General features: G+C 48.4%; 2 protein-coding genes and 1 non-coding gene across 7 annotated transcripts; 2 read left to right on the forward strand and 1 right to left on the reverse strand.

Moving 5' to 3' along the window:
* Window positions 1-225507: 225507 nt before the first annotated feature.
* TNFRSF14 (TNF receptor superfamily member 14) lies at window positions 225508-887493 on the forward strand. 5 transcript variants are annotated; one of them, XM_069610212.1, is made up of 9 exons: window positions 225508-225915; window positions 380769-380850; window positions 436000-436125; window positions 455564-455719; window positions 528658-528748; window positions 552295-552458; window positions 613124-613143; window positions 755169-755336; window positions 756122-769327. In XM_069610212.1, exons 1-8 carry the CDS (start codon window positions 225886-225888, stop codon window positions 755298-755300), a joined length of 801 nt encoding a protein of 266 aa, XP_069466313.1. In that variant the 5' UTR covers window positions 225508-225885; the 3' UTR covers window positions 755301-755336; window positions 756122-769327. The 5 variants fall into 5 exon arrangements, with proteins under 5 accessions (XP_069466313.1, XP_069466312.1, XP_069466314.1 ...); XM_069610210.1 differs by lacking the exons at window positions 225508-225915; window positions 756122-769327 and adding exons at window positions 333960-334176; window positions 881308-887493; XM_069610209.1 differs by lacking the exon at window positions 225508-225915 and adding an exon at window positions 333962-334176.
* Window positions 697878-698028, reverse strand: LOC138474861 (5.8S ribosomal RNA). Its single transcript, XR_011269091.1, has one exon. It is a non-coding gene; the product is annotated as a 5.8S ribosomal RNA (ribosomal RNA).
* A 151269-nt stretch (window positions 887494-1038762) lies between the features above and the next one.
* PRXL2B (peroxiredoxin like 2B) lies at window positions 1038763-1140902 on the forward strand. The gene is made up of 7 exons (XM_069610214.1): window positions 1038763-1038959; window positions 1061796-1062000; window positions 1063677-1063728; window positions 1069341-1069404; window positions 1075373-1075448; window positions 1101324-1101445; window positions 1140567-1140902. The coding sequence occupies exons 1-7, from the start codon at window positions 1038897-1038899 to the stop codon at window positions 1140591-1140593; spliced, it is 609 nt and encodes a 202-aa protein (XP_069466315.1). The 5' UTR covers window positions 1038763-1038896; the 3' UTR covers window positions 1140594-1140902.
* Window positions 1140903-1153433: the final 12531 nt, after the last annotated feature.

The raw sequence follows: 1153433 nt of genomic DNA on the forward strand, positions 1-1153433 counted from the left end.
ATGATGCCTTAATGTGCCTTAGAATGGCAGCCTGCATGCAGTGCATGCGAGGGCATGAAAACCATGATGATGCCTTAATGTGCCCTAGAGTAGCAGCCTGTATCCAGTGCAGGCGAGGGCATGAAAAACCTGATGATGCCTTAATGTGCCCTAGAGTGGGAGCCTGTATCCAGAGCATGCGAGGGCATGAAACCCCTGATGATGCCTTAATGTGCCCTAGAGTGTCAGCCTGTATCTAGTGCATGCGAGGGCATGAAACCCCTGATAATGCTTTAAGGTGCCCTAGAGTGGCAGCCTGTATTCAGTGCATGTGAGGGCATGAAACTCCTGATGATGCCTTAATGTGCCCTAGAGTGGCAGCCTGTATCTAGTGCATGCGAGGGCATGAAACCCCTGATAATGCCTTAATGTGCCCTAGAGTGGCAGCCTGTATCCAGAGCATGCGAGGGCATGAAACCCCTGATGATGCCTTAATGTGCCCTAGAGTGGCAGCCTGTATCTAGTGCATGCGAGGGCATGAAACCCCTGATAATGCCTTAATGTTTAATGTTCCCTAGAGTGGCAGCCTGTATCCAGTGCATGCGAGGGGAGGAAAACCCTGATGATGTCTTAATGTGCCCTAGAGTGGCAGCTTGTATCAAGAGCATGCAAGGGCATGAAACCCCTGATGATGCCTTTATGTGCCCTAGAGTGGCAGCCTGTATCCAGTGCATGCGAGGGCAAGAAAACCCTGATGATGCGTTAATGTGCCATAGAGTGGCAGCTTGTATCCAGAGCATGTGAGGGCCTGAAACCCCTGATGATGCCTTTATGTGCCCTAGAGTGGAAGCTTGTATCCAGAGCATGCGAGGGCATGAAAAACCTCATGATGCCTTTATGTGCCCTAGAGTGGCAGCCTGTATCCAGAGCATGCAAGGGCATGCCAGCCGTGATTATGCCTTAATGTGCCCTAGAGTGGCAGCCTGCATGCAGTGCATGCGAGGGCATGAAAACCCTGATGATGCCTTAATGTGCCCGAGAGTGGCAGCCTGTATACAGTGCATGCGAGAGCATGAAACCCCTGATGATGCCTTAATGTGCCCTAGAGTGGAAGCTTGTATCCAGAGCATGCGAGGGCATGGAAAACCTCATGATGCCTTAATGTGCCCTAGAGTGGCAGCCTGTATCCAGTGCATGCGAGGGCATGCCAGCCGTGATTATGCCTTAATGTACCCTAGAGTGGCAGCCTGCATGCAGTGCATGCGAGGGCATGAAAACCCTGATGATGCCTTAATGTGCCCTAGAGTGGCAGCCTGTATACAGTGCATGCGAGGCCATGAAACCCCTGATGATGCCTTAATATGCCCTTGAGGGGAAGCCTGTATCCAGTGCATGCGAGGGCATGAAAGCCCTGATGATGCTTTAATGTGCCCTAGAGTGGCAGTCTGCATGCCGTGCATTCGAGGGCATGAAAACCCTGCTGATGCCTTAATGTTCCCTAGAGTGGCAGCCTGCATCCAGTGCATGCGAGGGCATGAAAACCCTGATGATGCCTTAATGTGCCCTAGAGTGGCAGCCTGTATCCAGTGCATGCGAGGGCATGAAACCACTGATGATGCCTTAATGTGCCCAAGAGTGGCAGCTTGTATCCAGAGCATGCGAGAGCATGAAACCCCTGATGATGCCTTAATGTGCCCTAGAGTGGCAGCCTGTATCCAGTGCATGCGAGGGCATGACAGCCGTGATGATGCCTTAATGTGCCCTAGAGTGGCAGCCTGTGTGCAGTGCATGCGAGGGCATGAAAACCCTGATGATGCCTTAATGTGCCCTAGAGTGGCAGCCTGTATCTAGTGCAGGCGAGGGCATGAAAACCCTGATGATGCCTTAATGTGCCCTACAGTGGCAGCTTGTATCCAAAGCAGGTGAGGGCATGAAACCCCTGATGATGCCTTTAGGTGCCCTTGAGTAGCAGCCTGTATCCAGTGCATGTGAGGGCATGAAACCCCTGATGATGCCTTAATGTTCCCTAGAGTGGCAGCCTTTATCCAGTGCATGCGAGGGCATGACAGCCGTGATGAATGATGCCTTAATGTGCCCTAGAGTGGCAGCCTGTATCCAGTGAATGCAAGAGCATGAAACCCCTGATGATGCCTTAATGTACCCTAGAGTGGCAGCTTGTATCCAGAGCATGCAAGGGCATGAAAAACCTGATGATGCCTTAATGTGCCCTCGAGTGGCAGCCTCTATCCAGAGCATGGGAGGGCATGACAGCCGTGATGATGCCTTAATGTGCCCTAGAGTGGCAGCCTGCGTGCAGTACATGCGAGGGCATGAAAACCCTGATGATGCCTTAATGTGCCCTAGAGTGGCAGCCTGTATCCAGTGCATGCGAGGGCATGAAACCCCTGATGATGCCTTAATGTTCCCTTGAGTAGCAGCCTGTATCCAGTGCATGTGAGGGCATGAAACCCCTGATGATGCCTTAATGTTCCCTAGAGTGGCAGCCTTTATCCAGTGCATGCGAGGGCATGACAGCCGTGATGAATGATGCCTTAATGTGCCCTAGAGTGGCAGCCTGTATCCAGTGAATGCAAGAGCATGAAACCCCTGATGATGCCTTAATGTACCCTAGAGTGGCAGCTTGTATCCAGAGCATGCAAGGGCATGAAAAACCTGATGATGCCTTAATGTGCCCTCGAGTGGCAGCCTGTATCCAGAGCATGGGAGGGCATGACAGCCGTGATGATGCCTTAATGTGCCCTAGAGTGGCAGCCTGCGTGCAGTACATGCGAGGGCATGAAAACCCTGATGATGCCTTAATGTGCCCTAGAGTGGCAGCCTGTATCCAGTGCAGGCGAGGGCATGAAACCCCTGATGATGCCTTAAGGCGCCCTAGAGTGGCAGCCTGTATCCAGTGAATGCGAGGGCATGAAAACCCTGATGATGCCTTAATGTACCCAAGAGTGGAAGCCTGTATCCAGTGCATGGGAGGGCATGAAACCCCTGATGATGCCTTAATGTGCCCTAGAGTGGAAGCCTGTATCCAGTGCATGCGAGGGCATGACAGCCATGATGATGCCTTAAGACGCCCTAGAGTGGCAGCCTGTATCCAGTGAATGCAAGAGCATTACAGCCGTGATGATGCCTTAATGTGCCTTAGAGTGGCAGCCTGCATGCAGTGCATGTGAGGGCATGAAAACCATGATGATGCCTTAATGTTCCCTAGAGTGGCAGCCTGTATCCAGTGCATGCGAGGGGAGGAAAACCCTGATGATGTCTTAATGTGCCCTAGAGTGGCAGATTGTATCAAGAACATGCAAGGGCATGAAACCCCTGATGATGCCTTTATGTGCCCTAGAGTGGCCGCCTGTATCCAGTGCATGCGAGGGCAAGAAAACCCTGATGATGCCTTAATGTGCCATAGAGTGGCAGCTTGTATCCAGAGCATGTGAGGGCCTGAAACCCCTGATGATGCCTTTATGTGCCCTAGAGTGGAAGCTTGTATCCAGAGCATGCGAGGGCATGAAAAACCTCATGATGCCTTAATGTGCCCTAGAGTGGCAGCCTGTATCCAGAGCATGCGAGGGCATGCCAGCCGTGATTATGCCTTAATGTGCCCTAGAGTGGCAGCCTGCATGCAGTGCATGCGAGGGCATGAAAACCCTGATGATGCCTTAATGTGCCCTAGAGTGGCAGCCTGTATACAGTGCATGCGAGAGCATGAAACCCCTGATGATGCCTTAATGTGCCCTAGAGTGGAAGCTTGTATCCAGAGCATGCGAGGGCATGGAAAACCTCATGATGCCTTAATGTACCCTAGAGTGGCAGCCTGCATGCAGTGCATGCGAGGGCATGAAAACCCTGATGATGCCTTAATGTGCCCTAGAGTGGCAGTCTGCATGCAGTGCATTCGAGGGCATGAAAACCCTGCTGATGCCTTAATGTTCCCTAGAGTGGCAGCCTGCATCCAGTGCATGCGAGGACATGAAAACCCTGATGATGCCTCAATGTGCCCTAGAGTGGCAGCCTGTATCCAGTGCATGTGAGGGCATGAAACCACTGATGATGCCTTAATGTGCCCAAGAGTGGCAGCTTGTATCCAGAGCATGCGAGAGCATTAAACCCCTGATGATGCCTTAGTGTGCCCTAGAGTGGCAGCCTGTATCCAGTGCATGCGAGGGCATGACAGCCGTGATGATGCCTTAATGTGCCCTAGAGTGGCAGCCTGTGTGCAGTGCATGCTTGGGCATGAAAACCCTGATGATGCCTTAATGTGCCCTAGAGTGGCAGCCTGTATCTAGTGCAGGCGAGGGCATGAAAACCCTGATGATGCCTTAATGTGCCCTAGAGTGGCAGCTTGTATCCAAAGCAGGTGAGGGCATGAAACCCCTGATGATGCCTTAAGACGCCCTAGAGTGGCAGCCTGTATCCAGTGAATGTGAGGGCATGAAAACCCTGATGATGCCTTAATGTGCCCTAGAGTGGAAGCCAGTATCCAGTGCATACGAGGGCATGAAACCCCTGATGATGCCTTAATGTGCCCTAGAGTGGAAGCCTGTATCCAGTGCATGCGAGGGCATGACAGCCGTGATGATGCCTTAAGACACCCTAAAGTGGCAGCCTGTATCCAGTGAATGCAAGGGCACTACAGCCGTGATGATGCCTTAATGTGCCCTAGAGTGGCAGCCTGCATGCAGTGCATGCGAGGGCATGAAAACCCTGATGATGCCTTAATAGTCCCTAGAGTGGCAGCCTGTATCCAGTGCATGCGAGGGCATGAAAACCATGATGATACCTTAATGCGTTCACTAGAGTGGCAGCCTGTATCCAGTGCATGCGAGGGCAGGAAACCCCTGATGATGTCTTAATGTGCCCTAGAGTGGCAGCTTGTATCAAGAGCATGCAAGGGCATGAAACCCCTGATGATGCCTTTATGTGCCCTAGAGTGGAAGCCTGTATCCAGTGCATGCGAGGGCAAGAAAACCCTGATGATGCCTTAATGTGCCCTAGAGTGGCAGCTTGTATCCAGAGTATGTGAGGACCTGAAACCCCTGAAGAGGCCTTTATGTTCCCTAGAGTGGAAGCTTGTATCCAGTGCATGCGAGGGCATGAAAGCCCTGATGATGCCTTAATGTGCCCTAGAGTTGCAGCCTGCATGCAGTGCATTCGAGGGCATGAAAACCCTGCTGATGCCTTAATGTTCCCTAGAGTGGCAGCCTGCATCCAGTGCATGCGAGGGCATGAAAACCCTGATGATACCTTAATGTGCTCTAGAGTGGCAGCCTGTATCCAGTGCATGCGAGGGCATGAAACCACTGATGATGCCTTAATGTGCCCTAGAGTGGCAGCCTGTATCTAGTGCATGCGAGGGCATCAAAACCTTGATGATGCCTTAATGTGCCATAGAGTGGCAGCCTGTATCCAGTGCATGCGAGGGCATGAAAACCCTGATGATACCTTAATGTGCTCTAGAGTGGCAGCCTGTATCCAGTGCATGTGAGGGCATGAAACCCCTGATGATGCCTTAATGTTCCCTAGAGTGGCAGCCTTTATCCAGTGCATGCGAGGGCATGACAGCTGTGATGTATGATGCCTTAATGTGCCCTAGAGTGGCATCCTGTATCCAGTGAATGCGAGAGCTTTAAACCCCTGATGATGCCTTAATGTACCCTAGAGTGGCAGCTTGTATCCAGAGCATGCGAAGACATGAAACCCCTGATGATGCTTTAAGGTGCCCTAGAGTGGCAGCCTTTATCCAGTGCATGCAAGGGCATGAAACCCCTGATGATGCCTTAATGTGCCCAAGAGTGGCAGCTTGTATCCAGAGCATGCGAGAGCATGAAACCCCTGATGATGCCTTAATGTGCCCTAGAGTGGCAGCCTGTATCCAGTGCATGTGAGGGCATGACAGCCGTGATGATGCCTTAATGTGCCCTAGAGTGGCAGCCTGTGTGCAGTGCATGCGAGGGCATGAAAACCCTGATGATGCCTTAATGTGCCCTAGAGTGGCAGCCTGTATCTAGTGCAGGCGAGGGCATGAAAACCCTGATGATGCCTTAATGTGCCCTACAGTGGCAGCTTGTTTCTAAAGCAGGTGAGGGCATGAAACCCCTGATGATGCCTTAAGGCGCCCTAGAGTGGCAGCCTGCATCCAGTGCATGCGAGGGCATGAAAATCCTGATGATACCTTAATGTGCTCTAGAGTGGCAGCCTGTATCCAGTGCATGCGAGGGCATGACACCCCTGATGATGCCTTAATGTGCCCTTGAGTAGCAGCCTGTATCCAGTGCATGTGAGGGCATGAAACCCCTGATGATACCTTAATGTTCTCTAGAGTGGCAGCCTGTATCCAGTGCATGCGAGGGCATGAAACCCCTGATGATGCCTTAATGTGCCCTTGAGTAGCAGCCTGTATCCAGTGCATGTGAGGGCATGAAACCCCTGATAATGCCTTAATGTTCCCTAGAGTGGCAGCCTTTATCCAGTGCATGCGAGGGCATGACAGCCGTGATGAATGATGCCTTAATGTGCCCTAGAGTGGCAGCCTGTATCCAGTGAATGCGAGAGCATGAAACCCCTGATGATGCCTTAATGTACCCTAGAGTGGCAGCTTGTATCCAGAGCATGCAAGGGCATGAAAAACTTGCTGATGCCTTAATGTGCCCTCGAGTGGCAGCCTGCGTGCAGTGCATGCGAGGGCATGAAAACCCTGATGATGCCTTAATGTGCCCTAGAGTGGCAGCCTGTATCCAGTGCAGGCGAGGGAGTGAAAACCCTGATGATGCCTTAATGTGCCCTACAGTGGCAGCTTGTATCCAAAGCAGGTGAGGGCATGAAACCCCTGATGATGCCTTAAGGCGCCCTAGAGTGGCAGCCTGTATCCAGTGAATGCGAGGGCATGAAAACCCTGATGATGCCTTAATGTACCCAAGAGTGGAAGCCTGTATCCAGTGCATGGGAGGGCATGAAACCCCTGATGATGCCTTAATGTGCCCTAGAGTGGAAGCCTGTATCCAGTGCATGCGAGGGCATGACAGCCATGATGATGCCTTAAGACGCCCTAGAGTGGCAGCCTGTATCCAGTGAATGCAAGAGCATTACAGCCGTGATGATGCCTTAATGTGCCTTAGAGTGGCAGCCTGCATGCAGTGCATGTGAGGGCATGAAAACCATGATGATGCCTTAATGTTCCCTAGAGTGGCAGCCTGTATCCAGTGCATGCGAGGGGAGGAAAACCCTGATGATGTCTTAATGTGCCCTAGAGTGGCAGCTTGTATCAAGAGCATGCAAGGGCATGAAACCCCTGATGATGCCTTTATGTGCCCTAGAGTGGCAGCCTGTATCCAGTGCATGCGAGGGCAAGAAAACCCTGATGATGCCTTAATGTGCCATAGAGTGGCAGCTTGTATCCAGAGCATGTGAGGGCCTGAAACCCCTGATGATGCCTTTATGTGCCCTAGAGTGGAAGCTTGTATCCAGAGCATGCGAGGGCATGAAAAACCTCATGATGCCTTAATGTGCCCTAGAGTGGCAGCCTGTATCCAGAGCATGCGAGGGCATGCCAGCCGTGATTATGCCTTAATGTGCCCTAGAGTGGCAGCCTGCATGCAGTGCATGCGAGGGCATGAAAACCCTGATGATGCCTTAATGTGCCCTAGAGTGGCAGCCTGTATACAGTGCATGCGAGAGCATGAAACCCCTGATGATGCCTTAATGTGCCCTAGAGTGGAAGCTTGTATCCAGAGCATGCGAGGGCATGGAAAACCTCATGATGCCTTAATGTAGCCTAGAGTGGCAGCCTGCATGCAGTGCATGCGAGGGCATGAAAACCCTGATGATGCCTTAATGTGCCCTAGAGTGGCAGCCTGTATACAGTGCATGCGAGGGCATGAAACCCCTGATGATGCCTTAATGTTCCCTTGAGAGGAAGCCTGTATCCAGTGCATGCGAGGGCATGAAAGCCCTGATGATGCTTTAATGTGCCCTAGAGTGGCAGTCTGCATGCAGTGTATTCGAGGGCATGAAAACCCTGCTGATGCCTTAATGTTCCCTAGAGTGGCAGCCTGCATCCAGTGCATGCGAGGGCATGAAAACCCTGATGATGCCTTAATGTGCCCTAGAGTGGCAGCCTGTATCCAGTGCATGCGAGGGCATGAAACCACTGATGATGCCTTAATGTGCCCTAGAGTGGCAGCCTGCATGCAGTGCATGCGAGGGCATGAAAACCCTGATGATGCCTTAATGTGCCCTAGAGTGGCAGTCTGCATGCAGTGCATTCGAGGGCATGAAAACCCTGCTGATGCCTTAATGTTCCCTAGAGTGGCAGCCTGCATCCAGTGCATGCGAGGACATGAAAACCCTGATGATGCCTCAATGTGCCCTAGAGTGGCAGCCTGTATCCAGTGCATGTGAGGGCATGAAACCACTGATGATGCCTTAATGTGCCCAAGAGTGGCAGCTTGTATCCAGAGCATGCGAGAGCATTAAACCCCTGATGATGCCTTAGTGTGCCCTAGAGTGGCAGCCTGTATCCAGTGCATGCGAGGGCATGACAGCCGTGATGATGCCTTAATGTGCCCTAGAGTGGCAGCCTGTGTGCAGTGCATGCTTGGGCATGAAAACCCTGATGATGCCTTAATGTGCCCTAGAGTGGCAGCCTGTATCTAGTGCAGGCGAGGGCATGAAAACCCTGATGATGCCTTAATGTGCCCTAGAGTGGCAGCTTGTATCCAAAGCAGGTGAGGGCATGAAACCCCTGATGATGCCTTAAGACGCCCTAGAGTGGCAGCCTGTATCCAGTGAATGTGAGGGCATGAAAACCCTGATGATGCCTTAATGTGCCCTAGAGTGGAAGCCAGTATCCAGTGCATACGAGGGCATGAAACCCCTGATGATGCCTTAATGTGCCCTAGAGTGGAAGCCTGTATCCAGTGCATGCGAGGGCATGACAGCCGTGATGATGCCTTAAGACACCCTAAAGTGGCAGCCTGTATCCAGTGAATGCAAGGGCACTACAGCCGTGATGATGCCTTAATGTGCCCTAGAGTGGCAGCCTGCATGCAGTGCATGCGAGGGCATGAAAACCCTGATGATGCCTTAATAGTCCCTAGAGTGGCAGCCTGTATCCAGTGCATGCGAGGGCATGAAAACCATGATGATACCTTAATGCGTTCACTAGAGTGGCAGCCTGTATCCAGTGCATGCGAGGGCAGGAAACCCCTGATGATGTCTTAATGTGCCCTAGAGTGGCAGCTTGTATCAAGAGCATGCAAGGGCATGAAACCCCTGATGATGCCTTTATGTGCCCTAGAGTGGAAGCCTGTATCCAGTGCATGCGAGGGCAAGAAAACCCTGATGATGCCTTAATGTGCCCTAGAGTGGCAGCTTGTATCCAGAGTATGTGAGGACCTGAAACCCCTGAAGAGGCCTTTATGTTCCCTAGAGTGGAAGCTTGTATCCAGTGCATGCGAGGGCATGAAAGCCCTGATGATGCCTTAATGTGCCCTAGAGTTGCAGCCTGCATGCAGTGCATTCGAGGGCATGAAAACCCTGCTGATGCCTTAATGTTCCCTAGAGTGGCAGCCTGCATCCAGTGCATGCGAGGGCATGAAAACCCTGATGATACCTTAATGTGCTCTAGAGTGGCAGCCTGTATCCAGTGCATGCGAGGGCATGAAACCACTGATGATGCCTTAATGTGCCCTAGAGTGGCAGCCTGTATCTAGTGCATGCGAGGGCATCAAAACCTTGATGATGCCTTAATGTGCCATAGAGTGGCAGCCTGTATCCAGTGCATGCGAGGGCATGAAAACCCTGATGATACCTTAATGTGCTCTAGAGTGGCAGCCTGTATCCAGTGCATGTGAGGGCATGAAACCCCTGATGATGCCTTAATGTTCCCTAGAGTGGCAGCCTTTATCCAGTGCATGCGAGGGCATGACAGCTGTGATGTATGATGCCTTAATGTGCCCTAGAGTGGCATCCTGTATCCAGTGAATGCGAGAGCTTTAAACCCCTGATGATGCCTTAATGTACCCTAGAGTGGCAGCTTGTATCCAGAGCATGCGAAGACATGAAACCCCTGATGATGCTTTAAGGTGCCCTAGAGTGGCAGCCTTTATCCAGTGCATGCAAGGGCATGAAACCCCTGATGATGCCTTAATGTGCCCAAGAGTGGCAGCTTGTATCCAGAGCATGCGAGAGCATGAAACCCCTGATGATGCCTTAATGTGCCCTAGAGTGGCAGCCTGTATCCAGTGCATGTGAGGGCATGACAGCCGTGATGATGCCTTAATGTGCCCTAGAGTGGCAGCCTGTGTGCAGTGCATGCGAGGGCATGAAAACCCTGATGATGCCTTAATGTGCCCTAGAGTGGCAGCCTGTATCTAGTGCAGGCGAGGGCATGAAAACCCTGATGATGCCTTAATGTGCCCTACAGTGGCAGCTTGTTTCTAAAGCAGGTGAGGGCATGAAACCCCTGATGATGCCTTAAGGCGCCCTAGAGTGGCAGCCTGCATCCAGTGCATGCGAGGGCATGAAAATCCTGATGATACCTTAATGTGCTCTAGAGTGGCAGCCTGTATCCAGTGCATGCGAGGGCATGACACCCCTGATGATGCCTTAATGTGCCCTTGAGTAGCAGCCTGTATCCAGTGCATGTGAGGGCATGAAACCCCTGATGATACCTTAATGTGCTCTAGAGTGGCAGCCTGTATCCAGTGCATGCGAGGGCATGAAACCCCTGATGATGCCTTAATGTGCCCTTGAGTAGCAGCCTGTATCCAGTGCATGTGAGGGCATGAAACCCCTGATAATGCCTTAATGTTCCCTAGAGTGGCAGCCTTTATCCAGTGCATGCGAGGGCATGACAGCCGTGATGAATGATGCCTTAATGTGCCCTAGAGTGGCAGCCTGTATCCAGTGAATGCGAGAGCATGAAACCCCTGATGATGCCTTAATGTACCCTAGAGTGGCAGCTTGTATCCAGAGCATGCAAGGGCATGAAAAACTTGCTGATGCCTTAATGTGCCCTCGAGTGGCAGCCTGCGTGCAGTGCATGCGAGGGCATGAAAACCCTGATGATGCCTTAATGTGCCCTAGAGTGGCAGCCTGTATCCACTGCAGGCGAGGGCATGAAAACCCTGATGATGCCTTAATGTGCCCTACAGTGGCAGCTTGTATCCAAAGCAGGTGAGGGCATGAAACCCCTGATGATGCCTTAAGGCGCCCTAGAGTGGCAGCCTGTATCCAGTGAATGCGAGGGCATGAAAACCCTGATGATGCCTTAATGTACCCAAGAGTGGAAGCCTGTATCCAGTGCATGGGAGGGCATGAAACCCCTGATGATGCCTTAATGTGCCCTAGAGTGGAAGCCTGTATCCAGTGCATGCGAGGGCATGACAGCCATGATGATGCCTTAAGACGCCCTAGAGTGGCAGCCTGTATCCAGTGAATGCAAGAGCATTACAGCCGTGATGATGCCTTAATGTGCCTTAGAGTGGCAGCCTGCATGCAGTGCATGTGAGGGCATGAAAACCATGATGATGCCTTAATGTTCCCTAGAGTGGCAGCCTGTATCCAGTGCATGCGAGGGGAGGAAAACCCTGATGATGTCTTAATGTGCCCTAGAGTGGCAGCTTGTATCAAGAGCATGCAAGGGCATGAAACCCCTGATGATGCCTTTATGTGCCCTAGAGTGGCAGCCTGTATCCAGTGCATGCGAGGGCAAGAAAACCCTGATGATGCCTTAATGTGCCATAGAGTGGCAGCTTGTATCCAGAGCATGTGAGGGCCTGAAACCCCTGATGATGCCTTTATGTGCCCTAGAGTGGAAGCTTGTATCCAGAGCATGCGAGGGCATGAAAAACCTCATGATGCCTTAATGTGCCCTAGAGTGGCAGCCTGTATCCAGAGCATGCGAGGGCATGCCAGCCGTGATTATGCCTTAATGTGCCCTAGAGTGGCAGCCTGCATGCAGTGCATGCGAGGGCATGAAAACCCTGATGATGCCTTAATGTGCCCTAGAGTGGCAGCCTGTATACAGTGCATGCGAGAGCATGAAACCCCTGATGATGCCTTAATGTGCCCTAGAGTGGAAGCTTGTATCCAGAGCATGCGAGGGCATGGAAAACCTCATGATGCCTTAATGTTCCCTAGAGTGGAAGCTTGTATCCAGTGCATGCGAGGGCATGAAAGCCCTGATGATGCCTTAATGTGCCCTAGAGTTGCAGCCTGCATGCAGTGCATTCGAGGGCATGAAAACCCTGCTGATGCCTTAATGTTCCCTAGAGTGGCAGCCTGCATCCAGTGCATGCGAGGGCATGAAAACCCTGATGATACCTTAATGTGCTCTAGAGTGGCAGCCTGTATCCAGTGCATGCGAGGGCATGAAACCACTGATGATGCCTTAATGTGCCCTAGAGTGGCAGCCTGTATCTAGTGCATGCGAGGGCATCAAAACCTTGATGATGCCTTAATGTGCCATAGAGTGGCAGCCTGTATCCAGTGCATGCGAGGGCATGAAAACCCTGATGATACCTTAATGTGCTCTAGAGTGGCAGCCTGTATCCAGTGCATGTGAGGGCATGAAACCCCTGATGATGCCTTAATGTTCCCTAGAGTGGCAGCCTTTATCCAGTGCATGCGAGGGCATGACAGCTGTGATGTATGATGCCTTAATGTGCCCTAGAGTGGCATCCTGTATCCAGTGAATGCGAGAGCTTTAAACCCCTGATGATGCCTTAATGTACCCTAGAGTGGCAGCTTGTATCCAGAGCATGCGAAGACATGAAACCCCTGATGATGCTTTAAGGTGCCCTAGAGTGGCAGCCTTTATCCAGTGCATGCAAGGGCATGAAACCCCTGATGATGCCTTAATGTGCCCAAGAGTGGCAGCTTGTATCCAGAGCATGCGAGAGCATGAAACCCCTGATGATGCCTTAATGTGCCCTAGAGTGGCAGCCTGTATCCAGTGCATGTGAGGGCATGACAGCCGTGATGATGCCTTAATGTGCCCTAGAGTGGCAGCCTGTGTGCAGTGCATGCGAGGGCATGAAAACCCTGATGATGCCTTAATGTGCCCTAGAGTGGCAGCCTGTATCTAGTGCAGGCGAGGGCATGAAAACCCTGATGATGCCTTAATGTGCCCTACAGTGGCAGCTTGTTTCTAAAGCAGGTGAGGGCATGAAACCCCTGATGATGCCTTAAGGCGCCCTAGAGTGGCAGCCTGCATCCAGTGCATGCGAGGGCATGAAAATCCTGATGATACCTTAATGTGCTCTAGAGTGGCAGCCTGTATCCAGTGCATGCGAGGGCATGACACCCCTGATGATGCCTTAATGTGCCCTTGAGTAGCAGCCTGTATCCAGTGCATGTGAGGGCATGAAACCCCTGATGATACCTTAATGTTCTCTAGAGTGGCAGCCTGTATCCAGTGCATGCGAGGGCATGAAACCCCTGATGATGCCTTAATGTGCCCTTGAGTAGCAGCCTGTATCCAGTGCATGTGAGGGCATGAAACCCCTGATAATGCCTTAATGTTCCCTAGAGTGGCAGCCTTTATCCAGTGCATGCGAGGGCATGACAGCCGTGATGAATGATGCCTTAATGTGCCCTAGAGTGGCAGCCTGTATCCAGTGAATGCGAGAGCATGAAACCCCTGATGATGCCTTAATGTACCCTAGAGTGGCAGCTTGTATCCAGAGCATGCAAGGGCATGAAAAACTTGCTGATGCCTTAATGTGCCCTCGAGTGGCAGCCTGCGTGCAGTGCATGCGAGGGCATGAAAACCCTGATGATGCCTTAATGTGCCCTAGAGTGGCAGCCTGTATCCAGTGCAGGCGAGGGAGTGAAAACCCTGATGATGCCTTAATGTGCCCTACAGTGGCAGCTTGTATCCAAAGCAGGTGAGGGCATGAAACCCCTGATGATGCCTTAAGGCGCCCTAGAGTGGCAGCCTGTATCCAGTGAATGCGAGGGCATGAAAACCCTGATGATGCCTTAATGTACCCAAGAGTGGAAGCCTGTATCCAGTGCATGGGAGGGCATGAAACCCCTGATGATGCCTTAATGTGCCCTAGAGTGGAAGCCTGTATCCAGTGCATGCGAGGGCATGACAGCCATGATGATGCCTTAAGACGCCCTAGAGTGGCAGCCTGTATCCAGTGAATGCAAGAGCATTACAGCCGTGATGATGCCTTAATGTGCCTTAGAGTGGCAGCCTGCATGCAGTGCATGTGAGGGCATGAAAACCATGATGATGCCTTAATGTTCCCTAGAGTGGCAGCCTGTATCCAGTGCATGCGAGGGGAGGAAAACCCTGATGATGTCTTAATGTGCCCTAGAGTGGCAGCTTGTATCAAGAGCATGCAAGGGCATGAAACCCCTGATGATGCCTTTATGTGCCCTAGAGTGGCAGCCTGTATCCAGTGCATGCGAGGGCAAGAAAACCCTGATGATGCCTTAATGTGCCATAGAGTGGCAGCTTGTATCCAGAGCATGTGAGGGCCTGAAACCCCTGATGATGCCTTTATGTGCCCTAGAGTGGAAGCTTGTATCCAGAGCATGCGAGGGCATGAAAAACCTCATGATGCCTTAATGTGCCCTAGAGTGGCAGCCTGTATCCAGAGCATGCGAGGGCATGCCAGCCGTGATTATGCCTTAATGTGCCCTAGAGTGGCAGCCTGCATGCAGTGCATGCGAGGGCATGAAAACCCTGATGATGCCTTAATGTGCCCTAGAGTGGCAGCCTGTATACAGTGCATGCGAGAGCATGAAACCCCTGATGATGCCTTAATGTGCCCTAGAGTGGAAGCTTGTATCCAGAGCATGCGAGGGCATGGAAAACCTCATGATGCCTTAATGTAGCCTAGAGTGGCAGCCTGCATGCAGTGCATGCGAGGGCATGAAAACCCTGATGATGCCTTAATGTGCCCTAGAGTGGCAGCCTGTATACAGTGCATGCGAGGGCATGAAACCCCTGATGATGCCTTAATGTTCCCTTGAGAGGAAGCCTGTATCCAGTGCATGCGAGGGCATGAAAGCCCTGATGATGCTTTAATGTGCCCTAGAGTGGCAGTCTGCATGCAGTGTATTCGAGGGCATGAAAACCCTGCTGATGCCTTAATGTTCCCTAGAGTGGCAGCCTGCATCCAGTGCATGCGAGGGCATGAAAACCCTGATGATGCCTTAATGTGCCCTAGAGTGGCAGCCTGTATCCAGTGCAGGCGAGGGAGTGAAAACCCTGATGATGCCTTAATGTGCCCTACAGTGGCAGCTTGTATCCAAAGCAGGTGAGGGCATGAAACCCCTGATGATGCCTTAAGGCGCCCTAGAGTGGCAGCCTGTATCCAGTGAATGCGAGGGCATGAAAACCCTGATGATGCCTTAATGTACCCAAGAGTGGAAGCCTGTATCCAGTGCATGGGAGGGCATGAAACCCCTGATGATGCCTTAATGTGCCCTAGAGTGGAAGCCTGTATCCAGTGCATGCGAGGGCATGACAGCCATGATGATGCCTTAAGACGCCCTAGAGTGGCAGCCTGTATCCAGTGAATGCAAGAGCATTACAGCCGTGATGATGCCTTAATGTGCCTTAGAGTGGCAGCCTGCATGCAGTGCATGTGAGGGCATGAAAACCATGATGATGCCTTAATGTTCCCTAGAGTGGCAGCCTGTATCCAGTGCATGCGAGGGGAGGAAAACCCTGATGATGTCTTAATGTGCCCTAGAGTGGCAGCTTGTATCAAGAGCATGCAAGGGCATGAAACCCCTGATGATGCCTTTATGTGCCCTAGAGTGGCAGCCTGTATCCAGTGCATGCGAGGGCAAGAAAACCCTGATGATGCCTTAATGTGCCATAGAGTGGCAGCTTGTATCCAGAGCATGTGAGGGCCTGAAACCCCTGATGATGCCTTTATGTGCCCTAGAGTGGAAGCTTGTATCCAGAGCATGCGAGGGCATGAAAAACCTCATGATGCCTTAATGTGCCCTAGAGTGGCAGCCTGTATCCAGAGCATGCGAGGGCATGCCAGCCGTGATTATGCCTTAATGTGCCCTAGAGTGGCAGCCTGCATGCAGTGCATGCGAGGGCATGAAAACCCTGATGATGCCTTAATGTGCCCTAGAGTGGCAGCCTGTATACAGTGCATGCGAGAGCATGAAACCCCTGATGATGCCTTAATGTGCCCTAGAGTGGAAGCTTGTATCCAGAGCATGCGAGGGCATGGAAAACCTCATGATGCCTTAATGTAGCCTAGAGTGGCAGCCTGCATGCAGTGCATGCGAGGGCATGAAAACCCTGATGATGCCTTAATGTGCCCTAGAGTGGCAGCCTGTATACAGTGCATGCGAGGGCATGAAACCCCTGATGATGCCTTAATGTTCCCTTGAGAGGAAGCCTGTATCCAGTGCATGCGAGGGCATGAAAGCCCTGATGATGCTTTAATGTGCCCTAGAGTGGCAGTCTGCATGCAGTGTATTCGAGGGCATGAAAACCCTGCTGATGCCTTAATGTTCCCTAGAGTGGCAGCCTGCATCCAGTGCATGCGAGGGCATGAAAACCCTGATGATGCCTTAATGTGCCCTAGAGTGGCAGCCTGTATCCAGTGCATGCGAGGGCATGAAACCACTGATGATGCCTTAATGTGCCCAAGAGTGGCAGCTTGTATCCAGAGCATGCGAGAGCATTAAACCCCTGATGATGCCTTAATGTGCCCTAGAGTGGCAGCCTGTATCCAGTGCATGCGAGGGCATGACAGCCGTGATGATGCCTTAATGTACCCTAGAGTGGCAGCCTGTGTGCAGTGCATGCTTGGGCATGAAAACCCTGATGATGCCTTAATGTGCCCTAGAGTGGCAGCCTGTATCTAGTGCAGGCGAGGGCATGAAAACCCTGATGATGCCTTAATGTGCCCTAGAGTGGCAGCCTGTATACAGTGCATGCGAAGGCATGAAACCCCTGATGATGCCTTAATGTGCCCTTGAGGGGAAGCCTGTATCCAGTGCATGCGAGGGCGTGAAAGCCCTGATGATGCTTTAATGTGCCCTAGAGTGGCAGTCTGCATGCAGTGCATTAGAGGGCATGAAAACCCTGCTGATGCCTTAATGTTCCCTAGAGTGGCAGCCTGCATCCAGTGCATGCGAGGGCATGAAAACCCTGATGATGCCTTAATGTGCCCCAGAGTGGCAGCCTGTATCCAGTGCATGCAAGGGCATGAAACCACTGATGATGCCTTAATGTGCCCAAGAGTGGCAGCTTGTATCCAGAGCATGCGAGAGCATTAAACCCCTGATGATGCCTTAATGTGCCCTAGAGTGGCAGCCTGTATCCAGTGCATGCGAGGGCATGACAGCCGTGATGATGCCTTAATGTGCCCTAGAGTGGCAGCCTGTGTGCAGTGCATGCTTGGGCATGAAAACCCTGATGATGCCTTAATGTGCCCTAGAGTGGCAGCCTGTATCTAGTGCAGGCGAGGGCATGAAAACCCTGATGATGCCTTAATGTGCCCTACAGTGGCAGCTTGTATCCAAAGCAGGTGAGGGCATGAAACCCCTGATGATGCCTTAAGGCGCCCTAGAGTGGCAGCCTGTATCCAGTGCATGCGAGGGCATGACAGCCGTGATGATGCCTTAATGTGCCCTAGAGTGGCAGCCTGTGTGCAGTGCATGCTTGGGCATGAAAACCCTGATGATGCCTTAATGTGCCCTAGAGTGGCAGCCTGTATCTAGTGCAGGCGAGGGCATGAAAACCCTGATGATGCCTTAATGTGCCCTACAGTGGCAGCTTGTATCCAAAGCAGGTGAGGGCATGAAACCCCTGATGATGCCTTAAGGCGCCCTAGAGTGGCAGCCTGTATCCAGTGAATGCGAGGGCATGAAAACCCTGATGATGCCTTAATGTGCCCTAGAGTGGAAGCCTGTATCCAGTGCATGCGAGGGCATGAAACCCCTGATGATGCCTTATTGTGCCCTAGAGTTGAAGCCTGTATCCAGTGCATTCGAGGGCATGAAAACCCTGCTGATGCCTTAATGTTCCCTAGAGTGGCAGCCTGCATCCAGTGCATGCGAGAGCATGAAACCCCTGATGATGCCTTAATGTACCCTAGAGTGGCAGCTTGTATCCAGAGCATGCAAGGGCATGAAAAACTTGATGATGCCTTAATGTGCCCTCGAGTGGCAGCCTGCGTGCAGTGCATGCGAGGGCATGAAAACCCTGATGATGCCTTAATGTGCCCTAGAGTGGCAGCCTGTATCCAGTGCAGGCGAGGGCATGAAAACCCTGATGATGCCTTAATGTGCCCTACAGTGGCAGCTTGTATCCAAAGCAGGTGAGGGCATGAAACCCCTGATGGTGCCTTAAGGCGGCCTAGAGTGGCAGCCTGTATGCAGTGAATGTGAGGGCATGAAAACCCTGATGATGCCTTAATGTACCCTAGAGTGGAAGCCTGTATCCAGTGCATGGGAGGGCATGAAATCCCTGATGATGCCTTAATGTGCCCTAGAGTGTAAGCCTCTATCCAGTGCATGCGAGGGCATGACAGCCATGATGATGCCTTAAGACGCCCTAGAGTGGCAGCCTGTATCCAGTGAATGCAAGGGCATTACAGCAGTGATGATGCCTTAATGTGCCTTAGAGTGGCAGCCTGCATGCAGTGCATGCGAGGGGAGGAAAACCCTGATGATGTCTTAATGTGCCCTAGAGTGGCAGCTTGTATCAAGAGCATGCAAGGGCATGAAACCCCTGATGATGCCTTTATGTGCCCTAGAGTGGCAGCCTGTATCCAGTGCATGCGAGGGCAAGAAAACCCTGATGATGCCTTAATGTGCCCTAGAGTGGCAGCCTGTATACAGTGCATGCGAGAGCATGAAACGCCTGATGATGCCTTAATGTGCCCTAGAGTGGAAGCTTGTATCCAGAGCATGCGAGGGGAGGAAAACCCTGATGATGTCTTAATGTGCCCTAGAGTGGCAGCTTGTATCAAGAGCATGCAAGGGCATGAAACCCCTGATGATGCCTTTATGTGCCCTAGAGTGGCAGCCTGTATCCAGTGCATGCGAGGGCAAGAAAACCCTGATGATGCCTTAATGTGCCATAGAGTGGCAGCTTGTATCCAGAGCATGTGAGGGCCTGAAACCCCTGATGATGCCTTTATGTGCCCTAGAGTGGAAGCTTGTATCCAGAGCATGCGAGGGCATGAAAAACCTCATGATGCCTTTATGTGCCCTAGAGTGGCAGCCTGTATCCAGAGCATGCGAGGGCATGCCAGCCGTGATTATGCCTTAATGTGCCCTAGAGTGGCAGCCTGCATGCAGTGCATGCGAGGGCATGAAAACCCTGATGATGCCTTAATGTGCCCGAGAGTGGCAGCCTGTATACAGTGCATGCGAGAGCATGAAACCCCTGATGATGCCTTAATGTGCCCTAGAGTGGAAGCTTGTATCCAGAGCATGCGAGGGCATGGAAAACCTCATGATGCCTTAATGTTCCCTAGAGTGGCAGCCTGTATCCAGTGCATGCGAGGGCATGCCAGCCGTGATTATACCTTAATGTACCCTAGAGTGGCAGCCTGCATGCAGTGCATGCGAGGGCATGAAAACCCTGATGATGCCTTAATGTGCCCTAGAGTGGCAGCCTGTATACAGTGCATGCGAGGGCATGAAACCCCTGATGATGCCTTAATGTGCCCTTGAGGGGAAGCCTGTATCCAGTGCATGCGAGGGAATGAAAGCCCTGATGATGCTTTAATGTGCCCTAGAGTGGCAGTCTGCATGCAGTGCATTCGAGGGCATGAAAACCCTGCTGATGCCTTAATGTGCCCTAGAGTGGAAGCCTGTATCCAGTGCATGGGAGGGCATGAAATCCCTGATGATGCCTTAATGTGCCCTAGAGTGTAAGCCTGTATCCAGTGCATGCGAGGGCATGACAGCCATGATGATGCCTTAAGACGCCCTAGAGTGGCAGCCTGTATCCAGTGAATGCAAATGCAAAGGCATTACAGCAGTGATGATGCCTTAATGTGCCTTAGAGTGGCAGCCTGCATGCAGTGCATGCGAGGGGAGGAAAACCCTGATGATGTCTTAATGTGCCCTGGAGTGGCAGCTTGTATCAAGAGCATGCAAGGGCATGAAACCCCTGATGATGCCTTTATGTGCCCTAGAGTGGCAGCCTGTATCCAGTGCATGCGAGGGCAAGAAAACCCTGATGATGCCTTAATGTGCCCTAGAGTGGCAGCCTGTATACAGTGCATGCGAGAGCATGAAACGCCTGATGATGCCTTAATGTGCCCTAGAGTGGAAGCTTGTATCCAGAGCATGCGAGGGCATGCCAGCCGTGATTATGCCTTAATGTACCCTAGAGTGGCAGCCTGCATGCAGTGCATGCGAGGGCATGAAAACCCTGATGATGCCTTAATGTGCCCTAGAGTGGCAGCCTGTATACAGTGCATGCGAGAGCATGAAACGCCTGATGATGCCTTAATGTGCCCTTGAGGGGAAGCCTGTATCCAGTGCATGCGAGGGCATGCCAGCCGTGATTATGCCTTAATGTACCCTAGAGTGGCAGCCTGCATGCAGTGCATGCGAGGGCATGAAAACCCTGATGATGCCTTAATATGCCCTAGAGTGGCAGCCTGTATACAGTGCATGCGAGGGCATGAAACCCCTGATGATGCCTTAATGTGCCCTTGAGGGGAAGCCTGTATCCAGTGCATGCGAGGGAATGAAAGCCCTGATGATGCTTTAATGTGCCCTAGAGTGGCAGTCTGCATGGATGCATTCGAGGGCATGAAAACCCTGCTGATGCCTTAATGTTCCCTAGAGTGGCAGCCTGCATCCAGTGCATGCGAGGGCATGAAAACCCTGTTGATGCCTTAATGTGCCCTAGAGTGGCAGCCTGTATCCAGTGCATGCGAGGGCATGAAACCACTGATGATGCCTTAATGTGCCCTAGAGTGGCAGCTTGTATCCAGAGCATGTGAGGGCATGAAAAACCTGATGATGCCTTAATGTGCCCTAGGGTGGCAGCCTGTATCCAGAGCATGAGAGGGCATGAAACCCCTGATGATGCCTTAATGTGCCCAAGAGTGGCAGCTTGTATCCAGAGCATGCGAGGGCATCAAAACCCTGATGATGCCTTAATGTGCCCTAGAGTAGCAGCCTGTATCCAGTGCAGGCGAGGGCATGAAAACCCTGATGATGCCTTAATGTGCCCTAGAGTGGCAGCTTGTATCCAAAGCAGGTGAGGGCATGAAACCCCTGATGATGCCTTAAGACGCCCTAGAGTGGCAGCCTGCATCCAGTGCATGCGAGGGCATGAAAACCCTGTTGATGCCTTAATGTGCCCTAGAGTGGCAGCCTGTATCCAGTGCATGCGAGGGCATGAAACCACTGATGATGCCTTAATGTGCCCTAGAGTGGCAGCTTGGATCCAGAACATGTGAGGGCATGAAAAACCTGATGATGCCTTAATGTGCCCTAGGGTGGCAGCCTGTATCCAGAGCATGCGAGGGCATGAAACCCCTGATGATGCCTTAATGTGCCCTAGAGTGGCAGCCTGTATCTAGTGCATGCAAGGGCATGAAACCCCTGATAATGTTTTAAGGTGCCCTAGAGTGGCAGCCTGTATCCAGTGCATGCAATGGCATGAAACTCCTGATGATGCCTTAATGTGCCCTAGAGTGGCAGCCTGCATGCAGTGCATGCGAGGGCATCAAAACCCTGATGATGCCTTAATGTGCCCTAGAGTAGCAGCCTGTATCCAGTGCAGGCGAGGGCATGAAAACCCTGATGATGCCTTAATGTGCCCTAGAGTGGCAGCTTGTATCCAAAGCAGGTGAGGGCATGAAACCCCTGATGATGCCTTAAGACGCCCTAGAGTGGCAGCCTGTATCCAGTGAATGTGAGGGCATGAAAACCCTGATGATGCCTTAATGTGCCCTAGAGTGGAAGCCAGTATCCAGTGCATACGAGGGCATGAAACCCCTGATGATGCCTTAATGTGCCCTACAGTGGAAGCCTGTATCCAGTGCATGCGAGGGCATGACAGCCGTGATGATGCCTTAAGACACCCTAAAGTGGCAGCCTGTATCCAGTGAATGCGAGGGCACTACAGCCGTGATGATGCCTTAATGTGCCCTAGAGTGGCAGCCTGCATGCAGTGCATGCGAGGGCATGAAAACCCGGATGATGCCTTAATGTTCCCTAGAGTGGCAGCCTGTATCCAGTGCATGCGAGGGCAGGAAACCCCTGATGATGTCTTAATGTGCCTTAGAGTGGCAGCTTGTATCAAGAGCATGCAAGGGCATGAAACCCCTGATGATGCCTTTTTGTGCCCTAGAGTGGAAGCCTGTATCCAGGGCATGCGAGGGCAAGAAAACCCTGATGATGCCTTAATGTGCCCTAGAGTGGCAGCTTGTATCCAGAGCATGTGAGGGCCTGAAACCCCTGAAGAGGCCTTTATGTTCCCTAGAGTGGAAGCTTGTATCCAGTGCATGCGAGGGCATGAAAGCCCTGATGATGCCTTAATTTGCTCTAGAGTGGCAGCCTGCATGCAGTGCATTCGAGGGCATGAAAACCCTGCTGATGCCTTAATGTTCCCTACAGTGGCAGCCTGCATCCAGTGCATGCGAGGGCATGAAAACCCTGATGATACCTTAATGTGCTCTAGAGTGGCAGCCTGTATCCAGTGCATGCGAGGGCATGAAACCACTGATGATGCCTTAATGTGCCCTAGAGTGGCAGCCTGTATCGAGTGCATGCGAGGGCATCAAAGCCTTGATGATGCCTTAATGTGCCATAGAGTGGCAGCCTGTATCCAGTGCATGCGAGGGCATGAAAACCCTGATGATACCTTAATGTGCTCTAGAGTGGCAGCCTGTATCCAGTGCATGCAAGGGCATGAAACCCCTGATGATGCCTTAATGTGCCCAAGAGTGGCAGCCTGTATCCAGAGCATGTGAGAGCATGAAACCCCTGATGATGCCTTAATGTGCCCTAGAGTGGCAGCCTGTATCCAGTGCATGCGAGGGCATGACAGCCGTGATGATGCCTTAATGTGCCCTAGAGTGGCAGCCTGTGTGCAGTGCATGCGAGGGCATGAAAACCCTGATGATGCCTTAATGTGGCCTAGAGTGGCAGCCTGTATCTAGTGCAGGCGAGGGCATGAAAACCCTGATGATGCCTTAATGTGCCCTACAGTGGCAGCTTGTATCCAAAGCAGGTGAGGGCATGAAACCCCTGATGATGCCTTAAGGCGCCCTAGAGTGGCAGCCTGTATCCAGTGAATGCGAGGGCATGAAAACCCTGATGATGCCTTAATGTGCCCTAGAGTGGAAGCCTGTATCCAGTGCATGCGAGGGCATGAAACCCCTGATGATGCCATGATGTGCCCTAGAGTGGAAGGCTGTATCCAGTGCATTCGAGGGCATGAAAACCCTGCTGATGCCTTAACCTTCCCTAGAGTGGCAGCCTGTATCCAGTGCATGTGAGGGCATGAAACCCCTGATGATGCCTTAATGTTCCCTAGAGTGGCAGCCTTTATCCAGTGCATGCAAGGGCATGACAGGCGTGATGTATGATGCCTTAATGTGCCCGAGAGTGGCATCCTGTATCCAGTGAATGCGAGAGCTTTAAACCCCTGATGATGCCTTAATGTACCCTAGAGTGGCAGCTTGTATCCAGAGCATGCGAGGGCATGAAAAACCTGATGATGCCTTAATGTGCCCTCGAGTGGCAGCCTGTATCCAGAGCATGCGAGGGCATGAAACCCCTGATGGTGCCTTAATGTGCCCTAGAGTGACAGCCTGTATCCAGTGCATGCGAAGGCATGAAACCCCTGATGATGCTTTAAGGTGCCCTAGAGTGGCAGCCTTTATCCAGTGCATGCAAGGGCATGAAACCCCTGATGATGCCTTAATGTGCCCAAGAGTGGCAGCTTGTATCCAGAGCATGCGAGAGCATGAAATCCCTGATGATGCCTTAATGTGCCCTAGAGTGGCAGCCTGTATCCAGTGCATGCGAGGGCATGACAGCCGTGATGATGCCTTAATGTGCCCTAGAGTGGCAGCCTGTGTGCAGTGCATGCGAGGGCATGAAAACCCTGATGATGCCTTAATGTGCCCTAGAGTGGAAGCCTGTATCCAGTGCATGCGAGGGCATGAAACCCCTGATGATGCCTTAATGTGCCCTAGAGTGGAAGCCTGTATCCAGTGCATGCGAGGGCATGAAACCCCTGATGATGCCATAATGTGCCCTAGAGTGGAAGGCTGTATCCAGTGCATTCGAGGGCATGAAAACCCTGCTGATGCCTTAACCTTCCCTAGAGTGGCAGCCTGCATCCAGTGCATGCGAGGGCATGAAAATCCTGATGATACCTTAATGTGCTCTAGAGTGGCAGCCTGTATCCAGTGCATGCGAGGGCATGAAACCCCTGATGATGCCTTAATGTGCCCTTGAGAAGCAGCCTGTATCCAGTGCATGTGAGGGCATGAAACCCCTGATGATGCCTTAATGTTCCCTAGAGTGGCAGCCTTTATCCAGTGCATGCGAGGGCATGACAGCCGTGATGAATGATGCCTTAATGTGCCCAAGAGTGGCAGCCTGTATCCAGTGAATGGAGAGCATGAATCCCCTGATGATGCCTTAATCTACCCTAGAGTGGCAGCTTGTATCCAGAGCATGCAAGGGCATGAAAAACTTGATGATGCCTTAATGTGCCCTCGAGTGTCAGCCTGTGTCCAGAGCATGGGAGGGCATGACAGCCATGATGATGCCTTAATGTGCCCTAGAGTGGCAGCCTGCGTGCAGTGCATGCGAGGGCATGAAAACCCTGATGATGCCTTAATGTGCCCTAGAGTGGCAGCCTGTATCCAAAGCAGGTGAGGGCATGAAACCCCTGATGATGCCTTAAGGCGCCCTAGAGTGGCAGCCTGTATCCAGTGAATGCGAGGGCATGAAAACCCTGATGATGCCTTAATGTACCCTAGAGTGGAAGCCTGTATCCAGTGCATGGGAGGGCATGAAACCCCTGATGATGCCTTAATGTGCCCTAGAGTGGAAGCCTGTATCCAGTGTATGTGAGGGCATGACAGCCATGATGATGTCTTAAGACGCCCTAGAGTGGCAGCCTGTATCCCGTGAATGCAAGGGCATTACAGCCGTGATGATGCCTTAATGTGCCTTAGAATGGCAGCCTGCATGCAGTGCATGCGAGGGCATGAAAACCATGATGATGCCTTAATGTTCCCTAGAGTGGCAGCCTGTATCCAGTGCATGCGAGGGGAGGAAAACCCTGATGATGTCTTAATGTGCCCTAGAGTGGCAGCTTGTATCAAGAGCATGCAAGGGCATGAAACCCCTGATGATGCCTTTATGTGCCCTAGAGTGGCAGCCTGTATCCAGTGCATGCGAGGGCAAGAAAACCCTGATGATGCGTTAATGTGCCATAGAGTGGCAGCTTGTATCCAGAGCATGTGAGGGCCTGAAACCCCTGATGATGCCTTTATGTGCCCTAGAGTGGAAGCTTGTATCCAGAGCATGCGAGGGCATGAAAAACCTCATGATGCCTTTATGTGCCCTAGAGTGGCAGCCTGTATCCAGAGCATGCAAGGGCATGCCAGCCGTGATTATGCCTTAATGTGCCCTAGAGTGGCAGCCTGCATGCAGTGCATGCGAGGGCATGAAAACCCTGATGATGCCTTAATGTGCCCGAGAGTGGCAGCCTGTATACAGTGCATGCGAGAGCATGAAACCCCTGATGATGCCTTAATGTGCCCTAGAGTGGAAGCTTGTATCCAGAGCATGCGAGGGCATGGAAAACCTCATGATGCCTTAATGTGCCCTAGAGTGGCAGCCTGTATCCAGTGCATGCGAGGGCATGCCAGCCGTGATTATGCCTTAATGTACCCTAGAGTGGCAGCCTGCATGCAGTGCATGCGAGGGCATGAAAACCCTGATGATGCCTTAATGTGCCCTAGAGTGGCAGCCTGTATACAGTGCATGCGAGGGCATGAAACCACTGATGATGCCTTAATGTGCCCAAGAGTGGCAGCTTGTATCCAGAGCATGCGAGAGCATGAAACCCCTGATGATGCCTTAATGTGCCCTAGAGTGGCAGCCTGTATCCAGTGCATGCGAGGGCATGACAGCCGTGATGATGCCTTAATGTGCCCTAGAGTGGCAGCCTGTGTGCAGTGCATGCGAGGGCATGAAAACCCTGATGATGCCTTAATGTGCCCTAGAGTGGCAGCCTGTATCTAGTGCAGGCGAGGGCATGAAAACCCTGATGATGCCTTAATGTGCCCTACAGTGGCAGCTTGTATCCAAAGCAGGTGAGGGCATGAAACCCCTGATGATGCCTTTAGGTGCCCTTGAGTAGCAGCCTGTATCCAGTGCATGTGAGGGCATGAAACCCCTGATGATGACTTAATGTTCCCTAGAGTGGCAGCCTTTATCCAGTGCATGCGAGGGCATGACAGCCGTGATGAATGATGCCTTAATGTGCCCTAGAGTGGCAGCCTGTATCCAGTGAATGCAAGAGCATGAAACCCCTGATGATGCCTTAATGTACCCTAGAGTGGCAGCTTGTATCCAGAGCATGCAAGGGCATGAAAAACCTGATGATGCCTTAATGTGCCCTCGAGTGGCAGCCTGTATCCAGAGCATGGGAGGGCATGACAGCCGTGATGATGCCTTAATGTGCCCTAGAGTGGCAGCCTGCGTGCAGTACATGCGAGGGCATGAAAACCCTGATGATGCCTTAATGTGCCCTAGAGTGGCAGCCTGTATCCAGTGCATGCGAGGGCATGAAACCCCTGATGATGCGTTAATGTTCCCTTGAGTAGCAGCCTGTATCCAGTGCATGTGAGGGCATGAAACCCCTGATGATGCCTTAATGTTCCCTAGAGTGGCAGCCTTTATCCAGTGCATGCGAGGGCATGACAGCCGTGATGAATGATGCCTTAATGTGCCCTAGAGTGGCAGCCTGTATCCAGTGAATGCAAGAGCATGAAACCCCTGATGATGCCTTAATGTACCCTAGAGTGGCAGCTTGTATCCAGAGCATGCAAGGGCATGAAAAACCTGATGATGCCTTAATGTGCCCTCGAGTGGCAGCCTGTATCCAGAGCATGGGAGGGCATGACAGCCGTGATGATGCCTTAATGTGCCCTAGAGTGGCAGCCTGCGTGCAGTACATGCGAGGGCATGAAAACCCTGATGATGCCTTAATGTGCCCTAGAGTGGCAGCCTGTATCCAGTGCAGGCGAGGGCATGAAACCCCTGATGATGCCTTAAGGCGCCCTAGAGTGGCAGCCTGTATCCAGTGAATGCGAGGGCATGAAAACCCTGATGATGCCTTAATGTACCCAAGAGTGGAAGCCTGTATCCAGTGCATGGGAGGGCATGAAACCCCTGATGATGCCTTAATGTGCCCTAGAGTGGAAGCCTGTATCCAGTGCATGCGAGGGCATGACAGCCATGATGATGCCTTAAGACGCCCTAGAGTGGCAGCCTGTATCCAGTGAATGCAAGAGCATTACAGCCGTGATGATGCCTTAATGTGCCTTAGAGTGGCAGCCTGCATGCAGTGCATGTGAGGGCATGAAAACCATGATGATGCCTTAATGTTCCCTAGAGTGGCAGCCTGTATCCAGTGCATGCGAGGGGAGGAAAACCCTGATGATGCCTTAATATGCCCTAGAGTGGCAGATTGTATCAAGAGCATGCAAGGGCATGAAACCCCTGATGATGCCTTTATGTGCCCTAGAGTGGCAGCCTGTATCCAGTGCATGCGAGGGCAAGAAAACCCTGATGATGCCTTAATGTGCCATAGAGTGGCAGCTTGTATCCAGAGCATGTGAGGGCCTGAAACCCCTGATGATGCCTTTATGTGCCCTAGAGTGGAAGCTTGTATCCAGAGCATGCGAGGGCATGAAAAACCTCATGATGCCTTAATGTGCCCTAGAGTGGCAGCCTGTATCCAGAGCATGCGAGGGCATGCCAGCCGTGATTATGCCTTAATGTGCCCTAGAGTGGCAGCCTGCATGCAGTGCATGCGAGGGCATGAAAACCCTGATGATGCCTTAATGTGCCCTAGAGTGGCAGCCTGTATACAGTGCATGCGAGAGCATGAAACCCCTGATGATACCTTAATGTGCCCTAGAGTGGAAGCTTGTATCCAGAGCATGCGAGGGCATGGAAAACCTCATGATGCCTTAATGTACCCTAGAGTGGCAGCCTGCATGCAGTGCATGCGAGGGCATGAAAACCCTGATGATGCCTTAATGTGCCCTAGAGTGGCAGTCTGCATGCAGTGCATTCGAGGGCATGAAAACCCTGCTGATGCCTTAATGTTCCCTAGAGTGGCAGCCTGCATCCAGTGCATGCGAGGGCATGAAAACCCTGATGATGCCTTAATGTGCCCTAGAGTGGCAGCCTGTATCCAGTGCATGCGAGGGCATGAAACCACTGATGATGCCTTAATGTGCCCAAGAGTGGCAGCTTGTATCCAGAGCATGCGAGAGCATTAAACCCCTGATGATGCCTTAGTGTGCCCTAGAGTGGCAGCCTGTATCCAGTGCATGCGAGGGCATGACAGCCGTGATGATGCCTTAATGTGCCCTAGAGTGGCAGCCTGTGTGCAGTGCATGCTTGGGCATGAAAACCCTGATGATGCCTTAATGTGCCCTAGAGTGGCAGCCTGTATCTAGTGCAGGCGAGGGCATGAAAACCCTGATGATGCCTTAATGTGCCCTACAGTGGCAGCTTGTATCCAAAGCAGGTGAGGGCATGAAACCCCTGATGATGCCTTAAGGCGCCCTAGAGTGGCAGCCTGTATCCAGTGAATGCGAGGGCATGAAAACCCTGATGATGCCTTAATGTGCCCTAGAGTGGAAGCCTGTATCCAGTGCATGCGAGGGCATGAAACCCCTGATGATGCCTTATTGTGCCCTAGAGTGGAAGCCTGTATCCAGTGCATTCGAGGGCATGAAAACCCTGCTGATGCCTTAACGTTCCCTAGAGTGGCAGCCTGCATCCAGTGCATGTGAGGGCATGAAACCCCTGATGATGCCTTAATGTTCCCTAGAGTGGCAGCCATTATCCAGTGCATGCGAGAGCATGAAACCCCTGATGATGCCTTAATGTACCCTAGAGTGGCAGCATGTATCCAGAGCATGCAAGGGCATGAAAAACTTGATGATGCCTTAATGTGCCCTCGAGTGGCAGCCTGCGTGCAGTGCATGCGAGGGCATGAAAACCCTGATGATGCCTTAATGTGCCCTAGAGTGGCAGCCTGTATCCAGTGCAGGCGAGGGCATGAAAACCCTGATGATGCCTTAATGTGCCCTACAGTGGCAGCTTGTATCCAAAGCAGGTGAGGGCATGAAACCCCTGATGATGCCTTAAGGCGCCCTAGAGTGGCAGCCTGTATGCAGTGAATGTGAGGGCATGAAAACCCTGATGATGCCTTAATGTACCCTAGAGTGGAAGCCTGTATCCAGTGCATGGGAGGGCATGAAATCCCTGATGATGCCTTAATGTGCCCTAGAGTGTAAGCCTGTATCCAGTGCATGCGAGGGCATGACAGCCATGATGATGCCTTAAGACGCCCTAGAGTGGCAGCCTGTATCCAGTGAATGCAAGGGCATTACAGCAGTGATGATGCCTTAATGTGCCTTAGAGTGGCAGCCTGCATGCAGTGCATGCGAGGGAAGGAAAACCCTGATGATGTCTTAATGTGCCCTAGAGTGGCAGCTTGTATCAAGAGCATGCAAGGGCATGAAACTCCTGATGATGCCTTTATGTGCCCTAGAGTGGCAGCCTGTATCCAGTGCATGCGAGGGCAAGAAAACCCTGATGATGCCTTAATGTGCCCTAGAGTGGCAGCCTGTATACAGTGCATGCGAGAGCATGAAACGCCTGATGATGCCTTAATGTGCCCTAGAGTGGAAACTTGTATCCAGAGCATGCGAGGGCATGGAAAACCTCATGATGCCTTAATGTGCCCTAGAGTGGCAGCCTGTATCCAGTGCATGCGAGGGCATGCCAGCCGTGATTATGCCTTAATGTACCCTAGAGTGGCAGCCTGCATGCAGTGCATGCGAGGGCATGAAAACCCTGATGATGCCTTAATGTGCCCTAGAGTGGCAGCCTGTATACAGTGCATGCGAGGGCATGAAACCCCTGATGATGCCTTAATGTGCCCTTGAGGGGAAGCCTGTATCCAGTGCATGCGAGGGAATGAAAGCCCTGATGATGCTTTAATGTGCCCTAGAGTGGCAGTCTGCATGCAGTGCATTCGAGGGCATGAAAACCCTGCTGATGCCTTAATGTTCCCTAGAGTGGCAGCCTGCATCCAGTGCATGCGAGGGCATGAAAACCCTGTTGATGCCTTAATGTGCCCTAGAGTGGAAGCCTGTATCCAGTGCATGGGAGGGCATGAAATCCCTGATGATGCCTTAATGTGCCCTAGAGTGTAAGCCTGTATCCAGTGCATGCGAGGGCATGACAGCCATGATGATGCCTTAAGACGCCCTAGAGTGGCAGCCTGTATCCAGTGAATGCAAGGGCATTACAGCAGTGATGATGCCTTAATGTGCCTTAGAGTGGCAGCCTGCATGCAGTGCATGCGAGGGGAGGAAAACCCTGATGATGTCTTAATGTGCCCTAGAGTGGCAGCTTGTATCAAGAGCATGCAAGGGCATGAAACCCCTGATGATGCCTTTATGTGCCCTAGAGTGGCAGCCTGTATCCAGTGCATGCGAGGGCAAGAAAACCCTGATGATGCCTTAATGTGCCCTAGAGTGGCAGCCTGTATACAGTGCATGCGAGAGCATGAAACGCCTGATGATGCCTTAATGTGCCCTAGAGTGGAAGCTTGTATCCAGAGCATGCGAGGGCATGCCAGCCGTGATTATGCCTTAATGTACCCTAGAGTGGCAGCCTGCATGCAGTGCATGCGAGGGCATGAAAACCCTGATGATGCCTTAATGTGCCCTAGAGTGGCAGCCTGTATACAGTGCATGCGAGAGCATGAAACGCCTGATGATGCCTTAATGTGCCCTAGAGTGGAAGCTTGTATCCAGAGCATGCGAGGGCATGGAAAACCTCATGGTGCCTTAATGTGCCCTAGAGTGGCAGCCTGTATCCAGTGCATGCGAGGGCATGCCAGCCGTGATTATGCCTTAATGTACCCTAGAGTGGCAGCCTGCATGCAGTGCATGCGAGGGCATGAAAACCCTGATGATGCCTTAATGTGCCCTAGAGTGGCAGCCTGTATACAGTGCATGCGAGGGCATGAAACCCCTGATGATGCCTTAATGTGCCCTTGAGGGGAAGCCTGTATCCAGTGCATGCGAGGGAATGAAAGCCCTGATGATGCTTTAATGTGCCCTAGAGTGGCAGTCTGCATGCAGTGCATTCGAGGGCATGAAAACCCTGCTGATGCCTTAATGTTCCCTCGAGTGGCAGCCTGCATCCAGTGCATGCGAGGGCATGAAAACCCTGTTGATGCCTTAATGTGCCCTAGAGTGGCAGCCTGTATACAGTGCATGCGAGGGCATGAAACCACTGATGATGCCTTAATGTGCCCTAGAGTGGCAGCTTGTATCCAGAGCATGTGAGGGCATGAAAAACTTGATGATGCCTTAATGTGCCCTAGGGTGGCAGCCTGTATCCAGAGCATGCGAGGGCATGAAACCCCTGATGATGCCTTAATGTGCCCTAGAGTGGCAGCCTGTATCTAGTGCATGCAAGGGCATGAAAACCCTGTTGATGCCTTAATGTGCCCTAGAGTGGAAGCCTGTATCCAGTGCATGGGAGGGCATGAAATCCCTGATGATGCCTTACTGTGCCCTAGAGTGTAAGCCTGTATCCAGTGCATGTGAGGGCATGACAGCCATGATGATGCCTCAATACGCCCTAGAGTGGCAGCCTGTATCCAGTGAATGCAAGGGCATTACAGCAGTGATGATGCCTTAATGTGCCCTTGAGTGGCAGCCTGCATGCAGTACATGCGAGGGGAGGAAAACCCTGATGATGTCTTAATGTGCCCTAGAGTGGCAGCTTGTATCAAGAGCATGCAAGGGCATGAAACCCCTGATGATGCCTTTATGTGCCCTAGAGTGGCAGCCTGTATCCAGTGCATGCGAGGGCAAGAAAACCCTGATGATGCCTTAATGTGCCCTAGAGTGGCAGCCTGTATACAGTGCATGCGAGAGCATGAAACGCCTGATGATGCCTTAATGTGCCCTAGAGTGGAAGCTTGTATCCAGAGCATGCGAGGGCATGCCAGCCGTGATTATGCCTTAATGTACCCTAGAGTGGCAGCCTGCATGCAGTGCATGCGAGGGCATGAAAACCCTGATGATGCCTTAATGTGCCCTAGAGTGGCAGCCTGTATACAGTGCATGCGAGAGCATGAAACGCCTGATGATGCCTTAATGTGCCCTAGAGTGGAAGCTTGTATCCAGAGCATGCGAGGGCATGGAAAACCTCATGATGCCTTAATGTGCCCTAGAGTGGCAGCCTGTATCCAGTGCATGCGAGGGCATGCCAGCCGTGATTATGCCTTAATGTACCCTAGAGTGGCAGCCTGCATGCAGTGCATGCGAGGGCATGAAAACCCTGATGATGCCTTAATGTGCCCTAGAGTGGCAGCCTGTATACAGTGCATGCGAGGGCATGAAACCCCTGATGATGCCTTAATGTGCCCTTGAGGGGAAGCCTGTATCCAGTGCATGCGAGGGAATGAAAGCCCTGATGATGCTTTAATGTGCCCTAGAGTGGCAGTCTGCATGCAGTGCATTCGAGGGTATGAAAACCCTGCTGATGCCTTAATGTTCCCTAGAGTGGCAGCCTGCATCCAGTGCATGCGAGGGCATGAAAACCCTGTTGATGCCTTAATGTGTACAAGAGGGGAGTTGAGGTGGAGATGCGCTGAACACCATATGAATAAGGAGCACTAATTATAAAATTGATGGTTTAATTGTTGTAGAAACAGCCGACACGTGTTTCGACACGCAGGTCGTTTTCAAGGCTGAGTAGTCACATACAACATTTGATTTATCATATTATTCATGACAGAAAAGAGGATACAAAAAATTGTAACAATCACATTGAATTTGAAAAAAGTAAATACAGACCATATCACATAAAGTTAAAAAATAGTAGTGACATATAGCAAAAAAGATAGTGACATATAACAAATATCATAATATTATATGAATAAGAATCATTGGCATACCGTAAACCATGGTTGGAGGGTGGAGTAAACAGAAGCAAACGGTAGTTGAAAATAATGAAACAAAAACAGAAAATATACAGTAAGAAACAAGCTTAAACATTTGAGGAATACATCCTTCCTTAAATGGAAGAACAAAAGAAACACATAAAAAGGGGGATTTCCTTGACCTATGCGCTACAATACCGGAGCCCTCAATCAAGCATGGTGTGCACACTTCACCCATGCAAATAATGAAATTGTGAACTGATCGGCACCAAAAGTTAATGGACACACGTTGAGTAGAAACCAATAGCTAATGCAAAAGATACAAGATCAAAGTAATAAATTGAGCTTACCACAAGAACACAGAGTATATCGAAGAAATCAATAAATGGGAAATCCCTGTGTAGAACAAGCATGAATGTCAGTTGGACAACTCAAAACAAAGGATTGCTGATAATTTTAAGAAAATACAAGATATAACCCAAAATATTCGAGTCTACATACCACAAGAAGCAGCGCGTTATAAGTATTACGCTGGTGTCAAGTCCAAGCCGTGATGGCCGTAACCAATATATAACCTGAAAACCAATCAGTAGAATATCTAAGTACTTCAGCCAGATAGTATGGAATCAAATCACTGACTATTCAGCAGCAAAAGATCAAACTCACTCGTTGGATCGAGCAGTCACAGTTACAGAGGAATTCCCCAGAGCAGTCATCTGTACCAAACATTGGAAAAAGATAAAGAAAAGGCAACCGACGTCACAGCGGTGACGTAGGTTGCGTCGCATGCATCTGGCGTCGCGTGAGTGACGTCAGATGTAAACAAACAGTAAAAGTGAAAATAAAAATAGGACTAAGCCGTCAAGTAGGGATAGTATAGAGAAAACTACTAATATGTGGCCGGTAACCAAATACTAATTAAAAAAGAGAAGGAAATAGTAGAAAAGAAGCAGCAGACGTCACAGCGGTGACGTCCGTTGCGTAGAACGCTGTTAGCGTCGCCCTGATGACGTAAGTATATTCAAACAACCTATTCCAATGGTAGGGCATATCAAATATTTAAATTGAAATGGAAAAACATTTTTTATTAAAACTAAGGGTGCCAGTGCACACGAGCATGATGTAGCGGCTCCGGCAAAGTGCGTCTCCATGTCCTATTCAAAAAAACATACAATCCATTTTGATTCATTAATCAGAATTATTATAGAAATACAGACATCTCGTGGTCTGTGTTGAGACCCCGTGTGGTACAACGAAATAAGCAAATAATTTTCGCCTCCATTTGGCGCAATTTCAGCTCAAGGTTGCCACCCCTTTTCCCCTTATGAGCCTTCATCAGACCAATAAAGCGCAAGTCAGCAATGTCATCTAGCTGATGTTCCAATTGCCAATGAACGGCCAAGGGTGACTTTGGTTCAAGCATTTTAAGGCTAGACAAGTGTTCCCGGATTCGGATACGGAGTTGACGAATGGTGCTACCCACATACAATTTCTCACAGGTACAAATGATAGCATAGACCACATGAGTAGTCTTGCAATTAATAAAATCACGTATTTGAATTTGAGTTCCAAAATGGTCACAAAAGGTTTTGCATTTAGCAACAGCCCAAGGGCATTGGTTACAATTACCACATTTATGAAAACCCCCCGGTTGTTTTAACCACATAGAAGAACTTGGTTGGTTATCAAAAAATGAAGGACTCACAATACTTTTGATCGTAGGTGATCTTGTAAAGGTAAATTTGGGCTTTGGAGTCAAGAATGGTTGTAAATCTTTGTCAAGTCTTAGAATATGCCAATGCTTTGCAACCATTTTATATAGCAATGAAGAATCATTCGTGAATGGAGTGATTAGTGAGATATGTGAGGGATGCTCTTTTGACCTAGTCACATTAGTCAGGAGGTCACGTTGATGAGTTTGGGTGAATTTGGAGTAAGCCTTGTAAATAACTGAACTCTTATACCCTCGATTGAGGAAGCGTTGATTAAGGATATTGCATTCTCTTTTATAGTCACTGGATAGAGTACAATTACGTCTGGCTCTATGAAATTCTCCCGTTGGGATGTTATCAATGATAGCACGTTGGTGATTGCTCTGTGCAGCCAAAATTGAATTCACTTCAGTAGGTTTTCTAAAAGTATTGGTAAGTACAGTGTTTCCTACAACAAAGATATGTAAATCCAAGAAGTCAATTTCACATGAGTTCAAAAGACCAATAAGGCGAATTCCAAACCTATTGGTGTTGGCATGACCTAGAAAAGTAGTGAAAGAGTCTTCAGACCCTTTCCAAATTAGAAAAATATCGTCAATGTAACGACGCCACATCACAATATTTGACACAAATTGCACTTGATTGAGGATATGCGTTTCTTCATAGAAAGACATAAAAAGGTTAGCCAAGGAGGGTGCAAACTTGGCCCCCATGGCAACCCCCCTCACCTGCAGATAGAATTGGTCATTGCACCCTCCTTGGCTAACCTTTTTATGTCTTTCTATGAAGAAACGCATATCCTCAATCAAGTGCAATTTGTGTCAAATATTGTGATGTGGCGTCGTTACATTGACGATATTTTTCTAATTTGGAAAGGGTCTGAAGACTCTTTCACTACTTTTCTAGGTCATGCCAACACCAATAGGTTTGGAATTCGCCTTATTGGTCTTTTGAACTCATGTGAAATTGACTTCTTGGATTTACATATCTTTGTTGTAGGAAACACTGTACTTACCAATACTTTTAGAAAACCTACTGAAGTGAATTCAATTTTGGCTGCACAGAGCAATCACCAACGTGCTATCATTGATAACATCCCAACGGGAGAATTTCATAGAGCCAGACGTAATTGTACTCTATCCAGTGACTATAAAAGAGAATGCAATATCCTTAATCAACGCTTCCTCAATCGAGGGTATAAGAGTTCAGTTATTTACAAGGCTTACTCCAAATTCACCCAAACTCATCAACGTGACCTCCTGACTAATGTGACTAGGTCAAAAGAGCATCCCTCACATATCTCACTAATCACTCCATTCACGAATGATTCTTCATTGCTATATAAAATGGTTGCAAAGCATTGGCATATTCTAAGACTTGACAAAGATTTACAACCATTCTTGACTCCAAAGCCCAAATTTACCTTTACAAGATCACCTACGATCAAAAGTATTGTGAGTCCTTCATTTTTTGATAACCAACCAAGTTCTTCTATGTGGTTAAAACAACCGGGGGGTTTTCATAAATGTGGTAATTGTAACCAATGCCCTTGGGCTGTTGCTAAATGCAAAACCTTTTGTGACCATTTTGGAACTCAAATTCAAATACGTGATTTTATTAATTGCAAGACTACTCATGTGGTCTATGCTATCATTTGTACCTGTGAGAAATTGTATGTGGGTAGCACCATTCGTCAACTCCGTATCCGAATCCGGGAACACTTGTCTAGCCTTAAAATGCTTGAACCAAAGTCACCCTTGGCCGTTCATTGGCAATTGGAACATCAGCTAGATGACATTGCTGACTTGCGCTTTATTGGTCTGATGAAGGCTCATAAGGGGAAAAGGGGTGGCAACCTTGAGCTGAAATTGCGCCAAATGGAGGCGAAAATTATTTGCTTATTTCGTTGTACCACACGGGGTCTCAACACAGACCACGAGATGTCTGTATTTCTATAATAATTCTGATTAATGAATCAAAATGGATTGTATGTTTTTTTGAATAGGACATGGAGACGCACTTTGCCGGAGCCGCTACATCATGCTCGTGTGCACTGGCACCCTTAGTTTTAATAAAAAATGTTTTTCCATTTCAATTTAAATATTTGATATGCCCTACCATTGGAATAGGTTGTTTGAATATACTTACGTCATCAGGGCGACGCTAACAGCGTTCTACGCAACGGACGTCACCGCTGTGACGTCTGCTGCTTCTTTTCTACTATTTCCTTCTCTTTTTTAATTAGTATTTGGTTACCGGCCACATATTAGTAGTTTTCTCTATACTATCCCTACTTGACGGCTTAGTCCTATTTTTATTTTCACTTTTACTGTTTGTTTACATCTGACGTCACTCACGCGACGCCAGATGCATGCGACGCAACCTACGTCACCGCTGTGACGTCGGTTGCCTTTTCTTTATCTTTTTCCAATGTTTGGTACAGATGACTGCTCTGGGGAATTCCTCTGTAACTGTGACTGCTCGATCCAACGAGTGAGTTTGATCTTTTGCTGCTGAATAGTCAGTGATTTGATTCCATACTATCTGGCTGAAGTACTTAGATATTCTACTGATTGGTTTTCAGGTTATATATTGGTTACGGCCATCACGGCTTGGACTTGACACCAGCGTAATACTTATAACGCGCTGCTTCTTGTGGTATGTAGACTCGAATATTTTGGGTTATATCTTGTATTTTCTTAAAATTATCAGCAATCCTTTGTTTTGAGTTGTCCAACTGACATTCATGCTTGTTCTACACAGGGATTTCCCATTTATTGATTTCTTCGATATACTCTGTGTTCTTGTGGTAAGCTCAATTTATTACTTTGATCTTGTATCTTTTGCATTAGCTATTGGTTTCTACTCAACGTGTGTCCATTAACTTTTGGTGCCGATCAGTTCACAATTTCATTATTTGCATGGGTGAAGTGTGCACACCATGCTTGATTGAGGGCTCCGGTATTGTAGCGCATAGGTCAAGGAAATCCCCCTTTTTATGTGTTTCTTTTGTTCTTCCATTTAAGGAAGGATGTATTCCTCAAATGTTTAAGCTTGTTTCTTACTGTATATTTTCTGTTTTTGTTTCATTATTTTCAACTACCGTTTGCTTCTGTTTACTCCACCCTCCAACCATGGTTTACGGTATGCCAATGATTCTTATTCATATAATATTATGATATTTGTTATATGTCACTATCTTTTTTGCTATATGTCACTACTATTTTTTAACTTTATGTGATATGGTCTGTATTTACTTTTTTCAAATTCAATGTGATTGTTACAATTTTTTGTATCCTCTTTTCTGTCATGAATAATATGATAAATCAAATGTTGTATGTGACTACTCAGCCTTGAAAACGACCTGCGTGTCGAAACACGTGTCGGCTGTTTCTACAACAATTAAACCATCAATTTTATAATTAGTGCTCCTTATTCATATGGTGTTCAGCGCATCTCCACCTCAACTCCCCTCTTGTACATATTTTCTGGTACCAGCCAGGGTGGACTGGCTGGCGTAGGTGGTAGTGCAGCTCACACTTCAATTTCTCCAGTATCAACACCAACAGTGAATACTAGCGCACAGACCTCGAATGCGATAATCCACATCTACTTTGATGCCTTAATGTGCCCTAGAGTGGCAGCCTGTATCCAGTGCATGCGAGGGCATGAAACCACTGATGATGCCTTAATGTGCCCTAGAGTGGCAGCTTGTATCCAGAGCATGTGAGGGCATGAAAAACCTGATGATGCCTTAATGTGCCCTAGGGTGGCAGCCTGTATCCAGAGCATGCGAGGGCATGAAACCCCTGATGATGCCTTAATGTGCCCTAGAGTGGCAGCCTGTATCTAGTGCATGCAAGGGCATGAAACCCCTGATAATGCTTTAAGGTACCCTAGAGTGGCAGCCTGTATCCAGTGCATGCAAGGGCATGAAACTCCTGATGATGCCTTAATGTGCCCAAGAGTGGCAGCTTGTATCCAGAGCAGGCGAGGGCATGAAACCCCTGATGATGCCTTAATGTGCCCTAGAGTGCCAGCCTGTATCCATTGCATGCGAGGGCATGACAGCCGTGATGATGCCTTAATGTGCCCTAGAGTGGCAGCCTGCGTGCAGTGCATGCGAGGGCATCAAAACCCTGATGATGCCTTAATGTGCCCTAGAGTAGCCGCCTGTATCCAGTGCAGGCGAGGGCATGAAAAAACCCTGATGATGCCTTAATGTGCCCTAGAGTGGCAGCTTGTATCCAAAGCAGGTGAGGGCATGAAACCCCTGATGATGCCTTAAGACGCCCTAGAGTGGCAGCCTGTATCCAGTGAATGTGAGGGCATGAAAACCCTGATGATGCCTTAATGTGCCCTAGAGTGGAAGCCAGTATCCAGTGCATACGAGGGCATGAAACCCCTGATGATGCCTTAATGTGCCCTACAGTGGAAGCCTGTATCCAGTGCATGCGAGGGCATGACAGCCGTGATGATGCCTTAAGACACCCTAAAGTGGCAGCCTGTATCCAGGGCATGCGAGGGCAAGAAAACCCTGATGATGCCTTAATGTGCCCTAGAGTGGCAGCTTGTATCCAGAGCATGTGAGGGCCTGAAACCCCTGAAGAGGCCTTTATGTTCCCTAGAGTGGAAGCTTGTATCCAGTGCATGCGAGGGCATGAAAACCCTGATGATACCTTAATGTGCTCTAGAGTGGCAGCCTGTATCCAGTGCATGCGAGGGCATGAAACCACTGATGATGCCTTAATGTGCCCTAGAGTGGCAGCCTGTATCGAGTGCATGCGAGGGCATCAAAACCTTGATGATGCCTTAATGTGCCATAGAGTGGCAGCCTGTATCCAGTGCATGCGAGGGCATGAAAACCCTGATGATACCTTAATGTGCTCTAGAGTGGCAGCCTGTATCCAGTGCATGCGAGGGCATGAAACGCCTGATGATGCCTTAATGTGCCCTTGAGTGGCAGCCTGTATCCAGTGCATGTGAGGGCATGAAACCCCTGATGATGCCTTAATGTTCCCTAGAGTGGCAGCCTTTATCCAGTGCATGCAAGGGCATGACAGCCGTGATGTATGATGCCTTAATGTGCCCGAGAGTGGCATCCTGTATCCAGTAAATGCGAGCGCTTTAAACCCCTGATGATGCCTTAATGTACCCTAGAGTGGCAGCTTGTATCCAGAACATGCGGGGGCATGAAAAACCTGATGATGCCTTAATGTGCCCTCGAGTGGCAGCCTGTATCCAGAGCATGCGAGGGCATGAAACCCCTGATGGTGCCTTAATGTGCCCTAGAGTGACAGCCTGTATCCAGTGCATGCAAAGGCATGAAACCCCTGATGATGCTTTAAGGTGCCCTAGAGTGGCAGCCTTTATCCAGTGCATGCAAGGGCATGAAACTCCTGATGATGCCTTAATGTGCCCAAGAGTGGCAGCTTGTATCCAGAGCATGCGAGAGCATGAAACCCCTGATGATGCCTTAATGTGCCCTAGAGTGGCAGCCTGCATCCAGTGCATGCGAGGGCATGACAGCCGTGATGATGCCTTAATGTGCCCTAGAGTGGCAGCCTGTGTGCAGTGCATGCGAGGGCATGAAAACCCTGATGATGCCTTAATGTGCCCTAGAGTGGCAGCCTGTATCTAGTGCAGGCGAGGGCATGAAAACCCTGATGATGCCTTAATGTGCCCTACAGTGGCAGCTTGTATCCAAAGCAGGTGAGGGCATGAAACCCCTGATGATGCCTTAAGGCGCCCTAGAGTGGCAGCCTGTATCCAGTGAATGCGAGGGCATGAAAACCCTGATGATGCCTTAATGTGCCCTAGAGTGGAAGCCTGTATCCAGTGCATGCGAGGGCATGAAACCCCTGATGATGCCCTAATGTGCCCTAGAGTGGAAGGCTGTATCCAGTGCATTCGAGGGCATGAAAACCCTGCTGATGCCTTAACCTTCCCTAGAGTGGCAGCCTGCATCCAGTGCATGCGAGGGCATGAAAATCCTGATGATACCTTAATGTGCTCTAGAGTGGCAGCCTGTATCCAGTGCATGCGAGGGCATGAAACCCCTGATGATGCCTTAATGTGCCCTTGAGAAGCAGCCTGTATCCAGTGCATGTGAGGGCATGAAACCCCTGATGATGCCTTAATGTTCCCTAGAGTGGCAGCCTTTATCCAGTGCATGCGAGGGCATGACAGCCGTGATGAATGATGCCTTAATGTGCCCTAGAGTGGCAGCCTGTATCCAGTGAATGTGAGAGCATGAAACCCCTGATGATGCCTTAATCTACCCTAGAGTGGCAGCTTGTATCCAGAGCATGCAAGGGCATGACAAACTTGATGATGCCTTAATGTGCCCTCTAGTGTCAGCCTGCGTCCAGAGCATGGGAGGGCATGACAGCCGTGATGATGCCTTAATGTGCCCTAGAGTGGCAGCCTGCGTGCAGTGCATGCGAGGGCATGAAAACCCTGATGATGCCTTAATGTGCCCTAGAGTGGCAGCCTGTATCCAGTGCAGGCGAGGGCATGAAAACCCTGATGATGCCTTAATGTGCCCTACAGTGGCAGCTTGTATCCAAAGCAGGTGAGGGCATGAAACCCCTGATGATGCCTTAAGGCGCCCTAGAGTGGCAGCCTGTATCCAGTGAATGCGAGGGCATGAAAACCCTGATGATGCCTTAATGTACCCTAGAGTGGAAGCCTGCATCCAGTGCATGGGAGGGCATGAAACCCCTGATGATGCCTTAATGTGCCCTAGAGTGGAAGCCTGTATCCAGTGTATGTGAGGGCATGACAGCCATGATGATGCCTTAAGACGCCCTAGAGTGGCAGCCTGTATCCAGTGAATGCAAGGGCATTACAGCCGTGATGATGCCTTAATGTGCCTTAGAATGGCAGCCTGCATGCAGTGCATGCGAGGGCATGAAAACCATGATGATGCCTTAATGTTCCCTAGAGTGGCAGCCTGTATCCAGTGCATGCGAGGGGAGGAAAACCCTGATGATGTCTTAATGTGCCCTAGAGTGGCAGCTTGTATCAAGAGCATGCAAGGGCATGAAACCCCTGATGATGCCTTTATGTGCCCTAGAGTGGCAGCCTGTATCCAGTGCATGCGAGGGCAAGAAAACCCTGATGATGCGTTAATGTGCCATAGAGTGGCAGCTTGTATCCAGAGCATGTGAGGGCCTGAAACCCCTGATGATGCCTTTATGTGCCCTAGAGTGGCGCTTGTATCCAGAGCATGCGAGGGCATGAAAAACCTCATGATGCCTTTATGTGCCCTAGAGTGGCAGCCTGTATCCAAAGCATGCGAGGGCATGCCAGCCGTGATTATGCCTTAATGTGCCCTAGAGTGGCAGCCTGCATGCAGTGCATGCGAGGGCATGAAAACCCTGATGATGCCTTAATGTGCCCGAGAGTGGCAGCCTGTATACAGTGCATGCGCGAGCATGAAACCCCTGATGATGCCTTAATGTGCCCTAGAGTGGAAGCTTGTATCCAGAGCATGCAAGGGCATGGAAAACCTCATGATGCCTTAATGTGCCCTAGAGTGGCAGCCTGTATCCAGTGCATGCGAGGGCATGCCAGCCGTGATTATGCCTTAATGTACCCTAGAGTGGCAACCTGCATGCAGTGCATGCGAGGGCATGAAAACCCTGATGATGCCTTAATGTGCCCTAGAGTGGCAGCCTGTATACAGTGCATGCGAGGCCATGAAACCCCTGATGATGCCTTAATGTGCCTTAGAATGGCAGCCTGCATGCAGTGCATGCGAGGGCATGAAAACCATGATGATGCCTTAATGTTCCCTAGAGTGGCAGCCTGTATCCAGTGCATGCGAGGGGAGGAAAACCCTGATGATGTCTTAATGTGCCCTAGAATGGCAGCTTGTATCAAGAGCATGCAAGGGCATGAAACCCCTGATGATGCCTTTATGTGCCCTAGAGTGGCAGCCTGTATCCAGTGCATGCGAGGGCAAGAAAACCCTGATGATGCGTTAATGTGCCATAGAGTGGCAGCTTGTATCCAGAGCATGTGAGGGCCTGAAACCCCTGATGATGCCTTTATGTGCCCTAGAGTGGCGCTTGTATCCAGAGCATGCGAGGGCATGAAAAACCTCATGATGCCTTTATGTGCCCTAGAGTGGCAGCCTGTATCCAGAGCATGCGAGGGCATTCCAGCCGTGATTATGCCTTAATGTGCCCTAGAGTGGCAGCCTGCATGCAGTGCATGCGAGGGCATGAAAACCCTGATGATACCTTAATGTGCCCAAGAGTGGCAGCCTGTATACAGTGCATGGGAGAGCATGAAACCCCTGATGATGCCTTAATGTGCCCTAGAGTGGAAGCTTGTATCCAGAGCATGCAAGGGCATGGAAAACCTCATAATGCCTTAATGTGCCCTAGAGTGGCAGCCTGTATCCAGTGCATGCGAGGGCATGCCAGCCGTGATTATGCCTTAATGTACCCTAGAATGGCAGCCTGCATTCAGTGCATGCGAGGGCATGAAAACCCTGATGACGCCTTAATGTGCCCTAGAGTGGCAGCCTGTATACAGTGCATGCGAGGCCATGAAACCCCTGATGATGCCTTAATGTGCCCTTGAGGGGAAGCCTGTATCCAGTGCATGCGAGGGCATGAAAGCCCTGATGATGCTTTAATGTGCCCTAGAGTGGCAGTCTGCATGCAGTGCATTCGAGGGCATGAAAACCCTGCTGATGCCTTAATGTTCCCTAGAGTGGCATCCTGCATCCAGTGCATGCGAGGGCATGAAAACCCTGATGATGCCTTAATGTGCCCTAGAGTGGCAGCCTGTATCCAGTGCATGCGAGCGCATGAAACCACTGATGATGCCTTAATGTGCCCAAGAGTGGCAGCTTGTATCCAGAGCATGCGAGAGCATGAAACCCCTGATGATGCCTATATGTGCCCTAGAGTGGCAGCCTGTATCCAGTGCATGTGAGGGCATGACAGCCGTGATGATGCCTTAATGTGCCCTAGAGTGGCAGCCTGTGTGCAGTGCATGCGAGGGCATGAAAACCCTGATGATGCCTTAATGTGCCCTAGAGTGGCAGCCTGTATCTAGTGCAGGCGAGGGCATGAAAACCCTGATGATGCCTTAATGTGCCCTACAGTGGCAGCTTGTATCCAAAGCAGGTGAGGGCATGAAACCCCTGATGATGCCTTAAGGTGCCCTAGAGTGGCAGCCTGTATCCAGTGAATGCGAGGGCATGAAAACCCTGATGATGCCTTAATGTGCCCTAGAGTGGAAGCCTGTATCCAGTGCATGCAAGGGCATGAAACCCCTGATGATGCCTTAATGTGCCCTAGAGTGGAAGCCTGTATCCAGTGCATTTGAGGGCATGAAAACCCTGCTGATGCCTTAACGTTCCCTAGAGTGGCAGCCTGCATCCAGTGCATGCGAGGGCATGAAAATCCTGATGATACCTTAACGTGCTCTAGAGTGGCAGCCTGTATCCAGTGCATGCGAGGGCATGAAACCCCTGATGATGCCTTAATGTGCCCTTGAGTAGCAGCCTGTATCCAGTGCATGTGAGGGCATGAAACCCCTGATGATGCCTTAATGTTCCCTAGAGTGGCAGCCTTTATCCAGTGCATACGAGGGCATGACAGCCGTGATGAATGATGCCTTAATGTGCCCTCGAGTGGCAGCCTGTATCCAGAGCATGGGAGGGCATGACAGCCGTGATGATGCCTTAATGTGCCCTAGAGTGGCAGCCTGCGTGCAGTACATGCGAGGGCATGAAAACCCTGATGATGCCTTAATGTGCCCTAGAGTGGCAGCCTGTATCCAGTGCAGGCGAGGGCATGAAAACCCTGATGATGCCTTAATGTGCCCTACAGTGGCAGCTTGTATCCAAAGCAGGTGAGGGCATGAAACCCCTGATGATGCCTTAAGGCGCCCTAGAGTGGCAGCTTGTATCCAGTGAATGGGAGGGCATGAAAACGGTTACCAGACATTTGGTCGAAAAAAATTGGTCGACCAGACAAATGGTCGAACCAATTTGGTCGAAAACCAAATGGTCGAATTATTATTTTTTTTTATTTTCACCCCTTTTTTTTATTTTTTTTGGGGGGTCCCCCCAAATCCCCTTTTTTTCTCTAAAAACCCCTTTTTTTTAAAAACGAAAACTCAAAAAATAAATATATAAATTAAAAAAAAATTCGACCATTTGGTTTTCGACCAAATTGTGTTGACCAAATGTCATTCGACCAGTTTTCAGTCGACCAAATGACTGGACACCCATGAAAACCCTGATGATGCCTTAATGTACCCTAGAGTGGAAGCCTGTATCCAGTGCATGGGAGGGCATGAAACCTCTGATGATGCCTTAATGTGCCCTAGAGTGGAAGCCTGTATCCAGTGCATTTGAGGGCATGAAAATCCTGATGATACCTTAATGTGCTCTAGAGTGGCAGCCTGTATCCAGTGCATGCGAGGGCATGAAACCCCTGATGATGCCTTAATGTGCCCTTGAGTAGCAGCCTGTATCCAGTGCATGTGAGGACATGAAACCCCTGATGATGCCTTAATGTTCCCTAGAGTGGAAGCCTTTATCCAGTGCATGCGAGGGCATGAAACCCCTGATGATGCCTTAATGTACCCTAGAGTGGCAGCTTGTATCCAGAGCATGCAAGGGCATGAAAAACTTGATGATGCCTTAATGTGCCCTCGAGTGGCAGCCTGCGTGCAGTGAATGCGAGGGCATGAAAACCCTGATGATGCCTTAATGTGCCCTAGAGTGGCAGCCTGTATCCAGTGCAGACGAGGGCATGAAACCCCTGATGATGCCTTAATGTGCCCTTGAGTAGCAGCCTATATCCAGTGCATGTGAGGACATGAAACCCCTGATGATGCCTTAATGTTCCCTAGAGTGGCAGCCTTTATCCAGTGCATGTGAGGGCATGAAACCCCTGATGATGCCTTAATGTACCCTAGAGTGGCAGCTTGTATCCAGAGCATGCAAGGGCATGAAAAACTTGATGATGCCTTAATGTGCCCTCGAGTAGCAGCCTGCGTGCAGTGCATGCGAGGGCATGAAAACCCTGATGATGCCTTAATGTGCCCTAGAGTGGCAGCCTGTATCCAGTGCATGCGAGGGCATGCCAGCCGTGATTATGCCTTAATGTACCCTAGAGTGGCAGCCTGCATGCAGTGCATGCGAGGGCATGAAAACCCTGATGATGCCTTAATGTGCCCTAGAGTGGCAGCCTGTATACAGTGCATGCGAGGGCATGAAACCCCTGATGATGCCTTAATGTGCCCTTGAGGGGAAGCCTGTATCCAGTGCATGCGAGGGAATGAAAGCCCTGATGATGCTTTAATGTGCCCTTGATTGGCAGTCTGCATGCATGCATTCGAGGGCATGAAAACCCTGCTGATGCCTTAATGTTCCCTAGAGTGGCAGCCTGCATCCAGTGCATGCGAGGGCATGAAAACCCTGTTGATGCCTTAATGTGCCCTAGAGTGGCAGCCTGTATCCAGTGCATGCGAGGGCATGAAACCACTGATGATGCCTTAATGTGCCCTAGAGTGGCAGCTTGTATCCAGAGCATGTGAGGGCATGAAAAACCTGATGATGCCTTAATGTGCCCTAGGGTGGCAGCCTGTATCCAGAGCATGCGAGGGCATGAAACCCCTGATGATGCCTTAATGTGCCCTAGAGTGGAAGCCTGTATCTAGTGCATGCAAGGGCATGAAACCCCTGATAATGTTTTAAGGTGCCCTAGAGTGGCAGCCTGTATCCAGTGCATGCAATGGCATGAAACTCCTGATGATGCCTTAATGTGCCCAAGAGTGGCAGCTTGTATCCAGAGCATGCGAGGGCATGAAACCCCTGATGATGCCTTAATGTGTCCTAGAGTGCCAGCCTGTATCCATTGCATGCGAGGGCATGACAGCCGTGATGATGCCTTAATGTGCCCTAGAGTGGCAGCCTGCATGCAGTGCATGCGAGGGCATCAAAACCCTGATGATGCCTTAATGTGCCCTAGAGTAGCAGCCTGTATCCAGTGCAGGCGAGGGCATGAAAACCCTGATGATGCCTTAATGTGCCCTAGAGTGGCAGCTTGTATCCAAAGCAGGTGAGGGCATGAAACCCCTGATGATGCCTTAAGACGCCCTAGAGTGGCAGCCTGTATCCAGTGAATGTGAGGGCATGAAAACCCTGATGATGCCTTAATGTGCCCTAGAGTGGAAGCCAGTATCCAGTGCATACGAGGGCATGAAACCCCTGATGATGCCTTAATGTGCCCTACAGTGGAAGCCTGTATCCAGTGCATGCGAGGGCATGACAGCCGTGATGATGCCTTAAGACACCCTAAAGTGGCAGCCTGTATCCAGTGAATGCGAGGGCACTACAGCCGTGATGATGCCTTAATGTGCCCTAGAGTGGCAGTCTGCATGCAGTGCATGCGAGGGCATGAAAACCCGGATGATGCCTTAATGTTCCCTAGAGTGGCAGCCTGTATCCAGTGCATGCGAGGGCAGGAAACCCCTGATGATGTCTTAATGTGCCTTAGAGTGGCAGCTTGTATCAAGAGCATGCAAGGGCATGAAACCCCTGATGATGCCTTTATGTGCCCTAGAGTGGGAGCCTGTATCCAGGGCATGCGAGGGCAAGAAAACCCTGATGATGCCTTAATGTGCCCTAGAGTGGCAGCTTGTATCCAGAGCATGTGAGGGCCTGAAACCCCTGAAGAGGCCTTTATGTTCCCTAGAGTGGAAGCTTGTATCCAGTGCATGCGAGGGCATGAAAGCCCTGATGATGCCTTAATTTGCCCTAGAGTGGCAGCCTGCATGCAGTGCATTCGAGGGCATGAAAACCCTGCTGATGCCTTAATGTTCCCTAGAGTGGCAGCCTGCATCCAGTGCATGCGAGGGCATGAAAACCCTGATGATACCTTAATGTGCTCTAGAGTGGCAGCCTGTATCCAGTGCATGCGAGGGCATGAAACCACTGATGATGCCTTAATGTGCCCTAGAGTGGCAGCCTGTATCGAGTGCATGCGAGGGCATCAAAACCTTGATGATTCCTTAATGTGCCATAGAGTGGCAGCCTGTATCCAGTGCATGCGAGGGCATGAAAACCCTGATGATACCTTAATGTGCTCTAGAGTGGCAGCCTGTATCCAGTGCATGCGAGGGCATGAAACCCCTGATGATGCCTTAGTGTGCCCTTGAGTGGCAGCCTGTATCCAGTGCATGTGAGGGCATGAAACCCCTGATGATGCCTTAATGTTCCCTAGAGTGGCAGCCTTTATCCAGTGCATGCAAGGGCATGACAGCCGTGATGTATGATGCCTTAATGTGCCCGAGAGTGGCATCCTGTATCCAGTGAATGCGAGAGCTTTAAACCCCTGATGATGCCTTAATGTACCCTAGAGTGGCAGCTTGTATCCAGAGCATGCGAGGGCATGAAAAACCTGATGATGCCTTAATGTGCCCTAGGGTGGCAGCCTGTATCCAGAGCATGCGAGGGCATGAAACCCCTGATGATGCCTTAATGTGCCCTAGAGTGGAAGCCTGTATCTAGTGCATGCAAGGGCATGAAACCCCTGATAATGTTTTAAGGTGCCCTAGAGTGGCAGCCTGTATCCAGTGCATGCAATGGCATGAAACTCCTGATGATGCCTTAATGTGCCCAAGAGTGGCAGCTTGTATCCAGAGCATGCGAGGGCATGAAACCCCTGATGATGCCTTAATGTGTCCTAGAGTGCCAGCCTGTATCCATTGCATGCGAGGGCATGACAGCCGTGATGATGCCTTAATGTGCCCTAGAGTGGCAGCCTGCATGCAGTGCATGCGAGGGCATCAAAACCCTGATGATGCCTTAATGTGCCCTAGAGTAGCAGCCTGTATCCAGTGCAGGCGAGGGCATGAAAACCCTGATGATGCCTTAATGTGCCCTAGAGTGGCAGCTTGTATCCAAAGCAGGTGAGGGCATGAAACCCCTGATGATGCCTTAAGACGCCCTAGAGTGGCAGCCTGTATCCAGTGAATGTGAGGGCATGAAAACCCTGATGATGCCTTAATGTGCCCTAGAGTGGAAGCCAGTATCCAGTGCATACGAGGGCATGAAACCCCTGATGATGCCTTAATGTGCCCTACAGTGGAAGCCTGTATCCAGTGCATGCGAGGGCATGACAGCCGTGATGATGCCTTAAGACACCCTAAAGTGGCAGCCTGTATCCAGTGAATGCGAGGGCACTACAGCCGTGATGATGCCTTAATGTGCCCTAGAGTGGCAGTCTGCATGCAGTGCATGCGAGGGCATGAAAACCCGGATGATGCCTTAATGTTCCCTAGAGTGGCAGCCTGTATCCAGTGCATGCGAGGGCAGGAAACCCCTGATGATGTCTTAATGTGCCTTAGAGTGGCAGCTTGTATCAAGAGCATGCAAGGGCATGAAACCCCTGATGATGCCTTTATGTGCCCTAGAGTGGAAGCCTGTATCCAGGGCATGCGAGGGCAAGAAAACCCTGATGATGCCTTAATGTGCCCTAGAGTGGCAGCTTGTATCCAGAGCATGTGAGGGCCTGAAACCCCTGAAGAGGCCTTTATGTTCCCTAGAGTGGAAGCTTGTATCCAGTGCATGCGAGGGCATGAAAGCCCTGATGATGCCTTAATTTGCCCTAGAGTGGCAGCCTGCATGCAGTGCATTCGAGGGCATGAAAACCCTGCTGATGCCTTAATGTTCCCTAGAGTGGCAGCCTGCATCCAGTGCATGCGAGGGCATGAAAACCCTGATGATACCTTAATGTGCTCTAGAGTGGCAGCCTGTATCCAGTGCATGCGAGGGCATGAAACCACTGATGATGCCTTAATGTGCCCTAGAGTGGCAGCCTGTATCGAGTGCATGCGAGGGCATCAAAACCTTGATGATGCCTTAATGTGCCATAGAGTGGCAGCCTGTATCCAGTGCATGCGAGGGCATGAAAACCCTGATGATACCTTAATGTGCTCTAGAGTGGCAGCCTGTATCCAGTGCATGCGAGGGCATGAAACCCCTGATGATGCCTTAATGTGCCCTTGAGTGGCAGCCTGTATCCAGTGCATGTGAGGGCATGAAACCCCTGATGATGCCTTAATGTTCCCTAGAGTGGCAGCCTTTATCCAGTGCATGCAAGGGCATGACAGCCGTGATGTATGATGCCTTAATGTGCCCGAGAGTGGCATCCTGTATCCAGTGAATGCGAGAGCTTTAAACCCCTGATGATGCCTTAATGTACCCTAGAGTGGCAGCTTGTATCCAGAGCATGCGAGGGCATGAAAAACCTGATGATGCCTTAATGTGCCCTAGAGTGACAGCCTGTATCCAGTGCATGCGAAGGCATGAAACCCCTGATGATGCTTTAAGGTGCCCTAGAGTGGCAGCCTTTATCCAGTGCATGCAAGGGCATGAAACCCCTGATGATGCCTTAATGTGCCCAAGAGTGGCAGCTTGTATCCAGAGCATGCGAGAGCATGAAACCCCTGATGATGCCTTAATGTGCCCTAGAGTGGCAGCCTGTATCCAGTGCATGCGAGGGCATGACAGCCGTGATGATGCCTTAATGTGCCCTAGAGTGGCAGCCTGTGTGCAGTGCATGCGAGGGCATGAAAACCCTGATGATGCCTTAATGTGCCCTAGAGTGGCAGCCTGTATCTAGTGCAGGCGAGGGTATGAAAACCCTGATGATGCCTTAATGTGCCCTACAGTGGCAGCTTGTATCCAAAGCAGGTGAGGGCATGAAACCCCTGATGATGCCTTAAGGCGCCCTAGAGTGGCAGCCTGTATCCAGTGAATGCGAGGGCATGAAAACCCTGATGATGCCTTAATGTGCCCTAGAGTGGAAGCCTGTATCCAGTGCATGCGAGGGCATGAAACCCCTGATGATGCCATAATGTGCCCTAGAGTGGAAGGCTGTATCCAGTGCATTCGAGGGCATGAAAACCCTGCTGATGCCTTAACCTTCCCTAGAGTGGCAGCCTGCATCCAGTGCATGCGAGGGCATGAAAATCCTGATGATACCTTAATGTGCTCTAGAGTGGCAGCCTGTATCCAGTGCATGCGAGGGCATGAAACCCCTGATGATGCCTTAATGTGCCCTTGAGAAGCAGCCTGTATCCAGTGCATGTGAGGGCATGAAACCCCTGATGATGCCTTAATGTTCCCTAGAGTGGCAGCCTTTATCCAGTGCATGCGAGGGCATGACAGCCGTGATGAATGATGCCTTAATGTGCCCAAGAGTGGCAGCCTGTATCCAGTGAATGCGAGAGCATGAAACCCCTGATGATGCCTTAATCTACCCTAGAGTGGCAGCTTGTATCCAGAGCATGCAAGGGCATGAAAAACTTGATGATGCCTTAATTTGCCCTCGAGTGTCAGCCTGTGTCCAGAGCATGGGAGGGCATGACAGCCGTGATGATGCCTTAATGTGCCCTAGAGTGGCAGCCTGCGTGCAGTGCATGCGAGGGCATGAAAACCCTGATGATGCCTTAATGTGCCCTAGAGTGGCAGCCTGTATCCAGTGCAGGCGAGGGCATGAAAACCCGATGATGCCTTAATGTGCCCTACAGTGGCAGCTTGTATCCAAAGCAGGTGAGGGCACGAAACCCCTGATGATGCCTTAAGGCGCCCTAGAGTGGCAGCCTGTATCCAGTGAATGCGAGGGCATGAAAACCCTGATGATGCCTTAATGTACCCTAGAGTGGAAGCCTGTATCCAGTGCATGGGAGGGCATGAAACCCCTGATGATGCCTTAATGTGCCCTAGAGTGGAAGCCTGTATCCAGTGTATGTGAGGGCATGACAGCCATGATGATGCCTTAAGATGCCCTAGAGTGGCAGCCTGTATCCCGTGAATGCAAGGGCATTACAGCCGTGATGATGCCTTAATGTGCCTTAGAATGGCAGCCTGCATGCAGTGCATGCGAGGGCATGAAACCCCTGATGATGCCTTAATGTGTCCTAGAGTGCCAGCCTGTATCCATTGCATGCGAGGGCATGACAGCCGTGATGATGCCTTAATGTGCCCTAGAGTGGCAGCCTGCATGCAGTGCATGCGAGGGCATCAAAACCCTGATGATGCCTTAATGTGCCCTAGAGTAGCAGCCTGTATCCAGTGCAGGCGAGGGCATGAAAACCCTGATGATGCCTTAATGTGCCCTAGAGTGGCAGCTTGTATCCAAAGCAGGTGAGGGCATGAAACCCCTGATGATGCCTTAAGACGCCCTAGAGTGGCAGCCTGTATCCAGTGAATGTGAGGGCATGAAAACCCTGATGATGCCTTAATGTGCCCTAGAGTGGAAGCCAGTATCCAGTGCATACGAGGGCATGAAACCCCTGATGATGCCTTAATGTGCCCTACAGTGGAAGCCTGTATCCAGTGCATGCGAGGGCATGACAGCCGTGATGATGCCTTAAGACACCCTAAAGTGGCAGCCTGTATCCAGTGAATGCGAGGGCACTATAGCCGTGATGATGCCTTAATGTGCCCTAGAGTGGCAGTCTGCATGCAGTGCATGCGAGGGCATGAAAACCCGGATGATGCCTTAATGTTCCCTAGAGTGGCAGCCTGTATCCAGTGCATGCGAGGGCAGGAAACCCCTGATGATGTCTTAATGTGCCTTAGAGTGGCAGCTTGTATCAAGAGCATGCAAGGGCATGAAACCCCTGATGATGCCTTTATGTGCCCTAGAGTGGAAGCCTGTATCCAGGGCATGTGAGGGCAAGAAAACCCTGATGATGCCTTAATGTGCCCTAGAGTGGCAGCTTGTATCCAGAGCATGTGAGGGCCTGAAACCCCTGAAGAGGCCTTTATGTTCCCTAGAGTGGAAGCTTGTATCCAGTGCATGCGAGGGCATGAAAGCCCTGATGATGCCTTAATTTGCCCTAGAGTGGCAGCCTGCATGCAGTGCATTCGAGGGCATGAAAACCCTGCTGATGCCTTAATGTTCCCTAGAGTGGCAGCCTGCATCCAGTGCATGCGAGGGCATGAAAACCCTGATGATACCTTAATGTGCTCTAGAGTGGCAGCCTGTATCCAGTGCATGTGAGGGCATGAAACCCCTGATGATGCCTTAATGTTCCCTAGAGTGGCAGCCTTTATCCAGTGCATGCAAGGGCATGACAGCCGTGATGTATGATGCCTTAATGTGCCCGAGAGTGGCATCCTGTATCCAGTGAATGCGAGAGCTTTAAACCCCTGATGATGCCTTAATGTACCCTAGAGTGGCAGCTTGTATCCAGAGCATGCGAGGGCATGAAAAACCTGATGATGCCTTAATGTGCCCTAGAGTGACAGCCTGTATCCAGTGCATGCGAAGGCATGAAACCCCTGATGATGCTTTAAGGTGCCCTAGAGTGGCAGCCTTTATCCAGTGCATGCAAGGGCATGAAACCCCTGATGATGCCTTAATGTGCCCAAGAGTGGCAGCTTGTATCCAGAGCATGCGAGAGCATGAAACCCCTGATGATGCCTTAATGTGCCCTAGAGTGGCAGCCTGTATCCAGTGCATGCGAGGGCATGACAGCCGTGATGATGCCTTAATGTGCCCTAGAGTGGCAGCCTGTGTGCAGTGCATGCGAGGGCATGAAAACCCTGATGATGCCTTAATGTGCCCTAGAGTGGCAGCCTGTATCTAGTGCAGGCGAGGGCATGAAAACCCTGATGATGCCTTAATGTGCCCTACAGTGGCAGCTTGTATCCAAAGCAGGTGAGGGCATGAAACCCCTGATGATGCCTTAAGGCGCCCTAGAGTGGCAGCCTGTATCCAGTGAATGCGAGGGCATGAAAACCCTGATGATGCCTTAATGTGCCCTAGAGTGGAAGCCTGTATCCAGTGCATGCGAGGGCATGAAACCCCTGATGATGCCATAATGTGCCCTAGAGTGGAAGGCTGTATCCAGTGCATTCGAGGGCATGAAAACCCTGCTGATGCCTTAACCTTCCCTAGAGTGGCAGCCTGCATCCAGTGCATGCGAGGGCATGAAAATCCTGATGATACCTTAATGTGCTCTAGAGTGGCAGCCTGTATCCAGTGCATGCGAGGGCATGAAACCCCTGATGATGCCTTAATGTGCCCTTGAGAAGCAGCCTGTATCCAGTGCATGTGAGGGCATTTAACCCCTGATGATGCCTTAATGTTCCCTAGAGTGGCAGCCTTTATCCAGTGCATGCAAGGGCATGACAGCCGTGATGTATGATGCCTTAATGTGCCCGAGAGTGGCATCCTGTATCCAGTGAATGCAAGAGCTTTAAACCCCTGATGATGCCTTAATGTACCCTAGAGTGGCAGCTTGTATCCAGAGCATGCGAGGGCATGAAAAACCTGATGATGCCTTAATGTGCCCTCGAGTGGCAGCCTGTATCCAGAGCATACGAGGGCATGAAACCCCTGATGGTGCCTTAATGTGCCCTAGAGTGACAGCCTGTATCCAGTGCATGCGAAGGCATGAAACCCCTGATGATGCTTTAAGGTGCCCTAGAGTGGCAGCCTTTATCCAGTGCATGCAAGGGCATGAAACCCCTGATGATGCCTTAATGTGCCCAAGAGTGGCAGCTTGTATCCAGAGCATGCGAGAGCATGAAATCCCTGATGATGCCTTAATGTGCCCTAGAGTGGCAGCCTGTATCCAGTGCATGCGAGGGCATGACAGCCGTGATGATGCCTTAATGTGCCCTAGAGTGGCAGCCTGTGTGCAGTGCATGCGAGGGCATGAAAACCCTGATGATGCCTTAATGTGCCCTAGAGTGGCAGCCTCTATCTAGTGCAGGCGAGGGCATGAAAACCCTGATGATGCCTTAATGTGCCCTACAGTGGCAGCTTGTATCCAAAGCAGGTGAGGGCATGAAACCCCTGATGATGCCTTAAGGCGCCCTAGAGTGGCAGCCTGTATCCAGTGAATGCGAGGGCATGAAAACCCTGATGATGCCTTAATGTGCCCTAGAGTGGAAGCCTGTATCCAGTGCATGTGAGGGCATGAAACCCCTGATGATGCCATAATGTGCCCTAGAGTGGAAGGCTGTATCCAGTGCATTCGAGGGCATGAAAACCCTGCTGATGCCTTAACCTTCCCTAGAGTGGCAGCCTGCATCCAGTGCATGCGAGGGCATGAAAATCCTGATGATACCTTAATGTGCTCTAGAGTGGCAGCCTGTATCCAGTGCATGCGAGGGCATGAAACCCCTGATGATGCCTTAATGTGCCCTTGAGAAGCAGCCTGTATCCAGTGCATGTGAGGGCATGAAACCCCTGATGATGCCTTAATGTTCCCTAGAGTGGCAGCCTTTATCCAGTGCATGCGAGGGCATGACAGCCGTGATGAATGATGCCTTAATGTGCCCAAGAGTGGCAGCCTGTATCCAGTGAATGCGAGAGCATGAAACCCCTGATGATGCCTTAATCTACCCTAGAGTGGCAGCTTGTATCCAGAGCATGCAAGGGCATGAAAAACTTGATGATGCCTTAATTTGCCCTCGAGTGTCAGCCTGTGTCCAGAGCATGGGAGGGCATGACAGCCGTGATGATGCCTTAATGTGCCCTAGAGTGGCAGCCTGCGTGCAGTGCATGCGAGGGCATGAAAACCCTGATGATGCCTTAATGTGCCCTAGAGTGGCAGCCTGTATCCAGTGCAGGCGAGGGCATGAAAACCCGATGATGCCTTAATGTGCCCTACAGTGGCAGCTTGTATCCAAAGCAGGTGAGGGCACGAAACCCCTGATGATGCCTTAAGGCGCCCTAGAGTGGCAGCCTGTATCCAGTGAATGCGAGGGCATGAAAACCCTGATGATGCCTTAATGTACCCTAGAGTGGAAGCCTGTATCCAGTGCATGGGAGGGCATGAAACCCCTGATGATGCCTTAATGTGCCCTAGAGTGGAAGCCTGTATCCAGTGTATGTGAGGGCATGACAGCCATGATGATGCCTTAAGACGCCCTAGAGTGGCAGCCTGTATCCCGTGAATGCAAGGGCATTACAGCCGTGATGATGCCTTAATGTGCCTTAGAATGGCAGCCTGCATGCAGTGCATGCGAGGGCATGAAAACCATGATGATGCCTTAATGTTCCCTAGAGTGGCAGCCTGTATCCAGTGCATGCGAGGGGAGGAAAACCCTGATGATGTCTTAATGTGCCATAGAGTGGCAGCTTGTATCCAGAGCATGTGAGGGCCTGAAACCCCTGATGATGCCTTTATGTGCCCTAGAGTGGAAGCTTGTATCCAGAGCATGCGAGGGCATGAAAAACCTCATGATGCCTTTATGTGCCCTAGAGTGGCAGCCTGTATCCAGAGCATGCGAGGGCATGCCAGCCGTGATTATGCCTTAATGTGCCCTAGAGTGGCAGCCTGCATGCAGTGCATGCGAGGGCATGAAAACCCTGATGATGCCTTAATGTGCCCGAGAGTGGCAGCCTGTATACAGTGCATGCAAGAGCATGAAACCCCTGATGATGCCTTAATGTGCCCTAGAGTGGAAGCTTGTATCCAGAGCATGCGAGGGCATGGAAAACCTCATGATGCCTTAATGTGCCCTAGAGTGGCAGCCTGTATCCAGTGCATGCGAGGGCAAGCCAGCCGTGATTATGCCTTAATGTACCCTAGAGTGGCAGCCTGCATGCAGTGCATGCGAGGGCATGAAAACCCTGATGATGCCTTAATGTGCCCTAGAGTGGCAGCCTGTATACAGTGCATGCGAGGCCATGAAACCCCTGATGATGCCTTAATGTGCCCTTGAGGGGAAGCCTGTATCCAGTGCATGCGAGGGCATGAAAGCCCTGATGATGCTTTAATGTGCCCTAGAGTGGCAGTCTGCATGCAGTGCATTCGAGGGCATGAAAACCCTGCTGATGCCTTAATGTTCCCTAGAGTGGCAGCCTGCATCCAGTGCATGCGAGGGCATGAAAACCCTGATGATGCCTTAATGTGCCCTAGAGTGGCAGCCTGTATCCAGTGCATGCGAGGGCATGAAACCACTGATGATGCCTTAATGTGCCCAAGAGTGGCAGCTTGTATCCAGAGCATGCGAGAGCATGAAACCCCTGATGATGCCTTAATGTGCCCTAGAGTGGCAGCCTGTATCCAGTGCATGCGAGGGCATGACAGCCGTGATGATGCCTTAATTTGCCCTAGAGTGGCAGCCTGTGTGCAGTGCATGCAAGGGCATGAAAACCCTGATGATGCCTTAATGTGCCCTAGAGTGGCAGCCTGTATCTAGTGCAGGTGAGGGCATGAAAACCCTGATGATGCCTTAATGTGCCCTACAGTGGCAGCTTGTATCCAAAGCAGGTGAGGGCATGAAACCCCTGATGATGCCTTTAGGTGCCCTAGAGTGGCAGCCTGTATCCAGTGAATGCGAGGGCATGAAAACCCTGATGATGCCTTAATGTGCCCTAGAGTGGAAGCCTGTATCCAGTGCATGCAAGGGCATGAAACCACTGATGATGCCTTAATGTGCCCTAGAGTGGAAGCCTGTATTCAGTGCATTTGAGGGCATGAAAACCCTGCTGATGCCTTAACGTTCCCTAGAGTGGCAGCCTGCATCCAGTGCATGCGAGGGCATGAAAATCCTGATGATACCTTAATGTGCTCTAGGGTGGCAGCCTGTATCCAGTGCATGCGAGGGCATGAAACCCCTGATGATGCCTTAATGTGCCCTTGAGTAGCAGCCTGTATCCAGTGCATGTGAGGGCATGAAACCCCTGATGATGCCTTAATGTTCCCTAGAGTGGCAGCCTTTATCCAGTGCATGCGAGGGCATGACAGCCGTGATGAATGATGCCTTAATGTGCCCTAGAGTGGCAGCCTGTATCCAGTGAATGCAAGAGCATGAAACCCCTGATGATGCCTTAATGTACCCTAGAGTGGCAGCTTGTATCCAGAGCATGCAAGGGCATGAAAAACCTGATGATGCCTTAATGTGCCCTCGAGTGGCAGCCTGTATCCAGAGCATGGGAGGGCATGACAGCCGTGATGATGCCTTAATGTGCCCTAGAGTGGCAGCCTGCGTGCAGTACATGCGAGGGCATGAAAACCCTGATGATGCCTTAATGTGCCCTAGAGTGGCAGCCTGTATCCAGTGCATGCGAGGGCATGAAACCTCTGATGATGCCTTAATGTGCCCTTGAGTAGCAGCCTGTATCCAGTGCATGTGAGGGCATGAAACCCCTGATGATGCCTTAATGTTCCCTAGAGTGGCAGCCTTTATCCAGTGCATGCGAGGGCATGACAGCCGTGATGAATGATGCCTTAATGTGCCCTAGAGTGGCAGCCTGTATCCAGTGAATGCAAGAGCATGAAACCCCTGATGATGCCTTAATGTACCCTAGAGTGGCAGCTTGTATCCAGAGCATGCAAGGGCATGAAAAACCTGATGATGCCTTAATGTGCCCTCGAGTGGCAGCCTGTATCCAGAGCATGGGAGGGCATGACAGCCGTGATGATGCCTTAATGTGCCCTAGAGTGGCAGCCTGCGTGCAGTACATGCGAGGGCATGAAAACCCTGATGATGCCTTAATGTGCCCTAGAGTGGCAGCCTGTATCCAGTGCAGGCGAGGGCATGAAACCCCTGATGATGCCTTAAGGCGCCCTAGAGTGGCAGCCTGTATCCAGTGAATGCGAGGGCATGAAAACCCTGATGATGCCTTAATGTACCCAAGAGTGGAAGCCTGTATCCAGTGCATGGGAGGGCATGAAACCCCTGATGATGCCTTAATGTGCCCTAGAGTGGAAGCCTGTATCCAGTGCATGCGAGGGCACGACAGCCATGATGATGCCTTAAGATGCCCTAGAGTGGCAGCCTGTATCCAGTGAATGCAAGAGCATTACAGCCGTGATGATGCCTTAATGTGCCTTAGAGTGGCAGCCTGCATGCAGTGCATGTGAGGGCATGAAAACCATGATGATGCCTTAATGTTCCCTAGAGTGGCAGCCTGTATCCAGTGCATGCGAGGGGAGGAAAACCCTGATGATGTCTTAATGTGCCCTAGAGTGGCAGCTTGTATCAAGAGCATGCAAGGGCATGAAACCCCTGATGATGCCTTTATGTGCCCTAGAGTGGCATCCTGTATCCAGTGCATGCGAGGGCAAGAAAACCCTGATGATGCCTTAATGTGCCATAGAGTGGCAGCTTGTATCCAGAGCATGTGAGGGCCTGAAACCCCTGATGATGCCTTTATGTGCCCTAGAGTGGAAGCTTGTATCCAGAGCATGCGAGGGCATGAAAAACCTCATGATGCCTTAATGTGCCCTAGAGTGGCAGCCTGTATCCAGAGCATGCGAGGGCATGCCAGCCGTGATTATGCCTTAATGTGCCCTAGAGTGGCAGCCTGCATGCAGTGCATGCGAGGGCATGAAAACCCTGATGATGCCTTAATGTGCCCTAGAGTGGCAGCCTGTATACAGTGCATGCGAGAGCATGAAACCCCTGATGATGCCTTAATGTGCCCTAGAGTGGAAGCTTGTATCCAGAGCATGCGAGGGCATGGAAAACCTCATGATGCCTTAATGTACCCTAGAGTGGCAGCCTGCATGCAGTGCATGCGAGGGCATGAAAACCCTGATGGTGCCTTAATGTGCCCTAGAGTGGCAGTCTGCATGCAGTACATTCGAGGGCATGAAAACCCTGCTGATGCCTTAATGTTCCCTAGAGTGGCAGCCTGCATCCAGTGCAAGCGAGGGCATGAAAACCCTGATGATGCCTTAATGTGCCCTAGAGTGGCAGCCTGTATCCAGTGCATGCGAGGGCATGAAACCACTGATGATGCCTTAATGTGCCCAAGAGTGGCAGCTTGTATCCAGAGCATGTGAGGGCATGAAAAACCTGATGATGCCTTAATGTGCCCTAGGGTGGCAGCCTGTATCCAGTGCATGCGAGGGCATGACAGCCGTGATGATGCCTTAATGTGCCCTAGAGTGGCAGCCTGTGTGCAGTGCATGCTTGGGCATGAAAACCCTGATGATGCCTTAATGTGCCCTAGAGTGGCAGCCTGTATCTAGTGCAGGCGAGGGCATGAAAACCCTGATGATGCCTTAATGTGCCCTACAGTGGCAGCTTGTATCCAAAGCAGGTGAGGGCATGAAACCCCTGATGATGCCTTAAGGCGCCCTAGAGTGGCAGCCTGTATCCAGTGAATGCGAGGGCATGAAAACCCTGATGATGCCTTAATGTGCCCTAGAGTGGAAGCCTGTATCCAGTGCATGCGAGGGCATGAAACCCCTGATGATGCCTTATTGTGCCCTAGAGTGGAAGCCTGTATCTAGTGCATTCGAGGGCATGAAAACCCTGCTGATGCCTTAACGTTCCCTAGAGTGGCAGCCTGCATCCAGTGCATGCGAGGGCATGAAAATCCTGATGATACCTTAATGTGCTCTAGAGTGGCAGCCTGTATCCAGTGCATGTGAGGGCATGAAACCCCTGATGATGCCTTAATGTTCCCTAGAGTGGCAGCCATTATCCAGTGCATGCGAGAGCATGAAACCCCTGATGATGCCTTAATGTATCCTAGAGTGGCAGCTTGTATCCAGAGCATGCAAGGGCATGAAAAACTTGATGATGCCTTAATGTGCCCTCGAGTGGCAGCCTGCGTGCAGTGCATGCGAGGGCATGAAAACCCTGATGATGCCTTAATGTGCCCTAGAGTGGCAGCCTGTATCCAGTGCAGGCGAGGGCATGAAAACCCTGATGATGCCTTAATGTGCCCTACAGTGGCAGCTTGTATCCAAAGCAGGTGAGGGCATGAAACCCCTGATGATGCCTTAAGGCGCCCTAGAGTGGCAGCCTGTATGCAGTGAATGTGAGGGCATGAAAACCCTGATGATGCCTTAATGTACCCTAGAGTGGAAGCCTGTATCCAGTGCATGGGAGGGCATGAAATCCCTGATGATGCCTTAATGTGCCCTAGAGTGTAAGCCTGTATCCAGTGCATGCGAGGGCATGACAGCCATGATGATGCCTTAAGACGCCCTAGAGTGGCAGCCTGTATCCAGTGAATGCAAGGGCATTACAGCAGTGATGATGCCTTAATGTGCCTTAGAGTGGCAGCCTGCATGCAGTGCATGCGAGGGAAGGAAAACCCTGATGATGTCTTAATGTGCCCTAGAGTGGCAGCTTGTATCAAGAGCATGCAAGGGCATGAAACCCCTGATGATGCCTTTATGTGCCCTAGAGTGGCAGCCTGTATCCAGTGCATGCGAGGGCAAGAAAACCCTGATGATGCTTTAATGTGCCCTAGAGTGGCAGCCTGTATACAGTGCATGCGAGAGCATGAAACGCCTGATGATGCCTTAATGTGCCCTAGAGTGGAAGCTTGTATCCAGAGCATGCGAGGGCATGGAAAACCTCATGATGCCTTAATGTGCCCTAGAGTGGCAGCCTGTATCCAGTGCATGCGAGGGCATGCCAGCCGTGATTATGCCTTAATGTACCCTAGAGTGGCAGCCTGCATGCAGTGCATGCGAGGGCATGAAAACCCTGATGATGCCTTAATGTGCCCTAGAGTGGCAGCCTGTATACAGTGCATGCGAGGGCATGAAACCCCTGATGATGCCTTAATGTGCCCTTGAGGGGAAGCCTGTATCCAGTGCATGCGAGGGAATGAAAGCCCTGATGATGCTTTAATGTGCCCTAGAGTGGCAGTCTGCATGCAGTGCATTCGAGGGCATGAAAACCCTGCTGATGCCTTCATGTTCCCTAGAGTGGCAGCCTGCATCCAGTGCATGCGAAGGCATGAAAACCCTGTTGATGCCTTAATGTGCCCTAGAGTGGAAGCCTGTATCCAGTGCATGGGAGGGCATGAAATCCCTGATGATGCCTTAATGTGCCCTAGAGTGTAAGCCTGTATCCAGTGCATGCGAGGGCATGAAAGCCATGATGATGCCTTAAGACGCCCTAGAGTGGCAGCCTGTATCCAGAGAATGCAAGGGCATTACAGCAGTGATGATGCCTTAATGTGCCTTAGAGTGGCAGCCTGCATGCAGTGCATGCGAGGGGAGGAAAACCCTGATGATGTCTTAATGTGCCCTAGAGTGGCAGCTTGTATCAAGAGCATGCAAGGGCATGAAACCCCTGATGATGCCTTTATGTGCCCTAGAGTGGCAGCCTGTATCCAGTGCATGCGAGGGCAAGAAAACCCTGATGATGCCTTAATGTGCCCTAGAGTGGCAGCCTGTATACAGTGCATGCGAGAGCATGAAACGCCTGATGATGCCTTAATGTGCCCTAGAGTGGAAGCTTGTATCCAGAGCATGCGAGGGCATGGAAAACCTCATGATGCCTTAATGTGCCCTAGAGTGGCAGCCTGTATCCAGTGCATGCGAGGGCATGCCAGCCGTGATTATGCCTTAATGTACCCTAGAGTGGCAGCCTGCATGCAGTGCATGCGAGGGCATGAAAACCCTGATGATGCCTTAATGTGCCCTAGAGTGGCAGCCTGTATACAGTGCATGCGAGGGCATGAAACCCCTGATGATGCCTTAATGTGCCCTTGAGGGGAAGCCTGTATCCAGTGCATGCGAGGGAATGAAAGCCCTGATGATGCTTTAATGTGCCCTAGAGTGGCAGTCTGCATGCAGTGCATTCGAGGGCATGAAAACCCTGCTGATGCCTTAATGTTCCCTAGAGTGGCAGCCTGCATCCAGTGCATGCGAGGGCATGAAAACCCTGTTGATGCCTTAATGTGCCCTAGAGTGGCAGCCTGTATCCAGTGCATGCGAGGGCATGAAACCACTGATGATGCCTTAATGTGCCCTAGAGTGGCAGCTTGTATCCAGAGCATGTGAGGGCATGAAAAACCTGATGATGCCTTAATGTGCCCTAGGGTGGCAGCCTGTATCCAGAGCATGCGAGGGCATGAAACCCCTGATGATTCCTTAATGTGCCCTAGAGTGGCAGCCTGTATCTAGTGCATGCAAGGGCATGAAACCCCTGATAATGCTTTAAGGTACCCTAGAGTGGCAGCCTGTATCCAGTGCATGCGAGGGCATGAAAACCCTGTTGATGCCTTAATGTGCCCTAGAGTGGAAGCCTGTATCCAGTGCATGGGAGGGCATGAAATCCCTGATGATGCCTTAATGTGCCCTAGAGTGTAAGCCTGTATCCAGTGCATGCGAGGGCATGACAGCCATGATGATGCCTTAAGACGCCCTAGAGTGGCAGCCTGTATCCAGTGAATGCAAGGGCATTACAGCAGTGATGATGCCTTAATGTGCCTTAGAGTGGCAGCCTGCATGCAGTGCATGCGAGGGGAGGAAAACCCTGATGATGTCTTAATGTGCCCTAGAGTGGCAGCTTGTATCAAGAGCATGCAAGGGCATGAAACCCCTGATGATGCCTTTATGTGCCCTAGAGTGGCAGCCTGTATCCAGTGCATGCGAGGGCAAGAAAACCCTGATGATGCCTTAATGTGCCCTAGAGTGGCAGCCTGTATACAGTGCATGCGAGAGCATGAAACGCCTGATGATGCCTTAATGTGCCCTAGAGTGGAAGCTTGTATCCAGAGCATGCGAGGGCATGCCAGCCGTGATTATGCCTTAATGTACCCTAGAGTGGCAGCCTGCATGCAGTGCATGCGAGGGCATGAAAACCCTGATGATGCCTTAATGTGCCCTAGAGTGGCAGCCTGTATACAGTGCATGCGAGAGCATGAAACGCCTGATGATGCCTTAATGTGCCCTAGAGTGGAAGCTTGTATCCAGAGCATGCGAGGGCATGGAAAACCTCATGATGCCTTAATGTGCCCTAGAGTGGCAGCCTGTATCCAGTGCATGCGAGGGCATGCCAGCCGTGATTATGCCTTAATGTACCCTAGAGTGGCAGCCTGCATGCAGTGCATGCGAGGGCATGAAAACCCTGATGATGCCTTAATGTGCCCTAGAGTGGCAGCCTGTATACAGTGCATGCGAGGGCATGAAACCCCTGATGATGCCTTAATGTGCCCTTGAGGGGAAGCCTGTATCCAGTGCATGCGAGGGAATGAAAGCCCTGATGATGCTTTAATGTGCCCTAGAGTGGCAGTCTGCATGCAGTGCATTCGAGGGCATGAAAACCCTGCTGATGCCTTAATGTTCCCTAGAGTGGCAGCCTGCATCCAGTGCATGCGAGGGCATGAAAACCCTGTTGATGCCTTAATGTGCCCTAGAGTGGCAGCCTGTATCCAGTGCATGCGAGGGCATGAAACCACTGATGATGCCTTAATGTGCCCTAGAGTGGCAGCTTGTATCCAGAGCATGTGAGGGCATGAAAAACCTGATGATGCCTTAATGTGCCCTAGGGTGGCAGCCTGTATCCAGAGCATGCGAGGGCATGAAACCCCTGATGATGCCTTAATGTGCCCTAGAGTGGCAGCCTGTATCTAGTGCATGCAAGGGCATGAAACCCCTGATAATGCTTTAAGGTACCCTAGAGTGGCAGCCTGTATCCAGTGCATGCAAGGGCATGAAACTCCTGATGATGCCTTAATGTGCCCAAGAGTGGCAGCTTGTATCCAGAGCATGCGAGGGCATGAAACCCCTGATGATGCCTTAATGTGCCCTAGAGTGCCAGCCTGTATCCATTGCATGCGAGGGCATGACAGCCGTGATGATGCCTTAATGTGCCCTAGAGTGGCAGCCTGCGTGCAGTGCATGCGAGGGCATCAAAACCCTGATGATGCCTTAATGTGCCCTAGAGTAGCAGCCTGTATCCAGTGCAGGCGAGGGCATGAAAAAACCCTGATGATGCCTTAATGTGCCCTAGAGTGGCAGCTTGTATCCAAAGCAGGTGAGGGCATGAAACCCCTGATGATGCCTTAAGACGCCCTAGAGTGGCAGCCTGTATCCAGTGAATGTGAGGGCATGAAAACCCTGATGATGCCTTAATGTGCCCTAGAGTGGAAGCCAGTATCCAGTGCATACGAGGGCATGAAACCCCTGATGATGCCTTAATGTGCCCTACATTGGAAGCCTGTATCCAGTGCATGCGAGGGCATGACAGCCGTGATGATGCCTTAAGACACCCTAAAGTGGCAGCCTGTATCCAGTGAATGCGAGGGCACTACAGCCGTGATGATGCCTTAATGTGCCCTAGAGTGGCAGCCTGCATGCAGTGCATGCGAGGGCATGAAAACCCGGATGATGCCTTAATGTTCCCTAGAGTGGCAGCCTGTATCCAGTGCATGCAAGGGCAGGAAACCCCTGATGATGTCTTAATGTGCCTTAGAGTGGCAGCTTGTATCAAGAGCATGCAAGGGCATGAAACCCCTGATGATGCCTTTATGTGCCCTAGAGTGGAAGCCTGTATCCAGGGCATGCGAGGGCAAGAAAACCCTGATGATGCCTTAATGTGCCCTAGAGTGGCAGCTTGAATCCAGAGCATGTGAGGGCCTGAAACCCCTGAAGAGGCCTTTATGTTCCCTAGAGTGGAAGCTTGTATCCAATGCATGCGAGGGCATGAAAGCCCTGATGATGCCTTAATTTGCCCTAGAGTGGCAGCCTGCATGCAGTGCATTCGAGGGCATGAAAACCCTGCTGATGCCTTAATGTTCCCTAGAGTGGCAGCCTGCATCCAGTGCATGCGAGGGCATGAAAACCCTGATGATACCTTAATGTGCTCTAGAGTGGCAGCCTGTATCCAGTGCATGCGAGGGCATGAAACCACTGATGATGCCTTAATGTGCCCTAGAGTGGCAGCCTGTATCGAGTGCATGCGAGGGCATCAAAACCTTGATGATGCCTTAATGTGCCATAGAGTGGCAGCCTGTATCCAGTGCATGCGAGGGCATGAAAACCCTGATGATACCTTAATGTGCTCTAGAGTGGCAGCCTGTATCCAGTGCATGCGAGGGCATGAAACGCCTGATGATGCCTTAATGTGCCCTTGAGTGGCAGCCTGTATCCAGTGCATGTGAGGGCATGAAACCCCTGATGATGCCTTAATGTTCCCTAGAGTGGTAGCCTTTATCCAGTGCATGCAAGGGCATGACAGCCGTGATGTATGATGCCTTAATGTGCCCGAGAGTGGCATCCTGTATCCAGTGAATGCGAGAGCTTTAAACCCCTGATGATGCCTTAATGTACCCTAGAGTGGCAGCTTGTATCCAGAGCATGCGGGGGCATGAAAAACCTGATGATGCCTTAATGTGCCCTCGAGTGGCAGCCTGTATCCAGAGCATGCGAGGGCATGAAACCCCTGATGGTGCCTTAATGTGCCCTAGAGTGACAGCCTGTATCCAGTGCATGCGAAGGCATGAAAACCCTGATGATGCTTTAAGGTGCCCTAGAGTGGCAGCCTTTATCCAGTGCATGCAAGGGCATGAAACCCCTGATGATGCCTTAATGTGCCCAAGAGTGGCAGCTTGTATCCAGAGCATGCGAGAGCATGAAACCCCTGATGATGCCTTAATGTGCCCTAGAGTGGCAGCCTGTATCCAGTGCATGGTAGGGCATGACAGCCGTGATGATGCCTTAATGTGCCCTAGAGTGGCAGCCTGTGTGCAGTGCATGCGAGGGCATGAAAACCCTGATGATGCCTTAATGTGCCCTAGAGTGGCAGCCTGTATCTAGTGCAGGCGAGGGCATGAAAACCCTGATGATGCCTTAATGTGCCCTACAGTGGCAGCTTGTATCCAAAGCAGGTGAGGGCATGAAACCCCTGATGATGCCTTAAGGCGCCCTAGAGTGGCAGCCTGTATCCAGTGAATGCGAGGGCATGAAAACCCTGATGATGCCTTAATGTGCCCTAGAGTGGAAGCCTGTATCAGTGCATGCGAGGACATGAAACCCCTGATGATGCCATAATGTGCCCTAGAGTGGAAGGCTGTATCCAGTGCATTCGAGGGCATGAAAACCCTGCTGATGCCTTAACCTTCCCTAGAGTGGCAGCCTGCATCCAGTGCATGCGAGGGCATGAAAATCCTGATGATACCTTAATGTGCTCTAGAGTGGCAGCCTGTATCCAGTGCATGCGAGGGCATGAAACCCCTGATGATGCCTTAATGTGCCCTTGAGAAGCAGCCTGTATCCAGTGCATGTGAGGGCATGAAACCCCTGATGATGCCTTAATGTTCCCTAGAGTGGCAGCCTTTATCCAGTGCATGCGAGGGCATGACAGCCGTGATGAATGATGCCTTAATGTGCCCTAGAGTGGCAGCCTGTATCCAGTGAATGTGAGAGCATGAAACCCCTGATGATGCCTTAATCTACCCTAGAGTGGCAGCTTGTATCCAGAGCATGCAAGGGCATGACAAACTTGATGATGCCTTAATGTGCCCTCGAGTGTCAGCCTGCGTCCAGAGCATGGGAGGGCATGACAGCCGTGATGATGCCTTAATGTGCCCTAGAGTGGCAGCCTGCGTGCAGTGCATGCAAGGGCATGAAAACCCTGATGATGCCTTAATGTGCCCTAGAGTGGCAGCCTGTATCCAGTGCAGGCGAGGGCATGAAAACCCTGATGATGCCTTAATGTGCCCTACAGTGGCAGCTTGTATCCAAAGCAGGTGAGGGCATGAAACCCCTGATGATGCCTTAAGGCGCCCTAGAGTGGCAGCCTGTATCCAGTGAATGCGAGGGCATGAAAACCCTGATGATGCCTTAATGTACCCTAGAGTGGAAGCCTGTATCCAGTGCATGGGAGGGCATGAAACCCCTGATGATGCCTTAATGTGCCCTAGAGTGGAAGCCTGTATCCAGTGTATGTGAGGGCATGACAGCCATGATGATGCCTTAAGACGCCCTAGAGTGGCAGCCTGTATCCAGTGAATGCAAGGGCATTACAGCCGTGATGATGCCTTAATGTGCCTTAGAATGGCAGCCTGCATGCAGTGCATGCGAGGGCATGAAAACCATGATGATGCCTTAATGTTCCCTAGAGTGGCAGCCTGTATCCAGTGCATGCGAGGGGAGGAAAACCCTGATGATGTCTTAATGTGCCCTAGAGTGGCAGCTTGCATCAAGAGCATGCAAGGGCATGAAACCCCTGATGATGCCTTTATGTGCCCTAGAGTGGCAGCCTGTATCCAGTGCATGCGAGGGCAAGAAAACCCTGATGATGCGTTAATGTGCCATAGAGTGGCAGCTTGTATCCAGAGCATGTGAGGGCCTGAAACCCCTGATGATGCCTTTATGTGCCCTAGAGTGGCGCTTGTATCCAGAGCATGCGAGGGCATGAAAAACCTCATGATGCCTTTATGTGCCCTAGAGTGGCAGCCTGTATCCAGAGCATGCGAGGGCATGCCAGCCGTGATTATGCCTTAATGTGCCCTAGAGTGGCAGCCTGCATGCAGTGCATGCGAGGGCATGAAAACCCTGATGATGCCTTAATGTGCCCAAGAGTGGCAGCCTGTATACAGTGCATGCGAGAGCATGAAACCCCTGATGATGCCTTAATGTGCCCTAGAGTGGAAACTTGTATCCAGAGCATGCAAGGGCATGGAAAACCTCATGATGCCTTAATGTGCCCTAGAGTGGCAGCCTGTATCCAGTGCATGCGAGGGCATGCCAGCCGTGATTATGCCTTAATGTACCCTAGAGTGGCAGCCTGCATGCAGTGCATGCGAGGGCATGAAAACCCTGATGATGCCTTAATGTGCCCTAGAGTGGCAGCCTGTATACAGTGCATGCGAGGCCATGAAACCCCTGATGATGCCTTAATGTGCCTTAGAATGGCAGCCTGCATGCAGTGCATGCGAGGGCATGAAAACCATGATGATGCCTTAATGTTCCCTAGAGTGGCAGCCTGTATCCAGTGCATGCGAGGGGAGGAAACCCCTGATGATGCCTTTATGTGCCCTAGAGTGGCAGCCTGTATCCAGTGCATGCGAGGGCAAGAAAACACTGATGATGCGTTAATGTGCCATAGAGTGGCAGCTTGTATCCAGAGCATGTGAGGGCCTGAAACCCCTGATGATGCCTTTATGTGCCCTAGAGTGGCGCTTGTATCCAGAGCATGCGAGGGCATGAAAAACCTCATGATGCCTTTATGTGCCCTAGAGTGGCAGCCTGTATCCAGAGCATGCAAGGGCATGCCAGCCGTGATTATGCCTTAATGTGCCCTAGAGTGGCAGCCTGCATGCAGTGCATGCGAGGGCATGAAAACCCTGATGATGCCTTAATGTGCCCGAGAGTGGCAGCCTGTATACAGTGCATGCGAGAGCATGAAACCCCTGATGATGCCTTAATGTGCCCTAGAGTGGAAGCTTGTATCCAGAGCATGCAAGGGCATGGAAAACCTCATAATGCCTTAATGTGCCCTAGAGTGGCAGCCTGTATCCAGTGCATGCGAGGGCATGCCAGCCGTGATTATGCCTTAATGTACCCTAGAATGGCAGCCTGCATGCAGTGCATGCGAGGGCATGAAAACCCTGATGATGCCTTAATGTGCCCTAGAGTGGCAGCCTGTATACAGTGCATGCGAGGCCATGAAACCCCTGATGATGCCTTAATGTGCCCTTGAGGGGAAGCCTGTATCCAGTGCATGCGAGGGCATGAAAGCCCTGATGATGCTTTAATGTGCCCTAGAGTGGCAGTCTGCATGCAGTGCATTCGAGGGCATGAAAACCCTGCTGATGCCTTAATGTTCCCTAGAGTGGCAGCCTGCATCCAGTGCATGCGAGGGCATGAAAACCCTGATGATGCCTTAATGTGCCCTAGAGTGGCAGCCTGTATCCAGTGCATGCGAGGGCATGAAACCACTGATGATGCCTTAATGTGCCAAGAGTGGCAGCCTGTATCCAGTGCATGTGAGGGCATGACAGCCGTGATGATGCCTTAATGTGCCCTAGAGTGGCAGCCTGTGTGCAGTGCATGCGAGGGCATGAAAACCCTGATGATGCCTTAATGTGCCCTAGAGTGGCAGCCTGTATCTAGTGCAGGCGAGGGCATGAAAACCCTGATGATGCCTTAATGTGCCCTACAGTGGCAGCTTGTATCCAAAGCAGGTGAGGGCATGAAACCCCTGATGATGCCTTAAGGTGCCCTAGAGTGGCAGCCTGTATCCAGTGAATGCGAGGGCATGAAAACCCTGATGATGCCTTAATGTGCCCTAGAGTGGAAGCCTGTATCCAGTGCATGCAAGGGCATGAAACCCCTGATGATGCCTTAATGTGCCCTAGAGTGGAAGCCTGTATCCAGTGCATTTGAGGGCATGAAAACCCTGCTGATGCCTTAACGTTCCCTAGAGTGGCAGGCTGCATCCAGTGCATGCGAGGGCATGAAAATCCTGATGATACCTTAACGTGCTCTAGAGTGGCAGCCTGTATCCAGTGCATGCGAGGGCATGAAACCCCTGATGATGCCTTAATGTGCCCTTGAGTAGCAGCCTGTATCCAGTGCATGTGAGGGCATGAAACCCCTGATGATGCCTTAATGTTCCCTAGAGTGGCAGCCTTTATCCAGTGCATGCGAGGGCATGACAGCCGTGATGAATGATGCCTTAATGTGCCCTAGAGTGGCAGCCTGTATCCAGTGAATGCGAGAGCATGAAACCCCTGATGATGCCTTAATGTACCCTAGAGTGGCAGCTTGTATCCAGAGCATGCAAGGGCATGAAAAACCTGATGATGCCTTAATGTGCCCTCGAGTGGCAGCCTGTATCCAGAGCATGGGAGGGCATGACAGCCGTGATGATGCCTTAATGTGCCCTAGAGTGGCAGCCTGCGTGCAGTACATGCGAGGGCATGAAAACCCTGATGATGCCTTAATGTGCCCTAGAGTGGCAGCCTGTATCCAGTGCAGGCGAGGGCATGAAAACCCTGATGATGCCTTAATGTGCCCTACAGTGGCAGCTTGTATCCAAAGCAGGTGAGGGCATGAAACCCCTGATGATGCCTTAAGGCGCCCTAGAGTGGCAGCTTGTATCCAGTGAATGGGAGGGCATGAAAACGGTTACCAGACATTTGGTCGAAAAAAATTGGTCGAAAACCAAATGGTCGAATTATTATTTTTTTTTATTTTCACCCCTTTTTTTTTATTTTTTTTGGGGGGGGTCCCCCCAAACCCCCTTTTTTTCTCTAAAAACCCCTTTTTTTAAAAAACGAAAACTCAAAAAATAAATATATAAATTAAAAAAAAATTCAACCATTTGGTTTTCGACCAAATTGTGTCGACCAAATGTCATTCGACCAGTTTTCAGTCGACCAAATGACTGGACACCCATGAAAACCCTGATGATGCCTTAATGTACCCTAGAGTGGAAGCCTGTATACAGTGCATGGGAGGGCATGAAACCTCTGATGATGCCTTAATGTGCCCTAGAGTGGAAGCCTGTATCCAGTGCATTTGAGGGCATGAAAATCCTGATGATACCTTAATGTGCTCTAGAGTGGCAGCCTGTATCCAGTGCATGCGAGGGCATGAAACCCCTGATGATGCCTTAATGTGCCCTTGAGTAGCAGCCTGTATCCAGTGCATGTGAGGACATGAAACCCCTGATGATGCCTTAATGTTCCCTAGAGTGGAAGCCTTTATCCAGTGCATGCGAGGGCATGAAACCCCTGATGATGCCTTAATGTACCCTAGAGTGGCAGCTTGTATCCAGAGCATGCAAGGGCATGAAAAACTTGATGATGCCTTAATGTGCCCTCGAGTGGCAGCCTGCGTGCAGTGAATGCGAGGGCATGAAAACCCTGATGATGCCTTAATGTGCCCTAGAGTGGCAGCCTGTATCCAGTGCAGACGAGGGCATGAAACCCCTGATGATGCCTTAATGTGCCCTTGAGTAGCAGCCTGTATCCAGTGCATGTGAGGACATGAAACCCCTGATGATGCCTTAATGTTCCCTAGAGTGGCAGCCTTTATCCAGTGCATGCGAGGGCATGAAACCCCTGATGATGCCTTAATGTACCCTAGAGTGGCAGCTTGTATGCAGAGCATGCAAGGGCATGAAAAACTTGATGATGCCTTAATGTGCCCTCGAGTAGCAGCCTGCGTGCAGTGCATGCGAGGGCATGAAAACCCTGATGATGCCTTAATGTGCCCTAGAGTGGCAGCCTGTATCCAGTGCAGGCGAGGGCATGAAAACCCTGATGATGCCTTATTGTGCCCTACAGTGGCAGCTTGTATCCAAAGCAGGTGAGGGCATGAAACCCCTGATGATGCCTTAAGGCGCCCTAGAGTGGCAGCCTGTATGCAGTGAATGTGAGGGCATGAAAACCCTGATGATGCCTTAATGTGCCCTAGAGTGGCAGCCTGTATCCAGTGAATGCAAGGGCATTACAGCCGTGATGATGCCTTAATGTGCCTTAGAGTGGCAGCCTGCATGCAGTGCATGTGAGGGGAGGAAAACCCTGATGATGTCTTAATGTGCCCTAGAGTGGCAGCTTGTATCAAGAGCATGCAAGGGCATGAAACCCCTGATGATGCCTTTATGTGCCCTAGAGTGGCAGCCTGTATCCAGTGCATGCGAGGGCAAGAAAACCCTGATGATGCCTTAATGTGCCATAGAGTGGCAGCTTGTATCCAGAGCATGTGAGGGCCTGAAACCCCTGATGATGCCTTTATGTGCCCTAGAGTGGAAGCTTGTATCCAGAGCATGCGAGGGCATGAAAAATCTCATGATGCCTTAATGTGCTCTAGAGTGGCAGCCTGTATCCAGAGCATGCGAGGGCATGCCAGCAGTGATTATGCCTTAATGTGCCCTAGAGTGACAGCCTGCATGCAGTGCATGTGAGGGCATGAAAACCCTGATGATGCCTTAATGTGCCCTAGAGGGGCAGCATGTATACAGTGCATGCGAGAGCATGAAACGCCTGATGATGCCTTAATGTGCCCTAGAGTGGAAGCTTGTATCCAGAGCATGCGAGGGCATGGAAAACCTCATGATGCCTTAATGTGCCCTAGAGTGGCAGCCTGTATCCAGTGCATGCGAGGGCATGCCAGCCGTGATTATGCCTTAATGTACCCTAGAGTGGCAGCCTGCATGCAGTGCATGCGAGGGCATGAAAGCCCTGATGATGCTTTAATGTGCCCTAGAGTGGCAGTCTGCATGCAGTGCATTCGAGGGCATGAAAACCCTGCTGATGCCTTAATGTTCCCTAGAGTGGCAGCCTGCATCCAGTGCATGCGAGGGCATGAAAACCCTGTTGATGCCTTAATGTGCCCTAGAGTGGCAGCCTGTATCCAGTGCATGCGAGGGCATGAAACCACTGATGATGCCTTAATGTGCCCTAGAGTGGCAGCTTGTATCCAGAGCATGTGAGGGCATGAAAAACCTGATGATGCCTTAATGTGCCCTAGGGTGGCAGCCTGTATCCAGAGCATGTGAGGGCATGAAACCCCTGATGATGCCTTAATGTGCCCTAGAGTGGCAGCTTGTATCCAGAGCATGTGAGGGCATGAAAAACCTGATGATGCCTTAATGTGCCCTAGGGTGGCAGCCTGTATCTAGTGCAGGCGAGGGCATGAAAACCCTGATGATGCCTTAATGTGCCCTACAGTGGCAGCTTGTATCCAAAGCAGGTGAGGGCATGAAACCCCTGATGATGCCTTAAGGCGCCCTAGAGTGGCAGCCTGTATCCAGTGAATGCGAGGGCATGAAAACCCTGATGATGCCTTAATGTGCCCTAGAGTGGAAGCCTGTATCCAGTGCATGCGAGGGCATGAAACCCCTGATGATGCCTTATTGTGCCCTAGAGTGGAAGCCTGTATCTAGTGCATTCGAGGGCATGAAAACCCTGCTGATGCCTTAACGTTCCCTAGAGTGGCAGCCTGCATCCAGTGCATGCGAGGGCATGAAAATCCTGATGATACCTTAATGTGCTCTAGAGTGGCAGCCTGTATCCAGTGCATGTGAGGGCATGAAACCCCTGATGATGCCTTAATGTTCCCTAGAGTGGCAGCCATTATCCAGTGCATGCGAGAGCATGAAACCCCTGATGATGCCTTAATGTATCCTAGAGTGGCAGCTTGTATCCAGAGCATGCAAGGGCATGAAAAACTTGATGATGCCTTAATGTGCCCTCGAGTGGCAGCCTGCGTGCAGTGCATGCGAGGGCATGAAAACCCTGATGATGCCTTAATGTGCCCTAGAGTGGCAGCCTGTATCCAGTGCAGGCGAGGGCATGAAAACCCTGATGATGCCTTAATGTGCCCTACAGTGGCAGCTTGTATCCAAAGCAGGTGAGGGCATGAAACCCCTGATGATGCCTTAAGGCGCCCTAGAGTGGCAGCCTGTATGCAGTGAATGTGAGGGCATGAAAACCCTGATGATGCCTTAATGTACCCTAGAGTGGAAGCCTGTATCCAGTGCATGGGAGGGCATGAAATCCCTGATGATGCCTTAATGTGCCCTAGAGTGTAAGCCTGTATCCAGTGCATGCGAGGGCATGACAGCCATGATGATGCCTTAAGACGCCCTAGAGTGGCAGCCTGTATCCAGTGAATGCAAGGGCATTACAGCAGTGATGATGCCTTAATGTGCCTTAGAGTGGCAGCCTGCATGCAGTGCATGCGAGGGAAGGAAAACCCTGATGATGTCTTAATGTGCCCTAGAGTGGCAGCTTGTATCAAGAGCATGCAAGGGCATGAAACCCCTGATGATGCCCTTATGTGCCCTAGAGTGGCAGCCTGTATCCAGTGCATGCGAGGGCAAGAAAACCCTGATGATGCTTTAATGTGCCCTAGAGTGGCAGCCTGTATACAGTGCATGCGAGAGCATGAAACGCCTGATGATGCCTTAATGTGCCCTAGAGTGGAAGCTTGTATCCAGAGCATGCGAGGGCATGGAAAACCTCATGATGCCTTAATGTGCCCTAGAGTGGCAGCCTGTATCCAGTGCATGCGAGGGCATGCCAGCCGTGATTATGCCTTAATGTACCCTAGAGTGGCAGCCTGCATGCAGTGCATGCGAGGGCATGAAAACCCTGATGATGCCTTAATGTGCCCTAGAGTGGCAGCCTGTATACAGTGCATGCGAGGGCATGAAACCCCTGATGATGCCTTAATGTGCCCTTGAGGGGAAGCCTGTATCCAGTGCATGCGAGGGAATGAAAGCCCTGATGATGCTTTAATGTGCCCTAGAGTGGCAGTCTGCATGCAGTGCATTCGAGGGCATGAAAACCCTGCTGATGCCTTCATGTTCCCTAGAGTGGCAGCCTGCATCCAGTGCATGCGAAGGCATGAAAACCCTGTTGATGCCTTAATGTGCCCTAGAGTGGAAGCCTGTATCCAGTGCATGGGAGGGCATGAAATCCCTGATGATGCCTTAATGTGCCCTAGAGTGTAAGCCTGTATCCAGTGCATGCGAGGGCATGACAGCCATGATGATGCCTTAAGACGCCCTAGAGTGGCAGCCTGTATCCAGAGAATGCAAGGGCATTACAGCAGTGATGATGCCTTAATGTGCCTTAGAGTGGCAGCCTGCATGCAGTGCATGCGAGGGGAGGAAAACCCTGATGATGTCTTAATGTGCCCTAGAGTGGCAGCTTGTATCAAGAGCATGCAAGGGCATGAAACCCCTGATGATGCCTTTATGTGCCCTAGAGTGGCAGCCTGTATCCAGTGCATGCGAGGGCAAGAAAACCCTGATGATGCCTTAATGTGCCCTAGAGTGGCAGCCTGTATACAGTGCATGCGAGAGCATGAAACGCCTGATGATGCCTTAATGTGCCCTAGAGTGGAAGCTTGTATCCAGAGCATGCGAGGGCATGGAAAACCTCATGATGCCTTAATGTGCCCTAGATTGGCAGCCTGTATCCAGTGCATGCGAGGGCATGCCAGCCGTGATTATGCCTTAATGTACCCTAGAGTGGCAGCCTGCATGCAGTGCATGCGAGGGCATGAAAACCCTGATGATGCCTTAATGTGCCCTAGAGTGGCAGCCTGTATACAGTGCATGCGAGGGCATGAAACCCCTGATGATGCCTTAATGTGCCCTTGAGGGGAAGCCTGTATCCAGTGCATGCGAGGGAATGAAAGCCCTGATGATGCTTTAATGTGCCCTAGAGTGGCAGTCTGCATGCAGTGCATTCGAGGGCATGAAAACCCTGCTGATGCCTTAATGTTCCCTAGAGTGGCAGCCTGCATCCAGTGCATGCGAGGGCATGAAAACCCTGTTGATGCCTTAATGTGCCCTAGAGTGGCAGCCTGTATCCAGTGCATGCGAGGGCATGAAACCACTGATGATGCCTTAATGTGCCCTAGAGTGGCAGCTTGTATCCAGAGCATGTGAGGGCATGAAAAACCTGATGATGCCTTAATGTGCCCTAGGGTGGCAGCCTGTATCCAGAGCATGCGAGGGCATGAAACCCCTGATGATTCCTTAATGTGCCCTAGAGTGGCAGCCTGTATCTAGTGCATGCAAGGGCATGAAACCCCTGATAATGCTTTAAGGTACCCTAGAGTGGCAGCCTGTATCCAGTGCATGCGAGGGCATGAAAACCCTGTTGATGCCTTAATGTGCCCTAGAGTGGAAGCCTGTATCCAGTGCATGGGAGGGCATGAAATCCCTGATGATGCCTTAATGTGCCCTAGAGTGTAAGCCTGTATCCAGTGCATGCGAGGGCATGACAGCCATGATGATGCCTTAAGACGCCCTAGAGTGGCAGCCTGTATCCAGTGAATGCAAGGGCATTACAGCAGTGATGATGCCTTAATGTGCCTTAGAGTGGCAGCCTGCATGCAGTGCATGCGAGGGGAGGAAAACCCTGATGATGTCTTAATGTGCCCTAGAGTGGCAGCTTGTATCAAGAGCATGCAAGGGCATGAAACCCCTGATGATGCCTTTATGTGCCCTAGAGTGGCAGCCTGTATCCAGTGCATGCGAGGGCAAGAAAACCCTGATGATGCCTTAATGTGCCCTAGAGTGGCAGCCTGTATACAGTGCATGCGAGAGCATGAAACGCCTGATGATGCCTTAATGTGCCCTAGAGTGGAAGCTTGTATCCAGAGCATGCGAGGGCATGCCAGCCGTGATTATGCCTTAATGTACCCTAGAGTGGCAGCCTGCATGCAGTGCATGCGAGGGCATGAAAACCCTGATGATGCCTTAATGTGCCCTAGAGTGGCAGCCTGTATACAGTGCATGCGAGAGCATGAAACGCCTGATGATGCCTTAATGTGCCCTAGAGTGGAAGCTTGTATCCAGAGCATGCGAGGGCATGGAAAACCTCATGATGCCTTAATGTGCCCTAGAGTGGCAGCCTGTATCCAGTGCATGCGAGGGCATGCCAGCCGTGATTATGCCTTAATGTACCCTAGAGTGGCAGCCTGCATGCAGTGCATGCGAGGGCATGAAAACCCTGATGATGCCTTAATGTGCCCTAGAGTGGCAGCCTGTATACAGTGCATGCGAGGGCATGAAACCCCTGATGATGCCTTAATGTGCCCTTGAGGGGAAGCCTGTATCCAGTGCATGCGAGGGAATGAAAGCCCTGATGATGCTTTAATGTGCCCTAGAGTGGCAGTCTGCATGCAGTGCATTCGAGGGCATGAAAACCCTGCTGATGCCTTAATGTTCCCTAGAGTGGCAGCCTGCATCCAGTGCATGCGAGGGCATGAAAACCCTGTTGATGCCTTAATGTGCCCTAGAGTGGCAGCCTGTATCCAGTGCATGCGAGGGCATGAAACCACTGATGATGCCTTAATGTGCCCTAGAGTGGCAGCTTGTATCCAGAGCATGTGAGGGCATGAAAAACCTGATGATGCCTTAATGTGCCCTAGGGTGGCAGCCTGTATCCAGAGCATGCGAGGGCATGAAACCCCTGATGATGCCTTAATGTGCCCTAGAGTGGCAGCCTGTATCTAGTGCATGCAAGGGCATGAAACCCCTGATAATGCTTTAAGGTACCCTAGAGTGGCAGCCTGTATCCAGTGCATGCAAGGGCATGAAACTCCTGATGATGCCTTAATGTGCCCAAGAGTGGCAGCTTGTATCCAGAGCATGCGAGGGCATGAAACCCCTGATGATGCCTTAATGTGCCCTAGAGTGCCAGCCTGTATCCATTGCATGCGAGGGCATGACAGCCGTGATGATGCCTTAATGTGCCCTAGAGTGGCAGCCTGCGTGCAGTGCATGCGAGGGCATCAAAACCCTGATGATGCCTTAATGTGCCCTAGAGTAGCAGCCTGTATCCAGTGCAGGCGAGGGCATGAAAAAACCCTGATGATGCCTTAATGTGCCCTAGAGTGGCAGCTTGTATCCAAAGCAGGTGAGGGCATGAAACCCCTGATGATGCCTTAAGACGCCCTAGAGTGGCAGCCTGTATCCAGTGAATGTGAGGGCATGAAAACCCTGATGATGCCTTAATGTGCCCTAGAGTGGAAGCCAGTATCCAGTGCATACGAGGGCATGAAACCCCTGATGATGCCTTAATGTGCCCTACATTGGAAGCCTGTATCCAGTGCATGCGAGGGCATGACAGCCGTGATGATGCCTTAAGACACCCTAAAGTGGCAGCCTGTATCCAGTGAATGCGAGGGCACTACAGCCGTGATGATGCCTTAATGTGCCCTAGAGTGGCAGCCTGCATGCAGTGCATGCGAGGGCATGAAAACCCGGATGATGCCTTAATGTTCCCTAGAGTGGCAGCCTGTATCCAGTGCATGCAAGGGCAGGAAACCCCTGATGATGTCTTAATGTGCCTTAGAGTGGCAGCTTGTATCAAGAGCATGCAAGGGCATGAAACCCCTGATGATGCCTTTATGTGCCCTAGAGTGGAAGCCTGTATCCAGGGCATGCGAGGGCAAGAAAACCCTGATGATGCCTTAATGTGCCCTAGAGTGGCAGCTTGAATCCAGAGCATGTGAGGGCCTGAAACCCCTGAAGAGGCCTTTATGTTCCCTAGAGTGGAAGCTTGTATCCAATGCATGCGAGGGCATGAAAGCCCTGATGATGCCTTAATTTGCCCTAGAGTGGCAGCCTGCATGCAGTGCATTCGAGGGCATGAAAACCCTGCTGATGCCTTAATGTTCCCTAGAGTGGCAGCCTGCATCCAGTGCATGCGAGGGCATGAAAACCCTGATGATACCTTAATGTGCTCTAGAGTGGCAGCCTGTATCCAGTGCATGCGAGGGCATGAAACCACTGATGATGCCTTAATGTGCCCTAGAGTGGCAGCCTGTATCGAGTGCATGCGAGGGCATCAAAACCTTGATGATGCCTTAATGTGCCATAGAGTGGCAGCCTGTATCCAGTGCATGCGAGGGCATGAAAACCCTGATGATACCTTAATGTGCTCTAGAGTGGCAGCCTGTATCCAGTGCATGCGAGGGCATGAAACGCCTGATGATGCCTTAATGTGCCCTTGAGTGGCAGCCTGTATCCAGTGCATGTGAGGGCATGAAACCCCTGATGATGCCTTAATGTTCCCTAGAGTGGTAGCCTTTATCCAGTGCATGCAAGGGCATGACAGCCGTGATGTATGATGCCTTAATGTGCCCGAGAGTGGCATCCTGTATCCAGTGAATGCGAGAGCTTTAAACCCCTGATGATGCCTTAATGTACCCTAGAGTGGCAGCTTGTATCCAGAGCATGCGGGGGCATGAAAAACCTGATGATGCCTTAATGTGCCCTCGAGTGGCAGCCTGTATCCAGAGCATGCGAGGGCATGAAACCCCTGATGGTGCCTTAATGTGCCCTAGAGTGACAGCCTGTATCCAGTGCATGCGAAGGCATGAAAACCCTGATGATGCTTTAAGGTGCCCTAGAGTGGCAGCCTTTATCCAGTGCATGCAAGGGCATGAAACCCCTGATGATGCCTTAATGTGCCCAAGAGTGGCAGCTTGTATCCAGAGCATGCGAGAGCATGAAACCCCTGATGATGCCTTAATGTGCCCTAGAGTGGCAGCCTGTATCCAGTGCATGGGAGGGCATGACAGCCGTGATGATGCCTTAATGTGCCCTAGAGTGGCAGCCTGTGTGCAGTGCATGCGAGGGCATGAAAACCCTGATGATGCCTTAATGTGCCCTAGAGTGGCAGCCTGTATCTAGTGCAGGCGAGGGCATGAAAACCCTGATGATGCCTTAATGTGCCCTACAGTGGCAGCTTGTATCCAAAGCAGGTGAGGGCATGAAACCCCTGATGATGCCTTAAGGCGCCCTAGAGTGGCAGCCTGTATCCAGTGAATGCGAGGGCATGAAAACCCTGATGATGCCTTAATGTGCCCTAGAGTGGAAGCCTGTATCAGTGCATGCGAGGACATGAAACCCCTGATGATGCCATAATGTGCCCTAGAGTGGAAGGCTGTATCCAGTGCATTCGAGGGCATGAAAACCCTGCTGATGCCTTAACCTTCCCTAGAGTGGCAGCCTGCATCCAGTGCATGCGAGGGCATGAAAATCCTGATGATACCTTAATGTGCTCTAGAGTGGCAGCCTGTATCCAGTGCATGCGAGGGCATGAAACCCCTGATGATGCCTTAATGTGCCCTTGAGAAGCAGCCTGTATCCAGTGCATGTGAGGGCATGAAACCCCTGATGATGCCTTAATGTTCCCTAGAGTGGCAGCCTTTATCCAGTGCATGCGAGGGCATGACAGCCGTGATGAATGATGCCTTAATGTGCCCTAGAGTGGCAGCCTGTATCCAGTGAATGTGAGAGCATGAAACCCCTGATGATGCCTTAATCTACCCTAGAGTGGCAGCTTGTATCCAGAGCATGCAAGGGCATGACAAACTTGATGATGCCTTAATGTGCCCTCGAGTGTCAGCCTGCGTCCAGAGCATGGGAGGGCATGACAGCCGTGATGATGCCTTAATGTGCCCTAGAGTGGCAGCCTGCGTGCAGTGCATGCAAGGGCATGAAAACCCTGATGATGCCTTAATGTGCCCTAGAGTGGCAGCCTGTATCCAGTGCAGGCGAGGGCATGAAAACCCTGATGATGCCTTAATGTGCCCTACAGTGGCAGCTTGTATCCAAAGCAGGTGAGGGCATGAAACCCCTGATGATGCCTTAAGGCGCCCTAGAGTGGCAGCCTGTATCCAGTGAATGCGAGGGCATGAAAACCCTGATGATGCCTTAATGTACCCTAGAGTGGAAGCCTGTATCCAGTGCATGGGAGGGCATGAAACCCCTGATGATGCCTTAATGTGCCCTAGAGTGGAAGCCTGTATCCAGTGTATGTGAGGGCATGACAGCCATGATGATGCCTTAAGACGCCCTAGAGTGGCAGCCTGTATCCAGTGAATGCAAGGGCATTACAGCCGTGATGATGCCTTAATGTGCCTTAGAATGGCAGCCTGCATGCAGTGCATGCGAGGGCATGAAAACCATGATGATGCCTTAATGTTCCCTAGAGTGGCAGCCTGTATCCAGTGCATGCGAGGGGAGGAAAACCCTGATGATGTCTTAATGTGCCCTAGAGTGGCAGCTTGCATCAAGAGCATGCAAGGGCATGAAACCCCTGATGATGCCTTTATGTGCCCTAGAGTGGCAGCCTGTATCCAGTGCATGCGAGGGCAAGAAAACCCTGATGATGCGTTAATGTGCCATAGAGTGGCAGCTTGTATCCAGAGCATGTGAGGGCCTGAAACCCCTGATGATGCCTTTATGTGCCCTAGAGTGGCGCTTGTATCCAGAGCATGCGAGGGCATGAAAAACCTCATGATGCCTTTATGTGCCCTAGAGTGGCAGCCTGTATCCAGAGCATGCGAGGGCATGCCAGCCGTGATTATGCCTTAATGTGCCCTAGAGTGGCAGCCTGCATGCAGTGCATGCGAGGGCATGAAAACCCTGATGATGCCTTAATGTGCCCAAGAGTGGCAGCCTGTATACAGTGCATGCGAGAGCATGAAACCCCTGATGATGCCTTAATGTGCCCTAGAGTGGAAACTTGTATCCAGAGCATGCAAGGGCATGGAAAACCTCATGATGCCTTAATGTGCCCTAGAGTGGCAGCCTGTATCCAGTGCATGCGAGGGCATGCCAGCCGTGATTATGCCTTAATGTACCCTAGAGTGGCAGCCTGCATGCAGTGCATGCGAGGGCATGAAAACCCTGATGATGCCTTAATGTGCCCTAGAGTGGCAGCCTGTATACAGTGCATGCGAGGCCATGAAACCCCTGATGATGCCTTAATGTGCCTTAGAATGGCAGCCTGCATGCAGTGCATGCGAGGGCATGAAAACCATGATGATGCCTTAATGTTCCCTAGAGTGGCAGCCTGTATCCAGTGCATGCGAGGGGAGGAAACCCCTGATGATGCCTTTATGTGCCCTAGAGTGGCAGCCTGTATCCAGTGCATGCGAGGGCAAGAAAACCCTGATGATGCGTTAATGTGCCATAGAGTGGCAGCTTGTATCCAGAGCATGTGAGGGCCTGAAACCCCTGATGATGCCTTTATGTGCCCTAGAGTGGCGCTTGTATCCAGAGCATGCGAGGGCATGAAAAACCTCATGATGCCTTTATGTGCCCTAGAGTGGCAGCCTGTATCCAGAGCATGCGAGGGCATGCCAGCCGTGATTATGCCTTAATGTGCCCTAGAGTGGCAGCCTGCATGCAGTGCATGCGAGGGCATGAAAACCCTGATGATGCCTTAATGTGCCCGAGAGTGGCAGCCTGTATACAGTGCATGCGAGAGCATGAAACCCCTGATGATGCCTTAATGTGCCCTAGAGTGGAAGCTTGTATCCAGAGCATGCAAGGGCATGGAAAACCTCATAATGCCTTAATGTGCCCTAGAGTGGCAGCCTGTATCCAGTGCATGCGAGGGCATGCCAGCCGTGATTATGCCTTAATGTACCCTAGAATGGCAGCCTGCATGCAGTGCATGCGAGGGCATGAAAACCCTGATGATGCCTTAATGTGCCCTAGAGTGGCAGCCTGTATACAGTGCATGCGAGGCCATGAAACCCCTGATGATGCCTTAATGTGCCCTTGAGGGGAAGCCTGTATCCAGTGCATGCGAGGGCATGAAAGCCCTGATGATGCTTTAATGTGCCCTAGAGTGGCAGTCTGCATGCAGTGCATTCGAGGGCATGAAAACCCTGCTGATGCCTTAATGTTCCCTAGAGTGGCAGCCTGCATCCAGTGCATGCGAGGGCATGAAAACCCTGATGATGCCTTAATGTGCCCTAGAGTGGCAGCCTGTATCCAGTGCATGCGAGGGCATGAAACCACTGATGATGCCTTAATGTGCCAAGAGTGGCAGCCTGTATCCAGTGCATGTGAGGGCATGACAGCCGTGATGATGCCTTAATGTGCCCTAGAGTGGCAGCCTGTGTGCAGTGCATGCGAGGGCATGAAAACCCTGATGATGCCTTAATGTGCCCTAGAGTGGCAGCCTGTATCTAGTGCAGGCGAGGGCATGAAAACCCTGATGATGCCTTAATGTGCCCTACAGTGGCAGCTTGTATCCAAAGCAGGTGAGGGCATGAAACCCCTGATGATGCCTTAAGGTGCCCTAGAGTGGCAGCCTGTATCCAGTGAATGCGAGGGCATGAAAACCCTGATGATGCCTTAATGTGCCCTAGAGTGGAAGCCTGTATCCAGTGCATGCAAGGGCATGAAACCCCTGATGATGCCTTAATGTGCCCTAGAGTGGAAGCCTGTATCCAGTGCATTTGAGGGCATGAAAACCCTGCTGATGCCTTAACGTTCCCTAGAGTGGCAGGCTGCATCCAGTGCATGCGAGGGCATGAAAATCCTGATGATACCTTAACGTGCTCTAGAGTGGCAGCCTGTATCCAGTGCATGCGAGGGCATGAAACCCCTGATGATGCCTTAATGTGCCCTTGAGTAGCAGCCTGTATCCAGTGCATGTGAGGGCATGAAACCCCTGATGATGCCTTAATGTTCCCTAGAGTGGCAGCCTTTATCCAGTGCATGCGAGGGCATGACAGCCGTGATGAATGATGCCTTAATGTGCCCTAGAGTGGCAGCCTGTATCCAGTGAATGCGAGAGCATGAAACCCCTGATGATGCCTTAATGTACCCTAGAGTGGCAGCTTGTATCCAGAGCATGCAAGGGCATGAAAAACCTGATGATGCCTTAATGTGCCCTCGAGTGGCAGCCTGTATCCAGAGCATGGGAGGGCATGACAGCCGTGATGATGCCTTAATGTGCCCTAGAGTGGCAGCCTGCGTGCAGTACATGCGAGGGCATGAAAACCCTGATGATGCCTTAATGTGCCCTAGAGTGGCAGCCTGTATCCAGTGCAGGCGAGGGCATGAAAACCCTGATGATGCCTTAATGTGCCCTACAGTGGCAGCTTGTATCCAAAGCAGGTGAGGGCATGAAACCCCTGATGATGCCTTAAGGCGCCCTAGAGTGGCAGCTTGTATCCAGTGAATGGGAGGGCATGAAAACGGTTACCAGACATTTGGTCGAAAAAAATTGGTCGAAAACCAAATGGTCGAATTATTATTTTTTTTTTATTTTCACCCCTTTTTTTTTATTTTTTTTGGGGGGGGTCCCCCCAAACCCCCTTTTTTTCTCTAAAAACCCCTTTTTTTTAAAAACGAAAACTCAAAAAATAAATATATAAATTAAAAAAAAATTCAACCATTTGGTTTTCGACCAAATTGTGTCGACCAAATGTCATTCGACCAGTTTTCAGTCGACCAAATGACTGGACACCCATGAAAACCCTGATGATGCCTTAATGTACCCTAGAGTGGAAGCCTGTATACAGTGCATGGGAGGGCATGAAACCTCTGATGATGCCTTAATGTGCCCTAGAGTGGAAGCCTGTATCCAGTGCATTTGAGGGCATGAAAATCCTGATGATACCTTAATGTGCTCTAGAGTGGCAGCCTGTATCCAGTGCATGCGAGGGCATGAAACCCCTGATGATGCCTTAATGTGCCCTTGAGTAGCAGCCTGTATCCAGTGCATGTGAGGACATGAAACCCCTGATGATGCCTTAATGTTCCCTAGAGTGGAAGCCTTTATCCAGTGCATGCGAGGGCATGAAACCCCTGATGATGCCTTAATGTACCCTAGAGTGGCAGCTTGTATCCAGAGCATGCAAGGGCATGAAAAACTTGATGATGCCTTAATGTGCCCTCGAGTGGCAGCCTGCGTGCAGTGAATGCGAGGGCATGAAAACCCTGATGATGCCTTAATGTGCCCTAGAGTGGCAGCCTGTATCCAGTGCAGACGAGGGCATGAAACCCCTGATGATGCCTTAATGTGCCCTTGAGTAGCAGCCTGTATCCAGTGCATGTGAGGACATGAAACCCCTGATGATGCCTTAATGTTCCCTAGAGTGGCAGCCTTTATCCAGTGCATGCGAGGGCATGAAACCCCTGATGATGCCTTAATGTACCCTAGAGTGGCAGCTTGTATGCAGAGCATGCAAGGGCATGAAAAACTTGATGATGCCTTAATGTGCCCTCGAGTAGCAGCCTGCGTGCAGTGCATGCGAGGGCATGAAAACCCTGATGATGCCTTAATGTGCCCTAGAGTGGCAGCCTGTATCCAGTGCAGGCGAGGGCATGAAAACCCTGATGATGCCTTATTGTGCCCTACAGTGGCAGCTTGTATCCAAAGCAGGTGAGGGCATGAAACCCCTGATGATGCCTTAAGGCGCCCTAGAGTGGCAGCCTGTATGCAGTGAATGTGAGGGCATGAAAACCCTGATGATGCCTTAATGTGCCCTAGAGTGGCAGCCTGTATCCAGTGAATGCAAGGGCATTACAGCCGTGATGATGCCTTAATGTGCCTTAGAGTGGCAGCCTGCATGCAGTGCATGTGAGGGGAGGAAAACCCTGATGATGTCTTAATGTGCCCTAGAGTGGCAGCTTGTATCAAGAGCATGCAAGGGCATGAAACCCCTGATGATGCCTTTATGTGCCCTAGAGTGGCAGCCTGTATCCAGTGCATGCGAGGGCAAGAAAACCCTGATGATGCCTTAATGTGCCATAGAGTGGCAGCTTGTATCCAGAGCATGTGAGGGCCTGAAACCCCTGATGATGCCTTTATGTGCCCTAGAGTGGAAGCTTGTATCCAGAGCATGCGAGGGCATGAAAAATCTCATGATGCCTTAATGTGCTCTAGAGTGGCAGCCTGTATCCAGAGCATGCGAGGGCATGCCAGCAGTGATTATGCCTTAATGTGCCCTAGAGTGGCAGCCTGCATGCAGTGCATGTGAGGGCATGAAAACCCTGATGATGCCTTAATGTGCCCTAGAGGGGCAGCATGTATACAGTGCATGCGAGAGCATGAAACGCCTGATGATGCCTTAATGTGCCCTAGAGTGGAAGCTTGTATCCAGAGCATGCGAGGGCATGGAAAACCTCATGATGCCTTAATGTGCCCTAGAGTGGCAGCCTGTATCCAGTGCATGCGAGGGCATGCCAGCCGTGATTATGCCTTAATGTACCCTAGAGTGGCAGCCTGCATGCAGTGCATGCGAGGGCATGAAAGCCCTGATGATGCTTTAATGTGCCCTAGAGTGGCAGTCTGCATGCAGTGCATTCGAGGGCATGAAAACCCTGCTGATGCCTTAATGTTCCCTAGAGTGGCAGCCTGCATCCAGTGCATGCGAGGGCATGAAAACCCTGTTGATGCCTTAATGTGCCCTAGAGTGGCAGCCTGTATCCAGTGCATGCGAGGGCATGAAACCACTGATGATGCCTTAATGTGCCCTAGAGTGGCAGCTTGTATCCAGAGCATGTGAGGGCATGAAAAACCTGATGATGCCTTAATGTGCCCTAGGGTGGCAGCCTGTATCCAGAGCATGTGAGGGCATGAAACCCCTGATGATGCCTTAATGTGCCCTAGAGTGGCAGCCTGTATCTAGTGCATGCGAGGGCATGAAACCCCTGATAATGCTTTAAGGTGCCCTAGAGTGGCAGCCTGTATCCATTGCATGCGAGGGCATGACAGCCGTGATGATGCCTTAATGTGCCCTAGAGTGGCAGCCTGCGTGCAGTGCATGCGAGGGCATCAAAACCCTGATGATGCCTTAATGTGCCCTAGAGTAGCAGCCTGTATCCAATGCAGGCGAGGGCATGAAAACCCTGATGATGCCTTAATGTGCCCTAGAGTGGCAGCTTGTATCCAAAGCAGGTGAGGGCATGAAACCCCTGATGATGCCTTAAGACGCCCTAGAGTGGCAGCCTGTATCCAGTGAATGTGAGGGCATGAAAACCCTGATGATGCCTTAATGTGCCCTAGAGTGCAAGCCAGTATCCAGTGCATACGAGGGCATGAAACCCCTGATGATGCCTTAATGTGCCCTAGAGTGGAAGCCTGTATCCAGTGCATGCGAGGGCATGACAGCCGTGATGATGCCTTAAGACACCCTAAAGTGGCAGCCTGTATCCAGTGAATGCGAGGGCACTACAGCCATGATGATGCCTTAATGTGCCCTAGAGTGGCAGCCTGCATGCAGTGCATGCGAGGGCATGAAACCCCTTATGATGCCTTTATGTGCCCTAGAGTGGAAGCCTGTATCCAGGGCATGCGAGGGCAAGAAAACCCTGATGATGCCTTAATGTGCCCTAGAGTGGCAGCTTGTATCCAGAGCATGTGAGGGCCTGAAACCCCTGAAGAGGCCTTTATGTTCCCTAGAGTGGAAGCTTGTATCCAGTGCATGCGAGGGCATGAAAGCCCTGATGATGCCTTAATTTGCCCTAGAGTGGCAGCCTGCATGCAGTGCATTCGAGGGCATGAAAACCCTGCTGATGCCTTAATGTTCCCTAGAGTGGCAGCCTGCATCCAGTGCATGCGAGGGCATGAAAACCCTGATGATACCTTAATGTGCTCTAGAGTGGCAGCCTGTATCCAGTGCATGCGAGGGCATGAAACCACTGATGATGCCTTAATGTGCCCTAGAGTGGCAGCCTGTATCGAGTGCATGCGAGGGCATCGAAACCTTGATGATGCCTTAATGTGCCATAGAGTGGCAGCCTGTATCCACTGCATGCGAGGGCATGAAAACCCTGATGATACCTTAATCTGCTCTAGAGTGGCAGCCTGTATCCAGTGCATGCGAGGGCATGAAACCCCTGATGATGCCTTACTGTGCCCTTGAGTGGCAGCCTGTATCCAGTGCATGTGAGGGCATGAAACCCCTGATGATGCCTTAATGTTCCCTAGAGTGGCAGCCTTTATCCAGTGCATGCAAGGGCATGACAGCCGTGATGTATGATGCCTTAATGTGCCCGAGAGTGGCATCCTGTATCCAGTGAATGCGAGAGCTTTAAACCCCTGATGATGCCTTAATGTACCCTAGAGTGGCAGCTTGTATCCAGAGCATGCGAGGGCATGAAAAACCTGATGATGCCTTAATGTGCCCTCGAGTGGCAGCCTGTATCCAGTGCATGCGAGGGCATGACAGCCGTGATGATGCCTTAATGTGCCCTAGAGTGGCAGCCTGTGTGCAGTGCATGTGAGGGCATGAAAACCCTGATGATGCCTTAATGTGCCCTAGAGTGGAAGCCTGTATCTAGTGCAGGCGAGGGCATGAAAACCCTGATGATGCCTTAATGTGCCCTACAGTGGCAGCTTGTATCCAAAGCAGGTGAGGGCATGAAACCCCTGATGATGCCTTAAGGCGCCCTAGAGTGGCAGCCTGTATCCAGTGAATGCGAGGGCATGAAAACCCTGATGATGCCTTAATGTGCCCTAGAGTGGAAGCCTGTATCCAGTGCATGCGAGGGCATGAAACCCCTGATGATGCCATAATGTGCCCTAGAGTGGAAGGCTGTATCCAGTGCATTCGAGGGCATGAAAACCCTGCTGATGCCTTAACCTTCCCTAGAGTGGCAGCCTGCATCCAGTGCATGCGAGGGCATGAAAATCCTGATGATACCTTAATGTGCTCTAGAGTGGCAGCCTGTATCCAGTGCATGCGAGGGCATGAAACCCCTGATGATGCCTTAATGTGCCCTTGAGTAGCAGCCTGTATCCAGTGCATGTGAGGGCATGAAACCCCTGATGATGCCTTAATGTTCCCTAGAGTGGCAGCCTTTATCCAGTGCATGCGAGGGCATGACAGCCATGATGAATGACGCCTTAATGTGCCCTAGAGTGGCAGCCTGTATCCAGTGAATGCGAGAGCATGAAACCCCTGATGATGCCTTAATGTACCCTAGAGTGGCAGCTTGTATCCAGAGCATACAAGGGCATGAAGAACTTGATGATGCCTTAATGTGCCCTCGAGTGGCAGCCTGTATCCAGAGCATGGGAGGGCATGACAGCCGTGATGATGCCTTAATGTGCCCTAGAGTGGCAGCCTGCGTGCAGTGCATGCGAGGGCATGAAAACCCTGATGATGCCTTAATGTGCCCTAGAGTGGCAGCCTGTATCCAGTGCAGGCGAGGGCATGAAAACCCTGATGATGCCTTAATGTGCCCTACAGTGGCAGCTTGTATCCAAAGCAGGTGAGGGCATGAAACCCCTGATGATGCCTTAAGGCGCCCTAGAGTGGCAGCATGTATCCAGTGAATGCGAGGGCATGAACACCCTGATGATGCCTTAATGTACAATAGAGTGGAAGCCTGTATCCAGTGCATGGGAGGGCATGAAACCCCTGATGATGCCTTAATGTGCCCTAGAGTGGAAGCCTGTATCCAGTGCATGTGAGGGCATGACAGCCATGATGATGCCTTAAGACGCCCTAGAGTGGCAGCCTGTATCCAGTGAATGCAAGGGCATTACAGCAGTGATGATGCCTTAATGTGCCTTAGAGTGTCAGCCTGCATGCAGTGCATGCGAGGGAAGGAAAACCCTGATGATGTCTTAATGTGCCCTAGAGTGGCAGCTTGTATCAAGAGCATGCAAGGGCATGAAACCCCTGATGATGCCTTTATGTGCCCTAGAGTGGCAGCCTGTATCCAGTGCATGCAAGGGCAAGAAAACCCTGATGATGCGTTAATGTGCCATAGAGTGGCAGCTTGTATCCAGAGCATGTGAGGGCCTGAAACCCCTGATGATGCCTTTATGTGCCCTAGAGTGGCGCTTGTATCCAGAGCATGCGAGGGCATGAAAAACCTCATGATGCCTTTATGTGCCCTAGAGTGGCAGCCTGTATCCAGAGCATGCGAGGGCATGCCAGCCGTGATTATGCCTTAATGTGCCCTAGAGTGGCAGCCTGCATGCAGTGCATGCAAGGGCATGAAAACCCTGATGATGCCTTAATGTGCCCGAGAGTGGCAGCCTGTATACAGTGCATGCGAGAGCATGAAACCCCTGATGATGCCTTAATGTGCCCTAGAGTGGAAGCTTGTATCCAGAGCATGCAAGGGCATGGAAAACCTCATAATGCCTTAATGTGCCCTAGAGTGGCAGCCTGTATCCGGTGCATGCGAGGGCATGCCAGCCGTGATTATGCCTTAATGTACCCTAGAATGGCAGCCTGCATGCAGTGCATGCGAGGGCATGAAAACCCTGATGATGCCTTAATGTGCCCTAGAGTGGCAGCCTGTATCTAGTGCAGGTGAGGGCATGAAAACCCTGATGATGCCTTAATGTGCCCTACAGTGGCAGCTTGTATCCAAAGCAGGTGAGGGCATGAAACCCCTGATGATGCCTTAAGGTGCCCTAGAGTGGCAGCTTGTATCCAGTGAATGCGAGGGCATGAAAACCCTGATGATGCCTTAATGTGCCCTAGAGTGGAAGCCTGTATCCAGTGCATGCAAGGGCATGAAACCCCTGATGATGCCTTAATGTGCCCTAGAGTGGAAGCCTGTATCCAGTGCATTTGAGGGCATGAAAACCCTGCTGATGCCTTAACGTTCCCTAGAGTGGCAGGCTGCATCCAGTGCATGCGAGGGCATGAAAATCCTGATGATACCTTAACATGCTCTAGAGTGGCAGCCTGTATCCAGTGCATGCGAGGGCATGAAACCCCTGATGATGCCTTAATGTGCCCTTGAGTAGCAGCCTGTATCCAGTGCATGTGAGGGCATGAAACCCCTGATGATGCCTTAATGTTCCCTAGAGTGGCAGCCTTTATCCAGTGCATGCGAGGGCATGACAGCCGTGATGAATGATGCCTTAATGTGCCCTAGAGTGGCAGCCTGTATCCAGTGAATGCGAGAGCATGAAACCCCTGATGATGCCTTAATGTACCCTAGAGTGGCAGCTTGTATCCAGAGCATGCAAGGGCATGAAAAACCTGATGATGCCTTAATGTGCCCTCGAGTGGCAGCCTGTATCCAGAGCATGGGAGGGCATGACAGCCGTGATGATGCCTTAATGTGCCCTAGAGTGGCAGCCTGCGTGCAGTACATGCAAGGGCATGAAAACCCTGATGATGCCTTAATGTGCCCTAGAGTGGCAGCCTGTATCCAGTGCAGGCGAGGGCATGAAAACCCTGATGATGCCTTAATGTGCCCTACAGTGGCAGCTTGTATCCAAAGCAGGTGAGGGCATGAAACCCCTGATGATGCCTTAAGGCGCCCTAGAGTGGCAGCTTGTATCCAGTGAATGGGAGGGCATGAAAACGGTTACCAGACATTTGGTCGAAAAAAATTGGTCGACCAGACAAATGGTCGAACCAATTTGGTCGAAAACCAAATGGTCGAATTATTATTTCTTTTTATTTTCACCCCTTTTTTTATTTTTTTGGGGGGGTCCCCCCAAACCCCCTTTTTTTCTCTAAAACCCCCTTTTTTTTAAAAACGAAAACTCAAAAAATAAATATATAAATTAAAACAAAATTCAACCATTTGGTTTTCGACCAAATTGTGTCGACCAAATGTCATTCGACCAGTTTTCAGTCGACCAAATGACTGGACACCCATGAAAACCCTGATGATGCCTTAATGTACCCTAGAGTGGAAGCCTGTATCCAGTGCATGGGAGGGCATGAAACCTCTGATGATGCCTTAATGTGCCCTAGAGTGGAAGCCTGTATCCAGTGCATTTGAGGGCATGAAAATCCTGATGATACCTTAATGTGCTCTAGAGTGGCAGCCTGTATCCAGTGCATGTGAGGACATGAAACCCCTGATGATGCCTTAATGTTCCCTAGAGTGGAAGCCTTTATCCAGTGCATGCGAGGGCATGAAACCCCTGATGATGCCTTAATGTACCCTAGAGTGGCAACTTGTATCCAGAGCATGCAAGGGCATGAAAAACTTGATGTTGCCTTAATGTGCCCTCGAGTGGCAGCCTGCGTGCAGTGAATGCGAGGGCATGAAAACCCTGATGATGCCTTAATGTGCCGTAGAGTGGCAGCCTGTATCCAGTGCAGACGAGGGCATGAAACCCCTGATGATGCCTTAATGTGCCCTTGAGTAGCAGCCTGTATCCAGTGCATGTGAGGACATGAAACCCCTGATGATGCCTTAATGTTCCCTAGAGTGGCAGCCTTTATCCAGTGCATGCGAGGGCATGAAACCCCTGATGATGCCTTAATGTACCCTAGAGTGGCAGCTTGTATCCAGAGCATGCAAGGGCATGAAAAACTTGATGATGCCTTAATGTGCCCTCGAGTAGCAGCCTGCGTGCAGTGCATGCGAGGGCATGAAAACCCTGATGATGCCTTAATGTGCCCTAGAGTGGCAGCCTGTATCCAGTGCAGGCGAGGGCATGAAAACCCTGATGATGCCTTAATGTGCCCTACAGTGGCAGCTTGTATCCAAAGCAGGTGAGGGCATGAAACCCCTGATGATGCCTTAAGGCGCCCTAGAGTGGCAGCCTGTATGCAGTGAATGTGAGGGCATGAAAACCCTGATGATGCCTTAATGTGCCCTAGAGTGGCAGCCTGTATCCAGTGAATGCAAGGGCATTACAGCCGTGATGATGCCTTAATGTGCCTTAGAGTGGCAGCCTGCATGCAGTGCATGCGAGGGGAGGAAAACCCTGATGATGTCTTAATGTGCCCTAGAGTGGCAGCTTGTATCAAGAGCATGCAAGGGCATGAAACCCCTGATGATGCCTTTATGTGCCCTAGAGTGGCAGCCTGTATCCAGTGCATGCGAGGGCAAGAAAACCCTGATGATGCCTTAATGTGCCATAGAGTGGCAGCTTGTATCCAGAGCATGTGAGGGCCTGAAACCCCTGATGATGCCTTTATGTTCCCTAGAGTGGAAGCTTGTATCCAGAGCATGCGAGGGCATGAAAAATCTCATGATGCCTTAATGTGCCCTAGAGTGGCAGCCTGTATCCAGAGCATGCGAGGGCATGCCAGCCGTGATTATGCCTTAATGTGCCCTAGAGTGGCAGCCTGCATGCAGTGCATGCGAGGGCATGAAAACCCTGATGATGCCTTAATGTGCCCTAGAGGGGCAGCCTGTATACAGTGCATGCGAGAGCATGAAACGCCTGATGATGCCTTAATGTGCCCTAGAGTGGAAGCTTGTATCCAGAGCATGCGAGGGCATGGAAAACCTCATGATGCCTTAATGTGCCCTAGAGTGGAAGCCTGTATCCAGTGCATGCGAGGGCATGCCAGCCGTGATTATGCCTTAATGTACCCTAGAGTGGCAGCCTGCATGCAGTGCATGCGAGGGCATGAAAGCCCTGATGATGCTTTAATGTGCCCTAGAGTGGCAGTCTGCATGCAGTGCATTCGAGGGCATGAAAACCCTGCTGATGCCTTAATGTTCCCTAGAGTGGCAGCCTGCATCCAGTGCATGCGAGGGCATGAAAACCCTGTTGATGCCTTAATGTGCCCTAGAGTGGCAGCCTGTATCCAGTGCATGCGAGGGCATGAAACCACTGATGATGCCTTAATGTGCCCTAGAGTGGCAGCTTGTATCCAGAGCATGTGAGGGCATGAAAAACCTGATGATGCCTTAATGTGCCCTAGGGTGGCAGCCTGTATCCAGAGCATGTGAGGGCATGAAACCCCTGATGATGCCTTAATGTGCCCTAGAGTGGCAGCCTGTATCTAGTGCATGCGAGGGCATGAAACCCCTGATAATGCTTTAAGGTGCCCTAGAGTGGCAGCCTTTATCCATTGCATGCGAGGGCATGACAGCCGTGATGATGCCTTAATGTGCCCTAGAGTGGCAGCCTGCGTGCAGTGCATGCGAGGGCATCAAAACCCTGATGATGCCTTAATGTGCCCTAGAGTAGCAGCCTGTATCCAATGCAGGCGAGGGCATGAAAACCCTGATGATGCCTTAATGTGCCCTAGAGTGGCAGCTTGTATCCAAAGCAGGTGAGGGCATGAAACCCCTGATGATGCCTTAAGACGCCCTAGAGTGGCAGCCTGTATCCAGTGAATGTGAGGGCATGAAAACCCCTATGATGCCTTAATGTGCCCTAGAGTGCAAGCCAGTATCCAGTGCATACGAGGGCATGAAACCCCTGATGATGCCTTAATGTGCCCTAGAGTGGAAGCCTGTATCCAGTGCATGCGAGTTAACAAGGGGGGTCCTGGGAGTCCCTCTGCCAGACATTAGTCCTGGTTACGAGAGACTTACCCAGAGTCTTTAGCTCACTATCTTTCACAGAGAAGAAATATCCCAAACATATCAGTCTTTGTCCTGCCCTGGGGCAGTCCAGCACCGAAATGCTAGGCAATTCTCCTCTGAACAAGAGTACCAACAGAAACCCCAGACACGTGTTTCGGTCTGGTTGGACCTCATCAGTAGGGTGGATCTGTGCCTCTCTAAGAATAGTGAGCAAGGGGTCCACGTCTGGATTCCCCTAGTAACTTAGGGTGAGACCCAAAGTTACTTGAATATGCAAATTAACAAGGGGGGTCCTGGGAGTCCCTCTGCCAGACATTAGTCCTGGTTACGAGAGACTTACCCAGAGTCTTTAGCTCACTATCTTTCACAGAGAAGAAATATCCCAAACATATCAGTCTTTGTCCTGCCCTGGGGCAGTCCAGCACCGAAATGCTAGGCAATTCTCCTCTGAACAAGAGTACCAACAGAAACCCCAGACACGTGTTTCGGTCTGGTTGGACCTCATCAGTAGGGTGGATCTGTGCCTCTCTAAGAATAGTGAGCAAGGGGTCCACGTCTGGATTCCCCTAGTAACTTAGGGTGAGACCCAAAGTTACTTGAATATGCAAATTAACAAGGGGGGTCCTGGGAGTCCCTCTGCCAGACATTAGTCCTGGTTACGAGAGACTTACCCAGAGTCTTTAGCTCACTATCTTTCACAGAGAAGAAATATCCCAAACATATCAGTCTTTGTCCTGCCCTGGGGCAGTCCAGCACCGAAATGCTAGGCAATTCTCCTCTGAACAAGAGTACCAACAGAAACCCCAGACATGTGTTTCGGTCTGGTTGGACCTCATCAGTAGGGTGGATCTGTGCCTCTCTAAGAATAGTGAGCAAGGGGTCCACGTCTGGATTCCCCTAGTAACTTAGGGTGAGACCCAAAGTTACTTGAATATGCAAATTAACAAGGGGGGTCCTGGGAGTCCCTCTGCCAGACATTAGTCCTGGTTACGAGAGACTTACCCAGAGTCTTTAGCTCACTATCTTTCACAGAGAAGAAATATCCCAAACATATCAGTCTTTGTCCTGCCCTGGGGCAGTCCAGCACCGAAATGCTAGGCAATTCTCCTCTGAACAAGAGTACCAACAGAAACCCCAGACACGTGTTTCGGTCTGGTTGGACCTCATCAGTAGGGTGGATCTGTGCCTCTCTAAGAATAGTGAGCAAGGGGTCCACGTCTGGATTCCCCTAGTAACTTAGGGTGAGACCCAAAGTTACTTGAATATGCAAATTAACAAGGGGGGTCCTGGGAGTCCCTCTGCCAGACATTAGTCCTGGTTACGAGAGACTTACCCAGAGTCTTTAGCTCACTATCTTTCACAGAGAAGAAATATCCCAAACATATCAGTCTTTGTCCTGCCCTGGGGCAGTCCAGCACCGAAATGCTAGGCAATTCTCCTCTGAACAAGAGTACCAACAGAAACCCCAGACACGTGTTTCGGTCTGGTTGGACCTCATCAGTAGGGTGGATCTGTGCCTCTCTAAGAATAGTGAGCAAGGGGTCCACGTCTGGATTCCCCTAGTAACTTAGGGTGAGACCCAAAGTTACTTGAATATGCAAATTAACAAGGGGGGTCCTGGGAGTCCCTCTGCCAGACATTAGTCCTGGTTACGAGAGACTTACCCAGAGTCTTTAGCTCACTATCTTTCACAGAGAAGAAATATCCCAAACATATCAGTCTTTGTCCTGCCCTGGGGCAGTCCAGCACCGAAATGCTAGGCAATTCTCCTCTGAACAAGAGTACCAACAGAAACCCCAGACACGTGTTTCGGTCTGGTTGGACCTCATGCGAGGGCATGACAGCCGTGATGATGCCTTAAGACACCCTAAAGTGGCAGCCTGTATCCAGTGAATGCGAGGGCACTACAGCCATGATGATGCCTTAATGTGCCCTAGAGTGGCAGCCTGCATGCAGTGCATGCGAGGGCATGAAACCCCTTATGATGCCTTTATGTGCCCTAGAGTGGAAGCCTGTATCCAGGACATGCGAGGGCAAGAAAACCCTGATGATGCCTTAATGTGCCCTAGAGTGGCAGCTTGTATCCAGAGCATGTGAGGGCCTGAAACCCCTGAAGAGGCCTTTATGTTCCCTAGAGTGGAAGCTTGTATCCAGTGCATGCGAGGGCATGGAAGCCCTGATGATGCCTTAATTTGCCCTAGAGTGGCAGCCTGCATGCAGTGCATTCGAGGGCATGAAAACCCTGCTGATGCCTTAATGTTCCCTAGAGTGGCAGCCTGCATCCAGTGCATGCGAGGGCATGAAAACCCTGATGATACCTTAATGTGCTCTAGAGTGGCAGCCTGTATCCAGTGCATGCGAGGGCATGAAACCACTGATGATGCCTTAATGTGCCCTAGAGTGGCAGCCTGTATCGAGTGCATGCGAGGGCATCGAAACCTTGATGATGCCTTAATGTGCCATAGAGTGGCAGCCTGTATCCAGTGCATGCGAGGGCATGAAAACCCTGATGATACCTTAATGTGCTCTAGAGTGGCAGCCTGTATCCAGTGCATGCGAGGGCATGAAACCCCTGATGATGCCTTACTGTGCCCTTGAGTGGCAGCCTGTATCCAGTGCATGTGAGGGCATGAAACCCCTGATGATGCCTTAATGTTCCCTAGAGTGGCAGCCTTTATCCAGTGCATGCAAGGGCATGACAGCCGTGATGTATGATGCCTTAATGTGCCCGAGAGTGGCATCCTGTATCCAGTGAATGCGAGAGCTTTAAACCCCTGATGATGCCTTAATGTACCCTAGAGTGGCAGCTTGTATCCAGAGCATGCGAGGGCATGAAAAACCTGATGATGCCTTAATGTGCCCTCGAGTGGCAGCCTGTATCCAGAGCATGCCAGGGCATGAAACCCCTGATGGTGCCTTAATGTGCCCTAGAGTGACAGCCTGTATCCAGTGCATGCGAAAGCATGAAACCCCTGATGATGCTTTAAGGTGCCCTAGAGTGGCAACCTTTATCCAGTGCATGCAAGGGCATGAAACCCCTGATGATGCCTTAATGTGCCCAAGAGTGGCAGCTTGTATCCAGAGCATGCGAGAGCATGAAACCCCTGATGATGCCTTAATGTGCCCTAGAGTGGCAGCCTGTATCCAGTGCATGCGAGGGCATGACAGCCGTGATGATGCCTTAATGTGCCCTAGAGTGGCAGCCTGTGTGCAGTGCATGTGAGGGCATGAAAACCCTGATGATGCCTTAATGTGCCCTAGAGTGGAAGCCTGTATCTAGTGCAGGCGAGGGCATGAAAACCCTGATGATGCCTTAATGTGCCCTACAGTGGCAGCTTGTATCCAAAGCAGGTGAGGGCATGAAACCCCTGATGATGCCTTAAGGCGCCCTAGAGTGGCAGCCTGTATCCAGTGAATGCGAGGGCATGAAAACCCTGATGATGCCTTAATGTGCCCTAGAGTGGAAGCCTGTATCCAGTGCATGCGAGGGCATGAAACCCCTGATGATGCCATAATGTGCCCTAGAGTGGAAGGCTGTATCCAGTGCATTCGAGGGCATGAAAACCCTGCTGATGCCTTAACCTTCCCTAGAGTGGCAGCCTGCATCCAGTGCATGCGAGGGCATGAAAATCCTGATGATACCTTAATGTGCTCTAGAGTGGCAGCCTGTATCCAGTGCATGCGAGGGCATGAAACCCCTGATGATGCCTTAATGTGCCCTTGAGTAGCAGCCTGTATCCAGTGCATGTGAGGGCATGAAACCCCTGATGATGCCTTAATGTTCCCTAGAGTGGCAGCCTTTATCCAGTGCATGCGAGGGCATGACAGCCATGATGAATGACGCCTTATTGTGCCCTAGAGTGGCAGCCTGTATCCAGTGAATGCGAGAGCATGAAACCCCTGATGATGCCTTAATGTACCCTAGAGTGGCAGCTTGTATCCAGAGCATACAAGGGCATGAAGAACTTGATGATGCCTTAATGTGCCCTCGAGTGGCAGCCTGTATCCAGAGCATGGGAGGGCATGACAGCCGTGATGATGCCTTAATGTGCCCTAGAGTGGCAGCCTGCGTGCAGTGCATGCGAGGGCATGAAAACCCTGATGATGCCATAATGTGCCCTAGAGTGGCAGCCTGTATCCAGTGCAGGCGAGGGCATGAAAACCCTGATGATGCCTTAATGTGCCCTACAGTGGCAGCTTGTATCCAAAGCAGGTGAGGGCATGAAACCCCTGATGATGCCTTAAGGCGCCCTAGAGTGGCAGCCTGTATCCAGTGAATGCGAGGGCATGAACACCCTGATGATGCCTTAATGTACCCTAGAGTGGAAGCCTGTATCCAGTGCATGGGAGGGCATGAAACCCCTGATGATGCCTTAATGTGCCCTAGAGTGGAAGCCTGTATCCAGTGCATGTGAGGGCATGACAGCCATGATGATGCCTTAAGACGCCCTAGAGTGGCAGCCTGTATCCAGTGAATGCAAGGGCATTACAGCAGTGATGATGCCTTAATGTGCCTTAGAGTGGCAGCCTGCATGCAGTGCATGCGAGGGAAGGAAAACCCTGATGATGTCTTAATGTGCCCTAGAGTGGCAGCTTGTATCAAGAGCATGCAAGGGCATGAAACCCCTGATGATGCCTTTATGTGCCCTAGAGTGGCAGCCTGTATCCAGTGCATGCGAGGGCAAGAAAACCCTGATGATGCGTTAATGTGCCATAGAGTGGCAGCTTGTATCCAGAGCATGTGAGGGCCTGAAACCCCTGATGATGCCTTTATGTGCCCTAGAGTGGCGCTTGTATCCAGAGCATGCGAGGGCATGAAAAACCTCATGATGCCTTTATGTGCCCTAGAGTGGCAGCCTGTATCCAGAGCATGCGAGGGCATGCCAGCCGTGATTATGCCTTAATGTGCCCTAGAGTGGCAGCCTGCATGCAGTGCATGCGAGGGCATGAAAACCCTGATGATGCCTTAATGTGCCCGAGAGTGGCAGCCTGTATACAGTGCATGCGAGAGCATGAAACCCCTGATGATGCCTTAATGTGCCCTAGAGTGGAAGCTTGTATCCAGAGCATGCGAGGGCATGCCAGCCGTGATTATGCCTTAATGTACCCTAGAATGGCAGCCTGCATGCAGTGCATGCGAGGGCATGAAAACCCTGCTGATGCCTTAATGTTCCCTAGAGTGGCAGCCTGCATCCAGTGCATGCGAGGGCATGAAAACCCTGAGGATGCCTTAATGTGCCCTAGAGTGGCAGCCTGTATCCAGTGCATGCGAGGGCATGAAACCACTGATGATGCCTTAATGTGCCCAAGAGTGGCAGCTTGTATCCAGAGCATGCGAGAGCATGAAACCCCTGATGATGCCTTAATGTGCCCTAGAGTGGCAGCCTGTATCCAGTGCCTGTGAGGGCATGACAGCCGTGATGATGCCTTAATGTGCCCTAGAGTGGCAGCCTGTGTGCAGTGCATGCGAGGGCATGAAAACCCTGATGATGCCTTAATGTGCCCTACAGTGGCAGCTTGTATCCAAAGCAGGTGAGTGCATGAAACCCCTGATGATGCCTTAAGGTGCCCTAGAGTGGCAGCCTGTATCTAGTGAATGCGAGGGCATGAAAACCCTGATGATGCCTTAATGTGCCCTAGAGTGGAAGCCTGTATCCAGTGCATGCAAGGGCATGAAACCACCGATGATGCCTTAATGTGCCCTAGAGTGGAAGCCTGTATCCAGTGCATTTGAGGGCATGAAAACCCTGCTGATGCCTTAACGTTCCCTAGAGTGGCAGCCTGCATCCAGTGCATGCGAGGGCATGAAAATCCTGATGATACCTTAACGTGCTCTAGAGTGGCAGCCTGTATCCAGTGCATGCGAGGGCATGAAACCCCTGATGATGCCTTAATGTGCCCTTGAGTAGCAGCCTGTATCCAGTGCATGTGAGGGCATGAAACCCCTGATGATGCCTTAATGTTCCCTAGAGTGGCAGCCTTTATCCAGTGCATGTGAGGGCATGACAGCCGTGATGAATGATGCCTTAATGTGCCCTAGTGTCGCAGCCTGTATCCAGTGAATGCGAGAGCATGAAACCCCTGATGATGCCTTAATGTACCCTAGAGTGGCGCTTGTATCCAGAGCATGCAAGGGCATGAAAAACCTGATGATGCCTTAATGTGCCCTCGAGTGGCAGCCTGTATCCAGAGCATGGGAGGGCATGACAGCCGTGATGATGCCTTAATGTGCCCTAGAGTGGCAGCCTGCGTGCAGTACATGCGAGGGCATGAAAACCCTGATGATGCCTTAATGTGCCCTAGAGTGGCAGCCTGTATCCAGTGCAGGCGAGGGCATGAAAACCCTGATGATGCCTTAATGTGCCCTATAGTGGCAGCTTGTATCCAAAGCAGGTGAGGGCATGAAACCCCTGATGATGCCTTAAGGCGCCCTAGAGTGGCAGCTTGTATCCAGTGAATGGGAGGGCATGAAAACGGTTACCAGACATTTGGTCGAAAAAAATTGGTCGACCAGACAAATGGTCGAACCAATTTGGTCGAAAACCAAATGGTCGAATTATTTATTTTTTTTATTTTCACCCCTTTTTTTTATTTTTTTTGGGGGGTCCCCCCAAACCCCCTTTTTTTCTCTAAAAACCCCTTTTTTTTAAAAACGAAAACTCAAAAAATAAATATATAAATAAAAAAAAAATTCGACCATTTGGTTTTCGACCAAATTGTGTCGACCAAATGTCATTCAAACAGTTTTCAGTCGACCAAATGACTGGACACCCATGAAAACCCTGATGATGCCTTAATGTACCCTAGAGTGGAAGCCTGTATCCAGTGCATGGGAGGGCATGAAACCTCTGATGATGCCTTAATGTGCCCTAGAGTGGAAGCCTGTATCCAGTGCATTTGAGGGCATGAAAATCCTGATGATACCTTAATGTGCTCTAGAGTGGCAGCCTGTATCCAGTGCATGCGAGGGCATGAAACCCCTGATGATGCCTTAATGTGCCCTTGAGTAGCAGCCTGTATCCAGTGCATGTGAGGACATGAAACCCCTGATGATGCCTTAATGTTCCCTAGAGTGGAAGCCTTTATCCAGTGCATGCGAGGGCATGAAACCCCTGATGATGCCTTAATGTACCCTAGAGTGGCAGCTTGTATCCAGAGCATGCAAGGGCATGAAAAACTTGATGATGCCTTAATGTGCCCTCGAGTGGCAGCCTGCGTGCAGTGAATGCGAGGGCATGAAAACCCTGATGATGCCTTAATGTGCCCTAGAGTGGCAGCCTGTATCCAGTGCAGACGAGGGCATGAAACCCCTGATGATGCCTTAATGTGCCCTTGAGTAGCAGCCTGTATCCAGTGCATGTGAGGACATGAAACCCCTGATGATGCCTTAATGTTCCCTAGAGTGGCAGCCTTTATCCAGTGCATGCGAGGGCATGAAACCCCTGATGATGCCTTAATGTACCCTAGAGTGGCAGCTTGTATCCAGAGCATTGATGATGCCTTAATGTGCCCTCGAGTAGCAGCCTGCGTGCAGTGCATGCGAGGGCATGAAAACCCTGATGATGCCTTAATGTGCCCTACAGTGGCAGCTTGTATCCAAAGCAGGTGAGGGCATGAAACCCCTGATGATGCCTTAAGGCGCCCTAGAGTGGCAGCCTGTATGCAGTGAATGTGAGGGCATGAAAACCCTGATGATGCCTTAATGTGCCCTAGAGTGGCAGCCTGTATCCAGTGAATGCAAGGGCATTACAGCCGTGATGATGCCTTAATGTGCCTTAGAGTGGCAGCCTGCGTGCAGTGCATGTGAGGGCATGAAAACCCTGATGATGCCATAATGTGCCCTAGAGTGGCAGCCTGTATCCAGTGCAGGCGAGGGCATGAAAACCCTGATGATGCCTTAATGTGCCCTACAGTGGCAGCTTGTATCCAAAGCAGGTGAGGGCATGAAACCCCTGATGATGCCTTAAGGCGCCCTAGAGTGGCAGCCTGTATCCAGTGAATGCGAGGGCATGAACACCCTGATGATGCCTTAATGTACCCTAGAGTGGAAGCCTGTATCCAGTGCATGGGAGGGCATGAAACCCCTGATGATGCCTTAATGTGCCCTAGAGTGGAAGCCTGTATCCAGTGCATGTGAGGGCATGACAGCCATGATGATGCCTTAAGACGCCCTAGAGTGGCAGCCTGTATCCAGTGAATGCAAGGGCATTACAGCAGTGATGATGCCTTAATGTGCCTTAGAGTGGCAGCCTGCATGCAGTGCATGCGAGGGAAGGAAAACCCTGATGATGTCTTAATGTGCCCTAGAGTGGCAGCTTGTATCAAGAGCATGCAAGGGCATGAAACCCCTGATGATGCCTTTATGTGCCCTAGAGTGGCAGCCTGTATCCAGTGCATGCGAGGGCAAGAAAACCCTGATGATGCGTTAATGTGCCATAGAGTGGCAGCTTGTATCCAGAGCATGTGAGGGCCTGAAACCCCTGATGATGCCTTTATGTGCCCTAGAGTGGCGCTTGTATCCAGAGCATGCGAGGGCATGAAAAACCTCATGATGCCTTTATGTGCCCTAGAGTGGCAGCCTGCATGCAGTGCATGCGAGGGCATGAAAACCCTGATGATGCCTTAATGTGCCCGAGAGTGGCAGCCTGTATACAGTGCATGCGAGAGCATGAAACCCCTGATGATGCCTTAATATGCCCTAGAGTGGAAGCTTGTATCCAGAGCATGCGAGGGCATGCCAGCCGTGATTATGCCTTAATGTACCCTAGAATGGCAGCCTGCATGCAGTGCATGCGAGGGCATGAAAACCCTGCTGATGCCTTAATGTTCCCTAGAGTGGCAGCCTGCATCCAGTGCATGCGAGGGCATGAAAACCCTGATGATGCCTTAATGTGCCCTAGAGTGGCAGCCTGTATCCAGTGCATGCGAGGGCATGAAACCACTGATGATGCCTTAATGTGCCCAAGAGTGGCAGCTTGTATCCAGAGCATGCGAGAGCATGAAACCCCTGATGATGCCTTAATGTGCCCTAGAGTGGCAGCCTGTATCCAGTGCCTGTGAGGGCATGACAGCCGTGATGATGCCTTAATGTGCCCTAGAGTGGCAGCCTGTGTGCAGTGCATGCGAGGGCATGAAAACCCTGATGATGCCTTAATGTGCCCTACAGTGGCAGCTTGTATCCAAAGCAGGTGAGGGCATGAAACCCCTGATGATGCCTTAAGGTGCCCTAGAGTGGCAGCCTGTATCTAGTGAATGCGAGGGCATGAAAACCCTGATGATGCCTTAATGTGCCCTAGAGTGGAAGCCTGTATCCAGTGCATGCAAGGGCATGAAACCACCGATGATGCCTTAATGTGCCTTAGAGTGGAAGCCTGTATCCAGTGCATTTGAGGGCATGAAAACCCTGCTGATGCCTTAACGTTCCCTAGAGTGGCAGCCTGCATCCAGTGCATGCGAGGGCATGAAAATCCTGATGATACCTTAACGTGCTCTAGAGTGGCAGCCTGTATCCAGTGCATGCGAGGGCATGAAACCCCTGATGATGCCTTAATGTGCCCTTGAGTAGCAGCCTGTATCCAGTGCATGTGAGGGCATGAAACCCCTGATGATGCCTTAATGTTCCCTAGAGTGGCAGCCTTTATCCAGTGCATGTGAGGGCATGACAGCCGTGATGAATGATGCCTTAATGTGCCCTAGTGTCGCAGCCTGTATCCAGTGAATGCGAGAGCATGAAACCCCTGATGATGCCTTAATGTACCCTAGAGTGGCAGCTTGTATCCAGAGCATGCAAGGGCATGAAAAACCTGATGAAGCCTTAATGTGCCCTCGAGTGGCAGCCTGTATCCAGAGCATGGGAGGGCATGACAGCCGTGATGATGCCTTAATGTGCCCTAGAGTGGCAGCCTGCGTGCAGTACATGCGAGGGCATGAAAACCCTGATGATGCCTTAATGTGCCCTAGAGTGGCAGCCTGTATCCAGTGCAGGCGAGGGCATGAAAACCCTGATGATGCCTTAATGTGCCCTATAGTGGCAGCTTGTATCCAAAGCAGGTGAGGGCATGAAACCCCTGATGATGCCTTAAGGCGCCCTAGAGTGGCAGCTTGTATCCAGTGAATGGGAGGGCATGAAAACGGTTACCAGACATTTGGTCGAAAAAAATTGGTCGACCAGACAAATGGTCGAACCAATTTGGTCGAAAACCAAATGGTCGAATTATTTATTTTTTTTATTTTCACCCCTTTTTTTTATTTTTTTTGGGGGGTCCCCCCAAACCCCCTTTTTTTCTCTAAAAACCCCTTTTTTTTAAAAACGAAAACTCAAAAAATAAATATATAAATAAAAAAAAAATTCGACCATTTGGTTTTCGACCAAATTGTGTCGACCAAATGTCATTCAAACAGTTTTCAGTCGACCAAATGACTGGACACCCATGAAAACCCTGATGATGCCTTAATGTACCCTAGAGTGGAAGCCTGTATCCAGTGCATGGGAGGGCATGAAACCTCTGATGATGCCTTAATGTGCCCTAGAGTGGAAGCCTGTATCCAGTGCATTTGAGGGCATGAAAATCCTGATGATACCTTAATGTGCTCTAGAGTGGCAGCCTGTATCCAGTGCATGCGAGGGCATGAAACCCCTGATGATGCCTTAATGTGCCCTTGAGTAGCAGCCTGTATCCAGTGCATGTGAGGACATGAAACCCCTGATGATGCCTTAATGTTCCCTAGAGTGGAAGCCTTTATCCAGTGCATGCGAGGGCATGAAACCCCTGATGATGCCTTAATGTACCCTAGAGTGGCAGCTTGTATCCAGAGCATGCAAGGGCATGAAAAACTTGATGATGCCTTAATGTGCCCTCGAGTGGCAGCCTGCGTGCAGTGAATGCGAGGGCATGAAAACCCTGATGATGCCTTAATGTGCCCTAGAGTGGCAGCCTGTATCCAGTGCAGACGAGGGCATGAAACCCCTGATGATGCCTTAATGTGCCCTTGAGTAGCAGCCTGTATCCAGTGCATGTGAGGACATGAAACCCCTGATGATGCCTTAATGTTCCCTAGAGTGGCAGCCTTTATCCAGTGCATGCGAGGGCATGAAACCCCTGATGATGCCTTAATGTACCCTAGAGTGGCAGCTTGTATCCAGAGCATTGATGATGCCTTAATGTGCCCTCGAGTAGCAGCCTGCGTGCAGTGCATGCGAGGGCATGAAAACCCTGATGATGCCTTAATGTGCCCTACAGTGGCAGCTTGTATCCAAAGCAGGTGAGGGCATGAAACCCCTGATGATGCCTTAAGGCGCCCTAGAGTGGCAGCCTGTATGCAGTGAATGTGAGGGCATGAAAACCCTGATGATGCCTTAATGTGCCCTAGAGTGGCAGCCTGTATCCAGTGAATGCAAGGGCATTACAGCCGTGATGATGCCTTAATGTGCCTTAGAGTGGCAGCCTGCATGCAGTGCATGCGAGAGGAGGAAAACCCTGATGATGTCTTAATGTGCCCTAGAGTGGCAGCTTGTATCAAGAGCATGCAAGGGCATGAAACCCCTGATGATGCTTTATGTGCCCTAGAGTGGCAGCCTGTATCCAGTGCATGCGAGGGCAAGAAAACCCTGATGATGCCTTAATGTGCCATAGAGTGGCAGCTTGTATCCAGAGCATGTGAGAGCCTGAAACCCCTGATGAGGCCTTTATGTGCCCTAGAGTGGAAGCTTGTATCCAGAGCATGCGAGGGCATGAAAAATCTCATGATGCCTTAATGTGCCCTAGAGTGGCAGCCTGTATCCAGAGCATGCGAGGGCATGCCAGCCGTGATTATGCCTTAATGTGCCCTAGAGTGGCAGCCTGCATGCAGTGCATGCGAGGGCATGAAAACCCTGATGATGCCTTAATGTGCCCTAGAGGGGCAGCCTGTATACAGTGCATGCGAGAGCATGAAACGCCTGATGATGCCTTAATGTGCCCTAGAGTGGAAGCTTGTATCCAGAGCATGCGAGGGCATGGAAAACCTCATGATGCCTTAATGTGCCCTAGAGTGGCAGCCTGTATCCAGTGCATGCGAGGGCATGCCAGCCGTGATTATGCCTTAATGTACCCTAGAGTGGCAGCCTGCATGCAGTGCATGTGAGGGCATGAAAGCCCTGATGATGCTTTAATGTGCCCTAGAGTGGCAGTCTGCATGCAGTGCATTCGAGGGCATGAAAACCCTGCTGATGCCTTAATGTTCCCTAGAGTGGCAGCCTGCATCCAGTGCATGCGAGGGCATGAAAACCCTGTTGATGCCTTAATGTGCCCTAGAGTGGCAGCCTGTATCCAGTGCATGCGAGGGCATGAAACCACTGATGATGCCTTAATGTGCCCTAGAGTGGCAGCTTGTATCCAGAGCATGTGAGGGCATGAAAAACCTGATGATGCCTTAATGTGCCCTAGGGTGGCAGCCTGTATCCAGAGCATGTGAGGGCATGAAACCCCTGATGATGCCTTAATGTGCCCTAGAGTGGCAGCCTGTATCTAGTGCATGCGAGGGCATGAAACCCCTGATAATGCTTTAAGGTGCCCTAGAGTGGCAGCCTGTATCCAGTGCATGCGAGGGCATGAAACTCCTGATGATGCCTTAATGTGCCCAAGAGTGGCAGTTTGTATCCAGAGCATGCGAGGGCATGAAACCCCTGATGATGCCTTAACGTGCCCTAGAGTGCCAGCCTGTATCCAGTGCCTGTGAGGGCATGACAGCCGTGATGATGCCTTAATGTGCCCTAGAGTGGCAGCCTGTGTGCAGTGCATGCGAGGGCATGAAAACCCTGATGATGCCTTAATGTGCCCTACAGTGGCAGCTTGTATCCAAAGCAGGTGAGGGCATGAAACCCCTGATGATGCCTTAAGGTGCCCTAGAGTGGCAGCCTGTATCTAGTGAATGCGAGGGCATGAAAACCCTGATGATGCCTTAATGTGCCCTAGAGTGGAAGCCTGTATCCAGTGCATGCAAGGGCATGAAACCACCGATGATGCCTTAATGTGCCCTAGAGTGGAAGCCTGTATCCAGTGCATTTGAGGGCATGAAAACCCTGCTGATGCCTTAACGTTCCCTAGAGTGGCAGCCTGCATCCAGTGCATGCGAGGGCATGAAAATCCTGATGATACCTTAACGTGCTCTAGAGTGGCAGCCTGTATCCAGTGCATGCGAGGGCATGAAACCCCTGATGATGCCTTAATGTGCCCTTGAGTAGCAGCCTGTATCCAGTGCATGTGAGGGCATGAAACCCCTGATGATGCCTTAATGTTCCCTAGAGTGGCAGCCTTTATCCAGTGCATGTGAGGGCATGACAGCCGTGATGAATGATGCCTTAATGTGCCCTAGAGTCGCAGCCTGTATCCAGTGAATGCGAGAGCATGAAACCCCTGATGATGCCTTAATGTACCCTAGAGTGGCAGCTTGTATCCAGAGCATGCAAGGGCATGAAAAATCTGATGATGCCTTAATGTGCCCTCGAGTGGCAGCCTGTATCCAGAGCATGGGAGGGCATGACAGCCGTGATGATGCCTTAATGTGCCCTAGAGTGGCAGCCTGCGTGCAGTACATGCGAGGGCATGAAAACCCTGATGATGCCTTAATGTGCCCTAGAGTGGCAGCCTGTATCCAGTGCAGGCGAGGGCATGAAAACCCTGATGATGCCTTAATGTGCCCTATAGTGGCAGCTTGTATCCAAAGCAGGTGAGGGCATGAAACCCCTGATGATGCCTTAAGGCGCCCTAGAGTGGCAGCTTGTATCCAGTGAATGGGAGGGCATGAAAACGGTTACCAGACATTTGGTCGAAAAAAATTGGTCGACCAGACAAATGGTCGAACCAATTTGGTCGAAAACCAAATGGTCGAATTATTTATTTTTTTTATTTTCACCCCTTTTTTTTATTTTTTTGGGGGGGTCCCCCCAAACCCCCTTTTTTTCTCTAAAAACCCCTTTTTTTTAAAAACGAAAACTCAAAAAATAAATATATAAATAAAAAAAAAATTCGACCATTTGGTTTTCGACCAAATTGTGTCGACCAAATGTCATTCAAACAGTTTTCAGTCGACCAAATGACTGGACACCCATGAAAACCCTGATGATGCCTTAATGTACCCTAGAGTGGAAGCCTGTATCCAGTGCATGGGAGGGCATGAAACCTCTGATGATGCCTTAATGTGCCCTAGAGTGGAAGCCTGTATCCAGTGCATTTGAGGGCATGAAAATCCTGATGATACCTTAATGTGCTCTAGAGTGGCAGCCTGTATCCAGTGCATGCGAGGGCATGAAACCCCTGATGATGCCTTAATGTGCCCTTGAGTAGCAGCCTGTATCCAGTGCATGTGAGGACATGAAACCCCTGATGATGCCTTAATGTTCCCTAGAGTGGAAGCCTGTATCCAGTGCATGCGAGGGCATGAAACCCCTGATGACGCCTTAATGTACCCTAGAGTGGCAGCTTGTATCCAGAGCATGCAAGGGCATGAAAAACTTGATGATGCCTTAATGTGCCCTCGAGTGGCAGCCTGCGTGCAGTGAATGCGAGGGCATGAAAACCCTGATGATGCCTTAATGTGCCCTAGAGTGGCAGCCTGTATCCAGTGCAGACGAGGGCATGAAACCCCTGATGATGCCTTAATGTGCCCTTGAGTAGCAGCCTGTATCCAGTGCATGTGAGGACATGAAACCCCTGATGATGCCTTAATGTTCCCTAGAGTGGCAGCCTTTATCCAGTGCATGCGAGGGCATGAAACCCCTGATGATGCCTTAATGTACCCTAGAGTGGCAGCTTGTATCCAGAGCATTGATGATGCCTTAATGTGCCCTCGAGTAGCAGCCTGCGTGCAGTGCATGCGAGGGCATGAAAACCCTGATGATGCCTTAATGTGCCCTACAGTGGCAGCTTGTATCCAAAGCAGGTGAGGGCATGAAACCCCTGATGATGCCTTAAGGCGCCCTAGAGTGGCAGCCTGTATGCAGTGAATGTGAGGGCATGAAAACCCTGATGATGCCTTAATGTGCCCTAGAGTGGCAGCCTGTATCCAGTGAATGCAAGGGCATTACAGCCGTGATGATGCCTTAATGTGCCTTAGAGTGGCAGCCTGCATGCAGTGCATGCGAGAGGAGGAAAACCCTGATGATGTCTTAATGTGCCATAGAGTGGCAGCTTGTATCCAGAGCATGTGAGAGCCTGAAACCCCTGATGATGCCTTTATGTGCCCTAGAGTGGAAGCTTGTATCCAGAGCATGCGAGGGCATGAAAAATCTCATGATGCCTTAATGTGCCCTAGAGTGGCAGCCTGTATCCAGAGCATGCGAGGGCATGCCAGCCGTGATTATGCCTTAATGTGCCCTAGAGTGGCAGCCTGCATGCAGTGCATGCGAGGGCATGAAAACCCTGATGATGCCTTAATGTGCCCTAGAGGGGCAGCCTGTATACAGTGCATGCGAGAGCATGAAACGCCTGATGATGCCTTAATGTGCCCTAGAGTGGAAGCTTGTATCCAGAGCATGCGAGGGCATGGAAAACCTCATGATGCCTTAATGTGCCCTAGAGTGGCAGCCTGTATCCAGTGCATGCGAGGGCATGCCAGCCGTGATTATGCCTTAATGTACCCTAGAGTGGCAGCCTGCATGCAGTGCATGCGAGGGCATGAAAGCCCTGATGATGCTTTAATGTGCCCTAGAGTGGCAGTCTGCATGCAGTGCATTCGAGGGCATGAAAACCCTGCTGATGCCTTAATGTTCCCTAGAGTGGCAGCCTGCATCCAGTGCATGCGAGGGCATGAAAACCCTGTTGATGCCTTAATGTGCCCTAGAGTGGCAGCCTGTATCCAGTGCATGCGAGGGCATGAAACCACTGATGATGCCTTAATGTGCCCTAGAGTGGCAGCTTGTATCCAGAGCATGTGAGGGCATGAAAAACCTGATGATGCCTTAATGTGCCCTAGGGTGGCAGCCTGTATCCAGAGCATGTGAGGGCATGAAACCCCTGATGATGCCTTAATGTGCCCTAGAGTGGCAGCCTGTATCTAGTGCATGCGAGGGCATGAAACCCCTGATAATGCTTTAAGGTGCCCTAGAGTGGCAGCCTGTATCCAGTGCATGCGAGGGCATGAAACTCCTGATGATGCCTTAATGTGCCCAAGAGTGGCAGTTTGTATCCAGAGCATGCGAGGGCATGAAACCCCTGATGATGCCTTAACGTGCCCTAGAGTGCCAGCCTGTATCCATTGCATGCGAGGGCATGACAGCCGTGATGATGCCTTAATGTGCCCTAGAGTGGCAGCCTGCGTGCAGTGCATGCGAGGGCATCAAAACCCTGATGATGCCTTAATGTGCCCTAGAGTAGCAGCCTGTATCCAATGCAGGCGAGGGCATGAAAACCCTGATGATGCCTTTATGTGCCCTAGAGTGGCAGCTTGTATCCAAAGCAGGTGAGGGCATGAAACCCCTGATGATGCCTTAAGACGCCCTAGATTGGCAGCCTGTATCCAGTGAATGTGAGGGCATGAAAACCCTGATGATGCCTTAATGTGCCCTAGAGTGCAAGCCAGTATCCAGTGCATACGAGGGCATGAAACCCCTGATGATGCCTTAATGTGCCCTAGAGTGGAAGCCTGTATCCAGTGCATGCGAGGGCATGACAGCCGCGATGATGCCTTAAGACACCCTAAAGTGGCAGCCTGTATCCAGTGAATGCGAGGGCACTACAGCCATGATGATGCCTTAATGTGCCCTAGAGTGGCAGCCTGCATGCAGTGCATGCGAGGGCATGAAACCCCTTATGATGCCTTTATGTGCCCTAGAGTGGAAGCCTGTATCCAGGGCATGCGAGGGCAAGAAAACCCTGATGATGCCTTAATGTGCCCTAGAGTGGCAGCTTGTATCCAGAGCATGTGAGGGCCTGAAACCCCTGAAGAGGCCTTTATGTTCCCTAGAGTGGAAGCTTGTATCCAGTGCATGCGAGGGCATGAAAGCCCTGATGATGCCTTAATTTGCCCTAGAGTGGCAGCCTGCATGCAGTGCATTCGAGGGCATGAAAACCCTGCTGATGCCTTAATGTTCCCTAGAGTGGCAGCCTGCATCCAGTGCATGCGAGGGCATAAAAACCCTGATGATACCTTAATGTGCTCTAGAGTGGCAGCCTGTATCCAGTGCATGCGAGGGCATGAAACCACTGATGATGCCTTAATGTGCCCTAGAGTGGCAGCCTGTATCGAGTGCATGCGAGGGCATCGAAACCTTGATGATGCCTTAATGTGCCATAGAGTGGCAGCCTGTATCCAGTGCATGCGAGGGCATGAAAACCCTGATGATACCTTAATGTGCTCTAGAGTGGCAGCCTGTATCCAGTGCATGCGAGGGCATGAAACCCCTGATGATGCCTTACTGTGCCCTTGAGTGGCAGCCTGTATCCAGTGCATGTGAGGGCATGAAACCCCTGATGATGCCTTAATGTTCCCTAGAGTGGCAGCCTTTATCCAGTGCATGCAAGGGCATGACAGCCGTGATGTATGATGCCTTAATGTGCCCGAGAGTGGCATCCTGTATCCAGTGAATGCGAGAGCTTTAAACCCCTGATGATGCCTTAATGTACCCTAGAGTGGCAGCTTGTATCCAGAGCATGCGAGGGCATGAAAAACCTGATGATGCCTTAATGTGCCCTCGAGTGGCAGCCTGTATCCAGAGCATGCGAGGGCATGAAACCCCTGATGGTGCCTTAATGTGCCCTAGAGTGACAGCCTGTATCCAGTGCATGCGAAGGCATGAAACCCCTGATGATGCTTTAAGGTGCCCTAGAGTGGCAGCCTTTATCCAGTGCATGCAAGGGCATGAAACCCCTGATGATGCCTTAATGTGCCCAAGAGTGGCAGCTTGTATCCAGAGCATGCGAGAGCATGAAACCCCTGATGATGCCTTAATGTGCCCTAGAGTGGCAGCCTGTATCCAGTGCATGCGAGGGCATGACAGCCATGATGATGCCTTAATGTGCCCTAGAGTGGCAGCCTGTGTGCAGTGCATGCGAGGGCATGAAAACCCTGATGATGCCTTAATGTGCCCTACAGTGGCAGCTTGTATCCAAAGCAGGTGAGGGCATGAAACCCCTGATGATGCCTTAAGGCGCCCTAGAGTGGCAGCCTGTATCCAGTGAATGCGAGGGCATGAAAACCCTGATGATGCCTTAATGTGCCCTAGAGTGGAAGCCTGTATCCAGTGCATGCGAGGGCATGAAACCCCTGATGATGCCATAATGTGCCCTAGAGTGGAAGGCTGTATCCAGTGCATTCGAGGGCATGAAAACCCTGCTGATGCCTTAACCTTCCCTAGAGTGGCAGCCTGCATCCAGTGCATGCGAGGGCATGAAAATCCTGATGATACCTTAATGTGCTCTAGAGTGGCAGCCTGTATCCAGTGTATGCGAGGGCATGAAACCCCTGATGATGCCTTAATGTGCCCTTGAGTAGCAGCCTGTATCCAGTGCATGTGAGGGCATGAAACCCCTGATGATGCCTTAATGTTCCCTAGAGTGGCAGCCTTTATCCAGTGCATGCGAGGGCATGACAGCCATGATGAATGACGCCTTAATGTGCCCTAGAGTGGCAGCCTGTATCCAGTGAATGCGAGAGCATGAAACCCCTGATGATGCCTTAATGTACCCTAGAGTGGCAGCTTGTATTCAGAGCATACAAGGGCATGAAGAACTTGATGATGCCTTAATGTGCCCTCGAGTGGCAGCCTGTATCCAGAGCATGGGAGGGCATGACAGCCGTGATGATGCCTTAATGTGCCCTAGAGTGGCAGCCTGCGTGCAGTGCATGCGAGGGCATGAAAACCCTGATGATGCCTTAATGTGCCCTAGAGTGGCAGCCTGTATCCAGTGCAGGCGAGGGCATGAAAACCCTGATGATGCCTTAATGTGCCCTACAGTGGCAGCTTGTATCCAAAGCAGGTGAGGGCATGAAACCCCTGATGATGCCTTAAGGCGCCCTAGAGTGGCAGCCTGTATCCAGTGAATGCGAGGGCATGAACACCCTGATGATGCCTTAATGTACCCTAGAGTGGAAGCCTGTATCCAGTGCATGGGAGGGCATGAAACCCCTGATGATGCCTTAATGTGCCCTAGAGTGGAAGCCTGTATCCAGTGCATGTGAGGGCATGACAGCCATGATGATGCCTTAAGACGCCCTAGAGTGGCAGCCTGTATCCAGTGAATGCAAGGGCATTACAGCCGTGATGATGCCTTAATGTGCCTTAGAATGGCAGCCTGCATGCAGTGCATGCGAGGGCATGAAAACCATGATGATGCCTTAATGTTCCCTAGAGTGGCAGCCTGTATCCAGTGCATGCGTGGGGAGGAAAACCCTGATGATGTCTTAATGTGCCCTAGAGTGGCAGCTTGTATCAAGAGCATGCAAGGGCATGAAACCCCTGATGATGCCTTTATGTGCCCTAGAGTGGCAGCCTGTATATAGTGCATGCGAGGGCAAGAAAACCCTGATGATGCGTTAATGTGCCATAGAGTGGCAGCTTGTATCCAGAGCATGTGAGGGCCTGAAACCCCTGATGATGCCTTTATGTGCCCTAGAGTGGAAGCTTGTATCCAGAGCATGCGAGGGCATGAAAAACCTCATGATGCCTTAATGTCCCCTAGAGTGGCAGTCTGTATCCAGAGCATGCGAGGGCATGCCAGCCGTGATTATGCCTTAATGTGCCCTAGAGTGGCAGCCTGCATGCAGTGCATGCGAGGGCATGAAAACCCTGATGATGCCTTAATGTGCCCGAGAGTGGCAGCCTGTATACAGTGCATGCAAGAGCATGAAACCCCTGATGATGCCTTAATGTGCCCTAGAGTGGAAGCTTGTATCCAGAGCATGCGAGGGCATGAAAGATCTCATGATGCCTTAATGTGCCCTAGAGTGGCAGCCTGTATCCAGAGCATGCGAGGGCATGCCAGCCGTGATTATGCCTTAATGTGCCCTAGAGTGGCAGCCTGCATGCAGTGCATGCGAGGGCATGAAAACCCTGATGATGCCTTAATGTGCCCTAGAGGGGCAGCCTGTATACAGTGCATGCGAGAGCATGAAACGCCTGATGATGCCTTAATGTGCCCTAGAGTGGAAGCTTGTATCCAGAGCATGCAAGGGCATGGAAAACCTCATGATGCCTTAATGTGCCCTAGAGTGGCAGCCTGTATCCAGTGCATGCGAGGGCATGCCAGCCGTGATTATGCCTTAATGTACCCTAGAGTGGCAGCCTGCATGCAGTGCATGCGAGGGCATGAAAGCCCTGATGATGCTTTAATGTGCCCTAGAGTGGCAGTCTGCATGCAGTGCATTCGAGGGCATGAAAACCCTGCTGATGCCTTAATGTTCCCTAGAGTGGCAGCCTGCATCCAGTGCATGCGAGGGCATGAAAACCCTGTTGATGCCTTAATGTGCCCTAGAGTGGCAGCCTGTATCCAGTGCATGCGAGGGCATGAAACCAATGATGATGCCTTAATGTGCCCTAGAGTGGCAGCTTGTATCCAGAGCATGTGAGGGCATGAAAAACCTGATGATGCCTTAATGTGCCCTAGGGTGGCAGCCTGTATCCAGAGCATGTGAGGGCATGAAACCCCTGATGATGCCTTAATGTGCCCTAGAGTGGCAGCCTGTATCTAGTGCATGCGAGGGCATGAAACCCCTGATAATGCTTTAAGGTGCCCTAGAGTGGCAGCCTGTATCCATTGCATGCGAGGGCATGACATCCGTGATGATGCCTTAATGTGCCCTAGAGTGGCAGCCTGCGTGCAGTGCATGCGAGGGCATCAAAACCCTGATGATGCCTTAATGTGCCCTAGAGTAGCAGCCTGTATCCAATGCAGGCGAGGGCATGAAAACCCTGATGATGCCTTAATGTGCCCTAGAGTGGCAGCTTGTATCCAAAGCAGGTGAGGGCATGAAACCCCTGATGATGCCTTAAGACGCCCTAGAGTGGCAGCCTGTATCCAGTGAATGTGAGGGCATGAAAACCCTGATGATGCCTTAATGTGCCCTAGAGTGCAAGCCAGTATCCAGTGCATACGAGGGCATGAAACCCCTGATGATGCCTTAATGTGCCCTAGAGTGGAAGCCTGTATCCAGTGCATGCGAGGGCATGACAGCCGTGATGATGCCTTAAGACACCCTAAAGTGGCAGCCTGTATCCAGTGAATGCGAGGGCACTACAGCCATGATGATGCCTTAATGTGCCCTAGAGTGGCAGCCTGCATGCAGTGCATGCGAGGGCATGAAACCCCTTATGATGCCTTTATGTGCCCTAGAGTGGAAGCCTGTATCCAGGGCATGCGAGGGCAAGAAAACCCTGATGATGCCTTAATGTGCCCTAGAGTGGCAGCTTGTATCCAGAGCATGTGAGGGCCTGAAACCCCTGAAGAGGCCTTTATGTTCCCTAGAGTGGAAGCTTGTATCCAGTGCATGCGAGGGCATGAAAGCCCTGATGATGCCTTAATTTGCCCTAGAGTGGCAGCCTGCATGCAGTGCATTCGAGGGCATGAAAACCCTGCTGATGCCTTAATGTTCCCTAGAGTGGCAGCCTGCATCCAGTGCATGCGAGGGCATGAAAACCCTGATGATACCTTAATGTGCTCTAGAGTGGCAGCCTGTATCCAGTGCATGCGAGGGCATGAAACCACTGATGATGCCTTAATGTGCCCTAGAGTGGCAGCCTGTATCGAGTGCATGCGAGGGCATCGAAACCTTGATGATGCCTTAATGTGCCATAGAGTGGCAGCCTGTATCCAGTGCATGCGAGGGCATGAAAACCCTGATGATACCTTAATGTGCTCTAGAGTGGCAGCCTGTATCCAGTGCATGCGAGGGCATGAAACCCCTGATGATGCCTTACTGTGCCCTTGAGTGGCAGCCTGTATCCAGTGCATGTGAGGGCATGAAACCCCTGATGATGCCTTAATGTTCCCTAGAGTGGCAGCCTTTATCCAGTGCATGCAAGGGCATGACAGCCGTGATGTATGATGCCTTAATGTGCCCGAGAGTGGCATCCTGTATCCAGTGAATGCGAGAGCTTTAAACCCCTGATGATGCCTTAATGTACCCTAGAGTGGCAGCTTGTATCCAGAGCATGCGAGGGCATGAAAAACCTGATGATGCCTTAATGTGCCCTCGAGTGGCAGCCTGTATCCAGAGCATGCAAGGGCATGAAACCCCTGATGGTGCCTTAATGTGCCCTAGAGTGACAGCCTGTATCCAGTGCATGCGAAGGCATGAAACCCCTGATGATGCTTTAAGGTGCCCTAGAGTGGCAGCCTTTATCCAGTGCATGCAAGGGCATGAAACCCCTGATGATGCCTTAATGTGCCCAAGAGTGGCAGCTTGTATCCAGAGCATGCGAGAGCATGAAACCCCTGATGATGCCTTAATGTGCCCTAGAGTGGCAGCCTGTATCCAGTGCATGCGAGGGCATGACAGCCGTGATGATGCCTTAATGTGCCCTAGAGTGGCAGCCTGTGTGCAGTGCATGTGAGGGCATGAAAACCCTGATGATGCCTTAATGTGCCCTAGAGTGGAAGCCTGTATCTAGTGCAGGCGAGGGCATGAAAACCCTGATGATGCCTTAATGTGCCCTACAGTGGCAGCTTGTATCCAAAGCAGGTGAGGGCATGAAACCCCTGATGATGCCTTAAGGCGCCCTAGAGTGGCAGCCTGTATCCAGTGAATGCAAGGGCATGAAAACCCTGATGATGCCTTAATGTGCCCTAGAGTGGAAGCCTGTATCCAGTGCATGCGAGGGCATGAAACCCCTGATGATGCCATAATGTGCCCTAGAGTGGAAGGCTGTATCCAGTGCATTCGAGGGCATGAAAACCCTGCTGATGCCTTAACCTTCCCTAGAGTGGCAGCCTGCATCCAGTGCATGCGAGGGCATGAAAATCCTGATGATACCTTAATGTGCTCTAGAGTGGCAGCCTGTATCCAGTGCATGCGAGGGCATGAAACCCCTGATGATGCCTTAATGTGCCCTTGAGTAGCAGCCTGTATCCAGTGCATGTGAGGGCATGAAACCCCTGATGATGCCTTAATGTTCCCTAGAGTGGCAGCCTTTATCCAGTGCATGCGAGGGCATGACAGCCATGATGAATGACGCCTTAATGTGCCCTAGAGTGGCAGCCTGTATCCAGTGAATGCGAGAGCATGAAACCCCTGATGATGCCTTAATGTACCCTAGAGTGGCAGCTTGTATCCAGAGCATACAAGGGCATGAAGAACTTGATGATGCCTTAATGTGCCCTCGAGTGGCAGCCTGTATCCAGAGCATGGGAGGGCATGACAGCCGTGATGATGCCTTAATGTGCCCTAGAGTGGCAGCCTGCGTGCAGTGCATGCGAGGGCATGAAAACCCTGATGATGCCTTAATGTGCCCTAGAGTGGCAGCCTGTATCCAGTGCAGTCGAGGGCATGAAAACCCTGATGATGCCTTAATGTGCCCTACAGTGGCAGCTTGTATCCAAAGCAGGTGAGGGCATGAAACCCCTGATGATGCCTTAAGGCGCCCTAGAGTGGCAGCCTGTATCCAGTGAATGCGAGGGCATGAACACCCTGATGATGCCTTAATGTACCCTAGAGTGGAAGCCTGTATCCAGTGCATGGGAGGGCATGAAACCCCTGATGATGCCTTAATGTGCCCTAGAGTGGAAGCCTGTATCCAGTGCATGTGAGGGCATGACAGCCATGATGATGCCTTAAGACGCCCTAGAGTGGCAGCCTGTATCCAGTGAATGCAAGGGCATTACAGCAGTGATGATGCCTTAATTTGCCTTAGAGTGGCAGCCTGCATGCAGTGCATGCGAGCGAAGGAAAACCCTGATGATGTCTTAATGTGCCCTAGAGTGGCAGCTTGTATCAAGAGCATGCAAGGGCATGAAACCCCTGATGATGCCTTTATGTGCCCTAGAGTGGCAGCCTGTATCCAGTGCATGCGAGGGCAAGAAAACCCTGATGATGCGTTAATGTGCCATAGAGTGGCAGCTTGTATCCAGAGCATGTGAGGGCCTGAAACCCCTGATGATGCCTTTATGTGCCCTAGAGTGGCGCTTGTATCCAGAGCATGCGAGGGCATGAAAAACCTCATGATGCCTTTATGTGCCCTAGAGTGGCAGCCTGTATCCAGAGCATGCGAGGGCATGCCAGCCGTGATTATGCCTTAATGTGCCCTAGAGTGGCAGCCTGCATGCAGTGCATGCGAGGGCATGAAAACCCTGATGATGCCTTAATGTGCCCGAGAGTGGCAGCCTGTATACAGTGCATGCGAGAGCATGAAACCCCTGATGATGCCTTAATGTGCCCTAGAGTGGAAGCTTGTATCCAGAGCATGCGAGGGCATGCCAGCCGTGATTATGCCTTAATGTACCCTAGAATGGCAGCCTGCATGCAGTGCATGCGAGGGCATGAAAACCCTGCTGATGCCTTAATGTTCCCTAGAGTGGCAGCCTGCATCCAGTGCATGCGAGGGCATGAAAACCCTGATGATGCCTTAATGTGCCCTAGAGTGGCAGCCTGTATCCAGTGCATGCGAGGGCATGAAACCACTGATGATGCCTTAATGTGCCCAAGAGTGGCAGCTTGTATCCAGAGCATGCGAGAGCATGAAACCCCTGATGATGCCTTAATGTGCCCTAGAGTGGCAGCCTGTATCCAGTGCATGTGAGGGCATGACAGCCGTGATGATGCCTTAATGTGCCCTAGAGTGGCAGCCTGTGTGCAGTGCATGCGAGGGCATGAAAACCCTGATGATGCCTTAATGTGCCCTAGAGTGGCAGCCTGTATCTAGTGCAGGCGAGGGCATGAAAACCCTGATGATGCCTTAATGTGCCCTACAGTGGCAGCTTGTATCCAAAGCAGGTGAGGGCATGAAACCCCTGATGATGCCTTAAGGTGCCCTAGAGTGGCAGCCTGTATCCAGTGAATGCGAGGGCATGAAAACCCTGATGATGCCTTAATGTGCCCTAGAGTGGAAGCCTGTATCCAGTGCATGCAAGGGCATGAAACCCCTGATGATGCCTTAATGTGCCCTAGAGTGGAAGCCTGTATCCAGTGCATTTGAGGGCATGAAAACCCTGCTGATGCCTTAACGTTCCCTAGAGTGGCAGCCTGCATCCAGTGCATGCGAGGGCATGAAAATCCTGATGATACCTTAACGTGCTCTAGAGTGGCAGCCTGTATCCAGTGCATGCGAGGGCATGAAACCCCTGATGATGCCTTAATGTGCCCTTGAGTAGCAGCCTGTATCCAGTGCATGTGAGGGCATGAAACCCCTGATGATGCCTTAATGTTCCCTAGAGTGGCAGCCTTTATCCAGTGCATGCGAGGGCATGACAGCCGTGATGAATGATGCCTTAATGTGCCCTAGAGTGGCAGCCTGTATCCAGTGAATGCGAGAGCATGAAACCCCTGATGATGCCTTAATGTACCCTAGAGTGGCAGCTTGTATCCAGAGCATGCAAGGGCATGAAAAACCTGATGATGCCTTAATGTGCCCTCGAGTGGCAGCCTGTATCCAGAGCATGGGAGGGCATGACAGCCGTGATGATGCCTTAATGTGCCCTAGAGTGGCAGCCTGCGTGCAGTACATGCGAGGGCATGAAAACCCTGATGATGCCTTAATGTGCCCTAGAGTGGCAGCCTGTATCCAGTGCAGGCGAGGGCATGAAAACCCTGATGATGCCTTAATGTGCCCTATAGTGGCAGCTTGTATCCAAAGCAGGTGAGGGCATGAAACCCCTGATGATGCCTTAAGGCGCCCTAGAGTGGCAGCTTGTATCCAGTGAATGGGAGGGCATGAAAACGGTTACCAGACATTTGGTCGAAAAAAATTGGTCGACCAGACAAATGGTCGAACCAATTTGGTCGAAAACCAAATGGTCGAATTATTTATTTTTTTTATTTTCACCCCTTTTTTTTATTTTTTTTGGGGGATCCCCCCAAACCCCCTTTTTTTCTCTAAAAACCCCTTTTTTTTAAAAACGAAAACTCAAAAAATAAATATATAAATAAAAAAAAATTCGACCATTTGGTTTTCGACCAAATTGTGTCGACCAAATGTCATTCAAACAGTTTTCAGTCGACCAAATGACTGGACACCCATGAAAACCCTGATGATGCCTTAATGTACCCTAGAGTGGAAGCCTGTATCCAGTGCATTTGAGGGCATGAAAATCCTGATGATACCTTAATGTGCTCTAGAGTGGCAGCCTGTATCCAGTGCATGCGAGGGCATGAAACCCCTGATGATGCCTTAATGTGCCCTTGAGTAGCAGCCTGTATCCAGTGCATGTGAGGAAATGACCCCCTGATGATGCCTTAATGTTCCCTAGAGTGGAAGCCTTTATCCAGTGCATGCGAGGGCATGAAACCCCTGATGATGCCTTAATGTACCCTAGAGTGGCAGCTTGTATCCAGAGCATGCAAGGGCATGAAAAACTTGATGATGCCTTAATGTGCCCTCGAGTGGCAGCCTGCGTGCAGTGAATGCGAGGGCATGAAAACCCTGATGATGCCTTAATGTGCCCTAGAGTGGCAGCCTGTATCCAGTGCAGACGAGGGCATGAAACCCCTGATGATGCCTTAATGTGCCCTTGAGTAGCAGCCTGTATCCAGTGCATGTGAGGACATGAAACCCCTGATGATGCCTTAATGTTCCCTAGAGTGGCAGCCTTTATCCAGTGCATGCGAGGGCATGAAACCCCTGATGATGCCTTAATGTACCCTAGAGTGGCAGCTTGTATCCAGAGCATTGATGATGCCTTAATGTGCCCTCGAGTAGCAGCCTGCGTGCAGTGCATGCGAGGGCATGAAAACCCTGATGATGCCTTAATGTGCCCTAGAGTGGCAGCCTGTATCCAGTGCAGGCGAGGGCATGAAAACCCTGATGATGCCTTAATGTGCCCTACAGTGGCAGCTTGTATCCAAAGCAGGTGAGGGCATGAAACCCCTGATGATGCCTTAAGGCGCCCTAGAGTTGCAGCCTGTATGCAGTGAATGTGAGGGCATGAAAACCCTGATGATGCCTTAATGTGCCCTAGAGTGGCAGCCTGTATCCAGTGAATGCAAGGGCATTACAGCCGTGATGATGCCTTAATGTGCCTTAGAGTGGCAGCCTGCATGCAGTGCATGCGAGAGGAGGAAAACCCTGATGATGTCTTAATGTGCCCTAGAGTGGCAGCTTGTATCAAGAGCATGCAAGGGCATGAAACCCCTGATGATGCCTTTATGTGCCCTAGAGTGGCAGCCTGTATCCAGTGCATGCGAGGGCAAGAAAACCCTGATGATGCCTTAATGTGCCATAGAGTGGCAGCTTGTATCCAGAGCATGTGAGAGCCTGAAACCCCTGATGATGCCTTTATGTGCCCTAGAGTGGAAGCTTGTATCCAGAGCATGCGAGGGTATGAAAAATCTCATGATGCCTTAATGTGCCCTAGAGTGGCAGCCTGTATCCAGAGCATGCGAGGGCATGCCAGCCGTGATTATGCCTTAATGTGCCCTAGAGTGGCAGCCTGCATGCAGTGCATGCGAGGGCATGAAAACCCTGATGATGCCTTAATGTGCCCTAGAGGGGCAGCCTGTATACAGTGCATGCGAGAGCATGAAACGCCTGATGATGCCTTAATGTGCCCTAGAGTGGAAGCTTGTATCCAGAGCATGCGAGGGCATGGAAAACCTCATGATGCCTTAATGTGCCCTAGAGTGGCAGCCTGTATCCAGTGCATGCGAGGGCATGCCAGCCGTGATTATGCCTTAATGTACCCTAGAGTGGCAGTCTGCATGCAGTGCATGCGAGGGCATGAAAGCCCTGATGATGCTTTAATGTGCCCTAGAGTGGCAGTCTGCATGCAGTGCATTCGAGGGCATGAAAACCCTGCTGATGCCTTAATGTTCCCTAGAGTGGCAGCCTGCATCCAGTGCATGCGAGGGCATGAAAACCCTGTTGATGCCTTAATGTGCCCTAGAGTGGCAGCCTGTATCCAGTGCATGCGAGGGCATGAAACCACTGATGATGCCTTAATGTGCCCTAGAGTGGCAGCTTGTATCCAGAGCATGTGAGTGCATGAAAAACCTGATGATGCCTTAATGTGCCCTAGGGTGGCAGCCTGTATCCAGAGCATGTGAGGGCATGAAACCCCTGATGATGCCTTAATGTGCCCTAGAGTGGCAGCCTGTATCTAGTGCATGCGAGGGCATGAAACCCCTGATAATGCTTTAAGGTGCCCTAAAGTGGCAGCCTGTATCCAGTGCATGCGAGGGCATGAAACTCCTGATGATGCCTTAATGTGCCCAAGAGTGGCAGTTTGTATCCAGAGCATACGAGGGCATGAAACCCCTGATGATGCCTTAACGTGCCCTAGAGTGCCAGCCTGTATCCATTGCATGCGAGGGCATGACAGCCGTGATGATGCCTTAATGTGCCCTAGAGTGGCAGCCTGCGTGCAGTGCATGCGAGGGCATCAAAACCCTGATGATGCCTTAATGTGCCCTAGAGTAGCAGCCTGTATCCAATGCAGGCGAGGGCATGAAAACCCTGATGATGCCTTAATGTGCCCTAGAGTGGCAGCTTGTATCCAAAGCAGGTGAGGGCATGAAACCCCTGATGATGCCTTAAGACGCCCTAGAGTGGCAGCCTGTATCCAGTGAATGTGAGGGCATGAAAACCCTGATGATGCCTTAATGTGCCCTAGAGTGCAAGCCAGTATCCAGTGCATACGAGGGCATGAAACCCCTGATGATGCCTTAATGTGCCCTAGAGTGGAAGCCTGTATCCAGTGCATGCGAGGGCATGACAGCCGTGATGATGCCTTAAGACACCCTAAAGTGGCAGCCTGTATCCAGTGAATGCGAGGGCACTACAGCCATGATGATGCCTTAATGTGCCCTAGAGTGGCAGCCTGCATGCAGTGCATGCGAGGGCATGAAACCCCTTATGATGCCTTTATGTGCCCTAGAGTGGAAGCCTGTATCCAGGGCATGCGAGGGCAAGAAAACCCTGATGATGCCTTAATGTGCCCTAGAGTGGCAGCTTGTATCCAGAGCATGTGAGGGCCTGAAACCCCTGAAGAGGCCTTTATGTTCCCTAGAGTGGAAGCTTGTATCCAGTGCATGCGAGGGCATGAAAGCCCTGATGATGCCTTAATTTGCCCTAGAGTGGCAGCCTGCATGCAGTGCATTCGAGGGCATGAAAGCCCTGCTGATGCCTTAATGTTCCCTAGAGTGGCAGCCTGCTTCCAGTGCATGCGAGGGCATAAAAACCCTGATGATACCTTAATGTGCTCTAGAGTGGCAGCCTGTATCCAGTGCATGCGAGGGCATGAAACCACTGATGATGCCTTAATGTGCCCTAGAGTGGCAGCCTGTATCGAGTGCATGCGAGGACATCGAAACCTTGATGATGCCTTAATGTGCCATAGAGTGGCAGCCTGTATCCAGTGCATGCGAGGGCATGAAAACCCTGATGATACCTTAATGTGCTCTAGAGTGGCAGCCTGTATCCAGTGCATGCGAGGGCATGAAACCCCTGATGATGCCTTACTGTGCCCTTGAGTGGCAGCCTGTATCCAGTGCATGTGAGGGCATGAAACCCCTGATGATGCCTTAATGTTCCCTAGAGTGGCAGCCTTTATCCAGTGCATGCAAGGGCATGACAGCCGTGATGTATGATGCCTTAATGTGCCCGAGAGTGGCATCCTGTATCCAGTGAATGCGAGAGCTTTAAACCCCTGATGATGCCTTAATGTACCCTAGAGTGGCAGCTTGTATCCAGAGCATGCGAGGGCATGAAAAACCTGATGATGCCTTAATGTGCCCTCGAGTGGCAGCCTGTATCCAGAGCATGCGAGGGCATGAAACCCCTCATGGTGCCTTAATGTGCCCTAGAGTGACAGCCTGTATCCAGTGCATGCGAAGGCATGAAACCCCTGATGATGCTTTAAGGTGCCCTAGAGTGGCAGCCTTTATCCAGTGCATGCAAGGGCATGAAACCCCTGATGATGCCTTAATGTGCCCAAGAGTGGCAGCTTGTATCCAGAGCATGCGAGAGCATGAAACCCCTGATGATGCCTTAATGTGCCCTAGAGTGGCAGCCTGTATCCAGTGCATGCGAGGGCATGACAGCCATGATGATGCCTTAATGTGCCCTAGAGTGGCAGCCTGTGTGCAGTGCATGCGAGGGCATGAAAACCCTGATGATGCCTTAATGTGCCCTTGAGTGGAAGCCTGTATCTAGTGCAGGCGAGGGCATGAAAACCCTGATGATGCCTTAATGTGCCCTACAGTGGCAGCTTGTATCCAAAGCAGGTGAGGGCATGAAACCCCTGATGATGCCTTAAGGCGCCCTAGAGTGGCAGCCTGTATCCAGTGAATGCGAGGGCATGAAAACCCTGATGATGCCTTAATGTGCCCTAGAGTGGAAGCCTGTATCCAGTGCATGCGAGGGCATGAAACCCCTGATGATGCCATAATGTGCCCTAGAGTGGAAGGCTGTATCCAGTGCATTCGAGGGCATGAAAACCCTGCTGATGCCTTAACCTTCCCTAGAGTGGCAGCCTGCATCCAGTGCATGCGAGGGCATGAAAATCCTGATGATACCTTAATGTGCTCTAGAGTGGCAGCCTGTATCCAGTGTATGCGAGGGCATGAAACCCCTGATGATGCCTTAATGTGCCCTTGAGTAGCAGCCTGTATCCAGTGCATGTGAGGGCATGAAACCCCTGATGATGCCTTAATGTTCCCTAGAGTGGCAGCCTTTATCCAGTGCATGCGAGGGCATGACAGCCATGATGAATGACGCCTTAATGTGCCCTAGAGTGGCAGCCTGTATCCAGTGAATGCGAGAGCATGAAACCCCTGATGATGCCTTAATGTACCCTAGAGTGGCAGCTTGTATCCAGAGCATACAAGGGCATGAAGAACTTGATGATGCCTTAATGTGCCCTCGAGTGGCAGCCTGTATCCAGAGCATGGGAGGGCATGACAGCCGTGATGATGCCTTAATGTGCCCTAGAGTGGCAGCCTGCGTGCAGTGCATGCGAGGGCATGAAAACCCTGATGATGCCTTAATGTGCCCTAGAGTGGCAGCCTGTATCCAGTGCAGGCGAGGGCATGAAAACCCTGATGATGCCTTAATGTGCCCTACAGTGGCAGCTTGTCTCCAAAGCAGGTGAGGGCATGAAACCCCTGATGATGCCTTAAGGCGCCCTAGAGTGGCAGCCTGTATCCAGTGAATGCGAGGGCATGAACACCCTGATGATGCCTTAATGTACCCTAGAGTGGAAGCCTGTATCCAGTGCATGGGAGGGCATGAAACCCCTGATGATGCCTTAATGTGCCCTAGAGTGGAAGCCTGTATCCAGTGCATGTGAGGGCATGACAGCCATGATGATGCCTTAAGACGCCCTAGAGTGGCAGCCTGTATCCATTGAATGCAAGGGCATTACAGCCGTGATGATGCCTTAATGTGCCTTAGAATGGCAGCCTGCATGCAGTGCATGCGAGGGCATGAAAACCATGATGATGCCTTAATGTTCCCTAGAGTGGCAGCCTGTATCCAGTGCATGCGTGGGGAGGAAAACCCTGATGATGTCTTAATGTGCCCTAGAGTGGCAGCTTGTATCAAGAGCATGCAAGGGCATGAAACCCCTGATGATGCCTTTATGTGCCCTAGAGTGGCAGCCTGTATATAGTGCATGCGAGGGCAAGAAAACCCTGATGATGCGTTAATGTGCCATAGAGTGGCAGCTTGTATCCAGAGCATGTGAGGGCCTGAAAGCCCTGATGATGCCTTTATGTGCCCTAGAGTGGAAGCTTGTATCCAGAGCATGCGAGGGCATGAAAAACCTCATGATGCCTTAATGTCCCCTAGAGTGGCAGTCTGTATCCAGAGCATGCGAGGGCATGCCAGCCGTGATTATGCCTTAATGTGCCCTAGAGTGGCAGCCTGCATGCAGTGCATGCGAGGGCATGAAAACCCTGATGATGCCTTAATGTGCCCGAGAGTGGCAGCCTGTATACAGTGCATGCAAGAGCATGAAACCCCTGATGATGCCTTAATGTGCCCTAGAGTGGAAGCTTGTATCCAGAGCATGCGAGGGCATGAAAGATCTCATGATGCCTTAATGTGCCCTAGAGTGGCAGCCTGTATCCAGAGCATGCGAGGGCATGCCAGCCGTGATTATGCCTTAATGTGCCCTAGAGTGGCAGCCTGCATGCAGTGCATGCGAGGGCATGAAAACCCTGATGATGCCTTAATGTGCCCTAGAGGGGCAGCCTGTATACAGTGCATGCGAGAGCATGAAACGCCTGATGATGCCTTAATGTGCCCTAGAGTGGAAGCTTGTATCCAGAGCATGCAAGGGCATGGAAAACCTCATGATGCCTTAATGTGCCCTAGAGTGGCAGCCTGTATCCAGTGCATGCGAGGGCATGCCAGCCGTGATTATGCCTTAATGTACCCTAGAGTGGCAGCCTGCATGCAGTGCATGCGAGGGCATGAAAGCCCTGATGATGCTTTAATGTGCCCTAGAGTGGCAGTCTGCATGCAGTGCATTCGAGGGCATGAAAACCCTGCTGATGCCTTAATGTTCCCTAGAGTGGCAGCCTGCATCCAGTGCATGCGAGGGCATGAAAACCCTGTTGATGCCTTAATGTGCCCTAGAGTGGCAGCCTGTATCCAGTGCATGCGAGGGCATGAAACCACTGATGATGCCTTAATGTGCCCTAGAGTGTCAGCTTGTATCCAGAGCATGTGAGGGCATGAAAAACCTGATGATGCCTTAATGTGCCCTAGGGTGGCAGCCTGTATCCAGAGCATGTGAGGGCATGAAACCCCTGATGATGCCTTAATGTGCCCTAGAGTGGCAGCCTGTATCTAGTGCATGCGAGGGCATGAAACCCCTGATAATGCTTTAAGGTGCCCTAGAGTGGCAGCCTGTATCCATTGCATGCGAGGGCATGACAGCCGTGATGATGCCTTAATGTGCCCTAGAGTGGCAGCCTGCGTGCAGTGCATGCGAGGGCATCAAAACCCTGATGATGCCTTAATGTGCACTAGAGTAGCAGCCTGTATCCAATGCAGCCGAGGGCATGAAAACCCTGATGATGCCTTAATGTGCCCTAGAGTGGCAGCTTGTATCCAAAGCAGGTGAGGGCATGAAACCCCTGATGATGCCTTAAGACGCCCTAGAGTGGCAGCCTGCATCCAGTGCATGCGAGGGCATGAAAACCCTGATGATACCTTAATGTGCTCTAGAGTGGCAGCCTGTATCCAGTGCATGCGAGGGCATGAAACCACTGATGATGCCTTAATGTGCCCTAGAGTGGCAGCCTGTATCGAGTGCATGCGAGGGCATCGAAACCTTGATGATGCCTTAATGTGCCATAGAGTGGCAGCCTGTATCCAGTGCATGCGAGGGCATGAAAACCCTGATGATACCTTAATGTGCTCTAGAGTGGCAGCCTGTATCCAGTGCATGCGAGGGCATGAAACCCCTGATGATGCCTTACTGTGCCCTTGAGTGGCAGCCTGTATCCAGTGCATGTGAGGGCATGAAACCCCTGATGATGCCTTAATGTTCCCTAGAGTGGCAGCCTTTATCCAGTGCATGCAAGGGCATGACAGCCGTGATGTATGATGCCTTAATGTGCCCGAGAGTGGCATCCTGTATCCAGTGAATGCAAGAGCTTTAAACCCCTGATGATGCCTTAATGTACCCTAGAGTGGCAGCTTGTATCCAGAGCATGCGAGGGCATGAAAAACCTGATGATGCCTTAATGTGCCCTCGAGTGGCAGCCTGTATCCAGAGCATGCAAGGGCATGAAACCCCTGATGGTGCCTTAATGTGCCCTAGAGTGACAGCCTGTATCCAGTGCATGCGAAGGCATGAAACCCCTGATGATGCTTTAAGGTGCCCTAGAGTGGCAGCCTTTATCCAGTGCATGCAAGGGCATGAAACCCCTGATGATGCCTTAATGTGCCCAAGAGTGGCAGCTTGTATCCAGAGCATGCGAGAGCATGAAACCCCTGATGATGCCTTAATGTGCCCTAGAGTGGCAGCCTGTATCCAGTGCATGCGAGGGCATGACAGCCGTGATGATGCCTTAATGTGCCCTAGAGTGGCAGCCTGTGTGCAGTGCATTGGAGGGCATGAAAACCCTGATGATGCCTTAATGTGCCCTAGAGTGGAAGCCTGTATCTAGTGCAGGCGAGGGCATGAAAACCCTGATGATGCCTTAATGTGCCCTACAGTGGCAGCTTGTATCCAAAGCAGGTGAGGGCATGAAACCCCTGATGATGCCTTAAGGCGCCCTAGAGTGGCAGCCTGTATCCAGTGAATGCAAGGGCATGAAATCCCTGATGATGCCTTAATGTGCCCTAGAGTGGAAGCCTGTATCCAGTGCATGCGAGGGCATGAAACCCCTGATGATGCCATAATGTGCCCTAGAGTGGAAGGCTGTATCCAGTGCATTCGAGGGCATGAAAACCCTGCTGATGCCTTAACCTTCCCTAGAGTGGCAGCCTGCATCCAGTGCATGCGAGGGCATGAAAATCCTGATGATACCTTAATGTGCTCTAGAGTGGCAGCCTGTATCCAGTGCATGCGAGGGCATGAAACCCCTGATGATGCCTTAATGTGCCCTTGAGTAGCAGCCTGTATCCAGTGCATGTGAGGGCATGAAACCCCTGATGATGCCTTAATGTTCCCTAGAGTGGCAGCCTTTATCCAGTGCATGCGAGGGCATGACAGCCATGATGAATGACGCCTTAATGTGCCCTAGAGTGGCAGCCTGTATCCAGTGAATGCGAGAGCATGAAACCCCTGATGATGCCTTAATGTACCCTAGAGTGGCAGCTTGTATCCAGAGCATACAAGGGCATGAAGAACTTGATGATGCCTTAATGTGCCCTCGAGTGGCAGCCTGTATCCAGAGCATGGGAGGGCATGACAGCCGTGATGATGCCTTAATGTGCCCTAGAGTGGCAGCCTGCGTGCAGTGCATGCGAGGGCATGAAAACCCTGATGATGCCTTAATGTGCCCCAGAGTGGCAGCCTGTATCCAGTGCAGGCGAGGGCATGAAAACCCTGATGATGCCTTAATGTGCCCTACAGTGGCAGCTTGTATCCAAAGCAGGTGAGGGCATGAAACCCCTGATGATGCCTTAAGGCGCCCTAGAGTGGCAGCCTGTATCCAGTGAATGCGAGGGCATGAACACCCTGATGATGCCTTAATGTGCCCTAGAGTGGAAGCCTGTATCCAGTGCATGTGAGGGCATGACAGCCATGATGATGCCTTAAGACGCCCTAGAGTGGCAGCCTGTATCCAGTGAATGCAAGGGCATTACAGCAGTGATGATGCCTTAATGTGCCTTAGAGTGGCAGCCTGCATGCAGTGCATGCGAGCGAAGGAAAACCCTGATGATGTCTTAATGTGCCCTAGAGTGGCAGCTTGTATCAAGAGCATGCAAGGGCATGAAACCCCTGATGATGCCTTTATGTGCCCTAGAGTGGCAGCCTGTATCCAGTGCATGCGAGGGCAAGAAAACCCTGATGATGCGTTAATGTGCCATAGAGTGGCAGCTTGTATCCAGAGCATGTGAGGGCCTGAAACCCCTGATGATGCCTTTATGTGCCCTAGAGTGGTGCTTGTATCCAGAGCATGCGAGGGCATGAAAAACCTCATGATGCCTTTATGTGCCCTAGAGTGGCAGCCTGTATCCAGAGCATGCGAGGGCATGCCAGCCGTGATTATGCCTTAATGTGCCCTAGAGTGGCAGCCTGCATGCAGTGCATGCGAGGGCATGAAAACCCTGATGATGCCTTAATGTGCCCGAGAGTGGCAGCCTGTATACAGTGCATGCGAGAGCATGAAACCCCTGATGATGCCTTAATGTGCCCTAGAGTGGAAGCTTGTATCCAGAGCATGCGAGGGCATGCCAGCCGTGATTATGCCTTAATGTACCCTAGAATGGCAGCCTGCATGCAGTGCATGCGAGGGCATGAAAACCCTGCTGATGCCTTAATGTTCCCTAGAGTGGCAGCCTGCATCCAGTGCATGCGAGGGCATGAAAACCCTGATGATGCCTTAATGTGCCCTAGAGTGGCAGCCTGTATCCAGTGCATGCGAGGGCATGAAACCACTGATGATGCCTTAATGTGCCCAAGAGTGGCAGCTTGTATCCAGAGCATGCGAGAGCATGAAACCCCTGATGATGCCTTAATGTGCCCTAGAGTGGCAGCCTGTATCCAGTGCATGTGAGGGCATGACAGCCGTGATGATGCCTTAATGTGCCCTAGAGTGGCAGCCTGTGTGCAGTGCATGCGAGGGCATGAAAACCCTGATGATGCCTTAATGTGCCCTAGAGTGGCAGCCTGTATCTAGTGCAGGCGAGGGCATGAAAACCCTGATGATGCCTTAATGTGCCCTACAGTGGCAGCTTGTATCCAAAGCAGGTGAGGGCATGAAACCCCTGATGATGCCTTAAGGTGCCCTAGAGTGGCAGCCTGTATCCAGTGAATGCGAGGGCATGAAAACCCTGATGATGCCTTAATGTGCCCTAGAGTGGAAGCCTGTATCCAGTGCATGCAAGGGCATGAAACCCCTGATGATGCCTTAATGTGCCCTAGAGTGGAAGCCTGTATCTAGTGCATTTGAGGGCATGAAAACCCTGCTGATGCCTTAACGTTCCCTAGAGTGGCAGCCTGCATCCAGTGCATGCGAGGGCATGAAAATCCTGATGATACCTTAACGTGCTCTAGAGTGGCAGCCTGTATCCAGTGCATGCGAGGGCATGAAACCCCTGATGATGCCTTAATGTGCCCTTGAGTAGCAGCCTGTATACAGTGCATGTGAGGGCATGAAACCCCTGATGATGCCTTAATGTTCCCTAGAGTGGCAGCCTTTATCCAGTGCATGCGAGGGCATGACAGCCGTGATGAATGATGCCTTAATGTGCCCTAGAGTGGCAGCCTGTATCCAGTGAATGCGAGAGCATGAAACCCCTGATGATGCCTTAATGTACCCTAGAGTGGCAGCTTGTATCCAGAGCATGCAAGGGCATGAAAAACCTGATGATGCCTTAATGTGCCCTCGAGTGGCAGCCTGTATCCAGAGCATGGGAGGGCATGACAGCCGTGATGATGCCTTAATGTGCCCTAGAGTGGCAGCCTGCGTGCAGTACATGCGAGGGCATGAAAACCCTGATGATGCCTTAATGTGCCCTAGAGTGGCAGCCTGTATCCAGTGCAGGCGAGGGCATGAAAACCCTGATGATGCCTTAATGTGCCCTATAGTGGCAGCTTGTATCCAAAGCAGGTGAGGGCATGAAACCCCTGATGATGCCTTAATGTGCCCTTGAGTAGCAGCCTGTATCCAGTGCATGTGAGGGCATGAAACCCCTGATGATGCCTTAATGTTCCCTAGAGTGGCAGCCTTTATCCAGTGCATGCGAGGGCATGACAGCCGTGATGAATGATGCCTTAATGTGCCCTAGAGTGGCAGCCTGTATCCAGTGAATGCGAGAGCATGAAACCCCTGATGATGCCTTAATGTACCCTAGAGTGGCAGCTTGTATCCAGAGCATGCAAGGGCATGAAAAACCTGATGATGCCTTAATGTGCCCTCGAGTGGCAGCCTGTATCCAGAGCATGGGAGGGCATGACAGCCGTGATGATGCCTTAATGTGCCCTAGAGTGGCAGCCTGCGTGCAGTACATGCGAGGGCATGAAAACCCTGATGATGCCTTAATGTGCCCTAGAGTGGCAGCCTGTATCCAGTGCAGGCGAGGGCATGAAAACCCTGATGATGCCTTAATGTGCCCTATAGTGGCAGCTTGTATCCAAAGCAGGTGAGGGCATGAAACCCCTGATGATGCCTTAAGGCGCCCTAGAGTGGCAGCTTGTATCCAGTGAATGGGAGGGCATGAAAACGGTTACCAGACATTTGGTCGAAAAAAATTGGTCGACCAGACAAATGGTCGAACCAATTTGGTCGAAAACCAAATGGTCGAATTATTTATTTTTTTTATTTTCACCCCTTTTTTTTATTTTTTTTGGGGGATCCCCCCAAACCCCCTTTTTTTCTCTAAAAACCCCTTTTTTTTAAAAACGAAAACTCAAAAAATAAATATATAAATAAAAAAAAAATTCGACCATTTGGTTTTCGACCAAATTGTGTCGACCAAATGTCATTCAAACAGTTTTCAGTCGACCAAATGACTGGACACCCATGAAAACCCTGATGATGCCTTAATGTACCCTAGAGTGGAAGCCTGTATCCAGTGCATGGGAGGGCATGAAACCTCTGATGATGCCTTAATGTGCCCTAGAGTGGAAGCCTGTATCCAGTGCATTTGAGGGCATGAAAATCCTGATGATACCTTAATGTGCTCTAGAGTGGCAGCCTGTATCCAGTGCATGCGAGGGCATGAAACCCCTGATGATGCCTTAATGTGCCCTTGAGTAGCAGCCTGTATCCAGTGCATGTGAGGACATGAAACCCCTGATGATGCCTTAATGTTCCCTAGAGTGGAAGCCTTTATCCAGTGCATGCGAGGGCATGAACCCCCTGATGATGCCTTAATGTACCCTAGAGTGGCAGCTTGTATCCAGAGCATGCAAGGGCATGAAAAACTTGATGATGCCTTAATGTGCCCTCGAGTGGCAGCCTGCGTGCAGTGAATGCGAGGGCATGAAAACCCTGATGATGCCTTAATGTGCCCTAGAGTGGCAGCCTGTATCCAGTGCAGACGAGGGCATGAAACCCCTGATGATGCCTTAATGTGCCCTTGAGTAGCAGCCTGTATCCAGTGCATGTGAGGACATGAAACCCCTGATGATGCCTTAATGTTCCCTAGAGTGGCAGCCTTTATCCAGTGCATGCGAGGGCATGAAACCCCTGATGATGCCTTAATGTACCCTAGAGTGGCAGCTTGTATCCAGAGCATTGATGATGCCTTAATGTGCCCTCGAGTAGCAGCCTGCGTGCAGTGCATGCGAGGGCATGAAAACCCTGATGATGCCTTAATGTGCCCTAGAGTGGCAGCCTGTATCCAGTGCAGGCGAGGGCATGAAAACCCTGATGATGCCTTAATGTGCCCTACAGTGGCAGCTTGTATCCAAAGCAGGTGAGGGCATGAAACCCCTGATGATGCCTTAAGGCGCCCTAGAGTGGCAGCCTGTATCCAGTGAATGCAAGGGCATTACAGCCGTGATGATGCCTTAATGTGCCTTAGAGTGGCAGCCTGCATGCAGTGAATGTGAGGGCATGAAAACCCTGATGATGCCTTAATGTGCCCTAGAGTGGCAGCCTGTATCCAGTGAATGCAAGGGCATTACAGCCGTGATGATGCCTTAATGTGCCTTAGAGTGGCAGCCTGCATGCAGTGCATGCGAGAGGAGGAAAACCCTGATGATGTCTTAATGTGCCCTAGAGTGGCAGCTTGTATCAAGAGCATGCAAGGGCATGAAACCCCTGATGATGCCTTTATGTGCCCTAGAGTGGCAGCCTGTATCCAGTGCATGCGAGGGCAAGAAAACCCTGATGATGCCTTAATGTGCCATAGAGTGGCAGCTTGTATCCAGAGCATGTGAGAGCCTGAAACCCCTGATGATGCCTTTATGTGCCCTAGAGTGGAAGCTTGTATCCAGAGCATGCGAGGGTATGAAAAATCTCATGATGCCTTAATGTGCCCTAGAGTGGCAGCCTGTATCCAGAGCATGCGAGGGCATGCCAGCCGTGATTATGCCTTAATGTGCCCTAGAGTGGCAGCCTGCATGCAGTGCATGCGAGGGCATGAAAACCCTGATGATGCCTTAATGTGCCCTAGAGGGGCAGCCTGTATACAGTGCATGCGAGAGCATGAAACGCCTGATGATGCCTTAATGTGCCCTAGAGTGGAAGCTTGTATCCAGAGCATGCGAGGGCATGGAAAACCTCATGATGCCTTAATGTGCCCTAGAGTGGCAGCCTGTATCCAGTGCATGCGAGGGCATGCCAGCCGTGATTATGCCTTAATGTACCCTAGAGTGGCAGTCTGCATGCAGTGCATGCGAGGGCATGAAAGCCCTGATGATGCTTTAATGTGCCCTAGAGTGGCAGTCTGCATGCAGTGCATTCGAGGGCATGAAAACCCTGCTGATGCCTTAATGTTCCCTAGAGTGGCAGCCTGCATCCAGTGCATGCGAGGGCATGAAAACCCTGTTGATGCCTTAATGTGCCCTAGAGTGGCAGCCTGTATCCAGTGCATGCGAGGGCATGAAACCACTGATTATGCCTTAATGTGCCCTAGAGTGGCAGCTTGTATCCAGAGCATGTGAGGGCATGAAAAACCTGATGATGCCTTAATGTGCCCTAGGGTGGCAGCCTGTATCCAGAGCATGTGAGGGCATGAAACCCCTGATGATGCCTTAATGTGCCCTAGAGTGGCAGCCTGTATCTAGTGCATGCGAGGGCATGAAACCCCTGATAATGCTTTAAGGTGCCCTAGAGTGGCAGCTTGTATCCAGTGCATGCGAGGGCATGAAACTCCTGATGATGCCTTAATGTGCCCAAGAGTGGCAGTTTGTATCCAGAGCATGCGAGGGCATGAAACCCCTGATGATGCCTTAACGTGCCCTAGAGTGCCAGCCTGTATCCATTGCATGCGAGGGCATGACAGCCGTGATGATGCCTTAATGTGCCCTAGAGTGGCAGCCTGCGTGCAGTGCATGCGAGGGCATCAAAACCCTGATGATGCCTTAATGTGCCCTAGAGTAGCAGCCTGTATCCAATGCAGGCGAGGGCATGAAAACCCTGATGATGCCTTAATGTGCCCTAGAGTGGCAGCTTGTATCCAAAGCAGGTGAGGGCATGAAACCCCTGATGATGCCTTAAGACGCCCTAGAGTGGCAGCCTGTATCCAGTGAATGTGAGGGCATGAAAACCCTGATGATGCCTTAATGTGCCCTAGAGTGCAAGCCAGTATCCAGTGCATACGAGGGCATGAAACCCCTGATGATGCCTTAATGTGCCCTAGAGTGGAAGCCTGTATCCAGTGCATGCGAGGGCATGACAGCCGTGATGATGCCTTAAGACACCCTAAAGTGGCAGCCTGTATCCAGTGAATGCGAGGGCACTACAGCCATGATGATGCCTTAATGTGCCCTAGAGTGGCAGCCTGCATGCAGTGCATGCGAGGGCATGAAACCCCTTATGATGCCTTTATGTGCCCTAGAGTGGAAGCCTGTATCCAGGGCATGCGAGGGCAAGAAAACCCTGATGATGCCTTAATGTGCCCTAGAGTGGCAGCTTGTATCCAGAGCATGTGAGGGCCTGAAACCCCTGAAGATGCCTTTATGTTCCCTAGAGTGGAAGCTTGTATCCAGTGCATGCGAGGGCATGAAAGCCCTGATGATGCCTTAATTTGCCCTAGAGTGGCAGCCTGCATGCAGTGCATTCGAGGGCATGAAAACCCTGCTGATGCCTTAATGTTCCCTAGAGTGGCAGCCTGCATCCAGTGCATGCGAGGGCATAAAAACCCTGATGATACCTTAATGTGCTCTAGAGTGGCAGCCTGTATCCAGTGCATGCGAGGGCATGAAACCACTGATGATGCCTTAATGTGCCCTAGAGTGGCAGCCTGTATCGAGTGCATGCGAGGGCATCGAAACCTTGATGATGCCTTACTGTGCCCTTGAGTGGCAGCCTGTATCCAGTGCATGTGAGGGCATGAAACCCCTGATGATGCCTTAATGTTCCCTAGAGTGGCAGCCTTTATCCAGTGCATGCAAGGGCATGACAGCCGTGATGTATGATGCCTTAATGTGCCCGAGAGTGGCATCCTGTATCCAGTGAATGCGAGAGCTTTAAACCCCTGATGATGCCTTAATGTACCCTAGAGTGGCAGCTTGTATCCAGAGCATGCGAGGGCATGAAAAACCTGATGATGCCTTAATGTGCCCTCGAGTGGCAGCCTGTATCCAGAGCATGCGAGGGCATGAAACCCCTGATGGTGCCTTAATGTGCCCTAGAGTGACAGCCTGTATCCAGTGCATGCGAAAGCATTAAACCCCTGATGATGCTTTAAGGTGCCCTAGAGTGGCAGCCTTTATCCAGTGCATGCAAGGGCATGAAACCCCTGATGATGCCTTAATGTGCCCAAGAGTGGCAGCTTGTATCCAGAGCATGCGAGAGCATGAAACCCCCGATGATGCCTTAATGTGCCCTAGAGTGGCAGCCTGTATCCAGTGCATGCGAGGGCATGACAGCCATGATGATGCCTTAATGTGCCCTAGAGTGGCAGCCTGTGTGCAGTGCATGTGAGGGCATGAAAACCCTGATGATGCCTTAATGTGCCCTAGAGTGGAAGCCTGTATCTAGTGCAGGCGAGGGCATGAAAACCCTGATGATGCCTTAATGTGCCCTACAGTGGCAGCTTGTATCCAAAGCAGGTGAGGGCATGAAACCCCTGATGATGCCTTAAGGCGCCCTAGAGTGGCAGTCTGTATCCAGTGAATGCGAGGGCATGAAAACCCTGATGATGCCTTAATGTGCCCTAGAGTGGAAGCCTGTATCCAGTGCATGCGAGGGCATGAAACCCCTGATGATGCCATAATGTGCCCTAGAGTGGAAGGCTGTATCCAGTGCATTCGAGGGCATGAAAACCCTGCTGATGCCTTAACCTTCCCTAGAGTGGCAGCCTGCATCCAGTGCATGCGAGGGCATGAAAACCCTGATGATGCCTTAATGTGCCCTAGAGTGGCAGCCTGTATCCAGTGCAGACGAGGGCATGAAACCCCTGATGATGCCTTAATGTGCCCTTGAGTAGCAGCCTGTATCCAGTGCATGTGAGGACATGAAACCCCTGATGATGCCTTAATGTTCCCTAGAGTGGCAGCCTTTATCCAGTGCATGCGAGGGCATGAAACCCCTGATGATGCCTTAATGTACCCTAGAGTGGCAGCTTGTATCCAGAGCATTGATGATGCCTTAATGTGCCCTCGAGTAGCAGCCTGCGTGCAGTGCATGCGAGGGCATGAAAACCCTGATGATGCCTTAATGTGCCCTAGAGTGGCAGCCTGTATCCAGTGCAGGCGAGGGCATGAAAACCCTGATGATGCCTTAATGTGCCCTACAGTGGCAGCTTGTATCCAAAGCAGGTGAGGGCATGAAACCCCTGATGATGCCTTAAGGCGCCCTAGAGTGGCAGCCTGTATGCAGTGAATGTGAGGGCATGAAAACCCTGATGATGCCTTAATGTGCCCTAGAGTGGCAGCCTGTATCCAGTGAATGCAAGGGCATTACAGCCGTGATGATGCCTTAATGTGCCTTAGAGTGGCAGCCTGCATGCAGTGCATGCGAGAGGAGGAAAACCCTGATGATGTCTTAATGTGCCCTAGAGTGGCAGCTTGTATCAAGAGCATGCAAGGGCATGAAACCCCTGATGATGCCTTTATGTGCCCTAGAGTGGCAGCCTGTATCCAGTGCATGCGAGGGCAAGAAAACCCTGATGATGCCTTAATGTGCCATAGAGTGGCAGCTTGTATCCAGAGCATGTGAGAGCCTGAAACCCCTGATGATGCCTTTATGTGCCCTAGAGTGGAAGCTTGTATCCAGAGCATGCGAGGGCATGAAAAATCTCATGATGCCTTAATGTGCCCTAGAGTGGCAGCCTGTATCCAGAGCATGCGAGGGCATGCCAGCCGTGATTATGCCTTAATGTGCCCTAGAGTGGCAGCCTGCATGCAGTGCATGCGAGGGCATGAAAACCCTGATGATGCCTTAATGTGCCCTAGAGGGGCAGCCTGTATACAGTGCATGCGAGAGCATGAAACGCCTGATGATGCCTTAATGTGCCCTAGAGTGGAAGCTTGTATCCAGAGCATGCAAGGGCATGGAAAACCTCATGATGCCTTAATGTGCCCTAGAGTGGCAGCCTGTATCCAGTGCATGCGAGGGCATGCCAGCCGTGATTATGCCTTAATGTACCCTAGAGTGGCAGTCTGCATGCAGTGCATGCGAGGGCATGAAAGCCCTGATGATGCTTTAATGTGCCCTAGAGTGGCAGTCTGCATGCAGTGCATTCGAGGGCATGAAAACCCTGCTGATGCCTTAATGTTCCCTAGAGTGGCAGCCTGCATCCAGTGCATGCGAGGGCATGAAAACCCTGTTGATGCCTTAATGTGCCCTAGAGTGGCAGCCTGTATCCAGTGCATGCGAGGGCATGAAACCACTGATGATGCCTTAATGTGCCCTAGAGTGGCAGCTTGTATCCAGAGCATGTGAGGGCATGAAAAACCTGATGATGCCTTAATGTGCCCTAGGGTGGCAGCCTGTATCCAGAGCATGTGAGGGCATGAAACCCCTGATGATGCCTTAATGTGCCCTAGAGTGGCAGCCTGTATCTAGTGCATGCGAGGGCATGAAACCCCTGATAATGCTTTAAGGTGCCCTAGAGTGGCAGCCTGTATCCAGTGCATGCGAGGGCATGAAACTCCTGATGATGCCTTAATGTGCCCAAGAGTGGCAGTTTGTATCCAGAGCATGCGAGGGCATGAAACCCCTGATGATGCCTTAACGTGCCCTAGAGTGCCAGCCTGTATCCATTGCATGCGAGGGCATGACAGCCGTGATGATGCCTTAATGTGCCCTAGAGTGGCAGCCTGCGTGCAGTGCATGCGAGGGCATCAAAACCCTGATGATGCCTTAATGTGCCCTAGAGTAGCAGCCTGTATCCAATGCAGGCGAGGGCATGAAAACCCTGATGATGCCTTAATGTGCCCTAGAGTGGCAGCTTGTATCCAAAGCAGGTGAGGGCATGAAACCCCTGATGATGCCTTAAGACGCCCTAGAGTGGCAGCCTGTATCCAGTGAATGTGAGGGCATGAAAACCCTGATGATGCCTTAATGTGCCCTAGAGTGCAAGCCAGTATCCAGTGCATACGAGGGCATGAAACCCCTGATGATGCCTTAATGTGCCCTAGAGTGGAAGCCTGTATCCAGTGCATGCGAGGGCATGACAGCCGTGATGATGCCTTAAGACACCCTAAAGTGGCAGCCTGTATCCAGTGAATGCGAGGGCACTACAGCCATGATGATGCCTTAATGTGCCCTAGAGTGGCAGCCTGCATGCAGTGCATGCGAGGGCATGAAACCCCTTATGATGCCTTTATGTGCCCTAGAGTGGAAGCCTGTATCCAGGGCATGCGAGGGCAAGAAAACCCTGATGATGCCTTAATGTGCCCTAGAGTGGCAGCTTGTATCCAGAGCATGTGAGGGCCTGAAACCCCTGAAGAGGCCTTTATGTTCCCTAGAGTGGAAGCTTGTATCCAGTGCATGCGAGGGCATGAAAGCCCTGATGATGCCTTAATTTGCCCTAGAGTGGCAGCCTGCATGCAGTGCATTCGAGGGCATGAAAACCCTGCTGATGCCTTAATGTTCCCTAGAGTGGCAGCCTGCATCCAGTGCATGCGAGGGCATAAAAACCCTGATGATACCTTAATGTGCTCTAGAGTGGCAGCCTGTATCCAGTGCATGCGAGGGCATGAAACCACTGATGATGCCTTAATGTGCCCTAGAGTGGCAGCCTGTATCGAGTGCATGCGAGGGCATCGAAACCTTGATGATGCCTTAATGTGCCATAGAGTGGCAGCCTGTATCCAGTGCATGCGAGGGCATGAAAACCCTGATGATACCTTAATGTGCTCTAGAGTGGCAGCCTGTATCCAGTGCATGCGAGGGCATGAAACCCCTGATGATGCCTTACTGTGCCCTTGAGTGGCAGCCTGTATCCAGTGCATGTGAGGGCATGAAACCCCTGATGATGCCTTAATGTTCCCTAGAGTGGCAGCCTTTATCCAGTGCATGCAAGGGCATGACAGCCATGATGTATGATGCCTTAATGTGCCCGAGAGTGGCATCCTGTATCCAGTGAATGCGAGAGCTTTAAACCCCTGATGATGCCTTAATGTACCCTAGAGTGGCAGCTTGTATCCAGAGCATGCGAGGGCATGAAAAACCTGATGATGCCTTAATGTGCCCTCGAGTGGCAGCCTGTATCCAGAGCATGCGAGGGCATGAAACCCCTGATGGTGCCTTAATGTGCCCTAGAGTGACAGCCTGTATCCAGTGCATGCGAAAGCATTAAACCCCTGATGATGCTTTAAGGTGCCCTAGAGTGGCAGCCTTTATCCAGTGCATGCAAGGGCATTAAACCCCTGATGATGCCTTAATGTGCCCAAGAGTGGCAGCTTGTATCCAGAGCATGCGAGAGCATGAAACCCCTGATGATGCCTTAATGTGCCCTAGAGTGGCAGCCTGTATCCAGTGCATGCGAGGGCATGACAGCCATGATGATGCCTTAATGTGCCCTAGAGTGGCAGCCTGTGTGCAGTGCATGCGAGGGCATGAAAACCCTGATGATGCCTTAATGTGCCCTAGAGTGGAAGCCTGTATCTAGTGCAGGCGAGGGCATGAAAACCCTGATGATGCCTTAATGTGCCCTACAGTGGCAGCTTGTATCCAAAGCAGGTGAGGGCATGAAACCCCTGATGATGCCTTAAGGCGCCCTAGAGTGGCAGCCTGTATCCAGTGAATGCGAGGGCATGAAAACCCTGATGATGCCTTAATGTGCCCTAGAGTGGAAGCCTGTATCCAGTGCATGCGAGGGCATGAAACCCCTGATGATGCCATAATGTGCCCTAGAGTGGAAGGCTGTATCCAGTGCATTCGAGGGCATGAAAACCCTGCTGATGCCTTAACCTTCCCTAGAGTGGCAGCCTGCATCCAGTGCATGCGAGGGCATGAAAATCCTGATGATACCTTAATGTGCTCTAGAGTGGCAGCCTGTATCCAGTGCATGCGAGGGCATGAAACCCCTGATGATGCCTTAATGTGCCCTTGAGTAGCAGCCTGTATCCAGTGCATGTGAGGGCATGAAACCCCTGATGATGCCTTAATGTTCCCTAGAGTGGCAGCCTTTATCCAGTGCATGCAAGGGCATGACAGCCATGATGAATGACGCCTTAATGTGCCCTAGAGTGGCAGCCTGTATCCAGTGAATGCGAGAGCATGAAACCCCTGATGATGCCTTAATGTACCCTAGAGTGGCAGCTTGTATCCAGAGCATACAAGGGCATGAAGAACTTGATGATGCCTTAATGTGCCCTCGAGTGGCAGCCTGTATCCAGAGCATGGGAGGGCATGACAGCCGTGATGATGCCTTAATGTGCCCTAGAGTGGCAGCCTGCGTGCAGTGCATGCGAGGGCATGAAAACCCTGATGATGCCTTAATGTGCCCTAGAGTGGCAGCCTGTATCCAGTGCAGGCGAGGGCATGAAAACCCTGATGATGCCTTAATGTGCCCTACAGTGGCAGCTTGTATCCAAAGCAGGTGAGGGCATGAAACCCCTGATGATGCCTTAAGGCGCCCTAGAGTGGCAGCCTGTATCCAGTGAATGCGAGGGCATGAACACCCTGATGATGCCTTAATGTACCCTAGAGTGGAAGCCTGTATCCAGTGCATGGGAGGGCATGAAACCCCTGATGATGCCTTAATGTGCCCTAGAGTGGAAGCCTGTATCCAGTGCATGTGAGGGCATGACAGCCATGATGATGCCTTAAGACGCCCTAGAGTGGCAGCCTGTATCCAGTGAATGCAAGGGCATTACAGCCGTGATGATGCCTTAATGTGCCTTAGAATGGCAGCCTGCATGCAGTGCATGCGAGGGCATGAAAACCATGATGATGCCTTAATGTTCCCTAGAGTGGCAGCCTGTATCCAGTGCATGCGTGGGGAGGAAAACCCTGATGATGTCTTAATGTGCCCTAGAGTGGCAGCTTGTATCAAGAGCATGCAAGGGCATGAAACCCCTGATGATGCCTTTATGTGCCCTAGAGTGGCAGCCTGTATCCAGTGCATGCGAGGGCAAGAAAACCCTGATGATGCGTTAATGTGCCATAGAGTGGCAGCTTGTATCCAGAGCATGTGAGGGCCTGAAACCCCTGATGATGCCTTTATGTGCCCTAGAGTGGAAGCTTGTATCCAGAGCATGCGAGGGCATGAAAAACCTCATGATGCCTTAATGTCCCCTAGAGTGGCAGTCTGTATCCAGAGCATGCGAGGGCATGCCAGCCGTGATTATGCCTTAATGTGCCCTAGAGTGGCAGCCTGCATGCAGTGCATGCGAGGGCATGAAAACCCTGATGATGCCTTAATGTGCCCTAGAGTGGCAGCCTTTATCCAGTGCATGCAAGGGCATGAAACCCCTGATGATGCCTTAATGTGCCCAAGAGTGGAAGCTTGTATCCAGAGCATGCGAGAGCATGAAACCCCTGATGATGCCTTAATGTGCCCTAGAGTTGCAGCCTGTATCCAGTGCATGCGAGGGCATGACAGCCGTGATGATGCCTTAATGTGCCCTAGAGTGGCAGCCTGTGTGCAGTGCATGTGAGGGCATGAAAACCCTGATGATGCCTTAATGTGCCCTAGAGTGGAAGCCTGTATCTAGTGCAGGCGAGGGCATGAAAACCCTGATGATGCCTTAATGTGCCCTACAGTGGCAGCTTGTATCCAAAGCAGGTGAGGGCATGAAACCCCTGATGATGCCTTAAGGCGCCCTAGAGTGGCAGCCTGTATCCAGTGAATGCGAGGGCATGAAAACCCTGATGATGCCTTAATGTGCCCTAGAGTGGAAGCCTGTATCCAGTGCATGCGAGGGCATGAAACCCCTGATGATGCCATAATGTGCCCTAGAGTGGAAGGCTGTATCCAGTGCATTCGAGGGCATGAAAACCCTGCTGATGCCTTAACCTTCCCTAGAGTGGCAGCCTGCATCCAGTGCATGCGAGGGCATGAAAATCCTGATGATACCTTAATGTGCTCTAGAGTGGCAGCCTGTATCCAGTGCATGCGAGGGCATGAAACCCCTGATGATGCCTTAATGTGCCCTTGAGTAGCAGCCTGTATCCAGTGCATGTGAGGGCATGAAACCCCTGATGATACCTTAATGTTCCCTAGAGTGGCAGCCTTTATCCAGTGCATGCGAGGGCATGACAGCCATGATGAATGACGCCTTAATGTGCCCTAGAGTGGCAGCCTGTATCCAGTGAATGCGAGAGCATGAAATCCCTGATGATGCCTTAATGTACCCTAGAGTGGCAGCTTGTATCCAGAGCATACAAGGGCATGAAGAACTTGATGATGCCTTAATGTGCCCTCGAGTGGCAGCCTGTATCCAGAGCATGGGAGGGCATGACAGCCGTGATGATGCCTTAATGTGCCCTAGAGTGGCAGCCTGCGTGCAGTGCATGCGAGGGCATGAAAACCCTGATGATGCCTTAATGTGCCCTAGAGTGGCAGCCTGTATCCAGTGCAGGCGAGGGCATGAAAACCCTGATGATGCCTTAATGTGCCCTACAGTGGCAGCTTGTATCCAAAGCAGGTGAGGGCATGAAACCCCTGATGATGCCTTAAGGCGCCCTAGAGTGGCAGCCTGTATCCAGTGAATGCGAGGGCATGAACACCCTGATGATGCCTTAATGTACCCTAGAGTGGAAGCCTGTATCCAGTGCATGGGAGGGCATGAAACCCCTGATGATGCCTTAATGTGCCCTAGAGTGGAAGCCTGTATCCAGTGCATGTGAGGGCATGACAGCCATGATGATGCCTTAAGACGCCCTAGAGTGGCAGCCTGTATCCAGTGAATGCAAGGGCATTACAGCAGTGATGATGCCTTAATGTGCCTTAGAGTGGCAGCCTGCATGCAGTGCATGCGAGCGAAGGAAAACCCTGATGATGTCTTAATGTGCCCTAGAGTGGCAGCTTGTATCAAGAGCATGCAAGGGCATGAAACCCCTGATGATGCCTTTATGTGCCCTAGAGTGGCAGCCTGCATGCAGTGCATGCGAGGGCATGAAAACCCTGATGATGCCTTAATGTGCCCGAGAGTGGCAGCCTGTATACAGTGCATGCGAGAGCATGAAACGCCTGATGATGCCTTAATGTGCCCTAGAGTGGAAGCTTGTATCCAGAGCATGCGAGGGCATGCCAGCCGTGATTATGCCTTAATGTGCCCTAGAGTGGCAGCCTGCATGCAGTGCATGCGAGGGCATGAAAACCCTGATGATGCCTTAATGTGCCCGAGAGTGGCAGCCTGTATACAGTGCATGCGAGAGCATGAAACGCCTGATGATGCCTTAATGTGCCCTAGAGTGGAAGCTTGTATCCAGAGCATGCGAGGGCATGGAAAACCTCATGATGCCTTAATGTGCCCTAGAGTGGCAGCCTGTATCCAGTGCATGCGAGGGCATGCCAGCCGTGATTATGCCTTAATGTACCCTAGAGTGGCAGCCTGCATGCAGTGCATGCGAGGGCATGAAAGCCCTGATGATGCTTTAATGTGCCCTAGAGTGGCAGTCTGCATGCAGTGCATTCGAGGGCATGAAAACCCTGCTGATGCCTTAATGTTCCCTAGAGTGGCAGCCTGCATCCAGTGCATGCGAGGGCATGAAAACCCTGTTGATGCCTTAATGTGCCCTAGAGTGGCAGCCTGTATCCAGTGCATGCGAGGGCATGAAACCACTGATGATGCCTTAATGTGCCCTAGAGTGGCAGCTTGTATCCAGAGCATGTGAGGGCATGAAAAACCTGATGATGCCTTAATGTGCCCTAGGGTGGCAGCCTGTATCCAGAGCATGTGAGGGCATGAAACCCCTGATGATGCCTTAATGTGCCCTAGAGTGGCAGCCTGTATCTAGTGCATGCGAGGGCATGAAACCCCTGATAATGCTTTAAGGTGCCCTAGAGTGGCAGCCTGTATCCATTGCATGCGATGGCATGACAGCCGTGATGATGCCTTAATGTGCCCTAGAGTGGCAGCCTGCGTGCAGTGCATGCGAGGGCATCAAAACCCTGATGATGCCTTAATGTGCCCTAGAGTAGCAGCCTGTATCCAATGCAGGCGAGGGCATGAAAACCCTGATGATGCCTTAATGTGCCCTAGAGTGGCAGCTTGTATCCAAAGCAGGTGAGGGCATGAAACCCCTGATGATGCCTTAAGACGCCCTAGAGTGGCAGCCTGTATCCAGTGAATGTGAGGGCATGAAAACCCTGATGATGCCTTAATGTGCCCTAGAGTGCAAGCCAGTATCCAGTGCATACGAGGGCATGAAACCCCTGATGATGCCTTAATGTGCCCTAGAGTGGAAGCCTGTATCCAGTGCATGCGAGGGCATGACAGCCGTGATGATGCCTTAAGACACCCTAAAGTGGCAGCCTGTATCCAGTGAATGCGAGGGCACTACAGCCATGATGATGCCTTAATGTGCCCTAGAGTGGCAGCCTGCATGCAGTGCATGCGAGGGCATGAAACCCCTTATGATGCCTTTATGTGCCCTAGAGTGGAAGCCTGTATCCAGGGCATGCGAGGGCAAGAAAACCCTGATGATGCCTTAATGTGCCCTAGAGTGGCAGCTTGTATCCAGAGCATGTGAGGGCCTGAAACCCCTGAAGAGGCCTTTATGTTCCCTAGAGTGGAAGCTTGTATCCAGTGCATGCGAGGGCATGAAAGCCCTGATGATGCCTTAATTTGCCCTAGAGTGGCAGCCTGCATGCAGTGCATTCGAGGGCATGAAAACCCTGCTGATGCCTTAATGTTCCCTAGAGTGGCAGCCTGCATCCAGTGCATGCGAGGGCATGAAAACCCTGATGATACCTTAATGTGCTCTAGAGTGGCAGCCTGTATCCAGTGCATGCGAGGGCATGAAACCACTGATGATGCCTTAATGTGCCCTAGAGTGGCAGCCTGTATCGAGTGCATGCGAGGGCATCGAAACCTTGATGATGCCTTAATGTGCCATAGAGTGGCAGCCTGTATCCAGTGCATGCGAGGGCATGAAAACCCTGATGATACCTTAATGTGCTCTAGAGTGGCAGCCTGTATCCAGTGCATGCGAGGGCATGAAACCCCTGATGATGCCTTACTGTGCCCTTGAGTGGCAGCCTGTATCCAGTGCATGTGAGGGCATGAAACCCCTGATGATGCCTTAATGTTCCCTAGAGTGGCAGCCTTTATCCAGTGCATGCAAGGGCATGACAGCCGTGATGTATGATGCCTTAATGTGCCCGAGAGTGGCATCCTGTATCCAGTGAATGCGAGAGCTTTAAACCCCTGATGATGCCTTAATGTACCCTAGAGTGGCAGCTTGTATCCAGAGCACGCGAGGGCATGAAAAACCTGATGATGCCTTAATGTGCCCTCGAGTGGCAGCCTGTATCCAGAGCATGCGAGGGCATGAAACCCCTGATGGTGCCTTAATGTGCCCTAGAGTGACAGCCTGTATCCAGTGCATGCGAAGGCATGAAACCCCTGATGATGCCTTAATGTGCCCAAGAGTGGAAGCTTGTATCCAGAGCATGCGAGAGCATGAAACCCCTGATGATGCCTTAATGTGCCCTAGAGTTGCAGCCTGTATCCAGTGCATGCGAGGGCATGACAGCCGTGATGATGCCTTAATGTGCCCTAGAGTGGCAGCCTGTGTGCAGTGCATGTGAGGGCATGAAAACCCTGATGATGCCTTAATGTGCCCTAGAGTGGAAGCCTGTATCTAGTGCAGGCGAGGGCATGAAAACCCTGATGATGCCTTAATGTGCCCTACAGTGGCAGCTTGTATCCAAAGCAGGTGAGGGCATGAAACCCCTGATGATGCCTTAAGGCGCCCTAGAGTGGCAGCCTGTATCCAGTGAATGCGAGGGCATGAAAACCCTGATGATGCCTTAATGTGCCCTAGAGTGGAAGCCTGTATCCAGTGCATGCGAGGGCATGAAACCCCTGATGATGCCATAATGTGCCCTAGAGTGGAAGGCTGTATCCAGTGCATTCGAGGGCATGAAAACCCTGCTGATGCCTTAACCTTCCCTAGAGTGGCAGCCTGCATCCAGTGCATGCGAGGGCATGAAAATCCTGATGATACCTTAATGTGCTCTAGAGTGGCAGCCTGTATCCAGTGCATGCGAGGGCATGAAACCCCTGATGATGCCTTAATGTGCCCTTGAGTAGCAGCCTGTATCCAGTGCATGTGAGGGCATGAAACCCCTGATGATACCTTAATGTTCCCTAGAGTGGCAGCCTTTATCCAGTGCATGCGAGGGCATGACAGCCATGATGAATGACGCCTTAATGTGCCCTAGAGTGGCAGCCTGTATCCAGTGAATGCGAGAGCATGAAATCCCTGATGATGCCTTAATGTACCCTAGAGTGGCAGCTTGTATCCAGAGCATACAAGGGCATGAAGAACTTGATGATGCCTTAATGTGCCCTCGAGTGGCAGCCTGTATCCAGAGCATGGGAGGGCATGACAGCCGTGATGATGCCTTAATGTGCCCTAGAGTGGCAGCCTGCGTGCAGTGCATGCGAGGGCATGAAAACCCTGATGATGCCTTAATGTGCCCTAGAGTGGCAGCCTGTATCCAGTGCAGGCGAGGGCATGAAAACCCTGATGATGCCTTAATGTGCCCTACAGTGGCAGCTTGTATCCAGTGAATGCGAGGGCATGAACACCCTGATGATGCCTTAATGTACCCTAGAGTGGAAGCCTGTATCCAGTGCATGGGAGGGCATGAAACCCCTGATGATGCCTTAATGTGCCCTAGAGTGGAAGCCTGTATCCAGTGCATGTGAGGGCATGACAGCCATGATGATGCCTTAAGACGCCCTAGAGTGGCAGCCTGTATCCAGTGAATGCAAGGGCATTACAGCAGTGATGATGCCTTAATGTGCCTTAGAGTGGCAGCCTGCATGCAGTGCATGCGAGCGAAGGAAAACCCTGATGATGTCTTAATGTGCCCTAGAGTGGCAGCTTGTATCAAGAGCATGCAAGGGCATGAAACCCCTGATGATGCCTTTATGTGCCCTAGAGTGGCAGCCTGTATCCAGTGCATGCGAGGGCAAGAAAACCCTGATGATGCGTTAATGTGCCATAGAGTGGCAGCTTGTATCCAGAGCATGTGAGGGCCTGAAACCCCTGATGATGCCTTTATGTGCCCTAGAGTGGTGCTTGTATCCAGAGCATGCGAGGGCATGAAAAACCTCATGATGCCTTTATGTGCCCTAGAGTGGCAGCCTGTATCCAGAGCATGCGAGGGCATGCCAGCCGTGATTATGCCTTAATGTGCCCTAGAGTGGCAGCCTGCATGCAGTGCATGCGAGGGCATGAAAACCCTGATGATGCCTTAATGTGCCCGAGAGTGGCAGCCTGTATACAGTGCATGCGAAAGCATGAAAACCCTGATGATGCTTTAATGTGCCCTAGAGTGGAAGCTTGTATCCAGAGCATGCAAGGGCATGGAAAACCTCATAATGCCTTAATGTGCCCTAGAGTGGCAGCCTGTATCCAGTGCATGTGAGGGCATGCCAGCCGTGATTATGCCTTAATGTACCCTAGAATGGCAGCCTGCATGCAGTGCATGCGAGGGCATGAAAACCCTGATGATGCCTTAATGTGCCCTAGAGTGGCAGCCTGTATACAGTGCATGCGAGGCCATGAAAACCCTGATGATGCCTTAATGTGCCCTAGAGTGGCAGCCTGTATACAGTGCATGCGAGGGCATGAAAGCCCTGATGATGCTTTAATGTGCCCTAGAGTGGCAGTCTGCATGCAGTGCATTCGAGGGCATGAAAACCCTGCTGATGCCTTAATGTTCCCTAGAGTGGCAGCCTGCATCCAGTGCATGCGAGGGCATGAAAACCCTGATGATGCCTTAATGTGCCCTAGAGTGGCAGCCTGTATCCAGTGCATGCGAGGGCATGAAACCACTAATGATGCCTTAATGTGCCCAAGAGTGGCAGCTTGTATCCAGAGCATGCGAGAGCATGAAACCCCTGATGATGCCTTAATGTGCCCTAGAGTGGCAGCCTGTATCCAGTGCATGTGAGGGCATGACAGCCGTGATGATGCCTTAATGTGCCCTAGAGTGGCAGCCTGTGTGCAGTGCATGCGAGGGCATGAAAACCCTGATGATGCCTTAATGTGCCCTAGAGTGGCAGCCTGTATCTAGTGCAGGCGAGGGCATGAAAACCCTGATGATGCCTTAATGTGCCCTACAGTGGCAGCTTGTATCCAAAGCAGGTGAGGGCATGAAACCCCTGATGATGCCTTAAGGTGCCCTAGAGTGGCAGCCTGTATCCAGTGAATGCGAGGGCATGAAAACCCTGATGATGCCTTAATGTGCCCTAGAGTGGAAGCCTGTATCCAGTGCATGCAAGGGCATGAAACCCCTGATGATGCCTTAATGTGCCCTAGAGTGGAAGCCTGTATCCAGTGCATTTGAGGGCATGAAAACCCTGCTGATGCCTTAACGTTCCCTAGAGTGGCAGCCTGCATCCAGTGCATGCGAGGGCATGAAAATCCTGATGATACCTTAACGTGCTCTAGAGTGGCAGCCTGTATCCAGTGCATGCGAGGGCATGAAACCCCTGATGATGCCTTAATGTGCCCTTGAGTAGCAGCCTGTATCCAGTGCATGTGAGGGCATGAAACCCCTGATGATGCCTTAATGTTCCCTAGAGTGGCAGCCTTTATCCAGTGCATGCGAGGGCATGACAGCCGTGATGAATGATGCCTTAATGTGCCCTAGAGTGGCAGCCTGTATCCAGTGAATGCGAGAGCATGAAACCCCTGATGATGCCTTAATGTACCCTAGAGTGGCAGCTTGTATCCAGAGCATGCAAGGGCATGAAAAACCTGATGATGCCTTAATGTGCCCTCGAGTGGCAGCCTGTATCCAGAGCATGGGAGGGCATGACAGCCGTGATGATGCCTTAATGTGCCCTAGAGTGGCAGCCTGCGTGCAGTACATGCGAGGGCATGAAAACCCTGATGATGCCTTAATGTGCCCTAGAGTGGCAGCCTGTATCCAGTGCAGGCGAGGGCATGAAAACCCTGATGATGCCTTAATGTGCCCTACAGTGGCAGCTTGTATCCAAAGCAGGTGAGGGCATGAAACCCCTGATGATGCCTTAAGGCGCCCTAGAGTGGCAGCTTGTATCCAGTGAATGGGAGGGCATGAAAACGGTTACCAGACATTTGGTCGAAAAAAATTGGTCGACCAGACAAATGGTCGAACCAATTTGGTCGAAAACCAAATGGTCGAATTATTTTTTTTTTTTATTTTCACCCCTTTTTTTAATTTTTTTTGGGGGGTCCCCCCAAACCCCCTTTTTTTCTCTAAAAACCCCTTTTTTTTAAAAAACGAAAACTCAAAAAATAAATATATAAATAAAAAAAAAATTCGACCATTTGGTTTTCGACCAAATTGTGTCAACCAAATGTCATTCGACCAGTTTTCAGTCGACCAAATGACTGGACACCCATGAAAACCCTGATGATGCCTTAATGTACCCTAGAGTGGAAGCCTGTATCCAGTGCATGGGAGGGCATGAAACCTCTGATGATGCCTTAATGTGCCCTAGAGTGGAAGCCTGTATCCAGTGCATTTGAGGGCATGAAAATCCTGATGATACCTTAATGTGCTCTAGAGTGGCAGCCTGTATCCAGTGCATGCGAGGGCATGAAACCCCTGATGATGCCTTAATGTGCCCTTGAGTAGCAGCCTGTATCCAGTGCATGTGAGGACATGAAACCCCTGATGATGCCTTAATGTTCCCTAGAGTGGAAGCCTTTATCCAGTGCAAGCGAGGGCATGAAACCCCTGATGATGCCTTAATGTAGCCTAGAGTGGCAGCTTGTATCCAGAGCATGCAAGGGCATGAAAAACTTGATGATGCCTTAATGTGCCCTCGAGTGGCAACCTGCGTGCAGTGAATGCGAGGGCATGAAAACCCTGATGATGCCTTAATGTGCCCTAGAGTGGCAGCCTGTATCGAGTGCAGACGAGGGCATGAAACCCCTGATGATGCCTTAATGTGCCCTTGAGTAGCAGCCTGTATCCAGTGCATGTGAGGACATGAAACCCCTGATGATGCCTTAATGTTCCCTAGAGTGGCAGCCTTAATCCAGTGCATGCGAGGGCATGAAACCCCTGATGATGCCTTAATGTACCCTAGAGTGGCAGCTTGTATCCAGAGCATTGATGATGCCTTAATGTGCCCTCGAGTAGCAGCCTGCGTGCAGTGCATGCGAGGGCATGAAAACCCTGATGATGCCTTAATGTGCCCTAGAGTGGCAGCCTGTATCCAGTGCAGGCGAGGGCATGAAAACCCTGATGATGCCTTAATGTGCCATAGAGTGGCAGCTTGTATCCAGAGCATGTGAGGGCCTGAAACCCCTGATGATGCCTTTATGTGCCCTAGAGTGGAAGCTTGTATCCAGAGCATGCGAGGGCATGAAAAATCTCATGATGCCTTAATGTGCCCTAGAGTGGCAGCCTGCATCCAGAGCATGCGAGGGCATGCCAGCCGTGATTATGCCTTAATGTGCCCTAGAGTGGCAGCCTGCATGCAGTGCATGCGAGGGCATGAAAACCCTGATGATGCCTTAATGTGCCCTAGAGTGGCAGCCTGCATCCAGAGCATGCGAGGGCATGCCAGCCGTGATTATGCCTTAATGTGCCCTAGAGTGGCAGCCTGCATGCAGTGCATGCGAGGGCCTGAAACCCCTGATGATGCCTTTATGTGCCCTAGAGTGGAAGCTTGTATCCAGAGCATGCGAGGGCATGAAAAATCTCATGATGCCTTAATGTGCCCTAGAGTGGCAGCCTGCATCCAGAGCATGCGAGGGCATGCCAGCCGTGATTATGCCTTAATGTGCCCTAGAGTGGCAGCCTGCATGCAGTGCATGCGAGAGCATGAAACGCCTGATGATGCCTTAATGTGCCCTAGAGTGGAAGCTTGTATCCAAAGCATGCGAGGGCATGGAAAACCTCATGATGCCTTAATGTGCCCTAGAGTGGCAGCCTGTATCCAGTGCATGCGAGGGCATGCCAGCCGTGATTATGCCTTAATGTACCCTAGAGTGGCAGCCTGCATGCAGTGCATGCGAGGGCATGAAAGCCCTGATGATGCTTTAATGTGCCCTAGAGTGGCAGTCTGCATGCAGTGCATTTGAGGGCATGAAAACCCTGCTGATGCCTTAATGTTCCCTAGAGTGGCAGCCTGCATCCAGTGCATGCGAGGGCATGAAAACCCTGTTGATGCCTTAATGTGCCCTAGAGTGGCAGCCTGTATCCAGTACATGCGAGGGCATGAAACCACTGATGATGCCTTAATGTGCCCTAGAGTGGCAGCTTGTATCCAGAGCATGTGAGGGCATGAAAAACCTGATGATGCCTTAATGTGCCCTAGGGTGGCAGCCTGTATCCAGAGCATGTGAGGGCATGAAACCCCTGATGATGCCTTAATGTGCCCTAGAGTGGCAGCCTGTATCTAGTGCATGCGAGGGCATGAAACCCCTGATAATGCTTTAAGGTGCCCTAGAGTGGCAGCCTGTATCCAGTGCATGCGAGGGCATGAAACTCCTGATGATGCCTTAATGTGCCCAAGAGTGGCAGTTTGTATCCAGAGCATGCGAGGGCATGAAACCCCTGATGATGCCTTAACGTGCCCTAGAGTGCCAGCCTGTATCCATTGCATGCGAGGGCATGACAGCCGTGATGATGCCTTAATGTGCCCTAGAGTGGCAGCCTGCGTGCAGTGCATGCAAGGGCATCAAAACCCTGATGATGCCTTAATGTGCCCTAGAGTAGCAGCCTGTATCCAATGCAGGCGAGGGCATGAAAACCCTGATGATGCCTTAATGTGCCCTAGAGTGGCAGCTTGTATCCAAAGCAGGTGAGGGCATGAAACCCCTGATGATGCCTTAAGACGCCCTAGAGTGGCAGCCTGTATCCAGTGAATGTGAGGGCATGAAAACCCTGCTGATGCCTTAATGTGCCCTAGAGTGCAAGCCAGTATCCAGTGCATACGAGGGCATGAAACCCATGATGATGCCTTAATGTGCCCTAGAGTGGAAGCCTGTATCCAGTGAATGCGAGGGCACTACAGCCATAATGATGCCTTAATGTGCCCTAGAGTGGCAGCCTGCATGCAGTGCATGCGAGGGCATGAAACCCCTTATGATGCCTGTATGTGCCCTAGAGTGGAAGCCTGTATCCAGGGCATGCGAGGGCAAGAAAACCCTGATGATGCCTTAATGTGCCCTAGAGTGGCAGCTTGTATCCAGAGCATGTGAGGGCCTGAAACCCCTGAAGAGGCCTTTATGTTCCCTAGAGTGGAAGCTTGTATCCAGTGCATGCGAGGGCATGAAAGCCCTGATGATGCCTTAATTTGCCCTAGAGTGGCAGCCTGCATGCAGTGCATTCGAGGGCATGAAAACCCTGCTGATGCCTTAATGTTCCCTAGAGTGGCAGCCTGCATCCAGTGCATGCGAGGGCATGAAAACCCTGATGATACCTTAATGTGCTCTAGAGTGGCAGCCTGTATCCAGTGCATGCGAGGGCATGAAACCACTGATGATGCCTTAATGTGCCCTAGAGTGGCAGCCTGTATCGAGTGCATGCGAGGGCATCGAAACCTTGATGATGCCTTAATGTGCCATAGAGTGGCAGCCTGTATCCAGTGCATGCGAGGGCATGAAAACCCTGATGATACCTTAATGTGCTCTAGAGTGGCAGCCTGTATCCAGTGCATGCGAGGGCATGAAACCCCTGATGATTCCTTACTGTGCCCTTGAGTGGCAGCCTGTATCCAGTGCATGTGAGGGCATGAAACCCCTGATGATGCCTTAATGTTCCCTAGAGTGGCAGCCTTTATCCAGTGCATGCAAGGGCATGACAGCCGTGATGTATGATGCCTTAATGTGCCCGAGAGTGGCATCCTGTATCCAGTGAATGCGAGAGCTTTAAACCCCTGATGATGCCTTAATGTACCCTAGAGTGGCAGCTTGTATCCAGAGCATGCGAGGGCATGAAAAACCTGATGATGCCTTAATGTGCCCTCGAGTGGCAGCCTGTATCCAGAGCATGCGAGGGCATGAAACCCCTGATGGTGCCTTAATGTGCCCTAGAGTGACAGCCTGTATCCAGTGCATGCGAAGGCATGAAACCCCTGATGATGCTTTAAGGTGCCCTAGAGTGGCAGCCTTTATCCAGTGCATGCAAGGGCATGAAACCCCTGATGATGCCTTAATGTGCCCAAGAGTGGCAGCTTGTATCCAGAGCATGCGAGAGCATGAAACCCCTGATGATGCCTTAATGTGCCCTAGAGTGGCAGCCTGTATCCAGTGCATGCGAGGGCATGACAGCCATGATGATGCCTTAATGTGCCCTAGAGTGGCAGCCTGTGTGCAGTGCATGCGAGGGCATGAAAACCCTGATGATGCCTTAATGTGCCCTAGAGTGGAAGCCTGTATCTAGTGCAGGCGAGGGCATGAAAACCCTGATGATGCCTTAATGTGCCCTACAGTGGCAGCTTGTATCCAAAGCAGGTGAGGGCATGAAACCCCTGATGATGCCTTAAGGCGCCCTAGAGTGGCAGCCTGTATCCAGTGAATGCGAGGGCATGAAAACCCTGATGATGCCTTAATGTGCCCTAGAGTGGAAGCCTGTATCCAGTGCATGCGAGGGCATGAAACCCCTGATGATGCCATAATGTGCCCTAGAGTGGAAGGCTGTATCCAGTGCATTCGAGGGCATGAAAACCCTGCTGATGCCTTAACCTTCCCTAGAGTGGCAGCCTGCATCCAGTGCATGCGAGGGCATGAAAATCCTGATGATACCTTAATGTGCTCTAGAGTGGCAGCCTGTATCCAGTGCATGCGAGGGCATGAAACCCCTGATGATGCCTTAATGTGCCCTTGAGTAGCAGCTTGTATCCAGTGCATGTGAGGGCATGAAACCCCTGATGATGCCTTAATGTTCCCTAGAGTGGCAGCCTTTATCCAGTGCATGCGAGGGCATGACAGCCATGATGAATGACGCCTTAATGTGCCCTAGAGTGGCAGCCTGTATCCAGTGAATGCGAGAGCATGAAACCCCTGATGATGCCTTAATGTACCCTAGAGTGGCAGCTTGTATCCAGAGCATACAAGGGCATGAAGAACTTGATGATGCCTTAATGTGCCCTCGAGTGGCAGCCTGTATCCAGAGCATGGGAGGGCATGACAGCCGTGATGATGCCTTAATGTGCCCTAGAGTGGCAGCCTGCGTGCAGTGCATGCGAGGGCATGAAAACCCTGATGATGCCTTAATGTGCCCTAGAGTGGCAGCCTGTATCCAGTGCAGGCGAGGGCATGAAAACCCTGATGATGCCTTAATGTGCCCTACAGTGGCAGCTTGTATCCAAAGCAGGTGAGGGCATGAAACCCCTGATGATGCCTTAAGGCGCCCTAGAGTGGCAGCCTGTATCCAGTGAATGCGAGGGCATGAACACCCTGATGATGCCTTAATGTACCCTAGAGTGGAAGCCTGTATCCAGTGCATGGGAGGGCATGAAACCCCTGATGATGCCTTAATGTGCCCTAGAGTGGAAGCCTGTATCCAGTGCATGTGAGGGCATGACAGCCATGATGATGCCTTAAGACGCCCTAGAGTGGCAGCCTGTATCCAGTGAATGCAAGGGCATTACAGCCGTGATGATGCCTTAATGTGCCTTAGAATGGCAGCCTGCATGCAGTGCATGCGAGGGCATGAAAACCATGATGATGCCTTAATGTTCCCTAGAGTGGCAGCCTGTATCCAGTGCATGTGTGGGGAGGAAAACCCTGATGATGTCTTAATGTGCCGTAGAGTGGCAGCTTGTATCAAGAGCATGCAAGGGCATGAAACCCCTGATGATGCCTTTATGTGCCCTAGAGTGGCAGCCTGTATCCAGTGCATGCGAGGGCAAGAAAACCCTGATGATGCGTTAATGTGCCATAGAGTGGCAGCTTGTATCCAGAGCATGTGAGGGCCTGAAACCCCTGATGATGCCTTTATGTGCCCTAGAGTGGAAGCTTGTATCCAGAGCATGCGAGGGCATGAAAAACCTCATGATGCCTTAATGTCCCCTAGAGTGGCAGTCTGTATCCAGAGGATGCGAGGGCATGCCAGCCGTGATTATTCCTTAATGTGCCCTAGAGTGGCAGCCTGCATGCAGTGCATGCGAGGGCATGAAAACCCTGATGATGCCTTAATGTGCCCGAGAGTGGCAGCCTGTATACAGTGCATGCAAGAGCATGAAACCCCTGATGATGCCTTAATGTGCCCTAGAGTGGAAGCTTGTATCCAGAGCATGCGAGGGCATGGAAAACCTCATGATGCCTTAATGTGCCCTAGAGTTGCAGCCTGTATCCAGTGCATGCGAGGGCATGCCAGCCGTGATTATGCCTTAATGTACCCTAGAGTGGCAGCCTGCATGCAGTGCATGCGAGGGCATGAAAACCCTGATGATGCCTTAATGTGCCCTAGAGTGGCAGCCTGTATACAGTGCATGCGAGGGCAAGAAACCCCTGATGATGCCTTAATGTGCCCTTGAGGGGAAGCCTGTATCCAGTGCATGCGAGGGCATGAAAGCCCTGATGATGCTTTAATGTGCCCTAGAGTGGCAGTCTGCATGCAGTGCATTCGAGGGCATGAAAACCCTGATGATGCCTTAATGTGCCCTAGAGTGGCAGCCTGTATCCAGTGCATGCGAGGGTATGAAACCACTGATGATGCCTTAATGTGCCCAAGAGTGGCAGCTTGTATCCAGAGCATGCGAGAGCATGAAACCCCTGATGATGCCTTAATGTGCTCTAGAGTGGCAGCCTGTATCCAGTGCATGCGAGGGCATGACAGCCGTGATGATGCCTCAATGTGCCCTAGAGTGGCAGCCTGTGTGCAGTGCATGCGAGGGCATGAAAACCCTGATGATGCCTTAATGTGCCCTAGAGTGGCAGCCTGTATCTAGTGCAGGCGAGGGCATGAAAACCCTGATGATGCCTTAATGTGCCCTACAGTGGCAGCTTGTATCCAAAGCAGGTGAGGGCATGAAACCCCTGATGATGCCTTAAGGCGCCCTACAGTGGCAGCTTGTATCCAGAGCATGCGAGGGCATGAAAAACCTGATGATGCCTTAATGTGCCCTCGAGTGGCAGCCTGTATCCAGAGCATGCGAGGGCATGAAACCCCTGATGGTGCCTTAATGTGCCCTAGAGTGACAGCCTGTATCCAGTGCATGCGAAGGCATGAAACCCCTGATGATGCTTTAAGGTGCCCTAGAGTGGCAGCCTTTATCCAGTGCATGCAAGGGCATGAAACCCCTGATGATGCCTTAATGTGCCCAAGAGTGGCAGCTTGTATCCAGAGCATGCGAGAGCATGAAACCCCTGATGATGCCTTAATGTGCCCTAGAGTGGCAGCCTGTATCCAGTGCATGCGAGGGCATGACAGCCATGATGATGCCTTAATGTGCCCTAGAGTGGCAGCCTGTGTGCAGTGCATGCGAGGGCATGAAAACCCTGATGATGCCTTAATGTGCCCTAGAGTGGAAGCCTGTATCTAGTGCAGGCGAGGGCATGAAAACCCTGATGATGCCTTAATGTGCCCTACAGTGGCAGCTTGTATCCAAAGCAGGTGAGGGCATGAAACCCCTGATGATGCCTTAAGGCGCCCTAGAGTGGCAGCCTGTATCCAGTGAATGCGAGGGCATGAAAACCCTGATGATGCCTTAATGTGCCCTAGAGTGGAAGCCTGTATCCAGTGCATGCGAGGGCATGAAACCCCTGATGATGCCATAATGTGCCCTAGAGTGGAAGGCTGTATCCAGTGCATTCGAGGGCATGAAAACCCTGCTGATGCCTTAACCTTCCCTAGAGTGGCAGCCTGCATCCAGTGCATGCGAGGGCATGAAAATCCTGATGATACCTTAATGTGCTCTAGAGTGGCAGCCTGTATCCAGTGCATGCGAGGGCATGAAACCCCTGATGATGCCTTAATGTGCCCTTGAGTAGCAGCTTGTATCCAGTGCATGTGAGGGCATGAAACCCCTGATGATGCCTTAATGTTCCCTAGAGTGGCAGCCTTTATCCAGTGCATGCGAGGGCATGACAGCCATGATGAATGACGCCTTAATGTGCCCTAGAGTGGCAGCCTGTATCCAGTGAATGCGAGAGCATGAAACCCCTGATGATGCCTTAATGTACCCTAGAGTGGCAGCTTGTATCCAGAGCATACAAGGGCATGAAGAACTTGATGATGCCTTAATGTGCCCTCGAGTGGCAGCCTGTATCCAGAGCATGGGAGGGCATGACAGCCGTGATGATGCCTTAATGTGCCCTAGATTGGCAGCCTGCGTGCAGTGCATGCGAGGGCATGAAAACCCTGATGATGCCTTAATGTGCCCTAGAGTGGCAGCCTGTATCCAGTGCAGGCGAGGGCATGAAAACCCTGATGATGCCTTAATGTGCCCTACAGTGGCAGCTTGTATCCAAAGCAGGTGAGGGCATGAAACCCCTGATGATGCCTTAATGTGCCCTAGAGTGGAAGCCTGTATCCAGTGCATGTGAGGGCATGACAGCCATGATGATGCCTTAAGACGCCCTAGAGTGGCAGCCTGTATCCAGTGAATGCAAGGGCATTACAGCCGTGATGATGCCTTAATGTGCCTTAGAATGGCAGCCTGCATGCAGTGCATGCGAGGGCATGAAAACCATGATGATGCCTTAATGTTCCCTAGAGTGGCAGCCTGTATCCAGTGCATGTGTGGGGAGGAAAACCCTGATGATGTCTTAATGTGCCGTAGAGTGGCAGCTTGTATCAAGAGCATGCGAGGGCATGAAACCCCTGATGATGCCTTTATGTGCCCTAGAGTGGCAGCCTGTATCCAGTGCATGCGAGGGCAAGAAAACCCTGATGATGCGTTAATGTGCCATAGAGTGGCAGCTTGTATCCAGAGCATGTGAGGGCCTGAAACCCCTGATGATGCCTTTATGTGCCCTAGAGTGGAAGCTTGTATCCAGAGCATGCGAGGGCATGAAAAACCTCATGATGCCTTAATGTCCCCTAGAGTGGCAGTCTGTATCCAGAGGATGCGAGGGCATGCCAGCCGTGATTATTCCTTAATGTGCCCTAGAGTGGCAGCCTGCATGCAGTGCATGCGAGGGCATGAAAACCCTGATGATGCCTTAATGTGCCCGAGAGTGGCAGCCTGTATACAGTGCATGCAAGAGCATGAAACCCCTGATGATGCCTTAATGTGCCCTAGAGTGGAAGCTTGTATCCAGAGCATGCGAGGGCATGGAAAACCTCATGATGCCTTAATGTGCCCTAGAGTTGCAGCCTGTATCCAGTGCATGCGAGGGCATGCCAGCCGTGATTATGCCTTAATGTACCCTAGAGTGGCAGCCTGCATGCAGTGCATGCGAGGGCATGAAAACCCTGATGATGCCTTAATGTGCCCTAGAGTGGCAGCCTGTATACAGTGCATGCGAGGGCAAGAAACCCCTGATGATGCCTTAATGTGCCCTTGAGGGGAAGCCTGTATCCAGTGCATGCGAGGGCATGAAAGCCCTGATGATGCTTTAATGTGCCCTAGAGTGGCAGTCTGCATGCAGTGCATTCGAGGGCATGAAAACCCTGATGATGCCTTAATGTGCCCTAGAGTGGCAGCCTGTATCCAGTGCATGCGAGGGTATGAAACCACTGATGATGCCTTAATGTGCCCAAGAGTGGCAGCTTGTATCCAGAGCATGCGAGAGCATGAAACCCCTGATGATGCCTTAATGTGCTCTAGAGTGGCAGCCTGTATCCAGTGCATGCGAGGGCATGACAGCCGTGATGATGCCTCAATGTGCCCTAGAGTGGCAGCCTGTGTGCAGTGCATGCGAGGGCATGAAAACCCTGATGATGCCTTAATGTGCCCTAGAGTGGCAGCCTGTATCTAGTGCAGGCGAGGGCATGAAAACCCTGATGATGCCTTAATGTGCCCTACAGTGGCAGCTTGTATCCAAAGCAGGTGAGGGCATGAAACCCCTGATGATGCCTTAAGGCGCCCTAGAGTGGCAGCCTGTACCCAGTGAATGCGAGGGCATGAAAACCCTGATGATGCCTTAATGTGCCCTAGAGTGGAAGCCTGTATCCAGTGCATGCAAGGGCATGAAACCCCTGATGGTGCCTTAATGTGCCCTAGAGTGGAAGCCTGTATCCAGTGCATTTGAGGGGATGAAAACCCTGCTGATGCCTTAACGTTCCCTAGAGTGGCAGCCTGCATCCAGTGCATGCGAGGGCATGAAAATCCTGATGATACCTTAATGTGCTCTAGAGTGGCAGCCTGTATCCAGTGCATGCGAGGGCATGAAACCCCTGATGATGCCTTAATGTTCCCTAGAGTGGCAGCATTTATCCAGTGCATGCGAGGGCATGACAGCCGTGATGAATGATGCCTTAATGTGCCCTAGAGTGGCAGCCTGTATCCAGTGAATGCGAGAGCATGAAACCCCTGATGATGCCTTAATGTACCCTACAGTGGCAGCTTGTATCCAGAGCATGCAAGGGCATGAAAAACCTGATGATGCCTTAATGTGCCCTCGAGTGGCAGCCTGTATCCAGAGCATGGGAGGGCATGACAGCCGTGATGATGCCTTAATGTGCCCTAGAGTGGCAGCCTGCGTGCAGTACATGCGAGGGCATGAAAACCCTGATGATGCCTTAATGTGCCCTAGAGTGGCAGCCTGTATCCAGTGCAGGCGAGGGCATGAAAACCCTGATGATGCCTTAATGTGCCCTACAGTGGCAGCTTGTATCCAAAGCAGGTGAGGGCATGAAACCCCTGATGATGCCTTAAGGCGCCCTAGAGTGGCAGCTTGTATCCAGTGAATGCGAGGGCATGAAAACCCTGATGATGCCTTAATGTACCCTAGAGTGGAAGCCTGTATCCAGTGCATGGGAGGGCATGAAACCCCTGATGATGCCTTAATGTGCCCTAGAGTGGAAGCCTGTATCCAGTGCATGCGAGGGCATGACAGCCATGATGATGCCTTAAAACGCCCTAGAGTGGCAGCCTGTATCCAGTGAATGCAAGGGCATTACAGATGTGATGATGGCTTAATGTGCCTTAGAGTGGCAGCCTGCATGCAGTGCATGCGAGGGCATGAAAACCATGATGATGCCTTAATGTGCCCTAGAGTGGCAGCTTGTATCAAGAGCATGCAAGGGCATGAAACCCCTGATGATGCCTTTATGTGCCCTAGAGTGGCAGCCTGTATCCAGTGCATGCGAGGGCAAGGAAATCCTGATGATGCTTTAATGTGCCATAGAGTGCCAGCTTGTATCCAGAGCATGTGAGGGCCTGAAACCCCTGATGATGCCTTTATGTGCCCTAGAGTGGAAGCTTGTATCCAGAGCATGCGAGGGCATGAAAAACCTCATGATGCCTTAATGTGCCCTAGAGTGGCAGCCTGTATCCAGAGCATGCGAGGGCATGCCAGCCGTGATTATGCCTTAAAGTGCCCTAGAGTGGCAGCCTGCATGCAGTGCATGCGAGGGCATGAAAACCCTGATGATGCCTTAATGTGCCCTAGAGTGGCAGCCTGTATACAGTGCATGCGAGAGCATGAAACCCCTGATGATGCCTTAATGTGCCCTAGAGTGGAAGCTTGTATCCAGAGCATGCGAGGGCATGGAAAACCTCATGATGCCTTAATGTGCCCTAGAGTGGCAGCCTGTATCCAGTGCATGCGAGGGCGTGCCAGCCGTGATTATGCCTTAATGTACCCTAGAGTGGCAGCCTGCATGCAGTGCATGCGAGGGCATGAAAACCCTGATGATGCCTTAATGTGCCCTAGAGTGGCAGCCTGTATACAGTGCATGCGAGGGCATGAAACCCCTGATGATGCCTTAATGTGCCCTTGAGGGGAAGCCTGTATCCAGTGCATGCGAGGGCATGAAAGCCCTGATGATGCTTTAATGTGCCCTAGAGTGGCAGTCTGCATGCAGTGCATTCGAGGGCATGAAAACCCTGCTGATGCCTTAATGTTCCCTAGAGTGGCAGCCTGCATCCAGTGCATGCGAGGGCATGAAAACCCTGATTATGCCTTAATGTGCCCTAGAGTGGCAGCCTGTATCCAGTGCATGCGAGGGCATGAAACCACTGATGATGCCTTAATGTGCCCTAGAGTGGCAGCTTGTATCCAGAGCATGTGAGGGCATGAAAAACCTGATGATGCCTTAATGTGCCCTAGAGTGGCAGCCTGTATCCAGAGCATACGAGTGCATGAAACCCCTGATGATGCCTTAATGTGCCCTAGAGTGGCAGCCTGTATCTAGTGCATGCAAGGGCATGAAACCCCTGATAATGCTTTAAGGTGCCCTAGAGTGGCAGCCTGTATCCAGTGCATGCGAGGGCATGAAACTCCTGATGATGCCTTAATGTGCCCAAGAGTGGCAGCTTGTATCCAGAGCATGCGAGGGCATGAAACCCCTGATGATGCCTTAATGTGCCCTAGAGTGGCAGCCTGCATGCAGTGCATGCGAGGGCATCAAAACCCTGATGATGCCTTAATGTGCCCTAGAGTAGCAGCCTGTATCCAGTGCAGGCGAGGGCATGAAAACCCTGATGATGCCTTAATGTGCCCTAGAGTGGCAGCTTGTATCCAAAGCAGGTGAGGACATGATACCCCTGATGATGCCTTAATGTGCCCTAGAGTGGAAGCCTGTATCCAGTGCATGCAAGGGCATGACAGCCGTGATGATGCCTTAAGACACCCTAAAGTGGCAGCCTGTATCCAGTGAATGCGAGGGCACTACAGCCGTGGTGATGCATTAATGTGCCCTAGAATGGCAGCCTGCATGCAGTGCATGCAAGGGCATGAAAACCCTGATGATGCCTTAATGTTCCCTAGAGTGGCAGCCTGTATCCAGTGCATGCGAGGGCATGAAAACCATGATGATGCCTTAATGCGTTCACTAGAGTGGCAGCCTGTATCCAGTGCATGCGAGGGCAGGAAACCCCTGATGATGTCTTAATGTGCCCTAGAGTGGCAGCTTGTATCAAGAGCATGCAAGGGCATGAAACCCCTGATGATGCCTTTATGTGCCCTAGAGTGGAAGCCTGTATCCAGTGCATGCGAGGGCAAGAAAACCCTGATGATGCCTTAATGTGCCCTAGAGTGGCAGCTTGTATCCAGAGCATGTGAGGGTCTGAAACCCCTGAAGAGACCTTTATGTTCCCTAGAGTGGAACCTTGTATCCAGTGCATGCGAGGGCATGAAAGCCCTGATGATGCCTTAATGTGCCCTAGAGTGGCAGCCTGCATGCACTGCATTCGAGGACATGAAAACCCTGCTGATGCCTTAATGTTCCCTAGAGTGGCAGCCTGCATCCAGTGCATGCGAGGGCAAGAAAACCCTGATGATACCTTAATGTGCTCTAGAGTGGCAGCCTGTATCCAGTGCATGCGAGGGCATGAAACCACTGATGATGCCTTAATGTGCCCTAGAGTGGCAGCCTGTATCGAGTGCATGCGAGGGCATCAAAACCTTGATGATGCCTTAATGTGCCATACAGTGGCAGCCTGTATCCAGTGCATGCAAGGGCATGAAAACCCTGATGATACCTTAATGTGCTCTAGAGTGGCAGCCTGTATCCAGTGCATGCGAGGGCATGAAACCCCCGATGATGCCTTAATGTGCCCTTGAGTGGCAGCCTGTATCCAGTGCATGTGAGGGCATGAAACCCCTGATGATGCCTTAATGTTCCCTAGAGCGGCAGCCTTTATCCAGTGCATGCGAGGGCATGACAGCCGTGATGTATGATGCCTTAATGTGCCCTAGAGTGGCATCCTGTATCCAGTGAATGCGAGAGCTTTAAACCCCTGATGATGCCTTAATGTACCCTAGAGTGGCAGCTTGTATCCAGAGCATGCGAGGGCATAAAAAACCTGATGATGCCTTAATGTGCCCTCGAGTGGCAGCCTGTATCCAGAGCATGCGAGGGCATGAAACCCCTGATGGTGCCTTAATGTGCCCTAGAGTGGCAGCCTGTATCCAGTGCATGCGAAGGCATGAAACCCCTGATGATGCTTTAAGGTGCCCTAGAGTGGCAGCCTTTATCCAGTGCATGCAAGGGCATGAAACCCCTGATGATGCCTTAATGTGCCCAAGAGTGGCAGCTTGTATCCAGAGCATGCGAGAGCATGAAACCCCTGATGATGCCTTAATGTGCCCTAGAGTGGCAGCCTGTATCCAGTGCATGTGAGGGCATGACAGCTGTGATGATGCCTTAATGTGCCCTACAGTGGCAGCCTGTGTGCAGTGCATGCGAGGGCATGAAAACCCTGATGATGCCTTAATGTGCCCTAGAATGGCAGCCTGTATCTAGTGCAGGCGGGGGCATGAAAACCCTGATGATGCCTTAATGTGCCCTACAGTGGCAGCTTGTATCCAAAGCAGGTGAGGGCATGAAACCCCTGATGATGCCTTAAGGCGCCCTAGAGTGGCAGCCTTTATCCAGTGAATGCGAGGGCATGAAAACCCTGATGATGCCTTAATGTGCCCTAGAGTGGAAGCCTGTATCCAGTGCATGCGAGGGCATGAAACCCCTGATGATGCCTTAGTGTGCTGTAGAGTGGAAGCCTGTATCCAGTGCATTCGAGGGCATGAAAACACTGCTGATGCCTTAACGTTCCCTAGAGTGGCAGCCTGCATCCAGTGCATGCGAGGGCATGAAAATCCTGATGATACCTTAATGTGCTCTAGAGTGGCAGCCTGTATCCAGTGCATGTGAGGGCATGAAACCCCTGATGATGCCTTAATGTGCCCTTGAGTAGCAGCCTGTATCCAGTGCATGTGAGGGCATGAAACCCCTGATGATGCCTTAATGTTCCCTAGAGTGGCAGCCTTTATCCAGTGCATGCGAGGGCATGACAGCCGTGATGAATGATGCCTTAATGTGCCCTAGAGTGGCAGCCTGTATCCAGTGAATGCGAGAGCATGAAACCCCTGATGATGCCTTAATGTACCCTAGAGTGGCAGCTTGCATCCAGAGCATGCAAGGGCATGAAAAACTTGATGATGCCTTAATGTGCCCTCGAGTGGCAGCCTGTATCCAGAGCATGGGAGGGCATGACAGCCGTGATGATGCCTTAATGTGCCCTAGAGTGGCAGCCTGCGTGCAGTGCATGCGAGGGCATGAAAACCCTGATGATGCCTTAATGTGCCCTAGAGTGGCAGCCTGTATCCAGTGCAGGCGAGGGCATGAAAACCCTGATGATGCCTTAATGTGCCCTACAGTGGCAGCTTGTATCCAAAGCAGATGAGGGCATGAAACCCCTGATGATGCCTTAAGGCGCCCTAGAGTGGCAGCCTGTATCCAGTGAATGCGAGGGCATGAAAACCCTGATGATGCCTTAATGTACCCTAGAGTGGAAGCCTGTATCCAGTGCATGGGAGGGCATGAAACCCCTGATGATGCCTTAATGTGCCCTAGAGTGGCAGCCTGTATCCAGTGCATGCGAGGGCATGAAAACCCTGATGATGCCTTAATGTGCCCTAGAGTGGCAGCCTGTATCCAGTGTATGCGAGGGCATGAAAACCCTGATGATGCCTTAATGTGCCCTAGAGTCGCATCCTGTATCCAGTGCATGTGAGGGCATGAAAACCCTGATGATGCCTTAATGTGCCCTAGAGTGGCAGCCTGTATCCAGTGCATGCGTGGGCATTAAACCCCTGATGATGCCTTAATGTGCCCTAGAGTGGCAGCCTTTATCCAGTGCATGCAAGGGCATGAAACCCCTGATGATGCCTTAATGTTCCCTAGAATGGCAGCCTTTATCCAGTGCATGTGAGGGCATGACAGCCGTGATGATGCCTTAATGTACCCTAAAGTGGCAGCCTGTATCCAGTGAATGCGAGAGCATGAAACCCCTGATGATGCCTTAATGTGCCCTAGAGTGGCAGCTTGTATCCAGAGAATGTGAGGGCATGAAACCCCTGATGATACCTTAATGTGCCCTAGAGGGGAAGCCTGTATCCAGTGCATGCGAGGGCATGAAACCCCTGATGATGCCTTAATGTGCCCTAGAGTGGCAGCCTGTATCCAGTGCATGCAAGGACATGAAACCCTTGATGATGCCTTAAAATGCCCTAGAGTGGCAGCCTGTATCCAGTGAATGGGAGGGCATGAAAACCCTGATGATGCCTTAATGTGCCCTAGAGTGGCAGCTTGTATCCAGAGCATGCAAAGGCATGAAACCCCTAATGATGCCTTAAGGCGCCCTAGAGTGGCAGCCTGTATCCAGTGAATGTGAAGGCATGAAACCCCTGATGATGCCTTAATGTGCCCTAGAGTGGAAGCCTGTATCCAGTGCATGCAAGGGCATGAAACCCCTGATGATGCCTTAATGTGCCCTAGAGTGGAAACCTGTGTCCAGTGCATGCGAGGGCATGACAGCCGTGATGATGCCTAAAGATGCCCTAGAGGACAGTGCATGCAAGGGCATGAAAACCCTGATGATGCCTTAATGTGCCCTAGAGTGGCAGCCTGTATCCAGTGCATGCGAGGGCATGAAAACTCTGCTGATGCCTTAATGTGCCCTAGAGTGGCAGCTTGTATACAGAGCATGCGAGGGCATGAAACCCCTGATGATGCCTTAAGGCGCCCTAGAGTGGCAGCCTCTATCCGGTGAATGCGAGGGCATGAAAACCCTGATGATGCCTTAATGTACCCTAGAGTGGAAGCCTGTATCCAGTGCATGGGAGGGCATGAAACCCCTGATGATGCCTTAATGTGCCCTAGAGTGGCAGCCTGTATCCAGTGCATGCGAGGGCATGAAAACCCTGATGATGCCTTAATGTGCCCTAGAGTGGCAGCCTGTATCCAGTGTATGCGAGGGCATGAAAACCCTGATGATGCCTTAATGTGCCCTAGAGTCGCATCCTGTATCCAGTGCATGTGAGGGCATGAAAACCCTGATGATGCCTTAATGTGCCCTAGAGTGGCAGCCTGTATCCAGTGCATGCGTGGGCATTAAACCCCTGATGATGCCTTAATGTGCCCTAGAGTGGCAGCCTTTATCCAGTGCATGCAAGGGCATGAAACCCCTGATGATGCCTTAATGTTCCCTAGAGTGGCAGCCTTTATCCAGTGCATGTGAGGGCATGACAGCCGTGATGATGCCTTAATGTACCCTAAAGTGGCAGCCTGTATCCAGTGAATGCGAGAGCATGAAACCCCTGATGATGCCTTAATGTGCCCTAGAGTGGCAGCTTGTATCCAGAGAATGTGAGGGCATGAAACCCCTGATGATACCTTAATGTGCCCTAGAGGGGAAGCCTGTATCCAGTGCATGCGAGGGCATGAAACCCCTGATGATGCCTTAATGTGCCCTAGAGTGGCAGCCTGTATCCAGTGCATGCAAGGACATGAAACCCTTGATGATGCCTTAAAATGCCCTAGAGTGGCAGCCTGTATCCAGTGAATGGGAGGGCATGAAAACCCTGATGATGCCTTAATGTGCCCTAGAGTGGCAGCTTGTATCCAGAGCATGCAAAGGCATGAAACCCCTAATGATGCCTTAAGGCGCCCTAGAGTGGCAGCCTGTATCCAGTGAATGTGAAGGCATGAAACCCCTGATGATGCCTTAATGTGCCCTAGAGTGGAAGCCTGTATCCAGTGCATGCAAGGGCATGAAACCCCTGATGATGCCTTAATGTGCCCTAGAGTGGAAACCTGTGTCCAGTGCATGCGAGGGCATGACAGCCGTGATGATGCCTAAAGATGCCCTAGAGGACAGTGCATGCAAGGGCATGAAAACCCTGATGATGCCTTAATGTGCCCTAGAGTGGCAGCCTGTATCCAGTGCATGCGAGGGCATGAAAACTCTGCTGATGCCTTAATGTGCCCTAGAGTGGCAGCTTGTATACAGAGCATGCGAGGGCATGAAACCCCTGATGATGCCTTAAGGCGCCCTAGAGTGGCAGCCTCTATCCGGTGAATGCGAGGGCATGAAAACCCTGATGATGCCTTAATGTGCCCTAGAGTGGCAGCCTATATCCAGTGCATGCGAGGGCATGAAACCCCTTATGATGCCTTAATGTGCCCTAGAGTGGAAGCCTGTATCCAATGCATGTGAGGGCATGAAAACTCTGATGATGCCTTTATGTTCCCTAGAGTGGCAGCCTTTATCCCATGCATGCGAGGGCATGAAACCCCTGATGATGCCTTAAGGCGCCCTAGAGTGGCAGCCTGTATCCAGAGCATGCGAGGGCATGAAAACCGTGATGACCCTCTTAACAGAAACGATGCACTGCGTATTGTGTAGGCATAGGCTTCAGTTTCCGCCTTATAATTTTTATTGGCCAAACAATTCTAAGAGGTTCGAAACTGCACACCTGCATTGTATTTCTCTTCAATTCATCAAGCAGAGATGTTAAAAAAAACATTGACAGTCTTTTCCAGTACAATCGTTAAAAATAAAAAAAGGCGCCATGTGTCTCAGGAAGGGATGGTAATAGCACCTGTCATTACAGGTCTTAGAAGCTGTAGGAGTCTGGCATGAAGCGCTTTATAATAACACACTACAAAGTCAAATGGGGATGGGCTACCAGAGGCATGATTATCTCGGATTCCAATGCTGTCCCTTATTCTTATAATCGACTCAAGCCACACTTCTTTCCTAATATACTTGCAGGTGGAAATTGCATGATGTGTGCTGCCTCCAACCAACTCTTTGGAAATCACAGGCCACGTGTTCTGTTGGCTCCCTATTAAGCTTTAAATGCCAATTGCATATCATAACATAACACAACAGTTATCCCCCCGAACTGTTCCTGTCTGCACCCTTCTGGTTGGGAATGGAAGTGTTTGGTGAAATGCACGAGTGGATGCCCAAATATTGGTAGGTCCTGAGCTTTCTGAATGGATGGTCTTGTCGAATGACGATGTTCGAGGACTGTCTTTAGGACCCTGAAGACTGGACATTGCAGCGGCTGTCTGTACCAATTCGGCCATTGGCATGAATTTGAATGGTTATGAAACAGCCCAGTTGGTTTTAAGTGTAACGTGTCTATAGCAAAAGGCATTGGACATCAATCAACTGAGTGACTGAATGAAACCCCTTTACAGGGAGTGTTGTAAGCTTTTATGGTTTATTTGCGGCATCTCTTGCATATTACAGAGAATTAGGTATCGGAGGTATAATTTTTAAGTCGATTGTAACCTTTTAAAATTGAGCATAAATGTGTTATTTTTTTTGTCTATTTTGCTTAATTTGAGAGCCTGCTTGCCCACATTTGACGAGAAGACGACTTTGGTCTGATCTGCCGGGCGCAACGGCCCCAGAAAGCAGAGTTGTCACGGAAGCACTGGCACCGGTAGCAACGGTGCGGCTGCTTCTGAGTCTCCATTCCCTTGGAGTCAGACTCCACGGGAATGGGGACTAACATTTTCCACTACCAGATATCCCAGGCCGCCGGCACCAAGATATCAGGCGGTGGGAACAGTGTTTCAGTCCGGCGGCACAGCACTGGCAGGTTACCGCCAGACTTGTAATGAGGCCCAAAAGATAGATACTTGTTCGCACAGTCACTAGTATTAGAGTGGCTGATATTTTAGGATGGGGAAACAGAATACTGTGAAAAATGTTTGCACATTCCATCGTGACGATCTCTCCAAAATGCAGAGGCTTGCCACAAATCAAACAAAAATACAGACAATGAATGTGTGCACAGGAACAGCGTCCAGGCCTTTCAAATGAAGGGTGCCTCCTGCCTGAGGGGAGCCGTAACAACTGCCCCATATTCCAGTCAGCAGTATAATAACACAGAAATATATTCCTTTATATGTGGTATGGTATGGTATTGCTTATTTGTAAAGCGCCTATACACAAAGCAAGTGTTTCAAAGCGCTCAAGGAGGGAGGGAACAAGGGGAGAAAAACAACAGTCATTCAGAGCCCTTGAATTTCTGAACTATACAAGTCTGCACAGGCAGAGTGCATGCAACAAGTGCATATAATAAAATTAACAGTGTAGATAACAGCAAATAGGTCTAACAAAGATTCTGCAGTTTTTCCAAGTGCATTGAGGCGTACACTGCAAGGAGGGGGAGACAGGGAAAAACACAGATAGACGATCTTCAAGGAAAGTAAATTCAGATCGTACAAGTGCGCAGATAGGTGTAGGAGAGGGGAAGAGGGGCAAGTGCGCAGGGGGATCAGGGGGAGACCAGGTGCACCTAGTCAGTCAGAAGCGGGGGTAAGTGCTGAGAGATGCCACTGCCATGGGTCATTGACTGAGTGCAGAACGCGGATGTGAGTGCAAGGCCCGGAAGCAAGTGCCGGAGACTGGCGAGTGTGCCTGGGACCTGTGGTACTCTGAGGTGCACCAGACAGCCAGTCAGCAAGCTGACACAGGAAGAGAGAGAGAGGATGGAGCAGAGAGAAAGGTTAGCAGGGCAGAGGGAGAGAGAAGGTGGAAGAGAAGAGGAATGTCTTAAGGAGTTTCCGGAACTTACGAAGTTCAGGCACAAGACGTAGTGCAGCAGGGAGGCTATTCCAGAGGGAGGCCCCTGCAGAGGATAAAGATCTCCCTCCAAATCCCTACTTGGAGAACAGGCTCACTCACAGAAGTTTGGAGGTAGATGAGCAGAGGGCTCAGGAATGACAGTATTTAGCTAGGAATCTTTGCAGATAGGTAGGTCCCAGGCCCCAGAAAGCCTTGTGGACAATTCAGAGGGTCTTGAACTTGATCCTTGCAGCCACAGAGAGCCAGTGGACGGATTTCAGTGCCGGAGAGATGCAGTCCCTGGGCTTGAAGCCAAGGATAAGACTTGCAGTTCTATTCTGGATGAGTTGCAGAGGGCGCAGAGCAGAGGCCGGGAGGTTGAGAAAGAGGCAATTGCAGTAGTCCAGCCTTGAGAGAACCAGGGCTCTGGAGACAGTGAGCCGCTGGGGGAAAGTGAGAAAAAGAAGAGTACCTCTGAGAAGGTGCAGTTGGTAGTTGCACTTTTTGGAGATGTCTGAGATGTGAGAGGAGAAGGAGAGAGTGTAGTCGAAGATGACCCAAAGGTTTTTTGCCTCGCAGGTGGGTGCCGGGGCAGGGCCAAGGGAGGCTGGCCAGAGTGAGAGTGAGAAAGCAGGAGCAGGAGTCCCAATACGAACGATCTCAGTCTTACTGACGTTGAGGCATTGGTCATTTGCAGCACACTGACAGATCAGCAAGGAATATTGAGGCTTAGTATCACCAAAAATTGAATCCGCCAGTCACAAAGTCAAAGTTATGAATATACCTTTATTCTGTACAGATTCAAATATCAAAGCAGATAGCTATCTGGCTCCCAAGAGCCTCGCAGTGTGTACCAGCAGACACTGTGAGGGGAGTGAGTACTGGTCATCACAAAGTATGCAGTATTTATACACAGTCCTGGTCATAGCCCAGCCCTTCTCCAAACCAATAAGTTACAAATTTGGGTTCGTGCCCAGTTCACAAAACAAATATAACAATATTAGTATACATGTTTGACATGTTGTCCTATCCTTGAAGATTCAATGGTGATGTTGGTTCTCCAGCTTAGGTTGATCCTAGTTTCAAGAAACTAATTCAATAGCTTATTGCTAAGGCACATAGTTTTAGTTTGTCTACCATTCAGTTCTGATGTTGTATATGACTGATGCTATTGATGCAGACAACACTTTGAATTGAAGTTCACTGTGGCCTCAAGGTTTCTTTAAACATACTCACAAACTTTGTTGTATTCAGCTGTGTATGTCTTTCCTTATTTCTTGAGCTTTAGGATAAGTCCTGTTTCAATAGATGCACAAAGGATTTTTTCCAAAACTCACAGCATTAGTTACTTTGCATTGTATGTCACTGTTTGAGGGAGGATAAGTCTGTAGACATAGATAACACTTTGAATCAGAGTTCATTTTGACTACAAGGTTCCTTTGCACAGAACAAATAGTCTGCTCTTGGCAGCTCTAGTGTTTACATAGGCTCAAAGGTCAGTCTGCTCTGGCAGCTGAAAATATGGTTAATCATTTCTGAACAGAGAGCAAGAGTCAGAATCAAAATGGTAGATGTTTTCCAAAATGGCGGCAAAGTCAATTCTGTCTAGGGGCCTCATTACGACCCAGGCGGTAAATTACCGCCTGGGCCGTGACTTTACCACCATGGCGTAAACTCCGTTTACGCCATGGTGGTTGGCGGATTTACCGCCCCATTCCAACCTTGGCGGGGCGGTAAATCCCCATTTTCCCATTTACCCTTCCCCATTCCCATTTTGCCCCATAGGGCATAATGGGAGTGGGGAAGGCGTTAATTACGCCACCGTAAATTACGGTGGCGTAATTAACTCCATGGTCCCTTAGCGCCCTGGATTTTAACACCTGCTAAAAGCAGGTGTTAAAACCTCCATGGCGCTAAGGGACCTCGTACTCAGGCGGTAAGGGTCGGCGCTGTTTACGCCGCCGTAAAACCCTTACCGTCTGAGTCGTAATGAGGCCCTAGATCTAGTTAAGCATAGGTTTTTAATACAAATGCGAAATGGCTTAGGCCAATGTTTATAATCAGGCAGTATTTATGCGAATATGGTTTAACAAACCCTCCTTTTGGCCTAAGCCAAGAGCATAATTCAAACATTCTGACCATACGATAACCATGTATCATAATAAGAACACTCTGAGTTTCTGGATTCAAAAACATCAATTGCCATTAACTTTTTAATAGTTATTTCCTGCATTACTAAGGCATTGGTCGCTTTTTCAGGCATTTGTACCTTAGGTCCTAGTGTACCTACTGCTTGTGCACAACATCCTCCTATCATGGAACACATGACAGGGAGGCATTGTAAACAACAACAGAACAGGAGAATACCAAGAATCACCATTAAGACTGCAAAGATCTTCCAACCCCATGATCGTAACAAGTCCCAGAACCAAGTACTGAGATTCCAGTTTCCCTCTGGGACATGTACTTCAGTACTCCAGGTATGTAGATTTCAAATTGCCTTGAATATGGTAGGGGAGGAGTCGGGTACAAAAACACAGCATGCAGATCCTACCATTTTGCATACCCCACCACGCTCAGCTAGAATGACGTCTAACACCATTCTATTTTGAAGGGCTACTAACCTAATCGCCTTTTTCTCTAGCATCATGTTGTACAAAATATTGGTGGTCCTAATGATGGTTTTCTCCAGTACCCTTGCTAGTCTTCTAATATCCTCTGAATTCATTACGTGTCCCTAAAATGGCACAAAGGATTTTGCTACATCACACAAGACTTGTGAAGGAGTATCTACATTCTTATCCCACCTTGGACGAGCACTAGAGACTTCAGAAGTGCTAGCCACATATACCTCTGGTAACAAGATACCCAAATAACAAATACCATGCCAATCTCTAGGTAACCAAGGATAAGGTTTGTCGCCACAGACAAAGTAAACAGGGTCTCCTACAAACAAAGGTCTGTCCTCACTGGTTAGATTTGCGATATTGGTACAACCCTCGAATGTACCCATTGGCTGAGAACCATCCCTTTTTAGGCATCCCTTTTAATAGTATAGGAAGCAGGCCTGGCATCCTGGTTGCCTACAGGAGCCATCTTGAAAGAAATCAGTGATTGAAAAGGTCTAGAGAGTCTATCAGAAGGCATAATAGAAGCAACATTGAGTTTGCTCCTATTTGCAAAGAGGGAACATCCCAAGGTGTTAGGACTCGTTTTTCGAACTCATTCAGATTAGTCCCATCAAAGTTCCCAGAAATACTGTCATTCCAATGACCAAAGAATAGTGCCCTTAGTGAGGCGCAGCATGCAGTAGTCAAAGGAAGTGGATGAATATACCAGCCCAACCCTTTTCCCTGTGATGTGGCAAATGTGAACACACCCAGCAATTTGTTCTGTTTAGAATCACATGGGTCGCATTCATGATTAGTATGAGAGTGTTATTGTGATACCCCTGTCTATGTTGCGAGTCCCTAGGAGGAAGAGTGTGCAGGTGCATGAAAGGTGAAGACACATTGGGAACAATTTCAGTAGGTAACAAAGTCTCAAGTGGACACACCCCTTCCAAATACCACAACCCAAGCAAGAATACAATTGTCAGACAAATTAGCACTGTAATCAGAAAACAATGGGTCCTCAGAGGCCATGTTCTCTGACGAACAGATTCTCTGTCAGCCACAAGACCGGTAGCTTGTTCCGCACAAGTAGATTTAGGAAAGGACATTGTTTCTCAGAGTCCGTTTAGAAGCCTCTCTGTCATGCTCTTTTAGTTCATCCGTCGGTGGCCCCTGACCATGTGGCCAATCTTGCTTGAAGGAAGCTTTGCCAGTCCCTGCCTCTTATTTATGTTTCAGCGGAAGAGTGACAAGGGGCTGGCTCAACAATGATTCCTTGTGGGCACAGCTGATGCTGTGCTGTAAGTCTGGTGCCTCGGACGCAGATTGTACCTCCAGACTCCAAGTACGGCATGATCTGTGAACAGAGGAAGTGATGAAGCAGAAGCAAGATTGCTCACTGGTGCAGAAAGATCCGAAGAAGAACTTGAAGGCAAAGGGGCAGTCTCCCCAGGCCCCACGGGCTCAGGAAGGATTTGCAGGACACCCTCGTTGTTGGTCAGAACAGATTTGTGATGAGGAACAGAGCGAACAATCTCTTCTCTTCTCCTTCATTGTGAGGCAGAGGAAAAGGTATCTTCTGGATGTGCATTGCGTGAATCCAGTGTCTCTTTCTGTCTACTCGTACAGCGGTCTGTGTGGCCAATAGAACTTGGACCAGTCCTTTCCAGCGCAGTGCGAGACAGGATGCTTTTTCAAAGGCCTTCACAACCACCCAGTCGCCGGGTTGAAGTCAGTGAGCTGGCCCCTCATATTTTACTGGGAGGGCTTCTCGCACCTGTTGGTAAATCAAATACAAGTTTTGAGTTAACTGGTCACAGTACTCAGAAAGGAGCAAATGCTCCACATCCTTTGTCCGCTTAGGCTTGGGTATGTTCCAAATATTGGCTGGTCTCCCCATGATTATTTCATAGGGAGAGAGTCCAGTTTTTGTTTGCAGGGTCATCCTCATGGACAATAGAGCTATGGGTAAGACATCTGGCCATTTCAAATTGCTACTGGTGCAAATCTCCATCTTGTTCTTTAATATACCATTATGGCATTCTACAAGTCTGGCACTCTGAGCGTGTCTGGCCGAATGGAACCGTTTATTGATCTGTAATCCCGCACATATTTGCAGGATAACAGCAATGATAAAATGTGGACAATTGTCAGTCCAAATGACCCTCGGCAAACCAAACCTAGGAAAATATTCCTTCAGCATGGTTTTCACCATCGTTATTGCTGTGGCATCTTTTACAGGGAAAGCTTCAACCCATTTGCTAAAGGCATAAATGACTACCAGGACATATTTGTAATTCTGGCAATGCTCCATTTCAATGAAGTCGAAATTTATGACTTCAAAAGGCACAGAGGGGGGACCAAAACTACCCCTACGTGTCGATGTACCCTTTCCTACCTTATGCTGTAAGCATACCATGCAATTTTGGACCAAACGCTCAGCAGTTTTTGAGATATTTGCATTTACGCAGTCAGGTTCTAACAGTTTACAAATTTTTCTAGCACATATTTGAGTTGGCCCATGAGCCATCGTAACCATAGCAGTGACATAAGCATCGGGTAGCATCCATCTTTGTTGTGCATTATCTATCCAACAACCTTCACCGTCTAAACTTGCTAAACACTCAGCCCATTTTTTAAGATCTTCTGGAATGGCATCAGCCTGAATGTCTTTTTTACAATCAATTCCTTTGTCTATTATACAAGTGTTAGTGACTTCTCTTGTTATATACATTTCGGAATACAAATCAGTGGCAGTCTGTTTGGCTATCCTGTCAGAAAAAGCGTTTCCTCTCCCCACATCATCTGTTACTTTCTGGTGTGCTGCGCACTTCATTATTGCTAACTGAGTAGGAAGCACAAGTGCTGAGAGTAGCCAAACTATCAAAGTGCCATGTTGTATCTTAGTTCCATGTGAGGTCAAGAAACCTATTTCTGCCAATAATCTACCGAAGTTGTGAACCACCCCAAAGGCATACTGACTGTCTGTAAATATATACACACTAAGCCCTTCAGAAAGTTCACAAGCTCGAGTCAATGCAATAATCTCTGCAGCCTGCGCAGAGTTATGCAGAATTCTTTTGGTTTCCACAATAGTGCTTAATGTAGTGATGGCATAAGCAGCAGTGGATGTACCATCTGGAAATTTGAAGCAGGAGCCATCGCAAAACAGCTCCCCTTGTGGATCTTTTAATGGTGTATCATTTAAATCAATTCTACCTTTATTCTCTTGTTCTGTGGTATAGAGGCAGTCATGTGACATCTTGTCACTGGAAGCAATTTCTTGTGGAAGAGGCAATAGTTCGGCTGGATTTAATGCGCAACATCTCTTAATTTGGATATGCGGTGCAAATGGAATCAGCTTGTATCTAGTTAATCAATCTGATGTGAGATGTTGCGTTTGCATTCTGTTTAATAGAACGTCTATAGAGTGAGGTACCATCACGGTTAGGGGGTGACCCAGAACCATACCCTCACTTTGTTTTACAGGTGCAGCGACAGCAGCAACAGCTCTCAAACATCTCTGCAAAGTGCATGCAACAGGGTCAAGCATGGAGGAAAAATAACCGCATGGCCTATTCTTCCCTCCATGCTCCTGCGTCAACACAACCAAAGCGCATCCATCACATTCATGCACATACAACACAAAGGCCTTCTCATAATTTAGTGTGCCCAAAACCGGTGCTGAACACAACGCAGCCTTGAGCAGATCAAAAGCTTTCTGGCAATCCAAGTTCCACAGTAAAGGCAAAGAAATGCCCTTCTTTGTCAATGCCAACATTGGTTTTATCATGAATGAGAAATTGGGGATCCACTGCCTACAGTACGAAGCCACACCTATCAAAGCTCTGACTTCCTTCTGTGTATTTGGGACAGACATGCTAGAGATGCTTTGTATCCTTTCAGGTGTCAGTCTTTTTCCCTCCTTCGACAGGAGGTAGCCTAAATAGGTGACCTCCTGTTGACAATACTGAAACTTTTTTAGTGAAGCCTTATGCCCATGTTCTGCTAGATGATTAAGCAACAACATGGTGCCCTCCTTGCAAGAAACTTCAGAATTCACAGCTAAACGTAGATCGTCCACATACTGTAACAATGTGCAAGTAGAAGGTAACTCAAGTGTATCCAGCTGTTCCTTTAATGCTCTACTATAGATGCTTGGACTCTCAGTGTATCCTCGTGGCACACGAGTAAATGTAAACGAGTGTCCTCCTAAGGTGAACGCAAACAAATATCTACTGTCAACATGTACAGGAATACTGAAAAAAGCATTCTTAAAATCCACAACGCTAAAATGAGTAGCTGAAGCTGGAATCATTGTCAATATTGTAGTCATATCAGGTACAATCGGAAACTATGGGGCAACAACCTTGTTAATGACACGCAAGTCAATAATAAAATGAAAAGGAATCACATTATCCCCTTTCTTATACACAGGCAAAATCGGACTATTACCCACACTCCCTGCAATTTCCTCAATCACACCAATGTGTACAAGTTCAGAGACAAAACTCTTCAAAGCCTGCTCACCTTCAACCGAAACCTTATATTGCGAATACGTGGTAGTTTAACACCTGGTTTCAACACAATTTTAACTGGTTCAATTTGCTAAAATTGTCATTAACTGGCCATGTACATGTCAGAACCTTATCTAATTTAGATGGTAAAGGTCTAGACAAAAACTATGAGACAGAAGTTTGTTGAGGCGAAATTGTTAAATGCACTCAATCCGGAGAACAGTAAATTACATCATAAAATTCTTTCAACCAATTTAACCCCAACACATTTTCACCACAATCTGCCATCAAAAGAAATGGACACAAATCAGTAAATGACCCCAGTGCAAAACGTACCGACTGATAGACCAGACTAACCACTGGTGTACCAGAAAACCGTACAGAAATGTTGTTCTGCCCTGACAGAGGAATATCTGGAACTCGTGAATGATCTATGGAACACTTCTGTGCTCCTGTATCTATCAAAAATAGATGCTTCCTATTCCCCACCTGCATCTCAACATAGGGCCCTTTCTGATCGACAGGAATAGGTATTGGTTCCAGACTCTGCTTCTGGCTATCCTAACGCAACAGTATGTCATCAAATGCGAGCTCCTCAGAAAAATAAACAGTTGAAGGATTATCAAAAATGTTCCCACTTGCTGAATGTTGCTGAATATACTGCGAAGATAACTGTTGGTTCTGATTGAACGGACTTCTGCCAGGACCCCCATCCCAGGATGGCCCCTCGATCGTCTAATCATGGCACCATATGTGCTATTTGACCTCTTCTGAAGGATTGGGCATTGTGCTCGCCAATGACCTTCCTGTCTACAATATGCACATTGGTTCATGTGTACAGGACCCAGTTGGGCATTACTCTGTGGTGTAAATTGACCTCTAAACAGCGTATTCCTACCTCTGGCCCCTCTAACAATCTGTTGCAGTAGTACTTTAGTTTTCAAGTCTCCCTTCTTCTTTTCTATCCTCTCTTTTTCAGCATCGACTCTATTTTCATAATACTCAGCCATGTGCAATACTTCGGACTGCGATTTAGCTTGCCAGGCGCTTTGAGAAGTCATAATTTGTGATTGGATATCAGGCAACAATCCACACACAAATTTGTCTACAAACAGCCTTTTTCCAGACTCAGTACTTAAGTCCTGACCGCTAAAATCTGAAAACACTTGTTCGAATCGATTAAAAAATTCGGTCGTGCCCTCAGATTTCCCATGGGTGCAAGCTGTAAGCTTGTCCCAAACTATTCTTTTCTCTGGAACCAAAATGTTCAATTTAGTTACTATTCTGCCTGCCAATGTCAATATCACCTTTAGTGGTTTCTCACCAGCCTTCCTTTCTCCATCTATCCGTACCAAGTTAACCCATGTATCAGCCATCCCTGCCTGATCATCTACAGTTCTAATCTGTTTCCATAAATCAGCAGGCAAGATCACAGGGAACATCAAATCTATATCACCCAGTGTGAAAACTGATGTATGCAAGACAGATTCAATTTCTTTATAAAATCCTGTTGGATTCTTCTTAATATCTGGAATTCTTTGTCTAGTGGTATTCACTTCCTGTCTAGAAAATGGTACATGCACAAACTGTGAGACAAAGTGTGCTTCAATAGTAGTGGCTGGTGTGCCTGCCACGGCATCAGCTGGAATTTCTACTTTGGGAACAAATGTCGGAGGAACCTCCCTCTTCGGCAATTGTAAAGTAGGCAATTCTGAATGTTTATTAAGCAACAAAGTGAAATCTAGCAACAAAGTAGTTAAAGCAGTATCGGGCGAAAAATGCTCTCTTATAAATGACCATCAAATCTGCGGGACAACAAACCTTTCTCTTCATAAACTCATCTTGTAGATACTCTACCATCACCTGTAACACTTTCCTTTGCATAGCCAAAGCATACTGACTGAACGTGTCATGCACTTCAATGGGAGAAATTGAAACATCCAAAATCCATCTAGGAGCGTCTCTTGTGCAAATGCGCATTTCTTCACTCACTGGTTTCAATTAAGGAGGAAACTGCTTCTGCACATATGAGGCTTCCAATCTATTACTATCCAATTCATCTTTCTGTATCCGATCTAGCTCCCTTTTAAACTCAAATACCTTCTCAACATGCTCATGTACTTTCTCTGCCGTGTCTCTTGAGTGGGCAAGGACATTCAAATCCTGCAACCCCTGTGGGACATTCATGTCCGTCAAATCACTCCAAATATCAGCTAAATGCATTTCCATCCACTTTATCAAAATAGCCTGTTCGGTAATACTTTCTTGAACAGAAATCGCAACTAAAACAGCTGATTCTTCACCTTCTTCTATATATTTCTTAGCCCATGCATACAATTATCTTTTTCTAGCTCTGGATACTGCGCTACGAGTCATTATTCTTGAATCAGCACCCACTCCTTCAATCATTGCAAGTGGAGCAGAACCACTTGGAAAAGGAAATTGAGGTAAATCCTGTTCAATAGGTAGTGGAGACATGACCGCTGTCGGTGGAGACAGAATTAAGGGAACGGTAACTATTGGTGAGGGTGGAGGTGCAGAAGGGGGGACAACAATAGGAAGAGAAGCAACGACTGGAGGAGGAGCAACAACGGGAGGAACAGGAATAACAGGAATAACAACAGGAGGAGGTGCAACAGCAGGCAGAGGTAAAACAAAAGGGAGAGTCACATAGGGAGGTGGTGCAGTACCAACAGTCCTGCGCTCATTTAAAAGCTTATCGATTAGTTTGTCTGAGGCATGAAGTCCTGAGACAGATTTCTGTACCCCAAGTTGAAAAGCCCTATCCATACTTCGAATAGATTCCGACTGGTTCTGTTGATCATACAATAATGCTTTCTCCGAGTTAGACATATGACTACGTGCATGTTTCTCTTTATTTTTAAGTTGCTGCATAGCTTCCTTTCTCTAATTCTTAATTACATCAAATGCTGCAGGCCTGGCCTTTTTCTTTAACAATACAGACTCTAAATAATCTGTACGGGCAATTTCAAAACTACCATGAACTCGCCACTGAAATTCGGAAGCAGGTCTAGTTTGTCTGTGCCAAATATTGTTGAATAATATACTACCAATGCTGTACTTACAGTAAATAGTGCATGCCGGCGACCCCTTCACTGGTGCCGGTCGGCCATATTCCAAAGATTGTCTGTCTCCGCGGAATAAATAAACACCTGGAACAGGCAGACAATTTACCAGGCATATCAGATCACTGATGTTACCTGGTGTTGTTTGTACTTGCAAGAACAAATCTGCAAACAAACATCAGGATTCTTAGGAATCGGGGCACGACTCACCTGACTACAAAGACTGAGGAAGTCCGATCGGATTACAAAGGATCGACATGGCTGGAGATTCTGGCAAAAATACCTGCCTCGATATGGGGACCCTCGTCAAGATGTCCTCTCGAACCACTTGCTCACCATTCAGGGATCAGATTGTGCAGTACTGTCGAGGTGTTGCGTCTCATACAAAAAGGGGCCCCTTTCTCATGCTCTGATCCCGGTCCGGTCACTGCATCCTTGATTAGCGAGGTGACATCAATCTTGAGGGTCCCTATTCGGGCGCCATCTGATAGATCAGCAAGGAATATCAAGGCTTAGTACCACCAAAGATTGAATCTGCCAGTCACAAAGTCAAAGTTATGAATATAACTTTATTCTGTACAGATTCAAATATCAAAGCAGATAGCTATCTGGCTCCCAAGAGCCTCGCAGTGTGTACCAGCAGACACTGTGAGGGGAGTGAGTACTGGTCATCACAAAGTATGCAGTATTTATACACAGTCCTGGTCATAGCCCAGTCCTTCTCCAAACTAATAAGTTACAAATGTGGGTTTGTGGCCAGTTCACATAACAAATATAACAATATTAGTATATACTTTTGACATGTTGTCCTATCCTTGAAGATTCAATGGTGATGTTGGTTCTCCAGCTTAGGTTGATCCTAGTTTCAAGAAACTAATTCAATAGCTTATTGCTAAGGCACATGGTTTTGGTTTGACTACCATTCAGTTCTGATGCGTGTATATGGCTGATGCTATTGATGCAGACAACACTTTGAATTGAAGTTCACTGTGGCTCCAAGGTTCCTTAAACATACTGGCAAACTTTGTTGTATTCAGCTGTGTAGATCTTTCCTTGTTTCTTGTGTTTTAGGATAAGTTCTGTTCCAAGAGATGCAGAAAGGATTTTTTCCAAAACTCACAACATTAGTTACTTTGCATTGTATGTCACTGTTTGAGGGAGGATGAGTCTGTAGAGATAGATAACACTTTGAATGAGAGTTCATTCGGACTACAAGGTCTCTTTGCACAGAACAAATAGTCTGCTCTTGGCAGCTCTACTGTTGACATAGGCTCAAAGGTCAGTCTGCTCTGGCAGCTGAAAACATGGTTAATCATTTCTGAACAGAGAGCAAGAGTCAGAATCAAAATGGCAGATGTTTCCAAAATGGCGGTGAAGTCAATTCTGTCTAGATCCAGTTAAGCACAGGTTTTTAATACAAATGCGAAATGGCTCAGTCCAATGTTTAGAATCAGGCACTATTTATGCGAATATGATTTAACAACCCAATGACTGAATTGCAGACAGACAGTCATATATGAGCGAGGTAGAGGAGGTGGCTGAGGGTAGCCTGAAGGAGAGTTGCGTGTCATCCGCGTGACACTGGAAGTTAGAGATAAAAGTGGCAATCACACGAGCCAGGGCAGCCATGTAGACATTGAAGAACCAGGGGGATAGGTTAGAACCCGGGGGAACGCCACAGGTTGAAAGAGTGATAGTAGAGACAAATGACCCAAGTTCCACCTGGGAAGGGCAGTCAGAAAGGAAGGAGATTAACCACACCAGAGCCTGACCTGTGATTCCCAGGGTGTCACGGAGATGTACGATCAGGATATTGTGGTTTACCGTGTTAAAGGCAGAGGAGAGGTCAAGAAGAACGAGGACAGAGGGAGTGTCAGTGTCAAGATTTGAGAGCAAGTCTTCACAGGTATTCAAAAGAGCAGTTTCCATGCCTGTGGGTGCTCTAAAGCCAGACTGATGGTCGTGGAAGCAACCAGCAGATTCAGTGTGGAGGCTGAGCTAAGAGATGGCCATCTTCTCCAGGAGTTTGCCCAGGAAAGGGGTGATAGAGATAGGGCGGTAGTTTGCCAGAATGGAGGGGTCAGCAGAGGGTTTCTTGAGCAGAGGGTGCACAAGGGAGTGCTTAAGAGAAGTTGGGAACACTCTGGTGGCAAAAGAGATATTTCAGAGATCAGCCAAGGCTGGAGCAAGAGAATCAATGTTGTTCTTAATGGTTTTGGAGGGGCACGGGTCTACCTGTTTGGATGAAGCCTTCATAGACCGGACTTGTCTGGTGACCTCATCAGGTGTAACGGGAGTGACAGAAAAGAGAGGTCGAGGGGCCATGGGTGGCTCCAGGGGTGTTGGCCTATGATGTGGTGTGGAGGTGAGAGAGAGAGAGGGATGTCTTGGGTTTTTTGCGGTGAAAGGTCCTGGGTGGGTGAGACAGAAGAGGAGGCTGCTTCAGGATTGGCCAGTTCCTTACAGACTTTGAAAAGTTCAGCCGCATATTACTTAAGTTCTGGGGTTACAGTGTGCGCTTTGCAGCACTCGTCCTACAAGCTGCATTTGCTGGAGCCTGTCCAGTCGTCACTTCCATAGAAGGGTAATCATCTCCTTGACTTTCAACACTGGAACCTCCACATCAGCCACTTTCTTATAAACAAATTCATAGCTATTCAGCAGGCATTCAGTGTTTCAGGTCCCTGCTCTGGCTCGTGATAATTGGTGGTTATTAACCTTAATTTTATCTCCATTATAATGCATGCCCTGCTTGAAGCAAGGGATGTCGGGGAGGCAACCATCATGTTGAAATGCACCCCCACACATCTTCAGCCAGGCTGGTGTGTGCACACCTAGCGATGTGTTAGGTCAGGTGCCAACATTCGACTGGTCTCTCAGAATCCAACACAATTCACCACTTGTGTACGGTATGCCACATTTTGGCACTAGCATTTTGGCACCAGCCATTTTGGTGCACCACTTTGGCTGCAGACCCCCTGTCAGTACGGCCAGAGTGGCGCGAAAGCCAATTCGGCACCAGTGACTTGGTACGAGGGTCGTTTAGACGTGGCTGATATTGCAGCCTATGTGTAAACAGCCCTCATGCCAAATCCCAAAAGTAGTAGGTCATGCGCATTCTTCTGAATATATTGCAAAGTGGGTGCTCGTAATATGTAAGCTAAAGAGAGGTTACAAGTTTGTAACAAACTTGATAAAATAAAAAAAATTCAAAAAGAGAAGTTACACATCTCTGCAACCGCAAATAGGAATTTCAGAACGAACTTTCAGGTAGCAGAGGGAAAGCTAACCGGGCACCTCCTCTGCACAATTAAAAGTAAATATGCATTGCAATTGAACTCTTCCTGCTGATGTCTATGCTTTGGCCGCATTCAGGCCCGTTTCTTGGCCCGGACGAGGTGGGTGACTGCCCATGGCGCAATCGCCCCGGGGGCACAATAGCCCACACTGTTGAGGGCTCGACTTGCCATGGGGGCGCATTCGCCGTGGGGCAAGCTAAATTGCCTTGGGCTGTGCGCGATTGCTCGAGTAGAGGCAGCGGGTGCTGGCGCTGCCTCTGATGTGCCCCGGCACCTAACTGAGCACATCAGCTACTGGAGCAATCGCGCACAAACGACCTCCAATTGACATCCCCAGCCTTTCAGCCTTCCTCCTTTCAATACCCGCTGCGGCGCCAGGACCCTTGCTGCTAAATTTCATAAACCTGGACAGAGGGAACAGGTGAGCGGGGGGCCCTAATCCCAATTAGGGGCCGCTCGCGGCTGATCCCCGCCGCCACCCTGAGGGGATGCTGACCGGCGTCTCCCAGGTCCCTCCAAAATAAGGGATTATGAATTAAGTACAGCCTCTGGCTGCCAGGGTCCAGAAAATATTCCTGGTGAAGATGTCCATACCTTCAATGGACAGGTGAACCCCGTCACTGCAGAACATGGCCTGGTTGTGTACCGAGATCCCATGTTTAATAAATTTGAGGCCTGAGAAAAGGCAGAAATTGGCCACAGCTTTGTTCAGTTTGCGTCTAGAAATCTCCATGGCTTTGTTGCACTCTGCCCCATGCCAATGTTGGCGAGGGATGATTTCTGACATCATCACTTCTGTTCAAAGTCTTAGCATGTGTGCCAGGGATCTGAGGGAGGTGCAGATTTCGGCCAGGAGAAGCTTCCTGCCCAGCTGAGGCAAGTCATTGCCCCCGAGGTGGATGATGAGAAAATTGGGGGAAGATGAGCACGCCCCCAGTAGGCCAGCCAATTTGTCGTGTAGGTCTCCCCAGCGCATCCCCGGCTTGCCCCACCAGTAGGTGATGGTGTCCTGGAAATGCATGCCGTCCTGGGTTTCCTCCAGCCACCTGCTGGCCCTGGTAATGAAAGAGTGACCCACGATCCAAGCCGTCTGGGACGGGGGGTAGCCTGTGGTTAGAAGAAAAATGGGGGGGGAGGGGGGGAACGGAGGATACTATTAGATCAAGTCTTTCCTGATGTATCTTTTGTAAGCCCCCGATCTCCAACCCCCAATCCCTTTTATGGCTTTCTCTTGCAGCCCCCCCATCCAGGCTGAAGTGGCTGCTCCTATCCTGAAGGAGTGGGATCCAAACTCAGTAGGATTCCATCCTATAGCTATTATAGTCTTCTTGAGGACAGACCTCACCTGGAATCTACTGAGGGCAGACCCATTTTTGTGTGTGAATAATTGCCCCCCCCCGACTGGGGCGCTTGTTCATGAATGCCCTGGTGGTGCAAATGGGGCAATATTCTGTTTCCTCAATGCAGTACAGGTTGATGATCCTCCCTTTTCCTAACTGGTCAGTTTTGGACCTACACAGTTTCACAGCCATGGAATCCTTCCCCAGGTGGATGTCGCCTATATCCAGCCCTTCCTCTGATCCTGTGTTTTTGGAGGCTATCTCGCTGATCCTGAACGCCCCAAAGTAGTTTAGTGTGAAGGCGGCTCTAAATAGTCTCGTAGGCATTGTTGCATACTGCAGGGAGGGTGTCTAGCAGAATTTTTAATTTATCAAAATTGAGGGGGCGCCTGGTGTCTGTCTTGACCCCTTCCATTTTGGACCAACCCTTGAGAGCATATCTGGTTAGTGCGCCGTGGGTGGGGTCGGGTGCCCCCGCTAATCTAGTGTAATATGAAACTGCTGCCAGATGGGATGAAGCCCATGCCTTCTTTTTGCTTTGTTTGAAAGCCCACTCCATAAAGTCATTGACATGGCACTCCTGTATATCCCTGATGTTGGTGACTTTTGTGATCCTTCCAAAATCACTCAAGCACTTATTGTACATTTTGGCAGTTTTCTGTGCCAGCGCCTTTTTGGCCAGTTCCCCTAAGACACCTTTAGGCTCACCTGTAGGAGTGTGGTGCCGGGAAAGGCAACCCCTTTTGTCCGGGCCCGGGGGTGAGGGTAGAGCTGGGCGCGGGCATCTCAGGGAAGAGCTGTGACCGGCTGGCTGGCGGGGGCTGCCTTGGGTGTGTCCATGATGGCCCAAACCTCTTCTGGAACTGCTGTCCTCCTGGCTTCTGCCTGTGGGTTTAGTGCCTTGAAAGTGGAGAACTGAAAACGGGACAGAGCGTCAGCGGCCTTATTATCTTTGCCTGCAATGTGCCGCCTAATTATTACAATGTTATTTTCCAGGGTGACTTTTGTCATTTCTCTCAACACTTTTAGCACCAGAGGGCAGGAGGCAGCACCCTTGTTTAAAATGTGTACAACCGCCATGTTGTCTGACCATGTGACCAGTTCTGTGTTGGCTAACAGGTCCCCCCATAGGTAGAGTGCCAGGCATATGGGGAATATCTCTAGCAATGTGATGTTCCTGGTCCAGCCCCTCTGCTGCCAGCAGGGCGGCCAGTGGCCGGCGCACCACTTGTTACCAAAACATACCCCAAAGCCTCTGCTGCCAGCCGCATCCGTGAACAGGGACCTTTTGTCTGCCCCATTCATGGGTTTGCGCCATATCACTTGGCCACTGAAGTTGTTAAGAAATGCTTCCCACATGGCCAGGTCTTGTGTTATCTCCTTGCCCAATCTGATGTGGTGGTGTGGCTTTGTAACCCCCCTCATTTTTAGTTCCAGGCTCCTGTGAAAAACCCGGCCTTGGGGCATTATTCTGGTGGCAAAGTTCAGCTTCCCAGCAAGGGACTGTATTTCACGCAGCGTTGCCTTGTCCCTGCCTGTCATCTGCCTTATTGTCTGAAGAAGGTCCTCTATTTTGTCCCTGGGCAGGCGGCACTCCCCCATGGAAGAGTCAATCTCTATTCCTAGAAATGACAGGGTGGTGGTGGGTCCTACAGTTTTCTCGGGTGCCAGAGGAACCCCTAATTCCTGCATGGTTTCACTGAATGTTTTTAGGGATGAGCTGCATAGGAGAGACCCTGCTGGGCCAGTGAAGAAGAAATCATCCAAATAGTGTACCGTTCTGGCTCTGGGCATGGCCTTTTGGAACGCCCACTGTAGGAAAGAACTGAACTGTTCAAAATAGGCACACGCAATGGCGCAGCCCATGGGAAGGCATTTGTCGAAATAGAATTTATTGTCAAAATGGAAACACAGCCACTGGTAGGTGCTCTTGTGCACGGGCAGCAGCCTGAAAGCTGACTTAATGTCCGCTTTTGCCATGAGAGCGTGTCTACCTGACAGTTTTACTAGGTCGACAGCATCTTGCACGCAGCTGTAAGAGACAGCGGCCTCCGTGGCAGGGATGCCGTCATTGAAAGAGCTACCGGGTGGGTGTGATAAATGATGGATCATCCTGAACTCCCCCGGCTCTTTTTTGGGCACAATGCCCAGGGGGGAGCATAAAAACTCAGTGAAGGGGGGGTGCTGGAAGGGGCCCTCAATCCTCCCTAGTTGTAGCTCTTTATCAATTTTTTCACTTATTATGGTAGCTAGGGATTAGGCAGATTGTAGGTTCTTGGGTATGGTGGGAGATCCCTGGCCCTTGAATGGGATCCGGAAGCCATCTTTGAAACCCTGAGCCAGGGATGCTCTAGCTGCTGGGTCAGGGTAGTTCTCTAACATTTTTAGCAGTTGGTCAATTTTTATTGGTGAGGCCCCTAATCTATAGCTAGTGCATGTTTTTGCCCTCAGTGACTTTTGGGCTGGGCCTGGAAGGAGAGGCTTTTGTGCAATTGTTTCTGCTGTGGCCACCACTGCATGTGCTGCATTGGTGCTTGTATCTGCACTCGGTGCCCTTGTTACATGACCCTCTGTTGAAGTACCAGCAGGACCCCGGAATGCTTCCTTTGGCCCCCCGTTGCTGCGGTTGCCAGACTGCCCCTGATTATGCCCTGTTTTTTGCCCCCCTGGGGGCATTCTTCGAAAGGGGGGTTTGTTTTTGTTAGTATTTATACTGTCTTGTTAAGGCCTGCGCTGGTTATGTTGCCTGTTTCTACCCCTTCTATTATACTGATGCTCATAGTCCTTGCTGCTTTGGGCGCTCTTAGCTGAGTTTTCTTTTAATACATGAAAAAGATACAATTTAGGGTCTTCCTCCTCCCAGCCCAGGTCAGGGAATCTCTGCATCTCCTTCCTGAACTCTCTATCATAGTTCAGCCAAGACTCCCCCCCAAAGGTATTGTGAATCTCCAAAATTCTGTGGTGGTAGGCAATCAGTGCAGTGCCCTCTTCTGGGAATTTTTCTAGAATTATTGTGGATAGTATTTGGAAAGAGGCCTCCCAATTCTGAATATTCTTCTCCAGTGTGGGCCTCTTCGCTCTCTCTTTTTCTTCCTCTTTCTTATCCCTTTTTGAAATGCCAAAACCTAATTCTTCATATTCCAATAGGCAGAAAATGTCAATAAATTGCTTTTTCCAGATCTTTCTCTTAATTTTCCGCTCAATGTGCCATGCAATGGTCTTTTTTAGCCTTCTATTTACACTTTTGCCGGCAGTGCGCCTCCCATATTTAGTCATATGAGGGGTTGGAGACGGTACATCATTGCTAGGCCCAACCCATGCTTTAAGGTGGCCCTGGTCATCCTCGCCCCCAGATTCCGACTCTGTGTCTGTGCTGTCACTCTCGCTGCTGGAGCTGCTCGAGTCGTCCCTGTGCCTCCTCTTTTTCCCAGCACCCGCACCCTTATGCCATTTTAAAAATTGTTCAAGCATAGGCCCCAAATCATTGCTTTTCACAGTACCTGATTTTGCTTTCCTTTTGGTGCCTGGGTGGGTGTCTGAAGAGGCGGGCATGCTGCGGACGTCAAGGCGCTGCTTCTTCCTAGCTGGCTGCTCCCTTTCTGCTGGCTCCTCATCGCCGTCGACCTCCTCTTCCAGGGCGCCTGCGTCATCCTCATTGAGGCCGGTGGATGCGAGCTCTGCCATTCTTTCCTGCACCACGTCCATGCCATGGACGGCTTCCGCTGCTTTGGCCCATTCCAGGAGTAATGTTTCGCAGGTCTGCCGAAATGTGCGCCTGGGAATTCCGTCTGTCCTCTGTCCAGCTGTTAAAGCCGGTGATCTGTGTAGTCCCACTTCCCAAGCTGAAGACACAGAAATGCACAGCCGCCGCAAAATTTTGCTCTGCTCCTTCGCTGCACGTTGCTTGTGACCTTTGACTCGGTCAGGTTTGGAATGCTGTGGCCTGTCTGTGTCAGCCCACAGTCCCCTGCTGTATCCCCCAGAAGGTATTTTTACTTTATCTTCGCCGTCGTGACACGATGTCAGATTAGGACAGGTCTCATACAGCAATTGTCCAGCTGCACCTTGTCCTATGTATGTGCAGCGTTGATTTCCTCGCAAAACACTGGCAGCAGCCCCCCCAGTTGAAAACAATCACCTGGCTGTAGCTGGGCTCTTCCCTCGAAGTAATTCGCTCTGAGTGCAACAGTGTAGCGCAGCGTTGGTTTCTTTAAAAAGATCCCACTTCGATGGGAGGTGCAGGAGGGGCTGGGGAGCTTGCAGCCTTCTCTCATAGGAAAGCACAGCAGCAGTGTGCCTCTCTGTCTTGTTGGAGCCTGCGGGGCTGGGGAGGCCCACTCACCGACGGGCCTTCACTGCTGGAAATATGTCGATGTCCGCTTTTTCTGCGCAGCCAGGAAAAAATTGTCAGCTGGACCCAGCAAACGGTGCTCCTTCTTGTCCTGGTGCTCTGTGCAGACCTGCAGCCGTCCTGCTGCTGTTTGTGGCTGACGGGGAGGAAGCATGAGAAGGGCCACCTTGCCACCGCCAGATAAAGGCAAAATTCGGCCTGGGGGCAAGGCGGCCCTTTCTTTGAACTTCAAAAGGCCCCCGCTCAGCATCCGCAGGATGGGAAGGGGGGGGCCTTTGAAGTATGGAGGGCAAGGTGACAGGGGGCAGCGACTACCGGTTGTCACCTGCCCCTCTCACCTCACCCTCCTGTCTTGGAGACGCGCTGTCTGGGTTCCCATTGTTAGGGGACCCAGCAGCCCAACCCCACCATGTGCATGCTAAGTGGGGCAGCGCCAAACAGGCGCTGCCCCACCGGACTTCGCACAAATCCCCCACCTCCCAGCTTACGTCCCCGGGCCTCCCATCCGGGTGGGCCCGGGTGTATTAGCAGCAGGGGTCAACATCAGACTCGGCCCTACAGCGGGTGAAGTGAAGAAACAATAAGCCACTGGGAAGTTAACTCCTTTTTCAATCATGTTAGGAGTTAACTTCCCTGTGTGCAATCGGCAGCGCTGAGCACTGCTGCAAAGTTTCATTGCTCGGCGCCACAGCCTATGGACTAGAAACTGCCCTTTACCCAGGCTTGCATCCCAATTAGTGAGCTCATAAATTAAATGCTTTTATTCAGTTCTGGTATTTGTTGAAATTGTGACATTAAAGCGCCCTGCCGCATATTTTTCTGGGGTAAACAAAATAAAGGGCAATCTCGCCACATCTGATTTCTCTGACTTTCTTTTTTTTCTTGCACTGGCGACATGTTGGCCATGCGCCACCCCGACTCACAGATTCTGCACTGCTGCACCCTGCACGACCCCGGAGTGTACCTCGTGATCCACAGGGCTATTCAGAGTTGCTTTCACAGTAGAGGCAGTGCACCTCTGTTAAATATAGGTGCAAACCTGCAGAAAGGCATTTTCATATTTCTAAAGAAAAACAAATACTAAAAATCTGCGTGGAGAAACAATCCAGGAATCTGTGGTAACGGCAGCGACACTGGGCATTATTAGACACATATTGATGAAACAAGCTAATTGAAAAAGCACGCATTGGTCCCGATTCTATTAAACCTGTATTGGTCATATGCAAGATTACACCCGCAAATGTGTTGAGAAGCATGGCACTCACATTTGCTAAACTGGCATGCACAGTGGGTGAACATACATGAATAACCCATGAGAATTAAGAGGAAGTGACGTAAAATGGGAAATAAGCACGTACACTAAGGAAAAACGGATACAAGTGGTGTGTTCCCACAAAAACCTTGAGCATGCTGCCACTCACAACAGGATTGCATGAGCCAGCCTATCAAAGGGAAAAGTGCACACAAACAGCACAGTGTCTAGGTGATGGAAGGTTGTCAGCAGGCCCGTTTCTTGGCCCCGGTGAACCGGACAGCTGCCTGGGGCGCAGTTGCCCTTGGAGGTGCTTTTGCCCTGGGAGGCGAAATTTCACTGTTGGGGGCGATTGCCCGTGGGTGAGTAGAGGGCAGCAGGTGTTGCCTCTCTGACCTACCCAATGTTACGTGAGGCTCTCTAAACACAGGCCACCATTTTGTTGTAGTGTTGCACCAAAATCGTTCATGATGGTTTTCGTAATCCGACACCTGTTTCATTTGTATAGCAATGATTAATTGACGTTGGGTAGGAGTTACTTAACCATGGAGTGTAGTTAGGGAGTGGCACATGTCATGCGCGGGAGGGGGGGCACATTTTTGTGTTTCGCCCTGGGCACCAAATGGACTAGAAACTGCCCTGGCAGTATTTACAAATATTAAACCAAGGGTGCCGCATGGAGTCCAGGAAAGCTCTTCATTGCAGTAATGCTCGAGGGTTTGGTGCGCTGCTATACATGTAAAAAATGTATAAATAATAAATACATTGCAGGGAACCCAGACACCTTTGCAAATTAATGAGCACTCTCTGTTGGGGGTCGCCTGCCATGGTCATCCGGCAGGCGCCCCTGGGCGCTATCTCTGCTAGCGCCGTGCAGGCCCACGATGTGTGGGGGTGGAGACTTGCCCTGGACATCCGGCATGGCCCCGGGTGCCATGGGCCTCGGCACCCTGGCGTGGGGTCACAGCCTGCCAGGCCTCTGACTGAGTGGACCTCGGCTGCCATCCTGGCATGCGGATCCCTCAGTGTCTGGGCGTGCAGGCCTGTGCCTCCACGTGTAGGCCTGGGGCCTACATTGATAATGAGACACGGACTCAGTCGTTCTTCTTTGGGAGTCTGCAGCCGCTCTGTCTCACGTGCCTGCAGGGGCTCCTTTTATTAGCTTGGGCCATGACACAGTCATGGCCCATCTTAAAGGAGCCATACACGTGAGGAAAGCACATCCCCCTTAAAGGGGCAACACACACAAAGGAGGGTCCCACCTAACACTCCTCCTTTTTCATAACGAACAAAACAAACAATATCGAAACATACAGGCTTCCCACCTGTTACAAAATGATAACATTCTTGTCGGTTTTTGAACTGGTGGGGTAGGCAAATAATAAAATATGCCACAGCCACATACTTTGCTTACTCAAACAATTAAAGACCTAACACCTAGTAGTTACAGACTTAACACATATTAGCCCATTTCTAAATACACTCAACAGGTGACAGTCGTGGCAGGTGGGCTGCCAGAGGGACACAGGCCACTCTACCACAGTTTGTAAAACCCTTTATTCACCTGGGGCTCTGAACGGTAACATGCAAACAAACGCCGTGGTTGGCGGCTGGTATTACATGCACCCCTCGCGACTGTGGGATCACAGCCTCACCTTATTGTTCTTTACTGAGACCACTTAAAGCATGTAGTTACTATGCAGGTCCACAGCATTAAAACACAAGATTACTGAGTCCTCTTTAAACAATTGCGGGGGAGCAGGAGACCAGTCCATTTCCCATCAACGTCCGTTCAGGAGTCCCTTCCCGAGTTCAGGTCCACTGATGGTATAGGTCGCAGCCGGCAAAACCGCACCTGGCAGGTACCAGGGGCCACATCGGCACAGTCACTTGATGTTCCGAGCAGGGTAGCGAGATGCAGGTCGCCTCCAGACTGCTCCTGATGTTGTCGACAAGGCACGGTGTAGTCGGTCGGGCCCAGGGTGAAAGGATATCCCTCACCCCTTTTCCTCATGATACTCCCCCCCCCAGTCAAGAGTGTTTCTTTCCTCCTTTCCTCCCGGGGCACATAAGGGCGCACAAGCACTCATGATGAGCTGCAACCCATATCCTGCCCGTGGCCCCGTCTCCGGGTGTTGTTCTGGGCAGACGTTGGCTTGATCTTACGACGGCCAGGCATGTTGAACGACACCAGTGTCAGCAGTCCAGGAACTTTCTCCGGTGTCGAGGCCACCTATGAGCAGGCAGGGTCGTTGCAGTAGTAGGGAGTCAGGGACACCAGTGGGGCCAACTGGATGACGCTGGTATCAGAGTGATGGGCCATCGGCTGCCTGGTTCTCTCCATGGCAAGGGGAGGCTGTCCCAAGACTCCACGGCAGTGTGGGGTGCCTCCTGTCCATTGCATGAGGGTCCTCGCATGCACTATACGTGCATGATCCTCGGCCTGATGATGCGGGTGATATGGGCTCACAGGGTGTTGAGGCCACCTTCACTGCGGACAGGTTGATTCATGCCGCGGGGTGTCCCGTTTTCCTAATGGTGCTGGGCAGGAAAGCATTTACCTATGTTCTTGTTAGCCATCCTTGTCGACGCTGGCACAATGCACTGGTTCTTGTACAGCTGGCCATGGCAGAGTGGATTGGCGTCTGAGGTGCACAGTGGGGTCTCGCCTCTCTGGCCATCCAGCAGCGCCGAGCGCCTGTTCCCCGGTGCTGCGGGTCCCCACCCCGTTGCGTCCTGCGCGCGCAGCTTTCCAAGCTTGATAATGCTGGCAAGATGTACAGTACACAGAGCGCCAGATGCTTAGATGCTCCTGGCCTGGAACCCTTAGGAGCACAGGGTGGCAGATCCACTTTATGGCGCTGTCGGAATCGTCTGTTCTGGTGACATGTGGCTGCCTTCAGTGCTTAGGGTCCGACTTCTCGGCGCTGATGATCTGGCTCATTACCCTCTCCAAGCTACCATGGACGACGTTTCAGTAGGAGTGGCAGTGCTCCTTCCGCACTGCCACACAGGCTCGGGGGACGCAGGAGGGATGCATGACTCTGTGTCGATGTGGGGCACCAGGTAGTAAAGCTGCCTCTATTCTCACTCTACTGTCCAGCCCAGAGTCCTGCACGGGAGCCTCACTTTTCTTTGGTCCCGGTCAGAGTCACTCTTTTGATGTCACCCCTGAAACTCCCCACCCACCTTTTCCAGAAACGTTACACTGGCCAAAACCCTTGGCTCCGTCACCGCATTGCAAGCCAGCCACCTCCATTCTTGTCAAGAGCTGGTGCTGCTACCGCTTGGCGGGAGGTACCATGCAGGTGGTGCAGCCCCTTTCCTCCAGATGATGGCAACGGGCCCGACACCACACAGGTCAGGGATTTGTGCGCGGTTTTCCCGCCAGCACAGCAGATGGACGAGTCGCCCTCTCCCATGATGGAAGTACTGCCACACTCACCGCAATCATCCCTGTTGCCATTAGAGCTTTGCATGCGGCCTTCAGCAGCGATGTGTAGGTGAGCAGATTTCTGCTTCCATGGTCTTGCGACTGCCTCGCATTCCAAGCCCAGATTTCACTGTGTGCAGCAGGAAGATGATTGCGCAGTCGTTTGCGGGAGGTGTTTTCTTTTGTTGTGGCACAGCGCTGCCGGACGGGACAAGGGCTGGATCCTCCCCCGGCCGCACGAGCACCCTCCTCGTAAAGGGCCGCGGCCGGGGAGGATCCACGGCAACAGCCACCACCTTTTCTCTTTGCCTCTCGCCTGGACAACACTGCTCTCCTCCATCTTCGTGGCGAACACGCCACATGGGTGCCTCGGTGCAGTGCTGACTGCCGGGCACTTCCCTCTTCCTGGGGGAAGGGCGGCATTCCTCCCTCCCCCGCGGTGACGACCCGCGTGGGGAAGGGAAAACGCACGCGGTCTGACGGCGGCCCCGCACCGCGGATGCCATGAAGACTCACCGTCCGCCTGTCAGCCCAGAATCATTACTGGGCTCAACCAATCCCCGCACCCCGAAGAGGGGCGCCAGTTTTTATTTATTTTATTTATTTTTTATTTTTTTTGGGCTGGCACCCCCACAGCATAGTGAACGCCGCAGGCTGGATCCTCCCCCGGCCGCACGAGCACCCTCCACGCAGAGGGCCGCGGTCGGGGAGGACCCACCATACAGGGGCGGGGCCAGGACGGCCTCCCTCTTCGCGGCAGACGCCGCTCCTTATCTTCTTCATGGGGGCGGGCCATCACGGCCTCCACCTTCTCACGGCAGATGCCACCGGGGGATAATTCGCAACATGTCCCACCCCAACGGGTGATGTTCATCCCCTCCCCCTGCACAAACGAACATCGCAGGAGACCGGGGTGCCACCATGCCTCGATCCCGGCCGCAGGAGCACCCCCGCAACTGAGGGCCGCGGCCGGGGCGAATCACGCCATGGCTCATCTCACCTTCATCTTCTTTGCGGCGGAACACCGCCGGGTGTGTGTCTCACCTCGGGGCAGCCCGGCCCTACACCGCCCAGTGCCACGGCGGTGAGGCGCAGGCCACGCAAGACCGCGGTGGGGCTGGAAACTCTTCTCCCCCCACCACTTCCTAGCAGCAGGGGGGGCAACGCGGGCTCATGGTCCTCGTCGCCATTGTTGGGGGTCGCCTCCCATGGTCATCCGGCAGGCGCCCCTGGGCGCTATCTCTGCTAGCGCCATGCAGGCCCACGATGTGTGGGGATGGGGGCCTGCCCTGGACATCCGGTATGGCCCCGGGTGCCATGGGCCTCGGCACCCTGGCGTGGGGTCACAGCCTGCCAGGCCTCTGACTGAGTGGACCTCGGCTGCCATCCTGGCATGCGGGTCCCTCAGTGTCTGGGCGTGCAGGCCTGTGCCTCCACGTGTAGGCCTGGGGCCTACATTGATAATGAGACACGGACTTAGTCGTTCCTCTTTGGGAGTCTGCAGCCGCTCTGTCTCACGTGCATGCAGGGGCTCCTTTTATTAGCTTGGGCCATGACACAGTCATGGCCCATCTTAAAGGGGCCATACACGTGAGGAAAGCACATCCCCCTTAAAGGGGCAACACACACAAACGAGGGTCCCACACTCTCTAAGGATGCACTTCACAGCACTGGGTCATTCATCATCAAAAGCCGGACTTTCATCATGTAAAAACATCAACCTGTGTTATTCCAAGTACAGCAAAGACACACGTGATACAGAACGCGCACACGCAACCCCAAAGGATTCTTTCTGAAATCGCTTTATTGTGAGAGGATTCTGGCAATCCAGTGAATCAAAGTTACCCACCCTCCTATCCCTGTCTATTTACACAGGTTGCCAAATGTAGCTGATCCCACACTTTCCAGGCTTAAACATTCCACCATCATAATCCACGTTTTCTCTACCCCGCCGTTAACATCCGCAACATATTACACGTTTACCATGAACAAAACCCGGAAGCAGGGGTGCCGAGTACGGGGGGCTCCGGGGCCCGAGCCCCCCCACCGGCAAAATCAAGTCGGGGCTGAGCCTCCCCCACCCCCGGCCGGAGAGAAGTGATGCAGCATCGATGGCCCTTTCCATCGATACTGCATCACTTCTCTCCGGCCGGGTATAATCGCGAAAATGTGCGATTATTAAGCCCTCCCCTCTAAGACTCATTGGTGTATGTGGTCCTGGAGGGGAGGGTTTAGCGCGCAGCGGTATTCAAACTATGGGGGGCGCCCCTCTGGTGGGCCGCAGCCTCATGCCCAGGGGGGGCGCGCATCCACAGTTTGAAAAAAAAAGAAGAAAAAAAAAAAGGATAAATGACCAAAGGGTCGGGCTGTTGCTTCGTTAACAAGTAGCAGCCCGATCCAAGGCCCCTGCCACACATGCTTAGTGCGACAGGGGCTGGGCCTTTGTGAGGCCTGGGGCTCCATTAGGAGCCTATTTATGAAGACAAAAGAAAAAAGCTCACACCTTCTTTTCCCTTGATGATGGTCATCTCAGCAAAAGAATGTGTGTGCTTTTTTTTGTCTTCATGAATAGGCTCCTAATAGAGCCTGAGGCCCCACAAAGGCCTGGCCTCTGTCACACTATGGGTGGTGGCAGCAGGGTTGGATTGGCCCCTGGCCGGGCCGAAATCGTCCCTGGGGAGTAAAGGCCGGTTTCAGGCCATGCTTGGGCCGGTTTGAAAAATAAAAATCGGATAAATTCATTTTTTTGAATTTTTTTTCTCCATTTTTTATTCTTCAAAAACCTTTTATCATTCTTGGGTCGATATAAGTACCAACACAGGTTGGGTGATATTGTATGCATATCTGTTCTATAAAAAGAGCTTAAGGGTAAGTGCTATATAATACCATATTATCATGTGGCCTTGGACGTCTGCTTGGAGTCACAGTATTTTGACAATATGGATCTATACACACAGATATTAATGATACGTATGGTGATCCATTCTTGTATGAAATGTATATCACCTTAGTGAAATCATAACCATATTTTTCGTAGTGTAGTGTACTTAGGAACAATTCTATTTGATGCCACTTCTTATTTTGTCAAGGGTTAAAGGTTGTGTTTCATCGCTTCCCGGGTTGTCACTTTGGTGTGTTTTACAAATGAAGCACTTGGTATACACATGCAGTTGCAATTAAATGTTTATTAAAAAAGTATGCCCTCAAGAGTATACTATCACAGAGAAACGGGGATCCCCAAGCCAGTTCAACTACCCACTCCCAGGTGTGCTACTGAACAGGTAGATGTAAGTCGAGAGCCAACCAACGTCTTTCTCCTATCTGTGCTACTGTACCATACAAATTAGGGGGAATCGCTCTCCTGCAGCCTCTCTCCCAGTCATCGATTCTTGATGATTTACTGGTGCAGTCACAAAAAAAAGATTTTTTTGGGGGTTCATTTTGTTTAGAAAAGTAGTGCATTGCTAAAACCCCCTGGCTGCCAGTTCATTGTCCTTGGAGCATCCTAGGCTCCCTACCCTCTGAGAGCCACCAACCTTGGGTGCTGTTTCATAACAAATGAAAGACGCAGACAGAACAATAACTGTGTGAGTCAACTGAGAGATGAATGCACTCATGTTCCATTCAGAGAGAGGCTTTGAAAATGTAGCTCTGACAAATCAGAGAATCAGGGGGGCAAAGAAGCACTGCACATCTCTGCTCCCTCTTCATGGGTTTACTGTTGCCACCGGAAAGGTTGCCAGCAGCTAACCTGCCATCCTGTCCCAACTCCATGCCTCGTGTGCTATTCCCTGGTCAACCAAACCCTGTGAACTCATAGGCCGCATAAGACCCACAGAAGTATTTTTACCGCCCGTCCTGAACGTTTCTTGCACTAGTGCTATTAACGGGTGCAGCTCCAAGGTATAATATTAACAACCAGTGTTTGTGGTTAAAGGGCCGGCATAAAGTCTCTATTTCAGAGCCAGAGTCAAATGATAAGGTGCTTGTGGCAGTATGGAGTTCCAGGCCTCTGCTTGGACGCCGGGTTCTGCAACCTTTAGCTCTGCAGATGTGTTGGACAACAATGCTCATCAGCCCCAGCCAGCATAGTCAATGGTGATGGATCATAGGAGTTGTAGTCCAAAACATCTGGAGATCCACATGTTTAAGACCCCTGGCTTTAAGGAACAGGAAGTAAAATAATCCATGAAAGTAACAGGAGTATGACGTTCCTGGATCTACATGGGTAGAATAAAATTAAACTAGAAGAACAGCCTGGGGGCATCAAGTTTATGTAGGATGGAATGGTGGGGGTCTGAGTCACCTGAGGAGACAGGGGTATTTTACAGGTCTGAAACCTGGTAATCCACTTTACAATAAAAGACAACATGGAGAGAGGTGATGTCTCTGTGTGGCCTGTAAATCTGCTGAGATACCACCAAACTGTACTACCAGTACTGCCACTTGGTCTGGCGGTATTACTGCCGGATTACAAGTGGTGGTAGGCAGTGTTAGTCCCCATTAATTGGAGTCCATAGGACTCCATGGTGGATTTCAGCGGTATTACCCCCATAATCCCAAAATTCTCTGTATTTTTATGCAAAGCTGCATTTTATTTTTATAAGGTTATTTTACTCACTGAATGCTGATCAAGTGTTTTAAGTCTGGACTTTATTAACTGGGTGCTTGTAATTGCAGCACAAGCACTCTTTACAATCTAAACTAGAGGTGTGTTTACAATGTTGATTGTTCCAAAATACATCTGCTAGTGTGCTGCTTTGGGTCAGGTGGCCCCCTTTAAGCTGTACACAATGATACATTGGTCCTCATTATAAGTCAGGCGTTAAGGGGTTAACTAAGCCGTAAAGAGCGTCGGCGCCGTTAAACCCTTAACGTCTGATTCACACTTTAACGCCTGCTTTTTGCAGGCATTAAAGTCCAAGGCGCTAAGCGACCTTGGTGCTAATTACGGCACCGTAATTTACAGTGTCGTAATTAGCGCCTTCCCCATCCCCATTATGCCCTATGGGGCAAAAATGGGAATGGGGAAGGGCAATTGGTGAATGGGGAATTACCGCCTCACTCACCTTGGAATGGGGCGGTAATTCCGCCATCCACCATGGCGGAATCCGGCAAGCACCATGGTCCACCGCCTGACTTGTAATGAGGGGGTTTGTCTGGTTGCCATACTATGTGATTTGTGTATTTTATAAAGGAAACTAAGACCAGAAGAACTCACCACCCCGGAAGCTCCCAATCCCACCTTTGGGGGCATTCCTGTGGACATGGGAACACAGGGGAAAGAATGAATAAAAAAGTATTTGCCTTCAAGTGGAAGCTAGACCTTTGCAATAGAACAGTTGGAGCTGGGCAAGCCACCTAGCAACATTAAGGTCCAGCTTTGATGAATACTTCCCTGAAGTAAATGCTGGCATTAATGACTGGGTGATGCAGACTTTTCTGGCAGAGGAGGTGGTGTATCATCCATTTGATGCCAAGGAAGAGCTGATTGAGGTTCAGTCGGACACTACTCTGCAATCTGAATTTGGGAACATTGCAGTGGGTGAATTTTGACTGAAGGTAATCCTGGAGTATCCTACATTTGCATGGTCTGCTATACAGTCACTCTTACCCTTTGAGTCTTACTACTTGTGCGAAATAGGCTTTTCAGCATTGGCTTTTTTACTGACTCCTTCATTTTTTGAATAACGGGTGTTTGAAATCAATGTTGAAAACCCGGAAAGTGGGAGTTTTTAAAACATGGAGACAACCATGGCTACAACATTTAGACGCAAGTGCTTCCATCAGTCCCAAACATCACCTGGGTGCAGGGTGAGCCTGGGTAACTGCTTTTTAACATTGTACACTACTTTACCAGAATTTCTGGTAAACTACAATGTTAAAAGCAGTTAACAATCTCCCCCCCCCAAGTCTGAAACCACACTTGATTGCATTATACTTCAGCCAGGATTGCATTATACTTCAGCCAGGAATGCATTATACTTCAGCAGCACATCTGATGTGTCCACTGAAAGGTTTAAGATTAAGCTACATACCTAACTCTATCTGGTTACCCAGAGGTAACATCTTAGCAAATTTCACTTGTGGCTGGCCAATCTACAGCAGCACTATTGTAAGTTTGAATTGTTGATGTTTTACTGAACTATTGCACCACACACGTCTTGCTTGGTAGTTTTTAATCGGGAAACGTCTTTACTTCTGGTTTCCCTTGAATTGGGAACTTTATTTTTTGGTGGTGGTACCTTCTGTTTAGCAAGCATTTCATTCTCCCATCCTAGTTGTGTTGCTGGACTATTATAGAGCGGTGGAGTAGGGGTAGTGATGTCTTACTGGAATGCAACTCGAAGGCTTAAATCTCCTTCTTTCTTGACTTTAGTATATTCAGTGCATGCTAGCCAATGTTTCCACTGTTCTGCGCTGCGCGCGCCAACACCCACCACCCCGCGCGCCGTTGAACCGAGTTGGCGACTTCATGCAACTTTGCGGTCACATAACTGCCAGTGATGTCACTTCCTGTATTTGCCCCCCCCACCCCCTCCCCTGGGAAATTCATAATCAGCTCCCCTGCTCGGAAGTAATTCTGTGTGGTGGCGGATGGTCTTTTACGCCGGATTCCTGCAAAGCTGCCCTGCTGCTGAAGAGAACACACACAAATGTGAGCAGATTTGGAAAAGAAGATGAATTCATGAAACTCGAGAATTATAAAGGGAAACAAATACAGTGCGCGTGTGCGCAGCAGTTAAGGCTGAACGATGTCCGTCCTGGTCAGCGGTGGAAATGGAAAAAATGTGGTGGGGGGGGTCCCACAAGACCCGGGTGGGGGAGGAGTTGGGGAAGAGGGGGCGTGGTCTAGAGGGGGTGGGGTTGGTAGTGGCCAGCCGATCAGATAAATACTTTAAAAAAAAAAGAAAAAAAAGCACCCACAAAGGCAACATTGCCTTTTACCACAGGGCTTTAAGTGGGACGGGCCTGCTGGGGCTCAGCCCCGGCAGGCTCCGAAATTTCAATTTGAGGCGGGGCCCTGTGGGGCCCACTGATCTCCCCTGCCAGCCCCGGCCACTACACGAAAAGGATTTTTTTCTGAAGCCTCAAGCTCTCGCTCGTGTGCGAAAGCTTCAGGCTCCAGAAAAAAATGCCTTTCTGCCATAATGGCGGCGCCGCACCTGCGAGGCATCCCTTTAAGCAGGAGATGCCCGTGGGCCGGTGCCACCATTGTGGAGAGAAACGTGAGGCCACTGGAAGCTGAGGCCGTTTTCCTGAAGACTCTGCGAGTTTCAGTCTTCAGGAAAACAGCCTCAGCTTCCAGCGGCCTCACCCTTTCAGCCAAAATGGTGACGCTGCCCCTCCCCAGCTGCCGAGGGGAAGCGTCGCCATTAAGGCTGAATAGGTGAGGCACTGTTACTTGCCAGGCAAGCCTATAGAAAGTAAATGCAGAGATCAGCACCCTCTCCCCCATAGGAGAGGGTGTTGATCAATACAAAAGGATACCAGTTGCCCATTGAGCCGGGGCTCTTCAGGGGGGCGTGGCCTAACGGGCCAGCAGGACGCCTGCAGTTAGGCCAGGCCCCCTTGATGAGCCCTGGCTCATTTTGTTGTGCCAAAAAAAGAAGAAAAACAAACGCCCGCGAGGGCAGCGTTGCCTTTTACGCGGCTCTGGCGTGTAAAGCACAATGCTCGCTACATGTACAACTGATTCCTTTCAGTTGTACATGTAGTGAGCATTGTGCATTACACATCAGTGCCAAAGCCGCCGTAAACGGCAATGCTGCCGTCGCGGACGCTTTTTTTTTCTTTCTTTTTTCCTGCGCGGTTCATGGGCTTGGGTGGCTGACTCTGGCCGGATCCCGAGATCCGGCTACACATCTGGTGCCGGATCTCGGATCCGCCGAGAGCCGGCCCAATGACCAGCACTGGTCCTGGTTTAAGCAGAGCACTATGAATATTGAAGTGCTGAATCGATCTTTGCCTATCGGTTATTGAAAATACTGCCGCAAGCAGTTTATAGTTAGGGCGTGTGTATATATATATATATATATATATATATATATGTATACACATATATATGTATATATGTATATAGATAGATATGTATATATATATATATATATATATATATATATATATATATATATATATATATATATATATATATATATATATATATACATGAAGTTCAATTGGCAGGAGAATGTGCTTGCCTTGCAACGCTACAGAATGCAGTGCTAGTCTGTTCAGCGCAAGCGCCTGGAAATGTGAAAGGGGTTCACGAAATAAATTAAGCATAGCTCTCAACTCACACGCTTTTGGCGGGTGTCACCCACCTTGTAAAGGGCTGTATCACCCGCCAAGCCTCCTGCACGCCCACTCATTCCAATGGGCGTCTCACCCGCCAAAAACAAAATCGGGTGATGTCACCCGCCTTTGCAGCACAAATGGTTGAGAGCTATGAATTAAGTAATGAAATTTAGATTTAAAGAGCACCTTTGTTCGAAGGGTACGCTTTCCTGTGGGGAAACATTGCCTGTTGGAAAGCAGAAAAGCAGACAAAGAAGGGCTTTGAAACGCAGCGTCGAGGAACAGAGCTAGAGCCCCCGTCTCAGACTGATCTGCTCTTGTAACAAGCTTTCATGATGTTAAGTGTTTATGTGAAAAAGTCATACTCGCGCCTAAAGATCACTGAGCCCTGGGCCAACAGGGTGTGCCGAAAGGGGACCTGCTGCAAAAAAGCAGCGCCAGAACATCCAGCGCCTGAAAGGTCGCACGTAAACGTCCTGCTCGCTTGTATATGGGATGGGTATTGGCTGCCACCTCGTGGAAAGCTACCATAATCACTGGCCAAGAATCAATATAAAATGGACCTCGTTTATATAGGGCACAGTATTTCGTAGCACAACTTGAACAAGTATTACAGTTGAAAGTGGAATATTTGATTTATTTTTTTCAAAAAGGTCTAAAAAGTGCCGACAAAGTAAACCAGTGACGCAAAGTTTCAATTGATTTAATGTCTGTAGCACAACACTGCCTGTTATTTATTTATTTATTGTTTGCTTGTTAGGCGCTTATACAGCAAGTAAAATACTGTTTCAAAGCACCCACAGGGCGAGGGGGAGGGAACAAGGGTGTGCAATACATTACAAAACACAATATTTAATAAGAACAGTAGAAGGAAAGAAGGACAAAGCTACTATGCCTTGTGAGTATTCAGAATGTGCACGTGCAGCAAGGAAGAGGGCAGAGTGCGTAAGTGTGGGGAGTCCGGGCTCATGGGTGAGCCATAGATGAAGTGCTAGGGTTGTTGAGTGCTATGTGGGTGGGGGCCACGTGAGGAGTAAGTGCCAAGGCAAGTGCTGAGGGTAAACAGAAGCTGGGCCGATTGGGTGTGGGAAGTCACGGGGCCTGAGGATGCACAAGGGCCCCAGACACCAATCACAGCAACTATGGGATTAGCAGAGAAGGGAAGGAGGGGGTGAAGAGGAAAATCTTGAGGAGCTTTCAGAATTTAAGAAAGTCCTGCTCAAGGCACAGAGGCAGGAGGAGGCTGTTCCATAGGACAGAGCCACCTGAGGAAAGCGATCGACCACCAACCCTCTGTTTAGCAAAATGCTTTACACACAAAGACTTGGTGCCAGAGAAACGTAGTGGTTCTAGAGAGAGAGTATTTAGTAAGATAAAGTTGAAGATAGTTTGGTCCCTGGGCCTAGACAGCCTTGTGGACGATGCAGAGGGATTTGAATTTAATCCATGCACCAACCGGGAGCCAATGAAGACTTTTTAGGGCAGGAGAGATGCAGTCCCTGGGCTTAAGTTCAAGGATAAGTCTTGCTGCCCTATTCTGGATTAGCTGGAGGGGTCGCAAAGTGGAAGAAGGTAGATTCAGGAGGAGGCTATTGTAATAGTCAGGCCTAGAAAGAACCAGGGCTCGGGTAACATTGAGCCTCTGGGGAAAAGTCAGAAAAGGGAGAAATCCTTTGAGAAGGAAGAGCTGAAAGTGGGACGTCCTGGCAATGTCATGAGTGTGAGGGAGGAAGGAGAGGGGGGATGGCTCCAAGGTTTCTGGCTTCAGAAGAAGGAGCAGTGGGAGAGCCCAAGGAGGGAGGCCAGAGTGAAGGGAAGAAGGAAGGAGCAGGGGTCTTGATGGGAAGGATCTCCGTTTTAGAGGCATTGAGGCAGAGATTGTTGGAGGTGCACCAGGACTGGATGGCAGATAGGCAGTCGGGATGATGGGGGGTGCAAGAGGGTCAGCAGGAAGTTGGAAAAAGAGCAGTGTGTCGTCTCTGTAATGCTGGACGTTGGAGGAGATGAGGCATGCAAGCAGAGCAAGGTAGATGTTAAAGAGCCAGGGGGAGAGGATAGAACCCTAGGGGACAACACAGGCGGAGAAGGAACTAGGAGAGGAGAAGGTGGCCAGGATGACTTGGGAAGAGCGGTCATTAAGGAAGGATGTCAGCCAGTCCAGTGCCCCTTCTGAAATACCAAGGGTATCGTGGAGCCTTTGTATGAGGATGGTATGGTTGACTGTGTCAAAGGCAGAGGAGAGATCGAGAGAGGATGAGGACAGCAGGGACGTTAGAGTCCAGAGATGCAAGGAGTTCTTCATGGGTGTTCAGAAGAGCAGCTTCCGTGCCTCTGGATGCTCGGGAACCAGATTGATGGTCCTGGAGATGATCAACAAGTTTGGTGTGTGAGTTGAGTTGGGGAAATGTCATAGGCGCCGGGGCGGAGAAGTCTTACTGTGTTCACGAGTGAATCTCCCTGTGCTGAGGCTGAACGAGCTTTGAACTCACAATGGACTGTAGTCATTTCAGTGCCAATCCAGACTGTTGTCTTCTGGAGTAGACGTACCAGCGTCTGAATGAAATTGTGTTTTCGCTCTGTTGCTTTCCGGCTCCTGTGATGAAGCACTGCACTTCGGTATGAAAGATATTGCAGGAAATCGGTTGTTCCTGTTATGGGCTCTGGGGAGACTGGACCAAACTCTAGGGCCTGCAGACCAAGGACACACAGGAGTCAGTTGGACGGTAGAACAACTGGGAAGCGGGAAGTCGCTCCCGGCCTTTATTAGCAACTTTCACGTGATCAAAGCCATTCCTGTGGTTAACACGTGACTGCAATCACCCCATAGTGGCGTGCCTAAGTCACAACATCCCATGCCAAGGGTAGAAACACAAAGCATTAACACAACTTTCCATAACACAACAAGACCACTTCACAGTTTATTTTTGCTGCTAGCCTTGGCCACTCACACTCTTGCACTGGCAGGCATGGGCCTTCTTCGCCTTTTTCTTCAGCCTTCTCCATGCTGCCGCTCCGGCATCGACCACTAGTGGTCTTGGCACCTGCTCCATCAGGAAGAAAAAACAAAAAGGGCGCCTGGCTAGGCCATGATATGCCCAGGTGGGTACATCGTAGTATTTCACAAATAATCAGGGTGAGAGATCACATATAAGATTTTTTGTTGCGTTATTGCACACTCATGTATTGAATGACAAATAAATGGAACTGTTGGGATTACCAAAACATGGACCCTTGATTATTTATTTCGCATGACAATTTCTTAGTATTTATACATTTTTACAAGACAAACCCAAAAATCAAACGGACAGCTCTTTCACTTTGACAATGTGGTAGTACCACTGTGTACCATCCTCTTAGATGCAAAGGATTTAACTCAAAACAATGCACATTTTCTATCGTGCATGATACAGTATTTACAAACGAGCATGTGCTTTCCAGGGTATGATGCAACTCTGGAGTACCAAACAAAACACAATGTGACTTAAATGACAAGAGGTTGTAACAGGACGGTCGACACTATAATGTTTTGGCCAACTGTAGCTATTACTTGAACCTTTTAGTGAGGGTGGCCTTCTTCAAGATGGGGGTTCGTCTTGTAAAAATGTATAAATACTAAGAAATTGTCTTGTGAAATAAATAACCAAGGGTCCAAGTTTTGGTAACCCCAACAGTTCCATTTATTTGTCATTCAATACATGAGTGTGCAATAACGCAACAAAAAACCATAGATGTGATCTCTTACCCTGATTATTTGTGAAATACTCCATCAGGAAGAATACTTCTTCCTCATCATACTTGACGAGGACTGCAATGTTGGCCTCCCCCTGTGGACCCCTTCTCCATCCTCTTCAGGCCAGTCAGCATCTTCTGCGATGACTGCCATGTGGGCAGCCACTTCAGCACGCCTGCTTTTCCATGGCTCAGGCACACTGGTCACAGCGATTGATGTCCAGGGGGCCTTGCAGAAATTGGCATAGTGTCCTGCCTTGTGGCACCTGCCACACTACCATCCTACTGCTGAGCACTGCCATATGCTCGGCAACACGCCGCCACAAAACCCACACATTCTCTGGTTTGCCTCTTCCTTGCCTGTCTTCGGCATGACCCCACTCCCGGCCCCTATCACCGGAGCAACTTTCTTGTTCTGGTGTTGGATAGCATCTACCTCTGCCACTTGCATTCCTTCATGGCCTCCTACATCTGGGTCGATCGCGTCTCGGCAAGCCCTTGAGCTCATACTAGATCCTGGATCCTCGCAAGAGGAATTCCTGGCTCTTTCAGGATCTGGGTGCGCAGCATGTTGGACCAGCACTTTTGAATTACCTTGCTCGCAACTTCCGCTCTTCATCGAATAAATGCGCACATCACTGCTAACTGGCACATCCTGGTGTAGAATCTGTCAATGGGCCACTGCGTAGACTCATGGGCCCCTGAGCAGCCTGTTAGAACTGAAACCTTTTGTTATCAATGTTAACCATTGGTGCAAAGTAGTTAGACAGTGTGTAAACAAATGCACTTGAGGGGGGTGTCTGTACTCCTGCTCTCTATGTGGTAGAGAAGAGGCACAGAGGACCCCAGCCAAAATTCTCTATTATTGGTATACGTGGCGAGCAATCAAGGCCTAGCATCTCGGGAGGTCATGCAGGATGGTTCTTAAGTACAGTGTAGTCCCCAAGCACCCACAAAGGAATGTCCAAAGACTGTATTAGGTAAAACACACCATTTATGTAAATAAGTTTCAATATTATATACACTATCACGATAATACAATTTGTGCTCTGACAATTCTAAAATGGTAAATATATGCAGTTCTAGGTGGTACCACGATTACTCTAATTCCATTAAAATGCATCAACTGTACTCAGTTCAAAATAGCATACAAATCAACACAGTAAAACGATATCAACCATAGACTTTGGAGGAAGATAAGTTCGTTAGACAATCGGTAAAATACTGGGCCCCTACCGCAAGGCACAGTTCTGTATGAGGATACCCCCACCTGTACAACTTGTAAATGAAGATGCACTACAAGCCCAGTCCATATTGTCTATTAGAGTCTTATCTTCTTCTATAGTTCTGCAACCCAAATGTACCTTGTGTTGGAGATTTCTTTGTCGGGCCCTTATTGAGTGCACTCCCTTTCAAGTAGGAGCCCCGGGTCATCAAACTTCCGAGATGAAGAAAGGGTGAACGTTGCCATTGGGGCAATCGGCTTCGGTCCTTACGGTGCTTGTAGACGAGTGATCGAAAACATCCTGCAACAGGGGAGGCGTGCGGTGCACCTTGACGACGATGGTTTGCTGCTGCAAAGAGTTAGTGAAGAACTTTGGCCCAGCAAGGGCGTCAGGTCATCGGAGTCTGGCGTCGGTGAATGGGACGTGACAACAGCTGGCTTCAGTAGCTTCTTCGGCATCCCTGAGGTCTTTGGGTGGTGGGAAACACACCGGCGGATTCTCCTGAGTTGTCGGCTGCCTTGACTTTCTCCGGCAGGATGAAAGCGGTCGACGATGATGAACAAGGGAGTCCTTGGATCAAATGTTCTTAGGCAAACGGGAGCACAGCGGCTCTGGTCTGCGACAGTGGTCATCGACTGTGGATGGCTGTCTGGTCCTTTTCTTTGTTCTCCTCGGTGGTCCCCTTCTCCGGTCGGCAGCCTTTCGTAGGTCTGTCTACCAGGGAGATTTGGCAAAGATCAGCAGGTACACAATAGTCCCTCATGGCTCGGGGAGAGGTCTCCCTACCAGGTCCTCCCTTGGATCAGTTCTTGAAGACACAGCAGCTTTCAGGTTACGCAGAAGGGACCAGCGGTTCACCTTCTTCTTCCGTCTCGGCTTAGAGAGTAAGCATCAAGTATCAACTTCAGCTTCTGAACGATTTCTAGCAGTGAGAAGCCCCCAGATATACTGTTGATCTCCCATTCACTCTGCTGGGTCACACTCAGGCAACCAATCACCCACAAGGGCATTCAGGCAGTCAGTCAGCCAATCAGGCGCACAGTGCATTCAGGCCATTCTTCTCCATCCAGACACTCACAACACAGAATGTGGATTCAGACAAGTACTCTGCCATTCAGCACTACACACTGCATTCATACCAGTTTCGGGCAGGGCTGTCTCAGTCATTGTGTCAAACACCAGATACTAGACACCCATAACACAGAATGCGTATTCGTCACACACTCCATTCACCCAGGTCCCACCACACAGGCGTTCCCACAACATACAGTCGTTGGGAAGGCTCCATCCAGTCTGGTCGGCACTTCCCCTCAACATCATATATGGAACTTCCACCCAACCGCCAGTCAGGGGCAAGGGACAGAGTCAGGGCTTCCCGGGACTTCGGGAAAATCAAGGTAACAGGTGATGGATGGCAAGAGGCCACAGGGCCATTTTGTCTCCATCAGGAATTCACTGATTCCAATGACAGGGCCTGGGCATCCCAAAATGGAGTATACGCAGGGCACATGTCAATTCAGCACAGAGCTGCCACCAGCCCCTACCCTGCTCTGTGGGCTACACACGGGTGCCCAAAAACATACACTAGGAGTACAGGGTCGTACTCACACCCATGGGTGCCATAAGGGTATCCCAAGGGTCTGTTCACCAAACCAAATACAGGAAGAGCCGCACCGCCAGGAGTCCCACATGAACTCCTGTGCAGAAAACAAGACAGAACATACATGATAAAGCAATAAAGGACAAGGATTCAGAGGCACTGTCCCTCTGATGCATTTCCAGCATCACACAGCGCCCTCCCTGCATCTCGATAGGACCCATCACCAGGAGGTAGCACCCTGTACAGCTTTTGAATCTCACTCCTGGCATAAAACAGCAGGAGTGTTGTCTTTTTGGCATCCTCAGTCACTTCAGCCACTTCAAAAAACAAGTCCAGCCTCTCCAGACAGTGTCCCCAACTTGGGCCCAGGATCACTGGGTTCCCTTTTACGTCGAACTCTGGCACCGGGTGGCTATGGAACAATGTGCCTAGGGGATGTACTGTACGCCTCGGATATTGCGAGGTCCTGGGGTCATGAGTTCAGCTTCTCGGGAATCGGTGCCTCTGCCATTGCTGGGAAACGGGGAACCCTGATGCATAATGGGCCCCTGCTGCACCTAGTTCCTTCGAACTTGTCCTCCACTGCGACCCCACCTTACGAGTACCCTTATGACTGAGGGCCGCGGCAGGTGAGCCAACACGGACAGTTATGTTTACAGGGTTGGCTGGGGGACAGTAGTGTGCCCTTCTGGCACAGGGTCCCCTTTTACCCAGGAGCCCCCTTGTGGTCATTCCCTACTCTTGCTGCTGGAGCACCCTTAGTCTGAGAGCCGCGGCAGAGGGCCAAGGTGTTTGGTGCAGTTCCTTTCCTGCTACTCGACAATATCCAGCACCACACCCTGTATCCCTGGTGGCCTAGCCTCACGGGTACCCCTTTTGAGGGCTGTGGCAAAGCCAAACTGTCTGGGGTTAGTAGCACAGCCTGTACCTTCAGTTGCTCCCTGCATCCCTGAGACAGAATCTCTATCTTCTCCTGAGGCGGGAGTCCCTCACACACTGGTGCTCCCCCCTACTCCGCCGGGACACTCCCCCAGGCAGGAGTCAATTCTTTAAATATAAGTGTATTCACCTACCTCTACTGCCCCATGCAGGCATCCAAAAGCCCCGTGCCTCAGGAGCAATACGCAACCGGCAGGTTGCTGTGGTAGTGGTTGACGAGTCTTATGCGACCGCGCAGTCTGACACTGAGGTGGAAAGAGGCGTCTGATCACTGGTGGCTTCCGTTAAATCCTCCTATTCATAATTTTTTTTTTCCGGTTCCACTTTTGCTCCTGCCCCCCTGTGCTCTGGTACCGCCGTCAGCAATATGTGCCCCTCCTGAGCTCTCGTCAGGTGTACAGTGGTGGGTGGCAGGCCGTGTAGACTGCCGACTGCAAGAGCTGTACTGCTCTCGTGTGACACCTCTTCACACAGACCCCACTAATGCACCAAGGCGACTGGTCGTGTAGCTGGATGTACCTGTTTCACGAACCCCACAACAGGGGCCAGACACAAAGCGGATAGGGGAGAATGGTACAAATGTGTTGCCAGTTGTTATGGACTCCGGGGAGACTGGCCCTAACTCTAGTGCCTGCAGACCAGTGACACAAAGGATATAGTTGGAGGGTAGAATAACTGGCGAGTGGGAAGCTGCTTGGCGCCTTTATTAACAACTTTCACATGATCACAGCCGTCCCTGTGTGTTTTGTTGTTTGTTTGTTTGTTTATTTTATTTATATAGCGCTCCAGACCCAGGAGTAAACGGGCGCTTAAGGAAAGGTTACACATATACAATATATATATAGAGTTTGCACTTATACATTTTAGAGTTAATATACAATATATACAGTCAGAGGTAGTTAGCGCGTACAATTAAGCATTAGAATGGTATGTACAGTATATACAGTAGTCAGGGTCTTAGACCCGCTTGGGATTGGTTTTATCCAATAGCCAGCCAATGGCTAGTTTCCTGAACTGTTGGAAGGATTCGGTAGATTTGATATTCAATGGTAAGGTATTCCAGAGTTGAGGGGCGAGGACCATGAAGCTTGAGCCGCCGGCTCTTTTAAAGGAGAATCTGGGTACCATGAGGCAGAGAGTGTTTTGGGTGGATCTAGTGATTCTAGTATTTGGCTTCAAAGTGAAAAGTGAATTTATTAGTGAGATAGGGGGGTAGGTGGTTTAGGGCTTTGAAAGTGAGGCAAATCATTTTTAAGTCAATTTTTTGTTGAATTGAGAGCCATTTGCAAGAGATTCTGATGGGGGAGATGTGCTCTCTCCTAGGAATGTTTAGTGCTGCTTGCAGCGCGTCATTTTGGAGAACCTGAAGTTTATTGGTTATGCCTTGGTTGGAGCCTAGGTACATGCTATTGCAATAGTCAAGCTGGGATTGTATAAGAGCCCTAGCCAGTGTGAGGCAGCTGTTTGTGGATAAAAAGGGTCTGTAGGCTCTAATTAGTTTCCCAGTGTAGGCGGTTGTTGAGGCGGTCATGTGGACTTGTTTAGCAAGGTTAGTGTTGGCATCAAGGTAGAATCCTAGGGTTTTCACATGTTTATCGATGGGGATGGTGTTACCATCGATGATGATGTTGGGGTAGTCAGGGCTGAGTTTCTGTAGGTTGTGGGGTGATCCGACTAGGAGGAGCTCTGTCTTCTCATCATTCAGGCAGAGGCCGTGTGTGGCCATCCATACCTGAATGATGGAGAAGATTTTGTTAACCCTGGTGACGTCAACATTGTAGTTGCCAGAGATGGCGGGGAGTATCTGGGTGTCACCTGCATAGTTGGTGTAGGTGACACCCAGATGGTCCAGCTTGTCAAAGAGAGGTTTTGTAAAGATACTGTAAAGGGTGGGGGAGACACAAGATCCTTGTGGGACACCGCAAGTGATGGGAATGGGTCTGCTGCAGCTGCAGGTGAAACGACCCTCATGGTTCTGTTGGCTAAGAAGGATTGTATCCACATGACGGCTGAAGAGAAGTGGGCAGCGGATGAGAGGTGATTGCAGAGTATTTTATGGTTGACTAAGTCGAAGGCTGCTGAGAGGTCTAGAAGGAGCAGGATGGCCGCTTTACCTTTGTCTTTGATGTCATCGATCTGACTTTTGAGGTCAACAAGGGCAGTTTCTGTTCCATGTTGAGGTCAAAAGCCAGACTGACGCAGCCCTAACAATTGATTGGACTCTTGGTAATCCTGAATTTGCAAGTAGGCGACTCTATCAAGGATTTTTAGCAGGAAGGGGACCATAGTGATAGGCGTGTAATTAGTGGGAATGGCTGGGTCTAAGGATTGTTTTTTTAGGAGAGAGAGAACCCATGACTGTTTCAGGTTGTTAGGTATAGAGTTAGTAGAGAAGGATAGGTTTATACGTTTGGAGATGAAGGGGGATAGGTCTCTCGCTGCATCTTTGATGATTTGGGCAAGGCAGCTGTCCCCTTTGCAATTAGAAGATTTGAGGGATGCTATAATTTTTTGGACTTCTGGTATAGTAACCTTTTTGAAAGTAAAGCCAGAGGTCATATTGGTAGGGGTGGAAATGCTAGGGGTGGAGGAGTTACTGTTGGAGAGTTGTAGTCGTTTGGCCTCAATTTTAGTTTGTAGGCCTGTGATTTTGTTGGCGAGGGCATTTTGGATGCTAGTGCACCAAGGTTTGTCTTTCACACAGGTGTCTGTGGGTGGGTTGGGGTTTTCTAATTCCCTGAGAATGGTGAAGAGTTCTTTAGCAGAGGAGCCTGCCTTGTCTATTCTCATATTGTAATCTTCCTTCTTAGTACGGATTATCTCTTTTTTGTAATGGGAGGATATGGTCATGAGATTGGTTTTATTTTCAGCTGATGGGGTTGTTTTCCACATGGTTTCCATTTTGGCTTTCTCTTTTCTGAGATTTTTGAGTCCAGGAGTGTACCAAGAATTCAGGTGCGCTCTAGGTTTGCCTTTGCGTAACTTAAGTGGGGCCACAGCGTCAATGGCGTTAGTCATAGCGTCATTGTAGGTACTGACTAGGAGGTTAAGGTCAGCTGTGACTGGAAGTGAGTTTAGGACGGGGAGAACCAGTGGTATGAGAGTGTCTGCCGTAATGTTGCGCTTGTTTCTGATTAGGCATGCTGGTGCGTGGGTGCACTGTTTGGGATTGGGGTTATTAGTGCTGATGTCAAATGGTATGAGGAGATGGTCCGTCCATAAAAGAGGTTGGGGGGCTTTGCAATTGATGTTGCAATTGTGGGCTACGACCCAATCAATGATTCTGCCTTTCTGATGGGTGGGTAGTGTGTTGACTTGAGTATAGTCATGCTCCGATAGGGCACTAGCGAGAGAAGAGGCAGGAATGGCGTTGGGGTCATGGTAACCTAGATTGAAGTCTCCTAGAATGATATTTTGTGAAAGGGGTTTGGAGTTTTCGGCTATTAGAGAGGTGATGTCTTCCTCGAAGGTGCCTGTGCGACCTGGGAGTCTGTATATTAGTTGCAGGGTGATTGTGCTCTTAGGGGTGGTTTGTATTTTGATGGTAAGATGCTCACATGATTCTAATGGAGGGGAGGTGATAGATCTGAGGTCGAGTGAGGATTTGAAGATGAATGCAACATCTCCTCCTCGAGCGTTGGTTCTATCCGCTCTAAGGATAGAGTAGTTATTGGGAACAGCAAGGGTAAGGTAGGGTCCTGCTGCCTCATGTAACCATGTTTCAGTGGTGGCAAGGAAGTCAAGATCTGCTGAGAGGATAATATCAGCGATTTCAGTGGGATGAGCCACAAGGGATCTGACATTGAGTAGGGTTCCTTTTAGAGATGCAGTGTTAGTGCTATTCTTATTAATATCCTTAATCAAGGGTATTACAGGCGACTTTGTAGGTGTGGTGTGCAGTTTCGAGGCAAGACTGTTATTGCGGGTAGAAAGATCGGGGGCTGGCTGTCGGCCTGTGTCCTGGTGGTTTGGGCTGGTTGGTGTTGGTATCAGTGTAGTTATTATCAAAGGTGCTGGGAATGTTAAGTGGGTTGTTAACTGGAATGTTAACTGATGTGGCGCTGAGTTTAGCAATGTGATGTCTGTGGACAGTATGGGGGAAAGGTGGTAGGGTAGGCAGAAAAGGTGTGGGACAGAGGATAGGGTGGTGCCTTGGGCAGCCAAGTTTGGCAAGTCTGTTGCTAAGTAATATGTAGCTGTTTCCGCTGCATGGTGTATTGTTGTTCAGGACACAAAAGGGAACATGATGAAGATGAGCCAGGGGAGCATAATTGTGAGTACAAGGTGGTCTGGGCTGTTGAGCTAAGGAAGGTTAGGGCGCTGTGGACTGGGTGCTGGCAGGTTGGCACAGTGGGCCTCATAGGTTGAATCAACTTAGCTATCACAATGCAGGAATAGGCTAGTTCAACTTTGTTACCTCAACGCAAGAATAGGCTAACTCAACTTTGTTATCACAGTGCAAGAGTAGACTGAGCCAATTGGTAGGTGTACTGCAAGAATCAGATGTTTTTACTGGTGCTATGCAGAAGCCAGAGCCATTGAGTGTAATATACACCACGCAGACGAGGTAACTAGCAAAGTTAAATTGATATAAATTGTATGTTCACATTACCCGGCAGTTTGCGGGCGGAGAGTGTCAGGGATAGTTAGCGCAGAACGCAAGTTAAATGGTAGTCTAGGGAGGGTTCGGAACGCCGGCAGCAGGGGAAGGGTAGTGGTATAGAGATGAGTAGCACGCTTACCCTGTAGGTTGGAGGTAAAGCATTGAAGATGCAGGGGTCGTGGCCTCGGCTCGACGGCTTAGACAGGCTCGAGACAAGCACTGTGCCTTTGTGGTGTGCCTTAGTAGGTGGGCCGGCTCAAAACCTGCCGGCTAGTGATTGGCTTCAAGTATGGATGGCAAGCCAATCACAGTGTGTGCAGTGCTGTGGGGCCGGGTAGGTGGCTGTGGAGATGGCAGTCGGCCATCTTGGAAAGTGGAAGTCCTCGTGGCTTCCAATGGAGAATGGGTGCACTCCAGTGCAGAGTGTAGGCGAATCCTGAGTAAATGGGGCAGCAGGGCAATGCCAGGAACGGGCGGATATGATATTAATTATATCGCCGTGGATTCAATAAAAACGCATTCGTGCTGCAGATTTCTACGGTGCAGCTGGTGGAGGAATATGGCCTATCTTACATCAGGCAGGGCCTCACGGGCATCGGTCCTCGTGCCTACTGCTCCTGCAGTGGAAGGAGGGAGCTCCTGCTCCTCCAGGCTACGGGATCAGCTGGACTTCTGGAGGCTCGAGACGTGTATGTGTGTGACGTGCTGTGATCACTACAACATTAACACGTGATTGCACTCACCCAGTCGGTGACCAGACGAAGGCACAACAGTTGGCAGACGTTTATGACAATGCATAACGAACAGACTTAACCATACAGGTACTTAATAAATGTGCCACCCTGTAGATTATATTTATGAGCTCTACAAATTTAGGGTAAATCTGCAGTACATTATTAAGGATAGAACACACTATAGTAGGCAAGAAAAGACTAGTAGCAGTGGTCGAAATTAGAGGGCAACAAGTTCTGCTGTTTTTTACAAATCGCCTTTAAAGTTCTGGGACTGTTCTCTTTACAGTCGAATAATCCCTCTTACATGAATGTGCTTGGCTTTTTAGGTGAACCACTCCACTTTGGCGCCTGCTGAGCTGGTAAGGAGTAATAAAAACCTTACATATTAGATCTATTTATAATATTTGGGTGTCATTGTCATAATATCCGCCAGGATCACCCAGAGCCAGCACATAGTAAGATGGACAGATCAAATTAAATGATGGTGTCACATGTCTCGCTTGGATTTGCTCTTTTGGAAAACTGGTTACAGTGGCAGTAGTTTTCTTTCCACTTTAAATGTTGTAAATTAAGAGTGTGGAACTCTAGTCCAACAATATTCAGTATCATAGTGTCACATCAGGGTTGACAGTGAAAGAAAGAACTAAGGGCCTGATTCGTGGAAGTGTTTTATAATGGTGCAATCCCATAGGAAAATGTTCTGTAAATCAGGCCCTAAATGTCTATCTCCTGCACACCTTTTAAAAAATGCATAGAACTTTTGCAGGGAGAATATCGTAATGGAATTTACACCCTTCAACTAGCCCAAAATGTGGCTGTGCATCTTCAATAAACACCTGCTGTTCCAACCCGGCCTCATGTGCCACTCTACTGGGCCTCCATTTTATTTTTTCATTTATCTGATGCCCTGGACTGCGCTGAACAGTCCCTCCCCATCCGAGCCCCAAAACTTCCCTCCCCTCTCTGGGCCTGATTCAGAGGTTCGTGTAAAAATAGAAATGTGTTGTTCCAAGCCGGAACAAAACATTTCTCGAATGCACCATATTCTGACAGGGAAAGAATGTGGTGCAGGGACATGAAAGCCTCAGCTTTTGCATGAGCCCGATATACGGCTTGACAACAGCCTTAGCAACCATGAGGAATGCAGAGCAGCCACATGGAGGGAGCACTGTTTTAGCATGTCAATAAAAGGAGTTCAAATACGACACCTCAGAGGTGCCATTAACCTTCACTGCACACTTTTTCCCTTTATAAACATAGCACTTCTTAGACTGCAGCAACACTTTTCTAGTTTAATGATAATTTAAGAAACCTTTCGTAAATTGGAAAAGTGGCAGTCTTTGCAACAATTTGCATCACATTTTCATCAAAAGCCTCTCCCTTGGGTTCTACTCAAACACAGTCTGTCACAAAAGGAATGAATTGCCATTTGCAACTGTGGGCCACTTTTTCATTGGTGCCCGACACAATTATATGCCACAGTCCCACCCTGGGCGTACCAACAGATTCGTATTCACGCTAACTCTAAAGTGCTGCCTGAGTTTGTCACATCAGACTGTGCATTTCAATACACCATAATGCTTTTCGGATCCTTCTTGCTAGCCTCTGTTTTTAAATTGCTCATCACCTGCCTTTTAGCAGGAACCAGGAACACAATGTTTCCCAGGTGATAGTTTATGGTGCTTCTGAGGAGGCACGCATTAGGATCTAGTTCTCAGGAAGACACAACCCGGCAGCATGACGCTCTATGCTGAGAACGGCAAGTACCTGAAAGACAAAGTCAAATAATTAGGCAAAAAAAATGTCATCGAAAGTATGCTGCTCAAAATGACACTGAGGCAAGCTAGTCAGGACTAGACCAGCTATGCTCCTTTATAGGGTTATCAGAGTACTGTGACACATTGTGTAAGGGTTGGCCACTAGGACTGAGCCACCATCCAAGCAGCTTCTCCCTTTAAACTGAACTTTCAGAATACCTCGGGCAGCCACACGTTTCAACCGAATCACCAAACCAGAGTTTATGGGCTGGGTGCTGCGAGGATGCAGAGATGTGATACTGCTGAACCCCTGGTCGCTTCTGCACGCCCGCCCCTCCAGTCACTTACGGATGCAACAGTGGAAGTGGGCCCAGATTCGAGATCTGCATAATTTAGAAGAAATATTAATTTCAGTGGGCTGTTTTGTTTAGCATGCTCAGGTGGAGCAGGCCAGATCATTGAACTAAAATATGGTATTTCATACTTTTAACTGGATGGCTAACTATTGCCCTCAACGATTGGATCAGGACACAAAGTGTGAGGCATCAAAACAAACATTCTGAGTTTTACCGCGGTGCGTTCACGAAGCATAACAAAAGAAACTGTGCGAATTGGGCACCTGCTTCTAGTCATTGTTTGACACCACCATGCAGCTTGTTGTTGCGTGTGATTTGACAAACGATCAGAAGTGCAACAAAACGAATGAACTGTTTTTGCATGTCCAACAAGTAAACATTTTAGAAATGAACTAAGCAGTATGAAAAAGAATGGGGTTTGTTTTGTGATTCGATTTCATTGCCATGAAATATTAAATGGCTAGGAGGAGTAGAGGGGGCTGTGAGCCCCAATGCATCTATTGCAGTGCAAATCCATGTAACATTCATAAGGCCTAATAGGAATTGTGACAGGCACATTAATAAATGTTACTGCGTCAAAGTGAGCACCAGCAGATTTACAACATTTTAAATAATACATGTTTCTATTACCCTACTAAATGGTATTGAGTGTATGGGCTGCATGCAATGAACGAGATGGTCCTGACAGAATCTGAACATATGCATGTTTTCTTTTTTGGTACAGAACAGTAATGCATGAAACGTAACCGCTGGATATGAATGTGGCGTGGCCCCTTTAAGGGCAAGCACGCGACGGAGTGACGTTCACTCCGTCGCGTGCCATATAAATAAAGGGGCGTCGCCCGGCGGCAGCAGAGCCACCGGGGAGCCCACACGAACAGCATCGGTCTCCGTGTGTCTCTGTGTGCACGGGGGTGTGGGGGCTCACGGGGGCGGCGGGATCGCCCGCTAACAATGGCGACGAAGTCGGATCGATCCCTGGGACAGGTGGCAACGTTTTCGAGATGCGCAGATGATCGCGTGTGAGCGCATCCGTGAATGTTGGCCGCGGAGAGGGGAGAGACACGCGTGGCCGGCGGCCATTTTGACTACAAGGCCTCGGAAACTCACGGCTTCATAACGAAGCATCTGTGAGAGATCCGGACCCAATTTTTGGAGATTCCAGTGGCGGACAGTCACTGCTTGCAACACGTGCTGGTGGAAATGCAAGTCATTTGCATTTTCACTGTTTTTCATCGAGTTTAAGGGTGGAGCTACCTGGAGGCCTACTGGATGCACACTGGGGCCTACCCTGCTCGATTTTTGGATTCTTCAATCCTACACCGGCTGAAGTCTGGAACCTGGTGGTCCTACATTTGCCTGGAAAACCCTCGAACCTGGACATCATCTGAATCACCTGAGGGGCTGGGGTCCTCATCAAGGTACTGGTTGTGTTTGGTGTCCAAGTTGCGGCCCCATCACGGGGTGCCTGTGCGCTTTACACCATGGATCAAGGTGCAGCGGCCGCCGTGGCCCAACAGCAGGCTGCTGCTCCAGCCCAACCCCCGCCTGCCCTTCCACCAAGACCATTGCAGAGACCTCCCGGTACCCTACAGCCAATGCCAGAGTTTGATGTCTCGGGCACGCCATCAAGCCTGGGACAGAGGTGGAAGATGTGGATGGACAGGCTGGAAATGTACTTCAGGGCCACGATGGAGACGAGTGACGACAGTAAGTTGGCCACTCTCCTGTATTCTGCAGGCCCTGCTGTGCACGAGATCTTCTTGTCCTTGCAACCAGCGGATGGGTCTTTTGGTGCCGCCAAAACTGCGCTCCACAATCACTTCCTGCCCATGGCCAATGTGGATTACGAACGGTTTCTAATGGGCAACACCAGACAGAAAGATGACGAGACTTTGGATGTGTTTTATGGGCGGCTGCGCAGGCTGGCGGCACCTTGTGCTTGGAATGACCCTGATGATATGATTCGCAACCACCTCATTCAAGGCTGTTCCTCTGGTAAGCTGAGGCGTCAAATCCTGCGCGAGCCTGGTATAACACTACCCCGCATCCTAGAACTGGGGAGGTGCCACGAGGTGTCGGAGCTGCGGGCATCAAGGATGGAAGCGGGTGTGCGCCCTGGTACGGTGGAAGAGGTATGCGCAGTCGGAAGAGGTCGCGGATCAAGACGCCCCATGAATACTCAAAGTCCACGGCCCCAAGTGGCGCAGTCCTCGTGCCTAAAATGTGGCTATGACCTCCCGCACCCAGCAGACTGTCCAGCAGCGGGAGTGAAGTGTGGACGATGTGGGGGCACAGACCATTTTGCAAGAGTGTGCAGATCGACGGTCCCGAAAATGGTCCCCAGGGGACCTTTCCGGGCTGGCTCTTTCCGCCCCCAGAGAACATCCAACGTTGCCCAGGTGGACCAGGCCGACGATGGCCCCCCTCAAGAAGGTGAGGAGGAAGAAGAAGATGAAGAGAATGTTTTCTTCGTGTCATGCGTAAGAATGCTGAAATCGCACTCCAAGAGACAGCCGAGATGCGACGTACTGGTCAATGGGGATTCAGTACCCATGTTGGTGGACACGGGGGCGTCCGTGAACGTGATGGCCAGGCAACACTATGATGCAATGCAGGCACCACCACCGCTGGCGGCACCGAGAGCGCGCATTTTCACATTTGGAGGCAACCATCCAATCCCACTGGATGGTGTGTTTGTGGCTGACACTCAATATGGCAACTCAGGCATTCGGGCAAGGTTTTACGTCACGCCGGTGAGCACCAACACGCTCCTCTGCTGCGCAGCTGCTGAAGCTTTGGGGATTGTGACATTCGCATACAACGTATATCTTGACGACATCCAGGAGCTCCTGGAGAAGCACACATCCCTCTTTGAAGGCATTGGACAGTTAGTGGGGGAACCAGTCCGCTTGCACATTGATGAGTCCATACAACCGGTGGCTCTGAAGCACCGGCGCATACCGTTTCACCTCAGGGATCTGGTAGACCAGGAATTGGACAACCTTGTTCAGCTGGACATAATTGAGAAGGTGGAAGGCCCCACTCCTTGGGTCTCACCCATTGTCGTCGCACGGAAGCCCAAACAACCAGATGCAGTAAGGATTTGTGTCGACATGCGCCTGCCCAACAAGGCGATCAAAAGAGAGAGACACCTAACCCCCACCATGGACGACATCATTGCAGAATTACAGGGGGCGAGATTCTTCTCCAAGCTGGACTTGAGGGCAGGATATCATCAGGTGGTTCTGCACCCTGAGTCCCGATACATCACCACCTTCACCACCCATCGGGGCCTGTATCGGTATAAGAGGCTGAGTTTTGGAGTGTCCTCTGCAGCGGAAGTTTTTCAAAACATCATAAGAGGGGCATTAGCAGATCTGGATGGGGTCATCAACATCAGTGACGACATCTTAGTACACTCCAAGTCAGAGGCAGAACACATGGCCCGCCTTGCAAAGACATTTGAGCGCCTCCGTCTCTTGGGACTCACCTTACACAAAGAGAAATGCGAATTCCTCAGGACAACAATCGAGTTCTTTGGGTTCGTGTTTAAAGCGGATGGGGTGTCACCCGACCCCCGTAAGGTGAAGGACATTAGAGAGGCCCGCCCACCTGAAAACGTCGCTGAGGTGAGGAGCTTTTTGGGCATGGTCACTTATTGTGGCCGCTTCATCAGGAATCTAGCGTCCCGCTCTGAGCCTCTAAGATCTTTAACCAAGAAAGACTCCGTGTGGCAGTGGGGGCCCCTCGAGCAGGCGGCATTTGATGACATCCGGGGTGCCCTAGCGGCAGAAGACACCATGGCGTTCTTTGACCCTAGCCTGCAGACGGAAATAGTCGTGGACACCAGTCCCTATGGTCTGGGGGCGGTCCTCACTCAAGTGGGGCGCGAGCAGGAAGTTCGGCCAATAGCCTATGCGAGCAAGGCACTCTCGGACACTGAACAACGCTACTCGCAAATCGAGAGGGAGGCCCTGGCGGTGTTGTGGGGTTGCAGGCATTTTCGCCTATACATTCTAGGGCGTCCTGTGACTGTCATCACTGACCACAAACCACTGCTACCCATCATGGCAGGCTCCTCCTCCAGACCACCAGTAAGGATAGAGCGCTGGATGCTTGCCCTGCTTGAATACGGCGTGTCGCTGGTGTATCGGCCTGGTGTAAGCAACGCTGCAGACTATCTGTCACGTCACCCATGTGGGGATGCCTGGGCGTCTGTGTCCGCGGAGGAGGCTGATGAACACGTTCGTCTCGTCGTTGAGTCTGCCACCCCCAACTCCATGCAGGTGGAGGAGCTGGAGCTGGCGTCGAATGATGACGAGTGCTTCGCCATTCTAAGACTGGCCATGCAACAAGGTGCGTGGAAGACGGTGCTTGAAGCGCTTGACCGTCGAACATGCGATGCCAGGGTGGCACTGGAACAGCTCTGGAAGGTGCGGGAAGAACTTGCATTCTCGGAATCGGGACTCCTGCTGAGAGGCGACAGAATAGTGGTGCCACAGACGAAGATCCCACAGATAATCGCTCTCGCCCACCAGGGCCATCAAGGGGCGCCCAAAACAAAGGCTCGGCTTCGCCAGAAGGTGTGGTTCCCGGAGCTAGAGCGGAGGGTAGAAGAGTTTGTGGCCTCGTGTCGGTGGTGTCAGGCCGCATCCCCAGCCCAGCGGGACCCATCCATTGAGACAATGCCTAGGGGAACCAAGCCATGGGAAGTAGTGCATGCTGACTTCGGCTCTACATCTAGAGGGACGCACTTCCTAGTGATGGTCGACGAGTGGTCGTGATACCCGGAGGTGGAATTTGTGGAGTCGCTGGCGTTTGGTGACGTGGTGATCGCCGTGGAAAAGATCTTCGCCACCCATGGCCTTCCATCGGTTGTGTGCACTGACAATGGCGCACCGTATCAGGGTGAGAGCTTTGCTGAACTCTTAAAGAACTATGGCATTCAGCACAGGAAGGTCACACCCCTCTGGCCCAGGGCAAACGGGGAGGCCGAGCGCATGATGCGCACCCTTAACAAGGTGTTCCGGATCGCCCAAGGCAAGGGTGAATGTCTGCAGAGGGCCCTGTATGTATTCCTACGGGGATACAGAACCACTCCCCATTCATCGACGGGAGTAGCACCGGCGGAGGCCCTCTTCCAGAGGTGCCCTCGGGATGTCGTACCTGAGGTAGGGGCCCGAGAGCCCGCCATCATTGACAATGAGCAGGTGGAGGAAGATCGGCTGGCAAGAACTCGGGCGGAGAACATGAGAAGAGGTCTGAAGCCACCCAACATTGCCCCAGGGGATGAGGTATTAGTGAGGAACCGTCATCCGCAGGGCAAGCTCTCCCTCACATACGAGCCCGCCCCCCTGGATGTTGTAGCGGTGAAGGGGTCTATGGTGACTGCATCAGATGGGACATCGTCTGTGACCAGAAATGCCAGTTTCTTTAGGAGACTGGGTGACCCGGGAGCGAATCGAGTAGAGGCTGGCGAAGAACTACCCGACGATAGTGGAGGAGATGTCCCCACCATGGACTCGCCTGTTCGAGAACAGGGCGTGGGAAACCTGCCCACCTGAGTGACTATGTGACGGACTGATCTGGGGTCATGTTGGCGATGGGTCGCCGGACTGTGTGAAGGCACCGCTGGGGATCCAGGGTGGTTGCCAATAAATGGGGGATTCCTAATGTGTGTGCTGTAAAGTAGTGATTAGTCAGTTTTGTGTGCTGTAGAACGTAGAACAATTGTATCCTCCTTTGTGTTTGTTGTTATGGAAAAGGAGGAGTGTGGCGTGGCCCCTTTAAGGGCAAGCACGCGACGGAGTGACGTTCACTCCGTCGCGTGCCATATAAATAAAGGGGCGTCGCCCGGCGGCAGCAGAGCCACCGGGGAGCCCACACGAACAGCATCGGTCTCCGTGTGTCTCTGTGTGCACGGGGGTGTGGGGGCTCACGGGGGCGGCGGGATCGCCCGCTAACAATGAACACCCTGAAGCCTGCTTTTTCTCACCTGACATCAGTACTTCACGCACACTTACGTTCCTTAATAATAAGCTGATAAAGAGCTCTCAGGTCATTTTCTGTGAGTCCTGGTGTTTGTAGTTCATTTCATTTTGCTGCACATATGTTAATCAAGGTCTACGTAAGACATCCCTGGCCAATCCTAGGAACGGAGCTGTTGGAGGGCGGGCTACCAAGCTGTACTTTCACATTTTTCATTTTTACGCTGTTTATATGGCTGTAGCCATCTGTGGGTGGGCGGGATATCCAAGTGAACGTGGCTTCGAAGATTGCCGAACACTGCCTCACTCATGCTGCCATGGGGATGCAGGATACCATACAACACCGGCAGTGAGGAGTCCGGTCTGTTCTGCGATTTCCAGTGCCTGCTTGTGTCAGAAATCTGGGCCCTAGTGCAGAGGCGTTGCTAGGCGGGGCTAAGGGGGCTATAGCCCCTGGTCTTTTGGTTGTAGCCCTGGATAAAATCTCAGGAGCTAAAACCAAAAGACTAGCTAGACCCGAGTCCCGACGATTCAGACATTGGCGTAGCCCCGGCCTTTTCCAGACCTAGCAACACCCCCTGCCCTAGTGTTTGTGCCTGGATGGGAGTGTCGAGGAGCTAGAAAATGCTGCTTGGTTGTGAGCTTCTGTTCCACTGACAATTTTCTTTCATGGAAATACAGCAGTTTGTTACTCTCTGCGAAAGGAGGATAGCACCGGGGCAACGTGTTGGTCTCGGGCAAGACCCCACAGAGCAACAGCGGTTCAAATCCCGGATCCGCGCTTAGAGACTGGACTCTTATTGGTATTAAGCGCGTTATAAAAAAATAAATAAAAAACCCGAAACCGAGTGATCAAAATAAAAAAGGGCGTGTCTCGGGTAAATTAGAGGAACTGGGTGTGAAGATGTGGATGAGCCTACAACATGCTCCGTCTCGCCGATCGGTGATCTCTCTCAAATAAGGAACGGACGCATGGAGACTCGATCAAACACGTCTTTATTGAGTTACCACTTCTCAGGAACTGCCTGAGCTTAAACACATCTCGCCCCGTGTTCCTCTCCACGTGACACAGGAGTTAGTGACGACATCACACCGGGTAAGGGCAGCTGACGTGTAAACACGAGTTTTAAAGAAGCACTTTGTGAATTTGACACACTACAAGCTTATGATTCCGACTCATTTTGCTCCCAAGTTTAACATCTGTGCGCGTTTGCAAGCATCACGGATCTGTCCATTCTCTCGCACCCAAAGCGCTCAACAAATGGTTGTCCCCTTTTTTTTTTTTTTAACAAAGCCTTCCTGTGCTAGGGAGGTAGGGGGGGTGGGGCGGAGCGCACACAGCACAGTGACCCCATGAGCGCTCTTCTGGCTCCACCCCACCCCCTACCTATATCACAGCAGGAGCCAAGGTAGACCCTCTGCGAACCTGGGGGCTCGCCTCGGTCATCAAAGAGGCAATCCTCCAGGTTCGCCAGGGTCTGTAGACCCTGTGACAGAGCTGAAAGCGCACTGTGTACACAGAGCAGAATCCATTTGGAAAACGCAATGATCACCAAGCCACCAGCTTCCCGGCTCGGTGATCATTGTCTTTCGCAAATGAATTCTGATATTTGTAGACAGTCCATGCATGCTCTGCTCAGAAAGATGGCTTTGAAAAGTACACAAACAAGGTTTGGTTCCTAGACTTTTCGAGCCATGAAAGAAAGTGCACCATTTTCCAAATATTATTTCGAACATTTCCTTTAATCGGAGTTCAACTGCAAGCTCACCCCCTCTGAACTCCACCCCCAACCCATCCCTCGTGGGATTCCACTTCAAATGTTTTCCATTTCCGCCAATGATAACACCGGAAGTTGTGTGTGCAAAGTCCCGTGTCTCTTTTACTTTCGCTTTTCTTTCGTGGGGCTTGTCCGTCTCCGGTAGTCTCCGGCGTAATTAAACAACAATGCAGCACACGGTACTGTAGTTTTGTCAATGCCCGAGGGCAACTCACAAAGGTAACCCGGGGCAATCGCTGCTGGCCGCACCCAGAGAAGAACAGCCGAATCACCGAAGAAAGCTGGCACGGATCCAAATGTCCATCTGCCTTATTGACGACTACATGCTGCGTTTCGAAAAAATAATTGAAATATTCCGAACTAAGTCTGCTTCGCAAATAGTTGAAGTCCGGCCTCCGAATAAACTATCTAAACAGGGCCGTGACTCTTGGCTGAATAATGCACCACTGCTGTTACATCATTCTACTGGTGAGTAATAAAAACAATTGTATACCCTCCTCCCCTTTGACCCGCCTAGTATTCACGGAGTTGTAGTAGCTCGTGGATTTTTTTTATATATTGCGGCAAAATGCAAGGGGAGAATTGGGCCTGAATAAGCTCCTGCAATAACTGTCCTGCTGGAGTGTACACACGAGACGCAGGGTGACTATTTTGCTAGAGGAAATGAGCACCATACCATGTTTGCATCACGTGCAAAGAAGGAATGAACGTTTGAATTACTAGTACAGCCATGATTGATAAATTCGTAGTCATTCTTATGTTCCCAAAATGCACTTTGTTTTTATGCAAAGCAGCCAGCATCCTATACTCAGGGTGCATCACACACAACACACTTGGCTCTGCCCCAACCCCACCACTTGCAATACGGCCCAAGTCCTGTCAACACCTCCAAGCCCTTCTACTTATGTAACTCTTTTCCATGCCTTTCTTCTGTTAGTTCCACCCCTCCCCTCGAGGTATAACCGCCCCTCTTCCCAAAAAGCACCAGTTTTTTCTGCTCCTACCGGAACTACGTGTCAAGCCTCCTCATTGTGCAGGGCTCAGTGGGTCCATTGTTGGTGTTCCTTGTATTTTTGGTCCTCCTGTAGTGCTTTGGGAGAGCAGTAGACTTGAGGGCACCTGCTGGGTCTCCTGCGGGGCGTCAGGACCCAGCAGATGAGAGTTCAAGATGGCAGGCAAGCTGGGGGAGGCCCAGTGTGCTCGACTCACTGTCCTGGCCCCGAGGTAAGTGAAACCTGCAGTGGGGCATGCAGGCTTGACTTCTCCTGAAGGCCTAGAGGACTCCAGGAAGTCTCTCCTAGTGCATGATCCAGGGTCAGATACGAGCAAAATGTGCAGGGATGCAACGGTTGCAGGGCAACTGTCATGTCCACGTGCATGCATGTGCTCGCCAAGCTCTTGTTAGGCATACTTTTTTGGAACACGTGTGAGGTTGCTGAGCTATTGCTGGGTGGCAGCAGCGAACACGTAGCGTTGGCGCGCACATGCCCAGAGTAGATGCTTTGCGGTTCCTAGACAATGGCATACACGCCTATCCACAGTTACGAATGTGGCGTGTGGTAGTTTCCAGGCAACAGGCTGTATAAAAAAGGTTCAAACCTCTGGGACAATGGGACAGTGTTCGGATAAGACCAAGCACCTGGAGGTATACCCTCCTCTCGGTCCCTAGCTACTTGTTGCAAGAGCACTCCAGTCTTCAGGTCCACCTTTTTCTTTTCTAGCCTCTCCTTCTAATTACTCACCCTGTTCTCATAATACTGAGTAATATGTAACTTTTCAGACAGGGTTTTGGTTTGCCAAGCACTTTCCGACGCTGTGATCTGACACTGAATTTCAGGCAAAAGCATGTCTACATATTTATCAACAAATAATCTTTTCCGCTGTTCAGTACTCCAAATCCTGTCCACTCTAATCAGAAAATATCCATTAAAGATTTCAGTTGCTTCCTCAGTTTTCCGTTGCAAGCAGGCAACTAATTAATATTTTTCTCGGGTACCAATATTTTAAGTTTTGTAAGAATGTGTTTAGGTAGTGCAAGTATTGTCTGCGATGATCTCTCTGCCCCCTTCCTTTCCTTGTCCGTGTTCATGAGATCGGCCCATGTACCACCCAGCCCTTCACAATCGTATATGTTTCTGATCTGTTTCCATAAATCGGGAGGTAAAATAACAGAAAATAATAATTCTGTCTTTTAAGATAAATATTGAAGAAAGCAAAGTTGATTGCATTTCTTTATAGAAGCCTGTAGGATTCTTCCTAATATCAAGGATGGATTGTTTAAGGCAATTTATCTCCGACCTGGAGAAAGGGACATATACAAATTGCTCGAGATAACTCTCCTCAGTAATAACTGCTGGATCGCCGCATTCGCTCCTCGTGCCTGTTTATGTGGTATGTGAATAGGGGGTACTTCCCTCAAATATCATATCATATCATTGGTAACTGTAAGGTCAGGTTATCAAGTCTGTTATTTAAAAGTACAGCCAAATCAAGAGATAGTGAAGTGGATGTAATTTTCTGCAAAGGTGTGTGTATATATATTGAGCAACATAATTTCCTTTTAAGACACTCATCCTGCAAGTATTTCACCATTATCTGTAACACTTTTTTTCTGAATTGATGGGGAATATTGGGCAAAAGTGTCATGATCTCTTTAGGGGAGGGAGAGACATCTGAAATCCCCTGAGAGCATCCCTGATGATAATGCACATTTCTTCGTTATCTCTAATGTGTATGGTTTGGTGTAGTACCAGCATCTCTATCTAGTTTAGATTGGTGTAGCTGGTCCAGTTCTCGTTTAAAGGAAAATAATTTCAACATGTGTTTGTCTATTTTTAGTGGTATATCCCGGGTACAGGCCAGATAATTGAAATCTTGTAAATTCTGTGGGGCAGCGGTGTCGGTAAAATCGCCCCAAATCTGCACCAGGTATTGTCCCATTTGTTCTAGCAGAACTTTCTGTTCAGGAATGCTTTCATGATCACTTGGAGAGCTTGAAGCGGCTGTTTCATTGCCCTTCCGTATATATATATTTCTGCATTCTGCACATTTTCAATGCTATTTTTCACTCAGTGGATACTGCACTACGAGTCACAGCTCTCTGGTTACTGAGGGAACTGTGATATTCAAGTAGAGGAGTGTTGGAAGTGATAGGGGATGTTGGTGATGAGGTTTAAGGTGCTTCTGGTGTGGAAGGGGGTAGGGGCCAAGAGTTAGGGCTTGTGTCGAGAGTTAGCGACTGTGGTTGGGCTGGCAGAGGCGTGGCAGAACATAGAGAGGGGGTGGTGCTGGTGCTGTAGGAGGAGCTTGTCTCTCACTTAGCAGTTTGTCCATTAACTTATCAGACATGCACAAGTCCCTTGACAGGTATATTTCATTTACATTTAGCTGGAAGTTCCTGTCCATGGCCCTAATACCCCCTTCGTGTTTCTGCTGGTCATGCGCTAAAGCCTTTTCTGCTTGGGTAATATGTCTGCAAGCATATTTTTCCCTACTTTTGAGGCGTTGAGTGGCTTCTTTGCGCCAATGCAGAATCAAATCAAAAGTGGCAGGCCTAGCTTTTTTATTTAATAATACTGACTCCAAATGCTGTATTCTTGCTAGTTCAAAAGAACCATTTTGTGGCAAATTTGTTACATGTCTGGTCTGTTGTGCCAAACACTGTTAAAAACAATTGCTCCTAACCCGTATTTAATATACTGTCATGATGCCTACCCCCGGAGCACCAGGCCAGGCCCAGCACCCCCGGGAGCAGGCATCATGCCCCCGGGTAAAAGCCCAGCGGCCCCTTATAGGGGCTCTTTGGACTCTGTCCTGGCACCGTTGACGCCAGGCTCATGTTGGACATCAGTCCTGGCGCCACAGGCGACAGGCTCATAAAGGAAGGTGTTTTGTGCACTTACCTGATGCAGACCATGCTGCAAGATTCAGGCCTCCCTGAGACCCGAAAGGGACTATTTTTTCATTGGGACTATTTTGCCACTCGTACGTGGCCAGGGAAGGATACTTACCTGGAACTACTTTGGGGGCTATTTAAGCCACGCCCAGACAGTAGCTCACGCTTCGCATTGTTCTGCATCCAAGCAGCTGAACGCTTACCGTGTCTGCTCCTGCATCTGGTATCCAGCCACGCCCGCCTCGATCCTGGAACACCTGTAAGGAAAGAAGAGAAGAGAAAGGTGAAAACCAAGAATTTTATCAAACTTCTTACCTGCATCCGGAACCTTCACGCCAGCGTTCCTGAGAAAAGACTTTCATTTAAAAGCACTGCGTTGCTCGCTGCAGCGCCGCGCTTCACTCACCTGTCCTCGGGAGTTCTTCTGGCTCCACCGCGACTGTCTGCACCGGTCGCCACATCTCTGCGCCTAGAGGAGAGAAGAAGAGACAAAAGGTGAGCAGAAGGAACATATGAGGAAAGCCTAATTTTCCGCCATAACACTTACCGGTCTTCTGTTGGTGGACCATTCCTCATTTCGGGTCGGCGCCGCTTCGTTGGCAGGTACCGCACCCCGGTCCCTATGGGGAAAGGACAAAAGACATTACTGGAGGAATATAAAGACATTAAGAGGGATCGCCCCCATCGCTAACTCACCTGAGTTTACCATCGGCAATTCAATCCCTCAACGCATCGCCTTCATTCTGCACCTGAAATAAAGGACAGATCACAGGTTAGGAAGGCAACAGAAAAAGGAGGCTCAACACTTGAACTTATGTAATCTTCATACTTACGGCGTTCCGCTCGGAAAAGTCAAGTGGATTTTGCCAGCGCCATTCTGAAAACCAGTGAAGTAACTGGACAAACACGCGCCCCTGCACCAGAAGCAGGATGGAGAGTTCATCCTTTCAAACCATAAGGTGAGCTTCAACCGGGGATTTCGGAGGAAGTTAGAGAAGAACGAAGGGGGGAAGGGGGGAGCAAGCACACTATTCTGCAGACTGTTAATCCTCTTTCTCATCTGCAGAAGGATATTCCTACGGGCCAGACAAGCAAGATTTAAGGGTCCTGTTCAGTCGGTGTTCCGAGTTCTGCGCATCACGCTCGAAGAGGCCACAGCAACCCAGACTAGACCAGCGCCTCCGTGGGAGTCAGGTGAGCGTTACAGAACGCAAAGCCCTCCCACAAATTCCCACCCAGGCGCTATGGAAACTTCCGAGACTGATCAGTTGGCCCAAGTACTGGGGGAATTACGGGCCGAAGTACACGCCGCTCGTCAAGAGACTAATGCTCTCAGGAGGGAAGTGATTGTTTCAAAGGAAAGAACTGGTGACCTGGCTAGACAGTTTTTGCAAGGTCAAGCTGAACACACTCCTCTACCCGGTTCCGGGGGGAACCCCGCTCCTGTGGTTACCAGTAACCCTGTGCAGATTAATCTACCTGGAAACATGCCGCTGGCCCCACCCGAACGCTTTGCTGGGGACCCCAAACAATTCGCTGTATTCATGAATCAGTGTCGTTTGCACTTCCTATGCAGACCTGGGGCCTTCCCTAATGACCAGACCAAGGTAGCCTTTGTATTGTCATATCTCAGCAGCTGTGCTGCCGATAGGTCAGTTCCACTGGTTACTCAAGATGACCCGATTCTCCGTGATTTTCAAGGATTTCAAGCAAGCATGGAAAGGTTATTTGCTCGACACTCTCAGGGGCAGGCTCTGGATGACGAACTCCTATCCCAGCGACAGGGCAATCAGGACCTCCTATCCTACATTGCAACCTTTAATAGACTAATTGTGGAAACTGGGTGGCCAGAGGATAAAAGAATCACGTTATTTTATCGAGGTCTACGCGGAGAACTTAAAGATGTCCTAGCCCAAGTTGTAAATCCGCCCCAAGAATGCACAGAATAAATAGACTTAGTGGTCCAATTGGATCACAGACTTCAAAACAGAAAAGCAGATTGGTCCAAGTTTGAGACCCGGGTGTTGGTCAAGACCCACGCTAACCCCAAGGGTGCTGATGTCTCTGAGCCTATGCAAATCGGAGGGGTTAAAGGACCTTTAACTCAAAAAGAACGTGAAAGAAGACGGCAGATGCAATTATGTCTTTATTGTGGGTCCTCTGGACACTTTCTACGAGATTGCCCGGCAAAACCGCCCAAGAAGGTGGTAGGAGCCGCTGATAAAAACCATGAAGACTCTGTTTCGGGAAACGACCATGCCCGACAAGCGTAGGGGTCCGCTTGCCGAGCTTGAAAACTAACTCTCAGACCTCGCATTTCATTGTGCCAATGGTCCTCGTAGATCTGGAACAGCCTAAGCGGTTGCATGCAATAAAGGCATACATCGATAGTGGGGCTATAGGAAATTATGTGGATCGTGAATTGGTCTCTAGGATTAACCTCCCTGTGCGTCCTAAAACCAGCAAAGATGTCATCACCACAGTCGATGGAACCGAAATTGCCTCTGGACCGGTAACACATTCCACTGCTGAGGTGACACTTATAGGTCCGGACGGCCATCGGGAGGCAGTTGTGTTTGATGTAATCAAGGCTCCACAGTTTCAGGTTATTCTCGGAATCCCTTGGTTAGAGACACATAATCCTCAAATTGATTGGCGAGCAAAGAGAATAACCTTCCCGGCTTGTGCACAAACCTGCTACCCAGAAAATATGAAGATTAGTCTAGCGTCTGTAACCTCTGTCTCCATGCAACTACCTCCGGAATACCAAGACTTTCAGGACGTCTTCCAAAAGGAACAGGCAACACGTTACCTCCCCACAGATCGTACGATTGCCAAATCGATCTGGTGCCCGGTGCACAACCCCCTTGTAGCAGGATTTATGCCCTTATTGAACCTGAGAATCTGCATTTGGGACAATATTTAGATCAATACCTAGCCAATGGTTTCATTCGCCCGTCAAAGTCTCCGGCATCCTCGGCTTTGTTCTTCGTGCCCAAAAAAGAAGGCGACCTTAGAACTTGTATCGACTACCGCGCATTGAACCAGATAACTGTTAAAAACCGTTACCCTCTGCCTCTGATCCCTGAACTCCTTGACCAGGTGAAGGACGCTTGCGTATACACCAGGTTAGATCTCCGGGGGGCTTATCATCTGGTGCGAGTAAAAGAAGGCGACGACTGGAAAACGGCCTTCCGTACAAAATATGGATTATTCGAATACCAGGTGATGCCTTTCGGGTTGTGCAACGCGCCTGCTGCCTTCCAATTCTTCATGAACGATGTCCTTCGGGAACTCATCGATGTTTGTGTTGTCGTATATATCGATGACATTCTTGTGTACTCCTCTTCGGAATCTGATCACAGAAAGCATGTCAGGGCCGTCCTTGAGAAATTGCGCCAGCACAAACTGTTTGCAAAGCTGGAAAAGTGCGTTTTCCATACCACCGAGGTTGAGTTTCTTGGATTCATCCTGACACCTAACGGGGTCCGAATGGACTCACGAAAAGTGGATGCCATCCTCAAATGGCCATCACCTAGTTCGGTGAAAGGTGTCCAAAGCATGCTTGGTTTTGCTAATTTTTATCGCAGATTTATCCCGGAATTTTCACGTGTGGTACAACCCATCACTGCACTCTTGCGAAAAAATAAACGCTTCGAATGGACCGAGGAAGCCAAACAGGCCTTTCAGGAATTGAAAGCTAAATTCACGTCCGCACCTATTTTGAAGCACCCGCGTCCCGATCTCCCTTATATAGTCGAAACCGACGCGTCCAGCTTAGCCATGGGAGCTGTCCTGTCTCAGAGAGACCTTGAAACCAACCAACTGCACCCCGTAGCATTTTGGTCCAGAAAGTTCTCGCCACCTGAAGTAAATTATGCAATCACCGACAAGGAATTATTAGCCATTAAGTCCGCCTTTAAGGCGTGGCGGCATTATCTTCTTGGCGCCAGGTATACCATCACCGTGATCACTGATCACCGAAACTTACAATATTTAAAAACTGCCAAGGCTCAATCGTCAAGTCAGCTCTGCTGGGCTTTGTTCTTTACTGAGTTCGATTTTGTAATCACTTACCGCCCCGGCTGTAAGAATGGCAAAGCGGACGCGCTATCTCGAATAGGAATGGGAGAAATAGACACAAACTCAGAACCTGTGCCGATAATTCCCGCACAAAGAATTTTGGGGATAACCTCTTTACAAACCCTTGTAGACATTCAAGCACGGGTAAAACAACTCCTGGACTCTACAGCCTTGCAGGATTGGATCCAAAGGGGGTCTTACTTTTCGGTCAAAGATGGCCTACCTTACTTCCAAGGACGCTTATTTCTGCCAGAAAAGGAATTGCAAGAACTGGTTATTTCCCGTCATCATGATACCCTGATGGAAGGACATCCTGGCATTGCCAAAACTGAGGAAAAAATTAAACGACAATTCTGGTGGCCTTCCTGGCGAAAGGATATTAAATCTTTCTTGATGTCCTGTGGAGTTTGCGCCCAAAACAAAGGCCAAAAGACAAAACCCGCCGGTCTTCTTCAGCCTTTAGACATTCCACCAGCACCTTGGCACACCTTGTCACTAGATTTTATCACGGACCTGCCCCCTTGTAATGGATACAATACAATTCTGGTTGTGGTGGATTTATTTTCCAAGATGGCCCATTTTATTCCGTTGAAAGGATTACCTTCAGCTTCTGTCCTAGCCAAGGAATTCCTCGAAAATAACATCCGTTTGCATGGATTCCCTTCCATACTAGTCTCCGACCGGGGAAGCCAGTTTATTTCTCATTTTTGGAGAAAGTGTTGTCAACTGGCACAAATCGACGTAAGACTCTCAACCAGCCACCACCCACAGACCGATGGTCAGACAGAGAGAACGAACCAGACCCTTGAACAATACCTACGATGTATGTTGCACCAATCGGAGGGTAATTGGAAGGATATTTTATGGGTGGCCGAATATGCATACAATAACTCGGTACACTCTGGAACTGGACAAAGCCTCTTTTATACCCTATATGGACATCACCCTCGTACTTCAGACCTGGACTCGCCTCTGAGCCTTGAAATGCCCGCAGTGGACCATTTGCATTCCACGATAACTCAAGCCTTCAAGGATGCAACTGCACATTTGCAACAAGCGAAAGGGAAATACAAAAAGAATGCGGATCTGCATCGGAGTGAGGCGCCTCCATACCAAATAGGGGATCAAGTATGGTTGGCTACCAAACACTTATTGCTCAAGGGACCTCAAACTTTTAATCCAAGGTATTTGGGCCCTTACTCGATCAAAGCTATAATTAACCCAGTGGCAGTCAAGCTCGATCTACCAGCTAAAATGCGGATTCACCCCGTTTTTCATGTGTCACTTTTGAAACCAGTGCAACCAGGAACCAGATTGATAAAGCCACCAGAACCAATCCAGATAGATGGGGAGCCTGAATTCGAGGTGAAGAACATTTTGGATTCTAAGATCTCAAAATCAAAACTTTTCTATCTAATTGATTGGAAAGGGTACGGGCCTCAGGAAAGGTCTTGGGAACCCAGCGACCATGTAAATGCACCTCGGCTGGTAAAAAGGTTCCATCAGAATTTCCCAAACAAACCGAAACCTCCAGAGGGAACAACCTTGGGGGGGGGGAGTGCTGTCATGATGCCTACCCCCGGAGCACCAGGCCAGGCCCAGCACCCCTGGGAGCAGGCATCATGCCCCCGGGTAAAAGCCCAGCAGCCCCTTATAGGGGCTCTTTGGACTCTGTCCTGGTGCAGTTGGCGCCAGGCTCATGTTGGACATCAGTCCTGGCGCCATAGGTGCCAGGCTCATAAAGGAAGGTGTTTTGTGCTCTTACCTAATGCAGACCATGCTGCAAGATTCAGGCCTCCCTGAGACCTGAAAGGGACTATTTTTTCATTGGGACTATTTTGCCACTCGTGCGTGGCCAGGGAAGGATACTTACCTGGAACTACTTTGGGGGCTATTTAAGCCACGCCCAGACAGTAGCTCACGCTTCTCGTTGTTCTGCATCCAAGCAGCTGAACGCTCACCGTGTCTGCTCCTGCATCTGGTCTCCAAGCACGCCCGCCTCGATCCTGGAACACCTGTAAGGAAAGAAGAGAAGAGAAAGGTGAAAACCAAGAATTTTATCAAACTTCTTACCTGCATCCGGAACCTTCACGCCAGCGTTCCTGAGAAAAGACTTTCATTTAAAAGTACTGCGTTGCTCGCTGCAGCGCCGCGCTTCACTCACCTGTCCTCGGGAGTTCTTCTGGCTCCACCGCGACTGTCTGCACCGGTCACCACATCTCTGCGCCTAGGGGAGAGAAGAAGAGACAAAAGGTGAGCAGAAGGAACATTTGAGGAAAGCCTAATTTTCGCCATAACACTTACCGGCCTTCTGTTGGTGGACCATTCCTCATTTCGGGTCAGCGCCGCTTCGTTGGCAGGTACCGCAGCCCGGCCCCTATGGGGAAAGGACAAAAGACATTACTGGAGGAATATAAAGACATTAAGAGGGATCGCCCCCATCGCTAACTCACCTGAGTTTACCATCGGCAATTCAATCCCTCAACGCATCGCCTTCATTCTGCACCTCAAATAAAGGACAGATCACAGGTTAGGAAGGCAACAGAAAAGGAGGCTCAACACTTGAACTTATAGATCTTCATACTTACTGCGTTCCGCTCGGAAAAGTGAAGTGGATTTTGCCAGCGCCATTCTGAAAACCAGTGACGTAACTGGACAAACACACGCCCCTGCACCAGAAGCAGGATGGAGAGTTCATCCTTTCAAACCATAAGGTGAGCTTCAACCGGGGATTTCGGAGGAAGTTAGAGAAGAACGAAGGGGGAAAGAGGGGAGAAAGCACACTATTCTGCAGACTGTTAATCCCCTTTCTCATCTGTAGAAGGATATTCCTATGGGCCAGACCAGCAAGATTTGAGGGTCCTGTTCAGTCAGTGTTCCGAGTTCTGCGCATCACGCTCAAAGAGGCCACAGCAACCCAGACTAGACCAGCACCTCCGTGGGAGTCAGGTGAGCGTTACATATACATTTCATTGGCTGGGAAACCCTCAGGTGGGGCAGGCTGACCATATTCTAACCCAGTGAGTTGTTTTTTATTGCAGCAAAGTTCTGCCCAACACGTGCGCATCTTACTAAAACCAAGAATTTCTTAACTCAGTCTCTCACCTGGCAAATATTTTTGTGTACAACCAGTTTGGAACAAACTCAACTAATTCCAATCAAAAGCAATCCCCCATCAAACTAACTCTGTGGCTGGTAGTCTTCAAAAGAGCGAAAACAAAGTTGCAGCTATGGTTCGGGACTCTTGCTAGAATGATCACTGGCCGTAGAGATGGACGCGGATCACGAGTAGCAGCTGCGAGAAACTTTGTCTCAGATTAGCAGGATTCACTGGTACTCACTAGTCCCAACATCCGTTCACTCTGTCCTCGAAAGTGATGGATCATCCTCGAAAGGGCCCCACGTCCCGGCACAAATTGTAAGACCAAAAACTGGTAAATGCAAATAGGATAAGACCAACAGTCACAGGTAAAATATATTTCGCTTCAAGCGGACCCAGGTTCATCTACAACAAAGTACAGTCGTAGTGATGTTTTGCACCAAGATCCCTTCGCCTTTTATACACATTGACTTTGAGGTTGTCATTTCCCAGATAGTTTATGGTTTCCTGCAACTTGTAGAATTTTCTGCAAAAACATACATAAACATACATTTCTCATCAGTGTCTTATTTGCATAGTTTAATCTTTTCAGATTTCAAGCTGTTTCAAGCGTCAGGACACATTCCCACTCATCTAATCTATGTTTGTCTGACCAAAGGTCACTGTGCATCTGTAGTTTATTTAGGATACCCCTTTCCTGGTATGCACAGAACTGCTCCTGCGTTGTTAATCATTGGCACATATATCTTGAGACCCACGCGTTTAGCATTGAGAGACAAGGAAGGCATATATTATCTCCTCTCTCACTTGGGCCTAGCTGTTCAAGGTCCAAGGCTGAACAAACCGCAAGCCAAGTATTTATGTGCAACAACAGGGCTCTCTGCATTCTTATGCCGTAAACATATTTCTTGTAAACTGAGAAAATAGGAGACTCAAAATGGAGTCTGTGGACAAAATGGAGGGTTTAGGCTAACTTAAAATGGATGTAGTTTCACAGAGTCTTCTTTTTGCACCGCTGTTAGCAGGGGAAGAAGTCCAAGGTGGATGACAAGCTCCTCCTTTTACAAAACAATAACAAATGAATATTAATAAGGCAAGAGAACAACTATGATTCCCTCCCCACCCTCTTCTCCTTCCACGCTCACCCACACTGCCCTCTTCCTCTTCTTCCAGCTCATCTTCCACCTCATAAAGGGAGGATCTACAGGAGAGGTTAGGGGCAGATTTGGAACACATTGCCTTGCCACAATTCCTGGCAAAGTTGTGCCTGCCTCAAAGAGATGTTGTCAGGCTAGCAGTCTCTGCTGGGGTGGATATCTTGGCCAACCTTGCAGGTCTGCAGCACACAACCTTTCTGGTGTTTCATAGGAGCCACTGTCTCTGGCTGTGCATCGAGGATTGGGAATCAGAGGGTAACCGGAAGTCTTCAGCACAAAGACGCTTGTACGTAGGCCAGAGACGGTTTGGCAATGATTGAAAACCTGAGTCCTTAAGAGTTTCAAAGCAGGTACACATGCTGACAATTTTAGAAGAAATCTGCCTCTAGCTCCAAAGGTTTATTATCCTAAAGAAAACAATTCTTACCTATTTATAAAGGTGACCATAGCAAACCTCACTTAGAGGCCCTTTCAGGAAGACCATCTCCCTGCCTTATTGGCCGTAGTCCTGACAATTTGTCAGCCAGTGGGAGGCATACTGGCTCCCTTTTCAAGGATATGGGACCAATTGTTCTCTCAGCCTGCAACACGGTGCATTTGGGGTGCAGAATACAATTCTTCTCTCCCCCCCCCCTCCAGGGATGAGGTCGCTATCTCCCATCAGACATCCACATGAACAGGGCCATCGCTTTCGGGCCGACAAGAACTGCTACACAAGGATACATTAGTAAGAGTGCATCAGACACTGAAGAATGGGCTTTACTCTGGAATCTACCAGGTGCCCAAAACCAGGACACAACAAGTTGATTATAGACCTGAAGTACTGGAAAACCCTTGTGAGGAACAGGACGTTCAAGATGGAGAGTCTTCAAAAGATCTTTTCTGGCATTCCTCGAGGGGACTGGTTCTGTAGATGGGTCTCCAGGATGACTACTATGTCATCCCTATTCTCTGGAGCCACCTGCGCTTCATGATAGTTGCAGTACGGGGGAAATACGTTACCAATTCCGATGTGTGCCTTTTTGCCTAATTTCTTCATGAAACTGTTGCCCCTCTGGTAGAGACCCTACATCAAGAGGTTCCTTACTCGGACAACGAGATGGTCAGGGCCAAGGGTAGGAAGACAGTCCGTCTACCCCTATGGAAGGTTGCCAGTCTCTAACTACCTGTGGATTCTGATCTGCACTTGGTTCCCTCACAGTCTCCTCAGCTCATCGGAGCACAATTCGGTTTTAAGGAAAGAAAGTGAATTTACCTCTGGATAGGACCTGAGGCTGCTACATTCTCCACAGCAACTGGGTAATGCTCTCTGATGCTCCACGGTGAAATGGCTGCATCAGAAGAGTAAAGCTTCCAAAATCCCAGTCACAGATTCTATCCAGAAGAATCCGCACTGGGGGTCTTCCCTATCACATACGCAAACGTAAGTGGTCTTGTCTACTATTGTACTACAAATGCCAGTGCCCGAGGCTGGACGGTTGACGCTTCTGGAGATTCTCCTATGATTGGAAGTGATTTGCGGCCTTGGGCAGGGCATGGGTGTCCTTTAAGAACATGATTCGGAACCAAGCGATAGTGGTACGAATGGACGGTACTATGGCTCTGCCAATGAATTGTTTGAGGTCCAGCTTGCTGTGGGACTTGGCAATATCCATTAAGCACGTATCCTTTATGCAGGTGGTCCATATCAGGAGTGCTACTGTACAAACCTAGACAGCCTCAGAAGGGTCTTTCCGGCGGCAGAGGATTTGACACTCCAACAGCCAATCTTTTTGGGGAAATCTATAGAAAATTCAGGGGTCCCTGGATATACATGGTTGCCCCGCCCCCCCACCCCCCAAGAAGGCTATAATTTCCAAATTGTGTTCCTTATCTGGATACACGGGGCATAGGGAGTAGATGCTCTGTTGATAGATGGCCGAGACTAGAGTCTCTGCATTTCCTCCTAGTTCCATTATCTCACAAGTGCTTAGGGATAACAGGGAGTGCCAAGTCACACCGATGTCAGTGATGCCTTCCTGGCCTAGGTGAGGAGGATTTGGTTATTGATGCAGCTGTTGCTGCATTTGACACCCCACTGCAGGACAACTCAATTATCCTATCTCCTATTCAATAGGGGCGGTCTGGAAGGTGAAAGGAGGGGATTGCAAAAACACAGCCTATATCTTTAAGGTTGCAGAGGTGGTCCAGAAGGCTTGTAGATCCTCTACGCTTGGACATATGACCGTCAATGGGCCATCTTTGTGGCATATCTTCTGGCCCTGGAGTGTGGGATCCCTGTCTTTCTAAAGTTCCGGTTTAACAGGGTTTGGAGGGCCTCTATGCGCCCCTCCTTTCGTGCACAATGGCCTGCATTCCATGCATCCAAGGAACATTGATCCCCCACTGCCCAGAGTCAGGGCTGGTGTTAAGACTCCTTAGATGTATTTCAGCCTGAAGTCCTGAAATGGTATTGGGTGGAATTAACTCTTGTTCTGAGCCTGTTGCAGAAACCTCCCTTAGAGGCCCATAGCATCAATTGACCTGAAATGTCTACCAATAAAAGCCACATTGATAGACACCGTTACCTCAGCCTGGTGCTGTCTACCATTTATCTAGGTCCGCAAGGTGGCCATAATTCTGCGAGGGGACAGTTCCTTTGTCCTCAAGGTTTGCTCAAAGTTTCATAGATCACACAAAATAAATTGTGTTAACATCCTTCTATCTAGAGCCTCACGCTCCTGTGGATGAGGACTGCGTCTGTCTTGATGTTAAAGTGGTGGTTTTGGTGTCTTGACCTCTCTAAGGCTATTCGGACACCAGACAACACACTGGTTACTCTTGACGTTGAAGGAAGTGGTCAGGAGGTATCCGCAACCACCTTTGCAGATGATTGGAATGATTAAAATGATTGCTTGTAAACAAGTGGAGTGATTCCTGGGGGATCAGTTCAGGAGAGATACAGGGGTGCAGAGGGTCTCCTCCTGGGCTAATGCGCAGGTTATGTCCCAGCCAGACATTTGGGATGCTACAAGGGCCAATCCCGACATATTGATTAGGCATTATCGAATGCACGAGAAAGCTCCCAGATCTACTTCCTTTGGGGTGGGAGGGTTCCATTCTGTGTCATTATCTGTTGGCATGCTACACTTGATGATGGGCTGATTGAGCATTCTATTTGATGTCTGGTAGGTTTTTTAGTCATTGCCCTCTTCGTCATGGCCTTGGCTTTAGAGGGACGTGGAGGTAATGGTTGGATTGCGTACCAGTAATCTTCATTACCCTAGTCCTATCCTTCCTCGTCCCATTATGGATGTCCAACCTCGGGGTGGGGGTGGGGGGGGGGTGGAAGGGTCTTACGACAGTGCTTGGAGAGTTGAAACTGGTGCCTCAAGGAAAGAGGGGTGGTTATAGCTCCAGCGGAGGGGGAAGTCAACAGAGGAAAGGCTTGGAAAAGGGTTCCTGGAAGAAGCTGGAGCCTCTTGAATGTAAGTACTGGGACGTGGAATAGTAGAATTGGGAGTAATGAAGATAAGCGGTAAGTAATCCAACCAGTACTCTGTCTAAACAGTTGTATACCGACCGTGAGGGCGAGGCCAGGGGGCAGCTCCATAGTGCAGATAACCTGCACATTTTAGAACAGTCCAGGACTTCTCAGCTCTACTACATTGTCGGGAGGGCCCTGATCAGAGCACGAGTACCAACCATTCATTCTCTGGCATCTTGGTCAGCAATGTTTTCACACTTGTCTTTGTTTCTTGCAATGGGACATTAAATGCAACCAAGACACCCCACCCCCCAGTTCACTACCAAATCATCCTCCTGCTACCAAGACAATTAAGTGGAGTAGCACAAGGCTCATTTTAAAGATTCATTTATATCCATAATGTCTGCTAGCTTGATATGCAAACTTTTAAGTGTATGAAAGTCTTATCATTTTTCCCAAATACACAAACAAGGAAGGCAGTGTGCTTTTTGGAATGCAAGAACTCATTTACTCTCTCAAGTAGGTTAAATAAACGGGCACTTATCTAGCCGTTTATTAACTCAAATGTTACACAATACAAACAAAAATTATAGAAAAGGTTACATCACCATTTGGCAAATATGCGCTCCACTTCATGTCTGCCATGAAGTTGACTGGACAGCTTCCCAAACCCAGTTTAGCAAACAGAAAACCTGCACATGGGAACGGACCGGACAGTATATGGCTGCCTTCTCTCAGCCCAGCAGAAGTGATTGTGTCTCTCTCTGCCAACCTCATTCAGTGTCCATCAATCTAATGCAGGACAGTAATTTTCCAGAGCTACCAACTGCCAATAGCATTTCACAGTTACCCGGCCGGTTTATGCTGTAAACACCCTCTGTTTCTAATGGCTGCCGAAAGAAATGCTTTCTGCTCCTTGCAGAATGCAAAACAAACCTTGACTGGCCTGAATAAAAACAATATTTTTTTCTACTGTTTTAGAAAGTGTAGACGATGTTACACTTTCACTGAGGCTTGGAGTCAAATGTCAACTGCTGCACCCATCATGCATTTCACACAGACTCCATGTTTGAGTCAATGAGATTATATTTTTTAATGCATTACATTCCACCCTTGGACATTTGACTTCCATAGCCCAGTGGCACTAAATTTGGCTTTTGAAATTTGCAAAGCATTATAGCTAAGCTAGAAATACATTGCAAAACAACAAAATAGAATACAAATCATCCAGATAATAAAGATGCAAGCAAAGGCATAACCTAGGGTTTTACCAATATTTGGCATCCATGAAAACAGCCAATCCCACCAGTTCCCAGAATGATAAGAAATAACCTCCTTTTGTTAAATCATTCAATTTCTTGATGTGGTTTTGCACAGACTGGGAATGGTCACTCATGTTAAAGCAACAAAGTCCTTCAAAAGTATTGCACTCTGAATTATGTTTCAATAATAAGTAATCAATAGCAGCTATACTCTGCAAAACTGATTTTCTCATGAATTGCTTTTAGATAGCAAAGTTTTCGAAGGCTTGAGAGATATGATTCAACCCTTTCACTACTAAACATGCTAACTTAATTAGGGATTTACAGCCCCCGGCAGCTTATCCCCAGACTCCCACCAAAGAGTAATCAAGAGCTAATACTTCATATTTAGACAATAACTTTACATTTGAATCGCAATCCGGGTGTAGCCCTACAGATTCAAACATTGATATCTTTACTCTAGGTATCGCTGGCTGCAAAGGAAACGAGGTTGGTAAACGTGTAACTTCACATGGACCTCCAGAGATGTTAGCAGGAATGTAGGTAAAAGTAGTATTCCCACACAAGAATAACCATCCTCCGGAAAGTTTAACATGGTTCAAATGACTAGCAACCGCAATTGTATGATTATTATAAGTCATGGTGTTGGTCCCGTTGGTACATGTGCACATAGTTGTTCTTCAAGCACAGTCCGGTGGATTTCTTTATTTATATTCAATTGTTGACACTTGCCAACCTCCTCTGGCTGACAAGTCATAAGAAAGCAAGTATATCGTTTAGCAATACGATAGTTATAGAATTTAGTTAGGTTTCTCCATTTGTTGTTGGTTTCCTGCCAGAACTTGAAATATTCATAAACCCAAAATGACTGATGGACATCATTAACCTCCACTGAAGAGTCGTTATGTATCACACTAAACATTTGTCTCAAAGTTGAAGAAGGCACCGCTACCAGACAGGTTGTCAGTAGGTCCATTCCATTATGTGATTTTGATAAACAAAAGTAATTAATATTTAAAATTTCCCGGGTCAGTTAAATCCAGATATTTTCTGTTTGACCATTGTGTATTTGATTTATCCTCAATCGAATCAGTTTCTTCGTACCTGCTTTGACGGGTATGTCGGCATCAAGTAACTCAGAAACATCATTCCTCATCCTCAGACTCCCTGTGAATGTTTGCGCAAATATGGCATTTTGCTTTTGCATGGTGTCGTTTGACTCATCCAAAGGGAGTCCATTTAAAATTACTCACACCAGCCAGACACAGAATCTGTAAAGCACACCCAGAAAAAGCGTATCCGTGTTGATAATCATTCTCGTAAGTATAATTTTCCAGCAGGAACATAGTCCCATTTTCCTTGCCAGGCTGCATTACTAACACCACTCTGTCTCTGTCTGATGCTATGACATCTGCGGGTACAGGTCAGCCACTGGGCTTCTCCACACACGTTTTCACCCGGTACCATGCGGGCTGATGACCCAAATCCACGCCCCACCCCTGAGTAGTTAACACTGTAGGGGGCTCTCCCTTTTTGATCACGGACAGTTGAACAGGCATGACAATCAATTGGGCTATCCTGTCTTCTACATGGATAGGCAATATCTGATCTCCACTGTTCATTAAAATGATTTTGATAGTCAGCATATATCACTCCTCCCATTACTTGGATGCCCTTCAATGCCAATCCAGATCTAGGGGCAATCAATCCCATGTGTTCTGAGGGAATTTGTACTTCATCCCAGTCTCAATTACTATTATACCTCTGGGTTTTAATATGATTTCTCTCTGAGCATGCAAATCTACTCCTGCAGATTCTGGAGTTGCTTGGTAAGGAGCTAAGGTACCTGGCGTAAACTCCTAATACAACAAGCTTTCTGTTTCTGAATTAGGTTGCATCTGCACAGTAGGCATCAATAAAAGCGTCAAAGGAGTCTCACACTCCGCCACTGGCCGATTATTCAACACTTTGAACGCATCAAACATGCTCATGCTAACCTACCAGGCTCCCATTCCCTGACTTAAGCAATTGCTCTTTCAACAGCCCATTAATTCTCTCAATCAGGACCACCCCTTGTGGATGGTATGGGACATGGTAGAGCCAATCAAAATTGGTCTCTTGACAATACTCCTGAATTAGCTTGCCTTTGAAATGCATGCATGTCATTGTCCCTCTGAATTTACAAGGGCACTCCAGAATGCAATATTATCTGGTCTAACAACTTAATGGTGTTCAATTGTGTGGCCCTCTTGCATGGCAGCACCATCAAATATCCAGAAAAAGTATCCACCATGGTGCATGCATATTGGCAGCCTTTACTGATTGGCATGGGACCGATATAATCGATCTGCCAGATTTGACCTGGTAACTTGCCTCTTCACAAAGTGCCCTGGACAATATGAGGGAAGGGTCTGTGCTGTTGATGTTGACACACAGGACATTGCAAAATAACTGTCTTCACTACTTTTTAAGGGGTATTGATCCCTTGAGTGTGTGCCCACCTGCGAGTAGCTTTTTCTCCAAAGTGCTCACTTTTCTAGTGAGCCCACTTGGCCAGACCATCCAAATCATCCTCCTGGGCCTCTGCGTTCACAGATGAAATCTTGGTGTGTTCATCTGCAACAGAATAGAGTCGGTAGTACAGTGTGCATCCACATGATACACTGTTACTTCATGTTGTGATAGCATTTCCCAGATATCTTGCAAACATTCCTTTTCCTACAACTCTTTTGAATGTATTTTCCACCCATTCTTCTGCCATGTTGGCAGCCACATAGCTAGCCCATTGGCCACTGACTACAAAATTGTGTACAAATGGCTTTGACCAGGTGTTTCATGTTTCAAGGCTTTAAGGAATGCATACTGACTGCTCTTCCCTTTCCCTGAGATTGTTAAGATCTTTTCTGTCTTGTCATTGTATGACACTGCTTTCCAGTAGCAGTTCCTACATAGCGAGCAGAGCCATCGGTAAACCAGGAATGCTCTGTATGCTCCACTGTCAGATCTCCATAAGGTACTCCCCATTTCACTGGAGACTCATGTACTTCAGTCACTTCCTGTGGTATGTAATCTACCGGTGGTATATTAGCCACTTGCTCATGTAATTCCACAACCCACCCTTTCCTGATTTGGCTCTGTCTTGAATGTGCCATTTCCATGTGATTTACACTGGCCTCTTGAGCATGTCCTATTCTGTGTGTCCTAGGAGAACTCAACACCCATTGCATAATTTGTATCTTGGGTCTAATCAGTACAGCATGACTGACTGTCAATTGTTCTGTATCAGTACGAGCCCAATAACATGCTAGCAATTGCTTCTCAAATGGAGTGTACTTATCACCTGCCTCAGGTAACTTGCGACTCCAAAATCCCAAAGGGACTCGCTTATTGTCTTGCTTCTTCCATAGACTCCAGTTAGCATAATTTTCTTGTACAGCTACATTTGGCTCCACTTCCCCTGACTTCAAAGGCCACAAATCAAGCACACGCTGCACTGTGTCCTTTGCCAAATCAAATGCTCTCTGCTGCTCTTCGCCCCACTGAAATTCATATTTCTTTCGTGTCACTTTCTAAAGTGGGGCCAAAATGTGCCCTAAATGTGGTATATGCTGTCTCCAAAACCCAAAAAGCCCTATAAACTATTGAGCCTGTTTCTTGTTCATTGGAGTGGTAAATTCAAGTATCTTTTGTTTGGCTTTTGGCACTATCTCTGGGTGCCCATTCTGCCATTGAATTCCCCAAAAATATCAGTCTCGGCTGGCCCCTGAATCTTGTTAGGGTTAATTTCCCAGTCTTCCTTTTTCAATCCATCAATAATTGCTTCAATTGATTTTGCACACTGCGCTCATATTTACCCTGAATCAGAATATCATCAATGTAATGTGAGATCTGTATGTCAGGCTTACATGTTATCTTATCTAAGTGTTCTGCCACCAACCAGTGAAAAAAGGGTGGGACTATGCAAGTACCCCATAGGCAATCTTGTGAAGGTGTACTGATGCCCACCCCAAGAAAATGAGAACTGCTCATGGCACTCTTCAGCAATAGCCACAGAGAAAAAAGCATTTGCCAAATCTAGTACAGAGTACCAGGTTCCTTTAAACTTCTGTATGTTCTCAATCAAGGTAATAGTATCTGGCACTGCAGGAACTAAAGGCGGAGTGTGTTTATTTAACTCTATAGTCCACAGTAATCCTTGAGCTTCCAACCCCTTTTTTAAGAGGCCAGATGGGATTTTTCCAAGCAGTAGAGACTGGCCTCAATACTCCTGCCTACACATATACTTTAATGGTGTCTGAAATGTCCTTATGCCCCCCGGGAATGCGGTATTCGTTTCAATGACGCAAGTTTCGTGGCCAATGGCACGTGCACCGGAGGGATCTTCACTTTGCCTACAGTAACAGGTGTACAAGTGAATGCATTCACTCCAAATTGATAAGTTTTACCTCCTATCCCTAGAGTCAACCCTTAAAAATGTAAAATCCAATAATGTATTCAGGTATCGGGACAATCAACACTTGATATTTCTGTTTTTTCAAATTGCCTTTCCAACTTTCGAAATTGCGAATCAATGAGCAGGAGTTAAACCAGCTCCTGGGTGTCGGGCGTCATCCAGTAGGCAGGAGCTACAACAGGAGAACCTCGAGTTACCAGAGATGCTACGTTAACTTCTTGTCCATTTTGTATGAACCCTTGTATTTAAATGTGTATTAGATGTGATCCAATTCATTTTTATTAACAGTCTCAAATACTCAATGTTAATGTCACATTTACATGTTTGGAAGGCACCAGGTGGCCCTAGGAGCTAAAAGTAGTGCCTTAGCTGTTGGCGTCAAGCTAACCAGCCTCTACTATGCTAAAAGCAGGAGCTACATAGCTCCCAGCTGCCCTCAATTTCAAACCCTGCCTATCTTCATTTCCACTCCTGATTGTACTACTAGTGTCTCTTTTCCACCCAGTCCAGTAATGGTAAAGTGTCGACCTTTAAACCTTGAAGGATTTCCATGAATCAATGAGGCCTCCGCCCGCTATCAATCAAAGGTCGGACCTCTTGTGTGTTTCCAGACCTCCAAAATATCTTTACATTAACATGAGGTTGTCTGTCAATTTGTATGCGAGCCGACACTGCTGGGACTTGGCCATAATCCTATTCAAATTTAGAATGAGTGTACCCAGATTCAGCCTCCAACATTGCACTCACTGTTTTTCTCAACTCAGCATATGTTGGCTGGTATTGGGAAGGAAACCCCATAGATATTTCTCCCTGCTCTACCTCAGGAGGCTCTGAAGGTGAAGTGTCACCTTTCTGCTTAGACACCACCTATCTCCTGACTCGTATATAGCGCTCTTTGCCAGCAAGCCCTCTCTTTTGGTACAACTCATATATTTCTCTGGTTTCAATACCATCAATTTCTTGCCGTGGCACACCATCTTTCAACAATGCCAAAAAAGTCCTTCCTGGACACCCGGGAATGTTTGCTATCTTTTCTCCTGTTCTCCTCTCACTTGCTCGAGGCTTGTCTTCACCTTCACCCAGATCTGACAATTGCCGTTTAGCATCCACACTTCATCAGTGGGTTTGGCTGTCATGCCCACCAGCAAAGTCACGATGACACTGTTATACGTGGGTCAGCCAGTTCTAATAACCATATTTCTGGTTGACATTGACAGTGGCGCCACCCCATATGCACTGGCTCATGGACCGCTTTTTTCATAGCATGTTCTCTGATCTTTTGAACTGCTTTAATGTTTACCACTTCTCAGTGGGCCAATCCGTTGTAATAGGAAGTATCATATTACACCCTTATTCTGCTAGTTGCAACAAAGATACATGAGAGGCCTGCCCATTCGCATCTGGTGATGGCCCAGCTCGCAACACCTCCTGAATATTAATATCCGTGGACAAAGGCAAGAAGCGTGGGGAGTCAGTGGAATCAACTAACGAGCCTCCAGCTCCGCCATCATACCTGCGCAACATCCAAGCCAATAAAGGCTCACCTGAATTCTGCCTCAATCTAGTGATAACTGTCCCCACTTCTTTTGAGTACAATCCTTCAGTGTGTTTAAATCCACAACACCACCCCCTGGATTATGCAGACGCCGGTCCGCTCACTGCCTAGTAACCAGTTCAGCTGTAACCTTCTTCCCATCTTGTTTTAAGTTAGGTTCTGTTTCCACTTCAGAGCACAAATCTGCACTTAGACGTGGAATGCCAAATATCAGCACTCCAAAATGACAGCAGCCACTTTGCACCTGTCAATCCGTCCTCTGCATTTTCTATATTTAAATGTGGCTACCCTAAAAGCTGCCGTCTCTGCAATTTCCTGAAATCTAGAGGCCTTGTCACTCCAAATCTTTAACTGCAAGAAGCTTGTCTGTCAGCTGGTAATTCCCTTTCCAAATGCAAGACTTCTGCCTCTAGCTGCACACACCTGATGCATCTTCCTGTAAGTGTGGAGCAAAATCCAGCTACTCCTCCCTACAGCTTCTGATTCCCTTCCTTTCAACACTGGGGCTTTCTGCAAATAAGACACCATGTCTGCAGGCCCTGCACTGAGCAATGAACCATTCTGTGGCTCTCACAGACCGGATAGCACACGCAAATTCATTCGCTAATAAATCGTATGGGGCAGCAGTCCGACCTGGAATAATTACCTCACTAGAGTCTCTTCCAGCAGAAAGACTGTTATCTCACTTTTTAAACAAGGAATGTGAACCCTAGAGGCTCTTTTACTCAAGGTAACACATCGTACTATGGATGGGACGGAAAATAACCTCTTACACGAAGCGGTAAAACCGACTCAGGAAGTTGGCAAATAACTCTGTTTTATTTTTAATTATCTAAAACAGGGAGTACAACGGACATCAGCGGATGTCACACAGCATGATCTCAATGCAGTTTGTAAAAAATCACATTTTTATACTAATAGTTTGTCATACATGACGTCATACTATGTGGCAAACTAAGAAAACCTATGTGGGATTGTGGTTGGCTCAATGGGAACATCTAAGTATGCTTTCTATATGGGATAGGGTCGTGATTGTGTCCCTATAGTCAGGTGGGCGCTCATGCCCTCCCTAAGTGCAAGTCATCTTCGACAGAAATTAGAAACACAACACTTCATTGGCTCTTAAACTATAAGGCTCTTCATTATACGGCCTTCTACAATTGGATGGCACGCTTGTACCCTTATGGAATATTCGATGCTCTAGCAGCATGTAGGATGGTACCCCAGGTGCTGGTGGGTGAGCCTGACCGTGTCTCCCCACCCAATTAGCCCAACATATCTCATCACTCATGCCGTCTGCCATTCACATTGTCTTTGAACTTGGCCTTGTAGTAGCTCCTCACCTCTGGGAATATAGGGGAGTGCAGGCACTCGCTATCTTCAATCTGGAGCACCATGCTCTTCGTCTATTTTCATCCTCCGCTCACGTGATCAGAGACCGTGAATTTTCTCATATTCTAGCATTTAATAGTCTTCAATGAAGAAACTTGGCACCCATGGTGTTCTCTCCTTGCAACTTAACAAGGGATGCCTCGGCTTCTCAAGTCTGAAGCTGATAACTGGTTCTTGGCTGCTTCAAGTCTTTGACACCAAGCCAGACAGCCTTTTGGTCTTGCTTTGAATTCAAGCCTATTCTTTGCTGCGACACACGCATAACTTTCACCCCATCAACCTTTGTGGAGACTCGCTTACTAAATTGTGTCATAGAATGTCCAGAACTCTACATACATATGTGTTGGCGGCACTGCCTGCAGTCTATATACTACGTATAGCCAGCCTTAAGAATATTTAGTCTACTTGCATTGCAGTGTCTGTACAATTGTAGAATGGCTTGCGTTTTCTTCAATGCTCTTCACACATGCATTCTTCATTCCGCACATGAAAGCTTAATCGATTTCGACATCAGGTTCTATATCGCCTAACATTCTCTTCTCTGGTCGTCCTTCTCAATGCGTCACTCTCATCTTTTGTGACGTCACCAGCTCCTCTCTTTTCACATCTTCATACTTTTTCAGGCACTTCTCCTAAGAGACCATCAGTCTTTCGGGGATACTTCACATAGGGTCTTCTCAACAGATACCTTGTCTCAAAGATTCTTCGTGGTATAGGTACCATTACTGACGTTGCACATGTCACAACTTCCGGTTTCCAACATATAGGCAAAATAGGGGCAGGACTTCCTGTATAGGCATTCGGTTCCTCCTCTACACTACCTCCTCTGGTTGATCCATCAACTACACCTTCACCGGTCTCCAAATCTAGACATCTTTTTTGAAGAAGTGCTTCTTTGGAGTCCGAATTTTCATTACTCCTTTGAAAGATCCTGCTGATTTTACATGTTCGTCGACACTACAGGTCATATGGCCTCATCGGCCATTTGGATTACAGTAGATCCATCGTCCTACATACTTCTTGTGGTTCCTTGGATGCAGGAACCTTGTTTCTTCTGATGCTACAATACTGGCCTTTATGTAGTCTCTGATTTTATCTGTCAATTCCTTGGATTTGAATCCTGATTCAACATCGATCATGATCTTCATTCCTACTGCCTTCTTTGTTACCTTTTTGCATTCTCCAATTATTATTCTTATCATACAGAATCCAAACATGACCAAGATTGCTCAAAGAAACTTAAAGATACTCGCCATCCAATATGGAATCCATGATGGACGTGAACCAGCAGTCATCTGCAATATCGTCTGTCTCCTCGTCCATTTTGTTGTGCAGGTTTGTCAGCAGCGTTATGGCCTCTGTCAAGGTCCCATTCTCGTCATCATCAGAAGGTATGAACGTGCAACATGATGGCCTGATTGTGGTGCAAACTCCTCCTTCCATTGCAGTGATCATATCAAGAACATATTTGTTCTGGAGAGTCATCAGGTTTATGGCTCTCAATTCTTCTCTGATAGCATTAAATCCCTATATGGTAGTATTGATCATCTGCAGGAGCTCCCATCTGGTAATCTGTAGCCACTTAGCATTTGCCATCGTTTGGATCCCAGGCATGAAGATGTGAATATCAAAGCAGTTTTGCTGAAGAACCTGTGCTCATATGAAATAGCATCAACAGCTTCAATTGATTTAGCTGAAAAGTAGTTCTCTCTCCTTGTCTGATTAAGGAACTCGAGTGCTCTTCTTTTCCTTAGATGAGCGTCCGCTTTGAAATTCTCCAATGTTCAAGTCACTTTGAGGAATTACTAACGCTGAAACATGAATAATCACAAAAGAACATGTTCCTCCCCAATCCTTGGGCAACTTCATGTAGGCTCTAGGTCCACAGGCCCAGTATCAATCCATCAAGACAGCCATTCCTGCTCCCATTTTGGAGACATCAACTGTAGTCTTGCAGCCTATATTAGTTCCTACATGTCTCTTTCCTTCTCTTTGGAAGCACAGAGTGGCATTTGTCAATGGGATCACAATCCTGTGCTGATACCACATGTTATGACCCAAATGTGCTGTGCTGTCCAAATAATTATTTATCCCTCATTATCTTCTGCTGCACTGCTTTTGCCCCTTCCAAACAACATGGTTGCTGCCCATGGAAACATTTCTAAAGAATCTTGCTCTGGGGGGAATAACACAGAACCTTGCTCTGGGGGGAATAACACAGAAGGTCTTGCCTCTTTATTGCCTGGCACATCAAGAGTAGTTCCTGGAGCGGGGAGAATCCAAAGGTATTGCTGCCTTGCTTGAACCAGAAAAATAATAAAAAGGTGAATCATGAGAAATAAAAGGACGAAAAGCATGACCGTGAATACATATATGAGAAGCCAACATATGAAACCCCACCACCTGTGCCGTTCTGGGACTTCTTGGCCTTGCTTATTTTCTAAAATCGTACCATGTTCAAGATTTCTCATTGTGCCTGTTTACTACTTTAAGGAAAGAACCTTTTTAATCGGGCAATTCAGCTAGCTGCAAAATCTGCTCAATTATCGCTGTGAGCAGCCTCCTTATTGCAGGGCCATTTTTAGGATCATGCAGAAAATTAGGTATGTTGACATTACGCCCAACAATAGCAGCAAAAGCTCTACGAATGAATACGAAAACGGTAAGAGTCTATGGGCATCATCATTTGTCAAAAATATAGATTCAACCAAACAATTGTGTTGTATAAAAAGAATCAGCCTATTGCTTATGCTTCTAATTTCTTATCAAATATTACAGCTTAAACATAGTCACAATATGTCAACAACTTCCTAAAGTTCATTTTCAAAGAACTCAGTGGCTCAAGAAATAGATGTGCACACCTGTTTATCTATAAGGAGTGTTCGTGAGAGCTATAGTCCAAGTGCAGATCTGCACCTTTTAATCAATCCTTTGGTTTATCATCCTTCTTCTTAGTCCTCGATCGAGTCTGCACCGCTGAAATTCTTCTTCTTGTCTTGCTTCTGAATCTATCGTTAGATGTATCCTTGCTCTTCTGCCTTGGACTTGTACTGCAGAGGGAGTAATGTCTTCTACGAATGGTCCAACAAATCTAGGCTCACGCCACTTTCTGGTGAAGTTTGGATCAGTACTAAATCACCAATGAACAGATTAGGTGCTGATAATAGTTTTGAAACTCCGGCTGCTGAATGGTCATTATCTGTGTGCGGAGACCGACCCCCCCACCCCCTGGCGCTTGAGTTGATCTGAAATGACAGAGATACTAGCGGTCATACATGGTAAGTACTCAATTAATTTCCTAACAGTTATGCAGTATTCTGAGCATCACTTCTGCTCCTCAATGGAGGCGTCAAATGAATTTACATTCGTCTTCCTGTCACTAGTTCGTGGGGTGTGAGGTGATGGTACGAACCAGGCCAATTCCTTAGGGCATATAGTGCTAAGGGCAGGCAATATAGCCATCTGTTCTTCAGTGTCGGTTTCAACTTGGCGACTCTCTCCTTTAGGAGGCCGTTGAGTCTCACATATTCCGTTTGCTTGTGGGTGATGAGCAGAAGAAAACATGTGTTTTTATATTCAAGAGAAGCGTTATTTGTTTAAATACTTCATTAACAAAATGTGGCCCATTATCGGATCTCAGCACTTCACACACTCCCCATCTTGGAAAGACTTCACGTACTAAAACATTTCTGCGCAAGTGGCATCAGGGTGTATTTAAGGACTTGCTTCGAGCCACCTGGAGAAGAGACACACCACCACTATCAAATATCTGTATCCATTACATGCTTGCAGCATGTCGACATAGTCAATATGTAAATGCCGAAAAGGACCATTTGGTCGAGGAATCACTTCTCTAATTGTTCGCAGTGTGTGTATGTCCAGCAGTAAACCTTTGACATGATGCAATTTACTACATAAAATGCAACATATTCAAACAGGTTCGGCACGAACCAGTCTTCTTCAATAGCTGCAGCGAGATTCTCCCTAGTTACATGTCCAGGGTAGTGCAACTGTTCAAGCGCTACCCTCCAATAATGCTACTGGCATCACCGGCTTTCCGGTATTGTCCTGTCGCCACAGTGATTCTGTGGGGGATAAAGAACACCCCCATAATTCTTGCTCTTCCTATGGTGCACTGCCGTGAATTACTGAGCTCTTGAAAAATGAGTTAAACCCTTCTTTTACCACCATAATTTTATACACCTTTTCCTTAACATTTGGAGCATCAAAACTTGAAATCAAGACTTGAAATGTCAGGTAATATGCAACCCTTTTGGCTTCTGCGTCTGCGGCTTCGTCCCTTCAAGAAATAAAATAGGTTTGCTTAGTGTATGTGTTAGGCAAGATTGTATATAGTAACTCTGTGGGAGACTACCTCAGCCTTGTCCTCTTGGCTATTGGGTAACCCAACCTTTGGTATGTAGAGTGACTGAGAAGCCAGACGTATCTCAAGAGGGGTCAATGTGAGCTGTAGGGCTGCAACATAGAGTTTCACAGTGACAGGTATTCAAATAACACTTATACTCAAGGTTTCTTGGTAAAATAATTATTTATTCATTTAACAGTCAGTTTTAAAATAAGCCTTCTTTAGAAGGGAGCAATTGGCAACAATAAAAATATACATCATAAACACACTCCTTCAGTTCAATAAAGTAAGTAGATACCCTTTTGGGATGGCACAAAACATGTCCTACACCCTCAGGTGACTTCAATAGCTAGGACACTGTGGACATTAATTTATCACTTATTACCCTTTGCCTGTAATACTGAAGTGGTAGTAAAAAGGAAAATGTTAGGGAAAGGGACAATGGTTAACAAGTTTCTCAAACAGTTAAGCACATAGGACCCCCCGCCAATGCAATGTAAGTTAACCCTTTCCCAGCTATACAAGTAAGGTATGTATGACTTTTTGGAGGGATAGTTAAAACACAAAGCCAGAGGTTAGAAGAGTCTTCAGGGAGCCAGAACAGTCGAGGTTATTTGAGCAAAGGTTAAGGGAGCTAATGGACTTCTTGAAGGTAAGTAAAAGTCTTACACAATGTTATAGAATGTTTTGTTGAAAAAAGAAATCACAGTTGGGCCACAAGCTGGGAGGCTTGTGAAGGGCAAAGATGCAAGCAACTCTGCAAAGGGCAGCCAATGCAAGTCTCAACTGAGAGCAAGCAAGCTACACAGCTAAGAGGTAAGTCCTATTAGTTCACAGTACCTTAGGTCTGAAGAAATGCTTCCAGCTGGCTTCTGTTGTAGGTCCTGCAGATCCTGTGTTCCTGGGCCTCAGTCGTGGGGACAAGAGGGAGAGCGTCTGGGGACTCCTGCACTACGACCAACCCACCAACCCAAGGGGAGAAGTCATCCTTTGCAGAGCTTCTCTAGTCGAGGAGAATTTGCAGCTTCAACTCTGCAGCAGAGCTTCACCAGGCAAACCAACGGTCCAGGAGTTGAAACAAGCTTCTATTCCAAGTTCTTCGGATTCCTTAGTCCAGTGGTCGACTCTGCCTTCCTTACACAAGACCTCACCTTTTTATGCAAGTTATTCCCATTCATTCGCAGACTTGCTGTCACTCACACAGCAGGTTGGCTGTCCTCCAAGGACAACCAGCCGGCCAGTCGCCTTTGGGTGCATTCTTGTATCCAAGGAGACTAAGCACAGGACGTTTCGGGAACCTCCCTTGCTTCCTGCCCTGCCAGACATGCTGGAGCCAGAGGCGGGCTTCACCAGTGAATCCCACCAAAGACAAAACAAACAAAGGGAACAAACCTGGTTTGGCACGCAGAGTAAATCTCAAAAAGGACCTTTGCAACAAGAAATGGTGAAATAAGACCACCGGGCCATTTTGACAAAATGGGCACCCATGGGTCTGCAGCTGCGAACGCAGCCCGCGGTAAAAACACACAATGGTAGGAAAAAGTAAACCACTGCCACCAACCATTAATTGTAGAAAGGGTAACATAAAAATGTTACATGATAAGATAGACAAAGGGGATACTAAGTAACCCCTCCAGTACCCTATTGTAAGATGGTATGTGCTGGCTCTATAAAGCTACAAATGTAAGTAAAGTCAATTTCATTTTACTACTCTTGGAAACAGTAGTTATCCAAGAGCAGGTATTTAAACCTTAGCAGAGATCCAAAGGATTTCTCTGTGACACTGCACTGAGGGTGCTGTGTGTCACAATGTAAAAAGATGATGCCTATGGAGTTTGTCAGACTCCAAAAACCACAACAAACAGTGTTCAAATTAAATAAAATGCATGAGAGAGTGGGTAAAAAGGTCTCACTCGCTCCAGGATAAAATTAAAAAGTCCTAAAGTCCAGCAAAAGAGCTGGGGGTCTCTAAGGTAGAAGGGAATAAGCACATTTCTGACTGAGAAATCTCCCTAATACTTGTCCCCCCCCAGACTAAGTGACGAGTCACCTAATCCAGTCGGTCATACTTTCTGGAGAGACCATCAGCATTTTGATGATTACACCCTGACCTGTGTTCTATGATGAAATCAAACCCCTGAAGGCTGATTGACCACCTTATCAATTCATCTGCATTAACCATCTCAAGGGTTAGTGGTTTGTTTGAATTACAATAGTAGATCCATACAAGTATGGTCTTAACTTCTTCAAAGACCGCACAATGGCAAAACACTAATGTTCAATAGTTGCCCACCTTGTCTCACGGTCCTTCAGTTTCCTACTGATGAAGCAGATAGGGTGTCCCCTACCTTTCTCATCCAGCTGACTCAAAACTGCACCTATTCCTGTATTTGAAGCATCAGTTTGTACAATAAAGGATTGGTTGTAGTCAGGAGCTCTCAAGACTGGAGCTTGACCAAGGACTTTAAGTCCTTCAAAGGCTTGAGGGCACTCCTCATTCCACCTGACGTTGTTGGGTAATTTGGGTGAGGAGATCACATTCAAGGGAGAAGCTATGGTCCCATAGTTCTCAGTGAAGCTCCTATATGGACATGTGAGTCATAGAAAGGCTCTCACTTGGGTTTGAGTAGTAGTGGTGGCCCAATCTTGTACAGCTTGTACCTTGCTAGGCAATGGCCTTATTTCACCACCTCCTACCTAATGTCCAAGGTAGAACTCTTTACTCTGACCAATTTGACATTTGATAGCCTTTATGGCCAGATGAGCCTGCAAAACATATCCAAGGTGGTCAAGATGTTCTTCCCAAGTGGGGCTGAACACTGCAATGTCATCCAAATATGCCATGCAGAAGTCCTTCATCCTATTCAGGACATTCACCATCCTTTGGCATGTAGCAGATGCATTTTTGAGTCCAAGAAGCATAACCATAAACTGGTAGCGGCCTCCTGTGGTGGAAAATGTAGATATTTCCTTGGCATGGGCTGTCGGAGCTATTTGCCAATAGCCTGATGTTAGGTCAAATGTACTGAGGAACTTGACTGAACCAAGTTTGTCCACTAGCTCATCTGTCCTAGGTAAAGGATGGGCATCAGTTGTGGTTACTGCATTAAGAGCTCTATAATCCAAATAGCATCTCAACTCCTTGGATCCTGCCTTTGGCCTTGTATATGGCTCTGTTACCCCATATCAAGCATCTTCTTGGCCTCTTCCTTTATGTGGGTTCTTACATGGGCTGACATTCTGTAACCCCTGCTTTTGACAGGGAGACAGTCACCAGTGAGGATACCATGCTGGCCCAAAGGGATCAAGCCTGGTGTCAGTGAAAACAGGGAGGCAAACTGATTCAACAGAACGTTGCCTTCCTCCTGTTGTTACAGAGTCAGATCAGAAGAGATATTAACTCCATCTATCTTTCCATCTAAAGGATGTCCCCTGAGGAGGTCAGGTGGAGGCTTGTTCTCCTTCTCCTCTTGATCAGATGCTAAAAGGAAAGCTCCCAGTTCTGGGCTCGAGACATAGGCGGTTAGTGTGAAAGACCCTACAGGTCTCCTTGGGATTACCCAAGTCCACTAAGTAATTGACCTCTCCAAGTTTGCCCACAACCTTGAATGGTCCAATCCATTTGTCCTGCAAGGCCCTCTGCCTTGTAGCTACCATAACTATAACAAGCTAGTTTGGAGTAAACTCCACCATGTTGGCCTTCTGGTCATGCCAATGTTTGACCAGAGCCTGACCTGCTTTCAAGTTATCAGAGGCTACTGTCATCATTTGTGTCATTCTCCTACGGAGACCTAACACATAGTGACTCTCACTGGCTTGAGGGAAGGAGCACTCCCCAACCCCTCCTTAATTAGGGCCAATGGACCTCTAACCGGATGACAATAGAGCAGCTCAAAGGGGCTGAAACCAAACCCTTCCTGGCGGACGTTTCTATAAGCAAAGAGAAGGCATGGCAGTAGAATGTCCCACTTGCTTCTAAGGGGTCCCTCTAAAGCACCAATCATGTTCTTCATAGTTCTATTAAACCTCTCAACCAATCCATTGGTTTGGGGATGGTAGGCTGTTGAGAACTTGTAGGTCACTCCACAGTTTTTCCACATGGTTTGCATGTAGTGGGACATACAAGATGACCACCTTAGGAAAACCAACCCTGGTAAAAATACCAAGGAGGGCCTTAGCCACTGCCTGAGCAGTAACAGTCCTCATAGGTATGGCTTCAGGATACCTGGTAGCATGGTCTACCACAACCAATATAAATCGGTTGCCTGAAGATATGGGAGGGTATAGGGGACCAACAATGTCAATCCCTACCCTCTCAAAAGGAACTCTCACCAATGGGAGAGGCACCAAGGGTGCCATGGTCTTGGCTCCACTCTTGCCAGAAGTCTGACAAGTGTGACAACCTCTAAAGAATTTATCCACATAAGACCCCATTTTAGGCCAGTAGAAATGCAGAAAAATCCTCTCATTGGTCTTCTTAAAACTTAAGTGACCAGCCAGAGGAATCTCCTGGGCTAACTGTAGAAACTGAGGTCTCACCACCTGGTGCACTACAAGTCTTCTGTAGTCTCCTGGGGTAGACTCTCACTGTAGAGGAGGCCATCCTCCCAGTACAACCTGTGCTTCCCTGGCTCTTGCCCAGCCAGCTGGGAAACTGCGTGTTGACGAATACCTTCAAGAGTAGGGCACTCACTTTGACCTCTGCTGAAGTCTGCCCTAGAGGGTCCATCTTCTGCAAGTAAAGTCTGCAGCTCATGATGGTCTTTAGGATCTAGATCTCCAACATAGGGAAGGGCTTCATCCAGCTCTGTTTCACCAGTAGCTGATTCACCACTTTCTGGTTGATCCTCCCACTCAGCCTCAGCTGGTGTAGGGGTCACAGGTGTGACCGTGGACTGTCCTCTCGGGGATGTCCTTGTACTTTGACAGGTTTGGCACCTTTCTTCTTTCCTGAGATCTTGGGTTCCCATTTGTCTTTCTTTGGCATGGAATTAGATGGGTGTCCTTCCTGTGGACTGGGAGTTATAGGTACCTCTGTAACCTCCCACTGAGAGTCATCTAAAGGTGCCTCTCTGGCCAGTCTAGTTTGCTCCTGCTTCCTTTTACTGGGAGGCCTGGGGGTGCTTGATAAGACTCCAAGGGTTTTTAAGTCATTCCCCAACAGGACTGTCTCATGCACCTCATTTTGCACACTGATGGGTATTCTTATTTCACTGGATGAGAGCGGGCAGTATTGGGACCATCTGGTTTGGGCCTCCAGTACGTTTAGTGGAACCTTTGGGTGCCTTGGCAAAATCCCCAGGCTTGAAAAAGCTTTCTTCCACCACTGTTTCTGCTGATCTCCCTCTGGTTTAGCACTAGATGTTTCACTAGACTGACATGGTTACCCATGGTGTTTACCCTACTTATGTTTGTGGCCCTCTTTTGGGTGGTTGGAATTAGAATTCTCCTTTCCATCTTTCTTGTGTGGCAGCAGGGTCCTTGCGAGAGTCCCTGTTTGCAACCCACAAATCAGCAGCCTTTGCTAACTTTTTGGGATCAATATCATTTGAGTCAGCCAAGTGCTGGCTTGGCTCAGGAGAGCAAGCATCAAAAATAGATTCTAAGAAAAACGGATTCCTCATTTCTTCAAAGGTGTTCGCTCTGTAACCCTTAACCCAACCATCTAAGTTTTTCAAACATTCACACAGTCCTGAAAAGGCACCTGATTTAGCATGAAACATGGATCAGCTCTACGGATGTATTAAGAGTCACTTCCACATTTACGTTTGGAGAATTCTCTATTCAAGCAATATGACCCTCGCGGCGGGGGCATTACCGACTCAGGTAATGCCCCAGGGCCCATAGATATAGGCCCGAGCAAAGCAAGCTACAAAACCATTATATTAAAAAAAGACAGTTACAAGTGTTCCCAGCGCGTCCGCTCCCGAAAAAGAAGCAGAAGGTAAGTGGGATTGGGAGGGAGGGGAAGAAAAAAAAAACGTACCTGCGTCCCCGGCGGGGAACGATGGAAGCATCCAGCCGTGTGGAGGCGCGGAGCGGGGATGGCCCCGCTCTGAGTCTCCACACTGCTGGAGGCTGCTATCATCCCCCACCGGGGACGCAGGAGCAAGCAGGAAAGTGGGGTGAGGAGGGAGGGAAGGGAAGAAAAAAAAAAAGAATCTTACCCGAGTCCCCCGCGGGGGGCGAAGGCAGCCTCTCAGCCGTGTGGAGGCTCGGAGCGGGGATGGCCCCGCTTCGAGCCTCCTCATTGGCTGAGGGGCTGCCACGCCCCCCTGCCGAGGACAAAGCAGCTGGAATCCCGGCCGAGAATCGAAGGATTCTCGGCCGGGTAAGGACCCGGCGAGAGCCAATCGTAATGCGTGTTGCATTCTGCTTCGCTCTCGCAGGGTACTAATGACCTTTAACAGAAATCAACAGCAGCTGTGTAAATGCAGCGCTTTCAGCCCATACCTACACATTGTGAAGCACACTGTACTGAAAGAGCGCTTAATCTTACTAAATTGTGCAAGTGCTAAATGTCATATAGCAATCTTTTCTGTTGGTTTACGTTTCAGATTTGTGCAGAATCGCCGAACCTCTCAATCCTGATAAACCTGTTCATTCAGTTTACTTGCACAATCCCTCAAAGTTTGTGTTCCACCAAGTAAACAGGAGAAGCCCTTATTCTGAGAACTACATTTTTCACTGTGAACATGTTTTAAAGGACCACTTATCTTCTCGCTTTGGGCCTCTTTCCATTCTTTATAGTTCAGTAAGAAGCCCCTGGAGCTCCTACTCTTGTATTTCCATTTCCCCACTAAATTTTCCCTTTTTTATTGCTCCTTCCCAGACCCCTGCCATGTATGTACCACCCCTCCATCTTGCCCTAGGCCGCATATGCTTGTACTCCGCTCCCTCCAATATATCATCCACTGCCTGTGCTGGCGCGTCCATTTGCCTCAAAGATGATGTGTGCAAATGTCTGTTCTTTTTGTGCAGACATTGAAGCGTAAGGTAAGTAGACTGTTTTATTTTTTCGTTTACCTGTTTTTTCAATTTTTTGGTTCTGTTTGTTGTATTATGTTTTCTTGGTTTTGTGGTAATGTCTTTTGATTGCAAATGTGTTATAGCATCCTGAAAACTGATTTGTGTTGTGGTCTTCCCACCAAACCGCATTACTCTGTGCTAGTCGTTGGGCTTGTATTTTCATGACTTCAAGCTTGGAATGCACAGAAGCTTATATTTCTCGATGGAAAAAATGTTTTGCCCAGGTAAATGTCTACTTTAGACAGGCTCAGAATCCACCTATTAGAAAACCTAATTAGTGATGCTGTGCTCCAGGACACCATTTCCAGCGCATTATGAGGATCTGTGGTAGGGCAGGGATGAAGGTAGCTTGGGCGGAGCAATCCAAAACGGGCAATGCTATCTTTTGTGATGGCTGAGTATTGTTTCTAATCTTGGAATCCAACTTTTCAAGGTACGTTAAGACTCTAGAAATTATTTGCCTGTGCTTGTAGATAAACATACATTTGGCACCGTAGCTGTAATAATAGCATGGGCGAACACAAAGGAATCGCATATTATCGATGAGAATGGAAAGAACTATCCACTTTGCACAATCTCCACACATGTTCTCCATATTCTTTCGGTGTTTGGAAAATGGCAGTTTTTAATCACCAATCTGTATGCCTGAAATGCTGAATGTGACACGCTTGTGGTGTGCATGGGAATTCCATATAATTTTGTAATTATTTCTGTCATTTCCCACTTGCCGAAAGATTGTGTTCAATTGGCTTTTCATCCCATGTTGGGGATCTTACGGTTTTGCCATTTTACAACAGTAGTGTACAGAGTGCCGGGTATTTTCAAAGTAGCAAAGCAATCATTTGAAATTCTAAAGTGATGTGTTTTTTTCAAAAGTTGGCCACTTTAATGCGCTACACCTCATTTTTAGTCATTGCTGCATGCAGCAATACTGAGGATCGAGGGGTATGCATACATTTATAATGGCCATGTTTCAATGTAGCTGTTGTTCGTGTTGGGGTGTCATGAGCATGTTTTTGGTTTCTTACTATCCGCAGGTGATCAACGCAAGAACCAAGTGGGAACTGAACGAACGTACAGACTACCATTTTTAGTTTATTTTGGAGCATCTTTTTTGATCATTTTTTTTTTTTTGGAGCTAGCTCTTTTTTTTATTTAAAATTTTTGTTTTGAGGTACCTTTTTTTATTTTTATTTTATTTTTTTGATGTATTTTTTTTTCATTTTCATTCCATATTATGAAGCGTGCATCATTCGCTCTTTTGGTTCAGCAAACAATCATTTCTGGTATTGCGCGGCAAAACATTTTCATGTGATCAGATAGGGTCCGAAAAATTTAAATTCAGTGATGACACACAGATTGGGGACCAACGGTGGACTATTTATTGTTTAAACATCAATGCTTTTTGAAACATATTTTATTGAAGTCCGTTTTGTTTCAAGGACTTTTATATTAAACTGTGTGTTTTAAACTGATGATGTGAAAACTGTCAATGGGTTCTTTGGACTAGACCAGGCATGTGCAAACTTTGGCTCTGCAGATGTTTTGGACTACAATTCCCACTGTCTATGGCCAGCATAGTCAATGGTGAGGCATCATGGAATCGCAGTATAAATGCACTGGAGAGAGATAGGTTGCAGACCCCGGGACTAGACTATTCATTAAAAATGTATGGGTGCCCTTCTTTATCACAGGGTGTGTGGATCATCTCCTATCAAAACCTGCGCTCATATTGGAGCAACAGTAAGGTGTAAAAGCAATGCGTTAGCCATTCCATTTTACAGGCATTTTTAGGCAAAGAAGGATCACGAAACTGAATTAACGTTTTCGCCATGCTTTCCTTCTGCGACTTAAAAGTGCAGATGGTTTATAATCTAATGGATTCCTTCGAACTCCCTGTGCATTTAGCACCTGCCGGAAGCTGGCTGATTCCAGAGGAAGTTGCAGGTGGTATTTACATTTTTCTACACACCGGAGAGTAATATGAAAGAGTAAAGGCAATTTTTAATCACTAAGTTTTGTAAATGTGTAAAATTGCATGCAGGGTCCCCAACAGCGTGTAAATGCCAAGTGTGGTTGGTGGTCCCGTGCATGCAAATTGTACTTTTTTACAAAGTTATTCCCATTGTGTTTATTTTTTCGTGAATGGACAGTAAAGGGCATGTAAAAGAGGTTCATTTTAATTGTGTGTTCAGGCTTAATGTGTACTCTGCTGCAGAGATGCCACTACTCAGGAAGCTGGGAATTCACGCGTCATCAACTGTTCTAATTCTCGGAATGTTGAGCACCGACCGCCGTTTTCCAAACCTCAGGCTATATGAGACGGCATGGCTCTCAGTGCTTGTATAGCCTGCAGATTTGCCTGGAACATGTGTCCCTGCGTGCCCCCTTTTACATGTTGCAGTGTCAGTGTTCCAGTGAGTCTGCCTGCTGTGAGGCATCGGCGAAGATGAGAAAACTTACAATGCTCTTGCATACTTGCCAACCCTCCCGATTAAGGCCAGAGAGACTCGATTTTCCTGTCAAAAAAGTTGCTGTTGTTTACTGTCTCTCGCCTAAAATATCCCTAATACCAGTGCAGTTCAATGGGGATATTTAATTCTCCCGATTCTAGTGTTAAAATATCCCTTCCTGGCGATCCAAAAGGTTGGCATGCATGCTCTTGACTGGCTCTGCATTTCCCGCTTCTCTTAAACGGGACTTCCATCACAGTCTGCCTCATTTCCGCCATGCTTGCCTTCCCGCCATTGTTATTCCAGTGTGTACTGAAGGTTCTTCACCTCTTACAATGTCAAACTTTTTTTAACCTCTTAAGGGAACAAGCCTAGATGATCAGTTTCACTTTAATGAAGGAACTCCACCAACAACTAAAACTTTATCCCACTCTACTGACGACAGTAATCCTCATGGCCACAGTACTATGCCTGAAGCTGAACATAACAATTTAGAAATGCATAAATGTGAAACTGCAGTTTGCAATTTATGATAACAGTATAGACCATGACGGGAGTTATGGGCTTGTAGACCTCATCAAAAACCCTTGTTGGGCTATGTCCTTTAGCACGTTCTTCAGGGCCCATAATTCCCAGTAGGGTCCCTGGGCGGGGTGCATAAAGCTTAATTATATGCACTGGAATGCTCAGAGTGTTCTCTTTAGACACTCTACAGGCTGCATGAACCAGTGTAGCCTGCAGAATGGCTTGTATAGCCTGCAGATTGTTCAGAAAGCTGTATTCCATGGCAACTGACATGCAGTGTGGGCATAATTTCCCTGCGACTGCACAAGTCGATTTATATCCTAACAACATCCATATACTGATGCATTATAATGTAGATTACCCCTGCTATCTGCGCAGGGAGTATTAATTCTATTAAAGACTAGGAGGCGAGCATTATGCTTCATCTTCCTTTATTTCTACTCTTCAGCAGTTCAACAAACATGTAAAACAAAATCCTGAAAAGTGCTTTAAAACTAGCAACTTTTTTTTTTTTTTTTTTTTAAACTACAAAATCCATGATCCTCTGTAGTCCATGCTCTCTCCACCAGTCCCAATCCACTTCCTGTGCCTGGACTCCTCCTCTGCTTTTACTCGCTCTGAAAGTCTGTAACTGATCCTTGACAACTGTGCGAAGGCTCTCTTGGACTTTCAACTTAATCGCTGCAAATGCTATGGGCTCCTCACTCTCTCTGCTCTGTCTTCACCCTCAGTTATTCTTCTGCTCCTCTCCTATGACAAAGAGCAACAAAAAATTATGATAGGGTGGTGCCAACGTCTCGTACTGATACATAATAAATCATTGCCATTGTATACCTAGTACCAGACTCGGGTGGGAATTTAATGCTCGCCTCCTAGTCTTTAATAGAATTAATACTCCCTGCGCAGATAGCAGGGGTAATCTACATTCTATGGCAAGACTGGAGGCGAGCATTATGCTTGTTCAAAGCTTCCCCAACACTATATTTGCTAAACTCTCCGCTGGCTTAAAATAAAATTCTTTAAACGTCCTCTCACTTGACCAATCTGCTGCCAGCATTATCTCACTCAAAGGCACTCCTGCTCTCACGGCGGACGAGGCCATGGCCCCCCTCACCGAATGCGCTCCATACGTGCTCACATTCAAACCTGCTGCCTGCATAATCTCTTTGACCCATCTTGCGATGGTAGCCGATGTAACTGCGTGATAGGGCTTCCTGCGCGCTATTAATAACTGAGTAGTATTCGCTGCCCTATGCTCTGCTGTTCTATTCTCGTATTCCTTAATGCATCGTGCCACGCACCATTTGGAATTACTCGGGAAATACGGATAATGTACCGTAGACGTCCCTGTCTTGGTCCTTTTAACTATGGAGAATGTAACTCCCTCTGGCCCGAAGGATCGTCTGTTAACCTCTAGCGCTTTCACGTCCGATACTCTTTTGCAGGAGATCAAGCATAGCAACATCGCTAGCTTTCCTGATAATTGCTTAAGCGAGAGATAATTATTGGTCGGCCAACTCGCTAGAAGACGCAGTACTGTAGACACCTCCCATGTCGTGGTATACTTGGGTTCCGGTGGCGCTTTAAATCTGGCTCCTCTAATGAGCCTCGCCACCGCCGGATGTTCCCCTGCCGGGACGCCCTCTAAAGGCATGTGACCCGCAGAAATTGCCGATCTGTACACTCCTATAGTCCGGAAAGCTCTCCCGCTCTGTAATAGGTTCGCTAGAAAGTTCAAAATCTCCACTACAGGTGCTGAAACGGGATGAACACCTCTGTCCTTGCACCAGCTTGTCCATTTAGCCCAAGCTGAGTCATAGCTCCTCCTAGTGGATGGGGCCCAGGATTCAGCGATAAGCTGCGCAGCCTGCGCCGAAATTCCTGGCAAGGCCCACCGTTTCCGGATATCCTGCACGCGACTAGCGGGAGTGTCCCTCTCACTCTCAGAGGATGACACGACCCAGCTGGGTCCGTGAGAAGTCGCTCCTCGTCGGGGAGGACTCTCGGAACGTCCGACACTAGTTCCCTTAAGGTGGGGAACCACACCTGAGATTTCCATAATGGTGCTACTAATACCAATTCTGCTTTCTCCCTCCGGCATTTCGCCAATACTCTGCTCAACATCGCGAAGGGGGGAAAAGCGTAATGTGGACCTCCTATCCACTCTTGTAGGAACGCGTCTGTCCCCGGCGCTCCCGGATCCAGCCTCCAGCTGAAATAGTCGCTCCTCTGCGTATTGAGCCGGGAAGCAAACAGGTCCACTTGTAATGGTCCCCATCTCGTGTCCAGTCTCTGAAACACTGCTGGATCCAGCCTCCAATCGCTGGAATCCGTCAGGTACCGAGAGTTCCAATCTGCTACTACGTTCAGTGTTCCAGGCAGGTACTCTGCTGTCACCGACGTCCCTGATTGTAGGCAGAAATGCCACAGGTCCTTCGCTAACTCTGCGAGCATCTTGGATCTCGTACCGCCCAAATGGTTGATGTAGCGCACTGCTGATATGTTGTCCATCTTCAGCAGGACACAAGATTTCACTCTCTCTTTCGTAAAGGCTTTGATCGCGAACGATCCTGCCAGGAGCTCTAAGCAATTTATGTGTAGACGAAGCTCCTCTTCGCTCCACTTGCCTCCGGTCTGTAAAGACCCACATCTGGCTCCCCAGCCTTTCCGGCTGGCATCTGATTCTATTATCAAATCCGGTCTGTCTCCGAATATGGCTCGCCCATTCCAAGCGTCCATATTCTTTAACCACCATTCCAGTTCTGTAATCGAGTCCTGATCCAGCGGCACTTGTTGATGGTACCTCAGACCTAGCTGCAGATGCTTTATTTTCAATCTCTGCAGTGCACGGTAGTGCAGTGGCCCCGGAAAAATGGCCTGAATAGATGCTGCTAGCAGCCCAACTATTCTCGCTAATGTCCTGAGAGATACTTGTCGCTTCTCTAAGCATATTCTGATCTCTCTCTTGATGTCTCTCATCTTCCGAGCTGGAAGCTCTAAGGTCGCCTTCTTGGTGTCTAGAATGAATCCCAGGAAGTCTAACCTCTGTGCTGGTATGGTATCTGACTTTTCCTTGTTCACTAGGAATCCTAGTGAGGTCAGAAGGTCCTGCACCCATCTCGTTTGGTATACTAATACCTCCCGGTCTTCTGCAAGCAGCAGGAGATCGTCCAGGTAAATAATAAGCCTTATGCCTTTCTCCCTGATCGCTGCCGATACTGGCTTCATTAGCTTTGTAAATGCCCATGGTGCCGAAGCAAGACCGAATGGCATCGATTTGAATTGCCAGAAACGACTTCGCCAGCGAAAAGCTAGAAATGGTCTGTATTCCTCTAGAACAGGTACTGTGAGGTAAGCGTCCTTTAGATCTAGACGCGTCAACCAATCTCCTTCTCTTAGGGAGTCTCTGAGCTGATGGACGCCTTCCATCTTGAAGTGCCGATATATGATCCAGCCATTCAGCTCCTTGAGCTTTATCACCGGGCGTACTTTCTCCTTCCTGTGCACTAGGAACATATTGCTCACAAACTTCGGGGCTGTCTCGCATTTCTCTATCGCCTGCTTGGCCACTAGCTGCGCTATCTCGCTGTCTAGCTCTGCTTGTTCCGCTTGCGCTAATCTCTGGCTCCGCGGTTCGTATCGCTGCACTGGGGTCTCTATGAAATCTAGATGCAGTCCGCTGACGGTCTGCAGTATCCAGGAATCGCTTGAAAGCTTGCGCCAACTCTCTAAATATCTGCGCGTCCTCCCCCCTACTGGGGGATACATAATCGCTCTCACCTGGCGTAAATCCTTGACCTCTTCCCGATCCTCTGGACCTTCGGCCTCTTGGGAATCTCCCCCTGGATGGGAAAAAGGTGTCTTGATTCCTGTTCTCCCAGTATTGTGCCCTGGTGTTCTGAGGTCTTCTCCCTCCTTGGTAGCGACCGGCAGCTCGACCTCTGTAGCGGCCGGTCCCTCCAAAAACTCTGCTGGGGAATATCTTGCGAATAGACGCTTGAGCCTTCTCCAGTGATGCGAAAGTTCCTACGAACCGGCCCATCTCCTTCCCGAAGGTCTCTCCGAATAGGAGGCCTTGTGCGCCTTCCCCTGCTTCATATGACGATAAGTCGCTCAATTTAGAGTCTATCTTGAGCAATAAGCCCTTCCTTCTCTCTGCTGCGATGGCACAATTTGCGTTTCCAAGCAGGCAGACGGCTCCTTGAGCCCATCCTGCGAGGGCTTCCGGATCCACCTCTTCACCTGTGTCCTTCGCCCTTTCTGCGAGGTCCATGATTTTTGCGAGCGGACCTGCTAAATCTAGTAACTTCTCCTGACAGGACTTCCAGGATCTATCAATCCCCTTCCGGGGGTCTTTACTGGCCTTGGCTACAAAAGTCAGCATTTTTGGGTCGAGCTCCGGTGCTTCCGCCACCTTTCCTGGCAAGTCTGGGCGCGGGCACTCTGCTCGTAGGCGCTGTCTCACTTCCTTGTCTAGTGGCTTGCGTGATCTTGCTGCCATATACTGGGTCACTCGGGGGGATGGTTGCCACTCGGTGGACCTCGGATTATGAATGCTGTCTGGGTCGAACATATCCTCCTCGTTTTCTACGAGGTGTTTCTCCTTCCTCGCTTTCTTGCCCCCACTGGGTCTAGACCAGTCATCTTCTTCTCCTTCCTCATCTCCTAACGAGCCTTGCTCCTCTACTAGCTCTTCCTCCGAGCCCAGGTCTTCTCCCATATTATCTTCCCCTGGAACGGGGGTCGTGAGGTTCGGCACTGCCTGCTTCTGTAGGTACGCTTCTTTAAGCTTAGCAAAAGCGTCAGGCACCTCCGAGGCCTTTTCTATCGCCTCCTCATATGAGCCCCGGGGGTCGTCAGAGGATTTCCTCTTTAGGGCTTGTTTACTCCCCTTCTGCCCTTCATTCGAGGGTTCTGTGGGCGTGCGCTTATCTGCTCTGGTGCTGGTCTTTGGCTGCGAGAGTATGGCCTCTAACGTCTCCAGCCTCTCTTGTAGGGGTCTCACCCCTTCTGCCACTGCATCTATAAGAGAGCTACCCAGCACTTGCTTGAAGCTGGCAGCGAGGTCTTGGGATTGCTCCTCCTCACTCCACTCAAAGTCTGACATGTTCCTTTGTGCTGTGTGCCTAGAATACCTGGTACAGGTGTCTTAGCACGCCCACTCTCTCTTATGATGTTCTTTTTTTTTTTTTTTTTTTTTTTTTTTATATAAGTGGCTGCACCTCTGTCTTTCTTCAGCCTTCCGGCCTTCAATCAACTTTCCACTATCCCACTGCCTCTTGGCAGCGTAGGGCTCCTATGCCCGAGTCTTCCAGCTCTTGCTGTCACGTTCTATGCACGGTGTTGATGTCCGTGTCTCAGCTGATCGAGCTGCGTGCACCGTCTCTCACCCCTTCTTAGATTCTACTAGTCGGGGTCGAGAGGGGAAAAAAGCTCCGCGTCTACGAACGCTGGCGTTGGAAATAATCCTTCGCCGCTTCGCGATGACGCTACGCGCCCTAGCGCGTGTAGGCTCCGCCCACCCGCGGGTGGGGGCTATGTTGTTGGAGCTAGACGCTCCGCGCTTCACGCGCTAGCTCCGCCCACCCGCGGGTGGGGGCTATGCCGATGAGGCGATCCGCTTCGCGCTTTGCGCACTGTTCCGTGCGCGACCTGCCTATGCTCGTGAGGCTGACCGCGCCCCTGAGGTGTCGGGTATACGGCACGGGGCCGTCAGCCTCTCGGCGGACCCTATGTATCAAGGGAATTTTCCTGGGGCTCCGCCGATATCCCCTCGACGACTGCTCTGAGTCAGGGGAAATCTGAAACTTAACGCGCTCGCGCGTAGTATGACATTTGCGGTGAAAAAGAACGCCTCTAGACTAATTATCTCGCGTTCTCCCTGCGAACCACACTCAACATCTCTTTCCATCTACCATTCCTCTCTTCAGTCCACCCATATATCCACAGGCATTCGGAGAGGAAAGGAAATAGTACTTATCTGCTTGAAGAGCAGTAAAAGAAGAGGAGGAGTCCAGGCACAGGAAGTGGATTGGGACTGGTGGAGAGAGCATGGACTACAGAGGATCATGGATTTTGTAGTTTAAAAAAAAAAAAAAAAAAAAGTTGCTAGTTTTAAAGCACTTTTCAGGATTTTGTTTTACATGTTTGTTGAACTGCTGAAGAGTAGAAATAAAGGAAGATGAAGCATAATGCTCGCCTCCAGTCTTGCCATAGAATTATTGTTACAATTTTTATAATTCTAATTGGTTATTTATGACACGCTTAATACCCAGAGGTTTCTAAGCGCGACCCAGGGATCGAACCTGTGTTGCTCCGCATCGTCTTGCTTCCAAGGCGAGCGCGTTGCCCCCGAGCGATCCTCCCGAAACTTTTTTTTCTGTACTTTTATATTTGTCTTCTATATATATTTTTTATGTGTATGATTTTATGGCTGTATATAATGTAGTGTCAAGAGCAACACTGATTGACAGCCCACCCTGGGAGGATAGCACAGCGGCAGCGTGCGCGTCTTGGAAGCAAGACGACACAAAGCAACAGCAGGTTCGATCCCCGGGTCCGCGCTTAAAAACCTCTGAGTGTTTAAGCGCGTTATAAATACGTAACTAAGACTAAGAAAAAAAAAAAAAAACACAATTGCACAACTAAGAAAAACTAACAATTCCTGTAACAGCGCCTCGATGCCTGCGGGCTGTGTGAGCGCTTTATAAATGTAAATAAATAAAAATAAATAAATAAATAAATAATGTGCCAGGTGTTGTGGGCCCAAAAACCTTTTTTAAAGGTACTTGTTGCTTTTGGGCCTTTAACTCAGTCTTTAGGGCACATGGACCAGGTCTATACATTTTAATTATCACTCGATGGACAACAATACACTGATGCCCAGCCAATCAAAATGCGCAGGATATGGTCTTTTACTTAGAGTCTGTCTGCCTTTGCCAGCAGCTGCTGTGTCCCATGCTCTGACCTCCCACACTCGCACTTATTAGTTCCGTGATGCTGGGCCTCTGCTTGGCTCCTCTTCATGGTCTGCTGCATTCACCTGCTTGTCTCGCACACCAACATCGAAAGATGGACTTGAGGGCTGAGGACCATCTTTTGCTCAGCAGCCATCTTGATCTCAGGTAGTGTCTTTATTTTAACATAATTTTTCTCATTTACGCAGGGGATGCACAGGGGAAAAAGGATGCCCAAAAGACAGGATGTTATTAGCCTTATAGACCTCATGAGTGGTCATGATCACTTAATAATGACCTTTCCCCAACTTCTGGGCTTCAGCTTCACTTCAAGTAATTGCTTGGGGCTCATCATTACCCCATCATCATGACGCTACCCTAGGTCAACAAGGCTTAATTATAACCCAATGTTCTAAGCTTCCTGGCTGCCATTGCACAAGTACAAGGGAAAGATGACATTCATCAGTCAGTACCTTTTACCTTTGCATTCAGGGAATATTCTTTTTTCCTTTCCATGTTCATGAATTAGGTTTATTTTTTTGTTTACCACATATTGAATGCACAGTTTCCCCCTCTCGGTATGGTGCCAGTCTGTACACTCCTCATGTTAAGGATTCTAATGGGGCGACACACGCCAGACCAGGACTCTTGTCACTGGCCTGGGCTGCAGCGTACAATTAAAACACTTTTACTGTATTTACTAAGGATTCAGATTGAGGTGGCACTCAACCCGTCTCACACCCCCTGTTACAAATACCACAATGGACCATAAACCAGGCCGGTGGATGGTAAAATAATATTTATTTATTTTGAAATTCACACGAAATCACACACAATTAATATTGGGCAGCAATCACCAGTGGGGTGATAATTACAAGGTAGATTGATGGAATGCCCTTAGACTTTTTCATGTAAGATAAACACTACACACTTGAAAGCAAAATTCACTTTTGAATGGATTTTAAATGGTAACACAGTTAGATTTCCCCTGCGATACTCCCTCAAACCCCTAGTTCTCCAGCATGGGGTCTGGCATGGATTCACATGCTCATGAATATTCCCCGTCGTCAGGCTGGGAATCCTCGGTAAAGAAAAAATCAGTATCAGTTTCGTTTCTGATCTGTCTTTCTTAGTAGTAACCAATCACTGATCTCTGGGTCACACTGCCCCCAGCCAATGACTGCCCTCTCCCCAAACCCCGCCTCTGGCAGCCATCCTCAGATTTTTACCGCACGCTCAAGTGTTGGGAGTCCTCGTGCTTTAGAGTTTTTGCTGCGTTTTCGCGCTTTTTCAGGAGATTTTCTCATTTTTTCGGTTTAATCGAGCCTCAAGCTCCACCGTTTCTACTTCCGATAACGGGGACCCGTTTCGGAATTCTTCTACACCCCTTAAGGGTGAAGTTTTCGTCGAGTTTATACTTCTTGGAGGATTCCGGAAGATCTGCGGCCTACCTCAACGGACATGGCCCAGGACAAGGGAAGCTCGACGCCCGGATCCAAGCTGTTCAGGTGCTGCCCTGGATGCGGATTGCAGAACGTTTTCAAGGAAGACGAGCACTCGCGTTGTCTCTACTGTCTTCATGAGGACAAGACGCACGTGGAGAAGGACTGTGCGTTCTGCAAGAACCTTTCGGAACGGACCAAACAAGATAGTTGTTCCCGCCTCACCGCCTGGCTGGAGAAGGGCACAGCAGGTGAGAAGACGAAGAAAAAGTCTGAGCAGGCTTCTAAGTCCTGTGAGGGCGCCCTGGCGACGGGGGCCCAACAGAAGGCCGAGCACCGCAAGACCACGGGCACCGGGAGTGCCGAAAGGTCGGGCTCTTCGGCTGCCAGGCAGGGCGCTACTTCCCCGGCACGTTCGACCACGAGCCAGCGCTCTGGTTCGGGGAAGAGGAAGTCCGAGAACCCGGGTAAGCCGCTGGAGCGGACCCGGTCGATCTCGAAGGGGGAGCGATACGCAGACCCTCCCCCCAAGGCAAAGGCCCAGGACGCACCTAAGGTGGTGAGGGCTTTGATCCATCCGGCAAAGGCCTCTGTCGAAGTGGTCGCTGCGACCCTGGCGAAGCCGACTGAGACTACGCCAGTGGAAACAGCCTCTGGGCCCAGAGTATCCCTGCCACTGCGGAGGGAGTCCTCTTTCCAGCCCATCGTTAAGACCCCCGTGAAGCCCCTGGCGGAAAAAGAGGGGGGGTCGGTGGCCATGACAGTCTCGGAATCAGCCTCTGAGGAGGAGCTGGTGGAAGCCGAGAAGGGCCTCAATGAGCGGTCCATAGGCCTCAACGAGAGGTTCGAGAAGATTCGATCCCAGGGGACGGTCCCCGGTGACGTGATCGAAGATAGCGACGATGACGACATAGAGGGCCCAGTGGAACGGCCATCCCGTCAGTCGCAGCCATTACCCGAGCCCCAGGATAGCTTGCCGGCCATTTTGTTGGCAATCCAATCCTTATGTACCGAGATAAGGACGAGATTACCACGGACCCCGACGGAGGATCCAGAACCGGCCCCGTCGGGAAGCCCTCCGAACAAGCGGAGGAGAGTCCACCCCGCTCCGCCCTTCGTGCCTGATAGACCTGTGGACCCCTCGTCCTCGCCGGACCCTAGAGAGGATACGGCGACGGACACGGCGACGGGGACGGACGATGACGGCGGCGATGACACAGCAGACATCCCGTCATCACCCCCCTCCCTCCCGGGCTTCCCCAACCAACGAAATTGGCTCTTTCCACGCCATGATAACCAGGGCTTCCGAGCTCTTCCAGCTCTGCCCTGAAGTACAAAAAAAGGAAGGGTTTCTGTACCAACGACGATAGGCCAAGAGGAAGACGGCCCTCGCGGTGCCTTTGCTCGATGACATCTGGAACGAGGGGCTTGCTGTCCTCAAGAACCCTTCCACGGCTCCCGCCAAGAGGGACAGGTACGAGAAGAAGTACAGAGTCCCTGATGCCGCCCCCTTGTGCCTCAGGGCCCAGCCCACGCCGGACTCTGTCGTCTCGGCAGCGGCTAAGAAGAAGGCAGCGGGTGCGGCGGCTTCAACTTCCACTTCCCCGCCGGACAGCGAGGGCAAGAAGTTGGACTCCATGGGACGACGAGTCATCTCGTTGGCGGCGACGACGATTAAGGCGGCCAATGCCTTAGCGATCGTGGCCCGCTACGACAGGGAGCTCTGGTTCAAGATAGCTCCCCTGCTAGACTTCCTACCTGACGACAAGAGGGCAGAGGCCCTAGAAATTCTGCAGGAAGGCGAGGTGGCGTCGGTTCACGCCATAACGGTGGCAACGGACATTGCCGATACCGGATTTTGCCAACTGGGCAACAGAGTTTGCCTCCGACGACGAAGATGGCTCAAGGCGACAGACTTTTGCCAGGACATCCAGACCAGAGTGTTGGACATGCCGTTCGACGGCAACAACCTCTTTGGTAAGGCGGTGGACGAGTCTCTACAGGCCATCAAGACCGACTCGGAGACGGCCCGGGCCTTAGGGGTGCTTCAACAGCGACGGCCCTTTCGGAGCTCCGGAGGCAGACAGGGTGCCTCCAAAGGTTCCAGCGGTGGCTCCTCCACTTACCGCTAGGCGGCCCGCTCCTCTTCCCAGGAGGCCTACAGAGGTCGCGGCAAGCAAGGGGGATCCCGCCGTCGTCGCCAAGGAGGCCAAGGCGGCAAGGCCGCCTCCAAGCAAGACTGACACGGCTGTGTTGTCGGGCCCCACCGAAGCACCCCGTGGGAGGTCGGCTGACGAAGTTCGTCAGCGTGTGGGAGTCAATCTCCACCGACCGTTGGGTGTTGGACACCCTGGCCAATGGGCACTTGCTGGAATTCCTAAAGAAGTGCCCTCGTGGCCAGGAAGGAAAATCACGTCCCTCAACTGCTGTTGGAGATAAGGGCGATGCTCAAGAAAGGTGCCATCGAGCTCGTCCCCAGAAGGCTCCGGGGCTCCGGAGTGTACTCGAGGTACTTCCTCGTCAGGAAGAAGACAGGCGGTTGGCGCCCCATCCTGGACCTGCGTCGCTTAAACAAGTACATCAAGGCGCAGAAATTCAGGATGGTCACCCTCCAGCAGGTGTTGGGACAGCTGGAGGAAGGCGACTTCCTGTCGTCTTTGGACCTGGAGGATGCTTACTTCCACATCCCTATTCTAAAAAAGCACAGGAAGTTCCTCAGGTTCGTGGTTCAGGGACGCCACTACCAATTCAGAGCCCTACCGTTCTGATTAAAGTCGGCACCCAGGGTTTTCACCAAGTGCCTGGCACCAGTGGCGGTGAGGCTGCGCCTGCAGGGGATCCACGTTTACCCCTACCTGGACGACTGGCTAATCCGGGCAAGGACAAGGGAACTCGCCGTCGAACACATGGCGAGGACCGTCGGGTTGCTCACGGAGCTAGGGTTCGCCATCAACTACCCCAAATCCTACTTAGTTCCATCGCAGATAGCACTGTTTCTGGGAGCGAAGCTCGATACAGTGGGGCAATTGGCCTCCCCTTCAGAGGAGAGGACCAATCCCATCCTGGGCAAGGTGCGGCGCCTGCTAGCCACGGACGTGGCCAGGGTGAGGTCCATCAAGTCCCTCCTCGGGATGATGTCCTCATGCATCTATCTTGTACCCCTTTGCAGACTTTGGATGCGTCCGCTACAGGAGTTCCTCGACGCCTGCTGGTTTCAGGCAACGGGCTGTTTTCAGGACAGGATCCCTCTCGACGAGGAGTTCCGTCGGGTGATCTTTTGGTGGGGCATCCGTGCTCACCTCACGACAGGCACGGAATTTCAAATCCCAGCGTTTCAGGAGACGGTGATGACGGACGCCTCTCTGGAGGGTTCGGGGGCCCACACCAGTGACCTCCACACAAGAGGCCTTTGGCTCCCGGAGGAGCGGTCTCGCCACATCAACATTCTGGAGCTCTGAGCAGTGTTCTGGGCTCTCAAGTCGTTCCTTCCGTCCCTCAAAGGCAAGGTGGTGAGGATCTTCACCGACAACACCACCACAATGTTTTATATACGGAAGCAAGGAGGCACCAGATCCCCAGCCCTATCCAAGGAGGCCCAGGATCTTTGGCACTGGGCTGTCGCCCAGGGGATGTTTCTGGTTCCCTTCCACCTGGCAGGAATAAAAAACACCATCGCCGACTCACTCAGCAGGGAGCTGCGCTCGTGCCACGAGTGGGAACTGCGTCAGGATCAAGTGGATCGACTCTTCCAACGATGGGGCAAACCCCAGATCGACCTGTTCGCGACGGCAACGAACTCCAAGTGCCAGAGGTTCGCCAGCAGGTTCCCACAGCCGAGGAGCATGGGTGATGCTTTCTCGTTCCCTTGGGACAGCCTGTTTCTTTACGCGTTCCCTCCCTTGCCGTTGCTGCTCCACCTCATCAGCCAGCTCAAGAAGTCCAGGTGCAGGATGATCCTCGTCACACCGGCGTGGCTGAAGCAGATCTGGTTCCCGGACCTTCTGGACTTGTCAACGTCCCCGCCAGTCAGGCTGCCGGCAGACGCGGATCTTCTCTCCAGAGAAGGAGGCGCCATTCTCCATCACGACCCACAGTTGCTGAACTTGCAGGCCTGGCTCCTGCAGCACTAGAGTTTGGAGGGTACGATATCCCGGCTGATTGCAGAGAGGTTCTTGCAAAGGCCAGGGCGTCCTCAACTCTCAAGTGTTACGGTCATAAATGGAAGAGGTTCTCTGTCTGGTGCCGTGCACAGAAGATATCCCGGCTGATTGCAGAGAGGTTCTTGCAAAGGCCAGGGCGTCCTCAACTCTCAAGTGTTACGGTCATAAATGGAAGAGGTTCTCTGTCTGGTGCCGTGCACAGAAGATTAATCCTCTGCGGATTACGGCCCCTCAAGTGCTGCCGTACCTACTGTCGCTGGCCAAAGCTGGACTGGTTCACGCCTCCATAAAAATACATCTGGCTGCCATCTCCCGATATACCAGGACTACGGGACGGGCGTCCTTGTGGTCTCATCGCCTGTTGAAGGAATTTATGAAGGGACTATTCCGATCATTCCCTCCGGTGAAGGCTCCTGCCCTGGCGTGGGAGCTTAATGTGGTGCTGACCAGGCTCATGGGAGCCCCATTCGAGCCTATGCATTCGGCGCCTTTGAAGTTCCTGTCATGGAAGACAGCGTTTCTCGTGGCCATCACCTCTGCACGACGAGTGGGAGAGATTCAGGCCCTATCTTGCAAGCCTCCATACTTGACTTTTCATGATGCAAGGGTGGTGCTCAGGACGCACCCCTCCTTCATGCCCAAGGTGCCGTCTGAATTCCACCTCAACGAGCCCTTGGTGTTACCAGTTTTCTTCCCGTCGCCTTCGACGCCGGCCGAGAGGACTTTGCACTCGCTGGATGTATCTAGAGCGCTGAAGTTCTACGTGGACCGCACAAAAAGTTTTTGGAAGACGTCACAACTGTTTGTGAACTTTGGGTCTGTGAATCAAGGGAAGGCTTTCTCGAAGACTTCCATTTCCAGATGGCTCTCCGGCTGCATCATGCATTGTCACCGGTTGGCAAACCGACTGCTGCCCGGCCGTCCGAGAGCCCATTCGACCAGAGCGATCGCTGCTACCACAGCGTTCCTGTCTGGCGTGCCCCTGCTGGACATCTGCAGGGCTGCTACGTGGAGGTCGATGCACACCTTCACAAGATTCTACTGCGTCGATCGGGACTCCAGGGAGGAGTCCAGGGTCGGCCAAGCAGTGCTGCGCAACCTGTTCGCTTAAGGTGAGCCTGGTGAGGAGGTAAGAGATGCTTAATGTTGAGTTGTTGTATTGCTTAATGTTGAGCCTGTTGCCACCTCCCGTGGTTGTGCATGTGTATACTGCTATGTATTCTTTTATTCATGAGCATGTGAATCCATGCCAGACCCCATGCTGGAGAAGGAACAAGTTATTTACCTGTAACTGTTGTTCTCCACCATGGGTCTGGCATGGATTCACATGCAAACCCTCCCGCCTACCCCTCTGCGGCTCTTCACTTGGTCATACTGCCACTTGGCGTGCTACCAAATCTGAGGATGGCTGTAAGAGGCGGGGCTTGGGGAGGGGGCAGTCATTGGCTGGGGGCAGTGTGACCCAGAGATCAGTGATTGGTTACTACTAAGAAAGACAGATCAGAAACGAAACTGATACTGATTTTTTCTTTACCGAGGATTCCCTGCCTGACGACGGGGAATATTCATGAGCATGTGAATCCATGCCAGACCCATGCTGGAGAACAACAGTTACAGGTAATTAACTTGTTCTTAATCAAACTTTGCATGGATGGGGAGGTGTAGCAAGGAGTGAGGTACTCTGTGCAGGAATCGGAATTAAAATCCCACCTACCCCCACTGAATAGGAGGCAGAAACCCGGATTTAGCTCCCCCGAAAACTGAGCAGAACGGCCAGCGAAATTACTAAATGTTTATTTCCAGGCGCGGTTGAATGAAAAGAGCACGAATTGGGTAGAACAGTATCAGGACACTAGCACACTATCAATCAATGTCCTAAGCCAGGGGTGCACAACTGATTTTGACAGAGGGCCGAAAGTACCTTACATGAGGGCTATAGTGGGCCAAAAAGTAAATGTGGGCGGGGCGGTAGGCGGGGTGTGGCAGGCGGCTTTTTAAACCCCCAATTTGTACTAAACACATGGAAAAAGAATGTTTTTGAGGGGTAACGATTTTTATTTGCATTTCAAACTTACATTTTGTACTACACATTTTCCATTGTTATAATTTATTTCTATTTAGTTATTGTATCTCGCCTGTTTAGTTAACTTATATATATTTTATTGACCCTAGATTGGACATGCCGTTATTTTGGACTGCTACAGTTTGCTATTTGGGTTGCCCAAGAGGAGTATGGCCTTCTTTGAGTCAGGCTTCCTCAAAAAGCCAAAGATGAACATCTCCTAACTGTGCCTGTTTTAGCTTTATTATTGGGTTCACTCTTGGAGTGCAACACTATGCCCCATGTCCCTCACCTCCAACCAAACACTATGCCCCATGGCCCCCTCACATCCAACCAAACATTATGCCCCATGGCACCCTCAACCAAACACTATGCCCCATGGCCACCTCACCCCCAACCAAACACTATGCCCCATGTCCCTCACCCCCAACCAAACACTATGCCCCATGTCCCTCACCCCCAACCAAACATGCCCCATGGCCCCCTCACCCCCAACCAAACACTATGCCCCATGGCCCCCTCACCCCCAACCAAACATTATGCCCCATGTCCCTCACCCCCAACCAAACGTTATGCCCCAGGGCCCCCTTACTCCCAAGCAAACACTATGCCCCATGGCCCCCTCACTCCCAAGCAAACACTATGCCCCATGGCCCCCTCACTCCCAAGCAAACACTATGCCCCATGGCCCCCTCACACCCAACCAAACACTATGCCCCATGGCACCCTCACCCCCAACCAAACACTATGCCCCATGGCCCCCTCACCCCCAACCAAACACTATGCCCCATCTCCCTCACCCCCAACCAAACACTATGCCCCATGGCCCCCTCACCCCAACCAAACACTATGCCCCATGGCCCCCTCACCCCCAACCAAACATTATGCCCCTCACCCCCAACCAAACGTTATGCCCCAGGGCTCCCTTGCCCCCAACCAAACACTATGCCCCATGGCCCCCTCACCCCCAAGCAAACACTATGCCCAATGGCCCCCTCACCCCCAAGCAAACACTATGCCCCATGGCCCCCTCACTCCCAACCAAACACTATGCCCCATGGCCCCCTCACCCCCAACCAAACACTATGCCCCATGGCACCCTCACCCCCAACCAAACACTATGCCCCATGGCCCCCTCACCCCCAACCAAACACTATGCCCCATCTCCCTCACCCCCAACCAAACACTATGCCCCAGGGCCCCCTTGCCCCAACCAAACACTATGCCCCATGGCCCCCACACCCCCAACCAAACATTATGCCCCATGTCCCTCACCCCCAACCAAACATTATGCCCCAGGTTCCCCTTACCCCCAACCAAACACTATGCCCCATGGCCCCCTCACCCCCAACCAAACATTATGCCCCATGTCCCTCACCCCCAACCAAACGTTATGCCCCAGGGCCCCCTTTCCCCCAACCAAACACTATGCCCCAGGGCCCCCTTACCCCCAACCAAACACTATGCCCCATGGCCCCCTCACCCCCAACCGAACCCCCCACCCCCAACTCAGCACACACACAAACATGCACCCATACAGACCCGAACCCCCCCACCCCCCACAACTCCAAACCCCCACCCCCCAAATCAGCACACACACACAAGCACCCAACCAGACCCGAACCCCCACCCCCAACTCAGCACACTCTCAAACATGCAAACATACAGACCCAAACCCCCACCCCCAAATCAGCACCCATACAGACCCGAACCCCCACCCCCCAACTCCAAACCCCCACCCCCCAAATCAGCACACACACAAGCACCCAACCAGACCAGAACCCCCAACCCCCAACTCAGCACACTCTCAAACATACAGACCCAAACCCCCACCCCCCAACTCAGCACACACACTCTCAAGCATGCAGCCATACAGACCCGAACCCCTACACCCAAATCAGCACACACACAGACCCGAACCCCCCACCCCCAACTCAGCACCCACACAAACATGCACCCATACAGACCCAAACCCCCCCAACTCCAAACCCCCACCCCCCAAATCAGCACACACACACAAGCACCCAACCAGACCCGAACCCCCACCCCCCAACTCGGCACTCTCAAACAGGCAAACATACAGACCCAAACCCCCACCCCCCAACTCAGCACACACACTCTCAAGCATGCAGCCATACAGACCCGAACCCCTACACCCAAATCAGCACACACACAGACCCGAACCCCCCACCCCCAACTCAGCACCCACACAAACATGCACCCATACAGACCCGAACCCCCCACCCCCCAACTCAGCACACAAAAAACATTCAAATCTAAACATTCATACACATCCGACAACTCCCCCACCCCCGCATCTCAACATACACACAAAAAACATTCAAATCCAAACATTCATACACATCTGACACCTCCCCCACCCCCGCATCTCAACATACACACAAAAAATATTAAAATCCAAACATTCATACACATCCGACACACATCCGACACCCCCACACCCTGCATCTCAACATACACACAAAATACATTCAAATCCAAACATTCATACACATCCGACACCCCCCACCCCCGCATCTCAACATACACACAAAATACATTCAAATCCAAACATTCATACACATCCGACACCCCCCCACCCCCGCATCTCAACATACACACAAAAAACATTAAAATCCAAACATTCATACACATCCGACACACATCCGACATCCCCCCACCCCCGCATCTCAACATACACACAAAATACATTCAAATCTAAACATCCGACACACATCCGACACCCCCCCACCCCCGCATCTCAACATACACACAAAATACATTCAAATCCAAACATCCGACACACATCCGACACCCCCCACCCCCGCATCTCAACATACACACAAAAAAGATTAAAATCCAAACATATCATACACACCCGATCCCCCCTCGCAACATACACACACAAACATAAAGCAAAACAGACCCGACACACAAACACAAACAGACCACTTACCGTAGACGTGCTGGAAGGCAGGCAGGTAAGCTGGAACGCTGGAATCGTACTACGGCTGGCGTGGTCCAAGGCTGAAATGCCTTCCGGCATCAAGCCTTATGGACCACGCCAGCCGTAGTGCTGGCCCTCCATTGGTAAAGCACACACGCATTACGTGGCTCGTAGGAGCGAAGTGGTGCGTGTGTGTGCTGAGCCAATGAGGGCCAGTGTTTTGTCCGGCCCGGAAGACAACAAAGACTTTGCTAAAGGAGGGCGGCCGCGGGCCGCCCTCCATTAGGAAATTCTTTGTGCCTCGCGGGCCGGACAAAAGAGCATGGCGGGCCGCAACTGGCCCGCGGGCCGTATGTTGTGCACCCATGTCCTAAGCAGTTCAGAAATCGACTTGGAAATGAAAAACACAATGCATCCAAATCACACTTTGAAAACTTGCATGTTCTTATTTTTACAGGTTAAAATGTCAAAACAGTTTGACTAGGCAGAGTAGGAATGCATTTTCTATGCCCCGGCCCTAAAAACACTACACTGGCTCCCAGTAAAACAACGTATCATCTTCAAAACAATGTGCATAACGCACAGGGCAATCTGCGGACAAGGAGCAGAATTCCTACAAAAGAAAATAACAATCTACAAGCCAACGCGACCGCTCAGGTCAACCAACGAAATCCGACTGGAACAAAAACCTTACATCAAGAAGAAACTCGGAGGCACCGCTTTCTACCACTTAGCCGCGAAAACCTGCAACAACATCCCAAAAGTAATAAGGAACACTAAAGATCACCTTAAATTCAGAAAATTACTAAAAACCTGGCTCTTCAACACCAGAGACTAAAACCGAAACAACAATAAGACAAATGACTCAACAGAAAAAGACATTGACAAGCCCCTAGAACTTACAGAAGTACTCTGAGCACCAGTAGGGCTGACGCTGGACACAGGGGTCCACCTGCGAGACCTAGGGAGACGGAGGCAACAACTCCAGCCAACCCTTACCATCCACCACCACGCCCGTACAGCCACAACTAGATACCACGGGGTTGTGGAACGGACGAGATACCACCAATCACCACACAATCGGAAGTATAGACACTAGCAGGTGCGCTAGTCATGTGGGTGGGGGTGAGGAGCATGCAAAGTTATTAAGGGAGCGGGCGGAGGGGACAGCTAAATCCTCAAACGGCCTTGAATGCAAAAACGGGCACGCACCTCCTGAGGCACAGGGTGCACAAGCATCCCGTCGTGTAAGATTACACAAGCCCAACCGATTCAATCCAGGATAGAGATACCAACTAACCAATACCACTAACAATTTCCTTCTCTGCATACACCTCTCAAACTCCAAACCAAACACAACCACAAACCTCCAGCACAGCAAACCGCTCGAACTTCACTACACTGCAACAACAAAACAAAAAACACACATAGACTCGCACATCAGCACACGACGACTACCGACCCCAGGCCCAGCCGACGGAACCACCGGGCTGAGGCTGCCAACAGCACATCATTGCAATCTTGCACTTTTCCAGCCTCCACCCACTAACCCACCTCTCCCTCCCTCTTTCAGAGCCGCCAGAGCGCATGGGGACCACTCCGGTGGTGATAGTGCGCGGTACAAATGACCTTTAACATTAACATGCCAAAGAATAGATACACATCACAGGAATGATAGGCAAGTGAAAGGGTAACTCTAGATGAATGCCAAGATGAGATTCGTAGTAGGAAATGAAATTTGGTTTGAAAATAAAAGCAGTGGGAAAGGAAAATCGGTTTACAAGGAATGACAAGTTTGACTTAAACTAGATTTTAGTGACTATATTGTTGAAGAAAGACACAGTACACTCAAAGGTTAATTTGCAAGGTTAGCCTTCACGCTGCGTTCAGCTCTAAATGGGAATTAATTAAATTATTCAAAATATGACTAAGGATTTAAGCTAAGAACAGTAAGGAATGGAAAAATTATGCTAACACCTAGAAATCAAGGAACAGAATACACAGAGGATTCGGATAAATTAAACAGTTACTAGTGTACTTTCAGGATTACTTATGGGGTGGAACAAAGGCAAGGTATCAAAATGGGGTACGCTATGTTTTTCTATGGGAATCAGCACTTGAGTTTGGGATTTAGGGCAGCCAACCGTGTTTCTGGACTCAAAGTATCTGGTCATGGCACATCAGTGGGCTCTCCAAGAAGGGGACAGCTGGTAACTGGGGTCGGGTCTCAATACATAGTGAGGTACATCAGCTGGATAAAACAGGTGACAGGGCAGGCAGACAGGCAGCGATGGATAATCCCAATGAGGGTTCTGCCACCTTTCCCCTTTCTCCCTGAATTAGTGGGATTTTGTTAGGGGGTTAGTTCCAAAGGGTGGTTATGCCTGGATAGGAGGGCCTGGATCAACTATCCCTTTCCTGGCAGTGGAGTCTGGAATCTTGCAGGGTGAATCTGGAATGTCTGGATCTCCGGGATGCGCAGAAGCTGGAAAATTCATAAGAGTGTCCTTTTTCTCTCTGAGTCTCCTCCTTTTATAAGGCGGGTGACATTATAGGATTTACCATTGGGGCAGGCCTTTGGCTTGACATGCCTCTTACTGTTACCGCCTTCCTGTCAACCGGTTGGGCTTCAAGGACATGACATCAGTTTTATGCTGTGAGCATAAATTGCCCATGCCCTCCCACAGTCATTTTTGCCAAAAATCACATAAATTGCACATTTTTACAGTTGTTGGCATTTTTGAAAATCACATAGGCAAATGACACATTTCATAAAGAGCATGGCATTCCGAATCCCAAGTCTGTACTTTGTCATTTCGCCCTTTTAATACTCTTTCACACTTTTCAGTGGGAAATATTTCACCTAAAATTCTACAATTTTATATATGTGTACCTATTATCACAGAGCATGTTTGCATTAAATGTTAAAGTTGCACCATGTACACTTTCCCCATGATTTCCATTTTTCTGCCGTTTGCGTTCCCTACATACTAGGGACAACTACTATGTCTTGTTTTAATGAAACAAAAATTGCATTTAAACTGTTCAACTTTATCATTGCTGCGTTGTCCGGTTACAGAAATAAGTCTTAAAGTTGATTAAATAAAATAGTCTTTTGCCCCAGATGGGCCGGCTTTTGCCTTCCAAATAAGGGCATTTCCTTCCAACCCACAGCCAACTGTCGGCTCTAGACCTGTGTTTCAATGGAGTTGCATTTGAAACTCCCCAGTTTGAGTTTGAGGGGAGGTGCTGCTAAAAATTCACACCCATGTGTCCCAGCAATCCATTCTGCTAGACTGTAGCTCAGCCACAGAGTCTGACGAGGGTGCGAGATCCACCACAATTGTCTATTCATATGCCTCCGGGGCTGGTCCACTGGAAGAGATTCAGATCCTGTTCCCAGGAAGCAAATGTCCTTTGAAGACAGGCCAGGAAAAACCTGTTCTGTGGCTTCAGCACAGTAAATGCATTTTTTTTTCTGAACCAGAAACAAATCTGTTGGAATGAAATATTCCATATATGTTTACAAACAAAACCCCCTCACATTTCTAGGCAAGGACAGGGCCTTAATTCAACATTTCACTTTTAAACAGCATTTTCTTGTTTGTCAAAAGCACAATTTACACGTGGGTTAATTCTGCTGGGATGTCCCTTTCAAATGCGGCGTTTCCTGGTATCTTCATTCTGAGCATTTCCATGGCCATAGTTAATTTCTACTACACAGGAATCTGTTCCACACAAGTGTCCTTTGGAACTGACATGCTAAGAGAGAGAGGGCTTCTTATGAGGAATTTAGCTGTGATATTTTGTTGCAAAGTAAAGTGTTTTTCTTTGTATGGCTTGGAGTGAAGTTCTTTCTTATTTCACAGATCTTGCCTGACAAAGCCTGTCCTTCAGTGAGAAATGCCCCCTTTTGCTGCAGCACGGCCTGAATATGAATGGACCTAGCTGGGTCTCACTGGATCAGAACTATGTACTGTTGAACAGATGAAAAAGGGCATCAGGGCGCAGTCATTTTAAAAGGCATAATATTTACTTTTTTAGTGAAAATCTTTGGGCTGGCAGCCTAGCATTGCTGCCTTTGAATTCTTTTCTTTTTGGTGCAAATGAACTTTTCTCTGGAGCCACTGAAGAAAATACTGGCAACAATTCTCGGGGTATTTGGTGTTTCATCTCGCCCCATGTGTGGCTGGTAAGACAGCACAGCCATTATTCTGGTGACTGTAAAACACAGTTTTAAGGCAAGGCGATAGTGCTCAACAGCGCCAACGCAGCCATTCTGCTGGTGACTGCTGAGATGTGGTTTGGTGGTGTAGGGGAGTTCTGCTGGGCGGTCGATATATCCCACACTCATGCTGTGCATTTATCTACTCCTCTGGTTCATCTTACTCCGCCTACAACTGTTATTTTTGCTAATCACTCTGGCTTCCAATTTTGCCTTGCCTATGCCCATTGCGCACTCTTTCTTTCTATCACACTCACTGTCCCCAACCTCCTTGCATCATCTTACTCCATATACCTCCACTCCCTGCATTACGGTGCCTACTCTGCACTTCACAGGGGTTGATGCTGCACATGTTGCAGGGCCGGTGCAAGGATTTTGGCTCCCCTAGGCAAGTGTCAGATTGGTGCCCCTAATTTAGGCACTTGAGCACACACTTTTTATCCTGCACTTAGTTCAAATATTGAAATGTACTTCAAGGCCCACATTAATACTGCCTTACAGAGCAGAACCCTAAAGTTTCCCATGGACATGTGAGAGAAGGCCACAATTGTGTTGCGCCTATAGTCACTTGTGTACAGGTGCCTTATAAATGCCATATCCTATCCAGTCCTCTTTTTGCTTGGAATTCTGGGAATTGTAGTTTTCCTAAATTCCAAGTGGGAAAGAAAATATATGCCAGTAGAAAAAACATTTTTGGCATATAGCCTGGATGTACATGTACGGCACATGTACATGCAGGCGTTATACAGGCAGATGCCAGTATTACCATATACAAACTTTCTCCTGTTGGATTTGACAGTAGAAAATGCCACGTCACTGTAAAAAAGCACATCCAGGCTGGCTGTGCCACGCCAGTTTAGCTACTTGCCCTAGCGATGGTGTGACTACCTGAAGCATCCTGCCTAGACATGTCACTACAAGCACCACCCTGACACAGGCTCAATGAGTACCTGCAACATGCTACCCAGGCATTGTGACATTTATGCTCACTCCTCTACTGGTGGAAGGTATTGAGAAACAGATGATAATTACTGGATTAAGAGGCCCTGGAAAATGAAATCTCAGTGTTGATCACTTGGCACAGAAAAGTAAGGAGCCGCTCAAACTTCCCCACACTGGTTCTTCAACAAGCTTATTCTGGCACGAGCCACTCTGCTGAGATTTGCAATAAGGGTGCAATGAGGACCTTTGTGTCCTGGTAAAGCTGGACACAATGGACTGCTGCTGATATAGCCAACATACTTCAAACGGGCCACATTCAATCGTCTGAGGGTATAGACCATTCACTAGCCCCCTGTGCACCACGTTAGGGTGGCAGCTGCAGTGACTCAGCATGGTAATGTTCCCCATCAATGGCCAAGATGGGAAACAAATTATAATCACCTAAAGCATATGAGGGTATCGAAGGTAAGTAATACTATTATTTTGGAACATGGTTACATATATTCCTGCTTGCCCGGATGGCTATTAACTTAGAAATAACTATCAAATGCGTGTGATAGACGAACATATCCGTTTTTTATTAATTTCATGTTTTCTAATGAAAGAACTGGCAAGCATTGACAAAGCTTTATGATAGCTCAGTAAGCCTACATATTATGAAACAATAATTATAGATAAGGGTGACAAGAAATGTGCTTTGCAGTCATGGAATATTAGGCATATTTTTTCAGAAAGAAAACGCACAAATCTAACATCTCTCGCTCGCGTTATAATTAACATGGTGTTTTCAAGAGAGGTGGCACATAGAGGTTTAGCTTTGAGCTATAGAGCCCATTGAAATGTGTGCCTAATAAATAACTAAACCTAAAGATAAAGTCATTCCCACACTTATCACCTAACAGAGCAATAATTGGGAAATTTGCCCAATATAATGCCATATAATGAAAGGATTGACACCTTGTAACTGTGCCCCACATTGACAAGCCATTCTGCAGATCAATGAGGATGACTGCACACTGCTCAGACAGAGCCACTAGTCTCATTTGCTCAGAATAAATTTGCACAAAGCTGGCATACGTGGTACAGAGAGAATGCATCATCCTACAAATGTTTGCGGCTCCCGGACTCTAATGCATAAAGTTGGCATACTATAGACTGCTTTGGAAAACTGCATTCCATCTGCCTACGTCTCATCTCAGTTAAAAAATCACACGTTCATATAATTCTGGTTAAGTGGGTGACTGCAGTCTGTCTTGTCAAGTGCCTTGCAACATGCCGCCTGGGCACGGCCCCAGTTCTAGGGTTGTTGTGAACGGACACACAGACAAAGGGAGTATTTAGGCTCAGTTATAGATACTGTCAAAAAGGACGGTCTTCACATAAAGCGACCCGGAACAGTGATGCACTCATTATGTTTATTGTGTTCATATAGCACTTTACGCCAAAGCGCTTTACATTATAAAAACAAGGATACAATAAAACCATTAGAAGCAATTACAAAATATGAATCAAACCAGTAATACAGTAAGTAGAACAATTTGCCAGTGAAGATAAATGAGGGAGCAGGGTGGAAAAGAGGGAGGAAGTGGCAAACAGGAAGAGGAATGAGCTGAGGACGAGAGAGGTGGAGAGGGGACTTAAGAGGAACGGAGCAGGGAGAGAGAGGTAAGAAGAGGAGGGTAAGAGGGAGGAGAGGATAAGAGTGTCAGGGAGGGGAGTGGAGAAGAAGAGATTTCAAGGAGACATGAAAGGAGGAATAGGTGGGGATGGAACGGCTAGAGAGAGGAAGGGAGTTCCAGTGGAGGGGGGCAAGAAGCTGAAAGGAGCGAAAACGAAAGGAGGCACACGGGGACGGGGGAAGAGAGAGAAGGGGACGGGGGAAGAGAGAGAAGGAAGAGATCTGCAGATCGGAGCGAGCGGGAGGAAGTGTAGAGTGAAATGAGAGAGGAGAGATATGGGGGAGCAAGATCATGAAGAGATTTAAAGGATAGTTTCGGGACTTTTTTTTATTGTCCCTACGGTTCGGCCATGTGTTTTTAAGCATAACTCGGTACATCGTAGAAAACTTTCCTATGGACCTTACCCGACTTTTCGTCCATTATCGCACTCGAAATCAGCCGCCATTTTCTGATAATCCTATCATTTCCCCCCATCGCTCTGGCTCACCTGCTTTTGCGGCACTAAATCAAATCCCCCGCCCCTGAAACAGACTTTATCAAAACATTCATATTCCCCGCCTCTATCCGTGACGTGACTGTGCTGCGTAGGCAAACGCGCCCAGGCGTCTTCTACGCGACTCCACACAGAACCCGGAAATCAACACAGATTAGCTCACAACACAGCGCGCCACAATTCGGAATATGAAACTGTACTTTTAAATCAAACCGCAAGATTGTAAATTTGGTAAAGTACATTTATTTGACATCAAATGTTTTGAGAATATTCAGCGATTTTCATTTTTATTTGCTCACGTTCCAAAAAGTTCGTTTTGAGGCACGCGATGTTCCTTTGCTGTACACAGGGTCTTAGATCATCTCACAATACAGCGCCACAATTCGGAATATGAAACTGTGGTTTAAAAGCAAACGGCAAGATTGTACATTTGGCAAAGTACATTTATTGGACATCAAATGTTTAGAGAATATTCAGCGATTTGCATTTTTCTTTGCTCTCGATCCAAAATAGTTCGTCTTGAGGCAAGCGATGTTCGTGTGCAGTACACAGGGTGTTGGTTTACGATAAAATAAGCTCTTCGGTCGCACTGATAATCGCATGGCTGTTCCAACAACGAGGCACTAGGCCACCACAACGGTCTGTATGTTGCATCTAGCCATTAGTACCGCGTAAGGGCATACTTGTACTTGGCGATCGTCCCATAAAATGGTCAGGGTGGTAACGTTGTTCACGCGGAGAAGCAACTGGCGGTTAAAAAAGCCATCCGCCGGTGTCTGGTACTCGTGACACATACAATAATGAATGATGTACCTGTTTGAAAAACATAAAAAATGAAATTAGTCTCACCATCAGATCTTTATTAAAATTATTCATTTTATATATTAGGTCGGGAAATTATTTCATAGCTAGGACAGTGCAACTGGGTATTATACGTCAAGGGGGGGCTGTAGGATACTGAGACAGTCCCCCAGTGCAGGGGTTGACAGGGAGGCAGTGCAGGTGGAGAGTGGAAGGGCCCAGGACCGAGGTCGCAGACAGTGGACCAGTTGTAGCAGGGGAGAGGGAGAGAGAAAGCAGAAGCAAAGAGGAAGGTTTTGAGGTGCTTCCGTAAAAGGAGATGGTTCTCCTCAAGATAGTGCGCGGTACAAAACAATATGCCACATAGAACGAACAAGTACAACTTAACCCGTCTTTAAAGCTACTGTATAGTAATTAAATTGCGGTATAAACTCATCTAAAGAGTTACTTACATTATATTTGCATTTTCCATTGTGTCTGTGCGTAGGGCAGCCCCGAAATACCACTCCTTCTATGCCGACGTTATTTCTTCTAATGAACGAACATTAAATGGCTATCGTTTCTGAAATTTTATTCATTATCGTTTCTTACGTTATTGCACCACACCCCCAAAAAGAAGTCTTTCGGGATGGTCCCGGCCTGTCAAGGTCAAATAACAATAGAACCTTATACTGAGTCGTGGGCCATTCCGGCACTCGAGCAAAAAATCAAAGCAGCTGACCTTCACTTTGAACGAGCACACATTCCTAGTTAGCTACATTCAGTGTAAGGCCATCTCACAGGACTTGAAATTTACACTCCATCTTTGCATTTTGTCTGCGTGCATTTGCAGCCCCAGAGAACCATAAATACGGAGACATTCTATATTTTTTGAAAAATGATTTATATTACTGTTTGGTTTAATTTAATGCGCAAATGAACAAGGTTGGATAGACACATTGCATGTACACTGAGCAATCACTTTTATTTACACAATACATAGCTACACATATTCAATGGGCCTGCGACATGAGGAGACTCCAGAGCAAAGTCACAGGTGACACCCGGGTGGTTCGCACAACTGCACGGCGAAGGGAGGGGCAAGGGTGGAGAGACACATTGCATGTACACTGAGCAATCACTTTTATTTACACAATACATAGCTACACATATTCAATGGGCCTGCGACATGAGGAGACTCGAGAGAACAGACAATCAAATTACAATCATTTAAACCGTGATGTGTATTTCTCAATGAGCTCTGCTTTAGGTGGACATGGAACAGAGGCAATGTTGGGTGGCAATGCAGTTGTCCCCTATACAGGTTCGTTCACAACTCCATGTATGTGCCTATCTAGGACATCAACAATAAGTCTCTCAATAAACTCATATTGCATATCCTCAAACACTGGTTTGATCACCCATTGTTTACTTCTTTTAGTGAAGGCCTTATTGTAGCGAAGCGTCCCTAAAGTTCCAGTCGTCCTACTTTGTTGACGGCCAACATTATGGTTATGTGCCAAGACCGCTAGAAGAGTCCGATTTATCATGCCCTCCATGCCAAAATGCAATCGTTTTGGCCTGTACTTTAGGTACATATTGTGGAACACCTCCAAATCTCCTGTGTGGCAGAATTCCGTGAGTCCCCTCAAATCTCTTGTTATAGTTTTATCAAATACAATCTTTTCAATGGCTTTGTGAGTGGGTGATGAAGGAATCAACCACTTCTTCCGTGCCTCCTCTGTGGACAAATGGCCATGTTCACAATTGTGGAAATGTTGGTTTGTGGTCCAGTGGTGAACGTTGATACAGTGTAGCATTACTGACCGCCATTTTTCCAGTAGAATTTCCAACGACCCTCCACATGTTTTTGAGCTCCACCAAAGATGGTTGCTGATTGACTTGGACCACCGGTGAAATACCTTGCATATCTTTTTTTTTACCTGCAGCCGACATTTTTTTATTGATTGTTTTTGCAAGATGCCAAACGTCAAATTGGTGATTTATATTTTTGTACTCTTCTCTCATTGTCTTGGCAATTGAAACGTGTCTGTCTGTGGCTATCAGGTCGATCACCATTCCCCGTGATTGTAGTTCTTGCAATGATGCTACAAAGCCAACTTTCTCCATGGCCACTGAGGATGTGCTTTGTGACACCTGCACGACCACCGAACTCACAATTTTCTTACTTTCCATGTCCTGAAAGTGGTAGGTGCAGTACTTGGCTGAAAATCCTGGGCTGTCGCACTGTCCATCACCGGCTAGCCTGAACCGTTTGCCCGCGAATGTACTATCAATAGACATTTTTTCCATTCTCCAAGCTTCGCTAATGGCTGGAAATAGATAATCGGTTTGGTATTTGTAGAACTGAGTTTTCGCAATGAAATGAATTCCCACAAACTGAAAGAAAGACTCTAACTTTTTAAAACTTGAACCACTAAAAAGTGCAGCCGCTGCACAAAGTAGATTGCCTGCTGGCAGTTGCCCCAGCATGGGTTGTGCAGACCATGAGAAAGGATGATATTTTGTACAGGTGGCATGTATTTTAAGGTTAGTGCCTCGAATTGCACGAGTCACATTAATCAATGGCTCCCCACATACTTCCCCACCAACCGAATGCCCACATTTCATTCGAATAATAATATCAATCAAACAACTATCGAATACAATGAATTTGGCCTCTTTCCTTATACTGTCACTCTACATCCCAGCTGGTTCGGCCTGTAACGTTGAGGACATGTCACTCACATGAAAGGTAGAATCTCTGATATCGTCTTCCGCTATGTTCAGTGATATTGATGGTGTTTCATTGTCGTCCACTTCATTCTCTTCCATTGCAACATCTGTTCCTTCTCCGGCGATGGGTGAATAAAACAATTTCTTCAACTTTCTCGCGGTCTTAGTTTTTGCGGGTGTGGATTCTGTGAATTGATCTCCGACTGCATCCGAACTACCAGGAGGACATTCACTATCGATGGCTGGATGTGGTATAGCTCCGTTGTCAATCACTTCATATTCTTCCCATTGGCACGATGCATCTCCAGTCTCAAGTCCCTGCCAAAAGGTTTGACAAGCAACATCTCTCGTTCGCTTCACTGTCTGTGTAGATCTAGTTCGTACACCCACTCGCAACTAGAGGACAGATTGGAAAAGGGATGTTCAGTTTAAACACAATTTACAGTATTGAACTATTAACAGTGAAAAACAACATAATATAGTGACCAGGACACTAACCTTCTTTTGCTTTCTTTTCTTTGAAACTTTCTTGCCTCGAACTTCAACATCAGGACGCTGTTGCTCCGACTCGTGTGTGCATGTCTCCACTTCCTCTTGCGCTGCAACGACTATATTTTCATGATAAGCACATCCATCACGCACTGACGCTCCATCGTCTCCATGAAACATAGAACTTTCATTAGTATGTATAATAATATTGAAAACACAAAATGTACTTGGGGACCAATACCCACGTACATCTCAATTGCAAAACACGAATGAACGCTTTGTGTAGAACATTCAAACGACAATTATTCACGCATTGTTGATGTAAATAGATGGAACTGTCAAGATCCATACCTCGGGCTCCTCATAGACTTCCATTGGTGATATTATTGAAGATGATGCTTCAGTAACTCCCTGAAACACAGTAATTGCATTAGTATGGTTTTCTATTTTGTTAAAAAGAACATAAACTTTGTGCAGGCGTCAACGGCTCATCTAAATAGACCTGCACAAATGATCAGTTGTCTAAAATAAATAATGGATATGTAAATATGATTCGATTTGCTCGATCGTTGGAAGTGTCACCACCCAGAGATCTGCATCAACTACTAGGGGTGATGTTCTTGTAGAAGAAGCTCCGTCATCTCCCTGAAACATAGTACTTGCGTTAATAAAGAAGGAAGTATAGCGGATGTAATCACGTCATATGATCTCGCTTGATCGAACTGTCAGTATCCATACCTCGAAATGCATAAGAACATCAAGGGACGATGTAACTGCGGTGCACACTTCTGCAAGCTGTTGCGCCGACCCGTAACTGCATGCTTCCCCTTCTTCTTGGAATAATGCTCCATCGACTCCCTGAAACATAGGACTTCCATTAATAATGAACACAATATTGAAAAAAGAAGACACATAGGAGGGCGACGACAGAAGGACATATCAATGGCTAAAAACGAAAGAAACATTGTGTGTAACAATCATGCTACAAGAATGCAAGATCTGATGATCTCCATCGATGGAACTGTCCGGAAACGTACCTCGAGCATCTGAGTGACATCAACGGTTGTCGTCAATACGTTGGACTCCTCAGCATCTCCCTGAAAGACAGTACTTGCATTATTTTGGATAACAATAATTATAACTGAAAACAAAGACTAGAGGACGAGTACAAGGGTGTACCATTAGGTAAAATAATTACACGATAAATTAAAACTATTGATTTACATGCCTAAAACAAGTCAGTGGCAGAATAGCCAAGTAAGATTACCCGATAGGCGCTTGAAGTGGCTGATGACTGCAATAACGACACGGATGGAGAATCTTCCGCCTTCATATTGAGTGGATACATAAATGGGGAAATTATTGTTAGCTAATGCTACACACTACCGCAAGGCCGAGAGATAAATACGTAAACTTGACTCACCAGTGGAGGGATGTGGACGAATAGAGTGGGAATAGCGGTTGAGAGCAATTTTCGCCCTGCTCGCGGTGTGTTCTTCTTTATTAGCAATGATGTGGAGTACATGTCAGAGCTAAAGTGCCTGCTGCAGATGCGGTATCGATCACCCCTCTTGTCCGCAAAGACTTCTAGGACTCTACTTTCAAGCTCAGACGGTGGATATCCGCAATATCGGACCCATTCTCTTATCTGATCTATTGTCTTAGGGAAAACATGCATTATAGTACCTTCAGATTTATTATGGGTCTTCGAAGGGCAACCGCCAATGGAACAGGCAGGCATTGTGGAAAGTTCTGAAAAGTAAAGATCAACAATTCTCTATGAATACCAATGTGTTAAAAAATTAAATGACACATAAAAGGTTCAATGCAAGGTTCGTTTTGGTTCTTGGAACTATACACGTTATTCACATGCGGATAAGTATTTGAATAACTTTAAAAAAATAGAAAAATAATTTGACTAAACTCAGAACATGTGACTAGTTCCTTGCATGTACTGTCTTGAACGAAAAGAAATTGGACGCAAAATGATTATGGTACATGGCCTTACCTTGACGAACAAACAGTTAGATTCCGGGATCAGAGTAGTTTCTTGTCGTAGAACAGGGAGCAGTTCACAGGTTGCCAACTGACGAGTTTCCTCGAAGTGGTCACGGAAGTTCACAGAGACGAAGAGCAGATAACCAGCACCTTCACGGGTTGACTAGCAAAGCGCAAAGAAGTTCTCATTCGAAATATGAAGTGGGTTATAAAGAATTCGAAACAGGGGTGTGTTTGTGAATGAATGACGTGTATATGTCGTGGCATGATGCGGTTTGCAGGGGGCCGTCCAGCGTGAGGGGGGATGCTTGGCAGGAGACACGGGGTCTGGAGGTAGACATGGGAACAACAACCCATGCTCTATAGACCACTTTGAAGTGTACATGGTCTTTGGCACCTCTTGGCCTTTATCGCTCCCTGACAGCTCCACTTGCCAGCACAAGTACCCCGGTGCGAACTGCCTTTGATAGGGCGGGGGGTGGATTGGGGCGGTGGTCGTGCAGACAAGACACAGGAAGACTCGTGAATGGAGACACACTTATGTGGATTGCAGGGGGCCGTCCAGCGTGAGGGGGATGCTTGGCAGGAGACACGGGGTCTGGAGGTAGACATGGGAACAACAACCCATGCTCTATAGACCACTTTGAAGTGTACATGGTCTTTGGCACCTCTTGGCCTTTATCGCTCCCTGACAGCTCCACTTGCCAGCACAAGTACCCCGGTGCGAACTGCCTTTGATAGGGCGGGGGGTGGATTGGGGCGGTGGTCGTGCAGACAAGACACAGGAAGACTCGTGAATGGAGACACACTTATGTGGATTGCAGGGGGCCGTCCAGCGTGAGGGGGATGCTTGGCAGGAGACACGGGGTCTGGAGGTAGACATGGGAACAACAACCCATGCTCTATAGACCACTTTGAAGTGTACATGGTCTTTGGCACCTCTTGGCCTTTATCGCTCCCTGACAGCTCCACTTGCCAGCACAAGTACCCCGGTGCGAACTGCCTTTGATAGGGCGGGGGTTGGATTGGGGCGGTGGTCGTGCAGACAAGACACAGGAAGACTCGTGAATGGAGACACACTTATGTGGATTGCAGGGGGCCGTCCAGCGTGAGGGGGGATGCTTGGCAGGAGACACGGGGTCTGGAGGTAGACATGGGAACAACAACCCATGCTCTATAGACCACTTTGAAGTGTACATGGTCTTTGGCACCTCTTGGCCTTTATCGCTCCCTGACAGCTCCACTTGCCAGCACAAGTACCCCGGTGCGAACTGCCTTTGATAGGGCGGGGGGTGGATTGGGGCGGTGGTCGTGCAGACAAGACTCGTTTGCTGCAGGGCCTCACCAAAGAGAGGCCATCTAACTGCATGCAAGAGGCAGGCTGCAGGATCTAGTACATGGAAGGCAGGGGGGTGAGTTTATAAATACCTCACCGTCCCAGGAGAATATATGGGTGCAGTTCACCCTGGAGACCCTGGATGCCTAGGCTTGATGCCAACCCGCAAAATAACATATGTATGTCTGCTGCATATGGGTTCAACGGTTATGTGGATTGAAGGTGGGCGGCCAGCGTGAGGGAGGATGCTGGCCGGAGACATGTGGTGTGACAAGACAAGGCACAGGAAGACTATTCAATGGAGACACACTAGATTCATTTAAAAAATCAAAACATCCATTGTTAAAATATATGTTGGGTTTTATTTTAGATCTTAATTTCAATTGAACATAAATAATAAACATTACACATTGTAAAGTTCCGGTTGCAGCACATCCAGGGAAAATCCGCGGTATTGTCCACTGTCGCTGGGGAAATGTTGTCTAATGGCAAGTACCGCACAGGCAGGTATTACTCTCCGAACGCGGTGTCCGAGCCTCCCGTGAAGCCACCAAGTGAAGCAACGATAGGCCACCAGCCTGTACCACCTGTGAAAAAGAAAGATGCAAACTGTATTAAAATGACAAAACTTTCTTATCACTGTCGATTCAGGTAAAAAATGTCATTCTGCTTTGAAAAAAATTCTATCTAGAAAATGCACAATATGGAACCAATTTACATGCATTCGAATGATATGTAGATGTAATTTTATATGTGGGAGACGACCATGAAATAGTAGTGGCATCACTGACATCACAACCAGAGTATACTTACTCGTTACTCGGATTACGCGGACGAACAGTGCCGCGAAGTTCGTGCATAAGCACCATCATCATCCTCAACACGGTCCGTGAGAGGCAGGCTTCCCTGAACTCTGGCAGCTCGGTGATGCATTGCGGACTTGGCTCGCCTTCCGAAATGTAGGCCAAGCACCCGGAATTTTCACGGCAGCAGCAGTTCTCCTCCTCAGTTGGCATTAGCTTGCACCGATTGCATGTGCACCAGGTGGAGACGCCGTCCATGCGACATGGTCCAGGCTCTTCATCCGTTGACTGGTCCTCCCAACTGCCGTCCGAATCCCCATCGTTTTCGCGTGCTTGCCTTTCCAGTAGTTCTTCCTCGGTGTACTCGGGCTCGTACATATACGGCATTATTGTAGCCATTGTGTGGTAAAGAAAGTAAAATAATTTACAGAGATGGTACAGGTGTTCACAAGGCCTAGAAGCGGCGAAGGTAGCTGACCAGAGCACAGAAACGAGTCACAGAATACTCAAAGTAAAACAGAGAGAGTAATGGAATCGAAAATCTGCTGCTGTGTGTTGTGAAACGGTGTGTTTATACTTATTGAGGAAAGAGGCGTCCTGCCATTTCCATGGCGACACTTCATTAGCTGAAGCGCAGCGATTGTTGACACAAAACGTGCTTTGGCGTTGGGAAATGGGCGGTACGCGTCTGCTGATGTCAGGCTCAGGGGCGGGGGATTTGATTTAGAGCCGCAAAAGCAGGTGAGCCAGGGCGATGGGGGGAAATGATAGGATTATCAGAAAATGGCGGCTGATTTCGAGTGCGATAATGGAAAGTTTTCTACGATCTACCGAGTTATGCTTAAAAACACATGGCCGAACCGTAGGGACAATAAAAAAAAAGTCCCGGAACTATCCTTTAAAGACAAGACAGAGGAAGTGGAATTTGAGTTTGGAATGAAAGGAAAGCCAGCCAAATAAGAGAGCGAGGAGGAGATGGAGTCGCGAGAAGGGAGAAGTTACTTTTGCTCATTAGATCATCATTCCTGCCACAAAGCTTGAAATAGGGCTCTTTATTAAATAATATAATACACATCTTCAAGCAGTTGAGTAGCGGCATAGAAAGGAATTGCTTCTGCAGACATGATAACTTGGAGGGTTAAGGCAGGATGCTCCTCTGCACCTCTGCCTCCTTTCAAGCCCCCTCCCCCTTAGTTGAATACACCCAGGCAAGACCTGGCTCATAGTTTCATTTTCATTTCCAGATTATGACTTCCAGTATTCCCACCTAAGCCCCCTCTCTGTACCTTTAAATCCTTGTTTTGGGCAGAGCAATCAACCACATAGCAACTGCTTGTGAAAAGTTTATTTAAACGGGAGTGTTATTCAATTTATTAGGTCTCCATGATGTGAGACTGAGCAGAGGACAACCAAAACGAGATGACAAAACTAAGGAACATGGGGGTTGGGCAAAAATTAAAACACAGAGCCTAATTTCCAACTCCCAAGGTAAGTAAATAATTACATAACATCTGTATACAGTACAGCCCTGCTTTTTGATGTATGGTTTCAACTGCAGTGCCACCTCACTGCAATAAATGTAGGACTAAAGGAAAGCATATGAGAGTGGCAGCTCTATGGGATGCACATAACGGGCCCGAGGTAAGTTAAGCTCTGTGTCTGTCTTCCATGCTTAGCCCTGGAAAGGACAGTGCAGCAGGCTGGCTTTCGGGACCTGTGCTGTGGTCAAAGGCAAAGCTGGTGGCAGACGGCATCGCCGTTTCCTGAAAGACAGATGGACACACACACCCCTTGGTGCCAAAAACGCAGGCACAACTGTACTTCTTTGTTTAGCGCCCAGAGCCACAGACTAGAAGTTTCGAAGCGCAGTAAAAATGAAAGACAAGGATACTTTGAGGGCAATGAGCATATGTGGACAGGAAAAGAGATGGAATTGTTACAGTCACAGTGTCCGTGTCACTCCTTCTGATGGGGTTTATTTTTCACTCTTGTATACCTCCTGCCTTTGATTTAGGACTCAGTGAGGGAGGCCTGTGTACCTCCTCCAGGCTCAGCATTCTCTAGGTTGGAGATGGACCCAGCCCATTTAATTTAGCTAGGCAGGGGATGTTGTCACAGTCCAATACAAAGATGCATATTCAGTGTAATTTACCTTTTCACCAATTTTAAAATGTTAATTGCATAGAGAAAAGACTGGACTGAAATAATCTGTGTTAAGCTATAGAGAAAAAGTGCAGCAGGCTGGCTACATTTTGTTGTCGGCTTGCTAAGAGGGAGGAAACGCAGATTGCAGACCATAACATCACATCATCATTTCTACCGTCTTTTCATAAAAAAACAATGTTCTATTATGGAGGAAACGTATAGCTAAACAGATGAGAATTAGGAAAAGCTAATGACACTCCAGTCTTTGCCTGGCTGGCGGCAGCCAGGTGGGGTTTAGGGAAGCCTGAATTCATCCTACAAAGCAAGCTCTAAAGGGAAGTGGTTACACAGAGCTTCTCGAAATTACCAGTGAACAGATAAAATGCTGGGCAGAGTTGGCAGGCATCACAGAGCTGAAGGGGCTAACTGGCTTTAGTAAGACAAAGCAGCAGTTATTCTTATATATTTATCAGAGCAGAGCTTTATTCTATATTTTGGGGACTGAATTTAGCCTTTATTTTTACCCATTTGTCACATGTAGCATTTCTAAAAAAGAAAACATTCTTGTCTTTTCAAAGTCATTTCACAATCCAGAGTGGCCATAATGTATTTTTATTCGTATAGCTCATAATTGTTTTCTGGTCTGTATGGAAACACTGAGCCCTGGTGTGCACTAATTCTGGGACAGCACTTTTGGATACCCTTGCTATTCCCCTAGCCAGGACAAGTTAAACTACATATGCACAAGTGTATGGAAGTGAGAAATGCAGCAGGTGGATTTTAACTATTTTACATGCATTTTACATTCTTGGGTTTAGATGTTTTTTGGTAATTGCCCTTCAAATCCATGGGTGTTTGCTGGAGTTGTTTAGCCCTTTCTATTTAATGGGTTTTCAGTAGTTGGAATAACATAACCTGCCTACTGGTTCGCTATTCCTGGCTGCACTACTGAGCCGTATTTACGGTGTGTGTACACATTAACTGGCCGATTCATGGAATTAATGTGCGCTGAACTTTTCAGCGCAAGCGTGCGAAAGCGTGCGAATCGCAGTGCCAGTGCGAAAATCGCAGCGAAACCCGCGCACAGCGATTCATAGAAGTCCGTGCGCGTGGAAATCCATGGATATGCGCTGAAACCCTGTTCGGCGCACGCTGGTGCACACGCCTTCAAACAGCGTGCGCTAAGCGCACAGCGAAAGCGCACATAGCGCGGCGCACACAACAAAAGTAGGCATAACACGGGGCGTGACACGCGGAATGGGGAACAACGCGGGAAAATGTGGGCGTCACGGGGGAAGTACAGGAGGCAAGTGCGCGGAACGCCCACACGCTCGCCTACAACACGTATTCATGGAATCGAATAGGGCAAACCAGCGCATGGGAAAAGACGCGCACAGGCCTAAACACGTCCGCCACACGAAGGCAGGCGGTAGCGTCCCTGCACATGAAAAAAGTCTGTGCTAACAAAAAGCACGTACATACAGCTATGATGAATGTCCCATACTGTGTCCCTCTAGGACAAATGACGTGCAAAGGGGTACGCGACAAACACAGACACCCGCTGTGTGAAAAATAGCGTGTGCGTGTATTTCGGGGGTGTGCGGGAAGTTTCACACGCGATAGGCCTTGGGCGAGCGGGGTACTTGTATAACTGGGGTTCGCGTGAAGTCTCACACGCGATTGGATCCGGGTATGTTTATTTCTGGGGTTCGTGTGAAGTTTCACATGCGATAGGCCTTGGGCGAGCGGGGTACTTGTATAACTGAGGTTCGCGTGAAGTCTCACACGCGATTGGATCCGGGTACGTTTATTTCTGGGGTTCGCGTGAAGTTTCGCACGCGATTGGCCCTGTGCGAGTGGGGAACGTGTATTTCTGGGGTTTGCGTGAAGTTTCACACGCGATAGGCCTTGGGCGAGCGGGGTACCTGTATAACTGGGGTTCGTGTGAAGTCTCACACTTGATTGGATCCGGGTACATGTATTTCTGGGGTTCGCGTGAAGTTTCACACGCGATTGGCCCTTTGCGAGTGGGGAACGTGTATTTCTGGGGTTCGCATGAAGTTTCACACGCGATAGGCCTTGGGCGAGCGGGGTACTTGTATAACTGGGGTTCGCGTGAAGTCTCACACGCGATTGGATCCGGGTACGTGTATTTTGGTGGTGCGCGGGAAGTTTCACACGCGAAAGGGCCTGTGCGAGTGGGGTACGTGTATTTCTGGGGTACGTGTGGAGTTTCACACGCGATAGGCCCTTTGCGAGTGGGGTACGTGTATAACTGGGGTTCGTGTGGAGTTTCATACGCGATTGGCCCTGTGCGAGTGGGGTACGTGTATTCCTGGGGTTCGCAGGAAGTCTCACACGCGATTTCAGCAGGGTATGTGTATTTCGGGGGTGCCGGGGAGTCCTACACGTGAATTGGCAGTGTGGGTCCTCCCAGGTGTTCCCTCTACACCCTCCACGGCCCCTGCAGGCAGCCCACACCACAGGGGACTACCCTGCACCCCTGGTCATGTCTCGCAGGCAGCCCATCCACCATGGGCATGCCCCCCAGCCAAGCCACATGTCAGCTTGCACTACTGATCACCAAAGCATGACCCCCTGCACCCCCACCCCCCACCAGTGCAGGGCACCTGCCAGCAGGCCCCCACACATGTCCCCCTGCACCCCCACCCCCCAGCAGTGCAGGGCACCTGCCAGTAGGCCCCCACTCATGTCCCACTCATGTCCCCCAGCACCCCCACCCCCCAGCAGTGCAGGGCACCTGCCAGCAGGCCCCCAGTCATGTCCCACTCATGTCCCCCAGCCCCCCCCCACCTCCCAGCAGTCGGGCACGTGCCAGCAGGCCCCCACACATGTCCCCCATCACCCCCACACCCCAGCAGTGCAGGGCACCTGCCAGCAGGCCCCCACACATGTCCCCCAGCCCCCCCAGCAGTGCAGGGCACCTGCCAGTAGGCCCCCACTCATGTCCCACTCATGTACCCCAGCACCCCCAGCCCCCAGCAGTGCAGGGCACCTGCCAGCAGGCCCCCACTCATGTCCCACTCATGTCCCCCAGCACCCCCACCCCCCAGTAGTGAATTTGTTACCGACAAATGAAATAATGCACATAAGAGGCCTCTCTCCATCTAATGACATCGAACAAAGCGAAACAGTACGCCACCTTTTATTTATGTGCCCAGGAACAGACAAATTCAGAACGCCGTATATACTGCATCACTTAAAGAATGCTTACCTGATGGATGAAGCACTTTGGTGGGAGTGTCTAATAGGAGGTTTAAGACCATCTTGGACTATAGCAGCCACGAAAATTCTGGATCAAATCTTCGTATAATCAGCTTCGGAGACTCAGCAGTGTGGTCCCACGTGAAGGCAGGCTCAAGGGCTGACACCTCTTGGTGGCGGGAGGGTCGGTCTACTCTGCCAAGATGGTAGGAAACGATCTCATCTGGCGCCTCTACCCTCGCCCTCATTTTCAATCTTCAAACTTCACACTTCTTCTTCTTCAAGCTCTGACTTCTGTATTGACTCTATGCTTTGACTTTTGGACAAAACACTTTTGTGAAGTTTCTCTTCAGAAAGTTTTTATATTTTTCTTTTCTGTGTTCATCTTCTTGTAAAAATCACTTAGGTGATTATACACTCGTAAATAAAAAAATAAAAAAATGCCGAACTCATGACACAAACCAAAAGTCAACTATGCACATCAACACATGTTCGTCACACACATACACTGGTTGGCATTGCTTGTGTAAACCCACATTTTCACATGCATCAACCCAATGAGCAAATCCCACACATGGAACTAAAACATTAAAATGTATTATGTACATAAAATCAAAAATGAAATGAAAGCATACCAAAATATGAAAAATGAAATGAAAAGCATGTTAAAAAGATGATTGAATGAAAATGATAACCAATCCAAAAACATTAGAAAGAAAAACAGTCCAAAGTCACCCTCCAACAACGCAAATACAAAGGAAATGTAAAATAAAATCTCCATTGCTTCATGTTCGTAATAAAAAAAAAAAAAGAGAAATCAATCCATAGTCCAACTATTTACAATCCATTGTCCGGAAAAAATAAATCCATTGCTCCATGTCCATAATGCAAAAAAAAAAAATGAAAAATTAATACATGATGAAACTATATACAAAAGAAAGGGCCACCCGTCTCGGCGTACCTAGCCCTAAGGAAGAACACCCTAGCCCTGTCGGGGGTGCCTATCCCTGGGTAGTGCGTGGTGTATCAGATCATCCAAAAAGGTGACCGAAAGGGGTCATGAGGGCTCTCATGACCCACCTCTGATCTCTCTTATACCAACAGAGAGACTTTTTTCTAAATAATACTTGCTGTAGCACACTCATCACCATTGAGTGAGCTAAAAACTTTTTCATAAGAGCCAATTTTTGGTCCTCCAGCCCTCCGGCTTTGTTTTACTGCTCTACCCACCAGTGGTTTCTCCAGTTGAACTGTTTTCCCATCCCAACCTCAGTTACCCACGGGCACCATTAAAGTTATACACTTTGGAAGGTATACAAACAGTTGACCTGCCCCGCAGGTTGTACCTACACTCCAGACAGAGCAGCCCTAAGATCTAATCCACATCTTTGTTGAATATTGCTCAACCTTCTGGAGAACACCATTTTTTATTCTTTTTCTTTTTGGACGATCTGTGTCTGCCAACAGACACTACCACCAGTATAGAAGGTTGAGGGACAGTACTCTCCTCTATATCTATTTAGTAGGCGATACACCACGCGCTACCCAGGGATAGGCACCCCCGCCAGGGCTAGGGTGTTCTTCCTTAGGGCTACGTACGCCGAGACGGGTGGCCCTTTCTTTCGTGTTTGAGTGTGAGCACTCCAATCGATCCATTTGTTAGCATACTCATGATGCTCCTTGAATACCTGCCTGCATAGAAAAACCGTTGTTGTTGTGCTACCATACGTTTTCCTTGTTAACGGTTAAAAGGACGATCACGGTTGTACCGTGCACTCTAGCTTTCTAAGCTTTCCCTGTTGTTTTCAAGAAACTATATACAATCCATTGTCCAAGGATGTAAAGGGTCCATGATCCCAACCAAACAAATGAAACCTACCTAACAAACTACCTAAAAATATTACTTTATACAAATTTGTGTGGTTTTGTCCATTGTCCACAAATAAAAGGAAAACGAAAAGGAAACCTAACTCTAAAAACTATTTACAAGGGCAGTGGGCTAGTCCGACGGCTCACTTTTGGATGTCCCAGGCCAGGGCATCATCGAACTCCTGCTCAATGTCCTGGAGGCGGTCCTCTTCCATGGCCCGAGGGTTCGCAGGGACGACGACATGTTCTCCTCCAACTCCCTGCGAATTGCCTCGAGGCACTCGGCCCGCCTCAGGGCCCTCCGCATGGAGTTCTCCGCCCTGACCATCGTGAGCCGTGCCTCTTCTGCCCGCTGCCGCTCCGCATCTGTGGCATGGCCTAACTGCTGCCACACGGAAGACACTCCCAGTCCTGGGTCCTCCTGCCCTCTGGCTGATGCATGCCCCTCCAATGTCGAAGGCCCCGAGCCATGATGGCTCCCACCTTGTTGCTGCTGCTGTGCCTCTGCCTGTGCCCTGGCTCTTGCTGCCTGCACATCCTCCTCCGGCTGGGGTGCAGTTGTTGAGGTGGCCACCCCTGCTGGACGTCCGACTCCCGACTGTGGCAGGGATGTGTCCTCCACCAGCCTGGCCGCAGGGTCAGAGGCAGCTCCACAGGGTACCCAGGTGATACATGGGTGGGAAGATGTCATAGAGGACGACTGGGGCATAGGGGGTTCAGTTGAGGAGGGGGTCGGAACAAGGTCCAGAAAACTGAGGAATCCGGCCCTGGTGAGCTGTCCTAGTAGGTCAATGCGGTCAACGAGCCAATCGAGAAGACGTGCAGTCTCCTCATGAAAAGACTACAGGTCACCTCGCATGGCCCATTGACGCAACGCCACCCAGGACAGGCTCAACCCGGTCCCGGATAGCCACGTCCGCAGGGAGAGGAAGGCCAGTTGTTGTAAGCGGATCCCCTCCCTGAAAACGGGTCTGGACGTAGGCATCCCTGCTGGTGCGGGATGATGCAGTCACAGGATCGGGGACAGGATTACACACAGGCACCTCCGCGGTGGCATGTGCTGCCTCCTGTCCCTGCCCCTGCACTGCACCACTAGCACCAGTGGAATCCCCACCTCCAGAGCCCGTGTCTGTCCCTTGCACGGCCTCCTCCTCCACCAAACCCCCCACCAACCTGGATGACTCCGTGCCATCTTCCTCCATCGCACGCTGTGGGTTCACGGCTGCCCGTTCTGCTGCCGAGGAGTCCAACTCCGACCTCTTCTACCTCTTGGACCTTCCCTCGGCAGCTGCAGCCTGGGACGCGGCACCAGACTCCTCACTCCCGGACAAGATGACAACCTGGGAGGGGAGCCGGGCCTTGCGTCTCCGGCTGGCGGGGCGATCCCTGCCGCTGTGCTCCACAGCACCCTCTACGCCCTCTTCTTCAGTTGACGCTGCAGACAGGGAGAGATAAAACACAGGCATCAGGGCACTGTACAATGGACTGATACACACATGACAGTTGCACATGAGTGGCATTGTTTAACTACAGAAACGGCATCACACTCCACGACACACATGTCATTTTAACTCGCACACATGAACATTTCAACAGCAATATTGCACCAGGCAGCACCATCCATACATATACAACAGCATGAACAGCCAAAGGTCAGCCTGACATCACATGAAACACAAGGAGTGCACTAGAAATGCACACACGCCACCACACCTACATGTATGTCTACATCTCCTCCAACTGTTGCAGTGATGAGATCGCCATACATGTCACATCTGCCATTCATCCTTCTACATATCAGTGCCATGTGCATGCATGTTGCATCACAGTTGCACACTTGTCAGATACACATACATGCACATGTACACAGTGCAGATACATGCAGCTGGAACCAACATCCATGTGTGACACCACAACCTTGACAATTTACATACACAGTCATTCAAACATGTGTGCTCACACATCTGCATTTGGCCTGCATGCTTACCCACACATACTCCATCCATGTGTCTCATACATGAGAGGACTCGCATGTGTCAGCCTCACGGCCCTGTACATACACATCCATACATGGCCCTACAAAACAACATGTGCAACCTGCACACTACTGGCACACCACCACACGCACAGCTTACAATCAGTATGCATGTACACTTACCGCTCGACTCCAGACGGGTCTGCCTCTGAAGGATCTGGGCGTGGAGCGCTGGGCCCACGCGTTCCAGGACCCTCATCTGGATGGTACTCATGCTGCCCCGGCCCCCCTCCAAGAGGTGCCGGGCCCTTATGAGGGTCCTGGACCTCAAGCCCTCCCAGCGCTTCTTGACTTGCTTGATGTTGCGGGTTGCCACCCCCTCCGCATTGATGGCAACCACAAAGTCATCCCAGATCCTATCCCGTCCTTCCTTGTTGGCGAGTGATGTTCCGAAGAGGGCATCATAATGCCCCAGGACATGCTCCACCAGGACACCAACTTCCTTCTGACTGAAGCTGGTGGCCCTCTGCCCCTCTGGCTGGGGGTCACCAGTGGTCTCAGATGGTGTTTGCCCCAAAATGGCGACCCCCGAGGCAGGCGTGGGTGGGCAACTGTGTCCTGGGGCTGGGCTGTGGAGCGATGGTATCCCAGTCGGGAGTCTTCTGTTCCAGCAGGGGTGGACACAGCAACTGGACCCCTTCAGATGGCTGATGTGCAGGCACCAAAAAGCAGGGCACGTGGGCAGCAGGCAGCAGCAGATGGCACGTGGGAGTGTGCTCGGGGTTCTGAGGGGCAGGAAAATGGCCTTCAGGGCAGGAGCGTGGTCTTCCGTGTGTTTTCGCGTGGCCAGCTTGATATGGAGTGATTTGGCACGTGAAAAAAGTGCACGTCAGCGTGTAATTCGAGGAAAGGCCCTTAGCGTGTAAGCACGTCTGTGACATGATGCACGCGGGTGTTTCCCTCATAGCACGTGATGACAGAGCACACGTGGAAAAACTGCACGTCTGAGTGTCATCGCATGTAATTGGAGTAAAGGGCGTGTACACGCATAAGTGATGTGTATGTGTGGGCCGGTTTAAAAGGTACGTGTAGGACGCCATTTTCTTGTACGTGCTTTTCGTGGAGCGAGTGCGTGAAATCTGTACTTCTTGTCGGTTCACATGCGATAGGCCTTGGGCGAACGGGGTACGTGCATTTCTGGGGTGCGCGGGAAGTTTTACACGCGATTGGGCCTGGGCGAGCGGGCTACCACTCACCGTCTGCTTTGCATGTAGAAGAACGTGTAGCCAACACCCACCCTCTGTGAAGCAATAGGGTGTGAACCCCAACGCCTGGAAAACACACGCACCGCACCCCACGGAAAGCACGTACAGAGCAATGGAAATCCACTTGGGATCTTCAAGCCCTGCCAGGGCAACGCCTGTGCGCGATACGTCACAGACGCGCTTACGCGCTAAGGGCCTTTGGTCCAATGAAATCGAGTATGCGTGCTGACACGCTTACGCACTAAGGGCTTTTACTCGAATTACACGCTGACGTGCACTTTTTTCACGTGCCAAATCACTCCGTATCAAGCTGGCCACGCGAAAACACACGGAAGACCACGCTCCTGCCCTGAAGGCCATTTTCCTGCCCCCAGAGCCCCGAGCACGCTCCCACCTGCCATCTGCTGCTGCCTGACTGCCTGCTGCCCACGTGCCCTGCTATTTGGTGCCTGCACATCAGCCATCTGCAGGGGTCCAGTTGCTGTGTCCACCCCTGCTGGAACAGAAGACTCCCGACTGGGATACCATCGCTCCACAGCCCAGCTCCAGGACACAGTTGCCCACCCACGCCTGCCTCGGGGGTCGCCATGTCGGGGCAAACACCATCTGAGACCAATGGTGACCCCAAGTCAGAGGGGCAGAGGGCCACCAACTTCAGTCAGAAGGAAGTTGGTGTCCTGGTGGAGCATGTCCTGGGGTATTATGATGCCCTCTTCGGAACATCATGCGCCAACAAGGAAGGACGGGATAGGATCTGGGACGACTTTGTGGTTGCCATCAACGCGGAGGGGGTGGCAACCCGCAACATCAAGCAAGTCAAGAAGCGCTGGGAGGACTTGAGGTCCAGGACCCTTATAAAGGCCCGGCACCTCGTGGAGGGGGGCCGGGGCAGCATGAGTACCATCCAGATGAGGGTCCTGGAACGCGTAGGCCCAGCGCTCCACGCCCAAATCCTTCAGAGGCAGACCCGTCTGGAGTTGAGCGGTAAGTGGCCAAGCATTGCTGTGTGAGACAGGGCATGTTGCAGGGTGCTGGTTGTCTGATACTTGCCTGTCTGTGTAACATAGGCCATGTACGTATGTGTGTGTGCAGGGACATCATGGTCATGCATGTGAGACCAGTAATGTGTGAACCACATGGTAGGTGCATGTGTTACAATGCAACATGCGGAGCAGCATGCGGAATGCACACATTAATGCATGCATGTCTCTGTTATTGGACATGGATGGGGTGTGAGAGATGGGTGCTGCTGTCATGGACATGTATGGTGTCCATGTCTGTGTGTCTGACTTGCGTGTCTGTGACTTGTAAATGCCATGGATGCATGAACCATGTCTGTGACAATGTTCAGATTCACTGATGCAGCCTACTCATCCTTGTATCCACTGTGTCGAGGGTGTACGAGGCCAGATGGATGAAACTACGGTGAAGTGTGTGCATTTGATAGGCATGACCCATGATGCATGTGAGTTTCAAACCAGCATTGTATGTTTCAAGAGTCCCTTGGACATGTATGCTAATGTTCATAACATGCACCATGCCTGTTACTGCATGTGTTTTGCCTGCACTGACCCATGTGTTGTGGAGGGACATGATGGAAGTGATGTTTGACAGTGCCACTCATCTGCTATTGCTTCCTGTCTAGGGGACCATTGTACAGTACCCTGATGCTTGTGTTCTATGTCTCCCTCTACACAGTGGCAAGTGATCAAGAGGGCGGAGACAGCGCTGTGGAGCAAAGCGGCGGGGATGCCCCCACCGGCCGGCGACGCAAGGCGCAGTCACCCTTCCAGAAATTACCGTCGTCCGGGAATGAGGGGACTGGTGCTGCGTCTGCCACTACGGCTTCAGCGGAAGGGGTGGGTGAGCCCCCACAGGGGCTTGCAACGGCGGAAGACGGTGTGGAGCCATCCAGGTTGGTGGTTTCCACAGAGGAGGAGGAGGCCGCTACTGAGCCGCACATGGGGCCTGGTGGGGGTGGTACCACTGGTGCAAGTGGTGCAGTCCAGGGGCAGGAGGCAGCACAGGTCGCCGTGGAGGGGCCTGTGCATGTCACCGTCCCTGACACTGTGACTGTACCACCATGCACCAGCAGGGATGCCCCATCCCAGGCCCGTCCGCAGGTTGTCCATGTCATCTGACACTCCTCTACCTGCAGACGAGGGGACCCCTGGGCGTATGGAGAAGGTCCTGATTGGTGTCGCGTTGCGCACCTGTGACATTCGTGATGACGTGCGTGCTTCCCGGGGGGAGCACGCACGTCATCACGAAGAGTAGCGTGCCAATGTGGCCCAGTTGGGAGTGTCCATGGTCGGGGGTTTTGTACATGTGTCGGCCACTCTGGCGGCCCTCTCCTCCTCTGTGGAGACTATGCGCCAGTCGTTCTCCATGCCGTCCTCCGGCCCAGATGCCACCAGGGCCCCCTGTGGACTTGCCCTGACCAATGCAGCCAGCTTGGTGGGGATCCCATCCCTGCCACAGTCGGGAGTCAGAAGTCCAGCAGGGGTGGACACCCCAGCAACTGGACCCCAGCAGATGGAGGATGTGCCGGCATCATCGGGCAGGGCACGTGCACGATGGCGTCGGTGGATTCCATCAGCCTGGATGCCGTCGTGCTGGCAGAGGCAGTTGCATCGGAGGCAGCGGCAGGCTCAACGTGGGAGGCATCATGGCTTGGGGCCATCTACATCAGAGGGGCAGGCATCGGCCGGAGGGCAGGAGGACCCTGGAATGGGAGTGTCTTCCGTGTGGCAGCGGTTGGGCCAGCGGATAGGTGCGGAGCGGCGGCGGGCGGAGGAGGCATGGCTCACAATGGTCATGGCGGAGAACTCCATGCGCAGGGCACTGAGGCGGGCTGAGTGCCTCGAGGGAATTCGCAGGCAGTTGGAGGTGGACATGGCGTTATCCCTGCAAGACCTCGGGGCCAGAGAACAGGCACGCCTCCAAGACATTGAACAGGGGTTCGATGATGCCCTGGCCCATGACATCAACAAGTGAGCCGTTGGACTTGCCCGCCACCATTGTATATAGTTCATTAGTGTTAAGTTTCATTTCTTTTTTCTTTCATTTGGGGCGCATGGACTATGCCCCACATTTTTGTATATAGTTAGTAATTGGGTAGGTTTCATTTATGTCGTTGGGCTCATGGACCCTGGATTTGCTATTTGTACATAGTTTTACAGTGGATTTTTCTCCTTCATCTTTTTTTTTTTTTCACCATGGAGCAATGGATATTACGCTTTTCTTTCCCTTTGGATTTGCTTTGTTCGACGGTGACTTTGGACACATTTTCATTTGGATTAATTTGGATTCTCATTTTATTTATTTATCATTTTTTGGGACATGCTGCATTTTGATTATTATTGGCGTTATTGTGTGTTTTGATTTCATTCCCTTCATTTTGACTTGAATACATTTTTGTTTCTTACTTCAATGTGTGGTCTTCTCTCATTGGTTTCATGCATGTCACAATGTGGGTTTTCTCAGTCATGTGTTGCCATTGTGTGGGTCTGACAGACTTGTACTCATGCGCATACTGCTTATTTGTGATCTATCATGTAATGGGGATTTCAATTTGGAGTGGATGTAAAGCTTGGTTGGGTGTTTGGATTAGGGTGGCGTGGGGTGGGATTTGGGTGGCCATAAGAGCCAGGGATCTGGATTGTGATGACGTGTTGGCTGGGGGACATGTGTCGGGGCCTGCTGGCAGGTGCCCTGCACTGCTGGGGGGGTGGGAGTGCTGGGGGACATGTGTCGGGGCCTGCTGGCAGGTGCCTGTCAATGATGGGGTGGTGGGGGGCTGGGGGACATGAGTGGGGGCCTGCTGGCAGGTGCCCCTGCACTGCTGGGGGTTGGGGGTGCTGGGGGACATGTGTCGGGGCCTGCTGGCAGGTGCCCCTCGGTGCTGGGGGACATGTGTCGAGGCTTGCTGGCAGGTGCCCCTCACTGCTGGGGGAGGTGGGGAGCTGGGGGACATGTGTCAGGGCCTGCTGGCAGGTGCCCCTCACTGCTGGGGGCGTGGGGGTGCAAGGGGTCATGTGTGGGACATGTGTTGGGGCCTGCTGGCAGGTGCCCCTCACTGCTGGGCGGTGGGGGTGCAAGGGGACATGTGTGGGACATGAGTGGGGGCCTGCTGGCAGGTGCCCCTCACTGCTGGGAGGGTGTGGGTGCTGGGGGACATGTGTCGGGGCCTGCTGGCAGGTGCCTGTCAATGTTGGGGGGGTGGGGGAACTGGGGGACATGAGTGGGGGCCTGCTGGCTCGTGCCCCTGCACTGCTGGGGGGTGGGGGTGCTAGGGGACATGTGTCGGGGCCTGCTGGCAGGTGCCCCTCACTGCTGGGGGGGTGGGGGTGCTGGGGGACATGTGTCGAGGCATGCTGGCAGGTGCCTGTCAATGATGGGGGGGTGGGGGGGCTGGGGGACATGTGTCGGGGCCTGCTGGCAGGTGCCCCTCACTACTGGGGGGTGGGGGTGCAAGGGGACATGTGTGGGACATGTGTGGGGGCCTGCTGGCAGGTGCCCTGCACTGCTGGGGGGGGGTGCTGGGGGACATGTGTCGGGGCCTGCTGGCAGGTGCCCCTCACTGCTGGGGGCGTGGGGGTGCTGGGGGACATGTGTCGGGGCCTGCTGGCAGGTGCCTGTCAATGATGGGGGATTGGGGGGGCTGGGTAACATGAGTGGGGGCCTGCTGGCAGGTGCCCCTGCACTGCTGGGGGTGGGGGTGCTGGGGGACATGTGTCAGGGCCTGCTGGCAGGTGCCTGTCAATGATGGGCGGGGTGGGGGGGCTGTGGGACATGTCTGGGCCTGCTGGCAGGTGACCCTCACTGCTGGTGGGTGGGGGTGCAAGGGGACATGTGTGGGACATGAGCGGGGGCCTGCTGGCAGGTGCCCTGCACTGCTGGGGGGTGGGGGTGCTGGGGGACATGTGTCGGGGCCTGCTGGCAGGTGCCTGTCAATGATGGTAGATGGGGGGCTGGGGGACATGAGTGGGGTCCTGCTGGCAGGTGCCCCTCACTGCTGGGGGGTGGGGGTGCTGGGAGACATGATTTGGTGATCATCTTGCAACGTGACATGTAGCTTGGCTGGGGGGCATGCTCATGGTGGATGGGCTGCCTGCGGGACATGACCAAGGGTGCAGGGTAGTCCCCTGTGGTGTGGGCCGCCTGCAGGGGCTGTGGAGGGGGTAGAGGGGACACCTTGGAGGACCCACACTGCCAATTCAGGTGTAGAACTCCCCATGCACCCCCAAAATACGTGTTCCCCGCTCTGACAGCAAAATCGCGTGTGAAACTTCATGCACAGCCCAGTAATACACGTACCCTGCTCCAATCGCATGTGAAACTTCCCGCGCACCCCCGAAATACACGTACCCAGGCCAATCGCGTGTAAAACTTCCTGCGCACCCCTGAAATATATGTACCCAGGCCAATCGCGTGTGAAACTTCCCGCGCAGCCCAGTAATACACGTACCCTGCTCCAATCGCGTGTGAAACTTCCCGTGCACCCCTGAAATACACGTACCCAGGTCAATCGCGTGTGAAACATAGCGCGCACCCCTGTAATACACGTACCCAGGCCAATCGCATGTGAAACTTTCCGCGCACCCCTGAAATACACGTACCCAGGACAATCATGTGTGAAACTTCATGCGCACCCCCGTAATACACGTACCCCACTCGCACAGGCCCTTTTGCGTGTGAAACTTCACGCGCACCCCAGTAATACACATTCCCCGCTTGGCGTTTGCTGTTTGGCAGCCCTGTAAACTGGTCCAGGGTTAGCACAACCCTTTGTGCTGAATTGGGAATTTTGATGGCTTTTGGGGGCGTAACTGGCGCTGCTGCAGGGTCGCTGCACCACTCTGCGCCACGGCTGGTTTTGGAGGCTAAAATCCATGAATACGCTGTGCGCGGAAATCGATTTTAGCGCACGCGGCTGGCGCAGACATTCGCACGCGCACACTGTGTGCCAGCCGCGTGCGCCACTTTTGTGCGAAATTTTATGAATTACCCTGTAAATGGTTTTAGGCTTTCAATTCCTTGAAGTGAACAGGAGAAGTAGGATGCTAGTATTATATTATACTACGTTATTGTTACTAGTGGGTACTGATTATTCTTTGATGGTACTAGTTTTGATGCTCATATATTATCACTGCAAGAGAATAAATAAACATGATTACTACGTAAGCGTGAACCTTCTTAGTGTTTCTATTTGAGTATAAATAGAAAATATATTGCAGGTGTAAATGATGTAGTACTAAGGCTGTGTAGGGAATTTATTGATGGCACCTAATGTTAAACATTTACACAAGGATAATAGGATTTGGTGGCTAGATGCTCTGGGTGTAGGCCCACAACAATATTGCTCTCCAAAAGTAACCCTCTAAGGGGCTCAATGGTAGTTGTTCCTTTGCATTTAACAATACAGATCTATCCAGAGCCTTGTGCGCTATCTGCCACATCACTTGCCAAAGCCCCAGTAGAGCATATTGTCTGTCTCTTTGGTGGTGGCTAGGTTCTGGCAAGCAGAATATTATGAAAAACATGACACCACCTCTTCCTGTGCTGCCACCTCTCCACTCCCTTATGTCTCAGCAGCGTCTGTTCCTTCCACTGTCCTCAAGTCTCTAAACGTCTCTAAATGAAAGCCTCCTGCTTGTACAGTACACACATAGTAATTGGAGCTGGGTGTTTTTATTCTGTTGTTCTTCAACCCTTGACTGTGGATTTCAGTGAAGGTCTAACCTGTAGTTTATAATGCAGTAAGGAATGGACTTCTTAGCTGGCCTTAAGGGCTGGACCTAGCTTATAACTGGGCTGATGCCATATTTGATGTCAGTGTGTCCTTGGTGATGCGTATACTGAGCTGAAGGCTTAATTGCTTCCAACATATTTATTATTAAGTGGAAACACACCTGGTAATCTTCTGGATTACTTTGCTTCCAATCTTACGTTGTGTGTTAAGGAAAGTCAGAGGAGACTGACACAAAGACATGTTATTCAACTGCTTCATGTTTATTGAAATAAAGACATGCCTATCCTAACCCTACTTCTAGTGATGGTGGGTCCCTGTTCTACAAAAGGGTGCTCATCAGCATGTCTTGTAAAATAACATTTGTCGTCTGTCCCAATCCTGTTTTGTCCTATTGCCTGCCCTACCACTACACTAAAACACAAATATCAGCCTCTAGAAGTAGTTTACTCCCCTCTTGGCCTGGGCTAACTGGTGCACTACCTGGATCCAATTGTGTCCGAGTTCTTTATTTTCGATGCAGGCTCCTGCCTTGGGTATAGTACAAATAAGTTCTGTGTCTTTCCGTTGATAAAGTTCAAAACCAGTTCTGAGTCCTTGACTCTCTACAAGGGGACTCCTGACTCCTGTCACCAATGTCCTACTCAATTCAAAACATCTAAACTTTATCTCAGCTACTTGTTCTTGTGTGATACACCAAAACTAAAGCTTCTGTTCAACAAAACTCCTCGCTTCAGTCTAGGGGATAACCAGTGTGGAAACCTACCCTCTGTTTCCTCACAGTTCAGGGTTGTTGGTTGTGGGACATTGGCAAGATTTTCCATGGGGTCAGACTCTGCAGACTCCTCTTTCTCTTGGGCTAACGGTCAAGCCCTGGTACCTTGATCCATCCAAAATAAAGAAATGGTAAATCCTCTTCATTGAAAATCCCTGGGAAGGACTCTGCACAATCTGGATCTGTAATTAGATGGCCCTTTTCGCAATGAGTTTGGAGGAGTATATCGCTTGACACTATTTTTGCTTTAGTTATTAGTGGAATCTCCCTGTCCATAGGGGATGGCTAGAGATTCTATGGACATTTTCTAGCCGGTTGTCTTAATTCTCCACATGATAGGCATTTTTTTAAGGTTTCCTTCTTGTAAATCACTTTGGGCTCGGTTTTAGAAATATACCAGCGATGGTAGATTGGTTGTGACTTGTACTACCTTCCTCGCTGATGTTCCTGAGATTTCTTCATGCCCTCAACAGATTTTGGGTTCCATGGGGTCTTTGGGGACCTCACTTAGGAAGGTGTTTAAGATCTCTAGCTCTTCTTGATCTTTCCCGTTTCCTGTGTTGGGCGCCTTTGGGTTTTGATGTGAATCAGGGCTAGGTACAAAAGGTTCGCTGTATCTCCTCATAAGGGGAGGTTGGTATTCTCAGAAGGAGGTTGGACAGTGGGTCTGATGCCTGCTTTTTGGTAACAACCAGGTTTGGGTGCTTCTGATTCCCAAATGGGTTGTTTCCTATTTTTCCTAGTGGGTCTACCTGACTCTGTTAACTCTTTCCCATCTCCATGTGGGACTTGGGAACTAAGAAAGTTGACCCCTGTTCTCCTTCACATTTTTGGCATATAGTTGAATAGCTAGATCATATGAGTCTCTTATATGCACTGACGATTCTAAATCTGGCCTACTCTCCTGATTAATTCTTTCTTTCTCATAAGGGATGGAAAAAAACATTCTGGGTGGAGCTTACCCTGATCTTTCTCCTCCTGCAGAATACCTTGGTTTAAAGTACGTCTCTGGGAGAATTCATAATTCACAAGCCCCAAAGGTCATACCTCTTGATCTTTGTGGCATGGCTGAAGAAATTGAGGAGGATGACTGAAAGGCCTCTTACAGAAGGCGGTAATGGCAAAGTTACTAGCCCAGGCCTTCACCAAGATTTTGCTGGCAGTGGCAAATAAAAGAGTCCTGGGGGAATTTCCAGATGTACATCCAGGCAGAAGATAATTTTCTCTTTGGCTGGGACCCAATACCCTTCGGGATAAAACTGCTTATAAGTATTTCCATTATGTTTTTCTGAGTGGCAAGGATGGCTTAAGGCTTAGGGAGGTGGAATGTTAGGGTGCTTTCCTCGAAGGCAGCTGAACCCCTACCTGGTAAAAGGGTGGAAAACCCAAGCTGGTTAAAGGGTGGACAATCCACAGCCTGACAGCAAGGTCGGGTGGCTTGGTTCCTACGACATGGTTTAACCCTGTATCTAGTTTGAATTCCACTACTGCCACCATTTGTGGTAAATCAGACATCGGGGATGGGCACAGACATGTTTTCAACTGCTTCATGTTTATTAAAGTAAAGAAATGGCATCTTAACACTAATTCTAATGATGGTGGCTCTGTTATACAAAATAACAAAAAGGGTGCTTGCCAGGATGTCTTGCAAAATTACATTCGTCCTCTCTCCCAATCCTGTCTTATTGCCTGCACTATCACTAATATCAAAGAAACATAAATTGGCCTTGAAGTAGTCTAATGGCCTTTTGACTTGGGCTAACTAGTGTGTAACTCCATCCCCCCACCTAATTGTATTCCAAATTCTTTCTTTTCAATGCAGACCCTGGGCACAGTTCAAAACCAAGTTCTGTGCCTTTCCGACAGCAACAATTAAAAAACAAGTTCTGTGTCCTTGACTCTTTATACAATGGGACTCCTGACCCCCTCATCAATCTTCTACTCAATTCACAAAGTTTCAACTTCATCTCGGCTACTTGTTTTTCTTGCTCAGTCACTTGTGCTATACACCAAAACTCAAACCTCCGTTCAATGGGTCTCTTCTTCACACCTCCAGGATATCTCAGTATTCCTTATGCAATTCCTTAGGCATTCATTATGCAAATACAAGAGAGTTTATAAGAGAATTCTATGGATGGAAAGCATTGCGAGGGATGCCTTTACATTCAGAATTATTCCTTTATGGGATACAGGTGTTTTTGGGATGGCTTCCGCGAATACAGGATAAATTGTTATGATTACCCACAGAGTTTTTGTTCAGAGCAGAAGTAACCACGGATGTGGCAGAAGGGGAGATAATGATACATTTGGAAGCGGCAGTGGTGTGAGAGGACAGAGTAGGGTTACACGGGAAAACAAGGAAGGCGTCAAATGGCACACAGCAATAGCGCTGGACACAACACAGTGGATGAGCAACATGACAGATGATGAGCTATTCGAAGACAGTGTTACAGATGATAACATACTTTTCAAAATATCTATTCCATACCAATTGCAAATACAGTGGAGGGAAATATCTCAGATAATACTGTTGGCTAAATAGGTATCATCTTTCTTGCAACAAGATTTTGAAAAGGTACCAAGTGCACTATGGACTAGCAGCCCTTACAATGTATGTCTGCTGAAAGGGATTGGAGCAGTGTGAATAAAATGAAAGGACGGAGCAGTATTACCCTGAGTGTAATAGTATCCCATGTCAAGGGAGGCAGACTAAGGCATTTATGAAACGATTGCTGACTTGATGCGACAGGGTATAATTGTACCATCTGAATCCCCATGCAATGTGCCTTGTACCCAGTGAAAAAAGCAAAAGGAGGCTCTTGGCGATTTATACGAGATTTATGCCCCTTAAATAATATTGTTGAGTTAGAGTTTACAGTTGTGCCCAATCCAGCTACAAGTTTGTGTACAATACCACCTTACGCTACACACTTTATAGTGATTGACTTAAGGAATGCATTGTTTTCCATACCATTGCATGCAGACAGCCAATACCTCACAGCGTTCACTTATCGCAGGATAAGACTGCAATGCACTAGGCTCCCACAGTGTCTTCAAAAAGGTGCCATGGTTGAATTCGGGAAATGTACAGACACCCAGTATTATTATACTGTATGTTGATGATTTACTAGTGTGCAGCACTACAGAGGATGAGTGTAGGATAAACTCTGTAATAGCTAACATTATTGGCTTAGAAAGGATACAAGGTGGACAAGGAAAAATTGCATTACTGCTGGGAAGAAATACTATATTTGGGCCAAATAATATCAAACGAAGGGAGAAAGTTGACACCCGAAAGAGGAGATGCAATTACAAATATGCCTCGTCCAGTGACGGTGAAAGATTTACAGCAGTTCCTGGGGCTATGTAATTATTGCTGCGTGTGAGACTTGGACTACAGCACGTATGCCCGGCCCTTTCAAAGGGATTAAAGGAAGCACAGAAAGACAAGAGCCCCATAATTTGGACAGCAAAATGATCGATGCATTTGAGGAACTGAAGCACGTGATCAGTACAGCTCCTGTGTTGGGAATAGCAGATTACAAGGAGGAATTTTACCTATTCTTGCATTCAAATGGATATGTGATGATGGCTGTCCTTACACAAAAGACTTCAATGGGGCACAAACTACCAGCATATTACAACACGATCCTAGATCCAGTAATGTGAACAAGCACTGGCTGCAACAGCCTTTGCAATAGAGAAATCATCTGCAATAGGGGTGGGATGTGCAGTAACACTTTACGTGGAGCACACACTCCTTGCTGTTCTTGAAAAACTGAAGTCCACACTCACTACACCGCGAGCATCTGGATATGCGCTCACACTGTACAATCCATCAATAAACATTATGTCACACAGGGAATCCTGCAAGATTAATTGTTGAATCAGTGGAGGGAGGACAATGGGTTCATGACTGTTCTACATACACTAGCCAAAAAAAGGATCAGGTATACCCCTGGTCCAACCTAGTGCTCACAGTAAATATGTAATCAGCCGTTCATAATATTCAATCTCTGTAAGTACATTCATATGTATCTCAATAAATCTTCGATTCGTGATCCAATATGGAAACTCTGTCCTTATTTATTTCATCACAAGGAATGATCCACCCAGGAGATCCTCGCTCACTTCTCCACCCCCAGGGTCAGGATCCAAAAACAATGGCCTTTCCCTGGCCACCTGAGAAGAGGATCCAAGGGGACTAGGTGTGAGGATACCCTCCGGTTTCTCACAGGTAATATATACCTTTTCACACTGGACTGCAGGTCCATACAGATGGCAAGTTGGCTGCTAGGTTCCTTGTACTTTCCCTGATGGGAATGTGCTAAATGCTCCAGTCAGACAATGGACCACACTATGCAAATTAGTTATTTTCTGAAGTTACATCCCTGCTTGGCATCAAGCACAGGCTTTGTTCTTCCTGTCATCTCCAGGCAAACAGTGTTGTGGAACGTCATAATGGCCTCTTGAAGGAACGCATCGCAAAATTGCAAAATACGCTAAGAAAAATTGTCTGCACTGCCTTCCCCTGGCTCTTTGCGCCCTATGCAGTCAGCTAGTCTCAGATCACCGCAAACTCCAGTTGAAATAGTGACAGACATGTCCTCATTACTCCTGCCATGCGTGCTCGAGTGGATGCAGGGAGTTCTGCGACTGTGCTAGGTGATGAGATGCACGATTATTTGACTTCCAGAACTAAATGTTTAAAATTAATTTCTCGACAGATAAAGGTGCGGCAGGGTGAGCCAAGAATAAACCAGCAACAACGGCTAGGGAATTGTAGATGTAAATGCTGCGATACGCCCATGCAACTCTTCCCTGGAGATTTAGTGTACGTGAGACACTTCATCCGCAAGTGGCATAAGCCACGATTGGAGGGCCCATATTCTGTCCAGTATGCAAACCCCCACTGTGCGAGGAAGGAAAGCGTGGGTGCATATAGGTGATGTCAAGAGATTCATAGTCACGGCCTGCCGTCCAATGAAGAGAACCAAGAAGAAGAGGTGACCAGACACCAGATGAGGGAGAGAGTGAGAGCAGACCAGTAGCGTGACATGTGCCAGCACTTTTTCTTTAATATCTCAACATGTACAGAAAAAGAAATGCGTGTAGAAATAGTATAATGATTGTCGTGTTTTTCTTTTGTTTTTGTTTATTCTGGTTACCTATAGGATTGCAGTGAAATTGTTTAGTGATAATAGTAGTAATGTAGCTTCTAACATAAGTGGTGGAACGTTGCGAGTCTGGAGAGATGTCATTAGTGAAGAATATCTCCTGAGACAACATTAAGGTTATACTACAAAAATTAACAATCTATGGTATACACACATGATTAAGGTGGGAAAGGAGAAATCTGATAAACTGTTTTGTGTGCTTGCTCCTTCCGTACACCAGATTGTTTGTGGGTGAGGAAATATCAGTAAATAGGGCACATTGCTTACCTCATATTGCATTATGCAAAACAAGGGGACGATTCCAGGTATGTTTGGCTTACTTAAAATGGGTGGCAATAGAGCAATCACTTTATGATGATAACTTCCTTAAAGAAAAGACAACTGTGAATAAAGTGATCAAATATATATTGCTGGGGCCACAAAAGGGCGAAGTAACAGTAAGTAGAATGAAAAGAGATGCCTTTCTGCCTGGACAGACCACAGTTACACATAACAGGAGAAGTGTATACATCTTGGGCTGGGTAGAAGGGATAAAGGAATGTAGATCAGAAGCACTATAGGATTCTTGTGGGCACCTGTAGAACATGCTGATAAGTTTTGCCAAGAAGAATGGAAACAAAATGCCAGACTGCTAACATGTGTGGAGGACGCAGAAGGGCCAGTGCACATAACAAGGATAGAAAATGCATTGCTGCGTTTCAGAAACAATGGCACAGTGCAGATAGGACACAATGTAGGATGTAAGCACATCATGGGTATGCCAGGCATGAAAGTAGGCACAGCAGTACTAATGGACTACTATTGGGCTTGTGATTCACTGGCTTATATGCAGCTCCCACCACATTGGGGAGGTACATGCCCACTGGCAGTGTTATATGCACCCGCACTAGTGGGGCCTCAAAGTGTTGGAGACTACCCTATGGTAAATCGTAAAATGAAGGAGCTAGGGTATGATGCACTACGATGCACAAAAAGGGACATTATGATGACACAATGGACAAGATCCCATCTGAACTCAGGCTGTTTATCAGGATATCCATGTTCTTTTCATCCATTCTTGCCCCCGGCATGAAAATAGCAGCAAATGCCAAGTGGTTGTAGATAACTATATGGGAGTTACTGCTGACCATAGATGCCACTGAGAAAAGGCTCAATGCGATGGAGGAGCTGAGAGCTACTCGATTGATAACAGTCCAAAACGGATATGACCTTGACCTCCTTACTGCCATGGAAGGAGGCGTATGTGCAAAAATTGGCTCAAGCTGTTGCACATGCATAACAGCACACAATGAGCAGAATTGGAGCTTGACAGAACAATTATCCATCCTGCAAAATGTACACAAAAAAATGGTCCAGGAGACTAGTGAAGCTGAAGATGAGGACTGGTTTATGGCTCTGTTCTCATGGGCGCCTACCTGGCTAAGTAATGCATTTAAAATTATAATAGCAGTTTTGGTATTGGTACTAACGGGTCTGTGCGTCTTGCAGATAATATTAGCACAGCGTAGAAAAACTGGGGAAAAGGCTGTAGAGTAGCACATGATGACATTAATATTGGGTAAGGATAACGTGGTACACATGCACACTCAAACAGATGAGCCACATCAAATGCATGCCATCAACAGACCAATTGGACCCCCAGGCACTAGGTCCGAGCCCACTTATGGCCCGTAAAACTACACCCAGTACTGGGTCGATTGTGAAGGAGATGGGGATTGCTGCTTTATGGCATGTGGGCAAGAAGAGTAGGTAGAACAAGTAGGTAGCTTGAGAGAGCCTGGGGGTAAAATATGGAAAATAAGGATGTGGTCAATAGATTGACCAGAGGCGGGGTGTTATGGTGATGAGAGTTGCACCGGGTCTGGCCACGGCCCCACTGGTTCCCAATCAGGAACCAAAATATTAACTGAGAAATGCTTGGTAAACTGTCAGTGAAAAACTAATGGTCATACAGCCGCCATGAAAATAGAATAGGTTGTGCGACACAAGTAAGGTGAAGAAGTAGTGTGCATTCAAAGAAATAGGGACATGTTGCAGAATACCCAGACCGTATCATACAATTAGTATAGGGATGGGAAGGTAGGGATAGGTTGCAACACAAACAGGCAGGGAATGATGAATGGTGGCATGCAAAGGAAACAATAAAAAAAAAATATTGCAAAAAGTGAACAGAATTGCCACCATTACTCAGACCAAACCCTGCAAGGCCTCAATTCTAAAACACTGCATCCTGACATAAAATCGCTTAACACAAGATCCAGGGCCTCATGATGCTCCGACAGCAAGCACCAAGGTTAGTGTGCTGAGGTGAGTTCTGCATTGAAGTTAACACTGTACCAGATATCTTTTCCGAAGGCACTCAGCCTGCAGTTAAGTTAACTAGTTTCAGTTGGTAGCAGAAATAAATACACATACCCTTGAATGCCAGGTGCAAGTAGCTACCACGTCAATTGATCCCATAACTAATTAACACACTGTGCCCCAAGTGACCGCAGAAGTAAAGCACACACATGTTATGATAGAACAAAATCCAATAAATAGATGAAAATAAATTCTGAACAGTGGTCCTCTACCACATGATCGAAACAATGGTCATATATTCCAGGCCCAGCTCTAGCATCTGCTACTCCTTTAGTACATTCAGAAACAGAGACATGTCAATGCCATGAACAAATTGGCAGATAAAGCTCTAGGCTTGGGAACGAGAAGGGGGTAACCTCTTGAAACTGGATCATAGCGGTTTGCCTATTTCCCCTTCTGCACCTCGAATCTTGGCACCACATACGAGTGCTCTAGGTCAGATGAGCAAACAACCGACCAATCCACTATATTTTCTTTATCGACTAATGTAGTAGAATGCCAACCAATGGCAGGATAGATTGAAAATGTATCGTTTTAGAAGGATGAAGCTAGGAGGAGTTTAGTTGTAGAAGAACCAATAGTAAAAGGTTCACTTATAGATAACTATGTGTTCTATTATCCACTAACCAATCGAGAGAGAGAGAGAGAGAGTAGGCATTTTTTATGATGATTACTAACAATGACATCAGTTATATTTTGTTCACATAAAATCTTGTTTGAAGCACTGTTTTGAGATTGTCTTGTAAGCTCTCCCGGCGGCCGTCTGTATTTGAATAAAGCTGGGTTTGCTCGTGCATTTGGAGTTACTCAGGTTATTGAGTTTTTTTAAATCTTATTGGTATATTTGCACCTATCTTCTGTCTTCAACCTAGCTACCATTGCACACTCTTAGCCCCAGGGAGAACATAAGTGAAGCAACCCGAATAGTTTTTTTTATGTACGGGATGGATGTTTTATTATGAGTGGTGAAATCCCCAATAATTTTTCTTTGTTTTTAATCCATTCATCTAGAGCTGCATTCAGTTCCAACTTTAAATTAAAACCTCCCATCATGATAATACCATCATAAATATTTTAGCAGCACATATCCTAAAGAGTAAGCAATTCCTTTTCAAAGATATCTATCATGCTAGGCTCTTTCCCTCTCTGTAACTATCAACTTATACCGTTTGCCGTGTGCTGATTATCAACTACCTGAGTAGCCCTTGGGTTGCTATGATGAGACGGGAATTGGATTGCGGATCCACAAGGTGGTAATGCTCTAAAATCAATTGCAAGTAACCCATGAGCAAGGTTCCCATTTCTCAGGGTTATCTCAATATAATCACATTTACCACTAGTTAAATCTGGTAGTCTTGTTGCACCCACCAGATCTGAGCTAACACCTGATGGGCATCCTTTCCTATGTCTTCACCAATGGTTACTTTTGATTATTAGAAGTTTTGAGACAATAATCATATAGACTACTCTATTATCCCGGAGACTCGCATCTCGCCAAGGAGTGGACATCCTTCCGTTAATCGGCAGTGAATTTACTGGTCCCCACCCAGATTTGTTTGGGACCATTTCCCCATAACCGCACCATTGAGGTTCAATATGCCTGAATTTGGCGTACTCAAAATGGTGTCCAAGCCCCTGGGCAGCTTCATCCCTAATTGTTCACAATTGCCACGCTGCCTTAGGTGGACAGTCGTGTGCTGCCTTCCAAGCAAACATCATTGTACAAAGGCGGAGTGTTGGAACGCATATCTGGATTACGATTGTCAGCATGCTCCCTTTGAGCATGTCAGATACTTCTTTCACTGTGGCATTAAGGGTTTTAAAAATGATCCTGCATGAAGTCGAGGTCTTGCTTAATGGTAGCTGTTTACAATGACTATCATACCTGTAGCATTTGGCACTCCCCTCACGCATAATCCCACCACTGATATAATCCGTTTTAGTAGATTAATGGGAGAAAGATTTGGAAGTCTGCGATCCTGTGGCTCAATTTGACATTTCAGAACTATAAATTGCCCCATAGAACCTTCATCCAAATTGCTAGCATTTAAACTCTGAGGTGGCTGTACCACTTCTAGATCCACCTTGGCATCTTCAGTGGCCAGTTCTGATTAAAATAAAAACATATTCTCACAGGTTTATTTCTGGATGGATTACACAGTGAGTCGCATCCACTACCTGAAGTTCCTGCCCACCTCTTGGCCAAATAGGAAGAGCACTTCATGCATATTGGGAGGTAGAATCTCCTCGGTGATGTGGGGGGGCCCTTAGTAATAGTGCAGACATTTCCGTGGCCATTGTCAGTGGGCCGCTTTTAATTGCTTGATCCTGGTCATTTAAATCTGATAATAAAGTCACAATTTCATCAATTAGAGATTCAGCCTGCGTTATTGGTATCGGAGAAGACTGTTGCTTCTGTTTAGATGGGATAAGGGATGGAGCAAAGGGGGCTTTCCTCTTCGACATGCTGTAATAATACACCTGTGGCCAAATAAAATAGAATTATGGGACAAGGGAGGAGAAAGAAACAGTCTTTTCTGTATTCAAAAACTTGAGACAATGTGTTCTAGAGAAGGAGAATTACTCATGCCACAAGTGGCCTATATGTACCAAGGAACATCCAACTGATTTGTGGGGTTTAGCTCAAGTCTCTCTCCCCACCCTCAGTGCCAAGTCACTGAACATTACCACCGGGATTCAGGCTTCAAGTGGAATTCACAGGCTGTAGACCGTAACTAAGCTGCCAGTGCTTATGTACGAACCTACAGCCTCTGTGAATAAATCGCTCCTAAACCGAGTGGTACAACTCGCTGATACCACCCACTTGAGCACTGCGTCATAAACTCAGTAAGCTGAAGGAACTACCTCAACTCAGAAGTGTCTGAAGAGTAAGAGGAGGATCATTCACTTTCTACGAAAATGTACCTCACACAGTGAATGGTGTCCCTGGAGCTGAATCGTCTCTCCCATCTGATCCCAGTCTCTCAGCCAAACAGCGTAACCTTTGCTCAATGTTCGCAAGGCGCTGATGTGCCTCGAAGCCCTTGTAAGAAAGCCACGGGGCCTGGCGTCCTATGGAGGAACAGCAAGGAGCCTGGTATGTTCAACTAAACAGAGTGACCTTTGCATGCCTGAGTCACTGGAAAACAGCCATGGGGGTGTGACATACCACACGGGAGCCAGGTACGTTCAACTAAACTGCGCAACCTTTTCTTCCGTTTTTTATTAGTAAAGAAACCATACAAGAGAAATTGAAATTTTGGGACTTCACATCTATGCTTGGTCCCTGTACGATTTCACTCTTGACAAAATACTGCTTTACTACAGCCAGGGTACGCAAACTGTCATTAATGTAGAAGGTCTATCTAACTCCCTCAGGGACTTTCTAAGTGATCTAATCAGGAATACCTTGATTGCCCTCTCAATTCCAGTTTCTGGTGACTGTCTTTAATCTCTTATTGTCTCAATATACCACCCTTCTCTCTTTTGCTCTCTCTCACCCTTTCACTCCATATTTCTACCTTCGCTGGGCCTTATTATTTCTCTCATTTCCACCTGATCTTACTCCTCTTCTTACTACTCCAATATCTGTTCTTCTCCCTTCTGCTATCTCTAGCTCCCTCTCTCTCTCTACTTCTTGCCTCCCTATCCTGGTCTACCTCATTTGAACAACCCAACCCAACCCATAACCTTCTCAACCTGTTTAACAATGCAACATCAGACTCGATAAAACTGCCCACAAGCACAATCAATCAACCATGTGACAACTTGGATTCTGACTCACAAGCAGAACATGGAAGCAATGCAGAGCATTCATCTGACATGTCATCTAGAGGCAGAAGACATGATACAGTGCAGCCTGATCAATGCCTGAACCATCTATAAACACATTGAGATTCAGGAATGTCTTCGCGAAGGAGCAAACAACATCCTCTTAGTAACAGAAACCTTCGACTGCAAGCTAATTTCACACAAATCCATCCCCACCAACTTCAAACTCCTCCAAGTTATCCAGACAGGAAAAAGAGTTGGAGGCATCAAAAAGAGCTCTTGAAAATATTGACTTCACACCACATGGAATTTCCAGGCTGTGGAGGACTACTGCTCCACTGTACACTCAACCACCAAACCGATTTTTCTTTCCTACTCATTTACAGAGAACCATCATACGACCCATCGGTTACAGAACATTTTGCAGATGTACTTACTAATCTAGTGACACAATACAAACATCTAGCAGTCCTTTGAGTGTCAAAATCTGGTTTGAGGAGCAAACAGAATCGGCACACAAAAGCTTCTGCTCCTATATGGTCAGCTTTCAAATCAAACAAATGGTCAAGGGAGCGACACACACTGTCGGCCCCACCCTTGTGCAATATTTTGGGAAGCATGCCCAAAAACACCTCTGCACTCATGTCAACATGCCAATTCATCAGCTTGCGACTCACAAATGACTCACAATGACCACTGCCAAGAGAGGCTGGAAAACTCTAAACCTGCAGGAAATCTGATAACTTACAGAAGAGACTAAGCCACCCCAATGATCCACAACTCTTAATGCCGTAAGTCATTTTAACAACAATAGAAAACTGCATAACCAAAGCACTTTTTACCCTCACCCCTCTAAAGCCCCTCACCCTCTCAGAAAAAGAGACTTCAGCAAGATGGTTCACACTCCACCTATGAGCGCTGAAAAAAAGAAATCTTATACTTGAAAAAACATGGGCGAAACACTGCAACCCACAAGACGAAAATGCCTACCAAAGATAGACCTGCCACTACAAAGCAGAAATCCTTAAAGCAAAAAAACGCTATTATTCAAAATAAATCAATAATGCACCTCATCCAGGGAAATAACTTTACTAAAGCATTGAGATGAAAAACCCAGCGAACCCAGCTTCCTGTAGCAAAGTACTTTCAGCTGCCCAATAACGATGTGATATAGCAACCTTTTCAGACTAAACATACAGTAAGACATCAACGCAGACAATAAGGGACGGAATTGGAAGCAACATTCAAACCCCGGTCGATGACATTTATCCTACAACCCCTGTGATGTACAGCTTTAAACCAATATCTGAGTCTGACTTAAACAAATTGGTGAAACTTAGCACTCTGATTGACCCGTGCGCCCAAACATGTACAAATAAATCCTTATAAGGCAAACATAAGCTTTCTACTTTTGCAAACGAATGAGCTGCTAGCTCGAAACACGAATTGAACTAAATGTTTTCAAGACGGCCTATGTCAAACCACTTCTAAGAAAACACAGCTGGAGACCAAGAAGACACTTCCTACTTTCGTCCTCTCAAACATACCATAACCAGCCAGAAGTCTAGAGAGCTATGTATGCAGCCAAAACCTGGAGTATGTAGATTCTAATAACTTACTAGACTAGTTACAAGTTGGTTTTAGAACTGTGTGAGGTGCCAAATCAGCTCTAGTTTCCATTTGGGACAATCTCCAAACGTCAGCGGACAACAACATTACCTCAACACTCATACTCCATGACATCTCAGCAACCTTCGGCACTGTGAACCACAGTACGCTAATTAGAATGCTTGAAGTACATCGATTCCAAAATAGCTCTACAGTGGCTTTGATCTTCCTAATGGACAGAACAGACATCACCTGTCCCGGCACCCGTGAAGTTCAAACCCACCACACATTACCTGTAGAGACCCCAGAGATCAAGCCTCTTGAGACGCCTCAACATCTATATGGCCCCTTTGATGTTAAAACTCTGGATAGCACACAAATCATATACAAAATGACAGACCACAGAAACTCCAGCACCACCGTAAGTAACTGCCTCACAGGAATAAATAAATGGATGAGGGACAACTATCTAAAACCCAACCCAGACAAAACAGAAATAATGATAGGCGCACCTCATGCTGCACCTGAAACATCTCTACCATGGCTTTTGTAAATGGGTAACAACCCCAAACTACCCAAAGAGATGAAAAACCTACGCATATTGACAAAGGACTCCGGCTGGAACCCCAAGTCAATATAACTGTCAAAAAGTGCTTTTCACATCTCTGCTCCATCCAACTGTTTGTGACCTGCCTCTCCTTAGCCCTCAGAGGGCAGGCCATCATCTCCCTGAAAGAAGTGACTATGCCAGCTTCATTTACCTAAGCATGCAGCTTCACAGAAACTTAAAATGGATCCAAAACACAGTAGCAAGGCTCCTACTCAGACTCAACAGGGGGGAGAACACAAATCCGTCTCTCATAGCACTCCACTGGCTATCAATCAAAAAGTATCCTGTTTCAGGCCCTCTTCATTGCCCGCAGAGCACCTGAAGGTCAAGGAGCAAAAATCCTCGAAAACAAAATGTTACTGTACCAACCACCCAGAGATCTTGTAGAAACCAGAAGATTTAAAAGAGAAAAACACAGAGGCTCAGCCTTTTTCACTATGGTAGCCAAACACTGCAACCCTGTACAAAGGGTAATCTGCACCCTAAAGGACCACCTGAAATACATGAAAAGTCTAAACACCTGGCTCTTCCATGCTTAACAGAACAAATGTTTAACCTGCCCCCATCAAGCTGCAAAAACAACACTTCTCTATAGTTTGACTTTCATGTGCAGACACACCCTAAGAGAATATCATACTTGCCCCCAGATCTGCCTAGAACACAACCCACAGCATTTGGGGAAGCTAAAACGACTGGAAGACATCACATCAATGTACTGCAAAAACCATAAGTGGACACCTTCACTGTCTACCAGAATATCTAAACCTCAATACAGGACATCTTCCTGCTCCAGACCAAAACCTCCGACCATAATGCAATTAACAGCAAAAACAACAATTTGAAAGCTCTACGTAAACCCAAAGAATACCCCAAACTTCTGAGTGACCCTCAATTTCTCTCCACCTTACGCATGACACAAAAATGCAAATTAGCCACTTGCATACGGTTTTCCCCATGCTTCAAACGTACATCTCGAACTATAACTGACATGCTCAGCCAGTGACCAAGTCACGTCCCCACACTATAGGCACGGGGATGCCCCTCTCGACACAAAACCTTAGATTCCTCCTACATGTCACACCGAGAAAGCATGCATGCATAGCTTGGTGTACATCCATTCTGCAACCTCAAGCACTACAATCTTGCCTTTTCCTCTTCTCCCAACTAACTAAACTCACCGACTCCCTTCCAGACCCGCCAGTTCTCGCTAAGTACATGCAAATGACAGCACTGCATGGTTGAAGTCCTAATAAAATAACATTATAAAATAATGTTGCCTTTGCAGACTTCTCTAACCTGGAAGCAAGCCCACACTGTTGGATGACTGACTTAAATACTGAGGTAACCCAAAAAGTGTCTCATTGGAATCTCCAATGTGTGGGTGTAAAGCTTTTTGTTCCCGAGCTTGGGGAGATGCTGAAGCAAGCACTGAAGGTCAAAAGATAGGTATCCCTTTGAGACCTCAGCACAATGGGATGGCTCAGTTCATGCCCCCCTTTTCTCTTTCTCCTTCTCCATTCCCAGCTTTCAATTCCTTAGGACGTCCTATTAGAGTTTATGGCTGGGGGGCTCCAACTCTGACAGCATCTAGTTGCTGATCACTCACCACCTCTGTAACATCATCAACTATCATGACTCCCGTAGCTTTATTCTGCTAATTATATCCTGATCAGAATGTCCAGTGTAGGGACAGAATTTACTGTCTTTTGAGTTAACTGGGAAAATTCATCAAGTATCTCTGGATTCTGAATGTTGTCCACCATGGATACCAAATCTAATTTCAGCAGTACCCCCACCCTTCATTTCAGGTTGTATATTCACATACCTCATTCCTAGGGTTGTCGACAAAGTCTGTGATCTTTTGCCAGGAATTCATGTTCTTATTTGTAAAGGCAAGATCTCCCCAGTCTCTGAGAAAGAATGGCACTATGGGTTCTATTGATAATTTCATTTAGAGATGAATCCTGGACATCAAGCGTGTCTACTGTTTAGTGGTGGACATCATTTGCAGGTGGGTATCTATTCAATGGATATTTGTTCTACTGCTCAGGGGACACTCTTTATGACCACCATCAACCCCAAAGAAACCTATTGTCATAGCCCGATTCGGGTAGACCCCTAGGACTTTCTGAGATTGCTGTGATCGGGGGTTGCAGCCGCAAGTGGTCCCCCAGTCCTGAAGAAACTGCGATGGGGCACGTGAGTCAGGGGATCCAGCATTTGAACCATGGGTTTGGGCTGCGTGCCTGCAGGGAATAGTAAAGGCCCCAGGCAGCATGCACGGGCTGCCCGTGGTGAAGTAAGAAGAGTCAACCAAATAGGGCCACTTGTAGGGGACATACCCCAGGGCCAGTCGGGACGACCCAGTGCTGAAAATCCTTCCGGGCCGCATATGCCAGGCAGCCTGGTAGGTGGAGAAGCGAAAGAAGTCCAGATTCCGCACCACCCAGGTGGCCTGTAGATGATGGCAATAGTTGGAGAGGCCAGAAGAGCGAGAGAGCCCACAGACCAGACATTCAAAGGAGGAGTAGGACTGGAGTGGCTGACTTCCTTCCTCTTGGGCCGCCCCTCCCAGGTCCAACTTGGTCCCTTTCTCTCTGCTACCTCTCTCTCTACCTGTGGGCTTCCCCAGGGCTCTATCCTCTCACCCTGGGTTTTCAACCTCTACTTGGCCCCTTTGGCCCACCAGATCTCTACCTTCTCTAACTTTATGCGGATGACACTCTGCTTTCCTTCAGGCTTCCCTCAACCTCCTCTCCCGCTCATTCCTGACTGTCGATGCGCAATTCAGGATTGGTGCACCTCCAACGATCTTTGCCTTAATAACAGTAGGACGGAGATCCATCTCATTGGGACCCCTGCCCCTGCTTTACCTCTCTCACTCTGGCTGTCCGCCTTGGGCCCTCTTCCTTCGCCTTCCTGCGAAGCAAAAAAGCTTGGTGTCGTTTTCGACTCCACTCACTCTTTCTCTCCTCACATCTTGGACATCGCCAAGAAGTCCCACTACCAGCTGCACATCCTCAAAGGGACTCTTCCCTTCCTCAGTTGTCTCCAGAGCACTTGTTCTCTCTAGGCTGGACTACTGCAACTGCATCTTTCTCAATCTGCCTTCCTCTACTCTCCGCCCTCTGCAACTAATCCAGAACAGGACTGCAAGACCTATCCTTGGCCTCAAGCCCAGGGACCGTATCTCTCTCTCACCAGCCATGAAATCGCTCCACGGGCTCCCGGTGGCTGCAAGGATCAAGTTCAAGACCTTTGCGTTGTCCATGAGGCTTTCTGGGGCCGGGATCCGCACTACCGCACTACATCCAACACTCTTCCAAAATACCTTCCTTCTCGAGCCTTCCTCTTCTCCTCTGCTGTCTCTCTCTCCCTCCCCTGCTGACCTACCGGTCTGATGTACCGACTGGTTGCTTGGCTACCCTCAGAATCTCACTGGGTACCAGGCTCTTTCTTGATCAGTCAGCCCTGCACTGCCTCCGGGCCTACCACACACTTAGGGGCTGTAACTGTAACCCTGCAGACCCTTGTTCTTCTTGCACTACCCAGAGCTGCGCTGCCCTTACTCAGAGCATTGCTGCCCTGTTTTCCACTCCCCTCTCCCTTGCACTCCCCCCTCCCTTTCCCCTTGCACTTCCCGTTCTCGCACTTGCACAATCTGAATGACACAAGGCCTAGTAAGATCATTTGCCTTGTCCACCCTCCCTTGTCTTGTCATGCCTAGAAATACTCGTGTACAGGCGCTTTATAAATGACTTATTATAACACATCATACCATGGTGGGTGGGGTGGTGAAGAAATCCCTGGCCCGCCGGAGTGGCCCAGGTAAAGAGAAAGTCCAGGGCTGCTCTGTCATCGCAGCCCGGGTGGAGTCTACAAGGCCTGCCCCCTCGTCTCCTAGACGCAGCAACGAGAGGGGTTGGGGAACGGCCCATGAGTGCACACAGGATCTCGGCTGTGATGGGGGTGCCACCTGATGGCGCTGCGGGACACACAGTGACATGGACTGTTCCCCCAGGGCATCGGGTCGCCCTGAAGATGACAAAAGGGGCCACAGTTGCTGCAACGAGTGTGGGTGCCCCCTCAGGTTACTACAGGGGCCACACTGAAGACATAGATGGGATGCACCTTCTGACAGTGATCAAGGGCAGCCCTCCAGGGTACAGGGCTGTCCAAGAAGATAAGAACTATGTTGTGGGTCTGAGTGTGAGGGCCCGCACCTGGGGGAGGGGGGCACACAGACTATTCAAAGTGCAGGTCACCTGTCCCGATTTAATCATAGACAGAAACCCCGCCCCGCTCATCTCCCAGGTTATCAGGAGACATGACGTCCATAATAAGGACAGACCCGAGAAGGTACTGTGAAGGGGTGGTTTACTGCACCAGTCACTTGTATGTGATATAATGTAATATATGTGATGTATATCATCTGTCTTATTTGTATATTTATGTGTATTTAGTAATGTATATTTACTAGATAGATGTTTTTCAACAGCTCTTTGATTTATATATTTCTAATAGGTTTGGGCTGCTTAATACATCCACGTACTTTTAACCATTGGGGCAAGCAAGTGGGATGAAGGGGCAATAGCCCTGATCATTTTCTGGTAATCTCCATTACACTTACTCCTACTCGTCCTCATCCGTAGTCCTTCCCACGTTGACCTCCTGTGCAGTTAGAAGGCTTTGATGGTATCTTGAGTGTTTGGTAGTCGTGCAGGGAGCTCTTTGTGAAGGGTTGTGGAGTAAGTTTACCTGCCTAAAGAAGAGTTTTATTTTTAAAAAAAAGCTGTTGGAACAACGTGAGTAGTCTAAAGGGGTAGAATGGCCTGAAGTGTTGAAACTTTTGACGAGGGATATACAACCACTTCCTCCTTACTCTTTGCTGCTTGCTAGCAATGACCTAAGTATTGCTTATCGCTCTTTCAAATTTAATATAATTCTGATACTGCTGTAGGGGATTTCCTGCTTCAGATATTTTAGCTTTGTTTATTCATGTTAGTAGAGGGAATTTCCTGTTTCTCTGACTTTGCCCTTGACCATTGATAATGCTGTTGGGAATTTCCAGTGTATGAGATTTTTGCTTTGCACATGCTTTGCACGGTAATGGTTGGGATATTGTTACCATTCTTTTAACTTCCCTGAGCAGCTTCATTTCCAAACATGAGCAGGCACAGTGAGGTTCGGGTCGGAACTCGGGCGTGGTGTGCTGTGCAGTGTGCAGGGCCTCAGGCTGCACCTGCGCTTTAACACCGCACATGCCCTCATGACTGAGGCTCGTGCAAATGCTATTCTCTTCTGGACAGTCGTCTGGATCGTTCCAGCCTGCTCTGCACACTTGCTGCAGCCTAGTGCTGTGGGCCAAGGGTGCCTGCTGAGAGAGACTGTGACAGATGCACACCAGAGGCAGGTGAGGGGTGCCCTATTGTTGTAATTGTGTACATTGCATATAGCTGCCAATACTGATACCCTATTTAATAACAGCCTACGGAGAAACTGAGTGACACGGTCACTCTGACTGTAACAATTCCATCTCTTTTCTTGTTGACATATGCTCATTGGCCATATAGGCTCCTTGTCTTTCATTTTTAATGTGCTTCGAAGCCTCTAGTCTGTGGCCCTTGGCGCTAAATAAACATAAGTACAGTTGTGCCTGCGCTTCTGGTAACAAGGTGTCTGTGTGTCCATCTGTCCTTCAGGAAACAACTATGTCGTCTGCCATCAGCTTTGCCTTTGACCGCAGCACAGGTCCTGACAGCCGGCCTGCTACACTGTGCATTGCAAGGCCAAGCATGGAAGACAGACACAGAGCTCAACTTAACTCGGGCCTGTAATGTGCAGCCCATAAGGCTGTCGCTCTCATATTCTTTCCTTTAGTCCTAAATTTATTGCAGTTTACCAAATGTTTGAGGTGGCACTGCAGTTGAAACCCTACATCAAAAAGCAGGCTGTATTTTACATGGATGTTGTTTACTGTACCTGGGAAGTTGGAAATTAGGCTTTCTGTGTTTTATTTGCCCCACCCCCATCTTCCCTAGTCCTTAGTTTTGCAGTCTCGTCTTAGTTGTCCTCTGCTAGTGCCTTTCTGTCTCTCGTCATGGAGACCTAATAAATTAAATAACACTCCCATTTAAATAAACCTTTTCACAAGGAGTTGCTATGTGGTTCGTTGCTCTGCCCAAAACTAGGATTTAAAGGCACAGAGCGTGGGCTTTGGTGAGAATACTGTAAGTCACACCATGGAAACGAAGCTATGAGCCAGACCTTGCCAGGGTTTATTCAACTAAGGGGTAGGGGGCTTGAAAGGAGGCAGAGGTGCAGAGGAGCATCCTGCCTTAACCCTCCACGTTATTGTGTCTGCTGAAGTAATTGCTTTCTATGCCGCTACTCAAGTGCTTGAAGTCGTGTATTTTATTACATAATATAAAGCCCCTTTTCAAGCTATGTGGCACGAATGATGATCAAATGACTGAAACTAACTTCTCCCTTCTAATGACGGTGTCACGTTCCAGGTCGCTGTATTTGCAGACCGTCCTTCTGTTTGTCAGTATCTATAACTGAGCCTAAAATACTCACTTTTTCTGTGTGTCTGTTTACAACAGCCCTATAAATTGGGACAGCCACAGGTAACATGTTACAAGGCACTTGACAAGACAGGCGACAGTCACCCATTTAACCAGGATTGTATGAATGTGGGACTTTTTAACTAAGATGAGACGTAGGCAGATGGAGTGCAGTTTTGCAACGCAGTATAGCATGCCAGCTTTATGCATTAGAGGCCTGGAGCCGCAAAACATTATGCCCTTTGACAATACATTTGTAGAATGAGACGTTCTCTCTGTACCATGTGTGTCCCCTCTGTGTACAGTTCTTCTGAGCAAACGAGACAAGTGGCTCTGCCTGAGCAGTGTGCACAGTCATCCTCACTGATCTGCAGCATGGTCTCTGAATGGGAGGGGCACAGTAACGAGGTGTCAAGCTTTTTGCTATGTGGCATTATATTAGGTTAATTTCCTTATCATTGCTGTGATAACTGATAAATGTGGGAGTGACTTTATCTTTGGGTTTACTTATTTATTATGCACACATTTCAATGGGCTCTATGGCTCAAAGTAAAACTTCTATGTGCCCTTTGTGTATTCTCTCTTGAAAAGGCCATGTAACATATTTTCTAATGCGAGCGAGAGATGTTAGATTTGTGTGCTTTCTTTCAGCATAGACATATCTTGTTAAGTCATCTAATATTCCATGATGGCAAAACACTTTTTTGTCACCGTTATCTATAATTATTGTACTATAATATGTAGGCTTACTGAGCTATCATAAAGCCTTGAGACTGCTTGCCAATTCTTTCATTAGAAAACATCAAATTAACAAAAAACAGATGTGTTCGCCTATCACATGCATTTGATGGTTCTTTCTAACTTAATAGCCAACCGAGCTAGCAGGAATATGCAACCATGATCAGAAATAATATGACGTACCTTTGATACCCTAATATTCTTTAGGTTATTATGTGTTTCCCAACTTGGCCATTGATGGGGAACATTACCATGCTGAGTCACTGCAGCTGCCCCCTAACCTGTTGTGCGGGATCCTAGTTAAAGGTCTATACCCTCGGATGGTTGAATGTGGCCTGTTTGAAGCATGTGGGCTGTATCAGCAGCAGTCCATAATGCTCAGCTGTACCAGGACACAAAGGTCCTCATTGCACCCTTATTGCTAATCTCAGCCTAGTGGCTCGTGCCAGAATAGGCCTGTTGAAGAAAGTGTGGGGATGTTTGAGCGGCTCCTTACTTTTCTGTGCTATGTGCTCAACACAAAGATTTCTTTTTTCAGTACCTCTTAGTACAGCAACTGTCAGCTGTTTCTCAATACCTTCCACCAGTAGAGGAGCGGGCATAAATTTCACAATGCCTAGGTAGCATTTTGAAGGTAATCATTGAGCCTGTGTCAGGGTGGTGCTGGTAGTCGCGTGTCTGGGCAGGATGCTTCAGGTAGTCACAGCATTGCTAGGGCAAGTTGCTAGACTGGCTTGGTGCAGCCAGCCTGGACATGCTTTCTTACAGTGACATGGCATTTTTTTGACTGTCAAATCTAACAGGGGTACATTCTTATCTGGTAATACGGCATCTGCCTACATATAGCCTGAATGTACGTGTACGGTTGCCGCCAGCATGAAAATGTTTTTTATACTGGCGTATATCGTTCCCCCACTTTGAATTTAGGAAAACTACAAGTCCCGGAATTCCAAGCAAAAACAGGACTGGATGGCTTTCTCTCACATGAGCATGGGAAACGTTAGAGCTCTGCTCTGTAAGGCAGTATTATATGGACGTTGAGGTACAAAATGTCAATATTTGTACCAAGTACAGCATGAAGGATATGTGTTCAAGTGCCTAAGTCGGGGTGCCAATCTGACACTGCCTAGGGTGGCAAAATTCCTTGCACTGGCCCTGGACATATCGTTTGATCCAATGCAAGTCAATTAGCATATAAAATGCGTCTTACTACCGTCTCAAACTCTTACTCAGTGTTCCTGATTACCTCTTTTCTATGGAGGAAATATACAAATCTGTAATGCATTTGTGATTTGTGAACTGCAATGCCACCCTGTATTGCAGAGAAACTTAGATCTCCAGAGTTCCCTATGGGCCTGTCCACCCCTGGATGTGAAGGCAAATTATATAGAATACTTAAAGGAGAGTCAATGTATTTGCAACAAAGCAAAAAGAGACATCTCTATGTCGTAGCACCTGCCCTCTCACTGTCTCTCTGTGACAGTGAGCCTGGGGGATATACAGTACATTGTTGGGTGAAGATGGAAGGAATTTAAATTCTGAATAGGCAGATTACTGCACTTGAGATTTGCTTGCAGGAGAATTGTTCGCAATTTATTTTGCACATTTTTCCGCATATATATGTGGGAGGTGGGTATAGGGATATATTTAATTTGGAGGGATTAAGGGGAGGGGGCTGCAGGGCATCTCCTCCCACATATATATATGCAGCAAAATGACCCTGTGAAAAATATAAAGTTCGACCAATTCTCCAATGAGCAGATAGATTCGACCAAATCACCCCAAACTTGTAAATCCCGCTTAAATGTGAGTCTAGTTTAAAATATGTCCCGTTTGTTTGGAGTTGCAGCACGACATGTAGGATATTATATTCTCACAAACTGCTACCTCATTTAACACTCAGCACGTTAAAAATCACAAAAAGTGTCGAGTTCCGGGTTTAGACTTTCAAGATGCCAGCTGGGTGTACAGAGTACAGGTTTTAATGTAAACGTTGCTATTTCAAGAGCGCCCGTCCATTCACAGTGGTGGCTCTTGTATCCTGCCTACGCTCAAGGAATTACAGGTACCAATGTGGCAGAATAAATGTTCACTTACTGGGATCCCTCTGCTTGTACTTTTATTAAAGTGATTTGTATAATACCCAAAACACATTTTCCTTCCAGATGTTTTATTCTGTGAAGACTTTAGATACACACGCAAATCTATTTCCAAGTAAGCACAAGAGAAAGTGCAAACATTTGCGACAGTGTTAGTGTGAAGTGTTCCTTCACCTGATAATAAGGCTATGATGAGCCTACGGGGAGAAGTGCTGCAAGGTCGGCGCACACAGCACTTTCAAAAGAAAGCATGGAGAGGAGGAGCTTCTTGCTGTAATAGAGGGAAAGGGTCCTGGTGGCCCATGACTTTCCTTGGCATTTCTCAATATTTTTGGCCTTTTACCCTTTAAAAGGCGCATATGCTCATCAGGGGCCATATTATCTAACTTGTGCACCTGTGCTAAAAATAGAGCATTTGCGCTTAGCACAGGTTTGACTTCTTGTTTATTATGGAATAGAGCAAACAGGATTCGCCCCATTCCATATTACATATGAACTTGTGCTCTGGGGCAAAAATCAAATCATTTGAATTTGTAGTGCTTGTTTCATGACATAAGACAATCGTATTTTCCCTGAAACAGTCCCATCTTTCAAATTTGAAGAGTGGAACAACACCTCTTATCATTCTTTATTGCATAAACATAAAAAGGAAAAAAATCCTTTGTATGCTCAATTCTCTTCCTTTGGCTCATACTATAATAAAAGAGGATCCTATCCAGCCCTACAGCTAAGGGGTGTATCAGCCACTTTTACTCCCTAAAAATAGGCAAATACTCCCCAAAAATAAAAATAGGGAGTAAAAATACTCCCAATAAAAAATGGGAAATTGAAACATATGAGCTTGTGCCCCTGTTTTCACCCAAACAGTACCATGGATGTGGCTGGACCAGTAGTTCATGTACTCCCACAGAAAGAAACCACTATAATTATGGAAGAGGTCAAATGTATATTTTTATATGTATGAATAACTTGGTGCAAAAAAGTATTTCTCACAAAAACATTTCTGTTTTACAATTGAACATATGTTTACTTGATTATTAAATACTCCCATTGGAAACGGGACTCATGTTTTTACTCCCTAAAAAATCATTTTACTACCAACTTTCAAAAATAGGGAGTAAAACACTACCACTTCAAAATCTTATCTGGAGCACTGATCCTATCTATATATAGAATAATCGATATGCAGTCTTTATATTGAATATTTTATGCAGAATGATTATATACCCAATATTTTATAACAAAAAAACTTTATGGAGAATGCACTTAGGGGTGGGTTAAATATTGTGGGGAAAGGGTTAGGGTGGGTTTTTAGGGGTGGGAAATGTGGGCTTGGTGGGGACCACCCCCCAAAAAAAGTGCATTCTACATACAATTTTTCGTAAACAAAAGTTTCAATATATAATCATTCTTTATAAAATATTTCGATATAAAGACATGTAACCAGAACAATCTCTGTTTGTGAAATTCCCTTTCAGACTGGCAAAAAATTGCCTGAGCCTAAGGGGAGAAGGCTAATCACCACTATAGTGAGGTAATTCCTCAAATACTGTAGTAGACTTACGGTGCTGAGACTTGACCGAAAAGTGCCATATTGTGCCCGGGCACAGGAATATCCAGATCATAGTCTGTGGAGCAAAAGAATGGATAAGGTTTATGTATCATGTATTGGGACAAACCCTCTGTGCACCGTTGCATATTAGACGCGCAGTACACTTTGTGCTAAGGGCTTTCCCTTAATTGGTAGCACTGGTTCAAAGGTTAGATAATCTGTCCCCGGGTCTGTGTACCCAAAAAATAAAAACATTTAAAAAAGCACGTACATTTCTGTTAGGAGTTTATTCTGTCATATTAAGCAGTATAATTCATGGGGGTTCACTCCCGAGGGTTCAGAGATGTCTTCCTCAAATACTGGTTCAAAGCGCTTTAAGCAAGGATGCCTGCCTGCAATAAGGCATGTTGTCAATAGAAACGTTTAGATGTTTGGATCTATGGCCTCAAGCGTCTGCTCTTAAAGAGGAGTTCATGAGCACTGTGAAAAGTAGCGGCATAAAACTATGCATGGAATGGGTGGTGAAGAAGGACTCCCTCTTTGCATCCTTTGGCTCTCCAGATGTTTTGGACTACAATACGCATCAGCTCTAGCCAGCATTGTCGATGGTGGGGGATCATGGGAGTAGTGCAAAAAAATCTGGAGAGGCACATGTTGCTGACCCCTATACTAGGCAATGCAAATGCAGTCATTTTACTTAGAAAAGAGATGAGAACACTTTGGGGCATATTTGAGCCCCAATAGTGGACATGTCATGAAAGGGAAAAGTCCCAAGAGTTCAAGAGGTTCCTTTTGGAGATTAATTTATTTTTAAAAAATCACTCTATGTCCACAAGCTCACATTCAATGCAAAACCACCAGCAAATATTTGAAAAGTTTCCTCCTTTAACGCTTTCAGAGGTTAGATGATCTTACATTTTTTATCCCAGATTCTTCAATTCCTACTAAGGTCCGGAGAGGTCACTCTGGTTCTTTCTCCAGTAAAGTGACACATAGCTCTTTCAGTCCTCAATGTGGTGTCACCTGGAGTCAATTAGACAAACAAAGGTTGTGCAGTCTTGTCCCTTGACATGTTTCTTCCCTAAAATATGTCAGTGGCAGGCTTCTTTCAAAATTAGAGTTAGGCAATGCACAGTTGCACAAGGCCATGCACAATAGTTTGCTATTCTTCTAAAGTCCAGTTGGTCTCCCCATTTCCTCTGAGTCTATGACAAACTACTTTCTTGATTGAAGAAAAAAGATTGGGAACATCTTATTGAAAGGTTCAATGTTGCAAATGACCAAGCTAATAAGCACACTGTATGATAAAGGCAGAGAAATTCCAATAATAAAGCACATGGTGTTATTTTTTTGCTTCCAAACACTTCAAAATGAAGAAATGTACTTTCTGTGTAATATCCTTCGCTGACAAAGTGGATGGTTGAAATAAATTTGAAGGTTGCCTAACCAATTGTTTGTAATACAGCTCTATAGCTGACATTCCTTCCAGATTAAAACCAAGTTGCAACAATGTTTTTAAAAGTGCTCAAACCATTTGTGACTAACAATCTGTCCAGCGGATAATGGTACTATTTAAAAAAAAAAGATAAATGTACAACAATAATCACAATGTTCATACATTACATATTGAAAGTTACAAATAAAGCATTAAGAGAATACATTCTAAACATGATTACAATACACTTTCACAGATCTAAACGTAATTTATCCTTCTTATACCATATCATTACCAGATACTATTTCCTGCCATTTTTCTTCACTCACGTGATTGTTTTTTTATCATAATTTGGGCATGCACCTAATATCGACTAAACCACATTGCAATAATACACGTTTCATTGTTTCAACTGTGCCCTCAATGGCACAAACTCTGCATGTCCTATCTTTTCATGATATTCAGTCCCTTGCTCCTAGAACCTCTTGTGTATGTAATATGTTGCATTTAAGGCGGATATAATCACATCTTATAAGGGGACTCCGCAATTGCATGATATGTTTTGGAGTCACACTGGGTCTCAGAAATAGCAATATATAGTCACATGATTGAGCTTTAGTATATAAATCAGTTAGGTTCTGTCAATAATCTAGTTCTCTTAGCCTAGGGCCAATTTTTGTGTGTGTTTGATGGGCTATCAGGTAGGGCTAATATGAAACAATGAAACCTTTTTGTTGGAGATTTTCCAAAATAATTATCCTATTACATAACATGCTACTACTTGCACATGAACTACTGAAGCTCTGATAGCATCTACACATGTCAATGTCTCAACTGCGATATCTTAAGAATTAGGTAAAGGTCTAGTAGGAATTAATTATTTTTCTAGTCAAAGTGTTTACCCTGGACACATTTAATCGGATCCTGCATTGCATAGCACTTCAAAGATTAAACACATTTGCACCATGACAAACATGACTACAGTGCCAAAGGAATTATTAATCTCAATTGCCTAGTTGTTAAGGGGGATCTCTGTGTGTCAAAATAACAGAAGAAGCTCAGGCAAATTGCTATGTATTTTATGGTGAACAATACCTCAGTAGTGAGATCCATCAACCACCTTTGAGGGACTACATCCAAAGGCTTGGCCTAAAAGATTTGGAAATCAGGATTCTATGTACAGCAAGATTTCCATCAAAGTAGGATATCACTCAGGATGGTCATACATGATGCAGTTTGAAGAATCCTTTGGGCAAAAGCGCTTGGATGTGGAATCGGGCAGAGCTGGCTTCTTTTCGGAATGCATGTATTCACTTCCAGATAGATTTTTCTTTCCTAACTCATCTATCTACTGAGTTGTTTATTCTGTTGGAGTCTGGATAATAGATGCAACGCTTTATGTTTGGTCAAGCATCAACTTGAGAGGAAATAAATATTTAGGTGATAATGCAGGGTTCTGAGGGCTGGAATGTCTGGCCTGCCCGTCCAAGTTTATAGCCATCTTAGAAGAGCCTTGATACACTCGGGCCTAGGGGCTCTTACCAGCAAGTACGACCCGCAAGATGCAGCATTACCACTCTAACCTAATGTCTGGGTTGCTAATCAGTATTTTCTTTTTTGTGCACGACTTTGTGCAGGCCAAGAGCAGTGCTTTCCCACAAAAAAGAAATATATGGACTCTGGATAATAGCGAAGAGAGCTCTCTTCAGAGTGCCTTTTAGGTTTATGAAGAAGCCAGCAAGGCTGTGGGGCTGAGGGGGCAGCAGGAAAGTGCCATGAATTGGAAGTTATTGGGGGCTTTGAAAGGGCTCTTGTTAGGGCGAGGAATGTGGTGGGAAAGTAAGGTGGCTCTGAGGGGGAAGTGTGAGTACTCCAGTCAGGGAAGCAGGGTGCCTGGAAGTTAGAAGTCTACCAACTCATTTGGACAATGTGCCATAATGGACAGGATTTGCCTGTGATCCGAATGAGCTTATTGGTTGCACCCTCTGTTCCGAGTTCTACTGCTTAGTAGCACCATTTCCTTTTTCATTGGCATGGATGCCAGTGGATGCCACTGGAACATGTAGTTGCTTTTAGAATGGACACTTCACACTTGATTTACGGTTAGCCTCCTATCCTGGCAATTCTTTCCCGAGAAACACCCTATTTTATTTTGTTGTTTATCTCTCACCCTAAATACAGTAGGTGCTTATCGGACTCTACAGTACCTTAACTCTAGACTTGTGAGGAGAGAAAACAAGGTCTGTGGGAACTTCAAGCCAGAAATACCCGACTATTCCAAGATAGGCTTGAGGCAGAGGGGAGAACATCTCTACTGAGACAGGGATTATCACATGTTCTTCGTAACAGAGGATTCCGCTGGGTAGAGCAACCTGTGATGATGGGAGATCCCATTTCTTGATAGAGATACTACAGTGCAAAGTAGGCTACTTTGTCTTTGTTGAATCTCTTTGTGCCTGCTGTGGTTAACCAGTGCTGTTTGCCTGAGAGAAAAACTGGTTTTATTTCACTTCTGTGCCTGTGAGTGTTCGGTTCATCCAACCTTGTGACCGTGTGTATACGAATTTCTCGAGCTTGAACCTAGCTTTCAAGTAGGAAAATACGGTAACAGGAAAATTGGTCAATGGGGGATTGGTGAGGGGGGATAGCTCGGGGGCAATGCGTTTGTCTTGGAAGCAAGACAATGCAGCCAACACAGGTTTGAATCCCGATCCCATGCTTAGAAACCAACCTCTGGTATTAAGCGCATTATAAAAGAACAATTATAATAATGCAAGTGAAAAATAGATGGCAGCACAGTTAAAAAGAGGGTTGTCATGGAGAGAGGGAGGTCAAGGCTATGAGGGGAGTGGGGAATTTGAAATCAATACGTGTAGATGGCAGGATACAATACCACAAGGCTTTTGCCAATTTTCCACACCAGCCAGATATTAGAAGTGAAGGTGAGTGTCTCATGGAGTGTTCCCGCAGCACGATGGACATGCAGGAACACTTTGTATCTTTATTTTTCTCACAAATACCCGATGATTCTACACTGCAAAGAATCTCCAGTTACACACTGTATGTCGGGGAAATATCTGCACCGCTGGAATTTTAAAACATTTAAAACAATAATTGCCAATTATCACTCAATAGCTTTATAAGTCTTCCTTACTGGGGTAAATGGGTCAGCCTGCAGGATGGGGAGAGGATCAATCTAGTATACCAAAATACCCTATTGTACTTCCTTTTTTTTCATGCACACGATTTCTTCAACCAGTGGGATACATTTTTCTCTCATAGTTTCAAAGGTGTATACAATGTTTTAATCATTGTGTTAATGTTTCCAACATCATTATACTATTGCTTTTTTAATGTCCCACAACATGTTTTGGGGTCATTGACCCTTTCTCAAGCGAGCTAAAAGAATACATTACAAATTGCTTAACAAAACAAACCACCTTTGATGAGAACATAGTATTTCAGAGTAGTCAACAAAACGTTGCTTCCAGTGTGTTCAAACCAAAGTCCCACACCTCCTCCCCCTGCCCGGGTGGCACAGAAAAGCGCAATGCTAAACATCAGTGAGCATTATCAACAATGGTCACCAAAATCACAGACCTAGCTAGTAGAATCACCACTATGTTTTCTGGATGATTTAATCAGAGATGTATTAAAGTGTTATGGGACTGTGGGGTTCATTACAAGTTTGGTGGTGTGGGGAAAAAAGTGAAGGTCATTCCGTTTACCTCCATTTTTCCTGCACTGCCAAACTACAAGTTTGCTGGTATTTCCTCTGGCGTTATTACCGGATGGTAATACCTCAAAAAATCAGTGATATTACCATCCGGTAATACTGCCAGAATGTCAAACGCTCCTTCTCGTTTCGTTTGTGGCCCCGCTTCTGACTTAGCGGCAGCCATTGACGGTGCCGCCACGTTTCTCCTAGTGCGCTTGCTGCGCACTAGTCTCTCCGCGTAGCGTTCCAGGGAGGCTTATCATCCACGCCCTCCCTGGCCTGGTCGCTCCGCGTTGCAACTGTTTTGGTTCCTGATCTACGTTCTTTCCGGCTACTCCAAACTTTCTGTTTCACTCTCCCTGGTTCGCGCTTTGCTGCAGATTTCCCTGCTTTCTGCTATTTTTCCTTCTTTGCGTCTCTGCTTATTTTTCTACGTCTGCTCGCTCATTCTCTCTCTCGCTTGCCACCCTGGTTTCCCTCGCCAATTCTTCAGCCTGCTCGCCCAGTCCTGGGCTCCTTTCTCCTAGTTCCCTGGCTTCAGTGCTTCTATTGGCATTTACATCCATTCCGGGCAACAGTCCCAATGGACCCTTCAATTACCTGTTGACTGCATTGTACCCAGCCTGCGGAACCCACTTTCCACTGCCCACTCCAGCTTGGTGTTCCTTGGATACCTTTGTAATTACGCAGTCCACTTGGGGTTTTTTGTGCCCTGCTGGCTTTTTCCCCTAGAAGTCCCTTTTCGGAAGAGGGGCCACAGGTTACGCTGTTACTTACCGTTTCACTGTGGCTTCCTTCCGAGATAAGGACGCTCTCTACAAAAAAAAAGAAGAAAGAAGAAAGATTATTCTGCCAGAAGACCTCAGCTATCTATGCCGTCAGACTCTGGTCCATCTGGTGAGGAGGAGGAGGTCGTGGGAAAGCCAGATCTTTAGACGGGTCAGCCCCAGGGGGCTGACACAGAGTTAATACAGGCAGAAAACCGGGGAACTCCATAAAATAGGGATTTACACTGCCAAACCACCACTGGTGTTCTACAATATGGATTTTCATAAACATGTGCTTGTTGGTGCAGGTGTTGCAATGAGGGTAGCCCCCGCATACTGCACATCATGCTTCTGCACGTGACTTTTTTCACGCCTGTAGACCGTGAATGGTTTGAATGTATTTTGGACAAAAGATGTCTGTCTGAATTCATTTGTCTGCTAAACTGTGAGATCTTTTAGCAATTGGAGGTCTCTTTTGAATATTGTTGGGCACATCCTTTGTGCATGACATGATTTTAAGTTTTGTTAAAATTATCTTTATAAATACTTTTTACAGTGCTAGGCACAGAATTCCATATTCTCTGCACCTGCAAGTCCTACTAAATGTCTGTCTGACAGAGATTTGTAGGTGCAGTGGATCATGTACAGTAATATCCTAGGGCTGGATCACGATCCATAGTAATGGGTTGAACTTTCCAGTCTACACCTCTTCAGACATACTGTGCTGGGTCTGGAACATTAATGTAAAATGTCTGTCTTCTGGCAAGGACAGTGGTGTTTGGACTGTTATTGCATCTGCATTGTAATCAACATTTCTATTAAAATGGCTTCAAGCTTAGCTAAGGCTCATAAGAACATAGAAATCGTTATTGACCTCCTCTCAGCCAATCAGAATGTTTAGAGTGCAGTCAATAACTGCTGGTATTGATTGCATTCTGCTTTTCAGAAGACTACAGAGAAACTGTCATGGCTCGAGTCCCCTGGAAGCTGTGACATCATTGGAAGAACCGCCATTGAATGTTCCCACCATGTTATTCTAAACGTGGGTTATCGTTCTAGGTTATTTCCAATATTGTGCCCTCCCTTCTTTTCATTAGCCATCTGGAACCGCTCCACCCCCACGTTACAACCCTTTCTCCATTCTTCCTAGGGTAAGACACTAGTTCCTTTCTTGTTGCCGCTCTTTTTGAGCGCTTTCTGTCTTTTTCCTCTCCGGACCTTGCTTTGCCCTTTCCTCCCTCTGCCTACACTCCCTTTGGCTTTGATTGCTGCCTTCTTATCCTGCACCAATTTATTGTTTTTCGCCATTCTGCTACTTAGCAGCTTCCTTTCCTATCTTCAGCTCTAACCGAATCCGTTTGTACCACCTTGGAGACCGAATCTTTTGTAGCCAGCTATTTGGACCTAGTGTTTTTTGTATGCCTTAAACAGGCTTTTCCCCCTTTTATTGGGCTGTGCCTGTGGGGTCAGTGTGTCCTTTCTTTATAGCTCCAGGCAGGCATAATGGCATCTAATCGGAACAGACTATGGGCCTCATTACACGGTAGGCGGTGGACCAAGGTGCTAATACCGGCACCGCCTTGGTGGAAAGGGGAATTACCGCCCTATTCCAAGGTTGGCGGGGCGGTAATTCCCCCTTCCACCATTGCCCTTCCCCATTCCCATTTTTGCCCCATAGGGCATAATGGGAATGGGGAAGGTGCTAATTACGGTACCGCAAATTTGCGTTGCTGTAATTAGCACCAAGGTCCCTTAGCGGGTTGGTTTTTAACGCCTGCTAAAAGCAGGTGTTAAAGTACCAACCCGCTAAGTGACCTCGTAGTAAGGCGGTACCGCCTACCGTGTAATGAGGCCCTATATCTCTTCGAGGGACGCCGTTCCGCACGAAAGAAGTCGGCTTCAGTTCTGCATCAAAGGAGTTCCTCCGCCTCATCTTCAGAAGCATCAGTTGAGCAGGAGGGAGGATCATATTTGTGAGAGAAACAACAATGCAATTTCCAGGCAAGATTTTGTTTCTACAAGACACTTCCCGTCTGGGATGAGCTTTTATTTGCTGAAACATGCTTATTAAAACACAAAAGAGAAAGATAAAACCGTGGAAACAGCTTCACTTTCTTTTAGAGAAACCATTTACTTGCACATGACACCTCATGCATGCTCATGTTAAACCGGTTCTTGTTCAAACAAGTTACAATTAACTTTAAGACAACCATGTTATTTAAATCCTACAAAATGAAACCACATTCAACTTACTAAATCCGATTTCTCTATTTACTTTTCTCACACTTACAGCACCATGTTTTACTTCAGCACAAAAACTCCAAAACCTGTATTGCTACTTACACCATGTGCCAATAGCCGTCTAGAACTCCGGAGAGGTCGTTATCGTTTGGGATAAGGACCCTTCCCCAACGTGTGGCCTGAGATAACGACCCCTCTCTGAATCTATGAGACTACATTATTTGTTTTCTTTATCTGACAGAGATGCTTTTGTTTGATTATTGGAGATATTTTTGCTAAAATATTATTTTGTAAGATAATTGTTTTGCCTGTCACTGCTTTTCAATATCCCTAATGCTGGAAGTGTGGCAGTCATGAAAGACAACCAGGACTGTTATATAATGATTTGTAATTTGGTCCCCATACTTCTCTAGTATACCCGTAAATATTTCCCCTCTTGCCTGCGGAAAGATTAGAGGACCACCATCAAGCACAATGTGTGCATCCACCACAGAACTTCCAATGCGTGCCACCATTTGATCGAGAACATTTACCCAATGTATCTCATCCCATTGTCCCATAATCTGGTAACAAGGCTGAAACCAAGAGATGGGTCTTTTTCAAGCATGCGTCTTTGAAAGATTACCCTGTCAGTGTTCATCTTAATTGGATATCCCCTGCCTCATCCCGTTACTTTCCTCTGGCTGCCAAAGTGACCAGTGACTATATTACACAGGTGAGTGAAATCGTGGCTGAAAGCACAGCATTTGTGTCATGTCCTGCAAATCTCTAGGCATCCTGGAAAGATCAATACGCTTGCTTGTCGCTTGATTCTCGTGACTCTGTTGAGGGTGCTGACAGCTATTGCGATCTCAGTACTCACACGATGCGTTAAAATCCGGGAAGCAAACAGGCTTTCATTGATCACACAACACATTTCTCTTATTCTTAATAGTTTTAGGACACACACAGCCTTCTTCATTCATGGGCACATTTCCTAAACCCACCAAAACTAATATGAGCCCCCTTAGCCAGTACTTAGCCAGAATTTACACGTTTTCCAAGCTTGAACTGCGCGAGTCCCAAGCACACCAGAATGAGTAGACGGTAGACCGGAATCTAAACAATGCCATTGCGTCTCTCTGCCAACTAAAAAACCAAATAAATTCCCTTTGTGACTCTACATCACCTATGGTATTGATTAATTAAAAAGATATATATTGCTTTTTTAATGTGTATTGTAGGCGGGAAGATGGTGTCCTCCTCACTCCATATCCATGTGGAATGAGTAAAAATCAAATCCTATAATCCAATGCACTCTGCCATCAAGGACACCTCATAGTCCTCATTTCTGATTGCTCTATGCAAATCTAAACCTAAAAACCAAGAAACTGTATGGCTGCCACATTGCAATGGTTGTTTCATCTTGTTTATACTGTATCCTCAAGCTTCCTTTTCTGCTGCATGGTTATCCCAATCCACGTAGCCGCAAGCTATGCACAATTCAGACGCCTGGTCTGCAAATGCATTCCAGTCACTCATTCGCCTATTGTTCAGGTCACAGAGACAATGGTAAGGGTTACCTGCTTGACGTATGTCAAATGCGGCTTTCTGTCTACACAATGTGGACACTTTGGCAGCCTTTATGCCTGTAGGGTGAGAAGTAGCATCTGCTGTAATAGTTCCCTTACTACCCCCCACCCTTTAAAGTGTGTTGTCTGGCAGTGTTTACTGTTTCTTTCTGGTCCCAAGATGTAGAGGTGATTGTTCAGGCCACGTGCCAGATTCTCTGACGCAGGAAAGCAACATCAGGCATTGGAAATATCCATTGCTTGGCTACTCAAGGACTGCATACACACAGTGACAGAAACACCTGGGGAACTCCTTTTCGTGAACATGATCTAGGCGTGGGTTTCCCGTATTGCGTTGGTCCTTGTTGTTCAAGTACCCTTGGGGTATCTCGTGGCCCAAGGGCTTCAATATTCTGTGGAGACGCAATGCGCTGTTTCATCTGGAGTTCCATATTGGCTGGCCAGATTCTGCTGTTATAGAGGTGCCAGTAGTCACAAGCACATTAACAATAAGATGAAAGAATGTGAATGGGCAGAGGAATGCAGAGTTTTCTAGGACACTGTTTTAGATAAAAGGTGGGACAGTTCAGAAACATATTCAGCCTTTCTGTAATTCTATGAAATGCTAAACTTGTCTGTTGTTGAGAGGAAATTCACTGATGCTCTTGTTTTAGCATACAGTGGGCCTCATTACGAGTTTCGTGGTATCTGGGCTGTAAATCCACCACCAAACTGAATTACTGTTACCGCCACTTGGTCCGGCAGTATTACTTTCTCTTGAAACATTTGTAAACTTTTTGCTATCATGCAAAACGTTTTTTGGGGCAGTCTAATGACAGCGATGTAGGCGAAGGTCGCAGCATTTAACATTGCCAGACTTTTCAGTAGATGGAGGGCATTTAATGTTGTTTTATAGCAAGTGCCCAAGTTCAGGGGAGGGCTGTCAGGTGATGCTTTTGATAGATTATTTTGTATATTTGCTCATATAGTGCTGCATTGCATGTGGTTGGAGAATTTAACGATCAGGCTCTCAATCCACAACAGTCGGCTCCTCTGTGATGTGCCTTTCATTAGGCCATTGCATCTTCTTTGAAGCAGTTTTTGCCATTGTTTACTTGTATGTTTCAGCTGAAAAGACACGCTAAACAAAAGCATTATAATGGAAATCCATTATAAGGCTTTAATTTAGTGTGCCATTTCTTTGTATGTGATAACTTTAAGCTGGAACATGTAACAACAATTTATAGTGAATGTATTAATGCATTATATTAGCAGGAGACATTTCAGCGTGCATGTTACTGGTTTCGGAAGATAATATGATTCTCTGCAGAACGTGTTAAAATAATACTGGTGGATGGGACGTGGGTTTTGACACGTGATGCTTTTTTTTAACCAGCATCTGATCTTTCCCTGTGATTCACAGAATACTTTAAAATTAGTTACCTTTTAAGCATTCACAATAATGAAATACAAACCATTTATTTTCTTAAGCCTGCTCTGAATTTGCATAATGTCATCTTTTTAATTAATGCAAACAGCCTAGTAAAATAGGTTTACTGAAATCAGTTTGGCCTTTTTGCCCTTATTTGTTTGTACCCCCTTATAGCCCCCCCAGTCCTATTTGTGTCCCTTTGTCCCCACCCCCATATTGATATCTAGACACACAACTGATTCCACACAAGACAAGCACACGTACAATAAATACACACAAAGGCCCTCATTACGACCCTGGCGGAAATCGAAAAACGATGGCGGAAATGCAATACCGCCATCGAATAGCGCTCGGTGTGACTATGACCCGTCACCGTAAAGTACGATGCCATTAGCGACACCGTAGTGAACGCCAACGCTAACTGCACCAAGTACGCGCGCGCGCGCCATGCCAAACCGTAATTAGCACCATGGCGCAAGGGTACGCGAATTCCGACCCTAGCGGACATGTACTTAACGCCATCAAGCACGGCGGAAAGTACCATTCCGCCATGGTGAGAAGTACGGCATCGCGAATCAACCGTAAACGGCCCCACTGAGTGCCTGTACACCGCTCCCTGGCCACATAGTACAACTCCCCGTAGGTGCAACGAAGTCACAATGCAACCAGTGAAATGTACAAGTCACCCATGCATGCCAACGAACAAAAGAATCACAAGAGGGGCCAATGGGAGCTGCAGGGCACAGATGGCACGAATACAGAAGCCATTCCAATGGACATGACCACAGTCCCCCACCAAGAAACGCACGCAAACACAGGCACCTGTGACCAGCAATATTCCGAAAATCACATCATTCCACCAATCCACCTGGCTGACCGGCATCTGTTACACAAAACCTAATCCCCCGCCCCTGAGCATGACATCATCCAAACAGTCATATTGGCAGCCCTCACCCCTGACCTCACTGGGCTTCGTAGGCAAACGCGCCCAGCACAGTACCACGCAACTATACTCCGAAGCTGGAACCCAATGCAGATCTCCTCACAATACATCGCTCCCCAAATAGGAATATGCCACATCACTTGCAAAGAAGAACGCTACACGGCCCATATCAGAAAAGAAATTTAATGCACAACAAATTCACCAAGCCCATACAGCCATTAGGCCATGAACTCCAAAACACATTTCACCATTGTGGGCTGCATCCGCAATAAATGACCAGCTACTTCTTGTGTGACGCCCTGTTCCTTCATGGTACACAGGGGCTACATTCTCGTACGAAAAGGCAACATGGAAGCGCCTAGAACCGCAGGGCCGTCCCAATAGGGAGGCACTAGTCCAGCTGAAAGGCCGAAATGTTGCTCCGAGCCACTAGTACTGCGTAAGGGCATGTGGCCCATTGGCGATGGTCCCATAAGATCGTAATGCTGCTCCACTGATTAACACGAAGCAGCAGGTGTCGGGAGTAAAACCCATCTGCAGGAGTGGCATACAGATGGCAGTGGCAAAAGGGGAGGAGATACCTGTCAACCAAAAGAAAAGAAAAAGAATAGAATGGCCATCAGAACTACATTCGAACAACTCACTTCAATGATCACACTAGATCCACAGCCATATGCATGCTAGCCCACTCCAAAGGATCATCACCACCCCAAAACCACTTGCGACTCATAACTATCCATATCGAGGTGAAAACACCATCACAAACGAGTGTACCTGTGCATGCGTCTGTGAAAACAGAATCCATCAGATGGGATTGGTAACGTGCATGGACACAAGTGTCTGAAGGCGCGTCGAGACAGGGAGGGCTCAACAAGGCCAGATAGACGATGGTCCCACTATGGCAGCCCTGCATCACATAGCGCAGGGGAGGCGGACAGATTCCAAGAAGCCCTGTACATGGCAAACACTGTATCAAATCATCTGTCCATGCATCCATTCATCATTCCCTCATCCCGTAATGATAACGCCTGTTTCCATACTCACATAACATGTGAGAATTCCATTGAGTCTGTGCGTTATGCAGCCTGCAAAATCCACTGTGCCCCAGCCCGTAATTCCAGTGTTGTGAAGTAACATGTATTTGGGAACGTCCGGCCTCATCATCCACTTCGCTATTGCGCATCCCAAACTATTCATATCAATCATTGCATCCTCGCCATGGCCCCTGTCCCAAGGACACTGAACAATAGAACGTTATATTTGCAGTCAGACCTGTGGGCATCTCCTCGCCGCTAGCTGAAGACCGAAAGCGCCGCCCTTCGAATTCCTCATTTGCAACATCACGTCGAAAAGGCATCTGTGGCCGCTTGAAATCACAAATTAATCCATCTAGTGCGGCTGTGTGTGAAAATGGCAACTGCCTTCACTCACAAATGGGAGGCCCCGCCCGTCGGTGAACCTCGGTACAGTGATGCATGAGGGTCCACCGTTACTCGAGTACTACGTTCCACTGACCCTTCACAAGTCTGTTCGCGACTGCAAAAAATGCATGTGAAACAATGGGACCATAGCCGAATGAACATATCAACCAATGTTACACGGCCATCGGGTACTAATACATGATTGCAATAGCAAGATGCCATTCCTCGAATTGCAGCGTTGTGTGCGGGACGTGCTCGCCCAAAGGGGAGAGCAGCTTGCACAGGTGGAATGAATCACCACAGGTGGAGGCCATACAGCCTGAAAACACATAAATTGCATGCCCAGTCTCCTCCCACAACCACTCCGAAATGCTACCGGCAGGACTCGCGATGTTGGCCCTGGGGGACCTGATAGCACTGCAAGTACTCCAACTCCAAGAAGAAGACGAACACCAACTACAACCGGCCGCACGGAGGAGACGCAGGAGGAGGAGGAGGGCAAGGCAGGGCCAGCAAGGGCTGCCAGCACAGCCACTACCACCACGCAGGCAGCCCGCAATCCCACGCCTCCGAGCACATCCGTTCAACCTCACTGATGAGCAGATCCACACCCTCTACCGTTTGGACCTGGACACCATAGCCGCCATTGTGGACATGACACAGGCTGACCTTGTCAGCATGATAGATAGCCCAACCGCCATCCCACCCCTACTGAAGGTGGTGTCTGTACTCCACTTCCTGGCCACAGGCACCTACCAGCACACAGTCGGACAGTTGCATGGCATTTCTCAGCCACTGTTCTCACGGACACTATTGCAAGTGCTCGATGCCCTCCTGCAGCACGCAGACGACTACATCTCTCTACCACGCTCGGAGCAGGAAATTACCAACACAAAAGTGGGATTCCATGCACTTGCCGGCATACCGGGTTGCATTGGTGCCATCGACTGCACCCATGTGGAATTGGTCGTCCCACATGCCATGGAGGCCCAGTACCGCAACCGAAAACAATTTCATTCACTGAATGTACAAATGGTGTGTGACTCCAACAGGATCATTACACATTGTTGTGCCCGATTCCCTGGATCAACCCATGATTCTATGGTCTTGAGGAACTCTACAATACCACGCTACATGGAGCGACACGCAGGGAACAGATCCTGGCTACTCGGTGAGTCTCATTTCATGCATGATGATGTGGGGTATGTGATGCGGCAATGACCTGGCAGGAAGGGGGGGGGTGCGTACGTAGCAATGGCATTCCACATAATTCGTTTATCGTCCACATACAGGTGATGCCGGATATCCACTGAAGAGATGGCTCCTCACACCAGTCCGGAACCCACGGGACCAGCATGAGGAGGACTACAACCATGCCCACTCACGTACCCGTGTAGTCATTGAACAGGCATTCGGCCTACTGAAGACTCGTTTCCGGTGCCTCAGCAGGTCTGGCGGGGCACTCCTGTACCGCCATGAGAAGGTTGCAAAGATGGTGATGGCATGTGTCATGCTCCACAACATGTGCGTACGTAGAAATGTGCCCATGCCCCCTGACGCAGAACTGCAAGCACCTGAAGATGGTCATGATGAGGGTGGGGATGTGGCAGCACCTCAAGGAGTCTGCGAGGCACAGGAGGGCCGTGAAATTCGTCAGCATCTCATAGATGCATGCTTCTAGCACTCACGCCTGGTGGCTGATACATGGACACGGGACTCGTGGCACTGTGTGTGTCTGGTACATGCACAATATGGACTGTACGCCTATGATGGCCTAGTACACAAAGATCATTGTCCACACATCTCATTGTTTGATCGTGCATTGTTTATGGCATATGTGATATCATGTTGAACACCCTATCGACCCGCCACCCAAGTGAGCCCAACACACCCCCTCCACCCTCCTACCTCCCCCCCGAACACCAGTGTCCAAAGATGCTCATTGTCAGTGGGCAGTCGCTATTGCAAGCCCCCTCTGCGGGTATCAGGGGCACCCCTGCCTGTGGAGCGCAGGTTCCTCCCAGATCTACGTTGGGGGCTGCCCTGGACGGAACTTGCAACGGATGATGTCTCTGCCTGCTCACGTCCATGCATGTCCCTAAGGGTTTGTGAGAGCTCAGTGAGCACACGGCGCACTGCGGCAAGTTCGGCACATACGTCTTTGGACGTCGCATGCAGTTCCCCCCTCAGGCTCTCAGTGCTTCTCTCCATTTGGACTCTCAGGTTCTCGGTGCTACTCTCCATTTGGACTCTCAGGCTCTCGGTGCTACTCTCCATTTGTGCCCTAAGTGTCTCAGTTGATGTTTCTATGTCTGCCTTAGTGCCCCCACATCCATCGGCATGGTCCTTGAGGAGCGTGGCCAGTTGCTGCTGTTGCACGATTAACTGGTCGAGGGACTGTTGCCTCTGCTGGGCCATGGCCATTTGCGGTGGTGTCACAGAGGGGCTGTTCGCCTCATGTTGCCCTGCCACAGGGCTTGTGGGGGATGGCCAGTCGTCGTCTTGTGGGTGCCCCTGCGTGGCATCCTCATGGTGTACGGGATGGAACAGACAGGGGGATTGGGACAGGTCATGGATGGATCTGACTTCGACATCCCCGTCTTCTGTGTCGGAGCATGCTGCCATTAATGGGGTGTCACCTATGGTGCTGCTGCCACCAGAGGCAGTACCTTCTGTGGCATCCATTGGGGGGACCTGTGGTGGTGCTGTTGTGGGCATGCTGGCTGCTGGGGTGCCTGTTGATGTTCCCTCCTGTATGCTGCCACTTGATATGTGCTGCTGCCGTGTCTTGATGCGTGCAGCTGAGGTGGAGGGTCTTTGGCCGTCGGTCTTGGCCCTCTTTGCAGGTGTGCTGGTAGGGGTGTCCTGGAGCTCGTCGTTTGGATCGGACCCTGTGGTGGAGTAAAGGAGGGCGAGCGTTATTAATGGGTCTGTGGGAATTGGAATGGCAATGTATCACATGCATTGGGGTGGTACCTGAGGGTGATTTGGGTCGGGGCCTTGGAGGTGCTTTCATTTGTGTGTGGAGTGAGGGTGCAGTTGTTTGGCAGCCTGCAGTTAGGGTGTGCCTGCTGCACGTGTAGTGGGTGTTTTTGGGGTTTTTAATTATTTATGTATTTATTGTGGTTTTAAAGTGCGCTATCAGGCCAATGTGTGTGGACGTTCTCCTGGCCATGTGTTGCTGTTGCGCTATGTGGACACATGTGAGTCACATGATTGGACATTGTGGATTTGGCATGGTTTTATTTGGGCCACCTACCTGATTCTCCGGATGTCTGCACTCCTTTCTCCATCCCTCCGACTCCCTCTATACTCTCCATTCCAATGGTGGAGGCACAGATTTCTTCCCAGGGGGTCAACTTGATGGGTGATTCCGACCCTCCCCCGGTGGCTGTGGCAATGTTGCGGTTGGCAGAAAGTATGCTACGGACGCGTATCCGCAGGTCGTCCCACCGCTTCCTGCATTGCTGTGGGTTGCGGGGTGCGGTCCCCACCGCACTTACCCGCTGTGCCACCAGGGCCCATATGGCCTTCTTGTTCGCTAGTGCCGTCCTGGTCATTTGCGTGGAGAAGACGGCGGCGGCATTCTCCTGGAGGGTCTCTGTTAGCACGGTGAGTTCCTCACGGGAGAAGTGGACCTGCCGCTTGCGGTCGCATGCTTTCTTCGCTACTTTTCCCATTTTTCTTGGTTTCACTAGGGTGGATGACGGGTTGGGATGTGTCTCAGGGTGGTGTTTTTAGTGGTTGTGTGTATTTTGTGGTTTTATAGGTGTACGGGGTGTTGTTTCCCGTTCCGGGCCCATGTTTTTACTTCCGTTTCCGTATATTTACGGTCGCCGTACTTTCCGGTTGGCGCTCACTGCGGTGTCCGCTATGATGGGTGGCGGTATTGCACGTAGGGCGCCGTACGGCGGCGGTGTGGGCCGTTTTGGGGTCATTTCCGCCATCGCGGACTTTGCACTTCCGCCATGGCGTGGTGCTCGTGCCCGATGGGTCGGAATGGGCCGCACTTTGCTCCATCGTGCAATGGCGGAAACGCTATTTACGCTGTGGCGGTCCGGTCAGTCACTTTCCGCAAGGGTCGTAATGAGGGCCAAAGACATTTGATAAAAGAACATTAAGGCCATAACTAAAGGTTCAACACATGGCCAGTTTCTGTGAACCCTTGTACAAAAAGTTCTTTGGAACTGAACACAGTTCTGGGGCAGCCTCCCCCAAGCAGATTCCATGACATGACCGCAGGTATGCTGGTTTGTCACATGCAGCAGGAAGTGAACACCACGAGTTAGCAGACGTGTATGCTCTGCTGTGTGGTTCTTTGGCAGACCACCTGTAATTTGGAATCGTTGCAGCAGTGAGTTGTGTTTTAGAAACAGGGATCGGAACTGAATATATTGTTATATGTACAGTCTGGAGAGAGCCACCAGGTCAAATGTCTTGGAGTCCGTAGGAGCTTAATAGCAAGAGCCGGCTAAATAGTTGTCAGGGCTTGTGGGCCCTCATTTCAATATGGTGTTTGGGGGCACCCTTGCCTAAAGTTCGGGGAAAAATACCGAGGCACATGTTGGGTGCTTAAATAGTAACAGAAACAAAAGAATGCAGCGAGGTTGTGAATCGGTTAATTGCTGCAGATTATCACGGAGCAGGGTGTCGGAGAGGAGATGAAACACTAAATGTCTATGGAGAATCTAGTAATCAATCTTTTTTAACAAGGTGCTAATGCAAACGAAACCAGAGCAAAAGGCAACAAGGTGATAACGCTCATAGATGCTGGGCGCCTGCAAAGGGGCCCTCTAATCTGATTGCGCCAAAGCGCACATTGAAAGGCTTGAATTAAGGTGACCGTAGACAGCAAAGTCAGACTGTCATGCGCGGGTTGCAAGGCACACATTTAATGTCAAGAATTAAATAAATATTTTTCTGTGTAGTGAGACTGCCAACATGGAAGCAGCTGCTTGGGGCCAACTGAGGCATGGGCCCATGTCAACTGAAAGGGTAGAAAGGCCCTGGAAGATTTCTTCTAAACCTTCCAGGCATCACCTCTTTTGTTTTGCTATTGTCACCCCGAGTGGGACAGGTATGCCCAGACGTGGTTCCCGTGCCGGGCCTAGAGACCCAATCGACTCCTCACTGATGACGCCCAACAAGGCTGAAACATGTCTGGGGATGCTTGTGGTCTAGTGCAGAAGGGATGTGAGCTAGCAGTTCAGGCTGGACTACCCCTTTGGGGGTGGGACCAAGCCTGATTTGCATATGGTCTTTCCCCTTTTGTAATGGCTTGGCAGGCGAATAACAATGGTCTGGAGGGTTGCCTAGAGCGATACCAGAGGTTAAGATTCATTCTAAACCGTCCAGCCATCACCTCTTTTGTTTTGCTATTGTCACCCCGAGTGGGACAGGTATGCCCAGACGTGGGTCCTGTGCCGGGCCTAGAGACCCAATCGACTCCTCACTGTTTGCTCCAAATGAGGCCGATGTCTGCAGATGTTTGTGGTCTCATGCAGAAGGAATGTGACCAAGCAGTTCGGGCTGGACTGCTTCTTTGGGGGTGGGAGCAAGCCTGATTTGCATATGGTCTTTCCCCTTTTGTACTGGCTTGGCTGGCGAAGAACAATGGTCTGCAGGGTTTCCCAGAGAAATGCCAGAGGTTAAATTTATTCGAAACCTTCCTGCCATCACCTCTTTTGTTTTGCTATTGAAAGGCCCTGACACCATTAATGTTACTGGCTTATTCTGGACACTTTCTGCCTCGTTCAGAGATGGTTATGAGGCTAGACCAGCGATAAAAGGAAAACAGTGCAATATGTAAACTGGCGCTAATTACACAGGGTCAGAATACCACTTTCAGTAATATCCACCAATACATTACGCAAAGTGGTAAATGCATTTCTACCAGATATCTCCAGAACAAAAAAATAGCACACCATAATCCGGGGTAGAAACCACAGGAAATATGAGCTCAGAGCATCATAATCATAAAGAGCTCCTGCAATGCACGATTTGAGTAACCTGTTCTGTTGACACATGCGACTCAAATAACCATTTTATTTTATGTTACTTTGATTAGTGTTTCTTCCTGCAGAGTTCTTACCCTGCCTCTCAAATGTACACATGTCACTTTTGCCATGAATACTGCCAGCGTTACAAATGTGCCACTTATAATTGTGCAGCCATCAGGAAACAAAAGGAATAAAATGTGTTCTGCTGTTGGTATTTTTTAATAACTGTAACTAGCAATTGCCAATGGTGGCATTCATCCATGGTGTTAATGTGACACTGCCAACAGTAGTATATTTTCCCAGTACATCTGCCGTGCCCACCCGGAGAGCAGTAGCAATGGTGGAGTAGTACATTACCACCATCTGACTTTTCCTGAACTGAAAAATAATGAAAACACATTGCTTGACTGATTTACAGGATGACCGACTTGATTTAATAAGCGATTATGAAATGTTAATTCTGTATCCCAGAGAGAATAGTAGTATAAAACCTAAGACCATATTCCAATACAAATGGCAGCATTTAAAATACTGTCTAAATGTGAAATGGAATTTCAGATTCTTCTCAAATAGGAGGTCCAGATTTGTATTCTGATGGAGCACTATTGGAGACTGTTGCAGGGAATTTGGTTAACTAAATAGCAGAGCGCTTTCAGGAGCCACAATGGCAATGAGCACCACTGATTGATTGCCATTAAGAAATAACTGGTTGTGCTGTATTCATACACTTATTTGTTTTGTTTTTTCTGCGTAAACCTTGCTTGAAGGCAATAGAGCATTGTACAAGGTTCATTCACTAGGATCTATTACGTTACATCACCGATGTTTGATGTCAGATAGGACTAGTGAGTGATTTGAGTTAAATTCATGAGCTTTAGGGAGTTGGATCCGGTATTTGAACACTGTTCTGAGTCAAGTGGGAGACTCTGTTGGACTAATCCCTTGGTTCTTCACACAGGGAAAGCAACTTGGATGGTGAAGATTGTTCTCAACATTGTACTGCTCCTCTTGGGGGGTGTTAGATGCACAAGTCATTTTTCTTGCCAACACTTCTGTATTTCCTACAGCAATTCAAAAATATAGAGATGCAGGCCATATAATGTTTTGATTCACATAACAGCCAGTCAAGTGGCACAGCGAGTAGAGCGCTCGCTTTGACATCCGTGGAGAGCCTGCCAACGCAGGTTCGAATCGCAGGTTCGAATCCCGGCAGGGCCAAACTCAGCCTTTCATCCTTCCGAGGTCGATAAATGAGCACCACACACCGTGGGTAATAATAAGCAGCGCAAGTTCGTAGCGCTATATAAATGCCAAATTATTATTATTAAGGCATTTCATACATTGTTTCAGATTTCAGCCGACCGTGCAAAACTGGCACATGAGCCAGCATGGATAATTGAAATTCTAGCTGATATTGTAACCGATTTTGATTAAAATGAGCAGCAGAGTGTGAAAGGAGAGGAGGAAGGAAGAGAAATCTGGGTAGTCAGAGAGGAAGAAGGTGCCAGAGGGGTGGCAGAAGAGGGAAGCAACAGAGGAGCCTGCAAGGGGTAACAAGGGATAGCAGGAGAGGAAAGGAAGTTGATAAGGCGTGGGAAGCGTCTATCAAAAAGGAGGAGATTGGCCTGAGGGCCCTGGATAAAACGGTGCCATTTAGGTAGACATTAATGATGGTTTTAGAGGAGTGGAAGGGGGCCAAGATGGCCTCCCAACTGGTGCCACCATTAATGGGAAAAGAGGAAAAAGGAGAGATAACAGAGACCATATGGGGGGTCCATAGGACTGAGGAGCAGGTGTAAATGGATCTAGGTCACCTGGCCTAAGCCCCGCCCACCTGGTGCCTTCCTGGTTGCCGCTCTTTCCCACCATTTAGCAAGTTGCGCCCACCTGGTGCCTTCCTGCTTGCCGCTCTTTTCCCTACTTAAGGAGCCCTCCAGCCTCTTTTCCTTTGCAGCTGGCTAGCAGGTGTAAGTGGATCTAGGTCACCTGGCCTAAGCACCGGCCACCTTCTTAGCCCTGCCTCTTCCTTCCTGCTCTTAACTCTTAGATCAAGGGTGTCTCTCTCTCTCGTCCAAAGTGAAGGGCAGTCAAAGAAAAGGGCAATTCCTGTTTGGACCTGTTCGGACCAGGAGGATCTGAGCCCCTGCTAAGACAGCAGGTAAGCATGCACCAACATGTGTTTACACCCTCTGTCCCCACAGGCCATCCCCACCTTGTCTGGTCCCCGCGTGTTGTTCCCTTGTACCCCCCCCTTCCTTCACACAGGAGTCTGTCTTGATACATTCTGGTTTCACCGTCACCGACTTGTGGCCAATGCTGGATTTTACTTTTATGGACTTCAGTGATTCACGGTGCGTCACCCTTTCTCAACTCTCATACTGGACTTCCTTTGCATCTTCTTCTCATGGTGGCCCTGAATCATGCTGTTCCCATCTTCATTGTGTATCCTGGCTTGCAACATTATATGTTACTACTGACTTCTACAATTCTATTCGCTCTCCCCTCTTGCTTCTCCACTCTCTTTGACTGCTTACACTCTGTTCTCTCCTCCCCTTTCCCTTTTCACATCTCCTCCCCTCCTTCACTTACTTTCTTCTATGCACTTACTCTATCAGAATTGTCCCTGGACCTAGTATGATAGCAACCTCATCTGTTGCCCCCCTAGCCCTGTATTGAACCCCCCCTCGCTCCAGCACTATCTGAAATGTTGTCAGGCCTAGTACCATAGTCGCTTGTTCTGTTCCTCCCCTCCCTTTCTGCACCCCTCTCCCTCACTTTTAGTTTTCCTCTGGCTCTACCAGAAATGTTATCAGGCCTAGTACGGTAGTCGCCTGTCTGTTTCCATTTCCTTCCCACTCCCCCCTCCCTTCCTTATCTATGTCTTAGCACTTGCACTATCTGAAATGTCGTCAGGCCGAGTACGATAGTTAATTTCACATCCTTACTGTTCATTGCCTGTAAGAATGTCATATTTACCCTTATTCCCTCCCTTGCGTTGAAGCGCTTTGAAACCATTGTGTATAGGCGCTATATAAATAAACTATCATATCATATCATAGGCCTGGAGAGGGAACGACAAAGAGTATGTCAGTAAGGGGCTGTTTGGAGGAAGCACTGGTGTAGGTATCCGCGATAGGGAGTCCTGGGTTGGAGACCAGGATGTCCCTTTTGAGCTTCTTCCTGCCAGACTTAGTGTGAGGGATAGGATAGTTGATATAAACGCAGTTCGAAAAGATAGGTGACACAGAGAGCACCATAGGGGGTGTAGGAGGGAACAGGTTAGTCACATAGGGAGTTGGGTAGACAGGAGGTAGGCACAAGGGGGGGTACGAGAGGGAGGGGAGCACAACAAGGAGCAAGAACTGACCTAAAAATCAGTAGCAATTCAGAACCAACATCTAAGCACAGAGCTTAGCAGGGAACCTAGAAGTAGAGAATACAATGCACTACGGAACCATAGAAAAAGCACAGAGTACAACAGGGAACTTAGAAGTAAGAAACCAGATGTAATACAGAACCAAACCAAGACACAGAGCACCAGGGAACCTAGAAGTAAGAAAGTAGATGTAACACAGAGCCAAATCAAAACACAGAGCTCGACAAGAACCTGGAGGTGAAGAATGCAGACAATGCAATGTATTGACACAGATCATGGAGAACAACACAATATCAGAATCGTAGGGCTCAACACAAAGTCAATACCATCGACAAGAGACAAAGCACAACTGGAGCCTATAGGAAGGAATGAAGTGGAGCAAACATAATGTCGAAAACAGTACACAATAGATCAAAAGAGGGGAGCGAACAAGATGCGGGAACCTTCGATGCGACGGCGCATGCGCGGCTAGAGAAACAAGGGAGCACATGTGGGCCATTGCGAGGGAGCGCCTTGCGCGGGCAGGAAGAGGGGACCTACACTGCGAGGGAGCACACGTGGCAAGAGAAGCAAGGGAGCGCACCTGGCCTAAAGTTGGGAGGGAACGCCTGCAGCCTAAATTGTGAGTGAGCCCACACAGCCTAAGATGCGAGGGAACGTGTGCAGCCTAAGTTGCGAGGGGGCGAACGGAAGATGGGGGGAGGTGAGCACTTTGGGGGTGATGGATGCAGGGGGAGAACATGTATGCAAGAGTCGGGGGGGTTGCGTGGAAAGTAGCTAAACTAACTTTCTACACACCTTCTTACCTTGCGGCCACAGAACATAATGTGAAGTCATCCGCACCTGCAATCTGCGCCTCTTCCCCATCGCCGCTAAACACCTGCGTCGCTCAACACCACGCCCTTGTCTTGCGAGAACTTTCACATCCAAATAAACATATTGACTGACTAAACTATATAGACATGGCAAACATGTCCTATATGGCTGATTTTCTACTTGCATTCAGCTATAGACGGTGTGTTTGCCAGTGTCGTTATAACTTCCATAAAACTGACTTGTGCCGGTCCTATGAAAGTTATAACACCACAGTATTCACTGATCTGATGACATAACAAAACACAAGCTCCCTCTAGCTTAGGAGTGTATGCAAGCATGCTGGAATGGGCTGGTGTTAGATTATTCCTGGATTCCATCGACAGCCAAACCATCGAAAACCATACCATTGACAACCATACCATTGACAAAAAAAGCATCTAAAAAAAAAGAATGAATTTTTTTGTAAGTTTTTTTTTAATGGGGGTTCCCCCAATCCCTCTTTTTCCTTTTTAAAACATTAAAACACATTTTTACTAAACTAAACCCTTTAACATTGAAAAAAAATGCATTCAATCGTTTTTTATGCATTTTTTTCAATGGTATGGTCTGTCGATGCTTTGGATTCGATTCAATGACCGGATACCTATTCCTGCCAGGGCAATGAATGAAACAAACAAATTCACATGGTAAAAACATTGATGCCTACAAGAGCTTAAAAAACAGATCTTTGGAGCACACGAAGTTGCTTATTTTATATTTCAGAATTAATTGTAACAAGCTGTATTTTTGTAGGCGTACCCACAGTTTACACCTAGACAAAAAAGAGTGTATCCCTCCTTAAGGCCCTCAAATAAATTGTTGATAGACGTTCCTCAGATTTGTCTTTCTCACACCATTGGACGATCCTTTACTGTTCAGGCCTGACTCCTATGGAATTCCCTTCTGGTAGATATGCGTCTCACCCCAAAGTCTATTACTCCCTGAAGAAAAGAAGGAAGACATGGCTGTTCTAAGTTATCCATCTTCAGTCTTCAGACGATCTGCCATGCCCTTGACTTTTCTAATTGGACACTCCACTGAAATGCATTGGCAGAAGTGCACTCAGATACCATTTTAAGCTTCTGAGCACCACACAAATGACCAAATAAAACAACTAAGCTACCCACGCACAGCAATTAACACCTCCCCCGAAAGCCATCACACATTACAAATGTACACCTCTACAACCAACTTACATATACAAACACTCCGGCCAATGTATCCTAGTACAAGAGGCTCACGAGCATCTCATTCAGCACTAATGCCTCGGTTACCAGACATTTGGTCGAAAAAAAAAGGTCGACAGGGCAATTGGTCGAAACCATTTGGTGGAAAACCAAATGGTCGAATTTTTTTTTTTTTTTTGTATTTTCACTTTTTTTTTCTTTTTTTGGGGGGGTCCCCCACACCCCCTTTTTTTTCTAAAAAAAACCCTTTTTTTCCCTAAACGAAAACCTAAAAAATATATATATAAATAAAAAAAAAATCGACCATTTGGTTTTCGACCAAATGTCTTTCGACCAAATGTCCGGACACCAATGCCTCTGGGCTCTCCACACAGAACACCTAGAAACCGATCAGCACGCACAGCTCAGGGAACTGCATGCATCAACGCAATAGCAAAACTATCTTGCATTTCCCCATCTCCCCATTGATTAGACCCACCTCCCTTTCTTTGAGATCCGACATAGCGACTGGAGAACATGCAAATGGCAGCAGAGCGGGATATAAATCCCAGTCACAAAAATTATATGTGAATCGTATTGGTATTAATGTGTGCCCCAATCCTTACATGCTAACTCCAAAGAGTAAACATTTACTGTTCAAATAAACACTACTATTCCTGGACCGCCTTGAGGTCATTATAACTCTCTGCAGAGTAGAACAGTCCCTTCTTACATGGAATTTTATATTTTGGAAAACGTGAAGATCCTTAAATGTAAAGTATTATGAATGAAAAAAAAGAGTGCGACTCCTAGATAACAATATAAAATGTCATGTAAGGTCGACAATTACAGAAAAATATAAATGGCTACCTCTTCTGCACTTTTCTATAATATGTAGAAGGAACTCCTCCAAAACATCTCATAGCAGTTACATCTGAAGAGATGAAATGAAAAATAATCCAGCATGACACACTTCTTTTCATCCTTTGCATGTACCTTTGCCATAAATCAACCTACCCGCCCCCACACTCCCAACTCGTCCGTAAGATGTGGTTCCCCACTCTCTCGAACCACCGCTAAGGTCAAGGTGCCACTACTTTTGTTGTTACACTTCTACTCAGTGGTGGATTTGGGACAGATTTAGCTGGCAAAAAAGTATCCCCAGATCTCAAAATCCAAAGCCCTTGTCCCAATGAACACTGCATCTATTCTTTTTGGTGTGTTCTGGGCTGTTTTAATCAGTGCCGCCTGGGACTCAAACCTGGACTTTGTGAAGGTTTGATCACAATGCCTGTAAAATTGCTCATTAGGATTGTACTCTGCAGGAAATATTTAAATACAGCTTTTTAGGTTTAAGTAGTGTGCACCTTTTTATACTTTGCCAGCAACATTATAGGAAACCTTCCTTTCCTGGGATATTTTGCAGGTCCTCAAGATTAATATGAGAGGTAAACATATTTAATTGAGGGTGGTCCGAACAATGGCTGTTCTCTCTCACCACCCTCTGTGCTTTTGAGATCGCACAGTCAATTCTAGGAGCTATTGCATCATGTATCCCCTAGATGTATTTCTTACAAGACTCTAAACCAATAAGCATGCACTGCTTCTTTTAATGAATGCTGTCTGTAAGTTCAATTGAGGACACTGAGTCCAGGTTCCAAGGCAAGCCTGTAGCAACCCAGCTTAACTCCCTTTGCTGCTCTTTTCATCCAGTAGAGCGTTGTGTTGCATCATGCAGTTAAACATTAGCAGATTTCGTACCCACGCAACACCCAGGCTTTAGATTGCATGAACGACAAACGAGACCAAAAGCTCTTTGTGTGGCAAAATTGCGGGGGTTTCTGGGGTTTCGAAAGTGCACGCACTTTTCCTTAACTGAAAACGGATTTCTAAAGCAGGCGCTAGAACTCCGAAGTATTGATCGCTTAATCATCCTCAAACCACTATCATATTAGGTGCGAGTCCAGGGCACCCCCGGCCCCGGGCACCCCCTCGCACCCCCTCACCCCATCCTAAGTATAGATCAGCCCTGTGGGATATTCTGGGGCACAGCAGGCGGCTATCACTCCCATGGTGCCGATGCATCAAAAAGTTACATCCTTTGTAGAACATTCAGAACTTTGGGTAAATCCATTGTCAATTGAGAAGAAAGTGAAACATCTGGTTAAATCTGCATTCAAAGGGTTAAGGAATCGAATACTTACTACCATTGCCGACGTGTCACCCCTTACAGTGTAATGGGAATACAAAACAGCTGGGGCTTTGAACACCAATTAAACTATGTAACTCAGCTGTTTGCACAAGCACTTTGGTCACATTTTGGTTTGACATCCTACCGTTATCAACCTTACTTACTATGTGGGAGCCATCCTTGTCAGATAAGTGCCCCTGTTTTGTTTGTCAGAGAAACGGTTACCCCTTTTTTCTCCGTCCCTTTTACATTGAATTTAGGAGAGCATACTTAAGATCAATGCTTATCAGCGGTAACAGACACAGCATGGCCGACGCCCTCTCATATTGTAAAACATGCAGATGACGCAGCACACGTTTCTCTGGTAGCAAAATGCATTCACAGAGCGTGCTTAAAAAGGAAGGCCTGTTGAGACATCTGTTTGTCATTGGCTGGTATTTACCCTCCTTTCCTGCTCACGAAGTAAAGTCATATTAAGGAATCGACTCTGATATTAGAGTGGCTCTAATTGCTGCATTTACTGTGAGGTGGTTTTTTTAAAATGTATATTTAAATGATGGCTGACATTTTTAGAATATTTTACGTTATTTTTCTCTCATTTTATTGTGCATGCACTATTTATGTTTTTTGATGTGTTACATATGATTATTTTTTGTTGCGTAAATGATATTAGATCGAATAAAGGCATATTGCCGCTGACATTTCAATGTTCCTGAGGATTTGTTTCACATACTTTGAATTACAACCGTATCGTTATAATCATAGAACAACCATGTATTGCCGATTTGACATGCTTTGCTAGTATTTAGTTTGTAAGGACCATGCATCTAAATTGCACCAAAAGTATTGAAGGTGCAAAGGCAGTTTTTGTTAATCCTTCAGGAAGACTGTACTACTTTTGCTCAGAAATAACGCAACGCATCGATTTATGTTAAATACAATATTAAAAGATCAAGGATTGCCCATAATGGGATAGCTACATAGTTGTACAGCGTATGTTGGCTGCCTGTTGATATGATATGATATGGCATTTATAACGCGCCTATACACAAGTGTTTCAAGGCGCGACTAGGCATGGGAGGGGGGAAACAAGGGGGGGACAGACAACGATCTTACTAGGCCAGGTGTCATTCAAATCGTGCAAGTGCAGGGACGGAGGGAGAGGGAAAGTGCGTGGGGGAGGGGGTAAGGGAAAGTGCAGTACATGGATAGTAGAATAAATAAGATAATAAGATAATAAAACGGTCAGATGGTGGCAAGTGCGAGGTAAGTGCAGACATAAGTGCTGAAAGGGGGACTGTAGGGATGCAGAAAAACAGTCCCAGGGGTTGTCAGTGCAGGTGTGCAACTGGCGGGGCCTGGGCCCGAGATCAGAAAGGGTGGCCAGGTAAGCAGTGCAGTTTCAGCCAGGGATTCAGCAGGGGAGAGAGTGAGAGAAAGCAGAGGCAAAGAGGAAGGTTTTGAGGTGCTTCTGGAACCGGATATGGTTCTCCTCAAGTTTCAGAAAGGGAGGAAGTCTGTTCCAGAGGGAGGCCCCTGCTGAAGAGAGAGATCTACCACCAACTTGTTGCATGGAGAAGCGACTGACCCTGAGGGAGTTGGAGGCGGAAGAGCGGAAAGCTCGAGAAGGAAGATATTTTGGAAGAGAGAGTTGAAGGTAATGGGGCCCCAGGCCCCAGAAGGCCTTGTGGACAATGTTGCCCAAGGAAGATGTATTAAAATAGTAGCATTTTGGCTATGGTGAATGACATCTGACATCCTCCAGGCGTCATCCTGGTCTAGACTGACTTCCACTGATGCTCAGACACTCAATTCTGATTCTCCAGCACCCCCACACCACTTGAATTAACCATTTGCCTTATCCCTGAAACCCAGTACCCCTCCTTGTATAGCACTGTGTTTCTAGCCAGCTATATTTCACCTATATAAACCCATTAGATACAACCGTACTTGGATAGATAGAAGGGGTACTGCAATCATTTATCAAATGGAAGTGACAAAATATTCTAGTAAATTGATTACATGTAGGGTTGTGGAATCTAGCATGACTTCTGCTCATAGTTTGAAATCAGGAGCAACCATCAAAATTGATCTGGTGGACCGAAAACAACACTGGAAATGCTTTTGCCGGTGGACCTAATTTTGTACTACTTTTAGGATGAAGAAAGAACGATCACTACTCCATTTAACCTGGAAAATGTATTTCCGTTCTAATTAGCTATCGATTGCAGACACAACCTTAATTGTTGTCTTTAAGCTTGTGCTGATGAAGAAATACCCATGGGGATACTAACGTTTAACTTTGCTCATGGAGGGAGCGGGGTTGAAACCTGTCTGAGAAAAGGTTTTACTACAGAAAGTATATCTAGGCTGGCACAATTATTCAGACATTTGCGGAGAGTTGTGCCAGGAGCCAAAGCTATCGAGGACCACATCGACTCCCTGGCTCCTCCTCTGGCCGACTTCTGCAACCACTCCTTCGCCACTGGAGGCTTCCCATCCCCTCTGAAGCACTCCCTTGTGCACCTTCTTCTTAAGAAACCCTCTGCCGACCCTCCCAGCCCGGCTAACTATCACCCAGCTCAATCTTCACACTGAATCTGTTGGTTGTCTTCATGATCATCAGTCTGGCTTCAGAGCTGCCAGAAGCATGGAAACTGCTCTCCAGAACATCTGTGAAGACCTGCTCTCCAACCTTGATTCCAACACCCCCCTGTGCCCTCATCTTGCTTGATCTCTCCTCTGCCTTTGACACAGTCAACCATGCCACCCTGCTCAACCGTCCCCGTGATAAGCTGGGTATCACCGGTCAGCCCCTGGCGTGGCTGGCTACTTTCCTCTCTGATCGACCCTCCCAGGTCCAACTCGGGTCCTTCCTCTCTATCTCTACCTGTGGTGTTCCCCAGGGGTCTAACCTCTCTCCCTGGCTGTTCAACCAATACCTGGCACTTCTTGCCCACCACATTGCCACTCTCTGCCCCAACGTCCAGTGCTATGCGAATGACAAGCAGCTCATTTTCAGGCTACCTTCAGCCATCTCTTCTCCTTCACTTATCTCCGACTGTCTGCTATCCAGGAGTGGTGTTGCGCCAATGATCTCTGCCTTAATGCCAGTAAGACTGAGATTCTCCTCATCGGCACACCCGCTCCCTCCTTTCCTGCCACTCTGTGGCCGGCCTCTCTTGGCCCTCTTCCTGCTCCCCCTTGCAAAGCTAAAAACCTTCGGGTCATCTTCGACTCCACACTCTCCTTCTCTCCTCACATCTCTGACGTCTCTAAGAAGTCACACTACCAGCTGCACCTCCTCAGAGGTATTCTTCCTTTCCTCTCCTTCCCCCAGAAGCTCACTGTCTCCAGAGCGCTGGTTCTCTCTAGGCTGGACTATTGCAACAGCCTCTTTCTAAATCTGCCTGCTTCTACTCTCCGCCCTCAGCAACTCATCCAGAACAGGACTGCGAGATTTGTCCTTGGCCTCAAGCCCAGGGATCGCATCTCTCCAGGACTGAAATCGCTGCACTTGCTCCCAGTGGCTGCGAGGATTAAGTACAAAACCCTCTGCATCGTCCACAAGTCCTTCTGGCACCTGGGGCCTCAATACCTTCAACTCTCTCTTCCTAAATACCTTCCTTCTCAAGCTCTTCGCTCATCCACCTCCAACTCCCTCAGGGTCAGTCGCTTCACCAAGCAACGAGTTGGTGGTAGATCTCTCTCTTCGGCTGTGGCCTCCCTCTGGAACAGCCTCCCTGCCTCCCTGAAACTTGAGGAGAACCATCTCAGGTTCTGGAAGCACCTTAAATCCTTACTCTTTGCTTCTGCTTTCTCTCCCCTGCTGAATTCCTGGCTGATACTGAGACAGCACTGGTTATCTGGCCACTCCTCTGATCTCGGGCCCAGGCCCTGCCAGTTGCATGCCTGCACTGCCTCCCTGGCAACCCCTGCACCTGGGGGCTGTTTCTGTATCCCTACAGTCCCCCTACCAGCACTTATGTTTGCACTTACCTTGCACTTGCCACCAGCTGGCCGTTTTTTATTTATCTTATTTATTCTATTATCCCGTGTACTGCACTTTTCCCTGCCCCCCCGCACTTTTCCCTTTCCCCCTTCCCATGCACTTGCGCGATCTGAATGACACCTGGCCTAGTAAGATTGTTGTCCATCTTCCTTCTGTTCCCCCTCCCTTGCTTCGTCGCGCCTTGATACACTTGTGTATAGGCATGTTATAAATGCCATATCATCATATAATATCATGACGGTATTACATGAAGGTGAGTTTTAAAAATATACATCCGCCTTCACAAATAGCTGTCTGAAAGGGAATGGGTTAATTGCCTTTTAGTAAGTTCCAGTGCCAGTAAGAACATTTACCAGCACGTTTACCGGACCGGTAAACTACAACATTGCCGGTACAGTGACGGATTTACCTCCAGCAAAAAGCTGGAGTTAAAACTGACCCCTCTGGCAAAAAACCAAGTGTAGAGGTTCCACCATTAAAAAAGAGTAAAAGAAAAATAGCGGCAGTTGTTGCTCTCTTTTCCACCACCAATACATTAAAAAAAGTGTTTTTTCGCTCAGGCACCTACATCCTATTAGCAGGGTTGCATCAGCAGTGCTGTTAACATTCAGTGTTCTGCTACCTCGGCTGATTCCTTAGGGGAGGGAGGATGTTCGTCCCAACCCCCAATCGCTTTTGGATGTGGCAGAGGCCTGGAAGTGGTCACTAGGTGATCGGGGAGGTAACAGGGGGGTGACTGGCATCGCCTGGGGTTATAGTGCAGGGAGGGTTGTGATGAATAAACCTCCGGGGCACCTTTGTTCCAGAGATGAATATCGGTTTCTAAACCATCAATGAACCCCAGACCTCGAGTACACCAGAAGGGATCTGAACAGATTGGAAACACGAGCCAATTATAAACCTCCTTGTCCAATTTTGGTAACGTGGACAGAACGGCAGGCTTATCTCTGCAAGGCCGTTGATCGTTGGTTAGTTTCAAAACAGCGAAAATACAATTATTATCCAATGATAAAAGGGACTGTCCAGTCAAGGTTGTATAAAGATATCTAATTTATTATTATTACAACAGACAGTTTTAGCACACTACATAATACAACCCACCCTGTAAAAAAACACAGAGGACAGGCAGTTTCACGATGAAAAGGTATGCACTCTGGATACTGACAGGAGCGCTGTTGGTTAAGCAATCAGTCGTAACTGTTCAAAATTATCAGGTTTCAGCACCAAGGGAGCAAGGGGTCGTAAATGTCACGAGGGTCCTTCAGGGAAGGACCAGTGGGACAGAAGCACAATGTACCTGGTGCTTGGGGGGTTCTTGATGGTCGACAGAGTCGAGTCGGTTCCAGGACACTTTGCAGCTCTTGTGACATAGTTGAAGATGGGAGACAGCTGCAGGTGTCAGGCGGCAGGGAGTTCGACAAGCAAGGCTGGATGTACGGCTGCAGACTGGCCTACACGGCAGCTCAGGGTCAAGAATCGTTGTCTCTGTGCTGGTTGGCGTATCTGGAATGCTGGTCGAGGCGTCTCGGATGGGTTTAGTGACTGCAGCGTGACAACAGTCAATGGTGCAGCTGGGCGCACTTCGAGGGCTCGACTGCCTCGAAAATGTCCTTAAAAGATGGACGCTGGTTGATGCTTGTCGTGGCAGTCCTCCTAGCCTCTTCGTTGGGTTTGTGTTGTCCTTTGAAGTGGATGGCCCAAAGCTGGGGTAGGGGGCTTTGTCCTTTGTTCAGAGACTCTATTGCACTTACCACCAAGGAAGCTTGCTAGCAGAACCTAGCAGGGCACAGTGTTTGCTGGCTGGGTACCGGTTCTGGAGCTGCTGGACGGGTCTTCTGAGTCTGGTATCTCACTCTGTTTCCTTGGAGATGTTTAGGGGAGGGATCTTGCTTCCCTCATGGCAATCCTGGCCTTCTTTCACTGGCGGAAGCTGTAATGCAGATTGTACTTTCAGCCAGGGTCCAAATAAGTCCTTCTTCTTACTCTTTTCAAAGTCATCGGATGATCTCCCAAAGGAGGAGCTTGGCCCTCTTTTAAAGCCAAATGGGCCCTGGTGATTGGTGCAGGCTAGGCCTACCTTAAGGAATCCGGGTTCCCCATTAACAATCTCTTGTTTTGCTTGAGGTCATTCACCAGAGTGCTTTGCAACAGGAAAGGTAAAGGGGTGAAAACATGTACTACTACATCCCACCCATGTTCCTGTCTGTTGTTGATCAAAGTGTCTCTCTGGTTAATTGAGCTCTTTGTGGTTTCTGATTAAAAGCGGCAGGTCGCCCTTGAAGCGACGGTCAGACCAGACTTATGGTCGCCGCCAGACCACATACTCGTATCTTCCTGAATGGGGCCCCCCTGCAGGGATGATTACTGTAAACAGTTGTCCCAGACATAACATTTCAGTGCCCTTGAAACTAAGAGGCGGGAGCTAACATCAGGTTGACACAGAGGCATATCAAAAGGGTGTTGGGTATCCTGTCCCTTATCAGTCCTGCGACCAGGCCTCTTGGAGACCTACTTCAATTAACTTCTCATCAGTATGCACTGCCACCAGCAGGGCGGACAAAAGGTAGGGCGGATCATGGAGCTTTGTCAGTTAATGAGTGTCATGATCTCTGCTTCCAAAAGGTCAGGGTTTTCCCAACTCCCTTGGAAGCAGATCCATAACCCAGGTTCCGAGTGCCAACCAGTCCCAATAGGGACCTTTTGGACCCAGTCCTGGCGCCAGTGGCACCAGGCTCATAAATATGCCCAGTCCCAGCGCTGGAAGCGCCGGGCTCATAATGCTTGGGTGGACTTACCTGCAGCAGACCATGCTGCTTACTTGCCTGCCAGTTGAGCCTCTGATCCTCTTCTGTTTGGAACTACTTTTCCTGTTGGGTGGGGCAGGAGCCACTCCCTAGGTTCAGAACACTGGAACTCTTCTGGAAAGCAGGAACTCTTTTCTTACCTAGGCGTGGCTGTGGAAGGAGACACCTAAGCACTACAGGATGCTATTTAAACCACACCCGATGGATGAATCTTGCTTTGCGTTATTCTGCATCCTCTGCAGCAGAACGCTCATCGTGTCTTCTGCATCTGATCCTGGGCCTAAGGAAAAAGGCTTACCATCCTGAATCCAGTCTTCAGCAACACCTATAAAGACAAGAAAGAACAGGTTAGCATTACGGTCTTCAGTGACAGCTCTTCACTTACCTGGTCCATCGGCTGTCACCAACGCCTCGCGCTGCATTCCGGCATCTGAAAGACAAAGGCTTACCTACTCTTCGTGCGCTCCGGAGGTCTTCACACTGCATTCCGGCATCTGAAAGACAAAAGCTTACCAACTCTTCGCACGCTCCGGAGGCCTTCGGCGCTGCATCCCGCATCTGAAAGACAAAACAAGGTGCGTTTAAAGAGATTGGGGAACTTTAATACTCACGTGCCATTACTCCTTTCCACATCTAACCGAGTGGGTATTCCGGCACCCTGCAGCCGCTCCGAACTTGTACCTGCAAAATAAAAAGACAGTTAGAGCGCATCGTGAAGCAGGCAACAAGCGCTTACTTACGTGCTTCCAGGCGCTTCTATTCATCACACGGGCTCCATCTTCAACCCACTTCAGCCCGTCATCCGCCATCGCCGGAACCCTGCAAAACAAGAAACATCATTACTAAAGACTTTAAAGACATTAGAATTACTCGAAACTTACCGTTCGTGCAGTAAACGACGGACAGCAGTCCTCTGAAGTCAAGAGGCCTGCTCCCCTTATCCAGTGAGGAAACTGGTTACAGCACCCTGCCCCGAGGCAGATGGAGAGCACGGCGTTCACTTACCTAAGGTGAGAGCGTTAACCTTTGGGGTTCTACAGGAGAAGAGAAAGGGAAGAAGAGAGAGACATTCAATAACCCAGTTCCTTAATCCCATATTTTCTATCTGCAGACATTTTACCCTTCAAGTCAGACATACAGTGCACAGAGGTCCAGCCCAAAGAGCCAGCCGTGTGTTACACATCACCTTTGCAGATACGGTATACGCCCAGTCAAGACCGGCGCCTCTACGGGAATCAGGTGAGCGTTACAATGAGGCTGGCCATGGCAGGAGGAAGGTTTTTGCCTTCCCCCTTCTTACGATGCTTTGATGTGCCCGTGGCTGTCACATTCCAGCTGAACATGGCAGAAGTAGTCTGCCTGTAGGCTTGTCCACCCAGAGTACACGTAACTATGTGTTTGTTGTGCAGCAAGCATAGGAAAATGTGTGCCGATTAGCCCCACTCATTTTCCGGCAGCGGAAAGTGTAAGTCCGTATTCCCGTGGAGTCCCATAGGACTCCATGGGAATGCGGACACGGAAGCTAACGGTGCCAGTGTTTCTGTGAAAATCATGCCTGCAGGGGCCGGTGTTCCGGGAGCACCGGCCCCTGCAGGCATTCTCGTAGTCTGGTGGTTCGGAAAGGGTGCCGGTACGTTGCTGCTTGCACCCTTATTTCCAGACTCCCAGGCTTGTAATGAGGCCCAACGTCGGTAATCAACTCGCTGCACAGATTGGACTAGAACCAGCACACCAACCTCCGGTACAACCAGAAATGGGCGACCTGCAGTAGCAAACACTAAAATACTGTTGGAATCTTGCCCCACTATACATGAATAAATGCACAAACTGCATTCAGAGAAACTAGGGCAATTAAAAGCTGCCATCCACAGGTTACACCCCAATAGAGCTATATTGCGTTAGCTATGGTAGCGCCCACTGGCTCTAACCAATCCCCAATAAAAAGCTCTGATAGCTGGGTGGCTGTGTACAGTTTGTTATATTTGCAACTGATTGTAACACCTTCCATCAAATCTCGGTTATGGGCCTCAGAGGGTAGCAGTAGCAATGCATGCAGGTCTGTCTATTGCCTCAAATAGCTATCAAATGGTGGAGGGCATTGATAAGAGCGTTGGAAAAATTGGTAATTGGATCTACGCTTTTGCCCCAGGATTTAAATATTGTATAACATCATTGTCCTGGTTCTATGTGTGATATGTAGGATTGCACGATAGATTTGCATTAAATACATTGAACATCATTGATTTTTTATTAACCATATCTTGATTTTAAAAATATGTTTAATTATGTGTTATACATTATGTAATAAAATTGAGAATTATTTGTTTACAATCTAATTTGGGTCTAGGTCTATATTTGTTTCAGGGCCCAACTCAGGCCCCTCCACACCCCCCTTGTACGATAATAATCGACACATTCACCAGAGCTTTCCTTTTGTTTGTTAATAGGAGGGTGTACACTTGTTGAGCATAGCGCCTACTAGACTAGTGGTACACAAAAGCTTAGCCCCACCAACTGAAAAAGAGAAGAGACAGCAATTTGGAGACCTTTTGATAGCCATTTACCAGTCCTTGGGCAAAGATCACCTAGATTAAAGGCCAGCAAAAGGACCCAGGAACAATTAGGAAGCAAAAAAGCCAAATAAAGAGGTACACAGTAAGATGTAGATGTTCCTTCCAGGGTAGAAGAGGGATAGAACATCCTGCACTTTTCTCCCTTCAAAAGAGGAAAGAAGTACATAGCTAATGAGCCAACGAATGGGAGAACTTAAGGAGACAGCGATACACCCTCTTTGCATGGAGGTAATAGATGGAGAAGACAATGGGGTAGACTCAGGGAACAATTTAATTTTAGGCCAATTTTAGGCCAACTGATTATGCCTTTAAGAGTATGTAGCAAATGAGAAATCCACAAAAATATAGAACTGGTGACAGTTCATCCCGTCCCCCATAGGGAAAAACACCAGGTTGCCCCAAAACTGAGAGAACAAAGCAGACAACTGAGAAAAATAGATGGCAGCCTTCCAAGTAGACAACGCATTGAAATCGCAGCCACAGGATTATTCCCACAATGAAAGATCCAGATGATAGGATTGAAGTTTTACTGGACTCTAGATCAGATATTTCAATATTTGAGTCAAGTCATAGGGCAATATTGGAACACACTAAGTCCCATAAACATCCCAAAATAACTACACCCACTGGTCAGACCTTAGCAAATAATAAGATATATTTCGTGATTATCAAATTAGGAGGACAGCAAAAAAAGCGAGAGAGGCACTATTTTGGCCCAAGTTTCGCATCCAACATAAAGGACTATTAGCATACCAGGACTGTCTTCCACTCTAATTGAGCAGGCACCTGGAGGTGAATGACTAAGTAATACCTGCATTTTCATCTGAAATATGTAAGGAGGTGGTGCACAAGTATTCAAATGTGAATGGAGAGTATTGGGAGCAGTGCTGTAATATGTAAGGAGGTGGTGCACAAGTATTCAAATGTGAATGGAGAGTATTGGGAGCAGTGCTGTAATATGTAAGGAGGTGGTGCACAAGTATTCAAATGTGAATGGAGAGTATTGGGAGCAGTGCTGTAATATGTAAGGAGGTGGTGCACAAGTATTCAAATGTGAATGGAGAGTATTGGGAGCAGTGCTGTAATATGTAAGGAGGTGGTGCACAAGTATTCAAATGTGAATGGAGAGTATTGGGAGCAGTGCTGTAATATGTAAGGAGGTGGTGCACAAGTATTCAAATGTGAATGGAGAGTATTGGGAGCAGTGCTGTAATATGTAAGGAGGTGGTGCACAAGTATTCAAATGTGAATGGAGAGTATTGGGAGCAGTGCTGTTATTTAAAAATCAGTTTGGTCGTGATTCGGATTATCCTGCTCACACCATCCTCATGCACGAACCCCATCCACCTCAAAGGCACCCCATCCACCTCAAAGGCAATACTCCTTAAAGCCATAGGCACACATTTAAACCATAATGGATCAGGGAGTCCTAACAAAGCAAGCAAGCCCACATAACACTCCCATTTTACCATGAGGGAATCTACATGGCATTCACATATTAGTTTTGGATTACAGAGTAGTGAATGCACACTGTAAAACAAAAGTGGGTCAGAACCAAGCCAGCGCAGGCCTTTTGACTGATATTCAAAGGTGTACATTCAAAACCACCCTTCACCTGGGAAATAGATATTTCGAACAATCTGTGAGTGAGAAAAGCAGGAACTACACCGAAATTTCACAAAAATGGCCTATCAACTCTTTACCTGAATCCCACAAGGGTGCATGCATTTGCAAAGTACATTATAAAGCAAAATACAAAGTATTTCAGCTGATATTCCAGATTGTTGGAACTATATTAAGGACACCTGGAACAGGTAGATGTAATCATACACAGATTAGCCTTGAAAGGATATTTGTTCACTTTGAAGAAGCCAAAGAATTCACACCATGAAGTGGCCTTCCTGAAATGTACACTCACAGATAATGGAAGAGTTTTATCAGTAGTGTTTCATCACATGTGCACAAATATGAGCCCCTAGAACACACAGACAGTTGTGTTAGGATTGCAGAATTACGGAAGAATGTATGTAATAATGTACCATTCGGTAAACCACTGTATGCGTTTATCAATCCCAATTTTAAACCCATAAACTAAACATAATGTGTATGCCTTATTGACACAGACAGGCCAATTATAAGCCAGAGAGACAGAAAAAGACGTGGAGATCACAATAATTTATTTATTTATTTATTACATTTATATAGCGCACAGGCAGCCCAGGGGCATTGTGGCACTGTTACTTGTAAGGAGACTTAGTTACGATGGGTACAGGTTGTGCCTTGGGTTACAGTGAGGCAGTGACCTGTGATCAGCTACCGTAAGGCCAGGATATAATGTGTTCAGTGGCAGCTGTAACCCGCTCAGCCCCAAAACTGACAGAGAGATTCAAGAAGTATGTTCAGGCATTACGCCAACACCTAAAGTTTACCCAAATAACTACTGTATAGCATTGATATGATATGGCATTTATAACGTGCCTATACAAACGTGTTTCAAAAATAACATTGAAAATAACAAGACACTAGTTACAGTTCCTAAAAAAGGGTGGGGAGTCCATTCAGCAAGTCTTCCCTAATAAAGCAGACAAAGAGAAGTGTATTGCTGCCAATCGTGCAGAACTTCCATAAGCCCACTTTGGGATGACATCAGCTATCCAGCTACTTCCTGAGTTGTATTGGTGGTCAGGGCTGAGAATGCATTTTTATTTTGCTAATACAGTCATTTTAGACAGAGAATGCTTTGCAGACATGATTGAAAAAATGTTGCAGGGGTCTGTTCCTCTCGGAATCCCAGAATTGGTAGATTGGGGGAGGTCGGAGGGGGGGAAGAACTCTAGACATGGCATGCAGATTTCCACTTTATATATCTTGTCTGAATTGTACCGACTTGTAGACCACCTGTAGCAGCAGAGAACATACTTTACACTGTTTAGGAAACTAAGAAGGGTAGATGTTGAAGTGCATCTCCTCAAAGAGAAGATAAGAAGCGTAATGATGCTGAGCGTGTCACCCATGAGTCCGGGACGCCTGCAGGCACGTTGCTAGCAAATGAGTTCACCGGAAGGTAAGCAAGGAGCAGTTTAGGGCCCTACATGCTTGGAATGTCCCCAATAAATCGCCGATTTAGCTCCTATTCTTTGGTAAACTTAGACAAACCATGATTTCCCATTCACTCTTACATCATGTGATGCAGTCTATAGAAGCTTTAATAGAAAATAAACTCTGGACCACCATTATTCAGGCAGCCATTGTTCTAAAAAGCACCTAGAACAAATGTATTAGTAGAACAGCTATCCACAATGCATCTGACCCAAAGGTATTCGGTCAGACAGACCAGGTTTCCATATCAAGTCATTTCTACACCTGGTCACAAACACTAACGCATTTTCAACAGACTGGAGCTGATGCAATTCTGCAAGGGTTTCAAACAGCAGATTCCAATGTACACCCAGAACAGAAGATATGCATTAAGAGATAAAAGTCACAGATGCTACAGGAATGATTCAGAGTGACTTGGTCACAGTTGGAAATCATCAGGAAGCATCAGTTAGTCTTTCTGCTATTTCATCCTTTTTGGATAATCTTAGAAATCTTAGAAGCGGACTTACAGATTTATTTTATTTATTGTGCATTTATTAGGTGCTTATACAACAAGAAAATTGCGTTTCCAAGTGCCTACAGGGCAAACAGGGAGGGAACATAGGATAGAAACAATTAATACACTGGAGGATAAAGCCGAACCTGCTGGAGCGGAATGCAGTTTCCCAGCTAGACCAGGTGGCTGCCCTTAACCTATCTGCTAAAAGCCCTTATCCAGGTTATGTGAGGTTCAGCATTTAGCTTGCTTAGCTTAGTGAGGAGATGGTTAATGTCCTCTTCCTCATTGTTCTCTCTGGTTTTGCATGGTGCCCTAAATATATATAGAAGCGCTTTGAAACACATTGTGTGTAGGCGCTATACAAATAAACAATCAATATCTGTACACACACACACACACACACACACACACACACACACACACACACACACACACACACACACACACACACACACACACACACACACACACACACACACACACACACACACACACACACACACACACACACACACACACACACACACACACACACACACACCCCCCCCCCCCCCCCCCCCGCCCCCCCCCCACCCCCCCCCCCCTCCACCACCACCACCACATGTTTTGCCATGAGCTTTATTCTTGAGGGACCTTGCATCATTTATGATCATATTTGTACATACCTTTTCACCGAAGTCAGTTTATACCCTTATATATATACCGTTTGGTTAATGTATGAATATGGACACTGACATATAGGTGCTTTTAATGAACTGTTTTCTGGAGAAAAAAAAGTATCAATATCTTCTATTCATCTTATATATTAATCTAACGGTTTGAAAATTTATGAGTTGTATGTGTTTGTCATTGTTAAGGCTTTTATTATTTTGTCACTATGACGGAATTCAGAAAAAAAGCTAGTACAACTCTATACAAGTGGTTCCTTTTTCCTGAACAATGATCCTTTTTTTCTATTTTGTTCTCAAGGCCTTATTATTGAAACCAGTCCAGATGTGTGGGCAAGCAGAGTATAGCAACAATGGGGAATGCTGCCCTATGTGTGACATCGGTAGGTGGCTATTGTATGCTATCAATTCATTGTATGCATGTCATTGTTGGGTAACATTAGGTCTGTGACATCCTGATGAAGCCTCAGCGACTTGCTAAAGAAGGCAAGCCCAAAATGTAAGTGACAGGAAACTCTGAAATGGGGAGGCCAGACACCGTGTTACTAGTTCAGTTGCTGAAGCCACACATCTGTGGTAAACGAGGGTTGTGTACCGAAGTTCCCTTCCTGACCTGGTTGGTGGGTGGAGGGGTTGTCAAGGGGTCTCTCTGCCGCCATACAGCCATGTGATGCTGGCCCAGGGACAGCGCTGAGAGTATCGGCTGGCTACCCCACCACGTCATATGCAGGAGTCAGGGGCTGGTCGCTTTGCCACATTAGAAATGTGTATCCTTTTAAGGGAACTGAATATTAGGGATGGTCCTGCTGATCCAGAAGCTCCTGCATGCCTTGCTTTCCTCGCATGGATGCAGAAATCACATCCAAAATGCTGGAACAAGCTTTTATGAGCATGCACTGCAGAACCATGGGGAATAGAACAGGACTCTAAGACAGACCGGTTAAGCAGACAAATTGCCAATGCGTGTTCTCTGGACAAATACACCGAAGGAACTTTAGGTTAAGGGACTTCTCCCCAAGGGCGGGTCCAGGATGGGGCAAGCAGATAGGGGACCCCCCATTGGGTGGGATTGACCATGCCAACTGTAAGCCATCCTCATGGACAGGGCCCATCAGCTAATCTAACATCATATGTTAGATGATGCCGGTCAAGTGGCACAGCGAGTAGAGCGCTCGCTTTGACATCCGTGCAGAGGCTGCTAACGCAGGTTCGAATCCCGGCAGGGCCAAACTCAGCCTTTCATCCTTCCGAGGTCGATAAGTGAGCACCACACACCGTGGGTAATAATAAGCAGCGCTCAGATACCTCAGGGTTCGTAGCGCTATATAAATGCCAAATTATTATTATTATTATTTATATAATTTTATTGCATAACAAAGTCACTGGTGGTTGTAGTCTCCTGGTCAATGTTATTGTGCTGCTAGGGGGTCCCGGGAGGTCTGCCAGACTGTGTCTCAAATGGGAACTGTAGCTCGCTAGTTGGTTCTGTACTTGGTTTCCCATTGGATTTAGCCTTAAACCAAGGCCTGGAGCCAGAGGAAGACAGGAGATCTGCATTTTGGTTTGTTTGTGAATGCAGCTAAGTAGGACCATGGCCCAACACTAGGAAGAATTTAAATAACTATTGCAATGGACCTTTTTGAGCCATCTCAAGAGACCCTTTGCCCACTTTGGCGTATGGCCATCCAATTGAGTTACTTCTTTCTATACACATTCTTGACCCTAATTAAATTTCTTTAGCTAGGCCTTTGCCCAGAATACCCTAACAAAGACCTTTTGAGAAACATATTGTACGTTAGGCCTCTGTTTGATGTGTGTATGCTTTGTGACTGTATGCAGTTTTGAGGCGCACAGTGGAGGGCAGGGGTGCAGGGTGTTGGAACCCCAGCCCTCTTCTAGAGCGCATGACTTTGGGACTAATGTCAACCTACTGCACATAGAAAGAAATCCTTGACAGCACAACATCCTCAAACTCTGAAAGCAGCATCAGCTTTCTGGAGCTATAATTGTTTAGCTGGAAAACCATGAATTGGCAACAGTGTATTAGGTACGTGCATTTGGGACCCAAGATGCATCCTTCTTAGGTTTTGAAAGGCTTTACCTTCCACTTGGGGGTGGCTGAGAGATGTTTTGTAGCAAGGTGTGTTTTAGCAGTATCCAGTGGATACAGTTGCTTATTGATTAATGCTTGTTTTCGTTTCGGGGGATACTGGGTCTGTCAAGCAGGGCTTCGGGCTCTCCCAGTTGGATACAGGATCTGTAAGTATTTTCTGTGTTTGCGTTTGTGGCAGGGGTCAACTCTGGGTCTCTTTAAATTCCCAGCAATTTCCATTTAATGGCTAGCACTCTACCTAAGAGAATCATGAGGGCTTTCGTGGTGCTGATCAATGTGACTGTCCCCTGCCTGGAGACAGGGACAGGGTGACGGTGACTTCGGGTAAGCCCCGTCTGGTTGTCTCACCACGTGTCATTAACAGAATAAAGAAACATTCAGAGAATAGGTGTCTGAATCCTGCTTCTGACCTACCACAATTGTAGTCAAACCATATGCTGTGTATTTGTTGATTCAACTTGACTATGTTATCTCTGGCCAGGATGTGTCTCAAATGGGAGACAAGCTCAGGACAACAAATCAAGAGGGATACACAATTGCCTTTCTGACTAAGCAAAACAATTTATATTAGCACATGGATGGTATTGTTGAGCTCCTCTTAGCCAATTAGAATTCTCGGAATGCAGTCAACTACTGATATTGAACGTTCTGGCTTCAGAAGCAGACAGGGAAACAGAAGACAGAATTACTCTGCATTCAAGAAACCACAATATACTTTCCCTGCAAGATTTCTTCCAAGACTTTGGAAGGATCGTTTTTCACTTGGCCTCCAAAATGACAGGCAACATCCAATTTAAAACAAAAAGGTTAAAACATGGAAAAATGCTTTCTTTTTTGTATAGCAGAATTTACTTTTAGACGACAACTACCAGTTGAATTAAATCCATGGACTTAAGGGAAGGCAAAGCAAAGGACTGAAATGTTATGTCCTAAGCAGGATTTCTATTGGGCCCAAGAGCTACAGTACACGTGCTATCTACAATAACTTAACTCTTACTTACCTCCTTAACTGGATAGGATGTTGAAAAGTTCATGTCTAAATTAAGCTACGCCTTTATTATTCTAAGGACACTGGTTAAGATGCCGCCTGTCCAAGTTTGGTCCCCCAGGAATGCCCTTTTCATTTTATTTCGTGAAACTGCCAATCTGTTGAAACCAAAAGTGTTGCACATTTATTTTTTTTATTTTTTTTTGTTTACGTTTTTTTTCTTTATTTACATATAAAATGCACAGTATATATGAGACAGTAAAAAAAAAAGACAGAACCAGTACACTGGTTAAGGCCCATTCATGACCCATTAGTCCTCATTTGAGCTCCACATTACAAGTTTTGCAAGCAATAGCACAGCTTCTTACTGGAGACAAACACAATGGAAGGGTGCTTCTGGGTGATCTGAGGGTTTGGATAAACATGACCAGTAGGCGCCTGTATTTACATTTCAAATTGTTAAGGTGGCCTCGGCTGAACTTAACAGCAAGCTGACTGTGACAAATCAACTTCCGGCCACCAGTCCAGGGGTATATTGGTTTCTAAACCATCAATCAGCCCCACACCTCTAGTACACCAGAAGAAGGGATCTGAACAGATTGGAAACACAAGCAAATTATAAACCGCCGAGTTTGTCAGTGAGCTCATATGTCGAAGAATGAGGTGAGCATCTGTCTTTGTGACAGAATTGAGCCCCCTGTAGTTCACACAAAAGCAAACTTCAGTATTCCCACCACTGGTATTTTTATGGACCAATACTACTGGGCTAGCCCAGGGGCTGTCAAATGGCTCTATCACTCCTAGGGACAGCATAGTGGAAATGTCCTCCTTGATGGTGTCCCTGACCTTATCGGACTACCAGTGAATCCTACTCTTCACTGGCTTACTGTCTCCAGTGTCCACATCCTGGGTGCACCTATCTGCGCGACCTGGTGTCAGTGAAACAGACCCACAAACTGTCCCAGTAACCGGTGACAGTCTGTCCGTTGCTGTTCTAACAGGTCCATTGCAAGGTTGACCCCTTCAACTGACCCATCTGTGGCTTCAGGATGTAGGAGGCCTTGGAGGGGATCGGTCTCCTCCTCAGTCTCTCTGCCAGTCACTAATGACACAACCAAGTCATCCTGGCTATAATGGGGTTTTAGCCGGTTGATGTGAAAGACCCTGCACATCTGTATAGGTCCTTTCATGTCAATGAGATCATTCAACTCACTGCCTTTTTCCAGCACACAGTAAGGCCCAGTCCACTTGTCCTGAAGGGCACTGGGGTTGACAGACTCCATAATCTGCACCCAGTGGCCCAGAGAATAGACTGTCACTGTGGCCTTCTGGTTGTGCCAGTGCTTCATTAGCTCCTGACTGGCCTTCAGGTTTTCTCGTTGACTGTTCCATGTACTTGCCATTCTAGACCGAAGGCCAGGTATATAGTCCACCACATCTCCTGTAGGGGACGAGGGGTTGCCCTCCCAACCCTCTTTCACTAGATTGAGGGTACCATGTATAGGGTGTCCAAACAGAAGTTCAAAGGGGCTAAACCCTACTGCGTTCTGTGGCACCTCCCTGTAGGCAAACAGAAGGCATTGCAGGAGAATATCCAATTTTCTCCTCGGGTGCTCTTCCAAGCCACCTATCTTGCCTTTCAGTATCTTGTTGAACCGCTCAACAAGCGCATTTTTTATTATGTATGTAAGGATGCAGAGAACCAATAGTTGACGCCACACTCTTCTCACATAGCCTTCATATACGCTGATATGAAGTTTGATCCCCTGTCAGAAACGACTTCCTTGGGGAATCCAACATGGGAGAATATCCCAATCAGAGCCTTTGCAACCATGGGGGCTTTGATGCTCCTTAGAGGGACTGCCTCAGGGTACCTTTGGCGTGGTCTACCATCACCAAGATGTATCTGTTCCCTGAGCTGGTTTGAGGATCCAAAGGACACATAATATCCATGCCTATTCTCTCTAAAAGCCGCCCAACCACGCGTAGTGGAATCAAGGGGGGCTTTGTTGCACCACCTGACTTGCCAGAAGCTTGACAATTCGGACAGGACCGGACAAATGCCTCAACCTTTAGGCTGAACTGCAGTCAGTGAAAGTGCACAGACAACCGGTCCGCTGTCTTAGTCACCCCCAAGTGACCCGATGAAGGAATTTGGTGAGCCAAATACAAAAGGAACTTTCTGTGGCACTGGAGAATCACCAACCTTCTGGTGCCCTCGCCCTCAGAGTCTTTTGGCTCACTGTACAGGAGACTATCCTCCCAGTACACTTTGAACAGACCAGAGGCTTTGCCCTTAGCTTGCTCCTTCACCTGCTTCCATGGACCCACCAGAGTGGGACACTCTTTCTGGGCTGTGAAGAAGTCAGTCTGGTCTGGGCCCCCAGCTGATGCAAGGTCCTTCAGATCTGCGCCCACCTGGTCCTCTTCCTCAGGCTCCTGCGCTGCGCCAGGCAACTCTAAAGTCATTGAGTTGACTGCTACCATAGAAGTGTCCTCAGTGGCTACTGGCACTTTGCCCACAGAAGTAGCCGACTCAGCAGTATGTAGATCTGGACTAGTGGCTTCTGGCCACACCGGTCCTTCCAACAAGCCCTCTGAAAGCACTCCAGCCCCTAAGGCTCTGAAAGTGTTCAATCTGGCTATCTCTTTGGCCTCAATGGGGTAGCCACTGCAACTATCTCGGGATCTTGACGATCATTACCCAAAGGACATGGACAGGGATGGAGTCTTTCACTTCTACACAGTTGTCGTTTCACCTCGCCAGCTGAACTCTACTATCTCCATGGGGAACGTACTCTTTCTGTCAAACCCACTGAGGCTACAATCAGGCCCATCAATATATTGACCTGGCTGTGCCCACTGTCGGGTGACAGCAGTGAGGCTAGCCGCAGTGTCTCGGATCACAGGAGTTTTGTGTCCATTGATATACACATGTTCTAAATAGAGTTAAGTATTATTGGGAACTGGGATCTCTTCTGGAGACCTGGTACCGTTCCCACTCAGTGTTACCAATCCACATTCGGCCACTCCTTGGCCTAGTGGGAAGTGCTCCTCTAGGAGACCCACACTAATGATGGCCTCTTCCATGGCCCAGCTCCTTACACACAAAACAACCTTTGGGTTGTGAGAACACAGGTGTCCTAGTGTTACGGGTGCCTGCGCTATTCTTTTCAGTGTGCACATCTGAACTAACGTTTGGGGATTTCCCTTCATTCTTTTGGGGACCTGACTTTGAAGAGGAGTGGGTTGGACCTTTGTCCTTTCCATACTTGTTTACTTTTTTGTCTGAAGATTTCTCTTCTGTTTTGGGTGCGCTCGCCTGAGCCTTTTTCTGGATTGGAGTACTCACAAACCTGTCCGCAGCCTTTGCAAGCTCCATAGGGTCTATGATAGTCTTGTCCACAAGATGCTGGTGTAGGTCAACCTCACAATTCTTCAACACATGCTGACACACAATTTATTTATTTATTTTATTTATTGGTCACTTGTTAGGCGCTTATACAATTAGCAAAACTGTTTCAAAGCATCCACAGGGCAACAAGGTGGGGACAGGGAATCAATGAATTACAACAAAGATAAATAATTGAATTAACAGTAAAACAAATCAGAAGAATAATAGGGAGGGGAGACAAATCTAATATGCCTTGTGAGTGTTCAGAATGTGCAAGTGCAGGGAGGGTGTAAGGGATAGGTGCTGTGGTGCTCATGGAGAAGTGCTCAGGGTGAAGTGCTAAGAGGAGAAAAAAAACATACGTGCAACCTGCAGTGAGGAGGGTGAGCCTAAGCAAGTGCAGTAAGTAGACAGTGACTGGGATGAGAAATGTGGTTGGTCAGGGCCCTGATGATTCATAAGGGCCCTGCACATCAGTCATGCTACTGTATGATTAGCAGGGAAGAGGGGAGGACAAGGAAGAGTTAAAGAGAAAGGTCTTGAGGCTTTTTCAGGAACTTAAGGAGGTCCTGCTCAAGAAGCAGGACAAGAAGGAGGCTATTCCACAGAAGGGAGAAAAGCAATCAACCACCAGCTCTCTGTTTATGTCATGGTCATGAAGTCAGGGGCACAGGCATGCAGGGGTCGCATGCACAGGAGACCTGGGTGGACACTGTTCTGGCGCCTTTGGCGCCAGGCTAATGAACAAAAGTAAACAAGAACATTCCATCCATTAAGCACTTCAGGTGCCTTAACCTTGAACATTCCATCCATTAAGCACTTCAGATGCATTAACCTTTAACATATTCATGGGTGTGGCTGCTAATGGATTCACTGCTATATAAGTTGCCCTGATCCTCAAGACAGACGCTTTGCGTTATTCTGCACTTACCAGCAGCGTAACGCTCACCGGCGCCTGAGGTCAGACCTGCTTACCTTTGAAGACACTGCTTCCTGGACATCCTACTTCCTGCCAGCATACTTACCAACTGGGACAAGCTGTTCTTACCTGTACGTCGCTTCGGCGAACCGAGCATTAATCTTTACACTTTCCGGAATGCCGAAATCTTCATCTTGGCACCTCAGCACGACACGCTCCATCGTCGACAGCAGCGCCTGCAAGGAAAAACCAAAGACAAGGTTAGGCATCGGAAAAACAGTCTGTTCCACTGCCTGCAGTAACCCATTCTTCTCATTCTTCCACACCACAGCAATCAACACAGGTTCAGGTGGTTCTTCCTGGAGCAGTGCCTCTAGCCCCTCCCCAACGCTTCATCGGCGACCCAAACAAGTTTGCTATATTTATGAACCAATGTTGTCTTCATTTCTTGTGCAGACCAGGAGCCTTTCCTAATGACCAAGCCAAAATGGCATTTGTACTCTCGTATTTAGGAGGTAGTGCGGCGGACTGGTCTATACCTAAACCAAGAGGACCCTTTACTCCGGAACTTTGGGAATTTCCAACATGAGATGGAGAAATTGTTTGCCCGTCATACTCGAGGACAAGCTCTGGACAACGAGTTGTTGTCACTCAGACAAGAGAGTCAAGATCTATTAACCTATATAGCAATCTTCAATCGTCTCGTAGTCCAGAGCAACTGGCCAGAGGAGAAGAGGACTACACTCTTTTACCAAGGGTTACTTAGAGAACTTAAGGATGTGCTGGCACAAGTGGTGAATCCCCCTGAGAGGTGTGCGGACTACATAGACCTGACGGTGCAACTCGATCATAGGTTGCAGAATCGGAAAATGGATCGAGCTAGATCAGAGGGACGGTTAGTTTACGTACGACCTTGTGAGAATCAGACTAAACTACATGAACAGTCTGAGCCAATCCAAGTTGTTGGATTATGAAGTCCCCTTACTAAAGCAGAAAGGGAAAAAAGAAGACAACAACAGCTTTGCTTATATTGTGGACAAGCAGGTCACTTCCTCTGTGACTGCCCGGTAAAACCACCCAAGAAAACGGTTGGGGCAACAGACAAAACTGACGAAGAAGAAGAACAGAACTTGGGAAACACCAATGCCCAGCAAGTGTAGGGGTCCGCTTGTCGAGCATGAAAAAGGAATCCGTGCAGACTTCACATCTAGTACTTCCAGTGCTTTTGGTGAATCACAAGCAACCAGCAAAAATACATGCCTTGGAAGCATATATTGATTGTGGAGCTGTGGGTAACTACATTGACCAAGATTTGGCTCTCGAATAGGCCTTCCTCTCTGACAGAAGCAGAAATCAGAAAACGTCACTGCTGTGGATGGTTCTCAGCTATCATCCGGCCTGGTGACACAATACACCGAGAAAGTCAAGCTTCTGTGTCAGGACAGGCATCAAGAGGACATTACACTTGATCTCATCGGTGCTCCTCAGTTCCAGATGATATTGGGAATGCCCTGGCTGAAGACCCACAATCCCAGGATCGACTGGCAGAAACGAGTTCTGACATTTCCTCATGATTGTGCAGACACATGTTACAAAACAGATGACACCAATCTGAAACCGAAGAAAGGAATCGTGTTTGGCCTCATCAGCTCCTAACTGCTTGAATACCAAGATTACCAGGATGTCTTCAAAAAAGAGCAAGCCAACGTTCTGCCCCCGCACAGATCGTACGATTGTCAAATAGACCTTATACCCGGAGCCCAGATCCCTTGCAGCCGAATTTACACTTTGACAGAACTGGAAAACCAGCATCCTAGAACTTATCTGGATCAGTACCTGGCGAACGGTTTCATTCGTCCATCCAAGTCACCTGCCTCCTCGCCCCTTATTCTTCGTGCCTAAAAAGGAGGGGGACTTAAGAACTTTCATCGACTATACAGCCATCAATCAGATCACAGTAAAAATCGATATCCCTTACCACTTATTCCAGAGCTCCTGGATCAAGTGAAAAATGCTAAAATCTACACAAAACTGGATTTAAGAGGAGCGTACCATCTTGTAAGAGTAAAAGAAGGAGACAAGTGGAAAACGGCCTTCCGCATGAAGTACGGCCTCTTTGAATACCAGGTCATGCCCTTCTGGCTATGTAATTCCCCTGCAGCGTTCCAATTCTTTATGAATGATGTACTCCGTCAACTATTGGACTTTTGCGCTCTTGTTTACATTGACGACATTCTTATCTACTCAAATTCCATGGAAGAACATGTAGGCCATGTCCGGGCAGTCTTAGAGAAGCTTCGACAGCACCAATTGTATGCCAAGTTGGAAAAATGTTTTTTCCATGTAACCGAGGCCGAGTTTCTCAGTTTCATGTTCACACCACAAGGCGTACATATGGACACACGAAAGGTGGATGCAATCCTCCAATGGCCCTCACCAACCTCCACGAAAGGAGTTCAAAGCGTATTCAGATTCGCCAACTTTTACCGTTGGTTTATACCTGAGTTTTCACAAATTGTACATCCAATTACCTCCTTGTTAAAGAAAAAAAATCAAAAGTTCCATTGGTCGACAGAAGCTGAAGAAGCCTTCCAGAAGTTGAAACTAGCATTCACTACAGCACCAGTCCTTCGACACCCATGACCAGACCTACCTTACATAGTTGAGACAGATGCTTCAAAAATAGCTATGGGAGCAGTATTGTCACAACGAGACCCTGAAGCAGGACAATTACACCCCGTCGCATTCTGGTCCCGCATATTTTCAGCCCCCGAGTTGAACTATGCAATCACAGAGAAGGAATTACTGGCGATTAAAGCAGCATTCAAGGCCTGGAGACATTACCTTCTTGGGGCGAGACATACGGTCACTGTCATCACGGACCACCGTAACTTGCAATACTTGAAAACCGCCAAAGCACAATCCTTGCGTCAACTTCGTTGGGCCCTTTTTCCCAGAATACGATTTCATTATCACTTATAGGCCTGGAGTACGCAATTGGAAGGCAGACGCTCTATCATGCATTAGTGAAGAAAAAGAGGCTTTTACAGCATCCGACCCCGTGGCCATAATTCCTGAGGAAAGGATTCAAACCAGAATAGCTGCCACCACGTGTGTGGATGACCAAAGAACCAGTTTGAAATCCCCGATGGATCAATCAACACAACAGGAATGGCTGTTAAAAGGTGTAGTGCAGTATAGCATCGAAGACCCTCTACCGTAGTTCCAAAGACTATTATATGTCCAAGACCAAGAACCGCAAAAGCAATTCCTCACAAATTACCACAATTCATTAGTGGAAGGACACCCAGGAATAGCCAAAACTCAGGCTAAGGTAAAACAAAACAACTGGTGGCCAACCTGGTGAAAAGACATTGCCCAATTTATTGAAACTTGCAGAGTCTGTGCACAACACAAGTCTCAGAAACAGAACCCCGCTGGCTTACTACATCCCCTAACAGTACCTCCAGCACCGTAGCATACCTTATCAATGGACTACATCACAGATCTTCCACCCTACAATGGATACAACACCATATTAGTCGTAGTGGATTTATTCTCCAAAAGGGCCCATTTTATCCCTCTGAATGGACTCCCAACTGTGTCAACTCTCGCTTCTGTGTTTCTGGAGCTAATTTTTCGATTGCATGGATTTCTATCAGTATTAGTATTTGATTGCGGAACTCAATTTGTTTCTGCCTTTTGGAGAAGTGTATATAAGCTTCCGTGATCCTCAAGACAGGCGCTTTGCATTATTCTGCACTTACCAGCAGCGTAACGCTCACCGTCGCCTGAGGTCAGACCTGCTTACCTTTGAAGACCCTGCCTCCTGGACATCCTGCTTCCTGCCATCATACTTACCAACTGGGGGAAGCTGTTCTTACCTTACATCTCTTCGGCGAACCGAGCATTCATCTTTACACTTTCCGGAACGCCGAAATTTTCATCTTGGCACCGCAGCACGACACACTCCATCGTCGACAGCAGCGCCTGCAAGGAAAAACAGAAGACAAGGTTATATATCGAAAAAACAGTCCGTTTAAGGTCACGCTTCGCCATACTTCGCTCTTTTCCTTAAACCATCACTTACCTGCTGTCGAACGTTGCGGTAGTATCAACCTTCCATCCGGCTGCGGTCTCACAGCTGCATTGAGGCACATTTCCATCTAAGGGAAGAAAACAGAAGAGAGACATTATTGCGGGCATAAGGAGCAACATATAAAGACATTAAACAGAACAAACAGAATCACAAGAGCTGTGAAGGAACTAGATCCCATTCAACGCGCCCCTGCCAGAAGTATCAGGACGGAGAGCTTACCTTCCATAATTCACAGGTGAGCTTTATAGGCCGGCGTATGCTCACAGAAACCGTACTTTGGGGAGAAGGGTTCGAGAGGTACAACAATCACAGATTGGTGCACTCACACACTCTTATCTCCACGCAGGAGCAGTATCACTACGTGCCACCGCTCACACCTTTTCTACCGAGGGAGAGGCCTGAAGGGGATGATTAAAGTTCAGGGAGGGCTGCAACCGTGCTCCAACGCCTCCGCAGAGACCAGGTGAGCGTAACAGTTTAGCAAACCGCTTCACACGCATGGAGTTGGTGCCAGTGGAACGCAGGTGTCTAGAAGAGGAGTATTTGGTCAGGAAGAGTTGAAGATACAGTGCATCCCGGCCTCAGATAGCATTGTGGATGATACAGAGGCATTTAAATTTAATCCATGCTGAGACCGAGAGCCAGTGAATGCTTTGTAGGGCAGGAGGGATGCAGTGCCTGGGCTTGAGGTCGAGGATACGTCTTGCTGCCCTATTTTGAGTTAGCTGGAGGGGTCGCAGAGTGGACAAAGGAACATTAAGGAAGACGCTGTTACAATACCCTAGCCTGGAGAGAACCAGAGCATGGGTAACACAGAGTCTCTGGGGGAAGGTGAGGAAGGGGAGAGTTCCTTTGAGAAGGAAGAGCTGAAAGTGGGACTCCTTACAATGCCCTGAATGTGAGGGATGAAGGAGAGGGAGGAGTCGAAGATAACTCAGAGATTCCTGGATTCCGAGGCAGGGGCAGGGGGACAGCCCATAGAGGAAGGCCAGGGTGCTTGGAAGAAGTAGGGTGCAGGGATTGCTGGCATTGAGGCAGAAGTCATTAGCAGTGCACCAGGCCTGGATGACAGCGAGGCAGTCGGGGATGAAGGAGGGTGCAAGGGTGCCAGTAGGAAGTTTAAAGAAGCATTTTGTGTCATCAGCGTAGCACTGGAAGTTGGAGGAGAAGGAGGAAATGAGGCATGCCAGCATAGAAAGGTAAATTGTAAAGAGCCAGGGCAAAAGAATGGAGCCCTGGGGGACGTGACAGGTGGAGGAGGAAGTAGGGGAGGAGAAAGGGCCCAGTATGATTTCGGAGGAACAGTCAGTTAGGAAGGAGGTAAGCCAGTCCAGTGCCCGCTTCGAGATACCAAGAGTATCATGGAGCCTTTTTATGAGGATGGAATGGTTCACTGTGTCAAATACAGAAGAGAGATCAAGGAAGAGGAGGACAACAGGAGTGTTGGAGTCAAGGGATTCGAGCAGTGATCAGAAGTGCAGTTTCCGTGTCTCTGGATGCTCGGAATCCAGACTGGTCATCGTGGAGACTGACGACAAGTTTGGCATGAGAGTTGAGTTGGGCAAGGGATAACTTCTTGAGCAGTTTTCCCAAGAAGGGAGTGATGGAAATGGGGCAGTAGTTGGCTGGGCAGGAAGGGTCTGCCAAGGGTTTTTTAAGGAGGGGGAACACAAGGGGGCGCACAAGGGAGTGCTTGAGGGAGGATGAAAAAGAACCAGTAGCAAAGGAGTGGCTGCAGAGCTCAGCAGGGGCAAGAGAGATGTTATCCTTGATGGTTCTGGAAGAGCATGGGGCAATCTGTATCGGCAAGACCTTCATAAATTGACAGCTCTGGTGACTTCTTTGGGGGAGACAGGAGTGAAGGAGGAAAAGGAGGAAGGAGGAGGGTGAGTGGTTGGAGGAGTCAAAGGAGGGAGGGATCGGTTGGAGGGGTGTGTGACAAGGCTGTTCAGTATATCCTGGGTTTTGGAGGTGAACTGTGAGGCGAGTGTATTGCCAATTGTCTGTAAACAATGGATGAGATGGATGACAATGGATGAGAGGCTGGATACAGAGTAGATCTTCCAGAACAACGAAAGGGTACCCCAGATTAACATGATGCAGGAACATTGCGAGGCTCCACGATGGAAAAGTATTTAGTCAGCAAGAAATTAGCTGAACCCAGCAAGAATTGTAATAGCCAAAAAGAGTATCAATCAGCAATGAACAAGGCAAGGTAGAGGAAGGGCACAGGATTGAGCAGAGGGAACAGGACAGAGACCGAGAGCAAGACCAGGCAAAAGAATCAGGGCAGGAGAGCACCACAAAGCAGGTATAAGAACACTGTAGAGTGGTGAGAAACCACGCTTGCCCCTTGGGGGGATGGTTGGCGAGAAACGCTGCTCTTTCTGTCTTCCCCGTCATCTTCCACTTCCCCTTCCGGAAGGTCATTTCCGTTCGGGTACACAGGCCTAGCCTGTCCCCTGGCATCTTTTCCCCAACTGCCCTCGCTTCTATCCAATCAGCAACTCAGGTTTATTAAACTTAGTGCTGTGTGGAAGTCCCTTCTCTTAACATAGGACGCACAGAGATCCTTGCTCATGTCTTTCACAGTCTCTATGTCAATATCTATGATTATTGCAAATACCTAGCAGTGTCTAAACATTGCCTGCAATGGTACTTTTATCGTTGGGTGACTAAGCTGTGTGCACGGCTCCAACCAGATCCAATCGCCTGCCACCAATGTGACAAATCAACTTCCGGGCCATCAATGGTCCAGGGATGAATTTCGGTCTGAACCATCAATCATCCGCACACCTCTAGTACAACGCCTCGCCTAATCAAAAGATTTCACAGAACATTTCTTGACAAGCCAAAACCCCCGGAGAAGCCCGGTTTGGGAGGGGCCTTGAGGGGGGGTACTGTCATGATCTCTGCTTCCAAAAGGTCAGGGTTTTCCCAACTCCCTTGGAAGCAGATCCATAACCCAGGTTCCGAGTGCCAACCAGTCCCAATTGGGACCTTTTGGACCCAGTCCTGGCGCCAGTGGCACCAGGCTCATAAATATGCCCAGTCCCAGCGCTGGAAGCGCCGGGCTCATAATGCTTGGGTGGACTTACCTGCAGCAGACCATGCTGCTTACTTGCCTGCCAGTTGAGCCTCTGAACCTCTTCTGTTTGGAACTACTTTTCCTGTTGGGTGGGGCAGGAGCCACTCCCTAGATTCAGAACACTGGAACTCTTCTGGAAAGCAGGAACTCTTTTCTTACCTAGGTGTGGCTGTGGAAGGAGACACCTAAGCACTACAGGAGGCTATTTAAACCACACCCGATGGATGAATCTTGCTTTGCGTTATTCTGCATCCTCTGCAGCAGAACGCTCATCGTGTCTTCTGCATCTGATCCTGGGCCTAAGGAAAAAGGCTCACCATCCTGAATCCAGTCATCAGCAACACCTATAAAGACAAGAAAGAACAGGTTAGCATTACGGTCTTCAGTGACAGCTCTTCACTTACCTGGTCCATCGGCTGTCACCAACGCCTCGCGCTGCATTCCGGCATCTGAAAGACAAAGGCTTACCTACTCTTCGTGCGCTCCGGAGGTCTTCACACTGCATTCCGGCATCTGAAAGACAAAAGCTTACCAACTCTTCGCACGCTCCGGAGGCCTTCGGCGCTGCATCCCGCACCTGAAAGACAAAACAAGGTGCGTTTAAAGACATTGAGGAACTTTAATACTCACGTGCCATTACTCCTTTCCACATCTAACCCAGTGGGTATTCCGGCACCCTGCAGCCGCTCCGAACTTGTACCTGCAAAATAAAAAGACAGTTAGAGCGCATCGTGAAGCAGGCAACAAGCGCTTACTTACGTGCTTCCAGGCGCTTCTATTCATCACACGGGCTCCATCTTCAACTCACTTCAGCCCATCATCCGCCATCGCCGGAACCCTGCAAAACAAGAGACATCATTACTAAAGACTTTAAAGACATTAGAATTACTCGAAACTTACCGTTCGTGCAGTAAACGACGGACAGCAGTCCTCTGAAGTCAAGAGGCCTGCTCCCCTTATCCAGTGAAGAAACTGGTTACAGCACCCTGCCCCGAGGCAGATGGAGAGCTCAGCGTTCACTTACCTAAGGTGAGAGCGTTAACCTTTGGGGTTCTACAGGAGAAGAGAAAGGGAAGAAGAGAGAGACATTCAATAACCCAGTTCCTTAATCCCATATTTTCTATCTGCAAACATCTTACCCTTCGAGTCAGACATACAGTGCACAGAGGTCCAGCCCAAAGAGCCAGCCGTGTGTTACACATCACCTTTGAAGATACGGTATACGCCCAGTCAAGACCGGCGCCTCTACGGGAATCAGGTGAGCGTTACAGTTTTATAAACATATCTATTATTATTATCACAACAGACAGTTTTAGCAAACTACAAAATACAACCCACCCTGTATAGGAATGCAGAGGACAGATAGTTTCAAAGAAGGAAAATGGATGCACTCTGGATACTGACAGGAGGGTAGTCGGTAAAGTAATTAATCGCAATGGTTCAAGGATTCTTGGTTTCAACACAAAATGACCAGGGGGACAGAACCACAATGTACCTTGTGCTTGTAGAAGTTATTGGTGCGTGACAGTGTAGCGTTGGTTTCAGGGCGCGTTACAGCTTCTGCTGCAGAGTTTAAGATGGGAGACAGCTGCGGGTATCAGGCGGCAGGCGATTCGGCAAGTGAGGCTGGACGGACGGCTGTAGGCCGGCCTACACAGCGGCTCGGGGTCAGGAATCGTCTCAGTGCTGGTTGGCGGGTCTGAAGCACTGGTCGAGGTGTCTCTGACAGAATTAGTGGCTGCTGCGTAACAACAGTCAGCGGTGCAGGCGGTTGCAGCTCGAGGGGCTCGACTGGCTCGAAAATGTCCTTTAAGGCAGACACTGGTTTATGCTTTTCGATGCACTCCTCCTAACTTATTCACTGGGCTTGTGTCGTCCTTTAAGGCGGATGGCCCAAAGCTGAGGAGAGTGTTGCAGGCACCAGCCTTGTCCTGGGTTTGGTTCATAGTCTCTCTGGCACGTCCCACCTAGGAAGCTTGCTTGCAGAGCCTAGCAGGGCACACTGTGTGCTGGCTGGGTACCAGTTCTGGAGCTTCTGGAGAATCCTGTGGATTCAGTATCTGCCTCTGTTCCCTAGGAGATGTTTTGGGGTTGGATCTTGCTTCCCTCTTTGGAAATTCTGCCTTCCTTCACTGGCGGAAGCTGTAAAGCAGACTGTACCTTCAGCCAGGGTCCAAATGAGTTCTTGTTACTCATTGCAAAGTCTTCAGATGATCTTCCCAAAAGAGGGACTCAGCCCTCTTTTAAAGCCAAATGGGCCACAGTGATTGGTGTACGCTAAACCTACCTTAATTCACCAATCCTGGGTCCCCACCAACAATCTCCTGTATGCACGAGGTCCTAACCAGAGTGCTTTGCTACAGAAAAGATAAAGGGGTGAAACCATGTAATACTAAGTCCCACCCATCTTCCTGTCAGTTTTGGATCAAAGGGTTTCTCTAGTTAATGGAGCTCTCTGTGGTTCCTGATTAAAGTGGCAGGTCTCCCTTGGAGCTGCAGCGAGAATAGACTTTCTGTCTCCATCAATCCACATACTCATACCTTCTGAATGGGGTCCACCTGTGGGGGTTGCCTACTGTAAACACATAGTCCCAGTCCTGTCAGGTCCATGCCTTTGATACTGAGAGGCGGGAGGTGGCTTCAGGTTGACACAGTCATATCAAATGTTGTTGGGGTTTTCCTGTCTTTTGTTAGTCCTGCGACAAGGCCTCCAGTGAGCCTGCTTGAATTAACTGTGATTAGTATGCGAAGCTGCCACCAGCAGCTAACAAAAGACAGGGCGGATCCATGGAGCCTTTGCTAGTTAAATAGGCTGGCCATGGCAGGAGGAAGGTTTTTCCTTCCCCCTTCTGAGATGCCTTGATGTACTCTTGGCAGTCATATTCTAACTAAATAGGACAGATGGGACGGCTCCTGTAGGCTGTGTCCACCCACAGTACATGGATCTATGTGTATGTCGTGCAGTGAGCATAGGAATATTTGGGTGGATTAGCCCCACACATTTTCCGGTGGTTGATCTTCCAACATTCCATTTCATTTAAAATGTCAAAAAAGTCCAGGCAAGCACACATCCACTGTGCGGATGGTCGAAATCCTCACATTGACAGAAGGCAGTTTCTATCTACAAGCCATCAAGTTCACATTGTGCCAGCAGTTGCATCCCAAGTAGAACGTTGGGGGGTTGGGAATTACTTTTCTGGAAGAGTTGACTATGCTAGTGAGACAATATTGCTTTGCTGTATTCTGGTGTACAGCACAAGCCAATTAACCTCTCTGCATCAAGGCCAGAGTGGGTGACCGACCAAGGTGTTAAGACCCATAATTGCTCACCAACACCTTCATGCCAAAATCCTCAGGTTGTACAGGGCCAGATATACTGGGAACTGTTTCTCTGACGTATGGGCCACTGGCGCTTATTCACCCGTTTTGCAATGCAGTGCCAACATGTACGTAATTTTGGGGTCACCAGAGATGATAGCTTCACCCCTGGCAACTCCCCAATAACCTCTGGCATAGCCTCTGTAACCCAGGGTTCTGGAATTGCAGAGGCAGTGAGAAACTGAAAGTAAAGCCGACCATAACTTGATACTCCTTTACTTAAGGCAGTTCGCTCCCCCAAAGAGCATAATTGGCTAGGTGTAGATAACTGTAAATGGGTTTTGGGCCTTGTTCTGCTGGGCTTCGCTGGACAGCTCGTGTCTTTTAAAAGTGGCCTACTGATCATGTAACCTGTCACAAAGGAATGTTATCCCCCAACAGTGCCTTTGGCACAGCATCAGATGCAGCTGCTTGCAGGTATGGACTAGATAAATTGTACAGTGTTAAGAACATGGATAGAAAATGTTGAGGAGCTGGGATACTGCGTGAGACCACAGGCAGTGAGTAACAAACATGAGTTTGAATCGCATGGAACATGTGGAATGAGTTGGTATATTTTGCGAGAGCAGAAAGTGTGTATGCCATAAATAAGGTAGTGAGTGAGGAGCTAGGCAAATTGAGTGAGGCGTACGGATAGTGTGCATGGTGAGAAAGATTAGGCGAGGAAAAGGGGAAGTTTGAGAAGAGCAAGATGTTTGTGTGTTGGTGTGAATAGTACAAGGAGAAGGGGCAGTGTGTGCATTCGTGAGGAGTGTGGATGTGTGTGGAGCAGCAACATTGTGGGAGGAGCACAGGCTAAGATCAATAGGGAGATCATAGCACCAATGGGGATGGATCCATAACCTAAATTGGCTCCCTTTCCCCTTGGCTAAGATTGTAGAATGGGCTATGGCTGTGATCCCTGTCTGGAGTAGCTGCTCAGTTTCTATTCTGCAGGTGTTAATTTCCCCCTGTCTGGAAGGGGTGGTGGGGACACTCTACATCTATTGCTGTCCACCCTTTTGCATACATGATTTTATGATGTGTGCGTTTGTGTGGGAGTGTGCATGTGTGTGCACTACAGGGTGGGCTTGTGAGTGTACTACTGGGTGGGTGTGTGCATATGCTTGATATGTGAATGTTTTGTCTGCTCAGTATGCATGCTGCACATACTCTGTACTCGCAATGAATGATATTTGTGTTTTGTATGAATGATCAATAGATATATGGATGACTGCATGATCTACGTGTGGGGCAGTTTCTCTTTGCATACATAGCCTGTATTTGTGCTTTCTGTGAATGATGTATGTATGTAAGTGTTATTTGTATGGGTTATCTCCAGGGGTCTTTTTTGCATTCTGTTTATGTTCTGCTCAAATAAGGAAAGTTATGGGTACTTTGATGAATCGAGGGAATTCGTCCCTTCTCCCTTGGGGGAGCCCCCTTCCCCGTGAGGCTAGAGATGTGAGCCCGCTCTGTAATACGCTCCCTAGGAGTAGAGACAAGTGGACCTCACCGGGATAGGCTCTCTCTTAGAGGACAAGGACTTGCGTGCCTCTGAGGAACTCCCTAACAGAGGTGTACAAAAGAGGCCCTGGAAATTATTTTCAAAGTGGCACCATATTACACATTTTCGGCAAGCCCAACCCTTTTCCAATTGGAAAATTTGGAAATACCACACGAAAGAGACCCAGGGTGCAAAGGCCTACCGGGAAATCTCCAGAGTTCTGTATAGCCCAATCCAGCCCTGCTCCCTAAAGCTGTGCACAACGCGGCCTATATGCAGTGCTCCAGATAGGATTTTGACGTCTTGAGTATTTTCCTCCCATTTTTTTGAATTGGAGAGTAAATCCAATTTCAAGAGAGTAAAAATTAGTTTCATCCTTCGCAAAAAGTGCCTGACATCTATCCAATGTGTGCGTAAAATTCAAACTGTTTGAAAACATTAGTGACAAAGATCTTGTCGACACGTACTACCCAGCTTCATCTTCATTCTACTTGGTCACTAAAATTCTGTTAAGAACTAGTACAGATGCCAGTTAATTACATCATAAAGCAAGTCCATCACTGTACCAGCATCACTTCTCTGCCTCTCGGGCCTACTGTTGCTGCCTGGCACTACCTACTACCTGCTTGACAGCCACTCCATGTTTTTGCTACATCACTCCTTCCTTTGCTACTGTTTTCATGGTTTCTCACTTTCTGATGTTCTGCCTCTCACCCTTGAGTGTTGCTATCCCATGTTTTGAGGTCTGTTGCTCTGTTACCCTGCCTCTGCCATTTCTGTTGTTTACCTCCTGCATTGTTCATTATCGGTTGATACAACTCCAATTCTGCTCTCATGTCGTTACTCTGGCTATATCTGTTTTTTTCATTTTCTCTGTTGGGATTGCTACTCCTTTTGATTATCTTTCTTGCACTGCCTTTTATGTTATTGGCCTGCCTTTCTCTAATCTGGATTTTCTATTTACAGGTCTCCCTGTCCCTGTCTGCTGTTGATCTGTGTTTTCTTATTTTACTGTCTCTATATGTCTCTTTTGCTCTCCTTGTATCCCTCACTCCTATTGTGTCTGTGTGTCCCATTATTTATCTCTGTTTCCCTTCTCACTTTCTTTGATGCTCTCTTATGAAGCTCATCGGTCTCTCTCTTCCTGTTGCTCGAATTCCTGTTTTGGATTGTCTTAATACGTTTTCTCTGCCTCGCCTCCCACCATCCACATTGTTCTCCTGTATTGCTTAGGTTCAGTGTTTCTCTCCTTTTTGTCTATTGATATACCTCCAATACATATTCAAAAAGATGAAAACACCTTTTCCGTTAACAAATCTAGTGCAGCTTTACTATTGTGTGCTCCTTTTTAGATGTCTGTAAACCTTCTTTTGGCCATTAGGCTGGGAATTAGTTATAGGTTTGTCTCACCAGATGCAGCATTTGCTTGAATGCATATGTTTTACCAGCACTGTATAACATTACTAGTATAAGAGCCCAGATGAGATGTGCATTCTGAGCCATTACAAGTGTTGCAGCCTTCATGGGATATGTTTGTTCTGAGAAATTACAGGTATAGCAGTCCTGATGAGATGTGTGTGGTCTGAGCCATTACAAGTATAGCAGCCCTCAAGGGATGTGCTTGTTCTGAGCCATTACAGGTACAGCAGGTACAGGTATAGCTGCGCTAGTGAGGGGTTTGTGTTCTGAGCCATTACAAGGAGGGAATCATCCAAAAAGTCAGAAAATAAAAGACTGTATGGCATATTTGTCTGAATTTTGGCTACACGAAAAGCTTGTATATCTTCACTGTAATTTGAGCAGGGGTTGCGGGGGTGCCCCGACTCAAAGTATTAAAAAAAAGAAAAAAAGAAAAGCGGCGCCGGTTCACATACACGCAAGTGAAGGGAACCAGCGTCGCAGAGGGGTGTTAGGTATCAGGTAATAATGTCGCCGTAAATAATATCGCCGGGAAAATGCTGTGGCGATATTATTTGAGCGAGCATATATATGGGGACAGAGGCAAAAAAAAAGAAAAATAATTCCATGCAATAATGTCGCCACAAAAAACGGCAATTTTTCGGCGATATTTTTGCATGGCGAGATTTTTGTGGCGACATTATTACATGGAACCGGATGTTAGAGACGGCGCACACAAGGGCAAAGTCAGAAATGTTCAGGGGAGAGAAGACTGCATTTCTTTTTCAGAAAAAAATTCTTTTGTCATTTCTCCCTCAAACTTTTCAGCCATGGGTTTTCAACCCAAATCCCATTACATGTATAGCATCCCTGATGAAACGTGTGTGTTCTGAATCACTGAACATCCTTTTGATAAGTTGAAAGCTAATTCCCCTCTGTTACTATTGAATGTTAACTGCATCTTACACAAATACCTCTGATGCAGACACATTAACTGACCTATCAAGAGGATTTGAACTAGCAGGTTACACAATTATCTTTGCAGCAGCATGATTGACCCACTGAGCTACCTTTACCAAACAGGCTGTTGACTTGGAAAGGCACATAGGGCTAGGGCACTGGCATTTCCATGTGAGGCTTAGCTGACATAACTGGCTTGTCAAAAGCCCTCAGCCTGTTTGGACTATCCTACATGAGTCACAAGATGCATTATGAAGCTTTAAAATGTGCTAGATGTTTGCCAGTTAGCTCAGTAATCAGATAAGGGAGAAGCAGATGTTTTGAAAAGCACAAGGCCGAGTAGGAGGGATTTAAGTATATGTCAGCAGTGCCATCTTGTCACACTGTCCGCCAGTGTGCATCACACCAGCTAGGCAGAATGGTGGGAAGGATCTACGTAAAACTACCACAATTTTTTACTGTGAGATCAGAAATCTTGCATGTAAAGGACCATATTTTTAATGCAGGGGGAGAAATCCCCCAACCCGCCTCCCTCCCACTTTATTAAACACCCCCACCGATCACCCCATCAACTATTCTTGGGGGAAATTCTTTGTTTTTCATGCAAGGTTTTCTACCGCACAGTAATGGGATTCAATATTTTGTAGTGATACCTGTGGGAAGAGCTCAGGCACTGTTCTTGCTCCGAAAATGCCAACACATGTTTGTGCTTTGCCATTACAGCAGCTCTGTTAAGAAATTCAGGTACTGTCCCAAAACATTGCATCATACCCACATTTCTTAGCAGCACTGCCATCAGCCCTGCTGTGAATAATTGTAATTGCGCCATGGCATGCGTATAGCAGCTCTGCTGATAAATTTGTCTACTTTGCCTAAATGTGTAGCAGTACTGTTGAGATACCAGTACAATCTGTGCCACTGAAAATATATACAGCACTGCTTCTATCTGCATCCATTAAACCCACATGTGGTGGGTGAGTGGCCAGAAAGGGAGTTAAAGTAAAGCTCAGACCACATGCCCAGCTATTCCATGCTCTCTAAGACAACAAACTATGTTCAAGAGTATAAAGGATTGTAGGGTAAACTGCTTGCGAGTGCATTTGGGCTCGGGATATATGAAATATATGAAACTATTGGTTGGGTATGCTGAAGAACTAGTTGTGCTGGGGCCTACCCTAGACCCAGTAGTAGACAAAGGTTTATGGAATTAAACTAGTATTCTGCGTTTACCAAGCATTTAGGTAGTGTAAACATTAACACCTATCTCAGTTCAAACTTGTATAATCACAAATGGGTATGCCATTACAATTTGCACATTGAATCAATAGAGATAAAGGGATACAATTAGTACATCTTCAAAAGATAAAGTTTAATTTTCATAACCACAGTCCAGCTGACACGTGCTTTCGACCACTGTTCTTTCTCAAGGCTGGTATTAATGCTAAGGTCCATGTTCAAATATGTCATAAACACATGAAAACAATTGTAAAGATTGGCATATACATACCAAGGTAAAGTAAGGTATGCCATTACAATTTGCACATTGAATCAATATGGATAAAGGGATACAATTAGTATATCTTCAAAAGATCAAGTTTAATTTTCATATCCACGGTCCAGCCGACACATGCTTTCGACCACTGTTCTTTCTCAATGCTGGTATTAATGCAAAGGTCCATGTACAAATATGTCATAAACACATGAAAACAATTGCAAAGATTGGTGTATACATACCAAGGTCAGGTAAGGTAGGCAGCAGGAAAAGAAGAACAGACAAGAAACATGGCTGTGGTTACAATTAGGGTACAATTTCAAGTACAAATCCCTGGTTGTGCTCCTTTTCTATAATACAGAGCCTGACTATTTGACAAAAGCATGTCATGCACGATGTGGATTAAGTAAAGCACCCCAAATACTTGTCTTAGATAATTAAAAAAAATCAAAATTGGTTATTGTGCTGGTGCAGCTGTATACACTCTTGTCACATCCATGCAGGTGTCCCACTGACCCTTGTGGTTTTAGGTTGTGTGTTGCTAAATGATCTAATAAATTGGCTAATGGTCAGATTCCTGTGCATTTCGCTAGTCAGTGCCCTCACCCATTGTTTAAAAGGGGTCCGGTGCAAAAGACTCACCAATAATAGTTTAGAAGGATGCTCTGAAATATGAAAGAAGATTATGAAAAAGTTTGGTCATCACCTATATGCGTTAACAACCCTAGCATTCTAGAGTTCCGAAATTCCATCTACAATCACTTACCCAATGTCATGTGCATCTACCATAGTTTTTAGGTTGCACGCATATTCATTGTAATTTTCTTGAATATTTAGCTGTGAACTGTAATGATACATTGTCCAGGGTAAGCCCAGATTGGGTCTACTCGAAATTGACATGTACAAGTATTATAAAGTGGACTTAACCCTGTTTTATCCTGTTAACATGCTGCTAATTCTGCAAGTCTGGTGGGTTTTTTTTGTCACTCCATGTCGACGTAATCACTGTGGGCATCCTAAGAGCAGTCAGCTAATGGTTGCAAGTAATATTGGTATCATAGTATGTAGTATGCACTGTGCCCCCATAAGGAAGGGTTTCTAGTCTGTGATCTGTGAGAAACCAAAGGGTGTCTCACCCGTTACTCCTCTGGGACTTGTCAGCTAGGTGGTCATGACACAGCCATCGCTTTTGGATGCAGTTCCTAGGGTGGACCAGTGCGGGAGGATCACCTGGTTGAGGGGTCTTCAGTGAGTGGGGGTGAGATGACTGATGGTGTGGCCTGGTATTCCCCCCTTTCCCGTATACCTGACCCATCCTATTTTATAGGATTCCCCGATGACCCAACCCACCCCCACCCCAATTTCTACACAAACACTGGGCCGAGGAAGCGGGCAACTGAGAGTAAAGAGTAACCCTTACCTATCTCATTGGACATGTCCCGCTAATCGGGTCAGGCAAAGTCAGGCACTTGAATTTAAGCGCATACATCTGATACCAATTAGCTCTCCTCACACGGATAAAACGCAGAACATAGAGACACACTCTGAGCAAGGTGGAACACGAGCAAGAGCAGAACATCTGGGGTGAAGGCAAACCTACGTGAGTAGAGCGACTGACTGAGGGACGAGAACAAAGGGTAGAGAACCCTAGGAGTTCTCTGTAGGAGGTTGTTGACTCCAAAAGGCCGCAAAAGACATGTGGAGAAGGCCAAATCCCAGACAAGAAGACTGCATTGTGTTTCAAGGACGCCAGTGACCCTCCCGGGTGAACGGCAGAGTTGGCGTGGCGAGGTCAAGCCTGTGGTATTTGCCTTGACTCGTAAATTAAGAGCTGCAAAAGACAAGAAAGAAGCACACACAGCCGGTGAGTTGGCATTTGACATGAAACACCGGTGTGTGTTAAAGAACGATTGAAGTTGCAAGAGTATATTGCACAATTGAAGGCTGCACGCATGGTGATGAGACGCAATGAAAAGCAGACCTTTGAATTCCTGATAGCTGTGAAACCAGCTATACTGGGCAGCGTAGTGGTCTCGCAAAAGGAAGTAGCCTACTTGAAAGGCTCTATGAAAGGTGAAATGTTTTGTTTGATAAAGTGAATGAATTATAAAACGCAAAAAGATCAAAATTTACCCCAGAAAAAGGGGCGGGGGGAGTAAAAAGGTGAAAGTTGAACTTTTGTGCTTATGACATCAAACTACCCAGACCAAGAGACACTGGGGTAAATAACACAAGAGTGTGAAGGGAAAGTCAAAGTGGTCCTACGGAAGTCTATAGTAAAAGTGACACACATTCGAAAGTCTTCGACATCAGGAAAAGGTCTCAGATCGACCAGAAGTGTAATAAGTCAGGGGAAGGGAACCCATGAAGGAAGTCAATTAAGCGTGGGAAAGCGAACCCCTGCAGGTTTTGTGCTTTGAAAGATCCGACCCTTACTGAAGGAGACCTATGTGAACTTTTTGTTTAACTGTTTTTTGAAAGCTGGAAAGAGAAACTTTAATATGGAAGGCCAAGCGGGCCTCGCTCCATGTTTTGAACTGCCTTTGTTTTGAGAACCTGAGCCAGACCGTGTCATCCTTTCTACGTGACCACCTTACTCCATGCTGTCTAACGTGGGGAGGAGAACTGACTCCGCCACACCTATTCCTTATATTCTGGTACTGATTTTCCTTTGCATACATATTCTCCATTACTTGCATTTTGTACAAGAGATAGGGCAGGCTTTAGGTTTTGTTAGTATAGGCCATTTTGATTTGACGGACGCTACTAGGACTATTTTATTTAGCATTTGGTAGTTGAGACTACTCCAATCCTAGCAATAGGGCAACGTAGGAGCTTTTCCAACCCCAGAAACTTTAATAAAGGTTTTACAAATTGTACCTTTTGTGTCAGTGTCATAGTTGTGATACCATACCTCCCCTACAGCTCCTAATATCAGGGCCCATATTGGTGATAATACTATTGACACCTCAGTACACCCATTGGGTAGCTTGTTGGTATTGTGCAAATAGGTGCCATTATATTTGGTACACTGGCACATTTATTATCCCATATTCCCATCAACGTTCTATTAAGTTGATAAACTAGGTTAGTACTTGCTTGATTAGTGACTGGTGTCCCTGCTATGGAACACGCACAGCGTTCCATGTGTTTTCCATTCGCAGGCGCCATGTTGGCAATGATAATAGTAAATAATTTGTGTGACGTCATGCGCATGACGCCACTAATGTAAACAGGAGCATCTCCGCTAGTGTGTATTATCTTGATAAGAATTCTGTGAAGAAATACCGGTCCTGTTAAGTGCGATGTATTCCAGTGAAATTTTTCACTGAATCAATATAGTTGAGGCTCTGATTTATCCTGTTCCTATAGATGGGGGGTTGCCATCAATTGTATTGGGAATAGACCTCCATACCCTTGGCATGTGGACATAGCGGACCAGTGTTTTGGGGCTTACTTGCCCCACCATTTAACTAGAAGCTAGTTAATATTGAATGGGTATATTTTGACTTTAAGAGTCAAAACTATTCAGAAACAGTTGCACTGCTAACAATATTGGCATAACATGTTGGATATTAATTGCCAAACATTAAAAGCACTGTCCAATTACAATTTAATTGCATTATTACTTAAATTGATAATCCTGTTTGCATCCTAGGTATTGAAAAAGCATACTTACTAAATAACAGTGTTCTGTATTGGTATTCAAATGGTCAATCTTGTTACATTGAGGGTGAATCCAAATCTAGAGCGCTCTTCACAAAATTAAACAAAAAGCATTCTCGGTACTGTAAAATCTTCCCGAGCATTTACCAAATAACAGTGTGCTACGTTGATACATGGGTTGGTGATCCTGTTGTTAATCCAGGTATTAGAAATAACAATGGAGTATGATCTCCAGTTAACAATGACTAGTATTTTAAAGTATTAAACCTGTACATAATCCTAGTGCTGGAAACTCTAAACAGCCAAATGATAACAGAAGGATTAGAGAAACACGTTCATCTTGTGCTCCGAGTTCAAACCCTTTGTTGTGCTTCTCATTCTACAAAAGCAATTAGCCTCCATTTGTTTCAAAGTTAATTTCAAATCACCACCCCGTTTGGCACATTTGTCTTTCATTAGACCAATGAATCGGGTGTCATTTTTGTTCTCCATTTGGTTGCATTTTTGCCAGTGGTTGGCCAACTGTAACACAACATGAGTGGATCTACAAGGAATGAAGTCTTTAATAGCTACTTCTCTGTCACCTCTATAGACAAAATTTAGAAATGTCCCCGTGTGCAAACTTGCACCAGCTACAGGTGCCATATTTGTGAAAACATGTAGCAGTTCTCGGCAAGTCACTTCTACTGGAGACTCGATTTTCAGTAGTATTCAGAAATGAAGGACACAACCTGTTTCTAATAGTAGGTGCCCTGGTAAATACAAATGTAGGTTTGGTCTCAATATATTATCGCAAATCTTTATCCATACATTGCAAGTGCCAATGTCTCTGAACCAACTTGTAAAGGGTGTTTGCATCTCTAGAGTATTGAGTAATAATGTCAATACATTTTTTTCGTGTCGATCCTCTCTTGGAGACTGCCCATCATAGCATTGCGATCCATGCCCCTGTTCTTGTTCAGTAATTGTTTGATAATCGTGGGCGGTTACCCTCTCTCATGAAACCTCACTGTTAGTATCTCACACTCATACCCAAACTTACATTCCTCACTGCAATATCTGCATGCTCTATGGAATTCATCTGTTGGTATGTTAATAGCCGTAGATGTTCTGTGACAAATGGTGGCATAGAGTGTGGAATTAACCTCTGTAACTTTTCAAAAAGTAAAAGTTCAATTTTCCCTGCAGAAATATAAATATGGAGATCCAGAAAATATATACTGACCTTGTCACAATGGCCTGTCAGTTCAGTGCCAAAATCGTTGTTATTTAAGTTCTGAACATATTCCCTGAAACATTGTTCTGAGCCATCCCACACAATAATAATATCATTGATGCATCGCCTCCATGTAATAAGATCTTTAGTGTGATCTGTAAGGAGGGCATGGTATCAATAGTAAGACAGACACAAGTGACTTCAGTTCAAGGGTGTTTATTGAATTTCAAAAAAGGTTTGAAAAACGCCCATCTAAGCCTAAATCTACAGGTGGCAGCAAGCTATGACCATCAAATAATAATAATGTAGTCCTCGTAGTGTCTTCTCAAAATAAAAGGGCCTATACAAATAAACCTATTGCCAATCCCTACCTCTAAATACAAATAGTGTGGGAAACAATGTTACGAAAAGAAGGAAGTGTTCACAAAATTATATGTCAGGATTTTCAGGCCATTGGCCTCCCTTCCCCGCGTTTTCAACACAGGTCAAGGCGGTACACTCGAGCTTGGCACAATCTCTGGCTTCTCTAGCATGAGGATACAGTTCAATCATTAATATCAGGGCCTTCCGTGGCCAAGTCTCTTTGCTTTTCAAAATCTCTTCATTCAGAGGCCCTAATGTGACAAACAAAAATACGTTATTTTCCTCTTATAGATACTCAAGTTCTTAGGTGGTTCGCTATTCACCTCGGATCCCCCTCAACCGGGCTTAGATCCTTTCACCACAATATTCGTACATTAGTTATGCATCTATTTCCTTGTGGGACATTCTTTCTCGGGTGACTCACGGTTCACCCCGGATCCACCTCAGTCGGGCTCAGAGCTCAGATACCCCTCGGTTGTTCTCAGATCTCAGCGATTTCATCAACTATCGAACACTTTCGAATGTGCACAGGGTTTTTGGTTGACCCGTTGCAGGACCACTTTGATTTCAGAATTCTTTATCACTCTTCACATTTGCCACCTTTCAACTGGATTCTTAACAGTCTTTAGAATGAGCACCCACGTGGTGCCAGACCAATCTGTCCACGGTATCGTATTGGCTTTCAAAGTACACTCACTCATCTGCTGATTAAATGTGTTTGCGTCGCTTGCCACATACGCTTCGTACACTGTTCTCTTCAGTTGTCAAAACACAATGTTGCTGCATGCAACCTTGGCTTCAACACAGACCTGTCTGGTATCAGTCTCCCCAACTCACCAGCTGTGCTTACTTTACTGGCGCTACTTTGCTGTGGGAGCCAAGGACAGTACCACAGTTGCAAACGATTCTCCCAGCCTTGACTATTGATGCATGAGAGCCCTGGGTGCCTCCAACACACACAGGAGTGTTCTTCAGCCTCGATTCCTGGTCTTACGTTTCCTATTCTCGAAGGTTCAGTCTTTCATTGAAAAGGTCAAGGGCACTTCCCCCCTTGCATTCCTCTTCGGTTTTGCCGTCTTTCGCCTTGTATTAAACTGCCATCTTGGAACCCCTGTTTCCTCGTGTGCTTTGCCTTGCTCAGCGTTTGCTTTTGCGCTCCACTTTATATCCATTTGGGGAAGTGTGATTAGGGTCAGCGTCTGTGTAATGGTCAGTGATTGCCTGACCCTGCCTGACCACTGTATTGGGGCATGCCTGGTATACGGCTTGGGTGTTAGTCCGTTTTCTCTCACAGTGAGCTGTCTGTCAGAAAGTGATTGTGTTGGGTAAGGGGGTAGGAGGGTTGGAGTTCCTAAGTATCCTACCTGGTAGGATGGGGTAAAGGTATTACAGGGAAGGGATACCGCATCTGGTGTCCCACTTCCAATCCCAGAGGACCCCTCACCCAGGTGATCCTCCTGCTCTGGTCCACCCCCAAGAACTGGATCCAAAAAGCGATGGCTGTGTCCTGGGAACCTGGATGACAGATCCCCGAGGACCAGCGGGTGAGACACTGTCAGGTTTCTCACATACCCTTCTCCTATGCGATGTAGCCGCATCTATTTCAAGAGGGAACTGAGAAAAGGAAATCCACATTCCCTTGGTGTTGATATTTTGTAAAATGGGATCCTGAAATCTTACATTTTTGGCAAAAGGTTTTTTGTGTGCCTTTCCTAAATCTTCATATTTCCTCTAAAAAACCTTCCTCTCTGTTGTGGTTGTTGTGGAGGTTAGGGCTGCACCCGATTGTGTAGGTTCCCCTTCTGATTCTGATCTGAGCTTCCCGGTGAAGTATTCGGGGTACTTGGGGCATGGCTAGGAGGCCATGGCGTAAGACGCGCTTCAGACCGTCTCCTGCCGATCCGGAATGATCCTTGGGTGCATCGGCACCGTAATCCTGAACATTCGCCACCAAAGACAGACCAGAGTCGGTGGGAACGCTAGCTGCTTCGAATGACGGCACTCCGCCCGAAATTCAGGAATCAAAGATGGCGGCCGTACGGGCTCTCCGAACAAAGAAACGGAAGGACTGAGGAGGAGGCCTCGCTGGGCATCCTGAGGGACAGCGTCCCTGGTCGGCCACGATGGCTGCTTAGAGGATAATCGTGAAGAGCCCAAGCTGCGCTGCTTATACAGGCGATCATCGGAAACGGGAGTACACGTGCGCTCCATAGAACCGGCAGCGCACAAGTGCCCTGTAGACCTGAAGCAGTCGACATAGGATACTCTCGAGGGGCCCCGAGAGCGGTTGCACATACAGTGGTGGTATCCACCCAGAACTGGAGGGAGGCAGGGGCCAATAGTGGGCCTCCAACATATGGCTGGCCGGCGAGTCTGCGAGACTGCGGGCCTACTCGTTCTATGGCACCACGACAAGGGGCCAGCAGACCTCGCTTTTGACCACGGGAATGCCAGACGGCAGGACGGCGTCCAAACTGCTGAAATCCAAGACGAAGCAGCCTACAATGGAAGATTTCACCAAGTCCCCGCAACAGGCAGAGGGGGCGAGACCTAAAGACAAGAATCCACCAGTGGACATTACTCCTACACGCGTCGACCGGCAGATCCTGGAGGCAATTGCAGACCTTAAGGCATCATGGGAAAGCAAGCTAGAGGCAGCCACTGCTGAGCTTAAGGCAGCGCTGGAGCTCAAAATCGGCGCAGTCCAGGAGGAGGTCGACTTGCTCAGGTTGGACGTGCGGAAAATGGCAGAACGCACAGATGAACTAGAGAAAGAAGTGACCATAAACACGACTGCCCGGACCTCGCATGCTTCGGAAATCCATGTCCTGAGGCAGCAGGTGACCAACCTGGAGAATAGAGCAGAGGAGGCCGAAGGGCGTGCTCGAAGGAACAATGTGCGCATAGTGGGCCTTCCGGAGGGGGAAGAGGGCCCTAACCCGACGGACTATGTTGAGAACATGTTGCTTCAGGAAATAGGGGCTGAGATCTTCACGCAAGTCTTCGCGGTGGAGCGCGCACACAGAGCGCTTATGAGGAAGCCCCCTCCGGGTACCCCCCCGAGGCCGATCATCGCCAAGATTCTAAACTATCGGGACAGGGGGCCTCATCACGACTTTGGCGGTAAACCTTAAATCCGGTGGTCGCGCTATTACCGCCAGATTTAAGGGTCCGCCAAATCAGGACTTAGGCGGATTTCGCCCCAGCTCTTGGCTGGGGGCAAATCTGCTGAAAATTCACGCTATTCCCACCGGCGTGAAATCCACCGGTGGTAAGAGCGCAAATTTTCCCCATTGAGCCCAATGGGGAATGGGGCATTCCCGAATGGGCTCAATGGGGAATGAGGAATTACATTACCGCCGAACTCGTGATCCGGCGCTATTAGCGCCGGGGAGTTCTGCGGTAGGGCTAATACCGCTGGCCGTAATACCCCCGGCATTACCGCCAAAGTCGTGATCGGGCCCAGGGAGAAGATACTGGAATATTTCAGGAAGGGGGGCACTATACAAAGGGCCTCTGCGACCATCTCGGCATATCCTGACTATACGCTTCAAGTGCAGAGGCGGAGGCTGAACTATGGGACGGTGAAAAGGAGATTATGAGCCGCTGAGTTGCGATACATGTTGATGTACCCAGCTAAACTGAAAGTATTCCACAAAACCAAAGCTTTGTTTTTCGAGACTCCGGAGGATGCGTTGGAATGGTTTGATGGCCAGAATTGCCCAGAGGGCACGGCGGCTGCAAGAAGGACGATACTGACGAGTGAGGCCCGATCATGGGACCGAGGTGCTGTACATATTGTGACTCTGGGACTTGATTATAATATAGTGTGGTGCTTTGTTGACTCTCAGGGGCAAAGTACTTTATGCACAATGTCACTGTAATTATCAGGAGACGAGTGAGAGGCACTCTTGACCCCAATAGTTAGTATATTAGTTAGGTCACCAAATATTGGTGACACCATGCCGGGTTCCCGACCTCGGCATTATAAGGTGGGACCAAAAGCGGGGGAGCCTGAGATCTAGGGATGGAGCTGGGCATTAGTTTGGGCGGGGTTGGGGGGTGGGAGGGAAGGGGAAGTGTGCAGTGGGGAACAGTTGATTGGGGGGTGGGGAGCGGGCTAGTTGGAGAGCCCAAGTTGGGGGAGGGTGGGGAACGAGCCCAATTTCATGCTGGCCGGGACTGGAACGGTGACCCGGGGGGGGAGGGGGAAGCCGGTACATTTTTCACACGGCTTTGGATAGCCTCCGGATTGTGACCTGGAATGTAAGAGGTCTCAACAGCTACCTGAAAAGGAACAAAGTAATGATGTATCTGAGACGGCTGAAAGTCGATATAGCATTACTACAGGAGCCCCATTTTACCAGGGACAAATTAGAGGTGGTCAAGAGAAAGTGGAGGGGAACCACCTCAGGAGCTACATATTCGGCATATGCAAGGGGGGTGGTCACATGGGTAGCACCTCATGTACCTTTCCAGCTACTCCAATCCACTACAGACCCGGATGGGAGAATGCTAGTGGTGCGGGGGATGTTGGAGAATAGGGAGGTCAACATCGTGAACACATATGCTCCCAATCAGGACACAGCGGCCTATTACAGGGCCCTATATGACAAAATTAGCCCCCTAATGGACAGTGCTACCATCTGGGGAGGCGACTTTAACTGTACAATAGATCCCAAGATGGACAGGTCCGATAAGAAATTCAAGAGACCAACCCCTGCGGCGAAGGCACTAATGGCCCTACTGCGGGATTTTGATCTAGATGATATTTGGAGGTTGCTGCACCCGGGGGACAGGCAGTACTCGCACTATTCGGCCCCCCATGACTTGTACACCAGATTGGATTAGAAGTTTGTGTCCTCGGGAATAGACGGGGAAATGACAGGTTCGGAATACAAGACCAGAGTGCTCTCGGACCACTCCCCACTAGTGGTGGAGTGGAGGCATCGGCCCCCCAGGGCGAGAATCCCGACGTGGAAACTCAGAGCTGAGGCCTTGCAGGATTCAGGATTTCGAGAGGACCTAAGGGAGGCCATAACTGAATATTTCGATATTAACACTGGCAGTGTGCAGTCGGAGGGCATCTTATGGGAGGCGTTTAAAGTAGTAGTGCGGGGCGTGGCCATATCTAAGTCTAGAGGGCACCAAGGGAGCATAGAGAGGGAGCTTGAAGAGATAATACGGATGGGATGCACCTCACAGGAAGATACAGCAAGGGTGGCCCTGCTCCAGCAGGCTAGCAGTGGGCACTGGGACAGGCTCTGTAAGTTAAATTACAAAAAGTACATTGAGAGGCAACATGTGGGAGGTGATAAACCGGGCAGGTTGCTAGTTGCTAGCGTGGCTTTACAAGAACGAAACGCTGCGCCCAGTGATTAGGGAGATAAAGGACGAAGATGGCCAGACCTGGGATACCCAAGAAGGAGTAAATGAGGGATTTCTCAGATTCTACAGGTGCTTATACGAGGACATGGGGAGGAGATGGGAAGAGAGACCCGGGAAACCCTGGAGGATATAGGACTGCCCACGTTTAGTGATCAGGAGCGGGAGGATTTAGACGCCCCAATCACTCTTGAAGAACTAGAGATGGTGGTACAGCACCTACCCACGTGTAAGGCCCCAGGGTCAGATGGGCTCCCAAGTGAATTTGATAAAACATACACGCAGGAGATGCTTCCCCCGCTGCTCGCCATGTTAAACGAGGCGTATGAACAAGGGGAGTTGCCGATGTCCCTGAGGGAGGCGGTAATAATCCCATTCCTGAAACCAGGCTCGGACTGCGGATCTTACCGACCCTTGTCCATGCTTAACCAGGATAGTAAGATTCTCACTGCCGTGTTAGCAAACTGGCTTAAACGCGTCATAGGGAAACTGGTCCATAGCGATCAAACAGGTTACGTACCAGGAAGCAACATAACAGAGAATCATTGCAATTAAGGCCTCTGATTCGGTGAGGTGGCCGTGGCTGCTGGCGGTGCTGAGGGAGTACAGCATGGGGCCGGGGTATTTGAGGTGGGCCAAAATAATGTATAGCTCCCTAACCGCCAGGGTTAAAACCAGCACCATGATCTCGGACAAATGGCAGCTCAGCAGGGGCATGAGACAGGGTTGTCCATGGTCTCCCATGTTGTAGATCCTTGCTCTGGAACCGCTGGCAATCTGCCTCAGACAACAGTATGGGGAGATTGGCATCCCCACAAAGGGAGGGACGCACCTCACCTCGCTGTATGCAGATGACATCCTGTTATACCTGCACTTCCCAGAGGAAAACTTGCAATTTGTCCTGGAGGTGATGGAACATTATGCCACCCTCTCGGGCATAGCTGTGAAGCCCAGGAAATGGAGCTTGTTCCCTTTGGGAAGATACAGAAGGGTCTTGCCGATACCCTGGCAGACCAGGACCTTTAGGTATCTAGGCATTGATATATACCACTCAGTGGAGTACGAACACAAACACAATACGGAGCGGGCAGTATCAGGTATTAAGAACAGTATGGGGTTCTGGTCTAGACTCCCCTTGGCCATGATGGGTAGGGTGGCGCTGCTTAAGATGGTGGTCCTGCCGAGACTGTTGCACTTCTTTGTGAATATTTCATGTATGCTCCCCAGATGTTTTTTTTGAATGCTCCACAGTTTATGTAGCTGCTTCATCTGGCACAATACCAGAAACAGGGTGGCTTTATGGATGCTACAAAACCCGAGCGAGAAAGGGGGCATACATTTACCGAACTTTGAGCTGTAATATCTGGCAGGACAACTTCAGTACGTGACCAGGTGGCTGTCTGAGGAAGAGTCTGCTGAGACCAGGCTGCTGTGTAAGGACTCTGCCCTTTATTTTTTGAGGGAGGTGGTGTGGTTGCCCAAAGCTAAGGTGCAGGGAAGGGCAAGGCTCTTAACACTGGGCTGGGAAATCTGGAACAAAACGTGGCAGCTGGTGGCGATCCCGATTCCGTGCTCCCCGCAGGTGCCATTGGTAGCGGTATGCGGAGAGGACCCGCAGTTGATAATGGCGGTCCATAAATACTGGGAATCAACGGGACTTGTGACCCTCTGGGATGTATGGCAAGAGGGCGAGGCACTAGATTTCAGTAGGCTGATGGGAGACACCGGAGTGCATGCAGGCCAACACATTACCCATACTAGAATTATTAAACTGATGTTGGACAGATGGTCTGTGGAAGAGTTATCAGAGGAACCAGATATGGCCATCGATACAATGTATGACATCTTGGAGGGAGGGCATGAAGTGTCCCGCATATACGAGTTACTGATGTCCAGGGTGGGAAAGGAGGTGTTGCAATTGAGATGGGATTGGGAGGATGAGGTGGGAGAACCCCTACTAGATGGACAATGGGACAGATTTCAGAGGTACCACAAGAAGGTGTCTCGCAACGCAAGACTTCAGCAGATAAAGTTCTATGTCACCCGTAGGGCATATATGGCCCCCGGTAGGATTGCCCAGTTTGGGAACCCAGTGGCGCAAAAGTGTCCACGATGTGGAGAGGTGGAAGCGGGGCTAATACATATATTCTGGGCTTGCCTGGAGGTGGGAAGATTCTGGACAGAGATCAAGTTGCGTCTGGCGGAGAAAGGGATCCCATTGGAGGTGGAATCAGTATGGGCCTGTTTGCCGGGGGTGTTCGCCAGACCGCGTAACCTGAAGCATGTTAGTAAAATGAAGGACCTGGCCTACATTCTGACTAAGCGTAGAATCGCAATGTGCTGGAAGGCCGCCCAGCGCCCCAGAATAGAGGCGTGGTGGATGGACCTCCTAAAATGGGCGGATGCCAAAACGACAGTCTGGTATGAAGCAATCAGCACGGGTGAGGAGGAAGACGTGGGACCCTTGATTGAATGGAGGCAACTGGTGTCTACACTAGTAGGCACCCCCAAGGCGGGTCCCGATGGGGACTCCGCGCACGAGATGTGAGAGCACAATGAGATATTTTGGCAGGCGGCATGGAAATAGGGGCTCAGGGTAATGGGGAGGGAGGGTGAGGACTGTAAATTTTGATGTATCACTATATTGTAACAGACTTGAATGTAAATGTCCTCTAAGTTGTAATGTTTGGTGTGTTGGTTATAAAAAATATTATTTTTTTTAAAAAAAGTATTCGGGGTACTTTCACATAACTTCATTTTACTGGAATCCTCACATTTCAGTTGGAAAATGTAAACACAATCCTCTCTGTAGTCTGGGTCATCCCTTAAGTATTTTCAAAATTTCCTCAATGTAACCTTGTCTTGATAATTCTACATCTACTAACACCAGTCTGCTATAACCAACTTCCATCAAACCCAACCAGGTCAGTGGTACAGGGGCTATCAAGCTTGGTGACTCAGTGGCATGCATTAGGTCTCTTAACCGATGAAGAGAAACAGTTTTTCGTCATAACTGAACCTACCATGCCAACTAAGTATTTTTTGCCTAAGATACACAGAAAATGTGATGCCTTAGCAGAAGTATGCCCAATAATGAGCGGAATTGGTTGGGGCACCTAGGGGCTCTTCAAATATATGTTTAGTGCCATCAGAGATCAGGTTTTGCATCTTCCTTCCTACATACAAGACAGCACCCACGTTTTTCAGTTCCTGCGCAATATTGAACGGCAAGAGGGATTTCTACTGGCAACACTGGACGTGAAAGTGTTGTATACTTTCATTGATCACAATCTACCCATTAATGATGTTGACTACACCGTTAAGGATTTCTCAGCATCTCACCTTTCCCATGTGGAGATGATAAAAGCTTTTTTTATAGTTCACACTCAACAACAATGTTTTCATATACGACAACACATTATTTGAAAACCATGGGGGGGTCACAATGGGGGGCTAAGTATGCCCCATCTCTGGCGAACAAATTTATGGAACAGTTTGAAGCAGCACCTGCTCTTATGAACAGTGACCACACTAAACATCTTATTACATGGAGGCAATACATCAGTGATATTACCATTGTGGTGGCTTGGCTAGGGAACAATGTTTCAGGGAATATGTTCAGTACTTAAATAACAATGATTTGGGCATTGAACAGACAGGCCATTTTGACATGGTCAGTAACGATTTTCTGGATCTCCACATTTATAGTTCTGAAGCACAGGGGAAACCCCAAACACACACGTTACCAAGACCACTCCAATTTCAAACTAATTTGGAATCTAAACATGGGCAAAGCTTTCTAAATGAATGCAAATATTTAATCATTCGGCATGTTTATATCTAATCAATGAATTTGAATTGAATTTTCTGTTATAAATCCCTCCTGATGAGCCAATGGATTTGGTTAAACACATGTAGAGGGCACTACTATTTAAGAACAATTTTTGGAGGATCATTTTTGGAATAAAAAAGCCTCATGATACAACAAACATGATTTTTGGAACATCATTTAACTTATAGTTAGCGTTAACTTCAGGTGCGCTAGAAGGTGACTTGAAAATTCTGTTCTTGATAAATTGTGACACACTCAGCAGTCTGAGTGTTACTAGTCACCACCAAGCAGCACCCAAATTACCTTTACCAAAATAAAAACACTGTCAACCAAAGACCAATTTGCTATCAATTTTATTTGAGACTGCAAATGTATAAACTATAAAAGCTCATTAAAATGGGAAAAGTAAGCAAAAATGCAGCACTAGTTTAAGACAATATTAATTTTACACAATACTGCATGTGTCCTAAAGCAATGTGAAAAGCATGTTTCATGATTCAAAATTCTTTATAACACTGTAACCTACAAAATGCAGCCAGTTGAACAAAGTGAACAAAAACACAAATTCCCTTCTACGTTACTCAGAAAGAAATATCTTGATAGAATTATTAACAGAGGAGAGTGTCAAAAAATAAACAGACCAGGACTCTTCCCAGTTGCTTCTGTGTGGATTGCTAAAGTAAAGCGTGGATTTGCAAGCTGCTGCATCCAGGCTGTCACCAGAGAACTCCATGATTTATGGGGGTGCTGCCATAAATAGCCTGCATAAACTGTACACAAGGAAGAATTAAAAGGGCCGTATTTACAAGATTGCTGTGCGTGAAAAGGACTGATATGCACCTTATCTGGAGGCTGCCTACATGGGATGCTCTAAAATATCAGACACTTTTAAACATCAAGACTGCAACGAGGAAACACTTAATAGTTGTTATGATCACATAGAAAAAGTACATGTCCGTTTAAATTGAGATAGCCAATCCATTGGTACGAATATGTTAAATAACGTGTACTCAACGAGTAACCTGGAGAGAGAGATTGCATACGCAAGCACGGGAAGGCCCCGAACTGCGTAACACTGGAGGAGCGAGAAGAATGAATACGCAGGTACGTGAAGCCCCCGATCTGCATAACACCTGAGGACGGTGATGAACACTTACTCAGGCACAGGAAGTTCATGAGTTGCATAACACCTCAATAGAGAGAAGGCGGAGTAAGCAGAAGCCAGGAAGCCTGTGAGTTTGAAACTTGCACGAAAGTGAAGAACGGGATGGCAGTGCCATTACAAATCCTCAGCTTGAGAAGCCGACAGGGCAGTAGTCCAGATGAAGGTGATGGTGAGACCACGAGGGATCTGTAAAGGACATCTGTTTCACAAACCATTGCCGAGCAGCAGGCTGTTTAGTCAGGCATTGAGAGACCGAGCAAATGTGTAGAGGAAGAAAATGCAGACGAAAAGAAACCAATGGCAGTGTGGGACAAGAAAGAAGGTTCCTGAGGACTACGGTTCCCAAAGAGGTTCTCCTTCACAGATGAAGATAACGGGGAGAAGGGGAATAATGGGAGGCCCAGAGGGAATCATTTTAAAGTACAAACAGCTTGTCTCAGTAGAAGTCAGGAGGTAAAGGTAAATCGGAAATCGATGAACTTAAAACATTATGACACAGGACAACTAATTGCTAAAAATCTAAATACTGAGAGAAAAGAACAGTGGGTATCAATACTCAGGGAAAAGAAATGTGATATTATATACAAGAAGAACATTATAAAAGAGAAACATTTTTATAACCCAGAATTCAGAGGAACTATTCAATTGAACTATCAACAAAGTCAAGTAGACCAGAACAAGCTGGACTATAATTGCGCAGGAAGGAAAGCCTATCAAGGAAATAATAATGTCCAAGGACATTTTGAAACCAGCAACCAAGAATATAGATCATTTAATAGATTTCCAAAAGGAATTGCCAAGGAGGAGTGAAACGTAATTAGTCCATTTGAAGAGTTACAGGACTGATTCAAGAAATCACAACAGACTATTTGAAGATTAGTTATTCAGGTAGAATCCTACAGACTGGAACTAGAAGTACCCTCAGAAGAAGGGACTAATTCTCTAAGTTAGTTTTCATAGTGGTAGCATCAGTTACAGTAGTTTTGGACAGCAGTTATTTCTTTTAACATTCACGACTGACTGACAAGCACCTTAGTAATTAACATAGGCAGAGACCACCCATAGTGATAGGGAAAGGTAGGCCTTATAGTTTTACTTCAATAAAATATCTTGAAACATGTTCTCCGAGTGTCCGTATCCTATCTGATTCGCCAAAGTACAATTAGTAAACAATTTAGTTAAAATATACACTCCTAGATTGTGAACGGAGTGAACAGATCATTTACACTTGTTACGGGCAAAGGTAAGGCATATCCATATGAGGAAAACAAAGGCAATGTGTAACAGGTAGCTTATAAGATGGAGGATACTGTATTGCAGCAAAGGGCTCATTGTGGGTCACTGAAGATTACATGTCACTGTAATATTTACTTTACCTGGTATAACTATTTAACAACTACCCAGCATTCAGAATTTTACATCCTCAGCAAATATATGGCCTGAAGCTCAGACGTCATGTGGACCTCTTACTTGGGATCACTGCTTTGGTTTCATAAACCATTTTTGTTTGTCTGATCTATTGGGCCCTTAATCATTCAAGTGATAAACTCTTACAAAAGGGACACTCCTACCATATCTTGTATTCACATCTTTTTATTGAGCGTTTTAAAGAAACAAACATGATTTAGAAATTAATACAGAAAAGAAACATCAACACCCACATTACAACAAAGTCACTGCCTTTTAGCACCACTGAGTGTCAGATCACTGTTCCCTGCCCAACCTGCCTTGGTACTGTGGATATGCCACCGCACGTGTGCTCATTCGAAGGTCTCTAATGTATCCAGCTGAGAGGTGGCAAAAGTGAAAGAGGCAAAGAATTGTGAATCAAAGTGGTCCTACGACAGGTCAAGCAAAATCATGTGCACAATCTTAAGTCTTTGATATTGATACAGTCAAGAAAGTTTATGGCAAAGTAGATAAAGTTGGTCCGAGCCCGCCAGCGGGAGATCAACTGAAAGCTTAGGATTAAAGCAAGTTTGTGTTACAGTAGATAAATTGGTCTGAGCCCGCCAGCGGGAGATTAACTGAAAGCTTAGGGTTAAAGCAAGTTTGTGTTACAGTAGATAAATTGGTCTGAGCCCGCCAGCAGGAGATCAACTGAAAGCTTAGGGTTAAAGCAAGTTTGTGTTAAAGTAGATAAATTGGCAGAGGGAGACTGATTGAAGATTTTGTGTCAGAGAGGATCGGAGCCCGGCGAATGAGGATCCGGGGTGAACAGTGACTCACCCAAAAAATTGTATACGTGAAAATCCTGAGAACATTGTGTTAAAGTGGATCTGAGCCCGGCGGAGGGGGATGCGAGGTGAATAGTAAATCACCTAAGAAAATTGTGTATGTGTGAAATACAAAACGGAAAGGACCTTTGTTTGTTTGTTGCATCAGGCCGTATGCAAGAAGAGACTTTGAATGGCAAGGAGATTTTGGTACAGAAGGCCATGTCAAAGTTTTGAACTGCACCCTCGTGCTAGTGAAACCAGAGACTGTGCTAAGCTCGAGTGTGCCGACTTGTCCCGTGCTGAAAATGTGGGGAATGGAAGCCTACGGCTTGAATATCCTGACATATGATTTTTTGAACACTTTTATTTTGCATACCATTGTTTCCCACACTAATGTATTTAGAAGTAAGAATTGGCAATAGGTCTATTAGTATAGGTGCTTTTATTTTGACAAGACACCACTAGTACTGCGTTATTATTATTTGATGGTCAGAGCTTGCTCCCATCTTTAGATTTAGGATTAGATAGACGTTTTTCAAACCCAATTCATGTTCGATAAACACCCTTGACCGTGATCACTTGTGTCTGTCTTACTGTTGATACCATGCCTTCCTTACTCTGGGCTGAGACATCCCAGGCGAAGAGGGAGGTCTACCGTCCAACAGATAAGTGCAGAGCAGAGGCAACACACCCGGCAGGCAGGTGTGGGCCCAGAGGGCAGTGGGGGCGGTCCAGGGGGGCGATTAGGCAGAAGGCCAGGACACTATTGAACTCTTGAGAGGACAGGCTGCCAATCTCAGTGACAGAGGGGATGGTTAGCATGGGAGGGGGAGAGCAAAGGAGGAAGAGAAAGGTCTTGAGTTGCTTCCGGGACTTGAGGTGGGACTTATGTCATCTGCATAACACTGGAAATGAGGGGAGAATGAAGAGATCAGGTGAGCAAGAGGTGCAAGGTAGATGTTGAAAAGCCAAGGCAAGGGGATAGAGCCCTGGGGAACATCACATGTAGAGAGAGTGGTGGGGGAGGAGAAGGAGCCCAAGAGCACTGGGGAAGGGCGGTCAGTTAGGAAGGAGGTCAACCAATCCAGTGCCTGGTTTGAAATACCAAGAGTGTCTTAGAGCCACTTTATGAGGATAGAATGGTTGACCGTGTGAAAGGTGGAAGAGAGGTCAGGGAGAATGAGAACAGCAGGAGAGTTAGAGTCAATATTTGCAAGCAATTCTTAACTGGTGTTCAGGAGAGCACTTTCTGTATCTCTGGATGCTTAGAATCCAGATTGATGGCCATGTAAACAACCAACGAGCTCAGTGTGATGGATCAGTTGGGGATTGACCCACTTCTCCAGGGGTTTCCCAAGGAAGGGTGTAGTAGAGATAGGGCAGTAGTAAATCAGACATGAGGGGTCGATTGAAGGCTTTTTTAGGAGGGGTTGCACAAGGGAGTGCTTAAGAGAAGAGGGGGAAAGAGCCAGGTGCTAGAGAGTGGTTGCAGAAGTCAGCAAGAGCTGGAGCGAGGGAGAATATGTTGTCCTTAATGGTACTGGAAGAACAGGGAGACACCTGTTTGGCTGAGACCTTCATAGAGCGGACTACTCATCGGTTGTGATAGACGAGAAGACGGAGAGAGTGGGAGGAGGTGGAAGACAGGCCAAGAGGGGAATGGAGGAGCGGGAATTAGAGAGTGAGGTCAGAATGTCCTGTGTTTTCGAGGTGAACTGGGTGGCCGGCTCAGTACAGAGGGCCTGAGAAGGAAGAGGTAAAGTGGAGACCCCAGATGGATCGGCTAGTTCCATGCATATTTTGAAGAGTTTGGCTGTGCTGTTAGAGGCTCCAGAGATACGAGACTGGATGTGAGCCCTGATCTCGGAGCGGATAGAGAGGTGGTATTGTCTTTGGAGTAGGCAGCAGGCCAGTTTGTCAGAGGATGAGCCCTAGTCTGCCACTTCCCTTCAGCAACTCTGCACTTCCATTTCAGAGTGGCTAGATCAGAGTTATACCAACTGTTACGCTTAGAGGTAGGTTTCAGGCAGAGCCTCATGACAGGGCCAAGAATGTCAAGAGTGTTGGTGATAGCAAGATGAAGGTTGGCTAGGACAGAGTCGGAGGGAGAATCAAGATGAGGGGAAGGAGGAGGGGTGAAGGTGGAGGCAAACACAGCAGCTGACACTTGTTCATCAGTCGTATGAGCACAATGGAGGCTAGCGGTGCTGGTGGAGTCTTGGTCGGGTGGCAGAGAAGTCCCAGATGAGAGGAGAGAGTGGTCAGACCAGGAGATCAGGGTAGTGAGAGGGTTGGAGAGCGGGAGATAAGCTGGGATGAAGGCATCAAGAGTGTGTCTGGCAGAGTGGGTAAGGCCTGAGGGGAGAATATTGAGGGAGAGAGAGAAGTGCATAGATCACGGAAGAGAGAAAAGACAAAAATAGTAGAGTCAAGGTGGTTGTTGAAGTCTCCAAGGAGGAGGAGTTTAGAGGTAGAGGCCAGAAGAGAGGAGGTGAAGTCAGCCCATTCCGAAAGGAAGACAGACACAGGGCCAGGGGGCCTGTAAATAGTGGCAAGGGAGAGAGAGAGAGAGAGAGAGAGAGAGAGAGTCAGAGAGACACCAAGCTTGCAGACAAGACCTTCAAAGGAGGAGTAGGGCTGGGTGGGTATGATACAGGCAGGGACCCGCTTGTGGAAGATCAGGGCTATTCCACCACTGGGTCGGTTGGGCCGATGTTTGTAGAGGATCTTGGTCTGTCTGGAAGTAGCACTAACGTAGGTCTCTGCATTAGGTAGGCCAGGATTAGAGGTCAAGAGATCTTTTTAAAGCTTCCAGACTTCGTGAGAGAGGAGGGATAGGTGATAGAGTAACAGAATAGATGGGGGAGATGGAAAGTGCTGAAGTGGTGGAGGAAAGAGGGACAGTTAGAGAGGATGCACAATGCACGGGCAAACTCACCAGGCGGCCTAGCAGCCGAGGGAGGCAAGAAGGATGCACAGATGTAAAACACGCCTAATTTTGAAATTACGAGAAAGCACACAAATGCAGTACAAAATGGAGAGTGCACAGATGTAAAACACAACGAGAAATTAATATTTCTTTTTCTTGAAGTAGTGCATTAAGAAAACAGCAGAAAGCATACAGTATGAGGCACAACAAGATCCATATATCAATTGGGGCAGAGATTAGAATTTGCAGATAGGCAAGAAGAAAAAGGTTGCAGTCAGAATGACACAGGGAGGTGAGTAGTCCAGAACAAGTGAGCCGTGTTGCTTACTGCAGTAGGGGAAATCAGTTTTCTTCATTATCAGAGTGTGCAGGGGTCATTGGTAACATTGCCAATAGACAGTCATGGAGTGGCGGCATGGAGGAGGCTCCCTCCAGTGCCAGACAGGGGCCTTAGCGTGGGCTTTGTGACGGGGCCGGCTATCGCCTGCCAGCTCCGATTGGCGCTGCTGGGGTCAGGCTTGGCCAATCAGAATGGAGGCAGGGCCGGCAACAGAACACTCCAGTGCTCAGGGAAGGCGGCAGCTGTGTTGCGGTGATGGAGATGGCTGCTTGCCCCACACAGCCCAAAAAGCTAAGCAAAATAAAAGTGGGGCTTTGAAGTTGGAGGGTGATGGGGAGCACAGCCACGGCCCTGCACAGCAATGAGATATTGAAAAACGAAATGCAGCACTCGCCGCATCGACGGTGGGAAATGCAGGCAAGACGAGATATCAGCCCTGAAGGGCTTACCTATTTGCTGCTGGGTCGTTTGGTCTAGTTACCTCATGCAGGTAGAGGCGTGCTGCTTCCAATGCTGCCAGTGTTAGGCCTGCTGCTTCTGGTGTAGCTGAAGCTAGGACGTATATCCTGCTTGGCGTTAGTTCCCCGAGCAGATGTATAATGTCCTCCTGAAGGAAATGCACAGAGCTTTCGGTATCCCCCAGCCTGGTGTCCAGTTTCTGGTGTTGCTGATGAGTTCAGAGAGTTTTCCTGATTTCTTCCCTGGTGCTCTGGATTTTCTGTTTGACAGATTGAGTCAACTCCTCTTTCAGGGAGTGGAGTCACCCCTGCAGATTTGTTTTGTGAGAGCTTGTGTGGCAGAGGTAAAGAAACTAGGGAGGAGTGATATGATATGATATGGCATTTATAACGCGCCTATACACAAGTGTTTCAAGTGCTGCTTTACTGGGTGATCTGTCAGGAGCCCTGGGCTCCATGCCCCTGGACTGGAGGGCACCCATTGATCAGAAGGAGTTGATCGTTTTGCCCCTGTGGGGGGTTCTTTGTGAGGGCATCTGCCTCTTGATCAGTCCATACGATCTGGGACTCTCAATAGGACGTCAGTTGCAGGTGATTTTTCTTTGGGAGGGACGCCACTGTTACCCATAGCTAACTTTCTCCTCCTGCTGCTTAGGTGGCCTGGGGATTTGGATCGTCCCCTGGTCCCTGTATGTGGCCTGAGGGCTCCTCTTTAAGTGTGGATCCAAGATAGGTTGGCTCCCCCCTTTATTTCTGGCCAGTCTTCACAGGGCGCAATGGTCTGGTATCATTCCTCCACAGGCCCCAATGATCCTCCCACCCCTGTCTACATCACCTGTTATTCCTGTTTTGGGGCTGGCCTTGCTCACACGAGCCGGCCCCATCGGTGTTGGTTGCCAGGATCACCCGGTCATATTATGTTGCAGGGCAGAACCTGATAATGCGTGGCAGATACAGGCCTGGGGTGTTGGTGCACCCATGGATGCCAGGAGCATCCAGTTTATGGAGTGGCCTGGGCGAACGCAGCGCACCATGCTGCCTGAGGGTCCCAGGGCAGAATGGCCTGCAGAACTGTGATCCCACGGTATGGGCCTGCAGGCCAGGGCCGCAGGACCGTGATCAGACGTTGTGGGCCTGCGTGCCTGAAACGAGACAGACGCAGTAAATCCATACTTGGAGTCTGCCACTGTTCTACCCCACGTGCTTGCAGGGGGCTCCTTTTATTAACATCCAGTCATGACGCAGTCATGACACATTTTAAAGGAGCCGGACACCACACCCCTCCTTTTCCATAACAAACGAAACAAATAGAAAACCTCAATGGTCACTAAATAAATTAAGTCATGAACAGCGTTACTCTGAATCATAGGTACAACACAATAACCACCTACATTGCAATTCAGACCATGGCAAACACCAAACATATACTGGGCAGACTATACAGACATTGAGGGTGACGGTCAGGGTGGGTGGACTGCTGGTGGAACGTTGAAAGTTGCACCACATTATACAAGACCGTTTATTTACCTGGGGTGAGTGGAACTTCAACCACGGAATGACACGATTGTCAACTATTGGCACCATATAGAGAATGCCGACAAATTGCACGAGCACAGCTTCACATGCTCTCTAAATGAGGCCACTTCAAGTATGTCCAGAAAATGCAGGCTCGCGGCATTTAGAAAGATAGTTACTGAGTCCACTTTAGGTATTTGCAAGACTGCAGGAGACCAGTTCAGCTTGCATTAGTATCCGTTCAGGACAGACACTACCACAGTTCAGGGGCAGTTGGTCACAGTTAAGAGGCCGGCAAATCCGCACCTGGAAGAACCCGGGGGCATATCGGCCTGGTCCATAGATTTTGGGGCGGGCAGTGTCAGGGTGACGGGCCACTGCTTGTTCAGCTCCCCCCAGGAAGGAATGCCTCTGGATATTCTTCTTCGTGACCTGGCTGCACGAGCACTCTCTCGGGTGAGAGCTGCAGCCAGGTGATTGACTTGATGGGTGGAGGGGGCGCCGCCCACTTGTCAGGGCAGGTGCACTTGTTGATCCTTCCCTGGCAGCAGTAAGCCACCCTCAGTGACTCCCTCCTGCAGGCGGAAGATGCGGTCCTGGCCATGCCTAGCTTACTCTTCCCCTGGCAGGACCTCTCTGCATGTTGACAGGGCAATGGGATGGCTGGCAGGGTGTCTGATGCCACACATTTCCCTCCCTCAAGGCAGGGGTTGTTGGTATGGCACTGCTGGCATAAGGGCGCAGAAGCCCTCATGCAGAGCTGCAACCCTCCTTAGCTATTCCCTCTTCCCACAACCGCTTACATCAGGGCACTGGTGGCAGAGTGTGCGGGATACTGGCAAAAGCTTTCAGAACAGCACTTTCCTCCTCTTCTCGGCTGGAGTGTTTTCACCTTCTACAACTTTCTTTTCTTTAAGGAAAAGTTGTAGTTTCCATTCACACCATTTACAGCTTGGGGTTTCTGTTCGGGAAGTACTTTGGCGCATGTATGGGAGTGCCCTCTAAACTTTCCTTATCTTCGCAGAAATGACGTTCATCACATTCAATACGCAGACAGACCTTGTGTTTGCAGCATCGTGTTCTTCTCCTGCATGCTCCTGTTGCAGCAAGGAAAGTGGTCAACTTTACAGGCAGAGGAAGATGCTGGAGGAAACTTTGCTGTTGGTCTTGCCACTACCTTATTTCTAGGAGACTTCTTAGGCCAGGAAAGCACAGGATTACCAGACATGACCAAATTCTGGCTATGTGCACTGTGTTCCTACAGCAGACACAGTGTTTCCTCTTGAAGTCCCTGGGGATCTGTGATGCCTTTTGGAACACATTTCTCTTCGTCTGGAAGGGATTCAAGGTTTTCATGGGAGGGCCTCCAAACCCATAAATCCAGATTCTGTGGGTGAGTCCACCTTGTGGGGACATCCATAGCTGGTGGATTGGCTGGTGTTTTGAGGATAGTCCACAGGTGTTGTGGACTTCACAGTATTTTCTGACTCATTGGACAGTGTCCTACTGAAGTAACCAATTGGTGCATTCTTTTTATTCACGATTCCTCCCAACCCCCTTGAGACGTATCGGCATATGGAGCCCAAAGGCCAGAGCAGCACTAGCAACATGACAAAGCCCATCCCAACAGCTGGTGAAACAAAGATATGTTTCATTTTTCATGGAATGGCTGTCAGTAAAGAGGTGCAAAACATGCTGTAAATGTGAAATGTCCACTCACACTGTTTTCCGAGTGGTGACTTCCCCCTGCCCGGAAAAACAGGAACACAGAACTGCTGAATCATCTTCTGACATCTCTGCTGGCCTGGCAGAGTGTGTGCATGTACTTTTCTCCAATCACAGGCAATCTCGATTCCTTGCCAGATGAATCAACACAAAGGCAAAGAAGTCTCCCATGACTGATGTTAATTCTTCCCTGACAACAGCCAAAGGGCTCCTGTGCCTCTATGCTGCAGATTTAAAACTGATGGCCTCTGTGTATAACGTCAAATGGGAGGGTGTCATTCCCATCCCCTTTTAGTTAGCTCTTTCCTTCTCATGTTGTCAGCTCTGATCACAGAGTTCTACATTGGATCACCGTCTGCTTTGCTAGGGGGGGAGAGGGCGCACCGCAGAGTCACATACGATTTGTTTAAATACAGCGTTGACATGGAGCACTTCATTTTACGAGACCACTACGGTAGCAGCGTTGTTTTCTTTGATTCATTTTTGTTTTTCCAATTCGCCGACAGAGGCCCAGGATCATTCTTTCTACGCTCCACCATGGAGCACTGCATTTCCCCTCAGCGGGAGCCATATCTATTTTCATTGCACCCACTTGAAGCAACTTATCGTTTCACTGCAGGGTGGTCCGGGATCTGTTCAGGGCAGCGGGTCGCTATTTTCACCAGCGGTGGTCTAGAATCTCTTTCGAGCAGCGGTTCACTGGTTTCAAATGCTCCGACATCGGAGCGCTTTATTATTCACCGCCGGCAGCCCGAGTATACTTGTGAGGGCTGCCGGCACAGCGAGAGTGCAGGCATGTGCTGCTGCTTGCTGGGCAGGGGCAGGCTGGGCACTCACCTTCCTCCGGCTCTCACACGGGTGAGCAGCACCCTCTCTCCCTCTGGTGGGAGAATTATTTTGTATCACGGCCTAGCCACTCGTATCACACTCTTACGCCACATCGCGGCGGATGCCGCTTCACCAGTAGCTTATTTTGAAGCTCCGATCTCTGGCATGGGCACTTTCTCCCGGTGGTGGGAGCAAAACGAACGCTGTGGCGGCAGATGCTGCAGATGTTGCAAGAGCACTCTCTTGACTGAGGGCCGTGGCTGGGGTGAGGTAGCTGTTGAGTCCCTCCCTACCACTGCCAGTGCGGCCCGCGGAGGGAGAGAGAGAGTTAGGGCATGCATGGGGGCTGGGCTGAGGAGCTGAACAAAAGGTACAACAGTTGTAGCTCGTGCCCGGAACTGACATGCCTTGTGGCAGGGCGGGAGCTTTATTTAGATCCGCTTTACGTCACAGCGCTTGTAGGACGTAAGGCATGCATAACATTCCTCCTTTTTTTCCAACAAAACACAATAACACACAACACACATGACTATGTCAACAAACAGATTAACTCTACTGTGCACTCTAGTCCAGCACAGTGCTGCACTCCCCCCAATGTCACTTTACCACTCATAGGGCCTGATCACGACTTGGCTGTGGCGGTAATAGCCCTACCGCCGAACTCCCCGGCGCTAATAGCGCCGAGTTCGGCGGTAAAGTAATTTCCCATTCCCCATTGACCCCATTCGGGAATGCCCCATTCCCCATTGGGCTCAATGGGAAATTTTCGCACTCTTACCGCCGGTGGATTTCCCGCTGGCGGTAATAGCGCGAATTTTCGGCGGATTTCTCCCAGCTCAGAGCTCCTGGGATGCCCTGTATTACCTCCTGAATGGCTTGCTGGAAAACCTCTGCTCCTGAGGAGATGCGTCAATTTTCAAAAACACTTTCCACCCTATAAGGTCCGTACTGATTTCATCCAGCATGGGGGCGATATGCCGTTATCTTTTGATTGCCGCATTTGGAAGGCGCATGTCTTTCCCCGGCTGCTTCGGCTTCTTTGTCACCATCGTGGGTGACACCCAAGGTGTCGGCCCTGTGACCTCCTCGATGATTCCGGCCTTTTCGAGTTCTCACAGTTGCTTTTCAACCAGGTCCCTCCTATGGAATGGGGTCCTTCTGTAGCATACTGCACGCGGCTGTTCGGTCTGGTCAATGTGGAGCTTTGTGAGCTTTCCTTTTAAGCATCCAATGCCCTTGTGGATGCCCGGGTACTTCCCCAGGAGGCTGAAGATGTCTGTTGAGTCTGTGACGTCGCAGATGAAACAGATTTATCCTAAGTCTTCCGCTTCATCCCCACTGAGTAGGCATTCAATTCCTGCATTAACAATGTATATCTTTGACTGGAGGACTCGATCACCCCTGCTTTGTGTTGTTCTGAAACGTCCTTCCACTGGTAGTGGGGTCTTGCATCCGTAGGCAAATAATAGTGTGTCGTTGGCTTGAGGCCAGAACGGGGACGCAGCGTTTGGAATATTGTTGCCGGCATTACATTTACTGATGCTCCAGTGTCGATCGTCATTTGTGTCTCCTGGCCCTGTATGGACACTAAACATTTGCGTCTTCTGTTTCTTCGTCGACTCCATGCCTCTGTCTGTGTTCAAGTGTCGAGACCAAGTCGACTTTCCTTCTTCTTCTCGTCTGTCCACTTCCTGCATCCTTTGCTGGGTCACCATTGTCATCATCGTATTCGTCGGTTGATGATTTAGCAGTTTCTACGCGGCGGGTGTTGGCTTGCTTCTTCTTCTTGAGGAGGCCTTTGTCTTGTTGCGGTTGGGGGTGTTGTGATTGCCCTGATGATCTGTAGACACGCGCATTCTGGTCCTTCCGGCCGCATGCTCCGCACGTGGTTCCTTGTGCTGTGCAGTTTCTTCTTCCTTGACATGCACCTCCGCACCATCTGCACTCTGTGGGCCCCGGGATCCTTGGTTGCCATTGTGGTGAATTGTTTGTCTCGTTGAATTCCTCCCTCGGTGGTTGGCGTTTTTAGCTATTACCGCTGTCGTTGGCATCAGTTGAAGCTTCTACAATGTGGTGCCCATGTGTGCTGCCCTTGCGTGCAACAGCCCTCTTTGACGCCCATATTCGAGGATCCTGTCTAGGGGAATGCCTTTCTCACCCAACACCATTCTGCACAGTTTTTCACAGTGCATACCGTTGATGATCTGGCACCTTATCTCCTTCTCCACGTTGTCAGATTCACACAAGAGTGCACATTTCCTGAGTCTTGTGTGGTAGGCATCAAGTGTTTCTTCCTCTATCTGAATTGTGGTGCAGAAGATGAAGGTTTCGTAGTCCGGGTTCTGATGTGGCATGAAATGTGCTCTAAGAGCGTCTTTGGCCAATTGGTAGATGTCAGCACCATCGCCGATGACCAGCGTGTTGAAGATGCGCAGGACGTCGCCACCCACGTTGAGCAGAAGGTGTGACTTCATATTCCTGGGCTTTGTGATGTCCGTGAGTCCATCGCCATCTCAATCTTCTGGATCCACATCATCTAGGGGGCCCACTGACGATGGGTCGGTGTAGGGTGTCTAACGGCCCCGGCGCAGCTGTGGTCCCACTATGAGGTTGAAGGGACGGTGCCGTAGGCGTCAATGACGCTGCAATTCTTGACGGTGTACCAGGTCTGGGTGTGGAAAGGCCAGTCACCATGATGTTCCAGTGCTGGAGTTACCACGGTCGATGTGTGTGACCGATGGGTCTCTCCTCAACTTCGTCACCTTTGTGTTGATGGGGCACTGAGGCACCAAGCAGCTCCTCTTCGTTGTAGCAGGTGGTGCAGTGGTACTTCCTGTTTCACCTGGCTTGAAAGTTGAGGAGCAGGCGAGCCAAAAATGTTCTCAGCTACCTCTACCTCTGTGCTCTGTGGATGTTGGAGCATTGTAGGAGAAGAGAGAACATTTTTTTCCCCCACTGTGTCTCCAAAAATGTGCCCTTGCCGAGGGCTTGTGGGCCTAGTTAAGGCTTAGTAAGCTGGTGTTTACTTCATTCGTCCCTTGTCGCTAGTGTTGAATCCCTCCATGCCGGTGCGGCCGGAAGAGGGAGAGAGAGTCAGGGCCTGCATGGGGGCTGGGCTGAGGAGCTGAACAAAAGGTACAACACGCTTTGTGTAGCTCGTGCCTGGAACTGACCTGCCTTCTGGCAGGACGGGTGCTTTATTTAGATCCGCCTTACGTCACCGCGCTTGCGGGACGTAAGGCATACATAACCATAGCCGGCAGGGTGCTCTGCATCTTCACTCCTCACCTCATCTTCCTGGGCACGGGAGGCATTGTGGGGTCCTTCTCCTCACTCGTCGCCATTGTTTTGGGGCTGGCCTTGCTCATACGAGGCCCCATCAGTGCTGGAGGGGCAGCACCTCTGTTGGTTCCTGGGATCATCTGGTCTTATTATGGTGCAGGGCGGATCCTGATAGGCCATAGTGAACACAGCTCTTGGGTGTCAGTGCACCCAGGGATGTCAGGAGCATACGGTTGATGGAGTGTCCTGGGTGGACCCAGGGCACCCTGCTGTCTGAGGGTCCAAGGGCAGCAAGGCCTGCAGAACCGTTATCACACGGTGTGGGTCTGCAGGGCCAAAATGAGAGACGGCCGCAGTAACTCCATTCTTTGAGTCGGTTGCCATAACCCACGTGCGTCCAGAAGGCTCCTTTTATTAACATCCAGTCATGACACATCTTAAAGGGGGCGGACAACACAATTCCTGCAGTCACACTCAGATTGTGGCTCTACTTGTTAAATATTATTTTCAATAGCGTCTTTAGACTTGGATGTTCTAATAAGCTTTGTTCTTAGTTTTCTGCTTCCCTCTTTTAGCTATCAGCAACCTGAAAAGGCATATGACGTGACACAATTCAATACAAACAAGTTTCCCTTCAATCAGCGCATGCTTGACTTATAAGCAATACACCCTGGGCCGCTTTGTGAGTAGTCTGGCAACGGTAAAACATGCAGTATTTCCAAATACCGCCTTATTTACTGCTCTGAAAGATTATGGGCTTGGAAACCCATTTTCTAAAATGCACCTCTTTTGTGTGGAGGTGATTTCACTAGCACATGCTCATACTGTATTACTGCATGTGTTAATGCTGCATTTTACTATCATCCTATAGGAATCCAAAATGGGGACTAAATTACAGTCCAAATGACTCTAAATCCTGCTGACCCAATTAGGCACTGTGTAGATGACATGTTCCAGTTGGCTTCGAGACTGCATTAGAGTTGTAAAAACGAAAAGATTCAAGTTAAAAGCTAATGTTAACAGGGTCACCTCATTGTGGTTTCCCTAGGCGAAGAGTCTGCAACTCTCCAGATGTTTTGGACTAAAATTCCTGTAATCCGCAATATTGACTATGCTAGCTGATGGGAGATGTAGCCTAAAACATCTAGAGACCTCTGCCCTAGCCAATCGAGCAGTCTTATCTGAACCTACCAAGTGACTCTCAGCTTCAGTACATACATGTAAATCTCTCCTCTTGCACAAAGCACTGTTAGGGAGTAAAACGGTTCAAGAAAACTAGAACATTGTCACATAGACATTGTTTCTAAACTGCAAGTCTAATCCCAACAATATTTCTGGCCTCTAATGTTCTGTTCTTCGAGTTGCCGTTCTCGTTCCCAAAACCCTGCTAAGGATTTGTTTTTTTATTTATCGAATAGACTTATCAATATCCCGACTAACATATAAAAGTTTATACACATGCCAACCACAGGATACACATCTCTCCTCTATCGGGGATAAGACGCTTTCACTTTAGCCAAACAGAAGGGAAAAGAGCTTTGCAGCTGTGAGAGTCCAGCTCACATTCTCTTAATTCTTTGGTTCACGACTTCTATTTTAAGCCCTTAATCAGCATGCTTGAAAGCTTATGGATTTGCTTCACTCTGTGATTTATCGACCAGTGAGTGATGATATAAAAATAAATGGGACCAGTCTGGACTGATCAAGGAGAAGTGTTGCTCCAAACCATAAGATTGTCACCCGCACCACAAAACGTACATTCTATTGAGCAATATTTGACAGTCTTGTAGAAGTCACCCAAAAGCACTCTTCAATAGGCACGGTGGAGCACTAATCAAGCTAGGCCTAGCATCAGCTATTTTGGAATGTACGCATGGCTCCCGTTGAATCCCTTTGGAAACAAATGTATGATAATACTAGGGATCCAGTGTATTGTCTTGCCCATGCCTTGGACCAATCTACCCTAAGAATATACATGTCCCTTCACCCCCATTATCTGCTCCTCTTGCATCATGACATGTGGGCCTTCCAGCCAGTTGTCTCTTGTTCAATACCCAATTGTAACTTAAGTATATAGTGTCATCCGTGCTGCTTTGCCCGGCCTGCAGTCCTCTAATTCACCATCAAAGCCACTTCATCCAGCAACAACGCGAATTAAATATCTGTGAAGCTATTCGCAGAAACAATGTTTCATGCAATCGCCTCCTTTTAATGAAGTGAACAGAATAAAGATTGAATTTATAAAAATAATTGAACATTCTGGAAATAACGTGTTAAGCACAGGGATTGGATACTTGGCCACTGGTAACACTGACTGCTCTGCTAATCTACAAGCACAACCCACTGAAAGGCTTTACATTGATTGGAATCAACTGTTTGATTACTGCAGCTCCAATTCAGAGTGGTGCTAGTCTCACAAGCCTTGAAAAACCCTCATATAATAAACACCCTGATAAACCCCTTCCCTTTTACCAATGCCACCATTGTGGTGAAACTTAGTGTAAGTAGCCTGAATAGATTTTCTTTGTGGCTACAGCACTTACAGAAGCTGAAAGACTGACGCAAAGAAGAATCTCCCGCAGTTATTCAGCTATCACCAATGAACCCTGCTCCAGACTGGAGTTCCCCTAATTGTTCTGCAATACAGAGCTGTGCACCTGGAGCAAGCCTCCACCAGATGATCCTCCCCATATTGGGAACCCTAACCTGAAAATAAGGTCACAGAAGTCAGAGGTCACTCATCGTTGTCTCTGCTCTGTTGGCAAATAGTCTTACAATGGCACATTTAATGTATTCTATTTATAGCAGAGAGGAGGAAGGAGGATTACATTGGTACTTTGGGTCCCCATAACAACCTCATAAATACCAGGTAATCCGCAGACAGGGAATCTCCCCTATCAGATGACATTTCAGACATGATAGGAGCTTCATATGTACAGCCTGTTTATGGTCAAATCCACACACCTTCATCCTACGTTTTACTCAAGGAAAAGGCTGCCTTAGCGTGACATTAACATATTGTCATCCTCTTATAGCATGTTAATGTAGGCAGGGAGTTCCTTTAAATCACCAGGTTACTATCAAGCATCAGCACTGTTGCTAACATGCTCTCTGCAATATTGATGCAATTGTAATATGAATGGGCTCAGATGGTTGTGTTAGTTTGCAATGAGCTGTCTTCTTTGAACACCACATACCCTTTATATGCCCTAGCTGGCACTATGTCTGGTTTGTCTCATACCAATGCATATTATCTTTTGTTTATTGAAGTCCATGTGCTTGTATCTCTTTCAGGCAGTAGAGTCCAAGAGCATTGCACACAGTATCGCAGCACCAGTTGCATCCCCTGTGTCCCGCCGACCTACATGGATCACCCCAATGGGCTTCAGGAATGCTTCAGATGTACAGTGTGTGATCCAAGTAAGGGATTGCAGGGTCGATTACTGTTTGTTTCAAATTACTTTGATGATTTGTTCTAATAAAGAAAGTACAGACAGTGAGCTGCATGATTCTTATTGGCAAAGCCCTCTTAAGACAACATTTATGTTTGATTTAATAATGAAGTTCAAGTGAATAACGATTTATTAAGAAAGAATGAAAAGTATTTGGTGTTTCTTTGGTTGCTCCTGCACATTGAATGTGTTTGACAAAAAAGGAGCAGGTGCTACCTAAGAGATCTAAATCCCTTCATTGCTCAAAGCAAGTTTTAATAATTCTAGTTTATCACTAAGGGATTTTCCCATGTAGTTTTAGGAGATGATACTAGGGTGACTACATATTTATTTATTTATTGCATTTGTTATACGCACAGACCCCGAGGTATCTTCTGTGGCCAAATCCCTAAAACAAAAGTCAACTGAAAATAAGCCTCACATTGCTAAAAATGTATCAAGCTTCCGCTTTGTGGTTGATCGGGTGAGGGGCCGATCACTTATGAAACACATACAGTGTTTGCCACGAGCTCTGCTTGCTCTGGGTGTCTAAGGCAACAGTATGGCTAATCTACAGGCTGCTTGTCCACCTGTTCATACATCTTTTGTTTTTGCATCTTTTATATGTTAGTTTTCTACACAACGTACGTTTATTTTTTTTTGTATTGCACCACAAGCTGCTTAATAGCTGCAATCAACACATTACCTTTCAGACAAACACTTTTGTAGACAGAAGTGACTGCTCTGAATCCTACTACATGTGACAGGGATTTATATGAGCGGCAGCCGAAAGGTGGCAATGAATCCATTACCTTTCCTACAGCAGTTTTTGTATTACGAAGTGGTTGTTGTTAGTCACATTGAAGTGACAAGAATTTAGTGCCAAGCTGGAGCATAATTTCCATAGATTTTTTTCTCAGGTATCGAGCACCATCTCTATGAGCTAAAAATTAAATAGTTGCAAACCAGACGCCTATAAATTCAAACAGAAAAGGTGTTTAACCTGTCAAAATAGTATGAACAGCACAGCTTGATTGGACGAAGCAGGGAAAAGGAAAAGAATGGATAAAACTGCAGGTTGTAGTTGTATAATGAAAAACACACCCAAAAATTATTTATTTTTTTAAATATTTTTTTATAGTGCACAATTCAGTTTACAACAGCAAACTTACATCACACTTTCTTTTCCTTTTCTTGTCATTCTCTTTTTCTTTGAGACTTAAAATGTTCCATTATCTCCCATTCCCACCTTCTGGTGGGTTTACTTGATGTCAATTTCTGATTCTTTGGGCCTCATTACAAATCGCCCGGTATGGAAACAACGGTGGCGGCAAACCCGCCGCCACCGTTGTTTCCATGCCGGGCGATCACAACTCCTGCAGGCAGGAGGTGATGTTCCCGCCAGGTCTGACCTGGCGGGTTTAACACCGCCCGCCTAAAGGCGGAAGAGGAAACACCGGCAGCATTACGAGATGCTGCCGGTGTTTCCATGATCCCCATTCCCATTGAGTCCCATAGGAGTAATGGGAATGGGGATTAACACCATTCCGCCTCCGTGAATACGGGAATCACGGAGGTGGAATGGTAATACGAGTCCGGCGGTAACCAGGCGGTTTTACCGTCTCGGTTACCGCCGGACTCGTAATGCGGCCCTTTGTCTTTATCTGTCAATATTTTCTCTAAGAACTTTATTCCCGCACAGGTAAATCTGTGGTTATTTCCTTGAATAAAAAAATCCCATCGTTCTTCGTCACTTCTATGTGTCAGTGATGTCATGTGGTCTCCCAACATTTGATTTCTCTCTTTTGTTATTGCTATGCAATTCACTAGGAGATGGAATGATGTTTCCTGCTGGTTTTTGTCTAGGCAAAATCTACAGCTTCCTTCATTAATTCCTCTTCCTCCTGTTCTGTTTTTATATTTATTTGTTGGTTGGGTAAACTCCTAGACGAATTTTCATTAATTTGCCTCTGTGGCTACTTGAGGGAAATGTTTCTAAATATTCAGGTAAAATATTTCTTTTCCGATGTTCTTCTGCCATATTTCCTATATTTTTCAGTTTCATTTTAGATTCTCTTGTTAAAATACAGTTTTACTTAAAAGTTTTTCCTTTACTCTATTGGGGTTTGTTACCAACTCATCCTCTGAGGATTCCAATTCTCTTAGTATCCGCGACCATTCGCTTTTCCAATGGTTTAGGTACGTGGAATATTTAGCCTGGCCTTTCTTTGCCAGTAATTTATATCCCTCTGTCGGATTTTCTTCTCTGAGTTTTCTCAGTAGTCGAAGAGATTTCCATTTCATTATTGTTTCTAGGGACTCTAGCCCGAGCTCTGATCTTATTGCTACTATTGGCGTGTTTTTTGGTAGTTTTAATAGTGGTTTCCAAAAACCACTTTCCAACTTGGTCCAGATTGTATGAGAAAGGTTCACTTCAGCTTTGCTTCCATATGTTAGCGAGGGGATCATTTTCTGTACATAGAACATTCTTACAGGAATCGGGGAGAATTTTCCAAATCTACCACTTCATTGTAAGGCTCTCCTGGTATCCACGGGGATGCCACTCAACCTGTTTGGACCTCTCACGACCTCAAACCCTTCCCTGGAATATGTTCGGCTGGAGACTGGGCATGAAATATAGGATTTCCAGAAACTCTATTGTCTCTGGTTCCTTGACTCCCACTTCCCTTGAGGACCAAACCTTCCCCTATGTCTTCGCCTCACCTTGTTTTCTTGTGTTGTGTGCTCTCCGTCCTGCCCTTCGGTGCAGGGGTGTGTCGTTTGATGTGGGCGCTCTGCCACCTAGTTGTTTCACTGGTGCGGGCTCAAAGTGTCTGGGCTTGTCGTAACTCAGCCCGACAAGGTAGGTTTGTTGATTCTTGATGAACTGTCTTTTTCTTGTCTCTTGCCCCCTTAATAATGTTTCTCTTCTCCCTTAGGTGTTGGAGGGGCCGGAGATGGTGTCGTGCTGCTTAGGGGAGCCGAGCACAAAGAGGTGAGTGAAAGCGCGAGGCGCGGCGCTGTTCGCTTTGTCTTGTGTTGACCAATGTCTCTCTCTGTCCCTTACAGGTGCTGCAATGTCCCAGCGTGGCTGCTGGTTAAGAGAAGAAGGTACGGTGAGTAAGCGCAATATGCAGCGCCTTCTTGTCCTTTATGTGCTAACCTGTATTGTCTTTTCCCTTTGCAGGTCGATGGCGTGCTCCGGAGCTGAAGTTACCAGGCGCGGCTCGAGTCCTGGTAAGCATTTGACTCCTCTTGCTGTTTTCAGGTGAACTGGGATACGAGAATGCTTACTAATGTCTTTTCCTTTCGTTCGTTTCTCCCAGGATGCGGCGTGCCGAGATGGAGAAGACACCGCCGTAATGCTGCCCACAGGACCGGAGGAGCGATGGATGGAAGCAGGATTCTCCCCAAGGTAAGTGTAATACTAATGCTGTTCTTGTTCTTGTAGGCGCGCGGGATGAGGAGGAAAGGCGAAGGCCTTCAGGAGACCAATCCGAACACAGTGAGTGTCACGCTGCAGGTGCAGAGTAACACAAAGCGTGCTTCTCTGCCCTGGCGTGGTTTAAATAGCCACCAGGTATCCCTGGGTTGAACCACACCCAAAAAGCTGGACCGCATAGCTCAGTTCATGGAACTGAGTTATGTGGGGGCATCCATATTGCCCAAAGTGCATTACAAAGCCCAACGCCAAGTTGTTCTCAGAGTTATGTATGGGCCTGGCGCCACAGGCTCCAGGTCTGACTCCAAGTGGGTCTCAGATAAGATGGAGAGGCCTTTAAGGTCCATGTGGGGGATCGTGGCCTGGCTCCAGTATTTAGTCTCAGAGGGCTAGGGCAGGGATCATGACATTAATACTCTTCCTTGCGAGCTTAAGTTCTTTAATTTTGGAACCAAAACATCTTCCCAGTTTTTTTCCACTCTTGAGGTATTAAAACCCACTCCTAAGTATCTGATCTCAGACACTGATTCCAGATATTCTCCTCCAATTTCCCATTTTATTTTGTTTGTTTAAATTTTCTTCTTTCTACCCACAGTCATGATCTTTGATTTTTCCACGTTGATCATTAGGTCATTCTTTTTCATATATTGCTGCAGGTTAGTTAGAAGCCGCTGTAAGCCAATTCTCGTTTCGTCCACTATAACTATGTGGTCAGCATAACAAATTAGTGCCACTTCCTGATCGTTTAGTTTTGGTGCAAAGTGCCTTATGTTCGTTGTTATTTCCGGTAGGTCCGCTATATACAATTTAAATAAGGTTGCCGCAAGCGGACATCCTTGTTTTACGCTCTTTTTGATTTAAATTTTTGCTGTCAGTTCACCATCTTCGCCTAATCGAATTTGTGTTGACGTATTTTGATGTAACGCCCTTACTGGGTTCAATAGCTCTTCTGGACATTTCCACTTTTTTAGCTTTTCCAACAGCTTCCTCCTATTAACAGAGTCAAATGCTTGACTTAGATCAATAAATGCCAGATGTATTTCCCTTTTAAACTCCAACGCATTCGTTTTTAGCATTGTCAAGATGAAAAGATTTAAGTCTGTACTGGTTCTCTTCGTAAACCCTGATTGTCGGAGGTCTATGATGTTATTTTTTTCTGCCCACCTTGTTAGATTCCTCTGTAGGTCTGCCGCAAATAGCTTTCCAGTTGTTACTTATAGTGATATTGGCCGGTAATTGTTTGGTTTATCTCGCTGTCCTTTTTTATAAATCGGTACAGTAATAATCTTGTTCCAAATTTCAGGCATTTTCCTTTGTTTTTCAATCATTTTAAACAATTTTGTTATTATTGTCGCCCATGTTTTTGGATCATTTATCAAATGGATGCTCGAAAGGCCATCTGGCCCGGCTGCAGATGAATCCTTCAATTTCCTGATTGCTCTTTCTATTTCCTCTTCATCCATCATTACCTTCCAGGCGTGCTCAGTGACCGCTTCTTGAAGATCTTCGTCTTCTTTCTGCGCTGTAAACACTCAAGTTTAGTGCTTTATGCACTCTTGTTCAGAGACGCCACCCATTAACCTCTTTTGTTGGTTCAATGTGCAGTTATTAATTAGTTCCCATGTTTCTCTTGTGTTTGTATTACGCAATGTCTTTAACATTGCCTCCCCTTGTTCTTGTGCTCTTCTATAGCTGAATTGCACTAGCCAGTTTTTGTACTGTCTTTGTCTTTTCTTTATATTCCAATGTTTTTCTTCGTTTGTGTTATTTTTACTTTTCTTAATTTCTCTTATTTCCTTTCTTAGTTGTTTTCTTTTTTCCACCAATTGACTGCTAAAGATATGGATGGGGATTAGGGCATCATGTTTTAAACCGGTCTTCTTTTCCGCATACAACTCGAGCAGTGTTTCGTAGTTTAGCTGACCCATTGGTTTATTGTCTTTCTCATTGAACTGCCCTTTTAAAGTTAGTATATCTTTCTTTGTCAGCCGTAACTGGTTGGTAGTCGGATTTAGTTCTAAAATATGTGTATTACCTTTAGCTTGCGTTATATTTTTTTTCTTTTCCTCTCCACAGTGTCATTTTCAAAATATTGTGGTCAATGTCATCTTGTTCCACGACTTTAAAGCTTTTTGTTTCGCATAATATTGCCGAGGATACCCAGATGTAATCTTTTGTGGATTTCACTTGACCATTTGACCACGTATATGCTCCGGGTATATCAACTGTCATTTGACCGTTTTGCATATTTAAGTTAAGTCTGTTTGCCATTTGCACCCATCTTGCTGCGTTTGAGTTTCCCAAACTTAGTTCATCCAGGCGTGTAGTACCGTTTTAATTTAGACATCTTATATTAAGATCCCCGCATATAAGTATCCTGGTTTGCGGGTTGTCTTCCAACCTGGAAACTGTTATTTCAGTTATTACTTGTAAGAATTCATCGGTTGTTATTCCTACTGGGTTCCAATATGCGTTTATCACCAATATGTTTGATGTTTCCTCAAAGTCTTTATCACTTTTGTTTTGTATTAATGTCCATTGTATAACGCTGTTTGAGTTGCATTTATCTATTATTCGCCATCCTATTCCCTTTCTTATCAAAGTGATAAGGCTGGCTGAAGGTCTCCCCCCTGTTACTTTTCTCGCTGGATTAATACAGATCTCAAATTTCCTGCATAGTGGTAGGTCACATAGTAAGTCACATGTCTCTTGAAGACATATTATTGTTGTGATGTTAAATTCAGGGTTTTCTTTGTTCATCAGGTGTTTAAAACCCCTTGTGTTCCAGGAGATCACTACCTCCGCTTTTATTTGTTCCTCCTTTTTCTGCTAGGGAACTTGCCAGCCATTGCCAATCTTCTTGGAGACTTATTCCTCTCTTCAGGCTCTCTTTTCTACTTCTTTTTTTATCCTCACTTTTTCTTTCCTCATTTGTCTCCTCTTCTCTCGACTTTAAGTTTCGGTTTTCTACTGTTATCTTGAAGTTTTCCTTCTGTTGTTTTTCCTTTTCTTTTTTGGTTATTTGCGGAACCACTATCTTATTTTTCTGTCTTTTAATGTCAGTTTCTTTGTTCATAGCCTCCGATTTTGTTTGTCTGTATACATCTCATACTTCATAACCTCTTTTCATCAACTCATTACCTTCTCTCAGTAAAACTTCTTTGTCTGAGTTCGACTTGAAGTGCAATATCACTCTGTCAACTCGTTCTTCATTGGTGTATTCCACCACAGCTACATTCCTCAATCTTCTTAGTTGTGGCACACAGTGAAGTAAGTGCATCACATTTTTTCGATTCAAGTTTTTATCCTCATTTTCTATTAACATATTTTCAATCATAACCTTCTTTGCTATGTTTCCGTGTTCTTCTTTTTGAATTTGCGAGCTTTTTCTTTCATGGCCTTGTCTTTGGTCCACGCATGGCTGTGTTGGATTCCATATCTTTTTATTCCTTCTTAATGTTTCATTTTTCTTCTCTTGCTCGTCTCTCCACTCCTTATTATTGCTTAATAACTTTCTTTTCTCATCCATTGTTATAAACCCTCATTGTTCTTCAAGATCTTCCTCGTCAGAATCGACATGTTAACTCACACTTTCTTTTTCTCCACTATTCTCATCTTTTGCGCTTTCAGTTGATTTCGTTCTCTCACGGTCTTCATTGAGATTTTGTATGGAAGAATTTGCCGCCTCAGCAATATAATAAGATGCGTCTTCAATCAGATCTCTGGTGTCATTAATCGTATCTGGCTCGCTTGAGTCTTCGTCGATTTCGATCCTTACTTGTCTTTCACTTGGGTTTGAAGTCTTCGTTGACGGTGAACTTTCTTTATCACCCTCAGGGTTTATTACTTTGTCTGTTGTCATTTTTACATTACGGAAAAATGTTCTTGCCCCTGTGTTGCGATTTACTCTGACCCCGTTTCGTATTGTTGTTTTTTTTAACTTCTTTTACCTCCTCTTTTTTTTTCTTTGCTGTTCTTTTAGACTTTCTCCTTTTATTTTTTGTATTACCCAAACCTTGCACAGCCCCAAATACTGGATATAACACGTCCTTATCCATGCTTGTATCTTTCCTATCACTGTCCCCGGTTGCTGTCGTGAAGTCGTCGTTGGTCTGTATCACATTATCCTTTGAGGCGCTTCCTGTTATTGCTTATTCCTGATCCACGTGACTCTTCTTTCCGTCTTTGTTCTTATTATTTTGTTCTTTTTATTGAAACTGTTTTCTCCTGTTTTTTCCATTTTATTACCTCTTCTTTTTTTTCCTTGTACTCCACCAATCTTTCCGTCCCTATATGCTCATTTTCTCTTTCTACCTTCTGTTTCACTGTTCTTATTTACTTTACTGTTTGCTTTGTAGTTACGCTCTGAATTTTCCGCTGTTTTACACATCAATTTCAGTGATTCCAGCATTGCACTAGTTAACTGATCCTTCTCATGTCTGTCTCCACTGGCCAAGTCGAATAATCTTTGTTGCCATGTTGCAGACGATTCAGCTTCATGGTTTAATCTTGCTTCGATTTTTAAGGCGGTGATTTCTTGTGCAGACAGCTTTGTTAACATCAGGGCCAATAATGCGTTATTATCTTTTACATTTTCGCTGATCGATTCATATAATTTCATATAAGGAGCCAATGAAATGGATAGCGCTGCCATTAGATTATTCTGTATTTGCATTCCAGTCACCATGGGCAAATGACAACGCCCCAATGGCACTGGTTCCTCTTCTAATGTCCCATTTCAATCAGCTGTTGTTTCTATCTCTTGTTCACTCTGTTTTCCGTTTTCTTTCGACTTTTTTTATGCTTTCGTTGCTTACACTGCTTTGACCCCTTCTCGTTGACGCACTCACCCTGTTTTCCGATTGAGTTGCACTTGTTCTAAATACAACCTTCTTATAGATATTTTCTTTGTCATGAGTTGGGTCTTTTGGATTGCAATTCTTAGACGCAAACGTTGATTGCAAGCATCTTTTATCACGTGGAGATGACATTGTTAAATCCGCTTCTTCAGCGCTAAAGACCAGTTGCGTGCCAACTCCGAGATCGAGGATTTTCTCCAGCCGGTATGTTGGTTGCAATTCATGCCGATTGGGCCTCGCTCCAAGATCTTTTGTTCTCGCTCTTATTTGGGTAAGGCTAATATCATTTCCGTTAGCTTTTCCTCTATCATTTATTATTACTTTTGTTGATTTACCTTTCATTGTTTTAATGAAATGTTCCCGCCCTTCCTGCTCTCCAATCTCGTTGGCAATCAAGGTTTTGTGGTTGTGGCTCACCTCTATGCTCCTTTTCCCTATTAACAGCAACTGCTGTTTATTTTTTACAGATTGTAGTAGTCGGTTTACCTGTCTATGTAGTTCTTTTAAATCTTTCTGTATGTTTTCACTTCTCTGACTCCTCCGGTTTATTAAGGTTTCCAGCTTACTGTATTCTTTTTCATTTGGCCCAGTTTTTGTCTTTTTTTCTGTCATGGTCTTTCCGTCCGTTGGTCAACTCAATTACCATTGATTTTTCGTGATCATCCTTTCTTGTATCCTGCCTGTTACCACTTATTTCTTTTGTATTTGCGTTGGCCTCCTGTTTACTTGTGCCACTTTCTTCTTCATGAGGCTCTCCTTTTTCACTCGTTATCATTGCATCACATGCACCTGAATATATTGATACTTCTAAATCCTCGATGCATATTGGCCTGTTTATCTCTGTGACATCTCCAATATTTTCTCTCTTTTTGTTAATGAGCTCTGTTTCATTCCCGTTTTGTGCTTGTTTTTTGTTCTCCTTTTAACTCTCCTTCCTTTTCTCTTTTTGTCTTGTTATTAGAGTCATCATTCCTTTCTGGATTGTTGCTTTTTGCTCAGACTTTCATATTTGTCTACGCTGTTGTCAAAAAGTTTGTTTTGCTCAACATCTATGATCATGCCTAATTCTGTTAGTTCTGCATCTGTGACATTCATGTCAATTGTCAGCGTTTTGGCCTTTTGATTTCTCGAGTCCGAATTTTTGGGATTTACATCCACTGGCCACCGTGCCCCTTCTTCCACACTTGTTGTGGTTACTGACCCCACATCCTTAGTTTCCTTTAGTGTCCGTTTTATTTCTTCCTTTTGTGTCGTTGGAGCTTTTTCATTTGTTGTTTTGTTATGTTGGTCTTGCGGCTCACTCACCTTTTGACCTTTTGTCTCATTGCCTGCCATCTCGACAGACATCCCGGCAGACATCCTAAGCCCCGGCGAGTCTTTTCCTATGACTTTGTTGACACCTTCCCCTCCCCCACCTCTCCTGCCGACATCTCGACTCCCGTCGCTATCAGTATAAAGTGTCGCAAATTCTCTCATATTGACAGTGTTCAATCGGTCGCAGCCTTACCTCTTTCTTTTGGCTCTGCATGCGCCGATACTGTTCTCTCTCTCTCTTGTTGTGGCAGCCGTGATATTGCTCTCGTGTGGGGGCGGACGGCAGGCCCTGCGGCTATAGAATGGTTCACTTCCTCTGTGTCTACTGTTACCGACGCCATTAATCCTCTCTCCTCCTCGGCGAGGACTGGCGAAGACTGGACTCGCCTCGGACTCACGCGCGGGCGCTACACGCCGTGGGTCACGTTATAAGGAGTAGGTTGGATTAACAGTTAAAACGCCAGTACATGTTACGTTCCGCCCTGCGTCCCGCTGCGCGGTGACGCAGGGCGTTCTAATAAAAGCCCCGCCCCCGCGTTCGGGAGGCAGTTCCGGGGCAGACCCAGCACCAGCGTGGGTGTACATTATTTCAAGCTCCAGCTGGAGCTGCGCCGCAGGCCGCGCGGCCTATCTGCTCACTGCCAGCCCCTGCGCATAGACCGCGGGCCCGCGAACACAACAATGGCGACGAGGAGAGACGAACATCACGAAAGACTCGGTGCTCGGAGAGCACAATAACGCCACACAGCCATCGGCGAAATTTTTGGACACCCGGTGGGGGTGCCATCACACACGTGACCCCCCCCACCCAAAAAAAAAAAAAAAAAAAAAAAAAATTTTTTTTTTTTTTTTTCCTTTCGTCTTCCCTACCGAATCCAGCATGCTCTCTGCCACCAAGTCAATTTTTCTTCACTCCTGAAACAAGAAATCCAGGTGGCATCGAACATCCAACACAAGGGAGCAGCATCACGGCGTGCAGGGAAGGCCAGGCCCGGAGTCGTACCACGGCGCCTGGATACGGTGACACCTCAAAGGTAGGCCTTACGTCGCTGAATGGGTGGCCGTCAGTGACAACTACGACATCACGGATCAGGTCCACGCCAACATGGCGGCCGGCACATCCACGCCTGGGCCCTCCACGCCGTCCAGAATTGCAGCAAACCTGTCCATGACGCCACCTCCACCTCGAACGCAAGGCACTTCGTCGACACTGGTCCAGCCGTTTGACCCGTTCACGGACCCGTCGTCATGCGGACCCAGATGGCAGCTGTGGATCCAGAAGTTCGAGATGGCGATGGAGTGCAAAGAGATCACCGCGCCCAGGAAACTGAAGGCACACCTTCTACTCAGCGTGGGTGACGAAGTACTGCGCATTTTCAATTCCCTCAACGTTGCGGATGGCCAGGATGGGTACCGAAGCGCGAAAGACGCCCTCACCGATCACTTCCTCCCTCAACTAAACCCAGACTATGAGACGTTTCTCTTCTGCACCACCCTACAGGCAGCGGAGGAAACCCTTGATGCATACCACACCCGCCTGAGAAAGCTAGCCATGTCCTGTGAATTCACGAACGTGGAGAAGGAAATCAGGAGGCAGATCATCAACGGGATTCATTCGGAAAAATTGAGGCGCCTAATACTCAGTGAGAAGGGTATTCCCCTACAGCGGATCCTTGAACTAGGACGTCAGAGGGAACTGGCACACACCAGAGCGGCCAACATGGAGGCCACATTACACAGGTTGCAACCTGCTCTGAACACAGCCATGGTGGCCCGCGTCACCAACAAACAAACATCGAGAGATGACAACAGTGGTGGATACGGCCAAAACAGATGGCAACCGCGCGCTCCGGGACCCACTGAGTGTGGCTGGTGCGGTGGCCCACGACATGGCCGTCGCAACTGTCCTGCGCAAGGCACCACATGTGGAGCATGTGGCCGGAAGGACCATTACGCGAAGGTATGCCGATCGACGGACACCCCCATACAACCTCCGCAGAACCAGTCGGAGAAGTCGGCGACAAAGAAAAAGAAGCAAGCCAGTGCTAGAAGGGTCGCAGTGGCCAGCTCTTCCACGGAGGATGAAGGGGATGATATCTCGGCGATGCTGCAGGCCCCCTCCAAGGACACAGACAGGAAAGGAAGGAAGGTGTACATGGTGTCTGCACTATGCCAAGACCGAGGACCTCGCAGAAAAGCCGCCCGAAGGCGCAAATGCATGGTATCCATCCAAAACCAGTGCATTCTGATGACCATCGACACAGGTGCCTCGGTGAACGTCATGCCTGAAAACATTTTCCTGACCTTAAGTCCTACACCAGAGCTCAAAAGCACCGACACTCTGTTATATGCATACGGCTGTCGAAAGCCCCTGCCGGTCATTGGCAGGTTCCGCACCATGCTGGAACACGGAAAAAACAGACTATGGTCCAAAGTCTATGTGGTGAAGGCAGGTGTTGAGAGCCTCCTGAGCGGGGACGCAGCGGAGGACTTGGGGGTGGTCCAATTTATCTGCCATGTCAATGAGGACAAGGAAGTGGAGCACATGCTGAACCAGTACCCTGACCTGCAAGAAGGCATAGGCTGTCTGAAAGGCAAAACCATCAAACTTCACATTGATGAGACAGTGCAGCCGAAAGCCGTCCGGCACCGGAGAACGCCTTTCCACATGAGAGAACAAGTGGAGCAGGAACTCAAGGCCCTGGAAGAAGCAGGTATCATTGAGGAAGTCACAGGACCCACACCCTGGGTCTCTCCCATGGTGGTAACCCGGAAGCCCAAGCAGCCTGGGAAGGTACGGATCTGCATAGACATGCGCCTCCCCAACACCGCCATCAAAAGGGAACGCCACATAACCCCAACAATCGACGAGATTGTGGCTGACCTCACAGGGTCGAGCATATTTTCAAAAATTGATCTAAAGGCGGGGTATCACCAACTCAGACTCCACAGAGACTCTCGATACATAACAACGTTCTCTACACATTTGGGGCTACGGAGATACAAACGCCTGAGTTTTGGAATATCATCTGCCGCGGAGGTGTTCCAGCAAACCATCCAGGAGGTCATCAGGGGCATCCCCGGTGTCCTCAACGTGAGCGATGACATTCTGATTCACGCCCCCGACAAAGAAACACACGTCAAGAGGCTTCACGCCCTACTGGGCCGTCTACAAGAGGTTGGGCTCACAATACACAGGGAAAAGTGCGAGTTTCTTAAATCCGAGATCACTTTTTTCGGCTACAAGTTTGGCAGCACAGGCATCTCACCTGACCCGCAGAAGGTCGCAGACATCCAGGCGGCAAGCCCACCGATGACCCCCACGGAAGTGCGCAGTTTCTTAGGAATGGCCACCTACTGCGGGAGGTTCATCCGAAACCTGGCCACGCTATCTGAGCCGCTGCGGGAACTCACGAAGGCCAACGTCAAGTGGGAATGGGGGTCAACGTGCCAGGACGCGTTCGAGAGCATCAAGAACTCCCTCTCAGCTGACACCAAGATGGCCTACTACAACACTGAACTGCCCACAGAGCTGTTTGTAGATGCCAGCCCCGTAGGGCTCGGAGCCATCTTGATGCAAGTCACGAGAGAAGGGGAGAAGAGACCGATTGCATATGCGTCGAGAGCCCTCACAGAGACTGAACAAAGGTACTCACACATCGAAAAGGAGGCCATTGCCGTGCTGTGGGGGTGCCGACACTTTCACCTCTATCTTTATGGGCGCCATTTCACAACAATCACGGACCACAAGCCCCTGCTACCAATATTCATGGGAACATCTGCACACCCTCCGGCCCGAATAACCAAGTGGTTACTGCACCTCCAGCAGTATGACTTTGATCTCGTATATCAACCAGGCAGCGGAAACCCTGCGGACTATCTCTCCAGGCATCCGCGAGAGGCCACTCAACAAGAGATCCAAGTGGCGGCAGAGACAGAGGAACACATATGCCAAGTAGTGCGCGCAATGAGACCCAAGGCGGTGAGCATCGAGGAGATAGAGGCGGAAACACACCAGGACCCGTGTTGTGACTTAGTGAAAAATGCCATCCTTTCCGGTGATTGGAAGACTTTCATGAGACACACCCACAACAGAACAGCCGAAGCCAAAGGTTTTCTGTCTGGCATATTCACAGTGCGGCAAGACCTGTCAGTCACGGAAGGTGGATTGTTGCTACGGGGAAACCGCATCGTGATACCCCTCAAACTACAAGACAGGATAGTGGCCCTAGCACATGAAGGACACCAAGGACTGGTGAGGACGAAAGCCCGCATTCGGCACCGAGTATGGTTTCCCCAGATCGAAGAGCGGGTCGAGACACTCGTTGCCACGTGCCTACCCTGTCAAATCACGGGGGCCCCGCCAAACCCGGAACCTATCATATCAGCAGAACGGGGCCGCTCTCGATGGGAGGCCATCAGCATTGACTTCTGCAAGCTCCGAGAAGGTCTCCACCTGTTGGTGGCGGTTGATGATCACTCTCGATACCCGGAAGTCGAGGTAGTTGAGTCCACAGCAGCAGAAGTGGTAATTCCGGCACTTGAGAAAATGTTCGCGACTCACGGACTACCTGTCTCAATCAAGAGCGACAATGGGCCGCCGTTTACAGGGGAGGAGTTCAAAAAGTATCTACAGGAACTCAATGTCAAGTATCACCACATCACTCCAAGACACCCCCAGGCAAACGGGGATGTGGAGCGATTTATGAGGACTATAAATAAGGTGCTCAGAGTATCTAAGGCTAACGCCAGCCCTTGGAAGGTTGACCTTTTCCGATTCCTCCGAAATTACCGGGTCACGCCTCACAGCACAACCGGCATTCCGCCAGCGGACCTCATGTTCGGCACCGTAATCAGATCCTCAATCCCGCATCACCCAAGCAGAACCCCGGACACAGTGAACGAGGAACGCACAGAGAGAAGGAGAAGGGATGCCAACGAACACATGAGTGGCAAGCGGAGAGCGAGGCCGTCCCATTATCAAGTGGGTGACCAGGTCATCATGCTACGAAACCCCTCCAAGTCTAAACTGGACACCAGGTACGAAGAACTTCCATGGACCGTCAGCAACCGGCATGGAACCATGGTGACGGTGGCACGGGGAAACCGTCAAGTGACGAGGAATGCGTCATGGTTCAAGGCAGTACCACGTACACTGTGGACCGACAAGGAGGGCCCTTGTGAAGGCGAGGACACTCCTCCCAGTGAAGAAGAGCCGGAGGCCGTCCCTGAGAACGACGGAGCGAGGGATGGAGACTGGGAGCCGGTGAATGGACCCGGCCGCGAGGACCTGAACCGCGAAGATGGAACAGAGCCGGAAGCAAGGGGGAGTGACCCCCGCGAAGGACGATACGGACTGAGGACAACAACAAGGCCCCCAGCTAAGCTAAGTGACTATGTGTGGTAGCCGGTGCGTTGGCACCCTGAACCCTAATAGCAGGGCGGCTGAGTGTTGAAGACAGACAGTTGTTGTTGGACCTCGCAGTTGGTTTTGGCAGTTACAGCTATGTGTTTTGTTTTGTTTTATAATAAAGGAGGAATGTTACGTTCCGCCCTGCGTCCCGCTGCGCGGTGACGCAGGGCGTTCTAATAAAAGCCCCGCCCCCGCGTTCGGGAGGCAGTTCCGGGGCAGACCCAGCACCAGCGTGGGTGTACATTATTTCAAGCTCCAGCTGGAGCTGCGCCGCAGGCCGCGCGGCCTATCTGCTCACTGCCAGCCCCTGCGCATAGACCGCGGGCCCGCGAACACAACAGTACACTGCAAAGTACTCTGCAATCTCTTCCAAATCACACCAAAAGTAGGTAAAAAGTAGGTAAAAATTCCACTGTTGGTAACACTCTCCAAAAAACCGTGAGCTGACTGGCGAAGACTGGACTCGCCTCGGACTCACACAAAATAACAGTTCAAAGTTGTTGACAGCCAAGAATGTCTCCTAAAAACCAAAATAAAATGTCACAAAACGTGTCTACTATTCCCTGTGTGGATAGACCCTCTATCGGCATACGAAACAAACTTCATTACCATGCGCCACAGATTCCTCCAAAACCTAGTCGTAATGAGAAAATACCCGTATTTGAAATCTCTGCAATACAATCAACCCCCAGGTATGCAGATTTATTTCCTCACTGCGGAAAGCAGCATGCTTGTTTTCTGTGTTAATGATTTCGATTTACAAGACTTTTTTCGAACAAACCCCTTTAGATACTCACCCAGAAGGCTAATAACCCGCTAACCCTCCATCCAGAACTCAAGAACGATATGTACAGCCTCACTGGGAACCATTTGAAAGAAAGGGGTCCCCTTCAGGAGGACCTATGTTGCAGAACAAAGGTGGCCAACCTGTCCTTTCCTCTGTAGGCAATCCATAACTTGGGGTCAAACAACTACACAACACTGCAAGGCCATCAAAGGTGGCAGAAGGGTGTTATGCAAGACAAGTTATGGTACCTTACATCACATACTGCACAGTACATGTAAATGTGTTAGTCTTCAGAACGATCCCCTAAATTGCATGTACTGCACTGTACATGGCCCGGCATTATACAGCAGAGCTATCCCTGAATTGCACATTCCACACCATGATCAGACTAATCCTCCTAAATTTCATATACGGCACCATTCATGGTCAAAATTTAGACAACAGAACTATCTCCCTAGACAATTTTTCGTATTCCATTGGTATTTATAAAGCTATACACTAAAGCACTGAACAAACATTGTTTTTAAAAACAGTACAATAAGTGGAGAATGAACATGACAAAACTGGAGAAACTTAGTAGTACAGAAGCCGTAGAGGAACACGGGATAGGAAGAAAGAGAACAAAGACCGAGTGGTAGAGCATTCCAGTGTAGTGGGGCCAAAAGGGATAAAGAGTGAAAGCGAGATTGGGCACAAGGAGGTCAAGGTGCTGCTAGGAGGGACAAACATTGGGAGCGGAGAGAATGCGCAGGGGAGTAGAATGACACAAGTGAAGAAGCATAGGGAGAGGAGGGATTGTGAACAGACTTAAAGGGGAGGCAGAGAAAATTACATTGAAGACGACAATGAAAGGACAGGCAGCAAGGAGTAGTGAGAGCAGGGGTAATGGGATCATGAGGAGAAAGAGAGAAAAGAAGACGTATTGAGGAGTTATGGATTGATTTAAGAGGAGCTAGATGGGAAAGAGGAAGGCCAAAGAGAAGGGTAGAGCAGTAGAAAAGACATGGAAAAATAAGAGACGAGACAAGAAGTTTGGAAGAGTGGAAAGGAAGGAAAGGTCTAGCTTTAAGAATGTCAACAAATGAGTATGAAAAAAAGTGAAAGAGAGGAAATATGGTGAGTAAAAGAAAGGGAGGAGGCAAGGTAGACTCCCATGTTGCGAGCAGTAGATGAAATGGGTAGAGAGGAGAGAGGGAATGAGTTGGAAGGAGGAGGAAGAGGGCAAGAGATAGAAGAGGCAGGAAAGAAGAGAACCTCTGTCTTAGAAGAGTTGAGAACAATATAGTGATTGGCCTTCCAGGATTGGATGATCACCAGACAGGAGCATAAGGTAGCATGCATCGCAGAGGAGGAAGAAGAGAAAGATAGAAAAAGCTGGGTGTTGTGAGAATAGAGAAAGACAGAAAAGCTGGGTGTTGTGAGACTAGAGATGGTGAGACACCCAAAAGGAGGAGATGAGAAGCAAGAGGATAGGTGTAGAGGGGCAAACAGGAGGGGGCCCAGAACCGAACCTTGGGGAACACTGAGATGTAGTGCGAATGGGAGAGAGGTGGTACCTGCCCAAGATACAGAGTAGGTACAACTGAATAGGTACGGTTTAAACAAGCCGAGCACGGAGCCAGAGATCCTAAGAGAGGAGACAGATGTAAGAAGAGAGGGTGATCAACAGTGGTGAAGGCGACTTGACTAATCAAGGAGGATTATAAGTGAAGAGTGCTTGGAGTAATGTGCAGAGAGGAGGGATGCACAGACAGACTATCTCAGTAGAAAGGTGAGGACGAAAAGCATATTGAAAACAAGGAAATAGTGAATTAGAAGCGATAAAGGAAGAGATTTGAAAATAGACAACGTATTCCAGAAGCTTAGCAAGGTAGGGAAGAAGGGATATAAACCGCTAGTTTGAGGGAAGTGAGGGATCCACAGAGGTTTCTTGACAATAGGAAGGATTCTGGCGTGTTTGAAAAAAGAGGGAAAAATGAGGATTGGAGTGAGATGGTGAACATAGTGGTGGGAAAGGGAAGAAGGAGGGGTAGAGGCTTCGAAGAAGAAAAGAGGGGAGAGGATCCAAAGGAGCAGAAGTGAGCTGTTGCTTAGCAATAAATAGTGCAAGATCGGAATCAGAAAGAGCGATGAAAAGAGGAGTAGGAAGACCAAGAAGAAGATAGAGAAGAAGACTGAGAGGAGATTGAAGGCGTGATGACAGATTGAAGACGTGTGACTTTGGAGGAGAAGATGCCAGATCATCAGCATGAAGAGAGGAAATAAAAGCTAACCCCTAAATGCGGAACCCACAAGCCACAAGAAAGTAGGAAATTACCCGGCAAACCGAGAACCCACATGGCCAAAACATGTGTAGCCCGTGGCCCAAATAGGGCCCGGCTATATGGGGCTATATGCTTGTCCCCAAGGGAAACCTAGAAATAAAGGATCTATGTGATTACTGGAGTGGCCCAGACAGAACTTGAGTTCAATGGGAGTGGAATAATGAGATTTTAGATCCAGGCCCAATCCTGCCACCAGATTCCCCAATGGTGTGAGTAAAGTAATGTTGTGTTATTGTGATTCATTGTGAGCACTGCTGCATTTTGCATGGTCTCCAGCAGGGTCGGACTGGAGCCTACAATTGTCTCGGCCACCAATAAAAAGTGCCTCACAGTTGCAAATGGAATTCATTCCTTTTGTGACAGACTGTTTGAATAGTACCCAAGGAGTAGTTTTTTGATAAAATGTGATGCACATTTTGCATTTTACAGAGGTTGCATTCAGCAACACTGGTCAAAACCATTAGCCGTGTAGTTCAAGTAACCCATCAAACTGGGCCACATTGGGCAAAAAAGTGGCTCACTTTAACCAAAAAAAGGACCCACACCAGCATTTTGCGTTTTTGGTTCGGGCATCGCCGTATTTATTTTAAAATGTTTTTATTGGCATTTTGTTATACCCGATAGGCCAGTCCGAGCCTGGTCTTCAGACTTTCTCGGGGCTCTGAAAGGGAAAATTGGGTGTGAAATGATGAGATTGTTTGATCCAGGCCCAGTTCTGACATCAGATTCACCCATTTGTGAATGGCGCCACTGTTGCACAACCAGATTCAAGTTGCCAGCCTTTATTTGAGCAAGTGATCGAACCAATGTGAAACACTGTAATCACTTCCTTTCACCCACCAAGTCTCTGTGGCAGTTTTTAACATTTTAGACTTTAAAGTGGAGAAAATGTAGTTGGTTACGTTAGTGCAATTACACGTGCTTCGTCTTGGAGAGCATTTGCAGGCTCAGAGCCATATCAGGTCTCACTAAACCAACACAAACACTACCACCCAGCAACATTAGCCACTCGGTGAAGAAGTGTGTGTGTGTTGGGGCAGTACATGCTTATGCTTGAGTCAGTGCGTATGTAGCATGCATGAACATCTCATAGAACTTGATTCTTGAAACTCCAGGCACACACCCAAGAGAAAGGCGAGTTGTTAAACTAGCTAGCATTATAACATGCAAATCCTCGGGAATGATTTGCTTTTCTGATCCAGAGCTCTGCCACGTGTGCATGAAAAAATGTAATGCAGCAGGATGTCTTTTGTTTGTTAATGCGCTTGTTTAAATGGCTCTCTTTTAGGTGGTGGGTTGAAAGAGGCGATCAAATGCACTTATACGAAAAACACAGTCTGTTCTTGTAAGGATGGCTATTACTGCACTGAAAGAAACCAAGACGGATGCGACTTCTGTGAGAAACACACATCTTGTGGCCCCGGTGATAGAGTAAAAGTCCACGGTAAGATGAATCGCAGTCTTGTAAAACACCACCATTCATATGTCATTTGGGTCATTGTGTACAATGGGGTCGCAGAAGAACACAGAAACAAAAATGTGGAAAACCCCAGTGAACGTTTACAAAATATGAAACAAAAACTTTCATTAAGACAAATTTATTCTAAAAAAAAGTTAGCTAAAATGTACAAGAATTACCTTTAAAATCTCCATGCAAATTGGAGGTTTGGGTCAATAATTTCGAGGCTCCTAAATGTTTAGGAGCTTACTGTCATTTTGTCCTGGTTACTTAAGTCTTCACACCTTTGTAGATGGCCTTCCCCAAGTTCAATACAATTTCAGATGAGCACGTCTCGTGGCTCCCTTACCCAAGTTCAATATCAAAAGATGTTATAAACACAAAGGGCCTAACTCACAGAGCTTTTGCCAATGGGGTTTTGCCATTATAAAACGATTCTGTGAATTAGGCTGAAAGTACCTTGAAGCTTTGTCTTTAAACTGTGTTTTAATGATTCTTTACAACTCAGGGTTCCCTTCCCCAATTCTTAGGTGCATCAATTCTAGTTTTCCTTTTTGACACAAGGGCAAATTTCCTTCTTTGCATGTAGGGGCTCTCTGGTGTTAGCGCAGTTGTTAGACTGAACGGTCCACCCATTACAGGTCACACAACCAGGAACCTTGCATTCGCTTTCAGTAGTTAATTATTCAACACATATGAGTTCTCTGGTCTGGGCGCAGTTGCAGTTGGCGGATCACACAATGCACCCATGACAGGTCACACAACCAGGAACTACAAGTTCTCTTTGAATAGTTCAATATTCAAACAAGCAAATGGTTTCTCAAATTCAGCTTCACAACTTTAATACACAAGGGTTAGGAGGTTTATTTGCATTCATTTTTGTATTTAAAATATAACAGTGCAGCTGTTTCCTGCAATTCAATATTCAAAATAAGAGGTATTGCCTTTCCTTTCACTTCAGTATTCAATACATACAGTTGTCCTTATTTCATTCAGTTAAATATTCAATAAGTGCAGCTTTGCTTGTTTCATCCTGTTCGTTATTCAATAAATGCAGCTTTGCTTGTTTCATTCGCTTTGGTATTGAATAAATGCTGCTTTACATGTTTCATTCAATTCGGTATCAATAAGCGCAGCTTTAATTGTTTCATTCAGTTCAGCATTCAATAAGTGTAGTTTTAGGTTATGCTTATTTGGATCGCACCTTTCATTCAGTTCAGCATTCATGCGATGTGAAAGTTTAGTACTTTTATAGACCGTTACTGTATTCACGGTCTCCTGGAACGCTCCGGTGGTTGTAGTGTCTCCGACACTCACCCAGAGCTGGCAGCTCCCCTTGGCGTCTTCTCCCCACGTGGCAAAACCAGTTTGCCAGGGGCTTCATTCTGCACACACTGGCCCGCATGCCCTGCTCTGCCTCTGTTCCACGGCAGGGCGTGCTGCCTGCTTCCCTTGCAAGGGTCCCCATTCCTGCACAACTCCAACTGCAGGACTCCCAGGTTCTTTGTTGGCATCTCAAGAGTTTCGGCTTCTCACTCCACCACAGCCCAGGTCTCTTTTACTTCTGCTGCTGCTTCCCCTTTGTGCTTCTGCCTTCAACCTTTTATACACCCATGGTCCTTCGATGGGCTGCAGGTGTATTCCAAGAGCCATGCTGCCTGACTCTGATTAAAAGGACATGCCTGACCTTGCATCTTCTTCATACCCAGTAGCAAAGTGGTGAGAGTAAATCGTGTTCATTACTCTCAGTTGCTTCTTCCTCATCTCAGTACTAGAGTGGGGAAAGTATGTACTATTGATTACGTTTAGTTGTTTATTTCTCTTCTCATTATTGTCAGATACCCCAAGAGGGGAATCAAGGGGACCTGCTCTGCAGTTAACCATAAAGGTCAGGGAAGGGTTATGCTGATTGTCACAGGGATAAGGGGGAAACTGTGTTTTGTCCCATGGTACCTCATCCCAAATCCTTCTCCTCGTCTTTCTAACAAGTCTGGGGGGATAATAACTCCTGCCCATCTTAGGAACAAGGGAACATGGAGAACAATATCCCATGACCCCCTCTGGTATATGAGTTCCTTCCTTAAAGGACTGTGTGGAATACTGTGTCTTATCTAAGGGTATCCCACCACCAAGGACTCTCCACCCAGGTTATCCTCCCTCGCTTTTCCACCCCCAGGGTTGGGATCCAAATGTGATGTGCCTTCCCTGGCCACCAGCATGAGGATCCAAGGAGAGTTAATGTGAGGACGCTCTCTGGTTTCTCACAGTTTGTTCAGGTGTTTAACCTCAGTCATTCACTATAGCTTTGGATAGGTTAAGATGTTTAAATGTCCCAACAGGAGAAGAGAGAGGCGAGAGTGGTTGGTACCTAGTAGCTGTGATGAGTTAGCACATACATCTCTGAAATGAGAATCTCATCAGACATTATTTATAAAAGATGGTAATGTGGCCAAAGTGTGTTTTTGTAATGGATACTCTGTTCGATGGTGCTTTCAATGGTTCTGCGGCTCTGCTTCAGGTCCCTTCCTTAGGTCTGCTTTATTGCTGGGATCTAGGTTCTAACTCACCTCCAAATTACACTCATGGAAGTATGCTCTTCACATTCTTTTCCCTGCATCTTCAGGCCCTTTCCGCTTAAATGTTCTTCTCTCTTTTCCCTTCTCTTTTGGCTCCTTTTCTGTGGTTGTTCTTTTAATTTGTTTCCTCTACTACTTTTTCCCACAGGATCCCTTTCTAGGATGTGTTTCTTATTTTCCCTCCCTGGGGTTCTGGCTCTCTTGTCGTTTGCAGAGACTTTTCCTTCCAGTTTCCTCTCCCTGAGATTCTTTGTTTTCTCACCACTGTTTGATACTTTACTCTTGTTTCCTTTCTTTGACTTTCCTGTTCTTTGAGACTTTTTTCTTGATTCCCCCGCGCAGCATTCTTGTCCTTTGAGACTTTTATCTCGGACCCTCTCTCTGAGGGTTGGCTGTCCATACCCACCCCCCCTACACCTTCTTCTGCTCTCCCTAGCCTGAGTTTCTTTGTCCTTCCTGCTTCGCTTCCTTGTTCTTTGGGATTTTTCCATTGTTCCCTCCCAGGTGTTTGGCTCTCCTTATACCCTCTTTGTACAGGCTGTTAGGGACCTCTGAATGTCTGTTTGGGTTTTACTAATCAAGACTGCATCGTCTGCAAATTATAGGATGCTGATCTTCATTCCTCCTAGTTTGGGTACATCCATCTGGAGTTGTTCTATAAAGTTTGCCAGCTTGTTTATATTTCAAGGATCGAAATAAGAATTTGATGAGCAGGAGCTGAATGCAGCACCTGGGTATCAGGGATCACCCAGTAAGTAGGAGCTACTCCATGGGAGCTAGTACATAGTAGAACATAGCATGCCATAAATCTATTTTCGACATGAGTTATGTACAATATACCTTTCTGTAGATGATCCTGAATCCTTTAAATGGCTTTTAGGTGCATCCTACCGCTCCTTTTAATACATTCTCAAACGCACAGTCATAATGTCAGGTAGGTATGTTTATGGGAAGAATTGGCTGGGGAGTGAAACACAGCTCATGGTAGCTGTTGGCGTCAAGCTAACCAGGATCTCCTAGGCTACAAGCAAGAGTTAAATAGCTCCCAGGTCCTGCCAATTGTGAACCCTGAATTTCAGAGGTAAAGTTCCACTGCTGAAAACCTTTTCACCAAGGTTGACCATTTTAAAATCCGGGCTGCTTACTCTGAAGGCCCAATATTGATTGACTGTAATGATCCTACCACGTAATAATTCTTTTCAAAAGGCACGTTACACTGTTATGCACAGTGAACTGTCCGTTTTTATTACGATTTGCACACGCTCTGCTTGTCAACAGAGTACGATTTCTAGATTGTAGATGAACCTGGGGCATACATTACCATTGTTCACATGATATTCTGCCTGATTGGCTGAGTTTAAAATCCACAAGTAAATAAACCCACGTCTCTGTATAAACTTCTGATCTTTAGGTTGGGTGTTTTCAAAAACTTTCTGTATTCTTCTATGTTTTGTAGTTGGGGAGATCTCTTTTCAATATCAAAACCCATAGGTCCTTTAGTGTGTGCCCATTCATTGTGAAGTCGTGTCCCACTTGTGTTTCTTTTTTATGGTTCACGATGGTATATCTGTATATGTTCAATTCCTAGCAAGTTTCATTTACGCATTTCTTCCATTGGATGAGATACACAATGCTGAACAGTTTGCTATTGCAATTTCCTTGAATTTGCAGGGTTTGGTTATGTCGGGCTGATATAGCAGATTCAGTGTAGATATGTCTGCAGGTTTTGCATCACCTAATATTGCATGGGTACATTCCAGGGCTCATTTGTTTTTGATCAAATGGAAGTGTGCTTCTAGTCAGGGAATGTGCTAGATGTTTTGGCTGCTTATATGCAATCGAGTGGGGTTCTTTGAAAATGGCTTTTATTTCTTCGTCCCAGTTGAATATTGGTTCTACGTCCCAAACAATTTGCTTCAATTGTGTTAAGCTGGATTATAGGTTGCTACCAGATGTACTAATTCTAGTTTCTCTGAATTTGTAGGAGGTTATCAATTGGAATTTTCAATACACAATCAAACTCCCAGTGAGTTTTTCTGGTGGGTGTCCCTTTTGTACAAAGGATGTGTGATGTACTTTTGTTGGAGCAGATGCATTGGTCCTTGGTTGCCAGCATGTAGATGACAGATTGTTTTGTGTGTTTGGATGAAAGCTGGTCCTGTGCAGGTCCTGTCCATGTGTTTGTTGTACATCACGCTTTCGAAACTGACCATTCTTTGCAACATAGAGTGATGGTATCTGGAAATCAGATGGACGCTCCTCTTGGAATAGTACCTGGTTAATATAATATGGTAGTGTAAAAATATTATCTATGTATCACAAGTATGTATCACAAGTATGTTAGTGGTATCTGTGACTGTTGTTGTAGAACATTTCGTTGAGGTAATCTATAAACATGTTTGCTATTGAGTCCACATTTTTGTGCCCATTGCCATTTCAGTGATTTGCAAGAAGTGTCATCCATTAAAACAAAAGTTGGAGTGCAAAGTCGAATGCTGCTACACTGAGACTCTGAGACCCTGAGACGTTCTTTCCGTGACCGGGATCTGTATCCTCATTCTGTTATTCAATCACGTGGGACGAAGCCACACCCAGCTGCATTGATCTGCATACTTAAACAGTCTTGCCCGCACACCTGAGCGAAAGCACACGTAGCGTGCTGTTAGGCTGAGACTCTGGAACCCTGAGACGTTCTTTCCGTGACTGGGATCTGTTTCCTCAGTCTGTTATTCAATCACGGTACGAACTTGAAAGAGCTCTGCAACTCCAACCTTTACATACTGAACTCTGTGGACATTGTGGACTGCGAATCAGAATCAAAACATGTAATTACAGTGTTTCTCTCTTTTGTTTGTAGTGGGATTAAGCCACACCCACCTGCATTGCTCTGCATACTTAAACAGTCTCGCACACGTGGAGTGCACAGTCGAGTGCTGTTGCATGGTGCTCGGTGCTCGACTACTGTCACTCTGCAAACTTTCAGGGTAATTCATAGAATTTCGCACAAAAGTGGCGCACGAGGCTGGCGCACAGTGTGCGCGTGCGAATGTCTTCGTCAGCCGCGTGCGCTAAAATCGATTTCCGCGCACAGCGTATTCATGGATTTTAGCCTCCAAAACCAGCCGTGGCGCAGCGACCCTGCAGCAGCGCCAGTTACGCCCCCAAGAACGCCCCTAGCGTAAGGAAAAGCCATCAAAATCCCCAATCCAGCGCAAAGGGCTGCGCGAACCTGGGACCAGTTTACAGTTCTCCCAAACAGCAAACGCCAAGCAGGGTACGTGTATAACTGGGGTTCGCGTGAAGTTTCACATGCGAAAGGGCCTGTGCGAGTGGGGTACGTGTATAACTGGGGTTCGCGTGAAGTTTCAAACGCGAAAGGGCCCTGTGCGAGCGGGGTACGTGTATAACTGGGGTTCGCGAGAAGTCTCACACGCGATTACAGCAGGGTACGTGCATTACAGGGTTCAAGGGAAGTTTCACACGCAAAAGGGCTCTGTGCGAGCGGGGTACGTGTATAACTGGGGTTTGCGTGAAGTTTCACATGCGAAAGGGCCCTGTGCGAGCGGGGTACGTGTATAACTGGGGTTCGCGTGAAGTTTCACACACGAAAGGCCTGTGCGAGTGGGGTACGTGTATAACTGGGGTTTGCGTGAAGTTTCACACGCGAAAGGGCCTGTTCGAGTGGGGTACGTGTATTACTGAGGTGCGCGGGAAGTTTCACACGCGAAAGGGCCTGTGCGAGTGGGGTACGTGTATCACTGGGGTTCGCGTGAAGTTTCACACGCGAAAGGGCCCTGTGCGAGCGGGGTACGTGTATAACTGGGGTTCGCGAGAAGTCTCACATGCGATTACAGCAGGGTACGTGTATTATGGGGTTCAAGGGAAGTTTCACACGCGAAAGGGCACTCTGCGAGCGGGGTACATGTATAACTGGGGTTCGCGGGAAGTCTCACACGAGATTAAGCAGAGTACGTGTATTACGGGGTTCAAGGGAAGTTTCACACGCGAAAGGGCCCTGTGCGAGCGGGGTACGTGTATAACTGGGATTCGCGTGAAGTTTCACACGCGAAAGGGCAATGCCCGTGCGCGATACGTCGCAGACGCGCTTACGCGCTAAGGGCCTTTGGTCCAATGAAATCGCGTACGTGTGCTGACCTGCTTAAGAAGGGCCTTTCCTCGAATTACACGCTGACGTGCAATTTTTTCACGTGCCACATCACTCTGTATCAAGCTGGCCACGCATACACACACGGAAGACCACGCTCCTGCCCTGAAGGCCATTTTCCTGCCTCCCAGAGCCCCGAGCACGCTCCCACCTGCCATCTGCTGCTGCCTGACTGTCTGCTGCCCACGTGCCCTGCTATTTGGTGCCTGCACATCACCCATCTGCAGGGGTCCAGTTGCTGTGTCCACCCCTGCTGGAACAGAAGACTCCCGACTGAGATACCATCGCTCCACTGCCCAGCCCCAGGATCCAGTTGCCCACCCACTCCTGCCTCTGGGGTTGCCATGTCGGGCACATCTCCATCTGGCACCACTGGCAACCCCCAGCCAGAGAGGCAGAGGGCCACCAGCTTCACTGCCACCGAAGTTGGTGTGCTGGTGGAGCATGTACTGGGGCATTATGATGCCCTCTTCGGAACATCACGCGCCAACAAGGAAGGACGGGAGAGGATCTGGGACGACATAGGAATGGGTGCTGATGTCATGTACATGTATGGTGCACATGTGTGTGTGTGTGCCAGAGAAGTGTGTGTGTGACTTTGAAACGCCATGGCTGCATGTGACTTTGAAGGCAACATCTTGGTTTACAGTGGCCCTTCTACATGGATGTTGATGTGGATTGCAGGCGCCAGGACTGTTTCTGCATGTGTGTTGTGTGCATTCACCCATGTGTTGTGGAATGACAGGATGGAAGTGACATTTGACAGTGCCACTCATGTGTTATTGCTTCCTGTCTAGGGTATTTTGTACTGTATCCTGTTGCTTGCGTTTTATGTCTCTCTCTACGCAGTGTCAAGTGAAGAAGAGGGCGGAGACGGCGCTGTGGAGCCAAGCAGCGGGGTTGCCTCCACTGGGCGGCGACGCGAAGCCCAGCCACCCTCCCAGGAATTACCATCATCTGAGACCGAGGGGGCTGGTGCTGCGTCTGCCACAACGGCTGTGGTAGAAGGGCCGGGTGAGTCCCCACAGGGGCTTCCAATGGCGGAAGACGGTGTGGAGACATCCAGGTTGGTGGTCTCCACAGAGGAGGAGGAGCCCGCTACTGAGCCGCACATGGGGCCTGGTGGGGGTAGTACCACTGGTGCAAGTGGTGCAGTCCAGGGCCAGGGTCAGGAGGCAGCACAGTTCACCGCGGAGGGGCCTGTGCATGTCGCTGTCCCTGACCCTGTGACTGCACCACCATGCACCAGCAGGGAGGCCCCACCCAAGGCTCGTCCACTGGTAGGGGAGAGTGCCATGTCATCTGCCTCTCCACTACCTGCGGACGAGGGGTCCCATGAACGTATGCAGGCAGGCAGTCCACACCACAGGGGACTACCCTGCACCCCTGGTCATGTCCCGCAGGCAGCCCATCCACCATGGGCATGCCCCCCAGCCAAGCCACATGTCACCTTGCACTACTGATCAACAACGCATGACCCCCTGCACCCCCACCCCCCGGCAGTGCAGGGCACCTGCCAGCAGGCCCCCACTCATGTCCCACTCATGTCCCCTTCAACGCCCACCCCCCAGCAGTCAGGGGCACCTGCCCGCAGGCCCCCACTCATGTCCCCCTGCACCCCCAACCCCCAGCAGTGCAGAGCACCTGCCAGCAGGCCCCCACTCATGTCCCACTCATGTCCCCTTGCACTCCCAACCCCCAGCAGTGCAGGGCACCTGCCAGCAGGCCCCCACCCATGTCCCACTCATGTCCCCTTGCACCCCCACCCCCAGCAGTGCAGGGCACCTGCCAGCAGGCCCCCACTCATGTCCCCCAGCACCCCCACCCCTCAGCAGTACAGGGCACCTGCCAGCAGGCCCCCACTCATGTCCCCCTGCACCCCCACCCCCCAGCAGTGAAATGCAGATCTCATGACACAAACCAAAATTCAACTATGTACATCAACACATGTCCGTCACACACATACACTGGTTGGCATTGCTTGTGTAAACACACATTTTCACATGCATCAACCCAATGAGCGAATCCCACACATGGAAATAAAAAATGAAAATGTATTATGTACATGGAATCAAAAATGAAATGAAAGCATACCAAAATATGAAACATGAAATGGAAAGCATGTGAAAAAGATGATTGACTGAAAATGATAACCAATCCAAAAAAATGTGAAAGTAAAACAGTCCAAAGTCACCCTCCAACAAAGCAAATCCAAAGGAAATGTAAAAAAAATATCCATTGCTTCAAGTTCATGATACAGAAAATAAGAGAAATCAATCCATAGTCCAACTATATACAATACATTGTCCAAGGATGTAAAGGGTCCATGATCCCAACCAAAAAAATTGAAACCTACCTACCTACCGACCTAAAAATATAACTATATACAAATTTGTGTGGCATTGTCCATTGACCACAAATAAAAGGAAAACGAAAGGAAACCTAACTCTAAAAATATTTACAAGGGCAGCGGGCTAGTCCGACGGCTCACTTTTGGATGTCCCAGGCCAGGGCATTATCGAACTCCTGCTCAATGTCCTGGAGGCGGTCCTCTTCCATGGCCCCGCGGGTTCGCAGGGACGACGACATGTTCTCCTCCAACTCCCTGCGAAATGCCTCGAGGCCATCGTGAGCCGTGCCTCTTCTGCCTGCTGCCGCTCCGCATCTGTGGCATGGCCTAACTGCTGCCACACGGAAGTCACTCCCAGTCCTGGGTCCTCCTGCCCTCTGGCCGATGCCTGCCCCTGCGATGTCGAAGGCCCCGAGACATGATGGCTCCCACCTTGTTGCTGCTGCTGCTGTGCCTCTGCCTGTGCCCTGGCTCTTGCTGCCTGGACATCCTCCTCCGGCTGGGGTGCCGTTCTTGAGGTGGCCACCCCTGCTGGACGTCCGACTCCCGACTGTGGCAGGAATGTGTCCTCCACCAGCCTGGCCGCAGGGTCAGAGGCAGCTCCACAGGGTACCCAGGTGATACATGGGTGGGAAGATGGCATGGAGGACGACTGGGGCATAGGGGGTTCAGTTCAGGAGGGGGTCAGAACAAGGTCCAGAAAACGGAGGAATCCGGCCCTGGTGAGCTGTCCCAGTAGGTCTACGCGGTCAACGAGCCATCCGAGAAGACGTGCAGTCTCCTCATGGAAAGACTGGAGGTCAGCTCGCATGGCCCGTTGACGCAACGCCACCCCACCCAGGACAGGCTCAACCCGGTCCCGGATAGCCACGTCCGCAGGGAGAGGAAGGCCAGTTGTTGTAAGCGGATCCCCTCCCTGAAAACGGGTCTGGACGTAGGCATCCCTGCTGGTGCTGGATGATGCAGTCACAGGCTCGGGAACAGGATTACACACAGGCACCTCCGCGGTGGCCTGTGCTGCCTCCTGTTCCTGCCCCTGCACTGCACCACTGGTACCAGTGGAATCCCCACCTCCAGACCCCGTCTCTGTCCCTTGCACGGCCTCCTCCTCCACCAAACCCCCCACCAACCTGGATGACTCCATGCCATCTTCCTCCGTCGGACCCTGTGGGGTCTCAGCTGCCCCTTCTGCTGCCGAGGAGTCCAACTCTGACCTCGCCTCTTGGACCTTCCCTCGGCAGCTGCGGCCTGGGACGTGGCACCGGACTCCTCAGTCCCCGACAAGATGACAACCTGGGAGGGGAGCCGGGCCTTGCGTCTCCGGCTGGTGGGATGTTCCCTGCCGCTGTGCTCCACAGCACCCTCTTCTTCAGTTGACGCTGCAGACAGGGAGATATAAAACACAGGAATCAGGGCACTGTACAATGGACTGATACACACATGACAGTTGCACATGACTGGCATTGTTTAACTACAGACACGGCATCACACTCCACGACCCACATGTCATTTTAACTCACACACATGAACATTTCAACAGCAACATTGCACCAGGCAGCACCATCCAACAGCATGAACAGGCAAAGGTGAGCCTAACATCACATGAAACACAAGGAGTGCACTAGACATACACACACGCTACCACACTTACATGCATGTCTACATCTCCTCCAACTGTTGCAGTGATGAGATTGCCATACATGTCACATCTGCCATTCATCCTTCTACATATCAGTGTCACGTGCATCCTTGTTGCATCACATTTGCACACTTGTCAGATACACATACATGCACATGTACACAGTGCAGATACATGCATTATGAACCACCATCCATGCCACAACCATGCCAATGTACATACACAGAAATTCAAACATGTGTGCTCCCACACATGCATTTGCCCAGCATGCCTACCAACACATACACCATCAATGTGTCTCACAAGTGAGAGGACTCACATGTGGCTGCCTCACGCCCATGTTCATACACATCCCTACATGCCCCTACATAAACACATGTGCAACTGGCACACTACTGGCACACCACGACACGCACAGCGTACTATCACCATGCATGTACACTTACCGCTCGACTCCAGACAGGTCTGCCTCTCAAGGATCTGAACGTAGAGCGCTGGGCATATGCGTTCCAGGACTCTCATTTGATGGTTTGACAGCTGGCCCCGGCGCCCCTTGGCATCCGCTGCCTTAGAGAGGCACTGGGCCTTGTTGAGGGTCCTGGACCTGAAGTCCTCCCAGCGCTTCTTGACATGATGTAAGTCGCGGACTGCCACCCCCTCCACATTGATGGCAGTCACGATGTCCATCCAGATCCTGGTCCGTCCTCCATTGTCGGCGCGCAAACTTCCAAAGAGGGCATCATACTGCCCCAGGACTTGCTCCACCAGGACACCAACTTCGGTGGCAGTGAAGCTGGTGGCCCTCTGCCTCTCTGGCTGGGGGTTGCCAGTGCTGCCAGATGGTGTTGTGCCTGATACGGCAACCCCAGAGGCAGGAGTGGGTGGGCAACTGGGTTCTGGGGCTGGGCTGTGGAGCGATGGAATCCCAGTCGGGAGTGTTCGGTTCCAGCAGGGGTGATCACAGCAACTACACCCCTGGCTGACGTGCAGGCAGCAAATGTCAGGGCACGTGGACAGCAGGCAGTCAGGCAGCAGCAGATGGCAGGTGGGAGCGTGCTCGGGGCTCTGGGGGGCAGTAATTCGGCCTTCTGGGCAGGAGCGTGGTCTCCCGTGTGTTTTCATGTGGCCAGCTTGATACGGAGTGATTTGCACGTGAAAACATTGCACGTCAGCGTGTAATTGGAGGAAAGGGCATTAGCGCGTAAGTGCGTCAGCACCCGCACGTGATTCCATTGGACCAAAGGTCCTTAGCGCGTAAGTTACATTACACGCGTGGGCGTTTCCATCATAGCACGTGATGACAGAGCACACGTGGAAAAATTGCACGTCCGAGTGTCATCGCGTGTAATTGGAGGAAAGCGCCCGCGTACACGCGTATCTGACGTGTACGTGTGGGCTGGCTTAAAAGCTACGTGTAGGACGCCATTTCCTTGTACGTGCTTTTCATGGAGAGCGAGTGGGTGAAATCGGTACTTCTTGTCGGTTCACACGCGATTACTTCACAGCGTTTCTAGTTTGTACTCCCTGTTACCTCTGACAGCTCTTTTCTGAATTTTTGTTGGGCCTGTTTCCTCTGACAGAGTTCACTTCTCCTTTTGTCCTGTCTCCTCAGACAGCGTACAATTCTTCTTTTGGCGGGGGTGCTGCCAACGCACACACGCGCGTATTTTTCACGTTCTTTTTCCAGGCAGAAGGTGAGTTCCGCACTTACTTAGCAACTGTACTTGCCCCGTGTGTCGCGTTCCCCTTCAGAGGTCATTGTTGGCTGCGTGTATGATGCGTACACTTATTTTTGTGTTTCTGGGTGCCACAGCGTAGTGCAGGTTCATTTATTCACGCACGTGGTCTACGAGGGGTTGCGTGCATGTTAATTTTTGATTTTGGGCTGCCTGTGCATTGCGTGACCCGTCATCTTCCCCCAGGGGTCACAGAAAGCCTTGTTAGAGCACTAGGGTACGAATTCCATCTAGTATCCTACCCCTTTGACCCCCAATTGCCCAGGACAATAGTTTACTGCAACTCCCATACGCACAACAACATCAGTGCCATGGCTGGGAGGTGACCAAGCGGTAAGAGAGGCAAAGGTGGCCGACCCTCAAAAGGTGGGCGTGGTGGGCGCTGTCGGGGACGTGGCCGGGATTTGCAGGGTGCCCCTATACCCCCATGTGTGGAGGACCAATCAGGGACACCCATGCCCCCCCATGGTTGAGGGAAACATGGCTGACACCATCCAAGCTCAGCCCCTGTTGGACCAGCCCATTGTGGCACCTAACCTGGCACAGGATGACTACCTGGCTGACTTTCAGGTCAGCAGGTCAAGGCCATGTGTGGCGGTGCAAGTTGTTGTCACCAATCCACGTGGATCTGGGGCAGCTATGTCATCTGCTGCCCCAAGTATGCAGGGTCGGGAGGCTGCAGGGGCAGCTGCAGCTTCATCCGCCCCAGCTCTGACTCTCCCAGCCAGGACAGTGTCAGTCCCGGTCCATCAAACTGATGTTCCCCCTGCCAACATTACCCTGCAACCAATGCCTGCATCAAGACCTATGGTCATTGTGCTTTCCCACACTCCTACTACCCAGTCCACTGGTGATACTGCCCCTACTGACCAGAGCGGCGTAAGGCACTCTGGCTCTGCTCCACCTTTAAAGAAGAGGAAGAAGGGTGCTCTGGCACGACAGGCTGAGACCCCAGACATGGCTACACACTCCGGTACCTCAAGGAAGCCTTGCTTTAATGATCCGGAACTTGATGCACTTGTGGGCTATGTGTCTGCACATAGCCACGAAATGCTAGTGACTGCAGGGTGCAAGACCACACCTGGTCAACGGAAGCACACTGGCAGACCATCGCCGACCGCATAAGTGCCCTTGGATTTGTGAGGCGCACAGCTGATGATTGCTACAAGCGTTGGAATGACCTGAAACGCAGAGCAAAGAACAAGCTGGCCTCAAATCATGCCGCTACTCTGGTGACTGGCGGTGGGTCTCCACAAGAGGACAACAAACTCACTGAACATGAGTCTGTTGCTGGAGCCTTCGTCACAGAGGAACAGATCCAAGGTGTGGGAGGACTACCTGATTATGATGCTTTGTCCGGTGAGTGCCCATGCATGTGTGTGTAATGCATGTGTATGTTGTTTGGGTGACGGGTTCTGAATGAGTGCCAGGTGAGGGTGTGTGTACCTGAGTGGTATGGGTCACCCATGTGCTTCATCCAAAACATTCAGCGGCCTTGGATTTGGGCATGACAGTATCCCTTCTGCCCACATTAGTAATTTGGCTCAACATTACGGCAGTTGCCCTTGAAGTGGCATCTTGCAACAACATTGTTTGTATTTTTCAGTTTTCGTTCAGGCTGATTGTTTCAATTCTCCCACTTTTGCTACGCATTCCTCAGTCCTATTGTCACATTTGTGGCATGCTTCTGCCATTGATGAACCCCACATTGGCCCATATGTGTTACCTTGTTAGATGAATGATTTGACCATTCAGGCTAATTGAGTATTGGCCTGATCAAAGGAATTTCTGGGGCCTGTTTGAATGTGGAACATGATAGTTGTTTCCTGTCATGTTGAAGTGCACAACCATTGATGTGTACATCGGCCTGCAATCACTGTATTTTTGTACACTGGATGTGTTACAGTGTGTGGCACATGCCTATTTTGTCACACTATGTAGCATTTTTAATCTCATCATGTCCACCTCACATGGATGGCTGACAGTATTCATTCACTGACATATGGATGTACTTGTGGAATGTACCATGGCTACGGTACATGCCATCTGTGTGGCGGCATGTGTCATGTATGTGTATTGGACATGCCACTCACAGGCCAATGTATGATGGCAGTGCTACCCAGCATGCAGCAAATGTGTTGCTCTTCCATCTTGGCGTCATCGGTGTCTGCCTTTTGCCTCCCCTTCCAAATCAGTGGCAGTGCATGCATAGGAGGGTTATAGTCATGTGGGACATGTGTAAATCATGTACTGGTTCTGTAGCTTGTCAGGCATATTTGTGTGCTATGGTGCTAGTGCCTGTTTCCATTTTTTGTCTTTCATGTTTTTGCAGGGGATGACGCACTTGATGCTGTTGAGGTTGAGGAGATGGTGCAGACCCAGGAGGAATCTCAGGCACGACCGGGCACCAGTGGGGGATGTGGTGTGATGGTGGGTGAGAGCCCAATCTTGCTGCAGAACATTCTGTAGAGGGGTGCCTCTAGGTGCACCTCCCCAGACCTCTATTCAGGTGCTGATTCGGATGATGAGACCTATGTGGCGTTGCAGGTAAGTGTTTCTGGCAGGGATTCTGTTCTGTCCAACCCACCTGTACCAGGGGTAGAACCCTCTATGGGGATGTCAGTGTTGGTAAGCCCGCCTTTGGCGGTTACGGATGCAGGGTCACACTCCACAACATCTGATCCTGTTCCTGGGCCAGTAGATCAGAGGGGGAATGCAGTCCTGCAGCCTCAGGCAGTGCCGGCACAGCAAGGCGCAGATCGCCTTGCCCCAAACAGGTGTGGTGCCCGCCGACGCGGTGGCCGTACGCCACCAGGCAATACCGCATGGGAACAATCCATGTACAGTATGGCAACCCAACAGGCAGCATCAGTTGAGATGATGGCTCAAGCAATGGAGAGGGTGGCCACTTTCATTGTCCCCCCTGAAAGGCAGATGGAGCAACTACAGCAGGCAACAGACTCCATTTCCCAATCACACAGGGAGGACATGTTGGCGTCCAACAGGGACAGACGGGCGGCACTGGAGACTCTACGCCAATCGATATCAATAGAGTCCCAGGGCCACAGGGAAGCCCTGAGGGTAGAACTCCATCACCTCAGGGAGACTCTTGTTGACCTTGAGGCTTCCACTAACTTGAGGACAGAACAGCAGCTGGAGCGGCTCACACGTTCGCTCTCAGCTGAGATGCAGGCAACTCGGGAGGAGATCCGGGCATCACGTCAGGTGCTGCATGGGGATCTCCGCACTATAATCCTCCAGAACGAGACCTTCCGCACCCGCATGCTTGCTGCCATGGAGGACCATACCAGGGCTTTGCGTGGGCTGCCTTCCATAGCACCACCACCTCCTGTGGCAGCACCACCTCCTGTGGCAGCAGCAGAGGGTTATGAGAGCGACAGCAGCAGTTCTCCCACATTGGCATAGCCGTGCAGGCCATGAGCCCATGGAGGTGTTTTTTTTCCCAACATCCACAGAGGTGGGTGTTGGTGCGCACCCTGTCCTCGGACCTCCTGGGTGGTCCCCCCACCCCCCCAGCCCCCACATGGCCATTTTTGATTTTTGATTTTTTTTTTTTTACAGTGTGTTGCCTTGTGTGGCTCCCGTGGGCATCCACTGTATTCCGGCTGGGCACATGCAGGCTTGTCCTGAGTTTGGGTTAGATGCTTGGGTTCATGAGACACACACCCCTCCTGCTTCCCGTTTCCATGGGCTTACAAAGGGTGTGCCCAAGTGACAGTGACTTACACAGTGACGTTGGACTCCCATGAGCTGTGTGGGCAGTCTGTAGTAAATACTGTGTATACATTCCTAGTGGATATTGTTGTTGAATTGTACACTGCATGGTGTATTGCTATGTGCTTGTGCATCCATGTCTTTTGCCTAATTTGCAGGTTCATTCCTCATGTCTTCACAAGGCCGTCTACTTTGGAGATGGAGTTCATGTTGTAAGCAGTGCACTTAGACATTTGCGTGGCAGCAGCACTGTACAGTTGGAAGTGGCCGATGTGCTGGCATGATCAGGTTGTAAGACTACCACTACTTTAACTTAGTACTGTCATGTTTATGCTATGTTTGAGGTTGTGTAGCTGCATTGTATTGTTGGTAAGTATTTGGTCATGTGTGTTGTTAGTTCTACATTACTGGGAGCATATTGTGTGTGGGCAGTTTCCATTAGGGACACTGTACTTTGACACTTGTGTCATGTTTTGGGGATTGCTTTGTTTGCTCTCACATAGCATGACATGCCATGGTGTGTTTGGTGGCGGTGCTGGGGAGGGGTTGGGTGACATGGCACTGTTGTCCTGTTGTATTTTGCAAGGGGGTAATGATTTTAGCAGCATAGAAGTGTGTCTTTTGATGACACAGCATTGGTGGTGTTTGTGTAGGTAGGGATGCACGCAATGTAACACTTCCAGGTGACCAATCTCAGGCTGGTATGGTTGTGACAGTTGACTGTCCCTTATGTCATCATCATTGATTGTCAGATGGTATGTGCCAGGGCTGTGTGCACTCCACAGGGGTGTGATTTTAGGTGAAGTAATTAGCCATCAGCTGTGTACGGGCTGCCTCATCCTGTGCCCTTTCCCCTCCCATGCGCAGCGGCCGTGCATGTGGTTGGGGATGTGGGGGCACCACCATGTCCACGGGCAGGCCCCGGCATGTTGCAACGTTGTGCAGGACACTTGCTGCCACTATGATCCTGCACACTACTGGGGGAGCATATAACAGCTGCCCGCCAGAACGGTCAAGGGAGCTAAAGCATGACTTGAGCACTCCGAATGTGCGCTCCACTATGCCCTGGGTTGCAATGTGGGCTGTGTTGTATCTTACCTCGGGTGGCGTGGTGGGGTTCCGAATTGGCATCATCATGTGGGTGCTCAGAGGGTAGGCACTGTCCCCTGGGGAGGTGGTGATGGGTATCATTAGTGGGGTTGTGACATTGCTCAGCTTCTAGGTCCCGGTTTAGGGTTGCCATTCTGTAAATTAAACTGTCGTGGGTGGACCCTGGATAGTTGGCATATACTGAGGTGATGATTCCCTTGGCATCACATACTACCTGGACGTTGATGGAATGCCAGTGCTTGCGGTTTCTATAGATGTGATCTGATGCCCTGGGGGGACGTAGAGCCCCATGGGTGCAGTCAATGGCACCTAGCATTTTGGGGAAGTGTGCCACCCCATAAAAATCCTGGACGACAGCCTGCCTTTCTGCAGGTGTTCTGGGCAGGTATATGTGCCTGCGTACTGATGGGCGTGCAGTCATGATGGCCAAGACCTGGTGTAGGCAGCATCACTGCGTGGCCTGTGACACCCCCCCACAATAGCAGTTGTCCACTGAAATGATCCAGTGGCCAAGAAGTGCAGTACTTTGAGGACCTTATGCAGGGGGCTGAGTGCTTGGGAGCACAGGGTGGGTGATGTGAGGTCATCCTCCCACTCACTGACCAGGTCAAGTATTATGTGAGGTGGAAACCTGTACCTCCCATACACCTGGTCATCAGGCATCCCAAAAAGGCTGGTTCTGGGTGTAAAAATTCTGGGCCTGACTATCCTCCTCCTCCTGCGGTATCCCACGACCACTGCTGCTAGGAACGGTATATTCATCCTGGCGTCTGTGCTTGTTTGTTGTTTGCGCGCACTTTTATGCTGCGCAGGTCCACCTACACCTGATTCCTGCTGGCGTACGTGTTTCCTGATTAGCGCGTCTTTTTTGGCGCACGCCTTAGCCCCGTTCGATTCCATGAATACGTGTTTTGAACGTGCGTGTGGGCGTTCCGCGCACTTGCCTCCTGTCCTTCCCCCGTGATGCCCACATTTTCACGAGTTTTTCCCCATTCCGCGTGTCATGCCCCCTGTTCCTCCTACTTTTGTTGTGTGCGCCGCGCTATGTGCGATTTCGCTGTGCGCGTAGCGCACGCTGTTTGGAGACGTGTGCGCCAGCGTGCGCCACGCAGAATTTTGGCGCACATCCTGTGATTTACACGCGCACAGACTTCCATGAATCGCTGTGCGCGGGTTTCGCTGCGATTTTCGCACTGGCACTGCAATTTGCACGCTTTCGCACGCTTGCGCTGAAAATTTCAGCACAAATAATTCCATGAATTGGCCTCTGTATCTTTCACTTGTGATTTCTTAGCTTGCTTGATGCATGTGAATTTAACTAGCAATGACGGCATATACGCTGACCTCAACAATACCGGTGCATACAGCATCAAGATTTATTTAACCTAAAAGCCATAGTTCTTTGGGGAAAGAGCTAGCATTGAAGTCTGCACAGCTCACAACGGGAGTGGCAAGCAAACGATTGTTGGCCAAAGGTAATGAAATTAGAAAATGTTATCATCTAGTTGAAGACCGAAATACATCAATCCTGTGCATAGATGATGAACAACGTTCTTCTGTTGTATGCACCAGTGCATCAAATGAGCGAGGATGCGAATGAGCTAAGAATCAACCAACGGACTTAGAAGTCTTGGAATGCCTTACTCTAGCCACAATTGATGCTGAGCAGGAGATTTTCTTAACGCCGAATCTGATGTTGGAGATTGCCCCAGTTGAGCAGAATCTTGTCACCTTTCAAGAGGTGGACCATTCTTAACGTCCGTTGTTATATTCGCAAGTGGTTAAACTTTCATCAGATTTAAATTTAATGCAAAGAATACGCCAATGGTATTAGCTCCTTTATTTTATCTTCCCATGGCGAATTGCAGGGAGCAACAAAATCAAGACCATCACTCCACAAGGTCACCTAGGCTCATGGTCCCAGAATCTCAAGATGATCGTAGTGTATCAAAGTCGAGCTCAAATCTTTCTAATTCCCCTATTTTGATTCCTGATACGTAGACTGTGGGAAGCGCCTAATTTTCTTCCAATTCATCAGCAGCATCTTTTGGCAGACCTACCCCACATCCCCTGTTTGGAATCATACATCCCTCAAACATAATGTCAGAAACCACCCTCACCGCTAATAATACATCAATGTACTCCCTGGTCAAAATCCATGAAGTACAAGAAACAAAAAATTGACGCACATAGCAAATTCCTTAATTTGATAATGGCGAAGTTGGATTGGTTGATGGCAGAAATTACGCTTCGATTATCATGCTCATAATCCACCTTGTGGAAGATCACTCTCTGTACACATTCGCATACGTGAAGAAAGTCAGAGAAATGAGGTCTCACCGGTCGCGGAGGAGGTCATAATAGATATTTCATCTCAAGATTCGGCACACACGAGCGCACCTGACTCCTGTTCTGTAGAGTTATCTGAAAGCATGTGGCCTGAGGGACCCCAAAGCCCTGTATCATCTGATCCTATCGAAGGGCCAAACTATGATTTATTCTAACCCATGCCCCGCAAACATGAACCAAAAAAAAAGGCACAAATTTGACCCTGCCTAAAGTGGTGAAAAAAGCCAAAAATAAACCAGTGGCAAAGAAATCAACTACATTTAGAGCCACGAAATTCATAGAAAATTTTACAGTGCAATTTTACAGTGCATTTGATTAGTTCTTCAAAGGTCACTGGAGACTAATGAGTCTTGCACAGAACTGGTTTCATCCTGCATTACCCCTCAGCAAGATAGATTGTCAGATGGCGGGCATGGGGGCACTCATGCTGCCTATCCTGCTCATGGCTTTGCTAAAACGCCCTCCGCTGTAATGGCGGACTAAGTGGAAGCTAATGCAAAGCTTATGAATCTATTTATTCGATTTCTTCCTGGTCTCAAACAGATATCATTTTTGAAAGCTTACTCTATCCATAGTCAACAATGAACTTGCTTAAGATAGGAATACAGCTAATAACTCACTACTTTGAAACAATGGAACAAACAAGAGCAAATATATCAAAAATGAGTGAGGTAGTGAAATCCCAGAAACAAGAACACCAGTCCCATTGGGATTAATGATCAACTCATTCTCACAATGTTGGACAGACAACGGAATGATCTGTTCCCAAATAGAACAACACTGCTCACTGTCTTTCATTCGATTCCAAAATTGTTACACATACACTCGGAGGACATACAAGCAATTAATTTTACTTCAAGTGTTAATTTCATCACAGTAGAACTACAAATTCCATCCCAAATAGTTAAAGATCTTTTATGGCAAATGAACGATAATCTCGCCCAGTGTGGTTTCGAATTACAGACAAAAAAGCTGCCTACACGCAACAATCGAGATCACAGGAATACCAATAAGCGCCTGTACACAACAGCAGATCATAGCATAGGCAGTCTGCATAGTAGTCGCGATCATGATAGGAGATCTTTTGCACGTGAGGAGAAGGATGTGCAGAATTATCAGCCGTTATATATTCCTTATAACATCACACAAGAGCACCCATATCGCGAGGTTCGGTTCAAAGACAATGATTCAATAGTGGCCATGTCAAAATGGTCCTGGCTTACTGAAGCCATAAAGCAGACACATTGGTAAATCATTAGCTAACAATACACCAGCAAAACTTCACCATGGCTATATGGAACACGAGAGGTTTCTTGCACTTTATGAGTAAGTAAACTCTTTGAGTAAGTATAATATTATCGTGCTGCAAGAAACGTGGATCACGACTCAACTGTTATGGGCCAATCTTGAAATTGCATGGATTGCAGCAATGAAACAAGCTAAAAGCCGCCCAGCTGCGGGTTTGTTAACACCGGCAAAACTCAATTCACAGATAAATATGATTCTATGGGCATCCCCTTACTTGGAGATACAATTATTAAGGCTAATAACATCCAATCCTGACTCTCCTTTTAGTCCTCAAGCTGCCTTGTTGAATATCTATTTGAAACCCGATTGCGATTGTAGATACAACTTTCATTAACTATGTTGAACAAATGTTAGATATGATTGTCCCTGATGGACTAGCGTCCCTAACTGTTATAGTGGGAGATCTGAACATCAAATGTCTGCCTCCTCAACCCAAACCTCTCTCATCACGAGCAGTAAAATGGGTCAATCTGATGAGAGATCGAGCGTTCACAATGTTAAATGGGATCATAGCAGGCGTTGTCCCCCCTGCCCCTACCTGGGAATGAGTGTCCTTGCACGCAATTGTGGACTACGTTTATATCTCCTCATATGCCATTAATAGAGTGACATTTTTTCGAGTCATCCCTAATGAGTATAGCGATCATAACATCTTAGAGATAAAATGGATGTATCCAACGTCCAAATCACATGACGTGTATAACTTTCCACTCTCGCTCAATAATGGAAGAAACAGAATTAAATGGTCATTACCTAGACTCTGAGGGATAATTTACCGTTCGGTCAATTCTTACGGCTCAAATGAAATAGCAGTGAGAAGGACATCTTTTTGTCTGAAGCCTCAGTTTTGAGTCAGAATTTGACTGAACGAGGCTATCCGGCTAAAATTGTTAAAAGAGCTCTGAAGAGAGCCTCGAACAATCATCGGGAGGCGTTGTTGGAATACAGACCCAAACCGAGCTTATCCTAAAGTGACTCATTGGTCTTTGTTAGTACATTCAACCATCTCTCCAATCATGTGGTTAAGATTGTCAAGAAACACTGGCACCTCTTGGCACGAGCAAAGATACCTGTTGGTATTCCACGGTGTGCTTTCAAACGTGGACGTGATGTCAAGGAATTGGTCAGTAGGAACGACATCAGCTACAAGACTGATACTCAGGCTACTTTAACCCAACAGTGGGGGTTACCCAAATTGCGAGGGCACGCCCCTTGTGGGGCCTGTGTGTGTTGTCCACTAACTAAATGGACCATCGAGGTGGACATTGGTCTTTTTAGACCATGGGAACAAAGAACCTTTTCGAATTGTAATTCTAGTTTTGTTGTATACGCAATCTGGTGTCCTTGCCAGAAAGTTTATATTGGGAAAACAGAAGGTAAAATGAAAACCTGTATCAATGAACACAGAAGTTGCATTAGATTGAAGAACTTGACAGCCCCCATGGTGGGCCACTTCATAATGCACGAGCATAGTTGTGATGATCTGAGGTGGACAGTATTGAAGAAGATTGTGACCACCAACAATGTTTCCCAGGATAAACAGACTCTATCCAGGGCAGAGACCAAATTGATTTTTTTGAGTAGAAGCCATTTGGTTGGTCAAAATGAGGCAATAGACTGGAATTTGTAATATCCGGTGTTGGGTCACAGCCTAGGCAGTTGTTCCCTTTTTGAACTAAGATTTTGGAGAGATTGTTTTGTAATTGTCCAGGATTATTAATTCACAGCTATCTAAGGAGACACTCACTCACGACTGAAGATTCTGTCTTATACAGCCTAGTGCCTCTGAGAACCACTGTTGATGGTGTTCCCAGTACACAGCATGATGACGGCGGATAGTGACACTGTGATCAATTTATGTGTTGGTGATTTTTCACTTGTTTGTAACAGCATTACAGTGTCCTTTACGAACACAACCCTCCTCCGAACATCTAACGAGCCTGCACCTTTAAGATTAGAGCACGTTAGATCGCACGCGATGCAGAGTCACGTGACGATTTGAGCATGTATATGACCCGGATGTTGAAGCTGCACGTTTGTTGCAGCGACGCATAGAACGATCGTCACGGAGATCGCAGGACGGTTGTTAGGAACAAAGGTAATCAACCCCTTTCGCCTTTGGCCCCCTTTGATGGGCAGTGTCTTTTGTGATTATTTACTCCTGCCGTATCTGTATGGGCATGATAGTGGGCTGATGTACTACGATGATTTGTTAATTATAACACTTCCTTGATAGCAATAGCTTTGGTAGTCGTTTATTTTATAGTAAGCTCATGTCGTAGAATACCATTTTCATTTGTTTGTTTGTTTATTGTATACCATTACAGATCGGTGAGAGGTTTGTTACCCACATCTGAGCAGCACCGTTTCGCAAATTTTTCTTGTGTCATTTCTGTGACAAGCTGCCATATGAAGCAGCGCCACTAGACACACTGATATGGATGATAAACCTTTTTAAGGGGAGCCTGGCCGTTGTGTGATACCGTTCCTCCTTGTTACTGTGATCGTGCAGTATGTTTACCGGAGTATTTTGTATTTAGAAGAACTATTTGTAACAAGACCACGTACTAGTGTTACAGGCACACTTGGCAGGCTTGTATTAATTGACAGGTTGTCTCCCTTGTTTTCTTGTTCTTCCCCTTCTTCGACCCCCCCTTCCCCTCCTTTTTTCTGTCTATGACTTATTATAGGTGGTGAAAGATGTGCCCTTATGAACAAACGGGTGCCTTATAGCTGTACCGGTCCCTATAAATGCCGGATATTAGCTTCTAAATAGGAACTATGTACCGTCGTGGTTGATGAAAATCAGTGTAACCATTGAAGTTTGCCACATGAGACTCATTGTGAGTTTTTGACAGATATGGATTTCATTCACAGTCATGGTCTGTGGTTTCACTGCCTTGAGGTGTGGTTTCATGAGTCCTGGAGTGCCACATGTGTCGGATGGTGTTGGTGACAGTGGTATTGTTTGGAATGCTCCAATTTACATGGTGTATTAATCATGGTGCTGTATCCCGGTCCACATGATTCCTTTAGTGGTGAAGGGAGTTTATGGGTACTAACAACCCTTTTTGCTACTCCCCGCCCATTTATGGCGCGGTGGCAGTAAAGATCAATCTAGATATTTAAGCATTATGCTCGATTGATGGTGTTCTCATGTTTATATTTAGGTGAGTCATTGGTGCAGTCTACCGTTTCCCATTTCCATCGACGTTCCAGCTGACATCGGTCGGACCTCAATACCCTTGAAGAATTTCTGTTTGAACAAGTTTTGTACAGAAAGAAACATGTCGGGTCGGGGAGTACACTGTTATTTGTAAACAGTTTTGATAAATAATAGTCTGAGCTTGTTTCTGCCACAATAGGGCATACAATTAATGGCGACTCAGCAGAGACACATTGTTGGTTCATATTTGTAATGGACACAAAATTGTGTTGTGGGATTTTAGTATGATTATTTTATACTGATTAGTTAAATGTTTGATTAGAATGAATTGTTGAATTGTATGAGTATGAATGAAGTATGGTTGACGTGTGGAGTGTTGTGGTTTTAGATGGAATGGATGTATTTCATTGATTGCATTATTAACTTGATGGATCAACTAATGTACACATTGATTATGATACCTATGGTTGTTTCATTATGACATAGAGATTGGTCTTTTATATATGTTTTTTCTATTGTTAATACAAATTATTGAATATTGAGAGAGTGAGAGTGTCTATGGGGTTGAATTGAATATTTTCTATCTCATTATATGGTCTGTGCAAGACACTATTCTTCACTTTTGTTTGTTTGTGAATCACACTGAGTCATTCATTGTGTTGATGGGTAGATTCTGCTGGTACTCACCGCATTGAAGCACCCAGTACTATGATCTTTTGAGGTCTAAATATATATCGGTGGTTCATGCAGGATAGATCATAGTACTTAGATATTCCTGGTATCCCTTGTTACTTCTGTTTTTTGGCATTACATAGAGTGGACACTTTAAAGGTCCAGCTCGAGGCACTTTTCAAATGTCCGAGTAAGACCGGTCTTAAATACACAGACTCGCTTAATTTAATTACGGAAGCATATAATAACACTAGTCGTCCAGCCTTTAATCATAAACACCATTATGATCCCTACATCAAAACACTCAAGGCGCAGATGTGCAAAAAGTTTAAAAAATACTCTTCTACCCATGACTTGAAAGCAAATGTTAATATTCTAACACAATACAGAAATGCAGTTAAGCAGTCGAAAGCGAACCTAAGACAACGAAATGGAGAAGCCATGTTAGCTGCAATCACCAGTAAATCCACTGCACAAATTGGGGACTTATTTAGAAAGGCAGCCACGTGTGCTGACTCATCAGTCCTGGTAAATGCGATCAGCGAACTGGCATGGGTAACTTATTTTTCCTTGTTATATGCTAAACCGAAAGTCATCACACCAACTCTGAATATTAGCACAATGAATGTTTCTGCATTTAGCATTGATCAGGCGGACATTGTAATCCTCATCAACAATTTGAGTTCCTCTTGTGCGCCAGGTCCTGATGGTTTATCAAATTGGGTTCTCAATAACCACTCGAAGGAGTGGGCTTCCATTCTTTAAATTATTTTTTGTAAGATTATTAAAACAGGTATCATTCAAAAATCCTGGAAAAAATCAATCATACCATTCTCCAAGAAAGGTAACCGCAATGATCCATTAAATTATAGACCCATTGCTCTCCCGGACATTCCAGGGAAGAGCTTTGCGAGATTGATCTTAACAGAGCTCACCGAATGGATTTAGATCGAGAAGCAATTTGATATGAACCAGCCAGGATTTGTAAAAAGGAGTTGGAACATCGTTAAACCTGATGTTGCTATCTGCTATTAAAAAACAAGCAAACACATGGAAGCAACCTATCTTTCTAGCCTTCATAGATTTAAGACTAGCTTTTGATTCTGTTTCTATAGAGCTTTTATGGTCTAAATTGCGAGAAGCACTGTGTCCCCCCGCCATATTTCTTATTTAATATATCAATTCTACACTGACACAACAATCCAGGTGAAAATAACTAAAGATGGGCTCCTAACCAACCCAATTCAAACCTTTGCTGGCCTAAAACAAGGTGGCATTTTAGCTTTGACACTTTTTAACTTTTATATTTAAGATATTATTATGTTTTGACATAATGTTCAATCCTTCTCTTCCAAAATAGGAAATGTTTTCGAATTGAGTGGCTCTTTTATGCGAACAACCTGGTTTTAATCGACCAGGCGCTGATAGGCCTCCAAAGAAAGCTAAATGCCCTAGATAATTACACTAAAGCTAATGGTTTGGCAATCTATGTGTCAAAATCTAAGGCAATGATAATCCTACCAAGAATTCATAAAGCATAATGTGGTGCCTTGCCAAAGGCCCTATGGGTATCGTAAATGAATATAAATACTTAGGGCAGATTGTCAGTAATCATCCATCTGATTGTCCGTATAGAAATGAGCTTACAACAAAAACATGCTGCTAGCCTCTCAGGGGCACCTAATTCAAAAATGCTTGGGCAAATTTTCTTTCATACCAGCCTTAAATTATTACAAACAGAAAGTCGTGCCAATTTAAACATATGGAGCGGAGGCTAAATTTCCAGAACATCATCCCAATTGGGATGTTCTAGAAGGCATAAATTGGAAAATAATTTTAAGCTTTCCCAAGAGCATTCCAATAGCCAGTGTTCACTATGAATTGAGTTTGGTATCTCTCAGGTCAGCCATGGCCTGGATAGCCCTAGCTTTCCTAAGGAAATGTTTAACGATGGGTGATAATATGACAACGCTAATGTTCATACTAACATCCGCCTTGAACAATCTGGAATCTAGTCCATTGTTCACATGGGAAGCCGATTACAAAAACATCATGAATGGTGCAGACATCTCGCTCCAATTGCTACTGGAAGATCCAGACAAGGCAAAGAGTAAGCTATGGTCTTGGCACTGGCGTAACACTTGGCAAAAAGTGCAATATATATGCTATATTTCATGAAGGGTATTTTCAATTAAAATCTAGACAAACAATTGGCCACTATCTGGTTAAATTTTGGGACACAAAATATGCAACAAAAATCCTAAGACTATGCTTAAACCTGTGTTTACAAAAGGCAAAATGGTTAAAGACCTTAAATATGGACACAAGCTTTAGATTCTGCAAAAACCATGAACAAGGGGAGTCATTGAAACATTTAATAGTAGAATGACCTGCTTTAAATTATAAGAGAAAAGAATGTTTCCATAAATTCCTTGGTCAATTCATAATCCTTACGAAAGACTCAATGTGGACGAAAATCTTGAATGCTACCTCGATATCATTGAATATTGCTACTGTAAACTATATGCTTGCATTGCACCTTCATGAGGCCGAGGCAGTACATACCCAACTTAACACCACACAAACTGATAACATGGTAAACTTAAATTGTACCAGCTAACTATGAGGATTTGATGTGAGAATGTTGTAATAAGGTGTATCAAACATTTCCGGAAGAAGAATTGAAGCAGTAGTGTATTCGCATCTAGAGAATTGATAATTAAAGGTGTGATGTTCTTTCCACGTCAATTACAATGCTAACTACATCAGTTGTGTGCTAGTTTTAGAAAGTCTCACTGATATACATATGAGCACAAACTCATGAGGTTTGGGTATCACTGTAAGCAAAATGAGTCCTATATTTAACCCGGAAAGTTGTGTTTATGCATTAATTTGTAAAGACATTTGAAATGTTGAAAATATTTGAAAAAGATGTTTTAACTTGGAAAATGATCTTTGTGTATATGTAATAACTTTGAAATGTTTTTATCAATATTTCAAAAAGTTATTAACAACTAAAACAAATAAAGAGAAAAAAAAGAAAGGTTGCAATGTGTGAGCATGAACCTCATGTGGTCCATGATCACTTTCCTTTTTACCATCTTATGAATATCTCTTGGACTTGAAAAGCTCATGCATTATTCCATATCTGCAAAATATTTTCTGGAAGTCCAGGGCAAGGTATTAAAACTAAAACTTTTGTGATTTTCTTTAAACTGGACTAACCCAGCGACTAACGTCTTTTGGATATTTAGTCCAGTAAAAGGTATCAAAGCTTAGATTTTGAAAGAGCAACTGATAAAGTTAAAGCTACTCCCTTTGCCAATGCTTGTTTGTAATATGTTCATGCATGGTACAAGTCTGTCAGGTAAGTGTGGGTGCACAGACTGCTTGGAGCTGGCCTCCTTTTGCTTTAGATCTGCCAATCATTTTTAATCCCCATAGATATTAAAGGGCCGATTCATGGAATTATTTGTGCCAAAAAATGTAGACTTGTGCGTGAAAATGCACACAAGCGCCTGTTTGTCAATTCATGGAACACAATGCGCAGGGGTTACGTGAGACTTGCGCTGAATCCCTGCGGTGTCAAAACGTCAATGAAACACCACGAACGCCTTGCGCGAGACTTCCAGCACAGGTGCGTACCGTATTGCGCACACACCTAAAAAGGGAGCAGAACACGTGGAATTGGGAACAACAAGCGAAAATGTGGGTCCATACGCGCGCTAAGAACACATATTTATGGAATCCACCAGAGCTCTCCAGCGCGTGAAAAAAGACATGCAAATCCGGAAACACATCCGTCATGCGAAAGCAGGGGTAAGCGTCACCGCACACGAAATCCAATGCATAAAATTACCGCGCGAACAACCAACAGCGTATACAGCTACGATGAATGTGACATTTCTCGCAGCAGGGCAGGGACGTCATTTCACCAAAATGCCAGGGGTAGCGGAAGTGACATCACCCGACCCTTGACCCCCTGATGACATCACAGGAAGTGATGTCATTAGACCCCGCCCCAAAGTGATATAGCGGGTAGCGATGGAACACGACATTTCACCCGTTGACAAAACAGGAAGTGGCATCACATAGCATTGTACACTATGAAAAATATAGTTATGATATCACTATATGATGTACATTCATACAAGAATGGATCGCCATATGTATCATTAAGTTCAGTGTTTATTGGCCCGTATTACCAAATGACTGTGTATGCAAGCAGATGTCCATGACCAAATGATAAGCGTAAGTGCTATATAATAACACATCATTAAGCGCTTTATATAGAAAAAGTATACACCCAATATCACCCAACCTGTGTTGGTACTCATTTATCGACCTCAGAAGGATGAACGGCTTAGTGAGGCGTTTAAGAACAGACTAAATCAGTGACTCACCCCATGAAGTGTGCCTGAAATAAACATTTAATGAGGCCAGCAATTACTGTATAGAATTCCAGAAAGACACATTATTTGGTATTCCTATTCTTTCTTATTTAGGGTCAGTGCTGAAAGTGTTATAAGAAAAATAAGAACAGGAGTGCCTCAAGTCTTTTTTTTAAGGGGCCTCAACAAGAAAGCCAGCCACCCCAGAAGTAAAGAGCCACAGCCCAGGAGCTTGCATAACTTAAAAAAAAAAAAAAAAAAGTTTTTTTTTTTTAGTAGAGGTCGCAAGGGACACCACAGAGGTCGCAAGGGACACCACAGAGGTCGCAGTTGCGACCCCTGGCGACCCCCAAATGACGTCCCTGCAGCAGGGATCGTGGGACACCGCAGGAGGAGGATGGCCAGGGTCTGCATTTTTCTACCCCGGACCATCCTTTTTGGGATGCCTGATGACCAGGTCTATGGCAGGTATAGGTTTCCACCTCATATCATATTAGACCTGATCAGGGAGTGGGAAGATGACCTCACATCACCCACCCTGTGCTCCCAAGCACTGAGCCCCTTGGAAAAGTTGCTCAATGTACTGCATTTTTTGGCCACTCGGCCATTTCAGCGGACTGCTGCCATAGTTGGGGACATTTCACAGCCCACGCAGTCACGCTGCCTGCACCAGGTGTTGGCAGTCAAGACTGCACGACCCTCAGTCTGCAGGCACATATACATGCCCAGAACACCCACAGAAAGGCGGGCTGTGGTCCAGGACTTTTACGGGGTTGCGCACTTCCCTAAAGCGTTTGGTGCCATCGATTGCACCCATGTGGCCCTACGTCTACCCAGGGCCACAGAGCACATCTATCACAATCGCAAGCACTGGCATTCCATCAACGTGCAGGTTGTATGTGATGCCAAGAGTATCATTACCTCTGTATATGCAAACTATCCAGGGTCCACCCATAATAGTTTCCGGGCCGTGAAAGCTGGGAGGCATGGCAACACATGGCACATTGGTGAGTACAAATGACCCTGCAAATGCATGCATGTCACACACAGACAAAACCACATCACTGACAAACCATGTCACCTCTACAGGGGACAGTACCTACCCTCTGAGCACCTACATGATGACGCCAATACGGAACCCCACACCACCCCAAGTAAGATACAACGCAGCCCATATTGCAACTCGGGCCATAGTGAAGCACACATTCGGAGTGCTCAAATCAGGCTTCCGCTCCCTTGACCACTCTGGTGGTGAGCTACTATATACAACACCTGTAGTGTGCAGGATCATTGTGGCAGCATGTGTCCTGCACAACGTTGCAAAATGATGTGGCGTACCGGTGGACATGGTGGTGCCCCCACATCCCCAACCACATGCATGGCAGCTGCGCATGGGAGGGGAAAGGGCATGTGGCGAGGCTGCCCGTACCCAGCTTGTGGCACAATTTTTCATCTAAAATATAACCCCTGCGGATTGCACACAGCCCTGGCACATTCCAGGTGACATTCGATGACAAAGGGACAATTATCTGTCCCAACCTTACCACCATGAGAATGTGTCCTTGGAAGTGCTACATTGTGTGCATTCCTTACAACTTAAACTAATTCCATCAGCTGTGCACAAAAGGAACACATGGATGATGGAGTATGCCACTAACACAATTCCAAAGTACACATCTAAATGCCAGTATGTCACCTAAACCCTCACACACTTCGTGTAACCTGGTTGCCATGGCATGCAATGTCAAAAGAGATATAGAAATGTCCAACACATAACACAACTGCCACAAAGCGCTCAACGATCAATGGAACAAGTTCAGAAATAACACACTCTCACACATCAAAATAATGTACACAGGAACATCAATTGGCCAGTACAACATACCAGAAACACAGGACTCAAGAGTGAATCTGTCTCACAGTGACTCATCATATTAGCGCAAGTGCCTCAATGTGTCGTAACTTGCACAGGGCAGACATGTATTTTTTGTGTGGGTCTGCTAACTAAAGGGGTCAGGTAAGCACATACAGCAGGACAGCAAACAATACTGGAGATAGGCAAGGTAATACATGAAGATGGACCAGGAACAAAGGATGGATCTCAATGTCCAACAAAAAGGAATGATAACCATGCACTGGACAAACAATGATGAATCCCACGAGGGGTGTATACACCGGTTGGGCTGCCCACAGATATAATGGAAGCACAATGCCTCTGTGTAAGTTACATTTACATGCTGCACTCCTTGCAAGCCCATGGAAAGGGGAAGCAGGAGAGGCATATGTGTCTGGACCGTAAGGCATAGACAAGGAGTGTACCAACACGAGACAAGCCGGTATGGTTCCAGCTGGAACCTACAGTGGATGCCCTTGGATGCCACACCAAGCAACACACTGTCACATAAATTCACAGTACACCACAGGCAAGACAAAGGAAGGGAAGGTGCAGAGATTGCCTGCTGAGAACCCCAACAGTCTAACTCGCAAGTAAGGACCAACATATGCACAAGTGAGGACACAAGAATGGCAACTAAAATAAATAGGGTAAAATAGGCAGTAAAGTCACCAAGGTTCATAAGGGGAAAAACAAGTAAACAAAAATCAAAAATGCCCTTGGTGGACTGGGGGGTGGAGACCCCGCCCAGGAGGGTGGAGGGGCAGGGTGCACGTCAACACCCACATGTGTGGATGTTGAGAAGAAAAAAAAAACCTCCATGGGTTCATGGGCCACACGGCTATCACAGATTGGGAGAGCTGTTGCCACCTTCTGGTGTAGCAGTAGAAGGTGGTAGTGGTAAGGGAGGTTCACCACGCATAGCCCTGGCCTGGTCCTCCATGGCAGCGGCCATGTGGGACTGAGATGAATGCATCTGCAACATGATGGCTCGGAGGTCCGCATGCCACACCTCACGGAATGCACAGAGTTCCTCTGAGATGGTACGAGTCAACAGTTGCATCTGCTGTTCAAACTGTCTACTGCAGGCTGCCTCTAGCATTTCCTGTGTAGCTCTGAGGGTGTTATACTGTTGATGATTGTTAAAGGTAGAATTTGAGTTTCTGTCACTAACCTGGATTGATGGCTGACCTCTGGAGCAGAAATGGACGACTGCAAGGATCTCCCTGAAACCCCTGCTCCCCCTACTGGATGCAGGAAACAGGAGAGGGAGAGACAGGAACCCCAGGGAAACCCTTGAGGTGGAGAAAACCCTGGGTATTCTTGAGAGTGCTTCTGGAGGATTGGCTCGTCTCTGGAGGATGGCTGGTGGTGCAGGAATCACGATGTCTATAGAATAAGGAATGTACAGGTAAGAAAATGGAAGAGAGAGACTGTCTCAGGAAGGAACTCAGTTGAAGGAAAATAACACTTACAGTACTTCGAATCAACACGGGAATCTGTGTTTAGAGAATACTGTCTTGCTAGCAGGCAAGGAAGTTCACCCAGCAGATGCGAGGGAGATTCCTAATAAAGTTAAAGGATATCACAAGGATGAGAGAGAGAAAGCCAGAGAGGATTGGGGTTGGTTAGTGCAGAGAAACAGGACTCACTCTGTCTAAATGGAAGGTTGGCCCAAAGAAGGATTTGGATCGGAGAAGAGGCAGCCACGTAGACAGAGGACTGCGGACCGCTGAGCCCGGTAAGGAAACCACTGCTCGAGAAGGGATGTCCGAAGGGTTGCTATGCAGGAAGGAGGACAGCAAAGAAGTATTAAGGTAGATCTATCGGAGTATTGTACAAAGTTTTAGGCAAATAGAGTAGCAAACTTACGAAGCGTCTTGAAAAACAGAAACGACGCACAGGAGAGAGGAGTTTCGATCCTTAAATGTAGTCATGTGATCCTGTGATCGCGTACAATGAAGATGTGCAACAGCTAGACCGTCACTTCTCCTGTGCCCATAGTGCATCGCCATCTTGGAACATCCACGTAAAGCAGAACTGCATAATGACCATTGCCGTCTCAATTGCTATCGCTGGAAAAGTGTAAAAGTATGCCCCCTCCTTAGAGGAGGCAAACCCGGTTTGCCCGGGTGAAGTCGAAAAAACCGCCGCACCAAGCGAGGGGCGTGAACCCCCGAAGCACGTTCCCAACTCCTGTCTGCAGGGGAGTAGCCCTTCCAATCTATTAGAAACTGGAGTTTACCTTGATGATACCGAGAGTCACAAATGCTGGCTACTTCGAAATTCAGCTCCAGAGTTGGTCAAGACAGGAGGAGGAAAAGGCTTGGTAGATGCTGAAAACGATCTTGTACTGCCAATTTAATTTGGGACAAGTGAAAAACCGGATGGATGTGAAACCAGGAGGGAGGTAGAGACAGACAGACAGCAGAGGCACCCACTCGATCAATCACTGAAAAGGGTCCAAAGAATCTAGGGGAAAACTTAGAAGGGACCAGATGTTTGGGAGAAATCGGGATGCCAGCCAGACCTTATCCCCTTTGCCACAGGATGGTAAATCTCGGCGATGTCTGTCGGCATACCTTTTGGCCCGGTCCTTTGCTGCTTGAAGGGACAAGCGAGCCATCCGATGGCCCCTTTGGATGTCTGCAATAAGGCTGTCAACACCAGGGAATCTCAAGGAAGATGAGGAGATAGTAGAAACGAATGAGGGATGAAATCCATAAGAGCAATGGAAAGGACTAGTGTTCAGAGCCGAGTGTTTGGCATTGTTGTAGGCATATTCTGCTAAAGGTAAGAGATCTACCCAATTGTCTTGAGCAACCGAAACAAAACAGCGTAAATAGCCTTCCAAAGTCTGATTTAATCGCTCCGTCTGCCCGTTGGTCTGGGGATGATACCCGGAGCTAAGGGCCCTCTTGATACCCAGAACCTGGCATACTCTCTTCCAAAATTGAGAAGTGTACTGGGGACCCCTGTCAGAGACAATTGTATCAGGAAGACCATGTCGAGAAACTATTTCGGAAATGAAGACATCTGGGCAGTTCCTCGGATTTTAAGCAGTGGAGTAAAATGGGCGAACTTTGTGAAGTAGTCTATGGTGACCATGATAGTAGTATATTGAGAGGAAGGTGGAAGGTCCACTATAAAATCGGAAGAAATAATTTGCCAAGGTCTTTCAGGGATGGGCATTCGGGTAAATAGTCCAAAGGAGGAGCTTGTTCTGTTTTAGATTGAAGGCATACACAGCATGCTTTGACATAGTTGATGACATCCGACTGAAGAGTAGGCCAACAAAAATGCCATCTGACTAGATCGAGAGTGGTCTGAATACCTCGATGTCCGGCTGCTAAAGAATCATGGCACATCTGAAGAACCTCCAATTGTAGAGAAGGAGTGGGAACCAACACCTGGTCTGCATGAAAATATAGATTCTGGTTCTTGGTAATGTGGTAAGTGGTAGCTAACTCTTCACATTAATGTAGATGACAAGCAGTTTCCTGTTTAAGAATCTGAAGGAAATCTGAGATAACGGAAACAAATCGGGCTCGAGGGAACATCCTTTCAGAACAGAATTTTGAAGATTGAGGGTTCTTGCGAGACAAAGCGTCTGCCCGTAAGTTTAGATGCCCAGTCAGAAAGGTGAACTCGATTTTATAGGGTAAAAAGAAATGGGCCCATCGTGCTTGTCTGCTGTTCATCTTATGGGCTTGTTGTAACACCTTTAGGTTCTGATGATCAGTGCGCACCTCTACTGGAAAGGGAGACCCCAGTAAGAGGTGTCTCCATTCTTCAAAGGCCTTTTTGATTGCTAGTAGTTCCTTTTCTAGTACCGAATATTGTTCTTCAGAGGAGGTGAAGGTCTTGGACAAGTAGGCTACTGGTCTTTCCTACCCTTGTTCTCCCCGTTGTAAGAGAACTGCGCCTAACGCATGGTGTGAGGCATCCGTCTCCACGATGAAAGGTTGTGTCTGATCAGCAGTAATTAGTATAGAAGCAGAAGTGAACAGGGCTTTCAAAGTCTCAAATGCTTGTTGGGCAGATACATCCCAATGAAATGTGACTCCTTTTTTTAGAAGCCTAGTAATAGGTAGAATAGTTTCGGAATAACACGGGATGAATTTTCTATAAAAATTTGCAAACCCTAAAAATCATTGAACCTCTTTAACTGTTGTCGGGGGTGGCCAATCCACAACTGCTGAAACTATTCTTGGGCCCATGGAGATGCCGTGGGCTGAGAGGATGAAGCCAAGGTAGGTAATTTGTGTTTTATGGAATTCACCCTTTTCGGATTTGTAGTATAACTGATTGGCCTGTAACCGATCCAGGACGAGGTTGACATGATGTATATGGTCACTCTTGTTCGTGGAAAAAATCAGGATGTCATCTAAATAAACAATAACGAAATGTAGAAGAATATCTGCAAACAAATGATCCATAAATCTCTGAAAAACAGCGGGTGCGTTTACCAATCAGAAGGGCATCACCTGGTATTGGAAATGACCAAAGGGAGTTCGGAAAGCTGTTTTCCACTCATCTCCTTGTGCAATCCGAATTAAGTGATATGCTCCCCGAAGGTCTAACTTGGTATATAATTCGGCTCCTCGAACAGCCTCCAAGATGTCTTTGATCAGGGGCATAGGGTATTTGTCGGGAATGGTGATCCTATTGAGTCCCCGATAGTCAATACAGGGGCGGTGCTCCTCCGAATCTTTCTTTGGTATAAAGAACAGAGAGACGCCTGCTGGGGATTTGGACTCAGTGATCAAACCATTCTGCAGGTTAGAGTGGAGGTAATCTTTGAGAGCTGTCTTTTCTTTTTGGGACAAAACATACATCGGCCCTCATTACGACCCTGGCGGAATTCGGAAAACGATGGCGGAAATGCAATACCGCCATCGAATAGCGCTCAGTGCGACTATGACCCGTCACCGCAAAGTACGAAGCCATTAGCGACACCGTAGTGAACGCCAACGCTAACTGCACCAAGCCCGCGCGTGCGCCATGCCAAACCGTAAACACCACCATGGCGCAAGGGTACGCCAATTCCGACCCTAGCGGACATGTACCTAACGCCATCAAGCATGGCGGAATGTACCATTCCGCCATGGTGAGAAGTACGGCATCGCGAATCAACCGTAAACGGCCCCACTGAGTGCCTGTACACCGCTCCCTGCCCACAAAGTACAACTCCCCGTAGGTGCAATGAAGTCACAATGCAACCATTGAAATGTACAAGTCACCCATGCATGCCAACGAACAAAAGAAACACAACAGGGGCCAATGGGAGCTGCAGGGCACAGATGGCACGAATACAGAAGCCATCCCAATGGACATGACCACAGTCCCCCACCAAGAAACGCACGCAAACACAGGCACCTGTGACCAGCAATATTCCGAAAATCACATCATTCCACCAGTCCACCTGGCTGACCGGCATCTGTTACACAAAACCCAATCCCCCGCCCCTGAGCATGACAACATTCAAACTGTCATATTGGCAGCCCCCATCCCTGACCTCACGGGCTTCGTAGGCAAACGCGCCCAGTACAGTACCACGCAACTAAACTCCGAAGCTGGAACCCAATGCAGATCTCCTCACAATACATCGCCCCCCAAATAGGCATATGCCACATCACTTGCAAAGAAGAACGCTACACGGGCCAAATCAGAATAGAAATTTAATGCACATCAAAATCACCAAGCCCATACAGCCATCAGGCCATGAACTCCAAAACACATTTCACCATTGTGGGCTGCATCCGCAAGAAATGACCAGCCACTACTTGTGTGACGCCCTGTTCCCTCATGGTACACAGAGCCACATTCACGTACGAAAAGGCAACATGGAAGCGCACAGAACCGCAGGGCCGTCCCAATGGGGAGGCACTAGTCCAGCTGAAAGGCCGAAATGTTGCTCCGAGCCACCAGTACTGCGTAAGGGCATGTGGCCCATTGGCGATCGTCCCATAAGATCGTAATGCTGCTCCACTGATTAACACGAAGCAGCAGGTGTCGGGAGTAAAACCCATCTGCAGGAGTGGCATACAGATGGCAGTGGCAAAAGGGGAGGAGATACCTGTCAACCAAAAGAAAAGAAAAAGAACAGAATGGCCATCAGTACTACATTCCAACAACTCACTTCAATGATCACACTAAATCCACAGCCATATGCATGCTAGCCCACTCCAAAGGTCCATCACCACCCAAAAACCACTTGCGACTCATAACTATCTATATCGAGGTGTAAACACCATCACAAACGAGTGTACCTGTGCATGCGCCTGTGAAAACAGAATCCATCTGATGGAATTGGTAACGTGCATGGACACAAGTGTCTGAGGGCGCGTCGAGACAGGGAGGGCTCAACAAGGCCAGATAGACGATGGTCCCACTATGGCAGCCCTGCATCACATAGCGTAGGGGAGGCGGATAGATCCCAAGAAGCCCTGTACATGGCAAACTCTGTATCAAATCACCTGCCCATGCATCCATTCATCATTCCCTCATCCCGGGATTAAAACGCCTGAATATTTACTCACATAACATTAGAAATATCCATTGAGTCTGTGCGTTATGCAGCCTGCAAAATCCACAGTGCCCCAGCCCGTAATTCCAGTGTAGTGAAGTAACATGTATTTGGGAACGTCCGGCCTCATCGCCCACGTCGCCATTGCGCATCCCAAACCATTCATATCAATCATTGCATCCTCGCCATGGCCCCTGTCCCAAGGACATTGAACAATAGTACGTTATATTTGCAGTCAGACCTGTGGGCATTTCCTCGCCGCTAGCTGAAAACCGAAAGCGCCGCCCTTCGAATTCCTCATTTGCAACATCACGTCGAAGAGGCATCTGTGGCCGTTTGAAATCACTAATTAATCCATCGAGTGCGGCTGTGTGTGAAAATGGCAACTGCCTTCACCCACAAATGGGACGCCCCGCCCGTCGTTGCAACTCGGTACAGTGATGCATGAGGGCCCACCGTTACTCGAGTACTACGTTCCACTGACCCTTCACAAGTCTGTTCGCGACTGCACAGATAGTATGTGAAACAATGGGACCACAGCAGAATGAACATATCAACCAATGTTACACGGCCATCGGGTACAAATACATGATTGCAATAGCAAGATGCCATTCCCCGAATTGCAGCGTTGTGCGCGGGACGTGCTCGGCCAAAGGGGAGAGCAGTTTGCACAGGTGGAATGAATCACCACAGGTGGAGGCCATACAGCCTGAAAACACATAAATTGCACAGCCAGTCTCCTCCCACAACCACACCGAAATGCTACCGGCAGGACTCGCGATGTTGGCCCTGGGGGACCTGATAGCACTGCAAGTACTCCAACTCCAAGAAGAAGACGAACACCAACTACAACCGGCCGCACGGAGGAGACGCAGAAGGAGGAGGAGGCCAAGGCAGGGCCAGCAAGGGCCGCCAGCACAGCCACTACCACCACGCAGGCAGCCCGCAATCCCACGCCTCCGAGCACATCCGTTCAACCTCACTGATGAGCAGATCCACACCCTCTACTGTCTGGACCGGGACACCATAGCCGCCATTGTGGACATGACACAGGCTGACCTTGTCAGCATGATAGATAGCCCAACCGCCATCCCACCCCTACTGAAGGTGGTGTCTGTACTACACTTCCTGGCCACAGGCACCTACCAGCACACAGTCGGACAGTTGCATGGCATTTCTCAGCCACTGTTCTCACGGACACTATTGCAAGTGCTCGATGCCCTCCTGCAGCACGCAGACGACTACATCTCCCTACCACGCTCGGAGCAGGAAATTACCAACACAAAAGTGGGATTCCATGCACTTGCCGGCATACCGGGTTGCATTGGTGCCATCGACTGCACCCATGTGGAATTGGTCGTCCCACATGCCATGGAGGCCCAGTACCGCAACCGAAAACAATTTCATTCTCTGAATGTACAAATGGTGTGTGACTCCAACAGGATCATTACACATTGTTGTGCCCGATTCTCTGGATCAACCCATGATTCTATGGTCTTGAGGAACTCTACAATACCACGCTACATGGAGCGACACGCAGGGAACAGATCCTGGCTACTCGGTGAGTCTCATTACATGCATGATAATGTGGGGTATGTGATTCGGCAATGACCTGGCAGGAAGGGGGGGGGTGCGTACGTAGCAATGGCATTCCACATCATACGTTTCTCGTCCACATACAGGTGATGCTGGATATCCACTGAAGAGATGGCTCCTCACACCAGTCCGGAACCCACGGGACCAGCATGAGGAGGACTACAACCATGCCCACTCACGTACCCGTGTAGTCATTGAACAGGCATTCGGCCTACTGAAGGGTCGTTTCCGCTGCCTCAGCAGGTCTGGCGGGGCACTCCTGTACCGCCATGAGAAGGTTGCAAAGATGGTGATGGCATGTGTCATGCTCCACAACATGTGCGTACGTAGAAATGTGCCCATGCCCCCTGACGCAGAACTGCAAGCACCTGATGATGGTCATGATGAGGGTGGGGATGTGGCAGCACCTCAACGAGTCTGCGAGGCACCGGAGGGCCGTGACATTCGTCAGCATCTCATTGATGTATGCTTCTAGCACTCACGCCTGGTGGCTGATACATGGACACGGGACTCGTGGCACTGTGTGTGTCTGGGGCATGCACAATATGGACTGTACGCCTATGATGGCCTAGTACACAAAGATCAATGTCCACACATCTCATTGGTTGATCGTGCACTGTTTATGGCATATGTGATATCATGTTGTACACCCTATCGACCCGCCACCCAAGTGAGCCCAACACACCCCCTCCACCCTCCTACCTCCCCTAAGGGTTTGCGAGAGCTCAGTGAGCACACGGCGCACTGCGGCAAGTTCGGCACATACGTCCTTGGACGTCGCATGCAGTTCCCCCCTCAGGCTCTCGGTGCTTCTCTCCATTTGGACTCCCAGGCTCTCGGTGCTACTCTCCATTTGTGCCCTTAGTGTCTCTGTACCTCTCTCCATTTCTGCCCTAAGTGTCTCAGTTGATGTTTCTATGTCTGCCTTAGTGCCCCCACATTCATCGGCATGGTCCTTGAGGAGCGTGGCCAGTTGCTGCTGTTGCACGATTAACTGGTCGAGGGACTGTTGCCTCTGCTGGGCCATGGCCATTTGCGGGGGTGTCACAGAGGGGCTGTTGTCCTCATGTTGCCTTGCCACAGGGCTTGTGGGGGATGGCCAGTCGTCGTCTTGTGGGTGCCCCTGCGTGGTATCCTCATGTTGTACGGGATGGGACAGACAGGGGGATTGGGACAGGTCATGGATGGATCTGACTTCGACATCCCCGTCTTCTGTGTCGGAGCATGCTGCCATCAATGGGGTGTCACCTATGGTGCTGCTGCCACCAGAGGCAGTGCCTTCTGTGGCATCCGTTGGGGGGACCTGTGGTGGTGGTGTTGTGGGCATGCTGGCTGCTGGGGTGCCTGTTGATGTTCCCTCCTCTGTGCTGCCTCCTGATTTGTGCTGCTGCCGTGTCTTGATGCGTGCAGCTGAGGTGGAGGGTCTTTGGCCGTTGGTATTGGCCCTCTTTGCAGGTGTGCTGGTAGGGGTGTCCTGAAGCTCGTCGTTTGGATCGGACCCTGTGGTGGAGTAAAGGAGGGCGAGGGTTATTGATGGGTCTGTGGGAATTGGAATGGCATTGTATCACATGCATTGGGGTGGTACCTGAGGGTGATTTGGGTCGGGGCCTTGGAGGTGCTTTCATTTGTGTGTGGAGTGAGGGTGCAGTTGTTTGGCAGCCTGCAGTTAGGGTGTGCCTGCTGCACGTGTAGTGCGTGTTTTAGGGGTTTTTAATTATTTATGTATTTATTGTGGGTTTTAACGTGCGCTATCAGGCCGATGTGTGTGGACGTTCTCCTGGACATGTGTTTCTGTTGCACTATGTGGACGCATGGTACTTCACATGGATGGACTTTGTGGATTTGGCATTGTTTTATTTGGCCCACCTACCTGAATCTTCGGATGTCTGCACTCCTTTCTCCATCCCTCCGACTCCCTCTATGCTCTCCATTCCGATGGTGGAGGCACAGATTTCTTCCCAGGGGGTCAACTTGATGGGTGATTCAGGACCTCCCCCGGTGGCTGTGGCAATGTTGCGGTTGGCAGAGAGTATGCTGCGGACGCGTATCCGCAGGTCGTCCCATCGCTTACGGCATTGCTGTGGGGTGCGGTCCCCACCGCACTTACCCGCTGTGCCACCAGAGCCCATATGGCCTTCTTGTTTGCAAGTGCCGTCCTGGTCATTTGCGTGCAGAAGACGACGGCAGCATTCTCCTGGAGGGTCTCTGTTAGCACGGTGAGTTCCTCACGGGAGAAGTGGACCTGCCGCTTGCGGTCGCACGCTTTCTTCGCTACTTTTCCCATATTTCTTGGTTTCGCTAGGGTGGATGACGGGTTGGGGTGTGTCTCAGGGTAGTGATTTTAGTGGTTGTGTGGTTTTAGTGGTTTTATAGGTGTACGGCGGGATGTTTCCCGTTCCGGGCCCATGTTTTAACTTCCGTTTCCGTATATTTCCGGTCACCGTACTTTCCGGTAGGCGCACACTGCGGTGTCCGCTGTGATGGGTGGCGGTATTGCACCTAGGGCGCCGTACGGCGGCGGTGTGGGCCGTTTTGGGGTCATTTCCGCCATCGCGGACTTTGCACTTCCGCCATGCCGTGGTGCTCGTGCCCGATGGGTCGGAATGGGCCGCACTTTGCTCCTTCGTGCAATGGCGGAAACGCTATTTACGCTGTGGCGGTCCGGTCAGTCACTTTCCGCCAGGGTCGTAATGAGGGCCATCCTCCGGAACGGAAGAGGCTGGTCCGGGAGAAGAGAGATATGACAATCGTCCCTACGATGGGGAGGTAAAGTGGGAAAACGCGGGTTTGAGAAAACGCTATTGTAATGTCGATGACAAGGAGGAATCAGTTGTAGCTGGCCGATAGAAGATACCCGTAGCATTAGTCTTTTCAGAAGGGGTCTGTATTCCTACCGCATCTTGGCTCAGGCAGTTACCGATACAGTATTCTGAACCCAGGAAAAGAGTACCTGCATTCCAATTGATAAAGGGGTTGTGAGTGCACAACCAGGGAAGTCCTAAAATCACAGGGAAATGGGCTGTCTTTATGAGGTCGAACACTAGTTGTTCTTCATGGGAAGCAATCAAGCACGTAACCGGTTTGGTCTGCTCTCGAATAGGACCGAAGATCAAGAGGTTCCCATCGACTCCTTGAATCGGAGTGGCACAACATTTGTTGGTTCTAGCTATCCCATTGGTAGCTGCCCATTGGTCATCCAAGAAGTTTCCAGCCGCAACGCAATCTAGCAGTGCCGGAATACCCGGGATAATTCGATCAGGGAGGCTGATGGTCAAGGAAAGGACTACCATAGAGTGTTGGATAAAAGATGGCTCTAAAGATAATCCTACTCTATGAGGGGAACTCTGAACTAAATCCCTTGCTATGGTTCCCTCTACGGTAGGGATTTGGCGTTTCCCGGAACAGTGGATCTTGGTCGGCGAGGGGGAACAATGGGACAATCGTGTAAAATATGGGAGGAAGAGCCACAATACATACACAGTCCTAATGACTTTCTTCGGTCTCTTTCTTCATTCGACAAAGGACCTTTGACTGTTCCGATCTGCATAGGTTCTTCGGCGGGTGCGATCTTACTCATACTGGAAACTGCTTCGGTTTGAGAACGACTACCCTTATATCTCTTCTTCTCAAGAGTCTGTTCTTGTATTCTATAATCAATTTGCATTGCCAGGGTGATCATTTCAGCGAGGTTAGCAGGCCGGGGAACCTTAGAAATCTCGTCCTTAAGCTCCTCCGAAAGACCTCGGCGGAATAGAGTAACTAATCCATTATCGGGCCACCCAGTTCCTGAAGATAACTGTTTAAAGAGGGTAATATAGGACATCAGATCCTGATTGCCCTGTCGGAGGTGCAGAAGTCTCTCCTGAGTGGTTACAGAAATTTCCTGACGACTGAACATGGATCTCAGGCTGTTGACAAAAGCGGGATACAAATCCAATATGGCATTGCCAGATGTAACTAAGGGGGTGGCCCACGCTAAGGCAGGACCTGTTAAATGGGAAATAAGAAAGCCCACTTTATCCTTATCTGAAGGAAAAAAACGGGGTTTAAACGTAAATTGGACTGTACAGCTGTCTAGGAACTCCTTTAATTTATGTGGATTCCCATCAAACTTGCCGGTGCTTAATGTCAGGTTGCTTGATTGTCGTGAAGAGTATTGAAACCTCCGTCCCCAAGTACCAGAGAGAGAGAATACAAGATTACTCCCTATGCGATCATTGAGGCCACAGGTGGGTAGTTCTTGAAGCCCGGATCCACGGAAAATGTTGAAACCCAAGGCAGCTGTAAAGGAAAACCTTTATTAGCAATCAACTGAGCACAGTACAAGAAAACAAGCAGAATAAAGGGCAGGGCTTACCTAAGCTGATGAGTGAGGAAACCCAGAACCTATGATGGTTGATAATTCCGTGGAGGGGCACGTGAGCTGGTTTCCCCGATGACAGTGGGGAGAAGAACTGTAGGCTGGGTTATAACCCAACTTGCCCTCCTGTAACTTGATGAAACAAAAGGACCAAAATCCAAAGTACTTGATAACATAATGCAGTGAAGAGGAAAAAACTCCAAGTTCAATTCAGGGTAATCCAAGACAGTCCAAAAGGCGTTCCGAGTTTGAGATGATCCAGCAAACAGAGCCAAAGACGTGAGCAAAGCAAATCCGAAAACAGTCCAAGAGTCAAGAGCCGTGAAACACAAGGTATCCAAATGCCGTACAGAGTCCTCCAAAGAACAGCTGTGAAGTGCGGACGTGTTGAAGTTCAGTGCTTAAGTAGCGGAGGCTTCCGCGTCACCTGATCGGCGAGTGAGACGGATGAACGCGTCACGTGACCCGCAGACGCGACACGTGAGCGTTGTTTTGATCTCAATGGTCTCCATGATCGCGGAATTGACTTTCTGCAGGCAGCGTCCTGTAGCCCGCGCCTGCGAGCTCCCTCCTGCAGGCGCCATGGCAGACGCCAATAAAGGAACGGGGAACCCTTGAGTCTGCATATGTGGCCCTTGGGGTAAACCCGCTCACGTGACAACCCGTCCACTGTGAGGGACATGGAATGGAAACCTGACTGGGGTTACTGGTGTATTTGAGTGTTGCCTCTCCTAGATTGAGTGTGAGTATTGTCTGACATAGATGCTTGTGAAAAATGGACAAAATGAGGGGACAGCGTGACACTTAATGCTATAGGGGGTGTCTCAGAAAAGGGCGGATTCATCTGTTGTCTAAGTTGGGCATTATCTTGTTTATGATTCTGCATCTCCAATGCCATGGACTGCATTGCCGCTATTAGTTGTTGGATTTGCTGCTCCATGATGAAGCCGCCAACCCAGGTAAGCCTTTTTTTTTAATTTTATTTTTTTTTAATTTTTTTTTATGGGCGTCGCTTACTGTTATACTGTTGATGATTGTTAAAGGTAGAATTCGAGTTTCTGTCACTAACCTGGATTGATGGCTGTCCTCTGGAGCAGAAATGGACGACTGCAAGGATCTCCCTGAAACCCCTGCTCCCCCTACTCCTATGGACACAGGAAACCGGAGAGGGAGAGACAGGAACCCCATGGAAACCCTCGGGGGGAAGAAAACCCTGGGTATTCTTGAGAGTGCTTCTGGAGGATTGGTTCGTCTCTGGAGGATGGCTGGTGGTGCAGGAAGCACGATGTCTATAGAATAAGGAATGTACAGGTAAGAAAATGGAAGAGATAGACTGTCTCAGGAAGGAACTCAGTTGAAGGAGAATTACACTTACAGTACTTCGAATCAACACGGGAATCTGTGTTTAGAGAATACCGGTCTTGCTAGCAGGCAAGGAGGTTCACCCAGCAGATGCGAGGGAGATTCCTAATACAGTTTAAGGATATCACAAGGATGAGAGAGAGAAAGCCAGAGAGGATTGGAGTTTGTTAGTGCAGAGAAACAGGACTCACTCTGTTTAAACGGAAGGTTGGCCCAAAGAAGGATTTGGATCGGAGAAGAGGCTGCCGCGTAGACAGCGCACTGCGGACCGCTGAGCCCGGTAAGGAAACCACCGCTCGAAAAGGGATGTCCGAAGGGTTGCTATGCAGGAAGGAGGACAGCAAAGAAGGATTAAGGTAGATCTATAGGAGTATCGTACAAAGTTTTAGGCAAATAGAGTAGCGAACTTAAGAAGCGTCTTGAAAAACAGAAGCGACGGACCAGAGAGAGTAGTTTCGATCCTTAAATGTAGTCATGTGATCTTCTGATCACGTACAATGAAGACGTGCAAGAGCTAGACCGTCGCTTCTCCTGTGCCTGTAGTACATCGCCATCTTGGAACATACGCGTAAAGCAGAACCGCATTAACGACCATTGCCGTCTCAATTGCCATCGCTGGAAAGGTGTAACAGAGGGCCTGAAACTCTTGCCTCAGGGTGTCCCTGTGGGCCTGATCCTCTGCAACCAGGGATGCCTGCAGAGCCCTCGGGTCCGCCTGTCTGCTCCTGTTGCTGGCCTGCATGTTCAGCCTGTGTGAGCGGCATGTGGAGGGCAATGCCTGCAGCTGGTGCTCCAGCTGTCTCTCTCTGGGGGGATCATGGAATTGGCCACCCTATCCATGCCCTGAGCCAACATCTCATATAAAGCACTCTGTTGTTGTGCAACAGTATACATAGACTTCTCCCACACAGTATCGCCAGCTGCTACACATCCACCATGTTGGCGGAGCCCACGCCTGCCTGACCTAAAGGAACATGGCCCTTGATGTGCTGCTGCTGTCTGTGGCTGCAGGACTGCATCCCTCTCCTGCTCAGCTGTCCCATGACCAGGAGCCAATAGTGTGGAGCATGGCCCTGCAGCCGTAACCACCACAGACGGACGTGACAACACTGTCTGGCCCTGTGAGGGGACATGAACCCCTGCAGACGTTTCGGCTACAACAGTACCAACAGTTGATGCACTCACCTGCGACAGCACAGAGGAATACAAATCCGGTTCACCACCAGAGCTACAGGTGTCATCAGAGGTGGACTCGTACTGAGTCAGATCAGGGATGGACTGTTGCACCAGTGGATTATCATGGGCTGCCACACCTCGTCCTCCACTGCTGCTCCGTGGCGGCTAGTATCCATTTCCTCCTCAACCTGCTCCTCTGCATCCAGTGCCTCATCACCTGCACATGGACATAAAAAACATGAAGAGCCATGTAAATAGCATAGCCCACACACATAGGTATCACAATGTTGTCCTGCAACACATAAACATGCTATGTCACTCATGGCACAAAGTCCTGTACGTTGGCAGTGTTAATGAAAGGCATGGGTAGCATGAAACCAGCCTTGGATGTGTGTGGAAGGGCTTAACACCACATGGGCCCTCATTACAAGTCAGGCGTTAAGGGTTTAACGGCACCGTTAACCCTTAACGCCTGATTAAGAGGTCCCGGGTTTTAACGCCTGCTTTTTGCAGGCGTTAAAACCCATGCCGCAAAGTGACCTTGGTGCTAAGTACGGTGCCGCAATTTGCGGCACCGTAATTAGCGTCTTTCCCCATTCCCATTATGCTCTATGGGGCAAAAATGGGAATGGGGAAGGGCAAATGGTGAATGGGGATTTACCGCCCCCTTGGAATGGGGCGGTAATTCCCCCATCCACCATGCCGGAGTCCGGCATGGACTGGGGAATTATCGCCCCACTCACCTTGGAATGGGGCGGTAATTCCCCCATCCACCATGCCGGACTTGTAATGAGGGCCATGGAGTGCATGGTGCATAGCACCTGCTTCACATACAAGCACCTGACTGGCATAGTTGAGTCACTAACATCACTGATGTAAATACACAGATGCCATGGAGCATAGCCATGCCTGAACTGTCAAATAGCATGAGATAGTACTTGCTGACTACTGTCCCAGAACCATGTTCAATGGATGTGACATGACATGACATGTAATTCACAAAGTGCAAACACACAAGTGTCACAAGCTGTGACAATGCAAGGGTGGTGTAATAGATTGAAGCCAGACACACCAATCCCATGAGGGCAGGTGACACTGAGATCATGCAAGTGAAGAGGCTGGGTGAATAGGACACCTCGGGGTGGAAGTGGGAGGGGGCAGTGCAGTACATGGGAACGGCATCAAATTTAAATATAACAACATAACCAGTAAATGAAATGCGGCGAGCTGGTGGCAGTGGAAGTGTAAGTGCAGACATCAGGTGTCAAGTGCTGGTAGTGGGTTGTAGGAATACAGTAAACGGCTGCCAAGTGCGGGGGATGCAAGGGAGCCAGTGGATGGGTTCAACTCGTGGCTCAGAGGCCCGTGTCGCAGATCAGAGTGTGGCCAGGTGACTAGTGCATTCTCAAAGTCATCTAGGACTTCAGCAGTGGGTAGGAGGAGAGAAAACACACCACATGAGGAAGCATCAGATGTGCCTCCAGCCCCGGAGAAGGTTCATCTCCAGTTCCATTGAGGCATGGAGGCTGTACCAGAGGGAGGCCCCAGCCAAAGATGGACATCAACCACCAACTCTTTGCTAGGAGAAGCAACTGACCCGGAGGGAGTAGGAGAGGGATGACTTGAGAAGGCAGCTAATTTGGAAGATAGAGTTGAAGGAATTGCGGCCCCAGGACCTATAAGGCCTTGCGGACAATGCACAGGGTTTTGAAATGGACAGTTGTAGCGACTGGGAGCCAGTGCCATGATCACAGTCCTGTGGAGATACAATACCTGGCCCCAAGAAAAAGGGACAATTCTCACGGTTCTGTTCTGGATGAGTTGCAGAGGGAAAATACTAGAAGCACTCAAATCATGGAAGAGTCCATTGCAGTAGCCCTGCATAGGAATTCTTCCTTTCCTCTCCTTCCCCCAGCTGCTCACTGTCTTCAGAGGACTGGGCATTTGCTCAGTCCTCTGAAGACAGTGAGCTGCTGGGGGAAGGAGAGGAAAGGAAGAATACTTCTGAGGAGGTGCAGCTGGTAGGGTGACCTCTCTGAGATGGCACAGATGTGAGGAGAGAAGGCGAGTGTGGAGTGGAAGATTATCTCAGGCTATCCGGCATCACGCGTTGGAGCAGCAAGAGGGCCAAGAGAGGCTGGCCAGAGAGTGACAGGAAAGGAGGGAGCAAGTGTGGTGATGAGGATTGTCACAGTGTGCAGCATATCGTTTGTATGCAGTCTGCATGACAACAAGCATGTGTCAGTCCACCATGACATTGTTCACCCATGCCAATCATGCAATAAGTGCCAGACAATCATAACACTTCATTCCATCGACATACACACATCCTGATGCAATGGCTTCATCACTCACCGGACATTTCCTCGTAAATTGGCAGGTCTTCCACGCTTTGGATCTGCTCCACATGAATCATCTCACTAATGACCTCTTCATGCGGAGTGAGTTCATCAGCCTCTCGTGGTGACCCACCTACAGTCACCAGAGTAGAAGCGAAGTTGGCACCCAGCTTCTCTTTGGCTCTGCGCCGGAGGTCATTCCAACACTTCACTACCTCAGGAGCGGTGCGCCCCTCATTGCCCAAGGCGTTGGTTCAATCCGTGACTCGCTGCCAGTTGGCCATACGCTGAGCAGGCGTATGTGTGTTCCCTGCCTGCACGAGCATGTCACGGTAGTGTTCCCACGTGTACTCCAAGAGGATCTGGAGTCCCTCATCATTGAAGCTCCTCTTCCTCGACGTGGGGGTCTCCTGTGCCGTGCCTTGGGTTTGAGCCTGTTCCACTACTGCATGCTTCACCTTCTTGCAAGGTCATGCAGACCATGTGTGGTTGGGACCACTTGGGTCAGTAGGGGCTGGGGCACTGGTGGACTGGGCTATGGCATCACCCACCAATGCTGGGACAGTAGGTTGCCTTGAAGGTAGCTGTACCTGGGTGCTGGTGCCAGCTCCTTTGACTGCACGCCCCTTCCCCTTGGACACAACGACATCTGCCCCTGCTTCTCTGTGGACCATAGCCATGACCACTACAGGCCTGGCTGCGGGACCCAGAGCCTGGGTGGTGGGTGCTGCAGCTGCCCCTGCAGCTTCCTGACCCTGGCTGGTGTGGACAGCAGATGACCCTGCTGCTCCTGGACCCCGGGTGCTGGTGCCAGGTCCTTTTACTGCACGTCCCTTCCCCTTGGACACAACATTTGCCACTGTGTCTCTGTGGACCATAGCAGTGACCACTACAGGCCTGGCTGGGGACCCCGAGCCTGGGTGGTGAGTGCTGCAGCTCCCCCTGCAGCTTTCTGACCCTGGATGGTGTGGACAGCAGATGACCTTGCTGCTCCTGGACCCAGGGTGCTGGTGCCAGGTCCTTTGACTGCACGTCCCTTCCCCTTTGACACAATGACATCTGCCCCTGCGTCTCTGTGGACCATAGCCGTGACCACTATAGGCCTGGCTGGGGGACCATAAGCCTGGGTGGTGGGTGCTGCAGCTGCCCCTGGTTGGAGTGTACAGCAGATGACCCTGCTGCTCCTGGACCCTGGGTGCTGGCGACGTCAGCATCAGCTGCATCTTCCTGACCCTGTTGGGTGGGGGGAATATCTTTCCCTGCACGGCCCCGGGACACCTCCACCTCTGCCTCCCTTCCCACTTGTTGTGCTCCCACTCATGGCACTGATGGATAAGTGCAATAGGAGGCACAGCTATCAATTGTCCAGGGCAATTTGAGTGAGGGGCAGTGTACGTGATGAAAGACATACCAGTGTGCTCCAGCAAGGCTCAATGTAACCCTTTGGTTAAAAAAACAGGACGCGTAAAACACAGGCACCCCAAAATTGAAAAATATGTGTACACAACCCCTCAGTAGCTGACGTGAAAAGAATAAACGTTACGCATTATGCTGTGGCACCCAGTAACACAACAAATGTGTATGCAAAGGCCACATAAGGTACTGTGATGTTAAGAATGGGGGTACGTGACACACAGGGGCACCCACAGTATGCAAAATGCATACGTGACTCACTGTTAGCCTCAGAAAATAGGTAAAAGAACACGTGCTGTCGCAGTAGTGAAAAGATTGCATGGAAACGCAAATATCAACTAAGTCCACACGTCTGTCGGCTCTAACTTGCACAAGCGTGTGATGTTCTCCTAGGTTACCAGTCAATTGGTCGAAAACATTTGGTCGACAGGACAACTGGTCGACACCATTTGGTCGAATGCCAAATGGTCGAATTTATTTTATTTATTTTTTTACCCCTTTTTGGTTTTTTTTGGGGGGGTCCCCCCCAGCCCCCTTTTTTTTCTTTTTTTTTTTTTCCCCACACGAAAACCCACAAAACACGTATATAAAAAAAAAAAAAAAATTCGACCATTTGGCATTCGACCAAATGGTGTCGACCAAATTGCAGTCAACCAGTTTGCTGTCGACCAATTGACTGGACACCGTTCTCCTACGCACTCTTTATCCCGATTCTGAACGCGAACGTCCAACGTTCAGCACATGTCACGTAACTTACACGCTTAGACCCTTTCCTCTGATTTCATGCTAGAACACTGTTTCCGCATGTGCAGAGTACCCATCACTCTGTTTACGGCTGCCCACGCGAATAACATGAAAGACCCACGTTCCTGCCTACTAGCCAATTTACCTGCCTCCTACTGCCCTGAGCTGCCTCCTACGAGCCATCTGCTGCTGCATGCCCACAGTGTGTGCCTGCTGCCCACGTGCCCTGCAATTTGAGTGCCTGCTGTACAGCCATTGCCAGTGCTCCTGTCATCGGACCTGTGATCACTTCTGCTGATCCAGAAGACTCCCAACGTGCCAGAACACCTCTCCACAGCCCAGCCCCAGGACCAGCTTGCCCACCCACACCTGCCTCTGGGTTTGCCATGTCTGAACCAACATCTTCGGAGGCAAGTGGCAACCCATGGCAGCGAGGAAGAGGGCTGTCAACTTCACTGCCAGAGAAGTTGACAGAAGTGGAGCATTTCCTGGGGCATTATGATTCCCTCTTCCACAGACCAACGCAAGTCGACAAGGAAGGACGGAGGATGATCTGGGATCAGATCGTGGGTGCCATCAATGCGGACATGCACAAGCGCTGGGAGGATCTGAAATCGAAGGACCCACAACAAGGCCGAGGGCTTCCTCAAGGCTGGTCTCAACCAAGGGGGGCGCTGGGGCCGGCTGAACACCACGTACAAGCGGTTCTTGGCGAAATTTTTCCTGGCGCTGCACGCCCAGGTCATCGATTTGCAGCACCGTCTGGAGTCGACTGGTAAGTGTCCATGTGTTGCTGGCCTCCACAGTGCATGTGCATTTTGATGTGTGGTGGGAGTGTGCACCTTGACCTTACGGTAAGTATGCCTCTTGTACGGATGTCTGAGTGCATATCCCAGACAGTGCTGCATATGTGTTCTATGAAGCATGCTTGATTCCAAAGGTGTTACTTTGCAACATGTGTTGAGATGCAGCATATTACGACGTGAACAGGGTTGCTTACATATATGATATGATATGGCATTTGTAGCGCGCCTATGCACAAGTGTTTCAAGGCGCGACGAGGTGGGGGGGACAAAGGGAGACAGACAACGATCCTACTAGGCCAGGTGTCATTCAGACCGTGCAAGTGCAAGGGGAGAGGGGACTGGGAAAAGTGCAGGGGGAAGGGGAGAGGGGGAAAGTGCTTTACATGGTTAGTAGAATACAAGATAATTAATAGGGCCAGCTGGTGGCAAGTGCAAGGAAAGTGCAATACGTGGTTAGTAGAATACAAGATAAATAATAGGGCCAGCTGGTGGCAAGTGCAAGGTAAGTGCCGGGAGAAGGGGCTGTGGGATACAGAGACAGTCCCGTAGTGCAGGTAGGCAGTGCAGGGAAGAGAGGCTTGGCCAAGGACCGAGATCGGTGAGTGGCCCAGTAGCAGATTCGGTGAGTTCAGTAATTTTAGCAGGGGAGAGAGGGAGAGAAAGCGGAGGCAAAGAGGAAGGTTTTGAGGTGCTTCCAGAACCGGAGATGGTTCTCCTCAAGTTTCAGGGAGGCAGGAAGGCTGTTCCAGAGGGAGGCCCCTGCTGCGGAGAGAGATCTACCCCCAGCTCATTGCTTGGAGAAGCGGCTGACCCTGAGGTAGTTGGAGGTGGATGAGCAAAGAGCTCGAGAAGGAAGATATTTAGGAAGAGAGAGTTGAAGGTATTTTGGCCCAAGGCCCCAGAAGGCCTTGTGGACAATGCAGAGGGTTTTGAACTTAATCCTCGCTGCCACTGGGAGCCAGTGTAGAGATTTCAGTCCTGGAGAGATACGGTCCTTGGGCTTGAGGCCAAGGACAAGTCTCGCAGTCCTGTTCTGGATGAGTTGCAAAGGGCGGAGAGTAGAGGCAGGAAGATTTAGATAGAGGCTGTTACAGTAGTCCAGCTTCGAGAGAACCAGGGCTCTGGAGAAAGTGAGCTTCTGGGGGAAGGAGAGGAAGGGAAGAATACCTCTGAGGAGGTGTAGCTGGTAGTGTGACTTCTAAGAGACGTCAGTAATGTGAGGAGAGAAAGAGAGTGTGGAGTCGACGATGACCCCAAGGTTTTTTGCCTTGCAGGTAGGCGCAGGAAGAGGACCAAGGGAGGCCGGCCAGAGAGCTGCAGGGAAGGAGGGAGTGGGTGTGCCGATAAGTAGAATCAAGTAGATAAGTACATGTCTCTGATACGTGGCCGTGTGAGAGGTGTGACATATGGGTGTTGTCAACATCATGAACAAGCATGGTGTACATGTGTATGTGTCTGAGATGTGACTGTGGGACTGGCCAACACTCCAGGATGGATGTAACTGGTGCGTTTGAATGTGTGCACTACTCTTTCTGACTGATTGACGTTGAGAGGACTCTGATGTGATGGCTCAGTGCACTGCTTCAGGACTGTCAGTTGATGTGTGTGAATGACATGTGTATGGCCCATGACGCATGTGTGTTTAGCATGCACAATTTGTAGGTGCTGACATTGCCATGTCAAGGATGTGATTGTCTGTTGTGAAGGACAGACATGTATGTTCATGTATGTACATTGCATTTACCTGTGTGTTGTGGAGGGTGATGATGGTTGTGACCTTTGGCAGTGTACTTTATGTGCATATGTTTTGAGTCAAACACACATAGGTACATGCCCTGACGTTTGTGTTCTATGTCTCCTTATCTACAGCGCAGTTGGAAGAAGAGGTCGGAGAATGGAGCAAGGCAGCAGGGATACCTCCACCAGTCAGAGACGCAAGGCCCAGTCACGCCCCCTGTTAATTTCATCATCGGGTAGCGAGTAGACTGGTGCCGCATCGGAAACATCAGCCGCAGCTGCTGAGGGGATGTCCAAGAGGGCGAAGGTGGATGTGGACTCCTCTGCAGCGGGAGGGACATGTGAGCTCACACAGGGCCAATCCACTGCGCAAGACGCTGGGGAGGCATTCAGGTTGGTGGGGGAGGAGGAGGCCGCATCAGCCCAGTCTATGGGGCCCAGCGGGGGTGATGAGGTGGGTGTGACTGGTGCATTCCAGACTCAGGGGCAGGAGGCAGTGCAGGTCGCTGTGGAGGTGCCTGTGCCTGATCTAGCTCCTGGGCCTGCGCCAGTATGCACCTGCCAGCATGCCCCAGGCGGGACCCATCCGCAGGTATCAGATGTTTCCACACAAACAGAAACACCAATGCCTGCAGATCTCGCCATTCAAGACCGAATGGAACCACTGCTAGCCGGTATAACGAGGCGTAGAGGCGTCATTCGTGATGATGTGCAGGCTTTCACTCGTGGGCTTGCACATCATCACACTGAGGTCTTGTGTCTCCTGAACTGGCTAGCTACGTTCCTGGTCTCGAATTGGGTGCATGGACTGGCCACTTATGTTACCCCCTCATCGTCTTCCTCCTCTTTGTGCCAGTTGTCCTCCTTGGCGCCTTCCGATCCAGATACCTCCAGGGCCCCCTGTGTACCTGTCCCACCCCCAGTGACCTGTCTCGTGGAGATCACATCCCTGCCTGAATCGGGAGTCGACGTTGGATCAGCCGAGGTGCAGCTGTGTCAATGGAGGGAGAGCAGGCACCAAGGAGCAGGGCAAGTGCACAATGGCCCCGGGTGATGTCATCTTCCCAGAGGCTGTTCTTAAGGAGCAGGCACCGGGCAATTTGGCAGCAGCAGGCTCGGAGTAGGAGGCTACATTACTCAGGGCATACCATCTCAGGGAGGCAGGTATCGGGCGTCAGGCAGGATGCAAACATGGACCTTCATCGAAGGATGGCTTCCGTGTTGGAGCGGTACAGGCAGCAAATCTGGGCAGAGCGGCAGCGGGTAAGGGAGGCAAGGCTAACCATAGCCAGGTCAGAGATTTCACTGTGTCGGTCAGAGCGGCGGAGCAGCGGGCTGAGGTCCTCGAGGAGACTTGCAGGGAGTGGGAGAGGATGGAGAGGACCATGTTGGAGTCCCTGTAAGCCCTCGAGGAGAGAGCAGGGGCCCGCCTAGGGGAAGTGGACGCAGTGTGTGGTGATGCCCTGGCTGAGACATTGAAAGAGCATGGTGAGGAGAAGGACTAGCCCGCTGCATTTGTAAATAGTTCTTTAGACATAAGTTTATGTTTATTTTTTTTGTGATTTGGAGTTTTTGGACTATACTCCATTTTTTGTACACAGTTTGTGTGTGATTTTCCTTTCATTTATTTTAGGATTTAGAGCGCAATTTGGACTTTGCTCCATGTTTATTTGTACATAGTTTACTTGCGTTTTCAATTTTTGTGTTCACCATACAGGAATGTTTTTTTTTTCTTCTCATTTTGATTACATTTGAAAAAGACTTTTAGGGATATGGGGGGTCATTACGAGGATGGAGGTAAGGGAAAAACGGTGTCGGTAAAGGATTACCGGCATCGCATACCGCTCCGGGCTATTCCGACCTGAGAACCCGGTATTAAAGGTACCGCTTATAACAGTGCCTCTAATCACGGCATGGGCACGGGCACGCGGCCCTTCATGCCGGCAATACTGGTATGCCGTAAACAGGAGGACATCACAAGTCAGGCGGACATGCAAGTACCGGCATCATGAAGGCGCTAATAGGGGACACCGGCATGCCGGCAATACCTGCATCACGAACCACCCGTAAACAGCTATGTGCAGTGTTTCCAACAGCCACAGGTGCACACAATCAGCACAGGTGGAGGCAATGGAGCCTGGCCCAGCACAAAAGGAGCACACCCACACACCACACCCCTTCCCACACCAAAATGATTCCACTAGTAGTAGCAATACTGGGGATGGAGGACATGTTGCTACACCAGCAACAACAAAAACAGCAACAGCAGGCACCACAGAGGAGACACAGGAGGAGAAGGAGGATGAGACAGGCCCAGCAAGCCCCACCAGTGCGGCCAGTGGTACCACGCAGGCAGCCCCCAATCCCTCACATCAGAGCCAGTCCATTCAACCTAACCCTGTGCAGATCCACACCCTGTACCATTTGGACCGAGACACCATCACCACCATTGTGGACATGATACACGACGACATTGTCAGCCTCATAGAAATACGCACCGCCATCCCCCTCTACTGAAGGTAGTGTCGGTGCTCCACTTCCTTGCCACAGGCACCTACCAGCACACAGTGGAGCACATGCATGGCATATCACAAACTTTATTTTCCCACATGCTGAACCAAGTGCTGGATGCCCTCCTGAAGCACACAAGGGCCCACATATCCCTACCACGGACTCCCCAGGAGATTTTTACCACAAAAGTTGGCTTCCGAGCACTGGCATGCATGCCAAATTGTATAGGTGCCCTCGACTGCACCCACGTGGAGTTGGTGGTCCCGCATGCCATGGAGGTGGTGTACCGCAACCGCAAGCAATACCATTCCATCAATGTGCAGATGGTATGTGACGCCAGCAAGATCATCACACATTGTGTGCCCGATATCCCGGATCAACTTATGACTCAATGGTCCTGCGGAACTCCACGATACATGGAGCGACATGCAGGACGACGTGCCCGGCTGCTTGGTAAGTTGCATGACAGGCACATGGCAGTGAAATGGGGGAGAGATGCACACACCACCATGGTGTCATTGGTGATGTGACAGCACGATGTGCACATCACTAAACACTGTGCCCCAAAGCATCACAAACAGAACAGGATAACCAATTTCCATAGGAATGAAGTAAGGATGGACACCCATCACAACATGCTAAACAGTAAACCACCCCACATCCCACAGCACGTGCACCACTCATCATCGGACCTCACCCTCCGTAACACCATCCAGCAACATGCAGTGAATATGCACTATGTTGCTGTCTCCAGCAAATCACCACACAGGACAAGCATCCATGGGAGTGCATAGAACAAAACCACCAAGGGAATGCACTGTCTGTCACAGGGCTGCCACAACCACAGGAGTGCAGCATGTTACCATGGGAAAACTCAGCGCTGAATGCCTGTTATTGCAGGGCCTACTGATAACGCTTCCAGTCAGTAAATCTTACAGAACACAACACATCACAAAATTGACACAAACACAGCTGTATGCGTCCACAATGCATGAGCAAAATCAAGGCAGTGCACACTGTGTATCATCTTGGAGATGCAACCCACACCATAAGTCCATGGCACAGGACACATTGAGGGCATAAAAAAGGCGTGCATACAACCAGGGACATGTGCATGTGACCAATGATAATCTTCAGGCATATGTGACTAGTACAGCTGTCCATCATGAATTGACTGCATATACCTTTTATTGCCTCCCATGCAGGTGATAGCGGTTATCCCTTGAAGCCGTGGCTCCTCACCCCTGTCCGAAACCCACAGAACAGGCACAAGGAGGACTACAATCGTTCCCACACCCATACCCGTGTGGTAATTGAGCAGACCTTTGGCCTGTTGAAGGCACGGTTTCGCTGCCTTAGCCGGTCCAGTGGGGCACTCCTCTACAGGCATGAGAAAGTGGCCAAGATCATCACGGTATGTGTCATGCTGCACAACATGTGTATCCGATGGAACGTGCCCCTAACCCCTGACATTGAACTGCAACCACCTGGTGATGATGAAGGGGATGAAGAAGATGTGGCTGCATATCATCGCAGTGCCGATGCACAGGAGGGACGTGCTGTGCGTCAGTCAGTGATTGCACAATATTTCTGACACACATGGCTGCAGAGGCTGACATGATAGTTGGACAGAGGGCACTGGGTGTGGGAGTACATGTACACTATGCACTGCATATGAACAGGTGTATTTAAATGTCAAATGAAGATGAAAATGCACTAACCCTCCACCACACACACATCCCTCCCCCTAACCCCACAACTCCCCCACACACCCTCACCCTCTATCCCCCCACAACTCCCCCACACATGATGTCCAAACAATTGTCTATTGCCTTCATCAGGCTGGCCAGTCTACTTCCTGCCACTCCCTGCACCTGGTGGCGGCATGTCTGGGCGGCGCAGGTTGCGCCCCGACCTGCGTAGTGGGCTGGTCTGTGCAGAGCTCGAGGACGATGGGGTGGCCGTCTGCTCCATTTGGGGTGCCATTTGGGGTGCCGGATGCTCGGCCTCCATTGCATCTGCGATGCAGCTGAGGACCTGCCGCAGGGCTGATACCTCCTCGCACAGTCTCCTGGTGCTATCGGCGATCTTCCCCAGAGAGTCAGTGTTCTCGCGCTACTCCTGCCTTGCTTGGGCATTGTCATTAACAAATTGTCTCACCAGGGCAGTTAGCCCATCCTGCCGCTGCGAAGCTTGCTCTGCCTGCTCCACCCCCGCCGGTACACCAGTCGAGGTGGAGGGTGCTTGCGTACCAAGTTCAATTTCAAATGTGTCCCCTATGGGACTCATGCCCCCTTGGCTGAACTCTGCCCCAGACTGCTCTGGGGTAGTGCCGTGGTCGGAGTCGACCGATATGAGTTGGGGGATGGTGCCGGACTTGGTGTGGCCGGCAGGTCGGTTGAGTCGTCCTCCACAGGCACACACACCTGTCCCGGCATGTCTTCATCAGTCGGGGGTGCTGTGGCTGCCTTCTCCCTGACAGAACTGTTCTCTGCTGAGAGTGCACCTTCTACTGACTCCTGTGCCAGCGTCACTGAAGTTGTGGGTGCAGTGGTGGCAGGCCTTGGCGGCACCAGTGCCGTGGCATCCTGAGTTGGTCTGCCCTTGGGTGCCTGCCATGGCTTGTGTGAGGCTTTGGAGGTGGAAGACCTGTTGCCTTCCAGGGTGTGGTCGGATGTGGGGGTGAGTCCCGGGCCTCGCTGTCAGGATCGGAGCCTGTGGGGGTCGAAGAGAGGTACGGCATGAGTGATGGTTTGAGAAGCATCATGCATACATTTGTATAATTGCTCATCTACACATTAGAGGGTAATAGGCAGTGGAGTTAGGATTATCACGTTGCTTGCTATATGGGTGGATAATGCAGGCATCCGTCGGGGTCACTCATGTTGGGGCAGACGTATGCTATGTGAGATGCATATTTGTTGTGGCCTGCATGCAGTGTGACTTATGCCATTGACACCTTGGTGTGGTTTGTGTAAGGTATGGCATCGCCTTGCTGCAGGCATCTGCATGTGTCTGTGCTGCGTATGACAACTAGGCTGTGAATGTGTGTATATTGGGGCATGGCTTGCCTCTTTAGACAGACATATTGGTGGACTATCATCAGACTCTGCATTACAGTGTTTTCTTAGGACACTCACCTCCTTCCGCCGATGAGGTGGCGCCACAGTCCATGTTACCCACGCCTTCAATGGACTCTACGCCGATCAGGCTGGCACATATCTCCTCCCACCGGCAAGCTTTATCAGAGAGCTTGCTCTTCCGCCAGTTGCCATGCCCTGGCTCCTGTTTGCAGAGAGGATGTTGCGGACTCGCAGGCGCAGGTCATCCCACCTCTTCCTGCAGTCCTTTGTTCTGCGGGGGGTGTTGCCAACCGCGCTGATCTCCTTCTTTCTGATGACAGCCTCCCTCTTGAGGATCTGGGCAAACACTACATCGGCATTCTGCGGCAGGGTCTCCGCCAGCAAGGTGAGCTCGTCTTCATTAAAGCGCTCATTGCGCTGGCAGGAGGTGCCTTTTTTCACTGCCATGGGCATTGTATAGTTGTTGTGGGTTTATTTCGGCACACAGCAATATACTACAGGTCCTGGCTGCTGAGGATGGCAATGGATTGTATTTTTAAAGATGGCTGCCATGCTCTTTCCCAATCCTATGCGATGACGCTACTTCCGGTCCGCTTATTTCCGGTGACCGTTATTAGCAGTCACCGCTGATAGCGGTTACCGCTAATAGCAGTGTCCGCTAATGCCGTCTTGAATCATGCCGGTAGTGCTATCTGCACTTTGCATGATGCTTCTAAGGGCAATTTTTGGGACTTTTAGGGCATGTCATGGTGCAAAGCTTGTGCACGCGTACTCGTAATAGCCCTCTATTAGCGGGCTCTTGATTACACGGACACAGTATTTGCTCCATGCCGGTAAAGATGGTTACTTACCTCCAACCTCGTAATGACCCTCATGGACTTTTTTGTCTCGAACTTTTCAATTTTTCATGTACATTTTCTGAAGTTTATTTTGCACATTTTTACATTATTTTTACTTCTTCTTGTACATATTTTGATTTATAATTTGCAGTGTGTATGAGCACAATACAACTGGAGAATATATTTTATTTTGTTTACTCACAGTAATGGTTTGTCTGACTTTTTTTGGGCAAGTTTGCCGCTTTGTTACTCGGTTTGATGTCCCTGGTAAGGAACATTGCTGGTCATGGGTGTACTTACTTGCATGCATGTGTCATGTTTGCTATCAATTTGCGTGGGGCATATACACATGTGGATGACCAGTGGATGGGTGTGAAGGGGGAGTTTGGGTGTGCACAGTAAAGTGGCATTTGCATTCACATGTGCAGCATGTCTCGGTGTATTGGTCCTCACCGTGTTTGGGAGGGTTGTGGGTGGTGTGACTGATGGGAGTGTAAAATGTTCACGATATTTGACCAGGATTTGCTTGATGCAGTGTTACGCACATGTCGTGCTTTGCCCTTCACCAGCATGTGTTTGTGCTGTTATCATTGTATCTGGTGTTGTCGGGCATCTTGCACTGGCAGGCAATTTTGCCATTACTTTGTTTTTACACATCGGCAGACCAATGCAGCAGTCTTGGCGGCTGGCACAATGTCTGCTTGCCATGTACTCAATCAGAACTTAAGTAATTCCTCTTTGCTTGTGCTTTTGGTATTCCTATGCCCTGATGAACTCCTGTCTGAATGAATCTGCAATGGTCACCTGGCTACCATCTGAACTTGTCCAAAGGCCCCCTCGCCCCCACACCACTTGCACACCCGCACTGCCTCCCTGGCATCCCCCAAACTTGGACTGTTTTTATGTATGCCAACAGACACCTACCGGCACTTCATACCTGCTGACTGCACTTAGGCTTGGACTTGACACCAGTTGGCCACAGTTTCTTTATTTTCTTATTTGTTCCATTTGTTATGATGTCCTTCACATGTACTGCACTGCGCCCTCCCCCCTTTTCTCCTTCCCCACTTCCCATGCACTGGCGCCATCTCAATGTCACCTGCCCTAACAAGTTTGTTGTCTCTGTCTTCACTGTCTTCACCCTCCCCGGACTCTTTGGGCCTTTGGACACATGTGTATATGTGCATTATGAATGGCATGTCAATTGATAAGCTGTCATGTCATGTCCTTCACACATGGGAGGAACAGTGATGTGTTTATTAGGTTATCTGTTCAGGTAATGTTGGCTCATTGAGGCTCAGGCCGTGACACGCCTGGGCAGTGTCTATTCATGTGGCACACATTGAGGGTGCTTAAAATTCTGTCACTGTGTGACTATTTCTACATGGGGATTATTCACATGACTTTGTCACATGGGCTGCAGGGCCCCACTTTACCAATCACTTGTGTGATGTGTATGTTGGGATATGGTTGCAGACAGCAATTCTGTTTGAGCAGCTGGCACACTCAAGGATGTGGCCCAGGTGTATGCATTTGTTTCTGTTTGTAGGATACATTTTGACCAGGAGGTTCAGGGTGGTGTCACTACACTGCAGTGAAGGTGCTCAGCATGCCATCTATGGAGTGAGCATGTGTCACTATGTCAGCATCCAGCATGCAGGTGATGTCCGTCCGGTCTGGAGGGGGCTGCCTGGAGGGTGGCATCACAGGTGATGGGGGCTGAGGTGTCCCATGTGGAGGGTGCTGCCTGCAGGGTGGCGTCATGGGTGGTGGGGGCTGGGGTGGCGGTGTCCCATGTGATGGTGGCTGCCTGCAGGGTGGCGTCACGGGTGATGGCGGCTGGGGTGGGGTCTGTCCCATGTGGAGGGGGCTGCCTGCAAGGTGGGGTGATGGGTGATTGGGGCTGGGGTGTCCCATGTGGTGGGGGCTGCCTGCAGGTTGGCATCACTGGTGATGGGGGTTGACGTGGGGGTGTCCCATGTGGAGGGGGCTGCCTGCAGTGTGGCGTCACGGGTGATGGGAGCTGGGGTGTCGCAAGTGGTGGGGGCTGCCTGCAGGGTGGGGTCACGGGTAATGGGGGCTGGGGTGGGGTGTCCCATTTGGAGGGGCTGCCTACAGGGTGGCATGACGGGTGATGAGGACTGGGGTGCCTCATGTGGTGGGGGCTGCCAGCAGGGAGGCGTCACAGGTGGTGGGGTGTCCCATGTGGTAGGGGCTGCCTGCAGGGTGGGGTGACGGGTAATGGGGGCTGGGGTCGGGGTGTCACATGTGGTGGGGGCTGCCTGCAGGGTGGGGTGACAGGTAATGGGGGCTGGGGTTGGGGTGTCCCATGTGGTGGGGGCTGCCTGCAGGGTTGCATCACGGGTGATGGTGGCTGGGGGTGTCCCATGTGGTGGGGGCTGCCTGCAGGGTGGCATCACGGGTGATAGGGGCTGGGGTAGGGGTGTCCCATGTGGAGGGGGCTGCCTGCAGGGTAGCGTCATCGGTGATGGGGGCTGGGGTGTCCCATGTGGAGGGGGCAGCCTGGAGGGTGGCGTCATTTGTGATGGGGGCTGGGGTGGGGTTGTCCCATGTGGTGGGGGCTGCCTGCAGGGTGGCGTCATGGATGATGGGGGGCTGGGATGTCCCATGTGGAGGGGCCTGCCTGCAGGCTGTGGTGATGGGGGCTGGGGTGTGGGTGTCCCGTCGGGAGAGGTCTGCTTCCAGTGGATTGGTGCCAGTATCGCAGGGTGTTTTGGAGCAATTATGGTGGGGTGCGGCCGGGGTAGGCGCAGAGTTTTCACGCAATTTGGCTGGGGTGAGGCTGCAGTACGCAATTATTTTTCATGCCATTTGGCTGTGGTGCGGCTGGGGTACGTGCTGAGTTTTCACGTGATTTGGTAGGGGTGCGGCCGGGATACGTGCTGAGTTTTCACGCGATTTGGCTGGGGTACTGCCGTGGTACGCAATGAGTTTCCACGTGATTTGGCTGGGGTGCGGCCAGGGTATGCGCTGAGTTTTCACGCGATTTGGCTGGGGTGCGACTGGGGTACACAATGAGTTTACAAACAGTTTGGCAGGTGTGCGTCTGGCGTACACAATGAGTTTTCACACAATTACGCTGGTGTGCAACCAGGTTATGAGCTGAGATTTTGTGTAATTTGGCTGGTGTGCAGCCAGGGATTGCAAGGTTTTTTCGCAAGATTTCTCGGTGGTGCGGGCAGAGATTGCACAGGGTTTTCACTCGATTTCACTAGGGGGGCTGTATGCTGGTCCAGGGATGGCGCAGGGGTTTGCGCTGTGTTAAGCATTTCACTTGCTTTTTACTGCGCATGGGAGCGTTACTGGCGCAGCTTGGTGTTCCTTGCGCCACGGCTACTTATGCCTCAGGAAATCCATGAATACGCGTGCCGCGCAAATTGTTTCTCTGCACCATTGCTGGGGCACGCGCCTGTTAAGACGGATTTCTGAACTCTGTCCTGGTGGCGCAGAAGTTCAGAAGGCCAACCTAATTACTTGGAACAGGGTAACCTCTGGACGAGCCAGACCAATCAAGGTAGCGATCGCGGCGGTCAAGACTAGGTCTCAAGAGGGGTGAGGGTGACTGAAAGCCCGCAATGAGCACACAAAGCAAGGACACTTACAAACTACTCCAAACAGGTGCTATATTAAAAATATATACACATTTATTCCAAGGCCTTTAAAACAATGACCGTAGCGAGAAATCACAATACAACTCTAGTAAACCAACACATACCATACCAATACAATATATATACAAATACAAGTCTCAAGCGTTAGATGCACGAAATGTGTAGTCCACCTAAAAGGGAAGGAAAACAGGCAGTGCGAAATAATGCTTAGACCCAGTCCACCTTCAGAGGCACCTAACTAAAAGGAAGTCCGAGCCCTGCGAAGAGTGGAGCCTTGTGCTCAAAAGTACCTGCACACGCTGGTGCCAACGGGCAAAAGGGGAGTCTCTTTGAGGAAAATCAGGCAGTTCAGTTTAGTGCACAAATGAAGAAGAACAAGTTCCGCGACTCAAGCGCAGCCTCCACTGTGGGCAGAAGCAGAGCGCGAGTACGGAAAAGGGTGCTGTTTTGACACAGCGGGGAAAAGCTATGGGCTCCTGCAGGAGGGCGACCAGTTCCTAGCTATGCTACTCACCGGTCCCCGATGCAAGCAGACCCAGGCTTCTCCGCGTCAGTTTCAGTCGCTGGCAGGTTCAGAAGAGCAGGGAACGTCTCGTCGTCGTGTTGAGTCTGCAGCAGCAGAGTTGAGTAAAAGACGTCCCAAACGAGGAAACCCGCACAGTTTGTTACCTCAGCAGGGCAACGGAGCGGCCGTGTGTATCTGAGCCAAATGTACACTACTCACTTCAGACCTGGGAACGCCAAGTGTACAAAGACTCGAAATACTACACAACCTGGCGGCGGTTACAGAGCAAGACTCCTGTGTAGGCTGGTCAGTCAGCTGGATGGCCCAGAGACGCTTCTGAAGGCTTACTAGCAGGAGATGGTGAAGATGCCGAGAACAGCTGTCCCCGCTATTCCAAGGGTCGAAGTACCAGTACAGGCCTTCTGGTTCGATCAAAGGTGAAAAGGGTTTCACAAGGCGACAGCAGTGCAGAGGAGCAGTCCTTCAGCGGGTCACCAGCGATTCCTCTGTTCAGCCTCTTGGGTGCAGGATACTTGGCTCCTGTATTCCTTCGTTCGTGAGAACTCAGGAGATCGACATGGTAGTGGTGTTTCCAGCCCCCTCTTATCCACGGTTCCCTTCGCGCCAAAACGGAGGGGACCCAATGGGAGATCCGCTCATCAACACTCACACCATTCGTGGACCAATCACGGACCACGGTGGTCCCAGGCATTCACACCACCCTAGACTCTCTGGCACCCAGGATGTGTATAGGAACCATACATCCCAGCCCACATCCTGGAGGCACACACAAGACATGTAGAAGCCCGCGAAAGCATCGGTGTTTCGCGGGAAAGTACATGCCCAAATAAGGAAGGCCCCGGGTCGGTTCGACCTGGGGAAGGTGAAGGGAGCAAGACGGTCAGCGGACAGGACAAAGGAGCCTCGTGGTCTGGCCATTTTGGGAGCCAGGCCACCATTTTGGGTTAAGCGCGAGAAACGCGCTTAGAACGCCAAAAGGAGCTCAAAACACAAGAAACGATCGCTGCCACCATTCCCGTCCGTGAATCACTTGCACCGATCAGTTACAATCCTAAACGAGTATCTAGGGCCTGTAGAAGGCTAGAGACCCAAGAGAGCTGTAACTTAGCTTACAGTGCCCTCTTGTGTAATGTTGCACGAAAGCCGCAACATGATAAAAGAAACTACGGAAAACAGCGTTTCCCGGTACTGACTGTCTTAAGGGCATGTCAGTTTCCCCGTAAGAAAGGAGCGAAAGCCCAGAGGAGTGCGGCAGAAGGCTGCACTTCTCTGGCAAAGTCGAGAACAAGGTGAAAAACAACAGCAAAAAGTTTAGGGGTTGCCACATGGAAGGAAAATTACCTACAATTACGAAATCTTTCCTAACACTCGCCCCTCCCAGACTATGGACAGGGGGAACTAATCCACCCCTGGATGAGTCTCTTGTTCAGGTCGGTTAAACATTCTGGACAACCCATCAGCATTGCTATGTTGGACACCTGGCCTATGCTCAATAGTGAAGTCGAAGCCTTGTAGACTTATGGACCACCTAAGCAACTTTGGATTCTCCCCCTTCATGTTCATTAGCCACTTTAAGGGCTTATGGTCAGTTTGCACAGTGAAGTGGGTCCCATAGAGGTAGGGCCTCAGCTTCCTTAGGGCCCACACAACAGAGAAACATTCTTTCTGTACTGTGGACCATCTGAGCTCTCTGTCCTTAAGCTGGCGGCTAATAAAACCAATAGGGTGTTCCCTGCCCTTCTCATCTACTTGTGATAGTACAGCTCCTATCCCAGTGTCAGAGGCGTCCGTCTGCACGATAAAAGGTCTTTGATAATCAGGGGCCCTGAGGACAGGGGCCTGGCACAAGGAGTCTTTTAAGCCATTGAAGGCCTTCTCACACTCGTCGGTCCAAGTTACCTTCTTGGGTTTCTTCGGAGTGGTGAGGGCAGTCAGAGGGGCAGCTATGGTGCCATAGTCTGCCACGAAATTGCGGTAATACCCCGTGAGTCGTAAGAAGGCTCTCACTTGGGTTTGTGTAGAGGGGGTAGGTCAGTCTTGTACTGCTTGTACTTTACTGGGAAGAGGCTGTATCCTCCCTCCACCTACTTCATGTCCAAGGTAAACCACTGAGCCTTGTCCAATCTGGCATTTACTAGCCTTTATGGTCAAGTGTGCTTTCTGAAGAGCCTGGAGCACAATCCCGAGGTGTTTCACATGGTCTTCCCAGGTGGCACTGAAAACTGCTATATCGTCCAGATATGCAAGACAGAATTCGTCCAACCCATTCAAAACATGATTCACAAGCCTCTGGAAAGTGGCAGGGGCATTCTTCAACCCGAACGGCATTACCCGGAATTGGTAAAGGCCGTCTGGAGTAGAAAATGCTGTCTTCTCCTTGGCATGTTCTGCTAAAGCTATTTGCCAATAGCCAGCAGTGAGGTCAAAAGTGCTCAGGTACTTGGAGGCACCCAAAGTATCCACCAGCTCATCTGTTCGAGGCAAGTGGTGTGCATCTGTCTTGATGACAGCATTCAGAGCCCTGTAATCCACGCAGAACCTCAATTCAGAAGTGCCTGCCTTTGGAACCAAAACCACAGGGCTGGACCAAGGACTACTAGAGGGTTCAATCACCCCAAGGTCTAACATCTTGTTGACCTCGGTCTTAATATAAGACCGTACTTTGTCTGACATCCTGTATCCCCTACTTTTGGTAGGTACACTGTCTACTGTGTCTATGTTATGTTTGCACCAAGGTGTCAAACCAGGCGACTGTGAAAACAGGGGGGAAAACTGCCTAAGCAAACTTTTCACCTCAGCCTGCTGATCAGAAGTCAGGTGAGGGGCCACTCGGACACCCTCAAAGGAGCTATCTGAAGGACCGCTTTGGAACAGGTCGGGGAGAGGTTCAGACTCCTCTTCCTCAACATCTGAAGCCAGTAGCAGTGCTGCGATTTCGACTCTTGGAAAGAAAGCCTTCAGCCTATTCACGTGAAACACTTTTGGAGCCTGTCCAGGCCTTCCAAGGTCCACTAAATAGTTAACCTCACCCAGGGGCTCCACCACTGTGTAAGGGCCTGACCATTTGTCCTGTAAAGCTCGAGGCCTTATGGGATTCATGATCAGGACTTGCTGACCAGGTGTAAAGTTGATGAGGGAAGCTTTCTGGTCGTACCAATGTTTCACCAGCGCTTGTCCTGCCTTCAATTTATCACTAGCCAAGCCCATCAGAAGTACCATCCGTTTTCTGAGCCCTAGCACATAATCAACTACGTTGGTAGTAACAGGGGGAGTGGGCATCTCCCATCCCTCTTTGACTATGGCTAAGGGTCCCCGTACAGGATGACCGAACAGAAGTTCGAAGGGGCTAAAGCCAACACCCTCCTGTGATACCTCTCGGTAGGCAAACAGTAAGCATGGTAAAAGAAGATACCATTTTCTTCTCTGAGGTTCTTCCAGAGCCCCAATCATGCTTTTTAACGTTCTGTTGAAACGTTCCACCAGACCATTGGTCTGGGGGTGGTATGCAGAAGAGAACTTGTAGGTGACCCCACATTCTTTCCACATAGCCTGCATATACTTCGACATAAAGTTGCTGCCACGATCCGACACAACTTCTTTAGGGAAGCCAACCCTAGTAAATATGCCAAGTAAAGCTTTTGCAACTGACTTGGCAGTTACAGTTTTCAATGGGATGGCCTCAGGATATCTGGAAGCATGGTCGACCAGCACCAGGATAAACCTATTGCCTGAGGATGTTTGCGGGTCAAGGGGACCAACGATGTCGATCCCTACCCTTTCAAATGGTACCCCCACAACTGGGAGCGGTACCAACGGAGCCTGGATTGTCGAGCCAACCTTACCAGATAACTGGCAGGAGGCACAACTCCTGCAGTGACTTTCTACTTGCACCCCCATCTTGGGCCAGTAGAAGTGCATGGATAACCTTTGCTTGGTCCTCTTAATACCAAGGTGACCAGCAAGGGGCACTTCATGCGCCAACTGCAGGAGGAAGGGCCTAACAGCAAGGGGAACCACCAACCTCCTATGGTCTCCTTCTGTAGACTCTGTGGGCTCACTATACAGGAGTCCACCTTCCCAATAAATCCTATGCGTCCCAGGAGGTTCACCCTCAAGCTGGGAGCAGGCCTGTCTCCTTAGGCCTTCCAGCGATGGGCACTCACGTTGGCCTTTACTGAATTCGTCCCTATCAGGACCTCCTTCAACTAACAAGTCTTTTAGTTCAGGATGGTCGTTGGGGTCAAATACTTCAGGCATCGCCACCTCCTCGTCAGGCGCGGGCGATTGACCAACTTCCTCCACCGCAGTGGTAGGCGAGCTCGGGGGAATGTTCTCTTTCCCTCGTCTTGACTTGTTGACTCCTTTCGCCTTGGGTTTCCCCTTCGGCTGGGGCGGCGTATTGGTCTTGGCCAATGCTGCCCGTGCTTGAGACCGTGTGTAGGGTCTTTCGGCAGTGTCTCCTACGAGCCCTAAAGCTCTGAGATCATTACCTAACAAGACCTTTCCCGGGACGTTTCTCTGAATGCTCACTGGAATCCTGACTGCTGTACCATTTAAAGTAAGATTTACAGGTATTACTGGGAACATACGGAGTGGGCCGTCAGCCAATTTAGTGGGCATCAGAGTAGCTCTGGCAACTTCCTCTGAGTCTACCAAGGTAGAATCCACTACAGTTCGACTGCCCCCACTACCCTAAGAGCTGGAGTATCTACTCCATTGATCAGCACACTGTCTTTAAAGTAGTGCTTGGTATTATCTGGAATCCTAGCATAAGCCTCTGCGACTTTAGGCTCCCAGGAACCCAGGGAAACTAAAACTACCTCAGCCTCTATCCCGCTGGGAAATGAGTCTGAGGAGAAGGATGCTCCTGTAATCTCTTCTTCCTCGTAGGAGGAGAAGGCCAGATTAGCGGAGTGGACCCCCAAAGGTCTAACGTTACACCAGGGATCCCCCTTCACGTGGTCAGTTGCTCCACAAGCAAAACAAGATCCATTGGGTCTGTTTACATAGGGAGGCTTATTGTAACCAGAGTTCTGTTTCGGAGGCTGACCTCCACTACCCTGTGAGTTCTCTTGTGTCTTACCCTTATTTTTCTTTTTGTGGCCCTTATGAGAAGAAGATTTATCAGATTCTCCACCTTCCTTATCTTTGGACTTTTTCCCTTTCTCCTGCTTACCAGGATGAGTTTTGTCCTTATGGGACACTCGATGTGACACCCATAAGTCTGCTGCAATGGCCAGCTTCTTAGGATCTATCTCCTTCGAATCGGCCAAATGCTGCTTAAGCTCCGGGGAAGAAGATGCAAAAATGTGTTCCAGCATGACAAGATTTATCATGCCTTCGAAGGTAGAAACCTTATAACCTTCGACCCAGCCAGTTAAGTTTTTCAAGGATTCAGTGACATAAGATACCCAAGTACCACCTTCCTTTTTCTTATACTCTCTGAATCGTTTCAAATATTGGGTCGGAGTCTTCCCAAACTTTAAAATGAGAGTTTGCTTTAACATTGCGAAATCAGCTCGCTCAGCCTTCAACATTTCCATAATGGCACTACAACCAGAATGGGGCAGTCTGCTGAGTAACCAGGCAATCTTATCAGCATTGTCAACTTGTTGAACTTCGCATGCATACTCAAACGCATTCAGCCAGTCCATAATGTCATTCCTTTCCTCATACACACTGAGCAGATCTTTCGGAAACCGTGGATGAGAGGAGGCCCCAGACCCATGTACCGGACCCTTGGACCCATTTGCAACCTGAAGCTTGGCCAGTTCCAACTGGTGATCCCTGTCTTTCTGTTTTTCTGCCTGTTTGATTTTTAGTTTGGCTATGCTGAATTCAAGCTCCTTCTGCCTAAACCGCAGCTCTTGCTTCTTGAATTCAAGCATAGCCTCCCCATTAGCACTGGCAGAGGAAACATTGGACATCTCATCCTCCCTGTCCTCGTGGTCGCGGTGGATTAGTGCAGCGGCAGAACCGTTGGTTCTACCAGTGAGAGCAGCCCCACCTCCTTCCGCACTGTCCTCAGAAGTTATAGCGTCAAGCTGCGCTTCTTGCCACGCCACGATTCTTTGGATCACATCCAATTTCGTGCCTTGAGAGGAAACACCTCTCTCCGCACACATCTTTTTCAATGTTTCTGATTTGGAAGCATTTAAAGTTAACAAGGTATTTGTTTCCATACTGTTAGATAGGACTATGGCCTTTTTAAAGTTCATACTACAACAATTCACTACGTGTCCTGGTCGGAATAACTTGAAATGCCTTAGTTTGTGCGCAACACTGGATACCTTCAGTCGTATCCCACCGCTGCCACCAATTTGTTAAGACGGATTTCTGAACTCTGTCCTGGTGGCGCAGAAGTTCAGAAGGCCAACCTAATTACTTGGAACAGGGTAACCTCTGGACGAGCCAGACCAATCAAGGTAGCGATCGCGGCGGTCAAGACTAGGTCTCAAGAGGGGTGAGGGTGACTGAAAGCCCGCAATGAGCACACAAAGCAAGGACACTTACAAACTACTCCAAACAGGTGCTATATTAAAAATATATACACATTTATTCCAAGGCCTTTAAAACAATGACCGTAGCGAGAAATCACAATACAACTCTAGTAAACCAACACATACCATACCAATACAATATATATACAAATACAAGTCTCAAGCGTTAGATGCACGAAATGTGTAGTCCACCTAAAAGGGAAGGAAAACAGGCAGTGCGAAATAATGCTTAGACCCAGTCCACCTTCAGAGGCACCTAACTAAAAGGAAGTCCGAGCCCTGCGAAGAGTGGAGCCTTGTGCTCAAAAGTACCTGCACACGCTGGTGCCAACGGGCAAAAGGGGAGTCTCTTTGAGGAAAATCAGGCAGTTCAGTTTAGTGCACAAATGAAGAAGAACAAGTTCCGCGACTCAAGCGCAGCCTCCACTGTGGGCAGAAGCAGAGCGCGAGTACGGAAAAGGGTGCTGTTTTGACACAGCGGGGAAAAGCTATGGGCTCCTGCAGGAGGTCGACCAGTTCCTAGCTATGCCACTCACCGGTCCCCGATGCAAGCAGACTCAGGCTTCTCCGCGTCAGTTTCAGTCGCTGGCAGGTTCAGAAGAGCAGGGAACGTCTCGTCGTCGTGTTGAGTCTGCAGCAGCAGAGTTGAGTAAAAGACGTCCCAAACGAGGAAACCCGCACAGTTTGTTACCACAGCAGGGCAACGGAGCGGCCATGTGTATCTGAGCCAAATGTACACTACTCACTTCAGACCTGGGAACGCCAAGTGTACGAAGCGTGTGAGAGTGACAAGGACTCGAAATACTACACAACCTGGCGGCGGTTACAGAGCAAGACTCCTGTGTAGGCTGGTCAGTCAGCTGGATGGCCCATAGACGCTTCCGAAGGCTTACTAGCAGGAGATGGTGAAGATGCCGAGAATAGCTGTCCCCGCTATTCCAAGGGTCGAAGTACCAGTACAGGCCTTCTGGTTCGATCAAAGGTGAAAAGGGTTTCACAAGGCGACAGCAGTGCAGAGGAGCAGTCCTTCAGCGGGTCACCAGCGATTCCTCGGTTCAGCCTCTTGGGTGCAGGATACTTGGCTCCTATATTCCTTCGTTCGTGAGAACTCAGGAGATCGACATGGTAGTGGTGTTTCCAGCCCCCTCTTATCCACGGTTCCCTTCGCGCCAAAACGGAGGGGACCCAATGGGAGATCCGCTCATCAACACTCACCATTCGTGGACCAATCACGGACCACGGTGGTCCCAGGCATTCACACCACCCTAGACTCTCTGGCACCCAGGATGTGTATTGGGACCAGACATCCCAGCCCACATCCTGGAGGCACACACAAGACATGTAGAAGCCCGCGAAAGCATCAGTGTTTCGCTGGAAAGTACATGCCCAAATAAGGAAGGCCCCGGGTCGGTTCGACCTGGGGAAGGTGAAGGGAGCAAGACGGTCAGCGGACAGGACAAAGGAGCCTCGTGGTCTGGCCATTTTGGGAGCCAGGCCACCATTTTGGGTTAAGCGCGAGAAACGCGCTTGGAACGCCAAAAGGAGCTCAAAACACAAGAAACGATCGCTGCCACCATTCCCGTCCGTGAATCACTTGCACCGATCAGTTACAATCCTAAACGAGTATCTAGGGCCTGTAGAAGGCTAGAGACCCAAGAGAGCTGTAACTTAGCTTACAGTGCCCTCTTGTGTCATGTTGCACGAAAGCCGCAACATGATAAAAGAATCTACGGAAAACAGCGTTTCCCGGTACTGACTGTCTTAAGGGCATGTCAGTTTCCCCGTAAGAAAGGAGCGAAAGCCCAGAGGAGTGCGGCAGAAGGCTGCACTTCGCTGGCAAAGTCGAGAACAAGGTGAAAAACAACAGCAAAAAGTTTAGGGGTTGCCACATGGAAGGAAAATTACCTACAATTACGAAATCTTTCCTAACAGCGCCTTCTCGGCACACTGCGCTTGCGCCTTTTCTGCGCAGAATTCCGTGAATTGGGCCTTAATTGTTTTCCTTTGCAGTTGTAGGGTTCTAAACAGAGATTCAATGAGCATGAGCTAAAACCAGCTCCTGGGTGTCGGGCATCACCCCCGTATGCAGAAGCTACTACAGGGAAACCAGGAGCTACCAGAGATGCTCATTTAACTTTTTATCAATTTTTTATGAGCCATTTGTGTTTAAATGTGTATTAGATGTGTTCTAATTATTTTGTACAAACATTCGCAAATACTAAAAGTTAAATAACATTTAAATGTTTGGAAGGCATCAGTTGGCCCTAGAAGCCAAAGGCAGCTCCCCTCAATTTCGAACCCAGAGTTGAGAAATATGTATGTTTAAATAAAGTGCCCTATATTGATCCAGTTTATAAAGCAACCAAGAATTGGACTGTGACATGTCACTCCAACCACTATCTGCAGTTTATTTCACATAGTTCACAGAAAATCTGCTAGGTGATTACCGATAGCGATTGCTGACCAGTCGGTGACCTCTAAACCACAGGCTTTCTGACACTACTTAATATCACCCTTCTGGTGGCACCTTATCCCATAAAAATAGTGAATCTTTGAAACAGGTGTCCTTGCAGCTGTACATCTCCCTGGGCTCTGACAACAGTACGTTTGAGTTGCAGGTTAACATGCTGGTGTAAACGTAAAAAACCTACAAATATTTCCATATTCTTACTTTTGCAGGCACAGAAATAAGTAACACAGTTTGTGAAAATTGCCCACATGGCAGTTTCTCAAGAGACAACATGTCCGAATTTTGTACAACATGGACAAGGTATGTGTACAATATATATTTACTATTGTACATACAATATAACCTATTGCATATGATATACTGTATAGATGTAACATATTGAGTAGAATGGACAACGTATGTGTATGATGTGTATAATATCCTATACTGTAGTAAATATGCATATAATATTTATCATCGAAAATGTTTGTGTACAGTGTGTATATTCTATATTTTAACATATGTAATATGATGTACATAATGGTCCAAAATGGACAAAACATTTTATCATGCAAGTGAAGGTTTGCACTTGGACATAAATGTGTCCCGATTCACAAAGGGTCTCTGATAGTTTGCATCATACATTCCCTTTTCTCGTGGTGCACACTTATGATAAACCAGTTGTGTAAAACACATAGGAAAAGTGCAGATTACAGATGTGCATACAGATTCACAAACAGTTACAAGGGGAAGCACATTGAATTAAAGGGGCATAGAAGGATCATTTCAGATACTTTTTTGCATGTTTTTTAACCGAGACAGCAGCAGTTGGCATTTCATGCCTGTCATGGTGAAATGCGCTGCCAGCACTCACAGTAGGGCATCATGATTATTTGCTACATGGACCCCATGAAGTGCCCATCTCACTATTGTGAAAACTGTGATCTGCGCATTTCAGAGACTACGGCATCTAAAAAAGCTAATCCTCTGCCCTATTTTAGATTAGATGCCTGGTTCTTGTTAATCTATCCCAGAGAGTATCGTAGACTAGTTGTGGGATAATGTTTACTTATTGCTGCTATGCTTAATTGAAAAACACACAACTAACTGTATGATTCAGTAGGCTTAATTACTTAAAATGAGTAAAGGAAATGAGAACATTCTGACTATACACCCACTAAATTATCCAAATGAAAGAGTCTTGGCTCATAAATTTGCTGGTTGGATTTGTCACTTTGAATGTTGTTGTTCATTTCACCAAACTACTTTAAGGATGGTGCTGTGTAGGTGTAACATATGCCTGTATTGTATTATGTTAGGCTAATGGTGTGCCAAATCACCACCATAGACGTTTCAGAGCACGTTTTAAGTAGTGTACGTGCCTTGGGTATCCACCAGGCCTTGGTCGGCTGGAGGAATGATAAAGAGCAAGTGGTAGATAACAAGATAGGAAAGCAAGAAATAGATGCTACAAACCAATGGACCGGAGGGGTTGTGTGGTTGAAGAATGTTTTTTGATAGCATGGGTATGTTGTTAGGTGGCCCATAGTTCTGTGAAATGGAGGAGGAGAAGGATATGTCCTGAAGTGTTCTGATAATAGTGTTGTGCAACCAGGGCATATTTGGAGAATTGTACGTTGTATCCCACCACAACTTTCAAATAGTTTAAATCTGGGACTGGCAAATTTGAACTAGTAATGGATTTGTTAAGTATAGTTAAGTATAAACTGTGTATAAACGTGAATGTTGGTAACAAAAGGTAAGAAAATGGCATGGTCAAACAAATACAGTAAAGTTAAAAATGTTTGCCAACCTGATTACAGATTATCATTAAGAATTATTTCGGTTCATGTCGGGCTAGGCCTTATTTTAGTTCATGGTGAGACAGTATGGTGCTTTATATGGGAGGAGGCTATCAAAGTATAGCCATACATACCCGTCTGTAGTAAGACTCCCCTTGCAGGCAATGGTCAGTAGTCTTTGGAAATGTGGATGTTGATGTACAACACAAAGGGTACTGTGAGAAATCCAGAATGAAACTCGGACACAAGTTAGCCATGTTAAGGCCTCTCTGGCCCTGTCCAATGAGGTATTTCCCTATCTAAAACCAAAACTAAGTATTTGTCTGTGTGAGGATGTCAAACTCAAAACTGACCTGTGTTCAAAAGTTCTATTCTGACCCTCACACTATAAACTAAACTATAAAGTGAAAAGGAAATGTCTTTATCCTTAGGTGCTTGAAAAAGAGTTTATAAGGGAAGATTAAACAGTTCCAACACAAATGTTCTCTAAAGACAAAGAGTCTTGGTTCTAGAGGGTGATTCCCTTCCTCTGAATTCTTATTCAATACAGATGATTCTTTATCTAAGAGCTCCTTTTGTTTTTCTTGGACCACAATAGCACTGCTCCTTACAAAGCTGTGCAGCCTTGTAATTCCACTTCTTTCACAGTTCCTGGATTTCCTGCCTGCCAGAATTTTGTTTTTTCTTGTCTGGTTAACACAGTTCTAATATTCCTTCTTATGATCTCTTTTTATCCTTACTTTTTCAGTTGCCTGGTATGTTCACCTACCAGGGCTTTCTATATTCATATATTTGAGATTGCTTGGTATACTCCCCTGCCAGGGATTTTTGTACTCACACACTTGTAATGTCCTGGTATACTCTCCTGCGATATTTTGTGTTCACTCACTTGTACTTGCCTTGTATACCTTCCTGCCATGGCTTCTTATATTCATGCACTTGCAATGGCCTAGTACACTCTCCTGCCAGGGCGTTTTGTGTTCACTCACTTGTACTGGCCTAGTATACTTTCCTGCCAGGGCTTCTTATATTCACACATACTTGTAATTGCCTGGTATAATCTCCTGCCAAGGCTGTTTATATTCACACAATGTTTCTCTCCACTCCCCCAGTTGTGCATCCCTTTTGTTGCATAATGTAACTTCTTGATATATCATTCGATTTGTGCTCCCCATGTATTTGCATTCCATACATTCACATACTGATAGGGGTCTTGTTTGCAATACACTTTCTTGTTTCATAATTAGGCGTTTTGCTTTCTGTCTGTTCTAATGGCTATTGTTCATGTTTGGTGTGATTGCTGAAATGCCCCGCGGTCTCCACTATCCTTGGGTTGACTCTTGTTGGAGTACTCTGGCTCGTTTGCAATCCAGCGGCAAAAGTGTACTGCCTGCTTTGCTCTCGTGACTGCTGTCTCTTCGTGCTGATGCCTCCTGTGGCTTTGCTTCAGCATGCCCACTTCAGTTCTGGTTCTGGAAGGCACGGTACTGCTTTTTGCAGTCAGCAGATGCCCAGGAGTCTTCCACCTGCTTCTTGCATTTCAGCAGTGGGTCCCGCCCATGTAGCTTTTCCTTTCTCCCTGGATGGTGAGCCGCCCGGTCAGCCACCCGGTTTGTGCTTTCAAGCTTCTCGAGCCTCGTGGAGATGTGAAACGTCCTCTCTCCAACAGCAGCAGCCTCTAACACTCTGCCTTCAGTCTTTATATATCCGGGGCTTGGGTGTTTTCAGAAAACAACTAGAGTGCTTACTGAGCTTCTGGCTGATTCCGCTCTACACTATTTCCCTCTTCCTCGTCCCAGAATTCGGGTGATTCTGGGAAAAGGAGTCCATTGTTGACGGATGATGTAAACGGCTGTAGCTCTGAATGGTAAATCACAGGTGGTCTTGTATTTTTCACATTTTAGACAAGGGTTGGAAGTTTGGTGTATATGTTCCCCTAGGGTGAGCTATGGAAGTATGGCAATAGACGTTGAGGGTATTGGGTATGAGAGGATTATATTCAAGGGCAAATGGGGGATACCATGTTTCATTCAATGAAGCCATGGCATCTCCCCGGAGGCTGTCTCCTCCCATGTGAGCCTCCCTCATATAGCTACCCCCAGGGTCAGGATCAGGTAGCTGCTGCAATCCCCTGGTCACATGTGAGGAGGTTACCCCTGGGAGATCAGTGATGACTCTATTGGATTCATCACAGTACGTAGGGAGAGAAGGACCCAGATCTCTGTCCTTCCGTATGCAGTGACAGTCTGGCACCATTTCATATGAAATTATGATGCGAGTATGTCTTTGGCTCAGGGGCAGCCAGGCTAGGGTCTCATTGTGAGACCTCGGTGTGTTCAAACCATACACTGGAGAACAGGAGATCACACACCCCTCTACTTGCTCCATACAGACACAACAGATGGGTGGAACTCCAGGCTCTTTGAAATGATGGCTTGTTTTAGATTGTGGCTTTTCCAGTATCTCAGACGTGGGTCAGACTTCCTGGGAGTTCTTGAAGCCTGCTAGGAACTTCATGGGAATGGTTGTAGTGGTGTGGGAAGGAGGATTCCTCTTGGGCTTCTGGGAGTTAATCTGGATTATCCAGCCTTGTCTCTCTTCCCAAACCTGGCTGCAGTTACCTTTAATAACAGGCAGCATGGGGCCGTTAGGCCCACCAGGGCTTTAGAGTTTGCTTATCAGTTTACATCTGCAGGGCTAATTTGGGTGTTAAGGCCCTTTTCCTGAAATCAGAGATGCTCATGTGTATTATTTAATTCTGATGTTTGTTAATCTGTTTAGAGTCACATGCTGTGCATATAGTCCGACATCCAGTGGTAACTCAGAGGATTGCATCTTGTCTTTCGAGAATCGAAAGGGGATGTCGACATTGGCGTGCCTGTAACACTAGCCCTACGTGACGTGTAGTGTACCCAAGATCCCTCACGTGTCGAGGTCCCTCAGATTGATTTTTTTCACCCAGCATACTGGGCGCCTTATGCGGAGCTCGTCAGAGACATTGCCTATTGTCCCTTCGACCTTTGGTCGAATAGTTATATAAAATAGTTAGGATCACCCTATCCTTCCCTTATTCGACGGCCGTACCAGATCTCCGCCAAAGACCTTCAGAACTTCGACGGACAGTGATCCAGTCGGTGCTGGCGACCACGTGGCTGGGCCTTCCGCCGGCCTACACAGTAGGTAGAGAGTGGTCGGGGTGGACATTTCTGTACAATCTAAGAATGCCTTTCCCTTTCCTTCCTCTTTCCATTTTGGTCTTCGTCACTCTACCCATCCTCAGATATGGAGAGGACTCCATTTAGGTTTTGCCCCATTTGTAAAGGCAAATTTCCTTAGAAAGATAAGCACAAACTGTGTAACCGTTGCTTGCCCCTCAATCACAACGAAGTAGGATGCACGGCTATAAGCTCCTCCATCCTAAGATATTAAAGGAGCGCAAAGTCAAGCGGTGGGCGGCCTACGGGATGTCGAAGGCAGAGTTTTCTCCCGCTGCCGAAGCCAACGAATGTGACGACGGCGAGAGTGATGATCAGACCTCCGAACCGGAGGTCGTTCACCTTTCGACGGAACGCTTCCGTTCCACATCGTCTGTCCTCGACCCCACCAGGCACGGCTCAGGCACTGCTATGGGGAAGGTACAACCTGGTGACAAAGACCAACATTTACACAGCACTAAACACACAACCCCAAGTCAATCTTCGGCCAAGTCGAAGAAGACTTCAGCACCAACGGGTACACCGGAAGTTCTGCGGCACCCGCCGACTGTCAGGATCGGCAGCCCTCCCCGCAGCCGCATATGCGCCTAGCAACTGGGTCATCAAAGACAAAGGGCGCTACCTCTAATATTCCGGATTCCGTCAAGACGCATCACAAGAAGGTGTCCAGCGACGACAGGGTTCCGGTTCCGCAGAAGAAGGCGGTCGCCGAAGACAAGGCCCCGGCACCGCCGAAGAAGGCAGCCGCTGAAGACAAGGCCCCAGCTCTGCCGTCAAAGACTCCTTCACAATCGCAGGCCGAAGCTACGCGCCGCCTGTCTGCGGAGTACGTCGCCGACAGTATAGCAAGAATTATTATCACCGATTCTCAGAAACGGCAGACGAGAGATTCTTCGAGGCCTACGGGAAAGGCCAAGGATCCGTTGAGATCCAAGGATAGCCTGAGGGGAGTACCGGAACCCTCCCATAAGCTGAAAGAGAGGCACATGGATGTCCCACATCTGTCTGTCCCCTAGGAGGAGTTCTCCGAGGGCGAAGAAGGGATGTCTTCGACGTTGAGACAGAAATCTCTACGTTTTACAACAGAAGAGCGTTTGCAAGATACTTTTCCACCTCTAGACCATTCTAGGTCTTCTGTTTGGACTAGAGAGAAATTTGAAAACTGTATGGAAAGGCTGGACAGGTTTGTTACCCATTCAGAGCAACCCACACCAAGAAGACCACTGAGAGCCCTTTGGACCTTATAGCAAAAATCTCAAGGCTCTTTACCCCTCTCAGCAAGAGGATATATACAACTATGACCTCACTGAAGAGGACATTCCTGTAGACACTCAGGATGAGGATCAATTCACCAATCCTGAGGACATGCATGATCCCATAGAGGGCTGGGAGGAAAACCCGGATATGGGTGACCCTCAACCATGGCAGTCTCCAGATCCATCACCAGATCCTGATGCCCTGTCTTTGGATTCCCCCCCAGACCACCCCCACTAGACAACCCTCGCCAGTGGATGATCAATTGACGTTTAACGTCATGTTGCGCAAAGCAGCTGAACACTTCAAAATTGCCACAGATGAAGCTGTCCCTGAAGCTGACTTTGTGGAGGACATCCTCAAAGAGAAGGCACCGGCCAGCCAGGCTATTTCTCTCCTAAATTCAATTTAAAAATGCCTGGCTCTCTCCATATCAACCCCTGCTCTCACAAGAGGTGTTAATCCAAGAATAGAAAAACTATTTTGTCCTTCTCCCTCAGACCCCCTTTATATCAGAGGTCACTCCACCTCATAGTCTCTGGTTGTGACCACTACAAGAAAGAGGGCAGGGGTCCCTCTGTCAACCGGTGAGGCACCCCCTGATAAGGAAGGTAAAATACTTTACGCCCTTGGGAAGAGGATCACGGCCGCAGCGGCTTTTTCAACAAGTATTGCCAACAACATTGGCCAGCTACGCGGATGCTCAGTGGCCCTTGCTACAAGAAGGCCTACAGGAGATTCCCAAACCCATATGAACTCGTCTTCTGACCACAGTGACTGAGGGCAGACAAGTGAACCAAAGCATACTTAAAAACACTTTGGATTCTGCCGAAACGGCTGGTCGATCCCTGGCTCAGGGCACACTCCTGAAGAGACACGTGGCTACGGAACTCTGGGTTCAGGCCAGAGACTCAAGTGTCACTTATAAATAAACCCATGGAAGAATCCAACCTGTTTGGGAAGGCGGTCGACGAGGCCCTCCAGACCGCAAAAAAGGAGCATGGCACCCTGAAAACGCTAGACCAGATTACACAAAGACCCTCTACATGACGAGGATCTGGGTCCAGATGGCTTTTTCGTGTCCAACGCTTCCCTCAACAACAGTACAACTCAGGAAAAAATTGGTCCTCTCCACAGGGAACTAGCGGATACACCACCCAGTATGCCCCGAGGGGTCAGCGTCATGGAAAAGGAAGGGGCCAGAACTCTACTCCCAGAGGCTCCCCAGCCTCAGGTTCAAAATGACCCGAAGATTCGGGTCCCCTCCCAAGCCTCCCTGTCGGGGGCCGGCTAACATCATTCCTTCAGGCATGGGAGGGGATAATTACAGACCAGTGGGTTCTAAAGACCATGGCCCACGGGTACTGTATAGAGTTCAATCGGTCCCCAACATTCAGACCTCCACGAGCAAGACGACTGACACCAGACCATCTTCGTATCCTTCTTCAGGAAGTCGAGACACTACAAGAGAAAGGAGCCATAGAAGTCGTACCTCTGTCACAGGTAAAAGAAGGTATTTATTCAGTGTACTTCCTTGTACCCAAAAAGGATCTAACCATGCGCCCTGTATTAGATCTGCGCCCAGCGAGCAAATTTGTAAAGCCACAGAAGTTCCGCATGGTCACTCTGCAGGAAGTAATTCCCTTGTTATCACAAGGGGATTAAATGGAAACACTGGACATGAAAGATGCATACTTTCATATTTCAATGTTGCCAGTGCACAGAAAATACCTCAGATTTATGATACAAGACAAGCATTATCAGTTGAAGGTACTACCCTTCGGCATAGCATCTGCACCAAGGGTATTTACAAAGGTACTACCGGTGGCAGCAGCACATCTGCGCAGGCAACCCATCCCGGGTTATCCTTACCTCGATGACTGGCTCATAACAGGGGACTCTTACGAAACCTGTCTGTCAAATACCTAAAAGATGATAGATCTTTTATTCAGTCTGGGATTCTCTATCAATGAGAAAAAATCTAGCCTAGACCCCAGTCAGGTCAAGCAGTTCCTATGGGCTCTAATTCAAACAAAGGACGGCCTCGTCTTCCCCTCCAATGAGAAGGCCCAAAACATGCTGTTTCAAATCCCTCAGTATGTAGCCAGTAGAGAGGTGACGGTACGGAAGGCTATGCAACTGTTAGGAATGATGGCGTCATGTATTTACTTGGTTCCTCATGTGCGCCTGCTCATGCGTCTAATGCAGGAGTGGCTCAACAGCCAGTGGTGTAAGGCCAGCGGACAATGGGACAATCTAGTGGTTGTCTCGCCAGCCCTCGTTCTCTCGCTACGGTGGTGGTCGTGGGAGAACCTCTTGAAGGGGAAATCCTTCACCACCACTGCTGTGGAAGCCACTCTAACTACAGGCGCATCTCTCACATGGTGGGAAGCTCACTGGCTTCAACAAACAGCGCACAGAGTTTGGTCGTCAGGCATAGCATGCAACCACATAAATCTGTTGGAACTACTGGCAGTGTTCAAAGCACTAAAAGCTTTCCAGACACAACTGCAAGGAAAGACAGTCCTGATCCTCACAGACAGCACCACGGCCATGTACTATCTGAACAAACAGGGGGGCACTCACTCTCCAGGGCTGTCCAAACTGTCACAGAACATTTGAAAGTGGGCTCTCAAACGCAACATGTTCCTGTTATCACAACATGTTCCAGGGGAACTCAATCTTCTAGCAGACGTACTCAGCAGAGATTTCCCGCTACCCATGGCGACTACATGAAGACATCGTCTCCAACGTTTTTGCAAAATGGGGCTTCCCAGAGATCGATTTGTTCGCAACTCTGGAGAACGATCAATGCCAAGATTACGCCTCCAGGTACCCCCAGAACCGGTCCAAGGGGAACAAACTCTGGATAACATGGTCAGGGAAATTTGTTTACGCTTTTCCCTCTGATTCCCCTTCTCAACAAAATAGTGCACAAAATGCACCAGGAACCAGTCACGATGATACTGGTGGCCCCGATATGGGCCCGCCAACCCTGGTTCGCTCTTCTGATGGAGATGTCCCTATCTACTCCAGTGAAGCTGCCTTGCCCGTACAACATGTTGTCGCAAGACAGGGGAGACGCTTCACCCATGCCCGCAGACAATGAACTTAGCGGCCTGGCTCCTGAGGTCATAGAGTTTGGGCACCTGCAGCTCCCTCAGAGATGTATGGACATTCTCAGGGAGGCAAGAAAACCGAACACTAGATATTGCTATTCTATTAAATGGATACGGTTTGTCATTTGGTGCAACTCAAAGATCATTAACCTGATTAACTGCTCTCCCACACACATCGTTTTGTACCTAACTCATTTACTTGACTCAGGCCTGGTTTTTAACTCTCTAAAAGTTCACTTATCTGCGCTTTCAGCCTACACTCTATCACAACAGAAAGTGCCATGGTGGAAGATACTAGTTATTAAGGCTTTCATGGAGGGAGTGAAAAGAGTTCACCCTCCCATTTTTAACCTGGCTCCCGGATGGGACCTAAACGTGGTGTTGACTAGGCTTATGGGGTCTCCTTTCGAGCCCATTCACAGAGCAAGTCTCAAAGATCTCACCTATAAGACTGCTTTTTCAATAGCTATTACCTCCATTAGGAGAGTGAGTGAATTACAAGCGCTCTCAGTCCTAGATCCCTTTGTAACAGTTCACAAAGATAAGGTGGTTCTACGCACTCACCCTAAGTTTGCGCCTAAATTCATTGCTAAGTTCCACGTGAACCAATCTATAGAACTACCAATGTTCCCTTCAAAACCCTTCAAGCATAGGAGAAAGAAGCCTGCACACACTGGATGTACGCAGAGCTGTCATGTTCTACATGGAAAGAACTTGACCACTAAGAAAGACTGATCCGTTTTTTGTTTCAGTGGCGGCAGGAAGAGAAGGAGATGCCGTCTCCAAATCCACCATCTCTAGGTGGATAGTCAAAAGCATCACACTCTGCTACACTCTTGCTAAGAGAGAGCTGCCCTTCAAGCCTAGCGCCCATTCTACTCGAGGCACTGGGGCTTCCATAGCATTCATTGCAAATGTTCCCCTTGAGTCCATTTGCAAAGCGGCAACCTGGAGTTCTGTACACACCTTTACAAAACACTATTGCCTAGACACTCATTCTAGGTCTGATTCTCAGGTGGGACAAACAGCACTAAGACATCTTTTCACTACTGTTCCTTCTCACAAACCACTGTAACAACCCTCGCCCAAAACCCCCTCTGGCAAACCCATTGGCCAGGTGGAGTCAGGATTCGGGCCTCTAGAGCCCGGCATCCTCTTCAAAAGCCCTCATGGGGCCAGGCTCATACACCATGAAAAACAATGTGCTTGGGAACTACTTTATTGTATTGTCAGCCAACATGGAGGCATCCACATAACTTGGTACCTAAGAACCAAGCTATGCGGTCTAGTGTTTTGGGTGTGGTAGCCTAGGGACTACTTTACCTGGACTATTTTGTTGGGGCTATTTAAACCACACCCGAGCAAGACAACACGCTTCGCGTTACTTTGCAGCTTGCAACGTGACTCTCACCATGTCCAGCTATTCCCTCGAAGCTCGGAGAAGCAGAACCTGCAAGGAGACAAAAGGAACATCATTAGCATCAGCATCTTACCTGCAGTCTTCATCTTTAAACACTCGCAGCTACTGAGAACAGCTTCCTCGAATCTGCACGTCTCCCGGACAGAACGACCTGAAAGAGGAAGATATAGGCAACATTATAGAAAGCAGTAGAGATATTCACAAATTACGAACTGCTCAAAAGGCTTACCTGGCTGGGTGCCTCTTGGCTGGCACCACTCCGGACATTCCACTCGCGCTGAAGAACACTGCGACCTACAAGGAAGGAAAACACAGGTCACAAGCAACGGCAAGACTTCGCAGCGCTGCGCATAGTTCTTACTTACCGCATCATGGCGCTCTTAATGCGCCATCATTTACCAGCGGGGCTCAACCAAGCCAGTTCACCACGCTGAAGCTCCGCATACCTAAGGGAGAAAAAAAGAGACATTTTAAACAAAGAAAGGCATGCAGGATAGGAACAAACCTAAAGAACAGCAATAAGACCTACCTGAACAATATCGAACGGGCCGGCGTCAGAGAAGTAACTGGACCGCCCTCGCCCATGAAAGACAATGCGCCCTTGCAAAGAAGGCAGGACAGAGAGCCTGCCTAATTCTACCACAAGGCAGAACCTTCCCCGCAGACCACATCAGGGCAAAGCTGAGAAGCATACCAGCGAGTAACCCGGCTGGGTGGCGTCCCTGTGGATACCAGGTGAGCGTAACAGAATGCAAAGCCTATCATAACAAATCCACCTGGGCGCCATGGAGACATCAGAAATGGACCAATTGGCCCAATTACTAGGAGAGCTTCGTGCTGAGGTTCATTCTGCCAGACAAGAGACTAATGCCCTCCGGAGAGACCTAATAGTGACCAAAGAATGCACTGAAGAGATTAGCAGGCAATACTTGCAATCACAGGCAGGACAGACGCCTCTACCTGGAAGCAATCCAACGATGCGAAACCCCGTCATACCACCGACTCCGGAACAGATCACGTTACCTGGAACAGTGCCCCTGGCACCACCAGAAAGGTTCTCAGGTGACCCACGGAAGTATGCAGCATTCATCAATCAGTGCCGCCTTCATTTTCTTTGTACGCCTGGAGCATTTCCAAACGACCAAGCTCGGGTAGCTTTTGTCTTATCATACCTGAGTGGTAGTGCAGCAGATTGGTTGGTGCCGTTGGTAACCCATGACGATCCTCTATTACATGACTTTGGGGGGATCCAGAGAGAAATGGAAAAACTTTTTGCTCGCCATACCCAGGAACAAGCAGTAGACAATGGACTCTTGTCCCTCCGACAGGGGAATCAGGACTTGTTAACGTACATTGCTACCTTCAACAGACTGGTTGCCGAAGCTAGGTGGCCAGAAAACAAAAGAACCACGTTATTCCATCGAGGCTTACCAGGCAAATTAAAGGACGTCTTAGCCCAGGTGGTTGATCCACCCAGAGACGAAGCAGAATTCATAAATCTGGTAATGCAGCTAGACCACCGGTTGCAGGACAGAAAGACAGACCGGTCTAAGACGAACCCTCAGACCGTGTATGTTCGACCAAGGGAAAACACACCCCGTGTACCTGAAAATGCTGTAGAACCCATGCAGATTGGAAGGATACAGCCTCCATTAACAAATCAAGAGCGGGACAAAAGAAGACAACAGCAGCTTTGTTTGTATTGTGGGAAACCAGGACATTTCCTGAAGGACTGTCCAGTAAAACCCCCAAGAAGAGCAGTCGGGGCCACAGAGAAGGATGAAGCTAAGGAATCGGAAAACTACCAAGCTCGACAAACGTAGAGGTCAGTTTGTCAAGTGAGAAGAAAGAATTGCTGACCTCGCACTTTGCAATACCAGTGATCTTAATTAACCACCAACAGTCGTCAAGAATGCATGCATTTGAAGCATACATCGATAGCGCAGCAGTTGGAAATTATATTGATCAAGAACTGGCAGCAGAGATGGGGCTTCTTTTGTGTTCTAAGCCAACTATGGACAAGGTAACCACCGTGGATGGGACAGAAATCGCTTCCAGACCAGTAACCCAGTGCACAACCAGGGTAACCTTGCTGTGCCAGGATGGACATCGGGAGTCTATTTCATTCGATCTCATCAAGGCACCTCAGTTCAGGCTAATACTAGAGATGCCATGGTTGGTTGCTCACAACCCTTTGATAGACTGGCGGGCACGAAAATTAACCTTCCCCGGTGACTGCTCCCCTGCCTGCTATTACCAAGAGGAGAAACCCGACGTCTGTATCCCCATGACTCCCGGAGCGACAGTATCAACCCTGGGAGCAACTAATACCTTGCCAAGTAAATACCATGATTTCCAGGATGTTTTCCGAAAGGACCAAGCCAATACATTGCCACCGCACAGGCCCTATGGCTGTCAGATCGACCTTGTTCCTGGTGCACAAATCCCTTGAGACAGGATCTACGATCTCACAGAACCAGAAAACCTTCATTTGAAATCCTATTTAGACCAGTACCATGCACACGGATTTATCCGTCCTTCGAAGTCCCCCGCAGCCAGTCCTTTGTTCTTCGTACCGAAAAAGGAGACTTGAGAACCTGTATTGACTACCGCGCATTGAACCAAATCACTGTGAAGGGCCGCTACCCCTTGCCACTTATCCTTGAGATGCTAGACCAAGTTAAAGATGCCCAGATTTATACCAAATTGGACCTTCGAGGAGCGTACCACCTGGTCCGAGTCAGAAAAGGAGATGAATGGAAAACCGCCTTCCGTACTAAGTACGGCTTGTTTGAATATCAAGTCATGCCCTTCGGGTTATGCAACGCTCCTGCGGCATTCCAGTATTTCATGAGTGACGTCTTAAGGGAGTTAATTGGTGTGTGCGCCTTGGTGTACATAGACAACATCTTAGTATACTCAGCCTCGGAACAAGATCATGTCAGTCACGTTCGTTCAGTCCTCACCAAGCTCCATCAACATTGCTTGTTTGCAAAGCTTGAAAAATGCTTTTTTCACATCACTGAAGTAGAATTTCTTGGTTTTATCCTTACTCCAGGAGGCATCAGAATGGACGTGCACAAGGTAGATGCCATTCTGAAATGGCCTTCACCAATGTCTCTGAAAGGGGTACAAAGCATGCTGGGCTTTGCGAACTTCTACCGCCGGTTCATCCCAGACTTCTCTCAGGTTGTGCACCCAATCACAGTACTATTATGAAAAAACAATAAAATGTTTGCTTGGACCGAAGAAGCAGAAGAAGCCTTCCAGGAACTTAAACGAAGGTTTATCTCCGCTCCAATCTTGCCACATCCTCGTCCAGACCTCCCTTATGTTGTTGAAACTGATGCGTCCAGTCTCGCAATGGGGGCTGTCCTTTCACAGAGAGACCCGGAAACCGGCCAGCTACATCCTGAGGCCTTCTGGTCGAAAAAGTTCTCACCTCCAGAGATTAATTATGCCATCACGGACAAGGAACTCCTGGCTATCAAATCCACCTTTAAAGCCTGGAGGCACTACCTTCTGGGGGCCAGACACACCATTACAGTCATCACAGACCACCGAAACCTGCAATATCTCAAAACAGCCAAGGCCCAGTCCTCGCGCCAATTAAGGTGGGCCCTTTTCTTCGCCGAATATGATTATGTAATCACATTTCGACCAGGAGTCAGAAACGGAAAGGCGGATGCCTTATCTCGCATGGGCATAGATGAAATAGTATATACAACTCCAGACCCAGTACCTATTATACCTGAAGACAAACTCTTGGGTATCACGACAACCTTAACACAAGCAGAACTACGAAAAGAAATCCAACGGACAATGAATTCTGATGCCTACCGCGTATGGCAAACTCAAGGAGAACAATATACCATCAAGGACCATATACCCTTTTTTAGGGATCGCCTATATGTACCCAAGAAGGAATTACAACAGCATATTATTTCAAACTATCACGATTCACTGATCAAAGGGCATCCTTGGATCGCCAAAACCCCAGCTAAGGTGAAAGAGAACTTTTGGTGGCCTACCTGGTGTAAGGACATCATTCAGTATATTCAGTCCTGCTGTGTCTGCGCACAAAATAAATCACAGAAACAAAAACCATCTGGTCTCCTACATCCATTGGACATTCCTCCAGTTCCATGGCACACTCTTTCCCTTGACTTCTTCACTGATCTACTTCCAAGCCAATGGTTCCACACCATCCTTATAGTTGTGGGCTTATTCTCGAAGATGGCCCATTTTATTCCTCTCAAATGCCTCCCAGACGCAGCCACTTTAGCAAAAGTGTTCCTGGAGGGCGTGGTTAAGCTACATGGCTTCCCTTCGTTCTGGTCTCTGATCGAGGCAGCCAGTTTGTTTCAAACTTCTGGAAAAAATGTTGTGCAATGTCACTATCCCCAAATGGACAACCAAACCGAGAGAACCAATCAGACACTCGAGCAATATTTACGGTTCATGCTGCACCACGAACAAAGGAATTGGAAAGACCTACTATGGATAGCCGAATATGCATATAACAATTCTTTGCATTCAAGCACGGGACAAACGCCGTTCTATACCCTTTATGGCAGACATCCACGTACCTCTGAACTAGACCTTCCAGCCAGCTTGGAAATGCCAGCGGTAAAGGCCCTACATACAACCATTACTCAGGCTTTCAAAAGGGCAAAGGAACGCCTTATTCATGCCAAAGAAAAACAAAAGAGATTCGCCGACCAACACCGGGAAAAGGCCCCTGATTATCAAGTAGGAGACAAAGTTTTGTTAGCCGCTAAATTCGTACCCATCAAGGGAACCCAGACCTTTCATCCCAGATTCTTAGGACCCTATACCATTAAGGCAATTATCAACCCAGCAGCCGTGAAACTGGATTTACCACCTAATCTACACATCCACCCGGTATTCCATGTGTCCCTCCTGAAACCAATGCAACCCGGCACATGGATTGGGACACCACCTAAGCCCATACTTGTTGATGGAGAACCAGAATTCGAAGTCAAAGATATCCAGGACTCTAAATACTCTAGGACCAAGCTATGTTATCTCGTCAATTGGAAAGGATTTGGACCACAAGATAGATCCTGGGAGCCCAGTGAGAATATCCACATCTAATCAGGAAATTCCATCGGAACTTCCCAACCAAACCTGGGCCAGACAGAAGGAACACCATGGGAGGGGCAATAGGGGGGAGTGCTGTCACGACCCTCGCCCAAAACCCCCTCTGGCAAACCCATTGGCCAGATGGAGTCAGGACTCGGGCCTCTAGAGCCTGGCATCCTCTTCAAAAGCCCTCATGGGACCAGTCCTGGTGCCATACACCATGAAAAACAATGTGCTTGGGAACTACTTTATTGTATTGTCAGCCAACATGAAGGCATTCACATAACTTGGTTCCTAAGAACCAGGCTATGCGGTCTAGTGTTTTGGGTCTGGTAGCCTAGGGACTACTTTACCTGGACTATTTTGTTGGGGCTATTTAAACCACACCCGAGCAAGACAACATGCTTTGCGCTACTTTGCAGCTTGCAACGTGGCGCTCACCGTGTCTAGCTATTCCCTCGAACCTCGAAGAAGCAGAACCTGCAAGGAGACAAAAGGAACATTATCAGCAGCAGCATCTTACCTGCAGTCTTCATCTTTAAACACTTGCAGCTACTGAGAACAGCTTCTTCGAATCTGCACGCCTCCCAGACAGAACGACCTGAAAGAGGAAGATAGAGGCAACATTAAAGAAAGCAGTAGAGACATTTACAAATTACGAACTGCTCAAAAGGCTTACCTGGCTGGTCGCCTCTCGGCTGGCACCACTCCGGACATTCCACTCGTGCTGAAGAACACCGCAACCTACAAGAAAGGAAAACACAGGTTAGCAATGGCAAGACTTCGCAGCGCTGTGCATAGTGCTTACTTACCGCATCATAGCGCTCTTAATGCGCCATCATTTACCAGCGGGACTCAAGCAAGCCAGTTCGCCGCGCTGAAGCTCTGCATACCTAAGGGAGAAAAAGAGACATTTTAAACAAAGAAAGGCATGCAGGGTAGCAACAAAACTAAAGAACAGCAATAAGACCTACCTGAACAATATCAAACGGGCCGGCGTCAGAGAAGTAACTGGACCGCACTCGCCCATGAAAGACAACGCGCCCCTGCAAAGAAGGCAGGACGGAGGGCACGCCTAATTCTACCACAAGGCAGAACCCCGCAGACCACATCAGGGCAAAGCTGAGAAGCATACCAGCGAGAAACCCAGCTGGGTGGCGTCCCTGTGGGTACCAGGTGAGCGTAACAACCACCTCCAACTCCGGGTACTGCTCGCTAGTCTATGCACAGCATGTGATTCTAAGCATTACTTGCCGTAAAAGCATTTCTGATGGTTGTATCTGCTTAGATTCACATGCACCCACCCTTCCTCCCCGCTCAGATGGAAGGAACATAGACATCTAATCACTTTCTCTCTTTTCTGTACTCATTCACGATAGTTATAAGGCTCCCTCACAGCAGAAAAAATACAATCGGAGGGACCTCGATGCGTGAGGGATCTTGGGTACACTACACGTCACGTAGGGATAGTGTTGCAGGCATGCCCATGTCAACGTCCCCTTTCGATTCTCGAAAGACAAGATGCAATACTCCGGGTTACCACTGGATGTCGGATTATATGCACCTCATGTGAATCTAAGCAGATACAACCATCAGAAATGTTTTTATGGTAGGTAATGCATGTCTTATTTGGGTTTTCTGGAGTGCTACTTGCCACCTTATGGCTGCTTCAAAGCTCTTGACATTGGGCATTAAAGGGAACTGATGAACCATTACATAACATAACCTTACACAACACGATCTGAACAACTAATACAGGTGTCCTCAACATTTGGCTGTCCAGATGTTTTGGACTACATGTCCCACCAACCTTAGCCAGTATAGTCAACGGGTAGTGATCATGGTAGATGTAGTCGTAAACATCTGGAGAGACATATGTTTCAGACCCCTGAGCTAATATAACAAAACATGTGTTGTGTCACAAAAACTAAAATGAAGGGTTCAATAAATACATTTCAAAAAAATGAAAATGGCTAAATCACCTTTGAAAACAAAACATTCCAATTACATATCAAGATCCCAACTGATAATGGAGAATTAAAAAGGGAAAACACCAGGGTGGAGCAGGTTTAGGTTTAGATGCAGTAAGGGAGGAAGTAGAAGCAGTGCTGTGAGTGGGTGGAGGGGTGGGTGGTCTTGATCTAGGAAGGTCTAGATCAAAAGCGAAATGTCAAGTTAACGTTTTACCAAAAAAATGCATTTGACAACAAAGCACATAGATCCTAACAGAGCAAATTGTGCAGCATGCCCCATAGCTTAAACATTTCATGTCATAGCCTCCTAAGAGAGCAAAGCTTTTCAGAGCTGGGCAGAAAATACAGTATATAAAATCTTATTTATGCCATCTCTGTTTTAGCCATTTATGGGGATGAAAATGTGCTAGTGACAGAAAAGACAGTAACCGTCTGAAAACAATGTTCAAAGAGTGGACCATGGCCCATTGGTTGTCGGGTAATGTGTGGGACTCCAAGCCTCATTGGCACTTGAACTATAAAATCACATGGGGGTTTGAACCTTACTTATATTGAATTATAAACCCCCATGCTGGAGCCCTTGTCACAAAATTGTGCATGAGTATTCTGACCTTTTCCCTAAACGGTACCCCACTGCTTCTGATATGTGTTCACTTTGCTTACACAATGCAGAAACTGAAACACGCTTCCTAATTTGCTGCTTTGTATGCAAAATTGGTAGATAAAAAGTGGATTGTTCATGTCCAAATAGGGAGGGGATTAGATGGGTAATGGAGGCAATTATTTTCCTCATTCTATGGAAATAGTATTTTTGACATCAAACTTTATATTCAATGCATGGTATCTGAATGTGTATAATCAAACACGGGGGTAGTCTATACAGATATCTGTCCAGATACTCCCAACATGATTCAAGAGAGTACCGCAAGATGACAACACTGGACTCATTCTACAAAACCACACAAGGTCATCTCGCAGAAATGTTGCTCCCTACTTCTAGCAATGCCCTGCTTGATAAAGTAAAAAAAAAAATGTGTGTGCAATGAAGGAACTACATTAATGTGGCTTAGGAAAATATTTAATCAAAACAGTTCCGCAAATTGTAAATGTATAAAGTGAAAAAACATATCAACGAGGACAAAATATTGTGACCTAAAAATAATCAACACAAAACATATTTAGTCAAGCATAAATGTGACTAGCTCTGATTACATAGAATGAATTCAAAAGTTCAGTATCACAAACCATTAAACCTATAGACACGCAATGTCTATTCTAGTGCAGCACTTGAAGTGGTAACCCAAAAACTGGTAATCCACACAATAGCGTCATCAGTCAAGTGCACCAGGTCTAGTGCTGTGCTAGAGTAGACATTGGGCCTCATTATGGGTCCGGCAGTAACCCTGCCGGTGCTACCGGCGGGTTGCCGCCAGTCCTGTAAAAATTACCGGCGCCTGACTTCCCGATGCCACCGGGCTATTCCGAGTCTGGTCGCCAGTAAATTAGGCGCTGCTAATTTTGTTAGTCCCCATTCCCATGGAGTCCATTTAGACTCCATGGGAATGGGTACAGGGGAGCACCGGCAACGTTAACAATGGTGCTGGTGCTCCTGTGAGAACTCTGCGAATAGCTGCTGTTCTGCCCGGCAGGTCTAACCCTGGCACGCGGGCCAGCACCCGCCCGCAGAGTTGTAGTGTGCTGGTCCGGAAACAATGGTGGTGGTAGGCTTACCGACACTGTTGTTTCCGGAACAGCACAGTTATAATGAGGCCTATATCGTGTCTATATTCTACTATATCTAGCTATATACTTATATATAACATTATAGGGCAGCGATAGCTAAGGTGAGTCGGAGACACATAGGAACCCCTCAAAATTCTATTGTTAATAACTTTTAATTCGAGTAATGGAGGCCTCCCCAGACTGCAAAGTTTCGTAAAGAATTGTTAAAAAATAAAAAAGCTATTAAGCGTCATGTAAAATAGTTTTTTTCAAAAGTGCGGCCTACTTCCCATTCATTTTCCCATAGATAAAAAAGGTCAATTTTTGCCAAAGCGCACAGCCCAAACCACTGGATGGATTTGGACCAGGTCTGAAACAACTTGGGCACAAAGCGTTGACTCGCACACCATGCTGGTTTTGTGATTATTCCAACAATTATAGTTATATCTCCCATGGTGCATTGCAGGATCAGGGTTTTCAGAAATGAACCGCCATCTTGTTTTTCTCCCGATGCGAGAGATATTCGAGGCCACAGCCGAGGATATGGGAAAATGAAACACAGTAAAAATATATTTGCAGGTCAAAAAACATTCACATGTAAGGTGATATACTATTTACCTAAATGTGTGCCTCTAAATGCCTTGCGCTTCGAGCTTGGACTGTTCTCACTTGAATGTATTGTCCAATGGAGAAGACTGGCTTTATATAGAAACCTGTTCATGGCTGGTAATAAAAACCTCTATACTGAATTAGGGCATAAATTGAAAAACGGGCTGCTCAGAGTCTCGTTGGTTACCGACAGTGTATGCGCTTCTAAGATCTACCACCATCTCGTCTCACACGGGAACCCTATCGGAAATCTAGAATCATATCTTCCTTATTTCCCCGACCATATCTGGTGCACTTTATATCTGAGATTATATTTAACGTCCTACTAATTGGCGAGATAAAAAAAATTAGAGATGGGGAACCCAGTAAATGCATTCCATGTCGTTTTTGTAATAGTCCCTCTGTAACAGAAACTCTGAGGCACCTTTTGTTAGAAAGTGATATTAGTGATATTATTAAACCCCAACATGTGAGAGCTTTTATTAAATTAATCCCCAATCCAGATTGTGTTAATCTTGACGCCCTATGGTGGGACATGTTACACTGGAAATCGGTATCATTTAAATTAGCCACTGTCAAATTTCTTGCTTAGATATGTGGGCTTATCGATGGTTTAAAACAAAAATGAATTCCAATAATTAAGTGAAAACATGGGGTAACCTTCCCAAAACTACTTAAAACCACGGTAACTCACAGGTAAAATGCGATCAACTACCTGTGTCACAAGAACGTGAAACCTGGAAAAGCTTAAATGTGTTTCGTTACCTGTGGTATGGTTCGTAAAGATTATCTTCTCATGTGTCTACTTATGACTGCTGCATATATTCCTTTTTGGCATATTTGCGTATTTTGTTTTACACCTTGTATTTTGCACGAACCAGACGATATGTAATTTGATTTTATTGCTGTGGTTAAAACAATCGCATTCTTTGATTAACGTTCGGTGTATCTTTAGATGTAACATTTTTTTTAACTTCATGTTTTATTTTTCATTTTAGCCTAACTGATTTCCAATGTGGATAATTTTGTTAAATTTTATGTCTACCTTGAGATTCGTTTTTGTAAAAGTTTTTTTCTTAAACCTGTAAACAAATTTAAAAAAAACATACAAATGCCATCAGGGTAGAGGTGGGGGGATGGCTAGAAAGCACTGCCATCTGTCAAACGTTCCTACTACTCTAGCCTCGTCCACTCGCAAGCCTCTCATCCTCGCCATATCTTCCATATCTCTCGGCTTCTCTCCCCTCCCACTCCCGACCCTTCCACAAACTCTCCCCTCTCTCCCTCTGACTTTGCCAGCTTCTTCTCATCCAGAATCCTCTCTCTTCGCCAGAACATCCTCTCCTCTTCTTCCTCCTCCCCCTCCCCCTCTTCCAGCTCTGCCAACCTGTCCACCCCTGCATGTGTCTCACACCTCCTGTCCAAAACTCACCCTACTGCTGCCCCCTCTTACCCCATCCCCACCTCCCTCATCCCCAAAATGTACCCCCTCCTTATTCCCTACCTAACCACCTTCTTCAACATCTGTCTTTCCTCCGCCACCTTTCCCTCAGCTTTCAAACATGCTACCATAATCCCTATCCTGAAGAAACCTTCTGCTAGCCCTCTTCTTGCCTCCAACTTCCGGCCTACTCTCAACTTTCTGCTTTCGTCTCATCCCACTCCCTCCTCCCCACCTCTCAATCTGGTTTCTGCCCTAAAAACTCCACTGAGACTGCCCTCACCTATGTCCTCAACTCTCTCCTCACTGCTTGCTACGCTAAGCAAACTTCAATTCTCATTCTCCTTGATCTTTCTGCAGCTTTTGATACCATAGATCACCCCTTACTTCTTAGCACTCTGTCCTCCTTCGGCTTCAAAGACTCTGTTCTCTCCTGGCTCACCTCTTAACTCTCCAATCGATCCTTCACTGTCTCCTGGGGCGGCCGCACCTCCTCCAGCCTCCCCCTGAACTATGGCGTCCCTCAGGGTTCCGTGCTGGGACCCTTTCTTTTCTCTCTCTATACCTCCCTTCTCTCCCCAGTCATTTCTTCTTTCGGCATATCCCACTACTTCTACGCTGATGACACCCAACTCTTTCTTTCCTTCTCTTCTTTCACATCTGACCTCCACCTCACTCTTTCTTCCTGCCTCACGGGCATAAAAGATTGGATGTCATCCTACTTTCTTTCCCTCAATACAGACAAGACTGAGGTGCTTTTCTTCCCTTCTAACACTCTCTCCCTTTCTCCCCCTCCCTTCATCCACTTTCCACTTTCCAACCTCCCCATATCTTCCCATGCCTGCAATCTCGGCCTCCACCTCGACTCCTCTCTCCTTCTCCTACCACATCTCTCTAACCTCTCGAGATTGTCGCCACAACATCCGCAAGAGCCGCTCCTCTCTCACATTCCATGCTTCCAACCTCCTAATCTCCTCCCTTATTTTCTCCAGCCTCTTCAACTGCTCCTCTCTCCTCTTTGACTCCCTGTCTCTCACCTAACTCCCCTAAAATCCATCTACCACTCCTCAATCCGTACTGTGTCTCCTTGGCCCTCGAGACTCTATTTCTTCCTCTCTCTCTCAACTTGACTGGCTTCCCTTCCTCTCACAACTGAAAGTTCAATTCCTCTGTCTTGTCTTCAAATCTCTCCATGACCTGGCACCCCCCTACCTTTCCCCCCTCCTCTCATTTTACTCCCCCTCCATCTCTCTCCGCTCAGCAAACCTCTACTTCCTCACTGTACCCCCAGCCCCATGTGCCTCCTCACGTTTCCGCTCCTTCCAACTCTTGGCCCCCCTACACTGGAACTGCCTGCCGCTCTCCATCCGCTCCACCCCTACCTACTCATCCTTCTGCCACTCCCTGAAAGCCCATCTTCACTCCCCCCTGACTTCCCTTCCCTACACCTCCCCTCCTACCCTTGCCCCCTTCCTTTCCCCCATCCTCTCGCCTCCCCCTCGAACCTTAAATTGGTAACAAATACTACTTAAGGGCAATGAGGACACCATATCACTCCCCCTTCCCTTCCCCTCCCCCCTCCCTGCCCCATCCTCTCTCCTTCCCCTCTGACCTTAAACTGGAAACAAATACTACTTAAGGACAATGAGGACACCTGATCACTCCCCCCTCCCTTCCCTCCCCCTACCTCAAATTCTACACCGTAACTTCACCTAACCCCTCCTCTACCCTCCCCCCCTCCCCCCCCTTGTAAATAGTTCTACTTATTGTTCTAATGACCTGTTCATGTTTGTATATATGCTTCTCTCACTTTTGTACCTATTATATTGTAAAGTGCTTTGGCTTAAAGCGCTATATAAATTCAATAAACATAAACATAAAGTTGCAGCACGTTGAAAGGAGGACACGACTCATGTTTGCTGCATAAACCTGGACTGGCACCAAACCGCCAGTTCCGGTGATTCCTTTATTTTAGGCACCCACCCCCCAACATGTGACCCGGTCTCCCGTGACACGTGGCATCACACCACCTACCCCAGGAAGGGTTCTGGCAGGAGCCACTCATCTTTGCCCCAGAAACAAGTCCTGAAATTTAGGGGAGCAAATATCATGATTTCTTTGCTGTTAAGAAAACCTTAATATTCTAATCCGACTGTTCAATCTTCCGACTATAAATGAATAATGTGAGAATTCTGTTTCTTCGTAGCTGTCCTGAGCTTGGAAAGAAGGAACTATTTATGGGGAACTCCACCTCAGATGCAGTGTGCAGTGAGCCTGATAGCAGTGTTGGTGTAATTGCGGGAATCATAGTGACCATTCTTGTATTGCTAGCAGTGGCAATTATATACATTTTCAGGAAGAAGATTCGGGGTGAGTAAGGTATTATTTCTTGAGCTATTGCCAAAGTGTTTTTGATGGATGCAATCATGCAACATATTTTAAAACGTTTCTTACTGGCCAAAATATAGAAAATTGTGAAGTATATTTGCTGGCTGTTTAGTGTGAACTCCATTAGGTCTCATCTTTTACATACAAAAGTAAGGCAGAAGCTGATGTCCAGTGTATTTGTTTAATAAATCATATATCTATGTATGTTCTGTTGTAATATCACAATCTTCTTAGGAATTAGAACTTCTCTACGGTGTCAAACATCCATTAGCTCACAGTGGAGGACAATGTTGCTCAATATTGCAAAATGCAGCAAGATGGCAGACAGTTAGCAGTTGCCTCACCGGTGTCTGTGCCACCTCGTCTCTATTTTCAGTTGCTCAGTCATTTGCCCCTTACCCTGCTCCTCACCCTAGCCCACCCTCCTTGACTACGGATTCTACCCTTTTCTGGTACTTGCATATTAGACCTGTGCCTTCGGATTGAATTTTCTTAGTGAATTGTGTGGATCGGTTCAGGGCCGCCTCTCCGGCTTTCTGCAGACATTGAGCCTTTTGGGAAGCACATGTGACAGGGTCCCGCCCACCATTGCCCCATTCCCCTATAATCAGCCATTGCTCTGCTGTGGCCTCTTCACCCAGCACTGGGCCTCCGTGACTGAGCAATGCTGCTGCCCTTCAACAGTTAGGCACCTGGGTGGAGCATCCATGGTTGACTATGAGCCCAGATCGCCTTGACTACATGTGGCTGTTTGGATAGTTCTGCCACCTAATGAGGATCCATCCTGTGGTTGTGCTGCTGGTGTGCGTAGCCTTTCTTGGGCAGTGCCAGCTTCTTCGCACCACCAGGGAGCTCTACACAGTTGAAGGACAGTGGTAGAAACAGAAAAGGTACTACCCCCTCTTACTCACTGAGGCCTGCTCCTCTCTTACACCAGAATCATATTGTAATGTGCTCTTCCTCTCCTCACCTGATGCGGATGGGGGACTGTGTTTCAATCTGACATGCACTTTGGCCTTCCCACTTCGGATTACTTTTCCCTGAATTCATCTGACCCCTCTGCCTGCAGGCTGAGTGCACTCTGGATCTGATGCCTACCTTTTGATTGGTTAACTCCTGATTACGTCTGTGCTCCTGCTCTCCCTGCCATGAACCCTTTCATTGGAATGAATTGCATATCCGTTGGGTCTTCTATCTACTGCTTTATGATTTTTGGCCTTTTGCATCCTCTTTTGCTGGAAAGACCTTTCTGTACTTTTGGCATTCTGCTTGTTTCTGCTCTCACAAACCATTCTCTGCCCCTTTCCTCTGCATCCTTCTTTCCCCCTGCAGTGTCCCTCTTTGACTGAGACTCATGAGTACCTGACTAGTTTTTAGCACCTTTAGCCAAACTTTTCATCCTTTAGTTCTCTCTCTCTCCCTTTTTCCTTTCTCTAACTGTCTCCTTTCTTTCACTCGTTCATCTCTCTCCCTCCCGCGATATACTCTCTCTCCCTTTCTATCTCTCCCACTCTATCTCTCCTATCTCTTTCTCTTCCAACCCTCACCATCTCTATGATATTAGCGACTTGTAACATAAGTGTGTAGTGTGCTATATTAGCATGTCTCTCCTGCCACTGTCTTTCGTTCCCTCCTTTGCTCCGCTTTCTTCCCCTCTACTTCTTTCTTTTCCCTACCGACTTTTGTACTGTGTTGCGAGTCCCTAGTAACACATAAGATTATAGTGTGCCCTATACGATCACTTAAATAAATGAACGGTGGTATAGAACAGCAGTGACATATTATCTTTTCAATTCTCTGATTAGTCATGATGAACCAAAAAGCATACCATGAAAGTGCCTCTTCAACTACTATCAAAGGCCTCAATTTGCAAACAACTTCCTTTCATCAGAGAACAGCGGGCAAGCCCCCGTAAAATCTTAACTGAACTTTCCCCATCGGAAAGTAAACATCTCCCACATTTCTTGACACACTGAGCCCAATAATGCTGTGCGACGTCTCTTCGAACTAGTGGATACATGGACCACACTTACCCGAGCATAAAAGTAAGCACAATGTCAGCACCTTTACAGTTACTCTGACAGCCTCATTTTAAAATGAGCGGAGTGAGAAAAAGAGGCGTAAAAGCGAGGTGTTATGCTTTGACACCTCCATTTTTCTCTGCCCATTTTCAGGCTGAAAAAGGGTGGAGGAGGGGCCCGGAGCGGGGATAGGTTCTCCCCCGTACTCACCTCCTCCGTGATGTGTGATCTCTTCATTTTAGGCCTGCATGAGATTTTCATGCAAGAGTAAAACGTGTGGATTCCTTTGTTCAAGATCAAGACTAGAGGGATTCTGTAGGAACCCATTAGTAATTTCCACCTGAGAAGTGTATGTGCAGGTGACATTTACTTTTCCACAAGATGGAGAACAAAATGAAAGAGTAAACTCGATATGATGCAACTATCGTGGTAAGTCCACCACTAATTAAGTACAATTGATGTTCGAGAGAGATGGAAAAGGGACTACACACAGGGACGGTGCCTATTTATATTCTTTCCCTTTTAGGGTGCCAAGATTAAGACGGTTATACAAATAAAGAAGAGGCGCACTCCCCAAACCAGAAGATGGAGATTGAGACAAAAATAAATATGTTGTCTTTTTTATCAGAAAGCTAAATATTGACTAGTCACATCAGGGATAAATCCTGAAGTAAGCGGACAAATATATCAATTCTGCTGACACCGGTCGACTGTTAAGGCTCAGGGTGATGACCTGATCCTCGAGACAGACATACTATTGGCTTGCTCGGATAAATAAAATCATTTTAGGTTACTGATCAAATCTGTTATAAACAAGGTGCTGACAACAGATCCAATTTTAGGAGTTGAAAGAAACATCTTCAATCTTCTAGAAAGATTGTTTTTTTATATTAGCAATTCTAGCTGATAAGACACACTATGGGGAAGTAATTAAACAACGATTTTGACATCCACAAGTGTGCACTATTTTTTTAGATGTTAGCAAAAGTAGTGAGAGAGGGAAGGGACAGTCTCTTTGTCTATCCCCTAACCTAGATAGGTGGTACAGTAGCGTACACTAGGGAGAGCTCATCCATGTGAGGGATAGCCAGTCTCTGTACAGGGATATTCAGCAATGAGTAGGGATTTTTAGTGGTAGAAGTGAAAATTAAATAACTCTAATATTGTCTGTCTGTTTTGTGATATATAGAGTTAATAATCGAGAAATAACACCTAAGGCAGGGCCTTAACCAGCTGGTAACGACCTGTGGGTAGGTGAACATTGTTTGAGTGCCATTGCCCGTCGGAAAAGCACCCACTCGAGGAGGTTATAGCCATAAGTACTCCATCACCATATTTAGGAAGCAGTTGAGTCACAGGGCACTACTGAAGTCAGCTGTCCCTCAGGAGACAAGGCATCGTTGGGTCTCATTACAAGTCCGGTGGTAACCCTGCAGGAGCTTCCGGAGGGTTGCCGCCGGACTTGCAACATCTTACCAGCGCGTGACTTCGCAGTGCCATTGGAACATTTCAAGTCCCGGCCGATCGGGAGGTCAGGCGCCAGTAAATGTAAATATCTATTCCCATTATGCCCCATAGGACTCCATGGGAGTGGGGAGACAGAAGCACTGGCACCGTTACTAATGGTGCCGTTAGTTCCGTGAAAACCCGGCAGGCGGGTGCACCAATATTCTGGACCGTCACACTCATAATGACTCCCTCTGTTTGAAATATCTCAGGCAGTGTGCAGGTAAAAAAGCTGGGTCATGGAATGTCAAAGTAGGTTGGCTATGGCATTGGTCATGTGAACAAGATGTGGCTGCCAGGCCAAGAGTGGCAGTGGCGATGGTGTGAGGCCAAACCTAAGGGATGAGGAACCATGCAGTCCAGAATGCTGAGGGCCAGAGGAGCAACTGCCATGGAAGCTGGCCGAAATGCAGGAAAGATGGTGCATTGGGGAACAAGACAACAGTGGCCATTCATCAGACCTGGGGAGCGACTGAAGCGGTGGCTCCTGCAATGGAAAGGGAGCTCACAAACTGAAGGGAGATGCCATAGAGTAAGGCAAGCGGGGTCGGCCAGTCCGAAAAGATGTGGCTGGTAATGGTTGTTAATTGATCAAAAGATGCAGTTGATAATGCACAATTAGCACTCACTTTGGCTGCAGTGGCTAATCAGTGAGATTGGAATGCAGACTATACCCAGTGGTATTTTACAAAAGACAGATTATCTTTGGGCTCACACTGCAGTTTCCTAATATTTTTATCAATTGTTTAAAGTGTAGTTTACATTCCAGAAGAACCTTCTAATAGTCAAAGTAGTACTTTTACTACAAAACTTGAATAATCACTAATACATATTCCATTTGCAGTGTGTACGTATTCAAAATGATTGAACTTTATGATTAACAATTGCTTGCATTTTTCTAATTGCCTACATTTTATACAGGTATTTGTTTCATCGGCTGTGCATTCTCAAGGTGATGTGACTAATGCTTAACACAAATCACCATTCAAATATGTTTTCAATTAAATGATATGTGTATATAACACCTCTAGCACAAAAACAATGACATCATAGAAAAATCCAAGGAAATATAAAGACATAATTGATATTTGAAAATGACCAAATGAATATAAGCAAAAGAGCAGAAAAAATGAAAAAAATACCTGATAGGATACATTTATCAATATTATGAAACAATGACAACCACCATCACAGTTCATCCAAAGCAGTCAGTAAATCAAGCTATTATGTCCCTCATAGTCCAGTCCATTAAATCCATTCTATCTATATAATGTATAACTAGTCTTTACTAGATGGTTAATTTATTTTCCTCCAGATATTCGTAGAATTATAAAATGGATTCTCCAAATGAAATCTTAAATACTGATCAAATGCCATGTCTTTTTAATTGTGCAATATACAATTGCATGTGCTGTTCATAACAAATCATATTATTGAATCTACAGATACAAACTGATGCAAACCATCAATTTGTGTTAACGTTTCAATCTTCTAAAATGTGTGTGACTCATAACTGGAAATACTTCTTTCTTACTTAGTTCAATCTCTGAAATACATTTGAATTAAGCGTAAGGAACTCATGGTGGCAACAGTAAAGACAGACACAAGTGATCAAAGTTCAAGGGTGTTTATTGAACTATAATAATGGGTGAGATAAACGCCTAATCTAAACCTAAAGCTAAGACGGGAGCAAGGTATAACCATCAAATAATAATAAGGCAGTCCAAGTGGCGTGTCAAATAAAAAGGGCCTATACTAAGAAACCTATTGCCAATCCTTACCACTAAGTTACAAAAAGAGTGTGGGGTAATGTTCACCAGAAAAGAAAGAAGTGTTCACAAAATGATGAGTCGGGATGGTTTGGCTGGGTTCTCCCTTCCCCACGTTTTAAGCACGGGACAAGGCGGGACTTCTCAGCACAGCACACTCCTGGTCCTTCAGCGCGAGGTTCACAATTCCATTCAATGATACCAGGACCTTCAAGGGCCAAGTCTCTTTCCTACAAAGTCTCTTGCCTTAGAAGGCCTGCTGAACCAAAACAACAAACAAACAAAAGTTCCTTCTGTGATCTTGCACCTTGGCCGATTGCTCTTCGTCCCTTCCATCTCCCTCGACCGGGCTCAAATCCTTCTTGCAACTTGGGCCTCCCTCTGTTGGGTTCACTACGGCCTTTCACTCTTAATATAAACACAATGTTCTCGGGTGCATCATGCTTCACCCCAATTCGCAGACATCTCTTAACTGGGTTCACATTTGCCAATTTCACAGTTCACTCTGTTTTCTCACAATGCAGGATTTACTTCTTTTAGCTTTTCCCTTGGCAACCCTTTGTCAGGTTCACACTTGCCTTGATTCACGATTCTCTCAGAAAGTGAGGGGGTGGTTCCCTTCCCCTAGCTTTCTCTCAGCTGCGGGTCAGAGACTTTCGATTGTACAAGGGATTTGATGTGACCCTTGAAGGACCACTCTGACACCTTACAGCGCCCTCTTCTAGGGCCTTCTGGAACTTGTAGTCTCAATACAAACAAAAAGGGGCCAGTCTGAGTCCTTCGAATGAGCACTCTTGTGGCGCCTGATCACTCTGCAGCTGGCCCTTCTCTGGGTTTTCCAAAAGTTCAAACACACACAAGCTCTTTGTTCACGAGTTTCTTGCCTTCACAAAATGTTGCCAATTGCAACCTTGGGCTCAACACAGTTTGGTTTGCTATCAGCTTTCTCAGACTCACCGGCTGTGCTGAACCCGTTGGCTTGTCTTGCCTCTGGAGTCAAGGACGGTATCACGATAGTCAGCGTGCCTCCCCATCTGTGTTGACAATGCGGGAGGCCCACGTGTACTGTTGACATCTGCCGCACCACATGTGAGCTGTACTCCCGGTCTTGTGATTCCCGTTTCAGAGGATTTTGAGGTAAAGGTGTTACAGGGAAGGGGGTACCGCGTCTCACCCGTCGGTGTCCCTCTTCCATTCCCTGAAGACCCCTCATCCAGGTGATACTCCCCCACTGGTCCCCCCCAGAAACTGGATCCAATAGTGATGGCCGTGTCCTGGCCACCTGGATAACAGGTCTCCGGGGACCAGCGAGTGAGACACCTTCAGGTTTCTCACATAAGATACTGCATATTTATATTGTACACCTTGTTGTTGTATATTGGTATGACATAGATTAATTACGTTGTTTTAATGTCTTTCCTAAAGATAATGCACTTCCTCACATGACTTCACTATTGTGTAGTTAACGTGAATAACTCACCTTAATGTGCAGCTTACAATATCTAATTATAGCATACTGTAAGGTAGCTATAAGATCAAAATCAATATGTTGTATTAACTCCAAATATTTGGTTTCTGAAGATAAAATAATTACATATGCTATTCTGTTCGAGGAAAATAGGGGTGAAGAAAATATGGTAGGTCAGAAGAATGAGACATACTAGTTTTTGTCAGATGCACCATGTGGTTTATTAAAATAATAAGAAAATAACCTATATACCCCTATTCTCTGGGTTTCCCTACCTAACAAAAACTAATTAGTGTGCTTGTTGTCAGTAGTGAAGTCCAAAAAGTAAACAGTCTGTCCTCCATCTTAAAGCTAACCTACTCTGGCCATACCAATAAAAAAACAAAACGTCCATGACAATGACTCCCTTCTCCTGGATAGGCTCTTTGACCCTAATGGGTGATTTTCAAATAGTTCTTGGCTATCTCTTGGATTTCATCCTTTAATTCTGCTTAGGGACTTTTCCACCCTGCTTGCGTACCCTTTCCTTTTGCATATTAACTTTTTTTCCTTACTGTACTTTGGTGTTCACCCCTTTGTATTAAGACTTCCTGAAGTTTCTCTGTAAGGTTCTTATTCACCAATATTTTTGAGGATCCCAAATGTACTTGTCTTGACTCTCTGTATTCGTTTGGTTCCTTAAGACAACATGTTCTACACAAATCTTCTCTTGGTCTGTTAGGCTGACTGACGCTTTGGACCAAATCAGGTATTCCCAACCCTTCTTGCAGTGCTTAGTAAGACAAGACAGGTTGCACTTTATATATCTCTTTCTTAGGGTTACTCTGGTTCTTAATGATATTTTTCTCCTCACTGGAATGAGTAGGCCGAGTCCTGTAGTTATTCTCGCTCTTATAAATAGTTGTTGTTTTCCTGGGGCTAGTAGGCTGAGTCCCGTAGTTATTGTCACTCGTTTAAACACTTGTTGTTTTACTGGGATGAGTAGGCTGAGTCCTGTTGTTTTTCTCCCTCTTATGAACACTTGTATCACTGGAACGAGTAGACTGAGGGGGGTCCCTGCTCCCCATAACCCTTTCCGGGTCTCCCACCTCTCTGTTTACTTTCTTGTTTATGGGCTAGCATCACTGGATCTCTCTTCTGGATAACTGTCGGCGTTGTAAAGGCTTCTGTGGTCACGCCGGCTCTTCTTTGTTATTCGGTGTGGCCCTCCGTAGCGGTCTCAGTGCTGTTTCTGGACTGGACAGTGCACCCTTTCCAGGTCACGCCACCACTAACTCAGTTCTCCTTTCCTCAGGGTTCTCTTCTCCTCCACGACACATCCTCCGTTTTCTCCGTGCCTCTTCAGAATGCTCACTGGCCAGGTCCTCAAGACCGAGGATCTCTCGGGACTCGGCAGCTCTCAGCTCTTCCCAAGTTAAAACCTCCCAGGCTTCACAATTCATCTTAAGACCTTGCATTTTTATAGCCAAGTTCTGGTCCTCCCCAGCATAACACTAAAATCCTTTCTCTCTCTTTGATGAGTATTCTCTCTTACTCATCTAGGCTTCTTCATCACAGTTTGGTTAACCTTAGCCCATGGAGCAATCTGTATTACTCGTTCATTTCTTCAAAATGAGTGTTAGGGCTAATATTATAATAGCAAACAGTAGCTTGCTCTGATATACTTCTCTGAAGCATGGATGTTATTATTTGTTCACAATAGAGGGTTTTAGGGAGTACCTTGACGGAATGGGAGTCCTTATCACTAAGTGGGGGGTCTCTCCCTGTGAGGTCCCGCTTACCGCCACTCCTAGGGGGAATATTGCGTAGTGGGCTCACCTCCCTAGCCCCATGAGGAAAGGCTCCCCTATGGGGAGAAGTGACCAAACCCTGCAATTCATCACAAAACTCACATTATATTGGGATGTTATGCATCCAAGCCATGTTCAGCCTTATGACGGTGGTGCCATTTTTGATTGTGTATTTGTATTCTCAGTATACAGAAATGGCGTCATTGCGTAACGTAAAATGTCATGGTAGTAATGTATCTATTGTTAGTCAGTTTTGTGATATAAATATCACTTGTTAGAACAAAAGAATGATAATGCACAAGAATATTAATTATGTACTCTTTGTTCATATAAGATTGGGAATAATTATCATATGTTTTGAAAACACCTCTATAGCAGTATGGTCAGCAACAACAGAGCTATATGTTCTCTGTTTAAAAATCATAATATCCTGAATAGTCATTCGCCACATTTTTGTCTTTGGAAAAAAACTAGTGAATTCAAAGCCAATATCATTCTGTTCAAGGTGCCAAAAAATGTATCCATAATCATGCTCCCGTGAAATCTTAAAACCAACCTCCCGGTACGTGGGAATTATAATTCATGATATTGTGTCCATAATTGGAAACTCATCTTAGAACATAATAAAAGGCCAGATGTATCTTTGCCCATGTATGTTTGTCCAATGCAGTAGCTTCACCTGTTGTCACCGCTATAGTGAGCTGTTGCTTTAGGATAGGTTACATAGTGGTTCAATTTGCATAGCTTTTCCTGTTGTCACCACTAATAAGACTTCAAGTTCATCTTCCAGGTCAACAACATGTGCTTGGTATGTTAACACTCTGAAAATGTCTACCTTTAGGCATGTTAGCCCATGTACACAGGCTTTCACACTAGGACGTTATAAAACATGTTATATGTTCTCAAAATCTATCGTAGTGTAGTGGAACCAACAATAATTATGATGGATACAAAACAATTCATGATATTCAAATTATCATGAATATACAATCAATTCATAACTCATATAACATTAAAGACATTCAGTTCAGTTCATAACCCAAGTTGTGGCCCATGTATACAGTTTGAAATTGGAAAATTGAGGAACACACCGAGAATATAAAATAAGACAAATCGAGGATGTACTGATTTGGCAATTTCAGAGAGTGTACAGGGGACCCAACTGGGAATATGAAATGATTGTCTTTCTTCAATATTGTGGGTATTGAATTAATGTTTCTATGTTGTTACATTGACCTCCTTTTGAAAGTTTACATTTTGGTAGACTCAATTTGGTCATCCTATTTTGTCAATTCTTTTCATGATGGGGGCCCCCCAAATCTCTCCTCCCCACCTCCTTCCTGGGCCCCCACACCTTTACTCTCCTACCACACTCACCCACACACACTCGACCAAATTGAGCGCACCAAAATGTAAACTTTTATAATTAGGTCAATGTAACAATGGCATACCTCAGTTGACTGTATCTTTAAAATAATTTAAATATCATGAATTGTTTCATACATATCATAATTCTATTTGGTTCAACTACACTATGATTGGCTCAGGAATCATAGATTTTGACAACATATCGTATAGTGTAGATCCGTCTCGTCTCAGTAACAATTTGAAAACACAGTTAATCTTGAAGCAAGTCAAGAAGAAGAGTGTGAGCCCAAGAAGGGAAACTATTGAGAAGCTCAATACTGAGAGAAAGGATCTAGTGATTGCCATACCCTGGGAACTCTAAAGTGAATGCAAAGTGTGAAAGCACAAGCCAGACCTTGGGAAAAGGCGCAAATAGTGCAACAAATAAAAGGTCAGACAGGGCAACCTGCAGTGAACTATAATAAAGGAAGGGGGATAACCACCTCAGGCCAGGAATATACCCAAGAGTGTATTGAGAGCTACAGTCAAGAAAGTGAAACGTGTAATAAACGCACAAATGAAATCCCAAAAGAGAGAGGAACCTTCCCAAGCCAATTGGAAGAGTTACAGAGACTGATCAAAGAAATAACGAGAAGATATTTTAGAATCCTATAATAGACAGACTGATAATACAAGTATCCAAGGAGAAGGGAGTCCTTCTCCAAGCCTAAGTTAGTTTACATAGTGGTAGGGTCAGTTAAGGTCGTTTTGGCAGCAGACTTCTTCATTTGGATTTCCACAACTGGCTGTTGATCCACATTAATTAGTGAGTTAGGTAGAGACTTCCCATAGTGATAGGGAAGTTAGGCCTTAAAATCCTTACTTTATTAGTTCCTGGCGAGGGACAATCGGGTTTTGACATAAACTATCTGATTGGCCCTCGCCAAGTCGTTTCCCGGCTGACAAAGACGCAGCTGATGAGTTCCTTTCTTCACCGACCACCATGGAAAGGGAGAAGGGACTACATGTTGTCCCTTCACCCCAATCCATGGCAGCCATTTTCTTGTTTTGCTCAAGTCGAGAAACGGTCGTCCCGCTGTTTCTCAACTCAAGTAAAACTACTATTAGCACCCTGGTATAACGTGCCAGGGTACTAATAGCAATAGAACCCTCAGGGGGGGCATTACTGGTCGGGTAATGCCCCCAGAGTTACGTTAAAGCCCTCGCTTTGCTCAGTAACTATCGCCCTGGAGGCATTACCTGACCAGTAATGCCCCCCTCCTCAAGTTCTATTGCTTTAATAAAACATCCGGCTGACAATGTCACCTGAGTCAGTGTCTTGCTTATGACTCACCATAGAGAGTACCCAGTTACAGGTCACAACCATTTTAGAAGATGAAAAATGTATTATAATTGATGTGTATTAAAATTGATGGTGAACATCAGTTAGTATCTATAGATTTAATAATAAGATTTGCTATGAAAAGCATATACAATTGTTTATTTCATCCTTGAAGAGACATGAAATGTGATCAAGTAAATATGATATGATTTCATTATGAGAATCCACTTTATAACTCTTTGAATATCTTAAAAATAATAATGAATTTACCCTCTACTAAAGGCTAGTTACCAACTGGACTGCAAGGGACATAGCTTGATATACTGACTTTGTTGGATGCATTGTTGGTAGTGATTGTTTTGTAATATTTATTAATTTATAGTATATTTTCTTTTTTCTATTTATTATGAACTAGCTTATATTTGTTTGTTCTTGTTTCTATATCAGAGGTGTTATAAACACATACCATTTCATAAAAACCTATTTTTGAATGGTGAATTGCCTTCAGCATAAGTTACATCAACATTCGAAAGACGAGGGGTGAAACATTGGCAATTAGAAAAATACAAACAATTGTTCATGATAAAGCTCAATCAATTTAAACATTGGCACAATACACAATGGGCCTCATTACGACACTGGCAGTAAAAACGGCACGGCTGCCGCCGTAGTCGTTTTTTTCCAGCGCCTAGAAATGGGGAATTACTGGGGCATTACAGCCCCGGCAGTCCCGGTAATTCCCCATAGCCAGGCACCAGAAAATACGGTGCCAGTGCTTCCGTCAAAGTCTGCGAGCGGGTGCCGTTCCGCCTGCCAGGTCAGACCTGGTGGGCGGGATGGCACCCGCCCGCAGGACTCGGAGTGTGCCGGTCCGATAACAACGGTGCGGGTAGCTTACCGGCACCGCTGTTACCAGACCGGCATACTCATAATGAGGCCCACTGTATATATATATGAGTTGCTTTGCAGGTTTTGTAGTAAAATTGTCATTATTTGATTGTAATATTTTCTGGAATGTTAACCATACTAAAAACAAATTAGGAAGTCTGCATGTGAGTGCTAAGAGAATCTTTCTTTGTGAAATGCATAACCTGGCACTAGGTAGGAGTGCCCACTCTGTTTATTACATGCAGCTATATGGTTTAGATATCAATGTCATATTGAACATGTGTAAGAAGAGCTCTTTTATACTAAGATTCTAGGCAGAGGTTACATTTTAGTTTACCAAAGAATTTCTTTACCACAAACAGTTTATCCACTGTTCCATGCTTGCATTCCGGATATGCCTTTGGCATATTTGGCCTCACCACCACTGCTGCATACCCCCATCTAGAGGTGGGCAAGCCAAGCATTTTGTAGGACGAGCTGGGCAAGACCAGAGCCATTAGTCTGGTTTGGCCCTAAGAGCCAAATCACGAGCCAAGCCGATACTTATCTCTTAAGCTGTTCTCCTCCCACCACATTACTGTCCCTCCAATCTCTCACTTTGCCTTTTCACCTCCACTCTTCGATCTTACTTCCTTTCCCAGTCCTATTCTTGCTACCACTTCTATCTCCAACTATCCTCCTTCCTCTGTTATACCTCTCCCTCCTTCCTCTCACTCTACTTTCCCCACCTCTTACTGCTTCTCTAGTTATAACTTCAGTCTTTACTAATAGCTACTCTTACTCTCCCACTCGGTCACTCTTCCCGCTCTATCTCTACTACTGTTCTTATTATGCTATCTCTCTACTACCACTGTCTTCCTCTCACCGGACCTCCAGGGATATCGTGACCTGCTCACCTCTCTTGCTAGCCCCTGATTAGAGCCCCAGCGACACCCAGGGATAAGGTGCCTTGCACACCCCTCTATTACCCACTTCCACCTATCTCGTTTACTTGCTACTCTCACTGCCTACTTTGCTTACTTCCATTTACTACCACCACCTCTATCACTACTACTACTTCAATCTACCACTACTCTTACTCTACCTCTAATACTCACACTCGCCCTCTCTCACACAAACACTCCACATAGCCCCTCCTTAACAATAACTTCTGCACTCCATTCACTCTCACCTCCACTGGTCTCTCGGACGTCCTTCACCGCCTCCTGTCCTCACCCAACTAACCCACACCTACACACACCTCCCAAAATATCCAACCCCTCCTAGGATTGGCTATTTACCCTCTCCAATAACTTACCCGTCCTTTTCAAACATGGACCCTGCTGGGGTCCCAGGACACTCGAAAGCTCAAGGCCTTTAGGCCTTTAAAAATAATAATTAATTATATCCCTGGTGGCATAGTGGATAAGGCCTTTATTTATTGTTTAAACTCTCTGGTGGGTTAGTGGTGGTTCCCTGCGGGGGATAGACTCCAGCAGACAGTGGGCCTCATTACGAGGTTGGAGGTAGACTTGCCGGTAAAACCGGCAAGGCTACCTCCAAACTCGCATCCGGCACCCACGAATGGCCAATTACCGGGCTATCCAGGCCCAGCCAGAGCCGGTAATTGCCCTTTTGCGAGTGCCGGGCCTGATACATCCCCATTCCCATTTGAGCCACATGGGGCTCAATGGGAATGGGGAAGGTGGTAGCACCGGTACCATTAATAACGGTACCAGTGCTACAGTTCTGTTCTGCTCATGGGTGCCGGTACGGCCACCAGGTCAGACCTGGTGGCTGCAAGGGCACCCGCAAGCAGAACTCGTGGTATGGCGGTACGGTAGCAACGGTGCCGGTAGCGCTACCGTTGTTCCCTTTCTGCCATACTTGTAATGAGGCCCACTGTCTGCTGGAGCCTGCCGGTGTTGGCGATTGCGCTGCACCCGTTTGGTGCAGCGCATCCCTTCTGGCTTCCTCTGCCGGTGTTGTGCCGTTTTCAGCACCGCTTTGTTGTACTGCTGCGGTGGTCGCATGGTTTCCGGCGTCTAGCTTCAGCAGCTCCTGGGCGGCTGTGGTGCTCCTTCTGCGGCTTCGAGGCAGGCATTGGTGCTTGTAAGGAGGGGTGCAGAGGGGCCTGCCTACATACAGGCACCCGTGGGCAGTTCGGTTGGGCTCCCTTGCCCCCCTTGACAGGGCCTGTTCACCTGCCCTGTCACAGTTGTTGATATTTACTAGTTAACTAGCATACTATAATAAGCAGATGTCATGCAAAAATCTGCCACAACTCTTTAAATCCAATCAAAAAATTGCATTACTGCTTCTATTTAACATATTCAATATTTACCACACTTACCACATTCGAATATATCATACAGCATTAATGTGTTGAGCTTCATAAATTAGTAATAATTATTATGCTGTAGTGTATGCTGTAGTGGGGCAATTATTGCAGGCTCTGCCCCCTCTCCCGCCTTCATCAGAAGAAACAAAATTATAAGATAAGAAATTATAAGAGAAGAAAAGACACATTTGAAACTGCACTTCAAATTCTCCTGGAAATGCAGCTGGCACAGAGTAGTTAGTTTCCCTACATAAGTAGGGAACAGATGAGGCATTAGCTTGCACAATGAGTGTGTTTTAAAATATAACAGATTAGGTGACAGGAAGGCTTGTACACAAGATAGGGACTCACTACACAAGTAGGGCAGGACAACTGTAGGCAGGATAACGTTGCGGCTACCCATAGTTAGGGAAATATAATGTGACAGGCATGCATCAGGAACTCAGTAGATAGAAAATAAATGTGTCCTTCAGTGGAAAGTAACGTGACAATCAGCTGCCATTTTAAAACTCCACCAAACAAAGCAGACACTGCAGCTTTAAGAGAGGACCCAGTTAAGCATGCTATTTGAACAAATACATTGAATTCAGGAAAATTCTGTGGCCAGCTAGATGTTAGCTGCCCCCAAGGAATGTGAAGGCCCAAAAGACTCTGTAGGGGAGGGTTACATGGCGGAAAAAGATACCATTGTGTGCATCCAACTGGCAAGGTAAATCAGGTTACAATAACATGGCAGACTATTTGAAGTCTATGGGACAAACTGAACATCCCAGGAAGTTCATAAGTAGTTGGCAGATTAATGTCTCAGCGATCGGCTAGGCGTGACAGAGAAACGTGATGCGACTAAAAAGACAACTAATTGCTTCAACGAAATCTTAACAGGGTAGAAGTAGCATGACTCAAAAAATATTTATTCATAAATGTGTCAAGAACAGGATGGCGCAGTCACTGTTCCTTGAGACTCAGCGACATCATGGCAGGGATAACATGGGCTGTTTTATTTAATTAAGAACAAAAGCGATACGCCTGTCTTCTCTTCCCATCTACATAAAGCATATCATCATGCAGCCACTTCAAGGAGATTGACCACATGTTAACCGATAAACACATGTCCTGTTGCACCGCAGAAGTAATTTAGAGCCTATGAATAATATTCAAGCATGATGAGGTAGCACATTTTTATGGGATGGTTTATGGGTGGGATCTTAGATAAAGGACTGTCCAATCATTATTTATGGACATATTTAATTATAAATGTAGCTTAGTAGAGGGAGCCAATGACCAAGAGCGATAGGTTTTCATAACTGTGACATCAAAATATCTATACAAATTGCTGTTTCCTGTTAAGATGTGGAGAAAACTCTTGAGTCAGAGCTTGGCTGTTAATCTTGTTTTTCCCCCAGATAATATAGCAATACAGCTGGGTTACCTTGCATTTGGCATACCACAATCCACATTGTGGTCTCTTTTTTTGGCAAATACCAGTTAGAGGGCTATTTGGCTTTTTGACCTCAGTTTCAATGCATTAGCAAGTGTAAGCACACATCAAACACCACTAAAACAAGGTACATATTACATGAAGTGGGGGAAAGTGCTATAAATGGATCTTGATAAAGTTGACTAATTTGATATTTTTGTAGCTTCAACTATTAATAGCCAAACACAGATACATGCAGCCTGCATGCACCTCTTTACATATCATCCCCTATCTCCCATGAGAATAGTTTTGGCTTATGTACATTGCTTTTAGCACCTGAAAGCACTGCCTGACTACTAAAAATGTTGTCATGGTAAAGAGAAGATATGAGAGAGATGAGATTTGAGGAATCATAGCTTTTGTGTTGTGATGAATCCTGTGGATTCATCACTAAATCCCAGCCTAAAGTCTCCTCCCATGTGGCCAGGGGACAGCAGCCACTACTGATCCTAACCATGGGGGTAGTAACATGAGGCAGGATCAGATGGGAGGAGACGGCTGTCAAGGGGACGTCGTGACTCTGCTAGGATGGACGCAGTAGTCATCCTCTTCTGAAGATGAAAGTCCCATAATACCCAAATACCTAATGGCATGCTGTCAGTGCTTAATTCCCTCTCCTAGAACTACCCAAAATATAGACTATGAAAAGTCTACTAAACGGCATAAGACTGGTACATTAGGGTGCAGGAAAGAGTATGCCTCATATAAAGGTCAAACCCCCAAGGCTGAATCAACAACTCTTTTTACAATCTCCCATACAATTGACAACTCTCAGTTCAGAAAACTGTCTAAGTTAACTAAATGTAAAAAGACCAAAAACATTATGGACTGCAGAACCCATAATGCCTGTGGTACTGGGACGAGGAAGAAGAGCTCACATTTGATGACGATTAAAGGTGCAATGAAGCTTAATGAGCAGTCTAGTTGTTGTGGTATGAAGCACGTGAGCGGGACATTTAAAGGGCAGAATGAGTTTCAGGTGAAGGAAGTAGGAGAAGCAGTAGGAGAAGCAGTAGCACTGCAAGGAGCAGAGGCAGAGGCAGCAGTATTACCAAATGCGGGAGACGCTGTGGAGGCAGAGGAAGTGCCAGCTGAGGCTGACATGGGAGAAATCGCATGGCAGTGCAGAGCAAGGCAGCTGGAAGCAGCCTTGGAGAAAGCTACGCTGTGTGGGAGATGAGTTCCCAACACACCGTGACCCGCTCCGGTAAAGAGGGACAGCCAGAGGTCCCACGCAGCTGTCAGGGCTCCCCTGAAAGTCTGCTCTGGTCGCGACAGTCTGACTGGAACTGGTAGCCGTGCAGACAGACCCGGGGATAGCCGCTGCAATGTATGCTAGTAAAAAAGGAACCATGTTGTGGAGGCCTAGAAGGAGGTGCTGAAGCGATGAGACCTCAGTAGCAATATATGGTTAAAAGCATGGTCAGACCACCACCTTATCACCTTTGAATTGCATATCAACAACTTGGAAAAGAAAAAGCCCATTATTGCTCCCCCCTGCCTCCCAAGGAATAAACGTAACATCACAGCAGATGCTCTAGTTCCTTTGGTAGCCCCCCTACTTAATGCCTTACCGGACTTCAATGATCCTAACACTCTAATTAACATCTACAATGAGACCATGACTAAAGCCATTGATGATATTGCCCCGCTAAAACTACGTAAAAGCAAACCCATTGCCCGTCTTCACTCATGGTTCACTCCAGAGCTAAAAACAATCCGCACTGAAAAAAGAAAATGGGAATCACCTTGGAAATCATCCCCTACACCTGAAAACAAAACTAACCTGGCCACTATCACTGCCACTTACAAAAATAAGATAATCCAGGCCAAAAAAGAAACCTATAATGACAGAATAGCCCAAGCCAGCTCCAGTACTAAAGAATTATTCAACATTCTAAGAGAACTAGAGAACCCCAACCCACCGCCAGATACATGCACTAAGGATAAAGCCTGGTGTACCAGCATTCAAAATGCCCTCTCCAATAAAATCAAAGGACTGCAGACCAAAATATCTGACAAAAGATCCCAACTAACAGTCACTACACCAGCTCCTACCCCTATCCCTCACATTAACTCAGGTTTCACATTAAAAAAAGTCACCATTCCTGAAGTCCACAAAATCATCGTGTCTCTTAAACCATCTAACTGCAAGGGCGACAGTTGCCCAGCCCAGATTATAAAAGATGCAGCTAGAGATCATGCCCCTTTCATTACTAAACTTGTAAACTCCTCCTTCTCTAATAATTCCGTCCCAAGTAATCTCAAACAGTCCTGGGTTCTACCACTATTAAAAAATCAGACCCTTGACCCGGCAATACCCACTAACTATAGACCAATTACGACAGTCCCCTTTCTATTGAAAACTTTGGACAGGATAGCCTACTTGCAAATACAAGAATATCCTGAAGCTCCCAAATTACTCGGCACCCGTCAATCTGGCTTCAGACCTCAGCATGGAACAGAAATAGCACTTGTCGACCTCAAAAGCCAGATCGATGAACTGAAAGACAAAGGAAAGATGGCCATCCTACTTCTACTCGACCTCTCTGCGGCTTTTGATCTGGTGGATCACTCCATACTTTGTAACCACCTATCCTCAGCGGCCCATTTCTCCAGCTCTGCAGTTACCTGGATCCAATCTTTCCTCGCCAACAGAACTATGCAAGTGTTCTCACCTTCAGCAGCTGCTGACCCTATCCCCATCACCTGCGGAGTCCCTCAAGGATCCTGCGTCTCGCCCACTTTGTACAACATTTTTACAAAGCCACTATTTGACAAATTGGACCGTCTGGGTGTCACCTACACAAATTATGCGGATGACACCCAGATACGCCTACCCCTCTCAGGAACCTATGATATAGACGTTGCACGGATCAACAAAGTCTACATCATCATTCAGGCATGGATGGCCATACATGGCCTCTGCCTGAATGATGATAAGACTGAATTACTCCTAGTCGGATCATCTAACAACCTTCTCAAACTAAGTCCTCACTACACAAATATCGTCATTGATGGGAACAGTATACCCATTGCCAAACATGTAAAAACTTTAGGTTTCTACCTCGATGCCCAGTTTAACCTAACTAAGCAGATTAACATGACCTCATCGGCCACTGCCTACACCGACAAGTTGATCAGAGTCTGTAGACCTTTACTATCCCCCACTAGCTGCCTTACTCTGGCGAGAGCGCTCATACAATCCAAATTGGATTATTGCAACAGTCTTTATCTAGGAGCAAACAAAACCATCTTAAATAAACTACAGATCATGCAAAATAACGCGCTCAGAGCCGCCCTGAATATTCCCAAAAGAGAGCATATATCAGAAACCAGAAAGCACCACAGGTGGCTCTCTATACAGGACAAAATTGCCCTAAAACTATCTGCCTCACTCACAAAGCGCTTAACCACCAAGTCCCCCCCCCCTACCTTACAGATAAGTTCACATGGAAGGTATCCAACAGAATCACCAGATCTTCCAACATACCATGTCTGGTGGTGCCCAGATACAATCTAAATAGAGCCGGAGGTTCTAGCTTCCCAGTATTAGCCGCCCAGTTTTGGAACACTCTCCCTCAGAATATTCAAACCATTCAAACCTTTAACAATTTCAGAAGCCATGCTATCACTTGGATACTAAATAAAACATAAAACAACAGCTCTTGATACCACTAACCTTTAGGTGATCGGCACATACTACTGCTATGACCCAATGTATAATATGTATAATGTTTACTATCTATATATGTACCATTGTAACTTTACCTTGAATGTTCAAACTATATTCATGCATATAACTGTCTATTCTATGCCTTGTAACCACTACTATCCTATAGCGCCCAATTACCTCTGGGTCAGGTGTGCGATATAAATAAAATAAACAAACAAATATCCAGGACAGAGTCCTGTACTGTGCAAGAATATTAGCCAATAAGCCTGTTGTGGTTCCAGCTGGCTTATTTTTATACATGCAAGATTTGTGTGTGTTGCCACCATGCAAACTATTTTTCGGTAAATGTCCTTTATAGCAGTGTCATTGTTAAAACGATGCCTTCTTCAGATACTTTGCTAAGCTGACAAATTAATGAGTAAAATAATTGAAACATGTTTGTGTCCTGGAGAACATGGTCATATTCTGTTCCTTTGTACAGCTAGTAGGATCATAATGGACAAATAAGTGGCATAAATATCCAACTTTTCTTTATTAAATAATTTGCATGCACTGCTTTTTGTAAGAGTGAGGTTTGGTTTGATGCCACCATGCATTATATTTATCGGAAAATAAATGTTAGTGTCACCTAAATGTATTATTACATAGTGTCCTGGTGAAGAAATTGTAATCGTTTGATACTCTGCCGATCTGGCATGTGGCTAATGGGTAGATAAGGTAAATGCATGCCACATTTTTCATAATTAATTTGCACTATATTCAAATCCAATTAATTTACTTTTAATTAATTTAAACTAACAAGCCAATGTATTAATTAAAGTGCTTAGTTAACACCAACACACCCCTCTATCAAGTGATCATCAAATGCTCAAAGTGTTGACCAATGTTTGCCACTAAGTCTTGTGTAACATTCATTTGGGCAGAGAAAAAAGGCTCTCAATCCTTCATAAAAGTATTATTTGTAGTCCTAACCACTTTTTCACCAATGGAAGAGGCCCCAGGAGCTTCACAATGCACTATTTACCATTACAGGCCAACATAATTCTTAGGAGGTAACCTCCAAAGCCCCAGCGAAGTGATCTTTAAAGCCTACCATGTAATGGCCAGTATTACTCAATCAATATGTATTTAATTGTATTTCTCCATTAAGTTAGAAACATTTCAAAACATGGATCATATTTCATAAACCTCTCATAGAACAAGAACAAAATATAAAAGTATCTTTAACATATTCAAACAAGCTATATATATAACACCTGGATCATTACAATTAATTATATAAAACCTAGCTGCCATGTAGGTCCACACTTACGCAAAACAGTGAAATGACAAATTAACAGGAAATTAACCAAGTCTTCATTGACTCCTACTTTGCAGGCACACTTTGTGCTTCCTCTTGCACACCATAATTTATCGAGGGGATGGGTACATTTAAACGTCGTACCATTTGCATCAGCCTCCTGCATTCGGAGGATCTTGTTTCACAGATTTCTCCTTGCCATTTTATATGTGTACGTAAGCCTGTATATAAAGCTAAAGAGGGCAGCATATGTATATTTTGTGCATCTGCCCCTTTCCCCATCCGAGAAGTTCTTGTTTTAAGAGATATTTTGAGTTGACTTAATATGGCAAATTTAGTTATATCCCACCCGCTATCCAAATGGATAGGTCCTTACAACTCTGTACCACAAGTATTTATCTCTACCAGGGGAGGCTGCAATCACATGTGCACTGAAATACATTTTATGATTAGCAGAAAATCCCCGATGTGGTTTTAGACAATAAGTAACAAATCTTCACTGGCACAACACCTTCAAACTGAACACCCCCAATTCACCTCATAAGACGCTACCAGGTGTATTTGCAGGGAAACCTGCTATTTGGCACAGGAATTTATTTTGTAACCCCTTCAGGGCATGACAGTTTGAACCACCCTAGATTTCACTGCCATCAAAATCATGGAACAGACCTTTGCCTTATATACCTCCAGTTACTTGTCCAAACAGAATGCCCCAAACTTGAAGTAAGAATGTAGAAAGCTCTTTAATCCCTAATGATGCCCTTTCAGCGGTCTTCTGAAAATGGTTGACCCAAGCACCGCTCTTTGAGAAGAGTAGGCTCAAATAAAAATGAGACTGCCCCTTCATCGCTACATTCATTTAAAAACTAGCTACAACGTTTCACCCTTTTTCCAAACACCATCATCTTTGTTTTTTATCATATTCAATTTCAAACTATAGATCCCCAAATAGTAATTTGCGTTTAGCAGGCCCTGTTGGAGACCTGCCGGGGTTAAGTCCAAAGTAGCCGTGTCTTTGGCATAAAGAAGCATGCTATAAAATGTACCCTTCAGAGAGGGGGGATTAACTTTCCTAAGAGAAGTACTAGAATCAAATTCTGAAAGGGAAAATTGGGGCCGACTGAGCCTTGCTTTTCTCCATTATTGGTCAGGGAAAAAAAATGAATAATTCCCCTATCTTGTATATCGGACAGATGTTGAGATGTGTGCATATCACTTCTGGATAACATTTAATAAAACATTAGGTACCCCAATACAATGTGGATTACGCCACACTGTTTCTATCAATCAAATCAAGTGTTTTCTCTAAATCTGAAAAAAGGCAAAAAGAATCTCCCTCGCTTAACCTTACCGGATTTCTCCATCATGGTGCTCAGAGTGAAGCAGTGGTCCACTGTACTAAGTCCTCTCCCGAAACCTGTTTTAGAGGTCATCAAGATATTGTTACTTTGAGTCCACTCCTCCAGTCTGAGCGACAAACATTTGAAGAATGTCTTACTAGCAATGTCCAGTGTGGAAATTGACATATTACCGTGTGGGGCTGGTGGCCCAAGGACTACTTTTCCAAGGAGATGGCACAATGCCAGTCTCGAAAACTGAATTAAACATAAAACAATTCAGTGTCCTTTTAAAAAGCTCCCATTGGTTCTTAACCATTTTTATTTTTTGTCATTTGGCAATTTGTATATTCTATTTTGAAAACTATAAATCTGACCAGCCATGTACACACCACTCATTAAATCGTGGATGAATTTTCTTTTCAAGATTCTACATTCTGCATCAAACCAGGGTGGGGCATCACTTTCTATAATCTGAACCTCCTAAACTTGGGGATGCTGTTTGTCAATAGTTCTGTCCCTGATAGTTTCAACCAATGACTCGAACTGATACTTTCCTTTGTGGCCTCTGAACTTTTTAACAGATTTAAGAGAATATCTTATTTCACATGATTTAGTCATTCTTTCCATTGCCTCCTTGCCGAGCTTAGGCATCGCCAACCAGCCCCTCTGGCTGTCGGACATTATCTTCTTGGTGCCTACCCTGGCCATTGAAATATTCACTGAAGCGGATAGTGTTGACTCTTTGTTCAAACAGAAAGGGGTCCCCGGGGGGAACGAGCAGCGTTTCCCCCCGGGGTGGTTTTGGGCGCTGCACAGGCCAGTGAGCTGGCCTGCGCATAGCGCACCGCTGGGGGGGTATTTAAGGGGCAGGGAAGGTTCAAGAGCAGGCGGCCGTTAAGGGCGAGTCTTTGTCAGGTCGCCTGCTTTGATCCTTCCCTGCGTGGGGGCCTGGTAGTGTGAGGCGAGGAGGTGAGGTAGGAGAGGGGACAGTGCGGAGGGATCGGGTTTCCTTGTTAGGGAGTTGTATAAAAAAAAAAAAAAAAAGAAAAAGCTGCTTGCATGCATCAGGCATTTTAGTACATGTGCGTCGGGTGTTTGGGGGATGAGTTTGGGGAGGCTGCCGTACATAAGGCAGTACCGGGCATACCTTCTCTGGGGGGGGGCGTCCCCATCGTGGCTTGTCGGGTTTGCGTGGGTGGTCGTAGGCCCGCAGGGAGGGTCCCGGAGGTCCCTGGGGCCGCTTTCTGCTGTCGGGTCTCCCTGCTGCGGGTCCCCCGGGGAAGTGTATGATTTTTCTAGCCTCCCTCGGTCTCGGCAGTGGGGAGGGGCTTGTGTGCAGGGGCCGCGTCACCGCGCTGCAGGTTGTAGGCCAGCGTCTGCCTTCCAGCCCGGGGCGTGTGTGCGGTGCGGGCGGTCCCCCTGCAGGGGGCTGGAGTAGAGTGTGGGAGGGGTTCGGGGGCTCGGCAGTGGCTGCCATTTGGAGCAGGGCTTTAAGGGGGCGAAGGAAAGTTGTGGGGGGAAGGTTTTCTGCATTTGGGTGCAGTGTTTATATATTTTTTTTTTTTTAAGCAGTTTACTTTTTTACTGAATACGGCAGTGTGCCTGAACAATAACTAGTGCCACTGCCCATTTTAAGGTTATTCAGTGGCCATTCTGTGGGTTTTTTTTCTGTTCTGTCCCTTTATCCTCATATAAGTGAGGTTAGCTCGTGTCGGATTTATTTAGTTATTTTTTAATTATTTATTTTAATGGTATTTATCTAGTTTCTCTGGTTTTCGGGTTTGCTGAGGCCGGAAAGGGGGTTTATTGTGTGGGGCTGTTGGAGTGCGTTTCCTTTCCGGGAGGGGCGCATCCCAGGCGTCACCTGTCAGTTTCAGCTCTTTATTCGGGGGGCCGTTGATTGGCGGGGGGCTGGTGTTAGGGGTTTTGGCAGGAATTTTTGGTGGAGGCCAGGCTGCGGTGTTTGGGGGTATTTCGGGTCTGTCTGGTTTAGGAATTGTGCCGGATTACGCTGGTAGTTTTTTCCTTTCCGCGGTCCGCTAGTGGTCTGTGTGGGTTGTGGGCGAGCAGTGTTTTATTGAAGGGTGCCTTATGAAGATGGTGGGCCAGAAGGCTAATAAGCAAGGGCTCATTGATGCCAAGGCGTTGAGGGAGGCGCTGGCAATTATCAACAGGGCTTCCAAAGCGCAGCTGGAGGGGGTGGTGTTGGAGGTCACGGGAGGGGAGGAGGGAAATGGGGGCAGACCGCAGAGGAGAGCGGCAGCGGACAGAGCACTGGCAGCAGTAGTGGCCTGTAGCGCTTCGACCAGGAGAGGGGGAGCCTGGGAGGTGGGGGGCAGGAGGTCCAGGAGGGAGACCCCTAGGAGAGCAGCAAGGAGGGCCGGGGGGGGAAATAGAGCAAGGAGGGTGCCGGGGGGAGAGGGTGCTGGTAGAGAAGAAGGCGAGCGGGATGCGCATAGGGGGGAGGGCCTGGCAGAGGAAGAGAGGAGGGGAGAGGGGGTGCAGAGGGGGGTGGTGGCACAGAGAGGCAAGGGAGGTAAGTATCTACAGAAGAGTGTGAGGGGGAGAAGAAGGGTGCGGTCACCGGAGAGCAGTGAAGAAACAGAGAGGTGCGGAACAACCTCCCCATTTAAGAGGGCGGCGGGTGGAGGGCTTGGGCGGCCCCCACAGTTCGTCAGGAGCAGCCAAGGGAGGGTTTAAGAACGGCCCCCCTACAGGATATTCAGGTGCAGCCTAGAAGGCACAGCACTGCCCCTAGCGAGGAGGAACATCGGGTGGAGGCGAGGACCCCTCGCCCAGGAAGAGGAGAACAGGCAGGGGTTTCTACGGCCCCGTCTAGAAGAAAGAGGAGCAGTGGGGCGGACTCCCTGAGTTCACCTGAAGAGGAACTACCTGGAACGAGCATGTGCTCGCAACTGCCCTGGTACGGCATTGGGGATGATGATGAGGTGGAAGAGTACGCGGGGCAATGGAGTGATGAGAGTTACAGGGTGGCCAGGAGGGGGAGTGGGAGTGAAGGGTTAAGAAGGGAAGGGGAGGTGGGAAAGTTTGGAGGGCAGCAGCTGAATGGTTAGGGTAGCATTTGGTTAGGCGAGGGTGCTGATTTGTTTTCTTCCCGCAGCAGGAGCCCATTGAGGAGGGAAATGAGGAGCGTTGGAGTGGAGGCAAGGCTACAGCCTGGCGACGGCAGGGCAGAATGAGGTGAGCAGGGTAGGGAGTGGTCAGCTGCATGGCAAAGGGGTGACATAAGGTCCAAGGTAAGTGGGGGAGGGGTGAGGGTGCAAGGGGTGGGGAGAGATGTGGGCACGCAGGCTTCGGGGGTTTCTTGCGTGGAGGGAAAGGTGTCATCTGTGGAGGTCCAGACTGATGGGGCGATGGAGCCCGGGGAAACGGAGGTGCAGGCAGCGAAAGATAAGGAGACAGAGAGTAAAGTGAAGGACAAGAAGCTGCCGTATATGGGCATCACTAAACTATTGGGAGCGCATTTGATGACTTCGACGAAGGATAAGATTTGGGCTGGCGAATTTGTGGATGTTTTCAAGCTGTTACACAGGGAGGTCAGAGCAAAAGAGGGTTCGAAGGAGGAGGAGAGGGAGTTAGCTTTGCGTCCGAAGGTTCCGGTGACAATAGAGAATTGGACATCAGCGTTTATCATATACGCCAGTGTTTACTGTGAAAAATTCCCGGAGAGGTGTGTAGCACTGTGGAAGTATATGGATGTCATTAGGAAGGCTTTCACGAGCTTTGGTGGTTTTGCTTGGATTTGATATGACGAGGAATTTAGGGCGAGATTGGCTGAGGATAGCCAGGCGGTTTGGGGGGAGATTGATATGGACCTTTGGCTGCAATGGATGGCGCAGACGAGGCCCGCGCCGACGGTACACACTGCAAGTGGACTACCCGTGCCTTACCGGCCCTTTCTTGGTCGCCCCGCTCCCGAGGGGGCGGTGGGAGGAGGCAGGGGTCAGCAGTGTGTTGGGGTTTCAACAGGGATGGATGCACGCGGACGGTGTGCAGGGCAGCACCCGGTTACACAGTGCTTCCAGCAAGGAGACCGTGGGCGGGGCAGGGGAGCGGGACGAGGGATTGTTGGGAAAGGCTTCTACTTCAGTTAAGGTAGAGGTTCTGGAGCGGTGGCTCAGTTTTTATCCGGATAGGGAAGGGGCGAAGATCCTGGGGGATGGTTTTAGGGATGGTTTCAGGTTGGGGTACCAAGGTCCGAGGGTGCGCAGATGGGCGAAGAATCTGAAATCGGCCAGAAAAAAAGGGGATGTGGTTAAGGAGAATTTGCGCAAGGAAGTGGCAGCCGGGCGGGTGGTTGGTCCATTTGTGGATCTACCGGGTGATTTGGTGATATCCCCGTTGGGGGTGGTGCCTAAGAAGGCGCCGGGAGAATTCAGACTGATACATCATTTATCATGGCCGGAGGGATTGTCAATCAATGATTTAATTTCCCCGGAGGATTGTGGGGTGTCCTATGCGATCGTGGACCAGGCAGTGGAGTTAATAAGGAAGGTGGGACGTGGAGCATTTTTGGCCAAGTGTGATATCAAGGCAGCGTTCAGGTTGCCTGCGGTGCACCCGGAAGATTTTTGGTTGCTGGGAATGCAATTTGAGGATTGCATCTATGCAGACAAGGCTCTACCGATGGGATGCGCGATTTCTTGCGCTTTGTTTGAACGTTTTAGTTCATTCTTGCAGTGGGTTTTTACTTAAAGTTCAGGTGCGGAGGGGGTTTTACACTACCTGGATGACTTTTTGTTTATCGGTGGGGCGGATGATGAATCTGAGTGCAGGAACATGCTTCAGACTTTTCAGGCATTGATGCAGGAGCTGGGGGTGCCCTTGCCGAGGATAAAACGGAAGGGGCGGCGGCGGTTTTGACATTTTTGGGGAGTGAGCTGGATTCCAGGGCAATGACATCACGCTTGCCGCACGACAAGGTGAGTCGTTTGGTGGGTTTGCTGGAGAAGGTGGTGGGGGCGCGGAAGGTGACTTTGCTTGAGATGCAGCAGCTGGTAGGTCATTTGAATTTCGCATGTAGTGGTGGCCCCGGGGCGTACCTTCTGCAGGAACATGTCAGGGCCATGGCAGGAGCTAAATGTCCACATCATCGGGTGAGGGTTTCAGGGGCGGTGCGGGAGGATTGCAGGATCTGGTTACGTTTCTTGGAAGGGTTTAATGGGGTGTCCATGTGGCTACAAGGGGATCCAGTAGTTTGGGAGGTGCAGATATTTTCAGATGCAGCAGGTGCGGGGGTTTCAGAGTCTTCTGGCAAGGTAAATGGTGTGCAGAGAGGTGGCCGTCGAGGTGGCTGGAAGAAGGGAGGAGTATTGCATTCCTTGAGTTCTTTCCATTATTGGTGGCATTGGATTTGTGGGGCAGGGAGCTGTCAAATAAGAAGGTGAATTTCAATGTGGACCAGAGGATGGTGAGGTTATTGAGGGAGTTTGTATTGCGATGCCTTGAAGGGAATGTGCTGTTCAGGGCTACGCACGTACCAGGTAAAGATAATGGCATCGCTGATGCATTATCTCGTTTTCAGTGGCAGAGATTCCGTGGATTGGCACCTGGACCAGACCAGATCGGGCAGCGGATCAAGGAGGAGCTGTGGAAGCTAGGAAACTGAGAGCTCTGTCGCTAGTGGAGGGTTCTCTGGCACCGTCATCTAGGGCAGCGTACAGGAGGGCGTGGGGAGAATTTCTAAGGAAGGGGGCTCGTAGCTGGAAGGGCTGGGAGGATGCTGGGGAGCGCAGAAGGGATGATGTGGTTAATTTTCTTTTGTGGTGTATGGATAACGGTTGGTCGAAGGCCACCATAGCGGGGAAATTGGCGGGAATAGCCTTCTACAGCAAATGGTTTTGGGGGTTTTCACCTAATGGTGGGGAGTTGGCGAGTAGGATGTTAGAGGGCTGGGCGAGGGAAAGAGGTGGGGTGAAGGATAGCAGAAGACTGATCTCAGCAACCCTGTTGGTCAGGTTATGCTGGGCTCTGGAAGTAGTTTGCTGGTCGGGGTGGGAAGGGGTTATGTTTCAGGCTTGCTTTACATGGTTGTTTTTTGGGGCATTTAGGGTGTCGGAGCTTGTGGGAGCGAAAGGGGGTGCGGGTGGGTTACAGTGGGAGAATGTCAATTTTTCAGATTTGGGAGTGGATATTTGAATTGAAAGGTCAAAAACTGACCAGAAGGGGAGGGGCTGCTGGGTGTCGCCAGGGTGGGGAAGTAATGAGCTGTGCCCGGTGAGGGCGGGTTTGGCGTGGAAGGAGCTATCAAGGGGCAGGTCGGGGTTGGTTTTTAGACATGCGGAGGGGTCAGGGGTGTCGGCAGCGCAGGTGCTGGGGGTTCTGAAGAAAGCATTAGGAGTGGTGGGGGAAAAGCCTGAGGATTTTGGTACGCATTCATTTAGGATGGGTGCGGCATCTGAGGGTAACCGTTTGGGGCTGTCGGAGGATAAGGTCAAGAGTTTGGGTAGGTGGAGGTCTAGGAAGTATAAGGGTTATATCAGGGAGCTGGGAAAAGAGTCTGGTTGAGAAGGGGCAGTGGGGTCGTGGTGTGGGGAGGCTCTTTGTGGGGGGTGGAGGTACGTATGCGACACTGTGATTTCTTTTGCAGAGACGGCGAGGAGGCTGGGGCAGACTCGGCAGATTTGGATTGTCGGGCACTCGATTGGGAAGTGGGCGGGCAAAGAGGCAGAAAAGATGGTTTTCGGCATGCAATTGGGCTGCAGCTATGAAATAGGGTTGGTGAGGTGGTCGGGGTTTGGGGGGCTGCGCTGGGATCAACTGCTACCTATGCTAGCGGGGATGAAGGAGCGTTTTGGGGCCCCGGATGGGTTAATAATACATGCTGGGGAAAATGATCTGCTGCGGGATACGGGAGTGGCTTTGTTGAAGAAAATGAAGAGGGACTTGGCATGGCTTAAGGAAATTTGGCCTAAGGTAAGTTTGGCCTGGACTAAGTTATTACCAAGGAGATTGTGGAGGGGTGCATGGGAGAAGGCGCGGTAGAGCGTACAAGGAAGAAGATAAACAGGGAGATGATAAAGTTTTGTGGCCTGGCAGCGGTGCGAGTCCTTGAGCACAAGGAGATTATATATGAGAACTTTGAGGTGTTTAGGGAGGATGGAGTTCATTTGTCGCTTTACGGTAATAGCTACTATCTACTGGATTTGAGGTTGTTGGTGGAGGATATGGTGAAGAGCTGGAAGTGTTGAGCAACTCAGTGGTGGGGCAGAAAAGAACACCTCAGGGGAGGGTTTTTTCTGGTGGCGGGGGGGCATGGCCCCTTTGGATGAGGGGGAAGGCAAGCAATGGGGGAGATAGCGCGGGTAAGGATGGGGGTGGTGCTGTTTGCACGAACGGGCTACCCCGGGGGTGCAGAGAGGGGAGCAGGTATGGAAGATGGAGGGGCATAGCCCCAGGGAGAGGGGGGCAGAAAGCGGGGATGAAGGCTGGAGAAGATGGTCAGGGGATGGTAAGGACCTGGAGATAGGTAGGGAGGAAATTGGGGTTATTCATTCAATTGTTGGGGGCTTTAAGAGTTAATTATTTATTTAATGTTTGGCGAAATGTTAAAGAGTTTAATTTAGGCTGTAAGGCCAGGGACCAGGTTAGCGTTTATTTGTGAGCTTTGGCCTGTCACATTAAAGCGACCTTTTCCACTTTTAAGCGAGTCTGGGTTTTTTTGTGCAGTAAGCCCAAAATGCAACATTTCCTAACATTCCTGAAGAAGTAACAATCCACAATACAGTAATCAATGACTGTGGGACAGTATCGTTGACCTTGGATGCTTAGTCGTGCAGCATTTGCCAATAAAGATCCCAGAAAATCCCCTTGCAGAACCCCAAAGTACACCTGAAAATCAGTGTTCCGTTTGTGACCAATTTTACTGTCCAGACATTTGCACTAAATGTCTTTAAAATATTTAATTCGACAACCTGAAACCTCTGGTAATGCTTATTTATTCCTACTATATTTTTGAATAACTTGACTGGTCTTATGTGTCTAAAAATGTACTATTGACCACTAAATTTCCTCAACATTTCTTGTAAACAACCACTTAACATCAAATAAAGTGAAAGGCTTTGCAAATTTCCTTTACTAAAATTGCACGTGGTCTAGTAACTATTAAATACTGCAAATTAAACTTTTCTATAAGCAGTCACAAGTTTATTACATTTCTAATTTGTGTTGCAATCATTTGTCCGCCAACTGAGCGCCGATATGTCCAGTCGATAAATTGATGTTGCTCACCATTTCATTTGATATGCACATCTTGCTCATCGTGCACAAAAGGTTGGGACCCATGTTTTATTGTATGGTTTTGGTTCTAGGTGAATGTCGTAGCTTGATCTGAGTGGTCTTGCTTGATGGTAGATGGTTATTTTCTTCTTTATGAACTCAGCTCTTCTGCCGTGGTTTGCTCTATTAGTTCTTTTTCAATCAGGACCGCTATCTCTGTTTGTTTTCATTATCCTGCTTGGAGGGGAGAAGTGACTTCAGTCGCAAAAGTGCGGCCCGGCCCTGGTGGCCGCATAGAGAGTGGCGCATTCTGCTGCTCTGCAGCGCTCCTGCCTCAGGGAGGGTAGGATCCGTGGCGCAGCCATTTCCGCTGTCCAGTTCCCTGCATGTGAAGGAACCCGGCGCCCGCACGGGGCACACAGGGAACATGGGGCACACAGAGCAGTACTCTGCTTGGATCATACACAGGCTCATTACATGCCTGCAGGCCGACACTGTGTGATCACGGGCCTGCAAACCTTGTTGCCGTGGGGCCTGTATGCCAGCCTGGTGGCTGGTGTCCGCACAGGCTAATCCAGTAACCGGATGCTCAAGGTATCCATGGGTGCACCAACACCCCCCAGGCCCATATCTGCACAGCCTAGCAGGGACCGCCCTGCACCAGGATAAAGAATGGGTGATCCCCAGCATCCATCAGAGGTGCTGCGCCTCCAGCACCAATAGGGCTGGCTCGAGTTGCCTCACGGGCCCGCATAACACCTTTGGCCAGACGACTGGCAAACGAGCTCTAGTCTTTCATTCGTCCCGAGCATAAAAGCTCACTGCTCAAGTGCCTTGCTGCGTTAGCCACTGCCTTCACGTGCCAGCGCCAATCGGTGCTTGCTCAGAGTGAGCCTTATGGAAGTCACTTAACTTGCAGGTGACGTGTTGGAGTCCCGGGCAAAAATGAGGCACGGGCGCATTCTGGGCTTGACTGTGGTTAATACGCAACCTTTGCTATGGGTTCTTGTTGCAATGCTGGCTGGCTTTCTCTAGATTGTGGACTCATTAAAAGCTGAACCTGAGCCCGATCCACACAAAAAGAGAAAACAAGTATTGGCAAAGCCAACAGTTGAGCATTTTTGTAGGTATGGTATAGGCATTTGCTAGGCACTCATATAATGGTACTATATCTGTGATGTTTGTCCGGGTCCGGCAGCACGACGGTGCAAATCACTGTACAAGAGAATAAAGGGCGAAGCCCTTCAGAAGGGAGTTCCCCTGTCAACCACCACTGTGTCCTGGTGCATTATTACTGTGACAGAGGCTTACCTCCATATCACGGTTCCCCCTCTGGGATCATGCAACAACCGGCAATGAGGGGCGGGCCCCTGATCTCTGCTCTTGAACGTCGTAGTTGTGATGATCAGATGATCAGGGACGGTGCGTGTGGACCAGCTCAGATATTAGCTGCCCGCATGAGGTGAGGCGCTACACCGCACTGGCGGTCCTCATTAGTGGACCTCCTGGAGTATAGCGAAATAAAGTGCAGCGTAGGAGCTGCACCATTCAAAAATAAAGGTAATTTTTGTTCATGAAAAGTACAAACACCAGAGGTGTGTTTCATCTACCACAACACAGAGCAGCACGGCCCAGCTGTTGCCAGACTCCACCAGACAAAGGTGCTTGTGCAGTGCACCTACCGAGGTGGCTACTATGGAAACAGCAGCTGGAGAGTTATTTATTTAATTTTTGCGTTTGTTGCTGCGCACTGAACCCATGGGTATCTAGCCGCTAGTTACATTGTGAGACAGAAGATAGAAATTACGGAAAGAACAAGAAACAACATCCAAATCCAGGAGTTGGGGGGTGATGGAGGGGAATCACAATATTTTAAAGTCTTGAATAGGGGAGCTTTACATGCAGAGAGGAACAAGGTGGGTAGGAAAGGAGACAGGTAGCAGATAATCTTAGTGTGTTAGCTCAGGGAGCTTTTTAGGTAAAGAACCACGTTTTTAGGTTTTTCCTGAAACTCCCGTAGGAAGGTTCTTTCCTCAGGGTGATGAAGAGATTGTTCCAGAACTTTGCAGCCATGACAGGAAAGTTCACTCCTCCTGTGGTCTTTCTGATGAAGAGGGCAGTCTGAGGAGATGGCTGTTTGTGAATCTTAGAGGGCGAGGGGAGGGTGTATTTCTACACACGCCGTGATAGGTAGGCTGGGCAGTGTTCGTGGTGCACCTGTGTGTCATGGATAGGGTCTTGAATTTAATCCGTTCAGGGGTCGGGAGCCAGTGGGCGCCTTTCCTGGCCTTTGTGACATGGTCGTACTTGGACAGACCTATGGGTGCTCGGAGGGCATAGTTTTCGATAGTTTGCAGATTGCTCAAGTTGCCTTCCGAGGTTCCTGCAAAGAGGGCGTCGCAATAATCCAGTTTGGCTCTGGTGATGGCTCTGGCTATGGTGAGGCGGTTGGTTGTGGTGAAGAATGCCTCACTGGCATTCATACGTTTTGTGGTGTAGGCAGCCGAGGAGGCAATGGCCTTTGACCTGGTGAGAGAGGTCAAGGGTAGCGTCTAGGTATCTGGCCAAGGTGTTGGCTGCAGAGGATGTTTTGGATCCATTTGCTGTCAATGTCAAATCCTTCGTAGTCTGCATCCATGCTGCAGAGATGTTTCATAATGCTGCAGACATTAAAGATGATGACAAGAAGAACTTGATGATGTTTTCTATGCGGGGAGTGAGATGCATAAGTTGGCAAAAACACTCAAATGAGGAAATGGGTCATACCATGAAATGAGGGAAGCACTCAAGAATTACTTCACCCCCATGGTCAATGCGAACTGTCAGGGATTTTAGATGCACCAGTTTTTACACATGGCTGGGACATACATGTTATGTTATGTTATGTGAAAGGTACTTATATAGCGCACCGTCACCAACGGAATTGGTCCCCAGGCGCTCTGGCGGATCTGCAAACAAGAAGGTGGGGTGGTTTAGTAAGGTGAAGAGGGAGTAGGATAGTGAGAGGAGTGGTATACTGTTAGTAGCTTCAAATTGGTAGACACCGGGTGCTGAGTTTTGGTGCGGATATTGGATCAGTGTCAGTCCACGTGTGCTGTTGGTGCGGCTTATGTGTTGTTGCGGTGTGGTGAAGTGCGTGCATCTTGTTGTGTGAGAGATGGTTGTGTGAGATTTTGAGTTAGATAAGTATGCAGAGAGTTTGGTCTTATATTGGTTAGTGGGTTATATGGCATTTAACTTTCTTACATTCACAGTTCTGTCTAAGTGTGGTACTTGCTGATCTACATAATTCCATCTAAGTGTGTCACTCGCTAACCTTCACAATAATTATCTAGATCTGGTGCAGGCTGATGTTCTCAACTCTAAGTGTGGCACATGCTAACATTCAAGTTCCACCCAGGTGTGGCACATGCTACATTCATAATCCCATTTAGATGGGAGGTAGGCCAAAGCTAAGAATTCTAACTAAGTGTGGCGCATGCCAACATTCACATTTCTATCAGAGTGCTATCAAGTGTGGTGTATGCTAACCTTCCTAATTCTATCTAAGTGAGGCAGATGCCGACATTCACAAACCTATCTAGATGCAACGCAATATAGCATCCACAATTCCCTCCAGGTGTGACACTTGTTAACATTGACTAGTATGGTAGGATGCAGTGCAAGGCAACATTTCAAATACTGTCGTGGATAAAATCAGGCTGGTGGTCACAAATATAGCAGCAACGTGTGCGTTCCCAGATGAGGAGGGTGAGCTAAGTGGACAAATCATCCAGAAATGTTCAACTAACCAGTTTAGGAAACGAATTCTGAAGGAACCAGGCATCCGGCTGCTTCGCATACTGGAACTAGGAAGGGCGCAGGAACTAGGCACGATGCAAGACACACATGTGGGATGCGATTAATGGCATGAAGGTGGAAGTGGCACAGGCGGGTAGCTCAGTCCCTTAGAACACCAGTCGTCTGAGAGGGGGAGGCAGAGGAATGCAAAGAGGACACGCCAGAGACCTAGTACACAGTCCCTGGGAGTTTGGTGGCAGAGCATTGCCACAGTGGGCAGAAAATGTGGGAGATGCCACATAATTTGACATTTTGCAAAGGCCTGCAGAGCGCTATAGACTCGCCCGTCCAAACGGGTCTAATCCGCCACAAAGGGGAAGAGGGATGAAGGTTGTGGCAGTGCAGTATCGATATGGGACATATGATGAAGATGAGGTTTTTTTTGTGTCGGCAGTGTGCTAGGAATGAAATCGAGAAAACGACAGCCAAGATGTAGAGTCACTGTGAGTGTGACGCACCGACCCAGTATTGATTGACACAGGGGCATCCGTCAACATGATGTTGTCGCCCCAGTATTAGAAGCTGGCACATTTGCCACACTAAAATATGGCTATTAACCTACGGAGGAAAGGAGCCCATTCCCCTGCAGGGTGCATTCTACTCACAGGTGTTCGATGATATTTTCTACGCCGGCCAAGTTTTATGTCACGCCCGAAGCTAAAGACACTCTCCTTGGCTGTCAAACGGCTGAATGCCTAGGGTTTGTACATTTTGCGTACAATGTGTATCAGACGGATGTGGAAAGACTGTGCACAGAATATCAGGACATATTTCAAGGGATTGGGTGCCTGGAAGATCAACTGGTATGACCAGACGAAGCAGCCGGTGGTCCTGCAACATCGAAGAATACTGTTGCACTTGATTAAGAAGGTTGAAGAGGAACTAAGGTGCATGTAATAGAAAGGGTGGTTGGTCCCATGCCTTGGTGTCACCCATTGTGATTGCGCCCAAACTCAAGCAGCCCGGGAAGTGAGGATATGCGTGGACTTGCATCTCCCCAATAGAGCTGTTAAGAGAGAACGACATTGGACGCCTTCCTGGATGACATTCTGGCAGACTTGCAGAGAACAGCTATATTTTCAACCTATGACCTACGAGAGGGGTATCACCAGATTCCCCAGCATGAGGATTTATGGGCAATCTCTACATTTGCTACCCATACTGGGTTGTTTAGAGACAAAAGGTTGAGTCAGTGGCCGAGGTGTTCCAACACACAGTGCGGAGAGTGCTGGCCGGACTAAAAGGAGTGATAAACGTCAGTAACAATGTCCTACTGTACTCCAAGATGGAGCAGGAAGACATAGCACTGGTGTAAGCAGTGTTTTGATGTCTGTGAGAAAAAGGGCTGACACTGAATGAAGATAAATTCAACTTCCTGAAGTCCAAGGTCCAGTTCTTTGGATCTCAGCGGACCCACAGAATGTGGCAGCAATAAGGGACTTCCTACCCCCTGGCAATCCGTCAGAGGTAAGGAGTTTCTTAGGCATGATCAATTTCTGTAGCAGTCCAACCTAGCCACCATCACTGAAACCCTGAGAGCGCTTATCAAACGGGATGCTGAATGGGTGTGGGGGAATTCGCTGATGCCAAAGCCACCAACACAGCAGAAGCTACCATGGCATTATTCGATCCAGGAAAGGAGTCAAAGATCCTGGTGGATGTCAGCTGGTGGATAGGAGCAGTACTGACAAGCACAGGGTGAAAACTCTCATTGGCCCTCATTACGACCCTGGCGGAAAGTGACTGACCGGACCGCCACAGCGTAAATAGCGTTTCCGCCATTGCACGATGGAGCAAAGTGCGGCCCATTCCGACCCATCGGGCACGAGCACCACGCCATGGCGGAAGTGCAAAGTCCGCGATGGCGGAAATGACCCCAAAACGGCCCACACCGCCGCCGTACGGCGCCCTAGGTGCAATACCGCCACCCATCATAGCGGACACCGCAGTGAGCGCCAACCGGAAAGTACGGCGACCGTAAATATACGGAAACGGAAGTAAAAACATGGGCCCGGAACGGGAAACAACACCCCGTACACCTATAAAACCACAAAATACACACAACCACTAAAAACACCACCCTGAGACACATCCCAACCCGTCATCCACCCTAGTGAAACCAAGAAAAATGGGAAAAGTATCGAAGAAAGCGTGCGACCGCAAGCGGCAGGTCCACTTCTCCCGTGAGGAACTCACCGTACTCACAGAGACCCTCCAGGAGAATGCCGCCGCCGTCTTCTCCACGCAAATGACCAGGACGGCACTTGCGAACAAGAAGGCCATATGGGCCCTGGTGGCACAGCGGGTAAGTGCGGTGGGGACCGCACCCCGCAACCCACAGCAATGCAGGAAGCGGTGGGACGACCTGCGGATACGCGTCCGTAGCATACTTTCTGCCAACCGCAACATTGCCACAGCCACCGGGGGAGGGTCGGAATCACCCATCAAGTTGACCCCCTGGGAAGAAATCTGTGCCTCCACCATTGGAATGGAGAGCATAGAGGGAGTCGGAGGGATGGAGAAAGGAGTGCAGACATCCGGAGAATCAGGTAGGTGGCCCAAATAAAACCATGCCAAATCCACAATGTCCAATCATGTGACTCACATGTGTCCACATAGCGCAACAGCAACACATGGCCAGGAGAACGACCACACACATTGGCCTGATAGCGCACTTTAAAACACACAATAAATACATAAATAAGTAAAAACCCCAAAAACACCCACTACACGTGCAGCAGGCACACCCTAACTGCAGGCTGCCAAACAACTGCACCCTCACTCAACACACAAATGAAAGCACCTCCAAGGCCCCGACCCAAATCACCCTCAGGTACCACCCCAATGCATGTGATACATTGCCATTCCAATTCCCACAGACCCATTAATAACGCTCGCCCTCCTTTACTCCACCACAGGGTCCGATCCAAACGACGAGCTCCAGGACACCCCTACCAGCACACCTGCAAAGAGGGCCAAGACCGACGGCCAAAGACCCTCCACCTCAGCTGCACGCATCAAGACACGGCAGCAGCACATATCAAGTGGCAGCACACAGGAGGGAACATCAACAGGCACCCCAGCAGCCAGCATGCCCACAACAGCACCACCACAGGTACCCCCAATGGATGCCACAGAAGGTACTGCCTCTGGTGGCAGCAGCACCATAGGTGACACCCCATTAATGGCAGCATGCTCCGACACAGAAGACGGGGATGTCGAAGTCAGATCCATCCATGACCTGTCCCAATCCCCCTGTCTGTTCCATCCCGTACACCATGAGGATACCACGCAGGGGCACCCACAAGACGACGACTGGCCATCCCCCACAAGCCCTGTGGCAGGGCAACATGAGGCGAACAGCCCCTCTGTGACACCACCGCAAATGGCCATGGCCCAGCAGAGGCAACAGTCCCTCGACCAGTTAATCGTGCAACAGCAGCAACTGGCCACGCTCCTCAAGGACCATGCCGATGGATGTGGGGGCACCAAGGCAGACATAGAAACATCAACTGAGACACTTAGGGCACAAATGGAGAGTAGCACCGAGAGCCTGAGAGTCCAAATGGAGAGTAGCACCGAGAGCCTGAGAGTCCAAATGGAGAGTAGCACCGAGAGCCTGAGAGTCCAAATGGAGAGGAGCACCGAGAGCCTGAGGGGGGAACTGCATGCGACGTCCAAAGACGTATGTGCCGAACTTGCCGCAGTGCGCCGTGTGCTCACTGAGCTCTCACAAACCCTTAGGGACATGCATGGACGTGAGCAGGCAGAGACATCATCCGTTGCAAGTTCCGTCCAGGGCAGCCCCCAACGTAGATCTGGGAGGAACCTGCGCTCCACAGGCAGGGGTGCCCCTGATACCCGCAGAGGGGGCTTGCAATAGCGACTGCCCACTGACAATGAGCATCTTTGGACACTGGTGTTCGGGGGGGAGGTGGGAGGTGGGAGGGTGGAGGGGGTGTGTTGGGCTCACTTGGGTGGCGGGTCGATAGGGTGTTCAACATGATATCACATATGCCATAAACAATGCATGATCAAACAATGAGATGTGTGGACAATGATCTTTGTGTACTAGGCCATCATAGGCGTACAGTCCATATTGTGCATGTACCAGACACACACAGTGCCACGAGTCCCGTGTCCATGTATCAGCCACCAGGCGTGAGTGCTAGAAGCATGCATCTATGAGATGCTGACGAATTTCACGGCCCTCCTGTGCCTCGCAGACTCCTTGAGGTGCTGCCACATCCCCACCCTCATCATGACCATCTTCAGGTGCTTGCAGTTCTGCGTCAGGGGGCATGGGCACATTTCTACGTACGCACATGTTGTGGAGCATGACACATGCCATCACCATCTTTGCAACCTTCTCATGGCGGTACAGGAGTGCCCCGCCAGACCTGCTGAGGCACCGGAAACGAGTCTTCAGTAGGCCGAATGCCTGTTCAATGACTACACGGGTACGTGAGTGGGCATGGTTGTAGTCCTCCTCATGCTGGTCCCGTGGGTTCCGGACTGGTGTGAGGAGCCATCTCTTCAGTGGATATCCGGCATCACCTGTATGTGGACGATAAACGAATTATGTGGAATGCCATTGCTACGTACGCACCCCCCCCCCCTTCCTGCCAGGTCATTGCCGCATCACATACCCCACATCATCATGCATGAAATGAGACTCACCGAGTAGCCAGGATCTGTTCCCTGCGTGTCGCTCCATGTAGCGTGGTATTGTAGAGTTCCTCAAGACCATAGAATCATGGGTTGATCCAGGGAATCGGGCACAACAATGTGTAATGATCCTGTTGGAGTCACACACCATTTGTACATTCAGTGAATGAAATTGTTTTCGGTTGCGGTACTGGGCCTCCATGGCATGTGGGACGACCAATTCCACATGGGTGCAGTCGATGGCACCAATGCAACCCGGTATGCCGCCAAGTGCATGGAATCCCACTTTTGTGTTGGTTATTTCCTGCTCCGAGCGTGGTAGAGAGATGTAGTCGTCTGCGTGCTGCAGGAGGGCATCGAGCACTTGCAATAGTGTCCGTGAGAACAGTGGCTGAGAAATGCCATGCAACTGTCCGACTGTGTGCTGGTAGGTGCCTGTGGCCAGGAAGTGTCGTACAGACACCACCTTCAGTAGGGATGGGATGGCGGTTGGGCTATCTATCATGCTGACAAGGTCAGCCTGTGTCATGTCCACAATGGCGGCTATGGTGTCCCGGTCCAAACGGTAGAGGGTGTGGATCTGCTCATCAGTGAGGTTGAACGGATGTGCTCGGAGGCGTGGGATTGCGGGCTGCCTGCGTGGTGGTAGTGGCTGTGCTGGCAGCCCTTGCTGGCCCTGCCTTGCCCTCCTCCTCCTCCTGCGTCTCCTCCGTGCGGCCGGTTGTAGTTGGTGTTCGTCTTCTTCTTGGAGTTGGAGTACTTGCAGTGCTATCAGGTCCCCCAGGGCCAACATCGCGAGTCCTGCCGGTAGCATTTCGGAGTGGTTGTGTCAGGAGACTGGGCGTGCAATTTATGTGTTTTCAGGCTGTATGGCCTCCACCTGTGGTGATTCATTCCACCTGTGCAAGCTGCTCTCCCCTTTGGGCGAGCACGTCCCGCACACAACGCTGCAATTCGAGGAATGGCATCTTGCTATTACAATCATGTATTAGTACCCGATGGCCGTGTAACATTGGTTGATATGTTCATTCGGCTATGGTCCCATTGTTTCACATGCATTCTTTGCAGTCGCGAACAGACTTGTGAAGGGTCAGTGGAACGTAGTACTCGAGTAACGGTGGACCCTCATGCATCACTGTACCGAGGTTCACCGACGGGCGGGGCCTCCCATTTGTGAGTGAAGGCAGTTGCCATTTTCACACACAGCCGCACTAGATGGATTAATTTGTGATTTCAAGCGGCCACAGATGCCTTTTCGACGTGATGTTGCAAATGAGGAATTCGAAGGGCGGCGCTTTCGGTCTTCAGCTAGCGGCGAGGAGATGCCCACAGGTCTGACTGCAAATATAACGTTCTATTGTTCAGTGTCCTTGGGACAGGGGCCATGGCGAGGATGCAATGATTGATATGAATAGTTTGGGATGCGCAATAGCGAAGTGGATGATGAGGCCGGACGTTCCCAAATACATGTTACTTCACAACACTGGAATTACGGGCTGGGGCACAGTGGATTTTGCAGGCTGCATAACGCACAGACTCAATGGAATTCTCACATGTTATGTGAGTATGGAAACAGGCGTTATCATTACGGGATGAGGGAATGATGAATGGATGCATGGGCAGATGATTTGATACGGTGTTTGCCATGTACAGGGCTTCTTGGAATCTGTCCGCCTCCCCTGCGCTATGTGATGCAGGGCTGCCATAGTGGGACCATCGTCTATCTGGCCTTGTTGAGCCCTCCCTGTCTCGACGCGCCTTCAGACACTTGTGTCCATGCACGTTACCAATCCCATCTGATGGATTCTGTTTTCACAGACGCATGCACAGGTACACTCGTTTGTGATGGTGTTTTCACCTCGATATGGATAGTTATGAGTCGCAAGTGGTTTTGGGGTGGTGATGATCCTTTGGAGTGGGCTAGCATGCATATGGCTGTGGATCTAGTGTGATCATTCAAGTGAGTTGTTCGAATGTAGTTCTGATGGCCATTCTTTTCTTTTTCTTTTCTTTTGGTTGACAGGTATCTCCTCCCCTTTTGCCACTGCCATCTGTATGCCACTCCTGCAGATGGGTTTTACTCCCGACACCTGCTGCTTCGTGTTAATCAGTGGAGCAGCATTACGATCTTATGGGACGATCGCCAATGGGCCACATGCCCTTACGCAGTACTAGTGGCTCGGAGCAACATTTCGGCCTTTCAGCTGGACTAGTGCCTCCCTATTGGGACAGCCCTGCGGTTCTAGGCGCTTCCATGTTGCCTTTTTGTACGAGAATGTAGCCCCTGTGTACCATGAAGGAACAGGGCGTCACACAAGAAGTAGCTGGTCATTTATTGCGGATGCAGCCCACAATGGTGAAATGTGTTTTGGAGTTCATGGCCTAATGGCTGTATGGGCTTGGTGAATTTGTTGTGCATTAAATTTCTATTCTGATATGGGCCGTGTAGCGTTCTTCTTTGCAAGTGATGTGGCATATTCCTATTTGGGGAGCGATGTATTGTGAGGAGATCTGCATTGGGTTCCAGCTTCGGAGTATAGTTGCGTGGTACTGTGCTGGGCGCGTTTGCCTACGAAGCCCAGTGAGGTCAGGGGTGAGGGCTGCCAATATGACTGTTTGGATGATGTCATGCTCAGGGGCGGGGGATTAGGTTTTGTGTAACAGATGCCGGTCAGCCAGGTGGATTGGTGGAATGATGTGATTATCGGAATATTGCTGGTCACAGGTGCCTGTGTTTGCGTGCGTTTCTTGGTGGGAGACTGAGGTCATGTCCATTGGTATAGCTTCTGTATTCGTGCCATCTGTGCCCTGCAGCTCCCATTGGCCCCTCTTGTGATTCTTTTGTTCGTTGGCATGCATGGGTGACTTGTACATTTCACTGGTTGCATTGTGACTTCGTTGCACCTACGGGGAGTTGTACTATGTGGCCAGGGAGCGGTGTACAGGCACTCAGTGGGGCCGTTTACGGTTGATTCGCGATGCCGTACTTCTCACCATGGCGGAATGGTACTTTCCGCCGTGCTTGATGGCGTTAAGTACATGTCCGCTAGGGTCGGAATTCGCGTACCCTTGCGCCATGGTGCTAATTACGGTTTGGCATGGCGCGCGCGCGCGTACTTGGTGCAGTTAGCGTTGGCGTTCACTACGGTGTCGCTAATGGCATCGTACTTTACGGTGACGGGTCATAGTCGCACCGAGCGCTATTCGATGGCGGTATTGCATTTCCGCCATCGTTTTTCGATTTCCGCCAGGGTCGTAATGAGGGCCATTGCCTTCGGGAGCAAAGCGCTGATGGCGACAGAGAGAAGGTATTCCCAAGTAGAGCGGAAGGCACTGGCGATGCTATGGGGGTGCAAGAATTTCCATTTATACATACTTCGACACCCTGTGAAGTTGGTAACAGACCACAAACCACTGCTGCCCATCCTGCAAGGCCTCCTCTGAGGTTGAAAAGCTAAATGCTACAATTGCAAGACTGCAGGGTCATGCTACAGTTCAGGATGGGGTGCGGTAAACCCAGCTGATTACTTGTCCCGAGATTGGTGGACGTGGCACAAAGGAAGCAAGTGTTGGAGGCCGATGCAGAAGAGGTGATGAACATGATCACCCATCTTGCAGTCCCCATGTCCATGGGCCTACGCGAGATAGCGGAAGCAACGGCGAACCACAGTGGGCTGCAACAGGTTATGGATCAACTGCATAGTGGACAGTGGAAGTCGTTCCTGGCTGACCAGGCGCAATACCCGCCGGATACAAGATTCTTCCTTCAAGGGCTCTGGAGAGTGAGGGAAGAACTACCGATAGGAGCAGAAGGGGTTCTGTTAAGAGATTCGAGGATTGTGATACCTCCCGAGCTGATTGAGCGGGTGATCAGGACCATACAGGACACCAAGGGGCTACAAAACAAAAACCTGGCTGAATGAAAAAGTATGGTTCTCTGATTTCGAGGGAAGGGAGGAGATGGTGCTGTTCAGATGCAGGTGGTGCCTGGCGCCGGGTAATCTGCAGAAACAGCCTCCAATAGAATCACCAGAAAAGTCACAGGGACCATGGCAAGCGGTCAGCATGGACTTTAGGACAATCCTACTAAACCAACACGTTGTAGTGGAGCTGGATGAATCTTCAAGGTATCCAGATTTGCAGTTTGCGCATTCAACCGCAGCGGAGACAGTAGCACCGGTGCTCACTGTTATATTTGTGGTGCATGCACTACCCCTGACGCTGAGGTTGGACAATGGATCACCGCTTCAAGGGAAGAGTTGTGGATTTCGCATCTAACAGTGGCATCAAGCATATCCGCATCGCTGACCCAGGGCTAATGGGGACGTGGAGCGTTTCATGCGCATGCTGAAAAAGGTGTTTTGGATACCGCTGGACCATCGTACTGCACTGTAAATGGCTCTAGTAATGTTCCTGACAAGATACTGCACCACCCCACATGCGGCAACAGGAAATCGCCCGAGCGAAGGTGCTGATATTCAAAAGATTTGTTAATTGGTGACGGAGCATGAGTGCAGGAGGTGGGTTGACATGGTATTCCCCAAAAATATTGAGAAAATAAAACTGATTTGATTTGGAACTAAAAATCGAAGCCCATAAACACAAATATGGAGAGCGGGGGTTTCTGGGGTGTCCCCTGCTCCCTGTGTTTGTGTTTATGGGCTCTGGGGGCTGTGGGAGTGTTTGGAAGCAGGGGACAATGAAGAAAAAAAAGGGAACCCTGCGGCGTCAGCTCCGCCCCACGTTAGTGTGAAGGAACTGATGCCGCAGGGACAGAGGAGAGCCGGCGGCTCACTTCTGTGTGTGCGCCAAAAGGTTGAGTCAGGGGTTCGGGGGGAAGGGGTAGGGTATGCAGGATGCTGGCTAGCGTGATCTATGTGATCACAGCGCAGCAAGATTTTGTGATGCAACATTTTCAGATTCGCAATTTCCTGATGCGCGGTATTCACGTAAATCCGTTTGACATTGATGCCGACAAGGTTCAAGAAGAACAACAACTGCGCAATGATCAGTAGTATGTCATGAGAAGCATGGAACTGTCCCTGATTCAAGTAGAAGACATGGCGCTGATCCGGAACCGCAGTCCTACACACAAGCTGTGTTTTCTGTACCAGCCAGAGGCCGGAAGATAACACACCATAAGGGGTCCATGGTCGTGGCCAGGAGGTCAGGATAGGTAGCGATGCGGAACTGTAGTTGGTGTAGGAAGATTTTCTACCATGAAGGAGAGGAGGTCCAGCCTAGATGGTGGTCGGCACAAGAAGATGAAAGCAAACAGGAGCATGAGATAGACCTCTCGGACAGGGAGTTGGCGAATGAGCTACAAAACGCACCTGTGGATGACAGTGGGGTCCCGGAGTTGGACTCTGTGGCCATGGAGGATGGAATTCTGCCCAGGTACCGACGCAAAATACAGAAAATGATTGCCAGCCAAGTTGCAGGACTGCGTGCTTGACTCTCTGAGTGGATGATATGGAGATCTAGTTATCGTATGATGGAGTGAAACAAACGCTGTGAAAGTTTGGTGCTGGGGGATGTTGCAGGGTTACCCTGCTGTGTTGCGTTCCTATTATATTGTCTGTTTAAAGGTTGTTATAAACGAAATGTGGTGATGGCAGTGTGCCGGCGCACGTCACAGTGTGCGAGAATAAAGGGAGAAACCCATTCCGGCTGAAGCGATTTCCCCATCAACCACCACCATTTCCTGGTGTGTTATTGCCGCAACTAAGGCATACCTCCATATCAGGATTCCCCTCCAGGGACGTGCAAATCTGCATAGCCATAAAATTGTAACAGAGAATGATTACCTGGGCATATGATGGCAGTGCCTGGCAAAGGCCTATCTAATATCGGAAGCCAAAATTGTTGCCTTTGCTGGTGCTTGTTTTTAACAGGACTTCAGTGCAAGGAAGAGATGGAAATGAAGTTGCTGAAGGCCATCTTGGTTAGGACATTTTTATTACACCAGTAGCCTATTATAGCTCCATTTAAGCCATCAACTCTTTGCAGATTGCTTAGATATAACACTAGCAGGACAACACTTGATCTTACTGCTTGATAGAGCTAGCTCAAAGAGATTCCCAGAAGGATGTGTTCTGGGAAGGGTGTGGCAGTTAATGGGTAGACATGGTCATAAGGATTATCCTTGCCATGGGCAGTACATGGGTGGGTTAATAGCCAAACAACTCCCCCAAGCTGTGTGTCCCTCCCACACACCATCCTCCCCCTACTTGTACTCCAATGCAATAGTTTCAGCTTATACTTTGCATTCTCTTTGCTCTGCAGGGGTTCGAGGTGGGGCCCTTTGGCTCAGGTTCTTGATTCGCTCATGCTTTTTAGGGCACCCAGAGCCGAGCCGGATGTTTGGCTTGAGCCCGCAGTGGCTTGCAAAGCTCTTCCCCCCTCTCCACCACTGAGTTAATAACGTCCTCATTCACATGATGTGCCACCACCAAAGCCGCCTCCCCAATGTATGTTTTTTTCTGATGGTCACCATAGAAAATTAAAAAATGATCTGGTGGACATATGTATTTGTAGGTTTGTTTTTCACTTCGGGGGAAGGGTTAGTGCACCTCATGTTACTCGTTATCCAAATCCAAAAGACATTAGTGGTGGAAATCGCAAAGATTTCTGCTGTGGCGCCTGTTCCGGGCCCTTGCTTTGCTTGAGCCTACGAATTCAGGTGCCTGGCCTTTAATGGCAGGCATTATTGCTTAGTTATTCCATTTTGGTGGTTCATTATGTGCAAAGCTCAGAAAAGAGCCTTAACCATTCTTACAAGGGTTGCTGCCACTTCCCTTTCAACATTAGACAACATTCCTCCTTGAACATGTGCACTGTACGGTTGTAAGCAGTTTCTCCAACTGTCTGAGATTTGTTAGCACAGACCCTATTTGACACATCTACCCAATTCTCAGAAAAAGAGGTTATCATTCGCACATTATGTTATTTTAGCTGGGGTTATGGGAAGAGGGCTGGTAGCAGCTGCTATCGTCCCTTATTCTGCTTATGTGCTCTCACCTTCACCACAGGACGATGTCTTGGGAGGTGTCTAATTGCACTTTTCATAGGCCTCGGCGCCTGCCCTGTAATTCCACATTTGACATAGAGGTGTATCTCTCCTCTCTGTTTCTGGACTGTACTCCCAGAATAAGCCATGGAGAAGAGCACACACTCTTCTCACTGTGAAACGTGTGTCTGATGTTACTGACTTAAGTTGAGGCTAAAAAACATTGGGCTTCATTACGAGGTGAGCGGTAAGGGATTACCGGCACCGGTAAGGGCACTGGTTCCGGTAATCCCTTACCGCCCTACTACGAGTTCCCTTTGCGGGTCCTTTCCTAACACCTGGTTTTACCAGGCGTTAAGGACGGGACCCGCAAAGGGATACCGGGGTCAATAACGGTACCGCAATTTGCGGTACCGTTATTGCCGCCTTCCCATTGAGCCCTATGGGGTTCAAATGGGAATGGGAAATGGCTCTGGTGAATGGGGAATTACCGGTCTCTCCGACCTCGGAATGGACCGGTAATTGCTCCATCCACCAGACCGGAGTCTGTACGATTTTGGAGGCAGCCATGGCACTAAAGACGCCATGGCTACCTCCAACCTCGTAATGAGGCCCATTTATTTGAGGCTACTTTCATGATTGGAAAAAGGGAAGATGGCACAATGTCAACTAAAGCTATAAGGAAATTAGAAAAACAGACACAGAAGAAGAAGTTCACTAGAAGAGGATAGCTTTCTATCTCATTTCGAGGCCTCATGATGTGTTTAATCATGGGAAAGAAGTGTCATAGATACCTCTGACAGCAATGCAACTGTGTCCTTATAGAACTGAGACCCTCAACACTACTATGCTTAGAGCATCGGAATAGAGAACAGGATTGGAGGTCTTCAGAGCAAAACCAGAAAGAGTGTCAATATTATAAAAGGTACAAATACACGAGGGGTAAATGTAAGGAGTCATGGTGTTAAACCAATTACTGTTGATCCTTCAGACTCCCTTATGTAAAACCCCTGATTAACAACCTCCAAAACCATCTGTGTGAGAATGCCAGATGGGGCACAACTGGATGTATCATCTTTAATACACGGCACACAGTGCAAACACTTTTAAGGTATTTACTGAAAGAATAGGATACATTGAGAAACAATACGTACTTTAAGGTACTTATTAATAACACTACAAACTTCTCGTTTCCAAAAATACCAACAATTAATTATAAAACCCTGAAAAAATCATACTAAGGCATTTCCATATGCCACAAAGCATACTGCAGAGTCCCCTCTCTTTGTTTAATAGGAAAGGGATACAGTTCAAGCAAAGAAAAGAGGAGCTCAAAATGGCACTGGCAGAACTGTGCGCTCAAATGATAAGTTCAGAATAAGCAGGTAGCCAAGGATAGACAGAGGTCGGAAGGGGACGATCAGTAGAGAACTAGAAGAGGCGGATGGGTGAAAGGAAACATGGATTAAGTAGAGTGAATCAGCTTGAGATGCATGAATGGGGTAGGAGAAATGTCAATAGTATTGGAAACAGGGTAAAGGCTAGAGAAGTGATAGATGTTCGGGTACTGGGGTGTGGGCGTCTGCCTTCAGAATTTTGTTTTTGGTTTAATCACTGTTATTTCAACTATTACAATTAATTGACAGAATAAGCAATACTTTAAGGTACAAGTATGAATATTATACAACTAACAAGGTGTTGCAGTATAAATAATGGAGCACATTGAAATAAACCACTGGATGGTATACAATTATAAATTATACTATGTGAGGCAGGCATGGTATTAAGAGATAGACACAGGCACAAATAGTACAGTTTCAAAAACCTTTATTTGGTTAACTGGCTTGGGCAAATGCCTAACTAGCCCTAACTCTAAGGTGGGAGTAGTCTCGACCATAATGAAAATGAAAAGGCAGTCTAAGTTCGTCAGTCATAAACAAAAAGGCTGTCTGTGTCAAATCTATGCTTGCCATCCTGTCTAAAAAATAACAATGTGCAGGTGACTGGTCAAACTCAATAATGTGTAAGAGTAACATAGGATGGCACTGGAGCTTTTACACAGCTCCCTTCCCCAAGTTCAAGACACCTGGGTTTACCAAACGTTCTACCAAGTTCAAAAGTTCACAACAGCTTCTTGCAGGCTTCTCCGGGTTCCCTTACTCCCCAGACGCAAAGCCCCTTTTGCTCAACTCTGATTGCTTTCACAAAGTTCACCTTTAAAAGGGTTTCATCCAATTTACTTTCAGATAGTTGCACAAAGTTCGCTTTCTCAAATGGCTGTACAAAGATCACGTTGGTTCCTTTTCCAAAGTGTTCGAATTTCTTTAACAAATCCGTCAACTTAAAGTTCATCTTATTTCTTCAGGCGTTCCTGTAGTGATCGGCATCTTATCAAATCTGTGCAATAGCTTGTGGAATGGTATGAGAGTGAATGGAATGTGGAGCTGGCAAGGACCTTGGGGTTCCAGCAGTGGTAGCTTGGGACTGCATCCTGGGAGCCCTACCAAAGAAGATGTGCCTGACTGTCGTTCCTGCTTGTATCTTCTCTCTATGAACTGCAACTAATAAAGAACCTACCTTTTGTATCTGCTGGTGTCCTGAGCCATACCCGAGTCTAGCCTGCATTCCTGCTGGCTTCCAAAACTGTTTATAGTCGGTTTATAGTCATTTGGTCGAAAACAAAAATGTCGATTTTTTTTTCAATACGTTTTTTTTTCAAAATGGCGGGTTCCCCCCTCCTCAAACCCCCCTTTTTTTATTTTACCCATTTTTTATACTTACCAAACCCAAAAAAATACATATAAATAAAAAAATAATAGATTCGACTTTTTTTTCGACATTTTTTTTTCAACATTTTTGTCATTCGACTTTTTATTTCCGACATTATGACTGCAGACCTTCCAAAACACTTCAGTTCCCTTCCCAATACTTCACAAAGCACCCCTATTCTTGTTACGCAGTCACTTATTTGGTGGGCTCTCCCTGGGTTGTGGTGCAGTTGTCAGGTCGCACGGTCCACCCATTACAGGTCCTGCAACCCGGGACCTGAGGCTTAGCTTCACCCCGTCTTGACAACTTAAATGCTCTCACTGGCTTCCAACTTTAAATTCTTAAGAGTTTTACACTTTACTTTCTTTCTTACAGCTCTTCTTGGGGATTTTGGAAATGTTTTTTTTCTCGCATGGCTCCCCTTTTCGTAATCTCTATTTTTCTTGTTTTTCAATTCGCACACAGCTCCCCTTCCCTTTAGGAAGCTTCTTCCATTCACAGAGAGGCTTTCGGGAACGTGTAGTCATACATGTAACCACTCTATTACATAGTATCTCGCCACCTTAAAGTTCACAGTATTCGTAGATTTCACCAGACACGTCTTTCCTCCTTACGTGCTTGCTCTGTTACTTTGTATTCACTTGTGCCTTTCACTTATCAGGGTTTCCCATTTCATTCAACTCACCGGTTGTGTTTCTTTGGCTTCTCAAGGAACTTCCTTTTCCTGCTGAGGTCTGGGTGTCACTGCCTGCCCCTCAGACACTCCTGGGCTCCTTTCCTTACCAGGGGTACAAGCATTTTCTCCTGGGTTGAATGAAAGGAAACTACACACCTTCAGGCTGCCTTATGTAGGCTCCTCCGGCTCCTTGGAGACACAGCTCCCTAGCCACACTGCTCTCAGCTGCTACTCTCTTGCAGACCCTCAACTCAGCGTCCCGGTGTCCCGTTCTCCTCCGGTTGGTCTCCTGTTACACAGGCTCAGCTGTTCCTTTGACTCACCCTCCTAATCGTTCAACTTGGGGGATACCATGTCTCAGCCTGGGGTATTCCCTCCCCAATCCCTGAGGATCCTCCACCAAGGTGATCCTCCCTCGCTGTCCACCTCCAGGGTCGGGATCCAGACGCGATGGCCCTCCCTAGCCACCCAGGATCTTCGGGGACTACATCTGAGAATGCCCTCAGGTTTCTCACAACATCTTATAAAGTATTATAGAACTCAATAAACAATATAAATGAATTACATTAATTTATGGAAAACATCAGCATTCGTAGAGATTGTGATATTACACATATTAATCATATAAGAGGATGACAAGAGAAACAAAAGCACCACAGACAAAAAAGGAAGAAGGCATGTGTAGAAAAATTTCACTTAAGGCATCTTAGGGACATTACAGTTTCTGTCAAATTTCTTCAAACCCGAGATGGAATGGTTACAAGATGACAAAGATGGCCCATTTCATGTGGGTTTCGTTGATATCGTTTACACTTTTCGCTATGCGCTTTTCAATCCTGTTGATTGCGCATGTGAGATTGCACAATATATTCAAGTCAAGTTTCTTGGTCTCTTTCCAGTTTTTCGTAATTATTTGAAATCGGAGAACAAAACAGATTTAGCAAGTTGGGTAACTAAATGTATATCATCTCCAAATTACCCAAATAGTTTAGAATGACATTTATGACTGATAAAGGAGCAGATAATTTGAAGGTTTTCTGCTTCAAATATCAGATGTTTGAAATTGGTGTTCATTTCTTGCAAGGACCAGCAAATATCAGTTTGTTAAAAAGCAGATATAACATTTGCTGAGGTGTAAACAGGGTTCTATGCATTATAAAAAATATGGACTTTGGGTAATGTTATCTGTAATACTGGTATTGAATACGCAAACCCACATTTCCTCCCAACAGTTGAAAGAAATGGTAAAAGAGCATTCCACTTCTCATGTTAATACTGTTTTAGACTTCGATTCAGTTGTTGAACTAGGATTCATATGTTTATAGATGAATGCATCTCTTGCAGAAGTAGAAGTCAATAGTACATTTAGCTGTTTAGGTAGAGTTAACTATATAAGTTAAGGCAATTCCGATTTAAAATGTCAAACAGATTGAGGTATTTGTTATGTTCTTCTTTATAAAGTTGGAAAAAGCTTTGCAATTGACGAAAGGGAATAGCTGTTTGATTTTTAACCAGCTGATGAATGGTAAAGATGCCTTTACTAAAACAGGATTGCCTACGCAGAGAGAGGTTATGAATTTGAATATGCTTGTTAGACCAAAGGACCTTGTTTGCAGGAGGATAAGCCACCCCAATCATTTCAAAAAACGATTCCAGGCACGCTCCACACATGATTTAACAGAGAATTTCTGAATAAGTGGTCCATCCGAAAACTTAATGAAAACAAGAACTGTGGATCACAAAGGCAGAAAGTCTGTTTTATTAGGATACATGTAATATATTTAAACATGTGTCTCAGCACAAACACATGATGATATTTGCAGAAATCAGAGAAATTAGCCCCTCTTCTATATTTGGGTAATTTGAATTTGTTGAGGGCAATATGTGGGGTCTTGCCATTCCGTAAACATTTCAGAGGAATAGAATCCATTTTTTTGATGAAAGAGTAAGGAAATAAGATCAAAGCATAGAAAAGGTGTTAGAAGACAATTGAATATGTATCATTTTGATAGAATCTAGGCAACACCATAAAGAAAGAAATGAGGGGGAACATTACCAATCAAATCCTCAATTTTATCAATAATCGTTTTGGACTTAATACTAATAATAGACGGAAAATCCTTAGAAATCGAAACCTCATGGTGTTCTAGGTGCCTATTATTCCAGGTCATATCAAATTGAACAATATAAATCTAGGGACACTTATTGATACGGGTGAGGATTACTGATTTATTATCTTATGTTATGATATTTATAATGCGCAACCAACGGCCCTAAGGCATGAGGACGCACAAAAGAGCACCAGACATAACAACATATCACAGTTCTAACCGACATGAATAAAACAGTAATGACCCAAAATGGTACAAAGAATCAGGCCCTACCTAAATAAATATGTATTTAGTCTTTGTTTGATCAGCCCTTTAGAATCAATATCCCTAAGGTCCAGAGGGATGGAATTCCAGGCACTGGGTGCAGTAGGAAAAAAGGCACCTTTATGTACCATGGCCAATTTAGTTCTAGGGATCTCAAGCAGGTTACTATTGTTGGATCTCAGCAATCTCACATCAGGTTTCTTTATCAGGACTTCAGAAGGATATATTGGGCTATTTCCCTCAAGACAGTTGTATGTGATAGGTAACACGCGGAATGTGATTCTTGCCTCACTAGGGAGACAATGTAGCTTACGTCTGGCTTCTGGCACATGTGCCTTCATATTGAGGCCTGCCACAGCACTAACTACACTATTCTGAGTGGTTTGAAGTCTTGTACATTCTCCTTTACTGATACCAGCTAATGAGCTACCACAATAGTCAATTCTAGAGCTAATGATGGCTCTTGGTATAGTGGCACAACTTTTTTCAGAAAGGACTGGACACTTTTGTAACAGGAGTCTAATGAAGTAGGTAGAAGTGGAAACTAGACTATTTACCTGTGCCTGCATATTTAAGGTATGATCCAGGAAAACTCCAAGAGTCTTCAGTTTTTGTTGAGTATTAATCTTACAATAAGCCAGCTGTATATGTTGGTATACTGGGTCTAAATTGCAAACTTTGGTGGGCGATCCCACTACCATGAGCTCTGTTTTTTCATTATTTAGTGCCAGTCCGTTCTGTATCATCCACATCTGGATACATTTATACACTTTATTGATTTTGATGACATCCTCAATGTAGACTCCCGAGAGGGGAATCACATATTGGGTGTCATTTGCATAGTTTGTAAAACAAGTTCCCCTCTCCTTAAGCAGTTGGAATAGTGGAGCAGAGAAAGTATTATATAAGGGCAGGGATAGGAAAGACCCCTGGGGTACACCATATAGCAAGCATTCCGGGGTTGCCTCTGCATCCCTACTACAAATTCTCACCTGTCTATATTCTAAGAAAGATTTCGTTCAATAGTCCAAGCTACCGCATTATTAGAAAAATATGCCACATTCTGCACTCTCTCCTTTACTTAACTTTACATTTATACCGCGCACCAGGTAACCAAACGCTTAAGGGCGCACAAATACCATGAGACAGAAAACAAACAAAAACATAAACAAGAGTGGAAGATAAAATTCACACTCGACCTGAGAAGCAGGCACTAACATGCGACTGGTCGTGGAGTTAGCAGAATAGAAGCGTTTTAAGATTCTTTTTGAAAATGTCAGTAGACTTGTTCTTTCTTAGGTCCAGAGGAAGAGATTTGCATGCTACAGGGGCCGCTATGCTAAATGCCCCCTTCAGAGATTTGCTGGATTTACAGCAAGGTGTTCTCAATTGATTGGTGTTGTTGGATCTGTGAGACCTCGCACTCTGTTTCTCCACTATGCACTCCATCATGTAGGATGGATAGGCAGCCCATACAGCATTTATGGGTAATCAAACGCAATCTGAATTGGACTCTCGCCTTCAATGGGAGCCAGTGCAGACTTTGCCTGGCCTCAGACACATTGTCTCTCCACTGTAGGCCCTTCACCGCCCTGACTGCACTGTTCTGAATGACCTGCAAATGAATAATCTCTAATTTTGAATTGCCAATGAGAAGACTACAACAATATTCGATCTTTAAAGAAAAGCACAATAAAGATGTTATAAAGAGAGAGGGATATAAATGCAATCTGAGGCATACCGTACGATACAGATACAGGTTTAGCCTCAGCCACACCGCTGGCAACTCTGCACTGTCTTTGACTCAGGAATGGCATAATGCATTGTGCAGCTCGATCTGAGAATGAGGCGACATCCTTTAACTTGGTGGACAAGATGGAAGGATCCACCAGGTCCAAGATCATGAGAAGAGAGGCTTGGCCATTATCCATGGATTGCAACAAATTAGATTTCAAATCTAGGAGAGCCGATTCGGTCCCATGGTTTTGTCTGAAGCCCGATTGATGTTTGTGCAAAATCTGAGAGTTGTTAAGGTGTGTAGAGATCCGATTGTAGGCCACCCTATCCAATATCTTTAAAAGAAAAGGTGTATTCGTGATTGGTCTATAGTTTTATGGTGTCAGGGGACAAAAGTCTGGCTTCTTTAGAAGAGGGGTGATCCAAGCTTGCTTTAATCCTGCCAGAACATGATTTTCTGCAAAGGACATGTTCACAAATTTGGTGAGGGCCGGGATTACCATAGATGAGCACTCCTTGATAATCAAAGAGGAACAGGGATCTCCCTTGCATCTAGTGTTTTTTAACTGTGTAATAACCCTGTACAATACTGCTTCGGAGACAGGAGAAAAGTTATAAACCTCTTGGGTGCCATATTTAACTAGAGTCTCGCCATAATCTTGCTGTGAATGTTTCATTGTAGTGAGTTTTTTCACCTCAATGCCCTTCTTAATTTTTCTATAGCTTGCCCCTCATGGCGTCCTGGATAGAGGCACACCATGTTTCGTCTTTCACCAGTGGTTCCCTACTTGGTCTGTTAGGAGATTCTTGCTCTCGTATAATTTTAAATAATCCCTTGCTATCTGAGTTTGAATGTACAATTCTAGCATTGAGCGATTCTTTTTTGGCTAGCAGAATTGCAGTTTTGTAAATCCTAACTGCTTTTTTATCTGTTTCCAAACTTATACTATCCAGGCTCTTTCTCCAGGCATGAACGTATTTTATTTTTTTCGCTTTCAGCTTTTGCAGATCTGCATTGAACCAATTATTGCACTCTTTTGTATCAAAACAAAGATTTTTCTTTCAGGGCGCTAGTTCTTCACAGATTTCCTTAAAAGATTCAAGAAAAGAGCTAGTCATCTCTTGCAGTGTTTCAGATTTCAGAATCTCAGAGGTCAAGGTTATAGCCCATGGTTTTAAGATTTCTGACGTTAATTTCTTGCAGTTTCTTACTTCCAAGTATCAAGATCTTGCCATAGTCTGGTTTTCTCGTGAAGCATTCATTATTAATCTGAAAGTAAATACATGAATGATCTGACCAAGGACACAGTAAGACTTCGAGATCAGAAATGTTCACAATATGATAGGCAACCCAATCCAAAGTGTGTCCCTTTGCGTACGTGGGGACTCTAACCGATTGATGAAACCCACAGGTGGGCAATGCATCTTCCAAAGCCCTTGCCTTGGCGTCCGAGTCACTGCCTAGCCAGACATTAAGATCCCCCAACATTAGCAGTTGAGTGTTGGGCTTAAGCAATGGTAGTAAACGATTGCTCATCTGATCGGGGAAGTCGGTCCCTGCTACCAGTGCTCTTTAAATCAGAAATAGGTTGAGGGTCAGTTCAGCACTGCCACAGATTTTTACCACTATCAGTTCAGAAACAGGAATGTCCTCGACCTTACTCTCCCAGATCTTTATGTCTGATTTAAAAATCAGACCTACCCCCCCCCCGTCTATCCTGCTGCAAGAGGCTATATCCTTCGTGAATGGTCAACCCTAAGGAGGGGCTAGCTGCATCATGGCTCAATGTTTCCGTGAGCGCAGGGAGGGCTAAAGTACGCTTCTGAATATGTGTGACTACCTTCAGGGAGTGCTTAATGAGTGACCTAGTATTTAACAACATGATCTTTAGTATGCTGTTCGATTGATTGTCTTTCCCACTGGGCCTGTTTCCTGGGGTAACAGGATCAAGCTCCTACCCTGGGGTATTGCTTATGGTACCCTTATTCGTATGAGCAGCTGGTTGCTGCTTGCTCGTTGCTGTGTGACAGTGTGACTGTGCTCTCCCATGTGGGCCTGTATCTCCCATGAGTGCCGGGGCTCACCTTGCCAAACTCTCTGCTCACACTCAGTATGGGCCTTAAAAGCAACCTCATACGGTGGATAGGAGATGTGTGGCATAGGTGGTACTGGGATGCTAGCACTATTAATAACTACACAATCAGTATGCAGTCCTGATGGGGTTATTTCAGCTGCTTGTGGGCATAATGCGCTGAACCCACCACCCTGGGCAAAGACAAGGCTATTAAAGTCCAACCTGGCTCTAGCGGCGATAAAGGCTGTTAAAACCTCCCCCATGGTTTATTGAGGAAAAGAAGCCATAAAAGGCTGGCTCAAACCACATTCTACACAGCCTACCAATAGGCGCCTCGACGCCAGGTTTAGGCAAATATAGGGGGACCCTCTCTTGCTGTCGGCACACCCCCAGCCACACTCCTCAGTTATCACCGCAGCTTCACTCTACTCCAAGCCACAATCATCCTCGGCTACATCAGCCTCTGCACTCCTGGGTAAGGAGGAGAAGATCCTGGAAGCACATGGAAAGAAAATCTATTTCAACGCTTCTCTTCATCTGCGCCCGTCCCATGCTGATGCTGTGCTGGCTGTTGTCAACCAGAGGCTCTGGCGAGAGATCGCCAATTTCCTTCCTGAACTCCCTGTTCAGAGCCAGGCGCGCTTAAAGGCTGGGCTGGCTAAAGCCAAAATTGTAGCGCAGGACATAACGGAGTCCACGGTGGCTCACATTGACACCTCAGGGCTTGCCATAGGTATTGCTACCAACATGAGAAGGACGACCTGGCTACAGGCGACAAAGTTCAACCCTGATGTCCATGAGCGAATTCTGGACCTTCCTTTCGAGGGGTGCAATCTGTGCCATTCCACTTCGGACAAGGAACTCAATAAGAAGAAGAACAGTTTGCAGACGGCCAAGCCTTTATCAATCCTCACGAAGTCCACCACCAAGACATATAGCCAGGCGAACCAGCGCTCAGGTATGGATTGGTTCTTCAGAGGCTTCAGGGGCTTCCAGGAGAGACGTCCAGGAAACCGGACCAATCACTGAGCCAGCACAGGCGCAAGCAGCACAAGGCAGCTTACAAGGGCTTTTTTCCAGTCCCCCTTCTCAGCTTCAGAGGGCAAGAAAGCATGACACAGCCATCCGGATCCATGAGTCTCCGGTGGGGGGAGGCTTGCCCTTTACTCACAACGCTGGCGGACAAGGTTCACAGACCCATGGATCCTCTCAGTAGTATCCATGGGTTTCCTGCTCTATCCCTCCTCTCTCCGCCCCCGTTCCTCTGTTCCCACAGATTGGTACAGCAACTACGTTTGCGGAAATTCAATTGCTCATAGAGAGTCATGCAGCGGAGGAAGTCCCAGCCTCCTGCGGGGTCTGGGCTTCTATTCAGAGATTTTCACCATACACAAGAAGAACCAGGCTGGCCTGAGAGTTGTGTTGGACATGTCCACCTTGAACCTTTCCCTTCCTCTCCAAAACTTCAAGGTAGTTACCCCAGCACTTATAGCAGAGACATTGTGTGCGGGAGAATGGATGTGCTCCCTGGATTTGAAGGATGCCTACACATCCCTATCTGGCAGCCCCATCAGTCCTTTATGAGGGTCACCACATCTACCCATACCTAGACGACTGGCTCGTCGGGGCAAGTTCTCCGGAGGCAGTCCTACACACTGCCTCCGCCCTCATGAATACACTACACTAGCTGGGATTTTCCATCAATCTCAAGAAATCACAGTTGGAGCCCACGCAGAGTCTAACCTTCCTGGGCCTCATCTGGAATACAAGCTCCGAGAGGATTTTCCCCTCAGAGGACAAGATCACAGCCATCAAAAAGGCCAAGGGGCATTTTCTCAGCAGAGCAGTGACCTCGGCGTGGTGGTACCAACACCTCCTGGGCATCATGGCGGCATGTTTCCTCGCAGTGCTGCATACGAGGCTCAGGAAGAGGCATTTGCAGTTATACTTTGCAGCCTCCTGGAACCAGGAGAAGGGTACCCAGGCGCAGATGGTCAGCATCCCATATCATCTCCACCATGACCTACTCTGGTGGAGCAGGGACAGCAACCTGCGGATAGGTAGCCCCTTCCGTCAACCAGCGCCTCAGGTCACCATCATCACAGACTCTTCCCTAGAGGGCAGGGGAGCTACTTTGCACAGCCACAGCGTCCACAGGGTTTAGAACTGTCAGGAGCAGGCAGCTCACATCAACTGGCTCGATTTGATGGCCATCTGCTCGCCCTCAAAGCCTTCCTTCCGATGATCAACAGCAAGACAATCCTTATTCAGACTGACAGCTCCACCAGCATGTATTACATCAACAAGCAGCATGGCACCAAGTCCCCTCTCATCTGTACGCTAGCAGTCTACATTTGGGAGTGGGCTCTGGTAAACGACATGCACCTGGCAGCAATACACCGCCCGGGGGAATCCAACCTGGAGGCGGACAGGCTCAACAGGCTGGGTGCAGACAACTACGAATGACAGTTGAACAAACAGGTCCTTCAGGGGCTCCTAGACAGGTGGGGTCATGCTGGACCTTTTCGCCACCTGGTACAAGAGGAGGTGCCCCCAGTTTGCGTCCTGGCAGGGACAGGGGAGGGGTTCCCTGGGCGATGCAATGCTTATCCCATGGAACGACATGAACGCGTATGCCTTCCCTCTGATCCCCCTGGTTCACAAGGTAATCTGCAAAATCGGGGAGGCTCGGCACCTCCGTATTATTCTGATAGCTTCATGGTGGCCAGCGAGACCATGGTTCTCTGAACTTCTCAGCCTGTCGGATCAGGCCCTGGTGCACCTTCCGCTGGGCCCAGCACACCTACTCTCTCAGCAGGGAGGGACGTCATCCAACCCGACCCCCAGAAGTTAGCCCGCTCAGCGTGGATCCTGACAAGTCACACTGAGGCATCTGCAGCTGTCGCATGATAACCTAGACATTATACATTGGGCTAGCAATGATGCTACCAGGAGCCAGTACAAAAGCAAGTGGACTAGGTTTTGTCACTGGGAAGAATCAAGAGAGGTTGATCCATTGACCTGCATGTTGGATGACGTGCTATCCTTCTCTGCACACTTCGCACACTCGGGGTTCAGGTAGACACATGCCGCACCTATCTGGTGGCTATTGGAGCCTACAGGAACTCAGGGGAGGAAGTTTTTTCATCTTCTAATCCGGTGGTTAAAGGACATTTGGCGGGCCAGACCAGGCTTTATCCACCCATCAAGAAACCACACCCTGTGTGGGACCTCAACGTGGTCTTGGGCGCCCTTGCGCATAAACCATTCGAACCAATGGCATCCACGGACATCAGGATAATCACCATAAAGACAGCCCTCCTTGTGGGCCTCACCGCGGCATGTCGGATCAGTGAAATCCAGGCACTGGTGGCCGCAGAGCCTTATACTACTTTTCATAAGGTCAAGGTGGTGCTTAGAACTCACCCCTCATTCTTACCTAAGGTTGTCTCCTCCTTTCACCTGAATGAGGAGATAGTGCTACCAACTTTATTTGCGGACCCCAAGGATGACGCTCAGAGGGTATTGCACTGTCTGGACATCAGGCGTGCGCTGAGATACTACCTCGACAGTACCAAGAGCTTCCGCAAATCAGACCCTCCCTTTGTCAGCTTCGGTGGGTCACAGCCGGGCTGTCAGGCCTCCAAGGCTTCCATAGCAAGGTGGATGGTTACGGCCATCAAGGAGGCGTCGAGGGGCAGCACAAACCTCTTCCAGCAAATATGCATGCCCACGCAATTGGAGCTAAGGCCACTGCGGTTGCATTCCAGAGACACGTGCCGTGGCAGGTTTTCAGCAAGGTGGCTACATGACCTATGCCCTCGGCCTTCTACAAGCACTACTGCTTGGATGCCGGCTCCAGTCAGACACAGCATTTGGTCAGGCAGTGTTAAGGAATTTGTTTTCCTAAGAGAGCACCTCTCCACCTTACGGCTACATTCAGTTGTACTCACCCATACAGTATGGAGGAAAGGGGATGGGACCTATGAGTAATTATAAGTTACTCACAGTAGTGACCAATGTACTCCTAATCCATAGTCCCCTTTCCTCCATACCTCCCATCCTCATCCTTAATAATACTGGTTTCATTAGGCAATCTTATTATTGTCGATGCGTCAAAGGTAACTGAGGAGTGGCACCGGTTGCTGCAGTCAGGGGAGCGCATGCTCCCAGGGCCGCGTGTCCACGTGCATCTAAATTTAAAGGGGAAGATGATTTTTCTGGTGAAAAAGGTTCCGCCTCCCGTCCCTAGCGAAGGACGCCCATACCGTATGGAGGAAAGAGGACTATGGACTAGGAGTACGTTAGTCACTATGGTGAGTAACTTATAATTCTTTTGATGAGCGAGCCAATTTGACCTACGTACGAGTCGAATTGGGAATTTATTTGACTCAGCTTGTATTAGCTTGTGGGTCAGGTCGTTGGTGGCTCAAAAAAGTTGAGTTAATTCAGATAATGAGCCTCATTATAAGTACAGCAGTGTGGTAAAAAACAACAGTAAAACAGAGGTAAGTTGGTTACTTCCGCATTACTGCCTGCTGTACTACAGTTTTGGCGGTGAGGCAGAGAGCTGGAGGAAAATCCACCACCTTACCACCAAAAATGTTGCAAAATTTGCAGAATTACTGCTGGTGGTAATGGTAATACCACCAAAATCCCCATGGGGTCCTATGGACTCCAAGAAATGCGTACTAACACAGCCTACCACCACTGGCGGTAATTCCACTGGACCAAGTGGTGGTAACAGTAAATCCATTTAGTGATATTTCGGCTGATTTTCCGCTGAAATACACACAAATTGCAAGGGAGCCCAATATTTTTAAAGGAGTCAAGCCGAATCAGCACTTCAAAGCTCACCCATCTCAAATAAAGTGATGCTTATTTGCTTTGTCAATTGTTGCTTTGTCATTTCATGTTGTTGCTCCTTATTTATAAATGTGCATTTGGCAAAAAAATAGAAACCAATGAAAAAAAGTGTAGACTGCTATCTAAATGTTTCTCCTCTTTTTTTTACAGGGTGTCCGAGGAAAAAACGGGTGAGATTTCAGTTTTTTTTTTGGAAAAATGAATTGTTTCCTGTTTTAACACTTAGAATCGTGGAGGGAAATGTGTCTTAAATTGAGGTATATTTAGGCTCTGTGGATATATACGAGTTGTTTTTTCTTAGAATCTAGTTCTCTCAAAGGTTGTCAACTGTTTTTTTCCTCCAGCAGACTAAGGTCTAGATAACCCATGGAGGGGGCCCAGTATGCCACTCCTAGTCCGGCTGGTGGCAGTGCATACTAACAAGATAAATGAAGCAAGCCTGCTGAGGGGGGCTCCGTTGCTGGACAGACAACAGGAAAGGCGGGGCTAACACCCCTTTAGTATACAATGTGTAAATTTGAAGCTACTTCCCACCTCTCAGTATGAAAGGCAGTGAATGGCCTGTGTGGGTCAAGCAGATACTGCTGGTGTCCCTGCAGAGCAGACCCCTTTCAGAGGGACGAAGGATGTGATTTGGGAGAGATAAGAAGTCTGCTCCTAGCACATACTTCAAGGGAGACCTGTGCTTTATTCAAGAGTCAGAGGGCTCAGTTAACCAGAAAGACACTTTGATCAACAACAGACAGGAAGGTGGGTGGGACTTAGGTATATGTTGTCACCCCTTGTCTGTCCTGTTGCAGAGCACTCTGGTCCTGACCTCATGCATAACAGAAGATTGTTGGTGGGGACCCAGGATTGGTTCATTAAGTTGTGCTTAGCCTGCACCAATCACTGGGGCCCATATGGCTTTAAGAGAGGGCTGAACCCCTAGCTAGCCAGATCATCTGACGACTTCGAAAGGAGTAAGAAGAAGGACTCATTTGGACCCAGGCTGAAGGTACAGTCTACCTTACATCTTCCACCAGTGAAGGAAGGCCAGGTGTTCCAAGAGGGAAGCAAGACCCCAACCTAAACATCTCCATGGGAACAAAGACTCAGAGGGCCCATCCAGCAGCTCCAGAACCGGTACCTAGCCAGCACACAGTGTGCCATGCTAGGTTCTGCCAGCAAGCTTCCTAGGTGGGAAGTGCTGCAGAGTCTCTGGACAAAGGACAAGGCCGTTGCCTACAAATACTCTCCTGAGCTTTGGGCCGTCCGCCTTGAAAGAACGATACAAGCCCTGCGAAGAAGCTAGGAGGAGTGCCACACAAGGATCATCCAGCGTCCATCTTTTAAGGACATTATCGAGTCCTCTAACTGCATCCCGCTGCACCACTGACTGTTGTCACGCCACAGTCAACAGAGCCGTCTGAGCCGCCTCAACCAGCATTCCAGATCCAACAACCAGCGCAGAGACAACGATTCTTGGCCCAGAGTCGCTGTGCCAGACAGCCTGCAGACATCCGTCCAGCCTTGCTTGCCGAACTGCCTGCCGCCTGGTATATGCAGCTGTCTCCCACCACTAACTCTGTCTCAAGGGCTGCGAAGCGCCCTGGAACCGTCTTGACACTGTCGAGCACCAATAACTTCTTCAGCACCAGGTACATTGTGGCTTTGCCCCCGTAAACTCCCCTAGAGACAGTTGTGAACCTTTGCCCCCATTTGTGCTGGAACCAAATAACCTTGAATCAGTTAGACTGATTACTTTACCAACTACCCTCCTGTCCGTATCCAGAGTTCATCCCTTTCCTTCGTGAAACTGTCTGTCCTCTTGTGTTCCTTTATAGGGTAGGTTGTATTTGTAGTGTGCCAGAACTGTCTATTGTAGTAATAATAAAGTAGATCTTTTTATACATCCTTGACTGGACAATAATCAATGGGTAATATTTGTATTTTCGCTGTGTTGCAACTAACCAACGATCCACGGCCTTGCGGAGGTAAGCTTGCCATTCCGTCCACGTTACCAAAATTGTACAAGGAGTTCTTATAATTCACTTGTATTCCGATCTGTTCGGATCCCTTTTGGTGTACTAGCGGCGTGGGGTTGATTGATGGTTTAGAAACCGATATTCATCCCTGGACCAGTGGTGCCCCGGAAGTTGATTCGTCACACCGTCCCCACTACAGCCCCCTACTCCATTCCGCTGTCCCTGTACGTCCCACTCAAACCGTGCATGTGAAAGCGATTCTTTGCACTTTTTCGCTTTACATGTGTAAATACATCTAACATTTTATATACTGAACATATTTTCGGAAGTGTCACATTACACTTTAAAAGTTAAGAATCCTTCCTTTTCAAGATCGATTTTAAGGTGATGGAGAACAAAAGCAGAAGCCAACTCTTCTTAGTAATAATGTCACATACATAAATTAGCTTTTTTTGTTTTGTTAGATTAACTCACTAAGTATGACCTAACTGACAGCACTAGAGCAGCCCGGGTATTCTTCAGCAGCCTGTTCTTACTGTACTCTTGTGTCCTTATCAAAATGTCGGTCACTCCCCAAGGTATTTCTGTTGCCAGTCCTTTGCACATGCCCTCTCTTCGCTACTGCTATCCCCCACTATGCTGCATATTACCATAACGGCGGCGGATTTCCGTCTGCTAGTGGGACTCTCTCAGACTTATTGACATTTTGGGAGCCCCAATAAACGGATTCTGACATGTAAATCAGATCTACTAAACAGTTTCACTGTCAGAAAGCACTCTGGGCCTCATTATAAGTACATTCTCATTTCCATTAGTTCTCGTGTTAGATGAGCTTTCATCACATCAATTGTATTTAGGCTTTTACCCTGCACTGTTTGCCCAATTTTATGTCAGTTGAAAACGCCTGGATTGAATTTCAGCATTTTCTTCATTTTAGCTCATTATTTTTAAAATTATTAACTGTTTAAATTGATTGCTTTTAGGCTTTTTAAATAGCATCTTTTGTGGAAAATGCCATTGCTTGATATTTAGTTACTCCTGTGCTCCCCAGACACTGCTTGTGTTTTAGTCATTCATGCTCACCCACGGCTGCAAGTTCAGTCTCTTAACAGGGATTTTACAGACTTAGGTTTTTCAGTTTGTTGAGCTACCTACACATATAAAGGGGAACACACTTGATTGGTTAGTGGGACATAATGCCATACTCACCAAGCAGAGTGAAAGCCCTTGGTCTGATCGTTCTTTTATTCACTTTACAATCATATCTGAAAAGAAAGTAACAAGGAAGAAAATGATCTCTACTATAATTCCCTGCAGAAATCTTACAAATCTGACACCTGAATCATTGGATCCATGGCTTAGCTCAATGCGGCAGAATTTGAATGATGAGTGATCAGTTAATGAAATTACTAAGGTATATCAACACACTCTCCAGAAAGCAGTGAATACCTTAGCGCCATGGTGAAACAAGAAGGTACTACAAAGAGAGACCAACTCTTGGTTTTCCCCTGTTCTTCAGAAATTGAAAAGTCAAAAAATTAAAGCCTTATACAAATGGAAAAGCTAGTTGACAGACTCAGATAAAAAAATGTACCAAGAGTGTAAAAAGCTTTAAAAAGGCAGTTATTACAGCTAAAACATCCTATTTGGTCGATCGTATAGCTAAGGCACAGTACCAACCCTGGTAACTGTTCAAAGTTCTTAAAGAGCTGGAAACCACTAAACATAATAATGCTGATACAATCATCAGAGATGCCAATAGGTGTAACTCAGTACAAGAGGCCATGGACTCCAAACTTAAGAAAATCAAAGATGGGATTGCTTGATCGAATAAAACCATTACCCATAAAGATCTTAATACCACAAATTCGATTCACAAGGAATGGAAAGCTGAAGAGCTATTTACCTTCAAACCTATATGCGAAGCTGAACTGAGATTGATTATTGAGAAACTTAAGCCCTTAAATTGTAAGGGGGACATATGTCCTGCCCTAGCTATCAAAGCCTGCTCTTCTGCTCTGATCACCACTCTCGTAGGTTCGTGAACACCTCTTTCAGGGACTGCTGCGTGCCCGCATGTATCAAAAACTCCTGGATAATACCTTTACTGAAAAAAACAGGTCTCCCTCCTAGCGATCCTTTGAACCATCAACCCATCTCGAATTCTCCCTTTCTTTTGAAGATTCTGGACAGGGTCGAGTACTTGCAAATGTTCACTCATTTGAGATCTCATAACGTATTGAATCAGCGGCAATCCAGATTCAGAGAGAGTCACGGCACAGAGACAGCTTTGCTGGACATAAAGTCCAGATTTCCCCGGCATATGGATCAGGGGGATACCAGCATGCTGATGCTTCTGGACCTGTCTGCCACCTTCGACCTGGTGGACCATACAGTTTTGGTCACCAGGTTGGAGGAGGTAGCAGGTTTTGCCCCCTTGGCTGCACAATGGGTTAAATCCTTTCTCTGTGAACCTCAATGAAGGGTGAGTACTGTACTGACTGATGCTAATCCTAAAGAGCTGGCCAAAGGAGTTCCCCAAGCGGCTTGTCTTTCTACCATGTTTTGCAATATTTTTCCAGTGCCTTTGTTGGATTTTTTTAGACAAGAATGGCATTAAGTTCACCAATTACGGTGATGACACTCAATGTGTCATCCCACTTACAGGTGTCTTTGTGGATGACAAAGCCAACATTAATAGGATCTATAGCTTAATTCAAAATTGGATGTTTATCAATGGCCTTGCGCTTAATATTAGCCCGACTGAACTGATGCTAGTAGGAACGGAAGCTACAACACGTAGGTTGGAAAAACAGTACGCCCAACTTCAGATGGATGGCTGTACCACTGAGATAAAAAAGAAGGTTAAAAAACTCTGGGTTTACCTTGACTGCAACCTGAACATGAAAGCTCAGGTTAGCAGTCTGGTAGCCTCAGCTGCATATTATATTAAGCTTTTATCCCATGCGTGGCATTTTCTCTCCAAAGCAAGTCAGGAAACATGCTTTAATGGGATCAATAATTGATTATTGCAGTCGCCTATTGATTGGCCTACCAAAGTGTGAGGTTAATAGGCTACAGGTGATGCAAAATAATGCAGTTAGAGTTATCGTGGACTGTAGGAAAAGGTACCACATCTCGGATGGAAGAAGGGATCTACATTGGCTCCCGATCAATGAAAGAATTTGCTTTCGGCTTATGGCAATCACACACAAATGCCTGAAAAATACAGCACAAGCATATCTTAAAGACAAATCAGTACTAAAAGCCAGTAATCACAATTTAAGATCCAATAATTGTTTTCAACTCATAAATCCTGTATGTAAGTTGACTCAGGTGAAAAACTGAGCTTTCTACTCTGCTGCACCAGTTTTATGGAATGGACTACCTCTTGGCTTAAGAGAAGAGACCTCCATTACGGTTTTCAAGAAGGGACTGAAGACCTTCTTGTTTAACTAATGAGACTCCCCTTTGTGCTTGACTTTCACCGCTGACATTTCTCTCTTGCTACTAGGTTATTGTTTGTGTCTTGTCTGTTTAGCGCCCTTAAGCCTTGGGATCAGCGGCAGCGCTATGTAATTCATTCAATTAAATTAAAGTAAAGGTAGGACTGAACGCCCTGTATGCCAGCAAACATTGCACCAGGCTAATCTAGAGGGTACAGTACTGCGTACCCAAAATAAATTGTCAGCTAGCCTGGATTTGAAGATAGCCCTTGTTCCGTGTGTGCATAATCCGGTATTACCTTCCCTTGGAATAACGATGGGCCCTATCCCGAGCCCGAATGTTACTCTACACCCGGATGCCTCTAACACAGATCTTGTGTGCAAGACAGGAGACAGGGGGGTTACCCAGAATATTAAGGACACCCGGGCATGCCAGTAAAAACATTTACATGTGATTACTGGGCCACAATCAGGACGGGATGAGGCCAGGTTGGGATCTCTTAAATTAGCCTATACATACTGTTGATGTGCATGATTACATTATAGAAATAATGTTGACATAATGGGCCTCATTACGAGTTTGGAGGTAGCCATGCCTTTTTTAGCGGCATGGCTACCCCCAAACCGGGCACTGTGACCAGGTTCCAGAAATAGGGAATTACCGGTCCATGCCGACTTTGGCGGGCCCGGTAATTCCCATTCTCGTGAGCCGGACCCGGTACATCCCCATTCCCATTTGATCCCCCACAGGGCTCATTGGGAATGGGGAGGATGCTAACAATGGGCCTGTTAATGATGGGCCCCTTGTTAGCATCCTGGTCTGCTAGCGGGTCCCGCTAAGGACTTTTGGCCAGACCAGACATCCTTTGCGGGACCCACTGCAGACCTCACAATGTGGTGGCCCAGAATGAACGGTGCCGGTCCCTTACCGGCACCGTTCATTTTGCGGCCGTCTTGCTCGTAATGAGGCCCAATGTGTCTTACCGAAACCTGGCTCCTGGACTCACATGGTCCCATAATCGAGCAGGTGCCCCTTCTGGGTTAGGTCTTTTTTGGTTAAGAACTGAGTTCTTGGGCATGGGGGTGGCGTTGCTATCATCTGTAAAAGTAACCTTGGCATGTTCGAGGACAAAAGGGATTGTGACGTATGTGAAATTATAGTGGTAATTTTATCCTGCTTTATAGATCTCCTGGTGAAATGCCTTTGTTCAGTGAAAATATCATTAATGTGTTATTCCCCCTTGCAGAAAACTAAGTGCTCTACAATTCTCTTGGGTTATGTTATGTTATCATCACTTATATAGCGCACGGTTGCCCAAAGGCATCATGGCGCTTAAGGAGAGAGAGAGCGGCAACTAGGAAAGTTAGAAAAAGTGGATTTTAATCCTCTTTCTGATCTGAATATAGTTAGAGATTTGTTTGATGGCCAATGGAAGCTTATTCCACAGAATAGCTGCGGCAATTGAGAAGGCTTGCCCGCCTACACGTTCACGTTTGTATCTAGGAAGTAGAAGCACTTTGGCAGTGGCGGAACGCAGATTGCGCGTAGGATAATAGCAGAAAAATGTGCTTGGAGATACTCCGCACCCTGATTATGAAGTGCACGATGAATAATACATAGGGCCTTAAACTCCACCTGTTGGGCCTCCGGGAGCCAGTGTAGAGTCTGAAGCACCGGCGAGATGTGGACTCCGTAAGGGGTATCAGTGGCCACCTGAGCGGCCAAGTTCTGTAGGAGCTGCAGTCGTTTTATCAGCTTCTTAGGCTGGGCCAGATATAAAGAATTGCAGTAGTCTATCCGCGATAGTACCAAGGCGGCCACTACCAGGGGACGAAGAGGGGCCGGGATCTGGGGCAGCACCTTCCTAAGGGTTTTTAATTGGAGGTGGCCAGCCTGACACACTGCCGTATCCTGTTGGTCCATAGACAGAGAGGCTGATAGCATGACACCCAGGTTTTTTACTTTCTTAACCGGGGTGGGGGAGGACCCCAAAGAAAAGGGCCGGAAAGAGGACACCCAGAGTTTAGGATCAGGAGGGCAGCCCACCACCATCACCTCGGTCTTGTCACCGTTTAGCTTGAGCCAGTTGTGGCCCATCTAGTCCCCCACTCCCGCCAGACACCCCCGCAGGCACAACAACACCTCAGATTGATCCAGATCTAATCGAATCTGTATCTGGGTGTCGTCGGCGTACGAGTAGCATCTGACGCCGAAGGAGCGGATGAGACACACCAAGGCCCAGATATAAATGTTGAACAGGATATGCGACAGGGAGGAGCCCTGGGGAACCCCACAGCTGCGGGTGGCAGGGAAAGGAAAGGTGGCATTGCTAAGGTCTGTGAACGGTAAATCAGGGCCCCCACACCACCAATGTCCACCAGCCTGTTTATGTCGTCTAGAACGGCTACCAGAACACTTTCCGTGCCTCGGCCAGGGCGGAAACCGGATTGGACTGTGTCCAAAACATTATTAGATTCCAGATGAGAGGAGAGCAGAGGGGATACCAGTGACTCTAGGAGTTTAGCCTCGACAGGCAGTAGAGAGATGGGGCGAAAATTATATGGAATAGCTGGGTCCAGAGTCGGTTTCTTCAGCAGAGGAACTACTCTTGCCGATTTCAATTCCTGTGGAATGAGCCCTGTCAGAAATTAGCTATTAACCGCAAGAGTGATCTCAGATAGTAGAAAATGAGTTATCTCTTTCATGACCCTCAAGGGGATGGCATCAGAGGGAGAGCAGGACTTAATCTTATTAATAGCCGTCAGGACTGCTTCCTCAGAGACGGCTGGAAACGTGGACCAGCTATTAGTTGTATTAGGAGCTCTAAAGATGACTTAAACCTATGGAAAGGAGACCCAAGAGATAAGAGAGCCTTCGATCTGGAACAATCTCTTTACGATATGAATATCTTTGTGCATAATTCTGATCCCTCACATATAAACAACAACATTTTAGATTGGCTTGCCAGTGGAAATATCCAATTGACAGATGTGACTACGACCCCGTTTGTGAGTGGTCAGATCACTTTTTCCTCACTTTTTCGCTGGAACTTCCGAACCTCTCTTATAAACATACCACGCAAAGTTCTCGGAAGAAATTACCGAACAATTAAGGTGGCTGAACCTGTTAGATTTATGAGTAACTTGATGTCCAACACTATGGACCAAGACTCTCCTGACTTTTTAGCAAAGAATTATAACACATACATTGACTCATTGCTAAACAGGATCACCCTGATCAAACTTAGAAGCGTCAGGGAATGTCCCAATCACCAGAAGTGGTTTACCCTAGAACTTACCTTGCTTAAACAAAGGAAAAGGCAGTCTGACCATAATTGTCTCAAAGATAAAGTACAGTAAAATAAAGGGGATTGGAAACTCAGGGAGATGGAATACACATGTAAAATACTGGAGGCAAAACTAAATGATTATAATGAACAAATTACAAAAGCAAGTAATGAAACCAAAGAACTTTTTACATTGTTCAAGACCTGGGAAAAACTCAATGCTCTGAATCATAGACGATTGTATTAGGGGTCAAAGGGCATTTGCAGACAAAATGAAATCAGCAGGGCCAGAATACATAAGCACCTGGACCAATTGACTATCCTGATATCTCTGACACTATTGGAGGAAGGGAACAAAAAACAAAAGACCTCCCACCCCAGTTTAGTTTTTCTGTAGTTACGGATAATGAGGTTGTTGATCTACTGAGTGATATGTACCCCACCAACTGTCCAGGAGATTTGCTACCTTCTAAACTTATTTTAGTGCATCATGAAATGTTTGCACCATTCCTTTGAAGATTTATTAATGCTTCCTTTGTACATTGTTTGGTTCCCGTGACTATCAATGATGTAGTGGTCACCCAACTACCACTCTTCTAAAGAAACAAGGGCTGGATCCGAAAGACCCCTCTAATCTGAGGCCTATAACCAATACCCCTTTTCTTCTTAACATAATCGACAAAGGGGCCACTATGTAAATGCAATCGCATGTGGAAGCCTCGGGCCTTCTCCATAAGAAACAGTCTGGCTTTCAGTGTACCAGTAGGACTGAAAATGCCTTATTAGATCTTCAAACTCATATGCTTTCGGCCCTGGTAAGGAGTGGCTCGGGACTGCTGATTCTTTTAGACCTATCAACAGCTTTCAACCTCTTTGACCATAAAAGGCTGTTGCATAGATTGACTGATATTGGTGGCTTCTCAAGAGAAGCTGCGACATGGATGGAACCATTCCTCTGTGGCGAAACTCTAGGATCCATTGGGGAGATGCATTCTCCGATCCTGAGCCCATTCTGTGTGGCATCCCGCAAGGGGTATGTCTATCCCCATCTCTTTTTAATATTTACATTCAGCCACTGTGTGATGAAATAGAGAGATTGGGGGTATTCTTTGCTAACTACGCAGATGCTTTCCAGCTCTTCATCCAACTCAGCGGGGATTACTCGGCTGATCAAGAAAAGTTATATGAAGTCTATATGCTCATTAAAAGCTGGATGTCCTCTAAATGGCTGTGTTTAAATGCTAGTAAAACAGAGCTTATGGTGTATGGGTCGAAGCATGCCTGTGATGGCCTAGGACGGGAATACGTGACCTTCCGCTTTGTTAGAGGCCATGTACCCGTGGCAAGTAAGGTTAAAATCCTTGATACTTTCATGGAGGCCACGGTTAATGCAGACGCTCATGTGAACTATATAGTCAAGAAGTCAAATTACTATTTAAGAGTCCTGAGACAGATTTGCCCGATGGTCTCGAAGAAAAACCGTGAAAAACTGGTTCTAGCTATCATTCTACCGGGGCTCGACTATTGTACCTCCTTCCTTGGGGGAGCAAGCAAGAAATGCATGAACAAACTTTAGAAGCTTCAAAATGATGCTGTACGCATAGTGTGCAATATTGCATGCAGAGGCCCGGTATCTAAGGCCCGCAGCAAGCTTCATTGGCTCCCTGTGGCAGCCAGAGTTCAATTTAAGATTCTCACACTGGGCCACAAGTGCCTATTTGGGGCTGCACCGTACTATCTAAAGGAGCAACTGGAGTTTTATAAGCCAGGCAGAAGCCTGGGATCATCTGATGATCGCAATCTAAGGGTCCACGGTTCAAGAGAACCTGGGGGAATGGTTGGTCCTTTCCCACTCTGATTGCACAGGCTTGGAATGAGCTCCCAGAGTATCTAAAGAAGGTAGAAAATCATCTTACATTCAGAAAACTCCTGAAAACTAGATTATTTGCCTAGGGAGGTCCTTGACTGTTCCGTCTGTATCCTTTTGGTTTGTTTGTTTGTCTTGTTGCTCCATGTAGCGCCTGGATGCCTACGGGGTTTGGTGCTCTAGAAATATATAGAAATAGAAATACAGTGGTGCAGATTAAAACAGTGGTAATGAGGCGGTAATTCTGTTACCGCTTCATTACCACCCTGCCTGACAGCAAGTTTGGTAAATCCTCCTCCTTTCCTGCCAAAAATCAGTGAAATCACAGCCGAAATTCCCTTGGAGTCCTATGAACTCCGAAAATGGGGACTAACACCATCCTACCAACACTTGTAACCCCACATAAATCTGTGGGACCAAGTGGCAGTGACGGTAAACGAGTTTGGCATTAATTCGGCGGTTTTACTGCTGAATTACTACCAAACTCGTAACGAGGCCCTCTCTGTTTTACAAACTGGTGTTACTTTGTTTGTATCCAGATGAGCCTGCCATCCATTGGGAACTTGCAAACAGCCACATATATGCTGCTGGGCATGAGTAATTGACAGGCCATCAGCATGTTAGCCACAAAGGGGGTTCACTTTTTGAAAGTGCCCCGGCTGATTTGTTTACAAAAATGTGTTAACTTGTTTTTGTTGCCAAATCTACTACAGAAGTGGTAGTAGTCTGCAAATTGGATGGAACATTCATGACTACTTCAGAAGGATTCATCACTGGCATTTGTTCTGGTGGCAGATTCATAAATACATATAAACGGTTGTATACAAATTGTTCGTTTTACAACTGTTCGAATTACAATTAACCTTTTCACAATTGACCGAATTGTGAAGGTCAATTGTAACATATATGTGGGGGAAACCCCCCACGACCCCCCACCCAACGCCAAACCCCCCCAAAACCCATATATATATATTACCAAACCGATATATACGGTCAATTGTGAAAAGGTCAATTGTGACCCTTTAAATTCGGTCAATTGTTCATTCGAACAATTGTAAATGAACAATTTGGGTAATACCATATAAACTATACCTAGTATGATGTAGTGGTCTATCGGAATACCAAAACCCTTTGGATGTTCCAACCTAGTTTCTAGTGACTCAATCAACTGTCATAGGGCCTCATTACAACTTTTCTGGTCCGGACCGCGGTGATTCCGCGGTGGCGGTAACAAAGTTTCCGCGTCCGCAAGGTTGTGGAAAGACCGTCTGATTACGTGCTGTCAGCCGCGCGCACCACACGGACGTGGAACCGTAACCGCCATCACGGAAACACCCACGGAAATGCACATAGCGGCGCCACAAGTTACGCAACACCCATGTCAGCCACCGTCGCCACGGACACGGAACGGGAATTACCATGATCGCCGAAACCAGAAACAGAGAGGCAGCCATCATATAAAGCACAATCCATTGCCATCCAGAGTCGGCACAAGCAGAATCCACACTGTGAGAAGCCAAAAGGGACCACCAGCATATCTGCCAGGATTCCAGCCCAGAGGCAGTGCAAACAGCGCTTTAGTGAGGCGGAGCTAACTGTTCTGGTCGAGCACATAGTGGAGCATGCTGAGATGCTGTTCAGTGCCGATCAACGGCGTGCCACACAGCAGCGGAGGAAGGAAGTGTGGGCGGAAGCAGCATGCAAGTGCACCGCAGTGGGCGTGACTGTGAGGAGTGTAAAGGACTGCCACAAGCGCTGGGACGACCTCAGGCTGAGGGTGCGGAACCTGATCTCCACACACCGCCAACGCAGCTGTGGGACAGGTGGAGGACCCCCTTCCCACTGAGGCTGCAAGCATGGGAGGAGCGTTGCAGCACTGTCCTCCACCTTGAGGGCGTCCATGGGATCGGGGAGGCTGAGGCAGGAGTGAGCCCACCTGCAGATGCTGGTAAGTGCGCAAACATGAATGCCATATGAGTCTATGTTGAGGGCATGACTGGGCCAAAGGACCCATTAACAACCCCCCCCCCCCAGGCAGTTGTGGGATGTATTTACCCATGCATCCGAGCCATACCTCAAAACTGTGCAGTACTGACAGGGAAAACATCATGATGGCCAGAGCTTCCCAGAAAATGCACAGGAAAATGCATGAAGAATAGGCTGCCCCTCATTTTTGCCGATGTTATGGGCACAGAAGGACACTGCCTAAAACCACCATTGGACTACCCACACAGTAGTCTGAAACCATTGGGAATGGCAATGCTGATTGCCAAAAGCAAACCCATAACTGTGGAGAATTCATTTTCTTAAATCCCAAAAAGGGGTGCAGTACCAGTACTCACCACTATCCAAAAGCCGGCGTTTTAAAACCACCAGATTTTGTAGAAAACTGAATAAATGATCCCAAAACATGCCAAAGAAAGACATTTTAAGAGGTGGATCCAATGTAAAGTTATATTCTGAAGTGACTTGAAGGTTTATAACAAGACTGGCTGAGCTGGGGATTTCAGCAGTTTAAGTAAATGTGGACTGAAAGACACTAAAAATCTCAATGTTCAAAAGAAATGAGTGACCTACTTTTGAGTGTCACATAGGTTGCAATTGTTTAAATGTCATCGTTTTGAACTTAGAATCAGCATTCTAGCTGCATATGTAAAAAAATTGTCTTGACTTAAACTGGAAAACAAAAAGTGACATTTTATCTGTAACATGGCTTAAGGAACTGAATTCTGCCTGGCAACTACCCCCATCAGGAGTGAAACTTGAGTCACAGCTGTGTTCCCAGGCCTAGCTGCCCTTTTGCTGCTCACACCAAAAGGGATATGACACTTCCCTGATTGAATTACCTGGGCTCTGCAGGAAATTGAACAAAGCCCTGTCCTGACTCAGGCAAATGTTTTATTGGCGGGAGTCGTAAATGGAGCTTCCTCTTGGCAGAAGCTGGGAGGGGCAGGGTCTCTGAGCTTGGCAGAAACTGGAAAGACTGGTTTCTGTACCATGTGACATGAAAAGACACACCTCTATAGCCAGAATATGGTTTTAGAAAAAGATGAATAACTCATAGAGCGGACATGTGAAAATTGTATAAATGACACCATAATTCTTGTGATTTTTCTGCCCACATTTTAAGAGGTTTTTAGAACCGGTGGCATGTTCAGGGGGGTTTTGGCAGAAAAGAGGATATTACTCAAAATGTGTGCATGTGAAAAATCTGACACTTCATCAACTAATGTCCATACTCCTTGCGCACATGTGTGTAAATTTGGGGTAATGTACGGTATCGCAAACCAGTTAAAAAGTGCAAAATATTGCCATTTCTGAATGCAAGCTCCCAGGAAGAGCAGAGTTTGAACAGGGTATACCTCCTGTGATATGTGATGGGTGCATGTAATTTCAAACCACTGTGTAGTTATGAAATATGTATTTGGTTCAAATCTAGATTTGTGTGTAAGTTGACAGGAGGAGTGGACTTTCTGCAGGCTGTAAAATGACATCACTCTGACACAGCCTAGCTCCCCCAATCAAGTGAGAAATGGAAGTTTGACCAATGATAAGTGGAGAGGGGCTGGCTAGTGATGCTGCTCACACACACCCATTTTAAAAACACATAAAAGCAGACAGACAGGACAGATAGGGACTTTCAAATCCATTTTCAGCTGGAAGCTCTGCCGGGAAAATCCATACTTTACCTCCATCAATCTCCAGAGAAAGCTGTGCAGAAAGATCCAGACTTTAAATCCCTCAATCTTCAGAATCCAGAGAGAGAGCTGATCCAGATCACTGTGAAGTGCAGAGACCAGAGTCCCGTCTAAAACCTGACCAGATCCATGGCGAGGCCCATTTCACTCAAGAATATAGTGTGAGTACCTAGAAAACTGTGCAGAACCAATCTCCTAGTTAAAATAATATAATTCAATCTAGCTTAATCTAAGTAGAACTGTCTCCTAACTGTCACCTGTCATTTGTAAAGCTGTCACTTGTCATTTGCTAGTTGCAAGCTGCACTTGTCTTTTTGAACTTTACAATTTCAAATCTGAAAAACGACCTTCACAAAATCGCTCATATCTCCGCGACCGTTTGTGCTAGAGACTTGCAGTAACTTTCATCTGGAAGCTGAGATCCTAGGCTTTACTAGGACCCCAAAACGATAGTGATAGTCCTTGTATTTCTTCTGTAATAGCGCCCGGCGCATTCGCGAATTTTACCGCGATTTGCAAATTTCTCCACGTGTAAAAAAAATCTGCTGCTGCTTGCCTTCCATTTGCCAGAAAATCGTTTGCCTCATAAAAACTATCCTTGAATCATTGCAAGAGTGAGCCTGAGCTAATATTAACTAGATATCACTCACCCTGAACCTCTGAAAGGGAATTAAAAGCATTTCCAGCATATTTCTCATCCATTCCTAGCACATATAAAAGTATTTGGGCCTGTGTTTTCAAAACTCCTATCTGTTTTCTTTAAGCGTGCTTGGGGGGGATTGAACTGAATTACATTGATTGCATTTCTGAGAACTGTGTGCTTTCCACCCATTTCCTTGCATTGCATAAAGAGGGGGGGGGAGTGAATAGCCAGAGAAAAGTGATTACATTGTTTGGTTGAAATCATATTGAGTATTTTTTGTACTGCATTTCATTCAACATTGCATCCATTTGAACCCTATAAAGCATTCTCTACCACATTATACTCCTGTACCTATTTACCAGTGTGCTACCTTATCCATTTCATGTCAACTCCTTAGTGATTATAAAGAAGTGTGCTAGTGCCAGATTCTCCGTTGTTAATCTTTATCATATCAGATTAAGTGTGATATTCAATTATTAATTTATTATAAAGTGTGATATATATATATTGTTTAAATTATCAAATAAACCTTTTAACTTGCTAAACAGAACTACTTCTTGGCTCAGTGGGGTCAGGAGGATTCCAACAGAGGGGTGTTATATAGGGGTAGTCATCCAGAACGCATGAACTGGACATAAAGATATATCAATAAGGGTTTCCATTCAGTATCCCAGACTAGGCATTGACTTAGCTCTAGTGTTGAATTGAATCCTCTTACAAATTGGGGGCTCGTATCCGGGATTCTGGGTTAGAATACCACTTGTGCGGCTTAATACAGTGTGCTAACTGACGGGATACATACATCCAGTCGGATCACCACGCTGCATTACGCTGTGAAGCATTCCTCAAAAGGGACACCCCAAGAAAAGTTCTGTTCTGCAAAAATAAAATACTAACTTCTGTAAGTCAGGACAGAGACCAATCTCTAGAATGACGACCTTAGTAGACATGAAAATAGCCAGAGAGCACCTCTTGCATAAGCTATTTGTGAGAGGTGAAGGGACTGAACAGGGCCAGGATGCGTGGTTGCAGGCCATCACACAACAGGTCACTGAAACAGGGTCAGATATATATAGAGATCAGGGTCCCTTACATGTGGCCCTGAGTGAACTATATATGGCTCCTAAAGCCAAAGAGGAACACAATAAGATTGCCAGGATAGCAGCATACCTGTACCTATACATGGGAGACATGCAGGATAGATGTGCTGAAAGCCAAAATCTGGCAAATAGGCAACAGATGGCATTACAGAAGGCCCAATCTGATCTGGACTCTTCTGAGCAGAGGCTGCAGAGGAGCCAGGAGTCAGAAAATGACAGCAGACGGTACATCACTAAAATAAAGGAGGATATGGATATACTGCAACAGGAAAAGGCTGACCAGGATACTAGATTTCTGGCCCTGCAGAAGGAGCACCAAGACAGTTTGGACTCCTTACTGCAGAGCCAGAAAAAGCTGGAGCAACAATTAGACTTTAACAGGGCATGCACGGAGCAGGTAGCCACCCTGCAAAGTCATCTAGATAGAGTGAAGGTAGAGAGCAACAAGCTGATTTTGAAAGACCTGGATACCCAGGCAGAGTTTGATGAAGAACGCCAGAAAGCTGGTGCCTTTCAAAGGCAGAGGGACGACCTGGCGGCACAAATGCAGGCTCTTAGTCAGGAAAGAGACGCCTTAGGCCAGGAAGTCTGCCATTTAAAAAGGAAAATGGAAGAAAATCACCTGGCCCACCAGGGACTGGGTGACCTCCAAAAAGAACACCAGAACTTGTTAGAGCACACCAGGAGGGTGGAGGATGCTCTAGCAAGAAAGGAGCAGGCCAATAGGGACACAGTTCAGGAGGTAACCCTCCTGCAGCAAAGACTGGCCCAGTGCTCCAGGACCAATCAGGAAACACAGAGAGAGAATGAGGCTCTCTGCCAGCGCAATGATAGACTCCAACAACAGGTAGCGATGCAGGAGAGACTGATAGAGTCTAGTAAGGCCTTAACTGAGGAACTGAAGGCACAAATGCAGGCTCTTGCATTGCAACAGGGAGCAGAGGCGGATACAGACCAGGTTCGCTGGGAAAGGGAAACTCAGGAGCATAACCTCAGGAGCCCTAATACCAGAGGCCTTTATCTTTCTCAGTCCCTGGACTCTGCCACCCCCATGTCCCCTGGCGCACATGAGCACCGGGCCACAGGGATGGCAGATTACTATCCAGCCAGAAGCACGGGGCTCATAGGCCAGTACCTCCCAGGAATGGATGGGCGGGCATCTGGGCATGGGCACCCAAGCATGGTGCAATTCAGTGGGGAACCCCGGGAGAATAGGCCCATTAAGGGCATCCTGAAAACCTCTGCCCAGTTAGGTCAGTGGGGGGGGGTACCCAGCAAATCCTGGCAGCAAGGAGGAATCTGAAGACTCCTCTGAACTGCGCAGGACACAGGAGACCAGGTCCCCACATTCTGCCAGCCATTCCCAGGCTCGCAGAATCCGGGAAAACCTGGAAGAACAGACGGGAACCTCTGGGAGCAGTGCCTCTGAGTCCGAGGACGAATGGACAAGGGTTACCCGAACCAAAAAGGCCAATAAGGCAAAAAGGGCCTTGCTTAAGGACCCCTTAAAACAGATTAAGGCAATCAGGAGCGTCATCACGCCTTACCATAAGAACGCTAAGTATTCTGTTTGGGAGCACTTAGAGCTGTTTGAGCAAATGATGGAGACTTTCCATTTGAAGGACGGCCAAAGCTGCATTCAATATGTAAAGTGGACCTTCTCCCCGGAATACTCCAGTTTCTTTGCGGGGCTGGAGGACCAAAATCATTTAAGATGGTCCACCTATAAGGCGGCCATCTTGAAACATTTTTCTGTTCACAGAAATCCTCAAGAGGCTCGCAAGGCAGCCTACAATTTGCAATGTGGGGAGGATCAGGCCCCACAAGAATTTGTGCAGGAGTTAAAGCGTGCTTTTGCACAGACCACAAGAAGGGTGCGCACGGATAGCAGAGAATTTATTAATACGTTTTTCCATGCCTTGCCCAAATATATCATGACCCAGCTCGTGAGGGATTTTCACGAGAAAAGATCTTTAGACTGGGTCATTGAACAGGCTACCCGGATCTATGAGGTGCAGAAACCGGTAGATAGCAAAAGTAATGCCCAGAAAAACCCCAAAGCCAACAGCACCCCTGCTGCTGCCAAGGTGGCAGAGGTAAAGGTCACCCCCGTTTTGGATTTGGAGATGGGGGGGCCTAAAAACCTACCTGCACCTAATAATGCTAGGCCCAGAAGGTCCTCGGGCCAGTCACAGACAGGGAGCCAAGGAGGCAGCCCCACCAATGGGGTCCCTCACTCTCCTGATTATGTAAGTCCCCGTTACAAGGGAAATCGACCCATCCTGGGTTATGTGTGGACTCCCCCAGCCCAAGGGGGGGGATCCAACCGAGCACCGAACCCAGGGAACTTCCCTCCAAACTTTCCACAGGAGGGCAGAAATTTACCAAACCCTGGGCAGAACTTTTTCCCCAGATATCCACCCGACTTTCAGCCCCAAAACCATCCATCCTTCTTTCCCCAATTCCCTGAGCCCAGACAACCTAATCCGGGAGAGGGGAGGCCAAGGGTGGAGGGGTACCCAAATCTTCCCAACCCGGGGTATTACCAGAGGAGGGACAGCTACCCTTCCCGGGATCAGCCCAGGGGAGAAAACAGGGCCCCGTATCAGCCTGAGCGGGTTTCCCAGTTAGAGCGCCAGGTTCAAAACATGGCGCGGGATCTGGGTCACATACTGAGGGCTCAGCAGAACCCTCAGATGGGCGTGCCGGCGCAGAACGCACCCAACTCTGGACCTGGTGCTCCAGAACAATGACGGGGGCAGCACCCCGATAACTCACCGGTTCCCAGGGAGGAGGCACAAAGGGAAGGGGGGTGTAAAGCCTTGGAGGAAGCTTCCTTCCTCACTTGTAAACAGCCCCTGGAAACCCAGGAACCGGAAACAAAATCTCTTGCCCCTGAAAGTCTGCCTCCTAAGGAGCAGAGGGGGGGTAGGAGAAACAAAAGACCCAAACAGACTCAGTTTGAGGAGGAGGTACAGATCTTCCAATTTGAGGGAGAGGGATCCTCAGAGGATCCTGGGAAAAGGATCTTCTCCTTCAGAGAGGGGGGAACCCCTCCCAAAGAAAAATGGGTCCCTAGGGATGCAAATCCAGACTGGGGAGATGTGGAGACTGAGCTACCGCCGCCCACCATCTCATCCCAGAACCAACAGCAAGAAACTCCCCTGGTTCAAACCCATCCTGGTGACTGCCTCCAAAAAGGGGGGGGCGGCCCAGAACCGGAGCCAGGGGAACCCACAATGGCTCTGATCTCCAGTTGCCAAATTTTTCTTTCAGATTCCCAAGGCTCTCCACAGAATTCTGCCCAAATCTCTTCGCTAGCGATGTCCAAAACCAGAAAATTAGCCCACCAGTTGTCCAAAAATGTACATTATCTGTGCCCCCTTGAGGAGAAGGAGGGAAGATATTATGCCCCGGTACAAGTACAGGGGCAGGGTACAATTTTGACACTGGTGGACACTGGATCTCAAGCTACCCTTCTGTCCAGAAGGGCCTTTGACGAACTGAATGCAGGAAGGGGAGAGAATTACCAAATTCCTCTCACCTCTCTTCCTGGGCAACTCCAGAACTTTGACGGGAAGGAAATTCCCGTCGAGGGGACGGCAGATTTGGACATTAAAATTGGGCGACACAAGTTGAAACACCCGGTCATAGTTGTGACCCCAGAGGGCACCCCTTGTTTACTAGGGAATGACCTCCTGAGAAGGTTGTCACCCCTAATAGATTGCGTAAACAAGGTCCTCTGGACCCAGACTAGCCGACCAATAAAATTAAAACAGAGTGTCAACCATGTTAGTTTAAACGGCACCTGCCACATGGTTGAACAAAAATCTGACCAAGTAGAATTTCACTTCCAGAATAGCCAAATTCCAGACGTGACAGTAATAGCAGTAGGACAACAGACTGGTGATGGGGGGTCCTCTCTATTTCTGAAAATCAACCTTCCTTCCAGTCTAAAGTGGTACTCCACACTGGAAGGAAACACTCTGAGATTCTATACTAATCCACAATCAGAAACTCCCACTCCTATAGTCCAGAAAGATGTGAAATCAGCTCAGAGCCTGGCTGATATTCAGCAAATTGGAGAGCAGTTGTTCATCCCTGTCCAATTAAATGATGGGAAGGACTCTGTTCTCGCTCGAGTGTGTGTGAACAACGGTAAGAGCTTCATCAGCAAAGCCATGTTCCGCCAACTCCCAAAAGATCCAGCCATTCCCACATTCAAACTGATAGACAAATGGGAAATGGACCTGGAAGCACCTAATTCCAAACAGCTCCTGCCAAGCAGGTGTATGCTCAAAATCTCCATTGGCAACAAGAGCATAGTCCATAATTGTTGGGTCGTGCGAGACGTCACTGCCGCCTTTTACTTAGGCAGTGACATTCTCAATCGCTTTGCCATTAGTTTGGACCTAATAAACTTCAAAGCTTGGTCCCGATTAGCGGATAATCCCATGGGCTTTGATGATCCAGAAAAAGCATTTAGGTCAGCTCAATTGCTACCTTATGCAGTTGAGATTCAGATCAAAGAGGAAGTCGCCATCCCAGAAAGGACCCGACAATTCTCCCTGGAAGTGAAAGTTAAAAGGGGACAAGAGTTGAAAAACCCTGATGCTTACATACATCTAAATGCTTCTCTCCAACAGCAAGGGTTAGGGGTAAACCCAACTCCATTAGTCAACATAGAACATGACACCATTCTAATAGAGGTGGATAACAGCGACTTAAAGAGTATTACTCTAGCCGCAGGCACCATTATTGGAATGGCGGTTGATGACCGACATTTCTCCATTGATCTTGGAAATGAACTGTTAGGACCAATCCCCAAGGACTGTTTTTACAGTGACAGTGACAGTGATGACAACGCAACACCAGACAGGATCTTTACCTGGCATGGGGGGAACTTCCTGGTGTACACTTCCTGCCCTTATGGTAAGGAAGATGTGACGTGTGACTTCAGGAGGGATGAGGTGATTTTCCAGGTCCATGAGGGCTGCCTTTCCCACCTGAAGCCTCCAGTCCAAATTAGCACTCTGACCAGGGACTTCTCCACCCAGCTGGAGGAGGCTGCTGAGATAGCCAAACCAGAAGTCTTTCCAGGCTTCAGGCAGATGGTGGAAGAGAGAGTCAACCTAGCTGATGCCTGTGTGACTCTGGAACAAAAGCAAAAGTTGAAACAAGTTTTCTTGGATTTCCAAGATCTCTTTGCAGTAGACTCATATGACTGCGGTCGCACTGACATCCACACAACAACAATCCCCACGGACCCTGGCATGACTCCAGTGTTTGTGAAGCAATATCGCTTGCCTCTCGCATCCATGGAGTCCCTTACTGAAATAATTAAGAACCTTGAGTCCCGGGGAATAATCCGTCCAGTCCACAGCACCTTCAATAACCCGGTGCTGGGAATATTGAAGCCGAACGGCCAGTGGAGACTCTGTGCTGACCTTAGGGAGCTCAACAAACGGGTCCATACTTCCCGATGGCCTCTTCCCTACATTGACCAAGGGCTGGCCCAGATCCAGGGGTCACAGGTATTCACTGCAATAGACCTGACCAATGGATACTGGACTGTGCCGGTCAGTAGGGAGGACCAATACAAGCTGGCTTTTACCTTTGGGGGCCAGCAATACACATGGACCCGGACTCCCTTCGGATACCTCAACTCCGGTAATGAGTTCAATATTTTCCTACATAAGGCCATGCCCGACCTGGGTGCGAGGGGTAACCTGGCTTACGTAGATGATGTCCTCATCAAAAGTTCATCTGTGGAGGAACACATAGCGGAGATCCGTTATGTTCTGACGCAGTTGAGGGCCGCCGGAGCAAAACTTTCCTTTCAGAAAGCACAGTGGTGTAGAACCCGTGTTAATTTCTTGGGGCATGAGATTACTCCTCAGGGTCTCTGTCCCCAGGAAAAGAAAGTGGAAGCACTTCAGAAACTGAAAGACCCCACAACTCTGCGGGAACTAAGGAGCCTCCTTGGACTGACTAATTACAGCAGAAAGTTCATTGAGGGCTACGCAGAGATCACCAGACCCCTGATTCATCTCCTGAAGGGGGGGGTCAAGTGGGTATGGGGTCCAGAACAATCCGAGGCAGTAAGACAACTCAAAAGAAGCCTCTCACAAGCGCCTTGCCTAGCTTACCCTGTCAGAAACAAGGAGTTCTTCCTGGAGACGGGGTTCTCTAATACGTGCTTGACGGCAGTATTATACCAAAAGCATGACAAGGGCAATAAAGTAATCTCCTATGCGAGCAAAACTTTATCCTCTGTGGAGGAAAAATTCAACGATTGTGAGAAGGCATTCCTGGCAACGGTGTGGGCATTGAAGAATTACCGCCCGTTTATCCAGGGGGAACACATCATAGTGGAGACTCCACACCAGCCTCTGCAATATCTCCAAAGTGATAGAATCCGGACCGGAAATGTGAGTAATTCCCGAATTACTTCCTGGATTCTGTCAATGCAAGGCTTTCCTGTGGAGGTCAGATATGGCCAAAACAAGAAGAGTCCCCTCGCGCAAGGTCTGGCTGACTTGCATGATTGTGCCAGAGAAAACTGTCTCGAGGACGAAAGTCTAAAAATCAAGGACAACACGGAGGCATACCTTAATTCCCCACACAAAGTCTTTGAAGAAGACAAGTGTGAGGGAATGCCCACTGTGTATGTGGATGGATGCTCTTACCATGTTGACAACAACGGGGAGAAAGAACTGGTGGCCGGCGTAGGGAATGCATGGGTGAATGAGTCCCCAGAACCCTCCGCTGGATACAAAATTGGTCCCCGAAGTAGTCAGGTGGCAGAATTGATGGCTGTGCATCAAGCCATCCTCACTGCTGTCCAGCATCAACTCCACGAACTGGTCATAATCACAGATTCGGATTATGTACGGAACGGGTTCGTGGAGCACCTGGTTAATTGGAAAGCCAGGGGCATGTTATGTGCTAACAACAAACCCTTGAAACATGGGAAGTTGATCCAAAACATTGATGATCTGGTCACCTCGAATGAGATGACCATCTATTGGAAAAAGATCAAGGGTCATTCCAAAGTAGAGGGACCAGACAAAACTGGAAATGACTTAGCTGATCAGCTGGCCAAAACCGGGGCCATCCAAGGGGATCTAATTGAGATTGAGTCCCTGTTGGGGGAAATCCAGGTCACTGCTATCACTAGGTCCCAGACAAATGCTCACAACGACCTTTCAATTGCACAATGGAGTAAGGAGACCCCTGATGCTGATTTGATTACAGCTCAGAAGGGGGATCCAATAATTGGTAAATTTTACCAGCACCTTGAGGACCCTGAGAACTTTCCCCTGACGGATACCGATTACATTGGGAAAGAGGACCTAAGAGTGTTGATGAAATGTCCAAAAATGTTCCGGATCCAAGACGGTTTGTTGGTAAGGAAATCCAAAGCTGGCCACGATCAGTGGGTGGTTCCTACCTCATTCCGAAGCCTGATGTTAAGTCACACCCATGATGCGGCCACCGCCGGTCATAGGGGGTTTCACACAACATTGGAAATCTTAAGAGAGGTTGCATACTGGCCACACATGGGGCAGGACCTCGACCAATACTTGAAGGGGTGTCTCGTGTGTGCACAATTTCAGCCATCATCCCTCACGCACCGCGCGCCTCTCCAAAAGCGGGGGATGACACTGCCATGGTCAGATTTACAAATCGACTTTGTAGGCCCCGTGATTCGCTCTGCTAGGGGGAATAAGTACATGTTGACTGTCACATGCTTGTTCACCAAGTGGGTGGAATGTCTCCCAGCCCCAAACTGCAAGGCAGAAACGGCAGCTGCCTTGATGATTAACCACATCTTTTCCCGTTTTGGTCTACCTCAAAGGATTGAGTCAGACAGAGGTAGCCACTTCACCAGTGAAGTAATGACAAAGATGTGGGAGATAATGGGGGTCAAGAGAAAGCTGCATATTGCTTATAGACCAGCTTCTTCTGGAGCAGTGGAACGCTACAACCGGACAATTGTGAGCATCTTAAAAAAGTTTGTGGCAGATTCTGGGCCAAGTTGGGATATCCGATTACCTCTGGTCCTAATGGCCATCAGATCTACCCCTTCATCTGCAACCAAAATGTCACCATTTGAGTTGATGACTGGACGCAAGATGGTGCTTCCGCAGCATTTGCTCTACAGGACCCAAGAGCAGACACTGATAAATGCCTCCACTACTCATGAGTATGTGGAGAATTTAAGGAAACACCTTCAACATGCTTTTGCTTATGCTCAGCGGAATCTAGAAAGATCGGCTGATAGCATGAAGACCCATTATGACCTGAAAACTTCCAGGAAGGAATATCAGGTGGGAGACCGGGTCTATCTATACAACTTCCAAAGGAACCAGGCCAAGCAGCGCAAATTTTTGCCTACATGGAAGGGACCCTTTGAGATCATCGACAAGATCTCTCCTGTGGCCTACAAAATCCACATCCCCAAAGGTCCTTTGGCAGCGGGGGAAGACAAGTGGGTCCACATAAACCAGTTGAAATGTTGCCATCCCAGGCACACTCTGCAACAACTGGAGGAATCCTCTGGAATCCTAGCGGGCACTGTCTCAGACTAATTCAGTTCCAACCATAAAACATACCACATCTAGTCTCTAAAATATTGTGATTTGCATGAAACTGTCTCTTAGTTATACTGTTTTTTTTTCAAAATAAGAATGTAATGTTTTGTTATGATGAAATGCACATGCTGCCCCACTATCTCAACAGTGGTGGAAAAACGTCCATGAGTAGGTATTGCCGCTTTTGCTTTATCATCCTAGGAGAGATGAAACCATGGAGAATGACCAAGGAGGACGATCCGGAGACCGCGAGCAGAGACGCAACGGGCCCCGGGTACCGCCCAATCTTCCCATCAGGACCGGCGAGGAGAACCGATCGATCAGTACCGGATGGAGGAAAAGATGCTGAACTGTGCCATCTATTGGAAGAAGATGAGGAAACATCCCAGGTCTTGCGAGTCCCATTCGTGAAATAGAATGGCCATCGCAAGAGGGGGGCTTGTGGGATGTATTTACCCATGCATCCGAGCCATACCTCAAAACTGTGCAGTACTGACAGGGAAAACATCATGATGGCCAGAGCTTCCCAGAAAATGCACAGGGAAATGCATGAAGAATAGGCTGCCCCTCATTTTTGCCGATGTTATGGGCACAGAAGGACACTGCCTAAAACCACCATTGGACTAACCACACAGTAGTCTGAAACCATTGGGAATGGCAATGCTGATTGCCAAAAGCAAACCCATAACTGTGGAGAATTCATTTTCTTAAATCCCAAAAAGGGGTGCAGTACCAGTACTCACCACTATCCAAAAGCCGGCGTTTTAAAACCACCAGATTTTGTAGAAAACTGAATAAATGAACCCAAAACATGCCAAAGAAAGACATTTTAAGAGGTGGATCCAATGTAAAGTTATATTCTGAAGTGACTTGAAGGTTTATAACAAGACTGGCTGAGCTGGGGATTTCAGCAGTTTAAGTAAATGTGGACTGAAAGACACTAAAAATCTCAATGTTCAAAAGAAATGAGTGACCTACTTTTGAGTGTCACATAGGTTGCAATTGTTTAAATGTCATCGTTTTGAACTTAGAATCAGCATTCTAGCTGCATATGTAAAAAAATTGTCTTGACTTAAACTGGAAAACAAAAAGTGACATTTTATCTGTAACATGGCTTAAGGAACTGAATTCTGCCTGGCAACTACCCCCATCAGGAGTGAAACTTGAGTCACAGCTGTGTTCCCAGGCCTAGCTGCCCTTTTGCTGCTCACACCAAAAGGGATATGACACTTCCCTGATTGAATTACCTGGGCTCTGCAGGAAATTGAACAAAGCCCTGTCCTGACTCAGGCAAATGTTTTATTGGCGGGAGTCGTAAATGGAGCTTCCTCTTGGCAGAAGCTGGGAGGGGCAGGGTCTCTGAGCTTGGCAGAAACTGGAAAGACTGGTTTCTGTACCATGTGACATGAAAAGACACACCTCTATAGCCAGAATATGGTTTTAGAAAAAGATGAATAACTCATAGAGCGGACATGTGAAAATTGTATAAATGACACCATAATTCTTGTGATTTTTCTGCCCACATTTTAAGAGGTTTTTAGAACCGGTGGCATGTTCAGGGGGGTTTTGGCGGAAAAGAGGATATTACTCAAAATGTGTGCATGTGAAAAATCTGACACTTCATCAACTAATGTCCATACTCCTTGCGCACATGTGTGTAAATTTGGGGTAATGTACGGTATCGCAAACCAGTTAAAAAGTGCAAAATATTGCCATTTCTGAATGCAAGCTCCCAGGAAGAGCAGAGTTTGAACAGGGTATACCTCCTGTGATATGTGATGGGTGCATGTAATTTCAAACCACTGTGTAGTTATGAAATATGTATTTGGTTCAAATCTAGATTTGTGTGTAAGTTGACAGGAGGAGTGGACTTTCTGCAGGCTGTAAAATGACATCACTCTGACACAACCTAGCTCCCCCAATCAAGTGAGAAATGGAAGTTTGACCAATGATAAGTGGAGAGGGGCTGGCTAGTGATGCTGCTCACACACACCCATTTTAAAAACACATAAAAGCAGACAGACAGGACAGATAGGGACTTTCAAATCCATTTGCAGCTGGAAGCTCTGCCGGGAAAATCCATACTTTACCTCCATCAATCTCCAGAGAAAGCTGTGCAGAAAGATCCAGACTTTAAATCCCTCAATCTTCAGAATCCAGAGAGAGAGCTGATCCAGATCACTGTGAAGTGCAGAGACCAGAGTCCCGTCTAAAACCTGACCAGATCCATGGCGAGGCCCATTTCACTCAAGAATATAGTGTGAGTACCTAGAAAACTGTGCAGAACCAATCTCCTAGTTAAAATAATATAATTCAATCTAGCTTAATCTAAGTAGAACTGTCTCCTAACTGTCACCTGTCATTTGTAAAGCTGTCACTTGTCATTTGCTAGTTGCAAGCTGCACTTGTCTTTTTGAACTTTACAATTTCAAATCTGAAAAACGACCTTCACAAAATCGCTCATATCTCCGCGACCGTTTGTGCTAGAGACTTGCAGTAACTTTCATCTGGAAGCTGAGATCCTAGGCTTTACTAGGACCCCAAAACGATAGTGATAGTCCTTGTATTTCTTCTGTAATAGCGCCCGGCGCATTCGCGAATTTTACCGCGATTTGCAAATTTCTCCACGTGTAAAAAAAATCTGCTGCTGCTTGCCTTCCATTTGCCAGAAAATCGTTTGCCTCATAAAAACTATCCTTGAATCATTGCAAGAGTGAGCCTGAGCTAATATTAACTAGATATCACTCACCCTGAACCTCTGAAAGGGAATTAAAAGCATTTCCAGCATATTTCTCATCCATTCCTAGCACATATAAAAGTATTTGGGCCTGTGTTTTCAAAACTCCTATCTGTTTTCTTTAAGCGTGCTTGGGGGGGATTGAACTGAATTACATTGATTGCATTTCTGAGAACTGTGTGCTTTCCACCCATTTCCTTGCATTGCATAAAGAGGGGGGGGGGAGTGAATAGCCAGAGAAAAGTGATTACATTGTTTGGTTGAAATCATATTGAGTATTTCTTGTACTGCATTTCATTCAACATTGCATCCATTTGAACCCTATAAAGCATTCTCTACCACATTATACTTCTGTACCTATTTACCAGTGTGCTACCTTATCCATTTCATGTCAACTCCTTAGTGATTATAAAGAAGTGTGCTAGTGCCAGATTCTCCGTTGTTAATCTTTATCATATCAGATTAAGTGTGATATTCAATTATTAATTTATTATAAAGTGTGATATATATATATTGTTTAAATTATCAAATAAACCTTTTAACTTGCAAAACAGAACTACTTCTTGGCTCAGTGGGGTCAGGAGGATTCCAACAGAGGGGTGTTATATAGGGGTAGTCATCCAGAACGCATGAACTGGACATAAAGATATATCAATAAGGGTTTCCATTCAGTATCCCAGACTAGGCATTGACTTAGCTGTAGTGTTGAATTGAATCCTCTTACACAGTGCATGACTGGGCCAAAGGACCCATTAACAACCCCCCCCCCACCCCCAGGGGCAGTGCATGACTGGGCCAAAGGACCCAATAACAACCCCCCAGGCAGTGCATGACTGGGCCAAATGATCCATTAACAACCCCCCACCCCCCACCCAGGCAGTGCATGACTGGGCCAAAGGACCCATTAACAACCCCCCCCCAGGCAGTGCATGACTGGGCCAAAGGACTCATTAACAACCCCCCCCAGGCAATGCATGACTGGGCCAAAGGACCCATTAACAACCCCCCGCCCCCGCCCCAGGCAGTGCATGACTGGGCCAAAGGACCCATTAACAACCCCCCCTCCCAGGCAGTGCATGACTGGGCCAAAGGACCCATTAACAACCCCCCGCCCCCGCCCCAGGCAGTGCATGACTGGGCCAAAGGACCCATTAACAACCCCCCCAGGCAGTGCATGACTGGGCCAAAGGACCCATTAACAACCCCCACCCCCAGGCAGTGCATGACTGGGCCAAAGGACCCATCATGATCCATATGGTGACCAATATCACTACAATGCATTTCCGCCAACAGGCAGATGCATGTAAATGCCACTATTAAATGATCAACCTGTATGATGTATGTGATGCACCCATCAGGCACCACCACGTAACTAATTGCATGCCCTCTGTGTCCCCACAGCCGTAGCAAGTGACATTGATACTGCACAACAGCCCAGTCAATCAGCTCCGGCACGGGTCCAAGCCAGCACCCCTGCACAGGAGGATGCTGCCAGCAGTTCGGCATCTCTGTCCCCATTAGCAACTGCAACACATGTGCCGGCCACCATCACCAACATCCCCACCGTCTCCACGCTGCCTGCTGCAACACAGGTGCCACGGGCACCCATCATGCCCACCCAACCCACCACAGAAAGCAGCTGCACTGCAGAGGAGGCAGCATGTAGTGACAACAGTGCCCCGGCAGTGCAGTCTGATACAGGGCCACAGGGAGAGATGCCCACATTGGATGACTTGGAATCCTTCCATCAGCTGGAGTTCAGCCCCACATCACTCCGAAGTCCCATGAGGTCATCTACCCCCTCAATGGCAGAGCTAAATTCCTGCATGCAGCGGATGGAGGAGCAGCAGGCTACCCTCACCCAGCTGGTGGAGAGGCAGCTCGAGGTATGTAGGCTGCAGAGGGAGTGCTACAGCACATCAGTACGTCGCCTCTCAAGGTCCATTGGTCGCTTTGCCAGCACTATAGTCACCCTGGCATGCCATGTGCGGGAGGGCAATGACAACACCTGCAGGCTCATTGAGTCCATGTTCATTGGCCAACAGGCAAATCTTGCACATATGCCATCTATTCCTGATTCTGTGCCATCCGATACCCCCACCCCAGCCATCTCCACCACTGCCAGTCCACGGAGGCGCTCGAGTCAGCTAAGAGGGCTCTCGGGCAAGGATGCACAAGCACAGAAGCACACACGGAAGTGATGGCATGTGTGTTGGGTACTGCAGGACACATGTGGACTTGAAGGGTGTGAGGGGTGGGTACGTTTGGGTAGTGGGGAGGTCAATTAGGGGGTTTGAATATTGGGGCCTGGTTGGGGGTGGGTACGTTTGGGTGGTGGGGGAGGTCAATTAGGGGGTTTGAATATTGGGGCCTGGTCGGGGTGGGTACGTTTGGGTGGTGGGTGGGCACTGGTGTACAGCTTCCCTAACCATTGCACCTCCTTCCCTGTTGTTAATTCATCAATATATCATCATTTCAAAAAAACATACATGAGTGGACATCCATCATTTCATTTGCAGTACAACAATTTATTTATTAGCATCACCATATCCATGCAATGCTGTGAATGTGCTGTCTCTCAAAAGTAAATGCGCATCAGTTCATCCCATGCTCGTTGTCCATCTAGTGGACCCCCAGGAGGAGGTTGTGCCATCCCATCCCCATCTCCATCCCCATCTTCATCATCTGCGTCTGGGGGCATTGGAATGTTCCTGCGCAGGCACAGATTGTGCAGCATGGCACAAACGAGCGTGATTTTACCCGTCTTCACTGGGCTGTACAGCAGTGATCCGGCAGTTCTCCAGCATGGGGTATGGCATGGATTCACATGCTCATGAATATTCCCCGTCGTCAGGCCGGGAATCCTCGGTAAAGAAAGAATCAGTATCAGTTTCGTTTCTGATCTGTCTTTCTCAGTAGTAACCAATCACTGGTCTCTGGGTCATACTGTCCCCAGCCAATGACTGCCCTCTCCCTAAGCCCCGCCTCTGGCAGCCATCTTCAGATTTTTACCGCACGCTCAAGTGTTGGGGGTCCTCGTGTTTAGCGCTCAAGCTTTTGCTGCGTTTTCGCGCTTTTTCAAAGAGAATTTCTAATTTTTCGGTCAAATAGAGCCTCAAGCTCCACCGTCTCTACATCCGATTAACGGGTATCCGTGACAGATTTTTTTCTACGCCCTTCAAGGGTGAAGATTTTGTCGAGTTACGCTTCTTGGGGGATTCCAGAAGTTTCTGCGGCCTACCCGAACATGGCCCAGGAGAAAGGAAGCTCGACGCCCGGAAAGTTGTTCAGGGTTTGCCCTGGATGCCAGCTACAGAATGTGTTCCAGGAGGACGAGCATTTGAAATGTCTCTACTGCCTTAAGAGGACAAAACGCACGTGGAGAAGGACTGTGCGTTTCACAGAAACATGTCGGAATGGACCATCAGGGACCGACACCTTCGTCTCTCCAACTGGCTGGAAGGAAGGAGTCCGTCAGGTGAGAAGAAAAAGAAGAAGTCCAAGCGGTCTTCTGAGTCTTGTGAGGGTGCCCCGGCTACTGAGGCCCAGCAGAAGGCAAAGCACTGCGAGTCCGCAGGCACCGGGAGCGCCGAATGGTCGGGCTCTTCGGCTACCAGGCAGGGCGCGCCTTCCCCGGCACCATCAACCACGAGCCAATGCTCTGGTTCGGGGAAGAGGAAATCCGAGAACCCGGGTAAGCTTCTGGAGAGGCCCCGGTCGATCTCGAAGGATTCGGCCGAGGGGGAGCGAGGCGGTGACCCTCCCCCCAAGGTGAAGGCCTCAAGCACGCCTAAGGCGGTGAAGGCCTTGATTCACCCGGCCAAGGCCTCTATCGAGGGAGTCGCGGTGGCCCTGGCGTAGCCTGCGGAGGCTACACCAGTGGAGGCGACCTCGGGGCCCAGAGTCTCCCTGCCTCCGCGGAGGGAAGCCTCTTTCAGAACTATTAGAAAGACCCCCGTGAAGACCCCGGCGAAAAAGAGGGGGGGGCCGGTGGCCATTGTGGACACGGACACAGCATCCGAGGAGGATCTGGTAGAAGTCTTAGAGGGCCTCGACGAGGGCATTGAAGAGGCCCGCCCCCACGGGAGGGATCCCGACGAGGGTGACAATGAGAGTGACGGCGGCACCAGCGAGGGCCCTAGTCACCTGTCGCTTCCGGAGCGGCAGGATAACTCGGCGGCCATTTTGTTGGCAATACAATCCTTATGTTCGGAGATAAGGACAAGATTGCCCTTCCCACCGACGGAGGATCCAGAACCAGGCTCGACGGAGGAACCAGAGCCGGGCCCGGCGGCTAGCCCCCCAAACAAGAGAAGGCGGATCCATCCAACCCCGCCTTCTCAGCCCTCGCGGCCTGCTCGGCCTTTACCCACGGCCCCCGCCCCTGGGGATGACACGGGAACAGACACGGCCACGACGGGTACCGACGACGACGGAGTTGACAACGGGACAGAGCTCCCATCGCCAGCCCGGGCCTCCCCGTCCGACGAGATCGGATCTTTCCATGCAATGATCACCCGGGCATCCAAGCTTTTTCAGCTCTGCCCCGAAGAGAAGAAGAAGGAATGTTTCCTTTACCAAAGGCGCGAGGCCAAGAGGAAGACAGTCCTCGCCGTGCCTCTGCTGGATGACATCTGGGACGAGGGTCTCACCCTTCTCAAGAACCCGTCTACGACGCCTGCCAAGAAGGATCGGTATGAGAAGAAGTACCGGGTCCCCGACGCGGCCCCTTTGTGCATTAGGGCACAACCGACCCCTGACTCGGTCGTCTCAGCAGCGGCCAAGAAGAAAGCGGAGGGGCATCGGCCTCAACGTCAACTTCCCCGCCTGACGGCAAAGGGAAGAAGCTGGACGCAATGGGACGATGAGTTATCTCGTCAGCGGCAACAACGATTAAGGCGGCCAACGCCCTCGCGATCGTGGCCCGCTACGACAGGGAGTTATGGTACAAGATCGCCCCCCTGTTGGACTTCCTACCGAATGACAAGAGGGCCGAGGCCCTGGAGATCTTGCAAGAAGGCGAAGTGGCGTCGGACCACGCCATTACGGTGGCAACGGACATTGCCGACACCGGTTTCCGCCAGCTAGGCAACGGCGTTTGTTTTAGACGATGAGGTTGGCTCAAGGCGACGGATTTCCGCCAGTATGTACAAGCCAAGGTGTTGGACATGCCATTCGACGGGAACAACCTGTTTGGGAAAACGGTGGATGAGTCCCTCCAAGCCATCAAGTCAGACACGGAGACAGCTAGGGCCCTAGGCATTCTCCGGCAACAAAGGCCGTCCTTTTGGAACACCGGAGGCAAGCAGGGTGCCTCCAAGGGATTCGGCGGTGGCTCCTCTATGTACCGCCAAGCGGCCCGCTCCTCGTCACAGGAAGCCTATAGAGGACGAGGCAAGTCGGGTGGGCCCTGCCGTCGTCGCCAGGGAGGCCAAGCCGGCAAGGCGTCCTCCAAGCAAGATTGAACCGACAGCGGTGTCGTGCCCCCACCCAAGCACCCCAGTGGGAGGCCAGCTGGCGAAGTTCGTCAGCGTGTGAGAGTCCATCTCCACCGATCGTTGGGTGCTGGACGCGCTGGCCCAGGGGCATGCCCTCGAATTTCTAAAAAAGTGCCCCCGCATTCCACCCGTGGTCAGGAAGGAAAATCACGTCCCTCAACTGCTATTGGAGGTAAGGGCGTTGCTCAAAAAAGGTTCAATCGAGCTCGTCCCGAAGAGGCTCTGGGGCTCCGGAGTATACTCAAGGTACTTCCTAGTGAAAAAGAAGACAGGAGGATGGCGCCCCATCCTGGACCTGCGACGATTGAACAAGTACATCAAGGCACAGACGTTCCGGGTGGTCACCCTCCAGCACCTGCTGGGACAGCTGGAGGAGGGCGACTTCCTGTCGTCGTTGGATTTGGAGGATGCGTACTTCCACATCCCCATTCTGAAAGGACACCGAAAGTTCCTCAGGTTCGTGGTCCAAGAACGGCACTACCAGTTCAAGGCCCTCCTGTTCGGATTGAAGTCGGCACCCAGGGTGTTCACTGTGATGCTGGAAATGCATCAGAGGGACAGGGCCTCTGAATCCTTGTCCTTTACTGCTTTTTATTGTGTGTTCTGTCGTGTTTTCTGCCCAGGAGTCCATGTGGGACTCCTGGCAGTGCAGCTCTCTCTTTTGGTTTGGTGAACAGACCCATGGGATACCCTTATGGCACCCATGGGTAGGGGTACAATCCTGTGCCCCTAGTGTATTTTTTTTGGGCACCTGTGGGTGGCCCACAGAGCAGGGTATGGGCTGGTGGCAGCTCCATGCTGAATTTGACAGGTGCTCTGGGTGTCCTCCATTTTGGGATACCCAGGCCCTGCCATTGGGATCAGTTGATTCCTGATAGGAAACAAGATGGCCCCTGTGGCCTCTTGCTTTCTATTGCCTGTTACCTTGTTTTCCCAAAGTCCTGGGAAGCCCTGACTCTGTCCCTTCCCCCTGACTGGCTGTTGGGTGGAAGTTCCATATATGGTGTTGTTGTGAAGGCCCAGCTAGACTGACTGGAGCCTTCCCAGTGACTGTATGCTGTGGGTACCTCCTGTGGGTGGTACCTGGGTGAATGGAGTGTGTGACCAATATACACTCCTTGTTGTGGTTGTCTGGTTTCTGGCATGAGAGACAAAGACTGAGACAGCCCTGCCCGAAACTGGCCTGAATGCAGTGTGTAGTGTTGAATGGCTGGGTACTTGTCCCAATCCACATTCCTTGTTGTGAGTGTCTGAAAGGGAGGAGTGTGGCCTGAATGCACTGTGTGCCTGATTGGCTGACTGACTGCATGAATGCCCTTCTGTGTGATTGGCTGCTGAGTGTGTGCCAGCAGTGTGGATGAGAGACAGAATAGTATATCTGGGGACCTCTCACCACTGGTAATTGTTCAGAAGCGTTCAGAAGCGTTCTGGATTTGAGTCTCCACTCTAAGAGTAACTGGAACTGCTGATCCTCGACGTCCAGCTGGAAGAAGAAGACTTGCTGTTGCATTTGCTTCGACCGATCCGAAGGCTGCCGAAATCGTCGAAGACTGACCCGAGAGAGGACCTCGTAAGGCGCCCTCTTCCCGTGCTCCGAGGGACCATCGAGCACCGCTCCATCTTCGCCGAAGCGCCCTGGAAGACAGACCCTCGAAAGGCTGCCGACCCGAGACGGGACCGCCGAGGAGATCGAAGTGAAGCACCCGGACATCGCCGCCGTCGAAGTCCATTGCCGTCGACCAGGGTTCGCAGGTTTGTGTAACCGCTGGAGGCCCGTCGAAGTTGTGTTGCCCAGCCGTGGGGACCACTTGACGCCGTGCTGCCGACGACCGGAGCCGCCCGCTCCTTTGCCTAAGAACATTCAAATCGAAGGACTCCCTCGCCCGCATCGTCGACCGCTTTGTCCTGCCGGAGAAAGTCGAGGACGACCAACGCGCCGAGGAGAAACCTACCGGTGGGTTTCCCGCCACCCGAAGACCACAAAGACTCGAACGACTCGACGCCCTTGCTGGGTCTCCGTCTCCACAATCTTTGCGGTCCAGAACTATTGTCACCGAGGTGTCCCGCACGCCTCTGCCTTGCAGGACGCCGACGCCGACGAGCACCGCTCGGACGAAGCTGCCGCCTCATCGACGCCGTTCTATCCTGTTTGTTGTCGGACGTTCGACGCCCCGTGTCTCCCGCTTGAAAGGGAAGGCATTCAAGAAGGGCCGTCGATTCCCCGACGCCGAACGCCGAGTTCCTCGACGGACGTTCGACGCCCCGTGTCTCCCGCTTGAAAGGGAAGGCATTCAAGAAGGGCCGTCGATTCCCCGCCGCCGAACGCCGAGTTCCTCGACGCTTCTCGACGCCTCTCGACGATCCGTGACTCCCGCTTGAAAGGGGGTCGCTCAAGAAGGATCTGTCGACGCCTCTTCGAAGAACTCGACTCCACCAGGTACATTGGGGGGGTAAAAACATTATAGGAGGGAATAAGACTTGCAGAACAATATATGGGACTGGGCTTGTGCTATATCTTTATTTTACAGGTTGCCCAGGTGGGGGGATCTCCACACAGAACTGTGTCTAGTGGTAGGGGCCAGTATTCTGCCTATTGCTCAACCATCTTATTTTCTCTCCTCTCTCTATTGCTGGTTTCACTCTATTGATCTGTGTGACATTGTTATAGTATTGTTGATGCACTTTAATGAGATCTAATACAAAGGGTGGTACCACTTTAGAATTGTATATATTCGCCATTGTTGATTTTCCTAAGTACAAAGTGAGTTATTATGATAAGTGTACATAACCTTGAATATTGATTATATAAAGACTGTGTTCTAACCAATACAGTGTGTGGACATTCCTTTGTGGGGGCTTGGGGACTACACTTTACTTAAGAACCAGCCTGCATCACCTCCTGAGAAGCTAGGCCTTGATTGCTCGACCATAGCTACCGAATAGAGAATCTAGGCTGGGGTCCTCTGTGCCTCCCCTCTACCATATAGAGAGTGGAAGTACAGATCACCCCCCACCAGAGTCTTTACAGCTGGTGGCAGCGGTGGGATGCTTATGGTTTTAAGAATCAGTGTATAACCGTGCCACTTACAAAATATCTGCACTTTATTAAATTAAGGTTTAGTTGTGTACAAAATAACTGCATTACAAACAATGGAGTCTATTGCAAATGGCAAATTGACTCGGATGAGCTTGGAGGCTCTCCAGAGTGCTTGTGAAGCCAGGGAGTTAGACTTTGTGGATAAGTCTAGGGCTGAGCTGATAGCTGCCCTGGTGGACTACCAGACTGATGGTGAAACTATTGATGAGGGGGGGAATGCAACCAATGAGGACTCTGCCCCTGGGGTTTCTGCTGAATCTGTTTCTGGGAATGCCGCCATTCCTGCTGCCTCTGTTCCAAACCCCAGCAATTCCTTGGAGCTTGAGTTATTAAGGATGAAATTGGCCTTTGAATACCGCAAGTTGGAAATAGATGCTGAACTTAAGAAAGAGGAGTTGGCTCAACAAGTGGAGCTCAAGAATAGGGATCTTGAACTCAGAAATAAGGACCTTGAACTCAAGAGCCAGGACACTGAATGTCAGAGAATCCAGCTAGAGAAAGCTAGAGTGGAGACTTCAGCTAAAACCAGTGAGAGTGTCAGGTCCCCAGCCACCAAGTTTATGAAAGATTTGGTTGGTGTATTTGTGGAGGGTTCAGATATCCTCCAATGGATTGAAGCGTTTGAAATGGCTTGTGCGATTCATGATGTTGATAAAAGAGATTGGGCTAAGTGTTTGCTAAGCAGAGTGCCTCAAACTGGATATGACTGTATTCTGAAGCTGAGTGTGGAAGAAAGGGGTCAGTATGAGTGTATGAAGTCTGCTTTGATTGCCAAGTTTGGCAAGACACCTACCCAATACCTTAGAAGGTTCAGGGATTTTAAGAAAAGAGAGAATGTGTCTTGGGTTGACTGGGTGAGTGCTGCGCACATGAACATGATGGGGTGGATTGATGGATACAAGGTTAAGACTTTTGTTGAATTGTCCCACCTCTTGTTTTTTGAGCATTTTTCTGAAGCCTGTTCACCAGAGCTGCGTCAGTATGTGGCTGACCAGAACATTTTGGACCCCTTTAAGCTGGCTAGGTTGGCTGACAAGTGGGTCTCCCACCGGGTGTCCCCTAAGGACTCCAGTGGGAAGGACAAGGACAAAGAAAAGGGGGCCTCTCGGAAAGCTGAGGAGTCCCACAAGCAGTCACAGTCGGGTAAACCTAAACCTTCCTCTCCCAAGACCCAAAAATCTAGTGGGGATAAGTCATCTGTGGTCCACCTGCTGCAAAGCAGGCTCCCAGTGGTTCCAGTACCGTACCCCGCACTCCTGGCGCTTGTTGGGACTGTGGGGCTCTGGATCACAGAAGGGGTGACTCCAAGTGTAAAGGTAAGGCACTTGGAGTACAGGCTGTCAGCCTGACCTACCCTTACCCCGTGTCTGAGGTGGAGGCCACTGTCCTCCCCTCCTCTACCGGGATCACATTTGGTGCTCCGGTAGAGATTTCCTTAGTGTCCCTTGGGGCCTGGGACCAGTATGCAGAAGTACTGGCGACTATCCCCCAGAACACCCGTAGGTTTTTGAGAAGTGTCCTCTTGAATGGCCAGCCTTCTACTGGTTTGAGAGACACTGGGGCAAGCATGACAGTGGTGGACAGGACCCTGCTCAAGCCAGAGGACTATGTAGGTGCTCCTCTGAGAACCACCAGGTTAGCTGGTGGGCCTTCCAAATTATCGCCTGTAGCCTTAGTCACACTCATGATTGGAGACAAGACAGCAAGCTTCCTGTCCTGGTTCAGGACAATGTCCCTGCTAACATTCTGTTAGGAAATGATCTAGTAGAGTTGGGGTTGATCTCGGATGGTCTTCCCATGGCTGCTGCTGCAGTCACTAGGTCACAGGTGACACTGGGTCTGGCTGTGAGTCAGATACCCGAGCCAAAGGCGAGGCCTAAGGCAAGAAGAAGGAAGACCAAGAAGGCCACCTCTGTGGAGGGAACACCTTCTCTTCCTGCTGTTCCGACAGCACCCATTGGGATCCATGCTCCGGACGGGCTGGGTCCAGTGGAAAACCCAAACTCAACTCCTGTGGGAGAAGAGACAGAAGACTCTCCTGTGGGAGAGGTTCTCAACCTGGAGGATCATCCCGACCTTCAATGCTTGTTAGCTGAAGGGGGACCCTCCCGGGCAGACTTCTGTAAGGGACAGAGAGAGTGCCACTCTCTCGAGGGACTGAGGAAACAGGCCCTGTCCCAGGCACAAGGAGAAGTGCCGAGGACATTCCGGATTTATTGGGAGGGTGAGCTCCTTGTTAGTGAGCCCACTAAGCCTGAACCTGGTGCCCTCAAGAGGTTGGTGGTACCCCAGGTTTACAGGCCCTTCCTACTGCAGTTGGCACATGAGGTGCCCTTGGCTGGTCATCTTGGGACCAAGAAGACTAAGCAGAGGCTCTCTGCCCATTTCTACTGGCCACGGATGGGAGTAGAGGTGGAGTTCCACGGCAGGACCTGCCCAACTTGTCAGTTGTCTGGCAAGACTGGAGGCAGTGTCATTGCCCCACTGCAGCCATTGCCAGTGGTTGGCACACCATTTGAGAGGGTGGGCATCGACATTGTCGGTCCCCTTGACCCTCCCACTTCAGGTGGACATCGGTTCATCCTGGTCTTGGTAGATCATGCCACCAGGTACCCTGAGGCAATACCCCTTCGGACTGTTACTGCCAAGGTGGTTGCCCGGGCTCTCCTGGGCATTTTCACCCGTGTTGGATTCCCCAAGGAGGTTGTCTCTGACAGAGGATCCAACTTCATGTCTAGTTACATGAAAACCATGTGGAAAGAGTGCAGGGTAACCTACAAGTTCTCCACCTCTTACCACCCCCAGACCAATGGTCTGGTTGAGACATTTAATAAAAACTCTCAAGGGCATGCTAGGGGATTTGGAAGAACCCCTAAGGAGGAAATGGGATCTCCTCCTGCCATGCCTGCTGTTTGCTTACAGAGAGGTACCTCAAGAGGGTGTTGGTTTCAGCCCCTTTGAGTTACTCTTTGGACATCCCGTGAGGGGGCCCCTCGCCTTGATCAGGGAAGGCTTGGAAGCCACCCCTCCAGGTCCCGCCAAGCAAGTGGGGGACTATGTGTTAGGCCTCAGATGGAGGATGACACAGATGATGGGTCAGGCAACAGCAAATCTCAAGGCCAGCCAGGAATTGAATAAGTACTGGCATGACCTTAAAGCCTCGCAAGTGGATTGGACTCCGGGACAGGAAATCCTTGTGATGGAGCCTACCAAGCCTAGAGCTTTGGCAGACAAGTGGACTGGACCCTTCAGGATCATCTCCAAGATGGGCAAAGTCAATTATCTGGTTGACATGGGAGCCTCTGGGGTAGCCCCTCAGATATTCCATGTCAACCGGCTCAAGCCTTTCCACCGGCGAGCAGAAGTCTCATGTCTCTTGATAGCTTCAGGGCAAGAAGAGGATGAGAGTGAGCCCCTTCCTGATTTGCTGCATAGCAACCCTCAGGATGGCTCAGTGGAGGGAGTACATCTCTCTCCGGATTTGACAACAGAGCAACAGAGGGCCTGCAGGGCTTTGCTCCAACAGTATGCCTCTCTGTTTTCACTGACGCCAGGCCTTACACCATGGTGTAGGCATGAAATTGACACTGGTGACAGTGTGCCTGTCAAAAGCAGGTGCTACCGTATGTCAGATACCGTCAAGAACCACATCCAGGCTGAGGTCGCCAAGATGTTGGATCTGGGTGTTATTGAACCCTCAAGCAGTCCCTGGTCCAGTCCAGTGGTCCTTGTCCCCAAGGCAAGTTCCCAGGCGGGTACCAAGGATTGGAGGTTCTGTGTGGACTACCGAGGAGTCAATGCCGTCACCAAAACTGATGCGCACCCATTGCCCAGGGCTGATGAGCTCGTGGACACCATAGGTGCTGCCAAAGTTTTGAGCACCTTTGACCTTACCTCAGGCTATTGGCAAATAGCTCTGACGGACCATGCCAAGGAAAAGACGGCCTTCTCAACACCTGAGGGACTCTACCAGTTTAGGGTCATGCCTTTTGGGTTGAAGAATGCCCCTGCCACCTTCCAGAGATTGGTCAACCATGCGCTCAGTGGGCTGGAAGCCTTTTGTGTGGCTTACTTAGACGACATTGCCGTCTACAGTTCCACCTGGGAAGAGCATTTGACACATCTGGATAAGGTGTTGCAGGCCTTGAAAAGGGCTAACCTCACTATCAAGGCCACCAAGTGCCAGATAGCTCAGGGGAAAGTTACCTATCTTGGTCATGAGGTAGGAGGGGGTCAAATCCAACCTCTCTCCAGTAAAGTACAGGATGTACAGAACTGGGAGACTCCCACTACTCAAACCCAGGTGAGAGCCTTTTTGGGCCTCACTGGGTACTATCGCAATTTCATGGCAGACTATGGAACCATAGCTGCACCCCTCACAGCTCTAACTTCACCCAAACAGCCTAGGAAGGTTAATTGGACCGAAGACTGTCAGAGGGCCTTTGATGGCTTGAAAGAAAGTCTGTGTAGGGCACCTGTGTTGTGTGCGCCTGACTACAGCTGACCCTTTATCGTCCAGACGGATGCCTGCGACACCGGAATTGGAGCTGTCTTGTCCCAGTTAGATGACAAAGGGAGAAAACATCCTATCATATTCATCAGTAGACAACTCAAGGGTAGAGAACTTAGGTGGGCTACTGTTGAAAAGGAGTGTTTTAGCATAGTTTGGAGCCTTAGGCGTTTTAGGCCCTACCTTACGGGGTCTACCTTCAAGGTCCAAACAGATCATAAGCCCCTGAAGTGGCTTATGCAGATGAAGGGTGAGAATCCGAAATTGCTCAGGTGGTCCATTAGCCTGCAAGGGCTAGACTTCACCATAGAGCACCGACCAGGGAAGAGTCACGATAATGCAGATGGCCTTTCCAGAAGGTATGTTGACCGTCTGGATGAGGGTGTCTATCCCGTGGGAGATTAGACACCCTCCACCTCAGTCTGGGGGGGACGACTGTGATGCTGGAAATGCATCAGAGGGACAGGGCCCCTGAATCCTTGTCCTTTACTGCTTTTTATTGTGTGTTCTGTCGTGTTTTCTGCCCAGGAGTCCATGTGGGACTCCTGGCAGTGCAGCTCTCTCTTTTGGTTTGGTGAACAGACCCATGGGATACCCTTATGGCACCCATGGGTAGGGGTACAATCCTGTGCCCCTAGTGTATGTTTTTGGGCACCTGTGGGTGGCCCACAGAGCAGGGTATGGGCTGGTGGCAGCTCCATGCTGAATTTGACAGGTGCTCTGGGTGTCCTCCATTTTGGGATACCCAGGCCCTGCCATTGGGATCAGTTGATTCCTGATAGGAAACAAGATGGCCCCTGTGGCCTCTTGCTTTCTATTGCCTGTTACCTTGTTTTCCCAAAGTCCTGGGAAGCCCTGACTCTGTCCCTTCCCCCTGACTGGCTGTTGGGTGGAAGTTCCATATATGGTGTTGTTGTGAAGGCCCAGCTAGACTGACTGGAGCCTTCCCAGTGACTGTATGTTGTGGGTACCTCCTGTGGGTGGGACCTGGGTGAATGGAGTGTGTGACCAATATACACTCCTTGTTGTGGTTGTCTGGTTTCTGGCATGAGAGACAAAGACTGAGACAGCCCTGCCCGAAACTGGCCTGAATGCAGTGTGTAGTGTTGAATGGCTGGGTACTTGTCCCAATTCACATTCCTTGTTGTGAGTGTCTGAAAGGGAGGAGTGTGGCCTGAATGCACTGTGTGCCTGATTGGCTGACTGACTGCATGAATGCCCTTCTGTGTGATTGGCTGCTGAGTGTGTGCCAGCAGTGTGGATGAGAGACAGAATAGTATATCTGGGGACCTCTCACCACTGGTAATTGTTCAGAAGCGTTCAGAAGCGTTCTGGAGTTGAGTCTCCACTCTAAGAGTAACTGGAACTGCTGATCCTCGACGTCCAGCTGGAAGAAGAAGACTTGCTGTTGCATTTGCTTCGACCGATCCAAAGGCTGCCGAAATCGTCGAAGACTGACCCGAGAGAGGACCTGGTAAGGCGCCCTCTTCCCGTGCTCCGAGGGACCATCGAGCACCGCTCCATCTTCGCCGAAGCGTCCTGGAAGACAGACCCTCGAAAGGCTGCCGACCCGAGACGGGACCGCCGAGGAGATCGAAGTGAAGCACCCGGACATCGCCGCCGTCGAAGTCCATTGCCGTCGACCAGGGTTCGCAGGTTTGTGTAACCGCTGGAGGCCCGTCGAAGTTGTGTTGCCCAGCCGTGGGAACCACTTGACGCCGTACCGCCGACGACCGGAGCCGCCCGCTCCTTTGCCTAAGAACATTCGAATCGAAGGACTCCCTCGCCCGCATCGTCGACCGCTTTGTCCTGCCGGAGAAAGTCGAGGACGACCAACGCGCCGAGGAGAAACCTACCGGTGGGTTTCCCGCCACCCGAAGACCACAAAGACTCGAACGACTCGATGCCCTTGCTGGGTCTCCGTCTCCACAATCTTTGCGGTCCAGAACTATTGTCACAGAGGTGCCCCGCCCGCCTCTGCCTTGCAGGACGCCGACGCTCCGACGCCGACGAGCACCGCTCGGACGAAGCTGCCGCCTCATCGACGCCGTTCTATCCTGTTTGTTGTCGGACGTTCGACGCCCCGTGTCTCCCGCTTGAAAGGGAAGGCATTCAAGAAGGGCCGTCGATTCCCCGACGCCGAACGCCGAGTTCCTCGACGGACGTTCGACGCCCCGTGTCTCCCGCTTGAAAGGGAAGGCATTCAAGAAGGGCCGTCGATTCCCCGCCGCCGAACGCCGAGTTCTTCGACGCTTCTCGACGCCTCTCGACGATCCGTGACTCCCGCTTGAAAGGGGGTCGCTCAAGAAGGATCTGTCGACGCCTCTTCGAAGAACTCGACTCCACCAGGTACATTGGGGGGGTAAAAACATTATAGGAGGGAATAAGACTTGCAGAACAATATATGGGACTGGGCTTGTGCTATATCTTTATTTTACAGGTTGCCCAGGTGGGGGGATCTCCACACAGAACTGTGTCTAGTGGTAGGGGCCAGTATTCTGCCTATTGCTCAACCATCTTATTTTCTCTCCTCTCTCTATTGCTGGTTTCACTCTATTGATCTGTGTGACATTGTTATAGTATTGTTGATGCACTTTAATGAGATCTAATACAAAGGGTGGTACCACTTTAGAATTGTATATATTCGCCATTGTTGATTTTCCTAAGTACAAAGTGAGTTATTATGATAAGTGTACATAACCTTGAATATTGATTATATAAAGACTGTGTTCTAACCAATACAGTGTGTGGACATTCCTTTGTGGGGGCTTGGGGACTACACTGTACTTAAGAACCAGCCTGCATCACCTCCTGAGAAGCTAGGCCTTGATTGCTCGACCATAGCTACCGAATAGAGAATCTAGGCTGGGGTCCTCTGTGCCTCCCCTCTACCATATAGAGAGTGGAAGTACAGATCACCCCCCACCAGAGTCTTTACATTCACCAAGTGCCTTGCACCGGTGGCGGCACGGCTGCGCCTGCAGGGGATCCACGTATACCCCTACCTGGACGACTGGCCCATCCGAGCAAGGACAAGGGAGCTCGCTGTGGATCACACAGCAAGGACCGTCCAGCTGCTCACGGACCTGGGATTCTCCATCAACTTTCCCAAATCCCACCTGGTCCCGTCACAAGTCGCACTGTTTCTGGGAGCCAAGCTCGACACAGTGGCGCGTCTGGCCTCACCGTCGGAGGAAAGGACGAAGGCCATCCTGGGCAAGGTGCAGCGTCTGCTGGCCACGGACGTGGCCAGGGTGAGGTCCATCAAGTCCCTCCTCGGGATGATGTCCTCCTGCATATATCTCATGCGCCTGTGCAGGCTTCGGATGCGCCCTCTGCAAGAGTTCCTCGACTCCCGCTGGATCCAATCGACGGGCAGCTTCGAGGACAGAATCCCGCTCGACGAGACCTTCCGACGAGCGATCCAGTGGTGGGGCACCCGCGCTCATCTGACGGTGGGCACAGACTTTCAGACCCCATCCCACCAGATAACGGTGACGATGGATGCCTCCCTGGAAGGGTGGGGAACGCACACCAGAGAACTTCACGCGAGAGGCCTTTGGCTCCCGGAGGAGAAGACGCTCCACATCAACATCCTGGAGCTCCGTGCAGTGTTCTGGGCCCTCAGGTCCTTTCTCCCGTCCCTCAAGGGCAAGGTGGTGAGAATCTTCACCGACAACACCACCACGATGTTCTACATCCGGAAGCAGGGAGGAACCAGATCCCCAGCCCTCTCCAAGGAAGCCCAGGATCTGTGGCATTGGGCCGTCGCCCAAGGGATGTTTCTGGTGCCCTTTCATCTGGCAGGGATAAAGAACACCATCGCCGACTCACTCAGCAGGGAGCTGCGCTCGTGCCACGAGTGGGAACTACGTCAGGATCAAGTGGATCGACTCTTCCGACGATGGGGAAAACCGCAGATCGACCTGTTCGCGACGGCGACGAACTCCAAGTGCCAGAGGTTCGCCAGCAGGTTTCCCCAGCCGAGGAGCATGGGCGATGCTTTCTCGTTCCCCTGCGACGGCCTGTTCCTATATGCGTTCCCTCCGTTGCCGTTGCTGCTCCGACTCATCAACCAGCTCAAGAGGTCCCGGTGCAGTATGATCCTAGTCGCACCGGCGTGGCCGAGGCAGATCTGGTTCCCGGACCTTCTAGACTTGTCAGCGTCCCCACCAGTCAAGCTGCCGACGGACGCGGATCTTCTCTCCAGAGAAGGAGGCGCCATACTTCATCACGACCCAGAGTTGCTGAACTTGCAGGCCTGTCTCTTGTAGCACTAGAGTTTGGAGGGTACGATATCCCGGCTGACTGCAGAGAGGTCCTTCCAAAAGCCAGGGCGTCCTCCACTCTCAAGTGCTGCGGACATAAGTGAAGGAGGTTCTCTGTCTGGTGCCGTGCACAGAAGATTAACCCTCTACGGATTACGCCCCCTCAAGTGCTGCCGTACCTACTGTCGCTGGCCAAGGCTGGACTGGCTCACGCCTCCATCAAGATACATCTGGCTGCGATCTCCCGATACACCAGAACCACAGGACGGGTGTCCTTGTGGTCCCATCGCCTGGTGAAGGAATTTATGAAGGGACTGTTCCGATCATTCCTGCCGGTGAAGGCCCCTGCCCCAGCGTGGGAACTCAACGTGGTGCTGACCAGGCTCATGGGGGCGCCATTCGAGCCCCTGCATTTGGCACCGTTGAAATTCCTGTCGTGGAAGACTGCGCTTCTTGTGGCCATCACCTCCACACGGTGAGTGGGAGAGATCCAGGCCCTATCCTGCAAGCCTCCATACTTGACTTTCATGACACGAGGGTGGTGCTGAGGATGCACCCCTCTTTTATGCCCAAGGTGCCGTCGGACTTCCACCTCGCCGAGCCCTTGGTGTTACCTGTTTTCTTCCCGTTGCCTTCATCACCGGTCGAGAGGACTTTGCACTCGCTGGATGTGGCTAGAGCGCTGAAGTTCTACGTGGACCGCACGAAGAGTTTTCGGAAGACATCACAGCTTTTTGTGAACTTTGGACCTGTGAACCAAGGGAAGGCTCTCTCGAAGGCTTCCATTTCCAGATGGCTCTCCGGCTGCATCACGCACTGTCATCGGTTGGCAAACCGACTGTTGCCTGGCCGTCCGAGAGCCCATTCGACCAGAGCTATCGCTGCTACCATGGCGTTCTTGTCTGGTGTGCCCCTGCTGGACATCTGCAGGGCTGCTACGTGGAGGTCGACGCACGCCTTCACAAGATTCTACTGTGTCAACAGGGATTCCAGGGAGGAGTCCAGGGTCGGCCAAGCAGTGCTGCGCAACCTGTTCGCCTAAGGTGAGCCTGGTGAGGAGGTAAGAACTGCTTAATGTTGAGTTTTGATGTAATGCTTAATGTTGAGCCTTTTTTTCCACCTCCCGTTGGTTGTGCATGTGTGTACTGCTATGTATTCTTATATTCATGAGCATGTAAATCCATACCAGACCCCATGCTGGAGAAGGAACAAGTTACTTACCTGTAACTGTTGTTCTCCAGCATGGGTCTGGCATGGATTCACATGCGAACCCTCCCTCCTACCGCTCTACGGCTCTTCACTTGGTCATACTGCGACTTTGCGTGCTACCAAATCTGAAGATGGCTTCCAGAGGCGGGGCTTAGGGAGAGGGCAGTCATTGGCCGGGTGCAGTATGACCCAGGGACCGGTGATTGGTTACTACTGAGAAAGACAGATCAGAAACGAAACTGATACTGATTTTTTCTTTACCGAGGATTCCCGGCCTGACGACGGGGAATATTCATGAGCATGTGAATCCATGCCAGACCCATGCTGGAGAACAACAGTTACAGGTAAGTAACTTGTTCCATCTGCTCAAACAGCGGAACCAGGCCTTCAGCAGTCTGAATGCCCTCTCAATCATGCCACGTGTGCTGACATGTGCCCTGTTGTACGCCTCTTCATGCCTCTTCCTTGGCCTCCGTACAGGCGTCATCATCCATGGCGTGAGTGCATATCCAGCATCACCTACATGGGATGTAGATGCGGGGGACATGTCAGTGTTTGTGGTATCATGTCTTCATCAGATGCAGTGCAATCTTGTGTCATTGTTCATTCATGCATATGTGGCATGCAGTGGTTGAATCGGTGGGTGGTTATGTTCTTTGGCCATCGTAGAGGACGTTGGCAACTGGACATTGACCAACGCATTGGTGTGCATGTGTACTCTGCCCTGCGGGTGACATTGGCTTGTGAGTATGACACTGTGCAGTGATGTGCACACATGGCAGAGTAACTCCACCGTGATGAAGTAGTCGATGCAGGATGTCTCATGTACAGGCATCATGTGCATTGGGAGGGCAGTGTTGCATATTGTGGTTGGGTGTTTGCAGTGGCTCCAGGTGTATGGAACAGTGATAGTATCGGCTGTGTGTGTCATGTGGCAGGGTGTGTACGGGCACACTGTGGTAACCTGTCATGTGTTGCTTTGTGATGTTTAGGTTCCGCTGTCTTTTCAGTTGATGGCCGGGGGGGCTGATGCATGTGCAGTCACAGCAGCACACTCACATTGCTCATTACCCAGGACACACACACACCACTTCCACAGGGTCGGTGCATTGGCAGCTGTACTCACCCAATAGCCATGTGCTTTGTCCGGCATAGCGTTCCATGTAACGTGGCAATGTGGAATTCCGCAGTACCATTGAGTCATTGTTTGAGCCTGGGAAACGTGCGCAGCAATGTGTTATCAGTTGCGTGGCATCACATACCATCTGTACATTCAGTGAGTGGTACTGTTTCCTATTGCGGAACACCATCTCAATTGCACGTGGTACTGTCAGCTCAATGTGGGTGCAGTCGACTGCTATGGCATGGAAGGCCAACTTGGTGTCAATGACCTCAGGCAGGGTGCGGGGTAGGGCTATCTGTTCCGACACATGGCGCAACAGGGCATCCAGTACCTGTACCAGGATTTTAGAGAAACAGGGTTGTGATAGGGCTTGCAGCTCACCGACTGTGTGTTGATAGGTGCCGGTGCCAAGGAAATGCAGAACAGACACAACCTTCAGGAGGGGGAGGGGGGTTGCGGTGGGGGTGTCTATGTGGCTGCTGATGTCGTCCTCTATCATGGCAGTGATGTACAGGATTGTTGGACGGTCCAGTCGGTATAGTATGTGGATCTGTCCTGGGGTAAGGTTCCAGGGTGAGGCCCTGATGCGTGATATTGCAGGCTGCCTGCGGGGTGGTGCCAGCTGGACAATGGGGTTTGCCATAGGTACAGGGTTAGCTGGTTGCCGCCTGCACCTCCTACGCCTCCGCCTCTTCCTCGGCACCATTACTGCCATCATGTGCAGTGCTGCCTGTTGGTTGAGTAGGCCCAGTCCCAATGCTACTAGAGCTGCTGCCTGCATGGTTCCGTTTTGTGTTGGGCTGGGTGTGGCCCTTTTGTAGGCTCCCAGTGTCCTGCTGGGTCCAGCTGGGCTGATTTGGTGCACCTGTGCTCTGATTCAGGTCAGCAGGCAATGTTTAACGTCATGTTCGCGGTGGCGGCGGTACCGCCACCGTGATCACGGTTTAACGCCATTTTTCAGGCAGTGTTTCCATGTCCGCGCTAGTTGTGATGCTCGCTGTGTTTAGTATAGCTGGTAACAGAGGGGTTTCTGTGCAGGCGGAGTTTACGGGAGCCTAAACTCTGCGGTGACGGTTGGAGGTGGTGCTATTTCCGGGTCCGCAGGTCATCATTGGGTGGACGCAGAAACGGTGCCGGTATGGTTATACCGGCGGCGTTAAGTCCGGACCGATGTACTTGTAATGAGGCCCACAGCCTTTTGTGTATCAGGTGTCTGTGACTGAGTTTAACTCAAAATGAATCATGTGGGTCCAGCCCCGAAAGCTCCCCTTTGTTCACTCTGGGGGTACTTGTCACCGTTCCAGGAGGAAAGGGTATTCCCCCAGGGGATTAACTGAGAACCTGTGCTTCAAAGTGAGCCCTGCCAGGGCCGTGGAGTGATCACTCCAGGGTTGTAATTACTGCAGTCTCTTTGAAGCAAGAAGACGAAGGAGTCTTTTAGCCCAAGATATGGGTTCCACCATCTTGGTATTTCTTAGGCCACTCACCCTTCCTGTACCCATCCCCACTTCCTAAAGACAGCGCACTCTGGGATTGATATCATCAAGAAAAGACTCTTGCCACAGCAGCCATGAATGGACCCTTGCAGCATGCTTGAAATGGAACAATCCACTGTGGACAATTGACTATGTAAGGACGTAACCACCCCTCCTAAGTTGGATCATCCTTGTACATCAGCAGAAAGGTTTAACCTGGGACTTTATCAGGTTATAGCCTGCCCAAAGTCCTCTGCCATAGAGGTGAAGATAAGTACTCCAAGGAGGGAACAAGACCCTCCATGCTCCCATCCCAGAGTAACATTTGGGGTGAACTTCTGTTTGGATAAGGCCTGCCTGCTGCCTGAATATTTGAAACAAGGACTCTGTCCACTGGAAGTGACTGCCCATGCAAGTGCTTTCTGGCAACCTTCCTGGCTGGCTGGGAAGGTCATAATAAGTACTCGCTGTATCCCTTGAGACCCTGGACTTGGTCTGCAAGCAACCTACGGACAAAGGAACACTCCGGAATCTGGTTTCTCCCTCAAACCGCTTTTGAGGTACCCACAACCCTGACATTGCCTGCCTGTCCAAATCATCTTTGTGCTCAAAAAGAACGGTAGGCCCACCTGATGGTCAATTGAACACTGGTTCTCTCCTAGGTCTAACACCTGTAGTTCGCCAAAAACCAGTCATCCACATAATTCATTTTCAGAAAATGCTTTTATCTAATGTTCAATATGGAAATCCTCTTTGCGCCAAGTTGTTTTTCCCGCTTGTTGAATCACGCCGTATCTCGGGCCTCAGAAAGCTCTCAGACTCCAGGATTGGTGCGGTCAGTCCAAAAGAAAAAGACTGAAAGGCATATGTAGTGGTTCTGTTCCCTAGTCTGATTTTAAGGATGGTAGGGAAGTTTATGAGCACACTCTTTTAAAAGACATATACTTTGAAATTAAAAATTGTTGCAAAGACTAATGCCTGTATATCCCATTCTTTAGACCCAGAGTGTCCCTTTCATATAAACGTCTGCATAATCTGTGCTGTAGTTTACATGAGTGGGTTATAAGGTATTTTATAAGTGTGCTTGTATTTTTAGTTTCATTAATGTCTCAAATTATTTATAGAAACTTGATTGGACATTGGGCCTCATTATGAGTGTGCTGGTCCGGTAACAACGGTGCTGGTAAGCGTACCAGCAATGTTGTTACCAGACCGGCACACTCCGAGTTCTGTGGATGGCAGCCGACCACAGACTTTGACAGAAGCACCAGCACTGTAGCACACAGTGCCGGTGCTCCCTTACTCCCGATTCCCATTGAGTCCTATGCGACTCAATGGGAATGGGGTGTTACATGTTCCGGCGCCTGGCTTCACAGACCGTGTTAGGCAGAAACCTGTGCAGTTCCCGTAGGGACCACTGCAAAAGGCTTAAGACTACAGGTGTTGGCAGTAAACCCAATTGGTAGCAGTCTGCACCACCCAGATTTACCTGGTAGCTGTGGCTGAGCAGCCAGACTTCTCTCAAGAAGAGTTAGACAGTATATAGAGTATACAAGATAGGTTCCAAAATACAGTAGCACAAGCAAACACTGACCAGAGCTTTGGTATCAAGTATATAATTATTTATTTAAAGACACACTAGAAACACTCTAGCAGGGGCGTTGCTAGGGGGGGCTAAGGGGGCTAAAGCCCCTGATCTTTTGGTTGTAGCCCCGGATAGAATCTCAGGAGCTACAGCCAAAAGACCAGCTAGCCCCCAGTCCCAACAGTTCCGACATCAGCTTAGCCTCGGGTCTTTTCCAGACCTAGCAACTCCCCTGCACTCTAGCACTATTATTACAAGCAAGTTCAAAAAACACAGTCACTATTAATATATATACATCCCTTAGTTCTTATTAGACAAGTCTTAGTTAACACCACTTATTTCCAGACAGAGGTGAGCGCTTAACTAAAGATGACACTCCAATAAGTTTAGAAAAAGGGAGGGAAAAGGCAGAAATTGGGAACAGCACACAACACAATACTTTAGAAGCACTCAGCAAGGCAGGAAAGTCAAAGTCTACTTGTGAGCAAAAAGTTCAGAGGCCAGGCTCCCTCTTGGAGAGAGTAAAACACCAATGTGCCCAAGATCACACAGTTTAAAAGGCTTGGAAAGTCTTGCATAGAGGTTAAAAAAGAATCAGCTCAGCTCAGAAAAGTTCAGCTAGCCAGCCTAGGGCCAACCCAAGTGGTATGTTGAGGATTTCGAGACACCCCACACAGACCATTGCGAGGGAGGCCAGGCGGACACAGTACCTTGAAAGTGGAGCGAATCCTCCAGCGGGGTCAGTTGTTCCTAGCAGTGGATGCAAGTCGCGGCGTCGTCCAGAGGAAGAGAAGATCTCGACGTGGAGGAAAGCTGAAGGTCGTTGCAATGCCAGTGAAGAAACCGGCCGCAGAGTTCTCCGGTTAAAAGGTACTACCCTTTTATTTGCGGTGGTGGAGAAAACGTGGTATTCCGGTTGCCGGGGTGCTTGGCACAGGCAAGGCGGCCACGAGATGATCCGGGAAGGCGAAAGGGCGGGCAAACTGGTTATCCCCACCAGTCAAAGGAAGAAGACTCTTCGGGATGAAGATCTCCTCTGTTGTTGGAAGAAGTGGTGAGTCGGTTCAGCAGGTCTCCACCGGTGGTGTTGTCGTTGCAGGTCGGCTCAGCTTCTCTCTCTTCGGATTCTTTGGTCCTGTGGCGACGTTGAAGTCCCAGTATCCAAAGCCCTGCTTTTATGCAGAAAACCCCCATTCATCAGTCCTAGCTGTCACTCAAACATGCTAAGTGGTGAGCCGGGCGGCTTACCACTGGGCCAATCACACAAGCGTGCGACTTGAGTTGCCGAGGCAACTCAGTCCAGGGTGCCTAAACCCCCTCCCTCACCCCCTGTGGTACCCAGACAGAGTGGCACCACTTTTGGAGGCTTCTGTGGAGAAGCCCGCCAAAAAGTGGAACAAAGGGCTCGACTTGGGTTGGAGTCACAGAAGCGAACACAAACACCATTTTGGAACCGAGTTCTGGCAAAAAATACCAACCAGTGAATTAATATTAAATAAATAAACCAGCAGTATGTTTGAGGCTATGTTAAAAAGAATTAGCCTGGAACAATGGGAAAATCCCATAGGAATATATTCGCGGGTGAATATAAAAAGTAGTATCCACTGTCACTATCCAAAACTCGCTCAGGGGGTACTAGACAGTCCCCCCTCGAACAACAGACCCAGGGGCAATCGAATTGCCGCTACCAGTACGCCCACAATATGATGGTTTGTACTGGTTCTGTTCACAATTTAGGACTAGTAAAGCCAATGGTGACTTTACATGCCCTGGGAGACAGTAGTCAGTCCCAGGGTACGGAGTCTATGTTTGGGGGTCACTATGACACCCCTGTGTTACGGCACGGAGGGTGCTGTGTAACACACATACCAAAAACACATGAAGCCCTATGGGGTAATAGACCCCATAGCCCATCAAACATATTACAAAGTCAAAGGATATCTCAAATCATGTCTAAGAGTGGGAGAAAACAGAGTCTCACTCTTAGCAGGAGAAAAAAATAAACCCCAAAAATCCAGCAAAGCCGCTGGGGGACTCACTAGGTTTGGGAAATTAGCCTTAACAGAGAATTCTCCCTAACAGACCGCCGGGGCAGTAATGCCCTGGTGATTCCCTAAAGCCAGGCGCGGGAAAAACACAACTCCGACATGGCTACAGCCGGGGTTGTAATGAGGCCCATTGTCTTTATTTTGGTACCTTAGTACTATTGTTGTTTGGGTGCTTCTTTTCTGTCCCACACCTCTCTTGAAGAGAATAGTCTACCCTCAGCCTAGGCTACCATAAGAACTGAAGGAGGTGTACCATTCATATTGGGGTTTTCCAACATTGACACTGCGTTTGTGGCTGGTCTAGTAGTAGTTTGCCGCTGAGTACGTGTTTAGAAACCAATAGACTTTCCTGTGTTCCTGCACAGCCGAAGTGCTTTCATCACAAGAGCAAATTGACTTATCAATGAGCGCATGACATATAAGTCATCTGAATATGATATCCCAAGGAGAGTCCCAGTCTACCCCAGTCACAGACAAGAGAGGAGCTGCAGCGACTAGTTCTGCCTTTTCTGCTTAGTTGGTTCTGCACCTTTAACTTTTGGTTCTCACTCGGTTGACTCCACCCTAAAAGGTGTACGCATGCGCAGAGCGCCGCACGGAGTCGCGAGGAGAGTCCCAGTCTACCCCAGGACTCACGGGCGATGGGCTACTGTTACTGCCCGTGATATGATGGCTCCACAGACGCGGCTGAAACACCAGAATCAGCTCGAACTTGAGCGCCAAGGTTCGTCGCACAATGCCTAAGCTTGCTCGGAAATGGATTTGAATAAAAGTGCTGTGGTTTCTGCTGACGTAAGCGAGGATGCGGGTACGGGTGCCTCTGTCCCGCATTGCACCTTGCAAAATAATTCCCAAAGTGTTTTGGCTAATGTTTCTTATGCCACACCATGGCACGGGACTTTGAGTAAGGTGGCAAGTAAATCCCCAAGACGCCAGCAGCCGTTGCACCTGGGTTGATACTAGTTCCCATCCGAGAAACGGACCATCGGTTGTTAGGACCATTTCTCAGATGGGAAATAGCTGCTTCAGTGTGAGTGAGCTAGTTCCCATTAGAGAAATGGCCCTTTTTTGCCCCCTAGTGGCTAAGTCCTGCATAATAATGGGAACTAGCCCACTCACACAGAGAAGGCTAGTTCCCATTAGACAAATGGCCCTTTTTGCTCCCCTAGTGGCCAAGTCCTGCATAATAATGGGAACTAGCCCACTCACACAGAGAAGGCTAGTTCCCATTAGAGAAATGGCCCTTTTGCCCCTAGTGGCCAAGTCCTGCATAATAATGGGAACTAGCCTACTCAAACTGAGAAGGCTAGTTCCCATTAGAGAAATGGCCCTTTTTTCTCCCCTAGTGGCCAAGTCCTGCATACTAATGCGAACTAGCCTACTCACACTGAGAAGGCTAGTTCCCATTAGAGAAATGGCCCTTTTTGCCCCTAGTGGCCAAGTTCTGCATAATAATGGGAACTAGCCCACTCACACAGAGAAAGCTAGTTCCCATTAGACAAATGGCCCTTTTTGCTCCCCTAGTGGCCAAGTCCTGCATAATAATGGGAACTAGCCCACTCACACAGAGAAGGCTAGTTCCCATTAGAGAAATGGCCCTTTTTGCCCCTAGTGGCCAAGTCCTGCTATTTCCCATTAGAGAAGTGGCCCTTTTTGGCCCTAGTGGCCAAGTCCTGCATAATAATGGGAACTAGCCTACTCACACCGAGAAGGCTAGTTCCCATTAGAGAAATGGCCCTTTTTGCTCCCCTAGTGGCCAAGTCCTGCATAATAATGGGAACTAGCCTACTCACACTGAGAAGGCTAGTTCCCATTAGAAAAATGGCCCTTTTTGCCCCTAGTGGCCAAGTCCTGCATAATAGTGGGAACTAGCCCACTCACACTGAAGCAGCTATTTCCCATTAGAGAAAGTGCCCTCCGACCTGGAAAGGCAGAAAGGTCCTCTCGTCTAATGGGAACTAGCCCACTCACACTGAAGCAGCTATTTCCCATTAGAGAAAGGGCCCTCCGACCTGGAAAGGCAGAAAGGTCCTCTCGGCTAATGGGAACTAGCCCATTCACACTGAAGCAGCTATTTCCCATTAGAGTAACGGCCCTCCGACCTGGAAAGGCAAAAAGGTCCTCTCGTCTAATGGGAACTAGCCCATTCACACTGAAGCAGCTATTTCCCATTAGAGAAGCGGCCCTCCGACCTGCAGAGGCAGAAAGGTCCTCTCGTCTAATGGGAACTAGGCCACTCAGATTGAAGCAGCTATTTCCCATTAGAGAAAGGGCCCTCCGACCTGGAAAGGCAGAAAGGTCCTCTCGGCTAATGGGAACTAGCCCACTCACACTGAAGCAGCTATTTCCCATTAGAGAAGCGGCCCTCCGACCTGCAGAGGCAGAAAGGTCCTCTCGGCTAATGGGAACTAGCCCACTCAGACTGAAGCAGCTATTTCCCATTAGAGAAAGGGCCCTCCGACCTGGAAAGGCAGAAAGGTCCTCTCGGCTAATGGGAACTAGCCCACTCACACTGAAGCAGCTATTTCCCATTAGAGAAGCGGCCCTCCGACCTGGAAAGGCAAAAAGGTCCTCTCGTCTAATGGGAACTAGCCCATTCACACTGAAGCAGCTATTTCCCATTACAGAAGCGGCCCTCCGACCTGCAGAGGCAGAAAGGTCCTCTCGTCTAATGTGAACTAGCCCACTCAGACTGAAGCAGCTATTTCCCATTAGAGAAAGGGCCCTCCGACCTGGAAAGGCAAAAAGGTCCTCTCGTCTAATGGGAACTAGCCCATTCACACTGAAGCAGCTATTTCCCATTAGAGAAGCGGCCCTCCGACCTGCAGAGGCAGAAAGGTCCTCTCGTCTAATGGGAACTAGCCCACTCAGACTGAAGCAGCTATTTCCCATTAGAGAAAGGGCCCTCCGACCTGGAAAGGCAAAAAGGACCTCTCGTCTAATGGGAACTAGCCCATTCACACTGAAGCAGCTATTTCCCATTAGAGAAACGGCCCTCCGACCTGGAAAGGCAAAAAGGTCCTCTTGTCTAATGGGAACTAGCCCACTCACACTGAAGCAGCTATTTCCCATTAGAGAAACGGCCCTCCGACCTGGAAAGGCAAAAAGGTCCTCTCGTCTAATGGGAACTAGCCCACTCACACTGAAGCAGCTATTTCCCATTAGAGAAACGGCCCTCCGACCTGGAAAGGCAGAAAGGTCCTCTCGGCTAATGGGAACTAGCCCATTCACACTGAAGCAGCTATTTCCCATTAGAGAAGCGGCCCTCCGACCTGCAGAGGCAGAAAGGTCCTCTCGTTTAATGGGAACTAGCCCACTCAGACTGAAGCAGCTATTTCCCATTAGAGAAAGGGCCCTCCGACCTGGAAAGGCAGAAAGGTCCTCTCGGCTAATGGGAACTAGCCCACTCACACTGAAGCAGCTATTTCCCATTACAGAAACGGCCCTCCGACCTGGAAAGGCAAAAAGGTCCTCTCCGCTAATGGGAACTAGCCCACTCACACTGAAGCAGCTATTTCCCATTAGAGAAGCGGCCCTCCGACCTGCAGAGGCAGAAAGGTCCTCTCGTCTAATGGGAACTAGGCCACTCACACTGAAGCAGCTATTTCCCATTAGAGAAGCGGCCCTCCGACCTGCAGAGGCAGAAAGGTCCTCTCGGCTAATGGGAACTAGCCCACTCAGACTGAAGCAGCTATTTCCCATTAGAGTAACGGCCCTCCGACCTGGAAAGGCAAAAAGGTCCTCTCGTCTAATGGGAACTAGCCCATTCACACTGAAGCAGCTATTTCCCATTAGAGAAGCGGCCCTCCGACCTGGAAAGGCAAAAAGGTCCTCTCGTCTAATGGGAACTAGCCCATTCACACTGAAGCAGCTATTTCCCATTAGAGAAGCGGCCCTCCGACCTGCAGAGGCAGAAAGGTCCTCTCGTCTAATGGGAACTAGCCCCCTCAGACTGAAGCAGCTATTTCCCATTAGAGAAAGGGCCCTCCGACCTGGAAAGGTAGAAAGGTCCTCTCGGCTAATGGGAACTAGCCCACTCACACTGAAGCAGCTATTTCCCATTAGAGAAACGGCCCTCCGACCTGGAAAGGCAAAAAGGTCCTCTCGTCTAATGGGAACTAGCCCACTCACACTGAAGCAGCTATTTCCCATTAGAGAAAGTGCCCTCCGACCTGGAAAGGCAGAAAGGTCCTCTCGTCTAATGGGAACTAGCCCACTCACACTGAAGCAGCTATTTCCCATTAGAGAAAGGGCCCTCCGACCTGGAAAGGCAGAAAGGTCCTCTCGGCTAATGGGAACTAGCCCATTCACACTGAAGCAGCTATTTCCCATTAGAGTAACGGCCCTCCGACCTGGAAAGGCAAAAAGGTCCTCTCGTCTAATGGGAACTAGCCCATTCACACTGAAGCAGCTATTTCCCATTAGAGAAGCGGCCCTGCGACCTGCAGAGGCAGAAAGGTCCTCTCGTCTAATGGGAACTAGCCCACTCAGACTGAAGCAGCTATTTCCCATTAGAGAAAGGGGCCTCCGACCTGGAAAGGCAGAAAGGTCCTCTCGGCTAATGGGAACTAGCCCACTCACACTGAAGCAGCTATTTCCCATTAGAGAAACGGCCCTCCGACCTGGAAAGGCAGAAAGGTCCTCTCGTCTAATGGGAACAAGCCCACTCACACTGAAGCAGCTATTTCCCATTAGAGAAAGGGCCCTCCGACCTGGAAAGGCAAAAAGGTCCTCTCGGCTAATGGGAACTAGCCCACTCACACTGAAGCAGCTATTTCCCATTAGAGAAGCGGCCCTCCGACCTGCAGAGGCAGAAAGGTCCTCTCGGCTAATGGGAACTAGCCCACTCAGACTGAAGCAGCTATTTCCCATTAGAGAAAGGGCCCTCCGACCTGGAAAGGCAGAAAGGTCCTCTCGGCTAATGGGAACTAGCCCACTCACACTGAAGCAGCTATTTCCCATTAGAGAAGCGGCCCTCCGACCTGCAGAGGCAGAAAGGTCCTCTCGTCTAATGGGAACTAGCCCACTCAGACTGAAGCAGCTATTTCCCATTAGAGAAAGGGCCCTCCGACTTTTCTGCCTCTCCAGGTCAGAGGGCCGTTTCTCTAATGGGAAATAGCTACTTCAGTGTGAGTGGGCTAGTTCCCATTAGACGAGGGGACCAATTGATCTCCTGTTGATCATCAACTTGTCCCGAATGTCCTCTTTCTGATAATGTTCAAAACAACACTTTATAGCCAACCCTCACAGTGCTGTAACAAACTCCTCAATGGTCTCACAACATTTCTGTTGTCTGATGGAAAATTGATAACAAGCCAAAATGTTATTCCCCTTCACCTCGTAATGCTTGTCCATCTTGGCTATGCATACATCAAGCTGGTTGCCCATCTTGATGCATTCAGCTAGTTTTAAGAAATTGTTGTCCAGCCCGACCTCGACAAAGAAACAGTGCCTCTCTCTTTTTACTCAAATAATTAGGACCATATACTGCTAACATATGCTTCTGGAATCTTTCTTTCGATTTAATAACCTAGGAATAACCCCGTGCCTGGTATATTTCCCATAATCTTTGAATTCATTTCTGTTGCTTCCCTATTTTTGTGCTCTTGGTATTTGTCACCTTGTTCACAGGGACAAATGTCTGTAATCTCCCTTTTAAAGTGCAATGAAAAAACACCTCTCAAGAGTAACAGCCAATTGTGCTACGGCATGCTCCCTTCTTTATATGTGCAAGTGTTTCTTTCGGTCGCTACAGTGCACATGGGACAGGCGCAGCACGGAGCGCAGTGTCCGCAGTGAAGGCCTTCAGCTTGTTACATAGCTAAGCAACAGACATGTCAACTCCTTATCATGTCTAAAATTGTCAGGTAACAACTTGCAACACCGGACAATGCGTCCTTGGATCACGTGTTCTGTCGTCTGCATGCACGGCTATGCTGCTAGGGTGCTTCCTGTGTCCTCATAGGCTCACGCACAGCCCAGATAATCCCCAATACATGCCTGGAGAGTCCCACTGAGCTACCATTTTGACTGTGCAACTAACCCTGTACCTGTTCAGCCAGGGCAACCACACTCAATGGCAAGTGCAGGCTCTTTGTCATTGCCGCAACTCATCACCTGTTAAGGAAGTGAACCAGAACACAGCCAGTATGTGTGACTTAATTTCTTTTAAGTTCATTTTTATGCTGTAACAACTCTCTCTGTCCTCCCCCTTACACCAACCACCATACAACTTGCCTTGCATTCTCTTTTAGTGTTCTCTGTTCACATTCCACACCCATAAGATTCCGTCTGCTGACATTCCTAACACTGTAAGGAGTCCCCCTTTCTTCTAGAGGACTTTAATCCCATGGCCACTTTCCGTATTCTAATATTACTCAACTAGAGTTGTATTGCCAAGTGGGAATGCTTCAGTTAGTCCCCCTCTAGTGCTCTATATGAGCATGGGTTGATCCGCCTCGGATTGACGACGAATTGGCCCTATTGGGCATGAAGATTTGTTTGCTCTCCTGGCCAGAAAGACCATTTGTTTGTCCCGGGCTTGAAGATGCGCTGGCACTCCTGGGCTTGAAGACAAAGATAGGCCCTTCCAGGGGCCAGAAACTGATGATGTGATGCATCGGCAGGGCCAGAAACCGAAGACAGGCCCACTCAGCTTGGTGTTGAGAGTTAAACCACGGTCAAGTTGGTTTACCCAGGGTACTGCACTCCTCCTCATCTTTCCAATACCCCTCTCTACTTTTGATGGGCTAGGTATTAGGTTAAGATGTACAACCAGGCACCAGCTAGCATAATACTTAATGGACACAGGCTTTCGTTCACAGCATTTACCCTATTTTCAGGGTCCACCTTCTGCACTTCTTCCTTCCTCCACCTTCCTTTTCTTCCTCAGTACCTTTCCAAAAATGTTCCTCCATCGGTGGCCCTCTTCCTACACCGATTTTGTCTGTACCTTTTAAACTGTTCTCCAAGTAATTTCTTCCTTTCTCTTGTGTCTCACCTTCCATCTCTGCTTTTCCCCCATTGCTAGTTTTCCCCTTTTTACGCTGCTCTCCACTTTCCCTTCTTTTGTCGCATCTTCACCTTCCTCTCCCATCCACCTCAAGTCTTACTCTCCTTCAACTCCCTTCGCCTTCCTTCTTCCTCTTTTACTCCGCTCTTTACTGCAACGCTTGTTTCTAAACTCCCATACTAGGCCTTCTACCAAAGCCTCCCTGTATAGTCCTGCCCCTTTTTATACTGGAAAAGGAAAGGTGTTAATTCATGTGCCCAACTCCTTGTGTGTACGTGACAAAGTGATTGGCTCTTCTGAGTAACTCGCCATCTTCAGATCTAGTGATTCTTATCAGTTATAAATTGTCAGCTGCCAACTTGAAGTCAAGCAGCGCTGTCATGGTAGCTGCCTGACCCCACCATGGTGCCTCCTGCAGGCAGCTGCGCAATAACTCTGCCAACCTTGAACCTCCTCATATGCCAACTTCATTGCATACCCAAGCAGGTCTTTTCCACAGTCCATCCTGCAGAGAGTATTCAAATGTACTTTTAGTGGGATCAAAGACGATACCCACAAAACTTTTGACCTTCTAATGCAGAGTTGTTCATTCTTCAAAACTCTACCAGGTCTTGAATTACAGACTGGTACCTGGCAAAGGATAAAGTGTATAGGGTATACGCCTTGGGAATACCTTATATACTGGCTATTATCTTTCTCAAAGTACAGGCACCTCCAGAGTCTCGTAGCTCCATTCCCATATGTCCACCTAGAAACATGGTCACAGTTCTCTCCTTTTTTATGCTGTCACTCAGTTCATTGTTGTACTTAATATGTAATTCTTTTCATTGACAGTTTCATATTTTAAGTCGTTTATATTCCATGAAAGTATATTGTTAAAGTAGGCCTTATTTTCATTTATTTTATTACTCGAGTTATCAGTTCATGGCTCTTACATATTTATCATATTCAAGATTTATTATAACCATTTAATTGGACCAAAGTGTGAAATATCTTAGCCGTTGGCATAATTATGGATCTATGTGTTTAAATTGAACCTGAAGTAGTTGCATTTTTTCCAAATGTTTTGTACCCATTTTTTTAAATATCAGATTTTGGGGTAGGTCGCTCTCACTGCACTTGAGGATGGTGGACTCACATGGGAGACAGATGCCGAAGGCCGGGGACATCACCTCCAGCCGTCCTTGAGTTTTGGCTGGGCTACATTACAGCTTTTCCCTTCGTGGAGGTTTTGGCACACTGCCGGGGCTCCCTGGTGGGGGAAAGCTGTAACATAGGCCAGCCAGAGCTCCAAGATGGTTGCAGGTAAAGTGCCCAGCCTTGGGCGGCTGTCTCCCATGTGGGTTGACCATCCCGCAGCCCAGCAGCGGTTCCAGGAAGCACCAGAAGGGTGCCACTCCCTCAGGGTAGGTGACCCTATCAGTGCTCCCTGGGACAGCCGCTGCACTTGGAGATGGTCACTCCATATGGGAGACAGCTGCCCAAGGCCAGGAACAAACTATCCTGGAGTTCTGGCTGGCCTGTGTTACAGCTTCTCCCTCTGAGAAAGGTCGGGGAACCTGCCGGGGCTCCCTGGGAGTCCTGCTGCACTTGGGGATGGTGGACCCACATGGTAGAGTCATCCAAGGCCGGTGACATCACCGCAGACCATCCTGGAGCTCTGGGTAGGCAGCATTACAGAATTTCTCCTCAGGGAACGGATGGAGACCCTGCTGGTGCTCCTTGGGAGTGCCGTTGGACTTGGTGATGGTTAACACTTTTTCACCCAGGTAGGTACACCCGCACGAGGTACTGTTTTCATCCAGACACCTTTGGGAAGGTAGGCCATGTGTTGGCGGTATGTTTCAGTAGTTTCCAGGTTGGAAATGTCTGAAAATTGTGTTTATTTTCCCTAAATTTCAGACTTTGCCGGGCTTTTGGGTAATAAATTCTAGGGCAATTGGCACAAGTCAGACCTCTGTGGGTTCCTACGGGAGTCTGCTCTCCTGAAACACTTGGGTTACCAGTGGTTTAGCCCTTTCCATTTGCACCAAGGTACTTGCACCGACACATGAGGTACAGTTTTCGTCAGGACATGTGTGGGTATGTAGGATAGTAGGACATTTGTTGTTTTCTCTTGGTTTAACATTTTCATACATTTGCTATTGCACTTTGTTACACAACCCTTTAATTTCCCAAATGTGAACTACATGTAGTTGCCGATTTAAGCACGGTATGCTTTTGTAACCTGCTCAAGTCACCTACCCTTCAAAAGGGCTGCCTGTGCTCTTTCAAAAATGGTATGCTTGCCATTCCTCACATTTATTTTCCTTATTTACACATACTAAGTATGTCTGTTTAGGCCGTCAGCATAAAATTCCTGTGTACTATGGCTCCATTTTTGGCTTATGGTACATGCGATTTCCTAACTGGAAAAGTCAGGGGAATGTAGCGGGGCACTGCTTTTCTAAATATTCATAGAAGCCATTACCTTACAGGTCCAACCATGTCCAGCACATACCTTTTTTAACTGTAATTTTTCAAATCTTTCCCCAAACTATGGGCATTTTCCCTACATAGATGTTGCCTCACCTGCACAAATCACCCTTTCCTAAACTTGGAATTTTGTCTACTTTTCAGAAATGTATGCCTTGGTCTTCCCTTTCAGCTTTCCTACCCTCCTCTTCCATTCCGTCCCCGCATGGACTATTGGGGGGGGGGGGGGTAAACCTGCATAGCTCTCACAAAATTGATGGTAACCTTATTTTTTTGGTTTTCACTCAACCTGTTCTTGAAAGCCTGGAAAATGGCAAATTTAGCACAGCAAATCATTTGTTCCTAGCTCTTACAAGGAAACACCCACAGGCTTCTTTGTGCATAATTTTATTGGCATTGTCTGAAAAAACACGAAATGTGCTCCGTTTTCGGTTATTTTCTCTCACCCCCATACAGCAAACTAGGATTCCTAGGTGGCGTTAGGATCACCTACATGTGGGAAAAAAGGGGGCCAAATTTGAGGGAGATATCACATGTAAATAAAGCATTACAAGGGATTGAATGGCGACATACCGAAACCACCAAAAAAAGGGCTTGGTGCGCGGGGGGGTGGGAGGCATTGGCAGTTAAGGGGTTAAAAACAAATAACACATTAGCTTAAAGAAATAGACAATTGGGTAACTGAAGTGTTTTTATTATGACAAGTGCTTACACTGTAAAGCAACAAATAATACATATACATGTGTAATCCAAAGATCAAATTGGTGGAGCCATATGGAGTGAACCTGCTTTACCTGGGGGATTGGAAGGAAAAAGAAGCCGAATAGTGAAACATTTATGGAAAAACAGTTCTCATAACTGCACATGAGTCGCTGCAAGAATTGGATAAAAGAAAAAGTAAACTTTATTATTGCAAATGTTCACAATCTTTTGTCATAATATTTCCTGTAAGGGCTCAACAGATATTATGACTTCACACCTTCAGCAGGGGAACGATGATACACAGTGCCGGAGGTTTGTGACGCAATTATCGATCTATACATTATTTGCTTTTCATAATGGTGCTGTAGTGTGAATAAGTACAGGTAAACTATAGACAACTAAAGGTCTCAGAATATTTGCAAGTAAAAAATGTCACTCGAAATATGGATTTATAGGACAGTGGGCCTCATTACAAGGTGGGCGGAATGGGTTTAACAGCGCCGGTAAACCCAATCCACCCTATTACGAGGTTCCCTTGCGGGACCCCCCTCGGAACGTCTGGTCAGACCATACGTCCTTTGCGGGTCCCATTCCCATTGAGCCTGTGGGGGCTCAAATGGAAATGGGGATGGGTTTTTTGAATGAGGAATTACCGGATCCTCCAAGGTTGGAATGGCCTGGTAATTCCTCATTCAAGGAACCCGGACCAGAGTTTGGAGGCAGCCATGGCGCTAATAGCACCATGGCTACCTCCAAACTCGTAATGCGGCCCAGTGAGTTAAAATAACATGAAAAGCAACTCACACTGCCTAAAATTAAAAATGCGATTAGAGTGGAAGGAACTCAGAAACACTTGACACGTTTCTCAAGCGCACCTAGCACTTTTTGAATCCGTTATACTCTTGGCACTTTAGTCAGGCATTTGCAATAGTTACGATTTGCCTTGAAGTAATATGGTTCTGCTTTGACTTTATGACGCATTTGCACACAGCACTTTTATATGGATGTATAATGGATTTATATGTACAAGGCAGTTTGTCAGTATTTAATATCAGGCATTCCAAGCAGAGTGGCCGAGCACGAATGTACAAACAGAATTTAGCCTGTAGACATTCTGCCCCAGTTCCATAAAAGGCATGATGTACTAGACATTAGCCCTTGACCTGAATGGGCTTGGCCATGGGTAGCCAATGAAGATGGTGCACACATGGAGTAATGTGAGCACAACTAGGTGTGAAAGTGGCTACTCTGGCTGCAGAGTTCTGCAGGACCTGAAGGTGCCATAAGAAGTAGCCAGTTTGTGCCAGAAATGGGGCGTTGCAGTGTTCCATGGAGGACATAACAAGTAAGGACACCACAGAGGCACGTAACTGAGAAAGGAGTAAACAAAGAACCTTGCTATGGGGTTTTCAGTTGAAGATGGCCCCTTTGACATACTAGACTTAGCTTTTCTGTCTGCGGAATCTCAGATGTCATATTTACCCCCTAAAGATGGCCAAAAAGAGGGGGTCCAAAAGGCAGTAGAGGAAGGAGCGCCCACCACCAACTCCTCATTTTTTCCCCTTGAAGCAGCTATTACACATCCATGCACCCACAGCTTGGAGACAGGACCTAAATCTGGTCGCTGTCTCGACAAGAGAGAGATCTAAACGGACCAGGATCTGTGTGATCTGTTAAGAATAACAGTGGAAGCCGTGAGAGCAGATAAGCTTGGTAAGAGGTTACATGTACATGTTAAACAAAACCTAGAAGATGGAGGAAACCTGAGGGAATCCACATCTCAAGGCAGATGGTACAGAGTGGAAAGGGGGGGTGGGGTGGAAATTGACTGTTCGGTAAGAGGAAAGCAAAGAAAACCAGGAAAGTACGGCACCAGAAAGGCCGGCCCAGACGAGCAAGGCGGCATGGTCAACGGTATCAAAGGCGGCAGATAAGTCTAGTAATAAGCACCGACGCTGCCAGAGTTGTGCATCCAAGCCGCATCATCAGCGTTGGAGACCAGCACCCCCTCTGTGCCACATCCTGGACGAAAAATGGATTGAGAAGTGTGGAAGAAAGATTACTCAAGAAAGGGCAGACAAAGGTTCAAAAAGCTTCATAAGAACATTCCAAAAGGGTCCCCGCGACCACCCCACCGTGAGGAGCGCGCTCCTCCCCGGCCATCTGAAAAAGGAGCAATAGGCGGCGTTACAAGACCCCAGGGCAGCAAAAGCAAAGGGGACGACCCGTGAAGCGAGCGGTCCCCAAGAAAACTTCAACTGCAGCGTTTGGGGGCAGAGTTAGTGGACCTGAGACCGCCAGCAGCGATGCCTGTGTGGGGACTGGCAGTCAAGCCGGAGGAGATCAGAGAACCCACGCGGGTGGTGCAGAAGACGCAGGGTGCCCATTCAGCCAAGGCAACATAGGCGAGACTGGGGAGTGCGAGCGGACCACCGCGGATCCACTGGCAATACAGTAGAGCCGGCGCAGCCAGGACACCCAGCTACAAATGAGAGGGAGCGGGTAGTATTCCCCTGAAATCGTGCGCCTGCCTCTGCCCCATACAGCAAGCCCGGCTCCACGCAGCGCAGGGCCTCCACGAACCACGCGGCACATGAGCTGTGATGCGCCCCAGCTGGCGCAGGGTAAGTAGGCATAATTAAGGGAGTTGGCAGCCATGAAGCAGGCGCACACAAGACGCTCCTCTCCCAAACAACGGACATGGAGGTTTATGAAAGCATCTGCCCCAGCGCACCATAACCTACACTTGGAAGGAGACCCCCCCCTATGGCAGGAGACCCGCAGCATACCCGGACCCCAGCAAAGGCCCATGCCCATACCATTCAGCAAAATCAGAGGTTAACTGCAGTAATAGAAGGGTGACAGCACTAAGTCTCCTGCAGCATCCCCCGCGCTAACGGCCAGGGAAGGAACCCGGGGCGAGGGGTGGGGACGGCACGTGCCCCCAACCCTCAGCATTTGACTCTGCAGGAGAGCGCTGCTTCGCTCCACCACCCACCCTTATGAAAACTAACCCTGCCATGCAAGATTAACCGAGAAGGAACCTCCATGGGTTCAAGAGCATACTTAGAGGCTCAGGAGTGGTGGGAGCACGGGGGCCCCCCGGGAAGAAATTCAAGAAGCTCCTGGGCTCCAGGCCAGTGTGACACTGCGACCATAACCACTTTCACCTTTGAGCGTATTAGCCCCACAGCCCCCAGGGGGCAACCAACCCAGGCTCTAAAGGGGAGCTAGACCCCCGCTGCGCACAGGAGGGAGAGAAAAGCATCCCCTTCCTACAGAACAACTGGCCAATACCCCGGGGTCAAGAGGAACCTCAGAGGCCTGGGAAGAAGCCCCCTACAGTAAGGTGCAGGCAGGCACTCGCCATCAGCAGGCAATGTTGCGCAACAAGGCCAAGGAGGCCAAAAAAGGCCCCTCAAGGACCAAGATCTCAAGAAAACAGAAGGGACCCTCCAAAAGCTATGTAGAAATGAGGGGGAAGCCCCGGAGGAAGAGGATCCATGGGTGACAGAGAGGCAGCAGTTGGAGGAGCCCCCGACGCTACCACAGGGGCAAGAGGTCACGAGCAAGGGGCTGCAACAGTGCTTTAAGGCATTCAGTGACCAAATGACTGCTACCCTTCAGACACAATTAAGCCTAATACACACAGAACTTGCACAATCCCTGCAGGAAATCAAAGGCGACAGTTGAATTGATACAAATGAAACGCAATTCAAGAACTCACTTAAAACACCCGGAAGATAGATGTATTAGCGAAGCTGCAGGCGGTAGCGACACAACCTGGAGCTCCAAGCCAAGGACTTGGAGAACCGCTCGGAAGGTCCAACATCAGGGTGAAGGGGCTGCCAGTAAGTGTGAGCGATGCTGACCTCAGGGAAACAATGCAGCATGTGTTCAAAGATTTGCTGGGCATGTCTGGGGGAGAAATTCTCAGATAGAAGGTCCGCAGCGAGAAGAACCCGGGGCCAGGCCAAGAGAAGTGGCGATGGCTTTACAGCGATACGACCGAAACAAATGGATCCTCCAAGCGGCAAGGAAAGCAACCCTGATAAAAGTGAACAGCGCCGTCAGAACTTTTCCAGGACCTGGCCAAATCCATACTATCAATGAGGAGGCAAATGGGCCCGGTGACCAAAGCCCTTACCAAAGCCCAAATAAGATCCAGGTGGACATTCCCCTTTGGAATGGTCTTCAAGTCGGAAGGGTGCCAACACCACATCACTACGTTGGATGAGGGACCCAAGATCCTGAATATTGAAGAAGAAGGGGATGCAGGGGGAGGACCTAATAGGAGGCCAGAACATGAAAGCCACCAAGAGAAGCCATGGGAGTGGAGAAGAGTAGAGGGGTCAGAGCAGAGACACAAAGAATTGCAGGGTCCGGGGGGGGGGGGGATAGCAACCAAAGCCCCAGGCTGAATCGGCTGTCCGCTTAACAGCAGCAAGGGGGTGGGGGGGGAAATCACGAGACAAGGGTTAAGACCCGGTGGGGTTACACAGGGAATGTCAGCCTAAGGGTCGGCTCCGGGAGACGGGGGGTTAGGGGGTGACGGATCTTGGAAACAGGGGAGAGCAGAGGAATGGCTCTTCCCGCACAGTTATTCTCTGGGATGGGAACGAGATCAAGCAACCTAGGACGACGTTACGGCTTGGGGAAGTTCAGCCGAGTCCAGCCGGAGGGGGATCGTTTCGACATGGTTACTCTCAGAACGTAACGGGGTATGGGTAGGGATCCAAATACTAAAACTCAATGTTAGAGGACTAAACACACTGACTAAAGAGACAGAAACTGGAGAACCTCCTCCAGGATACCAAACCCGACATTGTGACGCTCCAGGGGACCGATATCCGTAAGCAAGACAGATACAGAATGAAGCTGAGGATAACCCCAGGTTCTGCAGGCCAATGACAAGAGCAAAGCTTGAGGGGTCCTCATAACATTTAGACACCTACCTGACTTCGAAATAATAGGCACAAAAGTCGACAAGGAAGGTAGATTCCTCTTCGTCCAGCTACAATGGGGGGTGGCCTCTCACAATCGCCACAGTGTACGCCCCCAACTCAGGGCAGGAAGAATACTTGCAGGGGGTTTTGGAGAAGCTAAACCAGTTAACAACGAGCCAGCTAATACTGACGGGATTTTAACTTGGCATGGCGCCCATCCACGGACAGAAGCGCAGACAGGACACCCACATCTGAAGGCCCATCTAGTAAACTACAGGCTAGCATAACAGAATAGCATTAGCAGATACATGGCATCAACTAAAAGGGGACTCCAAGGGGTATACTACTCACATGTGCACCGAACATTCTCAAGAATTGATTACATATTGATTTCGGAGACACTGCTCTGCCAAGTACGGATCATAGAAAGGGAAACCATAGCCCTGCCCGACCACACTCCCCTGCAGCTAGAAATCCAATGGGAGGGGGGGGGCCTCTGGAAGTGGCGGTTCCCCTGACATCTGCTGATGCAGTAATTTGCGACGAGATACACAAGTCCATCCGCAACTTCTTTGGGGAAAATAAGACCCCAGAGGTGCAGGAACATGTAGTATGGGACGCCTTTAAGGCAACCATGCGGGGGGTGCTCATAGCAAAGCAGGCATCTCGAGCCAAACAGGAGAAGGCCCTCCAGGTGGACCTAGAACAGGGGTTAACGGAGACAGATAGGGGGGTAATGATCAGGAGGGAGTATAGGCATATCAAAGGGCAAATCAATATCCTTCTAGCTAAACAAGCAGTAAAATCGCTCCGATTCTTGAGGCAGAAGTATTACCTCCAGCAAACAAGACAGGCCGGCTCTTAGCCAGGTAGGTTAAGCAGAAGGAGGCGGCAGGTACAATACGCCACATTCAGATGGTGGAGGGACAGGAAACCACACATACAGAAGAGATCTTTCAGGCGTTCACAGAGTTCTATACAAGCCTCTACTCTGCGGAGGCACCGGAGAGTGACCTCCAAAAGGCCTTCTTAAAATCTTGCTGGCTAAAAAGATTAGAACAGAGCCAGCGTGACGCTTTAGATTGGACGATTACCTAAGACGAGGTGCGTGCAGCGATCAAATCGCTACAACCAAATAAAGCCCTAGGCCAGGACGGGTACCCCGCCACATTCTATAAAGCATTCCATACCACATTAGTCCCGTTAATGGCATCCCTGTTCAATTCCTTCTCCGATCCGGGCCGCATCTCCCAGTCCATGGAGGAGGCCAAGGTAATCCTCTTCCCTAAGCCAAACAAGAAACAAACCCTCTGTAGCCTACCGCCCTAATAAACCTTGATGCCAAAATCTTTACAAAAAATTCTAACATTTAGAATGGATAAAGTAATCACTGACCTGATCCACCCGGATCAAGCAGGCTTTGTCAAGGGGCGACAAACGTTTGTCAACATTAGGCGAATATCCCACCTGATAGAGAAGTCAAAACAGGGCAGTCCTGAGGGCAGGGAGTGTTAGCACTAGATGCAGAGAAGGCATTTGGCCGAGTCAAATGGTCATTCTTGTTTGCTACGATGATGGTTATGGGGTTTGGCCCGGAACTTGTCCACCTGGTCAAAGTCAACTATGGGGCACCACTTATCAGGCTGGCTATCAATAGGCATGTCTCCCAGGCGATAAGGATCACTAGGGGTACTAAGCAGGGCTGCCCATGTCACCATTCCTGTACGCAAACTTTCTCGAACCCTTCTTAGCTAGAATTAGACAGGAGAGGGGAATAAAGGAGATTACATTCGGTGGGGAAGACCATAAGGCAATGGCCTTTGCCGACGACCTCCTAGTCGTGCTAACAGACATGGACACTTCCCTCGGGAAGTTAACCGCACTCCTAGGGGAATTTGGCAGAGTGGCAGATCTGAAGACCAACAACCAAAAACAACAGTAGATTAATGAAAACATTATTGGCTAATGCCTTCACTTTGGTTCGTCTTGCGCTGGTCCAAGAAAGTTACCTCTAGCGGCACAATACGAATGCCCCCGGCTGTCCCTCTTAATCATGGCCCCAGTTCCGAAAAACAACAAAATAGAACCAGTGTCCTATTACATTATTCCTAGCTCAAGTATTCAGGTGACCAGCCTGCTTTGAACACTGTACTTTTTTCAAAGTAAACGCTTCAGACCCCCAGGACGCACAGGCAGGGGCTGGGACAGGCAGTGGTAGCTCACCTCATGGCGGACCGCCAGCTCAATCCCAAAATCCAACTACAAGCTTTTTAACTGCAGCAACTTTAATATATGCTATTGGAGCTGGAGTTACCGTGGCTGCTGGCACCAGACTTGCCCTCCAATGGGTACTCGTTAAAGGATTTAAACATTGTACTCATTCCAATTACAGTGCCTCGAAAGAGTCCTGTACTGTTATTTTTCGTCACTAACTCCCGGAGTCGGGATTGGGTAATTTCGGCGCCTGCTGCATTCCTTGATGTTCTAGCCATTTCTCAGGCTCCCTCTCCAGAATCAAACCCCGATTCCCCATTGCCCGTGGTCACCAAAGTACCATCGAAAGTTGATCTGAATGCATCGTCACGGTCACATGGATGTGCGATCGGCCTGAGGTTATTTAGAGTCACCAAAGCGGCCGGGCGAGCCCGGATTGGTCTTGGTCTGATAAATGCATGCATCCCGGGAGGTCCGCACTCGTCGGCATGTATTAGCTCTAGAATTACCAGTTATCCAAGTAACAGATGGCACGATCAATGGAACCATAACTGATTTAATGAGCCATTTGCAGTTTCACTGTACCAGTCATTTGTACTTACACGTGCATGGCTTAATCTTTCAGACACGCATATGCTACTGGCAGGATCAATGAGGTAGCCGCACCTGATGGAGGGTGGCAACGGGAGGAGCCGCGCGACTGCCTCAGAGCCAACCTGCGCACCCTCTTGGGCTGTCTGCAGGACCCGAGCGCCAAAGAGCATCCCTAGACGTGTGCGTGTCGGGTGGACAGGTTGGTCACGCAGGCGCCCGGGCCTGCTCAGCCATGCCACAGGGTGGGAGGGAGAGGCCAGGCACAACTTGAAACGGTAGTGGGGTTTGCCAGCACGCTGCCACTGGTATGGCGACAGAGGGGGTCAGCAGCCAACGTGTGTTCCGAACTGCTGGAGAAACGTGCTTGGTGGAGGAGGGGCCGCGTCGTGGCTTGCGAGGGAACCCGTCTGATCTGACCACTGGGGAGCTGCCGGGCTGCTTAGCCTTCGCTCTAGAGCTGCCCAAACGAGGGGGCCCTCCCCGAGGGAAGCAAACCCTTGACACGGTCCCAAGGCGGGTGGAAGCAAATTGCTTGAAACAGCCGAGGATGGCCAAGCAGTCCAACCCTAGACAGACCAAGTGCACCAAATCGATCCCATGGAGTGCTCGGAAGAGCACCCCCAGCAGGCCAGTCTCTGCTGGGGCATTGCGTGGGGCACGTCCCCCCGGCTGGCCCGGGTTTTCACCATAGAGCCCGGGTTGGGCAACGAGAACCAAGAGGAGTGCAGACAGGTCCCTCTCACCCAGTCTATAGTAATCCGGAGGAAGGAGACTAAGTTTCGTCATCTGTGTACCCAGAGTGACAGAGCGGGACCTCTCGGCAAAAGCCTCAGGCTCCTTAGAGACCCAACTGGAGAAACATTTTAAACTGACGCCCATCAGAACTTCCAGAGCAGCCAAGCCGCCTGGTCCTTGCAGACATTCCACTGGCCAATAACCAGATGGCCGGGCTCAGAGAGCGGCCATCTGGTAGGTCAAAGCATTCCAATGGGCCTGGATGGGAAGGGCCTTTGGCCCCCCCCACCTGACAAAAGACAAGGCACCGGCAGGTGCCCAAAGGCATGGGCCAACACCAATCGTCATCCTCGAGCTCTGGCAAGGCCACCTTAGAGTTTTTCTCCCCCCTCCACATAAGAGGTTTTTGATCCACCCTGGAGCTTATCCCTCTGGGGAGGGACAGTCGCCCCACATGTGAGACAGGTACCCAAGGCTGGGTGCTTGGGGGGGACCGGCACCCCCCCAGCCATCCTGGAGCTTTAGCAGGGCCCATTTAGAGCTTCCCCTTCCAGGGCTCCCCGCAACTACAGCAAGGCTTGGGGACTCCACCCACACGCACAAGGCTGGCACCCAAGGCCAGTGGGGGCAGCAGCCCCAGTCACCGTGGAGCTCTGGCCCGGGCCGCCTTAGAGCTTCGCCCGCCACATTAGAGCTTTACCCTCCAGAGAGGGACAGGGCTCCCCACGATCACCACCAGGCTTGGGGACAGTCAACCCAGACGTGAGACAGGCACCCAAGGCCAGGACACCCCCGCCGCCAGCTACCCTGGAGCTTTAGCAGGACCCCTTTAGAGCTTTTCCCTGTGGGGAGCGATGCGACTACCACTGGGTCCGGGGGCTTTCACCCTGGAGCTCTGGCCTGAGCTGCTCCCACAACATTAGAGCCTTTCCCTCCAGGACTAACCCACAAACACTGTGGAACTCAGGGCCGGCCACTGCGAGAGCATTTACCCCCATGCGGAGGAAAGGGACCCGTTCAGGGCGCCCCTTGACACACGCACCTCGTCTTGGACCTGACCACAACTGGTTGATACTTGCCAGAGGACCGGGAGCAACCCACGAACGCCATTGAACTAAAGCCGGTATTTGCGCCACGGCTGCCCTGAAGGCCGCAAGGTGGCACTTCCATGCCAACCGTAGACAAATGCAGGAGTCAGCCGTGGCAACCACAACTCGGGCCATCTGGGCCTACTCCACGGGCCAGATGGCCCAGCGGCCGTACCTGCCCCCACCGCCCAGGGGCACAGGCTTAAGGTACCACCCCGCGTGCTCTGGGGTGGGTGCTTAAGCTGCTGCCTCTCTTCCCCGCCCTGGGTTTAAGGCACCAACTCAGCGCTCTCGGGCCGAGGAGACACTTCCACGCCGACTATTAAGCTTACGGAACCCGACCGGAGACAAATGCAGGAGTCAGCCGCAACTCGGGCATCTGGTCCACCAGCCACAACTTGGGCCATCTGGGCCTACTACCAGGCCAGGTGGTCCAGTGGCCAGCCGGGCCTGCCCCAACCCCACTTTCCAGGGGCACAGGCTTTAGCTACAACCCCGCGCCCTGGGGTGGCTGCACCCTCTCTTCCCCTGCACTGTTCGGGGGCTTAAGGCACCACCTCGAAGGCCCGGGCCCAAGGCCATCTGGTCTGCCAGGCTGACCAGGAAAGGTGAGAAGAGTGCTCCCCGCCCAGCCCGCACACCCCCGCAGGTGCGCCCCTGTGGTGGGTGGTATTTTCCTGTGTACCCCGCATGCCCCAGGAGGAAGGATGGAGAACCTTGGCGGTGCTGCCGCCTTGCAACAAAAGCTTGGCTCAGAGGATGACTTCCAATAGATCGCAGCGACGTAGCTGCTCTGCTACTTACGAAATCCTGAACCAGAATCAGGTTGTCGATGAATGATTAAGCACCAGATTCCCACAAACATGCGGTGCACTATGGGTGAGAGAGGTGGCCCCCATTCTGTCCACACTCAAGTCCTGAGGCGAGCGGCTCTACACACCAGCCCCAAGGCCAGCTGTCCTAAGCTAACTGATGCTCGACAGCGCTGCAGTATCACGGTCTGGGGTGGAGGGGGGGATTTTGGACGTAGAGGCGTTCAGTCATAATCCCACAGATGGTAGCTTCACCCCATTGGCTCCTCAGCCAAGCATGCACACCAAATGTCTGAACCTGCGGTTCCTCTCGTACTGAACAGGATTACTATTGCAACAACACATCATCAGTAGGGTAAAACTAACCTGTCTCACAACGGTCTAAATCCACCTCACGTTCCCTATTAGTGGGTAAACAATCCGATGCTTGGTGAAATCTGTTTCACAATGATAGGAAGAGTCGACATCGAAGGATCAAAAAGCGACGTCGCTATGAAGGCTTGGCCGCCACAAGCCAGTTATCCCTGTGGTAACTTTTCCGATACCTCCTGCTTGAAACCCAAAAAGTCAGCAGGATCGCGAAGCCCTGCTTTCACGGTCTATATTCATACTGAAAAATCGAGATCAAGCTAGCTTTTGCCCGTCTGCTCCGCGGGAGGTTTCTGTCCTCCTTGAGTTCGCCTTAGGACACCTGCGTTATCCTTTGACAGGGTGTACCACCCCAGTCAAACTCCCCACCTGCCACTGTCCCCGGAGCGGGTCGTGCCCGGCAGGTGCCGGGTGCTTGGACCCAGAAGCGAGAGCCCCATGGGGCTCGCCCCCCGCCTCACCGGGTAAGTGGAAAAACAATAAGAGTAGTGGTATTTCACCAGCGGCCCGAGGGCCTCCCACTTATCCTACCTCATGTCTCTTCACAGTGCCAGACTAGAGTCAAACTCAACCGGGTCTTCTTTCCCCGGCGATTCTTCCAAGCTTGTTCCCTTGGCTGTGGTTTCGCTAGATAGTAGATAGGGACAGTGGGAATCTCATTCATCCATTCATGCACATCACTAATTAGATGACGAGGCATGTGGCTACCTTAAAAGGTCATAGTTACCCCATCCGTTTACCCACGCTTCATTGAATTTCTTCACTTTGACATTAGGAGCACTTGGCAGAAATCACATTGCGTCAACACCCTCCACAGGCCTTCGCAATGCTTTTTTTTAATTAAACAGTCAGATTCCCCTGGTCCACACCAGTTCCAAGTCAGCTGCTAGGTGTCGGCCGAGGCAGAATGCCGGCCCTGAACCCCCAGAGGAACAACAAGATTGGCGAACACTGCAGCTGGGGTGATCCCCAGGAAGGGACCGGCTCGCATCCAGAGGCTGACTTCCCGTACCTACATTGTTCTGACATGCCAGCGGTTGTCCGCCTTGGAGACATGCTGCGGATATGGGTACGGCCTGGCGCGAGATTTACAAAATCTCACCCAAATTTTTAAGGACCAGCGGGAGCTCACCGGACGCCGCCGGAACAGCGACGCTTTGCAAAGCTCGGGGCAAACCCATTCCAGGGTGCCCTGCCCCTCACAAAGAAAAGAAAAGAACTCTCTGTGCGGCTGGGGGCGTGGCTACAGAGCCATGTAGGAGGACGTGTTTCCAAGGAGGCTCCTGATGATCCTGAAATGATCAGAGAAAATGTGACACATTGAAACCAAAACAAAAACAAAGAGGTGATGGCTGGAAGGTTTAGACTGAATCTTAACCACTGGCATTGCTCGGGGCAACCTTCCAGACCATCGTTCTTCGCCTGCCAAGCCATTACAGAAGGGGAAAGACCATATGCAAATCAGGCTTGGCCCCACCCCAAAAGGGGAAGTGGGACGGGTATGCCCAGACGTGGGTCCCGTGCCTGCTGGGCCTAGAGACCCAAGCTACACCTCACTGATGAGCCCCAACAAGGGCGAAACATGTTTGGGGATGCTTGTGGTCTCGTGCAGAAGGGATGTGGCCTAGCAGTTCGGGCTGGACCGCCCCTTTTGGGGTGGGGCCAAGCCTGATTTGCATATGGTCTTTCCCTTCTGTAATGGCTTGGCAGGCGAAGAACGGTGGTCTGGAGGGTTGCCCAGAGCATTGCCAGAGGTTAAGATTAATTCTAAACCTTCCAGGCATCACCTCTTTGTTTTTGCTATGTCACCCCGAGTGGGACGGGTATGCCCAGACGTGGGTCCCGTGCCTGCTGGGCCTAGAGACCCAAGCTACTCCTCACTGATGAGCCCCAACAAGGGCGAAACATGTTTGGGGATGCTTGTGGTCTCGTGCTGAAGGGATGTGGCCTAGCATTTCGGGCTGGACCGCCCCTTTTGGGGTGGGGCCAAGCCTGATTTGCATATGGTCTTTCCCTTCTGTAATGGCTTGGCAGGCGAAGAACGGTGGTCTGGAGGGTTGCCCAGAGCATTGCCAGTGGTTAAGATTAATTCTAAACCTTCCAGGCATCACCTGTTTGTTTTTGCTATGACACATTGAAACCATCCTGGTCTGAATACATCGTTTGCCCGAGTTCATGAACTAACACTGCCCAACTGGAGCTGGAGATGGTGAGGATCAGCGCTGTGATGCGAGCGAAATCAGCCGGAAGAATTTTGTGGCGGTGCGCTTGTGAGGAATCTCAACAACAAAGGCGATCCGCCAACAACAAAGAGATGTGGAGGACAGCTGACTCGCGAGCAGCCCGTTGTAGGAGAGAGAGCTGCGCTCAGATCGGGTCTGCCAGAAGGGGCCGCAAGTAGAGCGGAGCTGTTAAGACCCCCTGTGGCCACAGCGCGGGACACAGGGGAGAAGCCAGACGTCGGAGTAAAACGGCAAACGAACAGTGCCGTGATTGAAAAGCGCATGCCCGGTGCGCGACGAAACGGGACTGGAACCCCAAGCAGTCCGCGTGTATGCGTGATAGACTACAAGGCTGCTCACCCATGAATAAGTGACAGTACAATATACACTGCAATACTCGGCAGTGTATGCGCAACACATACGAGGCACCGGCGTGTCCACAAGCAGCTGTAGCGAAGTGACGGCGTTTGAGCCGTCCAAGCATTATGGGCGGTTTCGCTTGCAGCCGCAGTGGAGACTTGGTCATTAGACAGGCCTATGACAGGGCAGCTTTTCGGGTCGCGCATGGTGTCCACGGCTGCAGGCTCTGTGTTGCGGCCATCCGGACCGAAGGTAACGCAATAACACGGATGTACAGGGCCAGCTTAGTATACGGAGTGCCACACAGGAAGACCCTGAAACGGATGCAATCAAGTTTCACTGATAATAAAGCCGAGCACAGCCTAAGGGTTGCCTGAGACCTGACGGAGGCACACAGGGGGACCCTGATTAGATGTGATAGCAGCTCCTAGCAAAACAGATGCCAGCTTAATCATATTACCCTTTGCAACGTGTATAGGTTCACGCATCCACCGGGGACAAGGGAGTTGATCTTGCAATTGCAGCACAGGGCAGGGTCATGCAGAGCGCTGACCCTGCAAACATGGAACTATTGCATGGTGGAATGTGGAACCAGTAACTAGAATGAACCTGGTAGCGACTAGAGCACTACTGACTTATATTGAACTAACTATCATGTTGCCAAGCAATTCTTTGAATGGGCTGCGATGCGGAGCTTAGATAGCGCATTCAAAATGGCGCCAATGCGCGCGTGTATATAGACGCAGGGAGCTGCCCGGTACGCTGTGCACCAAGCGGATCGATCAGAGGGAGGCGACGATGGGAGCATCCGTCTCCTTTAACGAGGTGATGGGAGGAGAGAAAAGAGCACTGTTGCTGCTCGCAGACAGCTGATAAGCTGAAATGCCCATGACACAATAAACCCAGCGCCGCACCGTGAGACGAAGAGGCGCAGGCACACATCGGCAACCCAACCTGCAACAAACTCCACTAAACCATCCTGTGGAGGCTAGTAAACACAATAGCACAACGAAGAACAAGACATGCCTATGATTGATTTACGAATGCTGATCCAGCCACCCGAGCGGCACAGACAGGCTTAGACAGAAACACAGAGACTTGCAGCCGCCTGAAGTGGGAACAAAGAGACGCAGACAACGTGCCCGAGGTGGCCGCAAGAGGTAACTGCAGATGAAGGTGTACGGGGTTGCCCCATGAAAGTGGGGACCAGCAAGAGTGGCCACCGGAGCCCGCAGAGCCACACCAGCGCCAGGCAGACAGCCCAGGGAGCTAGATCGACTGGGGCAGGGTCCTTAGTCCTGTGAAGGCTGAATGAACCCACATGGGTACGTGGGAGGACACAGTCCATTCTAGAAATAGGGGAGGTCGCTGGAGGACACCCCTGAAACGATCAGGCCGGGCCTAGACATTTGGGGCAACTTAGCACGTTCTAAAAGAGGACAGCACGTTTTGGGGCCGACTCACTTTACCCTGACGCAACAAGATGTCCAACAAACCCATCAGACAGAAAGGCAAGCAGCCCACACTGGACGATTTTGCCAAAACACCACCAGGTGCAGAAGGGGCCAGAAGAAAGACAGGACCCCCGCTGGGGGCCCAGACATTATGGGCAACCAGGAGGTGCTTGCGGACCTGAAAGTGGCCTTGGAGACCAAACTGGGCCTGGCAATCAGTGAATTGAAAGCTGTACTTGAGCTCAAAGTTGGAGCGGTGCAGGAGGACGTAAATCTTCTCCGGCAAGACGTACGATTGTTGGCTGAGCGCACGGAGGACCTGGAAAAAGAGGTGGCCCCGAACACAGCAGCCTGTGCTGCCCATAAATCTGAACTTCACGCCTTGCTACAACGTGTGGGCAATCTGGAGAGCAGGTCGGAAGAGGCGGAGGGACGCGCCCGAAGGAACAATATTCCCATTGTCGGAAGGAGCTGAGGGAACTAACCCTACGAATACATCGAGTCTATGCTATTACAGGAGATAACCGGGGGAGCTCTGTCCTAGGGGTTCGCTGTAGAGAGGGCACACAGGGCCCTGATGAGGAAGCCACCGCCGGGGAACCCTATCCCCCCAACCCCCCCAGGCCGGTGATAGCGAAGATCCTAAACTACCGGGACCGGGAAAAAAATCCTTGAACACTTTCGGAAGGGCGGCACGATACAAAGAGGTGCTGCGAACATAACGGCATACCCGGATTATACCTTGCAAGTACAGCGCAGCCGCATGAACTTTGGGTCCGTGAAAAGAAGATTGCGGGATGCAGGCCATAGGTACATGCTGCTTTTTCCAGCTAAACTGAAGGTTTTCTACAAGAGCAGAACCTTGTTTTTTGACACCCCAGAGGATGCCATGGGATGGTTAGATGCGCAGAGCTGTCCCCAGGAACCGGACATCCAGGGAGCAGAAGGTGGAGATAAGTAACATGCATCGGAAAAGCGCCCTAAGTGCTGCAGCTCATAACAATGGGACTTAAATATAGCATTGCATATACCGGCAGAGGAGTGTGTTCAGAGCTACAATTATAAATATGAGACAGTGGCACTGGAAAACTTGATATAGATATAGGAGCTATACGGAGCATGACCTCACACCCCCATAGCAAATAGTTTAGTTAGGTCACTGGTAGTTCGGTGACACCCTGCTGGGTTCTGGGCTGGGGCCTTTTAGGGCAGAACCAAACGCAGGGGGGCCCGAGATCCAGGGATGGAGCTGGGCACTTGTTGGGGTTGGGGTAGACGAAGGGGGGGGAGGTGGGAGGGTGAGAGGGGTGTGCAGTGGTTTGAAGTTGGGGGATGGGGAGTTGGGAAGGGGGTTGGAGGGAAGTTTGAGGGGAGGGAAAGGGTATTGAGCCAAAATGTGACCCTTAAGAGGCGGGATATCATGGTGATGGCGCCAGGGTGCCTTACAGTGGTTACCTGGAATGTCAGGGGCCTCAACGGCTATCTGAAACGTAACAAGGTGATGATGTATCTGAAAAGGATGAGGACCGACATAGCATTATTGCAAGAGACCCACCTTACTAGGGAGAAATTGGAGGTGGTTAAGAAGAAGTGGAGGGGGTGCCTGGTGAGATCCACATACTCGGCCTACGCTAGAGGAGTTATCATCTGGGTGGCGCCGCAGGTGCCATTTCAGCTGCTTCAGGTCACGGGTGACCCAGATGGCAGATTGTTGTGAAGGGTATATTGAAAAACCGAGAAGTGTGTATTGTAAATTTATATGCCCCTAACCAGGACACAGCGGCTTACTTTAGGACCCTGTACGGTAGAGTCGGCCCTCTGCTGGGTGGTGGGATTATTTGGGGAGGTGATTTTAACTGTGTACTTAACCCTAATGTTGAAAGATCGGATAGTAAGATAGACAAACCAACCCCAGCAGCAAAGTTGCTGCAGGCCCTCCCGAGGGACTTCGACCTAGTGGATGTCTGGAGGCAGTTGCATCCAGTGGATAGACAATACTCGCACTATACGGCACCACACAAGATTAGACTATGTGTTCGCCTCCACAGAGTTGGCAGGAGAGATGGAAGGTGCGGAATACAAAGCTAGGGTGCTTTTGGACCACTCTCCCCTGGTCCTGGAGTGGCGGCATCAACCTCCCAGGGCACGGATTCCCACTTGGAAACTCAGAGCCGAGGCTCTGCAGGACCTGGGATTCAGGGAGGATTTAAGAGAGGCGATCACTGAGTACTTCGAGATAAATACTGGTAGTGTAAGCTCTATGGGAACTGTTTGGGAGGCGTTTAAGGTGGTTTTGCAGGGGGTTGCCATTTCAAAGTCTAGGGGGCTCCAGGGGGGCATAGAGCAGAGTGGAAGTGAATTGAGGAGGAGTTTAAAGGGCAGGATGCGTACAGAAGGCACCGCTGATGAGGACAGAGACAGGATAAGGCAATTACAACAGGCCAGTGGGGACTGCTGGGACAGGTTATGTAAACTAAGCTATAAGAAATACGTGGAGAGACAGCACGCAGGGGGAGATAAGCCGGGCAGGTTGCTGGCCTGGCTATACAAGAGTGAGACGCCGCGAACAGTGATCAGGGAAATTAAAGGCAAGGGAGGGTGGACTCAGAATACCCAGGAGGGGGTGAATGAGGAGTTCCTGAGATTCTATAAACATCTTTATGAGGACCCAGGTGGCCCTAGAGACCACGAAATTCGGGTAAGATTGGAGGACATGGGCCTACCCACCTTAGATGAGGCAGAACGCGCAGACGTAGATGCCCCTATTACGATGGAAGAACTCGAACTAGTGGTTCGCTACTTGCCCACCTGTAAGGCCCCCGGGTCCGATGGGCTTCCAAGTGAATTTTATAAAACCTATGAACAAGAGTTGCTTCACCCGCTGCTGGCCATGCTTAACCAGTCGTATGAGCAAGGCAGGCTACCAGAGACCCTGCGAGAGGCGGTGATTATCCCACTTCTGAAGCCGGGCAAGCCCATCACTGATTGTGGGTCGTACAGGCCCTTATCGATGCTCAATCAGGTTAGTAAAATCCTCACTGCTGTACTGGCAAATAGGCTTAAGGCTGTCATTGGTAAACTGATACACGCCGACCAAACGGGCTATGTCAGGAACATAACTGATAATCTCAGAAGACTGCATCACATCCTTGACCAGACAAAAAATGACCCAGGTGAACTGGCAATAGTTTCACTAGACGCGGTCAAGGCCTTCGAGCCAGTGAAAAGGCCCTAGTTGATCACGACCTTTAAGGGCTATGGAATGGGACCGGGGTACCTCAGGTGGGTGACAATGTTATACAGCTCCCCGATCGCCAGGGTCAAAACAGGTGCTATCATTTCGGACAAATGGTAACTAAGCAGAGGCACTAGACAGGGCTGCCCGTGGTCGCCCATGTTATACATATGGGCACTGGAGCCATTGGCCACCTGCCTGAGACAGCAATACGAGGAGATAGGTATTCGCACTGCGGATGGCATGCACCTTGTTTCTTTATATGCGGACGACGTACTGTTATATTTACGCTACCCAGAAGAGAACATGCAATATATTCTAGACATGATGGAGCAATTTGCCGTTCTCTCTGGCATAGCGGTTAACCCCAAAAAGTCTAGCGTGTTCCCTATGGGGAGATACAAGCTTGTCTTGCCTAGGAGTCTGCCAGTGTTGCCGATTACCCTGGCACACAAAGTCGTTCCGATATCTCGGAATTGACATATACCATATGGCAGAAGAACATGCACGCAACACGGTTAAAGCAGTAGAAGGAATTAAGAACAGCATGGGATTCTGGTCCAGGTTACCCCTGGCTATGGTGGGGAGGGCTGCTCTGCTAAAAATGGTAGTTTTGCCCAGACTGTTGCATTTCTTTGTTAACATCCCGCATGGGATCCCGAGGCGCTTTTTCGCTAGCCTCCATAGCCTGTGTAGGAGCTTCATCTGGGGCAACTCCAGGAACAGGGTGGCCCTCTGGAAACTACAGAACTCGTGTGATAGGGGAGGGATCAACCTGCCAAATTTTGAGCTATACTATCTGGCAGAGCAGCTGCAGTATGTAGCAAGATGGCTGTCTGGCGAGGAGACGGCAGAAAGCAGGCTGCTGTGCAGGGAACTGCTCCCCTTCTTTCACAAAGAAGTGGTGTGGCTGTCCAAGTCGAGGGTCCGGGGGATGGCGGGGCTGCTGGTACTGGGATGGGAGATATGGCACAGAACGTGGCAGATTGCGGGACACCTGGTTCCGTACTCTATGCAGGTGCCGCTTGCAGCACTATGTGGAGAGGATCCCCAGCTGATACAAGGGGTCCGCAAGTACTGGGAACCAGTGGGCCTGGCCACCCTGGGAAACATATGGCTGGAAGGGGAGGCATTAGAGTTCCCGAACCTGATCGAAGATACTGGGGTGCATAAAGGGCAGTACATAACTTACACCAGAATTGTCAAGAAAGTACGAGTGAAGTGGCCAACAGAGGTGCTCACCGGACAACCGGATGCCACCATGGAGGCTATATATGATATTTCAGAGGGTGGGCATGAGATTTCCCGCATATACGAGCTGTTGGGATCCAAGGTGGGGAAGGACTTGACCCAACAGACAACTTTGGGAGGATGAGGTGGGAGAGCCCATGTCGGATGGGCTCTGGAAAAGAGCCCAAAGATATAAAAAAGTGTCCCGGAACGCAATGCTCCAGCAGATCCAACTATATGTCACACATAGAGCATAGCTCACCCCCAGTAAGATCGCTAGGTTTGGTGGCCATACGACTCAGAAATGCCCTAGGTGTGGGGTGGAGGAGGCTTGGCTACTCCACATGTTTTGGGCCTGCCCTGAGGTGGGGCGGTTTTGGCAAGAAGTGAAGGCACGCTTAGCAGGAACCGGTATTACACTGGAGGTGGAGTCGGCCTGGGCATGCATGCTGGGGGGGATTCCCTAGGCCACGTAACTTAAAGCACATAAGCAGAATGAAACATCTAGCATATGTCCTGGCCAAACGAAGGATAGCAATGTGCTGGAAGGCAGCCCAGAGGCCGAGGATAGAGTTGTGATGGGCTGACCTCTTAAAATGGGCAGGGGCAGAAACGGCTGTTTGGTGGGACACGGTTTGTAGGGGAGGGGAGGAGGTAGGACCCCTAATTGAATGGAGGCAGCTGGTGGCTACCATGAGTGGCCCCCCCAGTCTGATCAGAGCGATGATAAAACGGATAAAGAGACGACGATAAACCCGCCTGAAAAATCACAGGATGATGACATGGACATATTGGCTCAAGTTAGGGGGGAGGGAGTTTCATGGGACTGGACAATGCTGATTGTAACACTCTGACGCTGAATCTGATGATGGAAGTCCCAAGAATTGTGTGTTATATAAAATAAACATTGTTTTTTCCCAAAAAAAAGAAAAAAAAAAAAACTGTGCGGCTCCCGCCTGCTTCTCTGGGATCATTTGCATTGCCGCACTGGACGCCGCAAGGGCGCCCGTCCCTGCCACTCTGGATTTGGGGATCTGAACCCGACTTCCTGTCGATCGGCTGAGGGCAATGGAGGCCATAGCCCATCCCTTCCGAACGGCGCTCGCCCATCCCTTAGGACTGACTGACCCATGTTCAACTTCTGTTCACATGGAACCCTTCTCCACTTTATTCTTTAAAGTTCCCGTTTTAATATGTGCTACTACAACCAAGATCTGCACCTGCGGCGGCTCCACTCGGGCCCTCGCCCCGGGCTTCTGTGCGTACTGCAGCAGCCCTCCTACTCGCCTGACTTAGCCCCCCGCGGCTCTCAACGCTGGCCTGGTATGGGCCTGATGCTCCAGGGCCATCCATTTTCAGGGCTAGTTGATTCGACAGGTGAGTTGTTACACACTCCTTAGCGGATTCCGACTACCATGGCCACCGTCCTGCTGTCTATATCAACCAACACCGTTTCTGGGGACTGATGAGCATCTGCATCATGCGCCTTAACCCCGGGTGCGGTTCATCCCGCAGCGCCTGTTCTGCTTACCAAAAGTTGCCCACTGAGCACATTCATACAATACCCGGCTCCACGCCAGCAAGCCGGGCTTCATACCCATTTAAAGCTTGAGAGCAGGTTGAGATAATTTTGGCCCCAAGACCTCCAATCATTCGCTTTGCTAGATAAAACTGGGGTTTCCGTGCGCCAGCTATCTTGAGTGAAACTTCGGAGAGAATCAGCTACTATATCATTCGATTAGTCTTTTGCCCCTATACCGAGGTCGGATGACCGATTTACACATCAGGACCGCTACGGACCTCCACCAGGCCGAGTTCACCATCTTTCGGGTCCTATCACACACGCTCATGCATCATCTCTGACAGAGCGGGGGAGACGGGTCGGTGGAGAGCCCACCGCAACAGGATGCCACTGCAATCGCCGGGCACCGGCCCTCAACATCATTACATCACAGGGTTTCATTCATCCCTCTGACTCGGGCAGGCATTATATTCTTAGTCAGTGTTTCCAGACAGGTCGGGTGGTTAACCGACCCCTGGCGCCCTTTGTGGGCCTCCCCGCCCGGCAGCACGACGTGGTTGGGGTGTATTGAGGGCAGTCCACCACAGTCACATCGGGAGCCCCGTCTCCCGTGGCCACTCTAGCAACCCCCAAGAGGGGCCAGGACAGTTGCCAGATAAGGGCCCGGTGGTGGTCTATCTCCCTCAGCTCCGTGGACACAGCAAAACTGCTGTCAGGGGGCTGTAACACTCTCTGCTGGAGCAGAGAGCCACCTGCCCCCTGGGGCCTTCCCAAATGCACCCTGCTGGGGCTGGATGTGCCTGCGCTGCAGACCCACAAGGGCCTCCACCGTTCCAGGTGACCAACCTGCCTGCCGTGTTGAATCCTGTGGGTGGACTGCACAGACCCCACCAGTTTACCGCTCAACCGTTTCACACCCTCTTGAACTCTCTTCAACTTTCCCTTACGGTACTTGCTGGTCACCAGTCTCGCGCCCGTATTTAGCCTTAGACAGAGTTTACCACACGCTTTGGGCTGCATTCCCAAGTAACCTGACTCCAAGAAGACCTGATCCCGGTGGGCAAGAGGCCGCTATCGGCCTAACACCATCTGCGTGGGGAGACGATCAGAAGGACTTGAGCCCCCTGAGTGATGCCGGGGAGTCGGTCTTCTGTACGCCACATTTCCCACGCCTGCTGCTGAATGGGGATTCGGCGCTGGGCTCTTCCCTTTTCACTGGCCGTTACTGAGGGAATCTTGGTTAGTTCCTTTCCTCTGCTTAGTAATATGCTTAAATTCAGCAGGTCACCATGTCTGATCTGAGGCCGTGGTCGGGGAGCACAAAGCTCAGGGCAGCTGGCCTCGGGCCCGTAAGGGGGGTTGCCCCAGCCCTTGGCGCAGGCAAGTGTATTCTGTCCCAATCTGTGACCGAAGCCCACATGGTCACAAGGTCCGTGCTCCATGGTCATCATGCGCCGGCAGCCGTGGGACACCAAAGACAGCCACACACAGCACGGCCAGGTGCCCCGGGGTAGGGTGAAGGTGCACCAGGCTTTTTTAAAGCCTGCTGCCGCTGCCACCACATCAGGGCGCGTCGGCCACCCGGCCCTCCCGAAACCAGCATGAGGTGGGGAAACTGGGGAAACCAGGACGCGTCGGCAATGAGCTTGCGCGCCAGATCCAAGGATCCAGCGACGGTGCTGATCGGGGTCTGACCTTAGGGGGATGAATGGAATGGGGTCCCTGCGACAGCCCCAGCCACGCCCCTGGGAGTGAACCCCAGGGCGATTGATGTACAAGCGACCCTCAGACAGGCGTAGTCCCGGGAAAAACCCAGGGCCACATGGTGCGTTCGAAGTGTTGATCAATGTGTCCTGCAATTCACACTAATTCTCGCAGCTAGCTGCGTTCTTCATCGATGCACGAGTCGAGTGATCCACCGCCAAGAGCCACAGGCAACTTTTTTTGTCCTAGACGTCGGCCGGACCCTGCCGGTGCAGGAGAGGTTGGGGGAGGCAGCGCTGGCTGTGGCAGGACAGCCCAGCTCCCTGTCTAGCTCGGCCGAAACCATTGTGGTTTCAAAAAAATAAAAAATAATAATCCAGGTGCTCAGCCTGACCGCCAGCTGCAGCAGCACAGCGCTTCCCAGGGGGATGGAGGTAGGCCGCTCCGCCACCTGCTCACACGGCCCGATCCACTCATCCTTCCCCGACCCCTTCCCTTTTGGGAGGGGGGGCTGGGAGATGGACAACGAGGCAGGCCAGAGACAGCACAGACAGGGGGTCGGGTGGGACCACTAGAGTCTTCAAACCCCAGCCCGGCCGCATAGGACCCAGCTCCAGGTACCTGGGCAAGAGGGAAGGTCACCCACTGTGCCAGCGGGCCTGGCCATTGCTCACACACAGATGTGGGCGGTTGGAACCTTGGCGCCCACCGTCAAGTGAGCCAGCTGCACCATGGCTCATGCCTGGCTTGCCCGGGTGCCTGTCTGCCTGGGGAGGCACCCCTCGAGAGCAGTCAGGTTTCCCTCGGCTCCCGGCTGCCCCCAGTCAGGGCTTCCCTGGTGACCGGGGTGTGCCCACCAATGCCCAGCCGCTGGCAGGTCAGAGAGAGGAGTGTGCGCCCCCCGGCCAGCGCAGATGCGGGCTCAGTGAGGAGAGGGGACTGGTTGACCACGCACACCGGACCGCTCTGCGAGAGGTGCCCCGGGCTGTGGGTGTGCACGTCTGGGATGCAACCGAGGTCGGGCCCACGGCTCTCCCTCCCGCTGCTCCGCTGTTAATGATCCTTTATGCCCCCACCCACAAGTAGAAACCATTCACACTCAAATGCCCCATTTCTCCTTCCAAACACGTTCCAGATTCAAATGCCACCTCCCTCCTGACCTACATGCCACCATCCCTCCATCCGAACCCACACAAAGACACCAACATCCGTCCCTCCATACCTACACCAAGATGCTCCACCCCTCAGAGCCACACCCATATGCTTCATCTCTACCTCCACACTCAGATGGCGCCATTCGCCCTCTCTCTATACCCACACCCGATTACCCCATCCCTTCGACACACACATGCTCCCACCACTCCAATAAACCAACATCCTTCTCTCCAGACAAACATACCCCATCCCTCCATTCACACCCAGATGCCCCCTTCCTTCCCACCAGAGCGCTCCAGCCCTGACCCACATGCTCCACCATTCCCTCGCATGCCCCCATCATATGCCCATTCCATATCAACAATGCCCCCTCCGATCCAGACTCCACGATGCACAATCCCTTCCTCAAGACCCATACCATGATGGCCCATGCTCCCTCCACACAGAAAGATGCCCCCATCCGTCCTCCGACCAATGAGCCCCAATCCTTCCCTCCAGACCCACACCAATGTGCCCCATCCCTCCCTCCAGATGCACATCAATGTGTCCTGTGCCTCCCTTCATACCCAAAGCAATGTCCCCATCCCTCCCTACAGACCCACACCCATGTGCACCATCGCTTCCTCTCAGAACCACACCAAGATGCCCCATCCCTCCCTCTAGACCAATACCATAATGCACCATCTTCCCTCCACATAGCAAGATGCCCCTTGCATCAGATTCCCATGTGCCGATCCTGAATCACATGCAGATAGCCCCAGCCAAACCGCTCTAAAACCACCCATCCTAGTATGCCCCCATCCGCCCAGACCCACACCAATGTGCCCCGTCCCCTCCTTCCAGACCCACACCAATATGCGGTCATCCCTCCCCAGACCAATGTCCCCATCCCTCCCATCAAACCCGCACCAATGTGCCCCCAACACCTCCCTACAGAGCCCCACCAAGATGCTCAGTCCAACTTCCCAACCCACACCTAGATGACCCATGCCACCCTCCAGACCCACTGTGCCCCATCTCTCCCTCCAGAAAAACGCCCATGTGCCCCATCCACCTCCCTCCAGAGCCATACCAATGTGCCCCACCACCTCCCTCCAGAAACACACCAATGTGCCCCCACCACCTCCCTCCAGAGCCACACCAATGGGACCCGACCACCTCCCTCCAGAGCCACACCAAGATGCCCGTCCCACTTCCCAACCCACACCTAGATGACCCATGCCACCCTCCAGACCCACTGTGCCCCATCTCTCCCTCCAGAAACACGCATGTGCACCATCCCTCTCCGCCCAGATCCACGCCAATGTGCCCCCACCACCTCCCCCAGAGCCACACCAAGATGCCCCATCAAACTTCGCAACCCACACCTAGATGACCCATGCCACCCTCCAGACCCGCTGTGCCCCATCTCTCCCTCCAGAAACACACCCATGTGCCCCCACTACCTCCCTCCAGAGCCACACCAAGATGCCCCGTCCAACTTCCTAACCCACACCTAGATGACCCATGCTACCCACCAGACACACTGTTCCCCCATCTCTCCCTCCAGAAACACACCCATGTGCACCATCCCTCCGCCAAGATCCACACCAATGTGCCCCATCACCTCCCTCCAGAGCCACACCAATGTGCCCCCACCACCTCCCTCCAGAGCTACACCAAAATGCCCCGTTCCACTTCCCAACCCACACCTAGATGACCCATGCCACCCTCCAGACACACTGTTCCCCCATCTCTCCCTCCAGAAACACACCCATGTGCACCATCCCTCCGCCAAGATCCACACCAATGTGCCCCATCACCTCCCTCCAGAGCCACACCAATGTGCCCCGTCCAACTTCCTAACCCACACCTAGATGACCCATGCTACCCACCAGACCCACTGTGCCCCATCTCTCCCTCCAGAAACACACCCATGTGCACCATCCTTCCGCCAAGATCCACACCAATGTGCCCGACCACCTCCCTCGAGAGCCACACCAATGTGCCCCCACCACCTCCCTCCAGAGCCACACCAAAATACCCCGTCCCACTTCCCAACCCACACCTAGATGACCCATGCCACCCTCCAGACACACTGTGCCCCATCTCTCCCTCCAGAAACACACCCATGTGCACCATCCCTCCGCCAAGATCCACACCAATGTGCCCGACCACCTCCCTCGAGAGCCACACCAATGTGCCCCCACCACCTCCCTCCAGAGCCACACCAAAATACCCCGTCCCACTTCCCAACCCACACCTAGATGACCCATGCCACCCTCCAGATACACTGTGCCCCATCTCTCCCTCCAGAAACAAACCCATGTGCCCCACCACCTCCCTCCAGAGCCACACCAAGATGCCCCGCCCAACATCCTAACCTACACCTAGATGACCCATGCTACCCACCAGACCCACTGTGCCCCATCTATCCCTCCAGAAACACACCCATGTGCACCATCCTTCCGCCAAGATCCACACCAATGTGCCCCACCACCTCCCTCCAGAGCCACACCAATGTGCCCCCACCCCCTCCCTCCAGAGCCACACCAAGATGCACCATCCCACCCTCCCAACCCTCACCTAGATTACCCATGCCACATCCAGACCCACTGTGCCCCATCGCTCCCTTCTGAAACCCGCCCATGTGCCCCATCCATCCCCCCAGACCCACACCAATGTGCCTCATCCCTCCCATCAAACCCATACGAATGTGCCCCCCACCAACTCCCTCCAGAGCCACACCAATATGCCCCATCCTACCCTCCCAACCCTAGATGACCATGACACCCTCCAGACACACTGAGCCCCATCTCTCCCTCCAGACCCACACCCATGTCCCCCAAACCCACACTACTGTCCCTATCCCTCTTCTCAGACCCACACGTTCCTATCCCTCCAGCCCTACACCAATGTGCCCCTTCCACCAGACCCACACCAATGTGCCGCTTCCTGCCAGACCCACACAAGCATGCCCCTATCCATCCAGACCCCAAGATGCCCCATCCCTCCCTCTATACCAATACCATAATGCCCCATCCTCCCTACACATAGCAAGATGCCCCTTCCCCTTGCAACAGATGCCCAGGTGCCGATACTGAATCACACGCAGATAGCCCCAGCCAACCCCCTCTAAAACCACCCATCCTAGTATGCCCCAGACCCAGACCAATGTGCCCCATCCTCTCCTTCCAGACCCACACCAATATGCGGCCATCCCTCCCCAGACCAATGTCCCCGTCCCTCCCATCAAACCCAAAAAAAATGTGCCCAGCCCCCACATCAAACCCACACCAATGTGCCACAAGACCAACACCAACGTGCCCCTATGCATTGCAGACCCCACCAAGATGCCACCATCCCTCCATTCACACAGCAAGATGCCCCCATCCTGCCCACCAGACCTACACCTAGATGAACCACCCCCCAATCCCACAATGTGCCCCCATCCAAAGCCACACCAAGATGCCCCGTCCAACCCACACCTAGATGACCCATGCCACCCTCCAGACCCACTGTGCCCCATCTCTCCCTCGGAAACATATCCACTGTCCCCCATCTCTCCCTCGGAAACATACCCATGTGCCCCATCCCTGCCCCTAGCCCACACCAATGTGCCCCATCCCTCCCATCAAACCCACACCAATGTGGCCCCACCCCCTCCCTCCAGAGCCACACCTAGATGACCCATGCCACCCTCCAGACCCACTGAGCCCCATCTCTCCCTCTGGAAACACACCCATGTGCCACATGCCTCCCCCTAAACCCACACCAATGTGCTCCATCCCTCCCATCAAACCCACATGAATGTGCCCCACCACCTCCCTCCAAAGCCACACCAAGATGCCCCATCCTACCCTCCCAACCCACACCTAGATGGCCCATACCACCCTCCAGACCCACACCCATGTCCCCCATCCCTCCTCAGACACACACCAATGTACCCCAACCCTCCCTGCAAACCCATACCACTGTCCCTATCCCTCCCCCCAGATCCACACCACTATGTTCCTATCCCTCACTCCAGACACACACCAATGTGCCCCCTTCCTCCAGAACCACAACAATGTGCCCCATCCCACCAGACCTACACCAGCGTGCCCTATCCAACCATTCAGGCCCAACCAAGATGCCCCACCCCTCCCTCTAGTCTAGACCAATACCATAATGCCCCATCCTCCCTTCATAACAAGATGCTCCTTCCCCTTGCAACAGATGCTCAGCCGCAGTCGACCCCTCTAAAACCACCCATCCTAAACACACCCTCATGAAAGATTAAATTACTCTATTAGTACCCTTTGATTAGTTAAACACCACAATCCACTGTCTCCCTGTTCCTTTTCTTAGCCCTCCATACCTTCCATGGTGAATAGCTGAACGTGATTTTTAAAATAAATGCAATTTCCCGCTTCCCTGTGGAAATCTGGTGGTTTGCAGGAACGTTCATGGTATCTCGAAAGAAAATGCTAATTGTATTTGCAGCCAGCCAACAGCACACGGATTGCAGCTGCTCCTGCAGCCTGAGCCTTGCCCAGACGAAGTCCGACGCTCCAGGATCTCATAGAAACGTTCCGGTATTCAAAATAAAATGCCCACTACAAGCCGAAAGCATTCAGTGCCCTTGCACCAGCAGCCACAGCTTTCCCGCTTCCCGAATCCCGCTGCATCCCGAGCAAGAAAGTGCCCCGGAACCGCTGGAAATAGCAGGGATGACATCACAGACCACGTGTTGAAGAGTGGGCGGGCCGTTGCTATGGTCCTTTTCTCGGATGGGAACTAGTCGCTACCGTTGCACCTGTATTGCTGTCACATGGTTTAGAATTCCGTTTGTCGGCGGAAACCTGCGGTAATGCGGGGGTCTGCGATATAAATGGGGAACGCTCACTTCAATATTCACGAAAATGTAGGGCCATGCTCATAGAGGCACCGGACATTAACATAATTGAAGTGAACACGTCCTCGTTCCAATCACCGTTTGATGTTACAGACACTGAACTGTTGCAAATACACATCTCTTCAGACGCTGTCAGCAAAACCAATTTTGTTTTTGTTCTTGCGATCAAACCGACTGAGAACAATACAGAACTGTTACATTCCCTCAATGAACATGACGCACATCATACAGAAAATGCGTATTCACCAAATAAAGGCCTATCGATTACATCGTTAATTAAACTAGGATCCAATACACGTGATGCATGTGCAGCAAAAAACATCTCCTCTGATATGGAACTCGCAAATCTCATTCCGCTGGCCTGGATGTGCGTACAGGTAATCTTTTCACTAACCATTCACTGATGCTGGTTTATGCCCTCGGGCATCAAAAGCAGACAGTAGTGTCTCAGGTCGACACGATTGATAATGCAGGGACATTTCAAGTCTCGACGTCTGCACAGCCGACAAAACGGCGCATAAATGAGATTTCGCCCCACAGATCATGTAAAATAGATCATGTTGGGAGAGAGGCACGACTAATAAAGCGACTGACTGCCGATTACCATTTAATTAAAGAGAAACTGATCAATAGTTTTTCCAACACACCTGCGGACAAGTCTTCAACGCCATGCACTCATGAAACGAAGGAAGGTGACCGTCATATGCCGCCTATCGTTGAGTTTCTCTCAAAGTTTGGATCAAGGCAGTACTTCCAATCGCAAACGATTGACCTTTGCGGATAAGTCACCACATTCTTCAGAGGCTCATTTGTCTGTACCAGCTAACAAGAACTTGACCAACTCTATAGAGGCCATGGCACAAAATAACATTTGTCAGTTTCCTTCTGTGACACACTTGCAAGGAAGCCCGCATCACACATTTTCCCCGGAGCCGACCAAAGATCAAAATATGAAATCCAACTTGTCGGCGGCTGCGGGGATACAAATCCACAATAATGTGCTAGCAGCAACATCTCTAGCACTTATGCCGTTTAAAGTTGTGTGATTCCCTACATGACTCATTAAAAGATCAAGGAGCACACCTAAATACTCTAATTTAAAAATTGGAAAATATGGAGCAAACAAAGTCGCCTTACAAAAAAGGCTAGAAAGAGAATCTTCTGCCCAATGGCAATATCGATTAGGAGACCTAGCCGCTAGACAACATGAAGATAATTCTTCTCTCATGAATGCGATACTTGAATGCATGAAATGACTAAGGCATAAGGACCATAAGATTACGCAACCTACCACGGCTGTTGCCGTCCCACAGAATGCAGAGAGTTTGCAAGTTTCACAAGTTCAATCTACTTCACAGCACAAACAGATGTCCGAGTTTCAACATCAGAGTGCTAAGGAGACGACTCTAGCGATTCTAAGAGACAATGAACAGCTAATTACTGCTATTTCCAACCTCAGAGTGAATGATCTGAATCTGATCCCAAATGGATCAACTGTGGACCGTATCAGGCTAACAATGCCTGTGGTAACAAAAGATTTTCTTCTGCCGGATCAGCTAACTGAGGCCATTGCCTCAAAGGAAACCTCTAGTAGAAAAAAGCTATTGACTTTTACAATCTTTTCTGGCGCCGCCGAAACACTATCTTCAACAAAAACATTAAAAGCAGTGTCAAAGTTAAAAACTCTAACTTCTGTCCCAAGTACGAATGACCAAAAGGTGCGAGGAAAGAACTCTGCAAATGTAAAGAAATTCATCAGAAATCTGTCAACACCACAAAAACTCAGCTTTTTTTAACATAAACAAGAGAAGAAAAAATCCTGTGAACAAGGAGCTGCTAACGTAAACACAATTGAAGTTCAATCTAGACAAGAACACCACATTAAACTCCAAAAACAAAACCCTAATAAGCGGGCTCGCCTACAATCAGAGGAACCAATAAGTGAAATACAGGACGGCTCTTTGGACTTATGTGAATTTTCTACTTATTCTATCGATTCAAAGAGCTCAGAAGACTCAGTAAAAAACCAACAAAAAGCGACCAATAAACATGATGCAAGTTTGCCTGGGGGTTCAGGTAATGTGGCTTACCCAGCTAAGGTATCATTCGCCAGTAAGCAGAATATTGGCACTTTGGATGTTGGGCCTGGAATCGACGCTAATTTATCCAACAAGGTAGCTCTCCCAAGTTCCAGTTCCAAAGGTGATTACAAAATCCTCAATAAATCTTAATCCTAAAATGACATCTACTCAATTGAATAATCAATAGGCGGCACAACCAAGAGCATCTCGAAGGCAATCAGAAGAACAAAACCGCTTAGCTTGGAGGATTCGGCTAGAAAACTTGTTTCCAGAAGACAATGGGGGTAATTCCGAGGTTGGAGGTAAGGGAAAAACGATGCCGGTAAAGGATTACCAGCATCGCTTACTGCTCCGGGCTATTCCGACCAGGCACACTGCTATGACCGGCACCGTAAATAACAGTGCCTCCTAATAGCGGCATGGACGCAGGCACGCAGCCCATCATACCGGCAATAGCGGCATGCCGTAACTGGAGGACTTCACAAGTCAAGCGGACATGCAAATACCGGCATCATGAAGGCGCTAATAATGGATAACGGCATGCCGTAAATACCGGCATCGCTGAACAACCGTAAAATGCCATGTGCAGTGTTCCCAACTGCCACAGGTGCACACCATCAGCACAGGTGGAGGCAATGGAGTCTGGGCCTGTTCAAAAGGATCACACCCACACACCAAACCCCTTTCCACACCAAGATCAATCCAATAGTACCATCAATTCTTCAGCTGGAGGACATGCCTGCATTGCAACACCAGGAGCAAGACCAACAGCAGGTACCACAGAGGAGACGCAGCTGGGAGAAGGAGGGTGAGACAGGCCCAGCACACCACACCAGTGCAGCCTGCGTTACCACGCATGCAGCCCCCAATCCCAAACATCAGAGCCAGTCCTTTCAACCCAACCCCAGAGCAGAACCAGTACCGTCTGGACCGGGACACTATCAACACCATCGTGGAAATGATACATGATTGTCAGCCTCATTGAAATACGCACCGCCATCCCCCCTCTACTGAAGGTAGTGTTGGTGCTCCACCTACCAGCCCACATTGGGGCACATGCATGGCATATCACCACCCTTATTCACTAGCATCCTGAAGCAAGTGCTGGATGCCCTCCTCAAGCACACATCCCTACCACGGACTCCCCAGGAGATTCTTGAAACAAAAGGTGGCCTCCATGCACTGGCAGGCATGCCAAATTGTATAGGTGCCCTTGACTGCACCCACATGGAGTTGGTGGCCCTGCATGCCATGGAGGTGGTTTACCACAATCACAAGCAATACTACTCCCAACAAGGTGCAGATGGTAGGCGACGCCAGCAAGATCATCACACATTGTTGTGCCTGATATCCCGGATCAACCACAGGAATGCTGCATGTCACCATGGGAAAAATCAGCACCGAATGCCTAACGTTTCAGAGCCTACTGCCAACACTCCCCATCAGAAAATCCTACAGAACGCTACACGTCACTAAATGGACACGGATGTATGCGTACACAATGCAGGAGCAACAAGACGGCAGAGCACACTGTGTATCATCTTGAAGATGCAACCCACGCCATTCTTCCATGGCACAGGACACATTGAGGGCATAAAAATGGCGCACATACATCAAGGGACATGTGCATGTGGCCAACGATAATCTGGCGGCATGTGTATCGCAACGTGCCCCTTCCCCCCCCCCCCTGCCCCCCCTGACATTGAACTGCAACCACCTGGTGATGATGAAGAAGTGGCTGCACATCATTGGGGTGCCGATGCACAGGAGGGAGGTGCTGTCGGTCAGTCAATGATTGCACAATATTACTGGCACACATGGCTGCAGAGGTTGACATGATAGTTTGACCGAGGGCACTGGGTGTGGGGGTACATGCACACTATGCAGGTAAATGATTAAATGACACATGCGCAATGATGAATGTCCACTCAGGTCTTGCTTTTGACACAAAGGGTGTATTGAATTTAACAATGAAAACAATGCAATAACCCTCCACCACCCTCACCTCCCTCCCCCTCTCCCACAACTCCCCCACACACCCTCACCCCCTAACCCCCCTCCTGCTCCCTCCGCAACTCCCGCACACATGTCCCAACAAGTCTCTAATGCCTTCATCAGGCTGCCCAGACTATTTTTTAGCACTCCCTGGACCTGGTGGTGGCATGTCTGGTCGGCGCAGGGTGTGCGACGACCTGCGGTCTGGGTAGAGCTTGACGAGGATGGTGTGGCTGCCTACTCAAATTGGGTTGCCGGATGTTCCGACTCCAGGGCATCGGCTATGCGGCTGAGTACCTGCCGGAGGGCGGATACCTCCTTGCACAGGGGGCTAGTATTCTCCGCAAAATATCTTGCCCATGGAGGTGGTGTTGTCTGTGATTGTCTTGCCTAGAGAGGCGATGTTCTTCCGCCACTCCAGCCTTGCCTGGGCGCTGTCCTCCACGAACTGCCGCACAAGGGCAGTCAGCTGCTCAGAACGCTGCGACCCTGCGGGTGCACCTGTGGAGGTGGACGGTGCCTGGGTGTCATGCTCGGCCTCACTGCTCTCCACTATGGGACTAATGGCCCCTTCAATTAACTCCCCCCAGACTTCTCCGGGGTGGTGCCGTGGTCTGACTCAAGTGATGTGATTTGTGGGGATGGCAGTGGACTGGGCGTGTGGGGCAGTTCTGAGGAATCGTCCTCAACGGGCACCCATACCTCTTCATGTGCCTCCTCCTCAGCCTGGGGTGCTGTGGCTGCCACCTCCCCAGCCAGACTCGACTCTGCCGAGTGTGGTGCTACGGCTGTTTCCTGTGGCTGTGCAACAGGTGTTGCCACTTTCCCCTCAACGGTCCTTGGCAGCACCGTTGCCCTGGCAACCTGAGGTGTTTTCACTGGTGATGCACGGTGGGCCTTGGGTTGGCCCTTCGAGGTTGAAGGCCGGTTGGCCTCATCCCAGGCCCTCTTCCGGGTTGTGGTTTTCTGTGGGGTTGAGTCCTGGGCAACGATGTCATGGTGTGAGCCTGTGGGGGTCGAAGAGAGGGACGGGACAGCATGAGTGATTTTTGATAGGCATCATGCACACATTTGTACAATTGATCATACACACAATCCAGGGTAATGGGCATTTGAGTTTGGATGATCATGTTGTCTGATACATGGGTGGGTGATGCAGGCATACGTCGGGGTCACTCATGTTGGGCAAGACCTATGGTATGTGACATGCATATTTGTTGGGGCCTGCATGCATTGTGACTTGTGGCATTAACATTTTGTGTGGTATGTGTCAGGTACGGCATTGCCTTGCTGCAGGCATCTGCATGTGTCTGTAATGCGTCTGACAACTTTACTGGGAGTGTGTGTGTGTGTGTTGGCCCATAGCTTGCCTCTTTGCACAGAAATATTGGTTGACTTTCATCAGACTCTGCATTAGTGTTTTCTTAGGACACTCGCCTCCATCCGCCGATGTTGTGGCGCCAGACTCCATGTCTCCGACACCTTCGATTCCCCTCAATGCCATTCAGGCTGGCACAGATGTCCTCCCATGGGGACAGCTTGATGGGGGAGCTGTCTCCTCCACCTGTTGCCATTGCCTGGCTCCTGTTGACGGAGAGTATGTTCCGTACTCGCAGCCGCAAGTCATCCCGAAGCTTCCTGCAGTCCTTTATGGTGTGTGGGGTGTTCCCGACTGCGCTCACTTTCTGCGCCACAAGTGCTCAGATCTCTTTTTTTTCGAATGATGGCCTCCCTTTTCATGCTCTCGGCGAACACGATGTCTGCATGTTCCTGCAAGGTCCCAGCTATCATCTCCAACTCCTCTTCGTTGACGCGCTCCTTGCGCTCGCGGGAGGCGGCCTTCAGAAAAGCCTTTGGCATTGATGATGATTTTCCACGAACATAGGTCCTGTATGCTGAGGATGGCAATGGATTGTGTTTCTAAAGATGCCCGCCGTGCTCCTTCCCGTTCCTGTGCAATGACGCTACTTCCGGTTCCGCTTATTTATGGTGACCGTTATTAGCGGTGACCGCTAATGCCGCATTGGTTCATGCCGGTAGTGCAATCTGCGCTATGCATGATGCCGCTAAGGGAATTTTTTGTGCCTTTGACGGCATGACGGTAATGCCCTTACCGGCATGGCGCAAAGCTCGTGCCCACGAAGTCGTAATAGCCCTCTATTAGCTGGCTCTTGAATACACGGAACGCTATTTGCACCATGCCGGTAAGGACAGTTAATTACCTCCAACCTCGGAATGACCCCCAATGAAGTGAATCTTAATAGAAGAAACGTGATGAGGTTATTACACAATATACCATCACTACGCACAATCACCTCAGATGATATAGTGATTGTGGCATACATCGCTGAAGACTCAGCTGACAAGGTGTTCTTACACATATGATCAATAGCAGTGGAAAAAATATTGTTAGCTGCAAAAGAGGAAATGTTATCTTATGGCTTTGACATTCAGGAGACAGACTAAACCACAAGAAGATCTATTCGTACAGGCCAATGGATCGGAATCACGACGGCAGGTACTAAGACATCAATTTAATATAAAATCGCCAAGATCACCGACTGAATTTTGATGCAGAGACAAAATTCCGAATACTAAGAGGCCTGGAGTCACCATAATGACACTCGCGCATAACTTTGCTATCTGCCTTCAGGAGACCTGGCTGCGGGAGTCGCCAATCAAAGACCGCCATACCGTTTTACTAAATATGGCAGGAAAAAATTACTGGGGTCGTCCTTTCTCTGGTCTCCTCACCATGGTGAACAATTCCTATGGGTGGCAGTAAAGCAAACTTTCAATCCAAACATCTTAGTTCAAGGGACACTTTTGAACCTTTCAATTTCAAATAAAGATCAAACGAAATATCTACTATTGATAAATACTTATTGGAATCCAGCAATGATCTCGATAGCCACCATCCGCCGATGTTGTGGCGCCAGACTCCATGTCTCCGACACCTTCGATTCCCCTCAATGCCATTCAGGCTGGCACAGATGTCCTCCCATGGGGACAGCTTGATGGGGGAGCTGTCTCCTCCACCTGTTGCCATTGCCTGGCTCCTGTTGACGGAGAGTATGTTCCGTACTCGCAGCCGCAAGTCATCCCGAAGCTTCCTGCAGTCCTTTATGGTGTGTGGGGTGTTCCCGACTGCGCTCACTTTCTGCGCCACAAGTGCTCAGATCTCTTTTTTTTCGAATGATGGCCTCCCTTTTCATGCTCTCGGCGAACACGATGTCTGCATGTTCCTGCAAGGTCCCAGCTATCATCTCCAACTCCTCTTCGTTGACGCGTTCCTTGCGCTCGCGGGAGGCGGCCTTCAGAAAAGCCTTTGGCATTGATGATGATTTTCCACGAACATAGGTCCTGTATGCTGAGGATGGCAATGGATTGTGTTTCTAAAGATGCCCGCCGTGCTCCTTCCCGTTCCTGTGCAATGACGCTACTTCCGGTTCCGCTTATTTATGGTGACCGTTATTAGCGGTGACCGCTAATGCCGCATTGGTTCATGCCGGTAGTGCAATCTGCGCTATGCATGATGCCGCTAAGGGAATTTTTTGTGCCTTTGACGGCATGACGGTAATGCCCTTACCGGCATGGCGCAAAGCTCGTGCCCACGAAGTCGTAATAGCCCTCTATTAGCTGGCTCTTGAATACACGGAACGCTATTTGCACCATGCCGGTAAGGACAGTTAATTACCTCCAACCTCGGAATGACCCCCAATGAAGTGAATCTTAATAGAAGAAACGTGATGAGGTTATTACACAATATACCATCACTACGCACAATCACCTCAGATGATATAGTGATTGTGGCATACATCGCTGAAGACTCAGCTGACAAGGTGTTCTTACACATATGATCAATAGCAGTGGAAAAAATATTGTTAGCTGCAAAAGAGGAAATGTTATCTTATGGCTTTGACATTCAGGAGACAGACTAAACCACAAGAAGATCTATTCGTACAGGCCAATGGATCGGAATCACGACGGCAGGTACTAAGACATCAATTTAATATAAAATCGCCAAGATCACCGACTGAATTTTGATGCAGAGACAAAATTCCGAATACTAAGAGGCCTGGAGTCACCATAATGACACTCGCGCATAACTTTGCTATCTGCCTTCAGGAGACCTGGCTGCGGGAGTCGCCAATCAAAGACCGCCATACCGTTTTACTAAATATGGCAGGAAAAAATTACTGGGGTCGTCCTTTCTCTGGTCTCCTCACCATGGTGAACAATTCCTATGGGTGGCAGTAAAGCAAACTTTCAATCCAAACATCTTAGTTCAAGGGACACTTTTGAACCTTTCAATTTCAAATAAAGATCAAACGAAATATCTACTATTGATAAATACTTATTGGAATCCAGCAATGATCTCGATAGCCACCTTCAGAAAAGAAGTGATTTTGATAATTGACCCTTGCTTGACTTCGTGTCTAGATCTGGTAATAATAATTTGCGGAGATTTAAACTTCTCTTGGTTTGATTTACAACAAACAAGCTCAACCAACACCCCCACTCTCACTTCAAGAAGTGATATGTGGAGACAAGCCTTGAAAATTAGAAACTGTGAGATGCTAAACGACTCAGCTAAAGGAGATATTCCTGCCGGCACTACCTGACAAAGAGATCTAACCCAGAAAACGTTGGATTATATTTGGATGTCCGCATCTTCTTGGTCAAAAATCGACAACTTGAAAATTCATAAGACATCCAGTAGTGATCATGATTTACAAGAACTAACTTACAACGGGTAGTGAATTCGAAGAAGTACATCTGGCCAGTGGAAATAAGTCAAGGGGGCAATAGACTGAGAATTAACAAGTGTCATATAAGCTCACTGAGACAAAAGCTAAATGAGAGCTCAAATTCATTATTCTCAAGAATAAATTACGCCCCTTTTCTAAATCAATTCTGTACCAAAAAGCCCAATTTAAAGTCTCAGCAACATCAAAGAAATATGTCTTCAGTGCTCAAGTTAGCCAGGAGAAAAAAAATGAATAAGAAGATCACACTTATAAAAATCGACAAGCTGTGAACGTGACATTTCTCTAGCCATAAAGAATGTAAACAGAAATATCGTAATTGGCTTAAATCTTTCAAGATAATAAGAGATCAAGAACGCAGAGAATCTATTTTGAACTTGATCACCCAAGACAATTCCAGAGAAATTTGGAAAATCTTGAATAGGACTCCAAGTCAAGATGCAAGACTGGTAAACGGGATTTCTCTGTCAGCTTGGGAACAGCAGTTCAAAAGCGTTCTTCGATGGAGGCCACGACTATTTTGATCTTGTGACTCAAGGTAATACGGAGCCCTGGAATGTCTGTGAATCTTATGAGAATATTGTAAGAATGATTCAACAACTAAAGAATTCTCGAGCTGCAGGTCCTGATGGACTGACCAACATAATGTTAAAGGAAAATAAAGAAGTATGGGCAGAATGTATTGTTGAGCTTTTTTCTCTCATATCCATCTCAAAGGAAATTCCGACCTCTTTGAAATCGGCAGTTATTATTCCAATCTTCAAAAAATGCAATAGGGAGGATCCAGTAAACTATCGCCCTATTGGATATAATAGGCAAGATCTTTGCCACTTGTTTACAACTTAAAACTACCGCGTGGGACACTAACATCGGCCATTATGACCTGCCATCAAACTGGCTTCACCAAAGAAGTTGGTACTGAAGCAAACTTATTAATTGTAAATCTTCTGAAACGTGATGCCATGAAGTCTCATAAAAAACATTTTATGGCTTTCATCAATATGAGACAAGCTTTTGACATTATTAATCGCACCAAACTTTGGTCAAAATTATCAGCATGGTCTTGTCCGCTTGTGATGCACAAATGCATCGGAGGGACAGGGCCTCTGTATCCTTGTCCTTTACTGCTTTTTATCGTGTGTTCTGTCGTGTTTTCCGCGCAGGAGTTCATGTGGGACTCCTGGTGGTGCAGCACTCTCTTTTGGTTTGGTGAACAGAGCCATGGGATACCCTTATGGCACCCATGGGTAGGGGTGCAACCCTGTGCCCCTAGTGTATGTTTTTGGGCACCTGTGTGTGTGACTCACAGAGCAGGGTACGGGCTGGTGGCAGCTCCGTGCTGAATTGACTGGTGCCCTGAGCGTCCTCCCTTTTGGGATGCCCAGGCCGTCATTGGAATCGGTAGATTCCTGATAGAGACAAAATGAACCCCATGGCCTCTTGCCTTCCATCGCCTGTTACCTTGATCTTCCCGAAGTCCCGGGAAGGCCTGACTCTGTCCCTTCCCCCTAACTGGCTGTTGGGTGGAAGTTCCATATATGGTAGTGTGGGGAAGTGCTGACCAGGCTGGCTGGAGCCTTCCTAACGACCGTATGTTGTGGGTACGCCTGTGGGTGGGACCTGGATGAATGGAGTGTGTGACGAATACGCATTCTATGTTGTGGGTGTCTAGTGTCTGGTGGTTGACACAATGACTGAGACATCCCTACCCGAAACCGGTATGAATGCAGTGTGGAGTGTTGAATGGCTGGGTACTTGTCCCAATACACATAACTTGTTTTGAGTGTCTGGAGAGAAGTGAATGGCCTGAATGCACTGTGTGCCTGATTGGCTGCCTGCCTGAATGCCCTTAGTCGTGATTGGATGCTTGAGTATGACCCAGCGGAATGAATGGGAGATCAACAGTATATCTGGGGACCTCTCACTGCTAGGAATTGTGTTCAGAAGCTGAAGTCCACTACGACGAGTAACTGAAGCCCTTGAAGGACCTTGAAGCCCTGCTGGATGAGAAGAATTGCTGTTGCTCTCCTTCGCAATCTGAAAGCCGCTGTGCCTCCCAGGACTGACCCAGAGAGGACCTGGTAAGGCACCCTCTCCCGAGCTACGAGGGACCATCGTGCACCAACTGATCTTTGCCAAAGCTCCCTGTTAGACAGACCTTCGACCGGCTGCCGACCCGATACGGGGACTGCTGCGGAATCACAAGGAGAAGCGCCCGGACTGTTGTCAGTCACTGTCGACGACCACCGTCGCCGACCGGAGCCCCCGTGCTCCTTTTTGGCTAAGACCTTCATTTGATCCAAGGACGCTCTCTTCCGCATCGTTGCTGCTGTATCCTGCTGGAGAAGGCCTGACGGTCGACGTGCCGAGGAGCATCCACCGGTGGGTTTCCCGCCACCCAAAGACCACAGAGAATCTGATGACTCGACGCCCTTGCTGGGCCACAGTTCTTCAAACTCTTTGCGGTCCATAACTATCGACACTGAGGTGCCCCGCACGCCTCTTCCTTGCAGGATGTTTACGCTTCCCCATCAATGAGCACCGCTATGAACGAAGCTGCCACTTGTTTAACGGTAGTGACCAGTATTTCTGCCAATTTTTCATATCAACTGCTTTCCTCTTTTCTCTACTGTTGGTTTCCTTTACGACTTGCTTGTGTGCAGTTAATGCACTTTAAAGAGATCTAATAGTAATTGTGGTACCACGTAGAATTGTATGTATTTGCCAGTATAGATAACCGAGTACAAAGTGCATTATCGTGATATTGTATATAACCTTGAATATTATATAAAGACTGTGTTTTAACCGATACAGTGTGCGGACATTCCTTTGTGGGTGCTTGGGGACTACACTGTACTTAAGACCCAGCCCGCATCACCTTCCTGAGAAGCTAGGCCTTGATTGCTCGACCACGTACCAGTAATAGAGAATCTTGGCTGTGGTCCTCTGTGCCTCTCCTCTACCATATAGAGAGCGGAAGTACAGACACCCCCCTCCGGTCCTTTACACCGCTACCCTTACTTCATCCGTTAATGGCTCTACATAATGAAAGCTCTATTAGAGTCCGTATTGACAAGAATGGTCAACTGACGAATGAAGTACAAACAACAAATGGCGTAAAAGAAGGCTGCCCTTTAGCAGCGCTACTGTTCAAACTTTACAGCTCGGATATTTCTGACGATTTGAGTAGTGTGCACTGTTTTCCACCAAAGTTGAATGGCCAACAGATTAGCTAGGCTTTCTATGCTGATGATATTGTGCTATTTGACCAAACTGAGATTGGATTACAACGGCTATTGACCAAATTAGTCTCTTATCTCACAGTTAATGATCTCGTAATCAATGCCAGCAAATCGAAAATCATAGCTTTTGGAACCAAACAACATTCCATTTGTAAATCCTTCAGATGAGCTGCTGCGGGTGAAACAATTGTGTCTGTCTCAGTTGTCTATCTGGGAGTGCAAATCAACAAATCCATCAGAGAATGGGACTGGGTAACAGATCTGAAACATTGCATGGGAATATTTACCATGCAAGGTCAAAGGTTGCATTTTGAACACAGCAAATTCACTCTCTCCCCAATAAGGTTCTTTTATGTGCAGAAAGTCATTCCAGCTCTAACGCATGGAGCGGAGGCTGGTCTGAATATTGACAATTAAATTTGGTCAGTATTAGGGGGCTACTTTTGGAGAAGGGAATTGAGATTGCCCCGAGGTACTTCAACTGTAGCAATCGGGCACGAATTAGGCTTAGAGCCTTTGTATGGGATCATTCAATGGAAATCGATTGCTGTGTTACGCAAAATGTGTTTACTTAAGGTTGCTGCACCTTATAGAATATTTAAATCAACAGATGTTAATCCCCACTCTTGAATTCTGTTGACTTGGGCCAACAAAATTAGGAAGATCATTGAAGTTGCTGATATAACTTGGGATATGGTACTGGATACACCTCAACTTGCCAAAAAGAAGTTATGTCAGTGAAACTGGATAAAGAATAACGAAATCCGTGACTCCATGTTGACTTCTCTTTTCACAGGCGTAACATGCAACAGTTTAGACAAATGGCCAAAATATCTTGAAAGATTCCCGTCAAGACGTCATTGAGAAAAGTTCCTATGATTTCCTTTGAATGCATATAACACAAAAGAAATTATGTGGTTGAAACATGACAAAGAGTCAATGGACAATCTTTGTAGATTCTGTACAAAATCAACAGAATCCTTAAAACATCTAATTACGGAATGTGGTGAACTATCGTCCTACCATTTGTCCTTCTTGGACAGATTTACTACTCCCTGGGCACACATTGAGGAATGGTGGTTTACCCTATTGTCTGGAAATAAGTCCCCCTTAATCTGTGCAGTGATTGACTATCTGGAAAAGATTCTGGACCGTGAGCCATCTTTAGGATAATGAACTAAGCAGCGAGAAAATGATAGTCACAAGAATCTGTTTGTCCGCTGTCTGGAAGGAATGCATGAGTAGGATGTAGGATGTGAATTGTGGGTAGGATGTAAATTGTGTGTAATTAAAGTTTTGTAATAAAACTAATTGTTACAATTAAAAAAAAGAATATGATATCACATGGGCTGCATTAGTTAACACCTTTTCTTTGCCATTTTTTCAAATTGTCAGCTGTGCATGTGGGACACATACTTGGAAACCGAGCATGTACACTCTCCTATGTCACAGTGTGAGCCATTGGGCCTCATTACGAGGTTGGAGGTAGCCTTGCCCCGTTTTTACCAGCAAGGCTACCTCCATACCGGCAATAAAATCCGGCACCCTCGAATGGGCAATTACCGAGGTATTCCGGACCCGGTAATTGCACCGTTCATACATTCACACCGTTCGTACAATGGTACCGGCAAGCATACCGGTATCATTGTTACCGGGCCAGCAACCTCGTAATGAGGAGCATTGGGTCTCATTACGAGGTTGGATGTAGCCATGCCCTTAAAAAGGGCATGGCTGCCCCCAATCTTGGGTCCGGCACCGGGTCCCGCGAAAGAGGAATAACCGGGCCATTCCGACCTTTGCGGGCCCGGTAAGTGTCCCCTTGCGCAGGACCCAGAGCCGTTACGTCCCCATTCCCATTTGAGCCCCCATAGGGCTCAATGGGAATAGGGAAGATGGTAGTAGCGGTACTGTTCATAACTGTACCGTTGCTACCATCCTGTACTGCTCGCGGGTGCCGCTCTGCACGTCTGGTATGTGTTGCTCGTAATGTGGCGGCATGGTAATATACCAGTGCCGTTGTTGCCTTACCACCACAGACGTAATGAGGCTCATTGTCTTGTTACACTGAGATCCCTTACCACCAGTGACCGAAGCGTGCAGGAGCGGTTCTTCTCTAATTCTGTTTATTACATTTTATTACATTACATTTTATTGTTCCTATATTTATATTTTAAAAAGAAAAGAAAGATTTCCGCAATGTTTTGTTGTAAAATAAAAGTGTAGTAAAAGTTGAAACTTGCTCTTCAGTGCACTGTGTTAGGGGGGGGTCACAATGGCAGAGCTACGACTTTCCCGTAAACACGTTCGCCTTACTGGAGATTCGAACCTGGACATGCTGGATCAGCGCCAACCTCATATCACGGTGAGCTATCGTAGAACTGCAGTTATCTTTTTCAGGGGCCTGCTTGATAGAAAGCCCATTCCTAACCCCCACCATAGTCCTTCTACCGCAGTAATCAGAATCTTTCTTTTGCATTTAACCAACTTAACGTGAAAATACTACAGGCACAGCTCTACGTGAAGATAATTGGCAGGTTGTTTCTTTCAACCTTTATACAGTGGTGGGGCTGGAATGGAGGAAAGGCAGGACTCAGGTATGGGGTTTGTATTGTGCGTGGGAGTGGGTATGGTGATGGGGTTTGTGGGGGGAGAGGCAGCCCAGTAGGGAACATGGTTCAACTAATTATTTTCATATACTTAGACTTCTGCTTACCTCATGTAACCTGATTTCTTCCCTTGTCATGCTGTATTCTCTCCTGCTTTACACACAGCCCACACTGCCCTGTTAATTTGACACAGAACCACCAAAGGGGTACTACTCTTAAAATGTGAAAAAATACTGCATTTGTCAGCCATTGCCTGACATGTTTCACGCTTAAAATGGCAAATCTATATGGTCCGTGGACAGTGCAAATTCCCAGCACTAATGGCCCCAATCACGAAAGACTTAAGGGCCCGATTCATGGAACGTTTTCCTATGGGATTGCGCCATTATAAAAAACACTTCCATGAGTCGGGCCATGGTTTTCCAGATTCCTCCCTATCATCCGGCGGACCCCACATGACACTGTAATAGGTTACCAGCTAAACTAAGGCATGGCTGCCAAATTGAAGCACTTATACCCCAATTAACCAGAGGTTTACTTCCTAAAAAATGTCTAGCAATATCTGCATCTGACCTGTAATGCCTGAGGCAATGCATGAGTCTCGAAAAAGTAGAACAAACATTGTGATAGATTGTCCCACTGCTTTAGTAATATTATTCAAAGCTGGTTGAGCAGGGGGTGAAAGGGGTACCAAAGAGATAATGGGAAGTGAGCTGCCCTATGACCTATTTACACCCAACCTTTCATAAAGCCTGGCTACGGGGATATTCTATACTGCTATAATTCCAGGTGTTTGCTCCCTCACTGGACTCCAATTCCTTGTTATGCCCTTGGTCATAATAACATTTGTCCATTGCAAAAGTATTACCCTCCTAAGTTAATTATTTTTATAGCCAGGTTACACCTAAGTTAATGCAAACAACACAGGCACATCCTGGCTCCATCCCATGCCGCCTCTGCTGGGATCCTTATAGCTGCAGCTTCACACGGCGTATCACATGGATGCCATTCTTTGCCTTTTTAAATGAGATGGCTGCAAATCCCTCCTGTTCTGACAAAGAGACCCAACATTTAAATAACTGTAGGAAGTCAAAGGTAAGTTACCATTACTATCTCTTACCCCCCACCCACCCGCACTCTGATCCCACCATAGGGGAAAAATGATGCCAAATGTGCCAGTAATGGCGATATTTGGGAAAAATGCATGTTTTACAGCTCCTCCAAATTACAAGATTTGATCGGAAACTCTTTAATTCCACCTGTTTTTGTGTGAGGTAATTACCCCACACAAAGCACTAACGCATACCTCATTACTGCCTATGGCAATATGGCATTTCCCCATTGAGTCTTATGGGACTTAAAAATGGGGAATAAGTGAAGCGTTTGAATGACTCGAAATGCTGTAACAACAATATTGTTCTCCAAAATCGAAATCTGGCCCATAACCTTTGCATTTCCAACTTACTTTCTCAGCCTTGTGTAAACGAGGAACGAGTGACCTCTGACGGGCCCATAGAATCGGAGCTCGCCCTCGAATACCTTAAGACAAGATAGCTGAACCTCAAGGAGGTTGGGGTGCAGGATTCACATACTCCAACACAGTTCAATAAGGACAACTCAAAGATTTGGCAAAGAGACTGTTAAGTTCATAGAGGTTTATTTCTTGCCACTGCTGACACAGAGCAGCCTTAGTGCCGTGGTCAAGCTCCCAGCCTCAACCAACCCCCAGCATCACACAGAGCTCACTTTTTATAGCAAAATGTGAGGGAGCAATCTGCCCCCACCTTTCCTGCACAGTCTTAAGCAACTTCATCGTTAAACATTAGCTCATTGGCAATTATTTTTAATTGAACTAACCCTTCAAAATGAAATACGCTCTAGCATGCATGTCTGACTTTTCCTCCGGTGTTCCGTTCAATTTATAGTTGATGCAGCTGGACTCTTCAGATAAGGTTTCAGACAAGGCCTAATTAAAAGTCTAGGTTCTGCCCATTCGTCAAGTTTCTGAAAGCATGGTGTCCTCGAATGTCTCCACTTTAAAATTACCTCATCTTACACACTTTGAGCACTATCAGTTTCTTCTCATTTTAGCCACATTTTTGGTTGCATGCATTTTCATTAAAGGCATTTAGCCAGAACGATTTTCTTTCTGTGTACAGAAAATCTTATTCTCCAGCATGGGGTCTGGCATGGATTCACACGCTCATAATATTCCCCGTCGTCAGGCTGGGAATCCTCGGTAAAGAAAAAATCAGTATCAGTATCAGTTTCGTTTCTGATCTGTCTTTCGTAGTAGTAACCAATCACTGATCTCTGCGTCATACTGACCACAGCCAATGACTGCCCTCTACCTAAGCCCCGCCTCTGGCAGCCATCTTCAGATTTTTACCGCACGTTCAAGTGTTGGGATCCTCGTGCTATTGCTCTCGAGCGTTAGTGCTATTTTTCACGTTTTTTCTCAAAAAAGTTCTCTTTTTTCGGTCAAAAGAGCCTCAAGCTCCACCGTTTCTTCATCCGATCAACGGGGACCCGTGTCGGATCCGTCTATGCCCCTCAAGGGTGAAGATTTCGTCGAGCCACGCTTTTGGAGGACTCCAGAAGTTTCTCAGGCCCATCTCGGACATGGCCCAGGAGAAGGGAAGCTCGACGCCCGGAAAGCTGTTCAGGGTCTGCCCTGGATGCCAGCTTCAGAATGTCTTTAAGGAGGACAAACACTCCCTTTGTCTTTACTGCCTATATGAGGACAAGACGCATGTGGAGAAGGACTGTGCGTTTTGCGGCAATATGTCGGAGCGGACCATGAAGGACCGCCATCAACGTCGCGCCAACTGGCTGGAAGGGAAGAGCCCGTCAGGCGAGAAGAAGAAGAAGTCCGAGCGGTCTTCTAAGACCTTTGAGGACGCCCCGGCGACGGGGGTCCAACAGAAGGCCAAGCACCGCGAGTCCGCTGGCACCGGGAGCGCCGAACGGTCCGGCTCTACGGGCGCCAGGCAGGGCGCATCCTCCCCGGTGCCATCAACCACGAGCCAACGCTCTGGTTCGGGTAAGAGGAAGGCCGAGCACCCGGCGAAGCTCCTGGAGAGACCCGGTCGAGCTCGAAGGCCCCATCGGAGGGGGAGCGAGGCAGTGACCCTCCCCCCCCAAGGAGAAGGCGGTGAGTGCACCTAAGGTGGTGAAAGCCTTAATCCATCCGGCCAAGGCCTCTATCGAGACAATCGCGGCGGCCCTGGCTCAGCCTGTGGAGGCTACACCAGTGGTGGCGACCTCGGGGCTCAGAGTCTCCCTGCCACCGCGGAGGGAGTCCTCTTTCATGCCCATCGACAGGACCCCCGTGAAACCTCCGACGGAGAAGAAAAAGGGGGGGCAGGAGGTCGTCGTGGATTCGGCCTCAACCTCTGAGGAAGAGCTGATCGAAGTCTTAAGCCACGGCGTTTGCGTGGAAGAAGACCAGCCTGTCGGGAGGGACCCCGACGTAGGAGACGACGAGAACGTCGAGGGTGCCGACAGGGCTCCTGACCGCCCGTCGGACTCCCCTCAACCAGTGCTGCAAGACAACTCGGCGGCCATTTTGTTGGCTATACAGTCCTTATGCTCAGAGATAAGGACGAGACTGCCGTTACCACCAGCGGAGGAACCGCTCCCGACGGAGGACCCGGAGCCAGGCCCTTCTGGGAGCCCTCCCCCCTAAGAGAAGGATTCATCCTCCACCTCCTTTTCAGCCATCGCGCCCTGTTCAGCCCTCTTCCCCGTCCACGACACGTGGGGATGATACGGGGACTGACACGGCCGCGACGGGTACAGACGACGAGGTTTACGACGAGGATCTCCCGTCGTCACCTCCCACCCGGGCTTCCCCGCCCGACGAGATTGGATCGTTTCACTCCATGATCGCCAGGACATCCGAGCTTTTACAGCTCTGCCCGGAAGAGAAGAAGGAAGGTTTCCTTTATCAACGGCGCAAGGCCAAGAGGAAGACGGTCCTCTCTGTACCTCTACTGGACGATATTTGGGATGAGGGCCTCGCCCTCCTCAAGAACCCATCCACGACGCCGGCTAGAAGGGATCGGTACGAGCAGAAGTACTTGGTCCCGGACGCGGCCCCCTTGTGCCTTCGGGCACAGCCAACCCCGGACTCGGTCGTCTCTGCGGCGGCCAGGAAGAAAGCGGGGGGGCGTGGCCTCTACGTCGACCTCCACGCCGGACGGCGAGGGAAAGAAATTAGACACGATGGGACGCAGAGTCATCTCGTCTGCAGCGACAACGATTAAGGCGGCCAACGCCTTGGCTATCGTAGCCCGCTATGACAGGGAGTTGTGGTACAAACTGGCCCCCCTGCTGGACTTCCTACCAGACGACAAGAGGGCGGAAGCCCTAGAGATCTTGCAGGAAGGGGAGGTGGCGTCGGACCACGCCATTACGATTGCGATGGACATCGCTGACACTGGATTTCGCCAGTTGGGCAACGGCATGTGCCTTAGGCGGCGTGGATGGCTCAAGGCTACTGACTTCCGTCAGGACGTGCAGACCAGAGTCTTGGACATGCCGTTCGACGGAAACAACCTGTTTGGGAAAACAGTGGACGATTCCCTTCAAGCCATCAAGGCAGACACGGAGACGGCCCGGGCTCTTGGGGTTCTCCAGCAATGGCGGTCGCCCTTTCGGAGCGGCGGAGGCAAACGGGGTGCCTCCAAAGGTTCCAGTGGCGGATTTTCCACCTACCGTCAAGCACCCCGTTCGTCGTCACAGGAAGCTTACAGGGGACGAGGCAAGTCAGGCGGACCCCACCGTCGTTGCCAAGGAGGACAAGGTGGCAAAGCCTCGTCGAAGCAGGACTGAACCGGCCGTGGGGTCGGGCCCCCACCGAAGCACCCCGGTAGGAGGCCGACTGGCGAGCTTTGTCAGCGTGTGGGAGTCCATCTCCACCGACCGTTGGGTGCTGGACGCCCTAGCTCAGGGTCACGCGCTCGAGTTTCTAAAGAGGTGCCCGCGCGTCCCCCCTGTGGCCAGGAAAGAACATCACGTCCCTCAACTTCTCTTGCTCAAGAAGGGCGCCATCAAGCTCGTCCCAAAGAGGCTTCGGGGCTCCGGAGTTTACTCAAGATACTTCCTCGTGAAGAAGAAGACGGGAGGATGGCGTCCATTCCTGGACCTACGACGACTGAACAAATTCATCAAGGCACAGAAGTTCCGGATGGTCACCCTCCAACACGTCCTGGGTCAGCTGGAGGAGGGCGATTTCCTGTTGTCGTTGGATTTGGAAGATGCCTACTTCCATATTCCCATCCTAAAGGGACACCGAAAGTTTCTCAGGTTCGTGGTCCAAGGACGTCACTACCAGTTCAGAGCCCTTCCCTTCGGATTGACGTCGGCACCCAGGGTGTTCACCAAGTGCCTCGCACTGGTGGTGGCGCAGCTGCGCCGAGAGGGGATCCACATCTACCCCTACCTGGACGACTGGCTCATCCGAGCAAAGACTAAGGAGCTCACCGTGGAGCACACGGCAAGGACCGTCCAACTACTCACGGACCTGGGATTCTCCATCAACTTTCCCAAGTCCCACCTGGTGCCCGCGCAAGACGCACTGTTTCTGGGAGCGAAGCTCGACATAGTGTCGCTTCTGGCCTCTCCGTCGGAGGAAAGGACGAGGGCCATCTTGGGCAAGGTGCAGCGGATGCTGGTTGCTGACGCGGCCAGAGTGAGGTCCATCAAGTCCCTCCTCGGAATGATGTCTTCTTGCATTTACCTCATCTGCCTGTGCAGGCTCCGGATGCGTCCGTTGCAGGAGTTCCTGGACGCGCGCTGGATCCAGACGACGGGCAACTTCGAGGAGAGGATCACACTCGACGAGAGTTTCCGACGAGCGATCCGGTGGTGGGGCACCCGCACGCATCTGACGGCGGGCATGGACTTCCAGACCCCCGGCCACCAGGAGACAGTGACCACGGATGCCTCCCTGGAAGGGTGGGGAGCGCACACCGAAAATGTGCACGCGAGAGTCCTTTGGCTTCCGACGGAGAAGTCCCTCCATATCAACGTCCTGGAGCTCTGTGCAGTGTTTTGGGCCCTCAGGTCCTTTCTTCCGTCCCTCAAGGGCAAGGTGGTGAGGATCTTCACCGACAACACCACCACCATGTTCTACATCAGGAAGCAGGGCGGAACCAGGTCCCCAGCCCTGTCCAAGGAGGCGCAGGATCTGTGGCATTGGGCCGTCGCCCAAGGGATGTTTCTGGTGCCGTTTCATCTGGCAGGGATAAAAAACACCATCGCCGACCCGCTCAGCAGAGAGCTGCGCTCGTGCCACGGGTGGGAACTACGACAGGATCTAGTGGACCGCCTCTTCCGACGGTGGGGCACACCCCAGATCGATCTGTTCGCGACGGCGACAAACTCCAAGTGCCGGAGGTTCGCCAGCAGGTTTCCCCAGCCGAGGAGCATGGGCGATGCTTTCTCGTTCCCCTGGGAGGGCCTGTTTCTATACGCGTTCCCTCCATTGCCATTGCTGATCCGGCTCATCAACCAGCTCAAGAGGTCACGGTGCAGGATGATCCTCGTCGCACCTGCGTGGCCGAGGCAGATATGGTTCCCGGACCTTCTGGACTTGTCAGCGTCCCCGTCAATCAAGCTGCCAGTGGACGCGGATCTTCTCTCCAGGGAAGGAGGCGCCATCCTCCATCACGACCCGAAGTCGCTGAACTTGCAGGCCTGGCTCCTGCAGCGTTAGTTTGGAGGATACAACATACCGGCCGACTGCAGTGAGGTTCTTGCAAAGGCCAGGGCGTCCTCAACTCTTAAATACTATGGACACAAATGGAAGAGGTTCTCTGTCTGGTGCCACGCGCAGAAGATTAACCCTCTACGGATTACGGCTCCCCAGGTACTGCCGTACCTTCCGACGCTGGCCAAGGCTGGACTGGCGCACGCGTCCATCAAGATTCATCTTGCTGCGATCTCCCGATACACCAGAACCACGGGGCGGACTTCTTTGTGGTCTCATCGTCTGGTGAAAGAATTCATGAAGGGACTGTTCAGATCGTTCCCGCCGGTGAAGGCTCCGGCCCCGGCGTGGGAGCTCAACGTGGTGCTGACCAAGCTCATGGGACCTCCGTTCGAGCCTCTGCACTCGGCTCCGTTGAAGTTCTTGTCGTGGAAAACAGCGTTTCTTGTGGCCATCACCTCCGCACGAAGAGTGGGAGAGATCCAGGCCCTTTCCTGCAAGCCCCTGTACTTGACTTTTCACGACACAAGGGTAGTGCTCAGGACGCACCCCTCCTTCATGCCCAAGGTACCGTCGGGCTTCCACCTCAACGAACCCTTCGTGTTGCCTGTTTTCTTCCCGTCGCCTTCGTCGCCGGCCTGAAGGACTTTGCACTCGCTGGATGTGGCTAGAGCGCTGAAGTTTTACGTGGACCGCACAAAGTGTTTTCGGAAGACGTCACAACTTTTTGTGAACTTTGGACCTGTCAATCAGGGGAAGGCTCTCTCAAAGGCCTTCATTTCCAGATGGCTCTCCGGCTGTATCATGTACTGTCATCGGTTGGCAAACCGACCGCTGCCTGGCCGTCCGAGAGCCCATTCCACCAGAGCGATCGCAGCTACCACGGCGTTCCTATCTGGTGTGCCCTTGCTGGACATCTGCAGGGCTGCTACGTGGAGGTCGACGCACACCTTCACGAAATTCTACTGCGTCGATCGGGATTCCAGGGAGGAGTTCAGGGTCGGCCAAGCAGTGCTGCGCAATCTGTTCGCCTAAGGTGAGCCTGGTGAGGAGGTAAGAATTGCTTAATGTTGAGTTTGATGTAATGCTTAATGTTGAGCCTTTGCCACCTCCCGTGGTTGTGCATGTGCTTACTGCTATGTATTCTTTATTCATGAGCGTGTGAATCCATGCCAGACCCCATGCTGGAGAAGGAACAAGTTACTTACCTGTAACTGTTGTTCTCCAGCATGGGTCTGGCATGGATTCACATGCGAACCCTCCCGCCTACCCCTCTGCGGCTCTTCACTTGGTCATACTGCCACTTCACGTGCTACCAAATCTGAAGATGGCTGCCAGAGGCGGGGCTTAGGTAGAGAGCAGTCATTGGCTGTGGTCAGTATGACGCAGAGATCAGTGATTGGTTACTACTACGAAAGACAGATCAGAAACGAAACTGATACTGATTTTTTTCTTTACCGAGGATTCCCACCCAGCCTGACGACGGGGAATACTATGAGCGTGTGAATCCATGCCAGACCCATGCTGGAGAATAACAGTTACAGGTAAGTAACTTGTTCCTTATCCATTCTGTGCCTTGCCACCTTATTACATCATGGTAATGACATTTTCGACCTTATGAATACGATGCTTTTTTCGAATATTAGTATATACTAACATTATGAATACTATTTACACATAATTACAACATCAATTAGTCCATATGAATTTCTCTGCTTAGGTTTGGTGCCCTCCACTTCATTCAGTTGTTGATTCCCTATCTTTAATTCGGGTCCTCCATTACACACATCCGTCTTAAAAGTTCTTTGTTTGAAAAACAACAACTTTGAACCATATTCGATGTCCATTCTCCTTAATATTTATCTAAACACATTTTAACACAATCTTATATTTTGGCACATACTAACGTATTGTTATTCTTAAAACAAACGTGTGTGTCACCTCCTTCCATGTAAGCCCCACTTCCTGCAATCATGTGCCTTTTAATCTAACTGTATGCCTTGGACGATTCACAGCCATTGTGAGACTCGAGAGGTTTGGTCAAGCTTTGAGGTAACCCATTAGCCCATTGTTTCTTCGTATGTTGTACCTTGTCTGCAACTCCCACCCAACAAAGTACAGTCTCTTCTTGATCACCTTCTCCTGCCCATGCATATTGTTTTCACTTTGTCGTTCCCTCTTTTCCACACTCCTTTCTTTTCCGTATCGTCCTTTTTTTGTCATCATTAGTTGGCGCTAGTGGACTGTCTGTGTCCTGTCGCCTTTTCCTTTCCATTGTGCTGTTTTCACAGTCGGTCTCCCAGGTTCTTTTGATGCTTAGCCCAGAAGTTCATTGTTTTTTCCTTTTCACAAGAAGTTTAGTTTTTTTCAAGAGAGTCTCTCTTTCAAGAGGGTTCATTGTTCAATGAGTCCACAAGTGGGGACGGTTCAGCATGGGGATGCAGGGTTGGGGGAGTCGTTTTGCAGACACAAGTCAGCGTCAGGTTTTTACTGGGTTTATCTACGACCTCCCTCTCTCCTTACGCGGTTCAACGTTAATTTCCCAAGGCATACAGGTCCCTCGACGTATACCTGTAATATAAAACGGAATGAGTTTCTTTTGTAAAATAACAGGTCTCTACTATTTAACATATTTCCTACCAACCCATTTCCTTAAAACCTCTTTTCACATTTTCTCTTATACCTTATTCCCTAGAAATAGCAAGACATTCCCTCTTATTTGACACCCCTGCCTCCCAGACAAGTTACAAAACATTTTCTTTTAAACATTTACCTTTTATGGGTCATTTTCACACCATAACTAAAATACCCCCCCATTCCTAGCTCTGTGTCAGCTGGCTTAGAAAATGATTTTTGTTTTCAATAACACAAAATACACCTCGTCCTTCATGGTACACATTTTACCCTTCCGGGTGCCACATGCAACCCTAAGGAGACAAAACAAATTAAAGAAAGACGTTTTCTTCTTTCCTGGTCTTCTAGGCACATCCGCAGTAGATGACAGAGACGTCCTTGGGGATCCCTGTTCTCTGTAGAAAGTCAAAATAAAGGCAAAAGTCATTCGGGCATTGGCAAGGGGTCAGGTTTTCTTCCCGACGTTAACCCCTTTTCGTCATTTTCTGCTAACAAAAATACTCTCTGGCTCATTCTCCCGTATTCGTTGGTGCACATAAACGGCTATTTTCCAACCACCCCATGGGGATACTTTCAGGCCGATTCATGGAATAATTAGCGCGGCGCAAGTGGGCATAAACGTGCGAATCGCAGTGGAATAGCGAAAATCGCAGTGAACGTGCGAAAATCGCACGAAAAGCAGCGCACGTCGATTCATGGAAGGCCGTGCGCGAGAAAACCAGCGGATGTGCGATAAAAAGTGCGCGGCGCACGTTAGCGCACAGGCCATCTAACAGCGTGCGCCAGGTCAAAGCGAAAATCGCACAGGCCACAGCGAAAATCGCACATAGCGCGGCGCACGCAATAAAAGTAGGCGGAACACGGGCGTAACACTCGGAATGGGGAACAACTTGCCAAAACGTGGGCGTCACGGGGGAAGTACAGGGCACAAGTGCGCGGAACGCCCACACGCTCGCCTACAACACGTATTCATGGAATAGAATAGGGGAAAAAAGCGCACGCTCAAACCAGCGCACAGGCACAAACACGACCGCCACAAGAAAGGAGGCGGTAGCGTCTCTGCGGCTGTAAGAAATGTGCGCCAAAAGGTGCGCCAACAAATAGCACCTATATACTGCCATGATGAATGTCCCATACTGTGGCCCTCCAGGAAAAATGACGTGCAAAGGGGTACCCACAAACACGGACACCCGCTGACAAAAAATACGTGTGCATGTATACCGGGGTGCGCGGGAAGTGTCACACGCGATTTGCAGGGTACGTGCATCACAGGGGTTCGCGTGAAGTTATTCACGCGATCGGGCCTGGGGGAGCGGGCTACGTGTATTACAGGGGTTCGCGTGAAGTTCCTCACGCGATCGGGCCTGGGGGAGCGGGCTACGTGTATAACAGGGGTTCGCGTGAAGTTCCTCACGCGATCGGGCCTGGGGGAGCGGGCTACGTGTATTACAGGGGTTCGCGTGAAGTTCCTCACGCGATCGGGCCTGGGGGAGCGGGCTTCGTGTATTACAGGGGTTCGCGTGAAGTTCCACACGCGATCGGGCCTGGGGGAGCGTGCTACGTATATTTCAGGGGTTCGCGTGAAGTTTCACACGCGAATAGCCTGGGCGCGTGAATTTGAGGGGTGCGCGGGAAGTCCCTCACGCGATCGGGCCTGGGGGAGCGGGCTACGTGTATTACAGGGGTTCGCGGGAAGTTCCACACGCGAATAGCCTGGGCGCGTGTATTTCAGGGGTGCGCGGGAAGTTCCACACGCGAACAGCCTGGGCGCGTGAATTTGAGGGGTGCGCGGGAAGTTCCACACGCGAATAGCCTGGGCGCGTGTATTGCGTGTGGAAAGTCCCACACGCGAATAGCCTGGGCGCGTGTATTTCAGGGGTGCGCGGGAAGTTCCACACGCGAATAGCCTGGGCGCGTGTATTTCAGGGGTGCGCGGGAAGTTCCACACGCGAATAGCCTGGGCGCGTGTATTTCAGGGGTTCGCGGGAAGTTCCACATGTGATTTGACAGTGTGGCTCCTCCCAGGTGTACCCTGTACACCCTCCACGGCCCCTGCAGGCAGCCCACACCACAGGGGACTACCCTGCATCCCTGGTCATGTCCCGCAGGCAGCCCACCCAACATGGGCATGCCCCCCAGCAAAGGCACATGTCTCCTTGAACTAATGAACACCAACACATGTCCCCTTGCACCCCCACCCCCCAGCACTGTGGGGCACCTGCCAGCAGGCCCCCACCCATGTCCAACTCATGTCTCCCACCACCCCCAAACCCCAGCCACCAGGGTCACCCTCCACCAGGGCCCCACTCATGTCTCCCACCACCCCCACCCCCCAGCACTGTGGGGCACCTGCCAGCAGGCCCCCACCCATGTCCAACTCATGTCTCTCACCACCCCCACCCCCCAGCACTGTGGGGCACCTGCCAGCAGGCCCCCACCCATTTCCAACTCATGTCTCTCACCACCCCCACCCCCCAGCACTGTGGGGCACCTGCCAGCAGGCCCCCACCCATGTCCAATCCATGCCCCCCTGCACCTGGGTCCCAACATTCCCCAATCATGTCCGTAATGCCCATCCTCCCCTGCCAAAAGGCCCAACCAACTATCACACCCACCCACATATCAAAGCCAATTACATGTTACACCCCCAATGTAAATAATGCAATTTAACACATGTCTGTCACACACAATGGCTGCAAGTGAATGACAAAACACCCAACATGACATGCCTGAAAGCAATGAGATGATACGACACATTGAAGATTAAAAAAATAATATGTATTGAACAGCAAATAAGAAAAAACACAAAGCAAATCAAACTAAACAAGATGAATGTCCAAGAAAAAATCATGAAAAATCAAAATAAGCCAATCAAGAAGATAATCCTGGGTCCATGAGCCCTACCAAATTAAACCTAACTGACTACTAACTAAAAAGGGAACTATATACAAAAAAGTGGTGCATTGTCCAATCGCAACCCAAAAAAAATTCTAAAAAACAAAGGAAACCTAACCCTAACTATACAACTATATACAAAGGCAGCGGGCTATTCGGACGGCTCACTGGTTGTCGTCATGGGCCAGGGCATCCTCGAACTCCTGGTCAATGGCTTGGAGGCGGGCATGTTCCCTGGCCCCGAGGTCCCGCAGGGATAACGCAGTGTCAAGCTCAAACTCCCTGCGAAGACCCTCGAGGCACTCAGCCCGCCTCAGCGCCCTCCGCATGGAGTCCTCCGCCCTGACCATCGTGAGCCGGTCCTCCTCTGCCCGCTGCCGCTCCGCACCTATCCGCTGGCACAACCTCTCCCACACGGAAGCCACTCCCATTCCAGGGTTCTCCTGCCCTCCGGCCGATGCCTGCACCCCTGATGTTGATGGCCCCGAGCCATGATGCCTCCCACGTTGAGCCTGCTGCTGCCTCCGACGCAACTGCCTGTGCCAGCACGACGGCATCCAGGCTGATGGAAACCACCGACGCCGTCGTGCACGTGCCCTGCCCGATGATGCCGTCACATCCTCCATCTGCTGGGGTCCAGTTGCTCTGGTGTCCACCCCTGCTGGATCTCTGACTCCCGACTGTGGCAGGGATGGGATCCCCACCGAGCTGGCTGCATTGGTCGGGGCAGGTCCACAGGGGGCCCTGGTGGCATCTGGGCTGGAAGACGGCAAGGAGAACGACTGGTGGATAGCCTGCACAGAGGAGGAGAGGGCCGCCACATTGGCCAACACATGCAGGAAACCCCCGAACATGGCCGATCCCAATTGGGCCACGTCGGCACGGTGCACTTCGTGATGACGTGCGTGCTCCTCCCGGGAAGCACGCACGGCATCACGAATCGCAGCCGTGCGCAACGCGACCCCAATCAGGACCTTCTCCGCACGGCCAGGGGTTCCCACGTCCGCAGGTGGAGGGGAGTCAGGTGACATGGACATCCCCTCTACCTGCGGACAGGCCTGGGACGGGGCATCCCTGCTGGTGCATGGTGGTGCACTCACAGGGTCAGGGACAGCGACATGCACAGGCCCCTCCACGGTGACCTGTGCTGCCTCCTGCCCCTGGCCCTGGACTGCACCACTTGCACCAGCAGGGATGCCCCCACCAGGCCCCATGTGTGCCCCAGTGGCGGCCTCCTCCTCCTCTGTGCAAACCACCAACCTGGATGGCTCCTCACCGTCTCCCACCGTAGCAGGCCCCTGTGGGGGCTCACCCACCCCTTCCGCTGCAGCCGTGGGGGCATCCCCGCCGCCTTGCTCCACAGCGCCGTCTCCGCCCTCTTCTTCACTAGCCGCTGCGTAGAGGGAGACAAAGAACACAAGCATCAGGGCACTGTACAATGGTCCCCTAGACAGGAAGCAATAGCAGATGAGCACCACTGTCAAAGTACACTTCCATCATGTCCCTCCACAACACATGGGCCAGTCCAGGCAAAACACACACAGTAACAGGCATGGTGCATGCCATGGACATTTCCATGCATGTCCAATGGACTCTTGAAACATTCAATGATATGTAACTCACATGCATCATGCCTCATGCCCATCACATGCACACACATCACCTCAGTCACATCCATCTGGCCCCAAACACACCAAACACAGCGGATACAAGGGTAATTTTGCTGCTTTACTGAATCTCTGCATTGTCACACACATGTGTCATGCATCCATGGCATGCACAAGTCACAGACACGCAGGTCAGGCACACAGACATGGCTACCATATATGTACCTGGCATCAGCACCCATCCCTCACCCCCACCCATGTTCAGGTACAGAGACTGGCATGCTCTCATGTTCATAATCTGATTAGGGCTCCCCATGCGGCATATCAACACATGCAACAACCATGTGCATCACACATCACTGGTCGCACATGCATTACCATGATGTCCCTGCACACATACATGCATACATGGGCTATGGCACACATACAGGCAAGTATCATAGAACCAGCACACCGCAACATGCCCTGTCTCACACAGTAATGCATGGACACTTACCGCTCAACTCCAGACGGGCCTCCCTCTCAAGGATCTGGGCGTGGAGCGCTGGGCGTACGCGTTCCAGGACCCTCATCTGGATGGTACTCATGCGGCCCCGGCCCCCCTCCACGAGGCGCCGGGCCTTCACAAGGGTCCTGGACCTCAAGTCCTCCCAGCGCTTCTTGATCTTCAGGACGTCGCGGGTTGCCACCCCCTCCGCGTTGATGGCAACCACACAGTCGGCCCAGATCCTCTGCCGTCCTTCCTTGCTGGCACGGGACGATCCAAAGAGGGCATCATACTGCCCCAGGACATGCTCCACCAGGACACCAACTTCGGTGACAGTGAAGCTGGTGCCCCTCTGCCCCTCTGGCCTGGGGTTGCCACTGGTGCCAGATGTGGAAGTGCCCGACATGGCAACCCCAGAGGCAGGTGTGGGTGGGCAACTGGGTCCTGGGGCTGGGCTGTGGAGCGATGTAATACCAGTCGGGAGTCTTCAGTTCCAGCAGGGGTGGACACAGCAACTGGACCCCTGCAGATGGCTGATGTGCAGGCACCAAATGGCAGGGCACGGTGGCAGCAGGCAGGCAGGCAGCAGCAGATGGCACGTGGGAGGCTGCTCGGGGCACTGGGGGGCAGTAACTCGGCCTTCTGGGCAGGAGCGTGGGCTTCCGTGTGTTTTCGCGTGGCCAGCTTGATACGGAGTGATTTGGCACGTGAAAATCCTGCACGTCAGCGTGAAATCCGAGGAAAGGCCCTTAGCGCGTAAGCGCGTCAGCACGCATACGCGATTCTATTGGACCAGAGTCCCTCAGCGCGTAAGCGCGTCTGTGACGTGACCCGCACGGGTGTTCCCCACTCAGGACGTGATGACGGGGCACACGTGGAGATACTGCACGTCAGAGTGTCATCGCGTGTAATTGGACAAAAGTGCGCGTACACGCGATTGGCCTATGTACGTGTATTTAATGGGTGCGCGGCCACTTACACACGCAAGTACGTCAGCGAACCTGTATCCCGTGGTGCGTGTGAATTTCCACACGCTATTGGACTGGGAACAGGATTCCAGGGCTGCGCGGGTCACACGCTCGCCTAGAACACGCGCTAAGCATAAATTGCGGACTTTAACAATAACAAGCTCAGACGCCAGGATGAACATACCGTTCCTAGCAGCAGTGGCAGTGGGCTACCAAAGGAGGAGGAGGAGGATAGTCAGGGCCAGAATATTCACACCCAGAACCAGCCTTTTCGGGATGCCTGATGACCAGGTGTATGGGAGGTACAGGTTTCCACCACACATCATACTGGACCTGGTGACTGAGTGGGAGGATGACCTCACATCACCCACCCTGTGCTCCCAAGCACTCAGCCCCCTGGAGAAGGTCCTCAATGTACTGCACTTCTTAGCCACTGGATCATTTCAGCGGACAAGTGCCATAGTGGGTGGGGTGTCACAGGCCACCCAGTCACGCTGCCTACACCAGGTCTTGAACATCATGACTGCACGCCCATCAGTCCGCAGGCACATATACCTGCCCAGAACACCTGCAGAAAGGCATGCTGCCGCCCTGGATTTTTACGCAGTGGCACGATTCCCCAAAGTGCTAGGTGCCATCGACTGCACCCATGTGGCTCTACGTCCCCCCAGGGCATCTGAGCACATCTATAGGAACCGCAAGCACTGGCATTCCATCAACGTGCAGGTAGCATGTAATGCCAAGGGAATCATCACCTCAGTATATGCCAACTATCCCGGCTCCACCCACGACAGCTTCATTTACCGAATGTCCACCCTAAGCCGGGACCTAGAAGCTGGGCGGCATGGCGATACATGGCTGCTTGGTGAGTATGTATGCCACTGCACATGCATGCATGTTGGATACTGAGCAAGGTCACAACCTCACCAATGATACCAATCCCCACCTCCACAGGGGACAGTGCCTACCCTCTCAGCCCCCACATGATGACGCCAATTCGGAACCCCACCACGCCACCCCAGGTAAGATTTAACACAGCCCACATTACAACCAGGGGCATAGTGGAGCGCACATTCGGAGTGCTGAAGTCACGCTTTCGCTCCCTTGACCGTTCTGGCGGGCAGCTGTTATACGCTCCCCCAGTAGTGTGCAGGATCATAGTGGCAGCATGTGTCCTGCACAACGTTGCAACACGCCGGGGCCTGGCCGTGGACATGGTGGTGGCCCCACATCCCCAACCACATGCACAGCCGCTGCGCATGGGAGGGGAAAGGGCACGGGGGGAGGCAGCCCGTACACAGCTAGTGGCTAATTACTTCACATAGAAATCACACCCCTGTGGAGTGCACACTGCCCTGGCACATTCCATCTGACAATCAATGATGACTCAACCTGACACTGATCCTGAATGTCTGGAGAATGAACCGGGAATTCCATGTCAGCCTGAGATTGTTCACCTGGAAGTGTCACAATGTGTGCATCCCTACCCACACAGACACCACCAATGCAGTTTTGTGAAGTTACACATTGAAGCAGCTAAAATGAATACCCACTTGCAAAATGCAACAAGAGGACAGTGCCATGTCAGCCAACCCAACCCCAGCACTGCCACACGACACACCGTGCCATGTCATGCTAATTGCAGGTAAACAAAGTAATCCCCACAACATGACATCACTCTCACTATGTACAGTGGCACTATTAGAAACCTGCAACACCTGAAATGCTCACAGCAATGCCGGACCAACAACATACTTGAGCACGTAGTACCATTAACATGACATCAAAAATGTTACATATTAGTAGTCTCACCACCTGGAAATGCCTGCACTCCCACCACTACCAACTGTGCAGTGTTGGCGCCATGTAGAGTTGTAGGTGCACTGCTGCCAACATGGTCCCCATCGCCAGACTAGAGGTCCTTGTGTGGACTTGAGGAAGGGACCTGCAAATTGGGAGGTAGACACAGAAGAAGAGTTACACATCAATGCAACATGCAGTGTACAACACAACAGCAATATGCACTAGGAATGTATACACAGTATTGACTACAGACTGGCCACACAGCTCATGGGAGTCCAACGTCACTGTGTAATTCACTGTCACTTGGGCACACCCTTTGCAAGCCCATGGAAACGGGAAGCAGGAGGGGTGTGTGTGACTCAAACCCAAGCATCTGAACCAAATACATTACAAGCCTGCATGTGCCCAGCCACAATGCAGCGTATGCCCACAGGAACCACGGAAGCCAACAGATCGGAGCCAACAGATCGGAGCCAACAGATCGGAGCCAACAGATCGGAGCCAACAGATCGGAGCCAACAGATCGGAGCCAACAGATCGGAGCCAACAGATCGGAGCCAACAGATCGGAGCCAACAGATCCTCCCAAAAAAATTGGGAATAAAAGAAATCAAAATAAAAATAAAAATAAGAAACAATCAAAAATGGCCATTGATGGGCCCGGGGGGGTTGGGGAGGCCACCCAGGAGGTCCGAGGACAGGATGCACACCAGAACCCACCTGCGTGGATCCTGGGAAAATAAAACACCTCCATGGGCTCATGGCCCACACGGCTACCCTATTGTGGGAGTGTCACTGCTGTCGCTATTATCACCCTGTGCAGCTGCATCCGGAGGTGGTTGCACTATGGGAGGCAGCCCACGCAAGGCCCTAGTCTGCTCCTCCATGGCTGCAAGCATGCGGGTGTGGTAGGTCTGGTTCTGGAGGATGAGTGTGCGGAGGTCCCCATGCAACAACTCACGGGATGCCCGGACCTCCGCCCTCGTTGCCTGCATCTCAGCTGAGAGCGTACGGGTGAGACGCTCCAGCTGCTGTTCTGTCCTTTGGTGTGTTGAAGCCTCAAGCTCAACAAGAGTCGTCCTGAGGTGTAGGAGCTCCTGCCTCAGGGCTTCCCTGTGGCCCTGGGACTCAATGGAGATGGCCTCCTGCAGAGTCGCCAGTGCCGCCCGCCTGTCCCTGTTGGACCCCAACATGTCCTCCCTGTGTGACTGGCAGATGGAGTCAGTTGCCTGCTCTAGTCGCTCCATCAGCCTTTCTGGGGGGACAATGGAAGTGGCCACCCTATCCATGGCCTGAGCCATCATCTCGGATGATGCAGCCTGTTGGGTAGCCATACCGTAAATGGATTGCTCCCATGCGGTATTGCCAGGTGGCGTACGGCCACCACGTCGGCGGGCACCACACCTGTCTGGGGCAAGGCGAACTGCGCCTTGCTGTGCCGGCACTGCCTGAGGCTGCAGGACTGCATTCCCCCTCTGATCTGCTGGCCCAGGAACAGGATCAGATGTCGCGGAGTGTGACCCTGCATCCGTAACCACCGAAGGCGTAGCTGCCAACACTGACATCCCCATGGAGGGTACTGACCCTGGTGCAGGTGGGTGAGACAGAACAGAATCCCTCCCTGGAACACTCACCAGCGACGGCACGTAGGTCTCATCCGAATCAACACCTGAGTACAGCTCGGGGGAGGTGCAGCCAGAGACACCCCTTGAGAGCACGACCTGCAGCACTTGTGGGTTCTCCCCCACCACCACACCACGTCCCTCACTGGTGGTTGGTCGGCCCTGGGACACCTCCTGGGTCTGCACCATCTCCACAACCCCAGCAGTATCAGGTGCGTCTTCCCCTGCAAAGACATGAAAACAAAGTAATGGAAACAGGCATTAGCACCATGGCACACATTGAGGGCTGAGAAGCAAGAGAACCAGTACTTGATTGACATGTCCCACATGACTAAAACCCTCCCATGCATGCACCCACACTGCGTATGAAGTGCAGGCAAACGGCACACACTGATGACACCAAGATGGAAGATGAACAAATTTTCTGCATGCTGCCTGGCAGTGGCATCACACATTGGCCTGTGATTGGCAGGTGAAACACACATGCCATCACACAGATGGCATGTACCATTGCTATTGAGTGAAGATGGAGAGGAGGGCAGCACCTATTCATTCAGTCCAGTTCCCGCATGTAATAGCTTTTCTGATTCTAACAGGTCAGATTTTTCACCTGGAGCTGCCAGTCTGTAATGGTCAAATTGCACAGGGACATGTGTGTACAAATGATATCCAGGTAACAAAGTCACTCCCCTTTACCATACCCATGTCAGACATGTGACTAGTGGACAGCGACATGCCTAGGGAAAGTGGTGGAATGCAAACAAACTGACTGAATGAACAGTGAAAAATAAGCAAATCTGTTGTGTCAAGGTGACACTTCAAGGGCAACTGGCGTGCAGTTGTGCTAGATGTCTACTGTTGGCAGAAGGGATACTGCTATGGCCAAATGCAGCTGCGCAGGAAGTATTGCATGAAGCACATGGCTGACCCATACGACTGAGGCGCACACACTCTCTCCTGCCACCCAAACAGAAGCCCTCACACACACACCATGCACATGTATGACACACACATGCATGTGCACTCACCGGACAATGCCTCGTAATCAGCCAGATCTCCCACGCCTTGGATCTGTTCCTCCGTGACGTAGGTCCCAGCGACTGACTCATGTGGAGTGAGTTCCATGTCTACTACTGGAGACCCACCTCCAGTCACTAGAGTTGCGGCATGACTTGAGGCCAGCTTACTCTTTGCCCTGCGCTTTAGGTCATTCCAGTGCTTATAGCAATCATTGGCTGTGCGCCTCACGATTCCAAGGGCACTTACGATGTCCGCAACGGTCTGCCAGTGTGCCTGGCGTTGTGCAGGTGTGGTCTTGGATCCTGCAACAATGACCATCTCGTTGTCATGTCCGGACACATACTCGACAAGTGCATTCAGTTCGTCATCCGTGAAGCTGGGCTTCCTGGACGGGCCGGACTGTGTAGCCGTGTCTGGGGCATCAGCCTGTGCCGGACGAGCACTCTTCCTCTTCCGCTTGGAAGGTGGTGGTGATCCTGAGTGTCCTGCGCCGCTCTGGACACTAGGGGCAGGAGCCCTGGTGGACTCTGTATCAGGAGTGTGGGATTGCACACTCAGCATGGGAGTTGGTGCAGGCATTGGCTCGAGTGTGATGGTGTCAGGGGGAATTTCAGCAGCATGGACTAGGACCGACACTGTCCTGGCTGGGTGTGTGAGGGCTGGGGTGGATGGAGCCGCAGCTGCCCCTGCAGCCACTCCGCCCTGCCTCCTTGGTGCAGCAGATGACCTTGCTGCCCCAGATCCACGTGGCATGATGGCATCAACGTGCACCAGCGCACGTGTCGTAGCCCTGCTGACCTGGAAGTCAGCCATGGAGTCAGCCAGGTCTGGTGCCACAATGGGCTGGTCCAACAAGGGCTGAGCATGGATGGTGTCAGCCACTTCAGCCTCAGGGGGAGGGGGGGAGGGGGGGGGAGGGGGGGGATGATGGGTGCCCTTGACTGGTCCTCCACACATGGGGGGACAGGCTCACCCTGCAAGTTACGACCACGTCCCCTACCGGATCCACCACGGCCACCACTTGTGGCTCTTCCACCTTTGCCACCCTTACGGAATCCTCGCCTCCCAGCCATGGCACTGATATTAATGTGCGTATGGGAGTGGCTGTAGACAATTGTCCTGGGCAATTGGGGGTCAAAGGGGTTGGGTACCAGATGGTAATTGTACCCTAGTGCTCTAGCACGGCTGATTGTAACCCCTGGGGAAAGATGACGGGTCACGCAACGCACAGGAGGCCCAAAAAAGGGAGATGACGTGCACGCAACCCCTCCTAGACCACGTGTGCAGAAAGAAAAACCTGCACTACGCTGTGGCACCCAGTAACACAAGAATGAACGTATGCGTGTCACACGCAGCCTAGAATGACCTCTGAAGGGGTAGGCAACACACGGGGCAAGCACAGAAGTTGGATACGTGCGTGACTCACCGTCTGCCAGGTAAAAGAGCGTGAAGAATGAGCGCGTTTGGCTGGCTAAACCCCCGCCAAAAGAAGATGTGTACGCTGTCTGAGAAGACAGGACAACAGTAGAAGGGGACACTGTTTGAGGGAACAGGCCCAGGTAAACCAGTAAAAGAGAAAAAAGAGAAAAAGCTGTCAGAGGTAACAGGGAATACGAACTGGAAACGCCGTGAAGTAAATCGCGTGTGAAACGACAAGGAGTACAGATTTCACCCACTCGCTCTCCACGAAAAGCACGTACAAGGAAATGGTGTTCTACATGTACCTTATATACAGGCCCACACGTACAGCGTCACTTACGCGGCGTGTACGTTCACCAATCACACGCTTTGTCACTCCTGCGTGTAGATCCATTTTCACCAATCACACGCTTTGTCACTTCTACGTGTACATCCATTTTCACCAATCACACGCTTTGACACTGGGACGTGTCACGCAACAATTTCCTGCACGTGCAGGTGACTATAGGCGCGCATATGCTGTTGACGGGTTTACGCGCTAAGGGCCTTTGCTGACGTGTGGGATTTCACTACCTATCAGGCTGTCCACGCGTTCACACACGAGAGACCACGCTCCTGGCCAGGAGGCGAAATTACTGCCCCCCAGAGCCCTGAGCACGCTCCCACCTGCCATCTGCTGCTGCCTGACTGCCTGCTGGCCACGTGCACCACAGTGCTGGTGGGTGGGGGTGTTGGGAGACATGGGTGGGGGCCTGGTGGAGGGTGCCCCTGCACTGGTGGGGGTGGTGGGAGACATGGGTGGGGGCTTGGTGGAGAGTGCCCCTGGTGGCGGGGGGTGGTGGGAGACATGGGTGGGGGCCTGGTGGAGGCTGCCCCTGGTGGCGGGAGGGTGGGGGTGGTGGGAGACATGAGTGGGGGCCTGGTGGAGGCTGCCCCTGCACTGCTGGGGGGGTGGGGGTGCAGGGGGACATGAGCAGGTGTGCAGGGTAGTCCCCTGTTTTGTAGGCTGCCTGCAGGGGCCGTGGAGGGTGTACAGGGAACACCTGTGAGGACCCACCCAGCCTAATCGCGTGTTGAACTTCCCGCGTACCCCTGTAATACACGTACCCTGGCTAATTGCGTGTATAACTTCCCGCGTACCCCTGTAATACACGTACCCTGGCCAATCGCGTGTTAAACTTCCCGCGTACCCCTGTAATACACGTACCCTGGCCAATCGCGTGTTAAACTTCCCGCGTACCCCTGTAATACACGTACCCTGGCCAATCGCGTGTTAAACTTCCCGCGTACCCCTGTAATACACGTACCCTGGCTAATTGCGTGTTGAACTTCCCGCGTACCCCTGTAATACACTTACCCTGGCTAATCGCGTGTTAAACTTCCCGCGTACCCCTGTAATACACGTACCCTGGCCAATCGCGTGTTAAACTTCCCGCGTACCCCTGTAATACACGTACCCTGGCTAATCGCGTGTATAACTTCCCGCGTACCCCTGTAATACACGTACCCTGGCCAATCGCGTGTTATACTTCCCGCGTACCCCTGTAATACACGTACCCTGGCTAATCGCGTGTATAACTTCCCGCGTACCCCTGTAATACACGTACCCTGGCCAATCGCGTGTTAAACTTCCCGCGTACCCCTGTAATACACGTACCCTGGCCAATCGCGTGTTAAACTTCCCGCGTACCCCTGTAATACACGTACCCTGGCTAATTGCGTGTTGAACTTCCCGCGTACCCCTGTAATACACTTACCCTGGCTAATCGCGTGTTAAACTTCCCGCGTACCCCTGTAATACACTTACCCTGGCCAATCGCGTGTTAAACTTCCCGCGTACCCCTGTAATACACGTACCCTGGCCAATCGCGTGTTATACTTCCCGCGTACCCCTGTAATACACGTACCCTGGCTAATCGCGTGTATAACTTCCCGCGTACCCCTGTAATACACGTACCCTGGCCAATCGCGTGTTAAACTTCCCGCGTACCCCTGTAATACACGTACCCTGGCCAATCGCGTGTTAAACTTCCCGCGTACCCCTGTAATACACGTACCCTGGCTAATTGCGTGTTGAACTTCCCGCGTACCCCTGTAATACACTTACCCTGGCTAATCGCGTGTTAAACTTCCCGCGTACCCCTGTAATACACGTACCCTGGCCAATCGCGTGTTAAACTTCCCGCGTACCCATGTAATACACGTACCCTGGCTAATCGCGTGTATGACTTCACGTGTACCCCTGTAATACACTTACCCTGGCTAATCGCGTGTTAAACTTCCCGCGTACCCCTGTAATACACGTACCCTGGCCAATCGCGTGTTAAACTTCCTGCGTACCCCTGTAATACACGTACCCTGGCTAATCGCGTGTATGACTTCACGTGTACCCCTGATATGCACGTTACCCGCTTTGCGTTCCTTGTTTGGCTGCCCTGTAAACTGGTCCAGAGTTAGCGCAGCCCTTTGCGATGATTTAGCGATTTTGCTGGCTTTTCCTTGCGCGAGGGCGTTCTTGGGGGCGTTACTGGCGCTGCTGCAGGGTCGCTGCGATACTCTGCGCCACGGCTGGTTTGGGAGCATGAAATCCATGAATACGCTGTGCGCGGAAATCGGTTTTATCGCACGTGCCTGGCGCAGTCAATCGCACGCGGACACTCTGCGCCAGCCGCTTGCGACACTTTTCTGCGTAATTCTATGAATTACCCTGTTTGTTTCGACTTGGTTCTTTGGTCAGCTTAGCTGCATCCTTCCAGGTTAGCAGTAAATACTTGCTGGTTAGCTGCACATACTTCCTCAGCTTAGCAGTAAATTCTTGCTGGTTAGCTGCACATACTTCTTCAGCTTAGCAGCCATTCTTCCTATTCTTTTCTTGTCGTTAGTTGGACCATGGTCTATGCTTGTGCTTTGTGTTCATCCTAGGGAGATAAAACAGAGGCGTTTCACTGTACACCGTCCCTGTCTAACTTGATCTAGTCTAACTTGATCTAGCCTACCCCTGTCTTCCAGGACTATGGCACCAATTCTTACTACGTGCCTCCACCTTTATTGTTCCCATTAATGTTTACCTATTCTAATGCTTGCATACCTCTATCATAACAATCCTTTTGACATTATGAACATGAAAAGGATTACTCACCTTCAATTTTACTTCTGTTTTCTGTGGTCGTCTGAAATGGTCATGTTATCTATTTTCTACTCTTTCCACACCTGTTGTACCTGTCTTGGGGAAAAACAGCTAACTTTTGAAGACATTGGGCCTCATTAAGAGGTGGGCGGTAATGGGATTACCGGCATCAGTAAGGGCACTGGTGCCGGTAATCCCTTACCGCCCTACTACGAGTTCCCTTTGCGGGTCCTCCCTTAACGCCTGGTTTTACCAGGTGTTGAGGACGGGACCCGCAAAGGGACTCCAGAGCTAATAACGGTACCGCAATTTGCAGTACCGTTATTAGCACCTTCCCCATTCCCACTGAGCCCTATGGGGGCTCAAATGGGAATGGGGAATGGCTCTGGTGAATGGGGAATTACCGGTCCTGCCAACCTTGGAATGTACCGGTAATTACTCCATTCACCAGGCCGGAGTCAGAAGCGTTTTAGAGGCAGCCATGGCGCTTATAGAGCGTAATGTCTTTCTCCCTTTTTCCTGTTACTCACCTGGATCCTCTTACCTTTTAGTGTTGATCGATTGTGTGTTCACACCCTTTTGGCGTGAACTAGTACTTACCTTTTTTCTTTTTCTCCCTAATTTAAGGTCATGCAGACAATTTCTTGTGCTTCCACGCAAGAGGTTCATAGCTTGTCTGTAAAATAAATCAAAATTGTTACTGACATTCACAAGTAGTTTTGCTTACTTCACCATATTTACTTAAAATGGCTTGTGCGAGTTTCCTTCATTTAATTGACCCAATTTTTATCAGCCATACTCCTTTTCTTGGTCTTCATGGTGTCTTGATGTTTTTTTATTGCCCAACGCTCCTTTTTTCTGTTGGCCAGGAAACCTCATAAGTGCTATTGTTTTCCACTTTTTTGTTTTTTTCCGCTTTATGCTTTTGAGTATATCCCTTATCCTTTTATTCATTTGCCCAATTGTTCCTATTTCTCAATTTTCCCTTTATTCATTTTTTTATTCAAGATAACCACTAATTTTCAGTATTTCCTTATTTATTTATTTGCTTATTTATTCCTGTGACCAATCCGTTTGCACTTCCTCGCCTCTTCTCTGACCCTATCTTCTTCCTTTTCACCTTATTTCTACGTTCATCTTTCCTTTGAACTTCCTCATCCCTTCTTTCACGTACCCTTTAATTTTTTTTCTAACCTCTACTGTTTCTGTCTGTCTCGTTCATAGGCTCCTCTCTGGTTTGTAATCGAGCTACTTTTCTTGCTCTTCGCGATAAAGCTGTACTCGCCTTAGCCTAACTTTCCTTCTTATCCTTCCGTCCCTTAACTCCTTCTTCTTTCCTCTGTGCCTCATCTAACTTCTTTTTAGGTCTCCCAACATCACTTTCTTTCCCATCGAGTTTCAATGAGATTTGTCCTCCCATCCATTCGTCCTTTGTAAATGCTATCTCATCAGTTCTGTCTTCACTTCCTTTCCTCTTCTTTCCCTCTCTCACCTTATCAAGAGATGCACTTGTCTGTGCCTGATGCCCTCCTTTATTAATGCATCATCGCGTCTCCCCTTGTCCCTTGGGGCTAGGGATGTGAGATTCTTGTCCTTATCCTTCCCTTGATTTTTGTTTCTACTTTATCTAAGTGACTCATAAGCGGGGTTGCTATGCCCTGTGGCTGCTTTTAGCTTTCTTTAATGGGTAAAGTCCCTCAGGCTTACTTCCCTCGGTTCCTGTTTCAGGCGGGGCAGGTGTCGCTGCAGGTGTCTCACGCCCCTCAGTGCATATTTTTTGCAACCAAGCTTCTGGAGGCTCTTCCTCCTTTCCTTGTTCTGATATTTTTCACAATTTGAGAACAGCATAGTGTTTTCTAACTTTTTTCTTGGATATGCGGCATGCAAGTAAGTTGCCATGCGTTGTAAGATGACTTTAGATGAAGACTCAATTTGTGGCCGCGGCATAAACATCTTGTGGCCGGTACCTTTAACCCACTCCTCCAATTGGAGCAATGTTTTCCGGGCTTAACTCTGTTTCTAATATCCTTATGTGAGTCCAACACTCCCATCACTATGAACGAGCACCAAATACTGCAAGCTCCAATCCAGTCTCTTCCCGCCAAATTATTTATACCGCCAATTTACTCAAAGAACATCAATCTGTGTGTGATTTCCTCTCAACTATAGAATCGCATAAAACCCTTACTTGATTTCAACCAACAAGGAGACAAAATTCCTTACATGTGACATACAACCGGACATGTATAAAAGACACTTGACAGACTAGACAAACACCAGCTGGACACACATATACCTGCCTTCTAATCAATACCCCAACATGGGGTGTAAACGAACCCCCTTTGATTCCGTCTTTAATCGTCACCGTAGCCTATCGTCCCCTATTATGTGGGCTCTGGGTTCACGTTTCTTCTGACCGCTGTATTAAAGTGCAGGAACAAGGCGAATCCTCTTATGTTTTTCTCTCGGGTGCCCCCCCGGTAACCTTACGTTTTTCTCTCAGGTGCCCCCCCGGAAACCTTACGTTTTTCTCTTGGGTGCCCCCACGGAAACCTTACGTTTTTCTCTTGGGTGCCCCCACGGAAACCTTACGTTTTTCTCTTGGGTGCCCCCACGGAAACCTTACGTTTTTCTCTCGGGTGCCCCCACGGAAACCTTACGTTTTTCTCTTGGGTGCCCCCCCGGAAACCTTACGTTTTTCTCTCGGGTGCCCCCCCAAGAAACCTTACTTGAACCACTACTGTCCTTCATGATTCTTATTTAATTCTGCTTGCTCTTTATTTATTTTCCATATTTCCCTATTTTATAGCTGTTTTTATTTTCCTGGAGGTCATCTGTTTCTACCTCGTGTCTGCAAACGTTCATAATTCGCGGCCTGCGCCTGAATTTTTAAAATCCTTCCTCTCCTTTTTCGTTATTTCTTCACCAGGTCATACAGCTAGCTGTTGTTTACCATGCTGCCATGATAATGAAATCTTTTAGTTTTCACCCACACATTCCCATTGACCTTCTGCCGCCTTCATACCTCAAAATCATGCTTATCCCGAAATGGGACATGTTCTACATAAAACATGCTTTCCTTGGCAATCTAAATGCTTTCACATATTGTCATTCAAACCTTTCTTCATTCATCTAAATCCTAGAACACCTCAATCACAACTGCTTGTCTCAAATCACAAAAGGGTTTTCCTTATTTAATAAAAAATGTTCTCCACTCTGGCCGTCAAGGCCTCAAAATTATAAAATACCACCCCTGATATGACTCCATGCAAGCTGTCCTACCCCTCACGGTAGAGCTCCTAGAAAAAGCCATTTGGAGCACCCAAAAAAACCCCTTCACTACATGTGTGCTATCCCCAAAATTCCCCAAAAGCAGGTCGCAAATGACTCAGTAACCTCCTTCAGTTTCAGGGGGCATTCTAAGTCAAAAATGATAGAACACATGAATGGCAATGGACCATTCAGCTACAAGGCAGTGCCTGCTCCTGCCCGCACGTTCATTTAAAACCCCATGTAAAATCGCTTGCTTCTCATCTCATGAAGTTTATCACCACCTCTTTTAATTCTAACACTACTTCTGTAGCTTGTAAAATAACCTTTGCTCATGTCATGCCAGGTTACATACTACACTCTGCATTGTTGCACTTATCGTTTGAGTGTCATTGCAGGGACGTCATTTGTGGGTCGCCAGGGGTCGTGGCTGCACCCTGTGCGGTATCCCTTGTTGCCCCGCGGTCTCCTTTGCTACCCTAAAGTGTTTAAAACATTTCCTATAGTGATATCATCAGAGGTCAAGGGTCATGAGATGTCACTTCCGCTACCTCTATCATTTTGGTGGAATGACGTCCCTGTGTCATTACTTCCTTTTCACTACCACATATGCTAATGCCTCCGGCCCTTTCCTTTCCCCGCCATACTTACAACACCTGCTCATTCATTTCTCGTGTCATTATCAGTGTTCAATTGTATTACTACACTGACATTCTTGCAGGCATTTTACAGAATCTTCACAAGCTCTAAAAGTGCAGAGTGCTGCTGTGCGCAACTCTCAGTATTCATTGAAAGAATACACATGATTTTGCGTCAGACGAGCTGCACACTGGCTACCCATGGAGGAAAGGCTAATTTTTTAAAATCACGAATGTAAGTCTTACACAGCGCTAGTTTATTTAACTGATGCTGCTGCTAGGGTCAGGTCTGTTCATCCCAGTGGTGGCTGGTGACTTTGGAAGTTGGTGGGGCGTATATATCTTGGTGGGAATTTGGGAGTGAGCTAGGCCACCTCACACCAACCAGTGTGCCAGTGGCTTCTCTCTCTGCAAGGCATTTTGGAAAAAAATGGCTTGGAGGATGTGCAATTTACTGTCCAAGCCCACAGAAATATGATGTCACAAATCCTGGCCTAATTATGAGTCGGAAACAGCCTGGAATCCACTGAAATGTCGGCAATGGATTTTTCCAGCTCAAGGACATCTGGACTGGACTAATGTGAAAGCATTCAAAAATAATGCATACAAATACATTTTTATAAAATGAAGCACCTATCAACACCATTAAAGGCAGGTCACAAAAATGGGAACGCTGTGCCTCTGCCATACAACGCACATACACAATAGACTTAACTAAAAGTCCACATTTCAGAAATACAAAGCAATATCTGTGCCAAGGTGTCTGCAAACAAAGGGTATGAAAGCCAAGTGTCCAAACAGCACACCATTGAGTGACATGTATGAGACTGGTGGCATTCACAGCTATGCACAGACACAGATTCTGCCCTTTGAAGGATCTCTGCCAGCCCAGAAAGGGGTTGAGAGCGGGGAGGCAGCTAGATGAGACTATAACCCCCATTCACTAGCTCTTTCAGAGCCACACATGCTATAGGGAGCAGCATTCATACTCTTGACTGCCATATTCCATTTGCCTAAGTTGCTGGTAGTCCTGCATGTATGCGTCACTGGGACTGCTGGTGCACTGACCCAGTCAATATCTTCTGTGATGCTCAGCCAGGGTCAGGTTGCCTACCTGCACCTGGCTGCTTGCCACCCCACAATATAAAGAAATAGAAATGGAGCTAAGACCTTTTTCATTGTCATCACTGGTTCCCCTATTGGGTGCGCAGGATGGTCATACACAGCCTTGAGTTCGCCCTCCCCATGCAAGGAATAAAATCCCAATTTAACAAGTCAATTAGGCACGCTCACCCTGCAAACTCAGTGTTAGAATTCACCACTACTGCTAGCATTCTGTTTCCATACAGCACTTAACAATATAAAAACACGTACACACTCGTCGATGCTGTGCCTACCTAGATGAGAAGCTTTTTCGGCATGGATTACGAGAGGCAAGCACTTCTTAAATCCTGAGATACCCCCCAGTGCTCATGCTCATGGACTCCTTGTCACCAGCTGCTGTCCCCATTAACCAAAGGAGCTAATGCCACAGGGCTAAGCTCCCCCGTCTTGTCCCCGAACCATGGAATGCTTTCTCTAGCAAACTTAGAGTGGAGCCATCCCTCCTCATTTCCCGCAAAACTCTCAACCCTACTCTGGTTACCTACCTCTATCAGTTCCCCCAGCGGTGTCTGTACTCCTCCCCCTTTTGCTAAATTAGCCACAATGCTGTGTTTTACTTAATATACTCTATCCAGTGTGGGCTTAACATGCAGCTCATTCAACGTAATTACAATATATATCTATTTCTCTTAGAACTACAGGCGATGCTTCGTCACGCAGCCCTTAGTGTATGCCTTTTTTATTGTAATCTGCAAGCCCCTTCCTTGTAATAGCACCACAATGCCTATGGGCTTCTGTGTGCTTCATGCTACTAGGAATCGCTCATTCCTTGCCAGATGACAGTAGACCCCAGAGACGTTTTTATTGGAGGGCAAATGGGGTGGCCGCCCAGGGCCCCCCCACAATGCTGCCTGGTCTGAAGTAAGATTCCAGTTTACATCAGGCTTAAATAGCACATGCTAGGAAAATTTTATTGCATGCTGCTGAGGCTCCAAACCCATTGCCTGTCTGTTTTGACAAGTACATTCTGCCTTGATCAATTAAAACTTGCAATGTCTTTCGTTTTCATTGTGGAATACATAGTTTGGGTAACACGACCTTTGTAGCGTTACTTCCCCTCTGTGGGAATGTTGCTGATTGTGTGCAATAGCCAAAGTTGAAATCCATATTCATCCACGGAGGTTCAGAAGTTGTTTCGGTGTGATAAGCACTTATTGCAGGGATATGTGTTCATGTGAAAGATCAGAAGGTCACATCCCAGTAAGACTGGCTGAACCGTCTTTAAATCTGAAGTTCACAAACATACCTGCACATTTACTGGGGTTTGCAGCACAAGTGGCGCGATTAACAGCTCTGTTCCTGCACCAGATAGGGGTTGAAATGAGTTTGCTCAGCTGGGCATTCTTAAAACCTAAGCAATCCCTTAAAAGATGTGCATAGAATATCTGTCCAAGCGGCAAACAAGCATGCAAATTCGATACTGTGCAGCCAAAATGTTCATGCTTGTATCCTGGCTATGCCAGCAGACGGCACAGTGATCCTGGTCAGATCATATAGGATCCCTTGCATTACTGTGCTATCTTCTGTGAGGTTTTACCTACTTGCATGCTGGAACTCCCCTTGATAATGGAGAACTGATGCTAAAATCATTCCCACGTTGTGTAACCCCCTTCTGTAATATTTTGCTTTTAAAAATTGTCAGGTTTGGAAATGTGGGTTGCGTACTTTTGCAAGTCATTTTATAACATTAGATTGTTTTAGTTCATGTTAAGAGCTGGAAGAGAAAGTGCTAAACTGCAGGAATTGCAATATTGGCACAAATCCCAGCTTCACCCCTTAAACACTGTATGACCCTGGGCATCTCATTTAATCTTTTATTGCCTAACATTTCTTAATTGCCAGTCTCTAAACCTTTCAAAATCGTCAGCCCTTCAGGGTGATTTCTTTCTCAGGGTATGTTTTTCATCGAGGCACCACTCATAGTTTCACTGGCTATGGGGTTATTTCCATTATGATAGTGAGCATTGACATATTGCATACTACAGGCACTTGTCCCCTCAATCTCTAATGGGAACACAGTTCGAAAACCTTGTCCCACTCCAACTCTCAGTCTGCCTGGATAAAGACACCTTCCTGGCAGCTTCTAATCTGCCTATTCTGGGCTGCATGTATCTTTTCACATACAGTCCTACATTAATGCTGCAGGCTGCACACTTTCCCGGATGCTAAAAGGAATCTTGTTTCTATACTAGAAGAGAAGTAACCTCTTTGTAAATTGCTAATGTTGGCCTTCAAATGCTACTTGTTTCTCATTCTGAATAGCGCAGGAATGGAGAGCGTAGGGGATTTAAAATGGCATAAGCATGCTTATCTTGCATGTTACAAGGCAGCATAAGTATGTATCACAGAGAATAAGGCCTCTAGGCGCTACTGAATATTCCATACAGATGCCTCTCATAAGACATGAGAGAAGCGCACAGGTTATCAGTAAACTAATGCATTTCTCCTATCTTTAAATGTGGGCATTTAATTCCATAAGCTGCACGAATGCTTCAGGATGATTCTTTGGATTCTGCGATCTGCATTTCACATGAAGTACAGCCTGTCTTTTTCTAATACTCCGTGTGTGATTCAGACAACCTTGCAAGGCGCGCATAGAGCATTCTCAGTGCTTATCTCAAGGGCTGCTATTTGCACATTCCTTTTGCATGATTCATTTCTCTCATGATCCCCTGACACGTTAGCTTTCAACTGTGCGTTCTTCCAGCCAGTTGCTCTGATGTTAAACCATAAAATAAAACACTACCTTTGATCACTACTTGTAACCTCATACAGACAGTCTACTTTAAGACACATTTTGCAGGCTCACAGTTCCTTGTTCTAACTGGACCTCCCCTTATACTTCAAAGTTAAACCATTACCACATGGTGCATTCCTTTCTTCTCCGCGCGCGCTTAACACACAAGAACAGTACTTCTATAAATCAATATAACTTCGCCATTTTAATAGGAAAATCCATTGTTCCTAGCACGATTTATCAGTTATCTTGCCTGCTACGAGGACATCACAAATTTAACTCCATAGCTGCTGGTTTGAAAAAAATGTGTTTGCTTAAAGTGCACCAGCTTTTTACACTTTTCACAGGCTGTTTAACTCTTTTTGGGGTGAAATCACTACAAACTTGTGTGCCTTAAACCGTAATATCTGATCCCCTATTTTAATGTAATTGTTTCGCAATTTCAAAACCTTTTAATTTAGCTTAAAATATAATTTTTTAAACTCGTTCCAATGTTTTTACAGTGCACACACAGTTATGCCAAGAACAGCCATAGCATGCAAAATTAGACATATACATACGTGTAACAAAGTCAAACACATCTCTGGCCACCTGCATACATGTCTGCCTCTCATTAATATTTTACTCTTGCTATTGATTTTTAAATGCTGTTACGGTTTTGGTTTGTTCCCAAATCTTGATTACCATTATTCTTTTTCCCTGTGTCCCTGTCTCTATCGGCTAGGGCACTCACCTTTTTGTTTTCCCGACCCACGCGATCACCGCCTTCTTCAGGTTTTCGTCTGGTCAGATGCCCGTAGGAATGGGAATGGAGATGTTTATAAGCATGAGCCCTTTCAGGTTGCGACTGCAGTCTCAATTACACTACCTTTTTGTCTACGGGGAGCTTCACAGTCTACTCAGCCCGAAATGGCAAAGGACTCGTGATTTTGCCAAAGACATAGTTACTTTGTGTCAATGGCCATTAGGTGTCTTATTTTAATCAATAGTTGATGGTCAATAACCATCCTCCTCGCTACCAAATGTAAACGAGGATCGAGTGACCTCTGACGGGCCCATAGAATCAGAGCTCGCCCTCGAATACCTTTAAGACAAGATAGCTGCACCTCGAGGAGGTTGGGGTGCAGGATTCACATACTCCAACACAGTTCAATAAGGATAACTCAAAGATTTGGCAAAGAGATTGTTAAATTCATAGAGGTTTATTTCTTGCCACTGCTGACACAGAGCAGCCTTAGTGCAGTGGTCGAGCTCCCAGCCTCAATCAACCCCCAGCATCACACAGAGCTCACTTTTTATAGCAAAATGTGAGGGAGCAATCTGCCCCCACCTTTCCTGCACAGTCTTAAGCAACTTCATCGTTAAACATTAGCTCATTGGCAAATATTTTTAATTGAACTAACCCTTCAGAATGAAATACGCTCTAGCATGCATGTCTGACTTTTCCTCCGGTGTTCCGTTCAATTTATAGTTGATGCAGCTGGACTCTTCAGATAAGGTTTCAGACAAGGCCTAATTAAAAGTCTAGGTTCGCCCCACTCGTCAAGTTTCTGAAAGCATGGTGTCCTCGAATGTCTCAACTTTAAAATTACCTCATGTTACACACTTTGAGCACTACTCAGTTTGTTCTCATTTTAGCCACATTTTTGGTTACATGCATTTTCATTAAAGACATTTAGCCAGAACGATTTTCTGTCTGTGTACAGAAAATCTTATTGTCCATTCTGTGCCTTGCCACCTTATTACATCATGGTAATGACATTTTCGACCTTATAAATACGATGCTTTTTCAAATAGTATTCATAATGTTAGTATATACTATTTACAAATAATTACAACATCAATGAGTCCATACAAATTTCTCTGCTTAGGTTTAAGTGGGGGGGGGGTGCCCTCCACTTCATTCAGTTGTTGATTCCCTATCTTTAATTCGGGTCCTCCACTACACCTGCATTTTTTTGTTGGCCTCTTGTCATAACAGATTTGATACGCTAGTCCCTGGGGTTCCAACAAAACCAACCCATGATTTTTCTCAGCACCATAAACACATAACAACTTGTCAATCTCGTTCCATCTGGATACCTAAAACCAACCTGCAGATCCCATATGAACTTCTCATGGCACAACTGCAGCTCTTCTGCGGCCTGTAGCCTAATGACGATGCTCCTCTACACTTCTGCTCTGTTTCCCACCGTCTCAAGCAAATCACTGTCCTCCCTTTTTAACCAGCAAATCCTTGGTGAACAAAGCAGGCATTATTTCCTTGGCCATCAACTTAGACATAATTAATGATTTAAGAAGTGGCAGCACAAACTCTACCTGCACATACATGCTCCCTCCATAGGAGCACATTAACAAGGCTTCGACCTGGTCTGTTGAGTATTGGCTGTTCTATGAGCATATCCAACCAACAGGCTCCTCTCAATGTATCTGCCTAATGACCCAGGCTGCTACTAAAGTACTAAAGCCTCCTAAAGTGTGAAATCATTTTTGGAACCCAGTTGTTTCTTCTCAGCCCCATCATGCACCGAACAGAACCATAGGTCCTATCACACCTCTCTCTGCCCATTTGCCGGCCTTCTCTACTAGTGAAGAACTCCTCCTAAGCTTGCATCAATGCTTCTCTATCAGGATGAGCTGGAAGGATCACTATTACAGTGCCTTAGCACCTTTAGTCGACAAACATTCACACTCTGCAGGGCACCATGGTGGCCATATCTTCTGGTACCAACTCACTATCATCCTGAGTCATATAAAGCAAATGCACCTAAAACTGCTTACGGTAGAGGTCAAGACAAATGTACATATGGTTTCCCCCCTTTATAATGGCACAGTTGAGTTAAAAAAAAAAAAAAGAAGAAAGGAGTGGCAGGCTAAACAGAGCGATTTCCGATGGCCCAAGCATTCTATCCATCGCGTTTTGCTTTTCAACCAAACATCAGCTGCACGCTCACCATGGTACAGAAAATGTCACTGCATCATTATCATAAACATACACTACAGACGTAACACAGCACAGGAACCTGGGTTGCTGCATATGCATGTATGTATGATAACCCAGAAACCTAGGGTTGATACTTACATCAGCATCAGGAGTGTGACACCAGGTCACATCTGCCATGTACAGAAACCTGTTTTTCCTTTAATGCTGGAACTTGTATATTGGACTCATAATGCTGGGATGCAAAGTGACTGCATATTTGTTTGATACATCAATGGCATAAGATGCATAAATATTGAGCTCTAGTAATATCCTGTAATTACATACTTACTTGGAAGACTTCCTCCAGCAGCCCATGTATTTTGCCAATAAAGTAACAAACAGATTTATTTTTGGTTAATTACTTGACTATTTATCTGGGTGCTTCGTTTGTTATCGTCTTGTCATTTCTGAGAACTATGTTATCTAATGCTGCCAATGCAGCTGGGAACCGTGTATTCCTGAAAATATATGCAAGGAAATAGACCAGAGTTATCAACATTCATTTGCATGAATTGTGAAGGCGTTTTGAAGCATGTATGCACTACTCTATAGTGTCTCCAAACATTTCAAATTGAAAGTATTCCCACCCCGCCTTCCGTGCTAGAGTCTCATTGGGGCCCCTACCTTTGAGTGTCTCATCTCCACTTCTCCCTATCTACCTCCTTTCTTCAGGTCTAGATGAGTCGGTTTGGATATCTTCTCTAGCTCCCCATGTCTGCACAGCTTCAATCCCTACCACTATTACAATTCAATACTTCCATCCTTCAGGTCTCTTCTCTCGTGTCTCAAGTGATATTTTGTCTTCATTCAGTTGTATATTGTCAGGTAACTCCCTATAACTATCCCATTTACTCTGCCCATCCCTCTTCTGTGGTGTTTCATCTCTACTGTTCTCCCACTTATAGTTATCTAATCGCTATTACTATTCCTACCTTCCAACTAAAGTTACTTATGTATGACATCTCTTTTGCTATCCCAACAATCCCAACCTTAGGTTTGTAATTTTTACTGTGACCCTACTCTCTCAATATTGCAGATCTCATCTCTTTCTATATCATGTTCTCCCAATTTTACAGATGGTCTCTTTGCGGTCACCACTCCCTTCCATCTTTGTGCATCTCAGCTCTACTGCTTCCCTTCCAAGTTACTTTTCTCATATTCACTGCAAACCTGCCCATACAATCATGGATATTATGTCTAATGCAAACCTACAGTCCCTTCGTTGGGCTTCTCGTCGGGCTTCTCGTCTCTCCTGTCTTCTCTTCCTGCTTTAGATTGCTCATCCTCTGCATCTCAACCCTGCCCCTCTTTTGGTGTCTCAACCCTGCTATTAATGTCCCTCCACTCCTTCCACTTGTGTCGGCTCCCTCCGTTCTTCCTCCCTGGGGTCTCCTCTCCACTGCCCCCTTCCTCATGCCCCTTTAGTTGACTTGTATGCACTGCTGCCCCCACCCACACCATGCCATGATTTTGTATGAACAGCAAAAACACTTTATTGAAATATATTGTTAAATCAGGCAGTAAACCGTATCCCTCTTTAAATTACTTTACCAGGGTACAAAGAAGACAAATGATGGAACGATATGTATGGCGACTGAAGCATCAGAAATGGCCCTGACTCTACCCATACAGGAAACATTAGAAGAAGGGACAGCAGACTTTGGCAGTCCAGACTGCATCATGTAATAGCTGACTCAATATGTTGGCACCTTCAGCTACGAGGTACGGACCAAAAGTGGGGTTGATGTAGTATTTGATATAGTAGTTTGCTAAAGCACTGTTGTGTTGCTCTTCTAGAATCTAAATTCTGTATTAGGAAGGTGTTGTTCGCTGAGATAGTGTGCAGCATTTGTATTATCGCTCCCTACCCTGCACTGACTCCTTTCCCTTCTCTCAAAGGCTGGATCATCAGCACACTGCCACTCCACCTCACCCTTATAGACATGGCTTAGTCAACCATCAACACCGGAACATGCTGTTGCAGAAAAGTTATTGTTTGTGATGTTTGCAATCCGCATGAAATATCATGAGGATACCATGTCCTATGTCATAGAGAAAGGTGACATAAACGCGGTGGCCCAGAATCCTGTGTACAGCTGTAAAATATAAAGCATTTAGAATGATGGCCAAAGTTATACACAAAAGGAAGAGTGTATACTGATACCTCATGCACAGGGGTGTTGCTAAGTCTGGAAAAGATCCAGGGCTACGCTAATTTTGGGACTGTCAGGACTGGGACTGTCAGGACTGGGGGCTAGCTAGCCTATTTGGTTGTAACCTATCAGCTTCTATCCAGGGCTACAACCAAAAGACCCGGGGATATAGCCTGCTCAGCCCCTCCGCCCCCCATAGCAACGCGTCTGTACATGGGTACATGCCAATCAGTGCTGGTGCATAATTAGACAGATGCAATTGTCACTAAGACTCTGTAAATGTTGTGAGTGACAGATGGGAAGTTGTAACTCTGAAAATGTATTATTTATTCAAAGACCTGTTTCTTCTTTCAGACCGGCGAGGTTGATCAGTGCATCGCAAGAATGTTCACCCAGCGGCTTGCGTAATCTTGGATCATACCTGCATAGGGAGTGGACTGTTCAATATAAGTACCCCTCAGAATATTGTGCAGAAATGGAACATACTCAAGGCAGGGGGGCAATGTCATAAAAAAGGGGGAAGGCAGTCAGAGGAGCTCTCTGAAGGAGTTGTTTTGTTCTGAGGAACTGTCGTCCAGAGAATAATTCTCAGATAATCTGCCTCAGTCGGGCTACCAACTCGGGCATCTAATGGGAGTGAGAGTGGCCTACCATCGAGAAAGTGTGATGTTGTCTATCTGCTGATGCCTCTATAGGTGCCTGAAATAAGTGCGTAACCAGCTGCTGCTTGCACCGCTTCCATCCCATCAACGCTGTCCAAATGTGAACCAGTGAAAATGTCAGTTGGACTGATTTAAATTTTAGGTCAAGACTAAGAGGCTGCGATTTTATTTTTTTGTCTAGTCATCTTTACTGAAAATAGCCAGCCACAAAGAAATGGTTAAATTGAATAACAAGAAAAAAGAACATGCACCAGGTAACAGATGATGTTAATCATGTCCCCATCTGTAAAGCTCAGAGACGTTAGCCGCTTCTTCTCTTCTTTGCTGCTGACAGCGTCAAGATTCAAGTGAATTGTTGCTCTTACCATTCTCACTGATATCGTGTGGATTATTTTTGTAGCTTTACTAGCGTTCGTGAACTTGTGCTGCAGCAAATTAGTGTTCTTCTCTGCTTTGCTTGGGGGTATGCGGTGGGGCTGCCATTGTGTGGGGAAGGGGAGGAGTACTGCTCATGACAGTGGCACGAGGTCCCGGTTGTGTGAGGGGCCTGGCGCATCAGCAGTGGTAACTGCTGCATGTGGAATTGTGTTTTTTGTTCGGACCGGGTCACGTGTGTGTGTGTGTTTTTGTTTTTGGTAGTAAATTCATATCCCTGCTGGGATGCACATGCAGCTGGCTGCCTTTCTTAGTCTGCTTTCTTTATCCTCATGTGGCAGAGTAGCACAAGCGGATAACTTTGTGGCAACTGTCGGGTTGCCTGAGAAGTAGACTGGGACCTGCGGTCTGCATTAACCGCTGCGTGCACATCGCTGCGCAGGAAGAATGAGGTAGAGACGGAGCTGTACTCCACATTTCTTCATTCCTCTTCTCGTATACCCTGATTGCCTGTTTCCATCCCCGCTCCACCACTTCCCTCCCCATGCCCCTGGTTTTTCCCCTGCCCTCCCGTACTACAATCCCAACACTACACCTCATCCCAATTTAAATGCCAGCAATCTTTCTACAACAGAACTTTAACCGATTCTTCAATAGGTCTGCAGGGTATGGCTCGAGTCCTTTGCGGGCAAGAGCTCTCTGGATTTATTCTTTCCCGAGGATCATCCAGTCTCTCTTCCTCCTGGCTGGAGACATCCAATTCCTCTCCATCTCCTTGATATGATTCATCAGAGGAGTATTCCTTTTCATCTTCTCATGCCCCTTGTCTCGGCTCTTGACTGGTTCCCAACACTCTTAATGTGTGAGGAGTTTCTCGTTATTTGACATTGGTCCCCTTCTGCAGTGATGAGTGAGCCTTTTTTTTCAGTGATCATGAGAGGATCCTCATGGAAAAACATGGTCCTGGTTTGTCTCGCCACCATCACGTCCCCGATCTCCAGAGTGGATGGTTTGGCTTGTCACCTTTAATCTACGTAAACTTTCATCTATTCTTTTGATTTGAGGTCCCGAATTCTTATGTCTCGATCTTCCTCCTGACGGTCACCAACCCCTTTGGGTTGAGGCAGTCGAGTGCGCAAACTCAGCCCACACATTACTTCTGTGGGGAACCTTCCTGTCGAGCTCTGAGGGGTGCTCTTGTAGTCCCTCAATAATTGATGGCGCACTTGCTCGTAGGGCTGTCTTGTCAGGTTGGATATTTGTAATGTTTGCTTGAGGTTGGCCATGAATCTTTCAATCATGCCAATGGCTTGGGGCAACTGTGGCGTCACCTTCCTATGCTAAAACCCCATGTATTCTGCGAAGTCACGGAAAGCTTGGCTCATGAATGGTGGTCCATTGACCTTTTTTACCTGCAGAGGGACACCATATGTACTAAAGATCCTGTCCAGCACCGGAATGACATGGTGCGCCGTAAATGAGATTACTTGTGCTTCAGGATATCTAGAATATTCATCCATTACTGCCACCATGTATTTCCCCCCTTCCATTGGTCCAAAGAAGTATGTGGCAACCTCCACACCCCTTCAGGTAGTTGGGACCTGTTAAGTGGTTTAGGATGTCTTGTAGGGGTGATGAGGCTGCACGTGTGACACTCTCATAGCAGGTTTTCTACCATTCCATCTAGCTCTGTGAACCATACCTTCTGGCAAAGTATTTGTTTTGTTGATACTATCCCTCTGTGTCCTTAATGTGTGAGGTCTAGTACTCATTTCCTGAGTTGGTTCGGTATGATGATCTAGTCCCTCTTCTGACAGTGTTAGCTCGCCTTTAACTAGTAATAAACTGTTAACCTCTTCCATTGTTTCATCCGACTCTCATTTGCTTCTTTCCTTGACTGACTGCCATTTGCCTGTATTCAGCCCTTGCGTTATTATTTGAAACGCTGTGTCTTCATCCGCCATTTTTGCAAGTTCCAGGGGTTCGATGCCTTTCGGAACGGTCTGTTGTATGAGATACCTGATATATCGGTCCGCCACTGACATTTCTGTCATCATGCTTTTCTGTTGGGGTGCCAAAGACGTCGTTGCTATAATTAATAGTAGTTTGGGATGTGTTTGATCACATTGTGGATTTCTGCCTGGAAAATGTTGGCCGCTGACAAACACCAAAACGTAGCCTTTTGTACCTGTACAACCCTAGATAGGTTACAAATGTTGTAATGTACCTGCTCTCCGGGCTTAAGACCAGCTGATGGTACCCTTTAAATCCAGTTTTGGAAATACTGTTGCACCATTTAGTAGGAGAACCATGCCTGTGATGCGAGGGGCTAGGTGTCTGTCCCGCTTGATGGCCTCATTTGGTCTACTCATGTCCACATACAGCTGGATGGAGTCTAACCCGTTCTTGGGATCCGGCACAATCTGGGACACCCATGGTGTGGGCCCTGATGCTGGTTCAATGATGTCCTGGCTCAGCAATTTGTGTAGTTCTTCTACTTGACAAATGATATTTACCAGGATTTCCCGGTATTGCTGCGCCACCGGCCTTACTTCAGGGTCAACGTGGAGCGTAATTTGGCGATTCTTGAGTTTGCCAATCCCTTTGAATGGAGGCAGATAAGATTTGGTCTATCTTGTCCACAGTGTCGATATATTTAGGGACCATGAGCTTTTAGAGGATGTGAATTAGGCCCATCTCGATTGCTGGTTTGAAGCTCATGATGCATCCGACTCGGTAGGGGTGGCTATCACATGCACTGGTATGTCTCTGGTTTGTGTCTTGTAGCGGTAGTGAGCCTCAAATTGCCCCAAGCACTTTAGTGGGGGTCTTTGAGCCATACGGGTATATGTCTACCTCGGATGGGCATAGGCTGGATGTGTGTGTGGCAGTGCTGATATACCTGCTCACTGATGACATTTATTGTTGCACCTGTGTCGATGAGGAATTCTGTCTGTTTCTCATTCAACTGCATTAAGAGTGTGGTGCTGTGCTTGGTCGTGTTCTGATTTTCCAGCGCTTAGAGGTATCCCTTTTTCCTTTGTTCCCCTTCAGAGGAGCTTCGTTCAGTGTCAGACTGTGATTGTTCCATTAGGTATAGGACGTGACGTCTCGAGCGGCGTTCCGGTCTTGTCGACGTTGTCTGGTAATATTGTTTCTCTTCCAGGTCGTTCCTCCTTACTTCCTCTTTTCTTTCTCTTCTGTGTCTTTCCACCCCAGATCTGTGGTCTCTCCTCTCACTTTCCTTTTTCTCATATGATGGATTGCGTAGCCGGATGAGAAGATTCAGTGGTTTTGACGGTGGGCCTTCTGCAATGTCTGCTGGATGTGCCTCCATCGTTCTCACAACCAAGATTTCTCGCTAGGCGGCATACCATTTTGAAGTGATTTTCTTCTTCGCAGTCCTAACAGCGTTGCCCAATTGCAGGGCACGAGACCTCATGTGGGTGCTCATCACCGCACCTATAGCATAAGGGCTCGCCAGGCGCTCTGAAGGCTCCTGCTAGCTTGTGTATGCTGTCATGCTGCAGTACCTGCCCTTTTTGACTCCAGAATGATTCCACCTGTAGTCGATGGCCATTTCCACCCGTGCTAGCATGAGTATTTCCTCTAAGGATCTTGCCTTTTGTAGTAATTTCCTCCTGAATAACTGTGATTCACATCCTGCAATGATCTGCGAGAGAAGCACTTCAGTGTTTTTTGAGTAATTTGCGAAATCATAATGCTTCATTTTGCTACGTAGTCTCATGAAAGCATCCATCGTCTCCCCTTTGGCTTGTTTTGTGGTGTGGAAGATGCCTCTTGTAATCTTCGTTGGTGTGGGGTTTAAAGTAGGTGGCCAGAGCTGTCTTGAGGCCCTGGATTGTGTGAACAGAGTTACCCAGAAACTCATCAATTATATCTCTGGTGCCTGGGACCGCCGCTAGCTTTAGTAGGCGCTGTTGACGTGCATATTCAACTGGGCCAATTGCCCCCTACATATAGGTCAAAGTCCTTGACCCACCTGGCCCATCTTGGCCGATTATTGCTTGTGACATCAAATACACCTGGTAGTTGTACTGCCAGAGAGTCTGCCACCCGGTGACTGCCTTGTTGTTGGGGGGTCACTGGCACAGTGGCCGGAATGTCCTGATCCGACATGGTGGGGCAACCCTCTTTTGGTTCCTTCACTGGATGTCCTGATTTACCTCTTTACAGTAGATGGTGTCCACTGGCAGTGTCTGTCTGGGTAGGCACGAGCCTGGAGTCTCCACATATTTTACGCACTGGAATCTTCCAGCTCTGTCCGTTGCCAAAGTCTTTTGGGGCTCCTGCTGGTGGCCAACGGCCGCCTGCCAGATTGAACCCTGGGGTCCTGTGCTCCCTCTGAGCACCTCGCACTCACTGCCACGGCGCTCTGGCCTTGCAGAAATGCCCCTAGCTGGGCCCACCTTCCCTGTTGTAGCTTTCCTGCTTTCATAGCACTGTCGGGAACTCTCCGTCTCAGCCGACGTGCTCGAGCAGGAGAAAAGGGGATGGCCGCACGTGCAGGCCACTGTCCTCGTCGCCAGTAGTCGGGTTGCCTGAGAAGTAGACGGGGACCTCCGGTCTGCATTAACCCCTGCACGTTGGAAAATGAGGCAGAGACAGAGCTGTACTCAACACATCTTTATTCCTCTTCTCGTATACCCACACCCCTGGTCCCGCCCCGGCCCTCCCGGACACTACAGCAGTGCTTTTTTGTCTTTGATAGGAGCTTGTTGTGCAGTTGGCTCATGTGTTATTCCTGGTAAGGTCTTTTTTTTCAAATCCGTATGGAGGATCCTGCCCATTCTAGCTGGGGGTAAGGGGGATCTTTCACATATACATGGAACAGTTTCAACAACTGCCTAATCTTCATTCTTCTTTGTTAGGAGCAGTACAGTCCCTATCTTCTTCCATGATACCCTTACTTCACTTTCTGTGAGGGCTGGCATGGGGGTATATTTCTAAAAGAAGAGGTGGTTGTACAAACTGAGACAGAGAAGCAGTTTTGGTTGGCTGAGGTGTCCGGAACCAGAGGAATCTAATATGAAGATACCATTCTACACAGAAAAAGTCAAGGCAGTTTTCAAACTGAAGTCCAGAGGGAAGAATGTTCTGTGTGCCTCAGAAATAAAACATGCATTTCCTTAAAGGCCTTTCTTCCTCTTCTAGGCCCTAGAGTCAGAGTAGCAAATCCGTCAAGAGGAAGAGGGATGTGGCCTTGACCTCCTCCTCAGGATGTGAGTCAGATTGTGACGCAGATTCTTCCGACATGGTTTCCATTTTAGAAGGCGAAGACCAGTGCATTAATACCTCTGCACCTAATATGGGTGAGGTGTATGATTCACCTGTTCATGAAGCAGCTCACTCCACTACGATTTTCCTCCTTTTTTAAAATTTTTTATTGTGTGTAATCAACTTGTGATTTTTACAAAGACGCTTTAGCTCCTTCACATTCTGCAAAATTCTTGAAGTTCTTTAATTGGTAAAAGTAATGTTTCTGGCCTTCATTGTTATTTCCTGCTGATTACTTTATTCGCGTCTCTAAATTTCTGTCGCTTTTATTTTATCAAAAAAGGCTGTCAGAAGTTTTGTCGTTGCAATCATCCATTTTGGTTTTTCCCCAGACATCAGTCTATTCCACCAAACGTCCTCGTCGAGAACTGAGTCTTTCATCCCAAGAAATGTAAGGTAAACGCTTCTTTCTTTGCTGAGGGCTTTGCAGTGAGGTATCAGATGTTTTAGATTTTCAGGTTCCGCTGCCGATTGACATAGTCTGCATTCGTTGGCAGTCGCCTGTAGTCTAATGCAGAGAATTTCTCGTGTCGGTAATAAATTGAAACAGGCTCTCAAAAAGGTTCTCATTAGTTTCTTATCCGGGAATAGTCGACAGTATGGTAGAGGAGTCTTAAGCCGGTTTGAGGTTGGTGGCAAATGTGTGGTTAGTTTGTTTGAATGGGCCTTGTCAACTGTAGTTATCCAATCCAAAAGCTCCATTTTAGTTTTTACTTTTTGGGGATTTTCTTGCCAGGTCTGCTTCAGTGCAGGCTATTTCTTTTAATTTTGCCGTCTGTGATTGAGACCATTTTGTGAGACTGTTTAGACAGCCTGATGAGATTTCTGCAGCTATCAGTTTGAAAATTGGGAGCGTATCAGGAATGGTAATTTTTCTGTATATTTGCATAGCATTTAGTTCCAATGATGCTAGCAAAGACTGCAGGACCAGGTCATGCCTGATGTTCGCAATAGCTGCCGAATTTGGAAGGCCCAAGACTGAGCGCCATAAAAGGCCTTCAATTTTTGGCCAGATTGAAATTGGCATAGACGGAGTCGCATCCATGCCGTAGGTTAGCGCCGGGACAGCCTTGACTCTATAAAACTGGAGTACAGGCTCCAGCGAGAATTTGCCGTATTTTTTTATCAATGGATCTCATCTGGGCGGCTAGGTTTCTTGCCTTGCCCCAAAGGGTAGTTTGCATGCAGGCTTCCCGGGGTGAGTTGTCTATCATTATGCCCAGGTATTTGTAGCAGTCCACAATTTCGATCTTGGTATTTTCAAGGAACCATCCTTTGTTGCGATTCTTAGTTAAATTATTGTTCGCCATAATCAAGATTTTTGTTTTTGATTTATTAATTTCAAGATTGTTTACTTTTATATAGTTTGCCAAGTTGGTCAGTTGGCGTTGAAGGCCGATTTCCGTTTGGTCTAATGAGATTAGATCGTCCGCATAGAGAAGGTGTGATATGTTGGTGGCCCCTATTTTTGGTGGAAATGCTCGGACAGAGTTTTCAGAGTCCTTGAAGTCACCAAGGAAGCTTATGAAGAGTGCCGGGGCTAGCGGGCACCCTTGTTTGACCCCCCTCTCTGCTAGGATCTCTTCTGATAGCGTTCCTTGTTTGTCAAGTCTCACACAGAGTTTGTTGGCTGTGTGTAGTGCTATTATTGGATGTAAAATTTCTGCAGGACAGTTCCATTTATGTAGTTTGGTCCACAGGCAGTCCCGATCCACTCTATCGAAGGCCTGCAAGAGGTCAATGAAGGCCATGATCACTGGTGGAGAGCCCTGTTTCACCTTACTTTTGATTAAGTTTAGCAATAAGATGTTTGCTGAAGTTCCCCCGTTCTTGAGGAAGCCCATCTGAAATGGGTCGTAGGCAGCAGATGACTTTGCCCATGTTTGGAACTTTTTGAGAAGAAGCGTTGCGAATATTTTGCCGATTATGTCTAGCAAGGCTATCGGCCTGTAGTTCTGTGGTTCCTCTCTGTTGCCCCGTTTGAATATTGGGACAATTATTGAGTGTGTCCAGGATACAGGGATGGCTCTGGCTAATTCGCAATGCTGAAATATGGTACTAATCAATTCGGCCCAGGCTTCCGGATTTTGCTTCAGATCAATGTTACTAAGGCCATCAGGACCAGGCGCTCTCGAAGATTTTAGTTGTTTGATGGCTTTGATGATGTCTTCTTTGTCAGAGATAGTGGTCCATCTGTTACTGCCTGGTTCAAAGCTTTTCCTTCAGCTAGCTAGGATCTGGAGCAACAGATGCAGCTTCAGTAATCAAGTAATCAAGCATTTCTGAGACTCGGGTTCCAAAGAGGTAGATGTGCACAGGTTACCTACCGGCTTCTTTCGAAGTAGAAATTGGGACCAGGATGGCTGCTTTTTCCCAATACTTGGGTACTTCAAACTATTCACGGGTTGACATTCAAGTACATGCCTGGCTTATCGGGAGGTTCCAGGATTGGCGTAGAAAGGGTCTATTGTTGATTCCCAGGTTGTTTGAGCAATAGTGATCTGTTGTGGAAGAAACTGGCGGGTACCCGACCAATCGTCGATCTCAGTGAATTAAAGGGATAGTTGAATACAATAATTTCAAGATGGAGGGAATTCACCTCTTGCAGGACACGTTTCTGCCAGGGAATTCGATGACCAGACTAGATCTCGAAGATCTTTATCTGGCCATTCCTATTCATGACTCCCACCAAAATTTCCCCCAATTTCTGTAGGACAACAGAATATGGATGTTTGTATTCCTCCTGTTCAGCCTTTTGTTGGCACTGTGGTACTTCACCAAAGTTATTCAATCAGTGGTGGCAGCTCTTAGGGTTTTGGGCATTTGGCTAATAATCTACCTGGACAACATTTTGTTGATGTCTCAATCCAGACAGACTGCGGTTCTACACCTTTACATCATAGGATCACTGTTACAAAAGCTGTGTTTCATGATTGCCTGAAAATAAAATTAATTTGTCTGTGTAAGGACATATAGTTCCTGGCATAGCATGAATTAGATTCATTCAGATCTGAATGGAGCTGCCTTTACCCCAGATAAAGTCGATCACAGATAAAGGCCATCACAAAGGAGATCAGGTCAGAATTAGCAGCCCAAGGATTTAATTGAGGACCAATGGCACAGATTGTGGGTCTCCTCTCTGCATCCATTCATGTGGTTTTTCTAGGACTACTTTACTATCGAGCGTTACAGAGATGGAAGGCTCTGTATCTCAGTAATGGCCTCAGTGGTTTGGCTCCTTTCAGCGGAGTCCAGAATATAACTCCAGTGGTGTTTAAACTACATGCAAGCTTGGAATGACAAGGGGATATTTACAATGGCTCCAGAACTTGTTATAGAATCAGAAGCAAGCCTGTTGGGTTGGGGAGCACGTTGCAGGGAAGTAATCTCAAGAGGGAAAGAGACTTCCCAGCAGAGGGAACTTCACATCAAGTGTCTGTAATTAATGGTGGATCCTTTTCCTCGAAGAGTCTCTCCAAGGATCGAGAAGATTGTTGCATTCTCTTGAGGATGCTTTCTCAGTTTTCAACTACATCAACAAGATGCAGAGGCCATGCTCATAGTTATTAGCAGAGATAGCAAAGGATGTCATTTTTGCCTGGGTAGACAGATTGTGCTCCAAGCGGAATATCTGCCCGGTCTACACAATAATGTGGCTGACGAGAACTCCAGAAACTTTCAGGACTGCAGCGATTAGAGACTCCACCTGATGATCTTTTGCAGCATACATGCTCTATGGGGTCCTTTGAGGAGGATCCTTTTGCGTCCTGTCTCAATACTTAACTACCTCTGACCAGACAAGGAGGCAGTGGCTTGGGATGCCTTCCAGCAACATGGGGTGAACTTCATGGGTTATGCCATCCCTCTGTTCCTCATGATTATAAGACTGATTCTGCATGTGAGGGTTCAGCATCACCACGTTGTTCTTCTCATTCTTGGAATCCAGCACAGTTAGAGATGTCCCTGGTCATTCTGTTTGCTCTGAATGTTTCCTCATATTTTCATGGATTCAGATGATCATCTGTACAATCTTGTGATACAGGGTTTCCTCCACGTGATACGGAATATTTCAGGTTTCCTAGTATGTTGTGGGTCTTTCTGCATTAGCTGTCCCCATTGTCACGGAATCCTGAGCCCCCAAACCTTTCAAGGATTATCGCTCAGCTTCGGGAGCATGTGTTCGTGGATACGGAGAACACTGGAACCTAATACAGCATCTCCCACATAGGTGGTTAATACATTTGGCATGTGTATTAGGAGGCATTTGCCAGGCACTGCTATTATGTGGCCAGGTACTCGCACCGTTTTGCACCTGCTATCATCAATGGACAGTTAATACTACTACGGCAGTGACTGGCAAGTGCATTTCCCGTGCCTACTCAAAAGCCCAAATCTTTGGCATTGCCAATGCTTATTTGCCTTAGTTATTTGACCAAGGCAAAGCTTTTCACACTTTGTTTGTGTATAGGTCAACTATTTCAGCGGGACATGAGATCGTGGACAGAATGTCCAATGGGTGCCATCCATTAGTTTGTCGGCTTCTTAAAAAGGCTCAGGTATTGGAACTAGCTGTAAAACACTATATCTCTTGGAATGTTTACTAGAGTGCTTAATCTAATTTTGTCATGGTCGACAACTGAAATGTTATCACTAAAAGAGGTATCCTCAAAGTTAACCATGTTGTTGTTCCTCATCTTTTAGAAGAGTTTCTAATGTCAAGGCCTTAGACGTAAACATTTGGTAGAGGAGGTGCACTCTGAGTTTATAATTTCTTTATGTTAATCTAAGTCTCTGTGACAATTAATTTGAATACTTAGGTGCAATCCGTTAAGCCTGTGCTACCAGACTAAAAAACGGAGTGAATTGTATATGGTCAACTGTTGTATTGGAAAACATAACAGATGCACACTTTTGTGCTGCACTACGACAGCCAAATGTTGTTCAATAAACTTCACGTGTATGACAACTTGCTTATGTAAAAAACACAAACTTGTGTGTGTGTTTATTTCTTTCGTAACAAAGATTTTCTGTTATCTCATTCAGTATATCATAGGCACATTGCATATTATATTGTCATATACAAACTTGTTCGTGTATGCCTGTTCCAATAATAATTTTTTTTTTCTCCAATTACAGTTTTAATCACATCATGATTCTTCAACAAACAATACTTCATTCATTTGTAGTCAAATTGTTCCAAAATGTCTTGATATCCTTGGTTTATTGTCCCAGTTTTACACAAGCCCTCTTGCAGGCTTTTAGGATTCTAACCTATGGGTTACACTACGCGTTTCGGGCAATGTGTTCGCCCTTCTTCAGGTGGGGATATCAATTTTTTCTGTCTTTCTTCTGCAAAATCAATGTGCACAGATATCTGCATTAGTTTCTATTACTATCTACAATCATTCTATGTATACGTCTGACAGTTAACACTTGACTAACCTTGGTCCCGGTGAACCAGTATGTGGCAATACTCTGCACACTTCTGTGTGGTGACTGTGTGTCTCTTAGTTTCTCTTTTGTACAACTTCTTATTTTCAGAGTTCCACCACTATAGGAGATAAAGTTAAAAGCCTGGATTCAGTCATGTATTCTGTGGGGAATCATACTAACATTGCTTCTTTCATTTGCGCTTTGAGTGAAAAGCAGTCAGATCACAAGTGGGATCAGTCGCTAAAATCAGCGCTGAGTCCCACTATGTGATCCGTATTACAGATATTGCTTCTTTCATTCATTCTTTGTTTGGTGAAAAGTAGTAAGATCACGAGTGGGATCAGTCGCTAAATTCAGCGCTGAGTCCCAGTGTGTGCCTTTTGCCTGATTTTCTGATCAAGAAAAATGATGTGTGGTTAAATGTTGAAACCAATATGGATGGGGCTCAGCCAATCTCGACAGTCTAATCATACACAGCTACTCATTTCTTTTAAGAAACACTTTGTTCTTGTTTCCTCACATAGCACTGCCCACCTATCACCTACCCCCGCTAGGTGTGTTCGATGGGATTTTGTATCTCTCTGGTATTGATGTTGCCTTGTTGGACTCCACTCCTCTAGGGGAACCATAGCTTGAAAGTATTTCTTGTCAAGGGTGTTCCCACCAAGACATTCTGGGATAGGCCGATTGGTCTGGCTATTACACCTTCAAGGTGTTTTACTTTAAGCCCATTCTGCATGCTTCGCAGGCGGATCTGGATACTCTGTGAATGTGCAAATTTCGCAGCCCCCATGTTGTGTTTTAAAATTCCAATTTTGTTAGAAAACTGTGTATGAAAATTACAATTTTAATGCAGAAACAGAGGCACAGATGGTCCTCCGTGTTCTCCCTCCCTGCCTATATCTTTGTTCTTTCTTCATAGCCAACATTTTCTGAAGGATTTCCGGAGGTCAATGGAGAGTGCCCATCTTCAAGTTATGGTTATTTATGAAAGTATCCTATTCTGGGTCATTTGTGGTTTTAGTTGATGGGGTTTGTGGTTTTAGTTGATGGGGTTTTTCAAAAGACAAAGAGAAGAAGCTGCTGACATCAAGGAGCTTTTATAGACTGGGACCTGATTAACAGAGCCTGGTGTTACGTGGTTCCTGTTCTGAATGTTCTTCTTTCATGTTATTCAGCTCAACTGTTACTTTGCTGCCATCATTTTTCGGTAAAGATGACTGTAAAATCTACACCCCTTTGTCTTTATTAAAATTGGGATTTTCATTCACAGCTAGGTAAGAACATCGATATCATGTTGATATTGGCATGCCACTGCTATAATTTCATATGTTACTAATGGACAATAGAATATGGTTATGCGGCTCCATATTGTGTCTGCAGGTGTCAGCAGGGGAAGCTAGTGGCCAGCCGCCAACCAGCAGCAGCTCCCAAAGGAAATGTGGCACTGGTGGGGAGAAGAGCAATTACTCTACTCTGGAAAACCCTGCCACTCAACATTACCTTACCTCCCAAATGTGAATATTAGCCTGCGTCGCATCTAGATATGATTGTGAATATTAGCAATGCCGCACTTAGAGTTGTGAACATTAGCCTGCTCTAGACCCAAACAGGATTGTGAATGTTAAGATGTCCATCTTTTAGAGAGAAATTTGAACGTTAGCCTGCGTTGCATCGAGATAGGATTGTATTTGTTAGCAATGCCACACTTAGAGAGAATTGTGAGCTATATAAATATAATAAACAAACAAACATTAGCCTGCGCCAGACCCGGGCAGGAATATGAATATTGGCAATGCCCCACTCAGTTATAATTGTGAACATTTGCCTGCGTCGCGTCTATACATGATTGTGAATGTTAGCACTGCCACACTTAACATGAATTATGAACACTAACCTTCGTCACATTTAGATAGGATTGTGAATGTTAGCAATGCCACACTTAACATGAATTATGAACACTAACCTTCGTCACATTAGGTAGGATTGTGAATGTTAGCAATGCCACACATAATATGAATTATAAACACTAACCTTCGTCACATTTAGATAGGATTGTGAATGTTAGCAATGCCACACTTAACATGAATTATGAACACTAACCTTCGTCACATTTAGATAGGATTGTGAATGTTAGCAATGCCACACTTAACATGAATTATGAACACTAACCTTCGTCACATTTAGATAGGATTGTGAATGTTAGCAATGCCACACTTAACATGAATTGTGAACATTAGCCTGCGTGGCGTCTAGATAAGATTATGAATGTTAGCAATGCCACACTTAACATGAATTGTGAACCTTAGCATGCGTCTCGTCTAGACAGGATTGTGAATGTTAGCAATGCCACACTTAACATGAATTGTGAACATTAGCCTGCGTGGCGTCTAGACAGGATTGCAAATGTTAGCAATGCCGCACTTAGTTAGAATTGTGATCATTAGCCTGCGCCGGACCCGGACAAGATTATGAATATTGGCAATGCCGCACTCAGTTAAAATTGTGAACATTAGCCTGCACCAGACTGTGACAGGATTGTGAAGGTTAGCCTGAGTTACTTCTATATAGAAATGCAAGTGTTGGCATGTCCCACAATTGAATGGAGCTGTGAACATTAGCCTGATTCGCAGCTGGATAGAAATGCAAATGTAAATGTTAACATGCCCCACACGTGTATCACTGTGTACCCTGCTTTCCTGTTCCCCATGCTGTTGCTATATATCTGTATTCCCCCCTCCTGTTGCTGTAAGCCCAGCCCCCTGTCTCTGTGTCTGTGTGTCGCTTTGTTCCCTGCCATCCTGTTCACGTGCCTGATCTCAGGCGCTTTAAAGATAACCATCAAATCACATAACTATGCTTTCTCTCTTCTATACACCATCATTCAACTAGAACACGTTATACCCCTGATTAATTCGGCCTAGCTGTTCACATATGAATACGACCCCATGAACACCTCAACACCCTAATAGAACACAGCTAGCCAAGCACATTCTGGCCTAGTTGCTCACATATGCATCCTTTCAGGCCTAACACAGCCAGAGCCCAGTCTGGGTGTCCACCCACCAGACTGTACACATTCAACTGATATCTTCAGCACCACACCTAACGCTAGGATGCAGCTACCATCGGGCAATTACATCAGCCGCACACATCTGGTTCACCCACACACTCTACAACACTATCTCTCTCTCTACTGACCAGAAATACGGTTCCCGAGGGCGTTCAATCTACCAGTGCTTTGAGGTCATACGAATGATATATAGAGCGCTATATAAATGCCAAGTAACGTAACATTATAATTATTAGGTGAGTATTACAATTCATTATTAAAAGGACTGGGGGCGTGGCTTGCAGCATTGCAGGATGGCCGCACAAGCATAGAGGTCCTACTTAATAATCTAACATAATAGGGATGCTTGCCTCTCACTAGTTGAAGTTTAAGTGGTGATACTTACCCCCTACGAGGCGAACTTCATTGAAGGTTCAATTGGTGGGAGAGTAACCCTGCACACTTGTACCTCAGGGGCCTGTTCTCATAAAATTAGGCCTTACTGTTTTTTAAATCAATTGAATCATGTTTTAAATTCGTTTGTAGTATTGCACTTACGGATCTCTTTTGTCCCACTGGTCCCTGTTCAACTGACATATGTTGAAGTCTGAAATATTAAGGTTCACTGACACTAAAATTCTTGCTGCTATCAGTGGGATGTCTATCTTTTACAATTTTCCAAATAATGCAGAGGCTACAATCTCTGTAGACAGATTGCTCAGATTAAAAAAGAAAGCATTTCCTACAGAATTACACTGAAACAGTAGGGGACAAGATGCAAATGGGTGACTTTTTAAGGACACTTCGAGTTCCTCTGAGAAAACTGACAACGCAACCAACCAAGATCGACCCGAGACATCGAATAGACATTTTTTAGAGAAAGGCCAATCGCAGGGTCGTCGCCACCCTCGAGAGGCCAACGGAAACAAAATCAGGGATATCGGGGAACTTTCATCAAAGAACAGAGGAATCATCCTCGAAAGATCTTCCCATTTTCAAACTATCATCTGTCACCTTGATAGTAGCACAAGCCAGTGTTCCCATACGAGGGCTTAGTTTTGTTCCCACTCAAGAAGTGAAGACAGTGAATTGGAGTTGTGGAGATTTCTGAGGACAATGAGGCATGCGGCCTTCTATGCTAACGGAAGACGTACCAGAGAAGCCGTACACAACCTTTAGACCACCGTCTTTGTTTACTCCATCCGATCAGCATACTCCTCCTGAAATTCTCTAATTTGAGAACATTATATGGAGGGACCTTCTGAAAGTTCTAGCAAAGAAGACAAAGCCCAGGCACAAAAACTTGAATACTCAGGAATATGCAGCACTCAAACAACTTCGGGAGAACCAAGCTATTATAAAACCAGCAGATACACAGGGAGGAATTGTGATCATGGACACTACACACTGAATATGGATTGTCAAAGCCCTATTAGATAACCCGGATCACTATCAACCCACACGGATAGATCCTACGGAGGCAATAATGACGCATTTACAAATTTACAAGAGTAGTTTAGTGCAGGGGATGAAAGCGGGTTTTTGACTCCAAAAGAAGCTATGTTTCTTACACCAAGGGATGCACGCAACCCAGTTATTTATGCTTTGCCTAAGGTGCATAAATGTCTCCATAACCATCCAGGGCATCCTATTGTTTCCCTCTGCGGCTCAGTCATTGAACCAAGTGGGAAATATATTGAACATTATTTACACCCATTGGGAATGGAATCTAGACCCTACCTTAAAGTCACCACATCTACAATCAGGTATCTAGAAAACTTGGATTACTGTAATGAATGGGAATTGTTAGTCACTTGTGATATAACATCGCTTTACACCAATATCCCCCAGTAAGATGATATTTGAGTGATCGAGAGGAAACGTAACCATCGCCCCCTCCCACACAGGGTCTCAATGACTTTTCTTGTTTGACTTGCTTAGAATTATTTTAGGCCAGAATTGTTTTAATTTTGGTAATGAGCTTTTCATACAGAAGAAGGGACCTTCATGGGAGCATTATTTGCTTCGAGCCTCGCTAACCTCTTTATTGCAGATTTTGAGGATAATTAAATTTTCTCTAATGGTCCATATATGACATCTATTCAATGTTGGAAGAGGTACATAGATGCTATTTCCTTATATGGATAGGAATTGAGGAGGAGATGCAGGCTTAACACTTGTAACATCAGTTTACACATACTCATCACTCCGATAGAAGATTAACAGGGCATCTGAAGGTCCCAATATTGTATCTGAAGATGACAATTTCTACCAACTCTTTATGCAAAGACATTTAAGGAGTTCTTCAGGAAATCACAAGTATCAAAACTTAATTATCTACTTCGGAAATAATGACCAATGCATTACAAACTGACCTCCACACCATGAGACATGATATGCTGGAATTTAAAAGCCTGTATCAAGGAAGCAGAGAGTCGCATCTCAAATATATATATGATCAAGTTGAAGGACTGGAATATATGCATATGCAGATCACTCAGCTTAAACCAGCATGAGCCAATCTAGAAGATTGCAACCATTGAGACAATATCATATTTTTGGGGGATTCCTGAACATGCACAAGGAAAAGATCCAATAATATTTGTGAAGAAATGTATTCAATCAATCAAATAACTTTATTCGGCCATCAGGCCATCAAAGTTCATCCTAACACAAAATATTTACTCAATTACAATAATACATTATATCAAGGGAAAAAAGGAAAAATATAAACTAAGACAGGGTCCATTATTTTAGACAAAGCCCGGATCTAGACTCTAGAGACTGTGTTTGGTCTGCGTTGTTTCCTGATTGGCCTTATCCCAAATGGGGTGAGATTTGCACCGGATGAGGGGTGTTGGGTAAAAATAATTCATGTTGGGCCAGCAGAACGTGGGTGCGGGTAAGGACTTAATAAAATCCCACTCTTGGGTGTCTGACCAAAACCCCCAAAACCACCCGAGAGACCCATGGCCATTCTGTGATCCTGGAATTCCAATCTTAAAGAATCCTGGCGGTTATCCCCCTTGCTGGGCACTCTATAGCAGCCCACCATGACCTCCCAGGACACCTAGGCACAACCTCTAGTAGTGCGAAGCCAATACAAGCATTTATTTAAGAGGACATCCCATTATTCGTGCTTGTTCGCCAGCAGTTTGAGTACCCCATGCATGAATGCTGTGGATTTTCTTGGTTCCCCCTGCTTATAGCTTCCAAATGAACCCCCCCCCCTGCGACCAAATTCAAGGGGCTTCGGTGCCTTCACTCTGGGCCTTGGGTTCTTAATGGACGTGAATCTTAAGGCTCCATTGCAGTGGGCTCTGCATATGGGCTGTGGGACTTGCAATGCTCTCCGGGTACATCACGCTGCAGTAACTGCCCAACCTGGGATTGCATGATATGCTGAGAAACATTATGTTCAGAGAGGACAGCGGTTGAAGAAAGCCTCAAAGGGGCAGGGTTGGAAGGAACAATATTCTCTTCCAGATACGCTGGGCTTGATGTATCTAACTTAGAGGGGCGTTCCCAAGAAGAACCGCAAGGCCTCCTGACAGAAGGTGGAACAGAACAAAATGCCCCCTGGAGTACCCCTCCTCCCTTCGCCTGGTTCTCTAACAGAGCTAATAACCGTTTTTTGATGGCTGCGAGCTCAGCAAGCACTTGACTGCAGCCACAACCCGCGACTGTATGGACTTCCTTGTCGAGTGGGCCGAGGGTAGGTTCATTAAATATAACCTCACAATTAAAAATTGTTCATGTATAATTTTAATTCAATAATTATAGTTCATATATGGGATATACGCGAAGAAGTTTATGAAAAATGAATTGCACTTGAGCAGTAATCTACTCCTCCCTTTCCCTTAATCCCTAACCCATAGTTAAATCTTAAGGCCGATGGGCTATCACCTCCTGCTAATGTTAGCTGCCCCAACTCAATTGTTTTATATTTACATCATATTTGTCTAATGTGTTTATTTATTACAACCTATATTATTGTGTCCTGTCCCTCCTCTCCCTCATGTGTCTATTACCAGTCTTGTTCTTCATACATAATTGCCTAGCACCAGTTACTGTTTTATTCAGTTTATATATTGAAGCTATTAATGTAGTACTATTTCTCCAGCATGGGGTCTGGCATGGATTCACATGCTCATGAATATTCCCCGTCGTCAGGCTAGGAATCCTCGGTAAAGAAAAAATCAGTATCAGTATCAGTTTCGTTTCTGATATGTCTTTCTTAGTAGTAAACAATCACTGATCTCTGGGTCATACTGCCCCCAGCCAATGACTGTCGTCTCCCTAAGCCCCGCCTCTGGCAGCCATCCTCAGATTTTTACCGCACGTTCAGGTGTTGGGAGTCCTCGTGCTTTAGCTCTCGTTTTTGCTGCGTTTTCGCGCTTTTTCAGGAGATTTTCTCATTTTTTCGGTTTAATCGAGCCTCAAGCTCCACCGTTTCTACTTCCGATAACGGGGACCCATTTCGGAATTCTTCTATGCCCCTCAAGGGTGAAGTTTTCGTCGAGTTTACACTTCTTGGAGGATTCCGGAAGATCTGCGGCCTACCTCAACGGACATGGCCCAGGACAAGGGAAGCTCGACGCCCAGATCCAAGCTGTTCAGGTGCTGCCCTGGATGCGGATTACAAAATGTTTTCAAGGAGGACGAGCATTCGCAATGTCTCTACTGCCTTCATGAGGACAAGACGCACGCGGAGAAGGACTGTGCGTTCTGCAAGAACCTTTCGGAACAGAACAAACAAGATAGTCGTTCCTGCCTCGCCGCCTGGCTGGAGAAGGGCACAGCAGGTGAGAAGGCGAAGAAAAAGTCTGAGCGGGCTTCTAAGTCCTGTGAGGGCGCCCTGGCCCCACAGAAGGCCAAGCACCGCGAGTCCGTGGGCACCGGGAGCACCGAAAGGTCAGGTTCTTCGGCTGCCAGGTAGGGCGCGACTTTCCCAGCATGTTCAACCACGAGCCAGCGCTCTGGTTCGGGGAAGAGGAAGTCCGAGAACCCGGGTAAGCTGCTGGTGCGGCCCTGGTCGATCTCGAAGGGACCCGAGGGGGAGCGAGGCGTTGACCCTCCCCCAAGGCGAAGGCCCAGGACGCACCTAAGGTGGTAAGGGCTTTGATCCAGCCGGCAAAGGCCTCTATCGAAGTGGTGACTGCGACCCTGGTGAAGCCGGTTGAGACTACGCCAGTGGAAACGGCCTCTGGGCCCAGAGTATCCCTGCCACCGCGGAGGGAATCCTCTTTCCAGCCCATCGATAAGACCCCCGTTAAGACCCCGGCGGAATAAGAGGGGGGGCGGTGGCCATTACAGACTCGGAATCAGCCTCTGAGGAGGATCTGGTGGAAACCGGGAAGGGCCTCAACGAGAGGTTCATAGGTCTCAACGAGAAGTTCGAGAAGGTTCGATCCCAGGGGACGGTTCCTGCTGATGTGATGGAAGATGGCGACGATGGCGACGAAGAGGGCCCAGTGGAGCAGCCATCCCGTCCATCGCAGCAATTACCCAAGCCCCAGGATAGCTCGGCAGCCATTTTGTTGGCGATCCAATCCTTATCTACTGAGATAAGGACGAGGTTACCAGACACCGACGGAGGCTCCAGAACCAGGCCCGTCGGGAAGCCCTCCGAACAAGCGGAGCAGAGTCCACCCCGCTCCTCCCTTCGTGCCCGCGAGGCCTGTGGACCCCTCATCCCCCTCGCCGGACCCTAGAGAGGCTACGTCGACGGATACAGCGACTGGGACGGACGACGATGGCGGCGATGACACAACGGACATCCCGTCATCACCCCCCCTCGGGCTTCTCGACCCGACAAAATTGGCTCCTTTCACACCATGATAAACAGGGCATCCGAGCTCTTCCAGCTCTGCCCTGAGGAACAGAAAAAGGAAGGGTTTCCTTACCAACGACGAGAGGCCAAGAGGAAGACGGTCCTCGCGGTGTCGTTGCTCAACGACATCTGGGACGAGGGGCTGGCTATTCTCAAGAACCCTTCCACGACACCCACCAAGAGGGACAGGTACGAGAAGAAGTACAGAGCCCCCGATGCCGCCCCCTTGTGCCTCAGGGCCCAGCCCACGCCGGACTCTGTCGTCTCGGCAGCGGCCAAGAAGAAAGCAGCGGGTGTGGCGGCTTCAACTTCCACTTCCCCGCCGGAGAGCGAGGGCAAGAAGTTGGACTCCATGGGACGACGAGTCATCTCGTTGGCGGCGACGACGATTAAGGCGGCCAATGCCTTAGCGATCGTGGCCCGCTACGACAGGGAGCTTTGGTTCAAGATAGCTCCCCTGCTAGACTTCCTACCGGACGACAAGAGGGCAGAGGCCCTACAAATTCTGCAGGAAGGAGAGGTGGCGTTGGATCACGCCATAACGGTGGCAACGGACATTGCCGATACCGGATTTCGCCAACTGGACAACGGGGTGTGCCTCCGATGACGAGGATGGCTCAAGGCGACGGACTTTCGCCAGGACGTCCAGACCAGAGTGTTGGATATGCCGTTCGACGGCAACAACCTTTTTGGGAAGACGGTGGACGAGTCGCTCCAGGCCATCAAGACCGACTCGGAGACGGCCCGGGCCCTAGGGGTACTTCAATAACGACGGCCCTTTCGGAGCTCCGGAGGCAGACGGAGTGCCTCCAAGGGATCCAGCGGTGGCTCTTCTACATACCGCCAGGCGGCCCGCTCCTCGTCGCAGGAGGCCTAGAGAGGTCGCGGCAAGCAAGGGGGATCCCGCCGTCGTCGTCAAGGAGGCCAAGGCGGCAAGGCCTCCTCCAAGCAAGACTGAACCGGCCCGTGGCCCCCACCGAAGCACCCCGGTGGGAGGCCGGCTGACGAAGTTCATCAGGGAGTCCATCTCCACCGACCGTTGGGTGCTGGACACCCTGGCCAACGGGCACTCGTTGGAATTCCAAAAGAAGTGTCCTCGCATTCCTCCCATGGCCAGGAAGGAGAATCACGTCCCTCAACTGCTGTTGGAGGTAAGGGCGATGCTCAAGAAAGGTGCCATCGAGCTCGTCCCCAGGAGGCTCCGGGGCTCCGGAGTGTACTCGCAGTACTTTTTCATCAGAAAGAAGACAGGCGGTTGGCGCCCCATCCTGGACCTGCGTCGGTTAAACAAGTACATCAAGGTGCAGAAATTCAGGATGGTCACCCTCCAGCACGTGCTGGGACAGCTGGAGGAGGGCGACTTCCTATCTTCGTTGGACCTGGAGGATGCTTACTTCCACATCCCCATTCTAAAAGGACACAAAGTTTCTCAGGTTCGTGGTTCAGGGGCGCCACTACCAATTCAGAGCCCTGCCGTTCGGATTAAAGTTGGCACCCAGGGTATTCACCAAGTGCCTGGCACCAGTGGCGGCGCGGCTGCGCCTGCAGGGGATCCACGTCTACCCCTACCTGGACAACTGGCTAATCCGGGCAAGGACAAGAGAACTCTCCGTCAAACACACAGCGAGGACCGTCCGGCTGCTCGCGGAACTGGGGTTCGCCATCAACTACCCCAAATCCCACCTGGTTCCATCGCAAGTAGCACTGTTTCTGGGAGCGAAGCTCGATGCAGTGGGGCAATTGGCCTCCCCGTCAGAGGAGTGGACGAAGGCCATTCTGGGCAAGGTGTGGCACCTGCTAGCCATGGACGTGGCCAGGGTGAGGTCCATCAAGTCCCTCCTCGGGATGATGTCCTCATGCATCTACCTTGTACCCCTTTGCAGACTTCGGATGCGTCCACTACAGAGTTCCTCGACGCCCGCTGGTTTCAGGCGACGGGCTGCTTCGAAGACAGGATCGGGGGATCCTATGGTGGGGTACCCGTGCGTAACTCACTACAGGCACGGACTTTCAGACCCCAGCGTATCAGGAGACCGTGACGACGGACGCCTCTCTGGAGGGTTGGGGGGCCCACACCGGCGATCTCCACGCAAGAGACCTTTGGCTCCCGGAGGAGAGGTCTCTCCACATCAACATTCTGGAGCTCCGAGCAGTGTTCTGGGCGCTCAAGTCGTTCCTTCCGTCTCTCAAGGACAAAGTGGTGAGGATCTTCACCGACAACACCACCACGATGTTCTACATACGGAAGCAGGGAGGCACCAGATCCCCAGCCCTATCCAAGGAGGCCCAGGATCTGTGGCACTGGGCCGTCGCCCAGGGGATGTTTCTGGTTCCCTTCCACTTGGCAGGAATAAAAAACACCATCGCCGACTCACTCAGCAGGGAGCTGCGCTCGTGCCACAAGTGGGAACTACGTCAGGACCAGGTGGATCGGCTCTTTCGACGATGGGGCAAACCCCGGCGACAAACTCCAAGTGCCAGAGGTTCGCCAGCAGGTTCCCGCAGCCGAGGATTTCTCGTTCCCTTGGGACGTCCTGTTTCTATACGCGTTCCCTCCGTTGCCGTTGCTGCTCCGCCTCATCAAACAGCTCAAGAAGTCCAGGTGCAGAATGATCCTCGTTGCACTGGCGTGACCGAGGCAGATCTCGTTCCCGGACCTTCTGGACTTGTCAACGTCCCCACCAGTCAAGCTGCCGGCGGTCGCGGATCTTCTCTCTAGAGAAGGAGGTGCCATGCTTCATCACAACCCGGAGTCACTGAACTTGCAGGCCTGGCTCCTGCAGCACTAGAGTTTGGAGAGTACGATATCTCGGCTGACTGCAGAGAGGTTCTTGCAAAAGCCAGGGCGTCCTCAACTCTCAAGTGTTACAGTCATAAGTGGAAGAGGTTCTCTGTCTGGTGCCATGCACAGAAGATTAACCTTCTGCGGATTACGGCCCCTCAAGTGCTGCCTTACCTACTGTCGCTGTCCAAAGCTGGCAAAAGCTGGACTGGCTCACGCCTCCATCAAAATACATCTGGCTGCCATCTCCCGATATACCAGGACTATGGGACGGGCGTCCTTGTGGTCTCATCGCCTGGTGAAGGAATTTATGAAGGGACTATTCTGATCGTTCCCGCCAGTGAAGGCTCCTGCCCCGGCGTGGGAGCTTAATGTGGTGCTGACCAGGCTCATGGGGGGCCCCATTCGAGCTTATGCATTCGGCGCCTTTGAAGTTCCTGTCATGGAAGACAGCATTCCTCTTGGCCATCACCTCCGCACGACGAGAGGGAGAAATCCAGGCCCTATCTTGCAAGCCTCCCTACTTGACTTTTCATGACACGAGGGTGGTGTTGAGGACGCACCCCTCATTCATGCCCAAGGTGCTGTCAGACTTCCACCTCAACGAGCCCTTGGTGTTACCAGTTTTCTTCCCGTCGCCTTTGACGACGGCCGAGAGGACTTTGCACTCGCTGAATGTAGCTAGAGCGCTGAAGTTCTACGTGGACCGCACAAAGAGTTTTCGGAAGATGTCACAGCTGTTTGTGAACTTTGCGTCTGTGAATCAAGGGAAGGCTCTCTCGAAGACTTCCATTTCCAGATGGCTCTCCGGCTGCATCATGCACTGTCACCGGTTGGCAAACCGACCGCTGCCCGGCTGTCCGAGAACCCATTCGACCAGAGCGATCACTGCTACCACGGCGTTCCTGTCTGGTGTGCCCCTGCTGGACATCTGCAGGGCTGCTACGTGGAGGTCGACGCAAACCTTCACAATATTCTACTGCGTCGATCGGGACTCCAGGGAGGAGTCCAGGGTCGGCCAAGCAGTGCTGTGCAACCTGTTCGCCTAAGGTGAGCCTGTTGAGGAGGTAAGAATTGCTTAATGTTGAGTTTTGTATGTAATCTTAAGGTTGAGCCTTTGCCACCTCCCGTGGTTGTGCATGTGTGTACTGCTATGTATTCTTTTATTCATGAGCATGTGAATCCATGCCATACCCCATGCTGGAGAAGGAACAAGTTACTTACCTGTAACTGTTGTTCTCCAGCATGGGTCTGGCATGGATTCATATGCAAACCCTCCCGCCTACCCCTCTGCGGCTCTTCACTTGGTCATACTGCCACTTTGCGTGCTACCAAATCTGAGGATGGCTGCCAGAGGCGGGGCTTAGGGAGAGGACAGTCATTGGCTGGGGGCAGTATGAGCCAGAGATCAGTGATTGGTTACTACTAAGAAAGACAGATCAGAAACGAAACTGATACTGATTTTTTCTTTACCGAGGATTCCCAGCCTGACGACGGGGAATATTCATGAGCATGTGAATCCATGCCAGACCCATGCTGGAGAACAACAGTTACAGGTAAGTAACGTGTTCCATATCTCAAATCTAATTACTCATAAATACTTGCTGATTATTATTGCAATCTTTATTTTGCTTAACCCTGATATTATATGCCTTAAAGAACTCATTTAATGTAAAGTAGAACAAAAAATTAACCAAAGATTACTTAATTAATGGACTAAACAATGGGTTAAACAGGTATCCTTTTCACCTGCTGTGGACAAGAAAAATTGAGTTGCTATATGGTTTCCTGCTCAAATAGTCCAGCAATATAAGGATGATCATGGCAGGTGGACTCTGGCTTCCCTAAATGCTAATGGAACACTTTTGAACATTGGGCCTCATTACGACCCTGGCGGAAAGTGACTGACCGGACCGCAACAGCGTAAATAGCGTTTCCGCCATTGCACGAAGGAGCAAAGTGCGGCTAATCACGACCCATCGGGCACGAGCATTACGCCATGGCGGAATCCGAAAAGCTGCGATGGCGGAAATGACCCCAAAACGGCCCTTACCGCCGCCGTACGCTGCACCAGGTGCAATACCGCCACCCATCTTAGCGGTCACCGTAATGAGCGGTCACCGTAACGAGCGGGCACCGCAAATTACGGCCACCGTAAATATACGGAAACGGAAGTAAAAGCATGTGGCCGGAACGGGAAACAGCACGCCGCACAACTATAAAATCCGAATCCCAACACAACCATTAAAAATCCGACCCTGACACACATCCCAACCCGTTAGCAACCCCAGTTAAAAAAATAAATATGGGAAAGGTAGCCAAGAAAGCGTGTGACCGCAAGCGGCAGGTACACTTCTCCCGAGAGGAACTGACCGTGCTCACCGAGACCCTCCAGGAAAATGCCGCCGTCGTCTTCTCCAGTCAAATGACCAGGACGGCCCTTGCCAACAAGAAGGCCATATGGGCCCTGGTGGCACAGCGCGTAAGTGCGGTGGGGACAACACCCCGCACGCCACAGCAATGTCGCAAGCGGTGGGACGACCTGCGGATCCGCGTACGCAGCATACTTTCTGCGAACAGGAACATCGCCACAGCTACCGGGGGGGGTTCAGAGTCGCCCATCAAGTTGACCCCCTGGGAGGAAATCTGCGCCTCCACCATAGGAATGGAGAGCATAGAGGGAGTCGGAGGGATGAGAAAGGAGTGCCGACATCCGGAGAATCAGGTAGGTTGGCCAAGAGAAACAATGCGAAATCCACAAACCACGAACATGTGCAGTACCATGTGACCCCATAGTGCAATACATACTTTGCCCTGACAGCGCCCTCTAAAAGTCAGAATGAACAAACAAATCAATCAAGAAGCCATAAACAACCCCTACATGTGCAGCATGCACCCCCTAACTGCAGGCAGCCAAATGAATGCATCCTCAATCCACACGAAAATGAGACCACCTCCAAGGCCCAATCCCAAATCAGCCTCATGTACCACCCCAATGCATTTGATACGTTGCCATTCCAAATCCGACAGACCCATAACTAACGCTCGCCCCTCTTTACTCCACCACAGGGTCCGATACCAACGACGAGCTGCAGGACACCCCTACCAGCACGCCTGCAAAGAGGGCCAGGACCAACGTCCCAAGAGCCTCCACCTCAGGTGCAAGGATCAAGACACGGCAGCAGCAGGAATCAAGTGGCAGCACACTGGAGGGGACTGCAACAGGCACCCCAGCAGCCAGCAAGTCCACAACCCCAGCACCACAGGTCCCCCCAAAGAACGTATCTGATGGCACTGCCTCTGGTGGTAGCAGCACCATAGGTGACACAGCTGTCATGCCAGCATGCTCCGACACGGAAAACAGTGCTGGCGACGTAGGTACCATCCATGACCTTTCCCAATCCCCCTGCATGTTCCATCCCCTACACCATGACGAAACCACGCAGGGGCACCCTGAAGACGACGACTGGCCAACCCCCACAAGTCCTGTGCCAAGGCAACATGTGTTGAGCAGCCCCCCTGTCACACCACCGCAAATGTCCATGGCCCAGCAGAGGCAACAGTCCCTCGACCTGCTGATCGAGCAACAGCAGGAAGTGTCCACGCTACTCAAGGACCATGCAAATGAATGCGGGGGTTCCAGGGCAGCCATGGAAACATCCACCGAGACACTCAGGGCACAAATAGAGAAAAGTAGTGAGAGCCTCAGGGGAGAAATGGAGAGAAGCACCGAGAGCCTGAGAGCACAAATGGAGAAAAGCACCGAGAGCCTGAGAGCACAAATGGAGAAAAGCACCGAGAGCCTGAGGGGGGAACTGCATGCGACGTCCAAAGATGTTTGTGCTGAACTTGCTGCTGTGCGCCGTGTGCTCTCGGAGCTCTCACAAACCCTCAGAGACATGCATGGACGCGAGCAGGCAGAGACATCATCCGTGGCAAGTTCCGTCCAGGGCAGCCCCCAACGCAGATCTGGCAGGAACCTGCGCTCCACGGGCAGGGGTGCCCCTGATACCCGTAGAGGGGGCTTGCAATAGCGTCCAACCACGGACAGCATGCATATTTGGACACTGGTGTTGGGGGGTGAGGTAGTAGGGTGGAGGGGGTGTGTTGGGCTTCACTGGGTGGCGGGTCCATAGGGTGTATAAATCAAATCACATTAACAATACAGCATCTCATAATCATCCAATGACATGTGTGGACATTGATATTTGCGTACGAGGCCTTCATAGGCGTACAGTCCACAATGTGCCTGTACTACACACACACAGTGCCACAGGTCCCCTTTCCGTGTAATAGGCACCATGCGTGGTTGCTAGAAGCATGCATCTATGATGCTCTGTCGGATTGCACGTGCATCCTGTGCCTCATGGACTCCTTGAGGTGCCTCCACATCCCCACCCTCATCATCATCATCATCTTCAGGTGCATGCAGTACAGCGTCAGGGGGCATGGGCACATTCCTACGTATGCACATGTTGTGCAGCATGACACATGCCATGACCATCTTAGAAACCTTCTCATGGCTGTACATGAGTGCCCCGCCAGACCTGCTGAGGCTGCGGAAACGAGCCTTCAGTAGGCCGAATGCCTGTTCAATGACCACACGGGTACGTGAGTGGGCATGGTTGTAGTCCTCCTCATGCTCGTTCTGTGGGTTCCGGATTGGTGTAAGGAGCCATCTCTTCAGTGGATACCCGGCATCACCTGTATGAGACGAATAAAGGGTGTCAGTGGAATGATAGTGCTAAGTAGCCCCCCCCCCCCTCCTGCAAGGTCATTGACGCATCAAATGGGCCACGATGTCATGCATGGAATGAGACTCACCGAGTAGCCAGGATCTGTGCCCTGCGTGTCGCTCCATGTAGCGTGGTATTCTTGTGTTCCTCAGGACCATAGAATCATGGGTAGATCCTGGAAATCTGGCACAACAATGCGTAAATATCTTGTTGGAGTCACACACCATTTGCACATTGATTGAATGAAATTGTTTCCGGTTGCGGTACTGGACCTCCATGGCATGTGGGACAACCAATTCAACATGGGTGCAGTCGATGGCACCAATGCAACCCGGGATGCCGCCAAGTGCATGGAATCCCACTTTAGCGTTGGTAATCTCCTGGTACGTGCGTGGTAGTGTGATGTGGTCGTCGGCGTGCTTCAGGAGGGCATCGTGCACTTGGAAGAGTGTCCGTGAGAACAGTGGCTGTGAAATGCCATGCAACTGTCCCACTGTGTGCTGATAGGTGCCTGTGGCCAGGAAGTGGAGTGCAGACACCACCTTCAGTAGGGGTGGGATGGCGGTTGGGCTATCTATCATGCTCACGAGGTCAGCATGTGTCATGTCCACAATGGCGATTATGGTGTCCCGGTCCAAACGGTAGAGGGTGTGGATCTGCTCAGCAGTGAGGTTGAACGGATCGGCTCGGAGGCGTGGGATTGCGGGCCGCCTGCGTGGTGGTAGTGGCAGTGCTTGTGGGCCTTGCTGACCCTGCCTTGCCCTCCTCCTCCTCCTCCTTCTCCTCCGTCTCCCCTGTGCGCCCGGTTGTTGTACCTGTTGTTGTTCGTCGTCTTCTTGTAGTTGTAGCACTTGCAGTGCTATCTGGTCCCCCAGGCCCAACATCGCTAGTCCTGCCGGTAGCATTTTGGAGTGGGAGTGGTTGTGGGAGGGGTTTGGGTCTGCAATATATGTGCTGTCGGCCTGTATGGCCTCCACCTGTGCTGATTGAATGAATCTGTGGCAGATGCAATCCCTTCTGGCCGAGCACGTCCCGCACGTAAGGCTGCATTTGGCCGCATGGCATCTTGGGATTGGAATCATGTATCTAATCCCGATGGCAGTGTGATGTACTTTGACTGATCTTCATGGTATGCTCCCATTGTTACACATGCTATGATTGCAGCCGCTTACATACCTGTGAAGAGTCAGTGGTATGTAGGGCTCGATCGATGGCCGACCCTCATGCAGCACAGTAACGTACTTCACCGACGGGCGTGGCGTCCCATTTGTGATTGCAGCCAGTTAGCATCATGACACACAGCCGCACTACATTGATGTAATTGTGAATGCAAGCGTTCACAGAAGCCTTTTCGACGTAATGTTGCAAGTGAGGAATTCGAAGGCCAGCATTTTGGGTTTTGAAGTAGCGGCGAGGATACGCCCACAGGTCTGGCTGGAAATGTAACGTTCTATTGTAGAATGTCCTTGGGACATGGCCCATAACGAGCAGGCAATGAATGATATGAATTGAATGGGATGCGCAATAGCGTAGTGGACGATAAGGCAGGACGTTCCCAAATCCATCTTGCTTCACAACACTACAGATCCGGCCAGGGGCACAGTGGTTTTTGCGGACTGCATTACGCACAGACGCGATGGAAGTTTCACATATTATGTGAGTGAATATTCATGCGTTTTCATTGCGGGATGAGGGAATGATGAATGGATGCATGGACTGATGATTCCGTTTAGGGTCTGCCATGTACATGGGTTTTTTGAATCACTCCCCTTCCCCTGCGCTATGTGATGCAAGGCTGCCATAGTGGGACATACGTCTATCTGCCCTTGTCGGATCCTCCCTGTCTCGACGCGCCTTCATACACTTGTGTCTAGGCACGTTACTAATCCCATGTCATGGGTTCTATCTTGACGGACGCATGCACAGTAACCGACGTTGCCAATGGTGTATTTACCTCGATTGATTTCGTTATGAATCGATACTGATTTAGGGGTGTGTATATTCCTTTGGAGTGGGCTAGCATGCATATGGGTGTGGATTTGGTGTGTTGAATGAAGATTGTAATGCATCATGAGTCCCGTAATGCAATCGGTTAATTTGTGTTTCTTTTGGGTGACAGGTATCTCCTGCCCTATTGCAGATGCCATCTCTACGCCACTCCTCCAGATGGTTTTTACTCTCGACTCCTGCAGCTTCGGGTGAATCAGTGGAGCACCATTTCGATCTTATGGGACGATCGCCAATGGGCCACATGCCCTTACGCTGTACTGGTGGCTAGGTGCAACATTTCGGCCTTTCAGCTCGACTAGTGCCTGCCTCATGGGACGGACCTGCGGTTCTTGCCGCTTCCATGTTGCCTTTTGGAACGTTGATGTAGGCCCTGTGTGCCATGATGGTACAGGGCGTCACACAAGTGGAAGCCGGTCAATTATTGCAGATGCAGCCCTCGGTGATGATGGTTGTTTTGGTGGTATTTTGCAAATTGCTGTGGGGCCTTTGTCATTTGGATGTGCATTTAAATTGTATTCCGATATTTGTCGTGTTGCGTTGTTCTTTGCAGGTGATGTGGCGATTTTCGCTTTGTGGCGGTATGTATTGCGAGATGATCTGCATTGTGTTCCGCCTTCTGAGTTGAGTTGTGTGGTACAGTACTGGCCGCGTTTGCCTACGTAGCACAGTATGGTCACGGATAGGGGCTGCCATTGTGTCTGTTTACATGATGTGCTGTTCAGGGGCGGGGGATTGGCTTTTGGCCGACTGGTGCCTGTCAGCCAGGTCGATTGGTGGAATGATGGGTTGTTCAGAATGTGGCTGGTCACAGGTGACTGTGTTTGCGTGCGTTTGTTGGAGGGGGACTGGGGTCATGTCCATTGGAATAGCTTCTGTATTGATGCCATCTGTGCCCTGCAGCTCCCATCGGCCCCTCTTGGGATGAGCCTGGCTGCTCAGTCACTCTGCCGACTTGTGTGGTACATGCTTCTGCTGATGGTTGGTTTGTTTACTGGCATGAGTACAGGGCTGGTGCAATCCCCCTCATGATGCTGTTTTGGATGTTGCCTTGCGCTGGTGGCAAGCGATGGGGGACTACTGTTGTTTTGTGTCATGTGTTCTTGATTTTCATTTTGATGTATTGTACCTTCGCATGCCTGTGCTGCGTCAGTACGGCTATGGTGACATGCCGTACATGGATGCCCACTCACGGGGCGCTTTGAGCCCCTGCATGCTTTTCTACGTTGGCATGCATGGGTGAATTGTGGATTTCACTGGTTGCATAGTGTGAGTACATTGCGCCTGCCAGGAGTTGTGCAATGAGGCCAGGGAGTGGAGTACAGGCACTCAGTGGGCCATTTACGGTTGGTTCACGTTGCCGTATTTCTCGCCATGGCGGAATGGTACTTTACGACGTGCTTGATGGCGTTCAGTACATGTCCGCTAGGGTCAGAATTCGCGTACCGTTGCGCCATGGCGGTGATTCCGGTTTTGCAAGGCGCGCGTGCGCGTACTTGGTGCAGTTAGCGTTGCCGTTCACTGCGGTGTCGCTAATGGCATCGTACTTTACGGTGACGGGTCATGATCGCAACGAGCGGTGTTCGATGGCGGTATTGCATTTCCGCCATCATTTTTCCATTTCCGCAAGGGTCGTAATGAGGCCCATTGTCAACATTATGGCCCAGATGCTCCGGAACCTTCATTCTGAAAAAATCTCTGTCAATGGGCCTCATAAGTTTGCGATCCAGGAACTGGGTCCGGCAATGCCGTAATGACCCTGTTATTTCCCATTCCTGGGTGCCGGAAAAAAAAATACCGGCTACCGCCAGCCTCCTAATGAGGCCCAATGTCTACTAACTCTACTCTTAGATAATCTCATTTTTTGTGGTGATTGCAATCGGATTTCTCCTGGGATCAAAAATTACATGCACAATGTTTGCAAAGATCTTCTTCAATTTATCACCCAACTGAGCCTAATTGGTTCATGGCATCTTGTTAATCCTGATTCCATTGCATGTTTGTTCTCTTCAACTGTTCATAATTCTTTCTCTAGAATTGATTATATTTTTGTCAATACGACTCTATCTGCACACATTACTGGTTCCACTATTGAAGCTCTTGGTATTTCTGACCATGTCCCTATTTATAGCAATTTGTTTGTGATTTTCACATTAGTAAGCAGCCATTATGATTATTCAATAATGCTCAACTTATTGATCCTGATTTTGTTAAACCTATAATAAACTCTGGCAATTATATTTGTACACATTAACATTACTATGGGTACAATTCATGTTATTTGGGATGCCTATAAAGCTACTATGCAAGGTTACAGTATTCAATACTCTGCTAAAAAAGGAAAATACAACAATGTTGCTACTAATCTATTATCAGAAATCAAACAACTCAAACTCTTATGCGATCAACTCAAATGTAGCAGCTTTGTTGAGAAAATAATCATATATATATATATATATATATATATATATATATATATATATATATATAATTACTAGAACATCTAGTAACACCTTGAAAAGGATCAAATTCAAATTTTATGGAGGATGAACTAAATCAGGCAAACTGTTAGCAGCATACCTAAAACATAACTCTGAACACACCCAAATCAAATCCATTAGAATTCTTTTGTCTATGAATCTTCTAACTGAAAACTCAGACATTGTCAATACCTTACTCTAATACTATCAAATGTTATATACAGACCAGAGGTATCTACTTCACTTTCTTCAATATCAGATTACCTTTCTAACCTTTTCCCTACTTCCTCCTCCTTCTCTTCCTGCCTTATGCCTGACTGCTATTCAGGCATGGTGCTATGCCAATGATCTCCGCCTCAAAAACCAGCAAGAGGGAGATCCTTCTCATTGGGACGCCCCCTCCTAGTTTCCCCCTCACTCTCCGGACAGATTCCTTGGGTCCCTACCCCTCACCCACTTGTGAGGCAAAAAACCTTGAGATCATCTTTGACTCCTCCCCCTCCTCTCCACACATCACAGACCTTGCCAAGAGGTCACATTTTCAGCTTCATCTCCTCAGGGGCATTCTAACTTTTCTCACCTTCCCACAGAAGCTCATTCTCTCCAGAGTCCTGGTTCTCTATAGGCTTTACTACTGCAATAGCCTCCTCCTCCTCAGTCTCCCTCTTTCCTCCATTCACTCCCTCCAACTAATCCAGAATAGGACTGTGAGGCGTATCCCTGGTCTCAAGCCCAGAGACTGCATCTCTCCAGCCCTTAAATCTCTCCACTGGCTCCCCGTGACTGCAAGGATCAAATTCAAAACCCTTTGCATCTTCCACAATGCTTTTTGGGGCCTGGAACCTCTCTACATCCAGCTTTCTCCCCCGAAATACCTCCCAGCCAGAATCCTTCAGTCTTCTGGCTCCAACTCTCTGCAGGTTAAACGTTTCTCCAAGCAGGGAGTGGGACGTAGATCCCTCTCCTCTGCTGGCGCCTCCCTCTGGAACAGCCTCCCTCCCCTCCTCAGACTTGAGCCGGATCTTCTTAAGATCCAGACACTTCTAAAGTCCTTCCTTTTCTCCTCTTCCTTCCTTCTGCCCCTCCCATGCTAAACTCTCCACCTGCCGCTGCGACTGCGGCCGTGTCCCTTCAGAGTCATACAGGGACCTGACCACCCCCCAGCAGCCCCTCCCAGCATCCTTTGCCAGCACTTGCCTTCAGACTCCCTTTCCAAAACTATCCCAACCCAGTCCTCTTGTCCACTGCACTCCCCCCCTCTTTTCCCCCTGGCACTTGCCACCATGGACTGACAGCACTTGCCTGCACCTCACCCGTGGGGGTACCCCACTCTTGCACTTCTCCCTCTTCCCCCACCCCACTGCACTTATCACCTTGTCATACCAGCTTCTTTGTTCTTTGTTGTTGTATTCTTATGATTCCCATGTCCCCCCCCCCCCTCCCTGCACCCTGTCTGGAAACACCTGTGTATAGGCACCTTACAAATGTCCAATAAATAAATAATCACAGTTCATAATAAGATCAATAAACCTAATATGGTATCGCTGGACAACACTCTTTCCTTAGAAGAAGTCAAACAAGCCATCCTTCATCTTAAAAAGGCTATAACACTGTGCTCTATGGTTTCTCAATTAAATATTATACTTCTTTTATTGACCTTCTTGCCCCCATTCTTCTACTATTTAACACTTACAGAAGATCAGTATGCCTATAGTTCTTTTCCTGACGCTTTGATTATTTTTTTCCTAAACCTAATAAAGACTGTCAGCTAGTTCAAAACTATAGGCCCAAATGTCCTATTAATACTGAATGCATGCTATTTGCTTAACTACTTTCTAATAGACTAGAGCGTGTTAAGCGATTTATAATACACTCTGATCAAGTTAAAGTTGTCACAAACAGACATGCCGCTTCCAACTCTCGTCTTCTATGCCGTATTATTGACCTAGCTAAAAATCCCATAGATCCATCTAGGCTGACGTCATTAGATGCTGAAAATCATTTTTGACCGTGTCTCATGGCAATTCATGTTTCAATATCTCATATGGCATGGCATTGGCCCCAAATTAATCTCTTATGTTAAAACCCTATACTGTTACCCCAAATCCCGATTTTTGATTAATAACACTCTAATCCCATTACTTTATTTAGAGGAACCAGACAAGGATGTTCACTTTACCCTCACCTATATATTTTAGCACTTGAACCATTTCTCCAAAATATTGACAATAATCCCAATATTGGTAGGGCCTCATTATGATTTTGGTGGTAAATCTGCTGGAATACCACCCATCAGAATAATTGTTAACGCCACTTGGTCCGGCAGAATTACTGCTGGATTACAAGTGGCGCTGGCAGAGTTAATCCCCATTTTTTTGCATTTCTAGTGGAATTACCGCTGGTGGAATTACTGCTGTGGTAATTCCGCTGATTTTTGTCGATTTTCATCATAAATCGGGAAGATATTTGTAGGATGGCGGTGCAGAAAAAGTGGCGGGTAATTCCATTACTGCACATTTTCTTTCTGCACTACCATACTTGTAACGAGGCCCATAAGGCCTCATCACAAGTGGGGCGGTATCCTGGTGGTACATTCACCGGGATACTGCCCAATGCAAATAGCGGTATGACAACTAGGTCAAGTTGCGTAGGCTGTAAGTCCCCTTTTTATCATAGTCCTTAGGCCTCTAGAATTTTCAGTGCTATTACCACCGGCTCTAATAGCGCCACTGTAATAGCTAAAAAAACTGGACGGAAAGTGGCAAGATTTACGTCCAGCTAGACAGCTGGAGGTAAATCTGCAACTTTCCGCCCAAACTCTGGATTGGGCGGAGCGGTAATGCAGCGGTAATATCTTTAACGCTGCATTTATCCTGCTCCACCCAACCCGTGATGAGGCCCTCTTTATTGTGGTGAATTTAAATTTAAAGTCACAGATTGTATTATTCTGTGTTTTACTACACCAAGGGAATCATTAAATAATGTATTGAAGACTATTGCATTTTCTCTGTTCCATCAGGATATAAAACTAATGCTAACAAATTGCAAATTCTCCCACTTTCAATTTATTGCGCACAGGCAGACATTCATATTTCTGAAGTGGCATGGAATACTAATCATCTGGACTATATGGGAGTTTCATTATCAGAAAACTTTATTCGGCACAAGCCATAAAAGTACAACACATTTAAAACAATATTATACATAAATCAATTAAACAAATGCAGAAAATAATTATTGACCTATCACTCCCTATAAGGTTTAAGAGTGAATCCACGTTCCTATGGGATGGCTGATCTCCCAGCTAAATATTGTTTGTGCAGCCTTGATGCAATGCAATTATAACCGTATATTGCATTTAAAGCTATTGGATCGATGACAACTTATAAATATTGCAAGGCCCACTGAGTGGTTCTAATACATGCACCTCTCGACCGGGGGATGAGGGTCTTCCACCTAATCTTTCTATATAGATTCGAAAAAAGGATAAAGTGTACCATGCCCTTCTCCTCCGCTCGCGGGCAATGTGGGCTGGCCAACCTTTGGGATGATGTTTGTATACTCCAATTTGATACCTTTCCACATGGCAAAAAAACTAACGTAAGGTGACCATCTGACACATAAAGCAATCCGGTCCAGATAATCACTCCTTTGGCCTGGGATAGAAATGGCAGCATGCTTCCTGTTGGACAATTTGCTGAGTTCCTTTTGCCTCCTTGAAACGACCTATATATGTTTTAATTTCCCAGTGATCAGCCCAATGTCCTTTTTAGAAATGCTACTGTGATCCGTGAACAATGTACTCTCGTCAAGCTATTGCAAACATATTTCATCCAAGGCATTCTATGTAGGTGTAAACAAGCTCCCATTCGCAGGCATACCCCGAAAATACATTAAGAAAAACAATTCCACAGGCAAATGGCCATCAATGCAGGAAACCAAGGATTTATGTAATTCCCATCAGCTGGGAGAGCAGTTCGGAAGCAGACCTGCTGTGCGCTGACTAAAATGTTCTCCCCTCCTCCTTTTATGAACTGGAACCACAGAATTGGAATAAACACAGTGGGCCTCATTACGACCCTGGCGGTACGGAGTGAACAGCGCTGGAAAAACAGGCATGCTTACCGGGTCCCGCGAGGGGAAGAGGGAGCAAACAACGGACCATCTCGTAATGGCCCGTTGTTTGCTCCCTCTCTCATTCCCATTCAGCCTTATGGGGGCTGAAATGGGAATGGGGAAGGACCGTGTCCGGGTCCTTGGAGGGAGGAATTACCGGGCCTTCCGAACTCGGAATGGCCCGGTAAGTCCTCATTCCGAGGACCCGGACCCCGACGCGATTTCGGCGGCAGCCATGCCGCCAATAGCGGCATGGTTACTGCCGAACTCGTAATGAGGGCCAGTAAGCATAATTTAAGGCAGGTTGAATAGATGTTTGAGGCAGGTTGAATAGATGATTGGTGCAAACATCCATAGTGTCACTACATTGGTGTAAATTCATTAGATAATATATTCTCTGGCACTAGAACTCATGCCACCCCTTTCTTGCACCATCCTGAGACCGACCTCCCCTCTTACTGACATCGCTAGGTGCTGACCAGCAGAATTAGCTGGAGTGTTTTCGACTAGAAAATGTTTGTTTGCATGAAACGAAAACGACAGTGTATGGCACCTCAAGGTCAGAACAAACCAGGCCATTGTCCTACCGCGTTCTGATTGGTTCTCCTGTCTTCCCTATCTCTTCCCTCAATTCGTGCCAAGTCTAGTGTATAGAATACTCTCACGAGACACTGCTGAGACCATATTTCCTACCATTTAATTTGATTTTCTATTATTTTCTCACTGCCAACAATCTGCACATGGTGTGCTCACGGAAAACCCCATCCTAATTCCTTGGCTGAGGCACTGCTGAGATCTGCACGGCTCTATTATTTAATGAATTTGGACATATTGTCGCCCACGAAAGTCTTTAGGGATTTTATGTATTTGAGAGGCTGGCTGTGGCTTTCATTTTGGACAAAATGGTTGCTCATTATGTTAGTGAGATATATTTGCATATAGTTCGTGTTACGTCCAACTCGTACATTGCCTATGGTGTGTTCTCCATGTATTAAAATTGATGCAAGATATTCTTTGTGTCCAAATGAATTTTTGACCTATTTTCTGTGTTTCTTCATGGTGGGTGCAATTTGCTTCATGTCTGTTGGCTCTGCATTTCGCTGTGAGATTGCTTATTCTCGCCATCTTTAGCTCACATCGTGTTCAGCATTTGCTGCATCTGCTTAGAATATAGGTTACATGGCTGCCTCAGTAAGTACTGTTTCGAGGGGATTGGGTCCTCCGACGTATTCCATATCTATGACAGGTAATGTCCACAGCTGTGCTGCTTCGGAACATTTTCGGCTCCTGCGTTGATTACGTCGATGCGCCGTCCCCGAGGACCTCCTCCGACGGCCGACGTCACCCGATGTGAGAAGTAGGACGCACGACGCCCGTAGCCTCAGTTCCGTTTTTTCCACGAACGTGTTCGCTTCGTGAATCTCGGTACGCCTCGACTCTTTGGAATTTGTTGTATTCTTCTCGGTTCTTGGAACCTGTTTGGTTTTTGTGAAAACCTGTTTGTGACGATGTCTACCTCGTCTTCAACTCAGCGTCCGGGCTTCAAGAAATGCAGGGACTGTGTGTCACGACTCGCTCCCTTCGCTCCCGTTCCCACCACTTGGGGGCATGATTTGGGGTTTATTCCCTACTGGACCTTTCCTCCGAACCTTATGCTACAGTGCTGTGATGAATGGGGAGCGCTAAATCCCTATTTTCCAAGCTACTTCCCTTCCGGATCCATTCCAGGTTTTTGGCAGCCAGCATGCTTCTTTAACCAAATGACTATGCTTCCCAGAATGCCTGGCCCACTGCTTCACCTCCACCCTTGCAGGACAAGGTTGGGTGGAGGATAGGCAACACCTGTGGCTGCAGGTGCAGCTATCAGCACACCTGAGGCGTGTGCTCGTTAAGCAGCTTTAAAAGCCTCAGTCTTACTTCAGTCCAGCGCTGGTCATCGTTTGCAGTGTTCCTGTTGTGACTAGTCCCTTGTTCCTTGCCTTTGTACCTAGTTCCTAGTTCCTGTTTTCTTGTTCCTCCGCCCTGAATCTCGGATTCATGCGCTAATTGATTTCTGCTCCCTTGATTGCCTTTTTGTCTTCCTCTGTTTGCAGGCAGCATTTCTCAGTGCTTTCCCCTTTTAGATGCAGCCCAGTTTGTCTGTGTTTTATATTTCTTTGACTCTGTCCTTTGCTGCTGTAAACCCGTATGCCTTAGCCTTCCTCTTAGATTAGCTTCCTGTCTTTTCCTTGGAGGGGTAGGGAGAAGTTTGCATTGGTTATTTCGTTTTTCCCTGCTCCTGATCCTTACTTTCTATTGGGATCCATTCCATGTTTTTCATTGCACTTCTGCATTTATTTCCCATTTGATTATTAGGTGTGGTGTGCGGTTGTAGCTAGCTCCTGTGTGAATGCTTATGTTTTCCTCACTAATTTGTAATCACTATTCCAACTTAGGTATTTAGTTTTCCTCCCATTGCTGTTCTAGCCTTTCTGGGTCCCAGTTTCATCAACAGGATTCGTGGGCTAGCTGACATTCAAGAGGTTTATCTCGTCCTCGTGAGTACAGTTCTTTAGTTCCCTTATTTAATACCATCAAGAGTGTTAATTCACAGATCCTGTCATTGCTTGCCCTCCACGTGGGTTTAGCGCTGTCAGTACCTGTAACAGCAATTGGGGGTAAGGCGCTCGCCGACTTTCCTCGCGGTCAGGTGCTTACCCCACATCCCTTTTCATATATTAGTTTTGTTGTCACACTCTATTTGCACTCCTGGGTTCTAGCATACATGAGTCGTTGTTCCTGTGTGCACGTAGTTTAATTCGAAGCTATTCACTGTGTGATTTAGTGCACATTTCCCTTGCCATATTCGCTGCCTTTGTACTCGCCTGACTAATCCTGACACTGTGGGTCCAAGATGTCGGTCACGGACTCGCACGACGCCTGCCTCTGGTGCCTCGGGGAGGCCCACGATACGGACGACTGTGTCGACTGCCAGTCGCTCACGGCCAAGGCCTTGCGGGAGCGCAAGTAGAAGTTGTCGGGTGTCTAAGCCCCGGAAGTCGAGGTCTACGGGACTTTCGATGGATGACTCGAGAGGCTACTCTCCGCGTCATCGTCGGAAGTCCAGTGGGTCTCCTTCCAGGAGTCGGTCTCGCCACTCCTCTGCCTCATCGAGGCATTCGCAGAAGCGCCGGCATCGGTCGCCTTCCCCGTCCTCTTCCGAGGACTCCGCTCGTCGGCGGGTCGCTTATCCCACCATGCAAGCAACACCGGAGGAATGGGCTTCCTTCGGGAAGCAGATGTTAGCGATTCTTGAATCGCAGGGCACCGGTCCATCCGCGCCTCTGAGTGGGGTCGGTCGGCACCGGTCGAGAGACACCGCTCGTACGCCTTTGGGCTCGAGTGGTCGGCACAGCTCGCGGGAGAGGTCCCGCACGGACAAGGGTAGCCGTTCTCGCCAAGCCCGTTCCAGGTCCCGGTCCTCGATGCGCTCGAGACCGCGTGATCCTGTGCCGTCTTCGAGGAAGACATCGACGCCTGTGGCGCCGAGGTAGTCGACGATCTCTCTGTCGAGGCTCCGGCTCCGAGGGGGTCGTCAACGCTGTCGGCGTCTAGGTCGTCGAGAGACACGCTCGGAGCTCCGGCTTCGAGGCCTGTGTTGACGCCGTCAATGCTGGCGGCGCTGCAGCTGACGTCAATGCCGATTTGCTTGACGCCGATGCTCTCGACGCCGGCGCTGACTCATTCGGCGCCCTCGACGCCTTTCGAGGCGGTGGTGTCAGAGGGGCCCCGTGGTACAGGGTTAGCCCCTAGAAAGGCTCTGGCTAAGGTCAGGCATAGCTTTGGTCCCCAGGTGTCTTCCTCTCACCGCCTGGAGTACATTTCAGAGGGTGATGAAGGCTCTGATGAAGGCTTGGTTCCGGTTACGGTGCCAGATGAGCTTCTCTCGGGCCATAGCCAGTTTGATGACCTGAGGCAGTCACTGCATGATGCCAGTGGACTGGACACCTCTCCGGAGGTGGAGTTTTGTAGGCTGGAGCCTGGCACTCATGTCGATTCTTCGTACCGGCGCCTTATGTCTCGGGTCACCGAGTACTTGGGATGGTCGGCTCCCCCAGGGGAGTTTGTTAAGGATGATCTCACGGACATCCTTGATCTTGGTCCCCCCGCTGACCCAGTACTGCCGTTTCATATGGCTCTGCAGAGAAGGGTGGCGGCGGCTTGGACTGCTCCGGAGAGTCTCCCGGCAGTGGGCAAGTCTTTGTCGCGAAAATACTGTTCAGCCGGTAGCGACCCCTGCTACTTGTCCAGGCACCCCACTCCGGAGAGTTTGGTGGTGCAGGCGGCAAAGCAGGTGTCGTACCCTACCATCCCTCTGGATAGGGACGACAAACGTTTTGACGGCTGGGCGAAGAAAGTGTTTTCTTCAGGGAGTATGGCACTTCAGGCGGCCAACCCTGTATGTGCCTTGTCTCGTTTCACACACACTCTGTGGAACTGTGTTGCTTTAGCGGCTGAACATATTCCCGAAGAGGACGAATGGGATGGTTTCCTTGCTATGGTTCATGATGGCAAGGATGCCATGTGTGAGGCCGTTCAGTCGTGTTTGGACATGGCAGATTGTGTCAGCCGGTCCATGGCAGTGAGCACCGTAATACGCAGGTTTGCGTGGTTGCGGAAGTCTGGGTTTGCTTCTGATGTGTAGTCCCGGCTCCTCAACATGCCCTTTGACGGTGAACATCATTTTGGCAGCAAGGCTGACGAGAGCCTTGAGAGGTTGCAGACCTCCAAAGCTGTAGCGAAGTCGTTGGGCGCTGCAGTTCGACAACCTCCGCCAGCACTGGAGGTGAGGTTCCTTTTGCTATTACTCGTCCTTCAGTAAAACGAGAGGAGCTATCAGTCAAAGACGCCACCGTAAGAGTGCCAGAGGTGGAAAACAGGGTACTCGAGGTGCCAAGGCCGCTCGGGCAGTTGCCTCTTTGCCCTCAGGCAACGCCGCAGCCGCAGCCGCTACCACTCAGTCCTGAGGCCAGGTCCCATGGTTCGCCGGTTGGGGGAAGGCTGGCGCAGCATCTTGTAGAGTGGCGTGCCATTACTTCAGATGTGTGGGTTCTGGAGATCATAACCCACGGCTACTGTCTTCCATTTCAGCAGAGGCCTCACGAGAATCCACCTGGGAACCTCTTTGAAGAGTCCGGATCCGCTCCTTGCGCAGAAAATTCAAGCCCTGCTGGAGAAATGCACCATATAACTGGTGCCTGTAGCGGAGAGGAACAAGGGATGGTATTCTCCTTATTTTTTGATTTCGAAGAAAGACAGGGGATTGAGACCCATCATGGACTTGCGCGGTTTGAACAAACTCCTCAGGAAGGACAAGTTCAAGATGGTTTCTCTCTCTCTCAAGTCCTCCAGGCCCTTCAACTTCAGGACTGGTTGGTGTCTCTCGACCTCAAGGACGTTTACTTCTATGTGCCGATCCATCCCAAGCAGCAGAAGTACCTGAGGTTCGCGGTTCGCGACTCGCACTTTCAGTTTCGGGTCCTGCCGTTCGGATTGACCTCCGCCCTGAGGATTTTCACCAAGCTCATGGTGGTGGTGGCAGCACATCTCAGGAAAGGGGGGATTCACGTCTACCCCTACCTGGACGATTGGTTGATCAGGGGGAGCTATCCCGAGCCAGTCCTGGATCATCTGTCCGTCACCTGTCACTCCCTTCACAAGCTGGGCTTCTCCCTCAATTTAAAGAAGTCCCATTTGATGCCAACACAGCGGCTCCAGTACATCGGAGCAGTGCTCGACACAACCCTGGGGCAGTGTTTTCCTCCCCAGGTGAGGGCTCTTCACATTCACCAGATGGTGCACAAGTTTCAACTTGCCCAGAATCTCCCAGCGTCCGAGTTCTTGAGACTGCTCGGCCTCATGGCATCCTGCATTCTTCTGGTGCCAGAGGCTCGTCTGCGGATGAGATCTTTGCAGTGGGCACTCAAGCTCCAGTAGTCTCAGTCCTCCGGCTTGATGTCGGACCCTGTTCAGGTGCCGCCCTTGGTCACCCCGGACCTTCTGTGGTGGGCCGTCAAAGGCAATCTGATGAAGGGGGCCCCATTTTGGCTGCCCTGGCCGGAGGTGACGATCGTGACGGACGCATCCCTCACTGGATGGGGAGCTCATGCCAACGAGTTGACAGTCAGCGGTCGTTGGTCTCCATCGGAGTCCAGACTCCATATCAATCTGTTGGAGCTGAGGGCCGTCAGGCTTGCCCTGAAGGCTTTTCTGCCGACTGTGCGAGGAAAGAGTGTCCTGATTCTAACGGACAACACGGTGGTCATGCACTACCTCAACAAAAAGGGGGGGCAGGGTCACTTCCTCTGTGCAGGGAGGTGATGCAGCTCGAGTTCTGGGCCATCCAGCAGGAAGTTTCGATCTCGGCTGTTTATCTGACCGGAGACGACAACGAGACGGTGGACGCTCTGAGCAGGCACAGCACGATCTCTCACGAGTGGGAGCTGGCTCAGGAGATTCTCCTGCAGATCTTTTCCCTTTGGGGGACCCCTCAAGTGGATCTCTTCGCCTCCAGTGTCAACCGAAAGTGCGAGAGGTTCTGCTCGCGGGAATTTCCTCCAAAAGGAGCCCTAGGAGACGCGTTCGTGGTGGAGTGGTCATTCCCACTGCTGTATGCGTTTCCTCCAGTCCCCGTCATCCCGCAAGTACTGCAGAGGTTACGGAGGTTCGGTTCCCGGATGATCCTCATTGCTCCAGCGTGGGCCCGGAGGATGTGGTACCCGGACCTTCTCGACTTGTCCATCTGCCCTCCATGTCGTCTTCCCTACTGAGACGATCTGCTCTCACAGGAGGGGGGTCAGGTTCTCCATCCAGAGGTCAGATCCCTCAACCTTCACGCTTGGCTTCTGAAAGGTTGAGGTATAAGGATTGGGACCTCCCTGAAGACGTGATGGAGGTGTTGCTCTCGGCCAGGCGGCCGGCAAAAAGTCTCTGTACCGTTGCCGTTGGAGAAAGTTCTGCAACTGGTGCAGAGTTAAGAATGTGGATCCTTCTGAGTGTGACATTCCCATGGTTCTGTCTTTTTTGCTTTCCTTGGCCCACAGGGGCTTGCAAGTGGGGACCATTAAAGGTTACCTGGTGGCGCTGTCCATATTTAAGCGCTTATCTGAAGAATGTTCCTATTTTAAGATTCCTTTAATTTCTCAGTTTTTGAAAGGGCTCACTAATGTGTTCCCTCCGTCACCTTTTCTGGTGCCCGGTTGGGATTTGAACCTTGTTCTTAAGTTTCTTATGGGTGCTCCGTTTGAGCCTTTGCATTCTTGCTCTTTGAGACTGTTAGCTCTGAAAACTGTGTTTTTGGTTGCGGTTACTTCCACTCGCAGAGTGAGTGAGTTACAGGCACTTTCAGTTAAGCCACCCTTCACTGTGTTTCATAAGGACAGGGTTGTCCTTAGGGTTCATCCTTCCTTTCTTCTGAAGGTGGTTTCAGAATTTCATTTGAGCCAGAAGGTTGTTCTTCCGGCGTTCTATCCTCCTCCACACCCTGGTAAGAAATAGGAGAGGCTCCATAGGCTTGATCCTAGGAGAGCGTTGAGCTTTTATATTTCGCGCATGTCCCGGGTCAGAGTGGACGATCAACTTTTCATTGGTTACGCTGGAAAGCGTTTGGGACAAGCTGTGACGAAACAGACTTTGTCTCGTTGGATTATTTTATCTATCTCCGAGTGTTACCGCTTGGCGGGTAAGGACCTTCCGGCTGGCTTGCGGGCCCTTTTTACCAGGGCAGTGGCTGCGTCTACTGCCCTGCAGAGGGGTGTTCCTATTTGTCACATCTGTGATGCAGCCACCTGGGCTTCGGTACATACTTTTGTACGTCACTACTCCCTCGATTCCATCCGAGGGCAGGATCTGGCCTTTGGCAAGGCAGTCCTTTATTCCGCAAAATGATTGGGCATGCTAAATTTGTGTTCTAAATGTTTTTCCCACCTCCTTGCTTGGTACTGCTTTGGGAGTCTGTCATAGATAAGGAATACGTCGGAGGACCCAATCCCCTCGAAGAACAAGTTACTCTCTTACCTGGTAACGTTCTTTCGATGGGATGGTCCGACGACGTATTCCATATCGCTCCCTCCCTACCTTCCCCGCTGCAGAATTTCTTATGCGATTGCAGCTTGCGTTCCGCAAGGCCTTGTGTGTCTGACTGGCAGAAAACTGGTGTCACACGTTCTGGGGGAAAAAACTACAACCGAGGCTACGTGCGTCCTACTTATCACATCGGGTGACGTCGGCCGTCGGAGGAGGTCCTCGGGATGGCGCATCGACATCATTGATGCAGGACGCAGACGCCGAAAATGTTCCGAAGCAGCACAGCTGTGGACATTACCTGTCATAGATATGGAATACGTCGTCGGACCATCCCATCGAAAGAACTTTACCAGGTAAGAGAGTAACTTGTTCTTCTTGCTTTTACAAATTGGTCAAGGGTAGGGTTAAGGGCTATAGGTGACCTGTTCATCTGTCCTTCAACAGGGTGAGGGGCAATACATCTGTCCCTCAACATAGGTGTTCTCTCACCATAAGACCATTCAATATTATCTGGGACAGACCAACCGCAGTATTGGTCCATGGCAATAGCCACATGCAAAAAGGTCATAACCTGAACTCATCACTTATTAAGGGATAGTTCAGTTCTGAATGCAGTATATTGAGGAGATGTCTAATAAAGGCCTCCTCCTTTTCTTGATTTGGATGTGAATCCTCAAATCCCCAGCGCTCAACCCCGTACATTGCTATTGCATGGGGTTTTGCCCTGAACATTTTTAGAATAGTTTCAGTGGAGTGGTAACCTAAAGAAGTTGCAGTGTTATTAACGGCACCACATGTCTCGCCCTTAGATTGGGCTTGATTGGATAGGTGGTCCCTCCCATGCAATTTATTTGAAAATATCCCCCCAAATAACTACCATGGTCTACCTGCTCTAGTTTAAGTTTATTCAGAAAGAAGCAGAAAAAAAATCCTTTATTCTCCCAGATCATCATAAACCTGGATTTGCTGGCATTTACTTTTAAACCTCTTACTCCCTTAAATTCGGAATATTTACTAATCAGGACAAGCAGTGCTTTTGGTGTCCTAGCTACTAACACTGCATCATCTGCATAGCTCAGGACTAGGATGTGAATGCCAGCAATCGTTGGAACGTCGACCAGGGTAGCCTTGAACTCAGTCCTCAATGCATTAGTGCAGAGGTTGAACAGGAGCGGAGACAACATACGTCCCTGTTTCACCACCTAGCTATATTGAATTACTAAGTACACTTACTCTTGGGTCCAGAACGCACATCTGCCTGGGTATCACAATGTAAAAGATGCATCACTTTTATAAGGTGCAAAGGTATCTTTAATCCTTCTAAGACCACCCAAAGCCTATTCCTATTCACCATGTCAAAGGGCGGTCAAGAGGTCCGTAAACGCTAAATACATTGGTGCTTTATACAAGTAATAATATTTAGCCACTAGAAGGTATAAGTTGAAAGTGTGTTCACCCCTACCAAGGCTGGCATGGAAATCCTCCCTGGGTCTGAGCTATGGTAGCAACCAATTTAGCAAATAATTTCCTGTGTCCAGAGGCGAAATTAGGCGATATGATTGCATAACCGCCCGGTCCCCCTTATTATATATTGGGACGATCACGGAGCTCCACCAGCTCACAGAACTGTGCCCAATGGCCCATATAGCGTTAAATACCTTAGTTAAAAAGGGGGCCCAGAGGTCCAAATTGTGCTTAAAGAGGTCCAGTGGAATCACATCGGGCCAGGACTCTTGAGAGCTGCTTGCTTAATAATGGCTTCCTAGACTCTTGTTAATGAAAACTGTGCTGATAAAGCACGCGAGAAGTCACCTGCGTAAGTTGAGTAGTTAAAGGTAGATTCCCTACCTGAACCTCCTACCAAGTGTACCTCCCGGAAGTGCTGTGTCTATGCCTGGGGACTAACACAGAGATAAGAGTAAGAAGCTTTGAACTCATTCAAGGAGCGGGACACAAGTAACCAAAATGTACTGGAATTATTTGAGAGAGCTGCCTTTTCTATTTCCTGCACCTTCTTCTCTGCCCAGATCTTTTTTGTTCCCAAGCAGGTGATCTTAAAAGCAGCCCTCTTTAATGTCACCTTGATTGATTAATTCCAGTTGATTTCAGTGCTGTTTTTAGTTCCTGCTTTGCTAACTTACACTCCAGTGAGAACCAGCCTACCTTATTTTCTCCTGGATTTAGGGATTTGGATTGTAAGTGAAGCCCAGCGATCTCTACAAACCTCTGGAAATTTGATATTACTAGGCTGGGTCTACAGTTCTCTCCCAGGCAATACAATATCTCATTGTATGTATCATTCACTATCACTTGCGTGATATGATCTGGAGACAGTATAGTCCAGATCATTTTATTTCCCATATTAGGGGCTGCCTCACCTGGACATACTAGAGAAGATACACTGGCCGCTCTGCTTGCATTATTCCTCCAGATCAAGTTAAGAGATAAAGCCACATGGTCACTATCTGGTTTAAGAATAACTTTGAATGATTTCACATATGCCCAATTGCATGCTCTCAATATAAAATAGTCAATGATGGATGTAAAATGGGAGTTTCTAAAAGGAACATCCGTAAGGACTCTGCCATTAACCATTCTTAGGCCCCACTGCAATAGAAACGTGTTATATTTGAGGCCTAAAGCGTCTCTCCCATGAATCTTTCGAAACTGCCTGGGGCGTATTGATGGCAAGGTCTTGAATCTCCCTCACCTGGACCCTTAGTTTTAGGTAAAAATCCCCTCCTAAAATAAAAATGCCCATCAAATGTAACCAGTCTAGATAAGTTTGTAACACCTGGATTAAAATATCTAAATTGATCAGTCCCTTAGGTGCCGGGGTGTTATAAAAATTAAAAAGGAAGAGATTGTATTTCAGGGGGTCCTCTATCTTTAAACCAAGATTACTGTTACTGTCTTAATACTTCAATATATGCTCCCATGGCTGAGGCTACACAGATGGTTAACCCACCAGAATTCCTCCTTCTGATGTTCTATTGTACAGGCTTTTGGTTGTCGATAAACCCTCGCATTTACGGCATGATAATAGCCCAAGTCTTCTGTAGGAAGACTATGATGGGCCTCATCATAAGTTGGGCAGTTCCGCTGAGTGGAAATAAAGTTACTGCCGGGTCGTGCAGCAGTATTAGCGCTGCATCACAACCTGGCGTGAACGCGTGCCCCACTCCGGCGATAACGCTATTACCGCCTGGCGAAAACAGCGCTGAAATAAGGGTTACCGCCGAAGTATCAGCACAAACAGTGCTTCCGCCGGCGCTAATTGAGCTGGCACTATTAAAACTGGCTGCAATTGCCTCATCGCCAGAAAAGGAAGCATTGCAGTGGCCATTTTTAAAAACACAATTCATCCGAAATCTCCACTTCCTGCAGCCATCCAGGCCTTCAAACAAGACAAAATGTCACAGGAGAAGACCAGAGGCAATGTGCCTGGAAATCGTTTGCGAAAAACCCAACTTTCGTGAGGGGGAGCTTGTGGTCTTCACTGATGAGGTCATTGCCCACTGTGAGGAGCTATGTGGCATTAGGCATCGTAAGACTACAGGACAATGCAGGACAGGCATCCAACATGCTATCAGTCATAAGGTGACTACTGTGGTGAGCATACCCTGTGACAGGGAGGACTGCCACAAGCGGTAGAATGACCTGAGCGTCAGAGTGCCTGGACTGCTGTCACAACACCGCCAGGATTCCCTGGTGACTGTAGGAGGCACTGTGGAAGCACTGATCCTCACAGCCTGGGAGGAAAAGTGTAGCACAGTCTTGGATATGGAGGGAATATAGGGAGTTTGAGGTGCAGAGGTGGGTGCCAGGAGGCAGGAGGTGAGTCAACCCCATCTCCAGCACAAGTGCATGCAAAAATGACAGCCTAGCATAAGATGCCCCAGTGGACAGGGACACATGTCAGCAGACCCAGAAACTGGACATGCCAATAGGGTGAAGTGATGGGGTGGCACATCAGCCACCCTCCACAGCAGCCATGGGGCAGGGCATCAAGGGCACCCTGAGTGTTACAGCAGCGGGAAGGGGTGGTAAGTGACCTATCCAAGTGCCATGCACACCACACCCCTGCTGGTGCACCCTGTGCCAGTGGGACATTGGTGCATGAACAACCACGACACCGTGCAGCAGTCACACCAGTATGTTGCAGGCCCAGTTGGCCAGCGCCATGTTGGCATGGCAGACAAGCCACATGGAAATACATGTCCACCTACACCGACATGGGCTCAGCTAGCCAATCACTGTGCACTACAATGCAACCCTGCGCGCTGCACAGCAGTGCCCAATAGAGCCATACCAATGCCATGGGGTAATCCACCACCCCCACTCCCACAAGGTGAGTGCCACCCAGGGAGAGGATGTGGGGCATGTAGGACCACAAGCATGCAAGCCATACATCAGATGCCCCAGCATGGACACACTGCCCTCCCCACACAAAGGCCAAAGACCAACTAACTGTTCATGTGCCACACACTCATTGCTGCAACCCTCCCCACAATACCATCCACAGGATTGTGCGGGCCATGATGAGGAACCTGGTGGAGGCAGCTGCCAGTACGGCCACCCTGACAGTGTTTGGGCATCAGGTCAGGGATATGACTGAAGGGATCTCGGCACTTGCAGAGGCCATCCACCAGAGCACATAGTTCATACTCCAGCATATCTAGGGGCAAGGCTCGATTGCCTCCAGTTCGACCACTCCCACTGAGAAGTCACAGCAGAGCACACCAAGGTGCCGGTCCCAGCGCCATTTAGGCTCAAGATCACCAGCGGCTGGCATGAGGGGAAAGAGGCCAGTGTCCTAATTAACACTGCAACAATTATTGCCCTGAGTGGCCATGCCGGGGAGTTGGTGGTGGGAGAGGTGAGGGGGGATAGTGTGCTGGGGAGTTGGTGATGGGAGGAGGGAGTGGCATAGAATGCTGGGGAGATGGTGGAGGGAGGGGGGATAGTGTTGGGTAGTTGGTGGTGGGAGGAGGGAAGGGGGATAGTTGGGGGACATCAGATCATTAAAACTGTTGAACTGCACCAATGCGAGGACATTCCTGATTGTGTCATTTTCGTGTTTGTTTACATAAGTGATTGTCACTCAGCAGTGCATGACTGACGATGTGGCCTGCAGCCCGTGCATTAGGCTATGTATCCTCATACTGTGGGGGTGGCAAGTCCAGGTCAGAGTGTAGTGGTACATTTCACCTAATGCAGATATTGTGCAGCATGGCACACACAAGCACAATTTTTCCAATTTTCTCAGGAACGTAGATCAGGGCTCCACCAGTACAGAAGGTACGCTCAATGCACACACAAGTCCTGCTGTGAGCGTGGTTGTAGGAGATACCATGCAGTGTTTGTGGATCATGTACAGAGGTCATTAGCCAGGGCAGCTGTGGGTATCCCGAGTCACCTGCATCGTGAGAGGCACAGCCATTAGTCACTGTTTAACATGTGAGGGTGGACTTACACAGCATCAGGGCAATGTACTTCATGTCCATGTATATGCAGCTTCATTCCGTGGCATGTCTGTACAATGTCTGTGCATGACATGATGTGTCACTCGTATGATGCACAGTTTTACCTTTGCATGCACCCTGTTCCCTTCCAGAAGATGTTTCTTGATGTGTCTGTAGGTAAAATGTGATGCTGACATGGTGGCTGTCTTGTGGCAGTGTATTGCTCTCGTGCATGTGGCATGCTGGGTTGCCCATCAGCCCTCTTTAGGCTTGTGGGGGCAGTGGGTCGGCATTGCGGGGTGGGTGTACATGGGTACAATTCTGTGGTACTGGCGGGGTTGCTGTTGTGAGATGCAATGCAGCACTTTGTTTTTGCTTCAAATGATGCATGTTGCATTCTGGTACCTGTAGTCATGTTTGTGTTTTCAATTGCTACTGTATGTGTACATCGGATCATCCGTCCAGGTATGTCCGACATGTGCATGCTCCCTTGGCTGTACTGTGACATTGGTGCAGGAGGTGGCCATGTACTACTTTTACAATCTCTTGTCATGCAATGCTTTGTGTCATTGTTCACATCTCCCCCACCCCCAATTTGCCCAATTTGGTCAGGTGCTTTGCAGTGCATGTGTGCAGCCCGTTCTCCACACCCACTATGTACGTCCGTTGTCCTCAGTGCCTCTCCATGTATCCTGGCAGTGTGCTGTTCTGTAGGACCATGGAATCGTAGCTGAATAGCAGGCACAGCAGTGGGTGATAATGAGGTTGGGGTTGCAGGTCGCCTGAACATTAAGGGAGTGGTAGTGCTTGCGGTTACGGTACACTGCTGTGTGGGCCTGGGGGGACACCAACACAACTTGTGTGCAGTCCAGGGCTGCTATCATATTAGGCATTTGGGCTACGGCATCAAACTGTGCATTCATGGCATTGACCTGGACTCGGGTGGTGGGCAGTGTGATGTGGTTCTGCACATGCCGCAGGAGAGCATCCAGCACCTGTGCCAAAACTGCACAGAATGTGGGCTGTGCTATGCCGTGCATCATGGCCACTTAGTGCTGGAAGGTGCTACTACCTAGGAATTGTAATACAGACACTAGCTTCAACAGTGGGGGTGCAGCTGTACGGATGTCTATCCTGCTCCCTTGGTCATCCTGTATTGTAATGAGCAGCTCAGTAATGGTATTCCTGTTCAGGCAGTACAGAGTCACCAACTGGGTCTCAGTGAGGGTGCAGGGTGCGGGCCTGACCCTGGGGATGGGTGCACACCTTGCTTCGGCTCTTCTCCTCCTCTGTACTCCCTGTGCCCAGGCCTGGTTGTCCTGCATTTCTACTTCCAGGTGCAGCATGAGCACCTGCCTGTCCCAGCTGCAGCTGCCCCAGCTGTGAGAATCCTGAGGGTATTCTCCCAAGCGGACCTCGAGAATCCCTTATTCAGTTGGCCAGTGAAGGGCTGACGTGCTCAGATCCCAATCCTGGGGGCGATACCGGGGAAGAAGGAGAAGAGGAGATGGGATCCCCGAGACCATTGTAGGCAGTACCACATCTGCCTCCTTTCCTCCCAATGAAGCTCTTTCCCAGATCCAACGACCCCTCAGTATATAACCAATCCCCTAGGAACCCAAACCCTGTTGCACTCAGAACCTATCTCTCCCAGAATCCCTGTTTTCCTGTGTCCTACCTAAATACTCCCAGTCATTACTCTCCATGTCCCTCTACATCATTATTTTCCGAACACCCAGGCTATTTTGACAAAACGCCACCGTCCCCACAATCCCCCCTATTCATTTCACAAACCCTACCAAACTCACCCATCTGAGTTTACCGAACCTCTAAGACGGGGGATATAATTTCTTATTACACCTTTTCCCCATCCTGTTTAGCAGGTTAAGTAGAAACCCTAAACCTCCCCCTTTACCGACCCAAACACTTTCTTACACCATGAAAGACAACTGACTAACACCGGAGCCATTCACCTGCCATGTCCCAATACTATGGTCAGGCAAAGACAGGCAATTGAGCAGAATCACATACACCTGACGGCCCTTTCCCTTTTCCACAGCAATGAAAGGTGGAGCATGAGAGCCCACAAAGAGCAAGGTAGAGCGCACGACAAGACAGCTATCCAAACAGGGCAGCTCAAGAGGAGGAGAAAGTTGTTGAGAACTGAAAGGGTAGCAAGGAGAGAAGCACCATTGCCTTTTTCGACCCAGACCTGCGAAGCCTCCATTGAAGGAATCGTAAAACCACGAACAATAGTCAGTGGCCCTCATTACGACCCTTGCGGAAATCGGAAAACGATGGCGGAAATGCAATACCGCCATCGAATAGCGCTCGGTGCGACTATGACCCGTCACCGCAAAGTACGAAGCCATTAGCGACACCGTAGTGAACGCCAACGCTAACTGCACCAAGCACGCGCGCGCGCCATGCGAAACCGCAAACACCACCATGGCGCAACGGTACGCCAATTCCGACCCTAGCGGACATGTACCTAACGCCATCAGGCATGGCGTAATGTACCATTCCGCCATGGTGAGAAGTACGGCATCGCGAATCAACCGTAAACGGCCCCACAGAGTGCCTGTACACCGCTCCCTGCCCACAAAGTACAACTCCCCGTAGGTGCAATGAAGCCACAATGCAACCATTGAAATGTACAAGTCACCCATGCATGGCAGCGAACAAAAGAAACACAAGAGGGGCCAATGGGAGCTGCAGGGCACAGATGGCACGAATACAGAAGCCATCCCAATGGACATGACCACAGTCCCCCACCAAGAAACGCACGCAAACACAGGCACCTGTGACCAGCCATATTCCGAGAATCACATCATTCCACCAGTCCACCTGGCTGACCGGCATCTGTTACACAAAACCCAATCCCCCGCCCCTGAGCATGACAACATTCAAACTGTCATATTGGCAGCCCCCATCCCTGACCTCACGGGCTTAGTAGGCAAACGCGCCCAGTACAGTACCACGCAACTAAACTCCGAAGCTGGAACCCAATGCAGAACTCCTCACAATACATCGCCCCCCAAATAGGCATATGCCACATCACTTGCAAAGAAAAACGCTACACGGGCCAAATCAGAATAGAAATTTAATGCACATCAAAGTCACCAAGCCCATACAGCCATCAGGCCATGAACTCCTAAACACCAATCACCATTGTGGGCTGCATCCGCAAGAAATGACCAGCCACTACTTGTGTGTCGTCCTGTTCCCTCATGGTACACAGAGCCACATTCACGTACGAAAAGGCAACATGGAAGCGCACAGAACCGCAGGGCCGTCCCAATGGGGAGGCACTAGTCCAGCTGAAAGGCCGAAATGTTGCTCCGAGCCACCAGTACTGCGTAAGGGCATGTGGGCCATTGGCGATCGTCCCATAAGATCGTAATGCTGCTCCACTGATTAACACGAAGCAGCAGGTGTCGGGAGTAAAACCCATCTGCAGGAGTGGCATACAGATGGCAGTGGCAAAAGGGGAGGAGATACCTGTCAACCAAAAGAAAAGAAAAAGAACAGAATGGCCATCAGAACTACATTCCAACAACTCACTTCAATGATCACACGAAATCCACAGCCATATGCATGCTAGCCCACTCCAAAGGATCATCACCACCCCAAAACCACTTGCGACTCCTAACCATCTATATCGAGGTGCAAACACCATCACAAACGAGTGTACCTGTGCATGCGTCTGTCAAAACAGAATCCATCAGATGGGAATGTTAATGTGCATGGACACCAGTGTCTGAGGGCGTGTCGAGACAGGGAGGGCTCAACAAGGCCAGATAGACGATGGTCCCACCATGGCAGCCCTGCATCACATAGCGTAGGGGAGGCGGATAGATCCCAAGAAGCCCTGTACATGGCAAACTCTGTATCAAATCACCTGCCCATGCATCCATTCATCATTCCCTCATCCCGGAATCAAAACGCCTGAATAATTACTCACATAACATTAGAAACATCCATTGAGTCTGTGCGTTATGCAGCCTGCAAAATCCACAGTGCCCCAGCCCGTAATTCCAGTGTTGTGAAGTAACATGTATGTGGGAACGGCCGGCCTCATCGCCCACGTAGCAATTGCGCATCCCAAACTATTCATATCAATCATTGCTTCCTCGCCATGGGCCCTGTCTCAAGGACATTGAACAACAGAACGTTATATTTGCAGTCAGACCTGTGGGCATCTCCTCGCCGCTAGCTGGAAACCGAAAGCGCCGCCCTTGGAATTCCACATTTGCAACATCACGCCGAAAAGGCATCTGTGGCCGTTTGAAATCACTAATTATTCCATCGAGTGCGGCTGTGTGTGAAAATGGCAACTGCCTTCACCCACAAATGGGACGCCCCGCCCGTCATTGCAACTCGGTACAGTGATGCATGAGGGCCCACCGTTACTCGAGTACTACGTTCCACTGACCCTTCACAAGTCTGTTCGCGACTGCACAGATAGTATGTGCAACAATGGGACCACAGCAGAATGAACATGTCAACCAATGTTACACGGCCATCGGGTACAAATACATGATTGCAATAGCAAGATGCCATTCCCAGATTTGCAGCGTTGTGCGCGGGACGTGCTCGGCCAAAGGGGAGAGCAGCTTGCACAGGTGGAATTAATCACCACAGGTGGAGGCCATACAGCCTGAAAACACATAAATTGCACAGCCAGTCTCCTCCCACAACCACACCGAAATGCTACCGGCAGGACTCGCGATGTTGGCCCTGGGGGACCTGATAGCACTGCAACTACTCCAACTCCAAGAAGAAGACGAACACCAACTGCTACCGGCCGCACGAAGGAGACGCAGGAGGAGGAGGAGGCCAAGGCAGGGCCAGCAAGGGCCGCCAGCACAGCCACTACCACCACGCAGGCAGCCCGCAATCCCACGCCTCCGAGCACATCCGTTCAACCTCACTGATGAGCAGATCCACACCCTCTACCGTCTGGACCGGGACACCATAGCCGCCATTGTGGACATGACACAGGCTGACCTTGTCAGCATGATAGATAGCCCAACCGCCATCCCACCCCTACTGAAGGTGGTGTCTGTACTCCACTTCCTGGCCACAGGCACCTACCAGCACACAGTCGGACAGTTGCATGGCATTTCACAGCCAGTGTTCTCACGGACACTATTGCAAGTGCTCGATGCCCTCCTGCAGCACGCAGACGACTACATCTCTCTACCACGCTCGGAGCAGGAAATTACCAACACAAAAGTGGGATTCCATGCACTTGCCGGCATACCGGGTTGCATTGGTGCCATCGACTGCACCCATGTGGAATTGGTCGTCCCACATGCCATGGAGGCCCAGTACCGCAACAGAAAACAATTTCATTCCCTGAATGTACAAATGGTGTGTGACTCCAACAGGATCATTACACATTGTTGTGCCCGATTCCCTGGATCAACCCATGATTCTATGGTCTTGAGGAACTCTACAATACCACGCTACATGGAGCGACACGCAGGGAACAGATCCTGGCTACTCGGTGAGTCTCATTACATGCATGATTATGTGGGGAATGTGATTTGGCAATGACCTGGCAGGAAGGGGGGGGGTGTGCTTACGTAGCAATGGCATTCCACATCATACGTTTCTCGTCCACATACAGGTGATGCTGGATATCCACTGAAGAGATGGCTCCTCACACCAGTCCGGAACCCACGGGACCAGCATGAGGAGGACTACAACCATGCCCACTCACGTACCCGTGTAGTCATTGAACAGGCATTCGGCCTACTGAAGACTCGTTTCCGCTGCCTCAGCAGGTCTGGCGGGGCACTCCTGTACCGCCATGAGAAGGTTGCAAAGATGGTCATGGCATGTGTCATGCTCCACAACATGTGCGTACGTAGAAATGTGCCCATGCCCCCTGACGCAGAACTGCAAGCACATGATGATGGTCATGATGAGGGTGGGGATGTGGCAGCACCTCATGGAGTCTGCGAGGCACCGGAGGCCCGTGACATTCGTCAGCATCTCATTGATGTATGCTTCTAGCACTCACGCCTGGTGGCTGATACATGGACACGGGACTCGTGGAACTGTGCGTGTCTGGGACATGCACAATATGGACTGTACGCCTATGATGGCCTAGTACACAGAAATCAATGTCCACACATCTCATTGGTTGATCGTGCACTTTTTATGGCATATGTGATGTCATGTTGAACACCCTATCGACCCGCCACCCAAGTGAGCCCAACACACCCCCTCCACCCTCCTACCTCCCCCACGAACCCCAGTGTCCAAAGATGCTCATTGTCAGTGGGCTGTCGCTATTGCAAGCCCCCTCTGCGGGTATCAGGGGCACCCCTGCCTGTGGAGCGCAGGTTCCTTCCAGATCTACGTTGGGGGCTGCCCTGGACGGAACTTGCAACGGATGATGTGTCTGCCTGCTCACGTCCATGCATGTCCCTAAGGGTTTGCGAGAGCTCAGTGAGCACACAGCGCACTGCGGCAAGTTCGGCACATACGTCTTTGGACGTCGCATGCAGTTCCCCCCTCAGGCTCTCGGTGCTTCTCTCCATTTGGACTCTCAGGCTCTCGGTGCTACTCTCCATTTGTGCCCTCAGCGTCTCTGTGCCTCTCTCCATTTCTGCCCTAAGTGTCTCAGTTGATGTTTCTATGTCTGCCTTAGTGCCCCCACATTCATCGGCATGGTCCTTGAGGAGCGTGGCCATTTGCTGCTGTTGCACGATTAACTGGTCGAGGGACTGTTGCCTCTGCTGGGCCATGCCCATTTGCGGGGGTGTCACAGAGGGGCTGTTGTCCTCATGTTGCCTTGCCACAGGGCTTGTGGGGGATGGCCAGTCGTTGTCTTGTGGGTGCCCCTGCGTGGTATCCTCATGTTGTACGGGATGGGACAGACAGGGGGATTGGGACAGGTCATGGATGGATCTGACTTCGACATCCCCGTTTTCTGTGTCGGAGCATGCTGCCATCAATGGGGTGTCACCTATGGTGCTGCTGCCACCAGAGGCAGTGCCTTCTGTGGCATCCATTGGGGGGACCTGTGGTGGTGGTGTTGTGGGCATGCTGGCTGCTGGGGTGCCTGTTGATGTTCCCTCCTCTGTGCTGCCACCTGATTTGTGCTGCTGCCGTGTCTTGATGCGTGCAGCTGAGGTGGAGGGTCTCTGGCCGTTGGTCTTGGCCCTCTTTGCAGGTGTGCTGGTAGGGGTGTCCTGTAGCTCGTCGTTTGGATCGGACCCTGTGGTGGAGTAAAGGAGGGCGAGGGTTAATGATGGGTCTGTGGGAATTGGAATGGCATTGTATCACATGCTCTGGGGTGGTACCTGAGGGTGATTTGGGTCGGGTCCTTGGAGGTGCTTTGATTTGTGTGTGAAGTGAGGGTGCAGTTGTTTGGCAGCCTGCAGTTAGGGTGTGCCTGCTGCACGTGTAGTGCGTGTATTAGGGGTTTTTAATTATTTATGTATTTATTGTGGGTTTTAACGTGCGCTATCAGGCCGATGTGTGTGGCCGTTCTCCTGGACATGTGTTTCTGTTGCACTATGTGGACGCATGGTACTTCACATGGATGGACTGTGTGGATTTGGCATTGTTTTATCTGGTACACCTACCTGAATCTTCGGATGTCTGCACTCCTTTCTCCATCCCTCCGACTCCCTCTATGCTCTCCATTCCGATGGTGGAGGCACAGATTTCTTCCCAGGGGGTCAACTTGATGGGTGATTCAGGACCTCCCCCGGTGGCTGTGGCAATGTTGCGGTTGGCAGAGAGTATGCTGCGGACGCGTATCCGCAGGTCGTCCCATCGCTTGCGGCATTGCTGTGGGGTGCGGGGTGCGGTCCCCACCGCACTTACCCGCTGTGCCACCAGAGCCCATATGGTCTTCTTGTTTGCAAGTGCCGTTCTGGTCATTTGCGTGGAGAAGACGACGGCAGCATTCTCCTGGAGGGTCTCTGTTAGCACGGTGAGTTCCTCGCGGGAGAAGTGGACCTGCCGCTTGCGGTCGCACGCTTTCTTCGCTACTTTTCCCATTTGTCTTGGTTTCGCTAGGGTGGGTGACGGGTTGGGGTGTGTTTCAGGGTAGTGATTTTAGTGGTTGTGTGGTTTTAGTGGTTTTATAGGTGTACGCCGGGATGTTTCCCGTTCCGGGCCCATGTTTTTACTTCCGTTTCCGTATATTTCCGGTCACCGTACTTTCCGGTAGGCGCACACTGCGGTGACCGCTAAGAGGGGTGGCGGTATTGCACCTAGGGCGCCGTACGGCGGCGGTGTGGGCCGTTTTGGGGTCATTTCCGCCATCGCGGACTTTGCACTTCCGCCGTGGCGTGGTGCTCGTGCCCGATGGGTCGGAATGGGCCGCACTTTGCTCCTTCGTGCAATGGCGGAAACGCTATTTACGCTGTGGCGCTCCGGTCAGTCGCTTTCCGCAAGGGTCGTAATGAGGGCCAGTGTGTGTTGCAGCAGATGTGAATGGTACACTGAGCATGGCTACACTGATAATCAGAACAGGGAGAGATGCTTGCTACTGTGGTACCAGCCTTGACTCCAGAGACGAGAAAAGCCAAGCGGTTCATTACAACCAGTGAGTCGTGGGGAGAACCGATAAGAAACCAAACTTTGTTGAACGAGAGTCGCAAATAGCGAATTAAGGAAAATTCAAAGATCTTTTAACATTAAGTAAAAACTAGCTGCAGAGGCGTCCACCACCACGAGGGTGCTCATTCGTGAGACTCTGTTCGATCCCACGTTTGTTTAAACTACCAATTTCAGAAGGCCCTAAGAGAGCCGGAAGGAAAAGGTCAAAGCGGTCATACAGGGTTCTAGCAAAACCTCCTGTACAGTCGAAAGTCTTTGACCTACACATAATTGGAAACATAAGGGAGATGAATCCTGCAAAGTGACAAAAGAGAAAGAACTGTGTGATCAGCAAAAGTTGGCAAGAGTGAACCCAACAGAGGGATACCGATGGAAAGGGGGCGAAGCCTGAAGTCCTTATGAACAGTGTGTTGAGAAGAATGAACCCGACAGAGGGATGTCCACAGTGAACTTTTTAAAAGGACATTAAGACTTGTGAATGCGAAAGGTGACATTGTTTTGTACACCGAGATGTAGTGAACCCGACAGAGGGAGGCAAACATTCGAGAAGGCTCTGCGCCCAGAAGAGGGGGGTCCAGAGGTTAAAAGCCATCACCCACCGACACGTGAATGCAACAGAGAGAATCTTTTGAATATAAGCCAGAGTGAACCCGACGGAGGGAGGCTGATATTCGAGAGGGGTCTGAGCCCGGAAGAGGGGGACTCCGGGGTGAAGAATCATCATCCAGGTGCAATCAGAAAGGAACTTTTGTATATGGTTTTGAACATACCAGGCCCTCAGAAGCAAGAGATCTAACCACCAAAGGTCCTGATATCGCAAGGAACTTTTTGTGGATCAGAGCCCGGAAGAGGGAGATCCAGCGGTGAGAAGTCATCACCCAACATACATATAGAGAGGACCTTTTTGTTTGTTATTTTGAATACATGAGGTCCTTGGAGGCAAAAGACTTTTTGTAGAAAAGGGACTTAACCACCGAAGGTGCTGATAGCTGAGAACGAAACTGTCGTCTTGTGCTGGGAAACCTCGAGAGTGTGGTGGGTTCAGGAGTCCCGCCTTGTCCCCTGCTCAAAATGTGGGGAAGGGAGACCTGCGCCTACTACATTCTGACTTATCATTTGTGAACACTTCTTTCATCCTTGTGAATCTTATCTCACACTCTTTTTGTATTTAGTTGGAGGATTGGCAATCATTTTTTTTGTATATGCCTTTTTATTAGACAAGAAGCCACTAAGACTGCCTTATTATTATTTGATGGTCGTAGCTTGCTCCAATCTTGGATTTAGGTTTAGATTAGGTGTTTTTCCGACCTCACATACAGTTTAATAAACACCCTTGAACTGTGACCACTGGTGTCTGTCTTTACTGTTTGCACCATGAGTTCCTTACACAGCTCACACTGGCTAATGGCAGCATAGTGTTGGAAACAGTGTTTGGGGTAGGGATGTGCCTTATGCAGACCTCTGGAGTTCACTGGGAGCGTGTGTGGCTTCATTTCTGACACCTGCCTTCATTTACCTCCAGCTGGATGAAATTGCGCCATGTTTTCAGCGGTATTAGCGCTGGTTTACGCTGCTAATACTGCAGTACATGGACTTGTGATGCGGCTGATTGCACTTTGTGTTGCCGGCACATATACCGCCGGTTGTAATAGCGACAGCTGATTTTACAGTCAGCAGTATTTGCGCCAGCTCGTGATCGGGCTGATCAGTATTGGTGGCGTTAACTATTTTAAGGCTTACCGCTCAACTTGTGATGAGGCCCTATATGATGGGCATATAGGAATGCAGGTACATCTTCTTGGTCGAGCTTGTGCCCTAACCCTGCATTGTTCCATGTCACAATACCAAGGGATTTCACTTTGTTGTTCTGCGTCTCACAACATGATTTTAAATGGTCAGAAGAAGCACCTGAGTAGGGGGCACACACAGGGGACTTTGATCAATCGATACCATCTAGGGAGGCCAAGACATGGGGCCTCATTATGCGGTAGGAGGTAGCCATGGTGCTTACCGCATACCGGGTCCGGGTTCTCAGAATGGGTACTTACTAGGTCATTCCAACCTTGGAGGACCCGGTTAGTCCCCATTCTGAGAACCATTCCCCATTCCCATTTGAGCCCCAATAGGGCTCAATGGGAATGGGGAAGTAGCTAATAACGGTACCGCAATTTACGGTACTGTTATTAGCTCTGAAGTTCCTTAGCGGGTCCCGTCCTTAACACCTGGTCAGACCAGGCGTTAAGGAAGGGAGCTGCTAAGGGACCTCAGAATATGGAGGTAAAGGATTACCGGCAACGGCACCCTTACCGGTGCCGGTAATCCCTTACCTCCTACCGCGTAATGAGGCCCATGGTGTCTGGAGTTTGAAGACAATCCCTGAATCTTCGTATAGCCAGGCAAAGGTCTCCAGGAGTTGTGTAATCTTCTGTTATTCTCCCTCGCTGCCTGAGAGACCAGGTTTGAACGATGTCCTCTCAGACCTGCTCCCATCGGCTCACTTGTACGCCCATGGAATTTTGGTGAATACAAGAGGTTTTTGAGATTGGGGTTTTTTTGCCTACATCCCACAACTTCATTACAGAATTGTTGTAGCGGTGTGCGGTGGGAATGCCATTTCTCAACTGGTCCACAATGCCAACTGACCTAAATGTTAAGACAATGACATCACCAGCACACGGTTTTTGGAGTGGACCAACCCACGTGACCCTTCTTGCCATAAGAATATCAGCTGGAGTGATGGGACTGGAGGTGAAGTTCCTTGATAGCAAGTGGGCAGATTTTCTGATTAGTCCGAAGGGATCCTCTTGCTCTAAGCGTGTCAAACCTGGGGTATTTATTATGGCCAACACAAAGTGCGCCGCTTCTGGTGGCAAGGTGAGTCTGTCATCCAAACCTGGGTTAGGAATTCCCGGTAAATCACCTTATAGGATTCCCTGTGGCTTTGATCTCATGCCATGCTTCACTGTGAGCTTGGGGAAAGAGTCTGTCGTCTGTAGAGTGGGGCCAGACTCCTTCAAACTGCCTGTCAGCTTAGTCCTTCCAATTTTCTCCATTTGAAAAGGGGGTTTCTTTTGACTGTACCAATGACTGGACTCCCCATACTTCTCCCTCCATTATCGCCTTTGCATCCTTGGCACCCGTATATGCTGGTTGCCCCAGGGATGCCCCCTTAGACCTGGGACTGGGTTGATGGATCCCCTTAAGCAATTCTATAACCGTCCTCATTATTGACAACTGGATTGCACATATCGACCAACTCTCCATGCATCTTGTGTGGGGATTTCTAAATGTTGGTTGGTGGTGTGTGCTATCGTGTACAACTCTTCTGGGATCTCATTAGCACCCCCCGCCCCCTTTGTTTGGAATTGCTTGAGACATGAGGCATCTGGTGAAGTATTGGCTGACTTTGGCTCAATTGGCTATCAAATAGTGGTCATAATATTAGTGAGACCCCGCTTGTGTTGGTGAATACAAACTGAGAAGGGAGACACTGTCGCAAGGTAAAAGCTCCCAGTGCCTGTGGGTGTGAACCATGATGGTGGCTGTTAACCGTTTATCTTCCAGCTGATGCTGGTCTTTCGGGAGGACCTGGATGATTCCATCTCGATGTACGTTATACAACTTGGCTCCATTGTCCAACCTACTGGAGCCTTCAGTCGCTGTAGGATGTGTGTTAACTGGACAGTTCCTTTTCAACTTGTCGTCCCATGCTTTTACCATGGGTGCTATGTGCTCTGGAGACATCCTTCTGATTGGGCTCCCTACGTCTCCCTCAGTCAGCTCGTTTAACTCAATAGGTGAGTTAATGGCAACATTCCTAGTAACTTTGCTGGGGGGCGACTGTCACATTGATGTCTCCATAGAGACAAAGGGGGGCAGGTGTTCTGGTAGAAAGGGAAGCACGTGAGAGAAAGGGAAGTGACGAGTGGGGGGAGGCAGGCACAGGGAGAACTACTTTGTACCCCTCGCAGGCCCACCCCACACCTTGACACTGGTGATGAGGCGGGCGGCCTCTGCGCACGACCGCTGGCAGAATAAGGCAGAGGAGCAGCGGGGTGTCTGCTCGCGTGTGGCGTAGGAGCACCGATAGAAGTGAATGCTCATCTCCACGTGGGTGGGGGAAGTCCCCACGTGGGAGTGAGAGCATTGAGCGGAGTCTACGCTCATAGCCATGGGGTGGAAGTCCCCACATTGGAAACATTTCTACCTGGGCTGCGGTGGTGATACTCACGTTGTGAGACGGACCTGTCATGGCGAAGCGGCCGACCCCAAGCACAGTGTGGAGGTTGTCCACGAGAGGTGAGAGAGAGAAGGACCCATCTCAGAGGAAGCGCTCCAAGAGGGAGGCTTCTAATAATACAACCTATCCAGTGGATGGTGCTCGTGCCCACTAGGGGCAGCCATCCCTGGCCCCAGGAGACAGAGGGGCACACAAAGAGACACAAGGAGGGTTGGAGTGCCCCGAGGTAGCCCAGAGTGATGTTGGGTCAAGACAAGGCCAAGGTGCGCAGGCACGAGCACAAGGTCAACCGGGGCAGGGCCGCCAGATAGGGGCTCAGGTTCCCTACAGACTCCCTGACACACTTGCGGCGCAGATGCCAGGGGTGTTCGACATCACGGACATGAGCAACATGGGCCCCAGATGGACCAAATGGATCCGAGACTTTGAGCAATACATGGGGGCCACAGGGCCCATAGAAGATGCTCGTCAAAAATGCCTCTTAAAGCTGGCCGCACGCAACATCATCGACGAAATGCCCTCTGACTCCATAGACTCCGGAAAGGATCTGAAAGACGCTCTGGCTGCATACTTCACACCCCATACCAACGTGGACTACGAAAGCCACCTCTTTCACAGCATCAAACAAAGTAAAGGTGAGACCATGGACGCCTATGTCATGCGGCTCCGCACAAAAATGAAACACTGTGACTTCGCCAACTACTCCAACACAGAGGTACTCAGATCACAGATCATAGCGTGCTGTGAATCTCAGACATTCCACAGGAAACTGCTGCAGAAACAACGAACATTAGGCGAGATCCTTGCGCTAGCCAGGGCTGAGAGAGCCATAGACACGCAGGTCGAGAGTTTCAATAACTCCACCTCGGGGGAGAACATTCACAGACTACAGCAGGAGAGAAAGTCGGAGGAACTCTTCTGCTACAAGTGCGGATTTGAATATCCACACAAAGGGACCTGCCCAGCCATTGGTCAGCGATGTGCACTTGTAGCGAGGAGGGGCACTTCAAAGCAGTCTGTAGGCTGTTCTGAGACCGAGGTAAGGAGCGGGCCAAGGAAATGCCACCCCGACCCAGAACAAGGGTCGTCCCTTCCTCAGGGACCCATCCCAGCCTGTCTCTCCATGGACCAGCTAACCAAGCACCCCCAGACTCCCGAGAGAGGGACTCGGGAGGACAGGCAAAGAAGGGAGAGAAGGGATAGAAGGAGGTACATGAGGCGCGCAAGGCACGAGCGAAGATCAAGGCGCCACGTGCGCTATATTGTAGAGTATTCACCATCTGACTCCATCAAGGATCACGACGACTCCCTGGCTAATGCCCTGTCAGATTTCTGCAACGGCTCCTTCGCCACTGGAGTCTTCCCTTCCCCCCTGAAGCACTCTCATGTGCACCCTCTTCCTAAGAAACCCTCTGCCGACCCCTCCTGCCCGGCTAACTATCGCCCAATCCCCATCACTCCCTTCCTGGGAAAGCTCCTGGAGAAACTAGCCATCTCCCAGCTCAATCTCCACACTGAATCTATTGGTTGTCTTCATGACCATCAGTCTGGCTTCAGAGCTGTCAGAAGCACGGAAACTGCTCTCCTGAACATCCGTGAAGACCTGCTCTCCAACCTCGACTCTTAACACCCCTTGCGTTCTTATCTTGCTTGATCTCTCTTCTTCCTTTGACACTGTCAACCATGCCATCCTGCTCAACCGTCTCCGTAATAACCTGGGTATCACTGGCCAGGCAATGGCATGGCTGACTTCTTTCCTCTCCGACCGACCCTCCCAGATCCAACTTGGGTCCTTCCTCTCTGACATCTTTTTCTATACCTGTAGTGTCCCCCAGGGATCTAACCTCTCTCCCTGGCTGTTCAACCAATACCTCGCACTCCTTGCCCACTGCATCGCCGCTCTCTGTCCCAACTTTCAGTGCTATGCGGATGATACCTAGCTCATTTTTAGGCTACCCTCGGCCTCCTCCTCCTCTCCTTCCCTCATCTCTGACTGTCTGTCTGTCTGCCATCCAGGAATGGTGTGCCGCCAACGACCTCTGCCTTAATGCCAGTAAGACTGAGATTCTACTAATTGGCACACCCACTCTCTCCTTCCCTACAGCTCTCTGGCTGGCCTCTCTTGGCCCTCCTCCCACTCCCACCTGCAAGGCTAAAAACATCAGGGTCATCTTCGACTCTGCACTCTCCTTCTCCCCTCACATCTCTGACGTCTCTAAGAAGTCACAGTACCAGCTGCACCTCGTTAGAGGTATTCTTCCTTTCCTCTCCTTCCCCCAGAAGCTCTCTGTCTCCAGAGCCCCGGTCCTTTCTAAGCTGGACTACTGTAACAGCCTCTATCTAAATCTGCCTGCCTCCACTCTCTGCCCTCTACAACTTATCCAGAACAGGACTGCAAGACTTCTCCTTGGCCACAAGCCCAGGGATCATATCTCTCCAGTACTGAAATCTCTGCACTGGATCCCAGTGGCTGCAAGGATTAAGTTCAAAACCCTCTGCATTGTACACAAGGCCTTCTGGGGCCTGGGGCCGCAGTACCTTCAACTCTCTCTCCCTAAATAGCTTCCTTCTCGAGCTCTTCGCTCATCTGCCTCCAACTCCCTCACGGTCAGTCGCTTCTCCAAGCAACGAGTTGGTGGCAGATCACTCTCTTCTGCAGGTGCCTCTCTCTGGAACAGCCTTCCTGCCTCCCTGAAACTCGAGGAGAACCATCTCCAGTTCCGGTAAGACCTCAAAACCTTTCTCTTTGCTTCTGCTTTCTCCCCTGACCTCCCCTTCTGAATTCCTGACTGAAACTGCACTGGTTACCTGGCCACCCTTTCTGATCTCTGGCCCAGGCCCCGTCAATTGCCAACCTGCACTGCCTCCCTGGCAACCCCTGCACTTGGGGACTGTTTTACTGTATCCCTTCAGTCCCCCTACCAGCACTTATGTCTGCACTTCCTTGCACTTGCCACTAGCTGGCTGTTTATTTGTCTTATTTATCTTATTTATTCCGCTTTCCCATGTACTGCACTTTCCCCTCTCCCTTCTCCCCGCGCACTTCTCCTTTCCCCCCTTCCCATGCATTTGCGCGATCTGAATGACACCTGGCATAGTAGGATCATTGTCTGTCCTCCCTCTGTTCCCCCCCACCCTTGCCTCGTCGCGCCTTGAAACACTTGTGTATAGGCGCGTTATAAACGCCATATCATATCATATGAGGCGCCTCAACCAAGCCATACAAAGAGAAAGACACTTGGCCCCACGCATCTCAGATATGATTCACCTCTTAAATGGAGCCAAAGTCTTCTCCAAATTGGACCTACAGAAAGGATATCACAAACTGGTATTGAGCCCAGAGAGCTGGAACATTCCCACATTCGTCACGCATCTAGGCCTCTTTCGCTATACAAGACTAGGTTTTGGTGTGTCCTCGGCAGCGGAGATATTCCAAGCCGAGGTGCACAATGTAATCAAGCACATACCAAACTGCCTCAATTATAGCGGCGACATCCTGGTCTTCGGCGCTGATGTGAACAAACACGATGAAGCACTGATGAAGGTGTGCAAAGCGCCGGAAGCGGCAAACCTCACCTTAAATCGGGACAAGTGCGAGTTTCGGAAGAGCACGCTGAGATTCTTTGGACATATATTTTCGGAATCAGGCATGTCACCAGATCCTGACAAAGTCACGGCGCTGAACGACACTGCACCCCCAGCCAACGTCTCAGAACCAATATCATTCCTAGGGCTCGCTAGCGACTGCACACGCTACATCAAAGACTTTGCGACAGTAAGCGAGACCCTAAGACTTCTAACAAGACAGTATACCACCTTCTGCTGGACGGATGAGTGCCAGAGGGCGTTCAAGATCATCCGTGAAAGGGTTGCCAAAGCCGAAAATATGTCCTACTATGATCCCAGCCGCCAAACTGAATTGGCAGTGGACGCCAGCCCGGTGGGAATGGGAGCCTTTCTGACTCAAGTGGACCCAAAAGACCTGTCAAGAAAACATGTTGTTGCATATGCCAGCCGTAGCCTCTCAGCCACGGAACAGGCATATTCCCAAGCGGAAAAGGAAGGTCTCGCCGTGGTTTGGGCATGTGAGCACTTTCACCTCTTCCTATATGGGAAGCCTTTCTGAGTCATCACAGATCACCAGGCATTGCTGTTCCTCTACGGGAACCCCCAGGCGAAGATGCACCCTCGGATAGCTCGGTGGGGGCTACAACTGCAAGCCTATGCCTTTGAAATCGTGCACAGGCTGGGACATGGGGAAAACCCAGCAGACCTTCTGTCCAGAAGGCCCCGGGAGGGGTGTACACTCGAACCCTCGGTAGCGGACAGGTATCTCTGATATCTGATACACCAAACCACCCCAGAGGGGATAGACATCGGGACCATAGCCCAAGAGACTGAAAATTACCCGGTCTGTTGAATCATTTGTGAGGGATTTGAGTCCGGCATGTGGAGGAGAGCCTGTGAGAAGGGGCGAGCAGCAGGAGACCAAGTACAAGGTGATGTTGAACGACTGGTGCAAGTCAAAGACGAACTGGCTCTCTCTGACGAGCACATGCTCCTAAAAGACTGCAAGCTGGTGATCCCTTCATCGCTGTGAGCCAAAGTCATCAACCTTGCCCACGAGAACCACAGGGGGATGGTGTTGACCAAACGCATGTTGCGCCAGAAGGTCTGGTTCCGCAGGAATGGACTCCATGGTGGAGGAAGCCCTCAAATCATGCCCCACCTGCAGCCTCATCACGCCCAACCATCACCCTGAACCCTTGAGGATGTCAGAGCTCCCACAGGGTATATGGGAAGCTGTAGCCACCAATTTCTTCTGGCCCATCGAAGGAGGAAAATACGTATTGGCGGTGATGGATGAATACTCCCACTATCCAGAAGCTCAGCTCATATTCTCAATGGCAGCTCACCATGTCATACCGGCACTCGACTGCATATTCTCCGCCTATGACATCCCACGAGTGTTCAAGACAGATAACGGGCCCCCGTTCAACGGGCATCAATTTTCACAGCTTGCAAACTATCTCGGATTCCATCACCAGAAAATAACACTGTTGTGGCCACTGGCAAATGGAATGATAGAACGCTTCAGGGCCAACTTGAAGAGGGCCCTCCACATAGCCAAGCTCACAGAGCAGCCCTATGTTCTCAATCAGTTGATGCGGGATTATCGGGGCACCCCCCACAGTACCACCGGAAAGACCCCCGCTGAGATAATGTTTGCAAGAGACATTCAAACGAGGATCCCACAGGCCCAGCCAGGCGGTCTGCCCGAGGACCGTAACAGAGAAATGAGAGAACGAGACACCACTGCCAAAGAACGCATGAAGGAGTTGCCAACCAACGCGAGGAGCCCGAGAACCACAGATTGAAGTAGGTGACATCATTGCCGTGAGGCAACCCCAGACCCACAAACATACAGCGATCTTCCATGAGGAGCCTCTGCTAGTTACGTGACACTTTGGATTACTCAGAGGATATTGTATATTCGTGACAAGAGTTTTATCAAAATAACAGACCACAACGCCCAAATAGGCCACAACCAGAATCATCAAGACAAAACACAAGTGAGGCCAGCAGTGAGATTCTGTCAAGCGGGAAGAAGGAACCAGACCAGTGGATAAAACAGGGGTCCAGCCACCAACCTCTAACCCGAGGAGTGGGAATATACATAACTCGCAAGAAGCCACAACATCATCTACAGTTCCGCAGGCTTTTTAGACAGATCACCAGAAGAGGTGTTAAGAAATCTAAGACCAAGGAACAAGCAACTCGACACCTAGTAGTGAACATTTCAACTAAGCAGCTGTCACAAAGTCAATTAGAGGTATTGAATCTTGGTCTTTCCTTCACACCAACCCAAAATACCACTCACTTGGAAGAACGTGTAAATCTGTATAGGCTGTTGAGAAAAATGAGGTTAAAAGTCTTTTTTGCTACACAATCACCAATGGATCAACCTATTACTTCTGAATTCTTAGAGATTAAGCCTAAAAGCACATTTTATCCTCCAATACATAATACAACATTGAAAGTATTTGAAACTCAAATGTTGAATCAATTGAAAAAAATTGACTACAACAAGATAAAGAAGTACAACATTAGGAAACATCAGAGCAAAATCATTAAAGACCTGTCAGAGGATAACACACTGACTCTTAAGCCTGCAGATAAGGGAGGAGCTATTGTGGTTATGGATACCACTTTCTACAATGCCCAATGCCTTGCACTTTTGAACGATAGAGACACTTACATACCCATTGACGAAGATCCAACTATGAGAATCTTAACCATGATAGAATCAACATTGGACAAAGCCCTTGAGAATGACGGGATCACTTTAAAGACGAAGACATACTTACTCAAAACTAATCCAATCACACCAGTATTTTACGGGCTCCCCAAAATTCATAAGCAACTGGCTAAACCACCATTGAGACCAATAGTAGCTGGAACGGACAGTGTGTTTGACCCCTTGGCGATCTATGTGGATCAGGTTCTTCAACCAATAGTACAGAAGACTAACACTTATCTTCGGGATACTACCCACTTCCTTAACATCATACGGAACATAAAGAATTTACAAAGAAATTATATTCTAGTAACGCTGGACGTACAAAGTTTGTACACTTCTATCCCACATGACAAAGGAATAGAGGCGTTGGAATGGGCATTATTGCAAGAAAATGACTGCATTGCAGAGAAAACCTATGTAATAGAATTGGCTAAAATCATCCTACACAACAACTTTTTTCAGATTGAACAACCAGTTTTACCTACAGGCCTCAGGCACCTCAAAGGGCTCTGCAATGGCCCCTGCTTATGCAAATCTTTTTATGCATGACCTGGAACTACAACATATTACCACCCATGAAGAATGGGGCCCCATATGAGTCTGTTGGATGAGCTACATCGATGATGTTTTTGTAATTTGGAGAGGGGACAAGGTACTATTGGAAAGATTGTTGACGTACATCAATTCAGTTAAGGACAGGATAAAATTCACTATGGAAATAGGTACACCAAAGATCCATTATCTGGATATTGAACTTGAATTGATAGATGGAGTGATCATCACAAATGTATTCACCAAACCTACTGATGTAAATAGCAGCATACACCACAGAAGCTCGCATCCGAAACACCTAAAAGATAATCTCCTAAATAGCCAATTCCTCCGGGCTAAGAGAATAACATCAGTGGACTCCACACTAACGATTGAAATGGAGAAAATGAAGTCTAAATACTCTGATAGAGGATACCCAGAGAGTGTGATATCAGCTGCAAAAGCAAGAACCACCCTCATGTCCAGGGAAGACCTACTGAGGAAAATTCCAGAGAAAAAAGAGTTTCCATTCTTATACTCTCTGAAATACTCCAGCCAAAGCCATCAAATCACCCGGTTAATCAGAAAGAATTGGAGGATAATACAACTGGATCCACAATTTAAGGACCTCTTTCCAGAACCACCCTTAATTGCCTACAAAAGAGGGAAGAACTTTAGAGACAACTGGTGAAGGCAGAACGCATTCAAGATCAACAACAAAGGGTGTTACAAACCAAAACATTGGGAACCTTTGCATGTCTACACTGCAATAACTTTAACAATATCACTAAAGGTGATTATGTGAGACATCCCAAACAGGTGCCAAAATTAAACTTCGACAATATGCAACCTGCAACACCAAATCCGTAATCTATGCCTTGAGTTGCCCATGTGGCATCTATTACGTTGGTCAAACCAAACGGAAGATGAAGGAGAGATACAATGAGCACAAAAGCAACATCAGAACTAAGAATGAACGGTCGCCAGTAGAAAGACATTTTAATGAGAAAAAACACACAGTAGCACAATTAAGATACCAAATCCTGGAAGTGGTACAAAGAGCATCGAGAGGGGGCAACCACGCAAAAAAGATGGACCAACGTGAGCGTTACTGGATTGATAAATTGGACAGCATGTGTCCATATGGAATGAATGAAGATTTCCACTTAGGAGCATTCTTGTGAGCAAGTCTGTGAACATTGTTGTGCATTCACAACTCTATTGACATGACTTAAGCACCATCACTTGTGACCAGTATGGACAATTGGTTTTAACAGCAAATCCTCCAATTCTTTCAGTGGTGTCTTCCGAGGACACACTATGACACACTAATAGTGACCGAGAATAATAGAACATCAGGTATTATAGTTCGTACCTACATTAGATAAATATCCTGAAACGTGGACATAATGACTTGGATAATTCTTAGGAACAATGTGCCCAGTAACAGATCATTGTCCACCATATGGTTCCTGGATAGTATGGTTAAAGTGTAACACTATGTATAAACTGTAGCAGCTTTCCAGCACGGATACTGAAAAACTGTTTAGCTTACAACAAATGTAAAACTGTGAATGAACCATAATTAATGAACTACAATGTAATAATCCTGATAACTGTGATGTCACCACGTCATTCGACCATACTAAGACTGTGAGCAGAGGTGCCCCTTTGGGTGATTCCCACATTTACTCCAATAATTTCATGAAGTACATTTTCTATGCAAGATATAAAACAAACGATTTCTCTTGGGACAGCCACATCATGTCTGACACTACTCAAGGTTACACATACATTACGCATTACTCTTGCACTCTGTCCCCCATGCCGGCAATAGAGATTATGACGTGATGCTATAGGCGTGTTTGCGTTCACCGGCGCCGCTTCAGGATAATAACATCAGGCATTCCACATCTTCCTCCATTCGCGGATGCCTTTCCTGGAACTCGCATCACCCTGGGAGGTAAGAGACTTGCTGTTTTTCTACTACTTGACTGAATTCGATGCATCATTATATGTGGGCACTACAGGGGGTGACTTGATTCCCCTTCCACTCGCAGGTTACAATCTTTTGGGTACACTGGACTTCCAAATCGCAGAAGCGTCGCTTCTTTGTAGAATCCGGGTCCTAAACCGTTCACAGGATTCTAACACCCTTCGCATGAGAAGGGGTGAGTAAATACTCTTTTTTTGAAACAGAGGACTTTGTGATCACCCCATATGTAGAGTATATTTAAGTAACCAGATAATACTTTCCTTTGTGGGCATATTAAATGACCATGAAAACTCTAATTGTCATTACTATATGTACAATATTGCAGTCTTCAACATATATAATTTCTTCTGTAGAGTCAGCATTCCGAGCAATCTGGGAAACCACTTTGGACTGATTCACCTTACTTGAGGGGCCCCCATCTGAATTGTGATGTTAACTACTCAATCCTGATAACTGGTTACCCCAGACACAGAAAGACCTAAGGGGCACCAATGAGAGTTAGGGACAGTTCTGTTTTGTAAAAGAAAAACATACATTTTTCATGAATGTTCAAATTGGTTAAAATAGCACTAAAAATATTCCCATTTTCTGGGATTTTCACTTTAGTGGGAAGCAGATTGCCGGGAGGAATATGATTATGAACATATGAACTTTACAGTTGATAACACTGAATATTTTGCTCCTGAAGAAGGGAACTTGCTTCGCGAAACACGTTGAGCTACCTGTACAGTAGTTAGTCCTCTACTGTACACAATATGTATATATTGTTTGATTGAAGACATGTTGCTATATGATGATCAACAATTGGTAATATTTCTGAATATAGACTGGCATGTATTAATAAACTGGACATTTATTTGTTTAAACTTAAAACTAAGTGTTCACAGCATTATTTGCGCTTTGGTTATAAAAAATAAGAGTGCAGGAGATTACCACCTAATTACTAACAAACATAATTTAGCTTTTTGGCACATTAAGCCTCATATCTCAAAAACCTTGACCTATCTTTTCCCTGCTTGATAAACAGTTCCAACTACATTACTTGAATATATTATGGAATCAGATCTCCATGAGTATCATATATCTACATACTGGAATTAATTGATTGCCTGTGGCATTAACCTGAGTGTGCAGGGGACACAAGGGATCAACAGCCCGTGGACACATTCTTTCCCTTGTTTTTGTTCCACTTCCTAGTGTCAAGGTAGTGTTTTTCTCCTCTGCACCTCACTAAATATCTACCAGCCTTATACAATCTTCAATACAACCAGGTGTGCAGACTGTGTTCCCTTTCTCTCTCTGCCTCAATGCAGCAAGACTGATATCCTTCAAATTGGGTCCCTTGCTCCCTCTTTCTTCCCCCCACTCTGGCCATCCTCTAAGGGCCCCCCCCCACCTTCTCCTTCATCTGAAGCCAGAAGCCTTGGAGTTATCCTCAACTCCTCTCTTTCCTTCCTCTCTCACATTCAGGACATTGCCAAGAAGTCCAACTTTCAACTCTTCCTTCTGAAAGGAATTCTCCCTTTTTTATCACTTTTCCCCAGAAGCTCAATGTTTCCAGAATTCTGGTTCTCTCTAGGCTAGAGTACTGCAATAGCCTTATCTTGAATCTACCCTCTTCCTCTCTACGACCCCTCCAGCTAAGCCAGAATAGGGCAGCAAGACTTATCCTTGGCCTGAAGCCCAGGGACCGCATATCACCTGCCCTAAAATCTCTCCACTGCGTTGCTGCAAGGATCAAGTTCAAATCCCTCTGCATCATCCATAAGGCTGTCTGGGGCCAGGGACCACGCTATCAGCAACTTGCTCTTACTAAATACTCTCCCTCTAGATCTCTATGTTCCTCTGGTACCAACTCTCATTCCGAGTTAGGAGGTAAGGGGAAAACGATGCCGGAAAAGGATTACCGTCATCGTTTCCCGTTACGGACTATTCTGCCCTACCAGACCGTTATTTACGGCGCCGTAAAGTACCAGGTCGTAAATAGCGGTCTAGTGGCGCGCGCCCGACACTCCATGCCGAAATTAGCGGCATGGCGTAAACCAGAGCTGATCCCAAGTAATGCCGACATGCAAAAAACGGCCTCCACAAGGCCGCAAAGTACATTACCGGCATGGAGTAAATAACGACATCGCCGAGAAGGTGTTAAGAACCATGAGCAGTGTTTCCAAGATGCACAGGTGCACTCAATCAGCACAGGTGGAGGCAATGGAGTCTGGCACAGGACAAAAAAGAGCACACCCACACACCACACCCCCTCCCACACCAAGATGATACCAATTGTAGCAGCATTCCTGGAGCTGGAGGCCCTGCTTGCAAGGCAGCAACTACAACAACAGCTACAACAACAACCACAGCCCCCACCACAGAGGATACACAGGAGGAGAAGGAGGGTGAGCAGGCCCAGCATGCCCTACCGGTGCAGCCACCATTACCACGCCGCCAGCCCTCAATCCCCCGCATCAGAGCCACCCCCTTCAACCTCACACCAGAGCAGATCCACACCCTGTACCGGCTTGACTGGGACACCATTACCACCATAGTGGACCTGATACATGACGATATAGTGAGCCTCATATAAATCAGCATTGCCATCCCCCCTCTACTGAAGGTAGTGTCTGTGCTCCACTTCCTTGCCACAGGCACCTACCAGCATACAGTCGGACACATGCATGGCATTTCACAGCCCATATTTTCCCGGATACTCAACCAAGTGCTGGATGCCCTCCTCAACCACACAAGGGACTACATATCCCTACCAAGGACTCCCCAGGAGATATATGATACAAAAGTTGCCTTCCATGCACTGGCAGGCATGCCAAATTGCACAGGTGCCCTCGACTGCACCCACGTTGAATCAGTGGTCCCGCATGCCATGGAGGTTCTGTATCGCAACCGCAAGCAATACCACTCCATCAACGTCCAGATGGTGTGTAATGCCAGTAAAGCCATCACACATTGCAATGCCAGATACCCCGGATCAACTCATGACTCCTTGGTCCTGCGGAACTCCACAGTACCACGCTACATGGAGCGACATGCCGTACGACTTGCCTGGCTGCTTGGTGAGTAACCTGAATGGCAGTGCATTGGGGCTTTGAGTATGTTGGCTGCCTACTTCACCTGGGTGGGAAAGGGGTGGGGGGGAGATGCCTACTTTACCTGAGTGGGAAAGGGGGGGGGAGATGCCTACTTCACCTGGGTGGGAAAGGGGGGGGAGATGCCTACTTCACCTGTTTGGGAATGTTCACGCCAGTGCACGATGTGCACCTCACAGAACACTGTGCCCCAAGGCAAGTGACACGGCACATGACTACCTAACCACACAGTGATGATTTAGAGCCGACACCTAACGCAACATGACTAACAGGAAACCTGCCCAAATACCACAACACATGCACCACTCATCGGCGGCCCTTACACACCGTAAGGGCATCCTGCACCATGCAGTGCAATAGCACCATTCGCAGAGTCCTGCATCTCACCACACAGGACAGTCATCCCTGGGAGTGCATAGAAGTGAGTCTAACAGGGATCCCACAGCATGTGACTGGTCCTGCACACCCATAGGATTGCTGCAAGTCACCTTGGCACAGATCAGTGCAGAATGATGAGTATGCTACTAACTACAGCCAACCCCCCCTGTCACCAAAGCTCGCACAACACATCAATGAATGCAGTCCAACACTGCTGCATGCATATACGATGCACATGCAACAAGACGTGAGTGCACACCATAACCCATCATGAAGAAGCTACCCCCTCCATCATTCCATTGCGCAGGACACATAGCTGGGCCAGTAATGGGGTGAATGCATCCTGGGACATGTGTGTATGGCCGGTAATCACCTGCTGCCATGTAAGACTAGTACAGTTCTCCACCATGAATTTACAAACACTTACCTTCATTCCACTCTTATGCAGGTGATGCTGGCTACCCTTTGAAGCCGTGTCTCATGACCCCGGTCCGCAACCCACAGAACAGGCACGAGGAGGACTACAATAGATCCCATACCTGTACACGGGTGGTGATAGAGCAGACCTTCGGCCTGTTGAAGGTACGATTTCGTTGCCTCAGTTGGTCGGGTGGGGCACTCATCTACAGCCACGAGAAGGTGTCCAAGATCACCATGTCATGTGTAATGCTGCACAACATGTACATCCGTTGGAACGTGCCATTGCCCCCTGACATGGAACTGCTACCATCAGATGATGATGAGGGGGAGGATGAAGGAATGGCATGACAGCATCACGGTGCCGATGCACAGGAGGGACGTGCCGTGCGGCAATCATTGATCGGACAATATTTCTGACTCACTAGTCAGCTGAGGGTGTGAGGATGACAGGACATCAGGCACTGGGTGTGGGGATACATGTACACCATTCACTGTGGAACATTAAAAGACACATGCACAATGATCAATGTCCACTCTGTTTTTTTTGGATGATCAACCGGTGTATTGAATGATAAAGGTCTAACATGTACAACAAAACCTCCACCACCACCCCCTCCCCCTCCTCCTCCCCCCCAACTCCCACACGCACCCTCACCCCCTCCCCCACACACACCCTCACCCCCCTCCATCTCCCCCCACAATAGTTCAATTACGGCAAGATAGGCCACATGTGTGTGCCGGCATGACCAATGTGCACTCCCAGAGCCAGGGGGATCCATGTCGTGGCGGCGCAATGTACGCAGTGAACAACGGACCGGGCTGGTCTGGGTGGAGGAGCTTGGTGAAGGTGGCTCCTCCCGCTGGGGCTGTGGTCTGGGGTGTGCTGCTTCCAGGGCATCTGCGATCCGGCCAAGGACGTCGCAGAGCCGGTTTGTGCTCGCTGTGATCACCTCGCCCAGAGCCTGAAGGTCATTGCGCCACTCCACCCTTGATTCGCAATTGTCCCTGATGAACTCCTCAATGAGGCCTGTGAGATGCTGGGAGCGCACTACATCCACGGCCGATGTGGCCGATGTGCTGGCAGGCTTGGTATTGGACCTGCAGGCCTTCCCGGAGATTCTGCAGGGAAAGTGGATACAGGACAGGCAGGTTGTACTCCTTGCCCTGTGAGTCCTGGGGTATCACTCTCCCCGGAGTCGCTGTGTGCCACCTGGCTGTATGAAGGTGTGTCAGGGGTATGGCCAATGTCAATGGTGTCCTCCATGTTGGCTCCCGATATTGATGGGGGGCTGTCCGGCACATCGAGGAGGCACATGGCTGCATTCTCACCAGCCACACTGGACTCCTCAGAGTGCAGCGTGGGACATGTGTCCAGCGGCACTGCAGGCGTGGGTAGGGGTGCGGGTGGGGGTTGTGCACCCTCCATGGGGGTTGCTGGAGCAGGTGGTGTTGCCTGTGTTGTCTTCCTGCTTGCAGGTGTGCGGCGGCCCCTGACTCTGCCCCTGGAGGTACTGGCCCGGGTGCTTTCCTTGTCCTCGCTGTCATGCTCGCTGCCTGTGGGGGGGAAGGGAGAGACGGCATGAGCAATGATTTGGGGGTCAGCATTTCTACATGCCTATGGTATCACAATGGGATTGCAGCGGTTTGTTGACATTTGGGTGGTGAGTGGGACAGTGATCTGGGCTTGGATGGTCAATGCATGCAGATGTCTGGGTCCCTCATGTTGGCGGAGTACTGCGATGACTCACATTCATATGGGTTACAGCCTTGCACCTGACAGCCTGGGTCCCACTTGTTAGAGCATGATTTCATTGGGGGGGGTGCCCAACCATGACGTGACACCTTGCCCAGCCCTTGGCAGTGACTTACGTTAGGAATGCATGTTCTGTCTTGACTCATGACACTCACCTCTATCAGCGGATGACGCTGCACCGCACTCCATTTCTCCAACACCTTCTTTGGCTTCTGTGCCCATCATGGCCGCACACGTTTCCTCCCACGGAATCATTTTGATGGGGGAACCTGGCCCTCCTCCTGTCTCCAGGGCCTGACTTCGGTTTGCCGAGAGGATGGCCCGCACCCTGAGACAGAGGTCATCCCAAATTTCCTGCAGTCCTTGGTGGTGCGGGGGGGTATTTCCCACGGCACTCACCCTCTGTGCCACCAAGGCCCAGATCTCTTTCTTTCTGACGACGGTGGGCCTCCACATATCACTGCTGAATACAGTGTCTGCATGTTCGTGCAGAATGTCGACCAGTACCTGGAGCTCATCCTGGGTAAAGTGCTCCTTTCTTATGCGTGCAGCACCCTTTTTTAATGCTTTGGGCATGATGCTGGTCTCCAATGCCTGTTTCTCTGATCACTGTATGGCTCCGGGTCCTGTATGGCAAGGATGGCAATGGATTGTGATTTTAAAGATGGCCGCCGTGCTCCTTCCCATTCCTGTGCGATGACGTTTTTTCTGGTTTTGTTTTTTAACGGTGACCGTAAATAGCGGGGACCGCTATTTGCGGTTACCGCTAATTTCTCTATGTCGGTAGTGTTATGTACAGTGTGCTTGTTGCCGGTAAGGGCTTTTGGGGCCCTTTTACGGCATGGCGCTGAGGTGCGTTACCGGCATGGCACAAAGCGCGTGCACGCGGAGTCGGAATAGTCCGATTTTTACGGTCTTGTGCCAGCACGGAAACGCTCTTTACGCCATGCCGGTAATCACCTATACTTACCGCCCTACTCGGAATGAGGGCCTCTGTGTGTCAAGCGTTTTGCTAAATAGAGAGCCGGAGGCTGGTCTCTTTCCTCAGCTGACTCCCTCTTATAGAACAGCCTCCCCCTTCCACTTCGTCTTGAGCCACCTCCTCAATTTCCAGAAGCTCCTCAAGACTTTCCTTTTCACCCACTGCCCCCTTCTTCCCTCCTCTGCTAATCTCACAGTCGCTGTGATTGGTGACCAGGGCCCTTATGTGTTCTTCGGGGCCCTGGCCTCCCACACCCAATCGCCTTGAGCCTCTGCCCACACACAGCATTTGCCTTGGCACTTACCGGCCTTCACCACTGTAGGCCTGCACTTACCCATTCTCTTTTTATTTTTACAGATGAAAGTCCCCTAGCACTTCCTACTCTGGGCGTGTACGCCTGCTGCTCACTCACAAGTGCGGGCACCCCAGCACTTACCCCCCTCCCTCTTTCCCTCTCCTCTCTCTGCACTTGCACGCTCTGAATTCTCACAAGGACTAGTAGATTCGTCTTTATCTTCCAGTGTATTCATTGTTGTCTATCCCATGTCCCCTCCCTGTTGCCATATGGGGGCTTTGAAATGCAGTTTATTTGTTGTATAAATGCCTAACAAATGCCCAATAAAAAAATTAGCACTACGCAGTGGACCTTTGAACGTACCAGCTCAATGCCAAAATAAATCAGATGCGAGCCCAATGACAAGCTGAAAAATCCCAAATAAGTTCACACTGATTGAAACATATCTATAACTTACTGTAATAACATTATGTTCCTTAAAATGGGCCTATCAGTTTCCTTTCTCTTTATGCTAATAGTTTTCATGCTAGGGTACACATGGCAACTAAAATAGTGATTTACTTGTAGCTAGATGTGCAGGGCAGTCTGTCTCTGGTATGAGATATATAGTGTAGAGTAGTGATGATAATAATCGTAATAACTGAATGGACTTTTGTATGCAATGCCTTGTTTGTGATTTATATGTACAAGTGACATGCTGGGATAATAAGCACTCGGAAGCAACTCAAAAGGTAACTCCATTTGTGAACGCATGAATCTAAACAACTTTTCTCTACTTACATCTATGTAGGGGTAAATAAAACAAGCATCTACAGAGTAATTATATAGTGCAAATGATATCATCTGAAAAATGGTCTCTTATTCTATATTCTCACATGAAGCATAGTAATGATTTGGACATGTTCGTGTGCAAATAGGAACACCCTATTGAGTAAGCGCTAACAGGAGCTTTTCAAAACAGGATTATGGACATGGTATCCGTCTAGAAGAGTATGAATAATTTACAGCAACCTATGGAATAAATAGAGATGGCAACAGTGCATTAGGCAATAGTTTGTTGGATTCGTTTCAAGTGCATATAAATAATGTGGAGGTTTGAAGCAGGTATCTCCCTCATCAACAACACACCCCAGCAGCCCGCGTGCATTTGATATAAAGTATATACCAACCATCAATTTTAGGTGACAACAAAGGCATCAGTGTTAAGTGACAACAAAGGCACAGTCCAACGAACTGTGCTCCTTGGGGCATGCCCCTTTGACTGGTCTTCAGGGATAGCTGGAGATTTCCCAACCCAAAGGACATCTTTTGTGTGAGTACATTATCTAATGGAGCACACACTGATGTGACAAAAATGACTGTCCTCTACAGCCTCTTGAAAACAGAGAGTTTTGTTTGCTTCTTGAAAATGGGAGATGGACGCTGCTGCTGCTCTCTCCCAATGTGCAAGCACGTGTGGTGTGCTCACGTAGGTATCCCGCAAGAGTGAAAAAACAACGGAAGCTGTCCCCACATGAAAATGGTCCATAGGTCGTGCAGCATAATGATTTGCTGCAACCTAATTTACTCCAAGAAGAAAAAGGGTTAAAGGAGCAAAGGGGATCACTACAGGCTGGATGCTCTAGTCCCTGTCTTAGGTAGTGTCCCAATTTAGGCTATTTGCTCAACGCAATGTCATATACATATAAACTGAAATCAAATTCATTGGACATCAAACCTGATAATAGAAAAATAGATTCACAATTTATTGCAAAAATCACATATTTTTCACAAACTCGAATTGACATGTAAAACATCACAATTGTACATTTTTTTTAACAATAATAATTCAATAGTAATTGGTATCAACAAAAATACATTTTTAAAGAACAAATGAAAAAGAAACAAAGAAAGGTAGCAAGTAACATGAGAACTTCTTCCAATTCAAAATATTCATGTACAGGTATTGCTGCCCACTAGCTTCTATATAACTATTTCATTGCTAAGAGAAGCATCAAGGTACATCACAGTGGTAGTTCATTTATTTAAGAACAATGTTCCACTGCTATTTTGGCTCTAATTCAATTAGAGAACAAAGATGGTCACACAGCATTAGTGTCCAATAGCTTTATGTGGGACTATTTATTTCATGTGTGAGCAATCTCTCACTCTTGTAATACCTCTACTAAGGGTCTACGTATCCTGCCTATTTGGATGTCCACAGGCATATAATACACACCAATTTGGAAATTTAAAAAAATGGTGTGATGGACTATGTTTCGGCGTTTTGGTAAAGATGGCCGCCTTCCTCAGGACAAAGAAAGTCAGGTATGTAAGAGCAAATACTCCTTAGGAGAAAGGAACAGACAAAAACAAAGAGAATGTGTCTCAGTGAAGCAATGTTTGCGATAAAAAATATTTATATATCTAGCTCTCCAACCTTCACCCATCAACCACCGTGTATTAAAGAAGACATGGGGGAAAGGGGAAGGGGGGAAAACAGCTGGTGAGGGTAAGGAAAAGAAGAAAAGATGGGAGAGGGAACACTCATCCTCAGTGTTTATAAAACAACTGTATCAGGAAAGAATCTCTCATGTATCAAATAATAACAGATGAGTAAAGGATACAGGCAGAGAATAGAGCGGGCAGGAGGTGGTGGCCAGTGGCCAAAAGCCAGAGCACTATTAAAAACTCCATGTAGTTCAGCCCTGCAAGGAATGGAGTTAGTCTGTGTCAGGTCCTGATTTTCTAAGGTAGGTGATCTTTAACTCAGATAGTATTGCTGTATTATTGGTCAGGCGGTTGTCGGAAGCGGCTGCTAACAGGAGAGTTGCTGATCAGTGCGGCTTGAAACGCTTGTTTCACAGATCAATACGTCCTTTCCTCTAACATACCAGTGACTGCGGCTGTGAGAAAGCTGCGAGCGGAAAGCTCAGTTTCTGTGTCCTGGGGCAAGCAGTTGGTTTTCGGTGCCTGGTCGAGTATTCAAAGGCCCTAATTCAGACTCAGAGAAGCAAAAGCAGCAGTGGTGAGTTGCATCCTGTCACGTCCTGCAGATTTACCATCTGATACTGCCAGGTAACAGACCTGCTGCTGTTGCTGTGTGATCTTTGGCCTGGGGCAAGTTCATTAGCCCAGGCTGTCTGCCTGTTTGAAGATTGTGGGGCTGAGCAAAGTAGGCTGGTTTTAAAACTTCTTGCTTCAACTGAATTTTACCAGCTTTCAATTCAAACCCATTTTCCCATCCCTGTCATTAGACCGTTCGCCTGCCAACATATATTGCTGTCCCTCGCTCCTGGACTACACTATCAGTTTTCTTCTGGATGACTGCGGGGGTGCAGCCCCTTGGAGCCCAGAGGCTGAGTCGAGAGGCAGCGGTGTGCTAAAAGTTTCACGGCGGTCCGCCTGGGGTCCGAGTAGACCTGTGGTCAGCTATATTCTCTACATTACGTTATTTATACCCATCCGTTTTGCTCTCTTACCCGTGGTCATTGGCCTATATATTTAATAATGAAGTTAAAGTCCATGGGCAGAGTGGGCTTGCGTAGTGATATCGCAAGGAAGGGGAAACGATTACGTATTGCTACGCAATCCCATAAATCATAGAACGAAGCCACAAGAACAAAAAAAGGAAGAAAAATAGTGGCTTTAACAGTTGTGTACCGCTCACCACACAAGCAAGGATTTCGGGATTCTTCACAGGATTCCGTAGTGTCTCTACACAGTTGGAAAGCAACAGGGTATTGCATCCCCTCTTAAACTCTGGTTCACAAGTTACATAGCGGGGTACAAAGGAGTGTTTGTCTATGGAAACCAATCCTCACACCAGTACGATAGAGGAGAATTCAGCGCTTTTATCTGGCTCCGCCTAATCCCTAGATAATAATGGTTCCTTGTTGAACCTATGCAGAACTTTACAACGTAATTCTTTGGAGCCAAGTTCACAAGCAAACTGTGACAATCTGACAGGCATTTTATCAAACAGCCATAACCTCGAGGCTTTTGCCGCTGATTTGGAATTCGGTGCTAAAACTAATTTGGAGCCTGGGAACATGGCATCATTGTGTGACACCAACTATGTGCATATGTCTGGGTCACTTATCCACTATTTCAAAGGTCATGTTGGTCCTCTTTTCCCTTTGTTCCGTTTTGGCCAAGGACCAGCGAGAACTAAATCTGTCAATGGCTAAGGTTTCTGGAAGCTACTGGGTCCTATTGTCCTGTTCCAAACCCCTGTAGGCCAGCTGGCATTGATTGTGAGGAGCCTGCGTCTATATCTCAAGGGGACCCGGTCAAATTAGTTACTCTGGCAATCCGGAGTAAGGCTGGGGAGTCGGAAGGTCCCGGCTCTTCGATCCTTGTTTCTACTGATGAGTCGGAGGCCTCTTGGAGGTCTCAGTAACAATTGCAACAGAGAACGAGAAGGATGCATTGGAGGCGCTGTGTGCTGAGGTTTCCATGATGGAAAAATCTTTACTTTCAGCCACAAATACTAAAACCATAAGGAGTGAGCAGAGGGTTAGGTACCAAATAAGCCAATGTACCTCCCTGTACGATGATCCTGCAAGGGCCTCTTGACAGGTGGGCCCTCCCAAAGCCCAGACCAACTCCACTCAATATCATTGAAGGTATTGTGCTATGAAAGATAACAACAAACGATAATGCCAAGCCTCAGGCATCGAAGCTATGGTGCCTAAATATTAATTTCCATATCCCTGCAAAACCCCATGGACAGGATCGGTATGGAGCTGGCATGGCGGCATGGTGGATAATGGCCATCCCGCCCTGCTGATGCTTTTGGACCTCCCTGCTGCCTTTGAGTTGGTCGATCACTCGCTCCTGGTAACATGCCTGCGGGAGGTTGCCAACTGCTCCCCACTCGCTTCTCAGTGGATCTCATCATTTGTTGGTCCCCGTACGGTCCGTGTGGCTGTTGGGGAAGAAAGTTCAAACTCCATTTCTCAAACCTTTGGTGTCCCACAGGGGTCTTGTCTCTCCCCAACATTGTTTGTATTTGCCCAATTCTTGACATGCTGGACACACTGGGGGCGTAGTATACAAACTACGCTGATGATACCCAGTTCGTCCTCCAGTTAAGTGGGAATTATGAACAGGACTCCTCTGCCATCAATACCATTTATAAAGCCATCCAGATCTGGATGGCCGTCAACTCACTTGCCCTTAATTGCAGGAAGACTGAGCTCTTAATTGTGGCATCTAAAGTTCGCTTGAGCAGACTAGACCTTGCTTATGCCAACTTCACTATTGCCTCTCACAATATCCCTGTATTGAAGAAGGTTAAGACGTTGGGGGTCATCCTTGATGATGAGCTATCTATGCGTCCCCACGTCGCCTTAATCCGATCATCCTGCAGCTTGATCACAAAGCGAATGAATTACATTCACCCATTTCTTTCTACCAACAACTGTGCACTGCTTGCCACTACATTAGTCAACTCTAGGATTGACTATTTTAATAGTCTCCTAGCAGACACATTGCAAGCCAATATCCAAGACCTGCAGGTCGCACAAAATAATGCTGCACAAGCCATACAGGGACTTCCTAAATGTGCCCACATCTCAGAGGCCAGAAGGTCACTTCACTGGTTACCTGTCAGTCACAGGATTACCCATAGAGTCTTGACCTTGTCCTTTAAATGCCAAGATCATGTGTGTACTATTTATCTTATTGACAGAATAAAACCCAAGGAAGGTAGTAGAGAACTGTGCTCCTTTGCCTGCCCTACACTCATTCAGCCCAGGTAGAAACTGGTTCATTTTGGGGGTGCCACCTTTAATGTCCAAGCCCCCTTGCTATGGCATCTTCTTCCAGGACATATACGTTTGATTGAAAACCTGACCCTCTGTAAAAAAGAAGTAAAAACACTTCTTTTCAACCAGAACCCTGACTAACTTTAGCATTTGCATCCTTTTGGTTCTCCCCTGCTGACCTTTCAGACTTCTACTTGTTTGTTGTTTGCTTTACCTGTTTTTTTGTCTTTTGTGCGCCCTGAGCCCCACAACGTGCAGTGCTTCATAAAAGTTGAAATAAATAAATAAATGACTTGAACGACGAGTGGCGTACCGCTTCGCCAATCCCCGACCCGATGGGTCTCTAACTTAAAGCCCCACAGGGCTGTTATGCCCAACACTGAGGAATCGGTAGGAGGTAGTGACATTTTTAACCTTGGGCCTGGCAGAGTGGCAAATGGTCTAATGAAGTTGGGGCGGTTACTGAAAATTGAGTCGAGCCGGTCCCTAACAGGATAACTCTTCTCCGGCTCTGGGCCGTGATTCCTTGGCTATCCTCAATTCCTTCCGCAGATATTCTTCAACCAAAGTGGGACAGCAGTTCTAACTGGGTCCTATTATGATTTGTTTCACCTGCGGTGGTATGTTTGTTGTGTGCTAGTGTGGACACTCTGTATTCTTTAGGCTTGAAATCATTAGTATGTGGCGCTCCACTAGTAAGTTCTGGGCTTCTTGTGTCAGATAACCCTGTCTTATATCCCAGGGGGCAGGCCCGCCTGGCTGGGAATCAGGGGTGTAGCAGTCTAAACACACCTCATTTAACCCAGTCTGTTTATGCTCATACTTACCCCAGCCATGAAGAGGTGTACTGGGTTCCTCCAAAACAGAAAAGTCCCTGGTTGGGGTGTAATTGACCCCTAATGATAGCCAGTTGGAATACTCGGGGGCATAGCCACCTTTTGCATCCTGAGTGCTTTATGCACATATTGACCAATCATGATGTTTTCTTATTACAGGAGACCTGGCTTGATTGCCCTGTACAGGTTGAGTGCTTCCACCTCTATCAAATCATGGTCAATAACGGCTCTAAGGGAAGGGCTTTTGGGGGCTTATCATAGGACTCAGACCGATTATAAGCTCACACCAAGTGCTGATGTCCACAGTAGGGGGGTAATAGCCAAGGTGTTGAGCTACAGTCAGGCAAATAGGTGGATGATTGGCAGATGTTGGTTATAAGCTTATATATTCTTCCTCATACTAAATGTATGGAAGGAGTACAAACCTCTTTGGAAGTAATTTTGGCAGTGGGTGATGTGAGCTATTTGGGGAATGCCCTATCCTATTGGGTGGGGACTTTAATGCAAGATGTTTAGATGAATTGCAGTGTGCTGCCTATTGCAATGTAGCCCAACAGTATGAGATGCTACGGGGGAGAGTAATTTTAAGGGAAAACTATCAGTCACCTTTTTGAGGTGGTGGGACCTCACTATGTTGAACGGCAGAACCAGGGGGGACATCCCAGGGTAATACGCTTGGGTTGGGAATAATAGCCAGGCCACACTTGATTATTCTTTGGAATAATGCTTGTCTCACGGCTACCTGGGCCCTCAGTTTGATTGCTAGTGATTGTAGTGACCACGACATTCTGGCCCTCACCATTTATTTAAAGCCTGATTTACAGCTCAATCAGAGGGTTTCCCGTGGATGTTCCTGTTTACAGCTTAACCATGATGGGAACCGAATACATTGGACTGCTAGAAAAACTTCAAAAGGTGGGGGAGAGGGTCACCGAGATAACTGGGGAGGATATTGAGTCTCTGGATGCACTGGGTTGTAACGAGGTTGAAGCATGGCTTCAATGACTAGCCACCCAAGTAGGTTCTTTCCTTAAGAGGTACCTGCTGGTCAGTGATAAAACCAATCATAAATTTGATAGGGACATCCGGGACACTAAAAGATGTGTGTATAGGGAAATGACAGTTGTGCAAGGTGGTAGGTGGCCGCAGTTGGAGAAGATCAGTCGGGTGCAATGCATTTGGAACAACTACAATGATTGACGTAAGTGCTAGAGGGGCTCTATATAAAATATGAATTGGCAAAGTATGATCCTGGTAGTAACACTAGGAATATTTGGTCTATGCTATCTAGGGCTGAAGGGGACACTAGGGAAAATATTCTAAACCCTATCCAGGAGTCTGAGTGGCTCAGTCATATTAAGGGGAACGGAGGCACCTTTGCTGCAGCCTCTCCCCCTCAATTTCTGATTGGGGACTGACCACTAATAATTCGTGAGGAAGAAATTGAAATTATGATTGTGAACCTTAACAACTCCCGGGCCCCAAGGCCAGACGGTCTTACCAATGCAGTATTGAAGCAGTACCCTTCTAAGTGGACATCTATTTTGAAAATCTTGTTTATCAAAGTGTGTGCTACACAGGTAATCCCGACCTCTAGGCAGCAATCTGTGTAAGTACCAGTTTATAAAAAAAGGTGATCGGGAGCTGCCGGTTGACTACAGGCTGCTGTCTTTATTAGACGTCACTGGAAAATGTTTTGCCACATTTTTCCTTCAGGCCTTGCAGAATTGGGTTGATGTGGCACAAATACAAAATTTTACGCAGGCGGGTTTTCACCTGCGGTGCTGTACCTATCATAATCTAAGGATTATGGATGCCATGATTAGAGAATCCACATCACCCGGGGGGGTCAACATTGTATATCATCTATGTGGACCTCCGGGCAGCCTTCGAATGTGTCGCAATAAGCTATGGCTTCAAATGAAAAATTGCTGGTGTCCCCTGTAGTTTATGAGTGTACTTAAGGGCCCCCATTTTAACACGCAAGGGTGTGTGAGATTGGACAATCAGGGTGGCTTGACCGCCCTCGTCAACATCTATAAGGTGGAAAAACAGTGTTGCACTTTGGCCCCCCTTTTGTACAACATCTATATGTCCGATCTACCTTTGCGATTTACCTAAGTAGTTGGTTGTTGTCCAAGAATCGGTGGTCGGACAATACCTTGTATGTTATACGCTGATTACTTGATATTGTTCAACCATACCTACAGTGGAGCAAGGACCATGTTTGATACTTTGGTAAATTATGCTGTTGAAAATGACCTTGGATCAACATGGATAAAACAAAGGTTATGGTGGTTGCGCTCAAGAAGGTCAAGTGCCCAGACTTTATTACGAGACTGGGAGTGGTTGACATAGTGGAAAGGTACCCCTACTTAGGTCTGGCAATGCGTACCTCTAGATCCTATACCCACATAAAAGAGGCTAAAATTATAAAGGCAAGACGTTTGACTCATTTGATCAGAACGTTTACAGATTAAACCACAGGCTATTCACTCGAGGGGATAATGACCGTCTACAGCCAGTGTCTTTGTCCCATGGTACTATACGGCTTAGATGCCTTAGCCATGAGTGATTTACATTGGCTTGACAACATTGAGGGTTATTTCTGAAAGCGGATATTAAAATTACGACCCTTGACCCCTGTTGAGTACCTTAGATTAGAATTGGGGTTAGTCTCGTTAAAGGGTCAGGCGATGATTAAGCAGGGGTTGTTACACCTTAAAATTAATACTGGGTCAAAATGTCAGTTGCTTTCCCTGCTGGGGCCCGCTTGGGGTACATGTAAAAAGTCTAAAGGAGAGGCATTCAATAGCCTAATAGCAAGACTGTATGATAATATTGGCAGGTTCCCTTACTTCAAACGAGGCACTAGACTCGTGATTCTACAACAGCTATTTAAAAGCAAATTGAAGAAATGTGATTGGACCAACAATTATACACACCTCTCTACATTTAGCACATATGCACGTTTCAAATGTTATCCATCACTTTTTTAAAGTTCAAAGATATTTGAGACAGTGCCCCAGCTGTGAGATTCGGCACTTTATACTGAGACTAAGGATAAACCAACTCCCTCTGTTAATAACTTGTGGTGCCTATTTTAAGATTCCCACTTCAGCACAGAACCTGTCATATTTATAATAGTCCAGGTAAGCTTAAAACAGCTAAACACTTATTTACAGAGTGCAAAACTCTGGGACTGGCTATTGGGACTGCAATGGGTGGTTTTGTGCATAATTATGACTCAATAAAGCAGGATGCATATTGGAACTGTTGCCTCAATACAGAGTGTGAAAGGGCACAGCTGGCCTTGTACAGACTTTGGTGTACTATCAGAAATTGCTGCCCAAGAATAACCATCTGTTTATATGGTAACACTTTCCCCGTGTTCTCATACAATGAATGTTAATCGATCGTTTTAAAGACATTATGGAACATGTACAGTAAGTTATATTTTAAACTGAGTATTTTTCTGTGATGTCAAGCCCTGATGGAGCCACTAATTGTGGTTGTACACTGTCGGTTGAGATACCTTGGCCTGTGTAGTCATGATCAGATTGAATATGTGGAATTTCTTTATGGGGCAATATATATTGTGTATTTTGATTTGGTTTGGTTTGACCTTATGTTATGTTAATAATATGTTTTAAGTTTGTAAAGGTTTTCAAACTAAATACAAATAAATAATAATAATAATTCAGCTGCTCTGTGAGAGAGAGAGTTCATGATTTATATTATCTAGAGCTTTAAGAGAAAATGGTAACTTCAGTGTGAGCATGGAACATTATTGTAAGCCCAATTGCAGTCACTAGTATTGGACGACGTGAGTTATTTGTACACTTTTAGTATGTTTTGTGTACGTATAAATGCAAACTCTGGCCGCTAAGGGATACTTGAATTCATTGATTAGGTAGTTCGTTCTTGGCAACATCTGGTCATAATAAAAGCTGATGTCAAGAAAGGAAACAAGAATCTAGCTTGCTTACCAAGCCAAATAAATATTTACATGTGGCACATTTGACTTTAGCTATGGCAGAGAGCAAATACATAACAAACTCCTTTGTGACATGCAGGCAACCTTGAAACTCTCTGTTCCTGCTTTTGGAAGCAGTGCAGTTTAGCATTAGCTCAGTCTCTGCTTCTGGGGGGAAAGCATGTTAGCATGTTAGTGATGAATCCCTTTATTGAGTGACTTTCAGGTAGCTGAGTCCCTGTTCTAGAGGCACTGCGCGTGGCAGTAGTAGGGCATATGTAAATAGACATGCAATGACATATCTCTAGGTCATTCACAGTTTTATGAAGTGAACATGTGCCACACACACGAGCTTAGATTTGCAGGAATGAGATTGGTTTGCTACTGGATGGTGCTGTAGCCCTCACTGATGTGGTAAGGGATATTTCTAGTTATGGGAGAAATGGTCATGACGGTTCTTTTGGTCAAGATTTGACAAGCTAAAATCAAGGCTTGGCTTAAACTAGGAGGCCTCTAGGTATGGGCAACGACTATACCATACTAGTTAGGAGTGCCCTGGCCACATGGAGAATCGCTTTACTTGCCCTAAAGAAAAATGAAGATGGGACCAATGTATTGGCAAACACCTGTGGGATAGGCAACCAAATATACCAAGACCAGAAGTGCAGGATTTCTCATAGATGCAGGATATTAAACTTTGTTCAGGAACACTGTGTTCCAGCATTGGCCCATGTTTGAATCAGGAAGACATCGGACTCGCCCCAAAAACCCGTCCAGGAAAAGCGTCTCTTTGAAGTCACCATGGTCCTTCAAATTCAAAGGCCTAGCCGGTTAGACAGATACAGCTTGTCCTGAAACACACACTGCTCAACTGTCTGTCCTGGTTCACTTTCTCTCAGTTATTACCTTTTTCACAATGATCTTATGGTTATCTAAACCCATAATCATCTTTGTCTTTTGTCAGTTCTTGCTGCAGGGTTTCACCGCAGTCACTTTACTGTAATGGTTCGGCCAGGACTAGAAGCAATGGATCTGACTTCCTCTTCCATTAAGAAGGAACGGCTGTGGATGCTCCTTCTCCATGATCTAGTCATCGGAAATGGACTTAGGCGTACACCCCATAGGCATACACTCCACCGCCAATCTGCTCTCGCCTCCTCTTGAGCACTTTGAAGAAAGCCTCTGAACAGTACACATCAGCATTGCAATATTGATGCTGATTGCTTTTCGGTTTCTCTTGCGCATTCACCCGGCCCCTTTCCTCTCTACTGATCCTCACAGTGCTTCGGGGTAAAGAATTTGCAATAGCACTTCCTGTTTCTTTTTTCTCGCTCTTAACAAATAATTTATGTGAGATTTTTGTTATGTTATGCTACTTTTTTTGTGTGAAAATTACCATTTGGACACCCTTTTTCCATATTTTCTTAGCGGCCATAATCCCTAAGCTCACCTTCATTCTCTCACATGGTGTAACATGGTTCCACATTTGATTCTCAGTTCTGCCCTGCCTCCAGTCAGATTCAGTTATGGTGCCAACCTAATTTACACGTTTCACCCATGGAATAAAAATAAAGGTGTTGCATTTGTAACATACTGTTCTTCTTGGAATGTATGGACTGCAACTGTGCAGGAACGGGTGCTGTCCAATATGGAATGAACAGGCTGGCAGTGGATACGTTTTGGCCAGCCTCACATGCTTAATTTACTTTTCTTTTTTTAAAAAATTGATTTAACATTTCATTTTTGGCTTGTACATTGCCACTTATTGTAAGACATCTCTCAGCTGCCTCTGTTTCAGCCGCCTCTCTCCCATACTCCGATCAGCGGTGGTAGTTTTAAACTTCCTGGCATTGGTCGAAATTCTACAAAAAACAGAACGCAGCATTGGCTTACCGCTTCTAGTCATCTTCATTGCTCCGTCCCTCTTCCTCATCCCAGTACTAAAATTGAGGCGGGGAGGGGTTGGTAAATAGGGTGAGAGGTTGGGAAAACCTGTGATTTCTTCCTCTACACCACAATAATCCAAGCAGGCATGTTGTAATGGGGTATGGGTGTCGTGTGTACTTATGGCTGGCAGGTTATTTAGGTCTGTCGTTTTCCGTCGTCTCTGGAGTTTGTCGTCCCCTGTGTGGTCATCCTACAGATAGCCACCCGAGGGTCAGAGTCAGGTACCTTCTGCCTTTCCCTGGCCACGTAAAGAGAATCAGTGATGATAATGGTTGATTTGTCACAAGACACATGACATTATTCCTGCCACACAGTAAACCTGCAAGGTGGTCAGAGGCAGTGGATTCTCTTGCATAGGTTACAACACTATTCTCTGCCGCAAAACCTATGCCAGCCCTACGTGAGCATTTAGACTGCCACTAGGGTGAATGTTAGGCTCTGGCATGAAGGATATGATGAAAATCATGACAGTTGTGACCCATTGTTTAATAGCAGTCATGGATCCTTGGTAGCCATGACAGTTGGCGCTGAATCGTTAGATAGCTTTTCTGTGTTCTAGGTTGCCATGACAGTTAGTGCTCTTAATGTGTTTGGGTCCTGGCTAGGCATCACAATTGGCACCCATTACCTTGAATAGCAACACTAGGTAGCCATCACAGCCGGCCCCCAGTACATTTAAGGATCTTAGTTGTCATGGCAGTTGGCACCCTTAAAGTTTAATGGGATATGGGTAGCCATGACAGTAGTCTCCCAGTACCTACAATAATATCTCTAGAGTTTAAAATGTAAAGCCTCTAACAAAAAGGCAGTTTATTGCTTCCCCAAAAATGTTTTCTGATGAGAGTTGTAAACTCGCCCTATTTAGTCACTAAAGAAGGACTACTTGTGCTTTCAAGCTTGGCAATAAGGCATCTAGTAGAGAGATAATAGAATGGCTCACCCACTACAAAATACTGATGTTCCAGTACCTGCTGAATGGTGTGAAGCAGTAAATAAGCGGCGGATGGACAGAGATCAATCCTAACACTAATGTTACTCTGGCTGTGGCGCAACCAGTAGGTCTGCCTAGGGTGGCGCTTTTCACTTTCATGAAAACAGCTGCTGCACAAGTAGGTGGTTTATTGGAAACCCTTTCTATAAGGAAGGATATAGATGAAATAGCATATGCGCCCTATAGGTATTATGAATTAGTCCTAGAACACATAGGAGCTCATTTTGGAGCCTCTCATATCTTGGTGGCGGGGACCTGTTACCTGTGCACCTTCACGTACACGCGACCCCTCCACCAAATGTTCATCATTTGCACGGCAGAGTGCAAAAGGGGAGGGCATCAGGTGGCATATAAGCGTATACCCCACCTTTTTGTCCTCCCATTTTGCAATCGACCGTACAAACTCAGTAACGCTGCCTGCCATGTGTGCATTGGCAGGCAGTGGTGACGATGGATTCCTATGGAGTTAGTTTGCTTTTTGCTGGTGCAATCGCCAGCATCCCAAGCATTTCCGCCGGCATGAAAATCCATGCCGGCGCAAAGGCTGAAGTATTTTTACGGCGGGGAGGATGGGAGGGTCGGCCATGTAAATTACGGTTCGCCCCTCGTCTCCGCCATAAATATGAATGAAAATTAGCTGTGACGTAAATCGAAGACATAACAGCAAGGCTTTTACGTCTTCCATTTACGTTAAGGCACTCTCAAGTGAGCTCCATAGATCATTGAAATTGGTTTGGGGGAAATTAAGGTATCCTGGAAATACTGTAAGACATGGGCCCTCCACATCAAAGCAGTTAGCACAAGGGCACCTAGTCATATTTCAGGCAAACAGAAGGCACACAGATCTTTATACTAGACAACAGTGTATTATTCTAAGGGGACACTTTGACACAGTCAGAGCGCGCACTATTGAGATAGCAGCCCTGGGAGCTACACTAGGCCATGTTTTAGCAAGTGAGGCAGAGAACATTTCATCCATACACTCAAAGCTCTAATGGCTTCATATCTAACAAATCAAGAGGAAATACCCAGATGGTACAATTTAGGCAGCATTTCTACAGGTCACTTCACAACAAAGGCATAGATCACTAGCCATGATCATGCCAGCAGGATGCAGTCCACCACTGGAAAAACGGTGAGAGCTATGCTTCGATTTGATAGGCTCCATAAATCACAGCATTAACCAATATCCTAAGGAAAATATTAAACACTCAAGGGGATACAGCATCAATGAGTTCAGATTATCCATTGCTGAAGGCAACTATCCATTGGTAGAAAGGACAATATTGCTACTCCTTAAAGGAGTACCTGTTAGTCTAGATGTTGCTAGGGGATTGGCTCTTTAGTAATACCCACATATAGGTTATGTTATCTTGCATTAGTATAGTGCCTCCTGCCATATGTTATGGCATCGAAGCGCTGTTGGTGGGTGTCCCAAGTCCCGTCTGGGGAACATAGTCTAACGGAAGGAGAAATAGTGCCTGCAGCAGCAGTGGCAAAGAGGAAGAGAGTGTGTGGATAGTTGGAGGTAGAGGGAGGATATTTAGGAGGCTCCAGAAGTCTTGGGGTAGATTCTCAAAAATAGCGCAAATGAAAAGAGCGGAAAGAACGCGCCCGTTCCTTTGCGCTATTTTTAGAAATTCTCATATTTAACCTGCTCATATTTGGAGGGGCTGGACAGTGGCACAAAGATGCGCTGGCCTGCCCCTCCGGATACATCAGTGTCGGGAGCTATGGCAGGTTCCAACTAACCACAGTACCTTTAAGGGGCCAGTCTCAGTGAAATGACACAAAAAAGCATTTCCATCCCTTTTTGGGGGATGCTAGTGTGACAGCCGCGGTTTAAGACCCAGCTGTCACACTTCAAAACATTGAGTCTCCTCAAGCACCTGTTTTTAAAGCTGCAGCGCGATGCCTCTCCTTTTAGGACATTTTCTGACCCTGCCCTGATTTGCACCTCTTCAAGCACCTGTTTTTAAAGATGCAGCGGGATGCCTCTCATTTCAGGGCATTTAAAAAGGCATCCAGTTTCTGAATTTGGGATGTGCTTTTAAATCCCCTGAAAATTCCCCTCATCGAAGATGCGCTCATTCAGATGCTTTTTGTGAATTGGGCTGACATCCCCTCACTGGCCGAAACAAGTTTTGAGATTCTGGCCTTATGCGTACAGCTGGCCCGAATTGTTAGTTGGACTCGACTCAGCTGCATTCTATGGGGTACAGCGCAAAGAGGGGACAGATAGTAGGAAAAAGGTGATACCCGAATGATGTGTCAAACAGTGGCATAACAGGGGCCCCGACAGCCCCCGCGGTGCGGGCGGCCCCGCTAGCACACATCCTGGGAGGGAGCTCCACTTGGAGAAAGAAAAATGAAAAAAAAATATTTTTTCAAATGTCTTTTTTTGTTTTTTAATGTTTCTTTTTGAATTCACTCTGCCTTCATAAAGAAGTAATTTCTTTATGAAGGCAGAGTGAGACAAATAGGAACTTTCTTTTTAAAGTCCGAGGGCTCCCCCCACCCTATGACACGGAAGACCCCAGACTGGAGGCCTACATGTCATGGGGTGGGGAGAGCCCTATGACTTCAAAAAGAAATAGGTAATTATTGCTTTCACTCTGCCTTCATAAAGAAACTATTTCCGTTATGGTTTGTTCCTTAATGGAAATAATGTCTTTATTAAGTCAGATTGACTTCAAAAAGAAACCATTTCTTTTTGAAGTAATAGGGCTCCCCTCAACGCCATGACGTGTGCGTGCGAGTGTATTTTGAAAGGGTGTACACTTAAATGTGTAGGTGGCTGGCTGTGTGAGTATATGGTGAAAGGGTGCACACAAATCTATGGGTGGCTGGGTGTGCGTGTGTACGGTGTTGAGGGGTGCAACAAAACCTACATTTTCGGGGTGGCTAATCCTTCAAATGTTGTGAGAGGCGCTAACTTCACGGGTGGTGGGGAGGGGCAAATATAATTGTGTGGGGGCATCTAACTTCTTTACGCATTTTAATTAGACTATTCTAGTGCAGCGTCAATGTTACAAGCAGTTAACTCTCTCCTTTAAGTCTGAAAGCACCCACTTATTTACTGCTGTGAGAATGAGCGGTCTCCTGTTCCCTCTATAGCCTTCCAATCACTCCCCTGGCATGCAAGTACTAAACCCACATCACGATTTAAATTGCCTAAAAAATGTGGCATTTGAATGCAGGTACTAACAGTGAAATGCTATACATTAGTAATTGATGGGCCCTTGTTAACAGCAAACCCCAGGTGCTGTTTAACCTCTGTGTCCTGTTCTATCCGGCAACTGCTCTGGAGGCCAGTCAGGTTGAGTCAACATAGCCCAAAATGTCAGGGGGGGGGCAGTGCTGAAGCCCAGTCAACTGAATTGTGTTACGCAACTACTTGTGTTTAATGCCTTGATTACTTATTGGTAATTGTCATTACTCCTAGCCCTATTCTTCCTCGTTCCTGTACTTGTGTATGAGGCAGTACTTGTGTATGAGGCACTAGGGAGAGGGAGGGGAGAAGGGATGTGTGGGGGCAGGATTGTGCGATAAATCATAATGGTTGTCCATGTCCAGGCTAAGCAGCCATGATATGTGGTATTACTGGCTAGAGGGGCATTTTGGTGCAGCCAGTCTAGTCATTCCTCAATTTGGTATGATTATGTTTTAACTGCGCATTTCTGATAAAGCAGTACTGCTAAGTGTAATTACCTGGCTTGACTGGCATTTGCGTGCTGCCAGTCTAGCCATTTCTTACTGCAGCATTCTATATTATTTTGGGCATCTGTGATAAAATTATATGATATTATTTACATCATTTATAACACGCATGTACACATGTGTTTCTAGGCGTGACAAGGCAAAGGAGGGAAGATAGAGGGAGGACAAGACAAATGATCTTACTTGGCCTAGTGTCATTCAGATTGTGCAAGTGCGAGAATGAGAAATGCAAAGGGAAAGGGAGTGGGAAGTACAAGGAAGAGGGGAGGGGAAAACGGGGCACTAATGCTCTGAGTAAGTGCAGCCAGGGCAGCGCAGATCTGGGTAGTGCAAGGAGAACAAGGGACTGTAGGGTTACAGTTACAGCCACTAAGTGCGTGGTAGGCCCGGAGGCAGTGCAAGGATGACTGATCAAAAAAGAGCCTGGACTCAGTGAGACTCTGAGGGTAGCCAAGCAACCAGTCGGTACAGCAGACGGGTAGGTCGGCAGGGGAGGGAGAGAGAGAAAGCAGAGTAGAAGAGGAAAGTTTTGAGCTGCTTCCGGAACTTCAGGTGGTCCGCTCTCGTTTGAGAGGGGCAGGGAGGCCATTCCAGAGGGAGGCACCTACAGAGAAAGATCTACCCCCACTCTCTGCCTGGAGAGGAGTCTAACCCTTATAGAGTTGGAGGTAGCTGGGGGAAGGACTCGAGAAGGAAGGTATTTTGGAAGAGAGGATGTAGTGTGGGCCCGACCCCAGAAAGCCTTGTGGACAATGCAAAGGGTCTTCAACTTGATCCTCACAGCCTCCGGGTGCCAGAAGAGAGATTTCAGCGCTGGAGAGATACAGTCCAGGGGCTGGATACATCTTGCAGTCCTGTTCTGGATTAGTTGCAGAGGGCGGAGAGTAGAGGAAGGCAGATTGAGAAAGAGGTTGTTGCAGTAGTCCATTTTAGGGAGAAACAGGGCTCTGGAGACAGTGAGCATCTGGGGGAAAGTGAGAAAGGGAAGAGTCCCTTTGAGGAGGAGCAGCTGGTAGTGGGACTTCTTGGCGATGTCCGAGATGTGAGGAGAAAAAGAGAGTGGATTTGAAGATGGCACCAAGGTTTTTTGCCTCGCAGAAAGGTGAAGGAAGAGGGCCTAAGGTGGGTGGCCAGAGTGAGAGAGGGAAAGCAGGGGCAGGGGTACCAATGAGAAGGATCTCTGTCTTACTGGCATCAAGGCAGAGATAGTTGGAGGCACACCAATCCTGAATCACGGATAGACAGTCAGGAATGAGCGAGAGAGGAGAGGGGCCTGAAGGAAAGCTGAGTGTCACCTGCATAACACTGGAACTTAGAGGAGAAGGTAGAGATCAGGCGGGCTGAAGGGGCCAAGTAGAGGTTGAAAAACCAGGGGAGAGGATAGAACCCTGGGGAATGCCACAAGTAGAGAGAGAGGTGGCAGAGAGAAAGGGACCAAGTTGGATTAGGGAGGGGATTAGGGAGGGGTAGTCCAAGAGGAAGGAGGTCAGTCACTCCAGGGCCTGATCTGTGATGCCCATGTTCTCACGTAGTCGATTGATCAGGATGGCATGGTTGACTGTGTCGAAAGTAGAGGAAAGATCAAAGGAGGTTGAGGACAGATGGAATGCCGGAATCAAGGTTAGAGAGCAAATCATCACATGTGTTCAGGAGAGCAGTTTACGTGCCTCTGACAGCTCTGAAGCCAGACTGATGGTCATGGAGACAACCAACAGATTCAGTGTGGAGAGTAAACTGGGAGATGGCCAGCTTTTCCAAGAGTTTGCCTAGGAATGGGGTGATCGAGATTGGGCTATAGTTTGCCAGGCAGGTAGGATCGGCCAATGGCTTCTTGAGGAGTGGGTGCACAAGAGAGTGCTTAAGGGGAGAGGGGAACATTCCAGTGGCGAAAGAGTGATTACAGAAATCAGCCTTGGCTGGAGCAAGGGTGTCAATATGGTCCTTAATGGTTCTGGAGGAGCAGGGGAGCACCTTTTTGGATGACGCTTTCATAGATCGGACCTGTCTAGAAACCTTGTCAGGTGTTGTCAGAGAGTAAGAGGAGAAAGGAGAAAGGAGGAGGAGAGGTAGAGATGTCCAAAAGGGGGCCGAGAGAGGAAGAGGGAGAGTAAGAGGAGATAGAGGATAGGATGTCCTGAGTTTTAGCAGAGAAGTGAGAGGCCAGAGCCATACAGACGGCCTGGGAGGGAACAGGAGAGATAGAGACTGCAACAGGATGGGACCGTTCGTTGCAGATTTTAAAGAGTTTGGCAGTGTTGTTAGAGACTGCAGACACCCGGGCTTGATTGTGTGCTCTCTTCTTGATGAGTGTTAAGCACAGTTGGTGACTTGCATGTATTGGATTGGTGTTACCCTACAAAACAATTGCAAAAACTCTGGCTTTTTAGCCAATTTTTCTCATAAATATGTGTTTTAATGCAATATACAGCACACTTTCTATCTTCCTCCTAGTACAGTGTGCGGCATACCCCTTCAGCAGCACGTTTGTGCGTATTGTGCGAGCGTGATAATCTAGGCCGGTGCAGAGTGTGGCACGACCCATGGTTTGTTGCCGAGTTGGGGGGGGCCTCAGCATGGCTCACAGGGGTTGTTAGGGAGAATTGTCAAGAATGTGCTAATTTCCCTTACATTTTGAGACACCCAGCAACTTTGCTGAATTTCTAGGATTTGATTTTTTACCTGGAAAGAGTGTGAGCCTTTTTTTCCCCTACTCTTTTTCCCACTCTTCCGTGTATTTTGATGTGTGTTTTACTTTTGTGTTGTTTGGATATGGAGTTTTAAAACAACTCCATAGGCATAATCTTTTTTCTGTGTGTCACACAGCACCTTCAGTGCAGTGGCAGAGGGGTGTCTTTCAGACTCCCTAAGGTTTAAATACCTTCTCTGGGACTGACTACTGTCTCCCAGAGCATTTAAAGTTAAATTGACTTTATTAGTCTTTTTAAATTTACAGAACCAACACACAATGTCTTCCTAAAGAGTGCTGGAGGGGTTGCCTAGCTTCCCCTGAGTCTAAACACACATCTGACAGTCAAATGTTAGCCTTTCCCACTTGAAATGGCTGGTGGCAGTGGTTTAAAACAAACTATCATGATTTTTCCCGACAACGAACACCGGTAGCTAAAAATCGGGTCAGCCATGTTTTTCAATATGGCGCCCGTGGCCTAGCTGTAAAAACAGACTCCGGTCGACTTTCTTTTTGCCATTTCTTTTTGGAAAGGTCCTTCTTGTGTTATCTCTGCATGCCAAACCACATTTGGTCTTTAATCCTAAGACTGGGAGCCCGATTCTGCTTCTCTAAGGTATCGACCATAGAGGTAGAAAAGGTCATCCTGGGACTCAAACCGTCCAACTGCAAAGGCGACCAATGCACAGCACAACTCATCAAGGATGCTGCGAGAGAACTGTCGCCATTTATAACCAAACTAATCAACTCTTCCTTTACCTCAGGTTCAGTACCGATCAACCTAAAAGAGTCCTGGGTACTGCCACTACTAAAAAAGCAAACCCTTGACCCTGCCATTCCGACTAACTTCAGGCCCATCACGACTGTGCCCTTTCTTCTAAAAATTTTAGATAAAGTGGCTTACTTGCAAATTCAAAGCTTCCTAGAGTCTAACCACTTACTTGGAACCCGTCAATCAGGATTCCGCCCACAACATGGGACCGAGACAGCGTTAATAGACCTTAAGGCCCAAATAGACGATTGCAGAGACAATGGCCAAGCGGCCTTACTTCTCCTCCTGGACCTATCGGCGGCATTCGACCTAGTGGACCACACAGTCCTCTGTAGTCACCTCGACTCGGCAGCCCACTTTTCAAAAGAGGCCATAATTTGGATCAAGTCATTCCTGAGTAATCGGACCATGAGAGTCTTCGCTCCATCAGCCTCAGCAGATCCAATCCCCATAACATGCAGTGTTCCACAAGGGTCTTGTGTGTCACCCACCCTCTATAATGTCTTCACGAAGCCTCTCTTTGATGAAATGGATCATCTGGGTATCGCCTACACTAACTACGCAGACGATACCCAGATCCTCCTCCCGCTCTCAGGAGACTACGCCAAGGACCTGGCCCTAGTGAACAGGATCTATAGCATCGTTCAGGCATGGATGGCCACACACGGCCTATGCCTGAACGATGATAAAACTGAGCTTATCATCCTAGGCACCACTACCTACATATCCAAACTCAGCCTTGATTACGACAACTTCATTATTGATGGGAACAACATAAAAGTAGCTCATGAAGTAAAAACCTTAGGATTTTACCTAGACGCCACCATGAACTTTACCAAACAAGTTAACTCTCTAGCTTCTGCCACAGCATATACATGCAAACTTATCAGAGCGAGCAAACAATTCCTCTCCACAGATAGTTGCATTACACTTGCCAGAGCCTTGATACTATCCAAATTAGACTATTGTAATGGACTTTACATTGGAGCTAATAAACAGACCATCCACAAAATTCAAGTGCTCCAGAACAATGCTTTGAGAGCAGCACTCAAGATTAATAGAAACAAGCATATATCCTCTACAATAAGAGAATACAAATGGCTCGCCACCGTAGACAAAATTCATCTCAAAATCGCTTCCCTCACCCACAAATGTATCAACAACAAAGCTCCACCTTACCTCATGGATAGATTACGTAAAAGGACTTCTTCCAGACCTACCAGAATAGCCAACGCAAACTGCCTCCAAGTTCCGCGTTTCAAACTTGCCACTATAGGAGGAAATAGCTTCCCGGTCAAGGCTGCGCAGTTATGGAACTCCCTCCCCCATGACGTCAGAGAACCTCAGCCTTTCGCAAAATTTAGACAAAACCTCACTAGGTGGCTGAGAGCCAACGACAGCTAACCAGTCCACTTGTCACATTGTACATTACTGTATATAACTATATATTATGTGAACAGGAGCATGCTCCTTGCTCCCCTGTTCTTGATCTCTCCCTGTTCATATCTGCTTTCTGTAATATTGCTGATGTCTATGTCTACACTTCCTGCCTTTTCCTGTACTTGCAATTAGCCGAGCATATCTGTAACCAAGCTCAGCGCATCTCTGTACCTTCATCTGATTTCTATGTACCTGTAACTAAGTTGAGCATATCCTTGTCTGTTTGCGCCCTGATACTCCAGGGTATGGCGCGCTATACAAATAATAAACTAAACTAAACTAAACTTTGTTCATTGGCCTTTGGCGGGCTTCAGTGCTGAAGCCCTCCTCTGGCGCCTGAGTGTCTGGGGTGGACAGGATGTGAGGGAGGTGCCCGGAACTCCCTATGCTTAGTCTCCTAGGAGACCTGAATGCACTCTGGCGTGATTGGCCAGCTGGCTGTCCTGCAAATACAGCCACTCTGCTGTGTGAGTGACAGCCAAGCTGGAATGAAAGGGGGAAAACTGTTTAAAAGCAGGTCTCTGGCACTTGGAAAGCAGAGTCGACCACTGGAACGAAAGAACCAAAGACGAGCTGAAGGAAGACAACTTCTGCAACTCCTGGACCACCGGTGAAGCCCTGCTTCTGGTCCGAATTGCCTGATACTCCATTGACAGAGAAGCCCTTCAAGGTTAACTTCTTCCCTTGAGTTTGGTCGGAGCAACCAACTCGCAAGCCACCTGGACACCGTCCCCAACCTGGTCGAATTTTCTTCAGAGTGCTGTTGAAAACCGGATAGCCAGGGGGGAGGAAACCAGTTTGTGGACTTTAAGGCACTCACAACTTAAACCAACATTTTGCCAAGCTTGTGGCCTCTTCCCTTGGCAGTGCAGGAACTTCCCGACGTCCTCCTTATTGTCCCCACGACTGAAGCTCAGGAACAGCGAGATCTGCAGGAACTGCCACGAACAACTGCCCCAGCTACAGCTTTTCTTCACTTACAAGGTACTGTGCAAGTGCGGTGCAGAACTCTGTTCGGCCGCGGTGAAAGTTTCCCAACTTTGAAGGCTTGTCCTTGCCTAAACCGACATCTAACTTTTCACCTGACCAAATTCTTCTGAGATCCGTGGCAAAGACTTAACCGTTTACTACCAGAACTGTGCTATCCTATACAGGACTCTGAACCATTGACTTTGGCCCACGCCTATTGAATTGAATTGCTGGTTGTAGTGAACTGAAACCCTTTGCCCTGCCTATGAAAGTATTTGTGCTATTGATTCTTATAACCTTGTCTTTTTACCCCTTTTTAAAGTAACTGAAGTGCCATTTTGCTCCCGCTTCAGGAGAGCTGAACTTGTTCAGAAACTGATTGTGTATTGTAGTATATTAGATTGTGATATTGAGCTGCTCTTACTAGTGGAATGTTTTCCAAATGACTGTGTAAATTAATGTATATTCTTTTACCAAGAAACCTTGAATAAGTGTTTGTTTGAATCACTGTATTTGCTAGTCCTTTGTGTAACCTTCTGTATTGCTCACTTTACTCTTGAGATAAGTCTGGCTGCTCAGCCACTGCTACCACATTACTGTGTAGTGCAGGCTTGTACCAAAGGTGAAATTGTACTTACACTTGTAGTCTTAATTGTGTGTAGTGTTCCCAAAGGGTACTGCATATGATTCTGCCTAACAGGGGGCCCCCCACATTTTGTGTTACGCCACTGGCGTCAAGTCTGGTGTTGCTAGATCAGTTGTGCTTGTATATAACAGACACTCAGGAGAGACGCTGTGAGATGGCTGGGCCGCATTTATACATGCTATTATCTGCACGTTTTTCAGCAGAAATTCTGCTTGATGCCAGTGACGGTTTGTCCATTCGTTTGTGGCTCGAGGTTGAACCCTCAATACACTTTTCTCGGCTATCCTCATTTTGGTAACAGTATTTGTGTTCATATAATTTTGGGGTCTCACAATTGCCAGAGAACTACTCCCTAGCTGGCCCTTAGGTTAGACTGTCAGAGCTGGGGATTTGCTGCAAGGCTTTCCTGGAAGGTGCCTCCTTGGTAGGCTGTTTGGTGTCGGCTCCAACCCTTGCATCAGATACCCTGATCTTGAGTTCCGGAGCCTAAATGTCGACTCTGCCAATTCCAATTGTATGCATATGTATCCCAGCGCTTCTGACGGCGCTCCGGAAGAGTCTTCTTTTTGAATAATAGGCATGCCTGGCAGCAATCATCAGCGTGGTCCCTGGGAGACAGCGGTTACACACCTTGTGATAGTGTGTCTAGGGAAACGTTGAAGTACACCTGGGAATTTAGAAGGTGCATTTTCCATGTGAGCCTCTGGGTATCAGCGCTGCCCTAATGAAAATAGTGTAGATTGTGTAAAGGGAGAGAGACATTCTCTAGGCCTAGAAGGGTATTAAAACATTAACCTGTGCCCCCACTTTCACTACTGTACGCCTCGTTGCAGTCGCGTTTGAGTCGTGAAGTTTTCTCATCCAACAGTACGCGAGGGTCAAAGTTGGCAACAATGCATGTAATGGCATCGAAATATTTATCTCAACTGCAAAGTGCCAACCGCAGCAAAAAAACAATTTTAGGACCTCAACACCAGGGATTATGGTTCCCTGTAGATGTAGGATAGGGATGGTGTGAAGGGTACTGTCGATGCCCTATTTTTCAACCCTGCAAAAAAGAGTTATACTGCGAGCAAACCACTAGATGGCAGACTATACAAAGAATGTGAATCTAAGCAGAGTCACACACCCCAAAAAGTAAGTTACTAGACCTGCATGCCTGGCAGGATTTTAAAGATTTTGTCAGGCATGCCTCCCATACGGTTTATGGCTGATCTTTGTGTTCCTTGGGCAAGTAATCTGCCTCCAAAAGATGTGTACTTCGACCTTGTTGTACTCATTGAAGCGCTACATTACACATGCATGTGCTTTACAAAATACAAAAAAGATAGGGGTAGAAAAAGTGTCTCGTGTCTGTTTGCATATCTTTCTGTGGAGGAAAAATAAGAAATGAGGCATTCTCATTTATATACCCGCTGTTAAAAGCTCACTGTGCACTATTATAGGCTGTTCACCACTTGAAACGTTTAAACCAAAAATCACTGTCTCTAGCCTATTGTGCATGTCACCGTTAGAAAAGCGCTTTGCCCACCACTAAAGAATGCTCGCCTTCACTGCTCACGCTTCTGACGTATATCCAGAGTCGTTGCTGGGACGGGGGTGAGGGGGCTATATCCCTGGGTCTTTTGGTTGTAGCCTCGGGTAGAAGCTAAGGGTCTACAACCAAAAGGTTAGCCAGCCCCGAGTCCCAGCGTAGCCCCAGACCTATTCCAGACCTAGCAACACCCCTGCAGATATCCTTATTGGCATAGATAAGCGTGTTCTCTGGTCTCGCCTTTCCTACTGAAAGGCGGCGTTAGCTGACAGAAGCCATCATATTACAAGGACTCTTGCCTGCCTCAGAGCGGGTGCAAAGGTTTAGGGAGTATATTCACACTAACGAGCACTGCAGAGAGCAGCTGGCATCAAAAGACCGTATAATGAGGGTGTGTTCTCGGTCAGCAATAAACTTGCAAGATGTAACCTTGCCAGGCTGAGACCACCCCCCCACCCCTTCCATTGAAACTCATGTATTCATGTTGGTAGAAGAGACCTGGGCACAGGAGGGCGGCGGTTCACTTGCGCCAAAGTCTTGTGTTGCCATTGGTTATGTGTCTGCTACTGCTTTACTATGAAAGTGTTCATCAATCCAGCGGAATCGTGAGTGGTAATTTCTTCCCCCACATTTCCTTTCCACCCTTGCTTCCCGTTCTTGCATCACAAGTTTTACATTTGCCAATGATTATGTATTCACTTCTTGGAAGATTTACATCCCCAGGGAATCTGTCTGTGCCCCTAGTGTCTATGGGCAGGTGCTCTTCTAAGTCTGCATAATGTATGTCCATACTTTTGATGTTGTAAGAAAACAAGCTCTTCAGTGCTCTGTGCCTCCTGCTGTGCAAGGTATGCAGTGACCCCTTCTCCGATTGGGTGTATCCCCTAGAATTCCTGAGCCTGTTGATGCTGAATGGGCGAACCCTTCGTCTGTGTAATACCATGTCTCCTTTTGGGGTCCATGCGGGGTTTCAGCAATGAACACGCTCAGCTCTTTTTTTGTGGCATGGGATTTTGGTGTAAAGTTTCTGACTCTTGCTTTTCAGCAGCAATCTTTTCGAGGCCTTTCGGCTCTGGCTTTTCGGCACAATGTGTATGAGCACAGTACATGCTTTGCGGCCTCTGGTACGGGCGTGTCCTTGGGTTCAGGTGTCATTTATGCAGTGTTGAGCACACCATGATTTTTTCCTAGGCCTTTTTTGTGTCGCCCCGCCTAGATTAGGCACCACTTGGGAAGACCTTTGCTCTACATCACAAGCAGTACAGGTATGCTTGTCCTCAATTTAAGAACCCTTCCAGTCATGTTCCAGGCCAGATGGTGAAGCAACTTCTAAAGCACCGGGCTGTTTCTGCTGCTGAAGCACCTCAGATGTGTCTGCCTACGGCTCAGTTTGCCCAACACTTTTTTTGCTTTTTAGTCTTATACATTTTGTAAACCTAGCATAAGCTCAACTTGTAGTCACGGGAGGCACAGGTTGCATACCCTTTCTTTATCTAACCAGGGGAATTACATTGAGGGTAGAATTTAAATGGTGTATTTTCCATTTCCTCAAATTCGCAAAAATCAGTTTTTATAAAAAAAAGCATCTATTATCTGTCAATAGCACCAAGATAACCCTATAGCGGTGAACGTGCACCCTACAAATACATTTTTATTTGTTTACTTATTTGGATCCCTTGGTGCTAGCGCCAAAATATATTCCATCTGAAAATGATCAGAACCATTGCCTCCTTCATTTCCTTTCCGCACCCCGCTGTCTGAACTGATGGTGGAAGAACAACAATCTGGTGAGTGCGCAACCTGGAAGACGTATTGTGGGAAGTCTGTACATGTAGTACAGGTTTAATGTTCCAGGAACCCCCGTGGATGGCTCACACTGCAGTAAACAAGTTGTAATACTCAGGACCAACCACTGGGTCATGGACTATGCATTGGATGTGAATGATACAGATTCACAACCTCCACAATAATGCTAATGTCCTGTTCTCCAGAAAGAAACTCTGCTCAGTGAATTGTGTTTTATAACAAAGAGCTACTTTTAGCTCTTAGTTATCAATTTCTTATTTTGATCCCTGTGTTATGTTAAAAATCTTTTGTACAGTGCCAATTTAGCGCCATAGTATTCTCAGAGCATGGAGGCTTGACTGGAGTATTGTACCCCCTTTGCGGTACCTGGGCTAGCTCGTGGTCTACAGAGGAAAAGGAAAAACGGGAGAAGCGGGGGGATAAAGAGTGTGCAGATAAGAGAGAAGGGATTGCTACAGAGGTGCGGAAAGATGAAGGAAGAGCTAAAGCATTAGAGATTTCTTGTGTGCAAGTAGATACAGCTAAGGTGGGGATCACAGATCAGGATTGCAGTCACGAAGAGGATGTGATCTAGCATTTATAGAGGTGAATGGAACATTTATGTGAGGCAGTTCCTAAAAATACAGAAAGTAGTATAAAAAGTGGTGCTTGGCTGTGTGATGGACTCGAGATGTGCTCTAGCAGGCCCCAGGATCGGATGTACACCTTCATACAAGCAAGTCCAAATTAGAAATTCTGACACTGCCAGGCCTAGGAGCTAGGGTAGCCGTGTGAGGAACAGACTGTGTGAAAGATAAAGTAGAGATGTAAATGGGCTAGAAGTCTATCCTCCAATTTGGTGACAGCCTGGCTCCCTTCTAGTGACATATTATAGTGATTAAATTAAGACTCAGTGAGGTGGTAGACATCCAGTGGGCTGTCGTATATCAAAATAATCTATTAACGATTAAGGCAAATTTCATCTGTTCCTGATCATACAGTAAGGGAAAAAATAACTAGCTGGTGGAAGCTGCTATTGGAAACAATCATTTAAAGAGTTAGTATAATTTCTCCAGCATGGGGTCTGGCATGGATTCACATGCTCATGAATATTCCCTGTCGTCAGGCTGGGAATCCTCGTTAAAGAAAAAATCAGTTTCAGTTTCGTTTCTGAACTGTCTTTCTACTAGTAACCAATCACTGGTCTCTGGGTCATACTGCCCCCAGCCAATGACTGCCCTCGACCTAGGCCCCTCCTCTGGCAGCCATCTTCAGATTTTTACCGCACGTTCAAGTGTTGGGAGTCCTCGTGCTGTAGCTCTCGAGCTTTTACTGCATTTTGCGTTTTTTCGAAGAGTTTACTCTTATATTTTCGGTCAATCGAGCCTCAAGCTCCACTGATTCTACTTCCGGTCAACGGGGACCCGTTTTCGGAATTTTCAATGCCCCTCAAGGGCATCTCTTCTCAGAGGATTCCAGAAGATCTTTGAGGCCTACCCCGCGTGGACATGGCCCAGGACAAAGGAAGCATGAGGCCTGTTGGATGCAAGCTGTTCAGGAGCTGCCCTGGATGCGGACTAAAGAACGTCTTTAAGGAGGATGAGTACTCTCGCTGCCTCTACTGCCTTCACAACGACAAATTGCACGTGGAGAAGGACTGTGCATTTTGTAAGAACATATCAGAACGGACAATGAGGGATCGTCGCGTTCGACTCACCAACTGGCTGGAGGGGAAGAGCCCAGCGGCTGGTGAGAAGAGGAAGAAGTCTGAGCGGTCTTCTAAGACCTTTGAGGGCGCTCCGGTGACAGGGGCCTAACAAAAGGCAAAGCACAGCGAGTCTGCGGGCACTGGGAGTGCCGATCGGTCGGGCTCCTCGGCTGCCAGGCAGGGCGCATTATCACCGATGCCATCAATTAGGAGCCAACGCTCTGACTTGGGGAAGAGGAAGTCGGAGAACCCGGGTAAGCTTTGGGAGAAGCCCCGGTCGATCCCGACGGAGACAGCTGAGGGGGAGCGAGGCGGTGACCCTCCCCCCAAGGTGAAGGCCTCACGCACGCCCAAGGTCGTGAAGGCCCTGATTCACCCGGCTAAGGCCTCGAATGAAGGAGTCGTGGCAACCCTGGCCAAACCTACGGAGGTTTCACCAGTGGAGAAGGCTCCAGGGGCTAGAGTTTCCCTGACAACCAAAGGGAATCTTCTTTTCAGCCTATCGAGAAGACTCCAGTGAAACCCCAGCAGGAGAAAGAGGGGGGGACACGGTAGCCATAACGGACATGGATACCAACTCTGAGGATGAGTTGGCTAGCATCCAAAGGATCTTGGACAGGAAGTCTGACGAATCCAGGGCCCGCGGGAAGAATCCCGAAGAGGCCGACGAAGAGAGCAACGTGGGAGCCAACAAGGAAGATAGGGCCGCGGAGGGCCCCACGCCCCAGCTGTTGGCCCCGTTGCAGCCGGTACCCGTACCAGGGGACAATTCAGGAGCTATCTTGATGGCTATACAGGCCCTGTGTACGGAGATAAGGACAAGGATGCCCTTACCCCCCACCGACGACCCAGAGCCTGGACCGTCGGGGAGCCCACCTAACAAGCAGGGACAAGTCCATCCTCCTCCCCCTTCCAGCCTTCACCCCCATCCCCTCCTCAGAGGGATGAGACGAGAACGGAGATGGGGACGGACGACGACGGTGGCGATGACGGGATGTACCTCCCATCACCACCTCCCCGGGCCTCCCCCGCCCCAACCGAAATTGTCTCCTTCCACGCCATGATCGCCAGGGCATCTGAGCTCTTCCAGCTCTGCCCTGAAGAACAGAAGAAAGAGGGCTTCCTCTACCAACGACGGGAGGCCAAGAGGAAGACTGTCCTCTCAGTCCCGTTACTGGAAGACATCGGGGATGAGAGGCTGGCACTCCTGAAGAACCCGGCCACGGCTCCCGCTAAGAGAGACCGGTACGAGAAGAAGTACTGAGTCCGGACTCTGCCCCCATGTGCCTCAGAGCACAGCCGTCCCCAGATTCAGTGGTCTCCACGGCGGCCAAGAAGAAAGCGGCGGGAGCGACACCCTCAACTTCTACATCCCCCCTGGATGGCGAGGGGAAGAAGCTGGACGCCATGGGACGATGGGTTATCTCGGCGACGACGATTAAAGCGGCCAACGCCCTCGCGATTGTGGCACGCTACGACAGGGAGCTGTGGTTCAAGATCGCTCCGCTCCTGGACTTCCTCCCGGATGACAAGTGGGCTGAAGCCCTGGAAATCCTAAAGGAGGTGAGGTGGCTTCGGACCACGCCATAACGGTGGCCACGGAACATCGCCGACACCGGGTTTCGCCAGATGGGCAACAGCGTTTGCCTTCGCCGGTGCGGTTGGCTCAAGGCCACCGATTTCCCCAAGGATATGCAAACCAGGGTTCTGGACATGCCCTTCGACAGGAACAACCTGTTTGGCAAGACAGTGGACGAGTCACTGCAGGCCATCAAGGCAGACACCGAGACGTCTTGGGCCTTGGGCGTTCTTCAACAACGCCGGCCGTCCTTTCAGAACTCCGGAGGCAAGCAAGGTGCCTCCAAAGGATTCGGCAGAAGTTCCTCGTCGTACCGACAAGCAGCCCGCTCCTCGTCGCAGGAAGCCTACAGAGGACGCGGCAAGACCGGAGGATCCCGTCGTCGTCGCCAAGGAGGCCAAGGCGGCAAGGCCGCGATGAAACAGGATTGAACCGGCCGTGGCGTCGGGCCCCCACCCGAGCACCCCAGTGGGAGGCTGGCTGGCGAAATATGTCAGCGTGTGGGAGTCCATCTCCACCGACCATTGGGTGCTGGATGCTCTAGCCTGCGGGCACACTCTGGAATTTCAAAAAAGGTGTCCCCATATTCCACCTGTGGCCAGGAAGGAAAACCACATCACTCGACTACTACAGGAGGTACGAGCAAAGCTAAGAAAGGGAGCCATGAAACTGGTCCCAAAGAGGCTCTGGAGTGTACTTGAGGTACTTCCTCGTCCGGAAGAAGACCGGCGGTTGGCGACCCATCCTGGACCTTCATCGTCTAAACAAGTACATCAAGTCCCAGAAATTCCAGATGGTCACCCTCCAGCACGTGCTGGCACAGCTGGAAGAAGGCGACTTCCTATCATCGCTGGACTTGGAGGATGCCTACTTCCACTGCCCCCTTCTAAAAGGACATCGAAAATTCCTACGGTTTGTGGTCCAAGGGCGACACTATCAGTTCAAGGCCCTTCCCTTCGGATTGAAGTCGGCACCCAGGGTGTTCCCCAAGTGCCTAGCACCAGTGGCGGCGCGGCTGCGCTGGCAGGGGATCCACGTCTAGTCCTACCTGGACAATTGGCTCATCCGAGCAAAGTCAAGGGAACTTGCCGTCGATCACACAGCGAAGACCATCCAACTGCTCACAGATCTCGGATTCTCGATCAACTTCGCGAAATCCAACTTGGTACCATCGCAAGACGCCCTGCTCCTGGGAGCCATACTCGACACAGTGGCACGATTGGCTTTGCCGTCGGAGGAAAGGACGAAGGCCATCCTGGGCAAGATACAGCGGCTGTTGACCATGGACGTGGCCAGGGTGAGATCCATCAAGTCCCTACTCAGAATTATGTCCTCGTGCATCTACCTCGTGCGCCTATGCAGGCTACGGATGCGACCATTGCAGGAGTTCATCGACGCCCATTGGATGCAAGCGGCGGGCAGCTTTGTAGACAGGATCTCACTCAATGAGACTTTCCGCCAAGCGATCGGTGGTGTGGCACCGGCACACATTTAGCGGCGGGCATGGACTTCCAGACCCCGGCACATCAGGAGATGTTGACGACGGACGCCTCCCTGGAGGGATGGGGGGCGCACACCGGAGATCTCCACGCAAGAGGCCTTTGGCTCCCGGAGGAGAGGTCACTACACATCAATGTCCTGGAGCTCAGTGCAGAGTTCTGGGCCCTCGGGTTGTTATTTCCGTCCCTCAAGGGCAACGTGGTAAGGGTCTTCACCAACAACACCACCACGATGTTCTACATCTGGAAGCAGGGGGGCACCAGATCCCCAACCCTATCCAAGGAAGCGCAGGATCTGTGGCACTGGGCCATCGCCCAAGGGATGTTCCTTGTACCCTTCCATCTGGCAGGAATAAAGAACACCATTGCTGACTCACTCAGCAGGGAGCAGAGCTTGTGCCATGAGTGGGAACTGCGGCGGGATCAAGTTGATCTCCTATTCCGACGATGGGGCAATCCCCAGATCGACTTATTCGTGACGGCAACAATCGCCAAGTGCCGGAGGTTCGCCAGCAGGTTTCCCCAGCCGGGGGAAAATGGGCGAGGCCTTCTCATTCCCCTGGGACGTTCTCTCAAGTGCTGCCGTACTTGCTATCGCTTGCCAAGATCCATCTGGCGGCTATCTCCTTCTACACCAGAACTCCGGGGCGGTCATCTCTATGGTCTCATCGCCTGGTGATGGAGTTCATGAAAGGACTGTTCCGATCATTCCCGCTGGTGAAGGCTACGACCCGGCGTGGGAGCTCAATGTGGTGCTGACCAGGCTCATGGGGCCGCCATTCGAGCCTCTGCATTCGGCACCGTTGAAGTTCCTGTCGTGGAAGACAGCGTTTCTTGTGGCCATCACCTCCGCACGACGAGTGGGAGAGATCCAGGCCCGCTCCTGTAAACCTCCATACCTGACATTCCACGAGATGAGGGTGGTGCTGAGGACGCACCCCTCCTTCATGCCCAAGGTGCCGTCGGACTTCCGTCTCAACAAGCCCTTGGTGTTACCTGTTTTCTTCCCGTCGCCTTCGTCGCCGGCTGAGATGACTTTGCACTCGCTGGATGTGGCTAGAACGCTGAAGTTCTACGTGGACTGCACAAAGAGTTTTCAGAAGACATCCCAACTGTTTGTGAACTTTGGACCTGTGAACCAAGGGAATGCCCTCTCGAAGGCTTCCATTTCGAGATGGCTCTCCGGCTGCATCATGCAACAGTCGTGGCCCGGCCGTCCGATAGCCCATTCAACCAGAGCGCTACCACGGCGTTCCTGTCTGGTGTGCCCCTGCTTGACATCTGCAGGGCTGCTACATGGAGGTCGACGCACACCTTCACGAGATTCTACTGCGTCAACCGGTATTCCAGGGAGGAGTCCATATTCGGCCAGGCAGTGCTGCGCAACCTGTTCGCCTGAAGGTGAGCCTGGTGAGGAGGTAAGAGATGCTTAATGTTGAGTTGTTGAAATGCTTAATGTTGAGCCCTGCCATCTCCCGTGATTGTCCATGTGTGTACTGCTATGTATTCTTGTATTTATGAGCATGTGAATCCATGCCAGACCCCATGATGGAGAAGGAACAGGTTACTTACCTGTAACAGTTGTTTTCCAGCATGGGTCTGGCATGGATTCACATGCGAACCCTCCCGCCTACCCCTCTGCGGCTCTTCTCTTGGTCCTACTGCCACTTTACGTGCTACCAAATATGAAGATGGCTGCCAGAGGAGGGGCTTGGGTAGAGGGCAGTCATTGGCTGGGGGCAGTATGACCCAGAGACCAGTGATTGGTTTCTAGTAGAAAGCAGTTCAGAAACAAAACTGAAACTGATTTTTTCTTTACCGAGGATTCCCAGCCTGACGACGGGGAATATTCATGAGCAGTTGAATCCATGCCAGACCCATGCTGGAGAACAACAGTTACAGGTAAGTAACTTGTTCCAAACTCTGCTGGTTTTGAACATTTAGCGGGACATTGCAGGATAAGAAGGGCTGGGATTCTTAAACCACGGCGAGGTGTATATTTAAGGGTTACAGGTGTTAGGAGTCCTGCTTCATGCCCCAACGCTTTGTATGTCAGTAGGAGCCTTTTATACCGAAGTTGAGAAAATCTTTTAATAGCTAGCACGAAAAGTAATGGAGAAGGGTAGACCAAGATGGTGACTGGTTTAGATTCCACTTTGTGTACAACTCTGGGATGCATATGCTAAATCAGCAACTTTTTGAAAGATGTAAAGGCCCAAGAGAATCCTTGTAATTTGGTTACCCTAGTTGGATAATGAAATTGCTAAAATGAATCATAATGAAATTGCTAAAATGAATCGATGTCTTCCAGGACAGTAAGGTCATTTTAATCAAGTTAAATCAACAAAAGTAAATTCACAATTTCACGAAATTGCAAAATTTCATACATTCCTCCTATAAATATTAACATGTAATAGGACTTTGCCAATTCTATCCCATAACTTGGTTTTCAGTTCCTTCTGCATATTGTGACGAATCCTGTGATGTCATCTCTTCTCCCCAAGGGCAGCCCCTTTCCATGAGGCCAGGGAGGTGAGGTTGCTACCCAATAGTCCCCCTGGGGGTGGTACTCAGCAGGAGGATCTCATGGGGAGGGAGTTCCCCTCTGGAATACAGAGAGGACATCATGGGCCAACGCGGTATTCCCAATACTCACCCACCTCTTTCCCAGCTTCTTCCTTACCGTCCTCTAATTCTGCAAGCTTCGCTAAGTACATGTGTCAAACCACTAACACATCTAGTACTAGGACGAAGAAGAGTAGGGTTGACTCCATTGGCCCTTCATCACAACCTACTGCGATGAGGAGGTACAGAGTAATAAAGAAGCCTCCACACAACCTAATTGAGCAGTCTAGCTTTCAAGCAACAAGTGGCTTAAAGATGGAAGTGGGACTAACCTGTGTGTCAGTCACTCACGAAGGCACCGCAAGCGGAGGTACCATACCGCAGGCAGAGAAGCTGATCCTGCAGCTGCTGTCCAGGACGTGGCGCAAGAAGTTACAACATCTCTACCTGCTCCAGAGAAGACTGAAACACTAAAGCTGGATGAGGCTGAGGCTCCCAGTGCGGAAGACTGTCACTAGAGATGGTCAAGCAGGTATGCACAGCCCAGCTCACAGGAAGTGTTCGGGAGATGCGTATGGCAGTGCGCAAACGGTAACAACTTCGAAGAACCATCAGAAGACACGTAGCAGCCTGAGACTGTGGTGAGCGACTGGGAGCACATACAGAAGGTATGGGACAGCCCAGAGACCTTGAGGGGGGCAAGAGAAACCAATGTGAAGGGGTCTGGGACCCAAGAATGAAAAGCCAATCTGAAGGGGTCTGGAACCCGAGAACGAGAAGCCATTGGGAAGAGGTGTGCGACCCAAGAACGACAAGCCGTTGTAACAGGGTCAAGGGCCCTCAAGTGGAGAACCAGTATACCGGGCAGCGAAGTGTGCCAGGGATACTGGAGGAAAAGCAGTTGGACAAATACAGGGTCAAGGGATCCGCTGTGACTGAGGAGGAGTTCCTCAGACATACATCTTCCTTGTGACAGTACATCGCAGGTGAGTATACTAGGTATGTCCAACTAAACCCTTGGAGAGGATCATCAAGGGTCTGAGAAAGGACAGGGGAAGGGAGACAGACCCCTACTCTGCGGAAATGTGAATACAAGCCTCAGAAAGGCCTGGGGAAGGGAGACATTCCCCCTACCTTGGGAACTATACCTGTCCAGAAGAAGGGAGTCATTCGTCTGGACTCAGAAGAGACAAATCCAATTTATTTTGGTTATAAGTGCAAGGGATAGACATTGGGTTTTGACACATGACGGTGGATCTTTTAGCTGCGGACATTCTGACCTTTCTTTAGTATTTTTTTGAGGCAGTGAAACCCCTATTAGAGTTAGGGGTAGGTAGGTTTTCTCTTCTTTTGCGTATAAGTAAGTCTTTGCCCAAACGCGTCTCGTACTCTGCACCCTTACAATATTTATTTCCCCAACTACATTCCCCCTTGACTTTGCAGGGTCTGACCACTTTTTACAGATTATATCTATAATGGATTCTGAAGTATGAAATCCTCTGCAATTCCTGCACATCTTCTCTTTCCGGGGCTTGTATGTCAGGGCCATTTTACCACAGAAATATAAGAAATCTAATTCTATCCTCTACCAACCTTCCTTCAGGTTCAGGTTCATGTCTTCAAAGGAAATACCCCTCAGTCACCTAGATACTATACTGACCCTAACTAGACCATTTCTGTATAGCGTTTAGGCCCACTTGTCTAAGCGAAGGTGTTGGCCCAAAGCAAGCTCAATGGTGAAAGTCATATGGAAAACATACCAATGTTGACCTTGTGTTTAAACACATGTTTTCAGGGCTTTTTTTTATTGGGATCCATAGGAGATCGCTAACTTTAAACAGCAATGTGTATGTGAGGAAAGACCCATAACAGCCTAGACAATTTTTCATGTGATCACCAAGCACCCTATGCTGGGCTGCCTCAAGATACTTGGGAAGAGAACACCACCTCGCTACTACAGCAAGGTAATGGCTTAACTGGCAAACACTGACTTCTGCTCAATCTAGACAAACTGTTTGTCTGCACTGCATCTCCTTCTATATAGACTCAAGCACTGCAACTGGGAGCAAGGCAAATTGAAAGGGGTGCTTCAATAAATGTTAAGCTTTCAGCATTGTCATAAAGTTATATTCTTATAGTTAGATGCCTCAAGATTCACACTGCTCGATAGATCATTGTTTTCCCCTCTGCCATTGTCCCCAAGTGATGGTTGAGGTCCAACCCTCTTCTCCCTTAAGTTAATGGGAAAATATTTGACTCTGTTGCCTTAAATCCTTATGAAACTTGCTATTATGTCAAAACAATCTTCAGAAATATGCAAGGATTTGTTTAATATTAGAGGATTTTGTCCACAAAGAGGAACATTACAAATTCTAATCAACCACAGACTATTTCCCCCGATTGGCAATTTCTGTAGCTACACATGGAAGATGGTTCCAAAACTAGAGCAAAGAGAATGGGTGGCAGGGTACAACCCTGAAGGTATATTAAGAGATAGCCCTTCAGAAGGCACCCCAGTTATCTGAATCCACGCCATCAACCCATCATTTAACACTATAATAGATTCATCTAAAGATTTCATTTCCACCATTTTCAAATTTTTAAATGTAGTTTCTTCCAAAATCCTACAATTTCTTGCTTTTAGTTCAATGATACAGTAGCAGCGCTGGTCTGCTATAGTAACAAACTATCTCTGATCTGTGTATGTGCATTGCAACTCTATGAATTGAGATGTGTACACACAAAGGATGAGAGGTACAGCTGGCCGATTTATTTTGTATGAGTTGCAGCATTTCAGTTGTACACATTTTATTCTTTGGGACTAAACACTACTGTGCATCTTCAAAGCTTTGAGATCTCTTTGCATATCATGTTATTGCTAAAAGTTTGACCATTGTCCTACAACTGTAGCCAATTGCTAACATAACATTGTACATATTTAGCATCATCCACTTAACTAGTAGCTTTTATATGTGCCATATGTCAATTCCTGCCCCTATAAAAGTGTATAAGAGGAATAAAATCTCAAAGACAGGAGGAAGGCACACCTCCTAAAAGTACCATTGTGTAGTCTCCCCATAACAACGCAGATATCAGAAGCTCACATGTTTGAGAGCAGTACTATGCAGTTAGTAAACATGTATGTATACTACAATTATGGTTTACAGGTCACTTTCTAGTTACTTGACTTAATACTATTTGGTAACTTTTTTTAAAAAAAAAGTGTTTTCAATTTATATTGCACCAAAAACCTGCAGGCATCTAGGTGCACATTTACACATAATACAAACAAAGAAAACAAAAGACATATACATACACCACACAGGCCTATAAAAAGGAATATCCTAAAACAATCTTAATCTTGGAATCCAGTGATCCACACATCTTACAATGACTCAGGAAGTCAGGAATATTACTAGATCCACTGCCTATAATAATACATTCGGTGTCCTCTGTGGACCAACGCTTAACCCGAGTCCTGCGAAGAAATCTAAGATCTTGCATTCAAAGGCATCCAGGCTCCACCCTTGATTGTAACTAGTGGAACATCTTATTCTTCAAGGATTGTCTAGATTCCCACCTCTCAATTTTATTCACATTAGTTAGGATCGAGTTTCTGCGATCCATAATACAGTAATGCATTCCGAGCATTGACAAGATGCTTGTAACAACATATGTCCTCACATTATCTTTCACAAATCTCTCACATTCATGTTTCCTCAAAGTTAAACCAATTCCCAATCTGTGGGCCTCATTACGAGGACGGTGATAACCCATCAGTGCTACCGGCGTGTTGCTGCTGTCCTGGTAACACCAAATCCGTTGCCTGATATCCCGTTGCCACCAGGACATTACAAGTCCCGGCGGCCCGGGATATCCGGCGGTGGATTCTGTAAATCCCCATTCCCGTGGAGTCTGATCAACGGGAATGGCTTCACAGAAGCACCAGCGCCGTTGTTAACGGTGCCAGGGCTTCAGTGACAACTCTGCAGGAGGGTGCCATCTGACCTGCCGGGCAGAACGGCCCCCGTCTGCAGACTCGGAGTGTGGTGGTCCAGAAACAGTGCCGGTACATTGCTACCGGCACCCTTATGTCCAGACCGCCACACTCATAATGAGGCCCTATGTCAGTCAATAATTAGGTGGTTGACCTGTTAAAACAAGCAATGGTTCATTACAATGTATATCAATGAGAAATATAATTAAAGGCAACAAGGCATGATGAATACCATTCTTCAAGTTTAGGTTTCCTTTAAGTGCAGGTTCACTTGATCAGATTTATGTTTGAATGTGTGTGTACTTCCAGCAATTTAATCTTGATAGGATATGTTGGGTCTATTAAACAATCCACCCAAGAATACCAGAGGCTACTAGCAGTTGGAACTGGTCTCTGTACACCATTTCTTTTGTAATCAAGGGGGGTTACACTTCTTCTCTATGTATAGCCCTCTCGACACACCTGGCCCTTCCGTTTTGGATTAAAAAAAACAATAAATGTCCTCCTGCTTAATAGATACATAATTTCCAGTTATATTCTAGAATATTGAGTTTACCTGTTTAGTAAATGAGATGGGACAGACATGTTCTCCAATATTGGATCTGCATATTGCTACATCAATTATAAACATTAAGAATGCATACATTTGTAATAGATTCTGCTTTCTATTATAAATCACATGAGTTCCTTCTGTGAACTACTTCCCCTTCCTTAACCCCCTTACCAAATACTCCTTTACCCCCACCCATTGCCTGACATGGCAACAAGAGTGCCATTTTTGTTTTTGTACGGAACAATACTTTCTTTCTACATCTGTATCTTGTAGATACTTGCATATGGGTATTGCCGATCATCAACAAGATTATTTTAGTACGGCTGCTGTTTTTTTCTGAGCCCATAAATCCATGGTGTCCAAAGAAACATCCTTACAGAGATTATCATCTCACTGGATGTTGTGGTGGATCACAGATTCCTCCAGGTTTCAGAAGTGACAAGTCACCAGTAAGTGGAGCGAGCTTAAGTCATAGCAAATCCAGTCTGCCAGGTTCATACTTTCTAAATGTAATCAGCCACTTAATTTGTCCAGAGCAACATCTACAACATGTAATCTGGAAGTGAGGGTGGAGAGAAGACCAAAAGGGGGATTAGCCAAGCTTCACCCAGTACAATACACAGACAGTTACCCAACAACTTTGGTCAACTCGGTGCATCTGGTATCACCAGATGCACTCATCATAGCAAAAGGTGTGAGGTCATTAAGGGCAGTGCTTTCACTGATGCCCTCTCCCCCAGCCCCAACAAGGCCAGAACTAGAATGTATTAGCAGCTGCTATGCCCTTGGCCATGCCCCACAGTTAAAGTAACATTGCTATTGTATTGCTATTGTATTGCATTGGCATTGAAGGCACCAGTCTATCAGTGAGAGGAAGAGGACCCATACGCCTCTTCTGCTCCTATGTTCTTTCACCACATTCTCTTAATTTAGTTATGCATCATCAAATCAGTGCAGTGCACTCCATGTAGTCATGTAGTGACTACTGTACTCCTAGTCCATAGTCCCCTCTCTTCTGTACTTATAGAAAGTTATCCGGCGAAGGGCACAGGACTGAAACTTGATGTGGAGCATCAATATAACTGAAAACATAATGTGACACACATGCACACTGCCTGACATAGGTGACACATGTGGTCGTTGCACATGAATTCAGCTCAATCGCTAGTCCCTTTAGCAGAGTGTAGCTCGGTACTCTTATTAGCAGAGACAGTTGGAGCATATATCAAGGAAAAGGGACTTAGTCACTATGGGGAGTAACATTTCCCTACTACCACATCCCATAACCCTTTCTCCCTATTTATGGGAGATTCCCAAGCACTTGAATAATTGTACAGGTAGTGGAAACTATAAAAAAAAAATCCATGCTAATGAACCTTAAGATGATAGTCAACCAAACAAGTTCCCGAGAACTTGATGTTCCAAATTATCGTCAGCCCTGAAGCCAACAACCAAGTTATGATTGCAAAAAGCATTGGAGGAATCCCACATAGCTGACTTATAGATATCTGTTGTAGGAATGTGCCTCTGGTAGGCTACCGATGCAGACTTAGCTCATAACAAGTAAATGTGCAGACCTTCTAGAGGAAGCAACTTGGAAAATTGGTGAGCCTCAAGAATGGAAGAACCGACTCTGGCTATGGAAGCATTAAAAGCCCTATTACCTGACGATGAGCCACCTTAGGTGACAAATGCACTCAGTACGTAGTATCCTTAGTCCTCTCAAGATAGAGCCTTGGGCATATCAAGATAGGGCAGTCTTTTCTGCCTCTGAATACTAGTCCAGGATCAAGATGTGGTGAGAAATCTCTTTATCAATGCGAAATTAAGATGACGCTTTAGGAACAAAAGAACGGTGTGTACGAAGCAACACCTTGCTCTTGTGTGCATCGGTGCCCTTCCTAACATTTTACAAGGCTTGAAATTCACTCACTGAACAAGTCTCTAGATCACCTGGGGTGACACCCATGAGAAGGACCTAGAATTGTACATAACAAGAACAATCAGGATAAAGTGCCGATATCCCATAGTAAATTTATCAAAGCCAGAACTATCTTCTGTGAGAAACCTAAGGGTATCCTCACTCCTAGCCCCCAGGTGGCAAGGGTAAGGCCATAGCTTTTGGATCCTGACCCTGGGGGTGGAGAAGCGAGGGAGGATCACCTGGGTGGAGGGTTCTTGGAGATTGTGAGTGGGGGGCCCACAGGCAAGACATGGTATCCCCCTTTTCCTATTGATGACTTACCTACTCTTCTGCCGGCCTTTATAGGCTGTTGTAAATCAGTTTTCCTCATTTCCCCACATTTGAGCCCTGAAAGTACTGGGATGAGGAAGAGGCAACTAAGAGCAATAAACACTCAAACTCCATTTCACCACTTTGGTACCTGGACAAAGAAGATGCCTGTAGAGAGTTGTGGGGGTGTAAGAAAGGCATGGTATCAAAGTAAGACAGACACAAGGGACCACAGTGTAAGGGTGTTTATTTAACTTTCAAAGAGGGTTGATAAACGCCTACCTAAACCTAAATCTACGATGGGAGCATGCTACGAATATCAAATAATAAAGAATGCAGTCCTAGTGGGGTCTTGTCAAATAAAAGGTCATATACTAAAATAACATATTGCCAATCCTTACTACTAGTTTAAATAGTGTGGGGTGTAGTTCATGAAAAAAAGAAGTGTTCAAAAATGATAATCATGATACTTAGGCCATTGGCCTCCCTTGCCCACGTTTTCAGCAAGGCGGTTCACTCTGAGCAACGCACACAGCCTGGCGTCTGCGGTACTAGGATATAATGCCAGTTCCAGAATCGGGGCCTTCCGTGCTCAAGTCTCTTGTTTCATCAAAGTCTCTTCTTTCGGAGGGCCTGATATACAAAACAAAAATGTAGAAAGTTCCTTTCTTCAAATAACTAAAACAATCTTGGATGTTTCTCCGTGTATCCCCCTGAGCCAGGCTTAGATCCCTTTTCCTTGTATTATTTCTAAAACTGTTCCTTCTCGAGTGACTCAAGGTTCACCCCGGATCCCCCTCAGCTGGGCTCAGATCCCTCCTCACATTGAACTAGACTCCCTCAGCCGGGTTCGGACCAATTGTGTATTTTCAAAACTATTCCTTTTCGGGTGACTCACGGTTCACCCCGAATCCCCCTGAGCCGGGCTCAGATCCCTCTTCGCATTCAACTAGACTCCCTCAGCCAGGTTCGGACCAATTGTAATTCATGTTATGCGTATCAAAGACTTTCGATTGTGCACATGTTTTAGTTCGATCGGCTGCAGGACCACTTCGATTTAAAGATTTCTTTATGACAACCCCCTTGGCGCCGGACCACTCTGTATATGGTATCTGTTTGAGCTTTCAACAGTTCATTCACTCCTTTAGTTTTCACTTGTTTGCGCCCTTTAACACATGTGCTTCAAACACAGTCCTCTGTGGAATTCTTCATACAATGTTGCCGCTTGCAACCTTGGTTCAAACATAGGGTGATTTTGTATCGGTTTCTCCGACTCACCAGCTTTGCTGATTTTACTGGCACAGCTTTCTTGCAGGAGCCAAGGACAGTCTTACGATCAGCAATAGCTCCTCCTGGCCTGGCTTATGGACATTGGAGTGCTCTGGATACCTTTGATGCACAGTATAGGTCTGCTCAGCTTTCGTTTCTTGTTTTAGGCTTCTTACTTTCCAAGGCTTGTATAAATAGCTGTTTCTAGAGGTCAGAGTTTCTCCTTTCAATCCTCTCTGCTCTCGCTGCCTTTCTCCTCATGTTAAATAGCCATCTTGGAACTGCTGCTTCCTCATGTGCTCATCCTCGCTCAGAGTGGGCTTTCGTGCTCCACCTTTTATCCGTGTGGGGAAGTGTGATGGGAGTCAGGTGTGTGTAATCATTAGCAATTGCCTGATCTTGCCATACTAAGGTGTTGGGACATGACAGGTATACGGCTCTGGCGTTAGTCCATTGTTGCTCACGCACGATGAACTGTCTGTGAGAAAGTGTTTGTGTCGGAAAGGGAGGGGGGGTTGAGTTTCCAAGTATCCTACCTGGTAGGGTGGGGAAAAGGTGTTACAGGGAAGGGGACACCACGTCTCACCCTTCTGTGTCCTATTGCCACTCCCCGAAGACCCCCATCCAGGTGATACTCCCACACTGGTCCACCCCAAGGAACTGGATCCAATAGCGATGGCCACCTGGATGACAGATCCCCTGGGTCTAGCGGGTGAGACACCTTCAGGTTTCTTACAGGGGTCAGGCATGTCCCTTTGACTATGGTCAGGCAAATATAATTAGGAATCCACACCTGCAGCCTGTCAAGTGGTTGCAGGTGTATAAATGGGGAACCAAAGAACAGCAGGTAGAGCAACAGGGAGATCTGTGGGGGTGAAACCAGCAGGGGACCCATGACATGAAGAGGAGGCCGTGGTTGGGCCTGCGAGGAAGCCAGGATGCCGGCCGATGCCCCGAAGAGCTATGGAGACCAAGACCGGTTCATTCGAGGGGATACCGCAGAATAAGATGCCACAATATTGGGAAGCATGTTGTCAATCCTGCCGGCAAGCAAGAAAGAAGGGGTGCTGTCCGCGTCACGGTCGGGGAAGCTGAAACCCCGGCATGTGCAGGCGAGCACACGGAATGTGAGCGGGGCTCGCAAGAGGCAGTCCGCCGACAGGAGAAGCAGACCGAAGACAGAAGGAGCTGTCGGAGAGGACATGCAAAGGTGGTGAGTGTCGGGGAGGTCACTCGAAACCGGGGCGCCTCAGGAAGGCTGTGCACAGAAAATGAACTGCCATACAGTGTTTATTGGATAACAAATGGAATGAAAACATGAAATAAAACTGCAATTTACATGTTCAATACCGAATTGAATGAGAACGCAAACCAAAGATAAAATATGTATTTTAAACACCTAGCTGAACGAAAACTTGAACCATCCCTTAACTATGAATATATTGAATACCGAAGTGAATGACAATGTGAAACAGGAACAATTTATGCATATTGAATAGGGGCAAAACTTGTAACGGAACAAAGATAAAAGGGAAAGTACCCAATTAAACGCAATCTTTACAAAAGAGTGCAAGTGTGAAAGAATGTCACAGAAGGTGGGGCAAGAACTAGACCACCGCAATATAGTGAACTTTATGAATAAGTACAGTGCTAAAAGGTGAAAGACTGGCACAGAGGTGTGTAACACATAATCACAAAGTCAAGAAGCTGACAAGGAGTGGCCAGGAAAGTGAAAATATATACATAAAGCCAAGAGTCCGACAAAGAGAAGTCAAGTGAAGGTGAATCTGTACACGGGAGTAGAACTTGTGTGGCTAAAGAGCCTTGGGATTTGGGTTGCGCGACCTGTGATGGGTGGACCGTGTGGTCTGACAACGGCGCCTAGACCAGGGAACCCCAAAGTGTGAAAGTCAAAGACATTGTGAAATATATCCATAAAATATATTGCTAAGAAGCACTACAAGCACTGCAAGTAAGCTGGTGATGCAAACTACGAGGAGGATCAAGCTGGCCTGCATTTGTGTTGAACTTTGAAAGACTGAAACAAATATCAGCTGTGGTATTGAAGTCTTGGGGAAGGGAACCTTGAGACCTGAGGAACTACACACTCTGTCGTGAGGACAGAGCCTCAAAACACTTTTCTTTTGAACTGTGTTGTTTGGAACTTGGGAAAGGGAACCCTGAGGATTGTGCGGAATTGTATTGTCTTGAACTTAGTAATATTGAGACTTTTTGTGGAAAATTCTTGAACTTTGGGAAGGGAATCTGAAGAAGAAGCTAAGAGCTGGGAGAAGCTCAGATTTTGTGTTGAATACTATTTCTTTGATTATTGACATCCCTAAACGTGGTTTAGCTTTAGTTGTGAGGGCAAGGATAGGTTTTATGTTGAACTCTGACTCAGACTTTCCTTAGTTTCATTTAGGTAGGGAAATCCCACCTTAGCATAGGGCAAGTTACGCCTTCTACCATCCTGACATTTGATTTAATAAAGCATTTTATTTTGAACTTTAATTCTGTTGCCCGTGTCTTGCTTCATGATGCCCTCAAACTACCCAATTGTTGGATCACATCAATTTATGATTATGTTTCCCACCAAACTTGTACACCAACTAATAATGCTTGCAAAAGCCCGCAAGGGCCTAACTATGTGACATAGGTTGTTAATTTGAAACACTGTCAATCTTAAAATGTCATAACATGATCACAGATTGTTCAAGTCAATGTCCACAGGACAGCATCATATGTACTTACGTATAGTACTCCAATAAGATATGTAGTCTAAGTGAGCTTAGCGAGCCCCATCCTGTTATATAGGATTAGAGTTGTAATCTTTGTTGCTTTCATGAGAATGATACAGCACCCATTGCCGTTAAAGTGTACACATAGGTGATATTGTTGAAAAGGTAAACATACAGGTAGCGTATGGCAGCAGAAATGCACACATCCGGATTCATGAATCTTGTCATTTATGTACTGATGAGTAACCAATTATTCAAATGTCTCGGACTATGATGCATTAGTTTTGATATCTAAACTGAACAAACATTGACTGTGTAGGGAATCAGGGATCCAGGTACCTGGAGGAGCCATCTTGGACTCGTTAATATCATATGCAGTCTTGGATCCCACACTAGTTTGGGCCACCATCCTCCAGCCCTGATCAGCATGGATGTAATGAAAGATTCCTGTGCTTCGCCTCAATCAGAGACATAGCAGTCAATGAGATGACCTTCATATGGTCGTTCTCGTTTTTTAGAAAGAGCAACTAAATGATTAAATACATTTTGATTTTTCTTCTTTTCCTTTTATGCTTCAAGGTTAGTAGCATACATACGCACACAGACGGTTACAGACGGTAACGAGCACTGGATGGTGCCACACATCTTTAGATGTATGCTAGAATGGTTAGAGCTAGACGTAATGCACACGTTACGCAACACGCGCACACCTACAGAGATCTAAGCAACAGGAAGTATATATCAGAGCGCATCGCTCACCAAGCGGTAAGTGCCGCACAGACTGTGGCAGTGTCCTCCTCATTTCTCAGGTAAGCGTAGCCGTAGGCTCGGCTTGACCTATATTACTGGGGTTATTATTTGATGATGAGGAGGCATTCGTCTAGATGAGATCCTCTCATCCTTTCTTTTTTCTGACCTTTTAGATTACTGCAGTGTCCCAGTGGGCACCCAGTCGAAAACAGCACCAGCCTTGTAATCCACAGGACCAGCAAGGTATGCTATTTCTGTTCTAGATTTTGAAGTAAATCTACGGATTTCAAACTGGTAGCAGTTAGCATTAGCACAGCTGAACCATGCATAGGATTCTAAGATTTATTTTTAGCGTTTATTTTTAGGATGATTGCTATATCTGGTTACTGAAGAGGACAAAGGCACATTATCACACTAGGAAGGAGTTACGTACCCTAGTGGACAGGTTGGAAGTCTCTCTCTTACTCTTACAAACATTTGGTAGACACAACACCTAGCATAAGGAATGAACACAGCCTACCTATATTATACCTATATTATACCTGTGATTTCTCACAGATGCAGACAGGAAGGCATCTGTCGTAGAGGTTAAGAAGAGACAGGTGGGCTCAGTGTAGATTGTAATTCACATCAGTACAACATTGTAGCTTTAATGTAATTGCATATATCTTGATCTTTTGTCACTAATATGCATCGTATATGTCGTTCTAGAGAATTGCCATGATGATGGACAGCATGGGTCTGAAATGCATTGGCAGCAGCCACGTCTCCTCTGTCAAAAAAGAAGATGAATAAAGGATGTACAATGTAGCAAATATAATGTGTCGCTATGTGTATGTGATAGATGTCACTGATATATAATCACAACTAGTTTTCACTACATAGGGCGTGTCTCCAGATCCGGTGTAGGCACACCAGAACCATTTTTTTCCTGATGCCAAACGTATGCATCTCCAATTTTCATTAGTGTCACTATTGAACGCAACTCAAGAACTTCAAGATAACAATTGCCAGCCCAAATGAGACATTTTAAGAAGCAGTTGACAAAGCAAGGTACTTAGTCAAATCTGGCCTAAAGGGCAATGGAACTTGATCAGATGGTGTGACTATAAAAGCTCTACCATTTTTGTAATCACTTCGCTTCTAGGAACAGCAACACATTGTGTCACACACTGTGTTTTCAATACAAGGCAGGCATCCTTAGCTTCCTGTCAAGACTGGCCACTGGCATTACAACTTTAATTTACATATTTGCAACTGGTGTAAGTCTGGTCCTCCTCGCCTATCATGTCAGGAGTGGAAAGCAACAGATAGCATGACTACTGCAATCTTCATTGGTGAACAAAACTGAAAAACCACAAGCAATTTTGCTACAACATGGGCGGCTTCTGCAAAGACTCTGGAACATCGTTTCCTGCTGTACTCACTACTGCAGAGCTATAGTCAAATCAACCTCAACATTCTGCATCTCCAACTCTGAGCAAAAACCAGTAAATGATAATCTGAGAAAGGAGACGTTAGAAGCACCAGGAATACTCATCCATTGTACCTGCAATGCATCACCGATTCCTCTGATGTGCCTCCGGCAAAATATAACTCTGGGAGTTGCAGACCATGGGGCTATACCTGTGCCCAAGTGGGTGCACAGACGTATGTCATGAATTGCATTTTATGCCTAGAATGTGAACATCTCTAATTCCAAGACTAGCCACATAGGCCATAATATTGAACAGTTCAAGCTCCAAGCCTTTCCCCATAATCGTGCAGCCACAAATGGAACATACCTATTGATTTTAGTGGGATGGATTTCACAAATGGAACATTCCTATTCTCCAGCATGGGGTCTGGCATGGATTCACATGCTCATGAATATTCCCCGTCGTCAGGCTGGGAATCCTCGGTAAAGAAAAAAATCAGTATCAGTTTCGTTTCTGATCTGTCTTTCTTAGTAGTAACCAATCACTGATCTCTGGGTCATACTGCCCACAGCCAATGACTGTCCTCTCCCTAAGCCCCTCCCCAGTGTTGGGAAACCTTGTGCTTTAGCTCTCGAGCCTTGCTGCGTTTTCGTGCTTTTTTCAAAGAGATTTTCTTGGTCGGGCTCCTCAGCTGCCAGGCAGGGCACATCCTCTCCGGAGCCATCAACCACGAGCCAATGCTCTGGCTCGGGGAAGAGGAAATCCGAGAACCCGGCGAAGCTTCTGGAGAGGCCCCGGTCGGGCTTGAAGGATCCAGCCGAGGGGGAGCGAGGCGGTGACCCTCCCCCCAAGGTGAAGGCCACAGGCCCACAGAAGGTGGTGAAGGCCTTGATTCACCCGGCTAAGGCCTCTATCGAGGAAGTCGCGGTGGCCCTGACGCAGCCTGTGGAGGCTACATCAATGGAGGTGACCTCGGGGCCCACAGTTTCCCTGCCACCGCGGAGGGAAGCCTCTTTCAGGCCCATCGAGAAGACCCCGGTGGAAAAAGAGGGGGGGCGGTGTCCATCATGGATACGGACACAGACTCCGAGGAGGAGCTGGTTGAAGTCTTGGAGGGCCTCAACGAGGGCGTTGAGGAGGCCCGGTCCCACGGGAAGGATCCCGACGAAGAGGACGGCGAGAGCGACGGCGGCGCCTGCGAGGTTCCAAGTCAACCGTCACGCCCGTCGCTTCCTGAGCCGCAGGACAACTCGGCGGCCATTTTGTTGGCATTACAATCCTTATGTACAGAGATAAGGACGAGATTGCCCCTACCACCGACGGAGGAGCTGGAGCCAGGCTCGACGGAGGAGCCAGAACCAGGCCCGTCGGGAAGTCCCCCAAGCAAGAGAAGACGGACCCATCCAGCCCCGCCTTTTCAGCCCTCTCGGCCTGCTCAACCTTTGTCCCGTCCCCCTTCCCTGGGGATGACACGGGAACGGACACGGCCACGACGGGCACAGATGACGACGGCGGTGACGACGGGATGGATCTCCCATCGCCTCCGACTCGGGCCTCCCCACCCGACGAGATTGGTTCCTTCCATGCTATGATTGCCAGGGCAGCCAAGCTTTTCCAGCTCTGCCCCGAAGAGAAGAAGGAGGGGTTCCTTTACCTACGGCGTGAGGCCAAGAGGAAGACGGTCCTCGCTGTGCCTCTGCTGGATGACATTTGGGATGAGGGATTCGCCCTTCTCAAGAACCGGTCTACGACGCCTGCTATAAGGGATCGGTACGAGAAGAAGTACCGGGTCCCCAACGCGGTCCCCCTGTGCCTTAGGGCAAAACCGACCTCTGACTCTATCGTCTCAGCGGCGGCCAAGAAGAAAGCGGGGGGCATCGGCCTCAACGTCAACTTCCCTGCCGGACGGCGAAGGAAAGAAGCTGGATGCGATGGGACGGCGAGTTATCTCGTCGGTGAGAACAACGATTAAGGCGGCCAACGCCCTTGCGATCATGGCCCGCTACGACAGGGAATTGTGGTACAAGATCGCCCCCCTGTTGGACTTCATACCGGACAACAAGAGGGCGGAGGCCCTGGAAATCTTGCAGAAAGGTGAGGTGGCGTCGCACCATGCCATAATGGTGGCAACGGACATTGCCAACACCGGTTTCCGCCAGCTAGGCAACAGCGTTTGCCTTAGACAACGAGGGTGGCTCAAGGCGACGGATTTCAGCCAGGACGTACAAACCAAGGTGTTGGACATGCCCTTCGACGGGAACAACCTGTTTGGGAAAACAGTGGATGAGTCCCTCCAAGCCATCAAGGCAGACACGGAGACGGCTCGGGCCCTAGGAGTTCTCCAGCAACGACGGCCGTCCTTTCGGAACTCCGGAGGCAAGCAAGGTGCCTCCAAGGGATTCGGCGGTGGCTCCTCTACGCACCGCCAGGCGGCTTGCTCCTCTTTGCAAGAAGCCTATAGGGGATGAGGCAAGCCGGGTGGATCCCGCCGTCGTCGCCAGGGAGGCCAAGGTGGCAAAGTGTCATCCAAGCAAGACTGAACCGACCGTGGCGTCGGGCCCCCACTGAGGCACCCCGGTGGGAGGCCGGCTGGCGATGTTCGTCAGCGTGTGGAAGTCCATCTCCACCGACCGTTGGGTGCTGGATGCCCTGGCCCAGGGGCACGCCCTCGAGTTTCTAAAAAAGTCCCCCTGCATTCCTCCTGTGGCCAGGAAGGAAAATCACGTCCCTCAACTACTACTGGAGGTACGGGCGATGCTCAAGAAAGGTGCCATCGAGCTCATCCCGAAGAGGCTCCGGGGCTCCGGAGTATACTCAAGGTGCTTCCTCGTGAAAAAGAAGACAGGAGGATGGCGGCCCAACCTGGACACGCGACGACTGAACAAGTACATCAAGGCACAGAAGTTCCAGATGGTCACCCTCCAGCACGTGCTGGGACAGCTGGAGGAGGGCGATTTCCTGTCGTCGTTGAATTTGGAGGATGCATACTCCCACATCCCCATTCTAAAAGGACACCGAAAGTTCCTCACGTTTGTGGTCCAAGGACGGCACTACCAGTTCAATGCCCTCCCGTTCGATTGAAGTCAGCACCCAGGGTTTTCACCAAGTGCCTCACACCAGTGGCGGCGCGGCTGCGCCTGCAGGGGATCCACGTCTACCCCTCCCTGGACGATTGGCTCATCCGTGCAGGGATGGGCAAGGCGCTCGCCGTAGAACACCCAGAGAAGACCGTCCAGCTGCTCACGGACCTGGGGTTCTCCATCAACTTCCCGAAATCCCACCTGGTCCCTCGCAAGTCGCGCTGTTTCTGGGAGCCAAGCTCGACACAGTCGCACGTATGGCCTCACCGTCGGAGGAAAGGACAAAGGCCACCCTGGGTGAGGTCCATCAAGTGATCAAATGATGTCCTCTTACATATATCTCGTGCGCCTGTGCAGGCTTCGGATGTGCCCTCTACAGGAGTTCCTCGGTGCCCGCTGGATCCAAGCGACGGGCAGCTTCGAGGACAGGATCCCTCTCAACGAGACCTTCCGACGAGTGATCCGGTGGTGGGGCACCCACGCTCATCTGGCGTCAGGGACAGACTTTCAGAACCCGGCCCACTAGGTAACGGTGACGACGGATGCCTCCCTGGAGGGGTGCAGAGCGCACACCGGAAATCTTCACGCGAGATGCCTCTGGTTCCCATAGAAGAAGCCGCTCCACATCAAAATCCTGGAGCTCCGTGCAGTGTTGTGGGCCCTCAGGTCCTTTCTCCCGTCCCTCAAGGGCAAGGTGGTGAGGATCTTCACTGACAACACCACCATGATGTTCTACATTCGGAAGCAGGGCGGAACCAGATCCCCTGCCCTATCCAAGGAAGCCCAGGATCTGTGGCATTGGGCCATTGCCCATGGGATATTTCTGGTGCCGTTTCATCTGGCAGGGATAAAAAAAAACATCGCCGACTCTCTCAGCAGATAGCAGCGCTCGTGCCACGAGTGGGAACTACGCCAGGATCAAGTGGATCGACTCTTTCAGCAATGGGGCAAACCCCAGGTCGACCTGTTCGCGACAGCGACGAACTACAAATGTCAGAGGTTCGCCAGCAGGTTTCCCCAGCCGAGGAGCATGGGCGATGCCTTCTCGTTCCCCTGGGACGGCCTGTTCCTATATGCGTTCCCTCCGTTGCCGTTGCTGCTCCGACTCATCAACCAGTTCAAGAGGTCCCGGTGCAAGATGATCCTCATCGCACCGGTGTGGCTGAGGCAGATCTGGTTCCTGGACCTTCTGGACTTGTCAGCGCCCCCACTGGTCAAGCTGCCGACGGACGCAGATCTTCTTTCCAGAGAAGGAGGCGCCATCCTTCATCACGACCCGGAGTCGCTGAACTTGCAGGCCTGGCTCCTGCAGCACTAGAGTTTGGAGGGTACGATATTCCGGCTGACTGCAGAGAGGTTCTTGCAAAGGCCAGGGCGTCCTCAACTCTTAAGTGCTACGGACATAAGTGGAAGAGGTTCTCTGTCTGGTGCCGTGCACAGGAGATCAACCCTCTACGGATTACGGCACCTCAAGTGCTATCATACCTACTGTCACTTGCCAAGGCTGGGCTAGCTCACGCTTCCATCAAGACACATCTGGCGGCGATCTCCCGATATACCAGAACTACTGGAACATCTAGTAAACAAATGGAATTTGGAAGCCTTTGTGTGGCCCAGTATTGACAGACAGGAAATAGTATGTTCCTGTTTGAGGTGAGGTTCTCCATTGAGTTATCTCTATCACCACGTGTGGCGGTGTTGGTATAGGGTGAAGGTTCTCTTGTACCACGTGTGGATTAATTAAGAGACATGCTCTGTACTTATGGTTTTATTTTGACGTTTGTTTGCTTGTTTTTTTGCACAGACAGACCTAATGGAATATATGTGATATGATGACCAGTGTCTATTCAACCAAGGATTACAATTGTAATATGGCTTAAGAGATTCATACCCTTTGGCTATTCGATGCAGGTAGAGACTATTTGTTTTTTCTACTTGGTTTACCCTTTTTTGGTATTGAGGATAAGGGCGAGGTTAAGTTTTTCTAACCATTGACGCCTGCATAGTGATATGTATGTTTATAATTGTGTACCTACAGATATTGGAGTACCTTTTTGAAACCAGAAGGAAGAATTATAATCAGAAGTGGAAAAGAATCGCCATGTTTTGAGCACCAGATACATGACTGCCCCTGAGGAATGTCCAGTTAGTTTATAACATCCAGGACAGAAACTTGTATAAGTCGGCCTATGATGGGATCAATGTTGAATAACAACAACTTATTTTGTTCTGTATCCCTCCTGTTCTAATAATTATGTATAGGTTTTTTTTTAGTGAAACATTTTTATACGTTTTGTATATTGTATTGTAACATGTGCATATGCTTTTTATGTGTTTTAGATTTGTGTCATGATATTGTTGCTTTGAATATATAATAATTAAACTTGATATGAAAGATAGTTGCAGACATACACCCTAAATCTTTTTTCATAGGTGTTGTGTGTTAAGGTGCCCATTTATTTTTGATGGTATATATGTGAATTGTGTGATTATACTTTTAATCATTCATTTTTTTGAGATTTGAGAATATTATATCCCCACTTAGTATGAGGGGTCAATACCTTGTGTGTGTGGTTCACCTCAGTAGAAGATTTTGCAGAACATTATTGAACCATTCCGATTGCACAATTGGGTTAAAACTGTGTTTTCTGCAAGCCACATCAGATTGGTGCGTTTAAAAAGTGCATTTTTATCTGTCTGAAAGCAAGCACAAGATAGATATGTCCTGAGCAAAATGCCTCCTTTCTAACTCGTCCTATTTAGAAATTGCTTTTCAAAACAAAAATATCCCCGCTTTTCCATAATGATAGCATAGCCATAGTGTCAGCATTGCTATTAAGATATAAACATAGGAATGGTAATTTCTGAACAAGGGAAGTATTTTGAAAGGATTTTACTCCTACGTACCACTCATTTCCCTCCATACTTATAAGACATTGTGCCCTTTTGAGACGGAACCGCAGCATTTTTTGTAGCTCCTTTTTGTGTTCTTTTTTTTTCTTTTACCAGGGACTCTGCACATGTGTTGTTTTTATATTTACATAGGGGACAGTAAATGTGTGGCAACATGCCTCGCCTCCGCAAACCCTGCCTTGCTCCTTAGTCCTTTACTACGCACTGTCGGGATTGGACGTGTGCGGCTCAAGGCGTTTTTTTCTTACTGCCTTCTTTCTTGTCCTTCACACAATGTTTTTCTCCCCTTGTTTCAAGTGTCCCAGAGTAAGGGCTAACCTGGACTGGATACCGGGGCTTGTCCCGAGGTTCCCTGCTTAGGTGCTAACGATGATACCGGCGGGGGCTGAGGATCCCCTCTTAGGGGCTACTGACCAGCAGGGCTGAGGATTTCCCATTGGATTTAACAATACCAAAGCTCGCTCCAAGGTTACCTGAGTGAGGGCTATATTTTCCACTGGTGGCACAAGGTTCCGCCTTGTGGGGCTAAAATTAATGGAAAAGTCATCAAGGGCTAATCTTGTTACCGGGCCAACCGATGTTCCCTCATCAAGGGCTAATTCATCAAAGACTCTACCTCAAGAAGATCAGAGTCCTCTGAGACTATTGCATCCATTTAGGCACACTTTAGAAAGTGCTCCTGTTGTGACACATTTAGATCCACCAGCTTACACTCCTGCCACAATGTCCTACAAAATACCGGAGGCAAATGGCAACACAACCTCAGACCTCTCCTCATCCATGGTGTGGTCTGCTGGCTTGTTTACTAGGTCTAACGTTAGTGCCAAGTTTGGGTAGAGATCAAGAGTGGAATGGTCGGCACCAACATGGATGTCACTCCCGCCAATTGTGTCTTCAGCACCAATTTTGGCTACACTATCCTATGTATACCTGTGGCTGGCTAGTCCGCCCTGGCAACCAACTTCTATTGAATCATAGCCCAGGCCTCCGGCACCTCAGATACCAGTGTTTTAGCCTTTAGTGAGGAGCAGCCAGTCATCAGATGTCACTTTCTGTACCATGTTCTAAGCCCTCATGGAGAATGTTCCTTCATATCAAGGCATGACGGACCATTACCTTTGACCGGTGGGTGATTACAGTGGCCAAAAGGGGTTCAAATGATGCTTTGTACCGTTGCTTCCTTCTGTCCCCCACTAAATCAGGTTGCATGCCCTTCTTTGACGTAAGAGATCTCCAGGTTTCTCAAGATGAGAGCCATAGAAGAAGTGCTATTCCCGGAAAGAGGCTGTGAGTTTTATTCCAGGCTCTTTACGGTGCCAAAATACCTCCAGACGGTGCCAAAATACCTCCATGCGGGCCCGCACACTGTTTTGGATTTGGTGAATTTCAATCTGCATCTCTCCCTAGAATAATTCAAGATGATCTCTCCAGCCCAGATGTAGTCTGCTCTTCAACAGGGAGACTGGATCTGTGCAGTGTATCTGAAGGATGCTTATTACCACATCCCAATTTGGACACCTTATTGCAGGCCTCTGCACTTTTGTGTTTGGGGGTCTCCAATTCCAGTATCGAGTACTTCCTTTTGGCCAGAATTCTGCACAGGGGTGTTTAACAAAGTGACATCCGCTGTCGCTGCCCTCCTTTCCCTCCATGGGGGTCCATGTATATTGTTACTTTAATGACTGGCTGATGAGGGAAATATCCCCACTAACAGCGGAAGCACAACTCAAATATAGACCTTCTGTTTGATCTGGGCCTGTCAACTGGAAGAAGTCGTCATTGGCGCTCACACAAAACCTGACGTTCATCCGCTTCTGCTGGGAGACTCGCCTAGCAAGGATTTTTCTAATGGCAGAGCAAATCACTGACATTCAGAACACATGCTCCTTGTTACTAAACTCCCACACTTTCAGCACATGGTGGTTTCAGAGGCTACTTGGTCTATTGACCTCGTCCCTGCAAGCTGTTCCTCTGGCCAGACTGAAAATGAGCAGATCTCAGATGATGTGATATGATAGGTTATTTATAATGCGCTTAATACCCAGAGGTTTGTAAGCGCAGGCCCGGGGATCAAACCTGTGTTGCTCCATGTCGTCTTGCTTCCAAGACGAGCATGTTGCCCCTGAGCTATCCTCCCGAGAGTCCTGGTCTCAGGCCTCCAATCCACAGAGCAAACAAATTATTCCTTCATACGTTGGGGAGCGACCTTGGGCCCCCTCCAAGTGTCAGATCTTTGGTCTTGAGAGGATCAGAGTCAGCACATCAATTTCCTGGAACTAAAGGCCATATTTTAAGCGCTAAAGACCGTCTTGCCAAATATCTAGAACAAAACAGTATCAATAAAGATTTATAACACTGGGTTGATGTTTTATATCAACAAACAGGGTGGCACACAGTTGAGACAGCTTATTTCCCCAGCAGTACAAACTGGGAGTACTCTTTGTAGCACAACATCTGGATACTAGCAGCTCACATACCAGGAGTATCCAATACAGAGATGGATTGCCTAAGTCACATACAAGAGGCCAATTTAGGTTTTCTTGTTAACTACCCACCACCCATGGCTACTAGACCACCCAGTGGGCTGTCTTGTGCCTGTGCAGTATCCAATCCTGTCCCAATCCCCTCTCTACCCCCCTGCCATGGCTCTCTCCATCCCTCCTATCTACTCTAACTACTATGCTATCCCCCCTCTCTCACTAAGTCTGCAAAGAAAAGGTCAAAAAAAGATCTCCTTTCTTGTAATCCTGGATTACCGATTGCAGACACCTACGTCAGTGCCACGTACAGACAAATTGTGACTGACATTCTCTTTTCTGTCCCCTCTCCAGACCTATGGACTCTGCATCTGATTTCAACACTCTCCCCTATCTCTTTTTCACCCATTAATGGTGGCACTAGATGGTAAGTTCTCTTGGCTGTCTTCTCATCCTCAAGGTGCATCATTAATGTCTATCACAATGGCACTATCATGGCCCAGGGTTTTCAACCCAATCTCCTACTCTTTGACTGGCGCCTGCCGTCTCTCATCAACTTCCTTCCTGCTCCTGCTACTCCTCCTTCCTTTTGCTCTGCACCTCCGTCACTAACTCAGATGGGCGTGCCACCCACTTGTACCCCTCCACGGAAAACCTTTAAGGGCAGTGACCAGCTTCACTTAGCCACACTCAATGCTCATTTGCTATCAAACATTCTTCCAGCATCTGCCTCCTCCTCGAAGACTTTGATCTCAATGTCCTCGCTCTCACCAAGACATGGTTCAATGTCAGCTCAGTCACTGGTTTTGACTCCCTTCTCCCTGATGGCAACAAGATCATCTCAAAGCCTCGTCCCAAACGCACTGGCGGTGGTGTAGCCATAATCTTCCGTGAGTGGGTCCCTTCTTCCCTCATACCCACCCAGCCCTACTCCTCCTTTGAAAGTCTGGTCTGCAAGCTTGGCATCTCTCCAACATCTGCTTTGACAATTGCTACTATATACAGGCCTGCGCTCTATCGCCTCTTTTCTTTCAGAATAGGGCGATTTCTCCTCCTCTCTCCTGACCTCCACCTCCTACCTCCTTCTGGGTGACTTCACCATCCACTGAGATTTTTCAATCTCAGCCTCCACTCTCTTCCGTGACCTCTGTACCTCTCTCTCCCTCACTTTTCTCCCCTCCGGCCCTACCCACTAAGCTGGACACACTCTCGATGCCTTCATCCACTTGGATCTCTTGCCTTCTACCGCACTCTCCACCCCACTATCCTGGTCTGACCACACTTTCCTTTCGTCACACCTGGGACCTTTCGTCCCTCTGACCGAACCTCACCCAGCTCTGCCAGCCTTGTTTGCGGACATCCGTCCAAAGCAGTGTGTCAGTTGCTGGTTTCGCTTCCACCTTCTTCTCTCCTCCTCCTTCAACTTCTGACTTTACTACTGACTCTGCTCTCAACAAACCAGCTCTTGCTATCACTCACACTCTCGATACTCTTGCCCCTATCATGAGAATCCACCTGAAACCTGCCTCCAAGCATAACACTTGGTATGACTCTAATCTAGCAGTTCTGAAACACAAGTGCAGAGCTGCTGAACGGAAGTGGCAAACCTCAAGTTCATCCTCTAATAAACTGGCCTGTCGCTTTCTCCAAAGGAAATATGGTCTTTTCATTTGCTTCAAGAAGAGGGCTCACATCCAGGCCTGTGTCTCTGGAGCTTCTAACAACAGGGCTGAACTCTTTGAAATCTTCAAGGAACTAGCCAATCCTTCTGCGGTCTCTACATCGTCCCTTCCTTCCCAGACCCTCTGCACTGCTTTGGCCACCCACTTCACTGCCAAAAATCAGGACATTCTGAGTTCTTTCTCATCCTCCCCCACACCCCTTTGGCCCCTCCCCGTCCCACATCCACTCTACCCTCCTTCTCCCCTATCACTTCAGGTGAGGTCACTAGAGTTGTCCGCTCTATGAAGGTCTCTTCAAAACAGGTCTCCCCCTGCTCTTCCAGAACTATTAAGGACAATATCGGCACCCCTGCCCCTGCACTACTGGACTTCTGCAATCACTCTCTTGCCACTGGGTCATTCTCCTCTTCCCTCAAGCACTCTTTTATGCGCCCCCTCCTGAAAAAGCCTTCTGCCGATGCCTCAAGTCTGGCTAACTACCGCCCTATCTCTCTCACTCCCTTCCTTGGTATACTTCTAGAGAAGTTGGTCTTCCCCCAACTGACCCAGCATACTGAGCTTGTTGGTTGCCTACATGAACATCAATGTGGATTCCGAGCATCCAGAGGCACGGAAACTGCTCTTCTGAACACCTGTGAAGATCTGCTCGCAACTCTTGACTCTATCTCACCTGCTGTTCCCATTCTACTCAATCGCTCCTCTGCTTTTGACATGGTTAACCACTCCATCCTCAAACGGCTCCATGATACCCTTGGTATTGCGGAGTGGGCACTGGACTGGCTGACCTCCTTCTTCACTGACCATTCCTCTGCATCTCTTCTGACCTCCTATGTCATTCCTGATTGCCTGTCTGCTATCCTGTCATGGTGTACCTCTGATGACCTCTGTCTCAATGCCAGCAAGACTGAGATTCTTCCTATTGGAACTCCTGTTGCTACTTTTCTCCTTTCACTTTGGCCTCCCTTGATGGGCACCTCCCCATCTCCGTCCTCTGAGACCAAAAACCTGGGGTATCAGGTAATAGTGTCCCCATATATATGGTCGCCAAACATAATGTCGCCGGGAAAAGGTAGTAGCAACATTATATATGGTGACCATATATAAGGGAAAAAGGGGAGCAGGGGATTGCAGGGGTGACCCCTGCGCTCCTTGAAAAAAAGGAGTTGCAGCGGTGTCTCCCGCATGTTCCATGTAATAATCTCTCCGCATAAAAATGCCATTTTTCAGCGACTTTTCTGGGAGGCGACATTTTTGCAGGGACATTATTACATGGAACCAAACCTGGGAGTCATCTTCAGCTCCTCTCTCTCTCTCTCTTTTATTCCTCGCATCTTGGACATTGCCAAAAAGGCCCATTTCCAACTCTACCTTCTCAGAGGCATCCACCCTTTCCTCACATTCCCCCAGAAGCTCAATGTCTCCAGAGCTCTGGTACTCCAGGCTGGACGACTGCAACAGCCTCTTCCTTAATCTACACTCCTCTTCTTTCCGCCCCCTCCAGCAAATCCAGAATAGGGCTGCAAGACTTATCATTGGCCTTACGCCCAGGGACCATATCTCTCCAGCCCTAAAAGCTCTCCACTGGCTGCCGGTTGCTGCAAGGATCACATTTAAATCCCTTAGCATCATCCATAAGACTCCCTCAGGCCAGGCACCATGCTATCTGCAACTTGCTCTCACCAAATACTCTCCTTCCAGATCCCTCCGATCCTCTGGCTCCAACTCTGTGCTTGTCAAGCGCTTCTCTAAGCAGAGATAAGACGGCCGTTCCCTTTCCTCAGCTGGCTGACCTCTGGAACAGTCTCCCCCATCTCTCCGTCTTGAGGCGGATGTCCTTAAGTTCCGCTGAAGACTTTCCTCTTTGCCTCCTCCTTCCCTCACCCCATCCCTTGCTAAACCCCACTGTAGCTGTGATTCGTGGCCTTGGCCGTTGTGTCCTTCTGGGTCCTGGACTCTGTCCAATCACCCTTAGCATCTGCCCTCCCAATGCACTTGCCTTCTGGCACCACTTGGCTTGCACTTCCTCAAAGGCCTGCACTTATTGTATGGGCTGATGACCCCTCGTCCATCCTGTGGTCACTGCCTTGCACTTACATGATGCCCTCCTAACCGGCTCTTGCACTTACCTGTTGCCTTGCAACGGTCCCCCTGGCACTTCACCCCTCTGTTGATACTCTAGCACATACCCCCTTTCCCTGTCCCTTTCTCTCTCTGCACTTGCATTTTTCAAATGTTCACAGGGCCTAGTAGGACTGCTTTTTCTTGTATTTTGCATGTTTCCCTTTGCCCTGCGGGCGCTTTGAAACACAAGTTACTTGATGTATAAGCGCCTTACAAATGCCCAATACTCATAAATGGGAACTGCATGCACGGGTGACCCAGTCTTTCTTCCTTGCTTGGGGACTCCACAAGTGGACCTATTTGCCAAGAGGGCAAACAGAAAGTGCCTCTTCTTCACCTCAAGGGTGGGCCAGATCTCCCTGGGGGATGCCTTAGAGATATCATGGGAGGGCATGATGACTTGTTTTTCCCCACTTCCTCTAATCCACTGAGCTCTAATCCAGTTCCAGGAAGCAGAAAATTGTACAGCAATCTTCATAGTGCCCTAGTTGCCAGCCTGGTTCTGGTTTTTAAACCTCTTTTAGGAACCCTCCTCCATATTCCGATTCTCATGAATCTTCTAAGTCAGAAGAGAGGGCAGATTCAGCACCCTTCCCGACAATCGCTGAACTTGGTGGTGTGGTATCTGAAATCAGGGTCTAAGGGCATCTTGGTCTCTCAGAGAACAATATGCACATCATTCAAGCAGCAAGAAAGGATTCCACAAGATCGCATTACAAGAGAAAATGGTTCAGGTACTGCTATCAGAGTCTGCAGGAAGAAAGGAATCTGCTGACAGCTTCATTATACAATATCTTGTCTCTTATTTCTAGCCTAGCAGATTCAGGACATAAAATCGAGATGTGCAGGTTGTACCTGTCCGCTTTGGGTGCCTACCTCAATTATGAGGAGCAGTGTTTTTCAATATTAGATTCCTTTGTGGAACAGCATTTTGATGGACTTAGTCGCCTTTTTTCTTTCATTGGACCCCGTCACCCCAAGAGGGACCTAAATATAGTCATTACTGCCCTTTGCCACAAAACCTTTGAGCCTATGGCATCAGCAGACATCAAGCTGGTCTCATGGAAAGTAGCTTTTCTAATAGAGATTACATCTGCCAGGTGCCTTAGCGAGATTGAAGCCTTTTAAGCATAGGAACAGTTAACTGTTTTTCATAAAGACAATGTGATACTGCAAACTCACTCTTCCTTATTAATAAAGGTGGTGCCAGAGTGCCACATCAATCAAGAAGTGTCTCTTCCTGTTTTCTTTTCCAAGGTAACCTCCGAGGCCGAGAGGGTTCTTCAGACCCTGGACATCAGGAGGGCCTTCAAATTCTATTTGGACATAACCAATAACTTAGGGAACTTGTTCCAACTTTTGGTAGCCGTTGGGGAGTGTGTAATGGCTCCGCAACATCTATAGAAACTTTTTGCCAGAAGGGTTTTGTCTTGCATTGTTAAAGCCTTTGCTATTGAAAAGCTGCCTCAACCCAAAGGCCTGCATGATTATTTGGTCAGGGCCAAGGCAACGTCAGTAGTCTTTCAGAGGCACGTCCGATGGGATCTGATTGCAAAGGCAGCCGAATGGGCTTCTCCATCAACCTTCTACAAACACTCATTTTTGGATATGAGTTCAGTCCGAGCCCAACCTCAGCGTGAGGAAAAGGGATAAGAGGCTAGGCCTGGAGGCAGGGCTTGGGGTGGTTGGGCCCCACATAAAAATAAAATAAAACATTTTTTGCAGTGCTACAAAAATGCTCTGGTCCTGTCCGGAAAGATGGAATGTCCCATAAGCGTGGAGGAAATGCGACTATGGACTAGGAATACAGCAGTCACTACGGTGAGTAACTTTTCCTAATTGCACACTGCAAAACACACACTTCAACTGGACTGCAAATCGGACAGGATTTCTTTTGTACATATGAGCATCTCATGTGTCTAAGCTAATATGAACAAAATGCTAACCAAGCTCGAACACTTAATTGGGACAAACTGACAGCCGAAAATATTTTGGATAAGCATTTATGTTTTGTACCAGTTGGCAAAGGTCCACCTTGTTAAAAACATGCTATTATAAGTGGCCGATAACGACAAGTTGGATTCATTTAATATAAAATTGAATGTTTTTAACATGGTCGACCTTTGCCAAATGCCAAGATGGTCAATTCTAGTGTTTCTACTGATTACATGAATTATGTCATCATCTGTTAGGATTGGATTGCTAACAGGGAAACAAGGGATGGATTCAACTTTTATAAACCATCTGTTTTAGCAGGCTGGGATGCTCTTCTGAAATGGCACCAAAGGCTATGACACTATGGGCCATAAGGGGTCAGAGACAAGAGGACAACTTTGCCAATTGTTTGTAATTCTGATTTTTAATGGTTGCCTCAGTATTTTGGAGGCAAAATTAAATATCCAAGCTGAGCAGGCTTGGAAACCAGCGGGCAAACTACTTTCACATTCCTTCAAGCAGAGACAGGAAACTGCTTGTGGGGCAAAAAATTGGCAATTTCCAATTATACATTTTATTTTTACTTTTTCTATTTTGGAGGCTAAAATTAGCATTTGTTTCACAATATATATCTATAGGAGAACCATTAAGAGACACAATGATATATGTTTGCTAGGTTAGCCTTCCACCTTTCTCTGTGCTTGTGAAGCACTGCATTTAGGGTGGCACTGAATTTCAGCACAGTGCCCATATATAACTTTCCCCAGAGTACTTCTTTGGCCGGGATAAGGGCAAAGCACGAAGAAGGGCGAGAGGCATCCTTACTGGAAGATTTAACATGTTTTTCCTAATCCTTTTGACCCATGTATTTAGATAGTTTTCAGCTTGTTCTTAGTTAACGGCCCATGCAACCCATGGACTTTTTTCCAAGGGTTTTTAACCATGTCCCCCTAATGGGTTATCCAGAGGTTGATCTGTAAAACTGCACCAGTCCCCTGCCTTTCCAATCCACAGCATCACAATTATGAGTGTGATTTATTTGTTACTTGGCCACAATGTCTACACAGACATTGCTGATTAGTTGTAGGTAGTTTTAACATTTTAGAAGTGAATACATGAGTAGAATGCTGGATATCTACTTAACTACTTCATTTCACATATTAGGAACTGTAATGCTCATATGTCATCTCCTCAAGAGAATAAATACACTAGCTCCCCTATTATATGATTGCTGTTTACACCCTTTTAAATCCAATGCTTGTAATGTCAAACTGACCATTGCCAAACTGCTGCCTATTGTATAATTCAACTGCCAATCGCTGATTAATAATGCCAACTACCCTCTACTAGCAACTGCCGTTAACATTTGCCTGCTGTTAAAATTATTGAATTGCCTCAGAAAAGCTCCTAGAATTCGTGATTTTCCTCTAGAGTGGAAATATGCTCCCTAGGAATACCCAGTTGTCCCTATTATCTCTTAATCTACTAACAACCATCCAGCAAATCTCTGCACTAACAATGACCAACACTAGGTGCTCACCTTGTCCTCTATCTGCCAGAAACAATAGACTCCGGCCCAGACTATCCTGCCTCTACGAGTCTTGGAGTAGTAAGAATATGAATCCCCTCCCTCAACTACAACAAAAATGGCCTCAGGCTCAAATCCGCACTCAGTCCAGACAATGAGACCTTGCCTAGAACATTGAACTCTGCAACCAACCCTCCCCTTAAGACTATCACTAAAACTAATCCACCAAAATGTTATCTCTCTAGATCACAGGATCCTAAAAATACGACCATGATCACTGGAGCACCAATTACCGCTAGATCGCTAGTGGCACATGCCACCGAAATAGCAGACCTGATCTCCACGGATGACATTGACATCTTAGCTTCTCACAGAGTCATGGCTGCACGACGCAGCTGGCCCAGCTCTCACGTTAGCAGTACCAACAACTACCAAAGAGCAGATAGATCTAACGCCAGAGGGGGCGGCTTAGCCCTCATAGTTAAATCAAACCTCGCTATAAGACTTACGCCATCACCTCCACTCAAATCTTGTGAAATTCTCATTGCCAAACTTCCAATCTCCAATTGCCACACTCTAACTATTTACCTATTATACAGACCTCCGGACCCTTTTGGTACCTCTGAGGAGGATATATCCAGCATTCTTGCTAATAATACCAAAGATTCCTCACAGCTGTTAATATTGGGAGACTTTAACCTTGGATTTAATGATCCTGCAGACAAAAATGCTCTGGCAGTAGCTAACATCCTCTCAGAACAAGGACTAACCCAAAGAGTATCAATACTGACCCATGTCAAAGGAAGGACCTTATACTGGGTGGCTGACCTGAATTGCGTAACCTCCATCACCACTGTAACTCCACAACTGTGGACTGACCACCACCTGATTGCCTTCACCCTAGCAATAAACAGACAATTGGCCAGAGATAAAGTCATGGCACCACCCCTCCACACTAGGAGCAAAAAAAAAATATCACGACGGATAGGCTACTACCACATATCCTACCATCGCTAAACTTACTCCCAAGTGCCTCTGACCCCAACATCCTTGTCGAGGCTTACAACAATACTATGTCCAAGGCCTTAGACATTATTGCACCTATCAAAATGCGTAAAAGCAAACAGCGGGCACATCTCAATGCCTGGTTCACCCCACAACTTAAAGCCCTTAGACTCCAAAAAAGAAAACTAGAATCTTTATGGCGTCATACTCCTTCAGACGAAAACAAGTTGCACTTGACTAACTTTGCAAATAACTATAAAAAGGAAATCATTTGTACCAAAAAAGACCTTTATAATGAAAGAATCACCAATGCTAGTTCCAATACTAAGGAACTATTTGTAATCATACGAGAATGGAATCCCCCATTCCTCCTACAGACAACGTGCCCAAGGACAAACCATGGTGCACAAGCATACAGAATGACCTTAGCAAACAAAATAACATTACTCCAAAGCAAGATTGCCCATAAGAAAGCCACCTTGCCTGATCATGAACCGCAATCCACTAGTCCCATTGAATCCTCCAGCACACTAGAACCATTTAGATTCTCTAAAGCATCCATCCATGAAACTGAAGAAAATATCTCTTCCTTGAAACCTTCTAACTGCCAGGGTGACAACTGTCCTGCCCAAATAATCAAAGACGCAGCGAGAGACCTAGCGCCAGTCATCTCGAAATTAATCAATGCCTCCTTTGCGTCTAATACTGTCCCAAGTAACCTAAAATAGTCCTGGGTCTTACCGCTGTTAAAAAAACAGACTCTGGACCCTTCCATCCCAACAAACTACAGGCCTATTAGCACGGTGCTCTTTCTTCTCAAAATACTTGATAAAGTAGCGTACCTGCAAATACAAAAATACCTTGAAGCTAACCATCTCCTAGGTTCCCGCCAAACCGGTATCAGGCCACAACATGGCACGGAAATGGCATTAATCGATTTAAAAACTCAAATTGATGAGCTCCAGGACAAAGGGAAAACAGCCATGCTACTCCTCTTCGACTTGTCGGCCGCCTTTGACCTGGTGGACCACAAAGTTCTGTGCAACCACCTGGCCTCACCTTCCCACTTCTCAAAGGACGCAATAGCATGGGTCCAATCCTTCCTAAATAACAGAACGATGAGAGTTCTCTCGCCATCAGCATCTGCAGACCCTATCCAGACTACATGTTGCGTTCCACAAGGATCATGTGTATCGCCAACCATGTGCAATATATTTACAAAGCCTCTGTTTGACAAATTGGACAGGCTGGGTGTCACCTACACTAACTATGCAGATAACACCCAGATCCTCATTCCCCTTTCGTGTATTTACTGTAAGGACACAGCTTTGGTAAATAAAATCTACCTCCTCATTCAAGCATGGATGGCAGCTCATGGCCTCTGCTGAATGACGACAAATCTGAGCTCCTGATTCTTGGAACAGCTGCCAACCTAAAAAAACAGAATTGCAACTACTCTACCTTCAACATAGATGGAAATACAATTAAGGTAGTTAAAGAAGTGAAAACTCTAGGCTTTTACCCCGACTCCACACTAACCCTAAGTAAACAGGTAAACTCCATGGCATCTCGCCATGAAACACTTGTGTAAAGGTGCATTATAAATGCCATATCATATATCATATCATCTTCCGCCTACACGTGTAAGCTAATCAGGGTCTGTAGGCCATTCTTATCCAAAGCTAGCTATATGATCCTTGATAACGCACTGATACTTTCTAAATTGGATTACTGTAACACCCTATACCTAGGTGCCAACAAGTATATCCTAGACAAAATCCAAATCCTACAGAATAATGCGTTAAGAAATGCACTGAATATACCCAATAGAGAACATGTATAAGAAATCAGAAGAGAACACCATTGGCTGAAGATAAATGACAGAATTCTGCTCAAAACAGTCTCCCTTACTTTCAAGTGCCTATACAATGCAGCACCCCCATTCCTAACGGCGAGAATAGTTAGAAAAACTTCCACCCCCCCTCCAGAACGGATGACTCTTTTTGTCTGAACATACCCAGATTTAAGCTAAACAGATCTGGTGGAAACAGCTTCCCAGTGAAAGCCGCCCAGTCCTGGAACACACTACCTCTTTCACTCAGAGCCGACCAATCCTTCCTCAGCTTTAGACGCAATACCTTGAACTGGCTATGATCCAATGACATATGATTTTTGCTGTATTTACTACTGTGTGTATGTTTTACTCACCAGCTATGTGCCACCTACTGTATAATTCTGTTGTATTCCTTATTGTATAACTCTGCTGACTTCCTGTCTCACTATGTAATCTGTCTCACTATGTAACCTAAGCTTTAGGTATTCTTGTATTCGTTGCGCCCAGTTACCTAGGGGTTCGGTGTGTCCTACAAATGAATAAACAAACAAACAAACATAAATGCTAACAAGACAGTGAGCACATTTTGAATGTGTTCCTATTTTCTGAGAATCAAAGACAAATATGTTGTAGGAGCAAACGCTTGTTGGGTTAGTGTTAAAATGTGTAAGGAAGATATTGATAGCATCTATGTTTGTTATACACACCAGGGTAATAATCATTGACACATAGATTCACCAAGAAGGTAGATTCATGACAATTGTGCCCCATAGTAAGCCTGTCAAATGATATGGGGTAGTCGTTTCTCTTGCAAAAAAGGGAAGGGACCAAAGTTTCTCCAGAGCATTATTATCTCCTGCAAAACCTGCCACAGGCCCAGGTGGGCATTTAGCCCTTTGGGGTGGAGGTTAGGCTCTGGCATGGAGGGTATGATGCAAATCATGATACTGAGGAAGAAGATAGTTAGGTGGAAATGGCACCAGTTGTTCATTAGGCATACATTCCAATAGATGCATACAGTATCTACTTACATTTCAATTAACATAGCATCCCAGGTCGATTTAACATAATTCCATATGGTTGACTATAATTTAACTGTATTTAAACATAGGTAGGAGAATATAGAAGGGGACCCTCTGCGTGCAACAATACACACTTCACACAGAAAAAAGTCAGCCCCATGCAAGCAGGAAATATGTTTCCTCTAGGTTGGTCTTTTTCAAAAGCATGAATTCACTTATGTATATAGTTGTGACACAGAAAGCCTCTGTCAAAAATGACATGAGCATCCTTTTCTGGGCACAGTGAAAGTAAACATACACCGACAACCACTTATTCAGTATGACAAAAGGAACTATCGAAAACTAGGAGGGTTGTTTAAATAAACAGGTAAAACAATTAATAGAAATCAGAAAGGCTTTTCCCCCCCACATGAATGACAACTTGTAATGTTGTCAATCTTTTATAAACTAATGGGGATCCTTAAGCCCAACATATCTTGGAGAACCAGGTTGGTGCCTTACAAATGTTGAGATGAGTTCCCAAATTACCATAATGGGGTATTTTGCAAGCTGGTGCATATCAATATTTTTAGAAATTCCTCTGGCTAACCAACAGCAGAACATGTTGAACTCAAGGACTGAAATCTGGCAGAAATGCTGGGGGATGCAGGGATTAACAAGAACAATTGGAATTGAGTTAATAAGGATGTTAATGTCCGAACCGGCGCATTCATAAATGTAGTTTGGGGTGGGGGGTGTGGCTTGGCCACGAGCTGGAACATACGCGTTTCCTCGCTGTTCTGTGAAGCCCGTGAGTCGAACCACGGGTTTGGGACCCACGTTTTGTGCAAAACATCACACCACTGATGCAGGGGTTGTGTCAGAATCAGTCATTTCTGGAAAAGGGAGCATTTCGCTGCCTGCAGCGGCTGTCCCAAGTCACTCTTCTCCGAGGTGCCTGACTCCAATATGGCAGATCGCCTCCACACATAGCACTCTCGGCCCGATCCGAATCCAAGTCTATGGCTCCCTCTACTCTGTCATGCCAGGCTTCGTCTGCCAATCTCGAGGATGTGGTGAGGGCTTGCTGACTCCAGCCTCCCGGAACTGCGCTTGAGGATGCCGTGCGCAATCTCGCGTCCGGTGAGCTCCCCAGGTCCTCCTCCATGCACCCGCCTTCTTGTATCGGCTCCGGAGGCCGGGTTGCACCGTCAAAGCTCTTGGAGGCTCTTGGGTGCTGGACCCTCCTGCACCACTAAACTGGGTGTCTCTACAATTGCCCTGGATGCCGTGCTCCTACACCCTAATGCTGAACTGGAGCCCAGGGTATCAGCCGTCTTCTTGGGATCCAGTTTTCAGAGCCCTTGCTCAGGACACTTCTTGCTCCCCGGCCTACTGCGGTAGTATGCTGCTGGGGTACACTCTTCAAAGTTGCCCGGATGACCACCAAAGCCCATTAACATCTGCACGCCTTTAAATTGCCTCTGGACACCTCTGCCTGAAATAGAGATCAAGGGAGATCCTGTGTCTGAGGGGCAATCCAAGTGGCTAATTTTTGCTGCCATAGCGGGGAAGATGTCCAAGGGCAGCAAGGGCGGCGATGTGCTATCTCATATGCACAACCAAGAGAAATCTTGACCCAGTTAGGTATCAACACAGGCACAGGTGCATGCTACATGCCGCCGGGAAGAGGGAGGCGACTCAGCAGTCCTGCCGATTAGAGTGGAATTACGCAGATGCTCACTGCTATTGAAAAGGAAATCCATGGCGCCATTGGAGAGCTCACCCAGAATGTCTCAGAGGTTGAATCCTGCATCCTGTCTGTCTTCTCCCGATCCAGACAGGGAGGATAGGTGGATCTCAGCATGCCGAAAGAGAGCAGTGACCTGGTCCAACGTGGCCAGATGTAGGAACCGCACATGTACTGCACTGGTGGATGGGAAATCTACTCCTGCTGATCCTTTGAAGAGCTGACTGGACTGCTGAGTAATGACTCTGGTGCATGTAACTCTGGTGCTGTTCTTTCCTTTCCCTAGGCTCAGTGCACCCCAGGATTTTTTCCACAGCCAGTTCAATCCTTTGGTGGTGATGATGTTGTTGATGTATTGAGGGTTCCTGCCCCATAGTTCTCCTGGCCTTCACCAGTGGGTGGGTTTTTCTTGGGGTATGTTGGGGTGGGAATGCTGGGGGTGGGTTCTGTTTTGGGGTTATTTTTGGGGTTTGTTTACTTTGCTTTACAAAGTGAGCTGGAATTAAGTGCTTGGAGGGGGCGGAATCTAACTTTGTACTTGTCGACATCTGGAAAATGATGTTCTCTGAATCTATCTGCCCATGGGGAAACTTGGACCATTCAAAACTGGTATGCTTAATATCTCCAGGCTGTTCTCGTGGTCGAAGACCGAGGGGGCAGCACTCTGGGTGAGCATGGAACAGTCAGTAATGGAATTCCCCATGACAAGCCTCCCATATTTGATCGCAGCAGTCACACCCTGCAGAGGTCGCTTCTATTTACCACTAGTTCTGCACTCTCTTATTGGGATACCGCAATCAAGTGGAAGGGTTTCCGGGGGTGTCTCAGCCCATTCTTTCTGGTATTATGCCCCCCTGCCCCGATTATCAAAGCAGCTGCACAGGACCTTGCGCCATTTATCACCAACCTTATCAATGCCTCCTTCAAAACTGGAGTAGTGCCTGATAACTTAAAAGACGCCTGGGTCATCCCTCTAATCAAAAAAAACGACTCTTGACCCTGCCAACCCGTCTAACTACAGACCTGTAACAACGGTACCCTTTTTACTAAAAATATTTGATAGAACAGTTTACCTGAAAATACAGGCTTACGTAGAATCTAACAACCTATTGGGTCTGAGACAATCCGGTTTCCGCCCTAGACACAGTACGGAAACAGCCCTGATAGATCTCACCACACAAATTCAAGTTCTAAAAGACAATGGCAAACTAGCACTCCTCTTACTGCTTGATCTGTCAGCAGCTTTTGATCTGGTCAACCACCAAACGCTCTGCCACCATCTGAAATCTGCAGCACATTTCTCTGACTCTGCCACTCGCTGGATCAGCTCCGTCCTGGCTAACAGAACTATGAGGGTCTTTTGATGGTCTTTTGATGGTCTTTTCCTCTACCATCTCTGCTGAACCATCCCCTGAACCATAGAGTACTATGGGGTTCCACAAGGCTCTTGTGTGTCCCCTACGCTTTATAATGTCTTCACAAAGCCTCTGTTTGACATACTTGACTATCTGGGTGTTACGTATACTAACTATGCGGACGACACCCAGATACTCATTCCCATCTCTGGTGACTATTCAACAGACAGCAATACCCTCAACGAAATCTACTCAGTGATACAAGCATGGATAGCGCAACATGGTCTTTGTCTAAACGACGAAAAAACTGAGCTGATAATCCTTGGTACTCACGCTAAACTAAAGAAACTAAACTCTGCCTTCAATCTTTTACTATAGATGGTAACCGCATCACTGTCTCCAACAACACTAAAACACTTGGCATTTACCTTGATGCCACCTTATCCTTCTCCAAACAAACCAACCCTATTGCAACATCATCCGCTTACACATGTAAACTAATCACCGCCTGCAGGCCTTTCATTACCACACCTAATTGCATCACACTTGCCAGAACCCTAGTCTTGTCCAAAATTGATTATTGTAATGCCCTGTACTTAGGTACGAGCCACAAAAACATCAATAAGTTACAAGTAATCCATAATAATGCCATCAGGGCAGCCCTCAACATTCCGAAGAAGTCGCATTTCTCTGAGACTAGACGCAACTTGCGTTGGCTTCCGGTAGAGCACAGAATATCGCTCAAAACAAACAAAGATAGGGCCAATCTCGCTCCAGCCTACATTACTAAACAACTCATTTTACACACATCTGTAAGACCACTTAGAGCGGCCCAAGTGCACACAATGTCCATACCGAGATTCAAACTCCATAACTCGGGAGGTGCTAGCTTCCCTGTACTGTCATCAAAGTTATGGAACACACTCCCTGCTTCTCTCAGATCAGAACCTTCCTTCCATTTATTCAAACCCAACACTAAACGGTGGCTTTAGGACTTGGACACCTTGACAGTCTAACTTCCTTAGAACATTAGGTTTATCTTCTGCCTTACTGTACTTATTGTATCCCCTACTTATTTATTTGCTTTCTCAGTACTGACTTGTTGACTCAGTATTGACTTGCTACTCCATTATCTTTTGTGTAATGGGTAGAACTAAAGTCTCCTGCCTTGCTCAAACTTTATTCTCATGATATACTGTATGTAACTGTAACGTTTCTGTAACCTGTATGTAAGATAATGCGCGCGGTTGCCCATGGGCCTGGCTGCGCTTTACAAATAAAACAAATACAAATATAAAACAAATTATGCAATCCCTGATTCTCCCCGGGCATGGTACTGGCTACCTTTTCGCAATGGAAAGAGGGTGGACTAGAGCGACTGACTTAGCTGTCTGAGGAGGGCTCCCTGCCGACTTTTGCCAATGCATGTGCAAATTCCACGTTTCTGAGACAGAGCCTTTCAGGTATTGCCAGCTTTGCCACTGGATTACTGACCCTACGACCCGAGCATCTGATACTTGACACCCTTTTGGCCTGGAACTATCCTTTCAGGAGGGCGCCTCAGCCAAGATAATCTCTAATGTCTACAGATTGCTAGATCTATCAGACTCCTCCACTCAGTTTGCATGGATGACCCAATGGGAAAGAGTCCTAGGGCGTCCTATACATGAAGCAATTTGGGAATGAATCTGGCGGAGGGCGACAACCTCCTCTCAAGGCGTGACCAACAAAGAGAATCTGTATACATTGTTGTATAGGATGTACTTGCACCCTACCTGCCTCCATCAATTTGACGCTACAATTTCTCCCCTCTGCTGGCGGAGGTGCGGATAAAAGGGCACCTTCATCAACATGTGGTTGGGCTGTCGTATGGCTTTCTGGCAGGAGGTAGTAGTCATTATAACAGAGATTACAGATGCAGCCTTACCAATGGACCCAGGGACTAGTCTCCTTGGGGACCCGGTGAAGTTTATTTACCCAATGAGTGGCTGCCGAGCTTCATTGGTTTCTCAGTTGTTGTTGGCTGCCGGTATAGCTCTTGCCAAAATTTTGGAAATGCAAGGAAGGCCCTGAGGTTAATGTATCGTGGTACAAAATCTGGGTGGTGGCGGGGGCTGAAAAGGTGGGTGCCTTGCTCCATAATAAATATGCTGAACATGTCTCCACTTAGCTCGTGCTGCAGGAACACTGCAAGAAATATCTGGCACGCTCAGTGAAACGTCCAATGTTACGCCACTTTTCCTTGATATAATACACTTGCACCTAAATCTGTTGTCAAATGAAATATTCGATGTATGAACCTGGTCTTCTGATATTAGTTCAATCCCATGCCGACTTAGTTATGCTTTGCATTTTATTGGTACATGCTCCTCCTTGTTTGCACTCTTGTTGTATTGTAATTGTTTTTAAACTGCTGTTTTGTTTATTGGAAAATTGATAAATAAAGCCTTTAAAAAGATAGTCTGGGGCAGATTCTCATAAAGCGGCACAAGTTAAATGAAATGCACAGGATGCATTTTGGTTGCACCACTTTTATATATGTGCAGGTCATCTTATTTAAAAAGGTAGCCTGCACATTTCCTGGGGGCTGTGCGGCAGCGCACACGATGCACACAGTAGAAATGTATGACAGGCTCACATCACTCATGTTGATGCTGGGAGAGCATTTCACCATGACCGATCCTTAAAAAGGGCCATCATTGTGAAATGTGAATTAAGAAAAGCATTTCTATCCTTATTTTGGGGATAGAAATCCAAGCTTTGGAAATGATCACTCAGATTGTCCCGCGTTAGATCATGCCATACTTGAAGATACTTGCACATGCTGCCATTGTATCTGACATACATATAATGTGTCATCAATCACTTTGATGTGTAAGGAAAGCATGGCATCAAACTAAGACAGACACAAGTGATCACAATTAAAAGGTGTTTATTAAACTGTAAAATGGGTGCGATAAACGCCTAATATAAACCTAAATCTAAGATGGGAGTAAGCTACGACCATCAAATAATAATAATACATTCCTAGTGCCATCTAGTCAAATAAAGAGGGCCTATACAAAAAACAAAAAAACTATTGCCAATCCTTACCGCTATGCTACAAAAGAGTGTGGAATAATGTTCTCAAGAAAAGAAATAAGTGTTCACCAAATGATAAGTCAGGATGTTATGGCCGGGGTCTCCCTTCCCTACGTTCTTAGAACGGGACAAGGCGGGACTCTCAAGCACAATACACTCTTGGCTTCCCCAGCACAGGCTTACAGTTCCTTTTTTCAGTATCAGGGACTTCTGTGCCCAAGTCTCTTCTCATGCAAAGTCTCTTGCTTCAAATGGCTTGATACGCAAAACAACAAAAATAAAAGTTCCTTCTGTTAACCGTTACGTCGGGTGATTAACCTTCACCCTTGGATCCCCCTCAGCTGGGCTCCCATCCTTCTCTCAGCCGTCAGCCTCCCTCAGACGGGCTCCGGCCAACCAGAGCACTTGCTAATTTAAACAGAGACTCCCGAAGGGGGATCTCGTCTCGCTGGGACACTCTGTTAGCCTGCGGCAAGCGCAGGCTTCACACCATCACAGTTTGCAAAGGCATTCCCCTCAGCCAGGCGCAAATGCCTGTTTCACAATATCAAAACTTCTGCAAAATTATCAAGTTCTTTCGATTGTACAAGGGACTTGGCCTGTGCCTTGTATGACTACCATAACACCTTATATCGGCCTTCCCTATGGCCTCTTAGTACTTGCAATTTCTTTACTCACAATAATGTTCAACACAGTTTCTCAGGTCAGGAGAGGGTTACCAGTCAGAGACCTTCGACTGAGCTCCCATGTGGCGCCGGCTCACTCTGTCTGGTACCAAGTTTGTTCACAAAAGACCTCATGTCTATGTATCTTCTTAGTGTTGGCACTGCAACCTTGAGCTTAATACAGTCCGGTTGACTATCAAGCTCTTCCGACTCGCCGGCTGTGCTGAACTCGTTGGCGGTTCCTTTGCCGCTGGAGTCAAGGATGGTGCCACGATGGCAACCATGTCTCCACGCCCTAGCTTTCAGTGCAGGAGGGTGCCATGTACCGCTGACATCTTTCACACCATTTGCCAGCTGCGATTCCCTGTCTTATGTTTCTTTCATCTGAGGTTCCGCGGGTCTTTGTTGAAAAGGGCAATGGCAACTCCCACCTTGATGTCCTTTCAGGTTTTGCCGCCTTTCTCCTCCATTTGAAATACCGTCCTGGAATGGCTGCTTCCTCGTGCATTCGCCCTTGCTTGGACTGTGCTCTTGTTCTCTGCCTTTTATCCCTGTCGGGAAGGGAAAGGGTAGTCAGGTGTGTGTAGTTGTCGGCAATTGCCTGACTCTGCCTGACCCTTGTGTTGGGACATGTCAGGTAAACAGCTCTGATATTAGACTGTTGTTGTTCATGCTGTGAGAACGTGTTCGCGTTAGAAAGGGGGTGAGAGTTTCGAAGTATTTCACTGGGCAGGATGGGGGAAAAGGTGTCATAAGTAAGGGAATACTGCGTCTCAGCCTTCGGTGTCCCATTTCCACTCCCATCCTCCCGCACTGGTCCACCCCCAGGAACTGGATCCAATAGTGATGTTCGTGTCCTGGCCACCTGGATGACAGATCCCTGGAAACTTGTGGGTGAGACACCCTCAGGTTTCCCACATACCCTTCCTCCATGCAATGTAGCCGCATCTGTTTCACAGGTGAGCCGGGAAAGGAAGTCTACATTCCCCGGGTCCTTACCTTTGCGGTGTTCCACAGTGAAATACTAGGGCTGCAGGTCTAGAAACCATCGCATGACATGAGGGTTGGAGTCTTTGTGTTGGCTAATCCAAACTAGGGGAGAATGTCCTGTAACGAGTGTGAACTTCTTTCCTAAGAGGTAGTATCTGAGATGGATAATGGCCCACTTTATAGCCAAGGCCTCAAGTTCCAGCACAGAGTATTTTTTTTCACATGGGAAAAGCTTGCGACTTGTAAACAAGATGGGATGTTCTAATCTGTTGCAAACTTGAGACAGGACTGCTCCTAATCCTGTAAGGGGAACATCTTTTTGCCGTATGAACTCCTTATTGAAGTCTACTACCTTTTAGGATCGGGTCTGGCACAGTGTTTGTATTAAGGTGTTATAACATATATCCTCCTTGTCCGTCCAATGCAGTTTCTGGGGTTCCGCGTTCTTGAGTTTATCAGTCGGCCTAGCTGTTTTTTCTGAAATGTTTGGGATAAAGCTACAGTAATATCCTATTAACCATAGAAATGTTCTAAAAACTCTCTTAGTTTTGGGTGTTGGTGTATTTAAGACGGCTTTCATTTTCTCATGTTGATGCTGTATGTTCACATTCCCTAAAAAGAAGCCGAGGTATTTCAAGGCTGATTGGGTCAGTCTGCATTTAGATGGATTAGCAGTTAGGCCGGCCTCTCGGAGGACTTTCATAATAGTATAAAGATGGAAGAGATGGTTCTCCCAGGTTTTACTATAAATTACGATATTGTCAATATAAGCTTTGCAAGAATTCGGAATAGGGTTGCAAGATCTTGTACATGAAGTGTTGGAAAGCGGCTGGTTTGCTATGCAAGCCGAAAGGGAGACTTTGAATTGAAATGGTCCTAAGGGCATTGAAAAAGCAGTTTTCTCTTCATCTGGCCCGTATACTGGGACTTGCCAGTACCCTTTTGTTAAGTCTAAGGTGGATATACGGTGGCTTCTCCGAGTTTATCAATTAGGTTGTCGATGCGTGGCATGGGGTAGGCACCGAAGTTAGAAATTACATTAACTTTATGGACGTCTATGCAAAACCTCCAGGAACGGTCAGGTGTTTAGTGACCAGCGCGATAGGGGAGGACCATGGCCTCGAACAAGGCTCGATAATATTGGCTTTCAATATTTTATTTACTGCCTCAACCACCATCTGTTTGCATGCTTCCGGGAGTCAAAAGGGTTTTAAATTAACCACATTTCCCTTAGGTGTTCTAATATAGTGGTAGGTGCATTTTACTCTTCCTGGTTTTTATGGAAATATATCGGGAAATGAGGTAATTACATCTTTTAGATCTTCTTTTTGTTGAATAGATAGCTCTAGGGAGTTTATTTGAAGCTGTCTATTTCTTCGGGAACCAAACAGGATAGCACTTTGGCATGGGTTGCTGACGGGTTCTCTTTTCACTCTTTCAAGATATTTACGTGATCCAAATGGACGTTCTGTTTCCTGTCTGCTTGGGCTACTTTTTAAGTACAGGCTCCCGTTTGTTCTAGTATTTTGTAGGGCCCATGCCACTTAGAGACAAGCTTATTTTCTGAGGTGGGTAAGAGGACCAGTACTTTCTGTCCTATAGAAAATGATCTTAAGCTCACCTTCCTGTTTTAAGTGGATATATGTTGACTCTGGTCTTTTTCCATATGAGTGCAGATTAAATTGCAAACAATTCTCATATGTACTTGCATTCTAGTAGTGCTTTGCGTTATGAGAATGGGTGCTTCTTCTTGTTCTTCCCACGTTTCCCGGCGCATGTCCAGTACATCTCTAGGCACTCTACCATAAAGTAGTTTGAAAGGAGAGAATCCTGTGGAGGCCTGAGGGGTTTACCTTATTGCAAATAGTGCCCAAAGGATCATTTGGTCCCAGTCTTTCCCGTCCTTATCTACCAATTTCCGTAGGATTAGTTTCAGTGTTTTGTTGAATCATTCCACCAAGCCATCGGTTTGTGGATTGTATACAGAGGTTCGTTGGTAATATGGCGCAGCTCTTTGGCTTCTGCCATAAGCTTGCTCATAAAATTTGAACCTTGATCAGTTAGTATTTCTTTGGGAAAGCCGACCCTGCACAAATACAGTAAGCAGTGTTTAAGGATTTGTTGTGTGGTATTGTTTCGCATCGGTAAGGCTTGGGGTATTTGGTTGCATAGTCAACAATCATCAGGACATATTTGTTGCCTAATCGGGATGCTTCTAAGGTCCAATGATGTCCATCCCGATTCTCGGAAAAGGGATTTCTATGATTGGTAAGGGATTCGGAGGGGCAGGTAGTGAGATGTGCATGCTGGTTTTTTGACAAATGTCACATGTCTGAACAAAGGTTTTGATGTCAGCGTGGATAAGGGGACGTTCTCTCCATAAGTGAAGTAAGAAATACACTCCCAGAGGAGGTGCTGATTAATGCTACCATAGAGTAAGCTCGGGAGAGAGGGGAGTAACGGGAAATAATTGGAATTATATAATTGTTGCGATGTGATATAAAGTAATTGTTTGGTTGTTTATGTTAGTATATTAAAATCAATAAAAACTGTTTTTAAAAAAAAAACCTTGTGGTGGGTCTAGCTGTCTTCACTAAGCCTTCTGTAGATGTTTCTCTTCCATACAGCAGCCCCTGCTTTAAGAAGAAAAAGGGGTTTCCTTTCTCTAAACCCTCTCCTTCCGGAATAGCCTGTAAAAAAGCTTCAGTGAGAGCTGGATCATTTCGCTGGGCGAAGGCTAGGTCGGGATAGATAGTAGGCTCTTCTCCTTTCCTTTCTTCGATGTTAACCGGTTTATCAGCTTCCCCAAAGCCTAATGTACCTCTTTCTTTTTTTTGGTCTGGTTCGCTTTCTTTACACTGAGGAAATGGAGCCCTTTCCAAAATTCCTTGAGCAATTTGATCTCCACAGCGTACTTCAAATGGGATTTCACCATGATTCTGTAAGAGAACTTTTGCGTCTTACCAGAAGTCGGGAACGATGACGCCTGCTAAGACGTCTATACTGAACTTCCACGCAAGGCCAGACTTTGGAGCCAACCTTATGTAACACCCTATTGGGGGTATCAAAACCAAATCAGTAGGAATCATTCCTCTTTTCCCAGGGGGGATAACAGCCTTCGTACTGCTACAGATATTGAAACCTATCGATTCATTCATGGCAATAGAGGCTAGAAGCTCTATGGCTGAGTTTCTGAAATTGTAGGGTTCCCCAATTAGTTTCAATTGAGTCAGATCCCACTCTTCACCATATACAAGGAAGGCATGGCATCAAAGTAGAACATACACAAATGGTCACAGTTCAAGGGTGTTTGTTAAACTTTAAAATGGGTGCGAGAAATGCCTAAATCTAAGACAGGAGCAAGCTCAACCATCTAATAACAATAATACAGTCCTAGTGGTATCTAGTCAAATAAAAAGGGCCTATACAAAAAAAAAACTATTGCCAAACCTTACGGCTATGCTACAAAAGAGTGTTGGATAATGTTCACAAGAAAAGAAAGACGTGTTCACCAAATGATAAGTCAGGATGTTATGACCAGGGTCTTCCTTCCCCATGTTTTTAACAGGGGACAAGGCGGGACTCTCGAGCACAGCACACTCCTGGGCTTCTCCAGCACGGGCTTACAGTTCCTTTTCTCAGTATTAGTGCCCTCTGTGCCCAAGTCTCTTCTCATGCAAAATCTCTTGTGCCAGATGGCCTGATACGCAAAAACAACAAAATAAAAGTTCCTTCTGTTGACCTTTACGTCAGGTGATTACCCTTCAACCTTGGATCCTCCACAGCCGGGCTCCGATCCTTCTTTCAGTCATCAGCCTCCCTCAGTTGGGCTCAACCAGAGCACTTGCCAATTTCAACAGACTTCCAAAGGGCGATCTCATCTCGCTGGGCCACTCTGTTAGCCTTTGGCAAGCACAGGCTTCACACCATCACAGTTCGTACAGCGTGCCCCTCAGCTGGACGCAAACACCTGTTTCGCAATATCAAAATTTCTGCAACGTTGTCAAGGACTTTCAATTGAAAAAGGGATTTGGCCTGACCCTTGCATCACCACCTTAACACCTTATACCGGCCTTCCCTATGGCCTCTTGGCACTTGCAGTTTCTTTGCTCACAATGTTCAACACAGTCTCTCAGTTCAGGAGAGGTTCGACTGAGCGCCCACGTGGAGCCAGACCACTCTATCTCTGGTCCCAAGTTCGTTCACAAAAGACCTCTTGTCTATGTATCTTAGTTTTGCCACTGCAAACTTGGGCTTAACATAGTCCGGTCAACTATCAGGTTCTTCCGACTCACCGGCTTTGTGAACTCGTTGGGGGTTCCTTTGCTGCTGGAGTCAAGGATGGTACCACGATGCCAACCATGTTTCACCATTCTGGCTATCAGTGCGGGAGGGTGCCATATACCGCTGACATCCGTCACACCATTTGCCAGCTGCGATTCCCAGTTTTATGTTTCTTTCATCAGAGGTTCCACGGGTCTGGGTCGAAAAGGGCATGGGCAACTCCCTCCTTCATGCATTTGGCATTGCTCAGAGTGTGTGCTTATGCTCTGCCTTTTATCCTGTGAGGAAGGGAAAGGGTAGTCAGGTGTGTGTAGTTGTCGGTTAGTAGCCTGACTCTGCCTCACTTTGTGTTGGGACATGTCAGTTAAACGGCCCAGTTATTAGTTCATTGCCATTCACGCTGTGAAAAAGTGTTTGTGTTAGAAAAGGGGGGATGGTAGAGTTTCTAAATATTCTACTGGGCAGAATGGGGAAAAGGTGTCATAAGGAAGGGGATATCACGTCTCACCCTTCGGTGTCCCACTTCCATTCCCTGAGGACCCCCCATCCAGGTGATCCTCCCACACTGGTCCACCCCCAGGAACTGGATCCAATAGCGATGGCTGTGTCCTGGCCACCTGGATGACATATCCCCGGGGACTAGTGGGTACGACACCTTCAGGTTTCTCACAGATGGCACTGGCACCTCTTTAGACTGTTCCTTTCTCATGTTTTTATCATTCTTTTTATTCTTTTTTAATCTGGTCACATTATTATCCACCACTTCACACTCAGCAACACTGGTGCATAAGAAAAATACCAGTTTTGTGCTGCCCTACGAAGTAAGAGGGATGCCAGAGGCTCCGCTAAGAGGTCCGGAAAGTGCAGAAATCACCCTCACAACTCGCTCCAGACCTCTGAACTTTTAAGTCGCTGTTTGACAGACAGATAGACATTCAATTTAAGGGAACATGTCAATTTCAGCAAACCCAGATGAAATAGTCTACAGCTATTAACGAGTTGCAACCTTTTCCCAGTTACATAAAGTTCCTGCGTCTGGTCTCACTCCTGGACTAACCGTCGGCTCCCTGTGTGGCTATGGAAAAGCGCCCCTTACAGTCAGCCTTCTCCCGAACCCCCCACTGGAGTGTTCAATGGGAGTCCTTACATCTCTGTTGGCACAGGAGTGGTTCAGGAGACAGTGGACCGCATGCTGACAGTGCTTCCTCTTAGCGTGACAAGTCCAAATAGCGACATACAATTGTTGGAAAAACCAGGCTCTTGGAATCATTTTCGGACAGCAGCATAGTCAGAGACAGCTTTATTGTCTTGCAAGAAATCTCTAGAATAATGTGTTCATTCTATCAGAAGAAACCACCACATCCCGAACCACTCACCAGACCTGGGAATGGAATCGTGGAAAAATACCAGCACATGTAGCAAGGAAAGATGATGATTTTGGCCATGTCATACACATAACAGGAAGCACAAGGTGTGAAAAGGTTTCAGCATGGGTTAACTTAATGTGATTCAAGGATCTTACGAAAGCAGTGATCCCCAACGTGTAGCTTGAGAGCAACATATTGCTCATGGCACCCGCAATTGTTGCTCGCCAGCTGCTCTGGGCCATGGTGTGGAGGCCTAAAGGGAGGTGCTGAAAGGTCGAGGCCTCAGCAGTATAGCCAGGACAGAGTCCTGACTGTGTTAGCATATTGGACAATAAGCCTGCTGTGGTTCCAGTTGGCTTAGTTTTCCAGCTGCAAGATTTGAGTTTGTTGCCACCATGAGAATTACTTTTCAGTAAATGTCCTTACTTATTATATCAGTGTCATTGTTCAAACCCTGTCATCTTCAGATGCTTTGCCCATCTGACTAATGTATTAATGAGCAAAATAAATGAAACACGTTCCCATGTTTGTGTCCAGGGGAAAACTCTTCCTTTGTACAGCTAGTAGGAGCATAATGGACAAATAAATGGCATGCATACCATACATTCTTTAACTAATTTGTTTGCACTGCTTTTTGTGCGGTTTGTGTTTGATGCCACCATGCATTATATTCATCAGAAATATTACTTTTATTGTCACCTATATTTATTATTACATAGTGTCCTAGTGAAAAAAAATGTCATCGTTTGATACTTTGCACATCTGGCACGTGGATGGATAAAGGGCAGATAAGGCAAATGCATGCCACATTTTTCATAATTAATTTACCCTGGATTCAAATCCAGTTGGGTTACTGTTAAAAAGTTTAAATTAACAAGCCAATTAATTAATCCAAATACCTAGTTAACACCACCATAGCCCTATATTACGATGCCAGCATGTTGTCTAGCATCCACATCTAAGGCTTTGCTATATGCCTTTCTAATTCTGGAAGAGGTTCACCTGCATTGGTATTCTTCATGGTGCCTACCCCTGGCCATTGGAAAATTAACTTGAAGCTAGTGATCACTATCTGTTCAATCAGAAATGCAAAATTTCAGAACATTCCTGAAGAAAATAATATCATAAAAGAATGTTCTCCCATTCATATCCTGGAACTGATAACATTTGTCAATTCTTCTTTTGCACTCAATAAGGTTCCAGATAATTTAAAAAATGTGTGGATCACCCCACTACTCAAAAAGCCCAATCTCTGTCCCCTGAATGCCTCAAATTATAGACTGATTCCAAATACAACCTTCCTACTGAAGATTTTAGATAGGGTAGCTTATAATCAGATTTCCATCTTTTTGAAGCAGAATCCTACTTACCATGAATTTCAGTCAGGCTTCGGGATGAACCATGGAACCGAGACTGCTCTGCTGGCTCTTAAATCTCTTCTTCATAAGATGGATGGAGGTCATATATATCGCTCCTCATGATTTTAGATCTGTCAGCATCATTTGACCTGGTGAACCATTCCATCTTGTCCGCCAGGTTAAAGACTAATGCTAATTTCTCTCAAGCTGCGGTAGATCAGATCACCTCCTTCCTGAAGTGGAGGCAAGTCAGAGTTGCCAGTGACAGCGCTGAAGCAAACCCCACCACACTTATGTATGGCGTTCCACAGGGAGCATGTGTGTCACCTTGCTTTTACAACATCTTTATGATCCCTTTCTTCCAGGTGCTGGCAAGGGAGGGGATCAAATTTGCAAATTATGCAGACGACACGCAGTGCGTTATCCCTATCTCAGGACCCCATATTGAGGACGAAAAATTCATCAATGAAATATATAAAGAATCCACTATTGGATGGTGGCCAACGGTTTAGCCATCAATAGCTCTAAAACTGAGCTTATATTAATTGGGTCAGAGAATAAACTCGAGAAGTTGGGACCCAATTATAAGACTTTTACTATAGATAATTGTAAAATTGACGTCATGAGTAAAGTTAAAACTCTGGGCATCTACTTAGATAAAAACCTGAACATGGAGGCTCAGGTCAACAGCCTAGTCTCCTCGGCATCCTACTTCATTAAGCTGTTTCACTGTCTTAGACCATTTGTATCTGAAAACAACTCTGAAACACTAGTAAGGGCCATTATTGGTTCCAAAATTGATTATTATTGTAGCCTCCTGGTAGCCTTACCCTTATCAGATTTGGACTGACTGCAGGTTTTACAAAATGGAGCTGAGTCGTCAAATGTCTTGCAAGAAGAGACCATGTATCAGAAGCACACAGAAGTTTGCATTGGCTTCCTGTGCAGGTGAGGGTCTCCTTCAGGCTATGCCTTATTACACATAAGTGTGTCCATGGAACAATGCCGGCCTATCTTAAAGAAATCATCTCTGTTAAGAAAAACACCAGATCTCTCAGATCTGATGAGTCGAACATGCTTAATATTCCTCATCTGACAACCAAGAAGACTAGGGATGGCGCCTTTGCTTCCGCAGCGCCCCAGAACTGGAACTCTCTCTGTCCTGTGCTCAGAGTCACTGCCTCCACCAAGGTTTTTAAGAAAGGGCTGAACACGCTTCTCTTCTCATAGATTTCTGTATTCCATCTATTGGTCTTGGCCCTGCCATGATACTGCTTTCTCTTCTTATCACCATCTTGTTTTTTGTCTGTCTGTTTTGAGTTTGTGTTCAGCGGCCTTAAGCCTTAGGGTACCTGGCACGCTATATAAATTTAAAACATAAAACATAAACATAAAAAAAACAGCTGACATTGAATGAGGAACAGTATTGCTGCTCTTGTATGCTTAGGAATGCAACATTTGCTCTAAAGATCCTGGAAAATCCCAGGCAGAACCACAAAATACACCCGGAAATCCGTGCTTCATTTGTAACCAATTTAACTGTCCCAAATATTTGCACTAAATTTCTTGACCATTTTTTGCTCGAGATCCTGAAGCCCCTGGTAATGTTTATTTAGTCCTCTATCTTTGAAAAACTTGACGTGTCCTATCTGTCTAAACATGTCCTACTGACTACTCAATTTCGTCAACATTTCCTTAAACAACCACTTAATGTCAAATGAATTTTAAAGGCCTTGCAAATGTCCTTTAATAGAATTGCATGTGGTCTAGATAACTGATAAGTACTGCAAATTAAAATGTTCTATAAGCAGTCTTAAGTTTATTGCATTTCTAATTTGTATTGCAATCATTTTTCTAGCAACTAAACGCTGATCTATTCGGTCGAAGATTGGATGATGATCACCATTTCATTTGACGCGCAAATTATGCTCATTACGCACAAAAGGTTGGGGACCACTGTACTAAAGGATTTCTGATCTTCATCACCGTCTCAGGGTTATCGCTTCCAACTCACCTTTTGATTTCACGGTCTCATGGTTATAGCAAAAAGCTTGCTTTTTAACTTCATCAGTAAGCCAGTAACTTCTTTTGCCTCAGGATATGTGTTAGGCTCAGATATTCTGTCCCTCTATCTCTGGGTCACACTATTGGGCCAGCTGTGATACCTTACTCCTACCATCTAGCAAGTATATCCTGTCAGGCAGCATGGAATGCAGGCTTTCACTGCCGGTTCAAGCCTGCGTTCCTAGCCACTTGATTGGCTGGCACCCCCCACCCGGGTGCTAATAAACTCTTGCTTGCCTTTGGAAATCCTTTGCCATTGTGCAGCAGTAGTCAAAGGTTTAAAGATCCAAGCCACCATTTTGAAGTCACAGAAGCATCTTTCTGTGTATGTGACCCAGCATTGTGAGCCTCCCCTGTGACTTATCAAGATCTGCCAAGCATTTGCATGCTCTGTGTATCTTTGAGCGCAGGTGAACAGGTTTTGTCCTGCATCGCTTGTAATTCAGGTGCCCTATTGTGTTTCTCCTCCTCTCATGAAAGATGCCTAAGGCCAGTGCCACACTTGCTTATTTATACATTTTTGCATTTATATCAGCTTACCAAACCCTAAGGCACCAGGGCGCTAGTTACAGTAAGTGCAAAATGACATTCTTCAAAGTGCAGGATCACATATACAGGTTACGACATACAGCTGGTTCTCAAGAAACAATGATCTGGCAAAGCCTCGACTCATGATACGGGGGCTACAGGTATGTGAGCAAACATGAATGAGTATTAGTGCACATTCTGGCAAAGCTTTGCCTTATGGTATGGGGGGCTACAACAGGTATGGGGGGGCTACAACAGGTGTGAGCAAACATGAATGACAAAATAAGGATGAGTGCACATCTGGCAAAGCCTCGCCTCATGGTACGGGGGCTACATCAGATGTGCAAGCAAACGTGAATGACAAGTTAAGTATATAGTAAGTACAGCATATTGTTCTAATTGTATATAATCAGTTCTGTCCATCACGTAAGGTCTTGATCTATTTTGTGTTCAGTTATAACTAACGACTGGAATGAGTCAGTACGTTTCCAGATAAATTGCAAGTTAAAAGCTAATCACGAAAAGTCAGACCAGGTGCGACATTAGAGCATCAGCAGATATTTTTACTGCAGAGTTGCTGGTGCAATAAAGGCCAAGACCATGTTTAAGGTAGCAAGCGCTCTGTGAGAAACCTGAAGGTGTCTCCATAGCTAGTCCCCGGGGATCTGTCATCCAGGTGGCCAGGGCACAGCCATCGCTATTGGATCCAGTTCCTGGGGGTGGACTAGTGATGGAGGATCACCTCGATGGGGGGGACCTTGGGGAGTAGGTTTGGGACACTGATGGGTGAGACGTGGTATCCCCCTTCTTTCAACACCTTCAACACCTTTTCCCCATCCTACCATGTAATATATTCCAAAACACTGCACCCTCCTCCCCTGTTCTCTGTGGTAGCAACCTTGACTCGAAGGAGATGAAAGCCAAGCATTTCATCATAATGGGTGAGTCGAGGGAAAAGACCTATAAGAAACCGAACTGTGTTGAACGATAAAAAGCCAGCGGCTAAACTGAACTTTGAAAAGCTAAAGAGGGGGAAAACCAGCAACCGAGGAGGCCGGTACCATGTAGGTGCTCAGGCAGGATTACTCTGGGCGATTACCCAATGGTAGAAAGACTACCGTAACCAGAAGCCCTTGGGAAGAGGCGAGAAGAGGTCAAAGTGGTCATACAGGGGTCTTTTATAAAATCCTCTGTACCGTCGAAAGACTTTAACGACAGCTGATTGAGAAGCTAAGGGAAATGAATTCTGCATGGTCAAATGAATGTATGAACAGTGTTAAATAGGGTGGCAAGAGTAAACCCGGCAGAGGGATTCTGATGAAAAGGGGCGGAGCTTGAAGTCCCTATTAATAGTGTGATGACAGGAGTGAATACAGCAGTGGGTTGTCTACAGTGAACGGTTTTGTGAAAGTTAGAAAAACCATAGTGAACCCGGAAGAGGAAAGCTGACATCTGAAAGGGGTCCGAGTTCAAAGAGGGAAATCCAGGGGTGGAAAGTTACCACCCAAAAGTTGATTAAAAAGGAAAGTTTTAGTTGTTGAATACGATTTCTGAAAGGTCTATGCCCGGAAGAGGGAGACCCAGGCGCGAAGCCTGAAGAATTGTTTAAAAAGACATTAAGATTTGTTATTACAAGAAGTATTGAAAGACCAGGGGAAGTGAACTGTCCCCCTTGTTATTTGGGTCCGTGCCCGGCAGAGGGAGATCTGAGGTGGAAAGTTGTCACCCAAAGTGCATTGAAAAGGAACTGTTGAATACGATATTGTGAAGGGTCTATGCCTGGAAGAGGAGGACCCAGGGGTGAAACCATCACGCAAGGTATACGTGAAGACGAACTTTGTGTTTGTTTATTTGTTGGAAATATCAGGCCTGGAAGGCAAGAGACTTTTTATTGAAAAGAGACTTGGCCCTTGAAGAACCCGACAGCTGATGCAGAACTGTCGACTCGTGCTGGAAAAGCTCGATCGTGTGCTGTGCTCCAAGGTCCCACCTGGTCCCTTGCTGAAAACGTGGGGAAGGGAGACCCCCTGACATTCACATCCTGACTTATTATTTGAGAACACTTCTTTCTTCATTGAAACCCTATCCTACACTCTTTCTGTAATTAGTTGTAAGGATTTGGCAATAGTTTTATTTGGTATAGGCCCTTTTATTCGACACACCGCCACTAGGACTGCCTTATTTTTCATTTGATGGTCGACGCTTGCTTCCCTCTTAGATTTAGGTTTAGATTAGGTGTTTTTCCACCCTGCATTCATTGTTCAATAAACAAACTTGAACTGTGATAACGTGTCTGTCTTTACTGTTGCCACCGTCAGTTCCTTACAGCTCGCAGGGTTGCACTGAGAACACAGCTTGTCATTTAAGAGCAGAAAGTAAGGCAAACACCCACTTTCAAGGCCGTAGTACTGCACGGACAGCGTTCGTGGTAGAATTCGCACTTCAGTCAAAATGAAGAGTGAGGAACGTAAATCGGAATTATCCCAAGGGAAGAGGCAGGACGAAACATGCTAGCAACACAGCGCACAGTGAAAATGGGGATGCTGCTGTATGCATCTGGCAGTGGCCCAGAATAGAAAATGTGGCTTTTAAATTATTTTACTTTCTTTTGGGTCCGGAAGCGCGCAAAGGTGAAGTGCACAGTGTGCGCTTGGTATACTGCCAGGGCAGCAGTGGCATTGTTCGCAGACGTGAGGCAATGTGTGGGAGAATGTGGTGGGAAATGAGCATCCGACACTGGTGGCAGAGGGTACGGCCTGAAAGAGAGCTACAAGCGATGTTAAGGGCGACCTGGGAGAGTGGTGTCATTAGCAGAGATCAAAGTCATTTGCACAGTGTGGGAGGTAGATCTCTTTCCTCGGCTGGCTCTTCCCTCTAGAACAGCCTCCCCCCTCAGACATGAGGCGGATCTTTTTAAGCAGAGAAAGGGAAAGGATCTGGGAAACGTAGACTTTTTGTCTTGTTTTCCTGTGGGAGAAGAGGACACCGGCGTCATTAGGCTAAGGGTGTGTGACAAATCCTTGGATGTCGTCCCTTCTCCCGTAGGGGAGGACCCTTCCCATGGGGCCAGGTTGGTGTGGCCACAGCCCAATAGTCTCCCTGGGGGTGGTGCACCATCGGAGGTTCACATGGGAAGGGAAACCCCTTATGGAATTAGGGATGCCATGTTAGGAGGGAGAACACAGTTTCCATCCACCCCGTTACAACCTCCCTCACCCTCTTACCCTGTGCAGGGTAACCTAGTCCCACACACATCCATCTACATGTGTAAGGTAGACCATCCCAGCTCCCTATCCTATACTGAGACTAGGAAGAGTAGGGACTACCCATGTGACTCCTATAACAAAACTGGTATGAGGAAGAACACCAACAACCCAGTGAAGAATAACAAAAAGAATACTGAGATGAAGAAGAGGCGCAGAGTGCTAAATAGCACCCCATGGAAACATCAGGAGCGGAGTAGTCAATATGAAGAATCTATTGGTAACCAGGATATAAAAAGGGAACATGGGCAAAACAGTGGGTCTAGCCATTCTAGGGGGAACCGCGAATGTCTGAGCAAGACCGGAAAGGAGAAGAGCAAACCAGGATGCTGGGCCGGGAGCAGGATGTTCCGCAGCTGATGCAGAGTGGCGAGACCACGTACCATGCTCGCAGAGTGAAGCCCAGGAAGCCTTAAGACCTGGGAAGAGCATGGACCAAGAGCTGCGCTGCCGGAAGAACTGGAAGGTGCAGAGCCGACGCATACATGATGAGAAGTCCCGACAGCTGGAGGAAGCCCCTGCTGCACCGCAGATGCCTGGAAAGGGTCGGAACCCATGTGTACCAAAGCCAAAGCTACGCGGGTTGCCGAACAGGCGAAGGGAATCTTGGAAGAAGTTGGCAAGCAGAGAGGTTTGGGGAAAGCTGAGAAAGGAGGGTCTGGGACCCGGAAAGTCGTAAAAGCGGGCAATTATCAAGGAAGGTGATAGATAGTGGCTAGCAGAGTAGTGAACTAGGTCTATCGTGCAAGCAGCAGGAGAAGAGAGGAAACCACACATATACTTGGCAGGATAGTGAGCCAAGTAGCGCAAGAAGCAAGAGAAACACCATCCCTCTTCTTCGTCGCAGTACCTGGTGAAGGAGAGAACCATGTCTGCCAACAAGGGTCTGGGACCCACATTGAAAAGGAAGCCAGGGGAAAGTGAGTCATTTCCTCCTGGCAATGAGAAGCAGAAGCCAGGGGAAAGGGAGTCATTTCCTACAGGCAGAGAGAAGCAGAAGGACCAGGTAAAGGGAGTCATAGTTTGGGACATTGAGAAAGAAGCCAGGGGAAATGGAGACTGGTGAAGGAGAGAACCAGATCTGCTAACAAGGGTCTGGGACCCGCATTGAGAAAGATGCCACGGGAAAAAGAGACATTTCCTCCTGGTATTCAGAAGAAAAGGAAACCAAGGGAAGGGAGACATTCCGCCCGCCACCTTTTTCCAAGGAGCTTTTAAATCATTGGTCCAAAAGAAGGGAGTCATTCCTCTGGACCCAGCGGAGACTTTATCCTTAGTTGTCTATAAGTGTATGAGAAGGAAATAGGATTTGACACGACTGTGGAAATGTATTATTTCGGACATTCTGACATTCTCCTTAGTTTATTGTTTGAGGCAGGTAACCACTCTTAGTATTAGGGATAGGTAGGTTTTTCCCTTTTTTGTTAAAAAAAATATATGTCTATAGCAACCACTATGCCAATTTTGTTTCGGTCTCATACTTCTGCACCCGTACAAAAAGCATTGCCTTGCAGCAGAGAGTTTGTCTTCTGAGGATACAACGTTGCAAGTTCCCGAGCAAACAGACTATCCATTAAACAGAACAGTGTACATAACATACATAGTGTGTTTCCAGTATGGAGTGCACATGCTAGGAAACAGGAGATCTTAACACAGTACAAGCGGCATAGGGATCGCAGAAGGATTACTGGAATCCAACATGGCAGACAGGCCAGTTATTGACTTGGGCCCAAAAGAGGCTCCATGTGCACTTAGGGAAGACAACCAATCCAAGCCCTCCCCCAATTACCAGTCACAGGTGCAGCTCCTCACTTGAACCCACCAAGGGAGATCAGGGAACACAGCATACAATCTTCCATGCCCAGTTTCCCAGTCTGGGTGGTAGGAGCAGGAGGCTCACGTTTGGAGAAGTCTTGATAGTGGTGGAGGAAACTAAGGCTACAGTGACAAAAAAAATTGGAAGCGCTGCCATGTGCAGTTGTATGCAGGATGCTAAGCCGGTGTCTAGGACCTCTGTGCTCTATTGCTCCTCTGTCAGCGTTGACGTAGCGTCTATAGGGGTGGAGCTTTTGCAACTGGATTGGACTCTTAAACGAGCTCACGCACAAATTGTTTAAATCACTGCCAAGTGCAGTTGTGTGCAGTTGTATGCAGTTGTAGCAGAGGAACGGAGCAAGGAGTCAACTTGATTTGCCTTAGAGAGATGCACAGTTAGTGTCTGTGGGGGGAGAGTTCAAGAAATTAGCCCAAAATCGGGTAGTTGCGCACAAACTACAATGTCGATTTCTTAAATGCTGTTCTCAGAGTATGCCGCGGCAGTGGGGCACGGATGGGTAATTTCTCAAAACCCCTATCTAAGATAGAGATTACTAAAGCGTGGAGTACCTCACTCTCTGCGCTCCTTCCTCATGGTTGTTGGTAGAGAGAAATGTGTCAAAAAGTATGGGTAAACTCCACAAATTATATGTATGTTTTAAGCGAACTGACAACACAAACATTCTTAAAGTTACATAATTTTTAATCCACTGAAAAAACGCCACGCCAACACGTGTTTCAGCCCTCTCTGGGCCGTCCTCAGGGCGTAATTAATAGTGTTTCTTTTCCAAAATATGTATCAAATTATACATATGCTTGACACATTAAACAATATCAAAGAATTGTACCAAAATATCATGCAGTATTATAACACCATGAACATCAAGCAAAAAAACATAACAGGAGTATGCAGGGGAAACATGGAGCAGGGAGAGAGAGGGGGCAAAAAGAGAAAGGCCATTGGTTTAGTCTTGTTGGTCCAAGTTATAATGACAATTGTAAAGAAATGTCAAAAAACCAAAAGAATAGTACTGTGATAAGTGTGTACACCACATCATAAAAATAGAGAAAGTAGTCCATATAATCGGGGTACCTGGTAGTTCTATTCATAGATATGGTCATCCATATATTCTGTATCAGAACGTGAATTGGACATGAGTTCACGAGTAGAATTCCAAAAAACTTTTTAAAACTTATCTGTAAGAGCAAAAGGCCTGTTTTAGAATTAAATATGTAAATCACAGTTACCATATCCGTATTGGAAGACAAGTAAACAAAAGGCTCCAGCTTACCAGCGGGTCATATGCTTAATGTGTGCAGTCATTGCATGCTGGTTTAGTGTGCAATTCAAAACTTGTCCTATTTTTGGTTTCTACACGATCTAATGTGCATTGATAAAACAAATAAAAAGAAAGACAGAAGGAAAAGGGATTCCGTCAGTCAAAAGGTAAAGAGGCTATAGTTTAGGCGCTCTCATAATATTCTAATTCGGCAACTGTGTTTCGTGGGCTTACCAATAACAGCTTGAATGCGTTCGTATCAGTTGCTTCATGTCAGTTTCCCGGTCGCGTCCTTGTTGGAATATGGGCGTTGTCTGCGGTGCCCATTAACAGCTCAGCAGGAAGAAACAAGTCATTAGTCACATGACCTGTCGACGCGCTAGTTGCCTAGCGACCCACGTAGTTTTTCTTCCATTTTTTCGCTTTGAGACTTTCTGACGTCACCACATCACAATTGAAAAAGTAGTCCAGTTCGAAGTCTTTTTTCCCTTTCCCCATATCTCCATTTATCCGTACAATGTCCATTACCCCTAATTCTTACAGACTAATATAAACAGTGACCCAGTTTCCCTCCCCTTACATTGTTCATGACTCCTATATTTTTTCACTGACTCATTTTGAAGAGTGACTAAATTGAACTCTTACTACGCAGTCAATTTCCTTATATTAGTTCTTTGGCAGCACAGCAAATATGTGGGAGTGTTCACAAAACCAGGTTTTCCTCTTTTTTCAAATCTTTTATTTACAGAACACGTATGGATACTAAATAATTATATTTTTCAGTCAGGATGAATGATTGCTAGTATAGAATTTACAGCAGCATTTATGCATAATGAGGAAGTTTTTCTTATGCGTGCATTCACGCTGACATAACACATGGATGCCTTTCACTCTTAATATCTTCATTACACATTTAGTCTGTACCTTCAGTACTTAGCAAAATGAACACAGTACATTTGCCTGCAAGGACGTGTTTAAATGGTAGTGAGGCACTGTGATTGCCAAGCAACCTATGCCCTTAACAATCAGATCTTGCACACTCGTCATAGACACCGCCGACTTGTGACCTAAACTTTTCAGAAATCATGTTTAAAATGCTGTGAGAGCATTTCATACCCGACGCAAGTAGAGGCAATCGTAACTAGTGACATGACTCAAACGATCGTCAAGCTGCTTTTGCAAGCAGAAAAATATGGGAGAAAAACTATGTGAGTCGCTAGACAACTAGCGTGCCGACAGGTCATGTGACTAATTACTTTTTTCTTCCTGCTGAGCTATTTTTGGGCACCACAGACAATGCCCATATTCCAACGAGGACGTGACCGGGAAACTGACATGAAGCAACTGATACGAACGCATTGAAGCTGTTATTGGTAAGCCCACGAAACACAGTTGCCGAATTAGAATATTACGAGAGTGCCTAAACTATAGCCCCTTTTCCTTCTGTCTTTCTTTTTATTTGTTTTATCAATGCACATTAGATCGTGCAGAAACCAACAATAGGACAAGTTTTTAATTGCACACTAAACCAGCATGCAATGACTGCACGCATTAAGCATATGACCCGCTGGTAAGCTGGAGCCTTTTATTTACTTGTCTACTAATACGGATATGGTAACTGTGATTTACATATTTAATTCTAAAACAGGCCTTTTGCTCTTACAGATAAGTTCTTTGGAATTCTACTAGTGAACTCATGTCCAATTCACGTTCTGATACAGAATATATGGATGACCATATCAATGAATAGAACTACCAGGTACCCCGATTATATGGACTACTTTCTCTATTTTTGTGATGGGGTGTACACACTTATCACTGTACAATTCTTTTGTTTTTTTCACATTTCTTTACAATTGTCATTATAACTTGGACCAACAAGAGTAAACTAATAGCCTTTCTCTTTTTTGCCTCCTCTCTCTCCCTCCCCCATGTTTCCCCTGCATACCCCTGTTATGTTTTTTTGCTTTATGTTCATGGTGTCTAATACTGCATGATATTTTGGTACAATTTTTTGATATTGTTTAATGTGTCAAGCATATGTATAATTTGATACATATTTTGGAAAAGAAACACTATTAATTACGCCCTGAGGACGGCCCAGAGAGGGCTGAAACACGTGTTGGCGTGGCGTTTTTTCAGTGGATTAAAAATTATGGAACTTTAACAATATTTGTGTTGTCAGTTCGCTTAAAACATACATATAATTTGTGGAGTTAACACATACCTTTTGAAACATTTCTCTCTACCAACAACCATGAGGAAGGAGCGCAGAGAGTGAGGCACTCCACACTTTAGTAGTGTCTGTGGGGGATTGATTGGTCTGAAATCCTACCCTTCCATCTTTAAAACCTGTTCTTTCTGAGATGTAAACAGCTGGATAAAGGGGTGAGCCTGGCTAATGATTCTATCTCCCTCTGCTCCTCCCCCCTCTGACCCCAGCAGTCTGCACCGGCAGTCTCTATCTCCCCCTGTTCACAAGTAGTTAAATGCCTCTCCTGGCCCATTAATGCCTTCTAATTGCAACTTTACTCTGACTTCGACGAACATAATAAAAAGGATCACTGACTTTTTTTAAATACAGAGCTCCAGTCTCTGGGCCTTACCTGCTATGACTCCCAATGGTCTTGTGCCACTGTCTCCCTCTCAGCAGGTAAACATGTCAGATAGGGATGTTGGAACTCAAACAAATCCAGAATTGACAAACAAATAATGATCAACAGACTACATTAGTCCACAAGGATGAAACAACATGCCTCTAGGTTCGCTTTCGGATACATCATCCTATGGAACCATTCAATTCTATACTTGATTCATCTATTTCATCTTGTTCTTCCCATTTGTTCTACCATCGACTCTCCCTGAGGCAAGCAAAGATCGTAGTGCCCAGTCTCTGGCAGCCTTAAACTTTGTGCTTAACTCATTGGTTAAAGTATTTAACCTCATCAAAGTCAAAGTCAACTCCCATCTGCTTTAATTGGCTTCGATACAACAAAAGTTAGAAGAATGCTTGAACAATTTTCAAAAATCTCCCGTAAACTGTATGCCTATTGTCATGGAACCGATTTGCAAGCAGTTTTCTAATAGTCCTGTTTCGCAACATGGGGATTCTGCAGTGACGGTGCTAGACACCCTTCCTTTGAAGGAGTTCTTGCAAGAATTCGAGAGGTTGAGTAATCTCCCCTGTGGGTAGATACCTCTAGCAACTCCCCTTTAGCACCAGGTATGTGCATGGGAGTAGTAGGACAAGATAAACATCCTCTAACAAAATAACAGCCATATAAGGGGCAGTAATCTAAGAAATAAAAAGAAGTAACCTAAGAAATAAAAAATCCAAAAATATGAATAAAAGTTCTTTGATTAAATTTGAATGTGCCTTATCTACATGCGAGAAGGAGCAGGATGCCCAGGCCTATTCAAGCTGTCAAAAATCTGACCCCGCAACCTTTGATCGCTCTAATCTTTTGCAATCGCCTCTACTGGACCCAAGAAATCTATGAAAAAAAAATTCAAAAACAAAATAAAGATCAGGGGTTGGGCGATTGTTTGAGGTCTATAAGTGAAGCCACAAATACTTGTCTCCTCCTCCCAGATGGAGCTGGGTGAAGTGGTTAAGGGTGCTTCTTCCCCATGTTGCCAGTCATTCCCAACAAGTTGAGAGGAATGGTACAGGACCAGGAAGTCACTGTTCTGTGGAACCAAGCAATTGTTTACTAGTTGTTCGGCGAGAACATACTCCTTAGAAGGGGATTGTTTTTTAATAAAGGTCACCACAAGGCTTTGGAGTCCCAAGAGCTTTTAAGGTTTAACCCTCGATTTGTATTACAATGTGTATTTCCCTCAGAAAAACAGCAACATCTAAACCTTAGGAACATTCTGGCCCCCTTTCATGATGTCGTCTTCCTGCAAATGATCACTTTGAGTGATAGCGTTCTTGTTGATTTTGTGAATACCTCTAGAATGGATATTGTAACCATCGATATGCCCTCCAGAATTGTGAGTGACATTATTGTTTGTTTGTTTATTTATTTATATGGCACTCCGAACCCAAAGATATCTGGGCGCATTACACTTATTCATAGTTTCAGATTACAAGGTCATACATAGTCAATGCATAGAAAAGTAAAAAACATTAGATAATGTACATACGGTTAAATCAACAATTCCGGCGATAGAAACATTATTTCCAGATATATACAGACAGGCAAGATGGTGTATCTGGGAATGTAGGTATTCCTAAAGGACCAGCTAGAGATCCTGAGAAAAGAGCCAGCTTTTGTTTTTTTTTCTGAAACTAAGGAAGGAAGGCTCTGATTTTAGGGATGTAGGGAGGGAGTTGCATAGCTGAGCCCCCATAATAGGAAAGCCGCTGCCCCCTACTTTCTTGAGCTTATATCTTGGGACTTTGATGCAATGTAGTTTCACAGTTCTCGTAGGGCATTCAGAAGTATTTTTAATGAACTTGTCAGCTAAGTATTTGGGTGCCGAGTTAGACAAGCATTTGTGGGTGAGGGTTAATGCTTTGAACTGTATTCTATCCTTGACTGAGAGCCAGTTAGTGTTACGTCTAGTCTCCGAGATATGTTACTTTCTGGGGTTACTTAGTGCAGTTCTGAGAGCATTGCTTTGTAGTGTTTGAAGTTAATTAACATTATGTTTGCTTGACCCAAGATAGAATGCATGGCAATAGTCTAGTTTCGAGAGTATTAAGGCTCTGGCTGGAGTAATGTAGCTGGTTGTGGAAAGGAACAACTTACAGGTGTAGGCTGTGGCCGAAGAGGTGGCATTAATTTGTCTTTTCAGATTCAAGCCTGAGTCTATATAGAATTCCAGTGTTTTTACCTCCTTGGCTACTTTCATATTGATACTGTCTATGTTGAATGACTGAAATTGTATGGTAAATTTGGTCATTCTAGCTGGAGCTCCCATGAGGAGGAGCTCTGTCTTTTCATTGTTCAAACATAGGCCGTGTGAAGCCATCCATGCTTTTATGACAAGGTATATTTTGTTCACAAGGGTGGAATCGGTGTCCTAATCTCCATACATAGGTATGAGAATCTGGGTGTCGTCTGCATGATTCGTGTAGGTGACACACAGATTATCTAGGTCGTTGAAGAGAGGCTTTGTGAAAATATTATACATGGTAGGCGATACACACAAGCCTTGAGGTACCCCACAAGATAAAGGTATCGGCTCTGCTGAGGTCATAGTAGAGAAGACTATCATGGAACGGTTGTCAAGAAATGATTGAATCCAGGTTGTAGCTTCCCGGGAGAAGTTGGCGGCTGTCGACAGGTGCTTGCAGAGTAATTTATGGTCCACTAAATCGAAGGCGGCAAGAGGTCTAATAGGAGTAGGAGAGCCAATTTCCTTTTGTCCCTTAGCTCGTCCATCTGGTTTTTCAAGTCGATAAGAGCCATTTCTGTTCCGTGTTTGGGTCTGAAGCCTGATTGGCGGAGCCCCAGTAGATTGTTGGCTTCAAGGTAGGTCTGAATCTGTAAGTAGGCTGCTTTGTCTAATATTTCTAAGAGAAATGGGTCCGTTATTATTGGTCGGTAATTAGTCAGGTTGTTTGGATCTAGGGAGGGTTTTTTTAAATGCGGGAGGACCCAGGCTTCTTTAAGGTTGGTAGAGACAGTACTGGAGTCAATTGACAAATTAATTAAAGTGGAGATGAATGGTGCTAAGTCTGCAGCTGCTTCTTTGATTATGGTAACTCGGCAAGAGTCTCCTTGGCATCTGTAAGGTTTGAGGAAGGCTATAATCTCCTCCATTCCTTGGTGGAGACTGGAGCGAATTTGAAGCGAGGAATTGATTTAGTATGGTCTGATTGTGAGCACTGAGGGGGATGGCTCGTAGCGAGCTTTAGTTTTTTTGTTTTTGCTTCCATTTTGTCTTGTTGGGTAGATATTTTGTTGGAAAATGCTGTTTGAATGTTAGTGCACCATACTTTGTCCTTAGTGCATGTATCAGTTGGAGGAGTGGGGGATTCCAGTTCTCTTAGAATGACGAAAAGTTCTCTAGTATTAGAACTGGCTTTGTTAATCCTATCATTTCATGCCACTTTTTGTTAGTAGGATTTCTGATTTATATTTAGATACAATTTTAGTAAAGTTAGCCCTGTTTAACTCTGTAGGGTGTTTTTTCCAGAGGGATTTGGCGTTCCTTTTCTCTAACCGTAATGCTTTGGGAGTGGGGGGAAAACCAGGGGTTAAGGTGTGCTTGAGGTTTGCCTTTACAAATTTTTAGAGGTGCAATTTTGTCAATTGCTTCATTAAAGGTAGACTTGTATAGGTCTACTAGCGCAGTTGGGTCTACACTAGCAGCCGCAAGATCCATTATAGGGTGTAGTAATGGAAGTAGGTTTTCTTTTGTTATGTTTCTTTTGTTTCTGGTGAGTAGGGGTGGCGCCATGAGGTGCGTGCTTTTAAGTTGTGGGCAATCTTGAATGGTGAAAGAGATTAGGTGATGATCAGTCCAGGCGCACATTTCGTTGTCCGATAAGGTGATCTCACAGTTAAAGTCAGCCACCCAGTCTATGGTTCTTCCTTTAGCATGTGTGGGTGTGCTAACCCTTTGGGCAAAGCCTAATTCTGAGATGGTTTTGGCGAGTGCCAAGGCATTGTCGTCATTAGGGTCATTAAATCCCAAGTTGAAGTCTCCCAGTACTATAATATGCGAGATAGGTTTTGTGCTGTGGTGAGTAGGGAGGTGATGTCTTCCTCAAACGATGCAATCTGACCAGGTGGTCTGTTTATAAGGTGCATAGCTATGGTACGGGAGGCTGAGAGTGGCAATTTGACTGACAAGTGTTCACCTGACGGAAATGGCGTGTGAGCGACCATTAAACCTAGCTCAGTTTTGGCCATGAAGGCAATGCCCGCACCTCTTGAGGATTTGCTGTCTAATCTTAGTAAGGTATAATTATCTGGAATAGCAATTGATAGGAAAGGACCTGCTACTGCGTGGAGCCAGGTCTTTGTTATCGCCAGAAAGTCTAGTTGTTTAGAGGTTATTAGATGGGCGATGTCTAGCGCATGGGCAACCATGGATCTAGCATTGATGAGAGCACCTTTGATGAATGCTGTCTTGGTTTCTGGTCAACTGGAGGTGTGAGCAGATTTATTCTGATCAAGAAGGTGCTTGGTTTTTGGTCTCAGATTTAAGTTGGGTCTTTTCTTCGAAAATGTTGCTGTAATTGATTTGTCATTGGATGTTGATGAGAGGGTTTTGTTCATTCTTGAACCAAGTCTTTGATTTCTAACCTTAGTGGAGCACAGTTGGATAGATAGAGGCCTGGTGGCATCTTGTTGCAACCATGGGTCTGGAGTATGTGTGCAGGAAGCACTAGGACTGGGGAGGTTGGTAGTCAGGAAGTTGTGGGCTATAGGTCTAAATGCAACAAGAAATTGGTTGGTTTTATAAGTTTAGACAGTGGAAGTTTAGACAGTTTGTCATAGTATAAGTTTAGTTGTGGCTGCAACGGATGATCTCCGTAAAAGGGGCTTCGACTTTAGGACAGCAAGTATGGTAAATCATGGTCAGCATGAGAGTCAAGATCCAAACCTATTTGTTAAGTGTCCATCATTCCCTTTTTGAGAAATCTTGTGCAAACAAGGATCATTCTTGTCAATCGGACCCTTCAGTCCACTAGTGTACCTCATTAAGTAAGTTCTTCTAATCTTAATAGATTCATCAAACAACCAGGTCTTTAGCACATATTCAATAATTAGTGTTGTGCCTTGGAACTCAAGAGGACAGTCTCACCTTCTGAAAGACCCTAACATTTGTGTGAAATTAAAAAGTTTCGACATCATCATGCTTCTGGGTACCTTACTATGAGATGAAGTAGCATTGGATGGATACTTTACCTTAACACAACCCACACTTGGCTCAAAGGGTAGATCTCAAGGTGGCCTGTGTGATGAATCCGATGGAGTCTTCACTGATTTCCTTGAGGTGACCTCCTCCCATGTGGCCAGGGGAAGGCAGACGCTACCTCATCCTGAGCCTGGGGGCGGCTGTATGATGAAGGACCACATAGGGGGAGAGACAACCTCTGGGTAGATTTCATGGCTTCATTGGTTGAGACATGGTATCCCCCATTTTTCCTTGAAAATAACCCTCCCATATCTAATACCATCATGGCCTATTGTCTTACATCTACTCATTCTCCTGTGAAGAATAGGGAAAACCTTTTCTCCAGATCTTTAAACCAATCTTCCAACATTGGTCTGCCTTGTGAAACCTATGAAGCCTCTTTCACCAGTTCCACCTATCAATCATCCAGTACTGATTTACCATTTAAAACCATTGAAAATGCGTATCCAAGTTTTTCAAACCAATCATACAAATTGACTTCCTTTCCCAGAATTACCAAAATACTGGGATAAAGAAGAGGAATCGAGCAATGCAGAGTGAAGGAGGCCCCGAGCCCAGTGACCGCTCTAGTTGTTGCTTGCATACAACTGTGCCAGGGAAATTTAAAGAGCTGATTCAGAGAGTCTGCAGCTGCTGCTGGCGGGAGAGAGCTGAGCCTCTTCGCAAGGACCATGAAAGAGAGAGCAGAGCCAGAGAGGCATTTTATTTATTTATTCATTTATTTAACATTTAACATTTGTAGAGCTCTCAGAACTTTCAATAACAGTCTTTAACCAAAATCATGGCTAAATTGTGTCAGAGTTTCATTCCTCACTCCTCACATCTGCTTGTTGCTGTGAACTCATGCTGGGCCTCGAACATGGTCATTTTTGACGACTCAATTTAGGGACTTTTGGTGCTCTGTATCACTACTAAGGCAGTACCTTCAGATGTTTTATTAATTAATTTGTATTTTAACAATGAACAGGCCACTTTAAAAAGAATTCTAATCACTTTAGCAATTATCTTAACCAAATAGTAAATGATTTTACATTGATTTCTGGGGATTTTAATTCAGACTGTCTCGGAAAGGTCTATGCCGGAGATGTGGTTGATAGCTTTGTTAATAACTATAAATTGAACACATGCACGAGAGGTAAGCAGTGGGTGACCATATTTAAAGAATGGAATTTATTTCAGTTCAATGGGAACACGGAGGGTGATCTTGTGGGGAGGAGTACTTGGCACCGGGACACTTAACACTCCTATATCGATTACATCTTTGTTTCCGAGGGCTTCTTCCAAACATGTTGCCATTTTTCAGTGCTGGAAGGAGCCCCAAGTGACCATCACGTGCTTTGTGTGTTTTTTAGGAGTGGGCCAATGGCTCATAAGAAGAAAATCTTTCAAGCAGTGAAAGACTCAATAGGGCTGAACAGACTTATCTGGAATCGGTGCACTATAAACATGTTTAAGTCGTCCGCCCACTTGGATTCTCACTCTCTGGAGTCAATAATGGAAGCTCTGAACCCTCTTAATTTTCCTACCTTCTTGCGGAATTCGTTGGTAAGCCAATCTGCAACCCCCCCCCCCATTTGGCCGCCCACCCTCATACCTTTAACCCCAAAATTCAGCCTTTAAAAAAGGAACAAAAAATTTGCCATTAATTTAGTAATTAAGAGTGATAGGTTGAGTGAGGAGAAAACAAAAGCAATCTGCACTTACTTAAAAAGGTCAAAATTGCTACACATCAACCAACTGCATTCTGATGGAGTAAATATGTTAAAATGTATTCTGACAAAATGGGACCTTAATTGCTGGAAAATGGTGAATTCATTGTGTAGGTCTCAGTTAGTCTCACAAGAAAATCCCATTCTAGAATCAGCCTGCATAACAGACTGTACAAACCTATATGATAATCCACCTAGTGCTACTCCAAGTATAGTCCCAAACAAAGCCTGTGTCTGAACTTTGAAGTAAAGGATATTTTTGCTACCAGCCACGAGATTAGTAACTCTTTTGCACTGGCCCTAAATAGCTCATGTAATGGGCTTTTTAAACAAAACTCTACTATGTGGGCCAACATCTTAAACATTCTTTTTTAATTAATTTTAAAGGAGAAACTAACTCCAAAAAAATGAAAATCTTACCACAAAATGCCTATTTTAAAAAGAGGTTATAAAACCAATCTCTTTGATTATTGGTCTATCACCCTTTTTGCCTCAGATTCAAAAATCGCTGCATCTCTGTTAAAAGACTTGAAGCAATTGGTGGCCTTGAGTGATATCCTCAATAAGAATCCAACTTGGTTTTCATACAGAGATAGGTAAAAATCTTCCTGGACTTATTGTCGATAACATCCAAAAAATGACATGGCACAAAGAAATCTCTATGTATATGGATAGTATAGATCTCTCATTAGCCTTGACAAAGTTAATGTGAATCTCGTATGGAGCAAATTGAATTTCTGGCACATTCCTAGACACCTCCTAAGATTGCTGGCTAATTTGCACATAGACACAAAATAAAAAATTAGATTAAACCTTTCGGGCATGTTTCAAATGTAATAGGCACACAGAGGTTTGCGCCAAGGCTATATTTCTGACTCTTTTCTTTTTAATCTATATCTTTCAGATATGGGTAATGCATTATCCAGAGCTGCTTTATTTCCCCCGAAATGTATAACACAAAATTGGCATGGATATTGTATGCTGATGACATTATCCTTTTAGATCATTGTCCTGGTCAGTCAATCCACCCCCTCTAAGCCATCCCCCAACCAATCTGGTGTCCCAGGCGGCTTACTCAGCCCACTAATTAAACTCATTGGGCCTCATTACAAGAATGCCGGTCTGGAAATAGCGTTGCTGTTATTTCCGTACCGGTATCCTTTTCTAGACCGGTGTAGTCCGAGTCGCGATGCCGGTGTTACCGGCATAGCCACGGACCCACCGTGCCCAGCAATACCGTTGCCGGTATCAGCGTTGACACGCGGCAGCCGTGCTAGTGATACCGGCATGCCGTAAGTAAGTCCACATTAAGAGGTGCATGGACACGCAACCACCGGTATGTACATGCCAGAGTTAAAGGGTACAATGATACCAGAAACACCGGCATCGTGAACCATGTGTTAAGGGGATTCTGGTGTGTAGAAACCTGCGACAGGTGCTCACAATCGGCACAAGTGGAGCCAATGGATGGTGGCACAGCACAAAAGGACCACTCCCACATCTCTTCCAAATCCACAATGCTACCATTAGCACTAGCAGTACTGGAGCTGGAGGACATGCCTGCACAGCTACTCATTGATGAGGCAGTGAGGCAGAGGACGCAGCAGAGGCACATGAGGAGGAGTGCCATCATGGCCCAGCAGATACCCAATGTGCAGCCGGTTGTACCCTGCAGGCAGCCACCAATCCCTCGCCTAAGGGCCACCCCATTCAATCTCACCCCAGCTCATATCCACACCCTGTACCGGCTGGACAGGGACACCATCACCACTATAGTGGACCTGATTCATGATGACCTTGTGAGCCTAATAAATATCCGGACAGCCATCCCCCCCTGGCTGAAAGTAGTGTCTGTGCTACATTCCTTGCCACTGGCACTTATCAGCACACAGTGGGGCAGCTGCATGGAATCTCCCAACCCTGTTTCTCCCTTGTGCTCTCCCAGGTGCTAGATGTACTCCTGTCCCTCGTACGCACCCACATCAGCTTGCCACGTACTGCAGAGGAGGTGAATGCAACAAAAATAGCATTGCATGCACTTGCAGGCACACCTAATGTAATAGGTGCTGACTGCACACATGTGGAGCTGGTTGTCTGACATGCTGTGGAGGTAGTGTACTGTAACAGGAAGCTGTACCATTCCCTCAATGTACAGATGGTGTGCGATGCCTGCAAAATAATCACACATTGCTGCACAAGATTCCCTGGCTACCATACATGACTCCCTGGTGCTGCGCAACTCCACGCTGCCCTGCTACATGGCACGACACGCTGGACATCGTACCTGGCTGCTGGGTGAGTCTAACCACAAGCCCATGAGGAGTGTTGAATTGTGGAAGCAGTAGACAACATAGGCAACCTGGCTGCTGGGTAAGTCTAACCACAAGGCCATGAGGAGTGTTGAATTGGCAGGGGTGAGGGCAGTAAATAGCATAGGCAACCTGGCTGCTGGGTGAGTCTAACCACAAGGCCATGAGGAGTGTTGAATTGGGGGGGGTGGGGTAAACAGCATAGGCAGCCTGGCTGCTGGGTGAGTCTAACCACAAGGCCATGAGGAGTGTTGAATTGGGGGTGGAGGGGGTCAGGAAACGGCCTAGGTGTATTTGGGCCTGCAGAAAACCAAACCACATGTACCAGAATGCATCACATATTAGTGACAATGAATGACATTCAAAAACACAGTAAAGCAAATACACAAGTCATGATGGTCAGCCAGCCAGAGATAAAACAATCTGCCCCACTGAAAATAATTGTGACTGCACACACAATTCACAGGTACCCCGCTGGTCAGTGCGCTAGTCATGTCTCCTTAAGGGACACCTTCAAGTTGAATGTGTTTAGTCACAATTTGTAAAATGCAACAACCCTTGACTACCACAAATACATGATTGAGACCTGGCGGCCTCACCCAATTAAGCTTCAATCATCCATGCAAACACCCCCCCGCCCCCTGCCGTAATGTCATTACGTAACCCTTTACCCCTCACACATACCACAATCGATATGTGACCTTGTCATATGTGTCAGAATGTGAATGGATGTGTACATGAAGTCTTGTAGATGCAGACTGAATACCGTGAATGCCACTTTATAACAAATGTAAATCATGTGAATGTCTAAAGTCCCACTGTATAGGCACTTTCATTGGCAACACATTAATGACATTTACATCCATTGGTGTCAGTTTTATGGGATTTGTCAGAGGGCAGGTTAACAGTGAATGGTCCATGTGGCAGCAACTGCAGAAAACCCACCCCCCACATGCATCTGTTCTAAGTTCCCTTAGGGGTACATAGGTAATAACCTATGCCATGTAAAGTAATAATTCCCAGTGCATGGTGGTCTTCTCAAATGAACACTGTACAGCCTGTGCCAACATGTAATGACCACAAAATTAACATGTACCCTTTCTCTTGCTCCCGTGCAGAAGATGCCGGGTATCCCCTGAAGGCATGGCTCATGACCCCCATCAGGCAACCCCACAACAGGCACGAAGAGGCGTACAACCATGCACATGTACGCACTCGCTGCACCATCGAGCAGACGTTTGGCCTGTTGAAGGCCAGGTTCAGCTGCCTCAGCAGATCTGGGGGAGCCCTCATTTATGGCCCAGAGAAGGTGGGAAAAATTGTGCTGGTATGTGCCATGTTGCACAACATGTGCATCCGGCGCAACGTCCCTCTGCCCCCTGACATGGACATGCTGCCACCAGAGTCTGAGGACAAGGACAGCGCCACAATGGCAATGATGCACGTGCCACATGAGATCACACTGGGCAACGGACATGGATCACACTGGGCACTGGACACTGTACATGAATAAATGCACTCAAAATGAATAAGCAATGTACAGTCATGTTTGTTTTAAACAACAGGTGTATTGTGACATGAATAACTATGTACAAATGTGTTTGTCCTTGCCTACCACTACAATCCCGTACTACTGACCCCACACCACCTCCCCAATTATCCCCACAGCCCTTCCCCAACTATCCCCACACCCCCTTCCAAACTACTCCCTCCCCACACGCACAAGAAACTAGACCTATTTACGCCCTCTTTTGGTAGGAGGTGGGTGCCCCTCTGCCGGGTGATTGAGCAGCTGGGAATGATGCACAGGGCTGCTTGCATAGAACTCGAGGGTGTTGTGCTCGAGGATGGGGCCAGTGGCGTGGTGATGTGGTGTGGCTCGGCAATTGCCTGAGCCAACACATTGATTGACTCCACCAAGGATGAGATGGTACCATTGCCCTCCCTCACACGCCTCACCAGGTGGTACACCGCCTCCGTGGCTCTGCCCAGTATTCGAACGGTGTTCCGTGTTGAGTCCTGCATTGTTGTGCCTCAGTGAGGTATTGCTGCACCATTGCGAGCATTGCCTGCTGCCGTTCCTCCCTCCTGGTGAGGCACCCCTCAATGTCACGTACATTACGTAGTCCAGGTTGTGGAATCGGTGGTGGGCTCTGAGGGCTCATGGGACTAAATTAAGCACCATCCCCATAGCTAGGGTCGCTGTGTGTGCCATGCACACTGCCCTCCACAATGCTGTCGGCTCCAAACCTTTGGGGAAGGGTTGCAGGTTCATCCTGCTGACAAGGGGGCCAGGACAATAGCTTCATCCTGCTGGCTGGAGGCCGGGGCAACAGCTTCATCCTTCTGGGGGGTGGGGGGGCTGGGGCAAGAGCTTCATCCTGCTTGTTGGGCTGCTTAGCTGCAGGTGCCTCCTGCTGGTGGGGCTGCTTGGCTACAGGTGCCTCCTGCTGGCAGGGCTGCTTGGCTGCAGTTGGCTCCTGCTGGCAGGGGTGCTGGCCCAAAGGTGTTGTAGCACGCCCGGGTCTGGTGGCGGATGTGCTGTGTTCCTGGCTCGAGATAGCGGTTTGCGTGTGGCGGAGCCGTGCCCTGGTGCCCCGGGATGTGGTTGCATGTTCCCCGTCATTGTCAGATGATGTGCCTGTGGGGGACAGTGAGGCAGGGCATCAGTGATGGGTGTGGATCCATCAGACAACATAAATGCTAGTACTTTCTGGATCATGTGCATTACATGGACATGGTGGAGGGCATGGCATGGTGCACAGCTACTCATTGATGCAGTGTGGGTGCATGTTTGATGTGCGGATATGGTGTGGGCAGTGTCTGTTGAGTGCGGTAATGGTGTTTTGCGGTTTGGATGTTATGGCCATGCCTCACAAGCTGTGTGACATGTTGTGTTTGATTGTGAAACGGATGTGTTTCACTTGTGACTGCTGCCTATAGCTGTTGCTTGATGGTGATTCATCGTGATGGGACATGGTGGGTGTGACAGGTGTGCCACATGTGTCATTGATGTGTGCATCGTGTCATGACGTGGCTTTGGGCATGTGGGAGCACGGCAGTGATGACAGCAGTTGGTGCATTGTCTAGGTGATGTGTGTCTGAATGCATGCAGATGCTACTTGTGGTGCCGATACAGGGGACATATGGGATTTATCAGTGGCGTTTGTTTTTGGGTTTCAGCAAGTACATTGTGCATGTGTGCAACAAGGTTGATGGTGGGTGGAATGGCAGCAGGGATAAGGTTCCACGAAATTGACATATTGACCTAGCCACTTGCATTGGGGCTACAAGGTGTGTGATGTGACTTTGGGTTTACAGGGACTCATGGCATCATCGGATGTCGCATCTCTTGCCTCTGCCTCTCCAACTCCCTCTATTGCATCTCCCACCTCGACCTCTTCAACTCCCTATATCGCCTCCATGTGCAGGATGGTACTGCACGTTTCCCCCCACGCCTGCAGTTTGATAGGGGATAGTGGGCCCCCTCCTGTGGCCATGCCCTGGCTGCGCACACGGAGACGTAGGTCGTCCCACCTCTTCTTGCAGTCTCTCACAGTCCGGGGTGTTACCCCACCGCTGAACTTTACAGGCAACCTCCTCCCATAGTGCCATTTTACGGATTTGCGTTTGGCGCTGCAGATTAGTGCTAAACACTTCATCTGAGTGCTCAACCAGGGTGTCGTCAAGCATGTTGAGTTCAGGTTCACTGAACCTTGGCTTGCGGCGATGGACTGCAGGTTCCCTTGCAGACATGTCTCTGGGTGTTGGTAGCTGCTCAGATTTTCACTCACACTCCTTTGCACTGAGGATTGCAATTGATTGTGTTTTTGTAATGGCCGCTGGTACATTTCCTCTTCCGGCGATGACGTTATTTCCGGTACCGGTATTACAGGTACCGGTAACAACGGTGTCCTCGGAGCCGGAGTCAGAATTAGCGTCAGCGAGGAAGCCGGTGTATAGGGGGTTTTGGGGCTGTTACAAGCATGCCGGTGCTACCGTTTCCGGCATTTGGAATGCGTGTGCACGCTGACTCGGAATCTACCATTGATTCCGGCAGCAGTGCTACACGGACACAGTAGCACCGGCATGCCACTCATTTTGTTTTTATACTGGCAAACTCGTAATGAGACCCATTATGTTTAAATTAATCAATGGTGCACCCGGACGGAGGGAGATACTAGTGCGTAATGGGGATAAGATCGTAACTCAATTGACAAAAGCCCCTCAACTAAACTTGAGTTTACAAAAGTGACTTAAATAAAGTCCCGATCTCCCAGGGGCATCCTGCCTGTGAAGAGGTCTCTGGCAATAACAGGATAAAGAGCAGTGGGAAAGGTTAAGAATACATATGCATTGAATGGGGAACTGACTGACAGATCTTTCCACCAATGAAATTCAGAGATAAAGAGATTAGGACCTTTTGTCTAAAACCTCTGTTGTTGTTGCTGCCAGGGAACAGTTCTGGAGGAAGAAGAAAACGTCCGTTATGAATGGACGTATTGAGAGAGTCTGGAAAACAATATTGCTGAACAGTTATAAAACGTTGCGCAGTTGCGCTTACGATAGTGGAAGTTTGACATTGAATATTGCGTTCAACGTACGTTTGCTGTGTTTTGTTGCCTGAAAAGGATCAGTGGGTGCGGTTTGCCGACTGGGTTCAAGGCGCGGTGTAAACCCTTGCACCGCATCATTGGAACCTGCACGACAGCTGACTGCCAGTTCCCCAATCGAAATCAAATTGGGGCGTGAACAACCCCAGGAGGCCAACGAGAGGCTCTGCGGAAGGGTGAGGCCGCTGAAGGCGAACCAGTAGAAGGTAACGCTCAGCTGAGGAGGGGCGAGGCCGCTGTGTCACAGGTTTCCCCCTTTCTCACCTGAGTTCGATGTTTGCTGGAATTCTTGGGAGGAGTCTTCTTGTGTACGGTTCGGGTCTTGTACAACCCCGTGTGAGCGTCTTCGGGTTCCAGCGTGCGTTCAGCGTTCTACGTCCAGGGACACTTGGAATCCCCGGGAAGTCCAGGAAACGAAGGAGGTGTACTCGGAGGCGGGTACACGGGATCCGGAATCAAGACAGGATAAGGAGGAAGGGAAGATAGAAGGAGGAAGCGAGGGTCCGGGAACCAGGAATCAAAGAGTTCAGCGAAGGCGAACTACGGAGCACACGTCTAGCCACTGCAAGCGGTAGCGTTGAGATGCACGGGGTGTGGCTTCTTTATAGAATGTGCTACGTCTGACGTGGAAGCTGGTAGACAGCGTTCTGTGTTTAACGGTTTGAGATTGGTTCCCAAGTGTGTTCACTAGGAGGGGTATCCCTTCCATTCAACCAGGTATTGAAGCTGACCACGTTTGTACCTGGAGTCACATATTCTGGACACTTCATATTCCAATTGGTCATTGACAATTACAGGGTTAGGCCTGAGGGTAGTCCGGTAGGACTGGATATATGGTTTCATTAGGGACGTGTGAAAAACTGGGTGAATCCTCTTCCAGGAGTCTGGTAGTTTGAGTCGGAAGGCCACCGGGTTTATGATTTCTTTTATGGAAAAGGGGCCATAATACCGGGGAGCCAACTTATTCGGTTGTAGATGTCAGGGTAGTAGTTTTGAGGATAGCCAGACCTTATCACCTACTGCGTAGGGGGTCCTGGTCTTCTTTTGGAGTCCGCATAAAGCTTGGTATGAATTCGGGCCCTTTCTAAGTGCTCTTTGGCTTCCTTCTGTACACTGGTGAGGGTCTTGATCCAGGAATCAACTGTAGGAACAGGTGTAAAATGTGGAAGGACGGAAGGTAACACTGAAGGGTGAAATCCCTGGTTACAGAAAAAGAGGCTGGTCTTGACAGCCGAGTGATCCGAATTGTTGTAGGCGAAACCAGCCACAGGTATTAAGAGTGATCAATAGTCCTGGACCTTGGTAGAGAAGCAACAAAGATATTGTTCTAGGGTTTGATTCACACGTTCAGTAGCCCCATTAGTCTGTGGATGATACCCTGAGGAGAGGATGTGTTGGATCCCTAGTATCCGGCAAAGGTGTTTCCAAAACTGAGAAATGTACTGACGCCCTCTGTCTGATTTGATTTTGGAAGGGAGTCCATGAAGTCGGAATATGTGTTCCAGGAAGATTCCAGCAAGTTCTGAGGAAGATGGTAGTTTATATAAGGGTGTAAAATGAGCCATATGAGTGAATAAATCAATGGTGACCATGATAGTTGTGTACCCCCTGGAAGGTGGCAATTTTACAATGAAGTCCGTAGCGATAATTTCCCAGGGCCTTGTTGGTAGCGTGGGCTGAAGTAGGAGGCCCGCCGGTCTTTTGTTATCATGTTTGTTTTGATTGCAGACTGCACAGGCTTGGATGTACAGTTGTACGTCAGTTTTCATTCTTGGCCACCAAATTGTCTTTGTATTAGACAGAGGGTGTTGGTGATGCCACGATGTCCGGAGTGAAGGGTATTGTGGCAGAGGTTTATTATTCTTTGCTGTAGTTTTTGTGTGGGGATGACTAGACCATTGTCCTTGAACAGATATCCGTCCTTTGTTCTCAGATTCCAGTGATTCTTCCCTGAAAATTCCTTCCAGAGTTCGGAGGACTGGGTTTGCATCTGAAAGTCTTCCAGGAGGCTGATTGCTTGAGCTACAAATATCGTATGGGGAAACATCTTAGTGAATGATCGCTCTTCAAGAGTATCATAGTCAGGCCGTCAGGATAAAGCGTCAGCAATTATATTCTGTATTCCAGGGACATGATGGATCTGGAACTGGTACTGGGCAAAGAAGAAGGCCCAACAGGCTTGACGGCTATTTCTACATTCCAGAGCATGTAAAACTTGAAGATTCCGATGGTCCGTGCGGACCTGGACAGGATGTTTTCCTCCTAGAAGTAGATGACGCCACTCTGTGAAGGCTTGACGGATGGCTAACAGTTCCTTTTCCAAAACGGAATAATGGGTTTTGCTGGGAGTTAGTGTCCCTGAAAGATAAGCAATGGAATGTTCCAGATTGTCCTCGAATTCCTGTTTTAGAACTGCTCCAATGACATAGTTAGAAGCGTCTGTTTCCACTAGGAAAGGTTGATTGATGTCAGGTTGAGCCAGGATGGGAGCTTGTGTAAACTCTGTCTTTAACCGTTGGAATGCTTCGTCTTGGGCTGTTGTCCAAAGAAAGGGAGTATCTTTTTTCAACAATGCAATGATCGGTTTCACTATCTCAGAAAAGGAAGGTATGAATTGCCGGTAAAAGTTAGCAAGTCCCAGGAAGGATTGGATTTGTTTCATGGTAGTCAGAACGGGCCAGGATAGTATGGCTTTAACTTTGAGTGGTCCATTCCGATTCCTTCTGGGCTAAGGACAAATCCTAGATAGTGAACAGTAGAGACATGGAAAAGGCATTTCTCGGGTTTAGCCAGGAGCTTGTGTTCACGTAGCCGCTGTAACACTGCCTTAACATGCTCCTCATGCTTAAGATGGTCGTTGGAGAATATTAAGATATTGTCCAGGTACACTATGACGAAGAGGAACAATATATCTGAAAACACCCGATCCATGAAGCGTTGGAAGACCGCTGGGGCATTTGCAAGTCCGAAGGGCATGGCCAAGTACTCAAAGTGACCAAAGGGTGTTCTAAAGGCGGTTTTCCATTCGTCCCCTTCCCTAATACGGATCAGATTGTAGGCTCCTCTGAGATCCAATTTAGTGAAGATTACGGCTCCTCTTACTGCTTTCAGGATATCTGAGATCAAGGGCAATGGATAGCGATCCTTCAGAGTGCACTGATTTAGACCACGATAATCAAGACAAGGTCTGAGCTCATTTGTATCCTTTTTTGGAACAAAAAACAGTGAGGCTCCAGCTGGATATTGGGATGGTCGTATGGTGCCATTTTCAAGGTTGGTATCTAAGTATTCACGGAGGGCTCTTTTCTCAGGTTCGGACAAGATGAACATCCTTCCAAAGGGAATCACAGCTGAAGGGTCAGCATCAATTGCACAGTCTTCAGGTCTATGAGGAGGTAGGCCTTGAACTATTGCTGAAGAGAACACATCGGCATATTCCTGATAGGCCCTAGGAACCTGGATGATATTTGAGACTGTGAGCTTGCTGGTCTGCTGATATACCTTCCGAAGGGGTCGGCGCAGAATCCAGGAGTAGGCAATGAGACATGCAATGTTCGGAACCCAGGAACAAGGAACCTGCTGCCCAATTGATGTATGGTTTGTGTCTTTGTAGCCAGGGCATACCCAACACCGTTGGGTAATGGGCATACCTTATGATATCAAATTTAATTTTCTATCGATGGTGGTTTTTCGAGCTCCATTTGCTTGGTTTGAAGAGTTATGGGTCCTGAAGAAAGGGGTCTTCCATCAATTGCTTCTATAGGTTGCATGATATGTCGGGTTTCATATGGAATATGGTGGTTAAATACCCAATCTTCATCTATGAATATCCCCATGGCTCCACAATCCACGAATGCCAAATTGGGGTAGGTTTCATTCTTGGATGGCGATAAAAAGGCCTGTAAAATCACTAGATTGTTTTGTCCAGGAGAGTTCAAGGATGGAATAGATGCGGAGCAAACATCTCTCTCCCGAAGCCGTGCTCCATCTAGGATCGGGAGCTGGCGTTTCCCGAAAGCCGTGGAGGGGCTAAAGGACACTCTCTCACTAGATGTTTGTCTGAGGCACAATACATACATAACCCCGTGTGGATCCTTCGCATCCTTTCTTGGGGGGATATGGGTCCACGAAAAGCCCCTAGTTGCATGGGTTCTGGTTCATTAATAGGGGCAGGAGTAGGGTCAGACTTCGAGGAGGTCACTGTAGGAATTTTCTGGAAGGGTATCTTGGTTTTCTTCTTCTCTGCCTTCCTTTCCTGGATACGGATGTCTATCTGCAGAGCGAGATCTATATGGGCTTGGAACGAACCTGGGCGAGCCACTCTGGCTAGTTCATCCTTGATGTCTTCATTTAGCCCTCTTCAAAAAAGAGTGAAGCAGGCTTCTGAGGACCAATCTGCTTCTTTAGCCAATTGTTTTAAGCGTGTTACATACGTTAGCATGTCCTGGGAGCCTTGTTGGAAATCAAGTAGATGTTCCTGGGCACTATAGACCTGCTCTGGGTGGTCAAACATGGTCTTAAGAGCCTGTATGAATCTGTCGTAGTCATCCAGGAGGGCATCTCCGGAATTAACTAAAGGTGTGGCCCAGGGGAATGCACTACCGGAAAGGTGTGAAATTATAAAGCCCACCTTAGCCCTGGGGGTAGAAAAGTAGTAGGGCTTAAAAGTAAAGTGGACTAAACAGGAGTCAAGGAATCCACAAAGGTTTTTAGCAGACCCATCGTATTTGTCAACAATGCCGCCCAATAGTACGCTTTCCTTCGTAGCGGAATCACGGGACAAGACTAATTGTTTTAATGCGGCATTCTCCGCTTTCAAATTTTGTTCTTCGGTTGTTAATTCTTGCATGCCGCGCATGAGATCCTGAATGGCCGCCTCCATGTCCGTATTGACTTCAGTTAGTTGGCGTCTCAATCTGTCACATGTTTCCCCCTTTCTCACCTGAGTTTGATGTTTGCTGGAATTTCTTGGGTGGAGTCTTTCTGCATACGGTTCGGGTCTTGTAGAACCCTGTGCGAGCGTCTTCGGGTTCAATTGTGCGTTCAGCATTCTACGTCCAGGGACACTTGGAATCTCTGGGAAGTCCAGGAAACGAAGGAGGTGTACTCGGAGGCGGGTACACGGGATCTGGAATCAAGACAGGATAAGGAGGAAGGGAAGATAGAGGGAGGAAGCGAGGGTCCGGGAACCAGGAATCAAAGAGTTCAGCGAAGGCGAACTACGGAGCACACGTCTAGCCACTGCAAGTGGTAGCGTTGAGACACGCGGGGCCGCGGGGGGCGTGGCTTCTTTATAGAACGTACTACGTCTGATGTGGAAGCTGGTAGACAGCGTTCTGTGTTTAACGGCCATGTTGGAAGTACTGCAGAGTGTCAAGGTCCAGGAAGCCCAAAAGGGACGTGCTTGACGGTTCATGACACGCTGAAGCCGAACCAGAAGAAGGTAACGCCCAGCTGAGGCGGAGTTATTCGAGTTAGGGACGCTCTCGTCGAAGTTACGTGTCTGAATGTAAACAAAGACAGTGAGTTGAGTCGAGTGAATGAACTGCCACTTATGAATACCGGGTGGCGCTGTAACGCATAATGTAATAGTTACCAAAACATGAAGAGCTAACAATTTATAAACTAATTGTAGGAACGCCAGAAAGCATCGTACAGTAATTGGCATATTGTTGTTGAACGAATTAACGCCCGCTTATTAAAAGAACACTAATTTTGAAGACCAGAGCCTGGACCTTACAGAAAGGGTGTTGCTAAAGACAGTTAGAGCTGAAAGAGAACAGTTAAACCGAGTTTCAGAGAAAAGAAGTTTACAGAAATAAAGAAGGAGAATAAAGAGTAAAGAAATTAAATTAGAAAAATAAAGAAAGAGACAGAAGAAGAAGAGGAAGAATGAGAAGTTAAAAAAAGAACGAAAGGAAATCTCTTTGAAATTACTTGCCGGAGTAAAGAAGAATCTCCTGTCATTCCTTGAAGAGTCTTCAAATTCACGTATTCTTTTAAGAAAAGAAAGAGAAAAAACCAAAGTTAATTAAAGCTTATCTGTTATTAGTACCCGGCCCACTTACCTTCCTGCTCCTGTGTCCCTGGTGGGGATTGCAGCCTCCAGCAGTGTGGAGACTCTGCGCTTCCACACAACTGGAGGCTTCCATCATCCCCTGGCAGGGACGAAGGTACGTTTTTATTTATTTATTTTTTCTCCCCCTTCCCCTCCCTCCCGCCCTCCCAACCCCACTTACCTTCTAATTCTTTTTTTATCGGGAGCGGACGCGCTGGGAACACTTGTGTTCACAGCGCGTCCGCTCCCGAAGGCCGCCATGGAAAGAGAAAACGGATTCCCGTTTTCCCTTTCCCGGCGGCCATTTTCTTGGTCGTTTTTTTTTTTCTGTCCTGAAACGCTGCGGCCTTTCGGGACAGAAAAAAAAATCTTTTAGTGCCCCGGTCACGCATATAATGCGGGCCGGGATACTAATAGCAATATGACCCTCGCGGCGGGGGCATTACCGACTCTGGTAATGTCCCGGGGCCCATAGTTATAGGCCCCCGCCGCTCGGGTCATATTGCTTAAATATTCTACTACTGTGTCAGTGTTTTATCGTATCCTCACATGTAACATTGTGACACTGCCTCTCACACAATGAAGAATGACCTCCCGGATCACAGACTTACAGCCTCTATCATGGCGCAACCAGTGAATGGTTTTATTCACCAGTGATGTTTGGTTTTCAAAACATCTGATACCCAGCCTTAGCACATCATACATGTACACATCCTTTCCACTACCCCACAGTGGGCGCCTCCACGAGGCTGTTTGTATAACATTGCTTTCCTGCACACGGGACAAGTGCCTAGAAACCTCCTAGGCACTGTTAGAGTTACGTGTTGTACCACTATTCCTAAAAATGTTATCTGTCGGCTAACGTATTTAGTAGCACTCTATCATCTCGATCATTGTTAGTATAGTTGCCTGCCCTGCCAGTTGACAAACCAGGACCTGAGCTCTTAGCGAGTCTCTGTAAATGAGGCCCCCCTTCGCCGTTGGTACCCTAAACACACCGGTCTGTATAATAGGGGCATCAGACAGCTCATTGACCCCAGTCGATGAGGACGTTTTCGTCAGGTTACCAATTACTCCTATAGTACCTAGAGCTGTGCCAAACGCCGCTTGCTCTACCATCTCAACCTCGGAAGCCTTAACCAATTTAGCTACTTCTGTCTTCAGGTTAAGTACTTCCTTAGTGATACTGCTGAGAGTAGCCATTATTTCGCAGGGTTTCCTGGCACTCCAAGCACAATCGTCACTACTGGCCTTATTACTGCTGGATGTACCCGGAAGCTTAAGTGTGCCAAGATTGGCCTTTACACCAATTGAACATGTTGCCTTTCCCCCTCCCTTCCTTCCCCCCTCTTCTTACCTGCCCACTCTGAGTTCCCATCCTGTATCAATACTACATCACTCAGTCCTTCAAAACAATTTGCCAAAGGGAAGGCAGGTACAATTGATTCGTTATAGTTAGTCAAGGAGGGTTGTTAGGCCATATTGGAAGAGACTATTCCAAGAGAGCAATATGACTGCCCACTGACAATTTGTGTAGGCAGGTGTAATGGCTGAGTGCTTTCCAACTCCACAACGTTAACGAATAACTGTTCCTAGATAACTGGTAGTTGCAATCTGTGGGCGAGTTCTGACAGAGCTTTGGGTCGTCAACAATGAGATGGTTGGGTCCACTCAGTACTTGCGCTATTCCGGGCCGGCAGCCTTGGTCAGTTCCACAGATGTTTCCTTAAACGTAAGGTGGGTGGGGGACATTCTGCAGCCATCCACAGGCACCCTCCCCATATTTTGGGGAGGTATGCCATCAGCCCAACCTTCACACAGCTCAACAAATACCTTGGGAGGTGCAGGGATGCAGGGAAGGGGTGGCATTCAATAGCCCCCCCCTTCAAGGACATGAGTCCGGGCCAGAGATTGGTATTACATAAGTGTTGCTGTCACATTGAGCAGGGGAATTATCTACTCTAAAAGCATGCAATGGATCTGCTGCTTTTTTTCCACTGGCAGCACAGTGCCCATGTGTTAGAGCAGTTTCTACAGGATGCCAGGAGTCAAGAGGGTCTGTTGATATGACTAACAAATGCATGGCCTTGGGGTACACACTGCAGTTGGTGTTCGAGTATCCCCCAGCAAGTGGCACAACACCACCATCACTGGCATCAATGGCGTCAATTGCTTCAATATCTCCCAATATAGCGCCATTTCCGTTATAAGGCCATTAACATAATTGATGGTCTTAAACAATTTAAACAGTTTTCTATGCCCGTCCGCTGGGGAAATGGGGTTTGCCGCTTTCCTCTTCCCCATTGTTAATGAAGACCTGGCAAAGCACACAACTTGTGGAAGTTCATTCAACCCTCATACTTGCTGATGATCATGACCCACTAGAGGTCTAATCATTTTGTTCGTAGAATCAGATTTTGGTTTCAAATCATTGACCATGGGACTCATTACGGGTCTGGCGGTAACCGTGCCGGTAAAACCAGCAGGTAGCCGCCGGACCTGTAAACAGTTACCAGCGCCTGGCTTGCCGGTACCACCGGGAGATTACAACTCCGGCGGCCGGAAAGTCAGGCGCTGGTAAAATGTTGTTCCCCATTCCCATAGAGCCTGTTAGGACTCTATGGTCTGTTAGGACTCTATGGGAATGGGACCACGGAAACACTGGCACCGGTAATAATGATGTCAGTGCTTCTGTGAAACTCTGTGGGCGGGTGCCAGTCCGCCGGGCAAGTCTGACCTGCTGGGCGGGAGGGTACCCACCCACCAGACTTGTACTTCGCCAGCTTACCGGCACCATTGTTTCCAGACCGGCAAGGTTGTAATGAGGTCCCATATATTTTCAGGCATGGAAGAACCAACAATGGAGGGTCACGGATGGGTCCTTGTAGTATCTGGCTTCATTTTCTCTTTCCCTGAGAATGTGTATGCTTTATGTGTTATGTCAAAGTGAGTGATCTCATGCGCAGATGTGTGGATGGTCCGTGCCCCCGGTGTTCCACCAGTGACAGATGCTAGAGTTACCTGGGTGGAAGGTTTTGAATTAATCTGAACCATTGGCATTGCTCTGAGCAACCGTTCACACCACCGTTTTTAACCTGTCTGAACCATTGGAAAAGAGGTCCAGCCATATGCAAATCAGTCAGGTACTGCCACCAATGGCCACAGCACTGCCCAAACTGCTAGGGCAGGTCCCTTCTGCATGGAAACACAAGTAACCCCAAGCATATTTCGGCCTTGTTAGGCCTCCTCAGTGAGGTGCAGCTTTGCATAGTAAACAGCCAAACGTATACCCTTTAGCAGGTTGGGCAGCACATTACCCAGAAGGCAGCTGCCTTATGCATCCCATAGAGGTTATGATATCATCCTCAGATTCAAATCGGGATCAGTGGGTAGCTTTTAAGATGACTCAGATTCTCGTAAGAGAACTCTAAGAAAATTGACACATAATTTACACAGGTCTCAAGTTGTGAAAGCACTGCAATAAGAAGAGGATACCATCACATCATGTAAAGAATTCGTGGCAAACAGTGGACTTTTGTGGAAGGTGAATGATAGATGGGTGTCAAAATTCCCAAATAAATGCTTAAAGTTGTCCCTCATTGGGCTCATGGATTTTGTGCAAATGGTAAAGGAGGTAAAAACTGGGAGGGATTGCAATGTACTTGTTGGTGGCTTGGAATGAAGTCAGATTGTGAGAGTTGGTTTTGGAATGCACAGGCTTGTCTGAACTTGATAGAGCAGTTGAGAACAAGAGGTGTAGTATAATAAAAGAGGTATGACGTGTAGCTGTTTGGCAGCCTATCTATTTAGATGTTATCCGGCCCTGTTGGCAGACACGTTGCGGGTTCCAAATATGCTTTGGTCATAATTGACACATTCAGCAAAATGCCCAAAGTATTTCCTAGTGGGAATTTTTCAGCCTGGATTGTGGTTAACCATTTAGTGAGCAATATTATAGCTATGCATGGTATTATCCATGAAATAATGATACCAGACAATGGGATGCTTAAATAAAGAGATAGGACACACAAACTGCTATAGTACAAATGTAATCCTGAGTCCCTAAATGTGTTCCATAGTGGAACACAGGTACTTATATCTTGGAAAAATAGATACAGTACAACTAAATACAAAAAATACATACATTTATTACTCTTTACAATAGAAACAGTTATAACCATTAGAAAAACTGACCCATATTGAAGCACAATTGATTATAAAAATTACAATTCACATCATTCATTCAAACCATTCTTCATCACACATTCATACCAGATATACAAACACAATCTCAGCAGCAAATAACAATATCATAAAACAAATTTGTTTCAAATGATGTACATAATCCCGACATGTAGCATGTTTCAGTTCTTTCTGCCAAACAATGACTGAACTCTCTTCAGGGGAACAAAACACTTCTTTCTTGTAGTAAAAAATTCTTTCAATGTTGTGCAGTAGGGGTCCTAAGCACATCCACCAATGGATGTAGAACTCACCGGCTGGCCATGTAAGCAAAATGCTCACAATAGGTCTTCCAACCACTGATCACATAAATGTGGTGTCGTCAAATATCCAACACGCCAATCTAAACCAGGTCCGTGCACTGGAGCTTGTAATTTCAAACCACTGTAATGCCTGGCGTTTCAATCATAACTCAGAACGTCCTCAAAGGTTCCGCTCGCGCATATCAATATTGCCGGCAGAGCTCCAACAGCTGCTTCGTAAGTGTCCTATCTCTTTGTTTAAGCATATTGTGATACCCCAAAGGTAGAGATAGTGAACAGTAGGGGTATATTGTAGTTGCCCTTTTTGATTTACCAGACAATGGTATCCATTTTACGGTGATGACACTCAGACACTGCACATAGAGCAAAGGTTTCATATACCATTTCATCCCTGTTTGAATCTGGAGTGAAAAAGAGAAGCTCAAAAAGAAACTGTCTGAAGTTGGACAGTGGGGCCTCCACCTACCTTTCATTTTACATGGTTTAAGTAGAAAGCAGTAAACGTATGCCTCTATGATTTTTTGTTTGTTTGTTTGATTGTGAAGCTCACGACTGAAAAGTTACTTATATCCCCGGCCGCAGGGGGTCCCGGGGATTTTGAAGCATGTCACGCAGAGAACATGATAGAATTGGATAAATGCTAACAGCACATTAGAAAGGCCTTGTGTTCAAATGTGCAGGCTTGCGGCATACTTACTGGCAAATATGAGTGCTATTGACACGTTAGGGAATTCACAATAGGAGACTTAGAGCCTCATTGCAAGGTTGGCGGTAACCCCGTAAAACCGTTTATGCCGCCTCACTTCCTGGTGCCAACGGTACATTAGAAGTCCTGGCGGCCCTAAAAAGTCAGGCACCGGAAAATGTTAGTCCCCAATCCTCTGGAGTCCTGTAGGACTCCACGAGAATGTGGACTCGGAAGCAGCGGCACTGTTAGCAACGGTGGCGGTGCTTCCATGACAACTCTGCTTTCCGGGGCCACATTCCCGTGGAGTCCTACAGGACTCCAGAGGATTGGGGACTAACATTTTCCGGTGCCTGACTTCCAGGGCAGACCTGCCAGGGGCAGAGGCCCCGGAAAACAGAGTTGTAGTCAGCCGGTCCGGAAAGGGTGCCGGTATAGTGATGGTACTAAACAAAGATAAGTGTATGTTGCCGAATTGCAAATAGCTCGGGCTCAACATGAATAGTAACAGCATTAAAATGGTAGGTTATATTGAATTGGCCAGGCGTGACACTCAAGCACATTGAGCAGATTAAAAATCAGATGCAACTGGTTAAAAAGGCTATACAGGGTCCACATAAATCATCAAATGATGTTGCTAATATGCCGATATTGTTTAATGGTGACGGAAATAGCACTGAAGCCACAGAGTCAGAGCAATGATTTTCTGTTTACGTTTTGGAATGCCTCATCTTTTGACCCTTTTAATGTTGGCCATTTACAATTTGTTAGAGTTCGCCAATGATGACTGCTGCAAAACCTTGATGACTACTGAACGTTATGGGTGCGTCCATGTAAGACCGGCAGTGATGGCAGAATCAAGAAACAAGTTTGATAGTGCCCACTGTTCTCCAGCATGGGGTCTGGCATGGATTCACATGCTCATGAATATTCCCCGTCGTCAGGCTGGGAATCCTCGGTAAAGAAAAATCAGTATCAGTTTCGTTTCTGATCTGTCTTTCGTAGTAGTAACCAATCACTGATCTCTGCGTTATACTGACCACAGCCAATGACTGCCATCTCCCTAAGCCCCGCTTCTGGCAGCCATCTTCAGATTTTTACCGCACGCTCATGTGTTGGGATCCTCGTGCTATTGCTCTCGAGCTGTAGTGCGTTTTCGCGCTTTTTCATAGGAAAATTCTCTCTTTTTTCAGTCAAAAGAGCCTCAAGCTCCACCGTTTCTTTATCCGATCAACGGGGAGCCGTGTCGGATTCCTCTACGCCCCTCAAGGGTGAAGATTTCGTCGAGCCACGCTTTTGGAGGACTCCAGAAGTTTCTCAGGCCCATCTCGGACATGGCCCAGGAGAAGGGAAGCTCGACGCCCGGAAAGCTGTTCAGGGTCTGCCCTGGATGCCAGCTTCAGAATGTCTTTAAGGAGGACGAACACTCCCTTTGCCTCTACTGCCTGCATGAGGACAAGACGCACGTGGAGAAGGACTGTGCGTTTTGCGGCAATATGTCGGAGCGGACCATGAAGGACCGCCATCTGCATCTTGCCAACTGGCTGGAAGGGAAGAGCCCGTCAGGCGAGAAAAAGAAGAAGAAGTCCGAGCGGTCTTCTAAGACCTTTAAGGGCGCCCCGGCGACGGGGGCCCAACAGAAGGCCAAGCACCGCGAGTCCGCTGGCACCGGGAGCGCCGAACGGTCTGGCTCGGGTAAGAGGAAGGCCGAGCACCCGGCGAAGCTCCTGGAGAGACCCCGGTCGAGCTCGAAGGCACCATCGGAGGGGGAGCGAGGCGGTGACCCTCCCCCCAAGGAGAAGGCGGTGAGCGCACCTAAGGTGGTGAAAGCCTTGATCCACCCTGCCAAGGCCTCTATCGAGACAGTCGCGGCGGCCCTGGCTAAGCCTGTTGAGGCTACCCAGTGGAGGCGACTTCGGGGCTCAGAGTCTCCCTGCCACCGCGGAGGGAGTCCTCTTTCAAGCCCATCGACAGGACCCGCGTGAAACCTCCGACAGAGAAGAAAAAGGGGGGGCAGGAGATTGTCGTGGATTCGGCCTCAACCTCTGAAGAGTAGCTGATCGAAGTCTTAAGCCACGGCATTGGTGTGGAAGAAGACCAGCCCGTCGGGAGGGACCCCGACGTACGAAACGACGAGAACGTCGAGGGTGCCGACGAGGCTCCTGACCGCCCGTCGGAATCCCCTCAACCAGTGCCGCAAGACAACTCGGCGGCCATTTTGTTGGCTATACAATCCTTATGCTCGGAGATAAGGACGAGATTGCCGTTACCACCAACGGAGGAACCGCTCCCGATGGGGGACCCGGAGCCAGGCCCTTCTGGGAGCCCTCCTCCTAAGAGAAGAAGGATTCATCCTCCACCTCCATTTCAACCATCGCGCCATGCTCAGCCCTCCTCCCCGTCCACGACCCGTGGGGATGATACAGGGACGGACACGGCCACGACGGGTACAGACGACGAGGTTTACGACGAGGATCTTCCGTCGTCACCTCCTCCCCGGGCTTCCCTGCCCGACGAGATTGGATCGTTTCATGCCATGATCGCCAGGGCATCCGAGCTTTTCCAGCTCTGCCCGGAAGAGAAGAAGAAGTAAGGTTTCCTTTATCAACGGCGCAAGACCAAGAGGAAGACGGTCCTCGCTGTACCTCTACTGGACGATATCTGGGATGAGGGTCTCGCCCTCCTCAAGAACCCATCCACAACGCCTGCGAGAAGGGATCGGTACGAGAAGAAGTACCGGGTCCCGGACACGGCCCCCTTGTGCCTTCGGGCACAGCCGACCCCGGACTCGGTCGTCTCCACGGCGGCCAGGAAAAAAGCGGGGGGGGCTTCGGCCTCTACGTCCACCTCCCCCCCGGACGGCAAGGGAAAGAAATTGGACATGATGGGACGCAGAGTCATCTCATCGGCAGCGACAACGATTAAGGCTGCCAACGCCTTAGCTATCGTAGCCCGCTACGACAGGGAGTTGTGGTACAAGATCGCCCCCCTGCTGGACTTCCTACCGGACGACAAGAGGGCGGAGGCCCTAGAGATCTTGCAGGAAGGAGAAGTGGCGTCGGACCACGCCATTACGATAGCGACGGACATCGCTGACACTGGATTTCGCCAGTTGGGCAACGGCTTGTGCCTTAGACGGCGTGGATGGCTCAAGGCAACGGACTTCCGGCAGGACGTGCAGACCAGAGTTTTGGACATGCCATTCGACGGGAGCAACCTGTTTGGGAAAACAGTGGACGATTCCCTACAAGCCATCAAGACGGACACGGAGACGGCCCGGGCTCTTGGTGTTCTCCAGCAACGACGGCCGCCCTTTCGGAGCGCCGGAGGCAAGCAGGGTGCCTCCAAAGGTTCGGGCGGCGGATATTCCACCTACCGTCAAGCGGCCAGTTCGTCGTCACAGGAAGCCTACAGGGGACGAGGCAAGTCGGGCGGACCCCGCTGTCGTCGCCAGGGAGGACAAGGCGGCAAAGCCTCGTCGAAGCAGGACTGAACCGGCCGTGGGGTCCGGCCCCCACCGAAGCATCCCGGTGGGAGGCTGGCTGGCGAACTTCGTCAGCGTGTGGGAGTCCATCTCCACCGACCGTTGTGTGCTGGACGCCCTGGCCCAGGGTCACGCGCTCAAGTTTCTAAAGAAGTGCCTGCGCGTCCCGCCCGTGGCCAGGAAGGAACATCACGTCCCTCAACTTCTCTTGGAGGTAAAGGCGATGCTCAAGAAAGGCGCCATCGAGCTCGTCCTAAAGAGGCTTCGGGGCTCCGGAGTTTACTTAAGATACTTCCTCGTGAAGAAGACAGGAGGATGGCATCCCATCCTGGACCTACGACGACTGAACAAATTCATCAAGGCACAGAAGTTCCGGATGGTCACCCTCCAGCACGTCCTAGGTCAGCTGGAGGAGGGCGATTTCCTGTCGTCGTTGGATTTGGAGGATGCTTACTTCCATATCCCCATCCTAAAGGGACACCAAAGGTTTCTCAGATTCGTGGTCCAAGGGAGTCACTACCAGTTCAGAGCCCTTCCCTTCAGATTGAGGCCGGCACCCAAGGTGTTCACCAAGTGCCTCGCACCGGTGGTGGCGCGGCTGCGCCTGGAGGGGATCCACATCTACCCCTACCTGGACGACTGGCTCATCCGAGCAAAGACAAGGGAGCTTGCCGCGGAGCACACGGCGAGGACCGTCCAACTACTCACGGACCTGGGATTCTCCATAAACTACGCCAAGTCCCACCTGGTGCCCGCGCAAGACGCACTGTTTCTGGGAGTGAAACTCGACACAGTGGCGCTTCTGGCCTCTCCGTCGGAGGAAAGGACGAGGGCCAGCTTGGGCAAGGTGCAGCGGATGCTGGTTGCGGACGCGGCCAGGGTGAGGTCCATCAAATCCCTCCTCGGAATGATGTCTTCTTGCATTTATCTCATCCGCCTGTGCAGGCTTCGGATGCGCCCGTTACAGGAGTTCCTGGACGCTCGCTGGATCCAGACGATGGGCAGCTTCGAGGACAGGATCACACTCGACGAGAGCTTCCGACGAGCGATCCGGTGGTGGGGCACCCGCACGCATCTGATGGCGGGCATGGACTTCCAGACCCCAGGCCACCAGAAGACAGTGACCTCGGATGCCTCCCTGGAAGGGTGGGGAGCGCACACCAAAAATCTGCACGCGAGGGGCCTTTGGCTGCCGACGGAGAAGTCCCTCCATATCAACGTCCTGGAGCTCCGTGCAGTGTTTTGGGCCCTCAGGTCCTTTCTTCCGTCCCTCAAGGGCAAGGTGGTGAGGATCTTCACCGACAACACCACCACCATGTTCTACATCAGAAAGCAGGGCGGTACCAGAACCCCAGCCCTGTCCAAGGAGGCGCAGGATCTGTGGCATTGGGCCGTCGCCCAAGGGATATTTCTGGTGCCGTTTCATCTGGCAGGAATAAAAAACACCATTGCCGACTCGCTCAGCAGAGAGCTGCGCTTGTGCCACGAGTGGGAACTACGACAGGATCTAGTGGACCGCCTCTTCCGACGGTGGGGCACACCCCAGATCGATCTGTTCGCGACAGCGACGAACTCCAAGTGCCGGAGGTTCGCCAGCAGGTTTCCCCAGCCGAGGAGCATGGGCTCCTATACGCGTTCCCTCCATTGCCGTTGCTGATCCGGCTCATCAACCAGCTCAAGAGGTCACGGTGCAGGATGATCCTCGTCGCACCTGCGTGGCCGAGGCATATATGGTTCCCGGACCTTCTGGACTTGTCAGCGTCCCCGTCAATCAAGCTGCCAGTGGACGCGGATCTTCTCTCCAGGGAAGGAGGCGCCATCCTCCATCACGACCCGAAGTCGCTGAACTTGCAGGCCTGGCTCCTGCAGCGTTAGAGTTTGGAGGTTACGACATACCGGCCGACTGCAGAGAGGTTCTTGCAAAGGCCAGGGCGTCCTCAACTCTTAAATGCTACGGACACAAATGGAAGAGGTTCTCTGTCTGGTGCCACGCACAGAAGATTAACCCTCTACGGATTACGGCTCCTCAAGTACTGCCGTACCTGCTGACGCTGGCCAAGGCTGGAATGGCGCACGCTTCCATCAAGATTCATCTTGCTGTGATCTCCCGATACACCAGAACCACGGGACGGACGTCTTTGTGGTCTCATCGTCTGGTGAAAGAATTCAGGAAGTGACTGTTCAGATCGTTCCCGCCAGTGAAGGCTCTGGCCCCGGCGTGGGAGCTCAACGTGGTGCTGAGCAAGCTCATGGGACCTCAGTTCGAGCCTCTGCACTCAGCTCCGTTGAAGTTCTTGTCGTGGAAAACAGCGTTTCTTGTGGCCATCACCTCCGCACGACGGGTGGGAGAGATCCAGGCCCTTTCCTGCAAGCCCCCGTACTTGACTTTTCACGACACGAGGGTAGTGCTCAGGACGCACCCCTCCTTCATGGCCAAGGTGCCGTCGGACTTCCACCTCAATGAACCCTTGGTGTTGCCTGTTTTCTTCCCGTCGCCTTCGTCGCTGGCTGAAAGTACTTTGCACTCGCTGGATGTGGCTAGAGCGCTGAAGTTCTACGTGGACCGCACAAAGAGTTTTCGGAAGACGTCACAACTTTTTGTGAACTTTGGACCTGTCAATCAGGGGAAGGCTCTCTCAAAGGCTTCCATTTTCCAGATGACTCTCCGGCTGTATCATGTACTGTCATCGGTTGGCAAACCGACCGCTGCCTGGCTGTCTGAGAGCCCATTCCACAGGAGCGATCGCAGCTACCACGGCGTTCCTATCTGGTGTGCCCCTGCTGGACATCTGCAGGGCTGCTACGTGGAGGTCGACGCACACCTTCACAAAATTCTACTGCGTCGACCGGGATTCCAGGGAGGAGTCCAGGGTCGGCCAAGCAGTGCTGCGCAACCTGTTCGCCTAAGGTGAGCCTGGTGCGAAGGTAAGAGATGCTTAATGTTGAGTTGTGGTATTGCTTAATGTTGAGCCTGTTGCCACCTCCCGTGGTTGTGCATGTGTGTAGTGCTATGTATTCTTTTATTCATGAGCATGTGAATCCATGCCAGACCCCATGCTGGAGAAGGAACAAGTTACTTACCTGTAACTGTTGTTCTCCAGCATGGGTCTGGCATGGATTCACATGCGAACCCTCCCGCCTACCCCTCTGCGGCTCTTCACTTGGTCATACTGCCACTTCACGTGCTACCAACTCTGAAGATGGCTGCCAGAGGCGGGGCTTAGGGAGATGGCAGTCATTGGCTGTGGTCAGTATGACGCAGAGATCAGTGATTGGTTACTACTACGAAAGACAGATCAGAAACGAAACTGATACTGATTTTTCTTTACCGAGGATTCCCAGCCTGACGACGGGGAATATTCATGAGCATGTGAATCCATGCCAGACCCATGCTGGAGAACAACAGTTACAGGTAAGTAACTTGTTCCTAACGGCCTGTGTGATGGTATAGCAGGGTTTCACTATTGTTTCCAAATGTGTTTCTAACGACAGAATCTGGCACGGCGATCTGGCACAGCACTGGTTGAATGGTGGCATAATAAGACATGTTTATTTGGGTGTTTGTTTGTTTTATTTATTTATAAAGTGCGCCACACACTGGGGTATCTGGGCGCATTACAAGACAGCTTAAATCACAGTTTAGTACATAAAGATTGGGATAAAAAGGGGAGTGACACATTGGGGAGAGAAACAATACAGTTTGAAGGGTGGAAAAAAGCATAAGGACTATAATCGGTGTATATAAGTAAGCTTAAAATGGGCAGCATTGTGTTAAATATGACATTGACGTTTAAATGACTTGACAATTGGACCTTGGGTAGCAAAGGTCCCGAGGCAGAGGGTTGGCTGTGGAGAGCAATGCATTTCAGGTTTGAGGTTAGGTTTGTTGGGCAATATTTTAAGAAAAGTGGAAAATAATGCGGCAGCAAATCAACCAACCCGGAGCGATTCACAGCTTGTCTGCAAAGAGAGGACCCGCAAACAATTGCTCTCTTGTCATGCATCCACCCGCTGGAACTCGATCCTGGTATCGGCTCGGAATGCCCACAGAAAATCTCCAATTTTGAAAATCTCTCAAAACGTGACTTTTTGAACAACAGCTGACCAAGAACTAATCCCCATGGACGCATAGACTGACACACTGACCACAACTCACAGTTCTGTGCTACTGTTAAAAGTTGCTAGCCCAAACGCTGGCTACCTATAACCTGTACAGCACTCCGCTGCTCTCAAGCTTGGATCGTGCTTTGGACAATAAAATGATGCGGTACGCAATGATTTAGGTAATCTCTTAATACGGCTTTTACTCTGTTGCTATTAACTGCTGCTAATTCTAACTGCCTATCCGCTTATAAATTGCTGCTATAACTGCCCATTTTGCACTGCTCTAGATGCTGCACTGACTACTAGCTTCAAGCAAACGTTTGTGTTTTTACTTGTTTAATAATCGAAATTCGAGTAGTATTATAATTTCTAATTGAAGTGCTGCTTAGGAAACTATTCTGTTGGGCCTTCAGGGTGCTTTGTTTGAATTTGCTGTTGCCGCCACGTTTGTTACTGGAACTACAGTTCCCAGCAACACTGTAGTCCTTCTGACTTCTTGTTTGCCGACCAGGCGCTGGAGCGCCAGTGCAGGAGCACCTAGCCGGTCTGTGGTGTTCGTGGAGGAGTTCTCCATACTCCTATGAGAAATCCATAAGTATCAAGTACATAGCTCTCAACCATTTCTGTTGTAAAGGCGGGTGAAATCACCCGATTTTGTTTTTGGCGGGTGAGACGCCCATTGGAATGAATGGGCGTGCAGGAGGCTTGGCAGGTGAGTCAGCCCTTTACAAGGCGGGTGACACCCGCCAAAAGTGTGTGAGTTGAGAGCTATGCAAGTAAGCTGTTTTTTTCATATTCTTGCACTATTACATTGTTGAAGGTCTTGCATGTAATACATGGTTGTAATACATGGTTGGGTTCAGTTAGATGGCACTACAGTACTCTAGAGATCATCACGAGTCTGGCGGAAACCCTTAAATGCTGCGGTAGCGCTATTACCGCCGCATTTAAGGCTCCGCCAGATCACAGCCTTGGCTGATTTCCCCCCCAACTCTGACCAGGGGGGAAATCGGGAAATCCGCCAGCGGTAATGGTGCGAAAATTCCCCATTGGGCCCGATCGGGAATGAGGAATTAACGAATGGGCCCAATGGGGAATGGGAACCAACCGTTCTGCCAAACCCGTGATCCGGCGCTATTAGTGCCGGGGGTTTGGCGGTAGCACTAATAGCCCCAGCGCTAATAGCGCCGGGGCTATCGCCAAACTCGTGATGATGCATTGCGGTACCGTTATTAGCTCTGAAGTCCCTTAACGGGCCCCGTCCATAACGCCTGGTAAAACCAGGCGTCAAGGAAGGGACCCGCTAAGGGACCTCGGAATAGGGCGCAAAGGGATTACCGGCACCAATGTCCTTAACAGTGCCCGGTATCCCTTTGCGCCCACCTCGTAATGAGGCATTGCGGTACCGTTATTAGCTCTAAAGTCTCTTAACGGGCCCCGTCCATAATGGTGAGGCCATTGTCTTTTATCTGTACAGTAGACGATATACGGCACTACTACACTACGTGCACTGAATAAAAGCTGATGTAACAACCACACACAGCGATTCCATCGCTACAAGCTGCCTTAATAAATGCACAATCAGCTATTAAAAATGCAGTGGCAATTAATTAACTTATTTCCACTTTAAAATTGGATATTCTGTTTGTCAAGGAATCTTGGTTCACTTCAGTCTCAACAATACACTTTCATGTATTGGTACCTGAAGACTTTCAAATAAAATCAGTCAACAGAGAATCCCATAGAGGAGGGGGAGTCACAATTATTGCTATAGCCTCCCTAGAAATTCTGCATGTGCAGACACTAAACTGGGACACGACGTCCCAGGTATTGGCTTGTACCTATCATTTATCTCCAAATAATTCATGCCATTTGGTACTCTGCTACAGACCCCCTGGTTCTGCTAACATCTTTCCATTGAATGCCTATCTTGGCATGGAGGCACTTTGTTATACAAACCTGATAATTCTGGGCGATTTTAATGTATGGTTCAATAAGCCCCCAGAAACAGAGTGTATTCACTTTAAAGACATTTTATTGTGACATGGTCTTCAACTCTTGTCTGACTCAGTGACCCACATAGGTGGCTACTGCTTACATCTGGTGATATTCAGAGGTATATTCGCCAGAAATTATGATGATACCCCAGTTACGTGGTCAGACAATGTTGTGGTCAGTTTTTCTATCCCGGCTGATTATGCTTTCTTAGACACCATCCCAAATAAAAATACACAATTCTCATGCTGAAAAAGAGATCTTGACCTTATCACCCGTCTGAAACTGGTGAATGACTTGACTCTACTGCAACATGATTCCAATTGTGTCAATCTGTACCAATCATACATGTCCTCCCTAGAAGCAAATTGTGATTTAATTGCTCCCCTTAAACACCAGAAAAGCTCTAAGAATAAAAAAATAACCAATGGTACAAGGATGCAATAAAATCCCTTCAAAAAATGTACTGAAGGAAAGAAAAGAAATGGTAAAAAAAACCAGGGACAATACTGATTACTTGAAAGCCACATTGGCACTGAAAATTTATAAAAATGAAATAATTTCAGCTAAATCTCTAGGCTTACAAAAGCAGATTAAGTTAGCTGAAAAATCAATCTGTGATATGATATTTTATTTGTATCGCGCTCATACACACGTTTTCAGAGAGCGACGAGGCAAGGGAGGGGAACATGGGATGGGAGGGCAAAACAGCGATATTACTAGGCCCAGTGACATTGAGAATGCTCAAGTGCAGGGGAGAAGGATGGGGGAACGTGCAAGGGAGAAGGGAGAGGTGGAAAGTGCTGAGCAACTGATAAAAACAACAACAGCTGGTAGTGCAACCAGCAGGGTGGCAAGTGTGGTTTAAAGTGCAGGCGAGGGGTGTCTGATAAGTGCAGGTAAGGGGACTGAAGGGTTACAGATACAGAACCAAGTGCAAGGGTTGCCAGGAGGCAGTGTGGGTGTGTGGCTTGGTGGGCAGGGACCTGGGCCAAAAATCAGAGGGTAACCAGGTGCACGGACCCAAAGCTTTCAAACCAGCAGGGGAGAGGAAGAGCAAAGGCAGAAGCAAAGAGGAAGGTCTTGAGGTGCTTCCGGAACTCGAGATGGTTCTCCTTAAGTTTCAGAGTGGCAGGGAGGCTGGTACAGAGGGAGGCCCCAGCCGAGGAAAGAGATCTACCCCCAACTCGTTGCTTGGAGAAGCGACTGACCCTGAGGGAGTTGGAAGCAAAGGAGCGAAGAGCTCGAGTGGGAAGGTATTTACGGAGGGAGAGTTGAAGGTAGTTTGGACCCAGGCCCCAGAGGGTCTTGAATTTAACCCTTGCAGCCACTGGGAGCCAATAAAGAGATTTCAGGGCTGGAGAGATACGATCATGGGGCTTGAGGCCAAGGACAAGTCTTGCAGTACTGTTCTGGATGAGTTGCAGAGGGCGGAGAGTAGAGCAGGCAGATTTAGAAAGAGGCTGTTGCAGTAGTATAGCCTAGAGAGAACCAGAGCTCCAGAGACAGTAAGCTTCTGGCGGAAGGAGAGGAAAGGAAGACTACCTCTGAGGAGGTGCAGTTAATAGTTTGACTTCTTAGAGACGTCAGAGATGTGAAGAGAAAAGGAGAGGGTAGAGTCACCCACCCACCACACTTGTACTTCGCCAGCTTACCGGCACCATTGTTTCCAGACCGGCAAGGTTGTAATGAAGCCCCATATATTTTCAGGCATGGAAGAACCAACAATGGAGAGTCACGGATGGGTCTTTGTAGTATCTGGCTTCATTTTCTCGTTCCCTGAGAATGTGTAAGCTTTATGTGTTACGTCAAAGTGAGTGATCTCATGCGCAGATGTGTGGATGGTCCGTGCCCCCGGTGTTCCACCAGTGACAGATGCTAGAGTTACCTGGGTGGAAGGTTTTGAATTAATCTGAACCATTGGCATAGCTCTGAGCAACCGTTCACACCACCGTTTTTAACCTGTCTGAACCATTGGAAAAGAGATCCAGCCATATGCAAATCAGTTAGGTATTGCCACCAATGGCCACAGCACTGCCCAAACTGCTAGGCCAGGTCCCTTCTGCATGGAAACACAAGTAACCCCAGGCATATTTCGGCCTTGTTAGGCCTCCTCAGTGAGGTGCAGCTTTGTATAGTAAACAGCCAAACGTATACCCTTTAGCAGGTTGGGCAGCACATTACCCAGAAGGCAGCTGCCTTATGCATCCCATAGAGGTTATGATATCATCCTCAGATTCAAATCAGGATCAGTGGGTAGCTTTTAAGATGACTCAGATTCTCGTAAGAGAACTCTAAGAAAATTGACACATAATTTACACAGGTCTGAAGTTGTGAAAGCACTGCAATAAGAAGAGGATACCATCACATCATGTAAAGAATTCGTGGCAAACAGTGGACTTTTGTGGAAGGTGAATGATAGATGGGTGTCAAAATTCCCAAATAAATGCTTAAAGTTGTCCCTCATTGGGCTCATGGATTTTGTGCAAATGGTAAAGGAGGTAAAAACTGGGAGGGATTGCAATGTACTTGTTGGTGGCTTGGAATGAAGTCAGATTGTGAGAGTTGGTTTTGGAATGCACAGGCTTGTCTGAACTTGATAGAGCAGTTGAGAACAAGATGTGTAGTATAATAAAAGAGGTATGACGTGTAGCTGTTTGGCAGCCTATCTATTTAGATGTTATCCGGCCCTGTGGCAGACACGTTGCGGGTTCCAAATATGCTTTGGTCATAATTGACACATTCAGCAAAATGCCCAAAGTATTTCCTAGTGGGAATTTTTCAGCCTGGATTGTGGTTAACCATTTAGTGAGCAATATTATAGCTATGCATGGTATTATCCATGATATAATGATACCAGACAATGGGATGCTTAAATAAAGAGATAGGATACACAAACTGCTAGAGTACAAATGTAATCCTGAGTCCCTACATGTGTTCCATAGTGGAACACAGGTACTTATATCTTGAAAATATAGATACAGTACAACTAAATACAAAAAATACATACATTTATTACTCTTTACAATAGAAACAGTTATAACCATTAGAAAAACGGACCCATATTGAAGCACAATTGATTATAAAAATTACAATTCACATTATTAATTCAAACCATTCTTCATCACACATTCATACCAGATATACAAACACAATCTCAGCAGCAAATAACAATATCATAAAACAAATTTGTTTCAAATGATGTACATAATCCCGACATGTAGCATGTTTCAGTTCTTTCTGCCAAACAATGGCTGAACTCTCTTCAAGGGAACAAAACACTTCTTTCTTGTAGTAAACAATTCTTTCAATGTTGTGCAGTAGGGGTCCTAAGCACATCCACCAACGGATGTAGAACTCACCGGCTGGCCATGTAAGCAAAATGCTCACAATATGTCTTCCAACCACTGATCACATAAATGTGGTGTCGTCAAATATCCAACACGCCAATCTAAACCAGGTCCGTGCACTGGAGCTTGTAATTTCAAACCACTGTAATGCCTGGCGTTTCAATCATAACTCAGAACGTCCTCAAAGGTTCCGCTCGCGCATAACAATACTGCCGGCAGAGCTCCAACAGCTGCTTCGTAAGTGTCCTATCTCTTTGTTTAAGCATATTGTGATACCCCAAAGGTAGAGATAGTGAACAGTAGGGGTATATTGTAGGTTCCCTTTTTGATTTACCAGACAATGGTATCCATTTTATGGCGATGACACTCAGACACTGCACATAGAGCAAAGGTTTCATATACCATTTCATCCCTGTTTGAATCTGGAGTGAAAAAGAGAAGCTCAAAAAGAAACGGTCTGAAGTTGGACAGTGGGGCCTCCACCTACCTTTCATTTTACATGGTTTAAGAAGTAGAAAGCAGTAAACGTATGCCTCTATGATTTTTTGTTTGTTTGTTTGATTGTGAAGCTCATGACTGAAAAGTTACTTATATCCCCGGCCGCAGGGGGTCCCAGGGATTTTGAAGCATGTCACGCAGAGAACATGATAGAATTGGATGAATGCTAACTGCACATTAGAAAGGCCTTGTGTTCAAATGTGCAGGCTTGCGGCATACTTACTGGCAAATATGAGTGCTATTGACACGTTAGGGAATTCACAATAGGAGACTTAGAGCCTCATTGCAAGGTTGGCGGTAACCCCGTAAGACCGTTTATGCCGCCTCACTTCCTGGTGCCAACGGTACATTAGAAGTCCTGGCGGCCCTGGAAGTCAGGCACCGGAAAATGTTAGTCCCCAATCCTCTGGAGTCCTATAGGACTCCACGAGAATGTGGACTCGGAAGCACCGGCACCGTTAGCAACAGTGGCGGTGCTTCCATGACAACTCTGCTTTCCGGGGCCACATTCCCGTGGAGTCCTACAGGACTCCAGAGGATTGGGGACTAACATTTTTCGGTGCCTGACTTCCAGGGCAGACCTGCCAGGGGCAGAGGCCCCGGAAAACAGAGTTGTAGTCAGCCGGTCCGGAAAGGGTGCCGGTATAGTGATGGTACTAAACAAAGATAAGTGTATGTTGCCGAATTGCAAATAGCTCGGGCTCAACATGAATAGTGACAGCATTAAAATGGTAGGTTACATTGAATTGACCAAGCGTGACACTCAAGCACATTGAGCAGATTAAAAATCAGATGCAACTGGTTAAAAAGGCTATACAGGGTCCAAATAAATCATCAAATGATGTTGCTAATATGCCGATATTGTTTAATGGTGACGGAAATAGCGCTGAAGCCACAGAGTCAGAGCAATGATTTTCTGTTTACGTTTTGGAATGCCTCATCTTTTGACCCTTTTAATGTTGGCCATTTACAATTTGTTAGAGTTCGCCAATGATGACTGCTGCAAAACCTTGATGAATACTGAACGTTATGGGCGCGTCCATGTAAGACCGGCAGTGATGGCAGAATCAAGAAACAAGTTTGATAGTGCCCACTGTTCTCCAGCATGGGGTCTGGCATGGATTCACATGCTCATGAATATTCCCCGTCGTCAGGCTGGGAATCCTCGGTAAAGAAAAATCAGTATCAGTTTCGTTTCTGATCTGTCTTTCGTAGTAGTAACCAATCACTGATCTCTGCGTCATACTGACCACAGCCAATGACTGCCATCTCCCTAAGCCCTGCCTCTGGCAGCCATCTTCAGATTTTTACCGCACGCTCATGTGTTGGCATCCTCGTGCTATTGCTCTCGAGCTGTAGTGCGTTTTCGCGCTTTTTCATAGGAAAATTCTCTCTTTTTTCGGTCAAAAGAGCCTCAAGCTCCTCCGTTTCTTTATCCGATCAACGGGGACCCGTGTTGGATTCCTCTACGCCCCTCAAGGTTTAAGATTTCGTCGAGCCACGCTTTTTGAGGACTCCAGAAGTTTCTCAGGCCCATCTCTGACATGGCCCAGGAGAAGGGAAGCTCGACGCCCGGAAAGCTGTTCAGCGTCTGCCCTGGATGCCAGCTTCAGAATGTCTTTAAGGAGGACGAACACTCCCTTTGCCTCTACTGCCTGCATGAGGACAAGACGCACGTGGAGAAGGACTGTGCGTTTTGCGGCAATATGTCGGAGCGGACCATGAAGGACCGCCATCTGCATCTCGCCAACTGGCTGGACGGAAGAGCCCGTCAGGCGAGAAAAAGAAGAAGTCCGAGCGGTCTTCTAAGACCTTTGAGGGTGCCCCGGCGACGGGGGCCCAACAGAAGGCCAAGCACAGCGAGTCAGCTGGTACCGGGAGCGCCGAACGGTCTGGCTCGGGTAAGAGGAAGGCTGAGCACCCAGCGAAGCTCCTGGAGAGACCCCGGTCGAGCTCGAAGGCCCCATCGAAGGGGGAGCGAGGCGGTGACCCTCCCCCCAAGGAGAAGGCGGTGAGCGCACCTAAGGTGGTGAAAGCCTTGATCCACCCTGCCAAGGCCTCTATCGAGACAGTCGCGACGGCCCTGGCTAAGCCTGTTGAGGCTACCCAGTGGAGGCGACTTCGGGGCTCAGAGTCTCCCTGCCACCGCGGAGGGAGTCCTCTTTCAAGCCCATCGACAGGACCCCCGAGAAACCTCTGACAGAGAAGAAAAAGGGGGGGCAGGAGATCGTCGTGGATTCGGCCTCAACCTCTGAAGAGGAGCTGATCGAATTCTTAAGCCACGGCATTGGTGTGGAAGAAGACCAGCCCGTCGGGAGGGACCCCGATGTACAAAACGACGAGAACGTCGAGGGTGCCGACGAGGCTCCTGACCGCCTGTCGGAATCCCCTCAACCAGTGCCGCAGGACAACTCGGTGGCCATTTTGTTGGCTATACAGTCCTTATGCTCGGAGATAAGGACGAGATTGCCGTTACCACCAACGGAGGTACCGCTCCCGATGGGGGACCCGCAGCCAGGCCCTTCTGGGAGCCCTCCTCCTAAGAGAAGAAGGATTCATCCTCCACCTCCTTTTCAACCATCGCGCCCTGCTCAGCCCTCCTCCCCGTCCACGACCCGTGGGGATGATACAGGGACGGACACGGCCGCGACGGGTACAGACGACGAGGTTTACGACAAGGATCTTCCATCGTCACCTCCTCCCCGGGCTTCCCTGCCCGACGAAATTGGATCGTTTCATGCCATGATCGCCAGGGCATCCGAGCTTTTCCAGCTCTGCCCGGAAGAGAAGAAGGAAGGTTTCCTTTATCAACGGCGCAAGACCAAGAGGAAGACGGTCCTCGCTGTACCTCTACTGGACGATATCTGGGATGAGGGTCTCGCCCTCTTCAAGAACCCATCCACAACGCCTGCGAGCAGGGATCGGTACGAGAAGAAGTACCGGGTCCCGGGCATGGCCCCCTTGTGCCTTTGGGCACAGCCGACCCCGGACTCGGTCGTCTCCGCGGCGGCCAGGAAGAAAGCGGGGGGGGGCTTCGGCCTCTACGTCAACCTCCCCCCCGGACGGCGAGGGAAAGAAATTGGACACGATGGGACGCAGAGTCATCTCATCGGCAGCGACGACGATTAAGGCTGCCAACGCCTTAGCTATCGTAGCCCGCTATGACAAGGAGTTGTGGTACACGATCGCCCCCCTGCTGGACTTCCTACCGGATGACAAGAGGGCGGAGGCCCTAGAGATCTTGCAGGAAGGAGAAGTGGTGTCAGACCACGCCATTACGATAGCGACGGACATCGCTGACACTGGATTTCGCCAGTTGGGCAACGGCGTGTGCCTTAGACGGCGTGGATGGCTCAAGGCAACGGACTTCCGGCAGGACGTGCAGACCAGAGTTTTGGACATGGCATTCAACGGGAGCAACCTGTTTGGGAAAACAGTGGATGATTCCCTACAAGCCATCAGGACGGACACGGAGACGGCCCGGGCTCTTGGTGTTCTCCAGCAACGACGGCCGTCCTTTCGGAGCGCCGGAGGCAAGCAGGGTGCCTCCAAAGGTTCCAGCGGCGGATATTCCACCTACCGTCAAGCGGCCCGTTCGTCGTCACAGGAAGCCTACAGGGGACGAGGCAAGTCGGGCGGACCCCGCTGTCGTCGCCAGGGAGGACAAGGCGGCAAAGCCTCGTCGAAGCAGGACTGAACCGGCCGTGGGGTCCGGCCCCCACCGAGGCATCCCGGTGGGAGGCTGGCTGGCGAACTTCGTCAGCGTGTGGGAGTCCATCTCCACCGACCGTTGGGTGCTGGACGCCCTGGTCCAGGGTCACACGCTCAAGTTTCTAAAGGAGTGCCTGCACGTCCCCCCCCCGTGGCCAGGAAGGAAGTTCACGTCCCTCAACTTCTCTTGGAGGTAAAGGCGATGCTCAAGAAAGGCGCATTCAAGCTCGTCCTAAAGAGGCTTCGGGGCTCCGGAGTTTACTTAAGATACTTCCTCGTGAAGAAGACAGGAGGATGGCATCCCATCCTGAACCTACGACGACTGAACAAATTCATCAAGGCACAGAATTTCCGGATGGTCACCCTCCAGCACGTCCTGGGTCAGCTGGAGGAGGGCGATTTCCTGTCGTCGTTGGATTTGGAGGATGCTTACTTCCATATCCCCATCCTAAAGGGACACCGAAGGTTTCTCTGATTTGTGGTCCAAGGGCGTCACTACCAGTTCAGAGCCCTTCCCTTCGGATTGAGGCCAGCACCCAAGGTGTTCACCAAGTGCCTCGCACCGGTGGCGGCGCGGCTGCGCCTGGAGGGGATCCACATCTACCCCTACCTGGACGACTGGCTGAGCAAAGACAAGGGAGCTTGCCGCGGAGCACACGGCGAGGACCGTCCAACTACTCACGGACCTGGGATTCTCCATAAACTACGCCAAGTCCCACCTGCTGCCCGCGCAAGGCGCACTGTTTCTGGGAGCGAAACTCGACACAGTGGCGCTTTTGGCCTCTCCGTCGGAGGAAAGGACGAGGGCCATCTTGGGCAAGGTGCAGCGGATGCTGGTTGCGGACGTGGCCAGGGTGAGGTCCATCAATTCCCTCCTCGGAATGATGTCTTCTTGCATTTATCTCATCCTCCTGTGCAGGCTTCGGATGCACCCGTTACAGGAGTTCCTGGACGCTTCCGACGAGTGATCCGGTGGTGGGGCACCCGCGCGCATCTGATGGTGGGCATGGACTTCCAGACCCCGGGCCACCAGAAGACAGTGACCACGGATGCCTCCCTGGAAGGGTGGGGAGCGCACACCGAAAATCTGCACGCGAGGGGCCTTTGGCTGCCGACGGAGAAGTCCCTCCATATCAAAGTCCTGGAGCTCCGTGCAGTGTTTTGGGCCCTCAGGTCCTTTCTTCCGTCCCTCAAGGGCAAGGTGGTGAGGATCTTCACCGACACCACCACCACCATGTTCTACATCCGGAAGCAGGGCGGTACCAGATCCCCAGCCCTGTCCAAGGAGGCACAGGATCTGTGGCATTGGGCCGTCGCCCAAGGGATATTTCTGGTGCCGTTTCATCTGGCAGGAATAAAAAACACCATTGCCGACTCGCTCAGCAGAGAGCTGCGCTCGTGCCACGAGTGGGAACTACGACAGGATCTAGTGGACCGCCTCTTCCGACGGTGGGGCACACCCCAGATCGATCTGTTCGCGACAGCGACGAACTCCAAGTGCCGGAGGTTCGCCAGCAGGTTTCCCCAGCCGAGGAGCATGGGCTCCTATACGCGTTCCCTCCATTGCCGTTGCTGATCCGGCTCATCAACCAGCTCAAGAGGTCACGCTGCAGGATGATCCTCGTCGCACCTGCGTGGCCGAGGCAGATATGGTTCCCGGACCTTCTGGACTTGTCAGCGTCCCTGTCAATCAAGCTGCCAGTGGACGCGGATCTTCTCTCCAGGGAAGGAGGCGCAATCCTCCATCACGACCCGAAGTCGCTGAACTTGCAGGCCTGGCTCCTGCAGCGTTAGAGTTTGGAGGTTACGACATACCGGCCGACTGCAGAGAGGTTCTTGCAAAGGCCAGGGCATCCTCAACTCCTAAATGCTACGGACACAAATGGAAGAGGTTCTCTGTCTGGTGCCACGCACAGAAGATTAACCCTCTACAGATTACGGCTCCTCAAGTACTGCCGTACCTGCTGATGCTGGCCAAGGCTGGACTGGCGCACGCTTCCATCAAGATTCATCTTGCTGCGATCTCCCGATACACCAGAACCACAGGACGGACGTCTTTGTGGTCTCATCGTCTGGTGAAAGAATTCATGAAGGGACTGTTCAGATCGTTCCCGCCGTTGAAGGCTCCGGCCCCGGTGTGGGAGCTCAACGTGGTGCTGACCAAGCTCATGAGACCTCCGTTCGAGCCTCTGCACTCAGCTCCGTTGAAGTTCTTGTCGTGGAAAACAGCGTTTCTTGTGGCCATCACCTCCGCACGACGGGTGGGAGAGATCCAGGCCCTTTCCTGCAAGCCCCCGTACTTGACTTTTCACGACACGAGGGTAGTGCTCAGGACGCACCCCTCCTTCATGGCCAAGGTGCCGTCGGACTTCCACCTCAACGAACCCTTGGTGTTGCTTGTTTTCTTCCCGTCGCCTTCGTCGCTGGCTGAAAGGACTTTGCACTCGCTGGATGTGGCTAGAGCGCTGAAGTTCTACATGGACCGCACGAAGAGTTTTCGGAAGACGTCACAACTTTTTGTGAACTTTGGACCTGTCAATCAGGGGAAGGCTCTCTTAAAGGCTTCCATTTTCCAGATGACTCTCCAGCTGTATCATGTACTGTCATCGTTGGGCAAACCGACCGTTGCCTGGCCGTCCGAGAGCCCATTCCACAGGAGCGATCGCAGCTACCACGGCGTTCCTATCTGGTGTGCCCCTGCTGGACATCTGCAGGGCTGCTACGTGGAGGTCGACGCACACCTTCACAAAATTCTACTGCGTCGACCGGGATTCCAGGGAGGAGTCCAGGGTCGGCCAAGCAGTGCTGCGCAACCTGTTCGCCTAAGGTGAGCCTGGTGAGAAGGTAAGAGATGCTTGATGTTGAGTTGTGGTATTGCTTAATGTTGAGCCTGTTGCCACCTCCCGTGGTTGTGCATGTGTGTACTGCTATGCATTCTTTTATTCATGAGCATGTGAATCCATGCCATATCCCATGCTGGAGAAGGAACAAGTTACTTACCTGTAACTGTTGTTCTCCAGCATGGGTCTGGCATGGATTCACATGCGAACCCTCCCGCCTACCCCTCTGCGGCTCTTCACTTGGTCATACTGCCACTTCACGTGCTACCAAATCTGAAGATGGCTGCCAGAGGCGGGGCTTAGGGAGATGGCAGTCATTGGCTGTGGTCAGTATGACGCAGAGATCAGTGATTGGTTACTACTACGAAAGACAGATCAGAAACGAAACTGATACTGATTTTTCTTTACCGAGGATTCCCAGCCTGACGACGGGGAATATTCATGAGCATTTGAATCCATGCCAGACCCATGCTGGAGAACAACAGTTACAGGTAAGTAACTTGTTCCTAACGGCCTGTGTGATGGTATAGCAGGGTTTCACTATTGTTTCCAAATGTGTTTCTAACGACAGAATCTGGCACAGCGATCTGGCACAGCACTGGTTGAATGGTGGCATAATAAGACATGTTTATTGTGTTTGTTTGTTTTATTTATTTATAAAGTGCGCCACACACTGGGGTATCTGGGCGCATTACAAGACAGCTTAAATCACAGTTTAGTACATACAGATTGGGATAAAAAGGGGAGTGACACATTGGGGAGAGAAACAATACAGTTTGAAGGGTGGAAAAAAGCATAAGGACTATAATCGGTGTATATAAGTAAGCTTAAAATGGGCAGCATTGTGTTAAATATGACATTGACGTTTAAATGACTTGACAATTGGACCTTGGGTAGCAAAGGTACCGAGGCAGAGGGTTGGCTGTGGAGAGCAATGCGTTTCAGGGTTGAGGTTAGGTTTGATGGGCAATATTTTAAGAAAAGTGGAAAATAATGCGGCAGCAAATCAACCAACCCGGAGCGATTCACAGCTTGTCTGCAAAGAGAGGACCCGCAAACAATTGCTCTCTTGTCATGCATCCACCCGCTGGAACTCGATCCTGGTATCGGCTCGGAATGCCCACACAAATCTCCAATTTTGCAAATCTCTCAAAACGTGACTTTTTGAACAACAGCTGACCAAGAACTAATCCCCATGGACGAATGGACTGACACACAGACCACAACTCACAGTTCTGTGCTACTGTTAAAAGTTGCTAGCCCAAACGCTGGCTACCTATAACCTGTACAGCGCTCCGCTGCTCTCAAGCTTGGATCGTGCTTTGGACAATAACATTTAAATAAAATGATGAGATACGCGATGATTTAGGTAATCTCTTAATACGGCTTTTACTCTGTTGCTATTAACTGCTGCTAATTCTAACTGCATATCTGCTTATAAATTGCTGCTATAACTGCCCATTTTGCACTGCCCTAGAGGCTGCACTGACTATTAGCTTCAAGCAAACGTTTGTGTTTTTACTTGTTTAATAATCGAAATTCGAGTAGTATTATAATTTCTAATTGAAGTGCTGCTTAGGAAACTATTCTGTTGGGCCTGCAGGGTGCTGTTGCCAAGCACTCAGGGGTTAAGGAGTGCTGCCCCCACCGTTGTGGGGGCGGAGCTATGATACGGCGGGAGGACGAAGGGAAAGGGGTTTATGGGTAAGGCGCGCTGAGCACCAGTTAGAGTTACGTTGGGGGAAATAAAGAAGCAGCCTGCAAATCTCCGTGTGTGCGCGTCCTCCTTTACGAGGCCTCTACGAGGCAACACTGGCGACGAGGTTTCATCCCCGTGTGCCTACGGAGTCCTCCTTGGCAATCCGCCGCTCCTCCTTTGGCTTTCCGCCACTCGCCGCGCCGCAAGCGCGGTCAAAGGCATCCGCATTGGCAGTCGCCCTGAATGGCCCAGGCCTCCTCCTCCTATATCCTGACGTCCCACACGGGCGGGAGCCCTCTTCCTCCTCTCCGTACTTCCTCAACACCTCAAGAGGGTCGTCGGTGGATCCTGGGAGCCTGCGTGACCACCACACACACCCCTGGCGCAGCGCAGCACAGCGCAGGGAAGCATTGGACATCTGCTGCGACACCCCACACGTCGTAGACCGGTGAGTCTGCCCAGCCCCCCCTCCATAACATTCCACCCTTTCAAACGAGCCAAGCTCCACTAGCCTACCCGAATCAGGCCAAATCAGGCACAAAGAACATATTTTTCCGGCATCATGAGCAAGCCAGCCTCCGCGTCAGGGTCCAACCCAGGGTCGCCGACGCCGGCTCACGTGGTGCAGCCGATTCAACTGCGTCTACCACCCCCCTACCGACAGTAGGATGTTTCACACAAAGCCTTCTCCTGAATGGCCGGAAAGTAGACACAACAATACACATCATCCGGTCACTTGCTAGAAGCCGATGCCTGCTCAGTTTTCACACGGCGTCCCGGTTGGGTTTAATCGAAATACACGTGAGGGCGGGAGACTCCATCACAGCAACCTCCGAGAGCACAAACGCGAGAGATACAGTTGGCGCCATCGCATGCTACCAGCTGCAGAACCTGGTCACACAGGCTGACATCACAAGAGACTTCCCCAACCTCTGCACGGGGCTGGGCAAACTCAAGGCCCCTCCCATCCGACTCCACATTGACACATCGGTGAGGCCGGTACCGCAACACCCCCGGAGAGTGGGTTTCCACCTGCAAGCGGCAGTATCAGACGCACTCCAACAACTGTTGTCTGATGGCATCATTGAACCAGCCACAGGTCCGACACCATGGGTTTCCCCACTCGTGGTTGTACCAAAAGAGGGAGGAAAGATCCGTTTGTGTGTGGACATGAGAGTGGCAAACACTGCCATTCAGCGCGAGAGGCATCCGGGCCCTTGCATCGAGGACATGATCGTGCAACTGAACAACGCCCAGATGTTCTTCAAACTCGACCTCAGCCAAGGATACCATCAGCTGGAGCTTCATCCGGAATCCAGACCCATCACGACGTTCGCGACCCATGATGGTCTCTACAGATATCGGCGCCTGAACTTCGGCATCTCATCAGCCGCAGAAATCTTCCAAGAGGCCATCCGGCAGGTGATCAGACCCATCAAGGGCACACTGAATTACAGTGACGACATCCTCGTTTTTGGATCATCGAAAGAGTCTCACGACAAGGCTCTGCTCGCTACATGTGCAGCACTCCAAGAAGCAGGCCTCACCCTCAATATTGCAAAATGCCGCTTCAGCAAGACCAAGTTGAAATTTTTTGGACACATCTTTTCCAGCGAGGGTATGATGCCGGATCCTGATAAAGTTGACACTATCACCAACCTAGAAGAACCGCGACAGGTTGCTGACGTCCGCTCGTTTCTCGGCATGGCTGGCTACTGTGCGAGGTATATACCGCACTACGCGTCCCTCACCGACCCTCTACGAAAACTCCTCCAGAAAGAAACGGTGTTTGAATGGACCCCTGCGTGTCTCCAGGCTTTCTCCGACATCAAGCGGGCCCTGATGGAAGCACACCGACTGGCATACTTCAATCCCGCATGGCACACTGAAATAGTGGTGGACGCGAGCCCGGTGGGCCTTGGTGCCATCCTAGCCCAAACCAGCGGGGCGGATGTCCACCCGAGACACGTTGTCGCGTATGCGAGCAGGGCCCTGTCCACCCCGGAACTGGCCTACTCCCAGGCGGAAAAAGAGAGCTTAGCCGCCGTCTGGGCGTGCGAACATTTCCATGACTTCATCATTGGGAAAAAGTTTACTTTAATAACGGACCACCAAGCCCTGCTATCGCTCTTTGGCAACCCGCACACCAAGATGCCTCCTAGAATTGAGCGGTGGGGAATCCGTTTATAGGAGTATGACTATGACATCGTGCATCGTCCCGGGGGCGACCTTAACCCCGCTGACTACCTGTCACGTCATCCAGTTGGGGCCCCACTGACCCGTGAGGGAGACATCGCCTATGTACAATACATAGCGTCAAACTCGCTACCACCGGCGCTGTCCCTGGAGAGAGTGGCTGCCGCATCAGCTGCTGACCCCACCATAGCACTCGCCATCAGCCTCACATTGTCCAGCAAATGGAGGGATCACCATAGAGCAACGCTGGCACACCCAGGAGCGTGCAAACAAGAAATTGAAAGGTTGGCCAGGGTACACAGCGAACTGGCCATCAAGGACAACGACATCCTCCTCAGAGGGTGCAAAATCGTCATCCCCGCCACGCTCAGGAATGAAGTAGTAAGCACGGCCCATGAGGGTCATAGAGGAGCAGAAAACACCAAAAGGCAGCTGAGGCGCCATGTCTGGTTCCCGTTCCTGGACGCTGCAGTAGAGGAATGGGTGAAGAACTGCCATGCCTGTCAGTGCACAGCCCCTGCGGAACATCCACCCCCGCTCCAACACACACGGATACCTGAACGACCATGGGAACGTGTAGCCATGGACTTCTATGGACCCACAGAAGAGGGTGACTACCTCTTGCTCCTAATAGATGAACACTCACGTTTCCCAATCGTCAAAACGGTCACCACCACCGCATTCCCCCAAGTAGCAGCGGCAATAGAAGAAGTGTTCAGCGAGTGGGGGATCCCCAAGATAGTCAAATCCGACAATGGGCCCCTGTTCAGGGGACATGAATTTGGAACACTAGCAGAACACCTAGGATTTGTACATACGAAGATAACTCCTCGCCACCCTCAAGCGAATGGGATGGCTGAACGATTCATGGCATCGATCAAAAAAACGAGACAAAGAGCCAGAGTAGAAGCGGTCGACCCACACCAGGGGCTGTGCCGACTCCTACGGGACTACAGAAACACTCCTCACGAAGCCACCAACAAGACACCTGCTTTCGCTACAAAGTACGAACCCGCATACCGCACAACCCATCTGATGAGGAGCCGCTTGACATGGACGTGCTCCGAAGGGATGCAGAAGCCAAGGAGAGAGCGAGACGAGAGACAGACGCCCGCCGCCATGCAGTAATACAAGACTTCCACATTGGAGACGAAGTACTCGTCCAGCAACCAACGCTCAGAAAGACAGATCCGCGGTTTGCCCCAAGTCCCATGAGAGTAACCGCAGTGAAAGGCACGATGGTGACAGCCGAGGATCAAAGTAGAGCTGTCACCAGGAACTGTCAACAATTCAGACACTACTCCAGATGAGAAGGAACAGAGCCGCTCCAGCGATCGGCCTCTCCAGAGCCGCGAGAGTCGCGGGATGACTTGTGGGTCCCACCAGGAGGAGACCCAGAATGGACAAGCAGAGAAGTGAGGACCACGGAACTGCAAGAGGCAGGTGACCAAGAGGAGAGGCCACGGAGAACTGTAAGAAAACCTGTGAGACTTGTTGAAGAATGTTGATCTCGATGTTTGAATATATTGTTCGGGGGTGATATTGCCAAGCACTCAGGGGTTAAGGAGTGCTGCCCCCACCGTTGTGGGGGCGGAGCTATGATACGGCGGGAGGACGAAGGGAAAGGGGTTTATGGGTAAGGCGCGCTGAGCGCCAGTTAGAGTTACGTTGGGGGAAATAAAGAAGCAGCCTGCAAATCTCCGTGTGTGCGCGTCCTCCTTTACGAGGCCTCTACGAGGCAACAGGTGCTTTGTTTGAATTTGCTGTTGCCGCCACGTTTGTTACTGGAACTACAGTTCCCAGCAACACTGTAGTCCTTCTGACTTCTTGTTTGCCGACCAGGCGCTGGAGCGCCAGTGCAGGAGCACCTAGCCGGTCTGTGGTGTTCGTGGAGGTGTTCTCCATACTCCTATGAGAAATCCATAAGTATCAAGTAAGCTGTTTTTTTTCATATTCTTGCACTATTACATTGTTGAAGGTCTTGCATGTAATACATGGTTGTAATACATGGTTGGGTTCAGTTAGATGGCACTACAGTACTCTAGAGATCATCACGAGTCTGGCGGAAACCCTTAAATGTTGCGGTAGCGCTATTACCGCCGCATTTAAGGCTCCGCCAGATCACAGCCTTGGCTGATTTCCCCCCCAACTCTGACCAGGGGGGAAATCGGGAAATCCGCCCGCGGTAATGGTGCGAAAATTCCCCATTGGGCCCGATCGGGAATGAGGAATTAACGAATGGGCCCAATGGGGAATGGGAACCAACCGTTCTGTCAAACCCGTGATCCGGCGCTATTAGTGCCGGGGGTTTGGCGGTAGCACTAATAGCCCCAGCGCTAATAGCGCCGGGGCTATCGCCCAACTCGTGATGACGCATTGCAGTACCGTTATTAGCTCTGAAGTCCCTTAACGGGCCCTGTCCATAACGCCTGGTAAAACCAGGCGTCAAGGAAGGGACCCGCTAAGGGACCTCGGAATAGGGCGCAAGGGATTACCGGCACCAATGTCCTTAACAGTGCCCGGTATCCCTTTGCGCCGACCTCGTAATGAGGCATTGCGGTACCGTTATTAGCTCTAAAGTCTCTTAACGGGCCCCGTCCATAATGGTGAGGCCATTGTCTTTTATCTGTACAGTAGACGATATACGGCACTACTACACTACGTGCACTGAACAAAAGCTGATGTAACAACCACACACAGCGATTCCATCGCTACAAGCTGCCTTAATAAATGCACAATCAGCTATTAAAAATGCAGTGGCAATTAATTAACTTATTTCCACTTTAAAATTGGATATTCTGTTTGTCAAGGAATCTTGGTTCACTTCAGTCTCAACAATACACTTTCATGTATTGGTACCTGAAGACTTTCAAATAAAATCAGTCAACAGAGAATCCCATAGAGGAGGGGGAGTCACAATTATTGCTATAGCCTCCCTAGAAATTCTGCATGTGCAGACACTAAACTGGGACACGACGTCCCAGGTATTGGCTTGTACCTATCATTTATCTCCAAATAATTCATGCCATTTGGTACTCTGCTACAGACCCCCTGGTTCTGCTAACATCTTTCCATTGGATGCCTATCTTGGCATGGAGGCACTTTGTTATACAAACCTGATAATTCTGGGCGATTTTAATGTATGGTTCAATAAGCCCCCAGAAACAGAGTGTATTCACTTTAAAGACATTTTATTGTGACATGGTCTTCAACTCTTGTCTGACTCAGTGACCCACATAGGTGGCTACTGCTTACATCTGGTGATATTCAGAGGTATATTCGCCAGAAATTATGATGATACCCCAGTTACGTGGTCAGACAATGTTGTGGTCAGTTTTTCTATCCCGGCTGATTATGCTTTCTTAGACACCATCCCAAATAAAAATACACAATTCTCATGCTGAAAAAGAGATCTTGACCTTATCAGCCGTCTGAAACTGGTGAATGACTTGACTCTACTGCAACATGATTCCAATTGTGTCAATCTGTACCAATCATACATGTCCTCCCTAGAAGCAAATTGTGATTTAATTGCTCCCCTTAAACACCAGAAAAGCTCTAAGAATAAAAAAATAACCAATGGTACAAGGATGCAATAAAATCCCTTCAAAAAATGTACTGAAGGAAAGAAAAGAAATGGTAAAAAAAAACAGGGACAATACTGATTACTTGAAAGCCACATTGGCACTGAAAATTTATAAAAATGAAATAATTTCAGCTAAATCTCTAGGCTTACAAAAGCAGATTAAGTTAGCTGAAAATCAATCTGTGATATGATATTTTATTTGTATCGCGCTCATACACACGTTTTCAGAGAGCGACGAGGCAAGGGAGGGGAACATGGGATGGGAGGGCAAAACAGCGATATTACTAGGCCCAGTGACATTGAGAATGCTCAAGTGCAGGGGAGAAGGATGGGGGAACGTGCAAGGGAGAAGGGAGAGGTGGAAAGTGCTGAGCAACTGATAAAAACAACAACAGCTGGTAGTGCAACCAGCAGGGTGGCAAGTGTGGTTTAAAGTGCAGGCGAGGGGTGTCTGATAAGTGCAGGTAAGGGGACTGAAGGGTTACAGATACAGAACCAAGTGCAAGGGTTGCCAGGAGGCAGTGTGGGTGTGTGGCTTGGTGGGCAGGGACCTGGGCCAAAAATCAGAGGGTAACCAGGTGCACGGACCCAAAGCATTCAAACCAGCAGGGGAGAGGAAGAGCAAAGGCAGAAGCAAAGAGGAAGGTCTTGAGGTGCTTCCGGAACTCGAGATGGTTCTCCTTAAGTTTCAGAGTGGCAGGGAGGCTGGTACAGAGGGAGGCCCCAGCCGAGGAAAGAGATCTACCCCCAACTCGTTGCTTGGAGAAGCGACTGACCCTGAGGGAGTTGGAAGCAAAGGAGCGAAGAGCTCGAGTGGGAAGGTATTTACGGAGGGAGAGTTGAAGGTAGTTTGGACCCAGGCCCCAGAGGGTCTTGAATTTAACCCTTGCAGCCACTGGGAGCCAAAAAAGAGATTTCAGGGCTGGAGAGATACGATCATGGGGCTTGAGGCCAAGGACAAGTCTTGCAGTACTGTTCTGGATGAGTTGCAGAGGGCAGAGAGTAGAGCAGGCAGATTGAGAAAGAGGCTGTTGCAGTAGTATAGCCTAGAGAGAACCAGAGCTCCAGAGACAGTAAGCTTCTGGGGGAAGGAGAGGAAAGGAAGACTACCTCTGAGGAGGTGCAGTTAATAGTTTGACTTCTTAGAGACGTCAGAGATGTGAAGAGAAAAGGAGAGGGTGGTGTCAAAGATGACTCTGAGGTTCTTAGCCTCACACGTGGGAGCAGGAAGAGGGCCAAGGGAGGCCATCCAGAGAGTGACAGGAAAGGAGGATGCAGGTGTACTGATGAGGAGAATCTCTGTCTTACTGCCATTAAGGCAGAGATCATTAGCGGCACACCACTTCTGGATGGCAGACAGATAGTCAGAGAGGAGGGGGGGAGAAGAGGTGGCGGAGGGAAGCCTGAAAACGAGCTGAGTGCCATCCACATAGCACTGAAAGTTGGAGCAGAGAGCGGCAATGCGTTGGGCAAGGGGTGCCAGGTATTGGTTGAACAGCCAGGGAGAGAGGGTAGACCCCTGGGGAACACCATAAGTAGAGAGTGAGATAGAGGAAAGGAAGGACCCACGTTGGACCTGGGAGGGTTGATCAGAGAGGAAAGAGGTCAGCCAGGCCAGGGCCTGATCGGTGATGCCCAGGCCCTGGAGATGGTTGACCAGGATGGCATGGTTGACCGTGTCAAAAGCAGAAGAGAGATTGAGTAGGATGAGGACAGAAGGGATGTTCGAGCAAGGTTGGAGAGCAGGTTTTCACAGTTGTTCAGTAGAGCAGTTTCCATGCTTCTGGCAACTCTGAAGCCAGACTGATGGTCATGGAGACAACCAAATGAGTCGGTGTGAAGATTAAGCTGGGAGATTGTCAGCTTTTCCAAGAGTTTACCCAGGAAAGGAGTGTTAGCAATGGGGCAATAGTTAGCTGGGCAAGAGGGGTCGGCTGTGGGTTTTTTGAGAAGAGGGTGCACAAGAGAGTGCTTCAGAGGGGAGGGAAAGACGCCAGAGGCGAAGGAATGGTTACATGACATGAGTCGGCCAGCCTTGTTGATCTAAAGCATTGTTTACTAGCATTCGCAATATAACTTGCCCCACATGCACTACCTCCAGATTACCGATGTCACCCATATGGGCTGATCAATTTAAAATGTACTTTTTGGAAAAAATACGTATGATCAGGACTAACATTTATATGCACCCCAACCTTCAACAGGCTCCCCTTGTAATTGAGGAGGAAAATCTTGTTTAAGAATCAACCTCACTCAGCTTTGCATTTGCTACGGTTGACTCGGATACTATTGAAACCCTTATTTACAAACTTAAACCAACACATTTTACCTACAACCCCATTCCTACATATTTGGCTAAACAGCATGCATCAACTTGAAGGAGATTATTCAATCTTTTGCTAATGCTTCACTGACTCAAGGCTGTGTACCACCTGACTTTAAAAAAAATATATCTTCTAAAAAAAAACTTCTCTGGACTATAAACCTTCGTCAAATTAACCCCCGATCACTAGTTTGCTTTGGCCTGTAATAATTCTGGAGAAAGTCGTAACTATACAGCTCCAGAGTTTCCTGGAAGAACATCATATCCTGGATATTTTTAAGTCAGGATTTAGACCGGGCCACAGTACCGAGATGGCATTAGTGTCCGTTTGGGATACAGTTGATTATGATATTCTTATTTCAAGATAATCATCAGTGGCACATATGTCTAATAATGCCTTGAAATGGTTTCTCTCTTTTTAACCAATCGTTCTCAGCAGGTCAAGTTGGGTTCATATATGTCTGATCCACTATCAGTCACCTGTGGAGTCCCCCAGGGCTCCTCCCTGTCTCCACTCCTCTTTAATGTTTATGTCCGTCCGCTCCTAAATATCTTCAATCAATTTGACCAACAATACCACTCCTACGCTGACGACACAGAGATCTATGTTCGGCTAAACGAACCGGCGGAATCACTAGATTGAGTGTTTCTTTGTTCAGACAGAATCCAGAACTGGATGTTGGAGAAATAATTGCAACTGAAACCCTCTAAAACCGAGGTGATCGTATTTGGGTCAAAGAAAAAACGTGCACAATTGGTATACACTATTCCATGCCTTGCTCTTTTTGGGGTAACCACAGTTCGCACCATAAGTGAAAAACCTAGGCTGTATTTGGCAATCAGATTTGAACTGCAATCTACGTGTTAATCAGGTTGTCAAACCAGTATATGACCGACTTACCTTTTTGAAGCCCCTTCTGCCTTTGATTGTGGAAAACGACCGTCAAACGGTTGTGGGAGCGCTGGCTAATTCCAGACTAGACTATTCCAGTGCCCTTTTTATGGGCATCGCATGCATTTCTATTTTTATAGCTTTTGTTTGTCTCTGGGCCTCATTACGAGGCAGGTGCTCCCATAAGGAAGGGTGCCGGTACGGGACCGGCACCCTTCATTACGGGACCCCCTATGACATGGTTCCCTTTGCGGGACCCGTTAAGGACGCCTGGTAACACCAGGCATCCTTAGCGGGTCCCGCGAGGGGACCAGAGAGCTAATAACGGGCCCGTTATTAACGGGCCCGTTATTAGCTCCCTCCCCATTCCCATTGAGCCCTATGGGGGTTCAAATGGGAATGGGGATGGGTTTTTCCAATGAGAATTTACCGGGCCCTCCAAGGTTGGAATAGCCCGGTTAGTCCTCATTGGTGGAGCCCGGTACCGGAACCCTTTATGGAGGCAGCCATGCCCTTAATAAGGGCATGGCTGCCTCCATACTTGTAATGAGGCCCTCTATGTTTTAAAATTAAAGCATTGTAATTATTGTAAGATCTGTTGTTTCTTGAAATGTTAAAATGTATTCTGTTATGTGTTGTAAGGTTTACTTAACCAAAACAAAACAATACATTTAAAAATGAAAATACTGCTGACTGTAAAAGCAGCCGGCGCTATTACAGCCGGCCACACGAGGCGCAAACACAGCCACATCACAAATCCATGTTCGCACCATAAACCGGTGCAAATACTGCCAAAAACATGCCCCAGTTACCTCTAGCTTGCAGCTGGAGCTAAATGACCACAGGTGCCTGAAACAAAGCCAGAGTTGAACCCAATCCACCCCAGAGGGCTACATAAGATACACCCCTACCCCAACAACAGTCTCCATCACCATGCTGCCACTAGCCACTGTGAGCTAGGACCGGCAGCTGCTCATGCTGTGCTTGGAAGTAGAGAGGCACCTTACACCATGACTAGTGCCTGTGCCTCCCCCATGCAGGTGGCTCTGGTCACCCACAGCTGCCCTGGCTAATAACCCCTGTGCATGCTCCACAAACACTGCAGGAGAATGCCTACAACCAAGCTCACAGCAGGACTTGCTCTGCTTCGACCGTACCGGTGGAGCCCTGATGTACGCGCCAGAGAAAGTGGTGAAAATTGTGCTTGTGTGTGCCATGCTGCAGAACATCTGCCTGAAGAGAAATGTTCTGCTACCCCCTGACGTGGACATGCCATCCCCCGAGGAAGAGGATGCAGTGCTTGTGGCAGAGGCAAATGCACGCATTGCCAGAGATGACGTGAGGGATGGGAGATTGGCATGCCAGGGACTGATAGACAATTTCTTTTGACACTTTCACATTGCACAAACCATGTACAAATGTGTGACAGCACCTCAATCAATATACATGACAATGACACAGTGAAGAATGTCCGCGCATTGATGCAGTTCAACATTTTTTATGGAATGAGGTGCCCCAATTATCCCACCTCCCCCCTTCCACCACCAACTCCCCATCACACTATTCCCCTCCCCCTCCCACCACCCATTCCCCATCACACTATCCCACACCCCCTCCGACCACCAACTCCCTATCACATTATCACCCCTCCCACCACCAACTGCCCATCACACTATCCCCCTTCCTCTCCCACCACCAACTCCCTATCACACTATCCCCTTCTCCACCAACAACTCCCCATCACTCTATCCACCCTTCCAACCACCAATTCCCCAGCTTGGCTCTTATGGCAATTGCTGTCTCAGAGTCCTTTACATCCATGGCCTATTCCCCTCCCTGCCAGCCCCCGGTGAGTGTGGGCACAGAAGGCGCTGTGAATGACGCATCAGTGCACTCTGCTGTGACCCTTCTGTGTGAGTGGTTGATGTGGAAGGGACGGAGCCTGTGGTGTTGTTGGCGTTGCACCTCAGTGTTCTGCCGGATGGCCTCTGCCAGTGCAGAGACACCTTCAGTCATCTCCCTGGCCCTCTGGGCGTAGAGTGTCAGGGCGGCCGCATGGACAGTTGTCCCTGCCCTGTTCCATGTGATGGCCTGCACAATCCTTTGGGTGGCCCCTTGTATGCTGTCCCTTATGGCCTGCAGGTGTTAAGTGCATTTGGCCAATTGCCTCCATCTCCTCAAGCCTCTGCTACAGTGTCCTGCATGTTGGTGTGTGCTGTGTGGGAGAGGGGCTGTGCACTGTCCCTGGGCTGTTATCAGGGTAGCCATAACAGGGTTTGTCAATGCCCGACTCAGGTGACTGTGCACGCTGGCAGTGGAAAGGGCTGCCTTGGGCCGAAGGAAGTTGGTGGCATGGAGGGCTCCCTGGGGTCTGTGGACGCTGGCGGCGTGGGGGCTCTCCGGCGTCTGTGGATGCTGGCAGTGTGGGAGGCTCTCAGGGGTCTCTGGCCCTCCGGCATATGGTGACATCGAGCTTGTGTCCCCTTGTGACTCCACAGCCATCCTGCCAGTAGGTGTGGCCTTGGTTTCTGAGCCTCCAGCTGCAGGAGTAGGTGCAGTTTGCATTGTGCTGCTCCTGGTGGCCTGTGGTGTAGATGTTGGCTTGGCCCTGCTGCATTGCAGTGTTACATGGCCGGACATCCACCTCAGTATATCCTGACTGGGCCTTAGCGGGGTGGTGGTGGTGGCAAACCTTGAGGGCCTGAATGCGCCGCTCCCAGATGGGCCTGCAACCTCCTCCTCCTCTGATGCCTCTGGCAATGCGTTAGTGTTTGTAGGGGATATAGGAAATGTCATCAGGTATGGTTCCCCCATGTGTGTTGGCATGCAAGACACATTTGCTATGGTACAGAGTGGGACCCCACACATATGGGCAAATGCTCATGGTTGGTCATGGGAGATTGATGCATGTGGGCCCAGCATCATGGGGTTGCTTGTAGCAATGAGTTTGTGACACGTGGCCAGTTGTGGTGCATAGTGATTGACAGGCTGAGCACAGCTTGGTGTGGGGGGCGTGTTCTTCCCTGTGGCTTGTCTGCCATGCCAACGTGGGGCAGGCCAACTGGGCCCAAAACATGCTGGTGTGACTACTGCACAGTGTTGTGGTCGCTCACACACCTCAATCCCGCTGGCGCAGGGTGGTTAGGTCACTTCCCGCTGCTTTGATGCTTAGGGGTGCCCTTAGTGCCTTGCTCCATAGCTGCTGTGGAGGGTGGATGATGTGCCACCCCGTCACTCCGCCCTGTTGGCATGCCCAGCTTCTGGGTCTGCTGACATGTGTCCCTGTCCACTGGGGCATCTTATGCTGGGCTGTCATTTGTGCATGCACTTTGGTTTGGGTGAAGGGGGTTGACTCACCTCCTGCCTCCTGGCACATGCCTCTGCACTGCTGACTTCCTCTATTCCTTCTCTGTCCAGCACTGTGCTGCACTTTTCCTCCCAGGTGGTGAGGACCAGTGGCTCCACACATTCAGTCAGGGACTGCTGGCGGTGTTGGGACAGCAGTCCATGCACCCGGACCCTCAGGTCATTCCAACGCTTGCGGCAGTCCTCCCCACCATTGGGTACACTTGCCACTGCTGTCACCTTCTGGCTGATGGTATGCCAGGTGGCTTTCCTGCGCGGTCCAGTTCTCTTGCGCTACCGCCTATCATATAGTCCGTCACAGTGGCCAATGACCTCATCTGTGAGGACCACGAACTCCCGCTCGCTAAATTTTAGTTTATGCAGACGATGTTCTGCCACCTTGTCTCTGCTCCTCTCCTGGGACATACTGGCTTCTTTCCAGGACCGGCTGGCTGCAGAAAGTGAACATGGATTGTGTTTTTCAAAATGGCCGCTGCAATGCTGCCCTTTCCAGCGATGGTGCAATTTCTGTTGGCGCTAATAGTACCGGGATCTCAGGCAATAGCACTATTAGTGCCGTTCTTTCGGTGGTAACCCTTATTGTGGCGCAGTTTCCGCTGGATTACTAGTAGTGTTACCGCCAGAGTCAGGGGCGCATTCACGCCAGGTTGTGAGGTGGCGTTAATACCACCACACAACCCAGCGGTAACTCTATTTCTGCTCTGTGGAAATTGGAACAGATTACAGCCCAACTTGTGATGAGGCCCACAGTTAACATTAAAATGTTGACATTGTGCAAAGGTAGTTCTGTAATTCACATCCACTATCTTTCAGTGTTAACGTAATAGCAATATACTATTTTGCCTATTGTTATGAATCTTAGCCCGACTTCTTTCAGTTATCAGGCACACAAAATGTTAAATATTTATACTGAAAATACTTTTCTTCTTCATAAGCAAAGAACAGATGTGGCAGTGACCACGCAGGTTCAAGTTAAGAATGCTCCTATTTTGAGGGAGAGTGGCTAGCAATGCGATGAGGAAGACGTAGGTCTCTGTCGCTCCCGCGAACGCCGCACTAATCCTGATAAAATTGCCTGATATCGACAACTGCAGTGTGCAAAAATAACCCCTGTGCACAGCGCATCCCAATGTGCTTATCTGGACCGTGGGGCGAAAGACATCAGAGGCTGGGAGCAGAGCTGCGCCGAGGCGAAGGTTGACGCGGGCCCGCCTGGCGCACTCTCAAAATGGCCGCCTAGGCGAAGCGATCCTGTGAGTGGCACGAAGTGCGCAAGGGGCCGCCGTTGCGGCCTCCATTAAACTCCCTGGTGGTCTGCACGGAACAGAGTCTCCGGTGTGTGTTGGGGCTGTCTCGACGAGCCACCGGGCCGCGAACCCGGACGGAGAAGAGTGCAGGAGAAGTTGAGTGCACTCCCATGGACCTGGAGCGGCTACCTCCCGGTGAACTGGATCCTGGATGAAGCCGACCAGCACAGGCAGTGGGTTTGCTCGCCCCGACCCTGAGGAGCCATGCGCTGGTATCACCCCACACCAAGGAGGCCGAGGTAGGGCCCTGCGGGTTAGTCCCCTCGGCGCCCTCCCCCCCAAGACACGAACTGATCCGCGCGGGTGGTCTCGCCCACTACATCTGTGAGGGGGAGTCCGGACTTAACACGAGCGGCTCCCGGGTCCTCCCCTTTGGCCCGCAACGATCCCCACTCGCAGTGAACCCTGCGGGGTGGCCCTTTAGGAGAGCTGGGTGCCCTCGATGCGTGGAGGGGTCCGGAGTCCAGAGTTGCTTCACTTTGGGCAGAATCACAGATCCTGAAGGGCCTCGCGACCCGTGAACAGTCTAGCCCGGGACATCCAGCACACCGTGCTTATTATTATTGATCCATTGACCGCAGTGAGGGCCCCCATCGAGGAGGGTCAGGACCCCAAGACCGGTTTAACAGCAGACGCTTCCCACGCTGGGAACGCGGTGAACACTAGAAGCTGTTATTGTGCACTAAGGGCGGAATTGGCATTGGTGTGCAACGGCACCTATACAAACGATGGGCTCGGTCCCCGATCACACCGCCTCTCTCCCCGCGGTGGCACGAATACGCGCGGGAGCCATAACCATACACGCTGGACGGCGCAATTGACAGTGTTTCAGGCCAAGCATAGCCTGAGCGCCTAAAGACAGTGATTACTACCCACGGTCAGCCCACCACCCCTCTGGTCTGTCCCTTGTGCCTCCAAGACCGAACGAGACAGGAGGTAAGCCTGGCACTGCAGTAATAACAGGACAACCTTACGGTTCTGCCACAGCACGGCCGGGGTCGGATCAATCCAGCTGGCACCCGTCGAGGCCTTCGGCAGGAACACTGCTATTAAGCCACGAATCCCGGACCGAGAAGCGACCATGGGCAAAGAAAAAACTAAGAAGCCGAATATGCAGAATAGAATTGAACAATACACAGTGCCCTCGTCACAACATGCTGATCCTCAATCGCAGCACTCTGAAGAGATGGAAGCCGTGCATAGGCTTTCCCTTAAAGACGTTATGGCTGCCATTGCTGACTCCCGCTCATCCATGGAGCAGAAGATAGGCCGCATACGTTTAGATGTCTCTCTCCTTAGACATGACCTCCAGAAGCTATCCGCGCGCACTGGGGAAGCGGAGCAGTGCATTGCGACTACAGAAGACGGGCTACACACTGCAACAACAACTCCATGGAGTCTCGGCCACACTTAAGACGCTGGAGGCTAGGGTAGAGGAGGGCGAAGGAAGGTCCAGGCGGAATAACGTCTGCATACTTGGCATCCCTGAGAAAGAGGAAGGACCCTGCATGGAACTCTTTCTGGAACAACTAATAGCGGACCTGTTCGACCTGCAATCCTTCTCAAATTCTTCTCTATTGAGAGAGCACATCGGATGCCCGCGGGTAGACAACTGCCCCGCGCTCCCCCACACACCGTGATCGCGCGGTTCTTAAACTATCGAGATGCACTTTTACAACTTGCAAGAACCAAGAACACGACTACATTCAACGGATCTAGACTGGCCTTTTTCCCCAGACTACACCACGGAAGTACAGAAGGCGAGACAATCCTTTGGGAAGCTTAAGAAACTACTGCAAACATTGGGAGTCAAGTACGGCCTGCTCTTCCCTGCACGATTAAAAATGTACCATAAAGGCACGACGGTCCATTTTGAGGATCCCGGGGAGGCGTGGCGCTGGGCGGAGCAGCTCATTGAAGGGGACTGGTCCACATCCCGAGGCAACAGAAATAGGAACCCCAGACCACCACCGGAGCAGCGCCCCAGACCGGATCGGCCACCGCTGCCGGATCTGCCAGAGAACGGGGAGATGGACTTCCACCTTGAATCCTGCTGAGGACCTCACCCCCTGGTCAGTGGGTGCCCACTTCGTGGTCACCACCGCAGTGGACTCTTGGGGCCATCAAAGGCGTTTTCATATACTTACAATGCGGTAAGATTTTTTGGTTGAACGTTAACAAGGTCTGTTAAAGCTGACACTCTACCTTTTTTGATTGTCAGCAGTGTTGGAGCGACAGGTACTTCAAGTTGGGGAGGAGTATAGGGAGGGGGAGGGAGGGGTTAGTTGGGGGAGGTTTCTTGTTATCTCAGGATCGGCCCTTCCCGGTAATTTTCAGGGGACAGTAGAGTTCCTGGCCAGTTGGGACCACACCACACACAGGCAGCTCTTCAGACTTCAATCTTTGTCCATCTTGCACCGTATTGTCACACACCGGGACTACACCCCTGCGGGCTGTTTGCCTCTCACTCCGATACTTCTATTAGATGCCACCTGACCAATCTCACGCATCCATGACTATGCGCCCCAGATCCCTTAGTGTCTTCACCTGGAACGTGAATGGGATGGGTTCCACGATCAAAAGATGCCTGGCCAAGCAACTACTTTCTAGACACTCCCCCGACGTGGTACTGCTAACTGAAACACACCTTGCGGGGGCACAATGTAACTTCTTTCTGCGAACCAATTACAGGACTGCCTTCCATGTGGGATATACCATGGGATCCAGGGGCACCCTTATTAGGGTCCCGTTTGTCTTGCAGGCATTAGAACAAGACCCTCGAGGTCGCTACGTGATGGTGGTGGGGACACTCTGGGGGGAGACATTTGGGTTTGTCTCAATTTACTCCACACTTGGACTAGGGCAAGAACTCCTCGATGACCTGACCACCTTGATGGGCAGGCATCAACCGGACAAGTGGTTTCTAGGGGGTGATTTCAATGATGTCATGTGTAACACCTTAGACCGCTCCCACCTTAGACAACGCGACCCAAACCTTCCCACGAAGCTGTATCTGTATAACTTTGTGTCCGCCCTGGTTCTCTGTGATGTATGGCGGGAATTGCATCCGGGAACCAGAGGGTATTCGTTCCATTCCAGGGCCCACGGCTCCCTTTCCAGGCTCGACTACCTACTTGTCCCGCACACGGACCTCTTTAGAATGCTCTCGGCAGACTTGCTCCCCCGGGGAATCTCGGACCACTCACCCCTCCTGGTGGAGCTGCGGTTGCAAGGAACAACCCCCCCTAGAACGTGGCGACTGAATGCTTATTACCTGGGCTGCCCGGAATTGGTTGACCGCCTCACGGAAGTCTCGACTGAGTACTTCGAGATTAAAGACACTGGCGTGAATGACCTGATAGTGTTGTGGGAGGCCTATAAAACCGTGCTGCGGGGAGAGATAATCTCCTGGACGGTGAACAGAAGAAGGGAGAGGCTCCAGAAGATAGTCGAGGCAGAGGTGGAGGTAACCCACCGCGAGAATGAACATGCCCTTGACCCTAACCCACAATCCCATAGGTCCCTTCAACGCGCCAGTGAATACCTCCAGAATCCTATGTTAGATAACGCCAAGCAGGCCCACTGGGAATCCAGGGCTAGGATATATGAGCTGGGGGATAAAGCCGGGAAGATGCTGGCCTGGTTGGTGAGGAGGGACGAGGGTCGGCGTTCGGTTCGGGAGATTATTACCGCACTGGACGAGATCTGCCGGTCAGATGCCGAAATAGCAGAAGCCTTTGCCCAATTCTATGCTGCGCTATACCAGGCCCCGGATTTACCACTGGACCCGACCCTCCTAGACGGAGTGGTGCTCCCCACCCTATCGGTGCAGCAACAGGAGATGCTGGACTCAGATCTTTCGGAGGCCGAAATAGTAGAAGCCCCTGGACAACTGCAACCGGGGAAAACCCTGGGCCCAAACGGGTTCCCGATAGAAACCTGGCAGAAACTAGTGGGTAACAACACAGCACCTCCCCTGCACCAGATGCTGTTGGCCGCTCTAGAATGGGGCTCCCTCCCGGATGACCTATGTAAAGCCACCATAGTGGTTATCCCCAAGCCAGATAAACCCCAGGAGCAATGTGCCTCTTATAGGCCGATCTCGCTAATTAACGGCAAAGCCAAGGTCCTGGCCAAGCTCTTGTCTAACTGGATCCAACTGGTATGCAGATACACTAATACACCTAGACCTGTGGCTTTATACCTCATAAATCAACCCGAATTAATCTACGCCGACTCCATCTGGCGCTAGAGCGGGCCCCTATCCTTGGTACCCCATTGGCCCTGTTGGCAATTGATTTTGAAAAGGCATTTGCTTCAATCCGCTGGGATAGCCTTTGGGAAATCATGACCCGCATGGGGTTTGGAGAAGGCTTTCTAGGCTGGGTAAAATTGCTGTACACAAATATTTGGGCGGAAGTTAAGGTGAACGGGTGGACCTCCCTTTCCCTTAGGCAGAGGCACGCGACAGGGCTGTCCCCTTCCCCCCTCCTCTTCGCCCTCACAATTGAACCACTGGCACTGTGGCTTCGCCAGAGCGGGACATGGACGGGCTTTAGTTGGCCCGAGGGACATGAGGATCGCATTTCTCTCTAGGCAGACGACCTACTAATGTTCATGGCTGACCCTGTTCGGAGCTGCCCCATAGTAACCCAAATACTTGTCACCTACGGGGAATTCAGCAGATTGAAACTTAACTGGAAGAAATCCGTACTGTTTCCGGTGAAAGGGGGGGGGAACAGGCCGAGTTACCGAATTGCCCATATCGGTTTGAACGGCAGGGCTTTAAATACCTGGGGATATGGGTAACTTCGGACCTTACTAAATATGCCATGCATAACCTCCAGCCGATCATGGATAGGTTAGTCAACGACGTCCACCACTGAAGCTTCTCCCTCTGACCCTCATGGGGAGAGCCACACTTTTAAAAATGATGTCATTACCAAGATTCCTTTATTTCTTGCAGAACGCCCCGCTCGCGATCCCCACCCCTGAATTCAATCGCATAGAAACCCTCCTCAGGGAACTCATCTGGGGGGGCAGGACACTCACGTATCGCATTGAGTACCTTGCAGAGGTCAGTCTGGGAGGGTGGGATCGGCGTACCCCGCCTCCAAACTTACTGCTGGACCTCACAACTCTCAGTGGTTAACGACCTACTTCACGGAGACAGGGCGCTACCTCATGTTAGGGCAGAAGTGGAATCCATGCCTGGAACGGACCCACTAAAGGTGCTATACCAATCCCCGGGAAGGCCCCCCCCCCGCTTACAATCAAGGCTCACATCACCACCATCTGGAGACAGGCACATGTGTTTGTTGGGTGGGGGAATAAAATAACTGCAGCGCAACCTTTATGGCAAAATAGCAATCTGAAGGAAACCGAGAAACTTGATCCATGGCCGCGCTGGGTGAGAGCGGGAATCCTGAGGGTTGAAGATATCCTTAAAGATGGGAAATTAACCTTATTTGAAGACATGCAGTGTAGATTTCAACTACCCAGCACAGAGCGATCTCACTTTATGCAATTGACCCATGCCCTCCGAATCCATATACCCTCGGGAGACACAATCCCCGACTACACACCGATAGAATGCAATATGCTGCCTGCGTATATCCCCAGCAAATGCACGTCCACTCTTTACAACACAATCACTTCCTTTGCAACCTCTGAGTTATCGGCACTAAAGGCCAAATGGGAAAGAGATGTGGGGGAGATAGACCCTGAGGACTGGATCCAGGTCCTAATGCACCCGAGGGAGGTGGCCATTTCCTCCAGACTCAGATTGGTGCAACTCAAAATCCTGCATAGGGTGTACTACCCCCACACCACCTTATATGGCTGGAAGAGGGCAACAAGTCCGAACTTTCTCCGCTGTGGAGAGGAGGAAGGCACCTTCTATCATATACTGTGGTCATGCCCCCGGATCCGCGCCTACTGGAATGCATGTTGTGCGGAATTGTCCAGGGCTCTCACCTGTCCTATTGAACTGGAACCGCATATGTCCGACTGTAACAAATGGGAAAAACTGTTATTGAACACTGCGATGGCCCTGATGAAACGCAATATTGCACAAAAATGGGGAGTGCCTGACCCCCCGACTCTGGAACAATGGATACTCGACATGAATTCATGTGCCATGATGGAGCACCGGGTCTATGGCGCAAGAGGATGCCCGAACAAAGCATTTAAAATTTGGGGGAATTGGAAAGAAACTGGGTCTTGAAATCCAGGGACAGTGGTGACCTCTGCATGAACAGATGGAGGGTGGGCCGGGGAGAACGCGTCCCAGGGTGATTAGAGACATTAATAATGTTATGCAGACTTGTGATTGAAGGTGCTGTCCTGGAGTGCTTTTATTTTTCTTTGTCCCCTTTTTCTTTGTTTTGTTGTTCTCGGTGCCCGGTTTGGTGGCTGTCTTGCTTATATTATAAAATGCAATAAAATGTTTTATCAAAAAAAGAATGCTCCTATATTAGAGACACATGAACCTTTGATGGAGGTTGGTGCTTCGTGAAAGGCTGCAGCTACTTATGTTGCAGCCTCTAGTCCTTGGTAGTTTTGATTTACAAAGCCTCTTCACCTTTTATTTTTAACTTGTTTAAAGTAGCTAACATAGTGTTTTTGTAGTTCACTATATAACAATTATTTTATGCTTTTTTGATTTTTAGCAAACAAAAAGCATCTCAGAATGTGTATTTTTCGTTGTATGTGAGGATAAGAAAATAAGAGCGATGTTAGGAGATTAGCGGGGTACTCACAATGGTAGGGTGGATAGTGATGTTATTGCATAGTGACATAGAGCGACTATCACTATGGGCCATGTAGGGTGGACATCATTAACATGCGGTCTATACACTGGGACAGTACTTTGTATCTGTTAGTGTGTAGGAATGTAGGTTGGGGAAATCAGTTGCTAATGTGGTTCTTTTTGGTTTTGCCAATGGTTGTGTAAATGCCACACGCTCATGTCTCTTCTATCCTTTATCTGATGTACCCAAAGCCTGATCCAACCCAGTCGTCTGTGATAGTTTCAGAGAGAGCAGAAGATGCCAGTGTTATCTTACAAACCTGCAGGCATGTGTGTCCAAAGCCTCTCTGGATTCTTCCCAGGAGAGAATGTACCAGTGGCAGGTGGAGAGTGTTCATGACGCACAGCAATAATGTGTGGTCTTATTGTTTGCACTCCTGCTGCAAAATCACATCTTTTCCTTGACTCATCGGCTTGTAAACTGGGGGGCATTGATCCGCTCCCCAGCCAATGTTCTGTATTATCCGATGTCTGGGCATGAGACGGCAGACATCATGAGCAGCAAAGAGGAGTAGCCTGTCTCTATTCTCCGTTAATCAGCACTCCTGGGGTTAAGTGACCTTGTAAAGCCTTGTTTTCTTCTACTTCTGGTGTGTTTGTCATTGTTTTATATCCCGGTCAGCCAGGGTTCCCATGCTAGAAGGTAACCAAGCCAAATGCCCCTGACAAGTGGGAGAACATCAGGACCCATGAGTGCAGAGGAGGCGGTAGAGGACAGGGTGCAGGAAGAGGTGTTGAGCCCAAGGGTCAGGGGGAGGTTATACTATCAGAGGTCAGAAGGGACACTGAAGAGCTGACATCAGGGAAAGATGGAACTATGGAAGAAGCTGAAGGCGGACCCCATGAGCCAGAGGTGGTAGGCAAGGGGCCATTTGAAGAGGTACGTAAATCTGTTGCATAAAATCAGCGAGAGGATGAGATATCTCCTGAGAGGTGGAAGGAATAATGAGAAAAGCTGGAGGGGAAGGATCGACTGAGGAAGCCCAGTACCTCGATAGCCAGTGAAGCATAGTTCTGGTGGGCCAAGTCAGCCTGGGGCAGGACCAGATGGTGGCAGGAGGAATGAGACGGGGACAGTGAGACTATGGTCAGATCGAAGAAGCAAAGGGTAAGAATCAACAGACCCTCTCTACCTCTCTCTGCTAGCTACATCCACTATCTCGTCTGAACACAGAACTTTGTATTAGAATCAGTCATGGGGTACGGGAACCCAGAATACCCACAACTTGTGGGGTCATCCTTAAGACTGCAATGGCAAAGGAGAGGGTGAAGGAACCCCTTTAAACTGTATGAGTTGTGACACCTATTTTTAGAGGGATCCTATTTTGCATTTGTTGGCACCTACTTGTATATAGCCCACAAATAAAGATATAAGTCTACAGTACATGGGCTTGGCATCCATGTTGATTCCAGGTGTCCTATGGGAAAGCATGGTATCACAAGTATTGACACTGAAACAATGGATACAATTTGTAAAACCTTTATTGAAAATGTTGGGGTTGGAGAAACTCCTACTTTGCCCTATAACTAAGATGGGAGTAGTCTCGACCATCAAACGATAAACAAAACAGGCCTAGTGGAGTCTGTCAAATCAAAATGACCTATGCTAACAAAAACCTAATAACTGCCCTATTTCTTGTACAAAAAGTGTAAAAAGGAGAAAATGTATTCAAAAGGAAAAGTCAGTGCTCAAATGATAATGTGGCTGAACCAGCTCTCCACCCCATGTTAGGCCTCACGGGGTAAGGCGAACCTTGTAGGCATTGTTTGTTGTAGGCCGGATCACACACTCTGGCTTGGCTTCCAACACAATACACCGTTCAAAACCAAGGATCACAGCCTGCCTGCCCTTCCATGTTTAAAGTTCCTTTCTCTGACTTTCAAAACAATGTTTCAACCAAAAGCGTTCACAATCTTGCCCCTTTGCCAGGCTCAGACCTTTCACCACACAGTTCTCGTACGCCCCCTTCTGCCGGGCTCAGACCTCTCACAACACAGTTCACACAAACTTGCAAGGGGGCTCCCTTGCCCAAGCTTAATATACTTTGTGTCTCCCTCATTCGGGCTCAGACAATTTTCAGATGTCAAAGTCTTTCAAATGTGCGTGGCTTTCGTTATAGACCACTGCAGAACCACTTGAACATAACGTCCACTATTTACTTTCACTCTTACTGTTCGTTTGCCCTTTAGCTTCAAACAATGCACCTTTCTCAGAGACTTTTGAATGGACTACTTCCTTTCACCAGACCACTCTGTTACTCAGTATCGCTGATCTTGCCGCTGTATTTTACTTTAAAGTTCATTCACAAGTCTGCCTTTATTCTCATCCACATGAGTGCAGCCTTCACTTGTGATATAATGTTGCTACTTCATTCACTTTAACAGACACCGGTCTCTCACAATGCTTTCCAACTCACCGGCTGTGTGCGCTTCTTTCTTGTTTTGCGTTTTCTGATTTTCGAGTCAAGATTAGTACCACAGGTTTCACCTCGCCTCCCCAACTCTGCCATTCACCCAGGAGGGTTGCTGGCATCCTTGAAACACAATGCAATCTTCACTTGTGGGTTCTGGCCTTTTCCACGTGTCTTTTGCGGTCTGTCGGAGGTAACGACCTGCAGTAGGGAAGCCTTGGGGTTTTCGGCCCACTGCTCTCGCCCCTTGGTCCATTGCTCTGCTCCAGTAGGTCTGCCTTTGTCCCAGAGGTTTTGCATGTTCTCATGTTCCACCTTTCTCAGATTTTTTTCATTGGGTGTTGCCTTTTATTCTTGTGAGGAGAGCTAATCAGTATCAGGTGTATGCACTTAGGGTAAAGTGCCTGACTTTGCCTGACCCATTTAACGTGACATGTCCTGTACGATGTGAGAGAGTTAGTCTAGTTACTGTAAGTCACCCTCTTCCTCGGCCCAGTGTTTGTGTAAAAAAAGGGGTTAGGGGCTGGAACTTTGGAAAATCCTAAAAAATAGGATGGGGTAGATGAACAAAAAAAAGGGAGGAATACAACGTCTCAGCATCAGCTATCTCGCCCCCACGCCCGAAGACCCCTCACCCAGGTGATCCTCCCACACTGGTCCTCCCCCAGGGTCTGGATCCAAAGGCGATGGCTGTGCCCTGGCCACCTGAGAGAGAGATCCCCGGGGACAAGCAGGTGAGAGATCCTCTGGTTTCTCATATATGCGATAACAGTCATGCATGTTGACAATAAAAAGAGAACTTTTCATGCCTGCTGAAAGTTTCCACCTGCTAAGCACCTGCATTGTACTCCTGTGATCTGACTGACCAAGTGACCTTGCTCACCTATGGATGTCTTCAAGTCATTGTGAAGATGAAAGCCAGATGGTGGGAGTAGGTTTGCATCAACAATATCACCAGGAAATCGGCATATTGGTAGCCATACTCCCCTCACATCATTTATTTCCCTAACCCACCGCACCCACACCTCCCACCCCCAAATATAATTGCATTAAAATGCACAGTATAAAATTCAGAATTTTTGGATTCGGGATTTTATGGGGTCATACCCGTCCAGAGTACAGCAGAGACATCACAACAGCAAAGGTGAAACACAACATGGACAAAGATCCCCTACAGAACCTACACACGCATACAACTGGATCATGTACCAATATTGAAGAACGCTGGTACAACCTCCAATTAGACAGTCAACCTTTTGCAAAGTTAAAAGACTATGAACTCCGCAAGTGAGTAGAATGTCTGATGCCTGCAAGATCAGATTATGCCACTTCTCCAAAGACTCCCACTCTCACTTTCTGTTAAGATTTTTTGGTAGGATGTTATGTAGTATTCATAACTGTTTGTTCTGCCAGGATCCTGCACGAGGATCCAGGACACATCCCTGCACACTGACATAAGCGGTCACCTGTGCATGTCACCGCTCATGCAAATAAAGACCCTGCATGCATGCATGCACAAGTGTGAGACTCATTCATGGGCGGAAAATCAGTAACAAGTCTGTCTAGTTGTGCTGCACAGCAAATACCAGCACAGATTGTACTGGTGCTTAGGTGAGCACATAAAAAATGGATCTCTAATGTTATACATTTATTCCATTCCTGGGAAATTGTAATTGTTTCCATTGTTTGTTTGTTTTATTCACTTATAATGCGCACCAGACCCGAAGGTAACCGGGCGCAGCAGTACAGAAAATGCAAGGCTTAAGTTACAAGGTAGGGTCATGGGTTACATACAAAATACTGTGTATTTACAGGTAGAAAGGCAATTACAGTTTACATACAAGCATAGTAAGTACAAAGTACAATGAAGACAGTGCATGAACAGGCCCTAAGTAGACATTAGCTCATCGGTCAGATGGGCAAAGTGAAAATGTCTACAAGAGCAAGAATAGGCAGGTCAGTAATGTGTGTATACTAGGGGTCTCGTGAGGATGAGTATACGCTAGTGGGCTAATCATTGGCAGACTTCAACAGATTGATATAGTTGGATCTAAATTTCGGAAAGGGCTGCTCCTCATGTAAAGGGTGAGGCAGTGAGATCCATAATTGGGCCGCTCAAACCTGGAAACTGCCTCCACCTGCCTTAGTTAGCTAAATCTTGGTATGATGAGGCTATTTGGCATTGGAGGTTCTGGCTGGGCGTGCAGAGTTTCTTTTTATGAATTTGTTAGTGAGAAAGCTTGGTGCGGCATTGTTCAGGGCTTTGTGAACAAGGGATGCCGCTTTTAAATGGATTTTATTTTGGGTGGACAGCCAGTTGTTTTGGCGCTTGATCTTTGAAATGTGCGATCTTTTGGACACACCAAGGGCAGCTCGCAGGGCATTGTTTTGTAAGATTTGAATTCAATGGGTGATGGATTTATTGGCTCCAATGTAAAGGGCATTACAATAGTCGAGCCTGGAAAGGATTAAGGCTCTCGCTAAGATAAAGCAGTTGTTGCCTGAGAGAAAATGTTTACCTGCTCTAATGAGCTTACATGTGTAAGCGGTGGCAGATGCCAGAGACTTCACCTGTTTTTCAAAAGAGAGGGTGGCATCCAAATAGAAGCCAAGTGTCTTCACCTCTTTAGACATCTTGATGATATTAGCATCGATCTCAAATAAGGTGTAATCCTGGCTTAGTTTATTGAGGTTGGAATGAGTCTCTAGAATGATGAGCTCTGTTTTATCATCATTCAGGCATAGACCGTGGGTTGCCATCCATGCTGGATGATGATATACACCCTATTTACCAAGGTCACATCCTTATTATAATCCCCAGAAAGTGGGAGGAGAATCTGGGTATCATCTGCATAGTTAGTGTAGGTGATCCCAAGAAGGTCCAGATCATCAAAAAGGGGCTTAGTAAATATGTTGTATAGAGTAGGGGAGACACAAGAACACTGAGGAACTCCACACAGGATGGGAATCGGGTCAGCCGCTGCCGATGGGGAGAACACCCTCATGGTCCTGTCGCTGAGAAAGGATTCAATCCAAGTTATGGCCTCTCTGGAAAAATGTGAGGCAGAGTCTAAGTGGCTGAAAAGTACCCTGTGGTCCGCAAGGTCAAATGCCGGCGAGAGGTCCAACAGCAAGAGTAGAGCCATTTTTCCTTTATCTCTTAGTTCATCTATTTGTGCCTTAAAATCAATGAGGGCAGTCTCTGTGCCGTGTTGGGGTCGGAATCCTGATTGACTCTCTCCTAAGAGCTTGTGTTGTTCCAGAAAACTTTGAATTTTATTATAAGCAATCTTATCCAGGATTTTAAGCAGAAGAGGAACTGTCGTAATGGGACGGTAGTTTGTGGGTATAAGTGGGTCTAGCGTTTGCTTTTTGAGCAAGGGTAGTACCAAGGATTGTTTTAAGTTGGTGGGCACAATGCCAGACATGAATGAGGAGTTGACAAGTTTTGCAATAAATGGGGAAAGATCCCTAGCGGCATCTTTTAGGAGCTGGGCAGGGCAGGTATCGCCCTGGCAGTTTGAAGGCTTGAGAGAGAGGATGACTTTCTCCACCTCAAGGATAGATGTTTTAGAGAACATAAATCGTGCAGCTGGGTCCTGTTCCTTTAAAGCACGGTCTACAATTGGGTTGTTGGTCTGGGGTGGTTGAATGAGGAAGGCTTTTTTTTTTGCCTATTTTCTTTTGGAGTTAGGTGATTTTATTTGATAGTGCTTGTTGAATATTAGAGCACCACGTTTTGTCTTTAGAGCATGTATCCAGAATGGGGATCGGTGACTCTAGTTCCTTGAGGATAGTGAACAGTTATCAGGATTAGTCAGGCGAGTACAAAGGCAGCGAATATGGCAAGGGAAATGTGCACTAAATTACACAGTGAAAGGCTTTGAATTAAACTACGTGCACACAGGAACAACGACTCATGTATGCTAGAACCCAGGATTGCAAATAGAGTGTGACAACAAAACCAATATATGAAAAGGGATGTGGGGTAAGCACCTGACCGCGAGGAAAGTCGGCAAGCGCCTTACCCCCAATTGCTGTTACAGGTACTGACAGCGCTAAACCCACGTGGAAGGCAAGCAATGACAGGATCTGTGAACTAACACTCTTGATGGTATTAAATAAGGGAACTAAAGAACAGTACTCACGAGGACGAGATAAACCTCTTGAATGTCAGCTAGCCCACGAATCCTGTTGATGAAACTGGGACCCAGAAAGGCTATAACAGCAATGGGAGGAAAACTAAATACCTAAGTTGGAATAGTGTTTACAAATTAGTGAGGAAAACATAAGCATTCACACAGGAGCTAGCTACAACCGCACACCACACCTAATAATCAAATGGGAAATAAATGCAGTAGTGCAATGGAAAACATGGAATGGATCCCAATGGAAAATAAGGATCAGGAGCAGGGAAAAACGAAATAACCAATGCAAACTTCCCCCTACCCCTCCAAGGGAAAGACAGGAAGCTAATCTAAGAGGGAGGCTAAGGCATACGGGTTTACAGCAGCAAAGGACAGAGTCAAAGAAATATAGAACACAGACAAACTGGGCTACATCTAAAAGGGGAAAGCACTGAGAAATGCTGCCTGCAAACAGAGGAAGACAAAAAGGGAATCAAGGGAGCAGAAATCAATTAGCGCATGAATCCGAAATCCAGGGCGGGGGAACAAGAAAACAGGAACTAGGAACTAGGTACAAAAGCTAAGATCAAGGAAAAAAGGGACTAGTCACAACAGGATACACTGCAACGATGACCAGCGCTGGACTGAAGTAAGACTGAGGCTTTTAAAGCTGCTTAACGAGCACACGCCTCAGGTGTGCTGATTGCTGCACCTGCAGCCACAGGTGTTGCCTATCCTCCACCCAACCTTGTCCTGCAAGGGTGGAGGTGAAGCAGTGGGCCAGGCATTCTGGGAAGCATAGTCATTTGGTTAAAGAAGCATGCTGGCTGCCAAAAACCTGGAAGGGAAGTAGCTTGGAAAATAGGGATTTAGCGCTCCCAATTCAACACAGCACTGTAGCATAAGGTTCGGAGGAAAAGTCCAGTAGGGAATAAACCCCAAATCATGCCCCCAAGTGGTGGGAACGGGAGCGAAGGGAGCGAGTCGTGACAACAGTTCCCTCATACTTTAATTAGCATTGGATATATGCTTGTTGAATGAGTTCTGCTTGGCGAAGTGGATTTCTTTTTTATATTGGGAGGAGATTTCTGTTAGTTTCATTTTGTGATCTTCTGAGGGGATAAAGCTCCATGCTGTTGCGCAACTCCTCTTAAGTAGTCGCAGATCTTTTAGTTCAGGGGTAAACCATTTGTTTAATGTGGGATTTAGGTTTACTCAGTCTAAGTTTCAGAGGGGCGATGTTGTCAAGGGTAGTTAACATAATTTTGTTATACTCGTTGACTAATGTTTCTGGGTCTAAATGATCCTCTAGTCACTTAAGGATGGGTAGGATCACCGGAATCACTTTATCTCTGGTGATGATCTTTTAATTTCTTGTTAGGCATGGCAGGGCAATGATAGATGCTGGCAGAAGTGGTCTGGAGGTAGATAATTCAAATGACAAGAAGAAGTGGTCTTTCCAGGGTTGAGGTACAATGGATTTGATATTGGCGGTGCAGTTGTAGTCTGCTAGCCAATCGAGGATTCTCCCTTTATTGTGAGTGGGTTCTAGAGTTTTTTTCATTATACCCAGATTAGAAAGAGAATTGGCAATGGTGGTGGCATTTTTGTCTAGAGGGTCATTGTGTTAAGAAAGGAAGAAGGCAATGAATATGGCAAGGGAAATGTGCACGGAATCGCACAGTGAACAACTTTGAATCTAACAACGTGCATACAATACCCAAGACTCGTGTATACGAAAACTCAGGAGTGCAAATAGAGTGAAACAATAATACCAATATATGAAAAGGGATGTGGGGTAAGCACTTAGAACCTCCTTATGACTGAAAGGAAAGTCGGCAAACTCCTTACCCACTATGCTATTACAGATACTGACAGCGCTAAACCCACGTAGAGGGCAAGCAAGGACAGGATCTGTGAGCTGACACTCTGGATGATACTGAATAAGGAACTTAGAAACAGTACTCACGAGGACCGGAAAGACCACTTGAATGTCAGTAAACCCACAAAACCCAGTTGATGAAACAGGGACCCTGAAGGCTATAACAGCAATGGGTGGAGGAAACTAAATACATAAAACCCTAGTCAAGGGGCAAGTAGGAAAGGTGATTTTAGAATAGAGAGGAAAACAAAAGGCATTCACACAGGGACTAGTTACAACAGCACCCCACACCTAATAATCAATGGGAAATAAATGTAGAAGTGCAATGGAAAACATGGAATGGATCCCAATAGAAAGTAAGGATCAGGAGCAGGGAAAATGATATCACAAAAGGAAACCTTTCCCACCCATCCAAGGATAAAAGGCAGGAAGCTAAATCTATAAAGGGAAAGACTAATGCATCAAGTTTTTCAGTAGCAAAGGACAGCATCAAAGAAACAGAGAACACAGGCAAATTGGGCAGCATCAAAGGATAAAGCACAGAGAAAGGCTGCCTGCAGACAGAGGAAGACAGAAAGGGAAATCCAGAAAGCAGAAATCAATTAAGCACATAAATCCGAAATCCAGGGCAGAGGAACAAGAAACAGGAACTAGGAACTAGGCACAAAAGCTAGGAACAAGGAACACGGGACCAGTCACAACAGGAACACTGCAACAATGACCAGCGCTGGACTGAAGTAAACTGAGGCTTTTAAAGCTCCTTAACAAGCACACCCCTCAGGTGTGCCGCCTGCTTCACCTGCAGCCACAGGTGTTGCCTATCCTCCACCCAACCTTGTCCTGCAAGGGAGGAGGTGAGGCAGTGAGCCAGGCATTCTGGGAAGTATAGTCATTAGATTAACGTAGCATGCTGGCTGCCAAAAACCTGGAATGGATCCGGAAGAGAAGTAACTTGGAAAATAAGGTTTTAGCGCTCCCAATTCGTCACAGCACTGTAGCATAAGGTTCGGAGGAAATGTTCAGTAGGGAAAAAAAACAAAAACATGCCCCCAAGTGACGGGAACGGGAGTGAAGGGAGCGAGCCGTGACACATTGAAACCCAAGTTAAAGTCGCCTAGGACAAGTATTTGGGATGAAGTTTTGTTCTTAGAAAGTAGGTTGTGGATATCCTCTTCAAATGTCCCTATAGGTCCTGGTGGTCTATAGATGAGGTGGATAGTCAGTGTTTGGGAGCTAGCTAGAGGAATTTTTTATGGTGAGCGTTTCGCATGATTCGGATACTATGTTAGGCGTAATTCTCCTGCCTAAACTGGTCTTCGCGATGATGGCAATGCTGCCATCGCGCATATTGGTTCTGTCTTGTCTGAATATGGTATAATCTTCTGGGATTGCTAGGGAGAGTAGGGGTCCTGCTGCGTCGTGCAGCCATGACTCTGTGATAGCTAGGAAGTCCTAGTTATCGAGCAATATCAAATCATGAAGTCTTGTGAGTCTTGCTCGGAGCCTGGAATTTCTAAGGAGTAGACTACATGCGTTACTTGGATACTCAATTGAAGGACTCAGATCCGGGTGTTCCATAGTGGTACCGGTAGCTGGGGAGGTCGTGGAAGATTTGTTTAGGGCTCTGATGAGCGCTGTGGGGAAGCTACTGTACGCTCTCTGGTGGGTGATGATTAAGAGAAGTAAATACATTAGCAGGCTACAGGGTGTGCTACTCATGATGTGGAATCTAAGTTCCAATAGGCACAGTAAGCTGAAAAGGCTACTTCAGATGGGCACAATGGGCAGAATTCAGCATAGGCAGGCACAGTGGGCTATGATGACTAGCCTTCGGATAGGCACTGTGGGCAGAATTCAGCATAGGCACAGTGGGCTACAGTGACTACATTTTACAAAGTCACAGTGGGACGAATTCAGCATAGGCACATTGGGCTTTAATGACTAAATTTCAAATAGCATAGGCACAGTGGGCTATATTGACTAAATTTCAAATAGCATAGGCACAGTGGGCTGCACTGACTAAAATTCAAATAGCATAGGCACAGTGGGCTGCACTGACTACAATTCAAATAGCATAGGCACAGTGAGCTACTATGACTAAATTTCAAATAGCATAGGCACAGTGGGCTACTATGACTAAATTTCAAATAGCATAGGCATAGTTGGCTACAATCACTATATTTCACAAAGGCACAGTGGGCAGAGTTCAGCATATGCACAGTGGGCTTACAATTGTGTGTAAAATGTGGACCGTTTGATCTATTTTAGGTATGCTTGGGGTTCCAGTCATAATTTTCAGGGAGATCTCATGTAAAGATATAACTTTGTTGAGATGTAGATAGATTACACCGTTGTTAAAGGATATTTGGGGTAGCTGTTTCATTTTTTTTAGAGTGATTTTGGGTGATTGTGCTCCTCTGGCCATAGTATTCATAGAAATATCCTTTTTTTACGTAGGATTGGGGTATTTTATTACTTATAATACAAGGCTTCACGCTGTCATCCTCTTTAATACCTGGCCCCGTTAAAATAATGTAAGAGATCATTCAGTTGTTAGTACATATACTCAATCAAGAATCTGGATTTTAAAAAATTCTAATAGGCAGCTTGTAATGTGTTGCAGAAAAATTGTTAAAGCAGTAATAAAAATGCATCCAAAAAACATGGCTTAAAATAAATGATGAAATGCAGATTGATTCTTGCGCTCAAATGTTAAGTGCCTGCAGTTTAAAGGTAAACATCCTACTATAGACACATCCTTATCAATTAAAGGCTGTAAAGTGTAACAGAAAAACATAAATATATTTTATTTTATCACCCGGGGCTGGAGGAGAAACCAATCAGGTAGCTCGGATCGCGGGCTGAATCCCATGATACAAGCAGGCGTTCCAAGCAACCTGATGGCTGCTTCCCCCGCCCTGCCATCTTCCCTCCACCATCCCTTCCCTTAAAATTAATTTTCCCTGTTCCTCCCACCTCCACTTAGCTGATGGCGGCAGTGGCGTGTTCTAGCTCTGTGGTGGCCATCTTGAGACAGTCTTTTCTGTGAATGAATGGGACGCCACCACACTGCTATAAGCACCTCGTGTTACTGGATTGGCTAACCGGGGTGCCAATAGCAATAATCACCCATTCCACGGGCTAGCATGGGTGATAACAGCACTAGGGGACCTTTGTTTAAGGCTTTGGGCCGTTATCACCCATTTCAGCCTGTGAAACGGGTGATTATTGCTATAATACAGACATTTTATAAGCTTTTTACATCTGTAATTAAGGGCCATGTTTTCAGGGAAAATCCTGCTCTGCTGGCTCATGCAGCAGGCATTGTGATGTCACAATCCAACTGTAATAACCGATCATTGAGTTCTAATAAAGAATTAGAGGGCCAACATTCCAAGAGAAGCTGTGTCAGCCCTTGGTGCCAGGCTGGTGGATAGCATGGCATTCATGGCTGCTAAATGAATGGAAAATGGCTGCCTCACCTTTTGCTCTCCTAAATTATAGAATGTTGGCCCTCTGGTTCTTTATTAGAACTCTGTGTAACCGATTTAATTTAGAGTAGTGATGCAATTGTCTTATTACAGTTCAGTAATTATGTCAGAAGTAGTTTGTAATTAGATATTATTTACAGCCTTTAAAATGTGTATTGCAGGTTGCCATGCATTATAACTATATTACAAAATGACTTGCAAAAAGACATCCATATTAATTTCAGTGAGATGTGCTGCCCTCATGCCTATCTGTCTGTATAAATAAGTGAGAGGCTTGCATGACTTCCTTTTGTCTGGGAATGCTACCTGGCAAGAAACACCTTTTACCATTTCACATTTGGTTTGTGATATAGTCCAGGACATGGGGGCAAAATGTTATATTCCACGGAGGGAGGCCTGAGCCTTGTAGATGCGACCTTTGACTCAACTGAAATCATGGAATGTGACATCACTTGACATGATATCACAGGAAGTGGCATCACAGACACTTAGCTGTGGGCGACACACTATGCAGGCCTGATTCCACCAACACTAAAAAGTTATGAAGTAACGGTTGTACATGAATCATAACCAATGGCATAGCTCTCTGTAACCTTCCCATTGATTAATATTTTGCCAGGTCTGTGTCGTTACAGAAGGGGACTGTAGCATCGCGCGTGTCCTCATGTCAGGTAACATGGGGCCGCGCGCTGGAAGAAGGTCATGTGACCTAAATGGATATAACCGTGCACGGCATGGCAATAAAGGAGTTTTTCCTGTGCACCTACACATGAGAGGTTGTCTCGTCCTTCTGCATGCACCTGACAGCGTGCCCTACTCGGGTTAGAAACTGACATTGGTAAGGAGGTGGAGGACCCGTGCCGGTGTAACGTCACTTTTTGCTATCTGTCAGAAAATCCTATTGGTAGGAGAATCTGACAGGAATTGTAATGTCATTTTCTGCTACCCGTCAGAAAATCCTACCGAGAGTAGGCATTGGGCAACCCACCTAGAGGTAGGAAAAAGTGACGGAGTAGGAAAATCTGACACCCTGTCATGTCATTTTTTGCTACCCGTCAGAAAATCCTACTGAGAGAAGGCATTGGTCAACCCACCCACGGGTGGGAAAATGTGACTGGGTAGGAAAATCTGACAGCCTGACCTGTCAGTTCTTCCTACCGGTCAGAAAATCCTACCGAGAGCAGTCACTGGGCAACCCACCCAGAGGTAGGAAAAAGTGACGGGGTAGGGAAATCTGACAGCCTGACCTGTCATTTTTTTCCTACCCGTCAGAAAATCCTACCGAGAGCAGGCAATGGGCAACCCAACCAGAGGTAGGAAAAAGTGATGGGTAGGAAAATCTGACAGCCTCACCTGTCATTTTTTGTTACCAGTCCGAAAATCCTACCGAGAGCAGGCACATTTGACAATCCACGCAGAGGTAGGAAAAAGTGACGGGGTAGGAAAATCTGACACCCTGTCATGTCATTTTTTGCTACCCTTCAGAAAATCCTACCGAAAGTAGGCACTGGGCAACCCACCCAGAGGTAGGAAAAAGTGACGGGTAGGAAAATCTGACAGCCTGACCTGTCATTTTTTCCTACCCGTCAGAAAATCCTACCAAGAGCAGGCATTGGGCAACCTACCCAGAGGTAGGAAAAAGTGACGGGGTAGGAAAATCTGACAGCCTGACCTGCCATTTTTTCCTACCCGGCAGAAAATCCTACCGAAAGTAGGCATTGGGCAACCCACCCAGAGGTAGGAAAAAGTGACAGGGTAGGAAAATCTGGCAGCCTGACCTGTCATTTTTTCCTACCCGTCAGAAAATCCTACCGAGAGCAGGCATTGGGCAACCCACGCAGAGTTAGGAAAATGTGATGGGGTAGGAAAATCTGAAACCCTGTCATGTCATTTTTTGCTACCCGTCAGAAAATCCTACCGAAAGCAGGCATTGGGCAACCCACCCAGAGGTAGGAAAAAGTGACGGGTAGGAAAATCTGACAGCCTGACCTGTCATTTTTTCCTACCCATCAGAAAATCCTACCAAGACCAGGCGTTGGGCAACCTACCCAGAGGTAGGAAAAAGTGACGGGGTAGGAAAATCTGACAGCCTGACCTGCCATTTTTTCCTACCCGGCAGAAAATCCTACCGAGAGCAGCCATTGGGCAACCCATGCAGAGTTAGGAAAATGTGATGGGGTAGGAAAATCTGAAACCCTGTCATGTCATTTTTTGCTACCCGTCAGAAAATCCTACCGAAAGCAGGCATTGGGCAACCCACCCAGAGGTAGGAAAAAGTGACAGGTAGGAAAATCTGACAGCCTGACCTGTCATTTTTTCCTACCCGTCAGAAAATCCTACCAAGAGCATGCATTGGGCTACCCACCCAGAGGTAGGAAAAAGTGACGGAGTAGGAAAATCTGACAGCCTGACCTGTAATTTTTTCCTACCCGTCAGAAAATCCTACCGAGAGCAGGCATTGGGCAACCCACCCAGGGGTAGGAAAAAGTGTCGGGGAAGGAAAATCTGATACCCTGTCATGTCATTTTTTGCTACCCGTCAGAAAATCCTTTGTCTGTTCAGGGTTCGCCACAGTGGGCTTTGGTGCTTGGCCTTTATGCAATTGTTCACGGAACTTAGCATACATTGCATCTGCGTGGCGGAGGTTTAGACCAGATGGACAGTCGGCCTGCGTCTTGCACACCTGCATCCTACAGCATGCTCCCGTTGCCTGCACGGGCTTCATCTCAGTGGGCTTTGGTGCCTGGTCTTTATGCAATCGTTCCCAGAACTTAGCATACGTTGCGTCTTTGTGGTGGAATATAGTAGGCCCGACAGATGGGCGGCCAGCGTCTTGCGCACCTGCCGCGCACAACACTGCACCCTTTGCCTGAGTGGGCTTCACCACAATGGGCTTTGGTGCCTGGTCTTTCTGCGATCGTCGCTGGAACTCAGCATACGTTGCATCTGCGTGGCGCAAGTGTAGGCCTGATGGACGGTCGGCCAGTGTCTTGCGCACCAGCAGGGCACAACACCATGCCCTTTGCCTGCGTGTCCTTCGCCGCAGTGGGATTCAGTGCCTGGAGTACATTGCGTCTGTGTGGCAGAAGTGTAGGATCAATGGACGGTCAACCTAAGTCTTACACACCTGCAGTGCACAACACTGTGCCCTTTGTTAGTGCTTTCTTCGCTGCAGTGGGCTTCATTGCCTTGTCGTTATGTGATCATCGCCGGAACTTAGCATACGCTGTGTCTGTGTAGCGGAAGTGTAGGACAACGGCAGGTCGGCCAGTGTCTTGTGCACCCGCGGCGCACAACACTGCGTCCTTTGTCATTTGCGGTTTAACTGGCTTTGGTGTTGCTGCCTGTATTCATTCAGTGTGCTCTCATATATTGCACACCAAAGGTTCATTTGTTTCTTGGCTAACTCATGGCAACAGCACTTGAAAACCAAGGCCCTCTTCTAGTCCCGGTTTACATTTGGCTATGTGCACCTTCCTGGTATCTTAACCTGTGTCCGCTACCCATGCGACCATGTGTACCTTCCTCACTGTTCCAGTCTGCCTCCTGTATCCGTTCTTGAGCTCTTGTTTATTCTTTGATGCTGCTAATCTGAGTTCCGTATATATGCTGGGATATGTGCATCTTCCTGGTATCTTCTAACTTGTGTCCACTACCCATGTGCACCATCCTCGTTACTTCCACTCTGCCTCTTATACACATGCTTGAGCTCTTGTACATTCTGTAAGGCTGCTAATCTGAGTTCTGTATCTATGCTGGGATATGTGCACCTTCCAGGCATCTACTAACTTGTGTCCACTATGGATGCGACCATGTGCACCTTCCTCGCTGCTTCCACTCTGCCTCCTATACCCATGCTTGAGAGTGGGCCAAACTTCAGAGACTGGGTGATGGGGGGTGGCAAACCTACCTGTGTGGAGGCTTCCAACTACTTCACACACTAATGAGACTATTCTGGTGTAACCTCAGTGTTGCAAGCAGTGAACTCTATGTTCGTCTGAAATTGCACTCTAAAGGAGTGCTGTGAGAACGAGTGGTCTCCTGTCCCCCACACCCCTCCAATCCAATCACTCCCCTGACATGTAAGTCCTAACACCCCATCACAATTTCAATTGCCTACATATGTATGCATTTGAGCGCAGGTTCCAGCATGAAATGTTTAAAGTTAGGAACTGCTTGTCCTTTGTTAACAGTTCTGCCACAGTTTAGCCGCAGCATCGAAGGGCAGATGCTGTCGTAGGTACGACTAGCTACTGTGTGCGCTTCCAATGCTGTGTCTAGCGTGCTTCCCTGCGGGTGCTGCCCTGTCCACCTTTGATGACCTCAGCCCACATGTGGGGGCCTAGTGCCGTGTTCTGCTCTGCTTACCTACTTTAGTGACTCTGCCCAGTGGGTAAAGAGCAACTTCTTTAAGACCAATGTCAGTAGTTTCCCCAACAACCTCCACTCCCATCCCCCAAATCGGGTCGCTATCGTGCTGGAAAGGTGGAGCATCAGCCTTTACAGCTCACACTCAAAGCAAAGAATGCACACTCACTGAAACGAGAGACTGAAATAATGCACTCACTGAAATAATGCACACTCACTGAAACGAGAGACTGAAATAATGTACACTCGAGCAAAGAAAGACACCACAGGTTGTTTTGGCTCTCAGAGAGACAGTGCTGCTCTGAAAAGGAATATCAGGTGACGCAGAAGCGGCACACAGGGTGGTCTCAAAGCACTATATTCAGAACGTGCCATGCGTGGGGCTGCTCCCAGGTTGCTTGATGGGAAGCCTAGGCAAGTCAGAGCTGGAAAGACTGCTGCTGCTCTCTACACACTCTGTTGGCTAGGAGGCCTAGGCCAGTCAGAGTTGGAAGGACTGCTGCTCCCTACACACTCTGTTGGCTAGGAGGCCTAGGCCAGTCAGAGCTGGAAAGACTGCTGCTGCTTTCTACACACTCTTGGCTAGGAGGCCTAGGCCAGTCATAGCTGGAAAGACTGCTGCTGCTCTCTATACACTGTTGGCTAGGAGGGCTCTCCCCGGAGCGGCTGCCAGTCCTTGGCGGGTGTGAAGGCCAGTGTAGGCCAGTGTAGTGCCATCCATGGAGCCGGGGCTACTGCTGTGTAGACTACATGGAGAAGAGGGGATCTGCCCCGGTCCCTGAGGGAAGAGAAGTCCAGTGGTGGCTGCCCGAGTGCAATCATTAGAGCTGGGAGGGCAGGGGCTACTGCTGGGCACAGCCTGTGCGATGGGTGGGCTCTCTCTGGAGCTGCTGCCAGTGCAGGTCCCCACTGTGTAGTGTATTCAGGCTTTGGCTCAATGCGATCACTAGAGCTGGAAGGGCTGGGGCTACTGATGGACTCATCCCCTGTGATAGGCGGGCTCTCCCTGGGGCTGGTGCCAGTGCAGGTCCCCACTGTGTAGTGTATTCAAGCTTCGGCTCAATGCGATCACTAGAGCTGGAAGGGCTGAGGCTACTGCTGGGCACAGCCCGTGTGATAGGCGGGCTCTCCCTGGAGCTGCTGCCAGTGCAGGTCCCCACTGTGTAGTGTATTCAGGCTTCGGCTCAATGCGATCACTAGAGTTGGAAGGGCTGGGGCTACTGCTGGGCTCAATGCGATCACTAGAGCTGGAAGGGCTGGGGCTACTGTTCGGCACAGCCTGTGCGATAGGCGGGCTCTCCCCAGAGCTGCTGCCAGTGCAGGTCCCCACTGTGTAGTGTTCCCGCTTCAGCTCAATGCGATCACTAGAGCTGGAAGGGATGGGGCTACTGCTGGGTACAGCCTGTGTGATAGGCTGTGCAGGTCCCCACTGTGCAGTATATTCAATTCAGGCTTCCTCGCATGCGCTGAGCATGTGTATGCATGTGCAGTCAGCCAAACTTATCACAAATATGTACGTGTATGTGAACTAAGTGTATTATTATCACGTAAATAATGCACTTAGTTCACATACACATACATTTTTGATGGGTTCTTTCATATATTTTGCGCATTTAGTGCTTACTAGAATCCTGGAAGCCAATAAAACAAAGTGTCCGCTGGGTTCAGGTCCTTTCGTCCGCTGGTTTCGTGCTTTTTACGTCCGTTTTGGAGTTGCTAGTGACACGGCTTCACCATATTCTGTTATTTGGGTGAGCCTGGCTCTCATAAAGTTAACGTATTTCACCCCCGGGACCCCAGAAAGACAGGCACAACACATTCCTGGTGTCATAAAATCCTATCCGTTAAGTACGCATGCTCAGTCAGCAGGATAGGATTGTCTGACACATAGCAAAAAGTGATGTTACACCGGCAGCCCCTCCCTACATCTCCCCCGGCAGAATGCCCCAGCACTCCTGTCGGCTCCTCCACCGGAGCTGTGCACCATAAGCCTGCAGCCCGGCATGCACAGAAGGCCCTGAGGGTGCGTGGCCCCAGTCGGGAAGTCAGCTTGTGTGCCGGTCAGCAGCCAGTGTTGCTCGCTGCATTCAGCATTTAAAGTGTAGCCATGCTACCAATGCTACACCTTCAGAGGTGAGTGCCCCTGGCCCCTGCTATAAGGGAGAAGAAGACATATATATACATATACTCCCAAAAACAACAGAGTACTAGCATAGTTGCAGGAAGACAGCACAGTGCCACGGGAAGGGGCCATTCCCATGCTCAACGGAGCACTAACATAGTTGCAGGAAGGCCCAGACCAGATCCCAGCCACACAGGCCCACTGGGTATGCCCAAGAAGACGCTTGGCCAAGCCAAGAGTCATAACATCCTGTCAGGGGACACCTGCTCTGGCCACCTGGCATTGAGGAATGTCAAACGCAGTACATACAAGTGCCCATTGGAAATCAGGTCCTCCCCACTCAAAGTAGAGCTGACCACTGAAATTAACTGTCACTCAGTGCCCGCAGCCTACCTCGAGGGTCCACTGTACCCCAACCCGCAAGATGAATGACAAGGAACAAGACCAGGGGCATGCCGCACCGATGCAACAAGTTATGGACTAATTCCCCATAACGTCCTTACTGCCTTTCGACATGACAGACACCACCAACCTAGGACAAAGGTGGTCCCGATGGATGAAGGAGTTTTACTTCTATCTCAATGCGCTAGGCCCACAAGACGACAAGCTCATCACTGGGCTACTCACCCTCACCACAGGCCCAGAGGTGCAGGACATCATTTTTGACCTGAAGCACATACTAAATGAGCACTTTGCCATCCACGAAAACATAGACTAGGAAAACAACGTCTTCCACACTGCCATGCAATTCCAAGGAGTGGCCATGGGCAAATTTCTGATGTGCCTCAGGTTCAAAGTGAAACACTGAGACTTCCACCTCTACACCAATGAAAAAGCAATATTGCTGGCTTTGAACTGATGCCCATCAAGAGAAAACTATTGCAGACACCCCACACCCTGGCCGAGAACCTACTTCTGGCAAGATGGACCACAGCGTTCGAACTCCAGGTATCTACCATGAGCGAAATTGACATCTCATCAGCGGCCACAGTAAAACAGGAATCCTTGAACAAAATTATGACTCAACCAGCCCCAATGCAAGACGACAAGGCCGACATATGGCCATGCTTCTGATACGGCTACGAATTCCCACAAGAAGGCACGTGTCTAGCCATTGGCCAGGAATGCTCATCGTGTGGAGGAGTAGACCACTTCAGATCGATGTGTCGCAACCCCCAAGCTTCCAGATCGAATCCAGACAGAACCCAGGGCCCACATACATAAATCACCCCCTCGGTCATTCCGCAAAGAGAAACATTGGTACTCAGATAGGAGACACAACTGAGAGAGACGCAGCACCCGGACAAAGTGCTCCCTCTCCCCTAACGCTCGCTGCAAAGGGAGGAGATGGTGTCACCACCATCGAGTGAGTCTGAGTCCCAATCAAGCACAGAACATAGGAAGGGAGGGTTTCTGTATGCCCTAGGAAACCCTTCCACCTCAGAACACAGCCCCAGGCTGCCCATCACCATACAAGGGCAGTCGTTCCAGTTCCTTTTCGACTAGGGCTCAACAGTCAATGTGATGCCAAACTACGAATACTGAAAACTTGCATAAGCCCCACGACTGAAAGAAGCCAGCGTGGATATCTACGCCTATGCGGCAAAACAGCCGCTCCCATGCCTAGGGGCATTCACAACTACCTGCCAACATAAAGACAAGCATGATCGCATACTCATCCACGTTATTGCCACCAAAGCATCCTGTGGGTGCATACTAAGCTTCAAATCAGCAATCCAAATGGGGCTCATCCACATACCACGTCATGACAAACAAATACATCTCGCTGGCTGCCAAAGTTGAAGCGACCTTCCCAGCCCTCATTAAAGGGATCGGAAAGCTGAAAGGGTGCAAGATCCAACTGCACACAGACAAGTCAGTAAAACCCATTGCACAGCACTATCGAGGGATGCCCTTAAACATTCAGCAGCAAGTTGAATAAGAATACTGTCCCTTATCAAAGCTGACGTCATTGAACTGACAACTGGCCCCAACCCATGGGTCTCACCTTTTGTGCCTGTACCAAAGAAAGGGCCAGAAGTACAGATATGACTATGTGTGGATATGCGTGCACCCAACCAGGCAATACTGAGCGAGCATCACCAGGCCCCACCCATCACTGACATGATGCACTGCTAAACTGAGCTAAAGCCTTCTCCAGGCTAGACCTGAACAAGGGATACCATCAGGTTGAGCTGAGGGCAGGATTCCGATACATCATGACGTTCACCACACACCTGGGGCTCTTAAGCTACAAACGGCTGAACTTTAAGAATCTCGTCGGCTGCAGAAATATTCCAGAAGGAAATCTGGAAAGTTATCTGCCGTATACTAGACTGCATTAACTATAGCGATGATATTCTCATTTTCAGAAACTCACAGGATGCCCAATATGTGGCACTCCTGAAGATATGCAAAGCCCTCAATGATGCAAATCTGATGCTCAAAAAGGAGAAATGCGCATTCAACAAAACAACAATGAAATTGTTTCGCCGCATTTCCTCTGAGAAAGGAATTGAACCAGACCCCGACAAGATCCGGGCACTACTGAAGCCCCACACCTGACAAATATCACCCAAGAGTGGTCATTACTAGGCTTCGTGAGCTACTGCATGCGCTACTTCCGTGACTTCGCCTCCACCATCGCCCCACTACAGACTCTAATGAAGAAAGACCACCAGTTAATGTGGGAGAGTGCACAACAGAAAGCATTCGACAAAATTAGGAAGGACATCGCAGCAGCAGTCTGCATGTCGTACGTCAACCTCAACCTACACACAGAGGTGACAGTTGACGCGAGCCCAGTGGGGCTGGGTGCCATACTTACTCAGCACTCTGGCAGGGAAAAGGCACAGAGGAGGGTCGGGTAATATGCCAGCAGGAGCCTCACAGAAGCCGAACAACAGTACCTGCAGGCCGAGGACGAAGCACTTGCGGTGGTTTGGGCCTGCGAGCACTTGCACCTGTTCCTGTATGGCAAGCCGTTCACAGTGATCACTGACCATCAGGCCCTTGTTACCATCTACAGGAAGCCTACGGCCCAGAGGCCGCCCTGCATCGCATGATGGGGCTCCACCTGCAGGAATACCGGTTTAACATCGTGCATAAGCCAGGGAAGGAAGAGAACCCAGTCAACTTCCTGCCCTGCAACCCACTTCAAGGACCCCACACCTCAGGGAGCAGAGCTGACCATTATATCAATTATGTCATACAACACGCCAAACCACAAGCCATCCTCTTGGAAGAGCTAGTGAGGTACACTGCAGAAGATGTGACCCTAGACCTCGTGGCCCCCTGCATCCACAGTGGACGTTGGAAGGCCACAGAGGCATTGATACAGAACAATCGGGCCGTGGACATACAACTCTTCAGGACACTAGCACAGTCGAAAGATGAGCTGTCTGTCACTGTCAACTTTGGTCCTCAAGAGGGACAGAATCGTACTACCAACACTCCTACAGCAGAAGGCAGTGGATATTGCGCACAAAGGTCACCGGGGGATAGTTTCCAGCAAACTGCTTCGAAGGAAGGTGTGGTTCCGCGGCATGGACAAGACCATTGAGAGCACCCTCAGAGCATGCCACATATGCCTCAGCTCGCAACCACAGTCGTCCCCTGAATCTCTGCCAATGACACCACTTCCTGATGGGGTGTAGGAAGTGGTAGCCATCAACTTTTTCGGCCCGATCAGATACTTGTAGTCCTCGACGAACACTCCAGATACCCTGAGGTCGAGATCCTACCATCCACAGCCGCCAAAGTTGTGATCCCAACACTAGATTGGATATTCTCGTTGAATGGCATTCCAAAGATACTTAAGTCTGACAACGGGCCACCCTTCACCAGCCACGACTTCCTGAACTTCGCTCGATATATGGGCTTGTAGCACAGGAAGGTTACCCCGCTGTGGCCCCAGGCAAATGGGAAGGTGGAATGGTTTATGGCTAACGTCAAGAGGGCTGTCAGGATATCCAGCATCACGCACATGCCCCTCGAACAGTCATTGTGCCAACTCCTACGGGACTACCGGAACACACCACAGGACTCCACAGGAGCCTGCCCTGCAGAACTGATGTTTGGTCATCCCTTATGCAGCAGAGTGCCGCACAACCCCCAGGTCACAGACCGAGACAGGAGTGACTACAAAATTTGCAAAAGGGATGAGAGAGCGAAGGACAAGATGAAAGATTACACATACCGAAAGCGCCAAGCCTGTGAGGTGAACCTACAATTAGATGACTATGTTCTCGTGAGACACACTGCCTGCCACAAAGACACACCACCTTTCGACCCCTGTTCATTGACAATCAAAAGCATGCAGGGATCTATGGTCACGACTGAGAGGGCGCTAAATGTGTGACAATAAACGCCTCTTTCTTCAAGAGGACACACAGTGGCCACCAAGATGAATGCAGATAGTGGAGTGACGATGGGAGCCGCACATGAGAGGAATCAGGATATACAGGAGAAGAAGAAGAGTTGGCGATAGAGACATGCCAGTCCAAGAGAGGAACAGAGCGAACAGTTACTCCAACCCAGAACTGAAGGCAGATCTTGCCGGATCATCCAGCAGCCGAGACGTTGGATTGAGGAGATGGGGTAGGACAATGTTTTTTAGGGGGGAGATATAGCATTGCACATGTCCACATGTCAGGTGAAATGGGCCTGCGTGCTGGAAGAAGGTCATGTGACCTAAATGGATGTAACTGTGCATGGCATGGAAATAAAGGAGTTTTTCTTGTGCACCTACACATGAGGTTGTGTCGCCCTTGCACGCGCCCCCGACAATGCCGCCCTACTCTGGTTAGAACCCGACAGGGACCAGTCACTTGCAGTCCAGTAAGAGCTACTAGATCATGTTCCCTCTGCACGGGAACACAAGCAACTTCAGAAATGTTTCAGCCTTGTCCTAATTAGTGAGGAGACCAGATCAGTTAGTAGAAGCTTGATTTCATAGGCATAGCAAGCAAGAGACCATGTCCGAACATGCACTCTCTAGCTTAGGGAGATAATATAAAATCAAATGAGATGGATCGAAGGCTGTGAATCAATCACAACCACCAGCATTGCTCAGGGCAGCCTGCTTATGCATTGTACTTCTAGACCACAAGGCTGAAACATGGTTGGGGTTGCTTGTGCACTCTTGCTAAAAATTAAAAGGAAGAAAAGAAAATAGAACAAGAAATAAATGAGTGTTAAATACAAGAATAAAATAGTAAGGCTATCAGTTCATAATTCATAAAACCATTCTTCATACGATGGTCATTACCCAGTAGATTGGCAATTTCTTTTGGAGGTGCCTAAGATTATGAAGAACATTTAATCAACCTCTTATAACTAACCCCCTTACATGAGGGAGTAATGTGATTTGTATAACTTCAAACTGTAGAATTATAGGTACTACAGCTTTTGAACTAAAAAAGATTAACATCTTCAGCATTTGTAAATACAAATGCAGTACACAATTTTAACGAGACATTACCCAACATATAGAAATTACTTAAGTTACCAGGGCAGGTCCTAGTAGTGTCAAGATTTCTCTCAAAAAGGCTACTAGTGCAATAGTGAACGGTGTCTTCCTTTTACGAGTCTCGGCTATAGAGTATAGCATTAGACTCACGTACCAGAATTTATGAATCTCTCCAAGTGGAAGCATCGTCTTTCGACTAGTTGAGTGCAATTCAGGAACAAATATGTTTATTGTCTGTAAGGTGTTTTCTTTGCAGGATCGACTCTCTATAGGAATTTTAAATCAATGACATACTACCTCTGCAGTGTGCACAATGTTGAAGCTGAATCTTATGTACCAATTACTCAGAGAGTAAGGTGGAAACTTTAGGATATAGGACATTGGAGATATTAAAACAGGGAGGCAATTAACACATTCATTATAAATATCAACTTACTTACATACTTCGGATTTCCAATGTTACACAACCTCTATTTTTGCTAACACCGGGTTTTGACCAACTAGATGAGAGTCAATATTTAGCTCTATCGGGTGATTCTTGCAAGTATTCACAAACTCTTCTAAGGAGTTGTCACCCCCCTGGATAGTGATCAAGTTTAATGCATCATAGAGATTATTTTCTTGTATATCTCTCAATTTTAAATAAACATGTATCTTATCCCATTTACTAAAATGCCACCAGGATCTAAGTCCAAATCCTAAACTTATGACAGCCATTGGAAGTGATGGGGGGCAAAATAGAACCCATAATGTACCGTCCATTGCATTACGCTAGATCCAGTTCTTAAAGTCCAGTAGTTTCAGACCATAAATACTACTGGGGTGTAACTTTGGTTTTATATAAAACAATCAGGAGGAGAATTGAATCATCAGAGTGTTTGAGTAATACAATTTCCATTTGAGTTATAAAAGCGCTAATTTATGTATGTAATTAATCTTGTATTACTCCCAATTGTTTGCTATAACAAACCCTAAATAGATGGTCTACCTCGTTCAGGTGCTTGTTATGTATATACCATTTAAAACTCCTCAATTTGGTGTTTCTCTTAATTGTAACAATCTTGGATTTTATTGGATTGATTTCCAGGTTATTAGCTGCTGCAAATTGTCCAAAGTAGTCTAAACTACATTGTAGTCCTACGGGGAAGGCTAATATCATCTGTGTATGCAAGCCACCATACTGCTAGTGAACCAACCTTGGCAGGGAACAAATTTGGCTTTGCTAGTTCCTCTTAAATATCCGATACATATAAATTAAAAAGACAGGGGCCGAGAATGCACCCATGTCTTAGATCAGAGGAGACAGCCACTTCTTTTGATAAGGCCACATCGGACTCTAAGCGGACTTGAATGCTATTGTTTGAGAGGACAAAAAAAATCATATTCAGTAACCCCAGTAGAATATACCAGTCACCCAGTTTCTTCCACAAGCAATTCCTGTCCACTTTGTCAACAGCGGAGGACATAGCCAAACTGGCAGAATAAAGGCTAATAAGGGGTGTCCCCATATGTTTACGTAATCCTGTTTGAAAGGGACTCAGTCTTTCGTCCTTTTCTACCCACAAATTAAGGTTGATTAAGACAAAAGAGGCTAGGATTTTACTAGCTTTGTCTATCAATGAAATAGGTCTATAATTCGAGGGGGAGCATTAGTTTTAAATATTGGGACAATTTTTGCTTTTTGCCAAGATTTAGGGAATCTCCCAAACTTGACAACCTTGTTAAAAAGTCAGAATAACATATTAGACCATAAATCTGAGTCAGCATTTAACAATGTATTTGTGATACCATTCGGGCCCATGCTCTGAAATTCTTTAGACTATTAATAATGTTCTGTAGATCTTTGTTATCAAAATGTACCGACCAACCTACCGTGCCAAGTGTAGCAACTATGGGGGTATAACTTTTGAAAATGTGCACACCAAACACTTTGGAAATACAGTTGGCTTGCAAAACTGGCTGGAGCTACTCTCTGTTGTTTAAGATGACCCCAATCACTCTATTATCTTTTAGTGGCAATAATTGCATCTGTTTTGTCTTTTCTAGATTTTATGTATATCAACATTTTTTGGCTTTTCAGACAGTTTTTGTATTTCTGCTTTAACTTCTTCATTACAGCAGTAATCTCTGAGAAATGTTCTGATTGTGCTATGCCCGATTTCCCCACAGATTACTAAGCAGTTGGTTAGATGCACCTACAGTCGAGGCATACAATTTCAGCTTATTACCTGAATTGTTGACCTTCAGGTTTGTGCATGCTAAATTATGAGTTCTAGAATTTTTAAGGCTACAAGAACGTTTCAAAAGCAGTGTTGCATGATCACTATTGGAGGACTTGTCCATGCTAAAACAAACCGCTTTCTCAAATAAATGATATAATCTATGGTAGTGTGAAGAAAGTCTGCACCACGTCAGTTTACTTGGACAGTCACATTCCTAATTCCCATTAGTTTTCACAAAAAAACACATATCCAAGAACTAAGCCCATCAGACCCCTCTTGCCTCTTGATTTCCCCATCGTTTTCGGGAATAGAGGAGTAGCTGGAGCAAACGCTGTAGCCGGTGTATGCGTGAGAATTTGTGTAGGACACAGTTCACAGAATCGCAACTGCATGATTCCAGTTTTGGCAGTCAATGAAATGAAAACCCATTTAGGTTGAGTGATTTGCCCAGGATCACACAGCTTGGTTAAGAAGGGAAGCCTGCCTGTGAGTCCAGGTGTACTTGTTGCAGTTTGAAAATATGTAGGTTTCAGACTACACAGTGTTCTGTTGCATGTTTCCATTTGCATTGACATGCGATGTTGTCTGCAGAGTAGCTTGGTAAGACTTAAACTTTTACTCTGTTGAATAGGAAGACCTTCTGCATTCCCCCCATGAACCTTGACATCTGTGAACTTTGGCACTTGGAGACAGGACACAGGAAGAGACAGACACATGGATGCAGTTTCACAGAAATCTTTAATATCACTGGAAGCACACACAACACTCCTACAATCACTGGGTTTACATAGGCATATTTCAGTGACCTATATGTTAATGCAAATTCAGGATACATTCTCAATTAGCTCTCTTAGCTATAATATAAGCCCTCCTACGCTGCAATTGGCTGGCTTGCTAGTCAATCACAAAGAACACATGGCTTATTTTGGCAAGCATTATTTTACTGACACATAGGCTAATTAAACTTGTGTGAGATCCTGCCGGATCTCATTATAAATCCTTAGATGTCTGTAAAGGCCATTCTACCAAATGGCAGACCAACCTATTTTTGTACACAACTTTTTCTATCCAGTTCCCAGACAAAATGTTTGATATTCATGATGTGCATGTAATACCTGAGACACCCTCCACTGCGTGGGGCATTCTGACCCTAAAAAATATATGTCACCCTATATTTACCTCTTTTGTCTCAAAAAGCACTATAATTCTGATTTTTGCAATACTGAAACCATTGATCAGCCTGACATGTTACCAGCATTTATTTTGAGGAGGGGGGTCTAGGACCTGCTCTACACTGTGCATAGGTGCGAACTGCTGCATCTTTTGTGTTGTGGGCTCAGTTTTGAGCTGCAACCTGCCCCCAAAAGCTAGGGGTAAATGGGGGATTGGTGTATAGCTCGCAAGTGGATAGGGCACAATGAATTAAAAAAATGAGCCACTTCCGGCTCGTCAGTCGATGTTAACTGACTCCTGCCTGCTGTGTGTCATTTTCTGCAGCACGATGCTGGAGCTGCGTAGCAGGCAGAGTGCCTGCTGCTGCAGGGCCCTCCACTAGGACAGTGCCCCTGCTGGGCAACGCTGTCCCTGATGACCCTCACTGTCTTGGCAGACCCCCCACTGGGCAACTCTGCACGCATGAGCCAGTGCCCCTGCTGGGCAACTCTGGCTACATTGGCCGTGATGCCTGGGTGCCCCCAGGCCATGGAAGAGCCTCTATGCTTATGTGGTGGCTGGGTGCCCCCAGTAAAGTTGAGCCTTGACCCCGGTTCCCTGTGGGTCCAGGACGTGACATTCGTGTGACCCCCTGCACCTGTGTGTTGGGGGTGCCCACACCACCCCACGGGTTGGCACGTGTGCCTGTTAGCCATCCCAACATGTCTGCAAAAGGTGAACCAGCTGGGTGCCCCCAGCAACGGTGTCCTTGACCCTGGGCCCAGGACACTACATTGGCGACTAAGGTGAAGGAACCCCTGTGGTGTGGTCGGTGGCCCGCTGGGGAAGCGGCATCCGCTGCCAGAGAGAAGGAGGGAGAGGCCCTGCTGCTGCGCTTCAGACCGGCATGAAAGACTAAAGCAACCTGCGAGCAAGCTGATGGTGGAGCCGGCGAGCTATGTGTCGGAGCCGGAAAGGCGGTAGGCCCTGAGGCCCCCGAGGCGTCAAGGCGGTGACCAGTAAAGTGCTCCATGTCAGAGCATGAAAATCAACAATGTGGCTACCTGTGCTTATGGGCCAGCGGAGGCAGTAAATGGCTGCACTCTCGCCGTACCGGCAGCCCCCACATCGATCCTGGGCCAACTGGTGGTGTGAATCCTGCGCTCCTGTCATCGGAGCTCTAGTAAAATAAAAATATTAAGTTGTACTGCAGTGCGCGCACCCCCATTATGGTTACCGGGTTCGCCGGCGATGAAGAAAGTTTTGCTCCGGTGTCAGAGCTGTGAAAAAAGAGGCCTGTGGTGTGGCCCTGCCTGCACATCCCGGGCCGCCCGGCGGTGAAAGAAATGAAGCGCTGCACGTCGGTGAAATGAACATAAAGTGTATGTGGCCCCCTGCAGATCCCAGGCCCATCAGCGGTGAGCTTGGAAAAAAATGGTCGAAAGAAACAGTGCGGCTGACACATTCGGAGCAATTGTCAAGCTCTCTGGAAGATACCGGGCCCAACAGGTGGTGAGTTTTACTGAGAATGAAAAGAGGAATGGATATGGAAACTGTAAGTGGAGCAGAAGCCCGCACTCAAGGGAGGTGCTCAGGGGTGTTTGCCTGCATCCTGCCATGCAGCGCTCTCCATGTGTGCCGGTCCAACCGGCGGTGACTGTTAGATGTCAAAGAGAATGGATGGACACAGGCACATTACAGAAAGACTGTTTCATCACATGAGGGTTGCAGCTCACCATGAGTGCTTGTGCGCCCTCTGCTGAGATGAGTGGCGGGTGCCATACCAGTAAGAGGAAGAGCCTATGGTCAGAGGGACAAGTGTGGGCTCAGATACCCTGCCACCAGTGTCTCGGAGATGTGTGCCCCACCATCAATGGACAAGGCCGATGTGGCCCCTGGTGCTCCCAAGTGTGGCTTTGCCGGCCCCGAACTGTGAACTGAACTGTCCTGAACTGACACTAATGTAAGTTGGGCTGGTCTCCTGCAGCCCCGTAAGTGCTCAAAATTGACTCAGTAGCCATCCATGTAAATGCTGGGAGCCTGCAGACACTGGACATGCTTAAAGTGGACACAGCTAAAATGGTATGTTAAGCTGTGCTCCTGCATATTGGGGGCCTGCTCTATCTGGTGCCAGTAGCTGAAAATGGTGTCATTCAGTGGCTGAAGTTCCACTCACCCCAGATTAATAAAGGGTCTTTTAATAGGTGGCACAACTACCAACGTGCCACCAGCAGTCCACCAACCCCTACTGTCACCTTCAACATGTACAGAATGCTCAGTGTATGTTTCATGTTTATAGCTGCCGGAGTCTGTGTCCGATTCTTTGTTCCATCAATGACACCCAAATGTAGCCAGCACTACTGTTCGTGACTTTTGGGTTTAGTGCGATGTCTGTTGTTGGTTTTGTTATGGAAAAGGAGGAGTGTGGTGTCCCCCCCCCCACACCCCTTTGGGAGAATGGTCCCTCCCAGGGCTCGTGCTAGGGTCACATGTTGTGACCATGTGACGGACACAGAATAAAAGAAACAAGCCGCTCCCGGCTAGTCAGTCGATGTTAACTGACTCCTGCCTACTGTGTGTCATTCGCTGCAGCGCGATGCTGGCACTGCGTAGCAGGCAGAGGGTCTGCTGCTGCAGGGCCCTCCACCACGACAGTGCCCCTGCTGGTCAAAGCTGTCCCTGATGCCCCTCTCTGTCTTGGCAGAGCCCCTGCTGGGCAACTCTGCACATATGAGCCGGTGCCACTGTTGGGCAACTCCGGCTGCATTGGCCATGATGGCTATATGCTTATGGGCTGACAGGGTGCCCCCTGTCCTTGTGTGTCGGCTGGGTGCCTCCAGAAAAGGTGAGCGTGGATCCCGGTGCCCAGGACGTGACATTGGGGTGACCCTCTGCAGCTGTGTGTGGTGGGTTCCCCCACCACCCCACTGTTAAGATCCAGCCCGCGGCCTGCATGCGCACGGGCTGGCGTAGATGAAGTAGGCCGCGCGGCCCGTGGCGTAGCTCCAGCGGGAGCTGGGAAAGAAACACACACCCATCCGCTTGCTCGGTCTGCCCCGGAACTGCCTCCCACTCGCGGGGGCGGGGCTTTTATTGACGCGCCCTGCGTCACCGCGTAGCGGGACGCAGGGCGGAACATAACATTCCTCCTTTATTATAAAACGAACAAAATGCAGTACTAAATGCCATCAACCTGGAACTAACACACTCTACTAAAGTTTCTACACAACTCGCTACCATACATAGTCACTTAGCTTGGCGGGCGGTCTCGTGGTAGTTCTTAGACTGTATCGTCCTCCTAGAGGACTGCACCTCTCCGCCTCATGCTCCGTGTCACGATCTCTGCTCGAACTCTCAGGGCCGAGGGCCTCCAGCTGTTCCCCGGTTCCATCCTACACCCCTGCTTCATATGGGATGGACTCGGGGCTTTCTTCACTGGGGTGATCAGCCTCGTCTTCCCGATAGCATTCACTGTCAGTCCACAGGTTTCGTGGCACCGTCTTGAACCACGAGTTCCTCGTCACTCGCCGGTTTCCTCGTGTCACGGTCACCATGGTTCCGCTCCGGTCACTGACGGTCCATGGGACCTCCTCGTATCGAGTTTAGATTTCGTGGGGTTGCGTAGCATGATGACTTGGTCCCCTACTCGATGATCGGACAGCCTCGCTCTCCTCTTGTCACTCATGTTGGCATTCCTTCTCGTCCTTTCCGTGCACTCTTCGTTTATCACATCCGGGGCCCTGCTGGGATGATGCGGGATCGAGGATTGGATGATGGTGCCAAACATGATGTCGGCCGGCGGTACTCCTGTTGTGCTGTGGGGAGTGACCCGGGAGTTTCGAAGGAAACGGAAGAGGTCAACTTTCCATGGGCTGGCGTTCGCCTTGGACACCCTTAGTACCTTGTTTATCGTTCTCATGAAATGTTCTACGTCTCCATTTGCCTGGGGCCATCTCGGCATGATGTGGTGGTATTTAATATTGAGTTCCTGTAGGTAGGTTTTGAACTCTTCTCCAGTGAACGGTGGCCCATTATCACTTTTGATGGAGATGGGCAACCCGTGAGTTGCGAACATCTTCTCTATGGCCGGAATGACCACTTCCGCTGCAGTGGATTCAATTATTTCAAGTTCGGGATATCGGGAGTGGTCATCAATGGCCACCAGGAGGTAAAGGCCTTCTCGGAGCTTGCAAAAATCAATGCTGATGGCTTCCCAGCGAGATTGGCCGCGTTGTGCCGACAGAATTGGCTCTGGTTCCGGCGGGGCCACCGTTATCTGGCAGGGTAAGCATGTGCTGATGAGAGTCTCGACCCGCTCCTCGATCTGGGGAAACCATACCCTATGTCTTATGCGGGCTTTCGTCCTTCCCAGTCCTTGGTGACCTTCGTGCGCCAGTGCCACTATCCTGTTTTGCATGCGGAGAGGGATCACGATGCGGTTTCCTCTTAATATCACTCCACTTTCCGTGATCGACAAGTCATGCCGGACGGTGAACATGCCGGATAGGAAACCTTTTGCTTCGACGGTCCTGTTGTGTGTGTGTGTCATGAACGTCTTCCAGTCTCCTGATAGGATGGCATCTTTGACTAAATTGCAACATGGATCCCTGTGGGTTTCAGCCTCGATGTCTTCGATGCTCACAGCCTTTGGCCTCATCGCTCGTACCACCTGACATATGTGTTCCTCAGTTTCTTCAGCCACTTGGATCTCTTGTTGCGTTGCCGCTCGTGGATGTCTTGATAGGAAATCCGCAGGGTTACCGCAGCCTGGTTGGTAGACAAGATCGAAGTCGTACTGTTGCAGGTGTAGTAGCCATTTGGTGATCCTTGCCGGAGGGTGTGCCGACGTTCCCAAGAAAATGGGTAGTAGGGGTTTGTGGTCGGTGATTGTCGTGAACCGACGCCCATACAGATAGATATGGAAATGCCTGCACCCCCACAACACGGCTATGGCTTCCTTTTCGATGTGGGAATACCTCTGTTCAGTGTCCGTGAGGGCTCTCGAGGCATATGCAATTAGTCTTTTCTGCCCCTCCTTCGTGACTTGCATTAGGATGGCTCCGAGCCCCACAGGGCTTGCATCCACGAACAGTTCTGTGGGCAGTTCAGTGTTATAGTATGCCATTTTGGTGTCGATGGACAGGGACTCTTTGATGCTTTCAAACGAGTCCTGGCACTCCTGCCGCCAGTCCCACTTGGTGTTGGCTTTCGTGCGCTCCCGTAACGGTTCATATAGGGTGGCTAAGTCTCGAATGAATCTCCCGCAGTATGTTGCCATACCCAAGAAGCTGCGTACTTCCGTGGGATTCATCGGTGGGCTTGCCGCCTGAATGTCCTCAACCTTCTGGGGGTCAGGGGAGATTCCTGTGCTGTCGAATCTGTAGCCAAAGAAAGTGATTTCGGATTTGAGGAATTCACACTTCTCCCTGTGTATGGTGAGCCCAGCTTCATGTAGCCTGCCCAATAGAGTTTGGAGCCTCTTGATGTGTTCTTTCTTGTCAGGAGCGTGAATCAAGATGTCATCACTTACATTTATAACGCCGGGGATGTCTCTAACGACCTCTTGGATGGTTTGCTGGAATACCTCAGCCGCTGACGATATCCCGAAGCTCAGACGTTTGTATCTCCTCAATCCGAGATGCGTCGAGAAGGTAGTAATGTAGCGAGAGTCTCTGTGGAGTTTGAGCTGGTGATAACCTGCCTTGAGATCTACTTTAGAGAATATACACGACCCCGTGAGGTCGGCCACGATTTCGTCAATCGTTGGGGTGATATGACGTTCCCTTTTAATGGCAGTGTTGGGGAGGCGCATGTCTATACATATCCGGACTTTACCGGGCTGTTTGGGTTTGCGCGTTACTACCATTGGGGAGACCCATGGTGTGGGCCCTGTGACCTCCTCTATGATACCCGCTTCTTCCAAAACCTTGAGTTCCTGCTCCACTTGCTCTCTCATGTGGAATGGCGTTCTTCTATGCCTCACGACTTTGGGCTGTACCGTTTCGTCTATGTGCAGTATGATGGTTTTGCCCTTCAAACACCCTATGCCATCTTGCAGCTTGGGGTATTGACTCAGTAACTTTTCAACCTCGTCGGCTGCGTTCAAGTGGCAGATGAACTTGACTACTCCGAGGTCTTCCGCTGCGTCCCCACTCAGGAGGCTCTCGATTCCAGCCTTCACCACGTATATTTTTGACTGTAAACTGTGCTCACCGTGTTCCAGTGTGGTGCGGAACCTGCCGACGACTGGTAGGGGCTTCCGGCTGCCATATGCATATAACAGCGTGTCTGTGGTTTTCAGCTCTGGTTGAGGGCTCAGGGTCTGGAATATGCTTGTCGGCATGACATTCACCGAGGCACCTGTGTCGATGGTCATGAGAATGCGCTGGTTTTGGACCATGACCATACATCTGCGTCTCCGAAGTGATTTCCTCTGTGGTTCATGGCTTTGGCTTAGTGCAGACACCAGGTATACCTTCCTCCCTTTCCTGTCGTTGTCTCTGCCAGGCTTTTGCTGCATTGCTGGAACGTCGTCTCCTTCTTCTTTTGTGGACGAATTTGCGACTGCGACCCTCCTTGCTCTGGCTTGCTTTTTCTTTCTGGTCGCGTTCTTGTCTGGAAGATTTTGTGTGGGTTGCGTGGAGGCGCCCGTTGATCTGCATACCTTTGCATAATGATCTTTTCTGCCACATGCTCCACATGTCGTGCCTTGGGCGGGACAGTTGGGGCGGCCATGACGTGGTCCGCCACACCAGCCACACTCTGTGGGGTCAGGAATTCGCGGTTGCCACCTGTTTTGCGCATGGCCCCCACTGTTGTCATCCCTCGAGGGTTTTCTGTTAATGACCTGGGCTACCATGGCTGTGTTGAAAGCCGGTTGCAGTTTATGTAACGTGGCCTCCATGTTGGCCGCTCTGGTATGGGCCAGTTCTCTTTGTCGTCCAAGTTCGAGGATGAGTTGTAAGGGGATTCCTTTCTCGCTTAGTATCAGTCGTCTTAGTTTTTCTGATTGAATGCCGTTAATTATTTGCCTCCTGATCTCCTTCTCAACATTTGTGAACTCACAAGACATGGCTAATTTTCTCAACCGAGTGTGGTAATCATCAAGGGTCTCATCCGCTGCCTGTATGGTGGTGCAGAAAATAAATGTCTCGTAGTCTGGGTTTAGTTGAGGAAGGAAATGAGCTGTGAGGGCATCTTTGGCGCTTTGGTATACATCTTGGCCATCATCAATGTTCAATGAATTGAAAATGCGCAGTAGGTTGGCCACCAGGGGGCGCGCGGATGCAGACCTTGTCCGCGTGAGCTCCCGTCGCACGGTCCCCTAAATCGGTTTGAGCCCCCGTTTCTAGGGACCCCCCCGGACTCAGAGCTGGCACAGAGGTGTCGGAAGGTCCTCACCGCAACTCAGCGAAATCCTGTCCAAAATCGGATAAGAACTCCGGGAGAAAGAGGCTTGGGCGCTTCGCGCCGAAAACGAAACCAATCCTGCCCAGAACGGGCACCACGCAGCGGTGCCCAGAGACCTCGACAATCTTCGCGCGCTCCGACCCGCGGTGAGGGGGCAGCACTCGGACACCCATGCACCCCACCTTCACAGGAACGACCCACTGGTGGAATCCGTGATCTCCAGCACCCAGCCGAGCCCCGCGCTGTGAACACTGCCAAGGAACGCATGGCGCTGAGCACGTTAGCCTCCCTCCCCCAGTGACAAGGCAGAAGGCGGCCCTCCTCGCGACGCAGCTGCGGCGGACCCCGCCGAGACACCAAGTAAGTAAGTGCACTTACTGGCACTCCCCGCCTGCCCCCGCCTGACTCCACACTTGCAAGCCGCCCCCCCACCGAGGAACGAACCAGCCCAACGCTGTGGGCTGAGGCCCCACACGGAAACCCTGCTGCGCCCGACTCCACCGGAACCCCCAACCACACAGACCTCCACGGGCGGGACCCTGCTCTCCCAGGCCTACGGGTGGCACCCGCGGCTTCCCTGCGCCGCACGTGGTGGGAGGACCGTAGCCCCCGGACAACAGCAAGGAACACGGCCTCAAAGATTGGACACAATCTATCGCTCCTGATAGAACCCCACCACCCCGGACCCCGTGGAAAGCTTTCTCCACACATCCAAAACCAAAGAAAATAGGCGCTGGCCACGGAGTCACAGAGAGAGGGACCCAGGAAGAAAAGCGGGACAAGCCCAAACACCTCACCCACCACCAAGTGCCCCCTGGGAGGTCGGAAGGGGGGCGGGCTGCCGAGGATCCCCCGAAAGGTCCGCACGGCCTGTTGGTACTATCCAAGCACTGCGGGGCCCGCAAGAAGTGGGTGACCTCGAGACACGCATGCTGCGCAGATCCACTGAACATTGCGACTTCAAGGCACTATAGAAGAGGAGTAGAACCCTCAATGCTTCACATTGGGAGCACTTTCTAGACTCAACTCTCCCTAAACATACTGGAGATCTGCCTCGTTACACACCGCTGGGGGAATGGCCCCCTGACTCATCATTGTCCTCCCGGACACACCAACGATACCAAGAAAGATACAGGGGCGTGTGCCTCCCCAGTGGTGTTCACAGTCCTGACGAGCAAACTCACCTAAAAGTCTAGGACAGATTCTCACAAACGCATGAACCCCCGACAGAAGCTCGCCATTTACGCCTAAAACGCAAATCCCGATCCCAGCGGCGACCTGAAAATGACGTCCCCGATGAACCCGACCCCGGACGGGGACACAGCGGCAACGAAAGGCGACATTGCAGGTTTGCTCGCAGAGATCAGGAACGTAGGTGCCAACATTGGCGGAAAAATAGATAAACTTACACAGCGGATTGACAACATTGAGGACAGGGTTGAAGGGATAGAAAATAATCAGACCTCAATTGATACCCTTGAAACCCAGCTGTCTTTAAGGATAAGCGAGCTGGAGAAGAAGGAACAAGAGTGTAAGTTGAAGATGGATGATTTGGGGAACCGAGAAAGAAGGAATAACCTGTGTTTTTTCAGCATCCCAGAAAAAGAGGGGGAAACTGAAGAGGACCTGAAAACGACCATACATGATACCATAAAGCTCCTCGTTGCTGACGATAATATTGATGAACCCAAAACGGAACGCATCCACAGGGCGGGGGGACCACCCGGTGGACCCCGGTCCATCCTCGCCCGATTCCATCGTTACCAGGACAGATCGAGGGTGATAGAAAAGGCGAGGAACAGAGGCACCATCACCCTGAGCGGGGCACAAATAACGATCTATCAGGACCTCTCCTCTTTAACCCTCGCAATGAGGAAAATGTGCAAACCACTCACCACATGGCTTAAATCTCGAGACATAAAATACAGATGGGGATACCCCTTCTCTCTCTCCTTCGATCACGAAGGATCGAGAATCAGACTGAACTCGGAGAGAGAAATTAAGGACTGCATCTTTGACCTATTAGGTCACCAATCTCAAGAAGGATCGACCGACCATGCACCCCGCGAAGACAGGGAATGGCCAATACAAGGCCCGAAGAGGAGGAAAGTCAAAGGCTCGAGAAAATACTGCAGAGGAAATGGCTCGCCAGAAGGACTGAGTTGATCTCCTCTCCTCGCAGCCCTACTCAACTAATTTACATGCCGGAAAATAAGATCGAAGGACATCTCATATGTAGGGTGTCTCGATCCTACCCGCGCACAACTAACTTGTACACCTGGAGGGGGGGTTCCAGGGGGCTCTAAAGTTTATATTGATGTATACACTGCAAGGGGACTGTGAAGTAACGGTCTCCACTGGTGGTTCGGCTATGAGCCAGTGCTTCCAACTCGGCTCAATCGAACGCCACCAAGCACATGGGGGGAGGGGGAGGGAGGGAAGGGGAATGGAAGCTGACTTCGCGTCAGCGATTTGGATGAATAGCGTACACGGGGAGATGGGTTTGGGGTCCCCCGGTCACCATGGGGAAACAAGGGGAAGATCAGCGCGTCCTTATGACCTAAGACACCACCGTCGTGATGACGGCTGAGGCATGCTCCAAGGGCATCATGAGGGTGGGTACATTGAATGTGAAAGTCCTGAACTCACCTACAAAAAGGTCCCTTGTCTATAGAGAGTTCCGGAGATCGAAACTTGATATCCTTCTCCTACAGGAGACTAAATACCTGAGAGGGGAAGAAAGAACAATATTGGGGAAGCGAACGGGGCTGGAGTTCTGGGGATCGGGCCCACTGTGCAAAGGTGGGGTGGAGATCCTGATCAGGAAAGGAATAAACCTAATGGTCACGAAGGTTTGGTCGGACGTAGAGGGCCGAGCGCTACTTGTCACAGGTACCATAGGTAAACTAGCTATCAAGGTGGCCACGATTTACTCCCCAAATGTAGGTCAGATCCGATACCTCTCCAAAACAATACCCAAAATCATGCTAGAAGCGACCGGCCATGTGATACTAGGTGGGGATTTCAACATCTGGGCGGACCCCGATATGGATTGGCACCCCGGCAATCCCCAAACAAGAGACAAACCCACTGGGGACTACACCCAATTTAATAGGATGATGGAATTGTATGGCCTGATGGATGTGTGGCGCTGTATGCACCCCACAGATAAGCGGTACACCTTCTTTTCAGCCCCACACAACACACACACCCGCATTGATTACCTCTTCTCCTCGAGAGACCTATGTGACACAGCCTCCTGTTCAGATATCGCTGCAATCTCATGGTCAGACCACGATATGGTATGAGCCGATTTGGTGTGGGGCTCCCTCCCAATAGGGAGGGGTAGATGGCGGTGTAATGAATCACTTTGGAAAGATGCAGTTTTCAAACAAGAAATGCAAACCGCAATTGAGGACTACTTCCAACTGAACGATAATGGTGAGGTCTCCAAACAGGTTGTCTGGGAGGCGGCCAAAGCCACATGGAGAGGGGTCTTAATGAGAGAAGGGGCCAGTAAAAAAAGGGAGAGAGCTTTGATTGAAAACAGGCTCTGCAGGGAAATTGCCCAACTAGAAACGGGAACAACCAAAAGTGGGGTTCCTGACTCTGAACAGGTCTTAGAAGCCAGGAAAAAAAGGGAGGAACTCCGTCTCCTAGAACATGACCTAATAGCCCGCAAACTTCTCCTCTTGAAGCAGAGGTTTTACGAGAAAGGGGACAAAGCGGACGCGTTATTGGCAGCCAGACTATGGGCCCAGCAAGCCGACAGAAGGGTTCACGAACTACCTGACTCAGAAAACACCCCGGAAGGGGCCCAAACCACCATCCCAGAAAAATTTGCCGATTTCTTAGAAGCTTTGTATACCCCCGACGGAGATCCCGACACATCAGGCATCCAAACATATTTAAACGACATTGACATGCCCGATATTACAGTCACAGAGGCGGAATCCCTTGACAGCCCCAGAACGACTGTGGAGATCCATGAAGCCATAAAGAGACTTACACCAGGTAAATCCCCGGGGGAGGATGGGTATTCAGCAGGATTTTACAAAACATTCGCAACACAACTCGCTCCCTTCCTCACCAATCTCTTCAATCAGATCTTAGAGACGGGGAAACCCCCCGACTCATTCACGAAGGCGATCATTGTGGTTATCCCAAAGGAGGGGAGAGACCCCACGAGATGTAGCTCATATCGCCCAATTTCCCTACTAAACTTGGACGCGAAAATGTACGCCAGGCTCTTAGCCGCTAGGATCGAATCGTTCCTCCCCCGTCTCATCCACGCTGACCAAGTAGGATTCATATTAGGCCGTCAAGGCACAGACACTATGCGCAAAACCCTCCACCTGATACACACCTCTCATAGTCTCCACACCAACCCTGCACTGCTTTCTATTGACGCCGAAAAGGCGTTCGATAGGGTAGAGTGGGACTTCCTAATAAAGGTCCTTCAGAAAATAGGACTAGGCCCCAACTTGCTAAAGGGTATACAAGCGATTTATTCAGCTCCTTCGGCATCGGTCCATGTGAATGGAGAATACTCTAGGTGGTTCCGATTGACGTGTGGTACCAGGCAGGGATGCCCCTTCTCAGCTATTTTGTTCGCCCTATCGCTAGAACCAGTGGCATGCAAAATCAGAAAAGACCTTGGTGTAGAGGGCATACGTTTGGGAGGCGTGGAGTACAAGTTGGCGCTATATGCAGACGACATACTACTACATGTAGTCAACCCAGAGACCTCCATCCCTCAAGCCATCTTTCTACTCGAGGAATACGGCCGCCTGTCAGGGTTCAAGATTAACCGTGCTAAGTCTGTCCTCTTCCCTCTGCAAGGTGACCCAACTACGAATGTGGAAAGATATTCCTCCCTGGGGCTAACGATCGAACACCACACATTACAATACCTAGGAATACGAATCACCAAAAATATTGACTCTCTCTACGAAGCAAACTTTCCCCAGCTCCTAACGAAACTCCGATCAGATCTCGCCAGGTGGGATAAACTCACGATTTCGTGGCTGGGCAGGCTCAATGCGATAAAAATGACGTACCTCCCGAGGTTCCTATACCCATTCCAGATGCTCCCAATCCGGATCCCACAGCAGTACTTCATAGAGGTCAAGAGGGAAATTCTAAAATTTCTCTGTCAGGGAAAGAAGCCCCGGATAGCTTATACCACCCTCACACTGCCCAAAGATAAGGGAGGGGTAGGACTACCTGACCTGAGAAAATACCATGCAGCAGCTCAGCTCCGTCTCCTTGTCCCCCACCTGCGCAACTACAGTGAACCACAATGGGTAGCAATGGACAACCACTATCTAGCGCCCGCAACACTTGGGGAATGGATGTGGGCACCACGGAAATGGGTGATGAGAAGAACGAGAGACCACCCACTATTTGTAGCCCTGTGGGAAATCTGGAGAGAGGGAGTAGATATGGTATGCATTACAACGTGGCCGTCCCCACTGAGCCACTTATGGTCACCGGGTATCAACAACCATATCCCCAAAGTAGAAAGATTCCAAACCTGGTACGAGGCGGGACTTGAGCGGGTAGGCCAACTTGTACGCACCGACTCCTTCATTACCTTGCCAGCCCTAACGGAGACCTTAAACAGAGGAACTCTTTCCGCTTTTCATTACATCCGAATTAAAGGAGTCCTGACGAGAGATGTGTGGAAGGATAAATTGAGCAGAGATCTCACCCCATTTGAAAAAATGCTAGACTCCAAAACTGATAGGAAGGGATTGATCTCTATAATGTATAAATTGCTGTTGGAGGGCGGTACTGGGTCGACACACTCTCCGAACACGATGGGAAAACGACATGGGGATTGAAATTGTAGACGAACTGTGGGACAAAATGTGCACCATGGCCACACGCACTTCAATATCAAACCAATACAAACTACACTCCATCAAACTCCTCCACCGTTGGCAATACGACCCACATAGACTGTCAAAGATGTACCAATCATCATCCCCCCACTGCTGGCGCGAATGTGGTCAAACAGCTGATTACTGGCATATGTGGTGGGACTGCCCTAAGGTCCAGATTTTCTGGGATGAGGTCCTTGGCTGGATAAGGCACACGGATGGGATCCAGAGAACTCTGACCCCGCAACTGGTGTTGTTTAGCCTTGAGGTGGAGGACGGCGAATGGACGAAGGTCCAAGGAGTAGTCCCCCACCTATTACTTGCGGCAAGGGCACTAATAGCGGCCAAATGGAAATCATTGCTGACCCCGAATAAGAAAGAATGGATTAATGTCGCCCTAAATCTCTGCACGATGGAAAAGATAACTGCATCACTCCATGGTAGAGCGTCACAATGTGAACTGTTATGGTCCGACTTTCTGAACGCATACACGTCCACTGCAGAACCAACCCAGTGCGAAGATAGGTCTCTGCCCTGAAGAGGGCCGGACCGGACCACCCCTCCTTTCAGGAACTATCCTCCCATTACCTTACTATACATCTATCCCCACCCCGCTAGACGCAACCACCTCAGACACACAACTACACCCCCCTCATGGACGCGCCCATAAATGAACTCCATTGACCTAACCCTGACCCACAACCTATACCTTGACCATGATGCCAAAAATCTCCAAATGATCAGTCTTCCATTCTAGGGGGGAGAGGGGAGGGAATATCAATTCTAAATTTGTTGGGGGAAAAGGGAGGATATAGTTGTTTACACTGTTGGTCTCTCCACGTTCTTCTGATTATGTATGCTCTTTAGTTGTACCTTCCAATCAACAGGAAGAACTTGACCTGAACAGGTACTCGTTGTTATTCCAAATGATATTCTCATTCTGTACTTCCTTGTTCATGTGAATGTTTAATTTAAAAACTCAATAAAAACAAATTTTTTTAAAAAAAAGAAAATGCGCAGTACCTCGTCACCCACGCTGAGTGGAAGGTGTGCCTTCATTTTCCTGGCCGTCGTGATGTCTTTGCACTCCATGGCCATCTCAAATTTTTGGATCCACAGCTGCCACCTGGGTCCACTCGACAAGGGGTCTGTGAATGGGTCGAATGGCTGGATCAATGTCGACGAGTCTCCTTGTGTGCGAGGTAGTGGTGACGACATCGACAGGTTTGCCGCCATCCTGGACGGCGTGGTGGGCCCAGGGGTGGATGATCCGGCCGCCAGGTGGACAGGTGTATCTGGGATGGCCTCCAGCGCTGTGAAAGATGCCTTCCTTGGGCTGGCTGCGGTGGCTAGGCACTATGCGATGGAATGTTCCAGAGCCATAGTTCCCACGTGGTCTTGATATCAGCTGCTGCTGCTGTGATCAGGCATGGGGAGGCCAGGTGCCAGAGGGCTCCCCAGTGTTCATCAAAGCACATGGGGCTACCGGAGTGCAGCAGGTAGAAATGGAGAGATTAAAAAAAAAAATATATATATATATATATTTTTTTTTAATTTTTTTTTTTGGGGTGGGGGGGTCACATGTTCGTTTCCCCCTCCACCGGGTGTCCAAAAATTCGGCCGCGATGGCTGCGGGCCATATGGGTGCCTTGAGGAAGCCAGGCACGTGTTCGTATCACTTCCGCCTCGTCGCCATTGTTAAGATCCAGCCCGTGGCCTGCATGCGCGCGGGCTGGTGTAGATGAAGTAGGCCGCGCGGCCCGTGGCGTAGCTCCAGCGGGAGCTGGGAAAGAAACACACACCCACACGCTTGCTCGGTCTGCCCCGGAACTGCCTCCCACTCGCGGGGGCGGGGCTTTTATTGACGCGCCCTGCGTCACCGCGTAGCGGGACGCAGGGCGGAACATAACACCCAAGGGTTGGCGCGTGTGCCTGTGAGCCAGCCTGGCATGTCTGCAAAAGATGAGCCAGCTGGGTGCCCCCAACAATGGTGTCCTGGACCCTGTGCCCATGACACTACAGGTCCTAGGTTTGGTGCTCATCTGACACATGAGCTGAGCCTGCACTTCGCAAGTTTGAATCCCACTGTAGGGCTGACCCAGACCTTCTTCCTTCTGAGGTTGATAAATTGAGTCCAATTATCTGCAGGTAAAAATAACCCTGGTTATTAAAGCGCTTAGAAGCTGGAGAAATATGACATGAAGTGCTAAATAAGACATACATTGTTATTATAAGGAGGTAGGTAGGACAAGTCGGCGGGTATCAAATTGATTTATTTTTTGACTAGACAAACACACGTTCTCGCGTCCTTCATCCTGCCAGTCGCAAAGCAGAGAAAGCGAAACTATGGGACTAACCCACTGAACGTACTGCATGTTTAGTTTAATTGTATTAAAAATGCAGACACATTTCTTCAGTTGTCCAAGGTCAAGATATTTCATATGTTCTGGCTTTGAGCTCACATCATTCAGTATTTTTCTAGTGCTCGGACCTTTAATTTCCCCTCTATAAAACGCATATCTAAAAGTACGAGAATGCACTGTAATTCCACTGCTGAGGTTCCGCCCACGCCCACCAACTAATATGTTCTCGTCAGCCGCTTCTAAACGAAATAAAGCATCGTATTTATATCCATTCAGAAATCGAGTGCAGCCTCTAGTGGGGTTGCCTTCTTTTGAAAGTGGGAGGCGGGGGAAGAATACCTTCAGCTCTAGTCGGCTACACTAGCTGCCGCCTGGTTAAAGCATCAGAAAATAAAAAGTGAAGTTACTGTGCATCTAGTTGACAGCTATACTTAAAATAACGTAGTCCTTCCTCACTTTCCATAACTTACGCAATAACAGTTCTCCACTTATACAATGAGCAACGCCCATTGCGGAACTGTTTCAGACATGCACGCCCCACTGTGCTAATGCTGATCCACCATTGGTCAAAGTATAATGATTATACATAAGGAAGGTTTTGACTTGATTGCAAATACAGTTCTCTCGCGAGTGGTGGAGAAACAACCCCGTAAATAGCACGTCCTATTAGCGGATTTGAAAATGAGCAGCGTGGATTTGGCTCGAGTGGGTGCTAACCTAGTTAAACACGCCGTAACAGCAGAGGTAAGATTCGCTAAGCTGTTTGCATGGTGGCCGCAAAGGTCCAATCCGAGCGTGATATCAAAAATTGTTATCTGAGGCAGGTGTTTTCAAAACTCAGAGGCGCAGGCTACACTTAAGTAATTGGCGGTGCGCGGTGCCTCATCACTCGGGCCATGTTAGGGGTAGACAAATCTACAATGTCCATTCCGAGATGCCATGGGTGTGTTTCGGTATGGGGAAAAGGGTTTCATGAAAACACTCTTTAATCGCATCAACATGCATCTTTCTGTATTTGGATGTTTTTTATCCGTTGATTAAATATTCTTCATATTTGATTGCATTACCTCTCTTCCTCGTCCCGGGAATTGCGTATTGAGTTGTTACCTCCAAGACAGGAGCACTTTACCAAAAATCTTTTTTGGTGTTGTTGGTGTATTTGTTTTGTAAACCTTGCCTTGGCGGGATAATATCCTCTTTATCACACAATCCTCCTGTTTTTTTGCCCGCGCGGAGAGTGAATCTTTGAGGCTTGCTGTTCTATTGTTTTCCAACTCAAACCATGACAAAAGACAAGACAAGACAAAAAACCATGATGGTGAACAACATAAAAGAATGATTGCCCGCCCAACATCTTAATCGAGCGCAGTTTCCTCTATATAAATAATCTATAAGCTTTACTCTGCGCGGCAAACCAGGTTTGGTCCCTTTCTTCGTTACGTCTTCGGTGGGATTCACTGGTGAAGTCCGCCTCTGGCTCCAGTGTCTCTGGCACAGCAGGAAGCCAGGGAGGTGCCCAAAACTCCCGGTGCTTAGTCTCCTTGGTTACAGGAATGCACCCAAAGGTGATTGGCCGGCTGGCTGTCCTTGGAGGACCTTGCTGTGTGACTGACAGCTAGGCTGCAAATTAATGGGAGAGACTTCATAAAAGGCGAGGTCTTTTGCAAAGCAGGCAGAGTCAACCCCTGGACGAACCAACCAGAGAAAGCTCACATTTACCCCCCTTGAGATAAGTCTGGCTGCTCAGTCGCACTACAAACATATGTAGTACAGACCTATACCAAGAGGGCAAGACTGGTGAAGTCTCCCACAGTTTACCTGTATTCAATCTTGCCAGGGCAGCCCCTTGCCCATGCAGCACCCGCAGCGCAAAACCCCCAGGCAAAGGACGGCAGCTCCTGAAGAAGCAGCCCCAGATCGTGTTTGCCCGTGTTAGCATGTGGTGCTGCAGCCGTCAACGAGCAGCATCGGAGCAGGTAGGAGACATACACCTGATCTCCCGCGAAATGTAGAATCTCATCGAAACCTATTATAAGAGATCGTACTGAGTCCTCCTGCTATTAGTCCAAACTCTAAACACATACTTCCTAATAGGCCCCACAGCTGTGTCCTGCATCTAATTATCCAATACCTCTAGCATTGTTGCATATTGCTTACTACAGCATCTACTATTGTCCCCTGTTGGGCCTTTCTCCCTCTATCCCGGTGTCCCAAGACTAGGCACTGATATTGCATCTAAGGTTACTGCATTTACTGTTTTCCCGTGTTAGGCCTTTCTCCCTCTATCCAGATGTCCCACTACTATGCACTGATATTGCATCTAAGGTTACTGCATTTACTGTTGTCCCATGTTAGGCCTTTCTCCCTCTATCCAGGTGTCCCAAGACTAGGCACTGATATTGCATCTAAGGTTACTGCATTTACTGTTGTCCCATGTTAGGCCTTTCTCCCTCTATCCAGGTGTCCCAAGACTAGGCACTGATATTGCATCTAAGGTTACTGCATTTACTGTTGTCCCATGTTAGGCCTTTCTCCCTCTATCCAAGTGTCCTAAATCTAGGTGCAGCTAATATATCTTGTGTTACTGCATTTACTGTTGTCCCATGTTAGGCCTTTCTCCCTCTATCCAGGTGTCCTAATACTAGGCACTGATATTGCATCTAAGGTAACTGCATTTACTGTTGTCACCTATTCTATCTAGGACTTCCCCTCTATCCATGCCTATCAAATCCTAGGTGCTGCCCTGTCCTGCCCTATGGGATGGAAATTCCTGCCCGTCGCAGAACCTCCGCTCTAGCACCTAACTTTATGAACCCCTCCTATATCCCACATCAGGTCGCCACCTACAATTCTTGCCCCGTACAACGATACATAGAGCCCCCAACCATCAATCCACCTGTATCTCTAAGATCAGAGGAGCACTCTGTCGTGCCAAACACCACTTGCCTCAAACCCTCACCCCGCACACCTCAACCCACCCGAACACATCCACATCCTTCTTGCCCCTAGCATCTATTGAGAACCACCCCGCCCAATCTCAAACTCACAAGCCAGAGGAGCTCTCTGGTGCTCCAACACCACAAGTCCCCCGCCACCACCACACCATCCTTGAGCCCACTGAGGAACCCCTCGCCCTCTCAGCCCTCCTCCCTCAGCCCCTACTCTGCCCCGCCCACAGACCCCCCTCAAATCCTGTCTCTGAAAGTACCTTGTTGCGTCCTTTCTATAACAGTAGCTTCATCCTCCTCTGATCCTCCTTCCCTTTCTCACACTCCATTGGCACCAAAACCCACCAAATGCGGAAAGAGATACTGGTCCTCTCCCTCGACGCTTCGTACCTCACCTCTTCTCCATCGGTCCAGCCTACTGCACCCCTTCTTTCAGACTCTCCCCTCTCCGTCTGCACCCCCATGCTCTTGACTTCTCACCCAGTTCACCTAAACCCCCAGTGCCCTCCAGACTCGAACCAGAAACAACCCGCCTAACCCCCCACACCACAAATGCTCCACTCGCCACCATCCCAATCCTTCTGATCCTCCCCACCTCGTCTCTCACATACCTATCGCCTTATCTTCCCGCCCCCATCAACGTAACCCTCTCACACGACGCTCAAAGTGCACACACATCCAGTCCCCCCTCTACCCACCTTCAGCCAGTACCGACCACCCAGAATGATCCTTCCACATCCCCACCTCTTCGGACACCCATGTCCACCGAGCACTCTCTGCGACGAACGTCATGAAAACCACCTCCCCTCACAAAGTCACACGCATCCTCTTTAAGGCCCGCTCCGTAGCAATAAACAGACACAACCTCTTTGACCTCTCACAATCCCGACCTCGTTTTTATCACCGAAACCTGGTTCTGGGATGATTTTACACCAGTCTTGCATAAAGCCCCTCCCCGGCTAATTGCCCATAATAGACGCTCCACAGGTTGCAGAGTCGCAATCCTCTACAAACCCCATTTCTCAGTCTCACTCGTCGAATCCCAGACATGCAACTCTTCCTGTGAATCCCTTCTAATAAAGCTCTCGCTACCATCGACTTTCACCCCCAGCTTCCTACTCATCTACAGACCCCATGGATACGACAGACACTTCACCAACAATCTCTGTGACTCAATAGCTACAATTCAGGTATATCACCCATCTCACACTCCTGGGAGATTTCAATATCTGGTTTGATATGCCCAACAACCCCATGACCCATCCTCTGATCGACAGTCTTGATACACTCAACCTCTCCCAACATACCAATGTCCAGCTCACTCAGGTGGGCACACCCGTGATGCGATTTTCAGCTCCTAAAACCTGGTCTCTACATCCAGATCAAAACTGCTTATCTGGACAGACCACTTTGCCACCCCTTTCTCTATCCACACACCAGCCCCTCTTCCTACAGTTCCCTCTTGCCCCACCTTTAATCACAAATGATGGAACAGAGTCAAGGTACTCCCCGACCTAGCTGAAGCCCTGCTACTGCGTCCCCCTGCAACGCTGTCCTATGGTAGACCCATAACCATCGAATCCTTCGACACCTGGCTTAAAGAATCAGTAATTCCTCTCACCCCCTCACGCCCCAAAACCTCACACAAAGTACTGCCCCCCAAATGGTTCACGCCCCACCTGAGGACCTTAAAGAAACAAAATAAATCTTGAAAGCAAATGGCGAGCATCTAAAACCGATCTCACAGATCCATGTTCGCCCTCCACCACCATAATTACAAATCCAAGATCCTAAAGGCCAAAAAAGCCTATTACAACAAACAAATTCTGAACTGTGGCAGCAGCAGCAGTAGCAAAGAACTCCACGAAATAATCTCTGAATACGTCAAACCTACTTGCACCTCTGCCCTCACCACTCCCACAAAATCACTCTGCTACTCCCTCTTGCTACACTTCTACAACACAGCACTTGACAGGATGGCAACCCTTAACACCAAATTGTCCTTGCTCACCCCTACCCTACACCGACCCCTCCTTATGCCATTGCCCCGTTGCCCACTTCGACTCTTTCAAACCCATCTCCAGAGACTAATTCCTTGACCTACGATCAGCCAGCAAACCCTCTGGGTCAACCCTTGACCCCTGCCCCACCTCTGTTCTGAAAGAAATGTACTGCACAGTAAAAAATACAAGAGCCATACTAAACAATTTCCTCACCTCTGGCATCTTCCCTGAAGCCTTTAAAATTGCGAATGTCAAGCCACTTCTAAAAAAGGCATCCCTCGACCCCTTCGACCCTAAGAATTACAGGCTGATCTCCAACACCAGATTTCTCGCGAGTTGACCGGACTGCATACTCCCAGCTCAACCGCTTTGTAGAATCCAACATACTCTTCGACCCCGCACAATCGGGCTTCAGACCTCGACATGGAACAGAAACAAATCTAATCTTGATCTGGGATGATCTCAAGGTCACGGCAGACTCTGAGGGTTGGGCAGCGCTGATTCTCCTCAGTCTCTCTGCAGCCTTTGACACAGTTAACCATTCAATCGTCCTTGACCGCCTTCACTCCCTAGGAATCCGTGGCTCAACACTCATATGGATTGCCTTCTTCCTCAGCAAAAGGAAACAAATCAACTTCCTCTTCCCTTGTGTCTCAACTGCTTGCGCTGTGAAAACTGGGGTACCCCTGGGCGCATGCTTCTCTGCTCTGCTTTTCAACCTCTATCCGACAAGTCTACCAGGAATTATACGTGCGGGCAACCTCTCCTGTTACAACTACAGCAACAGTACCCAAATTATCCTAAAAATCCCCAAGGCAAGCGCCAACCCACTTCCCGACCTTGATGCTTGTCTCCATGACAACGACCGATGGATGACCAGTAAGCACCTCCTTTTGAACCCTGATAAAACTGAAATCATGGTGTGCAGCAGTACTGCTCTTCTCCCACAACCGCTCCCATGCAACCCCCCCTCAATCCAATATAATCAAAAACCTAGGATGCTCCATGGACTCTGGCCTAACCATCTCCCGTTAGATCAATAATGTTTCAAAATGCTGTCACTACCACCTCAAGCTTCGTAGACACGTTTTCCTTACCTCTCCTACCCCAACAGACTCACTGCTGTTATGTCTATTGTAATGTCGAGACTGGACTATGCCAACTCCTTATACGTTGGAGCACCGGCATACAAACTCAACAAACTCCAAAAGAGCCCAAAACGCTGCCGCCAAACTCCTCCTCGACCTGGGACACAGAGACCACCTCTCACCTGCTCTCCGCACACTCCACTGGATCCCAGTCGGACGAAGGGCCACCTTCAAGACCCTGTCCATTACCCACCGAGCAGTGCACAAGACCTGCCCAACGTACCTACAAAAGAAGATAAAACCCTACCTCCCATCTCGCACCCTAAGATCAAGCACTACCCTCTTTCTAGTGATTCCAACCTCTAACTCTGTCAGGATTGGAGGATCCGCATTCTCAAGCGTGGCACCAACTCTGTGTAACTCACTCACCCCACATATTCCACACACCGAAGTCTACATGGCCTTCCGGAAAGCTCTAAAAACCTGTCTTTCCATAAATGCCGATTATGACCATCTAAGGCACCTGAAACCTTGCAACATGCTGACAAATGTTCAAGAGATCCCGCGCAGTGACGCCTCTGAATGCGACTAAGTCACTAATAATTTTACTCTGAACTCAGTAATCGCAAATGCGCACCTGAAATCTGGAACAGCGAGCTCTTTAAATCAAAACCTCCGCCCAGACACTCACCTCTCCTTTCATCACCATGCTCACTCTCTACACCAACACACAATTGGAACGCAGCTACACCCCTCGATCAATTTCGGCCTAGCTGCTCACATACGAACAATACTTCATGAACATCTCAACATTCTGATAATACTCAGCTATACCCCACAAAAATCAGCCTAGCTGCACACATAAGCGTCCTGCACATGCCTAACGCAGCCAGAACCCAGTCTTGGCGAACAAGCTCCAGACTGCACACATTCAACTGATATCAAATACCACCACACCTTATGCTAGGATGCAGCTACCACCAGGCAATCTCATCAGCTGCGCACATAATCGGTGCACCCTATGACACCTAACTCTCGACTGATTTGCACTATGCTCCCCGAGGGTGTTCAACCTACCAGCGCTTTGAGGTCATACCAATGATATATACAGCGCTATATAAATGCCAAATAACATATAATACAATTTTTGCCTTTTGGGCTGTGAATGTTAGAATGTTAATTTTGCTCTGATTGTTATTATAGGGCTTGCTGTTCAACCATTCCGAAGCCAGTCTCCATACATGCCAACATTCTGTGCCACCTAGTAGGGAGATTTTGTCAGAGAAATCGGGAGATGTAATTTTTCCCATAGAAATGCATTGGTGCTAGAATTATTTAAGGCGGGAGAACGTGAAAAATAGCAATATGTTTCACTAAAAAGTTGGGAGTCTCTGTTGCACGATTAAGTTTTTCTATACTAACGATATAAGACACAGAGGCAATGGATTATACTTTCTCTCATCTTTACTTCTCGAGCAGTGAAACATTAGAACAATAATATATACATAACAAAGCAATGAAGTACAGCTCCCAATCTAGTTTGAGTCTTTGGTAGTTCATATATTTTTGGTCCTTTCCAAAACACGTGACTTTTATGACCAATCAGTACACATCCAGTCCCATAAACACCGAAACCTTCCTGTTCATATCCTCTTTCTTTTGCTGGTTCTTTTTACACCTATTTTGCACCCAAACCGGTAAACGCGAACTGTATATTATCCTACAACCAACTTTTCAGGTTCCTGTCGGGTTGTGGTCTGCATTGGAACCTACAAAATAAAATCATATTTCAGAAATCTGCTCCATTTGGGAATGGGAGTAATCATGATGCACCATCATAACATTACAGTATCATAAAATCATCAGTATATATGAACAATTGCTAGGGTGGGATAATCCTTCGCCTCTGTGTTTAATAGAATTATGACTTTCTATAACGTTGGTATTAAAAATCAGAATTCTGTGTCAAGACCCGGAGGCTCGGATTATGCGTGTTCAAAGCTTACCTACCATCATCGTTGCCATCCTTTCAATCAGTTTGAAATAAAAAGTCTTAAATGTCGACACATTTGACCAATTCGCTGGTTTCATAATATCCTCCAGACATGCCCTTACTTTATATGCCTTGGAGTCCCTTGCTCCTCTTACTGAATGTGCACCGTGGCTTTTTACGTTGATGCCCGACTGTTGTATTACCCGTCTCGCCAGGGTCGCCAAGGTTACTGCCCCAAAAGGTTTTCGCAAAGCTACGAGCAACTGCGTCACTCCTGCAAGCTGCAAGTCTCTTGTGATGTTTTCGTAAACTGTTGGTTATCAATCTGGACATAGTTTTGGATGATTCGGGAATGAGTCGTAAGTTACCGTCCTCAAATCCGCCTTTGTTCTCTTCGTGATATAGAATGTCACTCCAGTTGGAGATACCAATTTCCTGGTAACTTCCATAGCTCTCGCATCAGTTTCTCTCTTGCATGATGTGAGCCATTGGAAGCATTGTCACTGGCTGTTAGCTCCTTCCTCAATAAATCTATGTTGTCAGGCCATTCTGCAAACAACCTCAACCCTCTATCGATGTCCCACATTTGGGAGTACCTCGCCGTCTGTGTCTTGAGATCAGTTTTATAACTCATAGTAATCTGCATATCAACGGGTGTTCCCCAACAGCTATCCCCTCGACACACGTGTGACCCGCTGAGATTGCGGAGCATGTTGTATTAATAGTCCTGTATGTTCTGCCTTGTACCCCCATTTGCGTTAGGAAATTTGCTACATGTGCCAGAGGAATGCACATTCCTCTCCATACACCAGCCTATGCTGATCTATAGGCGTTCCTGGAGCCTAGGACTCCTCGAGAATGCATTCAGCCCTGTCCGATAATCCTGGCTTAGCCCAGGATCCCCTGAAATTGCCCATTCAATCAGATTGAGGCCGCCTCTACGTACCAACGGGTGACTGCCCCCTGTGGGAACATGCACAATTAACTCCTTCCTCGGGAGAGCTGTCTGGTTGTCATGAGTCATCTCCAAAAGATTGGTGAACCAAGCTTGTGCCTACCAATCTGGTGCGATTAGTATCAGAGGGGCCTTCTGTCTCTTCGCCTGGGCTAATGCACTCGCTATCATTGAAAATGGTGGGAATGCATACTCTCAATCCGGCCCCAGGATTGGAGAAACGCATCAGTCGCTTATGCTTTTGGATCTGGTCTCCAACTGAAGAATTGAGGCAACTGGTTGTTTAACCTCAAGGCAAATAGGTCTGTCCAACACAGGCCTCATTGTGCCATTAGTTCCTGGAATACCTCCACATCTGGCTCCAATCGCTGGCGTCCCTGAGGAATCTGGAGTTCCAGTGGCCACTTCGTTATGCCACCCCAGCAGATATTCTCCTGTCGCCAACACTTTTCCTCTGTAGGTATAAATGTCAAAAGTCCTTCACCGTTCTGCTAGCATTTTGGATCTTGTGTTGCCTAGTCTGTTTATGTATCTGACTGCAGACAGTTGTCCATCGTGAGAAGTACACAACATTGCACCCTCTCCTGAGTACAACACCTCACTCCAAACAACCCCGCTAGCAATTCTAGGCAGTTGATGTGAATCTCTAGCTAATATTCTGACCACCCGTTGACAGTTCTTAGCATCAGGCACCCAGCCCCATCTGCTGGCATCTGACTCTATAACCAAGTCCGTGGATGAGCCAAATATCATTCTCCCGTTCCAGGCTTCCATATGCTGGAACCACCACACCAGTTCCACCCTCCCTTCTTGCGATATCGGAACTCTTTGCTCGTATAGATATGTCCCTCTTGAGATGCTGAATCGTCAGCCTCAGCAGGTCCCTGTAATGGAGTGGTCCTGGGAATATAGCCTGATTTTATTATGCTAAACGCCCCACTAGTCTGGCTATCAACCATAAAGACATAACATCTTTGGTCAGTGTGTTCCTGATCTCTTTTTTGATGGTGTTCACTTAGCTCAACGGCTGACTTAGGGTGCCCTGGTTCGTGTCTACCACAAAACCCAGAAAGTCCATGGTCTGTTCCAGCTGCAGCTGGGACTTCTCCCAATACACTAAGTAGCCCAGATGTTGCTGTAGTTCTATTGTGACCTCCACCTGATCTCTTATGAAATTCCTGTCCTGACACATTATACATATGTCATCCAGATATATGATCAACGGATGCCCAGCTCTCTCAGGCTGCTCACCACAGGTTTCATCAACTTGGTAAAGCACCATTGCGCCGACGCTCACAAACAGACATGTGAATTCCCATGTATGGTCCTCCAAAGGAACCTCAGAAATCTCTGGTGCAATAGGTACCGTTAGGTAGGCGTCCTTGAGATCAATCCTGGCCAACCAGTCGCACTGCTGCAATATGTCCCGCCTGCAGGTGAATACCCTCCATTTTGAAATGCCTGTATGCAATGCAGCCTTCAACTCTCTTAGACTGATAACGGGCCTTAGCTTGTGTTTTCTTTTACCAGAAACATAGTGCTTATAAAACTGTCTGCGGTATCTGCGCATAACAATGGCTGCCTTTTGCTCTAGTTCCCTTATCTCCATGTCTAGAAACTGCTGGTCTCCTTTGATTTGCAGTAAAGGTCCCGGTAGCTTTGGTTGCACTGGTAGGGTATAAAAATGTAGTTGAAACACTTGGACTGTGTCTAGTACCCACGAATCTCAGGATAAGAGTCTCCTGTTCTCTGTGCATTTTGTCTCTCTCCCGCCTACTGCTTCTATGTGTCTGCTTATTATTTGTGCTTGGAGTCTTGCTCATGCTCTTACCTGTGCTACGCTGTTGTCGCTCGGCGTGATGCCAGCCCCTTCCTCTGCCGCTTCCCATCGAGAGGGAAGAACGGGTTTGGCTTGTGGTCATCCTGCTCCTTCCAGTGACTCGTGTTGCTGTAGGACCTGCCTTATGTGTAGTGGCTGGCAGAGCGGCCCCTGCCTCTGCCAACCCACCCAAAAACCTGCTTGCCAAAGAACCTCTTCAGCGATGCTTGTACCTTGTTGTCTGAATAATGTGCCTTTGGCCGCAGCAGCTGCCTCTGATGTGGCTAGCTTGCTTAACTTTGGCTCAATCTTGACTAAGATCGATCACCGTCTTTCTGCAGTGATCGCACTGTTTGCGTTAGCCAAAAGGCAGATGGCCCTCTGTGCTCACCCTGTCAAAATCACAGGGTCAATGCTCTCGCCTTTCTCCTTAGCCTCCTCTGCCACCTGAAGAATGTTTCCGCCAGGGGAGTTGCTACGTCTGGAAAAGACCCGGGGCTAAGCTGATATCAGAACTGTTGGGACTGGGGGCTAGATAGTCTTTTGGCTGTCGCTCCTGAGATTCTATCCGGGGCTACAACCAAAAGATCAGGGGCTCTAGCCCCCTTAGCCCCCCCCTAGCAACGCCCATGAAGGTGATCATCCTTTCATCTATCTCTGGGGTCTTGAGCATCCCCTCTGGCAAATGTGGTCTGGGACACTCTGCTGTAAGCTTGTTTCCAGCTTCTTTTGCTAGAGGTGTCCAGAGTTGCCTCCTCATATATGCCACAATTTATGCCGGCAGCTCCCACTCCGAAGACTGTGGGTGAATAAGGGAGTCTGGGTCGAAATCATCCCCGTCGTCCTCTTCATTCTATGTAGCCTTCATTTTCTTGGGAACTTTCCCGTGTCTTCCCTCAATGGAAGATTATATCGTCTTCACCTCATTCTCGGTTGATTGCCCCTGCCAGTCCGTGTCCTCTTGAACATCCGCGCTGCTTCAGGATATGGCTTGCCACCTGCTTTCTTTCACCCTCAATGCCTTCCTTTTGCCACCTTACACTTTGCGTGGCAGCCCCGTGGCGGTCTGGGCATCTCGTGCCTTACAGGTTTTTTTTCTCCCCTCTTTCTCTCTCCCAGGCTCACTGGCTCCCCTGAGCTCCTCCATGCCTCGGGATAATTTCAGCCAGTCCTCCATGAGGGATAACTGCTGAGAGCCATGTATTGTATTGTTTATTTATTTATTGAGCACGCCGGACCGTCAGGCATCTGGGAGCTTACAAAGGCTTAGTTAGTTCCCAGTACATAGTATTAGATTACAGGTACAAAAGGCACAAAAATACAGTAATAAAAGATATATACAGAGAGCAAATTAAAGGCATAATTAACTGTGCAGGAGGCGTAAAAAGGTGAACGTATATACATCAGGGTGATGGCAACAATGGTCGTTGGCATGCATCCATTGTTTGACCTTAGTCTTGAAGGTTGTCAGAGATTGACCCCCCATTGCCTTATGAATGACTTGGCCCATGCTGTTCTTTATTCCTTTCTGGCTAACATGAGCTCTTTCCTCCTCACTAGAGCTAATCCTCTTGCTCAGTTATTATTGCCCAGGTTCCAAACGCCGGACTCTTGAGCCTGTCCCCATCAATATAAGAATAGGCAGTAAGTTAATTTAGTAATTTTAATCGTCCAAACTCCAACAATTCAAACCTCTCAGGTTCGTCTGCGCTGCCCGCGAACAGTCACTGAAGCGTGATCTTAAAGCGCCTGAACCGCAAAGTCCCATCGCGATTCAATCCCCTTCTGTGACCAATGTGCCCCCTGTCAGCCAGCCTGTAACATTGCGGTCGCTGGAACACTAACCCTGTCGTGATCGAACGAACTGCGGATATGCTCCGCCTCAGTCCTAATATCTGCTGCGCTCCCGCTGCTGACAAAACCCTCACAGGAGCGCGGCTCAGTTCAGCAACACGTACAATCAAATGAATGAAATACCATATAACGTAAAAATAACAAAACGTGGACTTAACTCGCTGCCCGAGCAGCAAGAAAGAGGATATGTTTTCTGATTGGTAATAAAAGTCGCGTGTTTTGGATTGGACCAATAATATATGAACTACCAAAAACTCAGACTAGATTGTGAGTTATAGTTTATTGCTTTGTTATGCATGAGATCCAAAGATTCCAAGAGATTATGTTCCAGATTTAAGTGAGCTAAAGGGAAAGAGAGGTCTTACCCAGGGAGGGCTGCTATAGCTTGGAACAAATTGCCAATAGACCTGCGCTGTGAAGAAAATCTTCCTGCTTTTAAAAAGGTGCTGAAAACATTCTTATTTTCTTAAACTGCTATGCAGTATTTCTCCTCCATTTATTTTTATCTGTCTTCTATGCGCCCTGAAGACTGCGGCGCATAAGAAACATAAACTTGTATTATTATTCTAATGTTTTGCTGCTTGAGGAGAGAAAACATAATCCGAGCTTCCGGGTCTTGACATCCTACAATGTCAGAAGTGTTGTGATGTCAGACGTGTTGTGATGTTCATTAAGTCTATAATTATCAATCGCTGTTAGCCCAAAACCGAGAAAGGGCTTTCAAATGTAATAACTCTCAGGACGGACGGCGAGAGCCCAATTCCAGGACTGTCCCACCAAAACCGGGACATCTGGTGACCCTAATCTCTGGGCTTTGAAGGCTCAGGTTTACTACCCGGACAGACTGCAGTGAGGGTGAAGAGTTAGGCCCGAGTCCTGGAGGTTGTGGGGTTTTGCTAGGATTTCCCTGAAGTGGCCCACTGGGCATTGCTGGGGGCGAAATGCATACATGTCAACATCCTGCCACAGCTGGGAGGGATATTCTCTCCTAGCAATGGGGAGAGTTGAATTTTCCCATTTCAGTGCACCAGGGTTAGAATTATTTTGGGAGGGAGGCAGTAAAAAATAGCAACATTTTTGCTAATAAAATCGGGAGTCTCACGCGTAAATCAGGAGGGTTGGCATGTTTGGACATGAGGTTTGTGTAGATGAATGACCTCCCAACATGAAGGAGGTCGGGTGATTGCTGCTGGCAATTTGGAGGCCCGTGCTTGCATCCTGATGTCATACCTCTCAACTCACCTGCTTTTGGAAGGTACCTCACCCACCAAAAACGAAAACTAGTGTTTTCACCCGCTATAGCAAAAAGGTTGAAAGTGCTGCAGAGTGGTAAGCGACCTGTTTTTGTTTTGTCAGCATTGTTTGGGCACCTGGTATTTTTTAAGGCCATCAGCAGGAATTCTCAATATACTGTAGAGGCAGGGGAGAGACTCGTAGTGCTGGGTTTGTAGTGCTGGGTTTGTAGTGCTGGGTTTGTGTACCTTTCCTCTTCCACGCGTTCAACTTGGTGCTCTCTGAATAGCGGACCGGCAGTGTCCCTTGCTGTCAGAGTTGATACACAGGGTTGCCCCAGATGCAGAGCTTCCAAGTTTTCAGTTTGTGTATGTGTGATGTTTACATGTTTGCAATGTACTTGTGTGACATTTCCATACTTTTTGTGACAGTTTAAGTGACACTTAAAGGTGCCTGGGCCGAAGCTCTCCCGTGCCACAAGCCAAACAGAATTTGACAAAGAGCAGTTAGTTTGCTTTGTGTGCAGCAGTAGATGTGACAAAGCGTGTGCCCCGGTTACAGATGAGGATATGCAAGGGCATCTAGGAGAAGGAAAGGTTGCTGATGAACAGCAGATGTTTTAAGCGTCACGTAAAGGAATTCTTGTACCCCTGCCCTGATGCCTCGCCTATGTGTGACATTTTCATTGGCTTTCTGGAATAAAACGAATGCTTGAGTGTCACAGTAGATGTTTGGTAGCGTGCTGTGCATAGCACCCAACATTTTGAAACCGTTAAGTGGGAGATTTAGCGCAACGATGAGGGAGGCTTCGCCACCCAGCCTCCCCGCCCGCAATTGAATTAAATTGGAGGAAAGTACATTTTCAGGTGTCTGGAAATTCAGGAGTCGGTCAGGAAAATTCAGAGTTATTTGGTCTGGTGATGAGCACCTTGCTCTCTTGCCTAGTGCACCTCGATCAGCCATTGATCGGCTACTAGCACTCCATAGTGACAGAAAGTGCCCATTCTCTGAACCGCAGGAAATTAAGGACATGTGCTGAGAAGGACCACGCAGTAATTGCCCACCCTCTGTCAGATGACGGAGCCTGACTCTGATAAATCATCCGGTGACAGAAATTGGCCCGTGGGAGGACCTTGGTACCTAACTTAAATAGAAAAGCCATCCATTGGGCATTCTGCCCAGCAGGTAATTGTGAACACTGTAAAGGCTGAGTGTGGAGAGTAACTGGCAACACTGTAAAGCTGCGGGAGAGCTGCCAGGTTTTCAACTTGTGTATGTTTGACCATTTCATGTGTGCAATGGGTTTATAATGACATTGCCATGTTTTGGGTATGAGATTTTGAGTGACGCATGAAAGGACTTGGGCTGAAGAAGTTTGTTACCAACATCTGAACCCAATGTGGTTCAGCAGAGAGCAGCGAGAGTTCTGGGTGTAGGGGAAGGGAAGAGAGCAGGGAGAAAACCGTATTGTTTGGAAGCACTATGGAAGGGTGTCTTTATAGGGGGGGATGATCCTTCCAAGGATACTACTGCCTCTGCTCTAGCACCTTTCCTATATGTGACATTTTCCTTGGCTTGCTGAAATGCGATAGAGTGCATACACATTTGAGTGCCACACTAGATGTGTGACACTTGGCAGGTCTGCAGTTGCTGTATCAATGCCTATGTCGTAGCACTTGGTGTGGTCAAGTGCGTAAAGTCTTCAATTGGGCAGAAGTCGTTGGAGTGAGTGAAGTGAGCCACATCAGGTGTGCTTGAAGTTCCCTTCCTCGTTTTTTTCTCCCACGGTCTCCATTGTGACACGGACACTGAGTCAATAATGATGGTGGCACTGAGGCTGTGTTGAAACCCTGATAAGTGAAGAATGAGCTGCAGGGTAGTAAAATGGATTATGGCTTCATAGCCAGGAGGCTTGGGCACAGTATACCTGTACTAGTCTCTATGCAAGGACCCTGGGAGAGTGGGAGTGAGTCTGACATGGGGCAGGGGTATTCTCTCTCTTCCCAGCCACTCCCTCGCTTTCTGACCTGTTGTTGGAATTTTGTCTTGTTCTCTGAACGTCTGACAGGAGGTGAAGGCGGTGTGACTAATATTGCTACTGCTCCGCAGGCGTCCAGGGATGATTAGTGGCCAAGCCTACTACACAGTGCTTAACAGCAATGATCCCAATTGTAAAGGTGAATCTGGCACAGCCCTAAAGGTATACCTCTCTCGCCCCTTTTGATAGCTCAGGGCAGCAGTAGGCTATATCTTTAGAGAGGGGGGGGGTAGCTGATAATAGTAGCAGCCCCAATAGTAACAGTACAATAACTCTAATTAAATAATAAACGTGCCATCAAATAAATGGAATACAATAAAAAAAACACACCCTTGTAAAAGAAACACAAAGAATTCAGACTTCTGTGAAAGGGCACTCTGGATAGATGAGCAGGGAATGGCAACAGTGCCACTGTTCAAGGATGTGTCTTTGAAGAACAAGATGGAGAAAGGGTGCTTACAATCACTATGGTCACAACATTTGAAGTGGGGGGGAACAAAGCCTCTTCACAGTACCACTTTGGTTTCTTGTTTTTAGAGGCTCAACAACGTTGAGACAGCCTTTTAGGAACTTCATGAGGCAGTGATTCAGCGTTAGGTTAATGTGTTGGTTGACTGTATCCAACACACACTGCTGTCCAACCAGCAACGGCACATGGCACGATGAAGCTTGGGACAGGCAGTTGATGTCCAGGTTGATGTAGCTAACCAGTGGTTCAATTCAGGAATTGGGCAACCAAGTTGTTCCTTGACCTTTTGGTTGGTGGGAAGCCTAATCCAGGACCTCTATGGGCAAGACAATTCTTTCATTCCTGCATTTCCACTTGTGGAAGTTGTCTGGAACCTGCATGGGGTCTTCCACCTCCAGTGAACAGAGTACAGGTTCCAGTGCAGCAAGCAGTGAAGCCTTGGCCCAACGGAAAGCACCCTTGTTGTTTACCAGGGATGATTAGGGGACGTAGCTTGCCTCTGCTTTTGTCGTCGCCTCTATGGCATAGGACTTTGAAGTAGCCAGTATTTCCAACAAAGATCCAGTGAATCTCCTTTCCTTTGTACGAGTTCAAAGATGACTCGTACACCTTCGATTTTTACACGTAAAATGCAACAGGTATTGGACCAAGGCAAGTCTGCTGTAAGGGGGTCCAATTCCTGTTGTTGTATCAAGTGCCTGTTGCCTTATGATATTACACTCCGAATACCTTGCCTGCAGGAAATGGAGGTGACAGAAAAAGCAAGAGACCCTAACAGAATCCAAGATGATAGGATTCTTCTCTGAGTCCACCTGTCCCTTCTACTCTAATCCCACCCAATCCCATTCCTGCTGACTTCAAATCGGCACCAGTGCTCCTCACCCTGGTGTGAGAGTGCCTTTGTTATGTCAGTGCTCTGTATAGGCACTGGTTCTCAGGAGAGCTCCAGGGGCAAGTTCCTATGTCCTGGGAAAGGTGCTTTACGTCCTAGCAGGGGAATCAAAAGGACAGCATCTTGGCCATTGTTTCACATGGCTGTGTTGGAGATAGTCACTCTAGACAATAATCCACATCTGTCCTGTGATAGCTCGGCCTTCTCACAGAGCGGACACTCGTGTGATACTGAAATGCTGTGGCTTTATAATTGTGTAACTCTAGAAGCCGCAATGCCAACCCAGGCATGGCTTATATTCACAGATTTACATGGCCACCACACTGAATTATAGTAGTTGTGTAATTAGTCAGTAGTGAATATAGTTAAAAAGCCATTGTCTTGAGGAGCGTTGTGTTCCGGTGGTGGTAAGGAATGCACATATGTCCTCTGAACCTGCCCTTTTGAACTCCAGAGCTGATGCTGAGGGTGCCAGGAGGCAAATGCACATGTATTCACTATCTTTTTTGGCAGGGAGAACATATTAAAGGGTGGGGGGGCAACTAGCAGACCCCCCTTTCAAAAACAGAATTACTTGCATCATTTTATATTGCAACTAGGTCGGGCTATCCCGACCTTACCAATGGCATTCTGTCACTGACGTTCCTCCTTGTTATCCACAGTTGGTACATTCTGCAGTGACTGGCACTGTAGGAAAGGTTGGGGTCGTCTTTCCCTCTTCACTGAGAGGCGTGCCCTTTACAGATGTTCCCCTCAGTATGATCTTAGTTTATTTTACTCAACAGGAGGGAGGAGGAGGTAGTGTCTGTTGACCGCCCCCTCCGTCCCATTGAACTGTTATCCACCTTTCCTACATGCTCTGTTTTATAAGAACAGGAGTAGCATTGCAGATCATTTATTTGAATGTCAACGTGGCTGTACGATCTCTGCTGTTTATCCTGGGGGGACAGGACGGGTATGCTTCAGATGCAAACTTTTAAGTCCTACGGATCCCTTGAGGTCCTACTCTATGGCATGGCATTTGAATTAGGTCCAGCATTATCGATGATTGTGTATTATGACCAATTGATTTTGCATTGGGTATATTCCCAGTATACCCCTAGCCACTTAAAGGACGTCTTGATTAATTTCGAAGATGTTGCCATATCTTCTGAGATTCATCCACCTGGGCTCTTTTCTTTTATATGGCAAGTGTGCAGACACTTCTGGTGACGTATGTCTCCTTTCAAATCCGGTTCCTACAATGTGTTCTCTCTATACCTGTACTCCTCAGTGGGAGCCTGTGCTGAGAGCCGAGGGTAGCGCAAGTATGGTTTTGTCTTTGGGTTCCATGCTTAATGTTGTCAGGGCTGGCTGGAGATGTGTGGGGCTTGTGGGGACCATTTCAAAAGTTTGTGTAGGGCACCTCTTTGATATGCTAACACCCTGTAATAGAGGTTGGTCTTTGGCCTGCAGGTACACATGAACAGTTGCACAGCCTTTAGTTGGTGAAGCCTGCTCCTTAGTGAATTTGTGCATAGAATCAGCCCCACCTTACTGCTTACTGCTTCCTAGTGGAATGGCCTCTTCAAATGTTGCATTATTTCTTTGATACACTGTATATTTTTTGCAAACAGATTGGGGTCTGTTCATATTTTTCTAAGTTAGGTTGCCGTTTTGGATCGGCATACAAGCTTTGTACAATGGTTTATGTAATTATATCGCGCTGAACAGCACACGGGCATTGGGCCCGTACACTTAGACATAGACATACAAAGTTAGACAGGACAAGCGGGTTCCTAGCAGTCATTTCTCCTATCTAAGTTTATTTAAAAATAATGTTTTTTTAGTTTTTTCCTGAAAATCGTGTTTTTTTGCTCAAGTCGAAGTTCAATCGGTAGGCTGTTCCAACTCTGGGCTGCCCTCACAGGCAAGGATCTTCCTAGTCCGTTTGCTCTTTTAGCTGGAGTACATGTGATTTATCCTTGTGTCTCAGATCTTAACGATCGACTTGGAGTTAAGGAATAATAATCTGTTCTTTCAGATAGGCAGGTGGGTGAGGTTGGGATTACGTCTGTGGAGGGGAGATATGGAAGATCCTTGTGCTACTTGTGTTTGACTGAGGTGGGATTCGATCGATAGGGGTCATGGAGACAAAGTGTGTCCTCTCAGTGAGGAAGGAGGTGAATCCATTGAGGACAGTGCCTGAGGAGTTTCAACCTTCGGGATGTGATGTTTAGGAGGAAGTAGTGGACAGTGGTGTCAAACTGCAGAGGCCGAGGAGGACTGGAAAGGCTGTCTATTCTTTATCAGTGATGTTGTGGAGGTCACATAGGATGGGTTGTGCAGGTTTTTTTGTACCATTTTTCTTTTTTTTTTTTAGGCTTGTTACAAAATGTTATAATATTCTGTCAATGTATGGTAGGTTTGTGATGGGACGGTAGCGTTCAAAAGTGTGGGTCCGAGTGATCGTTTCTTCAGCAAGGGTAACATTTGGCTTACTTTAAGTGCAGAGGTTGGTGCCGTGTGAGGCAGGAGTTGATTCGGTTGACCCAGTACGGTGCCAGGGTGGTGATCAGTCTCATGCAGCTTGAGCTAGGCATGCATCGTCTAGGAAGTGGGCATTTAATTCTGGCTATGAGGGTATTAGGGGTGTGCTTTTTGTTGAGTTGGAATGTTCTGCTTGTGTTTGATGGCTTGGTTGAGGGTTGCGAAGTGGAGAGCATGTCTGATGTTGTGTATTTGGAGTTGAAGTAGTCCATGATGGGTTCGCGTTCTGTGGTGGATGTGGGCAAAGTAAGGGAAGATGGTGATTTTGTGAGTGTGTTGACAATGTTGGAAAGGTTTGTGTGCGAGTTAGGGCAGATTGAATCTTTTAAAAGTAATGGATGGCTTTGGTGCTATGTATGTCCATTTTGTATTTTGATTGGCAGACTATGGAATGGTTTTTTGTTGGAGGGGCATGGGTCCTTTTGCCAGGCTCTTTCTATGCTTCTGGCTTCTTGTTTAATGGAGAGGAAGTGGCTGTCGAACCGTGGCTTGTGATGGCTTTTGTAACTTTCTTATCTTTTGAGGGGGGGGGCGATTTGGTCAAGTTCTTGGGTGATGGTGGTGTTGAAATTGTTGAGGAGTAAGGTTAGGTTGGTGTGAGTGGATGGGGAGGATTGAATGAGTTGTGCAAGAGCTGTCTTTGTCATGTGTCTGATTTTCCTGGCTGTGGGCACATGGGTCATGGGTGAGGGGATGCTGTGTTGGAAAGTGAGTGTAAAAGGGGATGACCAAGTTGGATGACAATGATAATCTGATTCAATTTGTCACAGAAACTGAATGTGTAGGAAAGCAGGAGGTCTAGGGGTTTTCCAGCTATGTGTGTCATGGCCACAGGCCCCAAAACACAAAAACCACACCATCTAGTGATGGGGGCAATGGGTCACTTGACTCACTTCTGTCCCTTTGGGACCCATAAACACAGGGGCCCTGGCTGGACTCAGCCCTGGCGCCTTTGGAACCAGGCTCATATAGTGACGTGAGCAGGAACACTTTATTTCATTGCAGGAGTGCTTTTATTTTACGAGAACTTTCCAGGAGCTGAAAGCCTTTATTCCAGAGAACATCCTCATGTGCTGACTCATCGGGTGTGGCTCCTTAGGCCTGGTCTTCATGTGCTGACTCAACAGGTGTGGCCAGGTGTGGCAGGCAGACTAAACCTGGTGGGCGTGGCTTCAGAAGCTCGGCTATATAAGCTGCTCCATCCTTAAGGCCGGTGCTTCGCATTACTGTGCACTCGCGTGCAAAGTGATGCTCACCGCTGTTTGGACCAGTTTACTTACCTTTACCAAGCGTTCTCCTGCATACTCGCCTCCAGGAAACCAGTGCTTCATCGCTTCATCTGCAGACTCCTATCCTGACATCCAGTGATCTTGATCCCGACGCCGCAGCACTGCGCTCCGCATCCACAAACTCGGACCCTTTGAAGAAGACGAAAGACAAGGTTAGAACATCCGCCCTAGGGCTGCGCCACATTTGAACCCTGCGTGCCCCCTAGTTAACTTACCAGCTATTGTACTGCTGCAGCTTCGTTCCTCGTTCCCTCCGGCTGCCGCCTCCAGCTCCCCAGCTTCTGCCGGGCCGGCAACATCACCTGAAAGGGAAGAAAGCAAAAGAGCAAACATCAAAAGTAGAACAGACAGCAATACAAGACAATAAACTTTACAATACAACAAAAACAGACGAGGAAAGACAAAGACAAACAGGAACACTTACCTGAAGTATAGTGGCTTAGTCGCAGCAGGACTGGACTACCACGTGCAAGGGACCAGTGAAGGAACTCGGTCCAGATCATACAAGCGTCCCTGCCAGAAGCAGCAGGACAGAGTGCTCGCCAAAAATAATCAACAGATTAGCTTTCCAGGGAAAGCACATCCCACGGGATCCACGGTTTGGGAGAAGGGATATGGAAGGGGATCAAGCGCACAAGCTGGCATACTCGCGCCCCCTATTCTCCACGCAGGAGCAGTCCCGAGCAGTCCCGGGAGGACTGCAAGCGTGCCCCAATGCCTCTGCAGAGACCAGGTGAGCGTAACGGTGTGTGAAGTAGATGATATATTGGGTGAGTCTGTAGGGGGTAGAGTGTTGTGAGGATGCTTTTCAGTATGGGGCTGTCCGGGTGGGAACTACCTGGGTTGAAATTGCCATGGTAGATGTTGGTGCAAGTACAGCTTAGACAGTTTGTCCTGAAGTTGGCTGATTGTAGGACTGTTTGATGAGGGAGGCAGTAAATGATGTAAATGAATGTGGGGTGCGAGTGTGATGGAGGGGTCCAAATGAGAGAGTGCTTCAAAGAATGTGTGTGGTGGGTGGTTGGTTGGTTGAGTAGCGTGAGGAAATATGTCAGGGAGGATGGATCTTTCGGTGGGGCGGTTACACCATGCCAGGGCGAAGGAGCATATTGTGTGAGTGGGTGATGGTGAGGTTGTAGATGTGAGCTGGTAAAAAGTGGCAATTGTTGAGAATGCATGTGTATGTGACGAGGTATCAGTGTGGGGTGGGGCTGGGGTGTGGTTTGTATGTCATAAGGGTTTTGATGAGGATCTTGTTTGTGGCACCAAATGGCTAACCGGGAGCACAGACTGATATTTACCCCAGCCCTTATCACAATCTGCCCTTTGCTCGGGACGGCCAGGTGATGGGATGCCCTACGAAAGTTTTTTATATTCACAAGTTGACCCAGAAATAGTTATCCAGGAAGTACATAATGAGCATCATTTTCAGTCTCCTATGAGCAGGATCACTGAAAGCAGGTAAGGCACTGCAGGGAGGTTTTATGATGATTGTAAGAGCAGCTAGGCTGCAAAATGGCGGTGATGTGGAGGGGGTGGGCTGTGGATGACCATGCTTATGAAGGGAAATAAATTCTGTATCCTTGAGTGATGGATAAGCAACGTTTGAAACCCTAAAGAATATAATCGCATAATAGGCCATGCCCTCGGGCTGCACTGAGAGTTATGGGCCCTGAAGACCTTGTTAAACACCATAGCTAAGCTCAGACCTTTACTCGGTTTTTAGGGCTCACAACTCCAGGTATAGCCCTCGTGCTAAGTCTATATTGATTAATTGTGAAGGATATTCGTATATCAAGGATCCCAAGACCTGCATCTTGGAAATCAAATAGAAATTCCCCAGAGGCAAAATGGACCCTGTTCTGGCCACGCCTTGATCTTCACAGCAACTGAATTGAGAGCAGTGCTTCAGCTACTTGGAAGTCGGGAGTAAAAAAAAAAAGACTTCTCTCTCTTTTTCTCTTTTTCTCTTTTTCTCTTTTTCTCTTTCTCTCTCAATACTGTACATTAAATCTGTATTGACTTTGAAGCCTTCTTAAGATCATGAAGTGCATATGCAGACCTGCTCTGGCATGTTCTGCAGATGCACCTAGACTGAATTCATCAAAGGAGAACGAGAGGGGGCCTCTAGAGCAGGCCCCTCCATACTGTTGGTCTCTATTTTCTTTTCTTGGGGTGATTAGCTTGACTTTAGGCACCCTAAAATGGACAGGTATGCTGCTTTTCTCAGCCACACTTGAGATACAGGCAAACCTCTCTCCCCTTTATCAGTAGCATGAAAGTCAGAGGATACTAATGTTGACTGGCTTGGCTCCACAGACCACGAAGCAGAAAAAGCAAATGAATAATGTTGGTGCTGGAGCTGCTAAATGAATACGTTTCTATATTTCTACAGGCCCTTGATGTTGCAGTGGGTAACTGTTGAGGAACCGTTCAATGTACTCAATGTACTTTCCCTCTCTCTCTCTAGACGGTGGAGCTGAAGACCCTGTGGCAGGACCAGCCAAGCGTGTTGTTTTTCCTGCGGCGCTTCGGCTGCCAGGTTTGCCGCTGGACCGCGAGTGAGGTCAGCAAACTAAAGGAAAGCTTTGACAGTCACAACATCCGTCTGATCGGCATCGGGCCTGAAGAGGTTGGACTTAAGGAGTTCCTGGATGGGAACTATTTTAAAGGAGGTAAGGCAGGCAAAAAGGATATACACTACGCCACTTTCTTAACCCATACCATCTTCAACCCCCATTGTTCCCCAGAAATCCTTGCTGAGATCTGGAATATTCCCGTGAGAGAAGATGAACAGTCCACTTTTACCATGCCAAAAGGACCTCATCAGCCAATCTCCCATCATTGCATGTCAACCACACCGCAGTAAAGAAAGGCAAACCGTCCCTCTTCTCCCTCCCCGGGCAGGACCCTCCTGCAATTGTTCCACTTATAGAGATTCTGGCCTGTGGCTGTCAAAATGAGGTTACACCACCAGGAGCATGACCCACTGACCATGCTGCATACCCATAGCCTGTCCTTGGAACACTGTCTTCCAAGGATAAAATGCCTTGATAAAGTCGGTCAGAGGTTTATACAGTGGTATGTAGATTACTGTGGCAAAGGTTTCTTTTTCGGGTATTGACCTGCTTTTTGATTTGTGGTATGTTCTTCCACAATAGGTCTATTTTTTATTATTAATCCCAACTATCTATAAATTCATCCTAACTGAAGTAGCCTGTTGTATTTACCAATGAACATTCTCATGAGACTGTTGCAGACGATTCCACTAGTTTGAACTTAAATTGGTGGTTTGAGTTATTGGGGATGATGGCATGTGCCTAGCCTCTACCCCCATCTTTCATTTATCAACCTAATGAATTCCGCTACTTGAAGTATTGGTTCACTTTAAGTTACCCAAGCATGCTACCAGATTACAAAGGTTCCCTAATGGAAAGGCCACACCTGGAATCGTGCTCTGGTCCTGATGTTAGGCCCTGCAGTCGCGCTGTTGTCATCGGTTGCAAGTATTCAGTTCCATGCATGTATAATTCGTTATCAGGTATGCGCTTTTCTGCTATGCCTGCCAGGCTACCGTTTTGCATACTAACAAAATGGAGCCATGACCATTGCTGCAAGACAGCGCCTTCCCCCCCTTTCCCCTAGTGAAATGTGGAATTCTGCAAGCCCAACAATTGCAGATGTTCGTCTCCCTATTGCTTGACGTTGGGGAACATTTCCAGACAGACATTTCCCCACCCCCTTTTGTAGCTATAGTTAGGGTGTAGTTTGCTCTGGGTGTGGCTATATGTTATTAGAATGGAAATGTACTTTGGGGTCTTGAAGAAGGCCCATGCGAAGTTCCATGTAGATAGAATTGTGAAAAAGCAGAAGCGGAGAAAGGGGAGAACTTTGGGGTGCTCCGTAGGGAATAGGGGAAAATGTCCATTCACAGTTGTTTAAACTGATGCATTGCTGATAGGTCCAGAAGAATTTCAAAAAATAGCTCCAGGTCTGCCGGATACCTTCAGGCACCATCTGGGGCGTGTGAAGGGCGTGTTGATTATGGTGCTCAAACGTAAAGTGGTGCATCCATGGCTCTGTAATCTGGCCGCTGCAGTCGGCTGTGCCTGGGAAAGACTAGATGAAAAGGGTGTGGTAAAACGCCCATAGCCTTTGACGCAAATGGAGGGATTTTGAAACGCAGATACTTATATAAAGCGCTATTCTCTGTGGTGCAGCCATGCACAAGTCTATGCATTTGTTAATGCCTGCCAAAGATGTGTGAAACGTATTATACAGCAGGAATGAAAGCGGTGCCTCTTGTAACGATTCTCGCATTGACTAACCCTTTCCATGTGCTTTATTTCAGACGTGTTCATTGACGAGAAAAAGCAGTGCTACAAAGACTTGGGGTTCAAAAGGTTAGCTGCTATCAGCATTTCATCATAACCTGCTTAATTGCACAAAAGAGTTAAGGGCGGCAATAAATATTTAGGATGCCATATAAAATCCGCCTTGTAATCTATAACCCTTAGTGTTACTCAATGTTGAAACTAGAAGTTGAATGCATAGATCACATGGGGTGGAGGAGGAAGAGGAGGGGGTCAGCATTTCTGCAATGGGAGCGGGTGGACGTAGAATGCATTGCGAGGGCGACACCAAGGTCACATTCGTGCAGTGCTGATGCAGGGTGTGTACAGCCTTGTGCTTGGAACGTGTGACGGGCGATCATGGGACCCTTGCCACATACCCTGCCTCTTCCAGTAGCATTATTGAATGCCCTCCAGCTGGCTTCAGACCTAGATCCTCAACTTCATAAACTGGTATTTCACCATAACCATTTTTCTGTGCGCATATTTTTGATGCTCCCTCGATTTCTCTGCACACACTTGGCACAGGCCCCCCTCTTTTGGCATGGTGAAAGTTCCACCAATAGCTGAACAATCCTTTCCAATGCGGACTGTAAAATTGCATAAATCTGACTCCAGAAAGCTAGGCGTTTGTTTAACGAAGGATTCAGCTTTCGCACAGAAGGTCTCTAACTTTTATTTTCATTTAAATAATCATTGTTTTTTGCAGATTACAAATTAAAACAAATATAGTTTGAAGGGCTTAGGCTAGATAAATGCCTTGAGGTCCTTCAGTGCAAAGTTAATGTCTATTTTTTTTATACAGTTGTGAAATTTGGGGTCATTTGGACCTCAAAGCATTAGAGCGGTCTCAATATCGTTTCTTAAGGAAGATACTTGCACTTGGGCCAAGCATCCCCGGGCAAGCTTTGCGGGAGGAATTGGGCGTCCCTACAATTAGTACGCGAGTACAGCATAAATACTTGCACTATGCAACGTCTTTGTTAGTAATGTAGAAAAGCCGATTATTAAAAACTTAATAAGGCAAATGTTTTCCATGTACCCCCAGGAAAAATAGCCCAGGCAAAAAAAATTGTCTAAATCGCTGAAAGTGCTGGGGTTTATATTTTAATAAGTTGTTTAATGGGGAAATAAATATGTTGGTGAGGTCTTGCTACCTTAAATGATTAGGGATGGTACGAAACATTTGTTTGCAGCTCACCCGGTGCCCACGGCTGATGGTGCGATTGTACAAATGCGATCCCCGGAATATCGAAGATTTATTTTAACGGAGCGCTTGAATGTCCCCCCCATCCACCGCCAGGGAGCGTATGAGCTGGCTTGCAAATGCTACGCTCCGTGGGTACGAATGTCTGCTACATTTGATGTGGACCTGCAATAACTTGTTTGGTATCCACAGATTGTGGTTTAGGGATCATTTTATTGAGTACAATATTAGAATTTTTCAGAGGCAATGTTGTTTCCTTTTAAGCGTTAATGATATTAATGTTTGAATGGATATGTGCGAATTTGGGAAAGCAGTATTTTCAGGAATTGGTAGGCCTCTTAAACCGTATATGGAATTTTGTTAAGGTTTTAACCTGTTTTTATATAGTTTTGAAATTTTAATGTTTTTACTGTTTAAATTTAACTTTGGGCAGAAGAGGCCATTTGGATATTTTGATGATTTGTATTTTTTAAACTGTTAATGGCATTTCTTCTTTGATTTATTTGTTACGTGCAGACCTGACTAACATAATCGCATTTGGGCGCTGATGAAATATCCCTCATTAAAAAAAAAGGGAAGAGACACAAACATTCTCTTCGTTAACATATATCATTAAATTTATACTCCCTTCAGCCTTTCAGTCTGTCCAACCTGCCCATAAGCAGAAGCCGTAAATAAAATTCACACAACCTATTTCTTTCTGAATCCAATTTACTTGCAATAACCCTGTCAATTCATGCTATACCTAAATGGCACGTACGACGTCCTATGATCTGAGTATGATATCCTGGGCTATATATGTCTCATCTTCTGCAATATTCGCATACATCTGCAGGCCTTTAACTGTCCATGGGCTTGACTTCAGTACCCAGACTATGGCCAGAATGCTCTTGGTCAACAATCACTCAAGCTGAATGAAGCGCTACGTGCATCATTTTCCTATGTTTCTATACCAGATAGCAACAGGACATTGGAGAACGTCCAAACATTAAGCTCTTGTAGGCACTTATCCTCATCTCACCCTCAAACACATTAAAGTTGGCACTGTTATTTTCAACTTCATGCAAAACCTTTTAAAAACTGAAACTGTAGTACCATCGCATTATAACTGGAATTTGCACCTGGTGTGATGCAAGAAGCCAATCTGGCTGCTCAATTGCAGGCTTTACTTAACAGTACAAGCCCAAGTTCTGAGCAGACAGTTGATTGCATATACTATTCCCTCCCCCCCGCCCCCCCTTGTCCACCACCAGCCAACCCTTCCATGAGTAAATCTTACCTGCCTCCAAACCTGTGTTCCCTGGGATGTCATGGAAATGGAAGAGTGCTGCTCCTTGAACCACATGCTGCCCGGTACAAGGTAGCCATCTTGCATGCATTTTTTGTTTGAGGAAAGAAATGTGTGGTATGCACTGCACAACTTGTTCTTTTCTTAGCAACCCTAACATTTCATCAGAGTCCTAATGGCAATAATGCTGTCCCCGGCATCCCTTAATGGGTTGGTAAACGCCTACTGCAATAGACTAAACCATTGATTAAAAAAATGGGCACTTTATGCTCTTGTGCCAAACAAGTGCATATTTACATCTTATCATCTAAACAAATCCACTTCTTGAGTAGCGTGCATACATCACTGATGAAGTCTAATCCATCTGACGAGCTGTTTGGGGATACAACGCTGACTTGCTCCAAATTATGTTTGTGGAGATAGTTCACCCCAGTGTTTATGCAGATCCCACAGATGTATATAAAAGCTTCCGGAACCCATCTAAGTGCCTTGCCAATGTCGGATATCACAAAAGTACCACTCAAAGGTTATATTGCTGATATGGATCACTTAATATTTAGAACCTGCTGATTGCTGGTACTCCTCAATCCTTAATATAACTATTGGGGCCAAAACCCTAGAATCTTAAACCGTCAGGAGAATATAATTTACTTTAATGTCTCTAAGATTGGTCTGTCACTAATTTTGATATTGCTGTCCACATGCCTCCTTTTTATCTTGTAAGACAAAGGTTGCATACCGATAGTAAATCAAGGAGGAAATGGGGGATACCCATCTCTGGTGTTCCTTCACATTCGGAACTGTGATATACTGCCACTAGTTTTCACTTGAACCATGGATGCTGTGTGTATATAAGGAGTTGACCCCTCTTACCCATCTGGTTCCATGGGCCATGCAATCCATTACATTGTAGACCAATGTCCAGCTCAGGAAGTGTAATACTTTTTCGCCATTGCTTGAAGGCAATGTAGATATTCGCTCTGCCTACGCTTTACCACGCCTTAGTGGGGTATAATTTGCCCAGGCTTTGTTAGATAATCATATCCAACTCAAACCTTGCTTGATCGGGTGTAACTTATTAAGCATGGTCTTCTCCAATCTGCAGTCTTATTTTCATGAGGGGGTTTCTATCACAGATGACTAGTGACCGTGGGCAATATGGCTGTCAGTACTTTATATATTTATGATCTTTGGCTAATAATGATGAGAGACGATCCAAAGGAAATGGACGGTACAAGCACATCGAGCACTTTAAAGTCCACGGTCAAAAGGTGAGGGGGGGCGGCTGCATGTGATTTTAACAAATATAAAATAACGAGTCACATTTATATCTAAACATAACAAAAAAATACTGATTAATTTTTATTTGGGTGTGGTCCTCCCTCAAGCCCCCGGTTTCCTTCATTTATAATCCTGCCCCAACCCCTCCCCGTTTTAACCCCTTACCCCATCCTCATGTATATATTTTAAAAAAATGTTTTTTTTATTCGTTATAAATGTTTAGTTATTGATGTTATTTTCTATTAGTTTAAATCACTGCATACGGCGGGGGGGCATTATCTGGGAGAATTCATGATAACATTCTGAACAGCTCCTTGGATCCACGCCCTTAATTAGATGGTCTCCAGTATTGTCCTTGTTCACCCCCGCTCATAACTTGGGCATCAGTTGCCTCCGTGAACGCATGCTCAACTGCTCCATTTTCCCTCTTGTTGGCTTGTACCATGGCTAGCATGAGCATTGAATTCGCCCACAATTGGAGCATGCCACCTACGTTATGTTCATGCTTACCCTCCCAAAAAAGATTATGCATGTAATCACCATCAAACTTCAATACTATGAGCATGAAACATGTTTGGAAGGGGCTCACCCTGCAAAAACATGTGACTGCTTCATTACATGCTTGAATATTTCGCACTCCAAAACCTGCCTGGATCACTCGGTCCGCCTGCCTTGTCGCTCCAGTGGTATCTGTCTCCTTTTGCTCAGATCTCCCACTTGTGACCTGGCACACACTGCACAGTGCACAGCCCTTGTTCTCATGCCCGTTCTGCTCTGGGGCTTGATGACTTGTGCATTGGCTTGTTGTTCCTAGATCTGCTCTGGCTTGCTGCTCCTTGGCATGAAGCTGGTAAAGCATATATCCTTGACCAAATGCCTGCTGAGACGCTCTGTGCATAAGCTCCAAGCAGATGGTACGCAATGCTTGTTCCTATGTGGGCTCCAGGGTTTCACTTACATGGTTGCAGCCAATAGTGTCCTGCCTTTGTTTCAGTGCTTACTCCACTCTTATCGCTTGCAGCTTGCGGCTTGCAGCCCTTGTTCCGATGCCTACTTTGGCCCTCCACTCTCTGGCTTGAAATCTGTTTTCTGCCACTCTGTTCCAAATGCCTGGCCTGTTTTCTTATGTCGGCTTTGCTTGTTTAGACTTCCTGTGGCTCGGTCAGGGCTCCTGCTCTTGGGATGATACATTCCATGGCCTAATGAAATCACTGCACTGTTCACCATCGCCCCATGGCCACTAGTGAACTCTGCACATGTGTTTTTCAAGTGTACAGCATGTGCTCGGCTGGTACACATGTGAAGAATCGCAGGGAGATGACTCGAGTTTAAAAAAACAAAAAGCTCCTTTCATTAGTACCCTAACACAAACGTTGCAGCTAAGTGTGATAATCCAAATTTTACATGTTGACATCAGTCTGTCATTGACATGTAATTGTATTAGCTGAACTTTAACATTTAAAACAGTGTTGGATTGTGTTGGAATCCACTCCTATAGCCATTGGTGAAGGTTCATCTATTTTGGGAATAATCCCGCTGTCAATCTTGGCTTTTCCATTCGGACTCGTTCCTCCATATTTTCAGCGATCTACACCTACCTTCCATTTGGACCTCTCTTCCCCATGGGTACACCCGACCATGGTAGCCAACTCGTGCATATCGATATTCTTAATTTTAAACTAATTGTATTGTCTAAAAATCACTTCAAAGTACTAAAGGCAGAATTAGAGTTTAGCTTGATCAGGGGGCGCTTATGTGTGACACATGTTCTCAGACGTGTGGTTGTTATTTTGCATTAAAAATGAAATTAAACAGATGACTGCAAATAATAGCATTGTAAAGTTCATTGATAAAATGGCGCCCTGACAATCCATGCTTCTCTTTTAGGTATAATGCCCTGAACCTTGTTCCCGCTGCACTGGGGAAGAAAGTTCGTGAGGTGGTTTCAAAGGTATGTGAAAGAGAGTAAGACCCTTATTTTATTGGCCCCTGGCCATTGCTAGTGGATGGTGGAGGGAGATATGCCCAAGGGTTTGTAAGGTCAGATCCTACTTCTGCTGTACAACCACTCCACATCAACCGCTGCCAACCAACCACGCAACTACCCACAACAACCATTGTTACTACGCAGTGCATATACAATACTTTTGGAAAGGATAAATAAGCATATCTGTATGCTGTGTATAAAATAGCTCTGCATTAAAAGACAAACACTTTTCTGGAGCAAAAAAGCTTACATTTGAGCTAATTTGTAAGCCCATTATGCATTTCTCATGTGGCTTTGAACAGGTGGTGAACTTCAAGGGACGGCTACTGGGTGGCGCTCTAGCATGTGTGACTCCGTGGAAATGGCTTATTTTGCTTACCTGTGTATGCGTGTATCTATGTTCTAGATTTCATCTGCACACATCAAGTATACCACCTCTGGGATGTGCCCTACTTGTATGATAGAATGACACATTTTCGGTTGATGCTGAAAGATTTGAAAACATGGAGGTGGTGTAGCTTTCATGATTCCCTCCACCTCCGGCACATTTGAGGATGCCACTCTGAAAGAAAGGTTTCTCTTGTACAACACACCCCAGATCTGCACTACTTGGCCCTCAAAATTCCTTTTAAACGTTAAAGTAACATAGATGGCAAATGCACTACAATTGTGGTGCTCACTTGTTGAGTTGAAACAGCCTTAGTCCTTAAAAGTTGAAGCCATTGTACATTCAGGTGTTCATATTTACTATTTTATTTCTTTACACTGCCCCTAGACTGTTTTGGAAAATAAAAAAATACCATATACTTTACTGTGCCGGGAATGCTGCTATCGTGAGACTGTTTTTCACAATTTACCAGCGGTTTACAAAAAGTTCATTGAACCTATAGACAAATGATCCCTTCGCAATTTAAAACGTACACTTTGAACGTGCTGCTTCTTGTGATCTGCAGTGTGCTGAAAAAAGGCCTGAATACACAAGTGAACTAGTTCTTTCACAGAATTTATTTAGATACACATCCTCAATTAGGGGTTGCTAATTGTACCCCTGGCATTCTCCTCTGAACCCGGGCCACTTCCTCTACTTCACCTTGCCATCACACTTAGAAATCACAGAGTGATGTTTCATTTCTCAGTGAGAAAAACATTGTTGGTTTGAAATGAATCGCTTTGATTTTGGCATTCTGAGTATGTTTGGTCCCATTGGATGTACAGTGGTAGTTGCCACCAGAAATGTGTCGGTCCATAGACACAAGGAAAGTAAGCATTTTCCACAATTCCACTTGCCCTATCTTCTTCTGATCTTTTGGTGCTTTGCATATCTGCTTTATTAAACACAAAACAACTGGTTCTGCTAGTGAAAGAATACAATGCAGAAATCCTATTATGTTGGGGTTCAACTAAAAATGGGGTGGTAATAGATTTAGTCTGTTGGGTAATTCTTGACTTCTCCACTTGGCCAAAATGCGTACTCGGGCATATGACTTTAACTCCTAAGAACTAAACTTCTCAAACTGAGTTCACTTTGAAGGGATTCAGTTAATTTTGCACTATAAAAAAACAAGGCAGATGAAACCTTTAATTAACACATCATGCTTTACTGTCCTAGGCTGAGGGTACCTGGGCAACTGAGGCTGCACTTGGCATATGATCATAGCACTTGGGCTTGTCAGGCTCTAGCTTGTATATGATGACCATAAATGTGTATGAGGCTTACGCTGGTGTAATATGGCACTTTTATGGTATGCAAGGCTGTGCTTCGCATGTCATAGGAGTGCCTGCCATGTGAGGCAGTATTTATCTTATTCTGCCTATATCCAGAATGTGGCGTTGCTTTAACCGATCTAAAGTGGAAGTAACTAGCCATAGGAGGCTGCACTGGCATAAGAAAGGTGTGTGCCTGGCCTGCAATAGTTCCCCTGGGTGCTCCCCCCCTGGCACATCATAACTGCCAATTGCGTATGGAGGTGGCACCATAGTTAATATGAGGTTGAAAACGAACTTTTGTATTCTTTAGTACTATTCTGTATTTTTTTACCATTTGTGATGTCGCTTCCTGTTATGTCATCTGGGTGACGGGTCATGTGATGGAACTTCCTGTGATGTGCTCGGGTATGTGATTGTACTTCCGCTATCATTGAAGTCTGTAAATTTGAGTCTGGTGGAGTAAATTTTCCTCATTGTATATTTCAGGTGACAGTGGAAGTTTCCTAACGTAACTTTCTCTTGCTTAGTCAGCTGTCAGTACTGTCACACTCTTGTATGCTTCAGTGTATGTATTGACATCCTGGAGGAGTTTGGACAATAATTTTGTCTGTATCCAACTTCTTTCTGAAGTCTTTCACCCAACATATTGTCCTGCATGTACCCAAGCAAAGGGGTTCATGATGTTTCCTGCATAGGGCCCCCAGACTAGAGAGGTCCATGGTATTTGCTTTTAAATTGAAAACCAACATTGTCAAAGATTCACCTGTCAAATTGAAAATGTTAAAAACAAGAGTTTTAAGCAACCAGTAAAAAGGAAGAAGAGGGAGCGGGGTAAAAGAAGGCAACTGTGGGGTATTCCCCCATTGTAATAAGCAAAATGCTAAACTACAGACAGGGTACAAGCATGGATTTGAAGATTGGCTAGTGGGCAGAATGTGAGTGTCAGGAGAGGTATTTGAAATGAAGGGCACTTCAGACTTGACATTACATATGAAATGTATCAATACAAAAGTTCAACCTTACACTTATATTTTTGAACATAAAGGCATAGCAAGTTAAAGTATGCAACAGGTTTATTTTCAGGCTTTCATTTTCGAGATTTGCTTTTCAAACTGCTGTTTCAAACATTTAAGTTTACAAATAGTTTTGCACTCTTAACAAAAACTCACGGCATCCATCCTCATAATTCCCCTTCGGCCCCAACAGTTGACATGCATTCTCTTCAACTTTTCACTTTCTGCATCCTGATCACTGTGATTATTGTCTAGTATTGTTTTTTTGTTTTTTTTGGTAATATCTGTTGTATTTTAATGGTATGTAGCCACGATATTGTGCATTTGCGTCTAATTGCTCTATGGAAGGCTTAGCTTTGTGCAGGTTGGGGGTAAGCTGAGCCAATAAATGCATTCAATTAGTGTGTGTATATATGTGTGTGTGTGTATATATATATATATATATATATATATATATATGTATATATATATATCTCCAGATAAGGTGCGTAATAGGCCTTTTTACGCATGAAAATCTTGTAAATATGACAGCTTTATTATTTTCCTGTGTACATTTACACACAAGTTTAGAGCAGGCAGTGCAAAGGTACGGTTAATTGACAGAAACCAGAACGCTTCTTTTTAATTTTATCTACATGGATGTAATTCAAGCCATGGATAAAAGTCTTTGAAAAGGAATATATTTCTCTGAAACTGCACACTGTGATGAATAGAATGGTTTCTTTCCATTCAGCTTCAACTATGGTGTGTGTGGAACAAACAGAAGCACTGTGCATATTTATTTTCCTAGCATTTTAGGATTGTATAAATAATAAAATGGAAAACTAAGATGCAATTGAGAATTAATATTTTTTAGTGAAAGCAAACCAGTATGACAATTCTGGTGCTGTGTGCATAATTCTGCAGAGGCGGATCATTTTTACACATAATTTAATTTACACTGTAATTATAAAAACATTGTGTAACAGGATGACTATGCACCGTCTAGTTTACATCCATTCAATCTTGCAGTCAATGGTACCATTGTAAATGGCCAGTGGCAGCAGAGTCTTTGCTCAATGGTGAGCATCATTACATCAATCACACGTGTTGTAGCCTCTCAAATCTTCAAGACTACAATTAAAACATCCAAAACCTGACTCTCCCGGAAGTGCAAGCGCTGTTCAAAAACAAACAAATGAAAGTTACATTTGTAATTGAAATAGAAACTCAGCAAAACCTGTCAGATGGGTATTTAACTTTATGTAGCGCTTCATAAATGGTTTGTCCAACATCTAGGCACTGTGATTGTTATAACTCAGTCAATACTCAGTTTACCGACCCCTGAAGGATGTTAGCCAATAAGATAGCTCAGCCAGTTGAGCACTTGTTTCTGCAATCTGTGCGTGATCTGTGTGTTGTAGGTTTGAAACCCAGCAAGGCCAACTCATCCTTTCAAGGTCGATGAAGAGTACCGACTTTTGGTGATAATTGTTAGAAATATGTTCTATGTTCAGCCCTTTGTCAAAAGCGCTATATAAATAACCATTTGACCATGAGATTAGGAATAGTGTTTAGCATGGAATACTCGCCTCTCTGCACTGTTGTATCATAACATTGGCACACCATCACGTAGTAATAGCTCCATGAAATGAGGACTTTCATTTAACATCAAAAGACAATTTTGCTATCGAACCTCAAAACACACAATAAAATGCATGCTGACTTTACTGTGTAATTTGCTAGGTTTTTGTGTTTTTACATTTAAATATGTACAGGAGAGATCAAATGGCCAGAACTGAGAGAAATATTTAAAGGTGTATTCTGTCACAATGCAGAAAGCTGCCGCATAGTAATGATTTCCATACAGTTTTTGCACATGTCAGCAGGTTGTCGCATACAGTTTACTCTCTTACAAAGGAGAAAAGTCATTTTTACTCTCTTAAAGTCACATTTACTCTGAAAGTTTAAAAATAGGGAGTAAAATACTCCCCCTTCAAAATCTTACCTGGAGCAATATATATTCATCTATATCTAATTATATTTGTATTTTATTTATATTGCGCACCTAACCCAGGGGTAGGCCAGGCGCAGAAGCATTAAGAGGATTGCAAAGCTTAGTTACATACAGCGGTGTGAAGTCCAGCTGTGGTTACAGTGCTGGACGTGTCACGCCGAAGAGGCAGAGATGCAGAAATATACAATATAAGCAATACTATATACAATAGTCCGGTAGATGCAAGAAGGTATCTACGCCGAGCAGTGGTCAACCAGATGTTTACAATTTTTTACATATTTACAATCATTGTGGTAAGGAGCAACATGGCAGTGGAGCAACAGGGCATCGGATGGTCGTTATGAGTCGATAGGCTTGAGCCAGTGGATGGTCTTAGCTCTGAACTGGTGGTAGGGGAGGTCCTCCCTGCAGGGAGGAGGAAGGGAAATCCAGAATTGCGCTGCTTTTACTGGAAAGCTGTTCCCTACGGACATTGTATGTTTAAACCTGGTCACCAGGAGAAGGTTAGAGTTGGCCGTTCTAGAAGGGCGAGAAAGGGTGGGTCTAGTGAATCTGGAGATAAGGTATTGAGGGGCTGCTTGGTGGAGACATTTATGAATCACAGAAACCGATTTGAGGAATATTTTGTCTTTGGTGGATAGCCAATTGACAGACCTTCTGGAATCGGAGATATGGGCTTTCTTTGGGATACTGAGGGCCGCTCTTAGGGCATTATTTTGAAGGATTTGAATTTTATTTGTGATATTTGTTACAGCCTACATATAGAGCATTGCAATAGTCCAACTTGGACAGGATCAGAGCCCTGGCCAAGGTGATACAGTTAGCGGGAGAGAGAAAGGGTTTGGCTGCCCTAATGAGTTTGCAAGTATAGGACGTGGTGGATGCCATCGCATTAACTTTTTTATTAAAGGTGAGGGTGGAGTCTAGGTAGAAGCCGAGGGTTTTGACCTCCTTGGCTACCTTAATCTTACTATTGTCAATTATGAACGATGAGTAGTTTTGGTCAAGCTTGTTGAGGTAATGTGCAGAGCCTATATACTCAAACATGCACAATACAATGCTTATTATCTAAGAATGTATTTTTATGTTTAGTTGTTGGAATTGAGTCACACTTCAAGACTCCTTGTCATGTCCCTTCACTATGCAACATTACGAAAGAATTTAGCAGTGAACTTTATTTAGAATTTTAAAGATTTTTTTTTATGTATTCATGCAGGCAAATGCAGATGGCATCCAAGGAAATTTTCTGGGAGACCTCTTGCAGAGTGGAGGAATGTTAATAGTCAGTAAAGGTAAGCTTGTTTTTCCCCTCAGGCTAACATAGATCTACATCAAACCTGACCGTAATTAGTGAAAATTGGAAATTCCTCATTTATTTTAGTATTGGTTCTTTATATAGGGCCTAACACAAACTAAATTGCCGCTTGGTGCTTAACTTAAAGGTATTTGTTTCAAACTCAATTAAACTACATCACAGAGAACTGGATTGATGGTTCAGCTGTCGTGGTTCTATGATTTCTAGGCATGTCCTTATTCCATTTACCATTTCGTTGTCTAAATTACTTTGTTTAAATTGAATGCATTAAATAAACATGCATTTTACTCTTGTTATTTGTTTTATTATTTCTGTAGGATTTGTTTGGTTGTTTGTCATTTCTCTCCTGTTCCGCACTCTCCCCAGTCCTTTTCCCATCCCAAATATTCCCCAAAATCCACTCCCACCCCTCCCACTCCTCGCAATGCATTGTCTATTTCCCTTGCCTTCCTACCTCCTGACTTGTTTTATTATCACCGTCTGATATTTTCTCATTGCCCCGTAGCCATGTTTCCTTAATTGCTTTGGGCCATGATATTTAACCCCTTCCGATCTCATCTGCCCATGTCCGTCCTCTGAGCCTTTTCACAGTTGGAATCACTTTTCATTCCAGCGCCTTGTTTTTCCTCTTTCCTCCTGCCCTATTCTACCCTTTGTTTCTTAGTATACCTTTTGTTGTTCTTTCCTAAGTTATTATTCCCTTTTCTTTGCCAACATGCACGCCATCCTCTCACACTGTGTCACATTGTGCATATTTCCCCCGCACAGTTTGCATTTGCTAACTTAACCTTCCTAGAAAGGAACCTAGGAGTTTAAAACCCCATGCAACAAACAATTATAGACCAGATATTCTTTAATTTTCAAAAGGTTGTACATATAAGAATATATGGGTTTTGACTAAAGTCAGGGAGGGCAGGTCAACTGTATCCTAACCTTAGCCAAATAAAGATATTTTTATTCATAACAGTGTTGCATAACAGTGATACTAGGATGTAAACCTGAGAAAATGTATCAAACTTCAGTTCACTGTTTGGTTAACAAAAAGCTTCCTCGGTCTATCATCAGAAATGTGGTACAGGGCAATATTATTAACATTGGATATATCCCGAGCAAACCCATATAGGTTGTAATTGGAGTACAGTAAAATCTACAGAAAAACACTGACTTGATATAATTGTCACAATGCAAGATACAAATGCTAGACTGTCCTTGATGAGATGCAGCAAATGATTGCAAATCCAAATATCCCTATTAAAGTATATAGGTTTCAAAATACCTACTTTGTGTACAATTTCTTATATAGTGCACACTAGAAAATGTATGGCAGCTGGCTGGGTGCTAAACATGTTTTCAAAAGTTGAGGTGCACAGACATGAACAATTAGAGGAACTTGAAAAACTTCATACTCTCATCGTGGAATACAAGGGGCTTCACCCACTTATTTACAAACTCTGACTGGGATGTAAAAAGGGTTGACATTTTTTGCATGCACGAGACAAAGACCATTGGTAGATGGTTATTCAGTATATTTGAACCCTGCCAAGAAAGGAGGGAAAGGACTTCCAAAGTCTGGTCTAATGACAATGATAAGAAATTGAGGGGGGATGTGGGTGAAATAAGAATATAACCATAATCTGTATATCCAGTCCCTATTGATTGAAGTAGGAAACAACATACCTGATGGGGGTAATTGGCTAGCGCTAATTAATCTATATTGGAATCCAGCTGATAAGGAGACAATTGATCTGGCCGATCAGGTGACTAAATTGATCGACAGGTGGAATGTCATCTATAAAAAACTTGATGATTATAATTTGCAGTGATCTGAATATAGAATGTTTACAATATAAGGACAAGGACAGCACAGATTGCCGACGTAACTGCAACTTGAAGAAGTCTAGGACAATTTTCTGGATGCTGCTCATGGAGGACAGGGATCTACATATATTGAAGGGAAACATATCGGGTGATATTCCAGGGGCCATTGCATGGCATCGCGGCCTCCAGCAGGCAACCATGGAATACTTCTTTGTGTCTGCCAATATATTGCATGAGATTAACTCATTAGAAATCGTGGAGACAAAATTAAGTGACCACGACATGGCAAAATTAAGATGGACTAGATCATTAAAGATCGGCCAGGCAGGGGAGCTAGGAATGGTAGTGGTTGCACCTGGGGGGAAACAGGCTCTGGTCATGCCAAAAGACATCCAAAAATCGACCGGAACCCCTTTTAGGCTCATTAATTTTGATACTCTATAGGTGGACTATAGACCAATCCCGAAGGACCTCATAGAAGTAATGATGGGTGGGGCTAAGTCATTTCTTTTCGAATCCACAGGTATGATCAAGAAATTGTGGAACGAAGGAAGGGGCTTCGGAGGGACCTAAAACAAATGCGAGACCTACCCAAATTAAGAAGAACGGAAAGAAATAGGAAGCGAAAGCAACAATATGGAAATTGGGTTGCTTCACATAAGCGCAACTTGGTGCAGAATGATGGTGAATCGATGCTGAAAGCTCTATTTGGAAACAGTTCAAGGAACATTTGGAAAGTCATAAACAGCATAGGTAGCCCGCAAGATGCACTACAGTGCAACCCTATTTCTGAAGAGGCCTGGGTTCGGCATTATGATTCTTTATTCTCTGTATCTAAAGTACAAGAGAATAGGATGAACCTAGAGAGGCTAAACTCCTGGCAAATACAGATTGACAGAGACAAAATGCTAGCCCTAATCAAAATTGTAAGTAGTTCGCGTGCCCTTGGACCAGATGGTCTAATACATGTTACTCTAAAATCTGCTCCGGAGTATTGGGCAGATTTCTGTTGTATTCTATTTTTACACATCATGAGGGTGGAAGAGTTTCCGCCCTCATGGAAATGTGCAGTCCTGGTCCCTATATTCAAGAAGGGGGAGCGACTGGAACCAGAAAACTACCATCTAATCACCCTACTTGATGTGTTAGGGAAAGTGTTTGCATCTCTGCTGCTGAAGCAATTGGATAGCTGGGTGTTGAAATCAGGAAGCTTTGATTGTCGACAGACTGGATTTGTCAAGTGCGTGGAGTGCAATGCAAACTTACGCCTGTTTAATGTGCTGAAAATAAGAAGCATAAGGATTAAGGGGCTATTGTTCCTAGACCTACAACAGGCCTTCAACAGTGTTGACCGAGATTGTCTCTGGAGAAAAATGAGGGACTGGCAGTTCTCGTCAGAGTGACTTGCGCCAATTGTGGCCCTTCATGAGGGGACAACAACTCAAGTTTGACTAAATAGTACAGGGCTGTTATCAACAAAAATTGGGACACATAAGGGACTGAAGCAGGGCTGCTCTTTGGCCCCGGCCCTATTTACTATTTTTATTTCAGACTTGAATCAGGCCCTAAACTTGCCATCAGCTTGCCCCCTCAAAGTTAAATGGTAATTCTCTTGGTTGGTTAGTATATGCCAACGACCTAGTTGATTTTAGATCAGACACCAATAGGACTACAGGGCAGACTTGAAAGCCTACAGGCTTAAATAAAACGAAATGGATTGAAAATGAATGTAGAAAAATCAGAAATCATATTATTTTGCATTTGAGGGATAGAAAAAATAAACTCCATCGCTGGTGCCTGGGGGAATAGTTGGTTAGTGTGGTGGGGGTAACCAAATATTTAGGAATGTGTGTCAACTCAAATGTTTATGACGGCCCTGGAATAGTAATTGAAGCGTAAGACTAAGAGCTTGAGGGCACAATGGCAAATACTGCATAGGAAATATGAGAAATTCTCGCTGCTTCCGATCATTAAGTTCTATAAGCAAAAGGTTATCCCTGTCCAAACATACGGGCCGGAGTCGGCGCTAACTACACCGTGGGAGATATTGGATACGTTGGAAAGATTATTTTGGAAAAAGATTGTGGCCATCCCAAATTGTTTACCCATAGCAGCTATAAAATGGGAACTGGGCCTTTCATCTATGCATGTAAGGGTAGTGTGGAACTCCCTGTCTGTGTCCCGAAAAATTATTATGGAAGACAGCCTGACTCAATTTAAAATCTTTAGAAGGAAGGCTGGATATACGCCAGACTGGGATTTGGAGTTATGATCTCAAAGGTGCAAACATGTTTTAAATAGTATCGATTCAACCAAATGGTCTCTTAAGAATGAACCGGAAAAGGTAAAACAGAAACTAAGGTGTTTCGATTTGAGACAGAAAGAAAGGTGCAGAATTCTAAACTGCTGTCTTGCAAGGAGTAACTTCAGGTTTGTGAATATCGTGTCGAAGTATTTAATAACATTTCCAAACCCTGATCCTAGAAATGTATTTCTGAGATTTAGGCTAAACATTTTACACACAAAGGTAGTTCTCTTTGCAAGAAACCAAGCAGGTACAATTGAAACAGGGTGTAGATTCTGTCAGGAGAAGGTAAGAGTCCTTGCAGTCCTCTGTCCTTCTTTGAGAACTAAAAGAACAAGACACCTTGGTGAATTGATTTCCAGCTCCCCGATGCTGAATGTGAACGACTCGTGGGAACGCTTTTATGGAAGAAATGATTTTAGGTTAATTTTGACATCGTCAAATTTGATCAAAGAAATGTTTTAATTAGGTAAATTGTTGGATAAGATTAGGGGGGTGTTCCTATTGAATGATGAATTGATTACTTTACAAATATTGGTTGATATTTAATTATGAGGTAAAAGTTTGTAACAAACTATATACGTAATAAAAAAAAAGAAATATCCATAATGTGGCCCAACAGCTTTTCAGTACCCTCCACAGTGAGGGCAGAGGGACATAAGTTATTTGTTTTTTTTTTAACAGGTTTTAAATGTTTATAATATCTACCTGGGCTATTTTCTGAAGGTTAAGCATTCAGTTTCTGGACTGTTCCAAAGAAGTAAGATTGGGGCATGATCTCTGAACTATGTTGCATTTCTTCTCAGTACAAGACGCTGCATCATTTACACTCTTTGTGACCTAAACACCGACGAAGCTGCAATTCCTGTTGCACAAGTCCTGGGATAATGGGGTCGATACTAGTGTACAATCAGATGATGCCCAGTTTGGTAACTAAGGGGAAATGTTCTTATGGTTTGTTGATAACCTCTAGGATATTTCTAGATAAGAATTGTTTTGCTGCACACAGTAGTTTTATATCATCCTGTCTCAGCTCTTATCAGAGCTAGGTGAACAGTTGCTTTAAAGTTGTGGCATTCAATGTTTGAGTAGTGAAAAGGCAGTTAAGCTTTATGATAACATGTATCTCTTGAGGCTGTGGCCTTGTCAGGTGGCACAAAGCTACATGGTTGTGAGCTCCAGTTATATTCTGTAGCATGCATAGTATTGGATGGGAGTGATTTTGGGGTGCCGCTGAGAAGCTGGAGTGTGGAAAACATGCCACATTGGTTTGGTTACTTCATGACAGTACTTCCTAGCCTAGTAGGTCCATAGTTGGCGCTTGAATTGATATAGTTAAGTCTGAATTACAAATGACGAGTGTGGTTAAAGGTAAAAGTTTGAAAGTACATTGATTAGGGATAATGGTAGTGTGGCAGCTATATAATTGGCTTAGAACCATGGCACGTGGGTAGCTACACAATGTTGAATATCGCTATTTGTTATTAAAATGATGTTGTATTAGCTGGAATCCAAAATGAGGGAGACTTCAGTGCTGATCCTGGAGCAGGGACAAGAAAGAGCAGTACTGATATTAATCATCAAAAACCTTCAACATCGTTGAATTATTTATACTGCATTTGGAGCGTTATCCCTTTTCTATCGTGTATTGACATTGCCTAGTTGCAGATCCTGTGCCTCTGCCCACACCAAACTGGCATTGAAAGATAGGTGGGGTGTCAGGCCATGGAGAGGGGAGCATCCCACTGTGTGGAAATAATATTTGAAGAGCTAGCAAGAGACTAATGAGTTTCCCCTGGGAGAATAGAGCGTTGTAGGTTCAAGGCCAAAGGGTGCTGCAAGGTGGTTATGCGGAGGACATATTTCCATGGTGACGTTTCCATGTTGTCAAAGCATGTCCCATTGAAGGAGTGAGGAGAAGTCTAAGGTCCAGAATGCTGCAAGCTGCGTGGACCACTGCCCTTGGAGCTGGACGGCCATTGAGGAGGACAATGAAGCAACGTGTCGCAGAGGCCCAGCGAGTCTGCACCAGACTGGAAGTTGCCTCATTGCCTCTGTGCACAGCAATGCTGATCTTTCATTTTTTGTCCAACTTCTACTCTCAGCAAAAGGAACAGCTTTATATGATCAAATGACAGTAATGCATGTCATAATGTTTACAAAAAAACAGAGTAAACATTAAGACAGTAGCATTACACCTAGAGTTGTGCTTCTAATGTGCCCCACCCCTAATCCCTTTGCATGCTATGACGGGCATCGCTGGACATTGTACCTCGCATGGGGCAACTCGTACTCTCTCCAGAAATGGAGAGCGCTTAGTCTTTCCGGGCATTGTTATCCTTTGCTACAAAAGTCAGGAATGGGGGCAAAAGACGGGCAAACCAGGACAGTGCGTCTCTGAGTAGATGTTAACTTCTCCATGGCTAGTAAAGACCTTGCTTCACTCGCTTCATTTAATCACTTGAGCTTCGACTATGGATCTTCTCCCACAGAATCACAATACACAATTTAGCCGATGTGCCTAGTTGATTCACCATTTTAATATCGAAGTCGCCTCCGCCTCACCTCCTGACCCTACACCCCGCAACTATAGCAGTGAGAACTGAGGAACTGACGCTCTTGCATCTCCACCACCGTAGATCTCGCCTCCAAACAAAAGGCCTGCAGTTTTGGACTTCCCCACAAGACGTGCAGGTAGGCACTCACTGCACCCCCCCTAATCCCCTAATACTTATCGGTATGGGTCTGGTTGAACATATGCTGGTTGTTGGTGCTTAGTGCAACCTGTGAAGTATCTTGATGTGAGGTTTCATTATTTGTGTGCTTGCCTTATGTCTGGGCTCATTCTTCCATATTTTGTACCATGTTTCCTCCCCAACTAATCCATCCAGGTGTGCCTTCCATTTTTATTTTGTGCTATTAGGTGTTGTTTGCAAAACCTGTCAGCCGAAACTATTTCATTAGAGTACAGATAATGAGAAATGGCATACGAGGAGGGACACAAAGCTTATTATATGTGTTTGGTTATTTGCCCACCCATTGACTGCCCAGGGCCATGCTAATCCCTATGTCCATTTCCACCCAGTTCCTGTCCCTCCCTACCCAAAACACCTCCTCATGGGAACTCTTTGAGCTCACTTTAATCAAGACTTGCAATCAAACTTTGCAATAGTGCCTGCCAGTGTCTTTTCAAAGCAGTCTTCGGAGAGTTAATAACTTAATTAGAGTTGTAAACCTGCTATTGGTATGATAGGTTATTTATAGCGCTCTTAATACCTAGAGATTTCTAAGCGCGGACTCGGGGACTGAACCTGTGCTGCTCCGTGTCGTCTTGCTTCCAAGGTGGGCATGTTGCGCCTGAGCTATTTCCCCCCCCCCCCCCCCGAGACAAATTGTAATAAAAATATCTTAAATGTTTGCCTTCGGCCACTCGATTTATAAGCACTATGCACGTCCTTCAAAGAAGTCATGTTAAAAACAAGCATTGCCAAAGTCGATCGTTTTGGCTTGTGTATAAGTACTAAGTATTTGCCAGGCATGGCTATTAGATGCCCATGTACTCCCACCATTCTGCACCTGCTACCATCAAGACCAGTTAATATCACTAAGACTGTACCTTGCAAGTGCCTTTCCATTGCCTACACAAAAACCCAAACTGTTGGCACTGTTTTGTTTATATGCCTACATTCCTGCTGCTGTCCCTGCAAGTAACATCTTGTGGACGTTTTAGATTATACGTTTGCCATTTTGTAGCAGATTTCATACTTTTTATTTTTTTATTTTATAAGTTAGTAGCCTACTGCCCCCAGATTTAACCATGGGATTAGTGCCCAGTGCCCCAACTGGTAATATGCCATGCTGGCTATTCCTATACATCGGTTTACGTTGCGGAAAGGACTTGATTTACCCATTATTAAATGTGTTTCCCTTGATCAAGCACCCTGCGATCACTCATCTTTCTAACCTTTTTCTGTCCGTCCCTGGTGTGAAGTCTGTCTTACCAAATAGTGGTGTGGACTGAAGGAGAACATTATTTACTGTTTGCCTCATTATTTTCTTCCCAGGTTTGCACTGTGCATCTTCTCATGTATGGCCACAGTTGCTTCCAAAGGGGTTGCCTTGCTATTGCAGGTTCCAGTTGTACCCTGCTCCATACCCGTGTCTAGTCTACAAGAAATTGGAAGTTCTTCAGCCCGAAAATACTCAGGGCCTTCAACCCACTTAATCTCTCTTGTGTTTGAACAGTATCTTATTTTCACCACTGGGGTTCTCTCCCATTCCAAACAAATCCAAGTAGGAGGGCATGGAACCTCGCAAACCCTGCCTTAGGTAGTCAAACTGGTAGAGCCTGAAAATGATAAAGACGCAGAAGTATATTAATTTTTATCACTGCATTGCAGCCTGTTCACAAGACAAAAATATCCTGCCATCTCTGGAGATCGGTTTTCAGTAGCTTCAAATAACCTGGGCTAATTTACTGCATACAAGGTTTTGGTTGGGTGTCGGAGGATGTGGGTGTTATTTCAGACCGCTAGATAAAGTATTCATTTTGTTGCCCATTTAAATGGTGTAATCGCTGCAAGCCTTCTTCCGTAACCTTGTATTGCATTATGGCTCAGGATTTCCCATTTGGAGTTGTTAAGAAAATAACAAGGCAGTGTGAAGTGTGCAGTGAGCTAAAATATGGTGGAAGACCCTCCACGGTGGAAGAAATCTCATAGACCAGTGTATTTGACCCATGTCTGTTGTCAGTAGAGGGGCTCCCACACCCCTCTTTACTTTGTTAAATCTTGGGGTTTCACCATAAGCAACTAAGGGTAATCCAGACGCTGACCTCTTGCTCACTGCGCCTTAGACAGGCTCAGCTTCACCCCACTGAGGAGGCCCATCATGGCCAGCGTGTCTAGGGTTGCTGATGGTACTTTTGTTCAGAGGAGACTTGCTTAGTATTTTGGTGCTGGACTGCCCTTGTGCTTGGGGCCAGACTGATATGCAAATATATATTTCTTCTCTCTGAATGGTGCAGTAAGCTAAAACCTGGTTGTAGACCCTTCGTTTGGAAGTAATTTCATAGAACACAGAATTTGACCCATGTTCGTTCTCAGTAGAGTGGCTCCCACAGTCCTCTTGCATTTTCTGTTTTTTTTGTTAGATCTTATGTTTGGAATAAAAGGCTTTTTACCAATCTTGAGGTACAGATTTATTAATAGTATTTTATTGGTTTACCTAGTTATATTTATAGGTTTATGGAATTTATATTGATATTTCTTTTCTTCCAGAAACCAGTGAATCAATATGTGGGATAGAATTGACAACAAACTTTGGCTGAGAAATAGTGACCTTGCCCTGTGTGACTCATAATTATTTATATGAATTTTCTTTTTTAAATACCTCATAACTACATTCATGGAATGCAGGTTAGAATTTTTGATTTAATATTCCTTGTAACTTTCACATTTCTCCATGACACATTTCATGTAACTTATCATAAAATGGGGTGCCTGTTCTCCTGACAAAGGGTTGTTCCCGAAAAATTCTGTGGAATATTGCAGGACACCTAACATGAATGAATTTCATTTCAAGTCCAGGAGGAATTTAAACTTTAATCCTTTACAGTTATTTTCTTTGTTATTTAGCCTACTTTTTAATACCATGAGATATTTGTTGTGGATGAAGTAGAACTTTCTTGTTTCAAGTCAAAGATTTGTGTTGAATTCTTATTTTAAAATTTTACATGGATGGATTTTGAAAATTGCTTGATGCGTTGTACCCAGGTATGATAAATTCTTTTTTTTTTTTATGATAGCATATATTTAGGTGAACTATGGTACAATGTAAAACCTCACAAAATTCTAAGTAATGGACATACAGAGAAAAACACAAGAACATAGACAGTAGGTCAACACAATTGCTTGTGCATTGAATTAAGCATAAATCATCTACTGTCGATATATGGCGACCAGTGTCAAAAAAATACAAGTGAGCATTTAAAACAAAAATACAAAAAACAGGTTTTTCTTGATTAGTGTTAATACACTGGTAACACTGTGGTTAAAAGGTGTGTCTACACCGGGGTGTTTCAGCCGTCTATAGGGGCTGGATATGCCTCATATCTGACACAGCCTTCTTCAGGACGGGGGACTGTATGAGCTGGATGTTCATGGAGTGCTGTAAACAGTGAAAAGGAGGTATGGTCCGGAGAATGCTCAAGTTGTTCTATTTAGCAGGTGATACAATCACTAGGTGTGTCATGTAGGAATACTGAACACAGCTTACCTGTGGAAAAGAAATAGCCACAGGTGGTCAAATGGGAACGAATTTTCATCTGTGAAGGTCCCAATGGACACTTGTTATTGAGTAGAAAGGTGACATTAGTGTTGTCTCCTCCGTGCTGATATACTTAGAAAAAAGCACAATGGAATTGCACACAAGTATATGTAGCCTCAGCATACATGGTCGAGCTTACCTCTAAAGTGGGGCTGTGGAAATCAAAATGTGCTATATGTTGATCTTGAGGGGTTTCGGTGTCCTACTAGAGGGCATGCAATTAGTGAAAAGCATGGTAATTAGGTCTGTGTTTAGCTAAAATGGGAAATGCATAATCCAATTGCTAAATACCTCTGTAATGATCTGTGTGCTTGCGGGCTGCGAGCGGCGAGGGATGTGCTCTGCAGGAATGCTGAGTCACAATGTATGGCGTGAGCCTGATGTCGGCTCGTAACTCTTAGACCAGGAAGCACAGCGTTGCTAATGCTGTTGCTAGGTCACGAGTGCTTTAATACCGGCAGCCATCTTGGAATGGTGCACGGGATCGTATTGAGAACAAAAGTTGCTCAAAGCCTCATGGGGATCCGAAATTGTTAAATAACCAATTTAGGTCGATACCCTATGGGAAATGTATATTGTAGTAACATAGGGCCGTATAAACGCCCTGATTGATACAACATGCCGTATATTGGCTGGTCTAAAACACTTGTTCATGTAATTGGCAAATAAGCTAGTGTTGTCAACATGAAAGTGCATATGGACACGGAGTACTTCAATCGGATCGTCTGACATTGTGCAAAAACATGGTAGAATACACCATGTGTTTTTGTCTAGTGCACTTTAACACGAGGCAACAGTGTTTACATTTAGTGCTCCGACAAAAACTAGAATGGACAGTTGATTGACCGGGACTATCCACCACAGTCTGCATTAGAAGGTTATACACGCTTATTCAGGGAATGGCAAATGGGTTGGTGTTGTCAACATGCAACTGCATATGAACACAATGTATTCCAATCGGGTAGTCTATGACATTGTGCAAGGACATGGTAGAAGACACAGTTTGTTTACAAAAGGTGAACTTTAACATGAGGCAACAGTATCTACATATAGTGCTCCCACAGACAGTCGAATAAATTCATTGTCAAGAGCAAACCACCAAAGTCTGCGTAAAACAATGTGAAGTCGGATGGTACATAACATTGTATAAAAACTTAGTGGGAGATATTGTGTAATCGAAAGGACTGCAATCATAGAAACAATTTCCATTCAACAGAAATATTGAGTCCAGCCTGCACAGTGTCTAATTTATGCACCCATCTTTGTTCAAGTTGTGTCAAAGTCCTGTTTATGTCCCCCCCTGCCCCTCTGGGTGGCGGGTGGCACTTTTTGCAGGACAAACCATCTCAGGTCTGTGTCCTTGTGATTCTTTTTGCTAAAGTGCTCTACCAGCGGCCTGTCAGCTATCTTGTTCCTGATGCACGAGCGGTGTTCAGAAATGCACATCTTGATAGGGCGGACAGTTTTCCCTACATAGAGGAGCCCACAGGGACATTGTATGATGTGGATTACACCCTTGTGTTGCAATTAGTATGGTCCTTCATTATCCACTTGATTTTTTTTGTGCTCGAAAAGATTTCTTCTGTAATGTGAGCGCGCAGGCCACACATTTGCCAAACTTGTAGTGCCCCCTGAGTGGCGGAAGGTTCCACAGTGTGTTGTCCACTCGTGGTGGTGGTTCTAAAAATGTGTGTACAAGGGAATCTTACATTTTTGTTCTTTTTATATGCAGAGCAGGGTGTGTTGCTCAGTGTTCCTACCTGCTTCACCAGGTGCCAGTTTTTCTTTGTTTTTTTTGTACCAGATTACTAAGTGGACCAAACGTTGTAACACACACCAGCCTCCCCAATTCCTTCTTCGGCTTTTTTTCAAGGCAGACCTCCCTTGGCGTATATATTGCTCTTTTTCTTGCTTGCCTTATTGCTTTGCGGGGATAGCCTCTTTCTGTCAATCTGGTTTGTAGATCCTCTGCATGCATCCCCTGTGAAATTGAAGCTTTTGAGAAAACTGTCACTAGGACGGTGATGGCGGGTTTCTCTAAGCAAAATTTTTACAAAGACAATTTGGACAGAGAAGAAAGAGTGGTCATGAGGAATCTACAAACGGACAAGTCCATTACAATCAAGCCCGCTGACAGAGGCATAGTTGTGTGGGACACTGCCGACTATGATACCGAATGCAGACGACTCCTGAGTGACCGAGATGCATACAAACCACTCAACCATGATCCCACCAGAGAGCTACAAGAAGAGATAGAGTCTCACCCAACACACTTTGGAACAAGGATGGATCTGTGAAGATGAGCAACATTTCTTGAACAAAGTCCACCCACGTATCCCGGCTTTTTACATTCTGCTCAAAATACACAAGGATACCCGAAAACCACCAGGGAGACCCATCGTGTCTGCTTGTGAATCATTGCTTGAACCATGTCTCTCTACACTGATTATTTCCTAAAACCCTTTGTGGCAAAGATGCCACCCTATCTAAAAGACACCACTAGTACTATAAATGTACTTGATGAAGTCCTCCTGACCAACAGTAGTCTCCTTGCCACCATGGACGTGGAATCCCTGTATACATTGATCCCACAAGCAGAGGGTCTAGAGGCCATACGTGACATCCTCAATACGAGAAACAACATAAATTCGACACCAACAGAATTTATTTTGGAATGCACCAGACTGGCGATGTTAGAAAATGTCTTTCTAGTTCAGGCCAGATCTATAAACAAACCAAGTGGGTGAGCATGGGGGGCTAGCTTCGCCCCCGACATTGCAAATCTTTACATGTCCAACTATGAGAAAAACAATGTATTCACGGAAGAGAACCCCTTCTTGGGGAACATCTCCCTCTGGAAGCGTTACATAGATAACATTATAATCATATGGAATGGCTCCTCCGTCGGGTTACAGGAATTTCACCAATGGATAAATCAACACAGTCCACACATGAAATTTACGATACACTGGGACCATCATCAGATTGACTTCTTAGATCTCCACATATACAAAACAGGAGACCATTTGAAAACTGAATTATAGCGAAAACCGACGTACTGTAACAGCCTACCACACTTCCAAAGTTACCATCCATTGGGCCTAAAATACAATCTGCCCTACAGCCAATTTCGACAGATCCGTAGGAATTGCACGGAAGTAGACATGTACAAAAAATATGCAGAGGATCTACAAACCAGATTGACAGAAAGAGGCTACCCCCGCAAAGCCATAAGGCAAGCAAGAAAAAGAGCAATATATACGTCAAGGGAGGTCTGCCTTGAAAAAAAGCCAAAGAAGGAACTGGGGAGGCTGGTGTGTGTTAAAACATTTGGTCCACTTAGTAATCTGGTATAAAAAAAACAAAGAAAAACTGGCACCTGGTGAAGCAGGTAGGAACACTGAGCAGAACACCCTGCTTTGCATTTAAAAAGAACAAAAATGTAAAAGATTCCCTTGTACACACCTTTTTAGAACCACCACCACGAGTGGACAACACACTGTGGAACCTTCCGTCACTCAGGGGGCACTACAAGTGTGGAAAATGTGTGGCCTGCGTGCTCACATTACAGAAGAAATCTTTTGAGCACAAAAAAATCAAGTGAATAATGAAGGACCATACTAATTGCAACACGAAGGGTGTAATCTACATCCTAGAATGTCCGTGTGGACTCCTCTATGTAGGGAAAACTATCCGCCCCATCAAGATGCGCATTTCTGAAAACTGCTCGTGCATCAGGAACAAGATAGCTGACAAGCCAATGGTAGAACACTTTAGCAAAAAGAATCACAAGGACACAGACCGGAGAGGGTTTGTCCTGCAAAAAGTGACACCCGCCATCCGGGGGGGGGGGGACATAAACAGGACGTTGACACAACTTGGACACTGTGCAGGCTGGACTCAATATTTCTGTTGAATGGAAATCGTTTCTATGATTGCAGTCCTTTCCATTACATAAAATCTCCCACTAAGTTTTTATACAATGTTATGTACCATCCGACTTCACATTGTTTTATGCAGACTTTGGTGGTTTGCTCCTGACAATGAATTTATTCGACTGTCTGTGGGAGCACTATATGTAGATATTGTTGCCTCATGTTAAAGTTCACCTTTTGTAAACAAACTGTGTCTTCTACCATGTCCTTGCACAATGTCATGGACTACCCGATTGGAATACATTGTGTTCATATGCACTTGCATGTTGACAACACCATCCTATTTGCCATTCCCTGAATAAGCGTGTATGACCTTCTAATTCAGACTGTGGTGGATAGTCCCGGTCAATCAACTGTCCATTCTAGTTTTTGTGGGAGCACTAGATGTAAACACTGTTGCCGCGTGTTAAAGTTCACTAGATGAAAACACATGGTGTATTCTACCATGTTTTTGCACAATGTCTTAGACGATCCGATTGAAGTACTCTGTGTCCATATGCACTTTCATGTTGACAACACCAGCTTATTTGCCAATTATATGAACATGTGTTTGAGACAAGCCAATATACGGCATGTTGTATCAATCGGGGTGTTTATACGGCCCTATGTTACTACAATATAGATTTCCCATAGGGTATCGACCTAAATTGGTTATTTAACAATTTCGGATCGCCATGAGGCCTTGAGCAACTTTTGTTCTCAATACGATCCCGTGCACCATTCTAAGATGGCTGCCATTATTAAAGCACTCGTGACCTATCAGCGGCGTTAGCAACGCTGTGCTTCCTGGTCTAGGAGTTACAAGCCGACATCAGGCTCGCACTGTACATTGTGACTCAGCATTCCTGCAGAGCACATCCTTCGCCGCTCGCAGCCCGTGAGCGCACAGATCGTTACAGAGGTATTTAGCAATTGGATTATGCATTTCCCATTTTAGCTAAACACAGACCTAAGTACCATGCTTTTCACTAATTGCATGCCCTCTTGTAGGACACCAAAACCCCTCAAGATCAACATATACTTCATCTTGAATTCCACAGCCCCACTTTAGAGGTAAGCTCAACCATGTATGCTGGGGCTACATATACTTGTGCGCAATTCCTTTGTGCTTTTTTCTAAGTGTATCAGCATGGAGGAGACAACACTAATGTCACCTTTCTACTCGATAACAGGAGTCCATTGGGACCTTCACAGATGAGAATTCGTTCCCATTTGACCACCTGTGGATATTTCTTTTCCATAGGTAAACTGTGTTCAGTATTCTTACATGACACACCTAGTGATCTTATCACCTGCTAAATAGAACAACTTGAACACTCTCTTGACCATACTTCCTTTTCACTGTTCACAGCACTCCATGAACATCCAGCTCATAGAGTCCCCCGTCCTGAAGAAGGCTGTGTCAGATATGAGGCATATCCAGCCCCTGTATACGGCTGAAACACCCTGGTGTAGACGCACCTTTTAACCACAGTGTTACCAGTGTATTAACACTATTCAAGAAAAACCTGTTTTTGTATTTTTGTTTTAAACGTTCACTTGTGTGTTTTTTTACACTGTTCACCATATATCGACAGTAGATGATTTATGCTTCATTCAATGCACAAGCAATTGTGTTGACCTATTGTCTATGTTCTTGTGTTTTTCTCTGTATGACAATACTTAGAATTTTGTGATGTTTTACATTGTGCCATACTTCACCTAAATATATGCTATCATAATAAAACTAAGAATGTATCATACCTAGGTACAACGCATCAAGTGTTTTGTTTTTAATACATTTTTTCAGTGACTGGACTAAAGGAGAGTGCATGAGTGAATGACCGACCTATTCATTTGTATCTTTGTTTCATAAGAAGCCTTCCTGGGCAGAATAGGGTCTTCTGCAGGAGCCCGAATTTCTAAATCCTTTGAATAATTGCAACATAATTTTGTTATGAACTATGCTTGTATGTTTTATCAAGAGTTATTTGATGAATTAATACTTAAAACTTGCTAGAATGTAAAATTATTTTACAATTTCATCTTTTTTTTTTTATTAAATTGAGATTTACCTTTAAATGTGTGCTGCATTGTTCCTACAGGGGATTCTGCTGGACTTTTGTTTAATTTGATTCACTGTGACTTTGGGCTGTGCAAGCACCAATATTTATTTGCACGTTTTCCTTAAACTGACAAGTGCAGTCCTTTCTCTCCTCTTTTACTATAATCCGCCATCTTGGTTATGCCTACAGAGGGCTGATCTTTTATAAACATAAGTAATTATGTTTGCAGCTGTTGCTGTCCTATCAATTGTAAAACAATTCCATCCACCCAATAGGCACCCATATTTCAAAGACTTTTACAGTGTAAATTGAAAAGTGATATCGGGCTGTCTTTTCCAGTAACTCCAGATTACTCCCCTCCTTTAGTGTACCCGTTGGTGTGGATCCATTTGAAGCATTGTGTTTTGAACACAGGCTACACAGTGGTGGAAATCTCTTTCTGTCATTGGAAATGCCTGTGCTTGAAATTGTTGTGAAACTCTCTTGGTATCCTATCATCAGTTGCTCCTCATTTGCCATTCCCCTAATAACCTGGTTAATTTCTTCCATGGTGATCTTTTTCTAAATCCTCTTTCGGCATATTTCCTCTTTTGGGGGACCTTTATCTTCTCCAGAAATTAATCTGTAGCCTCCCAGTACCAACAATGTACTCCTGTGAATACAGGGTATTAGAAAATCTGTTTGTTGTTGAAATAACTACTTTTTCGTATTTTCCTCCCTTGTCACTGCCTTTTCAACCCTACTTATTTCTACTACCAGTTCTTTCATTTATTTATATGTATGGATATGTACTTCAGTCTTTTCTTAGTGGCCAAATTCTCCACTCTATCCATAACCTACGCACCCACACCAGCGTTAACTCTTTGGATCTCTTATTCATCTCCATCAGCCACTAATACTACTGTTACACCATCTCTATCTGATCACTCCATTGTTTCCACCACCATCTCCTCTTACCTCTCCCCATCACTTGCCTCACCTATTACCAAAAGGAAACTCAAGCCTTCTGGAATTTTTCCCTTTCTCTCTGACCTACGGTTCTCACTTAACTCCTTCACACCTGAAGCGTCCTCCAGCTTCCAATACCTACTACCTCACTCCTTCTCCTCTCGCTTCCCACTGCTAACTTTCACCCCTAAGTTTCTGTACAGACATGCGTCGGCTGCTGCTTTGTAAATGTAGGCATAGCCACTCACATGATGACCTGCAACACTGCCTCCCTTCACTGAACTCTCTAAAGTCCTCTCTTGATAGAGCAACAACCAAATTCTACCTCCCCATCATTTACTCTTACTCCAACCACCCTCCCTGCTACAGGGCACCCGAAACTCGCTCCTCCTAATCCTATGGCTATCAACTCCAGTCTCACAGCTAATGACCTAGCTGAATACTTAGCTGCACAATTTTCCAAAATTAGAGGCTTTTCTGACATTCCTCACATGCCTTCCTCCTACACCCTGTCTACTCTACCATCCTCCTCCTATCTCCCACTTTAGTCACACTAATACTGAAGAAGTCTTACATCTACTGATGAAGGCTAGCCCCTCTTTTGCCCCATCAAACCCTCTTGGTCCTCAGCTAGACAAGCACATTGCCCCTTTAGTGTCCTCTCACCTCGCTTAATTGTTCAACGATGCCTCTGGGCTGCTGCGCGCTCAACAAATGCAAATAAATAATTAAAATAAATAAACCTGTCCCTCGACTCTGCTTGCTTTCCCTCTATTTTCAAAATGGCCATAGCCTTCCCTCTCCTAAAAAGTCAAGGGGCAGGCCCGAACCAACCAGCTAACGTTTGCACTGTGTCTCTCCTTCTGCACTACTCTAAAGTATTGTGTGCAACCATGTTACACATTTTGTAGACATCCACATCCTTCGAGACCCCCCCCCTACAAGCAGGTTTCTGCTCCTGTCACTCAATGGAAACTGCTGTCATGAATGTCTTCAACTTCATCACCTCTACTAAGCACTCTAAGCTATCCTCTATCCTAATTATCCTTGACCTGTCCACTGCCTTTGACACTGTTGATCTCTCTGATCTCCTTAGTACTCTCTATTTTCTTGGGATTTGCGATCAAGCCCTTGCCTGGATTGAATCCTACGTATCATCTCATCAATTCGCTGTCCCTTGGAACAACAACGCCTCTAAACTCACTCCTAACTGTTAGTGTTCCACAATGCTCTGTGCTGGGTCCTCTCCTCTTTACACTCTACACCTCTGCTTTTGGGGCACTAATGTCCTCCTTTGGGTTCTCGTACCAACTCTTTGCTGAAGACACCCAAGTCTTCTCTTTTTCTGAACTCTTCTCGGATCTCTAAATCAAATTTTCCAACTGTCTTTCTGCCATTCAATATGGGACGGCTTTGCGCACTCTTCTACCAAAACAGAGGTGCTCTTCTTCCCTGCCAAATACTCTCTCTCATCTCTTCCCCTGCCTATCCAGTTATCACCTGGCACTATCCCCATCACTTCTTTAGCTGGTAGCCTCAGCGTCATCTGTGACCCTTGTCATACCTACTCTACTTTTATCCACAAAACCAACAGCAGCTTGCCTCAACCTCATATATATTAGGAAAAGCAGGCACCGCCTTCCTATCAACACCACCAAGCATCTCTTAACCACTCTTATATTCTCTAAACTGGACTACTGTGCCAGCATCCTCTTTGGTCTCCTCAACTATGCTTTCTGGCCTCTCAACAAGATCATTAACTTCGCTACCAGGACTATCTTTGAACTACCTCCCGTCACACCTAAATCCTTGTACCGTCAACACGCTGGATGGTTGAAGTTGCAAAACAGGGCCAGATTTAAGTCTTCTCCTGATTCACAAATCTATCCATGATTAGGCACCACTTTATCTATCCTCCTCTACAGGTCTTCTCATAATCTTTGCTTTGCCTTCTGGACTACCCTTGTGGCACCTCGCCCTCTGTGCTTCCTCTCGCTTCCACTCTTTTTCTCTTCTTTTGCATGGAATTCTCTCCAGAGAAACAGTCAATACCAATTTGTTCAAAATCAAACTAAAAGCATACCTCCTCTGATCCACCTGCTAGCTAAAATTGTTTCCTCATTTATAACTTGTCTCTCCTTCACTTTCTCTGCCTCCACTATACCGTTTCATCCATCATGGTCACATCCTTAACACAGCTGGCCATACTGCATACCTGCACTTAAAAATGTCAAATGTGGTTGGTTCTTAATCCGTCTAAATCCACCATATTTTTGTCTTACTCCCCTCCACAGCCTGGTCAAATTGTCACTCGAACTCGCCCTATTGCAAGAAGTTCACTGCTTCCCATCAAATCTGATTTCTTACCTATTGTACATTCTTTTGTGATGTTCTTTTCTGCATATACATAAATAACACTTCTCTTACTACTATTTTAATATTCTGAAGCGTATTGCTTTGATTTCCTCCTGTATCTGCCATCCAAACGCGCACATTTAAAAGCTTTACAAATGCGTTATGCCTTCTCCCTGCTTCATTATCCCCCTTGTCCTTTTTCTTTGGAAAACAAATGACCCATGACAATCCTCCAGCCCCTTTACCCTCTACTTTAATTTCGATTGTTTTGTCTTGTTTTCCAATTGACTTCATGTTTAATACTAGATAAATATGTCCCAAAACGTTTCCTAAGATAAAATAGAATTACTTTTCTAAAAGAATCAAAAATAAAATGTGACTTGTCCTGTCCGGATGTGCAAGCGGTACATTTACAGAATCAATAATAAAATGTGACTTGTCCTGTCCGGATGTGCAAGCGGTACATTTACAAAACCAAAAAAGAAGCATGTAGTGGTCACTTCACCTTCATGTGTTGCATCAATGCATGGAGTATTGATATTGTGATCAATCCAGTGGAGTCATCACAGTTTCCCTGGCAGTGACATTCTCTCATGTAGCCAGGGGAGACAGCTGATCCTGATCCTGACCCTGGGGGTGGTTTCATGAGGGAGCATCACATGGGAGGAGACCACTAACGGGGAGATATCAAGACTTCCTTGTACTAGAAGCGGTATCACCCCCTTTCCCAGGAAGAAGACCCCCTTTTACCCAAGACAGTTTTTCATGAGAAAGACCCTCTGAGGCCCAGACACTCATGGCATACCGTCAGATATGTGTCCTGATGGGAGAAGTGAAACCCCCTCTTAATATTTCTATGGCCAAACGCACAAGCATGACACCAACTCGCATTGCTCAAACATAACCCCTTTTTCTTCTAAGGTCCCTCATTGTGAAACCAGTAAGCAAGCTATTCCAATGTCCTGTGTTTAACAACATATAGAAACTCCAACTCCCAGAATTCTCCAAGTACTGAGACGAGGAGAATGCAGGAATTGGTTCATGTACCAAGAACTTGAACCATAATGAGCAGTCTAGTTGTTTTTCTAAAGCGCCTGTGCACGGGACATTTGGACCTGGCAAGCACACTATTCGGGGTTGCAGTGAAGGAGAAGCCACTGCCTCCTGTACAAGAGCTCACAAACAGTACTTACCGTTGTGGCAGAGCAGAAGAGGCTGCCATGGGAGAAACGTAGAGTCAGAGACTGAAGGGACGTGGAGCTGCTGTGAGCCATGAGGAAGGTCCTGGGTATTCAGCAAGTCGAGAAGCTGGCGTTCTCCATTTCGGATCCCGAAGGGAAGCAGACGTACAATCGCAGAGCCGCGAAGGAGGCCGGAAGAACAGCCTCCAGATTGGAAAGCGGCTGACAGCAGCATGCTGTAGAAGCACAAACCCAACTGGAGATGCTGGAGAAAGGCGGTGAGTCTTCCCTGAATCCTGTGGTTACGATGGGGCGTTCTGGCGACCACGCCAACAGCAATTCGAACATACTAACTTTGTGAGTATGACAAAAGGCTTATTTGAATGCTAAAAAGCAGAAAGACAAGCGCCAATGAACTGTGAATATCTGAAATGTAAATGTGGGGCCAAATTTAAAGAAACCTTACTACGTATATATATATATGTATATATATATATCAACCCGAGGGCCATACCGGCAATATTTATGATGGAGAGAATTGAGTGAGAAAGTTCCGGTAAAGCAAGACACTAGGCGAATGAAGCACTTGAGAAGTCCTGGTCGGCCAAAGACACCAGGCGAGTAAAATATATTAGAAGTCTGTGTAAACCAAGGACACCAGGCAAATGAAATATATATGAGAAATCCTGGCAAGCAAGACAGCAAGCAATTGATATAGAAAATTCCTGGCAGCGATACCAGGCGAGATCACCTTGTCATGCACTTGCACGGTAGGATTGTCACAAGGCCAATATAACCATTTTTTTCTACTTTTGTTCCAATGTTCCCCCCCCCCAACTCATCTTGTCTTGTGCCCTCTGGAAATACTTGGGTATAGGTGCCATACAAATGCCCAATAAAATATAAATAAAAGGGAAACTCATAAGTGAAGACCTGGCCGGTGAGTACACCAGCCAGTCAGCGTTGCAGAAAGAGTCCTGGCAGGAGAGTACACCAGGCAGTTGGCATTGCATAAAGTAACCTGGGCGAAGACTAAACCAGGCAATTTGCAAGCCCCAAGAAATCGTGCAAGAAAATATTGGTGTTTTATTTATTGAACCATGGAAAGTTTTATGTTAAAGAAAGACATTGCTATCCAGATCGCGGAGAAAGTTGCATTAAGGAAATACTATTAAAGACTTGGTTGCCTAAACAGGAATCTTGTGAGTCCAAACAAGATACCAAGTTACTTATTACAATTAAGAATTCAGGGGAAGGGATCCAACCTCTGGAACCAAAGGCTCCTGCCTTGGAGAACATTGTTGTGGGAATTATACTTATTTTAGCTGTGAATTTGGCCAGTAGAAGATATTTTTCCTTACACATTGTCATTTATTTATAGCGTGAGGGTCAGGATAGGATGTTTTTGACACCTAGAGTTTTTCAATTATTGACTCCCTTACGCAGACAGATCCTTCGTTTTTGGTTTATAGGCAGGGAAACTCCTTTTTAGCATTGGGTCAGAGAGGCATTTTCCCAACCCTTTTTTAAAATAAATATTTTTTTGGAAAACATGACAACCTCTCATTTCTGACCCCTCACAATATCTTTTGGGTCAGTTTGACTGCCACATGTAAGGTTTTCCAATCATGAACTCAGAAGGCTGATGTTTGTTCATAGGAGTGCTCTGGTTTACAACCTAACGTAACGCTCTTTTCCTTAAGGGCAGCCTAATGAGTGCTCACATGACAGCCGAAAGCAAGGACTTTGCCAATGAGTCTTGATATCTAGGGTCTCCTTATGAGGGTCGCTGTAATGGTGAAAACTTGCAATAAATGGGCTACTGATTTCTTTTACAGACCTCTTTACAAGCTAGATAACCCATGGAGTATTATTATTGCAAAAACTAAACGTATGTTAAATTCAGTTTGCCATATCTGGCAGACATCCCTTGCAACAAATAATTGCTAGCTTGAGTTCCGGCCATGGAATGTTAAGCAAGCCTAGGTGCCTTGATGAATTCTGCCTGCAGAATAGTTAGATGCTGATCAGAAAACCATGTTTTGCGGATGTCTGTCACACCTGCAAGCCGCCATCGCCCCTTCATCACTTGGTCCTGACAATTTTGCTGCAACTGGTCTATTTGGAATGGATTGCGATTTCAAAATGGTAGGTGTTATGCTTCCTGCTGCATACATGTAGTAGCTTTCTTTTCCCATTACCCCATGCAGAATTTCACATTTATTGCATGCAGTCATTTACCATTGCTCATGTCCAGTGATAATGTCATAATCTTGCAGAGACCTCCGATTGTTTGCCGCAACTGTAATTGCCACATGTGGTAATCTATGCCAAAAATAATTCAAACTTGAAATGAGACCCAGCAGCAGAATTAACTCTGAAGCTATTTGATCATTTTGAGTGGGTATCCAGTAATATGGTCACCGAACAATTGCTGGTTTTACAAAAATGTGCAGCAAAAAGGCTGTGGTGTGACCCGGTAAAAGTGTTTCCATTATACCACACAAGGGGAACGGAGGTTGCAAGGGGGGGGGCCTTCTGCTCTCCTTGTGCGGTATAATGGGTCTGGCGGTTGTGGGGGTGTCCTCCGCATCCATCGTATGGATTGCGGGGGCCACACCACAGCCTTTTTGCCGCAATTTCTTTTAAAACAGCAATTTTGGCGGAGACTTTTACAAGGAACCTTTGAGTGTTTCACAAATTCTAAAAGGTGCTTTTATAAAAATTAGTAGTCTCAGTTATGGGCAGAAAGCTACAAATGCTTATGATTTACCATTGTCCTACATGTTGTTCCTTTGATTAGCCATAGGGTTGTACCAGTTGAGCGGGGTTTAATGTCTTCTGCATGGGATTAAGGCTGACGTCTGGCCCATAAAATCCCATTCCAAGGGAGAATAATTGCCTGGTTAGACAATGCTCTAATCTTTGGTTCTGTTAAGAAAAATGCGTTGTTTTGATCGTGGGTAAAAACAACACATTTGTGTTATTTTTTTGCTTTTTATTTTGTTTCCCCTTTTACTGTAAAATGCGGGCGATTACCCCCCTCTCCGCCCCCTCCTACAACCTCTCTCCTTTTTATATACCGGACCACAGCCCCCCTGTTCTACCTGTTTGCCGTACAAAGAAACAGCAAAACAAATCTGTGTTTTTACTCACGACCAAAGAGGTCAGTACCTTTTCCATTCATCTTTTCATCCTTGGTGATTTTGGGTGCACGTGTCTTTGTGTACGCTTCTATTCCAAGACTGATTCAGGCGTTATCGTGACAGTAGCTGCAGCTGCTCAAATGAAGCCCTTTTGTAGTCCTTTGAAGCATCATTCCTTAAGGTAACCATGTACTTGCACAGCATTTTGTTATTCATAAATGGAAGCCCTGAGATGAATTTGCCTAATGGCTTTCTGAATATTCCTCTTGTGGCCGCTTACTTCCCTGATGAATAAGGAATATAGTTTCTTCTGTGTGGCTTGAGCACTGGCAAACCAGCTTGCAGGACTGGGGTCCCGGGGTGCATATCAAGTGTGTAGCCTTCTAATAATGCTTTCTTTGAATTAATGGCTTTCCTTCCAGCACTAAAAACGCTGATGTAGAGTGACCAGAAATACTCCATTCTAGGTACTAGCCCAAGTATTCTGCTGATGGCCAGTTATTGGCCTTGATCAGGGCATTAATGACTTGTTGATCACACTGACCTACGATCCTTCACACAAGAATCCAGTTCTTCCTCTGCCATCTCTACATTGGGATATATTGAGCTCTCCTCACGAAATGGCCCATTCACTCGTTTCATCTGCTTCCTCCTCAGTAGATTACATCCGTTACAAAAAGGATGCAGGCATCTCATCTCAAAGGTAATGGTTAGTACACTACCCTGTTTCACTATTCATTGCCACATCCACGCAGAATACCTGGCTGTTTGTCATAGATTCAGTATCATGTAGAGACCATTATGAGTACATTGGTTTGCTTTTGGGGGCAATTTGATGCAATTAAAAAGATCCCCTAGAGAAGACTTCTTTTTCCAATTCATTTGCTATATTGTGGAGGTGGCTGGGTAGAGAGTGCTCCATTCATTGACTGGTCTCCCTGTTACCCTCAGAACTCAATTGGGCCAGGCTCCCCACAACCTGGAAGCACCTGCACTGCCTCCGTGCACTTAGGGGTTGTATCTGTAAGCCTACAGTCCCCTTCCACCTTGCACTACTCTGAGCCGGCTCCCCCGGCTGCACTTATTCAGAGCAATGCTGCCCTGACCGCACTCCCCTCCTCCCCTCCCCCCTTCCTAGCACTTCTCCTCTCCCTATCCCCCCTGCACTTGCGCAATTTGAATGACACAAGGCCTAGTAAGATCGTTTGTTCGGCCTCCCTATGTCTCCGTCCCTCGTCTTGTCACGTCTAGAAACACTTGTGTACAGGTGCGTTATAAATGACTCGTATCAGGAGGATGGCTCAGGGGCAACGCGCTCGCCTTGGAAGCAAGACGACGCTGAGCAACACAGGTTCGATCCCCGGGTCCGCGCTTAGAAACCTCTGGATATTAAGTGCATAAATAACCCATTACATTTACAATATATAATTGTACTCCTTGTCCAGACATGAGGATAGTGCAAACTCTTCTGTACTGCATGAAAGGTGCCCCATAGCTAACATAGTTCTTTAAATCTAAATATCTTTAAGTGCTGTCCTTTTGTATATGCTCTCTTGCTGTTCTGCTTTTGCTTCCCAAATATACCCATCCTCCTTCGGCTTGGTAGAAGGTGGCATCAGTTGATGGCTATGGTGAAGTTTGTCTTTTTTCTTCTCCCACAGACACGTATCCTGTTACGCGAGATGTACTCTTTGTCTGCTTCAATTTGTTTTCAAATGGGCACCAGATTCTCATTATCTGGTTACTCTTGTTTGCAAAAGTCTATCTAAATGTATGATTTCTTTCTTTGCAGGTGGGGAAAAGGTGCTTCTGCATTTCGTGCAGGATTCTCCTGGAGATCATGTGCCACTTGACACTATTATCCAAACGCTGGGCATCACGGCGGCAGGTGTGCAAGAAGGCCAAAGGCCTCAGGTGAGATTACTGCAGCGATCGCATGACTGCGATGCTTGTATTCTAGGGGAACAAAAGCAGTGATGATGGTCATGATGTATTTTGGGTTGACAGTCCAAGTCCTTTGAAGGAGGATGAAAAGGGTTCAATAGGTTCTTGACGGGGTGGAAAGGGAACAGAAGGGGATGTTGAGCATTCCGGAGACTTTGAAATGGATGGATTGTGTATAAAACTAGTGTAAATGGCCATTATGTTTCGTTTCCGCAATAATGCCCCCAGAACTTCAGGTACTGGATTTGAAACTGTGAGAAAGTATGGAATAATTGATCTTGGACATACCTGACCTCAGATTGAACGTTTCAGAACTTTGCCAACTGGAGCTGCCATCAAATTCTGTTTTTCCATTTTATAGTTCAAAGACAATTTGTGATTGAAATGATGCAGGCCAATATGTCACACTCCCACCTCAAGTCTTTCTCCTTGTAACCGTCCTGTGCCTGCTCATGCATTCTCCTGTTTCCACTCTTTCTCTCTCTCTTCGCCGCCCGCCACTCGATCCTGTCCACCCCAATTAATACCACCAACATTCATACAATGAAGGCCCTCTATCTTCTCATTGAAAGAGCCTCCAATGTAAACCTTTACGCTGTTACCCATCTTTGAATGTCATCTACCCAACCATCATTGCACATGCTCTGACGTCCCCCCTGTAAATATCCTTGGAATGTCCTCCGTCTGTGCTGTTCGGGTTCATGTTCTGCTTCACCCCGAAAATCACCTGGTATGTTTTCCATCACTAACGATCTGTTGCAAGTCACCCGCGCGCAGGATTTCACAGACTGTGTGCAACTATGTGCATATTTCTTGTCGACACACAATGTCTGCAATAAACAGAAATAAACAGAAATACAAAATTTAGTCGAAACAAACAAAACCTTCCTCGAAGTTTACCTAAAATCTCTGCCGTCACGATTATTGAGCTGCAAGTAAGTCCTGAATCGGCCCTGTAAGGCTACTAGCTGAAACTTGGGACCATGTGCTTTCCATGGCTATTAACTCACTCAAGCTCTTTGTCAAATGGTCCATGGCTTTACTTTTCTTGAAGTCAGAACTCCTTTACGGGGACTGCTATTGAGCCTCTGTTTTTCACTCAGGTCTGTGCAGGTGCTAAACAATCTTAAAATCCCTTTGGAAATTGACGACTCTGGGCTAGATCTTTGGTGAACAGTCTTAGAAGCTTTCCAATTAATGTAATCATTTTTTTGTAGTCTGTTGCCTATGGCAGGAGCCACACTCTGTTACCTGAGACGGCGGTAATATGATTTCTCACATTTTATCATTCATTCCATTATGAAAGAGGATTAATGATGAGCTGCTTCTCATGCTGCAGTAAGATGTTGGCCTAAAAGCATTACACCTGGTTGGACAAAATGAAATATATGTGCTGCTCGTTTTTCCTATTTCCAGAGATGTCCCAATATTTGTTTCCACAAGGATCTCATGCTTTATATAAAAGATGACTCTCCTTTCTGTATCTTCAGCAAAGATAAATACTTTGCTAAATGCAAACTTCTGAATTATTTTTGAAAAGGTTCAAAATATCAACCGACTGAATGCGAGTATCAACTTTACATCAAGCTAATTATGACTACCCTCCTACTTAAACACCCAGTTATAAACCATGAAAATATTTTAACCCTGACTTCCATTAACTGTAACTTCTTTTGCTCTTTTTCAATGCTCTCACAAGTATATTCCATGCTCCTCATTTCACAGTGTAACACTTGCCTTGCATCTCAAAACCTTTTATGCAAATAATCATAATAGTTTTTTTGCTATTGCTCTAGCTTCCACAGTTTTCATATTCTTTAGAGATGGACATTAAAGGCATTATTGGAACTCTGTTACTCAGGTTATAAAAATTGGGATGAGTAAGGTTTTTTTTTTGTGCCGTCCCTTGCAGAGATTCAAAGTTGTGACCAGTACAGCAGTGCACGCTTATCTCCATGCGATCCCTTGTAACATTTGCACCTATGACATTGCTTCTGGAAACCTGGAATCCCTGCTGATTTATGCCAATTTGACCATTGCCTTTATTCCTGCCACACAAACTGCTCTACTACAATTATAATGCTACAAGGCAACACATGACACTCTATCGTTTTTTCTTGCCAAGCTTCTTGCCCATCATCCCCTGGGCAAAATGCTGATAGCGCTTCATCTTGGTGAATTTGTATCCGAAGCACGATCTGAAAACCCTGCTGATATCGCTGCCGATTTACCCGTTACCTGGGTCAACCTATTTGTTTTTATTTGGGGCGATAAGTACATGGGGCCCTATGATTGCACACTTCATCACGATTTCTGGTAGGCTTGACTTATTAGGAAGAAACTTTTGTGCACATTGGGGAAAAGCACCCTTTCAAAGGAAGTGTTTTTTTTTTCTTTCAGATATGACTTAATTGAAGAAAGCACCATTACAAAATTCTTGCTATAGTAGGGCTAGGAGTGTATTGATTTTCTACCATCGCAAAGGCAATAATGCTGTTGTGATGTGTGCAGCCAACTTATGCCTTTATTGTTCGACTGTACACATGGCCATGGGCTTGCTGTTCATTAGCCTGCACCTCGCAAGAGTCCAAAGCGGGCTCTTCCTCACGTCAGTCTAATCATTGCCTAGGCAACCTACGAAGGGATCAGAGCAGCAACTATCAGTAGCATCACTTAACATAAGCTTGTATCTTTGTCAAGGGCATATAGGACCCAGGTGGAGTCTGCCATATCCTGTGTTTTTGACTAACCCTTTAATACTTCAAAGGCTATCAAACAAGACCCATCAAAATTGATTATATTGAAATGTAGGGATGTCTTACCAGTCTGGTATGTTTGGGCTACACATGATAATCACATGATCTGTAAAGCTTACTCGGATGTTGATTATTCTGAGGGTGATCATAATACATTGGGAGGTTACATGACTTTTTGGTGCCTCTGAAAGTCGGGTGGAGCTAAGGAACTGTCTCTCGCTTTTGGTTTTACTTACCCAGACATTCCTTCTCAGGCGGCTGGTGACATTTTTCATCAGAGGAACCTGGCTATATCACAAAAATGTGTGTTTGCAACAAGCTGTAGCAAGAAGCAGATGGAAAATTCTACAGGCAAACCTTTCCCCTGACCCCTAGAACATTTCAAAATAAGGGGTTGGAATGTTGAAATTTTACAACTCATTAATTGCAGATATGAAGTACAATTTGCAGTCCTTTCAGTAGAGTAACACACAGGAAAAATGTTATAAATGCCAGGTCACCAGGAATACACAGGAGCTTTTCCAAAACATTTTCATGGCCCCTCTACCCAATAAATATGCCAGCATGGCCACTGTAAAGCACATGTTCATGAAGATACCTGTGCCCATATGTATGTAATTTTTGTCACTGGTAAACACCGCCATGATGCCGTTGTCCACCCTATGCTGTTATTTCTGGTTTTAAAACGCTTTCATGATGCTGGTTTCCTCTCTCGCCCTTGTCACTGTAAACTGCTTTCCTGAATCTGGTGTCCACAATATGTCATCATTGACTCTGTAAAAGGATTTCAAGATGCTGTTTTCCACACTATATATCATTGCCACTGTAAAAAGCTTTCCTAATGCTGATATCCACATTATATGCCACCATTGCCATTGTTCATTATGCTCACGACTCTTGTGCCCCAAATATATGTCCATGTCAGCATTGCTACTTTAAATCAATTTGACACTGGTGCTTCCATTATGTGAGTATTAATACTTTTAATCAGTTTCATGGCGCTGATGCCTATTATGTGTCTGCAATGCCACACAATATATCGATTTTGCCCTGGGCCCCCGCCCCCAAAGCACATCACATATAAACAAACAACCCATGCATGTAAATACATTCACATACTCCCACAACTCACCTGCTCACATACACACGCATCGGACACTGCACCTCCTTGCTGATAGTGTGGCATGGTCTTTTTGCTTCTCTGCCTACAGGATCGCGAGTATCACGTCAGGAACCAGGAAGTCCAAAACAAGTTTCCCAGTCTGGGGCATGCAAACAGTGCACAGGGCCAGGACTCTGAAAAGTAAACACCCCGGTTTCGATTTTGCTACAACAAGAGGAGGCTCCACAGGAGCACCCCATCTCTATGCACCGACTCAGCCAGCATGACCAATGGGCCATTTCTGGCTGGGACATTTGACAGAGTTATCTAAAGGGGCTAGGTTCCACCATCTGCTTTGTGATGCTGTGCATGGAGGCTGTGTGGTTGATACCCCTGGCTTGCAATCCCTGCATCAGCCGTTTGGCAGGGACTCATCACATGGCCCAGGAATCTGTTTTTACCCCTTTAAGGGGACCTCCTAGTTGTAGTAGAACGTGCAAACTTACAGGCTCCATTCATTTGTCTATCTTAAAGATAATCTAGCTGGGGTGAACAATGTTTTACATGCCAGGTCTCCTTGCTTTAGAACACCCTTCTTTTGGCAATCCGATTGTGTAAGCGGTTGGAGATCAAACTCAAGACCCATCTTTTCCCCTGCCAATTCACTTAATTGAACATTTTGTTTCATCCACACAGCTTTTCTGGTTAACCCAAGCATGATCCCCGCAGGGGTCTGCAACCTTTGGCTCCCAGATGTGTTTGGACTACCATTCCCATCCGGCCTGTACAGCATAGTCAATGTCAGGAGATCATGGGAGTTGTAGTCCGAAACATCTGGAGAGCCACAGGTTGCAGACCCCTGCGGCCTTGAGCAAAGAAACACTTTGCCTCGAGCATCAAGATACCCTTTTCAGATGAAGACACGCTCCACAAATGTTATACAAAACAATGCCTCACCTTGACAAATTGCCAGCAGCCTGGTGGCATGACCCTCCCCAAATGTTGTTACAGACAATAAGGTTGCTAGATAGGGAAGATTCACCTAGTCCAACCCTCAGATAAATGTATCCAGGCGGGCTGGAACTGGAGAGACCCATGATTCACTTGAATAATATGGCAACCCGGGGAGAGACAGTTTGCATGGGTGACTGGGCCCACCAAGAAAAATGTATTTATCAGTGTTTTCTGGTAGACATGTGGAGTAAGGAATTCTACGGCTGCAAACTAACTCGCTGCAGCATCAATATGCAGATTCATTATGTCACACAATCTTCGCCAAGGCTCGTCTTGCATGTGAATTCCAGAAAAGCAGCACAATCTGTTTGCCATTACTGCAGACTTAATCTCGTTCCTCGGCCTGAAACAAATATACACCTGAGCCTGGGTAAATAAGGGGGCAGCTAGAGGGGCTGGCCCAACATAGGATATAAACCTGAAGATTACTGCTAATAGTTTAGAAGTTTGGAGACGAGGAAGATGGAGACACAAGCTGAAGGTGGTGGTAGTAGAGTAGCAGGATGAAGGAGATTGGAGTTAGGTGGCCAGAGAGCAGGAGAGGCGATTGGAGCTGGTGAGTAATAAGAAGGAACATTCAGGCGGAGTCGGGATCAAGTGCGAATGACCATCAAGAGATGATTGGAGGTGTAGATGAGTCAGGGGCAAGTTGAAGGAATCAGCGGGGGAACAGAGTTAATTCAAGGAAAGGTTGAAAAAGATACTGATGGAGGATGAATTGTTAACTGTTTTGTAAAGACAACAAAATTGTTCCGAAATACACTGGGAAGAAACAAAAAAAAACACCTACCTGGGGATATATATGGTGAACAGATGTCTGAAGAAACCCTGGTGGATCTTCGAAGAATAGGAGAAATCCCCCTTAGAACTCCTCAAAGGACCTGCAAGAGCTTGTCCTTCGTGAAACTCTGAGGGGAAACCCTCGTGGGGGATAAAACCCTGGAAGAGCTGCTGGTGGGCGTTGTCTTCCTGTGGAGACCCGCTGAGAGCTGGTCTGGGTATTCTTTCTGGCTGTTTGAGACGAGAGGCCTTTGAAATTGAGCTAAATATAGTGGGTAAAAATGAACACAGTTATTCCTGAAAGTAAGGAAAAGAGAAGTTCCTATAGAGGGTTCTGAGAGCTTACCATGTGCTAAACATGAAGAGAGCGGAGAGGTAAGGAATCTCCGTCGTGTTGCAAAAGTAAGAGAGCACTATGATGAGGGAAAGAAAAAAACGTAAGATTTAGGGTGGATGTATCTAGTTCTATAAGAGTAGGATGAACTAGGAGAAAGCCTACCCTTTCACTTCCAAGTCCTTTTGAGCCAGCCTGAATGGATGAGGAAAATCTGGAGGTTCCCAACAAGGTATTGCTATAAAGGAAGGGTGAGGAGTTAGAAACAGAAGTCCGATAGCCGGGAGTGATTGAAGAAGTAAGATGAAAAGTAGATTAGTACCTAGAGACTCCCTGTAGGGAGGTATGGAGGAGATTCCGGGTATAAGCGTGCTTAGAAGTAGAATCGATGCCGGAAATGAAAATGAAAGGTTCCGTAAAGCCTTCTGAAATAAAAGGGAGGAATGGATAACAAGAAGGTGAGTAAAGTAGACAAAAAATGGTTGAGAGGAAATGTCTTCGTAATCCTAGTGAGGCGAACTTACGAAGCGTGTGCCGGCTCCTGAGAGAGTAGCAACGCATCTTCCTTCTGTTGTTGCTGGATTATAAGAGAGTGAACAGGAAGTGATGGTGGAAGGTTGCAAGGCTTCCTGGGAATTAACAACTAGCCTGCATTGTACGCTAGCGATGGTAACTGCTGTGGCGGCCATCTTGGAATCAGTCTCAACTAGACTGTGGAGTGGACGATTTCCTAGTGCAGAAGTGGCGGCCATGTTGGAAGTAGGTCGGAAGGCGAAATGCACATTAGAAACCATCACATGAATAGACTGGAAATGAAGATCTTATGGTTATTGGTGAGGAGGACACACTCCAATGTTGAGAGAAGTCTGGGAGGAGGATTGGAGGTAGAGGGTCATGGCGAGGTGTTGATGTCGATGAGTAAGCCGGAGAGAGCGAGAGAAAAGAAGTCAAGAGTTGCAGGAAATGTCCCCTTATGTACGGACCGTTGGGACTCATCAGGGAGGTTGACTAGGCTGGGGTGTTGAGAACTAGAGTCGGGTCCGCAAGACAAAGGGGGGGAAAGCCACCACTCTCACCCAACATTTAGAGACGCTCATGTAGACAACTGCTTGGTGGAAGCTCTAGGGCCCACTTCATCTCACCCAAACCTGGCCTCCACCAATGTGCATCCTAATGGGCAGGCGCACAAAGGGTTCTTCCTGGAGATTAACACAAGATGTGGAGGACCTGAATCTGTAAACTGAAGAACTAAGAAAGTCGTCTAGGGCCACGCAATACTCAAGAGACTGAGCATTTGAAAAGGTAGAATATATATCCCTGGAAGGGATTTACTAGTTCAAGGAGTTCAAAACCCAGAGACTTTCTTTTGACATCTTATACATTGTGGTTTTAATCCCAAGGGAAGACAGCCCAAAATGACATACTGTTTTTCCTCCTGTAGGTGCACCTGTCTAGCGATCCCTAATAAACTACTTTCCGACACAAACTTCTGTGTTTGCCGCGTATTGATTCTACTCGTCTTCGTGACAGAGTATTCCACCGCAGCCAGGCATGTCCACTTGGCATATGCTAGTTCGCAGCACCCTGTTTGCTGTTGTTTTTTGCTGCTTCCTCCAAAATGGGCAATTGGGTGACATGTCACCACACAGCCACAGCCATTGAGTATGAAGTAGACGCCCCTACATTCATCCATTTATTGTGTCTGTAAAATGAGTATGAATGAGGTGGGCTCAATGTGCTGGGAAAGTGTCTTGTCTCTCCATTCCAGTTTAGTTTTTTTGCAGTCAGTGGAATGCATTCATTGAGTAATGTTTACTGCTTTCGTTAAAAGCACAAAATGATGATTCTATTTCAGATGTGGAAAGGATTGGTTGTGAAAAAGCCCTCCGCTGATTCCCTCGGACTTGTCTAACTATTGACCAATTCCAACTTCCTTCCTTTTCAAGCATTTCAAGAGAGTTGTTGTTTCTCAGCTACAGGACATCGTTGAATCTGTCATCCTATTGGACAGGGCTCCAATGGGCTTCAGACCAATGCGCAGCACAGAACTAGTGTCCATATCCATATTTTATTGTGCCTGTCAGTGGCTTTTGATACTGTTGACCATTGTTTACTGATGAACACGTTAAACAATCTAGCGATCCACGGAACGGTGCTTAAATGGATTGAATCCTTCCTGCATAATCGGTTCCAACAGATCCTATTGGGTACCTTTGTCCCTCAGCATTCTGCCCTGCTCCCCCTTCTCTTCAATCTGTATCTTCGATCATTAATGAATGTTCTCCAGGAAGTGGACACAATGTTTTTTAATTACGCTGATGAAACCCAAATCTTGGTAGATATTAAGGAGAATGATGATTTCATATCAGACAAAATCAAAATTGCCTGTTGACAGTGAAGGTCTCAATGGATAAAAACTTTTAAAAAATCAATTCAGACAAAACTGAAATACTGGTCACTAATGAAAATATTAACACATGGACTCTTTCTCCTCGCCTGACTCATCTGGCCACTGTCCTGCGCCTAGCCCCCAGGTCAGGATCCTGGGCATTATCCTGGATCATAAGCTCACATTGAACACACAGATCTCAGCAGTAACACAATCTTGCTATTGCACGCTGAGGAGGATAAAGAAACGTCTTCTCAACCTGCCATTTTCACACCAGGTTATGGTCACGAACGCCTTAGCATTCCTGAAATCAAGATGGGAGATATCTATCTACTTGGGCCTACCATGCTACATGATATCTAGTTTGCAGAGAGTACAAAACGCAGCCGCTAGATTTCAAATGAAATGTAAGAGATTCAAACACATTACTCCAGCACTGGGATCGCTTTGCTGTTTACCAGCCAGGAGTCGCATTGCCTTTGAGGCATTTGAAAACAATACACATGCTCTTAAACATCCATCATTGACCTATGAAAATCTATGCTTGCTTATCAACACGTTCCTCCAGATTAAGAGCTGACGGAAGGGTAACCAGACCTGTATACAGGAAGGACAGATTGATGTAGGTGCACCTTTTTGGTGTCGATTTAGGTACTGCAATGTCTTGCCCACTGAGCTACGCAGCAAGGTCAATCTCTTAACTTTCCTGAAAAAACTGAAGGCTCATCTCTGCAATCACTACAGTTTCACCTGAGCAGAGCGATTTCATTGGTTTAGTTTTGGTTCAAGGCTCCAATAGCGCTGAGATAACGCAAGGTGATTTCACGCTTGCTAAAACCTCCACATAACACGTGTGCACTATATGTATGGTTGTTACATCACACTCCACTCTCCTGTCTGTGACTTTGTTTTGTTAAGCTCGCTTGGGTGTTTAAGTGGTTAATATGGTTCCATGTGTTAATATCCCTGCTAAAATATCGCCATACACAAATATCGCCATATTTTTCCGGCGATATTAAGGCATGGAACCTGCGGGGGACACCCCCGCAGCCCACGCATTATTTTTAAAGGAGTGGGGGACACCTCTGCAACCCCCACTCCAAAAACCCCCAAAAAATGACCCCCCACCCAGCCCCAAAAAAATCGCCTATGGCCGTTCCTGACAACCATATATAAGGCGATATTTTTGTGGGGATAATAATATGTAGTGATACTGTTCATATTCCCACTGAAAGGATGTGTTGTGTAACATGCAGGTGACCGTTTTTAAAATAGCCAGAGATGACACAGACTTCTACAGTTTATAAGGCGAGAAATTGGTAATCTAGTCAATGATTAATGAAATCACAGAGAGTTGCTTATTGTGATTATCATCTTTTGTTGCAACACTTGTGGAGCACACGTTCACCACCAAGTGAAGCGCTTGGCATTGTGCCAGCTGCATAAACCAGGCGAGTGGGATTGGACTGTTGAAGGTGCCAGGTGTGAAGGCAACCTGGTCAGGATGGACTGGCTCATGGGATATAGGTGGCTACGGAGCGGCTATGTGATGCTAAGGTTGGGTCATTTGTCCTGCATCTTACTCCCAGAACTCGTCAGTAGGCAGTCGGCACACTGGACAATTCCCGGCAAGTTATTTCGTATTGACATCTGGAAAGACAACCGTTCAGATAAAAGAACATTGTCAGAGCGCCTTGTGAGATCAAATGTATTTGTAGGCGTGAGGCTCTCTCACAGAACTGATCACCTCTCTTGGATAAAGCGCTGTTTTTGGATTAATCCCCAGCAGCTACTGGGACACATGGCCAACCTGAAGAAATAAAGTATTTCACATATAAAAAGAAAGCGAATCCTATTGGCTTTGTCAAAGCATGTTTAGGATTATTATCAACATTTCCAAATCTTTCGAAATACTTTTAAATTACAAAAAATGTTAAGGGTGTATGGATTCCAATGTACAAATTGTAACTTTTTTTTGCAAACGTCAACACCATTTCATTATGTTTTGACATTGTTTGTAGATAGGGGTACAGAAAACCCCAGCATCTTTGTATTGTTAGGGTGATACTTGTATAGCTTTACATGCTTGGATAAATTTGCTTCAGGCGTTACTTAAAGAAAATAATAGTGGAAGTTTCGTATTTCGCTGAGGTCTTATTCTGGGCAAGAGTTTGCAGCCCAAAATGTTTCCAGTAGGCTTTTCCGTTCTGGTGTCAACCTTTTTCAAGGGTTGAGACCACCTCACCTTTGCTCATTTTCACTTCTGCTCACAGCTCTCCATCTGGGACGGAAATTATCATGACTGGTATCGCAAGCATAGATGTTACAACTGTACAGATATTTTGTAATAATGCGTGAGCTTTAAGCGGCTCTGCATGACGCAATACCCTCATTTTCCTCGTGCTGCTTCAAATGAAAGGCTTCACGCGCCGTAGTTGTTTGAAAGAAAACCCTGGATTAGTAGTTTGCTCAGCTCGAATTCCTCCCTTCGCCCCGTGATTTCTGGTTCCCAGCTCTGAGCTAGCCATCATTAGTGGCTACCTCCAGTGAAAAACTTGTCTGCCGTTTTTCATTGCACCTGACATTATTACGGGAAGTATTGCTTCAATTTGTGACTGTGACTAAAAGCTGTTGGTTCCAGTTATTTACTTTGAATTTGTGCCCTCCCTGTGCAAATGCAGTCACTGCCTCCATCGCCTCCAGTGTGCTAATACATGTTTGTGGGTTTATCCCTAATCGCTGTATAGCTACAGCAGAGCACATAGAATACGACATTCGTACTCCTCCCCTGCTATGGCCCTATTTCAACTATTATTGTTTGGTCTGCCGGTATTAACAGGGCTCAGTTTAAGTTTTTGTTTTGTATGTCCCACCTTGCCTGTACAGGATATGCAAACCTGTGCCATACGTTCATTCAAGAAGTCGCATTTTTTGCAATGCTGTTCTCATGTGCAAGCCCAAAATCTACAAGGCACTGACCCTTCTCAGTGTTGGCTTTTGTAAAATAACAGAGTGAAACCTACGCAACAACCACACACTGACAGGGTAATTCATAGAATTGCGCAGAAAAGTGTCGCAAGCGGCTGGCGCAGAGTGTCCGCGTGCGATTGTCTGAGCCAGGCGCGTGCGCCAAAACCGATTTCCGCGCACAGCGTATTCATGGATTTCAGGCTCCCAAACCAGCCGTGGCGCAGAGTATCGCAGCGACCCTGCAGCAGCGCCAGTAACGCCCCCAAGAACGCCCTCGCGCAAGGAAAAGCCATCAAAATCGCTAAATCATCGCAAAGGGGTGTGCTAACCCTGGACCAGTTTACAGGGCTGCCAAACAAGGAACGCAAAGCGGGTAACGTTCATATCAGGGGTACACGGGAAGTATTACATGCGATTAGCCAGGGTACGTGTATGACAGGGGTACGCGTGAAGGTTTACACGCGATTAGCCAGGTTACGTGTATTACAGGGGTACGCGGGAATTGTCACACGCGATTTGGCTGGGTACGTGTATTACAGGGGTGCGCGGGAATAATCACACGCGATTTGGCTGGGTTCGTGTATTACAGGGGTGCGCGGGAATTATCACACGCGATTTGGCTGGGTGGGTCCTCACAGGTGTTTCCTGTACACCCTCCACGGCCCCTGCAGGCAGCCCACAAAACAGGGGACTACCCTGCACACCTGCTCATGTCTCCCACCCACCCCCACCCCCCAGCAATGCAGGGGCAGCCCCCACCAGGCTCCCACCCATGTCTACCACCCCCCACCCCCCAGCCACCATGGGCAGCCCCCGCCAGGCCCCCACTCGTGTCTCCCACCACCCCCACCCCCCAGCAGTGTGGGGCACCCTCCACCAGGCCCCCACCCATGTCTCCCACCACCCCCACCCCCCAGCCACCATGGGCAGCCTCTGCCAGGCCCCCACTCATGTCTCCCACCACCCCCAGCAGTGTGGGGCACCCTCCACCAGGCTCCCACCCATGTCTACCACCACCCCCACCACTGTGGGGCAGCCTCCACCAGGCCCCCACCCATGTCTCCCACCACCCCCACCCCCCAGCCACCATGGGCAGCCTCCGCCAGGCCCCCACTCATGTCTCCCACCACCCCCACACCCCTAGCTGTGTGGGGCACCCTCCACCAGGCCCCCACCCATGTCTCCCCCCACCCACCATGGGCAGCCTCCGCCAGGCCCCCACTCATGTCGACCACTCACCCCCACCACTCCACCCCAGCAGTGTGGGGCACCCTCCGCCAGGCTCCCACCCATGTCTACCACCACCCCCACCCCCCAGCACTGTGGGGCAGCCTCCACCAGGCCCCCACCCATGTCTCCCACCACCCCCTCCCCCCAGCCACCATGGGCAGCCTCCGCCAGGCCCCCGCTCATGTCTCCCACCCACCCCCACCCCCCCAGCAGTGTGGGGCACCCTCCACCAGGCTCCCACCCATGTCTACCACCACCCCCACCACTGTGGGGCAGCCTCCACCAGGCCCCCACCCATGTTTCCCACCACCCCCAGCCACCATGGGCAGCCTCCGCCAGGCCCCCACTCATGTCTCCCACCACCCCCACACCCCCAGCAGTGTGGGGCACCCTCCACCAGGCTCCCACCCATGTCTACCACCACCCCCACCCCCACCACTGTGGGGCAGCCTCCACCAGGCCCCCACCCATGTTTCCCACCACCCCCAGCCACCATGGGCACCCTCCACCAGGCCCCCACCCATGTCTCCCCCCACCCCCCAGCCACCATGGGCAGCCTCCGCCAGGCCCCCGCTCATGTCTCCCACCCACCCCCACCCCCCCAGCAGTGTGGGGCACCCTCCACCAGGCTCCCACCCATGTCTACCACCACCCCCACCCCCACCACTGTGGGGCAGCCTCCACCAGGCCCCCACCCATGTTTCCCACCACCCCCAGCCACCATGGGCACCCTCCACCAGGCCCCCACCCATGTCTCCCCCCACCCCCCACCCACCATGGGCAGCCTCCGCCAGGCCCCCACTCATGTCTCCCACCCACCCCCACCCCCCCAGCAGTGTGGGGCACCCTCCACCAGGCTCCCACCCATGTCTACCACCACCCCCACCCCCCAGCACTGTGGGGCAGCCTCCACCAGGCCCCCACCCATGTCTCCCACCACTCCCTCCCCCCAGCCACCATGGGCAGCCTCCGCCAGGCCCCCACTCATGTCTCCCACCCACCCCCACCCCTCCAGCAGTGTGGGGCACCCTCCACCAGGCTCCCACCCATGTCTACCACCACCCCCACCCCCCAGCCACCATGGGCAGCCCCCACCAGGCCCCCACTCATGTCTCCCACCACCCCCACCCCCCAGCCACCATGGGCAGCCCCCACCAGGCCCCCACTCATGTCTCCCACCCACCCCCACCCCCCAGCAGTGTGGGGCACCCTCCACCAGGCCCCCACCACCCCCACCCACCATGGGCAGCCTCCGCCAGGCCCCCACTCATGTCTCCCACCACCCCCACCCCCCCAGCAGTGTGGGGCACCCTCCACCAGGCCCCCACCCATGTCTCCCACCACCCCCACCACCCCAGCCACCATGGGCAGCCTCCGCCAGGCCCCCACTCATGTCTCCCACCCACCCCCACCTCCCAGCAGTGTGGGGCAACCTCCACCAGGCTCCCACCCATGTCTACCACCACCCCCACCTCCCAGCCACCATGGGCAGCCCCCACCAGGCCCCCACTCATGTCTCCCACCACCCCCACCCCCCAGCAGTGTGGGGCACCCTCCGCCATGCCCCCACCCATGTCTCCCACCACCCCCACCCCCCAGCCACCATGGGCAGCCTCCGCCAGGCCCCCTCTCATGTCTCCCACCCATCCCCACCCCCCCAGCAGTGTGGGGCACCCTCCACCAGGCCCCCACTCATGTCTCCCACCACCCCCACCCCCCAGCCACCATGGGCAGCCCCCACCAGGCCCCCACTCATGTCTCCCACCCACCCCCACCCCCCAGCAGTGCAGGGACACTCTCCACCAGGCTCCCACCCGTGTCTACCACCCCCCCACCCCCCACACCCCCATGGGCAGCCTCCACCAGGCCCCCACTCATGTCTCCCACCACCCTCACCCCCCCAGCAGTGTGGGGCACCCTCCACCAGGCCCCCACCCATGTCTCCCACCACCCCCACCCACCATGGGCAGCCTCCGCCAGGCCCCCACTCATGTCTCCCACCACCCCCAACCCCCAGCAGTGTGGGGCACCCTCCACCAGGCCTCCACCCATGTCTCCCACCACCCCCACCCCCCACCCACCATGGGCAGCCTCCGCCAGGCCCCCACTCATGTCTCCCACCCACCCCCACCCCCCAGCAGTGCAGGGGCAGCCCCCAACAGGCTCCCACCCATGTCTACCACCCACCCCACCCCCCAGCCACCATGGGCAGCCTCCGCCAGGCCCCCACTCATGTCTCCCACCACTCCCACCCCCCAGCACTGTGGGGCAGCCTCCACCAGGCCCCCACTCATGTCTCCCACCACCCCCACCCCCCAGTCACCATGGGCAGGCCCCCACTCATGTCTCCCACCCACCCCCACCCACCCCCAGCAGTGCAGGGGCACCCTCCACCAGGCTCCCACCCGTGTCTACCACCCCCCACCCCCCAGCCACCATGGGCAGCCCCCACCAGGCCCCCACTCATGTCTCCCACCACCCCCACCCCCCCAGCAGTGTGGGGCACCCTCCACCAGGCCCCCACCCATGTCTCCCACCACCCCCCCAAGCCACCATGGGCAGCCTCCGCCAGGCCCCCACTCATGTCTCCCACCCCCCCCAACACCCCAGCAGTGTGGGGCACCATCCACCAGGCCCCCACCCATGTCTCCCACCACCCCCACCCCCCAGCCACCATGGGCACCCTCCACCAGAATCCCACCCATGTCTACCACCACCCCCACCCCCCAGCCACCATGGGCAGCCCCCGCCTGGCCCCCACTCATGTCTCCCACCACCCCCACCCCCCCAGCAGTGTGGGGCACCCTCCACCAGGCCCCCACCCATGTCTCCCACCACCCCCACCCCCCAGCCACCATGGGCAGCCCCCGCCAGGTCCCGACTCATGTCTCCCACCACCCCCACCCCCCCCAGCATTGTGGGGCACCCTCCACCAGGCCCCCACCCATGTCTCCCACCACCCCCACCCCCCAGCCACCATGGGCAGCCTCTGCCAGGCCCCCTCATGTCTCCCACCCACCCCCACCGCCCCAGCAGTGTGGGGCACCCTCCACCAGGCCCCCACTCATGTCTCCCACCACCCCCACCCCCCAGCCACCATGGGCAGCCCCCACCAGGCCCCCACTCATGTCTCCCACCCACCCCCACCCCCCAGCAGTGCAGGGGCACTCTCCACCAGGCTCCCACCCGTGTCTACCACCCCCCCACCCCCCACCCCCATGGGCAGCCCCCACCAGGCCCCCACTCATGTCTCCCACCACCCCCACCCCCCAGCAGTGTGGGGCACCCTCCACCAGGCCCCCACCCATGTCTCCCACCACCCCCACCCCCACCCACCATGGGCAGCCTCCGTCAGGCCCCCACTCATGTCTCCCACCACCCCCACCCCCCCAGCAGTGTGTGGCACCCTCCACCAGGCTCCCACCCGTGTCTACCACCCCCCCAACCCCCAGCCACCATGGGCAGCCCCACCAGGCCCCCACTCATGTCTCCCACCCCCCCACCCCCCCAGCAGTGTGGGGCACCCTCCACCAGGCCCCCACCCATGTCTCCCACCACCCCTACCCCCCACCCACCATGGGCAGCCTCCGCCAGGCCCCCACTCATGTCTCCCACCCCCACCAGTGCAGGGGCAGCCCCCACCAGGCTCCCACCCATGTCTCCCACCACCCCTACCCCCCAGCACTGTGGGGCAGCCTCCACCAGGCCCCCACTCATGTCTCCCACCACCCCCACCCCCCAGCCACCATGGGCAGCCCCCACCAGGCCCCCACTCATGTCCCCCACCCACCCCCCAGCAGTGCAGGGGCACCCTCCACCAGGCTCCCACCCATGTCTACCACCACCCCCACCCCCCAGCCACCATGGGCAGCCCCCACCAGGCCCCCACTCATGTCTCCCACCACCCCCCAGCCACCATGGGCAGCCTCCGCCAGGCCCCCACTCATGTCTCCCACCCACCCCCACCCCCCCAGCAGTGTGGGGCACCCTCCACCAGGCTCCCACCCATGTCTACCACCACCCCCACCCCCCAGCCACCATGGGCAGCCTCCGCCAGGCCCCCACTCATGTCTCCCACCACCCCCACCCCCCAGCCACCATGGGCAGCCCCCACCAGGCCCCCACTCATGTCCCCCACCCACCCCCCAGCAGTGCAGGGGCACCCTCCACCAGGCTCCCACCCATGTCTACCACCACCCCCACCCCCCAGCCACCATGAGCAGCCCCCACCAGGCCCCCACTCATGTCTCCCACCACCCCCCAGCCACCATGGGCAGCCTCCGCCAGGCCCCCACTCATGTCTCCCACCCACCCCCACCCCCCCAGCAGTGTGGGGCACCCTCCACCAGGCCCCCACTCATGTCTCCCACCCACCCCCAACCCCCAGCAGTGCAGGGGCAGCCCCCACCAGGCTCCCACTCATGTCTCCCCCCACCCCCCCCAGGAGTGTGGGGCAGCCCCCGCCAGGCCCCCACTCATGTCTCCCACCACCCCCACCCCCCCACCCCCCCAGCAGTGTGGGGCACCCTCCACCAGGCCCCCACCCATGTGTCCCACCACCCCCCAGCCACCATGGGCAGCCTCCGCCAGGCCCCCACTCATGTCCCCCTGCCCACAGGCCCTGACAATCCTCGAGCATGTGCCTCATGGCCAGCCACCACAGCCCAAAGACACAACCAAGTATTACATGTGCCCATGATACTACTCCAATGGAAACAATGTAAATCAACACATGTGTCTCACACACACACAATGGTTGCAAGTGAACCTGAAAACCCATATCATGACATGCATGAAAACAATGAGATGAAACCACACATTGAAGAATGAAAAAATCCAAATAATGTATTAAAAACAACCGCAATGGCAATCAAAATTAAACAAAATGCACAAGTAAAAAATAACAAAATTAAGCTGGCTGTCCCTTTTCAAATTAAAATCAATAAATGATAATCCAAAAAAATATCTTCCAAAGTTCAAGTCCATGAAAAGGAAATGAAGGGAAAAAAGAAATAGAAAACCATTGCTCCCTGGGAAAAAATATTCATAGTAAAAAAAATATCCAAATCCAAAGTCCAACTATGTACAAAGTATTCAGGGTCCATCATCCCAAGAGAAGAAATGAAACCTATCTAAAATGGAACTATATACAAAAGGTGGAGCAGTGTCCGTCGACTCCAAATAAAAATAAACTATAAAGGAAACCTATCACTAAATAACTATATACAATGGCGGCGGGCCAGGCCAGCAGCTCACTCAGTGGTGTTCCGGTCCAGGGCATCATCGAACTCCTCGTCTATGTCCCGGAGGCGGTCCTGTTCCATGGCCCCGAGGGTCCGCAGGGATGCCGACATGTTCACCTCCAACTCCCTGCGGATTGCCTCGAGGCACTCGGCCCGCCTCAGGGCCCTCCGCATGGAGTTCTCCGCCCTGACCATCGTGAGCCGCGCCTCTTCCGCCCGCCGCCGCTCCGCATCTATGGCGTGGCACAACCGCTGCCACACGGAAGACACTTCCCGTCCAGGGTCCTCCTGCCCTCCGGCCAATGCCTGCCCCTCCGATGTTGAAGGCCCCGAGCTATCGTGGCTGCCACCTACAGCCTCCTGCAGCTGCTGCTGTCCATGTGCCCTGTCCGATGGTGCCTGCACCTCCTCCTCCAGCTGGGGTGCAGTCGTTGATGTGGCCACCCCTGCTGGACGTCCGACTCCCGACTGTGGCAGGGATCTGTTGTCCACCAGCCTGGCCGCACGGTCGGAGGCAGCTCCACAGGGCACCCAGGTGACACATGGGTGGGAAGATGGCATGGAGGACGACTGGGGCATAGGGGGTTCTGTGGAGAAGGGGGTCGGAACAAGGTCCAGGAAACGGAGGAATCCAGCCTGGTGAGCTGTCCCAGTGGGTCAACGCGGTCAACGAGCCATGCGAGAAGACGTGCAGACTCATCATGAAAAGACTGCAGGTCAGCTCGCATGGCCCGTTGACGCAACGCCACCCCACCCTGGACAGGCTCAACCTGGTGCAGGATAGCCACATCCGCAGGGAGAGGAAGGCCAGGTGTTGTAAGCCAATCCTCTCCTTGAGAACGGGTCTGGAGGTAGGCATCCCCGCTGGTGCAAGATGATGCAGTGACAGGAGCAGGGACAGGATTGCACACAGGCACCTCCGCGGCAGCCTGTGCTGCCTCCTGTCCCTGATCCTGCACTGCACCACTAGCACCAGTGGAATCCCCACCTCCAGACCCCGCCACTGTCGCTTGCACGGCCTCCTCCTCCACCAAACCCCCCACCAACCTGGATGACTCCGTGCCATCTTCCTCCGTTGGGCCCTGTGGGGTCCCAGCTGCCCCTTCTGCTGCCGAGGAGTCCAACTCCAACCTCCGCCTCTTGGACCTCCCCTTGGCAGCTGCGGCCTGGGATGCGGCACCGGACTCCACACTCCCCGACGAGATCACAACCTGGGAGGGGATCCGGGCCTTGCGTCTCCGGCTGGTGGTGCGACCCCTGCCGCTGTGCTCCACAGAACCTTCTCCGCCCTCTTCATCAGTTGACGCTGCAGACAGGGAGAAAGAAAACACAGGCACCAGGGCACTGTAAAATGGACTCATACACACATGACAGTTATACATGAGTGGCATTGGTAAACCTCAGACATGGCATTACAATCCCCAACACACATGTCATTTCAACTTGCAAACATGAGCCATACCACAGCCATATTGCAACAGCCAGCACCATCCATTCACATACAACAGCATGAGCAGCCAAAGGTCATCTACACATCACATGCAACATAGGGAGTACACTACACATGCACACACACCACCAAACGTGCATGCATGTGTACACCTCCGCCATCTGTCGCAGTGTTTTGATCGACATCCATGTCACACCTGACAATCATTCCTCCACATCCTGTGCCATGCAAGCCCACACACAAAAGCACCATCCATGTGTCACACATGAGACCCCTCGCATGTGTCACCCTCACGGCCCTGTACACCCCCCCTACTTGGCCACATAAAAATACATGTTCAACCTGCACACTCCTGGCACACCACCACACTTACCGCTCGACTCCAGACGGGTCGGGCTTCTCAAGGACCTGGATGTGGAGCGCTGGGGATATGCGTTCCAGGACCCTCATCTGATCTTCCGACAAGTGGCCCCGGCGCCCCTTAGCATCCGCTGCCTTCAGGAGGCGCCGGGCCTTGTTGAGCGTCCTGGACCTGAAGTCCTCCCAGCGCTTCCTGACACGTTCGTAGTCGCGGACTGCCACCTCCTCCGCGTTGATGGCAGTCATGATGTCCATCCAGATCCGAGTCCGTCCTTCCTTGTCGGCGCGCAACCTTCCGAAGAGGGCATCATACTGCCCCTGGACATGCTCCACCAGGACACCAACTTCGGTGGCAGTGAAGCTGGTGCCCCTCTGCCTCCTTGGCCGGGGGTTGCCACTGGTGCCAGATGTTACAGTGCCCGACATGGCAACCCCAGAGACAGGAGTGGCTGGGCAACTGGGTCCTGGGGCTGGGCTGTGGGGCGATGGAAAAGCAGTCGGGAGTCTTCGGTTCCAGCAGGGGTGGTCACAGCAACAGCACCCCTGGCTGATGTGCAGGCAGCAAATGGCAGGGCACGTGGGCAGCAGGCAGTCAGGCATCAGCAGATGGCAGGTGGGAGCGTGCTCAGGGATCTGGGGGGCAGTAATTCGGCCTTCTGGGCAGGAGCGTGGTCTTCCGTGTGTGAACGCGTGGCCAGCTTGATACGGAGTGATTTTGCATGTGAAAATCCAACACGTCTGCGTGTAATTTGAGGAAAGGCCCTTAGCGCGTAAACGCGTCAGCACACGTCTGTACATTCATTGGCCCAAAGGCCACCAGCGTATGCGCGTCTATGAAGTCACGTGCACGTTGAATAGGGCACATGTTGGAAATGTTTCGTGTTAAAAAAATGAGACACGTCCGAGTGTCAAAGCGTGTAATTGGTGGAAATGGCCTTAGCGCGTACACGCGGAAGTGACAAAGCGTGTAATTGGTGGAAATGGCCCTAGCGCGCGCGTACACGCCGTGTAAGTGACGCTGGACGTGTGGGCCTGCATAAAAGGTACGTGTAGAGCACCATTTCCTTGTACGTGCTTTTCGTGGAGAGCGAGTGGGTGAAATCTGTACTACTTGTCGTTTCACACGCGATTTACTTCACAGCGTTTCAAGTTTGTACTCCCTGTTACCTCTGACAGCTTTTTCTCTTTTTCTGGTTTTCCTGGGCCTGTTCCCTCAAACAGTGTTCCCTTCTACTGTTGTCCTGTCTCCTCAGACAGCGTACAATTCTTCTTTTGGCGGGGGTGTTGCCAACGCTCACACGCACTTCTTTTTCACGCTCTTTTTCCTGGCAGACGGTGAGTCACACACGTATCTAACATCTGTGCTTGCCCCGTGTGTAGCCTACCCCTTCAGAGGTCATTCTAGGCTGCGTGTGACACGCATACGTTCATTCTTGTGTTACTGGGTGCCACAGCGTAGTGCAGGTTTTTTTTCCGCACACATGGTCTAGGAGGGGTTGCGTGCACGTCATCTCCCTTTTTTGGGCTTCCTGTGCGTTGCGTGACCCGTCATCTTTCCCCAGAGGTCACATTCAGCCTTGCTAGAGCACTAGGGTACAATTACCATCTGGTACCCAACCCCTTTGACCCCCAATTGCCCAGGACAATAGTTTACAGCCACTCCCATACGCACATTAACATCAGTGCCATGGTTGGGAGGCGAGGAATCTGTAAGGGTGGCAAAGGTGGACGAGCCACAAGTGGTGGCCATGGTGGATCCGGTAGGAGACGTGGTCGTTACTTGCAGGGTGACCCTGTCCCCCCATGTGTGGAGGACCAGTCAAGGGCACCCATAATCCCCCCCCCCCCTGGTTGAGGCTGATGTGGCTGACACCATCCATGCTCAGCCCTTGTTGGACCAGCCCATTGTGGCACCAGACCTGGCTGACTCCATGGCTGACTTCCAGGTCAGCAGGCCTATGACACGTGCGCCGGTGCACGTTGATGTCATCAGGCCACGTGGATCAGGGGCAGCAAGGTCATCTGCTGCCCCAAGTAGGCAGGATGGAGAGGCTGCAGGGGCAGCTGCGGCTCCATCCACCCCAGCTCTCACACACCCAGCCAGGACAGTGTCGGTCCTAGTCCATCCTGCTGACATTCCCCCTGACACCATTACACTTGAACCAATGCCTGCACCTACTCCCATGCTGAGTGTGCAATCCCAAACTCCTGATACAGAGTCCACCAGGGCTCCTGCCCCTAGTTTCCAGAGCGGCGTAGGACACTCAGGATCACCACCACCTTCCAAGCGGAAGAGGACGAGTGCTCGTCCGGCACAGGCTGATGCCCCAGACACGTCTACACAGTCCGGCCCGTCGAGGAAGCCCAGCTTCACGGATGCCGAACTGAATGCACTTGTCGAGTATGTGTCCGCACATGATAACGAGATGGTCATTGTTGCAGGATCCAAGACCACACCTGCACAACGCCAGGCACACTGGCAGACCGTTGCGGACATCGTAAGTGCCCTTGGAATTGTGAGGCGCACAGCCAATGATTGCTATAAGCGCTGGAATGACCTAAAGCGCAGGGCAAAGAATAAGCTGGCCTCAAGTCATGCCGCAACTCTAGTGACTGGAGGTGGGTCTCCAGTAGAAGACATGGAACTCACTCCACATTAGTCAGTCACTGGGACCTATGTCACGGAGGAACAGATCCAAGGCGTGGGAGATCTGCCTGATTATGAGGCATTGTCTGGTGAGTGCACATGCATGTGTGTGTCATCCATGTGCATGGTGTGTGTGTGAGGGCTTCTGTTTGTGTGCCAGGTGAGGGTGTGTACGCCTGAGTCGTTTGGGTCACCCATGTGCTTCATGCAATACATTCTGCGCAGCATTTGGCCATAGCAGTATCCCTTCTGCCAACAGTAGACATATAGCCTAACAGCACGCCAGTTGCCCTTGAAGTGTCACCTTGCCACAACATTGTTGCTTATTTTTCTCTGTTCATTCAGGCAGATTGTTTGCATTCCACCACTTTTACTAGGCATTTCTCAGTCCTCTAGTCACATGTCTGACATGGCTATGGTAAAGTGGAGTGACTTTGTTACCTGGATATCATTTGTTTAGACATGTCCCTGTGCAATCGGACCATTTTGGACTGGCAGCTCCAGGTGAAAAATCAGACCTGTTTGAATTAGAAAAGCTATTACATGAGGGAACTGGACTGAATGAATAAGTGCTGCCCTCCTCTCCATCTTCACTCAATAGCAATGGTACATGCCATCTGTGTGATGGCATGTGTATTTCACCTGGCAATCACAGGCCAATGTGTGATGCCACTGCTAGGCAGCATGCAGCAAATGTGTTCATCTTCCATCTTGGTGTCATCAATGTGTGCCATTTGACTCCCCTTCATACGCAGTGAGGGTGCATGCATGGGAGGCTTTTAGTCATGTGGGACATGTGTCAATCAAGTACTGGTTCTGTTGCTTCTCAGCCCTCATTGTGTGCCATGGTGCTAATGCCTGTTTCCATTTGTTTGCTTTTATGTCTTTGCAGGGGAAGACGCACCTGATACTGCTGGGGTTGTGGAGATGGTGCAGACCCAGGAGGGGTCCGAGGGCCGACCGACCACCAGTGAGGGATGTGGTGTGGTGGTGGGTGAGAACCCACAACTGCTGCAGGTCGTGCTCTCAAGGGGTGTCTCTGGCTGCACCTCCCCCGAGCTGTACTCAGGTGTTGATTCAGATGATGAGACCTACGTGCCATCGCAGGTGAGTGTTCCTGGGAGGGATTCTGTTCTGTCCCACCCACCTGCACTAGGGTCAGAACCCTCAATGGGGATGTCCGTGTTGCCAGCTACGCCTTTGGTGGTTACGGATGCAGGGTCACACTCCGCGACATATGATCCTGTTCCTGGGCCAACAGATCAGAGGAGGAATGCAGTCCTGCAGCCTCAGGCAGTGCCGGCACAGCAAGGTGCAGTTCGCCTTGCCCCAGACAGGTGTGGTGCCCGCCGACGTGGTGGCCGTACGCCACCTGGCAATACCGCATGGGAGCAATACATTTACGGTACGGCAACCCAACAGGCAGCATCATCAGAGATGATGGCTCAGGCCATGGATAGGGTGGCCATTTCCATTGTCCCCCCCCCGAAAGGCTGATGGAGCAACTACAGCAGGCAACCGACTCCATCTGCCAGTCACACAGGGAGGACATGTTGGCGTCCAACAGGGACAGGCGGGCGGCACTGGCGACTCTGCAGGAAGCCATCTCCATAGAGTCCCAGGGCCACAGGGAAGCCCTGAGGCTGGAACTCCTTCACCTCAGGACGACTCTTGTTTAGCTAGAGGCTTCAACAAACCGAAGGACAGAACAGCAGCTGGAGCGTCTCGCCCGTACGCTCTCAGCTGAGATGCAGGCAACTAGGGCGGAGGTCCGGGTATCCCGTGAGTTGTTGCATGGGGACCTCCGCACACTCATCCTCCAGAACGAGACCTACCACACCCGCATGCTTGCAGCCATGGAGGAACAGACTAGGGCCTTGCGTGGGCTGCCTCCCATAGTGCAACCACCTCCGGATGCAGCTGCACAGGGTGATAATAGCGACAGCAGTGATACTCCCACAATAGGGTAGCCGTGTGGGCCATGAGCCCATGGAGGTGTTTTTTTTTTCGCAAGATCCACACAGGTGGGTTTGTGTGTGCACCCTGTCCACGGACCTCCTGGGTGGCCTCCCCAACCCCCCCCGGGCCCATTAATGGCCATTTTTGATTTTTTTTTTTTAAATATTTTTTTTTTTTTTTGGGACAATGTGTTGCCTTGTGTGGCTCCTGTGGGCATACGCTGCATTGTGGCTGGGCACATGCAGGCTTGTCATGTATTTGGTTCAGATGCTTGGGTTTATGTCTCACACACCCCTCCTGCTTCCCGTTTCCATGGGCTTGCAAAGGGTGTGCCCAAGTGACATTGACGTACATGGTGACATTGGACCCCCACTACATGTGTGGGCAGTCTAGTCAATACTGTGTATACATTCCTAGTGCATATTGCTGTTGTGTTGTACACTGCATGTTGCATTGATGTGTAACTCATCATCCGTGTCTACCTCCTAATTTGCAGGTCCTTTCCTCATGTCTACACAAGGCCCTCTACTTTGGAGATGGGGTCCATGTTGGCAGCAGTGCACCTACAACTCTACATGGCGGCAACACCATACAGTTGGAAGTGGTGGGAGTGCAGGCATTTCCAGGTGGTGAGACTACTAATTCCTTACATTCGTAATGTTATGTTAATGGTAGTTTTGAGGGTCAGTAGATGATAAGTGTTTTTGCTAAATACCTGCTCAAGTGTGTTGTTGGTCCTGCATTACTGTGAGCATTTCAGGTGTCACGAGTTTCAACTAGAGACACTGTACATTGTGACACTTGTGTCATGTTGTGGGGATTACTTTGTTTACCTGCACATAGCATGACATGGCACGGTGTGTCGTGTGGCGGTCCTGGGGATGGGTTGGGTGACATGGCACTGTCCTCATGTTGCATTTTGCAAGTGGGTATTCATTTTAGCATTTTAGCATGAATATGTTTTTTCACGAAACTGCATTGGTGGTGTCTGTGTAGGTAGGGATGCACACATTGTAACACTTCCAGGTGAACAATCTCAGGCTGATATGGTTTTGATGGTTGATTCTCCAGACATTCAGGATCAGTGTCAGGTTGAGTCATCATTGATTGTCAGATGGTATGTGCCAGGGCAGTGTGCACTCCACAGGGGTGTGATTTCTATGTGAAGTAATTAGCCACTAGCTGTGTACGGGCTGCCTCCCCCCATGCCCTTTCCCCTCCCATGCGCAGGGGGCGTGCATGTGGTTGGGGATGTGGGAGCACCACCATGTCCACATGCAGGCCCCGGCGTGTTGCAACGTTGTGCAGGACACATGCTGCCACTATGATCCTGCACACTACTGGGGGAGCGTATAACAGCTGCCCGCCAGAACGGTCAAGGGAGCGAAAGCGTGACTTAAGCACTCCGAATGTGTGCTCCACTATGCCCCGGGTTGCAATGTGGGCTGTGTTATATCTTACCTCGGGTGGCTTGGTGGGGTTCCGAATTGGCGTCGTCATGTGGGGGCTGAGAGGGTAGGCACTGTCCCCTGTGGAGGTGGTGATTGGTATCATTGGTGGGGTTGTGACCTTGCTCAGTATCTGACATGCATGCATGTGCAGTGGCATTCATACTCACCAAGCAGCCATGTATCGCCATGCCGCCCAGCTTCTAGGTCCCGGCTTAGGGTGGACATTCGATAAATGAAGCTGTCGTGGGTGGACCCGGGATAGTTGGCATATACTGAGGTGATGATTCCCTTTACATTACATACTACCTGCACGTTGATGGAATGCCAGTGCTTGCGGTGCCTATAGATGTGCTCAGATGCCCTGGGGGGACGTAGAGCCACATGGGTGCAGTCGATGGCACCTAGCACTTTGGGGAATCGTGCCACACCGTAAAAATCCAGGGCGGCAGCATGCCTTTCTGCATGTGTTCTGGGCAGGTATATGTACCTGTGGACTGATGGGCGTGCAGTGATGATGTTCAAGACCTGGTGTAGGCAGCGTGACTGCGTGGCCTGTGACACCCCACCCACTATGGCACTTGTCCGCTGAAATGATCCAGTGGCTAAGAAGTGCAGTACATTGAGGACCTTCTCCAGGGGGATGCGTGCTTGGGAGCACAGGGTGGGTGATGTGAGGTCATCCTCCCGCTCACTCACCAGGTCCAGTATTATGTGTGGTGGAAACCTGTACCTCCCATACACCTGGTCATCAGGCATCCCGAAAAGGCTGGTTCTGGGTGTGAATATTCTGGCCCTGACTATCCTCCTCCTCCTCTTTTGGTAGCCCACGGCCACTGCTGCTAGGAACGGTATATTCATCCTGGCGTCTGAGCTTGTTTTTTTGCGCGCAAATTTATGCGTCGCGGGTCGACCTATGCCTGCTTCCTACTGGCGTACGTGTTTCTTTGCGCGTGTTGTAGGCGAGCGTGTGAAACTTCCCGCGCACCCCTGAAATCCAGTACCCAGGCCAATAGCGTGTGGAAATTCCCGCGCACCCCGGAATACACGTGCGCTGATGTACTCGCGTGTGTAAGTGCCCGCGCACCCCTGAAATACATGTACATAGGCCAATCGCGTGTACGCGCACTTTTGTCCAATTACACGCGATGACACTCTGACGAGCAGTCTTTCCACGTGTGCTCCATCATCACGGATGAGGGAAACACCCGTGCAGGTCACGTCACAGACGCGCTTACGCGCTGAGGGCCTTTGGTCCAATAGAATCGCGTATGCGTGCTGACGCGCTTACGCGCTAAGGGCCTTTCCTCGAATTTCACGCTGAGGTGCAGGATTTTCACGTGCCAAATCACTCCGTATCAAGCTGGCCACGCGAAAACACACGGAAGACCACGCTCCTGCCCAGAAGGCCGAATTACTGCCCCCCAGTGCCCCGAGCAGCCTCCCACGTGCCATCTGCTGCTGCTGCCTGCCTGCTGCCACCGTGCCCTGCCATTTGGTGCCTGCACATCAGCCATCTGCAGGGGTCCTGTTGCTGTGTCCACCCCTGCTGGAACTGAAGACTCCCGACTGGGATAACATCGCTCCACAGCCCAGCCCCAGAACCCAGTTGCCCACCCACTCCTGCCTCTGGGGTTGCCATGTTGGGCCTTTCCTCGAATTTCACGCTGAGGTGCAGGATTTTCACGTGCCAAATCACTCCGTATCAAGCTGGCCACGCGAAAACACATGGAAGACCACGCTCCTGCCCAGAAGGCCGAATTACTGCCCCCCAGTGCCCCGAGCAGCCTCCCACGTGCCATCTGCTGCTGCTGCCTGCCTGCTGCCACCGTGCCCTGCCATTTGGTGCCTGCACATCAGCCATCTGCAGGGGTCCTGTTGCTGTGTCCACCCCTGCTGGAACTGAAGACTCCCGACTGGGATAACATCGCTCCACAGCCCAGCCCCAGAACCCAGTTGCCCACCCACTCCTGCCTCTGGGGTTGCCATGTTGGGCACTTCCACATCTGGCACCAGTGGCAACCCCGGGGCAGAGGGGCACCAGCTTCACTGCCACCGAAGTTGGTGTACTGGTGGAGCATGTCCTGGGGCAGTATAAGGCCCTCTTTGGATCGTCCCGCGCCAGCAAGGAAGGACGGGAGAGGATCTGGGCCGACTGTGTGGTTGCCATCAACGCGGAGGGGGTGGCAACCCGCGACGTCCAGAAGATCAAGAAGCGCTGGGAGGACTTGAGGTCCAGGACCCTTGTGAAGGCCCTGCGCCTCGTGGAGGGGGGCCGAGGCCGCATGAGTTCCATCCAGATGAGGGTCCTGGAACGCGTACGCCCAGCGCTCCACGCCCAGATCCTTGAGAGGGAGACCCGTCTGGAGTTGAGCGGTAAGTGGCCAAGCATTGCTGTGTGAGACAGGGCATGTTGCGGTGTGCTGGTTGTCTGATACTTGCCTGTATGTGTGATATAGGCCATGTATGCATGTATGTGTGCAGGGACATCATGGTAATGCATGTGCGACCAGTAATGTGTGAACCACATGGTTGTTGCATGTGTTTAAATGCGACATGGGGAGCCCTATGCAGATTTTACACATGAGAGCATGCCAGTCTCTGTTCCTGGACATGGGTGGGGGTGAGGGATGGGTGCTGATGCCAGGTACATATATGGTAGCCATGTCTGTGTGCCTGACCTGCGTGTCTGTGACTTGTGAATGCCATGGATGCATGACACATGTGTGTGACAATGCACAGATTCACTGATGCAGCCTAGTTATCCTTGTATCCGCTGTGTTCGGGGTGTATGAGGCCAGATGGATGTGACTGAGGTGTAGTGTGTGCATGTGATAGGCATGACCCATGATGCATGTGAGTTCCATATCATTGTATGTTTCAAGAGTCCATTGGACATGTATGGAAATGTCCATGGCATGCACCATGCCTGTTACTGTGTGTGTTTTGCCTGGAATGACCCATGTGTTGTGGAGGGACATGATGGAAGTGCACTTTGACAGTGGTACTCATCTGCTATTGCTTCCTGTCTAGGGGACCATTGAACAGTACCCTGATGCTTGTGTTCTATGTCTCCCTCTACGCAGCGGCTAGTGAAGAAGAGGGCCGAGACGGCGCTGTGGAGCAAGGCGGCGGGGATGCCCCCACGGCTGCAGCGGAAGGGGTGGGTGAGCCCCCACAGGGGCCTGCTACGGCGGAAGACGGTGAGGAGCCATCCAGGTTGGTGTTTTCCACAGAGGAGGAGGAGGAGGCCGCCACTGAGGCACACATGGGGCCTGGTGGGGGCATCCCTGCTGGTGCAAGTGGTGCAGTCCAGGGGCAGGGGCAGGAGGCAGCACAGGTCACCGTGGAGGGGCCTGTGCATGTCGCTGCCCCTGACCCTGTGAGTGCACCACCATGCACCAGCAGGGATGCCCCGTCCCAGGCCCGTCCGCAGGTAGAGGGGATGTCCATGTCACCTGACTCCCCTCCACCTGCGGACGAGGGGACCCGTGGCCGTATGGAGAAGGTCCTGATTGGGGTCGCGATGCGCGCGGGTGCAATTCGTGATGACGTGCGTGCTTCCCCGGAGGAGCACGCACGTCATCACGAAGAGCACCGTGCCGACGTGGCCCAATTGGGATCTTCCATGTTCGGGGGTTTCCTGCATGTGTCGGCCAATCTGGCGGCCCTCTCCTCCTCTGTGGAGGCTATACGCCGGTCGTTCTCCTTGCCGTCTTCCGGCCCAGATGCCACCAGGGCCCCCTGTGGACCTGCCCTGACCAATGCAGCCAGCTCGGTGGGGATCCCATCCATGCCACAGTCGGGAGTCAGAGGTCCAGCAGGGGTGGACACCACAGCAACTGTACCCCAGCAGATGGAGGATGTGCCGGCATCATCAGGCAGGGCACGTGCACGACGGCGTCAGTGGATTCCATCAGCCTGGATGCCGTTGTGCTGGCAGAGGCAGTTGCTTCGGAGGCAGCAGCAGAGTGAACGTGGGAGGCATCATGGCTCGGGGCCATCAACATCGGAGGGGCAGGCATCGGCCGGAGGGCAGGAGGACCCAGGACAGGAAGTGTCTTCCGTGTGGCTGCGGTTGGGCCAGCAGATAGGTGCGGAGCGGCAGCGGGCGGAAGAGGCGCGGCTCACGATGGTCCGGCCGGAGAACTCCATGCGGAGGGCCCTGAGCCGGGCCGAGTGCCTCGAGGCAATCCGCAGGGGGTTGGAGGAGCAGATGGCGTCGTCCCTGCGGACCCTCGGGGCCATGGAACAGGACCGCCTCCGGGACATAGATGAGGAGTTTGATGATGCCCTGGCCCGGAACACCACGGAGTGAGCCGCTGGACTTGCCCGCCGCCTTTGTATATAGTTATTTAGTTTTAGGTTTCCTTTGTTTCTTCTTATGATTTGGAGTCGACGGACACTGCTCCACTTTTTGTATATAGTTGCATTTTAGTTAGGGTTTTTTGTAGGTTTCCTTTGTTCAGTGCTCATGGACCCTTGGATGTTTTGTACATAGTTCTTCATTGGATTGTTTGATTATTTATTTTTTTTATTTATTCACCATGGAGCAATGGTCTTTGCATTTATTTTTCTCTCTCCGATTGATTTTATTTTTAATGTGACTTTGGACATTTTTTTGGATTTGGATTTGTATTTTTGATTTTTTTGGACGGACATGCAGCTTATCTTTTTTTCATTGCCATTGTAGTTTGTTTCATTTCATTTACATTCAATTTTTTTTAATACAAAATTTTGTTTTCATACTTCACTGTGTGGTATCATCTCATTGGTTTCATGCATGTCATGTTGGGTGTTTTCCCATTCAATTGCAACCATTGTGTGTGACGGACATGGGCATTGGGGGTGTAACATGTAATTTCCATTTCCATGTGGGTGAATGGGTTACTTGGTGTAGGGCCTTTTGGCTGTGGAGGCTGACCATAACGCACATGATTGGGGATTGTGAGGACCTGGGTGCACTGCTGGGGGGTGGGGGTGGTGGGAGACATGAGTGGGGGCCTGGTGGAGGGTGCCCCTGCACTGCCGGGGGGTGGGGGTGGTGGGAGACATGAGTTGGACATGAGTGGGGGCCTGGTGGTGCTGCCCCTGCACTACTGGGGGGTGGGGGTGATAGGGGCCATGAGTGGGGCCTGGTGGAGGGTGCCCCTGGATGCTGGGGGGTGGGGGTGCAGGGGGACATGAGTGGGGGCCTGGTGGAGGGTGCCCCTGCACTGCTGGTGGGTGGGGGTGATGGGAGACATGAGTTGGACATGAGTGGGGGCCTGATGGTGCTGCCCCTGCACTGCCGGGGGGTGGGGGTGATAGGGGCCATGAGTGGGGGCCTGGTGGAGGGTGCCGCTGGATGCTGGGGGGGTGGGGGTGGTGGGAGACATGATTGGGGGCCTGGTGGAGGGTGCCCCTGCACTGCTGGGCGGTGGGGGTGGTGGGAGACATGAGTGGGGGCCTGGTGGAGGGTGCCCCTGCACTGCTGGGGGGTGGGGGGGTGCAGGGGGACATGAGTGGGGGCCTGGTGGAGGGTGCCCCTGCACTGCTGGGGGTGGGGGTGGTGGGAGACATGAGCTGGACATGAGTGGGGGCCTGTTGGTGCAGCCCCTGCACTGCTGGGGGGTGGGGGTGATAGGGGCCATGAGTGGGGGCCTGGTGGAGGGTGCCCCTGGATGCTGGGGGGTGGTGGGAGACATGAGTGGGGCCTGGTGGAGGGTGCCCCTGCACTGCTGGGGGGTGGGGGTGGTGGGAGACATGAGTTGGACATGAGTGGGGCCCTGGTGGTGCTGCCCCTGCACTGCTGGGGGGTGGGGGTGCAGGGGGACATGCGTGGGGGCCTGGTGGAGGGTGCCCCTGCACTGCTGGGGGGTGGGGGTGCAGGGGGACATGAGTGGGGGCCTGGTGGAGGGTGCCCCTGCACTGCTGGGGGGTGGGGGTGGTGGGAGACATGAGTTGGACATGAGTGGGGGCCTGGTGGTGCTGCCCCTGCACTGCTGGGGGGTGGGGGTGGTGGGAGACATGATTGGGGGCCTGGTGGAGGGTGCCCCTGGATGCTGGGGGGTGGGGGTGGTGGGAGACATGATTGGGGGCCTGGTGGAGGGTGCCCCTGCACTGCTGGGGGGTGGGGGTGGTGGGAGACATGAGTGGGGGCCTGGTGGAGGGTGCCCCTGCACTGCTGGGGGGTGGGGGTGCAGGGGGACATGAGTGGGGGCCTGGTGGAGGGTGCCCCTGCACTGCTGGGGGGTGGGGGGGTGCAGGGGGACATGAGTGGGGGCCTGGTGGAGGGTGCCCCTGGATGCTGGGGGTGCAGGGGGACATGAGTGGGGGCCTGGTGGAAGGTGCCCCTGCACTGCTGGGGGGTGGGGGTGGTGGGAGGCATGAGTTGGACATGAGTGGGGGCCTGGTGGAGGGTGCCCCTGCACTGCTGGGGGTGGGGGTGGTGGGAGACATGAGCTGGACATGAGTGGGGGCCTGGTGGTGCTGCCCCTGCACTGCTGGGGGGTGGGGGTGATAGGGGCCATGAGTGGGGGCCTGGTGGAGGGTGCCCCTGGATGCTGGGGGGTGGTGGGAGACATGAGTGGGGCCTGGTGGAGGGTGCCCCTGCACTGCTGGGGGGTGGGGGTGCAGGGGGACATGAGTGGGGGCCTGGTGGAGGGTGCCCCTGGATGCTGGGGGGTGGGGGTGGTGGGAGACATGAGTGGGGGCCTGGTGGAGGGTGCCCCTGGATGATGGGGGGTGGGGGTGGTGGGAGACATGAGTGGGGGCCTGGTGGAGGGTGCCCCTGCACTGGTGGGGGTGGTGGGAGACATGAGTTGGACATGAGTGGGGGCCTGGTGGTGCTGCCCCTGCACTGCTGGGGGCTGGGGGTGATAGGGGCCATGAGTGGGGGCCTGGTGGAGGGTGCCCCTGGATTCTGGGGGTGGGGGTGTTGGGAGACATGAGTGGGGGCCTGGTGGAGGGTGCCCCTGCACTGCTGGGGGGTGGGGATGGTGGGAGACATGAGTTGGACATGAGTGGGGCCCTGGTGGTGCTGCCCCTGCACTGCTGGGGGGTGGGGGTGCAGGGGGACATGAGTGGGGGCCTGGTGGAGGGTGCCCCTGGATGCTGGGGGGTGGGGGTGCAGGGGTACATGAGTGGGGGCCTGGTGGAGGGTGTCCCTGCACTGCTGGGGGGGTGGGGGTGGTGGGAGACATGAGTTGGACATGAGTGGGGGCCTGGTGGTGCTGCCCCTGCACTGCTGGGGGGTGGGGGTGATAGGGGCCATGAGTGGGGGCCTGGTGGAGGGTGCCCCTGGATGCTGGGGGTGCAAGGGGACATGAGTGTGGGCCTGGTGGAGGGTGCCCCTGCACTGCTGGGGGGTGGGGGAGACATGAGTGGGGGCCTGGTGGTGCTGCCCCTGCACTGCTGGGGGATGGGGGTGATGGGGACCATGAGTGGGGGCCTGGTGGAGGGTGCCCCTGGATGCTGGGGGTGGGGGTGGTGGGAGACCTGGGTGGGGGCTTGGTGGAGGGTGCCCCTGCACTGCTGGGGGGTGGGGGTGCAGGGGGACATGAGTGGGGGCCTGGTGGAGGGTGCCACTGGATGCTGGGGGGTGGGGGTGGTGGGAGACATGAGTGGGGGCCTGGTGGAGGGTGCCCCTGCACTGCTGGGGGGTGGGGGTGGTGGGAGACATGAGTTGGACATGAGTGGGGCCCTGGTGGTGCTGCCCCTGCACTGCTGGGGGGTGGGGGTGCTGGGTGACATGAGCAGGTGTGCAGGGTAGTCCCCTGTGGTGTCTGCTGCCTGCAGGGGCCGTGGAGGGTGTACAGGGAATACCTGGGAGCACACAGCCAAATCGCGTATAGAATTTCCCGCGTACCCCTGTCATACACGTAGCCAGCCAAATCGCGTGTGGAAATTCACGCGCACGTACCCTGCCAAATCGCGTGTGGGACTTCCCACGCACCCCTGAGATCCACGTACCCAGCCAAGTCGCGTGTGGAAATTCCCGCGCACGTACCCTGCCAAATCGCGTGTGGTACTTCCCGCGCACCCCTGAAATCCACGTACCCTGCCAAATCGCGTGTGAGACTTCCCGCGCACCCCTGAGATCCACGTACCTAGACAAATCGCGTGTGGAAATTCCCGCGCACGTACCCAGCCAAATCGCGTGTGGAACTTCCCGCGCACCCCTGAGATCCACGTACCCAGACAAATCGCGTGTGGAAATTGTTGCGCACATACCCGGCCAAATCGCGTGTGGAACTTCCCGCGCACCCCTGAAATCCACGTACCCTGCCAAATCGCGTGTGAGACTTCCCGCGCACCCCGGAATACACGCACACGTTATTTTTCAGTCAGTGGGTGTCCGTGTTTGTGGGTACCCCTTTGCACGTCATTTGTCCTGGAGGGCCACAGTATAGGACATTCATCATGGCTGTATATAGGTGCTATTTGTTGGCGCACCTTTTGGCGCACATTTATTACAGGCGCAGAGATGCTACCGCCTGCTTTCTTGTGGCGGTCGTGTTTGTGCCTGTGCTCTGGTTTGACCGTGCGCTTTTTTGCCCTATTCGATTACATGAATACAGGTTGTAGGCGAGCGTGTGGGCGTTCCGCGCACTTGCACCCTGTACTTCCCCCGTGACGCCCACATTTTGGCAAGTTGTTCCCCATTCCGAGTGCTACGCCTCATGTTCCGCCTACTTTTGTTGTGTGCGCTGCGCTATGTGCGATTTTCGCTGTGGCCTGTGCGATTTTCGCTGTGACCTGGCACACGCCGTTAGATGGCCTGTGCGCCAACGTGCGCCACGCACTTTTTTAGTGCACATCCAATGGTTTTCTCGCGCACAGCCTTCCATGAATCGCTGTGCGCTGCTTTTCGTGCGATTTTCGCACTTGCACTGCGATTTTCGCTATTCCACTGCGAATCGCACGTTTTTGGCCACTTGCGCCGCGCTAATTATTCCATGAATCGGCGTGTAAGTATAGTCGCAATTTAAATGAGGTTCATTTGAAGGTGGATAAAATAAATTGATACAAAAGCAAAATTATCAGGATGGAATTTTGGTAACAACAATAGAATTCATGCCAGCGTCATCCTAATACCTTCCCTGGTTTTTCTCTCTATCGCCCCTTTCCTTCCTCTGGAGTCTGGGTGCCAGTGTGGGAAATATATTCTCAACAAAGTCTAACAAAAAGGGTAAGATGATTCTTTTCTTAATTGAGTTTCTCTTGACGTGCCCTTCATTCAATTTTGTTTTTCATTTATCCAGCTCTTGGTCCTGTGAATGTTGACAGTTGCCTCGAGTTGTTGGACAGTTCTCCTCAGGGTCAAAAAAGGGACAGGGTCGTAGGGGGGTGGAGGTGGTGGAAGGACTCGTCATGGGCCTGCCCATTGGCACCTTCTAGTTATAGAAAAATTTAGGCCCTTTCAAACCAGCCCCTTATGAGGATGGCAGATGACCATGCAGGCTTATTATTCTTTCCATCTTGAGCAGTAAGACCTTCAGCAGCTAGGTCTTTTAGACTTCGGCCTCTCTCCATCTGCCTATTCGATGGCTCACCACATTGTCCAGTAAGACACATTTCGTACTTGGTAAAATGGATATTCCGAACAAAAGTGCACATAAAGATATTTTTTTTATATAAATAAAACAATGTCCAATCAACATTTCACATTGTGTCACATTGTGTCAATGTAATCACTTCACATCCATCCAACTTCCTTCCACTTCTACTCTCTCACCCAACATGTTTCATTCCTTTCATACTTAATAATAACATTTTGTGAAATTCCTCAGGGGAACACTACAACAATATCCATCAATTCCTATTACACAAATAAAGTGTTTATTCCTTGCTCTGTTTTCATATGGCACATTAGAAGGTATAAGTTACTCACTATCAACTTGCATCAATTTAGAATGCTGTTTTTCAGGCACAGTCAATTAGGCAAGGGAGGTAAATTCCCTAAAATTTTAATTTGCGTTATTTAGATTGTATTTTGCACTAACTCACCTTCTGTCTGCGCCCAGATGGTTTAGGCTTAATTTACTTTGCTGTGGCCTTCATGCTTAAGGCTCATTCTTGGTAGCCACCTGCTCAGCTCCGTACCCATGGTTACCGCTGGGCATTTGTTTCCAACATGAACTCATTCCTTAGTCCGGAGTTCTTCAACAAAGGCCAGTGCCTCAACATGGAGAAATATATGGAGTATTAGGTGAAAGAAACCACAGGCAACTGGCGCGCCCAGACTTTCTTCTTCTTGTAACAGGGCCACCAATGCCCTTTCAGTTCTATGGCTTTTACAAATGTAAAAACAACCTTCTTGTTCTCGTACTCTAAATCTGCCGAATTCCTGTGTTTCCTTAGTACCTCTTTTTAGTCTTCGCAGACATGTGTATCGTAATGCTGCGAGCAGCCGATACCCTTTAAATTCAGTTTCTGTGTAGACATTCTTGTCCATGTTCCCTTCGTGCTCCCAGATTCCCATTCTGGCTTATTACCTATGCTAATGCATTGCTACTTTGCATATTGTCTTCATACTAACATACACATCCCAGTTTGCAACTTTTGTCATTATCATTCCATGAGACACTGCCCTAAGTTTGGCTCTTACTTACGACTTTTAACACAAACTCTACTGTAGCGAGAACCACAACAAGCACACACGGCACTTACCAGTTGCAATGGCTGCGAGTCCCGGTCTTCTGCGAAGAATAGGGAACAGCCTGCTTACAGCGATAGACCGCTCCGCATGCTGACGTGCTCAAAAACCACATGGATTGTACCTGCACGCAACCAAAAAAAGACCTGGTGTAAGGTGAGCTTCTCATCCCTGAGCTTGTCTCCTCACCAATGCGCGCACTCTCCCCGCTCACCATTCTATTCGGTTGTGCAGTCCTTCGGGGTCCTCTCACTACGGAACCTTGATTGTTCAAACGGATCACCATAGTAACCAGTCTAATACACCTGTCAGTTATAGGTCCTTTCCTCTACACACTCCCTCTTCCTTTCTTCACTTGACAATGTCAGTTAATCACATCCACTTCTTGCGCTACATGGAGCATCTTGATACCACCCTACAGTCCCTACTAGTCTCACTCTGGCATCCCCTGTCTGCTCTTGGTGTCCACTTCTTACTTGCCACCATCTCCCACCTATGGCACCTCCCAATCACTGGTGGTGTTTTTGCACTTAGCTCCACCTTGGGGCCGTCCTAGGTGTGAGTAATTTCACCTGACTATAGTTATGAGAGTTTTGTGGTGATTGGTTGGTGCATTATTGTTTCAAAGACTTGGGTTTTATGCATGTTTGCACACTGTGTGATACAGTTGGGCAGACTGAAACCTTTTAGAGGTCCGTCTGCTATTGTGGATTGACTTTGGCTTACAGGCAGGCTTTGCACTGTATCTGAAGTACTGCGTCTGAAAGCCTTGCTGGATGAACACGGGGTGATGTTGATCGTGGGGTGTGAAGTTTTGTCTCCAAACAAATCATTACAGCATTAGCTGTTCTGAAGACAAACCTCGCTCTTCTACAAGCCAAGAGTGAGTTCAATCATGAAGGTGAAATAGGCACAGTCCAGGGATATACCCCCTTTCTTTTTCTAGTAACGTGGGCTGAGGGCTGGCTATACTCCTTAAGAGGGGTGTGAATGTGATGACAGTAGCAACCCAAACAGCAATAGTACAACTGCCCAAAATAAAAAAAGTCAGGTCAATGTTTTATACATATATACATACTTTCATTAAACACACAATATGCAATGTAACTGACTATTAAAAACACCAACAAAAAAACCCACCCCTGTGGAAATACCACAGAATATGCAGAGTGTAAATGATGCACCACTCTGAGTAATGTAACTGGGGTGAAAGGGAATAAGTCACCAACAATTTTATGTGCAACTGGGTTCAAATGGTATCCAGTCATTTTATTGCAAACATTACAGAGTGGTACATAACAAAGCAGACAATAACACCGAAAACACTGAAAAGATTAATTAAAAATATAAAGGGAAGTGGAGGGTAAGGGGTTAAAACGGGTCGGAATGGGGCTGGGATGGCATTAGAAGGGTAGAAAATCAGTGGTTTGGGCTCCCCTCCACCCCACGACTAAAAAAAAAAGTGTTTTGCCCGCGTTGAAATGTACCACTCTGTAATTGTGGGTGGTAAAATCACATATAACCGTTCAAATTGGTGGCTCGTCAGTCTCTAGAGTCCCAAAAGTGGACAAAAGGGGCTGCAGCCTTGCACCAATACCTTTCTCCGTTCTTGGAGGTTTAACGGTATCAAACTAGGCTTCAAGATGCTGTCTTTGCTGATTGAACGCTGTCTGGATGCGGTCAGTAGTATTTCGCAAGTCCCCACGTCAGACTTTCTCCTCAACAGTTCTACATATGTTTTTGTTAAGGGGGTGCTAATCTGATGCACAGCCAGTTCTCCTCCCACCTTCTTCTCAACTCATTCTCCCTCCTTGATGTTCTGATACAATCTTGTTCCTACAAACCCCTCCTCTGTCTTTTTTCCCCCGAGATAACTTGTCTAATACTTCTTCACACCTTCTTTTGAATGTTACCTTGCTTACTCCATTCCTTCCTGATCCTTGATTAATCTCCTTCTAGCCTTTCCCTGTTCTCATTCATGCTCCCCTCAAACCCCTAAACTCTTTCCAACCTCCGCCTTTAGTCTCTCTGTAATCTCTTAATTTAGTCTTCATGCACCAATCTCTTTTGTTCTACGTCCATCCTCCTTTAATCTCCCGCGAACCTCCTCCTTTACTTCCACTCCACCTTTAAAACTTCTCCAACTTACAATGCCTTTGGCTCATGGGCAGGTTGTAGAGTGACTCTGCATCCAATAGCAATGTGGCATTTGCTAAGGGTAGTGGCCGGTCATGCTGGATGACTATGGGGAGGTTTCTTGTAGTCTGATGTTTTGTCTCTGTAAACATGTTTGTGACATTAGCAACTGTGAACCTCCGACCCTGCAGTGTTATGGAGATTTTTTAATTTGGTTACAGGAAGAAACCCTCTTGTCCTGCTTGGGGTATGATTGCATAAGAATCATTGATGTTGGCAGTAGGAATCAAAACTGATACCCTGAAAATGACAATGCCATCAAGCTGACCACCAGACTGATTAGTGCTGTTATTTTAGGCAACTCAGACGTTTATTTGTTTGTCTGTTTGGACCCCCCAATCCCCCCCCCCTGTACCCTGCTGCAGCCGACTCCACTGCAGTCTGAGAATGTAAACTCCTAAGAGCAATCATACGCCTTGCTTCACCTAGGACACTCATTGATCTGTTGTAGATTAGTTTCCACCACATAGACACTTTCTGCATTGCAAATCATTCCATATTACGTGTCAAGGCTGAATTATGAAGGAATTACAAATGAATATGTTTTCACTGAACACCCTGTTTTATTCTGCAGTGTACCGATGATGTGTGCACCAGATAACCAAACAGGATCAGGAAGAACATTGAGAACTCTCCTCTGTGCACGACGAAACAAACCTGGATCGCCGCAGAATGGTTCCTGTCCTTCGAGAGTGTGCTGGAGTTGATGCATGGACCGCCATGCTCGAAAAAGCAGATTTTCCATGTGTTTGCTTCTCCTGGTTGTGTGAAGGTTTAGCAGGCATATTGTAGCAAGGTGGTGTTTATGAAGAACTTTGAAATCCAAGCACAAGCTATGTAATCTTCAGAATAACACTACTAAAATTAAAGGTTTTTGCATATATTTATATAAATCAATGTTTATAACTAATACCATGTAGTTTCCTCCTTTTTGGTTTCACTGTTTCATTGCAGATTGTGTCATCTTTCAAGGCAAAGATAACTACTCGGCGTGTAAATTTACAGTTGAGTACATCAAGCCATGAGCAGCTTGCTAGCTCTGAACAGCTGGCTTGCCGAGGCCTGTTATGTGGGTGTTATGTGCATATAAAGGTATGAGTGGTATTATGCCTACGATGTCTAGCAAGAAGGGGTTTTAGGGTTCTACAACTGGAGGGCTTTGTATAACGACAACATGCCTTCAGGAATTTAGGATTGATAGGGTCTTCTTCACATAGAAGAGAGTAATACTGCGCCTCTCCTGGTGGGGTCACCACATCTCCCCTACAGCCACCTCCTCCCATTTGATCCTCCCTCATATTACCACCCCCAATGACAGGATCAGGTAGCGGCTGCCTTCCGCTGTCCACCTAGAAGGAGATCTCAGGCTGGGTATCAGTGATGACTCCCAGGATTCATCACCACTCCCTCCAGCATAGATAATGCAATGACCTTGCCATTTCTGTCCCCTGGATGGTATGATACTAAAGCAGTGGTCTTCAAACTTTTTTGGCCAGGGCCCCCCTGAGCAAAATTTGGGCAGGTCGGGACCCCCCAGAAATGCCAAATGGACAGTATATATTGCGCGCCGTCACCTGCTCCCATCAAAGTCGCTGGGCTCCCTCATCCCACTCCTACCCAGTCGCTGGTCTCTCCCCACCCCATCACACACCCAGGGCTCTCCCCACTCTGCTCCCATCACTATCCCATGGTTCCCGCCCATTGTGCTCCCACCATAGTCCCTCGGTTCCCCCATCCCGTTCCCAACACAGTCTGAGGGCCAGTGGCGGCTGGTGAATCTTTTTTAAGTGGAGGGGCATTAAGGGGAGGTTCGGGGGGGTTTCCCCCTGTGAATTTTTTTTTAAATAATAGGTTAAAATGTTGCATTGTAGAGCATACTTTTAACAAAAAATGGGTAAATAGCCAAACAGTTTGCAATTGTTGCTGGGAGTCCAGGGGGCAGGCATTGATATTTTATTTCTATCGCGCTCGTACACAAGTGTTTCAGAGCGTGACAAGGCAAGGGAGGGGAACAGAGGAGAATAAAACAGCGATCTTACTAGGCCCAGTGATATTGAGAACGCGCAAGTGTGAGGGGAAAAGTGCATGGAAGGGGGGAGAAGTGGAAAGTGCGAAGCAGAGGAGAAACAGATAAATAACAATAAATAAATAATAAAGGCAACAAACAGTGGTAGTGCAGCCAGCAATTTGCAAGTGCTACGTTTAAGGCAGCAGACAGGGTAGGTCTGATAAGTGCAGGAAGAAAGATGGTTCTCCTCAAGTTTTAGAGTGGCAGGGCGCTGTTCCAGAGGGAGGCCCCAGCCGAAGACGGAGATCTACCCCCAGTTTGTTTCTTTGATAAACGACTGACCCTGAGGGAGTTGGAGGTAGAGGAGTGAAGAGCTCGAGAGGGGAGGTATTTGCGGAGGAATAGCTGAAGGTATTTTGGACCCAGGCCCCAGAAAGCCTTGTGGACAAGGCAGAGGGTTTTGAATGATAGATGTCCGGTAAAAAGATACCATCCCTGTCCCCTGGGCCCCACTGGTCCTAACACAATGAACATGATTATGTGTATATGCAAGGCGCTGCACATTCATACAGCAATCACTCTATCATTCACATGAGCATCCATCACCATACACTCACTCATAACGCATCCATACACATGTTTAAATAAAAACAATGAACATAAACGTACCTTCTGCATTGGCCTGTGTGTGGGTGCTGAAACGGCCTGCTCCAGCTGCTCTGTCCGTATGTGCGATGAGGCGCAGGAGCTCCCCCTCGGACATACAGACATGCAGTGCCACAGCCAGCATTTCCAATGAGCTATGCAATGCTGGCGAAGCAAAACGCCCCAGCACTTGCATGGCTCAGTGAGCATGTGCGGCTGGGGAACTAAACTGAACTGTCAAAGAGAAACAGTGTTTCCCTTTGACAGTTCAGCCAGCCCAGGAGCACTCCATTAGCTGGATAAAGCAGCTGAGGGAGTGCTCACTGTTTCACTGGGCTGGCTCCTTAGCTCCTCCATAATGGGTGAGGGGCCACTGGGTGGGCGCCTCTTGCCATTATGGATGAGCCGCCAGGCTCGGACAGGCCTATCGGGCAATGCCTGTACCAAAAATGTAAAATGCTAGTTTGGGCCAATCAAAATGGGCCACCATTGTGGCCAATGTGGACCATTTTGATGAGTTACTTAACTATGCAGTTAGTAATGTTGACCATTGTTGCTGAATATATCACAATTTACTTACATTTTAACACAAAGCACCCCTTTGGGTACTATTGAAACAGTGGGCTTCATAACTACTCTGGCGGTAGCTGTGCCGGTAAAACCGGCACGGCTGCCACTGGAGTTGCATCCGGGTCTGGCACCCGCGAATGGGCAATTACTAGGTCATGCCGAGTTAGGCGGACATGATAACTGCCCTTTCGAAGGTGCCGGTAGATCCCCATTCCCATTTGAGCCCTATATGGCTCAAATGGGAATGGGGAGCTCGGATGCACCGGCACCGTTAATAACGGTGCCGGTGCATCCGACGAGCTGAGGTCAGACCTGGCGGGGGCTGTCAAGCACCCACGAGCACAACTCTTACTATGGCGGAACGGTAGCAACGGTGCCGGTAGCTTACCAGCACCGTTGTTACTGGTCCGCCATAGTAGTAATGAGGCCCAGTCTGTGACTAAAGGAATGAATATCCATTTACAACTGTGGGCCACTTTTTCATTGTTGCCTGAGACAGTTTCATGCTTCAGCCCGCCCATGTGGGCCACCCCTGCCCATTTCTTCCAATCTTAAAAAAAAAAAAAAAATCTTTTTTCATGCTGAGCTCTCAGGGCCCCCCCTGGGATGCACCCGCGGACCCCTAGGGGGTCGCGACCCACAGTTTGAATACCACTGTACTAAAGTGTAATATTGATCAGGACTTGAAAGGGTCTGCAGAAGAAAGCAGTCAGTTGGATTTCATTGGAGACCTTGAAGAGGGAGACCTAAATGTGGCCCTCGTTGCCACTGTCCCACTCTTATACCGGGCGGGAGAGAAATGAAAGGTGTACATCATTCCTGGCTTCCTCGCCTACATCATTGATGTACCACAAGTGTGAGAAACTCTTTTCACTCAGCCATGTAGACCTTATCCTGATGATGTCACTGAATACCTATGTTTGCAGTGAATGGAGCAGGTAGACTGACTGCGATCATGCAGAGCTGATGACATCATGACTGAGACTATGAAATAGATATGTAAGACATGAAGCACATATGCATTCCTGCATGAAGCTATGCAGACACTTGGATTAAATTGCCTGTCAACACAAAAAATATGCTTATGACCCACTTAGATGGAAGATGGACACCCTCTTGCTATGCAGTAACCGCAAGTTGCACAAGAATACACTTGTGATGCTAAACACAACTAACATGGGTGGCCATGATAATCAAGATGGAAGCCATAACTACATTGAAATGATGAAAAGACTTGAGAGTACAGAGGGAGAGCTGACCTGCTGATTTTGCAGAGACCAGGCTGCATTTTCCTTCCAAGCACACTGAGGGAGAGTTTCATATTAGCAGATGGGATAGGACACGTGTGTAAAAGACTGAAAGTCCTCATAAATACAAGCCAAGAAATTAAGTTTGTGGTCCCTACATACGTGACTTGAACCTGGAGGACAAAGCCTATTCATTCGAGCCAGACAGACCGCTGTTCCCATCCAACCGAAGGCAGGATGATACATAAGTAACGCCAAGCCTAATGTTCTGTCTCAAGGCCTAGAGGATTGGAGATGGTAACTTGTTGAGTACAAGCAGCGCCTTCAGGGCTGTTCTCACCACCTTCAGTAGTTGCACTTGGGCTGGTTACTTTCCAAAGCTCCAAGTCTGAGAAGACCAATCCCTATTCACCTTCCTCGCTACACTCACTTTGTTGCATAACCCAATCACATCACACTAACCCGACATTTAGGAGGAGGTTGCAGGTGGAGCCACCAGGTATGGTTTAACCAATCCATGTACTAATCCTACACATCTTCCATATGTACCTTAACTTACTAACCAATCCCATTCTACCTTAGGTTTTTGGCAATGTATCTTTATTTTGTGATGCCACATGGCCTCAAAACGGGATGCTAAGCCTGTGATTGACGAGACAGTATTGGAGAATGGTGCATTCGCCATAACTTGATCCCTGTCATTAAAGCTTTTAATAAACAGTAAACTTGTGTCACATTGCTAAACTCTTCTGTTTTTGAGTACGAGGGATTTCCTCATCCCAGTTCCTCTTGTAATTAGGGAGATTAATCTTCACTCGCCTTAATTCACCGTTGTTCCTTTGGGAAAGGATAGCAACAATGACTGTAGCAGAGGCCCCGGTTCCTGCTATAAGTGGTAGGAGTAAATCTTGATGCAGAAGGATGGGTGCTGAGGTAAAGGTCTTTTTCATCCATGTGAGTACATGCCGCTGATCCTTTGCCCACACAAACCTTGATGTCTTTATTTTCAAGAAGTCAATATGTACCGTAATGGTCAAAAAGTTATGAATAAACTTCATGTAAACAGTTGAGAAAACTCTCCACTTGCTTCTGACGATTCATTTCAATTCCATTTGCTTGGATCCTAAAACTTAGGAAAGAATCCATCTCCAATTTCTATTTCTTCAACATCACAAATAACATATTTTTGTGCAGCCTCTTTAAGTCTTCTCTTTCAAGCTCCAAATGTGCTTCTAGAGTTTCGGAAAAGATTAAGATGCCATGCAGGTAGACAAAAATGTAGAAGTCTAATATGTCTCTAAACACATCATTGATTAGACATTGACACACTGCAGGGGCATTGCATATGAATGGCATTGCCAAATACCAAAAGGGCCATACCTCATGATGAAGGCCTTCTCCATTTCAATGCCTGCTCTCATTCATACCAAATGATATGCCCCTGCAAGTCCTGTTTAGGAAGAAATTTTGCTGTTCGTAACGGGTCCGTCAACACAAAGATAAGTGATAGCGAGTACCGATTTTGGACCATAATCGGATTCAGTTTGTGTAATCCACACACAGACTTTATGGCCCAACATATCCTTACATTTTCCGGTAGGTATATCATCAACTCGGCATCCTCCCTTTCCGTAAAGGCATCAACCAGGCCATGAGTGATTTTGTTTGATTCAGGTAATCAGATCAATCAGGCAACCATATTCCCTGTATGGAAAGTCATGTGTCTTTCTAAGGAAAAAACATCTTGGAATTTTTAATACTGTTACAGAATAACTCTCTCTTCTTTATCTTCCATGGTCTGTCGACAGATCTTGCCTGCTTGCAGGCTACAGTGGGCTCTACACCAATATGAGCAAATAGTCGGGGTTTTCTTTCCCAATCAATCTAGGAGTTATGGAATGGCCAGGAACTCTGGAGAATATATGACATAAAACTGGACCTTTTCCAAATTACCAGCTTGAGTCCCCATAATCAATGGTTTAGTCCTTTTCCATGCCTTGGGGCTAGGGATCTCTGATGCAGCACCCTTCTTGGTTCTGGCCAGGCCTTTTGCAATGGAGGGACTAGGTGCCAGGTTACAAAATCCTGAACAATTAACTCTCCAAATGTTCTGAATCTAGTATAATGACTACTGGTGGTGACGCTACAATGAGTAACAAACGTCTGCAAAAAAGATGGCTGCGGAGCAAGGGATGATGTGCTTCCAGCTTCGACCTATGCCCATTCTTCATTGTCAGGCTTTAGGGTTTCCCACAAAGCTGGGGCCTTTTCTCACGTAATGGCCTGGCTTCCCACAGTACAGACACAAATTCCCTGGTCTCCACCTTTCTCCTCCTGCTGGGGTTAAGGCTCTCATAAGGTTTCCAATATGCATGGGTTCTCCTGCCCTTCTAATATTGAGGTTTATTTTGCTTGCTTTACCCACACCTGAGGTCTCCTATGTTGTATATTCTTTTCCCCATCCCTTGTCTGAGCTTGTTGGTAAATCTGTAACGTAAGATTAATCAACTAAAGATAGTCAGTCGTTCAGACCTTCGTATAATCCCACTTAAAATGAGATAATGCTGAAGCATCACCCCACTTGCAATTGGTGAACCTGGCAATGTAGGAACCAGATCCACAGAACTCCATCTCAATTACAGTAGCTCCAGATTTGGAGTTTGTGGAAGTAGTTTTTGTTGAAAGATAACTTTCAATTGTATTAAAAAAACATCATCTTGTAACCCAAGGTTTTTGAGTCTCCTGAAAAGCTCTCACGATAAGCCAAATTTAAAGCCTGAGCTGCTGTGTTTGAGTGGAGTCATGTTGCGCCTGTATGCTCCATCATCATCCGTTGCGTGGAGTGGATGCCATAGCTTGTAATTTAGTAATCCTGTCTAACAGGATTCCTCGTTCAGTTTGGGCTGCGTTTAGCTCACCTTCATTCTCCTGCATGAACTGCGCCGCTCCTACCAAAACGTTGCCGTCTGAGGTCTTTTTCTTTTTTTTAAAGGTGTGTCTATCGGACAATCTAGCACAGAAGCATGCCCAGACTCTGATGCAGCACCTCCTTTCTGTCAGACCCTCCAATCCCTGGATGTGGACCATTCGCCAGGGAAAGGTGGGGAATCAAGACAAGGGGTGGTAAGAAGCAGTCTCTTCACATGAGCCCTCTGGAGGATGAAAGGACAGCAGTTAGATGCCAGCATAGAACAATAATGATCAATATTGTATCGGACCTCTTCCATGGTAGAGGGATTTAGGTCATGGTGCCCCACTAACTCCCACCTACCCCATACCATTTTGAATTCTTGTGCCTCATCACGAGTTGGGCGGTATCCTGGTGGGGCTAATAACGTTACTGCCAACCCCCCCGGCGCTATTGGTGCCGGATCATGGGTTTGGCGGAACGGTAATTCCCCATTCAGGAATTCCCCATTGTGCCCAATGGGGAATTTTCGGTGCAACTACAGTCGGCGGGATTACGCACGCTAATTGCACTGAAAATCAGCACATGCCCGGCGCATTTACCCCCCAGCTCAGAGCTGGGGGTAAATGCAGCCAAACCCATGATTTGGCGGGCATTTTTTTTAGCTTTACTGCCTGTCCAGGTACTAAGCAGATGTTATTAATGCTGGAAGTGGCGGGGAATATTTTACAACCACCTATTCTGGGTAGCTATCCTGAACATTTGATGAGTACATCTTGAGCTGGTCTTAAATGAGTGCATGCCAGAGTGTAAATGCTGGAGAAGCCACAATATGAGCTACAGTGAGCACTATCATAAGTAGCCGCCTTCTGTTTTGTTGAATGTCTTTCACCTGCTACATTCACCCCTCTGTATTAAAGACGGATTCAGAAGTGTTTCACCCCTTTTGCTGTGGGGCAGGGTGGGCATGTAAACATCCTGCTCTCTTGGGCTTGTTCTAAATGCTCATAGGTGCTCTGGGAGTTTCTACAACTGAGCTGGGACATCTAAATGTAAACAGTGTCGGAAGAGGGTCAACATAAAAGTTGAGCATTCTTCGAGTGTCCACGACAACTGCGCTGTAAGTCTAATCCATAAACTTTAACCTTTACTAATATGTCGTTTTCCCTTCTGAGACTCCCTAACAGGATCACAAGGATGTGGCCAGCAAAGTTAAAATCCTATACTTTAAGCCGATAGCCTCTTGGCTACCCATGGCTATTCCCAAAAGGGGGTAATTTCAGAGTTGGTTGAGGAGTAAACCAAGGTGTAAATAAATGAGTTATAATCAAGAAGGGATAAGATGTGATATGATATTTTATTTATATCGCGCCCATACACAAGTGTTGTGGAAGTAACATTTCCGCTGGGCTTTCCTCCTCTGTCTTCGAAGTGCAGTTTGTTTCACGCCTGCCTGCGATTTCTATGCAGGCGCAAAACAAATAGATTCCTTTGGAAAATGCCTCCTTTCAGCACCTGTTAAAGCTGGCATATTGCATAGGGAGCCGTTGTAAATTATCTTTGCAAAGGGTAGAATGCAGGAAGCCTTTACAATTTTTTTTTTAACAAAAGAGAGTATAAAGGCGGTTCTGTCTGCTTTAACTCTTCACATTTAAACTATGTTTTGTAAAACTTTAAAATTGCGCGCCCGGACCCAACACGATGTAGGCACTACCATTGGTGGTCCCCTGCATGCAATTTACACTTTTTATAAAATTACCGTAAAAATTTTCCAAGGTAAGGCCAGCAAGAGTTCACAAATCCTACTATTAAATGTCCAGCCCTCATCTAACACAACATGACAAAGTTCTCCTGGGTACGCTCTTCGAGGGCTTACTAAAAGTCTTCCTACTTCCCCAATGCCCCTTCAGACCTAGCACTTCAGATTATCAGATGGTCTCGCTCAGACCGTAGGTTCAGGTCCTCAACTTTCACAGGTTCAAGTCCCTTCCAGTGAGTAGGTTTTACAGCAATACGTGTCGCTCTTCAGAAAGACAATATTGTTCACCCTCCAGCCAGGGGTCTCCCATCCTAGAAGTCTCAAGGAAGTCCCTTCCCTCCTGGCTTTCTTCCGGTATCACGGCTTGGCCCCGGAACCTCTCTGTAGGCCCGCCCTTCCGCCCAGTATACTCTCTTGTGAGTCAGTCTCCAGCGCACCCTTTTCCATGGTAGCTGCTGCCTTGTTGCTAAAACCCATATTGCCTTATCCCAGGCAGTTGTTTCCCTGTGCACCCAGGACATGTTGGAGACTCTGCCAGCTTTCTCTCGGACTGCCACTGTTTTCAGGGCCTACCATTCCCTTTTAATGACTCTCATTGGTGTTTTGGTAATTGTCTCAGCTGATCGATGCCTCTCAAAGCTTTGGGATAGTTTCGGCTTTGTGCTGTTAATGGATTTGATTTTCAAATCTGTCTAAATCTTGGACTCTTGTGACTCGTCTCACCTGTTTGTTCAGTAGATAAGGCTTGTGACATTACTGCCATCTCAGATTTCTGTCTCCGAGTGTTCGTAAATTGGTTGCATCCAGCGACTACAGGCAAGCAACACTCTGCATCTCCTTCCAAGTGAGGGGGGAGGTTCACAATTGCTCTGTCCCTCATTTGGTGACTTTGGGAATTTCTTTCCTCGCGCGCCCCCCAAAAATCAGAAAATTCCCCTTACTCTGGGGTGGGGAGGGCAGTATTCCTTTCTCCACACATTTGTGCTGTGGACCGACCTGATGTTTCTTCAACATGTTTTTGCATGACTGCTATAGCTTCATTGGTCTTCCTTCAGCCACATTATAATTATAAATCATGCTTTTGTCCTGATGAAGCTGATTTCAAGTGAAACACGCGTTGAGAACGAAATGGCTTGCATGGTAACATATTGAGTTCATGAACTAGCATAAAAACCACCACGTTGCAGTAAAGCTAAAAACTACTTCATAACTAAAATCAGAATCAAGTGTCCTCCTGTTCACATTATGTGGCAACTTAGTGCAAAAACAAAATGCTATCTTTAATTTTATGATATAGGCAGAAGCTTGGTAATATGGTGTCATTTGTGTTTGTCTGCATCTTAGGGTGATTCACTTTTGATTGGAAACAGTGAGCGCTAAAGATTAGGCCTTGTAATATAAATGCATGTTTCAATGTTCTGGGTGAGGGATAGTTATTGGTTTATGTGCAGCACTCAGAGTATAGTGGAACATTTAAAGTGTCTAAATGCTTGTTTACCTAAGCAGAGCCAGTTGTTTTTCCCCATGTTTTTCTTTTCTTCAGCAAGCATTTGCCAAGCCACTACATCTGCCTTTGTAAGTGTACAGGACAAAAAGGGATTAGGGATGCTCCTGTACACGTGGGTGGGCTTGGAACCAAAATAGGCCCTGGAAATAATTAACAAAGTGGCCCCATATTACACCTTTTCAGCAAGTCCAACCCATTTGTAATGGGAAAATGTGGAAATGAAATAGGTTAACACACAAGAGGCCTAGGCTGCAGAGGCCTACTGGGACATCTCCAGAGTTCCCCATAGGCCAGTCCACCCCTGCCTGTACACTAGCAAAACCTGACCTGTTGTATTTGCTAATGTTTATTATGTTGTGAATGAACACACAAGCAAAAGGTGTGCCTTTCGAGTTTTCCCTATTGGCTAGCGCATAAGCGTACACTATTGCATTAGAATACAGATAGTAGGGAGATGGTATGTGATATGGGGCATGCAGCTTGTTGGTGTTTGGCTCCCCAATCCCCCTTCAACGCTCATGGCCATTGTCAACCACTACCTGCCCCTCCCAGCCCAAAATAAACCCACATGGGATATCTTTGAGCTAGCTCTGTCACACAATCATATCAAACTTTGTGCTGTGCATGGCCTGCCAGTGTTATTGCCAAGCAATCTTTAGAGAGTGAATGACTTAATTGTAGCTGTCCAGTAACACCTGGTGTAATAAAAGAAAGTCCTACCCAATTCTGCCTCAGCCACTTGATTTAAAAGCCATATGTGCGTTTTCACATGTGTTCCTCTCACTGAAGTCGTGTCAAAAACGAGCATAGTAAAAGCCAACATTTTTTACTTGTTTGTAGGTAGCAGGCATTTGCCAGGCACTGGCGACATATGCCCAGGTTATCATGCAATTTCCGTTTGTTGCCATCTTATTTACATTATTTGAATGTGCAGAGGCCTTTCACCAACTCCCTGTGCAAAATTACATAACATGATAAAAATAGAGCTATATGCAAGTGGCACAGGTGCATCTTTTATGGTCCGATGGTACCCTTATGGCAGTGCCTGGGTAATGCCTATCCCATGCGTACACACAAGCCCCAATTGTTGGCTTTTCCAATGCGTGTTCTCACTTGCATTGCACACATGTGTGAATCCGAAGACCGGTCTTCCAATTCCACTAGCTGTACATTTTCTCCTTTGTCATGAGTCAAGTGCATCATTTTTTAAACTCGAGAGTTACCCCTATATTAAGACACGTTGAAACCGCTCTGTCTTGTTATGCAAAGCACAAGAACCATTGACTTCCTTCGTAGTACGCTTGTGAGTTATTTCTCATCGAATAATTATTTTTGATAAGTATGTTATGAAGTCAGAATAACACCGTATTATGAAGCAATATTTCCACCTCGTGGATGGGAGCTGAACTTCCAGCTTTTGGATGGTTAAAATTGCTTTTTAGCGCCAGGCTCACACTTATTCTAAAATGTGTTCATTATGTCACGAGTGCCATCTAGAGGCGATGCGTAATTCCACGGTATAATTAAAGAGGCAGCCGACGTTGGCGAGTCTCTGTCTTATTTGTCTATCCGACAGTTATTTATTTTTATTTTATTTTGCATTTTTAAAGCGCTCACACAGCCCGAGGGCATCGAGGCGCTGTTACCGGAATTGTTTTTTTTTCAGTTGCGTAATTGTTTTTTTTTTGTTTTGGTTGTCTTAATTGAGTATTTATAACGTGCTTAAACACCCAGGGTTTCTAAGCGCGGACCCGGGATCGAACCTGTGTTGCTTCGTGTTGTCTTGTTTCCAAGGCGCGCACGTTGCCGTTAAGCTATCCTCCTGGGACATGGATATAAGCAATCATAATTGCTCTTGTATACACATAAAAAAGGACACATAATGCAAGTGATGGGACAAAGGTTCAAACGAACACTAAGGGCATAAGAATGTAGAAGCAACAGTTTAGCCAGGGTAGTAAAGCGTGTAGATAGTTATTTCTACTTCTCCTTTGCAACATTTTGGATTAATTAACTTGTGCGAAAACAGCCCTGTTTTTTTTCCTTTCCTAATTCATACGTTATTCCTCTCCCTTTTCAGTCTCCATTGTCCATCCATCACTGCATTCCATTTTGCACACTCCGAGGAGAGATTGCTTTTCGTCTTTGTATGTAAGAAGCAAGGATGTTTCTATAAAGGCGTTTCGACATTGGAATGTCCCTCAATTCGCCATTAGAAATATTGAAAACCAATAGAACTTCAAAAAACCTGTGTTGTTCTCGCAGTAGTTCTTTTGTATTCTGGTTTCTACTCTAAAGTCCTTTATGGAAGGAGACAATTAGTTGGAAGTTGCGAGCTTTGAATGCTGTGTACAGTTAATGCTGCTGTCGGTTATAAAGATCTTTGTTGGTAGCCACCAAAAGGCACCCATGACCGGCACTCCATGCGTGTTGTACTGCAACTCCCAGGATCCTTTACCATTGACTTTGAGTTCCAGGGCTAATGGGAGTTGAAATACAATGGGAGTGTATGTATGTACAAATATCTGAAGGATAACATAATGAGTAACCATGAAAAGACAATGTCAGGCGACTTTGAGGTGACTTGCAATGCTCTGATTACTTACTAGTAATCTCCATTACTCCTAGTCCTACTCTTCCTCATTACAGTACTTACCTCATGAGGCCCCTGCCCCCGACACAGGACCTTCTTCTATTTCTTTTATTTCTTATAACTCCTCCCGTTAACCCACAACATCCAGTTTAACATATCCAAGCTGGAGCATGGACCCTTCCCCGCAGGGAGGGAGAGGAGGGT

Source organism: Ambystoma mexicanum, chromosome 8 (genome assembly GCF_040938575.1).
Source record: "Ambystoma mexicanum isolate Mex_15411 chromosome 8, UKY_AmexF1_1, whole genome shotgun sequence".
NCBI classification, from domain to species: domain Eukaryota; kingdom Metazoa; phylum Chordata; class Amphibia; order Caudata; family Ambystomatidae; genus Ambystoma; species Ambystoma mexicanum.

Coding starts and splice junctions, on each gene's coding strand:
- TNFRSF14 (XM_069610210.1), top strand. CDS start 334,033: ATGACTGAGGCTCGTGCAAATGCTATTCTCTTCTGGACAGTCGTCTGG. Junction 334,177..380,768: donor CAGATGCACACCAGAGGCAG/GTGAGGGGTGCC, acceptor TTTGTTCTCAAG/GCCTTATTATTGAAACCAGT. Junction 380,851..435,999: donor CTGCCCTATGTGTGACATCG/GTAGGTGGCTAT, acceptor TATCTCTTTCAG/GCAGTAGAGTCCAAGAGCAT.
- PRXL2B (XM_069610214.1), top strand. CDS start 1,038,897: ATGAGCAGCGTGGATTTGGCTCGAGTGGGTGCTAACCTAGTTAAACAC. Junction 1,038,960..1,061,795: donor AACACGCCGTAACAGCAGAG/GTAAGATTCGCT, acceptor CTCTCTCTCTAG/ACGGTGGAGCTGAAGACCCT. Junction 1,063,729..1,069,340: donor AAAGACTTGGGGTTCAAAAG/GTTAGCTGCTAT, acceptor CTTCTCTTTTAG/GTATAATGCCCTGAACCTTG.